General features: G+C 49.5%; 406 protein-coding genes across 406 annotated transcripts; 205 read left to right on the top strand and 201 right to left on the bottom strand.

Moving 5' to 3' along the window:
• Positions 1–2,007: 2,007 nt before the first annotated feature.
• On the bottom strand, positions 2,008–4,536 carry N7508_008737 (zinc metalloproteinase family protein; the record flags this gene model as incomplete). The annotated part of the gene is made up of 4 exons (XM_058466800.1): positions 2,008–2,104; positions 2,159–4,026; positions 4,102–4,197; positions 4,264–4,536. 4 exons carry the CDS (start codon positions 4,534–4,536, stop codon positions 2,008–2,010), a joined length of 2,334 nt encoding a protein of 777 aa, XP_058314646.1.
• Positions 4,537–7,037: 2,501 nt separating this feature from the next.
• N7508_008738 (uncharacterized protein) lies at positions 7,038–8,223 on the top strand (the record flags this gene model as incomplete). Its single annotated transcript, XM_058466801.1, has 2 exons — positions 7,038–7,097; positions 7,216–8,223. The coding sequence occupies 2 exons, from the start codon at positions 7,038–7,040 to the stop codon at positions 8,221–8,223; spliced, it is 1,068 nt and encodes a 355-aa protein (XP_058314647.1).
• A 1,152-nt stretch (positions 8,224–9,375) lies between these two features.
• On the bottom strand, positions 9,376–11,889 carry N7508_008739 (putative DNA ligase I; the record flags this gene model as incomplete). The annotated part of the gene is made up of 1 exon (XM_058466802.1): positions 9,376–11,889. One exon carries the CDS (start codon positions 11,887–11,889, stop codon positions 9,376–9,378), a length of 2,514 nt encoding a protein of 837 aa, XP_058314648.1.
• Positions 11,890–12,023: 134 nt separating this feature from the next.
• On the top strand, positions 12,024–14,696 carry N7508_008740 (RINT-1 family protein; the record flags this gene model as incomplete). The annotated part of the gene is made up of 5 exons (XM_058466803.1): positions 12,024–12,170; positions 12,233–12,480; positions 12,534–12,839; positions 12,893–13,037; positions 13,089–14,696. 5 exons carry the CDS (start codon positions 12,024–12,026, stop codon positions 14,694–14,696), a joined length of 2,454 nt encoding a protein of 817 aa, XP_058314649.1.
• A 181-nt stretch (positions 14,697–14,877) lies between these two features.
• Positions 14,878–16,632, bottom strand: N7508_008741 (pyridoxal phosphate-dependent decarboxylase family protein; the record flags this gene model as incomplete). The annotated part of the gene is made up of 2 exons (XM_058466804.1): positions 14,878–16,500; positions 16,585–16,632. The coding sequence occupies 2 exons, from the start codon at positions 16,630–16,632 to the stop codon at positions 14,878–14,880; spliced, it is 1,671 nt and encodes a 556-aa protein (XP_058314650.1).
• A 490-nt stretch (positions 16,633–17,122) lies between these two features.
• On the bottom strand, positions 17,123–19,267 carry nop9 (RNA-binding RNA processing protein NOP9; the record flags this gene model as incomplete). Its single annotated transcript, XM_058466805.1, has 1 exon — positions 17,123–19,267. One exon carries the CDS (start codon positions 19,265–19,267, stop codon positions 17,123–17,125), a length of 2,145 nt encoding a protein of 714 aa, XP_058314651.1.
• A 205-nt stretch (positions 19,268–19,472) lies between these two features.
• On the bottom strand, positions 19,473–21,182 carry N7508_008743 (RCC1 domain-containing protein; the record flags this gene model as incomplete). The annotated part of the gene is made up of 1 exon (XM_058466806.1): positions 19,473–21,182. One exon carries the CDS (start codon positions 21,180–21,182, stop codon positions 19,473–19,475), a length of 1,710 nt encoding a protein of 569 aa, XP_058314652.1.
• A 295-nt stretch (positions 21,183–21,477) lies between these two features.
• N7508_008744 (Golgi transport complex subunit COG3) lies at positions 21,478–23,993 on the top strand (the record flags this gene model as incomplete). The annotated part of the gene is made up of 4 exons (XM_058466807.1): positions 21,478–21,701; positions 21,757–22,096; positions 22,144–23,160; positions 23,211–23,993. 4 exons carry the CDS (start codon positions 21,478–21,480, stop codon positions 23,991–23,993), a joined length of 2,364 nt encoding a protein of 787 aa, XP_058314653.1.
• A 382-nt stretch (positions 23,994–24,375) lies between these two features.
• Positions 24,376–29,209, bottom strand: bck1 (uncharacterized protein; the record flags this gene model as incomplete). The annotated part of the gene is made up of 3 exons (XM_058466808.1): positions 24,376–24,490; positions 24,546–26,310; positions 26,359–29,209. The coding sequence occupies 3 exons, from the start codon at positions 29,207–29,209 to the stop codon at positions 24,376–24,378; spliced, it is 4,731 nt and encodes a 1,576-aa protein (XP_058314654.1).
• Positions 29,210–31,245: 2,036 nt separating this feature from the next.
• N7508_008746 (uncharacterized protein) lies at positions 31,246–33,112 on the bottom strand (the record flags this gene model as incomplete). The annotated part of the gene is made up of 2 exons (XM_058466809.1): positions 31,246–32,794; positions 32,850–33,112. The coding sequence occupies 2 exons, from the start codon at positions 33,110–33,112 to the stop codon at positions 31,246–31,248; spliced, it is 1,812 nt and encodes a 603-aa protein (XP_058314655.1).
• A 2,000-nt stretch (positions 33,113–35,112) lies between these two features.
• Positions 35,113–38,282, bottom strand: rna14 (cleavage polyadenylation factor subunit RNA14; the record flags this gene model as incomplete). Its single annotated transcript, XM_058466810.1, is given in 5 exon segments — positions 35,113–35,843; positions 35,895–36,894; positions 36,948–37,379; positions 37,432–37,979; positions 37,994–38,282. 5 exon segments carry the CDS (start codon positions 38,280–38,282, stop codon positions 35,113–35,115), a joined length of 3,000 nt encoding a protein of 999 aa, XP_058314656.1.
• A 404-nt stretch (positions 38,283–38,686) lies between these two features.
• asf1 (nucleosome assembly factor ASF1) lies at positions 38,687–39,693 on the top strand (the record flags this gene model as incomplete). Its single annotated transcript, XM_058466811.1, has 4 exons — positions 38,687–38,795; positions 38,854–38,893; positions 38,947–39,255; positions 39,315–39,693. The coding sequence occupies 4 exons, from the start codon at positions 38,687–38,689 to the stop codon at positions 39,691–39,693; spliced, it is 837 nt and encodes a 278-aa protein (XP_058314657.1).
• A 928-nt stretch (positions 39,694–40,621) lies between these two features.
• Positions 40,622–43,920, bottom strand: N7508_008749 (uncharacterized protein; the record flags this gene model as incomplete). Its single annotated transcript, XM_058466812.1, has 6 exons — positions 40,622–40,986; positions 41,037–41,158; positions 41,209–41,764; positions 41,817–43,391; positions 43,444–43,783; positions 43,834–43,920. 6 exons carry the CDS (start codon positions 43,918–43,920, stop codon positions 40,622–40,624), a joined length of 3,045 nt encoding a protein of 1,014 aa, XP_058314658.1.
• Positions 43,921–44,291: 371 nt separating this feature from the next.
• N7508_008750 (phosphotransferase family protein) lies at positions 44,292–45,394 on the bottom strand (the record flags this gene model as incomplete). Its single annotated transcript, XM_058466813.1, has 2 exons — positions 44,292–44,418; positions 44,481–45,394. 2 exons carry the CDS (start codon positions 45,392–45,394, stop codon positions 44,292–44,294), a joined length of 1,041 nt encoding a protein of 346 aa, XP_058314659.1.
• Positions 45,395–46,510: 1,116 nt separating this feature from the next.
• Positions 46,511–47,704, bottom strand: N7508_008751 (THUMP domain-containing protein; the record flags this gene model as incomplete). Its single annotated transcript, XM_058466814.1, has 6 exons — positions 46,511–46,650; positions 46,718–46,862; positions 46,976–47,190; positions 47,268–47,418; positions 47,469–47,594; positions 47,666–47,704. The coding sequence occupies 6 exons, from the start codon at positions 47,702–47,704 to the stop codon at positions 46,511–46,513; spliced, it is 816 nt and encodes a 271-aa protein (XP_058314660.1).
• Positions 47,705–48,093: 389 nt separating this feature from the next.
• N7508_008752 (alpha-keto acid decarboxylase family protein) lies at positions 48,094–49,965 on the top strand (the record flags this gene model as incomplete). Its single annotated transcript, XM_058466815.1, has 4 exons — positions 48,094–48,286; positions 48,340–49,567; positions 49,622–49,829; positions 49,882–49,965. The coding sequence occupies 4 exons, from the start codon at positions 48,094–48,096 to the stop codon at positions 49,963–49,965; spliced, it is 1,713 nt and encodes a 570-aa protein (XP_058314661.1).
• A 1,412-nt stretch (positions 49,966–51,377) lies between these two features.
• N7508_008753 (uncharacterized protein) lies at positions 51,378–51,830 on the top strand (the record flags this gene model as incomplete). The annotated part of the gene is made up of 1 exon (XM_058466816.1): positions 51,378–51,830. The coding sequence occupies one exon, from the start codon at positions 51,378–51,380 to the stop codon at positions 51,828–51,830; it is 453 nt and encodes a 150-aa protein (XP_058314662.1).
• A 200-nt stretch (positions 51,831–52,030) lies between these two features.
• On the top strand, positions 52,031–52,567 carry N7508_008754 (uncharacterized protein; the record flags this gene model as incomplete). Its single annotated transcript, XM_058466817.1, has 1 exon — positions 52,031–52,567. One exon carries the CDS (start codon positions 52,031–52,033, stop codon positions 52,565–52,567), a length of 537 nt encoding a protein of 178 aa, XP_058314663.1.
• Positions 52,568–53,747: 1,180 nt separating this feature from the next.
• On the top strand, positions 53,748–57,198 carry N7508_008755 (putative eukaryotic translation initiation factor eIF-2C4; the record flags this gene model as incomplete). Its single annotated transcript, XM_058466818.1, has 6 exons — positions 53,748–54,248; positions 54,295–54,447; positions 54,757–54,886; positions 54,935–55,113; positions 55,166–55,673; positions 55,730–57,198. 6 exons carry the CDS (start codon positions 53,748–53,750, stop codon positions 57,196–57,198), a joined length of 2,940 nt encoding a protein of 979 aa, XP_058314664.1.
• An 890-nt stretch (positions 57,199–58,088) lies between these two features.
• Positions 58,089–61,550, bottom strand: N7508_008756 (SAGA histone acetyltransferase complex subunit SPT7; the record flags this gene model as incomplete). Its single annotated transcript, XM_058466819.1, has 3 exons — positions 58,089–59,234; positions 59,284–60,422; positions 60,473–61,550. 3 exons carry the CDS (start codon positions 61,548–61,550, stop codon positions 58,089–58,091), a joined length of 3,363 nt encoding a protein of 1,120 aa, XP_058314665.1.
• A 616-nt stretch (positions 61,551–62,166) lies between these two features.
• On the top strand, positions 62,167–62,876 carry N7508_008757 (VanZ family protein; the record flags this gene model as incomplete). The annotated part of the gene is made up of 2 exons (XM_058466820.1): positions 62,167–62,191; positions 62,242–62,876. 2 exons carry the CDS (start codon positions 62,167–62,169, stop codon positions 62,874–62,876), a joined length of 660 nt encoding a protein of 219 aa, XP_058314666.1.
• Positions 62,877–63,852: 976 nt separating this feature from the next.
• On the bottom strand, positions 63,853–65,257 carry ptpB (tyrosine protein phosphatase PTP1; the record flags this gene model as incomplete). The annotated part of the gene is made up of 3 exons (XM_058466821.1): positions 63,853–64,701; positions 64,751–65,016; positions 65,095–65,257. The coding sequence occupies 3 exons, from the start codon at positions 65,255–65,257 to the stop codon at positions 63,853–63,855; spliced, it is 1,278 nt and encodes a 425-aa protein (XP_058314667.1).
• A 728-nt stretch (positions 65,258–65,985) lies between these two features.
• Positions 65,986–67,677, top strand: N7508_008759 (uncharacterized protein; the record flags this gene model as incomplete). The annotated part of the gene is made up of 2 exons (XM_058466822.1): positions 65,986–66,462; positions 66,529–67,677. 2 exons carry the CDS (start codon positions 65,986–65,988, stop codon positions 67,675–67,677), a joined length of 1,626 nt encoding a protein of 541 aa, XP_058314668.1.
• Positions 67,678–68,258: 581 nt separating this feature from the next.
• Positions 68,259–69,875, bottom strand: N7508_008760 (putative serine--tRNA ligase DIA4; the record flags this gene model as incomplete). The annotated part of the gene is made up of 1 exon (XM_058466823.1): positions 68,259–69,875. The coding sequence occupies one exon, from the start codon at positions 69,873–69,875 to the stop codon at positions 68,259–68,261; it is 1,617 nt and encodes a 538-aa protein (XP_058314669.1).
• Positions 69,876–70,125: 250 nt separating this feature from the next.
• N7508_008761 (cytochrome b561 domain-containing protein) lies at positions 70,126–71,007 on the bottom strand (the record flags this gene model as incomplete). The annotated part of the gene is made up of 4 exons (XM_058466824.1): positions 70,126–70,620; positions 70,675–70,737; positions 70,792–70,826; positions 70,875–71,007. 4 exons carry the CDS (start codon positions 71,005–71,007, stop codon positions 70,126–70,128), a joined length of 726 nt encoding a protein of 241 aa, XP_058314670.1.
• Positions 71,008–71,791: 784 nt separating this feature from the next.
• On the bottom strand, positions 71,792–72,121 carry N7508_008762 (uncharacterized protein; the record flags this gene model as incomplete). The annotated part of the gene is made up of 1 exon (XM_058466825.1): positions 71,792–72,121. The coding sequence occupies one exon, from the start codon at positions 72,119–72,121 to the stop codon at positions 71,792–71,794; it is 330 nt and encodes a 109-aa protein (XP_058314671.1).
• Positions 72,122–72,262: 141 nt separating this feature from the next.
• Positions 72,263–73,800, bottom strand: N7508_008763 (putative acyl-CoA:6-aminopenicillanic-acid-acyltransferase; the record flags this gene model as incomplete). The annotated part of the gene is made up of 3 exons (XM_058466826.1): positions 72,263–72,898; positions 72,959–73,359; positions 73,788–73,800. 3 exons carry the CDS (start codon positions 73,798–73,800, stop codon positions 72,263–72,265), a joined length of 1,050 nt encoding a protein of 349 aa, XP_058314672.1.
• Positions 73,801–75,320, bottom strand: N7508_008764 (glycoside hydrolase family 1 protein; the record flags this gene model as incomplete). Its single annotated transcript, XM_058466827.1, has 2 exons — positions 73,801–73,934; positions 73,988–75,320. 2 exons carry the CDS (start codon positions 75,318–75,320, stop codon positions 73,801–73,803), a joined length of 1,467 nt encoding a protein of 488 aa, XP_058314673.1.
• A 272-nt stretch (positions 75,321–75,592) lies between these two features.
• Positions 75,593–77,821, bottom strand: N7508_008765 (glycoside hydrolase family 95 protein; the record flags this gene model as incomplete). Its single annotated transcript, XM_058466828.1, has 1 exon — positions 75,593–77,821. The coding sequence occupies one exon, from the start codon at positions 77,819–77,821 to the stop codon at positions 75,593–75,595; it is 2,229 nt and encodes a 742-aa protein (XP_058314674.1).
• Positions 77,822–78,642: 821 nt separating this feature from the next.
• On the top strand, positions 78,643–80,267 carry N7508_008766 (putative MFS sugar transporter protein; the record flags this gene model as incomplete). The annotated part of the gene is made up of 2 exons (XM_058466829.1): positions 78,643–79,590; positions 79,638–80,267. 2 exons carry the CDS (start codon positions 78,643–78,645, stop codon positions 80,265–80,267), a joined length of 1,578 nt encoding a protein of 525 aa, XP_058314675.1.
• Positions 80,268–82,444: 2,177 nt separating this feature from the next.
• Positions 82,445–82,768, top strand: N7508_008767 (uncharacterized protein; the record flags this gene model as incomplete). Its single annotated transcript, XM_058466830.1, has 1 exon — positions 82,445–82,768. The coding sequence occupies one exon, from the start codon at positions 82,445–82,447 to the stop codon at positions 82,766–82,768; it is 324 nt and encodes a 107-aa protein (XP_058314676.1).
• A 1,487-nt stretch (positions 82,769–84,255) lies between these two features.
• Positions 84,256–91,329, bottom strand: N7508_008768 (putative sensor histidine kinase/response regulator; the record flags this gene model as incomplete). Its single annotated transcript, XM_058466831.1, has 2 exons — positions 84,256–88,318; positions 88,367–91,329. 2 exons carry the CDS (start codon positions 91,327–91,329, stop codon positions 84,256–84,258), a joined length of 7,026 nt encoding a protein of 2,341 aa, XP_058314677.1.
• Positions 91,330–93,208: 1,879 nt separating this feature from the next.
• pkhB (putative sensor histidine kinase/response regulator) lies at positions 93,209–98,907 on the top strand (the record flags this gene model as incomplete). The annotated part of the gene is made up of 3 exons (XM_058466832.1): positions 93,209–98,383; positions 98,441–98,554; positions 98,611–98,907. The coding sequence occupies 3 exons, from the start codon at positions 93,209–93,211 to the stop codon at positions 98,905–98,907; spliced, it is 5,586 nt and encodes a 1,861-aa protein (XP_058314678.1).
• A 3,380-nt stretch (positions 98,908–102,287) lies between these two features.
• Positions 102,288–103,203, top strand: N7508_008770 (KxDL motif-containing protein; the record flags this gene model as incomplete). The annotated part of the gene is made up of 3 exons (XM_058466833.1): positions 102,288–102,592; positions 102,735–102,887; positions 103,122–103,203. 3 exons carry the CDS (start codon positions 102,288–102,290, stop codon positions 103,201–103,203), a joined length of 540 nt encoding a protein of 179 aa, XP_058314679.1.
• Positions 103,204–104,024: 821 nt separating this feature from the next.
• Positions 104,025–106,652, bottom strand: N7508_008771 (AAA family ATPase SEC18; the record flags this gene model as incomplete). Its single annotated transcript, XM_058466834.1, has 3 exons — positions 104,025–105,896; positions 105,944–106,259; positions 106,309–106,652. The coding sequence occupies 3 exons, from the start codon at positions 106,650–106,652 to the stop codon at positions 104,025–104,027; spliced, it is 2,532 nt and encodes an 843-aa protein (XP_058314680.1).
• A 336-nt stretch (positions 106,653–106,988) lies between these two features.
• On the top strand, positions 106,989–108,134 carry N7508_008772 (uncharacterized protein; the record flags this gene model as incomplete). Its single annotated transcript, XM_058466835.1, has 2 exons — positions 106,989–106,996; positions 107,054–108,134. 2 exons carry the CDS (start codon positions 106,989–106,991, stop codon positions 108,132–108,134), a joined length of 1,089 nt encoding a protein of 362 aa, XP_058314681.1.
• A 155-nt stretch (positions 108,135–108,289) lies between these two features.
• N7508_008773 (protein arginine methyltransferase RmtB) lies at positions 108,290–110,034 on the bottom strand (the record flags this gene model as incomplete). Its single annotated transcript, XM_058466836.1, has 3 exons — positions 108,290–109,275; positions 109,328–109,738; positions 109,806–110,034. The coding sequence occupies 3 exons, from the start codon at positions 110,032–110,034 to the stop codon at positions 108,290–108,292; spliced, it is 1,626 nt and encodes a 541-aa protein (XP_058314682.1).
• Positions 110,035–110,291: 257 nt separating this feature from the next.
• Positions 110,292–111,665, top strand: N7508_008774 (Mo25 family protein; the record flags this gene model as incomplete). Its single annotated transcript, XM_058466837.1, has 5 exons — positions 110,292–110,396; positions 110,457–110,517; positions 110,573–111,051; positions 111,107–111,379; positions 111,429–111,665. The coding sequence occupies 5 exons, from the start codon at positions 110,292–110,294 to the stop codon at positions 111,663–111,665; spliced, it is 1,155 nt and encodes a 384-aa protein (XP_058314683.1).
• Positions 111,666–112,304: 639 nt separating this feature from the next.
• Positions 112,305–114,892, top strand: N7508_008775 (putative TBC domain protein; the record flags this gene model as incomplete). The annotated part of the gene is made up of 2 exons (XM_058466838.1): positions 112,305–114,455; positions 114,512–114,892. 2 exons carry the CDS (start codon positions 112,305–112,307, stop codon positions 114,890–114,892), a joined length of 2,532 nt encoding a protein of 843 aa, XP_058314684.1.
• Positions 114,893–115,568: 676 nt separating this feature from the next.
• N7508_008776 (uncharacterized protein) lies at positions 115,569–116,414 on the bottom strand (the record flags this gene model as incomplete). The annotated part of the gene is made up of 1 exon (XM_058466839.1): positions 115,569–116,414. One exon carries the CDS (start codon positions 116,412–116,414, stop codon positions 115,569–115,571), a length of 846 nt encoding a protein of 281 aa, XP_058314685.1.
• Positions 116,415–117,205: 791 nt separating this feature from the next.
• On the top strand, positions 117,206–119,209 carry N7508_008777 (allantoate permease family MFS transporter; the record flags this gene model as incomplete). Its single annotated transcript, XM_058466840.1, has 9 exons — positions 117,206–117,518; positions 117,585–117,700; positions 117,766–117,832; positions 117,900–118,039; positions 118,095–118,371; positions 118,420–118,520; positions 118,575–118,764; positions 118,820–118,933; positions 118,989–119,209. The coding sequence occupies 9 exons, from the start codon at positions 117,206–117,208 to the stop codon at positions 119,207–119,209; spliced, it is 1,539 nt and encodes a 512-aa protein (XP_058314686.1).
• A 2,066-nt stretch (positions 119,210–121,275) lies between these two features.
• N7508_008778 (Tvp18 family protein) lies at positions 121,276–122,010 on the top strand (the record flags this gene model as incomplete). Its single annotated transcript, XM_058466841.1, has 4 exons — positions 121,276–121,312; positions 121,368–121,383; positions 121,557–121,649; positions 121,710–122,010. The coding sequence occupies 4 exons, from the start codon at positions 121,276–121,278 to the stop codon at positions 122,008–122,010; spliced, it is 447 nt and encodes a 148-aa protein (XP_058314687.1).
• A 1,644-nt stretch (positions 122,011–123,654) lies between these two features.
• N7508_008779 (Aim21 family protein) lies at positions 123,655–126,617 on the top strand (the record flags this gene model as incomplete). Its single annotated transcript, XM_058466842.1, has 2 exons — positions 123,655–124,573; positions 124,624–126,617. The coding sequence occupies 2 exons, from the start codon at positions 123,655–123,657 to the stop codon at positions 126,615–126,617; spliced, it is 2,913 nt and encodes a 970-aa protein (XP_058314688.1).
• A 1,079-nt stretch (positions 126,618–127,696) lies between these two features.
• On the top strand, positions 127,697–129,172 carry N7508_008780 (RING finger domain protein; the record flags this gene model as incomplete). Its single annotated transcript, XM_058466843.1, has 1 exon — positions 127,697–129,172. The coding sequence occupies one exon, from the start codon at positions 127,697–127,699 to the stop codon at positions 129,170–129,172; it is 1,476 nt and encodes a 491-aa protein (XP_058314689.1).
• An 872-nt stretch (positions 129,173–130,044) lies between these two features.
• On the top strand, positions 130,045–130,741 carry N7508_008781 (mitochondrial 54S ribosomal protein mL40; the record flags this gene model as incomplete). The annotated part of the gene is made up of 2 exons (XM_058466844.1): positions 130,045–130,267; positions 130,398–130,741. 2 exons carry the CDS (start codon positions 130,045–130,047, stop codon positions 130,739–130,741), a joined length of 567 nt encoding a protein of 188 aa, XP_058314690.1.
• Positions 130,742–131,396: 655 nt separating this feature from the next.
• On the bottom strand, positions 131,397–132,322 carry rho2 (uncharacterized protein; the record flags this gene model as incomplete). The annotated part of the gene is made up of 4 exons (XM_058466845.1): positions 131,397–131,684; positions 131,737–131,928; positions 132,050–132,128; positions 132,288–132,322. The coding sequence occupies 4 exons, from the start codon at positions 132,320–132,322 to the stop codon at positions 131,397–131,399; spliced, it is 594 nt and encodes a 197-aa protein (XP_058314691.1).
• A 1,361-nt stretch (positions 132,323–133,683) lies between these two features.
• On the top strand, positions 133,684–137,379 carry N7508_008783 (uncharacterized protein; the record flags this gene model as incomplete). The annotated part of the gene is given in 4 exon segments (XM_058466846.1): positions 133,684–134,794; positions 134,864–135,108; positions 135,162–136,143; positions 136,157–137,379. 4 exon segments carry the CDS (start codon positions 133,684–133,686, stop codon positions 137,377–137,379), a joined length of 3,561 nt encoding a protein of 1,186 aa, XP_058314692.1.
• Positions 137,380–138,102: 723 nt separating this feature from the next.
• N7508_008784 (uncharacterized protein) lies at positions 138,103–138,528 on the top strand (the record flags this gene model as incomplete). The annotated part of the gene is made up of 2 exons (XM_058466847.1): positions 138,103–138,153; positions 138,220–138,528. The coding sequence occupies 2 exons, from the start codon at positions 138,103–138,105 to the stop codon at positions 138,526–138,528; spliced, it is 360 nt and encodes a 119-aa protein (XP_058314693.1).
• Positions 138,529–138,986: 458 nt separating this feature from the next.
• Positions 138,987–141,861, bottom strand: N7508_008785 (uncharacterized protein; the record flags this gene model as incomplete). Its single annotated transcript, XM_058466848.1, has 5 exons — positions 138,987–139,304; positions 139,365–139,913; positions 139,966–140,954; positions 141,007–141,644; positions 141,725–141,861. 5 exons carry the CDS (start codon positions 141,859–141,861, stop codon positions 138,987–138,989), a joined length of 2,631 nt encoding a protein of 876 aa, XP_058314694.1.
• A 280-nt stretch (positions 141,862–142,141) lies between these two features.
• On the bottom strand, positions 142,142–143,314 carry N7508_008786 (uncharacterized protein; the record flags this gene model as incomplete). Its single annotated transcript, XM_058466849.1, has 1 exon — positions 142,142–143,314. The coding sequence occupies one exon, from the start codon at positions 143,312–143,314 to the stop codon at positions 142,142–142,144; it is 1,173 nt and encodes a 390-aa protein (XP_058314695.1).
• Positions 143,315–143,484: 170 nt separating this feature from the next.
• N7508_008787 (uncharacterized protein) lies at positions 143,485–143,811 on the top strand (the record flags this gene model as incomplete). The annotated part of the gene is made up of 1 exon (XM_058466850.1): positions 143,485–143,811. The coding sequence occupies one exon, from the start codon at positions 143,485–143,487 to the stop codon at positions 143,809–143,811; it is 327 nt and encodes a 108-aa protein (XP_058314696.1).
• A 519-nt stretch (positions 143,812–144,330) lies between these two features.
• N7508_008788 (putative NF-X1 finger and helicase domain protein) lies at positions 144,331–147,943 on the bottom strand (the record flags this gene model as incomplete). The annotated part of the gene is made up of 2 exons (XM_058466851.1): positions 144,331–147,871; positions 147,930–147,943. The coding sequence occupies 2 exons, from the start codon at positions 147,941–147,943 to the stop codon at positions 144,331–144,333; spliced, it is 3,555 nt and encodes a 1,184-aa protein (XP_058314697.1).
• Positions 147,944–149,128: 1,185 nt separating this feature from the next.
• Positions 149,129–151,491, bottom strand: N7508_008789 (acetolactate synthase catalytic subunit; the record flags this gene model as incomplete). The annotated part of the gene is made up of 6 exons (XM_058466852.1): positions 149,129–149,196; positions 149,255–149,505; positions 149,566–151,000; positions 151,053–151,120; positions 151,177–151,275; positions 151,331–151,491. 6 exons carry the CDS (start codon positions 151,489–151,491, stop codon positions 149,129–149,131), a joined length of 2,082 nt encoding a protein of 693 aa, XP_058314698.1.
• A 1,724-nt stretch (positions 151,492–153,215) lies between these two features.
• On the top strand, positions 153,216–155,151 carry N7508_008790 (arylsulfatase; the record flags this gene model as incomplete). Its single annotated transcript, XM_058466853.1, has 5 exons — positions 153,216–153,628; positions 153,679–154,031; positions 154,079–154,395; positions 154,448–154,544; positions 154,604–155,151. 5 exons carry the CDS (start codon positions 153,216–153,218, stop codon positions 155,149–155,151), a joined length of 1,728 nt encoding a protein of 575 aa, XP_058314699.1.
• A 162-nt stretch (positions 155,152–155,313) lies between these two features.
• N7508_008791 (uncharacterized protein) lies at positions 155,314–156,575 on the top strand (the record flags this gene model as incomplete). Its single annotated transcript, XM_058466854.1, is given in 2 exon segments — positions 155,314–155,663; positions 155,681–156,575. The coding sequence occupies 2 exon segments, from the start codon at positions 155,314–155,316 to the stop codon at positions 156,573–156,575; spliced, it is 1,245 nt and encodes a 414-aa protein (XP_058314700.1).
• Positions 156,576–158,031: 1,456 nt separating this feature from the next.
• On the top strand, positions 158,032–159,723 carry N7508_008792 (uncharacterized protein; the record flags this gene model as incomplete). The annotated part of the gene is made up of 3 exons (XM_058466855.1): positions 158,032–158,684; positions 158,747–159,628; positions 159,687–159,723. The coding sequence occupies 3 exons, from the start codon at positions 158,032–158,034 to the stop codon at positions 159,721–159,723; spliced, it is 1,572 nt and encodes a 523-aa protein (XP_058314701.1).
• Positions 159,724–160,193: 470 nt separating this feature from the next.
• On the bottom strand, positions 160,194–161,477 carry N7508_008793 (uncharacterized protein; the record flags this gene model as incomplete). Its single annotated transcript, XM_058466856.1, has 1 exon — positions 160,194–161,477. One exon carries the CDS (start codon positions 161,475–161,477, stop codon positions 160,194–160,196), a length of 1,284 nt encoding a protein of 427 aa, XP_058314702.1.
• A 448-nt stretch (positions 161,478–161,925) lies between these two features.
• Positions 161,926–164,211, top strand: N7508_008794 (Mcm10/DnaG-type zinc finger protein; the record flags this gene model as incomplete). The annotated part of the gene is made up of 1 exon (XM_058466857.1): positions 161,926–164,211. The coding sequence occupies one exon, from the start codon at positions 161,926–161,928 to the stop codon at positions 164,209–164,211; it is 2,286 nt and encodes a 761-aa protein (XP_058314703.1).
• A 1,006-nt stretch (positions 164,212–165,217) lies between these two features.
• Positions 165,218–166,601, bottom strand: N7508_008795 (uncharacterized protein; the record flags this gene model as incomplete). The annotated part of the gene is made up of 2 exons (XM_058466858.1): positions 165,218–165,842; positions 165,895–166,601. 2 exons carry the CDS (start codon positions 166,599–166,601, stop codon positions 165,218–165,220), a joined length of 1,332 nt encoding a protein of 443 aa, XP_058314704.1.
• A 531-nt stretch (positions 166,602–167,132) lies between these two features.
• Positions 167,133–168,771, top strand: N7508_008796 (uncharacterized protein; the record flags this gene model as incomplete). The annotated part of the gene is made up of 6 exons (XM_058466859.1): positions 167,133–167,429; positions 167,482–167,896; positions 168,111–168,381; positions 168,437–168,479; positions 168,533–168,635; positions 168,701–168,771. 6 exons carry the CDS (start codon positions 167,133–167,135, stop codon positions 168,769–168,771), a joined length of 1,200 nt encoding a protein of 399 aa, XP_058314705.1.
• A 1,570-nt stretch (positions 168,772–170,341) lies between these two features.
• Positions 170,342–170,560, bottom strand: N7508_008797 (uncharacterized protein; the record flags this gene model as incomplete). The annotated part of the gene is made up of 1 exon (XM_058466860.1): positions 170,342–170,560. The coding sequence occupies one exon, from the start codon at positions 170,558–170,560 to the stop codon at positions 170,342–170,344; it is 219 nt and encodes a 72-aa protein (XP_058314706.1).
• Positions 170,561–172,840: 2,280 nt separating this feature from the next.
• On the bottom strand, positions 172,841–175,934 carry N7508_008798 (formin-binding protein HOF1; the record flags this gene model as incomplete). Its single annotated transcript, XM_058466861.1, has 6 exons — positions 172,841–173,010; positions 173,064–174,987; positions 175,037–175,348; positions 175,397–175,683; positions 175,737–175,841; positions 175,892–175,934. The coding sequence occupies 6 exons, from the start codon at positions 175,932–175,934 to the stop codon at positions 172,841–172,843; spliced, it is 2,841 nt and encodes a 946-aa protein (XP_058314707.1).
• A 709-nt stretch (positions 175,935–176,643) lies between these two features.
• Positions 176,644–177,552, bottom strand: N7508_008799 (uncharacterized protein; the record flags this gene model as incomplete). The annotated part of the gene is made up of 1 exon (XM_058466862.1): positions 176,644–177,552. The coding sequence occupies one exon, from the start codon at positions 177,550–177,552 to the stop codon at positions 176,644–176,646; it is 909 nt and encodes a 302-aa protein (XP_058314708.1).
• Positions 177,553–178,100: 548 nt separating this feature from the next.
• N7508_008800 (transcription factor TFIIIC subunit TFC6) lies at positions 178,101–180,364 on the bottom strand (the record flags this gene model as incomplete). Its single annotated transcript, XM_058466863.1, has 2 exons — positions 178,101–178,939; positions 178,993–180,364. The coding sequence occupies 2 exons, from the start codon at positions 180,362–180,364 to the stop codon at positions 178,101–178,103; spliced, it is 2,211 nt and encodes a 736-aa protein (XP_058314709.1).
• An 837-nt stretch (positions 180,365–181,201) lies between these two features.
• Positions 181,202–182,080, bottom strand: N7508_008801 (alpha/beta hydrolase; the record flags this gene model as incomplete). The annotated part of the gene is made up of 1 exon (XM_058466864.1): positions 181,202–182,080. One exon carries the CDS (start codon positions 182,078–182,080, stop codon positions 181,202–181,204), a length of 879 nt encoding a protein of 292 aa, XP_058314710.1.
• A 448-nt stretch (positions 182,081–182,528) lies between these two features.
• Positions 182,529–183,601, top strand: N7508_008802 (uncharacterized protein; the record flags this gene model as incomplete). Its single annotated transcript, XM_058466865.1, has 2 exons — positions 182,529–182,582; positions 182,642–183,601. 2 exons carry the CDS (start codon positions 182,529–182,531, stop codon positions 183,599–183,601), a joined length of 1,014 nt encoding a protein of 337 aa, XP_058314711.1.
• Positions 183,602–183,840: 239 nt separating this feature from the next.
• N7508_008803 (dolichyl-phosphate beta-D-mannosyltransferase) lies at positions 183,841–184,636 on the bottom strand (the record flags this gene model as incomplete). The annotated part of the gene is made up of 2 exons (XM_058466866.1): positions 183,841–184,474; positions 184,536–184,636. The coding sequence occupies 2 exons, from the start codon at positions 184,634–184,636 to the stop codon at positions 183,841–183,843; spliced, it is 735 nt and encodes a 244-aa protein (XP_058314712.1).
• A 297-nt stretch (positions 184,637–184,933) lies between these two features.
• Positions 184,934–186,429, top strand: N7508_008804 (uncharacterized protein; the record flags this gene model as incomplete). Its single annotated transcript, XM_058466867.1, has 3 exons — positions 184,934–185,037; positions 185,092–186,172; positions 186,235–186,429. Coding segments are annotated over 3 exons (1,380 nt in total), but the record flags the coding sequence as incomplete, so codon positions are not given.
• A 208-nt stretch (positions 186,430–186,637) lies between these two features.
• Positions 186,638–187,669, bottom strand: N7508_008805 (uncharacterized protein; the record flags this gene model as incomplete). The annotated part of the gene is made up of 2 exons (XM_058466868.1): positions 186,638–187,493; positions 187,545–187,669. 2 exons carry the CDS (start codon positions 187,667–187,669, stop codon positions 186,638–186,640), a joined length of 981 nt encoding a protein of 326 aa, XP_058314714.1.
• A 224-nt stretch (positions 187,670–187,893) lies between these two features.
• N7508_008806 (hemolysin III family protein) lies at positions 187,894–188,841 on the top strand (the record flags this gene model as incomplete). Its single annotated transcript, XM_058466869.1, has 1 exon — positions 187,894–188,841. The coding sequence occupies one exon, from the start codon at positions 187,894–187,896 to the stop codon at positions 188,839–188,841; it is 948 nt and encodes a 315-aa protein (XP_058314715.1).
• A 958-nt stretch (positions 188,842–189,799) lies between these two features.
• On the top strand, positions 189,800–191,133 carry N7508_008807 (Zn(II)2Cys6 transcription factor domain-containing protein; the record flags this gene model as incomplete). Its single annotated transcript, XM_058466870.1, has 2 exons — positions 189,800–190,147; positions 190,201–191,133. The coding sequence occupies 2 exons, from the start codon at positions 189,800–189,802 to the stop codon at positions 191,131–191,133; spliced, it is 1,281 nt and encodes a 426-aa protein (XP_058314716.1).
• A 458-nt stretch (positions 191,134–191,591) lies between these two features.
• N7508_008808 (SDR family NAD(P)-dependent oxidoreductase) lies at positions 191,592–192,741 on the top strand (the record flags this gene model as incomplete). The annotated part of the gene is made up of 4 exons (XM_058466871.1): positions 191,592–191,763; positions 191,825–192,012; positions 192,107–192,258; positions 192,336–192,741. The coding sequence occupies 4 exons, from the start codon at positions 191,592–191,594 to the stop codon at positions 192,739–192,741; spliced, it is 918 nt and encodes a 305-aa protein (XP_058314717.1).
• Positions 192,742–193,865: 1,124 nt separating this feature from the next.
• N7508_008809 (serine/threonine-protein kinase) lies at positions 193,866–195,168 on the bottom strand (the record flags this gene model as incomplete). Its single annotated transcript, XM_058466872.1, has 2 exons — positions 193,866–194,521; positions 194,571–195,168. 2 exons carry the CDS (start codon positions 195,166–195,168, stop codon positions 193,866–193,868), a joined length of 1,254 nt encoding a protein of 417 aa, XP_058314718.1.
• A 3,674-nt stretch (positions 195,169–198,842) lies between these two features.
• N7508_008810 (putative serine/threonine protein kinase (Prp4)) lies at positions 198,843–201,286 on the bottom strand (the record flags this gene model as incomplete). Its single annotated transcript, XM_058466873.1, has 3 exons — positions 198,843–200,260; positions 200,316–200,533; positions 200,583–201,286. The coding sequence occupies 3 exons, from the start codon at positions 201,284–201,286 to the stop codon at positions 198,843–198,845; spliced, it is 2,340 nt and encodes a 779-aa protein (XP_058314719.1).
• Positions 201,287–201,793: 507 nt separating this feature from the next.
• Positions 201,794–202,114, top strand: N7508_008811 (translation machinery-associated protein 7; the record flags this gene model as incomplete). The annotated part of the gene is made up of 3 exons (XM_058466874.1): positions 201,794–201,815; positions 201,873–201,962; positions 202,017–202,114. The coding sequence occupies 3 exons, from the start codon at positions 201,794–201,796 to the stop codon at positions 202,112–202,114; spliced, it is 210 nt and encodes a 69-aa protein (XP_058314720.1).
• A 537-nt stretch (positions 202,115–202,651) lies between these two features.
• On the bottom strand, positions 202,652–204,142 carry N7508_008812 (uncharacterized protein; the record flags this gene model as incomplete). The annotated part of the gene is made up of 2 exons (XM_058466875.1): positions 202,652–203,987; positions 204,036–204,142. The coding sequence occupies 2 exons, from the start codon at positions 204,140–204,142 to the stop codon at positions 202,652–202,654; spliced, it is 1,443 nt and encodes a 480-aa protein (XP_058314721.1).
• A 582-nt stretch (positions 204,143–204,724) lies between these two features.
• Positions 204,725–205,454, top strand: N7508_008813 (cytochrome b5-like heme/steroid binding domain-containing protein; the record flags this gene model as incomplete). The annotated part of the gene is made up of 3 exons (XM_058466876.1): positions 204,725–204,801; positions 204,885–205,122; positions 205,224–205,454. 3 exons carry the CDS (start codon positions 204,725–204,727, stop codon positions 205,452–205,454), a joined length of 546 nt encoding a protein of 181 aa, XP_058314722.1.
• A 432-nt stretch (positions 205,455–205,886) lies between these two features.
• ish1 (double-strand break repair enhancer MSC1) lies at positions 205,887–207,642 on the bottom strand (the record flags this gene model as incomplete). Its single annotated transcript, XM_058466877.1, has 4 exons — positions 205,887–206,361; positions 206,412–207,203; positions 207,253–207,400; positions 207,459–207,642. 4 exons carry the CDS (start codon positions 207,640–207,642, stop codon positions 205,887–205,889), a joined length of 1,599 nt encoding a protein of 532 aa, XP_058314723.1.
• A 523-nt stretch (positions 207,643–208,165) lies between these two features.
• N7508_008815 (PQ-loop repeat-containing protein) lies at positions 208,166–209,212 on the top strand (the record flags this gene model as incomplete). The annotated part of the gene is made up of 3 exons (XM_058466878.1): positions 208,166–208,233; positions 208,286–208,543; positions 208,618–209,212. The coding sequence occupies 3 exons, from the start codon at positions 208,166–208,168 to the stop codon at positions 209,210–209,212; spliced, it is 921 nt and encodes a 306-aa protein (XP_058314724.1).
• Positions 209,213–209,445: 233 nt separating this feature from the next.
• N7508_008816 (nuclear transport factor 2 family protein) lies at positions 209,446–210,337 on the bottom strand (the record flags this gene model as incomplete). The annotated part of the gene is made up of 6 exons (XM_058466879.1): positions 209,446–209,553; positions 209,613–209,705; positions 209,788–209,856; positions 209,920–209,984; positions 210,127–210,147; positions 210,325–210,337. The coding sequence occupies 6 exons, from the start codon at positions 210,335–210,337 to the stop codon at positions 209,446–209,448; spliced, it is 369 nt and encodes a 122-aa protein (XP_058314725.1).
• A 649-nt stretch (positions 210,338–210,986) lies between these two features.
• Positions 210,987–215,198, bottom strand: N7508_008817 (ankyrin repeat domain-containing protein; the record flags this gene model as incomplete). Its single annotated transcript, XM_058466880.1, has 1 exon — positions 210,987–215,198. The coding sequence occupies one exon, from the start codon at positions 215,196–215,198 to the stop codon at positions 210,987–210,989; it is 4,212 nt and encodes a 1,403-aa protein (XP_058314726.1).
• Positions 215,199–216,851: 1,653 nt separating this feature from the next.
• Positions 216,852–218,074, top strand: N7508_008818 (oxidoreductase, short-chain dehydrogenase/reductase family; the record flags this gene model as incomplete). Its single annotated transcript, XM_058466881.1, has 7 exons — positions 216,852–216,919; positions 216,974–217,093; positions 217,143–217,343; positions 217,402–217,566; positions 217,625–217,768; positions 217,818–217,972; positions 218,037–218,074. The coding sequence occupies 7 exons, from the start codon at positions 216,852–216,854 to the stop codon at positions 218,072–218,074; spliced, it is 891 nt and encodes a 296-aa protein (XP_058314727.1).
• A 187-nt stretch (positions 218,075–218,261) lies between these two features.
• Positions 218,262–219,053, bottom strand: N7508_008819 (2-deoxyribose-5-phosphate aldolase; the record flags this gene model as incomplete). Its single annotated transcript, XM_058466882.1, has 1 exon — positions 218,262–219,053. The coding sequence occupies one exon, from the start codon at positions 219,051–219,053 to the stop codon at positions 218,262–218,264; it is 792 nt and encodes a 263-aa protein (XP_058314728.1).
• A 522-nt stretch (positions 219,054–219,575) lies between these two features.
• N7508_008820 (uncharacterized protein) lies at positions 219,576–221,948 on the bottom strand (the record flags this gene model as incomplete). The annotated part of the gene is made up of 1 exon (XM_058466883.1): positions 219,576–221,948. One exon carries the CDS (start codon positions 221,946–221,948, stop codon positions 219,576–219,578), a length of 2,373 nt encoding a protein of 790 aa, XP_058314729.1.
• A 238-nt stretch (positions 221,949–222,186) lies between these two features.
• N7508_008821 (uncharacterized protein) lies at positions 222,187–223,343 on the top strand (the record flags this gene model as incomplete). Its single annotated transcript, XM_058466884.1, has 2 exons — positions 222,187–222,299; positions 222,347–223,343. 2 exons carry the CDS (start codon positions 222,187–222,189, stop codon positions 223,341–223,343), a joined length of 1,110 nt encoding a protein of 369 aa, XP_058314730.1.
• An 81-nt stretch (positions 223,344–223,424) lies between these two features.
• Positions 223,425–225,178, bottom strand: N7508_008822 (uncharacterized protein; the record flags this gene model as incomplete). Its single annotated transcript, XM_058466885.1, has 7 exons — positions 223,425–223,661; positions 223,731–223,859; positions 223,924–224,123; positions 224,177–224,642; positions 224,693–224,778; positions 224,831–225,031; positions 225,082–225,178. The coding sequence occupies 7 exons, from the start codon at positions 225,176–225,178 to the stop codon at positions 223,425–223,427; spliced, it is 1,416 nt and encodes a 471-aa protein (XP_058314731.1).
• A 2,466-nt stretch (positions 225,179–227,644) lies between these two features.
• Positions 227,645–229,759, top strand: N7508_008823 (uncharacterized protein; the record flags this gene model as incomplete). The annotated part of the gene is made up of 1 exon (XM_058466886.1): positions 227,645–229,759. The coding sequence occupies one exon, from the start codon at positions 227,645–227,647 to the stop codon at positions 229,757–229,759; it is 2,115 nt and encodes a 704-aa protein (XP_058314732.1).
• A 1,373-nt stretch (positions 229,760–231,132) lies between these two features.
• N7508_008824 (CCR4-NOT core subunit CDC39) lies at positions 231,133–238,225 on the top strand (the record flags this gene model as incomplete). The annotated part of the gene is made up of 4 exons (XM_058466887.1): positions 231,133–231,798; positions 231,860–232,184; positions 232,236–238,108; positions 238,160–238,225. 4 exons carry the CDS (start codon positions 231,133–231,135, stop codon positions 238,223–238,225), a joined length of 6,930 nt encoding a protein of 2,309 aa, XP_058314733.1.
• A 523-nt stretch (positions 238,226–238,748) lies between these two features.
• On the top strand, positions 238,749–240,082 carry N7508_008825 (seipin; the record flags this gene model as incomplete). The annotated part of the gene is made up of 4 exons (XM_058466888.1): positions 238,749–238,874; positions 238,935–239,119; positions 239,208–239,663; positions 239,728–240,082. The coding sequence occupies 4 exons, from the start codon at positions 238,749–238,751 to the stop codon at positions 240,080–240,082; spliced, it is 1,122 nt and encodes a 373-aa protein (XP_058314734.1).
• Positions 240,083–240,427: 345 nt separating this feature from the next.
• N7508_008826 (uncharacterized protein) lies at positions 240,428–242,961 on the top strand (the record flags this gene model as incomplete). The annotated part of the gene is made up of 4 exons (XM_058466889.1): positions 240,428–240,439; positions 240,492–241,396; positions 241,444–241,503; positions 241,677–242,961. 4 exons carry the CDS (start codon positions 240,428–240,430, stop codon positions 242,959–242,961), a joined length of 2,262 nt encoding a protein of 753 aa, XP_058314735.1.
• A 144-nt stretch (positions 242,962–243,105) lies between these two features.
• Positions 243,106–244,323, bottom strand: N7508_008827 (DUF453 domain protein; the record flags this gene model as incomplete). The annotated part of the gene is made up of 1 exon (XM_058466890.1): positions 243,106–244,323. The coding sequence occupies one exon, from the start codon at positions 244,321–244,323 to the stop codon at positions 243,106–243,108; it is 1,218 nt and encodes a 405-aa protein (XP_058314736.1).
• Positions 244,324–244,621: 298 nt separating this feature from the next.
• Positions 244,622–245,835, bottom strand: N7508_008828 (uncharacterized protein; the record flags this gene model as incomplete). Its single annotated transcript, XM_058466891.1, has 3 exons — positions 244,622–245,055; positions 245,107–245,387; positions 245,438–245,835. The coding sequence occupies 3 exons, from the start codon at positions 245,833–245,835 to the stop codon at positions 244,622–244,624; spliced, it is 1,113 nt and encodes a 370-aa protein (XP_058314737.1).
• Positions 245,836–246,091: 256 nt separating this feature from the next.
• On the bottom strand, positions 246,092–247,436 carry pex14 (putative peroxisomal membrane anchor protein (Pex14); the record flags this gene model as incomplete). The annotated part of the gene is made up of 4 exons (XM_058466892.1): positions 246,092–246,971; positions 247,026–247,281; positions 247,333–247,339; positions 247,404–247,436. The coding sequence occupies 4 exons, from the start codon at positions 247,434–247,436 to the stop codon at positions 246,092–246,094; spliced, it is 1,176 nt and encodes a 391-aa protein (XP_058314738.1).
• A 371-nt stretch (positions 247,437–247,807) lies between these two features.
• On the top strand, positions 247,808–250,110 carry N7508_008830 (kinetochore-associated Ndc80 complex subunit NDC80; the record flags this gene model as incomplete). The annotated part of the gene is made up of 2 exons (XM_058466893.1): positions 247,808–247,855; positions 247,912–250,110. The coding sequence occupies 2 exons, from the start codon at positions 247,808–247,810 to the stop codon at positions 250,108–250,110; spliced, it is 2,247 nt and encodes a 748-aa protein (XP_058314739.1).
• Positions 250,111–250,811: 701 nt separating this feature from the next.
• On the top strand, positions 250,812–251,437 carry N7508_008831 (uncharacterized protein; the record flags this gene model as incomplete). Its single annotated transcript, XM_058466894.1, has 2 exons — positions 250,812–250,883; positions 250,940–251,437. The coding sequence occupies 2 exons, from the start codon at positions 250,812–250,814 to the stop codon at positions 251,435–251,437; spliced, it is 570 nt and encodes a 189-aa protein (XP_058314740.1).
• Positions 251,438–251,979: 542 nt separating this feature from the next.
• Positions 251,980–255,333, top strand: N7508_008832 (uncharacterized protein; the record flags this gene model as incomplete). The annotated part of the gene is made up of 1 exon (XM_058466895.1): positions 251,980–255,333. One exon carries the CDS (start codon positions 251,980–251,982, stop codon positions 255,331–255,333), a length of 3,354 nt encoding a protein of 1,117 aa, XP_058314741.1.
• An 827-nt stretch (positions 255,334–256,160) lies between these two features.
• On the bottom strand, positions 256,161–258,948 carry N7508_008833 (Zn(II)2Cys6 transcription factor; the record flags this gene model as incomplete). The annotated part of the gene is made up of 4 exons (XM_058466896.1): positions 256,161–257,529; positions 257,579–258,279; positions 258,374–258,485; positions 258,563–258,948. 4 exons carry the CDS (start codon positions 258,946–258,948, stop codon positions 256,161–256,163), a joined length of 2,568 nt encoding a protein of 855 aa, XP_058314742.1.
• A 684-nt stretch (positions 258,949–259,632) lies between these two features.
• Positions 259,633–261,130, bottom strand: N7508_008834 (uncharacterized protein; the record flags this gene model as incomplete). Its single annotated transcript, XM_058466897.1, has 2 exons — positions 259,633–260,689; positions 260,748–261,130. 2 exons carry the CDS (start codon positions 261,128–261,130, stop codon positions 259,633–259,635), a joined length of 1,440 nt encoding a protein of 479 aa, XP_058314743.1.
• Positions 261,131–263,788: 2,658 nt separating this feature from the next.
• N7508_008835 (adenosine deaminase family protein) lies at positions 263,789–264,886 on the bottom strand (the record flags this gene model as incomplete). The annotated part of the gene is made up of 1 exon (XM_058466898.1): positions 263,789–264,886. One exon carries the CDS (start codon positions 264,884–264,886, stop codon positions 263,789–263,791), a length of 1,098 nt encoding a protein of 365 aa, XP_058314744.1.
• A 429-nt stretch (positions 264,887–265,315) lies between these two features.
• On the top strand, positions 265,316–266,935 carry N7508_008836 (uncharacterized protein; the record flags this gene model as incomplete). Its single annotated transcript, XM_058466899.1, has 3 exons — positions 265,316–265,492; positions 265,542–265,850; positions 265,913–266,935. 3 exons carry the CDS (start codon positions 265,316–265,318, stop codon positions 266,933–266,935), a joined length of 1,509 nt encoding a protein of 502 aa, XP_058314745.1.
• A 678-nt stretch (positions 266,936–267,613) lies between these two features.
• Positions 267,614–268,749, bottom strand: N7508_008837 (class I SAM-dependent methyltransferase; the record flags this gene model as incomplete). Its single annotated transcript, XM_058466900.1, has 2 exons — positions 267,614–268,601; positions 268,652–268,749. 2 exons carry the CDS (start codon positions 268,747–268,749, stop codon positions 267,614–267,616), a joined length of 1,086 nt encoding a protein of 361 aa, XP_058314746.1.
• A 320-nt stretch (positions 268,750–269,069) lies between these two features.
• N7508_008838 (NAD(P)/FAD-dependent oxidoreductase) lies at positions 269,070–270,633 on the top strand (the record flags this gene model as incomplete). Its single annotated transcript, XM_058466901.1, has 3 exons — positions 269,070–269,118; positions 269,290–270,277; positions 270,342–270,633. 3 exons carry the CDS (start codon positions 269,070–269,072, stop codon positions 270,631–270,633), a joined length of 1,329 nt encoding a protein of 442 aa, XP_058314747.1.
• A 565-nt stretch (positions 270,634–271,198) lies between these two features.
• Positions 271,199–272,160, bottom strand: N7508_008839 (TBP family protein; the record flags this gene model as incomplete). The annotated part of the gene is made up of 4 exons (XM_058466902.1): positions 271,199–271,215; positions 271,265–271,679; positions 271,758–271,845; positions 271,907–272,160. 4 exons carry the CDS (start codon positions 272,158–272,160, stop codon positions 271,199–271,201), a joined length of 774 nt encoding a protein of 257 aa, XP_058314748.1.
• A 2,080-nt stretch (positions 272,161–274,240) lies between these two features.
• Positions 274,241–276,250, top strand: N7508_008840 (electron-transferring-flavoprotein dehydrogenase; the record flags this gene model as incomplete). Its single annotated transcript, XM_058466903.1, has 3 exons — positions 274,241–274,526; positions 274,581–276,099; positions 276,151–276,250. The coding sequence occupies 3 exons, from the start codon at positions 274,241–274,243 to the stop codon at positions 276,248–276,250; spliced, it is 1,905 nt and encodes a 634-aa protein (XP_058314749.1).
• Positions 276,251–276,804: 554 nt separating this feature from the next.
• On the top strand, positions 276,805–278,459 carry N7508_008841 (uncharacterized protein; the record flags this gene model as incomplete). Its single annotated transcript, XM_058466904.1, has 5 exons — positions 276,805–276,856; positions 277,104–277,232; positions 277,352–277,512; positions 277,889–277,962; positions 278,021–278,459. The coding sequence occupies 5 exons, from the start codon at positions 276,805–276,807 to the stop codon at positions 278,457–278,459; spliced, it is 855 nt and encodes a 284-aa protein (XP_058314750.1).
• Positions 278,460–279,331: 872 nt separating this feature from the next.
• On the top strand, positions 279,332–280,357 carry N7508_008842 (dihydroneopterin aldolase; the record flags this gene model as incomplete). Its single annotated transcript, XM_058466905.1, has 2 exons — positions 279,332–280,090; positions 280,160–280,357. 2 exons carry the CDS (start codon positions 279,332–279,334, stop codon positions 280,355–280,357), a joined length of 957 nt encoding a protein of 318 aa, XP_058314751.1.
• Positions 280,358–281,265: 908 nt separating this feature from the next.
• N7508_008843 (AGC family serine/threonine-protein kinase) lies at positions 281,266–283,014 on the top strand (the record flags this gene model as incomplete). Its single annotated transcript, XM_058466906.1, has 1 exon — positions 281,266–283,014. One exon carries the CDS (start codon positions 281,266–281,268, stop codon positions 283,012–283,014), a length of 1,749 nt encoding a protein of 582 aa, XP_058314752.1.
• A 482-nt stretch (positions 283,015–283,496) lies between these two features.
• On the bottom strand, positions 283,497–284,918 carry N7508_008844 (uncharacterized protein; the record flags this gene model as incomplete). The annotated part of the gene is made up of 1 exon (XM_058466907.1): positions 283,497–284,918. One exon carries the CDS (start codon positions 284,916–284,918, stop codon positions 283,497–283,499), a length of 1,422 nt encoding a protein of 473 aa, XP_058314753.1.
• Positions 284,919–286,229: 1,311 nt separating this feature from the next.
• On the top strand, positions 286,230–287,804 carry N7508_008845 (MDR family MFS transporter; the record flags this gene model as incomplete). The annotated part of the gene is made up of 1 exon (XM_058466908.1): positions 286,230–287,804. One exon carries the CDS (start codon positions 286,230–286,232, stop codon positions 287,802–287,804), a length of 1,575 nt encoding a protein of 524 aa, XP_058314754.1.
• Positions 287,805–289,113: 1,309 nt separating this feature from the next.
• Positions 289,114–290,056, top strand: N7508_008846 (uncharacterized protein; the record flags this gene model as incomplete). Its single annotated transcript, XM_058466909.1, has 2 exons — positions 289,114–289,424; positions 289,489–290,056. 2 exons carry the CDS (start codon positions 289,114–289,116, stop codon positions 290,054–290,056), a joined length of 879 nt encoding a protein of 292 aa, XP_058314755.1.
• Positions 290,057–291,088: 1,032 nt separating this feature from the next.
• N7508_008847 (ELL-associated factor) lies at positions 291,089–292,357 on the bottom strand (the record flags this gene model as incomplete). The annotated part of the gene is made up of 1 exon (XM_058466910.1): positions 291,089–292,357. The coding sequence occupies one exon, from the start codon at positions 292,355–292,357 to the stop codon at positions 291,089–291,091; it is 1,269 nt and encodes a 422-aa protein (XP_058314756.1).
• A 491-nt stretch (positions 292,358–292,848) lies between these two features.
• Positions 292,849–294,552, bottom strand: N7508_008848 (carbohydrate-binding module family 48 protein; the record flags this gene model as incomplete). Its single annotated transcript, XM_058466911.1, has 3 exons — positions 292,849–294,153; positions 294,298–294,427; positions 294,530–294,552. The coding sequence occupies 3 exons, from the start codon at positions 294,550–294,552 to the stop codon at positions 292,849–292,851; spliced, it is 1,458 nt and encodes a 485-aa protein (XP_058314757.1).
• Positions 294,553–295,412: 860 nt separating this feature from the next.
• Positions 295,413–296,639, top strand: N7508_008849 (cyclic nucleotide-binding domain-containing protein; the record flags this gene model as incomplete). The annotated part of the gene is made up of 1 exon (XM_058466912.1): positions 295,413–296,639. The coding sequence occupies one exon, from the start codon at positions 295,413–295,415 to the stop codon at positions 296,637–296,639; it is 1,227 nt and encodes a 408-aa protein (XP_058314758.1).
• Positions 296,640–297,117: 478 nt separating this feature from the next.
• On the bottom strand, positions 297,118–298,018 carry N7508_008850 (uncharacterized protein; the record flags this gene model as incomplete). The annotated part of the gene is made up of 2 exons (XM_058466913.1): positions 297,118–297,416; positions 297,523–298,018. The coding sequence occupies 2 exons, from the start codon at positions 298,016–298,018 to the stop codon at positions 297,118–297,120; spliced, it is 795 nt and encodes a 264-aa protein (XP_058314759.1).
• A 716-nt stretch (positions 298,019–298,734) lies between these two features.
• N7508_008851 (forkhead domain protein) lies at positions 298,735–302,322 on the top strand (the record flags this gene model as incomplete). Its single annotated transcript, XM_058466914.1, has 1 exon — positions 298,735–302,322. One exon carries the CDS (start codon positions 298,735–298,737, stop codon positions 302,320–302,322), a length of 3,588 nt encoding a protein of 1,195 aa, XP_058314760.1.
• A 3,138-nt stretch (positions 302,323–305,460) lies between these two features.
• N7508_008852 (uncharacterized protein) lies at positions 305,461–306,879 on the top strand (the record flags this gene model as incomplete). The annotated part of the gene is made up of 1 exon (XM_058466915.1): positions 305,461–306,879. One exon carries the CDS (start codon positions 305,461–305,463, stop codon positions 306,877–306,879), a length of 1,419 nt encoding a protein of 472 aa, XP_058314761.1.
• Positions 306,880–308,942: 2,063 nt separating this feature from the next.
• On the bottom strand, positions 308,943–310,552 carry N7508_008853 (acid phosphatase DET1; the record flags this gene model as incomplete). The annotated part of the gene is made up of 2 exons (XM_058466916.1): positions 308,943–310,484; positions 310,538–310,552. The coding sequence occupies 2 exons, from the start codon at positions 310,550–310,552 to the stop codon at positions 308,943–308,945; spliced, it is 1,557 nt and encodes a 518-aa protein (XP_058314762.1).
• Positions 310,553–310,803: 251 nt separating this feature from the next.
• Positions 310,804–312,180, top strand: N7508_008854 (Dor1-like family protein; the record flags this gene model as incomplete). The annotated part of the gene is made up of 1 exon (XM_058466917.1): positions 310,804–312,180. One exon carries the CDS (start codon positions 310,804–310,806, stop codon positions 312,178–312,180), a length of 1,377 nt encoding a protein of 458 aa, XP_058314763.1.
• Positions 312,181–312,453: 273 nt separating this feature from the next.
• Positions 312,454–313,872, top strand: N7508_008855 (uncharacterized protein; the record flags this gene model as incomplete). The annotated part of the gene is made up of 1 exon (XM_058466918.1): positions 312,454–313,872. One exon carries the CDS (start codon positions 312,454–312,456, stop codon positions 313,870–313,872), a length of 1,419 nt encoding a protein of 472 aa, XP_058314764.1.
• A 247-nt stretch (positions 313,873–314,119) lies between these two features.
• On the top strand, positions 314,120–314,974 carry N7508_008856 (GNAT family N-acetyltransferase; the record flags this gene model as incomplete). Its single annotated transcript, XM_058466919.1, has 2 exons — positions 314,120–314,654; positions 314,715–314,974. 2 exons carry the CDS (start codon positions 314,120–314,122, stop codon positions 314,972–314,974), a joined length of 795 nt encoding a protein of 264 aa, XP_058314765.1.
• A 1,358-nt stretch (positions 314,975–316,332) lies between these two features.
• On the top strand, positions 316,333–317,131 carry N7508_008857 (TNT domain-containing protein; the record flags this gene model as incomplete). The annotated part of the gene is made up of 2 exons (XM_058466920.1): positions 316,333–316,422; positions 316,484–317,131. The coding sequence occupies 2 exons, from the start codon at positions 316,333–316,335 to the stop codon at positions 317,129–317,131; spliced, it is 738 nt and encodes a 245-aa protein (XP_058314766.1).
• A 549-nt stretch (positions 317,132–317,680) lies between these two features.
• Positions 317,681–318,502, bottom strand: N7508_008858 (uncharacterized protein; the record flags this gene model as incomplete). The annotated part of the gene is made up of 1 exon (XM_058466921.1): positions 317,681–318,502. One exon carries the CDS (start codon positions 318,500–318,502, stop codon positions 317,681–317,683), a length of 822 nt encoding a protein of 273 aa, XP_058314767.1.
• Positions 318,503–319,138: 636 nt separating this feature from the next.
• On the bottom strand, positions 319,139–319,588 carry N7508_008859 (uncharacterized protein; the record flags this gene model as incomplete). Its single annotated transcript, XM_058466922.1, has 3 exons — positions 319,139–319,196; positions 319,247–319,305; positions 319,448–319,588. The coding sequence occupies 3 exons, from the start codon at positions 319,586–319,588 to the stop codon at positions 319,139–319,141; spliced, it is 258 nt and encodes an 85-aa protein (XP_058314768.1).
• A 647-nt stretch (positions 319,589–320,235) lies between these two features.
• On the top strand, positions 320,236–320,644 carry N7508_008860 (uncharacterized protein; the record flags this gene model as incomplete). The annotated part of the gene is made up of 2 exons (XM_058466923.1): positions 320,236–320,447; positions 320,521–320,644. The coding sequence occupies 2 exons, from the start codon at positions 320,236–320,238 to the stop codon at positions 320,642–320,644; spliced, it is 336 nt and encodes a 111-aa protein (XP_058314769.1).
• Positions 320,645–322,334: 1,690 nt separating this feature from the next.
• Positions 322,335–323,295, top strand: N7508_008861 (VIT1/CCC1 transporter family protein; the record flags this gene model as incomplete). The annotated part of the gene is made up of 2 exons (XM_058466924.1): positions 322,335–322,672; positions 322,764–323,295. 2 exons carry the CDS (start codon positions 322,335–322,337, stop codon positions 323,293–323,295), a joined length of 870 nt encoding a protein of 289 aa, XP_058314770.1.
• Positions 323,296–326,512: 3,217 nt separating this feature from the next.
• N7508_008862 (phosphatase PAP2 family protein) lies at positions 326,513–327,947 on the top strand (the record flags this gene model as incomplete). Its single annotated transcript, XM_058466925.1, has 2 exons — positions 326,513–326,934; positions 327,068–327,947. 2 exons carry the CDS (start codon positions 326,513–326,515, stop codon positions 327,945–327,947), a joined length of 1,302 nt encoding a protein of 433 aa, XP_058314771.1.
• Positions 327,948–330,187: 2,240 nt separating this feature from the next.
• Positions 330,188–332,186, bottom strand: N7508_008863 (phospholipid:diacylglycerol acyltransferase; the record flags this gene model as incomplete). The annotated part of the gene is made up of 3 exons (XM_058466926.1): positions 330,188–330,330; positions 330,391–331,798; positions 331,878–332,186. 3 exons carry the CDS (start codon positions 332,184–332,186, stop codon positions 330,188–330,190), a joined length of 1,860 nt encoding a protein of 619 aa, XP_058314772.1.
• Positions 332,187–332,401: 215 nt separating this feature from the next.
• Positions 332,402–333,073, top strand: N7508_008864 (peptide alpha-N-acetyltransferase MAK3; the record flags this gene model as incomplete). Its single annotated transcript, XM_058466927.1, has 2 exons — positions 332,402–332,746; positions 332,819–333,073. 2 exons carry the CDS (start codon positions 332,402–332,404, stop codon positions 333,071–333,073), a joined length of 600 nt encoding a protein of 199 aa, XP_058314773.1.
• Positions 333,074–334,374: 1,301 nt separating this feature from the next.
• Positions 334,375–338,265, top strand: N7508_008865 (GAF domain-containing hybrid sensor histidine kinase/response regulator; the record flags this gene model as incomplete). Its single annotated transcript, XM_058466928.1, has 4 exons — positions 334,375–334,721; positions 334,793–334,931; positions 334,999–337,951; positions 338,012–338,265. The coding sequence occupies 4 exons, from the start codon at positions 334,375–334,377 to the stop codon at positions 338,263–338,265; spliced, it is 3,693 nt and encodes a 1,230-aa protein (XP_058314774.1).
• Positions 338,266–338,782: 517 nt separating this feature from the next.
• Positions 338,783–339,736, top strand: N7508_008866 (Zn(II)2Cys6 transcription factor domain-containing protein; the record flags this gene model as incomplete). The annotated part of the gene is made up of 1 exon (XM_058466929.1): positions 338,783–339,736. One exon carries the CDS (start codon positions 338,783–338,785, stop codon positions 339,734–339,736), a length of 954 nt encoding a protein of 317 aa, XP_058314775.1.
• A 299-nt stretch (positions 339,737–340,035) lies between these two features.
• N7508_008867 (uncharacterized protein) lies at positions 340,036–344,198 on the bottom strand (the record flags this gene model as incomplete). The annotated part of the gene is made up of 3 exons (XM_058466930.1): positions 340,036–342,641; positions 342,732–343,089; positions 343,146–344,198. The coding sequence occupies 3 exons, from the start codon at positions 344,196–344,198 to the stop codon at positions 340,036–340,038; spliced, it is 4,017 nt and encodes a 1,338-aa protein (XP_058314776.1).
• Positions 344,199–344,530: 332 nt separating this feature from the next.
• On the top strand, positions 344,531–345,380 carry N7508_008868 (uncharacterized protein; the record flags this gene model as incomplete). The annotated part of the gene is made up of 2 exons (XM_058466931.1): positions 344,531–344,704; positions 344,778–345,380. 2 exons carry the CDS (start codon positions 344,531–344,533, stop codon positions 345,378–345,380), a joined length of 777 nt encoding a protein of 258 aa, XP_058314777.1.
• A 786-nt stretch (positions 345,381–346,166) lies between these two features.
• N7508_008869 (SEC14 family lipid-binding protein) lies at positions 346,167–347,422 on the bottom strand (the record flags this gene model as incomplete). The annotated part of the gene is made up of 3 exons (XM_058466932.1): positions 346,167–346,847; positions 346,922–347,045; positions 347,187–347,422. The coding sequence occupies 3 exons, from the start codon at positions 347,420–347,422 to the stop codon at positions 346,167–346,169; spliced, it is 1,041 nt and encodes a 346-aa protein (XP_058314778.1).
• Positions 347,423–348,613: 1,191 nt separating this feature from the next.
• N7508_008870 (Ras GTPase activating protein IRA2) lies at positions 348,614–351,124 on the bottom strand (the record flags this gene model as incomplete). Its single annotated transcript, XM_058466933.1, has 4 exons — positions 348,614–348,774; positions 348,828–350,673; positions 350,730–350,863; positions 350,911–351,124. The coding sequence occupies 4 exons, from the start codon at positions 351,122–351,124 to the stop codon at positions 348,614–348,616; spliced, it is 2,355 nt and encodes a 784-aa protein (XP_058314779.1).
• A 2,059-nt stretch (positions 351,125–353,183) lies between these two features.
• Positions 353,184–355,448, bottom strand: N7508_008871 (exosome nuclease subunit RRP6; the record flags this gene model as incomplete). Its single annotated transcript, XM_058466934.1, has 1 exon — positions 353,184–355,448. One exon carries the CDS (start codon positions 355,446–355,448, stop codon positions 353,184–353,186), a length of 2,265 nt encoding a protein of 754 aa, XP_058314780.1.
• A 288-nt stretch (positions 355,449–355,736) lies between these two features.
• Positions 355,737–356,172, top strand: N7508_008872 (uncharacterized protein; the record flags this gene model as incomplete). The annotated part of the gene is made up of 4 exons (XM_058466935.1): positions 355,737–355,777; positions 355,841–355,878; positions 355,937–356,007; positions 356,077–356,172. The coding sequence occupies 4 exons, from the start codon at positions 355,737–355,739 to the stop codon at positions 356,170–356,172; spliced, it is 246 nt and encodes an 81-aa protein (XP_058314781.1).
• A 301-nt stretch (positions 356,173–356,473) lies between these two features.
• N7508_008873 (phosphatidylinositol N-acetylglucosaminyltransferase) lies at positions 356,474–358,740 on the bottom strand (the record flags this gene model as incomplete). The annotated part of the gene is made up of 3 exons (XM_058466936.1): positions 356,474–356,815; positions 356,866–358,551; positions 358,606–358,740. The coding sequence occupies 3 exons, from the start codon at positions 358,738–358,740 to the stop codon at positions 356,474–356,476; spliced, it is 2,163 nt and encodes a 720-aa protein (XP_058314782.1).
• A 967-nt stretch (positions 358,741–359,707) lies between these two features.
• Positions 359,708–362,604, bottom strand: N7508_008874 (mismatch repair ATPase MSH2; the record flags this gene model as incomplete). Its single annotated transcript, XM_058466937.1, has 3 exons — positions 359,708–360,078; positions 360,137–362,516; positions 362,581–362,604. 3 exons carry the CDS (start codon positions 362,602–362,604, stop codon positions 359,708–359,710), a joined length of 2,775 nt encoding a protein of 924 aa, XP_058314783.1.
• A 377-nt stretch (positions 362,605–362,981) lies between these two features.
• N7508_008875 (DNA replication factor Cdt1 C-terminal domain-containing protein) lies at positions 362,982–364,424 on the bottom strand (the record flags this gene model as incomplete). The annotated part of the gene is made up of 1 exon (XM_058466938.1): positions 362,982–364,424. The coding sequence occupies one exon, from the start codon at positions 364,422–364,424 to the stop codon at positions 362,982–362,984; it is 1,443 nt and encodes a 480-aa protein (XP_058314784.1).
• A 729-nt stretch (positions 364,425–365,153) lies between these two features.
• N7508_008876 (uncharacterized protein) lies at positions 365,154–365,754 on the bottom strand (the record flags this gene model as incomplete). Its single annotated transcript, XM_058466939.1, has 3 exons — positions 365,154–365,366; positions 365,478–365,578; positions 365,643–365,754. 3 exons carry the CDS (start codon positions 365,752–365,754, stop codon positions 365,154–365,156), a joined length of 426 nt encoding a protein of 141 aa, XP_058314785.1.
• Positions 365,755–371,015: 5,261 nt separating this feature from the next.
• Positions 371,016–372,993, top strand: N7508_008877 (C2H2-type zinc finger protein; the record flags this gene model as incomplete). Its single annotated transcript, XM_058466940.1, has 3 exons — positions 371,016–371,269; positions 371,341–372,769; positions 372,826–372,993. The coding sequence occupies 3 exons, from the start codon at positions 371,016–371,018 to the stop codon at positions 372,991–372,993; spliced, it is 1,851 nt and encodes a 616-aa protein (XP_058314786.1).
• Positions 372,994–375,273: 2,280 nt separating this feature from the next.
• Positions 375,274–377,100, top strand: N7508_008878 (uncharacterized protein; the record flags this gene model as incomplete). The annotated part of the gene is made up of 4 exons (XM_058466941.1): positions 375,274–375,464; positions 375,516–376,728; positions 376,770–376,913; positions 376,984–377,100. 4 exons carry the CDS (start codon positions 375,274–375,276, stop codon positions 377,098–377,100), a joined length of 1,665 nt encoding a protein of 554 aa, XP_058314787.1.
• A 144-nt stretch (positions 377,101–377,244) lies between these two features.
• Positions 377,245–378,653, bottom strand: N7508_008879 (serine hydrolase domain-containing protein; the record flags this gene model as incomplete). The annotated part of the gene is made up of 4 exons (XM_058466942.1): positions 377,245–377,663; positions 377,713–378,004; positions 378,069–378,205; positions 378,263–378,653. The coding sequence occupies 4 exons, from the start codon at positions 378,651–378,653 to the stop codon at positions 377,245–377,247; spliced, it is 1,239 nt and encodes a 412-aa protein (XP_058314788.1).
• Positions 378,654–379,495: 842 nt separating this feature from the next.
• Positions 379,496–380,052, top strand: N7508_008880 (uncharacterized protein; the record flags this gene model as incomplete). The annotated part of the gene is made up of 4 exons (XM_058466943.1): positions 379,496–379,525; positions 379,617–379,632; positions 379,677–379,740; positions 379,794–380,052. The coding sequence occupies 4 exons, from the start codon at positions 379,496–379,498 to the stop codon at positions 380,050–380,052; spliced, it is 369 nt and encodes a 122-aa protein (XP_058314789.1).
• Positions 380,053–380,120: 68 nt separating this feature from the next.
• Positions 380,121–381,746, bottom strand: N7508_008881 (flavin-containing monooxygenase; the record flags this gene model as incomplete). The annotated part of the gene is made up of 1 exon (XM_058466944.1): positions 380,121–381,746. The coding sequence occupies one exon, from the start codon at positions 381,744–381,746 to the stop codon at positions 380,121–380,123; it is 1,626 nt and encodes a 541-aa protein (XP_058314790.1).
• A 536-nt stretch (positions 381,747–382,282) lies between these two features.
• N7508_008882 (transcription factor domain-containing protein) lies at positions 382,283–384,493 on the bottom strand (the record flags this gene model as incomplete). Its single annotated transcript, XM_058466945.1, has 5 exons — positions 382,283–382,925; positions 382,983–383,315; positions 383,375–383,551; positions 383,611–383,774; positions 383,828–384,493. The coding sequence occupies 5 exons, from the start codon at positions 384,491–384,493 to the stop codon at positions 382,283–382,285; spliced, it is 1,983 nt and encodes a 660-aa protein (XP_058314791.1).
• Positions 384,494–385,429: 936 nt separating this feature from the next.
• N7508_008883 (4a-hydroxytetrahydrobiopterin dehydratase) lies at positions 385,430–385,918 on the top strand (the record flags this gene model as incomplete). The annotated part of the gene is made up of 3 exons (XM_058466946.1): positions 385,430–385,585; positions 385,638–385,700; positions 385,760–385,918. 3 exons carry the CDS (start codon positions 385,430–385,432, stop codon positions 385,916–385,918), a joined length of 378 nt encoding a protein of 125 aa, XP_058314792.1.
• Positions 385,919–386,116: 198 nt separating this feature from the next.
• Positions 386,117–387,556, bottom strand: N7508_008884 (putative Golgi transport complex component Cog5; the record flags this gene model as incomplete). Its single annotated transcript, XM_058466947.1, has 1 exon — positions 386,117–387,556. The coding sequence occupies one exon, from the start codon at positions 387,554–387,556 to the stop codon at positions 386,117–386,119; it is 1,440 nt and encodes a 479-aa protein (XP_058314793.1).
• A 668-nt stretch (positions 387,557–388,224) lies between these two features.
• Positions 388,225–389,424, top strand: N7508_008885 (class II aldolase/adducin domain protein; the record flags this gene model as incomplete). The annotated part of the gene is made up of 5 exons (XM_058466948.1): positions 388,225–388,495; positions 388,593–388,853; positions 388,910–389,042; positions 389,125–389,293; positions 389,350–389,424. 5 exons carry the CDS (start codon positions 388,225–388,227, stop codon positions 389,422–389,424), a joined length of 909 nt encoding a protein of 302 aa, XP_058314794.1.
• Positions 389,425–390,013: 589 nt separating this feature from the next.
• N7508_008886 (protein SYS1) lies at positions 390,014–390,721 on the bottom strand (the record flags this gene model as incomplete). The annotated part of the gene is made up of 2 exons (XM_058466949.1): positions 390,014–390,389; positions 390,477–390,721. 2 exons carry the CDS (start codon positions 390,719–390,721, stop codon positions 390,014–390,016), a joined length of 621 nt encoding a protein of 206 aa, XP_058314795.1.
• A 457-nt stretch (positions 390,722–391,178) lies between these two features.
• N7508_008887 (cytochrome c oxidase subunit 6B family protein) lies at positions 391,179–391,678 on the top strand (the record flags this gene model as incomplete). The annotated part of the gene is made up of 2 exons (XM_058466950.1): positions 391,179–391,406; positions 391,556–391,678. 2 exons carry the CDS (start codon positions 391,179–391,181, stop codon positions 391,676–391,678), a joined length of 351 nt encoding a protein of 116 aa, XP_058314796.1.
• Positions 391,679–392,294: 616 nt separating this feature from the next.
• N7508_008888 (putative RNA-binding protein (Nab3)) lies at positions 392,295–395,003 on the bottom strand (the record flags this gene model as incomplete). The annotated part of the gene is made up of 6 exons (XM_058466951.1): positions 392,295–392,836; positions 392,891–393,111; positions 393,160–393,185; positions 393,275–393,649; positions 393,727–393,887; positions 393,947–395,003. The coding sequence occupies 6 exons, from the start codon at positions 395,001–395,003 to the stop codon at positions 392,295–392,297; spliced, it is 2,382 nt and encodes a 793-aa protein (XP_058314797.1).
• A 501-nt stretch (positions 395,004–395,504) lies between these two features.
• N7508_008889 (peptidyl-tRNA hydrolase domain protein) lies at positions 395,505–396,143 on the top strand (the record flags this gene model as incomplete). The annotated part of the gene is made up of 3 exons (XM_058466952.1): positions 395,505–395,686; positions 395,738–395,998; positions 396,053–396,143. 3 exons carry the CDS (start codon positions 395,505–395,507, stop codon positions 396,141–396,143), a joined length of 534 nt encoding a protein of 177 aa, XP_058314798.1.
• A 91-nt stretch (positions 396,144–396,234) lies between these two features.
• Positions 396,235–397,468, bottom strand: N7508_008890 (snoRNA-binding rRNA-processing protein UTP6; the record flags this gene model as incomplete). The annotated part of the gene is made up of 2 exons (XM_058466953.1): positions 396,235–397,326; positions 397,379–397,468. The coding sequence occupies 2 exons, from the start codon at positions 397,466–397,468 to the stop codon at positions 396,235–396,237; spliced, it is 1,182 nt and encodes a 393-aa protein (XP_058314799.1).
• Positions 397,469–397,714: 246 nt separating this feature from the next.
• N7508_008891 (uncharacterized protein) lies at positions 397,715–400,977 on the top strand (the record flags this gene model as incomplete). The annotated part of the gene is made up of 8 exons (XM_058466954.1): positions 397,715–397,753; positions 397,802–398,348; positions 398,407–398,533; positions 398,637–398,675; positions 398,731–398,815; positions 398,866–398,911; positions 398,958–400,765; positions 400,819–400,977. 8 exons carry the CDS (start codon positions 397,715–397,717, stop codon positions 400,975–400,977), a joined length of 2,850 nt encoding a protein of 949 aa, XP_058314800.1.
• A 1,867-nt stretch (positions 400,978–402,844) lies between these two features.
• On the top strand, positions 402,845–404,026 carry N7508_008892 (uncharacterized protein; the record flags this gene model as incomplete). Its single annotated transcript, XM_058466955.1, has 1 exon — positions 402,845–404,026. The coding sequence occupies one exon, from the start codon at positions 402,845–402,847 to the stop codon at positions 404,024–404,026; it is 1,182 nt and encodes a 393-aa protein (XP_058314801.1).
• A 1,973-nt stretch (positions 404,027–405,999) lies between these two features.
• Positions 406,000–409,044, top strand: N7508_008893 (cleavage polyadenylation factor subunit CFT2; the record flags this gene model as incomplete). Its single annotated transcript, XM_058466956.1, has 2 exons — positions 406,000–406,148; positions 406,200–409,044. 2 exons carry the CDS (start codon positions 406,000–406,002, stop codon positions 409,042–409,044), a joined length of 2,994 nt encoding a protein of 997 aa, XP_058314802.1.
• Positions 409,045–410,400: 1,356 nt separating this feature from the next.
• N7508_008894 (uncharacterized protein) lies at positions 410,401–412,429 on the bottom strand (the record flags this gene model as incomplete). Its single annotated transcript, XM_058466957.1, has 8 exons — positions 410,401–410,500; positions 410,571–410,642; positions 410,706–411,035; positions 411,085–411,399; positions 411,447–411,624; positions 411,680–411,795; positions 411,842–412,242; positions 412,298–412,429. 8 exons carry the CDS (start codon positions 412,427–412,429, stop codon positions 410,401–410,403), a joined length of 1,644 nt encoding a protein of 547 aa, XP_058314803.1.
• Positions 412,430–413,169: 740 nt separating this feature from the next.
• N7508_008895 (Sec23/Sec24 family protein) lies at positions 413,170–416,469 on the top strand (the record flags this gene model as incomplete). The annotated part of the gene is made up of 6 exons (XM_058466958.1): positions 413,170–414,492; positions 414,543–414,640; positions 414,694–415,031; positions 415,088–415,525; positions 415,581–415,772; positions 415,832–416,469. The coding sequence occupies 6 exons, from the start codon at positions 413,170–413,172 to the stop codon at positions 416,467–416,469; spliced, it is 3,027 nt and encodes a 1,008-aa protein (XP_058314804.1).
• A 2,208-nt stretch (positions 416,470–418,677) lies between these two features.
• Positions 418,678–419,208, top strand: N7508_008896 (putative extracellular thaumatin domain protein; the record flags this gene model as incomplete). The annotated part of the gene is made up of 1 exon (XM_058466959.1): positions 418,678–419,208. One exon carries the CDS (start codon positions 418,678–418,680, stop codon positions 419,206–419,208), a length of 531 nt encoding a protein of 176 aa, XP_058314805.1.
• Positions 419,209–422,532: 3,324 nt separating this feature from the next.
• Positions 422,533–423,987, top strand: N7508_008897 (salicylate hydroxylase; the record flags this gene model as incomplete). Its single annotated transcript, XM_058466960.1, has 3 exons — positions 422,533–422,853; positions 422,905–423,835; positions 423,890–423,987. 3 exons carry the CDS (start codon positions 422,533–422,535, stop codon positions 423,985–423,987), a joined length of 1,350 nt encoding a protein of 449 aa, XP_058314806.1.
• A 154-nt stretch (positions 423,988–424,141) lies between these two features.
• Positions 424,142–428,080, bottom strand: N7508_008898 (putative ABC efflux transporter; the record flags this gene model as incomplete). The annotated part of the gene is made up of 3 exons (XM_058466961.1): positions 424,142–424,155; positions 424,197–424,763; positions 424,846–428,080. 3 exons carry the CDS (start codon positions 428,078–428,080, stop codon positions 424,142–424,144), a joined length of 3,816 nt encoding a protein of 1,271 aa, XP_058314807.1.
• A 1,014-nt stretch (positions 428,081–429,094) lies between these two features.
• N7508_008899 (Zn(II)2Cys6 transcription factor) lies at positions 429,095–430,846 on the bottom strand (the record flags this gene model as incomplete). Its single annotated transcript, XM_058466962.1, has 3 exons — positions 429,095–430,299; positions 430,352–430,440; positions 430,488–430,846. The coding sequence occupies 3 exons, from the start codon at positions 430,844–430,846 to the stop codon at positions 429,095–429,097; spliced, it is 1,653 nt and encodes a 550-aa protein (XP_058314808.1).
• Positions 430,847–435,204: 4,358 nt separating this feature from the next.
• N7508_008900 (uncharacterized protein) lies at positions 435,205–435,396 on the top strand (the record flags this gene model as incomplete). The annotated part of the gene is made up of 1 exon (XM_058466963.1): positions 435,205–435,396. One exon carries the CDS (start codon positions 435,205–435,207, stop codon positions 435,394–435,396), a length of 192 nt encoding a protein of 63 aa, XP_058314809.1.
• A 1,740-nt stretch (positions 435,397–437,136) lies between these two features.
• On the bottom strand, positions 437,137–438,498 carry N7508_008901 (camp independent regulatory protein; the record flags this gene model as incomplete). The annotated part of the gene is made up of 1 exon (XM_058466964.1): positions 437,137–438,498. The coding sequence occupies one exon, from the start codon at positions 438,496–438,498 to the stop codon at positions 437,137–437,139; it is 1,362 nt and encodes a 453-aa protein (XP_058314810.1).
• A 4,920-nt stretch (positions 438,499–443,418) lies between these two features.
• Positions 443,419–445,153, bottom strand: N7508_008902 (asparagine--tRNA ligase SLM5; the record flags this gene model as incomplete). Its single annotated transcript, XM_058466965.1, has 3 exons — positions 443,419–444,639; positions 444,704–444,824; positions 444,894–445,153. The coding sequence occupies 3 exons, from the start codon at positions 445,151–445,153 to the stop codon at positions 443,419–443,421; spliced, it is 1,602 nt and encodes a 533-aa protein (XP_058314811.1).
• A 292-nt stretch (positions 445,154–445,445) lies between these two features.
• N7508_008903 (uncharacterized protein) lies at positions 445,446–448,222 on the bottom strand (the record flags this gene model as incomplete). Its single annotated transcript, XM_058466966.1, has 2 exons — positions 445,446–447,980; positions 448,040–448,222. The coding sequence occupies 2 exons, from the start codon at positions 448,220–448,222 to the stop codon at positions 445,446–445,448; spliced, it is 2,718 nt and encodes a 905-aa protein (XP_058314812.1).
• Positions 448,223–448,818: 596 nt separating this feature from the next.
• Positions 448,819–449,883, top strand: N7508_008904 (putative histone acetyltransferase (MysT1); the record flags this gene model as incomplete). Its single annotated transcript, XM_058466967.1, has 1 exon — positions 448,819–449,883. The coding sequence occupies one exon, from the start codon at positions 448,819–448,821 to the stop codon at positions 449,881–449,883; it is 1,065 nt and encodes a 354-aa protein (XP_058314813.1).
• A 190-nt stretch (positions 449,884–450,073) lies between these two features.
• On the bottom strand, positions 450,074–452,038 carry N7508_008905 (chaperonin-containing T-complex subunit CCT6; the record flags this gene model as incomplete). The annotated part of the gene is made up of 7 exons (XM_058466968.1): positions 450,074–451,300; positions 451,355–451,528; positions 451,582–451,602; positions 451,659–451,700; positions 451,762–451,783; positions 451,841–451,935; positions 451,997–452,038. The coding sequence occupies 7 exons, from the start codon at positions 452,036–452,038 to the stop codon at positions 450,074–450,076; spliced, it is 1,623 nt and encodes a 540-aa protein (XP_058314814.1).
• Positions 452,039–452,366: 328 nt separating this feature from the next.
• On the top strand, positions 452,367–454,020 carry sik1 (snoRNP complex protein NOP56; the record flags this gene model as incomplete). The annotated part of the gene is made up of 3 exons (XM_058466969.1): positions 452,367–452,530; positions 452,593–453,712; positions 453,766–454,020. The coding sequence occupies 3 exons, from the start codon at positions 452,367–452,369 to the stop codon at positions 454,018–454,020; spliced, it is 1,539 nt and encodes a 512-aa protein (XP_058314815.1).
• Positions 454,021–454,370: 350 nt separating this feature from the next.
• Positions 454,371–455,183, top strand: N7508_008907 (uncharacterized protein; the record flags this gene model as incomplete). The annotated part of the gene is made up of 1 exon (XM_058466970.1): positions 454,371–455,183. One exon carries the CDS (start codon positions 454,371–454,373, stop codon positions 455,181–455,183), a length of 813 nt encoding a protein of 270 aa, XP_058314816.1.
• Positions 455,184–455,464: 281 nt separating this feature from the next.
• N7508_008908 (uncharacterized protein) lies at positions 455,465–456,136 on the bottom strand (the record flags this gene model as incomplete). Its single annotated transcript, XM_058466971.1, has 2 exons — positions 455,465–455,730; positions 455,788–456,136. 2 exons carry the CDS (start codon positions 456,134–456,136, stop codon positions 455,465–455,467), a joined length of 615 nt encoding a protein of 204 aa, XP_058314817.1.
• Positions 456,137–456,508: 372 nt separating this feature from the next.
• On the top strand, positions 456,509–463,302 carry N7508_008909 (DNA polymerase epsilon catalytic subunit POL2; the record flags this gene model as incomplete). Its single annotated transcript, XM_058466972.1, has 3 exons — positions 456,509–457,116; positions 457,171–457,310; positions 457,361–463,302. 3 exons carry the CDS (start codon positions 456,509–456,511, stop codon positions 463,300–463,302), a joined length of 6,690 nt encoding a protein of 2,229 aa, XP_058314818.1.
• A 545-nt stretch (positions 463,303–463,847) lies between these two features.
• Positions 463,848–465,222, top strand: N7508_008910 (uncharacterized protein; the record flags this gene model as incomplete). Its single annotated transcript, XM_058466973.1, has 3 exons — positions 463,848–464,018; positions 464,071–464,183; positions 464,616–465,222. The coding sequence occupies 3 exons, from the start codon at positions 463,848–463,850 to the stop codon at positions 465,220–465,222; spliced, it is 891 nt and encodes a 296-aa protein (XP_058314819.1).
• Positions 465,223–465,736: 514 nt separating this feature from the next.
• N7508_008911 (AMMECR1 domain-containing protein) lies at positions 465,737–466,833 on the bottom strand (the record flags this gene model as incomplete). Its single annotated transcript, XM_058466974.1, has 2 exons — positions 465,737–466,202; positions 466,298–466,833. The coding sequence occupies 2 exons, from the start codon at positions 466,831–466,833 to the stop codon at positions 465,737–465,739; spliced, it is 1,002 nt and encodes a 333-aa protein (XP_058314820.1).
• Positions 466,834–467,489: 656 nt separating this feature from the next.
• Positions 467,490–469,057, bottom strand: N7508_008912 (glycine hydroxymethyltransferase SHM2; the record flags this gene model as incomplete). Its single annotated transcript, XM_058466975.1, has 3 exons — positions 467,490–468,818; positions 468,908–468,958; positions 469,025–469,057. The coding sequence occupies 3 exons, from the start codon at positions 469,055–469,057 to the stop codon at positions 467,490–467,492; spliced, it is 1,413 nt and encodes a 470-aa protein (XP_058314821.1).
• Positions 469,058–469,462: 405 nt separating this feature from the next.
• Positions 469,463–469,996, bottom strand: N7508_008913 (mediator of RNA polymerase II transcription subunit 9; the record flags this gene model as incomplete). Its single annotated transcript, XM_058466976.1, has 1 exon — positions 469,463–469,996. The coding sequence occupies one exon, from the start codon at positions 469,994–469,996 to the stop codon at positions 469,463–469,465; it is 534 nt and encodes a 177-aa protein (XP_058314822.1).
• Positions 469,997–470,287: 291 nt separating this feature from the next.
• On the top strand, positions 470,288–472,008 carry N7508_008914 (phosphoglycerate mutase, 2,3-bisphosphoglycerate-independent; the record flags this gene model as incomplete). The annotated part of the gene is made up of 4 exons (XM_058466977.1): positions 470,288–470,318; positions 470,370–471,107; positions 471,160–471,742; positions 471,801–472,008. The coding sequence occupies 4 exons, from the start codon at positions 470,288–470,290 to the stop codon at positions 472,006–472,008; spliced, it is 1,560 nt and encodes a 519-aa protein (XP_058314823.1).
• Positions 472,009–472,475: 467 nt separating this feature from the next.
• N7508_008915 (tubulin-binding prefolding complex subunit YKE2) lies at positions 472,476–473,024 on the bottom strand (the record flags this gene model as incomplete). Its single annotated transcript, XM_058466978.1, has 4 exons — positions 472,476–472,541; positions 472,597–472,657; positions 472,712–472,907; positions 472,967–473,024. The coding sequence occupies 4 exons, from the start codon at positions 473,022–473,024 to the stop codon at positions 472,476–472,478; spliced, it is 381 nt and encodes a 126-aa protein (XP_058314824.1).
• A 288-nt stretch (positions 473,025–473,312) lies between these two features.
• N7508_008916 (AAA family ATPase VPS4) lies at positions 473,313–474,856 on the top strand (the record flags this gene model as incomplete). The annotated part of the gene is made up of 4 exons (XM_058466979.1): positions 473,313–473,605; positions 473,736–474,071; positions 474,128–474,578; positions 474,635–474,856. 4 exons carry the CDS (start codon positions 473,313–473,315, stop codon positions 474,854–474,856), a joined length of 1,302 nt encoding a protein of 433 aa, XP_058314825.1.
• Positions 474,857–475,700: 844 nt separating this feature from the next.
• On the bottom strand, positions 475,701–479,450 carry N7508_008917 (putative spindle-pole body protein (Pcp1); the record flags this gene model as incomplete). The annotated part of the gene is made up of 3 exons (XM_058466980.1): positions 475,701–475,941; positions 475,998–478,822; positions 478,887–479,450. 3 exons carry the CDS (start codon positions 479,448–479,450, stop codon positions 475,701–475,703), a joined length of 3,630 nt encoding a protein of 1,209 aa, XP_058314826.1.
• Positions 479,451–479,709: 259 nt separating this feature from the next.
• Positions 479,710–481,554, top strand: N7508_008918 (putative regulatory factor Sgt1; the record flags this gene model as incomplete). Its single annotated transcript, XM_058466981.1, has 2 exons — positions 479,710–479,968; positions 480,020–481,554. 2 exons carry the CDS (start codon positions 479,710–479,712, stop codon positions 481,552–481,554), a joined length of 1,794 nt encoding a protein of 597 aa, XP_058314827.1.
• A 2,460-nt stretch (positions 481,555–484,014) lies between these two features.
• Positions 484,015–485,331, top strand: N7508_008919 (folliculin domain-containing protein; the record flags this gene model as incomplete). The annotated part of the gene is made up of 2 exons (XM_058466982.1): positions 484,015–484,026; positions 484,075–485,331. 2 exons carry the CDS (start codon positions 484,015–484,017, stop codon positions 485,329–485,331), a joined length of 1,269 nt encoding a protein of 422 aa, XP_058314828.1.
• Positions 485,332–485,982: 651 nt separating this feature from the next.
• N7508_008920 (CSN8/PSMD8/EIF3K family protein) lies at positions 485,983–486,961 on the top strand (the record flags this gene model as incomplete). Its single annotated transcript, XM_058466983.1, has 2 exons — positions 485,983–486,149; positions 486,394–486,961. 2 exons carry the CDS (start codon positions 485,983–485,985, stop codon positions 486,959–486,961), a joined length of 735 nt encoding a protein of 244 aa, XP_058314829.1.
• A 2,040-nt stretch (positions 486,962–489,001) lies between these two features.
• Positions 489,002–490,665, top strand: N7508_008921 (putative prenylcysteine lyase; the record flags this gene model as incomplete). Its single annotated transcript, XM_058466984.1, has 2 exons — positions 489,002–489,131; positions 489,185–490,665. 2 exons carry the CDS (start codon positions 489,002–489,004, stop codon positions 490,663–490,665), a joined length of 1,611 nt encoding a protein of 536 aa, XP_058314830.1.
• Positions 490,666–492,090: 1,425 nt separating this feature from the next.
• Positions 492,091–493,421, top strand: N7508_008922 (small subunit rRNA maturation protein TSR4; the record flags this gene model as incomplete). The annotated part of the gene is made up of 2 exons (XM_058466985.1): positions 492,091–492,210; positions 492,273–493,421. The coding sequence occupies 2 exons, from the start codon at positions 492,091–492,093 to the stop codon at positions 493,419–493,421; spliced, it is 1,269 nt and encodes a 422-aa protein (XP_058314831.1).
• Positions 493,422–494,649: 1,228 nt separating this feature from the next.
• Positions 494,650–496,496, bottom strand: gua1 (GMP synthase (glutamine-hydrolyzing); the record flags this gene model as incomplete). Its single annotated transcript, XM_058466986.1, has 5 exons — positions 494,650–495,014; positions 495,068–495,271; positions 495,323–495,802; positions 495,857–496,344; positions 496,432–496,496. The coding sequence occupies 5 exons, from the start codon at positions 496,494–496,496 to the stop codon at positions 494,650–494,652; spliced, it is 1,602 nt and encodes a 533-aa protein (XP_058314832.1).
• A 356-nt stretch (positions 496,497–496,852) lies between these two features.
• Positions 496,853–499,441, bottom strand: grc3 (uncharacterized protein; the record flags this gene model as incomplete). The annotated part of the gene is made up of 4 exons (XM_058466987.1): positions 496,853–498,412; positions 498,465–498,776; positions 498,829–499,346; positions 499,408–499,441. The coding sequence occupies 4 exons, from the start codon at positions 499,439–499,441 to the stop codon at positions 496,853–496,855; spliced, it is 2,424 nt and encodes an 807-aa protein (XP_058314833.1).
• A 314-nt stretch (positions 499,442–499,755) lies between these two features.
• N7508_008925 (DNA-directed RNA polymerase I subunit RPA34) lies at positions 499,756–500,745 on the top strand (the record flags this gene model as incomplete). The annotated part of the gene is made up of 2 exons (XM_058466988.1): positions 499,756–499,949; positions 500,010–500,745. The coding sequence occupies 2 exons, from the start codon at positions 499,756–499,758 to the stop codon at positions 500,743–500,745; spliced, it is 930 nt and encodes a 309-aa protein (XP_058314834.1).
• A 212-nt stretch (positions 500,746–500,957) lies between these two features.
• On the bottom strand, positions 500,958–501,558 carry N7508_008926 (uncharacterized protein; the record flags this gene model as incomplete). Its single annotated transcript, XM_058466989.1, has 2 exons — positions 500,958–501,365; positions 501,415–501,558. The coding sequence occupies 2 exons, from the start codon at positions 501,556–501,558 to the stop codon at positions 500,958–500,960; spliced, it is 552 nt and encodes a 183-aa protein (XP_058314835.1).
• Positions 501,559–501,565: 7 nt separating this feature from the next.
• Positions 501,566–502,661, bottom strand: N7508_008927 (uncharacterized protein; the record flags this gene model as incomplete). The annotated part of the gene is made up of 3 exons (XM_058466990.1): positions 501,566–502,033; positions 502,092–502,530; positions 502,585–502,661. The coding sequence occupies 3 exons, from the start codon at positions 502,659–502,661 to the stop codon at positions 501,566–501,568; spliced, it is 984 nt and encodes a 327-aa protein (XP_058314836.1).
• A 1,196-nt stretch (positions 502,662–503,857) lies between these two features.
• Positions 503,858–508,069, top strand: atg26 (uncharacterized protein; the record flags this gene model as incomplete). Its single annotated transcript, XM_058466991.1, has 3 exons — positions 503,858–505,204; positions 505,253–507,754; positions 507,809–508,069. The coding sequence occupies 3 exons, from the start codon at positions 503,858–503,860 to the stop codon at positions 508,067–508,069; spliced, it is 4,110 nt and encodes a 1,369-aa protein (XP_058314837.1).
• A 547-nt stretch (positions 508,070–508,616) lies between these two features.
• On the bottom strand, positions 508,617–509,563 carry N7508_008929 (tubulin-binding prefolding complex subunit PAC10; the record flags this gene model as incomplete). Its single annotated transcript, XM_058466992.1, has 4 exons — positions 508,617–508,712; positions 508,810–509,043; positions 509,180–509,420; positions 509,550–509,563. 4 exons carry the CDS (start codon positions 509,561–509,563, stop codon positions 508,617–508,619), a joined length of 585 nt encoding a protein of 194 aa, XP_058314838.1.
• A 167-nt stretch (positions 509,564–509,730) lies between these two features.
• Positions 509,731–510,754, top strand: N7508_008930 (TMEM199/VMA12 family protein; the record flags this gene model as incomplete). The annotated part of the gene is made up of 2 exons (XM_058466993.1): positions 509,731–509,994; positions 510,098–510,754. The coding sequence occupies 2 exons, from the start codon at positions 509,731–509,733 to the stop codon at positions 510,752–510,754; spliced, it is 921 nt and encodes a 306-aa protein (XP_058314839.1).
• Positions 510,755–510,994: 240 nt separating this feature from the next.
• Positions 510,995–512,567, bottom strand: N7508_008931 (allantoinase alX; the record flags this gene model as incomplete). The annotated part of the gene is made up of 2 exons (XM_058466994.1): positions 510,995–512,023; positions 512,073–512,567. 2 exons carry the CDS (start codon positions 512,565–512,567, stop codon positions 510,995–510,997), a joined length of 1,524 nt encoding a protein of 507 aa, XP_058314840.1.
• A 1,163-nt stretch (positions 512,568–513,730) lies between these two features.
• N7508_008932 (uncharacterized protein) lies at positions 513,731–515,286 on the bottom strand (the record flags this gene model as incomplete). The annotated part of the gene is made up of 4 exons (XM_058466995.1): positions 513,731–514,344; positions 514,409–514,969; positions 515,040–515,155; positions 515,216–515,286. The coding sequence occupies 4 exons, from the start codon at positions 515,284–515,286 to the stop codon at positions 513,731–513,733; spliced, it is 1,362 nt and encodes a 453-aa protein (XP_058314841.1).
• A 668-nt stretch (positions 515,287–515,954) lies between these two features.
• On the bottom strand, positions 515,955–516,543 carry N7508_008933 (mitochondrial 37S ribosomal protein uS14m; the record flags this gene model as incomplete). Its single annotated transcript, XM_058466996.1, has 3 exons — positions 515,955–516,017; positions 516,117–516,288; positions 516,425–516,543. The coding sequence occupies 3 exons, from the start codon at positions 516,541–516,543 to the stop codon at positions 515,955–515,957; spliced, it is 354 nt and encodes a 117-aa protein (XP_058314842.1).
• A 654-nt stretch (positions 516,544–517,197) lies between these two features.
• N7508_008934 (F1F0 ATP synthase subunit i) lies at positions 517,198–517,775 on the bottom strand. Its single transcript, XM_058466997.1, has 4 exons — positions 517,669–517,775; positions 517,558–517,587; positions 517,385–517,435; positions 517,198–517,267 (listed from the first exon to the last, which is right to left on the bottom strand). The coding sequence occupies exons 1-4, from the start codon at positions 517,703–517,705 to the stop codon at positions 517,203–517,205; spliced, it is 183 nt and encodes a 60-aa protein (XP_058314843.1). The 5' UTR covers positions 517,706–517,775; the 3' UTR covers positions 517,198–517,202.
• A 129-nt stretch (positions 517,776–517,904) lies between these two features.
• Positions 517,905–518,486, top strand: N7508_008935 (DASH complex subunit SPC19; the record flags this gene model as incomplete). The annotated part of the gene is made up of 2 exons (XM_058466998.1): positions 517,905–518,036; positions 518,097–518,486. 2 exons carry the CDS (start codon positions 517,905–517,907, stop codon positions 518,484–518,486), a joined length of 522 nt encoding a protein of 173 aa, XP_058314844.1.
• A 581-nt stretch (positions 518,487–519,067) lies between these two features.
• Positions 519,068–521,527, bottom strand: N7508_008936 (tRNA methyltransferase RSM22; the record flags this gene model as incomplete). Its single annotated transcript, XM_058466999.1, has 1 exon — positions 519,068–521,527. The coding sequence occupies one exon, from the start codon at positions 521,525–521,527 to the stop codon at positions 519,068–519,070; it is 2,460 nt and encodes an 819-aa protein (XP_058314845.1).
• Positions 521,528–521,891: 364 nt separating this feature from the next.
• Positions 521,892–523,031, bottom strand: N7508_008937 (uncharacterized protein; the record flags this gene model as incomplete). Its single annotated transcript, XM_058467000.1, has 4 exons — positions 521,892–522,272; positions 522,334–522,639; positions 522,693–522,878; positions 522,966–523,031. 4 exons carry the CDS (start codon positions 523,029–523,031, stop codon positions 521,892–521,894), a joined length of 939 nt encoding a protein of 312 aa, XP_058314846.1.
• Positions 523,032–523,510: 479 nt separating this feature from the next.
• Positions 523,511–524,439, top strand: N7508_008938 (SUR7/PalI family protein; the record flags this gene model as incomplete). The annotated part of the gene is made up of 4 exons (XM_058467001.1): positions 523,511–523,523; positions 523,576–523,870; positions 523,934–524,116; positions 524,175–524,439. The coding sequence occupies 4 exons, from the start codon at positions 523,511–523,513 to the stop codon at positions 524,437–524,439; spliced, it is 756 nt and encodes a 251-aa protein (XP_058314847.1).
• An 819-nt stretch (positions 524,440–525,258) lies between these two features.
• N7508_008939 (ribosome-associated complex protein SSZ1) lies at positions 525,259–527,057 on the bottom strand (the record flags this gene model as incomplete). The annotated part of the gene is made up of 3 exons (XM_058467002.1): positions 525,259–526,823; positions 526,875–526,911; positions 526,965–527,057. The coding sequence occupies 3 exons, from the start codon at positions 527,055–527,057 to the stop codon at positions 525,259–525,261; spliced, it is 1,695 nt and encodes a 564-aa protein (XP_058314848.1).
• Positions 527,058–527,537: 480 nt separating this feature from the next.
• Positions 527,538–528,356, top strand: N7508_008940 (exosome non-catalytic core subunit RRP40; the record flags this gene model as incomplete). Its single annotated transcript, XM_058467003.1, has 1 exon — positions 527,538–528,356. The coding sequence occupies one exon, from the start codon at positions 527,538–527,540 to the stop codon at positions 528,354–528,356; it is 819 nt and encodes a 272-aa protein (XP_058314849.1).
• Positions 528,357–528,561: 205 nt separating this feature from the next.
• N7508_008941 (uncharacterized protein) lies at positions 528,562–529,007 on the top strand (the record flags this gene model as incomplete). The annotated part of the gene is made up of 2 exons (XM_058467004.1): positions 528,562–528,661; positions 528,697–529,007. The coding sequence occupies 2 exons, from the start codon at positions 528,562–528,564 to the stop codon at positions 529,005–529,007; spliced, it is 411 nt and encodes a 136-aa protein (XP_058314850.1).
• Positions 529,008–529,178: 171 nt separating this feature from the next.
• Positions 529,179–531,194, top strand: N7508_008942 (MYB DNA-binding domain protein; the record flags this gene model as incomplete). The annotated part of the gene is made up of 2 exons (XM_058467005.1): positions 529,179–529,242; positions 529,273–531,194. 2 exons carry the CDS (start codon positions 529,179–529,181, stop codon positions 531,192–531,194), a joined length of 1,986 nt encoding a protein of 661 aa, XP_058314851.1.
• Positions 531,195–531,373: 179 nt separating this feature from the next.
• Positions 531,374–535,993, bottom strand: N7508_008943 (putative UDP-glucose:glycoprotein glucosyltransferase; the record flags this gene model as incomplete). The annotated part of the gene is made up of 4 exons (XM_058467006.1): positions 531,374–534,220; positions 534,278–534,538; positions 534,588–535,764; positions 535,848–535,993. The coding sequence occupies 4 exons, from the start codon at positions 535,991–535,993 to the stop codon at positions 531,374–531,376; spliced, it is 4,431 nt and encodes a 1,476-aa protein (XP_058314852.1).
• Positions 535,994–536,583: 590 nt separating this feature from the next.
• N7508_008944 (uncharacterized protein) lies at positions 536,584–537,984 on the bottom strand (the record flags this gene model as incomplete). Its single annotated transcript, XM_058467007.1, has 1 exon — positions 536,584–537,984. One exon carries the CDS (start codon positions 537,982–537,984, stop codon positions 536,584–536,586), a length of 1,401 nt encoding a protein of 466 aa, XP_058314853.1.
• A 1,858-nt stretch (positions 537,985–539,842) lies between these two features.
• On the bottom strand, positions 539,843–541,598 carry N7508_008945 (putative beta-galactosidase; the record flags this gene model as incomplete). The annotated part of the gene is made up of 2 exons (XM_058467008.1): positions 539,843–541,227; positions 541,283–541,598. 2 exons carry the CDS (start codon positions 541,596–541,598, stop codon positions 539,843–539,845), a joined length of 1,701 nt encoding a protein of 566 aa, XP_058314854.1.
• A 2,295-nt stretch (positions 541,599–543,893) lies between these two features.
• Positions 543,894–544,638, top strand: N7508_008946 (ribonuclease P subunit p20 family protein; the record flags this gene model as incomplete). Its single annotated transcript, XM_058467009.1, has 2 exons — positions 543,894–543,966; positions 544,070–544,638. The coding sequence occupies 2 exons, from the start codon at positions 543,894–543,896 to the stop codon at positions 544,636–544,638; spliced, it is 642 nt and encodes a 213-aa protein (XP_058314855.1).
• A 1,265-nt stretch (positions 544,639–545,903) lies between these two features.
• On the bottom strand, positions 545,904–548,209 carry N7508_008947 (uncharacterized protein; the record flags this gene model as incomplete). The annotated part of the gene is made up of 2 exons (XM_058467010.1): positions 545,904–547,034; positions 547,082–548,209. The coding sequence occupies 2 exons, from the start codon at positions 548,207–548,209 to the stop codon at positions 545,904–545,906; spliced, it is 2,259 nt and encodes a 752-aa protein (XP_058314856.1).
• Positions 548,210–548,951: 742 nt separating this feature from the next.
• N7508_008948 (MGR2/ROMO1 family protein) lies at positions 548,952–549,560 on the top strand (the record flags this gene model as incomplete). The annotated part of the gene is made up of 5 exons (XM_058467011.1): positions 548,952–549,015; positions 549,122–549,148; positions 549,200–549,229; positions 549,279–549,369; positions 549,446–549,560. The coding sequence occupies 5 exons, from the start codon at positions 548,952–548,954 to the stop codon at positions 549,558–549,560; spliced, it is 327 nt and encodes a 108-aa protein (XP_058314857.1).
• A 1,568-nt stretch (positions 549,561–551,128) lies between these two features.
• On the top strand, positions 551,129–553,564 carry N7508_008949 (ABC transporter ATP-binding protein; the record flags this gene model as incomplete). The annotated part of the gene is made up of 1 exon (XM_058467012.1): positions 551,129–553,564. One exon carries the CDS (start codon positions 551,129–551,131, stop codon positions 553,562–553,564), a length of 2,436 nt encoding a protein of 811 aa, XP_058314858.1.
• A 2,432-nt stretch (positions 553,565–555,996) lies between these two features.
• N7508_008950 (uncharacterized protein) lies at positions 555,997–556,329 on the top strand (the record flags this gene model as incomplete). The annotated part of the gene is made up of 1 exon (XM_058467013.1): positions 555,997–556,329. One exon carries the CDS (start codon positions 555,997–555,999, stop codon positions 556,327–556,329), a length of 333 nt encoding a protein of 110 aa, XP_058314859.1.
• Positions 556,330–557,195: 866 nt separating this feature from the next.
• On the top strand, positions 557,196–558,779 carry N7508_008951 (leucine-rich repeat domain-containing protein; the record flags this gene model as incomplete). Its single annotated transcript, XM_058467014.1, has 2 exons — positions 557,196–557,800; positions 557,858–558,779. 2 exons carry the CDS (start codon positions 557,196–557,198, stop codon positions 558,777–558,779), a joined length of 1,527 nt encoding a protein of 508 aa, XP_058314860.1.
• Positions 558,780–559,731: 952 nt separating this feature from the next.
• N7508_008952 (Short-chain dehydrogenase/reductase SDR) lies at positions 559,732–560,347 on the top strand (the record flags this gene model as incomplete). Its single annotated transcript, XM_058467015.1, has 2 exons — positions 559,732–559,812; positions 560,072–560,347. 2 exons carry the CDS (start codon positions 559,732–559,734, stop codon positions 560,345–560,347), a joined length of 357 nt encoding a protein of 118 aa, XP_058314861.1.
• A 490-nt stretch (positions 560,348–560,837) lies between these two features.
• N7508_008953 (PA and RING finger domain protein) lies at positions 560,838–563,560 on the bottom strand (the record flags this gene model as incomplete). The annotated part of the gene is made up of 2 exons (XM_058467016.1): positions 560,838–561,180; positions 561,231–563,560. The coding sequence occupies 2 exons, from the start codon at positions 563,558–563,560 to the stop codon at positions 560,838–560,840; spliced, it is 2,673 nt and encodes an 890-aa protein (XP_058314862.1).
• Positions 563,561–565,163: 1,603 nt separating this feature from the next.
• N7508_008954 (uncharacterized protein) lies at positions 565,164–566,587 on the top strand (the record flags this gene model as incomplete). Its single annotated transcript, XM_058467017.1, has 4 exons — positions 565,164–565,266; positions 565,325–565,465; positions 565,518–565,985; positions 566,055–566,587. The coding sequence occupies 4 exons, from the start codon at positions 565,164–565,166 to the stop codon at positions 566,585–566,587; spliced, it is 1,245 nt and encodes a 414-aa protein (XP_058314863.1).
• Positions 566,588–567,361: 774 nt separating this feature from the next.
• On the bottom strand, positions 567,362–571,942 carry N7508_008955 (ubiquitin-binding TORC1 subunit KOG1; the record flags this gene model as incomplete). Its single annotated transcript, XM_058467018.1, has 6 exons — positions 567,362–567,551; positions 567,612–567,949; positions 568,008–568,341; positions 568,400–568,650; positions 568,708–571,416; positions 571,478–571,942. 6 exons carry the CDS (start codon positions 571,940–571,942, stop codon positions 567,362–567,364), a joined length of 4,287 nt encoding a protein of 1,428 aa, XP_058314864.1.
• Positions 571,943–574,243: 2,301 nt separating this feature from the next.
• N7508_008956 (putative cell polarity protein (Tea1)) lies at positions 574,244–578,850 on the top strand (the record flags this gene model as incomplete). Its single annotated transcript, XM_058467019.1, has 4 exons — positions 574,244–574,489; positions 574,540–574,936; positions 574,992–575,274; positions 575,328–578,850. 4 exons carry the CDS (start codon positions 574,244–574,246, stop codon positions 578,848–578,850), a joined length of 4,449 nt encoding a protein of 1,482 aa, XP_058314865.1.
• Positions 578,851–580,366: 1,516 nt separating this feature from the next.
• N7508_008957 (casein kinase 1 family protein) lies at positions 580,367–581,995 on the top strand. The gene is made up of 4 exons (XM_058467020.1): positions 580,367–580,430; positions 580,569–580,641; positions 580,691–581,701; positions 581,847–581,995. Exons 1-4 carry the CDS (start codon positions 580,419–580,421, stop codon positions 581,951–581,953), a joined length of 1,203 nt encoding a protein of 400 aa, XP_058314866.1. The 5' UTR covers positions 580,367–580,418; the 3' UTR covers positions 581,954–581,995.
• Positions 581,996–583,189: 1,194 nt separating this feature from the next.
• rsmA (putative bZIP transcription factor (Fcr3)) lies at positions 583,190–584,239 on the top strand (the record flags this gene model as incomplete). The annotated part of the gene is made up of 3 exons (XM_058467021.1): positions 583,190–583,297; positions 583,347–583,612; positions 583,702–584,239. 3 exons carry the CDS (start codon positions 583,190–583,192, stop codon positions 584,237–584,239), a joined length of 912 nt encoding a protein of 303 aa, XP_058314867.1.
• Positions 584,240–585,133: 894 nt separating this feature from the next.
• N7508_008959 (phosducin family protein) lies at positions 585,134–586,034 on the bottom strand (the record flags this gene model as incomplete). The annotated part of the gene is made up of 4 exons (XM_058467022.1): positions 585,134–585,264; positions 585,319–585,674; positions 585,735–585,917; positions 585,997–586,034. 4 exons carry the CDS (start codon positions 586,032–586,034, stop codon positions 585,134–585,136), a joined length of 708 nt encoding a protein of 235 aa, XP_058314868.1.
• Positions 586,035–586,423: 389 nt separating this feature from the next.
• N7508_008960 (coatomer subunit gamma) lies at positions 586,424–589,456 on the top strand (the record flags this gene model as incomplete). The annotated part of the gene is made up of 6 exons (XM_058467023.1): positions 586,424–586,499; positions 586,568–586,878; positions 586,940–587,906; positions 587,956–588,303; positions 588,353–589,171; positions 589,224–589,456. 6 exons carry the CDS (start codon positions 586,424–586,426, stop codon positions 589,454–589,456), a joined length of 2,754 nt encoding a protein of 917 aa, XP_058314869.1.
• A 464-nt stretch (positions 589,457–589,920) lies between these two features.
• Positions 589,921–591,639, bottom strand: dps1 (putative aspartyl-tRNA synthetase Dps1; the record flags this gene model as incomplete). The annotated part of the gene is made up of 2 exons (XM_058467024.1): positions 589,921–590,598; positions 590,656–591,639. The coding sequence occupies 2 exons, from the start codon at positions 591,637–591,639 to the stop codon at positions 589,921–589,923; spliced, it is 1,662 nt and encodes a 553-aa protein (XP_058314870.1).
• Positions 591,640–591,987: 348 nt separating this feature from the next.
• N7508_008962 (putative HAD superfamily hydrolase) lies at positions 591,988–593,323 on the bottom strand (the record flags this gene model as incomplete). The annotated part of the gene is made up of 3 exons (XM_058467025.1): positions 591,988–592,771; positions 592,828–593,130; positions 593,196–593,323. The coding sequence occupies 3 exons, from the start codon at positions 593,321–593,323 to the stop codon at positions 591,988–591,990; spliced, it is 1,215 nt and encodes a 404-aa protein (XP_058314871.1).
• A 424-nt stretch (positions 593,324–593,747) lies between these two features.
• Positions 593,748–594,984, bottom strand: N7508_008963 (F-box domain protein; the record flags this gene model as incomplete). The annotated part of the gene is made up of 2 exons (XM_058467026.1): positions 593,748–594,522; positions 594,578–594,984. 2 exons carry the CDS (start codon positions 594,982–594,984, stop codon positions 593,748–593,750), a joined length of 1,182 nt encoding a protein of 393 aa, XP_058314872.1.
• Positions 594,985–595,440: 456 nt separating this feature from the next.
• On the top strand, positions 595,441–596,766 carry N7508_008964 (SIP1 domain-containing protein; the record flags this gene model as incomplete). Its single annotated transcript, XM_058467027.1, has 2 exons — positions 595,441–595,676; positions 595,776–596,766. The coding sequence occupies 2 exons, from the start codon at positions 595,441–595,443 to the stop codon at positions 596,764–596,766; spliced, it is 1,227 nt and encodes a 408-aa protein (XP_058314873.1).
• A 199-nt stretch (positions 596,767–596,965) lies between these two features.
• On the top strand, positions 596,966–598,146 carry N7508_008965 (Qc-SNARE protein; the record flags this gene model as incomplete). Its single annotated transcript, XM_058467028.1, has 2 exons — positions 596,966–598,041; positions 598,095–598,146. 2 exons carry the CDS (start codon positions 596,966–596,968, stop codon positions 598,144–598,146), a joined length of 1,128 nt encoding a protein of 375 aa, XP_058314874.1.
• A 219-nt stretch (positions 598,147–598,365) lies between these two features.
• N7508_008966 (uncharacterized protein) lies at positions 598,366–599,892 on the bottom strand (the record flags this gene model as incomplete). The annotated part of the gene is made up of 2 exons (XM_058467029.1): positions 598,366–599,772; positions 599,836–599,892. 2 exons carry the CDS (start codon positions 599,890–599,892, stop codon positions 598,366–598,368), a joined length of 1,464 nt encoding a protein of 487 aa, XP_058314875.1.
• Positions 599,893–601,040: 1,148 nt separating this feature from the next.
• N7508_008967 (uncharacterized protein) lies at positions 601,041–601,509 on the bottom strand (the record flags this gene model as incomplete). Its single annotated transcript, XM_058467030.1, has 2 exons — positions 601,041–601,256; positions 601,444–601,509. 2 exons carry the CDS (start codon positions 601,507–601,509, stop codon positions 601,041–601,043), a joined length of 282 nt encoding a protein of 93 aa, XP_058314876.1.
• Positions 601,510–601,887: 378 nt separating this feature from the next.
• N7508_008968 (putative integral membrane protein) lies at positions 601,888–603,264 on the bottom strand (the record flags this gene model as incomplete). The annotated part of the gene is given in 6 exon segments (XM_058467031.1): positions 601,888–602,233; positions 602,297–602,405; positions 602,422–602,770; positions 602,818–602,885; positions 602,937–603,033; positions 603,091–603,264. The coding sequence occupies 6 exon segments, from the start codon at positions 603,262–603,264 to the stop codon at positions 601,888–601,890; spliced, it is 1,143 nt and encodes a 380-aa protein (XP_058314877.1).
• A 1,401-nt stretch (positions 603,265–604,665) lies between these two features.
• N7508_008969 (uncharacterized protein) lies at positions 604,666–605,885 on the bottom strand (the record flags this gene model as incomplete). Its single annotated transcript, XM_058467032.1, has 5 exons — positions 604,666–604,799; positions 604,852–604,921; positions 605,002–605,324; positions 605,376–605,531; positions 605,597–605,885. 5 exons carry the CDS (start codon positions 605,883–605,885, stop codon positions 604,666–604,668), a joined length of 972 nt encoding a protein of 323 aa, XP_058314878.1.
• A 1,002-nt stretch (positions 605,886–606,887) lies between these two features.
• Positions 606,888–608,456, top strand: N7508_008970 (putative MFS sugar transporter; the record flags this gene model as incomplete). The annotated part of the gene is made up of 6 exons (XM_058467033.1): positions 606,888–607,442; positions 607,492–607,579; positions 607,631–607,829; positions 607,892–607,992; positions 608,045–608,143; positions 608,206–608,456. The coding sequence occupies 6 exons, from the start codon at positions 606,888–606,890 to the stop codon at positions 608,454–608,456; spliced, it is 1,293 nt and encodes a 430-aa protein (XP_058314879.1).
• Positions 608,457–608,859: 403 nt separating this feature from the next.
• N7508_008971 (uncharacterized protein) lies at positions 608,860–609,684 on the top strand (the record flags this gene model as incomplete). Its single annotated transcript, XM_058467034.1, has 3 exons — positions 608,860–609,024; positions 609,103–609,480; positions 609,535–609,684. The coding sequence occupies 3 exons, from the start codon at positions 608,860–608,862 to the stop codon at positions 609,682–609,684; spliced, it is 693 nt and encodes a 230-aa protein (XP_058314880.1).
• Positions 609,685–610,088: 404 nt separating this feature from the next.
• N7508_008972 (putative C6 transcription factor) lies at positions 610,089–612,297 on the top strand (the record flags this gene model as incomplete). The annotated part of the gene is made up of 6 exons (XM_058467035.1): positions 610,089–610,164; positions 610,209–610,290; positions 610,342–611,063; positions 611,123–611,546; positions 611,603–611,885; positions 611,935–612,297. 6 exons carry the CDS (start codon positions 610,089–610,091, stop codon positions 612,295–612,297), a joined length of 1,950 nt encoding a protein of 649 aa, XP_058314881.1.
• Positions 612,298–612,430: 133 nt separating this feature from the next.
• Positions 612,431–613,070, bottom strand: N7508_008973 (putative RING finger domain protein; the record flags this gene model as incomplete). The annotated part of the gene is given in 3 exon segments (XM_058467036.1): positions 612,431–612,614; positions 612,691–612,966; positions 612,979–613,070. 3 exon segments carry the CDS (start codon positions 613,068–613,070, stop codon positions 612,431–612,433), a joined length of 552 nt encoding a protein of 183 aa, XP_058314882.1.
• A 1,048-nt stretch (positions 613,071–614,118) lies between these two features.
• N7508_008974 (sugar porter family MFS transporter) lies at positions 614,119–615,949 on the bottom strand (the record flags this gene model as incomplete). The annotated part of the gene is made up of 6 exons (XM_058467037.1): positions 614,119–614,330; positions 614,382–614,542; positions 614,605–614,964; positions 615,022–615,342; positions 615,403–615,682; positions 615,772–615,949. 6 exons carry the CDS (start codon positions 615,947–615,949, stop codon positions 614,119–614,121), a joined length of 1,512 nt encoding a protein of 503 aa, XP_058314883.1.
• Positions 615,950–616,865: 916 nt separating this feature from the next.
• On the top strand, positions 616,866–618,678 carry N7508_008975 (homeobox domain-containing protein; the record flags this gene model as incomplete). The annotated part of the gene is made up of 3 exons (XM_058467038.1): positions 616,866–617,038; positions 617,107–617,218; positions 617,272–618,678. The coding sequence occupies 3 exons, from the start codon at positions 616,866–616,868 to the stop codon at positions 618,676–618,678; spliced, it is 1,692 nt and encodes a 563-aa protein (XP_058314884.1).
• A 607-nt stretch (positions 618,679–619,285) lies between these two features.
• Positions 619,286–621,031, bottom strand: N7508_008976 (flavin monoamine oxidase family protein; the record flags this gene model as incomplete). The annotated part of the gene is made up of 4 exons (XM_058467039.1): positions 619,286–620,232; positions 620,291–620,679; positions 620,786–620,823; positions 620,909–621,031. The coding sequence occupies 4 exons, from the start codon at positions 621,029–621,031 to the stop codon at positions 619,286–619,288; spliced, it is 1,497 nt and encodes a 498-aa protein (XP_058314885.1).
• Positions 621,032–621,592: 561 nt separating this feature from the next.
• N7508_008977 (uncharacterized protein) lies at positions 621,593–622,459 on the bottom strand (the record flags this gene model as incomplete). Its single annotated transcript, XM_058467040.1, has 1 exon — positions 621,593–622,459. One exon carries the CDS (start codon positions 622,457–622,459, stop codon positions 621,593–621,595), a length of 867 nt encoding a protein of 288 aa, XP_058314886.1.
• Positions 622,460–623,840: 1,381 nt separating this feature from the next.
• N7508_008978 (T6SS phospholipase effector Tle1-like catalytic domain-containing protein) lies at positions 623,841–625,895 on the bottom strand (the record flags this gene model as incomplete). Its single annotated transcript, XM_058467041.1, has 2 exons — positions 623,841–625,754; positions 625,806–625,895. The coding sequence occupies 2 exons, from the start codon at positions 625,893–625,895 to the stop codon at positions 623,841–623,843; spliced, it is 2,004 nt and encodes a 667-aa protein (XP_058314887.1).
• A 2,730-nt stretch (positions 625,896–628,625) lies between these two features.
• N7508_008979 (peroxidase/cytochrome P450 family protein) lies at positions 628,626–632,078 on the top strand (the record flags this gene model as incomplete). The annotated part of the gene is made up of 3 exons (XM_058467042.1): positions 628,626–629,116; positions 629,176–629,417; positions 629,473–632,078. The coding sequence occupies 3 exons, from the start codon at positions 628,626–628,628 to the stop codon at positions 632,076–632,078; spliced, it is 3,339 nt and encodes a 1,112-aa protein (XP_058314888.1).
• A 642-nt stretch (positions 632,079–632,720) lies between these two features.
• N7508_008980 (anthrone oxygenase family protein) lies at positions 632,721–633,492 on the top strand (the record flags this gene model as incomplete). Its single annotated transcript, XM_058467043.1, has 2 exons — positions 632,721–632,781; positions 632,930–633,492. The coding sequence occupies 2 exons, from the start codon at positions 632,721–632,723 to the stop codon at positions 633,490–633,492; spliced, it is 624 nt and encodes a 207-aa protein (XP_058314889.1).
• A 238-nt stretch (positions 633,493–633,730) lies between these two features.
• On the bottom strand, positions 633,731–635,291 carry N7508_008981 (pex2/pex10/pex12 family protein; the record flags this gene model as incomplete). Its single annotated transcript, XM_058467044.1, has 3 exons — positions 633,731–634,603; positions 634,654–634,917; positions 634,983–635,291. 3 exons carry the CDS (start codon positions 635,289–635,291, stop codon positions 633,731–633,733), a joined length of 1,446 nt encoding a protein of 481 aa, XP_058314890.1.
• A 966-nt stretch (positions 635,292–636,257) lies between these two features.
• Positions 636,258–637,736, top strand: N7508_008982 (acid phosphatase PHOa; the record flags this gene model as incomplete). The annotated part of the gene is made up of 3 exons (XM_058467045.1): positions 636,258–636,443; positions 636,501–636,562; positions 636,620–637,736. 3 exons carry the CDS (start codon positions 636,258–636,260, stop codon positions 637,734–637,736), a joined length of 1,365 nt encoding a protein of 454 aa, XP_058314891.1.
• A 277-nt stretch (positions 637,737–638,013) lies between these two features.
• N7508_008983 (aldehyde dehydrogenase family protein) lies at positions 638,014–639,640 on the bottom strand (the record flags this gene model as incomplete). The annotated part of the gene is made up of 4 exons (XM_058467046.1): positions 638,014–638,907; positions 638,962–639,395; positions 639,460–639,529; positions 639,581–639,640. The coding sequence occupies 4 exons, from the start codon at positions 639,638–639,640 to the stop codon at positions 638,014–638,016; spliced, it is 1,458 nt and encodes a 485-aa protein (XP_058314892.1).
• Positions 639,641–640,191: 551 nt separating this feature from the next.
• On the bottom strand, positions 640,192–640,682 carry N7508_008984 (uncharacterized protein; the record flags this gene model as incomplete). The annotated part of the gene is made up of 3 exons (XM_058467047.1): positions 640,192–640,324; positions 640,382–640,526; positions 640,583–640,682. 3 exons carry the CDS (start codon positions 640,680–640,682, stop codon positions 640,192–640,194), a joined length of 378 nt encoding a protein of 125 aa, XP_058314893.1.
• A 592-nt stretch (positions 640,683–641,274) lies between these two features.
• On the top strand, positions 641,275–644,755 carry N7508_008985 (putative importin 11; the record flags this gene model as incomplete). Its single annotated transcript, XM_058467048.1, has 7 exons — positions 641,275–641,439; positions 641,502–641,602; positions 641,654–641,791; positions 641,842–642,857; positions 642,913–643,385; positions 643,435–643,623; positions 643,679–644,755. The coding sequence occupies 7 exons, from the start codon at positions 641,275–641,277 to the stop codon at positions 644,753–644,755; spliced, it is 3,159 nt and encodes a 1,052-aa protein (XP_058314894.1).
• A 1,127-nt stretch (positions 644,756–645,882) lies between these two features.
• On the bottom strand, positions 645,883–647,925 carry N7508_008986 (uncharacterized protein; the record flags this gene model as incomplete). The annotated part of the gene is made up of 7 exons (XM_058467049.1): positions 645,883–646,430; positions 646,483–646,883; positions 646,936–647,085; positions 647,137–647,354; positions 647,408–647,420; positions 647,485–647,584; positions 647,679–647,925. 7 exons carry the CDS (start codon positions 647,923–647,925, stop codon positions 645,883–645,885), a joined length of 1,677 nt encoding a protein of 558 aa, XP_058314895.1.
• Positions 647,926–650,188: 2,263 nt separating this feature from the next.
• On the top strand, positions 650,189–656,010 carry N7508_008987 (putative DEAD/DEAH box helicase; the record flags this gene model as incomplete). Its single annotated transcript, XM_058467050.1, has 4 exons — positions 650,189–650,214; positions 650,280–651,000; positions 651,054–652,879; positions 652,929–656,010. The coding sequence occupies 4 exons, from the start codon at positions 650,189–650,191 to the stop codon at positions 656,008–656,010; spliced, it is 5,655 nt and encodes a 1,884-aa protein (XP_058314896.1).
• A 688-nt stretch (positions 656,011–656,698) lies between these two features.
• On the bottom strand, positions 656,699–657,831 carry N7508_008988 (uncharacterized protein; the record flags this gene model as incomplete). Its single annotated transcript, XM_058467051.1, has 2 exons — positions 656,699–657,169; positions 657,229–657,831. 2 exons carry the CDS (start codon positions 657,829–657,831, stop codon positions 656,699–656,701), a joined length of 1,074 nt encoding a protein of 357 aa, XP_058314897.1.
• A 903-nt stretch (positions 657,832–658,734) lies between these two features.
• Positions 658,735–659,414, top strand: N7508_008989 (cupin domain-containing protein; the record flags this gene model as incomplete). Its single annotated transcript, XM_058467052.1, has 2 exons — positions 658,735–659,232; positions 659,298–659,414. 2 exons carry the CDS (start codon positions 658,735–658,737, stop codon positions 659,412–659,414), a joined length of 615 nt encoding a protein of 204 aa, XP_058314898.1.
• Positions 659,415–659,741: 327 nt separating this feature from the next.
• Positions 659,742–661,118, bottom strand: exg1 (glucan 1,3-beta-glucosidase; the record flags this gene model as incomplete). Its single annotated transcript, XM_058467053.1, has 3 exons — positions 659,742–660,532; positions 660,584–660,963; positions 661,039–661,118. 3 exons carry the CDS (start codon positions 661,116–661,118, stop codon positions 659,742–659,744), a joined length of 1,251 nt encoding a protein of 416 aa, XP_058314899.1.
• Positions 661,119–663,947: 2,829 nt separating this feature from the next.
• On the top strand, positions 663,948–665,667 carry N7508_008991 (histidine phosphatase family protein; the record flags this gene model as incomplete). The annotated part of the gene is made up of 3 exons (XM_058467054.1): positions 663,948–664,095; positions 664,137–664,281; positions 664,332–665,667. The coding sequence occupies 3 exons, from the start codon at positions 663,948–663,950 to the stop codon at positions 665,665–665,667; spliced, it is 1,629 nt and encodes a 542-aa protein (XP_058314900.1).
• A 255-nt stretch (positions 665,668–665,922) lies between these two features.
• Positions 665,923–667,207, bottom strand: N7508_008992 (carbon-nitrogen hydrolase family protein; the record flags this gene model as incomplete). The annotated part of the gene is made up of 5 exons (XM_058467055.1): positions 665,923–666,084; positions 666,141–666,185; positions 666,241–666,453; positions 666,519–667,009; positions 667,060–667,207. Coding segments are annotated over 5 exons (1,059 nt in total), but the record flags the coding sequence as incomplete, so codon positions are not given.
• A 1,151-nt stretch (positions 667,208–668,358) lies between these two features.
• On the bottom strand, positions 668,359–669,459 carry N7508_008993 (alkene reductase; the record flags this gene model as incomplete). The annotated part of the gene is made up of 1 exon (XM_058467056.1): positions 668,359–669,459. The coding sequence occupies one exon, from the start codon at positions 669,457–669,459 to the stop codon at positions 668,359–668,361; it is 1,101 nt and encodes a 366-aa protein (XP_058314902.1).
• A 492-nt stretch (positions 669,460–669,951) lies between these two features.
• On the bottom strand, positions 669,952–671,657 carry N7508_008994 (N-ethylmaleimide reductase; the record flags this gene model as incomplete). Its single annotated transcript, XM_058467057.1, is given in 6 exon segments — positions 669,952–670,242; positions 670,315–670,699; positions 670,758–670,876; positions 670,953–671,272; positions 671,289–671,576; positions 671,630–671,657. The coding sequence occupies 6 exon segments, from the start codon at positions 671,655–671,657 to the stop codon at positions 669,952–669,954; spliced, it is 1,431 nt and encodes a 476-aa protein (XP_058314903.1).
• Positions 671,658–672,847: 1,190 nt separating this feature from the next.
• N7508_008995 (uncharacterized protein) lies at positions 672,848–674,323 on the bottom strand (the record flags this gene model as incomplete). Its single annotated transcript, XM_058467058.1, has 1 exon — positions 672,848–674,323. One exon carries the CDS (start codon positions 674,321–674,323, stop codon positions 672,848–672,850), a length of 1,476 nt encoding a protein of 491 aa, XP_058314904.1.
• Positions 674,324–677,100: 2,777 nt separating this feature from the next.
• N7508_008996 (SMP-30/gluconolactonase/LRE family protein) lies at positions 677,101–678,428 on the bottom strand (the record flags this gene model as incomplete). The annotated part of the gene is made up of 3 exons (XM_058467059.1): positions 677,101–677,689; positions 678,011–678,171; positions 678,396–678,428. The coding sequence occupies 3 exons, from the start codon at positions 678,426–678,428 to the stop codon at positions 677,101–677,103; spliced, it is 783 nt and encodes a 260-aa protein (XP_058314905.1).
• A 1,486-nt stretch (positions 678,429–679,914) lies between these two features.
• On the bottom strand, positions 679,915–681,530 carry N7508_008997 (aldehyde dehydrogenase family protein; the record flags this gene model as incomplete). The annotated part of the gene is made up of 3 exons (XM_058467060.1): positions 679,915–681,095; positions 681,151–681,350; positions 681,403–681,530. 3 exons carry the CDS (start codon positions 681,528–681,530, stop codon positions 679,915–679,917), a joined length of 1,509 nt encoding a protein of 502 aa, XP_058314906.1.
• Positions 681,531–682,733: 1,203 nt separating this feature from the next.
• N7508_008998 (EVE domain-containing protein) lies at positions 682,734–684,331 on the bottom strand (the record flags this gene model as incomplete). The annotated part of the gene is made up of 8 exons (XM_058467061.1): positions 682,734–683,017; positions 683,074–683,190; positions 683,252–683,269; positions 683,321–683,593; positions 683,653–683,724; positions 683,784–683,852; positions 683,913–684,123; positions 684,215–684,331. 8 exons carry the CDS (start codon positions 684,329–684,331, stop codon positions 682,734–682,736), a joined length of 1,161 nt encoding a protein of 386 aa, XP_058314907.1.
• A 1,599-nt stretch (positions 684,332–685,930) lies between these two features.
• On the top strand, positions 685,931–686,703 carry N7508_008999 (peroxiredoxin; the record flags this gene model as incomplete). The annotated part of the gene is made up of 3 exons (XM_058467062.1): positions 685,931–685,966; positions 686,035–686,236; positions 686,287–686,703. Exons 1-3 carry the CDS (start codon positions 685,947–685,949, stop codon positions 686,701–686,703), a joined length of 639 nt encoding a protein of 212 aa, XP_058314908.1. The 5' UTR covers positions 685,931–685,946.
• Positions 686,704–687,688: 985 nt separating this feature from the next.
• N7508_009000 (putative regulatory protein Ral2) lies at positions 687,689–690,376 on the top strand (the record flags this gene model as incomplete). The annotated part of the gene is made up of 1 exon (XM_058467063.1): positions 687,689–690,376. The coding sequence occupies one exon, from the start codon at positions 687,689–687,691 to the stop codon at positions 690,374–690,376; it is 2,688 nt and encodes an 895-aa protein (XP_058314909.1).
• Positions 690,377–692,766: 2,390 nt separating this feature from the next.
• N7508_009001 (GPI anchored serine-threonine rich family protein) lies at positions 692,767–693,573 on the bottom strand (the record flags this gene model as incomplete). Its single annotated transcript, XM_058467064.1, has 1 exon — positions 692,767–693,573. One exon carries the CDS (start codon positions 693,571–693,573, stop codon positions 692,767–692,769), a length of 807 nt encoding a protein of 268 aa, XP_058314910.1.
• Positions 693,574–695,197: 1,624 nt separating this feature from the next.
• Positions 695,198–696,829, bottom strand: N7508_009002 (aldehyde dehydrogenase; the record flags this gene model as incomplete). The annotated part of the gene is made up of 4 exons (XM_058467065.1): positions 695,198–695,342; positions 695,415–695,857; positions 695,911–696,304; positions 696,378–696,829. 4 exons carry the CDS (start codon positions 696,827–696,829, stop codon positions 695,198–695,200), a joined length of 1,434 nt encoding a protein of 477 aa, XP_058314911.1.
• A 493-nt stretch (positions 696,830–697,322) lies between these two features.
• N7508_009003 (protoglobin family protein) lies at positions 697,323–698,339 on the bottom strand (the record flags this gene model as incomplete). Its single annotated transcript, XM_058467066.1, has 3 exons — positions 697,323–697,806; positions 697,892–698,165; positions 698,225–698,339. The coding sequence occupies 3 exons, from the start codon at positions 698,337–698,339 to the stop codon at positions 697,323–697,325; spliced, it is 873 nt and encodes a 290-aa protein (XP_058314912.1).
• Positions 698,340–700,258: 1,919 nt separating this feature from the next.
• On the bottom strand, positions 700,259–702,565 carry N7508_009004 (putative hydrolase; the record flags this gene model as incomplete). Its single annotated transcript, XM_058467067.1, has 8 exons — positions 700,259–700,559; positions 700,610–700,740; positions 700,791–700,931; positions 700,986–701,201; positions 701,255–701,661; positions 701,716–701,900; positions 701,952–702,168; positions 702,229–702,565. The coding sequence occupies 8 exons, from the start codon at positions 702,563–702,565 to the stop codon at positions 700,259–700,261; spliced, it is 1,935 nt and encodes a 644-aa protein (XP_058314913.1).
• A 2,370-nt stretch (positions 702,566–704,935) lies between these two features.
• N7508_009005 (uncharacterized protein) lies at positions 704,936–705,731 on the top strand (the record flags this gene model as incomplete). The annotated part of the gene is made up of 2 exons (XM_058467068.1): positions 704,936–704,990; positions 705,019–705,731. 2 exons carry the CDS (start codon positions 704,936–704,938, stop codon positions 705,729–705,731), a joined length of 768 nt encoding a protein of 255 aa, XP_058314914.1.
• Positions 705,732–706,411: 680 nt separating this feature from the next.
• N7508_009006 (fungal specific transcription factor domain-containing protein) lies at positions 706,412–708,171 on the top strand (the record flags this gene model as incomplete). The annotated part of the gene is made up of 3 exons (XM_058467069.1): positions 706,412–706,505; positions 706,562–707,073; positions 707,125–708,171. 3 exons carry the CDS (start codon positions 706,412–706,414, stop codon positions 708,169–708,171), a joined length of 1,653 nt encoding a protein of 550 aa, XP_058314915.1.
• Positions 708,172–708,654: 483 nt separating this feature from the next.
• Positions 708,655–710,972, bottom strand: N7508_009007 (Zn(II)2Cys6 transcription factor; the record flags this gene model as incomplete). Its single annotated transcript, XM_058467070.1, has 3 exons — positions 708,655–708,719; positions 708,770–710,828; positions 710,886–710,972. 3 exons carry the CDS (start codon positions 710,970–710,972, stop codon positions 708,655–708,657), a joined length of 2,211 nt encoding a protein of 736 aa, XP_058314916.1.
• A 964-nt stretch (positions 710,973–711,936) lies between these two features.
• On the bottom strand, positions 711,937–713,778 carry N7508_009008 (putative GPI-anchored cell surface glycoprotein; the record flags this gene model as incomplete). Its single annotated transcript, XM_058467071.1, has 1 exon — positions 711,937–713,778. The coding sequence occupies one exon, from the start codon at positions 713,776–713,778 to the stop codon at positions 711,937–711,939; it is 1,842 nt and encodes a 613-aa protein (XP_058314917.1).
• A 474-nt stretch (positions 713,779–714,252) lies between these two features.
• On the top strand, positions 714,253–715,277 carry N7508_009009 (putative oligosaccharyltransferase subunit ribophorin II; the record flags this gene model as incomplete). The annotated part of the gene is made up of 4 exons (XM_058467072.1): positions 714,253–714,398; positions 714,455–714,653; positions 714,700–714,984; positions 715,038–715,277. The coding sequence occupies 4 exons, from the start codon at positions 714,253–714,255 to the stop codon at positions 715,275–715,277; spliced, it is 870 nt and encodes a 289-aa protein (XP_058314918.1).
• Positions 715,278–715,770: 493 nt separating this feature from the next.
• On the top strand, positions 715,771–716,514 carry N7508_009010 (uncharacterized protein; the record flags this gene model as incomplete). The annotated part of the gene is made up of 2 exons (XM_058467073.1): positions 715,771–716,026; positions 716,129–716,514. The coding sequence occupies 2 exons, from the start codon at positions 715,771–715,773 to the stop codon at positions 716,512–716,514; spliced, it is 642 nt and encodes a 213-aa protein (XP_058314919.1).
• A 696-nt stretch (positions 716,515–717,210) lies between these two features.
• N7508_009011 (FMN-binding negative transcriptional regulator) lies at positions 717,211–717,978 on the top strand (the record flags this gene model as incomplete). Its single annotated transcript, XM_058467074.1, has 1 exon — positions 717,211–717,978. The coding sequence occupies one exon, from the start codon at positions 717,211–717,213 to the stop codon at positions 717,976–717,978; it is 768 nt and encodes a 255-aa protein (XP_058314920.1).
• A 1,558-nt stretch (positions 717,979–719,536) lies between these two features.
• On the top strand, positions 719,537–722,257 carry N7508_009012 (uncharacterized protein; the record flags this gene model as incomplete). Its single annotated transcript, XM_058467075.1, has 2 exons — positions 719,537–719,790; positions 719,869–722,257. The coding sequence occupies 2 exons, from the start codon at positions 719,537–719,539 to the stop codon at positions 722,255–722,257; spliced, it is 2,643 nt and encodes an 880-aa protein (XP_058314921.1).
• A 2,559-nt stretch (positions 722,258–724,816) lies between these two features.
• On the top strand, positions 724,817–725,939 carry N7508_009013 (putative short chain dehydrogenase; the record flags this gene model as incomplete). The annotated part of the gene is made up of 3 exons (XM_058467076.1): positions 724,817–725,029; positions 725,092–725,427; positions 725,628–725,939. 3 exons carry the CDS (start codon positions 724,817–724,819, stop codon positions 725,937–725,939), a joined length of 861 nt encoding a protein of 286 aa, XP_058314922.1.
• Positions 725,940–728,829: 2,890 nt separating this feature from the next.
• On the top strand, positions 728,830–730,765 carry N7508_009014 (uncharacterized protein; the record flags this gene model as incomplete). Its single annotated transcript, XM_058467077.1, has 2 exons — positions 728,830–729,100; positions 729,156–730,765. 2 exons carry the CDS (start codon positions 728,830–728,832, stop codon positions 730,763–730,765), a joined length of 1,881 nt encoding a protein of 626 aa, XP_058314923.1.
• Positions 730,766–731,708: 943 nt separating this feature from the next.
• Positions 731,709–733,830, top strand: N7508_009015 (lysophospholipase family protein; the record flags this gene model as incomplete). Its single annotated transcript, XM_058467078.1, has 3 exons — positions 731,709–731,757; positions 731,910–732,582; positions 732,633–733,830. The coding sequence occupies 3 exons, from the start codon at positions 731,709–731,711 to the stop codon at positions 733,828–733,830; spliced, it is 1,920 nt and encodes a 639-aa protein (XP_058314924.1).
• A 196-nt stretch (positions 733,831–734,026) lies between these two features.
• On the bottom strand, positions 734,027–734,494 carry N7508_009016 (nuclear transport factor 2 family protein; the record flags this gene model as incomplete). The annotated part of the gene is made up of 1 exon (XM_058467079.1): positions 734,027–734,494. One exon carries the CDS (start codon positions 734,492–734,494, stop codon positions 734,027–734,029), a length of 468 nt encoding a protein of 155 aa, XP_058314925.1.
• A 916-nt stretch (positions 734,495–735,410) lies between these two features.
• Positions 735,411–736,220, bottom strand: N7508_009017 (uncharacterized protein; the record flags this gene model as incomplete). The annotated part of the gene is made up of 4 exons (XM_058467080.1): positions 735,411–735,431; positions 735,460–735,528; positions 735,895–736,010; positions 736,133–736,220. The coding sequence occupies 4 exons, from the start codon at positions 736,218–736,220 to the stop codon at positions 735,411–735,413; spliced, it is 294 nt and encodes a 97-aa protein (XP_058314926.1).
• A 3,058-nt stretch (positions 736,221–739,278) lies between these two features.
• On the top strand, positions 739,279–743,769 carry N7508_009018 (uncharacterized protein; the record flags this gene model as incomplete). The annotated part of the gene is made up of 2 exons (XM_058467081.1): positions 739,279–743,153; positions 743,208–743,769. 2 exons carry the CDS (start codon positions 739,279–739,281, stop codon positions 743,767–743,769), a joined length of 4,437 nt encoding a protein of 1,478 aa, XP_058314927.1.
• Positions 743,770–744,088: 319 nt separating this feature from the next.
• On the bottom strand, positions 744,089–745,729 carry N7508_009019 (3-deoxy-7-phosphoheptulonate synthase class II; the record flags this gene model as incomplete). Its single annotated transcript, XM_058467082.1, has 6 exons — positions 744,089–745,130; positions 745,180–745,231; positions 745,282–745,374; positions 745,430–745,493; positions 745,546–745,655; positions 745,708–745,729. The coding sequence occupies 6 exons, from the start codon at positions 745,727–745,729 to the stop codon at positions 744,089–744,091; spliced, it is 1,383 nt and encodes a 460-aa protein (XP_058314928.1).
• Positions 745,730–748,696: 2,967 nt separating this feature from the next.
• Positions 748,697–749,395, top strand: N7508_009020 (uncharacterized protein; the record flags this gene model as incomplete). The annotated part of the gene is made up of 1 exon (XM_058467083.1): positions 748,697–749,395. The coding sequence occupies one exon, from the start codon at positions 748,697–748,699 to the stop codon at positions 749,393–749,395; it is 699 nt and encodes a 232-aa protein (XP_058314929.1).
• A 1,335-nt stretch (positions 749,396–750,730) lies between these two features.
• On the bottom strand, positions 750,731–751,434 carry N7508_009021 (uncharacterized protein; the record flags this gene model as incomplete). Its single annotated transcript, XM_058467084.1, has 2 exons — positions 750,731–751,162; positions 751,219–751,434. The coding sequence occupies 2 exons, from the start codon at positions 751,432–751,434 to the stop codon at positions 750,731–750,733; spliced, it is 648 nt and encodes a 215-aa protein (XP_058314930.1).
• Positions 751,435–752,009: 575 nt separating this feature from the next.
• Positions 752,010–752,453, top strand: N7508_009022 (uncharacterized protein; the record flags this gene model as incomplete). Its single annotated transcript, XM_058467085.1, has 1 exon — positions 752,010–752,453. The coding sequence occupies one exon, from the start codon at positions 752,010–752,012 to the stop codon at positions 752,451–752,453; it is 444 nt and encodes a 147-aa protein (XP_058314931.1).
• A 630-nt stretch (positions 752,454–753,083) lies between these two features.
• Positions 753,084–753,946, top strand: N7508_009023 (uncharacterized protein; the record flags this gene model as incomplete). Its single annotated transcript, XM_058467086.1, has 4 exons — positions 753,084–753,132; positions 753,179–753,557; positions 753,615–753,824; positions 753,880–753,946. 4 exons carry the CDS (start codon positions 753,084–753,086, stop codon positions 753,944–753,946), a joined length of 705 nt encoding a protein of 234 aa, XP_058314932.1.
• Positions 753,947–754,631: 685 nt separating this feature from the next.
• N7508_009024 (uncharacterized protein) lies at positions 754,632–755,065 on the top strand (the record flags this gene model as incomplete). The annotated part of the gene is made up of 3 exons (XM_058467087.1): positions 754,632–754,639; positions 754,665–754,771; positions 754,827–755,065. The coding sequence occupies 3 exons, from the start codon at positions 754,632–754,634 to the stop codon at positions 755,063–755,065; spliced, it is 354 nt and encodes a 117-aa protein (XP_058314933.1).
• Positions 755,066–755,516: 451 nt separating this feature from the next.
• Positions 755,517–756,002, top strand: N7508_009025 (uncharacterized protein; the record flags this gene model as incomplete). Its single annotated transcript, XM_058467088.1, has 2 exons — positions 755,517–755,822; positions 755,892–756,002. 2 exons carry the CDS (start codon positions 755,517–755,519, stop codon positions 756,000–756,002), a joined length of 417 nt encoding a protein of 138 aa, XP_058314934.1.
• Positions 756,003–756,555: 553 nt separating this feature from the next.
• On the bottom strand, positions 756,556–758,495 carry N7508_009026 (putative MFS multidrug transporter; the record flags this gene model as incomplete). The annotated part of the gene is made up of 3 exons (XM_058467089.1): positions 756,556–757,458; positions 757,515–757,761; positions 757,810–758,495. The coding sequence occupies 3 exons, from the start codon at positions 758,493–758,495 to the stop codon at positions 756,556–756,558; spliced, it is 1,836 nt and encodes a 611-aa protein (XP_058314935.1).
• A 1,079-nt stretch (positions 758,496–759,574) lies between these two features.
• Positions 759,575–761,324, bottom strand: N7508_009027 (putative choline transport protein; the record flags this gene model as incomplete). The annotated part of the gene is made up of 3 exons (XM_058467090.1): positions 759,575–760,416; positions 760,484–761,112; positions 761,161–761,324. The coding sequence occupies 3 exons, from the start codon at positions 761,322–761,324 to the stop codon at positions 759,575–759,577; spliced, it is 1,635 nt and encodes a 544-aa protein (XP_058314936.1).
• A 1,073-nt stretch (positions 761,325–762,397) lies between these two features.
• On the bottom strand, positions 762,398–763,459 carry N7508_009028 (amidohydrolase family protein; the record flags this gene model as incomplete). The annotated part of the gene is made up of 1 exon (XM_058467091.1): positions 762,398–763,459. The coding sequence occupies one exon, from the start codon at positions 763,457–763,459 to the stop codon at positions 762,398–762,400; it is 1,062 nt and encodes a 353-aa protein (XP_058314937.1).
• Positions 763,460–764,532: 1,073 nt separating this feature from the next.
• N7508_009029 (uncharacterized protein) lies at positions 764,533–765,423 on the top strand (the record flags this gene model as incomplete). The annotated part of the gene is made up of 1 exon (XM_058467092.1): positions 764,533–765,423. One exon carries the CDS (start codon positions 764,533–764,535, stop codon positions 765,421–765,423), a length of 891 nt encoding a protein of 296 aa, XP_058314938.1.
• Positions 765,424–766,584: 1,161 nt separating this feature from the next.
• On the top strand, positions 766,585–768,013 carry N7508_009030 (uncharacterized protein; the record flags this gene model as incomplete). The annotated part of the gene is made up of 4 exons (XM_058467093.1): positions 766,585–766,673; positions 766,728–766,771; positions 766,831–766,859; positions 766,916–768,013. The coding sequence occupies 4 exons, from the start codon at positions 766,585–766,587 to the stop codon at positions 768,011–768,013; spliced, it is 1,260 nt and encodes a 419-aa protein (XP_058314939.1).
• A 1,304-nt stretch (positions 768,014–769,317) lies between these two features.
• On the bottom strand, positions 769,318–771,140 carry N7508_009031 (uncharacterized protein; the record flags this gene model as incomplete). Its single annotated transcript, XM_058467094.1, has 5 exons — positions 769,318–770,204; positions 770,267–770,493; positions 770,568–770,841; positions 770,902–771,054; positions 771,113–771,140. The coding sequence occupies 5 exons, from the start codon at positions 771,138–771,140 to the stop codon at positions 769,318–769,320; spliced, it is 1,569 nt and encodes a 522-aa protein (XP_058314940.1).
• Positions 771,141–772,942: 1,802 nt separating this feature from the next.
• N7508_009032 (D-hexose-6-phosphate mutarotase) lies at positions 772,943–774,034 on the bottom strand (the record flags this gene model as incomplete). Its single annotated transcript, XM_058467095.1, has 3 exons — positions 772,943–773,329; positions 773,399–773,728; positions 773,792–774,034. 3 exons carry the CDS (start codon positions 774,032–774,034, stop codon positions 772,943–772,945), a joined length of 960 nt encoding a protein of 319 aa, XP_058314941.1.
• Positions 774,035–775,028: 994 nt separating this feature from the next.
• N7508_009033 (uncharacterized protein) lies at positions 775,029–775,567 on the bottom strand (the record flags this gene model as incomplete). Its single annotated transcript, XM_058467096.1, has 3 exons — positions 775,029–775,179; positions 775,348–775,482; positions 775,527–775,567. The coding sequence occupies 3 exons, from the start codon at positions 775,565–775,567 to the stop codon at positions 775,029–775,031; spliced, it is 327 nt and encodes a 108-aa protein (XP_058314942.1).
• Positions 775,568–775,650: 83 nt separating this feature from the next.
• Positions 775,651–775,836, bottom strand: N7508_009034 (uncharacterized protein; the record flags this gene model as incomplete). The annotated part of the gene is made up of 1 exon (XM_058467097.1): positions 775,651–775,836. One exon carries the CDS (start codon positions 775,834–775,836, stop codon positions 775,651–775,653), a length of 186 nt encoding a protein of 61 aa, XP_058314943.1.
• Positions 775,837–776,430: 594 nt separating this feature from the next.
• On the bottom strand, positions 776,431–781,739 carry N7508_009035 (uncharacterized protein; the record flags this gene model as incomplete). The annotated part of the gene is made up of 3 exons (XM_058467098.1): positions 776,431–778,446; positions 778,500–778,757; positions 778,806–781,739. The coding sequence occupies 3 exons, from the start codon at positions 781,737–781,739 to the stop codon at positions 776,431–776,433; spliced, it is 5,208 nt and encodes a 1,735-aa protein (XP_058314944.1).
• Positions 781,740–782,444: 705 nt separating this feature from the next.
• On the top strand, positions 782,445–784,092 carry N7508_009036 (synembryn; the record flags this gene model as incomplete). The annotated part of the gene is made up of 5 exons (XM_058467099.1): positions 782,445–782,472; positions 782,546–782,620; positions 782,689–782,765; positions 782,823–783,940; positions 783,993–784,092. The coding sequence occupies 5 exons, from the start codon at positions 782,445–782,447 to the stop codon at positions 784,090–784,092; spliced, it is 1,398 nt and encodes a 465-aa protein (XP_058314945.1).
• A 341-nt stretch (positions 784,093–784,433) lies between these two features.
• On the top strand, positions 784,434–785,085 carry N7508_009037 (polysaccharide biosynthesis domain-containing protein; the record flags this gene model as incomplete). Its single annotated transcript, XM_058467100.1, has 4 exons — positions 784,434–784,478; positions 784,536–784,560; positions 784,653–784,971; positions 785,028–785,085. The coding sequence occupies 4 exons, from the start codon at positions 784,434–784,436 to the stop codon at positions 785,083–785,085; spliced, it is 447 nt and encodes a 148-aa protein (XP_058314946.1).
• A 760-nt stretch (positions 785,086–785,845) lies between these two features.
• N7508_009038 (ABC transporter ATP-binding protein) lies at positions 785,846–790,167 on the top strand (the record flags this gene model as incomplete). Its single annotated transcript, XM_058467101.1, has 5 exons — positions 785,846–786,330; positions 786,380–787,034; positions 787,084–789,073; positions 789,131–789,253; positions 789,302–790,167. 5 exons carry the CDS (start codon positions 785,846–785,848, stop codon positions 790,165–790,167), a joined length of 4,119 nt encoding a protein of 1,372 aa, XP_058314947.1.
• Positions 790,168–790,532: 365 nt separating this feature from the next.
• N7508_009039 (alpha/beta hydrolase) lies at positions 790,533–791,343 on the top strand (the record flags this gene model as incomplete). Its single annotated transcript, XM_058467102.1, has 2 exons — positions 790,533–790,934; positions 791,005–791,343. 2 exons carry the CDS (start codon positions 790,533–790,535, stop codon positions 791,341–791,343), a joined length of 741 nt encoding a protein of 246 aa, XP_058314948.1.
• Positions 791,344–791,544: 201 nt separating this feature from the next.
• Positions 791,545–792,843, bottom strand: N7508_009040 (glycoside hydrolase family 64 protein; the record flags this gene model as incomplete). Its single annotated transcript, XM_058467103.1, has 1 exon — positions 791,545–792,843. The coding sequence occupies one exon, from the start codon at positions 792,841–792,843 to the stop codon at positions 791,545–791,547; it is 1,299 nt and encodes a 432-aa protein (XP_058314949.1).
• Positions 792,844–794,627: 1,784 nt separating this feature from the next.
• N7508_009041 (uncharacterized protein) lies at positions 794,628–795,354 on the bottom strand (the record flags this gene model as incomplete). The annotated part of the gene is made up of 3 exons (XM_058467104.1): positions 794,628–794,707; positions 794,778–795,052; positions 795,110–795,354. 3 exons carry the CDS (start codon positions 795,352–795,354, stop codon positions 794,628–794,630), a joined length of 600 nt encoding a protein of 199 aa, XP_058314950.1.
• Positions 795,355–795,857: 503 nt separating this feature from the next.
• On the bottom strand, positions 795,858–796,388 carry N7508_009042 (uncharacterized protein; the record flags this gene model as incomplete). Its single annotated transcript, XM_058467105.1, has 2 exons — positions 795,858–796,195; positions 796,253–796,388. 2 exons carry the CDS (start codon positions 796,386–796,388, stop codon positions 795,858–795,860), a joined length of 474 nt encoding a protein of 157 aa, XP_058314951.1.
• A 1,618-nt stretch (positions 796,389–798,006) lies between these two features.
• On the top strand, positions 798,007–799,340 carry N7508_009043 (uncharacterized protein; the record flags this gene model as incomplete). The annotated part of the gene is made up of 2 exons (XM_058467106.1): positions 798,007–798,063; positions 798,141–799,340. 2 exons carry the CDS (start codon positions 798,007–798,009, stop codon positions 799,338–799,340), a joined length of 1,257 nt encoding a protein of 418 aa, XP_058314952.1.
• A 711-nt stretch (positions 799,341–800,051) lies between these two features.
• On the bottom strand, positions 800,052–801,449 carry N7508_009044 (uncharacterized protein; the record flags this gene model as incomplete). The annotated part of the gene is made up of 5 exons (XM_058467107.1): positions 800,052–800,362; positions 800,435–800,889; positions 800,943–801,066; positions 801,134–801,263; positions 801,309–801,449. 5 exons carry the CDS (start codon positions 801,447–801,449, stop codon positions 800,052–800,054), a joined length of 1,161 nt encoding a protein of 386 aa, XP_058314953.1.
• A 244-nt stretch (positions 801,450–801,693) lies between these two features.
• Positions 801,694–803,898, top strand: N7508_009045 (uncharacterized protein; the record flags this gene model as incomplete). The annotated part of the gene is made up of 3 exons (XM_058467108.1): positions 801,694–802,110; positions 802,169–802,824; positions 802,875–803,898. The coding sequence occupies 3 exons, from the start codon at positions 801,694–801,696 to the stop codon at positions 803,896–803,898; spliced, it is 2,097 nt and encodes a 698-aa protein (XP_058314954.1).
• A 1,880-nt stretch (positions 803,899–805,778) lies between these two features.
• On the top strand, positions 805,779–807,493 carry N7508_009046 (putative GPI anchored cell wall protein; the record flags this gene model as incomplete). The annotated part of the gene is made up of 3 exons (XM_058467109.1): positions 805,779–806,010; positions 806,074–807,406; positions 807,466–807,493. 3 exons carry the CDS (start codon positions 805,779–805,781, stop codon positions 807,491–807,493), a joined length of 1,593 nt encoding a protein of 530 aa, XP_058314955.1.
• Positions 807,494–808,331: 838 nt separating this feature from the next.
• N7508_009047 (phosphatase PAP2 family protein) lies at positions 808,332–809,823 on the top strand (the record flags this gene model as incomplete). Its single annotated transcript, XM_058467110.1, has 4 exons — positions 808,332–808,393; positions 808,447–808,473; positions 808,542–809,032; positions 809,093–809,823. 4 exons carry the CDS (start codon positions 808,332–808,334, stop codon positions 809,821–809,823), a joined length of 1,311 nt encoding a protein of 436 aa, XP_058314956.1.
• A 693-nt stretch (positions 809,824–810,516) lies between these two features.
• Positions 810,517–811,225, top strand: N7508_009048 (uncharacterized protein; the record flags this gene model as incomplete). Its single annotated transcript, XM_058467111.1, has 2 exons — positions 810,517–810,591; positions 810,677–811,225. 2 exons carry the CDS (start codon positions 810,517–810,519, stop codon positions 811,223–811,225), a joined length of 624 nt encoding a protein of 207 aa, XP_058314957.1.
• Positions 811,226–811,845: 620 nt separating this feature from the next.
• On the top strand, positions 811,846–812,811 carry N7508_009049 (putative FacC-like extracellular signaling protein; the record flags this gene model as incomplete). Its single annotated transcript, XM_058467112.1, has 1 exon — positions 811,846–812,811. The coding sequence occupies one exon, from the start codon at positions 811,846–811,848 to the stop codon at positions 812,809–812,811; it is 966 nt and encodes a 321-aa protein (XP_058314958.1).
• A 249-nt stretch (positions 812,812–813,060) lies between these two features.
• N7508_009050 (uncharacterized protein) lies at positions 813,061–814,035 on the top strand (the record flags this gene model as incomplete). Its single annotated transcript, XM_058467113.1, has 1 exon — positions 813,061–814,035. One exon carries the CDS (start codon positions 813,061–813,063, stop codon positions 814,033–814,035), a length of 975 nt encoding a protein of 324 aa, XP_058314959.1.
• Positions 814,036–816,541: 2,506 nt separating this feature from the next.
• N7508_009051 (putative GABA permease) lies at positions 816,542–818,344 on the top strand (the record flags this gene model as incomplete). The annotated part of the gene is made up of 5 exons (XM_058467114.1): positions 816,542–816,685; positions 816,739–816,809; positions 816,866–817,062; positions 817,125–817,505; positions 817,557–818,344. 5 exons carry the CDS (start codon positions 816,542–816,544, stop codon positions 818,342–818,344), a joined length of 1,581 nt encoding a protein of 526 aa, XP_058314960.1.
• Positions 818,345–819,232: 888 nt separating this feature from the next.
• On the bottom strand, positions 819,233–820,871 carry N7508_009052 (uncharacterized protein; the record flags this gene model as incomplete). The annotated part of the gene is made up of 5 exons (XM_058467115.1): positions 819,233–819,896; positions 819,948–820,074; positions 820,124–820,396; positions 820,448–820,732; positions 820,781–820,871. The coding sequence occupies 5 exons, from the start codon at positions 820,869–820,871 to the stop codon at positions 819,233–819,235; spliced, it is 1,440 nt and encodes a 479-aa protein (XP_058314961.1).
• Positions 820,872–821,433: 562 nt separating this feature from the next.
• On the top strand, positions 821,434–823,494 carry N7508_009053 (uncharacterized protein; the record flags this gene model as incomplete). Its single annotated transcript, XM_058467116.1, has 4 exons — positions 821,434–821,553; positions 821,604–821,713; positions 821,762–822,432; positions 822,479–823,494. The coding sequence occupies 4 exons, from the start codon at positions 821,434–821,436 to the stop codon at positions 823,492–823,494; spliced, it is 1,917 nt and encodes a 638-aa protein (XP_058314962.1).
• A 10-nt stretch (positions 823,495–823,504) lies between these two features.
• Positions 823,505–825,472, bottom strand: N7508_009054 (uncharacterized protein; the record flags this gene model as incomplete). Its single annotated transcript, XM_058467117.1, has 4 exons — positions 823,505–823,786; positions 823,820–824,742; positions 824,793–824,952; positions 824,999–825,472. 4 exons carry the CDS (start codon positions 825,470–825,472, stop codon positions 823,505–823,507), a joined length of 1,839 nt encoding a protein of 612 aa, XP_058314963.1.
• A 580-nt stretch (positions 825,473–826,052) lies between these two features.
• Positions 826,053–827,001, top strand: N7508_009055 (phytanoyl-CoA dioxygenase family protein; the record flags this gene model as incomplete). The annotated part of the gene is made up of 3 exons (XM_058467118.1): positions 826,053–826,340; positions 826,399–826,831; positions 826,892–827,001. The coding sequence occupies 3 exons, from the start codon at positions 826,053–826,055 to the stop codon at positions 826,999–827,001; spliced, it is 831 nt and encodes a 276-aa protein (XP_058314964.1).
• Positions 827,002–828,229: 1,228 nt separating this feature from the next.
• On the bottom strand, positions 828,230–830,861 carry hxB (putative molybdenum cofactor sulfurase protein (HxB); the record flags this gene model as incomplete). The annotated part of the gene is made up of 3 exons (XM_058467119.1): positions 828,230–829,115; positions 829,165–830,695; positions 830,759–830,861. 3 exons carry the CDS (start codon positions 830,859–830,861, stop codon positions 828,230–828,232), a joined length of 2,520 nt encoding a protein of 839 aa, XP_058314965.1.
• A 1,642-nt stretch (positions 830,862–832,503) lies between these two features.
• On the bottom strand, positions 832,504–833,184 carry N7508_009057 (mitochondrial 54S ribosomal protein mL59; the record flags this gene model as incomplete). The annotated part of the gene is made up of 2 exons (XM_058467120.1): positions 832,504–832,545; positions 832,603–833,184. The coding sequence occupies 2 exons, from the start codon at positions 833,182–833,184 to the stop codon at positions 832,504–832,506; spliced, it is 624 nt and encodes a 207-aa protein (XP_058314966.1).
• Positions 833,185–833,875: 691 nt separating this feature from the next.
• Positions 833,876–836,184, top strand: N7508_009058 (putative mRNA splicing protein (Prp39); the record flags this gene model as incomplete). Its single annotated transcript, XM_058467121.1, has 4 exons — positions 833,876–833,944; positions 834,001–834,216; positions 834,278–834,381; positions 834,810–836,184. 4 exons carry the CDS (start codon positions 833,876–833,878, stop codon positions 836,182–836,184), a joined length of 1,764 nt encoding a protein of 587 aa, XP_058314967.1.
• Positions 836,185–836,727: 543 nt separating this feature from the next.
• Positions 836,728–839,196, top strand: prp28 (mRNA splicing protein PRP28; the record flags this gene model as incomplete). The annotated part of the gene is made up of 1 exon (XM_058467122.1): positions 836,728–839,196. The coding sequence occupies one exon, from the start codon at positions 836,728–836,730 to the stop codon at positions 839,194–839,196; it is 2,469 nt and encodes an 822-aa protein (XP_058314968.1).
• Positions 839,197–839,464: 268 nt separating this feature from the next.
• N7508_009060 (M1 family metallopeptidase) lies at positions 839,465–842,340 on the bottom strand (the record flags this gene model as incomplete). Its single annotated transcript, XM_058467123.1, has 2 exons — positions 839,465–841,955; positions 842,009–842,340. 2 exons carry the CDS (start codon positions 842,338–842,340, stop codon positions 839,465–839,467), a joined length of 2,823 nt encoding a protein of 940 aa, XP_058314969.1.
• A 574-nt stretch (positions 842,341–842,914) lies between these two features.
• N7508_009061 (high affinity methionine permease) lies at positions 842,915–844,825 on the bottom strand (the record flags this gene model as incomplete). The annotated part of the gene is made up of 6 exons (XM_058467124.1): positions 842,915–843,314; positions 843,366–843,528; positions 843,583–843,847; positions 843,900–844,350; positions 844,414–844,645; positions 844,711–844,825. 6 exons carry the CDS (start codon positions 844,823–844,825, stop codon positions 842,915–842,917), a joined length of 1,626 nt encoding a protein of 541 aa, XP_058314970.1.
• Positions 844,826–846,289: 1,464 nt separating this feature from the next.
• On the bottom strand, positions 846,290–849,321 carry atg1 (serine/threonine protein kinase ATG1; the record flags this gene model as incomplete). Its single annotated transcript, XM_058467125.1, has 3 exons — positions 849,188–849,321; positions 846,509–849,125; positions 846,290–846,450 (listed from the first exon to the last, which is right to left on the bottom strand). The coding sequence occupies exons 1-3, from the start codon at positions 849,311–849,313 to the stop codon at positions 846,290–846,292; spliced, it is 2,904 nt and encodes a 967-aa protein (XP_058314971.1). The 5' UTR covers positions 849,314–849,321.
• Positions 849,322–850,355: 1,034 nt separating this feature from the next.
• Positions 850,356–853,091, bottom strand: N7508_009063 (putative phosphatidate cytidylyltransferase; the record flags this gene model as incomplete). The annotated part of the gene is made up of 2 exons (XM_058467126.1): positions 850,356–852,499; positions 852,554–853,091. The coding sequence occupies 2 exons, from the start codon at positions 853,089–853,091 to the stop codon at positions 850,356–850,358; spliced, it is 2,682 nt and encodes an 893-aa protein (XP_058314972.1).
• Positions 853,092–853,355: 264 nt separating this feature from the next.
• N7508_009064 (diphthine--ammonia ligase family protein) lies at positions 853,356–855,647 on the bottom strand (the record flags this gene model as incomplete). Its single annotated transcript, XM_058467127.1, has 1 exon — positions 853,356–855,647. One exon carries the CDS (start codon positions 855,645–855,647, stop codon positions 853,356–853,358), a length of 2,292 nt encoding a protein of 763 aa, XP_058314973.1.
• Positions 855,648–856,664: 1,017 nt separating this feature from the next.
• sebA (putative C2H2 transcription factor (Seb1)) lies at positions 856,665–858,403 on the bottom strand (the record flags this gene model as incomplete). The annotated part of the gene is made up of 2 exons (XM_058467128.1): positions 856,665–857,782; positions 857,863–858,403. 2 exons carry the CDS (start codon positions 858,401–858,403, stop codon positions 856,665–856,667), a joined length of 1,659 nt encoding a protein of 552 aa, XP_058314974.1.
• Positions 858,404–867,122: 8,719 nt separating this feature from the next.
• On the bottom strand, positions 867,123–868,287 carry N7508_009066 (thioredoxin-like protein 1; the record flags this gene model as incomplete). The annotated part of the gene is made up of 3 exons (XM_058467129.1): positions 867,123–867,888; positions 867,995–868,142; positions 868,212–868,287. The coding sequence occupies 3 exons, from the start codon at positions 868,285–868,287 to the stop codon at positions 867,123–867,125; spliced, it is 990 nt and encodes a 329-aa protein (XP_058314975.1).
• Positions 868,288–869,043: 756 nt separating this feature from the next.
• Positions 869,044–871,375, bottom strand: N7508_009067 (heme peroxidase; the record flags this gene model as incomplete). Its single annotated transcript, XM_058467130.1, has 3 exons — positions 869,044–869,755; positions 870,215–870,954; positions 871,013–871,375. 3 exons carry the CDS (start codon positions 871,373–871,375, stop codon positions 869,044–869,046), a joined length of 1,815 nt encoding a protein of 604 aa, XP_058314976.1.
• Positions 871,376–873,613: 2,238 nt separating this feature from the next.
• On the top strand, positions 873,614–876,097 carry N7508_009068 (uncharacterized protein; the record flags this gene model as incomplete). The annotated part of the gene is made up of 4 exons (XM_058467131.1): positions 873,614–873,728; positions 873,778–873,794; positions 873,850–873,960; positions 874,016–876,097. 4 exons carry the CDS (start codon positions 873,614–873,616, stop codon positions 876,095–876,097), a joined length of 2,325 nt encoding a protein of 774 aa, XP_058314977.1.
• Positions 876,098–876,717: 620 nt separating this feature from the next.
• gpi10 (putative glycosylphosphatidylinositol-alpha 1,2 mannosyltransferase) lies at positions 876,718–879,170 on the bottom strand (the record flags this gene model as incomplete). The annotated part of the gene is made up of 5 exons (XM_058467132.1): positions 876,718–878,170; positions 878,223–878,369; positions 878,419–878,621; positions 878,679–878,909; positions 878,967–879,170. 5 exons carry the CDS (start codon positions 879,168–879,170, stop codon positions 876,718–876,720), a joined length of 2,238 nt encoding a protein of 745 aa, XP_058314978.1.
• Positions 879,171–879,856: 686 nt separating this feature from the next.
• On the top strand, positions 879,857–881,344 carry car2 (ornithine-oxo-acid transaminase; the record flags this gene model as incomplete). The annotated part of the gene is made up of 3 exons (XM_058467133.1): positions 879,857–880,324; positions 880,402–881,103; positions 881,159–881,344. 3 exons carry the CDS (start codon positions 879,857–879,859, stop codon positions 881,342–881,344), a joined length of 1,356 nt encoding a protein of 451 aa, XP_058314979.1.
• A 795-nt stretch (positions 881,345–882,139) lies between these two features.
• Positions 882,140–886,408, top strand: N7508_009071 (ATP-binding cassette transporter YOR1; the record flags this gene model as incomplete). The annotated part of the gene is made up of 1 exon (XM_058467134.1): positions 882,140–886,408. One exon carries the CDS (start codon positions 882,140–882,142, stop codon positions 886,406–886,408), a length of 4,269 nt encoding a protein of 1,422 aa, XP_058314980.1.
• A 167-nt stretch (positions 886,409–886,575) lies between these two features.
• On the bottom strand, positions 886,576–887,241 carry N7508_009072 (NADPH-dependent FMN reductase; the record flags this gene model as incomplete). Its single annotated transcript, XM_058467135.1, has 1 exon — positions 886,576–887,241. The coding sequence occupies one exon, from the start codon at positions 887,239–887,241 to the stop codon at positions 886,576–886,578; it is 666 nt and encodes a 221-aa protein (XP_058314981.1).
• Positions 887,242–887,843: 602 nt separating this feature from the next.
• Positions 887,844–888,575, bottom strand: N7508_009073 (uncharacterized protein; the record flags this gene model as incomplete). The annotated part of the gene is made up of 1 exon (XM_058467136.1): positions 887,844–888,575. One exon carries the CDS (start codon positions 888,573–888,575, stop codon positions 887,844–887,846), a length of 732 nt encoding a protein of 243 aa, XP_058314982.1.
• Positions 888,576–889,676: 1,101 nt separating this feature from the next.
• On the bottom strand, positions 889,677–890,228 carry N7508_009074 (uncharacterized protein; the record flags this gene model as incomplete). The annotated part of the gene is made up of 3 exons (XM_058467137.1): positions 889,677–889,730; positions 889,802–890,035; positions 890,100–890,228. 3 exons carry the CDS (start codon positions 890,226–890,228, stop codon positions 889,677–889,679), a joined length of 417 nt encoding a protein of 138 aa, XP_058314983.1.
• Positions 890,229–893,394: 3,166 nt separating this feature from the next.
• Positions 893,395–894,534, top strand: N7508_009075 (uncharacterized protein; the record flags this gene model as incomplete). The annotated part of the gene is made up of 6 exons (XM_058467138.1): positions 893,395–893,594; positions 893,646–893,779; positions 893,837–893,989; positions 894,041–894,241; positions 894,301–894,426; positions 894,485–894,534. The coding sequence occupies 6 exons, from the start codon at positions 893,395–893,397 to the stop codon at positions 894,532–894,534; spliced, it is 864 nt and encodes a 287-aa protein (XP_058314984.1).
• Positions 894,535–895,057: 523 nt separating this feature from the next.
• Positions 895,058–897,107, top strand: N7508_009076 (phosphate transporter; the record flags this gene model as incomplete). Its single annotated transcript, XM_058467139.1, has 5 exons — positions 895,058–895,120; positions 895,179–895,286; positions 895,365–895,696; positions 895,750–896,660; positions 896,713–897,107. 5 exons carry the CDS (start codon positions 895,058–895,060, stop codon positions 897,105–897,107), a joined length of 1,809 nt encoding a protein of 602 aa, XP_058314985.1.
• Positions 897,108–897,724: 617 nt separating this feature from the next.
• On the bottom strand, positions 897,725–898,102 carry N7508_009077 (uncharacterized protein; the record flags this gene model as incomplete). Its single annotated transcript, XM_058467140.1, has 2 exons — positions 897,725–897,839; positions 897,864–898,102. The coding sequence occupies 2 exons, from the start codon at positions 898,100–898,102 to the stop codon at positions 897,725–897,727; spliced, it is 354 nt and encodes a 117-aa protein (XP_058314986.1).
• A 149-nt stretch (positions 898,103–898,251) lies between these two features.
• On the bottom strand, positions 898,252–899,325 carry N7508_009078 (uncharacterized protein; the record flags this gene model as incomplete). Its single annotated transcript, XM_058467141.1, has 1 exon — positions 898,252–899,325. One exon carries the CDS (start codon positions 899,323–899,325, stop codon positions 898,252–898,254), a length of 1,074 nt encoding a protein of 357 aa, XP_058314987.1.
• A 533-nt stretch (positions 899,326–899,858) lies between these two features.
• N7508_009079 (uncharacterized protein) lies at positions 899,859–902,088 on the top strand (the record flags this gene model as incomplete). Its single annotated transcript, XM_058467142.1, has 2 exons — positions 899,859–900,329; positions 900,379–902,088. 2 exons carry the CDS (start codon positions 899,859–899,861, stop codon positions 902,086–902,088), a joined length of 2,181 nt encoding a protein of 726 aa, XP_058314988.1.
• A 629-nt stretch (positions 902,089–902,717) lies between these two features.
• N7508_009080 (protein tyrosine phosphatase-like domain-containing protein) lies at positions 902,718–903,548 on the top strand (the record flags this gene model as incomplete). Its single annotated transcript, XM_058467143.1, has 4 exons — positions 902,718–902,925; positions 902,987–903,203; positions 903,300–903,433; positions 903,487–903,548. The coding sequence occupies 4 exons, from the start codon at positions 902,718–902,720 to the stop codon at positions 903,546–903,548; spliced, it is 621 nt and encodes a 206-aa protein (XP_058314989.1).
• A 221-nt stretch (positions 903,549–903,769) lies between these two features.
• N7508_009081 (glycoside hydrolase family 47 protein) lies at positions 903,770–905,587 on the bottom strand (the record flags this gene model as incomplete). Its single annotated transcript, XM_058467144.1, has 1 exon — positions 903,770–905,587. One exon carries the CDS (start codon positions 905,585–905,587, stop codon positions 903,770–903,772), a length of 1,818 nt encoding a protein of 605 aa, XP_058314990.1.
• Positions 905,588–907,177: 1,590 nt separating this feature from the next.
• N7508_009082 (uncharacterized protein) lies at positions 907,178–909,091 on the top strand (the record flags this gene model as incomplete). The annotated part of the gene is made up of 2 exons (XM_058467145.1): positions 907,178–907,802; positions 907,854–909,091. The coding sequence occupies 2 exons, from the start codon at positions 907,178–907,180 to the stop codon at positions 909,089–909,091; spliced, it is 1,863 nt and encodes a 620-aa protein (XP_058314991.1).
• An 812-nt stretch (positions 909,092–909,903) lies between these two features.
• On the bottom strand, positions 909,904–910,306 carry N7508_009083 (uncharacterized protein; the record flags this gene model as incomplete). Its single annotated transcript, XM_058467146.1, has 2 exons — positions 909,904–910,102; positions 910,254–910,306. 2 exons carry the CDS (start codon positions 910,304–910,306, stop codon positions 909,904–909,906), a joined length of 252 nt encoding a protein of 83 aa, XP_058314992.1.
• Positions 910,307–911,201: 895 nt separating this feature from the next.
• Positions 911,202–911,996, bottom strand: N7508_009084 (putative malic acid transport protein; the record flags this gene model as incomplete). The annotated part of the gene is made up of 1 exon (XM_058467147.1): positions 911,202–911,996. The coding sequence occupies one exon, from the start codon at positions 911,994–911,996 to the stop codon at positions 911,202–911,204; it is 795 nt and encodes a 264-aa protein (XP_058314993.1).
• Positions 911,997–912,953: 957 nt separating this feature from the next.
• Positions 912,954–913,299, bottom strand: N7508_009085 (uncharacterized protein; the record flags this gene model as incomplete). The annotated part of the gene is made up of 2 exons (XM_058467148.1): positions 912,954–913,015; positions 913,074–913,299. 2 exons carry the CDS (start codon positions 913,297–913,299, stop codon positions 912,954–912,956), a joined length of 288 nt encoding a protein of 95 aa, XP_058314994.1.
• A 1,973-nt stretch (positions 913,300–915,272) lies between these two features.
• N7508_009086 (GMC family oxidoreductase) lies at positions 915,273–917,009 on the bottom strand (the record flags this gene model as incomplete). Its single annotated transcript, XM_058467149.1, has 4 exons — positions 915,273–915,437; positions 915,504–915,767; positions 915,816–916,407; positions 916,471–917,009. The coding sequence occupies 4 exons, from the start codon at positions 917,007–917,009 to the stop codon at positions 915,273–915,275; spliced, it is 1,560 nt and encodes a 519-aa protein (XP_058314995.1).
• Positions 917,010–921,026: 4,017 nt separating this feature from the next.
• N7508_009087 (GNAT family N-acetyltransferase) lies at positions 921,027–921,859 on the top strand (the record flags this gene model as incomplete). The annotated part of the gene is made up of 2 exons (XM_058467150.1): positions 921,027–921,143; positions 921,251–921,859. 2 exons carry the CDS (start codon positions 921,027–921,029, stop codon positions 921,857–921,859), a joined length of 726 nt encoding a protein of 241 aa, XP_058314996.1.
• A 297-nt stretch (positions 921,860–922,156) lies between these two features.
• On the bottom strand, positions 922,157–923,699 carry zrfC (putative ZIP Zinc transporter; the record flags this gene model as incomplete). Its single annotated transcript, XM_058467151.1, has 4 exons — positions 922,157–922,933; positions 922,985–923,222; positions 923,273–923,419; positions 923,473–923,699. The coding sequence occupies 4 exons, from the start codon at positions 923,697–923,699 to the stop codon at positions 922,157–922,159; spliced, it is 1,389 nt and encodes a 462-aa protein (XP_058314997.1).
• A 675-nt stretch (positions 923,700–924,374) lies between these two features.
• aspf2 (major allergen Asp F2) lies at positions 924,375–925,370 on the top strand (the record flags this gene model as incomplete). The annotated part of the gene is made up of 3 exons (XM_058467152.1): positions 924,375–924,765; positions 924,823–925,271; positions 925,329–925,370. 3 exons carry the CDS (start codon positions 924,375–924,377, stop codon positions 925,368–925,370), a joined length of 882 nt encoding a protein of 293 aa, XP_058314998.1.
• A 222-nt stretch (positions 925,371–925,592) lies between these two features.
• Positions 925,593–926,653, bottom strand: N7508_009090 (oxidoreductase, short chain dehydrogenase/reductase family; the record flags this gene model as incomplete). The annotated part of the gene is made up of 4 exons (XM_058467153.1): positions 925,593–925,793; positions 925,855–925,968; positions 926,032–926,143; positions 926,199–926,653. 4 exons carry the CDS (start codon positions 926,651–926,653, stop codon positions 925,593–925,595), a joined length of 882 nt encoding a protein of 293 aa, XP_058314999.1.
• A 1,130-nt stretch (positions 926,654–927,783) lies between these two features.
• Positions 927,784–930,005, top strand: N7508_009091 (uncharacterized protein; the record flags this gene model as incomplete). The annotated part of the gene is made up of 13 exons (XM_058467154.1): positions 927,784–927,851; positions 927,923–928,042; positions 928,108–928,126; positions 928,183–928,372; positions 928,427–928,473; positions 928,527–928,581; positions 928,642–928,760; positions 928,810–929,076; positions 929,132–929,253; positions 929,301–929,473; positions 929,539–929,604; positions 929,658–929,738; positions 929,797–930,005. The coding sequence occupies 13 exons, from the start codon at positions 927,784–927,786 to the stop codon at positions 930,003–930,005; spliced, it is 1,536 nt and encodes a 511-aa protein (XP_058315000.1).
• Positions 930,006–930,514: 509 nt separating this feature from the next.
• On the bottom strand, positions 930,515–931,123 carry N7508_009092 (uncharacterized protein; the record flags this gene model as incomplete). Its single annotated transcript, XM_058467155.1, has 1 exon — positions 930,515–931,123. One exon carries the CDS (start codon positions 931,121–931,123, stop codon positions 930,515–930,517), a length of 609 nt encoding a protein of 202 aa, XP_058315001.1.
• Positions 931,124–932,826: 1,703 nt separating this feature from the next.
• Positions 932,827–935,442, top strand: N7508_009093 (Zn(II)2Cys6 transcription factor; the record flags this gene model as incomplete). Its single annotated transcript, XM_058467156.1, has 7 exons — positions 932,827–934,002; positions 934,053–934,305; positions 934,354–934,473; positions 934,531–934,932; positions 934,985–935,067; positions 935,119–935,177; positions 935,241–935,442. The coding sequence occupies 7 exons, from the start codon at positions 932,827–932,829 to the stop codon at positions 935,440–935,442; spliced, it is 2,295 nt and encodes a 764-aa protein (XP_058315002.1).
• Positions 935,443–935,550: 108 nt separating this feature from the next.
• Positions 935,551–937,037, bottom strand: N7508_009094 (toxin biosynthesis protein; the record flags this gene model as incomplete). Its single annotated transcript, XM_058467157.1, has 4 exons — positions 935,551–936,430; positions 936,480–936,588; positions 936,645–936,783; positions 936,840–937,037. The coding sequence occupies 4 exons, from the start codon at positions 937,035–937,037 to the stop codon at positions 935,551–935,553; spliced, it is 1,326 nt and encodes a 441-aa protein (XP_058315003.1).
• A 3,190-nt stretch (positions 937,038–940,227) lies between these two features.
• N7508_009095 (uncharacterized protein) lies at positions 940,228–940,755 on the top strand (the record flags this gene model as incomplete). The annotated part of the gene is made up of 1 exon (XM_058467158.1): positions 940,228–940,755. One exon carries the CDS (start codon positions 940,228–940,230, stop codon positions 940,753–940,755), a length of 528 nt encoding a protein of 175 aa, XP_058315004.1.
• Positions 940,756–942,173: 1,418 nt separating this feature from the next.
• Positions 942,174–944,318, top strand: CweA (uncharacterized protein; the record flags this gene model as incomplete). Its single annotated transcript, XM_058467159.1, has 2 exons — positions 942,174–942,245; positions 942,297–944,318. 2 exons carry the CDS (start codon positions 942,174–942,176, stop codon positions 944,316–944,318), a joined length of 2,094 nt encoding a protein of 697 aa, XP_058315005.1.
• Positions 944,319–945,062: 744 nt separating this feature from the next.
• N7508_009097 (uncharacterized protein) lies at positions 945,063–945,503 on the top strand (the record flags this gene model as incomplete). Its single annotated transcript, XM_058467160.1, has 1 exon — positions 945,063–945,503. The coding sequence occupies one exon, from the start codon at positions 945,063–945,065 to the stop codon at positions 945,501–945,503; it is 441 nt and encodes a 146-aa protein (XP_058315006.1).
• A 211-nt stretch (positions 945,504–945,714) lies between these two features.
• N7508_009098 (WD repeat protein) lies at positions 945,715–947,241 on the bottom strand (the record flags this gene model as incomplete). Its single annotated transcript, XM_058467161.1, has 2 exons — positions 945,715–946,933; positions 946,982–947,241. The coding sequence occupies 2 exons, from the start codon at positions 947,239–947,241 to the stop codon at positions 945,715–945,717; spliced, it is 1,479 nt and encodes a 492-aa protein (XP_058315007.1).
• Positions 947,242–947,435: 194 nt separating this feature from the next.
• N7508_009099 (uncharacterized protein) lies at positions 947,436–949,805 on the top strand (the record flags this gene model as incomplete). Its single annotated transcript, XM_058467162.1, has 3 exons — positions 947,436–947,574; positions 947,631–948,258; positions 949,178–949,805. 3 exons carry the CDS (start codon positions 947,436–947,438, stop codon positions 949,803–949,805), a joined length of 1,395 nt encoding a protein of 464 aa, XP_058315008.1.
• An 871-nt stretch (positions 949,806–950,676) lies between these two features.
• On the top strand, positions 950,677–952,992 carry rim8 (pH response protein PalF; the record flags this gene model as incomplete). Its single annotated transcript, XM_058467163.1, has 2 exons — positions 950,677–951,138; positions 951,193–952,992. 2 exons carry the CDS (start codon positions 950,677–950,679, stop codon positions 952,990–952,992), a joined length of 2,262 nt encoding a protein of 753 aa, XP_058315009.1.
• A 247-nt stretch (positions 952,993–953,239) lies between these two features.
• On the top strand, positions 953,240–954,000 carry N7508_009101 (putative secretory component protein shr3; the record flags this gene model as incomplete). Its single annotated transcript, XM_058467164.1, has 3 exons — positions 953,240–953,285; positions 953,383–953,496; positions 953,567–954,000. The coding sequence occupies 3 exons, from the start codon at positions 953,240–953,242 to the stop codon at positions 953,998–954,000; spliced, it is 594 nt and encodes a 197-aa protein (XP_058315010.1).
• Positions 954,001–954,545: 545 nt separating this feature from the next.
• N7508_009102 (uncharacterized protein) lies at positions 954,546–955,724 on the bottom strand (the record flags this gene model as incomplete). The annotated part of the gene is made up of 2 exons (XM_058467165.1): positions 954,546–954,910; positions 954,956–955,724. 2 exons carry the CDS (start codon positions 955,722–955,724, stop codon positions 954,546–954,548), a joined length of 1,134 nt encoding a protein of 377 aa, XP_058315011.1.
• Positions 955,725–961,270: 5,546 nt separating this feature from the next.
• Positions 961,271–961,918, bottom strand: N7508_009103 (uncharacterized protein; the record flags this gene model as incomplete). Its single annotated transcript, XM_058467166.1, has 1 exon — positions 961,271–961,918. One exon carries the CDS (start codon positions 961,916–961,918, stop codon positions 961,271–961,273), a length of 648 nt encoding a protein of 215 aa, XP_058315012.1.
• A 2,967-nt stretch (positions 961,919–964,885) lies between these two features.
• N7508_009104 (fungal specific transcription factor domain-containing protein) lies at positions 964,886–966,577 on the bottom strand (the record flags this gene model as incomplete). The annotated part of the gene is made up of 1 exon (XM_058467167.1): positions 964,886–966,577. The coding sequence occupies one exon, from the start codon at positions 966,575–966,577 to the stop codon at positions 964,886–964,888; it is 1,692 nt and encodes a 563-aa protein (XP_058315013.1).
• Positions 966,578–970,500: 3,923 nt separating this feature from the next.
• Positions 970,501–973,047, top strand: N7508_009105 (SAM and PH domain-containing protein; the record flags this gene model as incomplete). The annotated part of the gene is made up of 3 exons (XM_058467168.1): positions 970,501–970,503; positions 970,554–970,736; positions 970,801–973,047. The coding sequence occupies 3 exons, from the start codon at positions 970,501–970,503 to the stop codon at positions 973,045–973,047; spliced, it is 2,433 nt and encodes an 810-aa protein (XP_058315014.1).
• Positions 973,048–974,300: 1,253 nt separating this feature from the next.
• On the top strand, positions 974,301–978,147 carry N7508_009106 (NACHT and Ankyrin domain protein; the record flags this gene model as incomplete). Its single annotated transcript, XM_058467169.1, has 6 exons — positions 974,301–974,584; positions 974,750–974,814; positions 974,884–975,078; positions 975,147–975,171; positions 975,224–975,784; positions 975,846–978,147. The coding sequence occupies 6 exons, from the start codon at positions 974,301–974,303 to the stop codon at positions 978,145–978,147; spliced, it is 3,432 nt and encodes a 1,143-aa protein (XP_058315015.1).
• A 455-nt stretch (positions 978,148–978,602) lies between these two features.
• N7508_009107 (transient receptor potential ion channel family protein) lies at positions 978,603–980,667 on the bottom strand (the record flags this gene model as incomplete). Its single annotated transcript, XM_058467170.1, has 2 exons — positions 978,603–980,215; positions 980,289–980,667. The coding sequence occupies 2 exons, from the start codon at positions 980,665–980,667 to the stop codon at positions 978,603–978,605; spliced, it is 1,992 nt and encodes a 663-aa protein (XP_058315016.1).
• Positions 980,668–982,122: 1,455 nt separating this feature from the next.
• N7508_009108 (alpha/beta hydrolase) lies at positions 982,123–983,055 on the top strand (the record flags this gene model as incomplete). The annotated part of the gene is made up of 1 exon (XM_058467171.1): positions 982,123–983,055. One exon carries the CDS (start codon positions 982,123–982,125, stop codon positions 983,053–983,055), a length of 933 nt encoding a protein of 310 aa, XP_058315017.1.
• A 735-nt stretch (positions 983,056–983,790) lies between these two features.
• On the bottom strand, positions 983,791–985,589 carry N7508_009109 (sugar porter family MFS transporter; the record flags this gene model as incomplete). Its single annotated transcript, XM_058467172.1, has 4 exons — positions 983,791–984,159; positions 984,213–984,518; positions 984,575–984,979; positions 985,053–985,589. 4 exons carry the CDS (start codon positions 985,587–985,589, stop codon positions 983,791–983,793), a joined length of 1,617 nt encoding a protein of 538 aa, XP_058315018.1.
• A 3,138-nt stretch (positions 985,590–988,727) lies between these two features.
• On the top strand, positions 988,728–989,054 carry N7508_009110 (uncharacterized protein; the record flags this gene model as incomplete). Its single annotated transcript, XM_058467173.1, has 1 exon — positions 988,728–989,054. The coding sequence occupies one exon, from the start codon at positions 988,728–988,730 to the stop codon at positions 989,052–989,054; it is 327 nt and encodes a 108-aa protein (XP_058315019.1).
• A 2,192-nt stretch (positions 989,055–991,246) lies between these two features.
• N7508_009111 (uncharacterized protein) lies at positions 991,247–991,717 on the top strand (the record flags this gene model as incomplete). The annotated part of the gene is made up of 1 exon (XM_058467174.1): positions 991,247–991,717. One exon carries the CDS (start codon positions 991,247–991,249, stop codon positions 991,715–991,717), a length of 471 nt encoding a protein of 156 aa, XP_058315020.1.
• A 2,426-nt stretch (positions 991,718–994,143) lies between these two features.
• Positions 994,144–995,256, top strand: N7508_009112 (autophagy protein 5; the record flags this gene model as incomplete). The annotated part of the gene is made up of 3 exons (XM_058467175.1): positions 994,144–994,296; positions 994,352–994,784; positions 994,853–995,256. Coding segments are annotated over 3 exons (990 nt in total), but the record flags the coding sequence as incomplete, so codon positions are not given.
• An 867-nt stretch (positions 995,257–996,123) lies between these two features.
• On the bottom strand, positions 996,124–997,673 carry N7508_009113 (uncharacterized protein; the record flags this gene model as incomplete). The annotated part of the gene is made up of 4 exons (XM_058467176.1): positions 996,124–996,164; positions 996,222–996,597; positions 996,658–996,738; positions 996,795–997,673. 4 exons carry the CDS (start codon positions 997,671–997,673, stop codon positions 996,124–996,126), a joined length of 1,377 nt encoding a protein of 458 aa, XP_058315022.1.
• A 1,423-nt stretch (positions 997,674–999,096) lies between these two features.
• On the top strand, positions 999,097–999,979 carry N7508_009114 (uncharacterized protein; the record flags this gene model as incomplete). The annotated part of the gene is made up of 3 exons (XM_058467177.1): positions 999,097–999,201; positions 999,223–999,481; positions 999,561–999,979. Coding segments are annotated over 3 exons (783 nt in total), but the record flags the coding sequence as incomplete, so codon positions are not given.
• A 3,433-nt stretch (positions 999,980–1,003,412) lies between these two features.
• N7508_009115 (uncharacterized protein) lies at positions 1,003,413–1,003,714 on the top strand (the record flags this gene model as incomplete). Its single annotated transcript, XM_058467178.1, has 2 exons — positions 1,003,413–1,003,441; positions 1,003,498–1,003,714. The coding sequence occupies 2 exons, from the start codon at positions 1,003,413–1,003,415 to the stop codon at positions 1,003,712–1,003,714; spliced, it is 246 nt and encodes an 81-aa protein (XP_058315024.1).
• A 134-nt stretch (positions 1,003,715–1,003,848) lies between these two features.
• N7508_009116 (uncharacterized protein) lies at positions 1,003,849–1,005,120 on the bottom strand (the record flags this gene model as incomplete). Its single annotated transcript, XM_058467179.1, has 2 exons — positions 1,003,849–1,004,662; positions 1,004,714–1,005,120. The coding sequence occupies 2 exons, from the start codon at positions 1,005,118–1,005,120 to the stop codon at positions 1,003,849–1,003,851; spliced, it is 1,221 nt and encodes a 406-aa protein (XP_058315025.1).
• A 2,601-nt stretch (positions 1,005,121–1,007,721) lies between these two features.
• On the top strand, positions 1,007,722–1,009,205 carry N7508_009117 (glycoside hydrolase family 7 protein; the record flags this gene model as incomplete). The annotated part of the gene is made up of 3 exons (XM_058467180.1): positions 1,007,722–1,007,937; positions 1,007,994–1,008,377; positions 1,008,444–1,009,205. 3 exons carry the CDS (start codon positions 1,007,722–1,007,724, stop codon positions 1,009,203–1,009,205), a joined length of 1,362 nt encoding a protein of 453 aa, XP_058315026.1.
• A 390-nt stretch (positions 1,009,206–1,009,595) lies between these two features.
• N7508_009118 (WD40 repeat domain-containing protein) lies at positions 1,009,596–1,010,888 on the top strand (the record flags this gene model as incomplete). Its single annotated transcript, XM_058467181.1, has 2 exons — positions 1,009,596–1,009,954; positions 1,010,021–1,010,888. 2 exons carry the CDS (start codon positions 1,009,596–1,009,598, stop codon positions 1,010,886–1,010,888), a joined length of 1,227 nt encoding a protein of 408 aa, XP_058315027.1.
• A 479-nt stretch (positions 1,010,889–1,011,367) lies between these two features.
• On the top strand, positions 1,011,368–1,012,500 carry N7508_009119 (maleylacetate reductase; the record flags this gene model as incomplete). Its single annotated transcript, XM_058467182.1, has 2 exons — positions 1,011,368–1,011,893; positions 1,011,953–1,012,500. 2 exons carry the CDS (start codon positions 1,011,368–1,011,370, stop codon positions 1,012,498–1,012,500), a joined length of 1,074 nt encoding a protein of 357 aa, XP_058315028.1.
• A 233-nt stretch (positions 1,012,501–1,012,733) lies between these two features.
• Positions 1,012,734–1,014,437, top strand: N7508_009120 (2-(3-amino-3-carboxypropyl)histidine synthase subunit 1/2; the record flags this gene model as incomplete). The annotated part of the gene is made up of 1 exon (XM_058467183.1): positions 1,012,734–1,014,437. The coding sequence occupies one exon, from the start codon at positions 1,012,734–1,012,736 to the stop codon at positions 1,014,435–1,014,437; it is 1,704 nt and encodes a 567-aa protein (XP_058315029.1).
• Positions 1,014,438–1,014,975: 538 nt separating this feature from the next.
• Positions 1,014,976–1,017,531, top strand: N7508_009121 (uncharacterized protein; the record flags this gene model as incomplete). Its single annotated transcript, XM_058467184.1, has 1 exon — positions 1,014,976–1,017,531. One exon carries the CDS (start codon positions 1,014,976–1,014,978, stop codon positions 1,017,529–1,017,531), a length of 2,556 nt encoding a protein of 851 aa, XP_058315030.1.
• Positions 1,017,532–1,019,511: 1,980 nt separating this feature from the next.
• N7508_009122 (uncharacterized protein) lies at positions 1,019,512–1,019,752 on the top strand (the record flags this gene model as incomplete). The annotated part of the gene is made up of 2 exons (XM_058467185.1): positions 1,019,512–1,019,656; positions 1,019,706–1,019,752. 2 exons carry the CDS (start codon positions 1,019,512–1,019,514, stop codon positions 1,019,750–1,019,752), a joined length of 192 nt encoding a protein of 63 aa, XP_058315031.1.
• A 1,055-nt stretch (positions 1,019,753–1,020,807) lies between these two features.
• N7508_009123 (NudC domain-containing protein) lies at positions 1,020,808–1,021,589 on the top strand (the record flags this gene model as incomplete). The annotated part of the gene is made up of 3 exons (XM_058467186.1): positions 1,020,808–1,021,050; positions 1,021,151–1,021,472; positions 1,021,558–1,021,589. 3 exons carry the CDS (start codon positions 1,020,808–1,020,810, stop codon positions 1,021,587–1,021,589), a joined length of 597 nt encoding a protein of 198 aa, XP_058315032.1.
• A 601-nt stretch (positions 1,021,590–1,022,190) lies between these two features.
• Positions 1,022,191–1,023,735, top strand: N7508_009124 (Zn(II)2Cys6 transcription factor domain-containing protein; the record flags this gene model as incomplete). Its single annotated transcript, XM_058467187.1, has 3 exons — positions 1,022,191–1,022,385; positions 1,022,445–1,022,813; positions 1,022,878–1,023,735. The coding sequence occupies 3 exons, from the start codon at positions 1,022,191–1,022,193 to the stop codon at positions 1,023,733–1,023,735; spliced, it is 1,422 nt and encodes a 473-aa protein (XP_058315033.1).
• A 595-nt stretch (positions 1,023,736–1,024,330) lies between these two features.
• Positions 1,024,331–1,024,963, bottom strand: N7508_009125 (uncharacterized protein; the record flags this gene model as incomplete). Its single annotated transcript, XM_058467188.1, has 1 exon — positions 1,024,331–1,024,963. One exon carries the CDS (start codon positions 1,024,961–1,024,963, stop codon positions 1,024,331–1,024,333), a length of 633 nt encoding a protein of 210 aa, XP_058315034.1.
• Positions 1,024,964–1,025,919: 956 nt separating this feature from the next.
• On the top strand, positions 1,025,920–1,027,077 carry N7508_009126 (tRNA(Thr) (cytosine(32)-N(3))-methyltransferase; the record flags this gene model as incomplete). The annotated part of the gene is made up of 1 exon (XM_058467189.1): positions 1,025,920–1,027,077. One exon carries the CDS (start codon positions 1,025,920–1,025,922, stop codon positions 1,027,075–1,027,077), a length of 1,158 nt encoding a protein of 385 aa, XP_058315035.1.
• Positions 1,027,078–1,027,895: 818 nt separating this feature from the next.
• On the bottom strand, positions 1,027,896–1,029,466 carry N7508_009127 (hemolysin III family protein; the record flags this gene model as incomplete). The annotated part of the gene is made up of 2 exons (XM_058467190.1): positions 1,027,896–1,029,221; positions 1,029,284–1,029,466. 2 exons carry the CDS (start codon positions 1,029,464–1,029,466, stop codon positions 1,027,896–1,027,898), a joined length of 1,509 nt encoding a protein of 502 aa, XP_058315036.1.
• Positions 1,029,467–1,029,818: 352 nt separating this feature from the next.
• On the top strand, positions 1,029,819–1,030,581 carry N7508_009128 (uncharacterized protein; the record flags this gene model as incomplete). The annotated part of the gene is made up of 3 exons (XM_058467191.1): positions 1,029,819–1,030,174; positions 1,030,235–1,030,478; positions 1,030,540–1,030,581. 3 exons carry the CDS (start codon positions 1,029,819–1,029,821, stop codon positions 1,030,579–1,030,581), a joined length of 642 nt encoding a protein of 213 aa, XP_058315037.1.
• Positions 1,030,582–1,030,983: 402 nt separating this feature from the next.
• On the top strand, positions 1,030,984–1,032,756 carry PIG-S (GPI-anchored transamidase GPI17; the record flags this gene model as incomplete). The annotated part of the gene is made up of 2 exons (XM_058467192.1): positions 1,030,984–1,031,223; positions 1,031,284–1,032,756. 2 exons carry the CDS (start codon positions 1,030,984–1,030,986, stop codon positions 1,032,754–1,032,756), a joined length of 1,713 nt encoding a protein of 570 aa, XP_058315038.1.
• A 349-nt stretch (positions 1,032,757–1,033,105) lies between these two features.
• On the bottom strand, positions 1,033,106–1,034,332 carry N7508_009130 (uncharacterized protein; the record flags this gene model as incomplete). Its single annotated transcript, XM_058467193.1, has 1 exon — positions 1,033,106–1,034,332. One exon carries the CDS (start codon positions 1,034,330–1,034,332, stop codon positions 1,033,106–1,033,108), a length of 1,227 nt encoding a protein of 408 aa, XP_058315039.1.
• Positions 1,034,333–1,034,943: 611 nt separating this feature from the next.
• sod4 (mitochondrial 37S ribosomal protein mS42) lies at positions 1,034,944–1,036,062 on the top strand (the record flags this gene model as incomplete). Its single annotated transcript, XM_058467194.1, has 4 exons — positions 1,034,944–1,035,003; positions 1,035,060–1,035,237; positions 1,035,352–1,035,476; positions 1,035,532–1,036,062. The coding sequence occupies 4 exons, from the start codon at positions 1,034,944–1,034,946 to the stop codon at positions 1,036,060–1,036,062; spliced, it is 894 nt and encodes a 297-aa protein (XP_058315040.1).
• A 258-nt stretch (positions 1,036,063–1,036,320) lies between these two features.
• Positions 1,036,321–1,039,962, bottom strand: N7508_009132 (uncharacterized protein; the record flags this gene model as incomplete). The annotated part of the gene is made up of 7 exons (XM_058467195.1): positions 1,036,321–1,037,101; positions 1,037,481–1,037,593; positions 1,037,647–1,037,816; positions 1,037,867–1,039,141; positions 1,039,195–1,039,405; positions 1,039,458–1,039,824; positions 1,039,874–1,039,962. 7 exons carry the CDS (start codon positions 1,039,960–1,039,962, stop codon positions 1,036,321–1,036,323), a joined length of 3,006 nt encoding a protein of 1,001 aa, XP_058315041.1.
• A 353-nt stretch (positions 1,039,963–1,040,315) lies between these two features.
• N7508_009133 (hydroxyacyl-thioester dehydratase HTD2) lies at positions 1,040,316–1,041,466 on the bottom strand (the record flags this gene model as incomplete). The annotated part of the gene is made up of 2 exons (XM_058467196.1): positions 1,040,316–1,040,796; positions 1,040,850–1,041,466. Coding segments are annotated over 2 exons (1,098 nt in total), but the record flags the coding sequence as incomplete, so codon positions are not given.
• Positions 1,041,467–1,044,032: 2,566 nt separating this feature from the next.
• On the top strand, positions 1,044,033–1,045,054 carry N7508_009134 (aldo/keto reductase family protein; the record flags this gene model as incomplete). The annotated part of the gene is made up of 2 exons (XM_058467197.1): positions 1,044,033–1,044,323; positions 1,044,374–1,045,054. The coding sequence occupies 2 exons, from the start codon at positions 1,044,033–1,044,035 to the stop codon at positions 1,045,052–1,045,054; spliced, it is 972 nt and encodes a 323-aa protein (XP_058315043.1).
• A 1,167-nt stretch (positions 1,045,055–1,046,221) lies between these two features.
• N7508_009135 (uncharacterized protein) lies at positions 1,046,222–1,046,622 on the top strand (the record flags this gene model as incomplete). The annotated part of the gene is made up of 3 exons (XM_058467198.1): positions 1,046,222–1,046,390; positions 1,046,447–1,046,515; positions 1,046,564–1,046,622. The coding sequence occupies 3 exons, from the start codon at positions 1,046,222–1,046,224 to the stop codon at positions 1,046,620–1,046,622; spliced, it is 297 nt and encodes a 98-aa protein (XP_058315044.1).
• Positions 1,046,623–1,046,989: 367 nt separating this feature from the next.
• N7508_009136 (FKBP-type peptidyl-prolyl cis-trans isomerase) lies at positions 1,046,990–1,047,604 on the bottom strand (the record flags this gene model as incomplete). The annotated part of the gene is made up of 5 exons (XM_058467199.1): positions 1,046,990–1,047,032; positions 1,047,098–1,047,160; positions 1,047,212–1,047,272; positions 1,047,341–1,047,408; positions 1,047,492–1,047,604. 5 exons carry the CDS (start codon positions 1,047,602–1,047,604, stop codon positions 1,046,990–1,046,992), a joined length of 348 nt encoding a protein of 115 aa, XP_058315045.1.
• Positions 1,047,605–1,050,156: 2,552 nt separating this feature from the next.
• On the bottom strand, positions 1,050,157–1,050,413 carry N7508_009137 (uncharacterized protein; the record flags this gene model as incomplete). The annotated part of the gene is made up of 2 exons (XM_058467200.1): positions 1,050,157–1,050,287; positions 1,050,341–1,050,413. 2 exons carry the CDS (start codon positions 1,050,411–1,050,413, stop codon positions 1,050,157–1,050,159), a joined length of 204 nt encoding a protein of 67 aa, XP_058315046.1.
• Positions 1,050,414–1,052,373: 1,960 nt separating this feature from the next.
• N7508_009138 (uncharacterized protein) lies at positions 1,052,374–1,054,027 on the top strand (the record flags this gene model as incomplete). Its single annotated transcript, XM_058467201.1, has 4 exons — positions 1,052,374–1,053,348; positions 1,053,392–1,053,623; positions 1,053,698–1,053,763; positions 1,053,816–1,054,027. The coding sequence occupies 4 exons, from the start codon at positions 1,052,374–1,052,376 to the stop codon at positions 1,054,025–1,054,027; spliced, it is 1,485 nt and encodes a 494-aa protein (XP_058315047.1).
• Positions 1,054,028–1,055,776: 1,749 nt separating this feature from the next.
• Positions 1,055,777–1,057,516, top strand: N7508_009139 (ankyrin repeat protein; the record flags this gene model as incomplete). The annotated part of the gene is made up of 6 exons (XM_058467202.1): positions 1,055,777–1,056,400; positions 1,056,457–1,056,679; positions 1,056,738–1,057,139; positions 1,057,188–1,057,295; positions 1,057,358–1,057,416; positions 1,057,475–1,057,516. The coding sequence occupies 6 exons, from the start codon at positions 1,055,777–1,055,779 to the stop codon at positions 1,057,514–1,057,516; spliced, it is 1,458 nt and encodes a 485-aa protein (XP_058315048.1).
• Positions 1,057,517–1,058,814: 1,298 nt separating this feature from the next.
• On the bottom strand, positions 1,058,815–1,059,063 carry N7508_009140 (uncharacterized protein; the record flags this gene model as incomplete). The annotated part of the gene is made up of 2 exons (XM_058467203.1): positions 1,058,815–1,058,844; positions 1,058,893–1,059,063. 2 exons carry the CDS (start codon positions 1,059,061–1,059,063, stop codon positions 1,058,815–1,058,817), a joined length of 201 nt encoding a protein of 66 aa, XP_058315049.1.
• Positions 1,059,064–1,060,580: 1,517 nt separating this feature from the next.
• Positions 1,060,581–1,062,580, bottom strand: N7508_009141 (Dyp-type peroxidase; the record flags this gene model as incomplete). The annotated part of the gene is made up of 8 exons (XM_058467204.1): positions 1,060,581–1,060,870; positions 1,060,924–1,061,319; positions 1,061,382–1,061,488; positions 1,061,542–1,061,652; positions 1,061,713–1,061,814; positions 1,061,871–1,062,208; positions 1,062,261–1,062,483; positions 1,062,540–1,062,580. The coding sequence occupies 8 exons, from the start codon at positions 1,062,578–1,062,580 to the stop codon at positions 1,060,581–1,060,583; spliced, it is 1,608 nt and encodes a 535-aa protein (XP_058315050.1).
• Positions 1,062,581–1,064,793: 2,213 nt separating this feature from the next.
• Positions 1,064,794–1,066,359, bottom strand: N7508_009142 (uncharacterized protein; the record flags this gene model as incomplete). Its single annotated transcript, XM_058467205.1, has 3 exons — positions 1,064,794–1,065,227; positions 1,065,312–1,066,059; positions 1,066,135–1,066,359. 3 exons carry the CDS (start codon positions 1,066,357–1,066,359, stop codon positions 1,064,794–1,064,796), a joined length of 1,407 nt encoding a protein of 468 aa, XP_058315051.1.
• Between the last annotated feature and the right edge of the window lie 437 nt (positions 1,066,360–1,066,796).

The raw sequence follows: 1,066,796 nt of genomic DNA on the forward strand, positions 1-1,066,796 counted from the left end.
CATTGAAGTCCAATCGGAAATATCATCCGGATCGAATGCACAGTCGATAATTGGAAGATCGCGAGAGCGCAGTTTTAGACGGGCCCAATGGGTTTCTTCCGGGGAGCTTTGGCGAGTATACGACCAATAGGATACAATGCTGTGGCACGGCAATCGCTGACAACTCATTCAGCGCACATGTACCATTTGTGGATCATTGAGCTTATGGGGGCCGGGGAGAGAGATGAGAGAGGGGCGTGCGCAACCACTAGTTACAAGCCGAGGATAGCGTGTTGTACAGTACGTAAGCGGCTGATTTTTCCGCCTTAAGGCAACGAAATAAACAATCCACGAATGTACGGACTGTTCTTTGGAGATCGACGAGAGCCAACCCTTGTGGCTTGCAATTTGATGGGTTGTATAGCCAGTCATAGTAACAGATGACCTTGCCACACCTTGCCACTTCGGAGTCGGGCATCCGACTCTTTCAGTGTCGACCGCCACATCATAGCTAGCTTCATTACGCAACCTCCTGGGTTCAGCCACATAGCATGCTCATAGCTAATGTGTGCTCAAAGGTACCCTGTACAAACTTAGTACTGCGGGGGGGGGGGGAGCGGAACGAGCGGATCTGTCTTGGTTGTAGAACGTCCAATGGCCGCTGTGGACGATGAAGATGTGGCAAATATCAGTAAAACTTAGGGAGTTATGCATATGTCCATCCTACGGGGCGCTTGGGTCATACAATGTCCACCACTCTGTTCAACGGCCGCTAATATTCGAAATTGAGACCCTCTTTACTTCATACTTCTATTTTCTGAACATGGCATTATTCATGTTCGAATATCATATGACTCATGCGCTCACAGCCACATCTCAATCATATCGATATTCTCAAATCAGTCCACTATACGCCCATTATCTCTATAGAAGGCTGGGCACGTGGAGACTGTGTGGTAACTTGACTCGATCACAGCCTTACGGGAGAATATTGCAGGGTTGCCAGATGCACAACCCTAGACGGTTCGTTTGCTCAAAGATACAAAGAAGTACAAATACAGCGCACAATCCATAGGTCAATAGGTACTTTTGTTGCTCTCGTGATATCACTTTGAAGCTGGTGATCTCAACGATTCAAAATTAAAAAGGTACCCATGGACTACGGGCCGAGGTTACGTCATAGAGCTAGAGCTACAGTTACCCGTGGACGGCTACGGAGGACAGAGCATTGCGAATATCAGTTATGCTATGAGTGCTATGCCAAGATCTATTTTTTGGAATAAGTCGTTTTTGATGCTAGTGTGGCTAATCACTTAACCCTATGTAAATTTGTTCACCGAGATCTATCTTCAACAAAGCCCAACTACAGTGCTCAATATCTCAAATATTAACAGTAAACCCATGATATTACCCGTATCTAAAACTGCGAAGGAATGTGATGTCCCCTTTACAAAAGATGACGATGGCCTAGCCAAAGAGAAAAAGCAGGCTGTCGATATGATATGCCCGGTGAGTCTTCCATGCAAGAGTTCCCCACGACACGACACGACTAGACCTGCGCAATGGAAAGACCAAATGTTCGCAGTCGCAGGCCAGACAGTGAAAACCCAGCATGCACACATGCAACCTCTAAAAGACCCATGAACGCCGATGATTGGGTGTAACAACAAATGAAAACAAGAAAAGTGTATAGACAAAGACAGAGCCCGGTAGAACTTAAAAAAAAAAGGAAAATGCAATGGCGAATGAGTGCCTGGTTCTGTGTCCCGGGGTGTCCATCCCCCGTAAGAGGGGAAGAGTGTAAAAAGGCAAGAAAAGTATTAGGCTCGAATAGCCTTTCAATGAAGGTGGGTGTGGAAGTGTGTGTGGGTGTGAGCGTGAAGGAAGGAATGCTTGAGCATCCATAGCCTGCAATGTCATGTTATGATGGTCCGTCCGTGTTTCAGGCTACATCAAGGAAGCAGTGGTATCGAGAGGACGAGTCGGAAGAGCTGTTTATCTAGCATATCGGTTGACAGCGTAGAGTTATCAATGTTGGATGATCAATGAGAACCCATCGACCCAAGAAGCAGAAGAGCCGGCAATTCCAGCAATCTTGTAACCCAGAGGTGGGATCAAGGTGTGACTATTGGAAACGAGTTAGTATAGTTCGGAAGTATTCTGACAATTGGCAACATACCCGGAGCCACCAACAGCGTTTCCATAAACGCCCGATTTCCTTCCCAAGCTCGTGAGAATCTCGATTCCATCAATCCAGAGGCCAGCCCGGACATAGAATCCAAGCAAAATTTCACCACGTCGAACGTCGAAGGTGAACTCATCACCATCTGGCTTACCTCCTCGCTTGCCGAAGAGTTGACTAGTCTTGTCCGCGTACAAAAACTCGAGACCATCCAATGCAAGGCCGTGATAAACCTTGATCGACGTCAGGAGCTTGTGGTGCACGAAAGCACCCTCCAACAACAGTTGTTCGGGTTCACTGCCTTCCATGGCTGAGTGGCCCAGCCTGCCGCTCTTATATCCGGACTGGCCTTTCGGCAACTTGACCAGGGAGTTCTTTGATTTCAATTGGCTGATATCCTCGACAGTATAGCTGCCCATTGCACCAGAGTAAACCACGATTCGAATCTTCTTTTTCTTCTCCTTTTCGGTGCCAAACAGCCGTTGACGCAGTTCGCCCTCCGTGACCGTAACTTGTTTGGGAAGACCATTGGGGCTTGACTCGGTATGCAAGTATTCAATGAAATTGTGACAGAAGTCTTCGCCCTCAGCATACAATTCCATGAATGCAATGCCCGATGAAGCAGTGAACAGAATTTTACCGCTTTCCACTGGCCACAACTGGACGCTGTCATCCGAATTGGGATAAGGATCACTTGGAAGTCGGAAGCTGGGATGGAATCGGAAGCGCAGTGCATCTAGGCGATGCCAGCCACATTCATCGTTGGGCAAGCACACTTTCAGTCCCTGAGCCTTTGTCCGAGTCGAGAAAGGCTCCCGAGTCAAGAACGTTCTGTTCAAAGTGACATAGTCACGGAGCATGACGCCCGACTCTTGGTGAGGACACCCGAACAAATGACCAACTTCGTGAAGATGAGCACCAATGCCCAAGTTCGCGGATTCCCAGTTAGAGCCAGCTTCACCACAGTCGTTGGCAACGTGGGCTGTATCTGTCCGAGTGCAGTCTGTGAAAGCATCCACTACGTCTTCAAGACAAGATGGATAGCTTTGGAGACAATGTGATCCGAATATGGCCATCTTGATATCATCGTCACCCGACCCTAAAGCTGCGTGCCCCGTGATCATCTGTGATGTGGTATCCCAGTGAGAATCGAGCAGAAGAACAGAGACGTATTGTTTCTGACCAGGCTGAGGCTGGAAGTGCTTGCGCACCGCGTCCTTGGCAATGTTGAACAGCTCATCCTTCTTTTCCGCTTTGTCGTTCTGCTGAGCAATGTTGAGATCCCTAAGTTCAGCCACTGTCTTATCAGTGCGAACAATGTGGACCTTTGCCTCGTTTCGCATTTGAGCCTGTGTCAAATCGCGACGGCTCAGAGTACCGGATTGCCACTCTTCTTCAAATCGGAAACAACGGCGCCCAAAGTTGTTGCGGAACATCTGTTCGCCGGTGAAAGCCTGCCAAAGATAGGCGGCCATGCGATACTTTCGAATCGCCATGTCCAATCCATTGCCCTCGCGTTCCACCCTTTCCGGCACGGCATCGTATGTGCCTTCTGAATCTTTTCCAAGCAATACGACCAGCTGTAACGGCGGGGTGTTGACTAGAGGTAGGTAGTTGATGCAGATCCAAGTCGAGTGAATAGCGGGGTGGGTGCTGCCCGTCGACAACTTGGGAGAGACGAAATCGAAGCGTAGACGATTGGGACCGGGAACTAGATGAACGAGGACTTTAAAATGCGACGCCGTGACGGGCCAGCCGACTGACGGGAAATTATCTTGGTGGTGGTAGACTGTGATATTTCCGTCCAGCGGAAGTTGTCTGGGGTCACCGATCTGGCCATATACCAGGAGCACCTTTTGATTGACCTATAGAGAGATCAGCAAGAAGCTTCAATTCCACCAAATTGGTTCTGCCTTGCAGGTTGTGGTGGCGCCACTTACCCACGAATTATCGGACACGGAGACGATGCGCGGGGCATATGGCGAAGAGGGGACTTGTGTTCGGTATAGGCCATTAATAGAGGAAGCGCTGCTGCCCTGTCATCCAATGTATCAGCTGGTATTCCTTGTCGCGTCCCGGGACGGGCTGTGTTGGGACCGTACGATCACGCTGTTCCTTTGGGAATTGAGCACCGAGGGGCCCGGTCGCTGCGGGGGAGCAACAGGTGTGCTCGCAGTGCTGCCATTAGATTCACTGAGCGCTGGCAAGCTGGGAGAAGAGAGGGTCGGGCGAATCGACGACGGTGGAGTGATGGAGCTGTGGGAGGAAGTGTCGATCGTGGAGGATGATTTTCCGGAGACCTCTTCCACGCTCGGGGCTGGAGTTTTCTGGAAACTGGCCTTTGATCGGCGCCGTAGCTCTTTGAAGAACGGCATAGCGAGTTTGCGAAGAGGAGAAACTCCGGGCAGCTGCCGTAACTTGTCAGGAACGGGCGCGACCGTTTGCGGACCCCGCGTACTAGGGGATGAATTCAATAGCTGAGATAATCTCTTTGAATATCATAGGTGCTATGAAAGTGAAAAGGGGGGGGGGGAAATCAAGGAAGTAGAAATGGCCCTAAAAAAAATAAAACAATCTATACTTAGCTTATGGGCATTACGTACCCGTTCAGGTCGGCCTATCGCACCCTAAAAGTCAATGTTTCACCGAACCCTGGAGATCAGGATCTCAGACATCCCTTTCTCCTATCTTTTCTACGCTTTGTTCACTATGTAGTCTACTAGGCTTGGCTGATAACCCCTCCGTTATGCTGCATTTTCTGATCACCAGGGTTTGCCTTGTCTTAACTACGTAGGTGGCTCCCTGTTTGAGCCATCCACATGGATACGTTGGGGCTGCAGGGGCTTGATCTTGAAACACCATTTTGATTAGGGCCACAGTTCCAAGTATACCTCCTTTGGATTCAGTTATTTGGACATCCCGATCAATAGTCGCCTTCTGTCTGCACGTTTGGTGCAGGCTTTCCACATGTTTCGCGCCCTCTGCGAGAAGCGTGCGAAGCCTTCATTTCCGGCGCATACTTCAGGGCAAATACCCCACGTAATGACATCGTGGTCAATGCCGTTCTTGGATCGGAATTTCCACAGTTTCTGGGGCGATTCCGGAATTGGCAATATCGCAACATTGGCCTACTGACAAACCTTATTTCTCGCATATATCTGCCGTAGAGTAAGTAAGCCAAGTGAGCCAAGTGAACTTGGCGAACGTTTGATTCACGTTATCCTACATCTCACAGGCATTCATAGAACAATATCTCAAGATCAGCGCATAATTTATAGACTTCCAATGTCTGCATCTTAACATAATATATCCCGATGGACCAAACGAACTAAGCACTCGACCAAGGCGACGGGAGCAGCTACTGACAGAGAGGGACTATGTTCCGGCCAATCGAACGATATTATTCTACAATAGGTAACACACTGGCAACACAATAAATAGCCTTGTGAGAATTGTGGGCTCACTGTTTATTCGTTGTAATGTCTGCTTCGGAAGACCTATAACAGCTCTCCTTTTTCATTCCATATTCTTGTCTGCCTGTTTCGCGAGAAGATTGAGCTTATCATGTCAATCATATCTACCAAATCCAATATTGCCATTGTACTAATCGCATGGCCACCGCACTATTGGTTAAGCCTCCGCTTATACCTTAGCAAGGTCTACGTATCTCTTTCTCCCTTTGGCATCTGAAGCTCCACTACCTCTGATTTCTTCTGTCTCAACTAGTATTATAGCGACAAGCGTTATCTATCCAAATGCCAACATCGTGTATTCAAGTTTACGAACGTTGTCAAGGCCATTGTTCGCTATCCTGGAGGTACAAAGAGATGATTCGTAGAGGAATGCTTGATCAGCCATGTTCCTCTAGAACTGTCTGGCTAGTACTTGAGACAAAAAGATAGATTCCAAGAAAAGGTTCAAGAGAGCGATTGAGGAACAGGACCGTGAGTATCATATTATTGATGTTACCAGTAATGATGACTGCGGGCACAGTAGCATTTTATACAATTCCCTATTTTGAAATGTGAAGCTGTTAGTCGCAAGAAGCCCTAGTACCAGTACCGTATAAGCACCTAGATTGATACCATGAAGGTACTGCAGTATCTCAACATTTTACACCTTAGCAATTTTCAACTGACACTTATTGATCACAAGATGAATCAATCGCATTGGACTAAGAATCCCGACACGTGATCTACACGTGACACAAGACAGGGAGACTCAGACAGGGATATAGAGCCACAGGGTAATTTTCCAGAGCTCTATATTCAATGTAGTAATGATCACATCTCCTACGGCTTTCTAGTCAAGGTGAGATGGGGAAGCTCTAAGATTTCCAGGGGATTTGGAATGACATCGTCACCCACTCTATCTAACTTAGTCTGCCTAGCTAAGTGGATCGGAACCTGCATACCTGATTGTTTCTACGGCAATACCGGAATCCGCAAAGAAAACATTTTCAGCAAACGCTTCAAGTGCCTAAGTGGGAGACGGGGTAAGGACCGGATACATCATATTCTGTAAGAGCTAGCTAGGATTATGCAGGTTGCCTCTACTAGTAGTAGGAGTGTCAATAGGGGAATAGAGACACAAACTTGGATACAAAAGATCAAACGATATCAAGTTAGCAATTCGATTATAAGTGTGGGCTAGAAGAAAAAGAAGAGAAAAGAAAAGAAGAAAACGACGTTTTCCATTCTCTTTGACGCATGTAACTTTGCCCAATACGTTCAAGTGGCACATTTCTCCAGTAGTCAATCTCGGCTCCATCACGCCAATTGGCCCTTCTTTCTCAGCCCTTGCTCCTACACAACCCCCATTCTACTCTTACCAAAGGGGTTCCTCTCCTTGTCTCTCGTTTTGCTATCTCGCCATCATGACTCTTTCACAGCCTGGCTCTGCTGAAAAAACAATCCGCAAAATCGACATTGCCCAGGTAAGAAAAGAACTCAAGCCTTGTCTTCTGGGTGCAATTACGGCCCAAATACTTGTCGCTGCATGCGAATACTTCCAGATATCCTTGTGACTGTCAACTGACTCTTCTCTGTGCCTAGGTTTCCCTCAGTCTGCAAGATCGCTTGGGTCTTGCCAAACTCAAGTATCAGCATGGTCGACTGCATGGGCTGAACCCGAACCAGCAGGATGGCAGATCTACTTTCGACAGCGACAAACCCTCCGATTCCTCCTCTGAGTTCTCCCGCAGCCGATGCGAGACTCCTTTCACCTCCCCTCCGCTCCGAGCTGCAACCTACTCCAAGGAACTCCCTCGATCCGAACGCAATAAACATGCAGTCACATTCAACTCTCGGGTGATGCAGCCCATGCTGTCTGCTAGTCGAAAGCGTCTACGGTCCGATTCGGATTCTGAACGTCCTGCCAAGGCTCCTCGGGTCTCATGGAAGAGTTCTTACCGGCTGCCAGAATCCTCTCCTGGTATGAACCGTCACCTTACAAGTCGCCGCCAGGCCCCCTCCTTTATGTCCGAGGCCACAATTCCAGAGCTATCGTCTCCAGCCTACCACAGACCATCAGAGGAGAGAGACCCCGATCTGCCGCTGCACAGTTTCCAGAATATGAGCTCGATGGTAGGCTCTTCTCCTCCACGAACCCCTCCTCCCAAGCACATGCGACTGTCGCGCAACGATCGGCCCCATCACGAGGATGGTGCAGACTTGCTCCTGTACCTGGCCAACTCCCCAACTCCTGCCCGCATCGCAAGGGGTGCTGGCAGCCAGGTTTTCCCTCCTTCCACCCCTCCCAGCCAGCACGCAATGCTACCAGGCATGACTCCCACACCTGGAGGCGGCGGAATCTTTGCCAATTTCGGAACCCCAGGGCAGCAGTTCAACTTTGCCGACTTCGTGAACGTGACCCCCAGCCCGGCTCAGCCAGCTTGGGGTGGTCGCACCCCTGGCAATCCCGGCCGCACCCCGCTTACCACCAAGCAAGCTCGCAAGCGATTGAACTTCGATGCCATCGTTCCTCCGAGCACCTCTGATCCTCGGATGAGTGGCAAGGAAACCGGGCTGGCTTTACAGCTCGGCGGTGAACTCCGCCCTTGAACCGCTTCACTTCTGCCCTTCTTCTTTTCTCTGTTCATTTATGCCTTTACTCCCTTATAAGCCCCCTTCACGACTCTATTATGATCATGTTATGTACACATTGTGTATCCCCTAAGTAATTTGCCCCTTGTCTCATCCGGGAGCCTGTCTTTTGGAGGACAGACCTGGCTTTCCACTGCCCATTCCATCCAAACTTGCATATCAGGCGTTATCCTTTCAATGCTTTGCTTCTGTGCATTGCCCCTCTTTCTTTGGGCAACCACTCGTCTTGCCTCCTTTTCCTGCTTTCTTATGTCTGTGCCAACCCTGTCCTTGGACATTCCTACCTTGCATTCATCCTTTGTTTTTCTTTTTTCTTTACACCCGGCATATGTTGCCCATGAAACCCGGGATTCCCCCATGCCCTTAATGACCTTAGCTAATATCCCTGTGTGGCTTCTATCTTTGCAAAAATGTGAGATAGTTGGGATGGTCAATGTTTACTACTTCGCAAATCTGCACTCTATCTCCACAACTCGCATCCGTATACGGTAAATGGTATTCTAGTCATAGAAGTGATCTGTATCACGCTATGAATTTTGATTGTGTAGAAAATCCACGAGGAACCAAATTCCCACATACCTCACCAATACGAAATACACATGACCCCATCACGTCCAAACCAACTCAGCAATATCACACGAACACATCAACTAACTCTTCAACCAACCCCTCAATACCGCGTCGCCCAATCGAACCGCGTTCTTTCGCGTCACTTTCGCGTTCAAAGTTAATAAAATATCAACCAATCAGAGTGCACGATAAGCCTATGACGCAGAAATAGTGCTGACTAATCTCACAGAAGCCCCGGACTTGTATCAGCGAATGAGATACTTCATCTGCATGTACATGAGAGGAACGGGTGCATCCATGCATGTACGTGATCTCGGAATAGAAATGACATCGGCTATTGATTGGCTGATATGCCGCCGCGTCGACGTGGACTGTCGTGGCATGATATTTAGCCTTTCAGCCGGATCAGCTGAGACAGGCCTGCATGGCGCGATTCAGTCCCCATTATGTCTACTTGCGCGAAACAGGTAATTATATTCACTGATCGCGCTGGCTTGATTCTGATCAACATGCAATTATGATGTCTACTAAGCGAAGACTCTATTCTTCCACGCCAACCGTGTCATCCACGTCCTTCCCAGTCGAATTATTCTCAACACTGGCGCGTTCCATTTGCTTGCGCCATAGTAATGCCAAATAATCAGAGGTCGTAGCTTCATCAATAGACTTATCCTCGCGGACTTTAAGGAACCGCGGGAATCGGAGACTAAGACCTCTCTCTTCACTGACAAGCCCGATAGCAGCTGGGTATGTCGGGCTCAGGGTGATATCTGCAAAAGCCATCTCCCATACTTCCTGTGGCTCAAACCAGATGTCTGGCTCGCCATAGTAGTCAACATAACTGGGACGGGAAATAACGTTTGTGCTGCCTTGTGCGTATTTGTCTTTGTTCGACTGGTAGAATTTATCCGTGAAGCCCGACATGCATTTTGTTACAGCTTCCAACGAGCCCGTTTCTGGATTGCGGACTGCTAAGAGGATTGGAGACCACCATTTTGATTTGCGGCCTGAGCCGTGCCAGCCTGCTACTGGGATTAGGTCAAGGGTTTCAGAGGAGGTGCTGTAGTCTTTTTTTACTTTGAGCCAAGATTCGAGGCGTTTGTCTGGTTCGTAGGTTGAGAGGAGGGCTTTGCGTCGGGCGTTCTTTTCTTTGAGTTTGTTGCCGTTCTCTTGTTCTAGTGGTTCTTTGATGGTATCTTCGGGGTTTGCTTTGTTGGTTGTTTTGGTATCGACTATTGTGTTGTCGAGGACTTTCACCATGATGCCCTCACACTTGACATCGGTGGCACTTTTGAAGAACTCCAGAACCGATTCAGAATCTGCCGACGTTGCATCCATGCTTTTTACCCAGGTGAAATGCTTGGATATTTCAACGAAGAGACTGCGGAGGAGTTCGCGACGTTCTCGGAATGTTCGATGTAGTAAAGGCTCGCCGTTGAGATACATGAGGTCGAATGCAAAAAGACACACATTGACCTTGATTGCCCCAATTTCAACGTTCTTCTTCGCACGATTGGTCAATGTCTGGAATGGCTGGAGGTCGCCGGTATCCCGGTCCACAGCAACCACTTCTCCTTCCAGGATAAAGCTAGACACGCCTTCTCCACGTATTTGCGGGACCAAAGATACAAGATCTGGATATTTCTCTGTCATGAGTTCGAGATGACGTGAGAAAATGGACACTTTGCCTTGCTCATCGCAGTGTACTTGCGCGCGCTGCCCGTCATACTTGTATTCGCAGCTGAAGCTTCTTCCTTGAAGCTTTGTCAACATATCTGACAGATCTCGTGTGATGCTCCCCAGCATCGGTCTTAATGGAATGTGCAAATCCAGGCCACATCTGACCAAAAGTTCCTCTGCAGGTCCAATCTCCAGCAGACATGGAATGAGATCGTTATAATCCGGGTGTCTGGCATAGGAAGCCTTCACAATCTCCTCTGCATTGTTATAGATTTCGGCCAGCTCGTCCTTCTTTAGGCGAGCCATTTCGCTCTGAGGCCGCACTTCATATTGCGCTCCCGCTGGTTTGGAGTAGATGAAAGCTCGCGCAAGTGCTATGAGCATGGTCGTCTTTACTGCGCCAATTCGCAAATTCTGGGCCAGTGTTCGGACAATGTATCGACTCTCCTCTGAGCCTTGTGTATCTTGCAGGAGCTTTTCGACAATCCTTTGTTTAGTTTCTTGACTGCCAGTTCCTTTGCTTGTAGCAATCTTCATCAGAGACTGGTAGACCCCTTTGATTTTCAATGGCTTTGGTTTGACAAGCGTGAATGATTGTCGTTTCTTGGCTTCAAATGCTACATCCCCTGCATCCCCGTGTTTATCATACAATGATTTGAGACTTTGATTGTCGAGACCGTAAATATTTTTCAGTCCCTTTGAAATAGAGGCCCCTCCCAGACCAAGTTCTAGTTCATCGTATGGAGGCGATATCGAGTTGGTTGCTAGCCACACGGCTGAGAGGATACTCGATGAGTCCCCTTCAATCAATACCCGAAGGAAATTGACGAGTGTGTCGACGATCTTGATTCGGCTAGTGGTTGCATTCGCCAGGACAAATGCCCTTGTAAGCAAGGCGTAAGAAGCATCTCCGCCTTGGCTAGCCCAATGCGACTGCAATTCTGCTGCGTACTGACTTGCATCGAATATCTGGGGACTTTGATCGAACGGAATGGCAAGGGAAGTAATATCGTCTGTATTTGCTGAGGATTGCAGCGACAACGTGTTCTTTTTTGGAGTCACTGGAGGTAGACTTGAAGGTATTAAAGTAGATGGAGGTGCCTTGATTTGCGGTTCTGATTGCGTGGTTTCATCTAAGGAGCTGGTATTCTCTGGAGCAGCCTCCGGGGTATAGTCTTGAGCATTTTCTTGGGCATTCCATTCCGCTTGCAACTTGCGCGCCAGGGCTTCATCGGAGAGTGTTTGCTCGGTGACGTCGGGTTCCGTTGGATTGGGTTGTTCAGTCTGGCCCTTGAAGAACGATTTAATACTGCGTGTCGGCTGCGGCGATGAATTGGCCCCATTTCTCTTGCGCTTCTTGGCTGGACTGGACATTACTAAAGGCGTGGGAGAGTCAAGAGCGACTGCGCATGGTTGCCACCTGAGGGTTGCGGAAGACGTCAGTCCAAAGGCGGAGGATCAACATTCGCGACACCTTGCGCTTCCGCAGTTGATTTCCTCCTCCAACAATGGCGCCTCTCACGGCTTTATCTTCGCATGAGCGGAATCGAGTCGAAGATTATTTAAATGATAAAATCCAGGTCGCTGCTGATCTTGAGAGTTTGGATTCGCTATTATCGAGCCTCCGCGCGCAACAGGAGCTTCAGCGGAAACAGGTGCCACCCCTCACCCCAACTTCTCTTCTGTCAAGCATAGCTAATATTCCCTTGTCAAATAGTTAGCAGAAGCCCACGAAGTCCTGTCTAGTGCGACAAAAGCCTCCATTGACCATGCCGAAGCCACTCGAAAGCAAGCCGAGGCATTCACCAATGAGCAAGCGGACATCGATCGACGACTAAAGGCCATCACACAATCTGAGACCAGCGATGAGGCAGTTCATAGACTTGAGAAGAGCATGGAGAGCCTCCAACGGCTAGAGGTCTCTAAGGGATACGTGGAGCTACTGAAGGAAGCTGAGGAATTGAGGTAATGACATCTTCGCCAAATGTCAAGGACTATATACTGACACTGTGATACAGCAAAGAAGCTTTGACGAGCCTTGCCTCCGATCCAGGCGCTGCTCTACAGCCATATTCTCGACTGCGGACCATTGTCGGATTACTGAAGGAAGCCCAACCTGCTGCTGAGGGAGCGGCCCCTCATCTAGTCGACTACACAGAGAAGTTGGCATTTGCACTGAGACAGCAAATGAAAGAGTACTTTGGCAATAATTTGAAAAAGACTTTAGAGGAGCTGAAGTGGCCGACACGGGAGTTGAACATCACCGATCAGCTCCTGGCTCGCTGGAGACAAGATGTTGAGCTCTTGATCGATCTCCAAGCACCGTATGGTTAATCTGTCCATGGATCTGAGAGCATATGCTGACCATTTATCCCAGTGAACTTCGAAGTCGTGATGCACTGGCAACGGGTGTGGCTCTCGAGCCACCGGTCTTGTTCCCATTGGAAGTTATGGTGCATCCTCTGGATCTCCGATTCAAGTATCACTTCAGTGGAGACAAGCCGACAAACAGACTTGACAAGGTAAGACAATGTCGATTTATTACTAAATGAAGGTTCTGATCCATTTTGCAGCCTGAATATTTCCTCTCACACATCATGGACCTAATCAACCAATATGGCGGATTCTTTGTGACCCATTTGCAGCCTATTCTCGACGAAAAAGCTCAAAATGTTAGCTCAAGCCTGGAATGGAACTTTTATAATGCTTCACACAGTTTCATCACGGCATTGATTCCGATGTTGACCCAAAAGATCAGCTTGTTCCTCCCTCAGATCTCCAACTACCCTCAACTACTCAGCCACTTCATTCACGAACTGATGAACTTTGACAATGAGATAAGAGAGACGTGGAACTATCTACCGGACCCATATGCGGATGACAATTGGAAGGGCATGACGTGGGAAGTTTTGACAAGACAGGGCTGGTATGATCGATGGCTTCAGGTTGAAAAAGACTTTGCGCTGGCGCGATACAAAGACATCATCGATACAGCAGATAGCGGAGAGATTGATTACGATGGCATGGAGCTCACGGCAACGAAGCCAACCAAGGCTGCAATCCGCGTGAATGATCTTCTCGAAACCATTACCGAGCGCTACCAGCCTCTATCATCCTTCAGCCAGAAGCTGCGCTTCCTCATCGACATCCAAATCACAATCTTCGACCAATTCCACGAACGCCTCTATTCTGCCCTAGAAGCATACCTTGCAATGACATCAACGCTTGGACGCACTGTGCAAGGAGCTGACGGACAAGTCAGCGTGGAGGGTGTCGCCGGCCTGGAGCGACTCTGCAGGGTCTTTGGCAGCGCCGAATACCTAGAAAAGAAGATGGAAGATTGGAGCAACGATGTATTCTTTGTTGAGCTCTGGTCCGAGCTTCAGGATCGGGTCCTACAGAACCGAGACAACGGTCGAAACGTGGCTGGCACTATGTCCATCGCGGAGGTTGCATCGCGTACCTCGTCCGTTGTCAACAACAATGGTACACAAACCGAGACCTCCTCAGATGGTGCCCTCTTCGATGAAACGGCATCCGCCTACCGTCGTCTACGACTCCGTTCTGAAACCATCATCACTTCTACCCTTTCCTCCAACATCCTCGCAGCTTTGAAGCCCTACTCTCGTGTCTCCACCTGGGCTACACTGTCCACCCCCTCCGCCACGGCGACGGCCCCTCCTCTTTCCCCGTCTTCGGATCTTGCCCATGCCATGCGTACATTGTCTACCCAACTCTCCTTCTTATCCCACGCACTGGGAACTGCACCTTTGCGACGAGTCTCTCGCCACCTTCTCTTATCACTTCAGACTTATATCTGGGACTATGTTCTGACCAAGAATACCTTCTCTACTACCGGAGCGGCTCAGCTTGCCAGCGATGTCGATCATCTGTGTAGTGTGGTAGATGCAGCCCTGGGAGCATCCAACAACGCGGGCATCTCCATGCGTACTATCAAAAAGCTCACTGAGGGATTACGCATTCTTTGCTTGAGTGCCGCTGAGCACGAGGGCGATGCCCCTGCAAAGGACGATGCCGCTCTAGGGCTGTGGGATGTGGAAAAAAGACTCTTCAGGGATAATGAGAGCGCACGAGGCGTGCTTGCTGAACTGGAAATTAATACCCTGTCCGAAGCGGAGGCTCGGTCTGTGCTGGAGCGCAGAGTTGAGATAGGTAATTGATAGTTTCAGTAGCAATCTACAGTATACCCATGATACTCCTATTCTATTCTTCTAGATCATCCTCCTGCACACCGGAGTATCTGTTCCAATTGATCTATGAGTTTTGTACATCATGTCCCGTCTCTCGTTTCTAAAAATCTAAAATTTGCGTATGAAAAGTCACAGTCTAGCACGTAGCCGTTCAGCGATGAACCACAGGCCCATGTCCATGTTCACCAGGTCGCTTTCGCGGAACGGCGGAGTTGCTGGCCTTCAATTCCCCAACAATACCAGGACCAACTTCTACAATGGCGTGAACAAGTGAATTGACGGTCTCGGTGGTTGTCTGGACATTGACCACACAACGGAAGAACTTTCCATTGCCAACAGCATCCTCGTCACCGCTGGGAGGCGCAAAGTCCACCATGAATCCCTTGGGAACAATAGCATGTGTCACCTGCTCAGTGACCTTACTATTGTTCTTCGCGCGCTGAGCTTCATTCGAGACAATGCCACGCGGGTAGACGAATTCCTTGCCAGGAGTGTAGTAAAAGCAAACCTGTAGACAAGGCGGGGGGTTTTCACTGATAAGAGTGAAATCGGGATGTTGGTCAATGGTGTTAGCCAAGTGTACGGCAACGTCGCATGCCGTGTCGATCTGCTGCTCGTAACCCTTGCTACCGTAGTATGTCCAGCCCATGAATAGCTTCAGTGAGTCTGCACGGCGGCCACATTGGAGGGTGAGATCTGCTAGATCCCACACTTCCGGTGACTCAATTTCCAATTCTGACTCTCCATCGCAATTTGCGGTGTCTTCGTTGTGGAATAGATACCCAGCAGGTAGGGTGTTTGCCTTGTGAAATTGGCGCATGTCTGATGCCAGCAGGAACGAGCATGTCACAGGGACGCCGAGCATCTTATGCGGGTTAATGGCGATACTGTTCGCCTTCTCTGCGCCGGCCAGCTTATACTTCTGTCGCTCAGAGAAGACAAACGAACCGCCCCATGACCCGTCAATATGGAACCACATGTTATACTTCTGACAGATGGCAGCAATCTCGTTGAAAGGGTCGAAAGAGCCCAAGACTGTTGTACCTGCAGTAGCATTGACATAGAATGGTGTACGGCCCTCGCTTTGAGCCTTCTGCGCCAGCTTTTCCAATTCAGCTGGAATCATGCGACCTTCACTGTCGATGGGAACGGGCCACACAGCACTGCTACCGAATCCGAGCATCTGTGCTGCCTTTTCTACACTGTAGTGGCCATGCGCGCTGGTGAAGAGCACGAACTTGTAATCGCCATTACCGTCCGTCTTTGTACTGGGATAGAGGTTGTTGCGCGCAATGACTACAGATGTAGTGTTTGATGCTGAGCCTCCCTGGACTGAAATACCTCCAGCCCGGGGTCCGTTTAATCCAAAGAGGTTCGCCAACCGCTGACCGGTGAACTTCTCGATCACCGTCAGCGCAGGCGAGACTTGATAGACGTGCACGTTGGTATTCAAGGTAGCGAGGATAAGCTCTGCCGCGACACCGGGGGCATTGGTTGACGCATAGAGCTTGTCCAAGAAGCCTTGGTGCCAGGTGTTGACCGAGTACTGCAGAACTTTCTGCAGGGTCTCGATCAGACCTTCCTGCCCTGTGCCTTTCTCTGGGATATCTAGCTGGAGGATGTCCCGCAGCTCTTCGGGCTTCTTATAGTCTACCAGCGATGTTCCTGCCAGTCCGGTATGTCCGTTGGCGCCGTTCTTTTTTGAGGACCCGCTGGGATTCTCATCTGCGGATCGAATAAATGGGATGAGGAGGTCTTCGACTGCTTTCAGAAGCTATTCAATTGAGTGTCAGTACATGGGTATTTGAAAGAGGACCCAATGTCGTAATGCAGATCATTGCGGGCTAAGTTGACTCACGTTTTGCACTTCTTCAGCGCGGCTAGTGGACGGCGCAATGCCCGACATTGTGCAAATGCTCACGTTGGACGTGTACAAGAGCAAAGGTAATCAATTGAGTGTGAAGACAAAGAAAAGATGTGGGATGACGGGGGTAAAAAAGTTTCCCGGCGATCTCGGAGATGGTGACAATCCCGCAGAGCTTGACATCATCCCACTGTGGGGTGTGAGAGTGGCTTACTATGGAGACGTATACAGATTACTATAGGGGTTATTTCATCATAGATATGGTTGAAGTATACGATCTATAAGTATAATTCCATGCAACTACGGAACACAATTAAGATGAGGCGAATCTGCAGGAACCCGCACTATGCGCCATGCTGCATTGTCCCGCTATACTTCTACTTGTTCAAGTACATATCACAATAGAACGTCCACAGTTTTATGTTGAGAAACGCTAATTTTTGGTATGTAGTAACTAAAAGACAAATCAACACTTTTTAGTTGATATAAGTACATGTGCATTTCGTCCAATATGTCTTTATCTACTAATCACTCATTCGGTAGATGTAGGCTGGTTCTCATCAGCACTTGCCTCCTTGGCTGCTGCGTACCGGGCGCGAGCCAACTCAATTCCAGACTTGGGACGCCCAGTACCTTCAGCGTGCTCAGCTCGCTCCTCAATGCCCTTGGCCTTGCGAGTCCACTCTCCTCGGCGGCGCTTGAAGAGATCCATGGACCAGTTTCGCCAGACTGCGCGGCCCAAGAAGGAATCACGAAGGGCCATTTCGTTCTGAGAGAGTTCCTGTGCCATGCGCTCCTTGACGAAGAAGATGTCCTTGGTTGCGGACCAGAGGGCATCAACGACACGGGAGCCGCTGCTGTTCAGAGCAAGTTCCATCAGATGGCCCTGGAAGCGGGTGGTGAGTTGTCGGCGGATTTGAGTTGTGGATGTAGAGGAAGTGAGCGCCTGCTGGACGACACGAGAAGATGTGGGTTCTTGGGAAAGTTGGATAATGATGTGGTTGGGCTGTGCAAGCAGACTTGTGTAAACAAGTTGGCTGAGCGGGCCGGGGACCGTTAGCATAGCTTGAACCAGGAGAGAGCCATGCAGCTTCTCTGCCTTCTCTGCCGCAGATTCCTGAGGTACAAAGCGGGATTTGCGGCCAATATCCTCCTCACCATCCATATCGTGGTCTTCAGATTGCGAAGGCTTCTCCGAAGGAGTGAACTTGAGCATTTGCTGGAGTCTGAGAGTGGGGTCCTTGTCGTAAGCAGCCTCAAGTGCTTCGGCAAGAGGCTTCGTGTCGACACTGCGAGCAACGCATCGCTCAATCAACACCTTGGGGACAATGAGCCTTGATCTTTCAATTAAACCCGTCACTTCGGGGACAATGTGATCCATGGCAATCTTCAAATCGTCCTTGCCGAGTCTTTCCAAGATCCGAAGGACTACATATCCAGCAGTGCTGTTTCGTGAAAGAGACCCAATGCGTTCGCCCAAGTTATTCCTGTAGAGGTTCTTGAATGCCTTACCAGGAAGATAGCGCACCATTGTCTCCAAAAGGCGAGAGCCAACTGGGTCGTAGAGAAGTCCGCGAATAAATATTGCGCTCTCTCCGTCCTCCTCAAATGACTCGTCCGGAACTAGTCGACGGATAGTAGACTTGGGGTCCTTGGCACTGGATTTCCCGAAATGGGAAAGCTCCAGGAACAGAAGAACCTGAAGCACGGGGTTACCCACTGGGTGGGTGGCCAGGGCTCGCAGATAAGTGTCGTCAATACCGGAAACCATATCATTCATGATCTTCTTGAGTGCTGGCTCGAAAGACTCTGGCACGCTCCGCTTTGTCTTTTCGGGTTGTGGCTTCTCCTCTCCCTGAATCGTTGGGATGTCCATTCGTTCCTTTTTACGACTGGCGACAATTGATTCGTTTGATGTGACATCCACCGGCTCACCGGCAAGAACCAGAAGCAGCACTCGGATTGTGTGCGACGCAAAGCGCTCCGTCAACAGGAAACCCCAGTTCTCCTTCAATTCCTCAATAACAGCCATGAACATCTCCGCGAGAGATAGTTCAGGCTCCTCCTCTTCATTTTCTTCGTCGGGCTTCTTGGCTTTGGCCTTTTGCATGACCGCAGGCGCAGCATGGATAAATAGTGTTTCACAGCAGTGACTGGCGAATCGGTGCTGCACCAGGTGGAGGAAATGGCCAACGAATTTACTGAAGATGCGACGCAACTGCTCAGCGTTTGACATAGAGATCAACTTTTCCATGAGTCTCGAGCAGCCCTGACTACAGGCGATCTTCAACTCCTTGCCATTGGCCTCTGAGTACACACTGTCGACGAATAAACTGCGTTCTTCGGCGTCTTGGAATTGGTTCAGCTCCAGCATTTCGTTGGCACGAGAAAAATATTCCGACTCTTCATCGTCAAGAAGACCATAGAAGGGCATATCGCCAGATTCCTCTGGGCCCTGTGTATCCATCTCATCTCCCTGCTCCAAAGGAATGTAATCCTCATTGTGTTCAAAAGCTTCGTCTTGTTGCTGTTCGATGGTCTCGTCGGCCTCATCGGTAGAGGGCTTAATGCGTTTTGCGACGGGGGCATCCGGCGCTTCCTCGAACTTTCGCTTGGAGTCATCCTTCTGGGCCTTTTTCTCGGCCCTGCGGCCTCTCTTCTCTTTTTCGCGAGGCATTGTAGTGGTGTGTGGTGAGGAAAGATACGCCTGGATCGCTGGAAATTTTTTGGATAAGCGGTGGTCCAAGCGTCTCCGCGGCGTAAGTTTGCTCTGTTTGCAGTTGGTATCAACTATCAAACCAAAGATTGTCGAAGAGACTTTGAGTAGAGTATTACAATTGGATTCATATGACATAAATAATATACAAATTCCCTTATTACTTTTATACAGCAGAGTAAATGGCAGAGACATGGCGTCCACACTCAACCCGTTGCTCCATGCTCACATTGCGCTTACCAACCTTGCCCTTGTGGCGAGGAATGATCTGCAATCGCGCCTCCGCCTCAGTTTTCTTGGATTCAGGTGGAGCATTGATATAGGTTGGCTTGCACTGGTTGCTGCGTTTGCCTGTACCGAGCTGGAAGTGCTCGTTGCCTCCCCACCACAGCACATCATAGCCCCAGTCCTTAGACTGGTCCAGGGTGTCCTTGGCTGTCTTACTGACACTGGTTTTGTTTTCGAGGACAGCCGAAACATGGGTAGTGCCGACAGACATATCATGAAGACGGATGGGCGACATTTGGTTCTTCTTCTCGTCAAACTCGCTCATGCCACTCAATGCCTTCACCTTTGTAGGGGCATCTTGCATGTGGATCCATTTTCCATTGCCGAGAGTGCCCCAAATCCCCCGACCACAAGACCATGTGTCTGCAGTCAACACACCCAAGTCGCGGACACCGGTAGGGTCTTCCTTGGGTCCCAAAACACGCTTGGCATCAACAGTGAAGAAGGTGTTCGCACCACCGGCAGCAATGCTGGTGACCCTTGGCAGGTATGAGTTCTTTTTATACAGCCTTTCCACATCTAGAGCGAAAGGAGCATCTCTGAATGTTCGCTCCACGTCCCATTCCACACCCAATTGGCCAAGAGAGTTATCACCAAATGCGAACATGTGACCATCCTTGCTCAAGGCAAGAGAGTGGTAATCTCCAGTTGCAATTTGGACAATTTTAGAGCCCTTAAGAGCTGTGATTTCATGGCAAGAATCTGCCGGTCCCTTGGGCCTGGTTGACCAGGTGAGTCCCTCAACCCCAAGTTGGCCAAGGGAAGGGTAGTTCTCGGTCGAGGATGCCGCTGAGAACACTCGACCGGAGCTGGTCAGAAGAAGCACATGTTCCTGTCCTCCACTGATACTGGTGACCTTTTCACCCAGCTTCAAAGATGGCTTCAGCACACGGTAGCTCAGATTAGATTGATTGGTCCAATATGGGATCCATGAGCTCTCCCGTGCCTTCGGGCCACTTTTTTGCTCCTCCTTGGATGTCGGCAAGGAGTATACAGTTCCATCAGAGGAAAGCGCAATGACTCGGCTTTCCGATAAAGCGAGCGAGGTGAGGTTTTTGCCGGTCAGAGTCTCAGTGGGCTTGTATTCCGTCTCTGAGAAGCCATGGCCCCACTGCACCAAATCTCCCTTTTCAGTAATAGCTGCGCCAGACTTTTCCTCAACCTTGAGATCTCTCAAAACTTGGCCATTGAAGTACTTGAATCGTCGCGGGACCTTAATATCGGTGTCTTTAGACCCAGGGTCTACCACACGGTACACGTTGGAACCCCATATGTAGACAGCGGGGCTTTTGAGGCTTCGCTTCTCTTGAACAAATTGAGCACGAAGATCATTGACGTCGATGGCTTCCTTCTTCGCTGGGTCCGGAGCACTAGTCCAAGCTTTCTTTCCATCGGTCATATAAGAATAGCCCAAAACGGCCGCAGTTCCTGTCATTGCAAATGCGAGGGACTTGCGAACCCAGTGCGATGAGCCGGATTGGGGTTTATGTTGGCTGCTGGCAAATCGAGACCATGGCGCATTGAGTGACTGGGCCAGAGTTCTGGGAGGGCGGAAGGCAAGGACCGAGCGTGTCACAGGCCGTCGCATATGTGTGGATAGCATCGTAGAAAATGGAATCGCCAACTAGAGCATATCAAGCTCAAGCTGCTAGCAAAGTAAATGTTGTATCCGGGGAAGCTCGAAATATCAGGCCTGTGATTTGTTGCGTCAGATCGAGGCGGCAGCTCGTGGCAGAACACCTGGAACAGCGGGACCGGAGTTGACCACATCGCAGGTCGGCTTCAACATTCCACTCGGCCCGAAATACACTTTGGAAAAAGCCAGCCGAGAGCTATGAGCTGCAAGTTGATCTCGAATACACTCCCCGGGCCTTGAATGCACCATGCCTTCCACAAAACAGCAACGAGCCCGCCGCCAGACCGCTCCCTCTGGCCCGCCGCGCAAACCTACCGCATATGAAACTCAGCCAACCCTCGATACGCCACAGGAGGAATCTCTTAGCTCTTTCCAGTGGAAAGCTCCGGGCTGGAATAATGAACTCGAGTTCTCACAATGGCTCAATGGTGTCAAGGATGACCTAATTGAAGAGAGCTACGACGAGTACACGTACGGCCCCTAATTGGATATAGCCTCGAACCTTTGCTGATAAGGGCTTATCTAGGAACTGCTTAGATGAACTCGAGCAATCCAAGGAACACATTGACGAAATACTGGCGAATACCTTGAACCTCTTGGACGATCTATCCAGCTTGTCCGAGTCGTTCAAGTCGGTCGAGACCCAGACATCCAACTTTGAGAAGCAATGCGAGGGACTCTTGTTAGCCCAGGAACGGGATACAAAGCTTGCAAATGGGATCCAGAACAATCTTCACTATTATGATTTCCTGGATCCAGCTTCGCGACGGCTCAATGCCCCCGGCGCAGGAAATACTGTCCGCGATAAGGAGTTCTCGGATATGCTGAGACGTCTTGATGTGTGCTTGGATTATATGGAGACGCATGTGGGTGAATTTTCTATCCAGACATGTTCATGGCTAACTCAAAGCAGATGGATCAAAAAGAGGCCGAAGTCTATCGATCTAGATATCGTCTACTGCTAACGCGTGCTCTAACGCTCATCCGCGGGAATTTCGTTTCTTCGCTCAAACATATCTACCAGAGCGTTTCCAAAAAGATTTCAGATCAGCAACTCAACGACACAGCCTTGTCCGCTCTCTTGTACGCCAAGTTCAGGGTTGGAGCGCCTGAGCTGAAACAAATTGGAGTCGAGATCCAGAAACGAGCTGTTCCACCACTCAACCCAGACCAAAGCAACGAAGCCGAATATCAAAGTCTTATGAGCGAACTCCACAGCAACTACTCGGCCACCCGTGCACGATTGATCATTCCACTCGCCCGCAAAAAGCTCGGTGAGATTACTCAGATGCCTAGCTCTTCTACAGACTTGGTTGCATTTGCTCGCGCAAGTATCAGTTACATCCGTGGACTCTGTCTCGACGAGTATGACCTATGGGGAGAATGGTTCCATGGACAGGGAGGCCTATATGACTTCCTTGAAACACTATGCGAGCCACTTTATGATCATCTTCGCCCTCGAATCATCCACGAATCCGACATCGTCAGACTCTGCCAATTGTGCACCCTTCTACAAACCCGGTATTTCTCAGACCCCGAAGACGAGCCAGAACATCTCGAAACAAATCAGCTCGACTTTTCAGTCTTGATCCAGCCAGCTTTGCAAGATGTTCAAGCCCGGCTTGTCTTCCGTGCTCTGGCTGTTCTGCAGGATGAAATCGAACGATACAAGCCTCGCCCAGAAGATATTGACTATCCCATGCGCAACCGCCAAGTATCCCTGACTGTGTCAGACACTCAGATCTCGGGCAAGAAGGACACATCTGCCGCTACCATGATCGACATGACAGCCAAGACAGGTGACGACAATGGCGAATCACAAGAGCAAGATGGAAAATGGGACTTTGAGACCCAAACTGCTCTCAAGGGCTGGTATCCGACCCTACGAAAGGCAATTTGGCTCCTGAGTCGGATCTACCGCCTAGTAAACGTAAGAGACATTCCCACTCACACCCGAAAACCAAACTAACAAATGCTTAGTCCACCGTCTTCGACGACCTAGCCCACCAAATCGTCCACCAAACAACGCTCTCTCTCCAAGACGCCAGCACCCAAATCTCCGCCAAATCAACACCAGCAGACAGCCAACTCTTCCTAATGAGCCACCTTCTAATCCTAAAACAACAAATTGTAGCCTTCGACATCGAATACGTTGCCCCAGATATAACCTTCGACTTCTCCGGCGTGACAAGCACATTCTGGGAACTCCGCGAACGCGGCGGCCTCTTCAACCCACGCAACCTAATGCGACTGGTAGGCCACGGTCTAATCCCACGCGTCGTGGAGAACATGCTCGATGCTAAAGTCGAACTGGATGGGCGGCTGCGCACTGTCATTAATGACTTCATCAATGCATTCGCGGCGCGCATGACTGCTTCGCTGCCGGCTAAGTTTGTCGATACGCGCAATCTTCAGCGCGGGGAACTTATCCTCCCTTCTTGTCGGACTATTGAGAAAGAGGTTCCTGTTCTGAGGAAGATTCTCAATGAGTATATTGACGATACGCGCATGAAAGAGACGCTTGTTGGGGCTGTGCAGGACCGCACGATTCAGATTTATGAGGATTTCTTTGAGAAGTATATTTCTTCTGAGAAGGGGAAGGGCGTTTCTGTTAGTAGGAAAGGCAAGGGGCGTGAGGATGCTGTTTGGGATGTTAATACCTTTGCGGAGTGGTGCGAGGGCGTTTTCCGGGTTGGCGTTGCTGGCTTGCAGGCTGATGTTCTTGAGGATGATAATGATGATCTTTTGAGTACCAGCTCTTAGGGTTTGACGGTTTCTTTTCTTATAATTTACTTAGCCCCCATTCGCCTCTTCAGCATAGATACCATGTGGAATGGCGCAACTTTGTATATAGGCCTGAGATGAATATGTGATCTTTTGAGACGCTCCCAATTGTGTGCACAGACTTACTGATAGATAGTACAGTAGCTCGTAATGGAAATAACCAGTATCTCAGATTCATGTCGTGATCCACCAGCAGTTTGTATGTACAGCTGGCTGGGAACCCCCAAAAAATCATCTAGTATCGCTTCAAAACTAAAAGACAGGGATAGGGTATGTACGATCCAAAGAAAGGAGAAAATAAAGACTCAAAACAATCAAGAAAGTCCAGCTCACGCTAAGGAGAAAGAAAAGAATCAACACCTCAGACGCGAATCTTGGAGTACAACGCCGTATCCAAGAAGTTGTAGTTTGCGTCGGCTTCACAGAAGGGGTGACGTGTGAGCAGGGTTCCGGCAGTAGGACGTTCAGCCGAGTCACTAAATAAGATGTTAGTTATTATCAAGGGTGAAGGGTAGCAGGGCTAAGACATACATTGTAAAGCAGTCATACATAAACGCAAGAGCCGCCGGACTAATGTTCAGCGAGACATCTTCTGGAATAGGAGGAGCCTGGCTCAGACTTCCGAGCTTGAAGATGGCACCAATTGCCTCCTCCTTGCTCCAAGGTCTTCGACCAGCGAACATCTCCAGTACAACACAGCCAAGAGACCATATATCAACCTTGGCACTATATCCTTGGCCTTGGGACTGGATAACCTCAGGGGCCATCCAGAAGACAGAACCCTGCATGGAGTTGCTCGAGTCGTTGCCATAGATATCATCCGTCTTCTTGGAAATACCGAAATCAGAGATCTTGCAGGTTCCATCAAGATCCAAGAGGATATTGTCTGCTTTCAGGTCACGGTGGAGAATACCCTTGTCGTGTAAGTAGGCCAAACCACTGAGTGTTTGCTGTGTGAGCGATTTCACGACACTCTCCTCGAACTTGCCGTGCTTCCGTAGGCAACTGCCAATGGAACCACCAGAAATATACTCCAGGTAGATAGAAATGGAGAATTCACCACGCTCGCAACCGAGATATTGCACGATGTTGGGGTGTTCAAGGTGCTGCATGGTATCAATCTCCTGGTCCAATGCAGCGACCATTTCTTTGACTTTGTCTTTGTCCGTCCCGGCAATTCGGGGATTGATCTCGACCAATTTCACCGCCAAAACCTCACCATTGTCTGCGTTCATTCCTAGGTATACTCGGCCATATGTACCCTTGCCGATAAGTTGACCGCGGATGATACGGAAAGTGGGCTGTCGCTGAGGAGGGCCAGCATTCGATGTAACTTGGTTACTATTCTGCGGAATGGGGTCGAGCTGGCTGATGCGACTACCAGGTCGAGGCCTGATCTGCATGATCTTGGCGCCGAACATCTTCGTGCTCTTCCGACGCAGAAGATCACCCGACCTTTGAGGGCCAGCAGCGCTAACACTCTTCGTTCGGTTCGCTCCCTGGGCCACTTGACGGATGGACTTCATACGAGACAGACCGCCGCCGCCGCCACCCCGTGCGATATTGCGTCGAGCCACAATACTAGCATCTGGTCTGGCGGTAGCTTGGTCGGATCCATAGGGGTTATTAGGGAGATGAGTGGGATGCGGCATAGGATGCGGGGCTTCCTTCTTTTCGTTGAGGCTTGTGTCATGCTCAGCATTGGAGGCCTTGGGGGTTGGTGATGGAGGCTCATCCAGATAAGGAGCATCAAGATCAACGTCAGGGAAGAAGTCGTCAAGCTTGTCAATAACGCCTTCGACGGCAGGTCTGCTAGCCCAAACATCTCGGGCGAAAGAATCTCGACGAGGGGGCCGCTCATCTTCAGGCGATACAGGTTCGTAAGGGGTTGCGGAGAACGGTCCCTTGCCATCTGATGCGTCGCCAGAACTGGGACCGGCTGTGCTCGGAGACTTGAAGCGAACAGATAGACCCTTGCTGAGCCGGTCTCCTGTCTTGAGCGTGAGAGATGGCCTTTCTGACTTTCTGTCGGGCTCTAGTTCCGTTTCCTGTTCCTCCTGGGTTCTTGAAGGTCGGACTTGAAAGAGGCCATCGTCGGAATCGTCATCCGAGTCATCTTGTGGCTGGGGAGTTCGCTGGAAGGACACCTGATTTTCTTCAAAGTCAAACTCTGGTCCAAATGACTTGCGGGATTGCAATGGAGGCCTCGAGGGACCGTCAATGTCGGATTTTTCAGGCGATTGATTGGCGAATGATACTTCGGGTTGAGAATTTCTCGAGGAAGAGGGTCGCGAGTCTAATGAATGGTTAGCAAAGAAGCGAGGATCAATGGCATGGTACCTACCTAGAGTTGTTTTACTTGACACTGTTCCAGCAGAGTCAAGCGTCCCAGCTGGATCCGACTCGGAGCCTACGCTGTCCCGGTTGGTGGGCGAAGCTGGAGCCACTGAAGGCAACGGAGTGCCAATGGCGCTTGTGACACGGCCAACACTGGCAAGTGCAGCCCCAAGACCATGTGCTGAAACCTCCGGCCGGTTTCGAGGGCGCTCACTTGGTCTTCTGCTGAGGTAGCTGACCTCACTTGGCCTTCTACTGAGAGAGTTGACCTTGGTGAGGGTGTTGGATTCAATCGGTGCCATTGGCGGCTTGCGAAGTGGTACAAGCGATTCTCCCTTCTTTTCATCATAAGGAGAAATGCGAGGGCTGTCGAAATCAATGACTTCGTTACGCCTGTAGCCGGTATCACCATAGGCATTGGCCTTTTGTTGAGACATCGGCGCCTTGGAGAGAAGATATTGCTTTTGCTTTCGCTCAACTTCACGCATATGTTCCTCATGACGGGCGAGCAGATCAGCTTTTTCAGAATCTAGAGGTTGGTTCGGGTCTGGCGTGATTTCCGCAGGAGATGTCTTTACTGGAGCCTTGATCGTGGTTTGCCTCGAGGCCAAGGATGGGGAGCTTGGTATAGCGTGATGCGGTGAGATGCGATTTAGTGCGTCCTCGTCTAGTGGCTTTCTGTGAACCTGGTGATGTGTTGCGGTTGGAGACAGGCTCGGCTTATCAGCGAAAGAAACACCCAGGCCATCGACTCGAGGAGTAGTAGGAGGATGAACAGGATTCCCACGGACGAACAGTTTAAGAGAACCGTATTGATCTGACTTGTTTCGACGCGAATGCGTGAGATTCGCATCGCTCAAAGGATTCTCGTGCTCCGTCTGGCCAGGCTCTGTGAGGAAGATTTGAGCACTGGTCCAGTCAGAGATTGCCATGTTTCGACAAATCTCAGCACGGAGATTCTCAACCGATTCCATGTCGGAGATATCAACCAGACGGAAGATCGATCCGTCCATGGTAACAAAGGCCCATTTCTTGGTTTTTGTTGTACCCGTGGATGGACGCTCGCCGACAGACAGATCACTTGAGTTATATCCAGGCTTTGAGTAGGGGAGATAAGCCCCATTTGGACGAGTCTCTGGACTGGTAGTTGGCGAGGAATCGTCTTGTTGCTGGTCGGGTGATGGGTGACTGGAGTCATTGGCCCTTGTTTTCTTCTTGAGGAAACCCAATAAGCCTTTACTATGGTCTCTATATGAAGAAGGGGTATCTCCACTCCATTGGCGAGAATAGGCATCCTGCGGAGAAGGACGAGCGCCTTCTTGACCTTGTCTGCCATAGTAACGGGGCGTGGAGCCCCTCCCAGCACCTGGAATAGAGTCGGTGCTGTTGCCTCGAGAGTGGTCGTACTTCAAGGACAAGTCCCCGGTAGACGAAGTTGGGTGCTGCGTATAAGCGGGTGTCGCATATGGCAAGGCCGGGCTACCACTTTTCGGGCTACCTTCGTGGGGGCGAAGTGCAGCACCCTGGAATGTGCCACTTTCACTCCCAATCGAAGGGCTCTGGCGTCGATGCTCGCCGATTCCAGCCAGGGCATTCCGCGAGTAGTCAGATCGCAGCCAGGTTGGCGACTCCCGCGCTGGAGAATCATACCTCGGCGAATCGTGAGCAGTAGGAACCGGCATTGTTACTGAACGCTGTCCAGCCTGCTTCTGATTGGCAGCGTGCAGCGCAGTGAGATGTTCCGGACTCACATCGTTAGTACCAGCGATGGGGCCAGCAGAACGCGGCTCAGGGAAATGATTAGAAAAGTACCCTAGACTACTGTCAGGGAATGCATTCGGCTGTGTCGGCTGCAAAGGCGTAGAAACCGCATCTTGCGAACCATCGTGAATTTGACGAATCAGTTTGCGCATGCGCTTGCCTTCGTCTCGTTCACGGCCAGGATCCCATTTTGTGCCATTTCGGCCACACTCCTTGGCCAATTGAGGGTAAACGACCTGATGCATCTTGCCCAGATTGCCTCGGCCACCAGAGCCGTGGCCAAGCTCGAGGAAGTCGGCTCCTTGGAGTTCCAAAGACTTGAATGTTTCCTGCCAATCATTTGAGAACCCATTTTTAGCAAGCCAAATGAGCACTCGCTCCAATGGCCACTGAATCGCAGCCTCGCTGTGCGACAATCCACCCAACGACGCACCGCTCGGGTTTTGGCGATGGCTTGACGACTTGACAATCTCACCAGCCTGCGGCTGCGGCTGTGGGCTGTCGTTGGATGTCAGTTCGTGAATATTACCATGGAGACCAAAAGATTGGGGAGCAGTGCGAGTCCCAGGAGTCTGTGGGAGACTTGGCTCTAGTTTGTAAGGAGCTTGGTTGCTGATAAGCTCATGCGGTTGGTTCATACCCAACCGTTGCCTTTCGGCCGTAGCGGAGTGCGCATACGGGTCATATTGGGCTCTTCCATGAGTATCGAAGAGTCCCGGAATGCCAACCCCAATCGTGTCGTTGCCAGGTATGTAGGTGGCGGATGTCAACGGTTGGGACTCATTAGGAGGGCGCGGCGGGATTATTGACAACGGAGCCGGTGGGCGGCCATACGCTAGGTGGTGATTTTGTGCAGGGCCAACTATGGGAGGTGGAGGGGGTGGTGGAAAGCCTGGAGTCAGCGCCTGTCTGCCCCAGTTTTGCTGCTGCTGCCATCCTGTCGGAACTCCGTATGCCGTCGCTTGGGTATATGTCGACCCTGGCGGCGGGCCAGGGGGAGGGGGCGGTACAACTTGGCGAGGCGGAGGAGGAGGTAGGTTCATAGGATGTGGTTGGGAGGAAGGCGGCCCTGGGATATATTGCTGTCGTCCGTCCATTGTGAAGACCAGAGCCCCGGGCGCACGATGTTCTGCAGGGTTATTTGTCCTGCTATCTCGCCTGCGGCGCCAAAGGGTGCGGTAGGAGGTCTTGTCGTCGTTTAGATATGATCATTCACACATCATGCTTTCTTTCAATCTGGAATGGTCGAGCAGCCGGGATTCAAAATCGAATGACAATAGCCAGGACAGGGACCAGGGGATGCAAGTTCAAGTGTCCGATCCGGCTGACATTTGACATGTTTCGGCGTCCCGAAATTATCGCGCCCGAAATTGCAGACCAGACCGAGATCGTGAGGGGGCTGGGTGACAAGTCGAGATAGTTGCAAGACAGAGGATAGTACCCAACACTGCCTTATCAGATACCTGTTAAGCGAACCTTGTGCCGATCAGAATGAGCAAGTGGAAGCGACAGAACTCCTTGCGTCGACCTTCTCGAACACGAATCCGCGAATGGACGTGGAATGTTCAGAAAGATATCTCAACATTCAATGATCGTCACGTGGCCCCGCTCGAGTGGAGTCTGCAGATATCTGTTCTACTACAGTGCTGCTCTCTTCCCTTGTCACCCCCGGCCTTGAATTTCCTAAAGTTTCACTATCGAACTAGCGTCACGTACGTCTTGGCCATTATTTCTATTTTCTGAAATCTCCTTCCATTGTCTGGGTTCCCTCGCAACCTCTGTTTGTTTGCCACGTGACACAACAATTATCACGTGGATATATATACAACAGGGTTTTATAAGTAGTTACTATATATTCTCTACAAATAAGTCTTGAGAGGATATAATTTTATGCATTGTCGCTGTCCTCTTTTGGCATCTCTTTCTAGCCCATATATGAGGTGTCTTGGGCTATACTGTTTGTAAAAGGTCTCGTGGTCTGTGTCCATAATCTTTCATACTTCAGCTTCTGTGAATTGAACACAGATTTGTGGTCAATAGACACTAACCAACACTCTTACAAGTCTATTTAAGGCCATTACATCAAGGGGACTGCATTGGATCCTAGCGTGGGACTAACTGACAATGATAAACCCAGTGAATCATGCTACGAAATAATCAATACGGCAAATTGGGCGACCGTCCTCGCTTGGCTTGGTGGTCCAGAAAAGGGAGAACACTCTTATGGACAATACTGCCGACATCTCGAATGAATCTGACAGGGGCATGGATGACAAATGGAGGAACTCTTCCACAAGTTTGCCTCCACCATCTGGCGCCCGGAGTCATCTCTCATCGCTCGTTATGTTACCCGCGGTCAAGGACTCAGCAAAGCGTAGCACGCCTTGATTACCTAGTGCCCTATGAATCAAAGACTATGATAGCTTGCCTTTATTTTTCTTTGGTCAAAACGTAACCCAGTACGTAAGAGCTTCCTGGTTGATTATGTTGTGTGAGCTTTGCTGTATGATGGTCGATGCTGCCGCACTATATACCAACCAGAACACGTACATTACGATTCTACGCGTCATGGGTACCACTGGCAAAATATGTTTATTAGATTACAATCCGAGAGAGTTACCGTAATCCGTGACTAGAGACTACTAGAGACTACATGCATGAATCGGTGGGGTCGCCCCAGATTGGCGTGTAGATCTGCCGGACAAGGCTATGCCTCTAGAGGAAGAGAGTACCGCAACGGACGAATCATGAGGCGGACTAGTATACGTCAAGGAGTTCTTTGTCGTAGGAGAATGGGGTGACTTGTGCATATTGACCCAAGCTGAAACACTGGTATCGTTGCGTCCTTCGGGAGCGAACCGAACGGCCCCCATTATCCTAGGCCATTCTCGAATATGATATAAGCATTTATAGAGGATTTTGAACATTGAAATTATGCAGCTTCAGTCGCATTAGAAATGAGCCCGGTACTCATTCACAGAAATCCAACTTGGCTCATTTTAAGTCGTAATCTTTCCCAGTTGACATATCAAATGTCACATTTTGTACATAGCAAAACAACCATGCCAAGCATAAATATAAACATAAACATAAAGCCTTGAAAACACAAACAAAAAGGAGCATACGTCTATATCTAGAGCACAGTACCCTTGTTCTGCTCCTTGTCAACACGGTAGTGTTTCCACAAACCTATAGCAGGAATTGCAAGCACGAGAACAGCCGTGGCAGAAATACAACCGTACTTCTGGTTATAGCCATAAGCGTAGTTGATAGCCTCGCGGATCTCCGTGCCAGGCAGATAACTCATCTGGACGAGGTATCCACCAGAGAAAATGGTCGATGCCTGGTCCTTGGCGCTAGCAGGGAGGGCATCTGCCAGTGCCTGGGGGAAGGTGTTGGAATATATGGCAGCGGCAACAGCGTAGCCAATAGCACCACCCAAGTTCGAGAACAGGGAGACGAGAGAAATCATCATGGGAATACCTTCGCGATCGGAGGCGCACATGACAGCCATTTGTTCACCAATGACCATCATACCACCGGCGAATGAGATAAAAATCTGACACATGATCACATACCCGATGTCGCCGTCCGAGCCGCGGAAGTGGATCATCAGACCAGCTCCGAGGGTCATCAGAGGCAGCGCGAAGAAGAGACATGTGTATTTGAATTCCTTCACGTAGCGGATCCAGAGGCCGAAGATTGGGGACCAGAAGCAGGAGCCGACGGTGTAGATGGAGGTCATGTAGCCAGTCATTGTTACGTCTAAGTTGTACACGACCATAACGAAGTAGTAGTAGTACAGATCCCAAGAGTAGAAGCTGAAGTAGAGGATGGCCGAGAGAGCACAGGCGCCGAAGACCGTGCGGTCTCTGAAGAGCTGGTAAGGGATGAAATGAGTGCGGGCGAACCATTTCTCCCAAGCGGCGAAGACGAAGAACAGAAAGAAGCCGATGACCAGGGGGGCGATGAAGGAGGCTTCCTTATACTGGGCGCGGCCGTAGTTGGCTAAGCTGAATGGCAAGAGGAAGAGGATGAAGGCTGCCATCAGGATGAGGGCTCCGATGATGTCAAACTCGTGGATGTAGTGCACAATCGACTGCATGACAGTCCGGCCAGACGAAGGACGCTGCAGCACGCCCATTTTGCGAGCCTTGATTTCATAGTACTTGAAAACACCGGCCAGAGGCAGGAACACAAAGGGTTGGATAATGGCAAAAGCGCCATAGGCCCAACGCCAATTAGCGGTCTTCAAGAAACTGGCAGCAGCCAACGAGCCGGTGAAGGCAGTGCAGATGAAGGGGGTGGAGGCAAAGGCAAAGGCGAATGCACGGTTGCGCATGCCAGAGGTATCAGCAATGAAGATATCCAGAATTACATAGATCGCATCATATCCAACCCAGTACAGAACGTAACCAGCAGCGTAGCTGTTGGCATTGTTGCAAGAAGCGAGAATGATGATTCCGAGAAGATAAACACCAGTGAAGATAACCAGAGCCTCAGCACGTCCCCACAGAGTCAAGATCTTTCCAACGGGGAGCTTGAGTACTCCACCGACGATGCTTGCCAGGATGCTAGCAGTACTGACTTGCGAAGCATTCTTGAAGTTGGAGTAGGCATAGTAAAGAACGTTGTTGCCAATGGCGGAGTGCAATGCTAGCATGAAGAAGCAAACCCAGATCCTGTAGATGACGATGTTAGAATGACGCGTAGAGATCTAGGGCTTTGCGCACTTACCAGGCATAGGTAGCATAGACAGCCTTCTTGCCCCAGACGAGAGCAACAGCCTCGGCCTTGCGCACACCAGCGGCAGCACCGGAGGTAATTTCATCAGGGTGTTCCTGAATCTCCTTCTCCGCACGAGCCAGGTTGCTTAGGTCACTGTCGACCCTGTTTTGTTCCACATTGACCTCATTCTTGGTCTCGGTCTCTTGGGTGGGACGCAGATCCTCGACGACGGTGTGGTCCCTCCGACCACGAACCAGACTGATGACACCCATTATAAGGAATGTCCTGGGAGGAAAGAAGAGTGAGTATTGAAAAGGGATCAAAAGAGAGGGGTCAGTATTTCTACATGGGACCGGCATTGAAATTTACATCCAATTAATTTGGGACTAACCCAGTATAGCCTGGCTGTCCCCCAAATGGAAAGTAAAAAGCAACAGAACCAGATCAGATAAGTCCAGCTCGAAAGGACCAGGCTGATTGGTCGAATATAGCGAACGGGCCCCGTGGCCAAGTCTGGCTGTCACTAAACTTTGGCTAAGCAAATTGCTTCGGCACTTGCGGCAGGCTTTTTCTATCTATTATTTATAGCTGCATGCACATTGCGAGTACTTGATAAGTTATTCAGAAGCGGATTGAATCACAATTGAAGATTGCCAATTGTAGACTGCTATTGCAGCTTACATGCAGGCAAACATTACCCAGTACTAGTAGTATGATCGGCCGAAAGTACGTCCTTCGGCTACTCCGGTCAAAAATGTAATCACTTCCTACGCCAAGGATGCTTCCCTGGTCAGATGCCCGGGATTCCGCCCGACATCCGCAGTGACCCTGACCCGACTTGGCTTTGGGTCTGTCAAATAATATTGAATATAAGGAAAAGTTGAATTGTATTATTTCATGGATCTAATCAGATGATCACAGGATAATCAGATCACTAAACTTTGTGCCATGTGACTCTCTTCCACATCGGTACCGCCGAACTCCAGAACTTCAAGATTGATTCTCTGATTGCTTTTTCACCGTAAGCCACATCCACAGCCTTGCCCTAGCGCGAATAGATCCACCTTCCATTCGACACCTATGGCCACTGGTGGTTCTAGCTTTAACCCAATATATGTATCGGCTTGCGTAGTCCCGTTACCTTGCCATGGAATCGGCACACATCTTTCCTTTCCTCGGGTTCATATTTTCCCAAGAGTCGTTCCGAGACAGGATCCCCTGAACCAAAGTGGGGTGTGAGAAACTGGCGTCGGATCTGATAACCGCAGTTCGGGGCGTTACAACTTCTAGAACTACACACATGGTGGATGGACATTTTTGGTTTGCCCACAAAAAGAAGTAGCCAGCGGCTATTCTGGAAAAATTCATTTACGGGGCAAAGACTATCACCGAGACATCCGACTGAATGTCTTGCCATGACGACGCCATTGGACTTTGCGAAGAATTTCGTACAGTCATACGTTGACCCACTTGGTGTAGTTCCTGCATTCCTAGCCTCGACTGGTGATGCTTATTGTGTTTGCATGTACAACTGGGGACATAAGTCTATTCACAGCGCCACAAAGTACTGGACAAGTTCTTCACAAAATTCTCGAAGTAAATGTGCCAATTGATGCATTATTTGTGTTCTGAATTAGCCGCTATGCTTGAGCCTCTGTCCTCACCTCTTTTTTTCACCTCATTTTTGCCAATTTTCAAGTGCCTTAGGTAAGACATTCAGATTATGTAAATGTGGGGGTGGGAAAAGACTTATGGCCACAGTTGTATCACTATCGGTATAGTGAATGATCAAACCTACCAGTTACACGTGAAAAGCTTGTATGAGCCAAACACCTTATACGAAATGTACGAAATGTCTACAATGTAGTAGAAATAGAAAGTCAACTGTGGAATTATCTGCATTGCTTCGAGACTGTACAAAAAGGAGATGGGGTAAGACCCAATCAAGCAAGCAAATGTTGAAAGGGAGCCCTATTCAAGAGAATGCCAGATAGATCGACGCCGATGGAAGATGCAATGGGGGCCCGAAACAACCGTGTGAGCCCTGACCATGTTTCATGAAATGCCCATCAAAAACAGGGGCTGGCGTCATCAATGTCAAAGACAAATCGGGATATTTTGAGCGCCTGGAAATGGAAGATATTGCAGAGCAGGTATCGAGAGATTGTACACAGAAATGGAAATTATGGCAGTCCCCGTGGGAGACAGAATATTGTAATCGGAGATCAACGGTAGGAACCTTTGGCCATGTTAGTAAACCAATTTGTAATAATCAGAGGTTGGACAGCCTACCATTGTAGTTCAAGCCCCCGTTCGGGTTTTGACCAGGCCCGCGGGTATTTTGGGGAATTTGAAGCTGGGCAATGTTGCTGGGCAGGTCAATGTGACGAAGAAGATCGATCATCTTGTCGGCAGAAAGACGGGAAATATTGTATGAAGATGCAGGAGGCATAATGCTTAGCAAGTTGACTACCTCACGAGGCAGAGGGGCCGGGGAGCCTTGGGCCTTGTATGAGGTGTTTTGACCGTTCAACTGCTGCACTCGCTTGCTTTGGTCGAGGCGCCGAGCTTGGGCGCTCTTCATTGGGGACTCGGCACGAATGAACTTTCGTGGGCGGTTGGAGTCATCATCAAAGTCGTCAACAGGATAAGGTCTCTTTGGGGAATTCAGAGAGGGCTCCGTGTACCGTGGCATAGGAGACCCGTGGTATTCCGAGGGGCCACCAGGAACAGTGGTCCTAGGACGGGTCTGAGATGGCGACAGAATGGGGCGCACGGCCGTAGGATCAAAGGATGGAATTGAGTAACGATGGGCAAACTGTTCCAAAGCAGGATCCTCGGGGTAGAGCTCACGCATACGCTTCTCCAGGTTGATCACTTGGGTGAGATCGCCGTAGCGGGACTCATATCCGTGCAAGAAGGAAAATATAGGCTTGGCCTTGTGAACATTCTCAGGGACCGAGGCCAGTTTCCTCACGGTGGTTTCAAAAACAGCTCGGGCATCTTAGACATTGGTTAGCTAATTCTCGGATAAATGTGAGGTGATTAACTTACTGGTGACATCGTTGATATCGAGAAGATGCTTCAGATACTCAAGTGCAAAATTCTCATCGTCCGGGAACAGTCTCGCACCCCTCTCAAAGATCTTTGTGGCAGCGGGATCTTTGTAGCAATGGTATTCCATGAGAGCACTGGCGATATAAACATCGCTGGTGATCCGACCACGCTTTCTGGCTTCCGCAAAGATTTGCCGAGAGCCAGCCATCTCTCCAGGCTTGCCTTTGCCCTGAATGCGACGCATAGAACGCATAAGTGCGATCCATGCAAAGGAGACAGTCTTAGAGAGAATGTTGATCTGGACGGCGTGGGCTTTGCGAACTGCTTCGATCTGAGCTGCCTTGGCTGCCTCTCTCTCCTTTGTTTCTGGGTCCTCCTCTTCATCGTTCCCGTTCTGTGCGTCGCTTTCGGCATTCTGCGGTGCAAATGACTCTTCAATGCGAGCGACATCTTGAGATTCCTGAGCGCGCGCCTTGTTTATTAACTCGTAGAGAGTATCAAGAAGCTTGTCATAGGGCTCCCGGACTTTGGCTGCTCGTTTGGTGGTGTCTTGGTCAGCATCTGTCACCATTTCCAAGCGGTCTGCGCGCTTGAACGTTAACAGGCAGCTTTCTGGATTGGCTTCAATGCCTTGTTGCAAGAAATTGATGCCCTCGGTCTCCATCTCATTCGAAAAGCAGAACTCGGCAGCGTCGAACCAGATCTCGGGCAGGAAGGTCAATGCCATGAGCGCTTGCTTGTAAACGTAGATCACGCGCGCTTTGAAGGCGGGAAGGTCGTCCTCCTTAAGTACCAGCGGATCTTCTTTTTCCCATGCGATCCACCGCTTCCAGATTTCCGTCTGTTGCGAGAATTCAAAGTCGCCTTCGGAGCCTGGCACAGGGGGTAGCCGGGGAAGTGAAGTGCGGATCAGGTCGCGAGTGATATTCTGCAACTCGGTGTGTGAGCTACGAGCTGTCATGTAAGACGGCGACTGCTCCTGTAAGAATCTCCGGCCCTGATAGTAGTGATTAGTGCAAGTGAGTTGAATCTGAAGAACATGTGGCTTACTGTCAGCTTATTAAGACCCATTTCGAATTGATCGTACTCCTTCCAGAGAGTATTGACAACCTGTGTTGGAACGGCAATGGCCCGCTGGTAAGCTTTCCGCAAAAGATCCATCTTTTGCTGATCCTGCCAGCTAGATCCACCAACGGTGCCAGGCCCAGAACGGATAAACTCGACGTAGTCTGTCCAGATATTTCCACTGTCCTTGTCCATGCCAACGTATTGAAATGCCAGATCGTATGCCTGAGAGATGACGGTGCGCGCCTGTCCAGTGGCGTCCGTGGTTAGAGGATTACGGCGACGGATGTAGTCCAGATAAACACCCCACAGACTGACGCTGGGGATTGTCAGAAGAGTTCGGTTGAAGAGCTGCTCCAGGCGGAAAAGCTCATTAAGTTCGGATTCCATGGAAGCATATGCCACCCATTGATCAGCCTGGTATCGGATTAGCAACATTGCATCTCAAATGAAAGGAAACCGAGCTCACCGCTTGAGGGAAGATTTTCAAAAAGCGTTCATAGGTCTCACGGGCACTGTCCAGTCTGTTGCGGCTCCTGTGCTCGGCAATTAACTCCAACCACGCGGGGATATCACCTCGGGGATCCTCTTGGATGCGATCTTCAAGGATCCCGACACGGTCATGGGGGAGACGACCCTTGGCAGAGGGAGAATCAGGTACAGGGATAGGATCAGCACTGGTCTGCATGTATGCAGATTGCGCGTCCTGCGCAGCCCAGAGAGCTTGGCCAGAAACAGAAGAAGGATCAATATTATGAACAGGAGCAGGAGAATAAGAACTATTGAGATCTGGCCCACTGATAGGACCTTGCGCAGCTTGCGATGATACATCCGGGGAAGTGTTTTGAATTGCATTTCCTGAACTGGGATCTTCATTTGCGTTCTCGTCTCCAAGTACAGCTGGGGGCTCATAGTCTGCATCACCCTTGTCATCCTCATCATTGTCAACCTCAAATCCCCCGATCATTGTGGTCTGAGGTTCGGCCGCATCACCGGGTGGTAGAGGGGGGTCGACGTCTGAGAATCAGCACGCGAGGGGTTCTGGGAAGAATCAAGAGCGTCGCCTGTCTGGCAAGCTTCCAGGTCTGTAGTATCGGTGGGATTGGGAGCGTTATCATCCATGGGGGTTGCGTCAGTGAGGGCATCATGAGTCGGGATATCATCGGACACGGCATTTGCGTAGTCATCTCCCAGTGTCTGCGATGGGTCGTAATCATCTGAATCAGAGTTATCGCTCTCCTGCAGCTCGGCGGGGGCCGATTCGGTCATGGCTTCGGACTGCTGAGCTTGGAAAAAAGCAGCTTCAGCTTCGTCGTCCATGATGGGCGATTGTGAGATGACAAGCTGGAGAAGTTAGGAGTTCGAAGTTAGAAAGTGCAAAGGTCAAGGCTTTCGAGGTCAGATCAAAGACCGAGAGTCCGAGGCTTTGCGACACAGCCACTGGTGAAGCTCAGCCGCAAGAAGGGAATTGAGGTTGCCCGGGTAGTGAGTCACGTGCGGGCGGTGAGCGTGATGCGAGGGACGCGAAGGCGCGTCGATCGTGGGCTCCTCGCATTGAGAGGGGCCGTCGAGAGTTAAGTCCCTTTGCATTCCTGTGGACCTGTGTTTATTTCTCTTCCTTTATATTTCTCACTTGACGTCTTCCTCCCCCTTTGTCTATATCTCTTACATCTTCTCAACTCTTCAATCCTCTCTCTCCCATCTACGTACATACACATATCACAATGTCCGTCGTCTCCCTTCTCGGGGTGAAAATCCTCAACAACCCGGCCGCCTTCACCGACTCTTACCGGTTTGAGATTACCTTCGAGTGCTTGGAACAACTCCAGAAAGGTGAGTGAAAAGTGCACCACCTCGTTCAAGGACAAATAATCTGACGCATCCTTTTTAGACCTCGAATGGAAGCTCACCTACGTCGGTTCCGCCACTTCGTAAGTCAACCATATTCATATTCGGTCAATTCAGCCCAATCTAATGTCAACAGCTCTGAGTATGACCAAGAGCTCGACTCCCTCCTCGTCGGCCCTATCCCGGTCGGAGTGAACAAGTTCATCTTCGAGGCCGATGCGCCTGATGTCAACCGCATCCCCAGCTCGGAGATGTTGGGCGTCACTGTCATCCTCCTCACTTGCAGCTACGATAGCCGGGAGTTCGTCCGCGTTGGATACTACGTTAACAACGAGTATGACAACGAAGAATTAGCAACCGATCCCCCTTCCAAACCCATCATCGAGCGCATTCGCCGCAATGTCCTTGCTGAGAAGCCCCGTGTGACCCGCTTTGCGATTAAATGGTGAGGCCCCGTATTATGTTTTTGTTCTCTTATGGGGTATTGACTGACATGGTTTCTAGGGATACCGAGGACTCTGCCCCCGCTGAGTACCCGCCTGACCAGCCCGAGGCTGATGGCCAGGCCGATGACAGCGGTACCTACGGTGCTGAGGAACGTGAGCTCGAGGAAGCTCTCCTCAAGGAGCTCCAGGAGTCTGACAAGCCTGCCGAGGGCGAGGACCACGAGATGGAGGGCGCTGACGCCCCCGCTGGCAAGGAGGATGAGGAAGAGGAGGCCTCCGATGCCGAGAGTGAGGACCTAGAGGCTGAGAGTGATGATGATGAGGACGACCTTGATGAGGAGGAGGGTGGTGAAGGTGATGAGGATGTCGAGATGGGCGATGACTCCGAGCAGAAGGCCGCTCACCCGGCCCATCAGACTGAGGTCATGGCGCACTAGATCACGGTGTGCTAATGGTCCGAACAGTCATTTCTTTTATTTTTTCACTAATCTTTGAATGTTTTTGACGACAGCTGGAACGCAACGTTTACGACCCAAAGACATGATTTGCCCCCATACCCTCCAAAAATGGGGATTAATTATAGTCTATGAAATAGAATTGACATATTTTGAATTTCAACAAGTGCCGATCAGACATTCAAATTCCTTTACCTCGATACCTGTAGAATTGAAGGGATTCAGACAAGTTGACCATTCACTGTCATGCATCTATCCCCTTCCATGCCTTTTTGATGCAGCCCACCCTACATGTACAAGCCTGCCAAGTGGCAACAGTGAAACCCTCCGACTTGCCTAATGAAGTCATAGAATTGTACGATGAATTCTAGATCAACATAAAGAATGTTCGGACGGCCATTCTACGCCGAGCTATTCGCCAAAATGAAGCCCTCGTGTAGCTATTATCCGCTTCCGTAGCAACGAGAACTAGTGGAAGCTGTTTCACCTAGTGGCTTTTTAGACATTGTTGTGTTGTCCCCCTTCAGCATACTTTCCATAGCATATCTGCAGGTTCTTCATCACATTACCCCGAAATTGAAGACGAATATTCCGCACGGAGCACCGAGTACATACGACCTTTATCATCTAGGGTCCGTGTCTAGCTACTGTAGAGCACGGCACCCAGCTCGGTCTAGCTCAGGCCGGGGTATACAGTACATGCACAGCAGCAAGAAAATGCACCAGGTAACCTCAAGGAAAAATTGTAAAAAAGTGATCTATCACATCCCGTAATATCGACCTAACCATCCTTAGGCGGAGAGAAAAACAAGAAAACAAAGCACGTCCATACTGTATGCATACCAATCAACCCATCGAAACCCAGAGTACGGAGGAAAAGCAAGCTAAAGCCCAAACTTCGAACCAAGCGCTACAAAAAGAACCGGTCAGCATCAAGCAAGTAAGGGGGTGAACACTCAGGCCGACGGGCTCCATCAAAGATCGACTTACCGCCAAAGACAGCCTTCCTCTTTTGGGACTGTACGTATTTGCCAACGTCGCTAGCGAAGTTGCTGCTGTTCTCTTCAAGTCTATCCATGCTGTCGCCGACTACCCCTAGTCGCTCTGTGCGTTCTTGGACTTGACGTGACATGTAAGACCAATAGCCTTCTTGACTGCCGCTCTGTTCGGATGGCGGTGGGGCTCGCCCTTCTCTTAGGGCTTGTCGGCGTTCTTGTTCTTCGTGCTTCATTTGTTCGATCATTTGCTTTGATGGTGGTCGGTCTGGGCCACCGACTGGGGTGGATGTTAGGTTTTGTAAGTTGCTTGTGACGGGGGCGGCTTACTCAATATATCCATGTCTGCCGGTGAGACGTATTGTGTTCCGGAAATCCATTGCATGTTTGTGATGGTGGGACGCTGGGGGAGAACAGCCTCAGGATTCCAGAGACGGTCTTTTGAGGGGTGTCTGCGATACTTGTTAGTATATCACCTGGTAAACCCACTGGAATTACGTACAATGTGTTTCCACCTCCCCAGACACTAAACAGCCCGAGTTCTGAAGGACCAACCCATGTCATGATATGTCCAGTTGGGGTAATGCATGCTTCAGAGAGACGTCGCATGTCCGCAATATGGTTGACTTTGGTGCATCCGATTTCTCGGAGGCCAGGAATTGAGAATGCGCGGGCATTGCCATCGCCGAATAGGCCAACCAAACTGTAGCCCCGTCCTTCGGTTTTGACGACCTGTGCCGAGTCACAAATGTAGTCTTCCCATGCTTTATGGGCACCCTTCGATGTTGGTGGCTTGAAGATACGGCAGCCACCAGTTGTCACAGCAATTACAGCTCCATTGACCTTGGTGCCACTTCTCAAGCTGCCAACCACACTTGGTGTAGCCAAAGCAAGACCGCCTGAGTCGACATCAATGGGAATGATGTTGATCACTTTGTCATCGACAGTTGATGCTCCAGCGAAAGCCGCTGTATAGGTGCCATTGGGGCTGGGGAGGATCTTAAATGTTGCCACATTCCCTCGGCTCGTGCCGACAAAGCAGCAAATGCTAGAGTAGTCTATATTGCGATTAGCAATTCAGTTCAGTAAAACGAATTATTTGATCTCTACCTTCGCCTTCCAGGGTCATCACGCCAAATTCAATGTGAGTGGGCCATTCGGGAGCAGCATCTTCCGAGCCACTTCTCTTGCGGACAAAACTGCTCCGCTTCGGTGCTTTGATGAACTCGGACAGATGCGCCGTGTGAATAACTGCCGGGCCTCGTAGATCAATTATCGCTAGACCACCACCTTCGAAACCAGCGGCTACGAATCCAACTAAGCCGTGCTTCAACGCGGTCACTGGACCCTGTTGCATATCCAACATAGTAAGAGGAAGTAGTCCTGTCTTAAGGCCTGGGTCTGTCCGCTGGGTGATTGGAGTCATCTTCCCAGGCCCTTGATTAGCACCGGGAGCTTCCTCATGTCCATACGAGGCGTTATTGCCCCATCGGAAGATAACGGTCTCGCCGGACTTGAGACCAATAGACATCTCGCCAGCTCCACTTGCAAAAGACATATCCGTCACTTCGATGTTGTTCACTCGGCCAACGGCACGAGCAAGATCAACCTGAATCACATCGCCGTTTTCAATTTCGTCGTCATGTCCACAATCCCAAACTCGAACGGTGCCATCTGCATGGGCAGTGGAGACAACATTGCGGTTTTCAAAGCGTTTGAGAGGGTTCTTTGCTTCCGCGCCTCCCATTGCAAATTTAGGGCCCTGCGAACGGCGTTCTTTCAGACCGAGCCAGACAGAGCGATCAACAGGAGTAAGCACTGCTTTATTCACAAATGGATGAACGAGAGTGAGGAAGGGGTGAAGCATGTTGGTTGGAGTAATTGCGTGTCCACTGGGGAAACTCAGAGTAAGAAGTTCGCCCGAGGATAGCACAGCAAGGAGGGCAATGGGATCTTGAGCACCATTGAAGTAGGGCGATGCCCGAGGAATAAGACAAAATTCAACTACCTTAGCTCCGGGCGGAACAGCAAGCTTCATCTCGCGCCGTGGGCGCTCAAAGTAGCTCGACAGGATCTGCCATGAAGAAGTCTGATAATTAGGAGTTGGGCCCATGTCCAAAAAGACGAGGCCTTTGCTCTGGTCACCAACTGGCCGACCACCAGCTACCAATAGACCAGTATCATCCGGGTTGCCTTTGGCACACCAAGCTACCTTTGTGATAGGCTCCCTGGGCCCAGGAGGCTCTGCCGGCGAACCAGGTCTGGAGGCATCAGGGTTGTCAACGTTGGGAGTTTGAGTTGTCCGAGCATGAAGCTTGCGGCCGTCCTTCGTATCCCAAAGGACCAGACTTGAATCCTCATGGATCGTGAGAATGAAGATTCCATTCGGATGCCAGATCGCGTTGGTCAATTTGGGTCTGCGCACGTCCCTGGATGGCATTGAATCTCCACCCGGGGCCCCAGGAGGAATCTCATAGACGAAGAACTTTTGTGCAAGATTCTGCTTGAAGGAAAATGTAACTGCTCCCTCCGGATATCCCACTAAGATCTTGCCAATGTCTCGGGTGGAAAATGCTAACGACACAACTGGAGAGAATCGCGCGCGAGCGTTGCGTTCCAGCCATAAGTTAGGGATTTTGAAGGGCGTCATAGACTCTCGGTCCAGATCGTATGCAATAATATCACCTATTCCGACATTAACCGTTGTGGCTTCATTGATAACTGGCAGTGAACAAACCGTTCGATAGACCGATAAACGCATAGTCCAAGCTCGGGTCCGTTAACAGGGCTGTAGGTTGGCCTGGAGGCGCATAGGACACGACCATGCGCCCAGCCTCCAAAGAATAGACACTGACTTCATTCTTGGAATCAATGCTCACAAGCTTGCTACCGCAAAATTGGAGGAACCGCGCGGACGCTTTGCGCGGGAATTCAAAGACCACCGACACCCGCCGTTGTCCAAAGACATAGATCTGCCCGCTTCCAAACTGGGTATCACTGGTACCGACGGCGAGGAGCGATTGAACAGGGTCGTATGCGATAGCACTAATCTGTGAGTTTATACCACACCGAGCGAACTGCGAACGGTGTCAGTGAAAAAGAGGATGCCTGGGATGCCAAGACCTACGTCGTCAAGGAGGAACAAGTCTGGGGACAAGCCCTCAGACAGGTCCTTCTGAATACCTGCTTGCTTGCCTCGCAAGAACTGAGCCATGTGAGAGTGTCCTGCAAGTGAAGGTGGCAGAATATCAGGAAGAAGTCAAAAAGTGTGGAGAGGGACAGCTGACGCCATGCAGAAGCTAAACACGGATCTGCCCCGCTCCGCCCTATGAACTCCGGCCCGGCCACTCTTTTGTTCTGTTCTCATTGTTAGGAGCAATTGGACTAACTGAACTGAATCGGGAACCTGCTCTTATTTCATCAAACGCTATTTATCTGGGCAAGAAAAAACTCCGATTTCCATGCAAAACTATATATAGGGCTCCGCTGAAACAAATCGCTTGAGAACAACAATCTATATCTCGACCTCCGAGGGTATCGTGGCCAACATGAAAAGAACCAGTCAAAGCACTAGCAACATTCCACCTATTCAAGTTTCGCCATCTCCGCAATGGTGGTTGTCAATCGTCTCCGCGCGTCGAATTCGCTGGTCTCATCTCGGCTCCGATGATACTGAAGAGTGACCTGGGAGACCAGCCGATAGCATGCATACCTAATAAGAAAAATAAGAGTTAGCCTGGCCCTCTTGAGAGAGAATAGTTTCCAGAAACATACAGGACTAGCCGGATCTTTTCCTCCCTTGTTCGGAAAGGCGACATCCCTGCCCCTTGCAAGACAGCCGGTGACGGATTTGCAAAGATCTCTGCCATCAAAACGTCACCCCAGAGAGCGCTGCTAAAGTCCACAATCCCAGATACCTGCTCAGACTCCTCGTTCAACAATACATGAGATGGCTGACCGAAGTCGACGACCACCAAGCGTGGCAAGGTGACAAATTCGAGAGCAGGGGCCAGGCGACTCAGTTCGTTCCGAATCTCCAAATAAGGAAGATGAATAAACGTGTCCTCGGCATCCCGGAGGATGCCCTCAAAGAGGGTACAGAAGGCCTCTCTCCAGGAGGGCCTTCCAGCGCCATATGCCACTTGCTGCAGAGAGCCGAACCCGGGTGCTGCATTTTGACCGATGGTGCTCGACAAGAAACCCAGGTGGCGGTCAATGTCATCCCGCTTCTGAGGAGTGAGTTGGCTCTCCATCTCTCGCAATGACCTTCCTTTCATATACTGTCGAACCATATACGGGGATCCCCATACTCTGCCATGCGGGTCATAATGGTAGAGCTGAGGGATACAAGGGTTTCCACTTGTACCAAGTAGGGCAAGAAATTGGGCTTCAGTTTCGAGAAACGATCGTTCACGTCGTAGAAGAGCCGTTCTAGATGATGGGGAGCCCTTTAATAACAGACGAGCTCCGTTGGAAAGTACCAGGAGCCGCAACGTGTGGACATGACCGAGAATCGGCTGGGAATGTTGCACGCTAACCGCAGAAGGGAAGAGCAGCGAGAGTACAGCATCCAGTCTATGATTCTCACCTTCTTCAGAGACATGGGACTGTCGAAAAGTGCCCATACGACGGTCTGTTCCACCGAGAGATGGCATGGCAGACCATTTTTTCAAGTCAAGCTGTTGCATCATGAACTGTTCTTATTAAGGTCATAGGGGAAATTGACCGAGATCGACCGACAAGGGAGAACTATGTATAAGCGAAGCTGTCACGACTCATCAAATGAAAGGGGAGAGATCTGCTCCCGAGGCGATGTATTGATTTGATATGGCCATGCACGACCTGGATTAAGCGTCATAAGTCTCGGTTCATGCTTCTAGAACGATACAAAGACCAGACGATCCATTTGAGAGAATCGTCTGGATATCCTATCTGGGATCACCAGACCGCCATGGTTGCATCGCGCACGTAACAATCCGCTGAAGGAAAGTAGCCACGGACCTATTACCAGCGCCATCAGTCTACTAGGTTTACCCACGCGAGATACGGAGGGGTTCGCTAAGGGTCAAGCAACATCCGAGGTTGAAATGGCAGCGGAGCCTAATTGAAGGAATATGTTTCGCTCAGAGGCTCGAACCAAGCAACATGGAAATGAAGTGAAGCCCGTCTCGCCTAACCATCCCCGTCTAAGAAAAGCGGCTATCCGAGCACGGCCACCCGCCCAATCACAGGTGCGCCTTGCCGAATGTCTGTGGATCGCCAGGATCAGAGAACTTCCATTTGTTCTTTGGTTTTTCTTTGTTAATGAGTTTATTACTTCTTTTTGATTGTATTGGAATGTTGCTATTCCTGTCTAGGCCTTAGTTACGAAGTGATCGCCTCCGATTGCTGGAAATGTCTTGACTTCCGCCTCTAGGCTTCTATATTCTACACGGAACGGAGTGTATGCGCGAGCATTCCCATGCAAGTCATTCGGACTTTTGTCTAAATGTGCTCGAGCCCCTTGGATCAGCAGATAGCTCCCGGCTCCCAGCTCGTTTCAGATTCGGAGAAATCCCTTCGGGTATAATGCTGCCATTTGTTTTCATTGCGTACCTGGTAGACATGGCAATGCCCCGCGCGGGACGGCTTGTGGCTGCATGAACCTGGTGGCAGTTCTAGTTGAACTCTAGACATCTTAATGGCACACGCTTGGATCCTGGCATCACCGAAGAAACCCTTTGGATGATTCTTGATTGAGAAAGCCAAAACCAATGGCCATAAACTCTGCGACACCTGAAAAGGGTATATGGTCGTTTGTCAGCCTAAGCCTTGGCATCGGTGGCCTTGGGGGTTTCAGTAGCCGTGGCTTCTGCTGCTTTTGAGCTTGGGTCGTAGATCTCGGCCAGGTTAAACCGTTTCAGCCTATCGTAATCCCCCCTACCACACTCATGCCGACTACGTTCTGTCACGAGTCAGTCAATGCCCTGATAGGTCCTAGCAACACCCAATGGGGTAATTTCTCTCAATACTAACCTGGACCACATCAACAAGAATGATCAGATCATAATTCTTCAAGTTTACAGGATGCTCAGGGCCAACGGCATCGGCAACGGTCTTGATGATAATGTCGCGGTTGAGCTTGTGGTTTCCTCGCACAGTAGGCCGAATAGCGTACTACAAAGATGACAAGTCAGCACTGCCCAGAAGCCATTTCCCCTCACGGCGAGGTGCGTCATCGGATGTTTTCCCAGATCAGTAGATCTCCGACCCAACGGGCTTGAACTCACCGTCTTTGGAGGCCCACCGGAGTGAAAATGAGGTTTGAGTATCTCCTTCGCGAAAGCTTCTAGGTCAACGCTCAGAGTCTTCCGAATCGACGTGATTGGATGCATGCGCTTAATATATCGGCTCTTCTTCGTCTCCGGATTGGCTTCTGCCTCGAGACAGAGACGGTGAACGAGCTGCACCGGGTCTACCGAGGGATCAAGACGCATCCAGACCACTCCATGGGGTTAGTATGCGCATACTCGCAACCGAGCGCATAAGCGAATGGCGTTTTTGGAGCGTGGGTAGACGTACCACATGGAAGCTCCATCTGTACACCCTGGAATTGACGAGGTTTGTCTTTGCTTGGCTGTAGTCCTTCTAGCTCCCTGCGGATCTGGGCCTCAATGTCTTCGTCATCTGAGTCCGACTCTTCCTCTGTCGGCTTCTCATCACCTTCGATAGCCTGATTTGAGAGTCAGCGAGGCTGACATGCACCGTAGTTGTTCAATTTACCTGAGAAAAAACGTCCATTGCTTCTCTGAGACATTTTCCTTCTCTGCCCATGTCGCATGTTAAGAAGACGCCCGACTCGCCTGACTCAATGGCGACTCGACTTTTTTGCTGCTGCCATTTTCCACCCTGATTCCAGTCAGTGCCTAAATCCTTTGTAGCGCTCTAGCACGGTCGCGCAAGCAAAATCCGAGCCTCACCTTCTTCGAACGGGTCGTACTCTTTGGCATTTTCCCCATATTGTCTGAAGCTCGAAGTGGTGGGGGGTCGGAATTTTGTGTGATCGGCCCGGATTTATGATTGGGTTAGGCGGGATCGACAACCTTGGAAGTGAGCTTCATCTTTTGTTTTGGCGACGAACTTCAATTGACACTTCTTATTCGTCTATTGAGGAACAGCAGTTCGAGAACACGTGGATATCTCTCATGGCCTGTTGTGTTGTGGGACAATTGATGGCATGACATCAACTTATCCAATCATGACGTAGTCTGAGGTCTCACTATCTAGGTCATCCGGTTGATCACCCGGTTCTTTTCTTCTTTATAAAAGCTTGCTTGCTGCTTTTTATTTCATTGCTCTTCGCTATCTTCTACTCATCGAACTCTCTGCGCCCAACCTGAACTTAGCCATGGCGTCCACCGATATCGTCACCCGGGAGCTTGAGAACCCTATTGATGTCGCCGAGTACCTCTTCCGACGTCTCCGCGAAGTCGGAATTCGTTCGGTGCACGGCGTGCCTGGTGATTACAACCTTTCGGCTTTGGACTATCTGCCGGGATGTGACCTCCACTGGGTTGGAAACTGCAACGAGCTTAATGCCGGTAAGACACATTGTTGACGGTAAGCAGAAGTACTTGTCTAACGGATATCATAGGTTATGCCGCTGACGGATACGCTCGTGTGAACGGAATAAGTGCCATTGTCACCACATTTGGTGTTGGAGAGCTGTCTGCGCTCAACGCCATCGCTGGCTCGTACTCCGAATTCGTCCCCGTCGTTCATATCGTTGGCCAGCCCACCACCCAATCCCAGAAAGATGGAATGCTGCTACACCATACTCTCGGTAACGGCGACTACAACGTGTTCAGCAAGATGAGCGCTGGGATCTCTTGCTTTGTCGCTCATTTGAATGACCAACATGACGCCGCTACTCTTATTGACAGTGCCATTCGCGAATGCTGGATTCGCAGTCGCCCGGTCTACATTACCTTGCCCACCGATATGGTCGCCACTAAGGTCAATGGTGATCGCCTAAGGACGCCGATTGACCTGTCCCTGCCTAAGAATGACCCGGAGAAGGAGGATTACGTTGTTGATGTCGTCTTGAAGTATCTCCATGCTGCCAAGAACCCTATCATCTTGGTCGATGCCTGTGCCATTCGTCACCGGGCACTTGATGAGGTGCACGAACTCGTTGAAAAGTCTGGTCTGCCAACTTTTGTGACCCCTATGGGCAAGGGAGCCGTTGACGAGACACACAAGAACTTCGGAGGTGTTTATGCCGGAAACGGCTCCAACCCTGGCGTCAGCGAGGCTGTTGAGGCATCCGATCTCATCTTGAGCATTGGTGCTATCAAGTCCGATTTCAATACTACCGGTTTCACCTATCGCATTGGACAGCTTAACACCATTGACTTCCACAGCACCTATGTGCGGGTCCGTTACTCTGAATACCCCGATACCAATATGAAGGGTGTCTTGCGCAAGGTGGTACAACAGATGAAGCCTTTAAATCCTGCTTCTATTCCTTCACTCACGAACCAGCTGTCCCCTCGCGAGCAAGCCTCGTCCGATCAAACTATCACTCACAACTGGCTGTGGTCGATTGTTGGACAGTGGCTGAAGCCAAAGGATGTGGTCATCACGGAGACTGGAACTGCTAATTTCGGTATCTGGGACACCCGCTTCCCTTCCAACGTTACTGCCATTAGTCAGGTCCTCTGGGGTAGCATTGGTTATTCCATGGGAGCCTGCCAGGGCGCCGCGCTTGCTGCAAAGGAACAGAAGAATCGCCGAACCATTCTCTTCATTGGCGATGGAAGTATCCAATTGACCGTTCAGGAGTTGAGCACAATCCTGCGGAACAACTTGAGCCCTATCGTGTAAGATTCCTAGACCCACTTGTTTATTTTGCTTGATATGCTGATAGCTTCTAGATTCGTCATCTGCAACGAGGGATACACCATCGAGCGATACATCCACGGATGGGATGCCAAATACAACGACATCCAACCCTGGGACTTCGCCAACATCCCCAAGGTCTTCGGTGCCAAGGAAAACTACCAGGGCTACCGTATCAAGACCCGCGACGAGCTCAACAAGCTATTCGCCGACCAAGAATTCAACTCTTCCGACAAGCTTCGGGTAAGTCATTTACCTTCGTCATATCGAGAGTACCTACTAACACGAACTCTAGTTGGTCGAGCTGTACATGCCCCGCGACGACGCCCCCGCGGCTTTGAAGCTGACCGCCGAGGCCGCTGCCCAGCGTAATGGTTAAGCAAGAAGCGCGATAGTCATGCCTTCGCTCTGTCACGATGCACATGAAAGCAAACATGAAGCAACATTTGCCTTATTTTCTTCGGCGTTTATTCCACTGGGATAGGAGATCTGCAACATCCACACTGTCTGAACTTAATTGGGCTTCGTTTTGAAGTCTTGAATATCTCTTCTCTACTCAGTACATTGTAGAATTATAGATTTTCACGATATGCAGGGGTTATATTGCAAAGTTGACACAGACAAGTCGGGATTATAGGTCAAAAGCTGGAGGTCCTTCGTGCAAATATATGAAGGGATCCTGGTTTGATCAATTCCAAGCTCTTGTAGTCGACAAACAATAGGAAAACGAGTCCAGTCTCTGGAATTTGAACAAAGTCGCCTGCGAGACCACGAAGCTCCAGTCGTAGAAATCCACGACCTGCAAGGCAATGATCAATACTGTTAGCTCTAATCAACTCTTTACGGTATTAAATAACGTAGCACACATATACTAGAAGCTCTATCTGCTTGATCGTGTCGCAACATAACAGGCCCCGGGTACTTGACTTTATCTAACTTTACACCATTAATCTCCCTATTAAGACAGGTTACTGGACGCACTATCCGTATGCCGTTGCCAATTCAAAGTCGGACTAGACTTAAGCTTCAGACAGCGGCTTTTATGCTCTCCGCTATTTCCTAGGTCCCAAGAGTCTCTGTTCCAGAGGCTCTATACCTAGATAGTGGACACTTAATCATTCTGATTATCAATGCGTGGTACCACATGGCTGGGTTTCGCTGTCGACGATGTATTCTTCGCTCTAGGGCAAGGATTCTTGTTGTGGTTGTCTGCGACAGATTCGACGTGCGGAGGAAAAGGAAAGACAGCCGCTTTCGGGGTGATTCTTTCTGTTTATATACCACATCATGATTTTGGCTTTTACTTTTAGATCACATAGACCCTTCTCAGGATATCATTGATTCCTTATATCTTACCATTTTCCATCAATAAATATGATCTGCTATATTATATTCATGGATATCCATAATTCCTTTATATTTTGACATTTGATCTCAATAAATATGATCTATCTTACCCGTACGTGCCTGTGAAATTGAAAATCACTGAAAAAAAGGGTTCTGCCCGCCACCCCACTACTAGTTCAACCTACTAGTAGTTCAACGGGTCTCTCTCTCTCTCTCTCTCTCTTCTGCCATCTTTTTCTTTTCCCTATCTATTCTTGCCTTCTCTATTTCCCCCCGTACTTTTCATTGAAGTTACCATGGATCCTGAGCTTAAACCAATTATTAGATTCTTTGAACATGATAGACCGTGAAATTCCCCCTACCTGCCTATTGTTCCAAACTAACAGATATCCTAGTCCAAACACGCCCAGACTTTCCATGGAGGTTGAGCCGATACTCCCAGTTATGTCTTTAGCTAGCCCGACAGGAGGGTTTATTGTCACTGTTCGTCGGGCAGAGGATGACTGCGACAAGCCCTGTATCTTCCGCTGGAGCGACCTGTGTGATGGATGGGGTCCCTCTGGCTTCGTAATCTTTCAGCACACGCCAGATGGTCTAAAAAGGGTCGAAGTAACGCCTAAGCGGCCACCTCCTCAGACTCTCAAGATCACAGGATATGAAGTTGAGACAGAAGAACTTCTTCCTGGACAAACTCTCCGAAGAAATATAGGCGCCCCGGATCCCTTTTTGAATCACATGGTGGCTGGTGAGAGATATAAGCTAGTCTGGCTTGGGGCTGAATATGCCTTGTGGGCCTGGGGCACCTTGCGCGAGCATTGGGAGCAAGAAATTGGGGTTACCTCCGGGCTACCCCTTGTTGTCATCCCGGGGGAGCTTCCTGTTCTTTTCTCTGCGTAGATAAGGAAGAGCCTTTGGAGCTTAAGCCGTATAACGACCCTCTGGTGGAGAAATCGGAACGAATGTGAGAAATTTCCTAACCTGATATCCGTCCTTATCCTGACTGATATACTTCTTACAGCCCTGGAGCCCCTTGTATGAGTGTGTTGCTGGATGGTCCATCAGAAATGTCTAAAACGGAAAAGCATTTCTATATCACAATGAAGGTCACCTATGATGGTCCCACAAATGAGGACCAAGAGGCTATCAATGATGACACAAAGCCGATCATCATACACGATTACCCTTTTACTTATGATCAATTTCGACTGCAACACCGCTGCCCCGATTACGATCCGTCGAAAGATTCAAACGGGGATTCTACACAGTGGAAGACTTATTTCAACGACGAAGACAATCCGGGTTGGAGAATTGTAGATGAACCCGACGTTGAGGTCAACGTCACGGATCCCGAGTTTTTCCGCAGCCTCAAACCAGGGGAATCATTTGTCAGAAAAAATCGCCTTGGATTTTTCGACTTGCATCCCGATACAGTGGTCGGCGACACATATCGATACCAGTACTGTGGTGGCCGCGTTGACTGGTGGATTTGGGGTGATTGCGAAGAGCATGCGAAGACGGTAGTGAAATTACCATGTTGGCTGCATGGTCGCGTCGTCGACCCCGCTGATAATGATGGAAGGCCGGTCATAATGGTCCCGTCATCTAATTTTGTCGAGTTTACTGTTGTTGAATGATACGAATGGGTTCTCTTTGGTTCAAGTTTTGACCTCAATTTTAGGTGTTGGATTATGAATGCATTTTTATGGAATATTCAAGCACAGGGATTCTCGGCATTCATCACTTCCACAGGCCCTTATATTCTACATGTAATGGGCGTCTCGCCGTGTAATGCAACCTGCGCACAAGTTTGATGTGGACGCTAATTAGTGTCGAACGTGCATTTTTGGCTCGCGCTACCTTTTATACGTCAACACATGCAATACCAAACTTTGCATCTCTATGAGAATGGTCTACGCTATGATAACATCCAAGGGCTCGGGCCTCCGCAAATGAGCTGTACAAAGAGCTCAGACAATGTCCATGGAATCTTATATTCAGATCGTATGGTCACTTGTGAGTGCGTGGCGTGTCCAAAATGTGAAACATAATCTGAAATAGGGATGGAATTCTATACTCGACTTTCCTACTCACTTAAAATCGGGCGGCGCATGCAAAATGTGACATGGAGACACAATAGCAATAGAACCCTATATCCGAGCCGTATGCTCAACTAGAAGCCCGGAGGTAAGAGAATAACAATAGAAAAATAGGCTTAGGATCCCATTCAGCATCGGTCTAGGTCGTGATAGAACGACTTTCCAATGAAAAAGTCGTGACATGAGTGTAGACTTCATGAGTCTCATCATTGAGTTATTTGCTTATAATCAAGTGAAAGTGTTTACATTAATATATGGCGACTAAGTCTTCTACCTTTTCTCTGTGTCTCTGTTTATTTATATCTTCTTTTTTCACTTCTTCCTCTTCTTCCTTCTTCCCTACGCCCGTCCTCGCAAGTCTGCCAGGTACGTGTCTCTATTTCGTTACTTTTGAAGACTCGTAATGTCACTCCGATTCTACTCTTCAATACTACAGCCCGGTTGACGAGTCTTCACAGTTACATCGCCAGATTCTTGCTAAACTCATACTCAGCTAAGATCATCTCATACTTTTTTCTTTACTCATACATCTTTGATCGAACCACCACGTGAGTTATCATACACGTCTACTGGATCTTTATGTCTCTACCTGCGAAAGGAGCCTGAAAGTTCTTTTCAATTCCGTCTTGCTGTCACTTTCGGCTCAATCGCTTGAAGAGGTACAAGTGATCTCGGATTACAACTACACTAAATTTTGATAGCTCCCACCCTCATCATCATGCCTCCTAAACCGCCATCTGACCAACGATCTTTATCATCCTCGTCGAGGATGCGGCTGCCTGCATCTGGCTCGGATCGTCCTAACCGTCCCATTGAAATGCCCATCAGTGAACGTCCTTCGGCACAGTTACTCGGCCCGCGTCTCGCTAAAGATCTGCGCCAGCACAGAAATGACGTGCACGAGGGTGATGCTCCCAAGAAGGCCGAGGATATTTGGACGAGACGCATACGCTCTGACATCGGCGAGAGACTGGAGACTGGCTATCATTTCGCGGTCCAGCGAAATGATTCGCCCTCCAGACGGCCCCTTTCCTTGACCAAGGAGGAGACGCACAATGCCACGCTACTGGAACGAGAGGCTATTCATGTGGCAGTCTATGAACCGGAAAGAATTGACCAGGGCAAGACTGTACAGCACCAAGACTACGTTGAGGTTCACTGGGATGGTTGCAAGAACATCGATATTCCCTGGCATCAATTGAAAATCTTGCCCTCCACTGTGAGCGACCCGCCAAGCTACCTTGAAATGTTCTGATTGTTTCTAGGGAAAACCCGACCCTGTCATGATTCAAACTCGTGTTGGATATTGCACTGCCGGCAAAGAGATCGAGTTGATGATGAATGCATATCCGATTCTTTCGTTTCCAACCAAATCTGTCTATCAGTACGAGGCAAGTGATTATTTTCAAGTTCATTTGGTATGGCAAATTTCTGATTGATTGCCAGATCAACGTTCTGCAGACTACCGATAACCCCAGGGATAAGCCATCCCACACTGAAACCAATCGACGCATCCTGAGAAAGTGCTGGAACAGTGACACGCGAAAGGCTCATATCCCTGATGGCATTTGGGATGGTGGCAGAATTTGCTGGTCAGTCTTATACCACTTCTGATTCTTTTCAGAATTCAATGGTTAATATCAAAATAGGTCTATGAGGGATTTCAAGAGCTGGATGGAGACGGTTCAGTTCAAGGCTGACATGACTCGGGAGCTCCATACTCAAAGGAAGTTGAACATGGCAGCGCCCCTACTTTCAAGATGTCTGTCAGACAAAAGCGCAAGCTGAACCTTGGCGTAATCGGCCGCTGGCTCCAGGGAAACCATGAATTTGACGAATACGTGATTGAAGCCATGAGTATGTGACCATTACCCTGTTCTGTTTCAACCACACTGACATTTCAAGGTTTTCTCGACCACTTGCTTCGTGAATGGCCTACCAAGGAGTATGCCGCCATCAAGCGAGCTTTCTTCTTTGATGATCTCGGTAATAGGCACGCGTTGAAACAGGAATTCTACCAACCTCTTCAGAACATGGGTGCTTCTGTTTACCGTGGCATTTACCAAGCAATTCGTCCTACCCCGGTAAGTTCTTTGCAGCGGAAACAAAAAGATGAAGTATCTGAGTCGGTTTTAGAACGGCCTTATCCTGAATGTCGATGTGGCTCACTGCGTGTTCTATTCTCGGATCACCCTCATGGGGTATCTGATGAACGCCGCAGGCTGCACGGATTTCAACACTCTCATCAGGAGACTACAGCCCCAAAGGGACACCCCTGGAAAGATACAGAGAACGGGTATGGTCGCAGCTCTGACCAAGAAGATTTTTGGTCTTCGAGTTGCGCCAAATTACGACGGGTGCCCTGTTCACCTGAAAACTTTCCTGGTAAAAGGCCTGATCGAAGATACTCCAAGAACCCTTCACACCGGCTTTGTGGACAAAGCAACCGGACAGATGAAGACTATGAGCATTGAGCAGTACTTCCGGCAACGCTACAATGTTCGCATCACGCATCCAAACATGCTCTTGGTCGAGATGCAGGAGGACAAAGTCTTCTACCCTGCCGAGTTTTTGGTTATCAAAGGTCTTCAGAGATACCGCCCAAAGCTCAACGATGCCCAAGCCGCACAGATGATTCAGTGGTGTGCGACCACACCCCCAAGCGGCTGGCAAATGCTCGTCAGTCCAAGGAGTTGTTAGACCACAAGAATGACCCGATCTTGCGGCAATACGGAATGGTTATCAGTGAGCAAATGATCAAGACAAAGGCTCGTCTTCTCCCATGCCCTGAGCTCCAGTTTGGTGGGACTCGAAAGCACAACCCTATGCACACTGGATCTTGGGACCTACGCGGAAAGAAATTCCTCAAGAACAACGAAAGGACTCTGGAGCGGTGGGGTGTTGGGTTTTTCGAGGCTCAGCGACATGGAATTACCCATGACCAGGTCCTCATGTTCCTTGAACAATTTCAGAAGATTTACACTCAAATGGGAGGCGATATCACCAGACGCCCCGTCGTGGTGCCACTGAAAGAAGACGTCGGTCCTGGTGTCCGCAGACTGTATGAGGCGGTAGTCTCACGTTACGCAGGCGAGCCCCAGATCATGCTTCTGATCGTTCCGGACAAGGATTCTTTCGTTTATCTTCGCATCAAGAAGTCGTGTGACTGTCGCTACGGAGTCCCTTCGCAGGTGCTCCAGACTAGGCACTGCATCGCCAACAAGCCCCAGTACTCTGCAAATGTCCTGATGAAGGTAAATGCTAAGCTGGGTGGTGTCACAGCTCGAGCTATTCCGAAGAGCAAATCTTCGACCATGCGGCCCGGCTCCATGATCATTGGCGCGGATGTCACTCATCCTATGATGGGCGTGTGGACTCCATCTCTGGCCGCGATGTCGGTTTCCTCTAACTCAAGCGGTACCCGCTACATGGGTGGCTGTGAATGCAATGGTGATCGCATTGAGATTATCCGTGAACGTGTTGTCCAACAAATCCTGCCTCCTCTGGTCTCCGAGTGGAAAGCAACCATTGGCAACGGCAAGGCCCCGGATTACGTCTACTACTTTCGTGATGGCGTTTCTGCATCTGAGTACCGCAAGGTTCTTCAAGAGGAGATTTCTTCTATCCGCTTTGCGATTGCCCATGCGTGCGGTCTGAAGGTTTGGCCGGGCAAGCTACTTGTTGTTGTTGCCAACAAACGCCACCACATTCGCGGCTTCCCCGACCCAAACAACCGTACGACCTCGGACCCTCATGGTGGTTGTCTTCCCGGTACTCTGATCGATCGTGATGTGACTAGTCCCAATGAGTGGGACTTTCTGCTGTACACCCACATCGCTCTCCAGGGAACCGCGCGCCCAGTCTACTATCACGTCCTTCTGAATGAGATCGACGGCCTCGGACCAAATGATCTGGCAAGCATGATCAATGACCACTGTCACCAGTATATTCGCTCGACCACGTCAGTGTCGATACATCCTGCGATCTACTATGCCCACTTGATCTCTGTTCGTGCCCGTCACCACGAGGATGTTCCGGTCTCTGCTGGCCCTCAAAGTGGCCCAGAGGTCAACATGTTGAACCCCAAGCCTCTCGGGTCCCGCGCTAAAAAGCTGCTTCCCATTAAGGGCACTTCTAACCGCCTGGCCCTTGGCATGTGGTATATTTAATTGCCCAGACATGCCCATCATTCCGAGCCCAACATCAATGGATGTTCTTCCACTGGACGAGACATTCCTCGCCCTAACCGTCTGGTTTGCAATGGGGTTGTTTTTGCCTGGAACGGTTCTATTAGAAAAGCAGAATAATAACATTAACTTCCCTAGATATTGTCTTCTTGTAGATCTTGACAAGTAGGCTCGTAGATAGGTCTGTTGGTCAGTACAGTAGGGACCATGTGTGCGGGCATAGGTACTTGCATTGCTACTGGCACAATAACTCCCCTTCTTGGGAGATCCCAACGGTCACACATGAAACCTCTCGATCGTATTAGAGTTCCAAGACTTCGTACGCAAGATGCAGTGATGTTGGTGCCGCGGTGGGCCACTTGCGGAGAAAAGCTTAAATCAACGTCCATGATGCCACCTCCACAGCATGCTCAAGAAGAACCATTAAAAGTAGATCTCAAAGAACACGGATATTGACTCAAAGCAGGTAGATGATTTGATTGAAGAGTAAACTGGTTAATAGAAGTCTCTTCGAGGGGATTATGGTACAGGAGAGTCAACGCCCCTTCGCGATAAATGCAGAATGACCCAATGCCGTAGAAGCTCAAGGAAAACAGAGAAAGGAAAAGGGTGTCGGTCGAACACAAAGGTGGAATGATGTATTGCTGGGAGCTTGAGAGGTAAAGAATACCATGCAAGTATGGTACTTCAAGGTCCACCTGCTGAATGCTCCCATTTGATGGAGAAGTATTGTAGCAGGGAACGTGAGATGGGGCGAGGGTGCGCAAAGATGGGACACAAATATTCGAGTAATGATATTAAGATACATGCGGAGAATAGAATACTAGAAAACAGAAATAGGAGAGCGTGGCGTCATAGATATAAATCATGCATCACGTTCCATTGGTCATGGTCTCACCAGTGCCATCAGGCAGACCAATTCCATCTTGGTTGGAGACCGCAGCATCCCCAGCATTTTGGTCGCCATCACCATCGCCAATGGGGTTAGGCATATCCAAGGCTGTGCCACTGTTTTTCTTGACCTTTTTCTTGCTTGGTTCGGTACCGCCAGCCTTGGATGCATGAGGCGGAGCTGCCCGTTTTTGTGGGCTGGTGTGAGGGCCTGACAGGCCAGCCTGGGGGATCTTGCCAGAAGCAGGAAGGCGTGGTTTCGCAGCCATGGGCCTTTGCTTCGGAGGGAGCTCAAGATCTTCAGTAAGGGGCTCATCACGGTTGGCATCAAGCTTGCCCCTGAAGAATGCCTGCACCAGTCCAACTTGATCGGACAGGTTCTCTGCGGAGATGCGCGCATATGGAGGAGGGGCAGGGAATAGAGTGACAGCCTGGGAAACACTGGTGCTCTGTGGATTGGCTGCATTGAACATGCGGTTTTGAAGCAAATGTAATGGCACACTGAGGGTAGAAAGACCGAACTCGCGGTCCAGGCCCAGTTCCTTGAAACCAAAGAAGTCCTCATCGATATCTTCGGCGAAATCACCACCGACGAATTGTTCGCTGCCATCAGCAAACGCAGTGGAACCATCTTCGCCACCCTCTGCGAGAGCAGGTCGAAGCAATTCGGTCAAGAGAGACTTGAGGCGATCGTGAGCAGTTGTGAGCTTCGTACCCAGGCGTTCCACGTCGTCCTTGATGTAATTCTCCAACTCATCAACAGAGATGCCAACTGAAGCCAGGGTGTGTAGAATAATTTCAGGTTCTGTGTAGGCAGGTTTCCACTCAGCAGCCGACAATGCATCTTGAGACTCAGTCGCAGGAACCTGGGGTGTTTCCATATAAGACTTGAGAGTTGAACCGAGCTTGTGGAAGAAGTCGACTGCGACGTCTGTGACAGACTCGATTGCAGATGGTTGGTATTCCTCAAACCCAGTATGGTAGAAGATCTTAGCCACTGAGCGCTGCAAGGCTGCCCGGCAGACGTAAGGGGCAATGACAGGACCATTGTCGTTCAACACATGAGGTTCTGCATCTTGTTCCACAAATGGCTCAGGGTTATATTTTTGGAATTGGTTGTGGTACATCTAGAGCAAAGTTAGTCCAGGCGAGTGTTCATTGGATCGGCTGGCTTACCTGGGCCTGAAGCTGCATCTGCTTGACAATGCCTATTTTGGAGCAAATCTTGCGTGTTTCTTGCATCTGTCGCATGTTGGCATTCATTCTCTGGGTCAATTTGCTGTCCGGCTGAACGAATTCGCCCTTTGGAAGGATCCTGAGGAACTGCTCTGAGGCATCAACAACATTGCCCTGTGCATCTTCCTTCCAGACTAGTTGCTCGGGAAGATCAGGAACGCCAGACATCACGTCATAGTAAAATGGAAGCATCTGGTCTTCTTCCACCTCAATCCCTTCCGCAAGAGACTCGCCTGCGGCCTCTGGTTCAAGCTGAGAGCCCGTGTCACGAGACTTGTCAGCTTCAACAGTAGCTTGTTTTTGGTGTCGAAGCCATCGGCGCATGCCAGCCTTAGTTCGAAGCAGGGCCGGCTCCTCAATGTTGAGCCTGTCGCCCCTCAAGAGACGATGTCGCTCCGCAGCAATCCGTGCTCGATCTCTCTTGGTGACTTGCTTCCATACTTTGTACTCCGGATCTTCCAGCTCCACGCCAGGCACCGAAAGGGCACTGAGGGCAGTAGCGGATGCAATTGGGCCATCGAGTTCCATGGAATCATCTTGGCTCGCCGCCACTGCTCCCGGGCCAGCAGGGTCAGATGGGGTGTGTGATCCAGGAGGTGGTGTGCCGAAACCATTCTGACTTGCCTCGGCGGCAGCATCCGAGTCAGCACGCACCGGTGCAGGTGGCTGAGTACTGGGTACCCCAGGTGGGCCCTCGGAACCGCTGGGGGTATTGCGAGAAGGGGCGGTGCCTTTTTTGGAAGACTTTTTACCAGGGGCCTTCCTACCTCGCGAGGACATGATGGGCTCATCGTCGCTCTCCTCAGCACCATCGAGGTCTGCCATTTGAAGTCGACGTTCCTCGGCCTCCACTTCGGCTCGATCTCTGATGACGATGTCTGGAATGAGGGGAACAAGCTTCTCAGTCTCTTTTCGCATATAGAGCGCATGTTTCCGCAAAGGGTGTTCGGCGTTGGTATTGTATTTCAAACAGTTAGCCCATATGAGGGTGAGGTCATCCACAAAGTCTTGCTTGGATTTATATTGCAGGCCCTTCAACTTCTTGGTCATTGATCCCAGATCCATCGGGTGCTTGATGACTATTCAAGTATTAGCGCATGAAACGAAATCATAGGGTGAAGAATCGTACTTATGTGATAGTCCGGCGCATCACGTTTGTTGACACGAGTCAAAAACGCGGTAGAATGCTCCGTCATAGCCTTGAGCTCACTGAGGACCTTTTCTGCAGCTTCATAAAGTTCCTCTTGGCCAACCTTGTCTTCGTTTGCCCACTTGCTGCGGTTTTTGCGTACTTCACTCAGTAAACTTCGTAGCTCGGCATCGGAGGCTTGAACCTTGTCGCGTTTCTTGTCAATTCGGGCGATGAGGTTCTTCAAGGTCAGACTGGAAGCGCCGAGGTTGGTATTGCTCAAGGAGCTATAGCCACTAGAGCCAGCCGAGGCATTGGTCCCTCCAATGTTGGCCTGGCCGGATATCTCTGCTTCGACCTGACGCTCTGACTCTTCCAGGCGTTGTTGATCGAGCATAGCATCACGGTCATTCTCCAGGGTGTAGAAAAGTGTGTGGAAACTCCGCCGGGCAGCCTCCTCCGTCGCCTTCTTGTCATCCTCAAGCTGCTTCCGAATTTCCTCCATTGTCTCCTTCTTAGGCTCCTTTGCACCATCTGCGCTTGTGGATGCCGACGTGCTGGGGCGGTGGGCCGGTGGTGTGGGGTCTTGAGAGGCAGCGGGTTTGGATTTCGAAGGGGATTCGGCGTCAACCATTTCCTCATCTTCGTCGTCGTCGTCGTAGTCATCGTAGTCATCATCGTCGAGCTTTCGGGCTGACTTGCGTGGTGGCGCGGAAGGGGGTGGCGCATCGTCGACGCGTTCGGGTTGAGCGTTGGGGGCCTCCAGAGCTTCCCCAGCCGTTGCGCCGGCAAGGACATCAGCAACATCTTGTCCAGAGAAGAGCGCACTTATTTTCGCTTCACTGCGGCGATACAAGTCACGGAATTGGGCAATGCGTGGATCTTCTTCCGGCGCGGTATCGGGTTCGGAGGTCAAGCTGCCGGGGACCGGCCCTTCGGCGCTGACAGAACCGCGTATTTGGGGAGTTCGAGAACCAGATAATGTCTTTACTAAGCCATTGACAGGGCGCGGAGAGTCCTGGAGATCATCTGGAGGCCGGATATTGCCTGGAGGCCAGGCGTTGTGGCCGAGCGACATGCTCGCTCCAAAACCCCGGGTTGGGGGCGGGCGAGACTCGATTCTCCACGATTAGAATTATGGGCCGATCGGACGCGACGAAGCGGTCTGGAGAAGGTCAAAAGGCATAGAGATAGAGTTAACCTTCCATAGAAGACCCCACCGATGTCAAAACAGCAAAAAAAGATGCCGTGGGGGAGTGGTTTGATGAAGACGATCGGGGGGAGCTACATAGGAAGTTTCGCTGGACGGGGATGAAGTACAGGCGCAAAGGCGGAGTCGTGTGGCAGATCCCTTCAATGTCATTGAAAGGTCGATCGCGATTGTTCGCAATTGATTGTCTCAGATCTATTGTCGCATGAGCTCTCTATTGTGACTCTATTGTAACTTTCCCAGCTGCATTGCAGCTATTGCTGAGATTTTATTGTCGCCAATAACTCCGTCGCTCGGCATATGACGCACCAGGCAGCTGGGGCCGAACTCCTCCACGTCTCACAGCTTCCGCTCTGGGGCCTGAACCTCACCTAGTCAACCTAAGCGCAACCTCCCTATTCTTCACTTCTACTTCTGTGCTTCTTTCGGAGGTCTTATTTTGAGGATTTTTACGACGGCACTTTTTTGACGATTTTCGTCTGCCATGCGCATCCGTTACCCTTTCGCAGGTGAGGTTCGGACTGCTTTCTGCTTCCGGCGATTTGACTGACAGTTCCAGGTGCCTTTGCCTTCCTGCTCATCGCAGCAGCTTATATCGGCCTCCTTCCTCATGGTGAGAATTCAACGATACCGACACATCTTCAACCGAATGACAAGTTCCTCCACCTCGTGACCTTCTTCCTGCTTTCCGTGACCTTTTACTGGATCTTGGATACCACCCGGAAGCGCACACTACACGTGACCCTTTTGGTCTGTACATTGGGACTCGGCATTGGTTCTGAAGTTATCCAGGGCTTCCTTCCCAATGGCCGAGACTTCGATCTATTCGATATCGTCGCCAATGTGGTTGGCAGTCTTAGCGCCATCGGTCTTTGCAGCTGGTACCACCGACGCATGATGGAGCGTCGTCGGCAAAGCCGATATGGCCTGATGGAGGATGGCACCGAGGATGTCGAGCTCGGAGGTGTTGATAGCAGTTCTCGCCACGAGTCGGAAATTATGGGCCCACAAGAGTCCGGTGTCATGAACCTCGAGCAAGAGGTCGACAACTGGGATGAGAATGCAGTGGACAATTGGGATACTGAGGAAGCCCCAGAGCATGACCGAGCGACTGCTCCTCCCAGTTATCAAGAATCCAGCTCTGCCAGTTCCCAGCCGGCTGCGACTCCTGTCGGGGCAAAGCGCAATGATTAAAGCTGTTCCTTAACTACAGTGTTGTGAGAAAAGGCTATGCAGCTACACGATATTAAGGTCCAAATCCCCTTTGTTGTTACGCTTCCGTCCTCATGATTATGGATCCCATGCACTGGTCTCATGTTGGTCGGTATGATACCAGTCTTTCGGTCTACCAGCGATGTGCTTTTGAGTTATTTCTTTGGTTTGTTCATATTGTTCTATTATATGGAAAGAGGGTATTTCCAGGCAGATGGATGTTTTCGCCTTGATAACATGGAAAATTGCTGTAAGGATGCTCTCGATCTTTTTGATGGATTGTACAGTGGCATGATTTGATGATTGAATTGAATATCAAGAATTTAGCAACTTCATATAGATGCTAACAACAAATTTTGAGCAATGTTGGTATAAACATAAGGGGAGTCCGCAGATGAGCAAATAGTTCTAATCATCCCACTGCTGCGGTGTCTCGCTATATTTTCGTCTTTAGGTGGTTTTTTAAGTGTTATTTGACAATATGTTTCGAATGATACTGTGAAAGCACTCAAAATATAATATAACATAATATGCCCTCTGACCATGACAGCTCAATACCTATATAGTGCCTGTTGATCACGGAATATTTTGACCAGGCTTTGTACCATGTAGCAGGGCAATTCAAACCACCAATTGACTAATATACAGGAAATCTAGCGAAAGAATAGCTAATGCCAGCCAACAATCATAATAACTACCTTACACCAAGAAGAGCAGGGCAAAATAAAAACAGGGGGTATTTCAACGGGGGAGATAGGTGCAGTAGGCATATGACAAAACGCAACAACACAGACAAGGAATAACAGAAATCAAATGAACACCGGCCATGATTTAATGCAGAATGGGAAGATATTCAACCAAGAGACCAAGGCTCGCGATAAACGAGGCAAAACAACGTGGCAGATGAGGCAAAGAAAAAGAATGCATACAAAGCGAGTTGCTCAAAACGGAGCGGGCGTTATTCGTTATCAGATACTTCCGGCGTACCAGACCAGCTTCTGGTTGGCGTAGGAACGCGACCTGGGGCAACCTCCAACTCTGGTTTGGCAGTCGGCTGATAATCGGCCTTGTCACTGAGTTTGGCGACTTTGGCAGATCGTTCCTCACCGTCGTCGGGAGCGTCAGGGTCATGATCTGGAGCCTTGCCTAGCTTGGAGTCGGTTTGTTCGCGGAGGACCTCGTAGATAAATTGCATCTGCATTTCGTTATAAACCATCATCATTCGTTGCTCGCGCATCTGATTGACGGTTTCGAAAACAGGGTCAACTTCGGGATCCGTGACATCCAATAGGTGACCTGACTCCAGCTCGCACAGCAAATGATCAAGGGCGATGAAGGTTCCAGTCCGTCCAACTCCAGCACTGCAGTGCACGATGCGCGGGTTGTCAAGGCTAGATTTCGAGGCAGACAACTTGATGAGCTCGAGCAGAGCCTGACGATCGCTGCCCTCAGGCTTTGAGTAATCGGCCCAGCCAGCGAAGAGGAAATGCCAAACAATCTTTGACTGCGAGCCGATGGACAGCTCGAGTTTGCGGATTTCAGATCGAGAGCTAGCATCGAAAGTCGACTCCAACAGTGTGACTTTGCCCAAAATGCCAGGTTCTGTTTGCTCATCCTCATCAAAGAAAATGTCCGATTTGTCTGTTGGCAGAACCATCGAGGCCTGCTCGGTGTCGAGTGGGAAGTATTGTGCGCACTTTTCCCGGCCCGCTTCGAAAGTTTGAGTAAGCATAACAATGACGCCGACTTCTTGACTTTCATGGAAGACCATGTGCCAGAAATGGGCGAGGTGACCAAGCGTGGGACCCTGGTGATGGTCAGCTTTTGCTAAGCATGGGTGTAGCTGCGTAACATACCTGTGTCGCAATATATTTCCTTCTTTCCCTCGTCACAGAGTCTTCTAAAAGAATCGGAGAGGCGTTGATAAAATCACACTCGCCGTCGGCGACTCGCAAGTGAATGCGACAATTTGCCCACGCCTGCACGTTCAGATATCGGTTCCTCTCCTTGACCTTCGGATCGGCCTCGAGAGCGAAAGGATGCGACATGTCATTGGCCATCATACCCTCCGCGAGACGTGTCCGCTGCATCCATTCTAGATCCTCAAACTTCTCATGGATCTCTGCAAAAGAAGCGGTCAGTCACATTCCCACATGCGGGCTTTTTTTTCCGAGCATATATATATGCACCCCTCACTCACCCGCGACAGATAGGCACAAGAACGGCGGGACATCTTCCGTATTCCCAGTGTCCAACTTAGGATCCTGGTCCCCCAATACATCGAGACCCGCATCGTTGTTCTCTGGTAGGCCGCGCTTGGTTGTCTGGACGCTGGTGTCGATTTTAATAGACGGATGCGCCATCTTGGCGGCCGCGATCCGCTGAAGTGCTCGCACTTTACCGATGACGCCACGGGCCTTTCGCGAGACTGACTGGGCTTTAGATCGCTTCTTCGGGTGCGGGGCAGGCTCGGACGGCGAGGGCGAACGAGAAATGTCGGTCTGAGGAGCGTCGAAGCTGTCAAAATCAGAGATTTGTGTTATCTGCAGCGTCGACAGATCGGGACAGCTATAGAAGCTGTCCCGAGAAGATGTGTCCAGGGCCAGATTTTTTGAGTGATGGGGGGGGAGGGGCTCGGGCGTCGAAGTGGGAGGCAACAAAAATAGCAACCTCGTATCGTTTTCAGGCCGTATACTTCCGACTTGAATATAAGTGAAGAAGAAAGAAGATGTGAGACGGGAAAGGGGAGAAGTGGAGGGGCGTGAAAGTAGTAAAAGATCCGAGATGGTATAAAAATATGACCGGAGTATAGAAGTATACAATTACCTGGCGATTAAACTGAAGAACAAAGAATATCCCCGGATTATAACTATTGACTATAAATATTGACTGTGTTAAACTATACTATTCCGAGTTCATCGTCACATTGGTAATTCGCTTTGCCACCTCTTCAATTCAGCTGCTTGCGGCGGTTCTCCCTACATTTTGATAGAAACGGTGTTTACCCCTTTACCCTCCTCTTGGCTTCCTCTCTGTTAAATACTCTCAGATGACGGCCCCCGCTTGCGCCTGGTGTTGACCACCTTACGAAATGGTCTCCCAAGCTCAGATCGTTGATCGCACAGCGACGACCCAGAGTGCCACTTCTTTGGTGTCGCGTCCCTCACACTCCAGACGCCACCGTTCCGGCCGCTCGCACCATGGCGGCTCCTCGCATTCCTCGAACGATTTCCCCATCTTCACGTATACTGGTGACACGGAGGTCGTGATTCGCGCCGGGTCGCAAGAACGGCGCTATCTGCTGCACCGCTTAATATTGGCACAATGCTCGGGCTATTTTGAGGCGAGCACAAACGAAGACTGGTCGCGCCAGACTGGGCTGGGTCCATCCAAGCCAGAAGGTACCCTGTCGCGTGTGAGTGAGGATGATGATCTATCCAGCGGATCAACACTGGCGCCATCGGACCATGGTGGAATCCCTTCGCGGCGGGGCGAGAAGAGACGCTGGCGATACGAGCTAGATTGGGAGAATCGCGCCGAGGACGAAGAGGCGATTCTCGTGCAAAAGGTGAGTCGCGACGCGTCGCATACATTCATTCTTGGGGAATATGCTAATATTCGCGCCTTGCAACAGCGACCAAGCTATGCGCCCATGTATAGCAGTGACCAAGTCGCCCACCCCCCAACGATGACGAAGCCCTCCAACGCCCAGGCAGGCTTCTTTCGATCCATGGCGAACCTCACGGGCATGCAATCAGTAGCCCACCTACCGCCAACGACAGAACATGGAACCGGGGTCAACCCATTGATACGCGACTATGATAATCTATTACGAATATTCTACAACCACCCACCCACCATTAACAGTGTGAACATTGCCTCCGCATACACAGAATGCAAAGCCCTCCTCGCGTTAGCGGATATGTACGACGCGCTCCCAGTGACAGGCCCGCGTGTAGACCACCACCTCCTCGGCTTTGGATCCCGTCTTTTCAAGCAAATCGGCAAATACCCACCCAGCTACCTAAAGCTAGGCTATCTAGCCCGCAGCAGGGTGATCTTCTCCGAAGCCTTAATTCACGTCGTTGGCCAGTGGCCCGCAGCTCTCCCAAGCTTGCGCAACGGCTCCTACGCACCTCTACCGGATTCAGTCTTCGACCTCATCGAAGACAAAGTTGAGGACCTAGAAGATCTCAAAGCGCGAGTGGAATCCAAGCTCTTACGCCTGTCCCTAACAACCTCCCGTGGCGAACGCGTTGGACCCTCAAACGCATACTTAGACTGGCTAGCCGTGTCTCTATTCCGTCAATGGCTAATCGAAAGCACGACACCGCCACCAGCTCCCATCCTCAAGAATACTTCAACACCCAACGAGCCCCCATCACAGCCTGCCCCATCAGCCTCACACCCAACAAGCTCGGCCAGAACAACCGTCCCGACTGATCAGTCTGCCCGCATATATAGATTGATCGGCTCTTCCAGCTCGCAAGCATACCTAGGCCACGACGAGCTCAAGCGTTTCCTTAAACTCCATCCTACCCCGTCCTCCGGCTCGCTGTACACGCGCGAGACTTTGAAACGGTTCGAGCGCAAGATGGACGAGATGAAACGACTTGCTCGGGATATTGTCAAGCCGCTTATGCGCAACTTCCTTGAACAGGAGCTGAAAGTTCCCACGGATTCTACGGGTGGTGCTACTCCTGGTCCTCGTGAGGGCAATTCTGCTGGTTTACCCTATTTGACGTGTACTCGCGTCGAAGAGATGGACTTGCCGTGGAAGTGAGCTCGACCTCGCGAATCTATCCGTTCGCGTCGAGAATTCGGTCACAATACGTATGATTTTACAGTATCCCCGTTATGTTATGAATTTGCTGTTTTGATATTCGATGTTTGGATCTTTGTCTGCCTCCCTCTTGAACTGCTGGCCATGTACGATTGGAAGTGTCCAGACTGTCTGCGATCCCCCCCCCCCCCCCCCCCACATATGAAGTGATATGTTCTTGATTAACGTGTTTTCTTGTCTGTTCATCTTATGCGTCCACGAAGTTATGAATGGCTCTGCTGCTGCTCTAATTGTTTCCAAGGGTTGGCTTTCTCGGTTGGTCTTCCCTTTTGGTTTCGGTTGATCTAATGCTCTACTCTATCTACCCATGGGCGAACGGCCAGGAGTCATTTGAGATATCCTATTTGTTTTGTTTATGTTGTTTCACTAGAGATACCAAGAAATCCAATGCAACATTACTAAGAACGACCAGCTTTCTCTTCTTACGAACTGACGAGTAGAATAGAGTTGTGATATATCCAAATCGATTATATGCAGACCACTGGTTTAAAAGTACATACTATACAAGGCTAGATGACAGCCTAGCGTCGACCAATACTCTCCATCCCATCCATCCAGGGACGCAAAACCTCAGGAATGACAACAACACCACGCTCTGCATCCCATCCATTCTCCAAGATAGCGGCAAGCACACGCGGTACAGCCATAGCAGTACCATTCACGGTATGCGGGAACCGCGACTCCTTAGCCGCGCCACCACGCACACGCGCCGCCAACCGGCGACTCTGGTAGTCCGTACAGATAGAAGCAGAGGTAACCTCTCCCCAGGCAGATTCCAGATCATGGATCTCCGGGTCAACAGGGGTACCCGTAGACGCGGCAGGGCGGAGACGAGAGGGGAAGAGCGCTTCAATGTCACGCTTGCGGGTTGCACTGGCGCCTAGGTCACCAGTGGGCATTTCAAGGACTCGGCAGGGGAGATGGAGAGCGGTTAGGATCTCTGTTTGCATTTCCAGGAGCTCGTCGAAGAGGTCGTCGGATGTAGGGACTGCGGAGATTGACTCTGCAGAGCGGAAACTATCTGTCCAGCCGAAAAGTTCGACCTTTGTGAATTCGTGGACGCGGTAGAGACCCTTTGTATCGACGCCGCGGGAGCCTGCCTCGGCGCGGTAGCATCGGCTGGCCCCGACTAGTTTGATGGGTAGCTCGGCGGCGTTGATATCCCGGCCGGCGTACATGGCAGCGAGGGGGATTTCGGCTGTTCCGGTGAGCGAGCGCTGGGGCTTGCTGTCGCGATCGCGCTCATTCTGTTCGATAGACCAGATCTGTTGCTCGTTGTGTTGGTCGCGTGGTTGGAATCCACATGCCTCGGCGATGTAGGAATAGACGATTGATGGCGGCGCGACGGTCTTCCAGCCCCGGCGTCGGGCGACTTGCAGGGCATATTGGACCAGCGCTTGTTCCAGCATGGCTCCCTCGTTGATAAGGAAGTACCAGCCCCATCCTGTTGTTGTGGCGGAGCTCGCGAAGTCTAGGAGATTTAGCGCCGTTCCGATTGTGACGTGGGACCGTGCCTGGAGCTCCGCTGGTGACTGCTTTGTCCATGATGGGCGCTCATGGGGGTCGAAGTTTATGTATGTCACAAGACTAGGGACATGTCCAATGGGTGTGAATGAGGAGGAGAGGTTCGGGAGGGCGAGGGCGAGTCGGTTGATCTCTTCAGTGCATGTTGCCTTGCGCTCGGTCATGGCCTGCGAGTCGTCTTTCAATCGCTGGGCTTCCGATTTGAGTTCAGCAATTTCCTCGCTAACGCTCTTTTCACTTTTGTTTCCATCTTGGCCTTTTGTGTTTTGCCGCGCCGCAATATGCAGCTTGGCAATCGTCTTTTCTAATTGCTTGATGCGGGATCGGGGGGTTTTCAGGTCGTGATCAAGCTTTGTGGCTTCCTCGGACAACCGTTGCATTTTGAAAGGATAATCGGCGTGGGCTGCATAGTTGCGGTCTATGCAATTCGTTGCGTAGAGGTCCGCATTTTGGCGGATGTGCTTGATGTCCGGTGTGGGTTTCGGAGCTGTCGCGGGTCGCAACACGTCCCGATAGCGTCGGCCGGCAGAAAAGTTACGCAAAGGCGTCTGGGCTAGTCCATGTCTGGATGTTAGCCTGCAATTGAAGCAGATGTATGAGGAAGTGAGCGCCATTGATTGAGGTTGGGAGAGAAAAGAAACGAAGCCGAGTTGCAAGGTCCAGTGGAGCGCCTAAACCCCTTTGGGGGATCGGCGGAAGTATACAAATATACTCGTGCTTCACTACGGGAACACGTTGATTCAAGTGAATACCATTTGTCTGACTATGTAACAGGCATGGAATCTGCAATCTAGATATTTCCAGTGTCCAACCTCTCTCAAGTAGGTGGCTCCACTCCATGATGATGACTATCTCGCCTCAATTTCACAGCCCCAGTTTGTGCTTCTTGACTCTTGCACCCACTCCAAGAAGAATCAAGACCGCGCACACAAGTACACCCCATAGTGGAATATGCAGCGCTGCTATGTTGTAGGTTGTCTGCGTCGCGGCCACGACAGTCGCCATCTCCAGCAGTAGCAAAACATAGCCGGCCCAGCGATGATATTTGTAGACGCGTTTTCCAGCTTCGACACTTCCAAAGAAGATAGTGGGGAAGAGGTACTGAGCAAGTCCACCAAGAGCTTGCAGTACTATCGAAATGTACGTGGTAAGGCCTAGGATGCCGTGCGGGGAAACAAAGTGAGGGTGAGACCCCTTGTTGACCTCAATGATGACGAATGCTGAAATAAAGAGTACTACGCTGAGTAGTTGGATGGTATAGTGAATGCGGGTGCCTGCAAGCTTCTGTTGTGGGGTGGTGGTTGGTTGTAAGATCAAAGCTGCCTGGACTTGGAGGAGAAGCGCAGAGCTGCCCAGGAGCTTCAACATAGGCTGTTAATCACTGTCGACTCGGATGTATTTGGAAATCCTTACTGGATGCGGGGTGAAGAAAGAAGCAGGCTCAGAGAGGACTCCTTGCCAGACCAAAGCTGCTAGCTGTGTTGAATATCAGTTCTCTGCGGGGAAGTAGTTGCAGTGTTAAGATCTCACAATCCAGATGCCTGCTTGAGCAACACTTGCTGTCCCTGAGTCCACAGTTAATCAAGGCAATGGTCAGCTAGTATCTAACCTACCTGTGAATAAGTTCCGAGCGATACTTTCGTTTGGCTGCTGTGTGACATCTCCCGGACGACCCAATAAGGGTTCATCGTCTCGCGACTCGATCGTCACTGGGTGCTCTTGGGGGATTCCGGTTGCTGAGGCCATTATGTTGAGATTTAGTAGGGAAGTATCTCATGAAGTCAGAGTCAAGTCGAGCTTAACAAAGAAAAAAGGCGGTGACGCAGTTCCTTCATCCACGGTACCATCCCTCGATCTAATAGACGAAATATTGGACTTGACTTGCTTCATTGGCGTGATCTACAGTTACAATGACGGTATGCGCCTCCCGAAATGTGGAGCTGACTGATCACCACTCAGCTGCATTTCATTGATCATCAGTACGGAAAAGCAAGCATTGTAATGATTTGGTTGGCTGAGATACGCCTTGCTTCCAATGCCTGCATTTTTGCATCATTTCTGCATTACTAGGTCATGATGCGACCTTGGATCATCCTACACAAATCCCGGGGTGCCCGGGGTGATTGTTCAGGCTTCTCTGGGGATATATGAATAGGTCATTGTTTCATTAATATCGCTAGCTACTGAAATCTCCCATTTCTTTATCTTTGCCCATTCTGGCGATGGTGCATCACTTCGTTGGCGACATCGTGGAATAATTGTCTCAGGTTTAGTCTTTCAATTATTGCTATGAGGAATTTTATCCAACGTACGGAAATCCAACAGAACCATCATCTCCTTCAAATCTGCCACCGTGTTTGCGCCATCAGCACCCCGTAGAATCGTTTGCTTTAGCGCCGCCACATCTTCAAAAGCTCGTTGCACCTCCTTGCCCAGAGGTAGTTCAAAAGGCTGGTCTCCCGGCTACGAACAGCCTGCCCAGCAAGTCGTAGTCGAGGCATGTGAAGGAGCAACTGACCCAGTGTCCTTATCACTGCTTCACGGCGCTTGGATGATTCTTGAGAATGTTCTGGAGACTCAAGGTGGTCACGAAATCGTTGCGTTCTTCCTCCCACGCACCATGGTGGGGACGCTGGGACATCGTAGGGTAAGAACCGAATTCTTTGAATAATCGATTCAACTGCGAATAGCCACTTGGACGATAAACAGAGCTGCTCGATTCTTCTTGAACGTAGCGCTGCCGCCGCTCGTTATGTCTTTGCAGCGCAGTTTCGAGCTGTGAAACGATCAGTTTCCTGGAGAGACAGAAAGAGCTGGTAGGATTTATTGTGAGACCCTTTATCACTACAAACAGGGGCATGGATCATTTATCTCCTAGACTGAGAGACTAGAGAGCAGACCTGTGTCACACTAACAAATAAATCCAAGCACGCACAAATACCCCCGTTGTTCTTTCCAGGGATATCAAAGCATTGTATCAAGATGATCCGAAGTGTTTTATTTAGTTCCAGGGCATTCGCAACACAGGTCCTTCTTCCCCAGATCCAACCCGACCAAAGACAACCTCTGCTCCGAGATTATTCGGATCCAAGTTCATAACAATGTTGAACAAAGAACTACTCCTGCTGGTAATAGGGCGCGACGGATCCTCTTGGCAGCAGATCGCCTGTGGCATGTTGTACGTATCAGAGAAGATCCGGTCTCGCAATAGAGCAGGAGTGATTGAATCGCCTTTGACTCCCTCCCGAATCAACTCTTGCGTCAACTTGTGTAGTCGCTCCAACCGAATTGGGGACCCAGACAGCCATGGTGGCTCATTCACATAGCGGTTCTCAATGAAGTGGTTGGTATGCCTGATGATCCCCGACGCATCTTCTGCCATATGCTTGTCTCCTACCGGCGATAGTTCGAGCCCTAGCGCTGTTGTGCCGTCTGCGCACAGAATGTGCTGGGCAGAGGCTACACCACCCAGAGACTCGAGGGTTTCCACGGCGTTCTTCACAGATGTGCTCTCTAAGCATAACCGAAGTGCAACGTGAATTGGGATCTTGCTGCTGATCATTGGTTTGGCGCGAATCGCATTGAGACAAGTTCCAACACCGGCAGAATTGTATCCGATCTTGCCAACAATTCCTGCCTGTTGACTGTCAGTAACGTGCACAATTGCACGGAAAGGCCATGCAAAAATAGTACTGACCTCGGTTACCATATGGATAGTCGGCTTTCCAGCCTGCTCAATTGAAACCATAGCCAAATTCTTCTTGACATTCGCCGTCCAATCCCAGTTCTGAGAGAGTACTCGCGCCCCATCGCTCTTCTTCCAGCACAATGTTGTACAGCCATCGGAGAACTTCCCCAATGCGATCTCACTGCGAGAATTGAGCGCTACAATATCGAGCACATCTTGCCCAGCACCCTCGGCGATTCCTTCCATCTCGGCGTATATATGGGGTGTCAACTTTTCGAGCGTTGGTTGAAACTCCTTTGCGACTTCGCGTACCTCGCTCCAGGATAACTTGGATGTATCTTGGAACATGCGATCGTAAATGGATATTTGATCACGGATTTGCTCTCGTAATGAGCGACCATGTTGTAGCCCTATCTAGTTGCACGTGTTAGGTGGAGATGCTGAAGAATGATGTCACGGAGGATGTACTTCTCGGGGGGAGCCCGTCAGAGTGAGCCTGATCGGTTCGTTTTCAGACATGAGGGAGTTGATACAGACAGCTTTGCAAGGCGCAAATGCATTGAGGCGAAATATATCAGTATTGCAGTTTATCAGCCGAGCCGAGCTCCCCTCAGTTGGGGTCAAGCGGGGGCTTTGCCGATAAGAGTCGCAGTGACCTGCCCCAACTGGCAATACCCTCAGATTGTACCTCGGAAGGGAAATTGTATGTTTTTGCCTACGCTTGTGGAAATAAGGTTACTCCAATTGACTCCAAAGCGCACAAGTAGCAGTCATTGGTTGAAATGTTATCAATTTGTAAAGACAAATAACGGTGGTATCACTCCGTGATATGTCCTACTTTGCAATCGCATCTATGCATCTTTGATCAAGTGCTTGAACAACTTATCTAAGTAATAGGCAGACTGCTTCGGATATCGTGTCTTCTCCTCAGACACAAAGTCAATCCATGTACAGCCAAAACGATCCGCATATCCAGCTGCCCATTCTAGACCAACAATGTTAGTAAACCAGCCATCAAAAGGACAACGAACAACTTACCCCAATTATCAGTAAAGGTCCAAGCAAAGTAAGACCGAACATCAATTCCATCCTCTTTCACAGCCCGCGCCAACGCATTACCAACATAACCCTCAAAGAAACTGATCCGGAACGTATCCTCCAGAACCTCAGGCGTAGGCGCAACCTCACCCTTGGCGGTAGTTCCATTCTCAGTAACATAGATCGGCATCTGGTATCGCTTATAGATCCAATTCAACAACTTCCGGAATCCAGAAGGCGAAGCACGCAGCCACGGAGTATCACTCTCCTCCCCACGAGGCACACCCTGCTTATTCTCATCATGAATTTCCACATTCCCTTTATGGTCATTGATATCAGGCGGCGCATCCGTGTGCTTCATGAAAAAAGTCGTATAACTGTTCATCCCATAAAACGCCGAGCTCCCAAGCACAAGCTTCGACTCTTCGGCCGTAAACCTAGGCAACCGATCACCCAGCTGCGCACGCATCGACGCAGGATAATCCCCAGTCTTATAAAGCGGGTCCGCAAACCAGGAAATTTCAAATTCACGCGCTCGCTCCGCAGCCTCTTGGTCGCGTGGGTCCTCTTCGTCCCAAGCCTCAGACCAATTGCCATGCAATGTAATTCCAATAATCCCCTTCTGCTCAGGCTGGAACTCCTCGCGATACAAGCGCGAGACACGGCCATGTGATACCAATTCCGTATGCGCGACGATGAAAGGCTCAGTGGATGAATCGCCTTCCGCATTGCGCTCGCGAAATGATGATCTACCGGGTGCATGCACTCCCGCCGCATATCCAGCAAGTGTATACACGCCAGGCTCGTTATATGTGATCCAATGCTTGACGCGGTCACCGAAGCGCTCGAAGCAGACACGGGCGTATCGGACAAAGTCCGGCGTGTATGCCTCCTGGTTCAGCATACCCCCGTATCGATCTTCCAGTGCTTGGGGGATATCCCAGTGGAAGAGAGTGAGAAAAGGTGTGATCCCATGGCGGAGGAGCTCGTCGATCAGGTCGGAGTAGAACTTGATTCCTTCCTCGTTGACTGGGTCGTCTTTGCCGCCCAATGGGATGATGCGTGACCAGGCTAGGGAGAAGCGGTAGGCGTTCACGCCGTAGGATTTCATCAGGGCTACATCTTCGCGGTAGAAGTCGTAAGCTCGTACGGCGTCGTCGGCGTTGCTTCCGTCGGCGATCTTGCCTGGCGTGTGGCTGAATTCGTCCCAGATTGAGATGCCTTTGCCGTCTTTGTTCCAGGCACCTTCTATTTGGGCTGCTGCTGTGGCATAGCCGTGGAAGAAATCAGGTCGGAGGACGTCTTTGAGGTCTTTGACTGAGTTGAGATCCATGTTGGGGTTTGTGGCTGGATTGTGTCAAGGGTTTGGCAATTTATTCTGAGTTAGCTTTGGGAGCTTGGGTCAATAGAGTGAATCATCCCGCAGGAATATGTCTTCAAGTATCATTTAGCCTGGCCTTGGGATAGGGCGTTGCTCCGTGATGTTTTGGGGAAAGTCTGACAATGAGGGGAAGTACAGCTCACATTCAGAGAATTATTGGTCCTTTTCATGCAACGAATAATTGTATCAGAGAAACAAAAAAATATGTTGTCCACTATATCAATCTATCGAGCTTGGATTCTATGCTGCCCACGACCTGTAATGTCCACAGACCCATTCTCACCAAAATCAAGAACGGTCTTCTCTCCACACTCCGACCTCACGGTAACAAAACCAATGACCTTGCCATTTTCCCAACTAAACTGCAGCTCGAATCCACCGCGCGCCCGCACACCCCGAATGGACCCGGTCCAGCTCCTCGGACACGCAGGAAGGAGGCGAATCACCCCAGGCTGGGATTGAACAAGCATTTCAATAATGCCTGCCCCGCCCCCGAAATTACCGTCGACCTGGAAGGGAGGATGGCTGTCCATTAGATTGGGTAAGGTCGAATTAGACAGAAGCAAATCCAGATGCTTGCCACATTCCTCAGCTTCGAGTAGGCGTGCATGCAGATTGATCAACCAGGCCCGACTCCAGCCAGTATGGCCGCCACCGTGTTCTGCGCGTCGACGCAGCACTACTCCACATGCATTTGCAAGTTCAGGTGTTTGCGCTGGCGTAATTGCATTTCCGGGATGAAGGGCCCATAGATGTGAAGTGTGACGGTGTCCAGGCTCCACCTCGGCGTAGTCGTTCGCCCATTCTTGTAGATAACCTTCTCTAGCTATCTGCATTGATGGGAGGCGTTTCCTGGCATTGTGTAATGCTGAAAGAAGAGTATCCTCGACATTTAGTGTCTTAGTGCAGGACTCGAATGCGCTGAAAATAGCATCAATGATTTGAATATCGATTGTCGATCCCTCGCATAACACCCCCTTTAGTCCTTCCTGGTCGTAAAACGAATTCTCAGGAGATACAGACGGGTTGGTGGTAAGATGTTCCCCCTTGGAATCTTCAATCAAGAAGTCAAGAAGAAACTCAACACACCCCCGTAAGATCGGAAACATGCGACGAAGGAAGGCTTCATCGCGAGTGAACTGGTAATGTTCCCAGATGTGGTAGCAAAGCCATGCTCCACCTAGTGGCCAGATACTAGCCGGCATCCAGCGATCGACTGGTGCTGTATCAGCCCAGATATCCGTGTTGGAGTGGGCTGCCCAGCCTCGACATCCGTACATGATTCGAGCCGTATCTTTTCCGAATTTGGCCATGCGTTCCAACAAGTCGAAGAGAGGAAGCTCGCATTCTGAGAGATTGCACATGTTTGCACCCCAGTAGTTCATTTGAAGATTCACGTTGATGGTGAATCTAGAGCCCCATGCCGGATGAAAAGAGGGATTCCAGATTCCCTGCAGGTTTGCGGGTAATGGCTTATGTCCATTCCTACTGCCGGATATCAAGAGGTAGCGGCTGTAATTGTGATAGAGCGCGATGAGTCCTAAGTCTCGAGATGACTGAAGGCGCTTGTCCGTTGGAATGTATGGAGAACTGCTTCCCAGCTTTAGTTCCATTCGATTATACAGTGACCAATAGTCTTCCATATGCCGCTTCACAAGATCGGCGGAGGAAAGCTTCATGGCATCCTTGATATTCTGCTGGGTCTGCTGATCTACTTTTTCATGGCGAAATGTCGTTTGTGCTGCAATAAGCAGAAGAGTATCGCATGAATTTACCACGAGGTTGTTCCCAATCCTGGTGATTGTGCTGTCTTTGTCTTCACAGCGAAGAGAGACTATACAACACGCTCGGTTGCTGTCCTTGCCACCAGGTGTAACATGCATAGTGATTGAATCATTAGTAGCATAGACATCATCTAGCCATTCATTCGTTTCATATTCCAAGTCGCTCATGCGGGTCAATCGGACGACGAATTCAGATTTGACTGATGAACGCACTTGAATTGCAAGCACATCATCAGGAAAACTGGCGAAGATTTCTCTCTGATGACGAACACTTTGGTAATAATAGCTGACATATGAAATGGAGCTGTCTAAACCCAGTGATCGCCGATAATTAGTGACCTGCTCTGGGTCATGACCAAAGTCCAAGAACAAGTTCCCGAGAGGTTCATAGTTTCGCTGGCTGATCGGGTTGGCAAAGAATGCCAGCTTGGCTATCTTCTCAGCCTCGACATGATTTCCCGCGCGGATAGCTCCTCTTAGATCTGGAAGGTATTCCAACGCATCACGCGGGTTGCGATCTTGGGGGCCTCCATACCACACGGAGTCCTCGTTGAGTTGCAGCATTTCGGTGTTGGTCCGCCCATACACCATGGCGCCTAAGCGCCCATTTCCGACTGGCAGCGCAGAGTTCCAATCGCTTGCAGGCCGTTCGTACCATAATTCAGACATAGTACAGTAGAGTTGGAAGGATTCTCAATCTTCAAGTTATTTGTGGTCTGATGGAGGATCGGCACTTCGGTCCCTCAGCTGCTCACGTTGGATTCTCGGTATTGAGTCTATTGACAGCCGGATATACCAAGATGTAGTGTATGAGAAGAATAATTAACAGATAAGTCTTATTTGGAGATAAACACATGCCCGTTAATGCAGTGTCAAGTTCCAGCCCTAATCGCTTCCCCAGATTTCGGTTGAATGCCCCTTCCCCACGCACTTCAACTCTTTGATCCGGTCATCAGGACTAGCGTTGGCAACTTAGAGACCTTGCTATGAGATCCCAGTCAAATCGAGGCTACTTCCCCGCACTCGCTCTCTAGTGGTGGGAAATCTCGGCGGACGCAGTGAGGATCCAATAAAAAAAAGCAAATATCCCAGGGATGATCGTTCGACTGTACAATGTGACTGACGCCAATTCTGCGCCTGTGTTGCTTTTGACCAATAGTCGCTGGTCCTAGGGGTTATATCACGCCACTACAAATGAATTTGGTGGCCAATTTGTCCTCTTGACTCCCGGTCCATTACATTGCTCCGTGGCGGAATAGGTCACTGAGCAACATTCTAGATGCCGGTGGTGCATCTCGCCCCTAGTTTCGCTAGGTAGCCTTTCCCGCCGAAGCTGAAATACCCCAGCATATCCTTCTTGGCTTGACTGCAGATCGCGGGTTCTCGATTCATATTTTGGGGACTTCCTACAACCCAGTTTGTTTCCTCTTCGCTACCTCCACCGGAAAAAAATGGTCAAGTCGGAGGCTGAAATTGCCATAGAGGCAGAAATGGGCAAGCTAAACACCCTGGAGCATGTTGAGGAGGTAGCGCTGGCGCGCGTGACGGAGGAGGACTTGTGGAAGTTGTCCCAGGAGTCATTGAACGTATGGTCATGGTCTGGATTCCGCCTGGGTCTCATCATGTTTGTCCATGGCTGCAACCAGGCTGGCTTTGGCATTGACTGGGGAGTTATCGGCGGTATCAATTCCTTGGAGCCGTGGCATGAATACTTCCGCTTCGGTACTGCCGGTGGTACATATGGCCTTGTCAATGCCCTGATGCAGATTGGAACTGTCTGCGGTGCACCGTTCATGGCTTTGGCTGATGTGATCGGCCGTCGTGGAATCAACTTTGCCGGCAATGCGATTGTTATTTTTGCAGCTCTCCTGCAGGGTCTGGCCGTTAATCTACCAATGTTCATGGCCGGACGATTCTTCATGGGTTTCGGCACTGCTCTTATGTCGAGCTCCCAATATATTGGTGAGATATCGCCTGTTCACCTGCGTGGTCGTATGGTCGGCTTTTTTGGGGCTTGCTTCCAAGTCGGCAGTTTGACCATGCTCGGTGCCATGATTGGGCTTTCCACTCTGCCCGGTAACCTTTGCTGGCGTATTCCCCTCATCCTCGAGGCTCTCTTCCCAGTCATTGTCTGCCTAGGTATTTACCTTGTCACCCCCGAGTCGCCTCGCTACTATGTCATGAGGGGTAATCGACAAAAGGCCAAGGAGGTTGTGGCCAAGTATCACACCACTAGCACGAATATCAATGAGCCAATTGTCGAGATTGTTGTTAGACAGATTGAGGAGTCTCTCGAAGCCGATCGCAACCGATCGGGTACCAGGGCGTTCTGGGATTATCGGGCCTTCTTCACCAAGACCGCGCGGTACCGTCTCCTGGTCCTGGTTTTGTATTCGATCTTCCAGCAATGGAATGGCGGCAGTATTATCACATATTATGTAAGTAATCTGATTTGCAAACTGAGATATTTATTAATATTGAGTAGATGACACCCTCATTGCAGCAGCTTGGAATTGATGGCACAAAGCAGCAACTCGGCATTACCATTGGAACCACGGCAGTCTACTTTGTCTTCACGGCCGTCGGATCGTTCCTCGTTGATAAGTTCAACAGGCGAACTTTGATCTTTATTGGTCTGATCAGCATGATCGTCTTCCAAACGGCCACTACCATCACATCGTGGCAGTATAGTCTCAGTGCCAACACTGCTGTTGCGGCACTTACTCTTCTTTGGATCTTCCTTTATCAGACCTTTTCTGCGACGTTTATTGCGACCATGCACAATCTGTACCCGATTGAAATTCTCTCTCTGCCTCTTCGTGCAAAGGGAATGGGTCTCTATGGTCTGATTCAAGGTGGTGCTGGAGCCGCGCAGACGTACGGAATCGGAGTCGGTATCGCAAAGGTGGGATACAAGATTTGGGTGGTGTATATCGTTTACAACACTGTCCAGCTTGTCTTGTCTTATTTCATCTTCCCAGAGACTGCCGGTCTCTCTCTGGAGGAGATTGATACGGTATTCGAAACGCCCGGTGTTGCACCGGTCAAGATGTCGTTGGACATCCAAAAGGCCAAGAAGGAGAGAAGCGCCGCGGGACGGGACGAGGAAATTTAGGTTTATGTACTGAGCTTCTGTAGCGAGAATTAATTAGTCAAAATCAATGAAGTGCAATCAAACCATTTTATGTATGTTTCCTATCGTTGTTTCAGCCAAAGTCTGGGTGTTTCTAGGTGCTATTGGGGCAACCATTTTTCAGCTTCATATTTGCTCATTATATTGTCCCGTAAATTTATAGTTTAGCTTCAAGTTGATTCAAAATCATACACAGATCTGGCAACGAAATTGCACAGGTGAAACAGGTGAAACAGATGAAATGCGTCGGACCCGATATAACCCTGTGCCTACCCGTCGGGGGGTTGCTTGTTCTGTTACGCAGTATCCGTCTTATATCTTCTCAAACGTATATGAGACAACAGTAATATGAGCATCCACACAATTTGACTCTGCTGAGGTCCCAGAAAGGCATGTGGTAGGGGTCGATTCGTATATGGCAAAGCCTCAACATCAGATGATCTCACGAGCCCTAAAATGTCCGGACGCTTGGTTGGGCCCATTTCACTTCCCGACAACTTTGTCTGATGGAACTCTTTTTTTTTTCCTGAAAATAATTACCGCCGGTCCAAAATCCAACTTTACTCTACAGGTCCACTACATTCTGACCTGCAGCGTTGTACAAACAAATCAGGTGCTGAGTTAGATCATTGACCTCTGGCCCCGAAGCTCTTTTTAACTTCTAGTTTTCAGCAAGGTACTATTTTGACACAGCATTATTTTAATCTCCAGTATTTTATCATGTGATTTTACCAGAAGAACAAAACGGTCAACGGGCTTCTTGCGTGTAGTGGCACAGGCCGTGTGGTGTGGTGCTCTGCTGCCCTAATATGGCCATCCCTGAAAAAAATTGACTGGTGACGCAAGCCGGAGAAAGTAAGTAGAGGAGCTTATTGGTACAATTTAACTGGCGGGTCTTTTCAGGTACTGAAGACTTATATATGTCTCTACTTGAGCAAACTCACCAAATTAGTTACAACCTGACCCAGACGCAGCATAAATCCACATGACGTTTATATTGCCAGCAGATTAGATGCACTTTTCTTCAAGGGGGATGTGCAATGTGTGCAAGTGTCAAAGTTTCAAAGTGAAAGACGATGGCCCGCATCGAGATCTTTGCAGTAATATGAAGAATAAACAGCGGGTACGGTGGAAATGACGGGCAAACTACATCAACACTATTTTCGTGTAGTGCGGCTGCTTGCCTGCGAATGTCTACTCCGCAAGATCTCGTGGCAAGATTAAAGAGAGCAATGAGAGAAAGCCAGTGTTAATAGACTTCCAATTGGTAGCATATCCTAGACATGCCTAGTTTGTGACTGAACAGATCTAATTCAGCTTGTTTGCAGCCGTCTATAGCGCCATCTGTGCTCCACTGCATATCATAGGTTCTCTGGTACGGGCCCTGATACACAGACATGTACGCAGGCCATACGGGCCGTGATGGGACTGCTGCACCTCCCAATTGATGCTTTGCCCTTTCAGCGAGACTCCTTCAGCCATGCACGCCCAGTTGCGTGGTCTGGCGATTAGAAGATTGGTGTCACCATGGCTTTTCCAATGAGGACATTAGGTGAGCTGGCAATCATATCGATTGGCTTGATGGATCTCATCACGAGACAGAAGGCAGTATTTCCAGAAGAAAAACGGGTCATCGCCGCTCAACACGGGATGTGCAGGGCCCTTCTCGAGTACGGCTCTCGGAGGCACAATTAAGTAAATTCTGGGCTAAGCTGTTGGGTTTGTTGAAATTCTTCTTGATGTTGCGTGTGTCTTTCAATCTGCTTCTATTTCTGGGTTGGCTTTGACGGTGGCTACGCCCCATCTGCAGCTTCGAGGTGAGTGTGATACCAGGGTGTCGGGTATTGGAGTATTGGAGGGGCGATGTTTCCTTCGAAGAACAATGACGGTGAACATGACTTTGGGTATAATTAACAGTTCGTCACTTTTGTTTTCTGTCCTCATTGCCCTCTCGGTATTTCATCTGCTTTTCGCTTCATTTTTCATTCCTATGTTTGCATTAGGAAGGATATTACTGATCCACCTGCTTCGCCATTGCCGGTCTGATATACAGACCTCATTTCCTGATACTACCTTGTTTACCGGCGTTGTTTTCAACAACATACCCCACTGCTATACCGACTCTAGCGCATTCCTATAAAAACATATTCTCTTCCGAAATGTCCCCAAAGAGTGCACAAGACAACATGGTGCCCGAGGCTCAAGGACTCAAATACAACAAGTTCGAAATGACCCTTTTCCTTACGCAACTGGCGTGGCGATCCACGTATGACGAGCGCATGGCTTCGCAGGATCCAAACCAGACCTCGGTCACCGAAGCCCAAGGCCAAATTCTCAAGCGCTGGAAAGCTCTGATGGACAGTGAAAAGGAACTGGCAGGCAAGGAGGAAAACTTTTCTCCTGCTGTCAAGAGAGAAATGGCGGTTTATGAGTGGAGATACAAAAGGCTGGAAGCCACAATGGATACACCTCAGAAAGAGTGAAGCACAACTTTTTCTTTCTCTGCTTCTACTTTGGTTTTCTGTCTATCCAGACAACATAACATGGAGGCATTGCTGGCGTTGGTTTAAACTCTGCAGCGTATATTAATCTACATTGGCAAATATGATGTTCTTTTGATTTTCGGTTTAGCATTTTGTTTATTTCTTGATCTTCAGTAGCAGGACTTGTTCCTTCTGGGAGTAAATGTAGGTGAAATTTCCTTGCTAGTCTCGATTCAAAATCTCCAAGTCATGTCACACAGCCGCTCAATAGTACAAGGTCAATGAAAGTCACACCTCTTGTATACTCGGGTGAGGCAATGGATGTATTTCAGCGCAAGATGGCAAGAGCAATAGATGAGCTCAGGAGTGGCATCATTGGTATGATGCTGTGACACGTTGGATCAAACTGTGAAATGTGCTGATCAGTTCAGGGCCAATCGTAAGCTGTGCTTGATTCTCGAATTCCGACGAGGTCCGGGGTTTCTCTCATGCAGGTCGGATGATAGTTTGGCTGGGGCTTTTATACTCCTTTTGATCCCTTGTGTAGTAAAATTTCTCTTATTTTTCAATAGAATGTTGTCATTCAGAGATATCAACTAGTGGAGGCCTTCAACACAATTTGCGTCGGTCAACATTTCAGCCCTCGAGTCATTAATTCTATGCAAATAGGCCTGGAAGACCGGGTCTAACAAAAGCACATACTGTTGGCTTGCTTTGGGATAAAAAGCTTCGTATCTGTAACTTCGCTTTATAGTATACCAGGCTCCTGTCATAGATTAATTCAAATTCTATCATCTCAATAGGCAATAGGCTGCCCCCGCCGCTGATACTGACCAAATGTCCTTGCACACGCAGCCTCGTGCAGCCTCAACAGCAAAGTCTTAGCCTGCTCAAACAACTAGTCCGGTTCAACCAATAGATCTCTAGCTATAACTCCGCTGTATTGCGCCGTCATATCTTCACTTGCGCTGATGCCTAATACAACAGCTAAGAGACACATCACCCCAACCGAGAGAAAGCCACCTGATTGGATCGTGATCAAGTCAGGCCCTGATTGAAGGATTCAGCTCATGGCCGATGATGACAATGCAAATAATGGAATACCAAGCCCTTTTGAACAAATCATAAATTAAGTCTAGCATTTGTCCGCAATTACTGGTCAAGTTCCCATGCCATTTCTCGACTGGCCTCTCAACATAGTACACATATAAACAACGAAGTTAGAAAAAGAAAATTGGATAACAGAACACTATAGACAACCGAGTCCCAAGGAAAAGATACACGATTCAATCATGACTATCAAAGGAAGAAAATAATGATAAAAAAGTAAATAAACAAAAAGCAAATTCATGATTCCAATGACAAAATCCCATAGCACAAAAATCAAAATGGGAATGAGAATCACAAGAAGAAAAAAAAAATGATCGACCCCAATGACGCCTGATTTCTATCTCTCCAAGTCGGGGTATAAATAATAATGCGTAGACTCATTTCCTCGGCAGGGACTGCATAGGGAAAGATCTCGACTCGTCAGATGCGGAAGAGGAGTAGCTAGTAGGTGTACCAGCACCAGCATCCATGCTGGCTCGGGATCGTTTTTCTCGAATGGCGAGGCGAGATTTGGGGTAGGATGGCACGGGAGCGAGGTATTTGTCCAGGAGTTCACTCAGAATGGGCGAGCGGACTGGTTTCGGGAGGTAGTTGTTCATGCCAGCATCGAGACATTTCTCGCGATCGCCCTCGATGGCACTTGCGGTCATGGCGATGACAAGTACTTCGTTCACGTTTGGATCAGGGTCACGGCGTAACTCGCGGGTGGCGTTGTATCCGTCAAGAGTGGGCATCATCACATCCATCAGGACTACGTGGAATGGATTGCCCTCTTTTGATTTCGCACGAAGTGCGTCGACGGCTTGTTTGCCGTCGCTGTATGCCTCGCACTGGAGGCCGAGACTGGTGACGAATTTGACTGCGATCTTTTGGTTGATTGGGTTGTCCTCGGCGATGCACACCCGAATCTGGTCTCGGGGGATTTGAGTAAGGTCGCGGGCTGATGACTTGGGTGATTCCTTGCTTTCTGTATGGCTAAGATCCTGGGACCATGCGGTCTTGACGGTCGTTTTCTTGGGAGCTTTGTTGAAGACCAGGTGAAAGGTCACTGTAGTTCCCACGCCTGAAGTGGACTCAAGCCAGATAGCTCCACCGAGAACATCTTCAATGATGGCCTTGCAAATAGACAATCCCAATCCACTGCCACCATACGATCTCTCCGTGGACGCATCAGCCTGTGAGAATGGTCGGAAGAGTCGCGCCTTTTGTTCATCTGGAATACCGATACCAGTGTCCGCGACTGAACATTCAAGACGAACGCGACCCTTGCCTTCACGGGCAACCCTAGCTTTGACAGTTACCGAGCCATTAGGCGTGAATTTGTAACTGTTGCTAAGCAGATTCATGAAAATCTGATGCAAGCGAACGGGATCACCAAGAACCACAAGGTCTGGCGGAACTTTGTCGAGATTTTCGATTGTTTCTAAGCCTCGGTCACGATGCGTGTACCGCAAAGCCCGAACAACCTCTGAAATAGTTTCCTTCAAGTTAAGAGGAACAGTAGAGATCTTCATCTTTCCGGCTTCCAGTTTGGAGAAGTCTAGAATGTCGTTGATAAGAGTGAGCAAAGTATCAGCGCACACGCGAATCGATTCAACATATTCATCTTGCTCTTTGTCCAAATAGGTGCCCTTCAGAAGTTCCGATAGACCAATTACACCGTTCATGGGTGTGCGCAGATCATGAGAAATATTGGCCAGGAAGATCGATTTGGCTCTGGCTGCGTCTTCCTTGAGTTTAACGTTGTGCTTGGCTTCAGCCTCGGCAATCTTCGCTTTTTGCTCTGCCTCACGCGCGAGTGCGAGTGCACGCTTTTGAGACTCAATCATGGAAGCATTCTTGGCACTGACCTTGCGAATCTCACGGAAGAGCAACGCATTCGACAAGGAAATTCCCATTTGATTGCAAAGTAAATGCAAGACGACGACATTTCGTTGAGTGAACCAGTTCGGCTTGCCTTCTAAGTGGATGACACCGAGTAGGTGGTCGCCCTGAACGACTGGCAAGGCAATAACAGAGCGACCCTGGGGAAAATTCGCCAGGTAAGAGTCGCTCACGTTGGAGAACCGTTCGTCTTCGAGCACGTTGTGAACAAGGACTTCTTCCTTTGTACGCATGACATACTGTGAGATCTGCAGAGCCATTCGATCATCCATTTCAGGGAATGGAAGACCCTCTGGGTATGATCTTTGACCCTTTTCAGCATCGCCGGCAGCAGCAATGGCGAACCCGTGCTCATCGAACTCGGTAGCAATAGTTGCGAAGTCAGAGCCATTGCATGATTCAAGAATGACCTCAAGCATTTTCGTAAAGAGCTTGTCGATTTGAAGCTCAGACGACATGACTTGGCTGGACTCGAGAATGCTGGACAGATCAATGATATCCAGTCCGACGCTCGATATGTCAAGAGTTTGATTCTCAACGCCACTCTTTTCAATCCAATGTTGTCTCCGCTCTTCGTCTTCCAACTGCTGAGGGAGAAGAATCTCTTCTTGGACAACTTCACGGCTAATCTCAAGAAGCGAGTCGACAGTTTGACAGCCAATGTCTACTGTCTTCGCTGAAGTAGCTGTCTTGAGCAACCATTCGTGCTTCTCAGCAAGTTGCGTTGCCTTGCCACCAGCGCTGATAGAACTCCATGCAGCTATGGCTTCCTGTATTACAGCGCGAGCAGCCCGCTTTGCTCCACGCCTGACCAAGAACTCACCTTGCAGCTCGAGTGCCAAGGCCTCTTCAAAAGGCCACCCATGGATCTGGCAGTGGTCAATCGCAGCCTCATAGTTCTGAATGCAAGCACTGTGATCATTGCGGACCTCAGAAAGCAAGGCCTCTAAGATCATAGACCACATGCCGTAGTTTGCTTCCGAGGCACCTCGAGCAAAGTCAATCTCAGCTTTGTATCCTAGCATCGTATCCATCTTTCCATCGAGATAGCCCCGCTCAGGGTAGTCGTTGTGAAGCGTGAGCAGTGACGCGGCTAGATAGAAATGAATTACGTAGGCAACACGAGTCGACCAGAGCCTGTGTCTTGTCACCAATAATTGAGTGCCTACTTCAATTGCTCTGATATGATGGCCGTAGATGTATAATGGGATCATTGCAAGGCCCCAGTAAATATCACGAGGTCTGTCGGCGTTACTCGAGCTAACGTCCAGATGGGTCATATATTCGTTTGTACTGTGGTTGACATCGGACATGATACCCTCAGCAAACCGGAATTCGGTCTTGCCTTGGAGAGCGCGTGCAACTTGCTGCACTGCAAGAAGACTAGCTCCGCCACGGGTGTCTTGTTGCCACATGGGGATTTCGTCGGGCGTCTCCGTGCAGAAAGCTTCCAACTGAGCCATGTCTTGGCCCAGGTATAGACGTGCCATAGCCATTGATGAAATACTGATTAGTGTCAGGTACGGATCGCCCATTGTGAATGAGGCTTCGAGCGATGCTTCGAGAGCTGGTAAAGTCGATGCCATGGGAACACGCAGATGACTGACGTAGAGATTATGAACAATCGATCCTCGGCTCTGGGTCCACAATTCAGGGCAGCGCTCAAGGAGTTCTAAAGACCAATCGCTCAGCTTTGCGCCAAATTCGAGATCCTTGAAGCGACTCATGGAGATCATCGCAAGATGGGAACATCCGATTGCTATTTGGGTAAAACCGCCCTTGAACATGTGGATGTTCATCACTTCAATTGCCATGCGGTAGAAGGTCAACGCATCATCCCAGTAGGTTACTGTCATTGCCTCCGCCATGACTGCGCCGATGGTTTGAACGGTAGGGTCTTTGCTCAGCGGTTGTTGAACAATACGATCCAGATCGATTGTGTCAATGTGCGCCTTAAGTTTGAGATAGGCCGCATCGCACTCGGCAAAAGTCGAAGGTTGGCGAAGATGAACACCAAGCTCATCAAGACAGGTGAGAAGAGATTCCATCGAGCGGTGGTGATCGCCTAACTGCGCGAAGATCTTGGCTTGGATGATCCAGGCTCTTGACTTGCTCACGGCATCCTTGCCATGGATGAAAACCTCCTGGATCAACTGAAGCGCCTCATCATTCTGGCCTTGAGACCAAGACATTTCGGCAGTCGCAATGAAAAGCCGCATAGTTTCGTCATAATAGACATCGGGTTTGCGATCATTCCATAAGTCATCCTGGAGTAGAGCGATGCAATGACGGAAATACCAAAGCGCGGAAAGCCGCGCGCCTGATTGAGCAGCGGTTTGCCCAGCATCCCAGAGGATTTTTCGATATTCAAGTCGTCTAGAAACACGGGACTTGATAGTGCGCGATGCCAGCGCCACGTGATGAGCCATAGAATAACGGCTGCGGTGATCATGATAATATTTCATCAATGCCTGAGAGACGATGAAATGCATCTTTTCTATGTTGCGGCTCTCGTTTAAAGAGAGGGCAGCTTGCACAAGCCGTTCGTTGCCAAATCTCAGAAATAGTTAGACTTTGTGAGCTCAAAATAATCAATCCACATACCTGAATTCATCATCTGTCTTTCCAGCATTCAACAGATTGGCCTGTACCAAGAACTGCAAGCCAACAACTATGTCACCTTGTGATTGCCGGATGAGTGTGACATTTTGTGGGCATGTGAGATCCACGTCTTCATCGCCTTCTGTTGAATAAAGGAATTCACTTGTCAAAAGTTTTTGCACCAACGAAAATGAGAATGGGCTCCCAAGCAGGGCACCCCAGACCATGATTGAGCGAGAAGCTAGTGGGATTTCCTCAAGGCGCTTGTTAAGGAACCCAAGTCCAAGCCCTTCTCCGTAAACAGGAGCCACGAACTCTGTAAATATTCGATCCAAGTCAAACAACCATTTTGAGTCCTTCCAGGAATACCAAATGCAGTTTTTGCTGTAACAAGTCTCAAGCATGACACGGACATAGAAAGGGTTTCCTCGGCTTTTTTCCTGAATGACAGCACAAAGAGGTGTCAACGTCGGGTTGGGCTGCTGGTGCATTGTTGCAGCCACGATTTCCATGACATGCTCCTCCGCAAGAGGCTCGAGGGCGATGGGTGTGATTGTCGGCATATCTGTCTCGAATAGAGCCCGGACTTGATCCGAGGCAATCTCATCTTTCCGACTCGATAGTATAAGCACGCAAGGAAGCTTCGCTTTGATGATTTTCAGGACCAAGTCCAAGGTTTCGTCATCGGCGTGCTCAAGATCATCTAGACACACAGTGATCAGTTTGAACTGACACAGCGTCCTGAGAATTTCGAGGAAAGTCTCCATGAGTCTCATATTCTTGGAAGCAGCATTAGACAAGAAGAAATCGAGAGAAGTCTGGCCTTGATCCAAACCCGGAATGTTGACGCGCTTTGATGGCTCGCTCTTTGGTATATCGAATGTGGGCTTGGCATCGGTTGGTCTGTATTTTGCACCCGGGGACATCAGCTGTTCAGGGAGATCCAAAACTCTATGGAGAGTTGGCCACATTGGTCGCAATGCCATTCGAACGCTGTTATGATAGTTCGTTGTAACATCTCGTTCGGAGAATGTTTGCCGTAGCAAGCTTGCTAGAAGCTTTGCGAATGGTTCGAATGGAACTCGTTTCGCTCGGTCTAGACGGGTGATGGCTATGCAGCCAAGTTTTCGGACCGTGGGCTGTATCCGGTTCAGGAGATCTGTTTTTCCGATACCAGCGGCTCCGCTGATCGTGATCACTTCGCAACGCCCGCTGCGACGGCTATACCCTCCGGACCGTTTAGACAAGGAATTATACGAATCCGTTGTGCTCACAGCATGCTGACTTGGAGGTGGTTGACTGCTGTGGCCGGTAGAAAGATCTGTGTTGTAAGAAGATCGAGAATGTGAGGGGCTTTTCATCCGACTCGATTCTGACTTTGGGGTTTGCGTATCGTCGGCTGGGCTCATGGAATTTCCATACGTTGGTGTTTGAGATGACGTGTCGCTGGTCGGTGCTGCATCCTGGGGATTCACAGGTGAGAGGTGAAAGCTGGTGGCATTGGAGACCGATCTTGGAGGCAAATGGAAGGACCCGGAATCACTGGAGACGGAAGCTAGCTCAAAGCTTTCGACACGGCTATCAGAAACCGAAGAGGATGAGTTGAGGGCATGCATTGTGCCGGGGCTTTGGGCCCCGGCTTTGGCTAAAGCCACTTCCTGGCGCTTCTGAACCTTTTCGATGATGCCAATAATCCGGTCGTATTCTTCCTGTCGTCCGAACATCTGCGATGGAAGAGTGAAGAAGGAAGAAACATCTCCTTGCGCAACTTGGAACTTGCCCAAAGCTTCGCTGTCTCCATCGCCAAGCAGTTTCATAATAGTTGTCAGGTCCCTCTTCACCGAGGAGATCGTATTATAACGGTCATGAACCACCTTCTGTGTCATTTTCTGGATCACGGCGGAGAGCGCATCTGGGATGTCCATTCGTTTCCCAGAAACTGGTATCAATCTCTTGCCTAAGACGTTCTGCACAACTTCAACGGGGTCGGTTCCATCGAATGGCAATTTTCCGACCAACATCGACCAAAAGAAGAGACCCAACGCATATATATCAGTGCGGCTATCTGGTTCCGTGGGCATTCTTCCGGTCTGCTCTGGGGCAATAAATTGCAGCTTGTATTTGGCACCAAGCTCGCGCGATACGGAAGACCATCCTTCACTAAGAACGTTATCAAATGCCCTAGCACCGTTGCCTGTATTTGCAAGCTTGACTGATCCAGTGTCGGCACAGAAGTGGAAAGCATCTCCTCGAATTTCACCGTGAACTGTCTTCAGGCCATAATGCAAGATTTCCAAGCAATCACAAGCCCCGATTGCGAAGTCAAAAAATGCTTGCAAGGAAATTTGCTCGTTGGGAGTGGCGTTGTTGCCCTCACCTCTGGATCCGGCCACGAACGAGGCAGGGCCGAAAGTTACCAGATCCCGCAGCCTGTCATGACCTGGGGACTCAAATATCGCAACAAGGAGTGTCTTTGAATCGCCAGAGTCTGCCTGTAGTCTAACCAAGTCGATTGGTCTTATTGTGTGGTTGCAATCCGGATCAGACGATTGCACAATCGACCTGAGCATGTGAAATTCGCGTTCGAGTCGGACGATGTTGGTAGAAATTCGTGCGATAACGGGTATCCATATTTGTTCGTTTTCACCCCGGGAGAGTGAAATTTCACTGCTTGTTTCGCTAGCGCTTGGTCTCCGCAAAGCTCGAGCTGACGGCCGGGCATCTGTGCGAGGGGAGAAGCGGGTGAAGCTTGACGGTCCGGAGGAGGCAGGCCCGGAGGAGTTGGCTATAGGGGTTGAGAGGTCGGGCTCCAGGGCATGACGAAATCCTGAAATATGCCAGTGGTTGTACGTTGAGTGGAAGGGCTCAGTCGCCTGGTCCCAGGTATAGCCAGGCAACTGACCTAACCGTTCAAACAGTCGGGCCGGTGGAAGTGGCAGGTCTTCGCCGAAAAGAGTATCCTCCATCACTCAGTCTTTGTGGGGTTAGCCTGGCGTATGGCCATGGGCCTTTCTCTGGCAGGAGTATCGTGGGTCAAATTCAGTGGGGGCGCGGAGGATAGGATCACAGAAGATCGGACATGAGGGATGCAAGCGGCCACAAGAAAATGAACTATGCAAGCTTGGTCGCGTTGCCAGCTATTGATGAGATTTATCGCCTTTAGGCGTAGAAGGTCGTGGCATCCAACACTAGGATCTATGCTGAAACAATCTAGGGAACCTCAGAACGTTGGAGATAAAGATTTGCTGCCTGAGGTTGGGATTAGTCATCTCTCACAAGACCACCTGGACATCCTGCCTGCCTGCCTGTCTGCCTGCCTGTCTGCTACTGCTGCTGCGGCCCAGGTGGGCAGACAGAGACACCGGATCGGGGTGATTGGATTTACTAGACTGTACACAGTACAGTAGACACCTCTCTGGAATATGACTTACATCCATACTTAAGGCGGTTCTCTTCTACGTCATTGAAAAATGGGCTGCTTTTGTCTAAATATACTTTTCCGGCTCAAGTATGGGACTTATCCGCAACTTTCCCTTTAAGGGTTCTTATGAAAGACATGCGAGATTCTGGTATAGGCACCACCACAGAGTAGAGTACCGTGGGTCCCTTGGACTATATCAATTATCGGTAATAGTAGAGTCAATGTATCTAGAGTGGGGAAGGGGATTATAATGTTATAACTGGAATCGCTGACATGGACATTAAGGAACAGCACACTTATGGTTATTGTCAACGTTAACTTTAAATATTAGGTTGATAATGCAGGAGGCTCAATATATATTGTAAACGGAAGAAAGATGGAGTTATAAGGAGAGCCAGTCGGCACTATAGGAATGTTTATTATACCGGCTGACGACAGGGGGTCCTCAGCTGATGTAGATCGGATGACCGTCGGCGCTGACATGGCTTGTAATCCAATGTCCTCCAGACGGTATATGCAGTGGGTTTCTGCGCAAAAGGGGCGCCGACAGCCCATGCACCAATCATTACCAAATCGAGCCAACTTAGCGCCACAAGAGCCCCATTGACGTCGGCTGGTCGATCACCTCGTTCCCAAGGGGGTTGGTCTCTGCACAGCGTCACAATACATTTTGGGCTTTCTAGAATCTCCATTCCGAGTGAGTTAGAGGCTGATCAAGGGGGTCAATGGCCTTTTTCCCCTGGTCTAGACCGTAGGAAAGGGCCTCCTCGTTTCGCTCTGGCGCATCTATATCGATATATTAGGACAATACCAATAAGAGATCATGTGGCTTATGGAGGATGCTTGGACCAACCATACTGCAAGGTTCGCCTATTCAATCAAAATTCAGGCCAGCATAATCACCAGAGTACGTTCGTAAAAATAGAAGGATAGGAGGAGTTCGTGGCACCGGTACCGGGTATCGAGGATCCAAGGAATGAATCCAGGTACTTTAGGGCACGATGAAGGGGATTCCACCATATATATGCTCGAAGATAGATCATGGACGTTTAAGGATGGAATGGAACAAATCACTGCACCAAACACTCTATAGTTCACTAAATAACCAAAAACCCTTCGGAATTCGACAAGACAAAGTTTTTATTTCGCAAGGAGGCTCTACGTCATAACCCCCCCCCCCAGAGCCGGTGCATCACTGCTAGTCCACTTTTCCTTCCCTTCATCCACTCAAGCAATGGGGCCTGTTTCTAACAGTTCAACACATTTCCTCTTTGCTTATCTTTAGGATTCTCGATTTTTGAATTCTAAATCCATCCGGCTCTCACCTTCTTCCTTGGCGCTTTTCCAACCTTTACCGATGGTCATGACATAACCTCACCCTCCCTGTGCCCCAGCCTTCCCACAAGTTTTTCCTGCCGGTGAGAATGGGGGACGTCCATAGTAGGAGGAGTCCTTCATTTCCTTCGCCCACCGAGACCCTATCGTCAACCGTATCTCAAACACATATGCAGCCTCTCCGATCGCCCGGCTACCGCCCCTCACATAGTCACCAGTCCCAGAAGTTGGCAGATGAACTTGCAGATAGGGTGGACGCCCTGGAAAAGGGATCGGTCCAAGTACCTCGTTTATCGCGTGGCGACTCCTCGGAACATAATATTGGTCTGACGCCGATCACTGAAGACCCGCGATCGGAACGTGAGCGACAAGAAGAGCAAGGACGGAGCTCACACACTCTGAAGGAGTTACGAAGGCAGATGGAAGAGCTGCTCGTATATCAGCAAATGCAGCAAACTCAGCCTCCAGTTTCGTCTCAGACTCAACCCGGTCCCACCCTCTCGAACGATACCCCAAGAAAGAGAAGATTGTCCAACACCTCCGTGGAGGTTCCAGTCACCATCGTGCACCCATCCACAGGCTCGACAGACTCGGCCGGAACAATCAAAGGCGTCGATACTGAAATGCCATCTCCTGAGCACCCACAACCGACACCGTCATACCCCTTTCCACGAATGCAGCAACGAGCTGCCAAGATGGGGCTTGAGCCGGCAGGGCGCGTGGGACAATTCAAATTGAAACTTCCATCTGAGAAGTCCCCGTCCACGGCGGAATTTCAGTCTAAGAATGACCCTTCAACGAATCAAGCAGACCCCAGGCCCGATTTTCTACCCGATCAACATAAAAGTGTTGTCGATGACCCCAATTTTGCCAGCCCCAATCTATATGATCTGACACTACAGATGAACTCCCAATCAGGACTCGAGTCATGGTGGTCCAATCTGATCGATATTCTACAAACTCATTACGGCGCCGATCGTGCATCGCTTGCCGTTCCTGGAGATGTCACTGATCTAGAGAACGTACCATGGGGTCAAAAAGCAGTCTTCAATGGCGGCATCGATACCTCCTTAGATGACCCCCAAATGCGCGAAAAGCCACTGTCCTCCGAACACGCGGAAACAACCGCCACACCACGCAAGAACCAACAAGCCGCCCCGAAGAAACCTGAGGAGGGACTACAAAGGAAAGTTTCGATCACGCGGCCGTCCCTAGCATCGCGCCATTCTTTCGCAGGTTTCGACAAGAACAAGGAGAAAGCCGCCAACCTAGATCAATCCCAACCTTCCAAGACAAACACCAAGTCTGCAAAAAAGCACGTCCAAATTGCTGGCCAACAAGAAGAGCTTGCAGACGCTACCATCAACTCCCTCCTCGGTGGCTTACGACAGGCTGTGTTCCCGATACCCCGAGCATTAGAAGTGGAATCAGATCCTCTCATCAAGCGCACAGGCGTGCCCAGATTATTTGGGCGGACCCGCCCTGCAGTTTTGACTCGCCAATATTCAGAAGACTCTGCAGGTTTCTCGTATCCTTGGCACGAACCTGCTAAAAGCCCGAGCGAAACCGTTCAAATCACGCCCATTGTCGATGGCCCCGAACCGAGCTTGAATCATGACACAAATCCGGTCCCATTGCCTTCGAGCTTAGGTCCCATTAGGCTGAGGCATTACGACGAATACGAGCAAATCCCTCAATCTCCGTGGTCTCAGTCTCCTGCTCCGTCGCCTGCACCTCGCACGCACGCGGACCAGAACCCTTTCTTTACAAACCATTCCGTTGATGAAGGCGCTTTCGCCAAGAACCCCCCTTCGCATGATTATTCCAATAATCTCCCTCTGGAAGCCATTGGAATTGATGAATCCAGAACCATTATTCACATTCCTCTTCTACACGGCGGTCACTTCAACCAGAACTCCTCGTCGACATTGCGATTTCCTGTTGCCATTGTATCAATACTGTCTACGATCGTGCCCTATCCGCCAAATCTTAGGCAATCACTCGCGTTTTTGATGCCCCATTTGACAAACTCTTTCTGCTTGGCTCAACGAGTCAGCCAGCTTGAAAAGCAGTTGTCATCAAAAGTGGAGACTCCACGCTATGGTAACCTTCTAGGTCTCGGGGGAACATTCTCAGATGCAAGCAGCGAGCTGGAACTTGTTGCGGGGTTGAGTGGTCATGTCAATTACTCTGTTGGTGAAAACCACCACATGTCTGCACGTACTAGCATCACCAGCCCCAGCGACCGTTCATCTGCGAAATTCAGTCCCGCTGTATCTGGATTTGGGACACCAGGATTTGAATTAGGACATGGATATGGATCCACAACTCATTCTCCAAGATTGACATCACGTTCTAGCGGAGAAGGTGCTGATGGGTACTTCAATGTTCCACCGCAGAAAAGCATCCGAGAGAATGTTCCACAAACCAGACCTCGGCTTCCTAAGTCAAAAACCAACATTATATCTTCGACGCCAGCTTCTCCCGGGAAAATGGTTGGCAAAGTGACCACTTGCGATGATACGAATCTACAAGACCCGAGTGTGATAGTCGGATCTCCGTTGCAGGAATCCAGACCCCACTTTCCTACTCTTTCTCCAACTCAACAGTCATCACGTCAAGCATCTACAAATTCGCTGTATGCTCAGTTACAGCGAGAGATCTCACGCCCAGTGCCCGACACAATCGCCCATTTAATGCTGAACTCAATACCATTGCATTTGTTCCTGGCCAAGCCTCAGAGCGGTGAGGTAATATGGACTAATAGCAAGTTTGATGCATACAGACGAAGCCAGCCACAGGAGCACACATTGCGTGACCCGTGGCAAAATATCCACAGCAGCGAACGCGAGCATGTCGATAGCGAATGGGCCAATGCTTTACGGACGGGTGCGCAGTTCACTGAAAGGGTTCGGGTCAGAAGATACAATGACGAATCAGCGTACCGTTGGTTCATTTTCCGGGCAAACCCACTGATCTCATCAGCAACAGGAGAATTGCTATATTGGATCGGCTCATTCCTTGACATCCATGAGCAACATATTGCTGAACTTGAAGCAACTCAGGAAAGAGAGAAGTTTGCTATCGACGCAAAGTATCGAGCATTCTCCAATTCAATCCCACAAGTCGTTTTCGAGGCAACAGAAAATCGTGGGTTGATCTTCGTAAATGAGCAGTGGAATTTGTACACGGGTCAAACCCTCGAGGAAGCACATGATCTTGGATTCGCGAAACACGTGCATCCCGATGACCTTGAAAAGTGTGGAGGATTATCTCTCAACAAAGCGGCCCGCCATGCAGACTCAGACGACGTTGACCCATCATCATCCATCATCGGAGTCGGATCAGCTCTTGATGAATTGGTGAGACGCGGAGTGGCTTCTTTGCAAAAAGACGAGAATGGTCGAGTGTTCTACTCTACTGAGATTCGTCTACGCTCCCGAGGTGGTGATTTCAGATGGCATTTGGTTCGCCTAGTACGTGTCAAAACTAGTAGTTTCGGAAGCGAGGAAGCCTCTTGGTACGGAACATGCACCGATATCAACGACCGCAAGAACCTTGAGAGAGAACTCAACAAGGCCATGCAACAGCTGAACAACCAAATGGAGTCAAAGACGAAGTTCTTCAGTAACATGTCTCATGAGATTCGAACACCACTTAATGGAATTTTGGGCACCATTCCTTTCATTCTTGATACACAGCTTGACAGTGACCAGAGACGAATGCTTGACACCATCCAAAACAGCTCCACCAATCTTCGCGAGTTGGTCGATAACATCCTCGACGTTTCGCGTGTTGAAGCTGGAAAAATGTCAATGGTCAAATCTTGGTTCCACGTCAGGTCAATGATCGAGGATGTGATTGACACCATCGCCTCCCGGGCGATTGATAAGGGCCTCGAGATCAATTATCTCATAGGCGCAGACGTGCCGTCTATGGTGATCGGAGATCGATTCCGAATTCGCCAAATCCTCATCAATCTTCTCGGAAACGCGGTCAAGTTCACTGCGCAAGGTGAAATTCACATTTCCTGTAACATGCATCGCGATGTAATTGCGGATGACAAGGACACCCAGGCATTCATGAATTTCGAGGTTGTAGATACCGGAAAAGGATTCAGCCCTCAGGATGCAGAACGACTTATGCAACGTTTCAGTCAGCTTGGAGAAAATGGCTCTCAGCAGCATGCAGGCAGTGGCCTTGGGCTATTCCTGTCAAAGCAGCTTGTTGAAATGCATGGCGGCAAGCTCACTCCTAGCAGCAAAGAGGGCCAGGGAGCAAAGTTCTCTTTTAATGTGAAGGTCGATGCTCCTCCGCCACCGTCGCCCTCGGAACAACCTAAATTGCTTCGCCATGGTTCGAGCGGTTCCAGAAGGCCAGCAAATTCCAGAACGACCTCTTATCAACAAGCGCCGCCTTTGCATCCTCAAAGCTCTGACTCGCCTTCTGGGCTCAGCTTGAAGAATCTCTATCCACCCTCAATAGCTTCTTCTGCTTTGCCGACCCCTGATATTGGCTCCGATCCTCTGCCGCCTCCTTTGGATCAGACCAACAAGGCCCTGTCGAACATGCCGGATACTGTCTCAAGTCGAGAAATTGAACCTGCCGTTACGAAGCCTGGTGCAAACTTATCAAATCCGCCAGCCCGTATAACATCGCCTTCGTCTCAAGCATCCGCATCTCCAAATGAAGCAGTGGGGCCTGTCGCAGTCCCATCCAACGGTCCATTCTCTATCGTGATTTTATGCTCGCTTGAGAATTCTCGCAAGGCCATAAAGCAGCACATCGAACAAGTTGTACCTGGCGAAATTCATTTTAACATCAAATCATTGCCTGATGTTGATGAGTGGAAAGATATGATACATCATGCTTCCGATCAGCAGCCTTGCACGCATTTGGTCTTGAATCTTCCAACTGATGATATTCTCGAAGTCATTCACATTGTCTCTACTTCACAGATGAACCCCGCACCGGTTGTGGTAATTATCTCAGATCTATACCAGAAACGCCAAATCAGCACGCGAGTCAAAGAGCTGGCCTCAACAGGGAAGCAGGTCTTCATTGTGCCAAAGCCTGTCAAACCCTCTGCGTTCTCAACCATTTTCGACCCCGAGAGCAAGCGTGAGCTGAGCAAGGATCGTAACCAAGACATGGCACGCGAAATCAACAACAACTTCAAGACCGTATCCAAGATGGTCAAAGAAGTTTTGGGCAACAAAGGTTATCGAGTCTTGCTTGTGGAAGACGACGAAACCAACCGCGATGTAAGTTTCTGCCTGACTTAAACGAACACGTGGGAACCAATACTAACGGATGCACAGGTTATGCTGAAATACTTGGATAAGATCAAACTCATGTCAGAAACGGCATCCAACGGAGAGGAGTGTACCAACATGGTGCTCTCCAAAGAACCCGGATACTATTCTCTCATCATTGTGAGTGTCCGCTCGCTATTTCCTCCCTCCTACCCACGCAGCTAACATGATTGCAGTGTGATATCCAAATGCCTATCAAGAACGGTTACGAGACCTGTAAAGATATTCGTGACTGGGAACAAAAGAATCATTATCCACAGATTCCAATCATGGCCCTTTCGGCCAACGCCATGACAGATCAAATTGAAGACGCTGCCCGTGCAGGCTTCAATGACTACGTCACCAAGCCGATCAAACACAACGAATTGGGCAAGATGATGATGGGACTTCTCGAACCCGGTCGACCTCTGATGCTTCTAAGGGACCGCCTCGGTCCAGAGCATCAGAAAGCCGCAGCTGCGGCTCGCCGTTAATACCATCTTCTCAGATGACCTTACCACCCACCCCCCTCAGGTTATCTGCGTCTTCAACCTTTGCTGCTCACCTCGCATATTTTGTTTTATTATTATTCTTGTTTTTTTAGCCTTCTTGCTCTCCGCTGGCTCTTTCATTCCGCTTTCTTACGATGGGCCATGGAGCGACTTTTTGGGATTCTTGGAATCGATCACTTGTACAGAGGAGCCACTAGAACCTTGCTGTGTCGGTTGGATTGCTTTTTTGGACGTTGCATGCTACATACGGATCTGCATTTGCTATTGAGCCTCGGACACTATTCCCCAGCATTTTCACAGGACCTGAGGGCACTTTCTCTACCTCAACCTTTTTTGGACTTCCTCATTTGAGATGTGGTGTCCCTCTGTTTGCCTTCCGGTCCTGTGCATCATGGCGTCAATTGTTTTTCGAGAACAAACAGTAGCAGAATTGGGGGGGGTTTTTTTTCATTGCGCTTTTTCTCTCCCTTTTTTTCTCTCTCTCTCTCTTGTGATACCAGACTATGAGCGCACGACATTTATATATTTTCTGGATCTGTATTTGTTAATAATTCAACCCTTTTTTTTTTTCATATCTATCTCTCCATCTCTTTCCATCCGCCTGGTGTTGGGTCTGCTGATTCGGAATTTGGATGGCACAGGAAAGAGTCCATCTTATTCATGGAATGTTAGCATCGTTTCCATATTGTAGAGAGAGAATTTCAATATACACATCAACAATATACTGTATAGTCTTGACATTTCCAAGCCGCCTGGATCTCAAGTATGAGAACCGGTTGATCCGCCCTAGATCTGACAGGTGCCAGGATCAATCCACAGTGGCACCGGCCATGGTAGGCTAAGGTCAAGCAGTAAACTTTAGACCAAAGGGGCTTGTAATTACAAGGGAAACCACCGTTAGGCGTCAGAGACATGCAAGGCGTAAACTATGAATCATCGGTACTTGAAGTCTACTCATGGGCGACCAGATAACCCGAAACCAATCGGAATGGGCGTTCCAAGAGACGAATCAGCCTCGCTCTGAAGCCACCAAATCTCTGTTCCGGCAAGGAAAAAAAAGTCGAGCCGTATATGAGAGTGAAGTATGTATCTTTGCCCCTGATATATGTAGAGATCTAGTGACAGAACCGAGGTTCAACCCGCAAGCAATGGTCATGTAAAGAGTACCAAGGCCAATAAACGAGTAGCTCGGAAGGGGAAAGCGAGTGAGTTGGCCATGGCCAGTCATGGCGCTGCATGTGGCGGTGAAGCAGTCAGTCCCCGCCTCAACCCCACTTGTGCGTTGGAAAAAAAATCATGGCCTTTTGCAAGTCGAATGTGTGTATTGTGTGAGGCTGAAATCAATGGGTAAGTGGCTGCTCAAGACTGAAACTGTGGGAATAGGGAATAGTATCCACCTCTCCACTCGACCCAGAGTCTGGCTCTGGCCCTAGTGTATAGATCGCACACGATTCGAACATCATGTACGCTCTCCGTACTTGTAGTCATTTTCGGAATTGTAGATCAAAGGTTCGCAATGGCTCTGGGCCTGAGGGAGGGGCGGATCAGGACCGGACATTGGGCCCTGACAAGGGAAGGGATGTCCAATTCTCAAGGTTGTGCGCGTCATGTCTGATGTGGCCGAATAGGAATGCCCAGCCAACGTAGCAAAGACAAATAGCATCCCTGCCGGTCTGAAGCTAAGGGCCATAGATTGGGAGATGGTGTCACAGGTAGGATGAACGGGGCATATCGTGGTCAGGCTGCAAGGCTTCTCTTAGGCAGATATCAGTATCAGGGTTCCCGATCAAACACCCGGGCCCTTTGAAGGATATGCCTTTGTTCCCTTTTTTGGTCAGCATCTTCATCCAATGATGGGTATGCGGCACAACATTTGCTGGGTTGCAGTTGTGGCCTGCAGGGGCCCTCCCCTTTTTCTGGAGATGGGGTCAAGCAAGTCATCGCCCATCTGCATAGAGTGGAGAGAGGCGTGCTCCACGTTGATGGGCGTCTGCTGCGCTTGTTGATGCTGCAATGCTCTGCTGCTGGACGTAGAGATCGATGGCCATTGGTGGACGGCAGAGAGGACTTTTGACTGCCGTCTTTGCTGCAAATATTAGCCGCATTGAAGCAAACGACGTAGCAAGGATCAGCGAGGTCCTTTCTCTCATTCGTTCCCTTTGCATCAGACTTTGGTCGCACGAAGTCCGGGATCAATCTTGCTCGAACCTCGCATGGGGCCACTGGGAACATGGCTCCCTTCGAATCAATGCCCGTTCCTCCGCGGTGTTCGGTTCATGCAGTGATGTCCAACATTCCAACATTCTTGATCTTCCCGTGTGACCCTCTTTCGGCCTCGTTTTTGGGCTCTTGGGCTCCGATCTCATGATGTAAGGCCGTCAAACATTTCTCTTTTTTTTTTTTTTCCTCTTTTGGCTTTTTTCAAACGAATCCCGGCGATATGAACCGCTCAGCCCATTCTCTCAACTAAAAGCCATGTCAGATTCGAAGAGTCAGATCCTTTGAGAAACGCATCGATGCCATACTGGTTCTTGTGTAGTTCACAAGCTTATCTCGGCAAGCGAATCAACCTTGATCGACCCTCTCCCCAGCCACCGAATTTCCGAGGCAAAATAAGTTCAGTGGAATAAGAACAAAAAAGTAATTGGGGTGCGGAAAGCGGAAAAGAAGGATAGAAAAAGGATGGAGGGCAAAGTCCATATTTATATCTCACCTGGCCCAACTCCACCTTTGCTACCATCCTCGAACCCACCCCTCCACGGCCCTCCTGGCCAATTCCTGAATACTCTCAACAAGCGCTTTGGCCGCAGAAAGTTAGACATGATTGGGGGGCGTAGATCGAGACCGGTTTTGGACCAAGACGCCACGGAACGGCGGAAACCCTAGTGGAGGAAGGCTGGTGTGCTAGACCAGACAAATTGAGTCTTTTTTTTTCCCACTCTGAGCGGGGTTAGGGCGGTCCAAGAGGCAAATCGGCGGGCAGATACGGAGACTGAGGTGCAGGCGGAGCTCGAGGATTGGAGGACCCGGACTGAGGGAGACCAATGTGCCCCCGAGTGGTCCAATGGCTCCTTCGAGGCCTTCACATCCTTGCCGTCACCCTCGCCTCTGTCAGGATGAGGAGGGTCCGCCGGAGGGAAGACTCTCCGTTGAAGGTTATAAAGTCCCTCCTGTGACCCGGGGGCCTCTGACTTCTCTTCCTTTTCCTTTCTCATCACTCCCACCTGGGCCCTTTTGCAGTCTTCCAATCTCTCTTCACACCTTTGATAGTCCTCTGCCTTACCTCATATAGGTTCATACTCTTCCAACAAGCTCACTACCTCTTTTAAAAGGTATACTTGCCGTCGTAGCAGTCTGTCATCATGGCCACTTCTCGTCACTACTATCAACCCGCCGCCTACCCTATCCATGCGCCTTCGAAGGCACCGGCACCAGCGGGTCTTTACCCCATTTCCAGAGTGCCTGGCTCCCCGCCGAGTCTTTCTGATGCAAGCACTACTGCTGGCAGTCGTTCGTCCGGCGGACTCACTTTCAGCTCCGCTGGCGACTATGAATCCACCTCTGCATCGTACTCTGGCGTCGATGTCGTCGATGTCCTGAGTGACCGCATGCAGAATGCATTTGATCCAACACCATTGGACAAGGGCCTGGCAAGACAGGCACAAACGTGAGTTGCCCCAGCGCAAAACTGCAAGATAACGAGTCGTCGTTTTCGAAAGACTTCTCGCGAGAATCACAGGATCAAAAGATCCAAAAATTCACAGGAAGCAACCAGCGAGTATGACGCTAACGACGATTTAACGTGCCAGCTCGGGCCAGCTAAACGCAAAGCAACAAGAACTGCTAGAACTCCAAGCCCTAGCTCAACGACGTCTGAAAGGCGCACGAGCCAATTTCTCCGAAGGCCTGAAAACAGCCCGAGAAACCAAGCGCGATCTAGAATGGACACAAAAGCGCGTAAGGTGAGCAAACAAGAACCCCCTCATCCTAAATGCCACCCCCTTGCGAACCGATTGACGTGCAAATTCCGCTCCGCTCCGCGATAGGGGGCTTCCGCTCCGCCGGAAAATAGAGCTTGGCACGTGCACGTCGATCAGGAGCCGTTAGGCAATGCAGGCAAAGCGGGCTGAGCGGCATTAGCGCCGATTGAGACGTTCTTCTAGAAGACGAGGCTGACGAATGCGGCTGTTGGACAGTGCGCTCAAAACCAAGGCTGAGAAGGCTCATCCGGATGAGTACCGCCGGTCTTTGAAAAAGTATAGCTATGACGGGTATTGAACCGGGTCGGGCCGGCTTTGATGACTGATATGATGGGATGATTCGGGGTCTCTTGGGCTCCGACTGGGATATATGGTGTTATTTATTTTCTTTGTCGTATTCCTAGTTGGGTTTGGCGCGTCTGTGACGCTTTTTTTCTAGGCACGTCTCTATATTGTGGGTGGGCAGACGGATTTCTGGGCTTTGAGGCAGAGGATTTCTCTGAATGGTACATGTTTTACATAATTTCGTCGTATGAGCTAGTAGTCGATGCCTGTAGATCTGTTGTAATAGGCATTGGGGTATGTTTCTTACCCCCCTTGTAGAGAGGGAAGGCCCTTGTATGGTATGTTATCTAGCTGTACTGGAAGCCTAAGGCCAAAGGCTGAGATGTTTCAGGTGCTTGTAGTCGGTTAGCCCTCCTTTCCCGTTTAGGAACATCAATTGTTGATCTGTTGAAATTAAGGACAGGGGCCTTGTCTTTCTTTCTCACTAAAGGGCCCCGTATTATATCTATCAGGTTTTATTCGTAAGTGTTCTAGGAAGGAGCCGCAATGACACTAGGAAAGACGACAAGAGTGGCTGTTGGATGAAGGCCCAACCGTGCTGTTTACAAAATTGGGATGCTCATTTATCGTATGCTCTTTGGTTCTATAAAAATGGTGACAGAACATGCCAATTGGTGTTGGAAATTATGCCGAGGATAGACACAACTGCACTCCTCTATCGGAAAGAAGTGCTATTCGTTGCAAAGATAACTTCTGGTAAACATTTAATTTAATTGAAAATCAATTGTAGCCAGAATGAAGGCTATTTGACAAGGATTCATCTATAGAAACCCTTTACTGGAAGCTCTGTTCCTCCTCAATGGCTCGGTTGATAACACGAACAAATCGACCAACCTTATCAGAATCCTGCTTAGCGGTCTCAATACCCAAAAGGACCTTCTTGATACCGACGTTGACGCGTCCGTCATCAGCAAGACCACCAATGCTCTCAAGAGCACTTGCGATCTCCTGAGCATCAAATGCACCAGATTGCTCCATAATATATTTCAGCTCACCGAAGGAGCCGACGTTAGGGACCATGATATCCGAGTTGAAGGAGTTATAGATATCCAGCTGCTTCATCAAAGCACGCTCAGTAGTAGTAGCCAGAACCAACAGGCGACGACCGTGGGTGGGCTGCTTCCTGAGGAAGACCATAAGGGCCTGCAGCACGGTGTTACTGAAGCGAGGACCAATTGGCACCCAATCAATGATTCGCTCGATATTGTCAATGACAACAATACTTGTTTGACTCTTATAGGCGCTGTCGAAGATCCGGCTGATGTGCGAGATCTTGGCGGGCTCGCTGAAGCCGACCATATCCTCCGGGCTGATGAGCTTGATGAAAGGGAAGCCGGAATTGATGGCAATACGTGCCGCCAGGGCAGTTTTGCCGCTGCTGGTGGGACCGTGAAGCAGAACGGAGAAGAGGGGTGTTGACTCGGCCTGGCCGACTTGCTTCACGAACAGCTCGCCTTCCCGTAGGATTTCGTTGATGGTTTCGGAGTAATGCATGATGCCGTACTGGATGCGGCTTGACAGCTCTTCCTCGGAGACACCAAAGGCGGGCTTGACTTCGTCGAGTGATTGGAGGAAGTCGGCACGATTGACCTTCATGTTCACCACATCGTCGTTGATACTGGCCATTGTACCGACCTTGACATGACGCGAGAATGCAAAGGACGAAGCTGACTTGACCAGACCGGCGATTTCAGCACCAGAGAAGTTCTTGGTCAAATGGGCAAGCTCAATCAGATCAACGTCGACATCCATAACATTGTTGTTCCGCATCTTTTCGGTGTGGATGTTGAGAATCTGGCTTCGACCATGCTCGTCTGGGAGCGAGATCTCCATGTGCACCTCCAGACGACCGGGACGCAGCAGGGCTTCATCAATCATGTCCATTCGGTTGGTCATACCGATCAACAAGATGTTGTTCAGCTGGTCAACACCATCCAATTTGGACAAAAGCTGGTTAACCACACTGTCACCAACACCAGTGCCGCCACCACCTCCACTACCACGCTGCTTGCAGACGGCGTCCAACTCATCGAAGATGATAATGTGGAGACCGCTCTCGTCGCCCTTTTCTCTGTACTCCTTCTCGGCATCGGCGAACATCTTTCGAATGTTCTCTTCTGACTGACCAACATACTTGTTTAAAACCTCTGGACCGTTGATAATCTTGGGCTCTCTGGCATTGAGCATCTTTCCGATTTGTCGGGCAATCAGAGTTTTACCTGTTCCAGGAGGCCCATAAAGCAAGAGACCCTTGACATGCTGGATGCCCAATTTCTCAACCAGACCAGGAGGGAAGATACGAGAAGCGAAAGCACGACGGAAGATTGTGCTGAACTCGGAGTCCAGACCACCAATACCCATATCCTCAAACTTGAAGCCGGGTTGAATGATGGAGTTGGCCGCTGGACGGCGGTTAGATGCCTTCACGTTGATACCGGTTTGCGCATCCTTGAAAAAGTTGAGCTGAGTGTGACGTGTGAGGATACCTCTAGCTACTGGGTTAGTTTCGACCTCGCCAGAGCTGAGATCAACCTTCTCCGATGTCAAATCGACCCGCTGAACGGTTTTGACCTGCAGAAGAAGGGGAATGCTCTTATGATCCATCAAGATTCTCTGACCGGGCGAGAATAGTTGATTTTCAAAGTTCTGGAACTTATTAGTAGTTGTTCATAGTATAGATAGGGCTGACCTACCTTAATCACGGCCTTTGCCAAATCATCTTGATCATAAGGAGCCTCAACACGCTTCTTGGTAGATGCGAAGCTGACTTCAATATCTGCTGAGCCCAGATAGGCCTGCCCACCTTGGCTGAACGGATCATACAGCTGCACCTTGATCGCATCTCTCAATCCAATGTTCGCCCATGTTCGCTGGGGGTCAGACATGCTCATAAGACCGGGAGGGAAACCATCGAGAGGGCGAGCGGAGAAGACATAGAGATCATTGATGAGGAGGAGGACATCGGCGCCGTCTCTTGAAGGTGGGATATCTTGTGGCGAAACGGCGACACTGTGGCTATTAGCACCGGAACATATATACCAGTAAAAATACCACTCACAGGTTACCAAAAGTGTAGTTATCGTTCGGACTCTTGCTTGGCTGCAAAGTCCAAGTCGGGCCTGGACCTCGCTGTCCGGCTGGCATTCTAGATGGCATCTGCTGCGGAGGTCTTCCCCCAAGTGGTGGTGGGCCGCCGTATCCCCTTTGATCAACAAACGCATCAGTCATCGGTACATCGTTGTCGTGGATAGGGGCTTCAAATCCTGCCCTGGTCAGAGAATTGCGATTGTTATCATACCGTGGGGGTGCTTGGTTGGGGCTCGAGTAACCCTGTGGGGACGGCTGTCCGGACTCCCCTTTGGAGCCACCGAATGGGTTTGGAATGTTGCCGCGATTGAACATGGTGAGTCTGTTGAGAGTTGCTAATTGACGAGGATGAGAGGAGGACAGCTGAAGCTATTGTACCGCCACTCTGACGGGAACGAGTAGGCAGCGATGTAAACCAGTCAGCCTTGAGGCGCAGCAGACTGAAATTTGGTTGTGTGGATATTATGTTTCCCTTGAATATGTAGAGATTCACAAGAGACACAAATATGAAGAAAGGCGAGAGAAGTCAGGAGCTGTAAAGCTGTCAGGGCACTTTGGCCACTCCGGGAACAGCGTCGGCCCGTGGGAACGTCATTATCGATAAGACTTTCCTCTATCGTGCATGTCAGGGTCCACGTTGCCCAGCCAAACATGCCTCTGTAAGTGCGATTTCTTGCTATCTAAGAGATTCTACTGACTTACATTCCTTTGTTCAGCCACTTGTTAGGCAAAAAATCATGGAACGTCTACAACCCAGACAATGTCGCCCGTGTCCAGCGCGACGAGGCACAGGCGAAAGCCCGCGAAGAGGAGGATGAACGCCTCATGCAAGAGGTCGATGCCGAGCGCAGGATCAAAATACTACGAGGCGAACGCCCTCCTACACCTCCGCCACCACCATCCCGTCCGTCATCCGATCCAGCGACCCGAGCAGGCAGGAAAGCCGGTGACGATGCCGGGCCCTTCCGCAAGAGGAGGCGCGTAGCCGGGGAGGACGATACGGACCGAGACATCCGATATGCCCGAGAGGATGCGGCGCATGCTATTGCCAAGCGGGACGAGCTTGTACTTGCTTCTCGAAAGTCGGACAAGACCACACAAGCACCGATTTTAGATGCCGCGGGCCATATCAATCTGTTCCCAACTGCAAGTGCCAAATCAGAGAAGAATCCAGAGGCTGAGGCCGAAAATGCACGGAAGAAACGAGGCTATGAAGATCAGTATACCATGCGCTTCTCCAACGCAGCAGGTTTCAAAGAGACCATTGGTCAAAAGCCGTGGTATTCATCAGCTGGTCAGGATGCAACAGCCCCTGGAGCTATGTCCGAGAAAAATGTATGGGGCAATGAGGATCCGAGGCGCAAGGAGAGGGAGCGAGCTCGTATGGATGTGAATGATCCACTTGCTGCCATGAAGCGTGGTGTTAAGCAACTGAAAGCTACAGAGCAGGAACGCAAACGATGGAATGACAACAAACGGAAGGAGATTGAGTCGCTCAAGGTCGATGAGACACACCAGTCTAGACATCGGCGGAAACGATCAACATCAGTGGACAGCCTTGAAGGATTCAAACTTGATGCGCTTCAAAAGACGTCCGAGAAAGAAGAAAGAAGCTTTCATCGGCCTCAGCGCCGTCATCGAGATTCAAGTCGAAGTCGAGGTCGAGATCAGAGTCGAGACCGCTCACCCCTTCGCTCTCATCGCCGTTCTTCGCATCGCAGCCATCGTGATAGACATGACGATGTCCGCGAGGCTTCCAGGCATTCGAGGAAGTCTGTATCAAGAAACCATTCCTAGGGTAATTACTCTACTACACATGACTCAAAAAACGTTATTATGATACCCTTTTGTGAAGTTCTAAATGCAAATAATCTTTGCTATCACTATATCATAATGCAAATGGTCCCATGTATTTTCTTTTTGGCGTAGAAATCGTCACAACTTGCTCCATTTTACAGGAGGCTCCAGAGCTGGACGCCCTTCTCGGCGTCGGAGTCCCACTGGACGCTGATGTCAACACCACGAGCGCCCTTCTCTGTCTTCTCATAGCCAACCTTGCCGGAGATGGTCTGGCCCTTCTTGAGGGGTTGAGCCTTGTGCTTGGCCTGGTCAATGAGACAAATAGTCTGCTGCCAGTGGGTCTCGGTTCCGTGGGGACCAGTGGTGAAGGAAACAATACCCTTCTTTTGCATTTCCGTAGGAATGGCATCCTCGGGAAGAACAGACTCGCAGGAGGGCATGAAGAAAATGTCGAACCAGATAGCCCATCCGTCCAATGAATCAATGTCCTGGTTCAGAGTAACCTGGAATTCCTTCAAGAAGGATAATTCCTCAACGGTGATGGTGTGCAGAGGCAGGGTGTAGAAAGTCTGGGCCTCTCCAACAATAGTCTCAGGCTGGTTACTGCGAACAAGAGCTTCGTCATAGATCTTGTGAAGCATGCTGTCCATCTTGAAGCCGTAGACGTTGTGCCAGAATGAGATGTGCGAGGCGATGAAGTCGGGGTCAGCATAGGGAGCAACGCGCAGGGTGGCGTGCGATGGAGCCATGAGACCTCCGGGAACAAGGTAGCGGTCTCTGGCGTAGATAACGGAATCGAACATGGCCTCGAAGAGGAGACCGTAACCCATCCACTCAGAGATGATGATGTCGACCTTCTCCACGGGCAGAGCAACTTCTTCGATCTTACCACGGATGCAAGTAATTACATCTCCGAGGCCATTGTCGTGAACAATTTCCTTGGCCCGATCAATGATGTTCGAGTTGTCCACAGCAATAACCTTCTTTGCGCCAGCCTTGGCGCAGAACATGGAAAGGATACCAGTTCCACAGCCGACGTCAAGAACAACCTTGTCCTTGAAAACGTGCTTGTTTTCGTAAACGAAATCACGGTAGGAGTCGGTGCGGATACTGTCCTTTAGCATGGATTCGTGGATCGCTTTGGCAAGAAATTAGCAACCGAGTCATACTTAATAAAACAGATTTCATACCGTTGTAGGCGTACGAGACAAAGTAACCATCTTCGGCCTCCTGGTGTCTATCAATAGCGTGGGATGAGGGCTTCGGTGTAGATTCGGCAAGCTTCTGGTCCTCCTTGGACAATTGATCATCCATGGACTGTTGCACAGCAAGACGGTATTCAGAGAATTGGGTCTGGAGGCGCTCAAGGTTCTCCTGGAGCTCAAGAACCTGGCGCTCGGCCTCGGTTCCAGGGGCAGATTCTTCACCCTCCTCAGCGAGGTCATCCAGGCTGTACAAAAGGGCATCGTCCTCCAAAACGGGCTTCAGGTACGCATCGTCTTCGAACTTGGACTTGGAAGAAAAGTCGGGGGTGTTGTTTCCCTTCTTCACCTCGGAGCGAACATAGTTGACCAATTTGATATTGTCGAGGAAGTCCAAGCCTACAAAAAAAAGTTAGCTTGGGCTCCATTCATAAACATGATTATGCAGCGAGAAATCTGCACATACCAAGGTCTTTCTGGATCTTCAGCAAGTCAAAGTTATACTTCTCCTTACACTCCTTTAGCATTGAGCGCGCATCAGGGAAAACTTGTTCGGAGAAGAGCCCAACAACAGGGTTCGACTCCTCATCGGGCTCAACATCTTCCCAACCCTCCTCGTTGCTGATATCGGAAGAATCCGAGACGGAGTCAGGGATATCCTCGTGAGCAGGCAGGTTCACAGCAGAAGCAGACATAACTGATCAATTGCACGAAATTGAAGAGTGGAGGGGGAGGGGCAGATAGCATTTTGATAAAAAAAAACGTTATCAGAGAGTGCCTCAGGCCACACCCCCGTTGCCCCGCTCCGAGTTTGTTTATTGGCAACGGAATACATCACATTTGATGTCCTTGACCTTCTCCCTTGAATTGTCGCGCTTTCCCCATGTTGCCTTGATATCCTCTACGGCTCCTTAAACTTGTTCCCGATTCACACTTATAGCCTCATCTCCCTATGGCTTTCTTCTTCAATCGCGGTCGCTCGCGGCAACCCGCCGAGATCGTTCGATCAACGAAGGAGATATTAACAAGAATCCATGATTCGCAAAATGCCCTCAAGGTTGGTTTCGAAACAGCAAGGTGCTAGTTTACAAGATGGGTTGACTAATCAATGGACTAGACTGAAGACGAGCTGGCCAAGCAGCTCGGCCAAATGAAGCTGATGGTGCAAGGAACACAGGGTTCGTCTTGCGGAAGCATCAACTAGGAGTCAACCGCTAATACATGACTTTTTAGAGGTAAATACATCACCCGAACAAGTCCACGCTCTCGTCCAAGCAACTCTACAAGAAGACTTGCTCTATGATCTATCTCGAAGCATCCATTTACTTCCGTTTGAAGCCAGAAAAGACACTCAAACCATATTCTCGCATATCCTTCGCTTCCGACCTGTTTCATATGCAGACGACAAAGACCCCCCAGTTATCTCGTACCTGGTCCACCATCGACCAGAAATCATTATTGAGTTATGTCGGGGGTACATGCAACCCCAGAGTGCCATGCCATGTGGTGTCATCCTCCGAGAGGCGTTAAAGTTCGATGTCATCACCGCTGTTGTGCTTTATGACCAGTCGAGTGAGGGCGAGGCTGCTGTGCGGTTGTCGGAATTGAAGCCGAACCTTCCTCAAAGAGGGGATGGTGTGTTTTGGAGATTCTTTGACTGGATAGACAAGAGCAATTTTGAAGTGAGCGCGGATGCATTCACAACTTTCCGGGTATGGTTTGAACGATGATTCACGGCTTGATACTGGCTAATCCTACATTCTACAGGAGATTTTGACCCGTCATAAGAGCCTCGTCACTGCATACTTGGCCACCAACTTTGATCTTTTCTTCGGCCGATTCAACAACATCCTTGTCCACTCGGACTCATATGTGACCAAACGACAGAGCATCAAGCTTTTGGGTGAGATCCTATTGGACCGTGCAAACTATAACGTGATGATGGCATATGTGGAGAGTGGTGAAAACCTGAAACTCTGCATGAAATTGCTGCGCGATGATCGCAAGATGGTACAATATGAAGGGTTCCACGTTTTCAAGGTATGTTAGCCCTCGGATTTATATAAACACTCCATCTAATGATGTCTAGGTCTTCGTGGCAAACCCAACTAAATCGGTGGCGGTGCAAAGAATTTTGATCAATAATCGCGATCGATTGTTGCGATTCCTGCCTAAGTTCTTAGAAGACAGAACTGACGACGATCAATTTACGGACGAGAAGAGCTTCTTGGTCCGCCAGATCGAACTATTACCCAAAGAGCCTGTGGACCGGAGTCGACCTGCTCGCGACTCACCATCTGGGGCTAACACGACTGCTGTGGCTTGAACATTAAACAGAAATTTTGGATCGCAATGACCCTTTCATGCCGTTACGACACCCTTTCTCGTGATTATAGTTGGGGATAGGCCCCCTTTCTTTTGAATTGCATTGGCTGATGGCCCAGCCTCTGCCGGAGTTCACGTTCTGTACATTTCGGAGGCGTATAGATGGGGAAGAAAAATTGAGGATTTTACCACATCTAGCGACTTACGTAGACTATGGGGAATGTCTTTGATCCTGCACGTCCATGGGGTTTCTAATCTAAGCACAACTAGCGGGCTCCACCAGACTCCTGGTTCTTTTTGATCCACACGGCCGAAGGTGGGACATGAAACCCCCTTGAACTTATTTTAGAGAAAGAAAAGAAAAGAGTTGAGGTGTTAGCCGAGGAATGAGGGAAGAGTAGATGTGTTGTACTCTGCGCCAAGACCACCCCCCGAAATACTCCACCTCCCCATATCTCCTGGGCCTCAATTTTAATCTTAACCCTGACGAAATCCTGATGCTTGAGATTCTATCCTTGTCACTCCTTTCTTGGTTAGAGTTTGCTGTTTAATCCCCTCCAACGATCCGATCTTCGCTCTTTGCGCGCACTCTTTTCTGTCCTTGTTGCGATTCAATCCATGCGCAAGTCATGCCAGGATAATGGTTAATGAGCTTTCTACATCGTTCGCCGACCGGTCGGAGCCCCGTTCGTCCATTCGCGCCGTGCCCTTCGAAAACACTGTCCCTGTTGGCGTCCCTCTTGCAATTCGGTCGGTCTCGTTACCCACGCCAGATGCGCCACTAGCTCCCAATGGCCGATCGTTAAGCACGAGTGATTCCTCGACTGGTCCCGGTGACAATGCTCCTTCCGAATATGCGTCACTGCGCGATATCAAGCAACATTCGCGTCTTGCACCGTCAACGCCAACCGGAGACGGAAGCCGGACGATTCGATCGGAGGGTCCCCCTTCGTTGCGCAGTGTGCCCAGCATTCTTGTAGACGAGCCAAACGCTCGTCCTAGCTCGCGGCCAGGCTCACGGCCTGGCTCGCGCCCTGGCTCTCGGTGGTCGGAGCGCAAATGGGGTGGTTTGAGGAAACGCTCGGCGGAGATGGACAGGAAGTTTTGCTCGGATTCGCCTCCGCCAGTACCTCAGATCGAGCGCCCCTTTTCTGGTATTCCCCTTGAGATACCGACGGCATCTTTAGAGGGATTGGATAAGCCGATGAAGTTTTCCACTCGTGGAAGTTTGATCAAGAGCAATGCAAACCGCCCTCACCCAAAGCCGTCCAAGGAGAAGTTGGAGGCACACCCTGAACAAGTGCCAGAATCCACCTCACCTCAGAAATTGGATGAATCACCTGGGCCACAGACTGAGAAGCAGCCGGAACATCCCTCGGAACGCCCAACTCCTGAGTTGACTCCTTCCCCTTCCATCACCACATGTCGAACTGAAGGTGAGAATGGAACACCGAAGGCGGTTCCGCGACGCGCTCAACCGCAAGGTACCCTTCGCCCGAGACAGTTGAGTCTTCCAAGCAGAGTCATTTCGGCCGACGAAGACATGCTGTCACGGCGAGTTCGACTCATGTACGAAAAGGGCGAGGATAATGTCACTGACTCTGAGGTTGCGAAAGCAATGGCTTCTGAGAATGGTGTTCTGTGGGAGGAGGGTGTAGCCACAGACTCCGAAGCCCCTGGCCCTCAACAAGCTGAAACTGAAACAAAGCCACGGGCCTCAGCTGAAGTCGAGCGCAAGCGAATTAAGAGAGAAACCCAGGAGCTAGCAGGAGGTGCCGAGTATTGGCAGAACGTAAATGCCGGAGAAGTTGATCGTTATGGCTTCATTCGACCTCCAACAACCGCCAACGGCTCCGAGATCAACCCACTGCAGCGAGTCACTACGAGTCTTCTTCTTGCTTCGGAGACACCTCGTCGGAAACGTTCTATACGTCCACCAACTGCTTCCGCTAGCAATCGTTCCTTCAATGGTCGTTCTCCAACCCGTCAGACCTCCACGGCCGGCCGGCCATCATCTTCGCAAAGTAACTTTAGTGCGCCATTACGCCGCTCAACATCTCGTTTGCGCACCGCGACCAATCGTCTCCCTCACAATCGAGACCGCAAGGCCAAAGATGAGGCCGCTGACATGCTCACTCTGCCCACCGAGTCCGCTGCTGATGAGAAAGAAGATACTGCGATCTCACGCGCAATGCGGAAAAAGGAGTGGCAGCGCGAGGACAAGTGGACCAAGATGGCCAAGCCAACCCGGAAGACCAAAGACGGCGGTGGCATGACCTTTGAATTTGATACGCAGAGCTCGAAGTTGATCGAGCGGACATGGAAAGGCATTCCAGACAGATGGCGAGCTACAGCTTGGTACTCGTTCCTTGAGGCCAGTGCTAGACGTCATGAAAACAGTCCCTCTGAAAAAGAGCTTATAGAGGCTTTCCATGAGTTCCAGTACGTCTCTTCGCCTGACGATGTTCAGATTGATATCGATGTGCCGAGAACCATCTCCAGTCACATCATGTTCCGGAGACGGTATAGAGGTGGCCAAAGACTCCTGTTCCGTGTGCTTCATGCTATGTCACTATATTTCCCCGACACGGGCTATGTACAAGGAATGGCCGCTCTTGCAGCTACCCTACTTGCATATTATGACGAAGAACATGCCTTCATAATGCTTGCTAGACTATGGCAGCTGCGGGGCCTGGAAGAGTTATACAAGTCTGGCTTTGCTGGTTTGATGGAAGCTTTGGCCGACTTTGAACGAGAGTGGTTGGCTGGTGGTGAAGTAGCCAGCAAACTGGTAAGCTGAATCAACCAACCCGTGAGATGTATCTTTGCTAACAACATCATTTTCAGAACGAAGTTGGAATTCCACCCACGGCCTATGGAACCCGTTGGTATCTCACCTTGTTCAACTATTCAATCCCTTTCCCGGCCCAACTCCGGGTCTGGGATGTCTTCATGCTCCTTGGAGATGCCGAAGACACTCGGTCAGGAGCCTCAGGGAAGAATAAAGACTCTTCTACTGACAATCCAAGAACATTTGGTCAAGGCCTCGACGTTTTGCACGCTTCATCCGCCGCTCTTATTGATGGCATGCGTGAAATCATCCTCGAATCCGACTTTGAAAATATCATGAAAGTTTTGACTAGTTGGGTTCCCATCAAAGACGTCGAAATGTTCATGCGTGTGGCCAAGGCGGAATGGAAGGTTCATCGCCGCCGGAAACCCTCTTGATTTCTTTGGTCAACAATTTGGAGTCTTTCTCTCCATTTTGACTCACTAATTCCCTTTTCCTAATTCTGACCCAGTGGGTGCCTATACCCTAATGATTGCAATTTGCGCCCTGTGGTCAGCCCCTAATGTCTTCAATTCATTATACCCCTTTCTCCCCAATTGCGAAGAGTGTTTGTATCATCTACATTCTTCCTGCTTGGAACTTTTTGTTCTTCCCACATTCGACATTCCTTAACCTAATACCCTCTTCTCACCGTGGATACTAATACTTCATGACTGCCGTTTTCCTATCCGGTTTTCCTAGATGATACTTATCTTCACACCCCTTCTCACTCTCTTTTGGCTTTCATTTTATTTTGTTCCTGTCCCCTAAGACTTTTGTACATTTATTTGGCGATGAGCTTCGGGTATCATCAATCGTCTATTGTCCGGTATGGGGCTCACGACTGCCATGCACAACATGAGAGCCTACTGTGAACCACAGTCATGCCATTGACGTATTCAGGTGAACCAATCCCTATATACCCGGAAGCAAGAACGCAATATTATCTGATACCCAAATCAATAATCTCAGTTGGTGGTGTTTGACCTGAAAACACTGAATTTCTTACAGCAGTAGGAGTCTGTCAATGTCCTCTCCAAGGACACTTTTGTTGCAAAGACACTGGTGTAAACATTAGCCGAGGAGTCCCTTGCCACCCTTGACGCCCAAATTACCTTTGTCAACATAATTCAGCCAACCCCCAGCAGTGGGATCCAAACCGCGCTGCTGAACAAAAATGACTTCAATATTGTACACGGTATCCAAGCCAACAGTATTCATCGTCTGACAAGATCCCTTGACTGCCTTGAACCAACCCTTGAACATTTCATCACCAGTTTGACCATCACTAAACCCCTCAGCCAGCACCAACAAAACCTCCCATTTGATAGAAGCCCAAATGCGATTGAAAACCAGGCCAGTCGAATCAACCTTGGCGTAAACAGGCCGGAAACCCGCCATAGCAGCCTTCTCCATCAAAAACGGAAATACATCAGGATCGGTATGTCCACACGACATGACCTCGTAGTAAACCTGCTCAGGCGGCATATAGTAATGACCATTGCAGATACGGTAAGTCTTCTCCGTCTTCACGATCATCTCGCTCGTCTTCAGGGAAGAAGAGTTCCTAGTGATAACAGAGTCCGAGGCAACCTTGTCAACCTGGCCCAGGATCTCGATCTTGATCTCCAGCTTTTCGGAAATAGCCTCGATGGCCATCCATGCGTTTCCGGCAGCTTCTTCCAGCGACGCGGTGACTCTCAATTCGCTTGGCTTCGCGCCTAGCTTGCCTGCTTGCGCGCCTTTGTTGTTGATGTAGTCGACTGCGCCGTCGTAGCTGGCTTCTGGTTTCTCGCATAGGATTACCGAGGGTTCCGCTGCTACCCACATAATGCAGATCCGTCGGCCCATCACGCTTACACCGATCACGGCGATAGCACGGGTGCTTGTGTCTAGTCTAGTCCACGGGGTTGAGGGCATGGTGGCTTCTTCTGGGGCGGGCAATCGGGAGAGTTGAGAGGATTGCAGGCCTTGTGGGATAGACAGGTTGAGTGGGATGTGTTTTTAGCCACTGGGCTAGGGTTTGCTAGCTGTGATGTTATGATGATTTGGTGCCGGATTGTTCCCGGCGATGATCTAACTGATGGCGGATGTGTTTGCCGGGTGGCTGAAGGTTGACTTGAAAAGGCTGTCTGTGAGTAGAATGGAAGGCATTACTGTGGGAAATAGTAGCAAAGAATAGCTTATGCAAGAGCCTTTATTGAATAATCTGTGAAGGAAGGGGCTAGTTTGCATGTATACTTCAATGGGCATGCCAGTGATACCATGTGGCGTGCGATGTTTGAAAGCTTAAAAAAAGCACAACATAGACACTCAATTACCAATTTCGGAAGGAGATATGTCCACATCGTCAAAGCAAGAAATGCTCCACTCAGCGTAATCGCCGAGGAATGAAGTATACCCCTCATGCCAAGGGTCGCGCTGATCACTCCAGCTTTGTCCGGGGTAGACTTGCATACCCCGGACGAGACTATCCCGTTAGAGAAATGCAACTATAAAGGGCGGAATGATGCCCGCTCTGAGGGGTAGGATCTGGTATTTATATCTTTGGAATAAGCTGGGAGGCTTTTGTTCCTTTCTTTGTCCTCTATCAGAAACAAGTGTACAGGTATTACCTTCACTGCGTTTTCCTTATCCCAGCCTCATCAGTGCTATATCTTAGCTAACTCCTTCATGTTTGCTAAAGAACTGTTCCGCTCTCATTTCCCACCATGGTAGACTCGAGTGACACCCCCGAGAAACCCGGCCTGCGCGAGGTCGAGAATGCAGTCATTCCCCTACCATACAGCGCCGATCTCAAGCAAAAAGAGCACATCGCAGATGCCGAATCAGGGAGCCTCGGCCCAGTGGTATTTGAAGGTATTGATGAGAATGCAGTGCTCCGGAAGATGGACATTCGGTTAATCCCAATGCTAAGTGCCTTGTATCTACTTGCATTTCTGGACCGAGGCAATATCGGAAACGCAAAAATTGAGGGGCTGGTGGAAGACCTCCATATGACTGGACCTCAGTACAATTGGACTTGTATGCTTTCTTCTGAATTGCGATTCTGACATGAGAATGAGGCTTGTTGACCATTGTTTGTTATAGTGACCGTGTTCTTCTTTACCTACGCGGCTTTCGAGCTCCCGAGTAATCTTCTTCTAAAAAAATTGAAGCCATCAAGATGGTTGCCTTTCATCATGGTTGCATGGGGGATTTGCATGGTGAGAAGTTGAGGATTGAGTGTCGTTGACGGGGGCCATACTAATATCGGACATCTTGCATATAGACTCTGATGGGAGTTGTTAAGGGCTACGGAGGGCTGCTGGCCACTCGTATTTGCTTGGGAATTGCTGGTACGTTGATCACAAGCGTTGCAGAAGTATACCCAAGGATCCAAACTAAATATGGTTGCAAATATAGAGGCTGGTCTGTACCCCGGTGTTGCATACTATATCACTCTCTGGTATCCCCGCCACCGAGCACAATTCAGACAAGCACTTTTCTTCAGCGCGGCAAGTGTCGCGGGCGCATTCTCTGGGCTTTTAGCGTATGGCATTGCGGTCTGTCTTCCCCTTTCCCATCAACTAAATGTATCATTAACATTGATTCGTTTAGAAAATGGACGGTGTGGGCGGATATGCAGGCTGGCGATGGATTTTCATCCTCGAGGGTCTGTTGACTGTCCTCGTTGCCCTCGTCGCCCCATTTGCAATCCACGATTCCCCGGAGACGGCCAAGTTCTTGACCGAGGAGGAACGCCATTTCGTTATCCACAGTTTGAGGATTCAGAACTCGGCAGACTCCCACGAGATGGTTCAGCAGAATGAGAAATTTCAGATTCGCTATGTGATTGACGCATTGAGTGACTGGCAAATTTGGTTGGGTATTCTAAGTAAGTGTGTACGCTAATGTTAATGTGCTTCTGCTAACTTACGCAAAGTGTACTGGGGCATCACTTGTCCTCTATACGGCATCTCTCTGTTCCTTCCTTCTATTATCAAGAACCTGGGATACAAGTCTTCTACTGCCCAGCTTCTCACTGTGAGTAGCATTGAACTGCTTTCCTAACCATGAAACCTAATCAGTCTGTTACAGGTACCAATCTATATTACTGCTGCTGTTGTAGCGGTTGTTGCAGCTTGGTTCTCAGACAGACGAAAGCAGAGATCACCATTTATCCTATTCTACATGGGCATGATAGCTGCTGGATTTATTATCGTTCTCGCATCTACAGGGCGTGGCGTTCCAGGAGTTGTCTACTTTGGCGTCTTCGTGGCAGTCATCGGTAAGTACATCTAATTGAAATCCAAATATACATCAACTAACGAAGTAATTGAAAGGTATCTACCCTGCCTTCCCCGGAAACGTTACTTGGCTGAGTGTCAACATGGCCGGTGACTACAAGCGAGCTGCTGGCATGGCCATCCACATTGGAATCGGCAATCTCGCAGGAGGTAAAGATACGCCTATTGGTTAAATATCTTTGTATGCTAACATCGGTCTGAACAGCAATGTCGTCCAACTTCTACCGTTCCCAGGATGCACCCAATTATATTCTCGGCCACGCACTTGAACTCGCCTTCGTCATCGTTGGTATGGTGGCAGTAGTTGCTCTGCGCCTGTCTTATCAACGCATCAACCGCAAGCGAGACGCTGTGGATCCTTCTGAGTATCCCGAAGACCCAGACTCACTGGGCGACCGGTCTCCTCTCTTCAGATACATGCTTTAGATTATTACATGGGCTGTGCATAAATCTCCATGGTGGGTTGAAAGGTCTAGAGCATCATTTTTGGCTTTGCGTATGATAAACAATGCTGCAACTTAGAACAAGATGAGACCAAATAAACGTTGAAATCTATAAATATCAAGTACAAAAGGAACACAACAATTAGACCAACTGTTCCGTGGAATTTCCCAGTCAACGGTCACACCAACGATTAGATTGATGGTCCTTTAAACAGAAGTATGGTGTTACAATATACTTGAAGCGTGAAATGCCAGCCACAAAGGGCAAACCATGAGGTAAGCGCTACTACCAAGCTATTTCCTGTCCTACTTTCCACGCTCGAGACCACGTAGTCAATATAGACTGTTCTAAAACACGACTGATATTGTAAACCGTTTGTCGAATAACTATCAATACATAGGGTTGATGTTGATGCAACAGGTCCAACAGTCCGGGGTGTCAACAGGTGAATTGCACTCAAAGGTGATAACCCCAAAATCTCTATGAGTATACCACTCAAGGAGGGGGCTATGAAGCTTGAAAGAGTTGCAGACCGTCGCTTTGGTCCCATTCTATGCAAAATTAGCATGGATCCAGCAGTTTGATTCCCCCAGAGAAAATGTCAGGATATCTTGTAGAGATATATATACCGGCGGTGCACCCTCGCAAACAAGAGCAGCAGGAAGACATCCCTGAGTACAAAGCCGATAAGCTGTATCAGAGGGAACATAGACGAAATTCGGCATGACAAAGTCGAGTAGAGTATTGTTGGCGGGTAGGGCTCGGGCTTGCATGCAGAGCAAGACCACAATGGCGGGTGAGATGGTGAAATGCATTGTATGAAGAGTAGAGCTATCACGATATATGTTAATGAATTGTGATTGTAATTGCGAATTTGAGATTGAAATATCGACGCCACCATCAGGCTTCTTATTTATGTTCGAGTCCATCCTCTTCATTTACTGCTGTACTACAGCAGCATGCCTGTTGAACACCAGAATGTGCGAGAGCTCTTCATGTGAAACCAACCGAGGGCTCGAATCCGAGCTTAATGAGCTTGAAAAGCAAGTTTGCGCAAATATTATCGTCATATATTTGCTGGGTTACTTAGTCTTCTTCAGACTGTTCTTGTAGACTGAAACCAAGATCCTCGACAAAGACAAATAATCGAGAGGAACATGCTTAAAAGTATTAGGTGAAATTGAAGATAGCATTTCATAAACATGTACTGATACCTCGCAGATTGTATGAGATTTCGCCAATCCCCTGAGCTCGCAACTGGAGGATATCAAAACCCTATGTGCTTGCACTCGGGCCACGATGTGCAGGCTGGGGTGTAAGTAATTGGCTACCTACATGCCTGTATACTTTTAAGCTCTTGGCATGCACCTGGTTTTACTTACTGTAGGGTTAATGTAACCAAGGCAGTCCTAATTTTTGGCAATAGAGAGCCTAGTTCTCTTCCTATAGTAACATTGTATGACAGGATTGGCCACTGTCCTTCTCTTTCTTGCTTGCTCGCTTGTACTGATCCCACTATGATACCATTCATGTCTACTAGAAAGGGATCCGTCACCCTGGATAAAAGCACATTATAGCGAATGCAATATCAAAGCCGAGATGTTGCATACGTTGCCTTTTTGGAAGGCCCAGTTCCTCCTTCCAATATCTTCATTCATATATTCGTACCCCTGGATGAATCCACAGAGCGGATTTCATTTAAATACGAAGATTGCCATACGCTGGAGCCTTAGTTCGCGTAAACGGAGGCTACTTAGTCCCATTGGTGTCTGCCTGAGAGAATCCGGAGTCGGACTTGGCTTAAGAAACGTTGGATGATCACTGCGAACTCAGATATAATTATTTGATCAACAGTTATCCACTTTGAATCATACCTTTACATTCAAAATCAGCTCAGTCTTCCGTTTCAACTATTTTGTTTGTTGTTCCACCTTTGACCGCCCTAGCTAAGCCGCGTGTGCACCTTGCCGACCTGACACCTCAGACATCTCTGAATCTGCATCTTTCTATCCTCGAATACAAGATCGCTTGATATTTACCTGCACATCATGACGCTGGCTGAAGAATTCCGTTCGCGCAACTTCAGTAAGTACCCGGCGTGTTCCGCCAGCAGATCCTCAGAGCTAACGTTCTTTTCTAGGCATCTACGGACAATGGTTAGTCTATCGCGTCGCATTACTTCCTCTCAGATTCCCGTTGAGCCTGAGCACTATCGTGGGAGAGCACTATGGTTGAGACATCGATCGGTGTCTGTCGCATCTGCCAGCTCTTCAACCTACCCCGGAAATCAGCTTCGCATATACAGGGATGATTCTAACGAGATATCCAGGACGGGCGTGGTGTGCATTGTCCTTTGCTTTGCGCTTGGTCTCGCCAATTGTTTCCACTTAGGACTTCGCCTCATCTTCAGTATCATCTGCCTGTGAGTTCCGTTCTCGGTGCCCTCCTTCCCCGCAAAATCACCAGCATCTAACCCGAACAGTGCCTCGTCATTCGTGCTCGTCTTCGTTGAAGTACCCTTCCTCCTCCGAATCTGTCCCACCTCCTCCAAATTCGATGCCTTCGTACGCCGCTTCACAACAAACTGGATGCGCGCCACCATGTACGGCATTCTCAGTGCTATCCAATTCGCCAGTATCTCCGTCGGCGCATCCAGCCTAATCGCCGCCGCCGTGGTTCTCCTCATCGCAGCGCTCTTCTACGGACTGGCAGGTCTGAAGAGCCAGGAGTTTGTTGGCAGCAAGACCCTGGGAGGTCAGGGTGTCGCGCAGATGATTGTCTAATACCGATACCACGATGTTAACCCGGGCTGTTCTTTGCTTTTTCCCATTCCAGACTGATGCTGGTATCCTGGCGATGAAGGGGTTGGTGATGTGAGATGCTCGATGCAGACGCCGGAAAGGATAAAATGCCATTTGGGCAACGTGCATTGGAATGCGCTATGAACTCGTTTTGTTTTTTTGTTTAATCATCCTGTACTTGTATGTCTCGGTCTGTTTCGAGATGACCCTGAGCATGTCTGTTTTCCAATATCGATGAGCGTTTGTCCCGCGGGTATATTCTTGGTTTTCCCCTCTCCTTTGTTGATTGAGTCCAGAATAGGTGTTATGATTGCTGTTTAAAGTGCATTCATTGAACTTTTGGCTTCACCAGCTTACTTGGATCAGACACTGCGGAGTTCATTGAATTTTCGTGCCTAGCGCACGTGGATAATAGCCTATTTCCATAGGTACTCGATCTCCACACGCGAGTTGACAAGTAGACAACAGCCCAACCGTCCAATAGGGAGGTTCGGAATACTCAATCCATACCTCTACAAATATCGACTATGAGGCCTTTTCCGAATAAATGCCACTTACAGAACCCACGTATCCAAGCTGACAACCTCGGGACTTGGCACTTCCAAGATTGCCCCCTCCCCGCACGAGACAAGTCACCAAATGAGAATAAAAACAGGAACGCAGGCGAATGGGCGGTCCAATTGTTGAAAGAACCTTGGAATACCTGGTCACAGGTATTACCCCGCAAATCCTCATAGCTCTGGTGATCACTCCGGAATGACGGGTTTTTGCATTGTCTCATAGGGCTGGGATAGACTGGCAAGGTGCGCATGGGCACTGGACAAGATCGTACAGAAGCAAGGAGAAAGGGAAGTGGAAATTAAAGTATAGAAAACGATGATGCAATGCGGAGAGGAGACGCTCACCGCCGCGGATCCGACAGCCAATCCCACGAGAGTGAAATAATCGTCTTATCAGGTGCAAAGTCTAGACTGGTTTTGGTATTTCAGGGGAATTGCATTGTGAGACTTGATTGCAGTCAAGACATCTAGAACATGTCATGCATAGTTCTAGGCTGAAAGGTATATGAGGCCCAAGCCACAAGTGAGGCATTTGCTGGTAGCCCGAGAAAAATGCCTCAAATAGTCCTAAAAACAAGGCGCTATTCATAGTTCACTGACTTCATTGGGGCAAGTTAAAAAAAAGGAAGAATTGTTGGTTGGGATAGACTTGTAATATTACCGTACGATTAGCTGAGCACGTCACGGGCAGGACGGACACTCATACATCATCTTCGCAACTTGCGGAATTGCTTCAATATCTGCTACTTCTGCTTTTTTTTTGCTATTTCTGCCTCTGTCATTTTGATTACTTTCTTGCAATTGGACCGATCTTGGTTCATATTAAATCTGGGTAAGCAAATCATTCTGCATGTTCTTATCTGTTGCTGGGGCCCTGTTGCTTTCTCCTGTCTTGCGTCAACGATGCATACCTCCCCCCGCGGGAGCTCCCCTTAGATGCTCTGAACCCCTGCAATCCTGGTGGCGCCAAGTCCAGGTCATTACCTAGCCTGTGCATGGTACATCGTGGCCGTGGGGCATTCGGTTGGGCTGCCGCTGACTCGTCGATAGCTCATAGTACTTCATCATGTCGACCCAAGCTGCTCCGGCCGTCCCTCCTCGACCGGCTAGATCGCCTCAGCCGTCGTCTTTAGAAGCTCCTAAGATTCCTCCCCGCCCGAACAACCGTCGAGTCGATCGTTCAGTTTCCCCCATGCGTGACAGCTACGCTCCCTCGCCGTTCAATGAATGGAGCGGTCCCGGGGTGACTCGTACCATTTCCAATGATCTGCCCCCGCGTCCTCCTAGTGTGACAATCCCATCTCTCGGTGAGGAGGGTATCGAATATGCCGACCTCGACCCGGTCAATATCTCGGACAACCATCATCAAACCCCCGCGGAGACTCGCAATGTCAGCAGTGATCTCAAGATCCATGCACCGAGACCCTCGTTGCCCACCTCAAGTGCTAAAGCGAAAGTCCAGGCTGTCACCCGTACCGATTCTCGACAGGCCGCCGCCGCGGGAATAGGTCACGAAGCATCTCCAGCTCGTGATGAACAAGACCGCTCTAGCCGCTCGTTACATTCTCGCACCAGTGGCTCTCGCGCTGGGTCGTCAACTGCCTCCCATGACCGTCGTCACTCCGCTCAGCTCAGTGACGAGCAGGGTTTCCGTGTGCCCATGTATCCCAATGCTGGTGACGTCCAGGCGCCATCCCCGAGCCCTTATCTCGAGCAGGGCTCGCAACGTTCGGGCCGCAACCACAACCGTACTCGCAGTCATCGTGACTCTTCCTTGCCACCTGGAAGCTATGGTCTGCATGGACATGGTGTCCAGAATCCCGATAAGTTCGAGAAGGCTTGGTATGATAAGCACCCGGACGAGTTCGTCAAGGAGGAAGGGCAGTACGGTCCTGGTGTCGGCACTCCGCGTCCCGATTGGGCATTGAGCAGCGACGACCTCAACAAGATCGTTCGAAGCTCCGCCCAGACCGGTTCCGGCCTTGGTAAGTGTTTCAAACTTGCCAGCTACAGTTTCAAAGCTAATTGTTATCAGGTACCTCCCCAGCTGTCGCGGGTACTCCCGAAGAGGAGGTCGGATATATGGCGTCTGATGAATACATGCACCGCATGGTTTCTCCCCCACCTGATGCACGACACGAAACTCAGCCGGCCGTTGAGTCGCCTCTGCGCCATATGAGTTTCCCTGTGGAAGCCGGCCAGAATCCACCCGTAGGAACCCCGCTGCGTCATCGCAGACACAGTTCGCATGGCAACGGAGAGCGTGATGTAATCCACGTGGATGATCCCAAGCATCCTTTGCACCACCCGGATGGGTTTGCCCCGACTCCGGCGACGGAGGAGAGTGAGCCAACATTCCAGGATGATGAGGACGAAGAAGAACCGATTCTAGCTGCGGATGAAGTGCGTCCCGAGTCGGCATATCTGCATCCTGCGATCTCGCCCACATTTGATTGCCGGGGAAGTTTCGAAGAGGAGCATCGCAGTCGCACTGGGAGTGCCTCGCATAGTCGTTCTAACAGTAGATCGGCCAGTGGGCAAGGCCAGTTCCCTGTGTTGACTCGCTATGACTCCCGCGAGGATACCCATACCCCCCTCGAAAATGTCGAGGAGTATGAACCGCTGTTCCCTGAAGACGATTCGAAGAAAGAGCGTCCTATCTCCGCTGCGGATCGCTTCAAGAAGAGACCTGATTCACTCAGACACAGATTCCCTAGTCAGGATATCTGGGAGGATACACCCAACAGTCTGCAGCTTCATGCCACAGTGACTACCCCGGATTTACCCAAGCGGGACTCCACCGAGGTATTTGAAACACCTGAACAGGAGGCCCACCGCAGGATGCAAACCACCAAGCTTGACTCACATCAAGTTGCGACTCATATCCTAGAAGGCGAGAGCTCCAAAGAGAAGCCCACGCGTCCAGATACAATCAAGCAGCGTTTCCCTAGTAGAGATATTTGGGAAGATGCTCCGGATAGTCAGCAGCTGGTAACCACGGTTGAGCCTGCCAAGGAAGAAGTCAAAAGCCCCGACGTACCATCTCGGCCCAATCCTCCTCCCCGCCCCCAGAAGCAGGCTCAAGCTACTTCACCAGTGGAAAAGCGTCAACCCCCATCAATTCCAGAGAGACCGAAGCCCCAGGTTCCGGCTCGTCCCGCCAAATCTATTTCCCCCGCCTCGGTAGGTACGGAAGACGCATCGCGAGAAGCCCCGGCAGTCAAGGCCAAGCCTGCAATTCCAGCTCGTCCCGGTGGAAACAAGATCGCCGCTCTGAAGGCCGGTTTCCTGACTGATCTGAACTCCCGCATCGGGCTGGGCCCTCAACAGCCGAAGCCCCAGCCAAAGGAGCCTGAGCCTGCAGCAGAAAAGCAACCTCTGAGTGACGCTCGCAAGGGTAGAGCACGTGGCCCGGCCCGCCGCAAGCCAGCAGTGGAGCAGATAACCCCCAAGCTCCCGACAATCCCAGAGATTAAGATCTCAGAAGCAATCAACGTTTGGCAGATCGGACACGACGGCAGCCTGACAGTCGGTAACCCCGAGAAGGAAGAAACCCCCGCGCCAGCGCCAGCAGCGCCAGCCGTGCCAGCCGAAGAACCAGCCGAGATACCACCCATGGTAAGCCAAAGCACCAAGGAAGAACCTATAGAGTCAGAACCGGAAGCTCCGGCCGCAGCTCTAGACCTCGCATCTTCATCTTCACCGGAAATCACCAAACCAGTCCTAGACAATATGCAGATCTCAGCAGAAGCCCCCGAAGCCATAGAAGCATCGTCAGGAACAATGAAGCCTATCATCGACCCACCAAGCAAGCAGTCAATCGATCCTACCTCTGAAGCCGGCTCTTCGAAATTGAAAGAGGGTCAAGAGGATGCAGAGCAGAGCAAGCCTTCTGAAATGACAGGTGCTGCGCAGGCGTTGGCTGATTCTAGCTCTGCTGCGCGCCAGCTGGATGATACGCTTGAGACGCTTGCTGCGTCGGCGGATGGGAAGAGGAAGTCTGATGGTCATGTTCACGATGACGAGTAGGTGTGGCTGGGTAGTTGCGTTGCGTTGCCTGGCTTATCTAGGATGTCGTTCATGTCTTCTGCTCAGATCGTGCGCAGATAGTAGCCTATTCTTTTCTTGTCTAATGAATGATTTGTTGTCTGATCTCTGCTTTTGGTCTTGAATCTTGGGTTCTTTTGCAGTCTGAGTCTTAGTTTGAGGGTTGTTTGGTAGATGGTAGTCTATACTGGTCTGGTGAGTTTGTATTGATCGAAAGGTATGCGTTCCTGAACCAGTATGGCCTCATATACACGCCATCACTATGATACAAATATTAAGATCTTTGGGAGTCCTGCTATACTGTTCTAATTCTAGCTCTGCTTAACTCTTATGCTAGCAGTCATGACATGTTTAGAGTTGAACGTTATAATATCCACCGCATATTGGTGATCATTGCTCTAGGATCGATAGGCGCATTTAGATCGACAAGCAGTTTCATCTGCCACACCCCCTTTATAGAGCGTTGTTTCCTTAGACACTGGTAAGATTGTTTCTGTATCCAATTTAGCATTTCTACTCTGTTCAACGGCGAATCACCGAAGCACTATATGTTCGCTTTGTCAATCGCACCAAAGCAGATGTCCTTATATACCGCTTCTTGCCATTGAATTCTGTAAATAGAACTGTACTCAGAATCATGTAAAGAAACTTGGTTCTCGGCCTCTTCTTGATCACTACCGCTAAAAGACGTGGCATGTGAATAAAGTGGGTTAGTGTGTCTTAGTCTTGGTATAGTGAATAGAGAATGATCTAGGGTATGATCTGGTCATTTTAATGCAAGTGAGCGATACAAAGATGCTCTCTTAAATCATGCATCCACTTAAGCTCTACCTAAAGAACGACCAAGGCCCCCAATATTGAAGAAGTAAACAAGATTGTCCGAAAGCAAAAGACTAAACGGAGGCAATGACGTGATTACGTGACCCCATTGACAGCCGCGGCTCTTTGCCGACTCCAACCTCCACCTGCAAGCTCCCCTCTTTTTCTTTAAGGCGATTTCACGAAGATGACCTATCGTCTTTGTCCCCCTTAGCCATCGATTTTTGCTTCACGCATCCACCATGGAGTCCGCCGGATTCTCAGCGCCTGGCCGAACCATATCGTCCGACGGCGCTACGAACCATGACGAAACCTCCACATTCCAAGAGAGCGTCACGCCTCAGACGGAGTCGACCGACGACACAGAAACTGTCTTTTTAAATAAAGGCACATCAACCCCCAAAGCTATCGAGAGCGGCTCGGATACCTCCACCAAATCCCTCGACCGAACATCAAATCCCGCCACCACCGCAGACCAAGACGAACCGCGCAAATGCTGGATCTGCTACACAGACGAAACAGAAGATTCACCTCTCAATCAAGAATGGCGCTCACCATGTCCATGCGCCCTCACAGCCCACGAAGCCTGCCTCCTCGATTGGCTCGCCGACATGGAAAACCCGCGGTCGCGCAGGGGCAATGGAAGCGCAATAACAATGCAATGTCCACAGTGCAAGACTGAAATCGTGGTAACCCGCCCGCGCAGCTACGTGGTGGACATTCTCCGATTACTCGAGCGGGTAGCAGGCCGACTAGTTCTGCCAGGCATGGTGTTCACAGTGGCGGGTACCGTCTGGGCCGGGTGCTGCGCGCACGGCGTGTACTCCATGTACCTTGTCTTCGGAACGGAGGAAGCGAAACAAATCATGGGTGAGAGTATCGATGGCCCGTGGAACCCCGGCTTAAATCTGGGATTGCCGCTCATCCCGCTTGTTTTGATATTCTCTCGGACTCGATACGCTGAAGGCCTTCTCCCAGCTATTCCAGTGCTGTTCTTTGCTGCGCATAATCCTGGCCAGGAGCCTGATTTCGATATCTGGCCGCCTACACCTGCTATGACTTTCGCTGCGCTGCCATATGTTAAGAGTTTCTATGGGGCGTTGTATGAGCGGCTGTTTGGTGGGCTGGAGAGGAAGTGGATTGCTGAAGTGCAGCCTAGGGCCGCGGAGGAGATCTTGGATGATGCACAACAACAAGACCAGGCGGAGGGTCTGAATCGGTTCGAGGATGGGAACGGCCAAATTCTCATGGAGATCGACCTCGAGCTGCAGATGGGTATGGGCGAGGAGGATGCCCCGGTTGGTCAAGCTGCTCCTGCAGGACAGGGAGAAGGTGCCAATGCCGGTGCCCCCGAAGCAAATAATAATCCGCTTGGATTGGGGCGGCGGAATGAGATTATCCACGATACTGGTAACCTGGCTGATGCTGTCCTCGGTGCACTCGTCTTCCCAGCAATTTCAGCCTCGATGGGTGGACTCTTGAAATACGTCTTACCTAAAGCGTGGACGACACCATCCGTGGCTCTGGAGCGTGGTCGCCCGAGTCTTTTGCAGACTCGCTGGGGCCGCAGTGTTGTCGGTGGATGCGTCTTCGTCTTGCTTAAGGACGCACTGGTATTGTACTGCCGGTGGAAACTCGCTCAGTCACACCGTCGTCGCAAGGTCCTGAACTACGATCGATCTAAGAAGCACCACGCATCCAAGCGTTCCGTGGGCTAACCTCGAATCGTCTCTTTCGCCTCTCATCGTTTCAGCCTCTTCTTTTTTGCTTCCCAGGTCTTCTCCGGCGCGTTGATTGCATTACATGGCGTTTGTGGCATAATCTATGACGGCATACTCTATGACCAATTTGGCTGCACCTTTGACAATTGATGCCTTTCACGACACTTGACACCCCGCCAAATACCATTTCATCGCTCTATCTGATGCGATCTTCAATCGTAGGTTTCCTCGGAAATATGAGCCTTTCTGTTTTTACTATCAAATGTACAGAATCCATGGTGATTCAAACAAATCAGTCAATAGATATAACTCATTAGTTTCCTAGCATTATTCCAATACTTCAACGGCAAGCCTGGCCAATGGCCTTGCTCCTGTCAGGGAATAAAGTACATCCAACTCCATACCCCACATCAGGAAAAGCACTGGGTAAAACCAGTGTTAAGCACGTAGTAAAGTGGCCACGACCCCCGGTCATCTAGCTAGTAACTCCAACAGGACTATTGCCCGACGAAGACATTGCCAGCCATTGGGTTTCTTTGCTTGAATACGCCGGCTGTAGTATCGATTCCCGCACCGAGCCCGGATGCGTTGAACCAATTCCCCCCTCTTTTTCCCCCTCCTTCTCTTAATGCTTGTCGTTTACCTTGTTGTTGTTTTTGCGCTTGCTTGCTTCAATCCAGTCTTGTTGAGGCTCGACCTGTGTTGCCTTGCACATGATCTTGATATTGACATGGACCCACTTTCGCGGGTCCCAGCAAGCGCGCGGCTAAAAGGCGGACAGAATTCTGCCGTCAAGGAATTATTCCCCCGTACACCTCAACACGCATTAAGCCTCCCGACACCCTTCAACCAAACAGAACACCAGTACAATGAAGTCGTTATCACCGGCCCTGGCCTCTCTGGCCAATGTATTCCGCGTTCCAATGTCAATGGCACCCGCGCGCCCATCAGTCTCCCGCGTCTGCCACGAGATCCTTCGCCAGCAACAAAAGCCCGGCCCAGTCACAGCAGCGCTGCAAGCATCCTCGTTCTCGACGACAAGCGCAATGGCCAAGAGAAAGTCTGGTGGCTCGACCACCGATAAGCGCATTAGTATGTTTCAACCCGAACTCCGATATACTAGTTTCAATTCCAATGGCGAGAGCTATTATCACACGACCATCTCAAACCATCCACTCCAAAGAAACACCATGAAACAAGAAACTAACAACCTTGCCCTTAGCCATGATCCGTTACTTCCTTCACCACCCCCTAACGCCCCGTCCCCTCCGCTTCTCCCGTAACCGCTACCTCCGCCACTGGACCATCCACCGTGCCTGGCAATTATTCCAAGCGCAGCAGCGCCGCAAGCAGGAGCTGGAGCTTATGCGACAGTATCAGAGTATGCAGGAGGCTTGTGAGGAGCTGCGTACTGGTGCAGGTGATGGTGGCAAGCTGTTCCGTGTGTCGATGAACAAGAAGGGTATCTTTACTGAGATGTTCCCTATCGAGTATGCTCGTATGCAGACTGATTCTCCTCCTGCTGAGGGGTGGAATTATGATTGGAAGAAGCCTGAGCGGAGATAGTCTGGGTTCCATTTGGATTCCAATTGGGGGGTTGATGTGATTGTTGGTTTGACCTCGTGGGGTTGAGGTCAGGGTCAAAGATATGTATCATTTTGGCGCTATGTATCATATGCATTTCCTTTTACTTTATATTTGCATTGAAATCCAACTACCATTACTATTTTGTTGGATTCACATCCCCACGTGATTTTACATTTGACATGTGAATGTCAGACGATTATCTCGAGCCGAAAGAAACGGTAAATTATATAGCAGCCGACGAAATGGCAAACGCAATGTAAGAGGCGCCAAAAAGTGACAGGAATTACTACATGAGAAGAAAGAGAAATAAAGGAGCGAGATCGCAACGCACTTCGGGGAATTGAAAGGCAAGGAGGGGAATCCGGAGTTGCACGTGCATGAGTGGAACAGAAACATCAAAAGGAAAGACGTAAAAAGCAGAGAGCAATAGACACAGCCAACAGTGCTGAAAAGCAGACATCGTACCCAGATCAATCGACCAGGTAGCATAAGAACCTCCCAAACGCCAGTGATGCATGATACAAGGGAGCGTCAATAGATCGCCAAAGAAACGGCGACATCGAGATCCAAGTCGAGAATAAATCGAGCGCTGGCAGAGAAAGATTCGGCATTTTGCACGTCCCAAATCGCTTCATCAGATAACCACACAGCATGAACTTTTGCGCTTGTCGAACGTGAGCAGCGCGGCACGGGTAGCTGCTTCAAAGACATCGTCGACGCCTTCGCCTGTCAGGGATGAGCATTCGAGGTATTTGCGAGCTCCAATTGATGCGCCGATATCATTGCCCTCTTTCGTTGTCACGAACTTCAAGGACTTCTTGCGCATTTCTTCAATCGCTAGTGGGTCTTCGCGTAGGTCCTTCTTCAATCCGACTAGCAGGATCGGCACACCAGGACAGCGCTCGTTTGCTTCTTCGATCCACTATATCGCAGATCAGTACCACAGGTGACCCTTGAATATATCCGAGACGTACCTTATGTTTCACGTTCTCCAACGAATCTGGAGTATCCATCGAGAATCCAATGAGGATAACATGGGCCTTGGAATATGCCAATGGTCGCAAACGCTCGTAGTCTTCTTGTCCTGCTGTATCCCAAAGAGCCAATTGGACCGAGCGTCCGTCGACTCGGCAATCCGTCACGTAGTTTTCGAATACCGTGGGCACCTAGTGGGAATTAGAATGATGTATGCGAAGTAAGAGGTCGGTCCGAAATACTGACATAATGCTGCGATTGGACGTATTAGTGATGATCATTCGTCCTCGGGATTGTTAGGGGCAAACTCACAGTGGGGAAGTATCCGAGCGTAAAGACACTGAGTAAACTGGTTTTTCCACAAGCACCATCGCCAATTATCACAAGCTTCCTGTGGGTGGGTTCAAATTAGCCCATGAAATTATCCCAGTGGCTCCAATGCCGCAAGCAATCGAATCGCAAGCGTGGAGGCAACTGCTTTAGCGATGCGTCAACCCCTCATGAGACGAGACGGTGAGGGGCGAGACACCACAGGTTGTGCAGCACATACCTTCGCATCACATTATCATCCTGAGGCTGCGACATATTTAATGGCGTTGCAAGCTTTCGCGAAACACAAGGGTGATGGAAAGCGGAGGCGGAGGTGGATCAACACTTGAGATGACACTTCTAGTCAGATCGAGAATCGATTTACGAAGCGTCACGAAAGTGGGCAGATGCAAGGAGAAATTTCAGCCCTGGGCAGTCAGTGCCCAAAAGGTTTCGAGAAGAAGGCAAACGGGTGGCTTGGAGATGCCAGTGACGTGACGAGTTTGGGGATAGGAGGGGAGGCGGGCTGAGGCTGATCGGTTGACGTGGACACGAAACCTAAGTAAATGAGAGCGAGAAAGGTAGAGAGAAAGAGAGGTAGAAAGAGAGAGTGTGTGAAAGTTGAAAGGGCAAAGAGTGGAAGCTGACGATAAGATGAAGGGGAAGAAGGCGCTTACAGCCAAGCGGATATTTATTACTCAGGCCGAGTTTTGAGGGGAACTAAATACGCAGATGGTATCTTCTCCGTCCGATCGTCCTATAGGCACCCTATTTTCCCTTCGCTTGCTATGGAGATATTTTTAATTAGGGTGTCTCACACTCTCTGGTGGAGCTGACGCTCATACATGTTTACCCTTGCGATTTCCCTGACCGCCCTTATAGCGGGCAGTATGGATGGCGGCGGTGCACGTGACGGGTGTTGTATGAGCATAAATCGTCAATAGTGCATGTTGTACCTGAAAATAGCCAAATATTTCGAGGAATTCAAGTTGTTTGTCTACAGAATCACTGAAACTACCCAGTCTATCCACCACACCCTCGCCCAAGTAAACCACTTCGTTGCCCAAGTGACTTCAAGGTTCACGCCTGACGATTCAGGCATAAGCTCGCTTGCGGCGGCTATCCCGTTGCGGCGGCACGATTAACCAGCCAGAGCGCAGGAAAGCCCATCATTCCATCATCCATTGGCGTTCGATCAGTACCTCTTCGGCGCTCAGCCTTGATATCTTGCTGATCCTGGCTATAGCACATTGTTGGTTTCCCACATCCTCAGCGCTTACAACCCTAACCCCAGCAGACACGTCGTGACCCGCCGGGATTATTGCCTGTCAACCCCCTCCTCCCATCTTATCCTACCTCCACCCCTCCTGTTTGCCACGGAAGCGCGTCTTGAGCGAAACACAAAGAGCGCGACTGATCCCTTTTCCGTGCTTCTGCCAAGGGGAATACTTCCTGTGAGTTGTCGCCAGGCGTTGCAGCCGCCGGAGCTTCGTTGGTTGACGCTTTGGGTCTTCCGTTCTCCGCTTTCCTTCCTCACTTTACCCACCTTGCGAAACATTGCTCTTCTGACTCAAAGCTCTTCCTGGTGCGTTTAGTATGCTGCCAGAGCAGCCCCGAAAGCTCTAGTCACGTCCATCATGTCGACACATGTGTCAGCAACTCCGCCAGCAACCAACGGCGAATCCCACGCGCGGGGTCCTCAGGGCAACACATCTTCCGGAACGATGGCTACACCAGCACCGACCGTGAATCGCAAGAAGCAGAAACGCCGACAGAAGCAGGCCGCCCGCCTAGCTGCGGAACATTCCCACACTTACGCTCCCGGAGATGCGGCGGACTTGCTCGCAACCGATGACCACCACTCATGCGATGACCACCACGAATTCGACCATGCAGATCACCACAGCACAGTACCGAGCGCCAACTACGGATATGGAGCCTCACACTTACCCCGCGGATCTATGACGAATGACCCCGATGACGACCATCTTGCCGGCGAAAGATCAAAGAGGAAGAAAAATCGAAAAGGTCGATCTGACTCGCAAAACCACGCTGATGGCAGCTCAACACCGCTCTCTACCCAGTCCGCCACATTCTCTCACCCTCCACCGCCTCCGCAAGCTCTACCCTACATCAGTCGGTTCACCGGCAAACCCATTAAGAATAGCAGCATCTGGAACCAATCCTCTCTGGAGGAACGCGAAAACATTCGGACTTTCTGGTTTGAATTGGGCGAAGAGGAGCGGCGACAGCTTGTTAAAGTGGAGAAAGATGCTGTTCTGAAAAAAATGAAGGAACAGCAAAAGCACTCATGCAGCTGTACAGTATGTGGGAGGAAACGCACCGCAATCGAAGAGGAGCTTGAAGTTCTGTACGACGCATATTACGAAGAGCTCGAACAGTATGCGAACAACAACCAAGGCGCCTTCGATGAAGGAGCTCCTATTATCCCTCCACCTCGACTTTATAACTCAACTCTGCGATCACCCGGGCAGCATACTCGAACGCACGGCCAATTTCACCCATCACGGAGCCGAGTTCAAGAGTTGCACGAAGATGAAGAGGAGTTAGAAGAGGACTACGAGGAGGAAGACGACGAAGAAGAAGACGACGACGAAGAAGAAGAAGAAGAAGAAGAAGACGAGGACGACGAGGAAGAGCTTTACAGTGACGAGGACCTCGAGGATGACGAGGCTCGTGCAGCGCGAGCTGACTTCTTCGCGTTTGGGAATAGCTTAACCGTTAAAGGTATGCCATAAGATGAACAGCTACCAAAAAAGCCTTGCAAAGCTAACTTTGATGCTCGCGCTTATCTAGATGGTATTCTCACGGTTGCGGATGATCTCCTGAAAAACGACGGCAAGCATTTCATCGATATGATGGAGCAATTGGCTGAACGGCGAATGCAACGAGAAGAAGATACCCAGTACGGAATAGCTGCTGCCCATCAATCTTTCCACGGACATAATCACGGTCCATTGGACGATGAAGATTATGACGACGAGGAAGACGATGAGGATTATGACAGTCAAGAGGAGGAAGAGTTCGACGAGGACGAAATGGTATGCGTCCAAGATGTTAACTTGTTAGGCTCATATACTGATCACGGCAACAGGATACCATGACCGAAGCACAGCGCATGCAGGAAGGGCGGCGAATGTTCCAGATATTTGCGGCTCGCATGTTTGAGCAAAGGGTCATGACAGCATATCGCGAAAAGGTCGCCGAACAACGCCAAAAGCAACTAATTGACGAGCTCATGCAGGAGGAGACGCTGAACGAGCAAAGGAATGCTAAGAAGGCCCGGGAAGCGCAGAAAAAGAAGGATAAAAAGAGGTTACAGAGACAAGCCAAGGAAGAGGAGAAAGCGCGCCGGGATGCCGAGAAAGCTGCCGAAGAAGCCGCCGCCAAAGCTGCCCAGGAGAAGAAAACCGAGGAGCAACGACTGAAGCGAGAGGAACAGCGCAAGAAACGTGAGGCCGAACGGAAAGCTCAGGAGGAGGAGCGCGCCCGCAAAGAAGCTGAGAAGCAACGACGTCTCAAGGAAGAAAGAGAGCGGCAAGCCGAAACCGAGCGCAAGCAGCGGGAACAGAGAGAGGAGAAGAAAAAGCGAGATGAAGCCAAGCGCAAAGAGAAGGAAGAGCGCGAGTTGCAGGAGAAGAAAACCAAAGAGGATCGTGAGCGCAAGATGCGTGAGGAGCAGGCACAGAAGGACCGAGCCGAACAGGAACAACGAGAGCGAGGTGGAAAGCGCGAGTCGAAGACTTCACCACACTCTTTCGGCACTCACCCTTTCAACTATCCGCCTCAGGTCCCTCCCGGCTTCCTCCCCTCTCCTCACCATTCTCTGTCCTCGCCAATTGTTCCTAAGGACTCAACTCCTGGAAGGCCACGCCAAACATCTCATCACGGCTCTTCTACATCCTCCCCTCATTCTAACCCTAACAGCGCGGATTCGTCCCACCATCCCTCTATCTCCCCCCGGTCCATGGCCCATCCGCAGTCGGGATTGAACTTTGGTGGCAGACAAAGCTACCCTCAGCCTCCTCCATTGCATCACCCTCAGCCGTCCGCTCCTCTTTCACCTCTCGGCCGAGGTAAACCCCCCAGGCTTCCCAAGCCTTGGTGGCTTGTCGTCCAACTCTCCTGGAATACCAGGAATGACTCCGCGGTCAAGTATTCCTCCAGAGTCGATGTACTCACCAAATGGTGCAATGATGAATCCTTTGCGAGGCTTTCCCGGTCCTGGTGGAATAGCTGCACCCCCTGGTATGAACAATATTCGACCCATGCCCCCAAGCCGAGTGTTCCCGTCTGATCCCGGACACGGCCTCGGTTTCACTGGCCATGGTGTTCCCGGTGGATTCTCTCTGCAACAAGGTGGCATGCCGAAGACCCATTCCCGACAACATTCTACCTCATTCGATCGCTCTCCGTTGGATAATGGTTCTCAGCCATTCCCCATCACACGCCCTAGCCCTATCAAGCGCCCATCCAGTTCCGCCCAAGACGTGCAGAACAATGGCAATGCCTCTGTGCAGCGGGAGGTGGATGGTCTGAGTGCTCATCTTGGCAGCAGTGCGCTCCTTGATGATACTGATGCTACTTATCCGTCGAACCTGTCTCAGTCATTACCCGGTGCTCCTGCTCCTGGGCCATTCCCAGGGCCGACAAGAGCCAGCTTCCAAGGGTCATCATTATTCTCGGATCCGCTGGGATCCCCGCAAAATAACTTCCCGGTTGGCTCTGCCATAGGAAATAACACATGGGGTCCGCACTATGGAAGTTCCCCCTTCACAGGTGGTTCTGCTACATGGGGAGCACCAGCAGCTGGGACAGGATGGCCTCACAATAATGCTTTTACAGCTGGCGCACATCACCGTCCTCACACCTCTCGACCTGTTACAGTCCGTCTTCTGGTTATTCAAGCTTGCAAGCACCTCAACAGCATGATGAGCCCCCAAAAGGGTGCTGGACCTTTCCATGATATGAACCTTGTTCTCGCTCAAGTGGAAAACCTGCGCCCCTTGGGTGAGCCATCAATCTCGTTGGACGAGATGCTTGATATTTGCGATACGGAGGGCAGCTCCCAGAATGGTGGTGGCTCTTTCTCCATCAAAGAAGACCAGAAAGGCAGATATGTCAGGTTCGAGCCTGATCTCAACAGTGCAGCTTCTGGTCACAGAGGTAGCCTCGTTCCCGGTGACATCGGCAGTCCAATCCCCAGCAACAGTCACCCGGCCCCATTTGGTGGATTCGGCGGAGCACCCTCAGTACTGCGTCAATATTCCTCGCCCTCGGCTGGAGTTTTCGGCGGGGCTTCTCTATCCTGAGCATGACTTGATGCCCGCCCAGCCTCAAGGATGAACATTCCTGTGGCCTCCTTCGGCACATCTTGCTGGAACGACTTTGAAATGCCCTCTCATATTTTCCTTTTCATGTTATCCTCTTTTCATTGAAGCGTTATGGGTTAACGTCACATCTTCACCTTTGTAAGGTTCTGCTATTGATATGGGTTATTTGTTTGTGTATTTGGTACCCTTCTTAAGTGATCCTTGAAGGTATCCGGATTTGTTTTATGTACGGTATGAGTCTCTGGCCTTTCTACATTATGCAGCGATATCCGTGGAGATTTGGGTTAATCACCCGCTCCGTCAATCGTCCTTGACCAATTGCATGATCGAAGGTTTCTTCGTCTTTTGGTGTTTTTGGGTTTTGCTGCGTAGAACATGGAGTAGTTTTTAACGTATACTTCGCTCTTCATCCTAGATCTCAGCAGCATGGAGCGGCACTCTGGATCCTGCTCGTTACTTCACATTACCCAACACTGCTATCCATTACGTAGTACATCTTGTATAAAGCTAGAATGTATCACCTCCATCCCTTCTAAGTCTCTCATTGACAGATCTAATCAGGGGGTTAGGGCAAATCAAACATACGGAGCTCGGGAAGTGTATGATCACATCTACCCCACTATCAAATTTGATCCTGCCGCAACAGTATATATCTCTTCAAGCCCAACCCTCAACCCTCAACCCAAGCCATAAACACACAAAATGAGCGATCTTCTAAGACTGGTGGACGACAAAGTCCTGACTAATACCGAAGTAAGTATCTCCCGTGCATGCATGTACAATTTCTATCCCAAACACCCACCAACAAACGCCCCATAGGTCCAACCCCCAACCCAATGGACAAATGACTACGACGAAATGGGCGGTGACGAACAATGGGGCCCGGAAGGCAATGTCCTGCGAATGATCACAGTCTTCGGCATTGAGGGTGAAGTCAAGCCTCTTTTTGCGATGGATCCTGAGGCCGGGGAGGCCTTGTCTCTTTTTCAGGTTGGGGATGGGGCATTTTATTTCTTTAATATCGAGGATTCGTCGATTTTTAAGATTACCAGTCATTCGGATTTGAAGGGTATTGTTGAGACTATTGATGGGAGGGGGCTGGCTGGACTTAGGGTTGAAGCGTTATAGGTAGATATCAACTCTGGAATTAAATTTTATTGCTGGGGAATTGAAACTTCTGTCAGTTTGTACGGTTGTGTCTAGACTGTACCTATTGTAGAGTATCAAGGGCGCCTTGCAACGCAGTATTGATACGTAGGGGTCTTACAAAGACAGAAAAGAAGTTGTCTATAGCCAGATACAATTCACATTGAAGGGTATGGTGATATCCGGAGACAATGATACAGTTGTATATACTGGGAACGAAAGAAAACAAAGAGCAACACAACAAAGAAAAACTGGCTTCCAGGAAAGAGACAGAGAGAAAAAGAAATAGAGACGAAGGAATAAAAGGAGAAAAATCAAAGCACCAGCAGCCGGGAGAACAGAAAAGCAGAAACCCCCACAGGGCATATCACATACAGCCCATCTCCCTCGAAATGAATGATGGAGACTCGACCGACAAGGTTTGAATACCTATCAATTGATTACTTAGGCGGCTCTGTCACAATACCTTCGTATTCCCGCGAGCGGATATACTCCAGTGTGCGATGGAAGTGGCGCTTGGGACCATCGAGACTAGCGTTAGGCTCGTCTTCACTGGTCTGCAAGTTGGAGTGGATGAGTTCAATGAGTCCGTTGAGGTACTTGGTCGTTACGGTCTCGTTCTGCTGGTCGAAGTAGTAGACGTAGCGGTTGAGAATTTCCACGAAAAGCTCAACAGAGACGGCGGTGTCCATGCATGCGTCAGCGACACGGAGGGCGCGCTGGAGGCATTCGAGAACCCGTTTGCCATCGCGGTAGAGCTAATGGTTGAATGTTAGTGAATATGAATATCAATGCTGGAAGGTTTGGAGTAAACTTACGTCCTTAGGGTCATCTTCGCCACGTTGAGGGTTCTCAACAACCCACCAGAGGTGACTGGCGAGATAGACCGCGCGACATTGGTCGGGCTTCTTCAGGAGCTTGCTGCCGTGCAGCGCAGCCTTGGTAATGAGAGTATCGTAGTTCTCCTTGGAGAATCCACGGCTGCCGTGCAAGGCACCGGCAATGATGCAGACGGCTTGGAACTGGGCGCGCGAGTCGCTAATGGCATCTTCATAGATGGTGAATGCCTGTGCAAAGAACTCGTAGCTGACTTCCTCGAATCCGGTCTGGTCTGCAACTTCACCACACATCACAAACAAGCGCAAGGCAAGATCGGCGCAGCCGGGATTTACCCGTTGATACAAGTTGTTGATACTTTGGTGCATGAAGCGGTAGAGAGCCGAGGATTGTGATTGCCAGTTATCATCGTAGTGCTCTCTGGACTTGAGCTTCCGAGCTAAGCGGATAGAAGCTGTGACAATTGCGGGAGTGGTGTAGCGGATCCGCTCGTTGCCATCTGTGTAAGCCTTGCGGGTTGCTTGAAGGAGCTGTTTCGAACCGTTAGTAGATGTTGAGTAGGACTCTTCGGGTTGATTCTACCTTAAGCTGGGTGTCATTGTTAGGTCCCTGAATCAGATGCACCAATCTTGCAAGCCACCCTTGCTCTTCCACTGTCTCATCAGTTTCCCCTCCCCGCCGTCCGGACTGTGCCCCAGGGTATCCAACCGACTGCTGCACGCCTTCTTTGATCAGCACCCTCACTGCCTGAAGCACACGATCAAGGTTTTCGGTTGTGGAAACCAGAATCTTGTTTCGCAAAAGGCTGCGGAGGATTTCGCTGGCAACAGCTCTCCTAGTGGGGTATGACTGCGAGGTCAAGAGTGGCAGGTAATGTGGCAATGCCAAGGCTGTGAAGATAGAGATATAAGATTGAAGGGGAGCATTGAGAAGGTGGGAGATGTGCTGTTGAGTTGGTGCCGAATGAAGATCGGCGTGGTCAGTGTATTCAGTAGTCTTTTGCGTGGCAAAGTCCAAGACTTGGTCGACATATTCTAACCGGTCCGGATAGATGTTCAATGCCAGGTTGACAAGTGACACCAAAAGGGCCATAGTATCTTGGATCGGTAGTGCACGTGTCTTGATCAAGCTGACCACCTGATCATAGAAGATATCATACAGCTTGATCTCTGCGGGAATTCCAGGCTTTGCATCGTCTCTGTTCTCCACTTCCTTGCCCTTCTCTTCCTTTGTTGGCTCAGAAGGCTCGGTGCTCTCCTTGGCTGGTTCTTCGGTGCCATTCTCTTTGGACGGGCTATCGGTGGTGGCTTCTTTCTTCGATTCCTCTTCTTTGGCTTCTTTCGAAATTTCGAGCTTCTGCAATAACCGGGTGACAGCTTCTTCCTCGCTCTGTTTCCGTGCTTCTGGCTCTGTCGCCGACTCTGCTTCTCTTGCCGCATATGAAGACAGGCGGTCCATAAGTCCAATGACAATCTTCTTCAGATCGACATGTGGGTTGAGTCTGGCAATTGCGGAAAGTAAGAGGTCCAAGGTATGAAGGTGGAATTCATCGGGGAAAACCTTGGTGATCACTATTGATAAAATAAGCATCAAATTGAATCATGACACCAAAAAAATCCTTACCTTCCAGCAGGTATTCTTGCGCGAGAACATCTCGGCATTGTACAACCTGCTCCAGAAGAGCCTGTAGAATGCCAGATTTGTACCCTTCAAGATCAACCAGCTGGCTGAGTCGAACAATGTTGCTACCCACGAGCAGCTCCAGCTCGCGTCTTTCCTGTATCCGCCTCTCCCGCTCTCGTGAGGGGCCTTGGTGCTGAAGTCGGACCCAGAGCTTGTTCATCTCCACGAAATTCGTCAAAACAAAGTTGATGGAATCCTGCATATTACCCTCGGGACCGTCGCCGGTACCCAATGGCAAGTGATCTCTTGCTTGTCCGGAAAGGTAGTATCGCAGGAACAGGCCACGGATCGGGTGCTGGACACCTCGGCTCATCTCCATCATGTCCTTCATAATTTCCTTGACCGGCGCATCTTCGACGGACATGTAGACAGTACCCACAGTGATCATAAGGTACAAACGGGGGACGATATTGCCCGCATATTGGACGAGTTCGTAAAGGTCGGCGAGGTGGTTGACCGGGTGGTTCTCCTTTAGGTAAACGGAGAGGTGTCGCAGTGCGTCGAAGACTGCCATGTACAATTCATAATACTGCTTCGGACCGAGACTGGGGGTTCGTAATTCGGAGACAAGAGTTGATCTGTAGACGCAAAAACACGAAGCTGTTAGCACTCGACTCATTGCGCACCACCCGAGGTCGCTGCCTGGAGGGGAGCTCACCCGCATTTGAGCGCATCCATGAGCTTTCCAGGAGTCTCTAGACATTTGCGCATCAAGCCCGATTGCTGCCTCACCACCCCCAATGCCTCCTCGAGGAGGCGGTTCTGGTCCTCGGTGACGGGTGGTGGGCTAGCCATCGTGGAACGAATGAGGGGCGGAAGCTAGGGGGAGAGAGAGCTGGCGGGCGAACACATGCACTGCAGAAAGCAATTATTCAGGCAGAAGGCTTGCGATCGTAGCAATTCATAGAAAATCGAAGGTGTGGATGGGGAGTGGAAGGAGGTGAGTTGAGGATAAGCTATGGAGTTAACGTGACAGGGACATTCCCCGAAACGTCACAAATTGAATTGCCCAACTCCTAACTACAAAGAAACATCCTCCTCCTCCTCAAAGCTATGAAACTCATCAAACTCTCCCTCAAATACCCATTTCAGTCAGTCTCTGCTCCAGATCCTCTGCCAGAGTAACTCCTGCTGCAACTTGATGGTTTTCTCCTCCTACTGGGGCGCCGCAGTCGGGACAGAAGGTTGTCTCCACGGCTCCCCCACACTCCCCGATGGTAAATGGATGTCCATTGCGGCAGTAAAACCAGTGTCCAGTACCCTGGAACTTCTGGGCCATTGCTGAAATGACTTCCATGCGTTCCCTGCTAGTGATGATCGACCAGAACGCTGTTCCTCTCAGCATGGTCTCCGCGCAGTCCACCTCATCCGACAATCCTCGTGTCTGACCGGGGTAGCTCATGCAACGCTTCCTGGCTTCATTGATGAATAGCAGGCCTTCAAGCAAATATTTATTGCGATTGACCTCCCTATCCAGATGTGGAACATGTGCTCGTTCGAGGCCGCAAAGTTGTGCCAGGTAGAGGAAACCTTCCACCTGTTGCGGAACTCGGTCATGTTCATGGGCTACACGAGTAAGGAGCCCGCAATCGTTCTTGGTACCCTGTAGATCTATCTTAAGGCTGATCTCATTTGCGCCTTTTCGGAAAATGAGACTGGAAAAGTCTGCAAACAAAGCAATATCCAGGCGAAGGAGTAGAGCCGTGGCCTGGATGTACCCTTTAGTCTGGAGAATACTGCTGGGAAAGTTCAAGTCGCCCGTTATCTTCTTGCGTCTCTGAGCATCCCCGACCATGATACGGACCCTTTCAAAGGGCTGCTCGTGAGGCTCAACACGACTGCGGTATTTGCCGATTCGAATTCGCAAGTCAAGCATTCCATTCCATCGATCACCATTTGTGCTTTTGATGATTTCGTGCATCATCTTGACTTGGTCGTTCCGATTTCCACTGATTGTGATAGAACTTGGCCATGAAGACTGTTTGTCGCTCGGCAGGTTTTGCATCTTCTCAATGAGCACGGGAAGTTCCTGTGCAAGGGGAACATATTGCTGGTTAAGCAACAGAATCAACTTCTTCGTCGACTCATCAAGGATTGCACGTCGGATTAATCGACCATACCGGGCGATATCTCTCAAGGGTCCACGACAGGTAGCACAGCTTCTGATGTTTTCAATAGAAAACGGAGTAGACGATGCTTTGATTACGAGAGGCTTGTTGTTAGCGTCGAGCTCATAATGTTTGCCCATATTCATTTGTGCATCCATGCTTTCGACTGTCAAAAAATGTCCACATTTTGGAAAGATGCAGGGATTCTCGTCCAGATTCGTATCCTTGTACGCCAGACCTAGGATGAAATCTACTGGATTGTCCTTGATTTTGTCGCTTGCGCAAATCTGACAATAATAGAAAGAAGGACATGTCTCTCCACACACAGCTGGGCACTGATGGCCACAAGCAAGCTCCTTTTCACAACGCTTGGAGCATGGGATGTGATCACAAGGAGCCGCACAAGGCATTGAGCACGTGCTATGAGGACATTCCGAAAGACATTTCTGCTCTGCACATGGAGTGCAAGGCTCAAAGCATTTGCGTCCACATTTCGAGTGGCCACATTGCACATCGCACGGAGCCCGGCATGGGGAACAGGGGCTGTCACTATGGCACAGAAGCTCGCAGCCATGAGCACACGTCGAACGCTTCCGATCACACGGTTTTTGGCATCGGTCATGGAATGTCTGGGTAATTAAAGGTCCACGTTTGAGGCAGTGGTGGCACACGCGCTTGCATACATGGCCACAGGGCAAATTGCTTCGGCACTGGGCCATGCACTTGTAGTTGGGCGAGCTCACATCGACTTGGCATGGGACTGTAACGAAATGCTCGCACCCCGGAACCTTCTTTCTCACAAGAACTGGGCAATGAACGGTCGTCATGTCTTGATGCTGCCAGCAAGGAATCTTCTGCATCCGATGGCCACAGTTGAGTCTTCTGTTCTGCTCGAAGATGATAACTGTGCACTTCTCTGAGCATTTTTCCCCGCATATTTTCGGACAAGAATGATTGCATCCATGGAAAGGTCGAGGACAAGGCTCAAGGCACAAGACGGCGCTATGAAGAAGTTCCGAATGGCATTTTTGAATACAGGCATGTCCGCAAGCCAAACGCTGGACACAGCGCAAGTGGCAACCTCCTTCCGGCGAGAACTTTGGAAAATCGTCCAGATTTGAGACTTTGATCAATGAGTATGGGTGACGAGGGCAAGTCAATTCCAAAGCAGATCCGATGTTATTGCCTTGCCGTAGAATGTCAATGACCTTCGTCCACATGGGAATATGGATAGAGGTCTGGGAGTTGCCGATGATGTACATCCCGTGCTGAGCTCTTGACAGGAGAACATTGATTCGGTTAGTATTGCGGATAAGCCGCATCGGCCTTCTGGGTTGCTTCGAACGAGAGATATCACGACAATCTTTGCCTCTTCTCCTTGGAAATTGTCCACTGTAGCAACACGAAGAGTCTGAAGTAAAGTCGTCTTGACCACAGTCTTCTCCGTGCCTTCCTCGTTCGCAAAACCGGCATTGTTGAGATCTTCCTCGTCACGATCTCCGAGGGCGAGGGCAAAAGACTCTTCGAGCTTTTGTCGAAGCCGGTGAAGCTGGCCCAGGTACGGAGACAACACTGCGATATCCCCGCTTTCGTATTTTCCCTGCTGAACGAGGTGATTCAGTAGCGCAACGGTCATGTCGACTTCGTGCCTGTTCCAGTGAGAGGTTGACATGACATCGCCCGATGGTCCTTCCTCTGCCTTACGATGATCCCACCAGAATAATCTTTTCCGCATTCCCATGACATTTGGATATATTTCAACCGATGGTGAATCTTTCAAATTTGAGTAAATCGTCTCGCGAATTAGCCGCGCGATGGAAGGATGCATTCGTCGTTGAGTTTCCAGCGTGCTGAAAGGCAGTCCGCAGCTCATTGGACCTGGGTTTGAACTAACCAGTCTTTCGAACAAAGAGATATCGAGTGCGTACCGACCTCCTCCCTGAGGGTTCTCGCTGGAAAGCTCGTAGTTCTGGACCTGTGGACGGAGCTGTTGTTGATCACCAATAAGGATCGCATGTTCGACAGTGGACAGGAAAGCCGTCAGAAGATGCGATTCAAGGACTTCACCAGCCTCTTCACATATCATGAACTGGCAGTGGAGCTTCCGGAAAATATCAAGTCGTCGGGCAAGGCCTGCTGTAGTCGCGCCGATGATATCGGCATTGGCCAAACAACGAAGATGCATCTGATCCTGCACGCAATCGAACTGTATTTTGGCATCTTTGTGGGTGTTGACAAGCCGGAACACTTCTACGTCGAACTGTTGGCAAACTCCTTTGTTCCAATAGTCATAAAGACGCTGGCGCTCCTTGCCAGACATGTCGAAGACATTGGCTTCTAGCAGTTCGTTCACAGGCCGAGAGCGGGTATCACTTTCTGATGCAGACTGAATCCAGGAGTCAAGAATGGCCGCAGGTGTGGATTTGACTTGTCTCTGAAAGCCATCCTCTTCAATCCCAAACAGCTCATTGTGGTGGCGACGGTGATAAATTTGAAGAAACTGCTTGAAATGATTCGTTGGGGGAGTTGTTTTGAAGCGTAGGGCTCGAAAGTCATCTTCACACCCTGAGAGTATCTCACTTGCGCGCCATCTTTCTCTTCTCTCCAGTTTTGTCTTTGTTACCTCTCTGGAGATCAGTTGAAGATTGAATTTCCCCAGCCTCTCCGATTTGGACTGAGCACCAATGCGAACAATTTGTGTTGTCACTTTATTGTCCAGCAATGCCTCAAGGAGCTGATCAAGTGCATGATTGGTGTATGTGACGCACAGGATGGGACCGGTTCCCGTGCTGTTGTTCCTGTTTGCTAACAAGACCTTGATCAGAGCTACACCGGTATAGCTCTTGCCAGTACCAGGTGGACCTTGGATTAAACCAAGCTGTCGCCCCAAGCAATTGACCAGTGCACGAGACTGCGCACCATCCAGGCTTGAATTCTCTTCGAGATATTCGAAATCAGTAGGACGATCATGGTGGACATAGAAATTGGCGTTGTTCTTCATGATGCAGCGAAGATTGAACTCAAAACCAGGAGATAGAGCGTACGGTGGCGGCCGAATCCCAGGTCGTCTTCCTCTTTCGATGACCCAAGGGACGAAAAGCTCCGAGAAAGGTAGGAACTTACCGCGCTTCATAGACTGAAGTGCGTTGAGTGCTGGCGCGAAGGCCGCAAGAAGAACGCCTGGGAATTCGACGAGAAAAAACACCGGTCTCTTAGGGCTGTTGAGGTTGAGGATGATCTGAAGATTGCTATGTCTGGAATCAACTAACATCAGCGTAACTGAGGCGCTTTGGGGATTTTTCCACAAAGATGTTGGGTCTGTCTTGAACAACGGTGTTCCATTTTCCTGGCGTTTCCTGGATGACATGATCCTGTTTGCCACGGTGCAAAATAGTACCAAGTTTTCCTCCTGGGGCTTTTTGACAAGTACGCACACGAGGGCGCCTGGGCTTAGACGCTTGGATGTCTTCCACCACATTTCTCGGGCCGTGGGTGTTTGGTTGGCAACTCCAGTAGGCTGCGGGAATTCAACTTCGAAGAAGAAGCCTGAAATCCAGTTGAACCCTAGATCGATGACCCGGAGATCATGGTAAACAACCTTTCGTAGCTGTTTTCGCGAGGGATCAACCAGGTGAGACTGGTCCAGCTCATGGTGAATTGCGTCTCGCAGCTGGCCGACGGTGTCCTCTCGCAGGAGTCGAAAATTTCGATCCAGCAATCCGTCGAGGCCTTTAACATGCCATTGAAATGGATTAACGACCGGCAAGTACTCCGTGTCTCTGCTGGAGATTTCCTCAAAGCTCGGCATGATCCTAATATCGCAAATATCAGCGTGGTCGTTATCATGCCGGCCTCCAGGCGTTCCATATTGAGTCACAAATTCAGAATCGAGCGTGGGATAAGCTTTGTTCTCTGCGTCGCTGATTGGAAGCTCCTTTCCAATTTCCATGCGTTGAAGGATATGCTCAAGGTCCATGCGAGACTGCTGAAGTGTATCCGTCAAGTCATCCGTATCCATCGAGCGGAATATCTTCTCAAATCGTTGAGCTTCAGCATGGAGACACTCTTGGATGATGGCCGAAGAGTTGAGATCAATAATGCGAGAGAAGGTGAGCAGAGAAGTCTGCAGTATCAGAGCACTGCCTTGATTCCTAGGCAAGTTTGCAAGAATATCACACGTGAATTTCAGCAAACGGGCTGCTCTGGAACCATCAATGCCGAACAAAACGTTGTAAATGGTACCCACTGACTGCTCCAATACGGGCGAAGACAGGATATCGGAATGTGAGACCGTTTGCAGGAGCGGGAGAATCCGAGCTTTGAAGATATTCTGCTTTGTCTTGACAGACATGTTCTGGAACTCATCCAGAACAAGATCTAGGATGAATTTCAAGCCATGTTCAGTCGCCAGTGTCTCGACAACTTCCTGTCGTGAAGTAGCATTGGTACTGATAAGCTCTCTCGCTTTCTGGATGATGGCAGACTTCGTTTGCGATGAGGGGCGAGGGGTAGCTTTTTCCAGAGGAATGCTTGCTTTCCACACTTGCACTTCCCTCTCTAGGGGAGTTAGGCTTAAAGTGTGCGTTGGTCCGTGATCCGGATCTGTAGGGGGTAGTTTGACCTCCTGTCGCAGATTCACATGAGAATACTTGCAAGCTCTCCACTTGCATTTTCCTCTAGCAAAGTCGCGACAGAGTCTGCATTTATCAAGTCAGTCATCTCGGCTCGTAAAAGTGACAGGGAAATGAGACTAACTGTTTAGAAGCCATGATGATAATATGGTCCCTGGTGAGGCGGTTGAAGAGAGCAAGATCGTGTAAGGTGAAAGATCACGGATCAAGCAACTTCAAGAAATGATGCGAGAGGCAAGATGGCGCAAGTGAGCGAGTCGGCGTATTGTAATGAGGCCAGTAAGAGCCTCGTTTCTTCATTTAGGTTAGTCGTCTACTGGATTTGATATGAGCAGGTCAACCGTCCACGAAGGTGAGTCAACGTTGTCACGAAACGCGAAGAGTATAAAAGAGATAGAAAGAGGTATGAGAGATAGTGGGAAGAGACAGAATGTGAACATTGCTAAATACTGCGGTCCGATAACGTACGTATATTTTGGCCATGGCAAATGCGTCTAGTTACGCATCCATCGTGACCACCTGTGTGAGCGGCTCCTCGCCGGCTCTTGATCGCTTCTACTTTTCTAATTTTTCAGTCTCTGCCTTTTTACGCACAAAATAAGAACGAAGAAACGGGCCGGCGTTAAGGCACCTAACGGTTACTATGCCACTAAAGTCAAGCACTTCGGGCCAAGAGGGCCAAGATCAGCTAGCTTATAGATCGTTATCGATCAGAACGTGCCTATTGATTAAAACTTAATGTTATCGATCATGTCCTCTGCCGATCTTAACGTGAATACTCATCATAACGTGCCTGTCGATGTTAACGGTATGTCTATCAATCAGAACGATCAACCGTTTCACAAACACCTGGTGTATTGACCGACAGGAAGAAGCCTTTCAATTTGCAAAGGAGGACGAAGAAATGAGATAAAATGATAGATACTTTCAATGACTAAATACGCCTATTTTATGAGACTCGAACTCAATTTTCACATCCCATCGCGGGACCTGAAATGTCAATGATTATATACAAGAGGATCAACCTGGCAAGAGAAGAGAGCCCAAAGATGACAAGATGACACGTACAGAACGCGACACATTTCATGCATTTCGCCATCCTTGTTTCGAGGATAGGGCGGAGGACACGCACTCCATCGGTGGAGGGCCCACAAGCACCGAAATTTCTGCCATGGAGGTCCCCAGGAGCAATCTTGTGTAGGGATTTCTTGTTTTGATTTCAACAGACATTGCCCCAATCGCTTTTGGTGAACCAGCCAAGAAACGCCATGGATATCAAAGTACAGAAACATGATTGTCAAGGTGACGTTGTTTGGATGTCACTTACTCCTTGCGGACGTGGAAGTCCACGTTGCGCTGGCGCATGAGCTCCTTGCGCTCCATTTCCTTGGCTGTAGGTATTGTGTTAATCTTGAATCTGACATTATAATCGGGTTGGAATTTGCATACCTTCGTCGTAAACCAGGAACTCGTGCAGACCACGGCCAGAAGGCACCATGGGGAGGACAGGAACCTTGCGGTCAGTGATGACCTCCAGAAGGGCGGGGCCATCCTGCTCAATCAGCCACTTGAGCTTCTCCTCGACCTCAGAGGCCTTGAAGCAGGTGTCGGCAGCAACGCGCATAGCACGGGCCAGAGGAACGAAGTCGGGGTTCTGCTGGTGAGTGTGAGAGTAACGGTCCTCGTAGAAGAGATTTTGCCTATGAGTAAAAACGTTAGTCCAAGGTAACTAGAGCATTGTAGTGTAGAACAGAGCGTACCATTGGGTGACCATGCCCTGCTCTTCGTTGTTGAGCAGGAGAACCTTGACACCAATGTTGAACTGAGCAGCGGTAGAAAGCTCAGTCAGGGTCATGTTAAAGGAAGCATCACCGTCAATATCAATGACCAGGCAGTCTGGACGGGCAACCTTGGCGCCAAGGGCGGAAGGAAGACCGTATCCCATTGTACCAAGACCACCGGAGGTGATCATGGTGCGAGGGTGGCGCCAGCGGAAGTGCTGAGCAGCCCACATCTGGTGCTGACCGACACCGGTAGTGATGATAGTCTTGTCCTTCATGTGGGCAGTGAGGTTGCTGAGTTTCTCAATGACAGCCTGGGGCTTGATGGGGCCCTCCTCGGTCTGACGTTCGTAGAGGGACAGGGGGAAACGCTGCTTCCAGTCGTTAATCTGCTCGAACCACTCAGGGCGCTCGGCAACAGCCTTGACGTGGGGCAAGAGAAGGCGGAGGTTGTCGGCACAATCACCCTCAACGGCCTCGTTGGCCTGAACGACCTTGTTGATGTTCTTGGGCATGATCTCAAAGTGAACAATACCTCCACGGCCCTCGGCAGCGGCAAGCTTCGCCTGGGGAGCGAACTTGGGGATGCTGAGGGTGACACGGTCATCGAAACGGGCACCAACGGCAATGATCAGATCAGCCTCCTGCATAGCCATGTTGGCGTAGGCAGATCCGTGCATGCCCAGCATGTGGAGAGCCTTGGGATCAAGCTCATCGAAACCACCAAGACCCTGGAGGGTGGTGGTGACAGGGATGCAGGCCTTGTCGGCAAACTCCTTCAAGATCTCAGGACCATCAGGGCGAGCAAGGAGACCTTGTCCAACGTAAAGGACGGGCTTCTTAGCAACGTTAACGAGGTTAGCAACACGGTTGATGGTGCCCTCGAGCTGCTTCTGGCTCATTTCACGGGCAGCCATGGTAGCGGCACTTGGGAGCGAGGGGATAGTGCTGTGCATGGGGATGGGGTTCCGGAGAATGCCAGCGGTGACATCCTTGGGCAGGTCAACCAGGACGGGACCGGGGCGACCGCTGGTGGCGATCTCGAAAGCTTCCTGAATACGGCGAGGCAGCTCACCAACCGACTTGACCATCACGTTCCACTTGGTGCAGGCACGCGAGATACCGATAACGTCGGCCTCCTGGAAGGAGTCGGTACCAATTGCGCTAGTGGGGACCTGACCACAGAAAACAACCATAGGGGTACCATCGGAGAGAGCATCTTGCATGGGAGTGATAACGTTGGTAGCACCAGGACCGGAGGTAACAAGGACGACACCGGGCTTGCCAGAGGCACGGGCGTAACCCTCGGCCATGTGGCCGGCACCCTGCTCGTGCTTAGGGAGGAGGAATTCAAAGTGCTTGGAGTTGTAGATGGCGTCGAACACGGGGAGAATTGCACCACCGGGGTAACCGACTATGAAATATTAGGCTCAGCCAATTTGGGGCTAGAGGGATGAATCACTCACAGACGTGCTTCACACCTTGACGCAGCATCATCTCGTGGAAGATTTCACCACCGCTCATGCCAACCATTCTTTTTGCCAATATGTCAGTTTTCTGTGTTCTCTGGCTGTTATCGAGGGAACATACGAGTCATCGAGCTCGGGGAGATGGCGGTTTTGCAAGGGAGAAATCTCATTGCGATGGGGTTCCTGGTTGAAAGCAGGACTGGGCACAGGTCTGGACTCCCTGACGATTGATCGAATTAGAAATGAGCCATTGTATTAAGCAGAACAAAACTCACGGAGCTGAAGCCGTAGCTGTGCTCTGACCACGCTTCTGGATAGAAGAGCGGTGGGGCGAAGCGGCCGAAGCCACAAAAGATGTCGAGAAAGGCCGACGTCCAGCAATATTCCGGGTATGGAATGCGCGCAGAGCGCTTGTTGATGGTCTTAAAGGCATCATCGCGGATGACGGCCAAGCCAGGAGTGTAGAGAGGAGAGTGGTGGAGGAAAAATGAGTTTCAATTGACCGCTGAAGATTGCCGTGACTCTCTGGGGAGAAAACGCCTTAAACCCAAATGGACCGACCGCTCTGAGTCAACCAATTCACGGCCTCTGATTGGCTCGTGACGCCTCCGCGCCCTCCGACCTCGGCCGCCGAGAGTCACCTGATGTGCGTGTTTTCGTGTCACGTGGTACTGTCTCGGCAGATAAAAACGGCCAATACGATAGATTTACTGCCAGTCAGCGGCTGAAACTAAGCTTGTATGGTCTTAAAGCTAACTTACACTCTGTCCCAGTCATAATTACCGCGAATTATATGTCCTGAGCCTTGTCGACGGAAATACAGAAGTTCTAGCCTTGTGGCCTGATTTTAGATCCCGACCATTTTCGGTCAGGTGGATCTAGATCGGCCGGGCATCTGGGCTAAGCTCCCCGGGATGTATAAATGTGAAGCTGTTGACTTCTTGCTCAAGAGCTTTGTGCCCTACTATTTACATCGCTCAAGCTTTCACTTCCAGCCCTGGTATTCTTCCCCGCCACTTCCATTTCCCTCGTATTTTGCATATCAGGTGACACTCAACCCCTGTCCTACTCTTCTTCCTTGCTATATCTTCAGCCCCCTGCACCCCAGCCTTTGAAGGCATCGCACCATGATCAGTATACAATGGCTACAATCACATATATTTATGGCTAATGGCTTGTCGTTACTATCAGATAAATAGCGCTGTAGGCATATTCCCAATAGTATGCTTATGTGTTGTCGCGTGCGTGGGTCTCGGCTGGCCCAGCAAGTCAATTTCGTCTTGTCTTGGGATCTCATGCAATAAACTGTACCGGTGAAATCAATTGGGTCAGATTTTCAACTGCAACTATTATAGTATATGGGCACACGGCGATTCTTGGCTCGAGGTTCCAAGGGTGATTAAATTCAAGACAACTGTTTTATAAGTGATACCCATATTGGTAGATTTGTTTCATCTTCTTCAGGCAGTAGAATTTTATCAAGAGCTCCCAAAGGACTGGTATTATTTTTAGATTTAAATGAAAGCCCTGGGGAGGCTGGTCGATGGCACCGAAAACTGACAACAATGGTATTGCCGTATAGTATATGCGATCTAATGGATTTGAATAAATGCCCCCCGCCCCCATGAGTAGCAAATATCTTTTTATACAAAGCAGCCGCTTTGATAAAGAAGCTCGACACAGTAAATACATCAAAGTTTAGCTAAATTCAAATGCCGACATTCCGAGCTCTGATTGGCCAGACAGCCAACCAAAATATGTACAAACTAGAGCGAGTTCATTTCAGGTCCCTTGGATTCAAAATCATATACTCCGTACAAGCCGTTGAGATACTTCTAATCGAGTCACTAAAAGCATTAAAATGGCGCAATAATGCCGAACAATGAGGAAGAGGGGCGGCAAATAGTTTAGCTCGCGGCCGATTTAGCTAAGGCAGCCCCCCGCATCTAAACGATTGGACGAATATGTCTGATTGCGCAACCAGAGATATAAGATCTGAGGAGAGTCGGGTATTCCGGTTAGATATTTGTTTAGAATCCAGCAGTTTGGTCTTGCGGTGGGAGATATTACCGCAGTACATATAAAAAGGCTGTTTCCGGTGTTTTGAATCTCATAATCCTTCAAATTTCACCTCGTTTTATTTGCAGCAGTGCCGTAACAATGAGCAACACAGAGAAAAAACCTAACTTCCTTGTCATTGTCGCTGATGACCTTGGATTCAGTGACATTTCTCCTTATGGAGGTGAAATTGAGACACCAGCGCTTGCCAAGCTAGCCAAAGAGGGCATTCGCCTGACCAACTTCCACACAGCATCTGCATGCTCTCCGACTCGGTCAATGCTGTTTTCTGGAACAGATAACCACATTGCTGGACTTGGTACTAATTATGACCCTTCATCCCTAAAGAGAGATATGCTTACACACATTGTAGGACAAATGGCAGAATTCATGCGAAACTTTGGAGACCACTTTAAGAACAAGCCCGGCTACGAGGGTTACCTAAACTGGCGAGTAGCAGCTCTATCAGAGATCCTACAAGACTCGGGATACCACACAATCATGTCTGGAAAATGGTTGGTTTCTACGCTTGAACTTGGAATATCACACAGCTAAATGAGAACAGGCATCTTGGAATGACCAAAGAAATTGCACCATGCTCCAGAGGCTTCGACAAGAACTTCTCTTTACTTCCAGGAGCTAGTAATCATTACAACTATGAGCCCCAATTAGAAGACGGCGAATTCCAGGCGCCATGTATTAACACGACTGGCTTCTGGATGGAAGGAGAAAAAGTCCTTGATCGAACAGCAGATCTTCCTAAGGACTTCTATTCAACTCAAACATTCACCGATAAGATGATTGGGTTCCTTGGGAATCGCTCAGAGGAGGAATCGCAAAAGCCATTCTTTGCTTATTTGCCGTATACGGCGCCGCATTGGCCTCTACAGGCTCCCCGGGAGATTGTCGAGAAATATGGTCAGCACTTTCTGATTATATGCCGTGCGATGACTAACTTTCTGCAGCGGGCAAGTATGATGATGGACCTGATGCCTTGACGCAGAAGCGCCTCCAACGTCTGAAAGAGTTGGGATTGGTGGATGAGGCTGTGGAACATGCCTCTCCAGTTGGGAAACTAGGAAAAGACTGGAACGACTTGTCACCAGAAGAGAAGAAGATTTCCGCGCGAAAGATGGAGGTTTTCGCTGCGATGGTTGACCAACTCGATACCAATGTTGGTCGAGTCATTGAGCACCTTGACTCTACCGGCGAGCTGGACAATACATTCGTCTTGTTCATGTCCGACAATGGTGCTGAAGGCGCAGCTTTGGAGGCTCTACCGGTAAGAGTCCTCAATCAATCTAGACATCTAACTTTGACTGACTCCTTTGCAGCTCATGGGAGGCAAAAAGATGATGGGAGATATCATTTCCAAATATTATAACAACACACTGGAGAACATTGGCGAGCCTGACTCATTCGTGTGGTATGGTATGTATACCGAGAGATATTGATCTTAGTAGAGAAGTGTATCTGACATATCGAACCAGGTGCTCGCTGGGCCTGTGCCGCAACCGCCCCTTCAAGAGGTTTCAAGGGCTGGGTAACAGAAGGTGGAATCCGCTGTCCTTGCGTGATTCGTTATCCTCCATTCCATGCCAAACCCGAAGCCATCACGAATGCATTCACCACAGTAATGGATATCCTACCAACCATCCTCAACTTGGCCGGAGTATCGCACCCAGGCGCACAGTTCCGTGGACGAGAAGTCGTTCTGCCTCGTGGCCAATCGTGGGTTTCTCACCTAGCCTCTGATGACTATAAAACCACCAGCGTCCACAAAGAAAACGTGCACATCCATGGCTGGGAGCTGTTCGGTATGCGAGCCATCCGTGAGGGTAAGTACAAGGCAGTCTGGATTGCTGAGCCCCGTGGCAAGGACGAGTGGGAGCTTTTCAATGTTGAAAGCGATCCCGCAGAGATCCATAATCTTACACAGACTCAGCCTGATACCCTTGCTCGATTAGTCCAGCATTGGGAGCAATACTATGCGGAGACAGGAATGGTACAGACACCCGTTGTTGACAGAAAGATGTGAATCTTGCCTTTACTCTTGCCCCGCTATATCTGACAGGGATGATCAAGTGGAGTAGCGGGGCTCAGGGGCATTCTCATTAGAAACAAATAAAAGTGTTCAATTTATAAATTTACTAAGTTTCATAGGAAACTATGTCAACGGAAGTCAGCTGGACACATCGAGATGACAAAACTAGAAAGCTATCCCATCGCAATCATTGGTGGAGGACCCGTCGGTCTAGTATCCTCCGTTCTCCTCTCTCAGCAAAAGATCCCACATATCTTGTTCGAGCGTTACCCCTCGACTTCAATTCACCCAAAAGCATGTGGCATGAACATGCGAACAGTTGAGATATTTCGCCAGATAGGAATCGAAAAAGAGGTGTTGGAACAACGTGCACCACCAGAAACAGCCAGCCGCACTACCTGGCGTACAAACCTCGGGCCAACAGGCCAAGCAATCATTGGACGTGATGCTTGGGGGGAGGAGCCTACCAGAGAGAATATAAGGAGGCAAGCCCATGCCCATACGTTGTCATTCCGCAGATCAGATTGGAGCCAATTATTCAAAGAAAGGCTATTGAACTCAATCCACAGGGAATTAGATATGGAGTGGAAGTCACAGATGTCAAAGAAGATGGTGATCGTGTAATCTTGACAACTCGCGACAACAATGGATCTGGTGTTTACCAGGTTGAAGCTCGTTATGTCATTGGAGCTGACGGAGGTCGTGGCCTCACTGACCAGCTCGGTATCAAGTGGGAAGGAGAAAGGGATATTATCGATATGGTCTCTGCCCATATCGTAGCACCTTTGAGTGCCCACCATCCCGATCCCAGGAATTTCATCACCTGGTTCATCGACCCTTTGAAAGGTGGTAGTATCCGAACAGGGTATCTTTATCACCTCGGTCCATACCCTGCAACTACGACGACGGAAGAATGGCTCTTTGCTTGTGCTGTCAATCCTGAGAATGTTCAGTACTTCAAGACCGAGGATATGATTGAGCGGATCCATGATACCCTTCAGATCCCCAATCTGGACAATGATCTTAAAAGTATATCCCACTGGCGCGTCAACAGTCTCGTCGCAGAAAGATATCGGAGTGAACAGGGTTGCATCTTCCTTGTTGGCGATGCCGCGCACCGGATTCCACCCTGGGGAGCTCTAGGGCTGAATACAGGAATCCAAGACGCGCACAATTTAGTTTGGAAACTCAGTGTAGCAATCCGCAGTGATCAGCTAGGTCGTTATAATGCGCTACTTGATACATATGAGGCGGAACGCCGCCCCATCGGACTCCGAGTTGCAAAAACCAGTCTGCATAACCTCCAATCCCATGCCTTAATTATGGACAGTGCACTAGGTATATCCCCCGAGAATGATACCGCTTCAAACGTGAAAGCAATGGAAGAGTACTTCACACCAGACTCAACAGAAGGCTAAAAAAGACGAAAAGCTGTCCAGAAAGCCCAAGAGATCCTGGACGGCGAGTTCCATGCACTCAGCGCCGAGATTGGATGGTTCTATCCCAACATCGACCCAGAAAGCCAAAACACCACCTCGAATCATGCCAGGCAGCTTCTTCGCAATGGAGAACTGGACTGTTTAAAGTACCATCCCTGTCTATTACCTGGGCACCATCTACCCCATGCATGGATAGAAAAGAACGGGATAGTTCGATCAACACGGGACCTGATCCCGTACGACGAATTCTTGTTTCTTGTATCGGTTCCATACAGTGAAAAGACTTTCGACGGAGTTGCCCAAGTTGAGCTTATTGGAGACTCGGCTTGGAGGGATGCCGATGGAAAATGGGCTAGCCTGGGAGGTGATCTAGCTGGTGTTCTTGTACGGCCCGATGGGATCATTGCTTGGAGAGCCGACCATCATAGCATGCTGAAAATGAGCGGCACTGGGCTGAGTGCGGTTATAGAGCAAATTACCTGCGGAAATAGATAACCTGAAATCTCCGCCATGTGTAACTACATAATGCTAGACTCAGCAAGTGTTCCTTGCTTTCCATGCCCAAGATCTACCGTTTGTATGAACCATAGCCCCGAAATAACAATGCCCACAGGTATTGATCATTTCCCAATTCAAGGACAATATTCCACGGGACCCTGCCATTCAACATGGACATCCACGATCTTCCGTAAATTAGCAGGATGAACCAAGTTCTGAACGTTATCTGCTAGCCACACCATGTGCGACCCTCATGCAGTGCGAAAGACATGGTACAGTAGATCTATATCTGAACGTCGTTTCTGGACGCTGGGGCCCATTGTCACCCAAAGTACCGTAATCCTCAGGCGCTTCAAGGAGTTGTTGGTAAGAACCGTCTGGTGCAGACATACTTGCAAGTTCTCGCATCATTTCTTTGCTTGACAGCTTGGATAATCTCGTTGAAATAACTGAGAGCAGTGTATAGAGAGGTCAATCCTAGAATGTTTACGTAAAGGCGGTAGAGGCGGCGGTGAAGGAGAAATGGCAATAAGTTCCATAAGCGGTTAGACTGTGATCGTAATCATCAAGCTCTGTACAATGGAAAATGGTTCTGCCATGCGTGCATTATAGGACATGTGCGTCATAGCATGTGGGCATAGCGGAGAATTAAACAAACCAATCAGAAGCTGTGGATGAATGCAAGAAAGGAGACAGCCTGGAGAGAGCCGAATCGGCCCCACAAAGTGACTGCAATCGGACACCGAAAGACCAAAATGCGACAATGGGCCGTCACCCCACTGAATTTACCCGGGGTCGAAACCGGGGCGTGTACATCTCCACTAAACATATGGTCCCTTGATTTTCTCACTGCTTCACTTTTTTCTCTTGACTTCTTCTTCGACTTCTACTACCTGTTGCTTTTCTTTCCCTCCCCCAGCTACCCCGCCACCCCGCCATGTCGACCCCAGAGCTCGTGCCGCAAACAGAGTCCATCGCCGAAGTCTACGCTACAGACGAGGCTTCGCTGGCATCTGTTGCACCGCAGCACCAGCAACGATGGACTAACCTCGTCTCCCAATTCAATAAGACCTACAGCTACCGCCCGGACTTCGTGGCGCGCAGTCCTGGCCGTGTCAACATCATCGGCGAGCACATCGACTACTCACTGTACGATGTCCTGCCAACCGCCGTTAGCGTCGACGTGATCATGGCCGTCAAGGTGGTCCCTGCCAGTGGTACAGAGTCGATCATCAAGATCGCCAATGTGTCACCCGAGAAATTCCCCACGCGCGAGTTCAGCGTGCCCCACGATAAGGACGTCGAGATTGACCCCAAGAAGCACGAGTGGGTGAACTACTTCCGCGCCGGTCTGTCCGGTGCTCTCAAGTTCCTGCGCAAGGAGAAGTCCGATGGATCTTTTGTTTCTGCTAGCATGGAGATCCTTGTTGACGGCAATGTTCCTCCCGGTGGTGGTATCTCTAGCAGTGCTGCCTTCGTTTGTGCCAGTGCCTTGGCCGTCATGAAGGCCAACGACCACAATGTCTCTAAACAGGATCTTCTGGATCTTGCTGTTGTTTCGGAGCGTGCTGTCGGTGTCTACTCTGGCGGGTAAGTTTAACCACTCAATCGCTAAGTGTCGACGAGGACAATCTAACAATAAAACGTAACAGCATGGACCAAGCAGCATCAATCTTCTCCAAGCGCGGCTACCTTCTCTACACCCAATTTTTCCCCCAGTTCCAAGCCCAACACGTGCCAATCCCCAAAGCCGCAGACGAAATCACCTTCCTGATGGCCCAAAGCTTCGTGACCTCCAACAAAGCCGACACCGCCCCACGCCACTACAACCTGCGCGTAGCAGAGTGCACCCTTGCTGCTGTAATCCTCGCCAAGAATTACGGCCTCACTCTACCAAAGGACAACAGCTCCCTAGGTTACAGTCTCCGCAACTTCCAAAACGAGCTAATGACAAAGGAAGGTCGCCTGCAAGACCCACTGGAATACCAAATCGACTCAGTAATCCAAGCCACACAAGACCTCTTCACAAAAGAAGAAGGCTACACGCGCGAAGAAATGGCCTCGCTGCTCAGCATCACCGTGCCAGAACTGGAATCGACCTTCCTCTCCGCCTTCCCCGTTCAAGCCGAGCGCTTCCGTCTCCGCCAGCGCGCCCTGCACTGTTTCAAGGAAGCGCGCCGCGTGCTCGATTTCAAGGCTTGTCTCAGCAAGGCGACGGAGCTGGACGAGAAGCGCATTCACTATCTTGGTCAATTGCTCAATGAGTCCCAGGCTTCGTGCCGCGATTCTTATGAGTGCAGTGCGCCTGAGGTCGATGATATCTGTGCTATTGCTCGTCGGGCTGGTACTTGGGGTAGTCGGTTGACTGGTGCTGGTTGGGGTGGCTGTACTGTTCACATGTTGCCTCAGGGTAAGGTTGAGGCTGTTACCAAGGCCCTGCGGGAGGAGTATTATCTTAAGAAGTTCCCTGATATTACTCAGGAGAAGTTGAAACAAGCTATGGTTATTAGCAAGCCTTCTAACGGGTCTTTCTTGTATGTTGTTCCCTCCCTTTGAGAGTGTCCGTGGTGATTGGCTAACTTCGGTTCTTAGGGTTACCGGCGCTGCTATTGACCAGATTCCTCTCTAAATTTTGACTTTTGGTGGCAGGCAAGATATGTTTAGGTAGAGCTACTGGCCTCTCACTTGATAACATACAAAATTGTTGGAACAGTTCATTCGAAGGGTGTTTATATACAACTTGAGTATTGGGTTATTGAACAATAGTATACAGTAGTGTGACATGGTAGATAGTCCAGATTAGGTGTTGATGTTCCTTTCTGCAGACAAGCTTGGTTCTTTTGGGCAAGCCATCATGCAGGTTCCAGATTGAAGAACGTGGCATCGAGGAACGAAGCGCATCCCTTGATCGCGCTGATGGTACTCAAGTAATCTCGCCAACTGGGGAGCTTGATTCCAAAGATGCCAATGCAATTCACATCTATAGTCAGAATTAGGTGCTTTGTCAAAGCTCGATGGCAGACCATCAAGCCACACAAGAAGGCCTCAGCGCGGTGCGGGACCGGATGTAGTATTCACTTGGGGATCAACAGAGCTCCCTCAAGTCTTCTTCTTGGGAGGAGCCTTAGCGAAGAAAGCACTCATCTTCTGCATACCAGATATGTTGACCTTTTTCAAGTTCTTAACAGCCTGGGATTCAGCAGCTTTCTTCTTCTTCTCCTCTTCATCCTTCTTCCGCTTCTTCTCGGCGCGGACATCCTCTTCTTCATCGTCCAATGCACGTTTGCGAGTGAAGTCGGACATGTTACGGGATTCGAGGGCTTGGGCACGGAGTTCTGCAATCTTCTTGAGACGATCCTTCAAGGGCTTTAAGTCAAGTGGACTTTCCGCCGATGCAAGAATTTCATCCAGTCGTGCGGCCATTTCGTCGGGTAGATAGCACTCCTTCATGTAGTTCAGTGCCGTGGAGATTCGGAGTAGGCGAGTTACGTGGTCCAGGGCTGCTGAGTCTGTACCGGGTGGCTGAGGTACAGGTGTGGATTCTCCAGCGGGTGTTTCAACAGATGGTGTGGCATTTGTGGCTACTGTCGATGGTGAATCCTGTCTTTCTTCTAATTTCGAGGCCTCCTCGCTGTCTTCGGGTAGTTCCTGGCTGGTTACGACATCTTCCCGCTTGACCGACATCAAGGGTGTTGCCAGTGTCTGGCGAATGAAACGCTCCTCAAGAGTAACTGGGAATCCTCGATCCGCCATCCGTTCTGCCTTGGCGATCAATTCCTTGACTAGTTTTGTCTCGTTGAAACGGAACATCTTCTCGTCGCCTGCTTCGACGCTATCGCAGATAGCTTCCACCCGAGTCAAAAGAGAGCTCCTGAATGTTTCATCGTAAAGCACCTGGCGGAAATGCTTCGGCATATCATCATTCGAGTCGATGATATCGTCCAATGGCTGGAAAAGGGATTGTCCTGGTTTCGAGAAAGGGGCCAACAAAGGAACCATGAAGAACATGGCATCAATGGGCGTGGCTACAAAAAGCTCGGCCTTCTTCGTAATTGTAGGTTTCAGGGAGGAGTCATCGATCACCTCATTCTGCTCTTCCGAAGGGAGTGTGAATTGGTGCGTCTGGGGAGTAAACAGAATGCTTCTTGCCATATGAGCAGGCGGTGCGACAACCGTAAATTCATATAAACCACGCTCCGGGCAGAAGAAATAACGGCTCAACTCCCCCGATTGGGGTTGAGGCAGGCTGAGGAGTCGCGCATTGTCGCTAGCGGAAGGGAGGATGAACGTTTTGCTTGGTGTCTCCGAGACAAGAGCCTTTGGTTGAGATTGTTCGGTAGTCTCAGACTTCTTGTCCTTTGCAGGAGCAGATCGGGTCTTCATGTTGATGTTGCAAAGTAGAAGTGTAGAGTGGGAACGGAAGGGGAGCGCGACGCGACGCGCCCGCAGTAATGTGATCAGTCACTGCCCTTGCTGCATTAGCGAGTGTTTCATCTTACATCGCGAATTCCCCGACTTTCAGCTCCCTGCGAGTGTTTACTTTGTTTTCTTTTAGGTTTCTAGTGTTCGCTCCCCGCATCTATACCTAGGCGCGTATTAGGCGTATCACCACTCAATTTTGCGCAGGGGAATGGCCTAAGCCAATCAGGCTAATGGTGCTTTCGGTCTTTGATTACCCTTGAACTTCTGATTCATCAGTACGGCTTTCCCCTACTGTCTACGCTAGTCGCTTTCTGACAAGCTTTCCACAGTGACCGAGCCTGCGTGGCCACCCCAGTCGCCCCGCGCGGCTCTCTTGAGCTCGCCCGCCGGACGAAGACGATACCAAGACATGCAGCGCAATCGCGATAACTTCACGTCGCCTTTGAAGCGCTCTAGTACTACACCCAATTTTCGATCGAAAGCGAACCAGATCTTGGACGAGGAGGACGCGGACGAGGAGGATGAAGAAACGCTGCAGCTTCAGCTTGCCGAGATCAAAGCCCGCCTGAGATTGAAGAAGCTTCAACAAAAGAATCGCGGCAGATCCAGTTCCAACCTTGAAGAAGAAGACGCCCGCCCAAGCTCTGCTATCAGCGCTTCGCGAGCTGAGTCTCATGCCCTGACACCGAGAAGTGCCAAACCTGCCGCTGGAAGAACGACGAGCGATGATATTCAGGTCCCGGCATCACCTACACGGCGTGAGGTTCCTGCTGTGGACCCCCTATCGCCACGAAGATACCAGATGGGCATTGACAAGGGATGGAAAGCCAGTGATGTGTCGTTGAAACGACCTCCAAGCTCAAGGACCGATCCTCGACCAAGCAGCCAGATTGGCTTCCGAGATGGTGGCATGACGCGCCCCAACGATGTGTTTTCGTCCAGACCACAGACCTCCCCCGGGTCACGAGGGATCAGCCGAATCAAAAGTTTCAGTGAGAGGATGGCCGAGGGCAGAGCAGCAGAGAAATCTCGAATGGAGAGAGCAGAGCGGATCCAGGCAAACCGTAGCTCGGCTTTCCAAATTGATAAAACAGAAATCGAGGCCTTTAAGGCTGCCGCGGCTGATGCGAAGCCATCTTCCCCGGTGCGTGAGCGGCCCGCTGAGTCCTTTAGTCGCGAGGATATCCTTCGAGCTATGGGTCAAGCTCGCCCTTCTGGACTTCAGCGCAGCCAGACAACTCCGAGTATCCGCCGCATTGACGCAAATGGTGGTGCCAACGATCGACAATCTCATCTCCACAGAAGGAATAACACAATGGAAGAAGCAACAGGGCCGTCTCAAGATGGCGACCCGATGAAGCCCCCTGACTCGTCAAAATTCGAGTCCTACTCATCATTACACTTATCAAATCGGGTTCTCCCCCATTCATTCTTGAGCCGCACACTCGCAGACAAAAAAGTTCTCCGCATCCCCGACTTACTGAAATCAGTGAAGGCGCCTGCATTCGAACTGCCCGAAGACATTGAAGGAGACTTTGTGGTGTTTGGAATTGTTGCGTCCAAGTCTGATCCCAGAGATGTGAAACCATCTGGAAACTCAACTGCAAAAACAGACGACCCCTATGACGATGGTCTGAACAACACAAACAAGTACATTGTTATTACCTTGACGGACCTCAAATGGACCGTCGATCTCTTCCTTTTCGGCACTGCCTTCCCCCGTTACTACAAAATTTCCGAAGGCACGCTGATTGCAATCTTGAACCCTACAATCATGCCCCCTCCCAAGCACAAACTAGACACAAACCGGTTCAGCTTGTCTTTGTCGTCATCTGATGACACAGTTCTCGAAATTGGCTATGCCCGGGATATCGGATTCTGCAAGACCGTGAGAAAAGATGGAAAGACATGTCAATCCTGGGTAGATGGCCGAAAGACAGAGTTCTGCGATTTCCACGTTGACATCCAACTCCGAAGGACCCAGGGTCAACGCTCAGGAGTCAATGCCGACACGGGCATGTTCGGGCCAGGTGGTAAATCCGGGGCCCGCACCGGCTTCTTCAACGAAGGAGCCAAGCGAGGAGGCGGTCGAGGTCAGGGTCTGAAACGCGATGGCCCATCATATGACATGGGATCCCAATCTTTGTACTATGTGGCCCCAGCCCCAAAGAACCGCGGCGCCGGTCGAGCCTCATACAACCCCGTCGCAGGTTCAGCCGCGCACCTCGACGATGATCCCTTCCTAGCCTCCGGCATGATGGGCCCCCGCTCGGAAAACAAAGAAGAGAAAATGCGCCGCCGTCTCGCAGCTCAACAACGCGAAAGAGACATAACTCAAAAACTCGTCTCAGGCCGAGTTGGAGGCGTAGGTGCCGAGTATCTGCGCACAAGAGCCGGCAACGAAACCCCAAACAAGGATAAGACCCCAGGAACACCTACCATGCCCAAGAGTCCTTCAGCCACGAACAGTATGGATCTGACCACATTCGGCAAAGCAAGAAATGTCCGCTTGAGTCCTATGAAGCGTGCTCATGGCACACCGCACGGCAGTGGTGTGAAGAAAACACGGTTTATTACTTCGAAGGGGATTAGAGAAGCTGGTCGTGAGAGTCTTGGTGCGCCGGCTGAAGTTACGGCTGGTGGAAGGCAGGCGATCTTGGACGATGACGACGACGATGATTTGGAGTTTGTTTGACGTGGTTTTTGCCTCACGCTCTTCAATCCACTCGGTTGCCAATTTTACCCATTGGAAAAGAATCCTAATTACGCTGTTACGAATTCAAAGCATGTCCCGAGTGGACCGGTTGCATTAGGCGAAGGTTTTTTTGTTGGTTTCCTCCTGGAGTGGTGGTTGATAGTGTCCTTACTTGAATAGATGTATTTATTATAACATACGTTCCCTTCGTAGATTACGGTTTGATCATGAGTGCAGCTCGTAGAGCTGGCCAGCTTGTAGGTCGTAACCAGGGCTACTTGGGTCACGGGATCGATCATGACGTCGAAGCCAGGATGAAATAACCGCGTGGGTACGAAGTAGAACAAATAAGTTTACGAGTAGATAGTTACAGCATGGAGAAAGAGTACCTATTTGATAATTCAATTTGGGGTGTTTCGGTATGCTGTTATTTTGTCCCATAATATCCTCCCACGGTTATGAACAAACCCAAAACCACCAACAAGACATATGAGAGTCACATCCAAGCCATCTCAGTCCCAAGCGAGAACCAGAAAAAGGTATCCGGAAATCACAAGATTGAAGGAGAAAAAGATCGACAGAAACACAAAGCGAACCGAGGCACAAAAACAGACCAGAGACCCAGAGACCAGAAAAGAAAAGAAAGAAAAAGAAACGCCACCTATCCAGCCGAAGACGTTGTCGTTAGGTATCCTTGAGGTTTCGCAATTCCCAAACCGAGGCGCCAGTTCAAGAAAAAATCAATTGAAAACAATGCAATAAACGAGATGAAAAAGTGAGAAAATCCCAGAGACCGCGCGAGGACATAGCAGTGGTCAACCATGGGCAGAGCACATTGGAAAAAAAAGGATAAGAATGCGAGATGGATGTGCATTGGCAGGGGGGCATATGTTGTCGCACATCCTACAGGGCCAGTCAAGCATGAACGAAGAAAATAATTTGCAACGCTGGAACAACTATGCAATCTGAAAATCAAAAAAAAAAAAATTTGGGGGTCCCGATGTATCTAGACATCAACGACTGGCTCCGCAGAAGTCGGGGCCTCAGCAGGAGTTCCACTGCGCAGGGCCTTCCGGGTTCGGGGAGCAGGGCTGCCTCGCGACTCGCGGGAGCGCTTGAGGCGGTCAGCGCGGGTCTCAACTGCGGACGGCTTCTTGCTGAGCGGGTAGTAATTGAACAGGCTAGCGCCACTGTCGGTGCGAACTCGCTTGTTGGATGCAGGAATGGATTTGCCAGTGTCTCCAGTGTCTCCTGTAGAACCACCAAGACGGGAGTCAGAAACGCCACCGGGAGCACCAGGAGCGGCGAGAGGGTCGGTTTTGTCGAAGTCAGGAGTGACAGTGTCAACGGCGAAATCGTAAGCAAGATCAGCAGAAGCGGGAGATGGAGCGTCATTTTCTTCGACATCGGTGAGATCTTCCTCTTCGGCGATCTCTTTCTCCGGCTCGGACTTGGATTGCTTGAATAGAATACGGGGTTTGATAGAAGATCGGGTGAGAGGCTTGACCTTCAACATGTCGGGCTCATCAGTGAACAGGTCAGGGCGGCGAGCCAAGAGGCCGAGGTCATCCTCATCCTCATCCTCATCTGCTTCCATTTCCTCGAAGCGCTTGAAGATTTTCTTGCCACGGCTAGATTTTAATTAGAATGTATCGACATGAGTAGGAAGTGAAGTGTACTTACCAGACATACCAGACTCCATCGTCGTGGGTAGTAGTCGAACGAGTAGCAGGTCTGCCAGGTTTGGAGGCAAAAGGATTCCCACCAAGATCAGCACGTACAGGAATACGATCGCGCGAATCAGTGTGAATGGGAAAAGATGAAATACCCATGTCACGCATCAGAGGGGGATCAGGTTGGCCTCTGACATGAGGAGTGTATCCAGTCGAGCCGCCCAGAGGGGTGCCAAGGTCATCAAACGGGTCCATGGCAATATCCAACTTCTTGCGTCTGGGGGCAGAGCTTGTGGGGAAAATGGCGCGAGAAGTGGAGGAATCAGTGCTGATTATCTTCTTCTTCGAGGGTGTTTTAGCAGGGGTGGGTAGAGCACGCTCTGCAGATGATCGAGATGGTTGACCAGTCGAAGTGCGGGGTTGTGAAGATTCAGAATCAAAATGTGAAATGCGAGAGTTTGCTGCTTTTCTGGGGGACGATTGGCCAGTTCTAGGTGAAAAGGGTGAAAGTGTTCTCTTGGGAACACCATTTTTGTTTGATGCGCTGGAGTGACTTGTGGGTGGCGTAACTTGACGAGACTTGACTTCGCGTTGACCTGCTAGTCTAGCAGAATAACGTGTAGGGTAGGGTTCGTAATTGTCATGCTTGGGTCCAAAACGCGGTGCTCGAGGAACCCGGAGCGAGGTTGGTGATGGGGGCGGCGGTGTTGACGCCATATCCACTGATAATGCGATTTAAGATGTTTATAAAGACTGATAGCCTTATTGATAGAGATATGTGTTCTATACTGATAACAGTAGACGTGTGTTGTTGAATTTCGCGACCTTAATCAAGCGGCGAGGGCAAGGGTTGGACGAAACAAGGGCGGAACGTGATTTAGCCGAATGTTGTTCGAGTATAATGAAGGCGGAAGTGAGATTGACGGGCGCAAAGATCAAGCGTAAATATGCAATTTCCAAGGGGAAGCTATAACAAAGAACGATGAGAGTGAAGGAAGGGTGAGGTTGCTAGGAAGGGCTGGATGTTTTGGCGGCCCAGCCACATCCTTCACCGCCCGATAAATGAGGTGGCTGAAAACCCCCGCGACTGTTGACTGTTGACGTTCTTCCTATTTCGTTCTTTTCTTCTTTTTGTGGATCTTCAACCTGATCTGCAGGGCTCGCTTGATTTGCTCTTGCGACCGGAACCCACCGAGGCATCGAAATCATTCGAACTGTACATACAGTGGTTTGCGGCACAAAATCAACATGGCATTCCGCAGCACGGCAGAGGAAATGGAGAGACTCCAGCTATCGGACGATGACACAGAGGACCTTTGGAACTCTCCTTCCAAGCGTGGAGCCCGCAAGAACGTCGACTCTCAAACTCCTGAGAAGAAAATCACACCGGAACCTCGAAATTCCCGTGATGGCGGGGATCCTCTATTCGACCACAAAGAAGCGCGAGAGGCCGCGCTCCACACAGAATTGCAGGGTGTGCGGAACATCAACGAGGTCATTGAAGGATTGCTGAGCAGCCTTGACTCTGCAAAGGGAAATATGGAGGTATTAAGCACTTCATTTACATCACCAGAACAATTTTAATGATCGAATCTAGACGGTATCGCGAACGGTCACCTCGGCATCCACCCTCCTAAATACTTGGACCCGCATTCTCTCCCAAACCGAGCATAACCAACGATTGATTCTCAACCCCAATTGGCAAGGCGCTACTCAGGATGTCGCGGATATCGAAAACGAAGCGATTCAAAGACAGCAAGCAGCGGAGAGACGTGAGCTGTTACTTCAACAACAAAGAGAGGCGGCAGCGCGCAAAGCGCAGGAAGTTGAAATGAGACGCACACAGGTTACAAGGGGCACCCGGGGTACTCGAGGAACCACCAGAGGTACAGTCCGAAGCACTGGGTTGGGCAGAACCCCGAGTGTCAGTACATCCCGAACGGCAACCCGAGGCTCCACGGCAACCAGTCGGCCAGGTAGTGGGATCGCGCGAGGAAATGCAATCTCACGCGGTCGGGCGAAGCCTTGAATAATATCTGTAGCTTTCATGTATCATATGATTTGTTCATGCCCAATTATGAAGATATTCCAAAAATCAATATACCCTTTCCGCCTGAGGCCAACGCGTCGCGTGTCCGATAACGATAAGGATTTACCCCGACATCAATAGTTCTCCCCTAACCACTTTCTCGCTTCATCCCATCATGAATTTCGCTCCTTACCAAGACGAGTCGCCAGATATTGAGCGTGCTCTGTCACCTCCAAATGATGGCTATCGCGTGTCTCCAAACCTCCGCTCCCCAAGAGCTTCGCTCGATGCACATGTGAATGTACCCTCTGGTCACAATTACAATGGTGGGGGCTTTGCTACTCTAGGACCTTTTGAGACAAGTCTCCCTATTCGGATAGAGGTGGAGGCTATGCTAGCCTATCTACTTCTGCCCCCGGTCGGAGGTGTATTGTTGCTGCTTATTGAGCACAACAGTGATTACGTGCGGTATGCGGTAGACGGTGGACATCTCTACTACATAGTATGCTAATTTGTGTTGTAGATTCCATGCTTGGCAATCGAGCATGCTCTTTGCTGCCATGTTTGTGAGTACCTTATTGTCCTCTCGGTCGTATGTCTACTTATATTGTGAAAATAGGTTATCCACCTCATATTCTGCTGGTCTAGCTTCCTTTCATGGGTACTTCTCGTTATCGACTTTCTACTCATTGGCTTCCTAGCCATGCATGCCTATCAAGATGGTAAATTTAATTCCAATTAACGTCCCCTGTTCGCATTCATCAAATGTCTAATCACCTACCTCTAGTCGACACCTTGGACCACTTCGAGGTTCCCATCTTTGGTCGACTGGCCAACTCTTTCGTTGATAACGAATGAGCATGAATGATTCCTGCTTTGAAATCTGCCTGTACTTGAATTTAAGCCGCAGAGAAGCATGTCTATTTCTCATATACCCCATTTGCCAATGCTTGCTTGCTTCGGTCTTGTTTCGTGTACAGCTCATGCTTGGCACCTGTGATTATCTTGTCTGTATGATGCTTCTTGTAATTGTGGATTTATTAATTCCTTGCTGTCGTGAATTTCTTACTTGAGGGTTGTGATAATCGGCCTGGCATCAAATGCTTCATTCACCAATTTAGGTCCACATCTGCCTAGACTCACCTATGATACATTGAATGGCACTTAGACGCATATTCATGAGAGAGAAAAGGATCTCGGATTCATCGGGGAAATTTTTTTTTCATGTGATGATCAAAATATATAATCCCGGGTGTGCCAATGGGATTGGTTGCGCCAAGTAGACCAATTCTAACCATAGAGATACTAATAAGTCCCTCTTGTAGCCCATGTTCGTCCTTAAGTTGTGTTAGTTGATTTGAAATCCAGCAACATGTTCTCAGGCCCTCCGTGATAGCCAAACCCTTTCGAAAGCCAAGTCGACACATTTTTTATCCAACAAGATGTACGATATCTCCTGCAGATAGCTTTTGTTCCTCCAAAGCCTTAGTATCTGCAGCAATCTTATCCATGCCCCGTTCCGATAAGCAGCCAGAATCAAGAGCCCCGCATCAACAACATTGGCTACAGCGAAAGCATTCATGGCTAACTTTCTCTTGAGAGTTACTCGGATCCATCCTGCTATCCGGGTTGATGTGCTTGATAAAGAGGGGAGAGAGCGTTGGTATATCAGAGACAAAGGGTGTGAATATTGGAGAGCAAGGGTGTGGGAATGAGTGTTGATGGAGTGCCTGACACATAGGGCGGCAGATTTATTCATCAGTCCCTCACGGAGCTATCATGGCACAGAAGTTGGACTGATCTTGAAAGGAACGATGCATAGTCACTGCTCGTGTATGTGTACTGTAGATTAAATCATTCGCTCTACTACACACATTCATCCCTAGGCACCAGTCTGAACAAAGCATTCTCTTTTATTGATATATCTACTTTGTGGTGCTAGGGCGTGGCTAGACATAAGCTTCGTGCTAAGCAGTAATTGTGACCAAATGAACCCATGCCGACAATATCGAGAGAAGAGTCCCGTGAACCCAAGCGCAAGATTCCCAGTTATCTGAATAAGAGCAATCATAGGAGTTTGCATTGTAATATAAAAAAGCCAACGAAGATCCAGCACCTTGTCTGTGATTTTTGGGGTTATGTCTGGGATATAACATCAATATGAACAGCACTCGCTGATGAATATTATAGCAGTCTGAGGCAGCCTTAACCTCAAACCCTATCTTGCCTCATCTCTTTTTGCGACTATTGATTTATCACTATGTTTGATGATTTACGTTTTCAAAACTTACCTCGACTTCATGATATTGAAACTAGGAGTCAAGGTGAATTGAAGATAGAGAAGTGAAGGTAAAGTTGAATCTAGAAATGAAGGTGGATGGAAGACATTGAAGTATTACCATTGACATCGAAGTTATGCGCCTTTGCTCTAGCCCTCGTTGAAGAAAGCTACCTGTACAGTAATGTCATCTCGCACATTACCGGAGAACGGAGAGCTCATGGCAAGCCGGCCAGCACTCATCTCACGCTGATTTCCACCAAGAGAGTTGCGTGTCAGATACATAGCAGCTCTTTCATCTTGGACAGTTGTCCGCTCCCCCACAAATGGGTAAGGGACTCCCTCATGGAACCGACTAAAGTCAGACATGTAGTATTGTTCCACCTCGACCTCCTCCTTGTCGTCGCATGCTAACCACTTCCAGTCAAATCAACACCTTCTTAATTCGACATATTTTCCCATAGGCCGTCTGGGGCCGTGATGTAGAACGATGATTTGCTGGGATCAATTCGGTTGTTGGTGACGCCAGGCTTAGCTGTCAGGTATAGCGGGGTGATAAGTTGTACCTTGGCATGGGCAGAGAAAGCACGAAATTGCGATTCATTTCCACCTGAAAACCTAGCTCCCACTTCCATTTGCAATCACCGAATTCCCGTGAGACCCCAAGCCCAAGTACTCGGCCATCCATTACAGCCTCGTTTTCATCTTCATCAGGGTGCTCGCGTAGCCTGGCAACCTTGTCCTTGTTGAGCCCAGTTTGGCCTACCGAAAGAGGTATCACTTTCCAGCTACCATCTGGCCTTTGCTGTTCCGACACTGCCGTCGAGTCGCCGGTGCATGCAGGAACCAGCATAAGTGAGTTTGAGTTTCTTAATCTTGTCCTCGAAGGGCTCCCCACTTTCGGATGTATTGGTAGCTCGAATCATGATTTGGTCATCGCAGTCCCCGAATGCTCTCACGATGGATTTCTGAATCTCCTCGTCTAGCAACGGTTCCCTAATTGAATATGGCTTTGCATCACATAGGTGTCGGTTAACGAAGAACAAGAGCTTCTTTTCCCTAAGCTCTTCAGTTTGCGATTCATTATGGCCATCAAACACAGTCCAGGTATACCATCGTTCCAAGATGAAAGAAGTCTCTGATGCATATATCGGTCTTCACACGGGCTATTTGAGGCTAATTGACCGAAATCGTACTTGTTGCTGGGGAATTCTTCGGGTGCAAAGGATCAGACATCGGCGCAGAGCCTGGCTGTCGCCTGCTCTTGTGAGGGACATGGCTCGGTAATTATCTGTTCAGCTGGGGGGCAATCAATGTAAGCAATCTCATCCGGGGTGGGGTGGTCATCCGAAAAATATTTGCGATACTGCGACGCCTGCAGCTGCGACTACTAGCGTGAGTTTGGAACTGGGATTCGATGTAAACAAGGAGCCTCTTGTCGAGTCGGATCGTGGGAAGTACGTTGTGAAAATACACCCGGCGACTCAGCGCTATACTTGACGATATAATCGATGCAGCGCATGTTTATACTTCGGCTGTCGGCAATCATCCTGGTTGGTCAGTGTGAGTACTTGTGGCCCCACTGAGCCGTGCCTTAAACCCTACCTTAGGCAGTTCCAAGACTATAACTTTCAGGCCTTACATATTCCAAATCATGATTATGCTGGCACTCTGATACGGTCAGCTGACAATCTGTGATGCATTGGCTATTGTTATATTCCAACAGAGGCCACAACCTGTTGAGAGTGCGATGAAGCGTTAGACGATTCTCCAGAACCCTCACAGTGAGTGTACTACTCTAAGCATTTTTTGAGCTTCCCTTTTTTATCTCTTTATCATCTACTTCTTGTCTCTTTTGGCGTGCCTTGGGTGAATCAATAAGAGCATGTAAGCCCGGGATGAAAAAGGACTCACGACCAGTATTATTATTTTATTTCCATCGGCTTCACCACTACAGTATATGTAATTGTGGAAACATAACAACAGCGCAATAGGATACAAGACGATATACGGCTTACGGTATATGAAGATTTTATATTTTATATCAGAACAGAAAAGTGTCGGCGTAGCCATCTCATTCAATTTATATTTTCATGGCATCTAACTAGCTTACAGCTTACACACCAGCGGAGAGCGTAAAACACAGAAGTAAAAGGGCATCAATTAAAACAAGTCACATCATATCCTCCATAAAAGTGAACGAGCGTCCAACATAACCATCAATAATTCAAAAGAGATCAAGGGGGATAAAAGGTCGACCATAGAGCCCCAAGAGGTCTCCATAGCCCGAGATCGGTCATCATACAATTTCATCCGAGAACATCTCGTAGAAAAGGAAAATGTAAATCCAACAAATTGACACGAAGCGCAATATCAAAAAGGTAGTCCCAAAACACGCACGCTAAAGCTTCCAAAAACATCCATAAGAACAGAAATACATGATTGAACGAGCTGTTCGCGATGTCGAGACGAGATGGTAGCACCATGTTGAGAAAGAAAGGTAAGAATAGAGTAGAGTTAAAAAAAGGACCGTGAATGTGCAAAGAGGGTTGACGAAAGCATGGTATCTACGTGAGAACATGAGAAAGAGTATCTCCCTCAGGACAATCGTTGTGAGGGTCGTGGCGGGTCGTGAGATCGAGGGGGTATTTAGATGATTTGTAGATAGTTGCTGGGCACTAGACCGGGGGGGCCACGGGCGTTGGTGACTTCTGCTTCCCACCAGCCATCATCTTGGAGACGGAGAACAGCAAGAACATCGCCCTTGCCGAACCCAAGCTCCTCAGGGATGGCAGCGTTGTAGGTGTACATGGCACGAGCTGTGAGAAGTTAGATATTGGTACACCAATACAAGGGAGAATATGAAACTTACCGAAATGCAAGATGGGACGGCCATCGCGGCTGAATTTGCGTCCAGGCTCTGCAACAGCCAGAGTGCGACTGCGGGATCGGCCAATAGGTGGACCATCACCGTAAGTAGATGAGGGACGGCCGCTGGAGCGGGCCGAGCCGTATCCACCGGGGCTGCTAGCACCGTACATATCACCATGGTTTCCAGACAATTGCAACTCCATTCCGCCGGCACTCGAAGGACGAGTTTGCTGTCGGAACTGAGGCTGAGGAGACACAGCACGGTGGCTCATGGAGGGAGAGGGCCTTCTCTGGAAGTCGTTGGGAGAGTAGGTTGGGTTTTCAGCGCGACGAGGAGTTGGGGACTGGCTGTACTGGCTTCGCATGCTGTTGGACTGGTAGGAGGCCGGGCTTGGGCTTGCTCCTCTACTGTTCTGGCTCATGCGAGTGTCCACACGTGGGGATGCAGCTCGAGGCGCAACCTGAGGGCTGGCGCTTCGTCTTGGTGCAGGTGATCTAGCACGAGGAACTTCTTGGGTTTGACCGCTGTGTCTGGATCCCATGCTGCTGTTTTGGCCCCGAAGCATTGTCTGGGTTTGGCCAGTGTACTTTTGGGTTGTCTTCTGCATTTGTTTGGCAGTGAAGGCGGGCTGAGGAGCTCCAAGTCGCTTAACCGATGGATCGTTGTAAGCGGGAGGCGCTGCAGTACTGGCGTTGCTACCGCCATACTGAGAAGAAGGCGCAGATGGGTTAGGCGTGGAGATACCAGCGTATCTGTCAGCGGAAACTCGAGTCGCAGACTGCTTTCCGTTTGACTTCAATTCGAACAGAGCACGTGCCATGGGATCCAAGTCGTCTTCGGCTCCCTTGGCTGCCTGAGCCCCCTTGTTTGGCGAGTTCTTTTCGGGAGAAGCAACGTCAAAGACATTGTTACCGACATTGAGCTGGAAGTTGGCTCGGGGGTCAACAGGTTCGGGGCTTGCAGAGATGCGAGTAGGAGGAGCCGCGGCAGGAGGTGGACCAGATGGAGGCTTGGCGGGACTGACCTGCTTTGGTGGGCTCATCTGCTTAGGCGGACTCATCTGCTTGGGAAGGCTCATTTGTTTGGGAGGGCTCATCTGCTTTGGCGGACTGATTGGCTTGGTTGGGGTCATTTGTGCAGTAGGTGAATCCCATCCACTGCGCGGCGCAGCCTGTGGGGACATGGCTGGCTGAGCAGGAATAACAGGACGTTCTTTATCATGGCGACTCTTGCGACGGAAGGGGCTGTTGCTGAAGAACGCACTCTTCTTCTTTGGCGATGGTGTCTGCTTGTCTTCGTAAGGGCTTGGAAGGGGCGCACTGTTGGTCGGCTTCGGGATGGACTTCTTGGTAGGCGTTGCTTCAACACTAGACATAGAGGTAGGGTTTGAAACTTCGCTCTGAGAGTCGCGACTAGATGGACGATATGCGCTGGCTGCCGAGCTGCGCTCCGATGGGGGACCTGCACGACAGAACATAGTCATACCATCTGTCGGGTATGCGTTATGGGGAACGGCTCCAATTTCTCCATGTCGCTCAGGATCATAGTTCGGGGGTGGCGCACCTCCACGACGGAGATCCAAAGGTGCAGGCTGAGAGGCAGGTTGCGGCATTGGCGCTTCATTAACGGGAGGGGCAGGGTGGCCCATTTGAGCCGCAAGTTCGGACGATGGGTCATTATGAGACTCGAAGGTCGACGGTTGAGGAGATGATGTACGGAACGCAGGATTCATGGTGCGCTGGAACTGGGCAACCGAATATCCCTCGGCCTCATCCATCTCAGAACCAGTATCATCGTCTTTGCAGAAATTGATGAATCGGGGAGGGTCTGGAATTTCTTGACCAGTCCCGCTTGCCTTAATGAATGCCATAATATCCTTCTCCACTTCGCAGTTTTCCAATGAAAGACGGACTTTCTCACAAGACTATATGAACGTTAGTACGAAGCACAACATTGAGAGAGGACAAACATACAGCATCGTCGCTGACACAAACAGTTGAGGCAATGTTCGCATATGTCCACAAACTGCTCTTTGTAAAGTCGAGACGCTCCTCTTCCAAGTCTTGAAACTTGTCACAAGCAGACTTCCACTCCTTGTTCCAACGACCAGTAGTCTCCTCGAGCTGTTTAATAGCGGCTTCATATTCGTTGCTGTTGGACGCAAGCTGGATTTGTGTCTTCTCAAGCTTGGCCTTGTTCTTGCGCTCTTCCTGTCCCATCACCATGTGTCCCTGCGCGAGGTATCCTTTGATGCGAAGGCAGTCCTGTTCATAACGATCGCGTGTCTGCATAGTTAGCTTTTTGTTTATTCACGGTACCGGAAATAGGCGTACTTTGTTGACAATCCCCGTTTGCTGCATTTTCGTCTTGTGAAGGCGTTCAATGGTTTGTTGAATGATCTTCCTTCGCTCCTTAATACCACTAGCAAATGCAGATAGTGGCTCTTCTAGCTCCGTCTTCATTTGCCCTGCAATTGCTGCGTGTGCTTTGGCAATTGCCTCTGTCTCTCCACGAACCACATCGAGCGAGTTCCGGAGCGATCCTGTCTCAGATGAGCCGAGTGTCTTGCGACAGAGAGCCTGGAGTTTTCGCGCGTATTCATCTTCAATAGAAGCTCGCACTGTAAGCAATATCAGTATTTATATCCTCGAGACTATGATGTAAGCCACATACGATTGTAAAAAACCTTCAATTCATCGTTTGTAACCTTTGAACTATGCATGCGGTCCAGCATAGGCTGAAGTCCAGCATCATCTTTACCCCAGAAGTTATTTGCAACTAGAGGGATGTTAGCGCATGATAAAGAATAATAATGGATCACAGCATACAAGACATGGAGACCGTAGGTCCATCTGCCACCGTCCCAGGCATGATTGTGGTTGAGCCTCGGCCAGCCTTTGCTCAAATTGAAAGGTGTGGAAAAGACCGAGAAAAGGAAAAGAAACAGAACAATGAGACTCTGCGATAAGAAACAACAAAAGAGACCCTTGGAGGTCACAATGTGTCGAGGTCGAAGGTGACCGGAGGGATGTGCTGTTTACGGGCGCGTCTCTCGGGGCAACCACCGCGCGGCCGACATGCACCCCGTTACATAATCCCAGCCACTCGGCCCTAATTTCAGCCTAAGATCAACTAGAAAACCTGCTTCGCTACTTTGCTACCTTATTGATCTAAAAATTGATTAATTCGGAGTCAAATTCATAATAATATCTTCATTTCATTCTCATTGCAGCGTGCAACCTATCTATGTAATTGGGGGCTCGTAAAATATTCGATCACAGTCTATGTAGCCCAAGTTAAAAACAAGTCATCCCATGACCAAGAAGAAAAAGAATACACATGATGAATCGTAAGTTCTTCAAAAATCGCTCCGATAAAAACGCCAGTCGAGTATGCACCCCCAAATTCATGATGGGGGTAGGTCAATTTATTCACAAGCCAATCATGTTCATGTCCGAAGGATGGCAAAATGTGTAACGTGTTCGCAGTCATATCGATCCATAACAAAGGCCTCATAAGTTCTTGAACCGTCATGTTTTCGCCAGTTCATGATAGGACAGATAGCTCGGTGCTATCTACCTTAGTAGGCGACGGGAGTAGCAGAAGCGCTGACGACCGGAGTAGAGACGCTGGAAGAGGCCCAGCTGCCGAAGCGACGAGCGACAAGAGAGGGCGAGGCAGTGGGGGTGGCGATGGAAGAAGAACCGGCGACAGGAGAGTACCAGCCAAACTCACCACGCACGGCGAGAGGAACAGCCGAGGTGGGGGTCGCACTGGAAGAGGGAGTGCCAGAGGCAGAAGAGTACCAGCCACGGGCGACCAGAGGAGTGGCGGAGACAGGCACGCTCACAGTGGACGAGGGAGCGGAAGAGTACCAGCCGCCAAACTGTCTGGGAACAAGGGAGACAGAACAAGACGGGGAGGCAGTAGCCCACTGGCGGGCATGGAGGGAAGCTGAGGCCGAGGGTAGAACAGATGAGGTTGAGTACTCGCGGACATAGAGAGCACCGGTGGTGGATGGCCGAGGGTACTCGCGGGCATAGAGAGAAGCAGAGGCAGAGCTGGAAGCAGAGCTAGCGTACTCGCGAGCATAAAGAGCAGGCTGGCCAGCGGCTCTCAGGCCACGACGGAAGAAAGAATTTGAGCTAGGCTCGGGAAGAGCAAAAGATGGGAGGGGAATATCCGTGCGAGGAGCGGGAGTCTCATAGCAAGGAGTGGAGCTGGCAGCACGAGCGATGGAAGAACTCGAAGGAGTGGCGGTGACAGTAACAGTCACAGGCACAGGGGGAGCGCCGGCAGCAGTGACAGTTGATGTTTCAAAAACAGTGTCAATCTGTGGGGCAGCAGAAGAGGAAGAGTCTCCGTCAACGTTGACGACATCGTAGGTTGTCTTGCGGCGAGAGAGGTCTTCGTTCTGGTTGGCGAAGGGAGCAGCGTAGGTAACGCTGACAGAAGAGAAGGCAAGAAGTGCCGCGGTAGAGAAATGCATTATGAAGAGATAGAAGAAGGCTCGCTGGTAATGTATGTAGAAAATAGAATAATGTTGAAGATTGAAGATTTAAGGTTTGCAAAAAGTAATAAATGGAGTAAGAGTAGAGGTGGGTGTGAATGGAGAGTAGAGGAAAGCGGAAGCAGAGGGTTTTAAAAGTTGAAGAAAATAAATTCAATCAATGAATCATATTGACAGTTTCATCCAACTTCCCATCATTGGACCAAAAATAGGCGGCTGGGATGGCTGGGGATATACAGACTCAGACCAGCCTTTACTTTATGCCTAAATTGAGCCCCACCCGGGTCCATGGATGTGCCAACCACGCTGCCGGATAGCGTGGCGTGGCCATGATCGACATTATGTAAGCGCATCCGGTGTGGCTGGGGATCCACTCTGACACAACGTTGCGTTTCACTGTCGCCTGATTACTTTTCTTAGAACCTCTAGAATCACGATGATGGCGGAATGACCCTGATCGACATGTCAATCGGAAGTATGTCTTATGATTCTGTAACTATTGCCTAGCTGCTGCGGCAGGATTCTGACTAGATAGCTAGATCCTCCACCCGCACCAGCCCGCTACCCAGCGCTGCACTCGCCCAGGCACAACAGGAAGGGTTGGGGTTCCACCCGAGGGCTGTGACGTGGGTGCCTTCTTCGTAAATTGTGGAGGTCGTAATGCCAGTGATCGGCTTAGTGTCGGTAGTCTTGTGTTTGACCAGTCTCTGGTTGTCTGCCCGGTATCCATCGAAAAATCGGCTAGTCCCTGCAGTGCCGGCTTTAGAGCTTGGGACCCATTCATGTGTGAACCACATTTGCTGGAACACTTGCTCCTTGTTGTAGACCACTCGGCGGAAAGGATTGACTCCTAACACCTCTCCTGCAGCACTCCCGTACAGCACGCAGGGGTGCGAGAAACTGCATGGAGCCAAGGCTGAGACGTTGCTGGAGAACCTCCCTATGCCATTGCTCGTAAAGAATCGTCGGATTGGGATTAGGCGGGCATATTCCTGCTCATCGCCTGAAACAGCGGACTGAAGAATGGGAGAATAACTGATGTGAGGAGCTGGCATTCGCATGCGGACTGTCGAGACTTTATCGGCCACGGGATCCAGAATAGACCACATATAAGTTTCACCGTCCATGGAAATGGTTATCGCATGTTGAGGATGGTTTGGGTATACCGATGTAATGTCCAACACCCATGTTGAGTGAATTGGTCGATAGAAAAAGGGAAGTGGTTCAGACGCAGAGGATGCAATGTTCCAAATAGCCACGAATCCATTGCTGCATCCTACTGCAATATCGCTAGGAGACATCCAAGTGACACATGTGCAGATTGCGCTGGGCGGTTTTGCTTCAAAAGCGGGTGAGTGGAGTTTGACTAGAGCTTTCATGTTAGTGGGACTCGCAAGGATTTACAGAATAGACACATACTGTATTCGGTCTCTTTTGACCCTCGGCGTAACTTGATGTCCAATACTTTGACTTTCCCGTCCCCCCAAACCCCCGCTAGTAGTCCGATGGACTTTGTTCCTTTTTCGTCATCTTCGTCTCGTTTTGCTCGAGGCAGTCTGCACCAAGACATCCGCGTCAAATCTCCCCACTCAGCACAGAGGGCTTGTCGTAGCTGTGGTTTGGACTCCATGTCAAGAGTTTTCGTCGAAGTATCACTCGTTTTTGCTTTGAACTCCCAGATTTGTATCGCGCAAGGAAAAGGTGGCGAGGGTTTGAGTGATGAGAGGGGCTCGTTCCAATCAGCTTTGTGCGGTTTCTTTTGCTCTTCGGTAATTGGTACGGCCACAGCAAGGTACTGGGTGAGACCGTCGTGGTTCGGAGCCCAAGCCATGCAAGTGATCTTGTGGCCCAGGTTTAAAATCCAGCCCTCTCGGATTTTGTTCGTCTTCCTTGTTGATTCATTTTCGCTGGACTGCCTTTCTCCCCAGACATTGCCATAGTCAAATGACTCGTGGTACTCCAGGCTGAAAAGCTGCTGGTTGTCATAGGGCCCAAGGAGAATGTCGTGGTGTCGGTTCTTGGGTTGCGGTAAGTAATTCTGACGAGCCGCTGTTTCTTTGATCTTCTCAATGCGTTGTCGTTTCTGGAATCTCTCTCTGGGCTCTTTTTCATAGTACCAGTCCCATCCGCGCGTGCTTTCCCTCTTCACGTCGTCTGGATGGACACCGTGTGTTGGTCCATAGGCATGTCCATCCGGTCTGGGTCCTTCCAAAGTAGCGCGAGTTGGGAAGACCGAGTCACTTCCCAGATTCCATACGCCACGGAAATAAATGGCTGCGATCAGGTCACGATCGTCGGCACCGAATGTCAGATTGTAATATGTACTTTTGGATAGATGGTCCTTGGGATCAATAAGACCACGAGAGTGTGTCTCAGTTGTATCTGGAACGATGATGCCGTCGGGCTTTCGCTTTTTCAGGGATATGTCGCGTTGTTGGACTGCCATACGCTCTTTCGTTTTCTTCCCCTTGCCTCTTCTGTTGATGACGCTGGGTTCATCAACGTCCATTTGGTCCAAATCGGATCCATCGGGTACATCTTCCATCTCTTTTTCGTCATCTTCTTCTTCTTCCCCATTGTCAATTCCGCCGTTGGTCTCGTCGCCAAAGGCAGCAACAAATTCCTCATCAGAAGGCGAGTCTTCTCTCTTGACACGCTTGGGCTTGGGCTTGGAGGACGCTGCTTGTCCACCATTATCGGATTCATCGCTGATTCCAGCTACTTGAAAAACATCCTGGGTGTAACTTTTCCTGGTGCCCGTGGCACGCCCAGATCTGCGTGCGGATGGCATCTTGTGTAGATATGTCGCGTCAAAGACGGCGATAGTGGGCGTGCGTAAAGTACATCCAGTACCTTAAGACTCAATCAGACCAGAGATATAGCCCAAAGCTTTCTCAAAGCTTGCTTTGTGTATTGAATTTGTCCAATCTTTGACATGAGAGAATGACGTGAAGCTTCAATGGACGGCCAAGGGTGGTGACGCTAGTCCAAAAACGGATAGCGCATGTCCGATTACATTGTTTATTCGCCGCAAATTATTCAGCCTATTACATTTCATGCATCAAGTGTTTTTGAATGCTATATTCATCTTCATTTATGGTTCATTTCATTTGAAAAACTGGATTCGAAATTTCCGATCCATATCTTTGGGCAAGTCCCTCGGGAAATATGCCTTTTGCATAGTTGACCTATCTCATTTCACTATGTCCCTCAACACGAAGAGCAATCGATATCCTATGATGGTGGGCAAGGCTGTATACCACCTTCCCGAGTTAGAGAAACAATGACCTCATATCATACACACCCAACTCTACCTCTCTGATGTGCAAACTCAAATCTCTATGGATGTTTGGCAGCAGCGCCCAATTCTAGCCAAGTTCGATACTTCTCTCTGATAGAAATTATCAAGTTGCACAGTTGCGTAGTTCAGTTTCAAGATTATTGGTTACTCCATGGATGCAACAACAGACTCAGGATGTCACAGCAAGAACGGTTTAAAGTACGAGCAAGTTGAGATATGACGCCATATGATTGAGCAGAGACTAGTGTGTACAAGACGTGATACCATTGCAACACTGGGCGAGAATTGATGTTGCTGCGCTTTGACCTAGAACCAGAGTAGAAGCACTCAGGCTTTTGTACTAGAGCTTTCTGGTATCAACTCCGATAGTATGTCATCCAGATGCCGGTGGATCGTCCAGTGTGTGTCGTTTTCATAAACCTTGAAAGAAGGGTTGTTAGTCAATTGCTTGACATAGAACTCCGTCATCGGCAGCGGTGAGTTCCAATCTTCCCCTGCATGCCAGATATGAAGGTTGTTGTATGTAATGTCTCCAAATGCAATACCCCAGTCTTGTGATAATAGCTTCGCTTCGTATGCAGCAGGGCCGGCGCCTTGTTTAAAAGGCTCAAACAAAGCGCGGAGTATCTCCATTCTTCGCTCTTCAACTGTCTTGGAATGCTTTTCCTTGTCTTTTCTCAAATAGCCATCAAGCCATTGGATCCCCTTTCGTGAATTTAATCCGCTCCTGAACATCCAAACCAAAATGCCCAATGAACCTTGCAATCCAGCCGGCCAATAATCTGCCGCAAGAGCTGATATCCGATATATCCATGGCATGTGGTCTGCTCCGGCCTGCCAGTCTCCTCCTCCAGCAAGAATACCGACTGCGGACATCATTTCATGAGGAAGTGCATGCGCACACGCCAATGTATAGGGCCCACCGCCTGAACCACCCATCAGGGCGAAGCAGGGGAGACCAAGATGGCCAGCCAGGGCTTGAACATCGGCAGGCCAGTCCATAATACGGCGATTTGATTTGTCCGTTGAAAGGCCGAATCCTGGTCGATCTGGGGCAATCATGCGAATCCCATGTCGATGAAGAGTGTTCTCCATGACAGAGCCTTCATAGCGGCACTGCGGATAGCCATGAAGATACATCAATGGATAGCCTGTTTCAGGGCCATATTCAGCATATCCCAGGGTTCTCCCATCAGGTAGTTGCATTATCTGATCAGCTCGAGAGTTTGTGTTGATGTATCGGCATGTTGGCTGTATGTGTATGCTCTTGAGGCGAGGGGTGCGTATCCTTGCGATCGAGTTCATATCTGAATTTCGTTATTCTGATAATTTGTGACTCTCACGTTTTGTGAGCAATTGGTGCCTTTAATGTAAGCAACTCGAAGAAAGACTGCCTTGAGTCATCTGATATTCCCGAGGTCGCGATCGCTCTTGGCGGGTGCTCAGCTCCAAGCTGGCTAAGCCTAAAGCGAGTAGTGAGCGCTGCTGTACCGTAAGCAAATGTCATCTTGCATGGAATGCTTGCAAAACCTGTCACTGATATCTTAGGGTGAAGGACGTTGAATCATGGGTGATCCGACCCCGCCTACGTCAACTGCTGATCACCCACCGTCCTTTTCGACACTCACCAGCTGCCAACACCAACATCTATATCATGTCTTCACACGCGAGCCGCGGTGAGTCGCATGCCGGCGTACTTCATGAATATGTAAGAGACTCACTTTATATATATGTACATATATGTATATATTGAGCTAATTTTCCCAGGCTCCGCGACTGGTGGCCTTCGAGTTCACCCCACCATCAGACGTCAACAAACTCCATAGCCTGATCTTCGTGGGAGGTCTGACAGATGGATTCTGCACAGTCCCATATGTCTCCAAACTAGCTAAGGCATTGGAAAACACCGAGTGGTCTGTCTTTTCCGTGTTGCTCTCCTCTTCCTATGGCGGATGGGGAGTGGGAAGCCTCGATCGCGATGTAGAAGAACTCGGCCACTGCGTCCGATTCATTCGCGATCTTAAGGCATCTCGACAGCCCGGTCCTACAGCGAGCTCCGCAAAGATCGCAATCATGGGTCACTCCACAGGTAGCCAAGATGTCCTTCACTACCTGTATTCGCCCAACCCCACCTCACAGGCGCCTTTGCGTCGCCCTGAACTTGACGGTGCCATTCTGCAGGCTCCTGCCTCAGACAGAGAAGGCCTACAAGCAATCATCGCCGAATCGTCAAACCCCGATGAGCTTAAGAAGGTGTACAATGACCTCGTGGACTTTTCTAAGCAGAACTTATCCACCAAGGACAACATCGATAATGTCCTCCCAATGCATCTCACTTCAAGGCTTTCGTATCCTGCCGACACGCCGTTGAGTGCTCGCCGATTCTTGAGCTTGGTCAGCCCTGAAAGCCCTGAACATCCATCTGAGGATGATCTCTTCAGCTCTGACTTGAGCGACGAGCGCCTGCAGGAGACGTTTGGGAAGATCGGTACTCAAGGAAATATCCAATCTAAGCTGCTGTTTTTGTATTCTGGCAATGATGAATACTGCCCACACTGGGTGGACAAGCAAAAACTGTTGCAGAGGTGGCAGCAGGCCACTGAAGCCGGAGGCGGCTCATGGGATACGGAAAACAGCGGTGTGATTGTCGGAGCCAGCCACAATGTCAAGGGTGAGGGCCAACAGGAGCTTATTGATCGCGTTCTACGATACCTGCACAGTATCTAAGCTGTGGGGTATGGTCATATAGAGACATGGAATACATAATTGAAAGACAGAGAACATTGAATTGATATGCACAATAAACAGGTCATTCAAACACCACCCAAAAGTGCACGGATTTGAAATAGCAGAGGGGTATATCACAGCACAGGGCAGTAGAGTAGATAGTCCAGGCATGAATTGGGACTGGACGAATTGGACCATTTGGGTAAGACAATTTCCGATGACAACGCGCATTGAACATTTCAAACCTTGAGCCATAGGTTCATCACACCCTTGAGGTACTCAACAATCTCAGATCCACCCAGCTTGCTTTCACCGTAGAGACGGTCGACAAAGGTAATCGGACACTCGCGAACCTTGTAGTTCATGGCCTTGGCACGGACCATCATTTCCATCTGGAAACTGTATCCCTTGCTCTCAGTGTTGAGGATAACCTTCTCAAGCACCTGCTTCTTGTACAAGCGGAAGCTACCAGTCAAGTCGCTAACACCGGGCATCAACATGACGTCGGCGATCAAGTTGGCAGTGCGCGAAGTGAACTTCCGGAACAAATCCCAGCCGTAGACACCGCCCTTTATATCTCCGAGGTTTGCGTATCTAGTTCCGGTTACAATGTCGGCGTCGGTGGCCTTTTGGATCTTGATCATCTCGGGGATGAATTTGGGGTGGTGGCTGAAATCGGCGTCCATAATGACGACGAAGTTTCCGGTGCAGAACTTCAAGCCGTGGACGTAGGCGGTTCCCAGACCGAGCTTGCCTGCGCGGGGCTTGAGGATGATGTGTTCTTTGCCATAGAGCTTCTGGAGCTGCTGCGCAATCTCGAGGGTGCCGTCAGGGGATCCGTCGTCAACGACAATGACCTCCCAATCCAACTTGCTAAATAGAAAAAAATATATTAGCAATTTATTATCGAGTTTGGGTCGACATTGGCGCATACTGCTCGTTGAAGGTCTTCTGGATCAGCCAGATGATAATAGGGAGGTTTCTCCGCTCATTGTAGGTGGGAAGAATGACCGAGTACTTGTGAGTCGCACCCATTTTGAAGTTGTAAAGTGTCAATTAAAGAGGTAAGGAGTGGTGCAAGATCAAGGAGATCAAGGAAATTAGAGAAAGAAGCGAAGAGTAGGGAACGTGTGGCAGCTTGTTGCATCCGGCAACGCCAGATCGCGGCCAAGTCGCCAGATCCGGCGTCCACCGCCCTGGCAGAATCCGATAGCTTATCAGATGTTTTGTTCATCGCAGAGCAGTTTGGTCTTTGTCACTGTCACACTTGGAAGTGTTCAAAATGAATCCAGTACACGACAAGCATCACCGGAATATCTCTAGGTGTGAGCGCCACTTCATTCCTCGTCAATATCCCCAAATTGCCCCTTACTGATTACCCGTGCAGCTTCTCGGCCCCGCAGCTCAACGAGAGGACCTCTAGATGCATCAGATGAGTGAGCATTGTACCTTGCCCTCCACCGCTACATCTAGATTCTAATTCAATCCAGTCCACTCGCCCCATCCAGCTTGCCCACTTCGCCAACCAAACGCAAATCAATGCTTGCTTCAGATCATTTCACCGGGGCATCTTTCCACGAGCTAGATCCGCTCGCCCCAGATGATTTACCAGAAACCTTAGGGAAAGACCTATCTTTCCTTCTTCGACATAATATCTACCATACTCTCTCACATATTGATATCCCGCCTTCGCTGCGCTCCGATTTCATTATTCTTAATCCGGGAGAACCCCTATCAACCTCACTTGGCGCCCTCGAGAAGGTAGTGGCTGAGGGCCGGTTCCTTATTGCGGCGCATTTCTCTGCGGCCATTTTGACGTCCTCACTGATCTCCCCGACGGATGTTAAACTCATTTTCTCCCTGTTTTACACACGACTGGCATGTTTGGAGCTGTCGGGGAATACAATCCTTGCGGCACAGGAATCGAAGGCTCTCGAAGATTTGAGCTCGGCATTCTACTATATTGACCTCATGTTGGACAAGCCCGGGACTGCTCAAAATGATGATAATGAACCAACCCATATCCGTGCGCCGAATCTTCGCCACATCGTCCCATGGCCTCTTCGCGTGCTCGCTGTACGACTCCAGAGTATTGGCTTTGGTGACTCACGCAGAAGCATTGGTGGGCTGTATGAAATTGGCTTGGAAGCTCGAAAGGAAATTATGCGCCCCGAAACCAGTGAGGACGAGCGGAAATTATGGAGAGAAAGATTGGCAGACCTTGGTGTCAGAAGCGTGAATTCATTGATAGAGATGGGTGATTTCGATACAGCAAGACGATCTCTCGAGGCCTTGCAGGCACCTGGGTCAGAGACTGAGACCACAAAATTCAGGAGAGCATTATTGCTACTACGGATTGGTGATCTTGATGCGGCAAGCCAGGTATTTGGAGGGTCCAAAGACACCAAGGAGGCAGCTCTATTGGAGCCTCTGTTGAGTATGGCGGAAGGTCGTTACTCAGATGCAGTAGCTCACTGGCGCGCCCTTGGCGAAGATAAGACGCGGACAGATAGGGCTCTGGTGGCTCAGAACATGGCAGTTTGTCTACTTTACACCGGCCAATTGGATGAGGTATGTGCTTTACTAACAAGGATGTGTTCAAACCTTAGTCCAACCTGCTGACCCTTCTCCAGTCCCGTCAGCTTCTTGAGGCTCAAGTCTCGGCCAACCATTCTTTTGCGGGGTTGATCTTTAACATGGCAACGGTCTACGAATTGTGCTCCGACAATGCAGGTCATATGAAGGGGCAGTTAGCTGACACGATCTCTAAGCAACTTGTCACAGGACACACTAATCTAGATCGACCAAACTCGGATCTAAAATTATAACACTCGAATTCAAAGTGATTATCCCTGGAGGCAAATGAATTGAATTTCACGTAGATGCCAATTTGAACACTGTCTATGAATACGAAGTACTCCATGAAAGATACCAATCTACCAATGACTTCCAACCAACGCCATGCATGAAAAGAAATGCCACAAGATGCTCTTGTCCAAAAAAAAAAAAAAAACCACGGTCCATGTACTCATGTACTCATGTGGAAGTCGGCGCCGGCTTAGGCGCAGCCAGCTGTCTCGGCCGTTTAATGATAATCTTATCATCCTCTCTCGCCCAACCAAGCTTCTCAACCTCGACCAACTTGTCCCACGTCCAATTCTGTTCATCACCCGTGCAACCACCCAAAATCCAACTAATATGCACATTGAGATAAGCACTGCCAACAGCCTTGAGCGCGTGCCTGCGGACGCGATCCGAGGCCCAATTCATCACAGCGCGAGTGTACGAGTCAACGCTGTTGTGCAGTTGCCAAAAGATAACCCAGTTATCGTGCAACAACGCCGCCAAAACCTTATCGACTGTTTGCGAATGGAACGCATGCTCCTTGCGCGCCCGGGCGCGCAGCTCATAGGCCGCTACCATGTCCTGTTGGCGACAGGCATAATCCAAAATTAGATATGTGACCAGTTCCTTGGCTTCGGAGTCTGGTAGTGGGTGTGATTGGGAGTGTAATTTGTCGAGGCTATATCGTAGCGAGGGGAAATATGATGGTGGATGATGAGCCAGGATAGACAAGCGGATCGAGAATATGTGGACCCGTTGCGAGAATGTCGCTGTGGTATTTGATGCCGTTGCTAGAACAGCTTCGCGCAGCTTGCGCAGGGACAGGAGGAGGGTAGATAGCTCTGTTGACGGTGGCGGAACACCCCGCTGTGGGGGTTTTGATGTTGATCGCAGGGCAGCAGGCGGGTTGGAGGTTGCGTCATTTGAAGCGCTTGTAGGGAGAGAGGCCAGTGCGGCGTCGAGGTCTTTGGAGTGGTGGGCGCAGAAGCGCATATATCGGTCGACTATCTTGTCAAAGTATTCGGTCTGGACCTTCGGGTCTAGCAGCCTGCGAATGCATATTAGTGGTGTTCTGAGAGGGTGTGCATCTCAGACACACTTCTTATCACCCTTTGACACGAATCCCACATTTTCTAGGGAGTCTGCTACAGGGCGTAGGCGGCTCATCTTTTTCCGGGGGTGGGGAAGCACATGAACGTCCAGTCGTTGATTGATATACTGCATGTTTGCACTGTTTGCACCAGCTGGTCCGAGGCATTTTCCCAACAGGGCGATTTCGCTGGTTTACCCCAACTGCCCAACATTGTATTTCTCCTTTTTATTTGATTTCTAGGATAACGTCTCTTTTACCAATCTGATTCACTTGTTCTTCTGCAGATTTGTACATATTCTGCTGGTCAACTTCACAAGTTCTCTTGACATCCTACCATACTTGCATATCACACGTGATGGCTCGCCAGCGTCGCCCTATTGACGAGCAGACCGACATACAGCCTGCAAAGATAACGAGTGTCCTCGAAGCGTCTCCCAATGTTGTAAAGCGACTGCTTCATTGGGACGATTTGCCTCATTGGCAACGCGATAATCATCACATCCATACTGGATATCGGCCTGCCTCGTCCTCTTTTTTAGGTTCATTTCAATCGCTGGGTTACGTTCACAATGAGACCGTCAACATCTACACCCACCTGTTACCGGCGGTGATTGCGGCGCCTGCCGCGTACCAACTCTACCACTTGCTTGCTCCCCGATACCAGAATGCGGCCGATTCTGATATCATTGCCTTTGCCTGTTTCTTTGCTGGGGCGGCCTTTTGCCTGGGCATGTCCGCCACTTATCACACCATCTCTAACCATTCACCGGTGGTTGCACGCATTGGAAACTCACTTGACTACATTGGGATCGTGGGACTCATCGTGGGCAGCTTTGTTCCCAGCGTCTTCTATGGATTTTATTGTGTACCCGAGCTCCAGCATAGGTACTGGACTATGATTTGTACTATTGGACTGGGTTGTGTCTTTGTGTCCATTTTGCCTCGGTTCCGCACGCCGCGTTGGCGTCCGTTCCGTGCCGCCATGTTTGTCGGAATGGGCTTATCTGCCGCCTTCCCTGTGCTCCACGGAGTTTTCCACTTTGGCTTCAATCAAATGCGACAGCAGATTGGTCTCAGCTGGCTACTTCTTCAAGGCTTCTTGTATATCCTTGGAGCAGGTATTTATGCGGCCCGAGTACCGGAGCGCCTTATGCCCGGACAATTCGACATCGTAGGGAGTTCGCATCAAATCTTCCACGTGCTAGTGGTCTGCGCAGCCGTTGCCCACCTGACAGGGCTGTTGAAGGCATTTGATTATCGGCACAGTGGGGTGGCCGAGACCTGTCAGATTCCACGCGGCTGAGAAGATGGGGTCTAGCACAGCACAATCGAGGTCGGACAGCATACTCATGGCATTCTTTTCAAAGTAGCCTGAAACGAAACATTCATGTAGCGTACGTGACGTGACCACCGTTTCAACAGCCCTCTCGAGGGTCCAGTCCCTGCTGACGATAACTCGGATCAGTTATGTGCAACGATGACGACGAGAAGGAGATGAAGCGGTGAGCACATAGTTCATTTGCAGTAGCTGGATCGGGTCAGCCGCTGGGAATCCGCTCTTTTTCTTTTCTTTCACATGGAGGCGTTGTCTGGAGGTACCTGTGTGAGAGAACAACGCCCTAGTACGATTAGAGACCAACTGCCCTTGTCAACGGTAGATTCTTGGGGTTCTCCAACAGAAACTTAGCCCCGAAATTGGCGCTTTCAACGTTGCATCAGGGTGTATGACTTGAACAAAAGGACCCCTGGCCGGTACCCCATACGCGTGAGTGCTCCATTCTGTCCTATGTTCCATCACGGGCAGTGGCCGAAAGAGAAGGCTGCATAGCTGGGCATTCGTGCTTAATTCCTAGTTTGGATGAGTCAGATTGGCAAGTCTTCGAGACTGCCTCATCTCCACTCTGAGTAGCGGTGCCAATTGGCATCCCATGCGTGGTTGATCAGATAGAAGCATCTGGGGTTTCACAGCGGCTGACCTCTGTATGCGGCTGCCGTCGGTACATGGAATCCGGATGCCAGAGTGACATTTCTGCTCCTTGAAGCTTGAGCTTGTTTATATATATCCACGGCCAAGGGGGGGGGGGTGGGAGGCGTTGGCCTCATTGGATGTGCGTGGTATGATTGCATCCTGGCTTTCTATTTCTCAAATTTCTTTTCCCCTATATCAAACCCAGGCCACAGTATCATCCACATCGTATTGGGCAGACTCCACTTGCTTCTTTTGTCTCTGCTTATTGTTCTTTCTTCCAAAAGCGGCCCCAATGCTTGCGGAGTCCAATAGCAGATCTTATGCCGGAGATGCACCAAAGCTCCGGACTGCATGCGAAAACTGCCGCCAATCCAAGGTGAAATGCAATCTGTCTGGCAAGAGTGTCTGCGCCCGTTGTCTACGCCACGGCTTACAGTGCCAATACGGATTCGCCAATCGATCCGGCAAACCGAAAGGCAGCAAGAACCGGGCCACTCTCCGCAAGTTGGGCCAACTGCAAGAAGAAAAGCCGGCCATGCGTGGCTTTCGCAGTAGTCGACTTGTGGCGCCTGTGGCCGATATGGAGCCGCTTGGTAGTGCGTATGGGAATACCATTGCTGATCCAGTAATTGACAACGATGTAAGTATATCCCATAGTCTCTTCGGCACATTGCTAATCATGACCCACTACAGGTCTGCTCGATATCAAACCAACCCGGGTTCTGGGAAAGTCCCCGGAGTTTTGGAAATACAACCACACTAGAATCCTCCGTCTGTCCTGGAAAGGTATCAACAGTCGAAAGTTCACCATTCACCGACCTCGTGGACCCCTGTCCAGCAATCCCAACTGGCATAGGATATCCACACACGCCAGTCACACCGACATTCTTATCAGGGGAATCACTAGCAGAGGGGATAGCCAGCCCATCCCTGGCAGGCTCCGTGGCATCATCGTACCCACTCTCGCCATGCGAATGCCTGGACATGCAGCTCTTCCATATGAACCGGCTGAACCACCTCCTGGCCGGGTCAGTACCACTCCGACTTGATCACAGTCTGCAGACGATCAAATGCACGTTCTGTGCCTGCCAAGTGTTCCTCCAATGTACCAAATGCGCCAAAGACAGCACAACCCTCCTGCTAACCATCTCGGTCCTCAACCTTACGCTCCAGCTATTCGAATACTGGGTTTCGCGCGAGACATCTCGCATCCCACGACCAGAACATGGCACCGACATCCGCTACGGATACTACGAGATCTGCCACGAGGAAAACCGGCAGATACGCAATTTCCTCTTGCGAGGTCTACTATTGCAATGTAGAGAGGTACTGATGGCATTGAAGATCGCTGCTACAGCCACTGATCTCCAAATCCCAACGTTGAACGTGGACGAACCGTCCGAACCAAAGGCTGCAGAAGAACACCATGCCCACTGGGTTCCTTCTGAGCATGTTGGTCTCCTCCCGGATCTAGATACTGAGCTGTCATCAGGTACACCCAGAAGCGAAGCGCTGCTTCCTATCATTGCAGGTTACGAAGCTACCGTATTGGCATTTTTACATTCGACTTCGTGGGGTGAATGTATCTGCGGTTCTGGACGGGTGATGCGCGACGAATGTCTTTGATTTGGAAGTATAATCATCATATCCACATATAGGAAGTCAACTCTAGTCTGTCGTTATCTGGTGCGCCAAGGGTGGGATATGGACATGGATGGGATGTGAATGTGTAGAGAAAAGGGCAAGGCAAGGGAGAGAAGGGAAGAGAGAAGAGGAGGGGCACAAGGATGCGATGGGATCGGATCCACGGGCTGAAGCTGAACAGTAAACGCAGGTCGGCTATATCAGGAACACGAAATGGAAAACATATCGCCTGTATAACATTGTTCTCAAGTCAACGAGTAACGAGAATAGTAGGTAAGTGCAGTCTATACCTGGGAGGCTTATACCCCACACTGCTCGGTCCGCAACAGCCTCGGCAGTCACTATCGCCGAGAGCCTCTCTCTATAAGAAACTCCCGCCCTCTCACACCTACATGTAACCAAGCCTTCCCTCTCTACTCGAAATAAAACAAACCATCCAAATGGCCCCTTCCGATCGCCTCAATCAGGTCAATGAGCACCTCAATTATCCAGCCGGCGTGCTAGCCGGCCAAGTCGCCATCATCACCGGCGCAGGCCAGGGAATCGGCGCAGAGGCCGCACGTCTATTCGCAAACGAAGGCGCAAAGGTCATTGTCGCTGACATTGATGCCAGTGAGACTATCACTCCAGTGACTTCATTCATTGAGCTTGTCTAATCAGTCAATCAAAACAGAAAAAGCCAATGCCGTAGCTGACGCCATCAACTCGGTCAAGGCCGGCCGTGCCCTTGCGGTTGTTGGTGACATCCTTGACGGCGACTACATTACCGAGCTTGTGAAGCGCGCAGCTGAATTCGGCAATGGCAAGATTCACATTATTGTGAATAATGCTGGGTTCACTTGGGATGGGGTTATTCACAAGGTATGTGGACTCCGTAGATTTTTCAATCTCGATGTTCTTATGCTTGCTTTCTATGCGGGAGACATTGTGCTAACTGCTTCTTTTATATCTATAGATGACCGATAAACAATGGGATACCATGCTGGCAGTCCACAACACAGCGCCCTTCCGCCTCGTGCGCGCAGCAGCACCCTACTTCCGTGTGAAGGATCAAGAACCACGCGTGGTCATCAATATTAGCAGCACGAGTGGAATCCACGGTAATGCGTAAGTCCCATCAACCCACTCCCACTCCCAATTCCAATCAAACGAATCACAACCACCAAACTAACAACCAAAAAAAGCGGCCAAGCCAACTACGCCGTCGCAAAAGCAGGCGTAGTAGGCCTAACAAAAACAATCGCAAAGGAATGGGGTCCTGCCTTCGGCGTCCGCTCAAACACCATCGCCTTCGGCTACGTAACGACGCGCCTAACGGCTGCCAAGGAAGAAGGCGCCTTCATCACGACTCCGGACGGTACAAAGGTTGCTCTTGGAATTCCGGGTAAGCAGCTTGCTAGTAAGAAGGGCTCTGCTGCGGAGGAAGAGAAGAAGAAGAAGGAGGCTGATGCAAATGCGTACCCTGACATTCCGCTGCGGCGACCTGCTAGTCCTGTTGAGGCTGCTAGGTCTATTCTTGGGGTTGCTTCGCCTTGGTTTTCTTATGTTAATGGGGAAACCATTCGTGTTACTGGAGGAAGGAATATGTAGGTTTTGTTTGTGTAGTTGTGGTGGTGATGTTGGTGATCTGGTGTTGGTAGACATATATGCGTTTCACCTTACCAGAGAATGCGTCTCAGTTAGGCGGTTGGTTCCACGGTGGCACGGGTCCATCTCACAAAAACACGAAACATTCTCAATGCGCTCGAGTCTTGTTGGACGGGGTAACGTTGGACAGGAAACTGTTGAAAAGGACAGGGGTCTGTAGGGATGAGAGGGTTTGGCCAAGATTTGGCGCATGCGGGTGAGATGGTGTAAAGTGACAATAGACCGAGCTGTACAGCAGGAATACGGAGAACCAGACAGGGGTAGATCTTGATATAACTGTCGATGTATTTATATTGTAGATATTATATGCAATAGAAATGCGGTGTAGATTGTAACATATTTTCGCAGTGTCGAGGTATCATATCGTAAGAATCAAGAATCAAGAGTCAATGGTCCCGCCAATGCCAATGCCAAAAGGGTGAAAAAGAAAACAAGTCTATGCACAGGAATAAACCGAGAAATATCATCATATCACCACCCAGAACCATAAAACCCCTCCGAAATACCCTTCCCAAAAGATGAACAGTGAAAATAAAACATTCAATCCATATCCAAACCCCAGACCTATAATGGTCAACGCCAATCCGAAACAAATAATCAAAACCCCGCGTTTCATCAGCCCTCCCAGGGGCGTTTCTCTTCAAGTCATAGTTCCCAATATATTAACACGGAACTGGGTAAAAATCAAGGGTCCTCCGGTATGTGTCGAACATATTAAAACAGTAGAAAAAAACCTGGTAATCCAAAAAGGGTTCCAGGGTGTTGTAAGTCCACGGATAAAAAAAAAAAAAAAAAAAAAAAAAAAGGGAAAATATATATCCAAAAGGAAAGAAAAGCTGGTGGCCGAATCCAGTGGATCATGATCAACGCGATCAACTTTTGGTTGTTTTGTCGGCCGCTTTTGGTATCCGCTGAGCGGAAAAAAGTGGAGAGAGTAAGGAGACCCGAGATATGCAGGATGGAAACCAGGCAGAATCCAGGAATTCACGCCTGATGGTGGAGAGTAAAAGACGTCATATCATGCAGCTGGCGTTATACTGGGTATTTCCCATGGAGCAAGGCGCAATCTAGACCGGGACCTCGAGCGGCAGGTTGGAATGGTAGCCCAACCCCCCATAAGCGAAAGGATCCGCAGGGTAGAAAGGCTCAGCGCAAGCAGACGGGAATACCACCTTGCAGTCGGGAATCTGGCCTGAGGCAACCGGCGACATAGTATTGTCCGAGTAGTCCTCGGTGATAGCGGAGCCGTCGGAGGCGGCAGACTGGGAAAAGGCCGAGTACTGCGACGAGTCCGAAGACGAGTTGGAGGGCTGGGCATGCAGGGGTTCCATGGGGCCCATGAACATTGGCATCTGAGGAATGTAGTTGAGGTGATCCGGCACCCAGGAGGGTTGGGCTTGGGCTGGGGACTGGGCCATGGGATTCTCCGTGAAGCGAGGACACTCCAGAATGAGCTGGCGCAGCTCGGGGATGGTGATGCGTTTACTTGGGTCACGCTCGAAGACGCGGCTCAGGATACATACCATCTCGGGAGAGAGTGGGAGGATGGTCTTCAGAAAGAAGGGGTCCTTGCAATAGGCCTGGAATGTGGAATCCTCGATCGAGGCGCGTTTCCATGGGTTGCGACCGCAGGTGAGGTTGACTAGAATCACGCCCAGACTCCAGACGTCGTTGGCGGCGGACATGTAGCAGGACATGGGGCGGGCGTTGGACTGTTGACATTCTGTTTCAAGTTAGCCACTGTCGTGTCTTCAGAGGCGAGGTTGGCTTACCAGGCGACATGTAGAAGGTGGAGCCGCATCCAAAGTCCGAGGTAAAGTAATCTGTGGTGGCCAAGCCAAAGTCGGCGAGCTTGACTGTCATTCCCTGATTTGTAACGAGGACGTTCTCGGGCTTGAGGTCCCGATGATAGATCCCGAGGGAATGGCAAAACTGTACAGCGTCCAGGAGCTGGAGGAATACACTCTTGGCCAAGGGTTCGTTCCCGACAAAGTGGCCCTTGTCGGTGATGTTTGAGAACAGGTCTCCCTCTGGGCAGAACTCCATGACGACAAAGGTACAATCCACGGAATCCATGATGCGAACTAAAGAAACCACATTGGGGTGTTGGCTGGCCAGATGATGCAGTCTAATTTCGCGCTGTTGGAACTTGAGTTGTCGAGGATCCAGTCCATTTTTGTTGAGAGCCTTGACGGCATAGACCACGTTGGTGTGGATATCCACCGCGGTATAGACGACACCATAGGCTCCGACGCCCAGGACTGAGGTCAGTTCCAGCCGGTTGGCTAAGATGAATCCTAAACGGTCCTCGGGAGCATAACAACGGGGGGTTGGCGAAGGTGGAGGTGTTGGTAACATGGCCGGATACATTGTTACAGTCGTCCTGGAAGAATAGAGAGAGCAAAGGGAGAGAGATCCAGGGAGATATTTAAGAGCGTCCTGAGGTCCACGGCAATTCACAAGGCATCCATTCCAATCCTCGGAGATATGTGTTTAAGAGAGGGAGAGTAAGGGAGAAGAGGCACAGCGAAGAGAGAGAGAGAGATATGAAGGCGAAAGGAGAGTATAGAAACAAGGCAAGTATATGTAAGAGGGTATACGGATGGAAGTATAGCGGCGAAGGGGAATATTAATAGAGGATGGCAGCCTCGTGGAGGATCCACATCAAAACAATACTGATTACACGGAATAACAGTAATCTAACAAATATAACACATCCCAAAATAATAAATCCACTCCAAAAAAAAGAAAAGAAAATAATCCATGATGCGTCTAACTATAGCGGTGTATCATTCTGCCAATCATAATGCCATTTTGCCTCTTGCCTGCATCCGCCACCGCCCGTGATTGGTCAGCTCCACATAACGATCGTCTCCATCCTGTAGAATTCCCCCCCTATTCTTCCTTCCTTCTCGGTGGCCACTCCCAGGCCACTCCCACCACAGTCTCCCTGTGGCAATACGCCCACGTATTCCCAAACCTCCTGACACATTTGCCAACGCATTCTCCTCATGGCCCCCTTCCCAGCCCCGCTTTCCCAGATCGGACCCATACTACTTTCTTAGGATACTGTTGAGTGGTTGAATGCGGTACCCTCCACTTTCATGACTCTAACTGTGAAACTAGTGAAACAGAAAGTGAAAGATCAACTTCACCGTCTTTCCCTCACTCCACTTTCAAAGTCCGAGTCTAGAAGTGAGGCGATGAAGGAGGGGCGCTATGGCCAACCATTTGCCCTGTTCGTTTTCGAGAACACCTGGCCCTGCTGAGCACTGCACAGGCCACCTCATCTTCTCCTGGCGCTAATGTGCGTTGACCATCTGGGAGAAGTCCAGATGGTCGGAGTCTTGGTGTCTTCGTATTGGTCCTGTGCAACCCATGCCTCCTTATCCTCTCGGTGGCTGGACTAGTGACTGTATTCTCATGGGAACCGCCCCGGTTGCCGGGGTCTTCACACCCATGTCTTTGTCTTCCCTTTTCTATCCACCTGCGTCATAATAGGCAAGGGCCATGTCCTGATCCGAGTCGGACGTTTTTAGACATGTTTTGCCCCATATCCCCACTCATATAGAGAGTGCAGCGTAGACTATTGTAGTACATGTCTATTGTACGGAGTCCTAGTATTGCGGTGAGAATCAAGTCAATAAACATGGCCCCCTTACCCAAAAGGCACCAGATCACCCTCGCCCGCAGCCGGTCCAATCACCTGAAGCAAGTATCCGATGCGTCACATCGGTTCCCAAGACCCGAACGTCCCAATTCAACTAGTAGCATGTACAACACAGGAGGAGCATTATGATATATCAAGAAGTGACGCCCGTTTCGCCCCCTTCGACCTTGCAGCTTGCCGGGTAGCGATGTACCCCAGGATTGGCAATGCAGCTGGCCATCACTCGGACCCGGCGGCTACTTAGGGTTTGCTTATTGTTCATGAATCATCTCCTCTCTTGCCTCTGATACTCTGGTCTGTGGTACTGGGGGCATCTGGTTCAAGCTCTGGATCTAGTCCCGCTTCAGTTCTAGTTCTGGTCCAGTCCCGCTCTCATTCCGGTGGCTCGTCTACACCGCTAGAGGTGATCCAAGATCTGTCATACGAAGCATCACACAGCACACTGTGATTCCACCGTCACAATCCCGTGGAACTAGCACCCTCTATTGGGTCGAGTCAGTTGCTCCTCAGCAGCAACTGCCGACCGCCACAGATCATCCTTGTTTCCCCCCCTTCTATCTCTTTTCAGTATCTCTCCTGTTTTGCCTCAGCGCCCAAAGTCTGCCTTAGATGCAGGTGGCGGGGACCCACAATATAAACACATCTCGACATCATGATTACTCCTGTTCTTTCCTGTACAATCCCTGTAGTGGGTAGGCTCAGTCGGAGATTAAATGCTAGCTTTGCGGCTGTCTTTTGCCACGCCATCGCCATTGTGTTCTACGGAGTCATAGCTACTGGATTTCTACCCGGGTGGCGAGGGCAAGGGGCTTCTGGAATTCGTCCCCACTTGCTTCTATTTCATCAGTAGGACTTGCAATTGTACAAATTCTTCCACTATAGACAAAACTACCGATCAGGTAGACACGTCCACATCCACATGCGCATAAGAAACCCTCATTGCTTTTTCACCTACGAATCTACGTACAGTACCCGGACATATCCAGTAGTAAAGCGACATGAACCAACCAAAACCCACCACCCAACACTAGTCCCAAACTATCCAATGTACATGTATAGTCCAAGCTAGCCACCCCCAAACAAAAGCCAAAGCAGGGAAAAAAAAAAAAAAAAAAAAGCCAAACTCCCCAATCGGCACCCAACCAGCCCACCGCCTCTCCCATTCGCTCACAATTACCTCGTTCAAGCCCGACCGGGCCAATAGCCAAGAATAAACCACCCAAGAACTGATTTCTAATAGAGTGACCTGCAGACTACATGCTAGAGCCAGGTATGAGGTAGTGAGATATGAGCTATAGACACAAAGGGTGGCCTGAGGCGTAATACGAACACGATCGACTTTAGGAATGTTCCACGGTATGCGAGTGGTGTACCCGCGCTATCCGGCCAGAATGTCAAGTTAGGTTCTACTCGAGTCTACATGTAACTTATAGCATTGGAACCCCTAACATGAACGGACATCCGTAAATTGGACCTCCATACCCCCAGCAAAGGGAATACACCTTCCCCCACACCCAAAAAATGAGACTCGCAACCCGAACCCACGGAACCGAGGAGCAAAGGTTGGTACAGAAAGAAATCTAGAACAAGCCAAACCGAAAGCAGGAGTAGAATAGCCTTCGGTCCTCAGATCCGACGAGAAAAAGGGTTTGTTCGTCGACCTTCTACCCGGGAATCGGGGTCGGGCGTCGGAAAGGGGAAAGGAGTGGATGGAGATCTGTTTGGTAGGCGCTGTCGGCTTTCTTTGTCGATTGTGAGGGAATGGAACCGAGAGTTTGGGTCTGTTCGCTAGTGTTGGCTTTAGAGGGCGGGGGGGAGCTGAGGCTATTGTTGTGGCTAGATGGTAGGGGCTGGCTTATGTCTTGGGTCCGGTTCTGGGGCTGGTCCGGTTGGTACAGGATGGCATGATGTTATGTAGAGGGGTTGGACTTGTTCTTTGTTCTTTGTTTATAGAGTAGGTCTACGGTGGTTGTGGGTGGCTACACGGCGCTGCGCCTGTACGGTCTGAGGGGTTGGGTGGGTTGGATTGGACTGGATGGATCTTAAGCCAGCCCCTCGGTAACAGGGGGCATGTTTACAGGGACATGTAGATGTAAACATAGCGACACGGGCTGTAACCGGGGGAGAATGTTTGGTGTGCATCTGGACTTGGATTGGATTTTGGATTCAAGTTTGAAGAGATAAGTTACATACTGTTGGTAGTGATGCATATGGACTAGGGTTAAATCAACCCTCGAGATCATCCTGTAACGCCGATATCTTGATTACATTATCCTTGTGCCGGGACAGGGTCGGTCCAGGAGGCTGGGCCATCCTGGTCAGCAGGCAATCGCTGCAATGCTGAAACCGTGGTCCCTTCCGTCATGCCACTTCGTTACACCTTGCGCGTCAGGAACGGGTGCTTCAGTGCATCCGCGGGCGTGATTCGTTTCTCGGGATTCAGACTCAAGCAGCGGTCGAGGAAGTCCACGAACAGCGTCAGATCTTTGGCGTCCATGTCGGACATTCCGCGCGTTCCCTGGCTCATCAGTCGGGTCTTCAGGTCACGCGTGGGTTTCTTAAAGTCCACCATCTTTGTAACCAGCCGCCCGGTGATCTTGTCCTCTTCCACACTGTGGAAATTGAGCATATCGTCGAAATGCTGGGGCGCCAGGGTCCCGCGGCGTAGAAGCTTCGGTGGGTATTTGCCTCGGCATTCCATGATCGAGCGAAGCATCTGGTTGTTATTTCGACCGGTAAACAGAATCTTGCCCGTGTACAGTTCAAAGAGTGTACAGCCGATAGACCACACATCAATGGCGAAGTCGTAAGGGATGCCTAGGATGATCTCTGGGGCACGGTAGAACCGACTGACGAGGTAAGGCGTGATCTCATTTTCAGAGGCCGGAGACGCCGATCCCAGGTCGCAAACCTTCAGAATGTTGCGTTGCTCATTCACAAGAAGGTTATCCGGCTTGAGGTCAGCATGCAGTATGTTACACTTGCGGAGGAGACTCAGTCCGAGGAAGATCTGTTGCGCGTAGGCCCGGATCGCTCGCAAGTTGAGACCGACATCTCGGCCAAACTTTTTCAGGATCTCACGTAGGTCCATGCTAAGGTTCTCAAAAACCATGCACAAATGGCCCTTGTGCTCAAAATGTCGCTCAAACTTGATGATATGCTTCTTGTGTTCCGGGTCGGCCGCCGTCAGCTGTTCCAGGATGTCAATCTCCTTCATACCGGCTTTGCGCATGGTCTCGTTCTGACGGATGATCTTGACGGCGACCAGATTCCCAGTCTTAGTGTCGGTTGCGCGTACGACGGCTGAGAACATTCCTTTGCCTAGGTTTTGAGTGACGTGATATCTTCCGTTAATCAGCTCTCCAAGTCGGACGTTGTAGTAGCCTTCCGAGTCGTCCCAGTTATCCATCATGCTAACATCCAGTTCTTTGCCTTGAGGAACAGCGGACATGGCTGAGGCATGTGCTGGCGGGGCGTCTTCGGCGAACATGTCATCGTCGTCTCCGAACATGTCGTATGCATCGTCTTTCGAATCAGGGATGAGGACATCCTGCTTGGCCGTTTGAGTTTCATCATATGCTGCAGATGAGACGTCGTCCTTGTTGATCTGTACGTTGCTGTGCTTCTCTCTCTCTTCTTTCATGTCAAGGGTAGGGTCATAATCAGCAGCAGAAGGCTCATCTTCATCAGCACCGTTGACAGGAGCCTTGGAATTGGCCAAATCAACGTCGTTTCCGAGGCTGAAATCGGGTAGATCGACCTGCTGTTCCAGTGGAGTTCTTGAAGGGGAATCTATGTGAACATGTTAGGTTCTAAGCCTGTACCGAGGTATATTAGGGGAACAAACCCGACGTTTCCTTTGCACTAGTCGGCTCAGTGCCAGGCGTAGATGTATCAGTCTCACCCTCACCAATGTTTTCCACTGCTCTGAGATGGAGAGGAGTGGCTTGGCTTCGGTATTTGGCCCGAATGGCCTCACGACGTTTACGGCGAGCTTCAAGCTCAGCGGCTTCGTCGACTGGCTCAGCTTGCTGCGAATCCACAGTTTCGGGGTTAGGGTGCTCTCTGTAGACATTGTTAGTCATGTCCATGATATAAATAATCGTAAACGTACTCATCAGCCACGGAGGCCTGGAACTTAGAAGCCTGCTCCTGATTCTCTCGTGTTTCAGCACCAAGCTTGAAATCCCGGGCGACAGATGCCTTTCCTCGCTCGCTCAATACCTGTTCAGTGGGTCTGTGTCTTCCGGAGTCCGCTGAAGGCACAACACCATCTACCTTCTGATCAAGCTCGTCGCCTGAGTACTTCTTGGCCTTTCTCGATTCACGGTATGGGGATCGGCTGCGGGTGCGCGGCCGCTTGTCCTGGCGTCGATCGTAGTCATCACTGTATCGCAAACCCCCGCCATGACTATCATCGCGGTCATAGTCATAGTAGTACTTCGGCCGGCGGTCGGGAGATCGAACTCTGTTCCTGTCGTCGTATCTGGGCCCGTAGTTTCGCGAAAGTTCGGGGCGGGGGTGTCGGCTCTCGTATCTCTCGTATTCGTAATCATCGTCACGTCGACGCTTAGAGCTTCTGTTATCCCGATATGGCGAGCGAGAGCGGGGCCTGGGCGACCTCCGGCGGCGTGGCGAACTAGCGCCATCCAGTGATGGGGGAGACAAGGGCGCAGAGGGTGGACTATCTCTGGTGGGACGGTCAATGCTGGTGCCTTTAGAAGGAGGTTTTGACGCAGTTGCCTTCATCTCTGGTCCTGGTTCGACGATCTCACCCTCAGAATGGGTCGATGAGGACCTCGATCTGTGATGCGACATGGTTGCGACGGGCCGAGGTAAATCGACAAGATGCGCGGGTGATCTTCTTCTTCTTCTTTCTTCTCACTTCAGATTCAGTCGGCCTTTGGAGGAGGCTTCAAGCAAGTAAGGAATGCTCAGTTAGCAGGAGCTCCAGTGAAAAACAATCTTCTGAAAGCAAAGGGATTTGTGAAAGTCCAACCAGCTGTAAGAGGCCTGCCTTCACTCCAAAGCCTTGTATCAGATTATCCTTCCAGTCGCATAACTTGTCGAAACAAGTTTAAGAGATTGCAAATGCAGGTGTCGATGATGGAGTTGTGTAAAAGATGTGCAATCGTGATTTGAGGTTGAAGATAGGGCAGATTCTGCACTAGTCTAGAAAGAGGAAGCGGTCAAACACAGTCCCCTCTATATGATAAGCGCGCCCCTCGATGTGCTTTTTTTTCGCCGTTGAAAATCGCATCCAAAACGCTCCGATTCTCTTGAGAACTTTTTTCTTTCCGTTCCCACGGTTTTAACTCAGACGAAATGGGTGGTCAAGGCAGAGAAGGTGCGCAACATATTGACTTTCATCGAAGAACTTCACTAACGTTTTTGCGACATGCAGGTGGCAAGGTCAAGCCTTTGAAGGCCGCCAAGAAGGACAAGAAGGAGCTCGATGAGGATGACATTGCTCACCAGGCCAAGCTCAAGGCTGGTATGTCTCATTTCCACTCCGCAATTTCAGATCGTGTACTGACCTTCATTGTAGATGCCAAGGCCAAGAAGGACATGATGGAGGCCGCCAAGGGCAAGAAGGGTCCCCTCAACACCGGTCAGCAGGGCATCAAGAAGTCCGGCAAGAAATAAACGATCGAAAAACCATCGGCGAACCCCCACAACGAGCCCGACGCCAGGCTTCCCTCGACTCTTTCACGACTTCCACGAGCCATGTTCATCGAGAGCGGAGGATGGGTGGTTTCAAATGATAGCGCCAGCATTATGACAACACTCATCGGTTCTCTATGTGTCCTTGTATAGCCTTAGCCACCAACACATACCATTACCTCACGTTTGATCGCAAATCTACACATTTCTATAATTCCTCCAGTCCAGATTGAGTAAAAGAACAGTGAACAGTGAGAATTAGAACTCGTCAAAACAAAACAAATGAACGAAAAAGCTCAATAGCTTGGACAATTCCGAATCGAATGGGGTATCATCCTGCCTTGCAATAGTTGCGCAGTAGGGGAATTGAACGCTAAAAACAACCCACGCCCCAATAGTCGAAAACAAAAGAACATGCAGACCACCCAGAGAACAAAGTCAAACCAAAAGGATTCAAACCAAATAGCAGGAACGATCACTGCATCAATCTCCGTATGTATGAACGAAGATAAACCGCCATTAACTAGTGACACGCTTGACCCAGAGACTATTACCATCGCCATTATTCTCCTTCTCGTCGAACCGACGCCATGCACGAGCGATCTTCATTCCAAGATCATGCTCTTCTTTCTTGATCTCATCGATCTCATTCCCAATACTCTGAAGACTCTTCTTAACTTCAGCTTTGGCGGCCAAATCGTAAGCAATAGAGGTAGGCTGGATAACCTTATTCAACTCATCAACCATGGTTTGCAAGTTAAATCTGCGCTGGGCAAGTTCATTCCGCTTGGTCTCCAGAGCCTCAATACGGCCCTGTGCATCCTTGGGCTCCTCAGGCGCAAGAGGCGTCTGATTCTCCGCAGGCATCTGTGCCACCTGGGACGGGGTAGGCTTGCGAACAGGCTTCCTGGAAATATCAGTCGAAGACTTCTTCGAGACGGGCATGCCGTTGGGAACTGGTCGGCGTCGTGACATGATAGAAGAGGCTGACAAAAGGTCATCTGTGGACCGGTTCTCAATCTGGAAGCTCTCGCGCGGGCTTGCGTCCTGGCTGCCCGCGTCAGTGGCCGTGTCAGTGGTTCCGCTGAAACGGGAAGCTGGCTCATCGCTTCGAAGCATCATGCTGGCGATCCTATCGTCGTCGTCGAATTTAAACACTGGCGGGTTCGGCCACGGGTGACTGGGGGCGTGGTCTGTTGCTGGCCTTGGGGGCACGTAAACTGGGCCACCGGCACTGATGGTTGTAACTGTTGACGGGACAAAACCGAAACTTCCAATCTGGGGACTCGGCTCTGGGGCGCGGTTGGAGGGTGTTTCCTTTGACAACGCTTCCTTTGATAACACACGTGACGAGGATCTATTTCTGAGTTCTGGTGCAGGTTCCTCGTTCTTTGAGACGCTGCTCATTCGAGTTCGCGATTCGTTGAGCTTTTTGGTGGGGCGGAGTTGCGCGCGACCCCAAGTGAGCAAGTTGGATGTATGGGATCCAGAGGGCTTGTGTGATGAGGTGGCGCGTGTTTTGCCTGTTATAGTTGCGGGTGGCTCAGGCGCATAATTGTCCCAATCCGCTGGCCGCTCAGGCGCAAATCGAGTGAGTTTGTGAACTGACTGGACAGGCTGCAGCGTAGACTGTGAGGCTGTGTATGTTTTCTCAGCCATAAGAATCGGAGCTGGTGCCGAAGACACCCGATAGTCCTTTTGCGCAGGAGGAAATGGTTGTCCTTCCTCTATTGGTGACACACAGAAGCTACTTTGGCTACCATGCCATTCATGACCAGGACCTGGCGATCCAATAGACGAGACGTCTGAGTATCTTTTTTTCATGTCATGTGAGGGAGCTTTTTTGACCGAGTCACTGCCATAATTAGATCTTACTTTCAAGCATTCCAACCGCCAAACTCACCTAGGCAAAGGAGGTAGACCCTTTTGTTTATCCCGCGAACCCGGAGGAGACGGAGACGGGTTTGATGTGGGGTTCCGTCGAGACTTGAATGGCCCTTTGGACCACATTTTGATCTGCGGATACGCGGCAGATCTATACAATTAGAATCGCAAAAGAAAGCAGAATTCCCATGCAGCACGTACAAAAGGATGAGATGAAAGACAAAAGACAAAAAAAAGGGCGACCTCTCAAGGAAAGGGGGTTGAGACCGTTGTTTGTGGGCGGCAGACCACGGACAAGCCCGGAAGCGTGCGGAATATAGAGCCAAGTTCTCGAGATGTATAGAATCGAAGAAAAGAAACTATTCAGAGAAAAGATCTAGAATACAGGGAAAGGCAAAGAAACAACATGGCATCACTGATTCAAGCTAACTGGCTAGGCAACGAATTAAAATGGGGATGGTCAGTGGAGATGAAACAGCTCAGGGCCTGCTGGCGTCTTAAATTAGCATGGAGGCCTGTTCTCCAATCATTCACATGCCATATAGTATAAGAATAGACCAAGAAACACCGAGACGTCTATACGAAGTACAACTAAGCACAAGTAAATAGAAAGTATATCAACTCGGCAAATGACAATCACGTGCTCAGTATAGAGCTCCCCGCTCATCCCGAGATTCCCGACTGCTCCATTCCAACCTCAACATCAACATGGCCGGTAATGTGCCACCTCCCACATGGTCCAACCCTGCTAACAAACAAGCAGACTCTGTACCACAGCCCGAAGTGTTTGTGTCCCCATCCCCAGCGCCCGCACCCTCGCTGTACCTCATCTCCAAAGCTCCGAACTTCGACAACTAACACCACCCAGGATGTCGATCGCATCACCAATCAACCTAATCCTCCTCTCCCTCTTCATGGTGCTAATCTACTGGCACTTCCGACCAAAGGCACCAGTCGCCCTCCCGCGCGGCCCCCCACCAGTCGTCTTCAAGACCTACACACCCAAAACGCTGATCCAATTTAATGGATTGAACGACCAGCCCGTCTACCTCGCCGTACGGGGTCGTGTCTTTGATGTTTCTCCTGGAAGGAACTTCTACGGACCGGTATGTGCTGGAATCCATTCCCGTGGAACGTCTAGGAATAGGGCTGGGTCTAGAACGGGAGCTGAAGCTGGACACACGCTGACGATACATGGGTTGAACAGGGCGGTCCTTACGAGAACTTTGCTGGCCGTGACGCATCCCGCGGCTTGGCTCACCAGAGCTTCGATGAGGAGATGTTGACTAAGGATTTGTCCGCTCCTTTGGATAAGCTGGAGGATTTGGATGAGGATCAATTGGAGAATTTGCAGTCATGGGAGGAGCGTTTCTCGGAGAAGTACCTTGTTGTTGGAAAGCTCGTTGCTGAGGGTGACCCCGAAGCTCCTTCGTCCTAACGGCATAAACGAATTGAACAGATATGTTCGGTGTATGTTAGGGAGTGAGATGACCTGATTGGAAATACTCTAGGTTCTCGATGGACCAGTGAAAACTCAGGTCATGATTATCCTTTTGAGGTTCATAAAAAGCTAAGCAATCTTTCTTTTTTTTCGGGATTATTCTGTGCTATGTTGTAGAACGAAGCAGTTACTATTTTGACCAAAGAAGAGAAGTTGGAGGGCTTCCTTGAAGTTTTGTATTTGCGAGCATGTTATTGACAGTCAACAAAAATCAAGGCCCTGAAAACAACCAAAAAGTACCTCAAGTAACCCAAAGCTCAAATGTCATAATCATCGTAACCTAAGAAATATCGCAGAAGCTAAACCGAATTGGCATCCAACCTTGTAGAATAGAAAGATAAATAACAGTTGGATCTGAGCAACAGCTTTTTACAGCTCCGAACGCAGCTTCTCGGTCTTCTCGGAGACCTTCTCCTGCGCCTTTTCAGCAGCTTCATGACCCTGAGCACGGCCGCTAGAAGCGCCGATCTTTAGCTGCTCTAAGGCCCACTGCAAGGTATCCATGACCTTGGCGTAGATGGTGTCCTGTGGGTTCGTGGTGCCGTACTTGAAGTACTGCGCGTTGCGGCGGGCTGCAGCTCGGAGCTCATTGATGCTCGAGCCCTGGTAGACGGGAATGCCGTAAGTGTCAAGGTATCTCTTGAGCTCGGACTGCGACCACTGGTCAAAGGTGGCATCCTTGGCAGATCCGGTAGCTTGAGCAAGAGAGGAAGTTGCAGAGGCGTACTGCTCGCCGCCAGCCTTAGAAGCCTTGGCGTACGAGTCCTGAGCGTTCTTAATGAGCTCCTCGCGTGAGGCATCGGCCTTCTTAGCAGCCTTGCTGTTCATTGCAGACAAGTATTTCCTATAAGAGTCAGCGCGTGAAAAGATTGGCGATATGAAGAATAGACTTACAACAGGTGCTCCTTGTCCCAAGTATCAAAGTTGTACTGGTTCCATCCACCGGCAGCCTTGTGGGCGTTAGCGCGGACGGCGGCAATGAGCTCATCGCGCTTGCCATTCTGAGGAACGGGGACGCTGCGAGCATCAAGGAACGCCTTGAGGCGAGAGTCTGACCAGCCCTTCAATGCGGCGTTGAACTCATCCTCGGACTTCATCTTGACGTCATCGGTAGCGCGCGCATACTGGTTTCCAGCCTTGGTGGTAGCAGCACCGAACGCATCCTCGGCAGCACTAGAGGCACTAGAGGCAGCACTGGAGACCTGGCCGACGAGATAGGCACGGTTCTTGCGGGCGAGAGCGATGAGTTCATTGCGCTTGGATCCCTGAGGGACCTTGACATTGTGTTCGTCGAGGAACTCCTTCAGCTTCGAGTCAGACCAGGCATTGAAAAGCTCATCACTCAGGGAGTGCGTAGCAGCTTCAGCGGAAGCAGAGGCAGACGCAGCGATGCTCTGTGCCTGCAAGCTGACAATGCGAGAGTTGCGGCGCACTGAGGCGATGAGCTTGTCACGAGTTGATGGCTGAGGAGCGGGCCATCCACGCTCGTCGAGCCATCCTTTGAGATCGGAATCGGACCACGACTCGTAGAGCCAGTCTCCAGGGTAAGAGGCGGTCTGACCGACCTTCTTGGCAATTGCTTCATAATTCTCACGCGCAGTCTGGATCAGGACATCGCGCTTGCGGGGCTGGGGAGCTGGAATGCCATGGCGATCAAGGAATGCCTTCAACTGAGAATCGGACCAACTGTATGGGTTAGCTTCCTTTCGTGGAATAATCGAGGTAAACAACTTACGAGTCGAACACCCATTCCTTTGCGTGGTGAGCTTGGTCGTTGATTTGGTCGGCCACGGCTCCCAGGGGCTTCTGCACTCTGATATCCCAATTGGACTTGACCAAGTTCTCCAGGTCCCTACGGTCGGCAGGACTAGGGTGAGGGATGTCTGTTGATTGTTATTTTGTTAATAGATGTAGCTGCTGGACTAGCGAAGTATATCATACCATGGTCAGACAGCCATCGCTCGAGCTCAGTCTCGTGCCATTTGTTGTAAACTGCTGTCGTTAGCCTGCGGAACACACTCTCTCCTGATGAAAACGTACCAGCTTTGCTCCACCAGCTGGTAGCTCCCACAGCTTCCGTGGACGCGAGGAAAAATAGTAGGCCAGTGGCCAAATTCAGCTTCATCTTGTCGTTTTCAAGTTTCGTAAAACGATATGTCGGAGCTAGAACAGGGAGTGAGCATTAAGAAGAGAAGGGGATAGGAATGCTTTAAAAAGCGCCAAAGCAAGAAAGGACCAGGGATGATTGCGCAGTGACGTAGTTGGGGAATTTGCCTTGGCTGGATGCATGATTCATCAATTTCGTATTCCGTCATGCCAATTCTTACGTGAATCTTGTTACGGAATGGCAAATAAACATCAACTGAGCTTGAACTAGATACCTGACACTTAGGGGGCACTATAACTTATAGAGTGAAGTTGAAGTTGAGCTAACCTCAGGCGCCGAGGCACGGATACCCAACGTTGTTGCGGGGATTGCTTCTCCCCTGATTCCCCTGCAGTGCAAGTTTGAACCTTGGTGATTTAAATGTGATCCTTAGACCTTCTTTCGCTAGTTTTGATTCTAGTTCTTGTTCTAGCTCAAGCTGGCTCTAGCTAGCTTCCTGATCTGCGAGCTACCCCGACCTCCATAGCTCTCCAACTCCAACATGGACCCATCAACGCCATATTGCCGCGAGCTGGCCTCGCCTAACGCCTTCCAGACCGTGTTATCAGTGTATGTTCTCAAATAACCAAAGTTGACGGCCAGTAACTAATCAGGGGCCCAGCTTAATCGTCATCGGCATCCTCCTTTCGTATCTCCCCCAACACATCCGCATCATCGCCCGCCGAAGCTCCTTCGGGATATCGCCCTATTTCGTGCTGCTAGGGGTAACATCCGGCACCTCAGCCTTTGCCAATATCCTAGTATTCCCATCTACCGCCCAAGATGTCGCCTGCTGTGAGGAGGTCAGTGGCCTGGCGTGTTTCGCAGGGCTGCTTGGCGTCTTCCAAGTGGGCACGCAGTGGCTCTGCTTCTTCTCGATGTGAGTCCATATCCTATGGTATCTCTAATGGGAGGTGAGCCATGAGAGAGGAGATTCTAATGCATCTCGTTAAGTCTGCTCCTTTTCGTGATCTACTTTCCACGAGCAACATCCCCAACGGATCCAGTAAGCGCCGTATCCTCCACGCCCAACGGACCGACCTACCGCACCGCGCTCGTCGTAACAGGGCTTTGCCTACTACACGCACTCGCAACGATAATAATCTCTGTTGCTTTCAATATTCGCCAACCAGCCGCTTTGCCAGCCTGGGCGAACTTCCTTGGTGTCTTGTCTGCCGTGCTCGCGTCTATACAGTACTTCCCGCAGATATATACTACATTCCGGCTGCGCTGTGTGGGGAGTTTGAGTATTCCAATGATGTGCATTCAGACGCCTGGAAGTCTTGTCTGGGCGAGTAGCTTGGCTGCGCGCAAGGGATGGGCCGGTTGGAGTATTTGGGGGGTTTTGGTTGTCACGGCTTGCTTGCAGGGTACTTTGCTGGTGATGGCGATTTACTTTGAGTACTTTGGGTCCAATGACAAGGGAGAAGCGGGACACCATGTTGATCAGAATGGAGGATTGAATGGGCCTGTTCGTGCTGATGAGCGAGCCGAACATGAGCCTTTCGAGCGTCCGTCTGAGGAGACGCCATTGCTTCAGAGTCAGTGATTAGCGGCTACATATGAATCAGAGTTTCACCATGCTATTATGTAGCTTTATACAGAGTGAAATCTTATGTATTTCTGTATTGGTCCAAGTAGACTTCATTCGTATCGAAGATTGATGGTTGTAGGTCCTTTGCAACACAGTTGGCTCTGATTCCCTCCACCAAGGGGTATTTTTTCACAGAAAAGTCCTTTCTCCTGTCATTCTGCCATGGTCGTTATTTGCGAGACTATGACTTAGGCGTTGTAGACCAGCTGGAACATCTCGTTGCTCACAAAGAAACCTGCTTCGTCCTGACGCAGGTTGAAGGTATGGATGAAGTTCATCCGAAGACCTTCGTCACCCTTTTTTCGAATGATCATTAGCCAGGAGACAGGAATAAGGATAGATTCATATAACATACGAGGAGACCATGCAGCATGATCAGAATGCCTTTGTCGCCATCATAGTACTGGGACATGAAGCGAGCAAATTCGCGCTTTGCCGCGGGCATATCCTAGAAATACCATCTTGCATTAGCATGCACAATTTCAAATTGAGAATAGCCCTGCATAGCCGCAAATTTGGAATTCACGCACAGCAATCTTGGTCATGATCTTCGCGCCCTCAAAAGTTTCGTCCTCGTAGGTGAGCTTGGACAAATCCCGCTGTTGAAATGATTGGGTTAGTGTATAGTTTCTAGCCTCGAGTCTCGGGCATAGTTGACTTACGTAGAGAGAAGCAAGGGCTGAGCGGTCTCCCTCGAAGGTGGTATAGTAGTGCTGCAGGAACTGCTCTGTAGGGTCGATCAGTCAGTATAGGCTCCTATCTATCTATTTTATTATTGCCGACTGAGTCATAGTTCACGGCTCAATGGGGAGAGGATCGGGAATGGGGCACATCGCTGGATTAATGAAAAGACGACGTAGATAGCGTACCAGCGATTGCGCGGGAGTTGTCTAGATAGGACACATATGTTAGCAAACATTTGTTCCATAATATTCTACTTTAATCTTCAGCAAAGCCTCAGGCTGCGCAGAACCGTTCGCGCATTGTCGTCTGCGGACTGAGGATTAGAGGCTTGCAGGAGGGCTAGGAAAGGGGGGTTGCTCCTAGTGCCCTCCACGAGTACGTACCTGGCTGCGACATTTTGGATGAGTTGTGTGAGTGAACTGAGAGGTCAAGTAGTTGAACTGTAGAGAGGTGAGAAATGAGGAAGTATTTGTTGATGAGGGGTTGTGGGGCATGAAATGCATTTCTGCCGCCTTTCCGCCTTATCCCTGCCGTATACTGTTTTGAACTTCTTGTACGAGACGTGGATGTCTAATTATCTCATCTGACTATCATATCTGGCAAATTCATATGGCTATGAATGGCTCAATTGCCTTTCAACTTAACTGCGCACCTTTAGAGTATACGCACTGGATCAGCTTTACATGTTTGTATACCCAAAAGATTACGTTATTTATCTTTGTGGCAGATAGCCTCTTCCTTTTCTGCTAGGTAGATAACAGGTATACACATATTCAAACTTATTAGGCAATAAGTTCAAGTGTTCGGGCAGCAAGCTGAGAGCTTGCGGTCAGGGCTCATTGCCTATCTGACTCATACAAACTGCAATAGCCCAATGCTGGGCATTATCAAGATCATCCCTGTCAAAGCGGAGCATCAGGTGTTGTTGCCAGAAAGTAAGATATTGAGGCCATATCTCCTTAGGGTTGCAGTAAACGAAAATAGCCCAAGGGCTAGCTGCTAGCATGGTGCTAAAATGTATGGTAAGCCTGAAAAGCAGGCAAGTTTATTTGAACACTCTGAATTGGCCTGATAATGCATTACATAAGTCCCACTTTCTTCGTGCCAAACATGCTTCGGAAATCCCGTTTCTCTGCTGGAGGGGGTGATTTCGTTTCCTTGCTGCCACAACTGCCTCGGGAATCTTCCATTGCCTGGCTGCCATATTGGCCGCGACAAAATCACAAGTCTCTTTTGGGTCAGGATCAACCTTGTTGGTCTCAAGTAGTTGCGCGACGATAGCATCATGTCCATAATATCTTGCCTCCCACAAAGGCGTGTGTCCCTGAATGTCCTTCGCGTCTGGATCGACCAGATTACTTTCGAGTAGCTGTTTGATGACGCCGCTCTGCCCAAATCGTGTTGCCCAATGCAATGGTGTCTTTTTCCAATCATCCCTTGGATTCGGGTCAGCCCTACTGGTCTTAAGTAGCAGCTTAACGATAGCATCATGCCCCCTTTTGGCTGCTTGGGTCAATGGTGTGCGTCCGCTTTGGTCCACCGCATTTGGGTCGACTTGTTCTATCTCGAGTAACATCTTGACGATGATCTCATGCCCATTGTAGGCCGCCTTGCTTAGCGGAGTGTTGCCATGGTCCTCTATTGCGTCCGGATCGACCTTTCCGGTCTCGAGAAGCTGTCTCACGATGTTTTGATGCCCGTGTCCTGCCGCCCAATGCAATGGCGTCGCCCCCCACTCATTTCTCGAAACTGGGTTGACCTTGTCGGTCTCAAGTAACATCCTGACGATGGTCTCATGGCCTCTGCATGCCGCATTGCTTAGTGGTGTCATTGCCCTTGATGCTATATTATTGCTTTCATTGCCGTTATTGCGTGCATTTGGGTCAACTTTGCCAGTATTGAGTAGCCGCTGCACAATACTCTCATGGCCTTCTAATGCCGCCCACCACAGTGGAGTTCCCCCCTTGCTCTTCATCGCATCCGGGTCGACCTTACCCGTATTGAGTAGCTGCTCGACTACAATGTCACGAGCGTTTCTTGCAGCCCAACACAGTGGTGTCAGTTCATTTTTGTCTTTGCGATCTGGAGAGACACGTATATCGCTTAGCAACATCTCAACGATCCGGTGAGCTCCTGACTCTGACGCATATGACAAAGGTGTCCTGTTTTGAGGGCACCCCAAGTCTGGGAAGCTCCCCCAGTAAAGGAGGTCTCTTGCGATGTCGACGTTGCCATTTACTGCTGCGTATGATAATGGCGTTCTGCCTGCTGCATTCTGGAAATCCGGCGCAGTGTTGAGCTCAAGCAACGCGTGTACCACTTCAGCCCAGCCATGCTTAGCCGCTAAGCAAAGAGCATTCCCTTTCTGCTCGCTCTCTATATTGGATACCGGACGAGTGAGAGCGAGCAATGTTGTCGTCAAGCAACCGTTTTTCGTTGCAGTTATAAGGTCAGCGCTGCTGTCTTCATTTCGTTCAACTCCATTTGCAACAGTAACATAGCGGTCGATGACCTTGCAAATAGATTCCGAGTGATCAGGCTTCTGTCTCTCGAGCCAGGAGATTCCATCTATTCCGAATGGTCTAGTTTTTGTGTCGACTAAAGCCCACCTGTACAGTTCGCCTAGCGCAATTGTCGCTAACTCAGTAAGAGAGTGTTTAGAGCCAGGTTGCTGGTTCCCGTTTTCTTCGGGCGTATCCTGGGAGGATTGAGATTGAATACAGATTCTCCACACCCATCGCAGCATTTCTTCAGCCTTCCTCCACTCGTCGCTTTTGCGTTGCTGGGTCGCACTTTTCCCCGCGGCTGCCAAAACACTTTCTGAAGAGGGCGTCTTCAGGTGAGATATCATCAGAGGCACGACACAATGAAGAGCCTCGTGCCTCGGGCCCACATGCATCTCCGTAAATAGTCTAACAACCTCAGTCACAAGGCTATTCTGAAGTCGAAAGGGTTCGGTTTCTTGAAGATTAACGGGTCCAATGTCATCCACAATGTCGAGAATGCTCTCGAGAAATGATGAAAATACCTCCTGGGCACATGCTGACACGAGAGAGCCGTTAATTGGAGTAGAGAAGAGGCTAGACGTCTTGGAGACCTGATTCTGCGACAATTGTGCAGCTTTTTGGCCAAAGAACCGAAGGAGCGTCTCATTAGGCGTGACTGGCAGTGGGTTCTTTGTCTGTTCGACGTCATCTCCCCGTTTCTTCCATAGGGCACTCAAGTCACTGAGATCGGATGAAACAGGCAGATTGTATTCCGTCATAGTGTTCAGGTCGTCACCGAGCCATATTGGCAAATCTGCGTTCACAACTTGTTCAGTTGAAAGAACCCGTCGTGTCTGGATTTGGTCAGCTCTGGAGTTTCTGAGACCAGTGTCTGGGTCTTCGGTCTCTATAGCTGGATCTGACTTCAGTGACCAAGTCCATAGTCCCAAGAGCCCTTCGAGCTTCATGCGGCTCTTGAGGACCCAGGGTTTCCCGGTATCCAGACGATTGAATTCTAGGTACAGCCTGTGGTCCTTCGATGATATCGTGGTGTCTTTGGGCTGTTCGGAGATGGTACAGTCAATGCCCCAAAACATGGATACAGCATCAGCTTCCTTCCACTCTTTCTTGATCTCGGCCTTGGAAAACATGGTGTTCACGGTAGCCTCAATCAAGGTCGCCAGCTGTTGACTTTCTGTTCGGACCTCAACCATTTCAGTCTTGAAATTCCTGGCAGGGGCAATGGATGAGACCGTGAGCGATGCAAGGCGGGTGCGATATGCCAATAGTATAGCGGCGGCACTATGTGGCATGTTGGAAGTTGGGTCCCTGCGGCTAATTCTGACCGCATTAGTGGCTTTAGTTGTACCTTTAAATCTCCAGAGGTAACGAGGTTGAGGAATGGACGGTGACCGGTCCGATGTTTTGGAGGAGCAGGAAAGACTAGGAGATGACGACCGAAGTGGCAAGTCGTCTTTCCCGATTTCTTTCTTGGTGTCATCTTTTAAATCGTTTTTTATGATGTTTCGACCAATACGCAAGGCGAGCCAGTCTAGTTCATGACCGAGAACTTCATCTGGAAACTTGGCAAAGAAGTTCGCATCGGCCTTGAACCGCTCCATGCGAAGGGCAGCTCGCGCCGTGCTCATCACCATAACAACTCCCAGCTGAGCTACAGCAACTGCCGAGTGTATGCCCCGGAGCCCAGTAAACTGGAGGACAAAGCCAGTGAGAGTGACTCCGGTGGCTGTCCAGACTTCTAATTTCCATTCTCTAGGCCCTGTCTTCCTCCTTGAAGTCGTGTACTTTTCTAGACGATCGTCACAGTCCGTATGCGAGAAGGCATCGAATGTTTGATCACCAATAATTTGATTGCCCGGCTGTATCCAATACATAGATGAGTTGTCTGCCTTGTCCTTTCGTCGAAGCCAGACGTCTTCATCTGTGCTCTGGCCCACAAGAAAAGCGCAATAAAACATTCCACCGCAGACAAGAACAGTCCCGATGATCAGCAGTGGACACGCATAGGCTTCTGGGCGACTACCATTCTTCTCCCATCTCAGGTAGTATGTGACAACACCAGCGAAAACCAAAACAGCAGATTGCAGAATCAGACCTCCAACAGCAATGGCCTTGAAAACAGCATCGGGTTGCTTCTTAATCCCGATATTTAGGGAGAGGTTCGGAGAAAAGACCGTGTGAGGAGTATCTTGTTCTTGTTTCATCTCTGACTCCGGGTCTTTCTGCTTCATATTCTCTTTCCTTGACTTTTCCTTCTGCCAAATGGACCTGCCTTTGCCCTGAACAAATTCCTGGAAGGTGTATATCCCCGCAGTATCGTCGCTTTTGTTGCTGAAATCATGATTTGGGTCATGAACAACCTCGAGAATCTTGGGACGGCCAAAGACGCGCGCGATGCCTCCATTATTGTATAGCTCACACACGTCCCGGCTTGTGGAAGAGCACAGCTCAGCTTCTGCGTTGCCCGCTCCTTCTTGAGCTCTGCCGATGAAGGCACGAAGCGATGCGGTTCCACACACTCGAATTGCGGAAACGACTGCTGTGAGGATGCCCATTGGTGCCATGGCGAAAATGAAATAATCCATTAAGGTAGTGCTCTCACTCATATACTGTTTCGTTATTTGTTCACCAAACAGAGACAGAAACGGTGCGAGATCGGTTGCGAGATTGTTCGAAAAGTCGTCCCAGCCGCCTACGCCTGCGCGAGCCGGTGGAAGAGCGAGGAGGATTGTGAAGAGATATATGAGCATCTTCAATAAGTATCAATACATCTATATACAAAACCTTAACTGCGGTGATACATAGTTGAGCAGACTAACATCACCAGCTCTGGACAGCTAAGGGCTCAGTCAGCCAGAGGGGAAGCAGCAATGAGGCTGAGCCATGGCGATGCTGCTAACAGCATCCCTGACAACTTGGACATGCAGAAATAGCGCCGAGATCTGGCACTCTATTCGCCGACTCTTAGTCTCCATGCCGTGCCCAGCGCTTGGATAAGTGTTGGTCTCTGACATGTCGATACGCCCAAGCAAGCAAATATGCCAATGGCTCTTTTTGGCCCGATGTAGAAATAAAACAGAGCACTAATTTGCTTCAATGGATCGATTTAGAAAAAATACTTTCATGTGGGTGCGCTTAGTGAGTCGGAGAAAAGTTGGGGGCCGTCAAGGGTTCGACAGGGGTTTCCGGACAATTTCAGGCGCTGTTGGCGTCAATAATGCCACAGTACGATTCGCCATGGAGGGGCAATTCCATTGCAACTTTTGTCGCAATTTCGTGCGGGCATCCGCAATCATATTGTCCCGGGTCAGATCTCTGACACTAATGCAGCCCTTGTCACATCACTCTAGAAACCAGCATTAATCATTACTTCTAGCCCACATAGTGATCTCTACAGGTTGCAGGAGAGTTTTGTGCTTTATGGGGATCAGATCTTATTAATATACTGAGATCAGCCCGATGGTATAATTTGGACGGCATATGGAGATAAAATCAAACGTTGAGAAAAGCGCGAACGTTATACTTAAATGACTATCGCAGTTGATCTACTGTATACGATTGCCCAAGCCACGTATTCCTCAGTTTTGTCCAAGCTCACATCAATAGTCAATGTTCTTATGTCGCCGGTTCCAGGTCGTTGGCTGCGACCTGGTATGGAAGTTGTGGAGAGAGGATTACTCGTCTCTATACATACCCACCGAACCCTTTTGGGTGATAGAACTCCATGCAACGAAAATAACAATATCGATGACGTGCACTGTGCCTGCTTGAAGATTCAGGCCTTATACATTTCTACGAAAATACTTGAGTTTAGCCTGATGGAAAGCGCCGTGCAGAAGCAGCATGTGCATGCGGCGGACATCGCTAGGAACAAATGACGTGATACTCCTATAGCGCGCTAAGATCTATCATTAAGTATTGCAATGTACAGCGATGTGATGGCGAACAGGCAAGTCTATAACGGTAGTTGCTGCTAGACATAGAGTTTGAAGAATGGTGTGAAGAATTCGAGGGTCATCTATGAATTACTTTTACTACATTTGGAGGGAAGAGGGATCGGTGTCTTCGGGATAGCTTCAGGTTTAGTAATAATTAAAGCCCACATGGTCTAGTAGAAAGATCAACGTTTTCTAGTGCAACAAGAGAAACAAGAGGTTGTTTTAATCATTGTCGTGCCGGTATTTTGTCTTAAAACAAGATTCTTGGATATGATATCAACGAAATAGCATGTTCCACGCGAATTGACGCATGAATGACGCCGAAACCCACGGTCGCATTCCAACTATGTACACTTTATAACGAGAATACAAGCTCATCGGGTGCTCGTATTTCTTTTTCTTTTTCAATTGAACTGATTTTCAAGACAAAACACTCCTACAAAAATAATCTGCAATATTGTCAAAATGTCGCAGAAAGGAGAAACTGACACCTTCCAACCGCCCAAGGCGGCTCAGAGCCAGGAAAAGCCCGGGTTAGACAAGATTGCCACTCTATCGAGAAATGTGAGCTAACTCTTCCTTACTAGACTGGAAAAGAAAATGGCGCCTTCTAGTGAGGTCACCAGACTTGAAGGAAGCCAAGGATTTGTTGAATATGCCGGCGCAGATAAGCTCAAGGACAAAAAGGTCCTGATCACCGGTGGCGAGTATGTTCTGCCCCTGCATGATTCCCCTACGTACGCTAACACCCAAAAGCTCGGGCATTGGTCGCTCAGTCTCGGTTTTGATGGCCAGAGAAGGCGCAGATCTCACCATTGTATATCTACCAGTAGAGCAAGACGATGCAGAAGAAACAAAGAAAATGGTCGAAGCCGAAGGCAGAACCTGTTTGCTCCTTCCTGGAGACTTGAGAAAGTATGACTTCTGTCGTCAAGCGGTTGAAGAGCACATCAAAAAGTAAGTCTCGTCTTTCGTCATATATTCTGCCAGCAGATGTTAACTATGAGCTCTATAGGCACGGTGCTCTCAATGTACTCGTCAACAATGCTTCGAAACAGTATTCATGCAAAGATCTAGCAGAAATCGATCTCGAGAAGGTCGAAGATGTGTTCCAATCGAACATTCTTCAAATGATCGCGATCACAAAATACGCCCTTCCGCATATGTCTAGAGGCGACTCGTAAGTCAATACTTTGGAGTAAGCGTTCGATTGCGTCTTGATACTAACCATTATCCAGGATTATCAACAACACCTCAGTGGTTGCTTTCCGCGGTACAGCAGGCATGGTGGACTATGCTGCCACCAAGGGAGCGATTGTCGGGTTCACAAGGTCTCTCGCACAGCAGCTCATTCCAAAGGGTATCCGAGTTAACGCGGTCGCGTAAGTACAATTGCTGTTCTTGGAAGCCCGACATACTAACCTTCAACAGCCCTGGCGTGATCTATACTCCAATCCAAGCTGACACTCGGGATGCCGAGGGAATGAAGAATTTGGGGGAGAGTAAAGCTCTCGGCCGTCCGGGTCAAGCAAGTGAAGTTGCGACCAGCTTTGTTTTCTTGGCTAGCAGAGATGCTTCTTTCTACTGTATGTGCCACATCACCACACGATATCTGAGACCCATGCAACTAACCGCGACACTATACAATAGATGGACAGATTCTGCATTGCTATCCGCTAGGAGATTAGCTTCTAACCTGATGTATAATGTACATGATATTATAGCAATGTGATACTATGACAAGGCCATAAATGAGCACTTCTGTCCATGCCGGTAGTTAAGAATTCTCTCTAGCCATGTCAAGTACAGCAGTATATACTCAAAAGAATGGGGCGAAAGTGTACGTAAGGGCTTAAGAAGAAAGTATTCATCCAGCTAGTAACCGCCAGGCTGCCCTTCCTCCTTCATCGACTTGAACTCAACTTGAACAGGATCCATGCCAACCCCCCGTCTTTTCGCATCTTCAAGAATAGCAATAGTAGCAGTAGCTCCAATCCTTGTCACACCAAGACTCATCACATGGAGCAAATCATCCAGGGTCCTCACACCACCGGCAGCTTTGATCTGAACCTCCGGACCAGAATGTTGTCGCATCAGCTTGAGATGGGGGATAGTCGCACCCTTATAGTTGTAGGATCCATCAGCCTGCTTGACAAACCCATACCCAGACGAAGTCTTGACAAATGCAACCTTCAGATTGGTACATATGGCACACAGCCGTACAATGTGTTGAGGCTGCAGGTAATCATTTTCAAAGATAACTTTCAGAATGGCCCCATGCTTCACAACTGCCGTGTTGATCTGATCAATTTCTCGAGTCACGTATTCCCAGTCCTCGCCAAGGACCTTGCCAATGTTCACTACCATGTCGATTTCTTGCCCACCAGCCTGGGCCGCTGCAGTAGCTTCTAACACTTTGATTTCTGTGGTACTGTTTCCATGAGGGAACCCGATCACCGGGCATACCTTAACGTCTGTGCCATCGAGCTCCTGTTTGGCCAGTGGGACCAGGTAAGGTTTCACACATGCCGTAGCGACGTTGTAGTCTTTGGCAATCTTGAGACCGGCGCGGATGTCTTCATCGGTCATAGTTGGGTGGAGAAGGGAGTGATCGATCATTTTCGCCAGCTGAGGGAGGGTGACCGTGATCATGTTCGGATTGGACATGGTGCGTGGAGTGAGGATTATCTATGATGACCGAGATATGGAGGCGGTTTGTCGCTGTCGTCAACGACCTGAGCTCGTGGGGCAAGCTTCCTTTTATATGGAAAGCTATGTCACTCGATAAGTTAGGTTCTTGAGATGAAGTCAGTATTCACGACTTAAGGAAATATTCCGAGCGCACAACCTGCGAATTGGACGTAACGTTCACCGATGAGAGTGCGGGGAAGACTAAACCGAGTAAATTCTCCACAAGAGAATTCAAGAGAATTTAGTAGGTGTGTCACTATGATACTCTGCAGTCTCCATTTACATGTATCGTCAAAAAGGGCAAGTAGCCTAACGCAGATCAGGTCGATGGCTGGGTTTGCCTAGTTCACTGCTCAACTCTGTTTGGGATGCTCGTTGTAGTGATTGATCGCTTATGTCGCAAATGTAGTTACTGTATACAAGCTCAAGAGATATTTGTTGATTCATAGCAAGTCATTATCTTTGTCCATACACGTACAATTACAATCACGCCCACGTTCACTCTGAATCCGAAGCAAACATGTCTTCAGCTTTGGGTCGTGGCTTTCGTTGTCTTCCCTCTGGTTCCTGCTTCCCGGCCGGTTGCTCGGGCTGCTTAGGAGGTTGAGATGCTTGTGGTTGTGGCGGGGGTGGTTGGTCTTGAGTGCCGTCAGGGTTCCGTGGAAGGCCCTTGTTCACCTGGTCGGCATCAAAATCTTCCAGGTCACTGTCTTCCATTGGTACACCATCAACATCACTCATCAATTCGTCCTCTGCGGGGCCAACAGTAGACTGGCTCTCTTCGGGTGCAGGTCGTGTAGGATCGAATTTGCCAGCTGATTCTTCGTCATCAACGGTCTTCCACCGGCTCTTGCTCTTGGCAACGGCAGCGGCAGCTCGCTCCGCCTCGGCCTTTGCTTTCTCCTTTTGTAGTTCGCTCTCGGTAAGCGGTGGCTTTTCAAATATCTGGACAAAGTGCTCTTGGCTTGATTGGGCAAATACACACCACCCTTCCCATAGGTGGAGAAGAGTGCCAACACTGCGCTTCCACTTCTCTGCTTTAAGACGACCCCAGTTGAGGTCCTTATCGAGACGACCTAGGTGCTCGAAGACCTTGTGTGAGCGGAGGGCCGATTCGAATAGCTGTCGGTATCGCCATGCATGGCGCACACCACTGGTAGCTGATGATGAGAGAATATCAGAGATGATGTACAGCCCAACTAGCTTTGAAGCGGATACATCCAATTTCTCCTGCGCTGTGGGGCGATTCTCCATGTCGGCACTTTCGGATCTCGCAGACCTCTTTTCCGATTCGCGGTCAGGGTTGGCTCCTGTGTAGGCGAGAGGGTGGAGAACATTCAAAACAATCATGTCGACAACCTCATCCGCACCTGCTCCGGCATGTTCGATGGCAAATGCTGTGACTCGGGCAACATCACCTCGTCGTAGCCTTGCATGACTAGTCGGGAGTCGTGCGAGAAGGTGTGTGAGCTTGGCTTTCCGCATAGGATTCATGTACCCGAGACCATCGCTGTGCGTATTTGCCCCATCAGGAGGTGCTCCGCTGTGGGTGCGCCTCTCATCTTCTCCATCCGAATGTTCTTCGTCGGAAGAGTTGTAGTCCTCATCTGAGATGAACTCATCCAGCCGGGTGGTGTATTCATATTTTAGATCGCCCTTTGGGGGTGCCCAATTCGGTCCACCCTCAAACAGAGTTGTCTGTTTACGTGTTTGGGCCTTCCGGGCACGAGGGTTCGTGACAACCTGCCATAATTTCCAGCGGTAGTAAACACCACCAACCGTCCTTGCATCCCACAGCCAGGCCCACTTTTCTTCTCGCTGGACCTCAGGTCGACTCATCAAAAGTGCCTCAAACTCTGGGCCGTGGTTCAGTAGATTTTCCAGGGTCTTATGTATGAGTCTCAGCTGTTTGATATCTGATGGTGCCTTCACTTCCACCTGGGTGGAAGGTCCGTTTCTTCCAGCGGGAGGTCCATATGAACTGGGAGGCGCGAATCCCCCGCGGTGTGACCCTGGTGGTGGAGCTCGGTTCAAGGTTCCCCCCAGTGTTGGCTGGATGGTTTTCGCACCGAATGGAAGAGAAGCAGTTGAGGAAATGCCAACAGGCAATGGCACGTTTGCACCAATTGCAGCAGAGGAGAGATGTCGGGACAGAGTTAGGTAGTATCCCCAGCCAAGGTATTTGTTCTGGAGGCTGCTCACGGTGGTGTCGATATCCGAGGCGGCTGCATCGCTTGTGAGGGTAACAATTGCGGATGAAGATCGTCTTTCGGTTGGAGATTGACTAGGTGGGCGGAGGATCTTCACGTTGTCCACACTGAGAGTGGAGGGGATCAATGCCTTGATGACTGACGGTGATGTCCCAGGAGGAAGTGATGCGAGGTGTAATGTCGGTTTCGAAGCTGCCCTCTCCGTCTCTTCAGCCGCTCTGTCGGCTTCGGAATCACGAAAGGCAGATGCCGGTCCAGAGGGGCCACCATGCGCCGTATCGAATTTGGGTTGGTCGCGATGGGAGGGCGCAAAGCCTTCGTGGGTACGTTTGCGAGAAATGGAAGGTGGGGTAGGTCCTAAAGTTCCTGGACCACTGTTTCGTGACGCAGATGCTGTGAAATGTCGCTTCGAAGGTCCGCTCAGCCCACCACCCCTACTTCCAAATGTGTTTAGTCGTCCATCGGAGGACTTGGGGCCAGTCGGAGCATCATCTTCAAATGACTTGACAAAGTCTTCATAGACTGCAGCTGTCTCGGCTTTTTCACGGGCACGCTTAGCTTCCGCCTCAGCCTTTTGGCGCTCGAACAGCGATTTCTTGGGAAGTGCCGAGAGTTTGGCAGAGACGTCGGGGAAACTCTTCCCCTTCGGATCGTCGGACATGTTGCAAGAAAGCTGCAACTGCAGCTAAAGCGGTGGTATCCAAGTCGCAGGGGAATGCTAAAGATAATCTGAAAGAGGTCGCTGCGAAAGCTAATCGCCAAACATATCTTGAGGCGCGATTCGGGCGGTCGGGCGCCCGGTGAGGGGACACCGCGGTTACCGCCGGCAGTATTCTGCCAATGACGAAGTTATCTAAACAGCTCCGGGGAACTTCTGCCATCTTGCATTCCACTACATCATGGCTTCAGCACAGATCCAAACTCTTCTCAGGTTCTTGGCGCAAGATGCCAAAGTTCCTCTAGCTATGGCAATGGGCAAAACACTGGAACTGCAGAAGGCTAATCTGCTAACGTGAGGTGCCCGCTCAAACATATATTCCGCTTCTAACTCGATCTTAGTACAGAACAGATTGGCAAAGCAAACTTGGAGGTACTGGAAGACATTTTCAAGGATAAGAAAACTGCGAAACAGGTTCTCAACAGCGCTAAACGAATCTCTAAGAAGCGAGGAGCTTCAGATGATAGCAAATCATCATCTCAGAAACGCAACAAGACCTCCAAACCATTGAAAAAAGATGCAACTCCATTCGAAATTGGATCTTCACTCGGTTTGCCCGGGGCTTCTGTCAATGGAGATGAGCTGAACGGTACTGTGATCATTACGAACCGCGCACCTCTTGTACTTGCCTTCGCGGTGTGCGTTTTGAAGTATACGATGCCGGGACAGCCACTATCCAGCCGACTTAGTCTGGCACAGGCCGTCGCTTCAGCCAACAGTCGCACAAAAGCCGCGAGTCTGGGAATCGAAGAAGGCAACTCCGCTGAGCAAGAAGGGTGGGGAGAGGGTCATCCCGTTGTCAAAGTTCTTGGTCGAGACATCAGGGTGTTAAAACGATGGGACTATGATCCAAACGAAGGAAACCCATCAAACGAGGCCAAGAAAGAAGGCCAAAGTGAGAGCTTACAGGACGAACAAAGCCGAATGCCTCCACTATGGGGTGTGGATCTGGAATCACTCAGAGGCAAAGAGTCCAATCACAGCACGGGTCAGCATAAAACTGCCGATAACACACTACCCATTTTCAGGCCTGAATCTGCTCGATCATATCTTTATCGAGCATTTTCAAAGCCAGTCGAAGAAGGGAAAACTACACCAAAAAGAAAGTCAGTTACAACTATTGAAGACGAGAAAGAAGAATGTCTTGGTCGTCTGTTATCTGCCATTGATACGGTCTGTCAATCGTGGGTTCCAAAGCTGGAGCAAGCGGAACTGGACAGACGTGCATGGTCTTGGTACATCCGTGTGCGGCCTGATGTTCAAAGTGGAGTACAAGGCTGGGGCGAGAAGGGACAAGTGAAGTTATCTGACATCCTCGCTCTTCAAAGGGGCATTTGAATAGGAAAGCTCATTAATTAGAATGAATATGTGTTTTTTAACTTAATATTACCCAAGATTGGCCGAAGTGCCCCCTTTTCATCAAGCGTTTGGCCTCGTCTCATCTTCAACCGTCTCAATAGTTGCAGCAGTAGGTTTCTGCTGACCTCCTTCCTCGAGCTCGACATCCTTACCAACCTGAATCGTCACGTTGAGCTCAGTATTCCGATGGCTATCCATCACATCCCTTTTGTAGAGGTTGACATAAATCGGAAAGACCATTGCGAGGATATAACCCATCATAGGAATCGCCATGGCAATGTGAGCGTTTTTGTTTGTCTGTTGAATATCTCATTATCAACACTGCACAAGCAAAAGAGAAACCGGAAATATGATGTGAGGACTGACCACAATAGCTCCCATCATGGGTGGGAAGACCATGCCGCCGGAAATTGCAGCGACGAGCAGAGAACCACCGCGCTTAGTGTGACGTCCAAGGCCACGAAGGGCAAGTGAGAAGATTGTCGCAAAGCAGCACTGTAGAGGAAAGAATGTGTTAGCTATGGAATTGATTCTCCCTTCTATGCATGTTAATACCCACAGACTCAAAGCATAGCACAAGAATAATCATTGCCACTGATGAGTAACCCTTAGTGGTCATCGCAGCAATGGAAAAGACGACACACAGCGCCAAGTATACTGTCAGCATATATCGTGGCTTGAAAGCCTTCATCATCATCAAGCCAGTGGCGATGAAACGGTTGAAAGCATAGAGACCCTGTGCAATGGCAAGCAAGTCGGCTGAGACAGTATGTTTAGATCGCTACCCAATCAATAGATTCCTGGAAACTTACCTGATTCTGCAGATGATTTGCCAGCTTCTTTACAGAAGTTGATGAAGTAGCCAGCAACAGCTACCTGAGCACCAACATAACAGAACTGACTCCAAACACCGAAGAAGAGGTTGTACTGCCTCTTGAATGGGCCAGTGTCCTCACCATGATCAAATATTTGTCCCTCCAACGCTTCCTGGTCAGCATCTGTGATCTCAGGGAAAGGTGCGAGCCAAAAGAGGATGATCAACAGAGCGACAAAGCATGCCACTCCAAGGTATGTCCATTGGACGTTCTTCAGTCCGGCGTTATCGTCCACGGTATTGGCAAAGAAGACTCGAGAGGCGAGAAGTGGTGCGACGAAGGTTCCCACACCCTGAACGGCTTGTCCCAGGTTCAGACGGATCTCGCTGTATTTTGGGGGTCCGCAGATCGAGAGGAAGGGATCGGCTGCTGTCTCTAGCGTCGACAGACCGGCACCGACGACCTATTTATCAAGTCAGAGAAGTAAAACGAAGGAAATTATGTATAACGTACAAACATGCTGCCACAAAATCCTCCAAATGACTTTTTCACGCCGCTGGGCCAAAAGAGGAGACATCCGACAGCGAGCACAGCCAGGCCTAGTTCATCTGTCAGTCGAGGGGATACCCCAAGCAATGTGTCCTGTCTTACCTGTCATGAATGTGACTCTAAATCCATACTTGCGAGCAATCCAGCCAGAAATGGTCAACGGACAGATAAAGTAAGCGCCGAAGTATGAAGCCTGCAAGCCGCTAGACTTGCTAGCAGTGATATTAAGGGTAGTCTGGAAATGCGAGTTCAAAACATCCAACAGTCCATACGCAAAGCCCCACAAGAAGAAAAGAATCATAACTAAAAAAAGTGTGAGAACATAGCCATCACAAGCCCTAACCCAAACATACCCAATGCATTTGGAAGCAAAGACTGCCGCAAGGTCAGATGAACAGCCGATGTAATGGCATTGTCCTCAACCGTGATCTTGCCCTTGCAGATACCCATATTCGTATCTTTAAATATAGAGAGACACTCAATGGATGAACAGCAATGAAACTTGTCCCATCTCCATCCCCGGTCTCTTATAAACAGCCCCGACTCCCCACAACTCTGCAAATCGAGCCACGCGGTTTTCGGCCACGGGGGAACATATAGCGAGCCAGAAATTTCTTTCCAAATCAGTTGCTATTCGGTCCCGGATTCTGTGCTGAAGAGGCGTTGTTCCGTCTTGCTTATTGGCTGAAATACGAATACGCTGCACGGATTGCGGAGAAGCCGGGGTAGAAGAGGGGCCATGGGACCCGATATGCCTATTTTACATGCCGATTTTTTATCTATTGATTCTGTTTGATATTATTGAAGTTGCAGTGGCTTGAATCCCTCTCTGTCCTTGTTAAGGTGCGTATAGATTTAGTGGACTTGTTGTTGTGTTTGTCCTTTTGATTAGTCTCCTTCAAACGAAGTTCTTAACTAGCTTTGTCTCAAAACCAACGTTTCATGAAAGTTTGGCCTCAATTGATTTAACTGGGAGGTTCATATCCGTGTCCAATATGGCAAGCGACGATGTCAGCTCGCTAGTCGTAGCGCTCTCGGATATCGAACGGCCCTCTATATACCGATCAGCCGAGTCCGAATTGTAATAGTGAGCCAGGAAGGACTTGTCCAGTATAAGATTAGATTTCCTGAGGTTGGAAAATTCAACTGGCTGTAATGTCTCGTCATAAATCCAGATCCAGCAGTGTGCTGAACCACGAGCCGAGGCCGCGGTGCCATAGCAATCCGCGGTGAAACTGAGCAAAGGACATAGACTGGCTAGGTTAAGGGGGTCTCGATGTCACACGATAAAGTCGGATCTACCGCGGATCATCGCTATTTCTCCACAAATTTGGGCCACTGGTGGACCAGCTTGAACGAAAAATGCATTCCATATGGAGAGGTGAGATTGCGAGAATTTGAAACATGTCAACTATAATAGAAATACAAAGTACAGTCCTGTGATACGGGTTTCTTGAGGGATATCTCACTTTTTTCGTACTCGATAGGTTTGCAATTTTTTTCCAAAACAGACTGGACTTTGATCGAATTTCCGATACTCAATTTGAAACAGCCGCGTTCTCTGTTGTGGCATGTTTGGATGTTTGAAAATTCTGACACGGACGTTTTTCCTGCCAGTTTATAAGACGAAGGACACACCCGTTGCTTATCAGCCATTGCTATGATTAGTACTCCGTAGAAAGAACACATGGACGATCCTTCGGTGGTCATGATTATTTTGTGCAAAAAACATTATGTGCTAAAAGTGCAGTCAAACCTGACTTGCTGTTCGGAGTCAGCATTTATGACAAGTCAGTATTTGTGAACGATAAACCAATTGACCAAGGTGGGTAAGAGACAAGAGTCTAGAATAAGATGGATCCTTCCAAGGGTTATGATGTCGACGGAAATCGAGACCGCATTCTCAGTATCAAATGGAGCAATATGGAGCCCGGTGTGCCCTGAATGGGTCCCGTTACGCACGCATTGATCTAACCCCGCGTCACCGGGGTCAAGGGGCTGAAACGATGTCTGGTCACGGTTGGATTCGACGTCCAGAGGAACTGGGTCCAGCGATGGGTTCAGCGAGTGAATATCCTAGCCGTTCTGGGCAGGAGAAAAGACGTTTTCCATGGATTGGATGTCTGCTTTCGAAGCGAGCCGAGAGCCAAGAGACAACGATCAACCTTGGAAGAAGGCATTTCCGTGCAGCAGATTCTTCGATCTCTTTTGAAAAGCTCCAATGCAATATTGGTCTGTACTTTGTTCGGACTCCGTCGTTGCATTTTCCGGTAAACCATTAGTCCGGAACCGAGATACCCGTGAGAATTCCAGCCTATTGGCTCAGGGTACAATTCTGCCCCAGTCTGGAGTCCCTTGAGGGTCTTGAACGTTTGAATGCAGACTCTTGCAGAGCCTTGCGGACATCACATTCTAGATAGGAACAGGCAAAAAATAGAATTCCTGGTGGCGAAGTATCCACGGGAGGGCTTAGTCGCTAGTTGGCGCCCTAGTCACAGTAGCGCTGGAGTCAGTCGATCCCAGGCCCAAAAGGACCCCTTGAGGAAGACGAGAAAATTAGAGAAGAAAAGACGACAGTATTCCATACTTGTAAACAGGAATAATTATTACCAGCCAAGAAATATCGAATGGTCCGAGTTTTTGCGTGGTTGAACTCTCGGCCCCTCTGCCAATAATAGGCTTGTCACACTACTTTCAAACTTGGTCCTCTCAACTTCCCCTTCTCCTCCCCATCTCACCACATCTCCATTTCCCATCCCTATCTCATCAACTCTTTGCTTCTCTTTCGAAATTTGAGAAGAACCGCGTCTACTTGCTCTCGCCACTCTACTTCGCCCGTGCCCTTCTCGACTGGGTCTATCGAACGGATTGATCGAATAACGAGGTGGCCCGACAGGGCTGCCAGATCGAAAGGAAATGTCTGGTCATATATCATCAGAGCATTCCCGCTCTGCTTCACGATCCTCTCAGACCCCCCGGCTATCCCAGAGCGATTCGATGCCTCGCCACTCCTTCGGTCGCAACTCCAGGGTCTCCAATCCTAATGTCTTCGCCGACGAATACTCGTTAGAACCGATTGACGCCGATCGAATTGAACGCCCTCACAGTCCCTCTTCCATCGCCTCATCGGCCACTCTGCGCGAAAACAACCAACCGCCAAAGACTGTCAGTACCGCTACGACCGAGAATGAGAACCCTTTCGGTGATGACGCCCGGCTGTCCTTTGATGAACCTCATCGGTCCAGTCTCCCGCAAAAGGGGTGGGGATTCGCCAACAACCGCAACTCTACCGCTTCTACAAACACGACACCCTCTATGATCCAACGAAATCAAAGTGTTTCTTCTCGCTTCTCGATTCCCCGCGCTCTCAGCCCCTACACCGGAGCCACCGGACCTAGTCATCCATATGGCATGTATCCTCAGGTCGGTGTCAGCCGGTCGCCAAGTGTCGGCAGCACCTCGACAATACGCCCTGTCGAACGGCCGATTGAACAGTCTACCGGTCCTCAACATCCATACGCGATGTACTCACAGAATGTGGTCGAGGAAGGAATTGATGACTCGCTCATTCCGGTTGGGTTTCCAGGTCACAACCCACCATATCAGCCGCCCGCTGGTCGACAGGATGATGATGTAGGTGATATAATTGGACCTGACGGCCATACCGAGCCACTGCCGCCCTACTCACGGTACCCGACGGGTGTCGTCCCCAAACCTCCAGGGACTGAGACGATGGCCGACCTTAACACTTCACCGGAAGAACATCGTCTCAACAACGAAACGATTCTTAGTAATGAAGCGACGAGAGAGCCACCAGTTTCAGAAACGTCATCAAGGGCCTTGGTGCCAGAACAATCTGGCGATGGTAACAACGATCGCAACGGAGGAGAAAGAGCCGCGGGAACTACCGGCATCATGGCATTTGAGGAAAAGCTGAAACGCAAAGGAAAACAGACCGCATGCTGTGGTCTTCCTGTATGGACATTGATCCTCATCGCGACGGTGCTGCTGATTGGAGGTTGTATTGGAGGTGTGATTGGTGGAGTATTGGGAACTAAGAAGGCAGCAGAAGCCAGCAAGGCCGATGAAGAAGCCCAAAAGTCCCATGGTCCACCCATCATTACAGTCACTGCCACCCCTCAGATGGATGCATCCATGATTTCTACTCCGACCAATATCAAGAGTGTCCCTACTGGTCACTTTATGGTCCCCTCGAGCTTCAAGAACGGCTCAGGAATGTGTGTGGATGAGAATAATTACGGCAAAGCTTGGAAATGTCTGCAATCACCGAGTGAATTTGAGGTCTTCGTCGGTCAAACTAAAGGCCACCACTCTATTGTGTTTGACTACGGCGCCCCGACTACGACTTTCACCTATGGCCCTCAGGCCCCCTATTGGTCTTCTTCCCCCACACAAGCGTTGAGCATGGCTGTTGATACCACTGATATTGGCTTGGGCCCGGCTCTGTTTTTCCTTTCTTCGTTCGACAAGTTGGTAATTGTCCCAGAGGATACATTCTCTGTCAGCTCCCTTACCAAGCGAACGTGGGTCGATGATGGATGGGCACAGGCAGAGGCCTACAAGAACCTCAAGCAGACTGCTCAAGTCGGAGACAAACCTTGGTTCTGCTGGTGGAACAACACGAGGATGGAGTTCTTCATGTATGTCAATCAATCGATTGCAGAATCAGCATCGAGCACCACATCTGCGTCAGCCGATAGCAAAATGGCTGGAAGCACGGCAGGCGCGCATCAGGAGTCGAAACGCGGTTCTGATCTCTCAGACTACCCCCGAAGGATCAAAATGGAGGAGCGCCGAGACGACCCAATGCGTGAAAATCCATATTGTCAACAGATGCAGATTCGCAGTGATGGCGGCCTGGCTCTTCTCTCCGGAATGGTTGTCAACATCAAGGAGAATGAGCCTACCCCGACGACCACCTACACTAGTTACAATGGTGGCACTGTCCAGACATACACGGCTCAGGCATCATACGTTAGCCCTTGCTACTGTATATCTCTGACTGACTGATTGATCTACATTTCTGCAATGTTTTCTTATATCTCTTTGGGTTCCTGCTGGTGCAGAACCAGGCGTTGGTGTTGGATTGGCCAAGGCACTGGCCTCAACTCATGTGCACATGATTGTCTTCCTTCTTGGCTGTGTGATTTTACCTTGATCCTGCTTTCTGCAAGGCACTGGCCTTGTGGTTATATTCCTCGCATTATCCGTGACTATGCGTTCTTCTTTTCTTCCTGATTGCCATTGCGGTATGACATGATTATCATTACTGTGCGTGCGTATGTGTTTTCTTTTTTTATTCCCATCTGTGGGTTATATTCGGTCTGTCTTTTCTGTGTTCCGGGTTGGAATTCGGCGTTTATTGGATTGGAATGGCTCAGGTACTGCGAATGCCGGGTCAGATATATTGTTTTCATTTATTCTTGTCTGAGGAATCTGCATTGAAGTCTTTGTCCTATCTTAGTATTTGATAGGCATCTGTTCTGTCAAGTTCTGCTTCGGTTGTAGTGCAATGTAGATGGGTTCTTTCGATTCACCCTGGGTGTAAATAGTGCTGGGGGGTTTGCTTGTGCGAAGGCGTGAACAATGCCATTAGGCAAAGTGATTAAACCATCACCCTGAGTCGAGATAGCAGCAGGCTATACTCAGATGAAGTAACGCCTTCGTCTAATTATATTGAGTTTTCTTGTTCTTCATACACAGATGCAGACACTACCAGCATGGTCTGAACTGAAGTTTATCTCTCAAGATATTTCGGTTCTCCCAGGAGCACGATAAATACCATATCCTCACAAGGCTTTGACCGACATGTCAACCAAACTGGCAATTACTATGGAGAGACCTATCACTGTAAACGAGACATCGCGGGGATAGCTCCAGCTTAAAGCGGCACAAAATTCACCCAACAGGGAACTAGCATCACCAGCACGTGATATAGCATACATCACATGATCTCAAGATGTAGATATACAGCGCGCGCGACTTTTAGACTGTAAAATACGTGGGTTTGAGATGATCAGAGACAATATACACTATGCAGGTATGAATACTCGATCTCATGTGAGCTTGAGTCGGTACTGCTACAAGTCGAAGAGCATACAGGCTTGATGTCCGACTGAGAGCTCCCGCTTGACACCTGAGGCTCCCCACATCCGACACCTCGCACCTTGCACCCCATTCCTCCTGCAACCTCTCCATCTCATCGACCCTCATCCATTCCTCTCCCACAATCACATTTTCTTCTCTCCACACCCTCCCACCTACGATCTCGCACGATCTCACCTACATTTTATTGATCTGCGTCATCGATTTCATCCGTTTACTGCGACTGTGACTTAAAAATCTGTCCTTGGACCCCCAGATCAAATGATCGCGTCTCCTAGATGACCTTCCCTCCCCCTCACCCTTCCGCCCAATCGTCGATTGCTTCTGGCACCGATAAATCTTCGTCGACCAGGACTGATATTGGTGCCTGGGGTCGGTCCGTGTCGCAGTCCGGCGCACGTCGTGGGTTGACTCCACTCGCGACCAATCTATCCTCCGCCGCTCCCCCCTCGACATCCCGAGGCTTGGACGCAGGCCCGGGGGCTTCTACACCATCCTCCTTCTCTGCCGTCTTGAGCTCTGCCAGGGGTCTCTCCGGTGGAAGTCCTAAACCCACATCTTCGCCGTTCACCTCATTGCAATCTGGCTCGCAGCAACACGCCACGACCCTCTCGTCTCCTAAGTTCCGCGCTCACACCCCTTCCATAGGGTCCCATTTGGCCTCTGCTACAGGCTCCGCCCCGGGTGGAGGAGGTACTGGGGGAGGTGGTGGTGGGCCTGGATCGTCCAGAGGCGTCTTCTCGCCTCTATCCTCCGGAACAACCGTGAATTCCCCTACAGGCTTTGCTTCAGACAAGCCGGGATCTGCAGCCTCTGCAGCCGCCCACTCGAGCCAATCATCGCTCACCAAAATCTCCATCGCGCAAGTGTTCCTCTTGTTAGATTCAATCACAGAGAAAGAAGGCAAAGAGAAGTGGGAGACAAAAGCCGCACAGATACACAAGGTAGGATATGACGCGCCCCTTCTTTTGCGCCAATCCGATTCTAACGAGAATTTTCCCACAGCTTGTGACATCCAACGGAATGGAGGTCTTTTCTAAATACTTTCGCCGCCTCTTAACGGGCAATGCGCCCCAAATTTTCCCGGGTGTCAATAAGTCCGTCGAAAATGCGGGCAACTACCCCCTCCTCGTCCAGGAGATGCAGAAAGTGTCCGCGGACATGGAGCAAGCCCAGAAAATCGCCGAGACAGTCGATACTTCAGAAGGGGACATCTTCCGTGACTTCGACCTTTCTACTTTCCTCGATCACTTCCGACTTGACCCCGTCATGAAAGTTGCACTTGCCTTAGCATTCAAGCTCACTAGCAAGTCGGATCTCCGCGCGAAAGGTGTGTTTGTTCCTTAATTGCATTCGACACGAACTTAACAATTCATTCTAGCCGATGCCATCATCTCAAACTCCGTCACTCCTTTCCTCCAAAGCTTGGCCAGCCCATCCGAAGTCACAAAGGACTACCATAACAGTTTCCTCGGCATGACGATCGAACGATTCATCCTATACCCTCCCCGCAATTTCACCGACGATGTCAAGGCGAAGCTAGTTTACGCAGCAAATCTGCGATATCAGAAATTAGGCATGGATATGCCCTTTGAAGTTTCCTCCGCCCTCCAAATGTTCAATTTCGTCAATCCTCAGTATGTCCTTGTGCGACAGCTACACTCTAAGGGACCTCGAGCAACGACGAACACCGAATCGATAAGCGAAGTAATTAACGCAGACCCAAAGAGTTGGGGTGAGGAGCACCTGGCTAGCGCTCTCCTCTTCATGATCTTATCGCAATATTGGGAACAATTCTCACTGGAGACGTTCTTATCTGCATATGCCGACAAGCAGATCAATTGGCCTCTTGTGTTCCGCAGCTTTGACCGGGAGGGTCTTCGTGTAGACCCCAAGCAATTCTCTAAACTGTACAGTGTACTCTCAGCTATATCAACCGATGACTCGTCTTTGGATATCCAGAAACTGTGGGGCGGAGACTGGGAACATCGTGACACGCAGATGTCCTTTTTGACAGCCTTTGTCGCCTCTCGCATCGATCCATCCCAAATCGCCAATCTACGTGCAACCTTCCCGACCGACTTCTTCGAGGACGCCCCGGATATTGTCAAACTACAAGGCGAACGCGCGACAAAGTCCCCTCTTCGATCCATGGATGCTATGAAGGCTATATTCGACCTCGCGTTGTTCTCACAAGCCTCGTGGGCTGCAGCCGAAAGTCAGCTGCTAATCAAGGCTGTTGTCCAGTTTGACCTGCCCGTTTTCCTTTGTTCTGCCCTCGCTCTTCCCCAACCGTGGTCTAGCGTGCAGCAGAGCTTTGTGTTGCGGACATTCATTGTGTTCATCTCGAAGCAAGAAGACGGATACCAACTTGCTCTGCACGGTGCCTGGCGACAGGACCGACAGTGGGTCTCGGAGCAGCTTTTCACCACTTTCACCCAGGACCCAACATCGACAGCAGTGATCTATGAACACGCTGCCGCATATGGATGGCTCGAATACCTCCTTGGATTCACCAATGGCCTTGCTCTCGATCTTGCCTGCTACTCTCACCGAAAGAGTACGTTTGATCTCGAGCAATGGGTTCGGAATGCCGCCGACAAAGGTCCCATTGACATGGGTGGCCTGCTGTCCAAGTTCCTGAGAATTAAGGCCGAGGACGAACTGCACGTGCAACGCAAGGAGCAGTCTGCCCACCAAATGGTCAGCCTGGCTGTCAAGACCGTGTACACCCTTTTGTCGGTGTTGGAAGAATACGTTGGAGACCGCGAGAATCTCACACCTGTTCAACGCATTTGCATTCAGACTTACCCCCGTCTGATCAACTATGGTGAAGGCTTCGACGACATTATCGACATCAACGGCGAGAATGGAAACACGTTGCCCGAGTCGATCGACAAGCAAATGCAAGAGCTGTTTGGCAAAATGTACCACGAGGAACTGTCACTTCGAGAGATGCTTGAATTGATGCGCAAGTACAAGTCTTCCCGTGATCCTATCGAACAAGACCTCTTTGCCTGCATGGTCCACGGTCTAATCGATGAATACCACTGCTACCACGAGTACCCCCTCGAGGCCCTGACCAAGACTGCCGTTATGTTCGGTGGTATCATCAACTTCCGTCTCGTTGATGGCATCACGCTGAAGGTCGGTCTCGGTATGATCTTGGAAGCTGTTCGAGAGCATGAGCCTCACGACCCGATGTATAAGTTTGGTGTCGAGGCCATCGAACAGCTGATCAACCGTCTTCCTGAATGGGCTGGCTTCTGCCACCTACTCTTCCAGATCCCATCCCTACAGGGCACCCCCATCTATCAAAAGGCGGAGGAAGTGCTACGGGAGCAAGGAAACGGGATCAGTGAGACCAGCCCTAATGCCTTTGAGGGTCTCGCTGCTGCGCCTTTGACCAATGGCAACGTTGACGACTCCCCAAGTGCCGATGGTTCTGTGCGCAAGTTCCGTTCCATCCAACTTGATCCTCCTCTCCGATCCGAGCTCTACCAAAACCCGGATGAGGATATCCAGGACAAGATTTTGTTCGTTTTGAACAATGTATCAGAGCAGAACATTGACGAGAAGCTCCAGGATCTGCAAGAAGTATTGCGTGATCAGCACCACCAGTGGTTCGCTGCGTACTTGGTAGAGGAGCGTGCCAAGTTACAACCCAACTTCCAACAGCTTTACCTTGACCTCCTTGGCCGCATCGGTGACAAGATTCTCTGGGCCGAAGTACTGCGGGAGACCTATGTCAGCGTCGCCAAGCTGATCAACTCCGAGGGCACCTTGAACTCGTCCACTGACCGTGGTCACCTCAAGAACCTGGGTGCATGGCTTGGCTCGCTGACTATCGCCAAGGACAAGCCCATTAAGCACAAGAACATCTACTTCAAGGGCCTGCTCCTTGAAGGCTACGACACCCAGCGTCTTATGGTCACAATTCCGTTCACTTGCAAGGTTCTTGTCCAAGCTACCAAGTCCATGGTGTTCAATCCCCCCAACCCTTGGTTGATGGATATCCTTGGACTCTTGCTGGAGCTTTACCACTTCGCTGAGTTGAAACTGAACCTCAAGTTTGAGATTGAAGTTCTCTGCAAGGATCTCAACCTTGATCACAAGACCATTGAACCTTCAGTTGTCATTCGTGATCGTGCTGCGCACGTTGAAGACCCTTTGCCAACCGCCAATCCTCCAGAGGGACTTGTCGAGCCATTCGAAGATCTGTCCCTCAATGCTATTAACCAGGGCATTCGCAACGAAAGGCTGTCTCCCGCGGCCATTATGTCAACCCTGCCGAACCTTGACAAGATCCTTGTCTTGCCCTCCTCGGCCAGTAGCATGGTCGACCCCACCATTCTCAAGCAGATCGTGCATACCGCAGTTGAACGTGCTATTGCGGAGATCATCACCCCTGTTGTTGAGCGCTCGGTCACCATTGCCTCAATCTCCACTGTCCAGCTTGTCTCTAAGGACTTTGCCATGGAGCCCGATGAGGAGCGTGTGCGCCATGCTGCAGGCATCATGGTCAGACAGCTTGCTGGTAGCCTTGCACTGGTTACTTGCAAAGAGCCTCTCAAGGTTAGCATGACCAACTATATCCGCATGATCCAACAGGAATACTCCGAGCAGCCCATGCCTGAAGGCCTGATCTTGATGTGCGTGAACGACAACCTTGATGCTGCTTGCGGCATTGTTGAGAAGGCTGCAGAGGAGAAGTCTCTTCCCGAGATTGAGAAGGTTATTGAGCCTCAATTGGAGGCTCGTCGCCGACACCAGGCCCACCGCGCTGGTGAGCCGTTTGTCGACCCCTCAATGAACCGCTGGGGACTGTTCATTCCCGAGCCATATAGACAAGCTCCTGGTGGTCTCAATAAGGAGCAACTGGCTATCTACGAAGAGTTCGCTCGCCAATCACGAGGCCCGGCGCCGCCAGCCGATGCATCGGCCGGCCGTCAAGTTCCTGATGTGCTCGGTGACCACTACGCCGCCATTCCCAATCTTTCTACCCCGGCCGAGCAGCCCGCCGTCCCCCACAGGACCCCTCAGCCACAGCCTACTGTTTCGCACATGCCCCCGCCTCAGACCAACGGGTTCCTGGATGCCCAGAGCCCTCGTGAGCGTGTTGAGAACCTTGTTTCTGATCTTCAGCAATCTGCTCGCACTGCTCCTGAAGAACACGTGAAAGATCTTGGACGTGAGAGTTCCGTTCTCCAGGAATACAACCAGGCGCTGCGCAGCATCCTTGCGTCGCCCAACGGGGAAGAGCTGGCCCGTTTGACCTCTTTGAAGATTTGTACGACCTTGTATTCCCAGTCGCACGGATCTCTGGAAATTGAAGTTCTTGTCCACCTGCTTGCCAAGTTGTGCGACATGTCTACGCTCATTGCCCGCTACACATGGGCGCTTCTTTCTGATGTTGATGATGAGCACATGTTCAACGTGCCAGTCACCGTTGCTCTCATTGACGCAGGCTTGCTTGATATCCGTCGTGTGGACATGAACCTTACCCGACTCATTATCCAAAAGAACGTCAACGCTTTGGAGCTGCTCGATAACCTGATGAGCCGTGTCCTCTTCAACGATGAGCCCTCGGCTCTCCGATCGGACTTCTCAGGCAGTTTGGAAGCCATGAGCCAGTGGCTTTCGGAAGACGCCAACGTCGCTCCTGGTGTTGAGATTGTGCGCAAGTTGCGAGAGTCTGGCATCCCTGAGGTTGTCAACCCCCTCCTCACCGACCAAGCCAGATCCAAGCGAGACCAGATGGAGTACATCTTCAGCGAGTGGATCGGAATCTACAAGGCTTCCGGCGCCACCGACCGCACCTTCCACTCTTTCCTCCAGGATCTTCACAATCGCCAGGTGATGAACTCGCAGGAAGATTCTGCCTTATTTTTCCGCCTCAGCATCGACATTTCTGTCGCCATGTTTGAGCACGAAATTCAGAACCCCAACGGCAGCCTCGATGAAGCTTTCCTTTACATCGATGCCCTCGCCAAGCTGGTTATCCTCCTCGTGAGATTCCAGGGCGAAAACGCCGGCGCTGTGAAGGCAAACAAAGCCTCCTACTTCAGCTCTATTATGTCGCTCTTGGTCCTAGTTCTCAACAACCACCAGGTCATGAGAGGCGAAGCATTCAACCAACGTGTCTTCTTCCGTCTCTTCTCCAGTATTCTCTGCGAGTATTCCATGAACGGACTACAGCACAACGAGCAGCACCAAGGCATGATCTTTGCTCTGGCCAACAAGTTCCTGTCATTCCAGCCTAAATACGTGCCTGGGTTCGTCTACGGCTGGCTGTGCCTAGTTTCTCACCGCGTCTTCATGTCGGACATGCTCAACATGCCCGATCGTGCTGGATGGGCTCCTTACTGCGAAATTATGCAGGCATTGCTGTCCTACATGGGCGAGCAACTTAAGGCTGCCAACATCTCATACGTTGCCAAGGACCTCTACAAGGGCGTTCTTCGCATCTTGTTGATCCTGCATCACGATTTCCCTGAGTTTGTTGCTGAGAACCACTTCCAGTTTTGTAATGTGATACCGGCTCACTGCGCTCAGCTTCGCAACCTTGTTCTCAGCGCCTACCCATCTTCTTTCCAGAAACTTCCTGATCCTTTCCGCGAAGGCTTGAAGGTTGAGCGCATTGAGGAGATGCGGGAGATCCCCAAGATTGCTGGTGATATCATTGCCCCTTTGCAGACCGCCAACATCAAGGACGTTGTTGACGGTGTGCTTCGTAACGAGAGCATTACCGAGGCTGCCATTCAACAGCTCTGCGACGCCATTGTCGACCCCGAGGTTAAAGAAACTGGTCTCTTCTTTGTTCCCATCGATGTGGATGTCGTTCTTTTGAACGCCCTGGTGCTTTACATTGGCCAGCAAGCTGCCGTGGATCATGCCTCCAAGAGCAACACTCGCAGCGCCTTTGAGAACTCGACCCACGCCGCTCTACTCGAGAAACTTGCTCAGGTTCTGCGCCCCGAGTCTCGCTACTACTTGCTCAGTGCGATGGCCAACCAGCTACGTTACCCCAACAGCCACACCTACTTCTTCAGCTTCACCATCCTCCGTCTGTTTGGCGTCGACTACTCCGAGCAAGATGACTCGGATATCCGCCAGCAAATCATCCGTGTGCTGTTAGAGCGACTGATTGTCCACCGCCCACACCCCTGGGGTCTGATCATCACACTGCAGGAGCTCCTCCAGAACCGGAGCTACTCTTTCTTCCGCCTTCCCTTCATCCAGGCGGCTCCCGAGGTAAGTTCTCCACAAGCTTTTCATCAGACCACGGAGCTAATTGCCCCCGAGATTGGACGTCTGTTCGACGCTCTTCTCCAACACATCCAACAGCAAAGCCCCCGACCGATCGCTTAGGCTCAGCTTCTCTCCCCCTCCTCTCCTATCTCTCCTCCAGTCCTTTTCCTTGGTAAATCGGGTGGTACAGGAGTCTGTCGTCGCATGTACTTTTCATGGGGTTCTCTTGCGATTTGCTTCCGACGTCTCGTCTTGATTTGAATTATGTTTCATGTTACGGCTGGGATTTGCCGTGGGGATGGCATGCATATTTACTTTTGTTTCTTTCTTTCCATTTTACGATTTTCGCATGACTTGAGGTTACATGATTTATTTCGCGTCTCATGCTGCCCGCGACCTGTAATGATAAGATTGTAAAAGCTGGAGTTTGACGGTTCTCTTTCTTTTTCATCTACCTGCATCGATGGGGCAATGCTAATTTTTACTTTGATTTTTGTGTGTATATGTAATTTTTTGTTCAGCTCTGTCTTGAAGCTGAGTAGATTTGGACTGAATAAACAAGTATCCAATCAACCGTTGAAAAGGATCGACTTTCGTACTTAGTTCGTAAGAGCTAAGGTGTGACGTCGCGACCTCGGCAGCGATGACAGACCGCAAACCACCTACTTCCTCCAACCTCACCCCAGCTTCCCCCACAATGCCAGACTCAGATTACACAGACGACGAGTCGGAATATGATAGTCCATCTTCAACAAGAGCCGTCATAATGGTAAACCAATCACTTATCTCTTCTTCCTCACAGAGCCGAATCCAAACTAACAACCCCCAGGACGCGCTCCTCGCGCCATTACGCGCACTGGTATCGAAGTCCGCTCTACGCCTCTATATAAACGCATTACTATTCATGGGCGCAACAACTCTCCTAGTCGGAATCTCAACAATCGCCTACGGAATCTTTTACTTCAATTTCATTCCTACAATCGGTCTCGAGCGTGAAGTCCACCTCCAATTCGGGTATGGAAGCACCCCACCACCCCGGGCACAACCAGATACACATGCACCATCATATAGATCACACCACTAACAACAATGGTATCAAAAGCAACGGAAATCCCTGGGGAACAGCAACCTTCGAATCTGAATTCATTGCCCAACAACCCTACGACGTAACAGTAATTCTCGAACTCCCCCGCACACCCTCAAACCTCGAGACAGGAAACTTCATGCTAGATTTAACCCTCTACGCCTCCCGTCCCGCATCCGCAGTCTTGCCCATTTCCTCGACCATCGCGCCTATTGCACATGCGCGCAGACCGGCGCTGCTGACGTATGCTTCGCCGCTTGTGGATGTTGCGCAGCGGACAGCAAGGTTACCGTTTTATGTTGTTGGGTGGAAGCGTGAGGCGGAGGTTTTGGAGGTTAGTATTATGGAGGAACTGGAGTTTGACAGGGGGATGGGCAATTTGCCGCAGAGTTTGAGGCTTGAGATTCAGAGTGATTTGAAGATGCAGGTTTATTTTGCTAAGGTTGAGTTTCGGGCTCGGTTGACTGGGTTAAGGTATGTTTCTTTCTTTCTGTTTTGGTTGGCATGGTATGGCATGGTATGACTGACACTTTTACAGATGGCTCATGTACCGGTGGAAGATTACTTCTTTCGTGGTCTTCGCCTCATTATTCTGGTTTGTCTCGGTTGGCTCTGCTAGCCTAACGTGGCTGGCTTTGACTTGGGTTTTGCAGCCTGCTACTATACCCAAGACTGAGATTAGTGATGAACCGCAGGGTCTTGCTAAGGATGAGTCTGATGGTGATAGTTCCTCGGGTGAGACTTTTAGAGTTAAGAAAGAGGAAGCGCCGGAAAGTAGCTTGGTTCATAGTCTTCCTGCTGAGGATGAAGCTGGCATGGGATCTGGGCTTGAAAGTGCAGAAGCTCGTGGATTACAGAGACGGCGGAGTCATTTGACACAGCAAGCAGATTAAGCAAAATCGAATGATATCTTCGCTCTTGTATTTATGCTGATTTTATTCAAGTCATTGCGTTCAACTATTGCGAGATGGCGCCCTGGTGCGAAGTGTATAAAACCTCATCCTTAGGGCAAGGAATTTTCCATCGTCAAGAAAAGAATCTATGCTTAAAACAAGAATAGCGCTTAGCATATTAGTCTTCAGACCTAAGTATCAAATAATATCAAATAAATTCAAACTAACACTTAAAAAGGGAATTGGCAGTGTTAGTGAAGTATGAAAGTGACGTTGCGAAAATCCGCCGAGTCAAAGCGGGGTGAACTTTCTTCCCCCACCATTCTTCACTCAACCACGCACTCAATGCATATCCTAGTAAGTACAGAGTATCTGCAGATACTATTTGGGCTCATCATAACACGGTCAGGTCACCAACGACGACGGCCCTCCGTCAAACCAGTCCTCGCCCTACGTGCACTCGCTGGTTCATTCGCTCCAATCCGCCGGCCACACGGTCTCGGTCGTTCTTCCACACCAGCAGCGATCATGGATCGGTAAAGCGCATATTGTCGGCGCATCCGTCAAGCCTACTTATTTTCGTCCGGGTACCCTCCACCAAGAAGATGGCACAACGCATCACCTGCCCCGGGGTAGTAACGGAGAACCAAATGACGGTGACGAATGGGTTCTGATCGACTCGACCCCAGCAAGCTGTGTCCAGATCGGTCTCTATCACTACTTCCAAAAACGCGGTCCCATCGATGTCATTGTCTCTGGTCCCAACTATGGACGCAACACCACCGCGCTGTTCGCCTTGTCTAGTGGAACTATTGGTGCAGCGATGGAGGGCGCCTGCTGTGGAAAGCGCTCAATTGCGCTATCTTATGCTTTCAGCTCTCGCAATCATGACCCTATAATTATCGCAGAGGCATCGCGCCATTCGGTCAAGTTGATTGAGTATTTATGCGCCAACTGGGCGAACGGCGTGGACCTCTACAGCGTCAATGTCCCTCTTGAGCCCGGTGTGAGTGACAACAAGGTTCTTTACACCAGTATGCTGGACAACAGATGGTCTTCTGGAAGTTGTTTCCACGCTGCTGAGCCTACGTCTGCCGATGACCCCGACCTGCAGGAGCAGCAGTTGCGCGATGAAGGCGAGGTGACAGGCAAGACGCCTGATCAGAGTGTCAGTATCAGCGACAAATCTTCTACTGGGCCATCACTTGAGCACAAGCACTTTACGTGGGCTCCAAGCTTCCAGGATGTATACCGTAGCGTTGAAGAAAGCGAGCCCGGCAACGACGGCTGGGCTGTCAAGGAGCAGATGACCAGGTATGTTGAACCCAAGCATACCATGAATCTTCGACTAACTGTTGCAGTGTCACACCTCTCAAGGCCAATTTCATGCATGCCCTCGGAATCACTGGGGAGATCAAACTGTGAGTAGAGATTTAGCGCGCGATAGTGGCATGGTATGGAGGGTTCTATCCGATATACATGTTGCATACACTTTCAATATCTGGTCTAGCCGATAGATATCCCCTGCCCCATTGATTTGACTGCATTTTTTTTTTCGAGTACATGGCCTTTTCTGATAGATGGACATCTGTAGATCGGATAAACAGCCTTCGCTATACTCCATCATCGACTGTGATGACTCCTACGTGCAAGAAATGATCGAACGCGCGATTACCCGTCGTCTGGGAGATGCGTGCAAGCGAGTCTCATCTCTAGATGACCTCCCAGAGAGATCTGCGCCGCTTTTCCAGTACCGCGAGTATGAACGCCTCGAATTCGAACATATTATCTCCAGACCCTCGACATCTCTGGCCAATGCGTACATCATCCGCAAGGCTTTGATCCGGAAGCATTACTTATCGAACACGGTAGCAAACTGGATCTCGAAGCACCCAGACAGCGTGCTCAAGAAGCACTTCAAGCCCGCCTTCGACTTCGAATTGGATTATGCCGAATTCCTCGACGATGCCCTCCTCGAAGCATACGAGCTGAACGACAGCCTAGCCAAGAATGAAGAACGACCCGACTCTGAAAAAGAATGGTGGATCCTCAAGCCCGGCATGAGTGATCGCGGCCAAGGAATTCGCATCTTCAACAGCGAAGATCAACTCCGCGAGATCTTCGAAGAATGGGAAGACCCTTCAGACGACGAATCCGGATCCGAGAAGGATGTAGATGATGAGAACGAGGACGAGGGCGCCAGCGGTGCTCACGACACAGGCGTCGTCACTTCGCAGCTCCGCCATTTCCTCGTTCAACCCTACATCGACCCCCCCCTGCTCCTCCCTTCATCCTCAAACCGCAAGTTCCACATCCGCACCTACGTCCTCGCCTGCGGTTCTCTCAAAGTATATGTCTTCCAGGAGATGCTCGCCCTCTTCGCCGCAAAGGCATACTGTGCCCCGCACGAAGAAGAAGACGACGTCGCCGACTTAGCGCGCCATCTGACAAACACCTGTTTCCAAGAAGGCGGCAGCTCAAACGAAGGCAGTGTGCGCCGCTTCTGGGATCTGGATCACCACGTCCCCGGTCTCTCTGCTAACTGGAAAGAGAAGATCTTTGATCAGATTTGTGCTGTGACTGGAGAGGTGTTTGAGGCTGCGGCTCGGGGTATGATGATTCATTTCCAGACTCTGCCTAATGCATTTGAGCTGTTTGGTGTTGATTTCCTCGTTGATAGTGATGGGTCTGCTTGGTTGTTGGAGCTTAATGCTTTCCCTGATTTCGCGCAGACTGGGGAGGATCTTAAGGAGGTTGTTGTTGGGCGGTTGTTTGAGGAGATGGTTGATGTTGCTGTTAAGCCTTTCTTTGGGATTGAAGAGGGTGGTAGTGGTGATTTGAAATTAGTTGCTGATCTTGATTTGGGCAGGAAGGCTTAGATTGGGGGTTTCTAGATGACATACCACTTTCTGTACAAAAAGCGAGGTTTGATTTGGTTCTTCAATCGTGCTGCATACTTGTAATCACATTCTCTACTCTTATTGTACAAATGCGACCCTCATTTGGCAATTCGAAACCTTTGCTCAAGAATCATTCTTCCAATATATTCTCCCCTCAAACAGACGACGAGCCGTCCGAAAGACCGTAGCAGAAGTCAACGCCCCGTCAGCATCAAAATTGGCACCAACCAGAAGGTTCCCACTGGCATGTCCAATCGTGATACCAGCCCCATCGACAGGCGGCCCATCAACAACCCCAGCAACGGTACTCCCAGAAACACGAGCAGCGGCAGCAAGAGCCAAAGCAACAGTAATCGGAACAGCCTTATGCGGCTGCCCAACAGAAAGAGCCCTCGCAAGAAGATCAACATCATCACACGTCTGCTTCAACTCTCCACCACACACATCAGTGACAGAAGGCTTAGCAACCATACAAATCTTCGGCACACTCCCCGGCACACTCTCAACCCAATCCGCAATGCCCATCTTAACCCCCGCCTGTCGTCGAATAGAATCCAAGCGCGGCAACAAATCTGCGTGAGCAGCAATATCCTCCGGCGTCAAATCCCCCTCCACACCAAGATCAGACGCCCGAACAAAAACACACGGATTCCCAACATCGATACACGTAGCCGTAACCCCATCAAATTCATCCGTCACATTACTCGTAGGCAACAAAGTCCCCGTAACAGAGCCAGCAGGATGAACAAAATCCAATTGTACACGCGCAGCCGTCCCAGCCACACCATCAATAGCAAAGTCACCACTGGCAGCAGCCTCACCTCCAACAACAGGAAACGTTGACCGGATGATCTTTCCAGTATTCGTATTATGAATGCGCACCTCGGCAGCCTCACGCGCACTCACCGGAAACAACCGCGAATCAACGGCAAACGGCCCAACAGCACTAATCATATTCCCACAATTACTCGAATAATCAACATCGGAATTCTGAATCCCGAGAGAAACAAATGTATAATCGACATCTGCATCGGCATGCGTCGGCGCGCCTACTACGCACACCTTTGATAAACTTGATATTCCGCCGCCTAGTCCGTCGAGTTGGCGACCGTACGGGTCTGGACTGCCGAGGACATTGCGGAATATTGGGGCCCAGTCTGTTTTTGAAGGGGGGAGGTCTGATTGCTTGAAGAATACTGCGCGTGAGGTGCCGCCGCGGTAGTAGGCTGCTGGGAGGGAATTTTGTTTCTTTGTTTCTGTGTTGAGGGGACGGATAGTACCCCGTAATTGTTTGGGTAGGGGATTTAAGTGTGGTAGGTTGGATAGGGGTCTTTTGAACATTCTGTGGAGGGGTGGTGTTGGTTTGATATTGGGGATGATCTAAATACATGCATGTACAGTACTCCGTAGGGCGGGATTGCTCCGAGGAGCGGAGCCGGATGGGTTGGTTCCGTTCAGCGGTTATCGGATATGCCGATTTGAGGTATTTGGATGCAGTAAGTATAGTCCATATGCTTGACTCGATGGGAAGAGTGTCAATTATAGCCCCAAGAAGTTAGGGAAGCGTACTGGGGAAAGTTTACAAGATATGTTGGGTATTTGAGTTGGATAGTATCCGTGTATCACCATTCTCTCTAATTTAACCATATCGCTGCTTTGCAAGAGCCTGCAAGAAACTCATAGTCTCCGACTCCTTCTGTCGATACGCCTCTACCCGCTCCTCGCGCTCCGCTTGACGCGCACGAAGGATCTCCTCCCTCCGGATCTCGCGCTCGTTCTTCTTGCGCTGGTTGTTTTCCTTCTCGCGCTTCAAGGCAGATAAATCATTGTCTCCGCCCATGAGTTCTTCTTCGGGAGCAGCCTCTGGCGAGTTACCTCGCTGACTCGCAAAGGCGCGATTACCAGCAGCAAGTTCCCGGCGCTTCTCCAGCTGCCGCTCCCGAGTCCCAGCCTCAGCCCGCGGCGCAATCTCATCTTCAAGATGGCGCGTTGCAGCTTTATGCGCACGCATCTCGGCCTGATATTGTTCTCGAGATTCGCCGCGGGCAGCTTGCGCATCTTCAATGGCAGATTCTAGGAGACAATTAGTCTGTTGTTCACACTCAGCTGGAGTAAAGCACCTACCTCGTTTGAGCTCAAGATCCTGCATATTGGGAATCGTAGGACCCAAATGCGCACCGCCTCTTCCAGAACCAGCGCGTGGAAGAGCAGGTCCGTAGTCATCATCGTCGTCATCGTCTTCTGGTTGATCCCGCGGCATATCACCGCCCTCTCGCTCACCCTGTGCATAATCAGGTGAATCACGCTGCCCTAGCGGTCCAGCTGGCGGCCTCTCCGCTACACTCTCACGCGCTCGATTGAGTGTAGCAGGATCGTACCATCCTTCAGCGAGTTCTCCACGGTTCCTATAACGTCAGCGAAAGCGCAACATGGGATCGCAACTCTTAAGACCTACCATTTTTGTACAAAGCTCTTCCACCGCCCCTTGACTTCTTCTTCATCCATATCCTCGATGAATTTTCCTTTCTGGATATCCAGATACATGCCGAACATGGGTTCGTATGCTTCTAAGTCGCGTCGGGACAGCTCGCGCGCTTGGAGGGGGAGGACCACGGGTTGCGCTGGGGTATCTCTGTGTCGTCGCTCGCGATGTTCGCGGTCTTTGTCTTTTTCTTGGCCATGTCGGCGATGGCGATCTGATCGGTGTCGATCAGATCGGTGCGGAGAGCGTGAGCGCGAGCTGTCTCGCGGTCGGTGGCGGTGCGAATGGCTGTGTCGGCTGCGGTGGTGACGGCTTGAGCTTGGCGCCGAGGGAGACTGTGCTCGATGCGACGAGCGGGTTGGTGAGGGCATTGCTTGGTGGTTTGGTTGATGTGACGTTGGAGGAATTTGTTCGGTGATAAAGGCGGGTCTGCTTATCGGTCCGATACCAAGCTCAAGCGGAGTACAAAGGTCGTATAGTGTGGCGTTCCTTCGCACAATTCATCAATCTTGTAAAATGATCTGTTTGGCTTGTCTAATAAATGTCCATTTACGCAAAAGTTCTTATTGTGGTAAATACAGCCAAGTGAAGAGGTATACATTTCTATCCAACACAATCATGTCAGCTTTAACTGGGAGGAGCAGCCTGCTCCTGGCTGGGGCTAGCAGCCGCCTCAGCCGGAGTAGAAGGCTGACTCGATTCCGAGTTGGCCTTGGACCGGTTGGCTGCGGCCATTTGCCAAGCTGGGATGGAGGCTGACCGACCGAGCTTGGCGAGGGGGTTGTTGGTGTTTGGGCTGGAAGCAGCTGGGGTGGCTGCGGCAGTGGCCTGGGTGGGCTCTTGTTCGGCTGGGGTAACAGAGGCAGCGAGACCATTGGAGGGAGCGGGGGTGGTGGAGCTGGCGGGAGTTTCCTCCGAAGTCTGACGAGGAGCAGTGGGGATAGGAGTAGATCCAACAGTACGGCCAGCAACAGGAGTAGCTCCGCTACTACCAAGGCGGTTACCTAGCAAGACCTTCAAGCTCTTGAGCTCGGTTCCGAGGTCCTTCAATCGGTTCTCATTACCTTCCCGAGCACCCTCGAGGGCCTTAGGAATAGCATCCTTCAATGACTTGACTTCATCGCTGATGCGACGAGTTTCATCATCTCTCCGGCGGGATGAGTTCTTGAGATCAGCGACAAGAGTCTCCACATCCTTGAGAGCGCTATCGAGACGCTCAGTTCGGGCTTCTTCGGCGGACTTCAAGGCAGCAGTATCAGTTGAGAGTTGTTCAATCAGAGTAAATGCGCGCGAAAATTGTTCATCGATGTTCTCCATATCTTGCTCCAACTGGGGGGAGTCGGCGGGGCGATTAAAGGTGAGATATAACGCTGCATTTCGGTCAGTGCCATTCCACCATGTACAACGAGGAGAGTATCGAACCTTGGTGACAAAATACAATCCGTAGCCAACTCCGCCCATCACTGTTGCCATAATAAACCAATCGCGCCAGTCTCTCTTGGGTGGCCTATTCATGTGATTAGTGTCAAAGTGTCATGCGACAATGGATCACTGAACTTACTCAGGAGGCGGTTGCCATTGGTTATATGGGGGGTATCCATATCCCTGAGGAGGAGGTGGTGGTTGCCGGTAAGCAACCTGTTGTGAAGAATAGTTGGGCGCCGGGGACGAAGCAGCTGTGGCTGCGGCCGCGGCAGATGGGTCCTCGCCCACTCGCGATAAGGCGATATCGACCTCCTCTTGGGTTAAGTTCTTGGATTGGAGGAATGAAACTCGCTTCTCAATTGGCGAAGATGCGACCGAGGGGTCCTGTAGGACTGTATGGGGTTAGCAATTAACACATCAAGGTGTGCACGAGTGGTTCATACAGGTAATCTAGCGGAAGGTTAGCAGCATCCCCGAAAGCGGACAATAAGAGATAGCATAGTCGGGGACTTACAGCTGAGGCAATCAGCTCCTCACGAGGAGCCATGATGAAAGATGTCGACTATCAGTGAAGTGAAAGAAGAGGAGTTAGGGGAGAGACGCTCACATCGGCAGTCGCCGTTTGGACCTCGGAACTCGCGCCACGCCAAGCTTCCCCAGACCGGGCGTCTCGTGATTATCGGGGAAATTGTTGTTCCAGTGCCATTTACACCGCCTCCCTAAAGCGAAAGTGGCACGCATTGTTTACATATCTCTACCCAAATCCCTCGTGCCTGCCAATCATCATATCAAAACCCCTCCTCCTTCACATTTGGTGTCGCGACTTCCTTGGACTGTGAATACTTGTTTATGTCATAGTTCTGCTTATTATCTCAAAACTCACGTGCATATTACCGCCTTAACGGCTTGTTTTTCAACATGTCGCAAGACACTGGTCTGTTCAGTATCAAGCGCCCCCCTCGAGAGGTACGGTCCCCTCCCAATCGGCGCATAGACTTAAGCTAACTATGTATCCGACGAAGACCCTCGGGAGTGTGCAAAATATGTCCGCTATCCCCCAGCCCGCATCGGCGATGAAGCGTGGAAGCTCCATCGGATTCGGAAACCCCCCGTACACCTCTTCGAACCACCGAGCCTCTCTTATGGGCTCTGCTGGCCGACCACAACAACCCAATTTTACGCGCACGTCAATGGGTGGAGTTTATGGCGCTGATGCTGGTCTTTCGTCCGTTCGTCGATCCGTGTCGAGTAACATGTTCGCGGGAGCCAGCGGCCGACAAAGCTATGCGCCAGGATCGAGTAACATGTTTGCTGGAGCCAGCGCCGGTCGACAAAGCTACGCGCCGGGAGCTATTTCCACAAGCACACCCCAGAACCCCCAGCGCCGAAGCAGTGTCTTCTCGCGACCTTCGACAGGAGGAGGTCCAATGGGTCATCAATCATTCTTCACTCAAGTCCCTACCGTGGCCGGTGTTCCCAGAGACCCGCGTCCGCTCAGAGACCGATCTTTCCAGGCGCGAATTGGCCAAGAGCTGTTGGAATACTTGACACTACATGGATTCGAGTTGGAGATGAAACATTCTTTGGGACAAAACACTCTTCGCTCACCAACCCAGAAAGATTTCAACTACATCTTCCAGTGGTTGTATCACCGCATTGATCCCGGTTACCGGTTTCAAAAGGCCATGGATGCCGAGGTACCACCGATTCTGAAGCAATTGCGCTACCCCTACGAGAAGGGCATCACGAAATCGCAAATTGCAGCCGTTGGTGGCCAGAACTGGTCAACCTTCCTTGGAATGCTACACTGGTTGATGCAATTGGCACAGATGATGGATCGCTATTCGTCTGGCGAGTATGATGATGCTTGTGCCGATGCGGGTGTTGATGTCACGGGTGATCGTATCATCTTCCGTTTCTTAACACACGCCTACCACGATTGGCTGCAGGGTGGTGAAGACGAAGATGATGACACTGCAGAGAAACGATTGGTTCCGCATGTCGAAGCCATGTCTCAAGAGTTTGCTCATGGAAATGAGCGCTATGTGCAGGAGCTGGAGGCTTTGGAGGCGGAGAATCGGGCTCTACGGGACCAGATCAAAGAAGTGGAGAAGAGCTCCCCTGATATGGCCAAATTGGAACAGCACTTCCGCATTCTAGAAGACGACAAGCGGAAGTTTGAGGATTACAACCAGAATGTCAGAGGAAAGATTGAAAAGTACGAAACCCGTATCAAATTCCTCGACGCGGAGATCCAGAAAACCGACGTCGAGCTCCAGACATCTGAAGCGGAACGCGCCGAACTTCAGGCCAGTGTCGACCGCCAGGGAATCACCATTCAGGATATCGACCGCATGAACTCGGAGCGAGAACGTCTCCAAAAGAGCTTGGAAGATACCATGGCTCGTTTGGAAGAAACACATGCGCGTGTCATGGAAAAAGAAGCCGAGGCCAGCCAAAAACTGGAAGACCTGGAACAGATCGTCAAGGCCTACAACACGCTTGGCTACCAGACAAGCCTGATTCCTTCGGGTGCCGAGAACGCCAAGGGTCAAGATTATGAGCTCAGCTTGAACATTAATGAGAGCAATTTCTCCACGAGTCAGATCGGTGGTCCGCCCAGCCGCATTTCTCCCGAGGGGGATCGTCTACTGGCGGAGCCTTTCACAGGCTACCACCCGGCACATCTGCTCAGCTTGGACCTCCGGGGTGCCGTGCGAAACACTCTACAGTCTCTCCGGAAGGAAATTAATGAAAGACGCAAGCAAGGGATCGACGATGATCTTGACCGACGCAATCTACTTGATAATATCAAGGAGGCAATGGATGAGAAGCGAAGCGAGGTCGAGGCCCTGGAACACCGGCGCCGGGCGGCTGAGGAGGAATTTGAACGCACCAAGGAAATCACCACTACTCAGAAGCTGGCCTCTGATGCCCAAATTGAGAAGATGGAGAAGGAACTTGCCAAAATGCGCGCTACACTCAGTGATAGTGTCCAATTGATGGAGCAGCGTGAAATGAACACCAACATCGAGTACGAACAACTGACGCTTCGGGCCAATTCTCTTCGGGAAGAATTACACACCAACGTGGAGACTATGCTCAACGATGTGATTCGCTTCAAGGTTCATGTTCAAAAGGGTCTAGAAGACTACGAAAGCTTTGTTGTGGATGAAGTGGAACAGGAGCTTGGGGGCGAAGAGGCCGAGGAGGAGCTATGAAGTCCGTGACGATTAACGATGTTTTTAATTTGATATGTACAAATACCCCGAACAATTCATGTCTTGGCGAAAAGGACGCGCAATGCACCGACTAGTTATGGAGGAAATGGGTTCTCCGGGGCTGGATTTAGGTTCTATGGGCCGACGCTTAGCCATAGCGTGTTTTCTATTGCGCCTCTAATTGTGCTTCAACCAATCCCCAGTCTGTACACCGCCATCTTCGTCAACCTGATGCAGGGGTGGATCGATCGACAGGAGTGACGTGTAAACTCAGTGGAGAGCTGTCATTTGTCTGTTTCATACTCTTAAAAGTGATTGAAACACGGCGCTTGGAGCCATGCTCGGGAATTCCAGCCCAGCTACCGTGGGCGATAGGGCTGTTTCTCCCAGATTGTTCCTGGTTTGACCTTTTTTCGGAACGGGATGAGTCGTGCAGGAGACTTGCCACCTGCAGAGGGCCTCTCCTCGCTCCCGATGATGAACCCGGAACACTCATTGTTTCGCCAGCCTTCCATGGCTTGGCCCATCAGACTGACCTAGGGATATATAAAGAGCTACAATCACCTTCATGAGACTTTTTTTTGACCAGCAGTGCTGTGCACCTCCCTTCTTTTCACCAGCTTCAGATCTTTCTTCACATTGCTATTAAGCATCCATTCTTTTACGCTTTCACTTTTGTGTTCAACTGTCCAACATTCAATATGAAGTTCACCACCGTCTTCGGCGTTGCCACCCTCTTCATGGCCCCTTCCGCTGTGGCCTGGAAGCTTCCCGTAAGTGTACACGTGGTGCACGCTTGTCTCTCGCTCTTTGCTAACTTATCTGTCAGAACGTCGACCGGACCGACTCCGCCAGTCGCACTGAGCAGGCCGCACCCTCCGGCGCTATGCCTTCTAGTGCCATGCCCTCTGGCCCTGTCCCCTCCGGCACCATCCCCTCGGGAACTGTTCCTAGCAGCTTCCCATCTGGCGGATTCGGTGGCCAGGGTGGCTTCGGCGGCCAGGGCGGTTTCCCCTCTGGCTTCCCCTCTGACCACCACCAGGTCCAGGGAGGACACCACGGCGGCGTCCCCAGCGGTGTCCCCAGCGGTGTTCCCAGCGGCATGCCTTCCGGTTTCCCCGAGGGTGCTCATACCACCGGCTCTCCCAGTGGCTCCCATGGTGACCAGCCCCAGCCCAGCGGCAGCTTCGGCGGTGAGGGTTCTCCCAGTGCCCTCCCATCTGGTGCCCCGGCTCCTTCGGCTGCGGCTGGCCAGGGCGAGGGGTCTGGTGAGCAGGATAACTTCCAGCGCCTCCACGCTCGCCAGATGCGGCCTATGTGGCTGTAGATTCTGCACTTTGCTATTTCTTCGCTCTAGCATGTGGGATAGATCAGTTCTATGTTTTTCTATAGCTGCCGGATCAGTCATAGAGAAAAGAAAGTTGTTACCCCCGAATCTTTTGTCTTTGAAGACCTGTAATTATAGCAAATTGTAAATGTAAATGAAACCCATAATATGTCATCTCCATACATTGTTACACCTCTTATCATAGAATATGATGCTTGACATTGAAGAAAGCAGACTTGCAAGTGATATTTGTTCTCATAGTTCTTCTCCGAAATCTGGAATCTCTGATTGGTCGACACCCCGGAGCTGACTCAGCCATTTCAGATCGCGGAAATTCTTGAGCGCGACAACACGATTTGCTCTTTTTTTAGTCTCAATCGCACCCTGGCTGCACGGGTTCTTTTATTTTATTACTATTGGCATGTCTTTATGAAGACTACGACATGTCCCACCTATGACCGAACCGACATGTATCACAACAAATCCGTACGCATCGAGATCGTGAAACCCATACCGGCGCCTTCGAGGCTCGTTGCGGTATCATGAGCAGGTGCTTGCACCCCGGCCGTATCCTGCCATTCGGTCGTCGGCCAGCTATCCTACGCCTTCCGTACATTCCCCGTCGGTCCATCGCTCCTTTTTCTCGACCGACATGGGACAAACACATTCAGGAACGGAGCAAGCAAGACAGAGAGATCAATTACTCCGAGGAAATCGAATTCATGCGAAGTTATGACGATATTGCGCACCCTGCTCTGAAGAATGGGGCGAAGAAAGACATCAACAATTGGATTCCATTGCTTGAGCAATATGTTTCGACACAAGTTCCCAAGCCTGCTGGTCAGTCCGGGAAGCTTCCACCTATCAGTGACCATGAACCCTACATTGAGCAAGCACACGCGTTGATGGGATGTCTATGGGATGCAAGGGCTCATTACCAATATGAGCTTCTCGTACACCTTGGGTCCAATATGAAACAGTGGTCTACCGTGCACGCCATCTTGAACCGCTTGATCGATACGTACGAACTGGTGGCTCCTCATATGACCCCTCGACACCCTGCACCGTTCTTCGACTGGGGCAAACCGCTCCCCGGAATGCGCGATTGGGATCGAGTCGATCGAGATGACCCAAGCACCTTGGAAATCCCCGTTGACGAAAACGCCACTCTCAGCAAACTCTCACAAGGAACACGCGAGCGGTCCCGGTTCAAATGGTGTCGGATAAAGCCTCTCCCAGCGGATAAGCTTTCGCTCGATGAAATGACAGTGGAACCAAAGGCCAGATTCTTTGGAGAGAAGATCTTAGCTGAAGTACTTTCCAACCTCGGCTCTTTGGTTTTGGCGGCTGCAGACAGCACGCCCGAGGAGTCCAAGCTTGCAATGTCCTGTGTTTTCCGGATTCTTGCACGGCTTCACCACGCAGGCTTGATCTCTGACAGAGTATATAAATACCCAACACCAGATGCTAGCCAGGTTGCGTTCCGCCCACCGGGCTTGCACTACTTATCGAGTTCTATCATGAGTGTTCTTACCGACGCAGCATGGCATGAACATGAAGCCCAGGTGGCTGCGGCGGCAGCAGATACGGGTGAGAAATCGCCGTTTCTACCTTTTAAGATGAGCATTCGAGAGTTAGGACCTGAGATTTGGCTAGAGCTCATTCTTTGGTGCTGTGTGGAGCATGGACATTCCAAAGAGGGAGCTCTTCTTGTGAATCGAATGATCAAGAAGTCGGGTGACCAAGCATGGAAGGCCGAGAGCTGGGTACCCCTACTAAAGGATCTCAATGCAGTCCAACAGACAAATCTCAGCGTCGAACAGTCCTGGCGCCGGCCTGGTCAGGATAGCGCCCCTCAAACGTTCAAGGGTCGACAAAAGCCACCATTTCACGGGCTTGGAAAGCGAACCATCAGCACTGAGGTGCTTGTTTCGCTGCGGAATGGCTTGGCGAATAGGGCTTACCAAGGGCTGGGAGAGAATGGATATCTTCCCAAGGAGCTCGACAAACTATCGGCTCCTCTAACCTCACTCATCAACCCTCCCGGCGCGCTTGATGAACTCAAGCCAACCAGTATGATAGGCAATTGGCACATTGTACGGGTTATGGAGGCAGGGTGTTTCTATCCGTGGACTGACCCTGTTGCTTTTGAAGAACTCTTACGATCCAATAACAATGTGGTTCCCCCGTGGACAGGTGGTGCGTCAGACGAAGCACAACGGGCAGAAGTGAAAACACCGTTACAGTTCTATGATGAAACGGCTGCCATGGTTGGCCTGATCGAATTCAATCTCAACTGTTATGCCCGAGACCGACAAAGTGGACGCCTATTTCATGAATATGCTTGGCTTCAAAACATCATCGATGCAAGCAAGACACGCCACATCGAAGCATTCTTTGAAGAGCTTGGCCAATTCAACAACGAAAACGAATACCCATTCTTTGATTCTGCCGGCAATGTTCCTCAAAAGCTTTATGAAACGTCCGTTCCGCAGGTATCAAAGGTCACCCTGGCCAATATACTTGATCTCGTTACGACAACTGGCGCCTATGAATTCGGCAATCAAATGATCCAGGCCACCGACATGGACGGTCCTCCTATTCCACGAGATTTATATCAGGACCAAGCTGTGGCACCATCGCTTCTCCGATTTGCAGCTGCCTCGAATAATGCTGAACTTGCTACTGATGTTATACAAGCTCTCAAAACACCACTCTCTGTCAACACCGTCAAAGCCCTAATAAACTTCCATATCGCACGTCATAATTGGGACCGTGTGGTACTAATGCTTACATTTATGACCGACTATCATTTGAAATCCTGGGCCTATAGCAATATAATTGCCCTGTCAGCCGAAATGATTCGACTCGATGGAGTTATCGAGCAAAAGAAACGTGATGGCACCTTCACACCGGCCGACACAAAACAATTGGATCGCGCTACCGACCTCTTCCTTCAAATTTTCCGCGGCGAGTTTAAGACCAACAAACGTGAACGCCAAGGCAGATCTCTCCAGTCAGTGAGCTATCAGGACCGAGTGCTATATCGCATGCACCGTGTCCTGTCTACCATCCCGGGAATCATGCCGCGCATCCTGAAGGGTGTGAAAACACACCCAGGTATCATTTCCGCCATGAAAATTGAGATGATCCCTCCCTCGTCCTTCCACGTTCTCTTCGCCGCCATCGTGGACAGACACGGCGCCGTCTTCGGAAAAAAGTTCTGGGATAAATGGTGTGTCGACTGGGTCTCGCCGAGAAGACGCCTTCAACGTCCAGGTGGAGTCTCTCGACTCCTCTACAGCCACGAGCGAGACCACAGACACGGCGATCCAAACTTCGACCCAGCATGGCAACAACAGATCAAAACCCACGCCACAGTAGCAGACATGACGACCGTCCGGATCCTCGCACGAGCAGCCGTCAGAGAATACGCCGCGAAATCACATTCCCACCAAGGCCAACAATCAACCCAAGAAAACCTCCCCCCACCCACATCCGTCCAACACGACGACCAAATACAAGACGACATAACCCAAATCTTCGACCGCTCAATAACCTACAAGCCAACCCCTCAACCCTCCAAACCAAGCCAAATCCAACCCGAAAACCAAAACCCCCACGCCAAACCCCCATCCTCAGAACTCGAATCCGTCCTCGATCACTGTCTAAGATCCTTCCTTCTCTACGGTCTCCCAGAAGACCAGCTCGACATCGAGATACCTGGCCACCTGCGCCGCATGCAGAAACGCCGTCTTATGGCTACGGCCACGGGCAAGAATGTCCGAAGGAGAGTCAAGAAGAACTTTGAGGATCCTTGGATGCAGTCTTCCTGGCCTTTGCATTTGGCGAATGATGTGCCAGAGTCGAGAGAGGCTCAAAAGTCTCGTACTTAGTACTCGAGATTTGATTTGATTTCTTGATCCACGGGTCATGGCTACATTGTATTTTTATCTGAAGTTTAATAATCTTCAAATGTATATAATCTTTTTCTTCGTATTTCTTTTCGTCTTAGGGGACATAGAGAAGGAATTTATCATAAAAACATCCCAGTTTTTCAAGGTTATGCGTGCATAAGATGCAGATGAAATGAAGGATTGGAATTATGAGATCAGATATGTTTCAATGATTTCAAGAATGCCAGTCTGCTTCAATTATAAACATTAATAAATGAAAACAGATCATTCAAAAAAGAAAACACCAGGCATATCCAGTTGAAACCTAATCCTGACCGCAACCTAACAATTCGAACCAATGGAGCCATCGAGTCCTGCTCTTGATGCCCTAACATAAAAGGTTTCCAAAAGCCCCCAAGTCCCCAACCCAGTTTCAATATTCTTGTCCCTGAAATGCCAACCCTAGGCCTTCCATTTTATCCAAATCATCAAGTGAATATGCAGAAGATATGGTGTGTTATGTGTTTTGGGGGTAAATGCGTGAGAGACGAGGCGAAAATAAGAAGAAGAAAAAACGGATGCCAAAATGAAGCAGAATAAAGAGCAACGGGGAGGGATAAGGTATATTGCTGGTGTAGATTTTCAAAAAGGATTAATAAGAAAGTTGCTGAGTATGAAGGTGGCAGGAAATAGAGATAAGGCGAGAAAAGGAAATGGGAGATAACGAAGAAGAAAAAAATATGCAAAATCATGCACGGCTATGTTCGTGTTCGTGTTCGTGGGTTTCTTTTGATATCATATCCAATAGATATTCATGTTAACAGAAATCAAATCTGCTCCCATCCATTCTCGCTAGCATGCGGGAAGAAAGATCGCATGAATTCGCCGCTGATAGGATCATAAGGGAAATATGAATCCTGAGTCTCAGCCGCCAACGAAGACAACAAGTCTGCAGAGGACATGTTAGGGTAGTAGTGATCCTGGCCAGGAGTTTCCTGCGGGACAGAATTGGGGAAGTGTTCCAGCTGGGGACCCCAATAATCCTGGACAGAATTGGGGCCGGAGAGGCCGGTGACCTGGGGACCGATGCCGGCGGTTTTGATGTCTTCTGAGGGGTATGGGTATGAAGGCATGTCGCTGACGTCGTATTTCATGCCCTGAGCTAGTTTCCGAAGACTTAGATCGCAGAGTTGCCAGGCGCGTCCTGAGGCGATGCTGTGTTTTGACATTGCGAAGAGCCAGCGGGTGGCTTTTTTGGAGAGCGCGATGAAATTTTGTTCTTCGTTTGGCATGTGGACAACGCCGAATGATAACTCGAGGAGAAGGACTGTTGCTGCTTGCATAAGGTAGTGGAGGATGTACCACCATGGGCAGATCTGGTATAGTTGAATGGCATCTGGTTCGTCGGGGATAAGGTCGAGCATGTGGCATGCAGATTCGAGGGTTATCACGGCCATCTCGTGGCTAAAGGTAGATTTGCCTGCTTTGTCTTTCTGGCTTGCATCACGTCGACAGAGACAGGGACGGCCGAGGGTAATCCGTCCACTGTAGTAATGAAGCGCCAATGTGAGCTTGCATCGAAGCACATCGGCACTATCTTCTCCCTTTTGTGTGAAATCAAGCCCGGATGGAAGGCTGGCATGCCACATTTCGGTTCTGCATCTGAGTTCTCCAATGCGGTTCTCGATATGTGCCCATGGAACCATTACGCAGTCTACTGAATAGACTTTGTTGACGATTTCTTGCACGACGACTGCCAAATCGCAGTAGTAGAGATAGCAGAGTCCGTAGCTGAGAGGCTGATTCTTAAGCCACGTCGTATCTCGTGCCGCTGAGTGGTGAAAGGCCTCTTTGCCATTCGCTGGGTTGAGCGGCATCTGCCTGACCCAAACACTTGCCACGACATTGTTGATACGTTCGTCTCGTAAAGTTGTGTTGGTAAGTACTTCCGCAGCCGCCGGCTCGTGCAATTGATCCTCCTCGAATGGAACAGGGAAAGGCGAGGTGCACACTCCATCTTGAATACACGTGGACCGGCCGGTCATTATACCTAGCATGTGTTCGAATGTGTATAAACACCACCAGACCCGGTAGCGAGCTTCTTTTGAAAGGTCTGGTGTAGTTGGGCTACTGCTCTTCATGTTAATTCCAAGCGTGATAGCTGACCGAACTGCCAAAGCTGAAATTCTCCATGCACTATGCAAATGTTAGTGTTTGCAAGAAGATGTAAGGTAGATGAACTCACCGATTGATTTGATCAGACGCAAGAAGATAAAAGGCAATCAAGCCCTCCACTTGCACCTGCTGGAGATCAGGGTGGCTGAACAGAACATCCCCATTCATACTTAGGATCCTAGCTCGGGTGAGATACATCAAATGATCCTTCGGGTCTTCTCCTGCACGCCAGGGTGCATCGATAAGTTGAGAGTGTTTAGCTCCAATGGCAAAGATCATATTCAGAATAGCAAGCCACTTGTCACCGGGCCGAGCAGCACTTTCGAAAAATGTCTTGTATTGCGCCTGGAAGAGTGGTCTGTTGATAATGGGGTAGAATGGGTGCACTGTGGTCAGATAGCAATCGAACAGATGATCAGCAATCTCACGGGAGGGCATCGCGTATAATTGCACTGGTCCGGGTACGGATATATCCATATCGTCGAGGTGATAGTTAACCGCATGGAGGGATAATTGGTCGTCAGCTTTTCGATCCACGCCAGGCTCCAGGCTTCCCGGTAGACCTTGGGCGCGTTGGTCCGCTTCTCTCTGTAGGCGTTGCATCCAGGTAATTTCGGAATTCTTTCCCATATAACCAGTTGCCCTGGTTTGTTCCGAACGGTTATGATCCTCTTCTACTCGATCAATGGCTTCAAGGGATCCAATCGACGAAGGCGAAGAGGGTTCATCATTTTCTGGGACCACATCATCTTGAGGTGTTGCTGATTGCGACTGCGAATTATGAGAGGATGCTCTCTCCCTCCTGACCATGCTGGTGTCGAGATTTTAGCAACAATCATTTCAGCGCAGGCAGGAAGGCACTAACCTTGTCCAGCAAGTTCCTGATCCGGTCCGCAGCACGGGTCTCAACAATCATCCCCAGTTCCTTCAGCATAGTCTCATACTCTTGCGCCTTCTCCGAAAGTTTTTCCACTTGTCTGTTACCATCAACCGTCAGCATCCCGCCATATCAACGCAAAATAGAATAATCAAGTAGTGAAATGGATGAACCTACTTTTTTGTCCTTTCCCTCCAGCCCTGCGGATAATTACAAGTAGCTCTTAACTCCCGACATTGCCGACAGACAGGAGTATCGCCACTGCATTTCGTCTTGCGCTGTCGGCACGATTCACAAGCCCTCGGAACCCGGCGATTATATCGCGGGGCAATCCCAGCCCGCTGGCGCGGAATCGCAACTTTCGTCTGCGTAGAGAGCTTGGCGGGCTGTAATACAGGTGTTGTATGTGACCTTTGGGCAACTATCGTCGATGCCGTGTCTGAGAGGGAAGGAGGGATGGAGGTGGCGAGGGTGTTCTTTGCTTCGGCTTGTTGGGCGGAAACGTCGCTTTGCGTGGGGATTCCATCGCAGGATTGTGGCTCGGGTGCTTCTTTAATTGTCATGGCTGTGGCACCTTTGTAGGCTAATGAGAGTGGATTGGATGGCGAGGTTAACGAATGTTATCAAGATTGCGATACCGATGCGGTGATATGCGCTACTGTTTGAAGTTGCGGCCAATGATAAGCTTGTATTTGCCTATGCGAAGCCGGAAAGGGGTATTGGTGCTAAGTCTTGATGGAGAGATCCATTAGGATAGCAAGTTGCTGTTAATTCGTGATTCAACGGGGATAAAAAGATTGCAAAGGCGAATGAAGTCAATGGACTCTGACTGGCGGGAAGAGGGACCAGAATGATCTCCCCGCTTCTTACTGTATTAGGTCTAGTGTAGCTGAGTCACGTTGGAACCAGAATTTGGAGATTGGAGAAGTTAAGCATAAATTTGGACTGAGGTATGTAAGATGTTGCGATTTTGACACTTTTGGTGAAGCCAGTCCCTTTCAAGTTTCCCAAGACTCCCATTCTACCCATCCAGGGCGAAAAAACAAGAAACAAAAAAAAAACAAAAACAAGATGTATATGTACAGTGGAATAGGAATTAGCGAAAAAGGTAGAGGGCACACGCGCCAAGGAGACATGTACAAGCGGAGTGAAGAAAGGTAGGGGCTAATATGGCAGGTCTCAGTCCAGCCAAGAGTGGAGATGAAAGAGAGATGAGGCGAGGAGGAGTATATTTGATGCACGAGGGTTTAGATTTCGCCAAACATCTCATCGAGCTCATCAACTTCCACCATTTCGGGATTTTGAAGTTCTCTCCAAGAGTCGAAGACAGGCTCCGATGACTTGGAGGAAATAGGCCGAGGGGTCAGAGTAAGTCTCTCGTGCGACTCGGTCAAATCAGACATCTTTAGATCGACGTCGGGGAGACCACTGTTCAACATGTCAAGCGAGCGCTTGAGAGTAGAAACAGGCGCAGCCTCGGGATCCTCGGGTAAAGCAATCTGAAGAGCAGCCAAGTCCTTTCCATCAACACAGGCATCATCCATCGTACTCGTGCCAGACGAGACCGACGATGCAACCGATGTGAGGGATGGGGAGGGCGAAGTGCCGAACAGAGCAGTGGCGGCAGCTTCATCCAAATCCTGGGCCATTTGGTCGGCGGGCATATGCGAGAAGTAGTCACTATACTCTTCTTCGGACATACCATCGCCGTGGAGGGAGGGAGACATGGAACCACCGTTCACCGGGGATTCAATACTCCGCTCGCGGTCTCCCGTGGCGCTCAAGCTCTCGGAGAGAATGGACTGGCTACGGCTCGACTCGCTGGCTTTCTCTTCAGAGGCACGCTCACGCACGGCACTGGCGGTCTGAGTGAATTCCTTCTCGTCGCCCTCCAGGGGCGGTGAGGCCGCGCGATTCGAGTGCATGAGACGCGTGAGGTTGCTGGCATCTGGGAAGTGATCGGAAGAGCCGGCATGGCTAGCGGGGCTGTTTAGATCCACATCCTCTCCAAAGTCGGGAGATGACAAGTCCACTTCTGGACTGGGACTACGTTGCCGCACCATGGCGTCTTCCTCATCCTCGAGACTTGAAACACTGGGTGTAATTTGCTTGCCATCTACGGCAGAAACCAGATCATCAGTCTCGGGAATAGGCTGGTGAGGGAACGTAGTAAGGTAGTAATACACTTTGCGAGGGTGAATTAAGATAAGCTCCTTGGCGATAGGGCAAGGCGCGAGAGCGGTCCAAGGACGCTTCATATAGGCAGCCAAACGCGACGACAGGAGAGCGGCGGGATTGGCAGAACTAAATAGAGAAATGTTAAAAAAGTGTCAATAATTCCACAGGTGAATAGGGTACATACTTGGCGACATTTGCGTTGAGCGCAACCAGGACTGCGGCGAGTTCCTTTACGAGATGAGGGCGATTCCCCGTCTTCTCCAACTGATCAATTACGGCCACGACGATATCATCACTGATTCCTTCTGTGTCGATCTTGGGTGCCACGGTTCCATCCAAAGGCGAAGGGGGTGGTGTGTGCTCAAATGCTCCATGTCTCCCGGCGCGCGCGATCAAGAACTTGTCGGATGGCTCAGGCGATAATGAGGAACCGTGGGATCTCTTGGCCTTTTTTGACAAAGGCTCATCGTGGGATTTTGAGATAGAGGGAGAGCGACGAGAGGAATTTGGCAGCTGGATGCCTAGGGATGGAAGGGATAGTGACTTGCGACGTGTGTTGTATGGCATTGTGAGGGAGTGATGGCAAAAGGAGAGAACCAAGGTATCAAAGGAAGGAGAGTAAGACACAAGAGTGTAGAGAATAAGAGTTATAATAAAAAAAAAAAAACAGGGATATAATAAACAAAAAATAAGAAGTAACACTATAGGGAGAAAGGGGGGGAGAGCAGTACAGAGGGAGATCACCATGCGACAGGAAGCTGTGAAGGCGAATGTCGACTCTTGAGGAATGGAAAATTGGGAAAAAAAAAGTGGAAAGAAAAATAAAGTGTCAGGTATTGTCACGGTAATTTACAGTGGGGTGAGTGGGGCCAAAGGCTCTTTTTTTGGAAGGAACGGTCGATAGGTCGTCCATGCTACTTACTCTATACTCTATCTATATTGTTTACTTCTTTCATATCGACTGTTCACTCTACTCTTCTACCCTGTACTTCTCACCGCTACATCAAAGTTTGTGAGATCTTCAAACTAAAAGAAAACACCAGAGTGGACCACCCATTCCACTAGTCCGTAGCTGGCCTTAGCATGAAAATCCATAGTTCTTCCATTCCATCCTCGGTCTTAGTGCATACCGGGCAACAGGTAGGTGTGGATCAGGCCATGTGCTCTATAACCCGGTCTGGTCCATATTTGGTGCTCCGACTTCAGCGGTGTCTCCATCCGTTTTCCTATGCATCGAACTCGGCTAATCAAAGCTCACGATCTGGATAATAATAAGACTCGCCGATCCCCTGATTGGTAGATTCTGTGGGTGCCGGCACATTAGACGGGGCTAGGTGCTGGGATGCATATGAGTACAGTAGATTGTGCATACGATCTGTCAAGTGGTTGCTAGGTGACCGTTTGCATACCCTGACCGCTTGATAGATCTAAAGCACCACCACTCAGCGCAACTACTAAATGTGTACAAGTCAGTTAACAAAATATCCAAATTTCACTCTGTGGTGTATAGAGTCTAGCAAAGCAAGATGCCGGGAACACCGAGACCCAAACAACTCCTAGCGTCGCCGTTTACAAAAGAAAAAAAAAAGAGTGGAGCACGGCCCAGCGATCAATCAGAGCCAGCGTAATTAGGCGTATGCGCTAGTAAGGGATGCCCACATTAGCGTCTCGGGGAGAAAAGGAACAGAAGTATCGCCACCGATGTCAAGAGCTGAGACAACTCTTGCCCCTCTCTATTCGTTACGTACACTTTGTCCCCTATTAAATGGCTTTCATAGGTTTGGATATATCTGCCCCGAAAGTGATGATGCCATTAATTATGATCCTTCCTATGCAGTTAAGTACTTCTGTTCCCGTACTTCGACGTGGTTATGACATATCTCCCGGAACCTTGTTCTTGCCTTTTGCCATATGATATGATGATGAGTCTTTAGGCTACTTAATTCTACATGCAGGAGCTTGGCATCCAGGGATCGGATACGAGCATTGCGATGCCTAGGTGACATTCTTTGATATCCCTGTCCCGAATCCTCCACGTTGATCTCCGTTTTCATGACATCTACCACTCTGACCCCGGAGCAGCGGGAGCCTCAACCATGGGAATCGCCAGCCCATTGTTGCATCTATGGCTGAAAGGATTAAGATTATCTGATGGCTGCATCCGCTCATTTGCCACATCTGTAGTTATGCATTGAGTCCTTGTACTGTACCTACAGTATGCAGACGCGCGGGAATTCTCCGCATCTCCACAAACGCAACACAACGTGTCCATCCTTTCAACATAACTGGGTACATTTTTTGCGACATTGTAACAAAGGACTCCATGCTTTAAGAGTACGGGGAGGCTAGCGAATCATTGCTATATCCAAAATCCAGTCCTTCGCCCCCAAATACAGATAAGTTATCTCAACAACGGGCAACCCAACACACCCGAATCCAGATCTACCAATCAGACTGCGCATGAGCCTCGATCCTAACAAATCAATATCCAAACCTTGCATGGTCATACTTGGAACTTACCCGGGCTTGAGCCAAACGATAGATTACTAACTGCATTTGAGACACGGAATAAACCCCTGTAAGGTCCTACCACTTGCATGAAGATCATTGATGTGGATTGGGCATTAGACCAAACGCCCTCGTTTTGAGCCGATCTTAGCATCACGATAGCGCAAGGCTACTCGAACTTAAACCTTGCTGTGTGGGTAAACATGGTCCGATAGGGTAGAGTTTTGCTCCATGGCCCGTCACTCTCGTTTGGGATTCTAGAAAATATCGGTGGAAGTGAGGGGAAGCGGAGTCTTGCCAAGTTTTGATGGCAGCGATCCTTAAGCTTGGTTCACTATGATGTGCTTGCGGGTCATTAATATCATAGCTGCTTCCGATAGATCTGCTAACAACATGATATATATTGATTGCGGGGTCTAGCATGACAAGCTGGCTCAGGCCCCATCGGCAATACTCGAAAGTACATTCCGTGATATAATTACCTGTGATAGCCCGACTTCATCCTGAAAACAAGATTGAATCCTAGCCCTCCACAACCATAATCGAGAAAGAATTTCATTGGGCCACGGATATATCACTAGTGCGTCACATACATTAGATGCACTGAGCCAGAATCGAATGAATGTGGCGTCGTTCTGCAATTCCAAACACAAACGTATCAAGATGGAATGCTAGATATCACAACATACAGGCTCTAGATCGAGTCGTGACCAAAGGTCATTCCAAAACATCAACACCGTCTAACTCCAAATAAAGGGCCTTCTTAACATCATCCCCAGCCCAAGACATATCAACAGCATTCCGAACAAGCTGCACCATCTCCCTTTTCCCAAATCCACAATAACTATAAACCTTTTGCAAATTCCCATCAATCCAAACATCATGCATCAGCGTTGGATCATCACTGTTAACACAGAGCTTAACCCCAGCCTCAAGCAACCCCCTAATCATAGGAAACAAAACCTCGGTCTCAGTCCTCCGATGATAAGCATGGGGGCAAAGAGTCAACCCAATCCCCCTTTCAACCAACCCCCTCCACAATCCCTCCTCCCTCCAAGCATCCAACCCATGATCAATGCGCTCAGCCCCCAACCCCCCACAAACCTCAAAAACAGCCTGACGCACATGCTCAAGCGTATCCTTCTGCCCAAAATCACAATGCATCGTTACATGCAACGCATCATTCCGTGCAAGCTGGAATCCCACCTCAAAAAGCATCGGTGGCCGCTCATACGCATTACTTGCTAATCCCACAGCATGGAATAACCCCTTCCCGCCTTCAACAGACCCCCCAGCCCAAGGCCTCGCCTCCCGGTACGCAGCAAGACCCTCCTCAACAGACTCATCACGCAGGAAACACAATATCCACTGTGATCGCACCCCGTACATAGTAACAGCATCCCGTTGCGCACGTAAATAACCATCCAAAACAGCGTTGGCAGACACACCCCGCCTTGTATGCGCCTGGATATCGAAGAACGGCTCTGTATAGCGGACATTCATTTCTGCGCAGCGGGATAGGTAGGCCATTGCTAGATCGTAGAAGTCGGCTTCTGTGCGGAGGACTTCGCAGCCTGCGAAGTAGGCTTCTAGGAAGGTTGGGATGCCCGGTTGGCGACCGTTTAGCTCGGGTCGGTGGTTTAGAGTTACTGCGTAGGAGGCTTGCAGGTCTGAGAGGGTTTTGTAGGGGAGGGGAATTTTGTTGCGGGCTGCTAGGGTCCAGCGGAGGGTTGGTGTTAGGGTTCCTTCTATGTGGATGTGGAGTTCGACTTTGGGGAGGGTCTTTATGAAGGGGCTTATTTGGAGGTTGTTCATTTTGGTAGTGAAATGGGTTGTTTGGTTGGGATGGGGGTGGAGTAGGGGGTTGTTTAGACATACGAGATGTCGCATTGGATAGTATTATGTAGGCTGCCGAGGTCGGAGATCTGACCTGACTAAAGGAGGTGTGCTTCTCCAAAGACATTCAAGGTTTATCTACGGCAAGTGTCTCCAAATGTTGCCTGTTTGGGATTGTGCTGGTGTTAGCTTTACTAGGGGACTTGGCTGGCATCTTAGTTCCAATTCTGTCCAATGGCCTACCGCGCAAAGATGATATATTGACGATAACATACAGAGGTGGCCAATGGAAAGAATAGTGGTGCGGGGAAAAGATAAGAATGCAAAGTAGCACGGTGTACAAAAGAGACAGCATTTGACAAAGGCATAGTGTTTTCTTTGCCTATCAGACGCATAAGAACTGGCAACATGACAGAGCCAAGCACAGCTCCGGATCGCGAGCAAGCCACAAACGCCGTGGCGAAAAGCGTACTACGCAAGATCGACAGAAGGTTAATCCCGCTCTTGTTCACAACCTACATGCTCAATTTTATGGACAAAGTCATATTGTCCAGCGCAGCTGTATTTGGGATGCGTGATGACACAGTAAGATCAATTGCCCAACAACACAAAACCAAATTGACATTCACCCCAGGGACTAGTGGGCCAGCAGTACAGCTGGGTCTCATCAGTATTCTACTTCGGCTACCTAGGATGGGTATATCCCACAACTATCCTAATAGCTCGTCTACCAGCAGCGAAATACATGACAGCCAACACCCTATGCTGGGGCGCAGTGGTAGCCCTCACAGCGGCATGCACCAACTTCGGCGGCTTAATCACCGTCCGCTTCCTACTAGGAGTCGCCGAAGCAACCATTACCCCAGCATTCATGTTCATCACCTCGACATGGTATACACGCGATGAGATTCCGACCCGAACGGGACTATGGTTCGCTGGCAACGTAAGCCCACCTCCTCTCAGCCCTATCAAACCTTAAAACCCACCACTAACATTGCCACCTAGAGCGTCGGCGGAATCCTCTCCAGCCTCCTCGCCTATGGTCTCGGACACGTCAACAACAGCGTTGGACCCTGGCGATGGATGTTCATCGTCTTAGGCGTACTAACCTTCATCTGGGGCTTCGCACTATGGGCCTTCCTTCCAGACTCAATATCCAAAGCCAGATTCCTCACCGAAGAAGAACGCCAATGCGCAAGCAACAGAGCCGTAATCGCAGGCACAGGCGCAACAGAGAGAACAGACTGGCAATGGGACCAATTCGTGGAATGTCTCATGGACCCGAAGACATGGCTAGTCTTCGGCTTGGCACTGGTAACGCAAATCCCCAATGGGGGAACGCAGAACTTCTCTAATCTGGTGATCAAATCACTTGGGTTTACGAGTCTGCAGTCTACGCTGATTAACATCCCTTACTCGATTATTACTATCGCCACCATTACGGGGACGGGTTGGCTGGCTGGCCGGTTCCGTCAGCTCAATTGTGTCCTTGTTGTTGCTGTTGTTATTCCCTGTGTTGTGGGTAGTGCGATTATCTACTTGCGTGCTCATATCGTTCTGGGCGCGCAGTTGTTTGGATATTTCCTCTTGTCGACGGGTCCTGCTGCCATGCCGCTGGCCATGTCGCTTGTGCAGGCTAATTATCGTGGTGTCACGAAGAAAATGACTGTTACTGCTATGCTGTTTCTGGCATATTGTGCCGGTAATATCTCTGGTCCGCAGTTCTTTCTTAGTGAAGAAGCGCCGAGTTATAATACTGCTTTCCGCGCTGTCATGATTTGTTATGCTCTTGCTGTCGGTCTTGCTTTGTCTCTGCGGTTCTACTTGCAATGGACTAATGCTCGTCGGACGCGTCTGGAAGGATTTGAGGGGAGTGCTGGGAATGCGGGTGCTGTTGGTGGGAAGGTTTTGGATGGGGATCAGGATTCGAATAATGTTGCAGAGCTAGTGACGAGAGTTCAAGTTGTGTCCGATGATTACGAAGACATTACGGATTGGAAGACTCCAGGCTTCAGATACCGCTATTAGTTGGGTTAGCTTATAAGCTTGGACGGTCATCCTGAAAGCATGGAGATATCAGGCCCAAAACTACATATTCCAGGTCTCAGTTTTCAAAGTGAGTTGGGAACAATTAGTGCACTAGTGATTACTACTTTTATTGTATCTCATTTGACTTTGCCTTGTACGACTTTGTATGATTCATATGACAACTGTGCGAGTGACATGGTCAGAGATACGTATTTGACAAGAACACCCATGATACTATATTGGACGCCTCGCATCATGAAAAAGCAACGTGTAGACAGGAAGCTTTCGTGAAAAGAGCCAGCGATATCGCATGGACAAAATAAAGAAGTAATCCTAGCAGCATCGGGCATAAAATACTTCGCAGATTGGCACCTTATCAGCTCATCTCGAGGCATCCGGGATGAAGATTGTCAAGATCTGGCGTCATAGGAGGGATGGACTTTTTGTTATTGGTGCTGAGATTCTGGAATCGATTTACTCAATAAGGCGTAGATTAGAAGGTTGTTCTCCCATATGGAAAGAAAACGTATATAGCAATGTTACCCCGAAACATGTTTTCTATCAATATTTCTATGGTACTGTTTGCATTCGTAGAATCTATATAACCTCATGTCTATTATCATACAATATGAATACAATAGGCCTCCTTCTAGCCGCATCTATCCTCTGAAGCGCCCATCACTCAGAACTCCCCTTGGGCCTCAAAACATAACGATAAGTTGTCCCAAAATGCCAACGCTTCTCCTCAATAATAACCAATCCACTCTCCCTAACAATAGCTCCAATATCGCGATTCCACCAACACCCATGACGATCCGCATGAGCGGGCGCAAGGTTATCCAGAATCCCATTAACCCAATCCCACCTCGAACGACCATGCTCCAGAAGCAAGATCTGACCATTCCCGGGCTCAGTAATGGACCCAAGATGACGCAGCGTCGCAACAGGATCTGGCATCGAGCAAAGACCCATGGTCTGAACAATGGTATCAAAGTAGCGCGGTGGATCACCCTTTCCAGCAGGCGGGGGCGAGACAGAGCCCGCGTCAACGGATTGGAAAGATACACGATCGTAATCCGGATACATGGATTCGAACTTTTGTTTCGTGATTGCGACCATTTGAGGACTTAGATCTGTGAATGTAATGGACCGACAACCGTTTACTTCGACGTGGTGGTGGAATTCGTTGATGCCCCTTCGCTCGCCGAGGAGGTAGTATGGTAGATTACGGCCTGTACCGCAACTCACTTCTAAAACGTTGCCGCGAGCATGTCGGATTAAGTCTTTGCGCTTGCTGCCCAGCTGCATGAATTTCTCTGAGATCTCGACGTCTGCGTCGAATGTGCTGGCTGTTTTGTTGTATCTGTCTGAGACGTCGTTTGATACGACCAACGCTTGGCTTTTACTCACTTCGCGCTTGTATGAGACGTATAGGTAGCTGCTGTAGGTGCTAATTGCAAGGGCTGTAATACCCATAAAGGCCAGAGCTGTTGGAGGGATTCCATGTTTGCTCTTTTTCTCCTTCGTCTCTGGATTGGTGTCATCTTTGGAGGACTGTGACTGTGCCTTTGGGGGGAATTCACGCCTTTTAGGCTTTACGGTCCTTTTGGACTCCAGTGAGGCATTTTGTGTGTTGCCAAGAGGATGGTTTCTCCTTAAGATTGGACTAGGGGATACATTAGTACGGATTTCGACGGCATGGGCACGTGTGCGTACATTTGATCGCGAGGTACTTTGCTCGATGCGCGTCTGCAGGGTGAAGGTGAAACAGGCCACTTGACCAGAGGTACTCGTCGCAATTGGTGTGCATTCATTGCGATGGGCCCATACGACTAGGGTTTTCTCCTGATAAGAGCGATGTATGCGGTCTAGCGCGCCGATATTTTTCGTTTCCCTCCCGCGGGAGACTTGTCACCCAGCAAGGGATCAAAGTAATGCTTGGAATATGAGTCTCACTGCACGAGCTGATAACCTGTAGACCGCTGGCGACTGATCAAAGCCTATTAGGGGACAATGTTGACTCGGAGGACGAAAAGTCGGGAGTCGGGACCGAGACAAGTCAGTCCGTTATCGGCTATCAACTGGGGAATCCCCCAGCATCTCCAACTTTCCCACAAATCTTCCTCTGCCCACAATGGCATTGCCGTCGAACATCCTGATTGTAGGAGGCGGAGTCTTCGGACGTGAGTATAGACAGCATGCTTCATACATCCCCAACCTGCAGACCACATACCACACATGCCACACATGTCCCAACTTCCAACCCCATACACAGCACCCGCACCCGAACACAATGACACCACCAAATCCCCCAATGCTCCGACGCAATTGACCAAACTAACAAAGAAAAATAGTCTCAACAGCCCTCTCCCTAACAAAACGCCACCCGAATTCCAAAATAACCCTAATCGAATCCTCCCCAACAATCCCAAACCCGCACGGGTCGTCAGTAGACACATCCCGCATCGTGCGCGCCGACTACGCAAACGCAGCCTATTCCAAGCTAGCCGATAAGGCCATAAAGAAATGGCGCAGCACAGCCTGGGGCGCTGAAGGGCGGTACACACAAAACGGTCTGCTGCTAGTGTACCCAGCGGACAGCGCCAGCGCAAAGGAATACGCGCGCAAGAGCTACGCCAACGTGCGCGTGATCGAAGGTGATAATGTTGAGTTCTTGCCGTCGCAGAAGGATGTTTTGAGGGTTGTTCCTGCGTACGGGGAGGAGCTTGATGTTGCGGGCGGGTATGTGAATTGGGGGTCTGGGTGGTCTGATGCTGGTGCTAGTGTTGCGTATGCGAAGGAATTGGTTGATCAGACAGGGAAGGTTGAGTTTCGGACTGGGGATGTGGAGAGGGTTCTTTATGAGCAGGTTGATGGCAAGAAGTTGAAGGCTACTGGCGTTGCCTTCACGGATGGATCAAGCCTCTCTGGTGACCTTGTCATTCTTGCTACTGGAGCGTGGACATCCAAGTTGGTTGATCTACGTGGCCGGGCTGTTGCTACTGGCCAGGCGATTGCTTATATGTCTATCTCTGATGAGGAGCAGCGCGAGTTGGAGAATTTGCCTACCATTTTGAACTTCGCTACTGGTATCTTTATTATCCCGCCTCGGGGCAATCTGCTTAAGATTGCGCGCCATGCGTTTGGATACCGCAATCCCGTTTCGGTTCCTGTGCCTGGTGCTCAGGGTCCTGGGGAGCGGATGGATGTTTCTTTGCCTGAGAAGGGTGTTCCTGTTCCGCTTGAGGGGCAGGATGCTTTCCGGGTTGCGTTGAGGCAGCTTTTGCCTCGGTTTGCTGAGAGGGAGTTTGTTGATACGCGGGTTTGTTGGTATACTGATACGTGAGTTATTTCTTTTCTTTGTGTGAATTGGTGATCTTGGTGCTGATATACTGTGAACGCATAGGCCCAAGGGCGACTTTATCGTTTCCTACCATCCTGATCATGAGGGCCTGTTCCTTGCTACTGGTGGCAGTGGACATGCGTTCAAGTTCTTCCCTGTTATTGGTGACAAGGTTGTGGATGCGCTTGAGGGAACTCTTGATGCTGAGCTTAGCGAGATGTGGACGTGGTCTGCTGCTGCAACGGCTGAGGGTGAGGACTTTGATGGTGATGGTAGTCGGTCTGGAGAGAGACGGGCCAATCTCAAGGATGAACTGGCGAAGGCGCAGAAGGCTTCGAGAAGCAGCGCGCTATAGATGGTATATATGGGTTGTCGGGTCGTCTTGGATGTATATAGCATGCGTGACATACCAAATTTGTTTAGATGTATAGATGAGACATGTACACTGGGCTTAGACTACATTGATACAGTCACTAGAAAGAAATTTTTGAGAGTCTTTTCATTTTTGCTACTCAAAGGTAGTAACGGCAGTGCCGTTCCATCAATATCCAGCCTTGGGCAGGCAAAGCAAAGACAGAATCTAAGGGCTCACCATATTTTTTTTTTTTGGCCCATGGGGAGATAGTCCACCACAGATGAAACCAGGAACGATAAAAATTAGAGGCAGCAGTCATCGACCGGCGCACAAACCGCCTCACTGCGGCGTGCAGCAATCTAATTGTGTAAAAGCACGAAATGGTGGAACAAACCGGGGATCATCCGAATCGCTAGAACGCCCAACTATGCTTGCATGAAAAATTCGTAAAGCAAAAGAAAACCGAGGTGCAGGATAAAAGAATCACTGCAATCCTCAACGAGGAAAAAAGGGCAGTGTTAATACAGGGTTGAAAGTTGAAGAGGATGTGATCTCCGAAGCTTTTTCAGACCTTGCGGAAATCTAGAGGGAGTTAGCAATGAAGTGGCAGTGAAACCACAAGGCAACATACCAGAAAGCACAGGGTAGATCAACTCGAAAGCCTGGTAGATCTCCTCACGGACCTTGGCACCAGTGAGGACGATCTTGCCACTGACGAAGATCAAAAGAACAATCTTAGGCTTCATCATGCGGTAGATAAGACCAGGGAACAACTCAGGTTCGTAAGACGAGAAGTTGTGGTGACGAGATGCCAGGCCCTCCAGACGAATGGGGAACTTGATGTCGCAAGAGCCGACAATGTTCTGGATCTTGAAATCCGTGAACTTGGCGTTGAAACCAAGCTTCTGAATGATACGGGCGTACTTGCGGGAGGCGAGCTTCGAGTCGTCCTCCGACTTGGCACCAGTGACGACCATCTTGCCGGAAGCGAAGATCAAAGCGGTGGTTTTGGGATCACGGATACGCATGATCACGGCAGCGAAACGCTAATAGAAAAGAAACCCAGTTCAGCCACACTGTACCCTGATGGAATCACCGGGAAGGTGTGGAAGAGAGAAATATACCTTAGGATTGTACTCGGCGTTGCGAGCGTGCAACGCGATGGTCTTGAGATCCAAGCGGCAGTCAAGGTTGACGGTGGCAACGATGTTCCTTTTGGTAGAGCCTAGTTCAGCCATTCTGGTCTCCCAGAAAGAAGCAAGAATATACTCACTGCAGGGTAGGCACAATGCCACTGCTTCCGGTAGTCGCGCCAGGAGTGGCGGCCGGGGTCGCAGGAGAGGCGGGAGTCACCCCGGTGCCTTGGACGGCATTTCCTCCATTCTGGCCGTTCATCTGAGCCATCTCGACCTTGTCCGAACCAGGTGGTGTCAAGTCACCCGCACCACCAGGGAAGGAAAGCGAGGCGGTAGAGGTGAAGGCACGAGCCTGTTGGGCATTCGACGGGTGGGTGGTGAGCGAATCCATGATGGAAGCTCGAAGCCACGAAATCACGTGTGATGAGGGTGAAAGGGAAAGTTGGATGACGTAACAACTGGAGAGCCAGAGGTGAGCGAAAATCACCAATGAAGAGAGATGTGAAAGGGAAGAGAGGTTGTGGTGAAAGAAAGTCACGTGGGGCAGAAAGTCTTACCTGGGAGATGGACAACTCAATGTATCCCCCTTAAGGTCTTCGCACTCAATTCGGTGCTTTCCAAAAATGGAAAGTCAGACACGAGTAAGGGCAGCGAAACCGTTGCACTGGTGCAGTCGAAATCAGGAGAAACGCACACTGAAGTGTTTTCTCAAGACGCGGCGAGATTATGACAAAGGACAGAAAGGACGGTATGAACAGCAACTTTTTTTTCTGTTTTGTTCTTGTTGCGCTGCTTTTTGGTATTGAATTTGAGTCTATCTGCGCGATCTGGAAAAGAGAGAGAGAGTGAAGTGATCCCTAAGGTTCAGCTCCTATTGTTCAAGCCGTGTGGACAAAAACTTTTTTCCCTAAAAAAAAGAAAGGGTATGAGAGAATAACCAGAGTGAGGAGAATCTGATTAGTAAAGGAGCAGATATAAAAATGCTGCTTTTGAGGTAGTTCCAGAACAGCTCCGGATGCCAAGACCGAGACAGGAATGGGAGTGACGGGGGGGAGGTTGGGCCTTTATATAGTGCTGACTCACAGGGGAGGCTGGGCCCCGGTAAAAGCAGCGCGACCAGTCTCCCTTCAACCTTGGCTCAATCATCCGCTAGCGGCTCTGGGGCTGTCTCCTGTAGACCAATCATAGTTGCCCAACTACAGAGATGTCTCTCATTCGTCCAACACACTCCGCTACTTGGCCACCCGGGCCCCTGAATGGCTGAAACACCCTTGCTTTATCCTCCGCACCCCCATGGTTACAGGCGCTGTTCTTCCAGTCCGCGGTCCTCCTGTAGCTGATAGTCCCCATCTGTCTCCACGCCAGGCCAATCATCGTCATTGACTACCCTCGGTCACTCCCTGGACGCGCTTTCCTCTTGCCGCTTTAACGGGGGGCAACTGAACAAAAATTCTCGTTTTTCGGTCCTTCTCTGACCTCACACTCTGGGTACATGACAGGCTGATATAGGTGTGGTGGTGCTATATTTTTATGGCTCTGACCATCTGCTCATACACTTCTCTTGATTTCTCTCTTTCACTCTATCCAATAATTTCCCCCAACTTCCAACACGTTAATGGAATCCCTATCAGGACAGGTGGCCGGTTCGATTCTGCCTGGGGCGGTGGCGTCCGCGCTGATCCGCCCGCCAAGGCCTGATGAATCTCATGGTATGCCATCTGTTAATGATCGGTCATTTTTCTAGCTGCTTTGGAATACTTCTCTGGCTTCTGAAATATTTGTTCGTCTCAGGTCACATCTAGGTATTGATGTTAGAACATTTTCGAGTTTCCGGTATGCTGAATACCATACCCGAAACTATCGTTACATTCCACCACTCCCACCGTAATAATACAATACCAAGTGCTCCGGGCATACTTTGCGCTGGCTCTTAGACCCCTGGAGTAGCATTCAACTAATTTAAGCTTGTTCTCTGGCATATGCATATATTATATGCAAGATGAACTTGACAGGAGTTGAGTTATACAGTAGATGTCAAGTATGGGGTAACCTATGGTATTGAACATGTGATGCATGTGACAAGTCCACTATGTCATATATGTAAATATCAACCTCAAGGGTTGATGGCTAATGTGACAGGAGTCAACATGCAAATTGAGGAAATCTTTATCTCTAAACCTCATCTACATCTATATCTATATTACCCAAACATGATCCGGTTTCCGGTTTAAGAAAGACATTTTAGGTCATCGACACCTCAGGCCAAGATTTGAATCGCCGAGTTCCCCATTGGCTCAGCAATAATGCCGAGGATAGGCGGTTTTTCGGCGTTTTGAGATCCTCGACTCTAGCTCGGGTACTCAAGGTTGATCATCGATATCTTAATATCTTGTCCCTCCGCATTTAACCTCGCTCATGCTTCTCGGTCGCTAGTACTGGTCACAGCTTACGGCTTCGAAGAAACTTACACCATGGCCACCAAAAGTACCGTCCTGCCTCTGCTGAGGCGCGAACTACGATCCTCCTCCCGATTCTCACGAGCTAGCTTTTCGGTCTCCGCCATTGCCACCCCAGCCCGCCATTCAACTAGTCCCTTCACAGCCGGACGGATCCCTCGCCGAACGGCATTCCTCACCCCACCCCAGACACGAGCCTTCTCACAATCGCTATCAAGACGATTCACAGACGAGGGCGAATTTGACCCTCGCACTATCGAGCGCGAGTCCGATGAGGTGGATGTATGCATTGTCGGTGGTGGTATGTACTAACATTGGCTCTCCATATGCACCAGCTAAGCGTAATACACTCTAGGCCCTGCCGGTCTCGCCGCCGCCATCCGATTGAAGCAGCTTGCCAACGAAGCAGGCAACGAAGAGTTTCGAGTTATCCTACTAGAGAAGGCTGGTGAATTGGGCGCCCACATCGTCTCTGGAAACGTCTTGCAGCCAACCGCCCTCAATGAGCTGCTCCCTGACTGGCTGTCCGAGGATAACCCTTCGCGATTCGAGGGTGCAACCCCCGCCAAGGGCGACAAGATGCGCTTCTTGACTAAAACCGGATCATACCCTCTGCCTACGCCGCCGCAGATGCACAACGAAGGAAACTACATTGTCAGTTTGAACGAGCTGACCAAGTGGATGGGGGAGCGCGCGGAAGAGGTTGGCGTTGAGGTTTACCCCGGTTTCGCTGCTAGTGAGATCGTCTACAGCTCCGACGGCGCGGTGAAGGGTGTTGCGACCAACGACCTGGGATTGAGTCGGGATGGCAAGCCTAAGGATACATTCGAGCGCGGAATGGAGTTTCACGCCCGTGTCACGCTGCTTGCTGAGGGCTGCCACGGCAGTCTGACCAAGCAGGTCATGAAGAAGTACGATCTCCGTCGCGACAGCCAGCCCCAGACATATGGACTTGGAATCAAGGAAATTTGGGAGATTCAACCTGACAAGTTCAAGTCGGGTGAGATCACCCACTCGATGGGTTATCCTCTTCCCAAGGATACCTATGGTGGAGCTTGGATGTACCACTTTGGCGACAACATGGTCAGTATTGGTCTGGTTGTTGGACTGGACTACCCTAACCCGTGGCTTTCACCGTATGGGGAGTTCCAGAAGATGAAGCACCACCCCATGTTCAAGGAAGTTCTCGAGGGCGGCAAGTGCATTTCGTATGGTGCCCGCGCCTTGAACGAGGGTGGCTTCCAGTCTATCCCCAAATGTGCATTCCCTGGTGGTGCCTTGATCGGTGATACAGCCGGTTTCTTGAACGTTCCCAAGATTAAGGGTACTCACACCGCTATGAAGTCTGGTATGCTGGCAGCCGAGGCCACCTTTGGCGCGCTGCAGAGCGAGAACCAGGGAACCGTGTTCTTGTTCGACTATGAGAAGTCCCTGCGCGACTCGTCCATCTGGAAAGAATTGTCCGAAGTGCGCAACATTCGTCCCTCGTTCAACAGCCCACTTGGTTTCTTTGGTGGACTGCTCTACTCCGGATTGGAAGCATACATTTTGAAGGGCAAGGTGCCGTGGACTCTCAGTCACCACGGTACCGACGCGGCAGCTACCAAGCCTGCATCTGAATATGAGAAGATTGAATATCCCAAGCCCGATGGAGAAATCAGCTTCGATATTTTGACCAGCGTCAGCCGGACAGGTACCAACCACGAAGAAGACCAGCCAGTTCACTTGCAAGTGGAAGACTGGGATAAGCACAAGGATCTGGCGTGGCCCAAGTACAAGGGCCTTGAGAACCGCTTCTGTCCTGCAGGTGTATACGAATATGTTGAGGACCCCAGCAAGGAGCACGGTGTCCGGTTCCAGATTAACTCACAGAAGTAAGTCAATATACCCGACATAGGATTGATCTAGATGCTGACCATTCCTAGCTGCATTCACTGCAAGACCTGTGACATCAAGGTTCCTACACAAGACATCAACTGGCAGACACCTCAAGGAGGAGAGGGTCCCAAGTATATGTTGACGTAAGAGCTAGTTTCAAGATAAAACAGGAGTTTGAGGTTGGAGTTTGTATAACAGAGCCAAAGAGCCAAAGTACCGTACCAAAAAATGATTCCCCGCCCCGGGCAGAACCGTGGAATGCTGGTGGAGGTCCAGGGATTCACATACCTCTAATTGTAAATCTAACATCTATACATCTATATTCTATACATCTGTTCGTTCCTCAAGATCTAATTTAATAAAGTACACGGTGGGACCACGTGGATCAGTGAAAAAAGTGAGGCGGCCAGAGTTTCGTAGTCCACCGCCAGAGCACGGTTTCCCTTTTCTCTTCCCCCCTCTCACTTCTCTCCCTCTCCCTTCTCATCTGATCCTCGCTATTATCGGGTCTCGATCTGAAGTGGTATTATCGCTCTGGCCTCTCACAGCCCTCCTCCAAGGTTGTTTGTTGGGCGGTTACGCGCTGCAGTCACTCGCATCCGTTCCCCAAGGCGCCTACGTTCTGGGCTTTTTCATAATCCGGAGACTTCCCTTTGGCCATCTCTTTCTTTTAATCAACAAACCAGTCCTTCAGATCAGCCATGACTGAGGTATCGTCCACCCGCCTTTATCTTGGGAACCTTCCCCGCAATGGTATGCTGGCACCCACACCTGATTGTCCTTTGCCTCGAGAACGCACCTCCGTGCATGATCGCCAGCTGTCCCCTTCCTGGCATCTGACGTCTAGAGTCCCCCCTCTGCCTCGGACCTCCCTTGTGTCTCTGACTGGGCTCCTCCTTCGGGCCCGCTAGGAGCTGGAGCTACCACGGAACAGCTATCGCCTCGGCCGCCTTCGGATTTGTTTTGAGTCGCGCTAACCATCATGTCACCTTTTTCGCAGTCACCAAAGGAGACATCGAGGAACACTTCAGCAGCCATGGCTCGGGTAAGATTACCGAGATCAAGCTAATGAATGGCTTTGGCTTTATCGAATATGAGGATGCACTGGATGCTCGGGATATTGTGCCTGGTAAGAACAAACAATACCCACTTATCTCTGCTGGCTGGCTGACTGTTTCTTGCCTGTAGCGTTCCGTATGATCCAATGACCTACTTGCCAGCTTGACATTTTGCTTATCAACAACACAGATGGGAGTGAATTCAAAGGCGAGCGTCTCACCGTTCAGTTTGCCCGCGGGCCCCGACGCAAGGAAGCTTTCCCCGGACCCCCAGAGCGCAACAATCTCCCGCGTCCACGTCGTACGGTATTCCGGATGCAGATCTCCGGTCTTCCAGAAACAAGTTGGCAGGTTAGCAGCCCATGTCCATTCCTTCCCGGAGCTCCTGGTGTAGATTCCTTGAGCCTATTCCACATTCAGCCCACATCCAAGTCTGTCGTTATCATGGCCACTGAGACAATCACTCAATCCTCGGCACTAATATACTAGCGCTCGTCTCTTGGTGATCTAAAGGTGCCTCTATGGCTTTTCAGTCTGCCAAGAGATCTGACACATTCCCCTTGCCTACTCATCAAGACTTCAGACCTTTCCGGGATTTCTGGACTCCTACTTAGTATGGCCACTTGGATATACCTCCCGGACTGGCCATGGACTTCTTGTTTTCCTTTCACCCACGTGGACCTGGATACTTTTTTACCTGGACCTGGACTCACCATACGTTATCTAGGACTTGAAAGACTTTGCCCGCCAGTCCGGACTGGATGTGGTATACTCTGAGACAGGCCGCGAACAGGGCCGAGGGTGGGTAACCATATTCCAGCAAATGCCCCCATTCCAACTCCATTGACACAATTACAAGGTTTGTGGAATTCGAAACCGCCAACGACCTCAAAACCGCCGTGGAGAAACTGGACCAGCATGAGTTCAAAGGATCGCGCGTCACCTGCGTCGCCGATGTAAGCGCCCAACCTGGCTCGGACCCGGAGAACTCGCCTCTCACCATTTCCCAGATCCAAGCCTTTGAGGAACGTCCCGTTCGCGACCCTTACCGGTCCCGTTCCCCTCGTCGCCCATACCCAACTCCCATGGATGAGTACGACCGTCGGATTCCTCCTCCTCGTGGCTACAGTCCTCGGGATCACTACCGTGAGCGGTCCCCGATCCCCATGCGCCGGGACTACTATGAACGGGATGGCTATGCCCGCCGGACTCCCCCTCGCCCGCGGATGGAAGACTACCCCCCACCCCGTCGCCCCTACGAAGACCCCTACCCTCCTCCACACCCCGCGCCACTATGATGATCCCTACCTAGCTGCGCGGGCCTATGGTCGTCCTCGCTCCCCGCCCAGAAGCGACTATGTCCCTTACGACCGCCCCCGCTACTGGTAGTGGTAGTGATAGTCGTCGTGCTGGCCTTGATTGAATGTTCCAGCATTTCATTTCAGCATCTCAGCATCTCTACCAGCATGATTCCTTGCCCTGCTTTTCTCTTTCAGTAACTTTGACTTCCCTTCGCCAAATACCCGCAACGTATCATACTGATTTCATGGTGTCATGATCTTTTTTTACCACCTCGCCCCGAGGTGTCGTTCAGCGTGTTCTCACGGCCGGATTTTTATTTCTTACTTTTGATTTCTATTCTTTCTACTGGACAGCGCGAGTGTTTTCCTTCGTTGCAGATAGTTGAGGTTGCCGTGGGACATATGGGGTCTTTGCCTCATGGTTTTTTTTCAATTTTATTCCTATTCACATTGTACTCTTTTACACTTGTTTGGAGTAGCTATTGGCAATTTAATCTCCTCTGTCTGTTTTGCGTGTAGCAGTCTCAATCATAGATGGACATGGTGCTCTGGAAGTATGACCTGTCATTCGCATGGCACAACAGATATATATATCTTGTGGAATGCGGCACCCATTTCCGCTAGATATTAGAATCCAATCCGGTTCTTGATCACTCACAAATATATTTCTAGTGAATATGATATCCAACTAGAAAAAGCACCTCGAGACAAAACAACCATTGACTAACGCGGGCACAGCCGTCCAGAAGCGTCCCACCCCCGAACCACATTTCCCCGCTGAAAAAAACTCCCCTCCTCACCTGACTTGGAGCTACCAACATCTCCAATCTAACACCTAATCTAACACCAAATACAAAGCCACCACCAAAATGTCCACCCAACAAATAACCCTCCGCCCCCGACCCGAAACCCTCGACACGGTCCGCCTCCGCGACATAAACCTCCCCCTCCCAGTTGCCCCCGAAGCCTGGCATCGAACCGGAAAATCGCAACCCTGCACCGCAACCCTAAAACTCACCTACTCGTCCATAATCACCGCCGCCGAAACCGACAATGTGAGCTTAACGCTCGACTACGGCAAACTTTTCCGCCGGTTAGACAGCGATGTGCGCAGCATGGCTGCTCTCTCTATATCGACGGATCACCCGCATAAATCTATGGTTAATGTCTCCGGGACGCGGACTGCGGATCTGGATGATAGGTCCTATGCGACTGGTCTTGACCCGCGTGTCACGGGTGCGATTGTGGCGAATGCTGGATTGGGAATGTTGGAGGAGACAGCTGAGAGGGTTGGTGGGAACGGGGGTGGCGAGAGTGTGTCTGGGGAATTTGGGGAGTGTGAGGTGAATTTGGAGTTTGGTAAGGCTATTTTGAGGGCTGAGGGGGGTTTGGGATATCGGGCTGTTACTGTTTGGGGGGATAAGGATGGGGTGAAGTGTCCGGTTGTTTTGGAGGAGGAGTTCCGCATTGAGGGGATTCGGTGTCATGCTGTTCTTGGAGTTAATCCTCATGAGAGGGTTGAGAAGCAAGCTGTTGTTGTTGGGTTGGTTTTCAAGGGTGAGGGGTTGCGGAGTTGGGGGTCAAAGGTTGTGGCTAGTTATCAGGAGGCTGTCAGGGCTGTTGCTGAGGTCTGTGATTCGCTTTTCCCCCCCTTGATATATGGATTTGCGATGTACGCTGACTTGTTTCGGATATAGCAAGTTGAGGAGACTGACTTTCAGACTGTGGAGTCTTTGGCTACGTTCATTGCTCGCATTGTTACCGTGGACTTCGGCAATGAGTTTGTTACCGTTAAGGTTGAGAAGCCTAGTGCTCTTGCTTTTGTCGGGAGATCTGGTGTTGAGATCACTCGGTCAAGGGTGTTCTTTGATACTCACGACGTGCCGCGGAAGTAGATATGTTGACAAATATGGCTATTCCAAACCACTGTTGGGTCGAGCTGGCCACAGAGTGATTATTATGGACAATACTATTCAGATATTCCATGAATAGAACAAAATAATCAAATCTATACAATCTGATAGGGCTGTGACCAATCACAACTTAGGTCATCATCTGGCACGTGAAAGCTGCATTGGGTCTAGTGGCTTCAGCCCCCGGATTTGCGCCTCAAACCTGATGATTTTCTGCACGCGTTGTTGAACCTCCTCAGTTTTCCGAGGGAACTTGAAAGCCTCTTCTTCTTTATCACTATTCTCTATGTGCCCATCTGAAACACCCTTGACTTCGCTTACTGCCTCCTTGGCGACGTTCCATCTATCCCTTCTGAACCTGGCTTCTACTTCTACATCTCACTCTCGATCCGCTGCACCTTGCATTTCCGTTCCCACCGTGGCTTTCGACACCTCCACCCGTGAGGTGATTTGGCTAGGGGTCCCAGGTCCGTCCTGAAGAAGGGCGGACGGTAAACCTGCTCGAGAGAACTGGTCTTATCGGCTAGTTCGAGCACTGAAGGAAAACCGTGCTCTGATGTTCAGCAGCTTTACAAGTTGAAGTAAGCCCATTCGATCTGCATTCTTCGCTCTCAAAAATTCCGATCAAGATTTTTTATTTGATTTATCTTTGCTATTATTGGTGGGGGAGAAAAGCCTCAATTACCCCTCCATACATTCTTCACAGTTCAAGAACGAGGCTGACAATCTATGTGAACAGCAACTGCTTGGATAGGTATTTCCCATACCTTCCTACCTTTTCATACAACCGCGCAAGGTCAATTGCGCAGCCTCGGTTATCACCGGCTCTTCCATCTACACCCGGGAATTTCCTCCATCGCGAAACTTTCGAACAGTGATACAAAGGCACAATGCCTTCTTCAACCATCAGCGACGACCTGTCGGTCGCGGACGTGTTCAGCCCACAGGCTGATCTTGCGCAGTCTTCCATGGACATACCGACCAATCACCGTCGCCCCGATGCGCACATGGGCAACATGTCTCCTCGGATGAACAATGGATTTGGCGACTTTGCGAAACCCGGTCTGAATGCGCACATGAAGACGCAGCGCCAAAAGAGCAAGAAGAAGAAGAACCAGGTTGGACCCGGACCTGCTTGCTCCACCGTTCGCGGTTTTACTCCTCTGCCATCCGGCGATGAAGAATCGGATTTCTCCGCCGCGAGCTCCCGTGCTCCATCCCGCCCTCCAACTTCTCTTGGCGGGGGTAGCCCTTTGGCGCAGCCGTCCACAGGCCACGGAGTTAGCGCTTTGAAGCTTCAGCTTAATACCTTGAGTTTGGCGGACAATACCGGTGCCACGAGCGGACTTGCTTCCCAGACACCAAGTGTTGTCAGCGCTTTCTCAGACAGCGATCAGACCGAGATATTGACCAGCTATGAAGTGCCTCTGGACCAGGACTTTGTTAGCTCTGATGCTGTACAACCCGAGACACCAGAGGAACGCGGAGCCGATGCCGCTGGTGTAAGCGCGGATCTGCGCAGCCAGCTGTGCCGGAAAATGACTGCAGATGACTTTGAGCCTATTCTCTGCCTCGGAAAGGGTTCGTTTGGGACGGTTCTGTTGGTGCGCCATGTCGTCACCGGTAAGCTGTATGCCCAGAAGCAATTCCGCAAGGCTTCGATTACTGTGCACAAGAAACTGGTCGAGCAGACTAAGACTGAGCGTACAATCCTGGAAAGTGTCAACCGCCACCCATTCGTGGTCAAGCTATTCTATGCCTTCCAGGACCACGAAAAGCTTTACCTTATCCTAGAATATGCGCAGGGTGGTGAACTCTTCCACCATCTCGCTATGGAACGTATGTTTGAAGAAGACGCGGCTGCTTTCTACATGGCTGAAGTGGTCCTCGCATTTGAGCACCTTCACCAAAATGTCGGCGTTCTTTACCGCGATTTGAAGCCCGAAAACTGCCTTCTCGACCAACAGGGCCACCTGCTCCTCACAGACTTCGGACTTAGCAAGATCGCCCTCAACGATGACGACCGCTGCAACTCTCTTCTCGGCACAATCGAATACATGGCCCCGGAAGTTATCCAAGGAAAGCCCTATGGCAAAGCTTGCGATTGGTGGTCCCTCGGTGCCCTGGGCTTCGACCTACTCACCGGCTCGCCGCCGTTCCGCGCAAACAACCATGCGAAACTCCAAGAGAAGATTGTCAAGCAGAAGCTCGCTCTGCCATACTACCTCGGACCCGACGCCAAAGACCTTCTCACCCGTCTTTTGCGTAAGGAACCCTCCAAGCGCCTGGGTTACCACATGGCAAAGGATCTCCAGACCATCAAGAAGCACCGCTTCTTCCGCAAGATCGACTGGGATGCTCTTGAGCGCCGCGAACTGAACCCCCCTATCTGTCCCGTTGTTACCGACCCAGCCCTGGCAGAGAACTTCTCCGTCGATTTCACCCAGCTTCCACTCAGCCCATCCATGGCAGGTCCCGGCTTTGACGAGTATTATGCTAACGGTCAAGATTTCCCTGCCGGCAAGGGTCCCGATGCGGATGGGATGAACGCAGAGAGCAACCCCTTTGGAGGATTCAGCTACGTTGCCTCGAGCAGCTTGCTAGACCACGGACTGGGCGTTATGACAGCTGGTTACTGAGAAATTAGATCGAGAAAGACATGGCGAATCACAGAGAGAAAGACTTTATTCATGCCACGGCGTCTGGTGGCCACTGTTGTGGCCAAATTATTCTTCCTGCACTGCATTTGCATCAATTACCCTACCTTGCATGGACCATTTTTCTCAGCTTTAGTGCTTATACTCTGTTTATCAGGGTATGGCACTTCGCATATTCAATAGGAGTTGCGCCTTCGCATTGCTTTTTATTTTATTTCTTGTTTTTGTCGGGAATAGCATACATAGCCCAGGATCCAGATTACACGCAACTGGATCTTGAATTTGACATTGAATCAACTGTAAAGTTTAAATTCTTGACATTGAAGTTTCATGAATAGTCGTCTTGTTTACATAAATCCTTGAGAGTAGAGGTTCATTAAGCGATAAAAAAAACCGAGTCACCACCTCGAATGGATCGCGTAGCTCTCCCATAGTGCTCTCAGGCATGAAAACGGAGTAAATACTTAAATTTCGCCTTCTTCGCTTCCGGCATCGTCAAACCCATCCTTCTCTTTTTCGGTATTGGGGTTGGCGATGGGGTCTGCCGTGGCAGGTAGAGGGGTGGTTCTGTCTTTTTCGTCAGAGATCTCGCCATCTTCGGTGTGGTTGCCTTCTGTGGTTGGTTTCTGGGGCAGATCTGCTTGTCCCGAGGTTTGGTGTGGGGGTGCGGTAGGGAGAGAGTGTGATTGCGATTGCGATAATGCCGCGGCAGGAATGCGCGAACGAGTAGTGGATTTTTGCGGCTGGGATGGCGTGGCCTGGTTAGCCTCTAGAGATGGGGTAACCGTTCGCTGACGTTTTGGAGATCGTTCCCTGTGCCCATTGAGTGTAGAAGAGTTGTTTTGGGTAGGTTCCATGGCATGCGAGGAGGGAGGTTGGGATTCTGGTTCACGAGAGCGCTTGCGGCCATTTTGAGCCGAGTCCGGGGCTGTTACGGTGAGAGAGTGTGTAGGGTCTGCATGCTCGGTCTCCGATTTCGTTGGGTCGCGGTCGAAAATGCGGGTTGGGTCATTGGGCGTTGTTTCTGATATGGCAAATTCTGGGTAGCCTTTGCTTAAATTTTGCTGGACACGCTCGTAGATCTTGACGATCAGCGTGCAGGCGCGGATGAGGTCGTCGAGACGGACGTCGATTTGATCCCACCAAGGACAGCCTTCGGAGTCTGGGAATGCGACACGGCAATGACGAGCGGCGGCGTAGAGGGCTGCGGCGGCCAGGACGCGCGGGGAGAATTGTAGACAAAGGACTGTGTAGGTGGAGTCGTTTAGGAAGGCGTAGGAGGCACTGCGGAGAGCGCGGTTCTCCTGGACGCCGAAGAAGAGGGAAAATTCCCAAAGGGCGCGGTATGGCGACTCGAGTTGCAAGTCAAAGCAGAGATATTCCAGCATAACGCTCTCGTTCTGCAAGATCAGGTCACGCCATCTCCAGTAGTCCTTGGACTGTTCGTCGACGACGAGATTTGGGTTTTTCATGGCGACACGGCAGCATGCTATAACGAAGTCCTTCATGCGTCGCATTGTCTCGTCCACCTTAAATGCGACGAACAGGGCCACTGCAGCAATCACTTTCGGATGTATCAAGTCTGACCCCGCCTCAGGATATTGGCCCATCAAAGAATAACGCATGAGGAAACGGTGCATATACACAGTGGCGGTCATGGAAGTCTGTGGTGGCATCTTCAGCATCATGCTGACCTGCCAGATGAAATCGATTGCCCGGTGCCGAATGTAGTCCTCCTTTTCGCGGTTGATCTTGTCGATTCGCGACGGCGTGCGCTCAAGCTCTTCGTCAGTGAATAACCATTTCTGCTGCTCGGCTTCCACCACTGGATTCGGCAACCCAGGGATCCGTCGCTTCGTCGGTGCTGGAGAGACGGTAGACTCCATTGGGATCAGTGTTGAAGAAAGCCGAAGAGGTTGACCGACGATACAGGGAGGCACGAAGAGGCGACGAGTGAAGGCTCGGTGATTTCTTTTATAAATATGACTGGCAAAACGGCATGCGACATCCAATATGGTATGCGACAGTCAAAACGGCAAAGAGAGAGGCGCGCCTGCGCGCTCGGGGGACAATAAAAGTTTCCAGCCGCAGCTATAGGGCTCAATGGAGCATGGCGGAGCCTTTGTCTGATTGCGGAGACAAAGTAAGGCAACCTGTGTTTGTAAACGGAGGTGTATAGAGGAGATTTTGAAGCTATAGAGAAGATAGACGCTTAGCTGGCCTGGGATATAAAGGCAGTTGAGGGAAGGCCCTCGTCATGAACATCCTGGGAAGCTTCCGGGCGGAACATTGGTTCTTCCGGCCATACTATATCGTCCGACGGCAACATTGTACAAACATTGAACAATGAATATTCTACGATGAGAATGGACAGAACATCTAGTGTTTAGCCTGCAATAGATCTTTCTAGGAAAGTGCTCTACTATGTTAGCCAAATCTAGTTAGTAATGTGGTTCCCTTGGTATAACGTCCATCTAATGCCTCTAGTACATTTCACGCACTCTATCCTTAGATCCGCCGAGTAATGATAAATAGATGTATGATTAGACATAATTCTGTGATATACATCTGAAAGGAGAGTACGTTGATAATTGATCATTGATAGTGGAAAGATTAGTATTGTTTTCGGTGGTAGACAGTTGCGCATTCAAACAATGTTTTACTATAAAAAATATTCTGGCTGAGAGATTGCTAGAGATTTCAATAAAAATCCAATTAGCCAATGTGTTCACCTTGATAACACAGTCTACCGTGACTTAGGCGCCATGTTAAAGGCGAATGAGACTAGCAATCACAGACATGATATTGAAGTAAAAGGAAGCCATTTTAATTTGACTAGAACCGGGATTGTAGCTCTGTTCAAAATGTATCTACAGTACAGCTTATAAAGTACTGCTACGAGCATTTATCCCCTCGATGTTACTTTCAAATACCGATATGTAAGCTATCACATGATGCCCAAACCTGACGCTTATTGAACATAGGCAAAACTCCCGAAGTATTGAGAACTTCAATATGACTTATTTGCCCTTCTGGCTTATCTATTGATATCTCGTACTCGAGACTACCTCTCCCAGCACCACCATTACTCAAAAATGACAGAAGTCATATACAGCTCGGGACATGCGATGACCCAGCCTACAAGCGACGCAGATGGCAACAGATTAGGCAGTTCAACAACTTGTTCGACCCAAATCATGCATGAGACCACTATCAATGAGGAACCCAATCCCGTCCGCCTGTCTGAGGAAACCGAGTACCCGACTGGCGCGAAATATTCGCTCCTGATGCTCACCCTGGCTGGCGCCCTTGTGTTAAGCAGCATAGACATGAACATTGTTGCCACAGCCGTGCCTAGTATAACAGACCACTTCCACACAGTCGCAGATGTCGGATGGTATTCCTCCGCGTTCAGGCTCTGCCAGTGCGCTTTCCAATTCATGTTCGGCAAGGCATACAAGCTTTTCTCTATGAAGCGCGTCTTCTTGTTCGCCAATGCTGTCTCTATAGTCGGCTCGCTGCTCTGTGGAGCGGCCAATACGTCGATGATGCTAATCTTTGGGAGGGCGATAGCTGGGCTAGGCTCTGCTGGTCTTTTTTCAGGGTGCTTCGTCATCCTTGTGCAATCCACACCTCTGCGTAAACGACCTATGGTTGTCGGTATAATAAACGCCGTCGAAGGTTCTGCCACACTATCAGCACCTTTACTTGGTGGAGTTATTGCGCAGTCACTTGGATGGCGATGGTGCTTCTACATCAATGCGCCTATTGGTGCTGTTACCCTCCTATTAACATTTTACTGTTTACCTGAGACGCCAAAACCTAACGACATTGCCCGCATGACATTCAAGGAGAAGATCTTACAGCTCGACCTGGTTAGCAACCTGCTCCTCATCCCAGCACTGACTGCCCTCTTCCTTGCATTTTCATGGGCCGGTACCAAGCATTCCTGGGACAGTGGCCTTGTGATGGGTCCTTTGGTTGCCTTTGGCGTTCTTTCAACAGCATTTATCCACACTCAAAAACGACGAGGAGATGCAGCAGCCCTTCCCTTACGAATTATGAAACGCCGCAGTGTCATTGCCGGATTCATCTTTATCATGTGTGGTAACAGTACTGGAAATGTGCTCGAATACTACCTACCCACGTACTATCAAGTTGTCCGGGGATATACACCGACTAAGAGCGGCTACATGATGCTGCCTATTATCATCGCTAGTACTATTGGCGCCGTGGTTCACGGGGTTGGAACGAGTATCTTCGGCTACTATGCGCCATTCATGCTCTTTGCCTCAGTTATCATGCCCATTGCTGCGGGTCTTATTACAACCTTCAAAATAGACACTACCTTTGCGCAATTAATTATATACACCGGCTTCTCTGGTCTCGCCTATGGGATCGGCTTCTCGGGGCCGCAGAATGCTGTACAGACCATTTTACCCACGGAAGATGTCCCGCTTGGCACATCCATCATACTGTTTGCACAATCCTTTGGGCCAACTGTGACGATTGCCATTGCACAGGTCCTATTCGTCAATCAACTCTCGGTCAACCTAAATGGTCTCGTGCCAGGTCTGAGTGGAACAAGCATCGAGAACATAGGTCTGACGCAGATTGTGGCGAGCGTGCCGTCGGTCCAGTCTAGAGATGTTCTTGGAGCAATTGACAAAAGCATCATACAGACATGGTATTTGGTGGTTGGGTTAGCTTGTGCAACGATGGTTGGGAGTTTGTTGATAGAATGGCGGTCAGTCACATCGAGGCGTGATTAGACAGTTTGAACCCTTCCTGGAGTGTAGATTTCCGAGATCTGCTATCTTCCAAATACAGATCGAGGCCGATCTATATCGACACGTGAAACATTTACCATCCGTTCATGTATGGGGATTGTTCGAGACACTATTGGGGTTCCTGAACAGGAGAGACGCTGTTTTCGGTGAAATCAATTGAACTCATTAGTAGCTTTCCTACCAACTTCAAAAACAAGGTGTATACTGTAGCTGCTACTCGCAGCTCCAACGGCTAAGCAAGCCCCCGAGTTTTAGCTTTGGAAGTGTCTCACCTGAGTGATTTGGGTGTATAAATCTCCACATGAGACTCAAGAATTGCCGATCGAACTTGATGCGAATAGAATATTGAAACTGATACCCATACGAATATCTCACTATCTCCATGTCCGTACGCAAATCGTACAGGTACGGTATTTGGCCCCCTTGTCAAGTCTTGGCATCCGCCATGGCTGCGGCCGTTACTGTATCTCCGAATACAAGTTCTTGCACACATCGTGCAAGGATCTGTGGGCTGTGATTATTGGTGGGACACCGCTAGAGCCTCCACGGCCAATGCGTTGACAGCTCATTTGCTGGAGGCTCAACTCGACGTGTTTGTGTCGCCATCCTCCCCCCCCCCATTCTTTCGCCATAATCCTCGTTCCCTTGCATCTTCACATAGTCTCACATTCCTTTCTCTAAGTACATGTATGTCCAATACATTGACAATCGTCTACTTCAGTCACCTAGCTGGCAATCACCCAACGAATCAGATTAATTGTCTTCATATTCGAGCCTCATTTGACAGGGACGGGACGGAGCAGAAGCACTGATTTCCCGTCAACATTCACAATATCGACATGGTCGCTAATAGGTGGGGAATAGTGGGTCAGTGTCTACTGTCCGAATGCACAGGATTCAGGGGTCCCGACGTTCTACTTCTCCATTCGATCTCAGTTTGTGAGATAGACTGGAAAAGCCAAGACAATGCACTTGCTATACGAGGGCCGAGCACAGATAGGAACATCACTAACATCAACATCTAACCGGACTGTGTAGATGTACAATCTCCAGCTGAACTCCTGGGCTGATCTTTTCTCAATTGCGGTAACACTAAACAACCTGCATGCCCACTAAGTTGGAATAGGAAAAGCACTGCAGATTTGGCCCCCAGGTTTTCGACAACCTCAGCTGACGACAATGCTGGACATTTCCCAACCCCCGACGGCCTGACTGCTCGAAATTTTCTTCAAGCCTCGCAACGAAGTTGCGGGTGATCTTCGCAGGAGTGGAACTGCATAGCTAGCCCAGCATGACAACAACAATCACAATCGCCTCCGGAACAACCCCCGCATCTAATATCCCACTGACAACGGTCTTCACCCCGCCAGCCTCCTGCGACAACTTTTCCTGGATTTCCTCTGATTGTCTGGGGACAACCTGCCGGGGGGTGTATAACATTGTACGCGCGACAGAAACAGAATGCTATCCCTCTGGTTGGGCGAGTTCGGCAACGACGTTCTCGCCGGGGCTGGTGTGTCCGAGTGGATATTCCATCGCAGCTACGACGTTGGCTTCATATGGTGTTGCTAGTATCGAGACACGCGCGACATGTTGTCCCAGGTATGGAACCTCGAAGTTGATTTCTAGAAACTAGCTTGGAAAATTGACTTGCGATATCTTCTAGTGGGTTCACCATTGCAACTGAAAGCCCACTGGCTTGGTACACACCCGAGCCCTGTATCAGAACAACCGATGTCGCTACTACTATTACATTCACTGTCGTTGGCGTCACACCTGCTACTACGACGGCATACACCTGGACCACTCCTATATATCATGCAATGCCTGTCGGTATTGCGTGGCAGTCGTCCGACACAATATCTACGTCGGTAGATGTCACACCCACAGCGACAAGTGAGACAAATCCGGCAACAACAAACTCAGCAAGTGCAACGACAAGTGCAGCATCTAGCTCTGGAGGAAGTAGCTCAGGTCTCTCGACTGGCGCAAAGGCCGGCATCGGTGTTGGTGTCTCCGTCGGCGTGATTGCCATTGCCCTCGCTATCGGCGCAATTTTCTGGCTGCGACGGAGGAAGTCCTCAAATAGTCACCAGCAGGTTTCCAGTGGATATGGGTCGACGGCAAAGACCCCTAGTCATGGGGTTCCTACTGAGCTGGAGGTTATGTCGTCAACTTCTGGGGCGACTGAATTACCGGCCGAGGGTCCCAGGCTCCATGAGCTTAAAGGGTAAGTTGAAGATTAAGGGATTGATTGGCTTGAGGATTGGAGGGATGGGGACCATTATACATGTGAACTGAGCAACGCTTGTAGCTCGCTAATTACCATATTGATAATACCCGTCATCAGATCAGATTTGCTATTCCTAATTATGAAGAAGACAACCTTTCACACAAGATCTTCGTAAGGTTGACGATACACATCAAACAAAGCACAGGATATACATGTACAGGATCTCCAATCTCGCCATGTTACGCCGATGTGAGACTGTATTCCATGCTTATTGACAGTCCTTCATTGCTTTCTCATAAATTAAAAGATGCTGCCCAGTCTGAGATGTTCCAATGGCCTCCGCGCAGGCACTCTTGTAATATTCCGCATTCTTGTCGAGGATAGCACAAGAAGTCACCCTCCTGTAATACTCGCCTGCCGCAGTCAGGCATGGACCATAGGGGCTTTCGTTGCAGATCATTGGTCTGTAATCCTTTGCCGGAGTCTCGAATTGCAGCCGAAGAAGGTCGATTTTCCTTTGCCGCGATATGTAATCTGCTTTTCTCACATGAGTTTGCGTATTCGACCTTATCGCCGCAGACTTGGTTGGCCTTTAATGAAGAGGAAGAGGAAGAGGAAGAGGAAGAGGAAGAGGAAGAGGAAGAGGAAGAGGAAGACGGTTTGAATAGGTAGATGATGAAGGAAGAAGAAAGCAGGCAGCAGTGGGTGAGCCGGAAATCATCCTGAGAAGTAGAAAGATTCGAAGTCTCTAGCTCCATAGACTACTTTCTCTATATCTTCTCAGATGAGAAAAATGCAATAATCACTTCAGATAATTGAAAGAATATTTCCAAACTCAACAGAAAAGCAACAAGACAAATCAAATATCGCTATGAGATATCATTCAACAAGTAATCAAGACAAAAACGTCCCTACGCAATTGGTATCTCCTATTCGGGAATCGAAGCCCGACCTAGCGCCACGCTGATAGATGCAATAGACAAAAAACCTCCTGTACAATGGACAAGATCACAGTACAGTACACTACACTGCACTATTCCTCCTCACTAACCTCACTCTCATCATCACTAGGAACATACTGCCGGGAAGTAGTGGGCTGACTGTACTGGTGGCTGCGAGCCTCCTCTTCCCGGGCACTTTCCTCGAAAGCGGCTTCCATCTCTGCAGCCAGGGCGTCGTCATCTTCGACCTCGTCTTCTTGGGTTTGGCCTGCTGGTGCTGATGAGGTTGGGTGGGCGGTTGTGCCAACTGGGGAGGGGAGTCTGAACTCGCCCATTTCTTCTTCTCCGTTTTCGTCGTTTGCTGGTGTATTGTTTGAGGAGAAGTATGCGGGGTTGACTTTGAAGGAGCGGGATGGGGGTGGAGAGCCCATGTCGATAATGAGATCGCCGTCAATGATGATGTTTGAGCTTGGTGATTGGCCGGCTTGTTGAGATCCTGTCTCTGCATCTGAGACCGACGAGCGAGAATCTTCAATCTCAAGTATTTCTGGCTGGCTAGCGGCTTGGCTAGTAGGTTGGCTAGCGGGCTGGGAGGCGGGCTCGGCTGGCTTTGGAGAAGGTTTAGCGGCGGGAGGTTTGACGGCCGCCGGTGTCACGGCTGGCTTCTTCTGTCGCAGAGGATTTGCTTGTGGCTTCGGTCGAGGAAAGGGTTTCGCAGCAACGGGCTTGGTGGCTGCTATCACCGGTGTGTTCGATCGGCTTGCAATAGAAGGTTCCGGAGTGGTGTTATGCGAAGGTAAACAGTATTTATTGTCCGGCCCGCGGTTCTTGGGGAGGTAGTGTCGCCAGTCATATGGGTTGTCTGGATCGGCGGGACCCTCGTCGTCGCTGGTGTCTCCTGCATGCCGGTCCTCGCCCGAATTCGTAGGCTCGTCCTCGTACTTGATCTGGAGTTGTTCGTACTGTTCGCGGACCTGTTTTTCCGTCTTTCCTGGCGCCGACCGAAGGTTGAAATTGAACGATGTGGAAACCGGCTCGAGTACAAAGACTTTACGCTCTGGATCGAAGACCAGGACCAGGTTCTGTTCGCTCGACGGGTCCTCGCTACCCTTGTATGACCAGGCCAGTGCGTGATCGGCGTTCGGGGCCTTATCGGTGACGGAGAGGTCGTATAGATCTTGCGATTGGGAGGGGGTGATGGTTGAGCGGTGTTGTGGGGTGGCGGACTTTGACTTGTAGTTGTAATTAATGTTGACCAGACTGCTTGTGTCTGATCTCTGGGCCAGTCTCTCACCCAGCACAATTGGGTACTCGGCTTGCTTGGTGGGATCGATCATGGCGGAGAGGGTGGGGGTAGCCATGGCTAAGAAAGAGACCAGTGGCTAGTGAACCCAAGATTTCAAGGGTTCGGCAGGATGCAAGGGAGGAAGAAGAGGAAGAGGGTCATAGTTGGGGAAAGGTTGAGGGTGGAGAAGGCGGAAATAGGAAATGACCCAGTTCTCCCCCCACTCTACCCAGAAACCCGTTAAGCACTAATCCGTGAGGCACGAGACAGTAGTTGGAAAGTTGAAAATACACTTGACCTAGATATGGAATATTTGTATATGTTCTTTGCTATGCTCCGATTCTGTACTACATTTTACGCAGGCTCCGACTTCGGGATGTAAAATTGGTCAATACTGCCGAGCCAAACAGATTCCATTAGATGATTACCAGCCGAGACATTAACAAAAGGCGTGGAAATACAATGCGATAAAAACAGGAGGAGGTATCAAACAAAGAGTCAAAACAAGGCGAGTTAGCTTTTGCAGCCATCTAAGAGCCCCAACCAGACCAAATGGACATGTCTCATTTATTTGAACTTCTCCTTGAGCTTATGGATGAAGCCACTCAGACGCTTCTTCTTCTTGTCGCCGTTAGTAGAAGCACCCTCAGTACTGGGAGACTGCTTGGACTCTGCAGGCTTGGATTCTGCGGCCTTGGACTCAGGCTTGGACTCGGGCTTGGACTCGGGCTTGGACTCGGGCTTGGGGGTGGAAGTCTCGGGAGCCTTGGTAGTCTCAGGTCCAGTGGTCACAGTAGGACCGGCAGGCTTGGCGGTGGTAGTCTCGTCAGTAGGGGCAGAGTCAACACCAGTGGTCACAGTCGGGCCTGTGGACTCAGTCTTGGGAGCCGAGGTGGGAGCCGAGGTGGGAGCGGCAGCAGCATTGCGACCAGGGGGAGGCGTAGAAGTCGGCGACACATCCGAGGAGTCAAAACCACTCGCAAGAGTCAGGTGAGGGGCGATGGGCTGGGTGGCCGCAGTCACGGTGGGTGCCGGGGCACCTCCAGACTCCTCGACATCGACCTTCTTCTGAAGTTCCTGCTCGAATCTCTTCTTCTCGTCGACCGCAGCCTGGTTGGCAGCAGCCTCGGGGTCCTGGTGGGCCTCGGCGAGAGAGTCCTTCACCACCTCGGGGACTTCCTCAACAGGCTTGTTGCCGTTAGTCTGCTTGCCCTTGGGCTCCAGAGGCACCTCGGCAGCCAATGCAGCAGTAGTAGAGGTGGGAGCGGCAGATTGAATGGTGTACCCGGGGTCAGCCGCTGCTGCCTGCTGGGCCGGACCGCCAATGTAGACGGGCTCCTTGTCATTAGCAGCTGCCTGTTGCGCAGGGCCTCCGATGGGAAGGCTAGATTCGGGAATCATGTTGTTCGTGATGGGTGGAATGGCGAATGCGAAAGCGCTGTCGTTGTCTCCAGGAGAGTTGGGGTTTCCGCCAACAGGAAGGGTCTGCCCCTTCTCGTATGACTCCTGATCCAGCTTCACCGTAGAGTCCACAGTGTTGTTGTGGAGTTCACTCGAGTCAGGGACCTTTTCACCAGGTGCCAGCTTGATGGGGTTGCCATAGCCGCCTGATGCGGGGATGGGATCCACCCCCAGGGTCTGCTCGCTCTCCTGGTTTGGAGTATCAGGGAAAGTGCCAGGCAGGTTGCCATTTGCTTCCTTGGGCACGTTGGCAGCGAGAGCCGCGGTAGTGGAATTTGGGGTGACACCAGACATTGGGGCGTCCGTGGAGTCAATGATCTCTTCGGGTAAAAGGACGTTGTTGATGTTGCTGTGGCCGTCGTCTTCCTCGCGCGCACTACTATCTGTGGTCCAAGTACCGTCGACGACGAACTTGATCAAATCAGCAAAGCAATCAAATCAAGGAAATGGCGTACGAGTCATAAGCGACCTTAAGTAGTTTGGGAAACAGTGTGACGTCAGCGGAGAGGGTGCCTAGAAGGACTTCCAGGTTCTCACCGCTTCAGGAGCTCTCACCTTGTAATGGGTTTTTTCAGGCGCCAGAGATACTTCTTTGACGAAGATGTCGCCTACCCTGTCCAGTTTCACCGTCTTACCCCAATCGTCGAAAGTGCCTGTCACGAACACCTCGCTCGCATTGTTGGGCCTTAGGCAAGTAACCGGTCAGCGACCTAATGTGCCACAGATTCGAGAGACGAGATTACTCAAGAGAGTCTTCTCCTGTCCTCTAAAGATATATCAGACTTACCACTTGAATGTGAATTTTCCCATGTCCAGTTCAGATAGCAAAGAAGGTAAAAATTCAGAGGTTGGGAAGAAGCTTGGAAGAGGGAGGAATGATCTTCCTCAGACTAGACCAGTGGGGGGTGACACAGACCTCCAAGGAACGGTGAATCTTTCACTATCTAAGTTACTTCCTACAGGCATTGAGGCCTAGGGGTTAATAGTCTCTGTGACTATTTGTAGTGGCAGAGACCTTCAAGCCCAAGGGGCATCTGCCACCCAATTGCACCAGTCACAACCAGGGACTTGCCACCTCACATCGGAGTCACCCATTACATGCAGATAACGTCTATAATGTCTTTTGAAATCTTATGTTCCAAAGAACGCTGCAGGTTCCCCACTGTGACTCTGAAAACGGCAGGGTGCGGATAAGTGACTCCCAACTCCTATTCGTCACGGATGTGGGTGGCAAAGGTGCAATGATCATCAATTCCGGCTTTCTAGAAGACATTTGGAAGCTATCCAGAGTCATACATGGAGGTTTCATTGGTTTAAGTGACGTCGACTTCAGTCAAAGTAAAGTAAAAGGGATCGACGAAAAGCTCAGACCAATACCCCTCTTCGACTTCTCCCTCGTCTTGACTTCTCTTCGGACTCAATTTCCAGCTTGTTTGCCTTTATTCTCTCCCGAGACACACCTCTCTTTCTCTCCCCCACTATTATTCCCCTCCCCCCCCCCTCCCTTCTTTTAACTACTCTACTCTCTTATGATCAACGCCCTCTCTCCTCATCCCTCTAATTCTGAGAGATCCATAGACTCTATCTCCCCACCTCCACACATCCATTCCTTTCTCCCCAAGCTCCAGCTCCAGAGTGGCCGGAGCAACGGCCCCTCCGGCCCTACCAACATGGCACAAAACACTGGGGCAGCCCCATCAGTGAACACCAACTCCCGCGAGAAGTCCCCAATTCCCAAAATCGGCGAGGATGAAGAGTTCGAGGTGACGTCACCCACCGACATGAGTTTCCGACAGGCAAACACAGGTACTACATCTGTAGGTGCCGCTTTGTTCGGAGGCAGCGCATTCGCCGAGGGAGTGACACAATTTGGAGGACCCCTATTCAGCAGGAGCCCCTTCCAGGGCGATGGCGACGACGGCGAGCAAGAAGGCGAGCTGGCACCTCTCCCGGGACGAACCGCACAGCAAGGATTCCCCAACAACTACGCGCTGGGTCGCCGGACCTCTGTGTCGGCCGAATCTCTAAATCCCACCGAAGCGGGCTCGGACAGCTGGACGCCTCCCCGCCACCCCAAGACGGAGGAGCAGATCTCCCGGCTTAAAGCCGCTGTTAGCAGTAACTTCCTCTTCTCCCACCTTGATGACGATCAATTCACGACAGTCCTGGATGCACTTGTTGAGAAGCCTATTCCAGCCAAGGATATCAAGGTCATCTCCCAAGGCGACGCTGGAGATTACTTCTACATTGTGGAGAAGGGTAACTTTGATATTTACATCCACCCCTCCGGTGCAGTGCAGCCTGGTCCCGACGGTTTGGGTAACAAGGTCGCGTCGACTGGACCTGGAGGCTCCTTCGGTGAGCTTGCCTTGATGTACAACGCCCCTCGTGCAGCGACAGTCATCTCCACAGACCCAAAGAGTACGTTGTGGGCTCTGGACCGTATTACCTTCCGCCGGATTCTCATGGACTCGGCATTCCAGCGCCGTCGCATGTACGAGGCTTTCCTGGAGGAGGTCCCACTCCTCTCTTCTCTCAAGTCCTACGAGCGCTCCAAGATTGCCGATGCCCTGGACACAATCAAGTACCCAGCAAACTCAGTCATCATCCACGAAGGCGATCCCGGCGACGCATTCTACCTGCTGGAGTCCGGTGAGGCCGAAGCCACCAAGAATGGAGTCTCTGGACCAGTGAAGAACTACAGCCGTGGTGACTACTTCGGTGAACTTGCCCTCCTGGACGACAAGCCCCGTGCGGCAAGCATCACCACCAAGACGGAGGTCAAGGTTGCGCGATTGGGTCGCGATGGATTTAAGAGGCTTCTCGGACCGGTGGAGGAGATTATGAGACGGGCCGAGTATGAACTGGACGCTGCCAAGTCTCCTGTTTCCAAATGAATGTTATATGATATGAAATTGAATCCCAGGCATGGGATGGTTTCTTGAAAGTTGAAATCGGGGGAATTAGACTCCGCGACTATTCTCATATGAGTGTCAATTCACATCTTTGAGTCTTGCCTACTGCTACCGCAATAACTCATGGTCTTTCTTCTCTTCTCCAATTCTTGTCTCTTATTTTCTCCATGCTTGATCTCTACACTCTTTACGAACCTAACTGTATCTAAATTCTGTCTGTTCCTACCCTCCTACCTAGTAACAGGTGACGACCTGTCGTCCCTGTCATGTTATCACTTGCTACTACTCCTGATTGTGGTCCAACTCGTAGCCAGAATGAGAAAACAAGTATTGATTCCATCATGCAGTTGCAAGTCAATGATAATAACGCCGAAAATGCAACATAGTATGGTGTATCCAGCCCACAACCAACACCGATCCCAATCCCAACCATAATCCAAGATGCAAGTACAAGACAAAATCACCTCGGAACAACCAGATCACTCCTCAAAACCCACTTCTCCCCACCCGTAACTTCCATCCCCTCATGAAGCATACAAGCATCCCCATGCCGATGCAAAAGCGCCATCCCAACCTCCGGCGCAACAACAATCGGCTCAGGGTTCCGATTCGCGCGCGTCGCTTCCGGGTAGAAGACTGTTTCGCCGCCTGTGCTGGTCGTCAGGTAGATGAGGAGGGTCCAGGTTGTTCGTGCGGGCGTTGCTCGTGAGAGGGCTGTTGAGGGATATGGGGGGAAGGTTATGTTGTTTGAGTCGTCGTCTGGTTGGGTTGGGTTGGGTTGTTAGTTGTTGGTTGGGTTAAGGACCGGGTTGAGGTTGTATTTGTATGTTCTGGAATTGGAGGTTGGATTGGATTGGAGACTTACAATGCTGACCAAAGAATTGACCCTTCGTATATCGATAAATGCGAATATTGGCATTCAACCCCAAGGGTTCCCCGCCCCAAAGTCTCTGCGCTCGTTCGGCGATTTCTGCGGGTGATCCATGCCCGTCCACATCCTCATCATAATCTAGCTCTTCAGATCTCTCTGTGACGAGTTCCTTCAGAGAAGTCTGACTCCACAGCATCTCCGCAAACCGCGCATCATCAATCTGGAACCGATCATTCACGCGCAATGCCTCGTCTTTCTTTGGTTTACCGGGTGTTGTGGTTAGGGGTAGTGAGGCTAGGAATGAGGCGTAAGTTTTGCAGAGGGTGCTTGGAAGGAAGTTGCGGATGAGGTAGATTTGGTCGCGGAGGAGGGGTTCTAGGCTTAGATCGGCGGGTGGGAGAAGGGGGCGTAGGGGTGGCCAGTTTGGGCAGTTGGGTTGGTTTTGGGTTGGTTGTGGTTTGGCGTCTTGCTTTTTGGATTTGGGGGGCATTTTGTTGGTTGTGGTTGTATTTGGTGGTTGTTGTTCGAGTTGGGAGTGGACGGTGAGGAGGTGGCTTTTTTTTAAGGTGTTTATCGCGATAAGAGAGTCTAGAGTAGTCGATGTATGAAGTATAAGTTGTTGTTCTTTGCTTCTCACATTGCATGTATATTTTCTTGATTCTTTCTTTCATTGGGGTTTGGTAATTGTATAGGTTATATGATCAATTCATGTTCTCGTGTTTCCCCCTCATCTATCCAGCCTCCAGTGGAGGCAAGCCACCGGATATCAGAAGAGGGGTCGACTCCACTGGACTGCCAGGGCAAGGGGAATATCCGTTTGAAGGAGTGACATGGAGGAGAACTAAAGCACAGTGCATAGTATATCTACAAAACTACCCTAGAAACATCCCCTGTATAGATCTAAGCTCTGCAAAATCGGTGAACCAGTGGATCGGGGACTGGGCGGGGCGGGAAAGAAAATTTGTCCCGGAGAGGATCGTCGCCTTTCTTCTCCTGTTCCCCAACACTTGCCCCTCGATCACCTTTGCAGACGCAGAAGTTACGGGCTACAATTTTCGAGAAACCAAAGAATTCATGGCCTACACTCGGTGATGGCACCTGCACTACGGTTAGCTGCAGTAACCAACTCGGCCGTCTTCACCGCCCGGCCCAAAGTGAGAACTTCAGCTTTTGTTCCCTTCTTCCCTTCTTTTCCACCAGCCTGTCATGTCGTCGCAGACCATGACTGCGCCAGCTGTGGGCCATCGACCGCCTGATCCAGGTACAGATTCGCCCATGTACGACTATGGCGGCTCCCATAACTCCACGCCCCCTTCCAATCCCCGAAACGACTCCGCAATTCGCGACATGCAGAATAATTCTGCCCCGTCCACGCCAAAGGGCCTTCCAACCTCAGATGTCGGAATTAAGACCGAATGTTCGGACAGCCACGAGATTTCTGCGTCGCAGCACCAACAAGACGCCCACACGCAAAACGCTGCAAGCGCCCTTTTAGCTCAACTCCTTGGCAATCAATCTGCGCCGAACCAAACAACCGCCCAGCAATTTGGAGAGGAGGACCACGATATGTCCATGGATTTCAAAATGGAGGACCATCATGCTCAGCCTTTCGATTTAAATACCCACGCTACCTCCATCGATCCGAGCTTGCAACAGGATCCGTCAATGTCGCGCGAGATTCAGGATTTGCTGAACGGAAAGGCCCTGGGTGATGAGCTAATGGGAACAAATCCTTCCCATCAGGATTTTGCCCACGCAGGGATTTCCTCGTCCGATGCAATGGGTACCCTTACCGATCCTCTTAACACAAAACTAGACACGGAACAGCCCTCCCTTCTTCCGCCCCTGGACTTCAACGCTGGCCCGAAAAATGCGTTCGAGGCTCTCCACCAGAACGAGCTACTCACCGCCGCTTTCCTTTCGCAAGGCGCCGATCTGTCAGCCCTGGGATATCAAGATGGAGCCACATCAATAGCTGGATCGGAGCCTAAGATCCAAGCATTTGCCAAGTTGGAGTTTGACGATGGGCATTTCTATTGCAATACCTACTCGTTCATCCTCGGGCGAGACGTGCGAGCCGCACGCGCCGCTCACCATCGAGAGTTCCAGTTCCGGCAGGCCGTGCGAAGCTCTCGAGCAAAGAGCTCGAGTGGAGGCAACACATCACACACCCCAAACCGTATGAAGCGGGAGGAAAGCGCTGCCATGATGGGCAGCGTTGTCAGCGATCGCGGAGGTATCATGGGCTTTGACCCAGATGTTCCTCCGCATCTTCCAGGTGGAATGAACCCGAGTCGACGATCCTCAAAGTCCTCTATGGACGAGGCCGTTGTGCCAGTGCACGCAAACCCGGCTCAATTACAGTCAACTACAGACTACAACGCTTTAGCGATGCAGTCCCTACAAGATGGGAATGGAGATGCCAAGCCTGTTGATACACTTGCTTTGCTTCCGTCTCCTGATTCCTGTCCCACCATCCCAATCCACCCCCCGACGACGGTTGACGGCAGTGCCGCGGGTCATCGAGGTATTTCCCGCAGACATGTTCGCATTTCATATAACTTTGACCGCAATTTGTTCGAGATGGAAGTAATGGGTCGCAACGGGGCTTTCATTGGAGCCGATTGGCTATCACCAGGGCAAGTTCGTCCGTTACACAGTGGTGATTATATACAGATCGGAGGCGTGCGCATCCGCTTCTTATTACCAGACGTTCCCATTGGCGAAACAGGCGCCGATAGAATGGAAGAACAGCAGCTGCCAGACGATGAAGAAGATGCAGAGGGAGAGGACGAAGACCCTCATGTTTCGATCGAGGTCGACAACGATGTTGATGGATCAGAGAGGCTCGGAAGCGAGAGTGGGGAGAGCAGGGAACCTTCCAAGGTACCTAAGCTCAGTCTCAAGCTGAAGGATACCGATTCCTCGAAGGCATTGGATTCTATCGAGGCAGATAATGGATCGCAGCCAACCCGCCGGCGCGGCCCTGGTCGACCTCCCAAGGACGGCATCATGTCGAAGCGTGAGCGAGCCGAGCTTGCCCGTGAGCAGAAGATGGCCGCTAAGCGTGAAGCCAACGGTGGTGTCACGCCGCCTCTTCCCAAGGTGCCCAAGGCTGGGAAAACAGTCGCGAAAGAGTCCGTTGTTCCTGAGTCGCCGACACCGAAACCAGCCGAGAAGCGGAAGTATACCAAGAGAAAGAAGCCCGATGGAACATTTATGGATTCTCCTCTTCCTTCGACGGAAGGGGGTCAGATCCCGGAACAGCGTCAAGAGGAATATGTCAAGCCCCCACCAGTCAAGAAGCGCAAGCCATCACGGTCGCCGTCTCCCAACTATCCTCCCGAATCTGCTTACACGCAAGAGGATTTGGCAAAGCCTCCTTACAACTACGCTGTGCTCATCTTTGATGCTCTGACGGAAGCTGGCACGCCAATGACACTGAAGCAGATTTATAGGGCTTTGAAATTGAAGTATCCTTACTTCCGCTTCAAGTGTGAGACCGAGGGTTGGACATCGAGTGTGCGGCACAATCTCAATGGCAACGGCCATCTGTTCATGCACGCAGAACGAGATGGCAAGGGTTGGTCATGGCAATTGATACCTGGCGCGTCGGTTGAGAAAGAAAAGAAGCGACGCCCGTCGCCTCCGCCGCAACCACAGACCTCGCATCCGCCAACGCCTGCTCCTCAACAATATATGCCACAGATTGCCCACTCCTATGCTCCACCACCACCTGTGCCAAATCCGCCTCAACACTTCCAGTTCCCATCGATTCCGCCTGCGCCTTTCCCGGCCTCAGTGCCAGGACCGCGACAAAGTCCTTATGCACCTCCCTCAACGGCACCCGCTCCTCCGCCTGCTCCTGCTGCTCCGGTACCGGTTTCAACTCCCGCTCCACCCCCAGTGTCCACGCCAGCACCGACGCCGGCTCCCCCTTCTGCTCCCATCTCCGCCCCTCCTCCTGTTTCTACGCCTGCCCCTGTCCCAGTTCCTCCTGTGTCTGCTCCTGCTCCTCCCCCAGCACCTGCACCCGCGCCCGCGCCCGCACCCGCACCCGCACCTCCGCCTGCCCCTGCCCCAGCACCTATCAATGCTGCTGCGTCCTTCCCCATCCCCAGCACTATCCGCAGCAACCTCCCGGCTGCCTTCGCGCAGACCGTCCCATCCACCTACACCTCTCCCTACGCGTCCAATCCAGCCTCGCAGGCAGGTCAGCAGCAGACACAAACTCCACGGCCTCCCCAGGGACCTCCTCAGCACCATTCCCCCTACCCACCCCAAAAGCCCTCCCAACCGCCGCACATCAACACGCAGCCCCAGACCTACCCTCCATCCAATGGGCAGCCATACCAACAGCAGCACCAGCAACCGGTTCGGCCCCCGTCACAGCCGATGTCACATCAACCTCAACAGCAACCGCCGATGCAGCACCACCAGTCGCAGCATCAACACCAACACCACCCGCCATCGGGACTCCCGGCTCATCCTCAGCCCCATCACCATCAACAACAGCAACACCACCACCATCAACCGCAGCAGAATCGTGCGCCGGTTGGTCCGCCAGAGTCATCCTCGTTCACTGATCGAGCAAACAAGGCAATCGATGATTTTGAGGCTGTTCTGATGGAAGATTATGAGGACAAGAACTACATCCGGGAAGTTCTTCGAAGTGCCCGCGCGCGAGTGTTGGATAATGCTACAGAAAGCTCATTCCCCGGCGGCGAGCCCAAGGACGAAGCTGTCATCATGGATGTGCTACGCAACCTGGTCGGAAGTTTGAAGGATGAATAATGGCATTCAGCCATGTTCTCATTCAAGCTGGCACCTTGTACAGGGTCTATAGGCCAGGCCAAGCTTGGACTTGCAAAGCGGTATGCTATATGGCTGATCGATGCGGTCAATCCATTTGAACCTCCAATGGATACCCATCGACCGACAATGAGGTGGAGGGAATGGTCTCTCCCTGACGACTTATCGAATATACGAGTCTTATGGTTTTGTTTTATGGTTTTTATCCTTTTATCATCCCTTTCTTCTTCTTCTTTTTTGCGACATGTCTGGATTCCCTGAATCTTAATGATATCCCTCTGTTCTTCCTGACAGGCTTGCATACGCCTCCAATTTTTGTTTTATCCCCTCGATACATTCATCGATTTTCTTTTTGTTCTTCTTTTTCATTTTGGCAAGTTGGTCCGCTCTAATAGAGACCACCATCCGGGGGGGGGGGGGGGGACAGGATATCCACCAATCCATGTGATATGGAATGGAAATGGAATCCCTCCGATTTTTGTTCTTTTTTATCCAGGCGTCATATCCGCCTGACGTAAAAGCTCAGCATGATAGAAATGCCAATCAAATTTACGGGAACGGTCATATTCTCCCTCCAACTGCAAGTAGACGAAAAGAAATCCACGCTCCACATATGGACTACCTCGGGATCACCTGCGACATTTTCTACTGTATCATCCGGCTGAACGGATACCCCATGCATACATATACATATAAAAGCAAAAGCATGGAAAATCTAAAACAGCACGTCTGATTCGCTAACCGCAACATTATCTACACATGTCTACATGTACATCACAAAGCAATCGAATGGAACTCGCCTCCCCCGCCCCGTGCCAACACCAACAAAAGACACAATGTAAGCATGGGGCCTGCAGCGCCCAGCATCCGAAAATCCCTAAGTCAGTCACGGTTCACGGGGTTACACGCAGAAATACAGTTCGGGACCCCCATTTACAGAGCCTAGAAACTGAATGGAGACTGACCTTTTTTGTTTTTCCTTCGTTTTTTCCTTTTGGGGACTGCCGGATGTAGCCGGTTGCCGTATGGTTGGGCAGCTTTTTTCTTTTCGATTCCTTTTTGCCGCCCTCCACTCTTTTACATGTAAGTTCGGACGGAGTACGGAGCAGTGGGTTGTTTCGTAGAACCAGCATTGGTTTTGACTCTTGTATTCACCGGGAGAGTTTATTGTCTTGTTCTCTTCATAATTTTCGCTCTAATAACGTTGTATCGTAAGGAAATGTGATATAAGTTTCTCATCTACATGAACGTACATATAAGCGCCTGGTTCTTCTCGGATAGGTCACAGAGGCCAAAGCAAAGCCCAGGGCCAAGGTCAAGGCCAGGGAACCACAGTGACGAAATGAGCGAACGGAAAGGAAGCCTCATGGCAAGGCACGAGGTCTGAGAGGCGTTTTTTATGTTTTATTCTATTTAGGCATGGTGGCTAGTTAACTTACATGTACTCCGTACATGTCAATGTATTGTAGGTCCTTACGCACGGGCAGTGCCTAGACAAAAGCTAAGCCATTTATTCTGTGACAATGATCCATCGCCCCTCTAAGCCTATAAACTGGAGTTCTCCGAATGTTATATCCGGATTCCGGAACGTGCATGAAACCTGCACGGGTTTCGGGAGGGGGAGGGGCGAATATATAATCCTTCGTATGGAGTACTGTGTCTGTATACGTCTTTTATTAGATGCATGTATGTATATGTACAAAATCAGAGAACCATCTGTTGTATACCACAATATGAGGCTGTCACCAGCGCAGCCTCAATCCCATATAGTAATAGTATATCACTGCCGAGTTCTAGGTCACAGTGTAACTGGCAGTGCCGGAGCCATGCGCCAGTGCCATGCGACATGACGCTATGTCTACACTGCAGGGATCAGCATTGGATCCTGAAGTGTCTCTGGGTGAGTCATATATGTAGGTACATCTCCGGTGGCCAGTCAGACATGATAGGGCCAATGATGGGGGCTGGAGGGTTAGTGCTTAGATAATTGTGTGGGTGTCAGATGGCCTTGCCCTTGCTTGGTTGTACGGGTAATGTATATTTGTTATGTATGAGATTGGAGTAGAAGCAGATGTCTAGATAGGTAGATATGTGTAGGCCGAGCAACGGTGGAATGTACAATAGTTAAAGAGTCCATGGAGCCTTGGAGACAAAGAAATCCAAAGAACTGCTTAGTCAAGTGGAGTGACCTTTTTTTAGTCCAGTGACCCAGTGACACGGGCGTTGCATCACCGACTTAATTCTTTTTTTTTTTTGGGTTGGATTTTAGTTACATGTAGGGAATTACAGTGGGAGTCTTTAAGTCACTGAAAGTAGGAGCAGATCTAATATACTCACTTTATAGTTATTCCTATTTCTATTTCTTTAATAAAGAATGGATCATCATTGCGAAACACACACCGGACCCTAAGGTGCAAAATTAGATTTCAGGGTGCATACACCCCTATACACGCCCCCACTAGGCTGCAACTCCTCCGTCCAGGCCTCCCTGTATTACCATTACTGGTATCGTTACCAACGGCCTTTTCCCACACATCGCCCCTGTACACTTTTCCTTCCTCCATCCTCTTCACCTCTTTCTGCATCAACCCTCTCTCCCGTGTCAACGAGCTTTTCACTAAGTGTCGTTGTTCACCTCATCCTGAGGTTTGCTTCTGCGGGAAAATTTATTTTTCTCGTTTCTTCTCTCGCGTTCTCAGTGTGACTGAGTTACCCTACCATCTCGAACCTCGATCTGGTTACTCCTGAAGCACTTTGAATTTACTGAATTGCGCTCCAAAGATTTCTCTCTATCGGATCGCTTGACTCTGCAACTGAGGTTTCTTCTGCTCAATTCACCACATTCCTTCACTCTTTTCTTGACATCTCTGGATCGCACCTCCATGTCATTCAACTAGAGACTGCTCCCCAGGACAACAACAGAGCGACCCGCTCGCTGAGCAGCGTTCTCGCTACCCCCAGGATCAGGATCTGGTGGAGTTTTGACGGTTCGTCGACTTTTTTTTTTAAGAATTCTTGTCACTTGGTTGTCCCCAGTGGCCTGGTATGCTAACGCCTGACTGCTTAGAAATCGTCTAGCTCTCCGTCCTGAACTGGTATCTCTCCCCCCTACCCTTTAAGATGCCGTCCTTCTTCGTTCCAGGCCACGGCCTGCCTACTCCTCCCCATGTCAACGGTGGTCGTATGGATGACCCTTCGTTCTACCCTGTTGGTCACACAGGATTCCCTCCTCGCTACCACCAGAGCGGCAATGAATTCATCGAGCAGTACTCGCAGTCTCTCTGCTACGCCAAGCCGACCTCGATGAACCATCACCCTCAGTCCGCCCACCCGATGTACCCGGCTCGTGATCTCCATGCGTTGAATCAGCAAGCCATGTTCAACCCGTTGGCCGCAACCCTGCCCCCGATCAGGAGCAACGTCCAACTCCCGCCCATGGAATCGTCTATCCCGCCCCAGTACCGCCGACAGGAAGCCGCCCCGATGCAACGGCCCGAACAGCCGCGCAAGGAGGAGAAAGCTACCGGAGGTGTTGCCGCTCACCTGGATTACGAGATGGATCGCATGTCCGACTTCGTGGCGGAAATGGCCCAGGGAATGTATGAATTGTTCGCCAAACAGATCAACATTGCAGATATTGACATAAGGCGAAGCATCTACCCAGGATCTTCGGTTACCCCCCAGTTTCGGAAATACGTCTATCAGATCTTGTCCTCGACTCGTCTGCCCAGCTCCACCATCTTGCTCGGTCTATTCTATCTGGCCAGCCGGATGCGTGTGCTCTCGGCGCAACGCGCCGCTACCAAGGGAGGAAACAGCCAAGTGTACCGCATGTTGACCGTCTCTCTCCTCTTGGGCAGCAAGTTCCTCGATGACAACACCTTCCAGAACAAGTCCTGGGCGGAGGTCAGCAACATCCCCGTTGCCGAGTTGAACCGCATGGAGCTGGAATGGCTGTTCGCGTTCGACTGGAAGATCCACGACCGCATCTACGACAAGCAGGACGGGTTCGCCTCCTGGCGCGCTCACTGGGATACTTGGAGTGCCAAGGCTACAGCCCGTGCTCAGGAAACTCGCCAGACTCTGGCTCCTCTTGAGACCAACGTGCTTCGCAGCCAGGGCGTCACGAAGCCTCTCATGTCGCCCGAGGGCCCCATCCCGCCGCAGTACCAGCGCGGTTCTCACGTGGAGAGTTCTTGGTTGAACCCGACCGCATCTGAATACTCGCCTCCTTCCGCCCTCTCCAGTGGACCCAACACCCCCGACTACTACTCGGTCGGCTCTTGGGGCTACTCGAACCCGCTTCCTCCCCCGCCCTACTCGCGCGGCTGGAATGCACCCCCACAGTACATGTCTCACCAAGCCCCCCGATCCCAGCCTCCCTCCTACCACCACACCCCAGCTTACGGTTTGCCCTTTGCACAGAGTGTGTGGACTGGCCACGGCTCGTCGTGCGGTTGCACTTACTGTGCCAAGCATCTGGAACACTACATGAGCACCAGTGCATTCCCCACAATGCAGCCAATCATCGCCGCCTAAGTGACGGTGTTCGACTATTTGCTTACAACAGATGGAACAGACGACATCAACGGCTAGAGACTCCCCAGTGCGGCTGTCTCTCTGGGCCTTTTTCTCACTGCAACTTTAGAATTCTATGTTTCTCTGGGCGACTCGCGTGGATTTATTTCGCTGATACCGTTTTCTTCATTTCTTGTTTCCAACCTTGCGCCTTTTGACTTTTGTCTCGCTAGCCTTATATGCTACTGGACAATCGGCATGCCGCGTCACCCAAAAAGTACTTTTGTTCTGCGTCTGCTGGTTCTCGTTGGCCAAGCGAAAAATCTCAAAAAACGCAAAAAAAGAGGAAAAACACGCTCCTACGGCGGACAATGGCATGCTCCGGCAACTCCACGATGCCTCAGGCCACTTCGTTTCCTGCACAATGATCCTTTGGATCAGGTGGTACTTTCAAAATCTCATCGTGGTTAGTTCCTGACTTTTACATCCAAAGGATTGCCGGAGCCGCAGTCACGACGATCACGAATCCCCAAAATCTGATACTTTGTTTATTACCCACGACTTCGGTTTATATTTTCGGCCCTTCCTGTTTCTTGCTCGGCATTGTGTCTCGCGGTGATTACCCATAGAGTGTTTTACTTCTTCGCGTTTCCTCTTCATATCGGTACATTATTCCCATTCGTCACGCTCCACGCAGTGCCCGGCGTTAATCATTTTCTCCCGTCTTTCTACTTTTTTTTTTTCCCCCTCTTTCTTTTGATATTTGATCTTCTCACCTCAGTTCTCGTTCCTTTCGATCCACCGATTTGTTTCTACCTTTCTTCTATGGACTCTTTTTTCTCGATCCACACGATCAACAACAATTCAGTGAATTTTCGAACCCTTTTAAGCTGGAATCTGCTTGAGCCTGAGATTCCTTTTTTTTTTTTTTTTTTTTCTTTGATCAATTCTTTGGAAGTTATCAATTTTCACTCCCTTGAATTCTGACAGTCAACCCCATCCCAAATCAATGGAGTGCCAACCTGGTCCCGATCAACCCTTTATGTCCCACGACAAGCAGAGACATCAAGCCGGTCGATCCCATGCGCACATCCATCATATCCAGAAATGCCCACTACCTCAAGTCATTCAATCCAAGTGATTGACATGTATGTAGCCTACATGATCTCGATAACGAAGTCATCTTCCTTCTCTTGTCTTCCACCCCTCTGTCACTTTCGCGGCATTGTGTCGGTGAACTCGGTCTACATGTGCATTCTCGGTTGTTCTTTCGAAGAAATAATGCTGCTTATGCTATTTGTGGTCCTCTGTTCTCCTGGCTTCGGTTCTTGGTGCGCAATTCTACTGAAGATGATTTTCATACGTGAACACGATTCTTGGTCTTTGCTTGACCGCTGTATAGTATTCGCTTCTATCCCTCGTCCTCGTAGAGTTCTCTTCGTCTTTCCACTTGGTTTTTTTGGGTTCTTCGTATTTCCTTCTTACCCAATGTACTTTGTGGCAAGTTCCGCCATAGATGATTTGGTATTGTATCATTCTTCTTTTGAATGTAATAAACATGCAAGTACGCCAACCACACTCTCCCTTCAAATTGGATCAAGTTATTACACGTACACAGATAGATTTACCAAATGAAACGAGAAATCAAATAATTTTGAAATGTGCCTAACATCAAAAAAGGGATCTAAGCCCTGACAATGACAGAAATCAAAGAACATGTCGATGTAGATGCAGTTGTGGGTAGTCAAGATTCATCGAAGCAATCGTAAGGGTCGTAAGGCTAGATAGGATAGGTAGGTAGGGTAGCAAATAGATAGATGAAAATGAGAAGAGCGAGGACAGGCTTGAGCCAGAAGCAGATGTGCGGAAGCATGGAAGTGTGAGAAACATAAATAGAATGGAAAACACCTGGAATGCATCATTGCAGTGGTGGTGACAGTATTAGTAGACGCTCCCTCTGATGCTTTGGTCTTGTTTTTGTTGCTCTTCCAGAGACATTTCTAGGGTGTCAGGATGGTTTGCTGTAGAGCTATCTGGTTGTGGTGTTTGTGTTTCGGAGGGATTGGAGGATTCGTCTCCGTCGCCTAGGATGTTGGCCATGCGGTGCTCGGGTTGGGTGCTTGTGGACAGATGATGGTGGTGATGGTGGTGGTGATGGGGGGAGGGTGGTGTGGTCGAGGTTTTCGTGGTTTTGTGCTTCCGCTCATCTCGTCGTCGCCGTCATCTTCGAGTTCCTGGGAGGGAACTGGTCCTTGTGTTTGGGATGGGAATTGGAAGTGTTGTTGGTTTGCGTGTGACAGGTTGCTGGTGTTGGAGGAACTTGATGCAGAATGGCGGCGATGGTCGTGATCCTCGCCTTCGTCGTCGGATGGTGCTAAGCTATTTGCTCCGCTCATTGAGCCACCGCCGTCACGGCCGCCTAGGTGGAGGAGGGCATACTTCAGGTGTGCAGAGGATGAAGATGAGGGTGCTGGCGGATGGTACATGTGATCCTCGCTATTTCGGTTGAGTCCATGCTGATTGTGATGCTTTGGGTGCAATGGCTGGGCTGACCGGGCCTCTGAGCCTGAGTCGTAATGCTTCGTGTTGTCTCCAGTCCCGTCGTCACTTCCTGGTCCTGGATTGGAGGTATGCCTAGTGCTAGGTTTTCGAGTGATTTCATTTTGAATGGTACTGTCCTCTGAAGATGAGACCACCTCGTCGATAGACACTGATTTATGTAGCTTGGAGCCAAAACTATGGCCATGTTCATCATGGTGCTTGGAGTGAGAGTGATCAGTCCCGTGACGCACAGAGTTCAACAGATTGGCTCGCAATAGTTGTTTCCCGTCTGCATATATACCATGAGTACAGCCGTCCGGACAACCGCCCCATTTCCGTCGGATCGGGACATGGGCTGGCAGAGAGGTGGGTACATGAATCTGCCCTTTAGCTGCATTTTCACGTTCTCGGCCTTTCTTCAAATCCGACCACGTTCGCAGCTTGTTCTGTAGAGTATATTTGCCGTTCTCCGGGTTGTGGGTCAATACTACGAACTCGCAGTGATTGATGTTGCGAAGGTCCTCAAAGTACTCCACACTCCAGTGGTACCATTTCATGAGGAAGACTCGTGCCATGAGACCGTGGGTGACGAGGACGCACACATTGGCAAAGTCGTCTTCACCAAATAGGCGCCAGAGTGATTCGTTGAACCCACTCACTCGGTCGTAGGCATCTGCCGCAGACTCGCCGTTAGGTATCCGATAGAAGAAATGGCCATAGTCTGCTCGCTCCATCCACATACGCTCCATCTCTGTAGAACATGGTTGGAAATTACCAAAATCTTGTTCCCGCAGTCGAGGTTCTTCGTAGACTTTGATTGTATGTCTGGGGAACGGTGACGGAGAGGGTGTGTCGGATGTTAGGGATTCAAGAATCCCTTCGGTGGTCTCTCTCGTCCGACGATAAGGAGAAGTGAAAAAGTGAAGGGTATCATCAGGATGAAGAAGGTGTCGGAGTCGCTGGCCTGCCTCTTGTGCTTGTCGATGGCCTTCAGTCGTGAGCTTTACCCGATGGTCTGGAATAGTCTGGTGGATATCTCGGTTCTTGTTGCCTTCTGATTGTGCATGGCGCACCAAAATGATCATCTACCAGGTCAAGTCAGTACAAGCCACCACATCCATCGAACATCTAGACTTACCCGGGGCTTCCCCATGGTGAAGGGTATGGGGCACGTAATGGGGATGCGGGGGAGGGGCTAGAGATATGACCACTCTAGAGCAACGAAAAGAACGCAGGACCTGAATCCTGGTCTGACAAGAAAACAAGAATAAGAGAAACAAGAGGTTGAAACAGAAGAACAAATCGAAAAGGAAAAAAGTTGAGTCCAGAAGGTACAGACCCGCACGGACCAAGCACCGTCCATTCAGCGCGCCTCTTTTACACAACTTCCAAATAGCATCAACCATGGCCGATTTGCTGGAGCTGCTGGCTCCTCACTTGAGTCCGACTTTATCGGCTGACGGCACTACTGACCAATACCTCAATCGACTCTCGACTCTATCGCTCGAAGCCCTCCAATATACCGAACCCCCATCGCTTGCGCAATCCTCCCATTCGACCCTTCTGTCCCTCCAAGCTTTATCCAACCGTTCGCACCGGGCCTTTGTCACTTCCGCCGACAATCTATCCAGCCTCTCCACATCCGTTCCACAATTGACCCGCGAGGCGCAACAGCTCCGCGATGCCATCCCTAAACTCGACGAGCAGGCCGTTGGGTTCTCCACCAAGTACAGCAAGATCACAGACAATGCAGCTCTGGAACGACGGAAAAAGGCCATGCAGCTGTCTCGTAACGTTGATCGACTCTCCGACATCTTAGAGCTACCAAGTTTGCTGTCTACAGCTGTGTCCGCCGCTTCAGTCAACTCCGGTACCGGTGCCTCCTCCACAACTTACTCCTCGGCGCTCGACCTACATGCACATATCAAGCGACTACAAACACTATACCCCGAATCACCATTGATTCAAGATGTAGCATCTCAAGCAGAGGATGCCATGAAGGACATGACAAGTAATCTGATCACGGGGCTTCGCGCTCAGAACCTACGGCTAGCAGCTGGCATGCGAACTGTGGGCTGGCTGCGGCGAGTAGCCCCGGATTTGGAGATGCTTCAAAGTGACGGAGCTGCGGGAACAGGAGAAGGTGCTCTGGGGGCCATTTTTTTGGTCTGCAGATTGGCGCATTTGGTGTCGACTCTCGAAGCTCTAGACCCCCTTCGCGAACTCGCCGATCAAGAAACTCAACGCCGGGCCGCAAAGGACAAATCAGACACGACTACGTGGTCTGGTGGCCAACAAACGGATCGCTATTTGAAACGATACATTGAGATCTTCCGAGAGCAGAGCTTCGCCATTGTCTCATTATACAAGAATATATTCGGCTCTGAGCAATCCGATTCCGAGCTTGCCAGCTCAGGATTAAGGGGTGCTGACGCTAAAGCCAAGTCGAAGCCCGCCCATTCGGATGATCCTTTGCAGCGCCTACCTCCCGCTCTTGCAACATTCCCAATGCATCTTGTGCAGTTGCTCACAGATACGATGCGCACATATCTTCCCAATGTCCGAGACCGAAGCTCGAGAGAAAGTCTTCTCACCCAGCTCTTGTACTGTGCTGCAAGTCTCGGTCGTCTTGGAGGTGACTTTGGTATGATTCTAACAGAGCTTAGCGGGGATGACGATACAGAAGAGGACGTGGCCTACGAATGGGAGGAAGTCATGCGCAAACATCGGACCTTGGCAGGTCGTCTGGAGCAATTGACTAGTCGAGTCCCAGTACATTAACCTTCATATACCCAAGTGTAATGACTCAGGATAGCATCCAAATGTATAACAAAGTGTCATGAAGTGTTCCAATTACCTCAGCTATAATGCTCTCTGTAGTACTGCATACTTGGCCCTAAGTATGAGTTGGCATTGTTCCCACCTGCCCGAAGAGGTTATTGTTTCCGCGGAGGAACCCTGCGGGAAACCCCTCTTGAACTTGATATCTCCATCCTTTTCACACTTGAACAGATGTTTGAGCATTCATTACTGAGACACTTTTGAAACATCGTGATGGACGGTATCGAGCTGCAACGACGAGTTACACACCAGGATGCACAGCACTCCGCGCCCCCAGATACCGAGAACATCGTCCCATCGCGTATCAACAGTACTGATGCGCTCGACGACATACCACCAAATGGCGGATATGGCTGGGTATGCACATTTTGCGCATTCATGATAACAGTACACACTTGGGGCGTGAACGGTGCCTGGGGCGTGATACTAAACCACTATCTCCTTCAATCCACATTTCCCGGCGCAACTCATCTGGACTATGCATTCATCGGCGGTCTATCGATTTCAACTTGCCTGGTAATTGGACCATTAGTGACAAAGACCTACAAAACCATCGGAACAACCTTTACACAGCTCCTCGGCACAGCACTAGTCTTCGCCGCCCTCTTCGGTGCATCATATTCCACCAAGATCTGGCACCTCTTCCTGACACAGGGCGTCTGCTTCGGCATTGGTATGGGCTTCCTCTATTTAACCAGCATGGCAGTCCTACCGCCCTGGTTCTCAACAAAGCGAAGCCTCGCAATCGGCATAGCCGCCTCTGGCTCCGGCGTAGGCGGTCTCATCTACAACCTAGGAGCCGGACGGGCCATCGAAACACTAGGCGTAGAAACAACCTATCGAATCCTGGCATTCTGCGCCCTGGGCGCTAATATCGTCTCCTCACTTCTAATGAAAGAACGGAAAGAAGCTCGCCCCGCTATACCGCAGCGAACCGTCAATTACCGCGAGCTTAGCCACTTCGAGGTCTTCCTCTTGATTCTTTGGGGCATTGCTACTGAGTTTGGATATATTGCCCTTTGGTACTCGTTGCCTAACTATGCCTCTTCCATTGGACTCAATCCGCAGCAGGGCTCTGTCGCGGGCGCTATTATGAACTTGGGTCTTGTTATTGGCAGACCGATTGTTGGCCATGCCAGTGATACATTTGGTCGAATTACTATCTCGATGATGATGACTGCTCTCTGTGGGTTGCTTTGCTTTGCTGTCTGGATTCCGGCGCATTCTTATGCTCTGTTGCTCGTCTTTGCGGTTTTGGTTGGCACTGTCTGTGGCACGTTCTGGGGTACTATTACGCCCGTCATGGCTGAGGTTGTTGGCCTGAATCGCTTGCCGTCGACTTTTGCTCTGATTTGTCTTGCTCTGGTTGTTCCTACTACCGTTGCGGAGCCTATCGCTCTTAGTCTGGTTGCTACGTCCGGGTACTTGAGTACCCAGGTGTATGTGGCATGCATGTTCATTCTGGGGTCGGTGAGTCTGTGGGTATTGCGGTCCTGGAAGATCTATGAGCTAGAGATGAAAGCCCTGAGGGAGCGTGAGAGCGATGCTGCGTCTAGCCACGCCTTGGCTGCTGTTCCGAGTTACTTTACCTGGGTTCGGCCCCGGAAGCTTTTCTTATACGGGCGCGTTTAAGGTGAACCATCGGGGTCAAAATTTGGACTATGAGCCATGAGGATATGTCTCGAGATAAGACGGAATAATTTGTAGGGTAATATCGCACTTTGCCTCAATTGGTTAGTACCTGGGCAGCCTCGGCCATGACTCAGAGTAAGATAGCAACGAGACTCGGCCATACACGGCACTTCATTAGAGTAGACGTACATAAACACCAGTTTCGCACTTCTGAATCTTCTCTACATTCTGGTACCAGCTCGCCAAAATGCCTGTCTTCTTCAACCCCCTCACGAAAGAGCCCTATCTCCGCCTCCCAGCACCTTGTTCCCACATAATCATCACAATGGACCGTCTACACGACATCGAAGAAACATCAAAAGAAATGACGAAGATACTCAACGATCCACTCGTCTATCCATGGCTAGAAGGTCCACCCTACCCATTCCTACCCAAAGACGGCGAAGACTGGATCAAACTGCAGTGCAAAGAGAGCGAATCAGTTCTATCTAGACTGCAACAAGAATACGAGCGATCAAGAAATCAAACAAAATGCAAGGATGCCGGTGATCAAGTGGCCCCTAAAGAATTCTTCGATGTCTGCGCTTTTAGATGCATCCGTGAAGTCACCGAATATGACCTCAAGACTGGCGCAGCGCTTAAAGATGTTTACATCGGCTCTATTAGTATCGCTCGGTATTCATTCTATGAATTGGCGTATGGAAGTTCGGAAAGGGAAGAGGCGCAGGCGAGGAATAATGAGATACCTGCTGGAGACAAGGGTATTGTTTGGGGATTGGGAAGTATGGAATCAACCCAACCACCGACTATCTTTCAAGTGACATGGCTAACAATTTTCATAGACTATCTTTCCCCCAAACTTCATGGTCAGGGGATTATGACTCTTGCTGTCCGGACTATCATTCGGGATTGGGCTGTTCCTCGCATGAATATGCATATTCTGAAAGCTAGCTATCTTGTTGGGAATGCAGGTAGTGCGAAAGTGATGATTAAGAATAACTTTGAGGAAGTGTCTACTTTGGAGGATTGGGCTCCTGAGAGTAAGGCTCGGGGTCGACCGAGGATGTCTATTGTTGTTTTGAACTGGAAGGGCCTTTCATAGGGCTCAGGCTTCTTTGGGAGAAACGTGAGACTTGGGGTTTGGCGGCTCTGAACTTGACTTTTACACAGCGCATTAAGCACGTTTATTCGGTTTCTAGAATTATAACAAAAAAGCTCTCCTATGACTTGTATCGGGGATGCCGATGTGTTTTCAGATATAGAGCGTAATTCCGACAAAGAATGGCGGGAAAATGTCGTATTTTGATCTACCTGAAAGTCAAGTCGAAGGAATATTGGATGTGCTTGGCGCTTATTGGCCGTGTATTAATTTGTAGTTCAGCTTCCAGCTTTGGCTCGATTTGGGATAGTACTGTAAGCAAACACGGAGGGGGATATTCAAGCAATTGTCTACGATTGCAGCGGTCAATGTAACGAACTTGGCTTTAGTTTATGAGCTATCCTATTCCAGGATGGCGTATGTATACTAGTGAAGCGCAGAATCCAGCATATTCCGGTTTATAAGTGTAACATTCTTTGCTCCAGGGTTACTTGCATTGATGATCACTCGCTCTCTCCGAGGTGCTTATTTGGGCTAGAGTTTGGGCTGGAGAATGATCCCATACAACTGAGCGAGGAGGTTGAGTAAGGGCTGAGAGTCAGGTCTCATTGCCTGAACAGTTTCCTAGAGTCCTCTATGCACACTACCTGCACCTGCATATGCAATGCAAGGGTGTCGCCAATTATGAGTTGCTGCGTGTCATTTTGGATTCTGGCTCGTATTCAAATCTGGTCAGGGACCAAATCGCCAAGATCAGTGAGAAAATTATTGATGCGATTGGTTCAGGAATAGGGGCATAAGGGCTGAGGAAACCATCTCCGGGTGTCCACAGCGAAGAACAACATTCTCAAGACCCCGCTTGTTCAAGAAGAATTTGAGCGGTTACACGTGAATATACTCTTTTATTCCAGTAGGAAATCAATGGAAATTTACAAGATTCTTCTCTTTGCAAGGAAACTCATAGGTTATTCTCTTCGTTGCCCCAAAAATGAAGCTGTATGCACCTGCATGCATTCCGTGTGCTGGCTGACACGAGTTCAGCTCAAGTGGCTTCGTAGTGGGTACATCTGCCTTTTGTTAATTAGTTCTGCATAATACACCCCCATAGCATCGAAAATCTCTCCTCAAAAGGGAAATGAGTGGGTTCGATAGTCAGGAGAGCATTCTGAAAACAATTAATCCGATCAAAAGGTATGCGCAGGGCTCAGTCTAGGTGTATGGCCAAGATTCGCTACTAGCAATGGCTTTTAATGGCCGAACATATACCCAAGAGCCTCGAGAATAAATTGGAGACCAATCCCCTCTTGCAAGTGTCGTCCTTCATCACCCAAATACAATCATTATATATCTTCCTTTTCAAAATGCGTCTTTCAACCATCAGTGTTATTCTTGCTGCCACTCTAGCCGATGCATCTTCATTCATTAAACCGAATAACCCCCAACAAAATCGGGTACGCTGCTCTAGTTCTCTTTCCAACATCGCAGATGAGCCTCAAGCCTAATACTTAGCAGGAGCGTGAATTTCCCGACAGATGCTATCCCGATCCTTGCAAGGGAGTCACCTACCAAAACTCCACTGCTGTCTGCGGTGACCCTCGACTTGGCCCAAAAGACTTCCCAAAGTACTTCCCTCTCGCCAATGAACTACAGACCTATTCCCGACTTGGCGATCTCTGCCCTTACGAGTTCTTGGAGAAATGGACAGTAAATGCATCCGACCCCAAAGCATACTGGATCTATCCAGGAGAGAGTGGCTTTACTGTCAACACGGAGGATCTTCCTATTCAAGGCAACATAACCCTTCCCGTGGGCCAGAAGCTCGATCGATTCGGATCTGAGTACGGAAACTTCATGGCTCCTCTTGGTGCGCCGTATATTGAACGATCACTGCCCCCATCCAACTTGTTTGCACCGGAGAACAGCAGCTTCCCTTACAACTACCATGTGTACGAGGTGACCAAGGAATTTGTGGCATTGGTGGGCCCCATCGCACCTTGGTTTGAGCAGCCCGGATTTGGAGCGCAGCTTATGGTTCCGATGAAGGTGCTTGATTTAATTGACCAGGGTTTCTTGAAGAGATTGGACACTGAGGACTATGATGAGGCCGACGAGTACTCTGCTGGATACTTGCCCGACCCCGCTCAGCCTAATTCTTCGTAAGGCTTTTTGTTATATATGAGCGCGTGGACTTTCTACCATTTATATGTGTTGCGGATGAATATGCAGCCGCGGTTGGTTTGTTAATGCAGCAGAAGAACAGGATGGGGAAACTATAGACTAATTAGATCCGGCATGAGTATATAGAGCCAGCTAAATTATACTAATTTTTACTTTCGCTTTCAAGAGACTGGGCGCCACAGGAATATTATAATTATCTGCGCTTCTCATGGGATATTTTTTCCTAAGCGATACGGGCAGTTTTGTTATACAACTATACTTGGCCGAGCGAGGATCTAAACATAATGGACTAGCTCCCGAGGTCTTGGATCTCGCTGACTGCTGCTTTTATACGCAGAAAACGAAAACAAGCTGAATTCGTTGACAAGAGCGAAGGACGTCTCAAAGATTCAATCATGGGGTACGAGTCATAAACATCCCCCAATAAAGAATATTTACATTGAATATCTGATCCCACATTTTCATTACAGCACACTCGGCTCCAACGAAACAGCGCGAATTCAAAACTAAGTATTGACCATATGCCCGGCCTCAGTCCTGCTCCTCCAGTTGAGCCAAAAAGACCTCCATCCGGCAACGAAGCATCTCAAACTTGTCCCCCTTCCCGGTCACTGACAAGATGCGACGAATAGCGGCATGTATCGCGATAAGAGCAGCACTAGGAGTGCATGGGCCGAAGTCATTGAAAGTAATAATACCCCCACGCAAGTATGGCTTCAAGGCCAACACCTCATACGAAGGTATGTAGAGGCGGATGAAGTAGGTGTTCCGGGCCTCAGTAGCCTCAAGACCGAGGCCGAAAGAGTTGAAGAGGTTGCTCAACTTAGTGTCGAAAGTGAGGGAATTCGTCAGGTCGGTGATGGTGCAGTTGTCGATGTGGGATCCTAGAGAGGGAAAGCAGTAGTCAAGGCTGTACCAGAGCTTGCCGTGGACCAGGGAGTAGGTGCATATTGTTGACTCGCGGTCTACTCCCATTACCCAGCCGGAAGAAGGAACGGTCCAGATGCGGGCTAGTTCGAGTGAGCAGTGCTGGGATTCATTTTCGTCGATGTCGTGGGAGTCTTGTCTTCCAGTAAACAGGCATTTGTCGTCGTCGCGGCCGAGGCGGCTGTTTTTTGTGTCTCCCTTCTCTTCTAAGAGGACCCATGAGCGTAAGTTTTTGAGAGCGTACAGGAGACCGGCTGCGAGGGAGGTTGGCAGTTTGTTTAGCTGGTCGTCTGTGATGGATGGATTGCCGATGGTGCACACTAGGTTCTTTTTGGCATCCTCTGGGAGGTGCTGGAGCAGAGCGCGGAGAACTTTGACAGTATCATCGTCATGGCCTTTAGATTGGTATTGAGAGAGTCTGTCCATCTTGACGGTTGATCATGAGATTCAGGATGGAAGGCTTGGTTGAGCAACAACAGAAGAGAGATGTTGGCACAAGAGATGAAGAGATGGGAGAGAAGATGAATCGAAATTGTGGTTGTGTCGAGGAACGTGAGCTCTAAAAGTATTGTGACCAACTGACGACGAGAGACGATGTTAACGCGACTCAGCGCATTACCACTGCCCATTTGGGAAGTATAGAAGCACCTCGGCTCCCTACTTGATAGGCGCATTTGGAGCCACCACAAAGCTAACCGAAGCTAGAAACTAATAAATCCCAAGCTGGACCAAGAGCCTTGAATCAGCTATCAGATTTGGGTGTAAAATATCTTCAGGTAGATTCCACCCAGGTAAGTATTGAAAGATCTCAAGTGGTGTACCCGCACTGCCTGTTATCAATCCAACAATGAGGGTCCTGACATGGTCAACCTGGTAAAGAGAAGAATGCGTAGAAACTATAGTGTAACAGCTTGAACCATTTTTATGTTACAAGTAGGGAAGTGTAGGTTAAGACAGATGCATATATATCCACGCCGGAGCCCAAACTCCTGAAATCATAGAATAAACAGAAAGGCAAGATTGTACTGTCTCACGTATGCTTCCAGTCTACTATTTTCAATATTAGAATGGTATAGCATTGCTAACCTGACCGTTCAGTTTGACAGGATAGCCCAACATGCTAGTTTTGATCAGCTTGGAAGGTCACTGGGAAGATAGAACAACACATACTCTTTTCCGACCTTAGTGCAGCCACAGCCGCAGAAGATTGAAAGAGGCCAGCAGAATACCTGGAGAAAGATATGGATAAGCAATGACGCAACGAAGATAAGACCAGAGTCTATAAGCTCTCTCCCAAGGACTATGAGATGTGACTTATACTAACCGCCGCCACAATAGTTGAGCAGAATCCTAAAGCACAGTCAGACAAACTTCAATGCTTAATGTTTCGACAAATGTAGAAGGTAAGGACTCACCAAGTGTTGGACCAACGACCTTGCAGTGACACGGATTTTGATCGGTGCCGCACTGGAAACAGATCGGGAAGATCGGGAAGAAGGGGACGTCACACATAGTGTCAGATTGATAATCAAGGTATTGAATTGAGCTACAAGGAGTAATCTAGTATCGTGAGAGATCAAGAGAGCTTCCCCAGATGAAGGATTCACCGCCTGGCCTTGAGTTTGGGATTCTATCATAATGACGCAAATGATATAAGATCCACACTTTAATGCAGTCCATGCCTAAAGGTACGTATGATGGGATGTTCTTTTGGTGTGTGTATCTTGTGTATCTGCATAAATGAAAGCAATCAGATATACTCCTTACAATATCAAATACATTCCTGACCAGCCTCAAGGCTAAAATTAACCTCCTGACTCAGCATACCCAGCCACTTCAGCGGGGCTCAGCCACGTTCCCCCCGAATCAAACATCCCGGGAATGGAATGAACCCCCTGAGTTTCAGGCATTTATTATTTTCCCCCGTTAAATTTTGAACATTCTCGCCTTACAAGGAACATATCCACTCCAGGCAGCAGTGCCCAGAGAAACTAGTTGCGCACACGACCTATTCTTGGCAGTATATAGTGTGTTTTTCCGCCGTTGCCTTCCTCAATTTCCACCCTCCCCACAGGACCCTCCAGATCTTCGACTTCTTTTCCTTAAAAGAAACGCGACAAACCTCAGCTCGATACACTCGCTATACAACTCACCCCACCATGGGCGCCCGCAATCTCATCCCCCTCATCCTCCTCCTCGTCTTCGTCGGCGTCCTCGCCGCGGTCGGCTTTGTCGTCTACAGCATCGTGCAGGATGTAGGCAAGAACACGCGCGAGAAGATGGAGCGCAAGAACATCGCTTTCACCAAAGACGGCATGAAGGTGCAAGTAAAGGAGATCAAGGATGAAGCCTACAAAGATCGGACCCAAGGGTGCGTGAGATCTCTATTGTATTTGATTTTCTCTCCTTGCTTCCCAACGGCTAACGCTTGATCTACTGTACAGTGTCCTGGTCAACATGTGGAACCACACCTCCTTCCCCGCATACAAGAGTCGACTTTGGGATATGACTGGTTCTTCTTCTACAGACCAGAAGAACGGCGCCGAGAAGCGCAAGTGGTACGTGTGACCTGGTCATTGTTCTCATGGTCTTGTGAGCTAACTTGGCTGGGAATAGATCTTCCAGACCCATCATCTATCGCGGCGATTTACTGCACATATTATTTTCTCTTCTTCGCCTTTCGATCTACGAGTTTCCATTGCATATGCTTGTCCTAGACAAAGATCAGTCTACTAGTGTACGGAGATGGCTGCCGCTGTTTCATACAAGGACGACTTTGCCACCATTTGACAGCTAGCGAAAAGTGTCTTGTGTTTTCGGGCTTGACATTCGATTTTCGATTTTCACACTTTCCGTTCATATTTATTTTCCCTTTTTTTGATCTCAGTCAATGCGTCATGAATTATGGCAGGTCCTGATCTATGAAGTTGCTTTTACATCTTACCACAAATCGCTCTTGATGTCAACGTCACTCTTTTTGTGTGACCTTAACTCTAAATTCGTGATCAAAGTTGGTGGGACCTGAAAGCTTATCGCGCAGACAGTCCAGGGAAGAGCCTTCCATAGCTCCACCATGTACATGCAGTCACCTAATCACACTGTAGATCCCGACCACAGATGTGAAGTGTCTAGACTAGACATTGCGTCCCGTACACCCCACTATGCAAGAACATCATCCAGAGCTGTCTTTCACCCGGGAGCGCCTCAACTGACATTGCCATGTCGAAGCCAGGACGTTCGGCACTTTCCTTGACCTCTGGTTGTATAAATAGCTGTGCATAGAACCGTTCAGTGTGGGCTAGGGTATCATGAAATAGAGATCAGGAATTTGTGATGATGATGTCAAACATGTGGATTGCCAGGCTGGTGTTATATTGCATCCTTAATCTTAAGATCATCTGGTGACTTACGCAAGGGGGACTTCTAACCCAGTGTTGCTGCACATGCTTCTGTTTTCCTTAGGGCCCACTGGCTTCCACCAGTATTTCACTATAGAAAGCTGCTCTGATTACCTCAATCAAAGTAGTAGCCCAGCAGTCAATAGTTTCTTTCTAGATCAACCGCAGTTTAGAATGCAGGTCAAAAACATAGCGATATCAGAGAAGTATTTAGCAAAACTCATTGCAGAGAAGTTCACAGAGAAAAACTGTCTCTGGCGGAATAAGCCGGTGTCTTTTTTCATTACATTAGCCCAAAACAAATCGGATGCAAGTTCCACTCCGACATGAAATCAGAAAGATCCACGTCGGAAAAAAGACCGGTGATAAGAACATATTAGAAGGAGCACGTGCTAGCAGTCAGAGGATATGCATAGAAGACGGAAAGAGAATGATTTCATATCGCTAAACCTCCGTAGTTCAACTGCCGATTGGCACGTGACTCCAGTGGAGTCTCCAAGTGACTTCGATTAGAAATGAAGTATTGTGATTGGCAGCAATTCCAAGTTAAGCAGCGGGAGCCCACCCCCCCTCGCCCCGCCCAACCAGTTTGCCTCCAATCAGCGTTGCACGTGCCTGGCCACAAAGGGCTGGAGAGAGCCACGCCAAGCACGTTGTCTTCCTGGGTCACTCGATAGGCTGTGATCAGCAGAGGAGCTGATCAGTTTCTCCGCAGATGCAACATGCGCAAGTATGAGTCGGTGACTTTGTGCGATGGTTTCTCTTAATAAGAGTTCCCTCCTTGCTCCCTTTCTCATTCCTTCCCTGTCAAGGGGTGCTGCAAGGATTCTCACGTTCTCAACTTCCCACTTTCTACAACTATGTCTGTCAGCTCGTTGAAAGGCCTGATGTCGAGCTACTCCCCTCTTGCCGATCGCAGTCCCTCTTCGGAGGAGAAGGACATGAGCCTTCCCCTTCGATCGGATGTCGAGGCTGGAAGCAACAGCCAAAATGCCAAACCGGGCTGGTCCATCGACGGTCGCACAGTCTCGGATGCTATTATCGGTTTGTCCGACGGAATGACTGTGCCCTTTGCCCTTACGGCTGGTTTGTCTGCTCTGGGTGATACCAAAGTGGTGGTATTCGGTGGACTGGCAGAGCTCATTGCAGGAGCTATCTCGATGGGCTTAGGTGGATACCTGGGTGCCAAGAGTGAAGAGTGAGTATTGCCTGCTTTTTTTATTTTTCCAATGGGATCGCTGCAAATTCCCAGTCGTTGTATTGGAACCTGAGTACTGATACACAGATAGGGAGTCATACAAGGCTACACTGAAGGAAACAACAACACAAACCATGACCGATGCCGCCTCTGTATCTGATACCATCAGTGATATCTTTGAGCCCTATGAGCTCCCTCCTGAACTGGTCGCTCAACTCAAGAACCACCTCTCTGCTTCCCCCATGCTCCCATCTTTCCTCATGAACTTCCACCACACCATGCCCGAGCCCTCTGGTTCTCGAGCTGTCATCTGCGCATTGACAATTGCCCTCGGGTACTTCATTGGTGGATTCGTGCCTCTCCTCCCATACTTCTTCGTCGGTCCCCAAGATGCCTTTATCGCCCTACGCTGGTCCATTGCTACTATGGTGGTGGCCCTGTTCATCTTTGGGTATGGCAAGACGTGCTTCGTTAGTGGCTGGCGTGGTCGTCGGAATGTGCGAAAGGGTTTGATCGGAGGATTGCAAATGGTGCTGGTAGGCGGTATCGCAGCTGGCTCGGCAATGGGATTGGTGAAAGGATTCCAGATGCTCGCTGATCACCACAGTGAAAAGCACGACTAATTCTCTTCACACTTGTTTTACAATTTCCTTTCGGCGTTCTGTTTCCTGGTTTATGGTGTTGGCGTTGAGCGGCATTTTGAGATTTTCGATATCTACCACGATATATCGGCTGGCGTTGGCTTTCTTGTTTTTTTATCCGTGGAACATAGGTCCATGGCAAAAGCATTCCGGACAATGACCATCAAGGTATCGGATGTTTTGAAATCGAAATCCCGGTGTTATGTGAATATAGTTCACATGGATTACCCAAGGGAGAGACGGGGAGAAACACAGAGCAGGGTTTACTATGGATTTGGACTCTTTAAGTCACCAAATAGTAGTACCTAATGAATAACATGACTCACAATCTAAAATCATGCAAAGACAAATTGTCCATTCCGTAGGAGTAGGTAGCTACAAAGGCGTGCCTAGCAAGCCAAACAATATCCTGATCTCATGTATGTAGTTACCAAAACCGGTAGCCCTGACAGAATCTAGAAAAGCTCTAGACGCCCCATAGAACCCATAGAAGCCAACAATGTCGTCATCAAAGTGTCTACCCCGGATCTATTTTCAGCCTTGATACCAAACCTTATCGCGCCCCATTCTGCAGTACCAGAGTACCTAGTCAAGCGCCAAGGGTAACAGGTTAACATCCCTGGAAGTAATCCGGAGTCGGAGTCCACAGCTTCCGATGAACGAGTCATGCCAAACCCCGAGATACCGGACTTCGGTGTCATCATCATTCCCCACCGACATCGACCGCATTGGGATGGCTATGCACATGTAACGTGATGTTGGATCGACGATGCATAAACAGTAAATGCCGATCGTATTTTATTGCTAGATTTGGTATGTGAATGTTGAAGATTGGAACTGATGATCGAAGATGAAAATAACTACAGTAGGCTACAAAGATTTTTAGAATGCGTTGTTGTATGCTAAGCCTGGCTGTGCACCGCCAAGGGATCTATGCAGTGTTGGTATCCTACGTATCCTACTCAGCCACTGGTAAATATAGATGAAAGTATGCAGTGGCCAAGAGTGAAGCATTCAGAGTGTCGCTATCATGGCGGTGAGAGCACAGTAGATGTAAGTCACCTGGTTGGACACTCACAACATGCACGGGGGTTCTAACGGTCAAGCTGACACTTCACCAAAATACACAAGTAATAGAGCAGAATCACAGTTCACAGTCATGCTATTACAACATTGTCAATGCAAGGCGTACAATCGAAGACCGCCCTACATTCCCAAAGCTCACGGATATGCACCCGAATCCCGATCAGGCAATAAGCCGCGTTCTCTCCGTTCTCTCAGCCTTGGAAGCCCCCGATCTGAAATCATTGACCTCATATGATGCACCGTGCATGTGGCGCAGCAACAAACAGCTCCAAGGCATTCTCCAGCCTTACATCACCACCTCCAATCTAATTTCATTGTACTGTATAGTAAGGTGAATGAGGCAAGCCAAACCCGAATCCACTCCCCAGGCAGCCATCAAGTTAAGAGGGAGTCTACTCCTGGCTTGGACACGAATACGAGACTGTGCTGGCACTCTCCTACTGCCAGGCTGTCAGTAAATGGGGGCCGTAAGCATCAGCCTCCATACTGTACAGCTTACAGCTGACCAAAAACCCCATGTGCCTCCACCTCCAATCTCAACCGTTGGCGTTGAGAACGGGAAGCTGGGAAATTGTGATTGGTCACGGTCGCGCGCTGCTGGATTCTGAAACGGCGCTGTACCAAGGACATTCAATCACAGGTTGAATATTTTAGATTCAGGGACACGGGTAGATTAGGCAGACGCTGTGCTCAGCCATATAATTGTAATTTGTGGTCAGTAATTAGGGAGGCCGGTTATATCCCCTGAGACAAAGATGCACATCCTCATCTCTACGCGCCGTGTATGCGTATTCGTATTTGTAAAACAGGTTATTTTTACAGTAATTCAATACACTGGCAAACAACAATGCACAGAGCAAGCGTCGTCATAGACGTTGATTTAATATAACAGCAACATAACAGGCATGTAAGTTATGGGGCTCGGTACCTGGTGCCAGAATCATATGAGCCGAATCTCCGGGTGTGGATCACGATGTCAGAATTGATGCGGACTTCCACTTCCTGATATCCGTGTGCATGTAGTAAAAAGTAAGAAAGAAAGATCACTAGGACGACGGCCGAAGTGAAGGCCGACACGCCGGTTTTCAAATACGAACGAGTTACCAATAGTGGATTAAGCGAAATTGGGCCTGGAGATCTGGAGCACGTGATTGGTGTTCGGGATTGAACGGTGGGACAATTGTGCAGGGGCCAATCGGCGGATCTATGGAAAATTTGCATCTTTAGTTACTTTTACTGTGGTTTGAGTTGATGCATATTGGCAATAGTTCAATAGTTCAATAGTTAGGATTAGCGTTGTCTAGAGTATTGGGATGTCCTAGTAGATGTAAGCTTACATGTCAGTTAACAAGTCACTTTACGCCTACTTAATATTGACTACTTTATCGGCAATGTCGGATGGTCGGTCTTGAACTTGGCAAAACTCCGAGATATGCTGAGACTTGTGATTTTTCATGCATTGTCCGATCAGGCTCCGTGTGTTCCGCCGCATCCGCCCAACATCAAATTTTGAGCCTGGCCGGATGTCCTGTATTGAATACTGCCGAGGGCTCCGGTCTTCACCACTGTCCCTAGAGCATTACCTACCTGGGTAGTCTGTATACACCTGGGCAGTTAGTAATTGCTTATGTAGATAGGTAACATTGCCGCAAATTACCTAGCACTGTATGTATACTACAGTACAAAAACAGCTAGTGACGCCATTGACTCCCGCTGACATAAGCTGAAAATTCATTACCCAAAAATTGGATGGTAATACCAATACGAGTCACCCTCTCTATCCCGGTCTTCTTCTTCTCCCCTTCTCTTCTCTCATCCTCTTTAATTCTTAATTCCCAGGGCTGTGGTCTTCTCGAGTTCTCTTCATCCTGGGTTTCCGCCCTTGCTGTTACCTTGCATCCCGGAGCCCTTGCCAACGTGACCTCCTGAATTCCTCGTCCCTCGGCCCCGACGCCTTCTTATCGGCACCTGAATGAGCTTTCGTCCGGCCAACCTTGATCAACCCCCCTTTCCCTGTCGACTGCCTTTCCGTCTGTCCGGCATTCCTCGAACGTCCAACATCCCTATCTACCAATTCGAGTGATCCGGATCCTTTTGGAGGAGCGTTGCCACGATGAGCGCCTCCTTTCCTTCATGGAAAGATCGCACCCAGAATCAGTTCGGAAAGCTTCAGATCCAAGTACCATGGCGGTCATTCCAGCTCTTGGTGCCGCATCGCATGCGCCGCAAGCTCCGTTCCAAGCTACGGAGTCGTCTCTCGCCTACTTCGTCCATATCAACACTGCAGACCTCCTTCTCCCCTGTCGACACCCTGAGATCATTACAGGCGCATCGGTGGACGATGTATGATTTCCAGTACCTGCTGCTTTTAATTGTGGGCATCTTCTCTTTGACAATAATACAATCTCCTGGCCCGCTCGGAAAGACGGCCATCGCTACCTGCCTGCTGTGCTCTTTGCTCATGCCCATCACCCGGCAATTCTTCTTGCCCTTTCTTCCCATCGCTGGGTGGTTGATTTTCTTCTATGGTTGCCAGTAAGTTTTACCCTGATGTGTGTTTCAGCGTATGCGCTGCGTCATGGTGTTGGTGGCGTGTTCAAATGTGGCGGGAACGTGAACATGATGTAGCAGGTGGATGAACGGAATTGTCGCTAACAGCGCTTTTTAGGTTCGTCCCAAGCGATTGGCGTCCTGCCATCTGGGTTCGGGTTCTTCCCGCCATGGAGAACATTCTGTATGGCGCCAACATCAGCAACATTTTATCTGCTCACCAGAACGTGGTGCTGGATGTTCTGGCATGGATTCCCTATGGACTCTGCCATTATGGAGCTCCCTTTGTCGTCTCCTTGCTCCTCTTCTTCTTCGGTCCTCCCGGAACTACCCCTCTGTACGCCCGGACTCTTGGCTACATCAGCATGCTAGCTGTGACCATCCAGCTGGTTTTCCCCTGTTCACCACCGTGGTATGAGAACCTCTACGGCCTTGCGCCCGCCGACTACTCCATGCAGGGCAACCCCGCTGGACTTGCTCGCATTGACAAGCTTCTCGGCATTGATCTGTACACTTCAGGCTTCAAGCAGTCTCCTGTTGTGTTTGGTGCATTCCCTTCGCTTCACGCCGCGGACTCGACTTTGGCTGCTCTGTTCATGAGCCACGTTTTCCCCCGCTTGAAGCCCCTCTGGGTTACTTACACCTTGTGGATGTGGTGGGCTACCATGTACCTATCTCACCACTATGCAGTCGATCTCGTCTGCGGAGGTCTGCTGGCCACGGTCGCCTTCTACTTCACCAAGACCCGGTTCATGCCCCGGGTCCAATCCGACAAGATGTTCCGCTGGGACTACGACTATGTCGAGATCGGCGACAACTCCCGTGAATTCGGTTACGACCTCGCCAGCCTGGACGGCGACTTTAACTTGGACAGCGATGAGTGGACTGTTGGATCTTCTTCCTCAGTCTCTTCCGGCTCTTTGAGCCCCGTCGACGACCACTACACATGGGAAAGCGAGACCCTGACCTCGAATCACGACATCGAGGCAGCACGATAAGCTATTCAGCTTGCTTGCACATACCACTGTCCATCGAATGCATCTATCACTTTTATTGAATCGGCGTTTTGTTTGACGACAATTTTTGGGAACATTTTCTGCATCGAGCCATTTCGACACCGTAAGGTTTTTAATCTGTTCGAAACCTCCGGTTCGCGCGGTCTTCCGCTATGAGCCGAAGGTAATTCTTACCTTCTGGCTGTACATGCCTCGCCATCCCACGTTCGGGATGGCAACTCCGTCTATAATATTAATACCGGTAGTGGAAGGGATCGGGCCTTGTTCACCTGCCTGCGATCCCCAATTCCCGCACCACCACCGTCGACAACCTTCGCTTGTACACACCGGGATGCCTGTAGGCGATCCCATTTCGCTTCTGACCCATGTCTTTCGTTATGACTTTATGAACTGGACGAGCCGCCTTTCTCTTCTTCGCTTCAGGCTCGTCCAGATTGCACAAAAACTATTATTATCATTCGTGTCGATCGCTCATATTTGGCGCCTGGGAACTTTGGACCTGTTTTTGGAGAGATAAAGGTTTCGGCGCCTTTTGCTTGCACTGCACTCGCTGTGCGTTTAGATGGATTGGACATTGGCTGTTTTACGACATTTGCATCGGCACAAAGAAGAGAGGAGGGGTTTGCAAAGCGATCGTGATCGTGCCCTCGGTCTGCCCTTCGTTTTTTTGTCTTCGCCACTGGCAGGTGGTTAATCGGCGTTGTTATTGTGCTGGATCTTCTTGTGGACTCGTGAGAGTTTGACGGGAAAGATCAGAGGAGGTATGAGGGGGAGATGGGGGGCCGATGGTGGCCATGGCAGCTGGGCTGGAACGGAAACGGTTTTTTGACGGAGGCCTTTCCCTTCTTGACCCTCGAGGCTTGCCGATTCTCTTCGCTTCGGCTATCACGGATGAAGCTGATCCGACTTCCTAATGCGTGCACTTCTGCGACACCCTTCCGCTTCACTTCGACTGGACTTTGTTCGAATGGAAAGCTGAGAGTGGTCGTGTGCATGCTTCTTATCGTCACCTTGGACGATGAGATGTTGGATATTCTTAGCATTATCTTTAATCCCTAGCGTACGAGCTAATGAATTATTGTACATTATTCACATCTTCCACATCTTTTCTTGTAATAATCGATACATGTTTAATACATCTCCAGTCACATGTTTCTTCACTCGGTAATAGCTAACTCAGTTTCCTCGGGCAAACACGTTTGATTGGCGGACAGCAACAGAGTTATTGAATGGTGAACTATACGAACACGATCCCATCCCCTATCCATGTATCAATCAGGTTTACATCCCAACAAGTGTGGAACCCGAACGCCCTGCATTCCGGATAACATCATACATAACATCATACCACGGTTCATCCTGCATGATCCTACAGCAAACCAGACAGAAAGTCCAAGAACTGAACGTGATAAACAAATGATTCACAAACCCCGCCTGTCCGCGTGTTGAGCATCGTCGATCAGCGCGGGAGAAGAAAGCATGCTACAATGACACTAGCTGACAACACAGAGTATTCTCTGTACGCCGCCCTGTGATGTGATACTGATCCTTACATCTGCCCCAACCCTTACAGGGCCAAGTCGGCACTATTATATGTAGTGAGAATGCATACCGGACCCCGGAAGATGGGAAGTCCTTGGAATCCGATGCCCCGTGCCTTGGCCCCCCCCCCACCTTCCCCTTTTTTATCTCCTTATGCATGGGTTCGGATGGGTATGTTTTTATACAGTGCAGTTCACGTTGTACAATACTATTATCAGAAGGGCTTTAGTTTCTGTAGGGTTGTTTATACTATACAAGTTAACATTCAATATAACTGAATGAGCAGGTCACCATCAAGCTGGCCTGTTACAGAAGAAAGCATATCACAAGCAATGAACACTATCTTTGTAGAAGTGGTAAAGGTATGAACTAGAGCCTAGAGGCTCTTTTTGATCTGGATGGCTGCTACTCTTGCTAGCTTGGATATCCGACATCTCTACCTCTAGTATTGAGAAGAGATACTGCTCATACACCGGCTTTTCTCGTTGTAAGCCAATCGTGGGGGAAGGGAGTATACAAAAGTGCCATAAACAAGACACCCGTCTATTGCAGAATATTCTCGGGGGTGTCTCAAAACAGTTGTGTGTATCAAAGTGAGCCAGAAGGGGGAAGAAAGGAAAACAATAAATCAACATTGGCCGGACATGAAATTTCCATAATCGTTTAAAAGGGGAGAGATATTAGTCGTCAAAGATCTGTACACGATCTGCATATTCGCGGATATTCGAGACGAAGGTCTCTTCGATTTGGTCGCCTTTGCCACCGGCAACGCGGAGGAGGAGGTCGTTTAGAGATGCGCGGCCGAGGATATCGACGTGGTCACCTTTGTCAAGTTAATTGTTTATTCTGTGTCCGAGACTGGAACATGATGAGAAGAACATACCGGTGTTAGGTCCACCACGAGGCGAGAAACGATCTGGCTCGTGTGGCATCTCAAAGACCTTGATCTTGGTACCAGCTGGGTTGTACCGCTTCATGCGCCAGCCCTTGGCGCACATATAACCCGTGCTTAGCAGGTTGACGGTTCCATCACCCTCGCCCATAAGCACACCGCGATCGACACCCTCGCTGTTGGTGATGGTGGTGTCCATGCTGACGTTGAGGTTAACAAGAGGGTCAGTCTCTTCTTGGTAGAAGTAGCTGCGCTCTGTGGGTTTCCCCACGCCGTAGAAACAATAGATCTTCATATCGGGGGCATATGGTAGACGTGACTCGAGAGGATTTAGCCATGTGCGAGGATCTTTCTCGTTGGCTTCCACTTCGCGCTTTGTGTGGGCTACACCGTGCGAGTAGCTGCCCAGTACCTGATTGCGATACCAATCCTCACTTTGGTCCAAGAGGTACTGCAGGCTCTCTGTGGTGGTGAGATTCCGTCTCGTCCAGGACGAGTTGGTCTCGTGGAAGTTGAGCAGGTTGCCAAAAGACAAAGGCTGGCCAGGCTGGTCGTCCGGCGCCCAGGTAGCATTTCCCCAGACGGCTTCGCCGCCCTTGGGGAGCATGCTGGAGATTCCCGGCATGGCGCGGAAGATCTCTGCGCGCTCCTCCTTGGATAGGAACTTCTCTAATCCGTACACCGCGAAGGCGTTGAGCTGTGCGGTATCCCGCATCTCGCCGGATAGCACGGCTGTCAAACCCTTGACGGCGCCCAGCATGCAGCCGCTAATATTGACCCACGAGTCAATGTGCTTGTTGACCCAGTCTTTGCCGCCCTTGCCGTGTTCCTCGCTCTCCACCCACTTGAAGAAGTACAGCACCACCTGCGACCCCATGCTGTGCGACGCCAGTGTGATTTTCTCATCTTGCACTTGCACCGCTGTCTCAATATAAGACTTGAGCCGAGTAAAATACTTATCGCGAACTTCAAGGTTCAGATATGACAGCCGCCAGTCGTAGGCAGCCGTAAAGGCATTTGTAGGATCATAACCAATAGTGGCCAGGTTCTCCAAAATCTTGTTCCAAATCCAGTATCCAGTGATAAAGAAATCCGTCGCATCGAATCCCTGCGCCGCACGCAGCTTGATGCCAGGCGGGTCAAGGCCAGTGTCCCGGTCAAGCATGACGTGGTTCTTCCACTCTGCTTTATCCATGACCAGCGCTCTCATCATGCTCCAGCTGCCCCATAATCGTCGACGGAAGTATTGGCGCGAGTTCTCGCCCGTGCCCCAGCTCTCTAAACCAGTCGAGATCACGCCGGGTATCATGACAACGGGATGCTTGGCTTGAACGCCTTGGGATTGAAGGTGTAGACCCACAGAGAAGGAGTCATAGCTGACAGTATCGCGTTCATGCTGCTATAGCCCCGAGGTCATCAGTCACATGAAGGTAGGGTGTAGAGATAAGAGAGCTAGCTACTCTCTCGGGGTCACGTACCGAGAATTGCTTCACGTCGCTTACAATGCCTTGAGGAATGGCGTCCATTAAAGATTCAAGGTTCAGGTCCATGAGCGAGTCCAGACTAATAACCTCCGACTGGTTCGCAAAGAACAGGGCGATAAAGATGCCGAACAGTCCGCCCAGTACGAAGATGAACCCATTGCGACGTTTGCTCCGGGGCTTGAGAACAAGCTGCTTAACCTTTGCATCACCAAATTCCTCGCGAAGCCGAGCCTCCTCAGACTTGGAGCCGGAGCTGATGGAGTTGGGCGGGACCTTGTCCTTGCCCGTGCGGCGGCGGAGCATAGCGACCAACCGCGAGGGAGGAGAGTGAAGAGGGAATAAAGGCCCAGAGCAATTGTCTGGGACCTGAAGAGAGAAATTTAAAAATCAACAGAAGAGAAGGAACGAAAAAGTCAAGCACATGAAAGTGCACGTTAACGGACGGATCGGCATCACATGGCAGTTGCGTAACTTTGTGTCCCAACCTCCGACCACCTCCATTTCTCACCACCTCCGTGATGAATGCGCCCTCCGAGCTCCGCTACGTGCGGTACGATAACTCTCGCGAAAATGAACTGGTCCCCGCTATGCGTCAGTTGATCTCCAAGGATCTCTCCGAACCGTACAGCATTTACGTCTACCGCTACTTCCTCTACCAATGGGGCGACCTGTGCTTCCTCGCGATGGACGATAAGAACGAGATGGTCGGGGTCGTGGTATCAAAGCTGGAACCACATCGTGACGGTCCGATGAGAGGGTATATCGCCATGCTGGCCGTGCGCGAGGAGTACCGGGGTCGGGGAATTGCCACCAAGCTGGTACGCATGGCCATCGATGCGATGATTGAGCGGGATGCAGACGAGGTACGTACAACACCGGAGGTGGGCACTAGCTGGGCGTTGATGATCGGGAGCTAACCAAGCTCTCGCGAATAGATTGTCCTCGAAACTGAAATCACCAACACCGCCGCCATGAAGCTATACGAGCGACTGGGCTTCCTGCGCAGCAAGCAGCTGCACCGATACTACCTAAACGGCAACTCGGCATATCGCCTCGTACTTTATCTGAAGGAAGGCGTAGGTGCGATTCGAACGGCCTTTGTTGATCCCTACGGGCCCCCGCCACCGGTCCCCGGTATACCGGACGCGTGCATGGGGCATCCTTATTCCAACATGGGCTCGCTGGTTTGATATCGTGGGCTGTGTACAGCTGCATTCCTGCTCTTTCAAGCGTCTTTTGACATGACATGTCATGATAATTATGGGAAATGACCAAAATAGATATACCTACCTCATTGGATCTGGCGTCCTGGTGATTCTGATCAACGGAACTCTCGCATATTGAACCGTAGTTTAAACAGAGTACGCCACGTAGTGATGTTGTACTAATCTCATCTGTGGAAGGGCCATGTGCAAGTTTTGCCTCTCTCTGTGGCTGGTTTATACGGTAGTGGTGCGAGATAAGCCTCAGTCATACTTCGGTTGGAGCCGGGCAATGCAAGAAACATAGCCTATTTCTGTATAAAAAATATGCTCAATTGTTCTTGGCTCAGTCGGCACTGTACTATGTACGCCCAGTGCAGATAATGACTAGGGTCTACCCGATCGTTCTAGAATCTTCGAGCAGTATTGTCTACCGCAGTGGACTTTTCCACTTCCCACTCAACGAACGCCATGATTCCCGACACTTTGGGTCGTTATGTAGTATGACGGCAAAGGCACAGTAGACAGAAAACGCCAGGGGTGCTATCATATTCATCGATGCATGGGCTGCTCTACCAGAATCTTCATAGTGAAGATTTACGGACACGTTTACTAGCGGAACTCCACGCGCTCAGATCTGACATTTTCTAGAGATTTATCGATCGACCGGACCATACACGGCTAACCAACGGACGGGGGAATAAAGCCGCAATGGTTGGGTCAGGGTCATGTTTCCTGAGGGAATCCTTACTGGTTGTTCTTTAAAGATCGACAGAGTTGGCCTCTGATTGGCGGGATGACGGTCCGACAGCCCGAATGGCCTGAATATTCGGGCAACACGGACCAACGACGTGAAGTATACAGCTTCAATCTCCACCAAGCTGTTCTGTGACATTCCCAAGGCATGGTAGGTACCTATGCACGGCCCGATCTTACGTGCCCTGGTTTCATCATAACCCCAGGCCGCTACACGATTCAGCTTATTTGCGGAATACTTTGTCGCCACTGCCACATTTGATACTTTGTCATGCTGTGGCTGTTCAATCTGCCAAGCCCAAGGTTTATGATGTTATTTAGGCTAGGGCATCGGCCGTTCCATACTCCGTGAAGTGGAATTTCTGCCCTCGAATTTTCTGAACCTTTCTTTTATACTAATGCTTTCCTACACTATCACATACTTGCCCTAATTACTCCCCCACTTTATCTCTTCTGATAAGGTCTAATACATGGACTTCCACGACATTTGAATGCCCTCATTTTCTTTCCTCGCAAGACACTAGACCAACACCATGGAGCCCTTGCCCAAAGACGACGATCACAACGCTGGTCGTCGGGCCCGCGAGGTATATCGTTATTTTCGACCAGAGCGATTGGCTCCAATAGATGAGAATCAGTCGTTTGCCAGTGATGAGCCGCTTCTGCTGGACCCGCCAGCTCGGCAGGGTTCTGCTACCTCAAGTCGCCCGGCATCTATCTCCCAATCTCTATCCAGCTCAAGATCTGGTTCACAGGCATCATGGGCGCCACCTTTAGCCCCAATGCCCAACTCTTTGGTCCTGGGTAACTCAAACGAGACACTACATTTATTTGCGCAATTAGCTGCGTTGCGGCTTAACGTGGATCGCGTGTTTATAAGGTAAGCCAAAAAAAAAAAAAATAGGGTCCCTAGTAGCTCCAGCATGCTCACCAATTTGTCGCTACAAATAGTGTGTCAGATCGCAATTCCCAGTTCATTATCGCACAAGCTGCTCAAGATACTAAAGACAACAACAAATATGATCTCCTCGGCGATGGGGTCTATACCGGCAGTACCACGCTCGATGTCAGTTCGTGGACACCATGTCAGGTAGGTATCGTTTCTCCTATGGACTCCGTTCAATCAAACTGACTATAGTACTGTTTGATACCAATAGGATACCATTGCCCTTCCTCAATCTAAACGAGAAGAAGGCGATAACTTTGTGGTTTCCAACGATATGAGGGAAGATGAACGCTATCAAAATCTTCCCTTCGTTCAAAGGAAGCCAAACTTCCGATTCTACGCAGGCACGCCTCTCACCACAGAAAGCAATATCAATGTTGGCTGTTTCTTTGTCCTCGATACGAAACCTCATTTCGAGTTCAGCCAGTCCGAAAAAGAAACCATGAGCACCATGGCAATGCTCACCATGGACTTCCTTAGGGTGAGCCGACAAGCCTCAGAAGGTCGGCGTGCAAGCCGACTATCTCGAGGTCTGAGCTGCTTCGTCGAAGGCAGGTCGAAATTCGCAGATTCGTCCGAAGATCCAATTTCGCATAACTCCAGCCCGCAACGAACCTCCCGTGCAATTTCGAAATCAAGATCAAGAAGCCATTTGCCCGCTTCTAATAACCAAGTTTCTCCCGGAAGATCTCTTTCTCAGGGCAGCGATGCTCGTTCCATCAGTCCTTTGTCAGACATCAATGCAGATCAATCTAGAGGCTCTAGTGTAGCTTCGCGTTTCTCTGATTTGAGATCCGGTAATATGAATGTGCCAAACGAAGATGACGAATTCCAAGGAAACGCCTGGACTTTCCAGCGAGCAGCAAATCTGATTCGAGAAAGTCTGGAACTGGAAGGCGAAGGTGGTGTGGTCTTTGTCGAAGGTGGAAATGACATGATGATTGATTTCGACACCAGAAGTGAAGTTTCAGGCTCACTGGAAAACAACAAATCCGCCACTGTTCTGGGGATCTCTGCTGGCGACTCCCCTCTAGGACCAGAAACAGGTTCTATTGCTCAATTCCCAGTGTCTGGGATAGACGATGGTTTTCTTCACGGTTTGCTCTGTCGTTATGGACAGGGGAAGCTTTGGTCATTCCACCGGGATGGCCTCTTCTCTAGCTCTGATAGTGACGAATCCGCCGATACCTCTCGCGAAAGCCGTGCCCGCGAACGAACTCGGACTACAAAGGCGAAACGTGCGAAGAAGTGGAAAACGATTGAGAATAAGATGCTCAATCAGTATTTCCCAGGAGCCACTCAAGTGATGTTCGTTCCTTTGTGGGACGCTATCAACTCTCAATGGTTTGGTGGCTGCTTCTGCTGGAACAATGTTGAGAATGTCGTTTTCGATCCACAGGTGGAATTGAGCTCGTTACTTGGATTTGGATCTTCAATCATGGCTGAATGCAACCGGATCCAGTCTCAAATGTCGGACCGACAGAAGGCAGACTTCCTTGGAAGTGTGTCGCATGAATTACGAAGTCCTCTCCATGGAATTCTCGCAGCCGCGGAATTGCTACAAGGCACGAAGCTCGATGACTTCCAAGGCTCTCTTCTGGGAACTATCAACGCATGTGGTCGAACTCTGCTTGATACGATGAACCAGGTTTTGGATTATACCAAGCTCGTATCTTTGGAAAAGGATCTTCACCACCTGAAAAGAAACAGGGCGTCTACTGTGGACCTGAAGAGTATGCAACGCTCTGCTTCACAATTAGATGCCTACATGCCTACCGATCTCTCCCTTCTCGCCGAGGAAGTAGTTGAGGGTGTTTGTTTAGGTCATTCATATGGTCAACGACCAGCATCCTCTTCTGCATCAGCTGGCACGCCTCTATTCAACCCGAACACCCCAAAGAACCTCGATATCCCTCAGCTGCACGTGGATGTAGATATGCACATTGCTCACAATGATTGGGTCTATTACACACCCCCGGGTGCTCTCCGTCGCATCATTATGAATGTCTTTAGCAATGCAGTCAAATATACCGATTCAGGCCGAGTTTCGCTTCATTTAGAGGCGAAGGAAGCCTCCGAGAATTGGTCTCAAGAACAAGGCGCCAAAGAAGATATGATTACCCTGACAGTCACTGACACTGGCAGAGGAATGTCAGCGGAGTTCCTACGTGGCAGGCTCTTCATTCCATTTGCCCAGGAAAACAGTCTGGCTGTTGGAACCGGGCTGGGTCTCTCGATTGTTCGCAGTCTTCTCAAATCTCTGGGCGGAAATATTACCATCGACAGTCGCCAAAATGAAGGAACAACCGTCAAGGTGACACTCCCACTGGCACGCCGAGAACCCAATCGGGATGGCATCTCCAGTCCCCTACCAACACCTCTGCCAGAAGTGGATACCGAATCTCCATCAACCGAAGTGCGCCTCTTGAGAAACGCGCACGCTGGTCGAACCATTGCCATCATGGGTGTGGAGCCTGAGAATGCTTCTACTCATCCTCAGTGGGGAGCATTCTCTCGTTACTTGACTGACTGGTACGGTCTCAAATTGGTCTCGTCTTCATCCAAAGCGCCCATTGATGTCATTTTGGCCAGTGAACTCCCACTGAAAGAAGACATAACCTGGGATATAGAGTCAAAGCAAGCCATTCTTGTACTGAGTCGCAAGTTCGTCAGCAACAATACTGGCCAACCTGAATGGTCGTCAACAAACGCCATGACTATTGTCAATCGTCCGTATGGTCCACACAAGCTTTCACGATTCATTCACAAATGTTTCGATCAGGCTTGTGCATTACCAGCTGCCGAGTTGGTAGCCGTACCCAAGAAAGATGGAAACTTCCCACCAACACCCCCAGAAGAAGGTTCTGCAGCGCAACCAATTTCTCAAGTCGATGATACACGAACTTCAACCACAGAGCATATCCCTCCAATACCCCAACCTTCCTCTATACCCGAAAACACCGAAAACCCGGAGGATATCGAACCTGCAGCAGAACCTCGAAAACCTCGTATCCTGGTGGTTGAAGACAACAAAATAAATTTAAATCTAATGCTCACTTTCCTCAAAAAGCAAAATATAAACACCGTCGACTCGGCCGAGAATGGACAGCTAGCGGTGGATGCAGTGGAACGAATGCAACCGGGCTATGATATTATCTTCATGGGTACGTTATACACAAATTTCCTTCAATATTGTCAAACTTATATACTAACCAGCAAAACAGATATCTCAATGCCCGTTATGGACGGCTTCGACGCCACACGATCCATCAGAGCTCTCGAAAAACACCGCGACAACTCCAATCCGTCAGTCATCATTGCATTGACAGGACTCAGCGGCTCAAACGATGAATTTGAAGCTCTGAGTTCAGGCATGGACCTATTCCTGACCAAACCGGTCACGTTCAAGGATGTCTCTAAAATCCTTGATAAATGGTCTGAGAGAGACCTGCGAGAACCAGATGTGCCAGAACCGTGAATGTCAGCGGGCATTTAGCGCATAAGCTAGTACCCCCAAAGATTATTATTTATATAGCACATTGGCGTGTGGCATATGGAACTTCCATTCCTATGCTTCACGTCATCTTTCAACTTTCTTTACATGACTCGCTCATTACAGCGGAGTCGTGGGAAGATATTTTCCTGCATACGATGTGGCATGAGCGATACCCATTTGATTTCAATCTTGATGTTCATTATCAGTTTCACGTTTGACTTGGATTTCAAATTTTTTACTTTGTACGAAGTATACGACCACCCCCATCAACCCATTAAATCCCCACCAAGCCAAGATATTCAATTTCAATACCAAACTCGCCCCCTATTTCAAGTAATTTCGCCGGACATCCGGATGGGTCCAATGTTACTCTCCGCATGTCTCAGCTGACATGTTCTGCAGGGTATCGTTAACTGTAGTTGGAACGCTGACGATTAAACTGCTTAGTCTGATCTTCCTTTGCCCCGGGTTTCGGATTTCGCTTGTTCCCTTTTATCACATGTACATTCCAACCACAGTTTCCTCCTTTCTCAACTCCCCGATCACAATGGATTTCACAGCCCTCCACCGACTACAAGACCCAGGCATAATAAAAGCAAGCAAACGACAAGGCCGTCGACCAGGGAAATCAGCCTGTGCTGCCTGCCACGCGCGCAAGAAACGATGTGATATTAGTCCACCTTCGTACCAGTGTACGCACTGTCGGAAGGAGGGTCAGGTTTGTATATCGCGAGATCCAATTGAGAGGTATCACTCCATTCATTTCATGTTCTCTATCTGCTTGAACGTGGGGACTAACATTGGACCTCGGCACGTTAGACCTACTCGCCACCGAATCTCCAATTCCCACCCCAACAAACTCGCCTCAAATAACGATCACGATAATGATAACAATAACAATGTCTCCGACGACGAATACAGTGGGAATATATTGCCCTTCCCTAAAGGAATCGACCATGAAATTCCACGCTGGAGTGCGGCGTTCTCGATGTTCTCGGAGATGCGCCGATTATTGGCTCCCCCTTCGCCAGAAAGTGAGGAGGATTGTGCAGAGGAGGAGGAGGAGGAGGAGGAGGAGGAGGGAGAGGGGGACGAGGTGCATGATTCTAATGTAACGGGCGCAAGAGTGAAAGAGGATAAAGGAAATGAACGTGGCATTGAGAGGAAAGAACATGTTTCATTTGAGCTTGGGTCTGGGGAACACTCTCGTGGTATCCTCGACGATACTTTTTCAGATGGAGTGTGCATCAAGGGAATTAGTATACCGGCTTCTGACTCTGTGTCTCAATCTCCAGCTTCGTCCGGGAGGCCAGAGTCCGGGTCTGTATTGGCAGCTTGCAGGACTGAAATTATGCATGGGGATCTTCCTTCGATGGGAGATGTGAGAGTGAGTGGACACGATACAGACGCGCGTGTGTTTATGGATGATCTCGATGCGCTGCTTAGATTTTGATGGGATTTATAGTATATGGACAGGGACATAATGTATTAGATCATGATGTGGATTGGATAAAAATTGGAGAAGAGACAGCTGTCTATATCACAGACCCGTGGTTCTATGTTTTCTAAATAATGTACAGAAGATGTGTAGAATACAAGATTTGGGACATGAAGGTGGACAGACCAAAGTCGAAACAAGTACACCAGATGGTATATGCAGGCAACACGCTAGCGCCGAACAAAGAGGAATGAATATTGGATGATGCACACATGCAAGGGAGATGGGGGGGGGGGGGGGGGGGGGCAGAGGCGTTACTTTTCGTCTCTTTCTGATCTGAGACCGAGGGGGATTCCAATGGCATTTTGCATCGACCATGCCAGTGGCCGCGGGATATCACGCCACTCCTTATCTAGGATGATTGCTGCATCCAACATGAGTGGCAGAGGATTCTTGGGGTAATAGTAATGGGCACCAAGTTCTATATCTCGGCGAACGAGGTCCTTGGCAAGGCGGAGATGTAGGCCTCGTTCTTTGCCCACGGGTTTCCATTTAGTAAGGTAGGCAAGAGGGTTCTGGTGGAATTCGGGAGGGATGTCGCGGAGGAGAGATTCCTTCACTGGATAACTTTCATGGTGTAGATCGAGACCGACAATGACCTTGCCGGCGTCCGTGCTCCAGAGCTCGACGGTCTCAGGTCCTTTGTGGAAAGGCACAGTGCGACACAGGGATGTCAAAACACATTGGTGCATCTTGTATGTCACGCGCCTCCACAGGCATGCATACCGCCAGAGAACGCGACAAAGGTTGAAGTGGCGGTTCTTGTAAGCAGACAAGAACAAAGCCTCGAAAGCTTGCGACGAAAGTCGGAACCCTGGCAACTCAAGAAATCGGAAGTAATATTGTACAGCGCCAAAGGTGTCACGACGGCGCGCATGCAGGATTTTGACGAGTATGTTTTCGGGCATAGGCACGTTGTTTTCAATGCAAAGTTGTATAAGCCGGCTCAGAGAATCCCAGTCTTCCAACCGAATCACTGTCTCAACAAGCTGGCCGAGCGTGGCGTTACTGAACCAATTGGCCCCGTGTGTATGAACCATAAGATCAATGAAGGACTCAATGCCTTTCCCGCTGTCCAGGTGAGTCACGAGTGAATCCTGGATCGTATGTTGTAATGCACTCCGAATAGTCGCAGTGCTGGACATGTAACCACGATGAACCATATGCTGAATGAGGTCGGCCTTTTCAGTGGGAGTCACAAGAGCACTGAGCAAGGCAAGCCAAGTGTCTGGATTCGGGCAAACATGGGCTCGAGGCATTGTCCGTGCAAATCCACGAAACATGGCCACATCTTGAGACCGCGCAGCGTATTTCAACAAAATATTAAATGTGTCAATTGTGGCCACATGCTCTGCATGTGAACACAGGTCTCGAGCAACTCCAGGAAGCTCATGGTCACATAGATAAACCAACGCGTGATTCAAAGCCGCGGTGGATATGTGCTTGTAGTTCAGTTCCGATTTGAATATAGCAACAAGGCGTTGAGCAACCTGTTTGGGCGGGATGGAGGTCTCTGCTGTGGCGTATACAGCACTGTCCTTTGCAGTTGATTTTGGCACACCTGAAAGTGTAAGCTCCTCAACCTGCTCGACAAACTCTTTCACCGAAGTCAGGCCCGAATGAGACATCAAAATCTCGTCAAGGCGCCGATGATTCACTGGTCGCTTTTCAAAACACCAGATTCCCCGGATTAACGGCATAGGAACCTTTGAACGCTCCATGGCACTCTGCGAGATACACATGGGGGCCAGTGGTTTTTGGATATCAACGAGAGGGTCACCACTCGTTTGGAGGGTCTGCGCACGGGCAATGCGCGCCTGTACAAGCTCCAAAACATGCTCTGTTCCAGACAGAATCACTCGGCGGTAGAGACCCTTGTTTTCTTCCACGGAGAGGCAATGTACTCGGCATCCATTGTGGACTGAAAGATACCAAACATTCTCCTGCAGTGTCCATTGAGTCGCGCCGCAAAATATACCTAAGGTGTCCTCTGCAACAAGTATTTCCTTGTGCTTTGTCCGACGCTTGACTTTCTTTCGAGTATCTTGCTGCACTTTCTCCAACACATCTTTTGTGTCCAACCAGGCTTTATCCACGTAATGCTTTCCACTCTTCCGGTACTTTTCCCTCTGAAATTCACGATAGCGTAGCTTCTGGCTGTCTTGAGCGGACAAGTTTCGTGCAAGCACTTTGTTCTTTGTGAGGCTCGGCGGTGGATCGTCCGGAGATCGATTGTGTTGGCGACTCTTCTGTATCATCTTCATCCTTGCCAATCTTTGAGGGGATAGGTGTTTCGAAGCGCCAGTCTTGGTCCGACCCGAGGAACCGGACTGTTTCGGGTCGGAGGTCTCCCCGACGCTGTCATTAGAGCTATTGGGATCAATCTCATTGCCCTTGCTGGACGAAGAGCTATATTCCGTCACTACTGCGGGCGGCTCATGACTCGAATCATGGATGGAGCTGGTAGTGGCATCAGAGGAAATCCAATGACGCGAGTATCGGGGAAGCGAAGGAGAAGGGCGAGCCGCTGGACGAAAGGGGGTATTAGAACTCCGACACGGTCTTTTCGGAGCTTCTATTGAATTCAAAGAAGAGATTGGTCGTCGATGCCGTAAGGTAGGTGCAGCCCAGCGGGGGTAGAGGAAGAGAAGAGGTTCATCGGGCCCAGTCGTGACGGTGTCCAAAAAGGTGGACACTCGCCTCCTTAGACATGGACGGCCACGAGAGAGCATAGAGGTCGATGCTCCAACAGGTCGGAAGTCATGAATGAGAAAGGAGATGGGCGCGTTGCTGGTGAGGTGTTTGCGACGGAGGACCTTTTTGCCCCGAAAATTGTTGGCGCCGAAGCGGCAGGCGGTGACTGAACCACATCTATAGCATGCCGAGGATTGCATATTTACATGATCTATTCAAGCTATTGAGAGTTATCTTATACATTAATAGATATGACCTTCACGGTCAATTTCAGCAGCTTTGGGGATGCCCCTGAAAATCCGCCTCATCGAGTGCGACCGCTCCTCCAGGACCGGACGCTTGGCCATTAATGTATCCTGCTTGGCCACGGGAGTCAAGTTCAGCAATTCCGTTTCTGATTCTCCGTGGGTGTCTTTGAAGACATCTGGTCCAGTTATGTGGCGTTTGCAAGCTTCCGCTGTCCGGGTAAGATTATCTTTTTTGCGTTGAATCGCATCGGCGTCTTTGTCGGTATCTGGAAGGGTTCTGGATAAGTCGCGAACAACACCAGAAAGGTATGTTACGAATTGCCAGCGGGATGTCTGGAACAAGAATGTGGGCATGATGTCGGGCATCTAATATCCAAAATTAGCCACACGGCCCAGATTGGTGAACAGCAGATTCAACTCACTCTATCAGCCAAATAGTAAAGCTCATCCCCGCCATTCTCCACAAACTTCTTGAGAGCATCAATCCTCTCCCGATCGATAGAAGCAAGTTTCAAAGCCTGCATCAGACTAGGAATATCCCCAATCTCCTCAATCTGCGGTTCCTCATCAACCGTCATATTGGCACGGTTCAAGAACCCAGATTCAACCCGGGACAAGCCCGCAACGCTCTGTTCCCGGCTCCGAACCTTGGACGAGTGAATAGTAAAATAGTCCTCAGTAAGCATATGCGACTTTTCAAAGTCCGATCGACCACGATGCCGCCTCTCCAGAACCTTGATCCGCAGCCTTACCCACCGCCTCCTCCGAACAAAAGAATGGAACCACGGCTGCGTCCCATGCCACGAGGAGGAGCCGAATGAGAAAGAGTACTGCCAGCCCTGCTCATCGACATCGCCAGACATATCGACATACCACGTTTTCCATGCCCACTCCCAACTCGGGTCGGGAACCTGGGCGTTGGTGATATTAACAGCACTGGCTCTCTTATCCTGTGTGATCCAAGGACTAGGATCGAAATTCAACAGCGAGCTATTTGAGTATCGTGGGACTCCGAATACGAACCACCCTCGCTGGTTTTCGTAGAGGATATCTAATTCTGAGCCCCTTTTGTTCGTTTGGGTTCCAGTGTCGATGTTCTCAGTCGTATTTCCATTCCCATTTCCAGTATGGCTTGATACACGGGATGGTGCAAAGTCGACTGTCTCAACATCTCTGCCCCCGCTGCCTTCTCCAACGGAACTTGCGGAGATTGATCCTCCTCGAGCTTGGGAGGATTCTCGACTGAGTGGTTCGCTGGCACTGGTATCGGGCGCAATTCCCAGTCTATCGGGTTGCCATTTTGCGTATTTTCGTTTTGCGAGCTGGCTCTGGACTGATGCGCGACTTAAATGTTTCGTTAGGCTTGTTTGCCGATCGAGGGCTGATGCCTGTCGTGAGGGCCCCTCGCCAGGCTGTTGTTGCGCGGGAACGGTATTATCGACCAGCGAAATAGAAGACGAGTTCTCCATGGTCATGGTAGAGGTAGTTTAGGTAGGGAATAGAATATGAAGGTGGCCTCGATCTCGATCTCGACCAAGCACTTCTTGATCGACTATAGCCTCGGGCAGCGCACGAAGGTCAAGCGCATTACCTCAAGCAGTTGTCTGAGGGGAAATAAACAATAGGACAACAAAGAGGAATAGGGTATAGACAAAAGAAACAAAAAGAGTAACGAAAGTCAAGGAAAGTGAAGTGAAAGAAGACAAAGCCCAATGCAACAGCGATGACATCGTTTGCGGGGATACCGCCAAGCCCTCTCAGGGCACTCCAAAAAAAAAATAACAATCCATCAACAAACCCCCAAAACATGGCAGCCCACCACCGCAAAGTCGAGCTCCAGTCTCCAGCAGACTTCACCTACCTATACGCCAACACAATCGCCCTCGCGCGTCGCAAACTAGACCTGAATCTCCCCCCTTCCGCAATCGACAATGAAACACCCGATCCGATGCGCGAACGCGTCAGGGAATTAGTCGACGATGTGAGTTCTCCCTCCTCTCTATTCTAAAAAGCACCTCCACTCTCTAGGCAAAAAAACTAAGACAAATATACAGTATATCAACAAAACCTTCGAAACAGCCTCCTCCTCAATAAGCATAAACGGCCTAGATTCCACATCCGAACAATTCCCCTTCCCAGCAGCGCTCACAACACCAATGGAAACAATCGAGTACGAAGCATACGACACAGAACTAGCATCGCGCGTGACAGCCCTCTACGCGCAACTAGAATCGCTCACGACAGGCATCGCGCAGCAGAGGCGGGACGCGCCGAGACGCGCGGCGAAAGAGTATGCGGCACAACTTAAGGCGTTGATTCAGGGGGAGGTTGAGGAAGAATATGTTTCTAGTAATAGTGCTGGAATGACGTCCGTTCCAGAAGATGGTATGGATGTTGATTCTGCGCCGAAGGAGGGTGCGGACCGCGCGTGGAAGTTGGAGACTGCGCTTGGAACGGCTGAGGAGCAGGAGCGTTGGGCGAGTGGAGATATTGCGGGGGTCTATGAAGATGCCCTGCGAACGATACTGCGGTTGCAGGGTGAGGGTGAGGGTGAGGGTGTTCAAGCTGGTGATGGTGCTGAGGGGCATGCTTTAGCTACGACCGTTGGGAAGGCTGAGAGGGCCGGACGGGCTGCTGAAGTTGTGGAAAATATGTGAGGGCCTTGAAAGCCGGAGATTTTCCTACTGGCATTTATATCTTTTCTTTCTAGGTTCTTTTGTGATGGGGCGTTTGGGGACCTGGGGTTTACTCGGGGATCATGATACCATGTCTTTTCTACAGTATTGTCACTTGGCTCAGGTGGGCCAGCAGCTCATTTTTTATGCTTATGATTATGGCTGCAGCTAGCAAACCCAGACCGCGGGTCTATTGCGTAGTTACATGGTCCTCAATGGACAGTAGACCAGCCCTAGGATTGAGCGATTAGGCATAAGATATCAACATCATAGATTGAAGCCACGATTTAATATGTGCTCATCGATGTATACTCCACAAAACAAAAGACACCAGCAAATCACCGTCACACCAACTCACTTTTAGATTTCACCACGTCCTGTTCCATCTATACTGAAGCCAGCGCAGCAGGGCACGCTGCCAATCCTGAACAGGCAAAAAAACAAAGCAGAAAACAAAAGCAAGCTCTTTCCATGATATCTAAATCTGAACAAAAAAAACAAACATATTGCAAAAAAGCGAATGTGGGGTAAAGAGTCCACGGCCGTAGCTGTGGATGGGTCGATGGGGATGTGTTGAAGCTATCAGAAAGAAGACTTCCGGTCTGCCTGGGAGGTATGCAGAGGTCGGATGGGGTTGTATTCGGACCCCCGGAGAATTTAATTCTTTAATAGGGTTGATCGGAATCTCCCCGCATTCTTGCTTTTCCGGGGAGGTTAGAGAGAGGATAGTAGGCAGTCTGGCAGAGAAAATAGAGACCTTCTAGAGACTTAGGCGGTAGCCACAGCGGCAGCCTCTTCCTTCTTCTCCTCAGCAGGGGCAACAGCAGCCTCAGCAGGGGCAGCGGCCTCAGCAGGGGCAGCGGCCTCAGCAGGGGCAGCGGCCTCAGCAGGGGCAGCGGCCTCCTCCTTGGGCTGAGCCCACTTGGGAGTGCGAACCCACTCATCCTCCCTCCAGGGACCGAAGTCAGCAAGCTCACAGCCACCCTCGCACTTGCAAGTACCGCCGAACTCAACGGGCAAGTTCTCAGCGGGGACCTGAGCAAGGAGCTCCTTCTGATATCCGCTGCCGAGGACGTGGATCTTGCTAACAGTAACGGGGTCAAGGAAACCCTTGACGGCGCTGAACACGCTGCTGAAACCCCAAGGGGCGTTGATCAGGTACAACTTGCCAAGACGCTCGGGGTAGTGGTTCTGGGAGATGTCGGAAGCCTGCTTGACGTATCCGTAGACGGAGGGCACGCTAGTGATACCAACGCCCTTGAGGTCCATGATTGTGCAGCAGGTCTCGAGGAGCTTGCCGGCCTTGCGGGAGCAGGCGGGGAGACGGGGGTCGGTAAGCTTCTCGTACTCGGTCACGAGGTTCTTGAGCATGCGGTCGCCGGTTGTGATCTGGTACATCTTGTTCAAGTCGATCTTGCCCAGTTTCTCGATGTACACGGGACGTCCATCCTGTTATCGCCGTTAATATCCATCTTTTGCCCCGAGATTCGGGTATCAATCAGGGAAAGAGGAATGTAACTCACCTTATCAGTCTTGTGGTAGTACTGGGGGTAGTATTCGAAGACCTTCTCCTTCTCGGGGTATTCGAAGGTACGAGCGAGGTCATCAGTGCCGAACTCCTTGCGCCATGCCTCACTGTTGGTGAACCTGTGATGCAAACCAGATTAGCAACTGCCAAAAATCGATGAAAGTGAAAGCCCAAAGGCAAAAACAGGAACAGAAAGTTTTCCAAGCTGTCAGGTAACAACAGAAGAAAAAAACCCTCCCCGCAAAAATTGAGCAACGTACATGGTCTTGGCGGCCTCGACATCGAACTTGCGGGCACGCAGGAAACGCAGCAGAGTCAAGGTGTCCAGGCGCTCAGTGTAGCCGAGCTTTTCCAGCTCAGCGCGGAGCTGGTGCACCTTAGCATCCTGTTCCGGGGTGGTGTGGCCTGGGTGACCAGACTGCGACTCCGGGGCAGTCGTGGGGAAGTCGTACTGGTCGTACTTGGAGTCGGTGGGCAACTTGTTCTCGGTGGCCATTGTGAAGTATGTGGTGGTTGGAGAGGGAAGAGAGAGGGAGGTTAGAGGAAGGGCGGGAGGCGGAGGGGGGTCTGGCGTAAGTGGCCACTTCGAGGTACAAAGTCTCTTGGATCGTCCCTTATCCCCTACTAGTTATTACCCCGGTAATAATATGGGCTTATTGCTTGGGCTTATTGTTTTTGATAGGTTAGGCTGCTACATGGACTTTGTATGAGTGACTTGGAATGTCCTTTCATTGTTCTGTTTCTTGATTCGAGTTGATCCGCAAACGGCCTCGGGGTCTACTTTGGCTCCCGTCGATTACACTCTGAACTCGGCATAAACATGTAAACATATCTCACAACAAATCAACAAATAAATTCTCACTCGACCACAGACCCCTCCGGACGCAGGAAAAGGGGGCAAAGGCGAGGGGCAAACGTGGCGGTGTCAAGCAAACCCACTTTGCAAGACAGTGGACACCGGCCTGACATAAAACGCGTGTACAGAACTCCCTTTTATGATTTGCGAATACGATGGCAACATATAACATCAAGTGCAATCCCCGAAATGAATTGTTACCTGCCTAGGCTCTGTACAGAAAGAGGTGAACCGCCATCCTTAACATAGGGGTATTCAATCCAAAACACATATCTCAACAGCAAGCATTATTATACACAGCGCATGCAGATCACATAAGCCTGAGCGGTGATGAAAACAAAACAGAACTCAACATGCCGGAGATGGGATTGATTATAGGGCTCAGGGCCCCAAAGCCAGAAACAGAACAGAAAAAAAGCAAAAGACAACTATCCGGTGGGTATAGACATTGAAAGGACGAGGCAAGACAAAGGAGAATGGAAAGAAAAGATAAATAGAAAGCACAGGATCATCAGCTACCCCCGGACCAGCGGGTAGGGCCTTGATCGTCCTCCATGGGTATGTTCGTGTACTGACAACATTCACACTGGGCATTTCGCCCAAATTGCATAGACGGGCAGGTCGGAGTCGTGTGAAGCAGACGTCCGATTCACCATTGTCGAGGGTATATGGGAGATGCATTGGCATGATCATCACAAGATTGCAACTCGATAGTCAATCGTCACCGGCACTAGACATCGCGGGTTGGCAGGCGGAAAGCGGGCCAACCTCTGCTCGGGCTCATCATTCATAAATAGAGGCAGGCTCCAAGGAGCCTGACATCAGGCGCCGTTACCAGCCCTTCTTGCGAGCAAATCGCTTGTTGAGGAGCGCTAGCACCTTGGTGACGTTGAATTGAACGTATTCCAGATCGAGGTCTTCGAGGTTATCCTTCTGCATCTCAAGGAGATCATCGAGCTTCAGGTCAAGCTCTAGCAATCCACGAGCACGGCCTATACAGATGGTTAGTAACATTGCCTTTGGAGTCGAAGATTCATGAACTCACCCTTATAGTGCAGACTGATAACAAATGTACCAGGCAACGGACTCTTGAACATAAAGTAGATGTTCGCCCGACGATTCTCGGGCACATTGCTGCGACGAATGACACCCTCCTTCTCCAATTGCTGATGAGTGAACTTGTATGGTCCAAGCTCCTGGTGTTTCGTGGTCTTGCCACGAGTCTTGCCCTCGGACTGGCTGCGCACGTTGTGCAGGTATGATTTGTAGGTCTCAAGCTGGCCGACCAGATAGGCATTATGGTCGCGGATGGTGGCGAAAACCTCTTCAAGTTTGCGCGTCTCCTCCAGCACCTTGTCCTTGAGAGAGCCGAGATGCACGAGCTCCTGCTCCACTTCATCGCGAAGCAGACTGAACTCATCGGAGCGATCGATCACACCCATGTCTTGCAACTGGCTGAGCAGTTCCATGGTGCGGATTCCCTTGCGCACCATTACGGCATCGTTCTTCAAGGTCGCTGCAGCCTCGGCAATGCGATCGAGTCGGAGAGGTCGACGCGCGACTGAAGAATTCTGAGGCAGAGATCGAAGAATCTGGACGAAAGTCGACTTGGCCTCCATGAAAAACACTTCCTCTTGGGTGATATCAAGGGCAGCGGTCAAATCATCTAGCGCAGTTTCCCACTTGCTGAACAAGGGCACTGTAATAGTCCTGTTCTCCTTGCGAGGGACCTGAGGGGGAGCAGCTCCCAACTCTTGCAGCAAAACAGACAGGTGAGAGTATTGGTCCTGGGCAAGCGCCGCGCTGTGCTTCTCCAGGAGACCGTGCATGACATACATCTCGTTGAGAGTGATCTGGAGCTCAAGATCACGCTTCGACAGAGCCACGTAGTTGTCCATCTCGAGACTCTCGTAGAAATCCTGCACTTCACACAGATCAAGCAGGAACTTGTTGACACGCTCCTTGTTCTGCTGAATGAAGGGCTGGAGGCTGGCCATGTAAGGTTCCTTGGCGTAGGAAGGCTTGTTCGCCAGGTTCTGTATCATCTTGGCGATCAAAGTCAGGGTTCGACGGGGTTTGTCGGTAGGCGTGGCGTCGATTAGCATGTATGACCGGGGAGTAACGATCGCGGGATTGATGAAGCGTAGGAAGAAGAAACCACCGATAAGAGTACAGATGGTCTGGTCCTGGGCATCGGGGTATTTTCTGCGAGACAGACTGCGAATCTGCTTGCAAATCCATCGAATACCGTACGGGGCCTCGTCAACAGAATCAATAATGGTGGAGATGAATCCATTGGCGATGTCGGTCAACATCTTGAGGCGAGGAGCAATAATGGCCTGCACCTGAGCGTTGTCGGCAGCATCTTCAGCTGTCACAGACCGGGCCAGGTAGTCTGGGAGAGAACCAGTTTCCTCTTCAATTTGCTTGATCATGCTCTCATAGACCTTCAGGGGGTTGATCTCCAAATCCACATCGCGCAACTCAATCAGAGCATTGATCTGGTCCGCCAGAACCTGCTTCAAGTAACTCTGACCGGGACCTCGGCGTGTGTATGTGGTCATCATGCGAGAAACGGGAGTATTCTGGCGGAGCAGGGAGGAGTACTCGGGGGTGTTGTCAAACTGGTAGGTGAGAACGGACTGGAACATGGTGAGCAAGAGGTGCTCTTCGCGGCTCTCGTACTGGTTTCCGTAGATGGTGAACATGACGGTCTGGAGGAGGGAGTCGATTTCGGCCATGGAGACCAGTCGGCAAAGGTGGGCGATATGGCGGGGTTCGGATTGCAGGAGAAAGAGAAGGTTGCCGTACTTCTGAGTTCGCTCATCGTTCGGGAAGAACCCTTCCTGGGGGTCTGCGGTGTCATCGAGGTGGCTGGCGACTTCATTTTGCTACGAAGGGAAGGGTTAACGAGCGCGTTAGTGGACTTGTAAGTGGAAATTCTTACTTCTTCCAGGGCCATTCGATTCTGGATCAGCAATGCTATCCGCGAATCGAGATACCGCACATCCTTCTCCAGCACGAAATTCTTCTTGGATTGCGAAGAGATCCTGGACTTCAAGTCCCGCAGGTGTTTTTGTGCTGCCAGAGGGTTAGTGCGACCATTGGAGACGACGACTGAAACGTACCTCGTGCCAAGTCATCGGAAATCTCCAGGTCCCGGTCCTTGGCAGACATGGACAGGTACAAGGCAGTGACCGACATCCGCTTGGATTGGCGAATCGACCGAGTATCGTGCGACGACATTGTGTTCTGTCGTGCGACGGGCTGAAACGAGGAGGAAGAGGAGGAGGATGCTCGAGATTGTCTGGACGCAGGTTGAAGCATCGTCGCAACGGACATGGTGAGATTTGACTGGTCGTCAGAACCGAGTCTCGCAGTGCCTAAGACAAACTGCCAGTGGTCGGACGAATGGCAATTGTAGGGGCGATCGAGAAGAGATAGCCCCTGATGATAACGCGCGCGGGAAAAGAGGGTGAAGAGCTGACTCCAGGAAGGAAGGAAGACAGAGAGAGAGAGAGAGAGAGAATTAGGAGATGAAGAGTTTGAAGGGAGGGGGAGGGGGAGATTACTCTCTCTGGGGAAAAAAGAGAGAGGTGGGTTATCGGTGGAGCGCCCTTTTTTTCTGTATACTGCAAGGGGCCTTACCCCTGGCCCAATGCGCCTTTTCGCCACTTTTACTTGATCCTCACTCCACTAGTCTTTAACTCTTTTGACGTCAATGCAACACAGTCTCATGTCTGCAGGGTACCTGCAGACTTCCATGAGCCATGTGCTGTTCGAGTCGAGTTTCAGGTTGATCAGGACATCCTATACTATCAACACCACGTACTTCGGACTTACCACGGATGGTCTCGGATGTACTTTCACTCTCCAAGAATACCAAGTATCCAAGTAGATACCCCCCCCTGTTCAACCAAACTTTGGGTCTTTGCTATTCTAGGTAGTCTAACTAGGCAAAGTACGGCCATATAGTACCTTGGAATCACCAGCTCACATACTGGAAATAACCAAGAAACTAAGCGGGGTGTTTACATCGTAACTGTTCTACATACGGCCTATGCGCTCAGGGGTACGGTGGAGACTAGTGGGACTAGGACTTGTCCCCTTATCACTTCCTTATTCCCGAGTATTATATCCAGATCCTAGGACTGCAACAGCAACAGTAACATAGACTTCACTTAACATTGACTACATAACAAAGCCAAAGTCCAAACAAGATCATTTACACGAGCCTCCATTCCTTCCGTTATGAAACGCGCCAAGCTCGTCGCAGATCCTGACCCCTGATATACAGAAGGGTGCATATAAAACGACAGTACACAAACTTCGTCCGAACTTCCGAGTGAATCCTCCCTACTGTTAAGGATCCATGGGTACGTCATTCAACTCGAATCAGGTGTGTTACATATACTCCGTACTGCACTAAGATATACATGTATCCCCCCGACTATACTGGATATATAAATGGCCCCTGGTCATAGCGCGTGATCAGCTATATTACTACCTTTTTAGGGAAAGGTGCATTGAAGATCCTATTGAAGTGTAGCTCATTTGCGCGAACTTTGATTGCGTGGGGTCCGTTTTTCAATTCTTTTTTATTTCCGGTTTATATTAGCTTGTTTTTGCTTTTTAGTTGGGGATGGTCCATGCAGAGGGAGTCTTGTCGTAAAGAGTATGTGTTCTTCGCTGGTAGGAAAGTACCTGACTCGCTATCTCTACCTCCTATGTCTCGCAGCGCTGTATATGTACTATATAGGGGTTGGCATGGGGCTGAAACTTAATGGACCTATAAAGCAAAAAAAAAAAAAAAAAAAAGAAAAAGAAAAAGAAAATTGACAGGTAAAGGAGTTCCCTCAGACAGTGTCTCACTGCATCGGTAGTCTGCGGCTTTAAAGCTGCCACATATTCAATCTATCTTCAAGGTTAGTCTGGCTTGGTTGGGCCATGTTTAGCATGGAGCATTATTCGCAACAGGATAATAATATCAAAACATTGATAAGGAAATAAAAAGCAAAACTGCTTGTCTTGTCTCCACTGGCATTAGACACATCGGAAATTCGAATATGCAGGTACGCGTATATCATCGGCGCCAGGAACGCCACTACAGTATCATGCCGCTCTGCATCACGAACTACATGTGGGTTCCAATCCTCAAACTATCAATCACCAATCCACTATGGAGCGCTTGGCAACCCTCAATCTAATCAGATCTACACTATGCACAGAATACGTCTGCCATCAAAACCCTGATATTCAATACAAGTAGAATCCCAGAGCCTCCAACTGACGCATGGGTATCGCTATGCTAGAAAATAATAGAAATAGAAGATACAAAGACAGAACCTTGGAACCAGCCAAACCCCAATCATGCTTTTTGATATCGTGACCAATGTCCCGCCTATTGACGGAAGGTAAGAGACTTGCCAGGCGTCTCGCGCTTGGTCTTGCGGGCACCTGAAGGAGCTTCCAGAGCCTTGGCGTAGGGGTTGAAAGCGCGCTTCTTCGGCTGCATTGCTGTGGATGAAGATGGCGCGTTGAGGACGGCGTTGGCGTTATTGTAGTCGAATGCAGCCTCGTTGGCGGTTTGGGACTTCTTAGCTTTCTTCTCCTTCTTCTCTTTGCGGGACTTCTTCGACTTCTTTTCTGTCGAGTCGGGGTTGCTGTCATCGAGGTCGGCCGTGGTAGAAAGGGCTTGCGTGGGGTCGTTGATGGGGGTAACCTTGCGCTTGCGGGGGCCACCGAGGTCCTTGACGGTGAAGTATTTCTTTTCTTCGGCCTCGGGGACGGGTGTGGGTTTGGGCTTGGGTGCCTCGGCGGGCTTGGGGGCCTGTCCAAGGGATTCCCGAGTCTCGGAAACGGTTTTGGGCATAGCTGGCAACGGAAGAGACAGGCGAAGAGCCTCTGCCGAGGCAGTAAGAGCATATGCAGGAGGAAGAGGAATCTCTTGGGCTTCCAGGACTTTGCCCCAGAATTGAGATGTTTCGAATCGCTTTGCAACGGGGAAATCAGTGGGTTGAAGTTGCTGGGCAGTAGCCTCCGCAATCTTCGCACTGGGTTTCGGGGGTGTTGTATCGCGCCATTCAGGGCCCGTAGCACCGGCGACCTTGGCCTCTTTGATGCGGTCCAGGAGCTCATGTGCGCGGTCCTTTGTGATGGGAGTGACAGGTGACAGAGTGCGGAATAGGGTGCCCATGTCAAGCGGCATGGCTGTGGCAAGCTTGAAAAGGACATGCTTGGGGAACACACACTGCCATCCCTCGTCCTCGGCGCGTGCCACTTCATCACGCCATTGATGGACAGCCTTGAAGACAGCGAATTGCTCCTTGGGGAGATTACCAGCGTTACGCCACAGCAGGTCATACCAACCTCCCGGGCCATGTCCATGCACAGCATCGTAAACGGGGCGTTCGTAGCGTTGCAGGGCTTCGTCCTTTGACCGCTCGTTAACGTAATCAATGTGGCTCGCTTCGGCAGTCGAGTTTTCAATTAGGCCGTTGCGTAGACAGTCGTAAATGTAAAGAAGATAATGTGTGTCGGACCGTGCATAGTCAAACATCTCGGTGGGAAGTGGGCGAATTCGCCAATCGGCAGTTTGATACCGCTTATCAGCTTCGAAGTTGACAAACTTGTGTAGCAAGAACTTCAAGCTCCGCTTGGGGAAACCGAGTGCAGATGCAGCATGGAAAGTATCAAACATCCCAACCATGTAAAGACCCAGATCACGCTGCAACCAGATAATATCCATGGTAGCACCGTGAAGGACCTTCAAGATCTTGGGGTCTGTGAACACTTCGTTCAGCATCTGCAATTCTTCTCTCCAGGGCTTCAAAGTATCCACAACCCAGTCCTTCTCGCGAGTGCTGATCTGCATCAAAGATACAAGACCGTGGTAAGAGTGAACATCGTGGTGTTCCAAGTCAATAGCGATTTCCTTGGCCTTCTTCAGCTCCTCCAACATCTCCTTGACTCCATCCAACGTATCAACAAAGGTAGCGGTCGTACTCTCAAATGGTAGGTATTCAACTGGAGGAGAGACCTCGTAGACCGGCTTGGGATACTCGGAGGCGCGGATCTCCGTGGCGTAGGGGTGAGGATAAGCGATGGCGCCATCGATCTTCTGCGTCTTCAGAGACTGCTCCAACGAGACAATCGCATTCGGCTTGGTCTTAAGCAGAGGCTTGAATGGCCCCAGGTCGGAGTTATCGGGTTTGTGGTCGAATTCCAATTGCGGCTTGGGAATCTTAGACGGGCCGTAGTCGTAAATCGATGGAAAGTTTGGTGCTTTCTTTACCACCACAGGCGCCTGCTCCTCCTCCGACGGACTCAATTTCTTAATCACACCTGTGAACTCATCCAGACAGGCATCGGCCTTCTCCAAAAGTGAGTCGATCACGTCTACCACGCCGCGCCAGTTGTCGTCGACAGAATCCTCATCGTTAAGGGTCGGAGCGGCGATATCGGTACCGGTTGTCGCAGCTTTGAGCACGGCGGTAGTCAGCGCAATGATGCGCTCACTCTGTTCATCGAGCGAATCTGAAACCTCGGCGTTGGAGGTGCGGTGAAAGTTCAAGTCTTCGGAAGAGAGCTGTCCAACAGTTCGCGTCACTTGAACCAGGGCGGACGACAACTTGTCCTGGAACGGTTGAAATTCTGCGGAGTCCATGACTGGCAGAGCTTCAATTCCCTGGATCTTTGCAAATAGAATAAACGGAAGAGGACGATTGGAATGGGTGTCAGAACGCTCCGAAAAAAAAGTCGCGGCAGGAAATTGACTGGAGAAATGGTAGGCCCGCATTGACCGCCTTCCCAGAGTGGCGAAATTTGTATGAAAGTCCGCGGATCACCTTCTTCTCTTTCTCAACTATTCAGCTATCGACAAGGAGGGACATATTTTAATCGTCGGGATATATTGAAGCTTTTTGTTTGCCTTTGTGTTTGATATTCCGTCACCATGGCTGCCTCTATCGCGCCCGAATGCAATGATATCAAAGAGTACGTTCCGGGGAAGAGCCCAGGTTTATATGTCAACAGGATATACTAAGGTGTGCCGACTAGGAAATATGATACCTGTTTCCTGAAGTGGTATAGTGAGAGTATGCTTCATGCTCCTTTGAACTTATACACAGACATCAGAAGCTAAATACAGAGCAGAATACCTGCGTGGCAACACCTCTTCCAATGACTGCGAAGCACTATTTAAGAACTACAAGGGTTGCCTGAACGTGAGTCTCTCAATCTATCCTCGCATCTTAGAGTGGTTCTGATCTAACGGGGTTTTTTACTACTTATAGAAAGTTCTGAAGGAAAGGGGCATTGACTCCATGTTGGATGATGCTCGCAAGAGTGGCAGCAGTGAAACTGATGCAGAGTTCCTCAAAAAGTCTTGAAGTCTTGACCTGTTTGATCATTGCCGGGAAGAGTCTGGTAGTAATATTCTGTTCAGCGACGGCTATCATGTCCGCAAATTAATCATGGGACGGAGTTAGATGGTTGATTCTTTGTATTCTCGTTCCATGCATATATCTTCATATCTCACCTCTACATTTGCACATACCGATATTTCTATTCATCATCGGTCTCCCTACTCTGAAGCATATCTTTGCGGTAATGAAATTAAGGCTACCCCGGGTAGAGGAATATGTTAAGATATTATGTACAAAATAAGATGCCGTGAGGTGGAACATGATATTAGCGATGACCCCGTCGCCTCATATCACCCTGCCCGAAGTTCGCAGGGACCTTAACAATCGGGTTGAGGCCGCCAATGCCCCCACCCATAGAGCCAGAGCCACTGCTCCCACTGCTACCTTTCTTGGGCTGGGTGAGCAATGCCCATACCTCTGCCATGCCAGCCCGACGGGCGGGTAACATGCTGTACTGCATACTGTACAGGTTGCGGCGGTGAATAGGCGGTACGAAGCGGCCAGTAACGAGGCAGAAGATCACTCGAGGAGCGAGGTAGTGCTTTCGGAGTCTGTGACCTAGTTGGAAGTACTGATCGAACATTGCACGTAACGGTAGTGGGATAGACTAGGATGTGTTATTATTTAGATTTGTGGGTTGGAGATAGAGAAACATACCTCGAGGTGGATGTAGGACGTCATCGCAGTTGAGTCTCTATTAGTGGAGTTCTTGTCTGGCTCATCCCGTAGCTCGAATCGGATACCGCCTGGTAGACGTTGCGAGTCTTTCACGCGGAGCATCAATGCAAAGAGTGGGAAGTGATTTAAGAATGCGAGGCAGGTATCAAGTGCTGCCTTCATTGAGATTATTAACATCCGGGCCGAAGCGAAGGTCAAGTAGAACACCACCACGGTAGGAAGTAGGAAGAACAGGACAGTGAAGAGAATGGTGCCAAGGAGAAGTTGGTCAAGGTCGTAATCGCATGAATCAATTCGGTTGCGCAGGACGTTGCGTTTCTTGCCACGGAAGAGATGGAAAAGGGAGATGATGATAGTGAGTTGCCAGTTGAAAATGCGTGCGGAGGCAATGTAGAACGAGTAAATGTGAACAGTCAGAACCGACAAAAGATCAGAGAACAGAGCAATGGGCATGCTGGCGCCTGCAAAGCTTGAACATCCAATAATGTAGATGACAGCAGGGAGGTAAGGTTGCAAGTTGGAAATACAAGCAGCCCAATTCTCAATAACCCAAAGAAACAGGTCACCAAGGAAAGCTGCAAGTTCGTTGTTCAGCTTCAAACCAGCCGGCCAGTCCATGAGCCATGAAATTGTACGTTGTAATCCTTCTACTGTCCATCCAGTCAGGACAGTGTTAATTTGCGAAGCGACCCAGTTAGCGTTGTCAATGATATAAGACCCCAGCGCAATGCCGATGATCACATCATTAGCAACAAGCCACAGACTGTTGTAGAACCGAATGTAGTCAGGATGACTAGTTGTCACGCTCTCCCAATTATCCTTTCTCTGACGGAGCTTCACATATTGAATCGGCCAATAGCAAAACTGCTGTAAACGTATATCAACCTGTTGAGCCGTCGCCGAGATATCCTTGAGAGCAGCTGCGTCAGGACGAGCACGCCACTCGAGAACTTGCAAGACTACTTCTGCAACAGAGCGATGGCACACAAGCCCAATGACAAAGACTCTGGTGACAACAGGCCAGAGCCATTGCCAGAAAACGTGGGCAATACAGAGAACAATGAATCCCCACAGTGTGGTCGCCGATTCCACCACACGTTCTCCAACACTCATACTTCTTTTCGCACGAATCCCAATTAAATGGCTGTTTTTGAGCATGAGTTGTCCCATCTCGTAAGCACAGTTGACTTGGTTGATTATGAGCGGGAGGGCCTGCTCCTTCTGTGATGGGATGTGCTTGACGACCGAGTGAAGCTTGAGCTTCTCAACCAGTACCTTTGATCCAGCCTTGTCTCCCTCTTCCTCTGACTCTATCTTATCCGAAGACGGACCCCAGATCTCCGCCGTTATGGCTTTATCGCCCAAAGCCAGAGAAATAGGATCCAGTGACATGTACTCCATGCGCGTTGGGTGCGGACGGTGATACATGATAACCTGAACCGACAGACCTGCATCCGGTGGACAGAAGATACGAGGAGCTTTCGATGGCGGGTACGTAGTCACATAGAGATGAGAGGAACTGAACGAAGTAGGGGACTGAGGAGCATTTGTCGAGCCAAGGACATGCATCTGGGACCGTCCACACAGCGTAAAGATACGCACAATCGGGTGTGGGCTATTTCGAAACAGAATCCCCGCACGAAGTGCATTATCGACATTCCGAGGCTATTCCAATCGGAAACATTAGCTTTCAAACGAGCAAGCTGGAACTTAACGTACCTCGACATCCTCCAGCACCGTGAGCACAAACAAATCAAGCTCCGAGTTCCGCCATCCGACAATCACACCGGGCGATGATGATCGCGGGAGGTCATATGGCCAAAATACCCGCAGCAGTCCATCGCTCATGAGCATATTGTCATCCTCCACCCGAGCCTCAGAACGAACCTCGACGGCGCAACTGTTCTCGCGCAGAGACTCCGAGATTCACGTGGCGCGGATGCTAATGTCCCCCAACCGTCAGCATTCATCCCCGACCAATAACCCATAATTTGACACATGATTGCGCGGAGGTAGCTCACCAATTGACGCTCCTTCGACGCCAGGTGATTAATCGGCAGGACGAGGAGGAAGAAGAAAACGGAGAGAAATAAGAATCCCTTTGCAGTGCGCGTCTATACGAGGACACCAATTAGCAACCTGCTCAAGAACCAGTATACCCGTGGAGCATGCACGACGCCAAGCTGATAAAGTCGCAAGTGGAGAGAGAGGGGCGGCTAAGTGCCAAAGCAAAGACCAGGAAAGTCACATACCACGACACCGTGGTCCCAAGCGAAAATGGCCAATTCGTACAGGCGGGTTACAAGATCCCACCTGGCGGTGATATAGCCCGCGACAAATATCCCAAGGGTGAGGACGGAAAAGGGGTGCATGAATCGAGGCTGTTCAGGCGGTCCGCGGTTAGGTTGCGCGCATAGCTGGATGAGGGATGGATGGGTCGGTTTAGAGGGACGGCCGTAGAGCAGGATCGAGAGCCGAGGCTTTGGCGGTAAATCAAGGCCCAAAGTGAGGAATTGGAAATTGAAATGAGCGATAATCTGGGGCTGGAGATGTATGTTGCTTCATTGGGATCCCGCGTTGATGGCTTCTAGACCGTTTGTTACACGTGACTGGCCCGGGGCCCTAGATCGACATGGTGGTATACTTTATTTGATTACCGTTCAGTTACAAGTTAAGAGAGGTGATTTCATAGTGATATAAATTGAAAAGAGTTATTTGGATTATCCTCTTGGATGATAGTTGAGTACATGACCATGCCTTTTCAGGCCTGTTCCTCCCAAAACGCCAGACACCATGGAGCCTACACATAATTTCCATATTCTTATAAAGCCTTGATACCTTGGAACACTTTGTTGGCTTGGAGCTTCTGATCGGCTCCTGCCAGATCACGCATGAGCTGGCGCTTTTGTTCGGCTGTCAGCTCTTTGCCTTCGGTTGCTGCTTTCCATTTGAGCAGCATGCCCTTGAGCAGCGCACTGCCCTCTTCCACCTCTTCTTGGGTGTACTTGTCAAGGGAGGGTGCAGCTACCTGTTTGCCATCACCTTCGCCTGATGCAGATGTGAAATCCTCAAGCTCTTCGGCTTTTTGACGTGCCATGTTGACAACCTTGTCTGGGAACCGTACTAATTCGGCGACATGGATACCGAAGGATTGATCACATATGCCAGGTTCCACACGGTAGAGCAAAGTAACTTGACGCTTTTTTTTTCTCCTCGGCCTCGACCTCGGTCTCGGCATCATTGCCATCACCAATGAACGCCACAACGTGCAGGTTCTTGACGGCCTTCTGGTACCGGTCTGCTAGGGCCGTCAGCTCGTGGAAGTGAGTCGCGAACAGACCGAAGCAGCGGATTTCGGTGACAATATGCTCTGAAATAGCCCACGCAAGACCGAAGCCATCGTATGTGCTGGTTCCACGGCCCAGTTCGTCAATGATGATTAAAGATTCCGACGTGGCAGACTTCAGAATGTTGGAGGTCTCAAGCATTTCGGCCATAAATGTCGACACACCCTTCAATTGCGAGTCACTTGCACCGACACGGGCAAGAATACAGTCGAAGATAGTCAGCTCGGCCTCAGTACAAGGGACGAAGCAACCAGTCTGTGCCATAAGGGCAATCACACCAATTTGTCGGATGTAGGTGGACTTTCCGCCCATGTTAGGACCAGTGATGATAAGGAATGACGATTCATCACGAATCAAAGAAACATCATTCGTAATGAATGAGATGTCATCCTGCATTTCCATACATGGGTGACGGGCTTCCTTGAGAACGGTGTTCCCCGTTCCACGAGGATGCATCTTAGGGCGGACATAGCCTGAAGGAGCGTGCATCGAAGCATGCGCGAAGCTCACGATGACATCAAGGTGCGCCAGCACACCGGCGAGCTGCTCCAACACCGGACAATAGGAAGCGGCAACGTTGACAACCTCATTGACCAGACCGGTCTGAGTTCGGTTGTAGTTGGAGGAGAGTTGGTCATGCTCCCGACGGAGGGATTGCATAGTTGAGTTGGTGAAATAGACACCGTTTTTCTGGGTTGAGCACTCCTGGTACTCCTTTTTGTTGCGGATACAGCCTGCCTCATTGCGAGTAAGACGGAAGCACCATCCATGGACTCGGTGGTTCTCCATGAAGAGCTTCTTTTCCATCTCCTGATTCAGGTCCTTGGAAACACGGCGGTGTTCCATGTCCATATCGTAGCGTAGCTTGTCGAGCTTTTTCCTGATAATCTTCAAGCTCTCGTCGAACTCGGGCTTAATAATGAATTCGTGGTTCTCCAGGGCAGCAAGATCAACTGTTGTTTCCACCATCTCCTCCAGCATGGCCAAGCTGTCTGAATAGCCACGTAGCTTAGATGTGTATTCAGCCTCGAGGGGCTCCTGGTACTGCTCATCCATTACGTCTCCAAGCGCACTGACGAACCCAGGAATACGGATGGAAACCTGGTATGCTCGAACAACATCCTCCAGGTTAGCCTGCTTCCGCTGGAACCGCTTGGCCAAACGGTAAAGATCAGGAATAGCGCGCAGATGCTCTTCCTGCATAGTCTGACGTAACTCGGTGTTGACAACGAAAGCCTCGACCAGCTGCTGCCGCTGCTCAATAGCAGCCAAGTCCATCAGCGGCTGTTTAAGCCACTGGGCCAGCAAACGACTTCCAACAGGGGTCTTGCAATGATTCAAAAGACCAAACAAACTCATACTCTTCGAACCATCCCGCGGACCGGGCATAAGATTCAAAGCCCTCAGCGCCGAGGCATCAAGCTTCATATACTGGGACAAATCATGCTGATAAAGCTGATACTGACCAAAGTTCGTAGGATCAGTCATAACAGCAAGGTACTTAATCAAAGCCGAAGCAGACCCCATAGCCAACTTCAACTCAGTCTGAGGCAGAGTCCCAGCAGAATGTTCATCCCGCAACAATCGAGTAAGATCCTGCTCGATATCACGAACACCAAAATCGGCAACAGGCCGCTCGGAAATCGCAATCCCACAGCTATCAGCAATAGCACGGATCTTAGCTAGCTCGACATCCTTCCGCGTCGAATCCATCGTCACAAGACACTCCTTCACACCGAGCTGGATAACTAAAGACTCGAAATTGGAGTAGATATCATTATCGAGGAATTCACTAACGCCCAGTTCGCGCACGCTCGCATCGGCGAAGCACACGCCGACGTTTCGTGCCTCGGCTGCGCGTGCAGATATCTTCACGGCGAGGATGATGGGTGCCTGGTCCATTGAGAGTGCGCCCACGCTGCCGAGCTCTTCTTCGACGTCTTGGAGGTTACCGGGACTGGCTTGCTTGGCGAGCTTCCAGTTGCCCTTGCCTGTGCCGCCAGAGGCCCAAATCTCGATTCGCTTATTGAGGCGGAATAGTGATTCACGAAGGAAGTTCCGGAATACTGTTACGCTCATTGTGACGGAGGGTAGGCCGTTGGATTCGCTACGGCCTAGGTTGCGGATGACGGAGGTTGTCTTGTAGACAGTGCGTGCGATGAATTCTGCATCGGCGCCATGGGATGAGTACCAGTCGCCTCGGTCAAACACTCGAATTGTCTCATTGTTGTCGACTGTTGGAAGGGAGCGGTAGAAGCCAATGAAGCCGACTTCGTCGTCGACCTGAAGAGTTCAATGATTAGTTTGTGGGGTCTTATTAATTAGAAAGGGCAAGCTCAATATATACCTTGAGATCTGGTCGAGAAGACATTCTGTCGGTTGATGTTAGAAAAGAGTGTAGCAAAGGACAGTTGTGCTTGTATCAGGGTGGTTGGATCTGTCAACTCGACGCGCTCTAGCCACGCGGTCACGTGTGACGCGTCGTGTGTTAAGTGGCAGTCCAAATCGCCTTTTCAAACATATACTGTGGAAATGAGTGGAAGGAGATTCGGTGATTAATTCTATTATGATTTTTTTTTCTGGAGACCTAATTTCTAGATAGTACAGGCTGAGGCTAAAACATGAATGATAAAGTACAGGGTATCGAGCGCTGATGCAGGATCGCGAGCAGACCGGCTCCGCGGATGCGAGATAGACAAAAATCAAACAAAATAAGAGGACAAAGACCCAGCTTCTTCAAACACTAATTTAGATGACAGAGGTCTTCACACATGTGGCAGACTTGTCCCAGTCAGCCTTGAGCTGGATAGCTCTCACACCAATATCTTTGGCAGAGACATCCTTGCAAGACTTCAACACAACAGACTTCATCTCCTTGACATTAACAATGCTGATCCAGTTACCTGCAACACTAGGTTCAGCCAGAATCTCAAGACACACCTCAACTTCCTCGCGGGGAATTGGGCTGCGGATAGAATGGCGGACAAGCTCGACCATGGCATCGATCTTATAAGGCTTGCGCTGGGAAGCAAACATAGCCTTGATACCATTGCCGACGTAGCCAGCAGGACGCAGCATAGCCAGAATGCCAGCAACCTCCTCAACACGGTCAACGGCAGCACGGCGAACGAGTTCCTTCTTGGTAGGCGGGGGAGGAAGCTTGGACTGGCGCAATTCCTTGTTCTTGATACGGTCCAACAAACCCTGGCGACGGCTGACAGTAGCAGTCCGCTCCAGAGGGGTCGTCTGTGAAGAATCGGCACTCAGTCTCTCAGCCCTCAAGCGGAGCAAACCACCCTTGAGATCCTGAAGACGCTGTTGACCTTTCTGGAACGAAGTGAAAGGAGTAAGCGACTCGTGAATAGTGGAAAGACCAAGGGTCTCGATGAACAGTGAGGGGCGGTCTTCTTCGTTAGCAGCCTGCAAAGAATCCTGAGCCTGCTCCCACAGGAGATCCAGTGTCTCCTCGAAGGAGTCTTGCAAAGCGGCAGGCTGCTCGTCCACCTGGAAAGTGCGCTCCAAACAAATTTTGCCGAGTCCGTAGTTTGCCAGTCGGTAAGAAACGGTTGCTGTGTTTGAACTCTTTTCCCAAATCCATAGCAGACGCTGCAAATCCTTCATCTGAACCTTGCGCTTTTTCCACATGCGGGTCACACTGTTAAGGAAATCTCGGAGGTCCGCAGGGGCATTGACGCCGTTGTGTGCCATATGAAAGGAGAACGCCTGAACAAATGCTGAATGAAGGTTTAGAACATCGTTGAATAACGCAGGTCGAGGAACAATGGGGATTTCTTCTTTGACTGGGGTAATATTTTCAAAGTCGAGGGTCCGTTGCTTCGAAGGGGTCGATGGTGTCGAGAGGGCGGTCTTGACAGGGGCGCGGGCACGTCGACTGGGTGTCCTCTTGGGGGTTGCCTTGGGAGAAGTGAAGTGGCCACTGCGTGGTGAAGACACAGACAATTCATTCAGTCGCAAAGTTTTCGAGGGTGTTCCTTCCTCGGCTGGGGTTGGGCTGCCGGCGTCGACATTTTCGAGTTCCTGGAGCTTGCGTTTCTTGGAAGGCGAGACGGGAAGCGAGGCAGGTTTGGCGTCCAGTGACTTCCCAGGCAATGACGGCGTGATACCGGGCTTGGTTGCTCTGGTGAAGATCTGAATTGCTGGCTGGGCAGCGCTTGCCCGGGTGGTGCGCATGGCGGCTTCTTGAAAAATTTTCGGCTGCCAGGGATAAGATAAAAATGGAAGGGGCGATCAAAGCAGCTTTAGTAGAATACACTGAGTTAGAAATATCGGAATATTAGAACTGAAAATAGAAGTGGGAAAGAGCAATGGGGGGAATGGAGTAAGATGAGATGCAGGGACACGCGTGAAAGAAGCGCGTTGAAACCACACTAGCCTATTCGGGTTAAATGGTAACGCGTGGAGTTGGAACTAGAACGCGAACGCCAATATTAATCTTCAACGAGTAAAATATTATGCAACTGTAAGATAAAAAGGTAGGACAGCAGACGAGAGTCAATTTAATTAAATTGCGGGAATACAATCTAGTCCGTGGGGTCGGCATTCTCGTCACTACGGTAATCCTCTGGCATTGGAATGCCAGTCAACCTGTCCATACTCTGGCCATGCTCTACAGAGATTGGTCAATGGGCTCCGATTTAAACTACACTACTGGGTCTGTTCTCAGGGCATTGGACATGGAGTCTGATTCCGTTTCGCCTAGCGCCCTGAGAAACCCACAATGTGCGCATGGCATCCTGCTTACAGCTTACAGCATACAATAACTTTAAGTAAACTGAGGAACAAGTCAATTATTCATGATATTCTCGAGAGCCCATTCTCGAAACGACCAGCGCCGTGGCATAACATAACATTAATCGCCAATGAGTATCATGGCGACACGCATCAACCCTCAATCATAGCTTATTTCTTGCCTCCAAACCAGCCGGAGACAGTACCCTTGGCTTCCGCGGCCTTCTGCTCGACTGTGCGATCCGCCTGGTCCACACTGTTGTTGACCTTATCCAAACCGGCATTGAACTTGCCTTTGGCGTCGTCGCGAAGACCGTCGAGCTTATCCTTGCCCTCTTGGGCCCAGTCGGGGATCTTCTCGCCCTTGGCGCGGGCAGTGGCAATCTGTGGTTGGAGGTTAGTCTGGCATGATCTCTGGTGGGTGGCGATAGGGTAGCCTCGATGTTGATGCGTGAATGGGCAACACCAAGCACGAAGGTGGAAGGTTGTACTTACAGCTTCGTCAACCTTGGTTCCGGCGTCCTTGCCAATGTCCTTGCCGAACTTCTCAGCGCTCTCGTTGCCAGGGAGCTTCTCGCGGGCCTTCTCGGCATCGACTGGCGGAATAGTCAGCTCAGGTACAGGAAGCAACTGTTGACAGCTGTCGAGTTGAGCACATACTCTTCATCTTGTCTCCTGCAACCTTGGGGTCACCACCTGCGCTGTACAGGTAGTAACCGACTGCACCGGCACCACCGGCGCAGAGGATAAGGGGCATGCGACTTTTAGACATCGTTGTGATTGTAGTAATTGGAAATGTTTGTTGTAACAGGTTTATAAAAGAAAACGGAGATCCCTGTACTTATAGGTTTGTCTCGAGGTCGAAACCGGGGAAAGCCAGTCAGCCGACTATGACGTCTGTTCCCGTGCCTAGACCCTCCACCTTCCCTCTTCTCCTTACTTCTTCTTGCTTATGATCACTTTTTATTTATGATTATTTTTGTGCTTCTGCTTATGTGGCCTGCTTAATTTTCTGTTCAATTTTATTCTGTTAATCTACCCACATAGAATGAATTGTGTTCTGGTTGCAGCTAGAGTGTAGCAACGTGTGGAGAAGTGCTGGCCCGTCGACGTCACCTGCAAGTCATCGCCTCATATTGGCCTTGGGCCAAGGTTTCCTCCCGAACTACTTGGATTATGCTTTCTGAGGCTGGAAGGTGAGAGTTGAATGAGTATACGTCATTTGGGAATATCATCATTTTCATAACCTAACCCTCAGTCCATGAGCTGTGTTCTAAATCAGAGGGAATTCACACAGAGGTCATAGGTCTGCTTACAGTGATATGAAGTACTAGGCAATTTCTATACAAATGCCTCGAAGCTCATGTACCACTTCATGCGTTACTCTGTGCCCTGGGCTAGCTGCTTTTTTCACATCTTTTTTTTGTCTATTTTTGAGTGCTTTGACTGGATCAGTTATCCTTTGAAAGAGGGGATGTGAAAGAACTTACGACCATTGTTTTATTATGAATCATGCCAACATCAATGCCAAGAATGCCAGATTCTATGACTAAGTAGCAGTATAACCGTTATCAATTCAGGTTAAAGTACCATTTAATAGTTGCCATGGAGAACACATACCTGTCAACTACCAATGCAGCACCAGTAACGTAGCTTGCCATATGCGACGGGAGAAAAACACCCGAGTCGGCAATCTACTGATACTCAGTCTTAACTGAAACACATGTAAAAAAGACGAATCTCGTCAACTTCACCAAGCCTTCCCATGGGTATCATAGATTTGATCTGGGATTAAATCTAGGATAGCAACTTTGGAGCATTATTTCCAAGAATTGTAGTCGACACATAACTGCAGATAGTCAAGTCAGATTCGAGATTCACAGAGTTCTGGAAGCAAGGATTCGTTTACCCCGGACAGATCCCATTAATCCGAAAGTCATGTTTGCTGTAAGCGGCAGCTTCTTAATCCCCAATCATGAGCATGTTTTATCTTGAAATGAAAATTTGCGCATACCGTCTTTTTCAATCCAAGAATTGCATGTTTGCTCGCAGTATAAGTACTAGATCCAACCGGGCCACCAACCAGTCCAAAAATAGAGGCTGTGTTGGTGACCACTCCACGGTTTCCGTGTCTGCTCCTGCAAAATGACAATTGACTCAATTAAAGAATATGTATAGCGTAAAACTCATACGAACGGGATTTGCAGTCTCTCTTGCGTCAAAATTTCCCTGACTTGCTCCCTGTGAGAAATCCGAAGGCCAACAATGTCAGTGTTAAGAATCGTGTGGGTTCGGTGCTATCTTGTTCTACTGTTGGCTTGAGAACTCTGCCAATTCCGACATTGTTCAGCCCGTAGTCAATTGTTCCAAGCGTTTTCGCCGCAAGTTGCACGCAATCTATGTAGGATGCTTCGTTTCCGATGTCAACGTGGTGCGTTTGGACTTGCAAGTCGGGTACTTCACGGCGAACGTCGTTGGCTAATTGTTTCAAGGCCCTTTCGTTTATGTCTCCGAGGAATAAGCCCGCGACACCCGCACGGGCAAAGGTGGGAGAAGTACTGCGTCCAATTCCTTGAACACGATGTATTGATCAAGATTTCTAGTACTGAAGCTGTCGGGTCCGTGTAAATTTACCAGTGGCAGAGCCCTGAGGACGATCATAAGTATTGGTTAATTCCACTGAAGTTGGCATTCATTCCCTGGGAGAGGGGGAAGACAATCACGGACCCTATGCCAGGCAAGAAGCGAGATATTGCAGCGGTCATTGGGAGAAAAGCATTCTGGTTTTCTGTTTTGTGTCGTTGCGGGTCGATCAACAATGAGCGTTCAACTTTTCGAGGCTTCAAGCTGGTGTATAATCTTATAGAACCAAACCATGCGCTTTTTGGGTTCTCTCAAATTATACACCGCAAAAGCAACCTGTATGCACCAGTTCACTAGTGAACCCAGTAGTTCTCACCATACTTGTGGTAAAGAGGGGAACTTAGGCACCACCCCCACTGAATGCATAAATCCGTAAAGCCACGGCTTATATACGCTCAATTCAGCGGTCCGCATAGAGGTGGATATCGTCGTTGGTTTGTAAAGTGGGCTGTTGCATGTAGACACGCCAGCTCAACACGGCGCCGCTGGAATAAAACAGACTGGTTCGGGAATCGATATAATGTAGAAAGATCCTTAGTCCAATCTTTCCTACTAAGTTTCATTGAGCCTCCAAATCTTAGTTATAAACCAGTGGCCGAAAAGCCTTGTATGCAAGTACCAAGGTCTAAACGCAGGTGCAGCTATCTCAAGGCCAGTGCTTGATAACATGATAGCAAGAAAAATCCCAGACAAATCACGTCGATTGGTGGCTTTGTATGCCAATAATAGCACCTAAATGAAACAGTCCACGTCCACAACCCTAAACCAAGGCGTCTAAACACAAAGAGCTGAGGCTCAGGTACCTCAGGTACCCCGCAGAATCCCTGTAAGCTGAAAGATAATACCAAAGTATATTCTCCCCCTAGTTTCCTATTTGAGCCCCCTCAAAATGTGATATATATGATCCAGCCGAGATCGAAATCATGCGGTCGCACCAAAGCCCACAGACCCTTGGAGAACAAACCCCCCTCCCCAAGTCCCAAGTCCCAAGTCGCAGGTACGGGCCCCAGCCCAAAGCCAAGAAAAGGGAGGGGGAAAAAAAAAAAAAAACAAAAACCAACGAGCCAGGTGCGTGTACCTGACATCTTCCAAGCCAATAAGTACCCTGGGAAGTCAACAGTCTCACCAGTATATCGGAACCGGCCATATAGCACAGATAACAAAAAGCAAAAAGCTCCGAAGTTCGGCTAATTCCCCGAGATAAGCCATGTAAAGTAGATCTACATCTATATCAAAGTACATCCACTACGATAGTAACTTACATCCACCACCAATCTGTAGTGTATACGGAGTATAAGACGGTCAGATGACCCCCACATGGTGCACCCACCCCCTGGGATCAGAGCCTGAGTCCGAGGGGGATGTGTTGTTTCCAGGATGGCTGGACCAAGCTGCGCGTACTGCAGGTTGAGTCATATTGCCCTGGATTTCAGATGCAGAGGACAGATGTAAGTCAGTAGGGTGGTTGGTTGGGGCCAATGAGGTCGGGGTGTTGGGACGAGGCAGGGTGCTTTGTTCGTTTTTTTTTTGGGAAGGGGGGGGTTTCGCATGTGATGTTCAGCCTCTGTGTATTTGTATTGGTACTTGGTTTGTGTGTGTAGGTGTGTAGATTTGTATAGAGATATGAGTTATCGGGTTGGGTTGGTGAGGGATCTGGCTGGGATGCGGGGAGTATATTTATAGCGTCGCTTCAAGTTACCCTAGATTTATCCACACAAAAGTGATGAATGAGAAAGGCAAGTAATAAATGATTTAGAATAGTAATAGTAATAGTATACTCCGTGTACCTGGCACTTTACGTGGCCAGGTACGCCGAGGTGTAGAACATGTATTATGATTGGACCGCGGATAAGCAGACCGCTTGAAAGGCAAAGTGATCGCCTTTCTCCAGGGGCGAAAAAAAGACTTATAGAAGATCTCCATAAGTCGACGACGTCAGCACTGAGGGGAACTTATCGATAAGCCCTGCAGGTACCTGGTTCTACTTGGCCGTGCGCCCCCAGGCCAGCCCAGTGGCGTCGTGCAGATGTACCTACAGGTACCCGTCCATACATCCCCTCTTGCGATCCCTGTTGTTTTAACGGGGCAGGCTTGATATATATAGATATACAATAGGAGGGGCAAGGAGGGGAAGTTAATGTGAATGTCGATCGAATTAGCGGGGAATGGGACATATAATCTACATAATGCTAGTCCAGGGATCCGTGTTCTAACGCCTCTAACTTCCCTACCAATGGTACCGCATCCTCGCATGGCGCCTATCCCAGGGGCTAACAGGTCAAGAACCAGGGTAAATCATAATAAATTAAAAAAAAGGCAAGGCTGGAGCCAGTAAGCACATCATCCACACCTGGCGTGGCGTCACACATCTGGGGGTTTCCTATACTTGGACTCGTAATGCAAAAGTCGAGTAACCAGAGACCCAGAATTAGAGTACATTAAAGAAGCACGAGAACCACGGGAGCTGGAGATGGGATGCACAGCAGATGCCGTTTGCAGACCGGGAAAGGTTAGTAGCGACGCAGGCACATCGCGGGATCAGTCCCAGGGGGTGAAAGTTTCAGAGTACGGGGGGGGTTGCCTGAATGCGGCTTTGACGGAGGGGCCGGATCGAAGGTGACGAGTCCTCTTAATGTACATGAGATCTGTCTCTTATCGAGGACTATACGAGGGGCAGTCTGTAACTTGAGTTAGAAGTTCTACTGCACGGTATGTAAGTTATAAGTAAAATGTATGACGGTGGTTAGATATAACCCTAAAAGGTCTCCATAAGGGTCTCGATCGTGTCCAGAACCAAACTGTTCAAGACTTGGCGAGATGATTCCCAAGGTCCCGAGGTGTTAACGTCAAGGACTTAGATATCTACAGACTCAGTGAAACACATCGGTAGTCCCGGAAGTCTGAGAGTCTGAGGTGCCTGGGATCTTCTTTTGCCCCTCGCTTCCGATAAGAATCGTCACCATTTCCTGGTCTTTTCGGATCTTTTCCTGACGCTCCCTTTGCACTCCTTGGATTTCTTACATTTCTGACTCTTCTACTTTTACATTTTCGACTCTCCCTTGCGTCCAGAACTGGCCACATTCCTCCCCTCCTTTCTCCCCCTCTCCAGGGTAAGCATCTGAATCGTACGTACAATCTGATCTCTTTTATTTTTGGTGCTTTTCGTCCCTTTCTCTAGTAGCCCTTGCTGAGATTGCCATGTTTACCAATCTCGCCTCCAGACTCCGAGTGTCCGATTTTCCCGTAGCCTTGTGCTCCCGAACCGCCATAGAGACGTATAGAATCCCAACTGGCCCTGGGGTGAATATTCCGGGTCGGGTTGGCTTTGCGACCACTGGTGGTTAGGTCCGAACTTGGGGGTGACCTGACATCACTCCCGCCTCTACCAGCATGGCATCCTTTCTCCCTGTGAACAACTCTGCCCCTGAAGAAATGGATGGAGCTGCCACACCCCGTGCGAAACCAAATGGTGTGCCGGTCACACCAGAGGGCTCTTCGTCGACGGACCAAACTCCGAATTCACAACACCGTGATGCTACAACCCACGTCCGAACCCCTTCCATGTCAGACGAACAGATGCACGATTCCGAGGGCGAACAAGAGGATTCCGACCACGATCACGATCCCGGGAGCAACGCCCCGCCGTCGAAAAAGAAGAAAGGCCAACGCTTTTTCTGCGACGCTTTCCCCCCTGCAACCTGAGCTTCACCCGCAGCGAACATCTGGCTCGTCACATTCGCAAGCACACCGGAGAACGTCCCTTCCAGTGCCACTGCTCTCGACGCTTTTCGCGACTCGATAACCTCCGACAACATGCCCAGACCGTCCACGTCAATGAAGAAATACCGGGGGACTCGCTAGCCGCTACGGGAACTCGGTTCCAGCGCCAGGTTCGGACGGATCGCGTGCGACCCCCAGGCCGGGCCAGGGCAGGCACAGGAGGAAGTCAAGGCGGCCATAGTCGTGGTCACAGCAGGAATTTATCGACCTCGAGCATCGCTTCAACCGCTTCTACATTCAGTCAACCACCGGAACTTCGACGGCGCCCACCCCCGCTGATCATGGCCAACGACCCCGCGGCTCGATCCCGATTGGCAATGGAATCTATGGGAGAGCCTCCGAGCACCCCTCCAGGTCAGATTCGGGGCATTGGCCCAGCTACCGCAGCGTCTCCATATACACCTTCCAATATGTTTGCCGCTAGTGGGGGAAGCCCTCAATATGCTTCCCCCATGTCAGCAGCTGGTTTCTGGGAAGGTAAAACGGCCGCCCGTCGTCTCTCGGTCCCAACTAGCAGCAATCCTTTCCTCGCACATGGCAACGCGTACCCTCCGCCTTATCACGCAGCCCCGGGCGCACCTTATCCCAACGGCACGGGTGTGTTTGCTAGCCCCGCCAGCACCAACTACTCTGTTTCTCGTGACGAGGGTGCGTTGAGTGCCGCTGAGGCAGAGATGAGGAGGAGAACGTGGCACCCATCATCTTATACAGGATTCCCTCGACCCGGAACTAGTGGTTTGAATCACTACCACACTCCTGATACTGTTCCGGCATCATTTGGGACAAATGGGGCCGAGCAACCTCCCCGGCTGCCCGGTATTGAGAGTTTTGACAAGGTAGTCTCCCGGCCTTTAACCCCGCCCACTCGGAAAGCCAGTCCCATGCAGATTGATGGTCAACACCGCCCTCCAGCCTTTGGAGCCGGCTTTAACTACGCACAACCATCTCATCGTCCACCACCGCCTATCTCTGGCCCCGGCCATCGACGTGGCCATGTGTCATGGGATATGTCTTTGCATCACAACCTGACTGGACTGGATATCCGGGATAGGCGTCCTTCGAACGCCTCTGCTTCGCAATGGAGCCAGCAGACCATTGCAGAACTCCAAAATGTATCTTCCCGTCCATCCTCCTCTTATCAACCTTCATTTGGACCAACAGCCGAAAAAAGCCCAGAAGAGCCCCGCGGACATCGCCCCAGCATCTCAACTAGCAGCCGAACGCGCACCTCTCCAGAGGATTCCAGTAGCAGCGAGGGCGTCCATACCCCATCTACGGCATCAGTCGATTACCATCCCGCGATCGTGCACAGCAGCGGATATATCGAATCTCAAGACTCTGTTCCCTCCGAGCACCCTCCCCCGGTAGGAACCTCTCTCCGAACGGACGGCTCTCGGCCCGGTTACTAATGCCGTCATAGATCTGTGGTCGACAATCCTCCCACGCGGACGGCTATCAATCTCATGACCGGGAACCCCGAAACGACGTCTTCACTGACGCCGCCCACAACTCGGATATGGGCCGCCTAGAGGCCCTCGTTGCCGTCGCCACGAGTGAGAACAAAGGAGCTGCAAAACTGTTCCTGTAAATTCTTATTGTTTGGACAAAACATTCTCCCTGTCGACATATCTGAATCACTCTCGCTTCCGATCGAATCCTGGAAGCTATCATTCATCGCATCCTTGACATTCAGCATCTCGCTATGTTTTCCATCTCCGCAACCACCCTCTTCCGCCTATCGCCTTCTACATCCAACTCTGAACCGACCGGGCTCATAGGAGCCCGCCCATCCAATTATTTTCTTATATATTTCAGGGTCTAACAAACCTGCCTCATAGTTATGACATATGACATGACAGACGAAACCCTTGATGAAGTGACGACATAACGAGACGACTGATACACGACACGGAAATGGTGCCTTATCTTTCTTTTACCTTGTGTTCAGGAGTCTATTCCTTTTTTTTTTTTTTTTAACTGCGATCTTTTCGTGGTCCATGATTCGGGATGTTTTTCTTTCTACCTCCGGTTTCTGATCTGCATTTTGGATACTGGATTCTGGATAGGACATACGTAGCTCACTTTCGAGCTGCATGTTCCCGGCGTTCGCGTGGGATGGTACTTGGTACCTGTATGGATGGAGTCACTTGCTATGCATGACATGACATGACGAATAACCCCAGTCATTGACCGTGTCCAATTGGGTTCATTCCATTTTCCATTTTCATCTTCATCTTGGTTGTGGTTGGTTGAGATTGCTTTTCTCATTTTGCTCCTGGTGGACTTTTGCCTTCCTCCTGAACTTTTCTTTTTGAGTCGTACTCGACCTCTATCCCAATCATTCTTCCTCTCACCCTCTTCATCGCCCCTCTTTCTCTCCTGCCTCCTTTCCGTTTTGTGTCTTACTATATTACTCTTTGGTGGATCACGTCGTTTTTCTTATCTTATTCTTTTTTTTACGGACTATAGGGACTTTGGATAACTGTTATGAACTGAATATGACTGAAATGCATTTATACTGTGATCGTACCTTTTGTTAGCCCTTCTCCTCGTCTCTCACCACCGATATATACTTAGCTCATATCTTCTCGAGTGTATTCCCACCGGTCTAGATTTCGACCACGAGTTCTCTGCTGTGAGGGTGTGTAGGGAACAAAATGGATGCGGAAATACCTCCCGGTGAAGCCAGGACCGAAGGGCTGGTTACATATCTCCCTTCGCAGCGAGGTCTACATTAAAAGGGACAAGGCCTTTTATTGTCAGGGAAGGCATCCATGACGAACAATCCTATAATTCGCCGCCTCACTCCTCTCCCCCCAAATCACAGCACACAAAAAGAGGAGTGGCTCAAGGCTTGACGCATGCCCGGTCAGATAGGAAGATAGCTAATTGGGCACTAGACAGGGATGGCACCACCAAGCCAAGTGGGCAGGTTAGCCTATGTTCTGCAGGATAAGTGAGTAGATAGTACGCACCATAAATAGGAACACAGTCTAATTCTGCAAGTAACTTACCCTATCCGTTACCTCAATCGAATGCAGTATGCTGTAGTATGCCATTGTCAATAAGTTAAATCAGACAATGAACCGTGAAAACTGCCGAACTACGTACCATGTATTGATTGGACCACGTGGTGTTCGTCGCTTGGGTATCGTCCACCTGGCCATGCAGGAGGCTCATCTAGTATTGTATGGGGTTGTCGTGCTGTACTGTGGTTCGATATGAGGTGATGGCACTGAGTGTGGAAGGTCCATAATTCTCGGGTATAGATATCTACCAGGATGAACCTCCATATTATATTGTCAGGCTGTTGGAAACAATGACATGGATCAATCATATCTTTCCGGTTCTACAAGGAGATATTCGCAAAAGTCAGGGCTGACGGCCGGGGTGTTTCACCCATGGCGTTCGCATCCGGGCCATCCTGTGAGGGGAACCAAGTGTCAACTGTCAGAGCACCTTTGTTGGCTTTTTAAAGAAGAAAAATGACCCCGGGGTTCTTCGGTGCGTCTTGATTTTCTGTCAATATGCATCAAATGGATCCGCTGGGGGTTCCGGACCCCGTGAGGTCTAGGAATTCTTCTTGTTTTGAGGTTAAGGTCGGGGATATTGCGGGGACGAGTCATTGTGTTATAGGTATGGGATGGCAAGGTGATGGGATGATCTGATGGTGTATGCTAACTCTGCTATATAGGAATCAAAAGCAAGTCTGGATCTTCGTTTCTCGTTTCCTTAGGTTTTCGAGTCTAATGGATAAGCAGTCTATCTGTACGCAACTCCCACTCACGGTGATGCTATTCCCATACTTTTGTTGGAGATACAGAATGTTCTTCTTCAGCGTTATACGGCGGATAAATCTAGCATGCCGATGGCTGCTAGATACACCGTCAAAGATAGCGATGGGAAGGACGTGTGGCATGAGTTCAAGCGAGATCTGCTCAGTTGCGGGTTTCGGGGTGAGAATATTGTCCAGCACCATGACGATCTGAGAAATCACTTGTATGAATTGAGGCGAAGTTTCAATGACAAAAGTCTTGATATTACGATTTTTCAAGTGAAGTATGTATTCGCCGGGCTTCGTCCAAGGGTGAAATGAACTGACGGGTTTAGTGCATCCTGCGGACAGTCACCTCGATCCGGGGGAATACCGAAGCCACGCAAAGTCTCTGTCCATTTAGAGCTGCAATCAGATGGGACGAGAGCAAATGGAGATCAAGCGAAGCCGAAAGTCAACCAGAATACTGAGCAGCCATGTCCCGCGAAACCGAAACGATACAATGTGAACGGGAAGATTGTCGAAATGGGCGACTCAACTCAAGATTCTCCCTCGCAACCAGAGTTGCGAACACAGCGTGAACGACGAACACGACAGCCGTTTCGACCTGCTTCACCTTCAGGTTGGAGTTCAGCGCCGACAGCAGGCTCGAGAGCGTCGATGAAAGATCACCAGCGACCATTTGTCCACAACTACAAACCACAAGCCTCCCCCGACAAGTCCAACCCTACTACCCCCGGCCAGTTTCCTGGCACGCCCATAGATCCCAGGTATCCAAAGTACACCTTCCAACCAACACCAAACCCATACATCACTCCCCCAAATGGGTACCCTCCACCAGGCTACTACACCCACACATATCAGACAACTCCAATGCCAATGCCATACTTCCAAACACCTCCTCCTCCGAGCTACGCATACGGAGCATCATTCCAATATCCACAACAATACGCACCATATCAACCCCAATACCAATACCATACCCACGACAACACAACCACCTCCACCCCCGAACCAACACCGCAAGCCTTCCCACCCAATTCTAATTCCAATTTCAATTTCAACTCAAACCAGGTCAACCCCAAAGCAAACCAACCCCTCCTTCAACTAACGTACGAAAAACTCCCACCTCAAGATCTCCACCCCCTAAACGACCTCCCCACCCTTCCAGAAGGCTGGGACTGGCGCATAGACAACAAGAACCGCCTCTTCTACGTAGACACCTACGTAGACGGGCCCCAAAAGCGATGTTTCTGGAAACCGCCCATCCAAGAACCGGACGAAGAGATCCTTCCGGTTCCAGGCTGGGAACGGACAGTCACGCTGTACGGTCGTATTTTCTGGACACACACCCGGTCGAAGATTGTGTCGTATGAGTTTCCTCTTTCTTGTTCGCAGTTTCGGCACACGCCCACTTGGGAATTGTATTTGGGGCTTGAGGTGGATACGGCTGGGGATGGGGCTGTGTGGTGGAGGCATTGGTCGTGTTTGAGGGCTGGGTTGGTTGTTCTTGATGATTCAGAGGTTGCGTGTCGGATTGCTGGGGATGTGTGGCGGGGTGGGCTGTCTGATGAGGCTGTGCGGGCTAGGGGGAGTTGTGGTGGGGGAATCCGAGTGTTTTGGAACGGGGGTTGAGGTTGTCCGTTTGGGAGGGGGCTGGTGAGAGTGTTCTTTCTGAGGCTGGGGTGTCTTTGGATGGAGATTGTGGTCCTGGGGATGGGGTTGGAGATCAGGTAAGTTCTTTTGTAAGGGGGTTTACTTGTATTTGTCTGTTGTGTTGATACTGATTGATGTTCTTCATAGGATGGCATTCACTTTGGTAACGCAACCTCGACAGTTAACGGATCACCCATGTCTATGGGCTCTAATTATCAAAGAGCGTCGGTTGAGGATATCACCGAAGAGGAGACGGACAAGTAATGGTCTTATCAACCGAGATATCTAGAGTGCTTGCCTATGAACACTCTCTATTTTGAACCCAACCCTACCAAGTAAAGACAGATCATAGCTTTGCTATGTTCAGATATGTGGATAAGGTCTAAGATGGGAATACCAGGACCATCGCTAAACCGATGCAAGACCTTGATAAACACCCGCCTCAACATCCTGGTAAAGCTGGAAAACCTGAGCATCACCAAACGGCAGGATCTGCGCACAGACTATACCCGCGAGACCATTTTCACGATCACACCACCAGTAAAGGTTAGGAAGGCCAGACCATTGAGCAGTGCTGATAGAACGACCCGTCAAGCCCCCGCTTAGCAGGAAGGTCAGTCCCCAACCTTGACGATCTCCCGAAACAGTTGGGTGCAGTCCCGTGCCGGAGTTTGTCAGGTCAGGCTTTGCATCTGGAATGTACTTCTCAGATAGGGGGGGAAGGTTGGCGATTTGGTTGCGGAACATTTCATCCACGGTGTCTTGTTTCAATAGCTGTGATCCGGTGCTTGGCGAGGTGCCGTCATTCAGGAGCACCGCTAGGATTTCTGGAGAACAATGAGTTGATGCCAACATATTCCGGGCAGAGAAACATACGGCAATAATCTTGGGGTGTTGAGAAACATCCAGCTCCCCCGCTGTTGAAGAGTGATTCCTGATCGGATTTGTTTTCCACGGTCAGCGGTCGACGGAGCAGATGATCCCGAGGAGAGACTTTCCCGGCTGAGTCTCGCTGGTGCATGTAGGCAAGTTTATCTTTCATGGCTGAGGTGGGGAGCATGGAGATCTGAGTCAGGCCCAGTGGCTCGAAGATGTGTTGGTGGAAGTATTCATTCAGGGTCTGCTTGGTGACACGTTCAATGACAACGCCTACCCAATCAATGTTTACCTGTTATATGACATGAGAGGTCAGTAGTTGTGAGGTCAATATTTCAACAGGTATGCATTCTTACACCATACTCCCAAGCCTCTCCTGGCTGGTGCACCAAAGGCTGCTTGAAGTCGCTGAGATAGCCCGAGAACTCGTCGAAGCCAATGGGACGACTGGAATCTCGTAGTTTACTGTTCATGAAGGCATATCCAAAGCCGGCTATAGCTCTTGGGGTTAGGACGCAAGCTCGGGGAATACCTGAAGGGAATCACTGACCTGTGTGGGTCAACAACATCCTCAAAGTAATGCCCCTAGCTTTCTCAACTAGGGACCCATTCTCTTGCAGGACCTGGACTTCCTTTAACTCCGGGCAGATACGCTCAATCTCCTTGGAATCGTCCAAAGACAGCTTTCCTTGTTCCACAAGCTGCATGCAAGCAATCCCAGTAATCAATTTGGTGCATGATGCAATCCAAAAGACACTGTCGGCTGCCAATGGCTCGGGGCTTCCATGTCCTCTCTTTCCTCCAGCGTGGAAGAACAACAGCTTGCCATCCTTTCCAACAACGGCTGCAGCAGCGCCCGGTAGGCCCTTGTCTGGGTCGCTGCAGGCCGAGTCAATTCGGCTTTTGAGTGCGTCTCGAGTCGTGGTTGGAAGAACGCCCATTTTGACTTTGAACTTGGATAGTGGATACTTTGATGAAGTGAGAAGTGATGACGGGGGAAGTTCTTCACATTTTATGTGTACAGTAGGGGCAAACCCTATGCCCCGTCGCCGCGGATCCCCCGCTTAGTATTTCCGCTGCGGGGTTCCCCATACATCGGCTACTCTATATATCCCTTACGTCCGGATTCCTGGCGATGCTATTTTTGTAAAGGGATTGCATCTGGCTATTTCACAGCGCAGATATGTCCCGAGCCAATAATCCTGCAGCTTCTCGTGATATGCCCAAGTCTTGGTCTTCCGGGCGTATCCTGACTGAATCCCAGCGACAGCAAAAGCGAAATAAAGACAGAATCAACAAAGAAAAACGCAGAAAGAAGGACAAGAAAGTATTGGAGGAGTTTGAGCTGAAGTTGTCTGCGCTAGAGACACAACTTCACAAACCTTCAGGTAAACCCTACTGCTCCACTCGCTTATGCTTCACGTTCTCAACGATTCATTTGATGGTAGGTTTATCAACCCGACTGACTGGGCAATGCAAATGCAGCCAGAGCGTGAAAGATGCCTACTGCATGCAATGTGACTTTGCGCTTTGTTACCCATTAAAACAAGACCAAACTTACGTTCTCAAGAACTGCGGCGATCAGCTTCTGGGACAGGTACATCACTTCACACGATCACAGGTGTGTCTCAACGAGTCGATAAGTCAGGATGTCCTGATCCGCGCGATCCTATTTGGGTGGGACGATGTAAAAACAGGAACTTTCTGGTGCCCTCTCTGGGAGATCATCTATAGACTTGATACTGCGATCTTTTCCGGAAGTGGCCTTTTAACTCGGCTAAGCATGTTGAAAACAATCCATTCATTACTACAGGTATGTTGAATGCTAATGATGTGTCGGAAGAAGCCGCAGCTTACATTGACGCAGTGTTTTATGCAAACTACTGGCTTTCGGGATATTCCAGCCTGGTATCGTCCTCGGTATGTCCCTACTACCTCGGCTTCTAATGTGAACCTGTTAACAGGTGCGGGCGACAGACCGTCACAGCTCATGTTTGATCATGATATATCCGCAGACTACTTTGCCTGGTACCATTCATACTATTCGTGAAATGCCGCCAATGCTAATTAATACTTGACAGGCCCGGCCTCCGGGAACGCCTAGTTCTGACCGGATCTCAGATCTTAACCGACGAATTCTTCAGTAACTTTGCGTTGAGTTTTCGATTGATTTGGAAGCAAGAATTGTCTGCTGTTTATGCTTTCGATCCAATCACAGAGCTGTACTCCTTGTCACGTCGGTTCACGGAATCACTTCGTGACATTCAAAATTGGACTATGGATCAAAAGTTCTTTGAGGCGTTTCCTGAAATATATTACGACTTTACGCTCGGCATATGATATAATATGCTGGAATGACAAAGACAAAATTGCAAAGCTTGAGATTGCTGGTACTTTCTCCTACCTAATCAAACCGTGATAAAATCGACCCAGCTAGTCAAAGCTTCCGCACATTTCTGCTGGTATCGCGGAAGACCACCAATGTAGAAAATCGGCTCAACGTGCTTTCCAGGAATGTTCGAACCCATGTACCAAGACTTTGTCGATGGCAACAGCGTCATGTTCGCAACGGCCAGGATCTCCTCTCGCCACGCCTGCTCGGCCTGCTTCTTGGGTTCGATTGTATGAACGCCCTGGGATTCCATCTTCCTAATAATCTGGACAATCCACGACCCCTGAACCTCAATGCTCGTAGGACCATTTGAGAAGACAGATGGAGAATGCGCACTGTAGGGGAGAAACATATTCGGACAACGGCTAACCATCAAGCCGAGGTATGTATAGATGCCCTCATTCCATCTCTGACTCAACTCCACCCCATCTGCATCTTTGATACCCATTTTCTTGATACCACCAGTGACCGAATCAAAGCCTGTCGCAATGGCAATGAAGTCGACTTCGTGAAGCTTGCCGTCTGTGGTCACGATGCCATTGGGCTGAAGTTCGGCGATTGGGTGGTTCTTGATATCAACGAGGTGAACGTGCGGCTTATTAAACTGCTCGTAATAATCCTGTTCGAGAGAAGGTCGTTTTGTACCAAACGCATGCAGTGGTTCCAGCGGAGCAAGAGCGTCCTTGAGTGTCGGATCATTGATTCTTGCTCGGGTTTTCTTGGCCCAGAATTGATACGATTCACGGTTTGCTGCATCGTCGGTCATGAGATCTTTGTATGATGCAATCCAGAGTTTCAATCCGCCTTCCTCGTAGAGCCTTTCATAGGTGGCCTCCCGCTCTTCGGGTGAGTCGTCAAAGGTGTTTCTTGCAACGTTGTCGTAGGGGAGGCCTCCAAATGTAGTGAGGCTATCCGCGAACAATTCCAAGCGGCCTTGTCTGTCCTTTTGCTGGGAAGGATCAAGCTTTTCCTGGCGCATAGGAAGAGAAGTATTCGGCGTCCTTTGGAAGACATATGTTTCTGCTGCCTCCTTCGCCCAGCTCTGGGTAATTTGAACACCAGTAGAGCCAGTCCCAATTACTCCTACTTTCTTGCCTTTCACATTGACACCTTCTTTTGGCCAGGCAGAAGAGTGATAGATCTTCCCACGGAAGGTATCAAGACCTTTCCAGTCTGGGATGTATTGCTTTGTGGCAAAACCGATTGCAGGAATGAGATATTTCGCAAAAGTGACACTACCGCCCTTGGTAGCCACAACCCATCTCTGCTGTTCTGGGAGAAATTGGGCCGAAACAACCTCTGACTGGAAGAAACAATCCTGGCTCAGAGAGAGCTCCTGGTCGATATGAGCGAAATATTCCTGGAGCTCCTCCCAGCTTGGATATTTCTCTTTCCAGGTCCAATTCTTCCAGATATCTTCGATAGATAACTCGTAGCCAGGAACTGGGCAGTCGACTCGAGCACCGGGGTAGCAGTTCCAGTGCCAAGTGCCACCCAGAGAGGATCCAGCTTCGAATATCTTGACGTTCAACTTGAGTTCTTCGCGAATTTTGTAAAGAAGATAACAGCCAGAAAACCCGGCGCCGACAATCAGAGCGTCTAGCTCTTTTGGTGGAGCCCTAGGCGAAGCCGGAATAGTCATGATAACAACAATTGACGGGAACTCTGAAGGGGATTGGCTCAGGCGGAGGTAGATCGATGATCTTGCATTTATACTGAATGGCTTGAGAGATGTCCTAGTTTAAATATTCGAAGATCCACGACCCGAGGCTGTTGACCTTCCATCATGCCAATGATCCGAGGTCCACTCTCCCACGTATGTAACGTAGGCGGGCCTTCAAAGGAGTTGACTCTCTCGTACAAGTATATGAGTGGAGTGATCTTCATGCGGGGCATCGAATTAGCGTAGATGTGCGACTCGCTCACCTGGCCAGACAATGCTATTGGCTATAGACCCGGACCTGTTGGTACGGAAGTACGGATAGTATCTTCCCCGCAGATTCTTCAAGAAACCAAATACTCGATGGGGCTAGATGGGGCTGTAATTGCGGCGAGTTTCCGCTCTCGTTTATTTCGGAAACTAGATCGAGTATCGCGCTACGCTAGACCAAAAACATGCATGTTCGCTGAATCGAAAAGAGTCGCCATTCGGAGGTAACACTCAAAGAAAGTGCCAAATTAAAATTCACCACCCTTGGGGTAACCATGTGGTCGCTCTTCTTTGCCCACGCTAAGCTTCTCATACTCACTGATCATTCCCTTCAGCCCCGGTGGTGGAAAATCGCGTAGATTGCTTTCCAAGAACCATGCATCACCTCTAGACTTTGACGTCCGATTCCACTGCTCGGGTGCTTGAGAACGATAATCCTTTGAGAAAATCTCCTTGACTTCTTGTGGGAAATGTTCCAGCTTTCCTGGTTGTCCACCTTGCTTGTGAGATTGTTGAGCCTGGACGGACAGTTTAAAGAAATGAAACAGGCTGCTACCAACAGGGGAGCGTCTCGCAATGATATAAAAGGCCCTTGTCAAATGCAAGAAGTCTGTGTCGAGAATGTCGAAGGCGGGTTGATCGAGCAAGGTGTATAGAGCAACACTGACAGCATACATTGTAAACTGGTGCCCGTATTGGATGCCGTATTGCGATTGCATGGCTTGTGTAAGAGCAGATATCTCCCGCGCGGATGAGAGAGCTATCTGATTGGCACTCTGTCCACTCTCTGGACTGAAAAATAAAGGTGTTCGCTTCTGGTGGTTGCTAAAGGACGAGTAATAGCCAAAGTTGTCGCAGCATAGATTGATCACAAGTGCATGGTAACGCATTCTGTTTCGGAGTCGGTTACGTTAGCGGTGACCACAAAGTAATGAGAATATAGCGAACCCGAGGAGTAAGATGTGCGGTGCTGGGCTCTCTGATAAATCGAAAGCTTCAGGGAGCGATGATCTCCACTCGCAAAGCCTTTTGTAATTTTCCTGCTTGGACATGTTCACGTCACTTGCTCTTTTCTGTTCAGTTGGCAACGTCCGTGAAATATCTCGAGCAATATAGGACAGATCGCATGCTCTATCAAAATAGAGGCTCATGTAAGATGGTCGTGTGTGGCTTGAAATTGGGTAAGGCATCCACGTCTCGTCGTCGCCATTGACGGCCTCAATTCGATCTACGCTCACTTCATTCACGCGGCTCGGTCTGAGGAAGTTTGTATGTACAATCCTGTTCTCTTGGTATTAGCTGCGCCTTCGCATCTCAAGACATTTGCGATTCTGACGTACGTATCAACTTGGAAAAGCCCCCAGGCAGTGCGTTCGAGGGATCTGATCATCTCTTCGGACATTTGCGATTTGTTCAGTTTCAGTTTGTCATGGTTGATTATTCCCATTTCTTCTGCCATTTCGGTTGCTTGGTGAAGCATCGTATAGCCAAAATCATCATTTCCCAGGTTTGAATACCTAGGAAAGCCGTTAGCTCCCAGTGCAACTTTCAAGTTTTGCTTTGAAACATCACGTACCTCTCATACAAAAGCAAGGTGGCTTGCAAGGTGGCCAGACGGGTGCCGCTCCCCCTATCAAATGAATATAGTCTCATATAGCCCTCTGCTTCGGTCAGAAAATCAGCGCCTTTCGTTTTGACGTCTCCCGGTATCGTGTAAGCTTCGGTGTATTGCGAGTAGTCCTGTCCCACAATGTTAAACATAAACATCACATTGATAAGACTCCAGTACTTACGCAAGCATTTGCAAGCATGGCGTTGACCAGGAACGGAGTGCAAAAATCTGAATGCAGGTTCCCATTCCTCATATGCACAAGAAAGGTCTCGCGGTCAATGAATGCATAGAACGGATAGTCCCAAGTCATATATAGGGAGATCAAGTGCGACACTAAATCATCATCATCGGTAACACTTGTCCAAGGTTTTGCAGGGACTCTGTATGGAGCACTACCACATAAATAGCGAATGTCCATGATCCGAGGTCGAAATTGCGGCGCCTCAACTCCGGTGTTGTGTCTCGCCTTCTTGGACTTCCTGGGTGCTTCTTCATTGCCGCCGTATGCTTGCGCATCTGATAAGATTTGGTCGAGATATGCGCGGATAGTTTGCATAGAAGATTGATTTCGGATCATTTGGAGTAGTCTCTGCTGACTGTCCTGACTCGCAGATCGTATCGCTTCAAAGACATCATATAAAAGATTGCGATAGTAATTTGAGTCGCTGGTCACATCATCTGTCGTTGGTTTTTGGTTTTTATTTAAAATACCCATCTGGCTCAGCTCATTTCCCGCTGCGAAGGACTTCTGATCTGTCTGAATAAGTGGTATTGATGTTAGCTGGTGGCTTTCCTCGACGGTGCTGGTGCGGTGAAACGCGGAAGGAGTAGAACTTGCCTTTCTCATGTTTGGCACTATAGGCCAGCAGTTTATTATCGATCTGTCAATGCTAATAATTGATGTTCAGTCGCCAAAGTGACATTTATCTCAAATATAGGATGGAGGTTCAACCCTATGCAAGTTTTGAAGGAGTGTCCGGGGTGACGAATTATGACACAATACCATTCGCGAACATTTCTATGTTGAAATTACAACCTTTCAACCTTATCTTGATCAAATGTCTTGCGAATTTCGCCACAAGCTTACGTATCAGTGATCTGAGTCGAGGTATATATGCCCTTCGTTCCGCTAGTGAATTGGTGCGCAATTGAGATTCCCAAATTGCCAGTGTCCAAAACCTCAACCCCAGTATCCAAGGAACACCTAAGAAATTAGCAAGTTTTATCTCACCGAATGATTCCAGACAACCAGGCTCTTAACTATATCGTGATACGCGGGAAAAAGAGCCGGAATATGACATCACAGTTTCTACCGCCCTAAGCAACGAACGAGACCCAGTCTCAAAGAGAGTATACCGGCCTTGGTGGCCCATGCTTTTGTTGTTGTTTTTTCCGTCCTGATTTGGCCTCTCTGTTTTCGATCCCATTTTGTCCCCTTTTGCGTACCTGGAAGTTTGTTGTTGAAAGAAACATCGTGGGTTAATCATCCAAGTTACATCAACTTTCAAGTAAACGACAAATTATACAAATGGGGATAGAAAAGGAATTGTAGTCTATGGCTGTACTGTCTGGTATTCGCTCTGCAGTGCCGTATTTGTTTTCATACTGAACATCCTAAGATCAGTAAAAACAACAACTTTCTAGCTATATTCAGATTACATCACCATCACGTGTCGTCTTGTTTATCTGCCAAAGTAGCCAAAGCACCCTGGGCCATCCCCTTCATAATCAATAATCACTTGCATCGCCCCAATATACCCAGTCTCTCTGGAATTGCACAAATATGGGCTCTCAACTCAACCTCAAAGTCTCAGGAGGCGAAGACCATAACAACCTAGAAGCAGAAATCCAAAGACTGGTCGATACGGCAGGCTGGCAACTCCAAAACGGCGATGAAATCCAAAAAACATACCACTGTCGAACCTGGACGAAGATCAGTGTTCGTTATGGAACCACAAAACCAATATAGTTCCGATAACTGATCTTTGCAGGATTTCTTCACGGGCGTAGCAACGAAATGCAAAGATGTGAACCACCATCCGAGAGTAGTTCTGGTATAGATGTCTACCTACGCTTGGATATTTGAAATACCGAGTGCTGACATGCCATACAGGATTATAATTCTATCACCTTCTTCTGGAAGACTCATTCTCCGCCTGGTCTCTCGCAGAAAGATGTCCATATGGCTGATTTTTGTGATTCCTGGGCTCAGGTTGTTAAGACCGTGCCTGCTGGGAGTGCGCCGAGTTGTTCTGATGGGAATGCTACCTAGACGAGAGGGAATCTCTTTCAATCGGTGTTTCATTTCTTGTTGTTCTTGTTGAAGTAACGAGACAGTCAAGAATGAATTTGATATTTTACTTGATATTAAATCTGTAGCTCTCATTGTAAATAGGCTACAGTTGTCTCGTTGCAGGTCTCATTGCAAACGCAGTGCTAACCACGGCAAGCTTTTTCAACCCTGACGGGACTACCGTCCCAGTGGACCAACAACAGAGCTCACCATGACGGCAGCTTCTCGTTCCCAGTTGCCCACAACGACAGTCTCGGTTCCTGATCGACCCTTCTCGGCTAACAAGCTAGTTGCGGAGACACGCGATGCACGAAGTACGCACTCCTTAATCTCGACTCTCAGTCGATCACGGTTAGATCGTAGTGTTCGTGCAGAGACACCACCACGGTTGACAATTTCCTGGACGCGAGAGGTGAGGGATGAGGCGAGGGAGCGCCAGTAGTAGGAAGGTAGTGATGAAGTGTCCAGGGCCTGTAGGAGAGGCTGTAAGAGGTTAGGCGTGTTCGATGGTGTTGTTTGGGGTTCGGCGGTCTCGTCGGCTGTGGCCAAATTCAAGAGAGGGTGAGGTGGTGGGCGTAGGGTTTTGAGGATAGTCTCAAGAGCGACGATGTCTTGGCATCTGGAGGAGATGTCGGCTAGCGTTCGGTCCATGGTTGGGAGTTGGGAGAGGGCTCGGGCGAGTGAGTTCACGGATGTCATGATTGCCGTGTGCATGTACCCTTGTAATGTTGACAACAGGAGTTCGGGCTTGTAGTCGGTTGCAGTGGTGGCTCCTTTGGGGATGGGTGAAAGGAGATATAAAGTAGTGGCAGCGGTTGCTAGGCGTGCTCGCGCATCTCGGGCTTGTTTGTAGCCAGATGGCACGGACTGGCCGTTGCCGCTTGCTGAAACTGAAAACAACGAGAATCGGCTTATGGCTTGCTGCGCTCTGGATTTGACCATGTTCTCTGCAGGCATGACAAACTCTCCTTGGAGAGTGCGAATAACCTTCACCCGATCCAGGCCGTAGCCCTCTTCGCCTTCCGCCGCAGCTGAGAACATTTCTCGCAGATTGAGAATCGTGTACGCAGCTCGTTCCAATGCACGGAATCCGTCTTTCCCGGACGGTGATGCCGCTCCGTCCGCGCTTGCTGAGATTGCCGGTCCTGTTGAGCCTCGGCCTGTAATTTCAGCGACTTGACTGTCCAACTGTCTACCCAATGTCAAACAGCGCATGACTGCCCGTGCTAGCCTGACTGTCGCCAGTGAGTTTTCGGCGGCAATGCGAGCTTCGTCGGCCGCTTGCCATTTTTGGATCACCTCTTTTTGGAGGCGTTCATATCCTTTGGTCACTGATTCAATTTGCGTCCCTGACTCCTTGAGAATGTGATCTGCTGCTGCCGTCCTGTCTTGCATGTGCGCAAGCAATGGGAGGGCTGATTTTGTTGTCAATGCATGGATGTGTGTGTCGATCTCCTGGAGATCAAATAGTACCCGGGATAATGGCGTTGATAGATCCAGCGGGGTGTCTGTTGCATTGTTTGTGCTGTTCACCAGTGTATTGGCAAATGAAGACGGTGAAAACGCCGGGTCCAGGAAGGCCTCGTAGTCTATATACGAGGGGTCTCCTTCCGCCATTTTAGTCTAGACGCGTCTAATTTCTGGACTGCTGCATAGAAGAAAAAACCAGAAGCTGGTCAGGTCAAGATACACTCCAGACTAGCCAATCCAGATTTGGCAGTGGGGCGAGAATTGAATCGGCCCGAGTCTCTTGGGACATCAAGAACGTAGATGGGAGAGGGATATCGGCTAAGGACCACATGGCAACCAATCACGTGTTGATGTCTTAGTCATCCTATACATCCCGTCCCTCTTTGACATGCAGGTTTAGAGCAATTAATCTTGTTTAGGTGACCTATGAATAATGAAATATGATTGAGATGGTTACAAGGAATATATTCTGCAATTTTCACAAAGCACTGGAAGCATTCTTGTTCAGGGGCACCTATATACTGACCTAGTGCCCAAATGTCTCAAGCTTATCGCAAGCCAAAAAACGCATGAACGCCGATCGCATGATCTCAAAGAACGACAGCCAATGAATATCCCATTTCCAATACCTTCACTCGGCGTTCTACTTTACTTCCAACGCCTTCCAATGACAGGGCGGGGTCCCCCCGATTCTCCACAGATAAGACTTCGGACATTATCCCGATGGATCTTTAAAGGGCAGTTCTTTCCCGGTTCAGACGTTCATATATCCAACTTACCACAGCCAACACTCTAAATACAGTAATACACTCACAATGTCAACATCTACAACCACCCAAACCGAGCAATCAGTGCGCCTAACCAGCGAAGACCAACTCCCCCCACTCCCCTCAGCAGCAAACGATGCCACATTCCAAGGCCTAGCCCGGGGAACCCGCAATGGAGGCCTCAAGTTACAAGGCATCCCCACCTTCACAAACCTCCAAGAAAAGCGCCAGTGGATGAAGGAGCACATGGCTGCTGCATTCCGCTACTTTGGCAAGTTGGGCTATAATGAGGGTGTTTCGGGTCATATTTCGATGCGAGGTATGTACAGAGTATCTCTATATGCACATTCCTTTTCTGCGTGGAAAACACAAGCACAAGTGATATTGATATTGAATTTGGTACTTACCGTCTATAGACCCAATCCTCGCAGACCATTTCTGGATGAACCCCTTCGCAAAACACTTTTCCACCATCAAAGCCTCCGATCTTGTACTCCTAGATGCAGACGGATTCGTCGTTGACGGTGGTGCCCAGCTTCCAGTTAATGAAGCCGGATTTCTGATTCATTCTGAGATTCACAAGGCTCGGCCTGATGTTGTTGCGGCGGCGCATACGCATGGTATCCATGGAAAGACATGGAGTTCCTTTGGAAAGCCTATTGAAATGCTTACTCAAGGTTAGTTGGCTTCAACTTTGAAAGGTTCGGTTTATGCTAACGTGGGATCGATGCAGATGCTTGTAACTTCTTTGGTCGACTTGGCGTTTATGAAGACCATGGTGGTATTGTTCTCTCCTCAGAGGAAGGGAAGAATATTTCCAAGGCATTGGGTCCAGATAATATTGCTTGTATTCTGCAGAATCATGGGTTAGTTGATCATATCACCAATGACTATTGGGGTTTCCAAAGCTTCCCTTTCATTTCTTGCTAACCTCTATTTCCTGTCTAGACTTTTGACAGTCGGTCGAACCGTCGATGAAGCTGCTATTCTCTACTCTATGCTAGAGCATGCTTGTCACTCACAGCTTATGGCTGATGCGGCAGCTGCTAATGGCGTCCCAAAGAAGATTATTGATGATACTGCGGCTAAATTTACTGCTGAGGCTGCTCAGAACCCGGTAAGTTGTGGTATCAGCTATTGTTTCTTCAAGGTGTATATACTGACTTCTCAAAGCATAACTTCTATACTGAGTTCCAGCCTGAGTATGACTTGCTCGTGGAGGAAACCAATGGAAGGTTCCTTCAGTGATAACCGTGGAGGTAATAGTCTTTCTCAATTTGGCTTATGCTTGACACTTGTCCTCGCCATACGATAATGGTGGCAAAAAATTGTATACTATGTTTTATGCTTTTATGGTTCGAAATTGCCTGCCGATTATACCTCGAAGGGTTTCGCTATTTCTGAATCAAAACATATGAACACAATCTATTAAAGTGGATACACCGCACATGAAATATAATAAAGCTCGAGCTTGTTTCAAGCCATACTAAAAATAAGAAATTTGCAATTGTACAAGTTTCATTTTCAGACACCTCGTCATCAGCTCAACCGACAAGAATAATAGAATAATAGTACACACCCATATAGTTCACTCAACAAATGTAAAAGGGAATCAATTAAAATAGAACGCCATCTATACAGATGCAACCGCCGCAAGGGTATACAAAATGGAAAAGGAAGCATCATTAGGACCTCACAGACCCAGGCGTAACGAAAAGACCAGAAAAAGGCCAGAAAGGAAAATAAAAGAAAGAGTCGTTCATACCCCAGCCCTCCCCTGAAACCATCCAAGGGACGAACCCAAGGACGAATCGAGGAAGAGAGGAGAGGGTTAGTTTCATACCGCACGCTCACCAGCATGCTTCAGATCATCCAATTCATATTCCTGCAAGCTGCGCTCACGGCCACGGCCCCGGCCAAAGCTCGACTCTTGCTGACCATCACCAGCAGAAGGCCCCGAAGATCCAGCTTGGCTACTACTGCCACCGCCAAGCCCACCGAAAGAAATAGGCTCGAGCTCGCGTCTCTGGCAAGCCCACATACCCAAGAACGTCATCATAGCCGCACTGGCAAATTGCAATCCCCACCAGAGGAGATTGGTGGGTAAAGAGTGAGTGTAGAAAGTCGTGGCGACGAGGTGTAGGAAGTGGATTGTCAATGCGAAGTCCGGAACGAGCTTTGAGCGAGAGACGAAGAGGAGGAGGAAGATGACGCTGCAAATAGTTAGCACCTTGACTTGTCTTCTCTTATATGGTCTGTTTGAATGCTCTGTGTGTGCTGTATGTAAGTGGCCAACTAACCTAACAAAACAATTCAACATCCAAACCAACCCCAACATCCACCCAATAGTTGTATCCCCTCTCAATGAGTCCCATCCAAAGATCAAATCCAGCGAAAAGGGCGCGCCATACACGACCGTCGTGAACAAAATGAGAACCGTCGCGCAGGCATAGTATGCAACCTGCAGCAAGAAGATCTTGCGGATAATCTTCAGCGGAGGGAGTTCGGTGCGCGACCCCGCTGGTGGACGCCGGCGCGCGGGCATCAACTATATCTACAGGGGTCTTCCCTCTGGTATGGGCGTGTGTCGAGGTGGTGTGGTGTGGTGTGCTGGAGCTCGGTGCGGTGCGGTGCCCGAGGTCAGGGTGTGGAGGGAGGCGTTAGGAAGCAGGGAGGATCATGCGATGAAGAGCGGTAGAGTGGCTGTTTCAAGAGAAAGGGTAATGGGTGTGTTAAAGTAGCCGGTATGTATGGGCTCTCTGGGTCGTGATTATATGCAGAATATAGGAAACGTGTGCAGGTTGAAAATGGGCCGGAGATCAAAGCTGCGATCAACAGTCTTGGCGCTCTCGGTGGCTTTCGAATCCCGCTCCGTCACTACCTCGACTTACACCTTCACACCTGCGTCTTTACGACTATTTGCTCTGTCTTTACCTTCCAGACTCGAAACTGATATCCACTTATTATACCCGCCCTCCACATTCAATACTTCATCCTTCAATATGGGCTGGCTACCCTGGTCTTCCGGCGATTCGAAGAACGCAGCTTCCGACGGCGGCCGCATTGCCCCAGACCGAACGAGTCGCGCGCGTTGCTGGGAAGGACGGGACTTATTCTTTGCGTGTTTAGACAAGAATGATATCCTGGATGGAATTAAGGAGGACAAGAAGGCACGACAGAAGTGCGCGAAAGAGGTTGAGGAGTTTGAGGCTGCTTGTTCGCAGAGCTGGGTACGTGTGGAATTGCCATTACCATTGCCTGAGATTTTCTTTTCCTTTCTATCATTTCTTTTTGTTTGGAGGACTGGAGCTCTTGGCTTTCATTGCATTGCACTATATGGTTAAGATCTTATTTACTAACGTCTGTGTTTGGTGTATAGGTCAAATACTTCAAGGAAAAGCGTGTGATGGAACACAACCGGGATAAGACCATTGAGCGAATTCAGAAGGAGGATGCGGCTAAGGTTAAGGAGTTGAAGTCGCAGGGCTGGGGATCCAAGTAAGAAGGTGAAGACGGTTTGGCCGGCAGACGATTTCTTATGTATAATATGTAGCATATCCACTCTTATCACGTATCTTGATGACTTCTTCCAATGGCATTGCATATGTATTTGTAGATCTAGAGCTAAAGGGCTTGCTGTTCAGTTGCTCCGGCTTGCTTAAAAAATACTTGGAATTGAATACAATTATTAGGAACTGAGGATGTAACTGTCGAAGTACACTTGTTCAAAAAAAAAAAAAAAAAAAAAAAGCATGTACAGAGAAGCAAGAGATGATATTATATCCAGTTTGTGCAAAGAAACATATGGTCACAGTATAGCAATGTGAAGCCAATGTTCGAAATGAAATATCAACTCCGTGCAGACACCACCCGTTGCCCTAATATCTAATATCTTGCTGCCCGTGGGCCCATGAGTAAAAGAGCAATAAACGCCTATTGTTGCAGGACTGGCTTTCAGCCAAAAGAAAAAGATAGAAAAGGTAAAGGAGACCGAATAAAGAAAACAGAATTCAACGACAAGAATACGAGAACGAGAACGCCAGTATCCAGAGAAAAGGAAGCTCGCAAATTGAACTTTAAGTTCAAATGAGAATGACGATGAAAAGAGAGTCGTAAATTCATTGCTTCCATTTTGCCAGATGGTGCATCAGGTTCTGGACCTGGGGACTTGATGGTCCCTGGCCTTGCGGCTGTTGTCCGCCCAAACCCTTGGCTAGGAGAGAAAGTAGGTTGGGATCCGTGACGACAGGCGGGTTCGGAGGCTGGAGATTGAATGGAGGGAGGGGTTGCTGCGGGGTGGTAGAAATTGGTGGAGGGCGATTCGCGTTGGTCAGGAGACTGGCGAGATCTGCTGGAGGTGGTGGGTTGGGAGAGGCAAATGGTGATTGAGTGGCAGACACAGGCTGCGAATGAGGAGGTCGCTGGAGTGCTGACAGCAGAGACGAGAGACTAGGGCCATCCAGAGAGCCAATGAGGTTTGCAATGTTGGGAGGATTCGACAGCGCAGGTAGACCTGGCTGAGGGATAGGCATGGGTGGCACTGTGGGAATACCAAATGCAGGATTTGGTGCAAATGCGGCTGGGGCAGCGCCTCGTTGCATGGCTTGAGCCTGATGGCTAAGAAGTTCAGCAGACATATTAGGCTCCAACTCGGGATAGTCTGGGATTCATCGTTAGAAGTGTCAGTGGGTAAGTGGCTGGTAGAATAGCTTACCGAGGAAGCGAACATTGTCCAACCCGGCGGTCCGATCAAACAATTGCAAAGGAATCTTCCTGGAAATTTGATTGGGACGCGAGAGGCGAACGACTGCAAGAACTCCTTCGATGAACTGGCGATGAACTGCTGCACCAAGAGGAATGCGAGGACCAAGAACCAAGACGTCTACTCGCAAACCACGGTTGCGGAACGCGTTTTCGACATGAAGAACAAAGTTCCTAGGTATCGTGAGTAATTTGTCCAAGTCGGAAAAGTATGTGACTCACCTGTCGAGTTCTTCCAGAACGAGAAGCTGCACTTCTGGTACATCACGAGGAACTCGTCGAGGCACTGGTAAATCTTCTTCGCCTTCATATACACCACGCGCTCTAGGGCTTATACTGCGATAGCGCCGGTCTCTAGAATAGGGAGACCGGGGAGAACGTGGAGATCGAGAACGCCTTCGTCGCTCAAACCTTTCTGGGGTTCTATCGCGCGACCGATATCCATCTCGGGACCGGAAGGGTCGAGGGGATGGTGATCGTGGCGGACGACGATCATCGCGCCTGCGGTGAGAGGGCTCATCCCGGAAATCGCTGAAAGGCAATCGACTTGGCTCATAGGGCCGGTCGTATCGATCGCCAGGAACTCGAGAGGTAGGTCGTGCGGGAGCACGGCTGAACTCTGGCGACCGTGAGCGACGCGGCGGGGGTGCCCGGGAAGGCTCTGGTGCTGGAGCAGGTCGAGTAGATCTTTGAGGCTTGGAGATTTCGAGATCTGATAAACAGTGAGTAGGCGCATTTAATGATTGGATGAAAGCGATTCGGGCACTCACGTATCTTTCGGCCACGCACGATCGCCCCTTGCTCGACTCCAAGAGCTGCATGGCAAGAGGGAGCCTCTAAAAATTGTATAAATCCATAGGCCTGTTTGATCGATATCTGTGCCAGTTTGCCATATTTGTGGAAAATATGGAACATGTCCCGTTTGGTAACTCGCTCGGTAGGAAGGTTGCCTGTATATAACAAAAGCGATTAGATAACTGTTATAGATATGAGCAGGGATAACACGAACCAACAAACAACCTTGATCCCATGGGGAAGCGGTCCCAGAGACCTTCTGTCACGTAGATACGCTCATCGTGCAGGAATTCGTCGTATTTCTTTTGGACTTCGGGGCCCCAAGGGGAATCATCATCAATGCCTTTGATTGGCCGACCCTGCTTATCAACGCGACCTTTCTTCGGGGCCTGCGCAGGGTCTTGCGATGATCCCTGCGACTCGGATGCAGCAGACTGGGTCTGGAAACTGGCAGTAGGAGGAGGAGGCAGATTGTGGACGGATGAAGCCGTGCCAGGGGCAATAGAGAAGGGCTGGGACTGTTTTGGGGGAGGGTTACTGGGGTGGGCTGTATAGGCAGGCGCTGCATTGGCCTCATGGGCAAACAGGTTGTAATTCCCCTCATCATTGGGGGCATAATGAGGGTTTGGGGGATAATGGGTAGTTTGGGCAGGGAGGCCCTGGGTTAAGAGGGGTTCGTCCGTGGGTGCTTGGTGGAAAGACGGGTTTTCAGCTAGGGGCATGGCCCCGGTGCCGGAGGCGGCTGCACCGGAGTTGGGCTGGGAGAGATTGTCGAGTAGATTCTGGAAATTGACGCCCGCATTAGGGCGTTCGTCTTCCTTCTCAGCATCTAGGCGATTCGGCAGTTGGTTGGTACTGTCTACTTCGTCGGAGGCGAAGCCTTGGGATGTCGGAGCAACCGGCGCTGCATGGGCGTATGAAGGATCGGGGGGAGAGTATCCTGCATTGCCAGAGCCCTCGGCCTCAGAGGTTGGAGGGTAGCATTTCGCAGCAATAGTCATATCATTCTGCATCGCACGGTCTTGCCCATGAAAACTACCTGCGTTCTGGTTCTGACGTGGTCCTCTACCATTCAGATTCTCGTGCCACCCATCATGTGTTTGCACCTGGTTATACACCGAACGTTCGTAAGTTGAAGTGTCGTTGAAGACGGGGTCCATTTGATTCTCCAAGACGGGGATGTTGGCTGGCTCCGGGATATGCAGCGGTCGAGGGCTTTCCGGAGTCAAAGTCTTTCCGCGAAAGTGAAACGCTTCATCGGGAGGCGTCATGTAGCAGAGGAGGTCGTCTCATCTACGGAACAAGGGTGTGAAGAGGAAGATCGGCCAGATGGGAATTTTCGCGCAAGCTAAGGTGGGGCGATGGGAAAAGATTGGGTCGGTCGGGCTTGGTACCCTAGAGGGGAAGAGGAAGAGAGTAGCAGAGAGAAGTAGAGTGAGATAAAGGGAAAAGGAGGCAACCATAGAAGGATCAGATCAGGTGCTTGAGGCGTTTACCAGCAAACTTCTAGGACATGCATGTACAGTAGTCACATCATACTTGGACAGCAACTAGGGGCTAAACTTTTCGTTACTAAGTTCCCGACTTTCCGCAAATTACATAGTCAGATGACCTTAAGTGCTTCTATTTAGTCTAAAAGGGCTTCCAAGGCTTCTATTTCAGTAAGGCCCTTTACTAGCGTGGGATCGGTCAACTTCCAGGTTGGTTCACTTCCCTCTTTTAATTAGTCAGACTCCACTTTCTCTTCTGCATCATCTCGGGGTCACTGCGATATGTATATCTATAGCCGATCCAGTCTCCGGGTATTACCTCAATTGCGGTACTTTGCAAGTCGCTCAGATGTCCAGGTTGCCAGGGACTGGCTGACAAGCCTCAATCGCCAGACCATCCCCCGCCACATCTGCGAGGTTTCGTTCAGTCGGTCCAGCGGCCCGGGCGGGCAGAATGTGAACAAGTCAGTGACTCCACTTGGATCCGTGATTGCTGATCCTGATCTTTGAAACAGGGTGAATTCGAAGGCGACATTGAAGGTCCCCTTCCACTCATTGTTTCCATTAGTACCTTCATTGATGTACCAATCGCTACGGACTTCCCGATATGCCGCCGAGCGGGCCCAATGCCTCGTCATCCAATCCGATGAGGAGCGTAAACAAGCTAATAATGTCGAGGCTTGCTTTGACAAGCTGTACCAGCTGTTAAAAAACACTGCCAAGGAGGTCGTCCCAGGCGAGACTACGCAAGCCCAAAGAGATCATGTGCAAAAATTGTAGGTTATCCTACTGTTTGTCATGTCCAATGTCCCATCTAACAGAGATTACAGGCAACGCGCTCAAAATGAGGGTCGCATCAAGTCTAAGAAACTGCACAGTGATAAGAAAAGCAGTCGACGGGGAAGCAAGTACGATGATTGAGTGTATAACATAGGATTAATCCGCCATCCTGAATTTTGATTCAATCCGATCAACGCCTAAATGCTAAGTGCAAATACCTGGATATGCTATTTTACTCCGACGCACGCTCTGCATTGCGGATGGTGGCTGCAATGACCTTTTGCAGCGAAGGATCCAAATTCTCAGTTGCTGCGACGGGTTGAAGCCAGTCGACAACCTGGCGGGCAAGTTCCTTGCCCAGGGGGTACTCTCTCAGACGCGCAAGCGAGCCACCAAGAGCCCGCGGAAATTCGGGGGATGTGACGGGAACTCCAGCCGTGGGGAACTTGATGTAGCAGATCTGCGTCCGGGGGCTGGAAGGCTTGTGCTCACGCATAGTCTCGGTCACATGTCCCAAGATTTTCTGGAGACAAGGCACGTCCTGGAACTCCCACACCATATCGTAGAATTCCTGTCCGAACCGGTCATCGTAGTTGAAGTGCTTCGAGGCGGTATCGAAAATGGTGAGCGGAATAGCACCGCTCAGAGCAGGTGTAGCGTTGAGGGTTTGCAGTGCAGCCTGGTCGACTTCTCCATCCTCTTCCGTGGTCGGGTCGATATCTTCGGCTGTGAGTTTGGGAATGGCAATCATATCGGCGTTTGGGTCGTCGAATCCTGTCTCTTCCACTTGCTGGGGCTTTTGATTCTCGTCCAAGCCCAAGATGCGTTGGCGAGCAACCAGCTTGGCGATATAGATCAATTCCAGCTTGGCATATTGGATCCAAATCGTTCTTGAACTCTTGCAGAAGCGAAGGCCGCGCTGCATGTAACCCCTAGCTTGTGTCATATCGGCGTGGTCATCGAGAACGTTTTTGGCAGCGTAGACCCATAATTCGGCGCTGGTTGGGTGTAGGCGCAGGGCGTCGGTGAAGATCATAGTCAATTTCTTGTGTGCCTTCTGTTTCCGCGCATACTCAATATATTGAACCCAAAGGTTCAAATCGCCCTGGAACTTGCGAGTGGCCCGGTCGAGAACGAAAAAGATGCGTCGCTGGCCGCTGTGTCCTGCCGACCGAATTCCAAGTCGCTTCACTCGCTTCTTCCGCAGGGAATCGAGGTTCATTTCATATTCAGCATAGCGCACAAAGTCCACGGGTTGCGCGCCACGAGCGTTGATCTTGTGCTCAAAGTCTGACCGTTTCTTCACGATTGAGGAAATTTCATCCTAGACATGCGAATCAGCTGTTGTTCTACGTGCCAGCGCACTCTCGGTTTACCTTGTTGAAAATCCCCTTGCGCTCGTATTCCTTGAGCTCTGGTACCGACTTCTCGAGGAAGAACCGAGCCTTGTCTGTTGCGGCGGACATGGTTGCTGTTGAAAAGAAAAAAAAGTCGGCATCCCGCATTGAAAAAACACCGATCAGCCCCCAGAGGACGCTTAACCGCATTGGGCTTAGCGTTGAGGACAGTTAGAACCACCGAGGGATCCGAACGTTGTTTTCCTTCTCTCAGGGGCCGTTTGCTCGTGACAGTCAGAGTCGTTCTCTTTTCTTTTCTTCTCGACACTCTTTTTTCTCTCGTTTACCCTTATACGGGTTTGCCTTTCCCTCGCCATGGCTCCCCGATACAAGGACGGAGATGCCGTGGTCGCCGTAAGTGTTGACGCGCGATGGTATGGAGCCACCACTGACAGAATCTAGATCAATGGCAAATGGGTTGCTTGGTCTCACACCATCTTCGCTTACGCGGCATTCATCAGCGCGTTGATTGTCGGCGTTGCTTTGCACTACCACAAAATCGTCCAAAACGAACATTACGGCTACCCCGACGAATGGTTCCCCTCCGTGTCCGCGACCATTGGTGATCGCTATCCCGAGCGGTCTTTCTTCCAGGTCTTCATCGCCATTACCTCCGGTCCTCGCTTCGCCCTTGTCTTCCTATGGTACATCCTCACGTCGCGTCCCAATTCGACTTTGCCCAAGCTCGTTGCCGGCGTGGGTATCTTCCGTACTTTGACTTGTGGAGGTTGGACCTATGTTACATCTACCGACGACCATGACTGGCATGATATCTTTATGATCTCGTACCTGGTTGCTACTTTGCCATGGACCCTCGGCTGCCTGGCGCTCAGCCCCAACAACCGCCGCGCTGTCAAGTACCGCAAGATTATGGCCGGTTTGTTCTTTGGGACATTGGTTCCTCTGATCTACTACTTCATTCAGCACAAGGTCCACAAGATTCCCGGTGGTGAGTCTTTACGAAGATATTGGGTTTGGGGATAGGGTTGCTGATCAGTCTAATCTAGCCTACACCAAGTACGCCTTCTTCGAGTGGTCCCTGATTCTGTTCGATGTCGGGTTCGATGCGATCACCGCATTGGACTTTGAGAGCTTTGAACTTGTGGTGAGAGATGTCAAGGGTGTTAGCAGAGGGTATGTACCGTGGCTTCCAAAATGACACCACCCACATCAAATGTATAGTGCGAAGGCTACATTGGTTATGAAAGAAAACATGTTCTGAATTTGCATTCATTAGGCAGTTGAAGACTACTGCGGACTCTGTCTTGGAAAAAGAGTGTGTACATTCCCATAACCACCACCACAATCCCGGAAGTTAACCACGTAGATAGGAAGGGCAAGTCGGTGGGCAACACCTTCGGCGAGGGTTTCTTCTGGACCGAGATCATTGACGCTGCCTCGGATGTTTACAACGGGGTAAATTTCGATCGGTTCTATGGACATGCGCCTTACTGACCGAGTTATAGTTCGTTTTCTGGACCATTGTGACTGCTCTCCCCGTTCTTGTCTGGTGTAAGTGACGGATCTCCTCTAGAACGAATCTGTCTAACCTTTATAGACTTCCCTCTGTGGCACATGGGTATCTCTGGCTATGAGGTCGCCATTGTTTGCTGCACTTCTCCATTGCTCTTGGTCATCCCATCCTTGAGATACGCGGCGGTCAAGAACCTCCGCCTGCTTCACCTGGCCTCCCTCGTTGGTCTTTTGGCATACAGATTTCAGGACCCTGCCAACCGCCTCTTCGTTACTGGTTTCGCCCTTGCTACCACTTGCGCAGCATGGACCGCTGGTTTCTTCGCCGAGAGGGCCAACAGCCCTCGTCTTGAGGCCCGCATCATGGCTTGGGGCATTGGACTAATCATGTCCGTTGTTGCCAAGTTCGCATGCAAGACCAACAACCCGCTTTGGCCTATTGTTCACGCCGAGAACGGTGGCTGGAACAAGATTGGTATCTTCATTGCTCTGTTCGCTGTCTTGAGATCCCAGAGAGGCTCAAACACCAGCGGCGGTGATTACCTGCCCGCCAGTGGCAAGAAGGGCTCATCCCTCCTAGCCGGTATTGGGTTCGGTGGTCTGATGTTCGCCATTGTCTCCCTACTGACCGACTCGAGCACCATGATCTCGTGGGTGTGGGATGGATACCCAGTGCGTGGACCGCTTGCCGCTCCCCACGGTGCTCTGACCATCTTTGCCATGGGTGCTGGTCTTGTGTATGGTATCTTCCACCCTGCTGTCGCTGGTAGCTGGACTGCCTTTGGTCTCGGTTCTCTTGGTGCTGCTCTCCTCACTTGCTATCACCACTGGACCGGATACTACGGTGCTCTCGCTCTGACATTCTACATCATGGCGGTTGCCCCCGTCTTGATCGTGTCCAGTGTCCGTCACTCTCCTGCTAGCACCTTCGGTATTGGCTTCATTGTCTATGTGTTCCTCCTGCTCTTCCACGTCTGGGTTGTTGCCTATGCCTTCGTGCCAGGTGGTCCTCTCGTTCGTGAGCACACTGACTGGCTCATGATTACCACCATGCTGTCTATTGGAGCTGGTGTCTTTTCTGCCGCCACCTCTAACTCCACTCGCTCCCGTAACAAGCCCGTCAGCCCCAACAGCAAGAGACAGCGTTCGTACTACATCTACGTTCTGGCTGCATTGCAGCTGCTTTCCGTCTCCGTGGCTTACCTGCGCTTCCCAACCAATGACTACACTCCCCACCACAAGGAGGACAAGGTTGTGACCGCCGGCATCTGGACCGTCCACTTCGGTCTCGATAACAACATGTGGTCCTCTGAACGCCGCATGCGCGATGTCATCGGTGAGCTTGAGCTGGACGTCATTGGTTTCCTCGAGTCGGACAACCAGCGCATCATCATGGGTAACAAGGACGTCACCCAGTTCATTGCTGAGGACCTCGGCTACTACTCCGACTTTGGCCCAGGTCCCAACAAGCACACCTGGGGCTCTGCCCTGCTCTCCAAGTTCCCCATCGTCAACTCCACTCACCACCTCCTGCCCTCGCCTGTCGGTGAGCTCGCACCCGCCATCCACGCTACCCTCGACATGTACGGTGAGATGGTTGACGTCGTTGTCTTCCACTCTGGTCAAGAAGAGGACCCCGAGGACCGCCGTTTGCAGAGCGAGTATCTGTCCAAACTGATGGGCGACTCCCCTCGTCCCCTGATCCTGTTGAGTTACCTCGTCACCAAGCCTCTCGAGGGTAACTATAACACCTACGTAAGCGAGCGCAGCCAGATGAAGGATATCGATCCGACCGATTGGGACAGATGGTGCGAGTACCTCCTCTTCAAGAAGTTGCACCGTGTCGGCTACGCCCGTATCAGTCGCGACACCATCACCGACACCGAGATCCAGGTAAGTTCACAAATCCCTCAACACAGTCTTTAGATCTAACCATTCCATCACAGGTTGGCAAGTTTGTTATTGGTGAGCCCGAGCCCGAAAACGAGATGCGTATTCCCGAAGAGATGGTCCCCGTCGGCCGCCGTTTCCCTGCCCTATTCCGTGGCGAGGGAGTCCGTGGCCACCGCTACCACGTCTTCGATGAGCCCAGATACTGGCAGTAAGCGGTCGGGCTATATTTTTTGAATAAAGATGCATAGTCATCGACACAAAATCGCTTTGAAAGAGATGGTCACTACTGTTTTCTCTGTTGGTGACATAATTCAGGAAACACGGCTGGCATTCCGGTATACGGGCCCGCAATCAAAATCCTACTTGCATGACGATGTTCTTTTTTTCTATTCTGATCTGGCTATGTATTCTTTTTAAATTTTGAATAGCTCGTGCTCCACATTGTCCTGCATAGCCGAAACACCGAGGTTAACTGTTTATGTCAAATTCCACATGGTTTGTGAAGGAAAATTGTAATATGAAAATGTGGAATGTGAGAATCAAGGCAGTTGACCAGATCTATGGGTCTCGGTCTACGTATCTCACTTTAGTCTTGCGCTCTTCCTTCCCACGTACCGGATCAAGTGATTTTTGTACGGAGAGTTAGCGGCAATCCTCATACAGTCATGAAGTGCAATCTATTCACGCCGAGGTACTCCAAATATAGCAACGAGACGAGACCGCGCTGAATCTCCGAATCCTAGGATAGTGTAATTCAACAGACCTATCCCAAAGGAAATACGGTTTATATGCTTTTATTATTCATGTCTCAGATCAAATCTTGCTTGTAGCATTCGAGATGAGGCCATAGAGCATTCAGGCACAGCGCAATGACACCAGAGTCGCATGCTTACATTCCAGGGATAGAGCTCATTACCTGATTAGGGCTGGGGATTGTGAAAACTCGGTACTGGGTATCGCCGCACACTCGCCGCTATCAATGTTCTGCTCTCTTTGTCTTGCTGGCGGTTTTTTTTAGTGCCGAAATGAGACTAGTCCGAGCATGCAATCTAGTAACCTTGAAGTTACTTTTACTAGGTTATCTTGGGCTCAATATTTCCAATCAATTACAATGCCAGCTTGACCCTTCCAGATCGATCATCGATCGCCCTCTCCACCGAGCTAACCCTAACCCGCAACCAAACCCCCTTTGGCAATGTATCGATTCACAGGGTCCGGGGAAGCGTGTCGATCCCGGGGTGTTGTATCATTGCTATTACTCATAAGTGCTTGTGCCCTTGGTCTCATTGGAGCTTGGAATTTCCGGTCTTAGACTGGGTAAACATCATCTGGGGCTCGAGGGCAGGGTTGGTTTGTCTCTTTGGGCTCGCTATGAGGCACTTGTTCTTATTCATTTTCGATAATTGAAAGCTTACTCTTTGTTTCATTAATCTTCATCAAGTTTTGGTTGCTCTCACGTGTTCATTTTCTGTGCGTGGTCTCTTCATTGTGTTATATACGCCTTTCAATCTGCTACGTCTTATTTCGCGGTGTGGTCAGCTATCTTTTGTGAGTACGAAGTGTTGGCTCTTGTTTTGAGGTGGAGACTAACTTTATCCGGTCTTCTTAGGTACATTATTGGGACTACCCGACTGGTGTCTGTACTCTTGGGACACATATGGTTGATTGCCCACGAGATACATCCATACCAACTCATTTGGACTGAAAGACGAAGCTTGAGTCTTGCTATTAAGGCTGGCCTGGTCTACCTCTTGTTGATACGGTTACGATTTTGGGTCTGCCTATGACAGGTTGGATGGTGGTACAAAGAAGGGCAGAGAGTATATTTTCATGTCTCTTTGAGCTGGTAAGCGATTGAATGCTGCATTTTCTAAGCTCCGATCTGCTTTGTTAACATGAATACAGGAGTTTCATTTATCAATATAGAGTGACGGTTCCAATATCACCCTCTATTCCCTGATCCAATTCCTCGTCATCCTAGAGATTCCTCCTAGAGTCATACTCGGTATGAATTGTTTGATATCTCGCATGTTTCATAACTAACAGAACAACTTCCTTAGCATAAATCAACTACGCAAAATGCCTACCAAGCGCGTACGTGCTCAGAAGAAGAAGAAGCAGCCGGAATCCCCTCCTGAGAGCTCAGGTGATGAGCGGGAGTCTGACTCGAACAGCCCGGCGAAGAAAGTGAAAACAGTCCCGAAAGTCAAGAACACCAAATGTACAAAGGCTACAATCCTAAAGAAGAAGGAGAATAATCGGAAGGTGCCATCAGTCAATCGACCCAGGAGACGTTCTATCAAAAAGTACCGGTCCGGGCCAAGATCGAAAACCAATTTCTACCCTCAAAAGTCTGATTCATACGAACCGAGGGTTGAAAACCTCGATACCCAGCAGCCCCCAGTTCTCAAGTCCGAAGAAGCATGGGATGATAACGTGCCACTGCCTGTGCCTAGGGACCTTGTCGGCAAGCTTGGAGATACCGTCGTACCGGATATTTACGTCGGGGACATGGCACCAATGCCTCGTTGGCGGATCGTACGGCAGCGCAGCCCCCATAAGTCATATTCCCCTGGGACAGGCACCAGCTCTAATCGCAGCAGTGCTGATAGCACTTCCAATTCCAGTCCATCGTTTGAACTCTACAGATGGACTTGGGCCTTCGACGCCGGCGAGTCTTGGTCCTGGCGGGGACTGGAATACGACCAGCTCTATCTGTACGCACACCAGTGCTTAACCCAGATTTTGAAAGATCCCTTCCAGCGGGAACGCATCCGACATTCTGTTTCCGGGCCAATGAAGGAGTGGCCACCAGTTGAGCCGGATCAATTGTTGCCTGCCCTTCTTCTCAGGCCACGAATTGGATATTTTGACTTGGACGATAAGAAGAGCATCTTGAAAGAGCCTCCCACTGAGACTGATTCGTCTTATTGCTTCCCCGATTATGAACGTCCGACCTTGGCTATCAGGTCTGATCCCAATGGCATTGAAGATGCGAATATGCATCAGACTTTGACGAATTCACGTGCGAGTTCACGGGATCATTCGCCTTCGTCATCCAGGTCTAACCGTCGGGGAATTGAAAGGGTAAGGGATTCTGAGGAGTTGGAACCCGTCAAGGATCAAGATCTGGAGCGGAATGACGAGGGTAGAACTGCACGGCTTGGTGAGTACAGATTTGTTTGGTTTGGTGTTGTCCTTCTCGTTCTTTCTATGCTTCTTTGCCTTTTCTTATATGTCTTTAGGGTGTTCAGGCGGTGATGTATACTATTAATGTGCCTAATAGACGGTTTATTGTTGTGTGATGTGTCTTTGATCGCACTGTGAGAGGCTTGCTCTGAGCTGTCTATCATTCAGGACATCATCATCAAGCATTATTATTGGCTGTCAAGACCCTTGGGCGGAAGCATTTCGTTTCTTTGCATTCTTCGGCATCCCTTGCACGTCGCATTCCTCTGTGTGCCTTTTCAGGCAATTGTCTCGGTGTTGACCTACAGCTTGAACAAGTGCTCATGCTGACATACTGACTCTAGATGCGGCCTCGAGAAAGGCTAACAGGTCTCACGATCAGTAACCATATGGTCTCTTTTCTGAAAGTCAAAGTGAGAGTGGGGAGGAGTAAAACAATCAATATAGCGAGCGGGTTTCTTATGACTAGATTGTAAGGTAGAGAATAGGGGCTGGAGAGGATGCTTTTCGGGTGGTTTTCACTCGGTGCTTCATAGCTATAATTGGGGAAATGACTATTGATGTCGAGGAACAAGAGCCTATACAACAGAGATTCAATGTTTGGCGTTGGCTCTTCTCTGGCAGTACCAGCAGGATGTAGCACTTGTGTGGAAAATTGGATCGGATAACGTTACCGAACTCCTAAGTGAGCCTAATTCAAAGGGCATTTGTACCCTTCATGAAAAGTTGTTCTTGAGTGGATATAGTGACTTCGTCGAATGTGGAGTAGTTGGGTTGTGATTAGAGCAATATATATATCGGATGCAGCTTTTCGTATCAATAGAGCTGTAGTCCCAATGATATATCAACAGATCAAAGAAACAGTTAAGTATATAAAAGGGAAACGACTGCTACGCCGATTACATCGGAGAAGAGTCGCTTCATATGAAGCTTGTCCTGTTACCTCATTCCGCTCGCGGTGTGTAATCTCCCGTAGCAATTCGCACTACTGTGACCTAGGAAGTCTTGCTGAGATCGAGTGTTTAAGATTTTACAAAAAGAATATTGCGTATGAATTTTATGGATCTTAGCTCTTGTTAGTTGAGCATTCTCACCTGAAATTGGGTTCCAGCTGGGCGTGGTTGGTAAACAAAAAACAAACATAGGCTTCGTATTCACCGTAAGTGATATGATTAAATCATTATGGCAAAGATGTAATGTACATAATATCCAATGGGACGATAGCTCAGTTGGGAGAGCGTGCGACTGAAGATAACCTTCAGTCTTGACTTCGCAAGGTCGCTGGTTCGATCCCGGCTCGTCCCACTTTTTTACTCACTATGTCTTCGTCTATATAAAATGGACAGAGAGACATAGATACTGACTTTTTTTTGGATTTGATTTCATCTTCGCTAGTCATTCTATATTGCACATCATACATATACCAATCATATGCTTCTTTTCTTATTCAATGGAATGCTATTGAGTGTTAGGCGGCTTTGGACTGTAAATCTATAGACACTACCTATCGATTTACTGTAACTAACGTAGAACATTGTATTTTATTCTAACGTTATCTCATGAAAGGGCTAGCTACATGTAAACAATAATAATAGCTTGGACTCTGATATAAAAACACACTAACGTTGTGTTAGTATATGCGAAAAAAAGTGGGACGAGCCGGGATCGAACCAGCGACCTTGCGAAGTCAAGACTGAAGGTTATCTTCAGTCGCACGCTCTCCCAACTGAGCTATCGTCCCATTGGATAATAACAAGCGTCTCATCTTATGATATATACCCAGAAAAAGAAGCCAAAACACAGCCTGGATAGGTAGCAAATCATCTGACTTTAATGTTATCACCGCGCGTCAGGCTCTTTGTCTCAACTGACGCAACTCAGACCAATTCGACATTCTCTGGCAATGGATCGATCCTTTAACCTAATGAAATTGACTGAATGAAATTGCAGTACACACCTGCGTCACAACCGCTTGACCTGCTACCACATAGTTGGCCCAAATCAATTGCGACCCGGCTCATTGCGAGCCACGACGGATTCCCGCGATGTTCACTTTCACCCCTCTCCTAGGCGCGCAATCATCATCTTCGCGTGCGTCGCAGTCTATCTTGGAGCTTGATGGAGGCATCAAGATACTGGTGGATGTTGGCTGGGACGATAGCTTTGATACCCTTGACTTAGCGGAACTTGAGAAGTACGAATGCGACCAATCTGTTCATGTAGGATGAACTAACACAATGACCAGACATATCCCCACCCTCTCTCTGATCCTCCTGACACACGCTACACCGGCGCATATCGGCGCCTTGGTTCACTGCTGCAGAACCTTCCCACTCTTCACACAAATCCCAATCTACGCAACGAGTCCTGTCATCGCCTTCGGTCGTACGCTCTTACAAGACCTCTATGCCTCAGCACCGCTTGCAGCTACCTTCCTGCCGAAGACATCTGTCTCCGAACCTGGCGCAGCTTCGGCATTAGCTAGTGTGTCGAGCGATCAAGACACCGAAGCTGCTGGCAACACAAGCCGAATTCTCCTTCAACCGCCGACTGCGGAGGAGATCTCTCGATATTTCTCTCTCATTCAACCACTCAAATACTCCCAACCTCACCAGCCACTACCTTCACCGTTCTCGCCGCCGTTAAACGGGCTCACCCTCACAGCTTACAATGCGGGTCACACCGTCGGTGGAACCATATGGCACATTCAGCATGGGTTGGAGTCCATTGTATATGCAATGGACTGGAACCAGGCCCGTGAGAGCGTGGTTGCAGGTGCTGCTTGGTTTGGCGGCTCAGGTGCAAGCGGAGCAGAGGTTATTGAGCAGTTACGAAAACCCACGGCTTTGATCTGCAGCACCAAAGGAGGAGATAAGCTGGCACCCCCCGGAGGGCGGAAGAAACGGGACGATCTTCTTCTCGATATGATCCGCAGTAGTCTCGCGAAGGGAGGCACTGTTCTCATCCCGACGGACACAAGTGGGCGGGTTTTGGAGCTAGCCTATTCTTTGGAACACTCCTGGCGCGATGCATCCGCTGGCAACAAAGATGATGTTCTCCAAGGAGCAGGGTTATACCTGGCCGGTAAGAAGGTTACCACCACAATGCGACTTGCCCGAAGCATGTTGGAGTGGATGGACGAGAACATCGTACGCGAGTTTGAAGCCGCAGAAAGCACAGACAACACGAGTGGACAAAGGTCAGGAGGTCAGGATAAGGGCTCTAGCAAGGGTGCAGGGCCGTTCCATTTCAAGCACCTAAAGATCATTGAGCGCCAGAAGCGGCTCGAAAGGCTTTTGGCCGATCCAGGCCCGAAAGTCATTCTTGCATCCGATACATCTCTTGACTGGGGCTTCTCAAAGGAGTCTCTTCGTCACTTAGCCGAGGGCCCCAATAATCTGTTGTTGTTGACAGAATCCTTCCACAAGGAAAAGATATATGAAAAAACAGCGGATTCTCGGAGTTCGATGAGACTCGGAAAAATGATATGGGAGTGGTATGAGGAACGAAGAGATGGTGTGGCTCTGGAGAAAGGATCGGATGGTGAATTGCTCGAACAAGTCCACAGCGGTGGACGAGAATTGGCTTGGACAGATGTGCAGCGGGCACCTCTCGACGCCGGAGAGCAGCTGCTATACCAGCAGTATCTTGCTACAAAACGCCAGTTGCAAGACACATCGCAAACCCGGGGCCAAGAGCCTATTGAAAACGTTGCAGACGCTCTCGATGACGGATCAAGCTCAACATCTTCCGAGGACTCGGATCCTGAGCAACAGGGCCGAGCACTGAACTTTTCAGCATCGCTTGCACACGCCAGTCGCAGCAAACTTGCTGTCAGTGACGAGGACCTTGGTGTTAATATTCTTCTTCGCAGAAAGAACGTCTACGATTATGATGTGCGCGGTAAGAAGGGTCGCGAGCGCATGTTCCCTTTCGTGGCACCTAGAAAAAAGGGTGACGAATACGGCGAATTCATTCGTCCGGAGGAATACCTACGAGCTGAGGAACGTGAAGAGATTGATATGCAACAACGACGGTCCGATGCGGAGACCAAGCTCGGCCAAAAGCGACGATGGGACGATACCGTGGGGCCTAATGGGCGGAAGTTGTCCGGTGGCGCGGCAGGGCGAAAACGTCTACACGTCGATGATGATGATCTCAGCCTCGCCACGGATGGCGAGGATGCCGATGAGGCCGTGGAGTCTGAGAACGAAGTAGATAACCAGACATTCGAAGGGCCTGCCAAGGCTGTTTTCCACCCGCAAAACGTCACAGTCCACGCTAGGATTGCCTTCGTCGATTTCATGGGGTTGCATGACAAGCGTAGCTTGGAAATGTTGATCCCGCTCATTCAGCCCCAGAAGTTGATTTTGGTCGGGGGAATGAAGGAAGAAACTGATGCCTTGGCTTCTGAATGCAAGAAGCTATTGGCTGCCAAGCCTGGTGCTGTCGTTGCCGATCCTCACTTTGACTCAGCTTCTATCATTTTCACACCCAACAATGGTGAGGTCATCGATGCTAGTGTCGACACGAATGCTTGGATGGTCAAACTGAGCAACACCCTTGTCCGACGACTTAACTGGCAGCACGTCCGCAGTCTGGGCGTGGTTGCTCTCACGGCCCAATTGCGGGGTCCAGAGCCCATCGTTGATGAAAGTGACACCGAGACAGGAGGCAAGAAAATGAAGCAGCTTAAAGATGAAGCAGCTTCATCTGCTGTTACCCCAGCTTTGGAACCTGGCAACAGGTCAGCCGAAAAGCCAGAAGTCTATCCCCTTCTTGACATCCTCCCTGTGAATATGGCTGCAGGAACCAGATCCATGGCACGCCCTCTACATGTCGGCGATTTACGTTTAGCTGATCTTCGCCGGCTGATGCAAGCTGCTGGTCACATTGCCGAATTCCGTGGCGAGGGAACGCTCTTGATTGACAAGTGCGTCGCTGTCCGAAAATCGGGCACTGGCAAGATTGAGATTGAAGCCACTGCGCAGTCTTCAGTTAGCCAGGCTAATTTGGGCCGTGGGGCGGGCAGTTTCCTTGCTGTCAAGAAGAAGATCTATGAGGGTCTGGCTGTTGTTGCGGGCAACTAAGGCTCTGAGACATGACATGTATTTCTATATTTTCTTAGTGTACAATTTCATGAAAAAAAATGCAATCATAGCCTTTGGCATCTTTATCTACATGATCAAAGTACATGGCCTTCGATGAGGATTTGCATGGGATACATTACTCACTGACGGTATTGTTATAGGTGACCACCCTACATTAAAGGCTTAGAAAAATGTCAATTATGGCTATTTCTGGCTTCCTGCTTACTATTCCTTTGTTATAACGTGAATTTAAGCATAATCTATTGACTAGCTGTAGCCACCCCCCTCCATTAGCCCTACGTGAAATTTAGATTGCGTTCTCATGTACGAAATGACTATGTATTTATACATTATGCTTAACTTCAATACTTTATATGTATTAAGACGATTATTTATATAATATCTACTGTGCTAGGCCTAAAGAGTAAACAACATTCGATATTTTTACTATTCGTGAGCCCATCTAACGACCCTATAGCTCTCTCGTTCATTTTTCACTATGAAGCCAACTTCCCTACTTCTTTAACATCCATTGGGACGATAGCTCAGTTGGGAGAGCGTGCGACTGAAGATAATCTTCAGTCTTGACTTCGCAAGGTCGCTGGTTCGATCCCGGCTCGTCCCAATTTTTTTGTACATACTCACAACTACACCCCCGATACTAATCTTTTGTTTTTTTTTAAATTCTAAATGTCGAATAGATCTCACTGCCTTCGTAGCTATTCCCATATTTGATGTCCCTCTTATATAAGATTGCAGGTAAACCTATAGAAAATAGGACTAGTACTGTACGGAGTAATAAATTGTTGACAAAAAGCAATCCTTTCTCGATCCGCTTTTTATCAGAAACAAAATAGGCCGGCTATGTAAACTCTGAATTATGTAGTCACCACTCCTAAACATTACATAATCCAATGGGACGATAGCTCAGTTGGGAGAGCGTGCGACTGAAGATAATCTTCAGTCTTGAATTCGCAAGGTCGCTGGTTCGATCCCGGCTCGTCCCATTATTTTTTTTCCGTCTCTTAGTCACGACGATAGATAGTTTAGACAGGATATTGAGTCACTGAAATTTATTAGGACGACTGTTTAGTTGGGAGAGTGTGCGACTGAAATCGTAAGGTCGCTGGCGAATCCCGGATCTTTTTTTTAAGATAACTCAAGTAAAAAGGATAAATTGATGCTACTTTTCGAAGTATACATCGAAAATTGGGAGAGTAGAACAAGATTGACCGACATGATAAATCTGCTAACATGTTTTAACCTAAGCGCATTACGACATCTAACTATGGGTACTCTCTATGTCTACTTTTCCCCAAGTGAAATCACAGGATCCTGTGAGGAGCTAGCTACCCTCTAAACAGAGATAACATCAGACTCTTCCCCTTCATTGCTATCTTCATCCTCGGTAGGAATCTCTTGGATGATATCGTTGGTCTGAGGACCTGTATACATTCTGCAAGAGTGATATACGTTAGTACGCCGGACGATGGATAGATTGACACCACTCTTCCAAAATATCTTACCCCCGAGCCGCAATCCACCACCAAACCATTGCAAACGCGGCAATGAAACCACCGACACAGATAGCATAGTTCCTGCACAGTAGATATTAGTATACCTCGACACCCAAAAGATAGGCCCAACTCAAGCCAACTCACATGTTTGCAGGCGTCACAGGTAATTGTGGCGGGAAGAAGAGAATGGTACTGATAAACAAGACCCAAACAACAGCAACGTAGTTGATAGGAGTACCCCATTTCCCAAGCGTGAAAGGCCCCTCAATGAACTTGACCTTGGATTTGTAGAGTTGGTGAGCGAGGATAACAGAGACATAGGACAGGTCTAGTGCCGGTGCAGTGATGTTGAAGATGGCAGTAGCTGTTTGCGTAGAACCGATGGCGATGCAGTTTAAGCTTATGCTGAATATAACCACGAACCACACGGCGTTGACAGGTGTATGGGTTCGGGGATTGACTTTTGATAGGAATCTATATGGTATCAGCTTTGGGTAGCTTGTGATCTGTAGAACCATCATACTTTGAGAATGGAAGAGCGTCGTCTCGGGCGAAGGCATACGCCATTCTTGTATCTGCTAGCATGGCCGAACAGCCTGTGAAGAACTGGACCAGAATTGCAAATGCCCACATTGCTGTGCCGCCTCGCTTCCCGCCAGCGTTGAGGAAGATTTGAGCGGCTGGAAGGCCGGTGGGGGAGTTGAGAATTCCTTCGAAGTCTGTTAGGCAGAAACACATTGAGACTGTTAGAAGCCACCCGAAGGCTCCGGAGACTAGCACAGCTGTTTTGATAGCGACTGGACCTCGCACGGCTGCATCATGGGTCTCCTCGGACATACTGCGAGGTATTAGAAAGGCCAGTGAGGAGAGGTCTAGGTTACGTACTGTGTTGTCCCATCGTAGTCTGTCATTGTCCAAGCCACAGATAGGAATCCCAAGAAAAAGGAGAACACTTTTGAGCCCCATCCTGAGCCATCGGTGAAGTGGCCGAAGACCCAGGAAGCTGGCTGTTTGTTGGGAGTGAGGGTTATCAACGCAATGCAGATGGCGATTGTGGCGCCAACTATGTTTTCATTAGCTTCAGGTCTTCAATATCAGATGAATATAATGGAACGCACTGTTGATCGGAGCAAACCACAAGATGATCCGATGTAAGGACTTAGTTGTCAGGGAACATATAACCCCAAGCACACATAGTAATGCGATTGACACCAAGACGGTTTCCAGCGCAGTCCTGAACCCATTAGCTCATGTTGATAGCATAGCACGTGGGACCTCACGGTGAATACGAATACTTGCCATCCACAAGATCCGAGTTCATACTGACACAGGCCAGTAACATCTGACTAACAGTATATGCCACACTCGACACACCAGCGGTCTGGCCGAGGAGGTTGCACCATCCCTGAATCCACGAAAAGATCGGAACCTGGTCAGGAGGCACGACATGTTTTGTGACAAAGTACATCCCTCCTGCCGTGGGATATGCTGATACCAGCTCCGCCACTGAGCTTCCAATGCACATGGCCATAACGGAGCCGATCAGCCAGCACCACACGGCGGTTGCAGGTCCACCAGCTGACAACGGGGCACCAAAAGTCGCAGGCACGGAGCCCAGTACACCCAGGATTGAGATGGCATAAGAAACGGTTGACCATTTGGAGAATTCTCGTCGCAATTCCTAGTCCAGACCGTTATCAGATGGTGCCCCGCAATTGCTTATAGCCTGGGCATACCTGTTTATACCCAATTCGAGCCAGCAGGAGCTCGTCATCATCGTGAATTGTCGCCATTGGAGCTTGAGAGTTCTGTATACCCTCCTGGTCCCTGAATTTGCGATCCGGGTCTGGCTTTACTGTTAGGTCCATGGCGAAGGGAGGGGGCCAGTAAATGCAAGGAGGTGGAAACTTGAAAGATAACGAAAAAGAAAAGAAATAGAAAAAGGCTTCAGTCAAACTCACAGAATGTCTACCCTACTTGTGTTGTATCTATATTCAATAAAAAAGAAAATCAAGGGGCTAGGAGTGCCGAACAACCAACGTGGAAAAAAACGGTGAGATGAACAGCAGAAACAAGCCCTAAACTTCAGACGGGACTAGCATCGGCATTGGGCCTCCAATTTGATAAGCGGAAATGAATTGATTCGAGACAAATGCCGGTCAAGGCGTAATAGATACAGTTGCAAGCAATGGAAGGAAATTGACCGGGCCTAGCATGTGCACAAAGAACGGGAATAGCGTTGGCCCGAGTGGCATGGTTGGCTGCAGGGTTAGTCTCTAGCACGGGAGATTTGACAGCCTGGCATCCCGGCAGTGGCGAGCGAATGATGAAATCTCACATGGAATGATGGATTCTAAGAGAGCGCAAGAATACATGTAAGATTGCAAATGTACGTGAAGAGTACGGAGTACATGTTCAATATAGAAAAGGGAAGTATACTTGGCCCACGTGAAGGACCTCGGCGCTACGTAAATCCGGAGTTTAGGTGGTCAATATCAACATTGAGTAGATCCTCCATGAACATTTCTTACTTCCCATAATACGATTCTTGTAATTTTCTTCAATTTCTCCGCTCTTTGATCTCCATTTTGCACCGGCATGATCTACCATGGCTGACCCTTCAATGTATAACGCAATGGGTCAGGGCTCTCGCGACGACCCCTCGAATCCGTACGCCCAACAAGCTCCTCCTCAGGCACACCCAGCTCCGTATTCTCCAGCCGCTCCTCCACAGCCAGGACCTGCCTACGCTCCTCAATCATCGAACCAGTGGCCCGCCTACGGCTCACCCCAACAGCCCGGGTTAACGCCGGGATCAGATGTCGCATACAATGGACAACAAGCACCAATGGGTGTCTCAGGAGACCCGGCTATGGGAGGACTAGCCTCACAGATGGGCGGCTTGGGGATTGCAGCGGATACGAGTGCCAGGACACACAAGAAGAAGCACCGCCATGCCCATCATGACATCGGAGGTGGTGCCGCGGCACCCCCGCAAGGGTTCAACAATGGCATGGACCAAGCCGGCCTCCCGCAGCAACCGTCGCAGTTCTTGAACACGGGTTTGAACACGGGCCTGAACCAAGATCGGCCAGTCTCCCCAGCAGTGGGGTTGGTGTCTGGACAGGCTGCTACGTCCCAGCCTGGCATGCCGAGCGGCGCAGGCTCAGTCCCTACCCAAGGCCGAATTGACCCCGAGCACATCCCCAGTATCCCACGATCGCGCGACTTGCCCGCTCAGTACTACTTCAACCATGTCTATCCGACTATGGACCAACACCTCCCCCCGCCAGCGGCGATCCCATTCGTGGCGCAGGACCAAGGTAATTCCTCCCCGAAATACGCCCGCTTAACGCTGAACAACATCCCCTCGGCCTCCGACTTCCTCTCCTCGACCGGCTTGCCATTGGGCATGATCCTCCAGCCCCTCGCATCTCTGGATCCTGGTGAACAACCGATCCCCGTGCTGGACTTCGGGGATGTTGGCCCCCCGCGATGCAGACGATGCCGAACCTATATCAACCCTTTCATGTCCTTCCGATCTGGCGGCAGCAAGTTCGTTTGTAATATGTGCACGTTCCCGAACGATACACCTCCCGAATACTTTGCGCCGCTGGACCCCTCTGGTGCGCGTGTCGATCGCATGCAGCGGCCGGAATTAATGATGGGAACTGTCGAGTTCACTGTTCCCAAGGAATACTGGAACAAGGAACCCGTTGGTTTGCAGACTCTCTTCTTGATCGATGTCAGCCGGGAGTCGGTTCATCGAGGATTCCTCAAGGGTGTTTGTCAAGGTATTCAGGACGCGCTCTACGGCGATGACAAGGAAACATCTAGGACTGAAGGCGAGGAGCCGACACGCAAATTGCCTGCTGGGGCAAAGGTCGGCATTGTTACGTATGACAGGGAAGTGCACTTCTACAACCTGACCGTATGTATCCCTCCTCTTCAATGCGCCACTATTTATTCACCTATCTATAGGCAACATTGGACCAGGCACAGATGATGGTGATGACCGATTTGGAGGAGCCATTTGTACCCTTGAGCGAGGGTCTCTTTGTGGACCCATATGAGTCGAAGTATGCGATCACCAAGTCGTGCCTATCTACACAACAATGACTGACTTTTCTAGGTCCGTTATCACTTCGCTTCTCAGCAAGATACCCAGTGTTTTCTCTCACATCAAGAACCCCGAGTCTGCTTTGCTACCTACATTGAACTCCGCACTCTCCACACTCCAGGCCACAGGCGGCAAGATTGTCTGTGCCATGGCCAGTCTGCCTACTGGTCCAGGAGCCCTGTCAATGAGAGAAGATCCAAAGATCCACGGAACAGAGGCAGAACGGAAGTTGTTCAGCACAGAGAACCAAGCCTGGAAGAAGACAGCAAGTAAGCTGGCTGAAGCAGGTGTGGGCGTTGACCTGTTTATGGCAGCTCCCGGTGGCACTTATCTGGACGTGGCAACTGTCGGTAAGTGAAATCTCGCGTACCTTCATTGATAGTAGATAGAAGCTGATTATGTACAGGACATGTCTCTGGTCTTACTGGAGGCGAAACCTTCTTCTACCCTAACTTCCATGCTCCTCGAGATCTTTTGAAGCTGCGGAATGAAATTTCCCACGCTGTCACACGTGAGACTGGATACCAGACCTTGATGAAAGTCCGATGCTCTAATGGGCTTCAGGTGTCTGCTTATCATGGAAACTTCGTTCAGCATACACTCGGCGCGGATCTTGAGATCGGTGGCATTGATGCTGATAAGGCCATTGGTGTTCTCTTTAGCTACGATGGAAAGCTTGACCCCAAGCTTGATGCGCACTTCCAGGCTGCCTTGCTGTATACTTCTGCAGACGGCCAACGGCGCGTCCGTTGTGTCAACGTTGTAGCGGCGGTAAATGAGGGTGGCATGGAGACCATGAAGTTTGTCGACCAGGATGCCGTGGTTGCTGTCATCGCTAAGGAGGGTAAGTTCTGCACATTAACCAACTCTGATAATTTCGTTTACTGATGATACCATAGCTGCATCCAAAACTCTGGATAAGACTCTCAAGGACATCCGGGCCAATATCTCGGAGAAGACAGTCGATATCTTCAGCGGATACCGCAAGATCTTCTCGGGTTCCCACCCACCTGGACAATTGGTGTTGCCTGAGAATCTGAAGGAATTCTCCATGTACATGCTGAGCTTGGTCAAGTCAAGAGCATTCAAGGGTAAGCCAAGCCATGTGTCATACAAGATGATTAACATGAACGCCTGCTAACTCTCACAGGCGGCAACGAGTCATCAGACCGACGAGTGCATGACATGCGCATGATACGCTCGTTTGGCTGCACCGAAATGTCCCTGTATCTCTACCCACGCATCATCCCAGTCCACAACATGCAACCAGAAGATGGATTCCCCAACGAGCACGGACAACTCCAAATCCCACCCTCCCTCCGAGCCAGCTTCTCCCGCATCGAAGAAGGCGGCGCCTATCTAATCGACAACGGCCAGGCCGTCCTACTATGGCTGCATGCACAGGTATCGCCTAATCTGTTGGAAGACCTATTCGGCCCAGGCCACGACTCACTCCAAGGCCTCAGCGCCAACACCTCCTCCCTTCCTGTGCTGGAGACGCACCTGAATGCCCAGGTACGCAATCTACTACAATACTTCTCAACAGTGCGCGGGTCCAAATCCGTGACTATCCAACTGGCCCGACAGGGTATGGATGGGGCAGAGTATGAGTTCGCCCGACTCCTATTGGAAGACCGGAACAACGAGGCTCAGAGCTACGTCGACTGGTTGGTTCACATTCACCGCCAGATAAACATGGAACTGGCTGGACACCGCAAAAAGGACGATTCGGGTGAGAGCTCGGGTGCCTTGGCCAGTTTGTCTGCTATGCGCGCTCCGTATTGGTAAAGGAGATAGTGACTGAGATAGGCCAGCTTTCCTATCCACACTCTGCTAGGTACACCTACCCTCCCGGCTAGGCTGCAGGCTTACCTGCAAGACTGGCGACGGGGATTGGTTGGAGGGGTGGTTCGCTCCTCGGAGGGTGAGGGGTCTGATCCTGACCTGCCCAGACCAGGAAGATGAGGATGAGGGGGACGCTTACTTTAGTGGCTTTAGGCTTTAGTGGCTGAGTTGATGGAGGGTGAGCGAGCAATGCAAGGGCAAAAATGAACCCCCCCCCCCCCCCCCCCACCAAAAAAAAAACAAGCAGAAACTGAATCGTTGTGAGACATCGGAGAATTTCATATGCACAGTTCAATATACCAGGTCGTATTTTCGCAGTATGTCACCTTGGTCCACATGGCAATGTCTGTACATGAACAAAGTAGAATGATTAGCCAAGACTGTAGACAGTTTCCACATGGCTACTTTATCCGCCAAGTACTTAGTGGCGGTCTAGATGCCCTGGAAGATCAATGGAAGATCAAAGGAAGAGAATGGGCTTCGGTGAGCTACCAAGTTTTAGTATGGATACCCTTTCCTATTTTCCCCTAGTCGGGCCCACTACCCCATTCAGGTGGACAGGAACTTAGCTGTCTCTGTGTGTAGCCCAGAACTAAAGCGACTTAATCGGAGCGATCGGAGCCCTAATTTTCCAACCGATCCAGGGCTAAGCGTGTGTGGGTATTATAGGCATGCACCAACCTCGACTACACAGAATACATCTACATCTATACAAAAGATTCAAGAATCGGACACCGGAAGAGAAACAGAATAGATTGCCGAGAAATTGATGAGTTTTCACGATAATTGCCACACCATCCAGGCTCGATCGCCAGGTACCAGGGTTCCACGTCAGAGGCGTTCGGTGGAGACCCTTTCCAGGCGACATATCCGTTATTGGCTCAGGGTCCTTGACATTTGTGAGGGGTTTTCACTGTGAGATGTGGAGTCACTGGTTCACCTACTCAGAAGGGTAAAGTTTAGACATCTTGAGGGGGACAGGTACACACCTGCATATAGCGTGATTGGTAATGATTATAGTAGTCGCATGCAGGAACTTGTTCTAGCTCTTCTCATTGACAGGGATTGATCTTGTTAGGGTAAAGTATGGTATCATTCGACCTGGTCGATTTGGTCTTTTTTGCCTGATGGTCTCTTGCCATCGTGATTCTGCGTCATCGTGTCTTCTCTTGATTCTTCGAGATTCGCTCTCCTAACATGGCAAACCAATTATGAGATGGAATTGCGAACCTGCTAGCCTGCGAATTCTTAGAACATTCGATTCTATCCTAATCGATGCAACCTAGAACTAGAAGCCCATTTGGGGGGTGGTGGCCAAGACCAGAGTGTAGAATGGACCAATCTAAGAGAATTGTCAGCGAAGCCATGTTGTCGAGTGCCATTGCCATATGGAATTTCGCTGTTCCGGTGAACTCTTTAAAATTCTTTAAATTCTTTGCGGATGGGACCGGATGGAATGACGTGGATTCGGGCAATTTTCGCTACTGCCACGTCGGTTGGGCAGTGGCTATATACGAACACGCACTGTATCGTATGGCCACGGATGTGAAGTACTGTGCAGTGCACGGTATCACATGCCCTGCAGCCCTAATTTCATAGTTTGATGCAGTTGACGAGTATCATCTCGTATAACACTTCACACCGTACCTTACAGTAGTAATTCATCATAGTTTCCATGCAAGACTGCCCATTCAAGGACATACAGTAGCGAACTGCCTCATATCGAACTGCCGGTCCGGGCTCTGAGCCTGAAGGCGAGAGTCTCTCTCCACTCTGATTGGGTTCCACTTCTTTATTTTCTTTATTTCGTTTCTTCTTTTTCGGTTCTTTTGCCTTTCGCCTGAGACCCACCGGAACGCAGTGATCCATGGTTGAGTTGGGGCTTTGGGGCTTTGGCACGTTGCTGGGTACCTGTCTGGGGCATCGAAGCCGCACCCTCCAAATCTATATAAACCCCCCATTCACCTCGGTCTCTTTCTTTCGATCAACACACATTCACTTCAAGTACAGTAGTACCGACTTTCTTTACTCTATTCCTTCCTTCAACTGAGATTGACTCTCGTTGCATTCTTTTACATCTGTCGATCAGACTACCACTTTTCACTTTCCATCATATCTATACCAGTCTCGACGACTCCACTCTCTATCAAGATGATGTTCACCAAGTCTCTCGGCCTCGCTGCCCTCTTCACCACCATCGCCTCTGCCCTCCCCAACGGCATCGTTCGCCGTGGAGGTGCCTCCGGCGGTAGCGTCCAGATCACCAACAACCTCGACCAGGACATCTATGCCTGGTCCGTCACCGACCAGGTCGGTCCCATGCTGGTGATCTCCGCCAATGGTGGCCAGTACTCGGAGCAGTGGCAGATCAACCCCAACGGCGGTGGTGTCTCCATCAAGCTGGCCTCGGACCCCGAGCAGCACGACGTCCTCCAGTTCGAGTACACCGAAGCCGGGGACACCATCTTCTGGGATCTCTCCTGCATCGACATGGAGGCTGGCAACATGTTCACCAACTTCGGTTTCGCCGTCGAGCCCACTGGCGAGACTTCCTCTTGCCCCTCGGCCATCTGCAAGGCTGGTGACACCGCTTGCTCTGCGGCTTACCTCCAGCCTACTGATGACCACGCTACCCACGGCTGCCCCATCGACACTGGTCTCTCTTTGACCATTGGCCAGTAAAGGATGGAATCCTCTCTTGCTTTTGATGTCGGTGCCGGTTGACCCGTGCATGCATTCTCTCTTTATGCTTTTACTTTTTCAAAGTCGTCGCATCTAGCCCTAGCTGGCAGGTGACCTTTTTTTACATTCTTTTGATATCACCCTAGCTGGTGATGCCCCCTTTTCAGACACGAGATTGGTGATTTTTGTTTTTTTATGCTACGCAACATGTTCGGTTGAATCGGCATGTCTTCTCCCCATTGTGGGTTCTCCCACTGGGGTAGGATGTCTCATCACGAGCTATGATTTCTTACGCTGTTACTTATGGGAATACCCCCAACCTTTTGGATTTACAAGGAGTTAGAGATGTTGGGGGGAGAGAAATAGACTTTGTGAATAGACCGATGATCCTCAGATCTCCGGAAAAATCTACGAACACATGATTTAACATTTAACAAGCACTTGATCATCTACAACATAGAGTAAAATGCATTGACTTAGTATTTCGATGGATAGTCCAGATTCTTTCCGACTTGTCACACAGTTCTCCCAAGCAACCCTTGTTCGCCTTCTACAAGCATTGTTCACGGTACACTCCCCAACAGAAAATTCAGCACAAAGCATGAGTGGTGAACAATGTGGAGTAAACAGGCACACATCTACGTATGCTGAGATCTAGACCAAATGATGGACAGGGACCCTTCAAAAAATGGCCCGACTGTACACGATATGATTCGCTGCCCTGACTCCACTCCTCCGGTCCCCTCTTCGGGTTTTACTGGCTGTCGATCTTCCGGATAGGATATGGAAATGGCAACGCCCCCCCCCCCGTGCCCACTACGGGTTTTTTCCGCCTGTGCGGACAACATGATTTGCGGATAGTGGATGTCTTTTGGGATGCATGGGTTTCTTTGACTGGCTTTATTGCAAGAATGGGCCGCATGAAAGGCGGGTTTCATTTGGGGTTTTGTTTTATTTCGCTTTGTTTATAGTGCTACGTAGTGCTTAGTGATGGTGTGAGGTAACTTCCTGTTCCTGTTACCCTAATCCATTACTCTTGCCTTCGTCATAGTGTCTTACAGCGGGATGAACTCATAGCGACAGGAACAAAACTCTGAAGAAGCCGACTTGCCATTCACATTGGCGAGATAGCGCCACCACAGACTGTTCCTATGAGGCGACATTCAAGGAATGGTTCGCCCACGCCTCCCAATGGTTCTCACCATGGGATTGCGCACCATGGAACCGCGCCAATGTCCAAATTCCTGGGACGAACGGCTTATTAGGGTTTGGGGTCTTGGGGGGTTATGCTTAACCGCTAGATCATGGCATGCCGAGACTGTTAGAACTTGGCAAGTCTTAGCGCTTGGCTCATTTTTGGCTAGAACGTCGAAGAATGTCGACTTGATTTGGGGTGTTGACTGAATGGGGGGTGCTTCCGTCCGAGTGGTGGCCCTGACCGCGGCGGCGTTCCGGGCTCTCTCGGGTAGACCGGCGGACAGGTACGGATGTTGTGAGTCACTCGGCTTCACCGTATGTCAATACATCACAAAATGACGATCTCGTGTGGCATTTGCTTTACCGACACGGATCCTGATGTATACCCAAGGGCGGACAAATTCTAGGCAATGAGAAATTCGAACACTTGTCGGAGTAGAGGTGCAGAAAAGTCAAATTGCTGAATAATAGAAGTGCAGTACAACCTTAGAATTATGGCCATTGAGTGTGACGTTAGTGGGCTTTGAGTACTGTTCTACGAAGCAAAAGGTCGCTTAAGTCGAATCAGAACGTTCAAGGATGATGAAACGATGAACAAACATAGAGGCAAAGCTGTCTTATTCCAACCAAGATTTTCTAACTATAGTCATGCCGTTGAATAGATTCAACAAGGCCTTACTGACTATCTAGTTGCCACGTAGAAATGTAGTTCCTGGTGTTCAATAACACCAGAATATAGTTCACCGGGAATCTCACGATAGTTACAATCGAAACACTAACCTATATTGGACTATAGACGTTCAAGATGTGATGGGATTGGAAGCATACTGGGCTTGTTCATATCGATAGGGTAGCTCGAGGCAGTAAGCTGAACTCTAGCGTGGCTTTCCAAGCTCATCTTGACAGTCTAGAATTATGGGTAGGACCCCTTGATCATAGCTCTATATTGAAAGGTCAGTTGATATGTCTAAAGCTTGATATATGAACGAGTAAAGCTCAAAGTCTAGAGGATCGCTTGAAGCCCATGGAGATTCATGTAAGAGCTCAAGATAGCACGTGGCTTGAAAGTTAGTAGACTTTGCCTTGAATCCTAGAGCCATCTATGTAGAATTTCAAGTCATCAATGCTGATTAGATCTCGCAGGCTTCAGATAATCCAATACAGAGTTCTATATCTTAATCGAACAGGTTGTTAAATGTTGAGGAATTGTCTTATTGTTTACCACTTCAGCACCAATTGGCCCTTGCCGTATTTACTTCTAAGCCCAGGAGATTCATACACAGTGCGTAATATTGATATATAGGTATAATGTAGTAATATCTCTCATTGATTACTGGCAGAATTCATTCGAGCCTAAGACCGTTACAGACTGTCGCACATTCTCTACCTCTATATTCAACCATCCTAGCCTAGTCTTCAATCGAGCTTATACCGTCGAAGTTGAATAGTCTATTCGCCATTTGGTCTTGATAATTTGGAGGATTCAGGATGTTAAGAGTCTTGGCAGTCAGTCGGCCTTCTCCAGTCAGCCTTCTTCGGTGACCAGCGCTCATTTCAAATTACCCGACTAGATCGATTGCAAGAAACGATAATTGCTAGTCAGTACGTCACAAAATTGCTGCCATATCCTACATTCTTCGATTAATTTTCCGACCCGAATGCCGGGGCTCATGAATCTTTATTAGGAATTTACCCGGAGGTCCCCAGTCAGTTGGACATATATCGCGTACGAAGCTATCAGTGACAGGGACCTACGTGTCGAAGATAAGATCAAGTTCCCAATTCCAGACAAAGGCTGCCGAGAGCCCCGTTGATATCACCAACCAAGCTTTATACGGGCTCACCCTTTGCCGTCGTTTCCGGTGATTCAGCGGCGGTGATTATACCACTTCTTTTCCTCAAGTCCAATAGCTTCGCAGCTACGATGAGCCGGTTTATAGATCCGGGCTCTTGAAAATATGCTTTTTAGTTCCACTACTAAATCTAGTTGACGATGTTTCGTCATCGATAGTTGGAAGTTGGCCGTGGATGGCTCTGGGGTATATAACTCTGTGATATGCTCCGTATACGACAGTGAATGTCTCAATATCAAGCAAATCGAATAGCAATCAACAAATAAAACCGAACATGGACACTTTCCAAGCCAGCTTTGATTGGTCTTTCAAGGCCAAACATCCCTTCAAGGTGATTGTTGTAGGAGCTGGCATTGCCGGACTCACCGTGGCACTGGGGCTGAAAAAGGCCGGACACGAAGTCCTGATCTTGGAACGAGTTCATGAGATCGCAGAAGTTGGCGCCGGTATTCAAGTGGCTCCAAATGCTGCACGGATCCTTGGACGGCTCGGTCTGCTAAGTCAAGTTATGGAGAGGGCAAATGTCCGAGAACAGAATTCTCTGCGTCGCTATGCAAACAACGAAGAACTTGGAACTGCTCCTTTGATGCCCCAAGTATAAACACCCTTCCCATACTTGTTGAACCATTGCCTGACAGTCTTGTAGGTTGGCCAGAAATACAATGCCCCATTGGCAGTCGTCCACCGAGGAGATCTCCAACGCATTCTTCTAGAAGGCGTCAAAGCCACAGGCATCGAGTTGCGCACCAGCTCTCGGGTCATCAGAGCGGTAGATGAATTTGAAGCCAGTGTCCAGCTCGAATCAGAGGAATGGATTTCTGGAGATGTAGTCATCGCCGCAGACGGTATCAAATCCGATCTCCGCCACCAGGTCGCATCCCACCACGGACACACTGATACCTGCCAGCCCACCGGCGATGCAGCATACCGCATTATGATCCCCAAGGGAATGATGCAGGGTGATCAGCGCGCGCTAGATCTGCTGAACCACAATGTCGGTATGCGCTGGATGGGACCTGGAGGACACATCATGGCACACCCGACCAAGAACAACACTGTCTACAACATGGTACTGCTACATCCCCAGAAGCTGGGTACTTCAAACGAAGAGAGCTGGACTAGTAAGGGAGACAAGCAAGAGATAATCTCCTTCTATCACGACTGGGGCGATCTGGTCCGGAGTCTTCTGAGTTATGTTCCGGATGGTGAGGTTATGGAGTGGACTTTGAAATCACACCGTCCTTTGCCTTCGTGGCTTGAGAACAGATGCGTACTCATGGGTGATGCTTGTCATCCAATGCTTCCATATGTTGCCCAAGGAGCTGCGCAGGCAATTGAGGATGCGGGTGTGCTTACGTGCGCTCTATCTCTGACTGATTCAGTTCCCAAGGCGTTGGCGGTATATGAATTAGTACGGAAAGAGCGCGCAGAGCGTATACAGAATAGTGCTACGGTAACAAGAAAAGCACTCCATTTGCCTGATGGCGCGGCACAGCGGAAACGTGACGATGCAATCCACGGATCAGGTAAAACCCCTGATCTCTGGGCTGATCCTAGCTGGCAAGACTTTATGTGGGGTGAGTATATCATTTACTTATTGCTTTGAGACTCGCATATGCTGACCATCATAGGGACGGATGTTATGAAGGATATGGTTGATAAGTGGGACGACCTGGTCGCTCACAGTCACGGATATCATCTACATACACTGCAGGCAATCGGATGCTGAGACCTACGGAACAAGTATTAAAGAAGGAGAAGAAAACAAAACTCACAGCGCAGAATAAAAATCACAAAATAGCATTCAGCTACATCTCATCATCTATCAACTATGTACAGATCTCCGCCGAGCCAACAACCCCTTCCACCACCCCCAAGCCCCCCTAGACCTCATCCCCTTGAGAAAAGCATAAGCAACAACCCTATAAACAATCGTACAAACACCCAGCGCCATAACATTCATAGGCCCGTCTTTATCCAAATTATACAGCCTTAAAACCTGCTCACCAGAATCAACAGGACAACCACCACTCACAAGCCTCTGGCTATCCTCACAGGTAAAGACCTGGCCCTCCAATGAAAACGGCGCCAGGTTCGCTATCGCATACTTAATAGGCGACAAATGATTAATGCCCTGCAAGACATCGTTAACATTAAGACTCATGACGCCGCCCAGGATCGTCGATATAGACAGTAACACCGAGGTTATGTTGACTGCGAAGCCGACGTGCGAGAATAGCGTGCAGAACATTATGCCTACGGACTCGCCGCAGTTTATAATGCAGAAGCAGTTGAATATGCTGACTAGGAACATTGTTATGCTGCGGTGCAGGTTGTCTGCGTAGGCGGCTAATGCGCCGAAGATTAGGGACGAGAGGATTTCGAAGGGGATTTCGATCGTTGTATAGGACAGTAGGAAGGTTGAGGCGCTGTAGCAGTTGTCTGCTTCTTCGCGGTAGAAGACGTCTCGTTCGCTTGGGTAGATTGCTATGTTTTGGAGCATGCCTGTTGGATTAGTTAGTTCAGTGATCGGGATGAAATAGTAAGAGTAGAGTCTTTGGTGAGACGGAAGTGGCTTCTAGCTTACCGACAAAATACAACGCCGCGAATTCTTGGATAAATCCCATACGAGACTGTACAGCTTCAAAGTTATTCTTCAGCGGTGCAAAGAATAATGCCATGATAATTGCAATACCAGGTATTTGCATCACCCGCGCCATTATCAGCGGTGGCTGGCGCCAGAAATTGATAAACGAGCGATGAAGCACCAGTGGGAATGTAACGCGGAATGAAAGCATCTGGCGCTTGAGACTGCCCAGTTCTGCAGGCGTGGCGATCTGCGATGCAGTGCGCACAAGGTCGACGGTCGTCTTGTTCCAGCTGGAAATGAGATGCTGCACACGTTCCCTGGTGATGGCTTCGCGGTCTGCCTGTTGGAGATCTATTGTGATAAGGTCTAAGACGAAATCTGCGGGGTTGGTTGTGCGTGGGCAATCATGGCCCAGTGCGGCGAAATGCGCGAGCATGTGTTCGCCGCTCCCTGCGTAAACGGGATATCCGCCTCTGGCTAGGAGGAGGACTTGCGAGAAGTGGGTGAATAGGTCTGAGCGGGATTGGTGGAGGGTTAGTATGAGTGTGCGGCCTTCTGCGGCGAGACTGTGGAGCAGTGCGATGATGGACATTGCTGTGAAAGCATCCAGGCCGGAGGTTGGCTCGTCAAGGAGGAGGACCTTAGGGTCTGTGAGGATTTGGATTGCGATTGAGACACGACGTTTCTCGCCGCCGCTTATGCCTTTGATTATATCGCTGCCGATGAGGTTGTCGGCGCACTCTTTAAGTCCCATTTTGTGTAAGATTTCTTCGGCGCGTCGGTTCTTTTCTTCTCGGGTCATCCATGTTGGAAGGCGGAGACCCGCGGCGAATTTGAGACTCTCACGGACTGTAAGGGAGGGCATGAGGGCGTCGTCGTCTTGCATGACGAAGGATGTCACGGATCGAATGACACCTTCTGATGGGACGGCACCGTTGTAAAGCATGTTGCCATGGATGCAGTATCGGGTCCCTATGGATCCATGTAGCCTGCGTGCTATCGAGTTTAGAAGTGATGTCTTTCCACTTCCAGATGGACCCATGATCACGTTTAATTGGCCCGACTGAAACTCTGTGGTGATGGGCCTGAGGATTTGAAGTTTCTGTGCAGTTCGCCAGGGGAGACGTCTCTTCCGAATCTCCAAGGCGTATTGATCGAGCGAGATGGCAACTTTGCGTGTCTCTCCTGCTGGACGAATTGCGATTTTGGCTTTGTTAGAAGCCTCCCCTTCGGCTGCCCGTGCCTGGGCAACATCAATAGCGAAGCGATTGTATTGCAGCAGTAAAGCAGCGACGAGGTAGTGACCCACGGTAAATGCAACCAGTACCACAATTGGCCGCCAGATCCAGTCGGAGGGCATTCCAAGACTTTGCATGATATACCTGCCAGTGTATTCTTTGCAAGCCGGGTCAGAGGGATCATTTGAATAAGGACAGTCGTAGAACTGGCCTAGCTCAGAGCCATTGGTTCCAATGAACTCATTTGCACACAGTGCGCCAAAGATGTAGAAGGTATATGCACACCACTTAAGCCATCTCACATAGACCGGGATTTGGTTCGACTGAACAAAGTACCCACAAGCAAAGGATTGCAATGTAAAACACAGATTACCCACCAGACTGGCACCAGGGAAACTGCGCGCTATGCTAATAGCTACTGCAGCAAAGGTAACGGCGACATAGTGGGTGAGTAATGTCAGAACGAAGAAGATGAAGAATTGGCTTGCGTCGAGCCGGTATCCAACCATGAAGTAAAAAATCAGAGAGAATATCAACGGCACAGGAAGATCCTCCAGCGGTAATCGAGCTGCACGCCGACTGAGAAGGAAAGCTGGTACGCCGACCACGCCTTCATTGCGCTCACGATCGAAAAGTCGAATGTCGATGGTCAAACGATACGTCTCATATAGCAGAATGAGATACCCATTCAGGCTGCTGGCAGTATAAAGACTACCTTCTCGAGAGCGAATGCCCGCCTGACTCTCATCAAGCTGCAAGAAAATCCACCCATTGATGACTGCCATTCCAATGGCTTCAAGCAGACTCCCGGCAACACCCATCGGGTCACGAATGGTAGTGGTGAAAGTGCGAGAAGTCAAAACACGAAACTGCCGACGAAACGAGACTTTCTTCATCGCCCCAGCTTGAGCATCAACAGAAGCCGACACCCTCTTCTCCTGACCCTCACCCGCCACCGCATCAGCAGCCTGTCTCGCTCTCCACGCATCCCTCAATCCTTCAACTCTCGCAACAGAAGCCCCCTCTAATTCCCCACTCCTCCGATCAACAGCAGCAAGATCAATCAAAAACTCCGCCGGGTTAACAAACTCAGGAATCGAAAACCCCAAATCCTCAAAATACCCAAGAACACCTCCAACCTCACCACCATACAACGCCTCCCCCCTTGCCAACAAAACAACACGATCAAAAAGCCCCCAAATCTCAGACCTGGGAGCATGAATCGAAACAACAACCGTCCTCCCATCCCTCGCCAACCCCTTTAACGTCCTCACAATCTGAAACGCACTCGTAGCATCCAACCCGGTAGTAGGCTCATCACAAAACAGAACAGAAGGATTAGAAAGAAGCTGCACACCAATACTAACACGCCTCTTCTCACCTCCACTGCAGCCCTTATGCGCGGCCGTCCCAATGCGCGTATCAGCGCACTCCTTCAGCCCCAATTCGAGAATGACCTGCTCGACAATGTCCCGGCGCTCAGCTGCTGTTGTTGGACTGGGCAGGCGCAGGTCTGCCGAGTAGCGCAGAGTTTCGCGTACGGTTAGGGTTGGGATTAGGACGTCTTCTTGCATGACGTATGCGCTGCGGATGTGATTTATGTTCTTTGTTTTGTTGAAGGTTGTTTTTCCGGAGACTTGAACTTGTGTCCGTGATAGGTTCATTCGGTTTGCCATTAAGTTTAGCAGAGATGTTTTGCCGGACCCGCTGCTTCCTATTATTGCTGTTAGGGTTCCTGCTGGCATTGAGGCGGTTATGCTGGATAGGACTGTTTTGGTTGGTTTTGGTTGGGCTGACGTTTGGCTGAGCCGTTGGCGCAGGTTCCATATTGGGTTCCATGTCGGCGAGGTGTTGACGGAGAGAGACAGGTTGGTGACTGATATGTCTGTTGGGTTGACGGCGCGGAGAGAGAGGTTGTTGGCTGCATCTCCTGTATCTTGCAGGTGCGGCTGTTTCACGACGCTTAATTCGATCTCGTCTTTTTCCATGTCCATGTCGATGCTTGGGACATCGGATGTACAGTGATGCAGTGATGCAGTGAGATTGAATTATTGACTGCTCCACATTCAGAGTCAAGTGGTTTCTGAGGGATTTGATCCCTGCTCGGGCTAGAACCTCTGGACTTGAGATGGCAGGGCTTAGATGACCACAGGATGACCGAGGGCAAATACGGAACAGCCAATAACCAGCAGCCAGCAGTCAATAGCCAACGAAGAAAGATAATTCTCCTTAACTTCCCCCGGACTCCAGCCGCTCTAGCCTGTGATTGGCGAATCAGCCATAACGTGGGGTCCTTGCATAAGCGAGGAGCTGTCAATCAAATGATCGGACAAGTTGCACTAAGTACGGGGAACAGGGGTGTCAACTTGCCACTGTACAGAGTTAATATGATGCTACTGCAGAGCCAATGGAAACAATATTCAAAGAAAGTAAGGGGGCAGATCCCCCGAGTCTGGACTCATATACATGAATACATACTGTACAAAGCAAAAAGGCTATTTCCTATTCTGCAAAATGCATACCCCAGGAAAACGGATATATACAACCTGAGCCAAAACCTGAATCACATTTGCCCAACGCCTGCGTCACTCGTACTCGTGAGATCATCCAACCTCGACACCTGTCCTATTTGCCAAATACACACCAATCGGGGATTTTTTGTTTTTCGTTGGGGGAGTTGTTTTTGGATATATGCGGAGGGACGCCTTCGACGCACGAGGCGTACTATTTCTCGCAAAACCCGAGCATGATCACATACCCCCAGACCTCCTCAAATGCAGATATAATCACAGTAAGAAAGAAAGTAAAAAGAAAAAGAAAATAAAAATAAACGTCCGGGCAATAATCATTATGCTTCGAAGCAAAAATCGAAACCGCCTTCCGGACGACAGTAGTCGAAAGCTCAGATAGGAGAGAGGAATATGTGAAGAGAAGAAGCGGGGAGAAGAGAAGAGAAGAGAAGAGAAGAGAAGCAGGGTATCAAAGGAGAAGAATAGAAGGCAAGAGAATCAAGTGATCAAGAAATCCATGTTCATATCACGAATAATCTTCTCCCAGTCCCAACTATCCTCGATATTAGTGTCCATGATCTCCCAAACTCGCGAAACAACCTTGAAAGCAGGCTCGATGTTCCGCAGATTGGAATAGGACTTGAGGTTTTCAAAGCCCGTCCTGAGACGCTCACGTTGCTCGGGCACAAATGCCGAGCAACCGAGCAAGAAAAGTGGCATCAGCACAATGCTGTAAGCACCAGCATCCTGTGGAAGCTGATCCAGATAGCCTAGACCATCATCAACTACCTGAGCGATCTTTTCACTTGGTCGCGAGGGTCGGATAGTCCGGTATAGGTACACCCAGGTGGTTTGACGGTACAGCTGGGCCAGGCACCAGTTTGGCGTGTCCGGCTCGTGGGAGGTTTCCCAATTCCGGATAGCCGTATCAATAGAAACAGCCTCACTGAGAGTCTGGTAGTCTACAGCTGGCTCGTATCCCTCATCCATCCGCTGGCGAATGCGGTCGCGTAGCTGGGTAATCTCGGAAATGTAATTGAACAGTCCATCAAAGACGCCCACGAACATGCCGGCCGAGGCTCCTGGGACAAAGTTGGGGATATTCATGTTGCTGTGGAAGAGAGCTGGGCGTCGGTCCAGCGAGGTGAGGGAGTTGGACACATCGTGATATTGGAAGAACTCGACTATGAATTGGCGGAACTTTTCGTTCCGCGGTTGTTGTGATACCAATAGATACCGGGCGGCATCCATGTGCGGGCGGTACTCGCCGTTGGTTTCACCTTCACAGATGGTGTTCAAGCTCAGAGCGATGGTGGATGCTATTATGGGGTCTTCCACCAGCAGTTGCTGCTCGGCGTCAGGGGTCTGTGGGGAGGAATTCGAGGACGCATTGATATTGTCCTTGAGGTCTTGGATCGCGCGATGGAAGTGATAATATTTGCGCTCTTTCAGCTTCGGTTCAGGGTCCAGACCTGACAGGTGCGATCCGGACAGACACATGAGCGAATGCATCAAACCGCGGTGTTGGGTTGCCATCGGGAGCAGAATCTCCTTAAAAGGATTCGAGTCATCATTGATGAGAGTCAGCACGCGGCTGAAGCCGTATACGAAGTGATCCAAGAAGCGTCGGTCGATGTCGGTTTCGATGCCGTCGATGAGGAGGGGTAAGCTACGCGGCATAGCTGCAAGGGACTGGGATACGACTGGAAAGGAGTCAGTTTCAGGGAAGCAGTTGGAATCACAATGTCTCCTTACCGTCGGCCAGCTTCTGTCTCCCACTCTTCCAGATCTCTCTGGGTGGGTAGCCCTCACAGACGACGGCATTCTTCTGGCAGTTGAGACATCTGCGACCACGTTAGTCAAGACCACTTCCAGCAGCAAGGGGACTCACGCAGGTTTTGTCTCGTCGCACTTCTTCTTGCGCCTGCGACAAGTGATGCAGCCAGTCTTGGAGCGACCTTTGGTGACTTTGGCACCTGTTGGCAACGGATGTTTGCGAGGTCGACCACGCTTCCGTGGGACGGCAGCGGGAGCGGCCGAGTCCCCCACCTCGGCTGGTTTGATGCTCAAGATATTTTCATCGATTTCCTCCACCTTGGGTACCTCCATTTCCTGATATACCTCTACTTTGTCATCATTCCATCCGGGAGAATCGGTGGAGGTATCATCAGGGCTGCTGCTGGTCGAGGTGCTGCCCCTCGGATGAGGGTAGTCCGGACCCTCGTTGATATTCGAAAAGAAAGTATGCATTGACAACATAAGCTGAGAAAATGAAGATGGGAGGGGATTCGTCGGATATAAGAGGGGGAAAGTGCTTGGTCCACCTGATCTAGGGACTTTTGGCAAAGAGGGGAGAATATAGTCTAATATAATCGAATAATAGAATAGTATCCTTATGTACTGCGAAAATCATTTTAACTTATGCGGGGGAGCCAAGCATGATCTGACGCCAAAGAGCAATACATTTTACGAGGCTGTGATTGTTCATTTCTTTTTTTTTTTTTTTTTTTTTCTTTTTTTGCTTTTTCACTTTGCCTGATCTGGGGGATATGTTGGAGATGCAGACGGCATGACGCGGGATTCGTAAGAGTAAAAACTGCCCCCTTGATCATTTCTAGACTAAACTTTCCTCTGCCTGTTTTCGAAATTGCTAAACTTTTTATACCGATCATGTGTAGTGACGCATGACGAACCATTCTAAGCTGAGCCCCCCACACTATACAAACTCAGACCGGAATGGGAAGACATTTCCAAGGCCTAAGCGCCCTCACATCCGTCAGATTTGAAATTTTCACAATCTGGGGTAAGTGGGCCAGATCGTCTGAACAGCACGGACATCCGCTGCAGGGAATCGACAAGGTTACAGACAATCAGTACGGTAGTATACGCAATTAACCGAGTGGTCTGTACGTGGACTACTACGAACAATGGACTTGGAGGAAAAGGGGTGGAATGTGGCGAGAGACAAAGTTCTGCCGGAGGACCAACAAGGAAACAGCTGTTTCTAGAGCCCGTTTAGCCATTTTGACCAGCTGAAACGGCCCAAGGTCACGCTAGGCTGATTTTCATCCCCCCTGCTAGTCTAGTTGCCTGGCCCAGGTACGAGCTTTTACGGGTTATCCACTTCAAAGCTGGCTAGATCGACATCTGCAAGTCCATTGGTACTTATTTAGGCCAATCGTGCTCTGCGGACTTTGATCGGATGGCTTACGGGGAATAGACTGTCGTCACTCTAAACAGTAGTTTTATAATTGATATTAATATCCGAAAGATGGGTCTCCAGTGTAAGGTTGTTCCCGTCCCAAGTGGGCCAAAGTATGTTCCCACACGGTCGCTGAGCAAAAAAAAAAAACTGACATTGACAGGGAATGCGGAGAGCGCAAGGGGGAATTGTATATGTATACAGAGCACACACACAGAGAGAGAGTTATACAAAAGTCCCAGAGTGCAGAGTGGGCCACCTGACCATCGCCCAACACAGCAGGTCAACCGAAGCTGTCTTTGACCTCTTCCTTTCTACCCAATCACTCTCTTTCCCTGCACACTTTCTCTGTCCTTCTATGCAGATGTGGGGGGGGGGGGGGGGGGCGTGATTTCCTAATTTAGTTGCATCCCTTCGGGCGTGCTCCGAGATGGCTTGACACAGGCACGCGGACCTGTACATCATTGTTTGTGTTCGCAGGGAAATCCCGCAGGTACATATGCGCCGTATGAGTCCACTATGGAGCTTCATGTATGGAGACCGACACGGAGACTAGTCTATGGAGACCCAAAACTGACTTTTTTGCACCCAATCTCCCTGGCTTATTACCAGCTCGCTCATTGGCCCTTCACAAAACAAATCCAATAAGACCGCTTACAATTGTCAGTTCAACAACATTGACGTCGTCGCTCAATTCGATCTACTGTCGGCCCAGCTCGGTCTTTCCAGCCCCAACGCCCCGGCGCGGAAGAAGCGGAAAACAAGGATAAGGGTCACATGGGGATCATCTAGAGGTTTCAGAATTGGGCCGTGAAAGGCTCGTCTAGGAACTTGCATCGGGGCATTACGAGAAAGAAATGAACGGTGAATGGGATTGTGTCGAGCAAAGTTGCAGAATATGCAGGCTTGACAAAAGGACCTATGCCAAGGCCTCTTACTTGGTTACTGCAAATGCCTGATTCGCGTCTCTTTGCCCAAATGGAAAAGGGATCGAGTTATCCCACTCCGGTGGTACTATTCAATATTTCTGCAGAAGTGTATGTATATATATGCACCTCCTACCTTCTAGGGCCAACTAAAGCCAGATCCTTTCCAGCAGCGAATAAGAAGGTGATCTTGGTTCGGCCGGGGATGCCAAGATTCACTCCATATGCTACTACTGTAGCACTTGGATCTTTGCTAGGATCCCAATCCAGGATACCGGGTAAATAGGAGGTGCAGACGCCTCGAAGTTTCATGGGAATGCCCTGTCCCGCGGAGATTGGGTTGTCTACGGACCATTGGGAAAGCTTGCTAGCTGCGTTGTGGCACCAGTCGCTTTGGGTCACCTAGTGTTGTTCGCGTTCGAAAATTGACTGTTCGCACCCGAGAAAGTCAAATTGGTGCTTTGGAGGCTCTTTTGCGCTCGCTTACGGGCCCCTAATTGTTGTTAGTAGCCACGCTGGGATTGCCGAAGCTCGAAGGATTTTGCCCCTGTTTTGTGGCGCTTCCGAGTGATCAGACATCTTAGGCCCCCAAGCCTAGCTGAATGCTATTCATGTCTAAGTTTGGTTTCTGAACTTGGATCTCTATTCAACGATGACCTCACTTGCTCTCTAACGGGTAGATCCGAAGTGGGCCTGAATCCTGCCTTATCGCATCGCAAAATATCATGTATGAATCTGGGCAAGCGATCGGTTAATCATGCGCATAAAGTGGAAAGCACACGCTATTTGCAGAACTTTGAAAGTATATCGCGCAAGTTGTTCTTATCACTGTTGACTGATACAGTATAGATACACATGACAAGCATGGAAACCATAGCCGGACAACCCTCTCTTACGACCGAGCAAGACAGACACAGCACTTTCTTGTCAACGAAGACCAAGTATCTGCTTCATGTTACAATCACCATACCCAGGACAGAATCGACACAATTTGTGTTTGATAGGGCAGTGTCATCGGCTACAGATGATTTTGAGATAGTAACATCGAACGACCAAACTTGCCCAATCGATTTGAATCAATGCGTGTTTAACCCTTGTGAGGACCCTGCATCGGTTGCGGCATAGCCATGAAAGCGTTAACAGAAGGGTGACTGTTGCGCTCGAGATTCTGCAAGTGCACGTGCGTCTTGTCAAGGCTATGACTTTGCACATGCGAGGATGATGTACCGGATGCATTGCTCCAGCAAAATGTCTCAATCATACAAACTGTTAAGCACAAAATGCATCAAGATGGATATTCGTTGCCTGCATGTAGCGATGCTTTGCTATGCAAAGTTCCATTGAATCAAAGCTTCGGAGAGAATGGAGATAACGAACCGCGTCGAACGACGACTTGACCACCAGAGCCTTACTACCATATTAATGAGCAATCACTACGAAGGTCCATCAGACTCACGTTTGTAGGCTTACGATCTGATACTCTCATAAGGGGGTCTTACTCACTTTCCAATTTAGGTTGCTGACATGACGGTAAGAATGACTCAGAGCATGTCATTATTCCGGGGCCATGTCCCGGCGTTGTTGCTTACTTTGGCAACGCTGGTAGAGCTGTGGAATTGCTCGTCCAACGGCGCCCAGAGAAGAATGTTGGCTCGGGCCCGTTGGTCACTGGCAGAGGAGGTCACCTCATGTCGGTATGGGAGGTGGTTGAGTTCGTGGCCGAGGAATACACCTGCAGTGGTCGTTTTAATGCCACAGTAGTTGATCGAAGCTATATTCTTGTTCCTGTGCGCCCAGACAACTTAGTCCATCTCCTGCAGAGGTCGGCAGAGGACTCGAAGTCCACGGCTATGCTGCGGCTCTGGAAGTTGTTCCCGTTGTAGCTCTGTGAGACTGGCTTGGTGCCTGGTAGGCTTGCAGCTTATGATGAAGAGATGTAGCTGACCTGGATATAGGAATCACCGTGGCTACTTCTGCGCCAGATTCAATGCAATAAATGTCGCGCGGCTGCCTTGGGGCTTGAAGAATTGATAGGTAAAGGTGTCTATGGTAGAGTCTGTGAGGGCCACGAGAAAAAAATTTGGTCGACTAGTTACTATGAAGGTTCTAGGGAGCTTACTACTGCCATCAGACCAAACCCATTCAGCCAACAAACACTATTTCTGTGCTACTGAAAGGAAGTGATGAATGCTATGCCTCTTGCTAGTTTATCGATATAACTTGACTGTACTCTCAATTTCACTCTCACCTTGATTCTGACTTCTACTCTCACTATAATGAGTATTAATATAACGGCGGCATGGAGTAGGCTAACACAGGATAAGATCCTTTTATCCCGGTAGTATTCATAAAACAGGTTACCAAAATGCTACATAAACGCAATTCCAATAGCCCAAGAGGCCTTGCTAGTCCAGTAGCTCATTTTCAGAGGTACCCCCGAGTGTTAATGTGATTTCCAAGAGGAAATCATCATCAACGACATGAAGCCCGCTCAGGATGTTTGCGCCGCGAGCAAGGACATGCTAGATACCGTTGGCCGCAGCATCGCAAATCGCCGTACGAACGTTTCTAACCAAGTCTCTCCTGAGATTATGGGAGATACCATCGGTTCCGAGCCGGCTCCTCGGCACTTTTACTTGCATCTGCCTCTGCCTGGATGTCCTGATACCTGATACGAAGCTTGACACCGGCAGTTGTCACATCAATTTCCAACCTGCCATGGTGCGCCCCAGTGATTTCTAAGTGTACATCCTCGGAAAGCGTATCATTGCTGCCCGTGCTCGCGGAGCTGCATGGCCTTATGACTTCAATCTGGCCGGCAACGTTGGGCCCGCCAAAAATTGCGAATACGCCATCGGAATTAAAAGAGGATTTACAAATCACCCTGGAAGTCCTTCTTCAGTCGGTGTATGTACTCAAATCCAGTCTCCGTCGCTGCCCACGACCAAGCACTTGATAATGTAGGCGGGGTCAGCGATGATTTCTGGGAAGCCAGGACCAGGTCGACGATCGCCTCTATGAACTCCTACCTGACAAGCAAATCGTCCAGCACCTCTTCGGTTGTTCATGGGCGTGGGTTCTCTTCCCCCTTGCGCACAAGCTGGTAAAAAGCTCTTCTTTCTCGCCACTTCTTTGTCTGCTGGACGTAAATATTCTGTCCAACGTCATGCATCGCCTGGTTCAATCATGCCAGCTTCGTTGAGAAGGAGGCAATGGCTGGGTTGCGCAGGGATACCACCGAGACCACGAAAGGCAACCCCGAAGAGTCATAAACTAATCCATGAAGATATGATGTGATATGAGAACAAGGGTGCCATTCTCAACATTGAAGAACCAAAGACAGCTAGCCTTAATTAGAGAATTTCGCTCAACCTCATATCTACCAGTGATGTATAGTTATATCTTTTTTAGAACCTGATCCTGATCTCTGCGTAGTGCTGTTTCCAACGCCTCGGTACGTCGTTTAGTTTGCTCTACGTTTTGCCGACGGGGAGCAGTTGCAACGCCAAAGCCTTCGCGGGAATGAGCGTGGAGAGGAGAGAACAGGATATGTAGAAGGTGCTCGGAATGTGGGGAGGCACTCTTCAATGGTTTACAAGCCTGTATTCTCGCGAGGAAAGACTTAGTAGTGACTTTTTAGAACAAGAGAGAAAAGAAGACAAGGACGTGGTGAGAAATACAAAGCGGAAGAGCAAGATATTGGGAAGGATCAGGAGAGGTGCGAGAAAGAGCCTGGGAAATTGTAGATGTTGGAAGCGTGACTTCCAACATCACTTTGAGAAACCGACGTGTGTTCTTCACAAGCGCGCCTTGTACAAGCATGACAAGTCAAATTTAGAGGATGAAATCACTCTGCAACTCTCCCCATACAGCAAGGATAGAAATTCCAGCACGATCATTGCCCCCAAACCAAGATACACAACAAGAATCTCCAGTCTACTATATTCTACAAAGAGAAGAATGAGAGACAAAGCAAGTCAAATTTGACAAAATACAAGTAACCCACAGCCGTTACCCGACCATATAATACCGATCCCAATGCATAATGTATGAAAGCAGGACCCATACCCATAAGCCATGACCATGACCCGATCACACGAGGAAAAAAAAGGAGAAAGAGGAAGAAGAAAACATGCAAAGTGCCCCGGTCCATGCAAAATGCTAATAATGACAAAGAAAAGCAAATGGAGTAGAAATAATAGACAGGAAAAATATGGATATCACTGGAAACAGCAATTCGAAGGAAGGCTTCTCCTGAGCGAAAGACGAGCAGAGTAATAGCAACAGCAACAGCAACAGCAACAGCAGTAAGACCTGACTCGGTGGATGACTGGATCAACCAGGTGGATGAGTCGGAGGTATTCCATTCTCTTCTAGTGATTTTGTGATATATAGACCGGAAGGCAGTTCATTTATGCGATGAAAGCCCGGTCTAGCTGGCGCAGGGCTCTCATATCCTCGCCTCCGAATCCGATTTTCTCGTTCGGGATGTCGCGCGGCCCCTCGCCTGATGTTCCCTGGGCGGGTGCTCCGTTCGCGCTTGCCACAGCACCCGGAGGGGGTGGTGCGGTCGATGCGGAGAGAGGAGCGAGGGCGGCGCCGTTCATCAACGAGCTGATACCTGGGACTGCGTTGCCGGTACTCGGGTCCAAGGGCTTTGGTGGTGTGCCGATGGGGTTGAGAGGCTGCAAGGCGGGGTGCTCCTGTTTCGGTATGCGGGGGCTGTGTGTGTGCCCGTTCGGTTGTACTAAGGGCTGCACTGGTACTCGCGGTGATGAAGCGACGCGCGGGTCGACCATCGCATGCCCGTATACCGGGGGACTTCTTTGCTCATGCTGGTCCTGCATTGTGCGCGGCGACCGAGTTACGTAGGGAGGGGGACCACCTGGTAGCGCCTCGACATGAGGCGGCCGGTCATATGGGCCGGGGATCCCGTGTGGAGGGGGTGGGAGGTTAGAGTGTTGATGGGGCGGCAGCGGCGGCGGTTGGTGGTGTTGTGGGCCATACGGGGGTGGCCCAGCGGCTGCCATCGGGGGAAGATATTGGGCGCCATAGGGAACTGAAACAGTAGGGGGCGTGGCTAAGGGAGTTGGGGGCCATGCATAGCCTTGTGGGAATGGGGGTGCATGGGTGGCGCGCTGGTAAGCGCCTATGGGATGAGGCGTAATAGGGTAAGAGGCACCCTGCATGGGTCCCCGAGTGACTACTGGCAGATTTTGTTGGTCGTTCACAGTGGATTCCGGGTAGAGACCCTTTTGCGGGCGAACATGGCGCAGTGCGGGATCGGTAGTTGGTTGTTGTAGGTTAGCGGCAGATGGGTGAGAGCGCGAGTAATAGCTGATCAAATGGAGGTGTTGGCCGTTGGAAGTCGTGATACTGAAAGACTGCTTCATCAGGCCGTCGGGCTTGTATCGATACCCATCTGGACCCTCATCTGTCCCGTCGCCTCGGTCTTCATCGCTGCCCCGGCTCTCGGGTGTCTTGCCCCCTCGTTGTAAAGAGCTCTGGGCGACACCACCTCCACGCTTGCCTTCCATTTCCCGATAAGTCAAGAAGCTCCCCGACACACGACTGGCGCTCCATGACTTTCCGTCGGTCCATCGTCGCATGCCCGCTTCGCGCTCATCCCAGACAAAAACCGAGCCAGATCGGATCGACTGTCGTTCTTTTTCTGAAAGTCGTCTTTGAACTCGTGGTAAAAGGCCGATGCGACAAGCCTCAAATAGAATAATAGCGTCCGCAGGAGTGCGGACGTGCCCGTAATACGTCTCCATCCAACCTCTCGAGTCAAGCGACCCGTATGCTTTGATGGCCAGATTTGAGGGGAAGTGAAGAAGCTATGAGTGTTAGGAGGTGGAAGTGGAGAGAAAGAAAATAGGGTTCAGGTGATATAAAAGGAAATCCAGTTGTATGGGGTAGGCTGAGTTGACCGATAAATCCGAGCCCAACCCGGTTAGGAGATTTTTTTTTAAAAAAAAATCTTTTTTTCTCAAAATGGAAAGGGGAAGCCTGCAGAGATTGTGCTGTGGGAAGACAAGGGAGAGCCAAGGATACAAAGAGAAGGGGACCTTACAATACTCCACTGATTTAAACTAGAGGGAAAGACAGGAAAGACAGGATAGCAAAGAAGGAGAGGCTCTCTTTTATTCAGGGTGAACTTTATAAAAAGACAAAAAAGAAGGTTAAATAAGAGAAGCGGAGAGGCCAAGCGATCCAAGCGAAAAGATCGGAACTTGCTAAACGCCGAGATTTCCTTGTAATACGGTGGAGCTAGAGAAATTAACTTATGCATGGGAACCTTGGGATAGGTGACTGGGGGTGGCGAGTGGCACAGTCAAGATACAGTATAAGCCAAGGCATTCCATAAAGGAGAGAGACCTTGGAACCGACCTTGGCTATATGCCCTTCATTCTCAAGGGTAATACAAATACAGAAAAGAGAAATCAGAAAGAAAAGGCAGCAGAAAGAAAATGTGAGCTGAATAATAAGGAAAAGGTTCTGTGTCAGAAAAGTGGCGCTCTGATCGCAAAAAGAAGGTTAGTGCGCAACTCTTAAGCTTAATCCAACACGAGGAGGCCGGCGCTGAACTTTATGCTCGCTTACAGAGGCCTCCACGCTTGGCGTCTAGGCTTCTTGGTATTATTATTTATTATTTCATAAATAAATATTTACTATTAAAATCTAAAACGGTAATTAACGTGAGAAATCCACTCTGATTATTAATATGCGGTTCTGTCCGCCTTGCACTTTATCCCTTGGATACAGTTATATCCGATGTTAAAACAGTGTTCTAGACTGTAATTCAGCCACAGTGGCCATTCCTTTTCCTCGTGACTCGTACTCGTATTGTTTGTTTGAATTCTAACGACCACAAAGCTTGAGGTACTAGTCTAAGTGGAATGTGTAGGACTGTATTAGTAGTTGACGTACATTAATAATGTAAAAAGCCACGTAATACAATCACCCCAAAGTCTTCGCTTTCTCCGATGATTGGCTCCCTCGTATACCAATAAACAATATGAGGCTTGCATGACTTATTTATCTTGTGCAGCCACGATCAACCCAAGATTTGACTGAGTCGTGGCTGACACCTTGACTCAGCGATAAGGTTAAATGTTTCCCTAGCCTTGTGGGCTCTCTTTTTTTGGACACCATATCCTCTTTTCGGCGCACAGACTGAGCGTATCGCCAACAAAGCCCCGTTGCATAAGTGCCACTCTAATAGGGTTCGGGGGCTGGTTAACCTTGGCAGCTGATATTTCTCCTTGGCTTGAGACCGGGGGTCCATGTGTTTGACTCTGCAGTGTCTCACATGGCGCCTTCCAGTGTGACCTGACATTGCCGTGATCCGATCTTCCGTCTACCAGGTCTACGGAGTCTGTGAGGTGGTACCGTTGAAACAAGCTCGAGTATGGTTTTATAACGATAAGACTTCCAGGTTTACTACTTTAATATAAACTCCAAGGGTCCAAGTTTCAATCTCAGCTGATCATTCCAAGCTCGCCTAGCGGACACGATCATTGGCTGTCCCAATCCGAAATAAGCATAACAGGACCACGAATCACCACATGTCTCCCTTACGCGAAGTTATGCATCCGATGCGAACCTCTTTTTTTCCGAAGCTCAGACCTCTTTTATTTTTTACATGTCTGAAGATCGTCTGAATCCACTCAACGGGATCCCGCAAGTTTTACTAGAATAGGATAGTGCGGTGTCTTTCATTTCCCCGATAATAAATTTAGGTACAGTACTGTATATCGGTATTCCATAATGACATCCGAACCTAACTTATAATGCTACGTACATCATGTATCCCTACTGTACTGACCTCTGTACAGTAATTGACCTGTCAGAGCAGAAGCTTGGCCCCGATACGATTGTAGGCTCTATCCGATCATCCGAGCCCTCCTTTTTGTCTGGTGGATCTCGCTCCACAACTACTGCAACTATATCACCCGAGCCCTTGCGGGCTAAGCCGACGGTTTTGCCTACCGGTTCGTGCTTTTCTTTATTATTCATTTCAACTCCGAACTCCACAGGAATTAACACATAATCTCCGATCCGTAGTCCTACAGCAATTAAATATAATTAAAGGTTGCCAAGAACTACTTTTGTGAAACGTCACACGAGCTTATCTCCACTAGCATAGGTAAGGTAGGGAATGTTTGTTTTTATTGCATATTAACTTCCCGGGTCTCATTTTAGCTACAATGCTGGTGCCTACAGAATGACAACATTAATCCCCTCAACTCTTGGCCCCAAGAGTCTCCGACTGCCATGAATGGCCGTGAATGGTGCCTGGACTTGGTGCCAAGCCAGATGGCGCCAATGTTAGGTGGCGCCCTTGACCCATGGCTGGTCCTGGTTGTCATCGAAGTCTAAAATCCAGTTTTCCCCTTACGAACCATGGTGGCTTGGCTTTCTTTAACCGTTTACCTTTATTTCTCGTCTTACTTTCGGAGAGTTTCCAAGCCGAATACGAGTTCTTGCTTTACTTTTGTATTAACTTAAATTCACTGATTCTAGTTAATCATTATGGCATTCTGCCTGTGTACACATCGCAATGTGATACGTCAGGCTAGGGATGTACTGCATGACTCGTACAAGGCGGACAGTGCCCGAACTTCTTTTGCTTATGCTTAACCCTGGTAAGGTTGGGGCCCCTTGGCCTGCTGATCCTGACCTCCTTATTGGTAAGATTAGCTGAGTCTATTACTGTGCAGTAGATGAGGGCTGTGCTTCACGCTGTATTCCGTCAGCATACAGGATAATTACTACAATGTATTCTCGCATACAGACTGTAGACATAGACATAGACTGTATAGATGAAACCTCGGCTCAATAAGTGACACCCGAAAAGCCAAAACCGAGTCCAAACCCACTTGGAGCCCACGTTTTCTAACGGAGTACGCCGAATCTCGTTAAATCCGACTCTATATTACCGTCGATATTACAATATCCCTCTTATCTGTTTTTTTTTGGGCCTCCGAGTGCCCACTAATTTGCATCATCAAAGTGCCCTAGTGGCCCCGCCCCAGTTTTTTACATTCATTCTATGGACGCCTCGTTCCAGACTACAGTGCTTGGCTTTGCTTGGGGCCCGAGAGGTCCGGCGCATATTTCAGTTTATTTCGCTGATAGGATCTGCTTTCCGGTTTTACTGTATGGAGTATCTACACTTACATGCTGTGCGATACCCTACCTGAGCCATACGCACATACTGTATGCACTTGCATGTAGTCCAAGTCCACCGGTCTGGATTAGAGCTACTGCTACATCGTGAAACGATCGTCCCTGTATCTCGACACTAATGTAGCAGACAATCCTTCTGAAATCCAGTTTCGCCAAGCCTATGCCTATTGCCATGATTGTTTTCGCCCCTCCTTCATTCCTTCCGTCCGTGCTGTGCAGCAGTTTCGTATACGCCTGATCATCCCAGTACCATACAGTACTCAGCCTTGCGACCATATGCCGCAGACATATAAATAAAAATCCAGAATTAAAGATATACTATACAAATGCCCAACCCGTCAGCCTTAACTTAACTCTGAACCCATGTAACGTCGCAGTTTAATATTAACTATATATTTGCCTCGGGATAGAACCGCCGACTCTCCGTGTCTAGTACGTAAAAGTAAAATAGCTTAAACGAGAACGAGAAATCCAACCCCTGTCAAGATTAATATTAATCCTTCTGCGTATTGCGTACTCCTTAGTGCTAGTGTCATCACCCTTGGGCCTTTTGCCTTTGGGGGCCTAGGACGGTCACTAGAGTGGGATGGACATTGGGGCCGGGTAAACATCTCGGAGTCCCTGTATGTGTAAATCAAGGCCGGGGGGCCGGGCGCTCCCGGTGAGCATATGCAAGCTCTGTTTTAGTGTCTGTACACAATATGTGTATGCATTCACAGTATGAGACTTGTATTTCTGGCTAGTCGCAAAGTGGGCATATGGCGCGGTGGAGGCTCTGGAAGGCTCTGGTGGCGGATTTGACTCCATATATGGTTCTACTTTGGGCTTGGGTTGCTCTATGGCTTTGTTTCTAGGGTGTTTTTGTGGGTTTTGTCTTGCTTCATTTATCCGCTGACTAGATTGCGTGACTTCGATACTTGCTTTTTCTGCTTTGTGATTCGCGTTTGGGGTTGGGCTTTGCTAAATGGGTAAATGCACCCGGGTGAGCTTTATCTGAGCTTGAGCTTCTGAGGCGTCCGATGCAATGTATATAGATACATCAGTTCGTGTCATATACGTCTATACTTTCTTGTTTTCGTATCGGCGCTATTTCAGACAATTTTGGCTCTGATAACAATTTAATTCAATTTAAACGGTGGTTACGAACGGGCCTGTGCCGGGCGTTCCGGTGCAAGCTGGCCTCTTCTCTTCTCTATGATTGAGCTACTGATAATTTTGTGGCGTTTGTGCAGGCTGGCTAAACTTGTTTATGAACATTGTCGAATGACTGGTTATATTCAACTGGAGATCCAAGGTTGTATAGAGCACAGTATTCGGGATGGAATTTAGGTCAAATCAGCTATACTACAAGTGGCCTTATGATGCGAGTGTCGTGCACTAAATCATAGAACCAACCAATACCTCGCTTCTGTCGGGTTTACTTGTTCTCCTATCAATCTCCGTACTCCCGGTTTTGATGCATACTATATTACAAATCTATCATACAAGTTAATCTATGCACATCAGCAATCCGCGCGACCATAGTATCTTGGGAAAGAAACAATATCCCGGACACTAGAAACGCCACTCAAGTATCCCAAGAACCGATCAAAGCCAAGTCCATACCCTCCGTGAGGAGCAGAGCCCCAGCGTCGGAGGTCAGCATACCATTGAAGGTGACTCAGATCCTCGGTAGGAGAAAGATGAGGGTACAGCGACTCAAGCGAGGCTTCATTCCCCTCGAGAGCCTCTCGAGCTTTAATCAAACCGTGTTCACGCATGTTCTGGATAAGTTCGGGCAAACGGTGTTCACGCAGGGAACCCCCGGCAACCTCACTGACCTCAGGGAGAAGGAGATCGAAACATGCCACCGTCTCACCCTGAGTGTTGGATCCTTCAGCGATCTGCGAAGGCGCCATGTAGAACGGTTTGACGGATTTCGGGTAGTCTGTAACGAAGACCGGACGGCCCTGGTGGAGCTCCTCAACGATGTACTTTTCGTGCTCGAGCTGAAGGCCTCCATCCCACGTTGGGGGATGTTCGAACGATGCCCCCTTCTCAGTAATAGCACGCTGCAACATTTGCACGGCTTGGGTGTATGTGATGCGGTCCCATTTCGGGCCATCCATCAAGTCAGTCCATCGTTTACGCAAAGCGTCAGTCCCTTCAACGTTGGTTTCTTGTCCTGGCTCGCCAGACCGCTTAGCCGACAGGATCTCCTGGCCCACTGTAGTATTATATAGACGGCGCGTCAAATCGCGTAGCATGTGTTCCACCAAACCGGTAAGTGACTCGAGATCGGACATGAAGTTGACTTCGGCTTCGAGCATGTAGAACTCGCTGAGATGGCGCGGTGTGTCACTTTTCTCGGCCCGGAATACTGGTGTCAATGTCCAGACATTACCTAAATCTGCCGCATAGGCTTCCAAGTGCAATTGCGACGACACAGTGAGGTATTTAGGTGCTCGGAAGAAATGCTCATTCTCGGGGCTGGGCGTAGCAGCTGCACCGCGCGGTGCTAACGTGAAGGTCTCACCTGCACCTTCACAGTCCGAGGATGTGATGATTGGAGGTTGAACCTGGGTAAAGCCGCCGTTTGGGTGGGAGTGGAAGACATTGCCAAGCTGGAACATGCACTCGGACCGGAAGCGTGCGAGGAGGGAATTGAAGGGTGTTCGGATGCGAAGATGGGGGATCTGGCGCAGAAAATCGGGGCTGTGGTATTTCTTTTGGATTGGGAACGTCTGCGATCAGAGATAACATGGTCAGTTGATCTCTAGAGTTTGGAATGGTTGAAGATTGACTCACCTCTGGGTCTGATGCGCCGACAACCTTCACCTCGGTTGTTTGAAGCTCATGAGTCTGCTCCTTCCCTGGTGGACAGGCCTTCCATAATCCTGAGATTTCGACAGCTGTTCCGGTTGATAAACTAAAAAGGTGTCCGAGTTAGCTTTGTTTGATGAAAGGGATCGCAGCTCTCGCACGGAGTCAAACATACTCCGCTGCTTGCGCAGGTTTTAGGATTGCCTGCATTGGCTCCACAGTCGAGCCATCAGAAATCTCCGCGAAGGCAAAGCGCTTCTGTTTCCGCACGCTGCGGATGAAGCCGTTCACTTTGACTTCTTGGTCTTCGAAGCTGCAGGTCCCGCCTTTGCTAGATTGCAGGATCTGGGCGCATCTCGAAACAGAAGGACGAGTCTTTGAGCTGTTGCTAAGTCTAGCAACAGAAGTAACGAAGGACCGTCGCCATATCTGCATTGCTGGAGCAGTTGAGGTTGGATGTTCGGAGATTGCGGGCAAGGGAAAACTTATCGTCCGATTAGCATTCCGCGCTAGTTGCTACAAATCCTTATACTTGTCCTATTTCTTAATATCTATGTTCAAGATATTGTATCGCAATTAGAGAGCAAGAGTTGAATTCCCCACGCTATAGTGGTCACAAACTGAGTATTCATATTAAATTTCAAGGTTCCAGTAACGCCAAGCACAAAATAAAAGAGTGTCTGGTACATTTTCAATCCGAAACATTAAGTAACTGGAAACCCATGGATCAATGTGAAGAGCGTCGTTCATAAGCACTTCTTTCTTCCTCAATCATATCGATCGCATCCAGGAGGCTACCGTTGGCCGCAGCCGCATATACGGCCATCCTGGATCGTCCACCTTCCTGCTCAGTTCCGAAACCCATATCGATGAGAGCGGATACACACTGTTCAACTGCCTCTGAAGACTGCTCGTCACTCAAGTCAGCTGTAGGCAGCGCCGTTTCCTCGACCGGGAATCCACCAGGGACCTGTTGACGAGAGAAAGATCTTGTTCGTTCTCTTCTAGAAAGCCGCGCCCATGTATCTCTCTCCACGGAACGAGCACTTGGCCGGCGTTCCTGGCGTTCAGTTCCCCGACGCTTCAGTGAGGAGTCTGAGGGTTCATTGCTATCTGCTGCTGGGCGCATGACGACCATGGTGTTGGAGTTGCCATTTGAGCTGTTGTGGCCCAAAGGTCGTCCAGTATCGATCACTTGCAAAATGTTGCCAGCTGCATCCTTGTTGCTGGCAGATCGAGTCTCCCGAGTAGGATCTTCGGATCCATTTGACCGGCCAGCGGTGGATGGTACTTTTGGGGACTCTTGCTGACCCGTAAGAAGAAGAGCGTCCATTTGAGACACCGGTGGGAACCGCGGTATTTCCATTTCCTTCTCCGGGTTCACAGATATTCCTTCGGCATTCGAGAGGGCGTAAGCCTGTTCATTCTTCACTGGTTGGAGCGAGGGAAACCGTGCGCTGAACCCAGGGTCATCGCTTGGAGAGTCAAGCAACCCGGAGGCGTCCTTCCCGGAAGAGTGAGGCCGACCAGAAACAGTGCCAACATCAGCCGGGTTTTGCAAAAAGCTGACGGACTTTCTTCGACGGTTTGCCCTGTTCTCATGCCTTGGCCGAGAGGCGCGTACACTCGATCCGCCGCAGGATCCATTCTGGACTGCACGCACCTTTTCGGTGTTTGGGTGGTGCATGCCTTCTAGGTTGATAGCGTGACCGTCGATAAGAGCACCTTGCAATGCTTCCATTGCAGCGAATGCTGAGTGAGACCCAGGGAAATGGACATAGCCAAATCCTGCGTGTTGTCCCGATGCACTATCCATCGGAAGGTCAACCTCGACGATAAAACCCTTGGAAGCAAACACGTCCTGAATCATCTTTTGAGTGACCTTGAATCCGACGTTTCCAATAAACAATGACTTAGTTTCCAACCCTTCTGAGTTTACAAGGTTGGCTGGAGCTTGTCCTGAAATAGGCGGCCCGTTGGATCTGGACGGTGGGAACGCAGGTGGCCATTGCGGCCAGGAAGGGAAACTAGGGGGCTGTCCCAGTGGTACCTGATAATAGGGACGACGAGACAGGTCCGGTGAAGGTGGAAGATAATATGGAGGAGGAGGGTTTTGATGAAGATACTGATGATATAGACTAGGTTGCATGGCAGTGTATGTGCTCCCAATAGATTGGTAGTGAGCAGATGGCGGAGGTCCACATGAGCCTTGAGAAGAGGCCGGGGGATTCGATGGAGGAAGTTGGTGACTCCCGTTGATATCCGAAGAGCTCCAATGACCCGAACCTGAAACCGGTGGTTCCTCGTTCATTGGCGAGGGCTGCTGCACTTCTGGAACCTGGGGATAGATAGGCCCTGACGAAGCAGGCCTATTTTCTGCAGCATTAGCATTGATATCAGATGTCCCAGGTACACCAGAGCTTGGTGCTCCAGATGTGGAAGGGGGAGCGGGGCCAGCGCGCCCGAACTCGTTTTCAAACGCGGCGAACAGTGTTCTTCCGACCTCGTTCAGTTCTGAGGCCATCATGCGCAGCCCGTCAGCGGCATTCTCCGCAACAGGTCTTCCCCTCTGGAACGCATCTTCTGCGAATTGTCTCCCACCATCAGGTATATTATTAAAAGCAGCTCTCAGTTGAGCCTCAAGGGTGTTGAGTAGTGTGCGCAATGATGCTTCGACATTTGCAGGGAGGGATCTCTGTGCAGTTTCAAATTGTCTTTGTGCATTATGTAGCTGACGCTGCAATTCTGGCAGTCGTGCCCTCCATTCAGACTGAACCATGGTGGCTCCATTGATCAGCTGGTCGAGCACCTGGGCTGCCAGGACCTCAACGGGATGAGTGGGCCGTTCCGATGATGTACTGGCTGATGGTTCGGCAGGCTGTGGTTCTGGTTGAGATTCTCTGGCACCTGAGAGCTCAGCAGCGTTGAGAATGCCTGCTAGCTCTACCTCGAAGGCTTCCATCAAAGACCGGGATTCTCCTTGGGATGTCGGTGGCGAGGTTGGACCAGTAGCGGCAGGGACTTCGTTTTCATGAATAACAGCCTGGGGTGCAACTGGCGCATCGCTTTTCACATCCTCAGAAGAGCATTGTTCTTTTTTCTCGCACTCGTATCGCTTCCAGAGCTCTGAAACAGAGTTCGAACGACGAATGTCAAATATGTGCATCGGAGTGGCGTCATGGGATAATTGGATGGATTCGAGCCGCGTGCCGATCTCTGGAGGCTCTTCAAGGCGCTGAGAGAGCTCAAGACCAGACCCGACCTAGAGCAAATGATTAGGTTTGATGTCACCCCATAGCAGGATACGCGTCGTAGACTTACTGTAATAGTTTCATCATCTTCATCTTCATCCTCATCGGTGTAGGTCAACCTGGCGCGTGGGTGAGTAGTCGCCAAATCATCATAATCGGTAGATGAGATCTGGACGACCCCAGAAGAAGGACAAGAGTCTGCAAGCTCCCGCTTAGACACCCTGAGGTTTCTGATCTGGAAAGGCTTCAACATGGCGGGCGTGAACCCTGGATATCAGGGTCTGGTGGAGAGATGTTACGGATCAAGGGAATAAAAATTAGTGGAGATGATAAAAGATATGGAATTATGATGCCTCCAGGGCTATTTGGGAAACGTGGGTTATGGGTTATCAAAAAGAAAAGATTCAGACTGGTATGTTGCTGCCTGTGGCAAAAGTGATCATTTTCCAAATATCCTGGAAGATCCCCTGCGCAAAGGGGAGAAATCAAGACAAGTGAAGTGGTCTCAGGCAACAGGATAAGCGCCACATGAAGCTCTCCCCGCTCGCATCACATGACCACCTTGGGTTTTCGCGTTCGCCTGGAATTTGAGGCCTCCATTCGCGCGATTCCCGTCGAGGCAACGACAATGGATTAATGCCATTCATCTCGTATATATGGTCCAGATGTCTGCGCGACTGACCTTCCTCTCTCTTTCCAAGCCCCCGACCGGTTGAAAACTCTCATTTCCCGCGATAACACCAATGGCCGGACCATTGGAGACGGTACACTGCATAAGAGCTCTCGAAACATAACAATTCGACAACTGTACTCCAGTGTCGTGTGCCACCCAATACAACAAGGATATAAATGGCGACACCAAAGTCTGCGCGATTGCAGACCCCAGCAGATCGCAATCTCAGCAACGTCGTGCTGGGAGACCTCCTGTTCAAGCCTTGGAATCAATCAATCTACCCCGAAGACCTTGTCGCCAAAGATACAGATCGACTCTATGTCTGCCGCTGGTGCTTCCGATACTCATGTGAAGAGGATATTTTCACCGACCACAAACGCGCCTGTGAGCATCGCACAACGCCCCCGGGCACAAAAGTCTACGACTACGGCGGGTACGCAGTCTGGGAAGTTGATGGAGAACACCATAAACTTTTCGGACAAAACCTTTCACTGTTCGCCAAACTGTTTCTCGATCACAAGACTGTTTTCTTTGATGTTTCAACTTTCCTTTACTATATCCTCACATACACCGACCCCAATGAGCCCGGCAGCTACTATGTGCTGGGCTTCTTTTCGAAGGAGAAGCTGTCTTGGGATGCGAACAATCTTGCTTGCATCTTGATTTTCCCACCGTATCAACATAGACAACTTGGAAAGCTGTTGATGGGGGTTAGCTATAAGCTCAGCGGTTGGGATTCGACCGGTGGATGTATCGGTGGGCCGGAAAAGCCATTGAGCGAGCTGGGCCACAAGAGTTATTCCCGCTTCTGGGCTGAACGGATTGCCAGATATTTGCTCCGCGGCAAGCCCGGCGACAATCCCCGAGAATCCAATCAACAGAAACCCAATTCTACCCCAAAGGGGTCCCGCAAGAGGCCTGTCCGCGAGACTATGACAGTCGAGGAGCTTGGTCTGGCTACTGGTATGCTCACTGAAGATGTGATCACTGCCCTCAAAAGCATGGGGCTGTTCGAACCCCAGGCAACTCCGAAAAAGCGTAAGAGCAACCGTACTGCCACGGAAGAGGAACCCCCACCGGGTCAGACGGTGACCATATCTAAATCTGATGTGTGGGAATGGGCGCAATCGCACCAACTCTCTCTGGAGGACCCTGTTAGCGAAAAAGGCTTCGAGGGACTATGGCCTATCGTGATCGTTTCTGCAGAGAGCGACGACAGTGTTCTATCGGAGGAAAATTAATTCAGCGAAAACAATTCGGTCGCGAATGTACGATAGTGTTTACTGAATTCTTAATGATGATAATGAGAAGCAACATGGAAGATGTGCATTTTTGAGTGGATTAGCTCTTCCTCCCAACTATGAGAGAATCGAGTCTATAACCTTGTTATTCTTTACATGAACCGCCTGCCTTCGTCATCGAGAGTGTGCATTACTCCTCCATACCACCGGGGCCACCCTGTTTACTCATTTGCCGAGCCTTGAGGAGCTCGTCACAAAGGAGAAGGTTGGATGCAATGCCCGTGCTGGAAGCGATACAGTTGCGAAGAACACGGAAAGAGTCGAAGACACCCTCCTGGACAGGGTCCATGGGCTCACCAGTGACCAGGTCCAGACCGGCGACGTTGCCATCAGTGGCCTCGTCCCAGAGAGAAGCAAGGGAATCTTGGATGTCATGGCCTGAGTTGGCAGCCAGGGTCTTGGGGATGATCAGAAGAGCATCAGCGAAGGCACCGACACCCCACTTAGCCTTGCCCTTCACAGACTTGTTGAACTCTGCTGACTTCAGGTGCTGAGCACATGCAACTTGGAATGATCCGGCTCCAGGAATGACGCAGCCATCGACAATCGTGTTGTAGACAGAGCGGAGACCGTCACGAACGGCATCCTTGACCTGGGTGATAGTGTGGCTGTTAGGGCCCTTGATGAGGATAGTCACAGACTTGGGGTCCTTGACCTCTTCCACGAAAGTGAACTTCTCCTCGCCAAGCTGGTGCTCGTAGACGAGACCGGCCCAGCCAAGAACATCGGGGCTAAGATCCTCGACACTGTTCTGGGCAGTTCCACCGCAAATCAGCTGCAGACGCTCCATGTTTCTGCGTTTGGCTCTCCGAAGAGCGAAGATGCCGTTCTTGACGAGGACATCCAGGCTCAAAGGATCAATACCCTTCTGGTTGATGATAACGAATCCCTTCTTGGGATCGTTTCCACAAACCTCCTTCTTAAGCTCCACAATCTTTTGCAACTTGGCGTCGACGAACTTGCGCTCGCTCTCAACAAGCTTATCTCTTTGCTCGGCGTTGGAGTAGTAGAATCCAGAGTTGATCTCGGACTTCTCGTATTCCAAGCTGACGTTCAATGTCAAAATGAAAGCGTTCTCCACCCGCTTAGGCATGTCGGGGTGTCTGGCACCGTGATCCAGGGCAAGACCGCGGATAAGCTGGGTATCGGAAGAGGAGCGATGTTGCATTGTCATAATCTCAACCATGTGCAAATCGGGCTTCTCAGGGGCTCTGTGGATGGCAAGGACGGCATCGACGATGTCGGGGGTGAGCTTCTCGGCGAGAGCACCGCTCAGCTTTGTGGAGAGGGAGGTACGGGCGACAGAAAGCAACAGCTCGCGGTCAATGGCACGCTCGAGCTTGAACTTGTCGAGGAACTATATGTCATGCGTTAGATCCGGCCCCCGGACCATGATTCGTGAACCACATACCTTCAGTGCCTCGGTCTTTGCAATTTCATATCCATCGGTGATAACACGGGGGTGCAGACCCTCACCAATGTGTCGGTCCGCTTGCTTCAGGAGCTCTCCCACTAGCATCACAACCGATGTTGTTCCATCACCGGTAATATCGTCTTGTGCCGTTGCAGCGCGGGCAATCATGACCTTTTCATTTCGTTAGTATCAACAAGGAGGTCTTTGAGGCAATTTTGTCTTACGGCTGTGGGGTTTTGGATTTGCTGCCAAATGTTAGCTCAAAAGCTCCAAGTACAAGGATTCTCAGGACAGGACGAACCATCTCCCGCAACAAAACATTTCCATCCTTAGTCAGTTTAATCTATCGTAGCCGTATCAGAATATTGTTGGTATCGTTCGAGAAGGGAAAGGGGAGTGCGTACTGCGCCTGCACCATCAACCAGCCTAGGTTTTATTAGCTTCATTGCCTTTGTATGTGGGGTGCATTTGTCGAATACTCACATCTTGAGAGTCCCAGAGGGGCCCAGGTTAGACTTCAACACATCTTGAAGACCTTCACCAGCGGCGATGTTCACTTTCAAGGCCTCTCCTCTCCGCTGCATGAAATGTTAGTGTGCGGGCACATTGAGGGGCCATCTGGGAGATATTTTTCCATACCCTCGACTCCGCCTTGGGGTTAAGTAGCTGAGTTGCAGACATCTCCCAGAAAATGAATGACAGGGAAACACGTCCAAAGACCAGAAATTTATAAATTAATGGATGGTCAGGGAGCTTGTCGGATGAGGGTGAGGCCCGCGTTAGGTCCGGCGAATGCGGTGAAGGCAGTTTTTGGCAAAAAGCCCACATTCACGGATTCGCACTAGCGGCGAAAAAAAAAGCTGCCGATTTCTCGACTTTGCCCATTTCCAGCCCGTCGCCAACACTCGCACCAGCAACCCATCGAATTGCACCTCAGAGTGTTTTCTGCCGGTGTTGCATACCTTCGGCCCCCTTTGAACGTGTTTTATCTGGTCTTGGGTTTATAACGATGGCCGACTTCCTCCTCTTCGAGGGCCCTATGGGCTACTCGCTTTTCAAGACCGTCCACAAGGGCGATACTGTTGGCAATGCCTTGAAGGAAGTTCAGGATGGTGTCAATGACCTTGCTAAGTTCGGAAAGATGGTCGAGCTTTCAAGTTTCCTTCCTTTTGAGTACGCTCCTCTTTGAAAAGGTTTTTTTCATGTTTTTTCATGGTCCATTAACAATGTTGCAGGAACAACAAGCAGGCCCTTGGCGAAATCAATGACATCTCCGAAGGTGTCGCATCCGAGACTTTGATCTCTTTCCTTGACTTGAACCTCCCTAAGGCGAACAAGAAGAAGAAGGTGGTTCTGGGTCTTGCCGATAAGGGTCTGGCAGGAAGCATCAAGTCCGCTTTCTCCCACGTCGACTGTGAGACCGGTGACACCAGCGAGATCGTTCAGGATCTTCTCCGTGGTATTCGTCTCCACGCTGGCAAGCTGCTGAAGCAGCTGCGTGACGGTGATATGGACACTGCCCAGCTCGGTCTTGGTCACGCCTACTCCCGTGCCAAGGTGAAGTTCTCCGTCCAGCGTGACGACAACCACATTATCCAGGCCATCGCCATCCTGGACCAGCTCGACAAGGCTATCAACACTTTCTCCATGAGAGTCCGCGAATGGTACTCGTGGCACTTCCCCGAGCTCATCAAGATTGTCTCCGACAACCAGCGCTACGCCCAGGTCGCTCTCTTTGTCAAGGACAAGAAGAATCTTACTGACGAGAGCCTGCACGACCTCGCTGCCCTCGTTGAGGATGATGAGGGTATTGCCCAGAGTGTCATTGATGCCGCCAAGCACAGCATGGGCCAAGAGATTTCTGAGGCCGACATGGAGAACGTCATCTCCTTCGCTGAGCGTGTCAACAAGCTCGCCAACTACCGCAAGTCGCTCTACTCTTACCTCGTCGCCAAGATGAGTGTCGTTGCTCCTAACCTTGCTGCCCTGATCGGTGAGGTTGTCGGAGCTCGTCTGATCTCCCACGCCGGTAGCTTGACCAACCTTTCCAAGTACCCCGCCTCCACTGTTCAGATTCTCGGTGCCGAGAAGGCTCTGTTCCGTGCCTTGAAGACCAAGGGTAACACCCCCAAGTACGGTCTGCTGTACCACTCTTCCTTCATCGGCCGTGCTGGCCCCAAGAACAAGGGAAGAATCTCGCGTTTCCTTGCCAACAAGTGTTCCATCGCTTCCCGTATCGATAACTTCTCTGATGCCCCTACCACCAAGTTTGGTGAGGCCCTCAAGGGTCAGGTCGAGGAGCGCCTGGAGTTCTACGCCTCTGGCGCTGCCCCCACCAAGAACGAGGTTGCCATGGTATGTTCAAACTTGATTTTCCTGTCTTGTGGATCAATGCTAACAATTGATAGAAATCCGCCATGGATGCCGTTCTGGCCGAACTTGACGACGTTGATGGCGACAAGAGCGACGAGGAGATGGAGGACGCCGAGGTTGCCGAGGCCAAGAAGGAAAAGAAGGAGAAGAAGGAAAAGAAGGACAAGAGCGAGAAGGCCGACAAGAAGAAGAAGAGAAAGTCCGAGGGTGGTGAGGGCGAGTCCGACAAGAAGAAGAAGCGCAAGCACGACACGGACGCTGAGCCCTCCAAGAAGAAGCAAAAGGCCTAAATGCGCTATTCTTTTTGAAGGGAGTCTTCGTCACGGCGTTTGGTTTGCTTTTGTCTTCATGAACTCGATGGGTACGGCTTGCAGGTATTTGTAAATTATTACCAGGCCTTTCGCCTCAGCAGCTCTGACTATCGCTGCTCTGATATTTTCCAATTTAAGTTTCAAGTTGTTATTCTTTACTTTTCTGCTTCCTCATACGAGGTCAAAGCCATTGTATACGACGATCATTGTACCCCACAGTCCGATTCAAGAATGTCCAATGACCAAACCCCTCTTCAGCCCTGATATCCGCCCTTGGCAAGTATTTGAATCTTCATTCCATTCTCTGGTGGATAAGCACATATTCACAAATGAGATCGGGAGACGCCCCCACTACTTCCGTTTCCAGTATGACGCCCACCCTATCTTTTTCTCCCAAGCGCAAACGAGAACCTTCAGAATCAGACTGCTATAGTCCCTCAGCTTCTCCGACATCCACAATTTCGACCGACAGTTTTCAAGATCCTCGTTTCCTAGAAGACGAGCTAGGGAGACATAGTCCGCAAGCCGCGGTAGCTGGACGTTTTGGAGAGTTGGCCATCCGTAGCGAGCTCCAGTCGGACACGGCAGCTTTCACCGACTCTCAGCAATCGCTTACTTCCTCCCAACTATGCGCATTTGACTGCACCGTGCCGCAGAACATGCCCGAAGCCTTACCGGCAAATAGCGAGTCTAGTGAACGCCAAGCGACGTTACCTGAAGCGCCCGCGACTCAATATCAACCCACTTCCTCACCCACTTCTCCTACAAAGAAGACAACTTCATTCTCTCAGAAGCATATCAATTCCTCGCCCTCCAAACGCAAGCCACGAGTGTCTCCCCCTCTTACAGCCACCTCTTCCGAAGACCCGCTAGTATGGCATGATTCCGAGATAACAGGCCACAACCCGTCCGACCCAAGTGACGATGGCTATGGTATCAACGGGATAGGCTTCAAACCCACTGCATCGATTGCATGGGCTAGGTCACAGAAACGACAGAAGCAAGTTACCGAATGGAAGAACCGTGAAGCCCGGGAGGCTCGTGAGAGACGGCGCGAGAGGAGGAGAGATGGCATCGAGCTCGACAAAATACACAGCATACATGACGGCGCAATCCATAAACGAGTCAAGTTCGACGTCTAGGATAGCACTAGGCAGTTTGCATCACTCAGTATCTAGATACCTTCCTTTTCTTCGGCGTTCTTTTCTCTGGGGCAAGCATACGGCGGTTCCTTCTTTTATATTGGACAATTAGCGTGAATGCGATGACTAGGTGGGTTATATGGACTTTGCAGACAGCTATGATACACGGACATGACTTTATGACATGATATGATGCCAACCACCCACCTGATCAGTTGATCGGACTATACAGTTTTGGATATCTCACAAACTCCATGACACCTTCTAATTAACAAGCGACACTACCAAAATTTGTAGTTGGAAGGGTTGGTCCAGCTCTTCTTCTTCCTTTCCTCCTCAGCAAGGCGCGCACGCAATGCTGCCTCTTCCTCCGCGCGATCTTTCTCGCCTTGTTTCTTGGCCTTCAATTGGTTCATGAGATCGAGTGCTTCCGCCATGCCGCTTAATTCTTGGATTCGTCGGTAACGGCAAAACTCATATGCTGCCAACGAGCTGATTGCGAACATGCCGACAGCCCAATTGCCCGCAGACCACAAATAGTAGCGTCCTACATGCACATATTAGCTCCATGGCCTTGTTAACATCACAGAACATCAGACTATACCCTTCAGCACACCACGTAGACCACCAACCCCGAATCCAACGCCAATTCCGGTCATTAAAGATTCACGGGCACACGGCCTCTTGTGAATGGTAGACAGTTCGGATAGAGATACTGAGCCGATAATCTCAGAGTATGATGCATCTTGAGGGTTCTTGCCTGGAGGCTTATATGTTGCTTTTGCGAGGGCGTTTGCGGGTTCTTCAGGATTCCCAAAAGCATCCCATAGCTTGCCGGTTTGTGACGACGAGGTCTCGTGTTTCGTTTTCTTCGCACCCGGGTTTGCGTTGAAGGAGCGGGGGATATCAGTAGCCTCCTGGAGAGGGCTGGTGTCTCGTGAGTCGTCTGCCATAGCTGTAGGGTGAATTGCCTTTGAATCTCCCACTTGCGGCCAAAAGAAGATCATCAATATCGGATGATCAAATGATCCGCCAATGTCCAATTTGGATAGTTATTCCGGAAGGCTGACTAATCCCTTCAACGCGCTACGCGAACGCGTCGAGGCCGAAATCGATTTGATTAGAGCAGATCGCAGGCCATTACTGGACCCTCCTAGAGGCACCATTGGTCTCAGAACCAGATATCCTTTCATCTGCGACCTACTATTTCACCTGGCTCTTGTCAATCTGCTCTCAAATTTCGCAAGCGCGCATTCCATGTTCTGCACTGAGCGCATCCTTTAACAGAGCCAATTTCACAAGCCTGGCCGGGCGACAACGTCGCGATGCCTTCCAGAAAACCCAGCAAGTATGGTAACAAGTTTCGGTCAAGTGCTGCGTCCTCGAACCCCCGACGAGCCAAAACAGTTGAATTCAGCTCACTACGATCCACGGAAGCGACCTCACAAGATGAGAAATTCGAGGCCATTCGATTGGCCAACAGTATCGATGAGACCCTCGGCTTTCCACGTTTCGAGTCCGGCGAGACAAGGGCCGGTTGGCTCATCAACATGCACAGCACGACGATCGAGGACGCAAATGTTCCAGGAGGCCGCGCCGGTGTGGATTACTATTTTCTCCAGGACGACGGCGGGAGTTTCAAGGCGACAGTGGAACACGATCCATACTTTTTGATTGCAGTCAAGAAGGGTTACGAGATGGAGGTCGAGGAATGGTGTCGCCGATCCTTTGAGGACTTGATCAAAAAGTTCACGCGCCTTGAGAAGGAAGACCTAAATCTCCCCAATCATCTTCTTGGCTACCGGAAAACCTATATCAAGTTTAGTTTTGCCAATGTGGGCAATCTTCTTGAAGTCAGGAGGACGATTCTTCCTCTGGCGGAGAAGAACAAGAAAAACGAGAGTGCAATGGATGCATATGTTGAGATGACCAGGTTCGTTCTGCATTACCTGCTTTTTGATTTGGACAAGGCACTAATTGTATGCAGTGCAACTGCAGGGATTGATCTTTTTGACGACGAAATAATTAATGAGCAACGACCTAATAGCAACCTACAAGCGAGTGATTTTATTGTTGATATTCGAGAATACGACGTTCCATATCATGTCCGAGTCTGCATTGACAAAGGTCAGTTGTGCTAGGCATGTGGACTATGCTCTTGTGCTAACATCTCTCAGATATCCGGATAGGAAAATGGTACGATGTGCAGGCGAAGCACGGCGTGGTATCATTGACCTGCTTGGAAGACCGACTTCAGCGTGCAGATCCGGTCGTCCTCGCTTTCGATATCGAAACCACAAAATTACCGCTGAAATTCCCAGACGCCGCATTTGATCAGGTTATGATGATTTCATACATGATTGATGGGCAAGGGTTCCTTATCACCAACAGAGAGATTGTATCGGAGGACATCAACGACTTCGAGTACACGCCCAAACCAGAATACAATGGGCCATTCATTATTTTCAATGAACCCAATGAAAGAGCCGTCCTTGAGCGATTCTTTGAACACGTCAAGATCTCCAAACCCACTGTCATTGCCACATACAACGGTGACTTCTTCGATTGGCCGTTCGTCGAGACCCGAGCCAGTGTTAATGGACTTGATATGTACATGGAGATTGGTTTTCGGAAAAACAGCGAGGACATTTACCAAGCCGACAACTGCGTGCACATGGACTGTTTCGCATGGGTCAATCGTGACAGTTATCTTCCTCAGGGAAGCCGTGGTCTGAAGGCTGTGACCGTGGCAAAGCTTGGCTATGATCCAGATGAACTCGACCCAGAGCTTATGACACCTTACGCCAGCGAAAGACCACAGACCCTGGCCGAATACTCAGTTTCAGATGCGGTGGCTACCTACTACTTGTACATGAAATATGTTCACCCTTTCATCTTCTCCCTCTGCACCATCATTCCTCTCAACCCAGATGAAACCCTGCGAAAGGGAACTGGAACATTGTGTGAGATGTTGCTCATGGTGCAAGCCTACAAGCATGAGATTGTTTTGCCCAACAAACACAAGGATCCGACAGAGGCTTTCTACGAAGGTCATCTTCTCGAGTCCGAGACCTACGTCGGTGGTCACGTCGAAAGTATCGAAGCTGGTGTTTTCCGAAGCGATATACCGACACACTTCAATGTTGACCCTACTGCAATCGAAGAGCTTCTGAAAGACCTGGACCACGCTCTCAAGTTCAGTATCGAGGTCGAAGAAAAGAAGTCTATGGATGATATTGTGAACTACGACGAGGTTAGAGCTCAGATTGTAGAGCGTCTCCTCGATTTGAAAAACAACCCGAGTCGTGATGAAGTTCCATTCATTTACCATCTGGATGTCGCATCCATGTATCCCAACATCATGATCACCAATCGACTGCAGCCAGACTCATTGATCAACGAGTCAAATTGCGCTGCCTGTGACTTCAATCGACCCGGCAAAACTTGCGACAGACGCATGCCCTGGGCCTGGCGTGGTGAATACCTGCCTGCGAAGCGTGATGAATACAACATGATCCGACGTGCCACTGCAAACGAGCGTTTTCCGGGCAAGTTCAAAAATTCGCCAACGAGGCTGTTCAGCGAGTTGAGCATTGAAGAGCAAGCCGGGATTGTCAAGAAACGGCTGCAAGATTACAGCAAGAAAATTTATCACAAGATCCACGACAGCAAAACTATGGAGCGGGAGGCCATCATTTGCCAGAGAGAAAATCCTTTCTATGTTGATACTGTCCGTGATTTCCGTGACCGTCGATATGACTTCAAAGGCAAGCAGAAAGTCTGGAAGAACAAGACTGATAGCTTACAATCATCTGGGGCTTCTTCGGCTGAAATTGATGAGGCAAAGAAAATGATCATTCTTTACGACTCTCTTCAACTTGCGCACAAGGTCATTCTGAACAGTTTCTACGGTTATGTCATGCGAAAAGGTTCTCGATGGTATTCAATGGAAATGGCCGGTGTCACTTGTCTTACAGGTGCTCATATCATTCAGATGGCCAGAGAGCTTGTCGAACGCATCGGTCGACCCCTTGAACTGGATACTGACGGTATTTGGTGTATGCTTCCTGGAGGCTTTCCTGAGAATTTCTCCTTCACTCTGAAGAACGGGAAAAAGATGACCATCTCTTACCCTTGTGTCATGCTTAATCACCTCGTTCATGCGAGGTACACCAACCACCAATACCAGGCTCTGGTCGACCCGAAGACCTTTAAGTATGAGACTCACAGTGAAAACTCCATTTTCTTCGAAGTGGATGGGCCTTACCGAGCAATGATCCTGCCAACTTCAAAGGAGGAAGACAAGAACTTGAAGAAGCGATATGCGGTCTTCAATCATGACGGCTCCCTAGCCGAATTGAAGGGCTTCGAAGTAAAGCGAAGAGGAGAGTTGAAATTGATCAAGATCTTCCAGACTCAAATCTTCAAGTTCTTCCTGGAGGGTACCAATCTTGCCGAGACTTATGCCGCTGTGGCTCGGGTTGCAGATCGGTGGTTAGACGTTCTTTACGAGCGTGGAACCACCCTGGCGGATGAAGAGCTTATCGATCTCATTTCGGAGAATCGAAGTATGGCCAAGACACTTGAAGAGTATGGCTCTCAGAAGTCCACATCGATCACGACGGCAAGACGTCTTGCAGAGTTCTTGGGTGAACAAATGGTCAAGGATAAAGGTCTCAACTGCAAATACATTATTTCCTCAAGGCCACGAAACACACCCGTCACCGAAAGAGCCATTCCCGTCGCTATCTTCTCGGCCGAAGAAAATATCAAACGTTTCTTCTTGCGCAAATGGCTGAAGGAAGACCCCGGCGACATGGACCCTCGCACTGTCATTGACTGGGATTACTACCTGGAGCGTCTGGGATCCGTGGTGCAGAAACTGATCACTATTCCAGCTGCACTTCAAAAGCTTCGCAACCCAGTACCCCGTGTTGCCCACCCCGACTGGTTGCAACGTCGGATCAACACAAAGGATGACAAATTCAAGCAGAAGAAGATGACCGATCTATTCACCAAGTCAGATAAGGCGCCGCTTGCCTCGATATCTGCCAACATTCTAGATCATCGTGTTCAGCATACTGGTGACCTGGATGAAGCGATTGCGAACTCTACTCAGAAGCTAAAGTCTCCCAGCAGCAATAAGGTTTCCCAAAAGAGAAAGCATCCTGAGAATGCCTCAAAGACGGCTTTGGATCCTTTTGCTAGCCTTCCAGCTACCATGCCATCTATCACGGAAGACTACCAAGGATTCTTGAAGTATCAAAAGCAAAAATGGAAGATCCAGAAGCAAGCTCGGATTCGTCGTCGTCAACTGTTCGGTGAACGAACCAATGCTGCCTCGGACTCTTTGAGTAACTTCTTCCGCAATCAAGCCCAGATGCTATACATTAGCACATGGCAGGTCTTGCAGCTCTGTGAGACAGGCGTTCCGGGAGTTGTACGAGCTTTCGTTTTGATCGATCAAAAGATTCACGCTCTCAGCGTTAGAGTTCCACGGCAATTCTTTGTGAACTTGAAGCGTGATTCCTTGCCAGATGTCGATGTACCGGACTGTGATGTCGAGAAAGTGAATCACACTTTGCCAAATGGTCATCCCTCGGTCCACTTGTTCAAGCTGTCTTTGTCGGAGGAGAAATATCTGGAAGAAGCTGACAAGATGGATGTTCTTTTCCAACACCCTAGTATCGAGGGTGTCTACGAAGGAAATATCCCGCTCAGCATTCGCGCGGTGCTCAAGCTAGGAAGCCATTGCACTTTCGATGAAGAGCAGCGCGGTGTGCTTGGTGAAGGATTGGACAAGGGCTTCGATCTCTCAACTCTGCTCCACGCATCTTCAGAGCAGCCATATCTGATGGACTCGTCATTGGTATACCACTACCTGTACCACATTGTTTCAGGCGATAGGCAAATCTTTGTGCTTTTCTCGACAGCGACGAATGAGGCCAACATCATCGTTCTCAATCGCACCAGGGATGTCCAGGGTCTTCCAAACGTCGATAAGATGTACACCGAATTCCTCACTCGCAAGATGCAAGCTGCATCGGGCAATGACTCGCAAGACGCCTTTGAATACCAAGACAAGATTCATTTCAAGACAACTCAGGTGATGACACGGAGAAAGGCTCACCTTGAGGTTGGTGACCTGGTAAGAAAACTCCGAAACGACGAGAGCCGACCTGTCGTTCTTGTGATCCAATCCCAACAGAAGGACCGCCTATGCCACGATATCCCAATCTTGAAGGAGTATCCAGTCCTATCCGTGAAGCCTGAGCCATCCGACATGGAACTTCCGCCTCTCGGCTGGCAAGCATTTGTAGCCAGGCGTATCATCACCCGGTACTTGTACTTGTCTTCCTGGATCCAGCACTTGACCGGTCTTGCTCGATACGGTGATGTTCCACTTTGCAACTTGGAGAGTGACGATCCTCGCTATCTCATTGATATCTCCTATGCCAGAAGGCTTCAGCAAAACAATGTCGTTCTCTGGTGGTCCCCTGGTCCACGTCCTGATCATGCAGGCTACGAGAGAGATGACATTCTCGGGTCGCTGGACAAGGTCAACATGCCATCGGTCAACGTGCCCAGCGCCTACTCGACTGTTTGTATTGAGTTGGAAGTTCGTAACCTTTCCATCAACACGATCTTGACTTCTTCTATCATCAACGAGATGGAAGGTAGTGATACATTGCTAGCGCCTTCTGGTGATGCCGAAGACACGGGTGTTTTTTATTCCGAGAAAGCATTTGCTTCCGCCGGTGTCGTTGTTCTTCGAGAGATGGTCAAGCATTGGTGGACAGAGGCTTGCGCTGGAAACAGCATGGCGGATGTCATGGTCTCGCATTTGATTCGATGGGTGGAAAGTCCCGTGTCCTGTCTCTATGATCGGTCTCTGCACAATTATGTCAGATTGCTGTCGCGGAAGTCATTCCAGAGACTCATGGCGGAGTTCAGACGCGTTGGCTCCCATGTCGTGTTTGCCAGCCCTACACGTCTTCTGCTCCAGACAACAAAGACTGAGGTTGGCAATGCTTATGCCTACAGTCAGTATGTTCTGAAATCCATCCGCGCCAATCCTTCGTTCCACTTCATTGATCTGGAGATCAAGGAGTACTGGGATTACCTTGTGTGGTATGACGAATACAACTACGGAGGCAAGGGCTGCCGAGAGGTCACCGAATCCGACGAACAGAATCTTGAGACGGTGATGCACTGGCAGCTCAGTCGCTTCTTACCAATGCCCATGCAAACCATCTTCCACGACTGGGTTGTCGAGTACATCGAACTGATGCATGCCTTGAAAACACCTGAGCCAGATGGCGAGATTTCCTCGACGCCTCGTCCGACGCAGATTCCAATCGGACGAAACCACGAAGCAGACAATGAAGAGATCACTGCTGTTCTCGCGGATCGATTCTCAAAGCCGCTGAAGAAGCAAATCTCAGGTCTGATCCGCAGACAGCGCGACGAGATGCTTCACCCCGAGCTTGCATCTGATTATGCATTCCCTGTTCTGCCAGGTGTCCTGGTCAACCCCAAAGACAACAAGCGCAACCCATCGCTAGAGTTGACAAAGCTTCTGATGCAAGTTCTGAGTCTCTCCAAGACCACGACCCTGGAATCTCGGTTGTTGCGCCGCGAGCTCTTGGCTCTCTTTGAGGTCCGCGAATTCAGCAAGGAGGGTCGATTTGAGAACCCCAGTGCTAGCCTGAAGCTTCCCGAGATGAGCTGTAACTCTTGCTGTCTGATTCGGGATCTTGACCTCTGTCGAGACGAAGATGTGCTGCCCGATGTCGACTCGGACGCCACCACTACTTCCAAGCCCTGGAAGTGTCCCTTCTGTCACGCCGATTACGACCGGCTGGCACAGGAAGAGCTTCTCATCGGGCAAGTCCATGGTCTTGTCGTTGAATGGCAGACCCAGGATCTCAAATGCTCCAAGTGTGGTGGCCTGAAGGTCAGTGATTTCATGGAACACTGCTCTTGCAGTGGCACCTGGGCAGCATCTCTCGATCGCAGCGAGATTGAGAAGAAACTACGAGTGTTGGAGAGTGTGGCCAAATTCCACAAGCTGCAATTGTTGGAAAACATTGTCGTGGATGTACTGGAGAGGTTCTGATGTGTCTGAATATCTGTTTCTGGGGAGCGCTGGGAATGGCATTGGGTAGGAGTTGTGTATATAAGTTAGCATTCAATAATTAATGGCGCCGTTGACGATCCGTCGATCTTCGGCTTTGTTTCTACTTCTTCTTTGGTACTTCTTCATTTCCAATCAGCGCTGTTTAATTATATCCCAGGTTTCTTCGTTGTATAGCTCTCTCCCTAGCGACTCCGCGACGCCCAGCGACCTCCGATCTCCAGCGCTCTCGAACTTCAACCCCGCAGTGTCTCGGTCGGACACCAAAAACCAACACACCAGAACATCCCTGGAGTGCCCTCCTGTGCGTTTTTCTGAATGTCTCACCTTGGCGGGGCTCAGCCGCATATTGCGGGCAACATGTGGCACTTCCAGCGTAAGGCTGACTTGAATTTGTGCAGGCACGTATCGAACGACCGTATATATCGCATACCCCCCGAAACGAGTCCCCTTGGCGCCCGGTCCAGTCTGCAGCTTGTTTGCGTCGACCTCCCTCGATCCTCCCCGTGTTATCGCAGTTATCCCCCATGGCGACACCACCTCCGAAACCGAAGGTCCAGCCGTGCCGGTACAAAACCGGCAAGACACTAGGCGCTGGATCGTACTCTGTCGTGAAGGAATGCGTGCATATCGACACTGGTCGCTACTACGCAGCCAAGGTCATCAACAAGCGCTTGATGTCCGGGCGAGAGCACATGGTACGTGTTGGAACTGCGGCCGACCCCACTGCATGCTAATGGAGCGAAACAGGTCCGCAATGAGATCGCCGTCTTGAAAAAGGTGTCTATGGGTCACCAGAATATCCTCACGCTGGTCGACTACTTCGAGACCATGAACAACTGTGCGTTTCCTGTCGGTGGGATGTATACCGTCTGTTTGAGATGACCACTGACCGGTATGGATGTTTAGTGTACTTGGTGACCGATCTCGCGCTGGGCGGAGAACTCTTTGATCGCATCTGTCGCAAAGGCAGCTACTATGAGTCGGACGCTGCCGATTTGATTCGCGCAGTGCTTTCCGCTGTGGCATATCTGCACGACCACGGAATCGTGCATCGAGACCTGAAGCCCGAGAACCTGCTCTTTCGCACACCGGAAGACAATGCCGATTTATTGATCGCTGATTTTGGATTGTCAAGGATCATGGATGAAGAGCAATTCCATGTCCTGACGACAACCTGTGGAACGCCAGGATACATGGCCCCAGAGATCTTCAAAAAGAGCGGCCATGGAAAGCCAGTGTGAGTCCCCAGTCCTATATGCACCACCAAACCCTCCATGTCTAACATACACCAGCGATATCTGGGCCATCGGCGTAATTACTTACTTCCTACTATGCGGCTACACCCCCTTCGACCGCGACTCCAACCTGGAAGAAATGCAAGCAATCCTAGCAGCAGACTACTCCTTCACACCGCTAGAGTACTGGCGCGGTGTATCACAAGAAGCACGCAGCTTCATCAACCGCTGCCTAACAATCAACCCGCAATCACGCATGACAGCTCACGAAGCCCTCCAGCACCCATGGGTCAACCCGCCCTACGATACAGCCAAGATCGGCTCAGGTGAGGATCTCCTGCCAACCGTCAAGAAGAACTTCAATGCACGACGCACGTTACACCGCGCTATCGATACAGTGCGTGCTATCAACAAGCTCCGCGAGGGTGGTGGGTTCATGATGGATGGTGTGATGAGCGTTGATCCTAAGCCTGAACGTGTGAACGGGGATGAGATTATTGAGGAGGAGAAGCATGCTGCGCCGGCGCAGTCGGCTGACCATGCTCCTGGTGGGCAGATTGATAGTCGGGGCAATGCTCGTGGGCAGTCTGAGGAGCAGATCCGGGCTCAGGAGCGCAGGGTTAAGGAGATGGTTGCTGGGTTGTGGAGTCGGACTCCTCGGTAGTTTTCATACCCTTCTTTTCTCTGCATTCTGCATTGTGGATACATCATCTTTGAGCTCTGAATATGATGATTGTTTTGCGTCTGCTTAGGATGAATATTTGTTCTTGTCTAGTATGGGAATTTACAATGTATATGCATACCAGTCTTCCTGGTCTCTAGGACTAGGTGAGCCTCTAATAATATACCGGGCTCCCTTATATTGTAATCCGGGGAAGTACTCGCTATTCAAGTACCCTTGCAGTGGATAGCTATGAATATAGGTGATACGCTATGTTGAAGCAAACTGATGAAGGGGAATATTTACTAAGCTTAACGCGAAATGGCCCGAATCGATGTTTCACTGTAGTCACTAGGCTCCATATCGAGGATTTGAAGCGCACTATTGCTATCCCATGAAACTCATCCGCAAACTTCTGGACCAAACCCGGCCGAAGTAGTGTCATCAATCATTATCAAGTCTCACGCAGGCTAGAAATGTAGAAAAGAAGCAACGCGATCTAGAATAAAAACCTGAATCACGCCGAGCCAGCCAGGATTTCTGCTCCATCATCCAGAGACAGAACCCAGTCCCGCCATACCTGCCACTGAGCATAATCTGCACTCGCCTTTAGGCCCTGGTACCTGACAGTGCAGAACTCAGAGACCTGGTCCCAGGGTTTGGAACCGCTGGAATTTCCTCCTGCCGCACCTCGTAGTAGTCTCCTAGCAGTACTTCCAACACCACCGTCCCACCCTGCCTTGCGCATCAAGCTCTCGATGGTTTCTTCTTTTGTCCAACACTGCTCGACGGCAACGTCTGGGAGATAGGTGGCGCCGTAGCGGCGGCCGCGGTGGATGAAAGAGATGCGCAGGCCATGGGTGCCTAGAGTCCAGTCCAGGGCGTTCGTGCATGGTTCAAAGGATCCTAGGAGGGTGAGAGAACATGATAGCGAGGAAAGAAGAGATTTGGGGATAGGAGAGAAGCGTGTGTCGTCAAAGGCTCTGTAAGAAAAAAGTAGATCACAAATTAGCAGGTCTGGTATACTGGGGTTGTATTGTATGGTTGCTTGTGAAGGCACGTATTGGGAAGTACATACGAGGTCAAAGCGTAGGACTTCAGCCCTGCCGCCAGCTCCTGTCCCTCGAATGTGCCTATGCATCCCCGCAGAGACTTGTTTCCGCTTCGTGATAGGGTATTCCATGTGACGAACAGGGGGTACCGCTGATCGGGCGATGTCAGCTGGGATGGGGTCTCAGCCAGCCCGGGCGAGGTGATGTTAGTTGAGCTGGAGCCAAGTGAATTGGCGGACGCATTGGAAGTGGATGATGGTGTCGTAGCTGCACTGGATACCGCGGAGGATTGGCTCTGGAGACGACTGACGCTGGGGAATTTCAGCTTGTTGGGACGACTACTCGTCAGGGATGATTGCTGGGTATCATCTTCATCCTCTTCATTTACAGACTGCTGACTGTCCGCTTCTTGCTCTGTTTGAACTTGCAGACTCGACAGCTTCTTACTTTGCTCATGTTGCTCCCAAAGGGCTTCTACGGCTGCCAAAGTGGCTGGCTCGCGGTCCTGGAATGAGGCAAGCAGAGACTCAAAGCAATAATAACACTGCGCTGTATTCGCCATGTCGACCAGGCTCTCTCGGCCAAAGCTCAAATGATGCACTGCACTGCTTCAGATCCTGACTGTCAATGACCTCAATATCCCGATAAGAGATATGTCCTTATCGATAGACGGGGGGAATCCAGACTTGGAGGCGAGTTCGAGGGTGTCTGTAAAGAAGTGAAAGCAGTGCAGTAATGATGCTTGAGATGCCTATGAAAAGGCTTGAGAGAAGATACTGCTGAAAAGAAGTGAAGAGAACCTTGGGACGTCGGGAAAGAGAGGGGTCGCACGTGACCCTAGATAACGTGAACTACGTGGGGAAGTATGAAGTCTAAGATCGGTAGAAATCGTCCGTGAATTGTATAAATTCTTGTGTTGAGAACAAAATTGTAAAATATACATAGGACGCCCCATTAAATGTTGAACTTTTCCCGTAGAAAATATGAGCCCGCTGTTGAAAAAGTGCGGTTGCTCATCAAAAAGCATTGCTCGTCATGCATAAAAAAAACATTCCCAATATCCCAATGACCCGCGTCAGGTTGAAAAAAGCAGTCCGGTATTAAACCCCTTAAAACGCACTCATGTAGTTTTTATTTTCTGTACGAAATGATGTTGAACTCGTGGGACCTGAGTCAGATCCCTCTTTCTTCACTCACCATACTCTCTTTGCATCTAACTTAGATGGGAAGAGGGTAGGTGCTGGCCCAATCGGCAATCTCCTTGCGGAGAGCCATGATCTCAGGGATGTTCTCAGGGTTGGCAACCTTGGCCTTGAAGTCCTTCTGCTTGTTGGCCTCCTTGGGGAGCTCGCTCTGGATCTTCTTGGACAGGGTGATAGCTTGGTCAATGTAGCGAGCGATACGCTTGAAGTCCTCCTCGCCCATACCACGGGAAGACATGGCGGGGGCACCGATACGGATACCACCGGGGGTGAGGGCAGACTTGTCACCGGGGACGGAGTTCTTGTTGCAGGCAATGTTGATCTGCTCGAGGACAGCCTCGATACGGGCACCATCGATGCTCTCGGGGCGGAGGTCAACAAGGACCATGTGGCTGTCAGTGCCGCCGGAGACGAGCTTGTGGCCGAGAACGGTGAACTCTTCCTCGAGAGCCTTAGCGTTCTTGATGACCTGCTCCTGGTACTGCTTGAACTCAGGGGTGTCGACCTGCTTAAGAGCAACAGCCAAGGCGGTGATGGTGTGGTTGTGGGGACCACCCTGGTGACCGGGGAAGACGGAGAAGTTGATAGGGTTCTCAAGGTCGTACATGATGTCCTTGCCGGACTTGTCCTGGCTGCGGACGCCCTTGCGGAAGAAGATCATGGCACCACGGGGACCACGGAGAGACTTGTGGGTGGTGGTGGTGACGACATCCGCGTACTCGAAGGGAGAGGGGATAACACCGGCGGCGATAAGACCGGAGATGTGAGCCATGTCGACAATGAGGTAGGCACCGACCTTGTCGGCAATCTCGCGCATGCGCTTGTAGTCAATGAGACGGCAGTAGGCGGAGGTACCGGCAACCAGACACTTGGGGCGGTACATCTCAGCGTTGCGCTCGAGCTGGTCGTAGTCAATGATACCGGTCTCGAGGTTGACACGGTAGGGGAAGGTCTCGAAGTAGGTGGAGACAGCGGAGATCTTCTTGGTAGCGGTCTGGTAACCGTGAGACAAGTGACCACCGTGGGGGAGGTCCAAGCCCATCAGGCGGTCGTGGGGACGCATGAGAGCCTGGTAAACCTGGAGGTTGGCAGGGCTGCCAGAAAGGCACTGGACGTTGACGCCCCACTTGGCGGAGTCAAGGTTGAAAGCTTTGAGGGCACGCTGCTGGCAGGTGATCTCAACAGCGTCGATGTGCTGGTTGCCACCGTAGTAACGAGCACCGGGGTAACCCTCGGAGTACTTGTTACACATGGGAGAACCAAGGGCATCGAAGACAGCGCGGGAGGTGAAGTTCTCCGAGGCGATCAGGACGACCGACTCACGCTGGCGCTGGATTTCCTTCTCCTGTAAGAGTAGGAGCATTAGTAAGGGCAGATTCCGTTATAGACAATGCAATTGATGTGTCATTCGGCTCTGAAAGGGTTCAGACTTACCATGATCGCAGCGATCTCGGGGTCGCTGGACACGAGAGAGTTGTGCATTTGCTGTAAAAAAACGATGAGTCAATGATCTATACAACACCTGGAACAGGTGGAATTGAAGAGACTTACACCCTTGTGGGCCTCAGAGAGAGCGTAAGACATGACGAAGGTAAGTGTCTGTTTTCTTGATAGATGAAAAGCAGAAGGGGAAGATGAAAGAGAGGAAGAGAAAAAAAGAAATGGAAGTGGTGGGGGAGGGGTGATCTTCCTTGTGCCTCAGGCCACCAAAGTTAAAGAGACGATATCGGAGACCGGCACGCCGAATTAGGTGAATTAGGTCATCCGATTGGAAATTCTTAGCTCTAGATATTGAGAGCTATAAGAGTGGTTTTTGGTGGCAATTGGGGCGTATTGGAAGAAAGTATGACTAGACTGCTAAAAAAAACCCTGGGTATTCCGTTTATAAGCATCCAACACCGTAAATGATCCCGAAACTGGCTCGGCCTTCCCATTATGCCTGCTTGTCCCTATGTAATTTTGTATTCTTGGGTTCCTATAGCTCTGCTATTAGGCCCTGATGCCCTCATTTGGCATTCCTGCACGGTCCCCAAAGTCCGAGATCACGGAGCGTAAGCGTCCCACACGGTCCTCAAGCTCTGCAATCTCTGTTTGTTGCTCCTCAACAGATCGTTCCACGTCTGGTAGTCCCTCGACGACTGTGCGCGCCTTCTGGATTCGAATCCGGACAGAGCTAGTTTCGGTGGGGAGATCTTTTACATCGAGTGGTGGATGAGTGGTTGGGTCAAGGACTGGTACATCGTGTGATGCAGTGCCATTGTTTGGCTGCTGGGCTCCCTGGTTGGTCTCAGCTGAAGCTCCTGGAGCTCCTGTGCTCTCTCCGGGTGCGCCCGATGTGTCGTTTGATGTGTTCTTGGGAGATAGCAAGCGAACGAGGATCCCATATAGCGGCGGGATGATCTCAAAGGTCTGTGGTGAAGGAAAGGGTACGGTCCGGGGTGAGGTTGGCGCGTTGAAGGGCGTCTCGGGCGCGACTGAAGATTTGAGCAGTGGAGTTCCCACTGTCGGAGATCGAGAAGTCATTTGCGGGATCTTTTACTAAAGGGACCCGAGGAAGTTGAAAAACGATGTGATCCCGGGGTAAGTCTTTAGGGAAGAGTCGGAACGCGGAGTGACGTCGGGGAAGAACCAAAAGCGTCACCGGGAATGCCCCTCCTCACCGGCCAGTTTTTGCGTTTCTCTCCTGTTCTCTTTCTCCTCTCATCATCAGTCTGTTGGTAAGCAATCCGGCATTATCACCCATATAGGGTTATAATATCCTTGAAAGTCAATTAATCGGTGTTTATAGGTCATTCAGACATATACAACCCCACCATGGCTTCGGTCGACCAGAAAGTTGCTTTGAGTAAGATCGACTACCCCCCAGGTCCTCAAAACAAACACTAATGTCATGCAGTTGTCATTGATGGCTGGGGTATCGCGGGCCCTAACTCCCCGCCCCAGGGTGATGCCATCGCCGCCGCCGAGACTCCATACATGTCTGGCTTCTCCGAGCCTAACTCCAAGACAGCCCAGGGCTTCTCCGAGCTAGATGCCTCATCCCTCGCCGTCGGTCTTCCTGAGGGCCTGATGGGCAACAGTGAAGTCGGTCACCTGAACATTGGTGCCGGCCGTGTTGTCTGGCAGGACAGTGTTCGCATTGACCAGACCATGAAGAAGGGTGAGATGGGCAAGGTTGCCAACATTGCCAAGGCCTTCACCCGTGCGAAGGAGGGCAATGGACGTCTGCACCTGTGCGGTCTGGTCTCCGACGGTGGTGTTCACTCCAACATCACTCACCTCTTCTCTCTGCTCGAGGTCGCCAAGGAGATGCAGATCCCCCAGGTCTTCATCCACTTTTTCGGTGATGGACGTGACACCGACCCTAAGAGTGCCGACAAGTACATGCAGCAGCTCCTTGAGAAGACCCAGGAGCTCGGTACCGGTGCCATTGCCACTGTTGTTGGCCGCTACTACATCATGGACCGCGACAAGCGCTGGGAGCGTGTCGAGGTTGGCCTGAAGGGTCTGGTCACTGGTGAGGGCGAGGCCAGCGAGGATCCTCTCAAGACCATCAAGGAGCGCTACGAGAAGGGCGAGAACGACGAGTTCCTGAAGCCCATCATTGTTGGTGGCAAGGAGCGCCGTATCCAGGGTACGTTTAAGCTATACACATGAGTCGATATCATGATATTAACCGAGCATAGACGATGATACCCTCTTCTTCTTCAACTACCGTTCTGACCGTGTCCGTGAGATCACTCAACTCCTGGGTGACTACGACCGCTCCCCTACCCCCGATTTCACCTACCCCAAGAACATTTCCCTCACCACCATGACCCAGTATAAGACCGACTACACCTTTGATGTTGCCTTCCCCCCGCAAAAGATGGGTAACGTTCTGTCTGAGTGGCTCGGCAAGAAGAACCTCCAGCAGTGCCACATTGCTGAGACTGAGAAGTACGCTCACGTTACATTCTTTTTCAACGGTGGTGTTGAGAAGCAGTTCCCCGGCGAGGTTCGCGACATGATTCCCTCGCCCCGTGTTGCTACCTACGATCTTGACCCCAAGATGAGCGCCGCTGCCGTTGGTACCAAGATGGCTGAGCGCCTTGGCGAGGACAAGTTCGACTTCGTCATGAACAACTTCGCTCCTCCTGACATGGTTGGTCACACCGGTGTGTACGAGGCCGCCATCCAGGGTGTTACTGCCACCGACAAGGCCATCGGGGAGATCTACGAGGCATGCAAGAAAAACAACTACGTTCTATTCATTACCGCCGATCACGGGTAAGTTATCCCACCTACTTCGATTTCGTGGGAATTCTTTGTTAACCGATGCCTATAGAAACGCTGAGGAGATGCTCAACGAGAAGGGCACCCCCAAGACCTCCCACACTCTTAACAAGGTTCCATTCGTTATGGCCAACGCCCCCGAGAGCTGGAGTCTGAAGAAGGGCGGTGTTCTGGGTGACGTTGCCCCCACCGTTCTCGCTGCCATGGGCATTGAACAGCCCGAGGAGATGTCTGGCGAGAATCTGCTCGTCAAGGCTTAAATACGAATTCTCGCAAATAAACGTTGATCATGATACAATGAATAGAAACTAGTTCTGTCAATATAAACCATATTGCTTTTTAGTTCGGAGTGAAGTATAGTCTTCGGAGTAGACTCAACCCTCAGGATGATGCAGTCGTAATCCACAGATCTCTTTAGTATTGAAATGAAATTTTGATGGGTATATCTTCAACCTAATCCATGCGCCATTCTGGTGTCGAGGCACCTGTACAGATCACACTTCCCCATATGCTAGGGTATCCCGATTCATCAAAACTGGACGCTCAACGCCCATGCGCCGTTTTCGATATCTCACTGAGTCAAGATGGATCACAGCTGCGAAATGTGGGTGCTAAAACGCAGTGAACTGGTTGGACTCTAGTCCCATCTGCCGCCGGCTTCATGGTGCGTCATTTATCGCATCTTTTGGTGACATCTCCTTCGCTTCTAGGTTCTGTTGTTTCAAGCTCAAGCAGAAGCCTGAGCGGCCGCAGCCTGCTGCTGCTGTTGAATCTGGCTCTGGAATTGCATGATCTGGAGGGGAACGTCAAAATATGCCTATAGTGGGGAGGTTGATAGTGCGCCTTACCTCTGCACGCTTGGTCTCGCTCTTGTCCTGTGTCGCATCGATCTCGCCTTCAATTCGCTTGCTATAATTTCACAATCAGCATCCATATTAGCCGGTTCGGAGCAGTGGCACATACATCTCCTTCTCAATGAATTCCAGACGACCGTTGACGGCCATGGTAGCCTCGGTCTTGTCCTGCTTCAGCAGGACCGGGCCGACAAGCTTGAAGATATTGGATTCATCGTCCAGCTGAGCAAACTCGCTCTGCACACCCTGGTTCTCCTGCTGCTGCGATTCAAGTTTCTGACGGGCATCGACCAACCCTTCGAGCTCTGTGCGGGGCAAAAGTCAGTAGCTGCCACCAGAGATAGCAAGTATAAAGTAGACAAACCGGTCTGCATGCCCTGGAACTCTTCCGTGAGCGCCTGAAGCTGTTTCTGGGGATCCATGGTGAAGTTGGAGGTGAAGTGAGAGGAGGGAAAATCGATCGACCTGCCCGCCCGTAAACAACTTCCACTCTCCCTCTCCCCTCTCCAATTCCATCCAACCGGCTGTTTTTGCGCCGATACTTGCCTTCGATTTCCTTCTTTACTGATTTCCTAGTAATCACTACTTGCACGTCCCTATCCATCTAGCCTTGGCCTGCCCACGAGACCCTCCCCTCTTCTCTCCCCGCTTTACGTCTGCCTCCGCGGTTCACTTGCCTCTCCGAACCCACGCCGACACGCTTTGCCATCATGAGCAATACGGACTTCCTGGGGCGGGCGATCGATACGGTCAAGAAGGCAATCGAGAATGACAATGAGGGCGAGTACGAAAAGGCTTATCAGATGTACTATTCCGCACTGGAGTTGTTCATGCTGGCTTTGAAATGGGAGAAGAACCCCAAGTCCAAGGAGATGATCCGTGCAAAAGCCGGCGAGTACATGGATCGCGCGGAGAAGCTTAAGAACCACTTGGCTGATGATCGGAAAAAACCAAGCGCTGTTGGCGCAAATGGCAAGGTGGCGCAAGGTAGTGGGAAGGGAGGGTATGTATTCGACCTCTTCTCTTTTGGCTGGGCTTGGTCCTGCTCTGTCGGTTTAATTGTTGCGTCTTAGCCAGGCTGACCATTGAGCTATCTACTTGTGTTCATCCGCTGACAGTTGTCGTCCAAACAGGAAGGAAGATGATGATAATGGCGAGGATGCGGAATCGAAAAAGCTCCGGTCAGCACTTCAAGGCGCTATCCTGTCCGACAAGCCAAACGTGAAATGGGAGGATGTTGCAGGTCTGGAAAATGCAAAGGAAGCTTTGAAGGAAGCTGTCATTCTTCCTATCAAGTTTCCTCACCTCTTCACCGGCAAGCGGCAACCCTGGAAGGGTATCTTGCTTTACGGTCCCCCTGGTACTGGAAAGTCTTATCTCGCCAAAGCGGTTGCAACAGAAGCAAACAGTACATTCTTCAGTGTCAGCAGTAGTGACTTGGTATCGAAGTGGATGGGAGAGAGTGAACGGTAGGCGATAATGATTACCGGCCGAGCACTGAAGTTGCATACTAACTCGCATCCAGACTTGTCAAGCAGCTGTTTAATATGGCCCGTGAAAACAAGCCCGCCATTATTTTCATTGACGAAGTTGACGCTCTGTGCGGACCTCGTGGCGAAGGAGAGTCCGAGGCATCTCGACGTATCAAAACCGAGTTGCTTGTACAGATGGATGGTGTCGGCAAAGACTCAAAGGGCGTCCTGATTCTAGGCGCAACTAATATCCCCTGGCAACTTGATGCTGCCATCCGACGACGATTCCAACGCCGAGTACACATCAGTCTGCCAGACGTCAACGCACGAATGAAGATGTTCATGCTGGCCGTGGGCTCCACGCCGTGCCAAATGTCCCAAGCTGACTATCGCCAACTAGCCGATCTGAGCGAGGGCTACTCCGGCAGTGATATTAGTATCGCCGTGCAAGACGCATTGATGCAGCCAATCCGTAAGATCCAAGGAGCAACACATTATAAGAAGGTCTGTACCCACTTCTCACCCAATCTACAATACGTAACTAACCCCCCTTGTTACAGGTTTTGGTTGAAGGCGAAGAGAAACTCACCCCCTGCTCACCAGGAGACGCAGGCGCAATGGAGATGAGCTGGCTCAATGTTGATGCAGAGAAGCTCCTGGAGCCCCCACTCGTCTTAAAGGACTTCATCAAGGCAGTCAAAAACTCCCGACCAACCGTCAGCGGAGAAGACCTCACGAGGAATTCCGAATGGACCCAAGAATTCGGCAGTGAGGGTGCCTAATCGATCGCGCCGTCTCAACTGATATGAATATTCCCACCAACGTATCGACAGCTTCAGACATTCATTCCATCCCGGGTAATCGTCATGAAATTCCAAAGTTCTTGCGAGGATGGAAATAAAATACTGTACTTCATTTCATATCTGTGCCCATATCTCTCCATGACTGTCTCGTGTTTCTTTCTCTTTGTTTTCCTTTTGTTTCTCTCCTGTCAATGCTTGCTTCATCTCGGATTCCTGTGGCTATGGGTGGGTGTCTCCGAAGAGTTTGGTGTTTAGAAGCGTATTATCAACTTTTGGCAACGGTGCGGCGTTGTTTGAGCAAATATTTCTTCTGTCTATTCTCCCACGGGTCCTTCTATAACAAAGAGCGCGAGAGTGGTGCATACAGTATAGTACATCCTTCGAAAGCTATGGCTGTTTGTGGTTGTGTACGCTATCAAATACGTGGCTACCATTCGTTGTTGGCTATGAGTTTGATATGGCACGAGCATACTTCAAAGTTTCAAAGGGCTTGTGCGTTCGTATGCAGGTATAGACAATGTCAAATGAGGCTCAATTTCTGACAGACACAACTAAGAATACTCGTACCCGGTTCATCCGATTCCTCGTCAGGATGACTATGCACAAATAGTCAACAGGCAAATGCAAAGCCAGCCCTTAACGCCCCAGTGCTGAAAAAATCGCGAAAGACAAGGAAAACAACAGTTTGAAAAAGAGGAAAAGAAAAGGAAAACCTGCTATACTTGCAAGACATGTCGGGGGAATCTCTCATGGCAAAAGATCGACGCTGGAAGAACTAAAGACAAAAATCATAACAGGATGCCACACACGATGCTTTCAGCATCTACTGCCCAAGCGAACTCTTGTTCGAGCCATCCCGACGCTTAAGCATCTCGGTCTTGGCCCGCTTCAAGCCCTCGCCTAGCTTCTTAGTCCGCTTCCAATCACTGCTCATCTTCTGCATGCGAACAGCAGCTCTCACTAGTGAAATAGCAGATCTTAACTTGTGGCGTGGGGTGTGAGTAGGAGTACGGTCACGGGCCTGTACGCCCATCTCAGAGATCATGCGTAGATCGGCGTCGTTGCTGTGAATAAAATGTTAGCTATGTAGGGTGAAATTTGGATAAATGGGATCACGAACCATGCCACCCGAACACGTTCACCGAGTTCCATCAGGCCCTTACTCCAGGCCAAGTCACGTCGGAACTTCTCCTCCCGTTGTAAGCGAGCACGGAGCCAAATGATCTCCTTGCCTAGACCTCGCATCTCCTTCTCATGCTTGGTCTTGTTGCTTGACTTGAGGTGAGTATTTTTCGTTAGGGCTTCTTCAAGACGTTGTTGTAACACATCGAGATTGCTGCTTGCTGCCTCGGCCTCTCGTCTGTGAGCATCTCGTTCCTCGCGAATGCGGAGAACATGCTTCTTCAATTCGTTGAGACGTCCTTCACGTTCAGAAAGCTTCAGCGCTAGCGATTCGGCCTCGAGAGTAGAAGACCTAAGTAGCTCATGGAAGTCCTTTTGGTCTTCTTCTTTCATTGCAGCGCGCTCCAGTTCACGGTTCTTGGCAGTCGCTTTCTGGAGAGACCGGTGTGCTTCAGCCACTTGCTTTCGTAGAGTGCGTAGCTCGTCATGAAGTTTGTTGGAGGGTGAATTATGCGGGGAATTTGAATCAAACTTGTTCATCATCGCCTCATGAAGATCCTTCTCTAGCTCCTCAATTCGGGACTTGTAATTTTGTGCGGAAGACTTCTGCTTGGATTCACGCTGAAGCAGAATCTTTTCGCGTTTTCGAGCCTCGTCCAGGTTGTGTCGAAGCAGAGAGAGATCTCCATGTGCCCCGGATTGCTCGTTTTCTACAATGGGCTGTTGCTCGATCATGGCTTCGAGTTCTTGAACCCGACGTTCCAAGCGCTGAACCTTGGTCTTGGCTGTAGTAAGTTCACGGTCCCGATTGCCTGAGCCTGCAAGCAGTTTGTCTTGGAGGCGATCGATCTCGGCAGAGAAACGGCCTTCCTCTTCGGCGAACCGCTCACTCTCAGAAACAAGCTGGTGTTCGAGCGTTGTCTTGGCGTCTCGTAGTGCGTTAAGCTCATTCTCAAGTCGTGTTGTTGTTTTGCGTAATTCAAGCTTATCGCGGTCAAAACGAGTGGTTTCATCTGCACTCTGGACTCGTTCAAGCTGTGCCTGAAGCTCAGCACGCTCGACTTCCATCTCCTCCACTGATGTCTTTAGGTCGTAGAGCTCAACATGAGCATTCGCAAGCTCATCGCGAAGCTTTTGTCGTTCAGCAATTGTTTTCTCCATGATTTTTTCCAATTCAGGCGTGTTGTTCTGTCGGCCCTTGGCGAGCTCTTGTTCGTCTGCCAGGCTTGACTGTAGCACAACAACTTCGTCTTCCAATGCTCGCACTTTATCCTGGAGAGTTTGCTCTTCGCGGCGAGATACTCGAACATCTTGCTTCGCTGCAAGGAGTTCGTCTTGTCTTTCATCAAGATCGCGCCTTGTCTTGGCGAGGTCATCCTTAAGGTCTTGGATTTGCTGGTTCAGCATGGCCATTTCTTGAGTGTTCCGCTTCTTCTCGGCATCAAAGGCCTCCTGCAACCTGGATTCCTTGCCAGAGTAGGAGTTACCGGCCTCCTGAAGTCTGTCGATGGTGCGCTTCAAGTCCGTCACTTGATCTTCTGCCCAAGATTTCTCTGATAGCAAGGTCCGCTTGTTGCTCTCCCACCGGCTTTGATCAACTGCGAAGCGTCCTTCTTTCTCTTCAATCTCGTGCTGGAGGTTTTCGATCTCTTCTTGCAATCGTTCAATTTCGATCTTGTGCTGCCAACGGGTGTTGTGTCCTTCATCCTGGGCGCGAGTAGTGGCATCTTGAACAGCCTTCTGAAGTTCGCGGATTCTAGATTGTGCTCGGTCGAGTTCAACTTGCAGTCCTCCCGATTCGTCGGTCAGCGCATGATGGCGAGTTTGAAGAAGTTCTTTTTCGTCTGTTGCACGTTGGATTTCGTTCAGAGCCTCCTCCAGACGAGCGGAGGTTCTTCTCAAGTCGTCATGAGCTTGATCGCGTTCGCGTTTAGCAGTGTCAAGATCCTGGACGAGATGCTGGGCGTTATCTTCCAGGCCGTGTTGCATGGTTTGATAGCGTTGTTCCAGGCGAGTCGCAATATTCGTTTTGTTCTCGAGCTCCGCACTAAGGGCATCATTTTCTTGTCGAAGATCATGTACTTCCTGCTCGAGGCTTTCGGTTCGCTCCTCCATTTGCCGGTTCAATCCTTTAGTGGTGAAGGATTTGTTTGACATCTCGTCTTGCAACTCTCTCAGATCCTCTTCGGCGCGATCCTTCGCTGCGATGGCTTCTCTGGCGACGGCGTCGGCTTCTCTTGCCTCAGATCTGACCTGTTCAAGGCTGTCCTGAAGATCTTGCATCTGCTCCTTAGCGCGATCCAACTCAAGCTGGAGCTCCGCGGCTGCGCCGTCCTCCTTGTCGCCATTATGCTTCAAATCCTCCAGCTCTTCTTCCCGTTCCTCAAGGAGCCGATCCTTTTCTCTCGAGCTTGCCTCCAAGTCTTCGATCTCGTCGCGAAGTTTGTCAGTTTCTTGTGATTGACTGTCCTTCACTTGTCTCAATTCGTCGCGGGCTTCTCGGAGTTCATTGTCGCGCGATTCAAGCTCTTCGCGCATCAGATCCATTTCGCGTTGCACAGTTTCGTCGGCTTGTCTCTTCCACGCCTTCTCCTTCATTTCCATAAGCTGCACTTGATAATCCTCGAGGTCGCGCTCCGCCTGCGTTAGACTTTTCTGGTATCGGGAGATATCGCGTTGCATGGTCATTCGCAGCACCTTGAGTTCGGTGTTCTCTTTGAGAGCGGCGTTGTTGTATTCGGGACCGGCTTTTTCTAGTTGTTCCTCCATGTAATGGATCTTCAGTTTCAGATTCCAATTGTCTTTCTGGAGTCTGTCGATGGCCTGTCGAGTGATAGAAGTCAGCATACGGCCAATCTCTAGTTTTTTTTTATGGTGAACACCATACCTGTACTTGCTCCTTGAGCGACATCATATTCTGACCACCACCAAGGACTCCTGCGCTGTCGCGTCCCATTCTAGGTATTGGTGTACTTTGCGCACTACTGCTGGCTGCTTGAGGAAGCGGTGTTGCATCTTCCATGGTCCGATCCTCCTCGTAAATGTCCGACATGTCCATTGGGGGTAAGCCGGGGGTGTGCGCGTTGCTTCGATAATTCTGTCGCTGATAACCGGGGGTCTTCGGATCTTCCGTTGCTCGAGCCGCAGACATTGTCTTTAGGAAGTTGTTCTTTGTCGCGCTCTTCATCAATGGGGTAAATTCTCCTTTCTCGGGTCCTGATGCTGGGAGATGTCGTAACGCGCTTCTCACCTTGGAGGCGCCTGCACGCGGAGTGACGCGTTTGTCGAAGCCTTTGATCACATCGTTGTCCTTGGACGGTGTATGAAATGAGTTTTCAACCGAGTCCAATGCCGACAAATGAGTTCGCCCCGCGCTGCGAAACCCGTTGGTAAGGTAAGTCGCGTTGCCATCGATTTCGGTGCGCGGCGTGTCGATGTAGGGGAAGGCCATATTGTCGGGGAAAACCAAGGCCACAAATATTTAACGTGTGACCATCACCTCATATAGCAGGAACGTTGCAGACTTCACGTTGGGCAGTTACGGGCTGTTGCGGACGTGTTTTGGAGAATTCCCGCGTTGGGTCTAGTGTGGGCATCTGTGTTGATTTCTAGCCTATTTGGGCTTAGCGTGTTGATCACGGGATGTGAGTTTCGCCGCTTTTTTTATGAGAATGCCATGAGGTCATTCTCTTTCTACACGATCAGCCAAAATGACCACCGAGGAGGATATCGCCTGGTTCAAATCCACTTTTCGTCCGATCCCGAAGCCAGAGCTCCCCGACGATGCTGTTGAATATTCCATCTACTATATCCCGCCTTCCCCCGCCCCCGCCGTTATCGATGAAGCTGCCGAGACCCGCGCGCGATTGATTGAGGTTCAGCGCAGTGCTGCAGATCTGACCAAGGATCTGCTTAAGGATTACATTTGGCAGCGTGAGGCTTTTAAGTTGGAAATCGCAAAGGAAGATGGTACGGAATATATCTTCTTGTCTGTAAGACTTGCTAAATGTATGGTTATAGGGATCACCTCGCTGCAGGGTCGCACCAACTATGGCGACTCCATCGAAGACGAATGGGTCATTGTGTACTTCCTACGTGAATTGACCAAACGGCACAAGGATATCTGGGTCAAAGTGGCAGACAGCGATGGCGAGTTCCTTCTGATTGAAGCCGCGGGAACGCTCCCAGCGTGGATCGAGCCGGACGTCGCAGACAATCGAGTGTGGATCAACCAAGGAGAACTGCGCATCATTAAGCCGAAGCATGATGCGAAGAGACAAGTTACCGAAAAGATCACCCTCCCAGAAGCACGAAAGATTATCCAACACGAACCCAGTCGCCTTCTCCGGTCTACCATAATCCAGGAAGAAGCATTCTATCGTCTGCGCAAATACCCTGAGCAGATCAGCGAGAATCTCCACTCTGCCATCATTACAATCCCCCGCAAGGCTGCATACCTTCTACACCAGAAGCCGGCATACATCTCACCCGCCGTCGAAGCATTCTACGTTCGTGATCCAATTGCTTTACGACCACTACGCGCAAAGGATACCTCGGGTCTGGTTTTCAAACCCGACGATTTGGTTGACGTGAGTGTCCGGTTCACTCGGGTCGGGTATGCGCAGCTCAAGAGCCAGGAGTTCCCCGTCCCAAGCACCTGGGCAGGCAAGCTGCCTTCGACTGAAAATCGAAAGACATACGACCGCGCAGAGGCAGGCATGAAACTTGCATGTGGTCTTGAGATGTTGCTCAACGATCCTCAGAACCAAGACAAGGCTGTTGTCAGAGAAATGAAGCTGCTTCTTGAGGATGTCGAGACCGGTGATGACGAACTTCCCACCGACAAAGAGATACTAGAGAAGTGGGACAAGCACGAAGACGATGAAAAGTGGCTCGATATCAACTTTGAAGATCTAGAGGCAGAGCTCAAAGGCCGGGGTCAGGGAAAGGGCGAAGATGCTGGCAACTTCGGCGATGCTGGTGCCCAGGAGAACCTTCAGCGCATCGTTGCTCGCTTTGAAGAGTTTTTGAATGACAACTCGGCTGGATTCGATGGAGCCGATTTCATTGACGACTTTGGATCGGATTCTGACATCGATGAAAACAAAGAGGAAGAGGAAGAGGAAGATGACAGCGAAGGTGAGGACAAGGATGCCTCTTTCAACGAAGAGGAGTTCGCCAGGATGATGAAAGAAATGATGGGCATGCCGTCTTCGTCGGACTCTATTCGCAAGCGAGTGGAAGAGCTCGACTCGGACGGCGAAGACGATACTGAGCAGATCAAGGAGTTGTCTCGACGAATGGAGGCCGAGTTACAGGGAACCGGTATTCTCGATTTGAATCGGCGCCCGCAAAACCTGTCCTCTGGAGAAGCAAGCGGCTCTGGAGGCAAGGCTGTCAAGTCTACTGACGACAATGATGAGGATGACAATGTCAACATCAACCTCGCTAAGAATTTGCTGGAGGCTCTTCAAGGCCAAGCTGGTGCCTCTGGCCCAGCCGGCAACATGTTGTCAATGATGAACCTCCGCATGCCAAAGGATGATCGCCCTTGAGGGAATCACATGTGTACGAGTTATGACCTCTTGAAAAGGAGGAACGTGTCTCCGAGGTCAGCAAGGGAACTACATATTTACGAATGGTTACCCAGGTATTCTACCCGTATTCAATAGACGAGAGCGCGTGCCAACAAAAGCAGATTCATGCCACATGATATCTGCGAGACTGCCCAGGTGTGCATCTCAGCTTACATACGTCCAAGTCAGCCCTGTATGATGATTGACTAGTGATTTTGGTTCAACATCCGGCTGCTGCCGTCTACGGGTAGTTCGGCAACATGCGACGAACCGAAGCACTTGTTGTTTCCGCTCCCTGTGTCGAGTCATCTTGAGACCGAAGACATACCTCCATCACGCCCAATTATGATGATCGCTTCCCTCTATGATATCATTACCAGACATACTAATCCATTGAACGTGTATGTAGCTTCAAAGACACGTCAGACGTTTTCATAATCACCTTTCCACCCGTCCATTTCACATTCCTTAGATAGCTACCTCGGCAGCTCCGCCGAAAACGGTGCCGTGAACAGTAACGTTACCACAGCTGCGGTTGGGTTACAACGCCGGAGTAAATAAATAAATGAAAAACATCATGAAACCCAAATATTCGATCCTGCGCGTTACATCACATGCCGAGGTAGCTCCGTCCAAGAACCTGTAAGTCGAAATACATATATAGCACCGGGCGCATCCAATATCCACCAAGCCCACAAACAGGATGAACTTGCCGATGAAGTCCGTGAAAAAGGAGCTTCGTCAACCGACTCCACGGTTCCGACCTGCCCCAAAGGATATGTGGAGCCGACACCGCACGGATCTCCGGGAGGTCAACAGTCCGTTGAACGTTTACGGGGCTGATAGTGAATCACTAGTGGGAGTAGACATGAAGAAAGGGAGTCCGCAAAGAATGTGGAAGTTAAGCCAAGTATACTATAGAGTGACTTGACACATGCACGAGTTAACTAAATATAAATGCATAACGTTAGTATAAGCTAACCTTCATTGAGCCGAGTAAAGAAGCAGCCTCTAACCAGTCACGCTGCGTCTAATTCAATTAGAGTGGAAAGTAGCCTTGGAATGGAGGGACTAGCCCACAAGTGATATACTAGACTGTCTAGGTGCATATGTTTATTATTCATTTACGTACAAGCATTGGGTCTAGCCCAGCCACATTTGTTGAGGATCTCATGATGGTTTTGGAGGATACGTGTAGCTGAGTGTATTGTTATCAGAAGTACACCGATCCAGGTACAGGTACTTATGTACAGATCAGCAATCTCATCAGATCAAGATGCAGGACATCCCACGTGGCTCGATCGCAGATCGAGTTTCAGTAAGTGATATGATACAGGTGTGCTCATGTCTACACTATCATTCCCGTCTGGTGTCGGGGATATTAGTCGCTGCCCAATGTCTCAGCCATGTCAGCCTCACACTATAACTTGGGTAATTGATTATGTTCGGAGATAAGTCCTACGTCAGGCACGGCCTTGTGGAGTAAAGATGAGCGATTTTAGACATGGAAAAAGCCAAAAGGATTCCAGAAGGCCGAAGTGGAGATGATGGAATGCGACTAAACCCCGAACCGTTAAAGTGTCGTGTGCTGGTGGCGAAAACGGAGTCCCGCTGCGGACTGCCGGCCCACTCTGGTGGGCTTCTTTTGTAAATCCCTCAAGTGATTAGAAATCAAGGTACCTGTATGTTAAGTTGACTTATGTAGAGACGGGAAGTATTGTGGTCTGGAAAGTATAGAGGGGGATTGGGCTGAACATGTGTGGACGGAACAATGCAGTCCCCTGTATAGCGTCCACACTAATCGAGTGCCGGGAGCCGGGATAAATTCAGGGTAAAGTTGAGTATGTTTCAAGTTGGAGTACGCCTTACAATACTCCGTACTTCGGAGTAGTGTTGAACCGTATGAACGGGGCAATTATAATGCTGTGGAAATCAACTCCGGGTAAGAGATGATCATCGGTGGAGCCTGGAACATTCGAAGCGTAGCGGAGTATGCACTCGGTACGGAGTACTGTACTGAAGACGATCCTTGTTCGTTATGGAAACGATATTCCCCCCCCCCGATTCGTTTCAGGATCGTCGGCAATATCAGAGTATATCCGAAATTATCCCAGAAACAAATAACAGGTAAGGAATAACTTCTGACCTGGCAAATCGGAGAGGTTGGAATCCAACCTACTGTATACTAGGTACTTATCTCCAAAAGAAAGGCAAGGGAAAGTGATAGATCATAAGTCTTTACTCACATGTAAGGGTGAGACGGGATCTAAAAGAATGTGACCGGAAGGGAGTGGAGTTCCATGTGTAAAAAGGCAAAAGTCGGAATTTGATCTCCCTGTTCCTTTTTAATCCTCTCCATCCTCCCCCTTCCTCTTTTTTTCCCGGGAACCAGGTTAGTGGGCATACCACAGTCTGTAGCAATGGACTGAGGTACCCACCATGGACTTCATTGTATGTATCTCTTGCTCTGTATATTGAGCCTTGACTGACTTGCCACAGCTCTCGTTGACGCACTTCTGTGAGGTGCACGGTCCCACCTCTATCATCTGCTCGCAGGTGCTTCCCTTTTCATGCCCGCAATGCCACCCTGAATCCGACTCACCACAAGGGACCCCGGCCACCGATTCTCGCTTTGAACAGCCTCGTCACAAAGAAGACTCCAAGTCGCCCAGAATTGAAGACCACCCGTACTTTTTGAAAGGACAGCCGGCCTCACCCGATGAGAAAGCCAACCGAGGTGGCGGGAATGGCGACACTTGCGCCAGCTGTAGCCTGTCGCTACCCGCCGATGTAAGCAAGCAACTGCCTCAGGGTGCCGGCGACAAAGCGAGCAATACCAGTCCCGTGTTGCGCTCGCGCGAATTGGTCAACTCATGCGGCAACACACATTCGGACATGGATGACGACTCTCACGATTTCCACTCTCACGCCTCTCCCCCCGAATCACTGCGCTCTGCATCGGTCGCCTCCGATGCCTCCTGTCACACCCACATCCATACTTACCTCTCTCAGCGCGGGCCGCCGAAACCGGCCGACTATGCGCTCCTCCGCCGATCTTCCATCCGCACTCTGAGCTGCGAGCTCCTGCCCCGAGGTCTCTCTTCTGGCCCTATCTGCTTCGGCGACTCTGTCGCAGGCTACACGATTGCCTACATCTTCCGCCTTCCGGACCCCATGGCCCGCGGCAAGCGTCGCAGCTACGCACTAGTCGCACTGGCCGGGCGGGATGCCGGAAGAGCATTTCGCGCATGCCCCATCATCTGGCGCGCATTCGGTCGCATCGCCGCCAGCATCGTTACTGCTGCAGAGCGTTTCCAGGAAGACGAGAAAACTCGTGATGAGCAAAACAACCCGGGAAGACAGCCCGGTCGCCAGTACACGCCTGTCTCATCCTTCCTCACGGGTCGTGCCATGGACCCGGCTGGCCGGCGTGCGGCTGGCCAGATCCGCGCCCGCAACTTGGCTGAAATTGTCGGCAATGAATATATCTTTACTGAACTACATGCCCACTTTGTCGCACTCCTTCAACAGCTCGGCTCGATGTTTGGCGGTATTCCTCTTTCCGAGGAGCGCTTCATTTGCAGCACGATGGGTGACGATGATACTGCCAATCCCGCTCAGCCGGTCCTTGTTTCCGCAACCGGACAACCCAAAGACAAGAAATTCGATGGCAATGACCTTGACATGTCAAACCTTGAAATTGCCTCGGAGCCAAAGGCGATCCCCATTGCGCCTCGCCGGCCCGTCATGGCCTGACTTTTCTTTTCTTTTCATCATTTGCACGAACCTCTTAATGAGATACCCGCCTGCCTTTTTGTTTCTGTTATTTTCCTCAGGCACTTCTTTTTCACCTTTTCTTTTTTCCCCCTTGTCTTTTTCGATATTCAATTCTCTGTGCTTCTATTCGCTTTGGCAAGGTGATCAATCTCGCATTGCTCACTCTACATCTAGTTTTCTTGCGATATGGATATGGGCATAGACTATAGCGTCTCACAGACACGGAGTTTTTGTTTTGCAGCCTTGATTTTTCGGTGGTTTTCTCTCTTGGACGTCTCTGATCATGGGGTTCGCCCGTCCGTTCAGACCTGAGACTGGCGCTATGTTACGATGAGATATCACGATCACGAGACATTCAAGAGACATGTATTCTATGTATTATTTGAACACGAATCACAGCCATTGGCTTTTTCCAATAACTCTCCAAGGAATAGCTTAATATTCCTGTACTCCGTTGTCAATCCATATTTCTCTTGTTCGATGATGTACTTATAGTCCGGAGAAACTCGGATAAACCAACCTAATTAGGTTAATCCGACCACAGGGCCACAATCAAAAATCCCACCAAAAAGAACATCCCGCAGAGACAAAGACCCGCATCACCTCCCACCTCCCTTCAGTAATATCAAAATGGTCGCCTTTGACAAGTGTGAAACTCGGCCCGCCCACATTGAGGCTATCCTCAGTGGCCTCGACCGCTACAACCCCGAGACCACCACCGTGTTCCAGGACTATGTGGCCCAGCAGTGCGAGGACCGGTCATTCGACTGCTACGCCAACCTGGCCCTCCTGAAGCTGTGAGTTGGAATCATTTCTTTCGAAAATTGTGTTGTGTCAATATCGAATGAGAATTGCTTCTGTGATGATCATCTTTTAAGCGTTTCCTATTACCTGACAATCCCATAATATACTTGGGAATGTTGAGAAATCCTGTGAAGATGCTGAAAAGCAAAGCCATTTGCAATCAGCATGGCATACAACTCGCGATATGACTCATTAAAAAAAAAAAAAAAACGAATCAATCGCTAACACCCCATCCAGCTTCCAATTCAACCCTCACCTCCTCCAAGCCGACACCGTGACCAACATCCTGGCCAAGGCCCTGACCGTCTTCCCCTCCGCGGCCTTTTCGCTCTGCCTCGCCCTCCTCCCAACAAACACCCAGCCCTTCCCCACCACCAGCGAAGCCCAAGCCGCCAGCCAGACCTCCGACTTTGTCGAGTCCGTGCAGAAGCTCACCCGCCTCAACACCCTCCTTGAGTCCGCCCAGTACGCCCAGTTCTGGTCGACCCTCAACTCCGATGACCTCTACGCCGATCTGACCGCCGACGTCGCCGGCTTCGAGGAGCTCGTCCGCATCCGCATCGCTGTCGAGGTCGGCAAGACCTTCCGCTCCATCACGGCCGAGAACCTCGAGTCCTGGCTCGACATGCGCCGCGACGCTCTGGACAAGTTCGTCGCCGACGTCTGCGGCTGGAAGGTCGATGGCGCCACCGTCCACGTCCCCACCAACAAGGAGAACGAGGCCCGCTCCGAGGTCAAGAGCGAACGCGTCGGCGTCGAGCAGTTCGGTCGTGTTATCCGTCGTGGCTTTGAGCAGCCCGCTTAAGCGCCTGCCTTCTCTTCTCTATCCCGCCCTCCACATTTGATTTGTTACTTCTGGCATCTCATACACTTCCTCCTTTCGTATCTCTACCTTTTTCTTAACTACTCCAAAAAAATGTGCACTGTCGCTCCGTCGGTCTGTCGGTCCGTCATGCCATGAGTTCATGAATTACCCCACCTTCTCCCTCGATCAAATGATCCGATGGTGATAGATTTCGCATGGAAGAGGGGCTCTGAGATGAGTCGGGATCTGGCGCATCGGGCGTTTTTCTTTTTGTCTTTTTGGACTGGGACTCCTTTATCCTTTCTCCTGTCTGTATTGGATTTTTCTTCCCTTTTTTCGCACTCCGTGCTGTCAGTCCCCCTGGCACTGGATGATATGAGAGAGATTTATCTTTTGTCCATACCATAAACAATACCTTGATGTCGAACCTGTCCTGCCTACTGTCTACTGTCTACTGTCTACATTACATGTACGTGTTACATGTAGGGTCCAACTGGTTTCGCCAATATAAAATAAATCAATCATACAGTACAAGTCATGTTCGGATATTCGATCTTAGTAGATTGCTAGAGCATTGAGCATGTGAAGCGGGATATCAGCTCAGCTCGGTCTACTAATCTTTATGCTATGTGCATGTACAATAGGCACATAGACCAATTAGGTTACCCGACATCTATAATCCCATTTATCTCTGATCCCTAGTCCCTTGGTGCTGGCATCAGCAGAGTTTTGTACTGCAGTCCATCAGCAATAGAAGCTTCGACTACCATACATGAGCAGACCCAACCATCTACCCGATTTCCTGTGGTCATCTTGTAATCCGCCAGGTAGCGCAGATGATACCTACAGATATCACGAATACTGTAATCTCATTTGCGCATAGCCCTCCGTCTACCGAGAGAACCTGGCAAGGAAGTCGAACGAAGCACCAGACTTAGAGGTTTAGTTGATATCTCCGTTGTTTACCTCGTCGGGAGTAAAAGGATGATCGAAGCGACGGGCAGAAGAGATAGAAGTGTGCGGCTTACGTGGCTAGTACGGTTATAGAAAATGATGTCTGGTAGAGACTGAAGGTTAAGTTAGACCTGAAAGTAAGATCAAAAGTAACATGAGAACTTCTGTTTTGATTTCTTTATCTAGCTCTTTGCTTACTTCTATGCTTACTTGTTCGTTAGTTTCTAAAGTTCATTCTCTGTGAAGAAATAATCCTTGTATCTAAAAGCCTTTTTTTTCTTCTTTTGCCTCTTCTTCTTCTTTTTCTTCTTGTTCTTCTCTCGACCTCTTGTCACGTTATATAAGAAACCATCTCTTCCTTCAGCTCTTCTATTTTCCTTTATCTCTTCACAGCTCTGCGCCTGTCTCGAGTCCCATTTTTCGATGGGACTTTCCCTCCTATAGTCGCAGGCTCATTCTTAGTTAGCACATCATGATAAACCCCAGACAGACCCTAACACCAGAGAGGGAGTTCACCAGACCAGTTCGGAACACAGCGTGAGCTTAGGATGCCGGGATTCCTCAATTGAATCCAATGATCCAACTATACCAGCGAATGGTAGGGTCCTCGCCCGGTCATCGGCTAGTGGATGAGGGGAGGCTTGGGGGAGGAATATGCCGATATTAAGGAGCACATGAATCTCTTTAACAACAAGGCAAACTAGATAATTACCCAGACTCCACGTCGCTACCTGTACTTCAAGCAGCGGGGAAAGTTTCTGAAAGAGTTGGCACGGTGGATGTCGTCTCACGGAAGGGATTAGTGCTTACCGCGGAATGGAGACACACAGAACAATTTTGTTTCGGATTTCCTACTCATTGCTTGAATAGCCTTAAAGTTTGCTCTATGCTCCCTTTTCCTATAGCTTTCGACTTGCAAGTAGTTCTCTATAGTACAATCCGTGTATGGGCTAAGCCGTAATGGGACTAGCGTTATCATTTCATCCCCACTCCCGACACCTCGGAGGTTTCCATATCACTTCCCATGTAAGATCAGGAAAACATCCCATCTCATAATTAGCTTCACAGACTTTTGAAGCCTATGCCATGGCATCAAGGCACATTTCGTTATTCCTGTACTTTGTCCTTACCATCCTACTCTCTTTTGGCAATGCCGCAGAGCAGCAGCAACCACTTCAAGCCGTAGATGCAACCCCAAAGAAGGTAGCAATTATCGGTAGGCATCCCTTCATCCCACACAAGCTTACTCCTAGCTAAAAGAACCCGTAGGAGCCGGGGCCGGTGGCTCATTTACAGCATATCAACTACGCAAGCTCGCAGATGAAGCCGGCATCCCTGTGAAGATCACAGTCTACGAACGTGAATCATACGTCGGTGGCCGTTCGACAACAGTAAACGTCTTTGGTGATCCCGCTTATCCAATTGAGTTGGGCGCGTCCATCTTCGTCCAGGTCAATTACAACCTGGTCAACGCTTCCCGTGACCTGGGTCTGACCGTCCGCAGCGCTGATTATGCCCGACCACAAGAGGCCGATGAAAGTATTGGTATCTGGGACGGGTCACAGTTTGTGTTTTCACTGAAGAATACATACAAGTGGTGGAATCTTGGTCGGCTTTTTTGGCGGTACGGGCTTGCGCCGCTGCGCACTCAGAACTTGGTGAAGAAGATTGTTGGTCAATTCTTACGGCTCTATGAGGAGCCTCTGTTTCCTTTTAATTCACTTTCTGGGGCGGCTATTGCGGCAGAGTTACTGAATGCGACTGCATCTTCGGGCGCAGCATTTCTTCACGCCAATGATGTTGGGTCTCTTTTTGCGAGGGAAATCATCCAGGCCAGTACTCGCGTGAACTATGGCCAGAATTTGCAGTTGATTCATGGACTGGAGTCTGTCGTTTGCATGGCTACTGATGGGGCTGTCTCGATTGAAGGCGGAAACTGGCGCATCTTCGATGCCGCGTTGAGTGCCTCACATGCGCATGTCAATGTGAACACTACTGTCACTGGGATTATACGGAATAGCGATGGCACCATGCAAGTATCGTCGAAGTTGAACGCCGCTTCCACTTCTGAAAAGACCTTCGACGAAGTTGTCGTTGCCGGTCCGTTGCAGTACTCTGGCATTTCGATATCCCCTTCATTGGACCACACCCCGGATGAAATCCCATACGTGAATCTGCACGTTACTCTCTTTTCATCTCCACACCGCATCGCACCGCAGTACTTCGGACTCGATCTCAATGCCAGAGCACCAGAGACAATCTTGACGACCCTCCCAGAGGACTTCAACCCGGAGAACAAGGCTGATGTCGGGCCTAGCGGCTTCTGGAGTATCAGTACTCTCCGAACAGTGGATCATCCCACAGTCAACTCCGAGGAAACGGAACAGCATTACGTCTACAAGATTTTCTCGCCAGAGCGCCCAACAGCTGAGTTCATTGCTGGCATTCTAGGTCTAGAGAAGGACTATGTGTCGAGCAATGCGACGATCGGAGACCTTTCAAAGAACGATGTCAGCTGGTTCCATGAGAAACTTTGGAACCCATATCCTGTTCTATACCCGCGAGTCACATTTGAAGATACCCTTCTGGCTCCGGGTGTGTGGTATACTGGTGGCATTGAGAGCTTTATCTCGACGATGGAGACTAGTGCTCTGATGGGTCGGAATGTGGCGACCCTTATGTTCCAGTCATGGCAGAAAGATGTTCGCGTGAATGACGGGGCTGCTACGGAGGTAAAGTCTGAGCTATGATCTGCACTGCACGTGTGAGCCTTTTGCATATTCACAGATAGGTACAGCATATCATGTAGTTTAAGTTAACAAAGCCAACATGATTGACGTTTTTATCCGCACTAAAAGGTAATGGAACATCGTGAATAGGCCCCGATTTCTGCGACCTAGACCATCTTTTTACATATCTAACTTCAATTAGGCAGTCAATATTATGCTTTCTGATAAATTAGGTAGCAGATATCATGGGCTAGCTAGCTACTTATTAGTAGTGAACAAAAGTAACAAGGACGACTTACGCAATATACTTTCAGAGGCCTACGGATTGGCTACCCTACTAGTTTGATATGTATGATTAGCTTTTGGGATTATAGGCTACATCTTCGTAGATCTTTGTGTGGTACTTATAGTACGGCAGTCTAATGCGGCGTTAAGCTAAAGTCGAGTCCTGCTAGTGTTAAGTAGAATATCTGTCATGGACCCTAGAGGCACACGTATCCAAGCACGTAGTAAGTCATGTTAAATAGAAGTTCCCCAAGAATGAGTCTCTGTACCAACTCCCGCATCACTTGTTCCGAGACATCTTTGATCCTGTAAACACTAGACCTATCCCTTACAAGTGTATGCTGACAGTAGGATGGTAGGAACAATTGAAGAGTGTAAGTGATGACATCAGTTCCGAGATCACCCTAGCACTAAATGATAGTAATGGTCAGGATGATAATACAGAATAGGTTTATTTAATTAACTTAAACTGTAGCTAACTTATCACGGTTTTGTGCCCGAATATGCGCACGTCGTCATCTACCTGGCCGAGATGAATATGTTCAGCTGACCTCAACCTCTGAAAAAATAGTCAGTGAGCCGAATGACCAGTGCTTTTGGGAACGCTTGGTCTAGCATGAGTAGGGCGGTTATTCCAAAGGTTTCTAGAGCAAACTAAAGAAAAATGGCCTGGCTCTCACCAAGCCATGGAATATAAAAGGATAAAAAAGGAAGCCCAACGCCGGGATCGAACCGGCAACCTTAGCATAATCTTCCTCTCTGGACATTTTGTCGCAGAAATCGATATTGAAATCACAGGTAGAAGTGCTATGCGCTGCCAATTGCGCCAGCCGGGCCTGTTTTGTGAATGCCATTCCTTTCCAATTCCTTTCGACGTTGACGTGCTGAGCAAACCTTAGTGCTACTCTATGGTGCTTAGTATCTGAATTTACTCTTAGATGAGCGAAGAAAGCAAAAGGGAAGAAAAAAAAAAGTAAAAACCAAAAGCAGCATAAGTAGTGAACTAAAATTATAATATTTTTATCAAGTCGGAGTACACATTAAGTCGAGTAAGTCGAGTAAGTCGAGTACACCAAATCTGCTCCTCAATTACCATATCGCTTATCGCCAATTTCTTTTTTTTTGGCGGGGTGAACATTTCACTTCCTCGAACTTTGCGCAATGAATCCCTATGACAGTGACTCGAGTCTTGACGAAGACTTCACCGATACTGGTGTTCTTCTCGGATATGCAGCTGAAGAAGTCATTGAAGACACAGTCAGTCATCTAGGAGGCTGGCCCGTATGCTTAACCCACGTCCGCAGACCCTCGAGGCCCAAACCCTCAAGCTAACAATGCGATAGAAATGGCTCGACGATGCCTCCCCAGCCCCGGGTGATTTTGCCAACTGCAAGGTCTGCAATAGTCCAATGCTCCTCCTCCTCGAGTTGCATGGTGACCTGCCCGACCACTTCCCAACCGACGAACGGCGCCTCTACCTATTCGGTTGCCCCAGGAAACCCTGCAACCGCAAGCCCGGAAGCATCAGAGCCTACCGCGCAACCCGCAAAGTAACGGTCGGTACCGAAAAGCCAAAGCAACCCGAGAAGCCCAAGAATGAAGCCCCGCCATCCGCCCCCGAGCAACCAAAGCAAGACCTCGGCGCAAGCCTGTTCGGCGCAACAACCCTAACCAACACGGTCTCCTCGAACCCAAATCCATTCTCCTCCACCTCAGGCCCAGCATCCGCAGGCAGCAACCCCTTCGCGGCACCAGTGCCAGCAACCCCAGTCGAGAAGAAGCCCGCCCCCGCCACACAAGAACAATCCCTGGCGGAATCCTTCGCGGACAAAGTTCGTGTCTCAGAACCAAACCCTTCTGCAGCAACGAAACCACCCCCCGAGTCAAGCACTGACACAACACCGTGGCCCGCGCAATCCGCCTTCCCACCCCCGTACAAGAACTTCTACCTAGACGCCGAATACGAAACTCTCAGTCGGCCCTCGACACCCACGGTGCCAGAAAATGTCACAATGGAACCGATGGACGAAGACGGCAGCGGAGGCGCCGACCTCAAAGACACCTTCGAGTCTGAGCTCGATAAGGCCTTTATGAAATTCTCCACTCGCCTAGCACACAATCCAGAGCAAGTCCTGCGCTATGAATTTAACGGCGCGCCTTTACTCTATTCGACTGGTGATGCGGTCGGCGCGAGATTCCATGTTCACAGTGCGCCCGGTGCGAAGGTTACCACTACCACGCTTGGCGCGGGTAATATCCCTCCTTGTGAGTACTGCGGTGCGGCTCGCGTCTTCGAGTTCCAGCTTGTGCCGCATGCTATCAGTATGCTTGAAGAGGGGCGTGCTGGTGTTGGTCTTGGGAAGGATGATGCCGGTATGGAGTGGGGCACTATTATTCTCGGTGTTTGCTCGAGGGATTGTAGACCTGATGAGCTTAACGTCACTGGCTGGAGAGAGGAGTGGGCTGGTGTGCAGTGGGAGGAGATGAAATAGTTTGATGTCGAGATAGAGTTGGCGAGGACAACAAAGAGTAGATACTGCTATTTTTAAAAACATACATTGGTTGTTTCATTGTTTCCTCGATATGTATTGTTTAATAGCTCCTTGAACATGTGGGCAGTATTTAAAGACAAAAGTTTGGGGAGTATTGAAAACTTCCAGAGAAGCAGAGAGTGGGCCTCTGATATATATATTCCATCTGGTCCTTAACAACCCAATCCACCTCATAGCGGTACCTCTTCAATAGATATTTTGTTTGACGCTAGGTCTTGGTGCACAGTATCCATTTATATATCTCACATATAGGAGCCACAAATTCAACTCATTGTCATTTCACTTGCTTCCTGTTTACACTATACCCTGGGACCGGAACCAGTGGCCCCGGGGATACTCAGAAGGATAAGATGCATGCATGATGTGTGCCTGGCAGAACGAAAAGAGCAATCTACTCATATAATAGAGCATCAAAAACAGCGCGCGGCTCTTCGTGGTAGCATCTTTAAAGCAATGATAATGTCCTGATCGAGGAAATCCTCGGCCTATTCTATCAACGTAGCCTTTTTCGTGCCGTCTAGCATTATGCAGCGAGCGAGTATCGAACCAGGAACCCGTTTGGTTACCGTCTTTGGCGGGAGGATAAGCTATATAGATTTCATTTCTATCGTGATGGCTGTACGAATATAGGTGCGAGATAAGCTCACCTGAGCTATCAGAAGTGATGACAGTAAGTTGTTCTTCTGATTCCAAGCACAATCCAAGCACGATCAGTATAACAGCTTTTCTAAGTCATGGTGGTCCTAGGAACTATGAGTGTAGGCCTATAGACGATGAAATTAGCAGATCCTCGCCATCTTTCGAGTTCCTCATCAAGACTTATACTCCCCGTTTTTTGGGGGAGCTACTGTGGGGGCCAACCATATCAGAATTATAGTCACTCCCATGGTCAGCCCCTTCAACGTATCCTGATGAAGACGGACTTGCATATGGAGATTGGGCCCTCTAACCCAATGGAGAATCATATGCCATGAGCAAGTATGATGGAGGGCCCTGGAGTGAAATAATTGCATACAGCGTCGTGCGTGGTCAATATACAAGGCCGAAGATAAATTAATGAACTTGATTCCTTTCTATGCACATGGATTCGTAACCTGCATCCAATCATTCTAGCTAAAAATTGTACTGACATGAACTTTTCTATAATCCCAACCTTACGATGCTGAATCTACTCCATCTCAATGGTACCAGGGGGCTTGCTGGTGAAGTCATAGGCGACACGGCAAACACCCTGGACCTCGTTGACGATGCGGGTAGAGACCTTGGTCAGGAACTCGTAGCTGAAGGGGTAGGGAGTGGCGGTCATGAAGTCCTTGGTGGAGATGGCGCGGAGGAGGATGATGTTGGCGTACACGCGCTTGTCACCCATGACACCGACGGCGCGGGAGGGGTCCAGAGCGGCGTAGGCCTGGCCGATGTCGTCGTAGAGACCAGCCTCGCGGATCATACTGATGAAGATGTGGTCGGCGTGGCGGGCGGCGTCGACCTTCTCCTTGGTGACCTCACCCAAGACACGGATGGCAAGACCGGGGCCTGGTTTGCTGTCAGTTGTTTGGCCGGAAGTTATTATAGTAGTGGTTACTTACCAGGGAAGGGGTGACGGCCGACGAGCTCGGCAGAGATGTTAAGCTGGCGACCAAGCTCGCGGACCTCATCCTTGAAGAGTTCGCGGAGGGGCTCAATCAGCTTGAGGCCGTGACCGGCCATGAGACGCTCGGCGATACCGCCAACGTTGTGGTGGGTCTTGATAGTCTGGGAAGGTCCCTTGAAAGAGATACTCTCAATGACATCTGAGATGTATTAGCGCATTATTCACGAATATAGAGATATTGATGACCTACCAGGGTAGAGAGTTCCCTGCAAGAACCACTCGACCTTGCCGGCGTTCTTGGCCTCGATCTTGCGAGCCTCTTCCTCGAAGACATCGATGAACTTGCCACCAATGAATTTGCGCTTCTGCTCGGGGTCGTGGACACCCTTGAGGCCAGCGAGGAACTCCTCGGAAGCATCGACAACGGTAAGGTTGATACCGAGCTGCTCCTGGAGAACATCCTTGACGACAGCGCACTCATTCAGGCGCATGCAGCCGTTGTCCACCAAGACAGCGTGGAAACGGTCACCGATAGCCTCAGTCATCAGCTTGGCGGCGACGGTAGAGTCGACACCACCGCTGACGGCACCCAGGACCTGACCGGTAGGGCCAACGAGGTTGCGGATACGGGTGATCTCCTGGCCAATGAACTCGGACATGGTCCAGGTCTGCTGGGCACCACAAATGCCGACAGCAAAATTCTTAAGAAGCTGACCGCCCTGAGGGGTGTCTGATTTTCGTTAGTACAAGACCAATACTCCCACTTAGAAAACCATTGACTCACGGGTAACCTCAGGGTGGAACTGGATGCCGTAAACGGGCTCAGTCTGGTGTGCGATAGCAGCGTACTCAGAGTTCTTGGTTGTGCCGATGGTGTGGAAACCCTCGGGAAGGTTGCAGAGCTTGTCACCGTGGGACATCCAGACGGTCATGGCATCCTCGAGACCCTCGAAGAGCTTGTCGACATGGCCTCCGAAGCGGGTGGCCTGCAGATCAGCGTGACCGTACTCGCGAGCGGTACCAGCAACGACGTTGTCGGCGTGCAGACGGTGGGCGATCTCCTGGAGACCGTAGCAAATTCCGAGAATAGGGACGCCCAATTCGAAGAAGGCGGGGTCGATGTGGGGGGCATCCTTCTCGTAAACGGAGTAGGGACCACCGGACAGAATGATTCCCTTGGGGCTCCAGCCGAGATCGGCCAACTTCTGGGTGCAGGGAAGCATCTCAGAGTAGACATTGATCTCTCGTAGACGGCGGGTAATGAGGTGGGTGCTGCACGGAGTAGTCGGTTAGACTTGACGAATTGAGATGCAGATTTGGGCTGAACACAGAATTCGACTACTGGCAAGGAGAACATACTATTGCGATCCATTGTCGAGCACCAAGATGGTGTCGAAGCTGTTGTGAGGAATCACCTCAGTCATGGTGATAGAGTTTGAGTCACAAAGTGATCTCAATAAAGTTGATGGTATGGAGGCGATCACAGATCAATATCAATTGACTGTGAAGGGGTATATTGGCCAAATGAAATAGCCTCCAAAAGTTATCGCAATGAGTCAAGGGAAGGAAGAATTCTAAGAATCCGATAAGAGAAGAAAAAAAAGTGGTACATGGGGAACTCCCGCATTCTGCCGCCAATTAGGGGATCTGATTGGTCAGAAGCGGTTCCGCTTTGATGACTAATGAGGGGCAAAGTGATAAGGCCCGATTTGGGTATGAGAAACCCTAAGGCGACTGTTATATACTGCAATTGCATTGGTCTCTGGTATTTGATACATATCTACCACTCTGGCTCGCTGTCACTGCCGGGGTATGCCTTCTTCCTCAACTTCCATAATGACTTTTCACGCGCAGCAGCTTCACGTCGGTGACGACTATTGTCTTCTACAACGGTCATCCAGGGTACGTTGCTAGCTCTCCGTATCCTCTCACGCAGGAGCGCAAGGGTTCGGTTATGCTCAGGATCACCGTCAGTAGCAGAGTCTCCAGATTTGTGCGACCGGGATGTTGACCGTTGGTAGCGACGTTCTGCTGCACGAGCAGCATAGTATTCTTCACTGATAGCCCAATTGGGGTTATCAACCTGACCACGAACCAGCACAAGGCCGTGGCCCTTTTGGATAGAGTTTTCAAGAAGGGAAGAAGGAATAGGAGTAGAGAGTTCAAGCTTATGCGCAGAGGTATTGATCGAGCGGACTAAAGCCAGACCGAGACAATGCGAAGATCTTGGATCCAAAGGAATGCAACTGCCGGACCCAACGAAAAGATAGGGAAGACCTTCGCGTGTTCGTACAACGCTTTCGGATGCAGCAGCCTGGATTGACTCAATCAAACCTGGGGTCTCTTCATCCATGTCCATGTCTGAGTCATTCAAGGCCTCGGGGCCTGCCATCTCACCTGTGAGGGCACTCGGCGATTCCACTGCCACAATGCCTACAATGGCCCCTTCGAGAGTTTCTTGCAAGAGATCAGGGTTGATCTGAGACCCCATAACCATGATACCCATGATTCCTTGCCGTGCGCCAGCGTAGTCCACGGTGATGGGTCTGGAACGAGAGAGAGGACCATTCGTCCATAATGGAGTGCTGAGATCAGACGGTTGAGACATGTGGAAGTATGATTGAATTTGCATGGCGCGCAGTTGAGCGCTTGAACGGCTCACAAAGTCGGTCGGTTGCGAAGGAAGGATGGTCAAGGGGACGCGGGCTTCACGGGCTGCCAGAGACAAAGGATCCACGACCTCTGATGGGCCCTTTTCGCTCATGTAAACCACGTCGGAAAGACCAAGTGATCTTACCAACCATGTTGCAACCTCTAATCCTTGACCAAATATCCAACCAGGATAGTTGATAATCAGAGGGCACCGAGGATACTTGTCCAACAATGAGCGATATTGATCCATCAGATCCATGACCGCCATGGCATAGTGGTCTGGGTCTTCCTTGGGTGATGTTGCTCCGATATGATGCGCTCGCACCATTTCACCGTCGCGGGACTCGTCCAGCGAAGGGTGGGTGAAAGGCGGGCCAAAGAATGGGCAGCACAAGCGCGCAAGGTAGACTTGGCCCATGGGCGCAAATTCAGGCTGACCTGGATCTAGATCCAGGAAAGCAACACCGTCCGTATTCGTGTATCCGGTCTCGACCTCAGGCGCGGCGCTGAGAACATGGTTTAACAAGTAGCGACTGAAAGTAGATTTCCCAGACGCCTTGGGACCACATACCAAAACACGAAGTCTGCTTTGGCGCTGTGAAAGGGCTTTCATCGACGCACTCCACTTCTTGTCGAGGTGAAGGGGTCGAAGATGTCTGTTCAAAGTATCATCTGACGATGTGTACAGCTGTCAAACTGGTTAGTCTTGAATTTGAACTCTTTGAAAAAATACTACTCACAACTGAGAAGGTTCGCTTGGAGTTTTTCGTAACGCCCTTCAAAGTTATTTTGTCTGCAGCCGTGTTTTGACCAGCCCAGATCTTTTGATATAGAGGGGAAAGGTCCCGGAGATGGGCAATGCCGCTGCTGCATGACTTGATTTCGACCTCAGCTTCACCATCAGGACCAGACACGCATTTGATAACCGGCAATGAGTGTGTTGAGGGAGCATAAACTCTATGCACTTCTGCGGAAGGGTGCAATTTCGCGCCCATCAGACTGACAACGCCTCTTTTAACCCAAAGATCATATTGACCAATCAATGCCAGATTCTATACCAAGTCAATAAAGTCACATCTATCATCCGGATGATCTGGTACATACTGTTCTCTCCTTGATACGGATACAAAGAGTGTTACCGTCACTGTAGACGATGTTGCTCTTGTTCAAACGAGCCTTTGACAGAGGGAAGTTTTGGAGCTCTGTCGTGGTTTCCGCAGGTGATTCATAGCCATCGGCATCACCTGCTACAGACGCGACTTCGTCCTCATCCATTTCATCCACATTTGCGACTTCCTCTTGCTCGGACTCAGCATCTGATTGCTCTGAGGCATTCTCCGGCTCTGGTTGGACCTCAGACATATGAGATCGAGTGACTCTTGTCGGCTTCTCTGGCGACTTTTCTGCAGGCAAAGGCTCATTCTGCTTCTTTGCGGTCCTTGTTCGCGGGCGATACTCTCCATTTTGTTCGGTCTCGGCTACTTCGAGCGATCGTCGCGGCTTTTTCGAGGGTGGTTCGGTTGCAGCTACAGCTTGCGGAGTCTCCTTTGGTACGACTTGCTCCTGCGCTTGTTGCTGGCGAGCTTTGCGCGCAGCGAAGGCAGCGAAGGCGCTCTGAGGAGCTAGAACCGACAGGCGTGAGCTTTACACTGGAATAATGGGACACGTATGTATGAAGCTTACCACCCGCTTGCTGTTTTTCAGCCTTGCGCTTCATTGTATGTAATTGACCGCAGTCAGAGTTGGAGAGAAAACGACCGTTTTGATAATGCGGTCCAAAGCCGATAAGCAAAAAAAAGTTGGCTTGTGGTCCGTGCTCCCGCGGAGCAGAAAAAAAGATCGGCTGTTCAACTCGAACATTCTCACTCAACGTCGACTATTGCCGAATTGCGGGTTCGCATAGATATTTCCCGAAGATCTATCGACCGTTTCGCTGAATGTGAGTAGTGGGATTTGGCTGCGCCACATTCCGCGAATCCTTTGCGAAAGCATCATCGGTCTTCGCTTTGCCCGCTACCTTGAACAGCCGCCATGGCATCCGATAGCGATAGCAGCTCGAGCAGGTCGACCTCGCCTGAGCCTACGACCAAGCAAGAAAAGAACATGAAGAAACTCTCCAAGGCACAGGAATCAAGCTCAGATGAGTCCTCGAGCTCGTCGGGCTCAGACTCCGACAGCGACTCCGATAGCTCTAGTGAGATGAAGCCTACAACCTCGGGCAAGAAGTAAGCGGTTTCCGATTTTACAACACCAACATACAATGATACTAATATATACACCTTCAGGGTCTCAATCTCCGGTCCTCAGCCCTACAAGCCCCCGGCGGGCTTCAAGTCTGCAAAGACGCAGGCCCCGCCATCCTCCAAAACTTCCTCCCTTCTCTCCAACCTCAGCGGCAAACAAATCATTCACCTCACAGCCCCCGCCTCTCTCCCATTGTCCAAGGTCAAAGAGGTGACCATGTCCAAGGTGATGCAGGGCGAGCCAATCCTCAGTCACGACGGCGTGAGCTACGGAATCCCTACCGAATCATTTTCAGAGGCCGGACTCCCCAACAAGTCTCTTCTCGTTTTCGACGAGAAGTCGCAAACATACCGCACCGCAGCGGCCAGCATTCCCAGTTTCCACGTCCAGGAATTGATCGATCTCCCAAGTTCGGAAAAGACCGACGCCGCAGTGGCAGCACTGCGCGAATACGTCAAACCCGCCAGGCCTCAACCAAAGCACCTGAAGATGCGATTCCGACCTGTCGGAACCGACGCTGCTGGCCCCGAGACCTTCGGCTCCAGCTCGGAATCCGAGGCTGAAGTGCCTTCGTTCAAGGTGCCCAAGGGAGAAGAGCGCAAGCGGAAGCACGATCACACCGAGGCTGATCCTGATGCCCCTCAAGCGGCGGCTGTGCCTCGCAAGAAGTCAAAGAAGCACTCCCGAGAGAATGATGATGAGACAAGGCCCAAGAAGTCTAAAAAGTCCTCTAAGGACAAGGAGGAGAAGAAGCGGAAAAAGTCTGAGAAGGCATGATTTGGCGTTTGGTTTTCTTTCTAGCTTTGTTTTTACGACATTTCACAAATACATGTACAATTTACAGTCTCACTTCATTACCAATATCGTTGTGAGTTTTCCAAAAAGGCATATCTGTTTCGATCTTGCAATGATCTTTGCAACTAGCAATTGCAGCTCTAAGCTAATACCGGAAAGTAGATAACCGGCATGGATATCTGGTCATTCACCTTTCAATGTTCCACGGACTGATGCTTGAGGTTTGCATGGAAGTTTTCATGCACACTGACGATCTGAACTTTCTTACCATCCGCATTGAGCACACCTCCTTTCTCACTATCATCAGTCGAGCTTCGCTCCGCAGTTTCCCACTCAGTACCAGCAGCAATTTCGAGATTCTTGCCGCGGGTTTCCTTGACAAAAACCCAGCAAAAGCCAGCAGCTACAATGTCAAAGCCCATGAAGACGAGGAAGGTGTTAGCACCGACGTTCTTGATCATGTAGGGACTCGCGAAGGAGAAGCAGAAAGATGATGCCCAGTGAGCAAGCATACTAACTGCCAATCCCAGAGCTCGAATCCGTGTTGGGAAGATCTCTGGTACGTATGCCCAAGGCAGTGGACCCCAAGAGCAGTTGTAGATCTATTATAGGTTAGCACATATCGCGAGTGCCTCAATAGAGATGTCTGACCATAATGTCAAGATAAATCATAGCAACCGTCGCTCTCCCAGCAGAAGTAACATTAGTCGCAGATTGAGTTGGGACATAATCAACAATGAGCGCAGTGATGAGCATGCAAATAGCCATAAGCGCAGCACCACCAGCAAGCGTCATCCGACGACTAAGTAGTAGCAATAACCTTGACAGCACCAAACAAACCAGTGAACAGCATGTTACGGTTCGTTCCACTGCCCGAAATCAACTTGAAATACTGTGGCGCGAAAACAGCCAGTGCACTGCTTCCCGTGGCATTCTGGAAAATGAACAGTAGAGGTCCAACGATGAAGCGGAGGCGGTTGGCTGGCTCGAGAAGCTCGCGGTATGAGAAGCCCTCGCGCTCTGCGCGCTCTGCTTGAAGTCCTAACTGTGTTTCTGTGAATTCTTCTCGGGTCTTGATATCTTCGTCGCCGCGGATCCAGGTAATGGACTTCCAGGCCTCGTCGGTGCGGTTTTGTGTCAGTAGCCAACGGATCGATTCCGGTAAGGTGAAGCTGCCGATGAAGAGGATTCCTCCCGAGATCAGCTGTAGTCCAACGGGGATCTGCCACTCGCGTGAAGTACCCGCGATAGAGTTGCTCTTCGCTACACCCTGCTTGGTTGTTAGTTTTGTTGATACTTGTTAGGGCTAATGGTAGAGCTAGACCCACATAGTCAATCCAGTATGCCGTGAAGACACCCCATGCATAGAGCCACTGGTAGAAAGAACCACATCGACCACAAATCTCCTTTGGTGTCATCTCTGCTGAGTACATGGGGATGACAACACTCTGGCCACCCATGCCCAGACCGGCGATGATACGGCCGATGTACCAAGCTGCCAGAGAGTGGGTTTTGATGACTTGTATGATGACGCCTATGATAAAGAGGGCTGTCGAGCCGAGGATAGTGAGCTTGTGTCCATATTTGTTTGTCAATGGGTAGACCACTGCTGCTCCAATGAACGATCCTAGTTGCTCGAGACCAACGGTGAGCGAGGACACCTTGGACTGGGATATAGTCTTGTAGCCCAGGTCGGCTTGGAAGGATTTGTAGGTTAAGATGCCACCTGCAACACCTGAATCGTAGGCAGATAGGAATGAGGATATGCTATAGAGAACGTATCAGTTGTTATCATGATATCACTTCTCATGTGTGACATACAAGACAATAGCTGCCAGATGATAGGCACGGAGGGTGCCCAGACGGGTGTTCAACTCGGGCATAGTAAAGAACCCCATGGCTAAGGTATATCCAGGTTAGAGAAGAAAGAAAGAAAAAGAAGAGAAGGTAAGGGGATATTTCTATCCAAGGGGCCTAATCTCGGACTGTGTTTTGAGTTCCAGCAAAAGCCCAAGGCGACATGGCTCTTGCTTCGTATATAGAAGCAAAGCTTCTACATTTAGGTATCTCATGAGTAGCTACAAGGATGCTCTTGCGTGCTGGGTCTATACTCCCGCCAGCCGATAGCCGATGAATACTCGCTTCTAGAGCACACCTTCGCGCTTAGTGATGATGCTATCCTCATAGTGACTGCAATACTCCATAGAAGCGTCCCATATCAGCTCGGCTTGAAATGTTTTGACAACGCGCGTCCTGTCGCAAATGCCTAGGGTGTGATTGTTGATGCAACATGAAGGGCTAGATCCAGTGCTTTGCAAGGGGCTTCGTCGGCTGACTTGGTCTCAGACTGAAGCCTTGAGAGGCTGTGGATCTTAAGTGATTTACATGCCTAGGGCTGCTCATATAGATAGGCTTGGAAATTATGTGGAGATTTATATTGGAACTGCTCCATCTACGATCAACATATCTCCGACATTAGTCGATCCCTATATGCTTAGCACTATGCTGACCCACATCTCTATTAGTGCTGGGCCAAAGAGATATTCGAACACGATAGATGTTTGTATCAACTCATATCTTAAAAGACGCGAAAAGAAAGCAAGAATATGCCAAGAGATTAACCTGGTGGACCTCACTGGATGACCTCAGCCTGGGGTACCTTGGTGACATAAGCATCACCTGATTGCATCACATGCGATAGGCAACTAATGATCTCCTTTGTGCTTTGTATCTGTATTGTCTTTGTCTCTGAAGAAAGCGTTTCGTATTCCTGGCTTCATTTTGGGTATGCTTGGTTGAAGTGTGCATGTTTTGACAGCTTCAAGCCCGATATCAGTTCTGGCGCCCAAGCTCCGAGTGCTTATCGGGGATCCTCCGTAAGTTCGCCTTGGGCATTCCACATTCATCGGCTGACCGCATTAACATGGCAGAGTCACTTGGTCTAGCTTGACGTGTCTAGCTCCTGACTGGTGCAGTGTCGATCGCCCTATCAGCACCAGCCAGTCACCTGGCTCGAACCTCTGCCCGACCGGTGATTCACCATTAGCATCCATCGTCCTTACCTGTATCCGATTATACCAGTATACCATTAAAGATGAGGCCATTAAGAGATGATGCCAAATGCCGGCCAGACCGGCAGATGAGCGCAAGTATGAAACTGACTTCATCGAGCCGTCCATTTTCAGATCGTATACCAGAGAGATTCAAGGATGGAGATGATGCACAGTTCGATTTCACAGCTCCGCCGCGTGGAATGGGAACACGGGATGGACATGTGCACTATATGCAGCAGTCACTATTCTCCATGATTGCCGCTGTTGGATCCAAATCGGACTTTCATGCTCGGTTTGATGAATCAAGCGATAGCGATGCGGAGGGTGATGCGGATGAAAAGTTGAGGAGGAAGCTATCTAAAGAGAAAGCGTCATCGCGAGCACCAACGACATCGTCTGCGGTACCCACATCATCTCTCGCGCCAGCGACATCAACTGCACCACTATCAGCCTCTCACCTATCGGCTGAACTTTCTGAATCAATACCACTTGGGACAGAACAAAGAGGCCGTCGTCATCGAAGAACATTAACTAACAATAAATTCCCCCAACGGCTACCACGCTTGGACTCGAAAGACGACGCCCAGTCATCCCCAAGCTCGAGACTTATGGCTCCCCCCAAGAGACGAACTCGCAGTGCCACGCCGAGAGCAGCCCCTGTTTTGAGTCGCATGGTCGAAGCACAAACTCACTTTGATTCTTCCACTGCAACGCACTCACCATCCAACTCTTCCAACCTTGCCGAAACTATGGAAGAGTCGCACTCGTCTGCGTCTGCTCTTTCCACACGACTGATGGAGATGTTTGAGTTTGCAAAACCTGAAAAGGTTCTAGTCGAATATGCATGCTCGCTTCTTCAAAGCATGCTTCTACAGGGCTACATGTATGTGACCGAAGGTCATATCTGTTTCTATGCCTACCTTCCAAAGAAATCCAATGTGGCGATAAAGTCGGGGTATCTATCCAAGCGCGGTCGCAAGAATCCCAAGTATAACCGGTATTGGTTTGCTCTAAAGGGCGATGTCCTTTCATACTACCCAGACCCTTCGAATCTTTACTTTCCCAGCGGACATGTGGATCTTCGATATGGAATCGAAGCGTCTCTCGCAGAAAGCAAAGATGGCGACAAAGACAGCGATATCAAGGACTTCCAAGTCACCACCGACCAGGGAACATATCTGTTTAGGGCAGATAGCTCCACAAGTGCGAAGGAATGGGTGAAAGCTATCCAGAAAGTCATCTTCCGAACGCATAATGAAGGGGACAGCGTGAAAGTATCTTTTCCGATCGAGAATATCATTGATTTAGAGGAGAGTTCAATGGCCGACTTCGCCGACACATTTAAGATTCGAGTCATCGATAGTGGCGAAACATATGCAATTGACGAGGTACGTTATGAGACAACCCTGGTTTCGTTCATTTCTGATCCGATATAGTACTTCTTTTCGTTTTTCGACTCGGGCCAGGACGCGTTCAACTACATCAAGAGCCTGGTGAGTGCGACGACTATGAACGCAACGGAAGGATCGCCCAAAGACCGGGAGTCAAATCAAAAAGGTCAGAAATTGCAGACCAGCGGCCGAGTCACAGGTCAAAGACAAGATCTCTCACCCTTAAAGAGAAGCTCGAGTGATGGAAATGAAAACCAATCAGCGGATTCATTTGCCGAACAAGGCACTGCATCTTCGCCTATTATGCAATCCATGACAGACACGACCGAATCTGCGAGTCAAATACTGAATCGAAGTGATGTCTTCCACTCTCCTACCATGCGAGCAATGCGAAGGCGCTCATCAGATGTTGGAGAGACCATGCGGCGCTCCGAGGAGACAACTCGCTCTGCATCTGCGCAACTGGACTTGGATCGAGCCGGTCGGGCTATTGACAAGAGCGATGCTTTTGACCAGTCAGATGTCATGCAAGCATCTAGCCTTGGCTCAGTCGCTCATCTAAACGACCTCGTCAAGGCAGGCACTTATCCTTTCCAACGAGCAGCAGGATTTGCAGACTACGTGAAAAACCGCTCGAGGCAGATGAGCACCTTGTTGGCAACAGAGTCAATGGGCTATATTGAGAAGGTTTCTGGTATGTGGACTGGCAGCCAGAAACATTACGGTGAGCGGGAAGGACCATTGCAAGGCCAAAGCGTTGATGCAGAGGATGAAGGCGAAGGTGGACTCAATCATGGGGATCGGTTCCGTGCCCATTTTGCGCTTCCACCAACTGAAAGATTGCAGGCAACATACTATGCCTACTTGCATCGTGTGCTCCCGCTTTACGGCAAGATTTACATCAGTCAGAGGAAGCTTTGTTTTCGCAGTCTGATTCCTGGTACTCGGACCAAGATGATTCTACCATTTAAAGATATTGAGAATGTCGAAAAGGAAAAGGGCTTCCGTTTCGGATACCAAGGACTTGTCGTTATCATCCGTGGGCATGAAGAGCTGTTCTTTGAGTTCAATGCTTCAGAAGCGCGAGATGACTGCGCCGTCACACTGCATCAAAGCCTCGAGTCGGTGAAATACCTGGTGGAATCTGGGTTGCTCGCAGAAGAGGAGCGAGACGAAGTCGAGGCGGCCAAGGCTGAACACCGCATGCTCCAGGAAGCCAGACTGGACAGCCCCGACGAACATGACACACGCCCTACGCTTAATGAGGACTCATCCGAGATACATCCGTTCTTTGATGATCCTCGCGCCTCTATCATCAATTTCAAACCCACCGAGCCCCTTCGCATTACTTGCCTGACTATTGGCTCTCGAGGTGATGTGCAGCCGTATATTGCACTTTGTAAGGGACTACTTGCAGAAGGACACAAGCCTAAGATTGCAACACATGCCGAATTTGAGCCTTGGATCAGGAAGCATGGAATTGACTTTGCCCCCGTTGACGGTGATCCTGCCGAGCTGATGCGCATTTGTGTTGAGAACGGGATGTTTACATACTCATTCCTCAGAGAAGCATCACTCAAATTTAGAGGATGGATTGATGATCTCCTATCATCAGCATGGAGGAGCTGTCAAGGCAGTGATCTATTGATTGAATCGCCGAGCGCCATGGCCGGAGTTCACATTGCAGAGGCTCTTCGAATTCCCTACTTCCGAGGCTTCACCATGCCGTGGACTAGGACAAGGGCATATCCCCATGCATTTGCCGTACCAGAAAATCGAATGGGCGGAGCATACAACTACATTACATACGTCATGTTCGACACCATCTTTTGGAAAGCCATCGCAGGCCAAGTCAACCGCTGGCGAAACAGAGAGCTGGGACTAAAAGCTACCACGCTGGATAAAATGCAGCAGAATAAAGTCCCATTCCTCTACAACTACTCGCCTTCCGTGGTGGCCCCTCCTCTCGATTATCCGGATTGGATTCGCATCACAGGATACTGGTTCCTAAACGAAGGCTCAGACTGGACTCCGCCAGCTGACCTGTCGAACTTCATCCAACAGGCCAGAGCAGACGGCAAGAAGATCGTGTATATTGGCTTCGGGTCCATTGTCGTCTCAGATCCATCTGCCTTGACACGAACCGTCATCGAATCAGTCCAGAAGGCCGACGTCCGCTGCATCCTTTCAAAGGGCTGGTCAGATAGACTCGGCGATCCAGCCAGTGCAAAGCCCGAAATCCCTCTCCCACCAGAAATCTTACAAATCCAATCTGCGCCCCACGACTGGCTCTTCTCTCAGATCGATGCTGCAGCTCACCACGGTGGAGCAGGAACTACTGGCGCAAGTCTCCGAGCCGGCGTGCCCACTATCGTCAAGCCATTCTTCGGAGACCAGTTCTTCTTCGGCGGCCGAGTAGAAGATCTAGGCGTTGGAGTCTGCATGAAGAAACTCAACGTCAGTGTCTTCTCAAGGGCACTCTGGGAGGCTACGCATAGCGAACGCATGATTGTCAAAGCGCGCAATTTGGGGGTTCAAATCCGAAGTGTAAGTTATTTCATCCTTCCAAGTGTGAGGTTATTGATACTAATCCCTCTATAGGAAAATGGCGTGGCAACTGCCATCCAAGCCCTCTACCGCGATCTTGAATACGCAAAGACATTGGCTCGACAGAAGTCCCTTGTCTCATCTACCCCCTTCTCTCCTACACCTACTGCAAAGGCTTCACCTGATGGAGGCGATGACGATGTCGATGACATTGAAGAGTGGACTTTTGTTGGGGATGAGACTGGCATTGATATCTCTAAGCGGATGCGCGAACGAGCTGCTTCGGATGCTGATCTTGCTTCAACTTTAACATGATTGAACCTTTCAAGGTTCCGTTGAAGTCGGATAGTCAGTCAATATCACATGCCTCATGTTTGGGCGATGTTAGTTGCTCCCCTCTCTATCTTTAATACTGTTTTCGGTTTCTCATTTCTGCTGTCTTTCAATTCCTTAATTAGCCTGTTCACGAATTATGACTTGCATTTCTGTTTCATTCTATGCATAGGGAGCTTTCTTTTTCTTTTTCTTTTTCTTTTCTTTTCTTTTCTTTTTGTTTCGTTTCTTCTCTTTTCTTATATCACCAGGTTCCCAGCCTTGACCAAGACTTCCCTTACGAGTCTTTAATATCCATCTCATTTGATTTGATGTTTCTGCTTGATGCATTCCATTCTTACGTTGATTTCATTTGGGCAGATGAAAGGACTGAGTTGAGCGCATGGATACCAAAGAACAGAATAGATTTCCAGCTAACATTGGCAATAATTCTATAAGATTGATACTGTATGTTCCTGATACTCTCTCTTATTCATATTTTCATACCAAATCCAGGTCATCTCCCCAGCCACCAGGGCGCGTTGTTTTATTATTTCTTTTCGTCGTCTCCTTTGCCGTCGGCCTTGTCTTTGCGTCTTTGCACAACGTCCCAGTTGTACACTCGTGCTGTGGCAACCTCCAATGTCTATAGCATGAACAGTCAGTAACAAGAAAAGACCAAATCCAGATACATCACATCTACATAGATATGTCTGTATTTGTATGCGCAGAAGGGAACGGACCGTAATCTGCTCGCGTAAGAATTCCAGATCCTCCTCGCAATTCTTCAAGCTAGACTGCGCAGCCGTAAGCTTCTCATCCAGCATTGTCTCCGCCTCGCCGAGCGGGTATGCAAGCATGACATTTGCTCCGAGCCAGAGGTAAACCTCCTCCGCATCAGCAGGGGAGATAGAAGCGCGGGCGTAAAGGGTATCATTGAGTTCAAAGTTCGTTTGGAGGTCTGCGTCGGGGTTTGACTAAAGTGACGGGGCGTTAGCATTCTATTCTCTTCCCTCGCGAATCTTGGTCTTCTTCGTTGTGCTCCCCGCCATATGATTTTTTTTTCTTCCTCAAAAAGTCCTGCATAATAGGTGTGGTGACAGAGTAAGCTACCTCTTTGCGCAACTTCAAGAATCGAACCATCTCAAGTGTCTTCTTGATATCGGGGATCTTCTCGCGCAGTCCCTGGCCACGGCGCTGGGTGTTGACCTCCATGAACTGGTACTTGGAGATCATCTCCTGAAACGAGCGGAGAGTCGGCTCGACCTCCTCGCGGGAGGAGACGTAGTCGCTGACATTGTCGATGAAGGGGGCGACGGGGATTCCGCGCGGGTTGGTTTGTGTTGTTGCGGTGCTGGAGGGGTTAGTTTGGTTCAATGAGGTGGGGTGAGATAAAAGGCAAGGAAGAGAATGGGAGATTTCAAAAGGTAGAGTAATCAGAGAAGCATCTGTATATCAATGGTGCAAAAGGGAATTGACATACCTTTTTGAAGCCATGGCTGCGATGTCAAGAAGAGAAGATGACGATGTGGGGAGGAGCTTAACTGCCACTTTTGTTTCCGCCTGCTATCTCCGCTCTCTACCTACGGTCAACGAACGACACACTCCAGTTTCAGTCAACATTGACAGTTCCCAGTCTTTGACTGGACTGGATAAATATCAAAATGGTCAATCTCCTCACAACAACCCGAATCCTCGCCGCCCTAGAACAGGTCCCAGCTTCGCAGCGCGAACAGCTAAACCTACCAGCCACGCTAGCAAATGGCCCAATAGCCCACGAACAACTCATCCGACTATCGCGATATCTCCAAAGCAACCGGGAACCCGAAGAGAAAGACACAGAGGCAACTACCTCCCCATCAATCCTCAATTCCCTTCTGCGCGGCACGAAGGTATACGTACCACCGCCGCCACCGAAGCCTGAGCCGGTATGCAATACGCGACAGCTATATCTACACCCACTCTAACTCCCCCAATCATACATATCAAAACCCAGTATATCAAGACTAACACACAAAAAAACACAAATAGACGCCCGAATACGTAGCCAGCAAAGCAGCCCTTCAAGCCCGCGCCGACCAAATAGCCTACAACAGACTGCTAAACCCAACAGCAGAACAAACACCCGAACACCACGATCCCTATCACGCCTCTGACCCCTCCAACCCGAATAGCGCAGAGTACCAAGATACACTTACTCCCTCGCTGGTCATCAATATCTTCTTATCGGTCGTCATAACCGGGTTCAGTGTCTACTGGGCTCTGACGAAATTTGCTACGCCGGATATTTTGTATGAGGGGTTTGCGGCTTGGACGGCTGGATCTGGGAAGAGCGTTGGTGGTGGCGGGGGTGGTGAGAGACAGGGTATCTCAGAGGCTGTGCGTGTTTTGATTGCTTTCTTTGCTGCTTTGGCGGTTGCTGTTGCTGAGGCGTTCTTGTATGCTGCCTATTCTGGGAAGGTTGAGCGGGCAAGGGTCAAGGAGAGGGGGTTGAGGGAGAGGAAGGTTTTTGTTGGAAGAGTTGGTGAGGGTGAAGGTGAAGAGAGGAAGGGGAAAGGTGCGGATAGAGAGGGCGTTAGTGTTGACGGTGATGGAAAAGAGGAGATTTGGGGGAAGGGTGTTAATGGAGGTGTTAGGAGGAGGGTTAGGGAGAAGTGGGAGAAAGAGAGGGAGGGGGTTGTTGAGTGAAGAGTTAACCAGCGTGGAGAGTTGGTTTGTATCATAGCTTATATCAGAAATACATGTTTACATATTAGTAGAACAGCTAGGTTGAATGCTCGTGGTATTCTATGCCTAAGCTATAATCATTAATCTAAGATGCTAGTGGTCGTTAGTTCTCGTTAGGGCTCGTCCAAACGAGGTCGAGATGCAATGTGAGGAAAGGGGAATAAATAGAGAGAAAGGAAGGACACAAGAAGAGGGAATACCTCAAACCCGCTTCTCAAGAAGCAGCTTGCCACTCGGGGTCTCACAATCAAAGCCCTGCTCACGGCTGAAAACCCGCTCACCACGCAACCAAGTCTCACGAACCATGCCGCGCAGCGTGCGACCCTGGTAAGGCGAGCACTTGTTACGGAAGAGCATGGTAGAAGGCTCGACAGTCCACTCAGCAGAATCATCAAAGACGCAAATATCAGCGTCGAAGCCAACAACCAGATCCCCCTTGTGAGACTGCAGACCGACCTGGGCGGCAGTATTGGCGCAGCAGAGACGGACGACGTCTTGCAGGGCATTCTTGGTGTTCTCATCTTCGGGGGAAGATGTCAGACCCTTGCGGCGGCTGAGGTCTGTCCAGAGAATCGGCAGGCCCAGGCCTACGGAAGAGATACCGCCCCAGGCGGAGAAGAAGTCGCCCTTGTCTTCTTCTTTCTTGGTACTACTGGTGCAGTGGCCTGGGACATGGGGTGGGAGTTGTTTTAGCTCTGGTGTGCAGGGGGAGTGGTCTGAGACGACAGTCTTGATGACGCCATCGCTGGTGTGCTTCTCTAATTCTTCCCAGAGACCGTCTTGGTTGAGCTTGGAACGGATGGGTGGGCAGCACTTGTGGCGGGTGTCACCGTCGCGCACTTCCTCGGCTGCTAGGGAGAGGTAGTGGAAGCAGGTCTCGGCGGTGATCTTGACGCCGGCTGCGCGGGCCTCACGGAGGAGAGGGATGGCTTCCATAGCTGAGAGGTGGACAATGTGCAGGGGGAGGTTGGGGGCGAGATGGGCCAGAGATAGGATTCTTTCAATGGCGCATGTCTCAAAGGAAGAGGGCCTCGAGGCGAGGAAAGTGGCATATGCCTCGAGAGGACCAGCTGGGGCAGCTGGGGCATCAGACTTTTGGACTTCGTCGCCCACGGATGCAGTGATCGGAGGCACCATCTCAGCGTGGAACATGAGGGTGGTAGGCTCATCAGCCAGTTCGGCCATGGCCTTCTTAATATCTTCCTGGCTGACAGCAGGGAACTCATCGACCTGTCTATAGTTAGCACAGATATCGCAAGGACTCGATATAAAAACTTACACCACTGTCAATCAGGAATCCCTTGAAGCCACGAACACCCTCCTGGACAAGGGCCTTGAGCTCATTGGCATTGCCGGGGATGATACCACCATAGAAGCCCACATCCACCCAGCACTTACCCTGAGCAGCCTTGATCTTCTCCTTCAGGCCATTCACAGTAGTGGTAGGCGGGATAGCATTGAGAGGCATATCAATGACAGTAGTAACACCACCAAAGGCCGCAGCCTGGGTACCAGTGTAGAAGCCCTCCCATTCAGTCCGGCCAGGCTCATTCAAGTGCACATGGGCATCAACCAGACCGGGCAGCAAGACATGCGGCGAGTAATCGGTATAGGGAGTATCAGCGGGGAACTCCGAAGCTGGAATCACGGAATCGAAGACAGCAGTGATCTTGCCGGTAGTTCTCGAGATGACAACAGTCGCAGAAGTCAAACGGCCGGAAATGACAGCGCGCGACGAAGCCACAACGGCAATGGAGGGCATATTAGACGCCATGATGGAAAATGAATTGCTTTTGCAATGTGATCTGTAGTAATGGCGGTAACAGAATAGGAATAGAGGGAGTCTGGGGAATATAAGACAAAGCTGGAGAAGATAAGCCGACGCAATAGTATTGGAGCAAAGCCAGCTCAAAGATAAGGGGTTTGGCGCATATAAATATCCCATCGGCTTCGGAAAGTCGGTTTGGCCCACCTCATTTTTTTCTCTCCACCCTTCAGTTGCCATTACTCGATCGATTGAACGTCCCGAGTTCGGGTGCTCACGGCAATGGGCTCGGACATGGATTCGCGCATGACCACGAATGCCCTCAACCTTGCCGGATGAGGGTGCGCACAGGGCCACTCAACGGAGTGTCGCTCGATTCCGTTACATGTGCATGTAGGTATGCCTGCATGCCTGCATGCCTGTATACTTCGTATACTTCGACAGGCCAGGGGCACTGAATTTGCAGGTTGAATCCGTGGAACAGCGCCACCACAACGTGGTTGGGCCAAGAGGCATCGGGCACCTCCGATGCGACGCGGGCAAGTCCTGCACTTATCAATGGCCGCGGATCCGCTTTATCAGTGCTTTACTCGATCAAAACTGTCGGCTTTTGCTTTCGTTTACTCGATGGAAACCACCTCTGTCGGGTTGTCAGTCCGAAAGCGCAGGCGCCACTTTTCGGACTAAGTTCTCGAGTAAACTTGTCATATTCGGCGTTTGATTTTCCGGATGTTGAAATGATGAGGTTGAGAAGAGGGAGTTTTGCGGGGTTGACAGGAAGAAATAAGGGATTCTTCAGGGATCGAAAGGTGAGTCTGTGACTGGTCAAAGGTGACATTCCGGTTTGTATGCGTTCACTTTATGTTCATGTCTACAATAACCCTATTTCTACAATCTCTATAACCTCTACATCTACTCTACAATGAATAGATATTCGGAGAATATAGGCATTGATCTGCTTAGCCCCTTTCTCTCTGTCCTCAGACTGATATTATTTCCGCCTTGGTTTCGGCTCAGTCTACCAGGGGCACCCCGTATTCACTATTCACCTCCCCTCTGATGGCCACAAAGAGACCCGTAGTATAATGTAGAACAGACCATCAGAGGGGCGCTACTGTGACAGCCTTACAGCGCAGCATCAACTCCCCCACCGTGGAGACCTCGCCGTCGCCTTACTGGGCGACATCGCCGCCACCGGCACCGCGACGCTCATCCCCCACCAACCCCTCCAGGAAGAAAAACAAGCGATCCATTGTCGCATTGATATGTTTAACCGGGGTGCAATCATACGAATTGTCGTACCTCCGGCCAAGCAACACCAGCTCACGGGCATACTTGCTCTCCAGCTTCTCAGGCGGACCACACCAGCTCAGACGGAGCAAATTGCTCAGCACAAACGACCCCGCCCAGTCGTGGTCAGCAGGGGGACCGTTACGGTCGGCCCGCTCGAGCATGTTAGCCTCGCCTTCGACAAGGCAGGGCGTCTCCTTCAGCGCGGGGTTTCCGTGCATCAGCTTCATCCACGCCAGCGCCTTGTCCAGGCAACGCGGCAGTATTGCGTTTATGTGGGCTGTCTCACCCCCTGCATAGCAGTTGCAGCCGCGGGCGCCGATGCCGATTTCATGGCTGCCCAGTGGGAGGTCGGAGCGGACCCAGGCGCGGCTGCGGTCACGCATGAAGGACGCGAAGGAGGATGGGTTGTACAGAGTGGCTATGGTGCTCTCGTCGAAGACGTGACGGGGGTCGATCAGCTGCATGTTGGAGATGAATGGGTGCCAGAATGTCCCTGTTGAAAGAGCGTGCGTTAGAATGTGAAGTTAGCCCTAATGCTTGTTTGATGATGTACTCACAGTTCTCTTTCAGGAACTTGTGCACGGTGACGCCACCATCGGCGACGCCCAGGATGTCAATTTTCGTGTTGCCGCGCATGCAAGGCATGAGGATGTTCTCAAAGACATACTCGACGTGCTCATGGAGAGTCCGGTTGCCCTGGATCTCATTGCGACGAGTGGGGTCACGGACGGGGGAGATCAGAGAAGAAGCCTCACGCAGGCGAAAGGTCTCAAGGGACTCAGCGAGCTTGGTTTGAGGGTTCCAGATGTATTGGGCTGGGTTCAGGACGATTAGGGCTACATCGTCATCTGCGATGTCTTCCCCATTGCAGATGCCACTGACCATACCGAGGATGGTGCCGAATCTGAGACTGTGCTCGATGGCATCGAGGTAGGAGAAGATACCCATGTCTTCACCTTCATCGCCACATAGGACGATGATGCGTTTGGCGGTCTTCAGGTTCTGGCTTGCGGTGATCAAGGTGTGGGGGACTGCTTCGGCGTTGCCTTGGACTGGAATTGGAATTACGTGCATTCGCATGGCGCTCAGATGATGCAGGACCAGTCCGCAGACGGCCTCTGTGTTTTGTCAGTTGATGCTTACCTCGAATGGTGCATCTCGCTGTGGATGCTGTTTGGGGGTACTTACGTTGCAGGGCGTGAGCTTCCATCTTTGCAATGCGCTCATCCTTGGTCACGTCGAACTTGAAGCCCTCATCTGGGTTGCTGATCTTGCGGATGAGTCCTTCCTTGGTGAGAAAGTACCTGTGTTGATGTTGTGTCAGCATCGGGTGTAATGTCTCGGCAGGAGGATGGAGTACTCACCCGAGGCTCTCCAGGGTTGTGCCAAAGGCAGGCCGGGTAGGCAAGCTCGAGGATGGGATGTTGGTGGCCATCGCTGCTTCTTGTATCATCGATGAGATGATGCGAGAGGAGAGGAGAGAGAAGTTCGAAAGAGTCAAAACTGAATAGACTTGGGGTGATGAGAGAAAGAGAAAAGAAGACTGAAAGGTGAGCTCTAGATCAGGGCAATGATACGCAAGGCAGCGCGACGACCATAAGAGACGAGGAAACGGCGGTCCTCAGTTGAGACTGAGCTTTCCAAACTGTAAAGAAGCAAGATGAAATACGGAGAAGTAGAAAAGATTCAGAAGAAGAATATCCAAAGATATCCTCTCATGCATGAGTTTTGCAAGATTCAAGGACCCGAAGTATGAAATGAGAATGAGTCCCGGCTTGTTAAGATATCGTGAGGGACAGCAGTATGAAAGCAAACGACGCAATACGCAGTACGCAGAAGAACCATCAAAGAAAGCCACACTCATTACAAGCAAACAGTACGGTCAAAATGAGAGAACATGACCATTGCCCAAACGAGTGATCAAGCGCCAACAACGAAAACGGCGGTAAAGTGACCAATGATCTAAGAAGTAAATGGCTTCATAAACAAATAATATTTGCATACTGTACAAGCTCCAACCCAATTGAAGCCAGAGATAACGCCGCGCAACCCATTCAACCGGATATCCCATATCCAAGATAAACCAGCGGCAATATGCCAGATCTACCAAGAAGCTTTCTTGACACCAGGGAGTTCACCAGCAAGAGCCTGCATACGGAATTGGTACTATAGATTGAGAAATAGATGTGTCAGCAATCATTCATCAAAATCTCGAGACAATCGCAGGCGCATTCAATCGCTTGATATCCAATTCAATCCACTCACTCTGTTGATTCTGAAATCGCGGAAGACACTGCGAGCAGTACCAGACTCAACACAGCGGTTCTTAATCTGCGTAGGACGAGTGTAGGCGTGCATCTGGGACAATTGGAGCTGAGCCTGTGCGCGGACTCGGCCGGGGAGGGATGTGTTGCGGATCATGTAGCGGAGAGCTTGGCTGCACGCGAAAAGAAGTCAGCAATAGATCTCGATCTCAACTCTGTGACCATTCCAATGGAACGGCTTCCAGCAATGCGTGTACGTATACATCGCGAGTCCAGACCATCTGGTCTGCGGACGAGGTTCATTCATACCGTTCAGGCTCAGTCTGCTCAAAAGCAATGCGCTTGTTGTGGTCGCGGATCAGGCGGGTATTCGTAAAGCCAGAGAGGTCCAGCTTCTTGGGCCGGAAGAGACCTGCCATCTTGGACATTTTGGCGGTTGGTTTTGCGTTGATGGGGTCGGGATTGAGGTCGAAGGTGGTTGTCTCTTTCGGCGAGGCGGAATTGGCGAAAACTGGATGCCCGATTGGGTTTAGCGCCTTTGATGCAGGATTTCACGGGTAATGCTTGACAGCACTACGTTTTCTTATACGTTGGTTCATTGGGTTGTTAGAGATTATGTTTATTGCTGGTAAAGTACAGAGAGTGATTTGGGGCTTTTTCTACGGTCGCATGACGTTGGAAGCTTGTAAATTAGCCCTACGTTCCGCGGCGTTGCGCCGGGTGGATGTGAAGTATAAAGCTCTACAGTGTCCACAGCCCTATGTTTGGCATGGCCGGAATTCCCGGTTCCCTGAAATCGGTAATTCCAATACAAGTAGCATCATGCCTGGAGGAGAACAGTACGAAGAGGCGAACCTGCCCAAGTGCAGAATGGTACTGGTACAGCTTGTGAATTGATCCAAGTCACCCCGATCGAGGGTATGATCTATATGCTTGGAAGGGGCAAACTGCCCGCAAAATCACAGTAAATGCAAGCCGGTCCTTGATGACCTAGACCATCTCCGCCCGCACGCACATCGCGAGGGTTTCCGCCCGCTCTTCCTTCACAAGGAAGCGGGATCTCAACGCCCATTCATTGTCGACGAATTTAGTGGTCTGCCTTGCCAGCGGGCTTAGCGTTGGGGTTGCGGGGGTCGTTCTTGAACTCGGCGGCTGCGGGTTTGACGGTTAGCTGGGAGTCCGGGACGGCCATCGGAGTTGCATTCGCGGGGATTGTTGTTGTGCGAAACTTGGCGATGGTTCATGTATAGCTGCGCGGGTGGGACTCACTGTTAGACAGAGCGTTCTGGAGAGAGTTGACACCGTAGAGAACAATGAGGCCTAGACAGGAGATTCGTTAGATTGAAGTCCGATTAAGCGCCCCGGATGCGTCGAATAGCGAATTGACAATCAATTCAGGTCCAGGATATCAGGGCAACATGGGATAGAGTATGTAGGCGTACCGGCAGCGAAGAAGGGAGTCAAAGGCTTGGCTATAGTTGAACAGATGCGTCAGTCGTTGGTCCATGTTTAATCCTCCCACAGGTCATATTCGAGGCCCAAAAAGCACATACCCATGGCGCCGGGGAACTTCTTTCCGAGGAGAGACATTGTGGCAGGTAGATCGAATGCGAAATGAATTCGGTGTTCGGGAGATGATATGGCAAGAGGACGGAAGAGGAGAAGTGAGGTTTGGAGGTTTGCCCGGTCCCGAGATCACGCCGCCTTAAAGGCGGTATCATGCCGCTTTTACCGCCCGATCTATCCCGACTGTAAACAATCACCTTCTGTACTCTGCAATCGGCACACCATGGCTGCTTCACTGTCTTCATGCGTTTCCTCGCTACAGTCCTCTCTTCATATCTTGGATAACTCTATTACAACCCTTGATTCGGGTGTCAACGACTTTCCGCGACTATGTAAAGTTCTCCAAACAACTCGAGTACGTTCAAAGCAACGGAGACAAGAGAATCAACAAGCCTAATATGAATTACTGGAATAGCACTTCGAGCTCCTCCCCGAGCCAACCCTCCGTGAAGCACAGCAATCCCTTCTCGACGAAATCACCCCAAGCATAGCCCACCTGCTCACGCTATCGACAAACCACGTTGAAAAGCTCGCGCGGCGCGAACAAGGCCTCAAGGCAAAATGCGACTTGCAAGAAGGTCGACTCTCCTCCAACCCTGAGAGCCGGTCGTCGGCAGCTCGCCAAATGCAAAGTAATGCACTGCGGGGTCGCACGGCGGGGTCTGGGTCGAATAACGCAGCCAAAGCAGCTGAGCTGAGACGACTGCAGCAGAAGAAAGAGCGGCTTAAGTTTGCGGTTGATCGATTAGAGTTGCAGAGTACCCAGAGGCAGAGGCAGTTGAGGAAGAGTATGGCTGCGCAGTGAATGGGGGCCAGAGGACTACGAGATCACGATTATCTATGAACACGCTGCATGTTTATGCTGGGAGTTCCGGCTCAATGAGACACGGGCTCACCCATGCTGTCATGAAAAAGTACTCAAGCCGACTTTGGAAAGCGCAACTGCCTTCCCGGACATGATGTCCATTCACTTGAGAAGTCGAAAACAAGCCTGTTGCAGACAGGCAAGCATTGCACTGGATGGATTCATACCCCACATCATCGGCGACAGAGTCCAGTGCCATCATATACGCTACAATTTCACCACATGGAATGTAAGCTGTACCAAGTTAACGCACGAGGATAATGAAGGGCTTAAGGACACAGCTCTTACTACTCAAGTGAACAAATACATCCAAATCTGGTCCAAATTCAGAGTGAAGATGCTATATTTACATTTGTAGAAAGGCGAGAATGCGACTATAGTATACAAGATCCATCCCACCCAATGCCAGATGCCACCGCCGTAGCGAATATTATACAATAGGTCCCATCAAGACAAAATAGCGCCACCAAATAATGCACAGAACCAGCAATCCAATCTCCCTAGACAGGAGATCAAACGACCTATTCAGCAGACATCTTACTCTCAGCCTGCCTCAACTTCTTCTTATCGTTATGCTTTTTCCAAGGAGGAATGCGCTGTCCCCTCTTCCTGGCCGGAGTATCAGGGATTTCCTCTTCATAATCATACTCATCCTCCTCTTCATCATACTCATTCTCAAACTCCCCGTCCTCATCATCACGCATCTTACTCGCCGCCCGACGAGCCAAGCGCTCTTTCTTTCCTTCGCCATGCTTCTCGCCTAACTTCAGGTTCCGCGGGATACGAGTCTTCGCGCCGAGAGCCCACAGATCACCCCACTTCGACTTGCGGGCGTCGCGGTATGCCTGCCGACTATAAGAGCGGGGGACGGTCCAGCGCTCGATATTACCGGCTGGAGTGCACAGGTCGAAGATGACATGGCCACGACGTTTCATGGGTGGGTAGACGGCGCGGGGAAGGGCGAGGGGATGGAAGGATGGTCTATCAGTGAAATCGGTATGTTCGTCTTCGAAACCCTCGAAAGCAGCATCTGTGGCTGCAGCATCTTGTTTGATGTCTTGTTTATGGCGGAGGTCGACACCGCGCTGGGCGGCGATGTAGCTGAATTTCAGGTCTTCGTGGTTGCGGTCTTTGGCGCCCATGATGCGTTGCAGGAATGGGGGGCGGATGTACCGTTGCTCGAAGTGGCAGTAGTCTCGACGGCCCTTGGTTGCGCCTGCGGAATTGTGCATTGGGCAGCTTGAGTGGTTGGTGCAGGGGGCGATGATCATGCCGGGTTCTTTTTGGATTACTGAGCTTGGGTCCGAGTCTTCCAGGAAGTTTTCGTATTCTGTTGAGCCTGGGCTGGCGATATGGCGCTTCAGGAGCAATTCTCTTGCTCCAGCGATAGCCTCGAAGCCCTTTTGACGGCCTTTTTCGAGGAGGATGAGGATTCCGCCGTTGGGGTTTAGGAGAGCCCAGAGGTTTTCGACATGTTGCTTGCGCTCGTATTCTTCTTCCAGGCCGAGGAGAGAATGAGGTGCAATGATAATGTCGTATTGCTTGCGCTTGGGGGCTTTGCGCGAGTCGTCAAATGTTGGCTTCTCGCGTACATGGACGTAGTCCGGCAGACGGGGGAGGAAGGTGGTGTTGTCGAGCATGGCGGATGCACGCATCTGTAGAGCTACGGAGCCCGTTAACACGGTTGATCGCCCGTATGGAACGGGCAACTCCTCGGGGTGATTGGGCACCATGAGCTCGTATTCTGCACGGACGATATCTCTCCAGGCGAGGATACCAGCACCACCACCACTGGCATCGAGAACATTTGGTCCGTCCTCTTTTAAGATGAGATTACGGATCCAATCAGATCCCATGCGCTTGCGAATCTCAACCAGGACACTGAGGGATGATGCATAGATCCCGGGGTACAAAGCTGCCAGGTAGGCATTGGCCTCCATTTCACCCATCTGCCTTTGCGAAGCATGGAGAGGGATGGGGAGCTGTGGTAGATGGGCACGGGGAGGTGCTGTCGTAGTCGAATGTGGTAATCCCGGTCCTCCAAATAGGTTGCGTGCAGTTTCAGCAATATGCTTGTTGGAGAACTCCGACAGAATGATCGAAATAGGGCCGGTCAGAGTCTTCTTGGGCAGATGGATAGTGCTGGGGTCCGTCCCAGATTTACCCGCAAGAGTGTTCGGGTGCATTCGAGGGGCACTATCTGGGACTGCCTCATTCTCAAACTGCTCGAGCATGATCTCGCCGCCTAGTTGCTCCGCAACCTCTCTCGTCCGCCTCATGGCAATGGTTTCTTCCTCCTCTGGGGGAACTTCCATGTCATAGACAACGGGAGCATCATCCTCCGCAGTAGCATCTTCCTTGTATTCAACCTCCTCCCAGTCACCTTCACCAGTTTCACGCAGCAACCTGGGATCCTCGTCAAACTCCTCCTCGGCTTCCTCAAGCATGGGCTCTTCCTGACGGAAGATAGGTTCTCCATAGAGTCGGGCGTAGATCTGAAGCTCGGCATCATTCAACAACCCCTGAGGCAGTTCCTCTCCAAACCGCTGCTTGACAAGATGCACCCAGGCCTCTGGAGTAAGCTCGTCCCGCTGCATGATCAACTCAACGAACTCATCCACCTCATCTTCCACCCCAAATTGATCCAACTCCTCCAGTATCTCAACCATCTGAGCCTCATTTTCACCAATCTTCTCAATCAAAGCATTGATATCGTCCACGGCGTTCTGTTGCTCCGTTCCGCCGGATGGAGGCAAGTCCGACGCCGCAGGGGCGGACACAAACCTCCGCTGAGGTTGGGACTGTGCGGCCGCATACTCGGTATTCGATCGGCGGGAAAGGTTGTTGGAGATCACTAGGGGTGAAGCTCTTCGGGTAAAAGCGCGCTGCTGGGTTGTCGTTACCCTGCTGGCAGCTCCGCGGAACTGTCGCGACCCAGCAGGGCGCGCAAATGTGCGCAGTAACTCGCGCGATTGGGACATTTTAGCTCCTTATGCTGAAATTATTGACAGCATGAGCTTTTGAGTTGCCTCAATAGGTGTAAGTTGAGTTGGTAGAAAAAATATTTCAGCCCCAGAAACCAGAAAATTGATGCCAAGATTCCTATGCGCCCATCACAAACTGCAGACTTCTGATTGGCTGGTCTGGCGTTCCAAGATGGCCTGTATAGATCAGGTTTCTAATGGCGAGGAACTAGCTGGCTATTTCTGCTGAACCAATCAAAATCTGTATGTGAATAAATAATTCGAGAATTTCACAGTATCTAATATCTCTATCAATATTCAAAATCAAGTCATGGACTCAGATTGAAAGCAGTTTATATTCCAGAGTAGGGTATCAAAAGCACTACGCTTCACTTTCTGTATCTTCATTACCCATAAGCACTTTCAGCGCACCTACACACCGCATCACTTCATGCTCAAGGGCCGACAATTTCGCCATGACGGCCATAAGACTAGGATCTTGGCTTTCGACCCGGACCTTCTCCCTAACGCGTACTTCCTCGCCTTGCCATTGGAACGAGGCACCCGCCTCGTCATGTGTCGGTGCCCGTGATCCGAATATTCGATCTCGCAGGGAGAACCCTGTCAATGAGATATCCGAAGCGAATGCAGTTGGCGCGTGATTGAGAGCGGTGGACTCCAATGTCCGAAGAATGAGAACCAGAGCGGAGTCCGTGATAGAAAGGTGGAATGATAATTGCGGTGGAAGCGGAGGATCGAACATCTAGAGCAGCATCAACACCATTCAATTGATTATCGGAAATAGTCACATGGACTGCACTCACATTCTCAGTCGCGCTGGCCTCCCACCACTTCCCTCGCGTATCGTCCCCCTCCCCCTTCAGCATCTGCCTTGCTTCACTGATAGTCTCAAGCAAGAGATGCAGCTGGCTAAAGATGAAACCCGCATTGAGAGGGTCACCTGTCCACGTGCTCACGTCGACGATGTCCAAACTCTGCGCGACAAGATCCCGAACCGAGACCAGCTGCGGCAGAACGAGTTCCGGCGCACCGGGTGCCTGGGACAGATTCAGACGAGTACTGGGGGCACCACGCGTAGGCGGCAGCGACGCAAGGCGCAGTTGGATATCCTAGAATAGGTCAGTCCATCATTCCGATCGCACGTCGGATTCGGCATACGTACTCCTTTCACGACCTTGGTGCCAACTCTAGTCACGAAGCCTTTGACATTTTCCGATCGCAGCGATGAGAGTACCAAGGTTGAGCCTGGTTCCTGGGGGGCTAACAGGACTGCACATTCTTGCAAACCTTCCTTCAAAGAGGCAAGTGAATCCTGCATAGACTGCAGGAGCCATTCTAGCTCTCGGGCCTAAGATAGGTTGGCATATTATATTGGGGAGGGCTCCACAGTCACCAATGGAGGTATGGAGTACTCTCTGTAAGGATGTGGACGTACCAGCGCAGTGTCCGCCTCATGGTTGATCAGCTCTGCTGACAGTGGGGGATAAGCCCAAGTGGCCATGATAGGGGCTCAGGTCGCAAGGTTCGGTAAGGGCAGAAAAACTTGGATAGGCAGAAAGATTCGATGATCCACGTCACTGTTGGGCTCACCGCGTCGATAGGAGCTGCAACGTTGTTTCGTGCTTCACTTCGTCATGGACCGCCCAGGCTAACCACATTAAGCTTAGTGCGGCCAATAGAGTGCGGGCTAACCCACGAACAGTTAGCCGATCAGGTGCAAGCATGACGTTATGATCGTCGATGTGCTCAATTTTGATGAGAAGAAGCACTGATGATGCGCATTATATCAGAGGCACTCGGATACCCCGGCTCTTATAGAGTTGGTTCCTTTTCCACTGGTTTTTTTACCTCTTTTCTCTCCAAGATCCCTCGAGCTTGTCCCCAAATCATTCCTTTGAGATACCCAACCTCTTATACTTCACTTAATCAATACTTACCACTTACTATCTGTACTGGTTTACCCCGCAGGGATCAAACACAATGGGTTTGAGCAGTAAGCCGATCCCCCTGATTATCAAAGTATCAAAGTCTGACCTCTATTATAGGAGTATCATTGGGCTTTTTGGGCCTGTTCTTCACAGCAGGCTCCATCTTGCTGATCTTTCTGACACTGCTGGGTGGTGCTCGCAACAGCACCCCACTCAATGAGATCTACTTCCTGCAGGCCGACACGGGGAACATCCCTGGGGCGCCGACGACTTCGCGATGGACCTTCTGGAACGTCTGCGGAGTGACCAACGGCAAGAATGACTGCGGAACATCGCACCCCGATTACCCATTCGATCCCCCAAGCCACCGCACTTTTAATACCACTGAGAATGTCCCCCAGGAGTTCATCGGGTAGGTTATTTCGATGTTCTATGTTGTTAACTATATATCGATATATACTAAAAATGTGTATAGAACCAACCACTACTTCTTGATGTCGCGTTTCATGTTTCCCTTCATCATCATCGGTCTCTTCTTCACCGTGCTGTCGCTCTTCACTGGTCTGCTGGCCATGTGCACGCGCATCGCAAGCTACCTCTCTGGTTTTTTGGCCTGGCTCGGTCTGACCTTCCAGGTCATCACCACCTGTCTCATGACGTACGTCTCTCTTCAATTGATGTTCCCCCAAATGCATATCACTAACTTCAATCATCAGTGCTGTCTACGTTCAGGGCCGCAATGCCTTTAACCGAAATGGCCAAAGCTCCAGCCTAGGCGTCAAGGCGTTCGCCTTCATGTGGACCGCAACCGCCTGTCTGTTCCTCGCATGCCTGATGTACTGCCTCGGCGGAGCTGTCGGTCGCAAAGACACATCCGGATACAGTGGACGCAAGGAACGCCGCCGCGGCTTCTTCTCTTCGCAGCGTTCGAACAGCGTGAAAAGCCAGAAGAAGGAGCGCGAGAACACCTCCTACGCTTAAGGATAAAATACAGGTTATTCGATCCAGCGTTCCTCATCTGATCTCGACAAGAAAACAAAACCGGAGCACTAGCCAATACCGTCGACTAAGATCGATCTCCGAGCCTTTTATACAAATTATTTTTTATTCTCGTGCGTTGATATCCCCATTGGAAGTTCCATGCTTTCTCTAGGAGACGAGACCTCTTCCTATGCTTCGATTGAACTTGAAGCACCCACACTCACTTGATGCTGTTACGAACCTATTACGATCCTTACTAGGCTTATCTTCGTGGCCACCAGATGGCTGTGGCCATTTACTGCGCAATACTCATTTTGGTTTGGTGCACGTGTTTAAGACAAACGCGAGTTTTTGATGCTTTATGGATGAATCACATGGTTCAACGATTCTCCGATTTTTCAAGATCATTTTGGATTTGTGTTTTTGGTTTCGACGATACTTAATAGTTGTTATAATATAATCTATTGTCCTACCATCGAAATTATATTCAGATCTAGATTCTTAGGCTGCATAAGATATCGATATCCGATGGGAATAGAGCTGATTCCTTTGTTTGGAACCCAATCACGAACCAGCGGGAGATGGGAACCCTGGGAATGCAGGAAGGTACGTGGAAAAGTCAATCTCCATTGGTCAATCCAATTGAGTTCTATAGATCTGAGTCTGAAAAGTAGGAAAGGAAAAGACTCCATGATGATAACTGCAGTATAAGTAAAAGACAAACATAAAAAAAAGACAGCCTCTATCAGTCATGCATGCATCATCACACCATAAACGAAATCCAAGTCTTTTTTTTATTCACAGGACAAAAGGGAAAACTTAAGCGGAGCCGTTGACAGCACCGCGGACGGCGTTCTGGGAACCAACTTCACGAACAGCGATCTGGAGACCGAGGTCGGGGTTAACGTGGACCATGACCTCGATCTTGCCGTTGGCCTTGACGCCCTTGACGGCGAGCTCGGCAACAGGCTTCTCGGTCTTCCAGACAATCTCACGGGTCTCCTCCTCCTCGTCATCCTCGGAGTCGAAGTCGGAGTCGTCCTCATCCTGAGCGGGCTTCTCCTCTTTGGCCTTGGGCTCGGGCTTGGTGACCTTGATGTCACGGGCACCCTCGCACACGCGGACCAGGACGTCGCCACCTTCCTTGGGGGCGGAGTACTGAGCAATGCGGCGGGCGGGGAGGGCAGTCTCAGCACTGAGCAGGGGCTGGAAGGTGACGCCGGACTCGGAGGTGAACTCGACACCAATGGCCTTGGTCAGGTGGGGGGTGACGGTGACCATGGGGTGGATAGACTGCTCAATATCCTCGTGCTCAAACTCCTGGACGAGGGAAGCCTGGAAGGCGGCACCACGGGAAGACAGCTCGGAGGGGTTGATGGCGGTGGTGGAGGTAGCGGGTGCCAAGACGGTGGTGGTCTCGGGGAAGATGTTGCTGACCAGCGAGGCGAGCTTGGGGGTGTGGGAGACACCACCGGAGAAGATAACCTCGTTGATGTCAAGAACATCGAGCTCGGCCTTCTTGACGACCTGCTGGATCAGGTCGGTGAATTGAGCGAAGACCTTGCCGGCGAGGAGCTCGAAACGGGTGCGGTTGACGGTGCTACCGTAGTCGACACCGTCGACCAGGCTCTCAATGCTGATCTGGGCGTTGCTGCTCAGAGAGAGGGCCTTGCGGGTGGCTTCACCCTCGAGCTTGAGCTTGGCAAGACCACGGGCGTTCTCGCGGGGGTCGGTCTTATGCTTCTTCATGAACTCCTTAGCGAAGTGGTCGATGATGATCTGGTCGAGGGAGGCACCGCCAAGCTCGTAGTCGTGAGCAGTGGCGAGGATAGTGTACATGCCTCCGCGGCAGGCAACAACGGCAACATCGGAGCGGGTGCCACCGAAGTCAGCAACAACGGTCAGCTTGTCAGTAACGGTAGCCTCGGGGCGGGCATCGTAGGCCATGACAGCGGCAACGGGCTCGTGGATCAGCTGGAGAACGTCAAGACCAGCGGCCTTGGCGGCGGCAACGAGGGCCTCACGCTGAGCATCGGTGAAGTCGGTGGGGACGGTGATGACAGCGGCGTTGACATCCTTACCAAGGAAGTCGGAGGCGGACTGCCTCAGGCGCTTGAAGTGACGGGTGGAGATCTCAGAAACAGTGACGGTGTTGGGGGTTTCGCTCTCAGTGTCGCGGATGGTGAAAGCGACAGTCGAGTCCTTCTGCTGGGGGTGGGCGGACTGATGGCAGGGAGTAGGGTCGATAGACTTGAATTCCTTGCCGAGGAAATCACGGAAGTATGCGACAGTGTTGGTGGAGTTGCGGATGAGCTGCGCCTTGGCCTGTGTGCCGTGGTACTCCTCGCCTTCAATATAAGAAAGGATGGAAGGGATTTGACGGTCTGGTATGGGGTTAATTCAAGTTCACTGAGCGCGGGGCTCAAAAATCTTACCTCCCTCCTCGTTGGCAATAACCTCAGCCTTGCCCTCCTGTGTAATTGTTAGCCATTGCATTATCTCAGACTGCACACAGATATACATACAGGCGAGATACGGGCAATTGAACTGCAAGAGTTACCGAAAGAGATACCGATAGCGAAACGCTCGGCCTCAGCGGGGGCAGCGGCGTCACCCATTTTGAATGTGATAATAAATGGATTCAAATTAAAGAAGAAAAAGGATATCACACGTCACGGCGTGAAGGGGGATGATCGTGATGGATGGCTCGATTGAGGGGGAATCGAAAAATCTTCTGAAGATTTTCGTCCGCTGTGGCTGGGCTTATCGATAGGGTAGTGGCGCACGGGTACCGCCACATTTCGAGTCCACAGGGACGACAGTAAGGTATAGTTGGATTGATGAGGTACAAGAGCAAGTCGAAATAGAAATTGAAGACTGTCTATTTAGTTATGTTAGCAAGAATAACTGCCCACGTATGTTAATATACCTGTCTCCCATGCGTTGAGATGTGTAAGTGGGAGGTCACGTGTTGATAATGAAATATGGGTTTGCAGATAATTCGATGCTCAGTCAACTTCAAACAGGCTTGAGCTCGAGCTGTCTTAATTTTTGCTGCAACACAACTGGCCTCAGCACACGGTCGCAAAACATTCACCATGACCACTCCACTGGTCTTATTACCCAGCGATGAGGTTCCCCGCGACTATCTTCCTGCCAACAACTCCAACCCTCTACGACTGGGTCCTGGCCTTCGTATCCTCTCACAGCCGTCTTCCAAGTCTGCGGACTCCAAACATGTCTTGACAGCCACACAAGCTGGTCTACTCACGACCGATGCCAAGAAAAACACAGTCTCACTTCTTTCTTTCCCGAACCGCCGGTACATCCCCACCGTCAACGACTTCGTCATCGCACAGATTCACCATTCCAGCGCCGATTTCTTCCATTGCATGGTCAGCCCACACACAGCACATGCGCTCCTAGGTCAACTGTCATTCGAAGGTGCATCCAAGAAGACAAGGCCAATGCTGAAGCAAGGCGAACTGGTGTACGCCCGAGTACTGTCCGTGGGGGTCGGCGCCGGCGCCGAAGTCGAGCTTACCTGCGTGAGTCCATCAACCGGAAAGGCTGAAGGAGGTATGGGTCCTCTGGCCGGAGGAATGGTCTTCGATGTTTCAACTGGCATGGCTGCTCGCCTGATTCGGGCAAACAACCCTTCAGCTGAGATAGATGAGATTGAAGGGCTTGTCATCCTTGCTGAGCTTGATAAGAAGCTGGATCCTTTTGGTGGATTTGAGCTTGCTGTTGGGCGGAATGGAAAGGTCTGGGTGAACTGTTCGGACTCTGAAGAAAACACCGTTAAGGCTACAGTTGCTATTGGGCGCTGTCTACAGGAAACCGACCAGAAGAACCTTCACCCTCATGACCAGAAAAAGCTTGTATCGAAAGTTCTCCGGGAGATGAAGCTGACCTGATTGCCCGTTGGGCTGGAGTATGGGTGTTACGACTTGCATCTGCTTTCTATTCTTTTATGCCAGCATGTACATTATTAATGCAATCGATGAGCATAACGTCTGTTCTGTACCAAAGTATATATATAGATATATCTGTCAGGAGGTTTGTATAATATACAAACATTTCCGTTGTCCGTGGCTATAATGTCAGGAGTTCGGACGAACCATGTACAATGCACGGTCAGGCATTACCCAGTCTACCTTAATCAACGGCATTGACTGGATTTTTCGCAAATTAAATGAACAAAAATCAAGCAGCATGAGAAGTCAGTAGTAATACTACTTACTGAATGCAAAAAAGAAACTCTCCCTCGGGGAATCGAACCCCGGTCTCCCGCGCTTCTCGGTGTTAATGACAAGCGGAAATCATCACCACTAGACCAAGGAAGATTGAATGACCGAGTTACAGCTCGACCACTTGGCTGGTTGATGAAAGGTTCCACATGCCAATGGATTCAGTGTCATCACAATTTGTCAAAGCACATACATGCATTGTGTCGTATATCCTATTTTGCATATTTTCTTAAGATCAAGAGAAGAATTGAGTTTATGTACAAAAGCTCCGGGCTTGGTATATATATGTATCAGCTGCTTCTTCCTTGTGTCGATTGACATCGACTTATATCTGGTACAGATAACTGGTCAACATGAAGGCGGTCATCGAGGCGGTCTTGGATATTGCCAGTTTACGAGCTCTCCGCCGTAAATTTTGTTCGGGTTCGGACAGCGAAGCTTTCTTCAACTGCACCTTCCCCTCCTTTTCCACATATCCAGGGCTTCACTATGGGTCAGAATTCGTCCCAGCCCGAGGGAATCCCTGAGATTTCTGAGGATTTTGGAATTGTCGGTAAGTCTACTCAATGCGATTGATCTTTAGACTTGACACTGACGTTCATTCCAGTTCCCGAAACTCCGTATGCAGAACACGACACGCCCGAGCCGAAGAAGAGAGACAAGAAAAACCGCCACTCGAAGAAGAGGGAGAAGCTGAGTCAATCTGACAAGGCCAATGGGATAGGAACTCCACCTTCAGATGACAATGCGACGAAATCCTCGAAGCGAAAGCGCGAGGACGAACCTGAGCGCAAGAAGTCCAAGAAGAAGAACCGCAAGGATGATGCGCGACATGAGGCAGAGTCCCCCTCCCCACCAAGAGCTCCCTTCTCTAGCCAAGCCACTTCATCGATGCTCGAACGATCCGAGAAGAAAGCTCACAAGTCAAGCAAACAAAAGAAAGATTCAAATGGCATCACTCCCCCCGCTTCTCAGGTTTCTCGTGCTACTCCGGCTGCCAAGGGCACTCCCGACAGTAAGCAGCAGATGTCTGAGGAAGGCAAAAACAGTGTCCGAGGCCCAAGAATCAGAGAGGCGGACAACAAGAAAATCGGTTTCTACACCCCCGAGGAACTGGAGAAGATTGAATCATACAAGGTCACTTTCTGTAATTGGCATGGCGTCTCTGGGCTCACATTCGATGAGTTGGTCCACCATTCAGAGCGTGGCTCACAGGATTGGCCACTTCCCACAACGACCATGACCAAATCTGAATTCTGGGACGAGATCTACGCTCTTCTTCCTGGCCGTGACCGACGGTCCGTGTACCGATTCATGCGCCGACACTTTCAGGGCTCAACTCAACGGGCACATGACTGGTCCCCAGAGCAAGATGAAGAGCTCATCGAGCTGCACGCCCAGCATGGACCAAAATGGACATACATTGGCAAGCTTCTCGGGCGTAGCGATGACGACGTTTACCAGCGCTGGAAGAACAGGCTCAGATACAAGGACACCATGAAACGTGGCGCGTGGTCAGCAGAGGAAACAAAACTATTCCTAGAAGCTATGCAGGCAGTTTGGGAAACTCTGAGATACACCCTCAGCAAGGAGGAGAAACGCAAATCGCTGGGCAAAGACTTATATGAAATGGACGAGACTCTGGTTCCCTGGGGTACCATCAGCAGTGCATTGGATAATAAACGATCTGAACAACAGTGCTCGGACAAATTCCGGAAGATTCGGCCTGTTGTCATGAGAATGCGAGCCAATGGCAATCCAGACGCTGTCTTCGATTACGAGACCTCTGCTAAGAGAGCTCGCAATTGGAACAGAAAAATCGGCGAAGGCCAGATAAGCGAACAATACGTGAACGATGATGACAGCGACGTGGATAGGGATGCTGACGAGGTTAAAGAGACCCCGGGCCCGCAGCCAACCCGCACGCAAGGGTTCTCCGGGATTGTTCGAGAAATTAGCCATGGCCCTAGTCAGGAGACTGATGCTGAGTCTGAATTTGAGTCCGCCAAACAGTCAAAGAAGTCTAAGAAGTCGAAGAAGAACAAGCATGCTGAGGACCCCAATACAGAGGAACAAGCCGTGTCATTCCCTAAACTTAAAGAAGAGAAGAAGCGTGAGAAGAAGGAGAGACGTGAAAAGGAGAAGCAAGAGAATACTGAGAATGAAGTGACGGCCGAGAAAGCTTTACGAAAGGAGCGCAAGAAGCAGAAGAAGGAGGAAAAGAAGAGACGAGAGGAGGAAGAGCGCCGTGCGGCTGGAGCATCGAGCAGCGAGGCTGAGAGTGAGCCTAAGCAGAAGAAGGCCAAGGAGTCTAAGTCCAAGAAGGTTTCTAGCGAGGCTGATCACAGATCTGACGGTGAAAATGACAACACTCAATCGCCCTTTGCTGCTCCCTCTCCCAGTTTCGCCAAAACTGACACTCCTTCGGTCCACGATGAATCAGAGAGTGACAAGGAAGAGGAAGATGGCGACACGAACATGAAGCTCGAAACTGACTCGGAGTAAAGTAGTTGCGACTTTTGCTATTCTTTGTTCCTAGATACCCTATCCTGCTTTGTTCCAAGCCTCAATTGCAACCATGTCAAGCCAAGAAATGAAATGAACCAATATTAAACACAAGAAAGCTCACTTGTAAACAGTAATTCAATTTTCCAGGCTATATCATGTAAGATGGAAATGCACATCTACAACTCATCCTTCTTCTCCTCACCACTCTGCACAAACTCAACCCCAGCAGCATCCTCAACACCAGCAACCCTCTTCGCCAAAGCCGCTATCTCATCATCATAAACCGTCCACTCAGGAACCTGCCTCCTAGCCCTCTCCAACTTAGGCTCCTTAGTAAGAGGATTATTACAAAGATCAATCGTCTTCGCAGCCCCCAAATCCTCATCCGCACACCAAGTTTCACACCACAACCATTCCTGCGGAAGACTATGAATGGGAATATGATGCTGCATATGATTAGGCAGGTCCTGATCCAGATTACTAAGACTGTTCGGATCGGACGAGAGCATCTGATACTGCCCGCGCAACCGATCACCAGCCGCGAGCGCCCGGAAACGATTCAAGTCCACAACATAAAGCGCAGAAATATGGTATGGCTTCCCACGCAGGAAGTTAGACCAATACCCCGACTTCCAGAAACGGAACCCTTCCATTTCAGAACGGGAATCGCCCATCGGCGTGAAGCCGTACGGCGCGTCTTGGAGGTCGTGCGTGACTAGATCGTGCATGTCCGTGCGGACGATTTGGTCTGCGTCGACGAAGATGACTTTGTCGAGCGAGAGGGGGAAGAGGACGTCCAGGAAGAGCATCTTGTAGCCCCAGATTTCGCGCTGTTTCTCTTTCTGGGAGCGTAGCCAGTGGGGCCATTTGTAGGTGACCATTTCGTAGGAGAAGTTGTATTCCTTTGCAAGGGAGGGGAGGAAGGCGCGGAAGGAGGGTGAGAGGAATTGTTCAATGAACCAGAATTTCACGGTATGTTTTGTGTGCCGCATGACCGAGACCATCATTATGTTTAGCATGCGTTCGTAGAGGTGGCCGCTTGCTACTGAAAAGATGTTGATATCGGCTTGTTGGTCGTTGGTTTTGGTGTTGACTCCTACGCTGGAGAGGACGCCTGAGGCGAAGTTTAGGCCCTTGGCGAAGTAGTCTTTTGTTGAGCCTGGTTGGATGCCCGTTTCGAGGACGTCTTCTTCTTCGTGCCCTGGTTTGCGAGATAGGCGTGGGAATAGGGTGCGGCCTTGGAAGGTTAGTAAGGCTACCTCGTTGCTTTCGTCGCCGGGTTGGGGGCGGTATCCGAGGCCGCCAACGCTGTCGATGTTGAAGAGCTTCTCGCTGCGGCCGGGCTTGAGGTTGATCTGCCATAGGCCTGGCTGGGCTTTGAATTGGAAATATCCAAGGTTGGCCATGATGATGGTGTCAGCGAAGTAGTGGTTCTTCTCCGTGCCTAGGGTGAGCTGGACACCTCTGGGAGGTGTCTTGGTTGTGAGATCACGAGAGTGACCTTCAATCAGGATGTGCTCGAGAGCATAGATCGCATCGACATCGGTGCCAGCCTTGAGCGAACTCAACTTGATGTTATCCAGATCGTGGATTGATTCCTTGGGCGCAACAAGCCACGATGAAGGCACATCCATGCCCAGAGTAAGCAGTGCCTCGACTGGCACACCAGTGAAGGAAGCCTGAGGCCGAGCAAGAGCACCGTTTTCGGTGAACGACGGCTCTGACTCGAGGACATAACGGTAGAACCGCTTGACCGGCAACTCCTTGAGGTCCTCCTTGGGGTTGAGGAAGATCTTGAGCTGAACACCGGACAGTTCAGAAAGAACCTTGATAATCGGCAGCCATCGCTGGGCAACCTCGGAAGCAGGATCAAGAACGACCGCAACATTAATGGCAGGATCATCAGAGTTGGAAACCGTGATCACGGAATAAACAGTTCTCCACTTGTCAGACACATCCATTCTGAAATCAGGAGTGTTCTCAAAGATACCCTCTGGAACATCCGAGATCATAGAAAGAGCCACAAGCGAGGTCAGCTTGGCAAAGTCGAGGGGGCTCGAGATCTTAGTTTGGAAGCCCAGTTGGGCGACAGCCAATGCAACAGGATCTAGACGTTTGAGCCGTTCGTACGCGATGAGCTGGCTCAATTCGTCTACAGTCAATGGGTAATCCTTCTCGACAGGACCGACTGCTCTTCCGTTGACGACGAGTCCTTCTGTGCCAGGCTCGAATCCAAGTTCCTTAGCCAGGCGCTGGTGCAGTTCTTGGACAGCAGAGAGCTCTTCAACTACGATCTCAGGAACCTCAGCGTCATCATCAGATGCGCTGAGCTTAGCTAGGACCTGGTCGATGCTCTCGCCCTTTGCAAGCGACCGGTAAACCATGACGAGGTTTTTGGGGAGAGCCACATCATCTGATGCGGCATTGTGAAGAAGAAAAACCTCGACATCAGTATGTTCCTTCCGGAGGTTAAGGGCTTCAGTCAACAATGCAACACCCTCCGCCTCAAAATCACCCACGACAATCATATGAACACTCTCTAAAGCGCTCTTTTCAGAGGTGATATGGGGGATCCTGTTCAAAACGTTCTCATCGGACCCAAGGACATTGGCAAGATCCACAATGCGGACACTCTTGGGGTCTTCGGGCATGAGGAAAGTGTTACGTCTCTTGAATGCTCCAGCGAGGAAAAATTCGGGGAGCCAAGCATCACCCTCGAAGAGATCCTCAACAATTCCCTGCTGAACCAGCTTCAGGTCTCGGCTGATCTGCATACTCATTCCCTGCATCCAATTGCCTTCGCGGGAGACGGGAATACCGTTGACGAGGAAGTGAGGTTCGTCGCCGGTAAGGCTCAAACGGCGCTGATAGGCAGCTGTGTGGGAGACGAGGGCATTGTATTTTTCGCTCTTCAAGACTTGGTCAAGAGATAGAGCTGGATGGTCACCAATGAGCTGGTGTTCCTTGGTTGCAGCCACGAAGCACGATTTATCAGGAGAGCCTCTCTTTCCCTTAGTAGCATACTATTCAATGTCAACATCCGTGATACACTTAAGATATTAGGATTCAGGTAAACATACCGCTTCGAGATATTTGACGAGAGAGTCCAGACCATAAGCATCGAAAAGGTAGTGAGCCACCTTCAACTGTGCGGCAGACTCAGGAGACGAGCTGAGAGGCACCAAACCAAATCTCACAGGGATACCTCGCTTGATGAAAGCATGCAAGTTACCGGCAATGAGCATCATGCTCTCCGGATCAGACAGATCAACAGGAACGACAACATTGTGCAGGTCCCTGCGCACTGGAGGCAATTGTCCCGGATAACCACCGGCGATGTACTGAATGACAATTAGCAAAGTTCAGAGCAATAAGAGATAAATCACGAACCGCCTCGAGTTCACTGGACCAGCCCTCGTATCTGGAATCCTTTTCCAGGTCATTCAACCAGATGATAACCTGGTTCTCTTCCGAATCATCTCGGTAGTCATAACGCTGTTCCTCGCCACCAGCCTGTGCCTCAGTGAGAATCTGGTGCGACAGAATCTTGACAGCATCACTAGCGGAAAGGCCAAGACTACGGAACTTCTCAATAAGCTTCCTCTCCCGACGCAGATGTTCCAAAAGAGAGAAGGCATCGATCTGGCGCGTATCAATCTGCACACCGTTGATCCACATAACATTGTAACCACCAGGAAGCATCTTCGCCCGGTTATGACGAATCTCCTGCAACATTTCCCCAGTAGCGTTATGAGCCGCCACCGTAGAAGAATACTTAGGGAAATTCTGCGAGAGCTTGATCAAAGCCTCCAAAGGATCAGGGCTATCCATAACATACTTCGCCGAATTAATACCCAACCGCGCAACTTCCGAAGCAGACAAAGGCCTCAAATCATCCGGCGCGTCCTTCTTCGTCTCCCGGTCAGCGTTGGTCTCAGTATCAAGCTTCTCGGCAGCACGGTCATCAATAACGATATAATCAGTCTTCTTCAAAGCAAGCTCAACACCATATCCGGAAACAAACAACGGCCTTGAAACCCAATGCCGAGGAGGCCGGTAGCGAACCCGGTACGAGATCTGTCCCTGCTTCGCCATATCGCTCAGCGTCTCATGGAAATCCTTAAACATTGGCGCGGAAATATCCGCATACAGGACAGCAGGAGGGAGCGAGATATCGCCTAGGACTCGATCGAATGGTAGTTCGCGAGGATCCTGCGCATCAAGCACATCCTGCTGTGCGCGTTCCAGCGCAGAAGAGCAGTATTGCTTCCCCTCCAGATGAACCCAGACGGGACATACGGCATCCTGGGCTGCGCCTAGGGATTGCTGGACAGAGGTATTGTAGAATTGGTAGTGGGCCTCAATGCGAGGGGCGGACGAGCGAACAGAAAGCGATAGCTTAAACGATGATAGACTCTCCGGGGTGCGGAGATGTCCGCCTTCTTGGACCACGGTCAAGAATCGGTTGTAGAGCTCTTCCTCTGTTGTGAGGTCTTCGAAGGTGCCGTCGGCGATGCGGTCTAGCAACGGAAAGTATGCAGTAGAGTTTTCATCTGCAGCAGATTCCCTGTAGTCAACTTGCGCATTAGCATTGTTCTTTTGGGCTGTCTTCTCAACTATGGGGGCAATCTATTGTGCAACGTCACATACAAGAGCTCGACTAGGTATGGGGCCGAGTCGAAGGAGGCCTGGAGCGCCACGTTGACGGCTGGGCTGGCATTGGCATTTGCAATACAGCCTGCGAGGGCTCCGATGGCGGCGTACCACCGCCAGGAGATGCGAGATCCCATCTTCATTGTTGTGTTGGGGTGGTTTGTATAGATGGATGTTTATAGGGGGGCTGCCCCGGGTATGGGTGGCTTTGTATTGGTGGTATCACCGAGTCTAGATGTCCATGTGAGTCTTATCAAACATAACGGGCCCAATGAGCCCCAGCTCGCTTAAATAAGGTGTCGAGATGAGGTTGGAGATTCAGCTGATCTGGACACTTGGGGCGTTTCGTTATCTCTTATCGGGATTCTACGGTGGACGCAGCGGCAACTGATGCAATCTCCGAGGTTCTACCCTTGACTGGTCACTACATGTGCAAGAATTTTATATGATAGATTGTATTGAATTGGAATTTTTATCCCCAGGATGCTATGCATACTGGGCGCTTTCATAAGGACATTAGTCGTAAAATCAACCTTGGAACACCACCAGATGCTCCACCAGAAACGCCGCTTGTTTTTAATGTTCAAGATAATCAGAGTATGTGCAGCACCAGCTGGCTCTGTACAACAGAGACTGTGAAAAATTGATAATATGCAGGGGGGCGGCTGCAGGGATGATGCAGAAACTTGAACGAGGAAAGAGGAGGGTTGGGTGAGTGTAGTATTGCGCGTCCTTAGATGGCCACGGCAATGGCATCAGGATGGATATGGGCGGGAGCGTCAATTGCCTTGCGAGCTTTGGCCTCATCAATCAGGCGTTGGCGCTTCTCTTCGGTCATGTCGAAGAGCATTTTTGTGTTGAAGTTGGGCGAGATATGCTGCGGGCTGGAAGAGCTATCAGGGCGACCGGAGATGTCCTTGCAGGACTTCATTTTCTTAAGGGACCGGGCCCGCTCCTTCTTCTGCTCCTTCTTGGGGTCCTTTTTGGTCCATCCTGACATCGAGCTGGCGAAGCGCTCCAAGATGGATCCGTGCTTGCTCAAAACAGGGGGTGCAGGGAAGTTGGGAAGAGGCTTCTCACTATCCTGGGTTTCCTGGGAATAGGAGGTAGTAGGACGAGAGAGGGGACGGGAGGCGACGAAGCTGATGCCTGAATCGGCGCGACGCGAACTGCTCTTGGTGACTTCGGATCGGTCGTTGATCAGGGCGCACTCGTCAATCACCTCGACAACAGCGGTCAGGTATCGGTCCATAGTATCGTACACGGCAGGCCAGGCGTTGTCATCACCAGGGCGGGTGCCTTGCTTCATGATAGGGTCCAAGATTCTGGGGTTCTCCTCAAACTTGATAATGAAAGTGAAAAAGGCATCGCGGTGGTTTTCAAGGGTCTTTGGTGCCAATTGCTGGGTTGGAGTCAGGGTTGAGGCGTGAACAGGTGGCAACAGAGTGTTGAGAAGAGCCAGGCAGTTGGGCTTGTTATAAGGCTCGAGCATCATCTCATTGATCAAGATCCAGCGACGGAGACCGACATAGACTTGAGTGTACAGGAAATCGATCATGCGAGCCTTTCCATTGATCTCCTGGTACCAAGCCATCACACCAGGGTACTGACTAGCAAGCTCGGAGTTCTTGGCATCCCGGGCATCATCGGCAGTAACATTCAAGCGACGGAATGCGGCATCGATTTCCTTCTTCCAACGGTCCTGAAGGTCCTTTAGGTAGTCAAGAGCGGTCAAAGCCTGGGCGAAGTCGACTTCGGCCAGGTCCAAACAGAAGCAACGGCGCACAAAAGAGGTAGTGAAGCTGGGAGGCAGCGAGCAGGGCTGGGAAGGCAGTTGAGAAACAGTACGGGTGAGGAATGCACGGAATTGGGCATTGGCATCGCCATCAAAAGAAGGAGTGTCAGAACTACGGTGGGTAGACTTGGATGCCTTGGACCACACTGAGTTGCGAGACAACACGGAAGGAGTGTTGGAGCCTGCCATGGTGCTCTTGGTGGGGTGGCAGTTGAGCTCGTAAGCAGCGCGAAGAGAGATTTCGTATTGGTCGGCGTAACGCAAGCAATGATCAAAGATCCAAGTCAACGATGACCCATCGGGTGCATCGAGTGTTTCATAGTTGAGGTCGGGAGACATGCTATGCAGCTTGGCAGTAGTCTGACGAAACAGTTGTCAAGACCAAGGAAGGTGAGGAAGCGATTGCAAACAAAGATGAGTGAAGGATGGAAATTCCAGATGGCACAGAGCCGTAGTTATGGTCCAGAGAATCGCGACGGCTGGGATAGCTCAAAAACCAGCCAAGGGAGGGGAAGACCTGATAAATCCAAATAGGAAAAACAGACAGACACGGGCGCGCGATTGGTCGAGTCTCGATATGTCTGAGACAGTCACGTCCAAAGGAAAAAGCTTTCGCGGCTGGCGGATGTTCTTTGTCTGAGATATCCCTTGGGGAAGGAGAGCCAATCAGATTGCAGATTAGATAGATTTCCTGCACGCCAGATCTGATGTGTATGCAAAGTGAAGAGCGGGCGTCGGGAGCTAGCTTCCGAATGAAACGTAAGACACGTCGAGTGAGCGAAGGGAGGAAAGAGTGTAAAGTAAACAAGACAAGAACGAGGTTGGAAGTGAAAGTGGTAAAAGTGGAGGGGAAATAGCCGGTACTAAAAGGCGAGCGATGTTTGTCCGAAAGACATTTTAATTAAGGGCTCCGAGTCCAGGCCCGGGGGGTTCTCCACTAGCGTCACATCATCACTGGTCCCTGAGTTATGGGTATGCTTTAGACAGCCGTTGCTTTCCCGCCGCCCCGGTATACACTTTTCCCAATCAGGTAGGTTCTAAGCCCAAATTCAATCCAGCCTCTTATGATTGGACTTATGTCCTTGATGTGCCTTGCATGCGATTTCTTGTGCGGGAACTGGGGATAGGCAGCCGTTAAGGCGAAATCTTCGGTTCTGTGTGTACTTAGTCATGGGACTGGTCAATTTAGATATTTCGCCCCCCTTCAGCTTGCGTCGTACGATTTATTTTTAAGGTGGCCACATAATTTGTTCGCCTCTCCTCCGATGGAAAAAAAATTACTGCATGTCGGGCGTAAAGCAAAGGATCTTCAATTTCGATAACCTTTGGTAATTATTTATCCATTTTATTCTTAGATCGTTCGCTTGGATCGGGTGTGGGGCTCATACGCAATCCCCGATGAAACTGCCTCTACCACGATACCGGGACCGCACAGAAAATGGCCGTTAGATCAGTACGAAAATGGGATTCCACACGCACACACCCGTGTTCTGTACGTGTAGACTGCATACGTAGACAAGAATAATATATCAGGATGATATCAATAAACAGCCGGAATCGGAACACAGTTCCATGGTACAGATAAAGTGCCATTGATGAGTACCATGGTTGGTCCCCGTGTGCCCCCCGTGTCTCTGCCTCAGGCAAAGTCTCGTGCTTTTGCTCCGTTTCATTAACTACGCCCGACAGGTCAACTTTGCAAAATTGACACCTCCTAGTTTGACCTTTCTGAGCTCAAAAATTGGTATCAAGGAATGCACACAGCCGGTGTTTCCATACAAAACACCAAGAATGATCGACTGGACCGGACCTTCCCAAGCGAGTCTAGTGCATATCACCTGACTGTCTTTCAGCTCACGGCACCCTGCTGATCCCTCAAGTCCAGACATGAAGATCGCCAACGTGTTTATTTGCTTCCGATACGTCAACCTGCCTCAGGGGGAAAAGTACGCCCCATCACTTATATTTTTTTTACAGGCGATCATTTCGTCACTGACGGACATGCATCTCATCGGTCTTCCAACTACCGGATATTCGGGTGAACGCCGGGCTAAGCGTAGACACTTGGACCTCTACGGACCTCCCTATCGGAGATGAACGCTGGAACTTCGATCAGGGGGAGGGGGGGTCGCATTTGATTCTGAGGCTCTATACGAAAATACTGCATAGCCTGCTCATTTGACAAAGGACTTCCTTGCTACACGTCATCCGCCTCATCCACGGAGTACACCTCCAATTCAGCGATCATCGTGCGCGCCGGGATAGTAACACAAATCGGGAACCCCCCGTAATCAGGTTCCTCATTGGGCATCATAGCAAAGATCCCATTCCTAGTCTCATCGCCATTCAAAACACGCAAAGTGCGTAGTTCCCCAGTTTCCTTGTTCGCAACGATCTTCTCCTCAAACCGCAAAAAGCCGGTGAAGCTGCTCGTGGGACTCAAAGAGCGTGCACGGACTTGGAAGCCCCATCCGATCAAAAGGAATTTTCCTCCGCCGAGGTGGACGACGATGCCTACGCCCGGTCCAGCTTTGCCAAAGACAAAGCAGCGCTCGATGGTGATTTCGTAGCCGTTCCAGTGCTTGATCACCGGATGAGATGGGTCCGAGCCGTCGGCTGCTAGCTCGTCGAAGAAGAATCCAACCGAGGCATTTGGCCTGGTCTGAGCGTCTAACACGATCTGTGACACCGAATCTAGGAGTCCGTAGTGCTTTGTAAAAGGGTTTGTGGCGGGATCCAGTGTGTCAATTCCAAAAGGTGAGACTCCAATTGCTTGGAATGAGCCATATGCGACCCAAATACGTCTGACGCCGTATTCATCGCGACGCTGCTCGGGTATGAAGAGTGGCTGACTCCGGTGTCTGTATTTGCGGCATGCGGTTGCGTAGTCGTCTAGATAGACGTCCGGTGCAATAAAGTCCAACGAGGGCGCAAACTGCTGCCAGATATCAAGGACGTTGCTGGTCCCGCCGCCAGACGGGTAATCACCCGGATGGCCGCCTCCACCGACGACGACTGGGAAATTATTGTCGCCGTCTTCGCCGACAAAGTTTTGCCAGACATTCGTATAGAACGGAATAGGGTACTCCTTCTTGCCAGCAGCAGCAACCTGGTCGAGATACTTGGCGTAGTGATAAGCCATGAAGAGCTCATCTGTATGAGGGCTCTTGCCAAAGACCTGTTCCCATGTTCCACGGGGACTATCCCGAGTCTTAAAATGGTCCAAGTTGCCTTTGAGGTCAACATGAAGCGCTTCCCAGTCCTTCGCTAGGAATTGCACCAGATCCTCCGGAACAGGCGCGAGGAATCGCTTCTCTGCGGCAGCAGAGCCGTCGCGGGAATCACCTAGCAAGCCAGTCTCGTTCTCGACTTGGACCATCACCACAGTTGAATGAGCCCCGTCGACTTCTTTGATATGTGCCAGCAAGCGCGAGAATGCCTTGGTATCGGCTTTGCATCCTTCTCCATGGAAAATGGATAGCACATCGCCGGTCTGGAGGACACCCCCGGCCTTGCGTAGCTTCGCTCGCGGGAACCGCTTGGTATTTGTCTTGACCCATGGGGGCACATATGTAGAAATACCTAGACGGGCGCGGTGTCAGAGAATTGTATCATCCATCCAAGGAAGGGAAGATACCATTCTTGTAAGAACCAAACCACAATAACACAAGATGCAATCGATGCTTCCTAGCACCGAGAATGACCTTGTCCAATGCAGCAAAGTTAAACTCATCCTCAACAGGCTCGATATCCTCCCAGGTCACACATCCCAGCACAGTATTGATATGAGTATCAACAAGCTTCTGCCAAACAGTATCCATATACTCAGCCGAAGTCATAGAGGAATTCTGCAGTTCACCAGCAAGAGATAGGAAAGGTCGGCCATTGACAATGAGTTGCTGACCGGTTTCCGTCTTGCGGAGGTGTGGGATGTCGGAGGTAGGGACTAGCATTGTTTCTTATACTGATATGGCTTGGAGTATCAATATATCAAGAAAGACGAGAGAACCATTGACTCCGTCAGAGAATGAAACAAACGCTTTTTCATGGCTACATTGTTATATCTGCTCCCTCGTCCTCGATTACCCCTCATCGGACTCTCCACATACGAGTACAATGGACAAGAATGCTGTAAGACTCCTGTGGGATGTACACCAATATCCCGGATAGGATCACACCACATCAGAAATGCGGCATTGAACATGTCTGATTGGACTAATATCCCGCAACATTTAATAGATCAAACCTCCAGCCCCCTTCCCCCCGCACCTCCCAACGCCGGATCATATCATCGTGAGCAGATGTTGCGGACATGAAGATCTTTTGTAAGCTGATATTCCGTAACTTGAAGCGGGGCGCTTCTCTGTAAACGCTCGTCCTGTTTGAATAGAGATCCGGGCTAGAGGTATGGGTATGGGTATGGGAATGTTGTTTGTTTCTGATTGAAGGGGCCGGATGTTTTCTTGCTTACGGCAGTCTGCTGAAGCTATCTGCTTAAAGGTCATTTCCCCTGTATCAAGGGCTGACTGCCTTCACGCATCATTCTTTTCTACTGTATGAACATTCAATTGACCTACTCTCTTTATAGACCTTATCCTATTTTCAAATGACTATTGATTAAGGTATTTAAAAGAGACCGAAAAGAGGGGTTAAAGTAAGGTAAACATAACTTCGAAAACGGTACGCCCATTCAAAATGTTTTTTTTGTGTAGAATATCTTCCAGGAGACTAGAAAGGCCGCACTCTGTACGTGGTTGTGGTGTATGAAGGGTATAGTAATATTACAAGCTTATAGGCGGCAGAATGGCTTTTTCATTTGGTGGCACTAACAGACTGCCGTACTTGTTGGTTGTACTTGGATGTGAGAGGCTCTGATGGCCCTGAAATGGATATTCGTAGGAGTATAAGCCAAGCCGTCTTGCGTTTTATCGCATTGCATTGCAACACAAATATGTGAGGAAACACTTGAACGCTGGCGTGGCTACTGTTGCTCACTCTGAGTTTGTTGGGATGGTTCGACGGAGTTTCCTCGCGTTACTTGATTAAAACATGGTGGTTTGCGCAAGTTATATCCTATGATGTGGCGGGATTGTAAGTGTTGACGAGACATATGATTTAATCCTGGATACTGAGATGCGGACAGACTTCAATAGTCTTTTCACTGCTATCCAGAACATTGGCGGTATTTGTTCTTTGTTCTTCTGTGGGTATTCCTCCAGATCTAGATGAGATTCTGCTAACTGGTTCTTCAACTGATAGCCTCCCATATTGCTGAGTTGCTTGAAAGAAGGGCTCGACTATCGGCTTAACTATTCTGTTTGTTGGGACAATCATCCCGCTGGGGTTGTCGGTCAATTCCAACATTTTCCTGCGGGTATGATTATTTGTGGGTCTTGGGTATGTTACAGTTTATATCCACTGTACCGATACCCTACTAACAATTATAAAAAGGTCCAACGTGAGCCAGGGTTCCGTCCCTTTGCTCACCACAGAACTTGCCTTACCCCAACACCGCGGAAAGCTGACAACGATGTCCAACACATTCTGATAGCTAGGAACCATTGTCATAGTTCAAGGTAATTCAAGTTGAAGTTGAGACTGCTTGTGATATCATACATAGTAGAAAGATTATCATGTTCGTACACTAAGATTATCCATCATGGGAATTTTCTGTTTTCCATGGTCCATATTCCGTTGAAGTATGCCGCGCTCCTCTGCTGTCAGACTACAAACAGCTTGGGCTACGTGGCATCCGAACTTTCCCCGTAGAAGACAATCTAAAATACCGCGATTGAGTCCTGATATTCATGGGTTGCAAGAAACTTGCGTAGTCCCTGGGTATCTCGAGAATAGCGGTGCAGACCTTGATATGGTGAGGCCATCTCCGAAGCAAGAACAAAAGATACGACAAATTCGACCCATGGTAAACACATCGACTCCTTTGTTGCACATGGGGCCATAACCTACATTCAATACCGGCTAAAACAGCATGGCCACAAAATGGACCGACTCCTCAAATATCAAACAAGTCTTGCTCAATTTATTGCAGGGTTACATACAAATCAAGCAGTTATTTCATTGAGAAGAAGGAACAAGATGAATATGAGTCTATCCACATACGAGTGTTGTTCAGGGCTGTAGTCCCGTCTGGCATATCGAAGTCTCCGCCCGGCAGAAAAACGGACGATAAGCGCAATAACTTAAACTTGACTCGGCAACATTTCATTCCTGAACACAACATTTTAACTATGGGGAAGGGACCCTTGGAGCGGAAGCTCCAGTTTGAAAAGAAGAACAAAGATCTCGTCAAGCTTCCCAAATGTAAGGCAACCGCCTACGCCTGCGGGACGTATCCAAATCGCGAATGCGACTGCCGAACAGCTCAAACTCGAGATCTCCAAGACTGACTAACTGTTTTACACAGATGCAACGGTCGAGAAGCGCCCCATACCCCATGCACCAGTTGCATCTCCCTACGCCGGAGCCTCTGTTCCTAAGATCGTCTACGTCTCGAGCAGTACGCCATTCATGAGCGCAGTCAAGCGCATCCAGAAACTACTCCTCCAAGCCGAGAAGCGCGCTACGGCAAACATCAACCTAGAGGACACGCGCAAAAATGAGAAGCAAAAGCTTGCAGAACTGGCTAATATCTCCTCCAAGCGAGAGGAAATTTTCGTGAAGGCGACGGGCCGTGCTATCGAGAAAGCGCTCAATGTCGGCAAATGGTTCGAAGAGAAGGAGACAGAGTATTCGGTTCGCGTGAAGACTGGAAGTGTCATCGTTGTTGATGATGTCGTTGAGGATGAGGACAAGAAGGAGCAAGAGGAGCAAAAGCGTCAACGGCAGGAGGAGCAACCTCCTGCTTCGGAATCCAAGTCGGCTGCGAAAAAGAGGAAGCGTCAAGCTGCTGCTGCTGTGAATCCTGATGCTGAAATTCCCGAGAGCCGTACACGGTGGGTTAAAATGGTTGAGGTTGCTGTCAGTCTGAAGTGATTTTCTAGACTTCAAGACGGCTACGCAGACGGAATTTGCGAAAGCCATTTTCCTCAATCATGACTTGCAATCATGAATCAATCTGCCAAACCCTACTGGTTGGACTTGATCGCTATGATAATCCTGTGGCAGAGCCCAGGATGCTTCGGCAAAGACCCAGCAAGTTGCATAATTACATCTTGTCTATTGAGCAGACCCGCTGGATTCAACGGTGATCGCCCGTCACCCGATCACTCAGCCCAAGGCTCTTCCGAATCTTATTCCCCATGAGGGGCCCAGTGATACTCGCAATTGCTAAGTTCGAGACTTTTCAACGACCCGCATCTTTAATACCCAGTGCATCTACGTTACAATCGCAACATATCATTCGCCGGGCAGGTACAATCAAGAATGAAAAACTTCGTTTGTGGAAGGCCAACCAAGGTCAAATTCATGTACATCGAAAACATCTTAACTTGTGAAACAATACTAGTTTACCCAGGGCACATCCCCAAACGATTCAACTCAACCCGCCGTAGATGCTCAACCGACTGGCATGGAAAGAAAGAGATGGACATCAACTCGAGGCTGACAGTTCTACTGTAATTCAAAAGAGCTCAGAGAAGAAAAGCGTAAATCATCGCATCTGTCAACGGGAACCAGATAGGCATGAATAAGAAAGAAAATAGAACTACTGAAAATGAACTCCATAATACGCTCAGAAAGCCCTGCGCTGACATGACACGATGAATGATAATGCTTGAAACCCCTCCATCAAAAGAAATATTTCAAAGAGAGGCTGCAAGTCATGAACGTATCCTTATTTTCCCCCATCATGTACAGACAAAAGAGAAAGAGATGCCGAGTCCCAGGGAGTGAGAGGCTAATAGTAACATAGTAAGAGGTAGAGAAACAAACGCGAAAGGAGATGACCGGAAAGAGGGGGTGGGACATCGGAGAGGTCGATAGAGAAATTCATCGAAGAAAGTCATCAAGAAAATTCGTGGCAAGACTAGAGAGATTGTGGGCTGAAATGGACGAGGCTCCGAATATGAAGACAGGAAAAGAAAAAAAGGTGGTCTTCATCTGAGAAAAACGACCAGGGAATTCATCGCCAGAGAGTCATGACTGGCGGAATTTGAGATCTGATGGCACAAAGATAGGAGTGGCACAAAGATAGGAGTGGCACAAAGATAGGAGTGAAGGTCCAAGGTATGCAATGCACTTATGTAATAAAACCGCAGAAAAAAAACACCGAACCCAGAAGGAAGCAAGGCGAAGCTGGTTTATTTGTCCATCTTTTGCCAACCGTTGAGATAGGCCATCAAGCCTACCCCTAATAATACCACGCCAAAGATTGAAGCATAGGGGCTTGCTTCTTCCAGAACATTGTTCCGATGGTGTGTTGCAAAAGCTGTAGCGGCAGCTTCCAGCTCTTTATTCTGCTGGATAACCGAATCGAAATGCTGCATTGGGCTCTTCGGCTTAGATTGCATTGCATCCTCGCTCGAAGTAGACTCCCCTGACTGAACGCTGGTTGGCTCATGAGTGATATCGGGCTTGATAGTAGCGGCCAACGCAGAAGCCTTCTGGCGTTCCTGACGCAGAGTTTCAACCATTTCTGCCAATGATGTGCGAGATTGTGTGGACTCATCTTCTGCCTTCTCGGCACGGTCTTTGAAAGATGCGACTTGCTTCCTCATCTCGTCCATTTCTTCCATCATAGTATCCAAGCGGGTTTGAAGATTGCTGGCATTGGCTTCAGCGGAAGCAAGAGCCTCACTGTCTTCGGCAGCGGTCTCCGGAGGATGAATGCCATTGGCCTGCACGGTTTCTTCCGAGTCATCCTGCTGCTTCTCTTCGGTATCCTCTGAATGTGGAAAAATGCCATTTTCGACAGGGGCCTCTCCATTAACCAATGTAAAGCGCATCTCCATTTGGTCAGCTCTTTCTTCTGCCAATTTTCGAGCAGCCTGCTCCTGAAGCAAAAGAGTTTCCAGTTCCTTAACGCGGGTTCCTTGAGTATCAATCTCTCGCTTGGCAGAAGACAGCGCCTCGATAAGAGACAAGATCTGACTGGAATCGCGTGAGACGGGAGATCCCGCACCTCCTTTGGGCTTCTCCGTATCGCTGCGCTTCAAGGGAGAGAACGATTCCGAGGCACTGCGCGGCGGCGCATCAGGTTTCTCTGGCAATGGTTGTTGAGGTGGAGGGGCGGGAGGATCAGAGAACCTGGAGAAAGAGTCGACCCGCGGCATTTTCGGTCGGCCGTTCATCTGTCGGTGAGCACTGCTCTCCAGAGGGGATGGCTTGGTCATCTTCTCCTTCTCTGCATAACCTGGTTTCATAATAGTTGTCAAGAATTCATCGGTCTGGCCAAGATCGGTTGATTGTTGCTTTGCTGATTTCAATTCGCCCTAGAATGTGTCAGAAAGATCCTCGTGCCGGGGTTTGTGAAGCATACCGTGAGCCGCTTAACAACCTGTTCAATGGAGATTGGCGAATTCCAGTAGTTCATCTGTCGTTGTTGGTGCATAGCATTGAGCTGAGTACTGGCAACACTTTGGCTGCTTCGATTGCTAGCATTGCTACCAGCTCGGCTGCGTAGATGCGAAAGAGGCTGACTCAAAGGGGAAGGAAGAAGTCCGCCTCCAGAGGCGGGATCCAAGTCCCCAAAGTTCAGGTCAAGTACGTTAGGTGTGCTGCCATAGAGACCAGCATGTTCAACCTTGGCTGAGACTTTGTGGTGAACAATAGTGTTCTGATCCTCACTGACGATGTCAATACCAAGTTCCAGGGTATCGTTTTCTCGTATTTCATGCGGATCTGACTCGCGGTTTTCAGGAGACAATCGGTGGCCGTTCACAAATGTACCGTTGGATGACTTGATATCTCGGATCCAAATCTTGCCATTCTTTTCGGCCCAAATCTCAGCGTGCTGCCGAGAGAGAACTTTGGAGTCGAAGTACCCATTGAGAGCTGTGGGGACTGTTTTGGCGTTGGTCTGTCGGCCGATTCGCATAACGTCAGGGTAGATTGGCACGTGGATTTGTTTCTTTTCGAAGGTACCGTTCATTGGTACGAGAGCCAAGATCACCGGCATATCAGCGGATTGCCTAGGTGGCCCACGTTGACCATTCTGCTGATCAGGAGAGGGATAAAGCATGTTCGCCGTCTGCGACGGGACAATGGACGGAGGCTGATGCATGGCAGACATTGTCGAGGATGCAGTTGGGCCCGATGAGAATGCAGGTACTGCCTGAGATCGCGCGTTCGTTACCCCTGATACTGGTTCAGACTTCGAGCTGGGCCAAGGATTCCGCGCGGGCTTCTTTTTCGATGACCAAGTTCCTTCAGTGTCGGAACTCTGCGCAGCATGTGTATCTTGAGAAGCGGACACGGTCGACTTAGTAGTGGACGATCCGATAGAGGAAGAGGAGTTTGATCGGTGGACGTGCTTCCGTGGCATAAACATCCGTGACACGTCGTCCGCGTTGACTGAAGACAATGCTCCTGGTCCCCCGTTACCAGAGCTGTACCATCCCAAGCGAGACCCCGATTCTACACTAGGTGGAGATGCCACAGCAGTCATGGAGAAGGATGCTCGCGAGTGAGTCGAAGCAACGGAAGATGTCTAGATCGGCGCGTCCACGGTCACGAATTGAAGAGGAGGCGGTTGTTCTCGAGGCGGTCTAGGAGGTGAAAAAGAAGATGTATTGAAAGATCAGGTCAGGTTTGAGGTGATGGGGAAATTGAATGCGCGCAAGGGTGATTCAATCTCAGCAGCCCGGCTAAAAGCAGACGGTCGCGTTAGTGTCGTTTGAACAAGGTAAAATAGATTGGCCCCTAAAGTCGAGGTCGAGGCCTCGACTCAGCTCCACACACAGGCTAGTCGCAGGTGGTCGTATACTCACTATTGAACAGTGATCTGAAAAGTGTTTGGATGTGATATTGGCCCGGACCAAGGAGGGAGATGCCGAATCGTGAACGACTTCACACGTCCCAAAAGGTGACGGAAGCACAAGACGGCACTACCGCCTCAGCGCAGGCTTCTGACCCTGCGGATTTCAGGGAAAAAGATGTCAGAGATCGTGGAGGGTTGCCATCAAGGATCTCGGCAAGTGCGAGTTGCTCACTTGGTCTACTCCCTTGACGCCCCCGGGTCACGTGGTATATAGGCACGTGTGTGCCCGTTGTCTGTCACGTGATGATGTGGAGAACGAAGCTGGGGAGGAAAACGAAGCTCATTCTCCGACTGTTCAACGCCGGGATTTCTCGTTCAGCTCTGAGTTGCTACCTTTTCGACCTTATAAATCTCTTTCTCGATTCCAATAATGCCTGTTGTTGCTGGTCCTCCCGCCCAAGGTGGCCCAGGGGGTCCTTCGACTTTTGACAAGAGTATGTCATCTACAACCCACTCGCTATACATTGCAATGCGCCGGAGTGTTACCTCTCGCATGGATCAATAAAACAATTGGGATTATATGGGCTGACAAGACTTTAGTGAAAATGGGTTGCATGATGGGCTCCAGTAGGTGGTCGCATCACCTCGTCTCGAGCTCTTGCTAACATAGTACTTTAGCTGTCGGTGGTATCATGGGCTTTATTGTTGGTCAGTCACGCTACTTGCCTGCATCGACAATAAGACTGACTAGCTACAGGGACTGTGACAATCTTCCAGTACGGCGCTGGCCCCAATGGTGTCATGCGGACACTGGGCAAGTATATGCTGGGTTCGGGTGCGACTTTTGGGTATGCTTCTCTCATCTTACAAGGACTTGTTTGAATGCTTTCAGAACCCCAAGCTAACCAAACGCTTTTCCTATAGACTCTTCATGTCTATTGGTAGCGTGATCCGCTCCGAAGGACCTGTGAACGATGCCTGGCTCCGTGCCCGCGGACCCCCAATGATGCTCCCCCGACAGAGCCCCTTGCGCCAATAAACACAATCTTTCTCGCGGTCTTAGGACACCACCCGGGAAATATGCGATATGACCACTCCCCTGGCGACGTCCCTTGTACGATATAATCTCTGGCTGAGTGACTTTTTTTTCGGCAGTTTCAGGAGACAGGAAACCACCACGGTTGCAACGGTCAGGTTCCAGGGCTACTGTCTACTTCAGCACGCGATGTACATAGACTAGCGGTACCCAGAACATGCTGGCGTTCAACAATCTCTCTTTAAGTGCGCCAACCGTTGTAAGCGTTAATGTGAGAATTCATCCTTTTTACTACCATTCGATTCAGTTCCACATGTGCAAAGAGGGCTTATTGCTGTAGTCTTTCGGGGCAATGTATGCAGTTTCAAGTGGGAACCGGCATACGAGGCGCGAGGCTGCAAGCCCTAGTCTTTGTGACCAGTGATCAATCAAGCCGGAACGACTTCAATAGATACCAGCCGGTTCCTTCTTGGCATCACGATATGGTTGCTGCTTACGTGTCCATTGCATTCATTGGAAAGAATTGGCTCTAATCCAAGGCAGCCATCCGAATGGTGTGTTGAGCTGGCAAAGGTACATTTTAATTCAGACCTGCCTTGATCAGAGGCCGGGAGCCTTCAATGTAAACCTGGGGTCAATTCCAATCAAATTCGAGGCGTCAACATGTATCTCAGGTCTTTTGGTCCTTTGTCTTGTTGACAGTTCACATCCATAGATTGCGAATATTTATCCCAGACGTGCTAGCGCTTTTGATAGATCCAATCATGCATCGAGTCTAGGGTGTCAAAGTGGCATACTGGGCTTTGCTATTTCTATAAATGCACAGCTAGCCACATAACCAGTTCAGTGACTTCTGTTCGTACCCGTTTGTCTGGTTTATGCACTGTAGCCTTGGGGTGCTTGTTGGATTTCCATTCCAGCTACTATCTACCTGTTCGGAAGTCGGCAATTAGAATGTGATTAAGGTCATCCAGGTTGATGAAACCCTCATTCTGATATGTATGCAAGGTCAAAAGCACCCTTTGTTCTAGTTCGGAAATACATTGTTGAGTTTCAAATATGACAGCGGGAACAAAGACGATTGGATATTGTCGCAAGTCGCCAGGAATGAAACAAAAGACAGGAATGTCTTATAGACGGTATTATTATCAAAAAAAAAATTATATCCCTTTGAGTCACCGATTACAGTCAGCCAGGTACGCAGGAAGCTCATAGCAAGCGGGATTAGTCCAAGGCCAATCAAGCCACCGAACAGTATACAGTACGGTGTAGCGGCTGGAGTAGGCTGGCATTCAGTGGAATATGAAGACTGCCCAATAATCAAGGCTTTTCTCACAGGGTCAGCCTAAGTCACAGCCCGACGCCCCTATGCCCCCAGCCCCAGCCCCCGCTGCGTATGGCACAGTAACCCTGTTGAGTGGGAGACCAATAAGAAGTTTGACGCTTATGTAGAACCAAAAGTTTGCTTTGGTTTAGATAGTAAGTAAATATTGCGGCTCAAAATTGGAATATAAGTAGCAACGCCCTGCAGGTAGGAGTTTCACCCTTCCCGCTTCATTTCCCCGTTCATCATGGCTACGCAGCGGGTATCTCAGACTCTGCATTACAGCTGCGCTTTGGTAGCCGCTCTGTATATCGTGGTCTGTTTTCTCAGCGGTAGCCCTGCCAAAAAAAGGAGAAAAGGTCGATCCAAGCGCAGAACACGACTTCGGGCCTTCTTAACGGCTTTCATTGTGCTCACATATATCAGCCAGACAGCTTTGGGCATTACCATCAATGACCTTGATCTATCCCAATCGTTTCTCGTGCATATGACCTCCCAGGCCGCCGTATGGTCTGCGGTGTGGCTCCGGCAAGATAATCCTTCCAAGTATGAGTTGGCCGGAGCGTCAGTCGTCACCGCTGGTTTCGAGATTCCACTTCTTGCACTCTCATTGTACCACAAACCGAGGCACTGGGAACCAATCGCGCAGATTGTCGTCTCAGCCATTCGGCTTTTACTGCTTGTCTTGGTGGCGATCACCCTTTTATTGGAAATCAGGCAGCGAAAGAAAAATGCCTCAGATGAGTCGCGTCCCTTTTTGAATGGAAATCGATCAGCCTACGGCGCAGTCAATAGTCCCGATTTGGATGATAGCAGCGCTCTGTCTGACAGCGAAAGCGATTCGGACAAGAACCAGAATACAAGAGCTGCGCGAGTCAAAAGGCTCCGCAAAGAACGACTACATTCGCTTGGTGGCTGGTGGAATTACTTGAAGGACTTTAGCATTTTTCTGCCCTATCTGGTGCCCAGGAATAATCCCAAAGTCCAGCTCTGTATTGCTACCAGTATTGTCTGTATAGGATGTCATCGAGTTCTGAACATTCTGGTTCCCCAACAACTGGCCGATGTTACCGATAGCATCTTCGCCCACAAAACGCCATACGCCTCATTGGGAAAATGGGCCTTGTTACAAGTTATTGGTGGCGGAGCTGGGCTAGGGCTGATCGAATCACTCGTCAAAATCCCCATCCGGCAGTTTTCTTACCGGCAAATCACCAATGCGGCTTTTAGCCATGTCATGAACCTATCGATGGATTTCCATATCGAGAATGACTCGGCAGAGGTCATGAAGTCAATCGATCAGGGGGGAGCGTTGAATAATATACTGGAAATGGCTATGCTCGACATCGCCCCGGCAGTGGCAGACTTGTTTATTGGATGTTTCGTCTTCTATCTGAAGTTCAATATCTATGCCTCTCTTTTGGTTGTCATTGCTTCTATCACTTACGTTTCGGCAGAAGTCTTTACTTCCAATTGGAATCTAGAACACCGGCGTGAATTGACGCAGACGCAGCGAAATGAGACTCGCATCATGCATCAAGCTGTCCAAGGCTGGCAGACTGTCACCTACTTCAACCAATTTTCTTATGAAAGGCTTCGATTTGGTGAAGCGGTTGATTTATGTTTAAAAGCAAGTGCCAGTTTTGGTCAACGGCGAGCAATCGGAAAGGCGCTCCTAGATCTGCTCAGACCGCTTTCTTTTGTTGCTCTTGCTTCGCTCATAGTACACGAAATCTCCGTGGGCCGAGCCTCAACGGGTGACTTTGTCTTCTTTATCCAGTATTGGTCGTCACTTATCTCGCCGTTGGCCTATCTTTCAGCACAGTATCGCTGGCTCGTTTCAGATCTAGTGGATGCTGAACGTCTACTATACCTCTTTAATTCGAAGCCCAGTATCACCGAGAAGGAAAATGCCACGATTCTCAAGTCCGGAGATGGCCGTGTCGTCTTCAATGATGTCAACTTTGCCTACGACACGCGACTATCAACCCTCAAAGATGTGGATATCACCGTCGAGCCAGGGACAACAATTGCACTTGTTGGAAGAACAGGCTCCGGAAAGACGACAATCCTACGACTCCTCCTCCGACTCTACGACGTGACCTCTGGCAGCATCGAAATCGATGGCCAGGATATTCGAGACATAACTCTCAGCTCGCTACGTGAAACCGTCGGCGTCGTCCCACAAGACCCGGTGCTGTTCAACGCATCCATCCTTGAGAACCTACGATACGCTCGACCCTCGGCTACAGATAAAGAAATCCAAGAAGCATGTCGCGCTGCAGCTATCCACGACAAGATCTTGACGTTTGTAGAGGGGTACAATACCACGGTTGGAGAGAACGGTGTCAAGCTCTCTGGTGGAGAATTACAACGAATAGCCATTGCCCGTGTCTTCTTGAAGAAGTCGCCGGTTCTGCTCTTGGATGAGGCTACCAGCGCGGTAGATTCGGAGACGGAGTCTGAGATTCAGGTTGCTCTTGACCGCTTGAGAGCTAGACGGACTACCTTTATTATTGCGCATCGGCTTTCGACTATTGTTGGCGCTGACAGGATCCTTGTTCTGCACGAAGGGCGGGTTGTGGAAAGTGGATCACACCAGGAGCTGGTGAATAAAGGTGGGAGGTATCAGACTCTTTGGGAGAATCAGTTTGGTGGTGATAAAATCAAAAAAGCACTGTAAGGGAGGAGATAGAGCAATAAATCGAGGGTACAGATTGAAGGAGGGTTTACACTAATTTGCTAACGTTATCTAAAATGACAAGTGACGTGTTCTTCAGATAGCATTCATAGAGGGAAAAGGACCACACAATCCACTATTGCTTTATTAAAGCAAGCAATCTTTGTTGAAGATTAAGTAGGTGCCTTGATTGCTTCGTCATGATTCTACCGGTAGCAATTCTTGTAAAATATATCTCAGCATATGGAAGGGCCAGAGTCAACATGTACTGTCTTTGTGACAAGTGACAACACACTACTGAATATATATATCCTCAGTTTAGTATAAAAAGGGTTTCAGTCAATCCTTTGCTTTTACTCTGGCCAGGGAATGCCATGGAAATGTCACTAGACAAATACTTCTCTATATACAACTCAAGACAGTCTAGAATTTGACATTGGGTTTTGTCTATAGGCCAAGGTGGCGAGGCACAGAACTCTGATAAAACATCGAGAAAGCTAGTATGATTAACAACAAAATGGGTACAAGTGAGATTGATACATAGAATTTGTTGAGAGAGAGAGAGAGAGAGAGAGAGAGAGAGAGAGAGAGAGAGAGAGAGAGGGGGAAGATCCCAACTACGTGTGAAGGCCGGAATCGTATACAATGCCCGAATTCAGAGGATACCCGGGCATCCAAGCGATCAACGACCCACAGCAATCTACTTAGTCGGAGAGAGCCCAAGCAAGTGAGCACTTAACCAGAAAAGGACGAACGCTTCAGGCTGTACCTCGGGTGTCCGAGCCCCTGTCTCTACCTTTGCTTTCGCCCCTTTTATACCCCTTGGTTTCTGGTCCATTACAACCAAAATGAGTTTAATTGGATCTACAAGATGCATCCGCTTGCCAAATTAGCCAAATGGCTATTGAACTGTGAGCCCTGGACGTCGGGCATGAGGGTATGACTCAGGCGGGGTCTTTTAGGGCTTGGGAGTCGAGATTTCCTTAAGCCACCCCCGCAACCCAACGCTCAATGCTCCAAGGCGTGGACTGCTACGTGCGCATGTACATGTGTACATCGTGGTCATTCTTGATGCATGACTGCCCATCCAGTCCGCTGTACATTGATGTTATGACGAACTTGTATTTCTGCAAGGAGGCGGTGAGCAAATCACGGGAATGAAAAGAAATGAAGCTTGTTCTCGAACGCCCCAGACTCTTTCATCACCATTGAACTATACGAAAGTGGTAGGCCAGGGCGACGATCGAGTGGGTCGGAGTTCCATGGTTCTTTTCAGGTACCGGGAGAATCATAGAGCCCCATCAGAAAAGTCTGTTTAAGGGGGGCGATGGTTGAGACGGATGTCGGTTCAATGCTCAATGATAGATTTGGCATATGGCGAGTGCAGTACTCCGTCTACAAGAGATTCCATGAGGTAATTCTCAACGTAAATTACGATACGACTATGTTTATTATGGTTTATCATAACAAGCCGAACTTATCTGCTGTATGTTCCTGCGTATGACGCCAGGGGGTTCGGAAACCATGCAAGTTCCGGATTGGCCGCGAAAGTGTGATGAGAACTTTTCTTTCTGTTGATTACAGCGCTTCTGGAATCAAAACCCGAGTACACACCGGAACCGGTCGCCAAATCAGCCTGTACTGTAGGTACAGTAGGGCAGACTGGACAAGGGTACACTCACCCTATCGGATTCCGAGGGAGGCGAAGAATCTCGTATTACATGCATCTCACCGGGGCCTTGAGAAGGGCGACTTTCGGCCTTTCCCCGGGCATGTTCGCCCGGGACTGGCCTATGGATCCGGTGAACAGGACAACACAACCATTGTACACGTATTCGGTAATAGTTTGGTAATATGCAAGTCGCCCCTGGCGTCTGTGCGGGAAGACCCTTCGTGTTCCTGAGTTAGCGCCTTGTTTGGGAGATTTGTTAGGGCTCCAAAGGCCATAGTTCGGATACGATGGAGCCCAATTTGGATAGTCCCATAGTCCGCGTGTCTCAACGCCCAATCACATCTCATAGTTTCACCTGAAAATCAGTAATAATTTAAACAAACCAAGAAAAATAAGCCACAGGGCTCTCATGGGCGAATGGCCCTTTCCCCAGGTTCGGGCCTGGCTTATTATTTAGGGCATTCCGGGCCCTGTCCGATTTTTCCCTTTTCTCCTGCAGGCACTTTAAGAGATTTCTCTATACACTCGTTTTACAAGTCACTCGTTTATCTTGAGCAGCGCTCTCCCCACACTCTTTACCATACATTCCTTGACGCTCGTTTGCGCACATTCTAAAACAAGTTCCAAACAGCCATTGTCTCATTGTGAAGCCTCATCCTGCGACATATTCCATACTTCGCGCCAGTCTAAACCTCAGACTTCTCGCCAACTCATCTCAATTACGCATTTATCATTTGATCACTGTTGCGCATAACTTCCCACAATGAAGCTCACCACTGTCATCACCTCCCTCCTCTGCCTGGCAGCCGCCCCGTTGGCTTTCGCAGAGGACGACGTCACATCGACTGCGACGACCACTATCACCAAGACTCTTGTCCGGGTCAATGCCATGACTCCTACTCCTACTCCGAGCTCTAGCATGGTTACCATGTCGACCACGGCTACCTCGACCCCTCTGTCCCGCGCTTCTTCTTCTTCCACCACCTCGGCTGTCGCAGCCGCCAGCTCGACTGGTGCTGCTATGAATTTGGGCGCTGGCGTGCCAGCTGCCCTTGTCGCTGGATCCTTTGCTCTCATCATGGGCCAGGCCCTGTAAATTGGAGTGCAATGCGACGAGGCGCATTCATGCAAGCTGTGCTCAACGATATCAGGTCCACTGGTTACCTCGATCCTTTTTTATACAGCATGAACTTCGCCTCGTTTCTTCTCGTGAGCCGTTCATCTTCAGCAGAGCCGGGATTTATACGCTTTTTACTTCTTTATACTTCTTTTTTTTCGGACTTTCTACTCCTCTCGGTTAGCTGGAGAACCCATTTTGGAGAGGAAACGGTTTTACGCTTCTCAAATACCCCTGTTCTTTTTTCTTTCATGATTTCGCGGAACGATACGAGTTGACGCAGTTATTTTTACCCTTCTCAACAACCTCTTTTTTTCGATTCTCCTGTCCATATTTGTTTGGTGGGTGACTGTTTGATATGGCTCTTACCAATGGCGTGATGTGGTGGAATTGGAATGGAGAGGGTCTTATAGTCATCTAGAGAACAATTGACACCTTTGTTTCTTGATACCCAATATAAATATCTATACAACTATACAATTATACCATAAAGTGCCGATCATTCCAAGCCGTGGCCTCCGGTGTCGACTGATGGCCGTGCACCCACGCGTCTGATCTGATCTTATCTCTGGCATTCCAATCTCGACCTTTGACCTCTCTCCTTTTTTTTTTCTTCTCTGGCCTATATCAATAAAAAGTACCATTCCCCGTAGAGAGATCCTGATTGATCTCATCCTATCTCCCAATCGCGCAATTAGCGCGTTGTTGACACCCGTGCCTATCGCGGTCTCCACCACGCGTCGCACCTCACCTAGCACCAGACGAAAACTACCTTTGAAAATTCAGACCGAGCCTGATGAGCCAGGCAGTCCCCAAGGAAATCCTCGTCTGAATCCAGCGCTGCAATGGACGGCGAGATCCCCCTCCCTCCGCCGCGGAAAATCCGACACCGCTCACCCGCGCACGCGGCCAACCCCTCAGCACCAGGCTCAGGCCCGACCCCTACAATCGCCTCGTTCCACAGATCGCGGCGCCTATCTCGCTTCGATGACCGCTCTAGTCAGCCATCCAGTGATCCCGCACTGTTTTCCAGCGACGATATCCCCGCTTCAGGCTTGGAGAACTATCATGCGCCTGTGTCTGGCGCGGGCCGGAAACGCCGGTATCGTGGGACTTGGTGGGGGGAGCAGGTTATTGATCCGAAGCGCAAGCGTGGTGATTTCAAGGAGAAGAGAAATGTCGATAGTGGTGTCTGGATGGGGAGTGATGAGTCTGTTGCAGAGTCACTTTTGCCGTCGGAGGATGGCTCGGCATGGGGAGAGGATTTGCGCAAGTCGGTGCTTGATCCTAGGAAGTCGGAAAATTTGACTTCTTTGCTTATCGGGAGTGAGAATCCTCCTGCGCAGATGAAGGGTGTTGTTAAGGGACCCGAGGAGTCCGAGGAGCAGCGGTTTGCGAGGGAGGTTGTTAATGATTGCCTTGATAAAGGACAAGAAAGCATTGATCTTGGGTAAGCTCTCTGTTCTGATATGTTATTTATGCAATTGTCTGATCAGTTCTTTTCTAGTGACTTCCATCTGAAGACCATACCTTCTGGCCTGTTGCGACCTCTGCAGCATCTAACGAAGCTTCCCTCGGTCAAGGAAGCCCCAGTCTCTGAAAATGTCTTTACGTCTTTGCAACCATTCCTTCGAATCTTCCTTCCCAACAACTCCCTCTCAGCCTTGCACAACGACCTCTTCGAACTCAGCAATCTAAAGGTCCTTAGCTTGCGGAACAACAAGCTGACCGAACTTCCATCTACTATCCGCCGACTGACAGCTCTGCAAGTCTTGAATCTCTCAGTCAACAGATTGACCTATCTCCCATGGGAACTTGTAAAGCTCATGCAAAAAGGCGAACTGAAGCACCTCACTGTACGACCAAACTCATTCCTCCCAATTGAGGAAGCCCAAATCGCAGAATGGCATCACAACGCCAACAAAAAGCGGACGGAAGAAACCGACGAAGACTTCCTATCTTGCCAACTCAAATTCAATCATGACGAATCTTTAACAAGCTCCGAGCCCTTGTGGGACTCAATCCACGTCGCCACAGGCCCAACAACCTTCCTAAACATGGAAGGAAACCCAATCATTGCACCAGCATATCCACCCTCAAACACAGCTCCATCTCTCCGTGAAATCTCCCTCCGCGCCGTGAGCAAGCTTCCCTACTTCGAGCAAGCCACAGACGAAGAACTAGCGGAGTACCCAGCCCTCCTCGTCCCCCTTCTCCGCCAAGCAAGAGAAGCACGCGCAGCAGGCGGACAGCTCTGCTCTGTATGCGATCGTGAGTTCGTGATTCCTCGCACAGAATGGCTGGAGTGGTGGGATATCACCCCATGTGAAAACGGCATGAAAATGCCCCGTCATCCTGGTGAGAAACTTCGGCCTTTGCCGTTCCGTCGGCTTGGGTGTAGTCTGTCTTGTGTTCCCGGATCACAGTGAGCATGGTGTTTTGTCTGATTGATTGCATATACTTCCTTCATGGGCCTTATTTTCGGATTGATTGTAACTTTGCATGTAGATAGATTGCATGTTTGTCTTTGGTGCTGGGTTTCTTTTGTATTTTACTTATTGGATATGCTTATTCATGGTGTGTCCTTGTAGAAACTATGAGAAATGTGTTAATTAGTCGTTGTAATTGTTTCTAATGTTGATCTGGTATCAATTGACTTTGATTGGACTGGCCTACTCTGTTTTGCAGTAGCGCAGCCTCATCCGTTACTTCGCCGCGAGCCTTGCGCTCGTCCAACCTCTAGAGTTGTCTGATGCTGACCAATACAATGCTTTGCTGAGAAATGGACATGATTTGCTGAGGAATGTGCACCCTTTGCTGGACAATCACTGGGCCTAACGTGCCCTAACGACATGTAGCAGATGCATAGACCACATCAATCTATCAACTCCCTGCACAAGAGCCTGAAGAATAAACTCAGCGAAATCGTACAACATGCAGCCTAAATACATAAAGATCCCATCAAGTCCAAGAAACCCCCAAAGACAAACCACTCAAGACATCAACAACCAAATTCTCAACACACGAAACCACCACGCACGCCCAAAATGCCAGCAAACCCAATCTTCACAAAACCAAACCGCCTCTTTACCTGACTAATAACAGGCCCGTCCTGTGGCCTAGTTATCTCCCTCGCGTGCACCGCCCAATCCCCCGGCCACAGAATAATAGCAACATCGCGCAACCCGTCACGCACCCCAGAGCTAATATCCGAGATAACCAGCAAGGGCAGCGAATGGCACGCCCTAGACGTGAACGACCCATCCGCCCCAGCAGCTCTCTTATCCAAACGGACCCTATCCCCAACAACAATCGACCTGCTGGTGAACAATACCGGTTTCTGCATGATCGGGAGCTGTAGAGCAGATCTCCGATACGGAGATGCAGAACCAGATGGAGACGTTGCTTTTCGGTCCGCATCGGCTTGTTAGGGCTTTTCTGCCTGGGGTGCGGGAGAGGAGGGTTGGGGTTGAGCTTTAATCTTAGTTCTGGGACTGGGTTAGAGGGTGGCTGAGGGGCTTGGGGCTTATGCTGCTGCTAAGGCTGCTGGGGATGATATGCTTTCTTTCTAGTTCCTGGGTTCTGATTTATTGACTGACAGGTTATAGGGTTATCTAGAGTGCTTGCTAAGGAACTCGCTTCGTGCGATATCCGTGTTTCGACGGCTTGATTGAGTACGTTCAAAACTTGTATTGGGAATGCGAGTGTTATATCTAGCGAGGCTCTGCCGGAGGATTATGCGGGGTCGGTTGTTTCTGAGGTTATTGAGTACTTGCACAAGGGTACGTTTGTTGCGGATGGAGATAAGAATAAGGCGGCCAAGATTATTTGTAAGATTGTTCTGGGTGAGGGTGTTGGTGCTTGGCCTCAGGAGGAGCGGTTCTTCAATTTGGGCCGGAGGGTGATTCCTCATGCTCGGATGGTGCGGGATCAGTTGGGGCATACGCTCCTGGTTGTTGGGGAGGTTGTTGGGAATGTGTATATCGATCAGCAGTGAGATTGAAATAGGGGGTTTGCTTTTCATGATTTAGATGATCAAGGAGTCGTTAGACCCGAAGATAACATTGTTTGCCGGGTTTTCCAGATGGCTGTTTAGGTGGTGTTTTGATGGATGTGCACAGCAGATAATAATTTTAGCCGCAATTAGCTATGTTTGAGCATACATATTACTTGAGGAACACGACCTAGCAAAAGGGGAAAATAGCCAAGTCTCGAAAGCAATGGAACACATTTATGTATTCATCGCGAAGTGAAGTTTAGAAGGATGGACCGGCGGTGTATCCCAGCCGCTTAACTATGCCTGCACATTTTGCAATCGCCCAGCACGCCGGGATACCCTCCTCCAACGCCAGGCAGGCTCAAGTCATGAAAAGGAAAATCAAAAAGATCGCTAATAAGCATGCTTCAATACAAAGAGAGCAAATTTCACACACGGTGTGAGGGGGAATAATGAAAAGGGAAAGAGTGGACCAATATAGAGAGGGAAGTTAGCGGTTTCGGTCTGCACGAGCCTGGTGCCAAATCGTATCACCACTAAGGGCCGAAAAACTGAAGGTTGCTAAGTTCCTCCAGCTTGACTGTGGCGCAGAGCTTGCGTGTTCACCAAGTAGACCTGCAGTTTGCTCAGCATCGGAAGCATCATCGGTGACGCCTTCAATCAAAACCGGGGCGGAAGAGGCGCCAACCCGGGAAATGGACTCGGAGGAATGGACATCGGGAGATTGTTCATGGGAACTTCGAGAGTCAGGAGTCTGACAGTGAGCCATTGAACGAACAACATCGCCTTTACAGATCGGGCAAGTTCGTCGACGGGTAGTTAACCAAGGTGTGCTGTTATAGGGGTTAGCGTTGGTTTGAGTTGATGGACATGTATAACTTACATGCACTCCGCATGGAATTCATGGCCACACGGCAAGCTCATGACCCGGCTCTGGCCATCAATGTATTCCTCAAGACAGACAACGCACTCAACCTGTCTTCCGGTGTACTTGCGTCGCCACAATGTAGAGCCGGTTTGTAGGCTGCATTTCTCTTCTTTGGGTAGCGAAGATGAGTCTAGCATAGTTCCCGACACTGCTTGTGAACGGGATCTGTTCGGCCGAGATGCGCTTGGCTGGATTTCATTGCCAAGAAGTGGCGAGGTTGGCGAGAGAGCACCAGGGCTAGCGGGACGTGGTGAACTGGAAGATGACGAAGTAGTCGTGGTGATCGTGTGATAAGTCCGGACCGGAAGTCGTTCAATGACCGACTTCGGGGCGCGCCATCGACGGCGTCGGATTCGAGACCGAAGAAGCAATAGCGCGTACACCACCGTAAGTGTCAGCAACGGACTGACGACAAGTACCAATAGCGTATCAAAGAAGGGGCTGGTAGACATGCTCGTAGGAGTCATTGTGACCCAGAGACCTTCATGTTCAGGAAACTGTACGCTTGGGCGGCTCGGCGATTGAGGCACGGGCTGAACTCTCTGGTTGGCTACTATGCCTTTCTGAAGCGAAGGCGACGAGGAAGGCAAAGTCTCTTGTTTGGTTTCATCCCCCCAGAAGTGACTGGAGAACCAGCCCTTGGTCGATGTACCAGAAGATTCAATTTCTGCGTTGGCCCCAAGAAATTGTTTTCCAGAAGCCTTCACACTCGAGTCATGAGAAAGACTGGATTTGTCGATGCTTTGATATTCTCCGCTACCAGGCGTAATGCTACCACCTTTGAGGATATTGGACGCAGAAGCAGCTTCTTTTTCTGCGTTGGCAGTCTTGGATGTGTCCTTGCTTGTCGTGGAGGTACTAGCTGTCGAGGGCGTGTTACCCTTCATTAAATCGGGATCTCTCCAGTCTTGAACTCCAATGACAAAGTCATCATCGCCAAAGCTTTCCGGCGACATATCGGCTTTGTTAGATGTCTCCAATTTGTTGTCCGACTTGGCTCGAGTGCGGCGATTGGATCCCGTTGATCTCTTCCATCCGCTTTGTGGGGTTAATGGGGTTTCTTTCTCGTCCCAAGAGCCAACGTTGATCCAGTCAATGTTGCCGCTGCTGGGCGGGCGTCGGCTGTCTTCCAAATGACCCGAGCCGGCGTTTCTATCGCACAGCCCCAGGAGCGAACCAAGTGCACGAAAGAAGCCACTGCTGGAAGGGGATGGCGTTGTAGGCTTATCGTTGACCGTCGAATGGACACTGGCGCTAGGGGTTGGCGTAGCCAAAGCCGTTGTTGAAGTAACCACCTGCTCGCTCTCAGGATCCAACTGGCCTGCTTGATTCACTTGAGATGACTTCAACACATTTCCCAAGCTAGCAGTACCGCCGCCATGTCCAGGAATTAATGAAGACAGAAGATGTGCGGTGGTGTGGGAGGTGAACAAGGCCGGGATCGTGACATTTGAGGTATCACCCCGCGCATACATGGTGACCAAGTTGCCACCTCGGGTATCATCGCCAACAATCAACGCGACCCCTCCTCGGCGTTGCGCCCATTTGACCTTTTCCAGGAACCCACAGCCGCCTCGACTCAGCAAAACCACTTTGCCCTGGATTTCGGCAGTCTCCTGTAGAGATTGAATATCGGCATGCGCAGGTGGCGTGTTTCGAACATAATCGCCATACTTCTGACTCATACCGGGGTTTGAGGCCCCTGATTCGGGTAGTGGATGATGCAGGTGGTCGTCGGTGCCATCGTTCAACGGCGAGGTAGTGGTATCGTCTCTATCATTCTGAGGTGTGGTATCGGCCTGCGACACCGAGCGCTGCGGGCGGTTTGGTGACTGATCGTTTGCTGTGCTACCTCCGGGCTTGCCGGTACTCTGATCCGCGCCCTTGGAGGCTTTGTCTTGTTTTTTTTGGTTGGCGCCCTCACCCCAGCCGGGAATATCGGAGCAGCCCAGTTCTCCTTCCACACCGCCAGCGATTCCGCCCTCACCAAAGCCGCTTCCTACCCATAACTGGCCACTTAAGCCCTTTATCGGCAGGAGCGGGCCAAATGCCGCTGGTCGGGCGAGGAAGAAGGTGGAGTTGTCATCGGTGAGACTGATGATGGCCGACGGAGGGAAAAGCGAGGATGGTATATTGAAAGAAAATAGGGAATGCAACCCAGTGGTTCGACCAGCGAGCGTATTGGGGGTTGCCACACGAGGTGAAGTGAGCGCGGAGAAGATGGTGAGGAGGATCGGGAAGAAGATTAGGCAGAAAAGCACGATAATCAAGCGTGGCGGTCGCATTTCTGGTAGACGAGGCTATCCTCAACGAGCTCGGGAAACAGTGATCTTGGAGTGTGAAGGAGGGAGTGATATGCGGGTCCCGGTCGTACCACAGTCTAAGGTTCTGGGTTATCTCTTATGACCAATCCAACGGTTGGCGGCAAGTGATCAAGCTGCCACTCATCGAGCACAATGAGCAGCACTACGGCTGTTTGAAAGAAACCGCAGGTGACCACACTGAAAAGGAGACGATAGAGATAAGGAGAGAGTTGAAGTCAGGTGGAGAAGGAGACTCGGGTACGTACTGATGATCGATTACCTAACTGGAGTCTGTGACGGCGTGTTCACCGTGTCATGTGAAGTCACATGACACGTACACTTTGACTACAACGCCATGAGCACAGCATGTAGAGAGACACTTATGGATGTTTATGTCCTACAGATTGAAGATTTACATGCCTCTTCCCCCGTGAAACACTAGATCAGAGAAGGCTGAAGTCAAGTGGCAAATATAGTTGTGCCAGGGAAAGAGAATAAGTCTTGAACAACATTGTAGAACTATGTGGGCACATAGTGTGGTGTGCACATAGGAGTCCATTCCATGTCTATGTAGTGCTAGCCTTAGCCAAAGTGCAAGCAAACAGCTACAGCTACAATTATAAGATGGCGAAGGTTCTGGTTCGGGGACGATCTGCCGATCATGTCATCATGGCTAGGCAACTACGTAATCCACCGCCTTTTCGGTGAATTATCTAACACATACACATGGTCTAAGTATGGACACATCTACATATCTACAGCACCAACATCACTCTCACATCAAGGCACAGGATATTTTTGGACGATCAGCGATAAGGCTAGCTCCACTTACTCCGTGGGGCTTAAGGGAAATTAGCCCCGCCAAACATGACGTATCTACATTGCCTTGATCCTACTACACGATGCATTCTAGAATCTCTTTTCGGTGCAATGGACAATTATAAGCGTATACTTTGAATCTCAAGCTAAGAGAAATTTATATAGCAAGCATAGACCACCGTAGAACAGAGTCAATTGTACCCAATCTAGGTGTAAAAACTCGGATGAACAGCACAATCGGCAACCGTGGAAACCCACTCAATGTGAAACCATGGTCGTACCCCTAAGCTCCCCAGCCTGTTGCTGCATGGCTTACCTCCATGCTCATATGGACTTACCTTGAGGACTTGGTTCAGTGGCGTTCTAACCCATGCAGATCCGGGACATGACGACGGATGACATTGACTGTTCTCCTCATTCTCAGCCAAGAATCTGATATGGTTGATTCATCCCGTTTGGCACGTCATGGGTAAGTGAATGAAGACAATCAATGGGACTTTATCCGCGTTTTACTGGTGCTAGCACTCGTGTACCCCCGCGTTATGGCGTCACTAAATTTCCGCAAAGAGCAATCTAGTTGTAGCTGATCGAGATCAATCATGGCCCAAAAAACATATATAAAGCTGCTGTGGTTTCCGATTGCCGAAGTAATTTTTAGAATCCCAAGAACCTACTACTCGGAATTATCTGATCCAAGCAATACTCTATTAAACCTTCCATTTACTCACTTTGATATACCTCCTTCCACAACAACAAATCTATCATCATGTCGAACATTATTCACAAGGTCAAGGATGCCGTTACTGGACATCACGACAAAAATGAGAAGCACAACAGTCATGACTCCAAGACATCTCACAACGTGAATGGTTCGTTATTCCACCCATCAATCTCACATATAGTACATACTAACGATCCAACCCATAGATAACTACGGATCCTCTCATAACACCCATGGCTCCAATCAATACAACCCTTCTGGTACAGACTCCAATACCTACGGCTCTGGAACCGGTGCTGGCTATAGTTCTGGTACCCACCACGGTTCCAACACAAACAGAATGAATGGTGAGCCTAATTGACCTCTTAATTTCCTTGGCAAAGCGATTGACCATAACAGAACCCTCCAACACCTATGGCTCATCCAACACTGGCACCGGTGCTGATACCTACGGTGCCTACGGTGCCACTACTGGCAGTGGCGCCGGCATGGGCAGTAGCGGCATGGGTGGTTTGAGCTCCGGCACCCATGCCTCCAGCATGAACCCCTCTAATACCTACGGCTCCTCCACCGCTGGCACTGGCTCTGGAATGGGCACAACCAGCGTTGGAACCCACCATGATTCCCGCAAGGGACCTATGGACGTCAATTCTGGTGGTATGGGCAGCACTAGTTCAGGAACTTATCATGATTCCCGCAAGGGCCCCATGGACATTGGTTCTACTGGCTCCGATAACTACGGGTCAAGCAATATGGGCGGATACGGCTCGACCAACTCCGGAAGCTATGGCTCAAGCAACATCAATGCTGGCCCCCATGACTCCAAGATTGCCAACAAGATGGACCCCCGCGTCGACAGTGACCTTGGTAAGTTTCATCATTCCTCGGTGCTACGACGCCTCTACTTAGACCAGAAAGCTAACACTCCTATTATAGATGGCCGTGCCCAGCATCACGGAACTACTGGCTCCCACCACACCAGCGGTGGAGCTTACGACTCTATGAACACTGGCTCCACTGGACACTCCAACACCTATGGCTCGAGCAACCTTATGACCAGCTCTGGTCGTGACAACTACGCCTCCAGCAACCCTTTGACTAGCGGTGGCCGCGATCCCTATGGTAGCTCCACCACTGGACACAACGATGCCTATGGCTCCAGCAACCCAATGACTTCCGGTGGCCACGATACCTACGGTAGCTCCACCGGACATAATGATGCCTATGGTTCCAGCAACCCTATGACTACTGGTGGTCGCGATAACTACGGCAGCTCCACCGATGGTTACAACACCCGCTCTGGTCAGCAGTTCGGCGGTAACGCTCCCGGTGGCAGCAGCTACAATGACTACAGCTCGGACGCTAGAAAGACTTCTGGTCCTCACAACTCTGATTTGTTGAACAAGCTTGACCCCCGTGTCAAGGAGTCCAAGCAGGATTCTTTGGCCAACCAGCGCAGCGGCTATTAGATCATTGATGATGATTATGATTTTGATATCACGACTAATTAGTTAATCTTTGTACTTTTAGCTTGCGCTCGTTTACTTTTACGAGTATGATCCAATTTGATTTGAACATTCTGCTCTATCTTCTGCTTTTTTAAAATATTCTATCACATACACAGCGAGAGCAGAAAAACTTTTCTGGAGGTGACAGCCTCCCCAGTATGTGAGAGTTAATAATAGCAGTTAAGTAGTGACTGCTATTTCGTTTTATATATGTACCCGGCCTTGTCTTGTACACACACACGACCCCCGTTGCCCTTATTTAGTGGGAAAGGCAAGAAGCGGTTTAACACCTCAGTAACGTGAACAAAAAGAAGAATGCATTAAAATATTTGCCGATCATTAATACGAATAATTCACACCACTAACGCAAACCAAAAAAAATGAGTAGTCCATGATGACGTAATCTATGCTCTCGAGCACTGCTCAACTCAGGACAAAGCTAGCAAGAGAAAGAAGGAAGAGTGAAACAATCAAGACGGGCCCATTGATTGTTTCGAATACAATGAAAAAAAAAACCAAAGAAACCACCACTAAATAAAGGGGTAGTGAAGCTAGCCTGGAAAGAAACAACGCACAGCCATCAATGTATAGTGGACTTACTCAATCGCCAAGACGCCATGTAAATTTGCATATCGGGTTATGCAAGTGCATATTACAGTAGGAAGCAAGTTAAAACAGGGGTTCAAAAAATAGTGCCGGCATAGACATATCATGAAGCTTCGAGTTTGGCTAGGATTAGCAGGACACGAGATTGACGTGGTGATCATTCAGCGCGGCACATGCAAGCACAGTCCGGTGGGGATGGAAAGCAGTGCTTGCAATGGGGGACGAGCGGTTATGATGGAGGAAGCTTGAGTATGGTTCGAACGTGGACAGGTAAGTGCCATCCACGTTGAAGGTCTTGACCTCGTGGCGGTTTGTGCCCCTAGAGTTTGGGTTAGTTCAAACGAACCAAGTACCGAGGAATATCAAGGGTAAAACTTACATGCTGAATACAGGGGCGTGTTCATGTACGCTCAAGGTTCGTAGGGTGTCTTTGGTGGCGTAGATGGTGGAGATTGGATCATCCATCCGCAGATCCCAAAGGCGAACCTCGCCATTGCGGCCGCCGGAAATTAGTTCTCGTAGCCCACCACGCTGCATGTGAACGTTGGTAATCCATTGCTTGTGCTCACGCCAGACCCTGACCATGGAAGTGGTGGGCTTCAATCGCTGATCGAAGACTCGAACGGCACCGTCACCAAATCCTGCAACGAAGATGTTGCCTGCGACCTGGTCAGAGGTCAAGGATGTAATGCACGAGCCAGAACGGGCAGGAATATCCTATCAAGTCATATTTGTAAGCGGTGGACGTATAATAAACTTGGGAAGAAAAACTCACGTTTGTGCACACTTCAGTGGCAGCATTCCAAACACGAATGACTTTGACATCGCCTGCAACCAGGGCTTTACCTTGGCCCTGCTGCCAGTCGAGTACAAGACCAGCGTTTCTATTGCTGGGAATCAACTCAGGAAGCGCCCTGAAAGCCGTGACCACCTCAATATCTCTGCTGGACTCATAATGACGGAATAGCTTAATAACACCATCCGAAGATCCAGTCATGAGAAGTGCCTGATCATCCTCATTGATGTATCGAACCTCGTTGATCTTTGATCCTGCAGGGTTGCTGTTCGAGAACTGATTAAGGCGTCTTTGGCCCTGCCAGTCCCAAATTCTAATTTTATGCTGGTCAAACGCTGTTCAACCGGGGGGGGGGGATGTGAACAACTTACGCAATGGTGTCTCGATCATCTGCAACAGCAAGGTGATCCTCAAATTGGTGGAAGCACATCTTCATAGGCTGGCTACCATTCGACAATAGAGCAACGGAGTTATCCCACCGGCTTGCTCCAGCCTTCCCTTTGAGGGGCTGGGTTTCGGCAATAATTTTCTCATTGCGGCCGCGTCTCCACAGGCGTTGGTTGTAGTCCGAGCTACCAGGCTCATCCGGCTCGTTGGGCTTCATCTGGGGCTCGCGGAAATACTTGAAAACCTTAGTAACTGGGTCATGTAGGTGATAGGCTATGAGATCTCAACTTACCTCGGTCGACCAGTCAAGGAATCGGCTCTTGAGGGGAATGACTGGGACAGCCCCAGCGCCTTTGGGTTCAAAGCCTCGTGATGTGGGTGAAGGTGCCTGATGGTATGCTGTCGCAGGAGCAACATGGTCATTGCCTTCTGGGGGTCGAGTCCATTCGGGAGGAGCACGGCCGCGAGGGGTGATGGGCATCCTACCTGTTGAGGGAGACGGGGGGTTCGAGTTGTCTGATGGATCCCCGTTTGCTAAGTTTCCGAACGCGAGGTTCTTGAGGGAAGCAGCGACACTGGCTGTTCGTTTGAAACCGAGCGAAAGATAACCTTCTTGTTTTGAAGTTGCTGCCGATGATGAGGGAGGCGTCGAGGGTGGCGCCACCTTCTTTGTCTCGGAACGCTCGTGAGTTTGAAGGTTCAAAAACCCTGCAAGATCCAAAATTTCATTTTTAAGCTTGTTAGTCAGGGGAGCCATCGGAGATTCTAGCAATGCAAGGTGGATGTAATCGACAATGATGGCAGCATCCTGGCCAATATCAGGGTGAGGATCAACCGAGAGAGCCAAAAGTTGTTTCCAGATAGTTCCGAAGGTGGTATTGCGAGATATTTTTGGAGTAGAAGACACTATTCCATCCTGGCTCTCATTGTAGGTCGAATGGGGGTTTTCGTTCTGGAAGCGCTGGCGCAGGGAACGCTTCTCGTCTTGAAGTTCTTCAAAGGCCGCAACCAAGAATTTGTTTTGGTGTCGTCGGACAAATGTGGAGAAGAACACTAGAAGTTCCTTTCTGACAACCACACTACCATCTGCAGACATGGGCAAGACAGCCAGAGCCAAGGTTTCCTCAATTTGAGCCACTTGGTCTGTCAGGTCAGGGATTCCCAGGAAGGTTGTCACAGCGTGCAACATGGCAGCACGAACTTCCGGAACGGGGTCGAAATTCAACTCGCAAAGTCTCGCGGGAGCGGCACAACGAATACCCATCCACTTTGCTTCTGGGAAGTCACACCAGAGCATGCTAAGACACAGACATGACCATTGTCGCAGCAAAGGGTTTTCCACGTCACCCAAATGTCTGAGTGACGAGTCAAACAGTTCGTTAGAAAGGCAGACATTCTGGCCCTGTGGGTAGTTCTTGCAAAAGATGGAGACTATGAAAGCACACATGGCACGATGCTCGCTGGCATTGCCGACGGGAATTGGCGAAGAAGGATTGAGGATTGAGATGAAATAATGAATCCCGTTATCCTTGAGGAGATCGTTTTGAACTGTGTGGTCCACTGCCATGATACGGGCCCAGATGAACACCATGACGGGCTTGAGTTCCTGGGCCGCTGATTGCAATAACTTGACGACGTATGGGAAGATCCCGATGCTCAATGCAAGGTGGACAGCCCATGGACCGAGGTCTAGGAACTTACTCAACAGAATCAATGCCCGCAAACGATGTGCCTGGCTTAGAAGAACTTGTAGCACAATCGGAAGTTGGTCTGGTGGGTTCTTTTCTGTAGGACCGGACGACAGATAAACTTCAAAGGCAGTGAGCTGCTCAGCGAAAAAAGTAGAATGCTGGTATTCGTAATGGCGACGTCCCTCCTCATGATCAATCAGAGCAGGAAGCTGGGATAGCACCATCTCGACTGCGAGGTCCCAGCTCTTCCATAGCGGGTGGTGATGGGTTTCTGGAAGCTCGGGTGAAGAGATGGGATGGCATTTGTAGGTTCGCATAATACGCTCACTTAGCAAGAAGTTGCGGAACAGAGCAGCAACCATCAGATCCTGCCGGAAAAGCTTCTTGAACAATGCCCGAGGCAGAGTGTTCCATGCAATGGTATCAGTGATAGCGGTGAAGATCCAGTTCAACTCGCCAAGAGGGCTTCGGCGATCCTGCAGTCGACCAGGAACTCGGAAATCGTCAATGGAAATGTCAGTTCGGAGTGGATTTTGTAGAATAAAGAAGCGCAGAGCAATTTCGATTGGTGTCGTCAAACAACACGTGAACAAGTCTGCAGGCAAGTCGGGATTCGTTGGGAGAGACTCAGTTTTCTGGCATGCAGCGAGGAGAATGCAGTCTCCGTAGTTCTGGACGATGGCATTCGGGTCTCGCTTTTTGGCTTCGATGTTCTCCTTCTCATGTTTCTCGACAAAAGTGTGGAAATTCTGGACAATGTTGCCCGCGTGCGAGACATCAAAGACGAAAAGACTGGGACCAGCCAACCAGGATTGCAAATCATAGAGTGGCACGGGAATGTACTGAGTATAATTCTTGTTGAATACCCAGATTTCACCCGATTGAGTTGGGAGTGGCACACCGTGACCATTGTAATGTAGAAGTACTCGTTCATCCTTGGCGTTTCGGCGAAGCGATATGCAGAACTTCTTTGTTTCATCGACTGACGGATCCAAGTATTGCTTGTATCTGGTCCGTAAACTCAAAGTTTCGTATTGCTCCTGTAGCTTCTTTCCGATCTGCTCCATGATCTTGTTCTGACCTCCACCAGTAGTAGAGGTGGGATCCACCCAGCATTCTAATTTTGATGTAGGGTTTGTCTTGACCACATCCGGAGGGTCAACTCCGATATTCAAACAAATTGCCAATGCTGCAGACACGGTCTTCAGGCGGTCCTTCATACGCCAGTCCTGACTGGGCCAGCTTCCGACTGGGTCTCTGGGGACGCCGTTGGTTTCGTGGCGCTTCTCGGTGAAGTACATGTAGAAATTCTAGTAGAAGCAGACACTCATGTTAGTCTTTGGGACCCGCATTGCAAGTAATTGTTCTCACCGAGTGCAATATCTTCAAATATTCGCTGGAAGTGTATTCCTCTTGCCATCCATGGCGCATAGCAAAGTCCTCGTCATCATCACCCGGTGCTTTATCAAAAGTAATACGACTTGGGCCATAATCACTTTTAGCTCTCTTCAGCATGGCGGGTCGGCTACTCTCCGATCGCCGGGGCGAAGGGCGACGTGGGGGAGTATCTGCATCTATGCCGCTGGATAAATTCTCTCCAGAGGAACTTGTTGGTCGTTCGGGGAGCGCCAGAGAAGGCTGCCTTTGTTCGACCGTTGTGAATGAACGATGGTGGCCAGCCAACGGGGCCGGAGATCTTTCGCGAGTGGGAATTGTGGTTTCTAGGTCGGGACCGAATGCGACTCGAGCTGATTTATTCGGGTTTCGTCGCGGGGCCGTCGACCTGTTGGTCGGTTGTTGTGAGATTTGTTCCATTTCAGTCGTGGGATCCCTCATGTTGTCTGTTGGCTCATGGTGTTACGCGCGAGCATAAAGGCAAAAAAGATACTGATCCAAGTGTCTCGACAAGCTGCAAGAATCTCCAAATGATTAATCAAGTGAATGTCACGCTTGGATCTGCTGTGGGGGATGAGGTGTAGCTGAAGAAGAGATGATGAAATGACTTCACCGGCGTGGGGCTTCGTGGGGGCGGTGGTAAGCCCGGTCTCAAATTGCGACTGAACTGGATGTCGTCCAAGAGTGCAAAGAGAGCACAGCGCACAGCCTATCGAAGTCCAGTGAGCTTCTTGTTCTAGCCGATGGGGTTCGAATGGGGACGCTCCGATGCAGCATCGGGGCATTGATGTTCCGGGCCCACTGATTACTCATATCTTGGCGCTGAGCGAAGTATATAATCGGAGTCTGGAGATGACACTTGGAACTATAGAGTTATGCTTCTCACGAGATTTACAAGAGCCAAAAGGCGGCGAAGTCCAATAGAACTATTGAGTACGTGATAAAATACTCTCAAAGTTTGTTAGATATAGATAGACACATAACGTTACATCATTGCTTACTTTAGGTCTTTAATGTGAAAAGACTAGAGCTTGCTTGGCGGGGACTAGAGGCGAAGCAGATAGAAGTTTTGCTCTTATTGCCTTGGATGCCAGCATATATGCATGGCATATGTTTATACACTTACTTAGGAGCAACCAACGGGGTCGAGTGTACGCTCTCATGCTGAATCAAGTTGACTGCATGAGGCTTGATAACCTATTGGTCTTCCATCGCATAAGCCAAACCTTATTCACTAGAAAATGCATCAGAATGTTCTTATCTTAGAGCTGCAGGTTTGCAGACATGAGGATTACCTGAGAGTGAATTGCTGGAATGCGCCACGGTCCAAATGTAGCAAGGTAGAGGCCCATGTGTGTCCGGGTGATATGGTATACACTACATAGCTAGCAATCTTGATGTGGAATACTTGACAAACCATAGGGTTCCGATTTAAACGATCGAATCAAACAAGGGGAGTAAAGTATATACTAGGAGACAGGATATCAGGACAGGATGACACACGTACACGTATCACTCAGGCTCGGAGCTTGAACGCAATACATGTCAACAAAGACACCTGACCTTATACAAGGAGGTCAAAATGCAATTTCATACCGAGACAGATCTTGCATGGCGGGAAATGTCTAAGACAGCTGCATAATGAGATCAGGATGTACAAGGTACATAATTAGTCTCACTGGAAGGCTGAACCTGGGGAACTCGTCGAGTTTGGATACGTCAATTTAGACAAGTAGACAAAAGAACGCAAAGCACAAAAGCCACCCAATAAGAATACATTTTAGCGTTAGGGCTCGAGAGATTATTCTTTCATCCCTTGACAAGAAACGGGCTGGCGCTCAGGGACCCAGAGATCATCGCTCAGATTCTTCTGATAGGCAGGGAAACCCCAACCCCCTTTTTCATGGAACCAGCATTTGGCTTCACCTACTTTTTGTATTCAAATGGGCCTTTGATCAGGATAGGCTTCGGTACAAGATCCAATAAATGACGATGTATGACTTCTGCACGTTGTGGGGTGTGGATCGCCGTGTGAGATTGGGGAATGCAGTGTCAGGATGAATTATCATTGGACCTGCAGCGAATGTTCGCACCATGGTCAGAGTCCGAGGCTCGGCATAAAGCATTGTAGTGTGATGCAAAAGTTAGGGTTGTTAAACGAGTTCGTTTATACTTATGTGCACTACGTCAACCCAAGGCCCTAATTTGCCAAGTGGTTCCATAGTGTAATGTGTTATGTTCTATAGATATGAAGCACTGGAATGTGTCACCATGGTACCTGGAGGCTGGAAGAGAGGAATGATATAAACATAGAAACAAAAAGACCCATGTCAATGGATCTGGACTATAACATTATCGAAGTCGTGCCCCTGAGTACATGTATGCAGTTGAACTAAGACTAGTTTGACTAGAGCATCTCCGCCAGGGAAATTGAAACACTCGCTTTTCTTCCCATTCACCTTTCCCACCCCCTTTCTCAGCCTTGGGCCTTTCCATATTTAAACGTTCAAGCCCAGGGCGGCGAATGTCGGAGGCTTTTAGGACCCTCCCCCTGGCCACTTTTTTTTTGGGGAACGAGTTGTGCATGGAACAGCTTCCCGTGGTTCCTGTTCCTGGTTCCCACTCCACTGAAAAAGAACACCTCCCCCTATCCCCAAGGAGGACATCTACACTTCCGAACTTCGGGGTGTCGGAGACACTGCCACACTTCTTGCTACGACCGATTACGACCGCATAATTACGATGGCTTTCTTATTCAAATCGAAAAAGGCCCAGGGCACGGCTCTGCCCCCGGCGACTCGAAATGTCCACACTTCCGAAGGCGCACCATCTACAGGATCATCTAATCTGCCTAATGGGGTGAAAGCAGATGGCACAACCTCTCAAACACCAACCCCCAGCGGAAGCTTTAGCCACTCACTCAACACTGCGAGTCCAACCAGCCCGGACGCAGTTCGTCCGCGGCAAAGAGCGGAATCAGAGTCTCAGGTTAGTATTTTGAGGCTATGTGAGTGCGAGTGCTAATTTGTTTGTCCTAGGCCCAACGACCACAAGGACCCCCAAACGGTATCCCGCCTCCCAGTCCGAATTCATCCCTCTACCCATGGTCACAACGCCGACTGAACTTCTCCTCCCCGCAAACGAATCCGTTTCCTCGATATGGCGCCGCGATCAATTCAGTGGCCTCCAAGGAAGGAGATATTTATATGATGGGTGGATTGATTGACGGATCCACGGTCAAGGGGGATCTGTGGATGATCGAAAGCAGCGCTGGTAGCTTGAATTGTGTTCAGGTCGCAACCGTATCCGAAGGTCCTGGTCCGCGAGTCGGTCATGCCAGTTTACTTGTCGGAAACGCTTTCATTGTGTTCGGCGGTGACACCAAGATTGATGAGAACGACAGCTTGGACGACACATTGTACCTTCTGAATACTTGTAAGGTTCACGGCCACTTGTCTTGAAGATCTGGTTCTGATAATTGGTCTTTTAGCATCGCGACAATGGTCTCGCGCCATTCCCCCGGGCTCTCGCCCTTCTGGACGTTATGGACACACATTGAACATCTTGGGATCTAAGCTTTATGTGTTCGGAGGTCAGGTTGAAGGTTTCTTCTTTAACGACTTGATTGCGTTTGATTTGAACCAGCTCCAGAACCCTGCAAACAAATGGGAAGTGCTCGTCCAGAACAGCCACGAAGGTGGGCCCCCAGCAGGTCAAATCCCTCCGGCGAGAACGAACCATACGATTGTCAGCTACAACGACAAGCTATATCTGTAAGATACACAAATAAAGCACAAGAACGGATCCAGAATTAACAACAATACAGCTTCGGAGGTACAAACGGAATGCAGTGGTTCAATGATGTCTGGGCGTACGATCCGCATACCACCACCTGGACCGAGATGGATTGCGTTGGCTTCATCCCAACGCCCAGAGAGGGCCACGCTTCTGCCCTGGTCGGTGATGTAATGTACGTGTTTGGAGGTCGGACTGACGAAGGTGTTGATCTGGGAGACCTCTCAGCGTTCAGAATCTCAACTCGACGATGGTTTTCTTTCCAAAACATGGGCCCGGCACCATCTCCTCGTTCTGGCCACAGTATGACAGCCTTCGGCAAGCAGATCATCGTCATGGCAGGCGAGCCAAGCTCGTCTCCCAGAGACCCTGTTGAACTGAGCATGTCCTACATCCTTGACACAAGCAAAATCCGGTACCCGAATGATTCTCAGCCTGGAGGGCGCGTGCCTGAAGCAGCAGGAAGAAAAACAAGCGTTGAGAAACAGGGACCCTCATCTGGACGAACATCTCGTGAAGCACAAAACCAACACCCAGAACAGACAATGCGCAAAGGACCCACGCCTTCTCGAGAAAGCATGACCTTGGCGACTTCAGGCTCGAATCCAAACCTGGGACCAGGATCTAGACTTCCTCGGGCCTCAATCGCTCAAGCCCCATCTGGACCACCACCTCCTGGGCAAGCACCATCTCCCGGCCCCCGAGGCAACGGTCCTCCTGCCAGCGCGAACCCTCGCAGCAAGACTCCAACAAAGAATGAGCGCGGGAACACCCCTACTATTGATATCCGCACAGCGAACGGTGAACGTGGTGAATCCCCAGTCACTAAGGAAGGACCCCAAGATCCGCAGGGACCTCCTTCAGCTGGTCGCCGAACCCCGACTCAGCACCAAAAGCCATCAGCCAAAGCAATGGAAGCGGGTGAAGCAGCTCCTCTGATCAGTACCCCAGGCCGCCAGCGATCGCTCCGTTCTCAGAGACAGCGTGGGTCTGTTGACAGCGGGGAAGAGTCCATTTTGGGTCGGCATGCCAGCATTGAGGGCTCTATTGACTCTCGAACCTACCGCAACTCCAAGACCCTAGGTGACGAGCCTCGGTCTCCTCGTCTCACCCCCCACCAGGAGGCATTGATCAAGGAGCTGGAGGCCACCAAGGCTCGGAATGCCTGGTATGCATCGGAGCTTGCGCTGGCGAAGAAGGGAGGCTATGTTCCAAATGCGACAAGTAGCCCTGCTTTGGATGAACGGGCTAGTGATGCCTTGAATGACGAGGATCGCCCCCTCTTGGAGGCCTTCTTGGCCATGAGAGCAGACTTGGTTAAGATGCAGGCTACTGTCGACCGACAGGCTGCCATCGCCTCGAAGCGTGTTGCAGAAGTAGAGCACCAACGTGATATGGCTATCAACGAGGCAGCATATTCTCGGGCCAAGCTCGCTGCCCATGGTGGTAGTCAGCGAGGCACCCCTCAGCCCGAGAGTTCCCGCGATGGCGAAGATGAACGCCCTACTGATATGGGCCGTCGCCTCGCCCTGGCTCTCGCCTCCCAGGCTGAGCTTAAGGCCAAGCTGGATCTCCAGACGACCGAGCTAATGCAAGAACGCCAAGCAAAAGAACTTGCCGAAGAAACAAATGAGGCAACTCGCAAACGCCTGGCAGAACTGGAGATGCAAAGCAACACCCTCGAGGCTGAGAACCTGCGTGCCGAGCTCCACCAGGCAGAAGCCACTTCTAGACAAGAGGCCTTGTTGCACGCGGAGGCTGAAGCTTCACTGCGACAACTCACTCTAGATAAGGAAGAGCTGTTGGCACAGCTCGAAGAGTCCTCAGCTCGTCTGAAGGACTTTGGTTCCAACTTCGGTGGCTTGAGAGAGGCTGTTGCCGCCTCTGCTGCCAAGACCGCCATAGTTGAACGGCAGTTGTACGAAGAGCGTGAGCGTCGGGAGGGTCTTGAAAGAAAACTTTTGCTGCTTCGCTCCGAGCACGAGGAGCGGACTACGGACCTCGAAAACGTCACTCGACGTCTCCGAGATGCGGAGGAGTTGGCCGAGAGCCACGCAAAGGAAGCCGAGACTCATAAACTGGCATTTGTTTCAGGCTTGGAACGTGCTTCTTCTACAGACTTGGATAATACTATTCGTTCCCGTGCCGACCAGAGAGTGGCTGCACTGGAAGCCCAAATCGAGCGTTCGAACACTCTGGCCAAGGCCAACCAAGCAGCAGCCGACTCCGCAGCGGACAAGCTCCGCCGCGCCGAGGAGCGGATTGCAGGCCTCGAGGCTTACCAGGAGCAGGCGAGCCGTGAGGGCTTGCAACTGCGCAGACAGCTTCAGACCGCTATGAAGGAAAGCCAGTCCGCTGCTACAGACAGCAGAGACCTCAAGTCTCAACTTGAGACCCAGCAGCGTGAGGCTGGTGCTCTCGCAATCCAACATGCTGCTTTGAAAGATCTTCTCGGCGAGCGTGGTATCAACAGTGATACTAGACGTTCCCCCCGTCTTGACTCCCCTGGATCCCGCTTCGGTACTCCCGAGCAGGGTCGTCTGCGGGAGCTGGAGCAACAACTCTCCGCCAGCATCAAGGCTCACGAAGACCTTAAGAATAGCTTCGAGTCTCGCGAGCAAGAGGCTGATCGCACATTCCGAGAGAAACTGGAGCAGCTTGAGAATGACTACCAGTCAGCTGTCCACTATGTGAAGGGCACCGAAAAGATGCTCAAGCGCATGAAGGATGAACTGAGTCGCTACAAGACCCAAAATGCCAAAATGCAGTCTGAACTCGAAGCTGCTCAAAGAAGCCTTGAGAATAACGATCAGCCATCTGGAGATTCGACTGAATTGGAGGCTGAGCGGGTCCGGCTTGAACAGACAGTCTCCGAGATCGAAGCGCGCACATCCGCCTCTATTGCTAACCTCGAGGCTCGAATCTCTCAGCTTCAGGGAGATCTAGACGAGGCTACAACTGAGAAGCAACACTCGCAGAACGAACACGAACGCTTCAGACAAGAACTTCTTTCTGCTGCGGAGCGCAGTCGAATCGAGCTGGAGCAACTCAAGCGAGAGAACACCCACCTTGAAACCCGTGCTTCGGATGCAGAGCAAAAGGTCAACATGCTCTTGGAACAAGTCCAGACATCCGTCGGTCATTACCGCCGCCAGTCCCAGCATGGTACAGGCACTAACGGGATCTCTCGCTCTCATAGCAACGCCTCTAGCAACACTGTCAGCGGAGGAAATGGACGCCCTCGAGCCGATAGCAACGTCTCGCAAGAGTCCTCTTTCCCCGACAACCGTGGCTCCATGGCGCTGGACTCTCTCGCCAACGAGCTGGATGCCCTTCGTACTCATTGGGAAAGTACCAACCGCAACTACCGTCTGAGCAGCCAGTTGGATATGGAGCGAACTCCCACCAAGGATAACAGTGACGGCCCCGCATTAATGAGTGATAGCTTGGCCGAGTGGAGAAGAAGACTAGATGAGGATGAACGGGCTGGTCTTCCCGTCAAAACCAAGCCATTGACTGCCGGAGCTGGAGCCGATGGTTCTAACGTGATCTAAGAATCACGCATTTATTATGACCATGTGGCCTGAGATATGTCAATTTCCACCGTCTGAGCGTTTTGCGCATGTATTTTTGCAACACTTGTTTGCTTTTTACTTGTTTCCGTCCCATTGGATCTCTACTTTGTTCACATCGAAAGAAGGGGTTGTTTTGACGCTATTCTGCTGCCGCTCTCGTTTGTTTTTCTTTCTGTTTTGATCTTGTTTCTGCCCGCTGAACTCTTATACCCCGGTTTTCCGATGTTCATTGGACTCTGGTTGTACTACTATCACATTCCTCGCGGATTCCTTGTTCGATTAGTATCAGAACCTTTCATGATTGCTTTTTCCAAAGACTTTTACTATTTTGCAAAGACCTTCTAGAACTATCGTCGTAATTTGACGCTTTAACCTGCGAACGATGACCTGTCACTAGCCTGATTCGACAGGTACACAACCTCCCTGGTAATGTCCGGGGACAACACTATGCCAAAGATCCCATTAATATGCATTATTTCCATCCGGACAACTGATTGAGATAGTACTGCATGAATTGTATTCAGCTTTGCCTCAAGTAGACGGAGACAATTTTCCATTAGAGGAAAATCGCGCATAGATAGCATCTGGTAATGTATTGATCCGGCTAGGAGCAAACATACCTTTTAGTCTCGAGCTACTAGAAATGAATTATGATTGCCCATATTCTCGTATACATCTGATACATCCCATGGATCTCAAGTGTCTAGACGCTATAGTTGGGCGTACTCCGTACTAAATGATATACCGGGGTCAGCTGAGGTCTTCCTCGCCACCGCCTGACAGGCAACGTATACAGCAAATGACAATAGATGCCTGAATCTGATTTTAAAGCAAAAGCTGTATAACAGTATTCGATACTCAAATTTGCAGCCCAATACCAATAATACAGTAAGCCCAAAATTGCAGACAGAAATAAGCGGTGCCAGCCTTCGCGCCCTGTACATTGCATGTAACCGTCAGCCACCCTTTCGCTAAAAAATACACCTCACCGACTCCCCCCTCTTACTCTCTCCCTACTCCTTTCCTCTCTTCTGCAACAACATCCCCTTTAGCCGTCATCAAGGCTTTGCCCTTGATTCTCTATTCGATTTCGACGGAATCCCGGATCTGTCCGGATACCCGTTACTCATTTCTCTTGCCCGGTTGCTCTCGGTCGGAATCACCTCTTTGATCCGTTATCTCAGGTATGCAAATATATCGGATCTCTTGCTTTTATCTTCACTTTTGTTGCCCAACTCCTCGCGTCATTCGCGTCGAGTGCGTTTTATTCATCTTTGCTGGGGTAATCTGAAAGATCAAGTGGCCTGGCCCAGCCTTGCAAGTTGTCTGAGCTTCAGCTGTCACACCCCCTCTCACCATTTCCCTGTTTCCTTCTTGCTTTTCCTCTCTTTTCTTTACTTCTTTTCTCTCTCTCCCCCCCTTTCTCTTCCTTTTGAGGTTTCTACCACCGCCACTCGACCAACCCCTTTGAACTTGAACTAACAATCGTGGTATCCTAGCATCTAGTCCTTCTCCACGGCTAACCGCTGTGCCCCCATCTCTTCAAGATGACGACCATGGTTAGTGTTAGCCAACCCCAATTTCCTTTTCTTTTTCTTTGCTCGGTGTTCGACCTGTCTGGACCTACAGTCTAGGCTCATGATGGGTCTTTCACATCCCATCTCATCGACCTCGCCTTTTGCTAACATTCTCTGCAGGATTTGCGTGTCGGTAACAAGTACCGCATTGGCCGCAAGATCGGAAGTGGTAGTTTCGGTGACATTTACCTTGGTATGTTATCCTTGTGTGTCTATTTACCACTCAAGCTGACAGATTATAGGCACCAACATCATCTCCGGTGAGGAGATTGCCATCAAGCTCGAAAGCGTCAAGGCCAAGCACCCCCAACTCGAATACGAGGCCCGTGTCTACAAGTCTCTCGCCGGTGGTGTCGGTATTCCCTTCGTTCGTTGGTTCGGTACCGAATGTGACTACAATGCCATGGTCATCGATCTCCTCGGTCCCAGTCTGGAGGACCTTTTCAACTTCTGCAACCGCAAGTTCTCGCTCAAGACCGTTCTGCTTCTCGCCGATCAGCTCATCTCCCGCATCGAATACATCCACGCCAAGTCGTTCATCCACCGTGATATCAAGCCCGACAACTTCCTTATGGGTATTGGCAAGCGTGGCAACCAGGTCAACGTGATCGATTTCGGTCTTGCTAAGAAATACCGTGACCCCAAGACCCACTTCCACATTCCTTACCGTGAGAACAAGAACTTGACTGGAACTGCCCGTTACGCCAGTATCAACACCCACCTGGGTGTTGAGCAGTCTCGACGTGATGATATGGAGTCCCTCGGTTACGTCATGCTTTACTTCTGCCGTGGCTCTCTCCCCTGGCAGGGCCTGAAGGCTGCTACTAAGAAGCAGAAGTACGACCGTATCATGGAGAAGAAGATGACCACCCCCACCGAGGTTCTGTGCCGTGGTTTCCCCAACGAGTTCGCCATTTACCTGAACTACACCCGCTCGCTCCGCTTCGATGACAAGCCCGACTACTCTTACCTTCGCAAGATCTTCCGTGACCTCTTCGTCCGTGAGTCCTTCCAGTACGATTACGTCTTCGACTGGACCGTCTACAAGTACCAGAAGAATGCCGCCATGATTGTGGATGCCACCAAGAAGGACAAGGATGCAGAGGACCAGCAGCGCCGTCAGGGTGTTCCTGCCGCTGGCCCCATGGGTGCCAGCGGTGCCCCCAAGCCCGGTGCCATTTCTAGCCAGCGTCGCAAGGTTATGGACCGCGGCGGCCTTGACGGCACCCCTGAGACCGGCCGTGCCGTGGGAGGTAGCGACAGGATGTGAGTAAACATGAAACCTGGTTTCCGAGTAGGGAACCCCTTCTTTTTTTTAACTCCCTGCGTTGTGTGATTTGCTTTTCGTGACACTGGCGTGGAGGAATTCTTTGGTTCTGAATCTGACTAATCGCATAGTCTTCGGCGTTAGGCTGCGTTCTGCCTCGAAAGGTGCTGCTTTAGGTTATGGACCTTCTGGTGGCCGTTCGAAGCGGGATGATGGAGCGGGGGCTCAGTGGTACTAATCGTGTAGCATTACAGTGAGGTTATTGTACAATTTCCTCCTGTCTGTTGTCACATACTTGTCTACTCGGAAACCCGGGACCTCGCTCATGTCGCCTTGGAGCGGACCATGTCGCACTCAACCTCTCGGAATTTTCTTTTTTTCTACATGGATCTCTTTTCATTCTGCAATCCCCCGACAGCCCCGTATCCCGTTTTCGATCATTCTTCGACTTCAGCCGTTTCGAATCGCCATTGATTTATCGCTCTCAATCTCAACTCTTGATCATCTGGTCAACCCCTGAGCTTGCGATGAAATTTGACGGTTTTTTTTTGACTTTGCGGATTCTTGTACCCGTTCTGCGGGACAACCGATTACGTCTCGAAACGCTCTTGATATTGTGGCTTATTTCTACGTCTTTAACCTCTGGTTTCTCTTTACAACCTGTCATCTTCGGTCAGCATGACCAGAGGGCAAGACCGGGGGACATGCAACTGACGGCGTCATCTCACAAGTTTCATCGTCGGATTATGTGACAGCTGCGATTGGAGATCCCTGAACGCATCATCAGATGTGCTACCCATTCCTTCACCCCTTTCTTTCCTATGATTTGTTTTCCCTGCCCTTTGCGTTTTTCTTTGTGTCTGGCGATTATCAATTTGTTAACATCGACGTTTAATGGGGACGAGGGGCGGCCAGCTGGTCGATTGATGGTGACGCGGAGATGTCTTTCTTCGGGGAAATTGCTTGCAGGCTTTCTGGTTATGTCCAGCTGTCTTGTAGAATTTCTATCTGTTTACAGGTGGTCTTTAATGCAATCCCGCTCGGAGGAGGCTCGTGGTATGGCGACGGAAAATGGTTAGGGTCGCTTCCGGGGTGGTATGCGTCGATGTCTATGTTATAAGCTCTCACTAAGTTAAATGTGTTTATCCCAGCTCCTCCATTTTTACACTTCGTTAGCCCATAAGTTTAAAAAACCGATGAGATCATCGAACACCTCCCGTTGGCACAGACCAAACTCTCCAGCAGTTTGTGTTCTGTCTATTCGAGTGAATAATGTTGCATCGAAGTAAACTTAGGATTAGGTGTGTTGTCAATGTACCGAGTACTCTGCTTATTGGTTAGACCTGCAGCCAAACCCAAGTACCCGGTACGAACGGTCGAGAACGCAATTATTCTGGGGTCCAAGCCACGTCTTTCCTCCTTTCACTTCCTAACTTTCCGACAGACTCGTTGTTGTATCCAACATTACACCGTCATGGATTACTCCTACTACGGCCCCCGATCGCAGCCTTACCCTCTCTACGGGCTGCCGACCCCCGACCAGCCACCCCAGGCGCAACCCGATGAGGCATTTGCCCCTCTAGTGGGTTCTTTGTCCTGATCTCCAAAGCCCCTGATCCTAACTATATCAGAATAACTACGAGCAAAACTTCGCTGGCTTTGACCCCTCGTTCCGCATCGACCCCTCCTCATCCTTTGTCCCGCCACCGCATTCACCGCCAGAATCGTTCTCCAAGCACTCAGTCTCAAGCAACGAGGCCGGCAACCAGCACACAGACCCCATCTCCTTTGACGGCGATGAGCACCAATTCGCCGATCCCTCAATGGGAAGGAGCAGCAGCGAAGAAAACCAGTCGTTGCCCGCGCAAAGCAAGCGCAAGGCCCAGAACCGCGCTGCGTATGTGACAAATCAATCCCATCCCCACGTGTTGAAACACCCACGAGATATATCTATCAGAACCACTAATAGGGCCAACTCCCGTATAGCCAACGAGCATTCCGTGAAAGAAAAGAACGTCATGTACGCGATCTTGAAGACAAAGTGAACAACCTCGAACAAGCATCCGACACATTACAAGCCGATAATGAACGCCTGAAGCGCGAGCTGGCGAGATATACAACCGAAAATGAAATCCTGCGCGCTACATCAAATCAACCCAATCGCGGCAACGGCAATGGCAATGCGAACGAACCTCCCGAGCCAACTGTCACTGGTCCGATGAAATACTTGCCGACAGACTTTTCTGGCGCAGTACAACAAGATGGAAAGCCCGCGCCTCCAACTCCGCAACACCGTATCCTCGTGTGCCCAGTTACCGGCGAGAACCTTCTGGATTCGCGGGCTACCTGGGACTTCATTCAGCAACATGATCTGTTTAAGAAGGGTCAGGTTGATATTGGTGATGTTAGTGAGCGACTTAAGGGTATGGCGCAGTGTAATGGCGAAGGCCCTGCTTTTAAGGAGGGTGAGATTCTTAGGGCCATTGAGGAGAGTGCGGCTATGGGGCGTGATGAGTTGATTTAGTATATGTTGTATTCCGCTGTTACGATTATGATTACGAGTATTTTTTTGGCGCTGGACATATGATTTGATCTACTAGGCCCTGAGCGTTTGGGGGTTTTTTTGGATTTTGGATTCTCTTATTGGAGCAAATGCTTGATTTAGATTTTACTTTCAGATTATTGGATTTATAGAGTGTATATTCAACGAAGCCTTCGATTATCGACTTGGGCAACTTGATATATACGCCTCTGGTCTAACTTTCAAGGGCCGAGTCCGTTTAGACTAATACCAAGTAGAATATAAATCTTGCATTGTTTACCTGAGGCTTGACATAGTAATGTATAATTCCAGGCGCCCGTGAGAATGAGCCGAGTTTGTCTAGGTCGAGGGTGAGGGATATCGTCACAAACGAGGTATTTTCCCAGATATATTGACTCTTCGATATAGACTTACTTACTACTTTGTCTGACTGTAGAGCGCCCGATAATATTCAATATTTACGGAGATTACATGTATATAAGGCAAAAATGAAGAGGATTACTATATGTCATTAAGTTGACATGGGATTACGTTCAGATTCCTAGGGAAATGGATGATCCAATCCTAACTATAGTGCGGTACAAGCATATCGAGACGATTGCGACCGATCTATATGAACGCGAACACACGAAGAGCTCATTTCAAACCAGGACATATGGCTATTCATGCTAGAAGGCCGCCTATAGGTTCTCCGACTAAAGAGACAATCAATATTGAAAACGAGATTCAAATTGAGGCTGACATGTGCTTTACGTCTTATAAGGGCGTCTCAATCACAATCGCCTGTCAACAGGGAAAGCCTTCATTTTGGTTGGATATAGTCATAATATACACATGCCATAATCATAATATTTGCATTGTTTTTCAATTGGGAAGTCAATCCCAGTCGTCGTCATAATCTTCAACGTTCAGGTCATCGGCCTTCTCATCTTCATCCTCGTCGCGCTTCTTGAGACGAACGTCATTCTCTTTCAAGGCACCAATCTCAACCAACAAACGCTCAATATCTGTATCTTTGATTAGTATATGCATGTCTTCACCCATAATTGTAAACAACTTACCTTCTACCTTGGTACGGGGTCCCTTCAACTGCTGCAACGTGATAAGCTGCTTCACGATCTCGGTATCCTTATAGACCAAAATTGTGGGTGTGTTCTTCTCTGGATATCCCTCAATGCACATATCGGCGCGAATCTCACAAAACTTGATGTCACCAAACTTGGCAGCCAGCTGCCGCCAGAGCTCTGTCAACACGCGCGATTCGACATTGCCGCCCATGGATGTGAGATTGACGAGAACATAGGCGTTGTTCGACGCCTCTGTTACTTCACGGGCATAATCGACCTTCTGGAGTGGGTAGACTTGGTTGAAGACGCTGGTTTGTTGAATAGTGGAGAGCTCAGCGAATCGCTTTTGCCTGTTGATGAGATTTAGCAAATGTGTCGCTTTAGCAGTGATATAAAAAGCGCAAGCTCACCTATATGAGTTGAGGAAATCCTCGTCTTCCTCTTCCTCCAGTGCGTCCAGCTCATCGATGTCCTTGTCCTCGAGTCGGTTTGCATACGCTCTGTGCTCTGCTTCGACCAGAGCCTCTTGAATCAGAGGCTCGGGATCGACAGGTTTCTCTGGAATGATACCATGCTGGCGGAGGATATCGTTCCTGTATAAAATAGGCAGTGGTTAGCACACGCGCTCCCTTGCAAACAGTTGCAGGCTGCGGGGTACGGCGACAAGCTTACCACTCAGTATCCTCGTTTTCGTTGACTTCAACCTGCATGTTGAATTGATATGATCAAAACTGCAGCCAAAAAGAAATGAAGTATAGGAAGAAATGAGGGGAGTTGGAGGGGTGCTGCCTTCGACCATGATGCCACTGTTTGCAGTGTTTGTTTCGGGCCAAACACACGGAAGGCCACCTTCAACTTGTCCCCAATAGACAAGCTTGAGGAGATTCAAGACTCACCACCTCTTCGCTTCAATTCTTGTTTCTCTTCTTCCTTCGGTTCACTCTCGTTTGGCTTTCAATTCTCAGGTGGCTATGCTGTAGTCGCCTACACCGCCCTGCCCTGATTCTGTGTACTCGACCCGTGTTCCATTCACACCCACTCCACATTTCCAAGGAGACAGCGATTACTCCCTGCTGGTAGATTCCAGCTCCCGGGCAATATGAGCTATATGAAGAAAGATGAAGATGCGGACCAGGTCATGATCAAGCTTGATCGGACCTCCGTATTCCAAGATGGTGTGGAATTGCTCTTCCCCCTGGCGCCTCCATGCGCTTTACACAAGCTGACCAGACAATTCTCATAGCACGCCTTTTCAATTCCTCTCCTATTTCACCGCGAACATGCCGGACGTTACTTACCAAGATCGCTGTCCTCATGTTCACTGGGGAGCAGTTTCCTACGAACGAAGCCACCACCCTCTTCTTCGGCATTTCCAAGCTCTTCCAGAACAAGGACCCTTCCTTGCGACAGATGGTGTATTTGATTTTGAAGGAGCTGGCTGGTACCGCCGAAGATGTGATCATGTCGACTAGCATCATTATGAAGGATACCGCGGTGGGAAGCGATGTTTTGTACCGGGCCAATGCCATAAGGGCCCTTTGCCGCATCATCGATGTAGGTCGCTGTGGCTTAAAATGATTGGAGAGGAAGTAGCTGACGATTCTAATTAAAACAGGCCTCCACAGTACAGGGTATCGAACGACTCATCAAGACCGCCATTGTTGACAAGACTCCCTCGGTTTCCTCCGCCGCCTTGGTCTCCTCCTACCACCTTCTTCCCATTGCGCGCGATGTCGTCCGGAGATGGCAAAGCGAAACACAGGAAGCCGCCTCATCTTCCAAATCATCGACCGGCTTCCTTGGCTTTTCCTCAAGCTCGCAGAGCCACGCTATTTCCCAGTCGAATTTCATGACCCAGTACCACGCTATTGGTCTTTTGTATCAGATGCGCGCGCATGACCGTATGTCGTTGGTCAAGATGGTACAGCAGTACGGAGCTGCAGGTGTTGTGAAGAGCCCGGCCGCTCTGCTCTTGTTGGTGCGCCTGGCCGCCAAGTTGGCCGAAGAGGACCAGGGTCTCCGGAAGCCTATGATGCAGATGCTGGATGGCTGGCTCCGTCACAAGCATGAAATGGTCAACTTTGAGGCAGCCAAGGCTATTTGCGACATGCGCGATGTTACCGATGCCGAGGCCTCGCAGGCTGTTCACGTCCTCCAGCTATTCCTGTCCTCCCCACGGTCTATCACCAAGTTCGCTGCTATTCGTATCCTCCACAACTTCGCCTCCTTCAAGCCTCACGTTGTCAACGTGTGCAACCCTGATATCGAATCGCTTATCTCCAACTCCAACCGCTCCATCGCCACGTTCGCCATTACCACATTGCTCAAGACCGGTAACGAAGCTAGTGTTGATCGCTTGATGAAGCAGATCTCTGGCTTCATGGCCGATATTACCGATGAATTCAAGGTCACTATCGTTGAGGCTATCCGCACTCTGTGCTTGAAGTTCCCCAGCAAGCAGGCCGGTATGCTCGTTTTCCTGAGCGGCATCCTGCGGGACGAAGGTGGTTATGAGTTCAAGCGCACTGTTGTGGAGAGCATGTTTGATCTGATCAAGTTTGTTCCCGAGAGCAAGGAAGATGGTAGGTTTTGAACGCATTCCACGTGATACATCTACTAATGAAGTTTTAGCTCTTGCCCACCTCTGCGAGTTCATCGAGGATTGCGAATTCACCAAGCTTTCGGTTAGAATTCTGCATCTGCTTGGTGCTGAGGGCCCCAAGACTACCCACCCCACCAAGTATATCCGCTACATCTACAACCGTGTCGTTTTGGAGAACGCCATTGTACGTGCTGCTGCCGTCACTGCGCTGGCCAAGTTTGGCGTGGGCCAGAAGGACCCCGAAGTCAAATCCAGTGTTCAGGTTCTGCTCACCCGTTGTCTTGATGACACCGATGACGAGGTGCGGGATCGTGCTGCGCTCAACTTGCGCTTGATGGGCGAGGAGGACGAGGCAGCGAGCGCCTTCATTAAGAACGGTAAGGCCTTCATCATTACTGATAATGTTCTTTGAACTGACAAATATAGACTCCATGTACTCCCTTTCCACCTTTGAACACCAGCTGGTCATGTACGTGACATCAGGTGATAAACAGACCTTCGCTGCTGCCTTTGATGTCGCTACTGTTCCTGTTGTTTCCCACGAGCAGGCCCTGGCCGAGGAGAGAACCAAGAAGCTCACTTCCGCTACCCCCACACTCAAGGCTCCCTCAGCGGGTCCCACGAAGAGTAAAGCCAGTGGCGGTATGGCCGAGGCTGCCACTGCCTCTGCAACTCAGAAATATGCTGAGCAAATCATGCAACACCCCGACCTCAAGGAATACGGTACTTTGCTCAAGTCCTCTGGACCTGTCGAGCTCTCCGAGAGCGAGACCGAGTATGTTGTCACGGCCGTCAAGCACATCTTCAAGGAACACATTGTCGTGCAATACGACATCAAGAACACACTCCCCGACACCGTCCTCGAGAATGTCACTGTCGCTGCAACCCCGGAGGAGGAGGACGTATTGGAGGAAGACTTTATCATTCCTGCTCCCAAGCTTCCCACAGACGAGCCCGGTGTTGTCTATGTAGCATTCAAGAAGCTCGGCGGCGAGAACAGCGTTCCCGTCACCTCATTCACAAACAACCTCAAGTTCACCAGCAAAGAGATTGACCCTACGACTGGCGAGCCCGAGGACAGCGGCTACGACGACGAGTACCAGGTGGAGGACCTCGAGCTGACTGGCAGCGACTATGTCATCCCGACATTCGCCGGCAGCTTCGACCACGTCTGGGAGCAGACCGGTGCCAATGGCGAGGAAGAAAGCGAGACCCTACAGCTCAGCAACATGAAGGGCATCAACGGTACGTATAAATCCTATTTAATCTTCGCCAGTGATACTAACTATTTCCATAGATGCCACAGAACAGCTGATCGCCGCCCTGTCGCTCCAACCCCTTGAAGGAACCGACGTCGCCCTCAACAGCAGCACACACACGCTGAAGTTGTTCGGAAAGACCGTCTCTGGTGGCCGTGTCGCCTCTCTTATCAAGATGGCCTACTCCAGCAAAGCCGGTGTCACGACCAAGATCACGGTCCGCGCAGAAGAGGAGGGTGTTGCCGCGGCTGTGATTGCTTCTGTGTCTTAATCTCTCTGCTTTAATTTTTTGTTGTTATCTGCTTAATCCTGGTTGGGGGGACAAGAGCGTGTATGTTTTCCATGTGTCTTGGCTCGTTAGATTGCGTCGTCCATCCCTCAAAACTTGTCAATGCAACTTTTCTTCCCAATATCATACTATCTATATTCATGCCTACTTATTCTGGCTGTTTGATCTGCTATCCTTGTTGTAGAGACACTGTTTCGTATGCCATCGTATAGCTATATAGGTGTTGTAAAGAAAACCCTGTCTTGATCAATGTGGTGGAAACTAGCCTTGGCATATCTTGGGCTGTAGTACAGTACATCCGTAGATATACTACTTTTCCAACCACAAGGAAAGGCAGATTTGTGAAGCCAACAGCAAAATCACAAATATGGTATGAACGGTATTGAAATTTTATTTGGATCTTATATTTCCCACAGATGTTATGCAAAGGACTCTCCATAGAGAAATCATGGACGGAGACGCTGGGGGTCCCGAGGGAACAGCGAAGCCAGACGCACATTAGGCAGACCAAGGAAGAACATAACAATGCGGTTCAGACCGAGACCACCACCAGCGTGAGGCGGGCAGCCCTGGCGGAAAGCATTGAGATAATCCTCGAAGCCCTCCTGGTTAGGCTCGAGACCCTTGGCGCGCATGGACTCCTCAAGCTCCTTGATATCGTTAATACGCTGAGCACCGGACATGATCTCCTCACCACGCATGAAGAAGTCGTAGGAATTGGAGAAGCGTTTGTCGTTGGGGTCAGCCTTGGTGTAGAAGGGACGGACCGACATGGGGAACTTGTCAAGGACGTAGAAGTCGGTATCGTACTTCTCGCGGATGATCTGACCGAGCTGCTTCTCCATGGCAGTGCTGAAGTCGTTCTCAAAGTTTTCCTGCTCGGAAACGTCGACGCCGGCCTCCTTCAGGAGGGCAACACCGTCCATGTAGTTCATGCGCAGGGCCTTGCCGTCCTTGGGCAACTTGAAGTCACCGGCCTTGGGGTAGGACTTTTGGATGGTAGCAATCTGGGGGGCGTAACGCTCCTTGAGCTGGGTAAGGATGAAGACAAGGAGATTCTCAGCGAACTCAAGGACCTCGTGGTAGTGGCCACGGAAGGTCTTCTCGAAATCGAGACCCGAGAACTAAATCATGTTAGTATAAATGGTGGCTGTCACTGAAGAAATACAAGGTGATCATACCTCGGTCATGTGGCGGTGGGTGTTGCTCTCCTCGGCACGAAACACGGGAGCAATCTCAAAAACGTTCTCCATATCACCGGCAATACACATCTGCTTGTAGAGCTGGGGACTCTGGGCAAGGTAGGCGTTGCGCTTGAAGTACTTGACCTCGAAGACGCCGCTACCACCCTCTGTAGCAGCACCGACCAGCTTTGGGGTGAAAATCCAGCGGGAGCCGCTCTTAATCATGTACTCAGCAAAGAGCTCGGAAACACCGCTGGAGATCCAGGTGATAGCCTGGCTGGTCTCGGTCTGCAGATCGAGGACACGGTTGTCAAGACGGGTCTTGAGGGTGACAATAGGAGCACCGTCGGCATCAACCTGGGCACCCTCATCAGTAGTCTCGGGAGGTGGGCGCTCGGCATCCTTGACTTGCATAGGAAGCATCTGGGAAGCCTCGGAGATCATGTAGACCTTGCGGATGTGGATTTCGAGGTGGCTGATAGTGGCGGACGAAATGGGGATCTCGGGCTTCTTCACGATACCGGTAACCTGCACAATAGAGTTGACGTTCAAACCGCCGGTGTACTTGATCATCTGGCGCGAGATAGGCTCTGCGGCGGCGATGACGGCCTGCACCTTCTGTCCCTGCTGGCGGAGCATCAAGAAGGCCAGCTTGGCACTCTGCACGCGCGCATTGTCGACACGGGCCACAACTGTCACTTCCTTGTCGTAGGACTCCTCTGAGAACTCTGAGAACCGTGTCGAAGGGACAACATCCTCAGTCTCGGGGAGAGGTCCGTATAGATCCTTAGCTGTGTCGTTAGCATCCTGGGCGGCGGCCTGGGCCTTTTCCTGTGCAGCGCGTGCGGCAGCCTTCTCAGCCTTCGCCTTGTCCTTGGCGGCCTTCTTCAGAGCATTCTTGCTGGGACCCTCGGCGGCGGGCGCAGCTGCGTCGGCGGTTTCCTCAGGCTTGGGACGGTGGGGCAATTCGGAGTCGGCCATGGCGCTGTGAAGGCAATTAGAGAGGAGATTGATGAAAAGAGGTCGATATGTCCTACCTCAATGGTAATCTATCACGGAATGACAAAGCTTTAAACAACGGGCTGATCGGCTTCTGTCACCCGGATGGATCCTTGACTCACCCCGCCGAATGCCAAGCCCTAAGCCCTAAGAGGGGATGTCACATGATCTATGCCCGAGGAGTCATTTTCTATACAATAAGAGAACTGATGCAAATATTGGAGCTGTTTGACTTGCTAATGTGGTAAGTGCTTGCTGTTACGGTTCTATGCAGCATGTATTGTGTTCCTGTTTACCCCAGCATCTATATATCTAAATAGAGACATCCACTTAAGATCGAGCGGCGGGCCATTTGGAGCTTTCCAATGCCCATTGGACAGCCTTGTGTACATTGTCCGTGATGGTTTGAGGAGTCCAAGCAGGCTCACCACCACTGTAGACACCAGTCCGAACAAGGATTGAGTGCCAGCTACTGCCAAACTCACTGCGGTAGGAGTTTGCGCCCCGAATATCAGACTCAGGGTTATCACCGACCATGTAGACTCTCTGCAGAGGCGGGAGATCTGCAGAGTCACCGAACGTCTTCATCCGGTTGCGGAGCAGCTGCCATTCGGCAAATTCATATGTAGGCTGATAAGGTTTACCTATCACGGTCTTCTTCAACTCAATGCCCTTGCTGGGACCTCCTGTAGTTGCGGCCCAGACACCCTCGAGCGCCTCTCGGAAACCGCCCTGGCCCAGACGGGGCAAGGGGTATGCGGCAGCCCACCACAAGTCAGGATTGGAGAAATATAGGTGAGGCTGGCCATCCTGCTGGTAGCCATGGTTGGGTAGATCGATCCGACCGTTCTTCTCGGATAAGGTGCCCATACGGCCCTGTGACGAGAGAAGGAGATCCATGATCACCTGGGTGTCCAATGCCCAGTCTCGGGGGTCATTGAATACAAAGACAGCGTCAATCTTGAGACTCTTTGATGGGTCATTCAAGTCAATTGGCTGAGGTAGCGGACGGGCGAATGTCTTGTAATAGTCGCTGAAGTTCTTGGAGAACGGCCAGATGGCGGAATTGGCCATGAGAATATCTCCCGGGGTGACAACATTCTTGAATCCGTACCTAGAAAAGTCGATTAGCATCAATTGCAGAGTCATGGTGAATATCCATTGACATACTGTTCTGCCACACGCCGACAGTTATCCCCGTCGCCGCCGGCAACTAGTACGCATTTATGCTCAAGAGAGCTAGCCTCGTCTGTCCCATTAACAAGTTCCGCAAAGGGAGAGTGACTCTGTACAATGTCCGTGGGATCCAATGGGATTTGCAGCTTTTCGCTGATCTCTGCGACGCGCTCTGTCTCGTGCTTGCCGCCGCCATTGGTGAGTAGGATGAAGGGAATGCCCTGCTTCTTCAAGAGGGCCAGCGACTCCGCAGCACCGGGGATAGGTTTGGACGATCGAAGGAGAACACCATCGATGCTAAATAATGGGGTTAGATCATGAAAGTGAGCAGGGTATTCCGCCCGCGCATGGATAAGACTCACTCGAATGCAAAGGCAAAGTTAGGGATAGGCCGGGAACTGGCCGTCTGAATCGCCCGACGGGTAGCTGGTGTGTAGCGAGCAGTACGTTGCAACAGGCCAAATGACCGCCACATAGTTTGTGGTCTCATGGTTGTGGTTGGTTCTGGGGATGTGTACAGATGTCGTCATCTCGGGGGTTCGGCGCGCCAAGACTTTGTTTGTCGGATCCGCCAAGACTCTTATACATAACATCTGAAGTCTTGCGAATCGATGCCTAATCCTCCAAATGCTTCCCAGGTGGTTTACAGGCAAAGGGTTTTCTAAGTAATGCTCCTGATTGGGTTATAAGATGCAAGGCAGGTCCAACCTAGGGCACCTGGGCAGTCTGTACATACGATGAGCTACATAATTCTCACCGTCAATACGAAATTTTTTTTTTTGTAGTATGTCATCAACATGGAATAATCAGGCCAGTCTAATACTACCACAAACTGACACCCATAAGCATGTAACAAAATGCCATTCGAGTGATCTTATCATACATGTGTTGCGTAACTCATCAATCATTAAAAGTCAACAACGCTCATTCTCGATCTCGTAGAGACCCAGGTCATAAACATAGTCAAGCTCATCCTCCGGACACTCATCAATGTTTTTCCATATCTTCTTGTCAAGTTTGGCATGAGATTCCTTTGGTATAAGATCCAGGCACTTTGGATAGATGGCCAATCCGCAAACCCGAGAAAGATTCCGCCCGAGGGCCTTGTGGAGCTCATCAAGGTCAAACTCCGGCTCGGAGTCCTCCTCATATGGTGCCATGAGAATCAATTCACGGATTGAGAGTGGCGAGGTAGATTCATCAGACGCAGGTAGAATGAGTAATGGGTATAAAACATCAATAGGCACCTCAAGTCGTCTCAATGCGAGCAAGCCGCTTAGAATGGAGGCTTCGTCATCACCCAGCAAATTGCCATTTGAGGAGTGAAGAGACAATGTGCGCAGGGTCGAGCACAGTTGCTCGTTCATCAGAATCAACTCAAGGGTGAAAGTGTTGAGGTCCTCACAGCCACAGAATGCGAGACTTGTAAGATTTGGTGGCCACCGAAAGGTAGGCATAGACTCTAGGTCAAATCTTCCGCCTAGTTGCATGTGCCAGATATTGGCAGGCCAGCTTAAGCCGGATTGATCGTCAGTAATCAGCATCGAGGATGGCAAAACAAGCGACCTAAGCTTATGAAGACCTGAGATAGCCTTTTTCAGGACGGGAAGCTCAATTGGTTCTATCACAAGCCCTAGCCGCAGGTGAACCAGTTCCTTGCACTTCGACAATGGTGCAAGACTATTGATTCTGCATGAATATATTAACCAGGGTCAACGAGGAGGCTTGTTGAAGATCAACATACGAAAATGAGGTTCTGGGTGCAACGAAAAGCTGTAGATTTTTCTTCACGCGGCCCAACAGCCTTGAAGTCAGACTGTTGGAGCTGTGGTGCACTAACCCGCCGAGCCACAAGAATCGGACCATTGACCCGAAGTCCATACTCGGTTTTTTCGCACGAAGGGGTGGGCATACCGTGCTGGTGAATTTTGCGAAGCTGTTTCCTCTGGTGAGATCGGGCCGGGAGTACAGCATTTCAATCCCAGCAGAGTACCATTGCCACGACACCAAGCAAAAGCTGTGAAGTGTTGTTTGGTATACAAATGGGCGATCCGTCTGGGTATCATTTGTATCCTCTCGGAAATCCCGTATGTATTGCGCGACCTCAACGAGGATTTCTGTCGGGAGATGAATCTGTTTGGCGGAAGCCATGGCTTTGGTGAACTTTGTGTGGGATGATCGAAATGTGCCTTTTAGGGAAGCATGATTGACATGGAGGTCAAGGTTGGACTGGAAGGAGTGACAATAAATAGAGAGCACCGGGTGTTCGGATCATCTCTTAAATATAGAAATCGGATCAAGAGAGTATTCTTTGATCATGAAGAGAGAAAGAAAGAGAGAAAGCAATTCAAAAGAGAGCCATGAGGGGTAAATTGGAGAAAGATGAAGTGAGCTTATCTTTTTTTCTGGCAGATGCAGATCCCGCCTTTAGATAAACATCACCGCCTTGGTAAATGGATTCAATGGACCTAGGCTCAATAGTTTCATTCCCTTTCTATAACTCTTGTTGCTCTCGGTAATCCTCCAGTTCGCCCATGCAAACGCGTTTGCACTGTTCCGCTGTCCCGGCCTAAACTCCAAGCTCAAACTGACCACCTTCACCTCACCATGCCCGACAAGCGCAAGGGCGACCACTTGCCCCCCTCCCCCAAACGTGCCAAAATGTCTTATGATGACCATGAGGACGAGGGCCAGTATTCGCCCTCACACCAGGAGCGCCCCCGCAACAATCCCACGTATGGCCAGAAGAACGCATTCCCGGGCTTGGATGACAGAGATGATGGAGGTGACGAACTGTTTTACGGGCCCGCAGAGGATGGATTAGAATATCTGCGCATGGTTCGGTGAGTTTGCCCGTTGACCTCTTTCATCACTGGCTCAACTTACCATATACCTCAATTCTCTACGCGCTGATTTGAGTTTGACCTGACTTTGTCGCATAGATCCGAAGCCAACTCTCTCCCATCGCTATTCTTCAAGCCTAAAACCGTAAATACCCCCGAGCCAACATCAGATGAACAGCAACATGCAAAGACTGCCGGAAAATCTAAGTCATTCCCGAGAGGCTTCTATGCGGATGAGGCTTACATTGCCCCCGTGGAGGACATGAAGCCAAGTGCGGCCGCAAACATTGATCAACACTACCCCGATGCGCAAAATTCCTACTACATTCTTCTTCGACACCGATTCTTGCTCTTGCGATCGACCCTTCGATGCAGCCCACCTGCCGAGGCTATCAGCGCCCTCGACCATGCCCACCCTATCAGCCTCCCACGAAATGCTTGGTCGGCGCATAAGGAGTGGCGCCGTCTGTTACTTGCGGTCGATCCAAACATGGTGCAGCTGGCGTGTATGGACTCGGATAGCGTGTTGGAAGTGCTGGAATTAGTAGCGCGGATGATGTCCGACGTTGTACGAAGTGAAGACACTGAACGCCTACGACGCATCGGGGCCTGGGCTTGGGGCTTACTGGGAAAGTGTCGCGAGGTTGGAGAGTTATCCACAGAGCATGTTGGTACCATTCGGAACCTAGGAAAGCGCGCCGCGACAATCATGCGAAAGATACAAGAGACGGAGAAAAACCGATTTCAGGATGAAGAAGATTCTGAATTGCCAGAGTCAGATCTAGAGGACACACCCCAGCTGAAAATGCAAGACCAGTATGCTGATGAGCGCAAGGAGGATGAATTGCCTGTTAACGCGGAAGTACAAGACCTTAGCACGATTGATGCTTCAGAGCAGTCTCAGTTGGAGGCTGCCAAGGCGCGCCTGCAAGCTCAAATACAGGACAGTGCCGGCATCAGTAAATCTACTGAATCATTCAACGAGGACTTGTTGACACGGACTCGCTCTTTGCTCGACATGGTGATTACCGTGGTTGGTGAGCACTATGGCCAACGGGATCTGTTGGACGCACGCGAGATCTGGACTTAGGATTGAATTCGCATCGAGATTTGTACGAGATACCCATATTTGTTAAGTTAATCACAAGCTGCATGCCAATATGCCCGTGTCGTGTGCCTAAGTAGATGTGCCTGATCACTTAGGTCGGGTGGCCTAAGCTTTTGCGTCATAGGGAGCTCCCTAGGTAACCTCCGACTTCATCCTCGAACAATGATACTCCAATTTAACCATGGCACCAACCGTTGAAATAGCCATTCCAAATACCACCATTTCATCCTCTTCTCCGCCATATACTATCTATCACATCTCCCTCCGGCTTCCGCTCCGCTCCTTCACCGTCCCCAAGCGCTACTCGGACTTCACAACCTTCCACAAGAATCTCCTCTCTCAAACAAACACCCCTCCGCCAGTGCCCCTACCTTCCAAAACTTGGTTCTCAAACACTATCTCGAATGAGCGTTTGCGCGAAGACCGACGCTGCAGCTTGGAACAATATCTCCGCGCAATCAACGAATCCGACGATGGCCGCTGGCGCACCTCGCCCGCGTGGCGTGCATTCCTGAATCTCCCCACAGCAGTCGGCTCGAATAGCAACGGATCAGCGAATACATCTGCGCGACTCCATGCAGCCATCACAGACCCAGGCGCTACGAACGCACCGATCACGGATCCGACATTATGGCTTGACTACTACCGTGACATGAAGGGTCATCTCCACGATGCACGACTGCAGTTGTCTCGCAGAGACCAAGAAACCACACCGCAGAAGCAACATGAAAGCTCAGCACAGGCGAAGAGTTGTCTTGTCCGTTCGGGAACCATGATCACTGCACTGGACGAGGGTCTCAAGAACATAGGAAGCGGTGATAAGTCTTCGTCGACATTAGGCGGCGGCGAGATTCGGCGACGGAAAGATCTTCTTATCAATGCGCGCAAGGAGAAAGACGGCCTGGAGGATCTACTACATGCTATGGCGACGAAGAGCAAACTTGATCATGCGGTGGCATCCATTCAGGACAAGGAAGCTTTAATGAGTACTGGTAATGTGAGTGGGGATTCAGCAAGCAGTGGGCGTAGGACGCCAGCCCGGACCGGCAGAGTTCTTGGAAAGGAGACGGAGCGGACTCGTGAACTTGATAATGAGGGCGTGCTACAACTTCAGCAGCAGATGATGCAGAGCCAAGATGCTAATGTCGATGAATTGATGAAGATCATTATTCGACAGAGGGAGCTGGGTACTCAGATCAATGAGGAGCTCGAGGTGCAGAATGAGCTACTAAAGTTGGCAGATGAGGAGGCTGACATGTTCGTCCATTCCCTTTCCTCGATTACATCTGCTTTGCTAACCATGTTTCCAGCTTGAAATCCAAGATCGATGTTGGGAAGAAGAGGATCGGAAAAATATCTTGATTTCTGATTTTCAGATTGACATAGGCGTGCTTGCAATTGCACTTATACATAGAGCTTGTTTCTTTATTTTGATCCGTACAATTTTGAGCGGGATTTTCTTTGGCGTCATGATATTCTTGATATGAACGAGTTGATTTCTAGGTGAACTGGAGATATTTGAATATTTGCAAGGGTATCTTATATGACAGCTAATTCCGCAACGCGGGTAGAGGACGTCGGTTATCGCACCGCGAGAGCAGCATCCCATTGTTCATCGACAACAGGTTTAGGCGAGCGACTTTTGCTTGGGTATGTGATAATATCGAATGCCTCGAGCCCCATGGAGGCTGCAACCAGATCAAGCCATTTATTAGGTGATGGCAGCTCTTTTTCAAGGCCACCTGCTTCGGTCGGTGTCAAATTGGAGTCTTTGGACCCTCGAACCTTGGAAATGAGGTGAAATGGCAAAAGGTCCACATTCTCTGTCTCATCCACCTCGCCGCATTGAGCGTCCATCTCGTAGCCATCAAGATAATCGACTAGAAGACCAAGAATGTACCTACAAATGTCGCAGCCACGGAGAACGCTGTTCGCAAATTCCTGCGGGAAAGTTGAGGGAATGGGACCAATGAAACCAGCTCTGTCGATAGATTCAGTGCCGTTATTATCGTCTGGCTTACACCATTGATACTTCTGCACCGCAGCGGCTAGACGAAGGTGAGACGAGAAGGTATAAATGACCTGGCTACAGCTCAAAGCTCGTGCCGAGAGCTGTTGTGCAGTCTGTTCCGGGTGATCCGTTTGTCTCAACCGTCGAGACTCAAATAGCAACCCCGGAATCTTCGCAACTTCAATAAATATTCGATCCTGCAAGTCGATGAAGAGAGCAATAGGTCCATCAACCCGTGGATCAGCCATATCCTCCCGACGAACTTGATGGACATGGGCCTGCCACTCCGGCTGTTCGAATATACACCGTTTGCCGTTCAAGAAAGCTTCAGCAATAATGAAACTTCTGAAAGAGAGATAAAGACAGCGGTCAAAGCCCGTCAAATGAGCATCAGGGCCACGATGGGCCATGAGCAAAGCCGTCCCACCAGCATGGTGAGCCCACGAGTCCGGGTTCGTAGGCGAATATGCCTCGAACAGGCTCAGCACGATCGTAATGCTAACACTCTCCCGAGACTTCATGGCAGCCTCATCTCGAATCCTATCGCCAAACAGCCGCAGCGCTTTACTATACATCTCCTGACTCGAGCGCTGCAGCTTATCATCGACATGGGTGTATCCCATGAAAACCAAGTTCATGCTATAGACGGCCGCGTCAAATGCTGGACTCTTTCCGCCGTGCTGGGCGACGTATGTTGTCCACGGTACATGCACTCGGTATCTGTTTAGTCCGAACCAGCGTGTGAATGAGGCCATGACGAAGTCGCCAAAGATGACTGGTTGTTGCTTGCCCATTGTTCTGGAAACGAGTGAGGGTGCGATACGCTCGTCGATTGATTCTGGCGTTGATTCTGGCTTTTTGCCAAATCGGGCTCCGAGTTGAGGTCCTTCGTTTATGAACTTGCGGTTTCGAATGTAGCCGGGACATTCGACGCCGTATTTTTGGCATTGAGTGCATTTTGGTCGTAATAGATCACACTATCGATGATAAGACTGGCTTAGTGACGAGTTTTGAAGCCTTGAGAGGGAGTGGGGTCTAACTTTCACACGTCGTTTGATGCAAGTTTGGCAGCCCTTACTTTTGGGGACGCCAACCATGATGGAATGACTCTGTTGGCCCCTGCCTTGACATCACCAGCTTCGGAGTCCAAGAAAAGAAGATTGCAACCCAGGAGTGGGTATGTAACTTGATCATCTGGGGTCAATCGTATAGATTGTTCATCGTGCGAACACAACCCATCAGTCTGCGAGTTATGCGGCTATTGTCCCAGATCTACTCAGCGAGAGCACGAAGCAAACCAGAATGTCCAGATCAAAGACAAAAGAAATAAAGTTCAAAAGGAGAAACCCAGAAAGAAAAAGACAAAGAAAAGTGCTCGGCACCCCGCCAATAGAGAGGGATGGCCCCATTGCCATATTTAGCGACACGCTCGACCGCCTGACCCGCATAAGGCCCGTGTAGGGCTTACATCGTAGACTGACGTAGCCCAATCGCAACCATTCTATTGTAGCGCTAAGGTACCAATAGAAGCGGGTGGAAATGAATAGCAACGGTAACGGGGAATGACCGTCAAAAGTAAACCCTGAAAAGGCGCCCAGGCGCCCAAGCGCCCAACCAAAGCCAGGTAAAGTTGCGCCAAGAGGCCGGTAAGCTTAAATCATTCGTTCATTGCTGGAATTGGCTTGGGACGGGATTTCGTGCCATGGTTTGGTTGTTGGTAGCCGAAGTGTCGCTGGCATAGTGTGTGGTGGGAAATAAGATTGATCTTTTCTAGTTGGATTGTTTGCCAAGAGGCCCAAGTTTGGTGATAAACGTCACAGTAAAATGAAGATTTTGCTCCAGCCGTGCGCCAAGCCAAGCCAGATGTCTGCAGAAACTCTATGCTAGTATGCATTAAACTAACGCATGGCGACGTTGACATATGCAGGTTGTCTGTCCATGTGCATCTCACCGGTATTGTTAGTCCAAAGAGACAAAGTTGGATGTCGATCTAGTCAATTATTTTGTTGGACTATAATTTCCGGTATCTGAACGCCGGACCTGGATACCAGCTCTAGCGCCAGTAGAACCAAACTTGTGAAACAAATCGAATCATTAGATTCACAACATGAACTATTCATTGGATAAAGAATCATCATTCAATATAAGCCTAAGCCATTCAGACTGGCTGCGTCATGGATATGGCCATCTCAAGTTTGACAGGCGGCACAATCCCCACAACAGGCCCAGCAATAACACGAACAAGCTATTCCTGGCAATTCTCAACAACAGAATGCCGATTAGGCGCGTGAGAAGGAGATTCGCATTTCGCAACTTGCTCCACAACTCGTGCTTGCTTTTCAGACACAACGGCCAGTTGATAAAGCGTCGAAAATGATTCGGCCTGGGTTTCATTTACCCAGCCTTCAGGCTCATATGCCATGAGTCCTGCATCGCCTTTGACGTGATAGATAGAATCTAGCTGGTTTTCGTGCGCGACAAATAGTCATCAGTAAAAGAGTTTTCCTGGACCTTGTGTGTGCATGGTGGATTAAAGAGAGATAAAGATGCGCAGCCTCAAGTGGGGCTGTGAAATGGGCTTCATCTTCTGGTACGTGCCTTTTCCATTATTGTGCGCCCTTTTTGCGTTTGAATGTTTGTCCATTCACCTCGCAAGTCTCTCGGCCTAGGTTTATTGTTTTGATGGCCGTATCTGCAGTTGGATAGTTGCTCATTTTGTCCTCGACATTTTACTTCGTACGAACGTTGTAACTAATTTGATAAAGCAGCGGCTGCTGCTATTCGACGGTTAGGGAGAGTCATGTGCCCCACGGAACCCTGCACCCCTGCATTGTGACTTGTATATTCTAGAGACTTTAGTGCATGTAAGATAGCGGTGGCCAAATACTAGCGTTTGCTGTTGCGGAAGGGGCATATTAATTAAGGGCAATTGTAAACTAATATTATGAAACCGAGTTACCTCCTATGCATATTGCCGTGATTCATATGCTCATCCCAAAAGAGGATGTGACTCGTCAAAGAAGAAAACGAAACCAGTATTACAGTATATACATAAACTTTTCCAACGCTCAAGTCAACCCGTGCTTCTTGAATCATCGGGTTTCCACAGAGGTTGACACATCGACCGTCCGCGTAATCCCTATACCATCAAAGTTGACGCCCCCAGCGCCTTCTTGTCGTGGACTGTCACCCCGAATAGTAGTCTCAACTCTTGGATTGCCTTGCGCATTGTACACCAGTCCATCCTCATCGGAGTCCAGCTCCCGAACACTCAGTTGATTTTTGCTTCTTTCGGTCCTGGTCTGATTTTTCATTGAGCTCATCTTATACGACTCGAGGGTTGCTTTATTGCTGGAATACTCGTTGTAGAGGCGAATGACGAGGGCAGAGAGGGCAGGGAGACAGGTACAGATCACACCAATGGCGACTTCGGCGTTACTAGGAGCCCCATCAGTTAGTTCGTTGCAGTATTGAAAAAAAGCGACAAACACGAAAACATACCCGAGCATGTTGATTCTCATGAAAGCAAAAGAAGCATCTGCTGATTGTCCAGTAACCATAATGAGTGCTAGACGAATGATACTTGACGCAACAGCTAGCCCGCCCGCACCTAATATGCCCATAACCCTCATTTTTTCTTTTTGTTGACATTTGCAAGCTCAAAGTCAACGGGATAGGAAGAATAAGAACAATTAAATCGCTGACAACACTGACAACAGCATCGGCCAGGATAATTGAGTTCTTGTCAAGGCATGTACCGGCAACCTTCGGGTCCCAAAATCTGGGGATGGGGTTGCAAATTCGAATTTTGACGATAACAGCGGGGATATAGTAGGCCAACATGATACCCATGAAGATCCTGATGAAGATGATGCATTTTCGGAATGGACTAAACACACGGGTCATGATCCAAAGAAGGCAGACCTTGGTTAGATAGGCGGTTGGTCCGTACATGACCATCGTCACGTAGATAGTCTACATTGTTAGTACCCTGAAGTCTCATGTAGTCAAACGTCGCATACCTTTTGGAAGGGGATTTTGTCCTCTTCATGGACATCAGACCAATGTAAACCACCTCCATAGTGTCCCACTGAAAGTTTATTAAAGAGAGAATGGTGAGGGGTAGGGATGGGCAACATACTGACGAGGGCAATAATCGAATAAGAAATACCGAGGAACTTCGGAAAATTTGTCAATATTATCTTCACAAACGTAATTTCTTTGATGCCATACCGTAGCTGTTAAACATGCCCCTGTCATGATTGTTAGTATTTCTCGGGCTGCGTGTAACAGACCAACTCACAATCTTCTGTGCCGAGCCCACTAAGAATAAACACTCGGGTATACATGCGAAGACCAAAGAAAACTGTCATCCCAATAATGCATAGTGACTGACAAGCATAATTCCAGTTCTGAACACTTCGATCAATAGAAGCATCCCCGGATGCTCGCTCCAATAGAGACGACATTGTGTGCATTATCAAGAAACGATAGGGCTGGAAACCAACCTCGAGAAAAGAGAAGTCAAATCAGGATAGCCGCGCTTTAAACAATATTCTAATGAATCCAGCCAGAGCATTCAGCCAAGATTAATACAGCGGAGACCAATCATTAGGTTTAGGTACCCTTGTTTGACAAACAGATTGTACTGTACACCTAAACTTACCATTACCGTCTAAAGGGTCTGCACAGTAGAAATAGAGTATGGATTGACCATGATCGGCTCTCCTGAAACACCAGAAAAATGAGCACTGATGATAGAGCATAAGCAGAAGCTGACGATCGGGACTTACGGAACCACAAGGTCCGTGGATGGTTCAACCCTCGATTGTGGTACGCGAGATCCTCGTAATAGTCCGTTAACCAATTCTTAGCGCCGGTGTTGATATACGTACATGTATCTTCCATGCAGCAAATACATAGCCCCTTCAAACGCATACAAAACGGATATGCAGTAGGCCCATGCATCTGTATCTAGGCTAGGATATTGCTGTATCAATCACATGTTGCTATGCGTAATCTGCCATGCTAGGCAAGCCAAAGTACTGTATTGAGTACTATACAGGGATATGAACAGCTTTCCTGCACAAATACTATTCAAATTTCATATTTAACAACCAATGAATGTTCTTTAGGGTGGAGTCTCTCCATATGTCACACTAGTGAGACAAAAACATGGTCTTCTTCTCTAAAGGGGGTATGCATAATGTTCATGTATGTAATTGGCACACCTTAGACATTCTTCCTCTATCATAATTTTATATCAGCATCTCCAGAGCCTTTTTCAAACAGTGAAACCAACAGGGATGTGAATGAAAATTACCCGAAAGATTCACCCGAAATTGAGGCGGCCAAAATAGACAAGCGGGAAGTGGGTCCCTAACGGCCCCGTAGTGTACCACTCGATTCCCCGATGGGCTTTCACCTTAAACCCGCAATAGTGACGATGTTAGTCTAAGTGGGGTGATCAAAAGACCAGGTGGAGCATTGGTTCTTTTGCCAGCCTGTAGCCTAGGATGAACCCAAAATACGAGACAGATCCACAATGCACTTTTCAATGACTTCTTTGGGAAATGACGCCCGTGGACCCTTGGACTATCATTATTCATAAGCTTCGCCTTAGTTTGAAGAAACTTTATCAGGTCAACCAAAGCGGAATGTGCTGGGATTCAAGGTTCGCGCGTGTTCGTCCCGGCCCATCAGCCCACACTTACTCACTGGTTTCAGTGTCTCCATCTGCAATTTATTTGACTTGGCATTATTCAGGGAGCTTTACAAAAGTACAGTGGCGCTACAAGGCTGCAGAAAAGGAATCCCGGGCTCCGACAGAATAGTGCAATGACCTTTATAAAAGTCTAGGCAGCGTTGGTCTAAAAGATCGCCATCATGTTCGGAGGCGATGAAACTCCGCCAGGCATGTTCAATGGCACAGATGTCACAAAGAAGCTCCACCGCTGGAGTTCTTGGCAGGTGCGGGCCAGTGCCTCGAGATCGAAAAGCTCGCCTGCGGTTCCTTAGTTGGAGTGGACAATGAGCACTGTTTTCCGCTAACTTACCGATCGGCATACCCCATCCAGCCAAAACATACTCGTGCAGGAAGATGTCAGGGGATTGAGGCGGATAAACCTGTACATCTGTCAGCCAAACCCCTGCAGTAGTTGATTCGCCCTTGCCACATGGCAAGATATAAGGGATTTGTTGCTCACCTCCCAGCTAATTGCGTCACTGGCGATAGCGGCGAAGCCGGTGTCCCAAAGCCAGCGAAGGACTTCAGTAGTCGCCTCGACTCCAGCATGCTCCGGACTAGCGTTGTCGGAATATGCCGATTTTTGCTCGTTTGTCATGGATGTGTCCCACTCCTTGGTTACTCCAACTCGGACGAAAAGGATGTCCCCCTTTTGGAAGGTCATATTGTTTTCCTTTGCAATCTCAAGAATGTCGGCAAAGCGGACTTGATGAGTCGAGAACGTGGTATACTTGATCCCTTTTTTCTCGGCCCACGTTGCATAGTCAATTAAGACTCCGCGTCCTATAGCCATTTAGATGAAGGAAGATTGATTAGGAAGGAAGGCATTCATACCTGCGATTCCCTCTCGAGCCCAGTGCTGGAGACCGATTCGGTCATTTTGGCGGTCATTAATCTCTTCAACGGTTGTTCCGCCATAGAACACACGCTCAGATTGACCGGGGACTGTTTGGGAAAAATGGCGAAGGCCATCCCACTGGCTACTTTGCTCTGTGCGCTAGTTAATACAGCTGTAGGGACTATAGAAAATACGAAAAAGCACATTCAGAACTCACGTGGGTTCATGGTGTACACATCGTCAAATGCGACACCCCCGAGAAGAGGCACAATTTTGTGATGACATGGCTGACGGTTGAGATTGGGATAATCCAGCTTCGTTAGCTCCCATCCCATAGTCACACGGCGACCACATTTGATCTCGCCAGCTGCTGCCTTAGCGACGACTTCAGGGGTAAGAATGGCCAGCTTTCCGAGACCCTCTTCATAACTCCCAGGCTTTCCCAGCCACACTTGCCTCGGGTTGGGAAGCTTATCAAAAGGGATGTCGAAGGGGGACTCGGCCATGATTTTGGTTATGAATGAAATAACCAGGAACAGGGGCCTTTGCGCTTGGCTATTTAAACAAAATAGTACTTCCGTACCAGTGGACTTTACAAAGCGGGCAGCCGCATGAATCTACGGACACCGTCAGGAACTTCGGATTTTTATGTGGAGGTAATTTACATCATGGGTAATAGCGTCGGACCAGGTCCGCACTGGAATGTACTGGAGGGCAGCTATTTGATTCAACAGATCTGCATATCACAAGCCAGTCATTTTCGTCTGTCTTTCTAGCCTCGTACAACTCAGCAATACTGTATGCACTCCCAGATTGGTCCAGCCTTAGCCGCAGCCTTTGCTCTGATCGGCCGTCCACTCTTTTCATGCCTTCTTATGAACTTAATGCACTTGAGTGGATCAACTCCACTACGCGTCTGTCAAATGGACCCCCTGTTTATGCCGCCTACAAATGTCCTTAGAATTCTCTGTCTTGCATTCAAATGCGATTGTTAGAATCCTTGCTCACCCACTAATTTTTTAACTCTGGTCAAGTTGGGAAGACTTTCAAACGGCACGATGGGTAGGTTCGGGTCTCAGACCAGTGCCTATAACAGGCTGGTGGCTATTTTCGTCGCCATTGGGTCTATGGTAAGCTCTTGCATTTCTTTCCATGAATTTTGACGGTACTAACATGAAGGTTCACATAGACATATGGATATTGCACCTCGATTATTTCTAGTACGATCGGCCAACCGGGATGGTATGCCTACTTCAACCTCCCGGCTGATGGAGAACCGGGATACACCACGATCACGACTCCCGCAATTTCAACGGCCAACGGTGTCTTCAGTGCCGGCGGTGCTGTTGGTACACTCTTGATAATGTGGTCCTGTGACTTTTTTGGTCGGAAGGCGAACATTCAGTTCGGTGCCTTCTTTTCGCTATTTGGAGGGGCTCTCCAGGCTGGCTCCAACTCGTTGCCGTAAGTAGCCCCGTTGAATTATTTTGCTTGCAATTATGTTGACAATGTATAGCATGTTCCAAGCTGGACGTTTTATCTGCGGTTTGGGGATTGGTATTCTAGTGACCGTCTGTCCGATGTATCTTTCCGAGATGTCGAGTGCCCTGCGTCGCGGTTGGCTTGTTGGCCATCATGCGATCTTCCTAGTCTTTGGCTACATGCTTTCTGCGTGGGTCGGTTATGCTTGCTACTATGCAACAGGCTCTCTGTCTGGATTTGGCTGGAGATTCCCTCTGGCTTTGCAATGCCTGCCACCTTTGATCCTGCTAATAGGATCCCCTTGGCTCCCGCGTTCGCCTCGTTGGTTGATCTCAAAGGGCAAGCTTGATGAAGCGCAGCATGTGCTTAACAGGCTTCGCGAATCACCAGAGGACCCAGATAACTTGGTTGCCAAGGAGGAGTTCTTCCAGACGAAAGAGCAAATTCGACTGGAGGCCGACAAACTGGCCCAATACGGCAATGTGTGGAAAGCAGTATTCAAGAAGAAGACTTACCGGAAGCGTATGGCTATCGGCTTCCTTACCCAGTGGGGTGCTGAATTCGGCGGTCCTTTGATCATTGTGAGTTTAGTAATATTATCGGAGAAGATGTACGCTGACAATCAACCAGAACAATTATGCCGTTCTTTTGTATACCAATTTAGGCATGGAAGGTGGTATGCCTCTGCTCCTGAGTGCCATTTGGCTGACAACGGCTGGTGAGATTGAAATTCGAGTATCATTTATGTATCTTGGCTAATTCAAACCAGGTGTGATTTATAACCCCCTCGGCGCCTGGCTCCATGACAAGGTCAACTCTAGGCGCGGAATGTACATAACTGGCTTTGTGGGCATCATTGTTACCACTTCGTGTCTAGCTGCTATGACCGCTCAATACGCGGGTACTACCAACAAGGTCGGAAACGGATTTGGTATCTTCTTCATGTACCTGTATTTGGCTTTCCAGGGGTAAGTTTGAAAATCTCTAGTATACACACTTCGCGAACTTGAAAAAACTGACATGATTGCAGCACATTCTGTGACACTACCATGTACCTCTATGTCTCAGAGATTTTCCCAACTGAGATTCGTCCAATTGGCATGGGCTTCTCTCTGTTTGGTCAATTTGCAGGTGACTTGATTGCATATCCAATGATCTTTGATTGTCAGCTAATATGAAAAAGCCACAATCATTCTCCTGCAAACCGCTCCCATGGGCTTCAACAATGTTGGCTGGAAATACTATCTGGTCATTATCTGTTGGTCTGTGTTCTTCATCCCAGGTATGATCCTTAGCCCAACCAGGAATAAACGTCAGAACACTAGTAACTAATCATTTGTTCAGTTATCTACTTCTTCTTTCCAGAGACTGCTCGTCTCACCTTAGAGGAAATTGCACAAAACTTTGGCGAAGAGGTCGCTGTTCATCTTACCGATAAGACCGACGAGGAGAAAGCTCAGCTTGATCACCAACTTGCTCAATCCGGTGGAGTTCTCCAGCCAGCTGTAACCTCGAGCTCAGGAAGGGAGGGCGAGAAAGACAGCATTCCCTCGCCGGTAGAGCAGGGTGAATCAAACACGGCAAAAGCGGAATAAACCACGCCTATCCGTTACAATTGTGCTCATTGGGAAAATCTTATGCCGTGAATACCGTAGCTCGAAGCTCGTTCTAATGAGTCAGACTATTTAATGATATATACAAGTCCTTAGAGGAGGAAAAGTGTGCTCGATGGCTAAGTCGTTGACGCAGGTTCGGTCAGATCTAGACAGAATGTCACCAGCTTATGATCACTTAGCTCCTTTGTAATTCATGTAATTTTGCCTATAGTTTGCCCAACGGCTGCCGTGCGAGGCCGAGTTTCCGAGCGGGATATGCCCCATACTCTCCGTAGTTGGGTTTAGATAACACAGCTTATAAATCACATAGGGCCCGAGAGCAATGAGTCACTCAGGTACTTTTCTTCTTTTCGATCGAAACTTATCATATTGAATGCATAGAATGGGCCTTACTACGAAAGTGAATCTATTTCCATGGGATCCCAGTTCTGATCTTCATGTAGAATTGCTCGTGACCCAAAGGGTGGAATGCAGTTGGGACCAGGAAAAAGTGGAAACCAAATGGAAAGGACAACAACTTCGGGGTGAGAAATGCATTTATTGGATTGTGAGTCCTTGAAATTAACGAAAGCCCTTTTCGTTATCTTCAATTCGGAGCGAAGTCTTCTAATATTTGACTGTCAAGGTGCTGCCATCGGATGATCCACAGATGGCATCAAAAGACGAAAAAATCCAAGACACAGCGACAACAATAAATGCTGTAGCTCGTCAGCCAACAAAAGAAAGCTTCATTCCAATTGGTCATATTTCCCTGGATTCCAAAAATGTCGAAGCAGAGCACCTTGACCTAGACCTGCCATCTGGAAACATCTTCTGGATCAAGACATTCTATATCAGACAACACATCCAAGGCCAGGGTATCGGACGGGCTGCAATGGATGAAGTCGAGTCTATGGCAGTGCGAGAGCCACTTAACGCGAGAATATTGATGCTGGACACGGTCCAAAAAGATGATCAAAAACGCGAGGAATTTGCAAATGCGACATATGGCGGTATTCCGAAAGTAAGTACATTGTCAGCAATTGAGACTCTGGAGCAGATAACTTATCAAATGTAGTCTACGAACGAAGATTGGTATTCTCGCCGAGGCTATCGCTTGATCAAAACAGTGCAGAACTACTACCGTGTTGAGGATAAGAATGGAAAGGTTTGGGACACCAAGACTGTCTTTATGCGGAAAGACATTGCCGGTCCTGACTATAAATAAGGGGTAGTGTCGTCATTTGGTAATGTATCTCGTTTTAATAGAGATAGAGAAATAATAGAAAAGTGGTTAGCTGTTGTCTTAGCCGGAGACTGTCGATTTGCATAAAAAGCCTCATGTCGCACTGTTCGGCGCCGTAGAGTTGGTCCAGCGTATACTAAGGTATTTGAGAAAAGCGACTTGAATAGACCACTGATGTCAACATCTCAAGCTCATTCCTATAAGCTCGGAGTTATAATGTCGGCCGCATACTCTCAGATACACGCTAAGCCCGTTTCGGAGCTGGCCGACATCGCGGGACCATTCCACTTTCTTTCACTTCTTGCTTTCCAACCTCCAATGCAGAATTTCACGGAGAGCCATGAGGGACGACGACCGTCGTTCTCAATCGCCGGCGACGCGTCGAAATGGCACTTTGCAATCATGCGAGCCCTGCCGTAGATCCAAACAGCGATGTGATCATGACAGGCCAGTCTGCCGCAGGTGTGCTGCAAAGCGAATCAGCGATAAATGTTTTTACCACCCAGCTCCGATGACTAGGAGACGACCATCGGATCCGATCAACCCGGCGGGTGTTTCTAGTCGACTGACGAGCCAGCCAACCTCAAAGTACGCACCCTTTGCACCAAATCATAGACACAATGCTAATGCGGGGAACAGTGCATCCAGTCCAGGGTCGCTGGGCAGTGGGCGTCTTTTCGCGCCGTTGGAGCCGCCTTCGGCTCTCCCTGGCTACTTAGGCTCGACGAGTTTCTCTGCAGTCTTAACTGAGCACCGCAATGAGATTCCATTTGAGCCTGAGGAGAACACGGACTCATCCGCGGGGTTGGTAGTGGAACCCGATCGACTACAATCTGGGGTTGACGTTTTACGGTTTCTGTACAACTTCAACGTGCGCCATACATTGATTGAGAAATTCTATGTTCGGACGTGGAATACGGTTGTACCAAAATTGGTCATGGATGAAATTCTCCGCTCAGTGCACATCATTTTTGACAGTTTCAATGTCACTGATCCGACGGCACAATTGCAAGAGCTAGCAACACTGATTTTCCAAAACACTGCTCGACCGATGCGGACGCATAAGTCTATGACCGCTGAGGAGTATTGTGCGTCTTTTAGTGGGCGCAATCTTCGCTGGGAGGCTCTTGGATCCATCTTCACTCTTTGTGGAATGCAATTGGTCATTACGCCAGACAGAGACCCTGAAGTTACTCAGGGATCAGATGATCCTCGGGCACGAGACAAGTTACTGGAGCAACTTACAGTGATAAGTACGATATGTCTTGGATTCTGTGATCAGGCATCGTCGGTAAATGAACTACTGGCGATATTGCAGTTCAATGATACCATGCTACGAACACAGCAGTATGGTGATTCCAGTACGGTGTTTACCTTTGTGCAAACTTTGTTTCTTGTTCGCTCATTGACAATTTTTCAGGTTACCAAGCATGGCGTCGACTTGGCGATTTAGTATCCACAATTTATGCGGCTGGACTGCATCTGGAGAACGATGGCGCAGATAACTGTCCATTTTTCCTTCGTCAGTGGCGAAGGCGCTGTTTTACTGCAGCCTTTTACATGGATAAAATGGTCGCGACTTTCGTTGGGCGACCGCCACTGATGAACAGTAAATTCTGCACCCCAACTGCTCCATTGGATTTGAGTGATGAAGATCTAGTTGCAGGTGGTGATGTCCTAAACAAAGCTATCTCGGAGCTAGACAGTGCGGGCTGGAATACGAAAGGAATGCTATACCTGGTGACCCCAACCATTCTTCGCTATCAGTTGGCAATAATACGGGAGGAAACTCTTGAGGTTGTACTAGGAACTCACGAACAACAAAATCTCATCCAAAAGTCCGAGTATGTCGTTTATCTCATCCGACTCCAGTGAGAATGCTGACAAGATAATATTGAAGGGATATTCAAGCGAAGTCTCGCGCCATATGGGGAGCAGCTCCAGATCATCTTCGATACGACCGAAGATTGGACGACAAGTTCCATGATGGATGGCTTACAATTGCCTATTTTTATCTGGATTATCTCTATACTTGCTTTTTGCTCTATCGGGCAGTCATAAAAAACACCAATACCGGTTTAGCCGACTTGTGTGACGTATCCCGTCGGATTCTAGCAATTGTCATCCGCGTGAATTCTTTCCGAACCCCAATGGTGGATCTAGATCGTCACTTTTCCTGGATTGTATGTCTCCTGTGAGCCAAATGGTCGCTTTTTGCTTACATCTGTACAGGTCCTTACCTACGGGGTTCCCTCCGCGAGTGTCCTTCTTCTCGAACTTTTGCGCCAGTCACATGAGCCTGGCCCTCATGCTGTGCCACTCCCACGCGCAGAATTGATCCGGAATTTGAGCGTGTTTGTCTCCTTCTTATCCTGGGTCTCATGCCCCGGTCACGGCAATTATACGACCTGCAAAGAAGCCGAGAAAAAGCTGTCTCAGATTCTTGACCGACTTCTTGATCCCAAGCCTGTGCAGCAGAATGTGGTAGATGATGTCACATCAGGTCTCGATAACTTCCTGAACTGGTCAAATTACAACACGATGTGGGATTTTAACTCCGAGTTCATGTCTCTGGGTGAGGGATTTGCACCTTGACACCAAAGTCAATAGTAAGAGCCAAATGCGGCTTGAAATATTGATCGGAAGGTCATGATAATGTGAAGTGGAAGATTTCATTCATAAAGGCATGATGATACTATCATATTCTCCCTTGACGACTGGACCCGAGTCATACCATCCATACGTAATCGTTGTGGGGAGGTGTGTTCGACGCATAATATGCTCGATGACACAAGGGACAATTGAAATGGTCACCTAAAAACCACTTTTCCAGACACTCTCGGTGAAAGACATGCAAGCAGCGCAGTTGGCGGATTTCATGCGGGCGATCTACTTGCTCCAAGCAGACAGCACTGAAGAAGAGGTTAGCCAGTGCGAGAAAGCAAACACCACGGAGAACACGGATGGAAAGAGATATACCAAACAAACTGCCCATCAACAGCCTCTGAAAGCCCAAGATTCCCTTTCGTGGTAGTCCACCACTTCTCAAGCGTGCAAATCGGAGCAACAGCATCCAAACTCCGCAAGCGCTGATCGGGATCTTTCTTCGAGCGCAGAAATGACTGCCGATCCCGGCGGTTAATGACAATCGTCAGACTAGGTGATACAGTCAGTATGCCATCGCATGTGATACGGAGGGAATGTATCAGAAAGCCAAAGAACAGAAGAAAAGAAAAAGCCGACTCGTGCACCCGAATATAATTGCTTCCCACTTACATTAAACTCAGCACGATCAGTAGCACCACCCCAAGCCCGATGCCTAGCACGATGGCCATATGGCTTTTTTTGAGATGTTCTTCTTCGGCCATTACTTATTTCCCGCCGTGCGGTCTTTGTTCGCACGAATGTTCAGCGTCGCGATGAATAACACGCGTGGTGGCGATAAAACAGCACACAAGCCAGAGGAAGCCCGAGAGTCGATAGTGCGCCCAAGTCGCCCGGAAGGGAACTCAAAAAGGCAAGTAGACGCTTTCAACTCGCGATGAGTGACCAACTCAAAGGAAAGTTGAGGGTATGGCGCGACACCGCACCATAAGAAAAAGCCAGTTAAACGTAGGGTCGCATCCAAGTCCAAGCCGAAGAGGAATCAGAGTCCGAGTAGAGTGCAGGGGATCTGGGGATGATCGACCCGTCAAAGCGGGGAAGAAAGGCAGTGGATACACAGATGTTCACACGGTATTTGGGCTTCAACTCACTGTAAACCTTGTGTCATCCCCTCCCTGCATCGTTGGCCCAATAAGGTGAGTGTGTAGGGGAAGGGATAGGCAGGCCAAGAGTGGCTTGGGCGGCGGAATGTGGATCGGCTGAATTGTCCTTGGGGGACACGGAAGATTTGTGCGGGTGAAGTTGATAGGTCCATAGGGTTTGAGGCTTTGAGGTATTTAGTGGACGTTATGGAGTATTGGCGATTCCGGGAGATAGGCTTGGTGGTTGACGGCGCTGTCATTATCGCTTCAAGTAAGACAGACGCATGTTTTAAGTTGTTTTAAACTCGGCCAAGACTATATGCGCCTCAGTGCTCCACTCCCCTGCTTTGACATTGCAAGGTTGTATTGCAGTCTAGAGTTGTACATTCTTCGAAGTTTCTAGTATGTAGTATTGTCGAGAGAAGATGGTATCTTGGGCTCCACTTTATTTCATCTTGGAGGATAAATGTTCAATACATGTTGTTGTCATGACCGGCGAGTCCGAAAAGTTGCATACCGACTCCAAGGCACCCTGACCAAACAACATGCAAGGATGCGGGCATCTGCCGAAAGACTGAAAGGGGGTTCCATTGAATAGGGGCAATCTCCCGTTAAAGGAGCTGGCATAGTCAAAGTACCCAAATGGAGGGTTAAATTCTATTTCTACAGATTAACTGATCATGCCTGCATTCTCTATATTGGTTGCAGATGCGCCCATTTCTGCCTTGTCAAACCGTTGGATATCCAGTTTCGGGTCAAGCTCGACAGCGTCCTCATGCGGCGCACTCGACCGTCCACCAAATAGCAAATCAATATCCTCCAGTGATTTCTGCTTGGTTTCCCGGAAGAAGAAATAAATCACAGGGAGAGATATACAGAGATCTAATCGGTCAGCGAAAACAGCAACGAAATAAACACTTGAAATCAACTCACTCCACGCTACAAAAATGAAATAGAATCTCCATTTCAGGTTTCCCAAAGCAACAGGTGAGATCTGATTCCAAAGCGTACTGACAGCCCAGTTCCCAATTCCGACTGCAAAAGCGTTGCCTTTACCCCGGATCTGCATAGGCATGACTTCAGACATATAAACCCTAGAAGCAAGGGGGACACGATAAGCGTATGTCAAACACACAAGCAACCGATGCATACTCACCAGCTACAAGGCCCAAAAGACATTGAATATATCACCGATACCAAAAAGATGAAGAATACACCAGCAATGCTATATCCAACTCTCTGACCATCCGGATTCTGCGAGTTAAGCACCGCCTCACAGATCAGAGCAATCGAAATGGCCACGGTAGCAAAGAGCATGGGCTTTCGACGGCCAATACGATCGAGAATGAAGACCACGAAGACGAAATTGGCGAGCGGGCCGATACAGTTGTAGATACCTGCAATGAGCGTGCTGCGACTTCCTGTTATACCAAGGGACTTATACATGATCGTTTGATAGTACCCAATCACATTGATACCAGTCATCTGCGTGAATACCTGGACAGCAACACCATGTCTGCGGAAGCTAGTAAGTCTCCGATCTTGGGGTTCGCAAGTGGGGGAAGGTGCATACAAAAGTCGAGTCCGCCATTGCGGAACTGTGAACATAGCCAGCCATCCAGGCGCGAGAAGATGTTTCTCAGCCTCGATGGCGGTATAGATCCCGCTATACTCAGCCTCGATCCAGGCATCATTCGAGCCATCGGAGTGCAATCTGTGCAGAATGCGCCGCGCCTCGGTATATCGCTCCGTTTCGATCAGATACCGCGGTGACTCTGGTAAGAAGAACATGCCGATTACCAAAATGAGTGCTGGTACAACCTGAAAGGCAAGCGGGAATCGCCACTGAAATTGACTTGTGTGAGGTGCGTGAAGTGATCCATAGCCGACCCATCTGCATGTTTCGAGTTAATTCTGTGTCGGATCTGGGTCTTCGATGGCGTGGTCATCATACGTGCTCACAATGAATCCAATTCCAATCATCTGCTGTGCTAGTCCTACGATCATGCCCCGAGAGCGTGGGTGTGCACACTCAGCTTGGTAGACGGGGACGGCCATGGACATGAGACCGACAGCCCAGCCAGCTAGTATTCGCCCGATGAGGATCATGGAGAGATTTTGTGCGGCTGCTTGTAGTGATGCACCGATTAAACATAGGAAGGCTCCTAGCTGGATGGTGAACTTGCGGCCGAAATGGTCCATGGTTAGTCCACCTTGTAGAGAGCCAAGTACCGCTGTTAAATAAGGTTAGTTGATTGATCTCTTCTAATCTGGGATAGATGCGATATGCAAGCAAGACATCCACGATCTTCGACGAACAGACCTCCACCTGAAAAGGTACTGTTGATTGCCCCAACAATGGAAGAGGTTTGCGTGGTATTGAAGTACTGTAGAAAATTGGGTGAATCGATCACATCTGTCATGACGCCAGAGTCATAACCAAAGAGGAATGACCCCGTAGCCGCCAATATGGCCACCGATATCGTGTACAGCCGACCCATTGCACGGTGGCGGAGGAAACTGTCGAGTACTAGGGATTTAGCCCACACTTGGAGCTCCGCTACATATTTGCGGGGTGGCCTAAAACTTGAAAAAGGTGATGAATTGAAGAAGTTGTACAGAGTAGAAATCAAGTAAGAAAGGCAATGGATCCGGGGGCATAGAAGCCCCGATTTCCCCAAAGTGACCCCGGTGTGGCCCCGCACGAGACCGTTGCAGTCTGCAAGGCAGTGGCTGCACGCCTTTCATGCTCCGGGTCTAGGCCAGACAGCACATTCCCCCCTGAGATGGAGACATTCCTGGCCAACAAAGAAATTTGAACAACACCGTGCATTCTTAATGATTTCAATCGTCCGAGATCTCCACGTGCGGTCCGCGTGGGGTCACGTGAGTGCGCGTCACCCGCGTCCACAGCTCAAGTAAGGAACTCAGCGTCTCAACATCACCTGAACATGGATGTTCTCTGCCACCTGCATGTGGTCTTGTGAGTGCAAATTGTAAAGGGGACTGTACTTGATGCACCAAGGTCCTCCGTAGAAAATCCTGTAAATGTGCATGGAACTGCAACCTAAGTGGAGATCTAGTCCAACGCGTCAAACGTAACAGACAGCAATTGGCAGCATCATTGGCACTGGATGGATAGAATCAACAAAGTAAACCATGGCAAACAAGTACAATACCAATATCAACATTCAAGAGCAAATCGCTGGGAAGTAGCAAGTACCTCCGAGATGCACTGTGTTACTAGCGCGGGCCACGTTCTTTCTACTCCGCGTCCACACCGCGACGCGATTTGACGTTTTCTGCATACTTCTACACCAGCCTCATTGAGCTCACTTCACATCTCGCCTTTTTTTCCCCCCTACTCTCTCCTTACCTTCTCTTTCCTCCAATCCCCATGCTCTCTTAGCCTGTATCATGTCCGATCCGGAGCCTTCGGTGGCGATCTCATCCTCGCCTTCTCTCCCGGCCACCGACTCCAATCCTCTTAACTACGCCTTTCTCGTTCACTCTCAAAAAACACTCACTCAGAATCTCCCTCCTCGGGTCGACAACAAGTTGTTAGCCCGCCAAAAGCGGCGCCGCACTAGGTATGCTATCTACATGGCACGTGGTCGAGGGTATAGTACGCGTCGACTAACTTCAATATGTGATACAGCCCAGAAGACCACGCAATTCTCGAGTCCGAATACCAGCAGAACCCTAAGCCCGACAAGATCGCCCGCACAAACATCGTGAACCGCGTCTCACTCGGCGAGAAAGAGGTCCAAGTATGTGATGCCAAGAACTAACACATCAAACCCACATCTAACCGACTGCGCAGATTTGGTTCCAGAACCGCCGTCAGAACGACCGTCGAAAATCCAAACCCCTTCAGCCTCACGAACTACTTGCCCCGCGGTCGGGCATGGTCGATTCACCTGGTCAACCTTCAAGTGACGATAACGCGTCGGCGGAGCCGGGGTCTTCAAGTGGGGCAGAACAATCCGACGTACACGACCGTCGCGAAGAAATGGCGAAACCATGGCACGGTGGACTGTTGAACTTCTCTGATGAGTCGGAGCCAGGGGATGAAAAAGAGGAACATGAGCTGCCTCAGAGTACACAAACAAGCGTGGCTACGGAGGCTGTAGAGGATACGCCGCCGACCACGCAAGAAGAGTTTTCCCAGAGTGTGAATGACCCCTCGATGGACTCTCTGCTGTCTGTCCCCAAGAGAAAGCGTTCTGTGTCGGATATCAGGGGCGAGGGAGCACATGAGCAGGAGACAACAAACGCACAAATCACACATACCACGCCGACCAAATCCCCGCCATCGTTGCGATTGTCAATGTCATTTGATGGAGAGGCTATGGTGCGCAAAGAGGGCGAGCTAACGCCGTCGCCTCCAAAGGGTCGTAACGCGTTGCGCATCGCCATGTCATCAGATGGCAAGGCAGTAATTCGTGGGGAGAATGAGCCGTCACCATCCAAGAACCGCGTGGCAATGTTCTCAGTACGTCGGACAAAGATGTCCGGCCTGCGACGCAGTAGCAGTGCTATCTTCCCAGCCACGCCGCGGGCAGGCATGGCCGAGAAGGATCGGATATTCGGTCGCTCTCGCGATTCGCGCAACTGGGAATCATTCTGTGACACAGATGCCCGAAGTGCTCTTTCCACACCGACCTCTGGCCCGAACGCTTCCCCAGGTCTGTTCCAATCTCGCAGTCAGCGCTCATTAACACGGAGCGCTTCTGGGCGATATGGCCTCGCTGCCCAAAGCGACATAAATAGCACCCCTATTTCTCAGTCCATGGGAGAGAAGAGACGGAAGTTGGCTCGCACAGTTTCATCATTGGGGCGACTAGAGACCGGACGAAACAAGGCCAATGGTGCATCGAAGCTATCAAAGCCTATATTTTCCAAGTCTGGAAAGCAGGACCTGGAACTAGACCCCGGTGACTCTGATAAGGAGAACTGGGTTCCAGGCACACGAGCGGCCAACATTCGTCGTCGCAACAACTCACACGTGCCACGATCCGTGCTTCGCGATACCAACCGGAACCGCGGTCTCGGCATCAGCACCAACGGCAAACGCAATCGACCATTCCAATCTGGCCAGGGTAAAGCCCCGCCAGAGGTCAGTGCAGAAGTGTCAGCGTTCATGTCCAGTGGCAATGGGGGAAGTCAAGAAGACGACCTGGACTGCGTCCAGGGTCTCCTATCGTTGAGCCAAGGGGCCTGGCGATAGGGATGCGGGAGCTTGCATATGCATAAATGGCATTCAAGGCGCCGACGATTGCCATTCTCGTCCCAATTTTTCCATTTTTATTTCCTTTGTGATTCTCATTCCTCTTTGTTCAGAGCCTTGATGTATTTTTCTTCTTTTCCCTGTCGTCATGATTCGAGACGTGTGCTAGCGGTCACGTGAACCTTGTGATCTACTTATGTTCGGGCTTGTGCTATTTTTTCTCTTCTGCATCTACTATGCTATGGAGTATTATCATGAGGATTTCTTCTGTTGATGGTGCTTTTGGTCGCTGGACTTGTTTCGTCTTGCTGTTGATGTGTGAAGAGATTCCGGTGCAAAGCTTCCCCGAGACCGATACTAATCCTGGAATGATTCCAAGTAATGACCTGAATACCATTGATTTGAGTATGATTATCAGACTTATTACCATTACGCTTGTTCATTCATGGATTGTACATGTAATATCTTGTAGATGTGTATAGAAGAAGTTAGTTTGCCACCCGATCTACCCTATACTTCCAACTCCCATCTCCCAAACTAAATACTCTCCCTATGTACAGTAATGCTTCATACACACCTCTCAACTCTGTTCCAAACCATAACTACTTTATTTACAACCCCCAGAAGGCTGCTCATCCCCAACACCACCAATTGCACCCACAACCTGCAATCCCCTCGCCTCACAAATCTCCCTAGCAATCCTCTCCCCACTCCAATAAGCCCCAGTAGTAGTCCCAAGCGCAACAAAGGGCGCAGTATGCTCGCCAGCAAACCACAAGCCCCTTGCACTTCCACTCCCAACCCCATTTCTCAAACACTCAATATCCTGATCCGCCGCCGCAACCCCAATTTGGAAGTTACAATACGACCCATGACCCGCATACTCATCCTTCTGCCACTGCGTCGCGAGCAAAGCGGATGGTATACAATCCGCCAATGTGGGATCGTATCCCGGGAGTCGGGAGTAGAATGGTTCCAATGTTTTGATCAGTGTGTCCGTGTACTCTGGCGATGACGGCGCCAGGTGGGCAATGGAGTTGATGATTTCTGCACCACTTTCACCGTAGGTGTAAAACAAAAGCGTTGGATGCGCTGTAGAAGACGGGAGAGATGCCATACTCAGGCATTCTTGGTTCCACTCTGCGGTCTCGTGGTGCGGCGTGTAAGATGGTTCAAGAAACTGGGCGAAGACTGTACTTTTCTCGGTGTTGTTGTGCCACCATGCTTGCGGGAATGTGATGTAGACTTTTTCGAGTCTTCCGTAGGAGATGTTGTTGATTGCTTCTAGGAGGCGGGGTGGGAGCCCTGGGGTGAAGGCTGTTGTGTTTTGTTTTAGCCAGCCTAGGGGGCAGGTCACGACTACCTCATCGAAGGTGTAGATTTTGTTCGTGGTTGTGGTCACTGTTACTCGGTGCCGCGTTGGGGATTTATCATCGCGTTCGGGTGCGTTGATGTTTATGACTGGCGAGTTGAGATGGATGTTGGCGTTTGCTTTTGCGTTCTTTGAGACGTGCTCTAGGATTCGTCTGTATGTTGACGCCACGACGAAGTTGCCTGCGGGTATTATGTTAGCGATATAACACCGTAATCCAACCAGAAACTGTATACATACTCCCATCAACACATTCCTCCAAGCGGAAGAATCGCAGACTCTGGCGTTCAATCGGTTCACCGACATATGCACCCCAGAGCTTGGACGCATCAAGGGCAAGTTCCTTCTCTGTATCTGAGAGATCAGATTGCCCAACTCTTTCGCCGAAAAAGTCAAATAGACTCTTCTCAGCGGGGATACTATCACCATGCCGATTACTATATTCAAAGGCCTCAGAGATGGTAGTCCAGACAAAGCCCTCAACTTTACTAGTAACAGTCTCATCAATCAACTGCCCCTCACGAGAAAACTTGATATTTCCACCCTCGGGATCATGCACAATAGTTCCCGTCGCCTTAGCGATATCCATAATGGGGTTCTCCCCGGCGCCATGGATCCAATTTGGACCTCTAGTGATAGTATAGTCAGCTTCAAATTTCCAGTGGACAAGCCAAGTACATGGGCTTGTATACTTGGCATCGCACGATAACATGTGCAGGGGCAGAAGTTACATACAGGTCAACCACATGGGAACCAACCGATGATTGGTGCACCTAAGCGACAAAAAGCAAAGTGCGTTAGTTCGTGCAGCTCTGGGATTTACTGCAGGTGATACAGTAGATAGTTTACTGTACATACTCGTCCGCCAATGCGCTCTCTTGCTTCTAGGATCGTTACTCGGGCTCCGTTTTGGAGGAGGATATCGGCGCAACGAAGGCCTGAGAGGCCTGCGCCGATGATGCCGATGTGAGGTTGTGACATTGTATGAAAGAGTTTGAGTGAGGAACTGAAATTTCGAGATCTTGCGAATAACATGGAAACTCTTGAACCTGAAGTTGAAGATTTGCGCTGTCAGAGGATTTGATTGGCTTATCAGACCTTATCTGGTCCACATTTACTTGCATGCAGTAGTCTACAGGGTACACTCGAGTACAGGTCAGATTGGAAATTGAAGCTCAATTGCATTGAGTTGGATAGATACGTTTAATCAAGGAGAGGCGAATTATGGCCAGCATAATCGAAACAGGAACATGCGCTTGGTAAAATCCGCCGCAGCGGGGAATGGGAAACAAGAAACAGCATAAATCGCCGTAGAACTCCTGGGCGAAAGCGCTTTTTGAAAACAAAGACCGAGAGGTTATGTACGGGTCGGAGGTAAAAGAAGGGTATCAAGGAAGTTTAGAGAATGGGATAGAGCGCCACAAAACAGAAAGGCAGGATTGGGCAGTAGAGATCAACTCCAAAACAATGCGCGCGTGTAATTGAATGGAATGATTGGAGTCGCGGACGTGGATAGATCAAGATGGGGTTGTAGATGCCCATTTAATCCTCCCAAATGGTCTCTAGGTCGAGATCCTGTCGTCGTTCGGCGCCGCATACACTCCACCGCTTCCGCTTATCGCTGCGAGGTGCGTATGTGCCGGTTCCTCCGCGCATTGTGGTGAAGTTACCAGGCGCATCAGGTGCTCCGCGCCGTCGGTTCGCATTGCTGGCCGCGTCGGCTGCATCTGCCGCGGCTTTCAATTCGGCAATGCGATCCTCTTCCAGAGCCTCATTCTCGGCATCTGGGATATCGGGAATTGTTTCCAAGGACGAAATGCTGGGACTTCGAGAGCGCAAGCTGGTGGGGGTCGAGGGCACGGAGACCGACGAGACTGAGGAGGCAGAATTCACGGGGTATGACTCGTTGTACTTGGAGCCAAGCACGGGCGAGGGATGCAAGGAGGGGGAGCCGCCGGGGGGCTGTAGATGAAGGGGAGAAGTCGGACGCAGACGACTGATGCGGGGGAACGTCTGCGCCATGAGGACAGGAGAGCCGGACTGTGAGGAGGGAGATCGGGGGGCTGTTTCGAGCTCTGCGTTCTCTGAGATAGTCTCGGAGATGTTCAGAGAACCCATGCGAGCCTCGATGTGATCTTCAGAGCGCATCTGCAGCCTTTTTGTATCGACGGGTGCCCCGCGACCGTTGATAAAGATATGCCGACCCCGGGAATCCAGCCCCGGGGAGGAATAGGCGCGCGTCATAGACGGCATACCTGGGATCCCCGCCAGTGAACGAGAGCGGAGATGCGATCGGGCCAAAGGGGATCGGGTCCGAGGTGGTGCCGGTGGTTCGGAAAGCGATAAAGTGACCATGACGTCCTCCTTTTCTGAACCGGAGTCGGGTTCGCGCAAGCGCATTCGCTCCATGTCGAAGATTTCAGGGGTAAAAAAACCTACCCTCGCATCATGACATGGGAAAATCAGAGCAAATGGCAGAACCTGCCTGCCAAAGGTGAAATGAAAAGGGGGAGTGATGAGGTCAAAGATGTGGAAGGGGGGAGAAAAAAAGGTTGAGGCCCAGAGCCAATCCCGCCCGGATCTCCCGATGATCTTCTCAGCCTCTTCACAGCAGATTCTTCACTTGTTTCGTCGTCAATCCCTTTTAGCCTTTTAAGTTTACATTTGCCCAGTCCGTAGATTTCCCTCACTCTATTCAAACCCGGAGAGTTTTTGGTTCTCCTATCATTTGCCTCCGTTATACTATATCCCGGCCTATAGTTCGGCACTATTCTTAGTATCTGTTGACGTCCTCTACTGCCCGGTCCTGTTTCGGCCCAAATGATCGTGGCATCATTCATAAACAGGCCCAAGATTCGTAAACCTGTGGATCGCGAATGTGTGCTCACTTCACAGGGGAAAATATATCCCAATTTTCACCCAAGCCTTCACTGGTGATTTTAACTATACACAAAGTTTTTGAGTCCCATGCATGACTCTAAGTCAATGATTTGAATACATACTTTACCTGTTAACTGCAGTATCTACATGCACGTAAACATCTTAGTGCCCACTCTTACCCACATTAGCCGTTGGGCCTTAATAGACTCAAACCCAAGAGCATGTTCTAGACTCAATCCACAGTGTATCCACGGATATCCTCTTTATTGTCTCACTTCTGTTTTATGTTGCATTCGGGGTTTGGGTCTAGGATGTATAAACGTAAATAAGACAATAAGAAAGGCACTAGTAGATTCATCTACGGACACGCCGAAGTACGTACTCCATGCTCGGTCGTTTGATTCGACCTCCGAACATTCGGTCAGTCTCTGCTACGTCTACTATACAACTGTCGAAACTGATTCGCCGAGCACGCTGTGCGCCAAGAGACTAATAAATTGACGGTAAACGGGTTTCGATCTGAACTGCAGAATTCTAGACAGCTCTAGGGGACTCTAGGCTCGAAGATACAGGTGTAAATTAGATGTAGGTACCTACAGTCATAGACCGTAAGTCCTTTTATGTTTCGACCCTTAGATAATCTGCATACTTGAACCGAGACACTCGAAACATCAGAAACAAAGAAAAAGAGAGGCCAAGGTAGGCAAAAACAATGCATGAAACGGCATACTCGTTGGGAGGCGTAAAAATTGTTTAGTACTTCATAGAAACGAATACAAATTGATGACGACTGTTCTTTCATTTCATACAAACTTTCCTCCAAAGTAATTACCTATTAGACAGTATAAAAAAGTGCCAGAGTGAAGGCGAATAGAAAAAGACACAAAACCAAAGTAAAAACAGGGATATCTTAGGACACAGGGTTGGTCTTCTGACCGTTTGTCTCGTTATTCTCTTCACCTTCCTTACACTTAGAAACCTCCTTGCGGATGTAAGTTTCACGCACAGGATCGCCCTCATTCCTGCAAACCACCCACTCACCCATACCATACTCGACAGGCGCAACACGAATACCACGACCACCGCCACCAATAATCACATTACCGGGACGATACGTCTCGTTGGCCTGCATACGACGGATAGCAGAAACATGAATTTCGGCATTGGAAGGCACATCACGCACCTCACCACGAGGTAGTGGCCAGCTAATAGGCTTCCACGATCCATCAGCCTGCAAGTCCATACGACGGAACGGCAACCACTCCATGATGCGCCACGTAATAACGGACATGGCAGGGATGCCCTGGTTAAACATGAGACAATCATGCATCAGACCCTTAGTGCTGGAGGTATGCAGTGCATGCCAGAAGTCCCGGCTAGCAGCCGTACGCTCTTTCTCATCAGGCGCAGTACGGAACATGTTAGGATCCTCGTTATGGTCCTCGACACATCGACTGGGCCGGCGTGCATTGATTTCCTCCCGTATTGGAGTGTAGTTGCCCTGGTACTCCTCCAGACACTGGAACTGCTTCATCTTGCGCTCGTCCAGTTCGAGACCGGCCTTGTGCGCCTCCTGGGTCATCCAGACTAGAGGCGCATGGCTGAGTGCCCACAACTCGCCGTCGTGCAGCTTCCAGCCTCCGCCGATGTCTGCGTGGCAGCCTGGGAACCAGATCTCCTGGATGTCTTGGTCGTCTTCGTCGTCGCTGGATTCGTCTCCTGGGATGTGCACGGAGAGCACGTTCGAGTGTCCACTTTGGCAAGATTCCTTGCTGCGCACTGAGTGTAGATCGTCCATTGACGCCTTTGGCACGGCGAGGCTGCGTCGCGGGGATGGTGCGCGGTATGCGTGTGGCTGCATGGTGCCGGTCTCACTTCCTGCGCGAGAAGTTTGTTGGGAGTTTTGGTGCGAGTGCTGCGCGCTGTGATAGTACGACTCTCCCGCGTTAGGTCCCCATCCGGGCACTTGGGGTTCAGGCTCGGCAGCCCTATTGTCTTGCTTCTCTTCTTCGGAATTGTCGTTGAGACGGATGGATGGGACAGCCTCCGGGAGTTCATCAGTCTTGCCGTCCTTTTCTTCTTTATGGTCCTGGTGGAAAAGGTGCAGATGATGCTGGGCATCACGGTGACGCTCCATGTGGCCCTCAAGCGGATTTTTGGGTAGATGGTGGCGATGACGGTGGTGTTTCTGTCCACGAGGCCGAGGGCCAGAGATTAGATCCTGACGGAACTTGGCGCGACGCTCGTCAATACCCACAGCATGGCGGATCACCTTGGCTGAACTGCGTGCTGTGTAGGGGAACTTTGTGCGCTGCATCCACGCGGACTCGAACCGCGGCACACTGTTTACAGTATCAAACAGACCCATGAAACGGATACGCGAGATAGGACGACTGAATGTCTCACGGAAGGCCTTCATATACGCGAAGAGTTTCTTCTTCTCTTCGCGCTCTTCTTCCGTGTCGTCGGACCGCTGCTGCCATTTCGCGAATGTTTTCCACGCGAAACGGACCAGTTCTTCGTTTCCGGCTTCAAGCAGACCGATATAGTCGAGCATCTCGGCCAAGAATCGCGCGATATACGAGCCGCGACTGAAGCCAATGAAGAAGATGTCGTCGCCTGGGGAATAGTATCGCATCAAGAACTTGTACCCACCCATTACATGCTCATCAAAGGAGGACCCGACCGCCGAGTCCTTGGCCTTTTGATACGCAGACTTGATACGCTGGATGCGGCCATGACTGGAAAGCGACTTGGATGTCACATATGTGCCAATACCAGGCTGGTAGTAATGGTACTGGTGGCTTTTGCTGCGGTCGAGCATCTGCAACTTGTCAATACCGCTTCAAGGCTCTTGGCCCTGTGTCTCACTTACGCGAAAAATCTTGAGCACATTGCTGTCGGACTCATCACCGGCAAACTTATTTCCCGTACCATCAAAACAGAGCACGAACTGCTTTGGCATGCCTGACGGCCCTTGATGATGTCCGTAACCGTGTGCCATGATGCCGACGAAAAAAATTCTTCAGTCGGTCAGAGTTGTTCCAACTTCAGGCACTAATATTCAGCGCAGAGGAAACTAATATAACAGACAGGAAAAGGGAGGAAAATCAAGCCTGTGAAGAGCACTCCGCAGATACAACTGAATACAGCCAATTACACGAATCAGCAGTCTACGTCGGCCCCAGCAGGGAGGGGCGGGCTGGCAGCATAAGAGTGTTTAACCCACTAGTCGATCGCTGCAGCTTTGCCAAAGAATACGTCAAGCTGGCGTGGGCTGACGGGCGGGCCCCGGCCTGGCACATTCTAATCACAGATCTTGTGTTACACAGTGGTATTGCGGTTAGGATTTGCTCCGGGGATGGACACTCCTACATATTTAGCGTGTCCAAAACCATGAGTCGAATTCGTTCCGTTACACAGGACGGAGCTCAAGCTTATCTGTAGGGGTGCATACCATCTAACGGAGATGCACTAGATATCATTGCTTGATCGTGTCACTTGCAAACTGGACTTACCCTGACTCGAGACAGTCTGCACGAGGAATGCCCGGCCCGGACCTGCGCAATAGTGTAAGAATGGAAATTCTATGATACCATACATGTAAGAAAGACATGACATTTACGAGAGGTACGGGGCTGAAAAGACAAAAAGCAAAAAGGGAGACGTGCAGATTTTACAACCCTTTTGTTGCTACGCGACAATTGGACCCATCTGCTCATCGGGATTTGGCCTATGAGCACAGCGCAGATGGGAGCCGATCTGTCTTGGTGTTCGGGATATTACTGTCGATCATTCTCCAAGCCTCTGAGCGCGTGTTGGCCACCAATAGATTGAGGAGTGTCGTAAGGAGGCAAGTGTTCCTCCGCGATGGTTCCGCCGTCAGCGATTGGGTCTAACCCTTGCAACCCCTACTAGTAGCTCTTGCTGTAAGATGTCTTGAACCGTGACCCGCCTATCTCTTGAGAGTTGTATTCACAAAGTTTGGATCAAATAGTGACACGGACCGGGCATCAGACTTTGATACCTGCTGACTGAGGTCATTGAGATCAAGATCTTGCACATGCAGAAACTGGGATTCAGGAGGTTCTCCGAGAATGCGCTAAATCCCAGTTGAAAAAGTTTGGACCCGGATGGCTGGAAATTGTGGGTCGGGCTCCAGCGCTCAATAACCTATGGTATACTAATGTATCAAGTAGAAGATTGCATGCCAAAAAAGGGGGTGTAGACAAGATCTCAGATGCTTTACCCAAAGTGACTAATGTAGTTATGCTTACTGGAGATGCACCTCGGGAGTTGCCGTGTACCCCGGAGAGGCAAATGGTTGACCCGTGGTTCCTTTGTTTGTTTGTGTTTGTCTGGACTCAACTTCCACGGCATCTCTTCTTCTCTCAACAGTTTACAATATTTTCTTCTTTGCTTTTTCAAGGGGTACACTTCCTGGAATTCCGAGCAAAGCGCCACGAGCAGAGGGAGACCCTGAAGGTGGGGTTCAGCTGGACGATACATCACAATCTGAATGATCCCTGACGATGACTGGCAGATCCAGCTGCCAATGACAGAGGACACATTGTGGTTCGTGGTGTAAGCGGCCCGTTCGCCACTCGACAGACTAAAAATCCATAGTCAGTGGGCGAACGGGTGGGCCATGACGATCTTACAAAACAAAACCTTGATACGGCTGTGTATATCCTTATTTCCGATAACAACTTGTTCTGTCATATCCTCGACCTTGCGTCTGCATGATGGCCTATGCTCAAGGCCTATTCACCAGAGGCGGATTGATCTCGGTGAAAAGATCAAACACAGGGTGTGACAGCACCCTCCTCCAGACAGGGTCAGCCAGCCACCGTTTTTTAGCGACTGCCACATCTGATCGGGGGGATACAGCGAGCGAAGACCTCCGGCAGACACTCCCCACTTCGTGTCGATTTAGCTCGATCTTGAGATCCCCAGTGTGGAGCTTCGACTTCCACGCGGGAACTTTGTTCCTTGTAGTACACCGCTGCTTATGCATTGCAGAGATCACATTAATTGGTCTGTAGGGATATCTCTCCCTTGGAAGGATTGTGACGCATGCGCTGATCTTCTCTCTCGGCTTGTTCAGCTTACCTAGCTCAGCTTGGATACCCTGCATGTACTGTGGACATACGATACTATGCCGGTTCTCAGATGGGACTTGTACATCTACAGCTGTGTATAGACAGCCCGTGTCCAATCGCCTGCCCCGCCCCCTTTCTCAGGAACATAGACGTCCACTGGCCGTCATGCAAGATGATCAATTACTGCGTTCAGACCTTTCATCATCGTGTCCCCACCGACCTGCCCCCACTGTGCCTCTTTTGGATGCATTGAGCTTGTATCACGCGGGGCATGTAATCGTACTCCTGAGCCTGGCTCAGGTCTGGAAGATCGGTCTCTCCGTCAATCAGATCCAGTCCCTGCAGTCAATCAACTATTGGTGATAACAAATCCGCCACCTTTTGTTGCTCCACAGTCCTGCAGCTGACTTGCGTAGCCCGCGCTCATTTTTAAATGCTTCGAGCTCCGTCGCGCGACTAATTCCTTTTCTTCCTCACCTAATCTGGCCCACGGTAGCCATCTCTGACTCTTTTGATACCTAATTTTTTCGTTTTTGTTTCTGTGATACCTTTGTTGTTTTGTTTTTTTGTTTTTGTCAGAGTCCATATTCACAATGTTGAGAAGAATCTCTACCCAATTCAAGCGGTCGTCCAAGGACAATGGCGACAGCGAGCCCAAGAGCGCAGAGAAAACCAACAAGCGTTTCTCAAAGGTTTCCCCCACACGCAAATCCACTTCCAACCAGGAGGAGACCCACGCCGTGAAGCGCGCTGAGGTTGTCGCAACCTTCGAGAAATTTGCGCAGGCCATTCACGCCTCGAATGAGCCTCTGCCGAACCAGACCGGTGACGGCACCTTCCTGAAGCACGACCAGTCTTCCGGTCTGATCAATGACATCAAGTCGCTCGGTTTCCGCGATGTGAACACTGTCAAGGATCTCGTCAAGAGCAAGGCCTCCGGCGAGCTTGTTGATGACAAGACCTATCTCATGGAGCGCATCATCCAGATGGTCGCTGATCTACCCGGTAACTCCAAGAACCGTACCGAGCTCACCAATGTCTTCTTGGATGAGCTATGGAACTCAATTCCTCACCCACCTCTTTCGTAAGGGTTCACCAATTGGAGACCACATTTTTACAATTGCGCGCTAACACTGGGAAAAGTTACATGGGCGACGAGTTCAAATACCGCTCTGCTGATGGCTCAAACAATAACCCTACTCTCCCTTGGCTTGGAGCTGCTAACACCGCATACTGCCGTACTATTCCTCCCCTCACCATCCAGCCCTCTGGACTTCCTGATGCCGGCCTGATTTTCGATACCCTGTTTGCCCGTCAGGAGTTTACTCCTCACCCCAACGGAGTTTCCAGTGTCTTCTTTGACTGGGCTTCTCTGATTATCCACGGTAGGTCTGCTTCGTTGAACATTAACATTCACACGCTAATGCGCTAGCTCCATAGATATTTTCCAGACCGATTACCGTCAACAGCACCTGAACAAGACCTCTGCCTACCTGGACCTCTCCATTCTCTATGGCGATGTCAAGGAGCAGCAGGATCTGATCCGTTCCCACCAGGACGGGCGCCTGAAGCCTGATTGCTTCTCCGAGGGTCGTCTGCAGGCCCTTCCCGCTGCTTGTGGTGTTCTTCTGGTTATGCTGAACCGTTTCCACAACCACATTGTTGAGCAGCTCGCTGAGATCAACGAGAACGGTCGCTTCAGCAAGCCCCGCCCTGGTATGTCTGAGGAGGACACAAAGGCCGCCTGGGTGAAGCGTGATGAGGACCTGTTCCAGACCGGTCGTCTGATCACTTGCGGTCTATACATCAACATCACTCTGTACGACTACCTCCGCACCATTGTCAACCTGAACCGCACCAACTCTACGTGGTGCCTGGACCCCCGTGCTCAGATGGAGAAGGCTGGTGCCACTCCGTCTGGTCTCGGTAACCAGTGCTCTGTCGAGTTCAACCTGGCCTACCGCTGGCACTCCACCATCAGTCAGGGAGACGAGAAGTGGATCGAGCAGATCTACTACGACCTTATGGGTAAGCCTGCCGAGGAGGTCACCATGCCTGAGCTGCTCATGGGTATGAAGAAGGTCGAGGGTAGACTCGATACCGACCCCTCCAAGCGCGAGTTCGCCGGTCTCAAGCGTGGCGAGGGTGGCTTTTTCAAGGATGAGGAGCTTGTCAGCATTCTGTCTCACGCTACCGAAGATGTTGCCAGCTCTTTCGGACCCCGCAACGTGCCCAAGGCACTGCGTTCCATTGAGATTCTCGGTATTGAGGCTTCCCGTAGATGGAACGTGGGTTCCCTCAACGAGTTCCGCAAGCACTTCGGCCTGAAGACTTACGACACTTTCGAGGAGGTCAACTCCAACCCCGAGATTGCCGATACTCTCCGTCACCTGTACGAGCACCCCGACTACATTGAGTTGTACCCCGGTATCGTCTCCGAGGAGGCCAAGGAGCCCATGATTCCCGGTGTTGGTATCGCCCCTACCTACACTATTTCCCGTGCTGTGTTGTCTGACGCCGTCGCCCTTGTCCGTGGTGACCGTCACTACACCGTTGACTACAACCCCCGTAACTTAACCAATTGGGGTTACAACGAGTGCCGCTACGACCTCAACATTAACCAGGGTTGTGTCTTTTACAAGCTTGCTACCCGCGCGTTCCCCAACTACTACAAGCCCGACTCCATCTACGCCCACTACCCCATGACCATCCCCAAGGAGAACCGCAACATCATGAAGAACCTCGGCCGTGAGCAGGACTACTCTTGGGACAAGCCCGCCTTCATTGAGCCCCGTGTCAACCTGGTTTCTCACCAGAACGCCAAGCTGCTCCTCGAAAATCAGAAGGACTTCCAGCCCAGCTGGGGCCGCTCCATGAGCGAGCTTTTCGGCAAAGGTGAGTTCGGCGCCGAGCAGCGTGAGGCCATTGGCAAGGCCCTCAATACTGAGGAGTTCCCCAAGCTCGTCAAGAAGTTCTACGAGGATGTCACCGAGCGTCTGATTGCCGAGAAGGGCGGCCAGCTGGGCAAGATCAACCAGATCGATATCACCCGTGATGTCGGTAACCTGGCCCACGTCCACTTTGCTTCCACCATCTTCGGTCTCCCTCTGAAGACCGAGGAGAATCCCCGCGGTCTCTTCACCGAGCACGAGATGTACATGATCCTTTCGACCATTTTCACGGCTCTCTTCTTCGACGTCGATGCTCCCCGCTCGTACTCCCTGAACCGTGCCGCCTCCGCCGTCTCCAGCCAGCTCGGCTCCGTCGTCGAGGCCACTGTCAAGGCTGACACCACCAGCGGCCTCTTCTCCGGCATCATGGACAGCTTCCGTCCCCACGACAACGCTCTCCGTGAGTTCGGCACGGACGCCATCCGCCGCATGAAGGAAGCTGGCTCAAGTGCCTCAGACATCACCTGGTCCGCCATCATCCCCACCATCGTCGGCATGGTCCCCAACCAAGGCCAGGTCTTCACCCAGATCATCGAGTACTACACCGCACCCGAGAACAAGGCCCACCTGGCCGAGATCAACCGTCTGGCCAAGGAGGACTCCGCTGAATCCGATGAGAAGCTGTACCGCTACTGCCTGGAGGCTATCCGTCTGAATGGCACCTTCGGTGCCTTCCGTGAGGCCAAGGTCCCCGTCACCGTCGAGGAGAATGGCAAGATCTACGGCATCCAGGTCGGCCAACAGGTGTTCGCCTCCTTCGTCGAGGCAAACCACGACGCCGGTGTCTTCCCCGAGCCAAACGAGGTCCGTCTCGACCGTCCCCTTGACTCCTACATCAATCACGGCCAGGGTCCTACCACCGGCTTCGGCGAGCAGATCACCAAGATTGCTCTCGTCGCTATGCTGCGCGTCGTTGGTCGTCTGCAGAACCTGCGCCGCGCTGCTGGTGCCCAGGGTCAGCTCAAGAAGATCCCTCAGGAGGGTGGCTACTACAACTACCTCCGTGGCGATGGTACTGCCTACTGCCCCTTCCCCATGTCGCTTAAGCTTCACTGGGACGGTCCCTTCGAGAAGAAGAAGCCTGCTTCCTCCTAGGCCGGTTCTCTGGTTGAGGTTTAGTTTGCGGTGTAGTCAGACTTGTTTGACTGTGTCCGCCCAAACGTCATAGTTGGCGATGTGCAATGTTATGTGGATGTAATACCCCTGGGGTTGGCTATGAATTCATGTTGCCTTGACTTTTTTTTTGTTGCTTTCGGGGGCTATTTAGTCGCCAGGATATCCAGAAACCGTTGCTTTTTGTTTATAGTATAAGGTAGAGATCATGAATCGTTCCCTGTTCTCAATTTTCTCTTAATATAGTAAAATCCCGACGTAAAAGTAATGTGGCTCCAAACGTCCGTCACGCCAACCTCGGACAGCTCGGCGATCTCCAAACCCTGGATATGAGCTCCCCACCACGCACATCCTGCCAGCTCTCCATATGTCCGATTATTTTTAGAGATCCAGGTGAGTAAAGGAGCACTTGACTGTCAAAATCCGTGAAAAGCTGATATGCAAATTAAAAAACTTGCGAGTCGAATTGCCCGCAAAACCCGAAACCCGCAGAGCCCGGCTCTAGAGCCGACGTCATACAATCCGGAATGTCCATGGCATGACCAACCCACCCTATACATTATATTCTTGCAACATACTTATCCAGTGAACCATTTCAAAAAAAACCAAAACAAACCACTCAAAATGACTACAGATGTCCGAATCGCCCAAGCTATTGGGACTATCGGTTGCGCCGCTGCAGCAGGTATTTACATCAATCCCCTCTAGGGATATCGTCATATCCCATATCCCCCCTCATAACCTACTACCAGCTATACACACTCAGCCCTCTATATCTATACTCATACTACACATTTGCATATACATAAACTTACAAAAAAAAAAAAAAACAGGTGGAATGGCAACCCTTTCAATAATAAGCATCCCAAATCTCGCCCTCCCACCACGACACCCAAGCAACAAAACCCTAACACAGGACACAACACCCGGAACAGCAGCAGCCCACATAACACACCAATGGCTCGACCTCTACGACCGAGGTAAAAAGATCTTTCCAGGCCTCGCAGGGGCAGCATCGTTAGCAAACCTATATGCAATGTGGTCACTACGTGATAGTCCGGCGCCAGCGCCTGCGATTGTCGGATCGAGCTGGTCGGGTATATATGCCGTTGCTGTTGTTGTTACTATGTCTATTGCGCCGTATACTTTTCTTGTTATGGGCAAGACTAATGGGCGGTTGAGGAACCATGCTGTGCGTGGTGATGGGATTGAGAGTGAGGGGACTGAGGGCATGGTTGTTGGTGCTAAGGAGGAGGCGAAGTGGGGGAAGGAGGATGAGGAAATCCCTGCTTTGCTTAAGAAATGGGCGAAGTTGAATTTGATTCGGGCGGTTTTCCCGCTTGTTGGGGCTGGGGTTGGGTTTTATGCTGCTGTTAATTCTTGGGTTCTTCCGTAAGGGAATGGATGTTCTGAGATGGGGATTGTTGCTCTGCTGTATACGTGTGGAGTTAATATTTTGTATGATTATACGCTTGTTTTGTTAAATTGATTCGGGTATCGTTCGTTTCTATTGGTATGAGTGCGCTATGTACTGCGGCTGGCTCGGGGGCTATATAAACATGTAGAGAAGGGGGTGGTTTGTAGGTGCTCTCAGTGGACATGGAGATGACAAGCTTTGGATATTATGGCTGTAATTATGTCGACACTGGCTTGGTATCCCCGTCTGTTTCCAAGGTTTGTTCGTCTTCCTTCTCAATGGTAGACCATTGGCTTGAGTGCTGGAGGGACTCATCGGCAGTGATCTCCTCCAACGGGCTGGACTTCTCAGGGCTCTCGCGATCGTGGTCGATCTCACGGGTCTGATCCTGCTCCTCGTCCATAGCAAACCCGACAATCTTCCCTGTACCGGGCTGCGAGCGGGCTTCTTCAAGTACATCACCATTCCAAGGCTGGCACTTCTTGACAACTTCACCACAACGGAGACAAACCCATCCTTGGCCCTCTTCGCCTTCGAGTTTCTGCACGATGCAAACGAAACAGTAGATGCAACCACATGGAACCGTCTCATATGGATTGGTAATATCTGTCTGGGCAGATCCAGCAATGCCACCTGATGTGGACGCTGCCATGACATCTGTTTCAGTCGTCGAGGTTGGATTCTGGTCACGGTAGCAAATGGCACAAGTGCGTTCCGGGAGGAAGGCCAGCTCCCCTTGCTTTTCGGATGGCTCATCATCATCATCACCGCTTGACTTGACAGAAGACATCATCTTTCGCCAAGCGCGAGAAATCCACCGTCGCCAGCGACTGATTCCAACAAGAGGAAGAAGGAAAAGCAGGAATTCAGTAAACGCATGCCACACAAGTTGTCGGTTCAGGTATTCAAATGACACTTCCCGACTGGCTTGTGCAGACGGTGGAGTAAGGCGAATGCGGAGGATGCGATCAACCAGGGTGCGGTATCGGCCGTTCACAAGAAACACAAGGAAAGAGACAAAGGCAGCGATCGAGTGGGAGGTGGAAATTAAGTCCGTTAGTCGGGACAGCATGCGAATATCCTGCGATGGCTTGGTGACTGTTAGTATAGTATGATCAATAGAGCACTGGAGTGACTAACCTCATCGTAGCCGCCTTCTTGTCCGATCAACCAACTCTCCCACTTGTCCCAGACATATCGCCCTCCAACTGTCAATAAGCCGTAGACGCTCTTCTGCCATTTTGTTGGAGATGAGTAGACCGGTCCCTTGCTGCGACTGTCGGTGTACTGGAGGCCTTGCAGAGCCGCACCATATGACGCATTGTGGTCCCATATTGATAGCTTGAAGAGAATCGCCCGCAACGCGAACAGAATCTCATGCGACCAATCTTCCCGCATCTGAGGCTATTGGAATTGTCAGCCGCCGTCGCCATAATGCCTCGGCATAGTACCCGACTGCTCGAACATACCCCGAAGTATTTGAGGGCATCCCCGACTTGACCCTTCATCAAGCCGAGCAGCTCCTCATCCAGCAATTCGGCATCCACCTGTCCCACCCGGAATGCAGGTTTCGTGCCATCTCGCCCATTGATAGAATTCCATATCCGCCATCCAGAGCTCGGTAATCGATTCAACGGGTATGGAAGACGCTGGACGGTGGCCGGGCTGATCGGAGCCGCCCGCTGTCGAGCTGCATTGCGGGCGCGCGCTTCGGCCTCGCGTTGACGACGACGTTGAAGAACTCGCTCTTGTGCGGCGGCGAAGTTGGTTGAGCTCATCGTGAGATCATGGCGTGTAGATAAGAGAGAAGGCACGGGGAAATGGGCGGAGTTCATTCACGCTCGGTTCCCCAGACGGAGACCAGCCGAGGCATCTCACGTGACTGTATATCTCGGTCATGTAACAATCAAGTCTTGGTGTTGGTATAGCGGCAGATGGAGTAAGCATGGAGAATCGGAGAATTGGGAGTTTTATATCGGACAATTAGAGGTTCTCATCGATCTGGAGGACCTTTGGCGTTTGATCGGCTCTCCGTGTGGACGCCGAATGGAGATACATTTTCAACTACTGGTGAACACTCCACCTTGTTCACCCCTGGGAGAGTTAAAAAGCTTCGTTGGTTCACGAAGATACACACTATGAACATTGGACGTTGACTCATCGGTAAAACGGGATAAAACGGGGAGGAATTAGTCTGAAAGGCGTAAGATTGAGAGTTAACCCTAGTAAGCTTAGAAGGATCATCATCAAGAAAATACAACTCTTCGGCAATAGGAAGCCAAGCCCCGATCTGTACTTCCCGAGCTCGAGTGAAGTTATTCCCAGAAAGCTGCCAGCCCTGTAAGGCAGACATCCACCCACGGGAGAAACAAGCATTAGCCTGGGTCTTGGAGGATTGACAGGGACGAATTGGATGGACCAACCAGAGAGCTCCATTAGACCATGTGCTGCTGCATCTATACCCTCTCATAACAGTCAACACGGAAGGTACCTGTATGATACTGGTCAAAGGCTCAGAGACACGATGGACCACTGACAAGACGAGTGAACCTCAAGTACTTATCAAGTATGCTTTGTTCAAAGTCTACCATGTCACACGTACTGCATCATCCGCCAGATTTATCGTTGTGCTTTAAAAAGACCTTTGACAGGATTCTCCTCTTCCTTTTTCTTTTCCTCTCTCACCTTCTTCACAATTGTTCCCTCTTCCACCGTGGTATTGACTTCCACTGACATTCATCAAAATGAAGGCTATCATCGCGATTGTCCTGGCCACGGTAATTTCGGCCATGGCTCAGGTCGCCACTGTCTCTGAGCCTGCTCTTTCCGAAATTCATGCTGCGGCCGCTACCATCAAGCCCCAGGTGACCACCTCTGACGTGAAGGGACTGGTGTTTGATCGCTTCTACCAGGTCTGGTTGGAGAACATTGTACGCGACACCGCAATCCATGAACCCCAAGAAACATTGCAACTGACATTTTTTTAGGACTTCGAGGACTCTGCTGCGGACGAGAACATGAAATGGCTCGCATCCCAAGGAATCCTTCTGTGAGCAGATGCCTCCAATGAAGCATGAATTATAATGTGATCACTAATTTGTCTTAGGACCAACTTCTATGCTGTCACCCATCCTTCTGAGCCCAACTACTGCGCCGCCGCCGGCGGTGACACTTTCGGAATGGACAATGACGACTTCAAGCAGATGCCCGCCAACATCTCTTCTATTGCCGATCTCCTTGCCACCAAGAAGATCTCCTGGGCTGAGTATCAGGAGCACATCCCTCATGCTGGCTTTCAGGGAATGAACTATTCCAACCAGGAAACTCAAGCCCATGACTACGTCCGCAAGCATAACCCCCTGGTTCTCTACGACACCGTTGTCTCCGACGAAGGACGTGCACGTTCGATCAAAAGCTTCGATGACTTCGAGAACGACCTCAAGGACAAGAAGCTTCCTCAGTGGGCTTTTATTACCCCGAACATGACCAACGATGCCCATGACACCAACATCACCTTTGCCGCCAAGTGGGAGCGTCCCTGGCTGGCTAACCTGCTCAAGAACGAGTACTTCATGAAGGATACTGTCGTCCTTCTGACCTTCGATGAAGATCAGCACTACGAGCATGACAACCGAATCTTCAGCGTGCTTGTCGGTGGTGCCATTCCGGAACACCTCCAAGGTACAACCGACGACACTTTCTACACTCACTATTCGAGCATCGCCACTGTCTCTGCTAACTGGGGCCTCCCATCTTTGGGTCGCTGGGATTGCGGTGCCAACATCTTCGATATCGTGGCCAACAAGACTGGATACGTCAATTACCACGTCGACAAGACTCACCTGAGCCTCAACCAGACCTACCCTGGTCCCATGTCCATTGGTGATAAAGAGACTGGTCTTACCTCCACCTTCTTGGCTGAGTGGCCCATTCCTCTCACAAACGGTGACTGCTCGGCTGGCCATGGTATCTTAGATATTGTCAAGAAGACTTACGGCAATCTGACTGCGACCTACAACTACACCAGCCCCTACCCCTGGGACTCCAAGCACAATTACAACGTGAAGGTCACTGCTACTCGCAAGACTAACAGCGCCTCCTCTTCCAACGAGAAGAATGTGACATCTGTTCCTACTGCCCACACGGGCACCGGATTTGCTGCCACAGTTCCCAGCTCGACTGTTGTTCTGGCAGCTGCTCTGGCAGCTTACTTCCTGTTCTAATATTTTGACGTACTCAAAGCTTCCAAGAGGTGCTTTTGGTGTTAAGTCCACGCAGACTCTGACATCGGTTCGAGTGACCAGAGAAGAACGAGTCCTCACAACCGCGAAAACAATACAAACATCAAAAACACAGTGTCTTTAAAGACCAATCATTTGCTACCTGGTTGTGGGCTATCCAAAATTACAATCAAAGATTTACTAAATCAACCACTACCGTCAGTGTAGATCTACTTAACAAATAGAACACATAGCCATTCATCTAATCTGCATGAAAGCCTCACAGACGCGCCGCCGTCTTGATCAAAATAGTCTTGACCTCAAGGAAACTGTCAAGACTATGCAGCAACCCCTCGCGACCAGTACCACTAGACTTGAAGCCACCGAAAGGACAATCTTTCGCCCCTGTAGGACTAGTACAGTTAACACCAACAGTGCCAGCATCCAGCGCCTTCGAAACCCTCACAGCCCGATCAAGATCCTTCGTGAAAACAGAAGCATACAAACCAAACTCAGAGTTGTTAGCCTTGGCGATCGCCTCCTCCTCAGTAGAAAAGGTATTAATGGCAACAACAGGTCCAAAAACCTCTTCCTGCATCAACCGCGAATCCTCAGGAACACCCTCGAACACAGTCGGCTTAACAAACAGCCCATCATTCGCATTCCCACCAACAGTCATCTTCCCATCCTTCTCCCCAATAGCAAGATACTCCTTGATCCGCTCGTACTGAATCAAATCAACCTGCGGCCCATGTCCAACCGACGGATCCATAGGATCCCCCATCTTAATAGCAGCGAAATGCTCACGGAACGATTTGATGAATTCGTCCGAGATCGATTCATGCACGTAGATTCGGGAATTTGCAACGCAGATCTGGCCGCTGTTGAACTGGATGCTGAATTGGGTTTGGGCCGCTGCTGAGGCGATGTCTGCGTCTGGAAAGACGATTGCGGGCGTTTTACCGCCTAGTTCCATGTGGACGTGCTTCATGTTTGATTTTGCGGATGCGACTTGGATCTTTCGACCTGTTAGCGAGGAGCCTGTGAAACTTATGCCTCGCACACCCATGTGCGATGCTAGTGCTGAGCCGGCTGGGTCGCCGTGGCCTGAGAGGATGTTTACGACGCCTGGGGGGAAGCCCGCTTTTTGGATTAATTTTGCCATATAGAGGGACTGGATGGGTGGTTAGACGTGATGGAGGAACAGGGAGACTAGGGGTCGACGAACTGTCAAGGGCGCTTTCTCGCTGCTTTTCAACACGACTGTGTTACCAGCAGCCAAGGCCGGCGCCATTTTACCGGCAAACATGATAAGAGGAAAATTCCAGGGAATGATCAGCGCTACCGCGCCAAACGGTTGCTTGACAGTCAGGTTTAGATGGTCAGGCGTGTTGAGACTGGCTGTACCCTGTGCGCTCCAGCCTGCATCAGCGAAATAGCGAAAGTATTCAGCTGCCAAGCCGGGATCGAAGAGTTGTGTCAATGGGCGACCAATGCATAGGACCTCTAGCTTTGCTAGATCGTCGACTGACTCGAGGATTAGCTGGGATAGTTTGCGGAGGTAATGGCCGCGCTGTTCTACGCCTAGATCGCGCCAGGCAGGGAAGGCTGCGTTAGCAGCGGCGACGGCATTGTCGACATCTTTGGTGTCGGCTTCTTGGACTGGTGGTGCGTTGTTAGGGCTTGTTTGGATGGATGGAGAGAGTGGGGTTGAGGGTGTATATACCTTCGGCGACAACCTCTTTCGTGTAGGGGTATACCACTTTGAATGTTTTGTTACTCGATGATGGGAGAAACTAAATAAGTAAGCATAATTCATACCCCAGAATCAAGATTTGACTATATACCTCGTTGTTGATGAACAGGCGAGTCTCGATAGATTTAAGGTCAACCGCAGCAGATGCCATGTTGGATAAAAGGGTTAGTTAGACAGTCAAGAGATGAGTTGAAGTCAGAGAAAGAGTTACAAATAGGAAAATGGTAGCCTTATAAATGCTCGACAGACAGGGGTCAATGTCAACCGGGTGCCAGTTGCAACCAGTAATCGGCTTGGCCCCAAAGTCAAGGTCTCCCCGACGTCAAACGCCGAGAGAAAGCTATGCACGGAGATAGCCTATGGTAGCAGAGATAGCAGCATTTAATGTCAATGCAGCACAGCAACGTGCATGAGAGGTTAGTCCGTCCAGGCTAATCTTTCCGATATATGCTGATTGGGCGTTTCGTACGAAAAGGGCGGAGTTACGCGTGCGGGGTATATCTTGACTAGTGGGGGAGATGTCGGTCCGTGAGACTTAGATCTTATTATAATAATGCATGCAACTTATATGAAGTCGAATTCATTTGATTCCGACCTGCATAAGTGGTCGGATATAGTTCAAATGTTGAGGTAAACGATATATGATTAACATTCCATTATCGTAGAAGTCGTCAGGCTATCACTTTTATATAATGTACACGTTTATGAGGCAATACCGCGGCGCTTCATATCCTGCAAGTTCAAGGCGTCCTGGTCACCGGGGCGGTTCTCGGAGTCTTGCTTCACGCTGGTCTCGGGGCCGCCGGAGCCCTGGAAGTGTTCGGCCTTGGGGAGTCTAGAAAGAGATGGCAGGTTAGCATGGTGAAAGATTCCAAAACCATTGAGATCTTACCTGTTACGGTCGTCACGAGTGCCACCCTCATCCTCGGGGATCTTGCGGTGGTCGCTACCGGAGGCAGTCGAGCCAGGGCCGTACTTCAGGCCAGTGGGCTCGGAGAATTTCTTGTCGACCATCTCATCGACACCGGACTCGAGAGCTATGAAACAGTTTAATATCAATGGAAGTCACTCGGTTTGCATCATTGCATCTTACTTGAGTCACTCTTCTTGCCGAGACCCTGCTTGGCCTGATAAGAGTTGAGGTCCTTCTCGGCCTGGAAGGCAGCCTGCCTGAGGTCCTCGAAGTGTGCCATTTTGTATTGTATGAAGGTAGTTGGGTAAAAATATGAAAGAGATTGAAGAGTGAGAATATATATGAATTTAAAACTGAATGAAAAACGCGATTCTGCTATGGTTTATATACCCTTTGCTCTCCATCACGATCAAGTTACAGCTGGGCTAGAAACTGTTGTTGCATCATGATACATCATAGGTATGTCACGGTGAGGAGTGTCCAGGTGATATGGAACGGTCTTGCTGTCTCCATAATTGCTCAAAAACAAGGTTGTAGATCCCAATTTGATAGACCCTTAGCAAGTTTGGCATCTCTGACTTCATCGTCTCCACCGGCAGAAGCCCTAAGTCCATAACCGCATTGGGAGGAAACTGAGGGTCCGGCCCTAGGGCTGGACGGATTCGGAAAAATATATAGTCCGGAGGCGGGGAGCATCGAGGAGCTCCAAGGCGGTCAGTTGTCAGTGCCTTATCGCCAACATCTTTGAAAGCGCGTTGTTTCTCTTGTCTATGGGCTCTGAGACACATCCGGACATACTCTTCCAGCCCTCAATCGCATCTTGAGAAGCGCAGATTTTAACGGTTCATATCATTCGTTAACTCGAATCTGCCATGGCGTTCGCCATTGAGGTCGAGGGTGAGGCCAACCCATTGAGCGCCCATAATGTGTTGAATGCCCTGGTACTCGCGGCAAGCTCTACACAGCATCAGGTTCAAACGGGCACTCAGCAGCTCCAGAACTGGGAAAAACAGGGCATGTACTATACATTTCTACAGGTATTCAGCTCGCCACCCAGACCATTCATGAATCGCGCCCTAATGTCTGTCTTGACTTGTAGGATGTTTTCCTTGACCATTCCGTCCCCAATGAAGTCCGCTATCTCGCAATTATTCAGCTGAAAAATGGCATCGACAAATATTGGCGCAAAACAGCAGCAAAGTACGGCATCAGATCCCCGCATGGAAGGCGACATGCTAACATCGACCCAAGTGCGATCAAAAAGGAAGAAAAAGAACAGATCAAGACCAGAGCCCTCGAGGCAGGTATCGTTGAGCCTGCCCCTCTGTTGGCCCTTCATAATTCATTGATGATTGCCAAGATCATGCGTTATGAGTTCCCGCAGGATTGGTATGCATACTTATGCATCAATAGAGTTTAACAATGCTAACTCCGACTAGGCCAGATGCTATGTCGTCCGTCATCTCTTTCCTCCGATCCTCTACCCAACCTGGTGCAAACCCACTCCAACTCTCCAGAACTCTCCTCATCCTATTGCAAATCATCAAGGAATTGTCCACGGCCCGAATTCAGCGAACACGCCACAATCTTCAGTCTGTCTCTCCTGAGATCTTCCAATTACTTGGGGGAATCTATGTGGACAAGCTTAGCAGATGGGTTGCAATACTGGAGCAGGGTGGCGCCGGCGAAGAGGAGTTATTGGAGACGCTCGATCAGAGCATGGTGTCTCTCAAGGTTCTTCGACGATTGATAATTGCTGGATTTGAACACCCGAGCCGGAATCAGGAAGTACAGAGTTTCTGGGTTCTGACCCATTCTCACTTCAGCAAGTTCCTCTCGTCTGTGGATGGGTCTGCCAACCTCCCCGAACCAGTTCACAGGGCCATTGAAAAACACTTGCTGCAGATGTCCAAACTGCATGTTGAGATGGCCAAGACACACCCTGCATCTTTCGCCTTGCTGCCAGACAGTATTTCTCTTGTCCAGTCGTACTGGTCATTGGTCGTGAAGCTCGGAGGAAAATATGATAGCCTTGGCACAGGCGATGAAGCCGAAGGGAAAACTTTGGCTGAGAAGACTGGTCTCCGAGCTCTGCTCTTGATCCGTGCATGCGCGAAAATGGCCTTCAACCCTGCCCAGACATTCAAATACCAGACGCCACAAGATAAGGAAGAGCGGAAACAATCTGTTGAGCTCATCAAGTCACAGCTCTTCACCGAGGATTTTGTCGTCAATGTCATGGAGCTACTGGTCACACAATTCTTCAGGTTCCGCAACATCGATTTCCAAGAATGGGCAGAAGAGCCAGAAGACTGGGAGAAGCGAGAGGAAGAGAACGCCGATGCATGGGAGTTCTCCATCCGCTCTTGCTCCGAGAGGCTCTTCCTTGATCTTGTCATTCACTTCAAAGACCTACTCATTCCCCGGCTCTTGAATGTGTTCTATTCCTTTGCGAGTAAGCTAATGCAATATGGTTATGAGACATGCGCAATACTAATGTTATTTCTTAGACACCGAGAATCACAATGTGCTACTGAAGGACTCACTGTATTCCGCTATTGGCTTGGCGGCTGCCAGCCTGGAACAGCATCTGGATTTCAATGCATTCCTGGAGCATACTATGGTTCCCGAGGTTCAATCCCAAGAACAAGAGTATAGGCTTCTGCGAAGGAGAATTGCGTTGGTCCTGGGCCAGTGGGTCCCAGTTAAGCCGGGTGAACTCAACAGAAACGCCATTTACCAGATCTTCCAACACTTGCTTAACAGTCAAGATCCCTTGAATGATCTTGTCGTTCGTATCACAGCCGGTCGACAGCTCCGCAACGTTCTCGATCCATACGAGTTCTCCGCAGAAGGATTTATGCCATTTGCACCTCCAATTTTAGCAAGTCTCATGTCTCTCGTTCAAGAAGTTGAATCATCGGAGACGAAGATGGGACTTTTGGAGACGGTTCGCGTAGCCGTTGTGAAGATGGAAGATAATGTAAGTATTCCTTGTGTCCCAACCGCAGCGCCCTAACTGACATGACAAGATCACACCCTTCTCCGACCAGATTCTGTCCTTGCTTCCTCCTCTATGGGAAAGTTCTGGGGATGAGCACCTGATGAAACAGGCCATTCTGACCCTGCTTTCATCTTTGATCCAATCTTTGAAGCAAGAGTCTGTGAGGTACCACTCGTTGATTCTCCCACTTATCCAAAGCTCAGTAGAACCTGGCTCGGTAAGTCAATATGTCTTTTTTCATCGCTTGTCTAAAGTTCTAACATCCTATACAGGAAACGATCATCTACCTTCTTGATGAGGCATTGGAGCTGTGGGCTGCTATCATCCAGTCTACACCATCTTCCGCCTCACCGGAAATTCTCTCACTCCTCCCATCTCTATTCCCCATCATTGAAGAAGCTACCGATAGCACTCCCCAGGCTCTGCAAATCGTTGAATCCTATATCTTTCTCGCCCCACAAGAAGTCTTGAGCGACCGGTTCCGCCACCCATTACTGGTGGCACTCGAGGCTGTACTCAAGACAACAACCAAGCAACGCCTCGGTGTTATTCCCCGGATAGTTGAGCTGATGATCCGTGCTGCTGAAACTGTTGACGGCGGCAGTGAAGCCACATACAGCGTGGTCTCTCGCTCTCTCTTGGATACTTCATTCCTTTCATCCCTTCTAGAGGGTCTGTACTCTGCCTTTGAAGTCAGCCAAACCTCCGGCCCCAACAGAAAGACCTCGCCAGTGTATGGTGCCGTGGAAACCGATTACTATTCGGTGTTAGCGCGCATTGCGCTAGCAAACCCAACCATCTTCGCTTCATCGGTCGCTACCGCGACCCACTCTTCTGAGGAACAGTCCCTCACTTGGATCCTCACAGAATGGTTTTCGCACTACGATAACATCGGCAGCGTGAACCAGAAGAAGCTCCATGCTCTTGGTCTCACCCAACTACTGGCCCTTCAAGGAGTCCAGACCGATGCTTCTCAACCCGCTCCTCCCCCTGCCTACATCCTTTCCCATCTCCAGTCATACCTGAGCATGTGGACCGACCTCATCACCGAGTTGGCAGATGGCGGCACAGACCCCAATGCCGACTATCTTGTATACTGGAACGCACCAGCTGGATCCGAGACAGCAGTTGCCGAAAATACAGAAGGAGCCGAACAGCCCGAGTCGATCCGTCGCCGCGAATGGCAGTCTGGTGATGTCATCCACCGCTTCACCATCCGTGACTTTGTCCGCCATCGTCTGCAGGAAGTTATTGGTGCCTGCGGTGGCGCCCAGCGATTCCAAGAGGAGTGGTTGGTGAACGTCGATACCGAAGTGGTCACGGCCTTTGGAGCCTTGGGACTACTTTGAATTTAGAATCTGCATCTTTTGCGAAGGAATTCGCCTTATGTTGTTTTGTTGCACGATTCCCTTACACTTGCATGAAATATTCATTTCCATATCTGCATAGTCACCTAGCCTCATCCATATTGTTGATTCTTGTTTCCCTCGTCCTTGTTGGCCATTTTAGCTACATACCCCAATCCATAAGTCATCATTCCCAAGTTCATCAATGGTAGATGTAACTCACAACACGTTGATAGACTTGTTTCATTAGTCTCTAGACGCATTTCGAGCGTAGTTGTCCTGAGGCAGACACCGACGTTTTCTCATTTCGCACCGCACACTCCTGCCGTTCATTTTGCCTTTTCTCCGCCGCAAGCTTCTGGGCGCCCTGAAAATATATCCCGTAAAGAAAGAAAAGCATTCCTAAGGCATGCATTATGTTCTGGCGGTAGTAACGACACGAAACCGCATCACAGTGTTGACGACATACGAACTCAAAAAGATAGAGACATGCGAAGAGACAAATTGTGAACCTCCATTGTGCAAGTTAGCTAAGCTAAGGATTCGACTGGAAAAGGGCCACACAAGATTGGATGTTTCCAGAGCCCTAGGCGTGCCAATATGCGCATTAGAAGGTCTGGTTTCTGCTTTTGTTGAACTAGTCTGGGAGTTGGACCAGATGGGGGTTTCGCTTCCATACTGAATTCCAGAAAATTGCGAGAAGACGAAGGGAAGGGCGAAACAACAGAAATGTGTAGAGTTGGTGGAGTTTGGGTGTTGTGTGGGTCCGCCCCCAAAGTGTGAGCGCGTTGCCTCGGAGAGGCTGCGGACCCGCTGTTGTCAAAATGCCTTATATGGGATTATTTTTGTTGAGCACAAAGCGGCAAGGAGTGAGCACTGGGATAAGAAGTCAAAGACTGTGAATGCAATGTGGTATTTTCTATGATTATGCATATATTATGCTATGTGTAGCGCAAATGGAAGACTTTTAAATAGAACAAGACGCAAAGGAAAAAACATCAATGGAAGCTGGAAAGGTCCATACATCCATATGTATGATGAACCTAGCAGGTATCATGACCTCCGATGATTTTTAATATGTGGAACCCCTCGAAGATAACAAGGTTCACACAATAGCATCAACAACCGCCTTACATCGACTGCTTCCCTTGAGTTTCAATGGGCAAGAAGCACATAGCCACAAAGGAAGCCAAGATGAGAGCACCAGCGGCATAAATCGGCGCAACAGGATCAGTACTAGCATAGATACCAATAATGGGAGCCATCAGACCCGCAATGCGGTTCAAGCAACTAGCAATACCAGACCCGGTACCTCTGTTGGGAGCCGGGAAGACCTCGGGTGTGTAGGCATACAGGACACCATACATGATCATCTGGAAGAAAGATTCCAGGGAGGAGCAGACGAGCTGGATGTTGGGGTCCTTTGTGGCTGTGAAGCAGAACAATAGGACGCCTGTGATGAGGGTTGAGGCGGCCATTGTGCCCTTGCGACCGATGTACTTGATGTCGACAGTGTACCAGCCAAGAAGCGGTCCTGGGATTCCACAGACTGCTGTGATGGCGTAGTTGCGGTAGGTGATGTAGGTGGAAGAGTTGGCGCTTAGGTATTGGGGAAGGAAAGCGTTGAAGAGAGTGTAGCCCATGCCGATGCAAGTCCAGCAGAACCAGATGAGGATGGCTAGTTGGTGGGTTAGTTTGGGGAAATATGAAGCAGGGGAATGGATGCGTACTGGAAATGGCAAGGCGTCTAGTCCTGAACAGGGGCTTGATCTGTTGAACGGAGAATCTCTCAAGGGACCGTTTGATGATCTCCATGGTAGAAAGAGACTGTTTCTTGTGTTCCTCGGGATATCCACCGATCTCATTCATGATCTCCTCAGTGAGCCAGGTGGTGGTCTTGTTCTTGTGAGCGATTCCTTGCACTGCAGCCACGGCCTCATCCTGACGGCCGCGAGAGACCAGGAACTTGGGGGACTCGTAGAGAGTGAAGAGGAAGACACGGCAGAGGAACATGGCGAATGTGATGGCACCCAATGTCAAGACCAGGTATCTCCAGCCCCAGTTGTTTGCCTTGGTACATGTCTCTATGCTTTCACAAGAGAAGTTCGGAATGTAAGCCCAGGCAAGCATACTAGGATAGTATTAGCTTTCATATCAAGTTCAAAGATAGCTCAAAGACGAACCTGGCAATCAATGTACCGACAGACCACCACGTAGCTAGACCACTCAGAATGTTGCTTGAATTGGGTGGCAAGCATTCCAAAAAGACAGCTGCGTCAACGGGTAGGTTTCCACCAACACCAAGACCAAGACAAGCGTACAATGCACATGTTCTGATGAACAAGTCAATAAATGGGTCTCAAAGGGCTCTTGAGATAACATACCCAACCCAATTAGGTCCACCCCCGGCGGCGAGACCAAATATACCGCAAATGCAAAGGGTCATGTTGAAAGCGGGACGTCTTCCGATGGCATCAGAGGCAATACCCCAGAAAGAAGCACCAATGATCAGACCAACAAAGAGAGAGCATGTTGCGAATCGAGACTCATTTTCAGAGACACCGAATTCGTTGGCAATTGGGGTCAGAGTGAGGGCAACTCCCTGCATTTTATTAGCATACAACTTCGGATTGACTCAAGCAAAACCAGTCGTACCTGCAACCAGAGACTAAAAGAGAACTTAGTTAGCAAACATTGCTGCCAGAGTTAGTACCGGGAAGGGATGAATTTACTTGTCGGCAACCCAACCCATTCCACAGAGCACAAACAGACCCCATTGGTAGCGTCCCATGCCAATGTCCTGAATGGCTCTGTTAATGATCTTTGCCTTGCCTATGTTGTCATGTTAGGTCCGATATCAGACTGAAGCAGCGAGAAAGAAGCCAAACTAATGTTGAACAAGATCCGGCTCGTCAATTAGACATACGATCGTAAACAGTATCATGGCCTGATGCGCCAATATCGGACTCAACCTCGGCCCTGAGAGCTTCCAGAGTCAGTTCACCGGTTGGGACGGGGCCAGCGGCGCCCTTTTCCTGGGAAGATGATCTGTCGAGGCCGGAGTGGTCGCTGGGGTAAGCATCTTTTGGTGCGGAGCCATGGGCAAGTGGGACGACAACCTCGGGGAATTGTCTCCGTTGCTTGTTGGAGAAGAATTCTTTCCAGTTCGGCATGTTGATGTTTCGTTATCGCAACAGGGCAGCTGTGAGCGTAAGGTGCTTGGCAAAGTATTTGGTTGGCGCGACGGAAAGGAAGATCTGAGGCTACTGGCTCGGCTTGTCGAATATAGCTCTTCCGTGAGGGTCAATACTACCGTTTCGCTTCTGATATGTTGTTGCTAGGACTTTGATAAAACCTGGTTGGCGCAATGGATAAAGGGTTGCAGGTGCAAGGGCTGATTGGATCTGATTTGCGAGGGACTTCCGAAAATGCGCAATGGAGTAGTGAGACCGTGCTTGATATCGAGGTTGGCGCAACGGGATTGTTGACGCAAGTATATGCTGCTACTTTTGCGAGACTGTTGAGCGAGATCAAGTTTCTTTGCCAGTGAAACTATATATGCGGGGATGTTGTCAATAGTATTCTCAGTAGGACTCGACAGTGTTGAGTCGGGTCAGTGTGAAAATAGCGAGCAACGCAAAAGTCAAAGGCGAAGAAGATACAGAAGACAAAAAAAAAAGAAAGTCGACTGTAGTTGGGATGGATAGGAGTTATAGCTCGCAATGGCTCGACAACGAGGAAAAGTGGGAATTACAAGCAGGACAAAAATCTCTCACGTCGAATCGTGAATTAGATAATATGAAGCCGAAGAGTGGATCGTATATGAAGTCGGCCAACCATGCCGTGGTTTTTTGGCCCTATGGGTCAAGCCTCCAGCCTCTGATGTATGCAAGTCACCGAGTATACCCACACCGGGTCCACTACACCATGCCACATTAAGTATTAAAATTGAGGTCCCTCCGAGCGGATTGCCAAGAAGCGAAAACCGGATGGTGAGTGTGCGACAGTTTTCCACAAGAACTTCATGCGCGTTAAAAGACGGTCAACTTTTCAGGAAGCTGTCTATACTTCAGCCGATGTCGCCCGGCCTTGGCCTATGACTAAGCTCATACGGGCGGCGCCCCAGCGCCACCCGGGGCCGTCTCCGGTGACGGGGTCGGCCCACCGAGGGTCTGTCTCTTTGCAGCGCTGGACCTCCATAAAAAAAGCATTCTCCGCGCTATGTTGCGAGATAGGTTGCTGATGCAGATACCTGCAGAGAATATGGATCGGTGATAAAAAAAGGATACGAAGGGGCTGCTTTGGACGGTGTCTCATGTGAACGTGCAGACATTTTGTTGCGGATAATTAATTTTCCGCACGTGCTAATGTACTGTACGTGGATGCCAATGGTGCCTTATGTTGCAAACAGCAGATCTAAGTAAGACGTATTGTATACTGCCCTAGATGATCAATCCGGGATTGTTAAGATGTGTGGTTCTTGGCGTTCACGCTGTCTGTTTTGCAGTCTCCTTTGCAGAATAAGGCTACTGTACACTGTAGTGAGTTGCAGCGGACGAGATAGCCTTTGTTTCCTGAAGAATACAGACGTACCCGATCTTCCCGACATCGTGTTTAGCTATTGGTTCTAGGATATACTGGCGGATAAAAGAGATTTTTCTTTCTGGATCACTTCCACAGACAGATGCCGCAGGCGTAGGCCAGTCCTTTTCTAACCCACTGGATGGACTCACAACTTCGAAACAACTACAACTACGATCTGAAATACTTATTTCCAAATGTGTCTGAAAATATGAGTATATCAAAAGACAAAGAAAAAGCTAAGCGGGAAACAGTAAATTCGCCTCGAGCTTTAGGTGTAGAGACTGTTGATGCTTCATTTGTGGCACTGTATACACTTTTCTGATCATTGTTACGAGTGATTTGTCTTTTTCCCCGATCAGCTAAAGCACAGGAGATAACTTATAACAGGAGCCAAATTTGATTGTTTGACTTTGAAGCATTGATGACGTTGTAAAGCGTACTTCATGTAGTCCATTCCCCTAGAGTTTTTGGTTATGCGGTTAGCCAGTCGCTCCTTCCTTCCAAAAGATAGATATAATTAACTTAAATAGAAGGAAACGCTCTTTAGTCAGACTTTAGTTGTTTGACGCACCCGACTAAAAAGCAAACATCTTCCTGACAACTCACTGATGACCACATTTCACCCCTGCTAGCTTCGCATCACCTCTGCATCCTCATCCATGAAGCCCCTCTTTCCCACTGTCATTTCCATTTTTTCTATCCTCCACAGATATCAAATATCCTATAGTCCACCCAACTCCAGTTTTCGCGGATCAAGGTGTCCTTCGACACGCCGTTCAGATTCATCGACTGACTTTTATCTCAGTAACCACAGGCAGCAGAAGAGTTCTGCCCAAGTGCGAAGACGACGTGATGGATCATAGAAGACTTTCCCGGTGGTACGTACCAGCTAACAACATCATGATCCCATCTCCAAGCCTTACTAACACAATCTGGAATAAAGGTACAATACCCTGCCCTCACGGATCGTGGATCTTGTTGGGGATTTCGCGGGAGATGAGCTCTTCGTCATTGAAGGGGACTCACTTCTGCTGCACTGCTTTTCGAACGACAAACTCGACTTCTTCAAAGGATTTCAACCGCTACATGCTACTTACCTTGTGGAGAAGCTGATGCAAAAGCTCCAACATCGCAAGTGTGTTTTTCACATTGTGTTTTTTGCCCGAAACTATCGATGTTGCATTCCAGCAACAGCCCCAAGCGGTATTCATGACAGATATCTGCTTGCCCGAGAAGCTATAATCCAACACCTCGTCTCGGTTTCACGTCAATCCTCATCTTTCTTTGCCGCACACAGATTTGATAGTTTTTATTCCGATGGATTCACAGACTACTTTACAAAGTCAGGGGCTTATCTATTTATGTGCCACGATGGGGCATTTGCTCGCAGTGAAGAAGACGAAATTGGCGAGGACGACAGCGACGAAGAAGATAGCAACGATAACGACAGCGACAAGAACGACAGCGAAGAGGAAGACAGTAGAGATGCTAACGAGAGCGGAAATGAGACTGCTACCATATCTAGAAATTGTCACCATCAAGCCTCACAAATCTGTTCACATGAAGTGACTTCAAAGATCAAACTGCGCATGATGATCCGATGGCTCATTGCCCATGGGCACAACATCGCTCTCATCAATAACCTTGTGTTTCGAGATACCAAGGTTTGCTCTCATAGCCACTGGTAACTAAATGGCTAAACACTAATGAGATCCAGGCCATGGTGATGGTTATTGAAGGCTCACGCAAGAGAATGAAGCAGACGAACTCTCCATTGGTTTCCCAGAAAGCCTCTCCTATCCCAGAGAGACAAACCCATCTAGATGCAGCTTTTGAGTCACCCGTGAAAAAGGAGATACCTCCGAACGACCCCAAAATGGAACACCAACACATCGTTGCTGTACCCGACTTGGAGCCGGGAAGCCACGACAATAAAGAAATACCCTCCGTTAATACCATTGACCGAGAAATGCTCGAGAAAGTGATTTGTACAAAGTCAGAGTTGACACAGAGCCAATGTCTCATGGTTGTGGCCCTGTGTATTATGTTACGGGATGCCGATGCTCATGTTTCTGTCAGGCCTATCGAAGCTCAATCCATGATTTTACATCTCGTACTTCTACAAAATATCAAGCTAACTGACAGAGCAATTCGAAATGCTAGCCAGAGATGCGTGCCTTTCTTCGATGACTTTTTGAGAACGGCGAGTGCTTTGCTCTCTTCGGTCTCTTGGGAGGCAACAGTGGCTAAGCATAACTCAATCTGCGATCTTTCGGACTTCGTGGATGAACGACTGTTCTTTGAAACCTGGATGATGATGAACTCGCTTGGCGCTAAGAAAGCCATCTCGCCTCTCGTGGAACGGCAATACAACACTCTCGCATCTTTGGTAGACTGTTTTTGTGGCACCACGTTGAATTGTATGTCAACAGAAACGCTGCAAGCCAATACTGAATCCACTGCTTCTTCGGGATCGATTGCCCTTGCGACAGTACTTCCATTTGAGGACCCTGTATTCAATGCTCACCTGCAGCCCGTCCGGCTATTGGTTGACAAGTCTTTCGACTCGAGTGATGAGCCTGGAATTGCTCGAACCTTCAAAGATCATACCCACTGGCATAGCTCTAGAACACTTGACCGAAAAGCGAAAATGACTTTACCGCCCAAGGTAGTGAGGCGGGGTTTAAGAAAGAATCAGTTCTTTATGGCAGAAATGATGGACTATGCGGAGAGTCTTTCAGGTTCTGCAGGATTGTTGAAACCAGAGACAGTGGTTGTTGAAGCCCCCAGCACCTTACAGCAAACGTCTAATTTGAAAAAAAGCCATGGTGCCAGATACTCACCTTCTCTGAAATCAAAAAAGTGCAAACCCAGTTCTGGCACTCCGAGCATCAGAGAGGTGGCAGCTGCAACCATTCGCCAAAAACAAGATAGAGATGCACAGAGCCATAGACAGAGATGGAAGAATAAGCAGCAGGAATTTGGACAGATTGCTGATCTGCCGAGTCGCTTTTTGAGAGTCAACGAGTACCTGTACAGTTTGCCCGATGCCACCCGCCAGACATTGGCCGCTGAAGTCCTCATGTATGCACTCGATACACTAGTCAGACTTATAATTGCCGAATTCAAGGGCAAACACGGAAACGAACATATCTCAATAGCAACAAGAGCTTGGGAAATCATCGCACGGCTCACAAAGCTGAAGCAGGGTGTCTCTGCTGAGATTGTCACTCATGTTGGGGCAGTGTGCAAACTATTTCAGCTCCCACTTCCCCATCTCCAGGTCCAAAACCAAGATTCACTCAGCTTTGTGGTGTCTAAACCATCGAACCTGTTTTCTGATGTCAGTGTAGGGATGTCCCCGGCCGAATTTCAGCTTTTGTATGGAGGCCCTTTCATGGACCGAGGCATGGACTCACTTCCAGACATCCGGACACCAGACTTTGAACCAGATCGCTGGCAGCGTGATGTTCTGGATCAAATTGACGCTAAGAAGAGTGTCCTTGTGGTGGCTCCTACTAGTGCAGGAAAGACATTCATATCGTGGGTTTCGGATCGGCTTCACCAAATTGAAATGACTAACATGAATTAGTTTCTATGCAATGAGACAGATACTGAAAGAGGATAATGAAGGTATTCTGGTCTATGTCGCTCCCACAAAGGCGCTGGTCAATCAAATTGCGGCCGAAGTACAGGCTCGATTTTCAAAATCGTATCCTTCCAAAACAAGTGGAAAGTCAGTGTGGGCCATTCATACAAGGGATTATCGCATCAATGAACCCATGGGCTGTCAGATTTTGGTCACTGTTCCACACATTCTTCAAATAATGTTGCTCGCGCCGTCGAATGCGAATGCATGGACTCCGCGCATTAAACGAATCATCTTCGACGAGATCCACTGCATAGGTCAGGCAAACGATGGCGTTGTCTGGGAGCAACTTCTACTTCTGGCCCCATGCCCCATTATCGCCCTTTCAGCGACCGTCGGTAATCCGCAGGAATTCTACAGCTGGCTCCATCGTGCGCAAGGCACAAATGGATTTGACCTGAAGATCATACAACATAAGCAGCGATACTCAGATCTGCGCAAATACGTCTACCGTCCTCGGAATTTCATGTTCACGGGGTTTTCAAAATGTCAAAGCTTGCCACGCCTTGGTCTGGATGAGGCAGAAGATATGGAGTTTGTGCACCCCGTCACCAGTCTGCTGGATCGCTCGAGAGGAATGCCGGAGGATCTTGATCTTGAACCGCGCGACTGTCTGACGCTATGGAAGGCAATGAGAGACGTACAGACAAATTATTTCCCTGTTCATCATTCTCTTGACCCTTCTGTTATATTCTTGAATATCATCATTCAAAAGAAGCACGTCCTTGAATGGCAAAAGAAGCTCAAAGCTTTGTTGGGGGAGTGGATGAAAGACCCGAATTCTCCATTTGAGCTTCTCTTATACCGGCTGGGCCAGAAGGATAGTCAACCATCGGAGGCAGGTGTTGACCTGCTGCATAACCCTCCTGGACTGCCTCATACTTTTTGCAGAGATGACCCGGGGCTTTTGGACACAACTCTGCCCTTGATTTTCTCACTTCACTCTCAAGGCGCTCTCCCTGCTCTTTTCTTCAATTATGACCGAGCGCAATGTGAAGACATATGTCACAATCTTTTAAACCAGTTGCAGTACTCAGAGAATGAATGGAAGGATAACAGTTTGACTTGGAAGACAAAGATTGAAAAATGGAACAAGTGGAAATTTTCAAAAGAGCAGGCTGACAAGAAGACTTCCAAATCGATGAAGAAGAAATCAAATGGAGATGACCAATGGTCTCGGGAAGATCAAATTAGGGAGTCAGCATCAGCAGAGCACAGTCACTTCGAATCTTTTGATCCAGAGAGGCCCGTGGATGGTTTCCATTTGGCCAATTACAAGATGCTGCCGTCGGAATTCCCCAGCTACGTCCGTGAGCTAAGGAGACTCGAAACTCAAGAATGGTTGATTGAAGCTCTCGAGCGAGGTATTGGTGTTCACCACGCCGGCATGAACCGCAAATACCGCTATGTTTGTGAAATTCTCTTCCGAAGAGGTTTCCTACGTGTTGTCATTGCCACTGGTACTTTGGCCTTGGGCATCAACATGCCGTGTAAAACGGTTGTGTTTTCTGGGGATTCCATCTTCTTGACAGCCCTAAACTTCCGCCAAGCTGCTGGAAGAGCTGGACGCCGCGGATTTGATTTGTTAGGAAATGTTGTATTCCAACTTGTCCCTACTTCGAAAGTGAAACGGCTCATCAGCTCGCGACTTCCAGACCTCAACGGGCACTTTCCAATTACAACAAGCCTGGTTTTGCGACTCTTCATCTTGCTGCAAGGTTCGAACAGATCTGCTTCTGCTGTCAGATCGATAAATTCCTTGCTGTCAGCCCCGCGAATTTACCTTGGTGGCCCCGAAATGAAAGAAACCGTGCTTCACCACCTCCGGTTCTCGATTGAGTATCTGCGACGGAACGGCCTCCTTGATAGAAATGGGTCACCTTTGAATTTTGCCGGCATTATCTCCCACTTGTATCATACCGAAACTGCCAGCTTCGCTTTCCATGCTCTTCTTCGTGCCGGATACTTTCACAGATTGTGTAAGAACCTAAGTACAGACACCAAAGGCACACTACGCAATTTGATGTTAGTTATGTCTCATCTCTTTGGCCGACATCCACTTCGTCTGTCTACTCTCGAGTCATACAAGTCTAGCGAAAAGAAAGCATCATCGATTGTCGTCCTTCCACCTTTGCCCAAGCGTGCAGCTGCCGTATTGGCTGCGCATAATGACCAAGTTCTCAAGATCTACACTGGTTATGTGACCAGCTTTATCAATCAACATGTCAAAGGGGAAGATTGTCAGTTACCATTCAGTGGCATCAAATGTGGCGGGGATCAATCGGCCGCAGTACTCGGTTTGTCAAAGGCAAATCGCATTACCACTATGGTCACATCTCCATTCTTTGCTCTCTCTGGACATGAAGACAATTGGAATTCCATTTCAGACCTCTGTGAGACAGTTCGCAGCGGTGTTTGGCTCGAAGAATCCGTCATTCCCTACCTCTGTGCATCCGGCCCAGAATATTCCACTCCACTGAATGCATATCTGCTCGACTTTTTCAAACACGGAAGCGTCCGTCAGCTGGAGACTGCAAACCACATCCGACGAGGAGACATCTGGTTTGCATTAAATGACTTTTCTTTGATATTAGCCACAATAAATACCAGCTTGGAGAACTTTATCAGTCCTCGGGGCAACATGGATACAGACATGCTTAATGTTGTTGGTGGAGGAGACGCACATGAGATGTCGGTGGACGGTCAATATTTTGATGAAGAAACCTCTAAACAGCAGGAGACGGAACGTCAGCAGCCAGGTGAGACTGAGCGCGAGGAGGCAGAGCCTCGGGTTCCCATCGCGAAATACAAAGCAAAAGCTACAGTTGAAAATTGGGAAGAAGAGATGGATGAAGATTCTGAGGATAGCCAGATCAAACATCGCTCCCCCAGGTCGTTAAAAAAGGAGGCTAAACCAAAGGCCCAGAAGGAGGAGATTTCGGACAAGTCAATGGTTCTGGTTGCCCGAGGGTTCCGGATGCTTCAAGATGAGTTCGACAGGAAGTTCAGGGAGATGTGGGCTTGATGCTGCATCATCCATAATTCAGTTTTGTTTGTATCTTCATCTTGTTATGTCAAGCGAATATCTAGATTGTTAGCAAATGCAAGAAGTACTGTATGTTAAGCATGAAATCATCTATTTTGATAGAATAGGATAGCACCCACAAAACAAAAAGAACCAAGACACAAAGCAGCTTTAACATAATAAGGGATACACTGGAGCATATTTCTCGTCCTGAATGGAGGCTGTCAGACTTTCAGTCCCTAAAAATTGTCAGCATCCATCTATTACGGTCAGAATCGTAACGGAAACAGACCTTTATTCTTCAATTCGATATTAACAACAGGACTCAACCCAAGTCCTCGTCGAACATGAGAAAGATAGGTGGCGCACTCATGATATGAGCAGTAATATCATGATCTGGAAGATTAGACTTCAACTCATTCATTTTTGATCGCCCATTCATAAATCCAATAGACTCCTCCAATATCCCACGTTTCACATTCGCAGAAAAGTTTTTGCCCGTAATCTCTGGGGACGAATTGAGAATATCATTCATGGAGTATGACTCACAAGGCGCTTCAGGAATTTTCAAAGCCTCTACATTCCGAAAAACATGAACATCAAAATGATTTTCACTCCCAATGGTGGATTTCGAAGTTATTCCGGATTTCGGCCTGTCTTCTGATTTCCGACAGTCGGCAACAAGCGTCTAGAAAGGACCACATTTTATGTCGTGGGACTCGTGCTTCACTCGGCCAACACCCCGGTACAGGTCAGGTCCTATTTCCACAGAACTGCGTCGGGAGAACCCTGCATGGAGGAGGTTTAACTGGACCAGACATATTGAATGGACTCCCCGATATGCAGTCATGAGGATAGCGCAATCGTACTCTCCCATTCCATCCATAAGCTTGGTAAAGTCTTTTTCAGTGTAGGAATGACTCGCGGAGTATTCCTGTCCGAACATTCGCTTATAGTCATCGTCATTTAATGCATCGTAGAACCCGCTAACTGTGGTGAAGCTGCTGATAACCTCGAGTCTGTCGGGGACCTTCGGGCCTGTCATATCCGGCCCCCAGCTGGCCATCATAAAGTGAGAGCAGATATCCAGCAGGTGGTAGCCGCTGTGAGAAATCTTTCCATATCCATCCTTGAAGGTGTGGTAGTCCTGCTCCACAATCTATATAAGGTCTCATGTTAGCTGATAATGGATATTGGTTGAGGAGTGGCAGGAGATACCTCTTTTGGCATACGCCAATTACCATCACAGTGACTGGAAGAAATACTCGTGATAGGACACCCAGCAAGCGTTTGGATCTGTCGAATTTTATCCGTCACGAAGTCATAAAGTGGATGGTATCTTCTGTGACACTGAATGAGGAAGCAGGTCTGCTTCCGGCTCTGAAGTTCGTCGTATGCATTCTGTAACTCTTCATAGTCTTCGGCAATACCTTTAGCCGCAGTTATGCTGGTGCACGCATGTTTTCGAGCCGTTATGGGCTTGTCCATAATCACATTCAACCCCTGTTCCATGGCCCATAGTCCATAGGCTTTGTGGGCCACTGGCTCAGTGCTGATAATAACACAGTCTATGGTCAAACGATGTATCATCCAATCCAGTTCAAATTGTACTCTCGGGGGCATTTTTGTCTCGAAAAGAGGTACAAACAGAAACTCCAGGTGGGGGTACAACGGCCGTAGATGCTCGTTTCCATAAACTTCAACGATGGCCACAAGTTTGGCTCGGCCTTTCCCGTCTAACTGTTGTAGATGGGGTATGTAGGTCTTTTGGGCAAAGAGACCTGCTCCGACGAGCAGATATCTCGGTGTTTTAATTGTCATTGATGCGGCGAACTGGTTCTCTCTATGCGAATGCCTTTGATGGGGAATACGGTTAGCTCGAGTGTTCCACGAATCGGGGTCATACAGCAGTACCTTTCTCGTCTGTGTCCATGAACAATTTGATTTGAGGGTGGGTGAGAAGTTCCTCGCCTTTTATGTTCTTCAAACCCATGAGCATCTACAAATGACATGTCGCCCTCGGTTGGCAGACGCGTTTCAGAACTAAAATTTTCCGAAGTATATCATCCTCTGCCTTGCTGGTCATATCTGGCGATCGATGGAATCGATCCAATTAAACTCATTCATTTCTAGTTTGTCACGAAGCTCCTGGTATCCTACCTAACCTCTCGATTAACTTTCGAATAAGTCTTTGCTAGGCAACCCTTCTCCAAGTAACGTTACACAATATTTGTTCCTATGCATTGAAATCAACCTATGAAAAAAACACGTCTGAAGTATACGCCATCGCATTCCGGTTATATCGTAACGATAACCGGACATGGACACATTAAGGCGAATGTAAATACCACTGGTGGTTGCACGACATATAGATACGTCAACAACGACTCCGAATGGTCATGGATTTGAAAACCAGCATAACTACTTTGGAGATGATTGGCCGTTGGCAATAATCTGCAAAGTGAAATTCGTTACCGACAAATGCACATCGCTCGAAAGAGAAGAGGGTCAGTGTCCCGGTATAGCCGCAGACATCCGAATCTCACCCCATGATCGATCTATGTATATCCACCCCATAACATCATAACTCCACGATTTGTTTTTTCTTAAAAACTGGGTCATTTCTACGGAATCAGTATTCGAGTCAATATTCCGCCACGAAAGCTTTCTCGAAATCGTTCTCTACAGCCTCAACCCTCCCATAACCACCTCCCCAATCCCAAAATGGACATATCCATAGAAGAAATCAACACTCGGTACCGAGACCCGGTGACCAAAGCCGCGGGCCAAGTCCCGGAGAACAAAACCACCCTAGCGACCATCGACACTTTAAAATTAACCCGACATATTGAGGGGGGCTACTTCGTCGAAACAGACCGGGACAAGAGCCTCACGACCAATGCCGCTGGCGAAGAGCGGTCCATGTCGACTAGTATCTTCTACTTCATCACACCGAACACTCCGATCGGGGCATTCCATCGTAATGCAAGTCGTACCGTGCACACGCTACACCAGGGACGGGGTATCTATATTATTTTGGTTCCTCTGGGGCCTAATGGCAGTTTTGAGGATTTCCGGATTGAGACATTTGTAGTTGGGCATGATATCGGGAATAGGGAGCGGTTGCAGTGGATTGTTGAGGGGGGTTGTTATAAGGCTAGCTTCTTGGTTCCTCGGGAGAATGAAAAGTTGGATGATAGTTCTGGGTTGCTTATTAGTGAGGTGAGTTCTCCCTATCTCTGATAGTACTGGCGTTTGTTGTTTGTTTGTAAACTAATGAGAAATAGACTGTTGTTCCCGGGTTTGATTACAGAGATCATGATTTCCTCACCACTGAGAATTTTGAGTCTTGGGTTAGTCCGGAATTGTTTCAGCAGCTGCGGTGGCTAGTCAGAAAAGAGTAGACCGCATGAGCCTCTGAGGGCCATGGTGGTATGCCGTCACGTCTATCCGCAGATTGGTCTACAATAAGCATTGCCAAAAACCTCATACTGAACCAAAAATAATAATCATTTGATAATGGTCACAATCGGCCCTGTGTAGCAGGTCCGAGAAAAGAAAGTCACATACACCGTAACTCCAAAAAAGACACGAGAGTCCAACTCTCTTTCACACGCAATCCCAGCAACCAATTTGTAAACAGAGAAAACTCCTACCAAGCAATGGTCAGAAGCATGCTTTATGCTTAGGTCCAAAAAGAATATAGCAAAAAGGTACAAAAGGTAGAGCATTTAGCACTGGCCGGGGAAGGCACGGCTGGTGACGGGGTTGGGGAAGACACCGGCACCGATCTGCTTCTGCATGTCCCACTCGGGGGCACCCTCGGTCTTCCAGGTCCAGTAGAGCCAGCCGGTACCGTGCTCATAGGCATCGAGTTGACCCTCAATGAAGCGACGGATGTTGTTCCGGTCATCATCAGACAGTGTCTCAATGGATCCAACAGACTTGCCATCACAGCTGCCAACAGCCTTGCTTCCGGGGTAGGTACCGTCATATCGGGCGCCAACGCCCTTTCCGTTGAGGTACTTGGCACAATCAGTCATGGCACCGGTCCATTCACCGACGATAGTCCACTTGTCGGAGGTCTGGACGTGGTCCTTGGAGAAGCCGCAGACATTCTCGACGTGGGCATTGATGTCCATGGAGAGAAGACCGCTGTCAAACACCTCGTAGTGGTGCGTGTCCATCATCACATACCACACACCAGTGGACTCGCTCATGAAGCCGTTCCATGACTCGGTGGGCATGAAGCCGTCGTGGAGGACAACAGTGGTGTCCTGGCTGGTCTTGCGGGCAGCACCCCACGAGTCGTAGTAGTACTGCTTGAGACCATCTTGGTTGACGCCTCCAGGGACGTTGGGCTCGTTCAACGCCTCGATAGCGGTGACGACATCTCCATCGTTGCCATAGCGGGCGGCCAGAGCTTCAAGGGCATCCTTGGTGTCGTTAACAGTGTTACCCTGTTGCCATTGGATTGCACCTCGCTTGCCGCTGTTGTCGAACCCGTTCTGGGAGCCGGGCGCTGTGACTCTGGTTAGCGATGACTATGCTGACGGGATATCGAAACACGTACCACCGTGCAGGTCGACAATGACCTTAAGGCCAGCAGCGCGGGCCCAGCCGACAGCTTGGTCGAGGTACTCCAGTTGACCATCGACGTACTGATCTCCGTCGAGATGCTTCAGAGCCCAGTAACCAACGGGGATTCTGACGTGGTTCATGCCAGTTGAGGCAATCTGGTTGAAGTCATCAGCAGTGATGAAGCTGCTCCAGTGCTGCGCCAGAAGAGACCGGCACTGGTCTGCGCCAACAGTCTCACAGAGAGACCACTCATCAACGGCGGCATCACCAGCTGCATCGAAGATAGATGGAGTGATCCATGGCTCCAGCACCAGCCAGCCACCAAGGTTGACACCGCGAACCTTGTCGTTTCTGTAGTCAAAGTTGAGGCTCCTATATATCAGAGTAAGTAAATATAGTGGGAAGGACCTGTCACAAGCTGTGAAGGTAAAAGCAAGTGTCACTTACACTGTAGGTGTGGCTTGCGCCAAGGCCGCCAAAAATGACAGGCCGAGCACCGCTTTCTTCTGCGAGGTCTTGGATGGCATACTGAAAATTCTAAACTTAGTTAGGCCCCAAAGTCAGGAGGTTGGGCTTCGGGAATGAGGAATGAAAGATTTGTGTCAAATGGCATGGAGATCGGCTGCTATAAGTAAACCTGAGTGGATTGATGGCTGAACAGGTAGCCGAATGCAGGCAAACAAGAGGTTACTTGGGCGAGAACGGAAGCCCCCACGAGGATTGAAGCAAAAGTAACATACCTGTGCTGGAGATCCTTCCTATAGCAGGTCTGAATCAAGCTGCTCGGTCGAGCTGGGGAATGTGGATGTGCTGAAAGCGGCGGGTTGTAGATCAGGTCGTCTGGGGTCCGGGGTTAATAAAGGCACAAAGGCCTTCTTCGACGGGTAAGGGTCACAATGGATGCTCACTCCGGTTAGACAGTGGGGTCTATGACAGACAATTTCTGATGCCACACAAAAGTTCTACGGTCACAGAAAATATGGGTCAGGCCTGAACAAACAGTTCGGGATCACAAAGGGGACTGAGATAGGCAAGGAGAAGTGAGACAAGAGACTAACGCTGATTTGAAAGCGGCAGTTTCGTTGATGTCGTCGTCATTATGTGGTCTGGAAAGCGCGACCCGATATCTGGGGAAGTTATCCTTCATCTTCAACACAATTTTCGATTTTTCCCCAGCCAAGCCATTGTGATCTCGACTAGACAATTTCAATTTAGACCAGACGAATCTCCCTTTTGCATAAGCAAATCGTTGAACTCATACAGAAAAAAGAGCAAAGCTGCTTGCAGTGATCTCACATTCCAGTCGGCACATGGTTCTCCGTGGAATGTCTTGGCATTGACCTCCGGCTCAACGAGTTTAAGTTTGCGTGGTTTAGTATAGCTGCAATGGGTTAAAGCCATCGCAAGTAAGACCTAAAAGCCTTGTGGTCACGAAGCCGACCGGCTCATCTTGAGTATGCAATGTTGGAAAGGCTAGATCTATACACCGAAGCATAGAGATAATAAGTTAATCTGCGACAATGCCTTTTGGAGAGACTCTGCAGCATTCCGCACTGCGAAGATCTAGAATTCGATGTCACTGACGGCAAATCATCGGCCTTGGGTGTACCCGTGAGGTGTGAGGTATGGGACGTATAGCCAAGAAGTGTCAAATGCTCTTCTTCCGTTCCCGGCCACAAGCGCATTGTTCCCCGCCAATTGACGATGCCGTGAAGATCAAGGTTGTGGCGTGCACCGTACTCCGCTTCGTATATCCAGCCTATAGGTCACAGTTACACCCTCATCATAAAGGTGGTATCATCCAAGGGTCAGGACCCAGCAATCCATGGCAATCTGCTCGGTACATCGACGACTCGGGTAGAAATATGGGTCCCCGTGTGGTACTTTGATTCTATTCAACTTTTTTGTGTCATTCCTGTAACCCTAGGGTGTCTTATCGTAGAGTATGAAAGAATGTGAAGATTATCGGAATGTTCATCACGTTTCACGATTGTTCACCGTGGTGGTCCGAGCGCCCGACGGGTCAATGAAAGGGCAAGTAGATGCGGACTGTTGTTCTAGTACAGTTAGAATTTGAATTCAATTGGGAAAAGAAACAGCAAGTCCATAGCCATCCTTGCTATTTTGAGACGATGGAACGATCTGTTTCGAACAAGCAGGGGAAATTACACAGCGAAGCCTCCTCATGACATATCTTTATGCATTAGACTGGCGCTCTCGGCGCTGACGACTCACCATCCGGAATTACTCTGCTCAAATGTAGCTGAAACTTTCATAAGCAAAAAATCTCGAGGAAATTAACCGAGAAGACTTGGAAAGGCTAACACGGTGGTCGACGTCGTCGAAAGGAGCTTTGACCTCCCGTCAGCGACAAATTGCCCGAGTCAAGTGCAATATTTAGTTCCAAAGTAATATGTTCATCTAAACTCCCCACTAACAGGAGAATCATATGTAATGATAAACAACACCAAACATGTTCAATCATATTGTCAAGAATCGCTTCTTTGGTACCGCAGTTGAACTTTGATGGGATTGATGCAAGATGTATAGAATATAGGAAAGCGAGGCTAGTAACTACTTCGGCAAAAAGGACAATGAGCTCTGCCACGTAATCATATATGCAGGTACACCGGTGATTAACGCTGAACCATTTCATTAGCTGCTCTCTTGTTCAAGGCTATCGTCGTTACATACAGAAGTGCACAAGCGTGCCTCTGCCCGGGCGCAAAGGGATTCGGATGACATAACGGTATGGTAATATTACCAACAGAGTACACGCTACTTAGGCATTTGGTCGCCAGGTTACCAGCATTCTGACAATACTAATACGGGATCGGATCATCGCTCAGTTTTAGGGAGTACGCAAAACATAAATTATGCACATCATCTGTGAATAATGAAAGCAAAAATGTTAAAGCGACGTCGGACTTGGACGGAATCATTGAAAACCAGAGCAGAGCAGCTAAGCAAGCACGTTCTTCAACACAAGCATAGAATAGGCGGGTGCATGCCCTGATGGGCGCCGCTCATTGGAGCCGAGCAGACACTAAACCCACTTCCCGCGACGAAAAGAGCTCTTAGCTGCCCCCACGTGCAAGACTGGACGATCATGATTGATTTGCGCCTGTCTCTCCCTTCATACACTACAACGCTGAAGTCCTAAAACCCCGACATACGACGTGGAACTTGTAGCTTCCGTGGTTCTAAGCGAGATGGAATTATGATGGCGTTCTCGTGTCGCTTAACGCGTCGGCAAACGCCCATGTATAAGTTAAACCCCAGGTCTGATCATACTAGAGAATCCAGCCTTTCGTTCACCCTTCCATTGCATTGCATTGCATACGCCACTGTCCACAATGGCTACCAAAAGCTTTATCTCTTTAATCGCTCTGGCTGCTGGTGTTGAAGCGGGCGCCATTAAGCAAAGGGCGACTTCTACACAGCCCGATTGGTTCCAGACCTCTCCTGATAACTATGCTGGTAAGTACCGCTTCTGTGATGCAAGTGATTCAGGAGAAGATTAATTGGTCAAACAGGCACTACAGCAACTGGCGCTGCTCCTTTCCTGGCTGCAACAAACGCTGCTCCCTTTGGCGAGCCAACTTACATGCCCAATGCCCCCTTGGAAACATCAGAACCCATCAGTGGAGCAAATGGGAGGAACATCTTCCATCTTATGGGTGATTTGAGGTAATTTCTTGCATGTATATTAAATTCGGCCTTGGCTAACCCCTGGAAAGCCCCTACTTCTCTCCAAGTGAAGGATTCGGAGTAAAGGAATATCCTCTACCCAAGGGCGCAAACATCACCCACATGCACATGCTCCAACGCCATGGCTCAAGATATCCCTCCTCATCTGAAGGACTGGATACATGGGGCGCGGGCATCCAAAAAGCTATTGCAGACGGAGCCGCCTTCAAAGGCGAGCTCGAATTCCTGAACGACTGGTCCTACCAGCTCGGCAAAGAGATCCTCGTCCCAATCGGCCGCCAAGAACTCTTCAACAGTGGCATCCTAAACTACTACAACTACGGCCATCTGTATGACAACTCCTCTAAAATCGTCGTGCGCACAACCCTCCAGCCACGAATGCTCGAGAGTGCAGAGAACTTCCTCGCCGGATTCTTCGGACTGGACTGGACCAAGAACGCCAACATCCTGGCAACAATTGATCCAGCCACTACCGGCGAATACGCCTGCGCCAACGAGGCTACCAGCATGTTCGCCAACATCGCCGAGCCAATCAGTACCTGGCAAAAGACCTACCTGAAAGACCGCACGGAGAAACTCAAGAAACTGACCGGTAACTACAACTGGACCGTGACAGACACGTATCACGCCCAAAGTCTGTGTCCCTATGAGACCATCAGCCTCGGCTACAGCGAGTTCTGCCAGCTATTTAACTACGAAGAATGGGAAGGATTTGCCTACCTCATGGACATAGAGTTTGCCGGCCTTTCCGGCTTTTTGAGTCCCACCGGACGTGCGCAGGGTATTGCCTGGGTTGAGGAATTCCTTGCTCGCCTTGAGGGTCACTACGTCGATGTCCCGACTAAGCTCACCGGTGCCAATACGACATTGGATACCAACCCCGTCACCTTCCCGCTGAACCAGAGTCTTTATCTGGAGTTCACACACGACGCCAACATCGTCTCTGTCTTGACTGCGTTTGGTCTGACTCAGTTTGACGATTCCTTGCCTGCTACCCATCGCCCCAAGAATCAGCAGTTCTCTGCGAGCAAGCTTGTTCCTTTTGCAGGCCGGTTGAATATTGAGATTATTACTGCGCCTCACCAGGTTTCGACCAAACGATCCGGCAAGGCTGGAAAGAAGTCTACGGAGTATGTTTCTGGGACGGGTGAGACGAAGTATGTCCACTTCATTCAGAATCAGCGCACTATTCCTCTTCACTCTAGTTTCTCTGCCTGTGAATACCGTGAGGATGGGTGGTGTGAATTGTCGACTTTCTTGAAGGTGCAGAAGCATAGTCTGGCCGATGCGCAGTATCCTTATGCTTGTTCTGGAAATTGGACCGTTGGAAGTTGGGGATCTGTTAGAGATGGGGTGCCTGCTTGAGAGATGTATCATGTTTTATGAAAGAAGATTTGTATATAAATAGGCCTGAACATATTTAATCTGGGATAATTATCCATATATCCGTGTCGTCATTTATGAAACTGTAATACACGAAGAATTGCAAATTTATAAATATCAAAGAATGAATAAGTTGGGATTTCTATTCGTTATGTTACACGTCCCGTTCCGGGTGTTGGGTGGTTCTGATCGAGCAACCCCCTTATAGCGAAAGATAGTCAGTCCTTCTGCTCACTCTTGAGATTCTGAAGCGCCGTCCAGAGGAGTAGAAAGTCCAACACGGTCAATGGTGCGGGTGTAGATGACACCGCCGTTGGTGCGGTCCTCCTGGACGATTAGGTCCTTGCGGTTGGTGTCAACAAGGAGGCGGATCAGGTCGGGGCGCATGTAGTGACCACCCTAGTATCTATGTTAGCCTTTTGTGTGTGGGTATGAAGAAGTAACGTGTGACTTACGAAGTCAGCGAGAGACTTGGTCAGGTGGATCTCATCGAGGTCAATCTATTGGTCGTGTTATTTTCGCATCGTCAAAATATAATAAGTATGAATAACTCACGTCAACATAGAGAAGACCCTGGAAATCCTTGTCCGGGTGAGGAACAAGGTTCTGACCATCAGGACCATAGATACGACCGTTTCCATTGTAGATACGGGGATCCTCGAGCTCCTTTCCGGGAGGGGTGTTGACCTTGATACCCTCAGCGGTGATAGTCTGCCAGGGAGCAAGAGTGAAAGAGCCAGTCTCTATAGCGTAGGCAGGAGTAACGAGCTGTGCAGTCTTGTCAGTCATCAGATCAAGTGTTCGCCTCGGACAAGAAACAAGGGGTTCAGTACATCTGCGTTTGCCTCGGCCACGTTGGTGTAGGGGTCGGGGTACTTGAGAGTCTCCTTGCCGGGGTACAAGGGCCAAGCAGCGATGTGAACCTGCTCGCCGCGGGAGGCGGCGTGGGCCTTCAGGAAGGGGTTCATGTTCTCCCAGCAGTTGAGGTGGCCGATGCGGCCAATTTCGGTGTCCATGACGGACTCGGTGGTGTCGCCGGTACCGTCACCGAAGACGAGGCGCTCGACGTGGGTGGCCTTGATCTTGCGGCGGTGGTTGACGACGTCGCCGGCTGGGTTGATCATAATCTGGGTGGTGTACAGACTGGCGAGATCGACCTCGGAGTAGCCGAGGGACACCCAGATCTTGTTGTTCTTGGCGGCCTCGCGGATGCGGCGCATCTCCTGAGAGTCAGAGGGGAGACTGTTCTCACGGTACTTCTTGAGCAGGGGAAGGCTCTCCTGGTAGTTGACCTTCCAGGCCCAGTAAGGATATCCAGGAATCCCTGTTGTATCGGTTAGCTAAAGATTATCGCTTTGTATAGATGATACTTACAAAGCTCAGGGAAAGCAATCAGTTTGCAGCCATTCTCGCCGGCTTCGTTGATCCAGTGGATGGTGCGGCGAACAGACTCCTGAAGGTCGAACCAGCCAGGCTCAGCGTTGACGGCTGCGGCCTTGTACTTTTGGAGAGCGGGAACCATGATGAAGAAATTCTTGTTTTGCTTTGTGATCGGAGCTAGATGATTGTGATGTAGGATGATAATTCCTTTGTTGGCCGAGGAAACAGGCTCATTTTATAGATTCAAAGGCACCTTCGTCAATCTACTATGAAACCATCACGAGTGCCCCAAACCCCGAGATACAGAGTGAGAAGGATGCATCAGCAGATCCGGAAGCCCTCGGATTCGGGAAATGTTTCTGAGGTTGGGATTCATGTTTGCTCTCACGTAAAGTGGTGAAGTCGGGAAGTACAGGCGCACGTAGCTCACCCCGGGATTTGCTTAGGTGCGGTATCATGCCATGTGAGAGGCCGTGCCGATATGTGGAAGTTTAGTGATTCGCAGCTTAGCTGCAACTCGATATTGAATCCGGGGTTTGCGGGGTCTGCTTTTCTTCACATCAGGCCATGAAGGGATTTGCCGTCCTGAATCCCGAAGTTATACAGGGTTGCGTGTCAGCCAAATGCCGATCCTATCTCAATTTCGAGAACAATTGAGCAAGTTATACTTGATACACTTGGTTGAGAAAGTGTTAAGCTAGTTGATAGAAACTTCATTTGCACGTAGGCCAAATTTTCATGCTTGCTTCTTTGGACTGGGTGAGGGATATCTATAAGACTAAACGAGTCACACAGGCTAATCATATTATTTTGGTAGAAGCGTCACTTCTGAATGTTTTCAAAGATATTAATAGTGCATTCAATGAGTTCATGAGGAGTTTTCATCGGCGAAAAAGAACAAACAAACAGCTATGTCACCTATCAACTTCACTCGAGATCCCGAGCTAAGTAGACTGCAAAAAGCGCGAGATAAGAGTATTCCGTTACTGGGAGCCGATGATTATTCTATCTAAAACTAGCCCAGATCCCGCAAGATTGGGTGTCCTGATGTAAGTTCGTTGAAACATTAGATCGTACCCAGGAACCACTTCGGGGTTTGCACGATAAAGCAGCCCGATTAGGCTTGTGATTCCCATGCCCATATTTCCAGGGCTCGCCCAACCGTTTACAAAGCTCGGACAACAGCTCATACGCCGTCGGATGGCCGGTTCAGTCCTCAAAAAAAGTGTGGAATTATTCAACGATGGTGTCTGTGACTTCTGTCTTGTATACATGTCTCCGATAATGAATCGGCTAGGCCTTTATCCCTGCCAGATATTCCTTACCGAACGGGTAATCCGAATAGCCCAGCGCCGACTCAAATGAATAAAAGCTCTCTCTGTTATAGACATTGAGCTCCAGACCCTCCTTGATCCTGTATACTAGGTCCGGATTTGAGATAAAGTGTCGACCAAACATGACCACAATATCTTTGCGCGGGTACGTTTCATTCACGAGCATCTGTGCCTCCTGTGGAGTATATCCACCAGCAACGAGAAAAGTCCCATGCCAAAGATCGTATGCAAAGTCCAGCCGGTCGTGACCATCATAGTCCGTGGAGCCAGATATCCGCGACTCCACGAGATGAAGATAGGCGACATCTGACCGACTAGCGTTGTTAATTACATCCCTAAATTGCGGGATTGGGTCTTCCATTCTCATACCCTGGAACGTACTCCAGGGACTCAGACGGAGCCCGACACGTTCAGAACCGATGGCATTGACGACGGATTCAATCACTTCACTGAGAAGACGAGATCTGTTCACGACACTGCCACCATACTCATCGTCACGTTTATTGCTGACATCCTGGATGAACTGATCGAGTAGATACCCATTGGCACCGTGAATTTCGACGCCATCAAATCCCGCCCGGAGAGCGTTCTTCGAAGCATCAATGAAATCCTGAATATTCTGTTTGATTTCCTGAATTGTCATGGCTTGTGGCATTGCAGCACCTTCTTCAATCGGAATAGCACTAGGTGCAACGATAGGGAATCCCTCCTTTCGGGCCACTGCGACATCCGCAGCACGGCCCATTGCAAATAGCTGGCAGTATATATAGCATCCTTTGCGATGGACTTCATCGGTGATGGTTCGCCAGGCATCGACTTGGTCTTCACGCCAGATTCCCGGTGCGTGGGGGAAGCCGCCGCATGTTGCTGATATGAAGGTTCCTTCGCTGATGATCAAGGTGCCGGGCACAGCAGCTCGTTGACTGTAGTATTCCTTCATTAAGGGTGTCGGAACTCGATCTTCGGTTGCTCTGAATCGAGTGAGGGGAGCCATTCCGATGCGATGCTTGACTTCTATATTGCCTATCTGGAGAGGCTTGAAAAGGCGTGATTGAGGCATGGTTGCGGATCTTTGAATATAATAAAGTTGAGTGATGAAAAGACCACTGCAAATTTTGACATGTCTCGGTATTTATATCTGTTTCTCAAAATCATAGCGTAATGTTGAGATGAATGATAGATAATCTTTTATACAGTTAGGGCAGCGAGATGCTTCCCAAAAGGGAAGAGAGATATCTCCAATTAGGGAAAGGTCGATCTTGCCCGGTGTTAACCAATCATTTCCGAGTGATGGGGAAAGGCCCAGCCAATCTCTGCGCTCAGGTATTCCAACAGGCCCGGGATTTCGGGTTAGTAGTCAGCGCCCGATTACAAATGCATGAGATTCAATCTTTGAACTAGACAAGGCACTATCCAAGCTATGGACTGAAGAATAATATTGGTCATTTGCTAGATTTTCATAGGTGGTAACAAATCACCGATTTTGTAGCTTGTCAACATGACTGATGAAATAAATATACATACTTCGGGGAGCAACCCACAGTTGAGAAAATTAAATATGACTCTCTTCATAGAACGCTTTGACTTGAGCTTCAAAAGCCTTTTCGGACCAAATAAACTGCTTCAGAATCTCCAGCAAACTAGGCCAAGACGAATAGAGGTTCTCAAGCCGTGTATTGCGATTCAAATGCAACAAGGCCAGGTATGCTGATCGTATGTTTCCAGTAGGAGCAAAAGCCCCCCCAATGTGTAGCAGCCAAGCTAGCAGTTCAGGCCAATCATCCCACAAGAGATCGGGGTTTACTTCTTGTAGCTTACAGAGTAGCTGCAGTGAAAGATGGGACTATGTCATCCAATGTCAGTAAACATCAACAAAAGTCTTGGGTGCGCGAGCAAGTCTTCCATATCGGCTTACCGGAATAGTAGAAGCACGCCAAAGCTTACAGCGCAACATAGTTGAGCATAGATATGCGGCTAGATGGCAACACTCTGAAATGGAGCAGCAATTTGGTAAGCTTACCAGTCTCGACTGAATTGACGCTTGGTGATTATCAATATTTGCCATTGCGATTGTATCCTCTTTACCGAAGAAGGTGGAATCTCGGATACATTGCAACGCAAAGACGTCTTTGAGCACGTCAACAAAGTCCGCACCCAGTAGATGAGAATAAACCTGGAATCCAGGGGGTAGAGCAAAGAAAGATTGAGTGAAAGGATCTCTTTTCCACTGAAGCTCGGAAAAGGTTGTGTGATCAACAACCCGGCTGGACCCTGTCATAACCGAGGCATTCAAGTCTGACCTATTGAAAATTGGCAAATGTGAGAAGGGCTAAACCGAGCGTTTGCGTGGTCACTCACCAGAATATGGCACGTTTGATACCATCACTCAGATATACCCCCTTCCGCCGACATATGTCAAGAAGCTGTTGTATTGCCCCCATATGCAGTTGGACTTGACACGGTATGCCAAGCTGAGCCTGTGCCGTCCACTTATGAGCCATTTGTGATTCCTTGACAAATATATGGAATTGAAGGAGAGAGCATGGTACGAACCTCTACCCCAACTAATAGCAAAATAGCACCCAAGGTCGATTCGGTGGTAGCCATATCTGGAGAACTCATCCTTCGACGAATTGAACTAAGAGCCTGGCCCTGATATCGAAGGCATTCCACATCGATATAACCATCAGTGATTGCAAATGAGATTCTGAGCATAGCCGCACTCAGAAGGGCATGGTCATCCAGTCCTTTCCGGAAAACTGCGGGAAAGTTCTGGAGCACAAGCTCGTCCAAAACGCTGAAGATTGGCTGTTGAGAATGTTGCATTTTGTCTAAGGTATTCAATGTAAGCTTCTCCCCAGCAATATTTGGCACTCATTAAGATCTTACCTTGACTCAATAATGCCCGTAGCTTTGGTGACTCTGCAGCCAGCATCTGGAACGCACTGGACATCCCGGAAAAGGAGACCGATGGCGTAATAAGAGAACCTGACGTCTTCCTCTTGTCCAGACTGCGGCCAGAATCCCCTTTCAATGTTACGGCATGGAAATTGAGACCCGACTTTTGCTGGAGCTTGCGTTTATTCTCAAGGCCTCGAGCTATAGCATGGGATCTGGCTATGCGCTTTGCTCTACGGCCATCTGTGCTTTTGGAAGAAACAAAATGAAATCTGTCATCTGAAGAAGGTAAGCAAATCAAGCTGTTGTCATGGTCTTGAAGCTTGGCATACCTCGACTGGGTTCATTGGGCTTGGCCATTCACGCAAAAGTATATGCAAATCAGGTGCGAATCAAGATTTGAACCCTTTTCAGTGTTCATACATTCAAGTGCAGGTAATGGAATCTTTAATAGTTATACGGTGAAATAGATAGGCCGTTGACGTCGATTCCCAACCAAAACCGTGGCGTGGCGAAGGTGGATTACAAATCCGATTTTGTGTCTCATCTGCGCGCCAAAATCCATGGAAATCGCATTGATTAGATACCTGACGACGTTTGTAGACTTGGATATTAGACTAAAGGATGTGGGTTAATGGACGTGAACATATATATGGTACACATTGATCTAACAGTCTCAATTTAGCAAGGCGAAATCGGCTTCCATAGCAGCCATTCTCAGAAGCCAGTATTTTCCTCATGGCTCCTCACAAATTGAAAGGACATCATCCGAAGAATCCGAATAACACAATTACATGTCCCAAACCGATTTTCTTTCCAAGTTGATATCTTCAATTCGCCTTGTGACACTGTAAATCAGGGTCCAGGTGACGTCGTAAGTGAAACACAGTGAGTGACCAATATAGATCCAATGTAAGTACTACAGATGTACCAGGCTCTAAGCTAATTATCCTCCGTAGTGGCGAGGAAAAAGAAAAGAGAAGAGAGAATACGAAAAGTAAGAAGAAAGTGGCATACAGCCACAAGCCACGTCGGAGTGGCCATTTATTTCGAAAATTCGAGCGACCAATTTTTAACACAAATGATGACTAAATACATGGCCAGTTGAGGTATCATCGCTGTGGGATCCAAGATCCATGCACAAAAGAGCGGATAGAAGCAAACGCGGGTTCGGCATGAGGGTTAATGAGGGTGTAGTGAGGTGGTAGAGGTATAGATAGAGATGAAAAAGGTAAGTCAGGTATAAGATAGATATGACAAGAAACCATTTTGGAGGAGCCAGACACCCCTGAGAAAATGCAGATATATAGTAATACACCTCAACCCCAAGGACGCGGCCATAATCTAATGCCGTGCCGCAATGGAGTTCACATACCACCTGCAGCGATCATACCAGTGACCGCATTTTTCTTCTGTTTTCGTGATAGCACATAGAGAGGGAGGGGGAGATAGAGATAGAGACAGAGAATTAAGAGAGATAGGAAGAGGAGGCAAAAAAGGACAAGAGAGAACAGAAGGGCATGATTTTGGGATTTATAGTGGGATAATGATCAAGTACGAGGCCAAGTCCCCTGAATCGGCGGCAACAGGCCTCCAGATACAGACGCAGATGGGGCAGGAGGCACACCCCGAGCGGTAGGCGGAACAGGAGTAGAAGGGTAAGAAGACGAATAAGCCTGACCTTGAACCTGAACGGGTTCCAACATTCTCGGGGGAGGACCCGCCTGGGCCGGCTGTGTGCCTGACACAGATCGGCCAGAATCCGCGCCTGACCACGTGGTTGGGCCTGCTGGATCGGCATTTGGGACGAGTGCTGGCTGACTGGAGCGTGGAGAAGGGGGTCTTGGGGGCAAGGAGGCCTGGGGGATTGTTCGGCTCAGCTGGTCACGATAGAAATCTCGTTCGGAGTGGTAGTGGTCTCGTTGTTGGATGAGGGAGCGGATCTCGTCGCTTTGTCGTCGGACTGTTTCCATGCTCCGTTGGATTTCCTCTTGCTGTGCTGTGAGCCGCTGCTCCAGTTGCATTTCGTTGCGCTTGCGATTGCGGAATCGGCGCGACGCATCGCTGTTTGCTTTGCGTTTTTCTGCTTGGCTCGATGATCCTGACCGCATGTCTAATACGCATGGTATCATGCCTGGTGGAAAAGCACCGCTTTGTGGAGTTCCCGCTCTGGATGGTGTCTCTTCTGCTTTGATTCTTGGTCCGGCTGGTGCAGGAACACCCCGGCTATGAGGCTCCATTGTCATATATGGAGAAGCCGCTGAATATGCCGGGGCACTGTGTGGAATGGAAACGCTAGTTACAGCCGGAGAAGCACGACCAAACTGGCTGAACGTAGAATGAGGCGTGATTGGGCTCGTTTCTTGGGAATTCGGGTTGGTGAGAGGTCCTGGTCCTGCGCTGGTCCGGCGTGAATGGAGACTAGGCGTAGAATGAAGCGCAGCCGATACAGGAGGCTGCGTGCCTGTAATGGAAGCGATTGAGCGTAGACCTGTCTCTGTTGGATGAGGCGAGCTGGCTGCGGGTGGTCGTGGGCCCATGAAAGGTTCCTGGGGAACTAGAGGTGACTGTGCAACGCTTGATTGACCAGAAGTCCTGCCACCCCCGCCAACAAACCTGGCCGAGGGCGAACCTGGGTTCATGAGAGCTCTTGAATGGGACCTCGGGGACAATGGATGCGGTGCCAATGGTGGACCTGGACGGGCTGTGGGTGAAGAACCTTGTGGTCGAGGTGAGGATGATGGGCCTGGGAGACTGAATGGCTCACGTTTGCTGGAGGGCATCTCTGTGGCTGTCTGTGATGGTGGATTTAAGATTGCATGGACGCCGATAGGTCGCGATGACGGCGACTCTAGCGGCGGTTCTACCGGTCCATATGGATGCCATGACTGGGGTCGGGTCCGAAGAGGTGGCCGACGGGCTGGGACTCGGTTGCCTGCAGGCCCATGCTCGTTGCTGATCGCGCGGTCATCTGCTTGAAGCGCATCTCTAGTCAAGGAACCTGCACGTCGACGATCCTTCGACATAGAATCCGAATCGTCCCCGGCGGACCGGGAATTAGGGCATGACCGAGCCCCCCCTCTCTCCTCGTCGCTGGGGGTCCCTCGAAGAGTATGAGAGAGGGAGGAAGTCGGAGATGGATAGCGGTGATCCGCTGAATAGAGCGACAATGTGGAAGGATGTAGGGGACCGGAATACGGCGCGTTCAACACGCTGATTCCTAGAGCAGCCACGGTGGGTAGATATGAAGTAGAAGTTGGGAAGTACAAGCGCCTCCCAATTGAGGCTAGACGTTTAATGGAGGGATCAATGCGTAAAGTAAAGAGAGAAAAGGGAAAGAAAGAGCAAATGGGGAAAAGGGAAGACAAGCTCTAATAAGAAAGACAGCGGTGAGAAGTGATGTTGTCCACGGAAGTTGGGCATCTCCAGGGAGACTTCTTACGGGGGGAAGATTGGGCTCCTCTTTGGGTGTAAAATAAGAATAGAAAATCAGAAAATACCAAGTAAATACTGAGAAAGTACCAATGAAAATAAAGGAAAATCCTGTATAACTGAAAAGAAGAGGCCGGGGAAAGCGTCATGCACAATCATAGTGCGCCGTAGCCATGGACATGGACAGGGACCGGTGGAGACTGGATTTTCTTCTTCTTTTTTCTTTTTCTTTCCCTTTCCCTGTTTGAGAATTGTTTTCTTTTCTTTTTAGTGCGTTTTAGTCTTTTTGTTTTGTCCTATTCTGTCAGGTTCGGAAGGTTTGGGGGTGATATAGTACATGTGGACTATGGAATGTTCAGGCTCCATTTACGATCTCCATGACGGCATTCAAAATCTACACTAGCTCTCGTGTGATTGTGTCTGATCCATACCGACTCAGGGCTAGGGTGAGGCAATGGATAGTTGCCTGGTCCTGTCAATTTCCGGAAGGCTAAACTCGAAGTATACCAACGTGAGGCCGATCAGAGCCCGGGGGGAGGGAAGAAGGAAAAAGGAAAAGTTTAAGTGATTTGCGTGTCTCAGAAAACCTAATCCCTTCATGTTGTGCATTCCCCGTGTCCCGGTAAAAGGGGCCGTTGCCGGCCGTTAGGGGGGATGCAGGACGTCGGGACACTATTGGCCTTCACCGGTCATTGACGGATCGACATGGTTGGCTGACTAGACTAGAGTGTGGATTCGATGGAGCTGGTCATCGGGATTTCAATTTACGCGAGTATCAGGGGGGAAGCTATGGATGGAGGAGATTCTACGTCATTGGGGGTAACGCAAGAGTGGCCAGGAGTTGTAAGTCTAAAGTACCTGTGTCAGAGACCGTGATCTAGACGCGAAACAAAAACGTAGGAGAGCTGTCAAAATCCAAAGGTATTAAGTGGACAGCTTCTTCTCTATCACACTGTTTCTCCACGATCGGACGTGCGGAAAGGGATCCGGTCATTCCCCTAGCCTCATGATGTGTGTGAGCTGCATGAACGAGTGAATGGAGACAGCAAAGACACCGCGTGGCAAAGGGTCAATTAGGCGTAGATCGACCGACCCACAAAGTGGAGATGAATCCTTTCTCAGCTGAAATTTTGCCGCACGGAAAAGCTCTCTGCTTGACAGCTTGAAAAGGTGATTTTGGATAGATCGTCTGCAGAAGTTTCCGAATCAAGGAAAAAGCTGTCTATGGACGAATCACCAGGCTGGAGGTGAAAACATTGGCGGTCTGATAGATCCAGAGAACATGACTGGTCAGATCTAGGGGCTGAAAGAGAGAAAGTGGCTTGCACCTCAAACGACCAAATCCAGAGTGTCGGGTGTTGACTCCCGCCTAGGCAGGTGGTTACGACTATCCCCGAGAACACCCCGGTTCGGATGCGTGGAACTTACCGAGGTCGTTATAGTGTACTCTATCCTCCGTCCTCTGCACTATATAGATCCGTTCTCGAATTTTCAATAGTCTCTCTGGAGAAATGATGTGTCCCGGGCTCCACTCAATAGCCGGGCAATTTTTAGCCTTCTATAATTGCTTCACCCCCCTTTTTTATTCTTCAGATCAGAAAGAGGCCTGTTCACCGCATGGATCTCCGATTATCTCGTGTCCGCTGCAACCGCTGCAAGCAAAAAAAAAAAGATAGAAAATAAAATAAAATAAAAAGAAGTATAGCTTTGTCCAACACAGAAGATCTAGACCGAAAGTGTGAAGTGCGCATATCTTCATGTAGATCCAAGCCCCAGTCGCTATTCCGCTGTTCTCTTCACCGAGTCCACAGTGTAGCTAGCACACACCGAATAATCAGCAGAGTGCCTGCATCACCCTGCAGGACCCGCAACAGAAAAAGAAACAAATGGGCAGTGCTGGGCCTCGCCCACGCGTGTGTTCTCAAGATCGGACGGATTCTAAATCGGACCCGACAAAAAAAACAAGAATGTATGGCCTACATAATTTGAGATCGGCATGGAACACATGCTGATTCGATGTATAGATTTTCCCATGTCCCCTTGCTGTGGGCAAAAAGACCTGACAGCGATCCGGACCGTCGCTGTTCGCCCGTTTGCTGATCGTCGACCCACTCTGCATATCCGGATCGAGTGCCTGATGTAGGTAGTCTGCGAATAAGGCGTCTGCCATTACCGCCTTTTTGTCATAATTTTGAGATGCATGGTCGATCCTTTGGATGTAGTTACATGTGAAGTATATGTTAACCTAGGCTATATGATATCGTTTCTCTTCTACTGTATGTGCATGTACAGGCACAGTAGCAACATGGCAGTTTACATGTAACCAGTCCGATAGTGATAGTCCGGACCGATCAGGCGTCCGATTTCAGATTTACTTCTGAAACCGAAACTCGGTCTTGGGCTTGCCCCGGACCCCAACGTCAACCCTGTAAAGTCGGCCCCCATACCGTACCGACTGGGGCAACCGCTCGTCATCACGATCATCCTTGGCAGTAGTGATGAACAGCTCGATGCCAACAAAAGTAGGACAAGTCACGTTGCGCGTTGGCAGGTCAATTTGCCCAATCACCTTGCCAGCCGGATCAATGCGAAGCACGCACCCACCGCCGTACACGGCAGTCCAGATACAGCCCTCGACATCAATGGCGAAGCCATCAGGTTCTAGCGACGAGCCGATGTCAAAGTGAACGCGGCGGTTGCTGATGGCGCCGGTGGTAGCGTCAAAGTCAAAGGCAAAGATCTTGCCCGTCGGCGAGTCGGTCAGGTACATGGTGTCGTCTGCGGCATTCCAGCCGATGCCGTTGGGAATCGTCACCGAGGTTAGCATACGGTGCAGACTAAGGTCTGGGTCCAGTCTGAATAGAACGCCTTCGGCGTCCGGGTTCTTGATCTTGGGGTCGTTCATGGCCCCTGCCCAGAACCGGCCGTGGCTGTCAACTGCACCGTCATTGAAACGCATTCTATCATTTTAGCCATTTAGCGTTTATCAATTTATTATGATTATTTTTTTTATCGGCGTTCATCCGGGGAACAAAGCTGTTCTCCGGAGAGAGAGAGAGAGAGAGAGAGAGGGGAGAAATGGGCTTACCTCTCCGCTTTTCTTTCCCCCTTCCTCATCGCCCCAGACCTCATGGATATAGTCCAGTTCTCCGGTAGATTGGTTCAGCCGCGCGAATCCATATTTGGCCCCAACAATCAGCTGATTCGACCCTCTGATATTGGCGGTCACGCTATGGGGTTTCTGTCAGCCCAATTTCCACTCGGAACCGCTTGAAACCCACCCAACAGAAGCGGCGGTATCGATGACTCTAAGGGAATCTGGGTCTTTGGCCAGATCGAGGCGGTAAAGCTTCTGATCCCAGATATCGACGAAACGGAACTCGTTGTTGGCTGCATCGTGATAGGGGCCTTCGAGTAACGTTCCCGGGATATCGAGGTATGGCTGGACAAGTTAGTTGCATAAACATTAGAGGGAAGGGTGTATGATTTTCTGATTGGGTGGATATTTCTTTTTTCCTTTTTGCTTCTGTGAGAGGCTCAGTAGAATCAAACCATTTTCATGTCTGACCGACATCCGACGCGAAAAGTCCCATCGAATAGGAAAGAAATAAAACCGAAAAAAAAAGAAAAAGAAAAAGAAAAAGAAAAAGTCGGCAAATTGCATACCTCATTCACCGTCCATCTCTGAATTTCAGACATGACGCAGATCGGTGCCTGATGGACACCGCTACTTGAGAGGGGGTAAGAATCCTGAATCCTGACACAAAGTCAAACGTTGGCAATTGACAGTTGGCAGTTGGCAGCGCCGATCGCGGAATAAACCCTACCCGTAACCTTGACTGATGTTTGTAGAACAGTGAGTGAACAGGACGAAGTGAACTGCGTGGCTCGAATGGGGAAGGTGAGAAACGCCAAGACCACCACCCCCCATAACTCCGAGATGAACTCGTAGGACAAAATGCCCTGCAGTTCTACTGTAACTACATGGCTGCAATGCGAATCACTACAAAGGTTATCAATACTTGCAGACACTAATGCTGACAATAATCAATGAAGTCTAGCTTGAACAACTCATCAAGTGGCTTTCACATGACCAATTCTGCATGCAGATGCACGAGATGAGCTGGCTAGGGGAGATCTGGAACCTGGAACCTAGAAACCTAGAAACCTGGAGTTCTTTCTGCCTGACTCGAAAATTGGGCCACAATTGTATTACCTCTACAGAGTACAGCCCATTCACTACAAAGCACACAGCACAGACTTGTGTAAGATTATCATCGGCAGTAGATCAACTTTCATAGATTGCTCCAAGACAAACCAAAGATCCAGAGCCAGATAACATTCAAGATTGATAATAAGATTGAACGATCAGATAGTCCACATCATATCCAAACCTAACCAAGTAATGTTCAACATCCCGTGTCCACAACTCAAATCCAAAGCCAAATCCAAATCTCAAAGTCTCGCCCCGTGCCAGGCAATGCGTGCATATGCAGTCATCGCATCAGTCGGGAATAGGTTGGGCATCAACTGCAGGAATTAATTTCGGGTCCAGTCGACTGGAAATATGCAGTGATAAACGCAGAGTGATGGTGATGGTAGACACAAATCCTAATCCCTCCGGCATCAATTCCAATTGGGAATTTGGGACCGGGATATCGTCGCTTCTGCTTTCCCTGTGCCCTATGACGTATTGTATCATATACATGGAACTGGGACTGCATGCAGGTTGTGTGATGGGGCCTGATCTACATGTACATGGTCTGAACATAGGTGCTAGTGATTACAGTGCCGGTTGCCCTTGGGACTTGGGACTAGACTAGTGACTCCATAACGGTGAGTTTGGAATGTTGCTCCTTTTTTCCGTTTTTCCATTTTTCCATTTTTGCGGGGGATCCTCAGGTCGTGTTTGTGGAGCTGGAGTGGGTATCTCATTTCAGGAAGCGAGAGCGAGATGATCACATCGGCTTGTCGGGATTGTCGATCTGGAGGATCTGTAGGACACAAAGGAAAAATGGTAAGGGGAACCCTTGGGATCTGCGTGAAACGTCATGTCATGTCATGCGTGCAAAATATTGTAGGGGAAAGTAATTAGACGACAGAGTTTGCTAGATTGGTCATTAAACATAACGGCTGAGCCTGGATACATGGGAATAGATAATCCGATTTTCTCGTAGTAACACATTTACAGCTTGGTGCCCATGTTGACGTGGACAGCCTTGACTTGCGAGTACGCGTCCAGGCCGGCCTCGCCGAGCTCGCGACCGATACCACTCTGCTTGACACCGCCAAAGGGCACGCGGAAGTCGCTGTCGTTGCTGCTGTTGATCCAGACCATACCGGCCTCGATGTCAGAGGCGACACGGTGTGCGCGTTCAATGTCGCGGGTGAAGAGAGCAGCACCGAGACCGTAGGTGGTATCGTTGGCACGCGTGACGGCCTCCTCTTCGGTGGTGAAGCTGGCGATGGCGACGAAGGGACCAAAGACCTCTTCGCGGTAGATGCGCATGTTGTCCTTGACGTTCGTGAAGATGGTGGGCTCGATGAAGAAGCCACGGCCATCACCAACGTTCTTGTAAGGGACACCACCGGAAGCCAAAGTGGCACCCTCGGACTTACCGGCCTCGATGTATGAAAGGACACGGTCGTACTGGGCCTTGGTGACCTGAGGACCTTGGAAGGTGTCGTCGGAGAAGGGGTCGCCGACCTTGCTGGTGGTCTTGACAACCTCCTTGAAGAGGGAAACGAACTTGTCGTACACGGACTCGTGGACAAGGATACGGGAAGTGGCAGTGCAAACCTGACCCTGATTGTACATGATACCAATGTGAGCCCACTTGGCAGCCTGTTCGAGGTCGGCATCCTCAAACACCACCAAGGGGGACTTGCCACCGGTCTCAAGAGTCACGTTCTTGAGGGTACCGGCGGCCATCTTCATGATCTCACGGCCGGTCAAGGTGGAGCCAGTAAAGGCGACCTTGTCAACATTGGGGTGGTTCACCAATGCACCACCAGCAACACGGCCATGGCCGTTGACCACGTTAATGACACCAGGAGGGAAGCCGGCCTCCTTGATAAGAGTGGCCAAGTACAAAATGCTGAGCGGGGTCTGCTCAGCGGGCTTCAAGACAATGGTGTTACCGCAGGCAAGAGCAGGACCAAGCTTCCATGCCGCCATAGCGAGAGGGAAGTTCCAGGGAATAATCTGACCAACCACACCAATGGGCTGGCGAAGGGTGTATGCAAACTTGGCAGGGGTGGTGCCAATGGTCTGGCCGTAGACCTTGTCGGCCCAGCCAGCATAATAGCGGAGGGTGTTGGTGACCTCACCGAGATCATCATTCAGAGAGACTTGATAAGGCTTGCCTGAAGGATGATCAGTATCATTCTCTACTTTAGAAATGGCAATTCAGTTACTAACCGTTATCCCAGGTCTCAATGGTAGCCAGAGTCTCCTTGTGCTGCTCAATCAGATCAGCGAGCTTGATCATCAAAGCACCACGGTCAGTGGCGGGCAGCAGCTTCCAGGAAGGATCCTTGAGAGCCTTGCGGGCGGCCTTGACAGCGATATCAATGTCCTCCTCGCCGGCGGCATACACTGACGTAATCTCAGTCTCATCGCTATGAATCCGGTCAGCTGAAGATCAAGGCCTTGAAACCCAGATGTACATACGAAGGGTTCACAGTGGCGAACTTCTCGCCAGACTTGGCAGCCACAAATTCGTTGTTGATGAACAGACCAATGGGCTGGGTGTAGCTGTGCCCATTGGGGGCAGTCAACTGCACGGACACGTTCGACATGATGAAAGGAGAGCTATGAAATTGACGAACACTGAAGAGGGGAGATCGAGATAGACAGCGCAGGGGCCGAGAGAACAAACTGGCAAACATGAAGAGGATGAAGAAGCTACATAAGGGAACTCGTTGCACTTCCCCCACCTGATAACGATAAGAATCCACTTCGCATACACTTTCTTCTTCCAGTACTTGTTTGCTCTGTTTGTCTCTTAATTGCACTCTGGTTGGTCATCTCATCCGGCTTCGGCGTTGAAGTCCTCCATAGCTTCCCCTCACTCATTTCTCCAGCTTATCAATTGTCCGAGGTTCGAGACTGTTAGTTGCCCTTTAAAGTCCCCGACAACCATAAGACGGTCAATATCATCCCGATCCATACTCTTAAATCTACCGTATGTTTCCGATATTCCGACCCTCCGATACCCCTGACAAATCGAAGCCATCGAGTACAAACTTAGATCGCGGATGTGACGGCCATGGTCCGCGGTTCCTTACAGCCTGCATCAATATGCAGGGATCGACGACATCATTTACTCAAGGTGGAACATGACAGCTCAACTCCACGGAACGAATAACGGTCGCCGGAATTGGAAATAATTGGCCCTGCAGTGGAACCGGTCTACATGGATCGCGGGAATGCGATGCAAATTGGGAAGGCTTCGGCCTTTCCAATGTTGTGTCACATTCCTCAAGCGTCGATTGGATGGTGTGTCGTGTGCTGAACATAGTACAGTATGTTGAAAATTGATCCATCGAGATAGGCTATTCTCCTGACTATGGTCGCTAGTGTGTACATCTAGACGTACACACTATCGTAGCTCCTTCGTGGCCAGTCGCTCGGCTATATTTGAGCGAATTTCACCGATCCAGCGCTAAAGTATTCCTCATGTCTTATGCTTGATATCTACACGCAGCTCATAGAAGACTAAGGGCCGACGGCAGTATTAAACATGGCCATAAAATCGAGAAGCGAACTAGATATCGTTCCCAGAGGCCAATTTCAAAGAGCCATGCTTGCGGCTCCAGATACTTACCCTATAAATACGAAACTTTGTACTGAATATCAAATGATGCTCAATTCGCTAGTGCAGATAATGCCAATAACCCATATTCACCGGCAACGCCATTGATAGAGACAACGAAAGATTGTACAGGCGAGACCGACTGTACATCGCTTACATACGTAGATTCACTTCCTCATGCCTTCTCCTAGCTAGATTCCACCTTGGTGAACTCCTCCTGGGGTTCCTCGCCCGCCAGTTCCAGGATATACTGCCATTGAGCCGGAGTAACAGAGGAAACGCTGAGACGGGACTGCTTGAGCACTTGCATGTTCTCCAATGGCTTGCTGGGCTGGGCGTGTGCCTTCAAATCGGCGAGGGTGACTTGCTTGCCGAGCTTGCGGCGATATTCAACGTGCACCACAACCCATTTCGGGCTCTCTCGTTTGGATTTGGGGTCGTAGTAGGGGTGTGCAGTATCGAATGCGGATTCTATTGTAGACAATGGGTTAGAGGTGTAGTATGCAGGGCGGAACAATGGCACGAACCGTCAACGGAAGATTCCTGGACGATCTCCATTACTCCAACCACTCCTGGGGTCTTGCAGTTTGAATGGTAAAAGAATGCATAGTCACCCTTCTTCATCTCCTGCATAGATTTGCGTGCTGTTCTATTGTAAGTACGACTTGCCAAAAAAAAAAAAAGGTTGTCAATCGATCAACCTACCAACATGGTTGCGAACTCCTATTCTTTTGGTTAGCTTTGTTGACTACGTCGATAATAGGGGCAACATACCATCCCAGGCCTCCGGCACAGTTGCGGCAGCCAAATCATCGATGGAAAACTTCACATCAACGCCTTTCTCCATGCGCGACTCAGGCTCTGCCTTCATAAGCCAGAAAGAGCGGTTAGTATCGGAGACATTGCTGTTGATCGCCGGTGCTGCCTTTGCCTCGGGAGCCTCTGGATCCTTGGGAGTCTCGGGCTCTCCAATTGGCGCAGGGTTCTTCCGTGGGCGTCCACGACCATCCTTCTTCTTGACCTCGGGGGTCGCAGGTGTCTCGGCAGCTAATACAGATGAATAGTCAGCATAAGTTTCTGATTCTAAAGTCACATCAGTTTCATACCAGGGTCCTTGCGAGGCCTTCCGCGGCCATTTTTCTTGACCTCCGGGGTTGTTGTTGCAGGTGTTTCGGCCGCTATGACACATATATGATTAGCAAGAATCTCTGGTGCTATCATTGCATCAATTCCATACCAGGCTCCTTGCGAGGCCTTCCACGGCCATCCTTCTTCTTAGTCTCATGAGTTGGGACAGTCTCAGAAACTAAAAGCGCAGAGAAAGTCAGAAAAAGTCTCCGACCATAATATATCATCGAATACATACCAGTATCCTTACGAGGACGTCCACGGCCTCTCTTGGGAATAGAAGGAGTGACAGCTTCAGTCTCAGGCTCAGACTCGGCAGCAACCTTGCGAGGACGACCACGGCCACGCTTGGGTCCATCCGAAGCAGGAGGCTTCGGAGTCTCGCCCTCGGGGTATTTACGTGGACGGCCACGACCTCTCTTCTCACCAGTTTGGGGGGTAACCTCAACCTATAGACAAAATGTCAGCCCTGCATGAGTGGGTCGTGGAGTATCAACCACGGAACGGGGATGATTAGCCCCCTGTAGCATGTGCTCTTACCTGAGCCGCTGGGGCAGAAGCTGGAGTGGCAATTACGGAATTGCGCATTCTTTTTGCGGGGGTCGCAGTTCCTTCAGTTGCGCTGGGCGCCGTGACGGGCTTGCGCTTTGGGGGCATGATGGCGGTTGTGCTGCGACGATGATGCAAAGATGCAAAATGGGATAGAAGGACAATGTAGAGATTAAATACTCGGGGAGACTTTGTAGTGAATTGAATCAAATTGCACACGCTGTTTTGAGCCCTGGAAATGAGGACCAGCGCCAGAATGACTGGCGTGAAGCTTTGTTTGCGCTGAGACCAACTCGACGCGGTTGTGGGTCCGGGGCACGTGATCGGTCGATCATATCAAAAGTACAACTGAGGATTTTCAATGATATTTGTTTCTAAAGGAATTTAAATCCCAATTTATTATCAGACCACTCTGATTTACCGATAGCTAATGGTACTGCTATTATACACAATTTAAGAAGACAAAGCAATGTTTCAGTTAGGTTCTTCCATGTAACCAAAAAGCGAGCTGGATATTGCTTTCTAATAAGCAGAACTTGACAACACGTATATATTCGCCCAAGTGCGACACGATTGAATTCGATATCGAGTCTTATACTGTATCATTCTACCTTTACACCTGTGCCTATTTCGGAATAATAGTGAATTGTAAAACAACATGTCGACAACTTGTGGTTCATTCCAGGATATAGATCCTATAAAAGAGCTATGTATGCAGAAAACCTTAAGGATACCAACAAAAAAAAAATACTATTGTAGATCAATTGCTAATGGGCGAATCAAGTGCATGCCTTAAAAGGTCAACCTTGGAGATTGATAGTTATGAAATTTCTCGAGGATCAAGTGATGTGTAGATGAATACTAAGTGATCAGGACCAAGTACAGGACCGACTAAGCTTACTACCCTATCAAATGTCTTAGACAAACAACAAAGTTGTAAACGATCTAGATAATAGATGTTATTTGTACTATTTAAGACACTCCCAAGTAGTAATGACTGATTGGGAAATCGATGGTATAACATAGTACATTCGAACCCAATACATCTCGAAAAAAAGTGGCATTAGACTTGTATGCAGCTCAACGGACGCATGTAGAGGTCCGCCCCACTTGGTGGGTCATAGCTCGACCGGTTCGTCCAAGCTTGCAGGGTCAGGTACATGTGCAGGAGTCAAGGAATAGTAAGACAACATGCAGCAGCTATGCGCTCTGTCTGTGTCCTACGTGACATAGCGATCCGCCGCAGTGATGCCTGATGCAGGATTTGCCATGTCGACATAGGATTGCGCCACTGTTTTGAGTCTCCATTGGTTCTTGTCAAGGCTAGTCGGCCGACTGCTGAAGCCAAAGGCAGATAATCCTGAGTAAGAAGATATACAATGTACTTATATGGGAAATATAGGTTATGTCCTAATGAATCTGAGGCTGTATAGAACGTCACTTGCATAATGAACCACATGTAGATGTAACCAAAAGATGAACCTGGGGAAGCATAGAAGTGTGTAGAAGCTCGAATTGCACTAAACAGCCCACGTTGCGTCAGGCCAATCGCGGGGTTTCTGCCCAGGCGGTGAGACAATCACGCCATCGTATGGGGAGCGCAACAGCCGGATGGGGTAAGACGATCAGTTGGGAGGGGGACAACCTTAGGGGAGCTATATGAACCCAGTCCCTCCTTCTTTTCTTTGTTTCCCTCAAGTTAACTCAATTGATTATCATCACAATGGCTGAACGCGCTGCTCCGTATGTTCATCTATACTCCATCTATACTCCATGTATAGCTATTTGATGGCCAGCTAACTCTTTATTAGCCTCCGTCTGGGCTCTACTGCCCCTGACTTCGATGCCGACACCTCCAACGGCCCTATCAACTTCCACAAGTTCATTGGTGACAAGTGGACCATCCTCTTCTCCCACCCCGATGACTTCACCCCCATCTGTACCACTGAGCTCGGCGCTTTCGCCAAGCTTGAGCCCGAGTTCACTGCTCGTGGTGTCCAGCTCATTGGTCTGGTAAGTAGCAATTCACCTCATATCAAGGAGCGAAGCTAACCAATTCCTAGAGCGCCAACGGCACCGAGTCCCACCACGCCTGGATCAAGGATATCGATGAGATCTCCGGCTCCAGCCTTAAGTTCCCCATCATCTCCGACCCCGAGCGCAAGGTCGCCTACGCCTACGACATGGTTGACTTCCAGGACACCACCAACGTCGACTCCAAGGGTATGGCTCTGACCATCCGCTCCGTCTTCATTATCGACCCCGCCAAGAAGATCCGTCTGATCATGACCTACCCCGCCTCCACTGGCCGTAACACCGCCGAGGTTCTCCGTGTCATTGATGCTCTCCAGCGCACCGAGAAGCACGGTGTTACCTGCCCCATCAACTGGCTTCCCGGTGACGATAACGTCCTCCCTCCTCCCATGAAGACCGAGGACGCCAAGGCTAAGTTCGGTGAAGTCCGTGAGGTGAAGCCGTAAGTTTTGCCCGCTATGTGTTTCTGGCGAAACAACAGACTAACATGTTTCTAGTTACCTCCGCTTCGTCAACATCAAGGAGTAAATGTGTTATGATGTGATGTGAAAGACCTAAAACAGATACTGGGATAGTAGGGGGCTAATGCCCTTCTTGATACCAATGCGATACGAATCCGGCACTGAGTGCCATCTATAAAGCATACAAAGCCTCCCGGGTGCTAGTAAAGCGCCCTTACATACAGTAGAGATACATCACAGTGAATTCAGACAGCTCGGTGTGAGTAAACCCGATGGCGGTCTTATACTTTACCTCATTTTCCGTCAGTTTTGCCTATTATCCATCTGCTAGCATCATCAACCGAATAGCGGACTGTGCAGGCTGCACCGTTTGAGAGTTGTCCAAATTGTATCTAGCGGTTTCGGATCCAACTTAAATTGCCGTGTATACTGTGTTTTGGGCACATGGCCCCACAAGATATGTATAAAGTTAAAGAACAAATTTCAAGCAAGGGCTTAAAATGTGAAGAGTGATGGACTAGTCCCACAATGAGAAGTGTGCAAGGGTTGAGGTAATCTACTTAGCGTGTGGTACCCCAAACCCATCTAGGAAAGGTTGAGACCGCTTTTTTGTGCCGAGTCAACTTCGACATTCTGACACTTCCAATATTCTCCCACCGGAAATTTAATTCGACTTACACGCTCTATTCAATTCTACCACATCGCTCTCCTCCTTGCGAAGCTTGGCGTCCGCAGAATTGCGGCGTCGACGCGGGGAAGCCACTCCTTTTTTTCCGCTCCCCACAGAGGCAACCCTTCGACACCTACGATCAGCACCGACGGAAATATCCCCCGGCTTACACACCAGTGCATCAGAGACCTCGTCTCATGCGAGAGATCCGACTCCGAAACGGTGGACTCAAAAAAGGGAAAAGGGGGTGCGAAGACCAACGGCTGCCAGAGATAAGTGGAGACAGGGAAATCGCCCAACATGATGTCGCGAAGTCAGTCAAGTTTGGGGTACATGGATTCAGGACGAGACGAGCCCTCGGCAGCAGGCGGATCTCCGTCACTAAATCAGTCTGCGTCGTCCGGTCCTATCAACCTCTCCGGGCTGGTGTGCAATGTGCGACGAACGACCGGCAAGGAGCCCCATCCCCTTGTGGGCGCGACGACGACAATTTTAGGCGATAAGCTATACGTATTCGGAGGCCGGATCCTCTCGCGCAGTCGCCCACAGTTGACGTCGGACCTTTACGAGTTGGATTTGATACGGCGCCATTGGACGAAAATCGAACCCGCTGGCGATGTGCCGCCGCCGCGGTACTTCCACAGTGTTTGTGCGCTGGGTGATAACAAGTTGGTTTGCTATGGTGGCATGTCGCCCGCGCCCAGTACGCCAAAGGATCCAGAGAACCCTGGCGCGGATTCGCAGTCGCAGTCAGAGGTCGTGGTCATGTCAGATATTCATATTTTTGATGTGCCATCTCGGGCTTGGACTCGTGTTACTGCTCATGAATCTCCTCAGGGTCGTTATGCGCACTGTGCTACGGTACTTCCCTCTAGTGCGTGCTTCACATCTGCTAGCGCGCCGCTATCTGCTATCCATCACAATCCTGGGTCCTCTACTCACCAAGGTTCGCTTGGTGTGGATATTGACGGGTTCGGTGGTGCAGAAATGGTGGTTGTCGGTGGCCAGGACAGTTCAAATCATTACATTGAGCAGATTAGTGTATTCAATCTGCGCAGTCTCAAGTGGACCAACACAAGTCCCCTGGGCCGGAGCTGCGGTGCCTACCGCAGTGTTGTGGCTCCTTTAGTTGGAATGGATGTATCTGAAATCGGCTCCTCTTCTCCAGATCGTGATCTGCATGAGCCTATTGAGAACACCGAGTCTCCTGGTTGCCCTATGCTTATCTACTCCAACTACAATTTCCTGGATGTCAAGCTGGAGCTGCAGGTGCGCCTGCCGGATGGGCGCCTTGTTGAACGGCCGATGCAGAGCCAAGCATCTCCACCGGGACTCCGTTTCCCGAACGGTGGCATTATCAACGGCCATTTTGTTGTAAGCGGTACATACTTGACCTCGTCCAAGCAGGAATATGCACTTTGGGCTCTTGACTTGAAGACATTGACTTGGGGACGTATCGATGCTGGTGGATCCGTATTTGGTCATGGAAGCTGGAACCGAGGAGTGCTTTGGCCTCGCCGCAACTCTTTTGTAATCCTTGGTCACCGGAAGCGAAGTCTTGTCGATGATTACAACCACCGTCGAATTAATTTCTCGCACGTTTGTTTGGTCGAGTTAGAGGCATTTGGACTCTACAACAACCCATGCCGCACTTCCCCAACCTCGGGATACAAGTCTTATAGCTCATCTTCTGTTCCAGCATCTTTGCAGAAGAAGCTGGTCCAGTTGACGTCCGGTGGACGGCCATTGTCCGCTGCGTCAGATGAGCTAGGCAAGCTTGCACAATCCTTGCCAGAGATGGCCGACATGGAACTGCAGGCAGTGGGAGGAGAGCGCATCTCCGTCAACTCCCGTGTGTTGACTCGGCGATGGGGCCCCTACTTCATTCAACTCTTACGCGAGTCGTCAGAAGGGGGAATCGCAGATACTGCGACTTTTCGTCCGGCCATGGCTCACCCAAGTCGTAATTCGAGTATTACTATCACTCCTTCAGTGGGTCATAATAGCAACTACTCTGATGCGACTACTCTTGTGAACCCGTCTGTGCCATCAAAGTCCTTGCTTGAGAACCTGGAAGCCCCTTCTGCGCATACTTTGGCCCCAACCTCCAGACCGCGTGTGCTTTACCTTCCCCATACTATCCTGACCCTCCAAGTTCTCGTTCAATATCTCTATACTGCAGCTCTTCCCCCTGCCGGCTCCTCATTGTGCACCCCGCAAATCCTCTGTTCTCTTCTCCAGCTTGCACGCCCTTACCAAATTGACGGGCTTCTCGAGGCCACCGTCGAACGACTGCATCAAGTCCTCGACGGGCGCAATGCCGCCGCCGTCTTCAACGCCGCAGCCATGGCAGCCGGCGGAGGTCGTGGAACAGGATTCAACAGCGGACCAGGTGGCACACTAGAGGCTCTCAACGGAGCCAACGCCAATGGCGGCCGCAACGGCAGCATACCAACAATCGGCGAGCACAGCAGCTCCCACCAGAGTGGCCTAGCCTCAGACTCATCCGACACAGAGAATGGGGCCATCTCTGCCTCAGCCGCCAGCAGCACAGGCGACCTAACCAACTTCGCGCGCGGTCTCCCTTCCCTCCGCATCGACACCAACGTCTCCCAACACTCCCGCCAGCGCAGCTCCCAGCGCGAACGCGAAGACTCAATGAGCAACGCAAGCACAGCAACATCCGCCTCGAGCGCCAGCCAATCCGACTCGGAATTCATCAGCGGTGACGAAGGACGCTCCCAATCGCGCTCCACCCACCACCGCCGCGGCACAGACGCCGAACTCCGCCGTCCCCAACGCGAAATCTGGACAGGCGATCTGAGCAGCGTGATCGGTCTCCAGAAACGTGGTCTGCGCGGTCTAATGGAGGGTCGACGGATGCGCGAGCGAAGCGCTAAACCGCCCAGCGGAGGCAGTGGCTCGACTTCTGTTCCGCCTTCTTCTGGTTCTGATCATCATATTCCCCTCCAGGGTGTTGCCAGCTGATACTTCCTACTCGTTTCATTATACATACGCTTCACTGCATATGATACCTTCCCAATTTCACTTCCATTATCATCGCCCGTCCTGAGTCTATCCTTCCGCCACCTTCCTTGTATGATCCATCAGGTACCAGACCATGTTTGGGTTGTATGCATTTCTTTTGTGCTTTTTGCTCCAGCTGACTGGCAAGGTGGGGAGGATAGGAGAGGTTTCCAAAATGAAATAATGCATGTGGGTGTTGTGTTGTGGTCTATCTTTTTCCCTTCTTCTGTTTATGCTTTTTGGCTTGATCATATTATAGCCCTTGGATATATACCGAGACTCCAAACGGAGTTCTGCGATGAATGCTATACACTTCAATAGAGCTGATTCACTTTGGATTTGGATTGAGATTTTGAGATAGAGATTAGATGGGATGAGATTGATTATTGGTACAGTATTTACCACGATAGATCCTTTCTATTAAAAGTACATGCAAATCCGCTTTTAGAACAACAACAATAGTCACAATGAAGGGAAAGAAAGAGGACGAGACAGAAAGCTCAATCCTTCTTCTCAGGAGGAACAAGACGCTTAGCAGACTTATTGCCATAGACTAGAAGAAAACAGTTTAGCAACAAATCCCCAAACCAGCAAGAGATAACCAAATAGGATATGAAAGGGTTGGAGAAGAGACTTACCCCGCTCATAAAGAATCCAAGAAGTATACATGACAATCGGCAATCCAACAATCGCACCAGTCCACCTAGCCAGAAAAGTCAGACAAATCCACGTCCATAACCAAACACACCAAGCCCAAGAAACAAGAAACAGAAATTTGAAACACGAAGAAAGATGAAAAGGTGAACTAACTTCCGCGCAGCGGCCTTATACTCCTTCGTCTGCCGAATATCATGATCCCCCTTCCTAGTCCGCGGTTGTCGGACCGGGCGAGCAGGTCTGGAACTGGGATCTACCCATGCAGTTGGGTCTACGGAGCGCCATTTTTGTGGGTTTGGGGTTGACATTATCCTTTTGCGGTGTGAAGGTGTATATTTGAGTGGGTTGGGTGGTTCGTCGTGCTTTTTTGACTGGTTGGTTGGGATGAGATTGGTTTGGTGAGGAAGAAGATTTGATGTTGTGGCCTCAGGTTGCAATATTTCCTTTTCTGGCAGGGGCGGTTTTGTGAGGCTCTTTTGTTTAGTTGGGCGTCTTGGCTTGTGGTTTATATGATTGTTTGTGATTCCTATGGCTAGGTCTTGCCTTGAATGGGCTTTCTGTATGCTTTCTGGTCTTGGGACTTTCTCTACTTGCATGGGATTTGGTATTTGGTCTCTGTGGTTAGACCTCATCCCATCTACTCGTATTCCGCTGCATACAACTTAATTTCAAGGCTAGTTCAAGTTCATAAGGTATTTTTTGAGTTCTAGTATGATACGACTACCACCCTGCCTAGTCTTAGTACATACTTACCACCCAAAACCTCACACTACACAAACATCCAGAACATACTATATAAGTCAGGGGCTCTTCCACAATGCAAATAGGGGCTCACTCAAATACTACGCGCCGAAAAGAAGGGGAAAGGTATCCAGTACAACAATGGAAGTCTCACACTTCCATACTGCATCCACCAAACAAGTCGCATAAGTCATCGTCCCGCTTGCGTGATGGCCGATCACAATGACAGCGATAGCGTCAACGAAAGTAACCCGGAGCAGACTTCGCCCCCTGAACAGCCTCAGGGCTAGACTGTGACTACGAGTAAATATACGGGGGGTTAGTCTGACGATGGCGTTGTTGGCACCGGTGGCGCTTCTGGGGAGGTGAGATTCGGGTTTACGTGATTTGTATGGAATGGTATATTGCGCTGAGGTTGAATGCGAATGTTACTGTACAGGTACAGGTACAGGTGGTATCTTGATGGTTACATTCGCTTATATCCTTGCTAATATCTGATTGGGTGGGACGGTGACATCCCTCGTGTTGGTGACGATCAGTAAGGGGGTGTTTTGGTGACATCATTTGCGCAGGAATCTCGGTAAATACAGTATAGTAGAAAGGTGATGGAGGTCTGGTCAGTAGATTTGGGAACACAAGGTAGGTTAATTACAGAAGATAGCCATGCCCATGTCATATCTACAGATCCTACCAAGAACGAGGCATAAAGGCATTAACTTCACATTACACAGCATAGCAGAAGCGCACGCAGGAGGCAACGTAACAAAGAGAAGTAAAGACATGGTATGAACGAGACAGATATCAGTGACATGACTAATACCTGAATCCAAGATTTGTAAGATTAAGCCTCATAAACAACAGACATTATTCGAGAGGGCTCCAAAAGAAAGAAAAAAAGAGGTATCACAGGTCAAGCCCAACTCTCCGCTATTAACAATCCAAGACGACTTCGCTTAGAGGGCGAAGGCAGCGAGGACACCGGCGAAGACGGCGCCGAAGCTGATGGCGTTGCGGCCGGCACCGTTGAAGACGGGCGAGGAGGCCGAGGGGGAAGCAGAGGCGGTACCGGAGGGGATGACAGCGGCAGAGGTGGTGGAGGGGCGAGCGGAGGACACCCAGGGGATGCTGGAGGGAGAGCCGACGGGGGCGACGGTGGAGGTCTGGGGAACACCGGTGGACTCAGTCTCGGGGCAGATGGTGGTGGTGATCTCGGTGCTCGAGATGACAGTGGAGAAGGCGGGGATAGCGGTGGTGGCCGGGGCCGAGGTGGTCTCGGTCTCGGGGCAGATGGTGGTGCTCTCGGTGGTCTCAACGGTGGTAGCAACGCCAGTGGCAGCAGCGGTGGTGCTGATCACGATAGAGGAGGACTCGGAGGAGCCACCGGCGGCGGCACCGAGACCGAACTGGGTAGAGTACTGGTACTGGCCGGTACCCTCGACGGTGAGGAGGAGACCATAGTGGGTCGTGTCGACCTCAAGGTCGGTGCTGGGGGTCCAGGAGAAGGAGCCGCTGTTGGGGATGGAGTCGGCGAGAGTCTTGATGGGCTTCACGTTGTTGGAGGGGCCACGGAGGAGGACCAGGGAGACGGGGCCAGTGGTGGTAGGCTCCCACTTGATGGTGTAGGCCTTGCCCTCAGGAACGATCTCGTTCAAGCCAGGGGAGACAATGGCGTTACCAGAGGGGTTCTGGGTGTAGTCGGGCTGGGTCAAAGCGGACGCAGCGACGGCGAAGGCCGAGACGATGGTGGCGGTGAAACGCATGTTGATGGTGTCTTGACAAAGAGTGACTGGAGTGGGAAATCTGAAAAAGAATGACTATCGTTTATAACGAAGGAGTTGGTTGAAGAAGAGAAAAGGAAGCCTGGGAGGCGACTTACATTTCTATGTCTGAGAGTGGGTCCTCAGGCACGGCCCCAAAGTGGGGCTTCCAAGCGAAGTGACTTCTTTTGTTTACTTTTTAGTTGTTTACCCTGTATATACTGGGGTATGTATGCCTATTTGTGTTTCTGTTTGTGATTGCTCGTTTGGACATATTTACATGTCTTATACATCCGTATACACCACTGATGCTATATCAGACTGCACTCCCACGAGGTATCATACAGTACTGTATAAGGCTATGCATTAGCGTGGAATCAACACAGCCTCTGATTGGTGGACTGGATGATTTAATTTTATGTGAACGGGCGCACCCTTGAATCGAGAGAATGTCCGAAGATTAGAATACCTGTAAGATTATGAGGATCGCAGGATCGAATGTGAAATCAAGTTCATTTCCTAGGTATTACCTTGGATACACACATACACACTCACCGTAGTACTCCGTAGAAGCAGTTTGTTTACCCAGCCGTGGGCCCTCTTGGCACCGTATATCATCCGAACAAGTCCATGGGTCTCACCTATTTCGAGGGGAGACTGGTCTAGTAACGCCCACTTTTCTACCTTCCTTCCATTCCTATTCCCTTTCTACTGGAATTCCAGGAATTCCCGATTTTAATGCCTTTAATTTCCCAGCGCCACAATACCGTATTGTACCTGCAGGGTCATGCAGGTACAGCATGTACAGTACCATGTGTCCTCAACCACGGGGCAAACAAAAACCTTGCTGTACTCCTTACTCGGGATGCTGCACAGCAGATTCCGATATTCATGATATTCACGACGATCAGAGCCACCCCCGCACACCGTCTGTTATCATAACGTCTCTAATGTTAACCGCGTTGCCGATCCCACCCGTTCGTTATGGGATCAACCGTTGATAGTCAGGGGCGAGGTTTAGCCGACTGACCTTCTTTCTACGGATACCAAAGTGCCGGCAGCCTTGTATCATACCTGTACAGCTTATTGTGTAAAGTGACTAGAGTGGGCTGTGTAATTGGGTTAATCTAAGACATGCGAGATTAGTGTCCTGGGAAATAGGGCAGGGGATATTACTTGTTCCTGGAATGGTGGGCCTGCGCCCCGTTTACTGGTGTTCGGATATTTTGCCTCAACTCTTTGATTTAGTACGGATTTCTGTGTAATTATAGATATGCTTTCCACCGGTTACTTAGTTCTGTAGGAGAAGTGGCGAGGATACAAATCACATCCTAGATACGATACGGACACCCTCCGCGCCTACAAACAGGGTAGGAGTTTGCGGCATTAACTCAGGAACCGAGGGGTCATTCAATTCGTTGATTTTTCACTGACTTTCGGGTCTGCCGCCTGCTTTTCTAGCTACAGACAAGATACAAGGGCCCAGGCGAGACAAGGCTCCGCCATTGGTGGTCATGGGTGTGTATGCGGCTCAGCCCAACGCCTCAAAGCCCGAAATGGCCCTGTAGCCCCATTTTTCTGGGGGCCGAAATCCATCCTTCTCCAAAGTCGGGGTCTGGATCTGAATCTATTCGTGCCAGGTCACAGACTTGCTTTGCAGGAACTCTTCGAAGCCCGCTACGCCGCCGAAGCGACCAAAGCCACTGCTCTTCCATCCACCGTGGGGCAGGATTGATTCGTCGTGGACGGTCATTGAGTTGATGTGAACGGCACTAGAAAAAGTTAGTTACTATGGTTCAGGAGGCTCCGGTCTACCCGTGGGTTAGTGTGATAGATTCACTTACCCCGAGTCGATTTCCTTTGCCACCCGCAATCCGCGGAACAGATTCTGAGTGTACACCGCTGCGGTGAGGCCGTATTCTGTATCATTGGCCAATGCGATCGCGTCTTCTTCTGTGTCGACCACCATGAGCGACACGGTCGGTCCGAACGACTCGGTCGCATACATGTCCATTTCCTTGGTCACGTTGTCGACAATGATCGGGCGCATGGCGGTGTCAACTGACTCGTTGGAATTGCCGTCGCCAAACAGCAGGGTCGCACCACGGGACACGGCGTCACCAACAAGCTTCTTGTTCTTGGCCGCGGCAGCCGAGTTGACCAGTACGAGAGCGGGCGCCTCCTTGCCGAACAGCTTCTCAGCTGTGGCAGCGAGCTTCTGGCGGAACTCATCGGCGATTGAGCGTTGCACGACAATGCGCTCGGTCGACATGCAAATTTGTCCGGACTGTATAGGTCAGTTCTTCTGTCCCTAGTCGCTGTGTCAGGGATTGTACATACGTGCATAAAGGAGCCAATGGCGCAGTTCATGGCAGCCTTGTCCACGTCCGCGTCGTCCAAGACAATAGCCGACGCCTTACCACCCAGCTCGAGCAGCACAGGCTTGATGTATTTGCCCGCAAGGGAAGCAATGATCGAGCCGACATTGGTGCTTCCGGTAAAGTTGACCTTGCGGACGGCAGGATGGCTAATCAAGGCGTTGGTGACAGGCGCGGCGTCGGAGACCTGGTGGAAGATGACATTCAGACATCCAGCGGGAAGGCCAGCTTGCCGGAAGACGTCGCCAATAGCCCAGAAGCACTTGGGCGAGAGCTCGGAACCCTTGAGAACGACGGTGTTACCAGCGCCAAGGGGCTGGGCGACGGCACGGACACCAAGGATGAAAGGCGCATTCCTGTGAAACAGAAAAGGTTCTGAGTCAGCGTCCATTCCGCATATCAATTTACTACATCTATAGGAATACTCACCAGGGCGCAATTGACAGGATTACACCGTATGGCTCCTTGTACACCAGAGAACCCTCGCCCTCGCGGTTGACGTTAGGCACAATACCCTGGATGGAGGAAATTCGGCCAGCAAAGTCACGGATGAATTCCACACCCATGTCGAAGGTGACCTCAGAGAAGGGGCGGCCAGCACCGGTCTCTTCGCGCTGATACTGAATGAATTCCTCTTTGCGCGACTCCATGATGTCAGCGGCCTTGAGCAGGATCGCGCGACGCTCATTGTACTTGGTCTTCTTCCATGTAGGGAAGGCAGCCTGAGCATTGTCGACTGCACGCTTGGCCTCCTCAACGGAGACACCAGCAGCGTAGCCGTTCAGCTCGCCGGTCGCAGGGGCATGGACCTCGAACTTGATATCAGTCTCGATGGACTCATTGTTAATGATGAGCGGGGTCACCGCCTTTTGGTTTGCCATTGTGTAGGGGGGTGAGAGATGAAGATGGTTCAAAGGGAATATGATCTCAGATTGGAAAGAAATCGAGGCCAATACTTATGGAGGGGTTTAAATGATCGGCGATCTTAGAAAGGAGAGGGGTGGGGATTGCCAACGAGCGGCGTATGGTTCTTAGTCCGAGGCGGTTTGTAACCCGGGACCCCAAGGTGGCTGCTCAATCCCCAATTTTCTCGTAGACCGTGAGTTATCTCCGGTACAATAGCGAACCAAAGATGTATCTCCGCGTCGGATATACAAGTCAATGCCGTTCATGACGGGACTGTGTGGGGGAAGAACCCGATTGGAAGGGGGTGAACAAACATGACAAACACTGATAAACATCACAAACATTCGGAACTCTTCCGCGGCTTACTTTGGGTAGACAGACACAACAAAAGTGATATTGAAATATAGACAACCAGGTATTCCGTCTAACTTTTCCCCAAACGCCAATAGATGCATCACAAAAGCCCTTCTAATTTGCCCAAATCTTCGTCTCAGTCGATGACGGCTTAGCCATATCAGCAAAAGGACACACCGAAGTCTTCGAAGCAGACGCCGCAGCCGAGGTACTTGTCTTCGTGGATGGGGCCGCACTATGAGTGGAAGGCGCAACCCCACTAGAAATACTAGACCGGTCGTCATCAACAGAGCTATTGGAGCTACTGCCAAGAATGCGCTTGTCACCGATGTATCCTTCCTGGTCATCGAAACTCATCAATGACATTTCATCCGCATACTCTTCTCCGTCGCTGCAATGGTACCGAGCGAAGAGATCATTCTGGATCCAAAGGATCTTGTTGACGGCGCGCACGAGGGCGATCTTCCGTCGGAGTGAGAGGTGTGGGTGTGACATCATCGCTTCGATCCAGATGTCTTGGATGTAGCCCATGCAAGCGCCTAGGTGGATGTATTCGATGTTCAGGGGGGATCGTCGGACTTGACCGCTGTGCATCATGCTGTGCAACATGTTATTAGTTCGGGTTCTTGTCTGACACTCTTTCTTCCTTGGAATGCCTCCAGGGGCAGGTTGGATTCACTTACCCGACCTTGTTCAGGTATCGCCAGAAATCCATTGTCGTTGGGTCTTGGCAAAGACGTGTGAGGTACCACCGGAGGAACATCTTGCGTCGCTTGATCTGGGGTGCTTCTTCGTCGAGGTAGTCTTCTTCCGGCTCGGTCTCGTCGACTGTGTTTCGTGTGTGGAAGGCTCGTGATGTGATGTCGCACTCGAGAAGCTTCTTATATACCAGGTTGACTACTGCTGGGATCAATTGTTTGATGTATTTTGTGCCGCTGATCAATGCCTCGATGTCGGCTGGGATTTTGTCAGTACTTTTGTCCGAGGAAACTCAGGGTGAGATATATGGTACTTACCAGGGCCGAAGTCGAGGAAGGCATGCAGGTACTTGATGCGCTCTTCCAAGTTTGTGTAAAGCAGCTTGCGGTCAACATGCTTTGGCTCGGGGGCCGATTTGAAACCGTACTCCATCGTGTGATGCTGTCTTTGATATGATGAGCGCAACCGGCAGTTCAACGAACACCTGGGGTATGTTTGAGATGGAAGAAGAAGAGGTAGATTTCACAGATCTTGGTTGAACGGAATATAAAACTGGGGTACCTCGTGGCAAGCTCGTGGTGGTTCGAGTATTTATACACTGCCATACGATCCCTGTTAGATTACAGTGTTCATCTGACCCTCCAAAATATCATAGCACAAGCCACGAAACTGCACATCGCATCCGATTCGGGATCTGCTGCAGGCAATCTTGGGTCAGGATGGACCGCGGGCCACTTCCTAGAGAAGCGGTCACACCCGATTACACGAGAAAATACTCAGATCATGAATGCATTGGGTATGGTCGAATCAGACCACACAATATCAAGGAGTCATTCTCCGACATGGAGAGACAAGTGTGGGCTGATCCCTGCAATCTCCTCCAGGCTTGCAGAACAATGAAGCCAAAGACGAAACCCACCTCTGTTGTGCTGTCATAGACCGGCAAACTTGAAACAAGCGACTTGAGATGTCCACATGGGAACGCGGAGATTAATCTCTTGCTTCTAACAGGCTGTCTACCCTTCTTCATCTATAGACATGCGCTTTGGTCGCGTTTTACATCGACGACATGACTTCTTCAATGAGATCTGTCAGACCGTTACCTGTCAACCGTCTGCCAGCGCAGCAAAATAAATTAAAACATCACTCGCATCTCGGTCTGATTAACTGGCCGTGCTCCTTCGTACTCCGCTACGCCCCAACGGTCTCGCGTAGGACCCGAGACGATGTGGATTCCGTTCGGAGCCGACGGGTTTGCGGGCTTTGGATTACTATTCAAGATTTACATAGAATCAGACATGCATAAGGGAACCCCGTTATGATCCGAGGCTTAGTTCGAACTAAACCACACACCGAACAGGTTCTCTTGCAGCGCCTAGCAGGGATTCAATTCCCTCGAAACATGTCTTCCAGATATTAGAGAAATCAGACCGTTTAACAGAGTGGGTCTCCAGAAAAAAAAATCCATGGATGCAGAACAATAGCAGGGATTAATCAGAGTTAGATCGGTAATAGCGTCGTGCTAAAGAGTGATAGTCTCATAAAATCAGGAAACACTTGCATAAGGGGCACGCTAGAACACGGAGAATATGCCAACCGTCTTTCCGCAATCATCGGATCGATCATATGGAATCGTCTCCGCAGCTCTTGCGAGCGTCGTGTGATGGCGTGGCCTGACACTGTATTTGGGTGGATTCTCCGGCTGGTGGGGATGGCCTGATCAATGGGGCTGTTCCGATTGAAAATGTTTTTTAAAATAGGCAGAGACATCCAGTGAGATTTTTTCTTTCTCCTGTGCGAAAGGGGTCAATGGAGGATGAGGTTGAATCTTGGATCTTCACTTCCGAAGCCAAATTCGATAGATCATCACTTTCTCCTTTAGCTCGTTTTCCTTTCGGTACCGTACCTTGGGTTCGGGCTCAACCTGAGACGCTTCTCAAACAGCCGCGCTAGACGATCACTACCTGCTTAGTGGTCAGTTCGTTGGTCTTTGGTCCAGAACAGGGCTTTATTTTCCTTTATTAACGGCTTGCCGTGCCACGTGAACGGCGTCCGTGGATATGACATGCCAAGCAATTTGTTTGACTTTACGGGGAGATTTGACAGCGGGAAGTTGAATGTGCCGTCAAGCCATTGCTGATTCTGAATTGACTCTCAGGTGAAGAATTCGACCTGTACATCGCGGGGAATGTGATGAGGGAGCTTAATATATTTAACCTTGGGTACAGGTCGACTTTGGGTTTATGTCCTAGTGAAATTGTGTTTCAGAGAAGGAGCCAATATACATTATATACTCGTCATATTGATTCCTATCATTCCGGTTGGCGCAGACCATTCAGTAGATATAGCCCCTACATGCTTTCCGTGGTCGCATTGCTGCGTGCTGCGGCGGCGTCGTAGAGTGCCTTAATATCCGCCTGCCACTGCTTCTCGTCGGTTCTAGCCAATCGCCGGTCATAGGTGATGAGACCGTTGACCTCGCCCTCGACATCGGTAGTCTGGGTCCAGACTCCACCGCTGCACGAGAAGAGACGGATTTGGTCTTCAAGCTCGCCAAGCAGGATGTGACTGCGATAGTTCCAGGCCTCGATAGTAGTGTCAATTTCATAGGTCTGATTGATGGTGTTAATGGCAGCCTGGTTATTCCACAGGCTGTAAAGAGGAGTAAGTATGTAGCATCAACGTGGAAACTGGTAACTCACTGCTCAATAGAGACATTACTGCCAATACCACCAAATTCACCCTGGAACCCGATTCGGCTAGGATCAAAGGGACTTGAAGCTGTGGAGTAGAATGGCGTGCCACATTGCGGGTTCGCATAGTGGTGGTTGTCCTATATCTCAATCAGCCACGTGTGACCTGTTCGGTGGCAAATATACATACGCTAAAGTCTCCGGCGCCGTGATCGTGCCAGCCAGTCGTCGAGTCCACAAGACGAGTGGGGTCCAGCTGTCTGACCCGATCGGTCAGTTCGAACTCGGGGTAGTAATCGGTGATCTGACCCCAGCCTTCGTTGTATACGACCTGTGAGCCAATCTCTATTAGTTCAGCCCCTGCATAAGGGATGTTTCAACGTACCCATGTGGCAATACTGGGAAAGCTCTTGAACTGGTTGACCAGGACATCCAACTGCCTGGCAAATTCTGCCTGTTGTTCCGCATTTGGGAGAATTGTGACTGATTTGCAGTTATCTTCGGTCTTGGATTGCAGCGGCCGCAATGATGGCATATCCTGAATTACAAGTAGTCCGATCTCATCGCATGCCTGGTAGAAGAGTTCGGGCTCGACTTTGATCTGTGAGGAGGTGAGTACAGACTCGGAAGACAAGTTATAGCGATATCATTTACATGCTTGCGGACCATGTTGAAGCCTAACTTCTTCAGCACTTGGAGATCATACACCATTGCTTCACGGGTTGGAGGAGTGTATAGTCCATCTGGCCAGTAGCCCTGATCCAGGGTGCCAAACATGAAGATAAATTCCCCATTCAGCAAAGGTCGCTCGATACCGTCAACCTTGCCTCGAGAAATAGTGCGGAAGCCTGTGTAGCTCTCCACTTGGTCTTTGTCCAACTTGACAGTCACGTTGTACAAATTAGGCGAGTTGGGAGACCAGAGCTTGGGAGAAGACACAGTGAACTGGAAGGGCGTATTGGTTGGACCATTGTGAGTAGTAAGAACCTTACCATCCTTGTGCACGGTGACTTCTGCTTCGGCGGAAGTATCCTGTGCTGAGCTGTGCACAGTAATGTTGACTACTCACCATTAGAATCACTGAGGCCTCTCTTACCCCGGCTTTGGACACTCACCTTGACCGTCCATATTACCGTCGATATCCAAATGTGTGATGTGATTTGCAGGGGCAGCTTCCAGCCAGACAGTTTGCCAGATGCCACTGCACGGCGTATAAAAGATGTGACTTGGCCTGAGAGTCTGCTTTCCAATGGGAATCACATAGTCACCATCATCTGTGGGATCATGAACGAAGACAAGTCTGCAACTTGAGTCAGATACATTGATCGCTTTTTGAATCGGGTATACTCACAGTTCGTTTTGCTTGTCAAACACCAGGTACTCTGTCACATCCAACTCGAAGCGAAAGTATCCACCACGATGGAAGCCTGCCTGTTTACCATTGACGAATACAGTCGCTTCATAGTCCACGGCGCCAAAGTTGAGAAGCACTTTCTCGCCCTTCCAGGAGGAAGATATCTCGAAAGAAGTTGAGAACCATGAGTACAAAGCATACTCAGTTTGAATCCCTGCACATTTTGTTAGATTCAGCGATGACACACGAAAAGGAGCCATCTGGGGAAACCTACCGGACAATCCACTTTCAAGACATGATGGAATCAAGACATCTTGTGCCAGTTCCTGTCCAAAAGGTGGACTTTGAACTGCATCCAGACCAGAAGCACTCTGATACTTCCACACGCCATTAAGATTCTTCCATTCAGACCGCTGCAATAGTGGACGGGGATATTCAGGCCACGGCTCAGTGCCGACTTTATCTGTCCACGGTGTGGTCAAAGGAGGCTCCTTCAGGGCATAACCTGCACTGCGTGCCTTGTTCACATGTTGTTTGCTACCATCACTACCAGGAAGGGCCAGACCAGAGGCCGCCAGCAAAGAAAACACAACACCCCCAGTCAAATGCATGTTTACAAGAGATGCAAAGATCAACAGGAGTGCAGGCACAAAGCAACGAAAAGACTGAAGATCTTCGGAATAAAAGGGTCACATTCCTAGCATTATTGGGCCCATGCCAGCGTTTAAATACATAGGACCTGCGCACGCAAGATTTCCCGATGGCGCCATGTTTCCCTGCATACGGACAAGAAAGATAGAATGGGCCCTCAGACCCCTCTACTCGGCGCGGCATCGTCAAGGGTACATCTAGATGTACTGTGTTAGCATTAGTTGGCGGAGATGTCTCCACAAGGGCTGATCAACCCCGCAGGGAGAAGCCCAAGCATTCCGAGTTAAGACAGCAGAGAACTCAGAATTTGGGGCCTAAGACCGGAGTGCAGGAAGTATCGGTGTCTGCTTGGCGTGGTTGGCAGTTATGCAGATGCCAAGAGTTGAAGGGGTAGAATGATGTCGACCTACATATAGTGAGCTCAGAGCCCATATAATCCAAAACTGCATATAACTTACAGTAATGAAGACTTTCAATCTGCGCATTACAAGAGACGGTCAACAAACAAAAATTTCCCTGCTCGTTGATCATCCTCATACACAATATTACATCGGTGGTTATACGGCTAAACTCAGCTAGTCCGTGTCCAGGAACCGACAAATCAAAACTTGGATGAAATGTAGTGGAGTAACATGTGTTTCTTGCCAGCGAATCACTTTTCCTTCTCGTCCCTTCTTTTGCTCACGCGATGGAATGCGGGATCTGCCTCGAGATTCGCGGAGAATCATCGGCGATCGCAATAGACTCGCGACAGCCGATCCATCTTTACCCCAGACATACATATCTCGCCCCCATGTACAGTAAAGGCATCAGAGCTTCTGTCTAATCCACGAGCCGACATGCAGCTTACCTGCATGTGAACTTGGTCTGAGAATGAAGTCACCAAGCAAGAAATGGACTGATCATGCATCTAAGTCCACCTGGCAAGGATCGCGAATCGATGTCCAATCCCTTGCATCCAAGTTGCATGGCACTGGGGTCCCTGCACTGGGGTATCAGCCGGATTATCTATGTTATCATTGTCATGATATATTTATTAAGACTGTCATTGAAGATCTAGGATCGCGTCATGCCGTTATTTAGACTGACGTGGTAATTTGAGGTTCCATTCCTGTTGTCTAGCTCTCAATATAAGAATCCGAGCGGCCGACTCCCCCCCCTCAGAGGCGGACTTGGCGCGATGATCACTTCATTTCAATTGGTGAGTGGCTGGCCGGTTTTTTGGGCTTTAAGGATTCTCCGCCTTGTCCTTCCCCGCGTGATATTTTGCGGGCCTATTGTCAGAGCTGTTCCAATCAAATCAACTACACTTCAATAGTCGTGGGGTAAGTTTGGATATTTCCTGGCTGTGATCGAAATAAAGAATGAGATACATGTACTCGATCCCTGTGATTTCTTCCCGGAGAAACTTTTAGGGCCTACCTCAACCAATATTCAAAACTTGCTTCAATACTTTCGGGGTTATTCGTCCCATGTACACAATGATTGCTGCGTGGGTGTTGATTCATGACCAGCCAGCTAGTAGTACATGTACTGCCTTATTAAATTTACCCCTCACTGTTAGTGCTGACTGCATGCGTTGAGCCGCAATATATAATGGCAACTCGACTCCATACAGATCATCTGAGCTGTTGTTTATATCCTTCACAGGAAGGTGTAGTGCTACTCGCCATACTTGATGTACTGCGTTGGTAGTCAGGAGCATCGAAAGTTCGAAAACTGATTCTCTCAAACTGATTCTCTAGGGAATGTCGCCCCATACTTCGTGATGGTATGATTCATTAGGTAGGCTCCAAATTGCCGAATGTCTTTTCGCTCTCTATCCCTACGTCTGAGCTCTCATTTCTTTGCTTTTTAGCCTGCTATGTGACTATGTTGCAAGCTACTAGAAGCTCTACATGTCCAATCAAACCGAGTTTTGATTGTGTGGGGTTCTTGGTCATATTTGCTACGTCAAGCGAAAGACCAGTGAAGCCTTCAAGTAGCAAGTCTATTGTAAGTCTCAAAGATGACGCGAGAAAGGCCGAAATCTGATAAGGAAATAAGAGATGGGCACCCGTGGAAACGAAAGAGGTCGGTCGGGTGTTCGGGTAACGCCGAGACGGCGTTAGAGTGCTTATATCCGGGTCTTCATGGTACGATCCCGGTTGCATAGCTCAAGAAGGGAAATCCAGTTGAGGTATTGGGTTGAACCTGGACGTGAACGGATTTAAGCATCGTAATGTCCATATCTAATCTTGAAAGACCCAGTTGAACCTCTGAGTTGGCGTATATAAATATGCAACCGCCACTCAATATGGTCCCAGTCAATTATCATCCATAAGAACAAAATGTCTGAATCTAAAATCATTCTTATCACTGGCAAGACAACGATCCCAAAAATCCGTTTGTCAACCACTAACTCTCCATCCAGGCGCCAACTCAGGCGTCGGCTATGCAACAGCCCAAGTCCTAGCCGAACATCCAAACCACCACATAATCATGGCATGTCGAGACCCAAAGAAGGGTGAAAAGGCCCTATCTGAAATCAAAAGCACCGGAATAAAGGGCACACTCTCCGTTCTCGAACTGGACATCGAAGACGACACTTCAATCATCAAAGCCGTGGACAAAGTGACCAAAGACTTCGGCCGAGTCGACGTATTCATGAGCAACGCCGGAACAGCCGCACCGGAAAGCAGCGGGCGCGAACTGCTAACAAAGATCTTCTCGACAAACGTCATCGGCGCAATGCTGGTCACCGAAGCCTTTCTCCCACTTCTTCTCCAATCCTCGAAGCCCTATATGATCCAGGTCTCCAGTGGCTTGGGCTCATTGTCCGAGGCGGCAGACCCCAGCTGTCCGCACTATGCTGCGCCATGGGACGAGTATCGTATGAGCAAGGCTGCGCTCAATATGATGACTGTTCAGATGCATAAGCGGCTCCAGGGCCAGGTGCGCGTGTTCGCGTTTTGTCCTGGGTTGGTTAGGTCTAACTTGAGGGGTGAATCCGAGGCTGCTGTAAGTGCGCAGGGTAGAGCCGGGGATCCATTGGAATCCGGAAAGGGTATTTTGGGGATTGTTAGGGGAGAAAGAGATGGCGACGTTGGCCGCTTTGTTCATAAGGATGGTTGTTGGACTTGGTAGGGGGACCCTGTAGGCCCGAGAGGAAAGGCAAAATAGGCATACTAAGCTATTGTGATTCTAGCCATTTCATACAGCTTTGACCGTATATTTCCGGGGTAAAAGTTGAACATTCGACTGCTTCTCCTTGTGATTGGCTGCTTAAGTGCCGGTGGAAGTTCGCGGTGCATCCGGTGGAAATATTCGTCCACTCACCGCAACTTGCCGGCAGCTTCCAGTCCAGACCCAACCATAAACCGATCGAACAGCCAATTACTCGTCAGATCAGCTGCCTATCCCCGGAAAAATGCGGGGTGTGTGGATCTGTCATCGCTTCATGGGCGCGGGTGCAACGGGAGTCTCTCGTGTCTCTCGTGTCCTGTTTGTTCATATTGAGGGCAAGTCTGCAACACATTAGGCAACCCAAAAGATATCTGTAAGAACAATATTGCTATCAATATGAAGCGAGTTACTCAACGAGTATCACAGGCGTGTACGGAGTGCAGACGAGCGAAGCTTCGGTGCGAAACAGAGCAAAACTCACGAGTCTGTCGCAGGTGCCAGTCGAGCGATTCCCACTGCCACGTCTCCAAAGACCCAAGGTAGATATTACCCCGAGTCTAGAAAAAGGGATCACCGAAGCGAATAGCTCAGCGCTAATACCCTTGAGCAACAGAGCTAAGAAGCAACCGCGGTCCGTGCCAATGGATGTGGCATCCTCTTTTGGTATCCTTGCCCAGGCCTTCTCTAATACCGAAGATGTGGATCATATGGACACTTATGGTGGAGTTGATCTAGGTAGGACATGCCGCCAAAACGCCAAGCAAGGCTTGGATAGATATTGACATCCTTAGATGCCTTTTCGCAGCTCATCACCCCAGGCAGCAAACCAAAATCCGATGGACCACATATGAGCTGTACACACAATGTTCCTCAGACATATCCACTAGACAGCTATCTTACGACAATAAACGAACTTCTCTCACCACGAACCCCGGACCTCATTCTCGGAGAACAGCACCAGCCATTTGAGCTCCAAAGAACATTTGAATTGCGGCCTCCACATCTTTCCGAAGAAGATTACGAATACTTGGCGTTGAAAGGGGCGCTGAGGATCGTCCCGGTTGAGCTTCGGAACCAGTTACTTGGGTCATATATCAAATATGTTCATCCATTACTCCCGATCATTGATTTACAGTCATTCTTGTGCAGTGTCATGGTTGAAGATGAAACACGATTTGCCAGTCCACTGCTGCACCAAGCTGTCATGCTAGCTGGAAGTGCTTTCATTGCACAAGAAGTTGCCATTGGAGCCGGATTCTCTTCACGAAAAGCATTGCGAAGGACACTATTTGACAGAGCCAAAGTGAGTCATTGTTGGCATAGAATGATAAGCATCAATTGCTGATATTTTCAGCTCCTGTACGAGTTTGAAACCGAAAACGACGCATACACTCAAATCCAAGCCTTACTACTCATGACTCATTGGCATGGAAGTGGCGTTGGCCATAAAGACCCAATTTACTGGTTTGACCTTGCCTATTCGACAGCAGAGCGTGTAAATCTCCTCGGGAGTCTCGAGCCAGGCAGTTTCTCCCACAAGCACAGGCTATGGTGGTGTCTATACGTGCGCGACCGTATTCTATCTCTTGGTTTCCGTCGTGCGTTACGCATCCCTAATAGTGATGTGACAATGTCGCTCCTGGAGTCGACGAAGTATTATTCCTCGGAGCTGTATCATGATTTCGTTCTTCTCATGCTGGGGGAAGCCTCTGCTATGCTGAAGTGGGAGAACCAAGAGCGGATGATGCTTCTCTTTATCCAGGAGATCAAACTCGCGCATTGCGTCGGGGTCATCGTGGAGTATTTCTACCACGACTCATGGACGCCTTCCCCATCGGGAGAAGCTGTCTATACCCTTGTCCCCAAAACAGAAATATCACAGGATGCTATAGCCAGCTGTGAACAGCTTCTCAAAACTTGGATGCAGAACCTCCCTGCTCTGGCACACTACTTCCCTCCATCGCTAATGTGCGACCTTCATCCCGAATCTACCGAACTTGTTCTGCTAGTCCATCAAGCTTTCTTGTATCTTCTCCATCTTACCGCGATGTCAATTCTGTATATAGCCGCATCAAAAGGAGGAGACGAACTGGACCAAAGCGCCACGCCAGAGATGAGAGGCCTGGCATCGCAAGTCAACGAAACGCTCAACGAGTTGCATGACTGTAGCATGCTGCACTTACTGCCCGGAAGCGCTGTCACTATTATTGGAATTATTCTCGAGGCCAGCCTTCCTGATTTGAAGGTTTCGGACAAGATCGTCAGGCAGCAAGCTATGTCGAATTTGTATGCTTGCGAGGAAGCGGCGGGGCATCTACTGCAGACATACCCTGCTGCAGAAATTGTTATTTCAAAGGTTCAGAATGCCCGTGGAAATCTACTGGGCTTGGTGACCACTTGATGGAGAAAATACAACTTACTTTCTAGCATTTACAAAATGAGTTGAACGAACATATAATTTAGGAAGACTTTCTCAAAGCGAACAATAACAACCACACGTAGTGATAAGCAAAGAAGAAACCCAGACAGTCGATCAAAGTTGCAGAATCTACAAACGTATTGTTTGGCAAACTGTTGCTCGTCGGCGCTCTTCTGCTCTTGCTACAAACACGCAAATCATCATTGCAAAGCGACTTCACGAACTTCATATTCTTCTATTTCGGACTAAAAATCATGTCGGCAGTCTCACGCCTTGCTCTGTTCTTGAGTAGCTTCCTCGTTTTGATAACACGCGTTTTTCTCGTCATAATTCTACCCACCATGTTCGGCGCTGGGTTGACAGTGCTCAGGTTGATGCGGGTTTTAGACCCAGTCATGCAATGAGTCTACGATGAATTGCATCGCACATCCTCTCAATCAGTGATATCTACGACTCGATAGCATCTCAGGGAAATGTTCGTCCCCAATTCCAAGCACTGCTCTGGTCATCCGGTATCAGGTTGAACATAACTATACGTGTCAGTGAGGCTAATCTATTTTTGAAATTTAGATCAACTCACGCTCTCCAAAGGCGCCAAAAGTGTCGTCAAGTTGTTCGAAGATGTTTGCCGAGGGACATTCCGAGGCTTCGAAAGATGGTTGGATTGCCGCACCAGACCGGTGGATTTGCTCGGAGATTCCTGGGAAGTGATTTGAACGTCGTGGTTCTCCAGTTATTGATGCTGGGAGAAGACTGGAGGGCATGTTATGACAAGAGGGTGATTGAGGTTCGAGAAGATTGAGCGGCATTTGTTGTGCAGTCGAATTCACACTGCTATCAGGTACATCTCTTGAATAATTTGGTCCTCCCCTCAAAGCACTAGACATCTCCCGCTCGATGGTCACCTTGAGTAGATCTGTAAGCAACTGCGCAGTTTGCTTGGCTATGCGGTTGTTTGCACCAAACGCCGTGCTTGCATGAATGATGCGCATTACTCCGGCCTTGGCTTCATGTGCTATGGCAGAGAAAGGTTGGCTGGTTGGTGAGATGCAGAGAATGACTCCTGCAGTAAATTGCTGTAGAGACGCAAAGGACTCCGCAAAGTGGTGCTTGAACTGGAGAACGGGGATGCGTGATATTCGCAGTGCAGCTGTTGTGGCTGTTCTTAAGGATCGACACATTGCATTAACCACATATTCTGAACAGACATTAGTAATCTTCTGTTCCAAGAGAGGCCGGCAAGCTTGTATTAGAGCTCCATCATATGTGAGCTGAAGACAAGCTGCCTGAAGAATGATGATCTCTGCTTGGACTTTGGCGCGTGGAGGTAAATTCTCAATTTGTTGGTGAAATAGCTCAAGTCGATTCTCTTGGCTCCAAACCTCGAAGTCGAATAGTCGAGGGACTCTTTTCCGCCAGCAGATCAATTGTTCCTCTGAATCTTGTGAAGCTTCTGCAATGGTCGCTAGATCCTCTTCCATTCTCTCCTTCCTCAATTGAAGACGCCGAAAGCGGGAAAGAATATGTCGGATGATGTTGTAAATCTCATATTTTGCTTCGAAAAACCCAGCTGTCGTTGTCTGCCGCATATCGTTTGGTATAATATCATTATTCAGCAGGATTGGGTCGATCATCAAGTCATCCATATCTTTCAATGTATGCAAGGCGACTAGCCCCGTATCAATACAGGAGGGTCGCCCATAGATCACGGATGTGAACGTATCACCGACAATTGCGTGATTCCAGCATCGAGAGCGAATCTCATCCATCACAGGATCATCGCACCGGGATGACTTTGTATAAAGATCAAGAGCGTAGGCAGATCGCACTGCCATACCGGAGACCGTCCAGGCGATACTCGGAGAGTTATGGTAGACATAATAGGAAGATACCAAATAGCAGGCCTGAACAGCCTCAATCCGACAGTCAATAGATATTTCAAGCAAATGTAGTCGTATCTCATTCACTAGGTTGTGTATCAACTTTGTACCGTCGATTGAGTAGTGTAAGAGTAGTTTGTGCCCGCTCCATTTTTGATCTGGTAGCACGCACTGTAACCCGATCATGGCGACAGCTAAGACAGCCATGGTGGGACTGAGATCTTGCCGCCTCCAGGATGTTCTAGAAAGGATTCTGCGTGCCGTTTGTTGAAAGGAAGGTTCATGAAAGAGCATGACAAACCATTGCATTCGGTCGAAATAAGCGTCGATCAAAGCTAGCATCACATCTTCAGGGGGCAGCTCCACCTCTGTTAAATGCCATAAAGAGTTGTCTAATTGGGGAGCCCCCGTGTCGCCAGGAATTGATGCACCGGTAAGAGTTCGACCGGCTTCCGCTTCATTGAATACACGCCTAGCGAAATCAATTGCGGAAGCATTAGCGCCCGACTGTGGCTCTTTTGGAGAATTCTCAGGGTAAGAAGTTGAGCTCTCTGTGGTATATGATTCGGCTACCACTGAGGCTAAAGGAGTGGCGGGAGAGCCTTTGGATATCGCCGGTGCTATTGATTTGTGCACCCTAGAGGGCCTGTGCAAATCTCTGCTCCCATTTCGCCTGCGAGCTCGTCGCGCCGCCCGCTGCGATGTTTCGCACTCATGCCCAGCTCGAGTGCATAGTACACAAGGCCGAGAACTATCACACTACAACAGCATCAGAAAAGGAGAATCTTGGTGAAGCCTGCGGAGTCATTTACTGACCTTGAGCTTTTGCCGACGGCATCTATCGCACGCTCGCGACGTGCGGGGTGACTTCTGAGTATCGGGAGAATCTCCTCCCATGGACATTGGCATTGGACCTAGCGCTCTAAGTCCCTGGCATTGTTGTCAGGTTCTGAAGGGCCAGGGTCTCAGAGCCGGGGTCTCCGCAAGTTACCTCGGGGCGAATGCCGAGTAACCGCGGGCAACCGAAATCCTTGGAGCTGAGTGTATATATGCTTGATCTTTCATTCAGTAAATGCGGACACAATATTAGCGGGAAATCAGCGACTCCGTTCTGACTCTGTTAGTACATTCGGTGCCTTCGGTCCCCACGTTCTGACTTCGGGTGATACTCTGACCGATGAGCAATCATGATTGTCTTGATAGGGTAGCAATACGGAATAGGAGAATTATTATTACAATACCAATATCTAGTCGCAATCTAGTCGTTCTTCATCCATCATTTGATGGTATGAACTCATTCACTACTCTTCACCAGGACCCCCTAGCAGATAAAACCACCGGTAAGCATCCCGTCATTCACCAGACCTAGCAAGTATACTTGATGAACATTCGGTCCTCTTGCATTAACAACAGTCTACATTAGAACACAAACGTTGATGGGCACGACAACCGTTTGGTCAAAGAGTTAAGAGTAGAGTAATGGGCCTCGGAACTGAGCGGGGCGTATCAAACCAGCGCAAAGGTCAAACTGAGCGAACAGCTACATGGAAGTAAGCGCCACATCAGCGTGATCTGACTCGGGCGAGCACCAGTTACTTGGACAGCAACATACAAGTTATCGAAGTGAACTAAGTGTAACCCCGCGAAAAAGTAAGAAATTAGAAAGAAGACTGGACAAAAATTTCGAACTCTATTCCCATGGAATGAACGCCATGGTATGCTCCTTGCTAATCATACATGCTTGAACGCCCGCTAGTCATAATTATACCCAAAAAAAGTAAGCAAGAAAAGTTAAGACCGAAAGCCGGCATGTCCCTTTACATCAACATCCGGATGATTTCCATGACCATGAGCGTCGCTCTTGCTCTTAGTAGAGGCCTGATTTGGCCTTTGCTGGGCCGCGACGACAGCGCTTAGGAGTTTGCGCGGGGGAAGGCGCGCGCGAGGGGCCGGACGAAGGGGAATGCACGGCAGGGGTATCTTCTGTGTGGGATGAATCATCCCCGTTAACCTCAGCCTCGGGTGCGGGCTTGAGAGTCAGACGAATCCGCTGCACTTTAGGCTTCACATCCTCAGTAGTAGGTATTGCGATGGAGGCAACCTTGCTTGAATGAGACTGGGCTTTTGCCGCGGATTTCGGAGGGGAATGGGCACCAGGAGCAGGAGCAGGATCATTAGGAGGACCCGTAGCAGCGAAAGAGACAGGACCGGGTTCAGTCTGGCGACGGCGACGCTTTGACTTGCGTTCTCCGTCCGGGGTTGCATCTTGCTTAATCGCATCTGCGGCCGCGGTCTGACGACGCTTGCGCGTGGCACGAGGCTTGCGAGTAGCAGTTGCTGGTGCAATAACGGGGGTTTCCTGAGGGCGGGATAACACTTTGGCTTTTTCCTCATCCACGTTCTCTGACTGGAAAGGTGACTGCGAGCCGACGGGGAGGTTGCGGGACCCGATGAGTGGTGGATAGCCGCGAGCGTAGTCACTATCGCCCTGTTGATCCGTACGAGCACGCACAGGGGGATAAGGCAGGTTATCATCACCGTAGGTGTGCAATGAGCGATAAAGGTGGTAGTCATCCGGAATTAGAGAGACTTCTTCAGCTTTGTCGTTGACGTAACCGGTTTCAATCCAGCCATCACTGCTGATTTTGGTATCAGATTGCTTTTCGAAGCCAATGATACCCGGGGTGTCAGTGGATGTAGCTGCGGGAGCTGGAGTGGTAGATGCTGAGACAGCAGAGGTTTCTGGGACGATGGCTTCTGGGACGACTTCATCGACAGCCTGGGACGAAGAAATATCGTCGGCAGAGGTAGTAGTTCCGTATTTTTCATCGTGGCTGTTTTGATAGTATTCGTCTCGTCTCTCCTTGATGAATTGCTCGGCATCAACATTAATTGGAAGAATGAAGTCAGGGTTTAGAGCTTCAAGAGTGAGCTCAAACAACCTCTTGCCAGCGAGTTTGAAGTCCATATCACTGCCTAACAAAATCATACTATTTTGCGTCTTTGAATTTGCCATGCGCTTTGACGTTCGAGTCTTCTTGGCACTCTTCTTGAGGACATTATTCTTCACTGGCTTTGAGGGGGGAGCAGGCTTTTCCCCGATCGGAGTCGATGCTTTCGCATTTTTGCGAGGCTTTTTCTTTGCCGATTCCAAAGATTCAAGAGCCCTAATCGTAGGCTTGCGCACTCGCGATGAGTTCCGCATGTCAGACGCACTTGTGGGGCTGGAGGGACCGTCCGGTGTTCCTTCTGATCCGAGTGCATCAAAATATTGATCATTGGTCCAGCCGGTATTATCGATACCCTCTAGAGGATCAAAGTCGGATTGATCATTTCTTGGTGTTTCGAGAGCAGCTGTCCGTCTGGTCCGCCGACTGCCCTGGCTGACCGGGGTCTCTATGGTTGGTGTATAGACCGTGGATAAACGAGAGGGACGAGTTTGGAATGCTCGTCGGCGTGAAGATGGCGTTTCTGGGACCTCATCTTGTGAGCGAGGACTAGTTGCAGCAGGTTTGGGGTTGTAGAAACGAATGTTGATTGAGGATTCTTGGGGCGAGGCGGGTGTAAGGTTCAACGTTTTGGGTGGGTTGGCGGTTTCAGTAGGGCTTTTTTGAGGAGGAACTCGTGGTGAGCGCCGAGAAGGTGTCAAGGTAGGTGTTTTATTGATGCGCGCCGGCATCGATTTACGCTGACCCTTTTTTGGAGGCATCGTGACTTATGCTAAATGTCCGGGACAAGTCAGTTGAGCTATTCATGTGGATATCACGTGCAAAAAAATAGAGCGGCTGCGAGGCATGTAAAGATACCGATGTTCACGGCCAAAAAGGGTGAGGGGAGTATATGGGGGGTCAGGTGTAGGCCGACGTCAGAAGGATCAGGAAGGGGAGAAGGGGATTAGGGCCCGGCATATCAGGATAAAACTTACGGGACCAGAGGTTCACCCATCAGCAATAATGAGATTTAATGTCCATCAAGGGCATAAAAAGTAGGATAGGGCGAAAGGGTGAGAGCGAAATAACGGTGATGGAGGGTGTTGAGGTCGAGCAGAAAAGAAATTAGGGCTACGATTGATCGGCGCTTATCGGCTTCAGACTGTCCGCCTTATTCTGCAACTCTCTCTTCCTCCTCTATAGCTTCAGCTTTCACTGTCACTTCTTTTGCTTTTGTTATACTTTCTTTCACAATGCATCTGTGGCAGGCCACTGTACCCTTCTGCCTTTTGGCTGCTGCCGCCCTGCCGGGCGCAGCTGCGTCGGCTTGGGGCTTTACTGATGCCACCGTGGCCGTTCAACACAAAGGCGCTGGTGTCAATGGAGGTTTCAAAGAGCAGTATGTCGTTCACAATTTAGTCAAACTGAGGAGCGCTAACATTGTAATTGCAACAGGCTCACTGCCTCCAAGCCGCTCTCCAAGCCCGTTTCAATCATCGACGCTGATACCTTACGCGTCACCTTGACAGCTCAGGAAGGAAGCTCCCCGAAGCGCCCTCACCAGGCTTTCCTTCTGCTGAAGGATGCTCATACTGGATTGGATATCTCCTATCCGTTTACCGTCAAGGAGAATGGCAAGTCAAGGGTGGAATTAGTATGTAACTCGAGATATCGCAAGCGACGCAACTGACAGCTCTCAGACCAAGAAAGACCTGCCAATCCAGTTCCTCTCCCTCCCCGAACCTGTTGATGCCCGTGTGGTGATCGGCGGACTTGGTACATCGGACGCATATGACAGCTCTGTGTTCCAATTGTCCATTGATCGCAACCCCGAACTCGCCGTGCCGACCGTCGAGACTGACCGTTATGGCAAGAAGCCTGAGATCCACCACATCTTCAAGAACTCCCCGTCCAACCCCCCCATTGTCATTACTCTGGCCTTTGTCGCCATGGTGGGCGCGGCTATTCCTGTTCTTGCTGGTTTGGTAAGATTATACCTCATGTCGTCGTGTCAACAAATACTAACCGTTACCTTTAGTGGCTCCTCCTCGGTGCCAACGTCAGCCACCTTCCCACTGCTTTCAAGTCCGCCCCTCTTCCTCATGCCGTATTCCTTGGATCATTGGTCGCCTTCGAGGGAATCTTCTTCCTCTACTACACCTCGTGGAACCTGTTCCAGATTCTGCCCGCTGTGGCCATTGTCGGCGCAGTCGCATTCATCAGTGGAAGTCGTGCACTGGGTGAGGTGCAAGGTCGTCGCCTTGCTGGTCTCCGTTAAGCCTCTAGATTATCTGGAAATTCTAAGCCCTAGTTCCAGTTCTCTATCGACAACTTTACCAGAGTACTGCATGTAAGTCACGGCTCACGCAGTAGAATGTTTTTGCAAAAGCAAGTCTCCAAAACAATATAAGAGAGATGCCAATCTTCGGATCCATCTGTTTTCAAATATGTCTGTAGTATATCTTATTCTGTATACTATGCTTGGAAGTCAGTGTTTGGCTCATGCGACGAGGCATTTTGCACCAATGTACTCCCCTATTTATGGTATTTCTTTGATTTGACTGTTCCTAGCAGCAGTAGTCAAAGCCATGATACTTCGTCTAAAATACTGGCCATGTAGTTAATCCATCGGAAAACACCCTGTTTTGTTGATTTTATTTTGACGTCACCCTAGTGGCAGATCAAATGCCAAGGCGACCTCCGCGATTTTCCCTCGACCTCCGCCGCAAAAAAAGCTTCGGTCTTCCAACATCTACGCCTCAACATTCACAATGGGTTCCGCTGCTTCAAAGCCCGCGAAATCAGCGGCATCCGCTGCCGCCCGCCGTCAGTATCCCAAGAAGCCAACCCCTCCCCCTACGGGACAGCGCAAAGCTCCCAAGGAAACGAAAGCAGCGCCCACGCCGGAGCCTGCGAGTGCAGCACCCAACCTTGAATACACCCCCTCGACACCTCATGCACCCGCGCCTTCCTCTCAAGGGCCGACATATCACTCCAAGGAGCCAGCTTCCGGCGTAAAATCTGACGGTACGTCCCCGCGCAATCCTTTCAGCATCTAAACATTTACCGCCATCTTTGCAACAATTAATTTACCACTATCGTGGACAACAAGCTAACTCATACTTCCAGCCATCGACATGGACGGCCGAGACCCCGACTTCGCCGCTTCCCTTCGCTCAATTGGCCCGGTCAACCCAAACCCAACCTACTCCAACTCAAGCACCGTCAATGGCCCCGGCTCAATGCAAACGATCTTCCCTCGGTCCTCGAACCCAGCCCTGCTGGTCATCAACGCCCGCCAAAGACTCAACAAACTCGTAGAAGAGGAGGCCGAGTCGTATGGTGTTGCCGGCCATCCTGGACGGCAGTTCCTCGATGCGCTTACCATTCAGCAGGTCCTGACTATGCGCGATAAGCAGGGTATGTCTCGGAGGCAGATTGAGAAATTCTTGGGTCTGAAGAGTGGTGTTGTTGATCGGTTAGGGAAGGATGCTATTGTTTCGCGTATTGCATGAGCTTGGGTCTTGGGACTGGACTCTAGTGGTTTACTGGTGTTTCTGGGCATCATCAAATGGCGTCTTTGTTGGTTTTTGTATATTATTTTGTTTCGGCTATCCCTACTCATAACATAGATACTACTGTTGGTCTATATGTCTTACTGTTCAAGTGCCCAATGCCAGGTCTGCTATCTATTATCAATAATGTCTGGAACGATATTCGTCAAGTGAAACAAAATATCATGGGATATGCCAAGTCACATCATAGTGCGCCCGGCTAGTCTAATAATGTCTCCTTCGGCCTCTATATAGCTGGATCATAGGACCAATGCAATGTCATACGAATAAGACATGGGCCACACAACGAACATGCAATCTGATATGTACTACAACGGCCAATGCAGGCAGTGCGGGGAGTTCCTCCGCGGAAAAGCAGCACCACGCCCTTCCAATCCCGATAATGATCTGACTCATTATCTGATGAGTCCAAGCAATCTGGTTAGAGCATTAGCAAAACGTTGCAGCAAAATAGAGAACACCTACAAAATTCGGTGCCGACTACCAATCAAACAACACGGATACGATATGACAAGACTATGCGGGCAGCATCTAAATTGCCCCATTTGACAGAAGACCAAACCAGGACATACAAGTACATACTTAACCTCCTCAACCCAATTGACTCCCCCCAGTCTCTCTACACAACCACCCACAATGTATCTCCGCGCCATCCACGCCGAAGGCCAAATCCCCCTCTTACAACAATTCATTCGCGATAACCCATTCGGAATTCTCACAACAGCAATTAAATCCCCCTCGCACGCCTTCATCCAAGCAAGCCACATCCCCTTCGTGCTAGATACGCCCTCTAACGATGACGCATTCCCAAACGGCATTCTACGCGGCCACATCGCAAAGCAAAACCCGCAAGCAAAAGCCCTAATGGAAGCGCTGGCCGAACAAAACGCAGCTGGAAACAACTCCCTCGAACTTGCCGATGAAGTTCTTATCCTCTTCAATGGCCCGCACCACCACTACGTCACGCCAAAGTTCTACACAGAAACGAAACCCGAGTCTGGGAAGGTCGTCCCCACATGGAACTATTCGGCCGTGCAGGCATACGGCAGGATTAGTGTGTACTGCAATTCCAAGGCTGAAGAGACAGGTGCTTTTTTGCAAAAGCAGGTTGAGGATTTGTCGCGACAGTCTGAGCGCGATATTATGGGCAATACCGGTGGTGAGAAGCCGGCTCCGTGGGAGGTTTCTGATGCGCCGGTTAACTATGTCGAGTTGCTAAAAAAGAATATTATTGGGATTGAGATTCGGGTTGACCGATTGCAGGGGAAGTTTAAGATGAGTCAGGAGATGAGTAAGGGTGATCGTGATGGGGTTGTTAAGGGGTTTGAGGAGTTGGGGTCGGAGGTTGGGAATGGGATTGCTGCTTCTGTGAGGGAGCGTGGTGATATGAAGGATCAGCGGTAATTCGGGATTATCCCGTGCTTATGTGGGATTTTTAAATAGAGTGTCCTCTTCAGATTGTGTGTAGATGGTATGATGATGAGCGATGAGAGTTGGATTAACATTTCAAGTTTGGCATTTGAAGAGATATCGGGTTCATATGGATTTTTGCGATAAGTCGGATTTAGCCTATACCAAGGCAACTCGGGTGTATTGCGCATTTTGATACTTTGTGTACACTCGAAAGGAAGGCCTGTATCTAGTAACAGCACACTTGGTTTGAAATGTGTTGTGACTTGAAGAAAATATAACAGGAACTAAATCACTGTTAACATCCTGAATGGGCTGCTAATGCGTGTGTTTTAATTTCCCCACGCGTTAGTGTCCCTCGGGCCCAAAAAATTTATACTGAAGGTGTGATTGAGAACACCTGAAAAAGTCGGACCCCAAATAAACAACCTCAGGAGATGACTCGGATGGGGCGTAGTCCACGCAATTTACGGTGCACTCGGATTGCCACTGCACCGATGGAGCGGTGCGCAGAGCAATGACAAAATCACACATGTTCGCGAACCAAGAGCACAATAGCGTTGAACCAGTCTGCTGCAGAGCATCCGCCAAGTCAGCTTGGCGAGCAGGCTTAGACCCCTATTTTTGACACATCCTAGGCAAAGGCTTAAGCATGCATCTGAAACAGGATAATGGATCGTAAATTGACCATCGCACAAAAAGCAAGACAAAGCAAGACATGGTGGACATCAATAACTAAAACGGGTATGAGATCAACGAATTCTCCACAAGGCTTAGAAGATGCTACAGGGCTCATCGGAACACGGAAGCCCCGACGATCTAAAGAGATCGGAGTGTCTTTTCCAAGTCCCACGGTCCCTTTTTTTGGGGAGCCTGGAGGGCTTAAGAGGGCCACATCACATTATTAAGTGGGTGCCTGATTCTCTCCAAAGTGGAAATAATTGGAGAGACCGCGGTTTGACACACATTTTCTGGTTGGCGCCGGATCACTGTGGGGGAACGGGGGTCGGGCGTGAATAGCTCTCCGAGGGTTGCATTGTGCATTTGACCCCGGATTCTTTGAGAGTTTAACACGAGGTTGCGTGTCGTATTGCCTGTTGGAGGTTCAGACGTGTCTCAGTCAAGGGGCAAATCAGGGCAGGCTAGGGAAAAAAAAGCCTCGGGAAGGAAGTGCTAGACGAATAGTGTCATGCAGGGTCCACCTTTTTCCGTACCATACAGGTACACAGGTTCGGAGCACAATTCACAGTTGGACATCTCTTTCCGTCACATCCGAAGGAGAGGTCCTCCACCGAGAGTCCGTGGAGTCGATGTTGAGGACTGAGGGAACTGAAGTGGGAGGTGAAAAGGGAAAGTGGAAGAAGAGAGGAAGGGAAGGCAGAAGTCTCCAAAGACAAGCATTAATTGGAGCCGCAAAGTCGCGTGCGCGGTTGCCCCAAGGGTCTCAGATGTATCTCCACAGCCTAAGAATAGTTTCCCTTTTGTTTTCGCATTCCGCATTCCTCTTCCCTCCTTTCTCAACTTCGTGTTTTTATCATGACATGAGTTCACCATGTCCATCTCCAAATATTTACCGCCATTGTCGCCATTTCTGTTCTCTGCACTTGTCGTAAGTGGTCTCGCCTCGAAGGCCTTACACATTGCGCTACACATTCGCTCGTTACCGTTCCTTTATTTCATTCTCTACTCGCCGACTCTCATTATACCCGATGTGCTGGTCATAATATGTGCGCGCTTGTTATTGCGCTTCCATGCGCCGGAAGGCCTTTGGCAATGGTTATCGACCGCCGTGGGTGGGGGTTTATCGTATGTTTACCCCAGATGCGATGAAGCCACCAAGAATGTTGGCTCTCGGCAGTTGGACACGAACTAACAAATGACTAGCCTAATAACATGGGGTGCTTCATCCATTCAGTTCGGCTTCTTCCTACAAACCGGTGCCGAGGTAGCCTGGGCTGCTGGCGGGAGCTTCCTCAGTGACCCAGCTGCCATGAAGATCCTATTCAGTGGCATCTCGACCGTGTCTGCTGCTGCAACAGTCCTCGGACTGGTGGCCTGGTTGATCCATTCGTACTTGTACAACCTCACCGGTCTCGGGTTGCAGGCAATCCGAGACCTGTGTATAGGAGGATACAAAGCGCGGTATACACTGATTGCCCCTAGCAAGTCCTGCATGGCTTCGTTCGACCTCCGATCATTCCGTCGCATCATCCCCGCAGTCGCTATCAGTGTGTCGCTCCTTTTCTTGGAAATCACTCGCCCGGAGATCCCGTACGATCATCTCTCCGGGGCTCTCCCACTGACATTGCTCGAGGCGTTCACAAAGAAGTCTGCAACGGTCGAAGGTTGTCGTGAACCGGCAGTGCCATTTCCTTTGATGACTCTGGACGCCAACGGAAATTCCCACCCTCTATACCAGTCCGATTCGTTTGTGGAACAGTGGTCACGAGTTTCTTGGCTACCTAAAAACCCGCCCAAAGGATTCAGCCGATGGGATCTAAGTCCCCAAGAGCGTGCAGAGAAAGATAACTCCTTCTCTTATGTTTGCGGTGGTGCTGAAGGGGGGTTTTATAATCCCAAGAATGACCCCATCAAGGTTACGAATTTGGGCAGCGAAATCTATGAACCGTTGAAGAAGGCTTTCGAGGAACATTCCGTTGAGGTCAACCATGTGGTACTATTAACTCTTGAGAGTGGTCGCAAGGAGATGTTCCCTACACAGCAGGGTACTCCATTCTTTGATAATGTGCTCGCCTCTCACAGAAAGAAGGATTTGGAGGAGGCGATTGACCGTCTCGTGACGATGACCCCGGTTGCTCAACAGTTGACTGGAGAATACGCAACCGATAGCAAAGGCAACCGGGCCAACCTGACAGGTTCGCCATGGAAAACCCCAACGCCAGAAGGAATGGGCGGTCTCAACGTTCGCGGAGCTATGACAGGTAGCTCGCTGACTTTCAAGAGTATTCTAGGAAGCCATTGCGGTGTCAACCCATTGCCGGTGGATCTTTTGGAGGAGACGGCGCTGGAGATCTATCAGCCATGCTTGCCGCAAATTTTCGAACTGTTCAATGAAGGAAAAGCGATATCAAACACCAGAGATGTCTCCAAGTCAGAGGCTCTGAAGAACCTTTGGAAGCCTGTTTTCATGCAGTCCATCACAGACGATTACGACCGCCAGGACCTTCTCAACGAAAACATGGGCTTCAAGGACAAGGTTGTCAAGAGCACCCTGCAATCCACTCACTCAAAGTACCCAGCGTCTGGCAAGGAAATCAACTACTTCGGATATGCCGAGACTGAACTTCGACCCTATGTGCGGGATCTCTTCGAAGAGGCTGCAAACAACAAGACGCGCATGTTTCTTTCTCACGTCACCAGCACGACACACCATCCATGGGGCACACCCAGTGACTTTGATGAGGAATCGTACATGGGCAGCCAGGGAAGCGTTAACCACGATCTCATGAACAATTACATGAACGCTGCGCGGTTTGTTGATATCTGGCTGGGCGACATTATGAACATGCTCGACCAAAGCGGCATCGCCAACGAGACTCTAGTAGTCATTGTCGGAGACCACGGCCAAGCTTTCGGCGAAGACAACAAGGATATGACTGGTACCTATGAAAATGGTCACATTAGCAACTTCCGCGTGCCTCTTGTTTTCCATCACCCGCAAATGCCACGAGTGAACATTAACGCCAACGCAACTGCCCTCTCCATCATTCCCACCATCCTGGACCTCCTTGTCCAGTCTAACTCCCTGGACGAGCGCGACGCCGAAATCGCCTCTGCGCTTCTTCCTGAGTACCAGGGTCAGTCTCTTCTCCGTCCTTTCCTCGCCTCTATGGAGGAGCCATCCCACAAGGGCCATGATGGCCATCGTCCACCCCCATCCCCTCCAAAAAGCGAGCCCGAGCCCGAACCTTCTCAATTCGAGGCCCGGTCTCACCCCGATAGCTCTGCCAAACGGTCCGTCTGGAACATGGGTCTTATCAATGCCGGTGGCTCGATGCTCTCGGTTACGACTGCCAGTGTTCCATACCGCCTCGTCCTCCCTCTCAAAGAAGGCTTTGAATACTCCTTCACCCACCTGGGCGAAGATCCAAATGAAGATCATCCCATCAAGGACTGGACACTCAAACTTCTGATCGACGAAGTCACCCCGAAATACGGCGAGGAAGCCGCTGCCTGGCTTTCAGATGCCGACAAAGTTGGCAAATGGTGGGTCACTGAGCAGAAGCGTATCTGGGGATACCGCGAAGCCTAATGAACCATCTCAAAATTAAAAAGGTTCGGACTTGCGCTACGTCGATCTCCGATCTATTTCCCGTCTTTTTGCATCATGATATTCACACGGGCCTTGCACATTATCGTGGCCAGCCTCACCCTCGAGCCGGTGTTCTTGGAGTTCTCTTTTTCTTTTGATTTCCTCTTGACGTTCAAAATTCTCTTTACACATTTCTATCATCATGCCCGATCCGCCTTTTTATATTCCTCCTTTCAGCCTTGATCATTTTCCTCGCGTCTATGTATCGAATGGCATTTGCTGCTATCATCTCTTTATGTTTCCGGGTCATGGATTTCATCAACTTACTGTACTTCTACGGGACGGGTCTGGATGAGCATTCTCCATTGTACATAGCATCGAATGACTCGCCCGTTTTTTTTGGCTTGGGATGTTCCTCATCTACCACCTGGGCTTGCATTATCTATCGCCCTCTGTGCTAGATGGTCGAGGATTGCTTGATTTTAGGTACATTGATTTGTATCTGTTCTTCCAATATAATCCATTCGACATGATATCTCTATTCTTTGTGTCGTGCAGCACCTTGTAGATTACATCAATAAGTAATGCCGCACATGAAACGAGTACATAGGCATAGCGAATTTACAGCAGTTGCCAACTGCGCACTAAGAAGACCAGTAGGGGTCTACAGAGTTGATCCCAGGCCAGGGCTCGGCCCCACTTGATCCACTCCAGTCGATCCGTCAGGGACTGTACAAAGTTTAACTTTCATAAACAGCATGGACTTAGGGTGACTGTGATATTTTTGAGATCTGGGTTTGCGCCTAGGAATGCGACATTCCAGTTGAGACCGATAATTAGCGTCCAGATGCTGCCAAAAACGGACAGCGACAACTATATCGAAGGGTTTCACTGCTACGTCTTTGGGCTCGTGGTCATTGAACTAGTATCATTCCATAGGAGACGAAGAGATACGACATTTGCAACATGCGGCGTATAAGGAAGTCACGGAAGAAGAGTGGCCAATTGGCATCATGAAAACTGTCTGATAAGGTTGAGGTTACGCGGCAAACAAAAATATGATGCATCCCCCAAAGCCAAGATGTTGGCCAACCTATTCACCGACATCTGACAAAGCCACGCCCATGTAGCCGCAAATCCCATGGAACTCTCGGTAAAGGCCCGAAATGCAGCATGAGAGAGAGAGGGACATCCAGACCGGACTATAAAGGCAAAGCGGAGAAAGGGGGAACCCGGCACAGACCAGGATCATAGATCTACTATTCTGCAGCGACAACGAACCGGGCCTAGAGCGTGGGGGTTCGTCAGTAAGAGTCTCAGAAGCCGGGGCAGGGGTAAGAGTCAGGGGTAGAATAATATTCTAGAAGATTGGGGAATGTTGATTGTCAGTCTCGGAATCGCCCAATTGAGTAAGGAGCTTTGGAATGGAAGATTCTGCTGGTCACAAGACGTTTACAGCTGGAGATAAGCTATCAAATCTATTCGGCTAATTTTAGTTCCCCGCAGATCCGGGAGTACGGTAGACATTCGCTGTTCACTATTTGAAATGCGACAGGGACGCGTGTGTTCGTTTCTAGGCGTGTAACCTAAGAAGATCTAGATTATAGGATCTTAATGGTAGAATAGATAAAAGTCTGACTGTTAAGTACTTTTCTTTTTTATTAAAAAAAAAAAAAAAAGAAAAGAGCCAATTGGCCAATGATCTCTAGACCGTTACCCTGGAGCCGGGGCGATCGAACAGGATCAGGCACGGGCAGTCTTAACTATGAGTGATTGGAGGCGGATCTGCAACTGATCACTTGACCCCAGTAAGTTAGGTGCTTGGACTCATTTCTAGAAGATCCGTCTCGAGGCTTATGTTAAAAAATTAACGAGGTCACCTGGATCCCAGACAAAAATAAATAATAAAAAACATGGAAAAATCAAAGTGGCGTTGTTCCCCGGGTTCCCCAGACGGCTTTCCTAAACCAGAAATCCGGATGGCTATCCGTTTGGGTTCCGATCTGCCACATCGTGAACTTTTGTCTGGTGACTGTGCATCCCTGGATTTCATCCGTATTCAATTTGCTGGATAGAATTCAAATTGGAAAACTTAGACGATACCAAGTATCTATGACACAATCCATATTTCATTCTAGCCAGATGTCCAGAAAGTCTCGTAGTACACCATCACACCATTATAATCGTATAGACAGACGTACAAGGGGTAGGTCTCGCCACAGCCGTTTAAACGCATTCCTCGGAGGTCTGGGCCGAAGCTATGCAAGGCCCTTGGTCCAGCCTGAATTTCCATTTTGGGATTCTTTCAAAGCTCACGAGACCGGTCTGCTAGGACCTTGCTCTTGGCTTTTTTTCGGCTGGATTGGGCCGGATCGTGAACCATCATTATTTAATGAGAGTTTGGTCCACGATGTTTTCTCAATTGAATCATCTTCACTTTCATCTAATATCTGATACTTCAGCAGTGTTCTGGTACTCCGCTTACCTTAATATCCTTTTATCACTTCATTGCCATCGACTTTTGTCTTAATCCTTTACTATCTAATATCTCCTCTTGCAATGTCTGTCACCATTGAAACTACCGAAGTCCCAACTGCCCCCATGTCTTCCGAGCCTATTCTGCTCGGCCAGAAGTCCAGAATGCCCGAATTCAGTCTCGCCGGCAAGGTGGTACTGGTCTCTGGTGCTGGCCGTGGTCTTGGATTGACTCAAGCAGAGGCCCTTTTGGAAGCCGGTGCAAAGGTGTACGCCCTTGACCGTCTCGAGGACCCGGTATGTTGAAATCTGGAAAATGCATTCAGCGGAACGACACTAATAAACTTGCTGAACACCAGGCCCCCGAATTCATCCAGATCCAGCAACGCGCAAAGGAGCTAGGCACCGAGCTGCACTACCGTCGCATCGACGTACGTGACACAGAGCTCCTCAACAGCGTGATCGAAACCATCGCCAACGAAGAAGGCCGCATGGATGGTCTCGTCGCTGCCGCGGGTATCCAACAGGAAACTCCAGCCCTGGAGTACACCGCCAAAGACAGCAACACCATGTTCGAAGTCAACGTCACAGGCGTGTTCATGACCTCACAAGCAGTGGCCAAGCAAATGATTCGCTTTGGGAACGGAGGTAGTATCGCCATGATCGCCTCTATGAGTGGCACTATAGTCAATCGGGTATGTTCCTCTTCCTTGTTCGTCCCACCCAATCCCTTTCCACTCCCATATATATATATCTGCCTATGTGTATCTCGCTCTTTTTGGCGTGTCACCCCGGCTTTTCACTCTGCTAAATTTCGCTATTTCCCCGCATTATCCCCCGTGCCACATCACCATTTTCAAATCCAAGTCCAACAATCTGACAATTTATATTGTAGGGTCTTATTTGTCCCGCTTACAACGCTAGCAAGGCGGCCGTCCTCCAGCTTGCTCGTAACCTCGCTGCTGAATGGGGCCAGTACAACATTCGCGTCAACACTATCTCCCCGGGTTACATCGTCACTTCCATGGTTGAAAACTTGTTCGTTCAATTCCCAGAGCGTCGCGACCAGTGGCCTAAGGAGAACATGCTTGGCCGTCTCTCTCGTCCCGAGGAGTACCGTGGTGCTGCCATCTTCCTGCTTAGTGACGCTAGCACTTTCATGACTGGTAGCGACCTGCGCATGGATGGCGGCCACGCGGCTTGGTAGTTTGATGGCAACGATTTACTTGCTTTGGGATTATGATCATCGCGTGACCAGATTTACCGGGTCTTCATTGCATGGCGTTGCTTTCATTCAATTTTTTTTTTTGTTTTCTTCTTTTTTGGTCCAAATTGGTTTGTCTGTTATGTCATGGGCTGGAAATAGCGAAGCGTCTGTGGGTGTATTTGGAATTTTCTTTGAACAGTGTGGTACTTGTGATTGGTTTTGAAGTACCTGGGTACTGTCATTATAATACTAGACTACAAAACGATCGCTTTAATATTTTTTCTCATCTATACACCTCGGCTTTAAGTATTTAGCTGCATATAATCTGACCCACTCCCATCTTGACAGATCTGCCCCACTCACATTTATTTTTTGTTGACTTACTCTAGCGACATCCTAATAAGGCTGAAAGGTTGGGTATCCTTGCAAGGGGCTTTTGGGGGCTCTTGATCACTTGAGCACACCTCATTCATTTCACCCGGCAAGGCTCTTCCGACCACCCTCACCGACAAAAACCCGTGGTCAGCCATCCAGTCGTAATGTACCACATAGTAAACCTACAGTGGGGGATCAGCACATGACCAAGATCTACCAAATTGCTATTCTCTATCGACGATCTCATTAAGAAAATATGTAGTTGTGACTCAATACAGTTAGCCAAACAAACCGTACACGTCGCATGACATCCATAATCCATGATGGCATGGACTCTGTACTCGTCATTAAAAGACATGGCCAAGAACCATGGGAATCACTCCGTATTTATTTATCTGGGGATGTGGGGAGCGTGTGTTTTTAGAAACCAATCATGACGTGTTGGTTCCGGGATGGTACATTTTGTCGATTGGTTGAGAATTCAAGACTGTCTTTGAGCCAATAAATTTTGATTACGACACGGTTGGTTTTGGTCTTGTTTACTGGGGTTGGATGGAAGCGGTCTTTGCTTGCAGGGTTCTTTATATCCTGATGCTGTGTTCGCTTATTTGCGGATACTTCAGGGACCGGGTGCGATATGTTGAGAATTATCCGGAGGTGCTGACCCGTACTCAAGTTTATTATAGATACCTTAGACGCGTGTCTGTGAGAGAGAAACCATGAATGAATCCCGCATGGAAGAACTTTGAGACTAATATCGAGCCACCCGGAACTATGCAAGGTATGTCTTTTCGACTTTAGGCAGGGCTGGAAGCTGGGTAGTGGATTGTCAAAACCCCCTCAAAAGTGTCCAAAAGGTAGCCCCGGTATGTGGTCGGAAGCCGGTCACCAGTTATGGGGTACGATTATCTTGATTCCTATTTTGCGCGACTTTTGTAACCCTCTAAACTATATTCGAGGCCTGAACCCTCGAGGCCTGAACCCCGGGGACCTGCCTCAAACCATGTTCTGACAGTGCTGTGGCGGCTTAGAATGACACAAAAGTTATGGATTCGAGTGGAACACAATATGATTATCAGCGCTAGAAATGCAGGGTCTACGTCTTGCTTTACCGAGGCAATGGTGGCGGTATCTGTGAACAAAGCCGCCCATTGGAAAGAAAAATCACCCGCATGTTTAGCCGCCCCGGGGATGTTCAGCCTGTCCTAGAGAACTTTTTGTGGACTTTGACAGGTATAGGTGGTGGCAAAGATGCATTTCGTGATTTCAGACGGGTTGTTCGGTTTCTCTTGGGAATTTATCATTGGTTTGTCTTTATTCCTTGCATATCATGCCTGTATAGTTGCCACCTGACGTAGTATTCTACAGCTGTTCGCAGATAAAGGCGTACAGGGATTGTAGAATTCGCCTTCTTGGCTGGGCGACATATTTCTTCTCCAATGGCCTGATTCATGTAGGTGGCGCACAGCACAAGAATCTACTTGCTTTGACCGATCGTGAGTTCCTTGTTTCTATCAGTGGCCACTGCAACACAAAATACTGTACATCCACATTCTTATCAATTAGATACACCTAAATCCAAACTGATTAATGCATTGGCCCTGTTTGGTTGATGAAAATGCAGCCATGCTGCAATGTGGGCCGTGGCGCTGGCACCAGGACTGTGCACGATTCCAATAGTTCTAGAAGTGTATGCTTTGACCTTGAACCTATCAGTAATTACATGGCCAAACTACCAATTTCTGACAATATTTGATAACTAAGGAACGAATACGGATCTCCGTCCAAGCCAAACAAGCATGGCTAAGCTTCCCTGGGACTCATGGGGTCCGTGCGCGGCCGCACCCCGTCGGACTCCCCGAGCATCGTCCCCGTCCTCCTTCTCTCTCTCTCTCTCTCTCCATGGCCCAATTACTTTGCAATACGGCCAATGGCCACTACAAAGAAATAAGCGAATTTAATGTCGCGTATCATGCAAACCGAGGACACCAATTCCCCCATATTGCCGACTCTATCAGTCCCACTGGCCTCGTTATCATTTGGGTTAAGCTTCGTCTTAGCTCAATGTCTTCTTTCGCTAATGACCAATTAGAAACCACCGGGCTCGGTCTTTTCCGGCCAAGTTACATGGCACGGCACATGCTGCATCCACCGGGGATTTAGCGAGCGGACAACGTGGGTTGATTCGCCCGCTACTGAGCCTTATCTACAAGCAGCCACGGAGATGGTCCCCATTGAAGCATAGCGTCCTTGTGGCGTGATAAGTCCGGGGTAGAACATCAACGGGCTAATATTGCTGTACCAAAGCCTAGGGCCATTTTACGTGCTCGAGGCATGCAAGGACTTGGCGAGGAAAATTTGCAATTGGTCACGGTGAAACGGCCCCTGTCTCTCAGTTGGGATTCCGGAACCTATAAGTCGGAGGTGTTTGTCCACCACGCGACTTCTGTTTTCACCCAACGTCTTCATCTTCGACCCTTCATTGCCTTGATCCGGCCTCGCCTTTCTTGCCAAGATGGCCACTCAAGCTGTGAACCGGTCTTCGGACTCGCTCGCGATTCGTGATACCGAGGTCACCGTCGTCAAGTCTGATGCTGAGAAGCCCTCCAAGAACATCATCCCTGCCTCCTACAACCTTGGTCTCGGTGATGAGGACCCAACCGAGGAGGAACTTCACGGTCCTACTGCGCTGCGTCGTGTGTCTGCTCCCATTCCGTGGTCCGTCTACACTGTCGCTTTCGTCGAGCTGTGCGAGCGATTTTCCTACTATGGAACCCAAGTTCTTTGTATGCCTATCATATTACTATGAGGGAAGAGTCAACTTCTAACATGTGTTTACAGACTCTAACTTTGTGAACCACTCCCTTCCCCTTCCTGCTCCTTACGGCCCTGCAGGTTCTCACCACAACACCGGAGCTGGTGGCTCTACCTCCCAGGGTGTGTCTGGTGCTTTGGGCAAGGGTCCTGAAACTGCCAATGGAATCAACACTTTCAACACTTTCTGGTGTTACTGCGTTCCTCTTCTGGGTGCATACGTCGCTGATGAGTACTGGGGACGATACAAGACTATCTGCTGGTCTATCGGCTTCGCCATTCTTGGCCATGTTATCCTGGTCATCTCGGCCATCCCTCCTGTGATCACTAACACCAATGCTTGCTTTGGTGTGTTCATGCTCGGTGTGATCGTCATGGGTTTCGGAACCGGTGGTTTCAAACCCAACATCTCTGCCCTCGTCGTCGAGCAGATTCCAGCTGTGAACCTCAAAGTGCGCACCTTGCCTTCCGGTGAGCGTGTCGTGGTCGACCCAACTATCACTCAGAGTCGTATTTACCACTACTTCTATCTGTTCATCAACATCGGCGCCTTGGTTGGCCAAATCGGTATGGCCTATGCCGAGAAGTATGTCGGTTTCTGGCTTTCCTTCCTACTGCCCACCCTCATGTTCATGACCACACCTTTCGTCATGTGGTGGGGTCGTCACCGTTACCGTCAGTCTCCCCCACAGGGCTCCGTCACATCTAAGGCTGTCAAGGCATTCATGTACGTGATGCGCGAGCGCTGGTCCTGGAACCCCTTCGTCTTCTGGAAGCGGACCCACGATGGCACCCTCTGGGAGTCTGTCAAGCCCTCCAACATCGAGCCCCGATTCCGTCCCAAGTGGATGACCTTCGACGATGCCTGGGTGGACGAGGTCCGTCGTGGTTTCGCTGCTTGCGCCGTCTTCTGTTGGTATCCTCTCTACTGGCTGGCATATGGCCAGTTGACCAACAACTTCACCTCCCAAGCTAGCACCATGACCCTTCACGGTGTGCCTAACGATGTTGTCAACAACCTGGACCCCTTCGCCTTGATTATTTTCATTCCCATTTGTGATGCACTGCTGTACCCCGGTCTGCGTAAGATGGGCATTCAGTTCACCGCTATCAAGAAGATTACCGCTGGTTTCTGGCTTGCTGCTTTGGCTATGGTCTGGGCTGCTGTCATTCAGTACTACATCTACAAGACCTCCCCCTGCGGCACCGATGCCAACAACTGCTACACCGAGGATGGTAGTGTCAATCCCTCTCCCCTCAACGTCTGGGCCCAGACTGGTTGTTACGTTCTGGTTGCCTTCTCCGAGATTTTCGCCTCCATCACCTCGCTCGAGTATGCCTACTCCAAGGCCCCTCGTAACATGCGTTCTCTTGTCCAGGCCATTTCCCTGTTCACCAACGCCATTTCCGCTGCCATTGCTGAGGCTTTGAACCCACTTGCCAAGGATCCTCTGCTGATCTGGAACTACGGTGTCTTTGCCGTCCTCGCCTTCGTCGGTGGCTGCGGATTCATCTGGCAGTTCTGGCAGCTTGATATGGAGGAAGATGCCCTGAACAACTTGCCCGAGGGTCATGTGGAGGCCAATGAGAAGATGGCTCAGTTTGAAGCGGCTGAAATCGGACCCGTTCGAGGTTAGCTTTGATTGTTTTCTCAGCAGATACCTAGATATGGGGGATATCTTTACTTACATTGGGTTCGGCGAATAATGGATGATGGATTAATTTATGTATCAATGCATTACGGTTGCCAATCACTTCCTGTTTTTCTGCAGATTATTTCTCCACAAGTTTACTGTAGAGTGTCGATCTCGATTTGCCCGAGGATCGCATCGCATATGTTGCACCTTCTACATAAATCGATCTGGGACCTGGATGATATCAAATGTTTAACTTCAGGTGAACTGTTCAAACCTGATCTCGAGATTAATCCCAAAGTTGTCCCAGCAATCGGTTCCACTTCGGAACCAAAACAAAATCCGCAGTCATTACTGAGCCACAGCACAGCCAACATAGCCAACACTAACATAGGACGCCTCCAAATGAGTGTCCACTTTTAGGCACTCCAACATTGTGCACAACTTGCCATATTTCCGCGATATTCCGTCTTCGTCCAATGATAGCATCGGAAATGCAGATGCCTGGCAATGGATGTATCGGCTGCCTGTGCTTCACGCCCCAGCCGAATCCACCTGCATACAGCAATCCTAATCAGGCACTTCGTGTTCGTATCAAACTCCCACGGCGACGATCACGGCTGTGGCTGTTCCAACTTCAGCCTAGTGCCCAGCGTTCAAAGGCATCTCACCTCAGCCCTGCGCCTGAGAATGCTCACACCGCTAAGGTATCAAGAATGTCTCAACGGAAGCCTCGGGGTCCGACATTTGATGTCACTACTCCACCAGCTCGAATTCCACTCGCTGCACCATGATTCGCGATCCCGGGGAACTAATCTGCACTATAAGCTATGCTGAACATGCCGAACTGCTTCCCTTGGCTGGGCATCCGGCGGCCCCGGTGCATAAGTATTCCCCCTATCCCTTCGAGATCGTCCCGACTTCTCTCTTGCATTTATGAGAAGCAATGAAGACTTCCACGCTGATCAGTTCGGTTGCGCTGGGCTTTCTGCCTGGTGAGTACCGTCATTTTCTTTCCCTCGGTCGCGTGTTTTCCGTTCCTCCCTTTTTCACACCTGTGGAGACCTCCGTGATGATCGTCAAGAACTTCAATATGACTTCAATCGAAGCTTTATGCGATCGCATAGCTAATCCGCTTCTTCCGCAGGCGCAATCGCTGCCCCGGGCGTTTCCAGCTCCGATGATATCACCTACGCGATCGTGGAACGAGCCCTGCCTAACGCGCCAGATGGATACACCCCTGACAATGTGACTTGCCCGGCCACCCGACCGAGCGTGCGCAGTGCTGAGAAGCTCTCTTCGAACGAAACATCATGGCTCGAAACACGCCGCAACAAGACGCTGTCGGCGATGAAGGATTTCTTCGGACATGTGACAGTCGGCGATTTCGACGTTGTCGGATACCTCAACGACAACGCGAACAATGTTTCGGCTCTGCCTAATGTTGGTATTGCTGTCTCGGGCGGTGGTTACCGTGCGCTTATGAACGGCGCTGGTGCCGTTAAGGCCTTCGATAGTCGCACTGAGAATGCTTCTACTAGTGGTCATCTGGGTGGTTTGCTGCAGTCTTCTACCTACATTGCTGGTCTCAGTGGTGGTAGTTGGTTGCTTGGATCTATCTATATTAATAACTTCACTACCATTGCTAATCTGCAGACGCATAAAGATGGTGCTGTTTGGCAGTTTGGAAACTCCATTTTGGAGGGCCCTGATACTGGTGGTATCCAGCTTTTGGATTCTGCCAGTTATTATACGGATTTGATCGAGGCTGTTAATGGGAAGAGAGATGCTGGTTATGATGCTTCTCTCACTGATATCTGGTATGGTCTTCTGTGTCCACTTCCATTGTTTCGCTTCTAACTTGAAACAGGGGTCGTGCTCTCTCTTATCAGATGTTCAATGCCAGCAACGGAGGTATCGACTACACCTGGTCTTCCATCGCCGATACCAAGGACTTCCAGGATGGAAACTACCCTATGCCTCTGGTTGTTGCGGATGGCCGTAACCCCGGTGAGCGTGTCATTGGAAGCAACTCCACTGTCTACGAGTTCAACCCTTGGGAGTTCGGTACCTTCGACCCAACTGTCTTTGGTTTCGTTCCTTTGCAGTATCTCGGCTCTCGTTTTGTTGGTGGTTCACTCGCTAGCAACGAGACCTGTGTCCGCGGCTTCGACAGCGCCGGTTTCATCATTGGAACCTCTTCTACTCTCTTCAATCAGTTCATCCTCCAGATCAACACTACCTCGCTCCCCGACTTCTTGAAGAACGTCTTCACCGACATTCTGGGTAAGCTCGACAGAGCTGATGACGATATCGCATCATACGACCCCAATCCCTTCTTCCACTACAACAATGACACCTCCCCGTACGCTGGCCAGGAAATCCTAGACCTTGTCGACGGTGGCGAGGATTTGCAGAACATCCCCCTCCACCCCCTCATCCAGCCTGAGCGCCATGTCGATGTCATCTTTGCCATCGACTCCTCCGCCGACACAACCTACTACTGGCCCAACGGTACCGCTCTCGTGGCCACCTACGAGCGCAGCCTGAACAGCAGTGGTATCGGCAACGGCACAGCCTTCCCTTCGATCCCCGACCAGAACACCTTTGTCAACTTGGGTTTGAACACCCGCCCAACATTCTTCGGCTGTGATAGCTCCAACCTGACCGGCACTGCCCCCATTGTCGTCTACATCCCCAACTCTCCTTACTCCACTTACTCCAACGTCTCTACCTTCCAACTGAGCACCGACGATGAGCAGCGTGATAACATTATCCTGAACGGTTACGAGGTTGCCACCATGGCCAACAGCACTCGTGACGGCAACTGGACTACCTGCGTTGGCTGTGCCATTCTCAGCCGCTCATTCGAGCGTACTGGCACTACCCTCCCTGATATCTGTAACACATGCTTTGACCGCTATTGCTGGAACGGCACTGTCAACTCAACCGAGCCAAACACTTACGAGCCCGTTACTTTGTTGGCCGATAGCGCCGCCTCGGCCATTCTACCTACCATTGTTTCCACAGTGGTCGCTTCCGGTATTGCCATGTTCACCATGCTTTAGGTAACGCAAAAACATCCCTTGTGCAGTTATGATGTAGGTGTCGCCATATTATCGCCTGCTTTGGAGGTAAGGAAATATATCCTGTTTATATTCATTGGCTTTTTTGCCGGTTCTATTTGATCAATATAGCGTGTAACGTTAATCAAGATATGTTTAACAAGCTCTTTCTCTTTCTCAATCCTTAAAACCCTTCAATCTACCACCCAATAACTCCCTTATCCCCATCCATCCAAATAACCTTAATCCTCCACATGGTGATTTTCCAAGCACCATGCTCATCCTTAACAAGATCAACGAAATACAACCCTCCCACCAAAACACCCCTTGAATTCTCCACCAATCCCTCCCCGGCCCGGTAATGCTGCCCCAAAATATGAGCCGTCGCGGACGCTGTCTCGGCTCCGTCTTCCATCTCAATGCGCACATTGCTGACGGTGTGTGTTGTATCCAGTGGACCAACTTTATCAAATGCGCATGTCTTGATGGCTTCTATGCCTTTGTGTTGTTCGCCGTTTAGGTCGAAGGTTGTTGTTGGGCTGTTGTGTAATGCTGGGAGGACTAGGTCGAAGTTATTTGTGTCGATTCCCAACACGCCTCGGTAGATTGTGTCTGTTATTGCTTCTCTGCTTGAGAGGATATGGGGTGTAGAGGCTGTTGGGGACATTTTTGGACTGTAGAGTAGGTAGGTTTTGAAGATGTGGTATGAAAAGGTTGTGTTCAAGTTGATATTGGTATTTGGTTTCGATTTCTTTTGATTTTATTTATCTCAATCTCTCTTCTGTGCACTTCATATTTAAATGCTGCTACATGGTCGCTCCAAGTATCCTCTTGGCTCCCTTTATCTCGGAGACGTGTTTTAACGCCGTTGATGGTGTCATGGTTCATGGGTCTATTGCCGTCCTATCTCCGCTCTGTACGGTCGGTCGATATTTTATCTCCGATTGAATCATATAAATTGGAATTTGATTCTCCAAAAATGCTTATAATGTCTCACTTTTGGGGTTGTGATGATGTACAACATTTTGTGGAACGTGCCATCAATGTTACGAGGTAGACAGGGACTAGACCAGGGCCTCTATCCAGCCTATTAAGGTATTATTTATAGATTATAGATAAAAAACGATTGCTGGATGTTTCAAGCACCTATCAACAATTCGACGGGTCTGGATTTGCCACCGTGATGAAAAACGTGGATAGCCAACTATATATCAGTTCTAGTCCCAAGGATCCAGAGCTGCCAAACTAATCATACATCGGAACCACCAATAGTTCCAAACTACATGTAACCAATAGTTATCACTTTCGCTATAACTATACGTCGTCTATCATCTGACACCCATTTCTCAAGAGCCCCTCGAGCGGTCTACAAAAGGAATTCCAAGCAGAGGAATTTCGAACTTTCGCGTAGCATGAATCTAACCTCTTTCAAACCACACGAACCAAACACATTATCTCATGTCTGGGATTAATAATTTCCAAACATTGCTTGACCAACAGGTTGGCACACTCCCAATCCGATCTTGGCCAGCAGTAACAGGTACGACTTTATTTTCCCGCTGGTGCTGCAGTAGATCTAACCTTCATTGCTCTAATAGACAGGCCTAAAAAACAGAGGCCTATTCCACTTACCTCCTTGCGCTTCCAGGGCGCTGCTTGGGCTACTGCTGGTGGAAGCATGTATGCAACTTTGCACGGTGTCTATAGGATTTTTCGGAATTTCCGTGGGTTCAAGTATTTCTGAATGACCTATTGCAAGTTGGATCAGGTTGTTGTTTCAAAAGCGAGCTAATTTTCCTATCCAAGGCCGGGGGTTATTGTTTACGCTTCAGTCATAACAAAGGATTCAAGTTCTAGGTGTAATCGGATTATCGTAAGCCAAATCATCAATTTAATAAGTGGTAGATTGTAGACTTCAATAGCTGAACGGCCCAATGTGATCCTGTTAGCGATGACCCAATAACAAAGGTCTTGTCTATCATTCCATATTAGCAACATTGTTACCCTAATTAGTTCTGCATAATGATTCTAGCACTCACCAAAAGTAAATTTCAGCAGAGAAATCACAAGGCAGAGAGCCACAACAGTAACCATGTCCAGCACCGAGGCCGCCTTGGAAATCAATGTTGTAGCACCCATCGCTGGTTCGCCACATCTCAGCATTGAAGCTATAGCCTCCAGGGCTGGTCTCATAGAAAATTGAGAACAGTTAACCAAATTGTGCGCACAAGCATGGCTTCAAATTTGGAACTTTAGACGGGGCATTGAGAGCTGGTACAAGAATTAAACCCTCCGCGAAACGTACCAGAGTAGGTAGATCCGGTGTCGTAGTCGGTAAGATAGATGACTTGGAATGGGCCACCCTCGTCTGCCTGGTAGCTCGAAGCGGACATTTGGCCCCAAAAGGCGTTTGCGTGGTTAGCAAGGGCGAGAGCGGTTGCGCTCAATCAACATCAATGAAAACTGCATTTAGATAGGGGTGTTATTGAAGAAACTGGGATTTTGTGGTGATTTAGAAAGATTGTGTGTTCGAGAAAAGGATCTAGGGAAGAAAGTCGGGCTTCGTATACGTTTGACAGTCAACAATCTCTATACTCTGTATTCGTTCCTCATTCCTGACATGCAAGATGTATGCAGCACTAAATTCTTACTTTTAAACCCGCTTAAAAGCAGAGATACTAGTCTGCTTACTATATAAGCTAGTTATTGAGCTAAGTGGTGCGGAGGAAAGTGGCTTTCTTAGGCTCAGTTCAGAGAGACGATAAGTATGTTCCCAGACACACGAACTCGACAGTCCATTTGACTTGACGCGGTATTGACTCAGCTTCTTTATGGACATACTGCCATGTTCAAGTGTCAATTGCCTTGTGCAACTCGTCCGAATGCCTTCGTCGTTTTCGATCTGGGATGGCTTGGATGGTGGTGAGACATTCCCATATTACACTCAAAGGTCTCTGCAGAATAAGTCATAATTGGGACTAATCACCATACATCATATTACAAGCCCAAATTCACCTCTAGTCTGGATGAACGAACACATTGTAACCTGGCCATGCAACGCCAGCACAATCGTCTGCACGTTTATTTCGCTACAGGCTCCGCTAGCTTATTTTTGGCACGTATTTTGGCACGGTCGGCTCTACCGAGTAAGGCACAAGCTTTATCAGTTGTGAACCATCGGTGATAAAACGCTCCTCGTGTGGCCATGTCTCAGAGTCTCCAATCATGCACACGACGAAAAGGGCAGCCAGAATCCCACTCGCGTCCGCTAGCTTAAAGATTCAATATTGCAGTCTGACACACCGGGTCATCTTTTGAGACCATTTACAGTCAGGAACAAATCCCAACCAGTCGTTTTCCTTGTCAAACACGGCGATGCATCTACTGGATTAACCCCGAGGTGCGCCTCGGTAATAACGTGCATAAGCGAGGTCGAAGGATGCGTTTAGCATGTTTAGCCTCAGATGCTAGGCTGCTTAGCTCAAAAATTAGATCGGATTTTATGCTGTAAATATAGTGTCAAGCGCCTATCTCAGAAAGTTGTCTACTATACAGATGCATTTCCATTTCATTTGAGCGTGGTGTTTGCGCTAATAGTCAACTTGGACAGAATGAGAATAGATCTCCCCTCCTCCCATGATCCCACAAAATGAACTGGTTCCTAGACTTGTTCCTGTTTGAGTATGGAGTCTGGAAGGAGCGCCTAGATCAAGCTTGGCGCATGGCACTTAGCGGCTTTTATAGCGGCGAGAGCCCAGATAGGAAATCCCCGCGGATCAAACTACGTAATACAAGCCCCTCGAATGCAGCCACAGTCACTCATTAGGATCTCTGTAGGTTGTGTTTTGCCCATTTTCCGAAATAGGTCACTCTGGGACCATTTCCTTAACCTGGTAATTGTAGAACGTTCATGGGATCCTTAGGACGCTCGACTGCCAGTTACTCAACATGACTACCATACTTATTCATTGGTCATCCCCGGAGTATAATATTTGACCTACCCACAGTCTATTTCTAATTGCTCGCTGAGATACTATGTTAATTTAAAGATATTTCTTGTTAGTAGATGGATTTTTTTTCTCCACTTCGTAGCATATATCATTTATTTAATCCCACAGTAGGTGTTTTACGATGTAAGGCTGCAAGGTGTGTGCATGCAAGTCAGATAAAGCACCTTGATACACGCGGAGAGTCATGAAAAGAGATCCAAGCACACATCTCTGATGGTTGTACCGGAGGTACTCTTATTGGTGAAATTCGAAAGGTAAGCATCAGCTGCATGTGAGATAGGGATGCTTAGCCGACTCTTCAAACAACCTCAGTTTGACTGTTCGTAGATTAAATAATTTGAGATCCAATCCCTGCATTATTGGCAATCAAATCAGGCTCAAAAGTCCATAACTCGCAGTTGGTCTCATTTTGGTAGGGCGCCGTAATATAATTAGCAAAGCAGCAATATGATGCCGTTGTCTTCATTACAAGCACTGTGGAACAGGCTTGTATCGGTGCTGGCTGACTACGGGCGCAACCTTGTTGCTAAGGTGGCAGCATTTCCAAGGCTTACATAGACGCTGCTGATGACTTGGCAATATAGGTTTATTCTCAGATACCGTCTTGCCTAAGCAGCCACACTTTGCAGGGCTCTATAGCTTGCCCAGCCTCGGTGATTTATCACGCACGATAGATGCATATGTTAGAACATCGCTAAGATAGCCTGGGTTTGAGACTTTGATGGGAAACTAGGAGGTGGTTTCTTTGTGTGAATAGATCTTTGTAGGAAAGGAAGCAAACGAAGATGACTATAGTAGGTAGGATATTGGTACATCTTGGCTTCAAGGCCGTGTAAGGGGAAGGGGCTAAGTTATGGTCAGGCTACTATGTTGGGATCTACAGATTATGATGTCTTTCCGTGTTTCTTTAGAGAGTGAGCTGATAAAATACAACTTATCTTTGGATCGTATAAAAAAATTCCTTTTAAAAGAAGATCATAATCTGATGTCGATGATGAATGCTGGATGTTTAGTATACAAGGATGAAAATATATCTCAGAACGGAAGACACAAAATGCTAGTTTTGCTTCTTGCGATTATTGAAACCCTTGATAGAACTTTCAATGACGAAAAAAGAAGAATAGAGAGATTATTTGCTTATCATTTGTGTTAGGGGTACACTCATGCTGTGGTAGGTTTGTTGTGGCACTATTGAAGCTTGTGGTCACGTGCCAGTTGCTATAGAAACAACGCCACAACAAGCAATTCAGAACGGTCACCTCCACAGTGGATTATTTGCTTTGCCTTGCTTCATCTTTCATGCAATTAATTCGACAACCTCGGCACCTGCGACATTTCAAAGTCCGGACCGACATCTCATTTCGACAAACCAAACCCGCCATGAGTGTCGCATGCCACTAACTGCGATCACCCTTTACATACAACGCGCAATAATACCATCATGGCGCGTGCCGCAGTGATCCCCCCGTCCCCCGCCAACCGAGCTGGGCGAACCTCCACTAAGTCAACAGCTGCAACCGACGCGAAAAAGAAATTAATCCGGAAGGCTACACCAACCACACGAGCTGCCACCACACCAACCAACTTCGATTCAGATGATACCGAAGATGAGTTGGGCTTCGTTGCCGCTAAACCTGCGAAACCTCGAGGTCGTCCCCCTGGCCGCTCAGCCGTCAAACCCAAGGCGACAATCCGCGGAAAGAAAGCGGCCCCAGAGCCCGTCACCGAAGAACCAAATGTCAACGAAGCGGACGAGGTTGGGCAGCAAACCGAGGCGCCCAAGAAGCGACCCGGCAGACCACGAAAGAATCAAACCATGATAGAAGCCCCTGTCGGGAAGCAGGAGACTGTGCCTAAACCCAGGGGTCGACCTAGAGCTGGAACACCAGCCAAGCCCTCAGCGACCCGTGGGACAGCGGCATCCAACAGGAGGACACGGGGTGCAACTGAAGACCCCGAGGAGAAAAAACCGAATCAGATTACGATTGCGACAAACTCTACGACCATGCGCTCCAATTTGCTTCGTGGGCCCGCCAAAAAGAAGACAGTCACATTTCAAGATACATCTGACTCCGAAGAGGAAGAGCCGAGTGCCCCTACGCCTCCTGCGGCTGGTCGCAAAAAGGTAGCTACGAAGGCCACGGGCGCTGGAAAAACCGGCCTTAAGGCGACCCCAGTTCGTAAGCCTGCGACAACAGCTGCACGAGGGCGGAAACCGGCTGGACCCAAGAAGGCTGCGACTAAACCACTGTCTCCCAAGAAGACTAAACAGATGGCCAACACCCTTTCTGCATACACCAGTTCCGATGGAGAAGAAGACGAGTTGAATACTCTCAGGGATGACATCAAGAGTCCGGTCAGACTAGTTGTGCATTCACCTGCCAAGCATGGGCTGGAAACCACTGGACTTAGCTCCCCTGTACGGAGAATCAACTTCACTCCTAAGAAGGCTTCCAACTATGTTGATGAAAATGGTGAACCGAAACTACCGACCCCCAAACAAGGATCAGAAGGTGCCGGCCTCAACTCTCCAGTCCGACGAATCAACTTTACGCCGAACCGCAGCCAGACTACAGTTGCTGACAATGACCATCTTGCTCTTCCTCCTGGAAGGGCCATCGATTTCAGTGATTCAATTTTCATGTGTAGCCCCGCTAGACGACCACCACCAACCTCGTCCCCATTCAAATTCTCCCTGCGAGATAGTCAGAGAGGAGGCTCTCTCTTCCGGGACTCAGCAAACCAAACTGGGGCAGCCGACTTCACTCCTGGCCATGCTTCTCCCCTCAAAAGCTCACCAAAGAAAGGCAACTTGGGTGCTTCTTTCTCACAATCGCCATTCAAGAAGTCCACACCAGCAATTCCAGCTAGGACCCCCTTGTTCCAAAGCCCAGCAAAAAGAATGGCTTCACCATTGAAGAGCTCGATATTTTCTACTGGTGCCTCAGTAGTTCAGTCTCCTGCTACCAGCGAGCAAGGAACTTTTTCCAAGCCGTTGGAAACTGAGCGAACCACCCCGAAATATTCACCGAGGGCGGAAGAGCAGGACCAAATTGCTGTTGACAGGGATTCTGAAATGGTTGAAGACGTAGCTCGGGATATCTTTGGCATTGAGCTGTCTTTCGAGAAGACCCCATCAGAATCACCTCTCAAAGCTGAAAAGCTTGGATCTGAGGCGGTGGAAGAGACAAATCACGATGAGGTCGACGCTGTCTCTACCGAAATCGATGTTGAAGGAGACTCAGGTTCTGAGGAGGCCGAGAACCCCCAAGACCAGCTCAGTTATGAGTACGAAGAACCCGAAACTGTTTGCTTCGACGCCATGGAGGAGGCAGAACTGGAAACCGGAGATTTGTATGACGAAGAAATGCAAGAAGACTCAGGCTCTGAACAGGATGAAGATCCTCAAGCGCAGGTTCAATTTGAGTACGAAGAGGCCGATACCGTTTGCTTTGATGCGATGGAAGATGCAGAAGTGGATGCCTATGAATCACACAATGAACAGGTGCAGGTCACAGAAATTGCCCTGGAGGACGAAAGGTCTCTGCACGAGGAAGAATCCGCGCCGGAAGACCAGACTGAGGAGGAAGAAATCGAAGGCCGGATTGCCCCCGTATCTCCAGACTCGATATCCGAATCAGCGCAAGCCCCAGAGTTTTCCGATGAAGCTCCTTCGCCGTCTAAGCTAGTGTCTGATTTGGCCCACACTGAGGATGTTGAAATTTTGGACGTACAAGAAGAAGAGGGTGCGCCTAGCATCATCTCCAATTTCGATGAGGAGCAACAACTCACTGGCCAGGAGGCTCAGACTGAGGATACTGATTACTCTCCAATCCGACCCTTTGTATTCGATTTATCCAGTCCTGAGCCGATATCGCCCTCCGAAGCCAGCGAAGGAAATGTCGTTGGAAGCCCCCTTCAGAGGATGTATGCGACGCCCTCACCAGCGTCGATGCCCCCGGTCGGTTCATTTACTCCACCGACCTCGGATCGCCTGGACAACACAGAGAATGATGACCCCACTCCTCACGCCAGGAATGCCAACGTTGGCATGCCCTTGGGCGAGATAAGTGGGCCATCCCCAAGCGTTCAGGCCGACAGCCCTACGTTAATGGCGCCCAGTCTCTTCAACACCCCAAGTCTTGCTGATCACCGCCAATCACCTCTCGACGCTGGCCTGGGCTTCACACCCCTGGCGCAGAAGTTTGACCGCTGGGAGACTAATACACCCTCTCAAAGGAGGTCGCTGCGCCCTCGTCGTCGTGGAGTCTTCTCCCTAGTAGGACCTTTGGACCTCACCAAGGCGGAAACACCCGTGCAGCCTGGTGCAGTCTCTTATCCCGATCTGTCGAAGAGCCCTTTGGCAAATTCCCCGTCTCTGTTTGCGGAGTTGCCTCTCCAGCCCCAAAGCGAGGGTACTTGCATAAGCCCCGAGCAAGATCAAACACCTCGGCCATCTTCAATCTATGAAGATGATGGATTAATCCAATCCCGGAGTAAAGACACAGAAATATTTGAAGACCCTGACATGGACATCTTAGAAGACGACAATCAGGAAAAGACTCCACGGAAAGAGCGTATGCCTGCTACAGAACCCCAGTTCCAGGAGCAGGAGCATCTGGACGAAGACAAGGAGAACTTCAATTCTAACATTCTTCCTGCAACTCCAATGAAAGTCCAGCCGGAAGCAATGCGCACTGTCCATACAGTGTCGAAGGTGCCTTTGAAAGCTGAAGGAGAGGTATCACCTATCAAAGTATCACGGAAGAGAGGCCTGTCACTGTCAAACATGTCTCCCACTCGTTCATCCCCCCGAGTTCGAAAGCCCACTTTCAGGCCCCCGGAAGAGAATGTGCTGCTTCTTTCCCCTACTCGCAGACATTCGCGGGCGAACAGAACTCCTTCACCAAAACGGCGCTCAAGCACTGCTCGACGCAGCAGTGGCAAACCAGCAGTCATTACCTCAACAGGTGAACATGTTGCAACTCAAAGCCCTGCTAAGAAATCTCGTTCAAGCATGAGCACTAGCCAGAAAGCTCTGCATGGCGCAGTTGTGCATGTGGATGTCCACACCACCGAGGGCGAGGATGCCTCTGGTATCTTTGTCGAGCTATTGCAGCAGATGGGGGCTCGATGTGTCAAGTCTTGGTCTTGGAACCCAGCTTCCAGCCACCCCGATGTTGATGGGGCAGAGTTGAAAGAATCGAGGGTTGGGATCACCCATGTTGTGTACAAGGATGGTGGCCTGCGGACTTTGGAGAAAGTGAAGAAGGCAAGAGGCCTTGTGAAGTGCGTTGGAGTTGGCTGGGTTCTTGAGTAAGCCATCATTTTATGACCTTTTCCAAGCATTTTTCTAACCAATTACTTCAGTTGTGAACGTGAAAACCAATGGCTGGATGAGACACCCTACGCGGTTGACAGCTCTATTATCCCACGTGGAGGCGCTAAGCGTCGCAAAAGCATGGAGCCTCGTGCCTTGAGCAATGTCAACGGTACACTCATACGCATCCCTGAGTCTCCCGCTCCTTCCGCCAGTGGACGTCGCAGCGGGGCCGACCAGGGCGCCGTCGATGGTTTCCGCAAGATTACTCCTCCAACCCACCAGCAAGAAGCGCCGTCAACCCCTACACGGCAATCTTCGACTGATGACTACCAATTCCCCGCCACTCCAGGCTACAACTTTGCCAACCTTGATGCCATTGGCATGTCGCCTGCTACTCCTTACTTCCTCTCCAACCGTTCCAAGCTTGTCCAGCAATCTTGTCCTCCAAAACAGAGCAACCGCGGCTTGTTCCCTGGCGCTAAGCCCTCCAGCATCCTTGAAGACGAGGACGATGATGATTCCAGACGCAAGCAACGTTTTCGTATGGAAGCTGCTCGTCGTAAGAGCCTTGTTCACAAACCGGCTGTCGCTAGCCCGCTTCGTCGGTGATGGCATTCAGCTAGTTGCCTACTTTTTGTAAATTTCTATAGTCACTGTACATATGGGGACTGCTTGTTTCGGTATATAATTCATGGCGGTTAGGTCGGGGTGTTTTTGCATTGTGCCATGCGTCTTGTCGGATTTGGCTTGTATGCCGCTCAACTCAATTGGATACAAATAAGGTTGATTTTTTGGATATCTCCATTTAACTCGAAATGAATCATATCGACATTCATCGACAACTGATGTCCGAAAATAAATGCTTGCTTTTAATTAGTCCAAGAAACCCGAGATTACTCTGACGATGCGCAACTCCAGCTAGGCAAAATCAGTACTCAGACTCCTCGCGATAGAATCCAGCAACCAAGAAAGCAAGCTCCAAAGCTTGCTTCTCATTCAAGCGCGGATCACAGAAAGTAGTATACCGCTCTCCCAGGCCATCCTCGGTCAATCCAGCTGCACCACCCACACACTCAGTGACAGCCTCACCAGTCAACTCAAGATGCATGCCACCCAAGAAAGACCCAGCAGCCCGATGAATTTCCAAAGCCTGACGCAATTCAGACAAGATATCCGTAAAATGACGTGTTTTAACCCCAGACGGCGTACTCTGCGTATTGCCGTGCATGGGATCACATTGCCAGACAGGGAGGTGGCCAGAAGCTTGCACAGCAGCGATATGCCCAGGCAAGAAGTTGGCAATTTTGGAAGCACCATACCGAGAGATCAAAGTCACCTTACCGATCTCACGCTCAGGGTTGACAACATTCAGCAGGTTTACTAACTCGTCCGAGGTCATGCTGGGCCCGATTTTGATTCCGATGGGGTTGGCGATTCCGCGGAAGAACTCGACATGTGCGCCGTCAAGTTGGCGTGTTCGATCGCCGATCCAGAGGAAGTGGCTCGAGGTTGCATAGTATCCAGAGTCGGAAATTGTTGGGTTAGTTGAGGTGATGGAGGGTGGGTGTCGGAGGAGTCGGGTTAGGCTTTGCTCGTATTCAAGCGAGAGGCCTTCGTGGCTGGTGAAAATGTCTGCTGTTTCCACGCCGCGGTCTTTGTCGATTCCTACTGTATGCATGAAGCGGAGGGCGTCTTTGACTGCGCTCACGGTGCGTTCGTATTTCTCTTTGATCGAGGGTGTGATTACGTGTCCCAAGCCCCAATCTAGAGGGGAGTGCAGGTCTGCTAGACCGGATGAAAGGGACGCGCGCAGGTAGTTTAAGGTTGCTGCTGAGTGGAAGTACGCCGAGACTAGACGTGTTGGGTCTGGTTGGCGGGACTGGGGATCGGCGTCAAAGCCATTGATGTTGTCGCCGCGGAAGGAGGGCATTTCCACTCCGTTGACCACTTCTGTTGAGCTCGAGCGTGGCCTGGCTTGTGTTAGCCTTGTACTACATATATCTTCTGCAAGTGACATACTTCGCAAATTGACCTGCAATGCGGGCAATACGAATGACGGGCTTATTGGCGCCTGTTCATGGGTCAGTGGGTGCTTTGTGCTTTCGAGCAATTGGGACATACCCCATATCAACACCAAGCTCATCTGCAATAGAAGCTTGACCTTGGCTTCGATCATTTCTTGATTACAGTAGTCGAAGAGCTCCGCACAATCACCTAAGTAAATGCTTAGTCGTATGTTCGATGGTGATGCTGTCATTGATCAACGTACCACCTTGCAAAACGAATGCCCTGCCCAGAGCAACATTTCGCAGATTTTCTTTAAGATGAATGACCTGGATCTTTGGTTAGATCTTGTCTCAAGCCCAATCAAAATAAATAACCTACTTCCCGTGTTGTTACCAGCGGAGGTAGCTTCTGCAGCTTCAGTAGCGCGTCTTTCAACCCCTGGCGATCTTCGTAAATGACATCTTGCTTGATCGGCTTTTGTGTCCACGCTGAGAAAACTTTGTAAATCGGGACCAATTGGGAGTACGGACGAGCTCTTACAACTAGGGGTCCATTCAGTCATGGCGGTGAGTAGCCCGGAAGGTGGGGTGAAAGAGTGGGTATTCTTATGGGGATGAGCTGCTTCTGATCGTCAAAACGGTCGCAAAAACAATCCCAGTCACAAAAAGTGCGTTGAATTAAGGGAATAAAAACTCAAAGGAAAGATGTTGCAGCCACTGCAACAGCCAATGTGCAAGGTAACGTGATATCCACATGAATCCACGTGCGCTTATTCACGGAGATGACTCATTTCATGCCTGGAAGGTCAGGCGTCTCCACAGCAATATCGAATTTCACTACCGAGCGACGCAGTCCGAACCTCATAGTAAATGCGATAAATCACAACTTGATACCTTAACAACAGTAGCCTCTAGGGAATTTGCTCTATAGCCCACTAATGTTCATATGATATCTAGTCTATACAGAGTCTAGCAAATTATCACCGCTCAGTGAGATGCAATCATTGCTAGCTCAAAGCAACGTAATTTTCAATACCATAATAAGATAGTACTTCTAATTCCCTGAAATCGATATGTAGTACTAAGAATATTTATCAGCAGCTATTGAGTATTCATGGTAAAAAAAACAAAAGGGTGGGTGTCGAGATGTAGTTTATCGCATTTACTATGGAATTTGGACTGCGTCGCTCGGTGGTGTGCGTTACTCGGCAGTGAAATACGTTATATTGTCTTAGTTCTACCATGTCACTCAAAGCTGGCTAGACACTGATTTAGGTACTAACATGTAGATCAGAGTACCCCATGCAACTTTGTTTCAATGGCCCAGGGTCACCTTTCAACAATTGGTCTAGTCTGATCTATGTTTCTTCGCCGGATGGAATGTTGATCACGTTGACAAGCACAATTGTAGGAAAATGAACCAATTTAAACAGATCGACTTTCGCCCTTTTTCTTAGCCACAGTTGCCTTGGCAAGTAATGTATCATTTCTATCTGTTTCCCCCATCAAGGTCTTGACTTCGTCCAGACAGGCAGCTTCGAGTTTAGTCAGACCGGCCTTTGCAGTCCAGCCAAGCTCTTCGGCCAGGTTGGCCCTGGAACTACAACTTTCATTTTTAGTTTCGGGGAAACCGAAACAGACTAAGAACAACATGGCAGCCCCTTACTTTGAGGCGAATTCTAGTTCGATAAACACGTTGTTGCCACCCATCCATTTATCAGCAGCTTCTTGAACAGACAAGCTCTAGTCTCCTCGGTATCCAAGGCACAGAGCCAGTTATTAGACTTCGCAATGGCCGTGGAAACCTTCCACCAGGAATGATCGCATTTTTCCGCAGACGAAATTCCCTCTTTTCCACTTGGAATGACCTCACCGTTCATGAGCCTCGAGATGAGGAATTCGTAAACTCTCCCAAGTTTTCAATGTGGATATCACGCCAGCGAGAAGCGCCCTCAAAAACTTGGGCTTGCTTGGCTTCGATAGCTGAAGGTTTTATCTCCTTTGGGTCCGTGATTAATTAGATTTGCTGTTGCAGACTAAGTATATATTAGTTGAATGTCCCCTGGTTGCGCCTAATGCAACCTACAAGCTGGCCAATTCGTTGAATGAAGTTGATATATGAAGACAGACATAATCGTATTCATATAAAGTCATCTGAAGATTATCTTCTCTATTATGTCGATTACAGCTGGGTGAAGTAAAGCGTTTATTGTCGACTTGGCCGGGACCATACACATGAAGGCAACGTCTAAGCCCTGGACTACTCTCTATTGTTGACCCACACTTCAATTAAACTTGGCTACATGAGAATCTTCAACCTATTGAATCTCAGTGAATCCTGCCCGGTTTGAGTGTCGCATATGAATAATATTCTCGAAAAGCTTTCTTGCATATGCGAGAAGCCGCGTTCGTTCTTTGCATAAGTTAGGGAAGCCCTGAATCAGAGAAAGCAGATCCTTGTGTTCTGGTCTTTGAACCCATAGATCTATAAATATTTTAACGTCTGCGTTGATCAACCTATTGCCTTATGATCACCTTCATGTCCACAAAGTGTACAAAGTGCGTATGTTGCTATCATCTTAGCTCAACCTAGTGGCCTTGTGCATTTCAAATCTAACTAGATAAAGATCGTTCAATGGTGCTATTAAGTTATTTCTATGCTGAAGCTATGATATGATAATGTCTTTAATGTGCGAAATGTGGGCCAGTGGTCTAGTAACTATGATTGACTAGCAGTGCTATTGGTATTCGTTTGACTCTGAAAGTGGAAGGTCGGGGCCAAGTTGAGACGGAATCAAAGTATCAGGGAGCATATGATAACTGTACCGGTGTCCCAAACGACAGGCGGACAATAGCTTCCTTAGGAGGCACTGGATTGAATTTTCTACTGTAAGCCCACAGTGAAAGCCACTTTATTAATTACTATCAACGTATTCTGATGAACTGGATCGGAGTTCAAATACTGCAATGGGGGGAAAAAACGCTCAAAGGATAAATCAAGCAGAATGGGGGCCGAAAAATAAAAAACAAGATTGCAACAGTCCCCGGACGCCCAAGACTGAATGAAGCCCGGGGCCCAGTGGAGTTGACGGAACAAAGAGTTGAATCGGCCCCTAGAGGCAATAAATCGTTAAGCCAAGATTCTGAATAGGCATTGAGATCGGACCACGGAGCCTAAAAAAGGGGCATGCAATTTCCACGCTTACAGAAAATAAATGAATCCAAGCTGTGGCGTTTTCAGTGTCAATTATGGCGGGCCAATCTATTTCCGATCAGGCAACCCTGCAGAAGCCTTGGCTAGGAACCGATAGCCCCATAGGATAGAAAGGTACTATTGGACATGTCTCGCCGCTAACGTTGGCTAAAGTTAGTGTGCTCGTTTGAGTTTGCTTGTTTGGCGCTAGTTGGGGCCGAACGTGGGCCGGACCCTAAGAAAAAGAGCCCCAAAATATTCCAAGCTTATGCTGACAGGGTTATTTAACCTCCTTGTTTCCTTTTTTTTACATCTTCATCCATACTCAAATCCCAAAATGCAGTACAAGGTGCTCGTTCCTCTCGTCTTCGCCGCTACGGCCCTGGCTGCCCCTGCCCCAGATGCCACCGGTACATCGTCCAGCTACGAGACATCCGACGATTATGACGACAGCGATCTCTATGATAGCTACGACTCCGGTGACAGCTACGGTCTTGCCGATGTGCCCAGCTCCATTCTGACTGTCCTGGCCACCGCCATTCCATCTTCGTGGTACGACGACATCATGAACCCGGAATCCCGCTCCGCTATCATCAGCGACGCCGCAGCTGGTACCTACCCAGCCTGGTACAACTCGCTTCCTAGCAGCGTCAAGGCCTGGGCCACTTCCCAATTCGATGACGAGGTTATCGGAGCTTCAGCCACTGCCGCCAGCATCTCTGGGACCACCGCCAACAGCGCTTCCCTGACTTCCGCTGGTACTGCCGTTGAAACTGGCAGCGCCATGACTGCTGGCAACACTGCCAGTGAGACTGTCAGCCAGACTGCTTCTTCTTCCTCTACTGTTGAGACCACTACTGGTTCCTCCTCCGCCAGTGTTACTTCCAACTCTGCCTCTTCCGACGCCAACTCTAGCTCTGCTTCGGCTTCTGCCTCCTCTTCCCAGTCCACTGGCGGTGCTCCCGCTCCTACTGGTGGTGTTGCCATGGGTGTTGCCGGTGCTGCTGGTGTTCTGGCCCTTGCCCTTGCTCTGTAAAGTAGGACCGTGGGACTTTTCTATCCATCTACTTTTAATGTTTTAGATTGGCATTCGGAGCATCAATACCCTTATAAATCAAGTCATTTTGGCTCTCTCTGTCGGTAAATAAAATCGCCCTTTAAATTTATCCTCTAATTCAAATATAACTCTCTGATCCACTTTTCCACATCACAACGTCCTCTTCTGATATTTTGCTTCTTGACCTCCCCTAGCACTGGCAGCCATTCCGTCCACAATCATAGACGGTCATCTTCGGAAATATCAAGCTATTTGATCGGTCAACCAGGATTATCGACATTCCACCGAATAGAATCCACTCCGGACACCTGAGTTGTACAAAGCCAGAAGGCTCGTACTAACAACTAAATCACTGGAACCGTTGTTCATGCCTTCGGTGTCTGATTTAAGGGTTCCTATCAAATTGACCAATGCACAAACGAGGGAATCACAAGTGGCTGCTACGAAGAAAGTGAAGTCGTTATGGAGTACTTGTTGGCCGATCATGCAGTATGTTGTGTAGCTTTGCATATGGATTGCCGCTATTTTGACGTTTCTGACAAGATCTTGAATATCGTGGATCTGATTCAATGCTCTGCCAAGTTCCTCTTGGAAGATGTATTTTCTGGAGAGAGTTTCAATTGGCCTTTGGATGAGCCTGGCACACTTGCACTAGTACTCACGATAATCCGCCTCTCAGTCAGTCTGATGTTTTGCATGTAAATTTGCATTGAAAAATGAACCATCGGGTACATATCAACGGAGGTATGATATTCTGGGGGCCATAGTGAGCGAAGGATGTAAGTTGTGACGTGAATTTGCGGGAATTAGTCGATGATTTTCGGGGAAAATGTGATGGCTTGATTTTGCAAGAGTAGGCAGTATGGTTGTTGAGTTCAACGGAAGAAATGAAAGTTGCTTGGTGCTGGAGAGCCGAAGAAGCTTGAAGTTAAGCCCCATTTATAGCTGTTCGTGGAGAAGGGAAATATCATATAAACCATGAATGCCATTGTTTATTTTTTTTATCTGTTGCCAGGTAAGAATGACAGAATGAACAATTACTATTGAAATGAGGCGGAGGACTCTAAGACCGAAGAAAAAAGATTTCATGGACTTTAAACATTCTTTGTATCGATCTCGGTACAGACTGAGACAATATGTGTGCTAGCTTATTCGAGCTTTACATTTCGCCTTTGATCCTCCACCCTTTGATATGCACTACAGGATATATAGGCCAAGTTGAGAGTAGACTGAATAGAGATTAATCAGTTATGTCTATCAATCTTGTAGATATGACAATTTCAGGATGTCTGTCATTGAAACGATTTCATCAGATCAGGACTCGGCCATAGTTCTACTGAGTATGACTTCTAAAACCTCAGCGCCCGGAGGAAGATCAGCTCCATCATCGTTTTGATCAAAATAAAGCCTCCAAAGTCCTTGAGTGTCCTCCATATCTAACTCCTTGGCATACATTTCATCGCGCGGAAGCCGCACAGCCATCCAACCTTCCCAGCCCTCTAACGTGACGCGTGATTCATCCTTTGTCCAGTCAAAAGGACCACATAAATTCCCTTGGCTTTCTTGTCGGCCGCCCCAGCGCACCTCATGAGTCTTTGAATCCACGTAAAGCCAACGCAGAGTCGGAGGTGCTTCACCCGAGATGGTAACAAACCCTGCTGTGTTGTCAGGTGGAAATTCAGGGTGTGGGTAGAATCCGCCATTAAAAAGTGAGAGCTGTGGGCAGTTCGACTTTGTAATATAGACCTGGATTTAGGATGGCTAAGTACTAGACTTCATATGAAATCAAATGGGTGACCTACTTTGCCATCTGTGCCCAAGTATACCTGTGCATTGTGGACTGCCTTTCTCTGCTGCAGTGGCTCCTCATAGGATGGGCACTGAACCAGAAGATGAGATCGCTGTGTTCGCGCATTCTTCCGCCGCTGGTTTTCATGATCCTTGGTGCCTTTGGTCGCTTCATTGACGCCCATCATGGTCGGCACCATTGCCGCCATCATGACGATCCCGAACACCATTTTAAATTAGGACTGGAGAAAGGGAGCTTGTTTAAATTGATGAATATGTAGTTTCGACGTTCTGCAACTTGCGTGTGGAAACAATTATTCGCAATGATCGTGACTTCCTCGGGAGGAAGCGGCTCTGCCGTGCCGGATGATCTCACTCGATGTTTATTTCGACCTTCAAGGAGCGGTAGATCAAATTACTTTCTTTCCTTGTACTTGGAATAAAAACAGCTTCCGCATGCAGCTCGCTTGTTCTACTAAACTTTCGGAACCAAAGGAACCATCGTTGGCCATCACTCGGGAACCAACGTTAACCTGCCGGGAAGCTATCATTCTCCACCACAGCGTGGCAACGACGCATTGTATGACTTATTGATTCTATACAAAGAAGTGATTTGATAGGATATGCATATCGTACTTTCGACGTTTAAGCTTCGTGTCGCTGATTATGTCGGAGATCGCGATACCTCGAATGACATAAATACCAAAGGATACTCAGCCAATTTTATTTGGTTTTACACAGTTTCCACCAATCCCTTATATATTATATGCAAGACATCCCCTAGAGACATCTCACAAGTACAAAGATGGTCAACCCAACCCAAGCATTGAGGTACATCCAAGCTCAGCTCACACTCTATACCCTCCTATTATTTCTTTGTCTCCAACAGAACCCATATCTACAGGTCACAAAGGCTAATTCTAAAGTCGATGGGTATGATAGTGACGCACCCATAACTGGAGCTGGTAACCGACGAGGCCGCCAGAACTCGGATGATTCGACTGCGAGCGATGCTACCGACCCCATTCAGGACCTTGTCAACCCTCAGACACTGGCCCAGGGAGACGACCCGTTGATCGGACCATCTGCCGCACGTGCACTTGACAAGAAGAATAAGAAAGACGGGGATCAGGTTGAGAAGAAGAATGATGGAAGCCTGAATATCAGGATTCATTTGGATCTGCATGCTAAAGTCAGGCTGGATCTAGAGGCTGATCTGTATGGTGATATTGTGATTGGATTACTGTAAAGTAAGGCTTATGAACCAATTGGCGTACTTGAGCTTCAATATATTATCGGATCTAAACGGATTACTCATTGCAAGAGATAGCGGTTCTATAGATGCAGGTCTCAGCGGCTAGGCCTTCAACCATAGTGATTTTAACCACAGTTTACGTCATTTGGATCCCTGGTACAGAGGCTGTCTATCTCTGGACATGATCCCCAGCATATCTGCCAAGACAAAATAGTTCGATTTCCAAGGTCCTCCCGGCGGGCAACAAGGAGTGCGCCGTCCCGAGAACGGACCGGAGAGGAATTCTATAGAAGCTGCAGGCCCAGTTGTTTCTGGAGAAACCCAATTGGGGTTTCACGAGTTATTCGAGGCTTCCTATGCTCGAGGTAAATTTTCAAAAGAGTTGCGATAAGATCGATAAGAATTCCACCCCGCGGAGGGGCCTCCGTCAAATGTTCGACAATCAGTTATAAGCCGAATTCCGCAGGTGATGCTATTCGTCTCTATGATTGGGTCCTATGGGGCTACCCGGCGCGATGACCGGTGAAGCCAAGCGCGGAATTTCGTTCCTCATTTTTTTTGCCCCCACCTCATCCCGCATTCCTCCCCTTGCTCTATTGGTATTGCATATTATATCATTACAAAATGCCTGGAAAAGACGCTGGCACTCCCCGTGTCTTCCTCTACCGACACGGTATGTCCAAACAACCTAACATCCAAAATTCTCTAACGCGTCACAGGTCAAACCGAGTGGTCCAAGAATGGACGCTACACCGGTGTCACCGAGCTTGAGCTCCTCAAAGATGGTGAGAAGCAGGTCTCTGCTTCCGGCAAGATTATTGTTGGCCCGGGCAAATTGATTGATCCCGCCAACCTTGCCCACGTCTACATCAGTCCTCGCAGACGTGCAATGCAGACCTTTGAAATTGCTTTCAATGATGCCGATCAGAAGGCCCTGAGAGATGCAAACAAAATCTCTGAGACCGGCAGAATTGCCGAATGGGATTACGGTCTGTACGAAGGCATGCTGACCAAGGATATCCGTGCCTTACGAAAGGAGCACGGTCTCGATGCCGAGAAGCCTTGGGATATTTGGCGCGATGGTTGTGAGAACGGAGAGTAAGTCGTTCGCGTTAATCCTGCGGCTCTTGACACATATCTGACTGGATCGCACAGGTCTGCGCAGCAGGTCACAGACCGCCTTGATGATCTCATTCGGGAGATTCGCTCCATTCAGAAGGGTAACATGCATGGCGAGAACCCTGCCGATGTCCTCCTTGTTTCCCATGGTCATCTTCTTCGTGCCTTCACCAAGCGCTGGCTTGGGTACCCCATGGAATTCCCTCTATCCTTGATGCTTGACCCTGGTGCTGTTGGCGTTCTCAGGTAATGGAGCCCCTCGTGATTCCCGTTGATTATCTGGCTGACCATTTGATTATAGCTACCAACACCACAACATTGATGAGCCAGCTATGCTGGTTGGTTATGGCTTCCCTGTGGAGGAATAGTTGATCTGTTGGATCCCTGCACATATTGAAATGAATCCCATTGCACATTGATAAATATAGACACACCTCAATATAAAATAAGTTTGGCTCAGAATATAGTTGACCACATAGAATCATTCAAAGGAATTGTTCTAAGAGCCTCCGAGGGTCGAACATGACCACTTGCTGCCTTGCCCTATCGGGATTTTGATGTAGCATGCAATACGCTTCAGCACTATCGCCTTGAAAACATGCCCCAAACGCGTGTAGGTTGAAGTAAACCTTCTCTCTAATAGCTACCTTCACTTTGGTCATTGATGGCTATTTTCTAACACAGGAATGATCGTAGATCTTTTTGAACCCCCTCAAAATCACCCCAAAAGAAAGCAGATAGCAAATTCTCTAAGCCCATTGAGGTGCTGTTCAAAGATTTGAATTTTCTATGTAGAAGGGCAAAAGGTGGCACCGGAAGTTGGATATTGATCCTCTTGACATCCGTGACAACGAATGGTAGCAGCGTTGGTCGAAGTTGATAGGACTGAAGTTATCAAGCAGTGTACAAACTACTGCCCTGGAAAGTGCAAATAAATCACCCACGAATCTAATTCTCACTTTGTTTTCTCTTCCCCCTCCACAACACCAACCACCCAAACATCAACACATCCCAACCAAACATCAAGATGCCTGAACTGGACTCCCGAGGCTGATGCCCAGGTACATGTGTCTTTCAATCTACAAGAAGCATCACTGCTCACACGAAACAGCTTCTTCTCCTGATCATTGATCAGCTGAAGGCCGCCAGTTTCAACCTTGACACTGAAGCCATCGCCTTCGGTATGGGACCAAGTACGTATTCCACTCTCACATCATGGTCTGACCCACACTAACAAGAACATGACAGAGTGCAACAAGCGTGCTATCCAGCACCGTATCAACACCCTCCGCAAGCTGAACGAGGAAGCCCATCCCGCCTCCACGGAGGAAGCCTCCGAGGCCACCAGCTCCCCCATGAAGCGCAAGCCCGGCCGTCCTCGCAACACCCCCAACAAGAAGAAGACCAAGGCCCAGGACACCACTGAGGAGGATGAGGAGGTCTTGCTCGGCGTTGTCGTTCAGGGTGACCACCACGATGGCAACTAAGAAGGTTGATCTTTTTCCATTTGTGTTCTATTCCAACTTCTCTTTTGTGAGAAGGGCCGCGTGACAATGATCTCGGAATCTATCCCAGCATCAGACAGATACAGCATATTTTCGCTGCATTAGCTAGTTTCCACTCTTAAATTCATTATCTGAGTTGGAATATCTTCGAGTGTAGCAATAATTTAACCCTAGAAGCCGCCCCGCATGAAAAATGTAATGTGTATTTTGCGTAGTGCAGCTATGAGGCGTCCCTTATCGCGACTATTGTAAGCGTTGGACTGAGAAAGAGGATGCAGTCATGTTGATCGTGAGGTCGCCTCTGAAGGCGGCATTGCATATTCTGCCGGCAAACAATGACGTACGTACATACACTTGTCAAAGGAACCAACGTCTACATTTCTACTCCTAAACAACTTCTGCTCACAACTAGATCAAACACACAAAATTCACAATGTCAGACCCTATTCCATCAGCAACGGCTGACCCAGACAACGTCGACCAACCTCACCCCACAAATGCCGAAGACCGCAAAGCCGCTGCCGCCCTTTCCTCTCTCCATACAAATGAAATCAGCTCGGGGACCTCCTCCGCAAAGGCAAATTTCGCCAACCAAGAAGCTCTGGGGAAGGCGATGAGTCGACTGGAAATTTCTGGTGGACAGGAAGCCACTAAGAAGGGGACTGGGCAGGCACAGAAGGTCGATGGCGTTGCAAGGAAGCAGGTTGTCAAGGTTGCAGCGGCTGATGTTGCACTGTTGGTATGCTTCCTGCGTGTTTTTGCCCGGTCTTGATATCAGTTTGGTTACTGACGATTATATCTGCATCAGGTGGATCAGCTGGAACTGACTAAGACCAAGGCTACAGAGCTGTTGAAGGCTCATGATGGTGATGCTGTTAAGGCGATGACGGCGTTCATTACACCTGGTATTCGAACTTAACGCATCTTGGTGAAGTTACATGGTTACATGGATGGACCAGACCAAGACAAGCGTTTTGTGGAGGGTTCCTTATGATTTTATGAGTTTCAAGATTGAACAGGCAGATTGACCGACATTGTAATGGATGCATGCTAGGTGTTTTCACTCTTTTTTTTTTTTTTTGCTTCTGAATGGTCACTGGTTGTAGTTTATTCCAAAAAAACCCAATAGTTAGTGGATTATAGGACGAACCCCATAGTGGAAGAAATAGCTGAGAGACAATTGCATCCAGTTAATGATTTTCGTTCAGTTTCAATAATCAAATATCTAGAACCCAACGCATTTGAAAATGAGCAAAAAAGAGGCCAAAAAAGAGAAAGCAAAATACGACATTCGAGTGTGGGATATAGTGCCAATGAAAGGGTGTTAATGTTTGATACTTGCAAACAAATACCCGAGATGTTGAAAGAGAGAACATATAAGCTTAACGGGCTGTTGCGACGTAATGCAAGTGCACTTCTATGAGTTAGCTCTAGATGTATGCCGGGGTATCTGGGATCATGCCACACATCAATCATTCTTCATCTTCCTCCACTTCCTTCTTTCGTTCAATCCCCTTGCCTTCATGAATGGTGTGTAGAACAGCCCATCCAATCAAGGCTTCAACAGCCAGTGCCCACCAGACAGCCCCGATCATATTGTTCTCAAGACCAAGGCCAAGACCCCAACCACCCAAGAATGGACCCAGGGTACGGGCTGCACTGGAGATGCTCTGTGCCACGCCGTGTACAGTGCCCAGAATAGATGGATCTGTGACACAGTTATTGACGAGGATAATGGCAGCTGGCAAGATGAATGTCCGCGAGATAACCTGGAAGCTAACCACCAAAGTGAAGCTGGACCATACAACACATGGTATACGCGGTAAAATCACAAGGAATGGCATCAAAATATATGAGAGTGGAGAGAATGGCATGAACGCGCGGGCAGAGGCCATTGTCCCGAGCTTCGTTTGGATTTTCGGATAGAGGAAGATCTGCAGTGGTAGACCAATAAAGCCGATGATAGCTGTAGCAAGCCCAACGCGGGCAGAGGGCAATCCCAGCCCACCATTGAAGTGGAACCATCCTCTGCGGGAGTCTTCTGGGGCTCTGGGTGTAGGAAGGAAGACGAAGGTCATGGAGCCGAAAGCACTCGTGTGGAAGGCAAGCAGGAAGTGAGCAAACAGAGTCAAGAGTACGTTGCGTGTCCAGATCTGTCGGAAGCCTGGGCGTTTGTGTGCTCTAGACTGGATCCGCGAGAGGGCCGGGCTTGATGGTACCGACCAGTTTTCAACGTTGTCGTCGAGATAGACCGAGCCATCATTTCTAGCACGTGGGAATGGGCGGTGGCATTTTGATGATCGGGTCAGAGCTCGGTAGATTCGTTTTCCCAAGCTGCGTCCCCAGTCCTTTCTGTATCGTGCAATTTCGTGAGTCTGATGAGATTGTTAGAAATCGGGCAGTTTCGTGGAAGGGGATGCAATATACTCACCTCGTCGAGACCAAGGAAGACCGCCAATACTGATGCGAAGATAAAGATTGCACTTAGTACATTGGGTAGCGCATAAGGCCAATGCTCCATCCACCAGACACCTTCCTTGCTGCCAAAGACTGATTCAGGCCCGAAGAATTGAGGAAAACTGTGGACGGGGTCTGCCAAGGAACCACCGAGGATTGGGCCTATTATGACACCAACATTGAAGCACATAGGGAGAAGCAAGAATGCCCGGGATTGAAACCTGAATTGTCAGCTGCTGGCGGCCAATTGTGAAAGGATATCAACTCACTTCTTCTCAGCAATGATCTCGGCAATCAGAGTTCTCATCACACCAATGTTACTATTCAGTACTCCACCAAGTGTCCGAAAGATCATGGCAGAGGTGAAAGACCGAGAGAATCCGAATCCCAGGCAAGATATGCAAGTGCCTAACAGTCCAATCAACAGAACTCGTTTCCTTCCCATCCATTCCGCATCAGCGAGCCGCCCCCACCAAACAGCAGTAAGAAACTGCGCGGCTGTGAAGCTGCCTTGGAGAATACCCGCCTGCACGGTGATTTCCGAGTCCGGCAAAGACGGATCAAAAGACTTGAGCTGATAGAACATATACGCTTGCAGAGAAGTTTGGGTCAAGGGCTCTGACAATCGAGCAAATGTCAAAATTGCTAATTGGCCTTTTTTCGGCAGCGAACTCCAAGTCACCGGCTTTTCTTCCTCTGCTTGCTCAGGCATGCTGTCGGAGTTGCCGCCATCATCTTCATCGGAAGATAGCCGTCGACCATTAATTACCAACGGCGCCGTGCCTAACCTCCTCGTGCGGAGTGAATCACCTTTGAAGATCGCAGTATCCGTGCTCTCAGAATCACTGTCGCCCTCGGTACTCGACAGGTCGGAGACATCTTGAGCAAGAAGAGTTTCTTCTTCTGTCGCAAGGCGGCCTTGGCGCGCGTGCTCGGTTTGCGGAGCAGACCCCATCAACTCCGATCCCGGTCCGCGAGGTTGTCACGCGAGCGGAACTACGATGTGGTGATGCCGGTCGGGGAGCACAGCGTTGTTTGCTGCCTCGTTCTTGGCACAATATTAGATCGGCAAGAGATGTGAAAAGGAATGAAAAATAGAAGTGACATTATTCTGGGGATCCCTCGACCTCCGATACAGTCGGGACGCTTTGCCTAACGTGGTTAGATTATTGACGGAGGTCCGAATAGCATCTGCGAGGCGTCAATCGCCATTCCTTACCAGATTTGCGTCTGTCGTCTCTCACTCGTCTGGTTAGTTAGACCAGAAACTATGGTGTGCTTATTATTGCACTAAGAATTGGCACTGTCGTTACCGAGCCCATATGCACATTATAATGGGCAATGTCATTCTTTCAACTCTTGGGCTCACCTGTCACAATCGGTGAGACCGAGCTGGCCGAGCTGACAGACTGTTCATCGATCTACAATCAAATAGGATATAACAGGGAGTAGCTGCAAGTAGTAAAGATATGTCCTATTTCTCCAGGATAATGTGTAGCTGCACTTGCCATTACTATGTGACCGTTACCTAAGTGACAATTTTCAACTGGAGCATAGAACAAAACGCTGACGCGAAATGCGGAATCTGGTTTTGATCCTAACGTGAATTGCCTCCTTCAATTTTGCTCTGGAGTTTGGCCTCATGTGCTCTAACCGACTCTGAATAGTATGGCACATATTGGAATGTAGCTTGTTCGATTTCCTCGGAATCTCAAGTTCCACCGGCGATCAGACATACCACCAAACACATGCCCAATCTGAACGAGAGGTCAAAATCATAGATTCGATCTTTAAGGTATAACTCCGTCCGTTCTCACAAATCCACGAGTCATCTCACAGGACCACCAAAAGCAAGATCATATGCGTCGTGCTTGAAGGTTGATCTCTGTTATATTCATCAAACGTATAAACGCACCTTGTATAAATACACATGCCGTGATATAGAATGTAGGCCAAACAATAAACAAGAAGTAGAAAAGTCCTTTCAAGAAGCCACCCAGTTTCGTCGTTTAGAACATGTCGGTATTAAGTTCGTCAGCCATGCGCAACGCAGCCAACAGGCAAGCCATCCACAACATCAATAAAAGATCGACGACCCTCCTTGCCCTCCTGGAACGCCGCCAACCGCTCAGCAGCCTCAAAGCTATAATGTGGACCATGATACTGACGTCTCCCACGGAATAGCCACCACAAAGCAGTCAAAGCCATCAATCCAACAATAATAACACTGGTGTAGTTCATATTATGGATAGTGGCAGGCAACACAAGGGGGAAGCAGAAGAAAATAACAGTGACAGAAATGTACACCAAAGAAACAATGTTAACCGCCATGCCGAGATTTTGTCCCATATAAAACGGCCCAGGAACCATATTTCGACGACCAGACAGGACATGCGGAAGGATAGCGCCAAAATATGAGAGTGAGCTGAGTACAATGAATGACGAGATTAGCGCCTGGAACGCTGTAGTGCTACCGATGTATATGCATCCTAGGCAAGTCACAAGTGCACTCATTGCGACTGTTGCACGGACCGGGCAGTTTAGCGTTGGATGAATGTGGGCAAAATAGCTTGAAAACGGTGTCGCATTGTCGCGCGCTAGACTCCACCACATTCTGCCACCTGTCACGAAAGTGCCAATTAATGTCGGGAATGTTGCGAGAAATAGCACAGCAATCAGGCCGATGGCACCCCCGTTGGATCCGGTTGCTTGTCGGTAGATTTCGGCAGTTGGGAAAGATACGATGTTGCTCGCGAATACTGCGTCAAGATCTTGGATAGAGTAGAAGAGTGCGATTAGGTAGACGAAAGATGTGATGAAGGCTGTGAGCATTTGTAGCATAATGCCTTGAGGAACCTTGGTCTCAGGCTTGGGTACTAATTAAACTTGGAGTTAGTTTGCGGTCTTCGGGAATATCGCCATTTTTTCGTGTGAAACACGTACCCTCTTCGGAGAGATGGCTGATACAGTCGGGCACTCCGACTGCAAATGCAGCATTGAGCAGTCCAGTCATGAAGCAAACCCCATCTGACCATCCGCCTGTATTGTTGTGATACTCGACCCACACCTGCTGGCTGCTTGCGTGTTTCTTTGGCATCACCGCAAGAACAATCACAGTCGTGACAAGTCCAACCATGGACAGAGTGAGGGCGATGCGATTGAGAAGAGGGATGAAACGGTTCCCCAGGCACACAATAGCACAGCAGGTCCAATTAACAATCTGGAACACAATGAAGACTTGCCAAGCTTGCCATTTCACACTTGTATGATGGAGCAAATACATGGCGACTCCTTCATTGCCTAGCATTGAGCTCATTGAAGATGCGGATAGTAACCAGGCGCAGGCATTTAAATATCCCGTAAAGAAGCCTGCTGTTTTGCCCCGGTTGCGACTTAGTACAGACGACCAGTAGTAGACACCACCGGCAGAGGGCATTGACGAAGCAAGTTCGGCTAGCGATGCTGAAATCGCCGTGTAAAAGACACTAACTAGAATCAACCCGTAAAGAACGGCCATAGGTCCACCATTTTGAAGTGCTGCGACAATGGTCCCTCCCGTTGAAGCCCAGGAGCTTGGTCACGTTAGTACGTGAATTCGTTTCAAGAAGCAGGGCGCATACTTTGCAATGACAATTCCCAAGCTGGTCAAACTCCATAATCCAAAATTCCGAACCAATTCTTGCTTGTGGCCAAGTGCTGACTCCAGTCGAGCCTCATCTATAGCAGAATCGGACTTGGTGGGCTTCTCGCTATTCCGAGGGATTTGTCGTGCGATCACCACCATCTTGCTGTCCGTATTAGCGTATCAAAGCAAATGTTCAGCAGGAACTTCAGGCCATGGCAAAAAAACGAAGAAGAAGAAAAGAGGGAAATGGAAAAGGAGGACATAGCACGCCACCCCACTAGGTTCAACAAAATCGAACAGGGTGCACAGAAGGCAGATCGGGCAAGTCGCAACCCCAGGAATGCTGTATGCGAGGGTCGATGCCCATATGGCTGCCACGTGCATTGATTCATGTAGAATTCTTTTGCGATCGAATGACTCGTCTACAATTTATTCCGAGAAGATACTTTCTTTCCATGTTCCGGCTTCAGTCAAGTTAGACGCCTGTCTATGGGCAATATTGTGGCGCTGACAGTCAGGAAAAACCAAACATGCGCGTAAACCGTGCCCAAGTGGACCAGTAGGATTGCAATTTTGTGTTTAGCGTCAAATGAGTACGGATCACATCTCCTTGTAACTTCCTAAAAAGCAAAGCAATGCTGGGTGATGCATCGCGGTGCGGCAAGGGGGGATTTGCATAGTCCACCTAGAAAAGTCGGGCGTCGATCGGGCGATTCAATACGCAGTAATCTCCGGTCGGTCTGGGGGCCAAATGTGTCTGTATACTGTCCCTTGCTATAGAGTGTTGAGGTTATGAAACTAGCAGTTTCAGCTGGGTTTTGTGCTACTGTGCTGCAATTTGAATATGTTCCGCTCATCCCAGCATTTTTGAGGGTGTCCTGTGCGACATTTGATTGGCTTGTATCATGCATGCAATAGCATCGATCCCTTTGTTGATGGCCCACATAGCCCTATGTGACGTATCACTTTCGATTTAGAGATCGGACTAGCGCACGTACACGTATAAACCAAATAGGCGACAGTACCTGTCTTTGTTTGCTTCTTGATATCGACTTTCTATTTGAGATCCAAATAAAATGCCATGGCTTCGCTCGTCAATGACAGATGCATGATAGATTTGAACAAAATATACTCCAATTTTGTTTCTATTCTAGTGTTCAAGACATACATAAGAACCAAAAAAATGAATTTGCGAAGTCTAAATAAGCAATCATATATTATCAATATAAAATTTAGTTGACAGGGGCCTCGGAGTCGTGGAAAGAGCCCAGCTTGAGCAACTTCTTCGCATTGTCACGACCAATGTGGCGGTAGGCATCAACACCACCAACGGCTTCCTGAATGGCCTTGGCGTCATTGTCCCACCAGCCACAGCCGTTCTCAATGGTCTCATAGGGGTAGTCTACACTGAAGAGAACGCGATCGGTACCAATCTCGTTGACCACATACTTCAAGGTAGCAGTGGAGAAGTGACCACTGGTAGTGATCCAGATGTTTTGCTTGAAGTAATCGTAAATGGTCTTCTTGGCCATCACCCGGCCTTCCTCGTTAGCGATGGGACGCTTGACATCTTCGAACCAGTGGTTGATACGCCAGAAGTCAAATGGAATGTGTTCGCCCTGGTGACCAATGATGACCTTGGCGGTAGGGAACCGGTCGAACACACCATTGGAGATCAAGCCGAGGGTGTGCAGGCTGACACCGTTGGCGAAGGACAGAGGGGGTCCGATTAAGTTCTGGCGCTGGGCGTACAACTTCTCAAGGACAACATCGGAAGGAGCAGCGGGGTGGATATATAAGGGGACATCGAGTTCGGTCAGGACCTTCCAGAACTCGTCATAGGCGGGCTGGTCGTAATAGAGGTAAGTCTCGCCGTTGGAACCAGAGTGCTGAAAGTCACAAAGGAGAGCACCATGAAATCCAAGCTCTTGGACACAGCGACGCAGCTCCTGGCCAGCTTGCTTGGGGTCGTGCATGGACAGACAGGCGAAAGCACCCATGCGGTCGCAGTTGTTCTTGATCTGGTCGGCGGCCCAGTTGTTGGTCTCAGTGGCAGTCTTCTCGGCCAGGGCCTTGTCGGAAATACCCTGTATACCAGGAACAGTCAGGGAGACGATGGTGTAGCCAATGCCGTGGGCGTTGGACAGACGGACACGCTCATCGTTGATGTCGTGAATTTGGCGCATGTAGCGAGCGCGGTCCTCGGGGGCAATGTACAAGGCAGCTTCGGCCTTGGACTTTTCCTCCTTGCCGGCGCGCTCATAGGCTTCCTCGAGAACGATCTTGCCCAACATTTTGAGATTTGAAGTGGAATATAGAAGTAGATTGAAGAGATTGCTTAAATGATTGCTTGAATGATTAGTTTGATCTCGGGGATGTAGAAGCTTTATATACTTGAGAATCGCCTGTATTCCCGGTTTTATCGGTATACTCCAGTCTATCGAAGACTGAAGCCCAATTTTCCGACTCATCCGCAATTGAGATGTGATGTAGATAGGCCAGCGAATATCTTGAAAGGCCCACCACGTTCCAATCAGGGCATGTCAAATGCGATCTTGCTACAACCTGGCGGAGGCAGCTTTCCAAAACATCACAGGAACTGACGCCATTGACGGTGGTCCACCAATGATGGATCTGTCGGTGCGAGCAAAGCATATATGGAGTGGGTCTATGAGATCAACCTCAAAGATCTAGAGACAATCACAAGGTCTTTAACCCGGAACTGGGTCCAACTATGGATAATTGGCGAGCCAGCTGCGGAGAAAAAGTGCCTAAAGAATAACTTGGAGGTGAGTGAGTACACTTCCGAAGTTTCGGAAATGGATGTGGCATGATTTGCCTCATCGGAACATGCCAGCTTGGAATCCCTAGCAGTTTCGCACCGACTAGCGTGCCATTGGTTCTAGTTTCTCTCTAGCATCATCAATTAATCACCATCATGGCGCGAGCTACACTCGGTCAAAAATCCAGAACGGGCTGCCGGGAATGCAAGACTCGAAAAGTCAAATGCGATGAACAGCGACCAATATGCGGCAGGTGTTCGAAGCTCAACAAAAGTTGTAGCTTTCTAATTACAACTCCCTACCTGTGGGGCATAGGACTGCCATATCAACAAAAAGAAAATGGCAAGGCCAGCTCTGCTCAAAAGCCGAGGCTTGATGCCGGAAAAGGCTCGTCCAAGCATGCGAAGGAGAACCTGGGCTATACCTTGAATGACATGCGTCTATTGCACCACTTCACGAATTGTACAAGTGCAACTTTGTCAGATTGCCCAGAAGCTCATAGAGCATGGGCCACAGCAGTTGTGCAAATTGCATTTGCACATTCCTTTCTGCTCCAGGGCATTTTGGCCCTTGCCGCTCTTCATATGGCAAATTTGAATCCAGGCGACAAAGAACAGCTTTCTATTCTTGCTGCCAGTAAGCAAGATGCTGCACTCAAAGACTTTCGATCCCAGCTGGCGAGCATTACTTCTCAAAACTGCGACGCCATTTTCGCATTCTCGTTCCTCGCCGAATACTACATTCCTGCCTCTGCCGGTACTGTCATCAATCCCGCTGCCACATTTATGGAGGATGATTTCTTTGACGCAATCGTGGATTGGCTTCGTTTGCACCAAGGAACATCTGACATATACAAGCGCAAGGGCCAGTGGATTCAAAATGGCCCTGTTGCTCCTCTTCTCTGGAGTGATGTCTTAGGCGAGAGATGTCAATCAGCAACAGGGAAAATTAATATTGACGAAACCAAGGCCTACCGACTGCATAACCTCGCGAGAATATGGAATTCCGACCCTGCAGCGACAACGAGCCAATTCCATGAGAATCAAATTAATTCTCGGGCACTAGAAATTTTGGTTGAGGCATTTAATCTGGCCTCCGAAGATTCTAAGGTCAACACTGATCGATTAGCTGTCCATGAGTTTCTTAACAATCCGCAGCTGTCAAAGATTAATATTTCTCAAAGGGCCGAAACATCAAATTACCTCAGTCTGTCGTTTGCATGGCTGTTTGAAATCCCGCTCGGGTTTGTGGAGCTTCTTGAGCAACGCCGACCGGCGGCGCTTATCATTTTTGCTCATTTCTCTATACTATTTCAGAATGCTCCCAAGTTCTGGTGGAATGAGCCAATTCCAGCGAAGATCGTAAAGGCCGTCGCTGCTGTGCTTCCTCAAGAATACCACAGATGGATGGAATGGCCACTACGTGAAGTATTGGGTGCTGACTGTTATGAATTGCGAAAAGTATCTTTTGGATAGAGTTGCAACCCATTCAAGGATTATGTACGTGTGACATCCTGGCCTGTTAAAGTCTGCAAGATACTACTGGGTAGTTCGAACTTACACCTGTCCTGCAAGAGCTATCTCGGGGAAATCCCGTTAAGTTCCCCAGGGATGAGGCGCAGTTGAAGATCCATATTTGGTCAACTTTGCCCAAAATATAATTGGACCGGCCTATGAGAGATGTCGGTCTTTGTATTATGCATATATTTAGCTCGGGTTTCGCGTCAGACAGCTTTTTATCGAGGATCACTTATTTTTCCTTTCGTACGAACTATTAAATTCCTAGGTTGGACCGCCTTGCAGATCAAAGACCCGTATCCTCCAGTCACATACGTTCGGCTTCCCGTTCAACTATGAAATTTGACAGGTCAACAACTTTGCTTCTGCTCGAGGCGCGTAGATCATGGAACTATCGCAATCGTGCATACTAGCAATCAAGTCGGATCACATCGAAATAAATTTCCACTCAAGTTGGGACATGGGTTACACCAATCTCGCTTATGCGAACCTGTTGCGGTCAACATGCATACTGTATAATAGTGTTGTAACATATACCGAACCATTCATAACTTTTTGGGGGGGTACTACTCCCCAGGAGGCTCTTGTCAGCTTTTGCGCTGGTGTGCAGAAGGCTTCAAAAAGACAAGGGAGGGATTCGACAGGACCTCTTTCCCACTAGGATCTGCATTCCAAACACAACTCCCATCGATCTTGGACAGCGCTTCGAGCTAATCCCTTGCATCCCGCCTCCATTCTTCCTTGCTTGTCGGCCAACTGTCCAGCCCAGCACTGACATTTCCGAGCCAAGTCCCATGACGATGCAGCCCTGCCTTCGGTTGACAGCGTTATCATACCCCGGGGTCTTGAGTTTGCCGTGTAATCGCTCACCGACTAGGTCTAATAATTGTCCCTGTCGGTGCAGTAGCCCGCCTTTAATACCTCATCCACGGGCCTATGCGGGTGGCCGGTGGACAGGCCATGCCTCCAATCCGATTTTCATAAATGACGTTCCTCACTTGAAGGCTCACACACTGGATCAATTGTTCTTTTCTTGAAATCACACATGGCAGATTTGCATTTGATTGTCTTTGGAATTTGACATCTTGATCCGGGGCTCGTGTCGCTCTATCCGTAAGGATGGGGAACGAGTCGCCCACTCCGCGACAGCTTTTCACAGAAGCTATCATCTTTTGGTCCGTCGGTCTTGTTATTTATGTTGGCAGAATGTGAGTCACAGAATTTACCTGGTCTATAATCGAAGCCAGACTGACATTTCCAAGTGCAGCTCGAATCATTGCCAATGGATCAATTAAACGTCTGTTTGGTATGCTTTCTAGGATCTCTGCTGTATATTCTCCGCACTTACTGATGTACTTCCCTTAGTGGACGACTATGTTATGACAGCAACCTTTGTAAGTGGTCACCAAATCAATCGAATCACTCTTTACTAACCAAGTTGTTCTTCAAGGCGATCTATACCACTCTTCTCGTGCTCATCCAGATATCGGCGCGCTATGCAACAAACCTCATGGACCCGAAGGACTACAGTGAGGTGCTGGCAGACCCGAAGCAGGTCAGCGATAGGGTATATGGAAGTAAAATAGTCATTGGGTTGGAGCAATGCATGTTGATCTCCACTTGGGGAGTGAAGACATGCATGCTAATGCTCTACTGGCGGATCACTCAAAACTTGCGATCGAACCTCTACATCAAGATTCTCGCGGTCTATACAGTAGTGGGATTTGTGGTTATCATGGTCACCTACTATGCGGTATACTGTCGACCATTTTCTCAATACTGGGCTATGCCTGTGGAAAACATGCAGTGCGCAACATATCAACACTACTCAATTACGCAAGCCGTCTTCAACATCTCTTCAGACGCAGTGATGTTCGCCATTCCAATCCCCCTTCTCATCCGTGCACAGCTCAAGCGGCGCAGAAAGGTCGTGTTGATCGGCGTCATGAGTCTGGGTTTGTTCACTATCATTGCCGCCATCTTGAACAAATACTTCAACTTCGCTTCTCCTCTGACAACAACCTATCAAATTTGGTACATCCGTGAAGCAAGTACCGCGATCTATGTGGCCAATCTGATGTGCTGGTGGCCGCTTCTGCGAAAGCTCTTCGGCCTCAAAGCTTTCCAGTACAACAGCAACCGAGGTCAGCGGCCCAGAAACCAAAACAATAAAAACAAAGATAGCAACGGCTATGACACATCCAATGGCTCGCAATCCCGCCCGTCATTCACTTTCCCACGTTCGTGGCGACCGCCTTGTCGCCGAGGTATCAAGAACGCACCACCACTTCCACAAAGCGGTGGTCAGCGCTCCAGTACTGATCCAATTAACCGATCCAATACATCCAATACCGACTTCATTGATGATCCACACCGCATTGAAGCTGTGCCTTTGGAGGACTGGAACAACAATGATCAGATTTCCATGACCCAGGCTTTGGACAAGCCGCCCTCGAAGCGAGATGACTTCACTGATGATTATATGCATTCTGAGAGCGAGTACGAGCCTCAGTCTGATTCAAAACGACATGCACAGTCACCCTGTTGATAATCTCCCCTGTCCTGATCGCTATATTTGTACATTAGGCGCGAAACTACTACCCTACCTGTGGTAAATTTTTCTTGTCTTGGCGATTTGATTGTGATATTTTGTTTTGAATACCCGGTAGCGCTTTGAAGTTTCTCAAACACATATTTTGCGTTAGGGACAGAGTGGGCGGAAGGAATTTGTGAAATTTTCAATCTAGTTTTGGGACGTCGAACTCATATCGGGTCAACAAAATCAACCATATGAGGACTAATATGGCGAATAATCCCCCCATATTGTATACAAGGATATCCACAATGGCATATAAATAGACATCTACCCCATAAAACCCCATAATACCCCGGGTTATGCCCAACGATGGATTTCGCCGATCTTTTTGTACCAAAAAGTGCTCCAAGTTGTTTGGTAATGAATCACTTCTCTTAGGGAATTTGTTAAAATAGCGACCGTAGTCTAGTGGTTATGATTTCGTGGGTTCATCCTGTACTCTATTCATTTGATCGCGAACTAACGTCTGAGTAGGGTTTCCCATTACCTTTATCAGGCAATATGATACAACCGGAGACCCGGGTTCGAACCCCGGCGGTCGCAGCTTCCTTTTTTTGCTTTACCTTCTTACCTATTTTCCTTTATAGCTGAAAAATGGGGTATCATTTTAACAAAATTATGCTATGTCTCCTTTGACGTAGTCACATTATATTATACGCCATATTCCACTCCTGTTGTACATACGTGAGGCACGTCTAGATACTTACTCCCAGGAGGTGAATGGACCGGGCTTACGCCGATGCCCCGCGGACGACGACCAAATATAACCTGTAGCAGTCAGCTTGTGTCGGAATGAATAGAGGAGAGAATAAACCCACGAAATCGTAACCGCTAGACTGAAACTCTTTTCCTGGACTCATGATCTAACAGATAGCATCGCCGTGGGCGATAATTCTAACGTTTTAGTTGTAGCTGTCTTCATCCATGCCTTGCTAGCCAAATAGTTGCCGTACATACCGGTGACAATCTCGAGCCCTACCAACCTTGACCCACAAGGGAGGTACCTGTAGTAGTAGGCCTAAAAGTTTCCCTTTTAAATTTCTAATCTCATATCCAGTGACGTACCAAAGTGGGATTACGGCTCACATGATAGCGAGCATTCATGGATAGATCGTTGACAGATTGAAGTTTTTGCGTTGGAATTAGGTATTGGCCCAAAGTAACATTCAAGTCGTGGTCATAAATAGTTTAAAGGTAATTAGGACATCTGAAATAATCGACTGGTCTAAATGACAAAAAATAAAAGAAGAAGGGGATCAGAGGTGTTCATCATCACCCAACAACCACTGGACATGACGATAAGACACACGGCCTTGATCCTGGGGCTGATGATGGCCCGCCTGGAAGGTTTCGGCAAACATTAGACCACGCTCATAGTGTTGGACTCCCATCATTCCCTGTGGGCCATCCAACTCGCCATAACTCTCCAGGGCATCAAAGACAGCAGTGTATTGCAAGTCGGGCATGTCGATATTCATCGGAGTGGTAGGACGACTCTGGAAGCCTAACTCGCCATTCCAAGTCATGTTCTGGATGGCCATCAATGTTCCATTCGTGATAATCAGATAGTCCCAATCTCCGTTCGAGATCAGAACCCGGTTGGTCGCCTCAATGATCCGGGGCAGGACGTCCTCTGTGGGATTCAGAGACTCATCGTATGCCTGCTCGGGTCCCGGGTCGGCGCCTACAAAGACACTGTCAAGGCTACACAGCTGCCAGTTGACATCCTCGGGGACATGCAGAGCCTTCTTGACATCTGTGCGGTTGAAATAGGGTACGCGGTCTGGTTGATAGGCAAGGTCTGTGGGGTTGCCTAGGACATCCCATAAGAGCGGGCATGTTTGGCTGATCTTGGCAGGGTTCCAGCAGGGGTTCGAGTTGTATACTTCGCCGTAGATCATGTTGTAAATATCACACTCAGAGTAATTCATATGCTTCGTGGGCTGCACTCCAGAGGCAGGGAAAGTAAAATAATCGTCGAAATACTCTTTGTAGCCACATTGCTCGTATTCATCTCTCAGATCTCCCATAAAAGATTGGTTGAAGTTGAACAGCTCAGCATGTTGTTCAACAAAGGGGTAAGAGGGGAGTTCGGCCTGGATCCAATCCCACTGGCCGATGCAGGGGTCATACATGAGCGCTCCTAGCATGGGTCAGAATGTGTGCCCAGTGAAATGTAGTTTTGACAGAGTGGTAGACTCTTACCGCTGAGGTCGAAGTGCTCGGTATCATTCTTGTCAAGCATCGCGGCGGATATGTAGGGCACGTAACGCCCCGCATAACTTTCGCCACTTAGGAAAATTCGAAAGTTTTTGATATCATATGCTTCTTGGAATTCTTGGAAAAAGTCAATGAAAGCGGCAGCGAGCTCATCTTCATTGGTAGCAGTTGGTGTACCGTTTGAGAACCCGACGCCAACCGGTTGGTCGACCCTAATCACCCCAGTCAGTTTATCAAGCATCTCTACAAACCTCAGCATCTATGAACTACTTCACCAATGACTTACCATAGCATGTTGGTCAAATTGACCCATGAATACTCATTAATGACTGGCTCGTAGGTGCCGGGTTGCCAAGTAAAGCGTCCATTCTCCTGCAGAAACCCCTGCATTGAACTACATCCTGGTCCACCACTCAGCCAAATTGTGAGGTCGTCGCTCGGCTCTCCGAGCTTCGGTTGGAATATATAGAACAAGGAATCGTTTCCACGGATCGGCATATACCCCGAGTACATCTCTCCTAATTCGAAGTGAACCCCTGGTAGACTTTCCACCACATGGACTGAAGAAAATGTAGACCTCGGTCAGCCGAGATTGAATAACTGGATGGAGTGAAGCATACCTTTGGTCTTGTTGGTCAGAAATCGATAGTTGGACGTATCGATCGCTTCAGATTCACGATTATGGCGATTATTATCGATGATAGGCCTTCCTGTCGGCCATCTTGCCTGGCTTCTTGCTTCGCTGCCACTGGTGAGAAATGCGGTCGTCAGCACTGCTGTTGTGATAGATTGACCCAACATTTTGGCACTCCCTTTGCAGGGATCACGTACTGTCTGTTAGCAAGGCAAAATTCTCCATCAGTGGACTTGGGTAGAGCCAAGGACAGGCTACGCGTATACCATAATTTGTAAGCTTCCCTTGTTGGGGTATGACAATCAGGACCCTGTCTATTTCTCCAAGACTCTCCCGATAGGAGTCCACCTTTTAGGGGATCGACCGTGCTACTGGATTATTCGGTACGGGCTAAGAGCCGAGAGTGGGTTTACAATCATAAAATTCGGTGGTTCTTCGGCAATTTATTACGGGTTGTGTCTATATACCAGTCAAAATGAGGATTAGTGTACCTTGCATGCGACAACGCCAGTCTCTGCAGCTTGCGCGGACGAGTGATGTAACTAGGCGAAGTTGGGTTTGCTATCAGATCGGATAGGTCCGGCATCTTTTGTGAAATCTTGGAAGGGGGGAGGAGGGATTGGTTAAGTGTAGGTGTCTCACGCTGACCCATGTACATCAAGCAAACTACGGTCAATCCCGAATGTCGTTTCCCCAGGTGACATATGACCAGGGAAGCTATACAGAAGCATAGATTCAGAAGTATTCGGAAACCAAATAGCTGACTAGCGGCAATTATTCTCTCATCTGTGGACCCACTGGCAATACTCGATGGATCTTTGGATCTACCATACGCAACTAGGGCTTTTTATGAAGAATTACCCCTGATTAGGTAAGGCATCAAAGCGGCCAGACCCGAAAGGGGGTCCAGCGTGGTGACGCCATTCCTTGGCGGGAAGGAGTTGGCGGGAAGGAGATGGCGGCCACTTTACCGTCGTGTGAAATGATGTATTATCTGGATCGGATTGAAGGAAGCATTTCACTTCAGCTAGCTTACACTCCGTCGTATTCCAGTCAGGAGCGAACCAGAAAACTGGTAATAACCACGTACAAATCGAAGTAGCCATAGAAGAATGGGAGAAGCTACATGAGAACCACTGCCACAGATACTCAAGATCTAGACTTTCACATCACAAGGTTCTCCAAAAGTGCTTCCACGACTGGCAACTAGGAAGTCTACTTTGAAACTGTGATGTTCCAGGAAACGAGGCAATGGGAAACATATTGCTGATAATGTAAACGACAACGATTCATAGGAAAACGAGACGTTCATACAAAATATCATGAGTCTTGTCCTGCTATAAGCGACATGTATGGGTTGGTTATTTGTTGGCATTCAGAGATTACCTTCCATAATACGAATAAGCGACTTGTTGTCACCTTTATCCTCCAGCGCGCCGCTTAAAATGTCTTTGAAAAACAAGCATATCGATCCATCGAGATCATGAATTAGCTTCAGCTCGCCTGAACGAGTATCAATTGACCTTTAAGAGCTTTCGCCTCTTCTGTGAGACTGTTCAGATAGAGGATATATTCCCTTCTAGACTTTGGGGCTTGTTTGAACTATACACAAGCGCAAAGTATCTAAAGTCATATGAGTCGTCGATAGAGCAGGTGAAGTTTTTCCGGAGATGTCGCAGACCGCATGATCAAGTGGAAAAGAGGGAAGAATGATATATTTTCAAATGGAAATGGTAAATGGCCGGCTGTGAGAGAGATCTCCAGGGAGGGAAAGAAACATCTTTCGAAAACTTTCCAGACTCTCCTCTCAACTATGTCAGGGATTACCTTGCTAATGCTTCTTTAAGCCCTCGTCCATACGTTGCGAGGCCATGTGTCACAAGCAATGGAATATGAGTTGTATCAGCATGATCCTAGAAAATATCAATTCAGTGTTGAAATTCAAAAGAGATGTCTTAAAGTCATAAACTATCGTGTGTAACGAGAGACAGAGTAATGGCAAAAGCTAAGATGTGAGATCTCCGTAATTACAGGCGAGACTTGATGCTCTGAGCACCCTCCCAGGCTTCTCCAGCCTCAAGAGTCTGCCAGCCAGTCACAGAGCCGGCCTCAACACAGATCATGTTCTTGTAAGCCTCATCTGGTCCAAAGTCGGCCATACCCTTAGCCTTTTCAATCCAAGGGTTCCAGACCACGACGTCGTTCAAGGCCTCCCGAGTCACCGAGAACAGAGGCTGGTCATCCTTAGCTGAGGCGACGACAATGGGAACGGCCGGGTCGAGATTCTGGTAAACACGATCGGTTTCTTGAGTGATGGCGAGAGCGGGAGAGGATTCAGTGTGAGAGGTGGCGTTGAGAGTCTTGTCGACGTAGGTCTTGGATTCGAGGTTCTTAATGCGGATATCGGAGATGTCCTGTTCGTTTCAATTAAGTTTAAATCAGCAAGGTATTCGAAAGATAAAACAATCAACAGGGGCTCCTACCGCAATGTTGAGGTATGTGTGCATCAGAGTCTGGAAATCAAAGTTCTGTTTGCCTTCGTTGCGGACCTGCAATGCTGTCTCCAAAGTATCCTTTGTAAGGGTAACACTGTAAACCAGACCGAACTCATAGGGCCATGCCTCGCGGAACTCATCGGTCAACATGGAGTGCGACAGTCCGAAATCGAGCTTCACAGTGAGATCGGTCTGGTCAGCATCTCTTCCAGGTGCTTCCGAGGACGACTTGCCCAAAAACTCCCAGTTAGAGTTGCGTGCGAAGCCATGTTGAGGTAGGGAAGAGGTGGCGTGATTTTGGGGAGGAGGACCGAAAACCTGTAGAATGAAGCAGGGCGATTAGCAGCTAGGTCGACAACAAAGTAATTGCAAATCACATACCGGGAACACGAGCGGAATACCACCACGGATTGGCTTGGAACCATCCAAATGGGCCTTCTCACTCACGAACAGCTGCTCCTTGCCGTTTGTCTTCCATGAGGTCACGGTAGCGCCGTACAGATGCACAGTAACCGACTGACCGGAGGGCAATGAGGCTTCAATGATGTTGTCCTTGATGGACAGAGTGGGCTGCGGGAGAGATGCGCCCACTCCAATGGCGGAGGGTTTGTTAGAACGATCCATTGTTGACGAGAGTGAAGATGTGAAAGAGGAAGAGCTGAGGCTTATGGCGGGGAATCTTATCGCGCCCCCGCCTGTTTTGATTCGCGTTCCACTTTTAACGTGCCTGGATGTCGATCTGTCTATGCTTTTTATATACAATTATGTATAGGTATATACATTCAACTCTATTGTTTACCTCTTCTTAGCTCAGCTCGAAGCTTAGCCTTAGCTCCATAAAGGAAAACTTGGCTAATTACATCGTGTTGTGTATATCACGTGATTGGGCATCGTCAAAGGCCTTACCATCAGCGAGTCATTTGACATTTCAAATGTGTGGTTGGAGATATATTGTCTACAATGGAACTTGCTTGCCTTCTTTAAATAAGTCTTCGCTGTGGTCATATAGTTAGAATGGGAATGTTCGCAAATTTTGTTCTATATATATATCAACAAATGCAAAAACAACCTCGACAGAGTGGAAATGGTATTTCATAAGAGAACATTTGCGTAGATCTCCGAGATCTGTGGAATCAATTCCCCCAGACAGGAACGCTGGATTTGATGAGCTTCCTTCCTAGCCAGAGAATGTTTGCATCTGATCTATAAGTGCACTCGTTCACTAGCTTGTTTACAAAAGAAGTTAGCTAGCTATCTGAGGGTCATTCACAAAGCAAAGTCAGATGCCCGGATGCCCACCCACTCTAAGCCATGTTGAGCGGCAAAGCCTCGTATGTGTCCCGGTCCACCGGTGTATACGTTCTCCAACCACCTGCTAATACTCCTGCTTGATCACAACAGCCAACTATTTCAGGCTCATTTGCTGTTAGTCCAATGGATGTTGCTTAGAATGATGCCCAACGCCCATGAGTCACAAGCTAGAGCATTACACTAGCCACGGTAGCTCTGGGAATGACGGAAGAGCAGGTTACTAGAGCCTTGCCTTCTGGGATTTATCATGTTTATGGAGCAGGTAATTTACACTATAAGCTTTTCGTAAGATCTGTACAAGCATCATCTAGCCATGCTGCAACGAAGTTGAAGTCGGCCCCACAATACTGACAGCCTCAATCCGCTTCATTTCCTGCTCCGTCAGCCGCCAGCCAAGCGCTTGCATATCCAGTTCCGCCTGCTCAGCATCACAAACACCAAACCAAAGGAACAACACCCTTGTTGATAGAGTAATTCAACGCAACAGCTGGAACAGGTGCGCGTCAAGCCTGCTTCTACACAGTCTACAAGTCCCCTGAAGACTTTGGAGATCATAGTAGAATGGATCGGGCCGTGAACGAGGTAGATATAGACATAGTCCAGTTGGAGTCGAATCAGAGACTCACGGAATTTGGAATTGGGCCCGCCGGATCGCAAGAGGGTATTGGTCATATCTGGAATTGAAAGCCACCTTGCCTTGCACGACGAATGAGTCTCGCGGCATGCCCTGGAACAGAGTTCCACAGATCAGCTCGCTCTCGCTGTCGCCGTAGGACTGAGCTGTGTCTTCAAGTGTCAGACCTACGGATTTGGGCTTCTGCCATGCTGCGTGGTTTTGGGGAACATCTTTGGTTGGATTATTATTGAATGTGGCATTGTTGCCCCATGAATAAGTTCATATACTCTTGTAGGGAGTCTACCAAACCTTATCATGGACGTCTGGGAGAGCGATTCGGCTTTGCGAGGTTGGCACCAGGCCGGCTAGGAGCATGTCGACTGGGTCGCTTAGGTGGGTATCCACTGGCTTTGGACGGGGAGGATGGGAAACTTTGTGTGGCGGATATGCCGGCTGCTAGGCTGGCTTGCATCATGTTTTGGGTTCCTGGTGTAGTCATTGTGGTGGTTGTAGTGGTGGTGTTCTGCCTCGTATCTAGCTAGCCTCCGCCGAGCGAGCAGTTTCTGTACAAAGTGAGGTGATTTAGTTAATGATAACGAATGTTGTGAGATTGATTGTCCAGATTGATAGTGCCAGGTGAACTACATAGAGAACAGGAAAGGTTGCACCTGCGTTATCACGACTATAAAACAAGGAGCCATATTGTCGGATTTTCTTCCTTACGGCGGTTACATTATTTCTGCCCCTTAAGACCTGTGGCGATGGCATGGCGAGGGAGCGGGGGATCATTGGGTCGCGGCAGGCGACTGCTACAAGAGTATTCTCAAAAACAGGGAAGTTGATCATGTTCATATCGATTGTTTTAGGGGTAAATTATAATCGCAGAAGCCCCCAAGAACGCGAAAAACAGAAATAAGTACACCAGGATGGAAAGATGAGATACGAACCGAAGGCATCTCATGAAGATAACATACATGTGGGGAAGTGCTTCCACTAGAGAAGACATGTAAAATGCAGGGGAATAATGATGAGACGGCGTGCAATGTAGAAAAAAAATAATATCCAATCAAAGTTTTCGCTGTAAACGCCATCGCTATGCTGAATTGTTGTGTCGATCTAATGCACGAAGTGATTCGACACGAATATGGAAGAGGAGATCATCGACCTCACGGATGGAGTTAGGGTCCAGAGTTGCCAGCTTCATATCTCCTAGGAGTGTCCTGAGAGACTGGGTAATGCTTGCTTCGTTGATGTGTGTTTGAGGCCCAGTGGATGTGTCCTCTATTTGTGTACCCGGAGTGGCAGGAGTGGCAGGATTGGCGGGCTGCTCGGGTTGCTGGCTAGGGATCGCGTCATCCATCTCCATTTTCGTATCAACGGCTGGAGCAGGCTCAATCGTTTCGTGAATATCGCTCATTTGACTGTCCGTTGCCGCCTCAGTAGAAACATAAGGAATGCTCTGTTCCACAGCTTGATCCTCGGCTACAAAGCTCTCAGGAACCACATCTTGATCGCCATCATGAGGTTGGACTTGTTCCAGGACTTCGGAAGAAACTGCAGAAGGCTGAGACATATTTTGTTGAGACCGCGTCTTGCGTTTGCGTTTCTCGGGGATGGTATCACTGGGAACACCGAGTTCCACAGCAGTGGAGGGACGCTGCTCGTCGAGACGCAGTGATTTGCGGGACCGCTTTGAAGGTCTTGGAGTCTCTGTATCTTCTGTTGGCTCCTCCGCAACTGACCCTTGAGTAGCATGAACTACCTCTGCAGGAGGATTTTCTTCCACTTTGCGTTGAGAATGACGGGCAGATCGTCGAGTGGCAGTGGGAGATGAGACTGGTCCAATTTGCTCAGTGACAGTAGATCCTTGAGAGCGAGAATCATCCAGATCTTCTGCCATGCCATCACCATCCTTTCCAGTGGTCAGTCGCGTTGAGCGACGTCTGTCATTTCGCTTCGATGCGCTAGGCTCTTCTTCAACACGCTTTCTCTTCCTTGCGGTTGACTGCTGGGAAGAAGTGGTTGAGGGCTTGCTTTGAGGCTGCCCATCCATGTCAACGGCAAATTCCAAATCCTGTTCAAGCTGAGATTGAATTTGCGTGTCGACTTCCTCGCCTGAATCCATGAAGGCATCGGGAAGGTTGATGTCCGGAGGCGGATCCGTAAGTTGCTGGTTCTCCTCTGCCGCAGGCTGGGGACTTGCTTGCTTCTTTTTCTTAGAGCTAGAGTTTGATTTACTCTTGCGGACAGGTTTTTGAACTGGAGTTTCCTGAGAATCAGGTACATCAACATGGGAAAGGTCTTGGGAAGTGGCTGCTTCTTGATTCAATCCTGATCGAAGACGTCTGCTCGCGGTTGTTGAAATGGCTCGGGGGGTGGCATCTGCATTTTCCTTGTCTTGATCATGATAATTAATCGTGGGAGCATCATTCCTCTCCTCTGTAGCAAGTCGCGAAGTAGCGGGACTATTAACAGTGGATTGTTTACCCGAAGGGCCTGCCAGAACCTTCGCAGCCTTTGCGGCCTTTCGCCGAGCGCTTCTGGACTGCTTCCGACCCTTTGATGGGCTTGGACTTCGAGAGTGAATCTCAGGAGGAGAGGATGGAAGATCTGTTCCCTGAATGGCATTGGAATCCTGGAGTGCAGACACAGAAGTGTCAGTGTTTACGGCAGGTGTTGGATCCCGTGTCGCGGGTGTAGGGGATGATCCAATGAATCCCTCTTCATTCTCGGTTGGCGCAAGTGTGGGGGTTATTGGAATCTCGGATGCTGATTCAGATGACTGTAGCCGGCGCAAATGAGGAGGGGTGTTGAAACCTAATTTCCGAGGGGAGTTGGCAGGCGAAGACGACTGGATGGACTCGATCATCGAAAACACTTCACGACGGTTGCGACGCTTTTTGGCCACAGCAGCACCTCCAAAGATTTCCGTGTCCGGAACTCCAAGTTGGAAGTTGCTAGGCAATTGGGGCTCATTCAGCCCATTCGAAGCAATTGATTCCTGCGTCCGCACCACAGGAGATGAATTGAGAGTGTCTTGACTGGCCCCAAGTTTGCCTCTACGCCGATTGTTCCTCTCTGGAGCAGGCGGAGGCAGCATTTCAGTGTCCTGTAACAACGTTAATATACAATCCCAGTGGACAATGAGAAACTTCATCGTACCTGATCACCATCTAATGGCGGAGCGATGCTCTGAAGCTTGAATTCAGCAGTCTGCACAGCTTCCAGAATACTGTCCGGACAGACAGTAGGCTGGGAGTCGAAGGTTGAGTGCCAAAGTTCGACAAACCTCTTGCTAATCGAAGTGTGCGATGATTTCAAACCAGCGCAGAAGGTCGCCTGGAACTTGCTCACAATTGATAAATTATCCGTAATTGATGCTTGTATGATGCTGACTCCTGCAGAAGAAAGGGCACGACACTAGATTGAAGTCAATACAGGATCCTTTAATTCGGCGGGGATACCTACCGCAGTAATAATCCTACTATCAACACCGGAATCAACGTCGATCTTGTAAGACTTATCCTCAAGCCAGACGCTCAGTGGTGACTCCAGACTTTGGAGAAGCCGAGAGCGGAATTGCGGAATGCCAGAGCCCAAGAAAGATGTCAATGCTTCAATGAAATCTGCGAGACCGGGTACACCAGGGGCCTTGAACTCGTCATATGCACCACACAAAGTACGAGAAATCGACTCGATAAGTTTATGGGGGAAAAGAGAATGTCCGACTGACTGAATTCCATCACGTGCGATACCTAGTCCAGTGCCTTGCAGGAATGGAATAGACAAAGAGTGACAAAACAGCGAGGTTGACGGAAGATAGGTATCACCAGCTGGGAGAACCATGAGGTGTTCAGCCATGGGTTCTACAATCATGGTGGCGATTGCCTGATTTCCTTTTTCCGTTCGAACTACATGGACGAATGAATCAAGCAAATGAGACCAGTCAGAGAAAACAGCAGGGTAAGCCAGACCGAATGTCAAGATTTTGATGGCATTCTCGTAGTCACGAGACACGGACCCATCGCGCTCACGAGCAGATTCGATAGGGAACGATCGCAGGGCATTCGAAGCTGCTTGCGCGGCCGACTTCCAAACAACTTCCGACAATGGGTGCGCGCGAGGCAAAGCGGTGGTCTCTGCGGTGCTCAATTCTACACACTGTCGCAAAAGCTCAAGTCGAGATCCACGGGAGATTCTGCTGTTACAGGCAGCTTCGATGGTACCCATGACTAAGCGTGCATAGGATTCCGTTGGTAATACTGTTCCTGTACTGCTGGTGATCGTCCGGAGAAGATGAAGAATAGGACTGTTAAGATTGGTGCCTGGTTGGGTGTGACGATGCGTTGGAGTGGTGGCAGTTTGGAATGTTTCGTCAGTACTTCTTAAGAGAAGCTTCTCAGTGAATGGGATGCCGCCGAGAGCAACAATCATGGTCGTGGACAGGAAGCGGAATCTCTCAAAGAAAAGGTTCGTGTCATTTCCGACAGCGTTCAGAGAAGGTGGCCCGGTAGTCCAAAGACGATGCAACAAACCAAGAACACCTGCCACAGCTTGCATCGACTCACCGGAGGGTGTGATTTCCTTGCTGGAGGCAAGCGACAAGGCGTTGGACAGATTAATCCAGGCCATAGCGATATGTGACGATTCAATTGCGGTGTCAACCCAGACTGAAGACTTGAACAGGTTCTCGAAAACCTTCAAAATTGACGAAATTCTTGATCGAACCCAACGACTATCGGCCGCAGGAAGTTCTTCGGCCTCAATTTTATTAGTGTCGTTGATTCGACCCTCAGTCCAAAGCTTAGCCTGCGTGCTCCACAGAATATTTGTCAATATGCGAGATAGACAATCACTGAGCGCGGGTACAGTCGAAAAGATGCCCGAAGAAGGCACAAGAACGTATTCCTCCCATATAATGTCAAGATGCTCGCTAGAAGCAGAAGGGCGGAATGTGTAGTATAGCAGGCTGTGATAACTTGTCAGAGCAAGCTGAGTTGGCGGCGATCCGGCCTTGTCACTCTTTTTGCGGTCGAATTGCGAGAGCACTGGTTTACCCAGCATTTTAAGCAACGAGCGACTTGTCGAGTCGCTGGGACCGACGGCATAGATGAATCGATTCCACCCCACGATGGCCTGTGCTTTGATAGCAGCTTCGCTGCAGTTGAAGCATTTTTGTAGTACCAAAACCCATTCCTTAAAGTGATCCCATTGTTCCAGATTCCATCTTTTGCTCCTGAGCAGTAAAATGATGATGCTCCAAATTTGAGGGACATGAACACCGCTTTCCACAGACGACATCATTCGAGCCATTCGCTCACGGATCTCTGTGACTAGTTTTCGGTCATGCTCGAGTGTCCGGTCGAAAAGCTCCCGGATATTTTTCGACAAAATAGGATTCGGACCGGCTTCTGCGGTAATCTGAAATCCAAGGGCAATCGCTTTTGATCTTGTATCTTTCAAATGATGAAGCAGACCAGATATAAGGTGTTCTATCCATAAGTGTGTTTGAGTGATGAAACCTGACTTGGCTTGACTGAGCAGGCGTTGATATATGTTCAATCGATGAGAGATAATCGCGTTGCCAGGAATATTTTTTGTGATGTCTTGGAGGACGGTAAGAAGACGCGTGATGCGAGCGCCTGTCATGATCTTCGCACCGAAGTTCTGGGTCGACAAAATGGACATATAGTGCGACAAAACAGATTTGGGAACCTTGGCCTCGTTAAGACAATTGATGGAGTGATCCACCAGAAATATCTTGAAGTCATCCGAAAGTTGAGTTGAGATATCGGCGTGCCAGACAAATGCAGCCGACAGCTTCAAAGCTTGGTTGGCAAGATTTGTGTCCATAGGTTCGCCATTTGCGAGGTCTCGATTCACATCGCGCTGGATGAATTCTGTCACAATATTCAACTTCTCGGCAATGTCCTGCCCGGCGGGAAGTCCATCATATGTCCGAAGTGCTCCAAAGAATTGCATGTAGGCATCGAGTCGCGAGCTGAGTGACTCGCCTGCGAGTTGTTGAATCACTGATTCAAGTAACATAGCGAGCGATTCGGTGGTAAAAGTATCGACATTAGGTGACCAAACTGGAATTGGTGACTGCGTGGCCTTAAGGATCGATTTCGCGGGCTTCGAATCGGTCGACGGAGGGTTGGATTTGAGGTCTGGAACCGATTTCGAGGCACTAGTAAACGTCGGCGGCTTGATGAAGTTGGGCCATGGTGAGAAATTCACACGTTTAGAGCTCCGATTCGATGAAATGGCTCCAGCGGACCCAAAGGCCACGAAGGGCGACTCCTTGGGGGTTTGAACAGCGGACTCTGTTCGGTTTTCATCAACAGATCGTGAAGCTGTCCTTGGAGGTGTGGGCGGACGAGCCGAGAGGATCTCCACCATATTGGAGATCAAAAGAAAATGAAAAGAGAAAGAAAGACAAGGACCATTGCTGGGCAATCAAAGCCTGTCCATGATACTGTTGAAGGGCTGAGAAAACTAAGTTCCGGCGCGGTCGCGATGCGCGTAAAGTGAGGCGCCTGAGGCGACGAGGCACCCATGTCACGCGCTATACTTCACAGTTCGATGTTGTATAGCTTCAAATCTTCGAATATCGATATGGTAGCACGGCTTTTTTTTTTGATTGGATAGAAATTGCAGTGCAGAAAGTATACAGTGCCTTATATGCCCGCGCCACATGTATTCTCCGTGGCGCATGTCGCGTACATGTTCGCGTGGTCTTTGCAGCCTGTAGATCCTATTGCATACATTTTATATGAATCTTGCCCTGATATCAAGATCGCATTGCCATTGTCACTACGCAGAGTATACAACTTGAAAATCCGAAGAAGCCCAAAAAGAAGCTCAAGTGGGGTCTTTGCGGTTCCAACAATTTTATGACGATTCGCGCCCAACTTTCCCCGCGTCAAAGTTTCCCCTGTCTCCTTCTCTCATTCTAGTGGGATCAGTTTGATTGTAGTCGTGTTGTCCCTGGCTTTATGCGATAGTAGATCGCCCGAAGTTTGGAGCGAAACACGTCCCGCATCCCCTACCGACTACGTCCCTCACTTCTCTCAGTGCGGCTTGCAGACACACGCGCATATTATCATGCATTCCCTCCAGTTGCATGGAGCAGGTATGCCGGATGCATTCCTATTTTGCACCTCCAGGATTGCAAATTGGCTGACTGGAGACTTCGGCGAGTGCAGCGAAGCTGCAGCAGGTGACGCAGTTGATGAAATCTCTCGAAGATGACCTAGCAGGGAAGAACTTGACGACAGAGCGTAAGTTCTGACGCATTACATCCGTCAGCACCGGGTCCATTCAATTCTGACCATAATATCTCCAATAGAAAGAGTCCAAACCCTCCTCCAGTTGCGGCAGCACGGCACGAACCCCACCAGCGCAGAGCCGATCTACTCGCAGAATGTATGGCCTTACGAGTATATCAATCCTCAGTGGAAATGAGACTAACCGTCTCATCAGGGAATTAACACACTGGTGCGGTATGGAGTTGATGGGGAATCCCCTGAGGTGCGACGTGCGGCCTTACGCTGCGTTGCCAATGCCTTGTTGCTTGATGCGAAAATGCGACAGGTGTTCGTGGACACAGGTTACGGCGGAAAGCTCGCCGACAAGCTAAAGACCGATAATTCGGAAGACGAGATGGTGACAAGTCGGATTCTATTCTATGCAACCTACGATACGACTATGGACTTTGAAGACCTGATCAAAAACCATGCACTGGGAGAGAACGTCACCTATCAGCTCGGGCGTCATGCGAAGCAATTCCCTAAGTCAGGGAGGACATCATTGTCCCAAATGGACGAGCTGGCTCTAACAGATACACTTAAGTTGGTGTACAATGTGTCAAAACTCTTCGATCTTGCTGCCGTCTTCTCCCCTTCTATCCCTCACATTTTGAAGATCATCAGCCGCATTAATATTCCATCTAAGCCCTTAGACGGATTACTTGGCAGCCTCCTCAATGCATTGTCAATACTTGATCTAGAAGAAAAGAACGGAAAAGTGTTTGAGAGCAGCCCTCTTTTCCCGACATTTAACCAAAACTGCAATGTGGACAAGTTGATCAACATATTGGACCGGGCCGTATCATTATACAGCCCCGATGAGCTGGAAAGCAAGGCAGTCCCGTTACTTTATTCACTTATCACCATTCACGAGGTTGCACCCGATGGGCCCCGCAAATACATGCAATGGCTTCTTCTGCCGGAGAGCAGTGACCGAAGCCTCCCAATTGGACAGTCCGATACCCTTTCTTCCAAACTGTTGAAACTCTCAACTAGCCACCATACCAACCTCAAGGTTGCGATTTCGGAACTAATGTTTGTACTCTCCGACAAAGATGCCGAGAGTCTTACGAAGAATATTGGATATGGGTTTGCTGCAGGATTCCTGGCTGCGCGCGGTATCGAGATGCCACAGAATGCTAGCGAAGCTTATGCAACCAATCACGGCCCAGATGCACAGCTCAACCCTATCACTGGACAAAGATGGGCTGCTGAGCCTAAAGATGAGGGCCCACCAATGACTATGGAGGAGAAGGAACGAGAGGCAGAACGACTGTTCGTCCTGTTTGAGAGGTACGTCTATCACAAGATCACTAGTGACACGAAACACCGCTGACCAATGCAGGGCGAGGGCGAATGGTCTTCTCAATGTTGAGAACCCGGTGACTCAGGCTCTTCATGAAGGAAGGTTCGAGGAATTGCCAGATGATGCTGATAGTGATTGAACAATAGACACCCACCTAACGGGGATAAGGTCGCATATCAGCCGAATATGATCTAAACCCAAGTCATACTACCTCATGTCATAGCGTGCATGTACTGAAATCCTTGCAGCCCATCAAGGACTCAACCAAAATATCTCTGTAATCATCAGAGTAAAAGTATACTGGAACCTACTAGATGCAGCCGGGCGGGATGACGTTATGCAAGGCGGAGAGTGTAGCCTCCGCCCGTCAAAAAAATTATGTGCGCGGGGCAGCGATCCCACATTGATTTCCATCCTTGACATCACTCTTTGTTTGTACTCTTTCTTTTCGAGTTTACAGTCCTATACCAAACCGTCAAAATGTCGAAGCCATTCAACCCCGAGGAGGCGGAGAACCTGGAGGATGTACGACCCCGCGCTCATATACATTTGCTGATCGCTGATCGCTAACAATCGCATCAGATGGAGAAGCAATTCGCCGTGAAAGGTCCGTCGCAAATCGATTCAAATCTCGTGTCTTCGCTCGTTTTAATGGAGTTTCATATTGAAGTGTGAATGTTAACGTTTCGTTCCATACAGCCGTCGAGCATCTCATGACATACTGGGCTATCCTCGAGAAGGTCAAGGGTTCGCAGCTCCGTTTGACTAAGCAGGACAACGAGATTTACGAGTCCTTCATGGAGGCTTTCCCCGACTTCGACCCCGCCGGTGAGCTTAACGAGGACCAGATGAAGAGCAAGGCCGGCAAGGAGAAGTGGCGCACTTGGATGATGCAGTGGGAGAAGATCGACGACTTCAACTTTGGCACAATCATCCGCACCCGCGCCAACGCTGAGTACGACCAGGATACCACCATCTTCGGTGTGCGCATGCAATTCTATGCTGTTGAGATCGCCAGGTGAGTTGCTCAGTGATTCATGGAAGTCACGCGCGCCCAGGAACTAACATCTATAGAAACCGTGCCGGTCTCAACGACTGGATCTACGAGAAGGCCCAGAAGGCTAGCTCTTGAATACAGATGCCGTATTGTTCCCGCCGTCCTTTGAAGTCGAGAATGGTTCCACATCCGGGCTGGCTGGCCCACGGCATTTGCTGGTTCTCTGGAGATACGGATGATGAGTGACCTTGAGGCTGTGATATACTGGCAGTGTATTGCCTTATCGCGGCTTCCGGTCGATTACGATAAAATTGCGGACATACCCCATAGACATATGGTTCGGATCGAACCATCGCAATTCCTATGTGGATTGGTACTGTTCCTCGAGATTTAGACTGCCCGTCATCATTTGAGTCCACAATATACCCAGAATAAAATATTCTTTTCGTTAATTCAAACCTCTTTCTCTTTCCAGTCTGGGGCTAAGTGATGCTCACTAGCTAGCATTCTGAGTGGCTCCGTCCCGCATCGAACATCTGGATACATACACCCATGCATATTTTTGACACTCATATAGACATTAGGGCAGTAAGAGCTGATGACGACTGATAGAATTTTCGAGATTCGGGATAAATCCAGCCGCGTGAGTTACGGGATCGGAACAATATCAGCGTGATGTCTTTGTTCATGGCAAGCATGAATGTTACCCCATTTGGAAGAATCTTAATATTGTTTTGACGGGGTGAGGGTTTATCACCGTGTGACAATGATTCGACAACCGTCTTTGCGTTCTTGCAATCATCTCGATTTCCGGTTCTTTCTTTCTCGTCGTCTCCCTCCCATGCGCTTATAACATGGAACGCAGAGCCATTTCGACTCATAGGTCACCGTGACGATGACATTGAAACTTCTCAGGAAGATGGGCGCCATGCGCAATTCTCCCACGTCCGACGACTTCAACGAACAAAAACCAAATGTCGACCCCGGCCCAAGCTGGAAATCGCTTTTCGGATTCACTACCCGCAGACATCTGCCAACACTCGTTCTCGGATTGATCTCTGCTCTTGCGGCTAGCTGTGTGACCCCAGCTCTGGCAATCTCTCTTGGTAATGTCTTCGACTCCTTCACTTCTTTTGCTGCTGGTCAGATCGATACTGGAGGTCTCGGTGACAAGATCATCCGTAATTGCTTCGGAATGATAGGACTTGGTGCAGCTGGTTGGTTTCTTAATGGGGCATACTTTGCCCTCTTTGTTGCATTTGGAGAAATGCAAGCTTCCGAAATCCGCAGTCAAGGCTTCCTGAAATTGTTGAAAAGAGATGTGGAGTGGTTCGAAGCCAGAAGTGAAGGCTCGGGCGCATTCTTGTCTGGAATACAAGCGTGAGTATGTTCCGGTCATTGTTGGTAATACTTCTGATCAAGATCACAGGCATATGCATGAAGTTCAGATGGCTACCTCACAGCCACTGGGACTTGTGCTGCAATACACCGGTCGCTCAGTAGCATCCCTTGTCTTAGGCTTTTACACCTCTTGGAGCTTGTCGCTGGTGACTCTTGCGGGTATTCCCATCTTCACCTCCATCATCGGGTTGCTCTCGTCGAAGATGAAGACCAGCATCGTGGCACAACAAGTCGAGCTCACCAATGCCTCCAAAATTGCCAACAATGCAATCACCAATATTGATACTGTCAAATATCTTAATGGACAGACTTTCGAGCATCAGAACTTCTTTGAACGCATTGAGCGATCTGCAACACACTATCTTCGGCAGGCTCGATTGAACTCTCTCCAGATTGCATTCATCCGGTGGATGATCTTCGGCATGTTTGTTCAAGGTTTCTGGTATGGAAGTTCGCTGGCTCGTACCGGGAAACTTTCATCCGGAGAGGTGTTAAGGACTTTCTGGGCTTGCCTGACTGCAGCCCAGTCCCTCGAGCAGGTGCTTCCGCACATGATTGTGATGGAAAAAGGAAAGGTCGCAAGTGCCGCTCTGAAGTTGATAGCACGCAGACCAGCGAATGGCAGATCACCAAGTGGAACGCGATACCCGGAGCATTGTGAAGGCGATATCCAAGTCAAAGATGTGAGTTTGATACCCTTTGCTGATCGGCACCAACTAATGACGACTCCAGGTATCTTTTGCGTATCCAAGCCAGCCTGGTCAAATAGTTCTCAAGCCATCGACCTTTCTCTTCCCTGCAGGGGAAATTACCTTTGTCATTGGGAAGAGTGGATCTGGAAAAAGTACACTCAGTCAGCTGTTGATGCGATTCTATCTCCCAACGTCTGGTGAGATTATCATTGACCGAAATCCAATGGAGGAGCTGGATATCAACTGGATCCGAAACAACATCACTTTGCTGGAGCAAAAGAGTGTTCTTTTCAATGAATCTATCCTCACAAACATTGCCTTTGGTCGCCAGAACAATGGGAGTGTCACGATGGACGATGTTCAAGAATGCATTCAGCTCGCCATGCTTGAGAACACCATCGACGGTCTCCCCACAGGAGTCGACACATGCGTTGGTCCCGGTGGAAGCTTCCTGAGCGGTGGGCAGAGACAAAGAGTTGCGATTGCCAGAGCCAAATTGCGGGACACGCCCATCTTGATTATGGATGAGCCCACAAGTGCTCTGGATCACACTAATCGAGTCGCGGTGATGGAAGCAGTTCGTAAATGGCGAAAGGGCAAGACCACAATCATCATTACCCACGACATGTCGCAAATCATGGAACGAGACTTCTTGTACATCCTAGAACAGGGCTCGATCGTTGAGTCAGGCTACCGGTATGGGGTCGAGCTCAGTCCAGTTGGCAAAACGTACTTTGATTCGAACGTCGACAAAGCTCAAATCCAAATGGAAAGCGGCACATCTAACGGGGTTGATACTGAATGGGATAATTCGCCACGTGCTAGCTTGGACACGCTGCGACCTCCTATGACTGTGCGCGCACATCATCGTGCAAGACTATCGTGGGCTCAAGGTCACATTCCTTCCAATGTTCGCTTTAGTTCGTTGGATATCAACTCAAACAGGAACTCGGTATACTCAGTTTATCCACTAAACTCCGCTGAGTTGCCTATTCGTGATCCGTCGAGCCATTTTTCATTCTTTGGTGAAAGATCCCGAAAGGTCCCACAGGAAGCTGCTGCTAATTCCCCAGGCGAAGAGGTTGAAATGGTTCAGCTCAACGACCAGGGCTTGAATCCCAAGACACATTCCAACTCTCAGGTTGTACTTGGGCAAAATGGTTCGCCAAATGGCAAGGTTTCTCGACACCTGCATTGTCGCCCCTCATTGCAATTCGGAGGTCGACGCATATCCAAAGAAAAAATGACTCCGCTCTCTCAGATCATGAAGACCGTTTACCCAAGCCTTTCTGCACGTTATCGAATCATGCTTTTCCTTGGGTTCGCTGCGGCATTGATGCATGCAAGCGCCACACCGATGTTCTCTTACTGTCTGTCCCATCTGTTCAGCACTTTCTATGCCGGAAATAACAATGCGCGCCTGACAATGACTTGGTCCCTGGCTGTACTCGGAGTGTCACTTGTAGACGGCCTTGCATCCTTCTTCATGCACTACTTCCTAGAAGTCTGTGGCGAGATGTGGATGGACAGTTTCCGGAAGAACGCTTTCAAACGGATTCTCGATCAACCACGGGCCTGGTTTGAAAAAGAGGGCAACGAGTCTCTGAGACTCACTTCCTGCCTTGACCAGAATGGAGAAGACATGCGGAACCTGCTTGGTCGCTTTGGTGGATATGTGGTTGTTGCGGTTTCGATCACAGCGATGTCCATCATCTGGAGTTTGATTGTTTGCTGGAAGTTGACACTCGTTGCACTGGCATGTGGACCGGTGATTTACGGCATCACTCGGGGCTTTGAACAAACGAATGGGTTATGGGAACGACGATGCAATGCTGCGAACAATGTTGCGGCTGATGTCTTTACGGAGACTTTCTCGAATATCCGCACTGTCAGAGCACTGACTCTGGAAGGTCACTTCCATCGCAAACAGTCCAATGCCATCGATTCGTCTTTGATGCTGGGTTTGAAGCGTGCTATCTACACGGGCATGATGTTCGGAATGGTTGAGTCGACCGTCATCTTTGCAAGTGGTAAGTGCTCGTGCAAATTGGCTTGCTTGGATCGTTCTAACCGACGCTCATCAATAGCTTTGATATTTTACTATGGAGGTGTTCTTGCAGCATCAAAGGAGCACAAAGTCGACGATATTATGATGGTGTTTTCGATGCTTCTGTTCAGCATCGGATACGCAGTGCAAATTCTTTCGTGGAGTACGTATATCCCGACCCATGAAATATCAAAGGCTAACTTGTGACCAGTTCCCCAAATCAACACTGCCCGCGAAACAGCAGCTCGGCTCATTCGCCTCACTAAGCTTCCTCAGTCTGGATCACACGAACACAGGGGCACCCTCACCGTTTCGAAGATCACACCTATCATGCTTAACAACGTGAATTTCCGATATCCCTCTCGGCCTACCACATTGGTGTTGAAGAATGTGTCTTTCACTATCCCCCGCAATTCGTGCACAGCACTCGTCGGACGATCCGGATCGGGAAAATCCACCGTTGCCTCCCTCTTGCTGGCTCTCTACGAAGCACCGATGTCGACCAATGGAAAGCCGGCAATTACACTCGGCGGCGAGGACATCCTACGTTTTCATGTCCCAACACTGCGCTCCCAGATCTCAATCGTCTCCCAACAGCCAACAATTTTCCCGGGAACCATCCACGAGAACATCAGCTACGGGATTGATAAACACACCTCCATAGCCACCTCTTACAGCGTCTGCGCAGCCGCCGCTGCAGCCGGAATCGACGACTTTATCTCATCTCTCCCACGGGGCTACGAAACCGTCATCGGAGACGGAGGAGTCGGTCTATCGGGTGGTCAAAAGCAACGCGTGGTCATCGCCCGTGCTCTGCTGCGCAGACCCCAAATCCTGATCCTTGATGAAGCCACTTCCAGTCTGGACCCTGCTGGTGCGGAACTTGTCCGACAGACTATGCAGCAGCTAGTCGCCGCGCGTCATGGGCTCACTGTTATTATCATCACACACGCTAAGGAGATGATTGAGATTGCGGATCATGTTGTTGTTCTTGACCAGGGTATCGTTGTTGAGGATGGACCTTGCCGAGTTTTGTCGAAGACATACGATTTCCTATGTGGACCTGAGGAAGCATAAACTGTTCATGGTAACTGGGGAATTATGGGTAATGGGTTAGGGCGTCTGTCGGCTTAAGCTTCGACTGAATTCTTTTCTTTGCCTCGTGCAATTATTCGCTTCGATTCATGGGGCTAAATATTATCATTCCAAGCTCCTGCAATCTCCCGGTGTAAAGTAATCCTCCCCGACGGCCCCAGTTTGATATTGCGGGACGCCTAACTCCGAGCCTTGGCCGATCAAAAAAGTCCCCAGACATCCCGCAAACGTGGTCACTTAAAGTGTTTAACTTCCTCCCTCAGCCTTACAGCCACGCAAAAGCAACATTCCTCATCAAACAAATCAATCCCCAAATACCCAACCTCTACTCCATCACATAAAAAAAAATGCCCAGACCAACCCTCATCTTCGCCCCGGGCGCATGGTACCCATCAACAGCCTTCGACCCAATCTTCCCAAAACTATCAGACTACAAATGTCGCAGCATCGCCTTCCCATCAATCACAAAAGCAACTGAAATCAAAGACCTGGAACCCGACACGCAGGCCGTGCGCTCAACAGTCCAGGAGGAAGTCGATGCCGGCCAGGACGTCATTGTGATCGCTCACAGCTGGGCTGGACTCCCTGTAAACAGTGCATTGGATGGGCTGAGTAAGCTGGAACGCGAAGCAGAAGGCCTGAAAGGAGGAGTTGTCAAGCTCGTATTCATCGCGGCGTTTTTGCCGCAGATTGGCGAGGGGTTGATCGGCGCTTTTGGTGGGACACCTCCGCCTTGGTATGTTGTTGATGTAAGTTGTTTCATTTCTTTGTTTGTGTTTGGGGAGAGTGTGAAGATTTGATTGCTGATTGCTGTTATAGGAGCAAACAAACACATTCACAACTAGTGATCCGCAGTTCTTGTTTTTCCATGATGTTCCTGATGGTGCGGAGTGGGCGAAATTGCTTCTGCCTCATGCCTGCGCTACTAAGACTGCTCCTGCTACGAGTACGGCGTATATGAATATCCCTACGTCTTTCCTGCTTTGTGAAGAGGATCGGGCTATCCCTGTGGCTGTTCAGCAGGTTTTGGTTGATCGGGCGCGCAAATGTGGTGCTGAGATTGAGACCGAGAAGATTCAGACTGGGCATACGCCCTGGTTAGTTGTTCCTGATCAGGTGGTTGCTTATTTGAAGAAGCAGGCTGGGGAATCTGAATAAGGGGTTTCTCTTCACGAAAGTATATGTTTGCGATTGCATACTCTGAACTCAAACGATAGACGATGTCGTATTCATGAAACCATTCTAAATCAAGACGACAGAAGCAAACGCAAAAAGCAACCAGCCGCGCCCACGTATATACATATTCATGTACAGTATATGCTCAAATCCCTCGATCAAACTTGCAAACAAATCAATGAATCAAGGATTGCTCTTTCTGCGCGACAACTTTCCGACAATCTTCCTCAGCTCATGGAATCGACTCTGCTTGCTAGTTCCATTCCCAGCAGGAGCACGAGCAGCAGGAGCATTGTTGGCCGCTATGTTTTCCTGGACCGGCGCAGCTTCTGCTGCAACAGCAGCCTGATTGACAGAATTACTGGAACCACCACCAATAGTAACAGTCAACAACCGCGGGCTACCATCGTAAACACTACCAGACTGATCAGCTCCACCATTCGGCGCAACATCATCATAAGGGAATGCATATCCGCGAGTATCAGTGCTGACAGCGTGACAAATGCGCGAATAATGATTCGTAACATAATTCTGGTAATAGTTGCCGACATTCTGCCCGTTCGGCTGAGCACCATTCAACAACAGAGTGGAGCGATTGAAGGCAGCAGCAAGACGAGCGGTAATAGCATCCTTCGTCCCATTTCCGGAAACAGCAAAGGAGCCAGAGCTGTTGCTGAAAATATCACCGGACGAGGGCTTCGTGTAAGAGACGCCCGAGACTGAAAAGTACATCACCCCATTGGAAACCTTAGCGGTGACATCACCTGCTGCAGCTTGCGTGTTGACTGTCAGGGTGTCATTGGTATACTTGTTCCAGACGGAGTTCACGTAGTTATCGTAATAGTTGTTGAACAGGGAGTTGTTCAGAGTTCTTCCCGTGTTCGGGGACAAGGCGCGCAGATTGCGGCCATTCTTCTGGATGACGAGCTGGTTCCAGCCCGCACCGTCGGTGTTGTTCTGTGCTATGAGCGCATTGCAAACAAGGTCAAGGCCATTGGCTGGCAGACCCTTGACAGTCTGCGTGGCACCCGATGTATTGGTCAAGGTCATCGCAATAGGTATCGACACGAAATCGACATAGCTGAGGTTGGCATACAGCTGAGCGCTATTCCAGGTGAACTCGCAGAATGCCCAGTCAAGATTGTAGTTAGGGTCTGATTGGTTTGAGACCGAAGGTTCGACTAGTGCAGGGCCGGGGTTCAGGTAAAAGGTCAATTTGTTGTCGCGGACGAACCACAGTCGCGCGCCCGCGAGATGTGGGATCGTGATATTCGTCGTGCTTCCCGCTCCGCCCAGTGGGATTGCACAGTCCCAGCTTAGGCTTGTCAAGGTTGCGGACGGCGATGTTGGATAGTAGGCTGTTCTGCCGTCAGAGCGCAAGAGAAATAGCGCGTTGCCATTGTCGATTGCCCGGCCTGTGATGTAGGCGAAGACGGTATTTGAACCAGTATTATTCTTCAAAGCGAAGTTCAAGGTGGCCATGTTGGATATTCAGCTCGGTAGTTGAAGAACGTGGATTGAAAGCGCTTGAAGGATTGGCGTCAAAAGCCCAATGAGGAGTGCGGGATGAGGTCCACAAGGCTGCAGATGAGGGGTGAAGCCGATATTGTCTGCCGCTGAGCCCATAATATATCCCATCAACGCTGTCGTCAAGCTAAACTGGTGGTATAAAGTAGGGCAGGCTGACAGGGCCCGGTGATGCAGTGTGGTAATAACTCCAGGTTCTTTCCCTGGGGGCATCTTCCCTATTGGATCAGACCCTTGCTTTTGGCTTGCATTCACCCATGGGCGTAGACAACGCGTCAGTGCCAATGAACAGTCGCAATTTCGATCTACGCGGGACGGCGCGATCATACCGTGTTTCCAGGTGATCTCCTTCCTGTCGATCTTGGCCTCTTTTTGCGCGGGCACGAATCAGTATAATGCAAGCCCCCTAATCTGGGGTTCGACACAGCTACCGGTTTTCTTGTATTCAATAGTCAAGAGTAGGCCAAGACATCTTTATGGAATTATCCTGGTCAAGACGGCTCGTGAGCGATGAACGTTCTGTCAGCGGCGGGTCATTTCGCCGCCAGCTCAAAACACCGCTGATATACCTCCGATCTGCCGCCACGAGATGATTTAGTCTGATCAATAAACTTCTTTGTTTCTCTTCATGTTTGATCATATGGCAACCTTATAGTTACACTTCTTTTAGCATCCGAGTCCTGAGGCTCAAGGAGGAGAAATGGGGATATCTGCGAACACAGCATACGCCCATGACACCAGCAAATTCCAGATTGTTGCACGACATATGTCGGACTTGGGGGTTGTGATAGCTTTTGCAACGAACTCTTGCACCAAGCCACTATCACAAGATAGAAATCATCGAATCAACATCAGAAGGTGGCTATTTAATCCAAGCCTGCTCACGGGTTGGTCAAACGTCCGCTAATCACATCTTCGTCATCGCTTGGGGTCTGGCTGAAGGTTTCTTCAAAGGTACAGACCAATCTTGACCTTCAGAACAGAGTTTAACCGTGATCAATGCCCGTTTTGTCACTTTTTGTTGGGATCTTTGCCTTGTTGAAGGTTCAAATCTAGTAGATCTGATGTCTGATCGATTACGGTAAAGACTACACCGGGTAGTATCTAAGTCTGAGGCTTAGAGCTCTGTATATTCTGCCTTACGAGGTTATTTTCGGTTTAATCGCACCTTTAGCACCGTGTAGCAGTGACCCAAAACAGCAAATGGGAAGACACGTCACTCGTGCTATAATGCAGAAGTTGCCGAACCCCAAACGCCATCAAGGTCGGTTATTGGCAAAGTTGCATCTAGAACATTGGCCAACACAGATACATGAACGGTCTCTCAAATAATGGTCTTGTACGCCCGAGCTCCGCGTGAACTATATTGATCAAACATCACACCCTTCGCTGAATAATTACCCCGATGTCCCATTTGGGATAGCGCCCGGCAGTCGGGACCGACAACCGGAGTCACCTCTCGCCATCAACACTAACAGTGAGCAATTCCCACCATGTTAGGCTGATTAGGCCCACTGTAAACAGCTTGATAGGCTCCACAGGGACGACATGACAAGGGCGAGAAATAGTTTAGCAGAATTTAGACAAGTCTGTATGTTTGGTAGATGATGTATTCTATGGTGAAACTGGACTATAATTGCAAATTACTAGGTGTATTACCGACTATGGTATCCCGCGGAGGGAACTAAATACATCCACCTGTCTTACTAGCAAACACTTCATTAGACTGCACAGGTAATTTACACCTTGGTGATCTCATGCTCAACACTAGTTGACGTGGATTTGTCGTCAGCATCAACGTGAACAGGGCATTGCCATTCTATACCCGTCAGACACAATGTCAATTTTCGATAGGGGGACATGAGATGTAAATATACTTTCGAACTGACGTGCAGGGACTTTCTCTGCCCACATGATTTCCAACTCTTCCAGGGATCGACCAGTCATATCTGGCAGGCAGAAGTATGCCCATATGAGACCGAGAAGCCCGAAACCACCGTAGATGAATCCAACCTTGGATTGGAGGTTGGCGTATCCGGCTTCGAGGAGGAACGGGAGGGTAAAGGTCATGACAAAGTCGCAGATGAATTGTACCCAGTATACAACCATCGTATTCTTGTCGCGCAATTGAAGATGTGGAACTTCCGACGCTGTGACAGCACCACTATCGAGACAGATTAGATTTCCAAGGGTAGCAGAACCACTGGATGGGGAAACACACATGGCACCAAAGGACATAATGTAGAAACATCCAAATAGGACACACACGGTCACGATTCCAGTCTTGTCGCCAGATGTGACGTATCCAGTTCCCAGTCCACCACAGATGAGCAGCACAGCTGTGCAGGCAGATCCTGCAGTCAAGTAGATTCTCCGTCTACCAATAATATCGACCAAGGAGAAGGTGATGATTGGGCCCAACAGTGTGACGGCAGAGGAAATGAATTTGAAAGTAAAAGGACTCATCGTGTTGACGCTTTTGATGAATATGGCTCCGTATTGGCTCATGAAGCTTTGACCGGTCAGTTGGTTGAACATGCCAGCAGCTATCGCAATTCCGAGTCGTCGCAGTATGTTGAAATCATGATTAGCTATGTTCAGATGTTCGATTCAAGGATGAGAATCTTAACCTTGTTTGAACCCTTCAGGAAGTCCTTCCAATGTCCTTTCGTCTCAACATCACCATCGACCCTCTCCTGGAGAGAGTTCACCTCCGACTCCGCTTCCTGCTCAGTAAATGAAGACCCACGAAGCCAACGAAGATGTTTAATAGCACGCTCACGGTGACCCTTTCGTATCAGCCCTCGGGGACTCTCGGGAATAATCCAAAACAAATACCAAAACAAATAGTGGAAACGCAAACATCGTAGCCAAGGGTATCTGCCACGATGGACCACCCTCATACTTCGCCGTGGCAAGAGTAACAAAGGAGCATATCAATGAGCCAAGAATATGGGCAAATACATAGATCACCACGATTCCACCTCGAAGAAACGTCGGACTGATCTCAGCGAGAAACATTGGAGCAAGGAAGTTATCCAGCCCACGAAACATTGAACAATGATTCTACCGGCGAGTGCTTGCCTAAATGTTTTGGCAGTATAGCTAACTGCAATACCGATAATGACGATGAATTGCATGGCAATATAGGTTGGCCTTCTGCCGAGTTTCTCAGCAAATAGTAGATCCATGACGGCTCCCAACCATTTCGCGGGTAGACTGAATGAGTTCAAAAAGGATAAGTGCACGGCACTGAAGCCCCATGTCTCCGATTTGGGGTTATAGGCTCCGAATTGTCTCTCGTATGCTAGATAATTGGATTTAGTATTGACCGAGACATACCATGGAGGGGAAGGCAACTTACCATTCATTGCTTGGATCGTTGAGAAAACACTTTGATCAAATCCAAAGCTAAACACACTGATATTTATAACAAGGATCGCCATGACCAAGTTCCACGGAGCTTGGCCAAAAGAGCGCAAGTCCTTCAAGTTTGCCATAGTGAGATATAGCCCGCAACTGTGAACAACTTCTTGACCTCTGACTTTGATATTCCTGCTCTAAACTGCCATATTTATTGTATATTATTCTCTACCCCGCAATATATCCCTGTTATGCTGTGGTTCTGGCTTGAATCCACCGTTGACGGCTGTTCGGTATTAGTTCGTTATGACCGATACAGGTCTATATGCAAATTTAGCGTATGGTCATAAACCGACCCTCCACAGAAAGCACCGACAAAATCAAACGCGGAGCCATGAATACAAGTATGTGTTCTTAGTATTTGACTGTCATTTTCATTGGACAATGAGTTACTGGATATAATGAGGCTTGACTCTGGGTCTTCCCTGGGGTTCATTCACAGTCTCTACTCCCCATTGAGCGGTGATATCGGAATGTCTCCTATCTTCTTTGTTCTTTTGCTACCTATCGCTGTTGGTGAAATAAGATTTAGACATCTTTCCTTTCCTTATAGATTCTCGATCTACAGTCCCAAGGTCATAGAGCGGCTCTGCACGGCTGACTACCTACTGTAGTAACATTAACTATCACTACCGTGTCGAGCACAAATACTACTGCACGAGATAAGGACTCGGGCTATCAGGAGCTGCGAATGTCTGTCGACAACAGAAGAGAGAAGGTTTTGCTCGTACCCGCAAGCCACTAGGCCACCAGCAGTCGCGGCCAAAGCAACCATACAGACAGGAACTGACGTGAGCAATTGCCACGATTATTGTTCGGACAAGACCGCATATTCAAGGGAGATAGATGAATACTCAAAGAGGTTCATGGCGACCGTCCGATCGAAGTCTTGATCGGTTGTTTTGTGAGCACCTCATAGACAGTGTCTCTATACCCCACAAGAGCGATTGTCGGGTGGCAACAGATCGCGTGGGGCAGTCTCAAGGGCTGTACCTGTCTGCCTCCACGGAACTCCGGGAGATAGGAACTGTGCGACTTGTTCATCAAGGGGAATGCATGATCGGGCAGACCCCCTGATAGCTGAAAATGCCCCTGAGATGTTTCGAGGTCGGAGAATTGCAATGCTTATTCGTTAGTTCAGTCGGACTTGAAAAAGAAATCATCAAATCAATCTCAAACCTCGGCTGATTTCCGACAGTGGCTGGGGCAGGAGATTGGAGTTGTAAATATCATTTAGACGCGACGGTCAAGTCCAGAGAAGTCCAGAGACATGATCGACGATTATTAGCGCTGCGTGCAAGGCGCTGAGCTCAGGCAAGGGAGTTCTATTTGTGTCGCAGTATTGAGACTTGAGACCGTGCCCTTGCTGCAATAAGGACTCGTGCAGGTGATTTCGCACGAGAAATTGCGCTCGAGGGAGAAACAGTTCCCACTTCTTTCCATTGACGATCTCCCGTGCAGAGGGGGTTGGGAGAAAGCAATGATTTAACGATCGACACACCGACAGGCCAGATGGCGATGCTTTTGATTGGGAAGAGAGCGGGCGTCACTGCCTCCACCAGGCCACGCCAGTCTGTCGATGGCTTGGCGCTTATAATAATAGAAGGGCCTTGTCTCGGACACACACACACTCTCTCTCTCTCTCCACTTAGGCCTGTAATGTTTCCTCCCTTAGGGTGATTCCTATGTGAAGCCATGTATATTCCTCAAAAACGTGCGAATGATTCGCACAAGAACAAGATCTTCATTATTGTATGCTCTCCGGTCACCTCCGACCAGCCTCCAGCGTCCAGGCTCCAAAGTTTCGTATGCTGACTCGACCGTTCTAGTGTGCATCCTCCATTCTCTTTACGATTGCCTTATGCGTGGCTGTCTTCTTCCTCTCCCGATATCTTCGCCAGCGTCATGCCGAACCCAGATATATCCCCGGGAATTACCTCAAACAGAAATGGAAGCAGTGGCGTCCAGGGACTGCCTCGTACGGGCAAGTTCCAAATCAAACGAATGCAAATACCTCAGACACCTCATATCGCGGCGCCGGATCAGCACCAGAGATGCAAACCGCTGATGGCGTCCGCCGGGAAACATCCATTCGATCAATCATGACACTACCGCCCTACTCACCCAATCCAAAGCCGACCGAGCAAATCATCGCACGGGAAGGCGAGCGCGAAGGAATGGACATGGTCGTGGAATACCCGGAAACGGCCGAAGAACAAGAAACTCGACGTGAAGAACAAATGGACTCGCTCTACCAGCTTCGCCTGCAGCGTCGCCAGGAACTCACCGATCGCGAGGCCCGGCGCCGGGAACGACGGGAAGCCCGGTCGCGCGGCGACTCCACTCGTCTCGAACAACTTGCCGCCGAATCCCGCGCCAGATCCCAGGCTCACCGTCCAGGAAGCAATGCCAGCAGCGGTGTTAATATAGCCGCAGCACTGGCTGAGCATCAATCGCGAGAACGGGACCGTCGCATTTCAAGTGTCAGCTATGCCAATGTTGGACATGTTCGCCATGACGGCTCGAGGCTGCGAGCAGACTCGCATGATTCAGATCGTCACCCGCTGCTACAACAGGATTCTGCCTCGACGGAGGATCCCTCCAGTCGGGACTCCCGGGTTCAATCATTCGCCTCATCAATTCACAGCGAGTCGACTGGTGGTACTGAGCTGGAGCCTCTCACTCTAGCGCAGACCACAACGCATGGCTCGAGTCGACCGCAATCACAAGCTGATGAGGGAGATCTGGGCACTTTAAATATTCCTCCGCCTCCAGAATATGATCACCTGGACTGGGGTGAAGCCCCTGCATACCAGAGCCCTATCGTCGACCGACATGAGCAACCCCAGCGTCTACCTAGTATCTCGCGCCTGCCTTCCATCCATGTGAACCTGCCGAGTCCTATGGCTGTCTCGCCGGTTACGCCGACGCAGACTACGTTCCAAACTATCAGCGAAGCTTCTTCTACGCCGACCATCAGACAGGTATCGGCTGGGTCGAGGACATCCGACTCCGATCAGGCTTCCTGATCTAATAATATATCCCCTGAAGTTCTCTTTTTCACTCTGCAAGCATGATTTACGACCTGTATTAGCATTATTTTTGGGACTGTCTCCCCTGTCCTGTCTTTTGCATTGATATTCTGTTCCATCGAGCGCCATTTCTATCTTTATTCTTTACTCGGCTAGCAAGGCGTTATGTGTTTGGCGGCTGGCAAGGTTCCTGTTTTCATCGGATGCGGTTTGGTTGTGATGGTAGGGGGGTGGGTTCTATCTGCTTGGAAATGTAGACAGCACAAGAATCTATTTGACTTCTGTAGTTACAATTTGCTTAACTAACTGCCTCCTCCAGTCTGCGTAGTCAATAAACATCATTCAATGGCCCCATCAAAACAAATATCCACATCGAGTCCTGAAGATTGTCCTAATGCTGCAGAGCTCCACTCGTGGACCCCTCCAAGCTTCGCACTAATTCCTGACAGGGCTCCAGTTTACATTCTAGTCAACTGTCATTGGCTTTGCTGAAAAATGACATCTTCGATGCACAATGCGGACAAGAATAGGAACAAATACTGGGAAAAGTGGATTTCAATGAACAACCCCATTTTTTACCAATTTCAACCCCTTCTCACATATTTCTAGTCACCAAAGAACAAATCCAATCTGAACCCGAAAAACATATGTACCAAACAAAAGAATATCAAACCAGAATGTAGATTCATCCATGCACATCCCAACCAATCACTCCTTAACCAAAACAGTAATAGCGGTATAAGTCGAAGCAGCATAAGAATGAACATCCTCAACACGCAACCCGGCAGACCTGGCAAGACGTTCAAACTGACTTCGGCTGCGCTCTTTCCCAGCCAGAATCATCATGGAAAGATCGACCATAGTAGCCTGCCAGTTAGCGCCGGTATCAGGCATAACGACATCATCAATTAAAATGCGCGAATCCGGTCCCATGGCCGCAGCCGTGTTTGTCAGGATTTGTGCTGCTTTCTCGTCGGGCCAGTCGTGCATGATTCGGCGCAGGTAGTAAAATTTGGCGTCTGTGTTAGATGGTTAGATATTGTTCTATGTGGTAAGTGTATATAAAGGTAGAAGGGAGGGAAGGTACGAACCTTTCACGGGCTGTTCTTGGAAGAAATCATAGGCTTCGACTTTGACACCTTCTATAGGGGCCAGATTGTCAACTGTCACGGGTAAATCTTGCATGACGAGGCGGCCACGAAGGTGTACGTATTTCTTTGCTAGCTCAATGCACTGGTGGCCGTGGCTACCGCCGATGTCGACGAGAAAGGGCTTCTCCTTGGGGCTTGGGGATGTCAATGGGACCTTTTGGACTTCGGACTCGAGAAGCGTGAAGCCTTCTGTCCATTCGGTTCCTTGTAAGGCACCCATGGTTTTGTGCATTGCTTCCATGTACTTTGGATGTTGAAAGAGCCATTCGAATGTTGTCAGTTTGGTGTCGAACGCTTTTTGAAATGGTGTGTGACGGTTGTCAGTTACGTCTTTGTAGTTGTTTTCTGCGAAGAAAGCGGGCATTGCTTGGTTGAGTGGCAAGTAGAGATTGAATCTTTGTTTAGTTGGCGAAATCTTCTATGTAGATGGAATTGAGACTGCACTTACGCCTGGTGGATTAGACCCTCCCCAAATGGATTGCCAAATATCTTGGTCAGCTCATTTGCGGTATACTCATTTGGTCCTGTTTCTTTGATGATGTTTGTTGCTGCTAAGTGGCGAAGAACTCGCTCTGGGAAAGTGAATTTGCGTTAGCTTTGAGTATAGACAGCTGTACCTCGAGTCAATATAAATCTTACCCAATAGTTCAGGAGTTGCATCGGTCTTTTCTGCAAGCTGTATCACAGAAATAGGAGCTTCGTTTGTCGAAATAAGACCGAAGATTCCCAGGTCTTGGCCGACGCGCAGCATCGCATTGGTTATACCACCCTGTGACAGTTAGTATTTAGAAGATGAGAAATAGAGGTATCATACAAGTCCAGCAAGCTCTAGCAAGACATCCTTGGGAGTTTGAAGTTCAACTTTCACCTGCTGGAGGTTTTTAATGATCTCCAGTCGACCGGCCTCATCGGCGGTATCGGCCAAGGCTTTGATTTGAGAGACAATTGAGTTCATGGTTGCAAGACAAAGAGGATGATCTTCAATGATTGAAAATGGGATGATTGAATCCAAGTCTGCCAGCCGAAGAGAGATTTATAGACATGAGTCCAAAGTGCTATACAACCCAAATAGGAAAGTCCGTTCCCGCGGAAGTTCCGCGGATTCGGCGACTCATGATTGGCTTATGACATCAATACACATCTGGCCCCCAACTCTTCTGCGACAGCGCTCTACGACATGATCATCATACTTTGCAAAGATGTATCGGGTTGATAAGGAGCATGCTAGACCATCGCGCTCGAGGCCGGTGTCATGTCACTTCTGTCGCACGAGGAAGCTGAAGTGCAGTCGGCAGTTCCCTTGCTCCAATTGCACCAGCCGGGGCAAGGAATGTCAGCTCTATCCCATTTTTGCTACGCAAACACTGTCAAGCCATTCAGATCCGACAATATCCGAGAAGCCATCTACAGATTTCAATGCCGATGTTCTTGCCCGGTTGCGCCGCTTAGAAGATATCGTCATTGGGGGGTTAGGTCAATCTCCAACCCAAACAGCATCTCATCCCTCTTCTCCAGCACGCAAATTGGACCATCCATTCACGAGTCAGCAAAGAGAATCAGCTTCAGCAGCAGCTGTTGACTGGCTGGAAAGTGAAATCACATCTCCCGGTTCGACGGTAGGCTCGAAACGCCGGTATCCACCTGCATAGAGCTTGGTACTGACAGCTATGATAGAACTGTCTCTTGACATATGAGCTTGAATTCAGAGCGTGTCCTATTCGGGATGCTCTGAGCTTTGCGCCGGTTGTCTCACAGGCTTCGCCTCCGGCAAAGTGCATTTGGCTACCACTGTATGAGGAGGCGTCAATTATCATTGAAAAGTATATCGAAGAGATCACCTATCTCCATCATGTGGCGCATACCCCCTCATTGCGCGTTCTGGTCGAAAAGCTTTACGGCGATCTACGAGAGAGCAAGCCTGTCGAAATCGGGCAGGTCTCCCTCCTCTTGGGAATTCTCGCCAGCACGACGACCTTCTGGACGGAGCATGATATGCAGAACGAAATTTTCTCCAGTGTTGAAGAAGCCAATGGGCAGTCCATACGATGGATGAAACTCGCACTGGAGGTGATTGAATACTCACGTTTCAAACATACTGAGTCACTAGAAGATGTCCAAGCCATGATCATTTTAATATTCGTGACTACCAATTTGGTTGGAATTGCGTCTCAATCTCGATATATAGTTAACATGGCCATTTCGGTAGCAAGGGAACTATCACTGCACCGTATCGATCATGCTAATAACCGCAATGTGGATGTCCCTCCTCCGGACTCTGCGAGAGCAGAGATAAGTCGAAGAGTATGGTGGTATATTGTTGCAACTGATTGGTAAGTCCTTTTACATCTATTCTACAAGATCGGAGCTCATTAAAGAACAGGCAGATGTCACAAATTTCCGGCCCTCAGAAAGGCACATATTCTATTAATCCTCGCCATATGATGACCAACAAACCTCTCAATGCAAACGACGAGGATCTAATCGACGGGATGGCTCGCGTCGGCAAGCCAATTGAAGAGCCAACATCCATGTCGTACTGTCTTCAACGAATCCGACTGGGCGAATTTTGCCGCGAGATTACAGATAGCGCACCCTTTGGAATGTTCGACCCAGGCACTCCAGACTACAAACACACACAACGCATTGACACCAAAATCTGCGAATTTGCAGAGAAGTTGCCAGAATTCTTCTCGCTGTCTTTTGTGCCAGAAAGTCTACCAAAGACTGATCACCGGCGATCAACGGGAATAAACATTCAACGATATATTTTCAATTTCATGATTAATACCCAGAGATGCAGGCTTCATTTGCCCTATTTGTCGCGTGCGGCAAAAGACCCTGCATATGAATCCTCCCGAAAAGCCTGTCTAGAGGCAGCTCGAATGGTCATTCGAACTGAACAACAACTCTCCCGAGAGATGATTTCTTTCGTAATGATGCGATTGAAGTTTTCAGGAATGATACATTGTATCTGTGTGGCTATTATCGTACTTCTTATCGATTTCTGTTTAAACAGTTCTCAACAAGAGAATGACCAAGGGCGAAGAGGAGAGATCCTTGACGCTTTCAGGATTCTAGAGGAGGCTAAAGAACACTTACCATTCGCAAAGAACTTACTCGAATCTTTCAAAACTGTTCTCTGTCGGCGAAACATATCAGCCCCAGCCGAAAGAACTACAATGCGACCCACCAGCCAGGAAAAATCATCCCAAGGGCTCACTAATAATTATCAAAAGCCCACAGGCCTGATTGATTCGATTGGATCCATTGGGAGCAATCTAATGGACCCGACGATGCCTTCGTTGGATGAGCTTTGGCAGGCATTCGATGAGAGTGTGGACTCAGCAGCTGTGGACTGGAATACCTTGTTCGACGAACTGGATGCCCCGTTTCTTTCTATGTAATCCAATGACCATTCCAATCTCTCACCCTCGATACTATGACACACGAAAAGATTCGCTTTATGTAACGATATGTCATTCTTATAATCATGGTCACTGCGTTGAACTCCACTTAGGCCAACCAGTCCAGCCCAGTGAGATCGACAAGACACGCCGGGATAAACTTGGCGGCGGAAGAGCTAACGCCTAATGGCCGATCTCTCGACGGCCAAGGTCTCTATCCGGTAATGATAATGGGGAGAAATGAGGGATGTGGCTTGTCTAAGCTCGGGATCTAGCATCGGGCCCAGATATTAATGTCATCATTTAATTTACTAGAACCGGTTCGATCGCTGGGATGCAGTTTGATAAGGCCCGGAATTTAGAGAATGTTGCCTGGTTCCTGGATGCATGGCCACTTTTGTTCCTGCGCGAGGACATGCCCAGAACATGCTGTAGACTCCTTAGTCCTTTCCCGTACCACCGGAGGTGCTGTCTACTAGACCAGCTGAGGGGGTTCTGGGTTCTAGAAGCACCGCAGCTTGATGGGCTGTGCCCTACTGATTGCCAGTCAGATCGGGTGCTAGACACGCGTCGTGGGTCGTGGATTCTTACGCATCCACCATACAGAACTACTAGTAACATGCATTTTCATAGTTTGCAGAGTCAACGGTGTTGACGTGGCATGTTGTTTGCGTTCTTTGTTGTCAATTACTGGTAGAAACCTTCAACATAACCACAGCAAAGACTCGGGACTATTAGGAGCGACGACAAGAGCCATGGTCGTAGTAAGGAACAAAAATAGCTAACTGATGTCGTTGGTCGAGATATACTGCCGGGCCCACCGCATTGTTCAATGATGACTAACGGTCGGCCTAGCACCCGCTCCACTCTCATTTCTTCCTTTTGAGGTCATTGTTATGCTCTCTCTCAGGCCTCCACTGCCCTCCACTTAAGTTACGCCTATGAGAGCCATCAGCTCGGAGCAAGATCGCACTTGGGATCGGCAGTTGTCAATGACGACAAAGTCTGGCCCTGTCAACTCTGGTTCTTCGTGTTTTTCATTTCGGTGAACAGAACTTCTTGACAGGTCGAGTATACCTCAGGTCTCAGCTCACAATGTTTATGCTTGGCTTTGCTCAATCTCCACAGGTGTCTTGATTCATATACTCCCGATCACCTGGTAAAATCATTGCCATTCAATGAGAGTTACGCGGTCCTGTGGTTTTCCACGGAAGCTGTTGCTTTGATCCGTTCCATCCGACTGCTCGGAGGATGGGGTCATGCGGTGATCCATGGAAACTTCGTGTTGCCACCTTAAATCGGGCTGCCTGGTTATGCAAATACATTATTGGGGTACCTTGACATGGGGTCCACTGTCCTTTGAATTCGAGCAGCCAGTGACCGTTGTCGGTCCCTTTGAATCCCTGTGGAGCAATGCCCTCTTTCTCCACATATCAGGAAATCGGACTTCCATTCAAGATGACGTCGATCGTCTTACTGTGCATCTCGCTCCGGCTGGTTCGGACCTGCGATGTTTACTCTCCGAGGCCAAAGAAGTTGGTCCACTGGGGTCTTGATCCATGGTCAATGGCAGAAATGCTTGACAGCACAGCGTTTCTATTTTTTGATTTTATCTTTTCTCGGGAGGTTATGCCGATTCAGGCGGATCTGTATATTTCTTTGATTCGTAATGTTGGAGCTTTAATCCACTGCATGTTATAAAGATTGTTTGCCTCCCACAACCTTGGCCTCTTGCCTCCTAGATCTGACCTCTGCTCTCTTCCGGCAAACACCCAGGCGGGTATCAATTAAGAAGACATTCCCATTCCCTATCTTCTCAAGCGCGTTGTGTTCATTCGCTATTCGATCACACCCTCCACATTCGCTGAAGAGCAATCACGATGAAGCACTTCATCACCCTCGCTGCCTTCGCTGCCGGCTCCAACGCCCTCGTTGGCCGTAGTGATAGCTGCTGCTTCCACCTCACCTCCTCCGGCGGTGCTTCTGGCGAACTCGGCCAGCTGAGTGATGGCCAGAACCGTATCGGCGATAACACCCTGTCGGCAGCTCAGTACTGCATCGACTCCAAGGGTGCCATCACCGACAACAAGGGCCGTGGCTGCATTCTCACCCGTAAGTAAACAGCAGTATCTTCTTGGAAACCACACCCGGACATTCCATCTGACTTTCTCACAGCCCCAACTACTCAGTTCCAGTGTGACGAGGGTGCCACCCCAACCCCAGGCTTCTCAATCAACTCCAACGGCCAGCTGGTGTACGACAACAACAGCAACTTCTTTGCCTGTGAGACCGGCCAGAGGGGTGGCCTGAACGTCTACACCACCAATAGCACCGATGTCACCCAGTGCACGAACGTGGAGCTCAAGGCCGACTCCTGCTCCAACTCCGGCTCTGGTTCCGGCTCCAGCGCGTCATCCTCTGCCCCTGTCGTTCAATCCTCCTTTGGTTCCTCCAGCATGCCGACGGCTCCTGTCTCTACTCCTGGCGGTGGCTCTGGCCCCGGTGGTGCTGGCTCGGAGTCTACCCCCGCTGGCTCGGGTTCCGGTTCCCAGCCTACTCCTGGTAGCCCCGGCTCCAGCTCTGGCTCTGCTGGCGGCGGTGGTGTCCCCTCGGGCTCCACTCCTAGCGGCTCGGGTGCTGGCGAGTCTCCCCTGCCTGGCTCTCCCCAGACTGTTATGACTACTGTTACTGTCACTGATTGCAGCTGCTCTGCTTCTGGTCTCCCTGGCTCCCCAAGTGGTGGTGGCTCTGGTGCTCAGCCTAGTGGTCCCACTGGCGGCTCGCAGCCCCCTGGATCTGCCCCTGGTGGTGGCGGTGGTGGTGCTCAACCCTCCGGGTCTGCTCCCGCTACTTCTGGAGGCGGCGGTGGTGGTAGCCAACCCTCTGGACCTGCTCCCTCTGGCGGCGGCGGCGGAGGCAGCAAGCCTTCCATGACTCCCTCCGTTTCTCGCTCCGGTGGTGGCCCTGAGCCCACCGGCTCTGCAACTGCTTCGGTCCCTGCTGACTCGGCTTCTTCTACCCCCTCGGCCAGCCAGTCTTCCAGCGGTAGCTGCCCTACCAACCTGAATTCCGGCGACTACCAATATCCTCACCTGATCATTCCAGTTGACTCGACCAAGCCCAACGATGCCGCAGGTACCTCTTACAACGGTACTGTGTCCTCGACTGTCTCGACCGCTTTCAACTTCGACATCCCGGAGTCTTACGCCGGCAAGACTTGCAGCCTGGTCTTCCTGTTCCCCCTGAAGAAGGACCTCGAGACCACTGACTACACCTTCAGTGGTGACGGCAAGATCGACTTCGCTAAGCTCTCTTCTGTTGTCAGCGAAAAGACTACCTCCAACAACATGCCCTCCGTCGCCCAGGACCTTGGCGACATCACCATCTCCCCCGGCAACGGCTACGTTGTCTCCAGCTTCTCCTGCCCTGCCGGTACTACTGTCGCCTACGAGATGAAGGAGGCTGGCAGCACTAACATCAACTGGTTCAATGACTGGAACCCCTCTCCGTATGTTTCCTTTCCTCTCTTGACTCCTTCTGTCGAACATCAGCTAACACAATCTGCAGCCTGGGTCTCTTCATCACCACTTGCTAAATTAGACGTGCCATTGAGCCGTCAATTATGGACATGTGATCCCCGCGGCCAAACTTTTTTGCCTTGTAAACTCCTTTGATGCCTCACGTTGATACGGATTTTCTCGTTTTCTTCTTCTCTTCTGTTTGATTGGTTGGTCCGGTGTCCATAGGAAAGAATATCTTTCTGCAAGGCTGTCTGATTTGAAAAAAGCATTGCCATATTTGGTTGATGTGTAATTAAGACACATGCACAGGCGTCGACATTCCTTCGACTTGTGTATTAGTACATTGAATTCACTCCTTCACTTTCTCAACTTGGTATTCTTGGTATAGCGGTCTGTTCGCCGCGACTCCTACTGTATTCGAGTATACAAATCGACTGATATGCAGGTAATCATGCTGCCTAATTGCGGTGGATCAGAAAAAAAAAGGCAGCAAGCCTGGGATAAAAGAAGGCGACGAATGAAATATGCCAGCCAAGCATATTTCCCCTATAGAGAATGTGTCAAATAATTAAGAAGGAGCCTGATCCCCAAACCCGACAGAGGTGAGTATCCGGAGATGGGGATCTGCACTGGGGTTCTGGGCCTGAGTACTCGGTACTTGCCACAACGCGGTCTAGACCAGGTACAGCCAGGTACCGGGTACCTGAACAAAGTATAAACTCAGCCACTGGTCCTATTTGGAGATGAAACGCACACCAATAATAACGAAGAAAATGAAGAAAGAGATGAGGCGCCAAGTAGTCCCTTGCCAAGCACCGATTTGCGCCTCTGTTCATAAGGCACGCGACAGCCTGGGCATTACATTGTTGCTATTCATTTCTTTCCTCTGCTTCTCCATGAACTGGACATAATATGGAGCTCCCTAAAACCCTGCCATTTTCTAAGCGGCGGCTCCGACCGCGCGTTATCATCTCGTGTGTTTGGCTTGATCTTCCCGCTGGACCCCGAACTAACTCTTCTTTCGCAGCTACATCTTCGACTATGTGATCCTTGTGTACGCCCCCCTTCCTGCATTATCTGCATTCTCTCGAGCTGTGCTAACCTGCTTTCTTCCGACTACAGAGCCTGTGTGGCTGGCTTCGCAATTGTCGACTCGGTCGAACCTTACCACCAACACTTCTCCCTTCAAAACATCTCCATTCAATACCCCTACGCCGTTCACGAACGAATTCCTATGCAGTACGCCCTTTGCATTTCTGGCGCATTCCCACTTGTCCTCATCGTTGTATACACATTGTTTATCGATGGTATATTCTCGCACAATAAGCCCCAAGATGCCGCGTCCGGGAAGAGGAAGCTGAGAGGTCCTCACCGGTGGAAGGATAGACTGTGGGAGATGAACTGTGGCATCCTAGGTCTCTTGCTGGCACAAGCAGTCACATTCGTCATGACACAGGCGCTGAAGACTGCGTGTGGAAAGCCGAGACCTGATCTCATTGACCGCTGCCAACCCCGTGAGGGGAGTGTGGACTTGTTCCCCGGACTGTCCAATTCAACGATCTGCACTGGAGACCCGGCCCTCATCAAAGATGGATTCCGGTCATGGCCTTCAGGTACGTGCGACACAATAGCAAGAGATTCATGATATCAAGTACTAACCTTCGAATGTCTAGGCCACAGCTCGTCCTCCTTCGCCGGCCTGGTCTACATTGCACTCTGGTTAGGAGGAAAGCTCCACATTATGGACAACCGCGGCGAAGCCTGGAAAGCTGTTCTCGTGATGATCCCCCTCCTTGCCGCGACTCTGGTAGCCGTGTCGCGTATCATGGACGCACGTCACCACCCCTTCGACGTGATCACGGGCTCGATGCTAGGAGCGGCTTGCGGCTTCGTCGCGTACCGCCAGTACTTCCCTCCTCTCACCGAAGCCTGGCGCAAGGGCCGCGCCTACCCGATTCGCACTTGGGGAACCGATCCTGCCGGCCCTGACTCGGTGCGATTGATGGGCAACAAGATCGATAGCTCAACTGCTCTTCGAAATCCCGAGGCCGAGCGCATGAACCCGAACCTTCCTGTCTCGGAACATGACCAGCCCCATCATGCGCCTTCGGACTATCTTACTGAATCAAACCCCTACGCGTCCAATATGTACAATCGCCGCCCGCACGATCACGACGTCGATGGTGGTGCTTGGTCTTCCAGTGAAGACGATGTCACTAATGGGTATGAGATGCGGCATAATTATGCCAGGGCGCAGAATCCGGGTGCCAGTCACTCTCTGCCTCAGTATGAGAATCCTTCGTATGTCTCCCAGACTCAGCCACTGACGGGTGCGGAGATGCACTCTGAGGCCATGGCTGGTCCGGGGCGCCCGTTGACTGATGTCCCCGGTCGGGCTATGTAGAGAAGATTAAAAGGATTTACTTTTATGATCACAGTTTAGATTGCATTTTTTGCCGACGGCTTGGGCATGATTTGGAAAGATGGCTGGGTACCGTCTGTATGATTATGGGGCGTTTAGAGTCTTGCATTTAATAGCCGATTACCGAATAAAACAATCTGCATGAGTCTACTCCGTACTCCATTAGCCTCTTCAGTTGGTATGTACAGTATAGTCAAACTGGGATAGGCTGTAGGGTTGAGGGGGTCCACTTGTTGGCTTGACAACACGCACTTTTATACTCCGTCCTGCGACAAATGCGACCAGGGATCAACCAAATGCAAGCCATAGATTAAAACAAAGGGTCTATGCAAGTGACTAGAACGGATCAATAAGACAGAATCCCGTCGAGGCCACTCAGACCCGGGTTCCCCCAGCCTCCTCAATGGCGCTCTATGAGTCGCCCAGCCTCCTCGGCCCAAAGATGACGCTGCAAGATCTGTGTAAGATTCCCCCTCATATTGATCCTTTTCTGTCTTGAAATTTCACTTTTCTCCCCTGCATCTCTTTTATCGTGCATCCTGCAGCTGTTGCTGTTGCTGTCGCAGTGACATTCTAGTGTAGCCCCACGCTCATACAAACAGTCTCAATCACTAGCAACACAACCAGCAACACGATTGTCACATTCCGAAGATCTAATCTTCAAACTCTCTCAAGATGATTGGCAGTGTCTTCTTTATCTTCAACCGCTTGGTTGAGATCGTCTTCCTGATCCCAATCATTGGCATGATGGTATGTCAATCCCACCCTCACTCCAGAACACAAGAACCTCCGACCACATAGAAACAATCCATAGCTAACAAGCGCACCCTAACAGGCTTACTTCGTGAATGGTTACCTCAAAGCCAACGAGCTCACACCAGCCTACATCCTCGTCCTCTTCATCGTCAGCGTAATCGCCATCTTCTGGGCCGTCGACACCCTGATCCGCTTCTCAACAACGAAACGCTCGGCAATCTTCGTCGCCTTCATCGACCTGTGCTTCTTCGGCGCTTTCATAGCAGGAGTCTACCAGCTGCGCTTCATCGCAAACGCAGATTGCGCCAGTTGGCATGGAGGCTCGGTCTGGATCTCACTTGGTCCCTTCGGGTCTTACGGTGAAAGGACGGATAACCCGCTTGCGCTGGATGTGAATAAGACTTGTGCGATGCTGAAGGCTTCCTTTGCCATTGGTATTATGGAGGTTGTTTTCTTCTTTTGGACTGCTTGCCTTGCGATGTTCTTGCATCATTCGCATCGTGATGTTGTTGTGAAGGAGACTACTGTCCGTCGGCGGAGTCATAGTTCTCGTCGGGGCCATGGATCTGGGTCGCATCACTCCCGTCATCGCAGTTCTAGTCGCAGGCCTTCCCACTATGTTGTTTGAGAGGTCTATATGATTGACCTTGTTTCTTTTCCTGTTTTTTGGTTTTGGGTTTGGCATCTTATGGATTTTATGATGCTGATGATACGATTCGATTAATGAGACACGGACTTATATGTGTTTGCAATGGAGATTCGACTTATTGATTTCGGTCGAATCATGATTATGTGTGCTGGGGTGATGACATTTATGCCAGTGGAGAGAGCAATCTCGAGGTCTTTTTGTGATATTGGTTCGTTCTGTCTAGAATTTCAGTTCCTATTATGATCAAGATGAATTCCTTCATATTCTATTCTTTAATTAAAGTCTACTGAGCTGTAAATGCTGGGAGGTTCTGTCTTTTATACGGCTCCAATCGTGGGCAATGACCGAGTATACTACAGGAGGTGATTTAACAACACGGACTTCTCATTTAACATCTCCGCAAATATCTAATTCACCGAATAGTGGTTATTCCTTTATGGTATTAGGACCCCTATTGTCAGACTGGATACGAAAGGCCAGGCTATATAGCGGCATGATCTACTAGGCTGCTCGTATTTGCTTCACCCGTATTCAACATAAATACTACGCAAGACACCTCTCCCCTGGATTGATATTGTCCATCTCCTTCAAGTTGCAACATGCTTTCTATGGAGGGCTACAGAGGTCTCATTCGACCCATCAGCTTGCTCGTTCTTTTGGTTGCTCTCTTCTCGGCAATTCAACCAGTCGAAGCAGCAGTCCCCACATCTAAACGCTTCGATCTATCGGAGCCTTCATATGACTTATTCCGCAGCAAGTCTCTTCACGATGTAACCGTACAACAAGGATTCGCCTTCGACAATACCAATCGCAGACTGTTCGTCGCGCAACGACGCGATGGGTCTTCGGAGACCTCGGGCGATTTATGCATTACTCAACTCGACTTTGACGGCAATTACCTGGGATACATGTATCTCACAGGGTTTGGTCATGGCGTGTCTTTCGGTGCACAGGGTGGTGGGTCGTCGTCTTACCTGTGGACAGAAGTCGAAGCCAACTCGAATGGATACGGAAAGAAGCTTGCTCGGTTCAAGTTTACCAGTGGAACTACACTTTCATCTACCTCTTCTCTGCTGAAGAAGTTTGTACCTGTCTCTGGGGCTACGGAGCATACATGTTCCATTGACCCAGTGAACAACCGCCTGATCGTCCGTCACCAACTCAGCGATGGAAAACATATCGCTGTCTTCGACTTGGACAAGGCAACCGACGGGGATTTCTCCAGTGCATTGGCCAACTTCAAACATCCTAGCCTCGCTTCCAAGTCAGATACGTTCCAAGGCTATGCAGCTTATGGAGAGTACATCTATCTCTTGACAGGTACTTCCTACGACGTTGCTGGCGGAGCTGTCAACTCGGAAGTGACGAGCGTGAACATGAATACCGGTGCTGTTGTTCAGGGTCCTACTCTTACAAAGGCCGGTTCTACGCTTACTTTCCGGGAACCAGAGGGGTTGGCTATTTATCAGACTGTTGCTGGTGAGGTACGGTTGTTTTTGGGATTTGCTTCGGGCAAGGCTCGTGATAGGCGGTCGAGTTTGTTTTATAAGAATGCTTTGATTTAGAAAGAGTAAGCGTATCTACATAGGTGGAATTTGGTGCAGAGGAGAGATTTGACAATTGGACCAATGTATATAAACAAGAAACAGTGTCAACCGTGAATGCCGGCGTCGGGTAATGATGCAATCTTATAGCCGACTGCCCCGCATGTCTTCCGTCGAAAACAACAAGTGCTTCCAGCAAAAGGATGGTAGGCACCACTTAAATCAATTGAGAGGTCAAAAGTTGATCATATAATCCAGTCGGGCATTGCCATGGCTGTAACAAAGCACCTGCGGGATCCTCCCCCTTTGGATGATTTGGCAACAGTCATCGAGCGCTCTCTGCTCTCAAACTTTGCGACTGCAAGCGCAAGTGTCGTGCAATGCCCCGACCTGCGCGAGGCACCTTTCAACCTCGCTGGATCCGGGCTATCCGGAAATGCTCGCATCGGCGACGTAGGAGGCCAGCAACACCTTTTCCCTCAGCCAGTTCTCGACGCCAAATATTCAGTTCTCTCGCTCGCCAAAGACATGGAAATGTCTCCTACTAGGGGCTTCATACTAGGAGCAGGAGCTGCTCCGTTCCAAGATATTGGCCAGAATGCCGAACTGGCACCAAATCTGTCATGGAAAGCAAACGACAGTGCATCGGATTTCACTGATAAAAGCTCACTGAGCCTGGAGAATGGTACCCGAGTAATCAAAATTAACCAAGAAAACTCCCCAAAATGCGAAAAACTCCCAAGCACAAACTCCGCACTGATGATCAACCTCTTCGGCTCGGACGGCGAAACAGGTCCAGTTCTTAAGGTATCCGCGCGGACACGCACTGGCGAGGAAAATTTTACGAATTGTATACGGAACGGCTTGCGTGATACATATGGTGAATCCAGCCCTGTCAGTCTGGGCGGTGCATTCCTGCTCAAATCTGGAAGTGCCAAATTCCACGTTATGCCCGATTTCCCGCCAGAGGATCAATTGCCTTTTCGAGATCGGCAGCAGTTGGAGAAAGAGTGGCTTAGTTATCATGTTTTTGAGGCGCCGGTTGTCTGTTTGAATGTAATGCATAGTGCTGATCCTGAGGGGTTGGGGTTGAGGATGGAACATACACATTGTTTTGAAACGGGTGGAAACCGGAAGGGGGGTCATTATCATTACGATATTCAGGATGGCTGTGGGGATGTTGAGTATGAGGCTTACTTTAATGTGGCTGGGGTTGTTTATAGGATCGATAGACCTGGTGTATAATGGTGGCGAACCTAGGGGCGAGAACAGAGGTCGGAAATACACTCGTAGGTGTGAAAGGCTTCAAGGTCTATGACTATGTGATATATGAGAAATCTGTTTAAATATCGTTATGGTACTTGTGACTATGATCTCCACTGTACTTGCCTTGGCAATGATTCATATTCTTTATACTTCAAGTTTTGACATGTAATTCCAGCTTTTATTGGTATAATCTCAAGAAATCTCATCCGGAATAATTCTGTGGCCTCGTATCTACACGATCCGCAAGCTCTATAGATTCATTATGCAAGCTCAAACGCACAGTCTTGACGATCTGAAGTCCCCCAGATCCTTGAACAGGATCAATCATTGGCTCTTCATCCTCCTCCCGACCCATGAGTCGTTGTAATCTCTGCGAGGTTCGGGACCGAGAATTGGAAGCGGTCGCTGTTGAGCTATGCTTTACGGAACTAGAGCCAAACCCAGAACCACGCTCTGTGTATGCGAGCCCGTTCTTGTCTTCGTAGACCGCGAGGAAAGATTTGATAAACGCGCTCACAAGGCAAATCACGCTTAAGGAAAGATATATTTCGGTAGAGACGGTTGCGAAGGCTCCGAGAAGAATTGGATATTTGGAATCGAGCTGTCGTTTTGTGAAATAAAAACGAATCGCGGAGAGTGGAACAAGTCTAACAAGCCCGGGTTAGCTTATTGAATGAGAGGCCAGTGTTGGAAGCAAACCCACACAATCCGACTTTCAAGAGCGAGAAAGACTACTAATTTCTTCTTCGTTGGAATTCTGACTTTGTAGATCGCCATTCCAGAATATATGAAGAGCATGACTTCAGTGAACATATCGATCGCTGTAATAGCTGACCAGTGCGAAAGCTAAAAGACACTTAGTTCTCGGCTCCAAATATACGGAGGGTTGCTATTAGACGTTCTCACCAAACTTCCACATTGGGTTGCACTGATATCATTCCATGGGTCAGGGTTACAGCGAATGGCCAGTAGAAATATCGCCAGTACCATCCATATTATCATTGCTGCGAACGCGATGCGGTTTGACCGATGTTGCAGCTGGGAGAATAAGGTCCCATAGAATAGGCAAGTGATGATCTTGGAGATCCCCAATACAACAATAGCCAGGATTTCCGCGGCATATCCTATCTTGGCAGTTGTTAATGTTGGCGCGATTCAGCATATTTCCACAGAGCCCTTACCTTTAGCATGCGATGGTCTATGATCTCACTGGGTTCTTTTCGGGTGCCCCAGCCATAATGCACCTGTGTCAGAACAAGAGATACTTGGCTTATTGCCACAGCCTATCTCGACGTAATCCCACGTTAGAGGGCAGCTGCAGCAGTCCCAAGACATTGGTAGTAACCTACCACGAGTGCGCTGAACAAATAATCATCACGCTGAATAACATGTCTTCGGAAAGAAGAGAAGGCCCGCGCTGCGACCGAAATCAAGACAAAAACCAAGAATAGCGCGGTCATAATAACAATCAATCCGCTGTGGTCGTTTTCGTTGTCAGTGCTGAGAGGCGGGCTCACACCGGGAGGATAGGCTGTTGGAGAAGCCATGACAAGCTGTCAAGCTGTCTGAAACTTCCACGGTCCCTGCACAGAATATTTCGATACATGTGGACAGAAGTAGGAGGCAACTCAAGAAAAGGGGGCCGCTTCTTCTTTTGTTCTTTGTGATGTTGTCAGATTGCCTAAATCTCGAAAATATCATGCTTCTAGAACGATAAGACAGGCAGAAATACAAAATTTGCACGCAACCCTCCATGTAGGTGGACTGGCCAATAGGGCTCGCTGGGATCGCTAATCAAATTACTATATTCACATGGAGTTGCGTCGAGAATGACCGGGGTATGCGGCGATCCCGCAGGGGGGTCAGCTCAGCTTTGCCTTACCCCTTTGCCCGGCGCAAACAACTCTGCGAGAAATGTTCCATAGTGAAGGGTCAATTATTTCTTCAGCTAGTCAAGATACTCATTTGCTAAATCTTATATGACGGACACATCCGCGGCGATCTATAGGGCTGTGGAGTAGACGGGCCGAGTCCTACGCTTGAGCGCACATCAAAGCAGGATATCTCCACGTCGTCATCGAGGGATCGTGCCCATGCAGCTCATTCAGGCGTTACACATTCCTGTGAGACCTATCTTGGCGTGACTATCGCGCCTTGGACTTTCTCTCTCTCTTCCATGCTTTTTTCTGTATTCTGAACAAGCAAACATACCAAAGAACAAATCATGCTCATGTCACATAGTGAAAATAGTATCAAAATTTGCCCGCGAAATGGGCCGCAAATGCCAAGGAAGCGTGTTATACGAATGGACCGCTCAAAGAGGGGAATCCTGGGGCGTAACCTAGTGGAAACAGGAACCTGCGGGCGTTTTGGAGCGAGCTTAATTTGTAAATTTTCTAATATCTCATCTCTACCCCTCCATGTTTGAATCCTTCTTTTTCCTTTTTGGTCCTCTGCTTTTCCGGTCGGTCCCATTTTAATCGTCATGGTCTCTACAAAAGCCCCGGGGCTGGAAGCCATGGACATGGAGCTGCAGCATGTCGGCCAAAATATCCCTCCGGGTCAAACGGCTGGGACTGCATTGGATAACAGTGATATGCACCGGATGGGAAAGGTACAGGAGCTAAAGGTACGATGGCTTGTCTACACTACAGGGGCTCTCGGTCTCACATATCAAAATAGAGAAACTTACGACCTATCGCTGCACTGAGCTTTGCTTCGGTTTTGCAGGCCACATGGGAGTTTATTTTGATGTAAGTAAAACCAAGTTCAAAGAATAGAGTAAAATACCTTTAACAAGTTTGACCAGCTCTAATTCAGAGGGCTTGTCAAATGGCGGGCTACCTGGCATGTTCTGGTCCTTTTTATGGACTTTTATTGGCTTCGGCTTTATCATTGCCTCACTGTCTGAAATGGCCTCGATGGCACCGACTTCCGGAGGCCAGTACCATTGGGTCTCTGAATTTTCCTCGCCTCGACATCAGAAGTTCTTGAGCTATATCACAGGTATCCACCCCTTGCATGGAAGAGCTCCGTGCTTTGTTGACATCTATATTTCTATCACGCAGGCTGGATGTCTGTATTAGCATGGCAAGCCGGTGCAGCTTCTGGGTCATTCTTGACTGGAACCATCATACAAGGTCTGATCAGTGTTCGAGATCCAAGTTATGAGCCACAAGGCTGGCAAGGCACACTTTTCGTGTTTGCCATGGTCTTGGTCATATACATTTTCAATGTCTACGGAGCCGATGTGATGCCGGTTCTGAGTAATCTCTTGATGATTCTTCATGTTCTGTCATGGGCAGTGATTCTGATAGTTCTTTGGGCTATGGCGCCTCGACAATCTGCGGAAGCCGTGTTTGTCACAGGGTGGAAGAATATGGGTGGCTGGTCGACCATGGGGTTGAGTGTGATGATTGGACAAATTTCGGCCATTTATGGCTCCTTGAGTAGGTGTCAAGTATTTGATTACACGATATCCATACTAACAAATAACTTAGGCTCTGATGCATGCGCGCATATGTCAGAAGAGGTCAAAGACGCTGCTCGAAATGTGCCAATTGCTATTGCGTGGGGCTACTTTAGTAATGGTATCATGGCCACCATCTTACTGATTACTTACCTCTTCGCCAATCCGTCCGTGGAAGATTCACTGGATGATATCACGGGGTTCCCATTTCTGTACGTTTTCAAGAACGCAACGTCTACGGCTGGAGTGAATGGTTTGACGGCGATTATATTACTGCCCGTTATCTTCAGCAACATCTTGTTCAATGCCTCCACCTCTCGCCAGACCTTTGCTTTCGCTCGAGACAACGGTCTTCCATTTTCTCGCTGGATTGGTAAGGTCGACGCCAAGCGCCAGATTCCCGTGAACGCCATTGCTCTATCGTGCATTATCAGCTGTGCCCTTTCACTCATTAATATCGGATCCGACACTGCATTCAATGCTATTATATCCGTGAATGTCGCTGCACTGATGTATACATATATCATTTCAATCAGCTGTGTCATCTATCGGAAGATCTGGCATCCCGAGACACTTCCACTTCGTCGCTGGGATATGGGACAGTGGGGTCTACCTGTTAACATCATAGCTCTATTTTATTCCCTTTTTGCGCTGTTCTGGTCATTCTGGCCAGGTGATGTTGATGTCACTTTAGACAATTTCAACTGGAGCGTGGTTATCTTCGGTTCTGTTTTTATACTCAGTCTGGGAATGTACGTTATTAAGGGTCGGAAGGAATATGTTGGTCCTGCAGCTATTGTGGAGAAGCATGAGGATTAGTAGATATGAATCATAGGTGAAACTGTACGAATCTCACATTACTTATTGTCAAACTATATTTCATGCAAAGAGCCTTTATTGCAGCTATCTGAAAGATCACGGCTCAACATTCAGAATTCAGCCAAACTTGGACCAAATAAAGAGAGAGCAAAAGCAAGTAAAGGAGAAATCGGAATCTAAACACCCTATTTTCTTCCAAGGGCTACTGAGGATATAACATCCCTGTTCAAACACTTGGAGGGAGGTCTTACTCTCACTTCAAGATTTGCTTCAGTTTTGAGACTCGCCTGAAATCGAGGATGCTTGAGTCTCGGGATTGCTCTCCATTTTGGGTGCGGCCTCTGCCATGAGAAACCGTTCTGTCTTAAGAGGTTCTGCTATCATGAAAGACTTCCCGGTCTCCGTAATCACTCTTATGGTGGGTTGTGTCTTTGTCTTGAATGATTCTCCTGTGCTTGGGGATTTCACTATATTGGAGGCCTCCGCCGTCTTTGGGTCTGTTACCTTGGGGATCTGCTCGAGACTATGCGATGGTTCGTAATCGCCCTCAACCCTCACTGGCTTGACCCTCTTATTGTTCTGCAAAGTGACACAGAAAATAAGGGTTTCGCCACAAGCGCTCTGTAATCATACCGCCAAAGACCCCATACATCTTCATGATGATATCCATCCCCATCCTTGGCAAACGATTGGATTTGCATACGTTGTCTGGCGGATAAATGAAACAAAGATAATACTTCGGATGCATCACCTAGTTCATAGATAATCTAAGAAAGGTGAAGGATTCAATTTGAAAATTAGATTATGTCCTCCAGGCTATATACACTATTTACAACATCGGTTTAATGAGACAGTTCTTCGCGGCTTCTTCATAGATACAGATATAGCCTAGACCTTCGGGCCGTGTTCGTTAACATATACAACACTTCCAGAGGATGATGACTCTGCAACGGCAGCTGTGTCGCCATACAGCGCGCCTCTTTCAATCCCCTCAAGAGTATGGTTCTTGCTCTCCGGTATCATAAGTGTGACGAGAGCAGTGAGAAACATGACACCGGAGAATAGACCAAGAACACCTTCAAGGCTAATCGTATCTTCAACAGTACCAAAGGCAAATGCGGTAAGAATTGCACCGCATTTTCCGGCAGCGGCAGAGATGCCATGGGCTGTACCTCTAACTCGAGTGGGAAACACCTCAGCGGGGATCAAGAAAGTTGTGCAGTTGGGGCCAACGGTCAACAAAAATTGGGATAGCGCGAATATTACCATCAAGCCGGCTGTTGAGGTATGTGCGCTTTGTGTGCTAATCCCTGCCCAAATGGCATACAATATGCACACCATAATACAAGTGTAGAACTGTTGACGGACTCTGCCAATGCGATCTGGGAGGAAGATACCCACGTAGAAGCCAGGAAGGAACCCCGCAGCTTGAACGATAATATTTCCTACTGCAGTGTTGTAAAGAGTCTGCCAGGGTGTTGCGCCCTTGGCGTAGCCGATCCTGGTCAGGATGATGCTTTGATTGAGGTTTATACCGTAGTAAGCGATATCACTGTGTAGAATGTGAGTCAATATAAAGGTGCAAGGGTGTTATGTAGCTTACAACAAAAACCAAGAAGCAGCTGTCGCAAAAAGTACTTTTGCATGACGGATCTCACGGAAGTATTCGCGAAAGTCCCTCCACTGCTCGCTAAATCCCCGTTTTTGTCCAGCAGCATCGTCACAGACATCTGGATCTTGTCAATATATGGAAATCACTGATACAGTCGAGTCTCTCACATTGTTTATAGGGGACAGTCTCTGAAATTGTCAAGCGAGCGTAAAGGGTGAAAAGTGCAGGAATGATTCCAATTCCCAACAGTAGTCGCCACACCCATTCGAGATGATTCAGGTCATTGGATACAGCTCCTTCAAATGCCTTGAGTAATACAAGGAAGACAATGCTCGCTGCGATGTTGCCCAGTCCGATGTTCGAGAACACAGTCAATACCTGCACGGCACGGGAGCCAAATGGTGACTTTTCCGCGGATAGAGATGAAGATAACGGATAGTCTTTCACAAATTAGCCCTTGACTTCCTGTCACACGATGACTTATAGCATACCAGCTCCAATTCCAATACCAGTCAAAACACGGAACACAGCAACCCAAGCGGTGACAGACTGTGCTGTCATACCATTCCAAGGCAATAAAATCACCATCAGGGTTCCGAGAATAGTGAGCAGTAGCTCTTTTCCGTATATAGTGTGACGACCCAATACATCACTGAGGACTCCAAATAAAAGCTGACCAGCAACCATGCCTAGACTTAGGCCACCTTTGATAATGTCACTGTTGACTGATGGGACTTTGCCATCTTGGAAATATAGATAACCAAGAATTGGTACCACTATATGAAGTTAGAATGTGTTTTCAAGCTCCTAGTTGAATCACTCACCGAGTCCAATTGTGAGATTGAGGTAGCCATCTGCAAAAAATCCCACACCCGCAGTAACCACGAACCTCAATTTGGCACCTAGGGAGGCCATTGAAGCAAGTAAGATATATATAAAAAATCGCTGGAGGTAGAAAAAGATCAAAGATGCATGAGTAACTGTGTTTCACGGCGAACAAGAAGCATATCGGCCTTTTGTGAAGATGTACACTTCGCCATCATCAAATGCTTGGTATCATAATTTGAGCAACATTGGCATGTCGGCGAGAAGAACCGGTCTTTCACCTGTCAGAAAAGAAGTGTAGCATTTCGAGGCAAACTTCAAGATGCAATGAACGACGTGAAAACCACCACGGGGTATATAAAACGTGCATTGGAAAGACCAGTCATTGGCGCACGTGCCGCCCACGTGCTCATGTGCGCCCAGACCCTCCCGATCGTCTCAGTCGAGTCTCCACCTGGGGTTGACGGGGCATATATCTTCGGTGCGAAGTCCGTCGAAAGCCATGTTCATTATGTTTGCGTTGATTGGCGTTGATGAGCTGAATTTATCATTCGTCTTATTGGTCTGATAGAGAACTGGTGCAAATAGTGCAATTTGATATCAGTTTCAACGATCAGTGATAGCACTCTGCTACATCACAGCATCAACTATCATGGACATTGAGTTGCCCTCTCCGCCGGCTGTGAGTGCCTTGCGAGAGTCATTTGGTGATCGCAAGCCTCCGGATATCACCCGCAAGATCACCGCCTGTGTGGCATGCCGAAAGCAAAAGGTGAGCCTTATCTTCAAAATCACCGCTACAGCGACTGATAGGATGGACAGGTGAAATGCCATATGCGAGAGGGTCAGATGCCTTGCTCTAGGTGCAAAAAGCGAGGTCTCTCATGCAGTGTGAATAGAAGCCTGCAGACATTACTAGAAGAGGATGTCACGTAAGCACCTCGCGTCCGTTGGTATTACACGTTCCTAAAGGACCCCAGATGGAAAGGCGCAGTGGTACAGAAGATGCGGCGACTTGAAGAGGCAGTTGCAAGCATCGCGACAAAAGTTGGAATGCCTGAACTACAAGCTTTGCAAACCTTACAAGCTGGCCCTGAACCCGAGGACCAATCTATAAGTCTGACCAGAGAAGTTGTCAACCAGGACCCTTCTCCATCAAGTCAACGAAGGGACTCAGCAGAAGACCATGAGCCAACACAGACATGGGAAGTCATCATGGACCCCCGTGGTGGCCCTGCTTCTATCCCGGCATCTTGCGTCTCTGAAAGCGGGAAAGCAGGTTTGCCAAATGCCATGGCAACTTCCCGTCGTCCAGATCTTATATCTACGGGACTGGTCTCATTGCGCCAGGCATTGGCACTTTTTGAGACATATCATCTCAGACTGGATCATTTCCTTTATCGCATCCTGGGAGATCATATCAGTTTGGACTCCGTCCGGATTGCATCGCCACTGTTGACGGCGGCAGTCTGCACAGTGGGAGCTTTACATTCTCAATCACTCGGGTATCTATTCGAATCGTGCTATAATGAGTACAAATCACTCGTCGCGACACAGATGTTCTCGAGAAACGTGAACCAGGACGACATTCGTGGTCTTTGCGTCGGTGCATTTTGGCTACATGAGCTTTCTTGGGCCTTGATCGGAAACGGTATGTGATCTAAACTTCTTGGTTCTCTTGATACTAACCAGACTAGCTGTCCGTACTGCATCAGACATCAATCTTCACAGTGGAATTTATAAAGCTTTGAAGGGTGATCGTGACGGTTATCTCCAAGCTCGACTTTACTATCTGGTTTACGTCTGTGACCATCATTTTTCTATTGCCTATGGCCGACCTCCCATGTCCAGAGAAGGTTTCATTATCGATTCTGCTAGCAGGTTGTTAGAAACCGAGCATGCGACTGAGGATGATGCTAGGTTAATAAGTCAAGTCAAAGAATGGTCCATTCTCGGCCAAGTCTTCGATACCTTTGGCGTCGATGTTGACACCCCGATTCTGCTGCAGACATTACCTCAGTTGCGTCGATATTCAATTTCCCTCGATACCTGGTTTGCAGACTGGAGTGAAAGCTTCAAAGCCAATCGAAATGTTGGAAATTACCCTCAGAAGGGAGTTGGGTTCCACTTCCATTTTGCAAAGCTTTATCTTTGCTCACACGCTTTTCGTGGTGCACCAATATCGGACGATACACCGCAGTGCATGTCACCTGAACTGGAAGAGATCGCCAACGCTGGTGTTCTATCGGCAATGTCCATCCTGCGAGTCATTGTTTCTGACGATGAATTTCGATCTTTCTTGAACGGACTTCCACTGTACTTTGATACCATGCTCGCATTTGCCGTGGTCTTCCTCCTTAAAGTTGCAACCAAATATGCGACTGTGATTCGTATTGACACGGACAAAATTCTATCACTAGTTGCTCAGACGGTAGCTGCTCTACGAGATACTACGCAGTCTATGCACAAGCAGCACATACTTGTGGTAATTAGTGAGGGTCTAGAAAGACTATTGCACAGATTACCCACACACTCTGCACACGAAATGGTGCAAAAAGCTCTTCTAGTCCCGGAACAGCAACTAGGATTTGATCTGGGGTGGATGGAAAACATGGCCAGCTTTGATTTTCAGACTCACTTCCCCGACGTTGATGACTGGTGGTTGCATTATAGTACATCTATTGGCCCCGGGACGCGTTCAATGATGCCATGATAGGCGAATATCATTTCGACCAGTTGAGCACAAGATCAAAGATGTCGTAGCTCCTCCAACCCTTGTTGACTCTAACGCTGGTATTGTTCAACGGCTTCGACATGATGACTGGAATGTCTTGCTCGCTCAATCCCCCATGCGATCGCAAAGGATGATCTTTCAAGTTCGAAAGGTCATGGTTGGCTTTTGTACTCCCGATAACGGCGTGTTTCTTCGAAATCACGACGATGTCTCCTTCACGATCCAGAAGCATCTCATACTTCTCTGCAGCGTCACGGCCACTGAGAGAAATCTAAATTTCTGGAAGCGATTGACAGAAGCGTACCATCTCATCTAGCTGTCTGATATCCTTGAGACAGACACGCACGAACGAGCCAAGTGCTCCATGGTGTCGGACAAATGGATCCGTAATGGGGCAGATCACTCTGGAAGCATCCGGTCCAAACTTGGAATTGAGTACCTCCTCTAAGAAGAGAACGTTGGGCTCCCCTAATCTATTGGACTTTTGGCTCATGCCATGGTCCCCAGTGACACCGACGGTAGGAGCCAAAGCAGCGAGATTTTGCAATCGTTGGTCAATGGCACCCATGAATTCATCAGCCTCTTTGCTCCCTGGTTCGTGTTTGTGCTGGACGAAGTCAGACAATGTCAAATACAAAAAGTCTGATCTTTTCTCGTGAAGCAACTTCACTCCGGCATCGAGAACGAAGAGTGACAAATCTCCCGTGTATTGACCAGGTGCGGTCTGGCCAAGCCACTTTTCCACATCGTCAATACCGTTCTCCTCAAGGGTACATTCTGCGGCTTTCTCCGACGAGAAACAGATGGACCCCTTCAGCCCGTGAGCGAGGATCTTTCGCAACTTGTCCTTTGCTGTAATAGCAGCAATGCGCACGCCTCGCTGGAACATTTGCTCCAGCAACGTGCAGCCTCGAAGCAAAGAGTCATCAGTGACCATCTTGGTTTCGCCTGTCTCTCGGTCCAAGAAGAAGTTTCCTGCGATTCCATGGACAGATGGTGGCGCTCCTGTGATAATTGATACGTTGTTTGGGTTTGTGAACGAAGGCATGCAGCTCTTGGCTGTGGCATGGAACCCACTTTCAAGGAACCTCTTGAGTGTAGGCAAAAAGCCCCGCTCGATGCCAGACTGAAGATACTCCGGATCAAATCCATCAATACAAATCACCACTGTCGGCTGTGTTGGTAGACTGTATTCCCTAGAGTGGAGCTTGAACTTTGATCGAGATTCTGCAATTTTATTCAGTACTTTCCTGGTTCCTCGTTGTAGACATACTCACCAAGAAGACATTCGAAGGCTATTTCTTCATACGCTTCCAATGGAGGTACCACGCACTTGGGTACTTTGGCAAGATCATCCCATCGCCTAACGGCAAGCATAGCCTCGAGCAAAGGATCCTCCTGGGCCTTGCGGATCTCGTCGGGTGTGAACCCGCCACCCTGTAATCATTAGTTCTAATCAACAAGGCAGGCCAAGAACCCATACCTGGAACTTCAATGTCCTTTTACTAGTCTCACTCAACCCATCATGATATCCCTGATCAATAGCAACTAAGTACCGCTTCGCCATGACATGCGCCCCAACAAGCTTGCACACCTTCTCGCTGAACCCAATTTGTCGTAGATAGGCCTCTCCGAGAACTTCGTGGCTTTGCCGACCAATGTACTGTCCATCTGGCGTGACCATCTTACCCATCTTCTCTGCGGCGGGAATGAACCGTCCGACATCGTGCAAAAGCGCAGCAAGAACGACTTCGATGTCATGTCCGTGTTCCGTAGACTGGGCGGCAAGGTGTGCACATTGTAGCGAATGCTCCAATTGAGTCACTTGTTCGCCGAGATAGTCGCCTTGTCCTTGCGCGTGCAAGAATCGGAAGAGGGTTTTGATTGTTGCGCGAGTATGCTCCTTGACTGAGGGGAGGGGTTGCTCACTCTGGAGATTTGGCATCTTCAGAGCCATGTTGATGGTGCCTGGTGAGGTATTTTGCCCAAAGTAGGAGTCTAGAAGGTATGCTACCACCGTGGAATGTGTTCGTTGACTGCTTTATGTACTGTGCGGTTGATAGAGTCATCTATGAAAACCCCCCTTATCAACCATAGTTAGAAAGACATGGAGTGCAAGTTCAAGGCAAGAAGTCCGGCTCGATAATATCTACCTACCTGGCTCGTATCCCCATTACGCCACCTGTAATAATCCTCCAGCAAATCGTCAAGCAGACGTCTATTTCGTCGTCGGCACGAAGCCCGTTGGTCTGTGCTGTATACTTCGGGACGAACACCTGAGAAATGTCGACTTTCGGACGCGACGCCGATCATGGATATCCACTCAAAGGCCAGTTGGGGCTAAAGCTTGTCAATTACAATTAAATGGAGAAGATAGGGTCTAGTTGTGCGGCTGGCCTTAATTAAAAGACGCTATGGCTGGTCTGATTCCGGCCTATTAAAGCCCCTCTATCACCAGGATGCAACTTTCATTTCGAGATTCTGAAGATCGCCATCTCATTTTCTTCCTATCTGACTCCCATCTTGGACAAGCAGAGATGTCGCCTCTCACTTCTGAGCAAAGAGCTTCCTACCACGAAAATGGCTACCTCCTCCTCCGCGCAAGCGAACACCAACTTGTCGATCCTACAGCTCTGCTCCAGTGGACAAAAGAAGTTCAAGCTTGGCCCCGCATTAAGGGCAAGTGGATGCCCTATGATGAAATCAACATCAACGGCGAGCGCCAACTGATGCGCACGGAGAAATTTATCGACTATCACCCAGAATTCAAATCGCTCGTTTGCGGCGAGAGACTAGCCGAGATTTTGAAGGCTGTCTCAGGCGATGTAAGAATCTGATGCTAAATCAAATACAGGAAAAATCTAACGATTCATTGAAACTCAGGACATGCTTCTCTTCAAAGACAAAATCAACTACAAGCAGCCCCAAGGCAACGGTTTCCAAGCTCACCTTGATGCACCAGCCTACGACCACATTGGCCGCATTGAGCATGTCACAGCAAACATTGCCATTGATGCGGCAACACCCGAGAACGGGTGCTTGGAAGTCGTCCGCGGATCCCACAAGATGGAGGTCGAGTTTGCTGACGGTGGCCGGATCACGTCTGCATGGGAAGATGCGCACGAATGGACTTCTGTTCCTCTGGATATGGGCGACATGTTGGTATTTGGATCTCATTTGGCTCACCGTTCAGCTGAGAACAAGACTGAGAAGAGTCGCTCGAGTCTTTATGCTACTTTCCACTCCAGGAGTGACGGTGAAGATCTTAGGGAGAGATACTATAAGCATCGGATGGAGATGTTCCCACCTGAGCATGGTAAGTCTTTCCATTCAAGATTGAGTTGCTCGTGGGATATATTGCTAACGTGTACTTTAGAGCGTGTCGAGGGCAAGGACTATTCACAAGGTTACAAGACCTACGGTTTTGCGGCTCCATTCACCACAATGAAGGATAATGCAGTTGCGACTCCCGTCATTGCTACTTAGTTTGCAAATGAAACTAGTCTAATAAGTTGAATATTTGTGATTGGTTTGATTTCCATCTTGTTCCCGAGGTAGTAGAAGCAAGCCCCGAAAATCTCATAGCAGCGAATGATAACTTATCGCTAAAACATCCCCTCGCGCTTTTTCTCGGCGATATAATTATGATCTTTCGTCACAGTTCTCTCAGTGTTATTGATACTCAGCTCCTCATTTAGCGACGTACCAATTGGGGCACGTCGATTGGTCTTGCAATTCTCAGTGACCTGCTAAGATAAGACGGTGTAGGTATGACATGGTGGTTTTTGAATCTGAGCTTCCAGAGCCCCCCCCCCCCCCCCCCCCCTCTCAAGATGCGCACGAAGCAAATTTTCCTACATTTGAGGCGAAATATCCTACTCAGCTGGGCATTGGAGAATAGAGAACAAACCATAAATGTGCCTATAGGGCCACACCAAAATTAGCCAGAATTTTGTTCCAGAATTTGGAGCTCATACAGCGTGATATCTCATACTTACACCACTTTCGATCTTCCAATGTCAGCAACAGCGGTAAGTGCTATATTGCAGCTGCGAAAAGACATTAGTTAGCCCATCATACTTATGCGCTAAAATCCATTCCAGTTGACGTTTCCTGTGCTGAAGTACGGGCTTTCCAGCTGCTCCGAGTTCACATAGACTGTACTTGAGCAGTTGAGCAGTTGTCGCGTTCTTCGAGGTTGAATTTGTCTAGCGCTAGCTCATAGCGTTCAGTAGTGCATGTCTGGCCACACATCACGCAAAGAACAGGCCTGATATTGATAGGTCTAAATGGATACAATTCAGGTTTTGTTTTAAATAGTTGGAGGGTATATATGGAACACACGTATTCCCAATTTTTTTTTATTGAATCATGTTAATTTGCCTTTAGGTCCAAAGTTGTGTGGAGTTCCGGGTCTAAATTGAGCCTCATCTTTTGAAGCTTTTGGGTGGAAACTTAAAATCGCCTTACATAGCTCACCTTGAAAACGATATATAAGATATCGAAAATGGCATTTCAAAATTGATTGAAATTGCAGAGCTTTCGTCTCAAAGTCAATAGAACTTCCATTTTGTGCGTTTACTCACTAGGGTAAACAAGAAGAAGGTTATATGCAAAAAAGAAGTACAGCCCGGAGAAAAGCCACGAAAATAGAAAATTCCAACCGAAAATGTACAATAGACATCAAACATAAAGCCAGTTCTAGAGACATAGCTCAATACTCCTGGTATAGGGGCATAACGACATCCCCAACCATGATCGTCCTGCGATCCGGGGTCTCAGAGTCAAAGCCCTCCCCCTCTTCGGGAGAGAGAGTAGAATACCTACCAAAGGAAACCTTCCCATCAAAATTTCGAATTTTCGAAAGAGTAGAGAAAGGCTCATCTCTTCTGACGCCAGTAAACTGGTCAATGCAGACCATCTGGCAACGCTGGCACGCATCCAGTGCGTCAAAGCGAAGTTGACTAGGTCCGATTCGAAGGGATGACCATCGATCCTCTGCGTAGGGCTGTTCTATGTCACCACGTTGGGCGAGTCGTTCAGCGACGACAATGTTACCGCGGAAGACATCTGCGGCAACTGTCTTGCTACCCCCGTGCTTGGTGTTAGCTTTGATTGTCTCATTGAGACGGTTGACAGATGAGCGCGAGATAATGAGAATCGGTGATTCATTCGATAATGTAATTGAAGTTAGACCTTGCTCGCGGGGTGGTGGCGGAAGATCAAGTGGGAAAGAGCCGGGCATGATGAGTTTGCGGAAACGGCTTTTCCATGTGCTGGGTGTGCGTGTTGGCCTTGAATACCGGTTTCCAGTCTGTGATGGGAATCTCGCAAGGGTGCAAGGCACGCCTAGGAAATCCGAGAAAAAGGCTGAGACCACGGGCGACGTGTATGCATGAAGGGAAACGGTGTCACCGCAAACTTTCGCAGACTTTTTATTCGAACTTGCGCAAAATGAGGTCGATATCACGCTGGTGTCTTCCCAGCCAAGTGAGATCTCGAGACTGACTTGATCGGATGCGGCTATCGCGCCACAAGTGATACGAAGAACGCCTTTGTCGATGTCGATCGAGGGTCGTATAAGGCACATTCTGGGATACCTATTGGTCGTTAGCGCCTGTAGTCCCCTATTTCATGTTAGAAACGAACCTCTTCTGATTCAACGCCGCTCCAGTCCCTTGATGAACGAGGCACCACTCTCTATCCCAGGCCAATCCTTCTCTTTTTACATCCCAGCGCTTTCCCTCGGGTATCTTGAAAGCACCACAACTCTTGATTGGGAAAACTGAGAGGCTCTCGACATAGAAATGAGGAGCCACAAATTCAATTTCGCCCATAGGAGGGTCCAGAGCAACAATAGGGGGAATTTTTTCGACGTAGAATTCCTCGACAAAGTTGATCAAGTAATTGACGTCTTTCATGTTTGACATCGCACCAAGACTAACACGCAAAATACCTGTTGGTCGACCTCCAATAACATCATGACTGTCTCCACAGCGCAATCCAGTCGAGTAGTGCCGGCGAAGCTCAGGACCAGTCCAGCCAAGAGAAGAGGCAGTTCCGCCAGGATTGCACACCGACCCAGAACGCAATTGAAGGTTTTGAACAGTAGCCAATTTCTCGACTTCTGTCTTGGGCACAAAGTCACCCCGACTATTACGCAGATTGAACGCGATAATCGGGCCTTGGGTATCTGCACTTCCGAAGGTCGAGCTTCCTTGATATAATTGGCAGACAGGCGTATCATTGAAATGTGTCAATAAAGAAAGCCGATCATAGGCCTGCTTTGCGAGGAACCGAGTGTGTGCTGAAACATTGGACATTGAGCCATACAGACGTGTATGTGTATCCATAGCCGCATCAAGGGCAATAATGCTGTGGAAGGGAAGAGTACCATCTTCTAGCCTCTCATGGATTGAAGTCTCCTTCTTTGCATGCCATTGTGCCCCGGTTGCTAGGACCATGTCAACTGTGCCTCCGCCAAAATATCGCCGTCGTTCGAATGCCCTCGCGGCGCTTTTGCGAACGATCAAAGCGCCCAGATCAGGGAATCCAAAGATTTTGTAAAAGCTAAGCGCAGTAAAGTCAGGCGCAGATGATGCCGGACCCAGATGAAGTTGAGCAGTTGATACGAGCGAAGCAGCATCAAGCAGTGTGAATATATTGCCTCCACTTTCGTTGGCCGCGGATCTGATCTGCTCACACCAGCGAATCGGTAGACGTCGTCCGTTCATATTGGACTGTGCAGGATATGCGATAAGTCTAGGAGCTTTCGATTGCCTGGCAGCCAGCTCCGAGATACCAGTCTCCATCTCATCGTCACTTTGGAAGCACTGGTATCCCATCTCAGCTAGTTCTCGTACTCCAACGAGACTAGTATGGGCATCGATATGATAACCATACCAAAAGCCTCGATGGTCCGAGTCCCGTAGCGAATCTGCAACCAGCTTTATACCAGCGGTTGCATTTGCTACAAAGACAAGATCGAACTCGTCTGGGTCTGCATTGAAGAATCGCAATACTCGGAGTCGGATATCATCTGTCCTCTGTGTGGATATCTGGGATGATATAGACATCGAGTGAGGATTTCCAAAGAGATTTGATGAAAGATCACGAGAGAAGGCTTCGATCATAGATTTGGCATAAGGGGTTGTCCCCGCATGATCAAGATAGGTGGTTTCTGTACGATAAGAGAAATATGGTTAGTATGGGTTGTATCGTATAATAATGGAGGTGCTTGTACCATTGAGTAGAGAATACTCTTGCTCTCGGATGGTGTCCACATCCGCCGAGTAGCCCTGGCTATACTCAGGGGAGACAAGCCTTTCAGTATCTGACTCTGCCATGGTGGGGAGAGTCGATGGTCAGAGTTCGAATTCGGGCTGTAGGATTATTTCCCCACAGGCGTTCCACGGCCTTATACGACGAAATTGAATCAGAGATGAGCCGCAGCTTGACAAACAGCGGTCTGAGGACGACCACTCTCTTCAGATAATGATACCTAATAGTGACATTAGTCCAACGTTCGGTGCGAATATACAGAAGATCCACAAAGAGACTGCATGCATTCCTGTACAACCATGCAATATAAAAGGTCACGAAGAGGGGGGTCCTTACAGATAACGCGGCTATAACTATAGCATCGGTAAGCTCCGAAGCAAGGAGATCAATCAGCCAGTAGGCGTCTCGTGTCTGATTCCCTCTAAAGGAACACACTGGTAGTAAATGAGAAGCGAACCAATATGTATCGACTTCTCCATGGCCTTTATAGGTATCTTTTTGCGAGGGTAAGTTGGGAATGAAAAGGACATGACCGGGGGTCGCCCCAGTTGTGCAAACCCCTCCGCACGTGCATTGCATACAACTCGGCTGCGGTGGCAATAGCGTCAACCATAGCGCCACCACCTCGTGTTGGCTGTTTCCTACTGTTCCCACGCACTATTTGCCTATTCCCACGGCCTGCAGGGCCCGTCACTACATACCCACTATAGTATGTCCATGCATCAATAACACACTTTTTTAAAGTCTACTTAGAGGAGAGATCAGGATTGGGGCCACAGGTTCGCATGACCTATGATCGATATATGAGCAAATATGTTCTCCCCGATCTGTATGTGGAGAACACTTGTGTAGTTCTAGCCAAGTGATGCATACTGTTACCATTTATCATCACACCCTCTCAATATTCCCTGCAAAAGCAAACCTGCATGGACTCTCAGATTTCAGCTGGGGGCCTAAGCACTGCCACTGAGGTAGCATCAGAAGCCAGGCTTACCCATCCAATTGGTATCTATTGATCTACTCGAGAAGTGAGCCTCCGATTGGTAATCGTGTGGCTTGCCAACGTCCAGCAGCTGACAAGAATACGGACAATGAGAGACATGGATATTGAGTTGGATTTTCCACAGATACCAAATCAAGAACAGCGTAGCCTAGTAATCCTGCAGGATCACTTGGAACAACGGGGTTGTTGGATGATTTCAAATTTCTTGCATGATTTTATTAACTATATTTAACTATTGGTTGTTAACAAGGCTAGTTTTTATCAACTGAATGTTCAGCTCGGCTCAGCTCGGGGCTTCTACCAAATGCAGTTTCACTGTGCCATTGTTGATGCGTTGTCGTTGGCGGTTAATCCTTTGTTGGTTTTTGGGTAGTCGCTGTTGGTTTTTGATTGCCTGCATGTTGGGCTGGACAGACCCTTGTCCGTTCAACTCCTACTGTTCTGGGTCTAGCGAAGAGCCCGCATAATATGCAAAGTATTCTCTCAGATACCATTAGGCTATGAGATTGTAGGTCGTATTGTACAGATGGTGTGGATAGTATACTTCAAAAACAAAACTCCATCCCAAGCTCCTGCTATGGCTCGTACAAGTCTCTATGCTAACGCGTTGCAGGAAGAGATCTATGAGCATTGAGAAAGCCGATTTGAACCGACCAAGAAAGGAAAGAGAAAAGAACATGGGTAAAGGTGGCCGGGGCTGCAATTTACCGCTTGGGCCATTGCTTCCAGCCACGTCCGTGGCCTCTCTGTTTATTGATATTAGCATTATCCCAATAGAAGTATGGATGTAGATTGATACGAACCTGCTTCCACAAGCGAACCAATTCCGGCATTCCCTCCATCGCTTTGCGACGTTCTTCGAGACGAGACTCCATGGTACGCTCCCACTTGTGTCCCTTGACCTTCTGTCCAACACCAGTACCCTTGATAGCCAATCCACGCTCGGCCCGTCGTGTTTCCTTGTACTCGGTTGATTTCTGGCTAGGGGGAAGGAGGCCCTCAGCACCGTATTTGATGGCCAATTTCATCAGATCAGCCTGTTGACGAAGACCGTATCGTGGTGCTTCCCATTTACCATATCTCTTATTCGGCAAAAATGGGTTGCGGAGTTCTGTGGTGGTAATGAGCAGTGCTTTTGAGGGAGTCCAGGCTCCCTTTTCCAATCCAGCTGAGCCCTTCGCATCACGATCGGGTGTATATGGCGATGGGACTTCGCCGGATGCTTTTTCTTCTGATAGCTCTGCGCTCAATTTAGAGAAGTCAGGGCGACGGACGGCGGCCGAGTGGATTTCCGGAGGATAACGAGCGAGAAAATTCCGCAAGCGAAGAGGGAGATCGGTGACAGACTTCGCGTCCTTAGGGAGAACAGGTTTCATGGGAGGCATAATGGATGCAGAAAATGGGTTGGCCCCCGGCTGCGCGAATGCTCTTGCTGGTGAATGCTCCAGTCAAAAAGTCAAGGCCCGGAGCACACTAAGGTTCGGGAGGATGCCTTAGGCGGAAAGATGTGTTTCTGCCATAACAGACGAGCTGCTTCCCGTACCGCCGGATATACCACTTGCTAGGTCGTACACTGGTTCTAACAGAGGCTGGCTTAGGTAATACCGTGACGAGTCACGCTAAATTGAATAGAAACATGAATGGATTAAGCCCATTTAGCGAACGTCACATTGTCGGAACTCATCGATAACACCCTGAGAATTTGATGTTCTGTCAATTTACTGCCGGCAGAACGACTTTCGGCAGAATAGTGATGCTGCGTGTTTCTGTCATAATTTGCGGTGATAACGTCGATGCCATTCTGACCGCCTCTCCACCGCTCAACAGACCGCCCGTATGTCGCCTCGATTATGTCTCCTCCAGGTGCGCACGGGTACAGACCGTCCGGGATGTTTAGTCATTCTGCCGCTCCCGCCATTGGACTTCCGTCTTGAGTTTCATCTCTCTTCGGCTTTTCAGCTTTTGAATCCAGCAGCAATCTCCTTCCTTCGCAGAATACATTGTTATCGCTGCACCTTATCCATATCTGCTTTACCATCTAGCTCATCGAACTTTCAGTTTTCCTGTTCTGCGACGATGGCGGACTTCCAGTATGGCGGCTCCGAGGAAGAAAACGCGGAGTTGAGAAAGCTCGAGACTGAGCTGGTACGTGTCGCGCGCGCATATTCAATGAACCCCCCGTTGATAAACACTCTATACAGGTCGATGACCCGGACAACTTTGAAACCTGGGAGAAACTGGCCCGCGCAGCCGAGACCCTTGAAGGCGGGATTAATCGCAACTCCAACCCCCAGGCCATCACCACCGTGCGCGCCGTTTACGACCGCTTCCTCGCCAAGTTCCCTCTTCTCTTTGGCTACTGGAAGAAGTATGCGGACCTGGAGTTCTCGATTACCGGCACCGAAGCCGCAGAAATGGTATGGGCACAACGTATTTCCGTTACCGAGTGACGTCCTGCTTCTAACACTTTGAATCTAGGTCTACGAGCGAGGCATCGCCAGTATCTCGCCATCCGTTGACCTGTGGACCAACTTTTGCTCCTTCAAGGCTGAGACCTCTCACGATGCCGATGTGATTCGAGAGTAAGTATATAGCCACCTGGCTTCCTTCCCTTACACTATAACCACCGATATAGCACGCGAATAACCTCGTGATGCCGGTCATGCATGACAACTGGATACTTCCCTGTCCAGCGGTTTTGATGGGTGAGAGACGTTGTTTTCCCACCCGTATTGAAGTGGAGTTTACTTCTCACCCTAGCTCTCAGGCTGCTTTTCATTCCTACCTCAAAATATCTCCTCTTGTACTGAAACTCAGGAGCATTCTTCTGCGATTGCCTTCTACGAAGCACTGGATACATTCACTATCGCTTGATCGGTTCTCGCGGACGGACAGAGCTCAAGGCTCATGTTTGACCGCTCTATTTCTTTCCCCCTTCACCGCTCCTTTCTCTCCAATCGGCCAAATGGCTCAGCTCATGCGCATTGTGCTAACATTACCAATTGAATAGGTTGTTCGAACGAGGTGCTAGCAGTGTTGGTCTCGACTTCCTCGCGCACCCTTTCTGGGATAAGTACATCGAGTTCGAAGAACGCATCGAGGCTCATGATAAGATCTTCGGAATCCTTGCTCGGGTCATTCACATCCCTATGCATCAGTATGCACGCTACTTTGAGCGGTATCGTCAGCTGGCCCAGACACGTCCCCTGGCTGAGCTTGCGCCGACAGAGATTCTTGGCCGCTTCCGTGCCGAGCTAGAGTCCGCCTCTTCCGATGTTCCCCCAGGAGCCAAGGCCGAGGCTGAGATTGAACGAGATCTCCGATTGCGCGTCGATAGCTACCATCTTGAAGTATTCACCAACACGCAGACGGAAACCACCAAGCGCTGGACCTTCGAATCGGAAATTAAACGTCCATACTTCCATGTCACTGAACTTGATGAGGGCCAATTGACCAACTGGAAGAACTACCTCGACTTTGAGGAAATTGAAGGTGCCTATGATCGGATTCAGTTCCTCTATGAGCGAGCGCTGGTGACTTGTGCACATTATGATGAGTTCTGGCTTCGCTACGCTCGCTGGATGGCAGCCCAATCGGGCAAGGAAGAGGAGGTTCGCATCATCTACCAGCGTGCCGCATATCTGTATGCTCCCATTGCCAACCCCACCGTTCGTTTGCACTATGCCTACTTTGAGGAGATGTCCGGCCGTGTGGACGTTGCCAAGGATATCCACAGCGCCATTTTGATTTCGCTGCCCAACCATGTTGCGACCATTACTTCACTTGCAAACCTTTGCCGTCGTCACGGAGGTCTCGAGGCGGCAATTGAAGTCTACAAGACGCAGTTGGATTCGCCAGAGTGTGAGATGGCTACCAAGGCCGCTCTTGTTGCCGAATGGGCCCGTCTCTTGTGGAAGATCAAGGGCGTTCCGGACGATGCTCGCATGGTCTTCCACGAAAACCAGCAGTACTACCTTGACAGTCGGCCTTTCTGGGGCAGCTACCTCATGTTCGAAATTGAGCAGCCCACGAGCGCAGCCACTGAATCAATTCAGTACGAACGCATCAAGCAGGTCATTTCCGACGTTCGATCCAAGAGCACCCTCTCCGTTGAAGCTGTCAAGGATCTCGTACAGGTCTACATGTCTTACCTCCTCGAGCGGGGCACTAAGGACACAGCAAAAGAGTACATGACCCTGGACCGAGAAGTTCACGGGCCCGCATCGGTTGCCTTTGCACGCACTGGAGGCACTGCGGCTGCTCCTCTTGCTCCTGCGGAGGGTCACCCCGCCTCAATCCCCTTGATGCCCACTCCGAATGATCCAACTGCAGAGCAATATGCTTACTATCAGCAAGCTGCTGTGAACGGTACCGCAGGTGCCTGAACATTCAAGCTACGACTCCAATAGCCGATGGCTGCGACCTTGAATTTTTTCTTTTACGAATGGCTTCTTCTTTCGAAGCTTTGATCCCCCCCCCCCCCTCTCCCCTTGGTGATTTTCCCTTGGTCACTTACTCCTCACGCTTTGATACCAGGGTGGGTGGATTTTTTTTCATGTAGCATCACCCCCGTTTCCCCGCTGTGGACTGTTTGCCTTTTACGTTTTTGTCTAGCGCTTCTGATGCCGTCAACGGGGTCAGCTTCGACTTGTTTTGTCAGATGGTTAGCGACTCCCCCACTGTGTCCTGGCCATGACCCAAACAAGCCCGGATCTCTTGTGATCCATTGTAATCTACTGGTTTGCCCCTGAAATGAAATTAATCCATGATTGTGTCTTTTCTCGTAAACTGTATAGAATGAAGTAGTTCATCAAGTGGTGCAGTCACGTGATTACGCGTCTGGCGATGTCATCTGCCGTAGAAATTCGAGATTCCACCAGAGCTCCGAACTTCCATTAGCCGTCGTTTTTGCCTCAACCAAGCTCATGATGGATGGAATAGTGACCACAGGTTCCGAGAGATCACCTCCACACCCTCCACCTGAACCGATTCAACGCCCGCCCAGCCCACCTCCCCCTCCACCTGAAGATTCGGCCGCGCCTCCGCCGCCACCAGATACCGCAGCTCCTCCGCCTCCTCCAGATGATATACCACCCCCACCGCCCGCGGAGACTAAGAAGAAGCAGGGATGGGGCACCAAGCGGCCGGCAGCAACTCCATTGAGTGTGGAAGAGCTCATCCGCAAGAAGAAAGAAGCTGATGCGGCCACGGCGAAGGTGAGTCTGTCTTCCTTCGGAGAACATATCGCAGCGCAAATACATCAGGAGATTATGCTAACATTCACTTCTTTTATGCAGCCCAAGTTCTTATCAAAAGCCCAACGAGAAAAAATCGCATTGGAGAAGCGAGCCCAAGAGGTTGAAGCAGAACGGCAAGCAAAGGCCCGCGCCAACGGCGGGGATCGCAACGGGTTCGCCGCGGAGACATCTTCAGCAAGACCCCACGAGCCAAGGAACAATCGCGATGACCAAGAAGCTAGAAATTTTCCCACTGGACCACGATCGATGCGCGATGAAGCCCCGACTGGACCTGCTGCCATGCGGAAGGGAGGTAGACAGGGTCGCGATCACGACATGCCACCACCACCCAAAGCTGCTAAAGGCGAGAAGCGATTGACCGAGGAGGATTCCGCAGTGGCGCTTGCTGCGCTGACCAAGCAACGCTACATGGGAGCAGAGCAGACGTCGAACTTCTCGGCGAAAAAGAAGCGCAAGCGTACAACGGACCGAAAGTTCAACTTTGACTGGAATATCGAGGAGGACACAAGCGGCGATTATGATCCCCTTTATCAGCAGCGACATGAGGCCAACTTCTTCGGCCGGGGTCGTCTGGCAGGCTTTGGCGATGATGTCGCCGATGAAGTGACCCGTAAATACGTACAGGCCCTGGAGGCCCACGACAAAGAAGCAGGTGGAGCGCGCGCGAAGGAGATCATGGAGATGGAACGTCGTCGGCGTGAGGACAGCACTCGTAACCAGTTGGACAAGCACTGGAGTGAGAAACGGTTGGAGCACATGCGCGAGCGTGACTGGCGTATTTTCAAGGAAGACTTCAAGATCAGCACAAAGGGCGGTGGTATACCAAACCCTATGCGCTCATGGGAAGAAAGCTTGCTGCCAAAGCGTCTGTTGGAACTTGTTGATCGTGTGGGATATAAAGAACCATCCGCTATCCAGCGTGCAGCTATCCCCATCGCTATGCAGGCGCGTGATCTTATCGGTGTCGCCGTAACAGGTTCCGGTAAAACAGCGGCATTCCTACTCCCACTTCTGGTCTACATTTCCGAGCTACCACGACTCGACGAGAACGAATGGCGCAAAAACGATGGACCGTACGCTATTGTCCTGGCACCCACTCGTGAACTGGCACAGCAAATCGAAATCGAAGCCAAGAAATTCACCCAACCGCTCGGATTCAACGTCGTCAGTATTGTCGGTGGTCACTCAATTGAAGAACAAGCCTACAGTCTACGCGACGGAGCCGAAATCATCATCGCTACACCCGGTCGTCTAGTCGACTTCATCGAGCGTCGCATGCTAGTCCTAAGCCAATGTTGCTACGTGATTATGGACGAAGCAGATCGCATGATCGACCTCGGATTCGAAGAACCGGTCAACAAAATCCTCGACGCCCTCCCAGTAACCAACGAAAAACCAGACTCAGAAGAAGCCGAAGACTCCCTCGCCATGAGCCAACACCGCTACCGCCAAACAATGATGTACACAGCAACCATGCCTCCAGCCGTCGAGCGCATCGCACGCAAGTACCTCCGCCGTCCAGCAATCATCACAATCGGCGGCGTCGGCGAAGCAGTCGACACAGTGGAGCAGCGCGTGGAAATGATACCAGGAGAAGACAAGCGCAAGAAGCGCCTCAACGAAATCCTCTCGTCAGGCGAGTTCCGCGCACCAATCATCGTCTTCGTCAACATCAAACGAAACTGCGATGCCATCGGGCGCGATATCAAAAATATGGGCTTCTCATCTGTTACGCTGCATGGTGGCAAATCGCAAGAACAGCGTGAAGCCGCGCTTAACTCTGTTCGGAATGGTCAGACGGATGTTATGGTTGCGACGGATTTGGCGGGACGTGGTATTGATGTGCCTGACGTGTCGCTTGTCGTGAACTTCAACATGGCTGGTTCGATTGAGTCTTATACTCATCGTATTGGTCGTACTGGTCGTGCTGGAAAGAGTGGTACTGCTATTACTTTCCTTGGTAACGAGGATACGGAGGTTATGTATGATCTTAGGCAGATGCTTATGAAGTCGCCTCTTTCGCGGGTTCCTGAGGACCTGCGGAAGCATGAGGCTTCGCAGTCTAAGCCCAATAAGGGTCTTGGTGGGAAGAAGATTGAGGATAGTTCTGGGTTTGGAGGAAAGGGAGGATGGGCTTAAAGTCCTGGTTATGACTTCTCTTTGCGTATTATCTGCAATTTATACCACCTCTTTTTCGATGTGTGATTTATCGTTTGTGTTTAAGGTATGCGTAGCTACTGGCGATATGTAGTAAATCTAAGCCCTCATGCTTGTGAGGGTTTCATTTCGAGCATTGCAGTCCATAGCTAAGTGACTGTTTGAAATAGTGGAGAATTGAGTAGAGTGATTCATTCTCGTGAGCATATCCTGTATGCTATATATGAACAGCGCGATAATTTAATTCTTTTTACAGCTTGCTCTGGTTGCTGCTCAACCACTGCTTAACATCATCACGGTCACGCTGGAGCCAGTTAACCTTGGCACGGATAGCATCGAGACTCTGCTCAACGGCACGGTCGTAACCCTTAGTATCCTTGGACTCGAAGAAGAACTGGACATCCTTCAGCTGAGCCTCGGTACAGAAGCTAGCGGTAGTAAGCTGAACAACAGTGCCGAGCATACCAAGACCAGGAGGGAGACGCTTGTAGATGTCGTCCCAGTTGGCCTTGAGCCAGTTCCAGCGGCCCTCGATACCAGCAGGGTGGCTGCGGAGACCGCCGAGGGGCATGTAGATGTCCTGGTTCTTGACTTCGTCGTTGAGGGCGAGGCCGAGAGTGCGCTGGATGAGCTCGGCGTCTTCGGCGGCACCAAGGCAGCGCAGAGCGGTGGTCTTCTCGTCAGAAGTGGGGGCGTGGCGGAAGCGGTCGAGGACAACCTCGTACTCCTTGACACCACCGTGCTTGAGGACAATGGTGAAGACACTGCCGCGAATGTTGGGGTGGATGGCAGAGGCGTCACCGGCGGCGAAGCGGGCGAACATGTCCTGAGCAGCCTTGACGACAACAGGGTCCTCGGCCATACCGGCAGAGCCGAACATGAGGGCCTTGAACTGCTGCAGGATGTGGTCATCGTTCTCGGAGAACTCCCAGCCGAGCTCGTGGGCCTTGGGGGAAACCAACGAGCGCTGGAAAGCCTTGAGGGCGTCCTTCGTCTGGCTATCCTCGAAGAGCCAGGCAGCGCGCAGGGTGCCGATACGGGTCAAGATCTCGTTCCAGACGACGAACTCGGACTCGGTATCGAGACCCTGGAGCAGGGAAAGGAGACCAGAGGTGCGCTGGTATCCGGAGGCGGCCAGAGCACCAGAGTCGGCAATCATACCGGCACGGTCCTCGACGGTCAGGCGGCCATCACGAGCGGCCTCACCAAGCTTCTTCAGGCGCTCGGGGGAGTATGAGGTACGGAAGATACCAGAGTGATCGGCGTTGAGCTTGAAGAAGTCAAGATCGGGAACGGGGAATTCACCCTCACGTCCAGTGAGCATGGTGTTCTCATCAGTGCCCTTCTCGGTGCGCAAGCCAAGCATAACGGGGAACAGAGTTTGGTCCTCCTCGGGACGAACGTCACCAGTACGGAGGAAACGGTTCTGCTTAAGGGAAATCGAAGACTTCTCCTTGTTCTCAGTGACGCTGACGACGGGGAACCCGACATTCTTGGTCCAGATGTCCATGACAGACTTCACGGGCTTGCCACTGGCATCTCCCAGAGCAGCCCAGAGATCACCAGTCTCGGTGTTACCGTAGGCGTGCTTCCTGATGTAGTTGCGTACACCCTGGAGGAACACATCCTCGCCAAGGTACTTGGAAATCATGCGGAGGACGGAAGAACCCTTGGAGTAGGAAATAGCGTCGAAGATCTGGTTGATCTCATCGGCGCGCTTGACAGGAACCTCAATGGGGTGACTGCTGCGGAGCGAGTCAAGAGACAGAGCACCCTGCAGGTTATCAATGACGTAGGTCTGCCAAACCTTCCACTCAGGGTAGAAGACGTTGCAAGAGTACCACGACATCCAGGTAGCGAAACCCTCGTTGAGCCAGAGACCATCCCAGAAGTCCATGGTGACCAGGTTACCGAACCACTGGTGAGCCAATTCGTGCTGAACAGTCTCAGCAATGCGCTCCTTTCGGGACGCACCGCTGGTCTTCTCATCAAGCAGCACATCAACAATACGGTAAGTGATCAGACCCCAGTTCTCCATAGCTCCGGCGCTAAAGTCAGGCACGGCAACCATGTCCATCTTGGGCAGAGGGAAGTCACTGTCAAATGCCTTCTCATAGAAAGCCAGAGTCTTGGCAGCAAGCTCCAAGGAGAAACGACCATGCTCAATATCCTGATCAGGAGTGGCGTAAACACGGATGGGGACGCGGAAGTTCTTGGTCTCAATGTAGTTCAGGTGGCCGACAATGAAGGCAACGAGATAGGTCGACATGAGAGGCGAAGTGGTGAATTTCACAGCCTTCTTCGCACCACCCTGGATATCGGTCTCGGACTCAACGTCCATGTTGCTCAAGCAGGTCATGCTCTTATCCGCAACCAGGGTCACGGTGAACTTGGCCTTAAGAGCGGGCTCGTCGAAACAAGGGAAGGCCCGACGGGCGTCCGTGGGCTCCATCTGTGTCGACGCAATGTACTTGGTCTCGCCATTCTTGTCCTTGTAGGATGACCGGTAGAATCCAGCCATGTTATCGTTCAAGATACCGGTGAAGGTAAGCTTGATCTGAGCATCAGACCCCGCAGCGATGGCCTGACCGAATTTGATAGTCGCAACCTGTTGGTCCTTGTTAAAGGAGATCTCAGGCTTGGAGTCTACCACCGACCCCTTGGCTGAGACCACTGCGCTGTGAATGTCGATCTCGTTGGTGTTGAGGGAGACGAAATCGGTATCTTCGGTGACCTCTAGGCTATAGTTTGTTTGTCAGTAGCTAGTAAAGTAGCTGCCCGGCAGGTCACATACTCGATAGAAACCGTTCCCTCGTATGTGAACTTCTCAAAGTTGGGCTCAAGTGTCAGATCATAGTGCACTGGCTTAACGTTGGTGGGCAGGACCTCACGGCCCTGGACGTTGGTTGACCCGGAGGCCTCGCCGCGGCGTGAGTGGCACATTCTGCGGTAGGAACAGTATCGTTTGGAGGTTTGTGAGAGAGGAGTAGGAGCGCGACGAGGGATCGATCGAGCAACTGAAGCTTGAGGGGTAGATCGAGTGGAGAGAAAGAGCGGGAGGGGAGATCTGGCAGAGAGAAGCGGTGGCTTTGCTTGCAGCAATGCACGCGAAGAGAAACGGCGCATCGGCACCCACGAAACCCGGTCTCGGGAAACAAAGAAAAAGAGAGGGTATTAAAAGAATTAATATATATAATACACGTAATAAGCAGGAGAACAATTGAACCAGGGACTGGACAACAATGGGATGAGAGGAAAAAGATGAGATCACGGCAGTTCCCCGGGCGGTGAGGGCCCCGGGGGATTTGCATCTTTTGTTCCCTTTTTCCCTCTTCTTTTCTTTCTTCTTCAACTACGCAACTTCACCCGGTGTATGTCTTAATTCACTATGGCACACAACTTGGGACAGCATTTTTGCTGTTACGATTGCAAGACAGTATACCAGCAAGTTTGAGGGGCTCATGACGGCGTTCTGCGCTCTTGGGTGGGCTACCATAGAAGACTGGGACATCATTGACCATGGTTAGCATTTTGATGCCACTATATGACAAGGCACTTGGTCATCCTCGGCAAATCGATTCAGGCCAATCGACCTCTGACTAGCTCATAGGCTTGAAGCTTTCATTTATTATTAGATCCCTTCTTGGGAATCAATATCTCCAACATAGCAATGCATGTAATATTGCATCTCAGTCCTACCCTAGGAGCTTTTTGCTGCAGCTAATGGTAGTCGCGTAAAAACACTTTGAGACCATCCATCGGCATCGACAACAGATTCCTTGACAAGCACATAACCCCCATACCATGGCAACAACACAGCCCAAACAAGGTAGTAGATTGCACCCGCAGCAAACAGTCCCAGGGCCACAACACAGTGCAAATAATAGGGAAGCTTCTCGTACACATTTTGGCCTGCACTCGGGGGCACATATGGTGCAATTGCAAGATACAGGTTCGACAGCATGAAGAAGATTGTGACGGGCAGAGTCGCGCGAATTCCGGGTGCCCAGTTAGGGAACTTCTTCTCTTTGGTGATGTAGATGTAAACAAGGCCGGCGGAGACGAAAAAGTTGACAATAGAGAGAGGGTATGAGATCAGGCTGCAGATTCTGTTAGCCGTGGGTTGTGGTTGGAGAAGAGTAAGTTCTTACTTGACTAGGAAGTTGTAGGCATCACCTGGGGGAGGAGCAAGCATGATGATGACTGAAACGATGTAATGCTCAAGCAGGCCGGCTGCTGGAGAGTGGAAGGGCCAATTGCTAGCCCAGATCTTGGAGAAGGGCAGTATGCCTTCACGACCAAGCTCTTGGACAACTATAGCGAGGTCTTGTCAGTATAATAGACTCTTCAGAAAGCAGGAGTACATACTTCGACCTTGCGAGAAGATAACGGATAGCACATTTCCAAACGCAGAAAGAGCAACAAAGACTGACATGACCTTCTCAGCCTGTTTGCCAAACATATTCCCAAAGAACACAGCAGCAACAACACTGCCAGAGCTGAGCATCTCCTCTTTGGAAACAGCAGCGAAATAGGCAATGTTAACAAGCATGTACAAAATGCCAACAGATCCAACAGCAACAGGTGCCGCAATCTTCAACGTGCGGACTGGATTTTTCGTCTCACTCAGGGCCTATACAATCAATCAGTATTAACATCACCAGAGCCGACCAAGATACACTTACATAATTGGCATTGGAATACCCAATAAACGACCAAATAACATTATAAAGCGCCATAACAATACTATACCCACTCCCCTTTGTACCAGCAAAAGCATCAGAAAAATTATGCGGTGTAGGAGCTTTGGTATGACCGGCCAAAGCAACCCACCCAGCAACAATAATAAAGAGAATGATCATCAACTTGACAACACCAAGCAGATTCTGAAGACGAATACCCCATTTCAGAGCGACAGCATGGATAAGAAAGGCGGCAGAGAGACATGCCATTCCAATTCCACGCTGGTTCCATCTTCCGACCTCGATATCTGCTGCGTGGAGGATATACTCGCCGAAAACGACGCTGTTGCTTGCTGCCCAGCCTAGTAGGGCTGCGTAGGCGGCGAACATGGCTGTTGCGAGGAATTTGGGTTTGGTGTAGACATATTCGAGGTAGTTCTTTTCGCCGCCGTTTCTGTTGCAAGTGCGTGTCAGTTATCTCTATCAGAAAAAGTTGTCAGTTGGATACTGGACATACTTTGGAATCGCAGTTCCCCATTCCAGATAAACCGCCGTGCCAGCCATGGCAATTGCAGTACCGAATACCCACATGAACAGCGAGAGACCAACACTCCCAGATAGAGCAAGGATGGTACCAGGTGTAGCAAAGATACCCGTTCCAATAACCCGATTGAAGATCAAAAGCGATGCGCTAAATACACCGAGTTGGCGACGGTTTTCCGGTGATGCCTCGAAGACATTTCCCTCGTCTATATCTCCAGATTAAATCAGATCAGATATTCCAGTATTAGATGCATCAGCAGGTAGAACATACACAACCCGGTAATACCATCAGCACGCCTAGGCGTATCATCTCCAGCGAACTTAGTATCAGTGACGGGCGATTTATGCGAGCCAGTCTCGACGATGGCATCACTCGGCCCAGTCATCACGACGTGCTCAATTAATCCGGATGGAGAGAGATGGCCAGTGGGGCAGGTGACAGCTCAGTGGATGTAGATGTAAGTGGGAGTAAAGAAAACACCAATCCTCGTGGAAGACCTTTCCAGGACTTTGTATACTGCACGACCAGGCTCACTGGTAGTGTATATAAATATTGAATAATGTACGTCCATAAATCGGCTACCAGCGGCACGACGATGAGGTGCTGGCACTAAAACTGATGCAATAGTGCCTCGTGCGGCTGGGCAGGGTCTTGGATGTTACCCTGGAAATTGATTATGGATTTGTATAGCACCGCTACACTGTGGATCTGTGGATCTGTGGATCATGCGAGGGTTTTTCTGCCTTTTCTGGGTTTAGCTCTTCTTGGAAGGGTTCCAGAAGCCATGATCTTTGATGTTGGCTTGGGCACACCATCGTCTGGATGGGCCGATGGTGTTTATGGGATTACATGTTTTCGGAACTCCGTTGGTTTAGTATGTTATATATTGACGGATAGGGGTGTGGTCATTTCAGCTTCTTGTTGCTAGGACTTCAGCTCGCACGGCGCAAGAAAAAAAAGAAAATCACGGAGTGGAAGTTGCCGCATGCAGGGCCGAGAATATATAGCCAAGGCCGAAGTCTCACATTCCAAATTCCAACATCCTGTTAGGGTTAGAGGTCAACGTGGACAGGCAGTTCATTTGACATTTAGGCATTGGTAGCCTGTTCACAGGAGATATATTTGAAGAGATATAAATGCCAAGACAAGAAAGACCACAAGAAAAGTGCACGATCACGCCATAGTTAGGGTTTGATCATGCCAAGCACTTTCACCTTCCCCTTTGGGACTTACATATATATATAAATATATATATAAGTTGCTTGTAAACATCATAGTAAGTTTCCTCGATTTCTCTATGTACAATACATCTTAAGCAATATCTGCATTGCGACCAAATCTTCACCAAAAACGCCCTGACCTCCAAATTCCCAAACCAAAAATCAAGTGCCAATCTGTATACCGTGGGTGCCCAGGTCAAACGCCAATCCGTGAACAATACAGGAAAGAGAGAGGAAAGGAAAAAGAAGTGGTCAAAAGGGGAATGAGGAGAAGGAAAAGGATAAAATAGGGAACAAACTGAACTCCCGGGCCTAGTACTGTCGTGCTGTGGGATATATGGCAAAGTGTAAGCGAAAAACGTGAAAGGTGTGACAAAAATAGAAAAATATGAACGAAGAAATTAGCATCTTCGTAAAGACGTAGATAGCATCATAAATGAGGTGAAGTCAGCTTCAGGCTAGCTGATATATAGCCAGTCGAAGAAAGGCGAGGAAGAATTTCCTGGAAGGACACTTGTTCACGCGTAGCTCAGTATGTTCTAAGCTAAACAGGGCCAGGAGTATGAAACCACGCGTGAAGATTGGTTCAGGGGTAAAATTCTCAATGGATTTCAAGATCGATGACAGGTTCACCTAGGTGGTGTTACACCTGTTGTAGGCGCCACAGATACGATATTAGACGGAGGCATCTTCCCCGCACTACCCACTGGCGTTGAAGCTGATGACCGCTTTGACAAGGTGGCAACCTTCTTCCGAACAGATGCGAGGCGGCCACGCATACTGGAGACGACTGTGTGTACGAGTTAGATCAGAAAGGAGTGGTGAAATACATAGAGCAGACTACTTACGTTTGACGACGACTTGCCGATCCTCAACCATAAGATCATCCAAGATGACCTTATCACTTGGCTGGGAACTGCTCTGGCGGTCACTGGCACTGCCGGACCCAGATCGTGTTCCGTCATCCTCGAGGACAGCTTCAAGCATGCGGATGGCGGTGACGTATGTAATCTCGCAGTTGGCGAGATCCTCGCCGGTCAATTCATTGATTGCTGCAGCCCGACTCATTTCGAGTGCACGGTCGTACATGAGTCTCTCGGCTGTGACACCGGCACTCACTACGACGTCTGCTGATGAGCCTGAACCCGCGGTAGAACTAATGGAATGGTTGTTCGGGTGGTTGGGGTGGTCTGGGGGCAAGCGTCGTTGACCCTCGATGAGTTTCATTCGCACGAATTCTGCCTTCTCGATCACTTCGTTGAAACGTCCGCGTACCCATTGAACGACATAGTTGATCCGGGTACTGGCGACCGCACTCATGTTGTCTTTATTCGAAGGTGACTCGCCGTAAACTTCTTCACGGTTCTTGCGCGACCACCAAGCTCCGGCAATGTCCATCGATTTGGCGAGCAACGCCAACGCCTTGACATACAGTACCAAGGCCTCCTCGGAAAGCGTGACGATGGCATCGACTGTCAGTCCATCGTCGGACCCAGCCGAATCAACATCGTTACCCATGGGCCTTGCAGACGGATCAGTTGGCGCTGAAGGTGCTAGCGGAACGAGCTGCTTGTATTTGACTTCGGCAAATCCAAAAACCACATCACTCCGAGTGGCACATTCCTCGATAGCTTGGACAGTCTTGCAATCCTCGTCGGATGTGATATTTGTCTTTCCACCTTCGCCCATGATCATGAGACTTGCTTGTGCAGCAGGGTATGCGGGGAATGGGTTGTAAGCTAGAGGCGGAGACCGTCCACCTTTCGTAATAGCAAGCGGAGGAGAGAATCCCATGCCAAACAGACGGCCGCTGGCCATGTTGAGTGCTTTCGAGATCGCTGAGGTCGCGGACGTAGGGCTTTGTCCATAGCGTCTCTCATAAGAATGCTGGCGCTGGTGCGTTGAATCTGCACGAGCGCGATTTGAAACAACCTGCATGGCTTTGGCCGCGTTGGCATGTGGAGTGGATGGTGATACTGTAGGTAGACCCTGCGTTGTGGCGCGACGAGATCCGGCACCAGTCTGTCCTGGACGAGTGAACCCACCCTGGAGACGTGGGCTGTGAGCTAGTTCATCCGCAAAGGCATTGACTTCGACTGCGCGCTTCTCAACAACTACGTAATCTCTTTCAAAGGCCACTTCCTGCGCAGCCCGATCCCGCTCCTCCTGGGCACGAACTGTCGATTCGCTTGCCTTGGGTGAGCCGACATTTGTGTTCCGGTGCCTTTGACGTTCCATGGCTGAGGTTGTTGCATTGCGATCAGTCAGCTCCTGACGTCCCGGGGCAGTGGCAAGGCTGACAGGACCAGGCCGTTTAGGTGGCGTACTTCCTCGTTGCTGCTCCTTGGTAATTCCCGATGAAGGCCGGTCCGCACTTCCCGTGCGACGCATTTTTGTGGCAGTGGGTGGAGTCCCTGATTTCTGCTGGCCATAAGAAGCCCGATGTCCCATGGGATACGTGCCCTTCTCATCCACTGGATCATAGGGAGACTCCTCGGCCTTTGCTTCGAGCTGAGCCGGCCGTGGTGATTGAGATGGTCCAGAAGTATCAAGGGAAGGTCGCCGAGCTCCAGGAATATCATCAGCCACCAGTCCGGGAATGGGATCATTGATCACGTTGTTGTTAAAGAATTCAGGGAAGTTCAACCGCTCCACCGGGTTCCGCTTCAAAAGGCCCCGGATCAGCTTTTTGATGTCGTCCGAGGCTGGATTCTCTTCAGGGAAGCGAATACGGTCCTCGCCCTTTTCGATCTTCCGTAGCAATTCTACATGGTTAGTGGCCCGGAATGGGGGACGGCCAACCACCATCTCGTAGAGCACAGTGCCTACAGACCACAAATCGGCCTTGGCATCATACTTCTCATACCGAAGGATCTCAGGTGCCATGTACAGTGGGGAACCACAAAGTGTCTCAGCCAGCGAGGTAGCTGGTAGAGAACGAGCGAAGCCGAAATCCGCAATCTTGAGCATTGGTAGTGATTCGATTCCAGTTGTGGGTTCATAGGAGTCATCACTGCCCTTGTAAGGAATCACTTGGGCAGCTCCACTCCGATAGGACGATGGGGAGGGACAGAGGAGGAGGTTCTGAGGTTTGATGTCTCGATGGATAAGGTTTCGGTCTCGAAGAAATTTGAGCGCACTTGAGAGCTGCTTGAGGAAATGTCGGGTCACCACTTCGTTGAGGGATCCACCAGGTGAATTTGGATATTTGGCGATCATGTCTCGTGTGTATCGATGTGTTGCAAGGGTATCCCGGCGCTTAATGAACAACGACAAGTCCCCCAGCGCGCAGTATTCCATAACCAAGTGAATATGAGAGGTCGATTCATGGCAGTCGATAAGAGCCACGATATGAGGATGATGGAGGCCTTTGAGGATATCGATCTCGGATGAAAGGTTGTCCTTGAGCTTTTTGTTCAGCTTCGAGAGGTTCACGGACTTGATGGCTACGTAGGTTCGACTTTTCTAGCAGATAAGAATCCATTAGCATCTGCCATAAATATTCGTGATAAAGGATCAAGACTTACCGTATGCACGCCCTGGTAGACTGTCGCGAAGCTTCCTCTGCCGATCTCGTCCAGCCGTGTATAGCGACCGATGGACATTTCCGGGCGTGAGGGGTCGCGTGAGCGCCTCGAATGCTGAGACGCCATGATTGCGGGACGCGCCGCAGCCTCTTATGGCTGTAGAGACTCTCGCTGGGGATAACCAGGTGTGAAACACACCCCAGCAACCACAACTACCGCGGCAGCAATGAAGATGTACAATACTGGAGGCCCATCAGGCTTGGACGATGACGCTGCCAGTTGCCCGGGGGAGCCTGGAAAGATAAGGAACCGCCGGGACAACGGGTCTGGGTAGGTACTGGAAGAGTGCCGTGGAACTGGACAGGCGAGCTCGGGTTATAATGTGAAAGTATGTACTTCTAGCAAACGGAGCTAGATGGAAAGCAAGAAGAAAGGTATGTATAGAAGCGAGTTTGAATATAGGGGAGGCAAAAAGGAACTGGTCTAATGGAAGGGCAAGATGATGTGATGGGGGAAAGCTGGACCCAAGGATCTCCACGATTGGGGGGGGTGTGACCCAACGATAACGAGTGACAGGCGGTGATGATCTAAGGCGGTCAGGAGGGCGGAGTGGACTGATTCGGGACCACAACAGATGAAAGGTCAATATGGAGAGATAGAGATATGAAGAGGAGAGGAAGTATCAAGAGCAGAGAAAGATGAAAAAGATCAGAAATGAATTATCCCCCAAGGTGCCCGTCAAAGGAAAGGAGTTGATATCATGCACTGGTCATGTGCTTATCGATTAGATAAGGCCGAGATCGGCGGTACAGATCAGGGGCGATCTATGACATACAGTAGAAAATATGTTCAAACATAGTAACGAGTTAAGAGTAAAGATATCTTCCGGCTCCTTTTCGTCAACTCCCTTCCCCGGATTCCCAGGGCAGCCTTGGGCTGAAATTGACCTATCAAACTGAGACTCGACACTGTAGTACGGTGAAGCTTATCTGCAGCCTATACCAGGCCCTAGCGCCCTGAAGGCAGATACGCCATGCTAGGCACCCAATCTGTTGACTCATATGTACACGCTATGTCCTCTTTAATATCATACACAGAACTGATGCAGAAAAAATCCCCGAGCACAAAAAAGCAAACAAATCGCATCTATGCACATCAACGTGGCGTGTCAAACGCCAAGACCCCGCACTAACAGCCACAACACCACGGGGACCACGACGTTATCATTACAACCAGTGAGGATCGCTTCGGTGGCGCTAGTTCCAGCGGCCGCCAGAACCGCCTTGCACGAAGTCCAGAACCAGAAGTGAAGGGAAAACGGCCCCCGTGCCACAACGCCTTCGACGCCAGACACGGGCCATCCCCCTATTACCAGCCAGGCACGAACTATGATCAGCCCGATGGTTACCGCTGCCACAAAAGCAACACTGCCTTCGAGGGACTTGCCCCCTCCCCAGAACCATTTCAGTCGACCGTAACGTCGGCCGATGAGGGATGCCGCTGCGTCGCCCATGCCCACACAAATAACACCACTCGCCATGCTGACGTCTCGTGATGGGATTTCCCATCCAGCCCAGGGTCCCAGGCCGGTCCGTGGGAGGTCGGAGATAGAAAGCCAGAGCGGGATAGAGCAACCGATCAGCAGGAAGATGTGGGAGATGATAACCGGGCCTCGGTGATCCCGGCCGTCAACATACGGCGCCAGGAAATTGGTGAGTGGTCGCGAGATTGGGGGTAGCTGGGACGCGCGGTATAGGTCCAATAGAAGGAAGACCGAAAGGACCAGAACCAACGCCAGGGCGCAGAATGCGGGGTCGACAAAAATAGTAGGCAAGAACATCAGCACCATCATCCCGTGGAAGATCTTGCGGCGCGTGTCGACTTCGGCAACACTTTTGAGCTGAACGACCACAAGCAACCCCGTCAGCAGCACGACTGCGCAGTAGCCACTGAGCAGGAGGCGAGTGCTAGCTGCACCGAATGTAGTCTGGCGGATATGTTCGATCGACCCGAAGAAGCAAGATGCACTGAGAACATCTTCGTCAAGCCGAGGGGGCAGTTCAATCCAGTATTCCAGGTTCAACATGAGAATCCAGAAGCGGACGTTGGAGAAGTTGCCGAACAGATATCCTACAGCCCAACCAAACGGATCTCGGCCTTGTAGAGCGCGCTCTGCCACATAGTTCCGAATAGGTCCGATGATGATCAGCAAGGACGCAATGTAAACGAGCAAGGCGTACAGCCATTTGCGGACCTGTGCCTGGGCATGAGTGAGCGATAGGAAGGCAGTAAGACCAGGAGCCATCTGCTTCTTGCGTCGGCCACCAGCCGTGGTTCGAACGCGCTCCTCTCGAACAGCCTCATCAAACGTAGAAATGGTATGGCGTCGGCGTTGCATCTTGCGAGAATATTGCTCGAACATTTCCTCAGTGAGGGTCTTTTCAACCGCAGATGCAGGCTCTGCCGAAGGACCACGTTGAGAAGTCATCTGCATAGTCTTCGTCTTGCGCGGTCTCGCAAACGAATGTCCATTCGGAACATCGCTATCTGATGAAGCATCGTCCGAGGCACCAGTCCGACTTAGTTTCTCACAAAGTCGATGGTCAAGCATGTTCAAGAATTTTCGCGCAGAATGCGAGCTGTTCGGGGGACGGCGGAACTTCCAGCTAGGAATTCGAGCCAGAGCAACCTCCCAACGCAGGATGTGTCGACATGAAGCGAATAAACACATGCCACCAAGCCATAACAGGGCTTTTAAAATCTCCGCTTGGGGAGATTCAGCGAACAAGTACAGATTGATCAAAGCAGTCGTCAAAAGCTGCAGCTCTGCAGGAAGAACGCTGGTCGTCAACAAGAAGTCTAAAGTGGGTATCAACGCTTGATGCAAAGGGAAAAGAAGAATTAGGGACTCCGCATCGAACCCTCGAAGCGACAGTGGTTTTGGGATGGTAGAGTCCAGGGAAAAGTGTTCGGAGACGACAAGTGGAATCAATGTCACCATCCAATGCGAGATGCTAAGTCCATGCGTCCAGTTTTGTAGTGGGATAACAGGCGCGGGTAGAGAGGACAGACTGAGGATGATATTAGGCATAATAAGCACTGGGACGTGACCAGACAGAGATAGTGAAACAAAGATCGGGATCAGGATCGGATAGAGGAGGGGAGCCGGGTCGAAACTCGCGGGGAGAGAGAAGAGCGAGCGTTTCGTAGACAGGATGTGCCAGATGCGCCAGCTTCGGCCTTGGGATGCACGAACGAGAAGCGGATAGGCGGCATAGAGGCTCATCACCACGATACAATGGGTAATAATCTCTGTAAATCAATCAGCATCTCCCATGCCATTGTAATCGTAACATTTCCACGTACCTTTCTTCCAGGCCCACGCTACGGACCGCGCGCCGTTCTGGTACAGCACGACAACGCCAACAGATATCAAAAGCGCAGCTTCCAGTAACCGACGCAGCACCTCAATTCGTCTGGTTTGTCTAAACTTCGTTCTAGCCTCGAAGGCCTCTTCCTCCATCTCCTCATCGGAGCTCCGCCGTGAAGTGCGCGAGACAGGTCGCGCGAACGAAGGCCATGGCCGTAAGCTTGGCAACCAAGAATCCCCCTCCCCAGACCTCAGGCCCTTATGTAGGCGCAATGGCGGGGCGGGTAGGCCTCGAAGTATCCCGGTGCTCTCATCGTCTGCCTCGGTGCCGCTGTCGCTAGGCGTGCGCGAGGACCTTGAGTAGGAGAGGGGGTGGAGGAGGTCCCCGTATTCGGAGGGGGTGCTCGAGCCGATGCGTTGGCTTCTGTGGTATGGATGGGGTGAACGATTAAATTGGCGCAGGTTCTCGGCCACTTCGGGGCTGAGGGGTGTACTGCTGCGAGGTGTCACTTGTTCTTCGTGGAGCAAAGTCATGGCACCATTCTTATGTTGAGGGATGCGTCATGTCGCGTAAGAGAGTATGAGGATAGAGAAGGGTGCGCTTGAGTCCAAAGGGGGGGAGGAAATCGTAAATGTTAGGAACGTGGCAGGCTGTTATCTCTGAACGCGGAGAGGATTTTGCCTATCACATGAAAGCGGACTGTGCGTCGGATGACATCGTTGTTTGTTGACTTTGAGGGTTTTCTGCTCAATGCTTGATATTTTCAAGCTATTGCTGTTCTGTTACTGCGAATATGTCTAATGTGATTGTTGCAAGATAATGCCTGCACCCAATTTTCGTCCTCCTCGTCCCCAAATCGATCGGCATGGGACAACCTGTCCTGGCCAAGCTTCGGACAGCGAATAGGAAGTGTACAACACAGCCTGAGATAGGCTAGGGTTCTGAGAGTGGGTCTTTATGGCCAAATTCAAGCGGTCGTCCCATGCATCGTCAGACAATCCAGCCTCAACCTCAATACTAATGTAGGTGTATTGGCCGTCCATGGTGGTGGTGTAAGCTGGACCTTCTGCGGTACCAAGTTTGACTTGTTCGCATCGGCCACCCAGACCTTGCCATTCGATATCACTTCCTCGTGGGAGTTCGTCGACCTGAACAGCCAGGAAAGGGGGGATGGATGTGGCAGACTCGGAATTGAGGACAGTGAACTTGGGCAGAAAAAGTGCGGCGGCATCAGAAGTCACTTCTTCCGTGCGACGTCCGTACTTGAGATCCCACGCATCCAGTTGAGGACCTTCGTCGTCATCTTCATCTTCATTGTTGGGTAGAGCGTGCATGTTTTCCCAGAGGCGCCAGGCCACTTGAGCTTGAGCAGCAGCTTGTTCTCCGCGAGCCAAAAAGGCCACGACACCAAGCCACCAGTCAACCTGCGTGGCTTCACCAATCCTCCAAAGATGCTGGAGAGCTAGCACAGCTCGTAGACGGTAGTTTTCAAACGGTGACTGTTCTTTTTGTGCCATCTCCATAGAGGCAGGGTCCAGAGGAATCTGGCCAGCGATGTGTACCAACCTGCTGTTGTTCTGCAGTGGAACAGACATGGCTTGTGAATATGGTCCGATGTTTGCTGGTGCCCAGTATGATCGCGACTGAACGTGGAGGCCTTGACGCAGGTCTCTCGCACACAGATCAACCACAAAGGAGACCATCACTTTGACATTGGATGGTAGACGGTCTCCGCAGGCGACTGTAACTCGCGCAGGAGGATTGGGTTTGTTGAAGAGCGACACGTAGACATCGTTCATGGAACCAAAGTCGCCCATTGAGTTGAGCAGGACGGTAGCAAAGACGATGTCATCTGTTGATCGTGTACCCGACTCGGCCGGTGAGGCGGTCGTCAACGCTTGCACGACCTTGTCTGCAATACCCTTCATCTGCTCTCCTGTCCCAGGACCAGCCTCGGGGGCAACAATATTGGAGATAGTCCACGACGAACCAGTCTGTCGGTGCACAGGTTCACAAGCAGTCCACTCAGGAGACGAAGCACTTGTCCCAGTTACCACCGAAGCACCCTCAGAACCCTCCTCATAGTCCCTGTCCCTTTCCAAAGCCTTCTCAAAAACCCCATCCAACAACCCAGGCCTCCTAACATCCCCAGGAGCAACCCCATCACCACCATCCTTAACTTCCACTCTAGCCCCAACAACCCGAGCAAAAGCAACGCCCCCCTCTCCCACCCTAACATCCACCGCGTCAACCCCAATCCGTCCCTTCCACAAGAAATCCGGCCCATTAAGCGCAAGAGTCTCATACTCACCCCCCTCACCCAGAACAGCCCCTCTCACATCCTCACCCCCAGCAAACCGCCCCATAGCCTTCCCAATCCGTCCCCTCACCCTCCGTCCCGCATTCGCAGATCCAGAAACATCCTCCCAAAGAAACCCCTCATCCAACCCCCCCGAAGCAACCTTGATAATCCTCGCATCACATCCCACGGCAGCCATATCCTCCAATAACCCCGCCTGCGCCACAGCCAATGGATCGGCAATTCGTGCTTCCGGCGCTGGAAGGATTGGATATTGCCATAGCCAGGCTAAAGGCGTGAGACCTAGTCTTCCGGCGATATTCTCAATTCGGGTGCGTTGATATGTTGATAGGATTGCGCCTGCTGAGACGGCGTTTGCTTCTGGGTGGGCCCTTTTGATCCTTGTTAAGAGTGGAATGAGGGATTCTGTTTCATCTGCCTCCTCGGGTGTAGATGTAGATGTAGATGTGGTAGTGGTGGTGTTTTTGTAGATGCGCGATGTATCAACTGCATTGCCTTTGATAGCTTCTCTGTACAGTGGGATGCCGAGGGCTTCTTCGTAGAGAGGGATTATGCTGTGGCCGATTGTTTGGTACATGAAGCTGTCGATGTCTTCTTCTTCGTCATTGGCATTGTCGGCTTTGGTGGTTGAGGGGGACGGCTCTGGGTAGAGGTTTGCTAGGGCTACCACTTGGTGGCCGTTGCGGATGCAGTGGAGGATTGAGTAGAGGGAGTCTTTTCCTCCTGATATTAGGGCGATCACGTTTAGGCCTGGGCTTGGTTGGGCCATCGTGTTTTGGTTTGGTGTGTGTTGGAGTAAGAATTGGCAGTTGATGGGGGGTTATTTTTGCTGGGTCTGTTATCGATAAGGCGATAAGTGGACTTGTACATTTTCATACTTGAGTTTATTGTTTACTATGGCGTATACGGTAAATCGAAGGTAATCAACTTATGATTCAATTACTGAAGTGTACACTGCTACATTGGAAAAGATTGTGAGATTATGATGTAATTGATGCATGTAAATCAACATCTAGAGATGTGAACTGGTACCAACACAAATGGGGTATGTAGCAATGATGAAAAAGGGGGAGTGGTCAAATTAACTTATACACGAATGTGACCAGCACAAGGAAGTAGAAAAGGGGGACAAAACAAAAAAAAAACAAAGCACCAAAAATATTACATCGAATAAGGCAAAGCAAGATGAACGAAACGGTAAAAGAAGCGAAAAAAAAAAGTGAACAGGATGAAAGAAAGTCACAAGAAGAGAAAGAAACAGGGTGTACACGAAGAGAAGAGCCCAAAGGCAGGGTAGAGATCAAAGGTGAGGCACATTGCTCACGCCGAGTGTGGTCCAGAAGAGATATTGGGAGAGACAAAGGAAAAAAAGAAACAAAAACACAGGGAGGAAAAAGACAATAAAGAAAAAAACAGACAAAGGAAATATTCAACACCCCCAGCATCTATACGATGAGACAGATGCCAACATTCAGTGTTCCCTTTTTTTGTTATTTTTTGATTGCTCTCTCCATGGACCAAAAACACTGCGCCCATGTGTAAACTCGCCAGAAACCAAAACCCGCTTTGAGGGCATAATCACAACCCGTATGATCCCCGCTGAAGACAATCGCTGAAAAGATGGGGATAAACCCCTTGCCCCGTACACCAATACCAGGTGTAAATGCCCAGACGCCGAACCCAAGACCAAAGTCGAGCTTCCAGCCAGAAGACGACAGAATGTATAATTATATGCAGTAGGAAGCTCCTGGTCTCGTAATACAAAAAAGAAAAAGCAAACATGGACTTAGGCCAGGTCGCGCTTGCGCTTTTTGGCCGCCCGGCGGTCCGAAGATGAGCCACCGGCGTCGGCAGCCTGGTCATACATGACATCGGCTAGGGCCCCGGCGTCGTGTTGATCATCGTAGGAGATGGAGCCGGTGTCGCTGGTGTCCAAGACACCCATGACCAGCGAGCCAGCACCGTGGGTGCGGGCGTGCTGGGCGAGGTTGTCGCTGCGGGAGAACTTCTTGCCGCACTCGTTGCACTCAAAGGGCTTGTCCTGGGTGTGCAGGGAGCGGTAGTGACGCTTGAGGTGCTCCTGGCGACGGAAGCGACGAGAGCAGAGAGTGCAGACGAAGGTCTTTGATGGGTCGTCGGTCAGGGACTGCTTACGGCCACGGCGGTTGACTGAGACGGGGGCAGACTCGGAGCAGTCGGCGTCAATAGAGCCATCGTCCGAGCAGCAGTCGGAGTGGCTGCTCTCAGAGAGCTTGCGGGCCTGGGCCTCGTCCTGGGACGCCTTGCGAGACTTGCGGACGCTGCGCTTCTTGGTCTTGGGCTCTTCGAAGTCTTCTTCACTTTCAGCTTGGGGCTGGGCGGCGTGGTTCCACTCGAAGGAGGGGAGGCCGTTGGGCATGAAGGTCTCGGAGTCGTCTGAGTCCTCGAGGCTGTGCTCGCTGAGGAATCCATCATCCTCGACCGAGTAGGTGGTACGCTGGCGCTTGTCGCCGAGGTAGACGGCGTTGGCGGCAGGGTGGAACTCCACCAGACGGTTCAGCTCGTCATCCGAGTCGAGGTCGGAGAAGCTGTCAAAGGTGGGCAGCGAGCTCAGAGGGTCTTGGGTCGAAGCACTGAAAGAGGGAGATGGGTTCTCGTTGACAGGGAGCGTCACAGACGCACTGCCAACCACAGCACGGGGCTCCTCCTCCTCGCACGACAGAGTTGGCAGAGGGGGGAGGTCCTGAGCGGGCACATTGACGGAGGGCTCCACGGTCAGCTGGCGGGGGTCGCAGAAAGAAGCAGAGAGGCTCTGGGGAGCGAGCAGATCGTTCGGGACGGGGGAGGGGGAGGGGGAAAGCGAGGGGCAAGAAGTAGCAGACAACAAATCGGAATTCTGAGTGATAGAAGGGGGGTGAATGAAGACTACATCACGATTAGCTTTCTCCCTTGCATGAAATCTCCACAATTCTGCGGTATCATAGGCTGTGATCTATAAAACTCACCAGGCGTCATCGGTGGGGAGTCGGTACGGGCCCAGTCGGGGTTGGCCAGGATTTCCTGGTGCACATCGGTCTCACAGCCCTCCTTGACACCTTCCACCTTGTCAAAGGTGAAGAAAGTGTCGTGAATGGGGGTTGGGAGCGCGCCATGGGCTGAAGGTGGGCTGCTGATGGAGCTTCCCGAGGACGACAGTGGAGGAGTCGACGGGAAAGCGTACAGGTCGTGACCAATAAACCGAGTGTCGATGGGCATCAAGGCGGGAGAGCCCTGGACCATGATGGAAGGCTTCATTTGGGATGGCTGGGGCGAAGCAATGGGCGTCAAGCTCATGTTTGCTCCACGGAAGGCATTCGTGGTTGCCATCTGGTGCATGTTCATCATGGGCTGGGGCGAGTACAGCGGTTGCTCCTGACCATACTGCATCTGTCCATAGTACATCTCTTGCTGATAGTGGCCTTGTCTCTGTTGTGTGGAGTCGGGGTAGTATGCAAACGAAGGCTGTCCTTGCACCGAAGTAGGTGCCATGTGGTATGTTGAGTCCATTGTACTGATGAGAGTCAATTGATATTCCACTGTTTGCTTGATGTATTATACATACCTGGTGAAACGCGGTAACCAAACGAAAGGCTCACGTCAAATTAATATGATTATAATCGAAGTTGATTGAAGTGTGGTGTGGTGTGGTGTGGTGTGTTTGGTTGAATGAATGATACCAAAGCTATTAGGTATAGGAATGAGTGTGTGTCGAAGGAAAGACAGGTTGCTGGGAACCGGGAGACAATAGTTAAAGGAAGGGAAGAGTCGAGATCCAAATAAATCCACAGAGGAACCCCAAACCCAAAAAAGTACAAATAAAAAAAAGGACTTGATAGAGAGAGAAGACAGAAAAATAGGCGGGGAAATAAAAAAAAAAGAGAGATGAGAGAGATAGCAGGTCGCGGTGGGTAAAAGAGTGATCTGCTATTCTACTTGCCGGGTCACTAGTGTGGGCCAGGAACCGGGTACTTTGTCTCATTAAATATTATATTTATATTTATATATTTATGTATATATATATAAAATGAGAAAATAAAATCACTAATATTCAGTCTGGGGGGAAGGCCAATCGCATGTAAGTGGGGCAAACATTAAAATTAAATGAATTTACTCGGTCACTGCCCCAAAAAGAGTATCTCCACCATTGATGAGTGGTGTCCAATTGTATAATGGTAAGATGATAATTCGTAGTATTGGAAGAGGTAGCTTGTCACCTTCCCCCAACCCGTTAACACTGTCGACAGTATGTGCCTGAAACAGGCCACGAGGGTGCGTGCCAGCGGAAATCCTTCTCTTATCAGCAAAGTCGGAGTAGTATTTTCAGTACAGTACACGCCCCACGCTGTGTGCCGTCCTGCGATCGACATTTTCTCGTCATTTCAGCATTTCAGACGGCACAAATGATCCTCCACTGGAAACTTTAGCCAGTCCATCACTTACCCCTTTGGGATTGCCCATAGCTCACCGTGCATCACGCAAATCCAAGTCGCTGAGGACTTGCCTCGCCGATCAGCCATCAACGGTGGCGACCGTGCTACTTCTTAATCGTGAAACGGTCGGTATTGGCTACACCTTTTCCACGCTTACTCCGATTTCATATGATCCTTTCTCGACGCGGGGATCACCGAGGATGTATTCTATAGTCACATTCTAACTTCAGCTTTAGCTTCGGCTTCAATGTTTGACGTGAAAACAATAATTGAGGCCACTAGTTGCATCAGTTTGCCACATGGATCCTAATCAATCGCGTGTGTTTCTTTCCGACCGCTGCAAGGGTGCGCGCACTGATTATCTGTACTCTGTTGGATGTACATGCACACGTACACTATACTGTACATGACAAAAACAGAATTTACACGTCAATAGCATCAAACTTCAATATCCAATACAGTGTACAGGCAGGCAGCATGCAAGCCCAAAGGCGATATTCATCCAATTGCGCGGCCTACTGCAGGAACCAGCTGCGGGGGGCACAGCCGCGAGAACCACATAGGCAACTGAAAACGCTTATTGGATGCAACTTAGGGAAAAAGACTCAAATGCCTTGGAGTGTCGAATAAGCGCTTCGGGAAAGTTTCCGGGTGATTGGTTCCGGATGCCCTAAGATGCATGATTGGGGGTGTGAATGTCTCGAAGAGCTGAACACATGCTCCCTTGGAGATTACCTTACCACCCACCAGGCTTACATTGATGTTGGCCCAAATGTAGACGCTTGCAGTTGGTCTCACCAGTACATCATTGGGCATGGTCCGCCGTGGTCGCGAAGTGATGTGTTCCGATTGCATGGTGATGTGATAGCACGACTCGTCTCACTTGATGACCTGTAGATCCGGGGATAAAGGCCAATATGTACGTACCGTGATCTGTGATGGATCGCAACTTGGAGAGGCGCAGAATCCGACACATCTAGTATGCATGGTGCAAGGTGGTAAGTTGACGGTTGTGGCACAAACTCTACCAATCCCAGTTGACCTGAACTTCATAATCTTGTCCCTCTACGGCATTTCATCATGTCGGAAACCCGCGACACAACCTGATTCGTCTCTAAAGATAGTGTCTCCCCAAGTGTCCACTTGCAAGGCCCGCTATTCCTTCACGGGCCAAGTGTCGGCGCACGGCGGAAACTTCCACCTTCCCCTGCCAATGATGTGCGCCGCGGTGGACTTGGGAAATTGGGGTCTGATCAGTTTAGCCAAAATTACTCGGTGTTTATCCACTCTATACACCATGGCTTGCCCATAACTACCCAGGGCGACTGGAGTAATCACTCCGAGGGTTGCAAGGGAGTGTTCGTATTAAATTAGAGATGCATGGAAGGCTGTCATTCTCTCTTCGAGAACAAGTCCACTTAGTGCTAACCCACAATCATTGGTATTAGATAACTGTACATTAAGCTCGCAGCTTGGGATACCCTCATTCTCAATTTTGTGTCATATTGCCTTTGAAACTATTTGCTTGATTCTCCCAAATCCTGGCCGCCACCGTTGTCGCACAGACAGAGTGGATAGTGAAGCCCACGGGCTCGAAGCTAAAACGAAGAAACCAAAAAGAAGCAAAAAAAAAAAGTGGCACTATTTGGATTATCGCCTTATTTCGATCGTCGAGCCTGTGCTCAACGGACTCGCCATGAGAGCTTCAAGCTCACCGGGTCCAGAACAGAGACACACCAAAAAAAAACTGGGAATGGCCTTACACGGGCTACACGGGAGTACACGGGATAAAACTAAGCTATGGCAACTACCAACGGCCTAGGGGAATTGAAGACCTTCTAGCCTCGAAACCAACAGCTCTAGAAAGACGTGAGTGGAGCAGACTGGAGATTGACGCGGGCGGGCAGTTCCTAGTTCCATAACTAAAGGCCCGCGGAAGGTCCTCCAATGCAGCCGAGGGAACTAAGTGGTCCTCTATGGACCTTGATGGACCCCGAAAAACAAAGAGGCATTGCCAGTTGATCTGCCAAGTATACTGAAGTAAAGGGAGCAATGGAAAGACACCAATCGAGGAAACGGCCGTGCGATTTGGAAAAAATAAAATAAAAAGGTTGCTTGGCCGGGAACAGGTACACCTAGGTTCACTTCCCCGACGAATCATAGCGACCGCTGGAATATGGGAATTGTGGGAATATGGGGCAAAGAGAGAGCTCTCAAGAGATGCAAGAAACCGTTTGGAGATCCTCATGCTCGTATCCGACACACAGAAGAGGTGACTAGTCGAAGCTGTCACTTATGCATAGCATGGAGAAACTTACTGAGGTCCGAAGGCCTGCGCCCGTCAAGCAAGGGTTCGATTGGAATGCATGTCGCCTCTAGGACAACTTCCACTCCGTAGAGTACCCACATGATTAACAGTGCATTTACATGTCAGCCAAATCCACCCACAATTGACAAAGGCAACAAAATAAACGCAGGAAAAAGAAAAAGATACGCAAATTCAAACGCCACCCGGATTCGGGATTTGGACAGATCAGACCATATGATACACGCCTACTTGGACGCAAAAGGTCACAAAGAGAGTGGAGCAAAGACGGAGATCCGCCTTCAAGGTATTCACCTGCCGATTCTCAACGGCCCTTAGCGACCAAGATACAGAGATACACTTGCAGGGATCAGTATTTGCCTTGACACTAGCGCCCGTCACATGGAACGGCTTTCTTGGATCTAACACTGAGACTGAGTAGTTATTCGTCTCGTTGAATCATGCCATGGCGTAGTCGAGGCCCTGTCGTGTTGTCTGCGGAACGGACCCAGTCATTGAGAATTGAGACTATTACTTGCGTGGATAGTGGCTCCGAGGTTTGAGAGCACGGATGCCAGATACCAGACATTCCAGGAGAGTGGGCTTGACAGCGGGAATTGAGGGATATTCAGATCCGCGGATTGCCGTTCAAATCACTAGACTCTGTCCACTAACCTGCACTATACTGTACACTTATCTGTTCCCTTCAGGTCTGCAAGAACCTCCAACATAGGCAAGATAGTGATAGTGTGGCTTAAAAAGACAAACCATACTCTATACGGAGACAGTAGAAACCAAAGTGACATACGCAGATCCTCCATGTGGGGGAGCAGGTCAACGGTGGATTCGCTCTTGGTCGGCCCTTTCCGTTGAGCCTGAATCTGAAACAGCCAGTTCACCGTATCTCGGGACAGAACACGCGTTTTGAGGCCTATGGTTACACTAGCGTGCACCGGGGCCTTGGCGAGTTTTTTTTTTTCCTTTTTCTTTTTCCTTTCCTTTTTTTTTGACAGTAGAGGCGAGACCCTCTCGGCATGGGAGGCGTTGCATTATTGTTCATGGTCGCTTTTTTTTGCGGAGCCTATACTTTGCGGTGTGCTCTCGTGGAGTTGCTCCATCTTGGGAGAGCTTTGGCCTGATTCTGGTCATTGTTATACGACTTTGCTGGATACAGTAGGAGTTGAGAGAAGAACGTGGGTGGATTAAAGTAATTGACTAATGATTACCAATATGCCACTTATTGCTCTAAGTAACTGTCTATTCCAGATTGTTCGAGATAGGCAGATGGATTCGAATTTTCTTAGTGGCATCTCTAGGGCTGTTTTCGCCTCCTTATACAGTGGTCTCTAAACCGAATCAGACAGTAAGCCCGGTTTGACAGTTGTGGCTATTTAATCTATAGGATATAGATACACAGCACTGCCACCCTCTAACCTTGGAAGTGGCTCTACGCACGGGACGCCCTAAAAAGAGCTTCACACCGAAGCCACAAGGTCCTCGGAGCACGTGTCTCAGCGAGATGTCATGTTACATTCAAACTCAAGCGAATTGCGGGGGGAAACTCGGCTAACCAGTTTCACACCGTGGCGAATCCATGGGACGCATTCAACGCCGTCGAGGAGCATCTTTTACCTGTTTGGGAGGTATCTGCAATTCCGACACCGTAGACATAGGGGTACCTAGGTGTACACGTGCAGAGCTCAACTCCAGTGTACGGAGAGTACTTCGTAGGCGCACTTGATTGTGGGAATGTGTGGACTCACGGAGAATTTCAGACAAACTTTGACTAGAGCTTAGCCCTAGACTGCATATGTTTCACATTCAGTTCCTCGGTATCCGCATACTCCGGACTCCAGAATCGCGATCTCAGTTCCAAAGTTTCCTCCGACACTAACCCCAGTATGGTATTCAGTCCCTGCCCTTGCCACCGTGGTTTACCTTTAGATCAGCCATGCTATCGCTCGCTACCTGCTATTCTAGAAGAAATGTACGCTCGGATCTCCCACTATCTACCTTGAACCTACACATGTCCAACACACTTGCCGGCATGGAAGAACGTGGAAAAGCTACGGGGAGGACAGAGGTTCGTTTCGGGTAAGATCTTCTGCGCATCTGGGAGTCCACACACAGCTCGGGGTTCATTTCCTAGAGATCCCCTAACACTAGCACGCTAGCACAACTAGTACACAAGCATATTCCTAAGCCTGAGATATAGCAAAAAGCAAGCACAACCAATGGCGTTATCACGACCTTCACTTTGTTTTCAGAATTTTACAAAAGCTTCTCTTTTCGGGAATGGTTCATGGAACCCCCCCCCCACTCGTTTCCACCCGAGGTATGGATCAGCCTCCGGTGAGCCCACAAATTAGACAAGAGGATCGAAATTGGCACGATCTGTGTGCTGTACTCCCTGGTAAAATACACCACCCCCAAAATGCGGAGATGAAACTATCCCGTGGTGCATTAGACCCAACTTGTACATCTCCCAATTGGCTTTTTGCGAGGCTATTCACACTTGGAGACTAGCTTCCTGTTCCTGACCCAGAATGATTTCCGAGGCCTTGGCTTAGGAACTGCTTTTTCTCCCCGGAGGCTGACCCAATTATCGGATGTTCCTGGATGGGGACCTCGTGGACCAATTGATTTGGAAGAGTTGGAGTATCCCGTAGAGGCGATTTGATCCTCCGATGTCGTATCTTCTCGGACAACCATTTGGTACGACTGGATCCCAAAAGGCTGTCCACCAAAGAACACAGTGCATTATCTGATCTTGCCCCCATATCGGGAGCCCATATCTGGAGCAACGGAATGGGCCCGAGATAGTGGCACCCATGGACAAAGTTAAGTTAATTCTACGTCAAACTCAGTGAATATAGACTGGAAAAAAAAAAAAAAAAAAAAAAAGGTACACGACAAGGTTCAACATTAAGTTCTCGCGTGAGGAATATCTTCAGCCTATATCCCGTAGTTCGTATCCACCGAAAATACCAGGAACCCTGCAGAATGCACCATAACCTCTCTAGCGATAACTATATGTAAGTGGCGCAAGTCTAAGTCAGACTCGGGAAGATACCGTCGAGTGGATGACCGTGTCTATCACGATCGCCCGGCTCCATTTCCCATCAGATAGTGTACGAGCCCACGGCTCAAAACCAAGGAAGGGGGCTAACGTTGGAGCAGATCATCTCACTGCTCGTACGTAAGACTTTTGACACAACTCATATTGGGAAAGGTGGGCGTGTCTATGCCAATCACCAAAGATTCAGCTGTCTTCCATTATCCCAGCCTTAGCCTTTCGTGCAAGCATGCAGCATGCACGCCAGCGTCAGTGGCGAATCTGGTCCGACGCGCTGAAACCATAATCACAGCTGAGCTGAAACTTGGGTCGGGAGCTTACTCTCGGTGGCGAGTATACATGAAGATATTATTCGATTATGCACATTCCCTTGCATCTCAAATTCCCAGCTGAAGGATCGGTCCAGGTCGTGTCTCTGCGCATCAACAGCGAGATTGCCAGTCTGGCCGTGGCCACTGCGCTGTCCACTGACCAATTTCTTCCCTCCCGCACACATCAGTGGATACAAAGCCAACACGGAGCACGAGCACAGAATGCGGGAAATACGGAGTACACGGAAACGCACAGCCTACACAAAACTAAGACACGAGCACAGAACAAGCTCGTATCAAGGAAGCGGGTCTTTTGAATGCGATATCTGCGCAACATTATCTAAAGTTCTCTTCATTTTGTGGTTTTGTCCGCCCGAAAAACCAGAGCTGGAATCCTTGGGTCGGGTACATCGTGGATCGGCGCGATCACGAAATAACACATTTGGTCCCAATGTACGGATGAAAAAGACTTGAACCCTGAAACCTGAAACCTGAAACTCAAGCCAGATCCAGCATCCACTTCAACACAGAATCATGCAGCTATGAGGTCGCCGTCCATGGATCCGGGTCCAGTCCATCTTCTTTGGGCTCAGGCACCGATCAAAACAGTGGGACTGCAGGTAAGGAAAAAAACACGCTTCCCGATCGAGAACTACAGACGAGAATGATTGAGATTCTACGGAGTCCATGATACTATATATGGACGTGAGACGGAACTGGAGGCGGCCGGTGACCATCATTTCGAACATTTTCACCTCGCTCTCGGTGAAAGAGCCGCCACAAAAGCCACCGAGCTGCTACTGAACTGCTATAGCGAAACTGGCGAGTTTGCCGGCGGCTTTTTGCAGCGTGGAAAATCGGGACCTTGCTCGTTCTGCCAAGAGGCAGAACTCCAATTGCGGACCACGACCAGGGACGCCCGTCTCCATTCTCCATTCTCGGCTCTCCAAGCTCCACGCTTTACGGCCCGTGTGAACCAGTTATTCTGTGCACGTTGTGCGTCCAGGACGGACCGTATGCCGGTCGGCAACGTGCGTGTATTTTACGAGCCGGGAGCGTCCCGGTGTGGATTTACCAGGCCGAGATATGGATATGCACGAGTACCGCCGGAGATCCAGTGATGCAATTCAGCATTTCACCTTAATCCAATGGAATGGGGTTTGCGTCATGGTTTTAATTTCTTTTCTGTGGATGTGGTATGATGGTGTGGTTTCTAAACCCGAAGGTCCTTCTTTGATTTTGGGTCTGGAGATCGGCTGCTAAGCGTACCGATAGGATGGGGAATGTGTATATTTCATATGTCTGCTCTGTGACGGTCCTGCTGGGCTCCCAGATTAAAAGAGCAGCGAAGATAAGACCAATGAGAGTATGCAGCTCCAGCGGCTCCAGCTGGACACGGTAGTTGTCGCAGTACTGATAAATGGTCTCAGTGAATGGTTAAAGTGAGATCACGCTCCCATTGGGAGTCAGTCTCTTCCTATCATGTATTCCAAAATCTCATCATCGACCATGATAATATGAAGAAGAAAGGGAAAATCTTTCAACGAAAGGAAAAGTTCCTCGCGTCAGTGCTTATGTAATCCATTTCTTTCTGTGTGCGAAACGAGACTGCTCGGTGAGGGAAGGAGCTCGGAAAAACCCACCGCCCGGGCAGGACATAAAAGCTCGAAATCGCCGGGCAACTTTCTTCTTTTCTTCTTTTTTTCTTCGTGCGGCGGCGCAACTAAGGATTACCCGTGTTGCCTGGACATCCACGGTCATTTGTCTGGCCTTCAGTGATGTACCCCAGGTGTCAGTTGTGCCACAGAGAAAAGGAATTGCACATCGGTTCTTACTTTATAGGTCTTTCTGATTCTTTAGGATGAGACCTTTTGGTTTGGGATCGAACATCTCCCTTTCGGGACTAGTTTTTAGTGAACTTGAATATGATATTTTTTGATATTGAATTTGCTCTGTGTGGCTTTCATTATTGTAAACACTGCTGTGCTCGGTACTCAGACAAACACTGCTTGATTTTGATCAAGACTGCCAAGGCACCTCCCTGCTCCAAGCTCAAACTCAAGCTAAGCTGTCATGTAGAATTCTTTTATCCAGTAGTCTATGTTTACTCGCCAGGCTCATCACCAATCTTCTCCAACTTGCCCATGGACCTCTTCTCACCCGCCTCACCAATAACCCGGATGCGATCCACGCGCAGCTTCTCACTCTCCCCGTCCCCATCAACAAAGAACAAAACCAGCGAGGTAACATTCTGGAAATTGACAAACCGCAACCCAACCGTGGCAGTGGCAGTCTTCTCATCCCAATCCCCATCCTGAATCTCAACCTTCTGCACAGGCGGGATCCCATCCGCCTCATCAAACCCAAGCACATGAGCCGTATTCTTGTAAACATGAATACTCCTCGGCCGCATAGGGGTCTCGTCATCGCCATCGGCAGGTGGAAGCGAAGTGATCTGAAGCGAGTGCACCTTAAGCGTGGACATGAATGGGATGTAGAGCATGAGCTGCTCGTCCGTGTCGCTCTCCACCCAGTCGGCGGCGCTGCTCTCCTTGCCCTTGCCCTTGCCCTTGCCGGCCAGGCTGGATGGCTTCGATGTGTCGAACAGTGTGCGCGGCGCTGCGAGCTCCGTATCCCGGTTCAACAGCTCCAGTCCTTTTGGGTCGACTTGGTCCGTGATGTCGGTGTAGCCCTTGGCCACTGTGCCGCCGATCCAGGCTTCGCCTGAGCTTCCTTCGCCGGCGCCGGCGTCATCGGATTGACTTGCTTCTGAGGCGAGTTTTTGCACGATCGAGTTCAGTTTTGAAGGGTTGGCGCCCTTGACGGTTTCGTTCACGCGGCCGTTCTTGAAGACGATGAAGGTTGGCATTCTAGAATCGAGTTGTTAGCTGTGGTTCAAGGGTATGTAGTTCCATTGTTGTAGGGTCCGGTTGGGCTAGCTAGGCTGGCTGGGCGGTTCTTGTAGGATGCACATACGCTGTGACGCCGTAAGCTTTGGCGAGGTCTTGTTGGTGGTCGACATTGATCTTCGTGAAGGTAATTTGGTTCGGGCGGGACAGCTGTGTGGCCAGCGACTCATAGGCTGGCGCGATAGCCTTGCATGGACCGCACCAGTCGGCGTAGACTGGATGTATCAGGTCAAGGTTAGTGGTTGCTAAGACAGGGTCAGCGGGGTAGAGTCCAGGGAACTTACAGTCAGCAACGACTAGGCGAGATGCACTGAGAAGCGAGGTGAATTGCTCCTTTGAGGAGATCTCAACGACGGACATGGTGAAGTTGGGGTGGGAGGAGGGATGATTGTGGATGGAAAGAGGTGTGTTTTGGTGCCTCCGAATATGTCATCAGCCCCTCTACATAATCAACTATCAACCACACAGGCTATCTAGGTGTGCTAGCATGCTTTGAACATTGTTTTCTAGCTGTTTTGGGTGATTTGGTTTGATTTTGGAGAAACTAGAGCATCTAAGTTTTTGAAAATTGAGGTTTATCTATATGTTTGGTAGGATATATTTCGAGGTGTGACTGGAGGCCAAGCCCAAATATATCTTAATGTTTAGGGTTACTATGAAAAGTACTCGACTGACTCGCGATAAGCATAACCAGATTTAAGATTCCCATGTAGCCATCCAACACAGCATTTGTCTCACCAAGACATTAGTTGAAATTAAGACCGGCAGCTGTGGGATCCCCCAGGAGGATTCAAAACTGCACCGAGCGCTCAAGGCACATCCGATTTAAAATGCGACGAGACAGACGAGAACAGTCTTGACGGACCTCGGCTAATCCTCGACAATTGGTAAGTGTTGCAGCCTCGACCGAGAAGATCTGGTGCCAACCTACAGCGAGATTGAGCCCACGAGCAGGTCGTGAGCTGCAACACTGCTGCAACAGCATCCGCCCGAATAATTTGCTCAGCATAGCAAATATCCGGAAGCGCAGACCAATCCAGTTGGTAGATGCGAGCCCTGCTTGCTGCGGGTTACAGCAGACAGAGGGAAGAATTCATCCGACACTCAAAATCTGCTTCACCCTTCCACAGCAAAAAGAATCTTCAGCCAGAGACTGCACCCCCGACACCCAATGACAATCTCCCCATGCTCGGCCTCTCTTTCCAAATCATCTTCTGTAACCAAGAATCCCCGCTCATCACCACATCGACAACCGCGATACCAGCAGTCCCCATCCTCGCCCTCGTCGCAAGCGAGATCCTCCAAATCCACAATCTCCAGCCCAGTGTGGAAAACCTCACCACCCTTCTCTGCCTTCGCCCTATCCAGTCGAAGAGAACGGTCATATTCGGCGCGGAGGAGGGGGTCAGATAGTGTTTTATAAGCGGTGGTAATCTGGTCAATGGTATACGGCTGTCGCGGGGAATCGTTCGATCGAAAGAGGGGGTTAGACATAGATGTAGACGTGGAAGGGACCGCAGCCGAGCCACTGAACCCAGGATCTTTCGCGACAGCGCCCGCTTTATCCGGGTGGTGTTTTAGCAGGGCTTTGTGGTATGCGAGCTTGATTTGCTGCTTGGACAGGACCATCCCAGCCGAAGATCCAGTAAAAGGCAGACTGAGGATCTCGTAGAAATCGCCTATATGAGTCATTGTATCTGTTCGCCTCGCGGAGGCCGGGTCGATTTGGGATGTAGTGTCTTCTGGCTGGTTGCGCGGTGTTGATCCCGTGTTGGGCTTGGTCCTCGTGCAGAGGGTTGCGCGCTGGGTAATGGTGACGCCTCGAAGTCTAGCGTAGAGGTCTGACCGCGTGCATATCAAGATTTCCCTGAGAATCTGGGGTAGGTTGGTGAAAGCGGGGTGTTTGGGTTTTTTGAAGATTGAAATTGGAGGGCACGCCACTTGGGTGAGGCCGTCCCGGACCCATACTTCCTGTTCTCCTTCAGCTTCCACTTTCGCATCTACTCTGCTTGTATTCAGGTACCGCCTATTCTACTATCATTTTGAACAGATCATCCACAGTCGCGGTGCAGCTCTCTACAAACTTTGCTGGCAATCCAATAAACTATACTCTACTCACGAATATACGACAATCACTACAATGATCACCATGACGAAATGCAGTAAGAATGCAAGGAAATCTAATATTTCATTCAAATGAGAAGAAATTTCGGTGAGCAATTGACTCGGATATCAAGACAGGAAAAGAAATGCGAAAAAGGACATTTAACCCAAGCAACTCGCTTACTCGGAAGCCTTGAAGATGAAGCGGTCCTCAGGCTTGACCTGGAAAGGCACACCAAGCTCAATGAGCTTGACAAAGACATCCGAGAACTCCTTGAAGAAGACATCACTGTCCTTGGCATAACGGTCAACGTGCTGCTTGAATCCCTTGTCCTTGATCAGGGCAATATCGGTGGGCAGCATCATGAGAGTCTGAGTGGTCTTGTCAGTGAACTGAGTAGGGCCGTTCCACTTCTTCTGGTTCCACTTCTCGTCGACGAGCAGCTTGAAGAAGTCGTTGCTGAAGACGGTAGGGCTGAAGTCCCAGGGACCATCGAAGCCGGAGCGGTCACTGTGAGCTCGGCCCAGAGCGTGGGCACCGATTAGAGCGACCATCTCGCGGTCGTCAAAGCCCATGCGACCGAAGACGTCGCGGATATGACGGTGGCCCTGGGCGGCGTCGGGCAGACGGCCGTCGGGAGTGCAGGCGGCGACGTCCTTGTCCTCACGGCCGGGTCTCCAGGGGATCGAGGGACCACCCAGTTCCTGGATAGAGCAGGCACCGGCCAGAGTCCACAGATCGGAGTAGGTGATCCAGGGGAACTGGGTCTTAATGGGCTCGAGGAAGTCACGGGCGTGCTTGAGACCGGCGTTGGCGCCGTGGTCAGACTCGGGAGCGAATCTCATGGTGGAGCCGTTGCTACCTCCGGTGCCGGTCTCCTTGTCATAGGTACCGCTGGCGTGCCATGCGAGACGAACGAGGACCTGTGAAGATGTCTTATGAGCCGTCTGCTTGAGCTGCAAGCTTGCGGGGCTAACTTACGGGACCATAGCTGCCGTCGTCATAGTCGGTCTCGTTCTGGAGACGGAGAGCGATGGCGTCGTACACCTTCTGGTAGTCGGCCTGGGTAGGGACGAAGGGGCCCTTGGGGGAAGCGCCGTTCAGGTAGAGGTACGCACCACCGGCACCGAGAGCAGCGATACCGAAGGCCCAGATGCCAGCGGAGGAGGACTTCTGGGAGCCAGCCTCAGAAGAACCAGCCTCAGAGGAATATCCGCGACGAGCAGAGGAACGGAGACCCTGGGGGATGGCAAAGCGAGTGCTGCGCGCAGCAGGACGGAAAGAGGAGGTCGCCGGGGTCGAGCGAAGGAAAGCCCGGGATGCAGTTTTGGCAGCCGAAGCCATTGTGAAGGAAGGTATGGTATGAAATGAAATGAAATGAAATGAAATGAAATGAAATGAAGGAAGTCTAATGGGTTGCACAGGAAAGAAAACAGAGAAAGTATAGGTACACCACGAAAGAAGGGAAGAACCGGGAGCCCTAAGTACCTCTCATGCTACTCATACTCCAATAGAAGCTGCTGGAACAGCCAATCAAGGGGGCCACATATGCGATTTGCCTCGGCGTTGACGACTCTCCGCATTCTGCTCCCCGGGCTGTCACGGCCATTTACCGATTGCTTACCGCCCCTATCTTCTGGCTGAAAGACTGCTTTCTACTCAGACTGTTTCCCTGTCCAAATTGACCTTAATCCGAGAAAACCAACAATATCTGTCATATGTTCCTCGGAGACAGACTTGCCCTCGGACAACATTATTAACAGCAAGACTCTGCTTGGCCAATTGCGTCCTTTGAGACCCACCACCCCTCCAGCTTACTGTACATATCGGTCTAGTCCGCTCACTAATAACGGCAGTCTGGATGTATGACTTTTGCATGTAGATAAGCTATTTTATTAATATAGATCGCTTCCATGATGCAGAATTAACCTTTTTACATTATCAGGGGTTTCATGGTTCTGATTACTATGCCCTAAGTCGCCATGATATATTCAGAAGTCTCAATTGGAAAATGTTCTGCAGAACCAGGCACATCTACAGAGAGGAAAAGGACTTTGCCTCAGTTTATTTGTAGACCAAACAGGCATTGGCCTAGAATTATTGAACATGCCCCTTATATATTACACATCAGCTCCATGGAGCAGCAAGATAGAGGTACCGCGAAACAGAGAATACTTTGTGCAATCCTTTCCAACACGATTCTTGATATGATTTTGAATCAAAAGAGTCGGCCTCGGAACATGACGAGTACCCACTAGTCTTCGTAACGTCCGGTGATATATCAGCTGTGTAATATGAGGATCCATTCCTGGGTACGGCAGACATCCAGAACAATTCCTAGTGCAATATATAGAGGCAGGCGACCAACAGGCAATTATAGGTGCCTTGCAGAAGTATTGAACGCCCCGAGGGCATTATCGGGTCATACATGGCTTGTGCAAGATGAATCCGAGCAGGGTGACATCTGCTTCTGCAATGTATGTCTTACATGTTGAGGGTTGAAGTCAACTGCTGGGCAGGGAAGGAGGGAAGGACACAGAGGAACGATGGAGGACCGAAAGCGTATACGGTGAGACTTGGGAAGGCTGTAAATCGGCTAGAATTCTCAAGGTGGGACAATGTGTAAATATAAAATTCCATTAAGTATCTGGGATGTCCGTCGTAAAAAAGTCCTGCTGTTCGATAGATACGAACACCAGGGTGGAGTAGACGCAGCTCTGCTAAAAACTGTTTGGTTTTGATATGCCACGAACGAACGATTAAAAAATCACCCAAGAGACGTCCAGTGCCACGAGAAGGCACCACGCGGGTTATGTGGGGGTTATCTATGAGCTTGCGCAACTTGAAGTGTTGATCCAATTCCCGACATTAAAGAATTGAAGGAACCCTTGAGGTTGACAAACTCAGTGATGGTTGAGGAAGAGAAAGTTGGCAACAACAGAAAATTCATCTTAGTCTATGTAACACGTGACCTTTAGCGTGGTCACCTGACCACAACTATCATTTGTATCGAAAATTTCGCGCCGTTGGCTCCCTTTCCTCTTTACACTTTTTCGAACGCATAATCAACCTCCAATTCCTTTATATCATAGGATGGCAGGTCATATTGGCGTACTAGATGAAACTCCTGGGCATCATTAGTACTTTTCGACTGTATCGGGGAGCTTCGGCTCCTTTGGTGCGATGGTAGATGCAGTCATTGCTGCCCGGACATCCATATTATATTGTAGCTCTTTTGCTTGAGAGTAAACCCAGGCGTCAAGCTTGTCAGGGCTTTGTACTCTGTGAAAGCTGCCCAACGTGCCCAACCTGCTTGCAAGCTTCTAGAACACATCTAGAAGACACGGTGCGGGCCCGGGGAAAGTGCAGAACTCAGTGATGTGAATAGCCTGAGCCTTGGAACGTACTCTGGAACAAACCCAAGTAAAAAGAAAGGCTTAGCAAGGATCAACGTTAACATTAAGTTCTAACCGGCGTGGTCGACCTTCTCCGCCCCTCGGAAACTTGGATTCTTCCCCTATCCATTCCACTCTTTCTCTTGTATTTCTGCCACTCCTTCTTTGTAATTTTATTGTTTTCACCATGCCAAACGGCATCAGCAAGCGCCAGCAGCTGCGGAACGAAAAGACCCTGACGGAGCTGATCCGCACCGTTCCTGGCAATGACCGATGTGCCGATTGCGATGCCTTGACCCCAGGTTTGTCCCCCGCGCCAACATTGTTGTTCACAGACTAATTGTGTGATAGGATGGGCAAGTTGGAACGTATGTCGCCTTTAGCTACGATCGAATCCGCAAACTGACCATTCGTCTCCGATAGATGGGCATCTTCCTCTGCATGCGCTGCGCCGCACTGCATCGAAAGCTGGGCACACACATTTCCAAAGTCAAGTCGTTAACAATGGACACCTGGTCCGCGGAACAGGTTGATGTGAGTGTATTACAGCCCCTCGGCACGATCACGCACTGACAGCTGGCTTTACTAGAGCATGAAATCGCATGGCAACCTCCTTATGAACAAAATCTACAATCCGCGAAACATTAAGCCCCCAATTCCGACCGACATCGACGAAGCCGATGCATGCATGGAGCGACACATTAGAGCGAAGTATCAATATCGTTCGTTGGAAGATGGGAAGCCGAAGCCTCCGAGCCGGGAGGATTCGAGCTATTCCAACCCCAGGACCAGGTCACCAGAAATGTCAAGAAGGAACTACGATGATAGATCTCCAGAGGGATCACCTCCGCCGCTGCCGCCAAAGTCTGGCAAGTTCTTCAAGTTCGGTCTTCGAAACTCATCCTCCACGTCCAACCTCCGCCGATTCGGAAACAAGCCCAAGGTCACATCGCCAACTTCAGACAGTGGTTCTTGGTCACCACCGCCGGCATTGCCATCCAGGAGGGTCACAGGACTTGGTGCGCCTGTCGCCGATGTGACGACCGCCTCGTTTGAATCTAAAATGGCCGCGCTGCAGGATATGGGTTTCACCAATGACCGACGAAATGAGATGGTTCTCAAGGGATTGAATGAAGACTTGGACCGCGCAGTTGAAACATTGGTCAGGTTGGGCGAGGGAAGCAACCCTACATCAAGGTCTCGAACTCCTGCTGCGGCATCTACGAGCGCGATGACCCCGAAGCCCGAGACATCCAACAATCCGTTTGACCGCGCCGTGTCGAATCCAGTGCCTCAGCAGTCGCAACCCCAGACCGCTTCTTACAATCCCTTTGACCAACCAAAACTGACGCCGGCCTCTGCACAACCCTTGGAGTCGTCGTTCCAGAGCCTGCAGGTTTCCCAGCCATTGTTCCCCCACTCCACTGGTGGATATCCAAACCAAAGCTCCATGCAGCAGCCTATGTACCAACAGCCCTACACACCTCCCGTCACGGCAACCTTCTCACAGTCCTCCTACGTCGCATCGCCCCAGACAATGGATAGCTACAATCCTTTTGCCCAGACAGCGCCGCAGCCGCAGGTGCAGCAGCCACAGAATGGCTTGGCCAGCCAGTCATATCCAAACCCGAGTGCACAGCAGACCAACCCGTTCTTTAACATTGCACAACAAAATCAACCCATGCAGCAGCAAACTCAGCAACAGGTGCCGACGCTCGCGGCCCCTAACCAGCCTCAGCACGCGAACACCATGCCGGCCATGTCTTCCTCGTCCCCTTTCGGCAATTCGCCATTTGGACCCTCCTCTTCATTCCAAGAACAGCAGCAGCAGCAGCAGCAGCAGCAGCAGCAGCAGCAGCAGCAACAGCAACGGCAGCAACCCCAGCAGCAACCCCAGCAGCAACAAAATGCTGGCCTAGGATCATACAACCCGTTCCAGTCAGGTCCGGCACCGACACGGGGTGCAAGCGGTTACCCCAACCAACAGCAATCCCACCTGCAACCCCAGCAGCCGCAGCAACTCATGTCGCAGCCCACGGGACAGATGAACAAAAGCAACATTCTTTCCTTGTACAATTTGGGCCCCTCCCAGTCTAATGTTCCTCCGATTCCCCAACAATATCAAGCCCAGGCCCCCCAGGCTCAGCCCCAATCCACGGGAATGAACCCCTTCCCTCAATCCTCGAACCCATACGCCTCTATGCAACAGAACCAGACAAGCCTCCAAAGTCAGCCTCAGCCTCAGTCTCAACAACCAGCTGCCAATGGCCAACCCTCCTCAACCAACAACCCATTCTTCGGCGGTGTTCCAGCCGGTACCGGTTTCTCCGCTCAAGCAGGCCTGAACCCCTACCAGCAACAGCAACAACAACAGCAGCCTTCCCCAGGTGCCGGTAGCGGTCTCGCCGCCCAGGCAGGAATAAACCCCTACCAACAGCAGCAAAACCAGTCTGGACTAGGAATCGGCGGTTTGAACAACCAGCCAGGAGCCGGAGGCTTTGGAACAACCCCAACAATGGGAGGGAACCCCTCCCCATTCAAAAGCGCGCCTCCAACAGGCTCGGCATTCAACCGAACACACATGAGCCAGCCAAGCGTGGACGTGAGCGGATTGCAGAATGGCCGGCATAGCCCTGATGCTTTTGCCAGCCTGAGTGCTCGCTATGGTTGATTTCTGCCATGATGTTTGTACTTTTCTATTTCCACGTTTGGGTGTGGATCCTATCCATGCTTGGTCTTCTAAATACCATAAAAGTTGCACTGTCTGACTAGTTTTGGATCTGGATTCAGATGTGGACGTAGTTTGAAATGGATGCACTGGATTGAATTTGGATGTTGACGTTGATATACTTACTGATAATGATGGATATAGAAGATTGAGACGTGTTACGCGCGTGCATGTCGCATCTTGAGTCTTTTGTTTGTTTGCCACTCTCTTTAATACTTTCTTTTCCCCCTCTCACTGTCTATCCTTTTTTTTTCTTTTTCTTCTCTTTCTTCTCACTCTGTGTTTGTATACAAAAGATGATTTTGGGTTCCGATTAGCGGGTCAAAATGGTACATAGTATATACTTTCTTGTTACTATATTCGATGAAATTGATCAACGGTTTAACCCAGTGTGAGAAATTTTTTAAGACAGACTAGGTATTCTGTCTAGGTTTATATTAAATGACATAGAAAGGGAGGGGGTACCAGGAAGACATAGCAAAAGAAAAACAGCTATGCAGCAAAGCAAATCAAGACATCCACAGTAACAGCAGCTAAAGTGTCATTAAATGTCAACAACCTGATCACGACCAAAGATCCCGATCCAAAGGTGACTTCTTTTTACCCTGTAACCAAGGAGGCCACTGAGGAACCCAACCCACGCCCCAAGACGGAATCCAGCCCGTCCTACGCGCAGGCATCCGGAAACGCGCTAAGAAGGTCTCCCAACGAGACTTTGGCCGCCAAGGCCACGCAATGGATGAAGATCTAGGAGTGAAGAGCGACTGCGCAGAGCGCTGCCACGAAGCAAAGCTGGAAGCAAAGGTAGAACGAGACGACGGCCAAGAAGACAAAGAAGACCAAGAAGGAATTTTAGCAGCCCAACCGCGCTTTTGCTGGCTGCGCATTTCTTTCCTGAACGCCTCCATGATACGATCGAATTGCTTTTCGCGACTATGGTTGACGCGCGTTTGGGTTTCGGCGCGCCATGCATCTTGCTCTTTTGGGTCTAGACACCAGACTACGATGTCGCCGCGACGGCGCCAGTCGTCGTGCCAGTCTGTGTTGAAAATGCGTTTGCATTCGCCGTAGGAGGAACCGCGGAGGAGGCTGTGGAGCGTTGGTTCGAGTTGGGCGAAGAATATGAGATAGTCTGGCCACTCGTGTTGCTGGGGTGGGGCTAGGTCTGTTCCTGATAGGGAATGGGCGCCCGAGGCGTAGCTGGGTCGATGGGGCAAATGGCGGAGACCGCCTGCCATGTTTTGGCGGAGGAATAGGCTTGGGTCATCATAGAACTGGTCTGCTTCATCGCGGTAGACGGACTTTTGGGCATCGGTTTGGTCAATTGGAGGCTCACAGGACAGGGCCCAGGCGTTTATTGTTGGGTAGACTAGATGGGAGCGCCAAGGAGTGCTGTGGCAGGGCATTAAGAAGCCTGCTGAGATTCCAGCTGTGGATTCTGGTTCTTTCTGAGCGGGGGCGTGGGCTTCATGTTGCTGGCGGAGATAGGAGAGGACGCTGAGGGGCCCTGAGGCGTGGCGAATAGTGGTATATAACGCAACGACAAGGTTAACAAACACGAGGAAGATGAGAATCAACCTGCGAGGGGTATGGCGAGGGTATGCTCGCGAGTAGATGGCGGGGTAGAAGAATTGCACCAAAGGCGGAGCAGCCAAGATATGCAGAGACGGTAGCAATGGGTAGATAAAGCGCACTTCCTTGTGTGAGATCAAGGAGAGGACGAATGGCATGACTAAACACACCGTCGCCAATTGCACCCGGATCGCGGTCGGCACATTATCGACAACCGAAGAGCTCCGGGTTGTCAAGGTTCGGTATAGACCAAGTACAGCAAAAGGCAACAGTGTGGTGAGGAGGAGTGGATAGCCTTCCGTGGCATAGTAGTGGAAGTTATTATTGCCATAGAAGACAGCCAGTGATTGGGCGATATTGAAGTATAGGAATCTGAGTGGCGGCAAAGTCCAAATGCCATAGAACAAGCGGTCTGCAACAGCAGAGATAGCTAGCATTGCCGATCTACCGAGTCATAACGTCAGCTGATGCTCACCTAAGTGTCAGACATACTCACCCGCATACTAAAACTTCGGCCACGAGGATTCGGCGCTGGGCCCAAGAGGTCCGAAGCCAAGCGATGCTACCCAGTGTGGCCCAAACCAGGATATTGGTCGGTCGCAATATGCAAGCGATTGCAGCCAGTGGTAGACATTTGTGCAGCCTGCAAGAAGCGTCAGTGGCTGTCATATACCTTGGATCTTCGTTCATACCGAAAAATAACACCACGGTCTTGGCCCGTGCTCTTCTTTTGGCTGGTGGCATTTTTAACGTGGCCATTGGTAATAGCAGAGGCTGTCGACCATTGCCATGGCCATAGTTCCAATGCGACAATGGTGATTGTTGTTTCCAGGCAATTCGACAGGGTCCTAGTCGAGCAGAACCATTGCCAGGGATTCAGGACGGTAGCAGCGAGCTATAAGAGCAAAAGTCAATTGCGCTTTCCTTAATTGCCGCGATATCGAGAGCATACCGTTGTCCAGGCACCACGAGACTCATCTCCGTAGACGCGGACTGCAAGTTTCCAAGTGTAGAAATCACCGATTGCCGCTACAACGGCCTGCGCTGTCTTCGGGGCGGCAATCAGGAGTTCGGCACGCGTCGCGGGGGAGAGGTGAAGGACCAAAGAAAGGAAATCCGCAGCTTTGTAAAGTGCGGCGAAGATGAGCGGGTGTAATGAGGATCGTAGTTGGTTCCGCCATTCCTAGGAGCAATGCGCTGTTAGACTGGGAGATTTCTTGACGCGATCGCAATCACTCACCCACGTCAGCCAGGCCCCCTGGTCTGGACCAAATGCGATCTGCCAGGCGGGCTCTAGTGATTGAAAGTATTCATCTGGCTGGAAGAATGTGCGCGTGGTAAAGGCGTTGAGCAGGCGAAAGGCAACCAGGAAGAGGAGGATGTTTCGGGTGGGCGCGTGGGGAATTGGAGTCGCGCGATGACGCGGAGAAGTAGGTGTAGACATATTCACCAGAGAGATCGCGAGTACTAGCTCAACTGGCGCATTGCGCAAGGTCGTTCAAGGTTGGCTGGTGGGCATGCGAACAAGAGAGGCTGATAAGGGGAGAAGTTGCCCCAAAGGCCGAGGTGAACTACGTAATGTGACATTTTGACTTATACGGAACAAGAACATTTCAATTGATTTTTATTTGATGTGTAGAATAAGTAAATGCTAGAAAATACTCTTTGATATCTTTATATTTAAATATTGACTCTATAATAGACTCATCTGATCACATCCTTGACTAACCGAACTATGACGCGCATCTATAGCACATAGTCTAGTTAACATCTCTTCGACTTCCCTAATTCGATATTAATCTGCAATATTACCATATTCCAATATTCTCGGAATGACAAACGAATCATAGCGAGTGAAAAACAAAGAAAATGGGGGTAATAGGGTAATCCTGCGTATAGGGAACAGCATCGGCACGACCTGTACTTAGCGGACAATCGTTGATCGGGTCTAACACTTAACGGCATAGCGGCTGTATATGCGCCACAAGATACGGGGAATTTCCTTACTTATAACTGTCTAATTTCTCTTTCCTTTTCTCTATCTTCACTTCTTCACCTTCCTACTTCACTCCTACCTTCTACTTGATACCCTGTCGATCCCGTAGCTTCTAGCGCTCCACGCAATCCACCATGGCTACCAACGGCTCTTTCTCCCACTACCATGCGGCTTCCTCTGCTGAGGCTATTGAGTCCGAGAAGCAATATGCTGCTCACAACTACCACCCTCTCCCTATTGTCTTTGCCCGGGCCCAGGGCACTTCGGTCTGGGACCCCGAAGGTCGTCACTATCTAGACTTCCTCTCCGCCTACTCCGCAGTGAACCAGGGCCACTGCCACCCCAAACTGATTGCGGCGCTCGTGGATCAAGCTTCGCGTGTCACTTTGAGCTCCCGTGCCTTTTACAATGACGTCTTCCCTCGCTTTGCCCAGTTTGTTACAAGCTACTTTGGCTTCGATATGGTCCTGCCCATGAACACTGGTGCCGAGGCTGTCGAGACCGGTATCAAGATCGCCCGCAAATGGGGATACAAGGTCAAGGGCATTCCGGAGAACAAGGCTATTGTGTTGAGTGCAGAGAACAACTTCCACGGTCGTACGGTAAGTTACAAGCCCAGCCTTCCCGTGTCACCTGCCGCAGTACTTCAGTGGCTGATCATTTTTGCCCCTTGCATTAGTTTGCCGCCATCTCGCTCTCCTCTGACCCCGAATCGCGCGAAAACTACGGCCCTTACCTGCCCGGTATCGGCTGCACGATTCCCGGAACAGAGAAACCCATCGCATACAATGACAAGGCTGCCCTCCGCGAAGCCTTCGAAGCCGCCGGCCCCAACCTGGCCGCTTTCCTTGTCGAGCCCATCCAGGGTGAGGCAGGCATTGTCGTCCCAGACCCTGACTACCTGCAGGAAGCCCGCGCTCTCTGCGATAAGCACAATGTGCTGTTGATCTGTGATGAGATCCAGACTGGTATTGCCCGCACGGGTAAGCTCCTCTGCCACGAGTGGAGTGGAATTAAGCCAGATCTTGTCCTCCTAGGCAAGGCTATCTCAGGTGGTATGTACCCTGTCTCTTGCGTGCTGGGCAGCAAGGACGTCATGCTCACGATCGAGCCCGGGACCCACGGGTCCACCTACGGCGGAAACCCACTTGGTTGCGCTGTCGCCATTCGCGCACTTGAGATCGTACGTGAGGAGCGTATGGTCGAGCGCGCGGAGGAGCTCGGTCACTTGTTCCGGGCTGGACTTGAGGGTCTCCAGAGCCCGCTTATTCAGACGGTGCGCGGAAAGGGTCTGCTCAATGCTATCGTCATTGATGAGTCCAAGACCAATGGACACTCTGCTTGGGATCTGTGCATGTTGATGAAGGAGAAGGGATTGCTGGTATGTGATTAATCCTTTATACCGATGAGACTTGCAGATTACTGACTACTCATAGGCCAAGCCCACTCACCAGAACATCATCCGCCTTGCGCCGCCACTGGTCATTACCGAAGAGGAAATCCAGAAGGCTCTTGACATCATCAAGGAGGCTGTTGCCGAACTCCCCAACCTCAAGGGTGCATCCGAGGACCATGTCATTCCTCCCCCTGAGAAGAAGGTCAAGATTGGTGTCGAGAACTAGACGGAAAATCGGACCCCGATCTAGCAGAACCTGACCCCGTGGGTATCCCTAATCCCTGATCTACAGGACATCTTGATTGCATCTACTTGAGTTCTTATTGGACAGCTTTCCTGTCCCACGACGTGACGATGGAATGGCTCTCTTATCATCCTAGGCCAAAATTGTATCCCATAGCACATAGAAATAAGTAAAATGAAAAGCCCGAAAGCTTAGCCTCGGAGTTAATGATTTAACGCCTGAATATCCCGGCCCAACACATTAGTAATCAAAATTCAGCGCCACCTTTATATGATCTAATTGATTCAAGGTACTCGAAAATGGTCAAAAAAGAGGTGGAAAAAGGGAGGCGAAGCCAGGGCTCAAACACGATATCAAATAGTATACTCGCTGCGAGAACATAGCACTGTCAACAGATTTAGCTAGGTTATCCATGACCCTGTATTAATAATCCAGTTTCGCCTCCACTACTTAGGGACGGCGAACGGAATTCTCAACCACCGACTCCGTTGGCTAAACCACAAACAGGAAGACATTAACCTGCAATGCGACCTGTAAGCGAATGCGAGATAAAAAACGGGCTTTATCAAACCATTGTTTGACTCACGCCCCCCCTCGGGGATATTCTTGATTCTCCGAGGCTTGATTCTGCTTATAACTCTCACCTCCTCTGATCTACATCTCAAGACATTCCATCTCGAGGAATTCCGCTTTCAGGAAATGCTTATCGCCCCACATCTACTCAAAACACTCGACTCCAGACTCCAGAATCTTGCTTCCTCCACATAACTCGGCGCAATGTCCACACCCGAACCACTCCAAGTAGTGGTGGCGGACGAGAAAGCCCGAGCAGCCTTAAGCTCAAGATCATCCAGCGAATCCAAAGAAGAACCCAAGAAAAAATGGTATCAAAAACTCAACCCATTACGCCTCCAAAAGATCCCTCCAATTCCAACAGAGCGATCAACCTCCCACGAACACGGCGCCTCATTCTTCAGCATTATCTCCTTCCAATGGATGTCCCCCCTAATGAAAGTGGGATACTTACGCCCACTAGAACTGCAGGATATCTGGACCGTCAACCCAGACCGCGCCGTCGATGTACTATCAGCGCGGTTAGACGCAGCCCTGGAAAAGCGGAATGAGAGCGGGACTAACCGCCCGCTCGCCTGGGCGTTGTATGACACCTTCAGGTTCGAATTCTTGCTTGGTGGCGTGTGCCAGTTCTTCAGTTGCTTATTGCTTGTTTTTGCGCCGTACTTGACTCGGTACCTAATTGCTTTTGCTACCAGTGCTTATGTCGCTCAGCATAGTGGCCAGCCTGCTCCCCATATTGGTCATGGTATGGGGTTCGTTGTGGGTATCACTTGCATGCAGGGGCTGCAGAGTCTATGCACCAATCAATTTTTGTATCGAGGTCAGATTGTTGGTGGACAGATTCGCGCGGTGCTCATTTCGCATATCTTTAATAAGGCCATGAAGCTTTCTGGTCGGGCCAAGGCTGGTGGGAAAGCTACTGATGAGGAGATCAAGGCGCTTGAGGCTACTAAGGAGGCTCTTCTCAATTCCGAGGATAAGGGCCAAAAAGGCGAGAAAAAAGACGAGAAGAAAAACTCCGATGCTGCTGCTACCCCTGGTGGCGTGGCTGGTGATGGCACGGGTTGGAACAATGGCCGCATCACGGCTCTCATGAGTATCGACGTTGACAGAATCAACTTGGCTTCTGGCATGTTCCATATGATTTGGAGTGCACCCGTCACCATCATTGTCACATTGGTCCTTCTCTTAGTCAACATTGGTTACAGTTGCTTGTCAGGCTATGCTTTGCTATTGATCGGAATGCCGCTGCTCACCTTTGCCATCCGATCATTGATCAAGCGTCGCCGAGACATCAACAAAATCACCGACCAGCGCGTATCACTCACACAGGAAATTCTCCAAGCTGTCCGGTTCGTCAAGTACTTTGGTTGGGAAAGTAGTTTCCTTGGCCGGCTGAAAGAACTGCGTGGGCGAGAGATTCGATCCATCCAGACATTGCTGGCCCTTCGAAATCTCATCCTTTGCGTGTCCATGTCTATTCCCACGTTCGCTTCCATGTTGGCCTTCATCACCTACGCCCTTTCAAATCATAATTTGGACCCCGCGCCAATTTTCTCATCATTGGCTTTGTTCAACTCCCTGCGTTTGCCGCTGAACATGTTGCCTATGATTATTGGTCAGGTTACCGATGCTTGGACTGCCCTTAACCGTATCCAGGAGTTCCTTCTTGCCGAGGAGCAGAAAGAAGACATTGAAGTCGATGACAAGATGGAGAATGCCATTGAGATTGAACGTGCTTCATTCACTTGGGAACGTCTTCCGACGGATGAAAAGGATGCCGAAAAGGCTGAAAAGGCCCAAAAGGCAGAGAAGAAGTCTCCCAGCCCCAAAAACCCCCAAGGAGAATTCACTGTGGAGAAACTCTCGGAGCCCTTCAAACTGAAGGATATGACAATTGAAGTTGGTCGAAATGAATTGTTGGCCGTGATTGGAACCGTGGGCTGTGGCAAGAGTTCTTTGCTCTCAGCCCTTGCAGGCGACATGCGTGTGACCGATGGTACTGTTCGACTTAGTACCACCCGCGCATTCTGTCCCCAGTATGCTTGGATTCAGAATACCTCTGTGCGCAACAACATTCTATTTGGCAAAGAGTATGATGAGACTTGGTACGAGCAAGTGGTTGACGCATGTGCTCTGACTCCGGATCTGGAGATTCTTCCAAATGGCGATCAGACTGAGATTGGAGAACGGGGCATTACCGTGTCTGGAGGACAGAAGCAGCGTTTGAACATTGCCCGAGCAATCTATTTCAATGCGGAAATGGTACTCATGGACGACCCGTTGTCGGCTGTCGATGCTCACGTTGGACGTCACATAATGGACAAGGCGATTTGTGGGTTGCTCAAGGATCGTTGTCGCATTCTGGCCACACATCAACTCCACGTTCTCAACCGATGTGATCGGATTGTTGTTATGGACGAGGGACGTATCGATGCTGTCGATACCTTTGACAACTTGATGCGTGACAATGCACTCTTCAAGCGGTTGATGTCTACTTCCAGACAGGAAGACACAAAAGAAGAGGAGAGCGAAGCAGTTGATGAAGCCGTCGAAGAAGCCGAAGAAAAACAACCAGTTCCTAAAAAGACCTCACCTGCAAAGCCTAGCGGTGCCTTGATGCAGAATGAAGAAAAAGCCACAGCATCCGTAGGCTGGAGCGTTTGGAAAGCCTACATCCGGGCATCGGGCAGTTACCTCAATGCGGTCATGGTCTTGATTCTAATCGCAGCTGTCAACGTCGCCAACATTTGGACTAGTCTCTGGCTTTCATACTGGACCTCTGACAAATACCCCAGTTTTTCGACTGGCCAATACATTGGAGTCTACGCTGGTCTAGGTGTAAGCGTTGCAATTTTGATGTTCTCCTTCTCCACCTACATGACCACTTGCGGCACAAACGCGAGTAGGACAATGCTTCAGCGTGCTATGACTCGTGTGCTCCGTGCTCCTATGAGTTTCTTCGATACCACGCCCCTTGGACGAATCACCAATCGTTTCTCGAAAGATGTCACCGTCATGGATAATGAACTTTGTGATGCGATGCGGATCTATTCTCTGACGATGACCATGATTATTTCGGTTATGGTTTTGATTATCGTCTTCTTCTATTACTTCGTCATTGCACTTGTCCCACTCACCATCCTCTTCGTCCTGGCTTCCAACTACTACCGTGCCTCCGCACGAGAAATGAAGCGTCACGAGGCGGTTCTGCGATCGATGGTCTACGCTAAGTTTGGCGAGGCTATCACTGGCACAGCATGCATTCGTGCATACGGTGTCCAGAACCAATTCCGCCGCAGCATCTGTGACTCAATTGATGTGATGAACGGAGCTTACTTCCTGACTTTCTCCAACCAGCGCTGGCTCAGTGTTCGACTTGATGCCGTGTCCACTGGATTAGTCTTCGTGACTGGTGTATTGGTCGTCACTTCTCGGTTCAACGTCTCGCCCAGTATCTCTGGACTGGTCCTGTCCTACATTCTCTCTATTGCGCAGATGCTACAGTTTACCGTTCGTCAGCTTGCTGAAGTTGAGAACAATATGAATGCCACAGAGCGTCTTCATTACTACGGTACTGAGCTAGAAGAGGAAGCACCCTTGCATCAAACCGAGGTGTCCGCCAGCTGGCCCGAGAAAGGTCGCATCACGTTCACCAATACAGAGATGCGTTACCGGGCTGAGCTGCCCCTTGTCCTGAAAGGTCTGAGCATGGATGTCCAAGGCGGCGAGCGCATCGGAATTGTCGGCCGTACTGGCGCCGGAAAGTCAAGCATCATGTCGGCACTATTCCGCCTGACCGAGTTATCAGGGGGAAGCATCCAAATTGACGGAATCGACATTTCAACTGTCGGACTGAACGACCTTCGATCCCGTCTTGCCATCATTCCACAAGACCCAGCCCTCTTCAAGGGAACCATCCGATCAAACTTGGATCCATTCAACGAACACAATGATATCGAACTATGGAACGCCCTGCGCAAAGCATACCTCATCGGCCAGGACCAAGAACTAGAAGTCGAAGGCAAAGCCTCCGCACCAGCGGTTGAAAGCCCGGCTGTCGGCAGCGAGGACGGCAAGCGCCAGAAAAAACGGCTGACACTCGAATCACCCGTCGACGAAGAAGGTCTCAATTTCTCCCTCGGACAGCGACAACTAATGGCCCTTGCTCGCGCGCTGGTTCGCGATGCGCGCATCATCGTCTGCGATGAAGCTACCTCGTCTGTCGATTTCGAGACTGATCAGAAGATTCAACGAACCATGGCGCAGGGCTTTGAGGGCCGCACCTTGTTGTGTATTGCGCATCGTTTGCGTACAATCATTCACTATGATCGGATCTGCGTTATGGATCAGGGCCAGATTGCCGAGATGGGTGCGCCGGTTGTTCTGTGGGACAACGAAGACGGTATCTTCCGTGCGATGTGTGATCGCAGCGGAATCACACGCGAGGACATTCTCAACGCTGAATGAGATTGGTCGGATTTATGATATTCATGTATAGCTATTTAATCTCCGCATATTAGATATAATCCCGGCACGTATAACACAAAAACGTGATAATTAATACAACAACTCAAACTTATACCTCACTTCATATCAAAATTCAACCAGCATCCCCCTAATTTCTCTCTTTCTCTCTACTTATCCAACTCACAAACCAACTCCATCCCCAAATTCCTCATCATCCCCTCCACCCCCGCCTCCCTCCACCCTTCCAAATCCCTCCCATCAACGTCCACCGCCTCCTCAACCTCACTCAAAGTCCCAACAGGCAACCCCGTAAACCTCACAACCAGCCCAGGCGCCGTCCCGACAACCCTCATCCTCAACCCAGTCAACACACCCCTCAAATGCTCCGCCGCCTTACCCCCACCTCTAGACCCATAAGAAACAATCCCAGCCGGTTTGCCCACCCACTCATGGAACAGGTAATCAAGCGCGTTCTTCAAGCTGGCTGGTATACTCCAGTTATACTGCGGCGTGACGAAGATGAAGGCGTCGTATTGACGGACGAGGGTTGACCAGGCGCGTGTGTGGGCTTTGCTGTAGTGCGGTGTAGGGTCTGTTGCTGGAAGGCTGGCTGGGATTACTGACTCGTCGTAAAGGGGGAGGGATTGCGCGGATAGGTCGATAATTTCGAGAGTTATGTGCCGTGGATCTGTGTCGATTGTTTCATCATGCGTGTGTTTGGTTGGGATTGTTGGGTCTGCGACTAGGATGTCGTGCACGTATTGGGTTATTGTTGGGTTTAGTCGTGGGCGGCGCGTGCTGCTCGTTACTATTGCGACTCTTTTGGGTGGCATTTTTAGTTGCTTGGGTTGTTGAGTGGATTGGGATGAGGTGGTGGTTTGGATGGTTGTATGGTGTATGACTTCATCGAGGCTCGGGGTCGGGTTTGTCGGCTATCGTTGGCTCGGGCCGGGGTTTGGGTGTTTTATCCGGATTTCTATCTTTCCATTAGCCTGATTGAATTGTAGGATCGGCTTTGAAGGATCGTAGATGTTTTAGTTATAGATCTAGGGCTGTGGATACGAGATCTACGTCCGGATCGGAGCAACCTTATGTCTAAGCCATGTAATCGGAGACAACCTTGCATTATGTTTACACAGAATCTTTTCGATTTTTCCACATCTCGCCTCATTTCACTGAAATTCATCAATGAATGAATCATCGAGATACTCGACTACTAAAGCATGAACGAGCAAAGATTAATCAAGGTTTCCTTGCAATTTTTGTAGATATTGGCGCAATACAATAACCAAGTTCGAAGTAAGTGTAACAAAAAGAAAGAAATTCCAAAAGTCGTTGCCATTCTGGGTGAACAACACAAGTCAATGAATACATCAGCATCCTCTCACACGATCCCTCCATTTGGATCACAGATTCCCATCCACTCCAGGTTCAATTAGCTACAAGACATGAAGCAATGAGTCTGCCCCTGCGTGCCAATACTCTCGGCCACAGGATCAGGTCTCCGCAACCAATTAGCCAACATGTCAGTACAATGGTCAACATGCTCAAGATCCCCAAGCATGGTATCCAGACGATCACCCCGCATGTGGACGTCGTGACCTCGCCGAAGAAGATAGAGGCAGTGAACTAGATGCTCACGGATAGAAGTCCAATAGAAATCAGGGTTCCGACCGACTTCATCGTAATCCTTCATCTGGCGAGTAGCAGCTTCATCATAGTAATAGACAAAGGGCTTGCCGTCATTGAAATGCGCAAACTCATGTGTAAAGTCATGCGAACACTTCTCGTGGAGCCAGCAGCCGGCAAGAGGGTCATAGTCACATCCAAGGGCTTGAGCTTCCGCGGTTGAGTTTCCGCATGTGTATGTTGTGCGAGTTGTTGTTGGGAGACACTGGCGTTTTCCATGTAGGTCTGCTGGGTCTGCGGATGAGGAGCCTTTCAGGACGAGAACGCGGAATGGTTCGACTGCTATTGCTGCGATTATTGCGAGGACCATGAGGGCCAAGACGAGAAGGAGCCCAGCTATGGTGATTGCGGCGAGGTTGCGCTTGAGAAAGGACTGGAAGGTTCGGCGTTGGAGTCTGCTTGGTGTTGGCGCATCGTTGTCGCCGTCGGAATCCATTCTGGAAACCGGCTGGTAGTCGCGAGAGAATGGTTTGTCCATCTTGTCGGTTCTGAGTGCCCGGTAACAACTTGGGAGGTCTCAGAAAGAAAAGTCTCCCCGGGGCAAAGAGAGTGAGATGCATGCTATTGAAATGACGCTCTTATTAACATTGGCGGAACAAAGAAAAGATAAAGAGGCGGTTGCTATAGAAGCCTCGATCGAGACATGAATAAACGTACTGCTACCTAGACCAATTATAATACTTCAATAGCAATGAGGTGGCGTCCGAATCAAGAGTTCAATTAGGCCGGGGTCTATGGTCTTCAGGCTGCGAAACAAAGAAAAGCTACTTTGACAATTCCCAACCTCGCCTCTTTATTTCCGACGCCATTTCGCCCCTGAAAAGAAATAGATTCAATTAATAGCCATGATTTAATATTCAGCGAGTTTGACAGCCGCGGGAGGATATCTGTCTCTCACAACAGGGAATTTATCCAAATCAACTTAATCGCCCTCAAATCATTACAGGCATCCCAGGAAGAGTACTTTCTGCCTTAGTCCAAGAAAGCGCCAGCTGAGTTGGCGTACAACCCTTCTTTACAGCAAGTTCCTCCACCTTCTCCACCAACCTCAAATTAGCATCAAAATTCTTAGGCTGGAGTCTCTGAAGAACCCAATGATGAAGGTGTATGCGTCGCCATTGTAATCCCCAATTTCGCACAGGCATTGCGATTCAATCAATGCCATACATTTCTCGACACTGCTTCGTATAAAAATTCAATTGATTCGTAGCAAGTCAATTGATCTTCAATAGTGTTAAATAGTATTCAGGAATCGGTCTGTCCGTCTGCAAGGATGCCGACATGCGGCTGAAACCGATATTTCTTAACACCGGCTATCTCCCCACCGCAGTCCCTGGACTCCTATACTTAGCAGAATTATTTGTATGGCTTTGAAATTACGAGGAAGTATTATTAAAGATGATATGCATATCTGTTCGATTCTATTGACGCCATAATTATGATATCCAATCCTTCCGTAAAACCAGTAATCACATTCAAAATTTCCAAGAACAAATTCCCAAACCCATGTACAAAAAGAAGAAAGACTTTACCCAAACTTGCTCTTCGCTAAGTTCATATTCTTAATAAAGCGTCACGCTTATGCAACAATGACAGTCTTATTAAGAGTCTCCAAGTAAGGGAAAGGACCAGCCTGCATTATAAACGTCAGTATACAAATCCCAATCCCGAAAGCGCACGATTCTTTGAGCTATATATACTTACACCGATCAAAGTAGCATGAGCGACATTAATCTGTCCCTTGCCCTTGGCAGCGGACTCGGGGACGGTGACAGTGAAATTCTCGTAGGGGGGCTGGCTGCTCTCGTGGTATTCGGGGTCGAAAGGTCCGTTGTAGAGGATTGTGCCCATCACTTCCTCTGGGGTGTGGCAGGGTGACGATGTGCAAGAGGAGAAGCCAATTGCGACGGCCATTTCCTTGGAGCCTGTAAGGGAGTTCTGTGGGGAAATCTCTGTCAGAGGTATTGCGCTTCGTGGTGGACTTTCAAAGGCAGTCACTTACGGGACGCTGCACTTGGACGACAATCTCATTTCCGGCGGTGACCTTTTGGCCTGTGGAAGGAAGGCCGATCATGGCATTCTGTGCGATAGCCGAGACGGCGAAGAGAATCATTGAGGCAAAGAACTTCATTGTGGGGTATGGTATGTGGTATTAGAATGTATGGTAAAATATATTCAGTAATGATGGATTGGGTAGTATGCTTTTGTAGAGTATAGTGAGAAGATTGCAGAATGTAGGGTTCCATCTGGGGCTTTATATTCTAAGAATCCGCACGAACACATTTGTTCGCCCGAATTTTAAATTCTAAAATAACCCAGCGGGGATGAATGTAATTCGTCAAGTCTCTGCAAGTCTCAGTACGATCCAGCGCGAAGCCTTGGTCAGTCGACACTAGAGGGCGATCCGGTAATCGGTTCGACGATCCCCCAATTATTGCGGGTTGCCTTGCAGATTCAAATAAGCAAGCTGACTAGTCTCACTTCTAATGGTCTCACTCATCGCCTGGTTTGATTTCGATCTAGGCTTGTTTCAGGGATATTCGTGGTTTCGATATAATTAGAGGGTTAGATACTCGGAACTTGTGATCGGATGGACTGAGTGATCGGCTACCCACTGGACACTTCCCTCGGCTCGGGATCCTGCATAATCATTGATGTCAAAAATTCCAGAAAGGCCTAAAGATGCAATGCCCTACATGAATGAGACACAAAAACCTCAAGGGTTGTGAAGTAAGGCGCTCTATATTCGCCAGTTCGGTGTTCCTTCGGTAGGGCGCGTGATGCGGGGGCGCAGGGCTAAGCATCGGGGCTAAACTTAGATCACTTTGGCTGACAGCTGAAGTTGGGGTACCAGTTAAGACATGTCGATCTATTTAGGATCTACGGGTGTCTTCTTTTCTAATTGGCCCCTTGTTCCAGCCTCAACCTTGTCATGGGAATTCAATTAGACCTATCACTTCACGTTATTTGAGTGCTTTGAATGCACTGTGTATACGTTGAGATCACTTCGCTATTATGAGGTGTGAATGGGAGTTGAAGAAATTGTAAGACTACCGGCTACCTATAAGCCGTCTTCTTCTCTTACTCTGTTACCAAACAAGGAATCTGCTTCGTGCTTTCGTCTGACTTGTTGATCACATAGCTAACTTATTGCTTGACACGGGGCAACTTCCACAAATGCCAGAATAGATACATCATAGTTCTGAATACAAATCCCTCGCTATGTATCATTGTCCTTAACTCATGTGCTGTCTCTCCTGATTTGACAAGTTTTACGCCGTGAATATTTAAAGTATACATGTACTTCCAAGTGAACTGTTTTTCTTGAAACGTTCTGCACAATGAGACTGCAACGAAGCCATCCAACTAGTTCGCCTTTATACACAAGACATGAGCCACCTGACTTTCTAAATTCTGAGCTCCTATTCACAAGCTGGAATCATATTCCCAGCAAAGATAGATTTCTAGCTATGATCATCGACCCTTGAAATTTTAAGATCAATTTTGAGAAATACAGCCCTATTAATCTGAGCTTTACGAAGATACCTATCTTCTAACATTATATCCTAGGTCCCAGAATACCCTGATTGAGTCTTTTTTTTTTCGGTACTTCCGAAGACCCTGTTTAATATCTTGTAGGTATGAAAGTCTACTAGGCCTCTTTTGAAAAGGTCGCCTCTCCTCAGGTGATTTCCCCAGCAACACCATCAGACATTCTGTCATGTGATTCACCTTCTGTACAGGGATGACCTCGGGGCACTCTAGACAAAACAAAGAATGGAATGTCACTGGGGGCTTCTGATAAGTCGACGAGAACATATGATGCAATAAAGGCCCGGCCAGTCTTCCGATAGAACCTATCGCGAAAGTCAAATCATGAGATACTAAGCTTGCAGCCGTACCAATAGGGCGCCAGCTCGATCAACAGAAGACGACAGATACAGCACGTGGGAAAGCAGTATTTCGAATACAAAATGTATTCATAGACGAAATCCCGATACTAGACAGATATCGATCACAGAACAAAAGCTCCGCCGTCATCCGACCGGCCAACACGAACACTCGGCATTACTAGCAGAAATTTACTTTGCCCAGAAACAGCTATATAGGGACATCAGCATAAGCAAGCGCCACGTGGAGGCGATGGCCCTTGAAAATATCGGACTCGTGGCCATCAATTTCCCGACCCAAGGATCGAGTAATCTTCACCGAACCAAAAATGGCCTTGTCCGTTGTGGCGTATAATCGATAGTTACATCCACAGGTCTTACATTCGTCTTAATATACGAAGAGGCAGAATGGGGCTCCCAAAGCCGATAATGTACAGATGCGGCTACTGTAACGGGTCCCATCGCCTACAGAGCACAGAGCACACAACAGAGCACCCGCCCCCACCATCCTAAAAAGATGTCTGCATCCCGAGGTGGATCGGTGATTAGCCCAAAAGGCAATTCAGCCGGGGAATTGTCTGTGCGTCTGAGTGACTGATTCCGAGGCCCGTAAGGGGGGGAAGGGGAAGCCTGGTTCCGAATGATATCCGAATACCGCTAGACACGTGCATTGATACTGGGTTGTTTGTGATGTCTGGCTTGCTGCGTGTTGCCAAGGCTATGGTACTATGGTATACATTATTTGGGGCTCGGCATTGGTTGGCATTAGTTTTGTTATATACTAGTAGGCGATGCAGCCGCATCAGCCTGCAAGTGTCGAAGCTATGACCAGATATCGATCGGCATGAATTTCCAGGTCCTTTCCAGAAAATTTTGGAGAAGCCCCGGGTAGACTTGTAGCTTTTGGGTGTTCCACTTGACAGGTTCCAGTGGTTTTGTAAAGTTTGAAGAGCTCAAGTATTGGAGATGTCGGATCGGATAGGAACTTGGGTTACGTGGGTGTGAACCAGGCTAATACTCTGTGGATATGCATACCTATCATTCTCTATTACATGCAGTAATTATACGAGAAAGGAAATAAGGTGGGTTGACATGAACTCATACAAACTGTTTGAAGCCACATGGGAGGGTGGAACCCCCGGGATGATATGATAGCCAGCCATTTCACCACGTTCCGCCCCCCAATTCTCCACACATTCTGGCCACACTCAGATGTGATTGCTTTGTACTTAACCCTGCAAGGTCTTTGGCCTCTTTTTGTTATTAGTTTTGTTATACCATGGTCAAATATGCCACTTTCGTTCCTGGCCGATCTTTCTCTCGGATCCGCTTGAGCTCCAGTTCGCATGCCACTTTTATCTGTCCCCCACTTTGATTCTGCGATCTTCTCATAAAGAGTTGGGGATCATGAATTCCTTCTCTTCTCAAGACTTCCAGGACTGGGTGGACCGACGCCAAAGTACCGTTTCCTCCTCCACCGTGTCGTCCGCGTCAACGAGTATCCTTTTCCCGAGCCCCGCGACCTCGCCTGGGTCCAGCTCGAGGAAGCAGTCCTGGCAGTTCTACGATGATGTCGTGCGGCTCGAATTGACTCCTTCGGTGCAAATGTCTGTGCTGTGAAACAGATCTTCTCGGAACGAGCACTGACTGGTGTATAGTTCATTTGTGAAAAACGGGCAGCTGTTCAAGCTGAAATACACTTATATTGATGTATGCAAAGATGCGACGGGTGCGCTGAGATGTTTAGAGCTTGGAGGAGGACTCGGTCAACAGACTCCTTTCATACACGGTTGTGAGTTGGTTCTCTTCAAAGAATGTTCAACGACATATGCTAATAGGTGCGTTTTAGTTTCAAATACAAAACTTCCTGTTCCGCATTTAGAGCATCCGAAAGCTGGCAACGATTTCCCTCTCCGCGTGTCTTTTATGGAGCAACAAACGATACAAGCAGCACATACGGTATTTATGACACAGCTCTCATATAAATTCGAAAACTGGAATGGTATGCGACCGCGAAAACCCAACGCTGAAATCCCAGCTTACAGTTATACAGATTGTGTACGATTCCAGGAAATTCTCCTCGGCTCCAAGCTGGTATTCATCGGCGGAATGGCCGAGGCCAAATCCAAAGGACGAGGAGAAGAATGCATCAGCCAAAATCTCCGTATCCTCCGCGGCCACAACGGCAAACGCGTAATGCTTTTCTTCGCTAATTCTCAACGAAGAGAGCTCAAACGATACGTCTCTATTCCACGTGAGTCAGCCCTCTCTGCCTAGAATCAGCCTCTTTCCCAGTTACTAATCTGCGGCAAGTCAACTGCGTCGGGGGTATTAAACCGCCGAAAAAAGCTGGGCGACCAGCCACATTGGATCTAAATCCAAACTTCGAGATTCTGTCTCAGATGAGAAATTTTACGGTCCAGTTCCTCGAAGATGATGGTTAGTGCATATCCAATTCGTCCATTTTATTCATTTCACGTCGCTTACAGTCTGTTAGATTGCAAGGACTTTTGTCAGATGCTATCACACGACCTGACGATTGGATGAAATTAATAGAGAGATAATTCCCGCAGTTGACGATAATGAATCTTGCATGGCGGAGTTCCTTGGCGAATGGGGGGGGACTATAACTAGCATGTATATAATACGAGATACCCCCTGGGCATAGACTTGACAGGAAATTTAAATCAATTAACAATTAACAAGTAACAAGAAACGAGACTGATACACACCAGAACGGTAATAAAGCCGAACCTAGTGCTCCAAATAAGTTAAGCGAATTACAATATAATAGACTCTCACTTACCTCGTGGGTAAACGGACAATTAAAAGTATGTTCGAGTGTCGACAAACCAAGCAACAGAATGGCAGCACGTGGAGCGTCAGACCCCAAGCTTTGGCTCGTTCCCGCTTAGTTCCGTCTTGGCGTGCGCAGGGATCGGTGGGGTTTCGATCACGTTGTGCTGGGCAATATGGGTCTTATAGGTTCGCTGCTTTCTTTTAGTATCTGCATATTACTTTGTACATATGAAGTTGAATTGTTGGAGTTTCATTCAACTATTCATTCATCATGGGCAAGTTCCACGCCCGGTTGTATAAGACCGATCGTGCGCGGGACTTCGATCACGAACAGGTACGAACCCCACCATGGCTATCGTGTCAGGCATGTGCTGATAATGATCGTGATACAGGATCGATATGTTCGCATGCGACAGATTTATGAGACGATCGATCGGCAGGGTTTTCAATGGATTGTGGTTCTGGTTGCTGGTCTTGGTTTCTTCCTTGATGGTTATACCGTGAGTAACAAAGAATGAGGGGAAATTCAAGATGGAATACTGGAAGATTTCAAAGACAGATACTGACATGTACTCCAGCTATTCGCCAACAATATAGCCCTTCCGATGATCTCCTACGTCTACTGGCGAAACGATATCTCCTCATTACGACTCACATGCATCAACATCTCCACATTAGCCGGCACCTTACTCGGACAAGTGGCATTCGGATTCCTGGCCGATAAGAATGGTCGAAAGAAGATGTATGGTGTTGAACTGGTATTGCTTATCACTGCCACGCTCGGTGTGGTGATGTCCTCCCGCGGCGAAGACGGAAGCATGAATGTCTACGGGTGGTTGATCTGGTGGAGAATCTGCGTGGGCATTGGCGTTGGTGCCGATTATCCTCTTAGCGCAGTGATTACATCGGAGTACGTCTCTTGTTTTCGGAAAAATTCGGAAAGGAGTAAACTGACAATATCAGATTCGCCCCGACAAAGCATCGCGCCCGCATGATGGCCAGCGTCTTCTTCATGCAGCCTCTCGGTCAAATTGCCGGTAATATTGTCTCAGTTATTGTTATTGTTATCGCACGCAACAACAGTACAGGCGATGAAGATCTCACACGCACCGTTGATATGATGTGGCGCTGGGTTCTCGGTATTGGAGTCGTGCCCGGCGCAGTCGCCACTCTTTTCCGATTTGCCATTCCAGAAAGTCCCCGCTACCTCGTTGATATCGAAGACGACCCTGTTACCGCGGAATTCGATGCCACTACGCTCTTTAGTGAAAGTGCTGGTATGATGGAATCTTCCGGCTGGGGCTCAGGAAGTGCAATGCAATTGCCACCGATCGCATCTATTGCTAGCACCAGCTCTATCATCGATGACGATGAAGAAGAACTTACCCGCCTGCCACCAGCTACGCTGAACTCGCACTGGCGACTCGCACGTACCGATGTCATTCGGTACTTTTGGACAGAGGGCAACTGGCGCAGTTTGGCTGGATGTTCTCTTGCATGGTTGCTTCTTGATTTCGGATTCTATGGAATTGGACTATCCAGTCCTCAATTTTTGGCAAAGACTCTGGGTGCTCTTCACCTTTCCTCGCCAGCTCCGAATTGGAAGACCGATGACCGTCCCAATGCGAATATCTTCCAGATGTTCTTGGATACCTCCGTGCGTGGATTGGTGGTTCTGAACGTGGGCAGCTTTGTTGGAGGAATTCTGCTTATCATTTTCGCGCATCGTCTTGATCGCGTCGCTCTTCAGAAGTACATGTTCCTTGCGCTTGCCGCTCTCTTCATTGCCCTGGGAACGATGTTTGTCTGTCTCTATTCTGGACCACCTGCCGTGGTGACATTGTACATTATTGGACAAATCATGTTCAATTTCGGTCAGTTTGCCCCTCTCAATATCTCACAGAGCAATTAGACTAACAGCCACAGGCCCCAACGCAACAACATACATGATCCCAGCCGAGATCTTCCCAACCCGATACAGAGCAACCTGCCACGGCCTCAGTGCCGGCGCGGGAAAACTAGGCTCAATCCTCGTCCAAATCTTCTCAACATATTACCGCTTTGGCGGAGCAGGTGATGAATCAACCCGCAAGCACGGCATTGTTCTCCTTGTTTTCAGCGCCTGCATGATGATTGGCGCTGCAGTCACCCACTTCTGGATCCCACCCACTCAACAAAAGCGCAACGGGCGCAGCAAGCTCTGGGGAGGAAAGCCCGAGACGCTTGAGAGTCTTGCTCTTGGTCGTATGGGTCGGAAGAGTCGCGATGCCAATTTCAGGAAACGCGCTTCTCGACACCGGGCGATGTCCATGAGTGGTTAACATTCTTTGACATATTATTTTCTTTTTTTCTTTCTTTCTTTTTCTTTCTTTCTTTTTCTTTCTTTCTTTTTCTTTTTTTTTTTTTTTTTTTTTTTTTTTCTGTATATTCTTTCTTATCTTCTTGTTCATATATTAGGTTTACACTTGGGTGGATTGGACATTTGGGACTGGTTTGGGGGTTCGAAGACTTATACATTATGGGATACGTGAATATATAACTGATAGATACCCTCCAGTCCATACAGTTGGATATAAAAATGGACAACAAAAGGAAATTTCATACACATACATCAGTTGCTCTACTCACCACGTCTTATAAGTCAAGAGAAGGGGAAGACAAAAGGATACCTTATTGAACTATCTAGGGAAGAGAGCATATATTGAGCTCTCTGAGGCATGAAGTCCGCAAAACTAGGGCAAACGCATACTGACTGCCTGACAAGACCCCCTTCGAAACGTGCTGTTTTTACTATCGCGCTGGTCTTCCGAAGCCCTATCGTTCCCCGCGATTATCGCTTAGTTCGATGATCGGCAGGGTCCCGCCGATCCACGCGAACTGCGCAACCGATCATCGGTTTGACGACAAGACTTTGTTCCCTTCGCCTGTTTCTAAATCCTCACAACAATGAATCACCAAGTAACCTCCCCATATCCCCCTCATCAAGATAAACAGCAACATCCATCCCCCCATCACCAAAAGCATCATCCGTAATCTGCAAACACCCATCAACCCTAGGCATAATGGCATGCACATACCTCGGCACACTACCACTACCACCACAAAAAGAAACATCATACAGCCCCAACCTCAACCACGAAGTAACAAGCGTATGCCCCCTTCCCAAAAACCCCTGCCAAAGCCTCTGCGGCGAGACCTCATGCGCAGCATCATGCAGCATAGCCCCCACAGCCTCGGGCGTAAACTCCTTCATCGTATCGCGGATCTTGGATGCTATCTCGGACAGTTGTACCTGGCTGTTTTGCGGATCGGGCATGGACACGTGCGTTAGGAATAATGGTGAGCCGATGAATGTTGGCGGGAGGGGTGGTTGAATGCGCGTGCGTGCGCCTAGGCTTAGGTTTAAGTATATTGAGTCTTGCGATTGGGGTTGGAAGTGGGTTGCTGTGTCTTTTCGGGCTTTTGTTATGCTTTTCCAGAGGTGCGCGAGGAGCGCGTCGAGGCGAGATATGTCTTTTCGGGGGGTTGGTCGAGGAGGCTTTGGGCTTGGGCTTGGAGGCTGCGGAGTTGGGGCCCTGTGAAGTGGAGGAGAGTGTAGCTGATCGGTCTGGTGAAATCCCATGATGACCAAGGTGCTGGTGTTGAAGGGGAGATTCTGTTTTGCTGGATTGCTAGTGCGAGATCTGCGGCTGATGGTTTTGAATTTTCTGTTGTTGGTATGCAGACTTTTGGATAAGCCTCGTCGAATGTGTCCCACCAACTATAGCGGTGCAAGGGTAAGTCACGGGCGACTTTTATGAGAGCAGAGTCTGGTTCTGGGGCATTGATATCGCCTGCTGCGCACTTGTCTAGTAATGCGGGATCGAAGACTGGATCTCCCATCATCGATAGTTTGGCCTGCTGCCTAAATTGCTTTTGACTGTTGGATGCCCAGAGATGCACGAAAACCATCAACGTCTGCGCATCGGCTAGACAGTGCGCTATCTTTATTCCGATCGCATATGCCCCGTCTTGGAGGAGACTGACTTGTACTTGCATCCCTGGTAGCCCGATGCAGTCTTTCAAGTCATGCAATGCCAGTGGTGCGGATGAGACAAATAGTCCTTGGTTGAAGTCATTGCCGTCCCATGCTCCTGATCGATTGCCAGTGATTGTTGAAGCTCGCTCGTCGGCCGTAGGGACTATCTCATCTGCTCTGAATGGGTGTTTGATTACTGTCCATTCAACACCGGGATCAGTGTCGGCACCGTATACAAGTAATGGCCGATTGAAGCGCTCTGTGTGGTTTCCACTTGGTTGGACTGGTGCCCATTGCAGTTGGCCTGCCCATTGAGAGAATTTGGAGAGGGTTTCGATGAACGAGTCCCGTAGATGATTAATAAACGTCTCCTGGTCGAAGTTTGTGGGATTTTCGTCAAAGACCCATATTGCACCTGTTGGGGAAAAGCGCGCGACCGTTGCGTCCAAAATTGACAGAGGTGTTGAAGCTGACGACTCTTGAAGTCTAGGGAAAAGCCTCGTAGACTCGATGGTCGCCATTTTTCTAGTCGAAATAGTTTCAATTGCTGCTTCTCGAATTGGCAGCAGCTCCTTTTTCGTTTTATCAATTGGGGCTTCATGAGTCAAGATGCGTCAAGTCTATGCCAAGGGGCTAGCTAGGACCGAAGCAGAGCCCGATGGCGAACTTGCCTCTTTGTCTCAGTTGCTCAGATAAGAAGTGCATTCGGACAAATAGACACTGTTGAGATGCGCATCGTGCCATGACATTTTGAAGTGTTGAAATCATGATTGTTGGAACTTCAGACTGCAATGGACAGTTTCAATCGCTCTGGAAAGAGTTTCCCATTTCTTCTTGGTTCTCGAAGACCAATGAAATACGTAAATCACGCTTGCAGTCTTGATTCTTCTTTGCTGGACTGATGGCCTGACCAGTGATGAAGTCCTCGCACTCGGAGAATCTCTTATCTCCGGAATTTGCCGGAATTCAGCGACGGACAACTCGAAAACACCGAACTTAGAAAAGACCACCCAGTTCACGGCATTTTCGCTTCATGGGAGCAAAAAGCGCAAATATGCAGTCAAATCCGCGCAAGCGCCGGCGCCCAGCCTTATCGTGCGAGCAATGTCGTCGGCGAAAGGTGCGGTGTGATCGGGAAATGCCCTGTGGGCCTTGTACGAAGTCCCACCCCCCTTTGGCTTGTCAATTTGTTCATGAAGGGAAAGCGGTACTTGATGCGAGATCTCAAGGAGCAGCTCTTGAATATGAGCCCGTTATACGGACCTCCGGTTCTCGTGATACGCCAGGTCTTGTCGAGAACAGCACAGCTGATGCGGCTCGACTGGCGGAACTTGAGCGCAGCGTTTCTATGCTTCAGAACCGGGTTAACGAGCTAGAAAAAGATCGTCCAGTTAGTACTGGAATACCACCGGATAGCGCAGAACGATCACAGACATTAATTCCTCCTTTGGCTCCGCATTTAAAATCCTCGAAGCACGAGACTAAACTATTTGGGCCTACACACTGGGCCCATGTATTTCAAGAAGTGAGCACATTGCACTTAATACTTAGAGCTTGTCACTGACTTGATTCAGTTCCATCATCTGAGAAGCGTTCGCGGAACCGCCATCCATGAAGGTGTCCCCAGAAACGAAATAAGCAAATCGCTCAAAGAAACCCGGACGCTGAGATGGAATGTCAAGAACTGGCAAAAGCCACATTTACTAGATCCAACCCCAAACCTCTTGGGTGACCTACCAGCAAGAGAAGTCTGTGATGAGCTCGTTCAATCATACCTCCGAACGATAGAATTGATCTACAGAGTGTTGCATATCCCCACTTTCAAGCAAGAGTACAAGGCCTTCTGGGTAGACCCACAGTCTACCTCCACTGGCTTCCTCATGGAACTTCTTTTGATAATTTCTATCGGAGCTATATTCTATTTCAAGCCTGGACCAGCTAATGATCTGCGTTTACCCATTCGCCGTTGGCTCCATGCAGCCCAATGGTGGCTCACTGGTCCTACGGCCAGGGAAAGTGCAACTATTCAGGGCCTGCAGGTGCATTGCTTGTTGCTTCTGTGTCGCCAGGCATATGCGATCGATAAATGGGGGAACTGGAACTCTGCCGGTTCACTGTTGCGGTTGGCTATCAGTCAAGGTCTCCATCGAGATCCACATAACTTCTCGAGGCTTTCTGCTTTTGATGCTGAGATGCGACGTCGTATATGGGCAACGATTTTGGAACTGAATGTGCAACTTTCCGTTGATGCTGCTATGCCTCCTTTATTCTCTGTCGATGATTATGATACGAAGCCTCCATCTAATTTGGATGATGAAGACTTCGACGCTACGAGTGAGACGCTACCTACTCCGAAGTCTAAAGGTCAATATACCGATTCTTCAATTCAGATTACTCTTCAGCAATCTTTTTCAACTCGTCTATGCATCGCCAGAAACATCAATGAGTGCAATCGTGAGCAGTCATATGAAGAGGCTTTGGCCCTAGGCGCAGAGTTGATAGCAGCATTTAAAGAGATTGCGACTCTTTTCCATAGCTATTTGGCTCAGGCTACTAAGCGTACCAGTGAACCAACACTATTCCATCATCGCCTCCTCGATACAATTATCCATCGCTTGCTCCTCAATCTCTATCGCCCATTCGCAGTTAAAGCCCTCAATGATCCACGATTCTATCTTTCTCGAAAACTCAGCCTGAGCTCCGCTCTGGCAATGACTTCTCACGGAGAGAGCAATACCAGTCTGGCCAGCAACTTGCAACAATCAAATCAAGACTTCTTCCGCCTTTGTCTTTCAGGAGCAGGCCTCTTCAAGGGATATCTTTCCCCGGATGTGATAATGGTCATTGGACTAGAGCTCATAACCCAGATCGATGAAGAGACAACCAGTCAGCCCGCGGTGTCTTCAGTAACGACACCAAGCACTATTAATAAAATGGCGCAGGCCGCTCGAGCCCCACTGTTAGAGGCCCTCGAGCGCATATCTGATCATCTGTATCAAAGTATAGCAGCGGGCATTCCTAGCCTGAAACGGTACGGTCTTTTGAGAGGCATGATTGCCCAAATCACCGCTGCAAATCGTGATGAACAAAGTATCCACGCGGAGATTCGGCATTCAATTATGGATAGTTTGGAGACATCTCGGGTCTTGCTTCAAGCGTATATCTCCAGTGAGATAAATCGCTCCGATGCTGATGGGCCCGCTCTTCCGACGGGTGGTATGGATATATGGACACCTGATAGTGGTCTTGTGTCGAGCTTGAGCTCTGATTTCATGGTAAGTTAAGATTATTGCTCCGGTTCACTTCCGTTCGACTCAATCAGTTGCTCATTTCTTCCAGATGCCAGATCTTGCGTTTGATTCATTGAGTTTTTGGGATATAGCGCCCCTGGACACTGCGGGATTCGATACTTCCACATTATTGGGGGAGTATGAATAATTTGTTCAAGATACATGTACTTAGATGTGTATCAGCCATCTTATCCAAATGCACCCCGAAGCCTGAACAATCAGGCCCGTATTCCCCGCATCTCCGCAGTTCTCCGCACTTTCGGTTTGCACTTCACGTGGTTGCTTCATTGCGAGCGGACTCAGTTGTAGCACTGTCCTCAGGAGTGTCTGATAATGAGGACCAGGCAAGCAAGTCCTCGCAAATGGTATACTTCTTACCCATGGCTATATCCAAGTCAGGAATTTTTAACACGCCGTTAGTCTTTTGATGGGTGATATGCCTATTACAATATGGAGGAGGGATATTTCTGTTAGTTAAATCATAGTGGAATTTAAGAGGTTGCAGCAATCTTGGCCATGCTAAAACTGCTTTAGTTCCTAAAGTGGTTAGCACGAATGGATGGAACTGATAAGAACGTCGAAACCCCGACTTGACGTGTCAAAACCACTACGGAGAATTGAAAATGGCGACAAACAAGTCTCAGTCAGCTAGCCAGGTCTACCTGCTGGCATACAACACCATCTGCGCTGGTCTTTGGCTCTATGTCCTGCTTGGCACGGCTGCAGCGTTGATCTTTTCCCCGGATATCTCAGCCGTGTACGCATCGCTGGAACCGTGGACACGATGTGTCCAAACCTTAGCTGTAGCTGAAATAATGCACGCTGCATCAGGTATAACTTGACCTTCTAATATCCTCTAAAAATATATCTAATCTATGACTATGAATTACAGGACTCATCCGCTCCCCTGTATTCACCACCTTCACACAGGTCTTCGCCCGCTCTGTTCAGGTCTGGGGTGTCAACTATGCATTCCCTGATACCACTGGACCCTCACTGGCCTACCCAGCAATGCTCCTTGCCTGGGCAACTGCTGATACAATCCGCTATTCGTATTTTGCTATTGCGTTGGCTGGATATCCCGTTCCGCGTGCTTTGAAATGGTTGAGGTACGTCACTTCCCTTTGTCTACTTATTTGTCATTGTTCTACTATATGGCCAGAGTTTCCTTTGGGTGCCAGTAATTCTAATACTCTTACTACTAGATACTCTCTCTTCATGATCCTGTACCCAATTGGCATTAGCAGCGAATGGTGGTTGATGTTACAAGCGACTAAAGTCACAGAGAACATGCCTTTGGCGGCTCTTTATGCTTTCTTCCTGGGTCTATATTTGCCTGGTACGTTACAACTCTTTTGTCCTCAATCCAGGTTCGGAACTGATAAGTGGCAGGTTCGGTGATGATGTACTCGTATATGTTCAAGCAGAGGCGAAAGGTTCTGGCTCGTGAATAGATCCTAGGTCTTCTTTTAGTTTCTATTGATGTATATTTGAAGAGCTAGCTGATATTTGGCTTGCAAGCTTAGATTTCTCTAAAGCCGGAAAGAAACATGATTGGCTTGTTGATGTGATTGTTGATAACCAGTGTAATATAGATTATTTTGCACTCAGTTCTCCCCTAGAAATCTAAGTAAGGTACATGAGTATAAAAAGAACTAAACAGCTTAGACTCTGATCATGATGTTGTGGGGAGTTTCAGTGGGTGCCCACCGGCACTGAACACAAACTCATCCAAACTAATCACATCCGGAGAGCTAAACATGAGATAAAAATATTTCAGAGTCTGCGACATCCAGAAACTCGGCATAGAATCCACGCGGATCGGCTCCGTGCCAACAGTAACATCAATAATAGCAGTATTGCCATTCTCCACCTGGGTGGCACTCAGAATTGCTCGGAACATCTCCCAAGCAACGTCAAGCAAGTCCTCACGACCAGTAATCCGATAAAGAGTAAAAATACTCTCAATCGCCTCCGGTCGCAGATTGTAAGCGGTATCAGGGATACTGATGAATCCCTTGGGAAGATGATGATCCCTGATAAACGCATCAGTGTTGAGATTTGGATCTGGCTCTAGCTGCAGGCTACGCGCTCGCTTCCACACTTCCTGCTTCCAGTGCCACTCATTCCATGGGCAGATTGTCTGTGATGCGCACGGGACTGTATCGAGGACTTCAGGCATGATACCCAAGGGCATGGCCTCATGAGCCCAGATGCAACCGTCGACGAGTTTGTGTGCGATTGTCTTGTGCATGGGAATTTTGAACAATGCACTCCCTAGTACAAACATGCCACCTGCAAAACAGGACCGGTACTGGACTTGTGATTCCAGATGTGTACGTGGCTTTCCGTTTTGTGTCGTCATTACTCGGACAATTCCTGCGGTGAGGATATCTTTCTCCGCTAGGTTCATTGGTCGGAAGAGGTTGTGGCCCGCGGCTGTGAGTGTTGCTTTTTCGTACATCTTGCGATACATTGGCACGTTACCGCCAAGAAGGGCATATGCCCGAGGAAGTGACTTGTACAGGGAATTCGCTTCTGCGCCCAGTGTGAACGTATCGCCGTCGAAGAGCTCTGCTCTGGGATTCACGGATACCGGCCACAGTCCGGGAAGCTTGGTAGAGTCTTGCTGTCTATTGAAAGTTTCCATGACTCGTTGGGCGGCGTCGAAATATTTTGGGTCCCCCGTTATCTGGGACAGCCTGATGAACTCCAAGGTAAATGAACCTAGCTCTGCAGCTAGAACGCTTTCCTCGGCAAGCTGCTCTTCCTGTCGGGCAGCCCTGTGGGAGTCCCAGTGGATGATGGGCATCCTATTTGGGGTGTCAAAAGCAGCATAGAGCATGTCGCCTAGCTCAATGGCTTTTTCTCGCAATCTGAGATCGCCGCTTAGATCGTGAGCAGCCAACAAGCCGCCGAGGAGACGTGTGTTAATCTCATGAGTGTTGATCTCGGGGGATCCGGTAACTTGAAAGTCGATGTCTGTGACTGCATTCACAGCCTTTTCAAACTCGTCATACATCTCCATAATCCACAATAGATCGAGATTTTCCACCAGTGTCGCACCCCATCCACCCAGTCCGTTTGTGTGAGCACCACTGAGCGGCGCAAGCTCATCTGCCGACCAAGCGAGAGCATCATATGATCTCCAGCATCGTCCAAAGGCGTTCTTCACTGCTACTCGTCTGCTTCTCTGTTGCCATAATGTGGTGTGAGATACTTTCGAGTCTGCTGATTGGATCTTGGGTAGCTTCCGGGGCAGTTCCACTGGGAGAGGCTGGATCTCGGCAACTGGAAACCGCACAGGTAGAGTTCTCCATAAGAAATTGGGGTTGTATTCATCGTTTGACGGGTGTTGAGGTGTATCCTGGACGGTAGGTGCAGAATTGGAGGGCTGGGCATCCTCCGTCGTTGTGCGGTGGTACCGGTATAGCAAGAGTAAGAGAAAAACAGTGAGGAAAATCCCCACCAGTTGACGAGTAGCCCGGCTCATGACTTCACTCTTTGGCTTTCACCAGCATTTTCAATGCTAGATCTGGCCAGCATGGGAGACTAGCAAAGCGAAATTGCGAAGGAGAGAAGGAGTGAAACTCCACGTTAAAGCAAGCGGAAGGCTGGGCACGTAACGGAGAATCGTAAACATTCTCGGCCTTGCCAAGAGTGGAAAAGAAACACAATAGTAAGGAAGCTTGACCTGGCTCTAGACTTGTTCTGAACTTCGTTCCGATATCGTATACAGCTGACGACGCTTCCTCCGCTGTGCGTTAGTTGCAAGGTCGCTAGGCTAGAAGCTAGGCTAATATTGGGGCTATAGTGATGAGCTTCCGTCAATGTATTTCTATTTTAAATCAGTGTTCTTTGTTTCATTCACGTTAGGAGAATCATTGGGGCAAAGCAACATTTTGTAAATCAACTTGGAACAGGAGAAATGATTATGTGGGGCGGACACGTTTCATGGCCATAGTGCGACTGTCGGGTTTGGAATCCTACAAAGAGCCAATTGATATATACCAAAAGAATAATAAAGTGAGATGGGTAGAAACCGACTTCAACAAAAGAAATCAAAATGAAAAAAAAAAGGAAAAGAAGCGAAATGCCATATCCCCCGCTCCCAATAAGATAAAAAGCAAAAAGATATGTGCATCATCCGTGAATCGAACACGGGCCTCGTCGATGGCAACGACGAATTCTACCACTAGACCAATGATGCTAGTTGATATATTTTATTCAACATTAATAAAATACAAGCTTAAAACCATTGTGTAAGCAATCATTTGGTTCCTCGCCTTCAAAGCTGATTTTTACTCCTATCTTAGTTGATGGAATTTTCCAGTGTTTTGAGAGTCTATACTGGCTATCCTGATGCTGATTGATACCCTGAATCCTAACTTTATCGTGTTGGAAAGTATACTATGGTGGGAAGTTGATATATATAAACACTAGTACCATGTTCGAGGTCTGCGCCAGATAATCAACGATAGCCTAGTAAAATTAACAAATCATTAATATTCATTTAGCCCGCAATGTAAATGGCTCGAAAAAAAAAAAAAAAAAGATATGGAGAAAGAAAAGACTGACTTAGGAAGAGAATAGTAGAATGGCTTAAAAGGTGCAAAGTAAAGTGTAGGACTACCGCTCTGCTGAATCCACATTGCAAACCCTGCTTAGGGCATGGTTGAATGTCCAGTCTAAGAAAACCCCAAAAGGTTAGGCAAGAAGACCCTATGAAGAGTTGAACATGTATCACGTATAACTATGAACACTGGTATTAAAAAGTACTCTGTAAACCAGCACAGAAAACACGGTAAGCCCTAATGCCATGTCGCGCGCATCATCACAGACCTGCCTAAGAGAGACAACATCAGATAATAGTGGCCAAACTAAAAGACATAAATTGCGAAGGCAAACGATCTCGGGTGATCCCCGAAGATCAGCGGGGCCAGGGCCGTACATTGGAGTGCGGGGCAGGTAAGAGCATAAATACCAGGGGGCAATTCGGCACGAGCACTTTCGTTTTTCCCATTTGTTTCCTCTACGAACCCACTGAATTATACCTGACCATACAAAATCCACCAGGGACTCAATGGCCATCAACGTACCCCCATCGAGACAGCGAGTCGAGCCGGGATCCTTTGACATCCCACTCGGTGAGCTCCCCGAGACGAACAAAACAACCCCCGAGAACCCAGACGAAATTGCGACGGAGATCATCCGTCGATTGAACACCACCCTTGTCTCGGGTGATAAGGAGGCCATCGCCGAGATCCTGTCTGATAATGGATACTGGCGTGACCACCTGTGCTTCTCATGGGATCTCCGCACTGTCAAAGATCGTGAGGACATTATTGCACTCACAGCTGGTCAGGAAAATTTGAAGATTGAAATTGACCGTGGCTCGCCACTTAAGGCCCCGCATGCTGGTCCTATTGATGCATTTGGTGAGGTGCACGGAATAGAGTTCTTCATCAAGATCACAACCAAGAATGGGGCTGGAAGTGGAGTCGTGCGACTTGCTCAGTATGGCGAGGAGTGGAAGATATTCACCGTCTTTACTTCATTGGCTTCATTGTTTGGTTGTGATGAAGCCATTCGCAAGAACAGACCCACTGGTGTGCAGCATGGTGCGCAGCAAGGCAGGCAGAATTGGCAAGATCGTCGCATTGCCGAGGAGGGTTTTGAGGAGAAAGGACCCGCAGTCTTGATTGTCGGTATGCATCCCTGAAATGTCTCTATACGAATCACACCTAACCAAAGGATAGGTGCCGGCCAGGGTGGTCTCACTGCCGCTGCACGTCTGAAGATGCTCAATGTCGACACTCTGATTGTCGACAACGAGAAAAGAATCGGAGATAGCTGGCGCAAGCGTTATCACCAACTGGTGCTCCACGATCCAGTGTGGTATGATCACATGCCATACCTGCCATTCCCGGAGTGCTGGCCCATCTTCACACCCAAGGATAAGCTGGCCGATTTCTTCGAAAGCTATGTCAAGCTGCTGGAGTTGAATGTCTGGACCCAAACCGAAATCATGGAAACGAAATGGGAAGAGGACACGAAGCGGTGGAAGGTCATGCTGTACCGTAGTACGGACGATGAGAGAGTAGAGCGCCATGTCTTGTACCCACGTCATATAATCCAGGCGACTGGTCACTCGGGAAAGAAGAAGGTGCCAATTTTCAAGGGCATGGATGGCTTCAAGGGCGATCGTATCTGCCACAGCTCGGAGTTCACTGGCGCGAAGCCAGATTCCAAGGGCAAGAAGGCTGTCGTCGTCGGCTCGTGTAATTCGGGCCACGATATCGCCCAGGATTACTATGAGAAGGGATATGATGTGACAATGGTCCAGCGCAGCTCGACCTGCGTGATTACATCTGATTCCATTGTGAATATCGGCTTGAAAGGGCTCTATGAAGAGGGTGGTCCCCCTACTGAGGACGCGGACTTGTACCTGTACAGCATCCCACCCCCCTTGCTCAAAGCGCAACAGATCAAAGTCACCAAGATGATGAACCAGAATGACGCCAAGACCCTTGAAGGACTGGAAAAGGTGGGATTCAAGGTCGACATGGGACCCATGGACGCCGGGCTTATCATGAAGTATTTTCAGCGCGGGGGTGGATACTACATTGACGTAGGTGGCAGTCAACTTATCATTGATGGCAAGGTCAAAGTAAAGCAAGGCCAGGAGATTAGCGAGATTCGCCCCAAGGGAATCGCTTTTGCGGATGGCTCAACTCTTGATGCTGACGAGATTATTCTTGCAACTGGTTACCAGAACATGAGGTCTAACACTCGCTTGATCTTCGGTGACGAGGTTGCTGATCGCGTTGGTGATGTCTGGGGACTTAACCAGGAGGGTGAGTTCCGGACCATCTGGCAGCGCAGTGGACACCCTGGATTCTGGTTTATGGGGGGAAACCTTGCTCTTTGCCGATACTACTCTCGCATATTGGCTTTGCAGATCAAGGCTATTGAGGAGGGAATCACCACTTACTGAGCTTGTGTTTTGAGTGGTCCGTGGTCCTTGAATGGAAATGGACACTACATAGTGGAAACAAATAATAACAAAATGAAAGCAACGTCTATAGTAGTCTCGTATTGTATTCTGGGGTATAACCCGACCTTGACAGTAGATTTACCTGATCTAGCTCTCGATTTGAAAAGTCGCAGCCTAAACCTAACACCATCGACACCCTCGTCCCCATCCCCAACCCCAATCCAAAGTCCTTAATTCATAAACTGAACCAACCCTCCATAGAAGCAACCCAAACCCCCAACGTCAAAACATGAGTATAAAGCCAATTCTCCAAATTCCCATAAAAATCATCCCCAGCAGACCCAGCAACGGGATCCGTTAACAACAAACACAACCGCAAATGCTCCAGAACAGAACTCTTCCTCACAGTTATCTCAACCCCACCCCTCGTCATACTAGCAATCCTACTCTTCCGCTTTGCCTTTCGATCAATAGCCACCAGAACAAAATGCTCGGCATTATCGCCGTCTGACCGTTTCTCCCATTGCATGAGCATTCGACATTCTTCTCCAGTAGTATTTTCCGTTTCTGTATTCCTTATAGTAAAGCGATAATTTGATGCTCGCTCGGATTCTGCCGTGCTGGTTTTTGAATTTGGGGTTGGACTGGCTTGCCAGATACACCTCGCATCCTTGAAATGGATAGCTGAAGCTGTTTCTTCATTTGAAGAGGGGCTACACATAGCCGCAACTATATCCTTCTCATGTGCGCATTGATCAGTATTTTCTGAGACGTCTTCGCGCTGTTTCTGTCGTGTTGTCGTGACATAGGGTTCATTGAGTGTTGCGTAAATATCTCTCGCCCCAAGTTTCGGGCGATGCGGGAATCCCCGTGTCAATTTTGATTTGCGCAGTGGTGGTTGCCATATTTCTAGGACGGGGACTGGTCGGTGGTTTGCGGGTAATTGTTGGATTTGGAGGAGTAGTTTTGGACTGAGGCGGAGGCGTTGATGGGATTTTGGGGGTGGGCGTGCTATTTGGAATCTGGCTTGGATTTTGAGTTTTGGGTGCGATGGTATGCTGCTTTTCATTAGATTCGTATAGCGAATGTAGGGGTAGGGATAATTTGGTTGTTTTACAGGTATGGGCTGATATGGGTTTCTTTGTTTGAGGGTTTGACTTACCGTCCTTCGCTGGGTGTGTCGCTTTCGTAGCTGAGAGTGTCGGGAGAATTCATTTTGGGATCATGGAATTTAGATGGCTGAATCAGTGCGAAGAAAGAAAAAAAGGGCCTAAATGAACAAGATCAAGGCTTAAAAGAGCGTTGAACCAAGAATTCTTGGCCCTACCGTACTCGTATCGTGAGGTGCACGAACCATGTGGAGAGAATAGACATCTGACGAAAAACCCGAATACGGGCAATTTGCTTCTTCTGATTGCTTCTATTTGTGCTGCCTGAAAGCTTCTCTGCCATACATCTGACACAGTTTAAGAATTTCTTCATTGGGTTGTCTTTGTCCCGAGCGCGGTTTGCCCGAGTCTAGGCACCCTCCATACCGCATCAAGAAAGGTTTGCGATGCCAAGTCCAGGGACTGATGAGATTCAGGGCAATTTCTCTGAGGCTGTGGATCATGATCGGCAGACGTCTCGATTATATGTGGTCAAGGCTATCGGGGCCGAGTCGCTACGCCCGGCCAAGGGCACAGGGCGATGTTCACTGCCTCAACCTGGCGGCCTTGACAGCCTTGTAGATCGCATTTAAAATATAAGCATAGCCACAATTTCCATGTATAATGTGAATATGATGAATGCCCAGACAATGTGTGAATGTTCTTATAAATTGACTTATTTGATCGCAAGCTGCCAAGTACGGTGGGCCGAACCCCTTTAGCCTCGCACTATAAAAATACGCATTTCGGGCGATTTTCTGCCCCGAATGCCGATCATTTACACTGCGAGGTATTGGCATTGCTATCGTGAGCATCACAATCCAAACAGCCGAGTTACCCGTCCACCCGTGGAAATGCACAAAAAGAGCATATCTTGGCCGACAAGAGACTTCCAGACATCATCGGGATTCGGTAACACGCCAATTCCGCACCCGAAACCAAAGCCTCGCAACAATCAACTCCTAAACCTCCTTGATCTTCTCAGAACCCCGATAAGAAACCCTCCATCCGCACTCCAACCCTAAAATCCTGCCAGTAACCAGCCCCCAAACCATGAACCCATGACTCACAATCCACATCAGCACAAGCAAAACCAACAAACCCATCGAGAACACCCCAAAGGCCGGAATCTGCATAAAACGGCCAAACACCACAGCAGCATTCGTAAAAGCCCCCCAAGGAAAAATCAACGACCAAGCCGCCATACTAAAACGCGTCTGCCTCCAACCCCCAGGCTGCGCGCAAAGCGTATGGACAATACGCATGCTTGCAAAACACCACCAGAACACTCCATATCCCCAGACCAGTAATCCGAAGAAGAGGCTAATGAATCCAGTCGCGCCGGCGGCATGTGTTAGGAACTTTTCTCGGTCGTAGGTTGCAACGCTGGCGGAGTTCACTGCTTGGCCTAGGGCTTGCAGTGCGAATGAGCTTTGACCGAATGGGCTGCAGAGGATCATGTCTTGATATACTGTTTCTGGCAATGGTTGGGAACAATTCAGATATTGGACGACGAGAATTGCATCAAGAACTGTTGCGAGTGTGAGACCCGCTCCGACTTGGAGGTATGCCACTATTATGGCGGGGACTTGGAGTTCCGGACTGACATGGCTGAAGCGGCAGACGACGCCGCTGCAGGCGGCTGATGTCAAGGCTGCGATGAAGGGGAGGAGGATGCAGGTTGCGAGATTGTTTATTCCTGGGGATTGGAGGGTGAGGTGGATGAAGGGTAGGACTGCGCAGGCTATCATTGCCATGGCTGTGTTTATCCACCACAGGACGTAGATTTCTAGGCCTGCTTTTTAGCCGTATTCTAGCACTGCTAGCTGGAGGATTGAGGTGAAGGCGATTGAGATGCATGATAGACACGAGGTTTCTGCAAGGTTGGATTTTAGTTGGTGCATGACATGTTTTGGGTAGAGGATTGTGCGGAAGAGGTAGATAATTAAACAGCTGGCTAGAAGGACGATTGTGTAGATCCAGACTATCTTTGCGAGGATTATTAGGCCTGTAAATTGGTAGTTTAGTCGGTGAAAGAGGACGGATATAATTCCCGTTCCTTGTGGGATTAGGAACCATGGTGAGGAGAAGTTCCAGAGAGCCAGGGACAGTGGGTGCATTGGTGATCGGAGCGGGTCAATCTCAATTGGCATCACGATGTGTTTTATGTAGAGATTAACTGCATTTGACTGACTTCCTCGAAGTGAGCCTCTTTCTTCGGTGGGTTAGGCGATGTCGGGGTGAAGGCTCGCGGAGGTCAATTCAGTTTGACGTCATTTTTGATTCTGAGCAAAACTCATAGAGACCAGATTGAAGAGAAACAATTGATTTCCAAGTCATTGCATAATTTCACTTCTCCAGATACTGTGATATAATCCGATTGAGTAGATGCGATGAAGCCAGAAAGCATGGAAAGAGATGAAAGAAAGCCGAAATTTTGATTGGATCAATTTCTAATGCTGTAGATATCAGAATGTGCCTCAAGGAGCTCAAATGGCTATGAGAACAAGGTAAGTTGCGCACACAAAGAGCCATACCATGACCATAAACAAATTGCCCCTCCAGACCGGTCAAAGCACTAAAAATAGAACTCCCATGTCCGCGGTATAGTGCGACCGTAACTCCATAAAACTCCATGCCCTGTCCCTAAGATCGTGCAAATCATATTCGTAACCGAGTTCGTAAGAGAGAAAAAAACAAGAAGAGAAAGTAGATCATGAACTGCTGTCTTTGACCTCGGTGTGGGGAGGGTAGTAGCCCGACCCCGCTAGGGTATCTAATTCCGCGATCGATTAGCCACATCAAAGGAATCAAAGAGAAGTCGTTTCACATACAGCGCGCCTCGAGATCTCGAGGATCAGAGCAGGCCTGCATCAGACCGTTGAATCCGCGCGCCCGGACTTCGGCCATGTACAGCTTCTGCTCGTAGCCCGCGCTGAACCGGCCATCCTCGGCATCGGGGTTGGGGTTATAATGTTTGAAGAGTGATGCGCCTAGGGCTGTGGCAGCGAGGCAGCCGACGAGGACGATGACAATAATGGCGGCATGAGTAAGAGCCATGATGGGCACTCAGGATGGGGTGATCGGAGAATTGTGGATCGTGGCGTTTGCGAGAGTAGGTAGCGTCGGGTCAGTGCATGGTGAGTTGGAGCCGCTAGGGCTGCAAAGCGAGGGTGCAGTGCGATTCACGTGGAATGCAGAGGATGGCGAGAGGGAAGAAGCAGAGGGAAGGGTGGGAAGAGAAAAGCGAAAAGCGAAAAGTAGAGAAAAGCACCGAGCTACACAAAGGCAACGCAAAGCGACGCTTACGCCAACCCGACCCCGATGCCTCAGATTTTCAATCTGATCAGTCCAAAATTGGGTTCCTATTGGTCTGAATTTCGGTCTTGCTTCTCTTGGTTTCTTGGGAAACGAACTTTACTTTTAATTCATTAGAAGAGACCAGAATGGCCAAAAATAGGTGACAAAAAGTACAATAAAAGTATGCTGACGTGGATTGATGACTCGGATCCATTGTTTGCCAGTGAAAGCTTGTCTCACCCATATATGATCGCTGATTGGTCAATTTAAGTGTGCAGAGAGTATACATTCGGAGCAAAGTCACATAGAAGCCACAGATACACAGAATCAGACATAAAATCAAACGCAAAATAAAGCAGATAAACCAAAGTATACATTACAAATTCACAGAATGGCAGCAGATAACAACCAAGAGACACAAACACAACACCAAGGCACCAAGGCCAGGCAGCAACATACAGAAAATACCGCATACAAAAACAACATCCCACTCCTTTATCCTTCATACTTTACCAGGGCATAGTAGATCTGCAAATACGAACACGGCGGGGATCTACATCAATCAGTTTCACCCAAAATAGAGCAGGAGTTTAACTTTACCCGCAGGAGTACCAATCTATGGCTAGGTATTTCGTTATAACGTTTGTTTGATGTTCTTGCAGACCTATCAATGATCAGTAAACAGTAACTCTTATCAATTTCAGTTGACCGCTTACATTCCATTCGGTCTTTCACTGGAAGAACTTCTCTCTTTCTTCATCGCTTGCGATTGGGACTCGAATTCTATGTTAACCACAACCTCATGTACTGACCATTTACCAATACAGCCGAGGGCAGCTTACCAGCGGACATATAATGACATGCTAAAGGTATGAGCAGCGGACTCAATCTTCATCTCCACGTCTTTCGATATCATCCTGCTCCTCAGTGATGTTGTCCGCCCTCCCATCATGCCACTCGTGACACATTTGAAATATGAGGTAGGAGTACGAAAAAGCAAAACATAAAACAAGTGTGAAGAAGATGAATAGACTGGGCCACTATAAGTGAAAGACCGTGGGCCCAAGAAGAAGCGAGAATGATAGAAAGAGAGACAGAAAAATAGCCAGTTCGAACCAAAAATAGAAGGTATATAGAAACAAGACGGATAGAAAATTTATGAATAGATTCTCGACAGCCCTGGGGCGATGAAAGGGAATTTAAAAGTCTGGGCGCTTGAGATACCAGAATACAGACCAATTTTTAGCAGGATCTCAAGTGAGACAAACCGTGCAACTAAGTGATATTTAACCAATTTGTGGACGTCTATAACGCCCAAGATGAAACGACTCAGGATAAAGTGGTCGACGCAGCACCTTGCCGCTGGCAATGCGTCGATCAATATGCTTTTATCCGTAATGATGAGCGTGCAGCAGTCCTGGCCAATAGGTGTGTCTATTAATAAGAGAGTGAGGTTTCAGTTCTAGCGCCTGATCAGATAATCACGGTCTACATATTGACACGCCCAGCGTTAACGGCCCGACCGTCGCTTAGATGGTGAGTCCACGTCGCTGGGGGAACTTTGAGTAGATACTGTGGAGAATGATACTTTCCGGCTATAAATTGCTTGGATAATGTTTCGCAGTCAACTGGATTGGAAGAACAGAAGAAAGTATACCACTGTCGCGTTTCATAATGGCCTAATAGAGTTGACCAACGGCAACGCATCAAGTAACATCAAAATATTCCTTCATTTAGAGATCCTTGTGATCTGCCTTGATCAGATCAGCACCCTTCTCAGCCACCATGTATACTGAGTTCTGAATACGGCAATCAGGAATGACAGGCATAACAGACGCATCGGCAACCCGCAGATTCTTGATACCATGAACCTTGAGAATAGGATCGACAACACCTTGCTAAACAGTCTTTGACAGACGAAGAGTACCACAAGGATGGAAAGAAGTCTAAGAGCGATCCAACACCGTCTTCTTCATCATCTCGTCATCGTCCAGAGGCATCTCCCAGGGATATTCCTCCTCAATGATATCCTTGAAACCCTCACCCTTCACCAAAACATCATAGCTGTACCTAATACCCTCACGAATAGCAATGATATCAAGCTCATCATTAAAGTAGTTCAGATTGATATTCGGCTGCTGAAGGGCATCGGCACTGTTCAGTGTCACCTCACCACCCTCCGAAATGGGCCGAACAAGATCGACCATCACGGTGATATAATTGCCCTTCTTGGGTGTCGGGTAATGTCACTGGAAGGCACTACCGAACATACAGACAAAGTCCAGCTCAAAGTGCGGCTGGCCATACGGACAGAAGGGATCCTTGCCACCGTTGGCAGCCTTGGCCTTGCGGTAATCGGCGTCTCTTTCGAGATACTCATCGATGCGAGGGAAGCCGACCATCTCGAGGAAGCCGGATGCGAGTGGTCCACCGAAGTTTTCCTTGTAGGCCATGATTGCCTTGTCGCGCTTAGCACCTTCTCGTAGAACGTGCTCGTCCATGCCGAAGTCATCCTTAACGTGGAGGACGAACGGGACGCCGGGGTGATCTAGCAGATGCTTGCCCACGTGAGGAGAATCGATAATCACGTCGATGTTGTGTCTTGTCAATTCACGCTTCGGACCGATGCCGCTTAGCATGAGCAGTTTCGGACTTTCGAAGACACCTTCGGTAACAATCACTTCGCGGGTCACGTAGAGGCTAAGCTCATTGTTTGATTTGGTAATCACAGTCACACCTTTGCAAGTATGGTCTGATTCATCAATGATCAGACACTTGGAGTGGGTCTCGGTCATCACAGTGATGTTTGGCTTGCCCACTAGACACAGGAAACTTCCCGAGCGTTGACCCTTGTAGATAGTGTTGACACTATGTGTCAAGCCAATCATCTCACCGTCGAAGATGTTCTATGTGACAGGCTTGCCGGTAGACTTCCAAGCCTGCGTGAGACGATCACGGAAGGGACTCATCTCGGGAATAAGCTCAGAATGAGCGATCAGGATAGGGCCTCCACCGCCGATATTCGTAAGGTGAGGTGGGTGAATGCCAGTGTCGTCGTGATAAGTGACACTCTTTCGAAGATAGGGTTTGAGGTTGTCCCACGTCCAGTCTTTGCCGCCGAATTCTTCCCACATATCAAATGTTCCTTTGCTTCCAGGAGCCCAGGTGAAGTAATTGAGCGAGGAACTACCACCGAGGATCTTGCCGCGGGTATTCGGCTTTTTCACTCGCTCGTAGTCGTCACGCTTAATCATGGTCGTTTTGTATGCCCAGTCATACTTGCTGTTCCGGAGTTCCATTGCCCCAGATGGAGTCCTGATCTCCGGAATGTCGATTGCGTTGCCAACGCCAGCTTCAATAATTAGAACTCTGACATCGGGATTCTCCACCAGACGCATGGCAACGGTGTTACCCGCCGTGCCACCGCCGACAATAATGAAGTCGAAACGAGAACCCTCCTTGACACTCATGTTGGATGTCCAAGGATTTTAGTCGGAAAGATCGGGAAACTAAGCTGATGAGACTCGGAGACTGGAGAGAAGATGCTGCTGAGATGGATTGACGACAGGTCCCCAAGCTGTCTTTATACCTTGAATTCAACTTCCGGGAAAGATAGGAAAGTGTTCTGATGGGATTACAAGAATTGTTCCAGCCGCAGCTCACAGGTCCGTGGTGACGTCTTTGGACTACCGAGCAATAAAACTTCTACTTTGGGCTTCTTGTCTTAAATTATAGGCAATAAGAGCCGAAACATATCACTCTAACCATATTTCTACATACGAGTGAAACCACACGGTTGAATTCCATTGGCTCAGCAGCTGTTCAAATTGGGTACTGTAACTAGGGCTCGCGGCATTAAAGCATAAAACATATGATGAAAGCCAGTTCTCGCCCAGCCACCCCCGTCAAGACCTGTTCTAGAAATATAAAGCCGTATTTTAGTAGGATATCTTGATGATAAGCGTTCATATCCCTGAGACATGGAAGGTTTTACTGATCTGATTGGAACCACACCTATACAACGTGTGCTCTTGATCTAAGACACGGGAAATCAAATTACATCTTACCTCCGCAGACTACACTATCAATTCAATGGTTCGATGTGACAGGCGACGAAGCTGCTGCCAAGCAGACAATAGGCATGGAGCCGTTTTAGAAGCCGTCTTGCCATTTATCCATATTCCTGCATTCTTAATCAATCCTCAATAGACATATGTCGATGACTGTCCCGCAGGCACTGCATGAGTGAAAGTATCTAGTAGGCCGAGATCTCAGACATACATAGAGAAGTACGCAGAACAAGCACATTGGCAAGTACAAAAATAGGCCGGAATTCTATCTTGATCATATTCTACGGGAGTCACTCGTAACGGGAAAACGAGCAAAGTTTAAGTACCATGAATCAGACATATAGGGCTGTCTAGATCAATTGAACCAAATTGAGTCGCCCGGCGGGAGCTCTCGAAGAGCGGTCCTAACACAACGACCTCAATATATTAAGCTCTACGTAGGGTTGAGATGCTGCTGTCAGCTGTGGAGAGTCAGGTGTTCTGGGATAAGGCAGTTTCCTCTTTGGTGTTAGTACCGGGCTAGTAAATGTCAATTCACTACAAGGCTGGCCATTGCTTTACGCTAGCCCCCGCAGATTTCAACATGAGACGAGATAGATATCACATGGTCCATCTTGCTATCTCTTTCTCAAGGGTGATGGCTATTAATGTTCCTGTTTGACTGCTAATATTTGGAAGTACTTGCATGATTCGGCGTCTTGGCTTCCGGCGTCTACACTCTGTCAGCACTAGGGTACCGAGAACCTCTAGGATGTGCGTAGTTGCTGACCCTGAAAGTGAAGCTCTCAATTTTTTAGTTGTTTCAATAAATTTGCTAGGCTAGGATTTTCCAAACATGGCTTGTCTCAGTTGGACGCCCAAGGTTCACCTTGTACGAATATTGCCACCGAATCAACCAGCATATTCCCTTATACTTCAGCCCCCTTGGTACTTCGCAATATTTAGTTACTGTAATTTAGATACTGAGGCTTGGAGTGTCTTCTGACCTGTGTCAACGGATGGCTTCAGTGATGGGAGCCATCACGCCGTAACGGCGACTTTCCCCGTACAGTTAGTACATGCATGGTGCATGTATATTCCAATAGCTATATATTACCTTGCAGTTGCCAGTATACTATAAATCCAACGATCGCAGTGATTCTTATTTCCACATTCAACTGATACCCGGGGGTATTGTCGACAAAGGTCAGCTTGTTTGTCGCTTGCTTAGTATGACTGAACGAATAATTTCCATCCTCCCTCTCTACCACTAAGCCTAGATGAGACATGAGTAAAATATCTAAACAACCAACTTACTCGAGATTCGCTAACCTAGTCTTGTTTACTTTATCAAAATCACCGTTCACATGTGCATTAAGTCAGCTAAATCGGTGAGCAGTAATATGTGAATTATTCTTATGCCACACTGCCGTGAAATGGAATTAAATTTGAATGAAATTGTTACAAAATGATAGTGGCCTTGGAATAATGCAAAATTGTATTTTCTACCTTCCCGCGCTTTTTCTTCCTTGCGATGTGCATCCACCCATCTTGTCCTTCTCACTTGAGGTTGGGAATAGGCGAGTAAGCCGAATTGAGCCAAAAGTACGTTAAATACGTCTTAAAGCTGCCAAATTACATAAAATAAAACTCATCTTACTCATTGCTTGAAAAATGATACTGCTTCTTGCTATAAGCGGTGCTTCATTTGGTTGATCTATATAGAGCTATCTTGGCTGGATAAGAGTCATTTGGTTATCACTAGATACAAGAAAGCCATAGAAGATATATGGTGCATAAATTGATGGAAGTTTCAATTTCCCAGCAATGCATCTCAGAAGACTTGCTCTGGCCGCAGTAGGTCGAAAATGATTCTGCTGTAAAGATCTTGTGCAATCAATCTACCAGTTTGCCTATCGCATCCCATTTCAAGGGGTTTGATGTGTTGTACCAACCAGAGCAAAGACCAATGGCACACAATTTGGTGACGAGTGTAAACGTTCTCGGTGGCTTCTAGATAAAGTTTGCGCAATAGGATAATAGCCCCTTTGAACTCTTGGGATACGTTAGGGTGACGATAGTAAGTGTTGTTCAGGAAAAAAGCCTGTGTACGCAAAATGTCAATGACAGCAACCCGCTTGATTGGATCCATTTTGGAAATTTTTAATAATATTTCAGAAAAAGGGCGTACTGTAGCCAGAGATTGAATGTCAGATAATAATTGTAAATGGCTTGATATTGTGAATTTTTTCAAGATGGCCATATTGTGGCTATTTGTATTTTATTAATAGGCTACACTGATCTGACTTTCGAAGCTCCCTATACAAACGGAGAACAATGTGTGGGTAAAGTCCTTTGTTACTTTCTTTAAGATAGTGGAAAGGCAACAAGGGAACATTCCCGCACAAGGCGATACACACAAACGTCTTGGCGATGTCCTTTGTCTCCAGAAAGACATTGCGATAATCTTCATTTCGCGGCCAGGGATATGACTGAGTCTGAGCAAGTACCTGCCAATCAAAAAACCGCAGGAAAAACCCTGCATTAGCTTGCTTGTCATATCCGATCTTCCAGATATCCACGAACTACAGTATTCCGATTCCTGTACTGTGCCTAGAATTTATGGCGAAATCACTCGCTCCCTCCCTGAAGTCAACAGACTCGGTTCCTGAATCATAGTAATAAAGTGCGCACTGAGAACTTTAGATGTGATCTCGATCTATATCTCTTGAACCAGGTGCATTTCTTGTTATCATCTCAACTGATAAAACTGATACGCGGTATCCGCCCCCTTTCTTCCCGCAACAACCTTCCTATTTGCGAATAGCCTCCCCACATGATCCAATACGACACCAACACAACCGATCCCCGCGTTTGTATTGCATATGAGATCAATGAAATCCTCGAATGATTCAACATACTCAAGATACTCGAGCATATTGAAATCCGTAATCTATGTCAGGTGTCATGTGCTCTCCAACCAGTCTCATTTCGTTGCGGTTACCGCCGGGACTGGTCGCAGTGCAACCCCACTGTTCGTCTGTGTTTACCCCGGTTGGAGCTGCCTAGAAGGGCTAGTGAGACAAGTCAGTAAGGATAAGAGATAAGCGTGATCAAAGCGGATGGAGCTCAGCTATATGAGGCCCGTCCTTTCCTCTGTTTACCCTCATCACTTACACCTGGATTGCTGACAACCTTACCATAAACAAAGACTTTGCTATCCTCTCCTTCTCCCTTCAACCTGTGGACCATCACCACTTCAATTTTACTTAGATGGAGGTTTTCTCTCATTGTCCCCAACGGCTCCATTGGCATTCTTATACTATATCTCTGTCTCAGCCTCTTCGCAGAGCTAGTAGAAAAAGGACCCGGGTCTCTAAACCTATCCGTTGATCCGACCATCGCCGTTTGCGAAACCGTAGTCCGAAGCCCAGAACCATGGCGGTCGAGATTGTTCCGCTGGCCCAGGGTGATATACCCGGGGCTGTAGACTGTGTGCAGAAAGCGTTTTCGGATGATCCTTATTTTCGATGGGCATTCGATGATCCATCAAAGGTATGAGCTACCTTTCCTCAAACGTCATGCCCCTGAGAGTTTGTGGCTCTGGGAAGAGAAATGGGACAAAGCGAAGTGGAGTTTCGAGTAATAACGGGTCTTCATAGTTCAATATCCAACGGAACGCAGCCTCCCTCGCGGCTCATTTTCAATATGGCATCAACTGCGACTGTCCCATATCCGTCGCTAAAATAACCCGTGCCGCGAATGAGACCAAGAACGACCTCGAGGTCCGTTTACCACCCGGAACGGTCGTCGGAGTTGGCTGGTGGTATTCGCCACAGGCTCCGACCAAGCCACAGACTTGGTCTGTCTGGGCACAGGAATGGCTTCTCTCTTTTCGACAACTCATGAACAACATCATGTTTTTTGGTCGCGGGGGCTTAAATGTGCGCCGATACTGGATCTGGAAGCAGGTGCAACAATCCGCCCATGATTCTATCTGGCAGGATCCTCGGGGGTATTACTTTTGCAATGTCGTTGGTGTGAACTCCGAGGCTCGTGGCATGGGCGTTGGAAAGAAGCTCATGGAAAGCGTGATGGAGAAAGCCGACCAGGAGGGAATGCCATGCTACCTGGAGAGTTCTAAAGGATATCCCAATGTGTGCATCTATGAGAAGATGGGATTCGAGCTCGTTAGAGAGATTGAGTGTGTGGATGGAGTGGATGTTTTAAAGGTATGTGCTCATGGCTGCGCTGCCCGTCTTTATGACTGACCGAAATCACCTCAGCTGTATTGCATGATTCGTAGTCCCAAGTCCAAATCCTAACATTTACAAGTATGATGTTCTTCATGAGAGAACCAAGACAGAGGCGCTACGCGTGAGATATTGACATGACAGAGTTTCTAATGTTAGCACTTGAATTCCAACATATTGATAATGATTCTTTTTAATTAGCAATGCGAGCGAATATGATATACTGTCTTTTATAACTATCACAAGTCTCTAAATTTGACATCACTTATTATTTTTCAACAGGTTTTCTCAGAGCGAGAAATAGGCATTACAAGCTCAAGCCCATTTTCCAAGTAGACCCATCAACACAAGTCCAGCAACCATGGAAAGACCTCCGGTCAAAACCTTTCCAATGTTTGCATTCATCATTTCACCCCCTTCAATCACCCAGTCACGGGCCCACATATCCACAACACCAACCCACACCAGAACACCAGCAGAAAGTGCATCCAGTGTTCCAAGGGCAATCAATGTGCTTCTGGAGTTACCATTGAAGGTGCGCAACACACCAAGTCCAATAGCCATACCGATAGGCGTAATCAGAGAAAACGCTGTCGCCATAATGGCCTTGGAAGGGAAAATGGCACCAGGAAGAGTCGCAATGCGAGCACCGAGAGCTAAGCCCTCGAAGAATTGATGGAAGACAATGACCACCAAGAGCGTCTTGTAGAAAGAGTCTCCAGCAACGACAAGAGTGAGACCGATCAGAATACTGTGGAAAAGAACACCAGCTTCCATGACAAGGACTGAAAATTTGCTGTTCGGTGCGGTTGGGTCCTGAGGGCCATGGCTGTGACCGAGACACGCCAGAGTGGGCTGTTGCTGGCTTTGGGGCTGATCGGAATGGCCCTTTTGGGATGGTTGCTGGGACTCCGAGGGATATGTTTCGGAAACAGTCCTCTTGCTGTTGCGAGCGACGACAATTCTGTGCCCGATGAATTCCAACAAGAATGCAAGGAAAATACCAGCCAATACCACCGCGGAAGTAGTGGCTTCGTACTCGAGCTCCCCGAGACACTCATTGGTGAACATGAGATTTGCATGTGTGTAGAGCTAGCCGAAAAGGTCAGCATGTCATAGGTTGACATAGTTTGTATCACTTACATGGATGAAAGCCGTAGAGATGATAATACCAGTTCCGAATTGCTTGATGACAGTCGATACCACACCATTGATAGAGGCAAAAGGAAGCTTCAGTAGTAGGATTGGAGCAAATACACCAATTGCGCTAGTGACGAGAATGACGAAAAGGGTGCCAATTCGTAAAGGCACGTCGTAGTCTCGTGTCATGCTATCGCATGAAGCATGGCTATCTTCTGATTCACCCGCGCCGACGCAATGTCTAGATAAGATGTTAGCAATAGTCAGAAGAATTGAAATATGTAAACTTACTCAACACCTGCATGGAAATGACAGTTTGTTTCAGTTCCACTGGATGATTCCTCATTATCATGATCGTGGTCGCTCTCAGTCTCACTCTCCGTCGTCGTTTCTTCTTCTTGTATTAAAACATCATTTCCATCTGCATCCATACAGTATCTATAAATTTTCAAATTAGCATACTGTGATAGATCCTGATGTGAGCTACTTACGATTCACTCCCGTGGGAATGACACCCTGTGTACTGTGCCGGTATTCCACTTGTAGGAGTTGATGTCGCTGAGACTAAGACTTCTTGGCCTTCGCCGTTGATGCAATAGATATCCGAGCCATGGCTGTGACATCCAGTAACGGATGATGTCTGGGCTGTGGTAGTGGCAGTCTGTCCATATACTCCAGCAATGCCGAGGGATAGGAGCAAGGATCGGAGGATGAGCATCTTGCAAGAAATGTGTCTTCAGCAAATACTCATAAATATAAAACAGAGCAACACCCCAAAAAGAAAATAAATCCTCGAGATGATGGAAGCAGCGGGCCGGCAACCCTCTCTAAAAAGGCCGTTTAGTAACCGGGATGAGAGCACCGCTCGAGGGCCTCACCCCCAAGGTTCCCGCTGCCAAGCAGAAGACTCTTCTAGCTGTCTGCCAAGAGCGGTCCTGGCCGTCAATGAGGGTCTTTTTATCGGAGCAGGTCGCTTACTGTCTCTTGTTCTTCCAAGGTACTCCCGCCCAAGCCTCTTGGCAGCCCTCCGCCGAGCCTTTTTCTTGGCATCAATGATCACATTTTTCTCCTTCTGGCTGTAAATCTAGGTCATTGCGGAGAATTAAGCCCTCAAGGTCCTCTCTTGGCAAATATAATTTCCCGAACACCGAAGAGAAGAGGCTTACATCTCGCTTCCTGTTCTGGATTCGGTGTTGCGCGAACTAGTAAGATTGCGAAAACGGTTTAAATGAGGACTGGAAAGCCACCCTTGGCAAACATTTAAGGTGATGATAGGCAAATGCTGGGTAGAGAGTGGTGGATAGAAAGTTTGCTAAGAATAAGTATATAAAGGCAGCAAGAGACCGGTTTGCTATGATGTTTGTAAACAAGATTTCGAGCTTTTATCAGCAGCATGTTGTTCCTCAATCTCTTACTCTCTTCTGCGGCAACTGCTGCAGCTCTGCCTACCTCGGTAACTTCTGAAGGCAATCAGACACAGCCCTTCTCTCAGACCGGCCTAGCACCCTGGAACGCCGGCGCTGTGAATCAATATCCCATTCATTCCAGCTGCAATGCAACCCAACATCGCCAGATCGAAATGGGTCTCTTGGAGACAATGGCTCTGGCTCAACATGCTAAAGAGCATATTCTGAGATGGCGGAACGAGAGTTCAATTTACAGAAAGTACTTTGGTGATAGTCCCTCCATGGAAGCCGTTGGCGCGTTTGATATCGTGATCAACGGTGACAAGAAGGATATCTTGTTCCGATGCGATAACCCTGATGGAAACTGTGGACTTGACGGTACGGTGCTCATCTACTAGAATGATGATCTGTGATACTAAACAATTCCCTCGTTAGGTTGGGCCGGACACTGGCGAGGCGAAAATGCCACCGACGAAACCGTCATCTGCGACCTGAGTTATGAAACCCGCCGCTCCCTCTCCACAATGTGTGGCCTTGGATATACTGTCTCTGGATCGGAAACCAATACTTTCTGGGCGTCTGATCTCTTGCACCGGTTGTACCATGTTCCTGCCGTAGGACAGACCTGGATCGACCACTTTGCGGATGGTTATGAGGAGGTTGTTGACCTGGCGAAAGAAAATGCCACTTTGTCAACTCATGACTCGGAGACTCTCCAGTACTTTGCATTGGAGGTTTATGCGTATGACATTGCCGCGCCGGGAGTCGGTTGCCCGGGTGTTCAGCATGAGCATGAAGATCATGGTGATGAGACAGCTTCTGCGGCCGCAACTCCTTCTGCGACTGCCACTGACAAGCCTTCTACGACGTCTGATGTTCCAGAGGTAAGTCAATCCTTGCCTTGCTCGATTATGTGACTTCAAGCTGACTGATATGCCTAGAATTGTCATACACACGAAGGTGGTGTTCTCCACTGCACCTAAGTGATTTGAGAAAAGGGTTAACATGTTGTCGCAACGTGAAGACTATCCTCATAGATTTGCTTAGAATACCGAAGTACTCCTAAGTCACGTCAATAGAAAATAATATGTGCAATTGAATATCTATTCCCAAGGATTTTGTATTCCATCAAATCTCAATTGAACGCCGTAAACATGCCACATCTAGTTCATCCATCGTTCCTTACTTTATCGAGCAATAGTGACTTATGCGGATGCACAGTGACCACCATCCACACGTAGATCAGCACCAGTCATCCAGGCACTGGAGTCAGTAAGCATATAGATGGTAGGTCCCTTGAAGTCTTCGGGGGCACCAAGGCGGCCGAGAAGGGCGCCACGCATCCAGGTCTCCTCGACCTCGGGCTTCTCCTTGAGGAGAGCGTCGGTCATGGCAGTGCGAATATACTAATTGGTCAACGATTAGCTAAAATTGTCTATGTTAAGTAAATTTGTGAAAATGTCTTACTCCAGCGGAGAGGGTGTTCACGCGGATGTTGTGTTGGCCCCATTCCTGGGCGACGGACCGGCACATTTGGTGGACAGCGGCCTTGGAGGAGTTGTATGCGGTGCAGGTCAATCCCTAATAAAATAAATATTGTTAGCATCCAGTAGTTATCTTCATTGGTTTTATTAAGAGACATACCCGGTTGGCGATCTGGCCAGACATAGATGCGATCATGACGATGCTGCCGGGGGTCTTCTGTTCAATGAAGATACGAGCACAGTGCTTGGCGGGGATGAATGTTCCAAGAACGCTAAAAGAAAGCTATGAGTACCATGAAACACTTCTTTTGGTGCCTTTTAACTCACTTGACATCAAGCATCTTGCGGTATCCCTCAACGGGGTAGTCAAGCGCAGGAACCATCTGCTGGATACCAGCACAAGTGATGGCACCACGAAGAGGCTTGTTGCGGCGCATAGCCTCGGCAGCAATATCCTCCAGAGCCTTCTTGGTGGCCTCCTCATTGGTGATATCGCAAGAGTTGTAGGTTGCCTGCAGGCCGCGCACCCTAGCAGTCTTCTGCACAGTAGCCCACTCCTCCTGGCTAGGTTCAGCCAAAAGATCGAGACATGCGACATCGCCGCCAGCCTCGAGGACGGCGATGGTCAAGGTCATACCAAGACCACGACCGCCGCCAGTGATCATGACTGTGCGACCGGCGAGGGAGAAAAGGTCATTGGTTGGCGCGAAGGCAGCGGGAGTCTCGTTAGATTCCGGCACGACGGCCGGGGTGGTGTGGTCGAGCGAAATGGAGGGGGCCATTGTGAAGTAAGTTTGGGATTAGGGCGTAGAGAAGGCAGAGAATTTGAAGTATTGAGTATTTTCTTTCTCGGATTGTGAGGACATCCACTTCATATAGGATACGTTCTGCTGCTGTTATCTGCAGGCAGAGAATCGCCTGCAGCGGCTATATACAACCTAACTAGGGAAGTGTTGACCTGGAAGGGCCACAGTGGAACATTGTTCGGCGCAGGAAATATCAGTCCAAGGTCCAACCTTTGCAGTTCATCGTGCCGACAAATCATGCCGATTCGCCCCGGTTGACAGTGGACACGCGGAGTACGACGTGTTTTCTATGACTTCGTCGGGTGCTAAATATTGCTTTATAGGGTTAGTCTGAGATGCAGAGTCGCGGGAGACGGAGCGATAAACTGGGGAATAAATGGGGCTGCGGTACCTGAGTGTGCAGATGACATCGTCGGGGGGAAGGTGGTATTGGAGAACTGAAATATCGGGAGAACGAGGCAGCTTGCTCTCGGTAGATACCTTAACACGTGACTTAAATATCATTAGAACGAGCATATCGTGCATCCGCAGTAAAGTGCTTATTTATCCCCAATTAGGAAACACAGAATTCTGCCGTTTAAGGACTTAGCCGGTCTGGGGATGCCGATGTCTCGAGCCTTGGGCTGACCCTTTTAGGCTCAGCTTTCCATGTATTTTCCGACGGCAAAGTATGCAGTTTAAATGTTGCTTGTTAGTCTACATTCGCAGAGAAACTCATGATGATCAAGGATAAGATTATCATACAAAATGGCAATGCACTACAGTAGGACATCCCCAGCTTCAACGGAACTAATCTCTCAGCGATGCGGCATTTATTCGTTCATTGTCTCCAGATGCACCCCGCAAAATACAGTAACTACCCGGCCCAGAAACATAGCAACCCGGGGAAGTTTAGATCGCCGACGTGGGTTGTTACGCCAAGGTCTCCATTCAATCTGGAATGGCGCCACTTTTTGCCTTGTAGGGACTATACTGCAATCATACAACTGTTTATAAAAGCTGCAATACCCCACTGTTCTGACTAGGTCCGAGTCAACATCCCTTACTGCTGCTTAATCCCCAGATTATTTACCGCGGTCAACTGTTTACGGGAACACGATCTCATCATGACTTTCCTCGTGGGCCGGCTACTGTCATATGCTATCACAGCCACCGCTGGCAGTGGCTTCTTGCTGTAATTTTATACCCTATGCTAAAATACTGGTGCTGTCAGGTCAAAGCGTCCTTACTGACTTGAACAACTAGCTTTGGTTATGACCAGGGTGTGATGTCCAGTCTGTTGACTGGAGATGCATTTGTTGCCACCTTCCCTGAAATTGATACCACCAGTGGAGGACATGGAAGTTCTTCTTTACAGGGAACAGTGTGAGTGAGCCTGTACTGTACATCCTCGAAGCATGTCCGAGCTAACTTTTCGTGTTGCAACACAGTGTCGCCATCTATGAAATCGTAAGTTGGCATCTGGAACGCCTCGTCTCTTCAATACACGGCTAAAACAAAAATAGGGGTGTTTCTTGGGTGCAATTATCTCTTTATGCTTCGGTGAACAACTCGGTCGACGCAAGTGTATCCTGGCTGGATGTGTAGTGCTTGCCATCGGTGCTGCGCTCCAGGCCAGTGCCTACAGCATCCCTCATATGATTGTTGGTCGCATCGTTGCCGGTGTTGGAAATGGTCTTAATACCAGTACTATTCGTGAGTTTCCACTCCACTGAGGATAATGAATCGAGGTTGCTAATATCTATGAAGCCGTTTGGCATTCAGAACTAAGCAAAGCGGCAAGCCGAGGCAAAGGAGTAAGTTTAGTGTTGGACCTTATTGAGATTCATGGCGCTGATTATTTCCCTAGCTGGCCATTGAACTAGCTATTAACATCTTTGGTGTTATGCTCTCATACTGGGTTGGTAAGTTCTCTTCAACTTTGCGTCCCAAATGGCGTACGTACTGATGACTGACCTATGCAGACTATGGAATGAGTTATGTCAACAATGAAGCCCAGTTCCGCTTCCCCCTTGCTCTTCAAATTCTGTTCGCCATGCTCACCTTCATTGGTGTGCTTTGCCTCCCCGAATCTCCTCGTTGGGTTCGTCACAATCCGCCCAAACTTCCAGTACTCAACTGACCTATGATAGCTCATCAAACACGGCCAAGAAAACAAGGCTCGCCAGATTATTTGGTCCCTCCAACACAACGCTCGAGAAATTGAAGTGGATGATCCAGTAGTGAATGTCGATGTCACAGAAATTACTCGCGCAGTTGAAGAGGAAGAGGAAGCAGCTTCAGGGGGATCCTTCAAACTTCTCTTCCAAAACAACAAGCAGCGCTTCTTGTACAGAACCCTGCTCGGAATGGGAGGACAAATGATGCAGCAGATCTCGGGTATCAACTTAATCACTTACGTGAGTACTTTGATATTGAAGCATCTTTTGATTGTTTTTGCTGACACAATTCTAGTACGCAACTGTTATCTTCGAACAGTCGGTTGGAATGTCTCACCATACTGCGTTACTCTTGGCTGGTTTCAACGGAATCGCCTACTTCTTTTCTTCCCTGGTTCCTATCTGGACGATTGAGCGGTATGATAAATTGGAATCTTGCTTGATCGTAGACTAACTTCTTTCAGACTCGGTCGCCGCAAGCTCATGATGTTTGCTGTTATTGGACAAGGATGCTGCATGGCTATTCTGGCGGGTACCGTCTGGAATGGTGGACATGCTGCCGGTCTGGTTGCAACTGTCATGCTATTCCTGTTCAACTTTTTCTTCGGTGTAGGCCTTCTCGCTATTCCTTGGCTATGTGAGTACCGATATTCCTTGAGGTATCCTTAATAAGAAAAACATTACTAATAAATCTCGATGCAGTGCCCGCAGAATATTCCCCGTTGGCAATTCGAACTCGTTCGGCTGCTATGGCTACTGCTACAAATTGTACGCGCTCATGTCCTTCTTTCAACTGGCACCAGCTAAGAGCTTTAACTCAGGGATCTGCACATTCCTCGTTGTGGAGATCACACCAGTCAGCATTGCCAACATTGGCTATAAGACTTACATTTACTTTGCCGGTATGTTCAAAAGGAGATTGAACATTGGGTATCAATTATTTCCTAACGATCTTGATAGTCTTCAACTTCTGCTTCTTGCCGCTCATCTTCTTCTTCTACCCGGAGACACGCAATCTCACTTTGGAGCAAATCGACCGCCTATTCACAGGCGAAAAGGTTCAGCTTTACTGGGATTCGTCCATGGGTATTGCAGGAGACGTTGACACTCGCGTCGGCAATGCCACGACAAAGGATCTTGAGAATGTTCAAGCTCAGCATATTGAGTAGTTAAATTGTATTTTCGGGGGAGTATATACCCAATGGAGTGTACGATGGGGCTGAGCTTACCTTTGCGTGAAACCTTTGAATTATGTTTCAATGGCTCCTAGCCTTATTCTTTAGGGCCGATTTAAAAGGACCCCCTCAGGATGTTATTACTACAGCAGACCCAATAAGGCTTAGTGAGTGGGGAGGGGGTCCGAAGAGCATCCTGAGGGGGTGCCCTTAATAATGCCCTTTTTTTATGAGATTATTAAAGGCTACGGTATTGCTTACATTACTTGACAGCAATGAATTCAAATTTCTAGTCCTCAATTGGACTTTTATCTATTCAGCACAGCCTATCCTCTTCGTATCACTATGGAAAGCTAACCACTCATCTCCATCTGCCAAAATCCACAAAAAATACCTCTCATCCCAATCTCAACAACATAGGAGGAGTGAGACAGTAAATTGTTTGTCCCTCAAAGGCACAAAAGAGCCAACTTGGGTCTAACTGTATGGTATCTCCAACAGTCTTAACATCTCACTGAGCTCGCCGGGTACTTTCCATTGTTGGCACTGAGACGCAAGTGCCCCTTCCAGGTACCACCATGAGAAAACTGACAGCAACCAGTAACAGCACCATGCGTGTGCAGCCAATCAGCACACTTCCTGACAGCCGCCAGGATTGTTTTTCTCTCGGACGTGGTATCGCATTTCGAGCCACTTGTCGTCGCTTCATAGGCGTAGCCCTCGACATGACCGTGGCCGTCCGAGTCCGAACCAATAGTCATGGAACAAGAGTTTGAGTTCGACTTGCTCTTGATCACATCAGCGATGAAGTTGTAGATGTTGATTCCGGCGTTGGCTGCAAGGATAACGGAGCTTCCAGCAGTGACAACAGCTGCCGTGGCTTCCACGTCAATGATCCTGCGCTTCTCGAGAGAGTCGGTGCCGTTGAACACGGAGATATAGTCGGCATGGACTTTGTCAAAGCTCACGGTCATGTCGGAGCCCTCACCGGCCCACTCCTCGCTCAAGGGGAAGTAGGTCACTGTTCCATCTGTTGCGTTGTATTCCGCAGAACCTCCGCCAACAAGGCCAAATGCGAACAGAGCAGAGACAATTTTGCTTGCGTTGACCATTTTCCTGATGATACTCGAAGGAAAATTGCAGAAATATCCAAGAGTAGAACGACTAGGAGGAAACTCACTCTCATTCGAGTGATTGAACGTTTCAGAGATAAAGAGTAGCCCAAAGCTTGAAAGACGAAGTTGTGATGATGACCTGTTTACCTGGCAATGGCCTCCCTTTTATATTCAAGATTGCCCACATCCAAGGCTTTCCCAGCAATGAACCCTCATGCCGAAGATACCCCGTAGTCTCTAGAACAGAACGGCACGATACGTTGTTTCCCAGGCTCCGTTGGACTAGAGCGGGCTGCAGCTCGATTTCATTCCGACAAGATGGAAAAGCGGTTCCGCGCCAATCTCTAGCAGAGAAAGACTCTATGTCGAGTAGTGGCTTGTAACTAGTTGCACGAACAGCTGATGGAGCGCTGGATCTCGCTTGTTATGGGATAGTATTACTTGCGCGCCAAGAGATACTAAGCCTAATTCCATTGGACGCCTGATCGAAGGCTTGTTGGTCCCTGAACCTGTTGGATATCTATAAGATAGTGGGGTTGTTCGGCCCGGGCCAGGAACAGGTGCGCCCCGTAAGCCCTGTAAGCCCCCTGTATTTCCTCCTCGGCTATAGTTCCCTTCGGAAAAAATAATTTCTCTCATCTGAGACACCAGGGTAGCATCTGCCTGCAGGATCACTAGTGCTTATTCACAATAAAGCATTTCCCCAAGCCTAGGCAGGATATTCATCAGACCAGTGTAGAGCAAATTCCTGGAGACTCAGCTAGGAAGTAGGGTCAATCTGACTGTACCCAACAATAAGCTCATTACCCCCCATGGAAACACTGATGACAATTATAACCATGTTCCTCTCTGGAGACACCTCCGTTTGTTGACAAGCACTATGACAGGATTGGGGGATAATTTCAGCCCTAGAGCGCGTAACGCAGATCTGGGTCTAATTCTCGAGTTGATTGGTAAGTTAGCTACTAGCCCACGTACTACATGCCAGTGTCACCACATTATGATTCCGATCAAACAATCCGAACTTGCATTGACTCAACAAAAGCTGAGTTTTATTTGTGGAAAGCAGAACAGGAAGGTAATTGAGGGTTCGTCTAGCTAAAGCTCATCTTAGTATTCTTGGAAGAATTGGCCGTCACAATAGACTTAGCGATAGGGGGATAGATTAGGCAGATGCTTTATGTTTGCTCTTGTAGATAAGAAAGTACCAAACCATGTAATCCGGATATACTGGGTATACTGTCTCTCAAAGCAAATTTGCTCAACACTATAGACGCTTACCTAGGCTTTGACTATGTTGCCTGGAAAAGGCCAGTAAGCGATAAGATTTTGAACTCGATCTTGTATTCATACTACAAGTTGGCCTTGGTGGCCTTATGCGTCAGGCTGGTAACAGCCTTGGCATAACTTAGGGACAAAACATTTCTTGACTTCCAGCAAGGTTGGGAAATTCCTCGGCTCATGCAATACCGAACTCCATTTTGACCCGACCCCAATCTCTCGAGATGACTACCCTCGGGGAACCCCCGTCACTCCCCACTAAAGCCGACTCGGGGCGACCAACAGAAAGATACCGAGTGGGTCTCGGCGTTGCTAGGACCTCAGCGCTTAACATTGCCCAATGCGGTAAAACTTCTTCGCCTCTTCTACATCCCTTCTATGCCTCCAGTTTACCAACATGGTACATGTTTTGCGCAACAATGTCGAATATGTTCTCGAATAGTCCGACTCCTGAAGATAGGGAGGGAATGCTCCAAGCTTCAGTCCCGCTAGACCTGCAAGGGTCGATCCCCCCTACGGGTGCAGAGCGGAAGAAGCGCACGAGGACCGGATGTGTCAACTGCAGTCGCAGACGGCGAAAATGCGATGAGGCTAAGCCCATGTGCACGGGCTGTAAGCGTCGGGGGGAGAAATGCCAATGGCGCATGATGGGTGCGTTTCGCGACTCGAATCTCAAGGTGCTAGAGTCAGATCACCCTTCCATGAGCCAAGGCGTGGCAGCTAGCAAGAGCAAGCGGCAGAGTAGATTCAAGATTGTCAATACTGCAAATCCACGGCCCAAGCGTGCACCCAAACAGCAGGATCAAGTACCCCCAGCCCCAGAGCAAGGATCAGTGCATGGGTCACCTCCACCATCTACCCCAGACGATAGCACTATATCGATGCCTATGGCTGTTGCGGGGGACAATGCGGACCCCAAAACTCCCCTGATTGACAATGGGGCTCCTGCATCAAATCCTGGGGTAAATTCTGGCCTATCACCGCCATACTCGAGCAATACGTCATCGCATCCCCAGAAGACATATGATAGATCTTTAGGACATGAACTTCAAGCCCATGTCAGCCCTCTAGGTCTTCAAGCATCATCTCCTCATTCTCACTATGATTCGAATCTACGGTTCGAATTCCAACCACAACCTAGGGACGACTCCATATCGCATCCTTATGTCTATTCCAGCCCCGAATATGCGATCAATGATCTCTCTGCACTGAGGGGTCTTGACCAAAATAATCAGTTTCATTCATCGGTGGCAGGCTCCTATCAAGCGGGACAATCACCGGTGTTTGACCATGGCATCTTCTCCGATCCAACAGATCTTATCAACGATGTTTTCCTTCCGGGCTCCGCGTACGAGGCCCTTCATACTACGCTACGAAATCGGCAGCTATGGACTGCAAGGCCAGACTTTCCGAGCCCTCGCAGCTCACAAGGTACTACTCCTATGGTGCATACCCCAACAGGGAATAGTGCTGCTGGTTCAGTAACAAGGACGGAGAGGGGATCTCGTCGTTCGGGATTCAGTAGACGTTTTGAATTATCACCTGAAAGAGAACATATATTGTGGGGAAATTATCTCAACGAGATTTGCTCCTGGGTAAGTGAATTCGATGCTAATCGGGTTGACTTTCACACTGACCTCAAAAGCTCGACATGTTCGATAACCATCGGCATTTTGCTTCAACATTCACCCAAATGGCCAAGACTTCCGCCCATCTTCGGTACTCTATCTTGGCATTGTCTGCACGACAGCTTGAAAGACAACAGAATGCGAAATCGCAGTCTGAAAGTTTGTCTCTATATCAAGAAGCTATTCATCTCCTCCTGCCCGAATTAGGAAGCAAGACAACACCTGTCATTGCGTCCTGTGTCATCTTGTGTGTCTTGGAAATGCTGAGCTGTAAGTATTTCCGTTTTTTATATGGTGTCCATGGCTTACAAAGAATAGGTAATCCTAAAGAATGGCGTCGCCACCTAGACGGATGTGCGTATCTCATTCAAGCGGCCGGTATCAATGGTTTCTCCGGAAAAGAAGAACAGGCGCTCTTTTGGTGTTTTGCTCGAATGGGTATTGGAATATTATCTCTTTCAAGTTATCATATAGGACTGACAATCGGTCTCTTAGATGTGTGCGGTGGCCTTATATCCGAAGAGGAAACCATTATACCAATCCATAACTGGAGGCCCAGTGACATGAGCTATAACGAAGCAGCGCAGACATTCATCGCTTCAGCAAAGACCAACGTCGACACATATGCCAACTACACAGTGTATCTTGTCGCAATAACAGTGAACATTTTGTTCGGATGTGCGTCCCAGCCTGATTACTCTTGCACATCGTGTCAATCTGTCCCTAGCGATGATGGTGATTCGTTTGTTCATCGCTGGGCGGATGCATTCGATTGCGTGGAAGGGTGGTATGAAAACCGACCGGCGCAAATGAAATCCATTTTCAGTGTCGCTACTTCCGAACGCGAGGGTCGCGATCGGGCTTTCCCAATTGCCCTGTATGGAAATGGGTCTGCGAGTAAATCATCTGGCTCTTCAGCCCGTGGGACGGTCATTCTAACAGTTACTAGTTTCCGGGAACCAATTGTATCATGTCGCTGCCCTATTGCTTCTTCAGAGAAAACCGAAAACACTGGTTTTGAATAAAAGACCAGTGAGTTTGTTTCTATGCCTGGTCTACCTGTAGAGCTGATCAAATTTCCAGAGATCTGTTCTTTGGCATGCGCGACAGATATGTGCAATCTCCGCATCTAATGCACACCAGTGAGTCTTTTGCTTTGGTGCAATTCAGAAACAAGGGGAAATCTACTGACTGGCTCTCTTTAGTGGTTGCTGGACGAATGCATTGCAGCCTCTCTGGATAGCTGGAAAAGCCATGTCCCACTACTCTGAGCATGCTGCAATTGTCGAAACGTTAGTCCGCATTGAGCGTGAGACTGGCTGGGCCACCGCCTGGCGCGTTGAAGACTTGAAAGAATTCTGGGGCGAATATGACAACGACGAGGATTATGATGTTGATATGAATTAACCATGATTACGATTTATGATTCATTGTTGAAAGTTAAACTGAGGGCTATACATAAGTACTCTATAAGCAAACGCTGATATTCCATGCCACTCTTCTATGCTCTTCTATTCACAATTTTGATCCCCTTTCCACACGAGCATCAATAGCATTAGATGCTTCAACGAGCGTACTCACCCACTCATGCGATAAAGTCGACTTTTCCTTAACAGAAAGTCCTTCCCATCCATCAGCAATGCGCTTCTCATCATCTTTCCACCGCTGCAACTCCTGCGCCATCCAAGGCCCCAACTCAGAAGCAGTCTTGGTAACCTTCTCCAATGGAAGTGTATGGAACGTCTTCTCAATAACGACATGCTTTACTCTGCCGTTCTGCATACCGCCACTTCCGCCAAAGCTAGTTCCCGTCCGCTTCGCAGCCCATTCCTGCAGCCCACTCACGGTCAAATCGGACTTTGCCGCGCTGAGGTAGAATACAGACGGTCGCAAATATGGAAGTAAGTGCCCTGCCAGTAGTGGCTCTGCCCGGTAATGTCTTTGCTCGCGGTATAGCGGGCCAAGCATATCAGGTACAAAGAGCGGATCGTGGACTGGACTTGGGCCGTATGTCTCGTTGTCATCTTCCCCATCGGGTAGACCGAGGTGTTTATGACGCTTGAGGTTCTCTCGGTAGTACATCAAAGCTGTTTGATGTTTTGTCGTGGTCTGGGTTACTGGGGGTCCCTCGTTGGTCGTCTTGGACTCGGGGTAAATAGCAGTAGGAAGATCCCTCAATCCATACTTCTCCCAGCGATCAAGAACACGGGGGTCCCAGATTCGGAATATTTTGCGCGCTTTTGTTGCAGCTTCCGCTCGCGAGTTCCATTTGTCTTTGGCTTTGATTGTCATTAGCAGGAGGTCTTTGCGCAGGCCTTTGTCCTCGTCGGTGATGTGTGGCTCGGCAAGCATTAGCGACGTAAAGAGTCGAGGATGCATAATTGAGAGGAAAATTCTATATTTGCATTAGTATTGGCGGTGTTAACTTTGGGTGGTTCACTAACGCTTGTACTCCGCCCAAGCTGTGCCCAAAGCCCATGAGCGGTCGAGGCATCTCTTCGCGGAAATGATTGATCATGTGAAGCACATCTCGGGAATGATCAAGCCAAGATGCTGGTTATTGAATGAGTTTCGATTCCATCGCTCACATAGTTGATATGGGTACTTACGACTGTTTCCCAGGTGTTGTTCATTGAAAACTCCACTCGCATTTTGATGGACACTATCTGCCATCCAGATGGCACGAATACGGAATCCATCTTGCTTGCTTCTTGTGAGAATTTCTTCCCACAATGGCTCGTAGAGCTCCTACGTGGTTGACGCATTTTAGCCTGGAAAGTAGGTATCGGCTAAGGTATACTCACTTTAGGAAATCCTGTGCCATGGAATCCGATAAGGGTAATATCACCAGATTGGGGGCTTAGGTTATCAAGAGGAGTATATTTCTTGACAAGAAGCTTCAAGGGGGCATCTTCAGTTGCTGTTGCCCGTGGGTATTCGCGAACGTGTTGCCCATCAATGATGTGTTCTGTCACCTGGAAAGGGAAATTGGAAGTCGCCATGGTTCGGCGTGCAATATGTGGTGCTCGTCGTACTGAACAGACACTAGTAGGAGTTTCATTTTGGGGAAGAAAAGAAAAGAAGATACCTATTTCCGGGCATTAACGGAATAAAAGTCCTCAATTAGGACTCGGAGATCCACGATAGACTTCGATCGGATCTCCACTAGCATCATGAGATCCACTGCGACGTCATAAATGTCTGGGAAGGGCATTTGGTATATAGTTCTTCGCTTTATGGTAGATATTCTTTACTTTAAGCAATTCAATCTTTGGGTTTGGGGCTTAGTGTGCCACACCATTTTGTTTGATTTGATGAAAGGGATACCCCGAATGTATCGCACGTGTCGATCAGCTATGACGAAAATCCAGTGGGTCTTGATTCAAATCTGTGATGTGATCGTCGCTATCGGTGAAAAGAAAAAGGGGGAGAGCCAGTTAAACTTCCGAACATGTTCATCCGTCCAATGTGGATCTAGGAATTGACCAAATAACTGCATGTAGATATCGATTGTGGAGACCTCATATGGACCAATGGATAGTCGAAGATGCTGATAATGCATTTCAGTTGGCGGTCAAGATCTTGGACTTGTAAACTGAAGGGATAATAATCTTCAATGGGTGTTGACGCTTTGTATATATATATTCGTCTAGGTCTACACAAGAGCCATAATAAGCTTCGCTAACGCCCCAGACTAAATTGCGCTCCGGTTCAAATAATCCCCAGGTAGCATCACCTCTGGTCTTTGAAATTCAATAATATGATCTTATACGGAATGGTTAATGGCTACTTGTGTAAAATGCTATCTGATTTAAGGCACAATCTAAGGCACCAGAATCTACTGAAGGGATAGGTGATGAGTCTAGCCTTTCTCAAGGTACAATCGAAAATTAAGAAACCTAAGTGTGCATAACTGAGTCATTTGATGTAATTCTATACACCAAAAAAAGGATCTTATAATCGGTGCTTTTTACACGGCAAAGTTTTTGACCTCACAAAAACATTCACCGCGGTAGCCATCAAGGGGTGTATCTTCCCAGCCTCGAGGGGCAAGGCAGCCCGGAGGAGTGTATATACGCTCCGTATTTCTTGTTTGCTGAATTAAATCCTCTCATATGCTACGACTTGTCTATTATCTCTATTGACTAGAGAACGTGAACCTTGAATCGTATGCTAGCGCGTTCCTACCTTGGACGCGCGAAAAGGCTGGCGTTCGAAGCATGGCCCGGACCTTCACTATAAGGTGTTCCAGGATTAGCGCGAGACACGCAGGATGTGCTTTCAGCCAGGTACTTGAAGCCCTGGGTCTAGGATCCGCTAGTACTAAGCCAGAAAAAGGTGTTTATCTCAGAGCAGAAACTAATATTTTGACGCTTGGAATGGACGAATTGGCGGAAAGTAGACAAAATTATTCTAGTAATTGGCTGGAAGCAACATTCCTCGTGTCCCAGTTAATGTCCTAGCGAAAGCATTGATGTGGTTGACAACAAGATCACGGGGTAGATCACCTGTATTTACAGCTGCGAGGACCTCGAGATCATGAGCTTGAGATCATGGACATAAGCGAGGCACTGTGATCTTAAATGAGGATCACGATCTAATATGGATATTGTGATCTGGGCCGTGTTTACTTGACCCGAGACACTAGCTATGATTAACATGCGGGTGCGCTCAATGGTACAAATTTAGTAAAAGACAACAGACCAGGTTTCAAACCTCGATTTTTTCATCAAAGTCGGAAGTAGTAATTAGCCAGGCCTAGAGGGTTATTGTATGCTGTGGGTTTGTGAGATGTTAGACTGACCAGGGCGTGTCAGAGTAGCTAGCGACGACCGCAAGGAAGACACCTGTATCCGAGCAACATTGAGTAGCTCGCCTTTTTCCGATAAAAAATCCTATTTACTGCGCATGATCGGTATTTAATTAAACCCTCAGTTCGTCTTCTGACTGGTCGCTTTTGATTAATTATTGTGTGGGGAGATGCTCAGTCGACAATATATATTCAGTACTATAGAATACACGAAAAGCCCACCACAATTAATTTTCAGCCATCGACTAGAACAGAAGAAACCACTACAAAGAAAACACCAAGACAATTACTTTAATGCATTTGATCCCTCAATTTTTACTTCAGTGACTTGATGGTGCCCATCTAGATGTGGGCATTCTAGGAGATCTCGAGTGGGTGATTAGCGGGAGAACGTGAGCATTCGCACATCATCTAACAACCATGTCTTCAGACACAAATATTGATGTTTCTGTTGTAGGCAAACTAATTAAGAGCCTGGTATTTGGTCAAATTATACAGAACCTTTACGAAAGCTCTTGGACCCCACTCGTATGGAAGATATGACATATCATTTGATGGGATGTGTGTTATAATAGACTCACTGCAGAGTGCACTTTAAGCATGTTTCTGTCACTTAATACCCACTCCAAGTAACATGACCGATGTTTCTAACTCTGCCCGAGAAAAGGGACCCTCATAGCACTGAAGTGGGAGGGACATGGGACTAGCCCATGAGAGGGACACAAAACAAGGAGCTGCATTATCGAGCGGAAAAAAAAAAAGAAATGCAATCAAAGCAGCAACTACCAATCGCATATTTGCTTTTCCTGCAGGGAAAGGAAACCCCTACCATGAACGGACTGGGAATGCTGCCCGGGGGTGGCACGAGATGTAGATCTAGGGATAAAAAGCAAAACTGGAAAAGAGACAAGCCTTGCACCCCTGCCAGAATAGTTCTCTTCCCCAAAAGGAGGCCCCGAATGTAGGATCTCGAATGTTCGCAGTTCTAGAAAACCCATGAAGTTGCCGAGAAACCAAGTCCACTAAATATTAGGAAGCTGCCACTCCTTCCATTACAACTCACATGGGCACACCTCCGCTCTTCTTTACCAACTATATCATTTATCGTTCATCATTTGAGCGATGAACCTGCCGCGGGCCAGCTGGACTTGGAGTGCATTCCGGGTTGATACGGCATTGTTTATGTACGGCGGTGTCTCAACAGTCGCCATTCCTGTCGACGCAATAACCACACCACCTCCCAAAGTCAAAGAACCTCGACCTCTATCCCGTTCCAAATCCAAGCGACAAAGCCTGAAACACTCACTCTCCAAGATCTTCTGATCTTGGACCCCCACCACCCTCCTTCCCGGCATCATCCCTCGCGGCCGTGGATTATCGCGATGAGTTTGCATGGACTTGGAGTGATTGGGGCCCAGGTGGCCGCATCAATCAAGAGTCATGACGAGAAACCTACCTCACCTCGTGCGCATTCGCCCCACTGTTCTATCGTTTCATCACCTACTATTTCTATTACCGAGAGAGGTCACCAGGAGTTTGATCCTTCGATCGGTGCCAAGCCATGCTCGCCTTTCTATCGTCATGGGAGTCCCACGGTATCCTACGAACAACTCACCTTTGAGAGCAAACACAACAATCACCACAATCGAAGTCACTTGCGGGATCTCGAGAACGCTGGTCCGTACTTGGCCGCCCGTACCGACAGTCCCCGCCGATCTAAGCTGTGGGAAGAGGAAAACAAGCCTCGGACCTGGCTGCAATCCTTGAGCCATAAACAAAAGATGGCACTCAAGGCAGTGATCGCGGTTGTGACAGTTGGAACTATGATTGCGATTGCGTTGGGAATCACTGCTGCTGTGGGAGGGGCAGCATGGAAATCAAGTGCCGAAAAGACAGCCATGGGAGGCTAGGTGCGTCTCTGACTGTTTATGTGGATATATCACCGACCCACCACACACCGGTGTGCTTTGATTCGAGATGCGACCAGCCATTCATTTGGTTTTTTGGACCTCTTGGGACAACCTCACAACCCTCGTTTTTGAGACGAAAGTGTCATTGGGAGCTGGAGTTGCTGGAGTTTTATTCTTATATGTTCATACAATGACAGTTGTCATGGCCATGCCAAAATGGGCCATGGAATAGTGTTGTTGATCACGTGCAGGTCCATAACGTAAAAAGAAGGAACAACGTAGCCCCGACCCGGACCCCACCGCACCTACAAAAACCTGCGAAGTTTTTCGGCTTTTCCTTCTTTTCTTTTCTTCTTCATCAAAAAAGCAACGGAGCACGCCACGACCATCGTTCTGTCTTCGGACGAATTCTACGACGATGTGTTGCCTTCGCTCCCGCTCGCGGGAGCGATCCGCTCTGGAGATTGATGATCCTCGATAGGAAGTTCGTTTCTCTATGTGTCTTCTTCAGTGAGGGCGATGGGATTCGAATGTCGAAGACGGGATACATTCCCTTGACTCAAGCCATTTAAGCTGAGCAAGTGTAGCAGCCTATGCCTTGGTGCATGCTGGGTTATGAGTAGACTTTTGAAGAACCCCCTGGCTTTCCAGCTGTGCTATGCTGGTGGGCTTGGTCGGTTTCAGGTGTTGCCCAGGTGTTCTGCAAATCTGGACATGTGCGGACCGTAAACTCTGCTTGGTCTTCAATCAATGCTTAATGTTTCTGTTGACATCATTGGGAATTCCATGTTGTCAGGTGGAGTGTTTAGTGTGCCACAGCCGAAGCCTGCCATCGTGATCGTCCATATTCTGGTCTCGTTGGGACATAAACACAATGACCTGGCATCACACGCCAGCGTCATCCAATGTAATTCGAAGGGCTTAGACATCAAGCCTCTACAAGGGGCTCGTCTGGTTGGCTAGCAAGGTCCGTGAATGCTACGGTCCCGTCCCATCCCTACACAAACACCTCTGGAATGCCGCAGCACCACCTTGCAAGGAACCAAACGGCCGTTGTTTACGATCTGAGGTCGATCGATGGGCCTTGGCGCACTGCTTAACATTGTTTTTCATTCCCGACAACATTCTCATGATGATTTCCACGCCTTGGCTTCATCTGGAGGCCCAGTATCCATCCAGATGCCGGCATTCCGGCCTACTGGTTGGCCTGGTCATCATGAATGTACACGAACTACTAAAGATCTAAATACCTCCTGATGCTCTAGAAAGCGTTATCTGCTGTTTATAGGGAGTTCCTTCGACCTATTGTGCCATTCTTTTGTTCTGCTCGCGTAGCATTTCTGTCCAGTCACTCTTTTTAATCCCGAAGGGCAATTACATATATACCCTTTCACAGTAATATCTACACTACCGCAATCATGAAGGGCTTTGTTGGCGGAATCCCTATTGCGCTGCTTGCAGTTGCTGCTCAGGCTAAGTTCATCGAGCATGTATGTCACCTCTGACTGCTCAACAGGAGTGGATGCTGACGAACAATATAGCAAGAGCATGGCTTCGTGCCCCAAGCTGGCGGCACCGCCATGGGTGGTCCCTCCGGCGACGACAGCGATGGTGGCTTCATCAGCCCATACTCTGCCAACGTTAAGACCAACACCCAGGTCAACGAGTACAGCAAGGATGACCACCATGTTAACTTGAAGCACACTGATGTGTTCCCTCCTCACCATGTTCACTTTGGTCCCCCTGTGGCTGTCAAGAACGGTCCTCAGGTCCCTGGCATGGGCCCCTTTGTGGAGCGTCCTCAGGTCCCCGGCGAGGGCCCCTTCAAGAAGCGTGGCACTCCCGGTGGCACCGCCATGGGTGGCCCCTCTGGCGACGACGAGGGACAGGTCTTCAACATGCCCATTACCGGCATCTTCCAGACTGAGGTCAACGACTACAACAAGGATGATCACTCGGTTGCTGTGAAGGACACCCACGTCCACCCTGCTCCAGTCCACGTTGTTCACCCTCCTCCCCAGTTCCACGGACCTCCTCACGGATACCACGGTCGTCCCGCTGGCCCTCCTTCTGCGGCCTTCAATGCTCCTCCCTCTACATTCGAGAAGCGTTGGGGACCTGAGGAAGAGGGAGGTACCGCTATGGGTGGTCCCGGTGGTGGCTCTCACCACGGCCCCGCTGGCTTCCCTCACCCCCACGGCGGCACTGCTATGGGTGGTCCCTCCGGTGATGATGATGGCATCAGCTTCAGCAAGCCTGTCACCGGTCACTTCAAGACCAGTGTGAACGAGTATAGCAAGGACGATCACTCCATCGATCTCAAGCACAAAGACGTCTACGCTCCTCGGTTCCCTCCCTGGGGTGCTCCTTTCAAGCGCAGCTGGGGACCAGAGCATGAGCAGGGCGGCACCGCCATGGGTGGCCCCTCTGGAAACGACGGTGGCCAGGAGTTCAACGCTCCCATCACCATCGACACCGACACTGATGTCAACGAGCACTACGAGGATGACCACTCCATTGATCTCAAGCACAAGGATATTTACGCTCCTCCTCCTCCCTTTGGCGGACCCGGCCCTGTTGTTTTCGGTGCTCACCCTCCTTTCCGCCGTGCCTACTCTCCCAACCGTGAGGCTGGCGGTGGTACTGCCATGGGTGGTCCCTCCGGTGATGATGATGGAACATCTTTCTCGGACCCCACCAACATCGATGTGACCACCGGTGTCAACGAGCACCACGAGGATAACCACGCCGTCAAGGGTGACTTCACTCACGTTCACCCTAATGTTCACCCCTACTGGGACGACTACGAGGAGGCTCCCTACTCTTATGAGTCTCCCCCTGCCCCCGTTGAGTATCCCGTCACCGAGAACTTCCCGACTTCTCCCAAGGGACACCCCGCTCCCCCAGCAGAGGTCTCCGAGAGCCATCCCGCTCCTCCTGCCCCCCACGCGGAGAATCCCCAGGCCCCCACTGAGGCTTCCCCCTCTGCTCCTCCCATGGCTCCCGCTCCTGCCGTCGCTGAAGCTCCTCCCCGTGAGGATCACCAGGAGTGCGCCGCCAAGGTCCACGAGGTTGTCCGCACTGTGACTAAGACCCAGTACAAGACCGTGGAGGCCACCCCCGAGTACAAGCAGTCTGTCCCTACCAGCGCTGTGCCTATGGCCGCTACCCCCCAGATGTCTGCCCAGGTTGACCCCAAGGTGTTCTCCAATGCCATCTCAGCCTCTGCCCCTGCTTCATCCGCTGTGCGCTCCTACGCCCCCTACTCCTACGCCTCCGAGCGTCCCATGAGCCAGAGTGCTCCATACTCCATGATTTCTGTGCACGTCCCCATGGCCACCCCTGCTTCATCTTCATACGCCATGGCTACCCCCTCCAGCAGCATGGCCAAGATGATGCCCACTGGTGTTGATGCTCTGTCCCACGGATCCCAGTCTTCCGCAGCCGCTTCTCCGTCTGCCTCCGTACACGCCACCATGTTCGAGGGTGGTGCCGCCCGTCTCTCTGGAGGTCTCTTCTCCGCTGCCGCCGGTGTCATGGGTGTGCTTGCCTTCATCCTCTAGATGATCAGCTCCCTTTAAAACCCAGGCGTTTGGTGTATAAGTCCGCTGTCACTCGTTAGGCATTTCCTTTCAATCTTACTTTCTTTTGTACTCTACGCGTTTGACTTCGTCATTAATGTTCAGTTCTGCCCTCGAGTATTTTTAACGAGTATCTATAACACTAAGATTTGACATTTCTATTACCTTCCACCTTTCATCATAGTAGTTCAAATGCAAATTGCCATTGTAGATCTGTGAAAGTTTCCACCAATCACAGTCATGCAAGGGTCCAAACTACTTTAGCTCTCACAATTGACATCGAAACTTGATAGTGGGTGGGTCCAATCCTGATCTGATATCGAGTCAAAGTTGCGACCCAATTTCGTCACCCAGAACATTACATCTGACACACTCTGCTTCGATTACAAGAATTGAGGACCCAGTTGCCTACAATTGATTCGGTCTTTGCAGACATGCCTTCTATGATCTATGTGGATAGTGCACACAACCAATCAAGGTAGACCCGATGTGAGATCATCGCTCCATCATCCCCAGACCAACGTGACATCAGCCTGTACAACCCAACAGGAATTGAGTCACTGGATCAATTATAAAAGACTGGACCGTCCATGTACTTGTTGGTAGTATAACACAATCTTCCAATACCAAAAAGTACCTCTATCAAACCCAAAGACTAAAACTTTGTCTTACGGACATACCATCAAACCCCCAAACCTACCAAAACCACAACCTCAAAAAACCAAAATGGTCCGCCAACAAGATCCCCACCAAGGTGGCAGCCTCTCCGACATGGCCGCAGGCGGCACAACAATCCCCAACGACGCAGGCAAAATGAACACAATCCCCTCAGTCCCACGCCCAGACCAAAGAGCCGACCACTTCGGCTTCGACAACGCCGGAGTCGCGGAGCCATCAACCGCAATGGCAGCCGACAACGCCACTGACATGCCCCGCTCAACTCGCGACGTCGGCCAGACCGGCGAAGTGATTTCCGGCACTGGAAACTCGATGCCGGCGGGCGTGGAGGCGAAGCATGCACACATGGGTGCGAACCATCATGCTGGTCATGGTGATACTCGTGAATTGAAGCATCAGAAGTATGCTCGGAGTGAGTTTGAGCGGTATGCTAAGGAGGATGAGGATTCTGGCGAGGTTGTTGGGCAGCATAATGTGCGCAATGAGTAATTGTGCTTTCATTGTGATTGTGATATTGTTCTTGTATCGTGGGGGATATTTGGGTAGAGTTGATGTTGGCTCTGCTGTTTGGTACATGATGTTATGATATGGCGTTTTGATTGGATGTAAAGTAGAACAAATTCATTTACGTCCCAACATGGTTGATCTGTTCACCTGCGTAGATTGTATGGTATTGCATAGTTGTTTGTATGTTCATTGCTCACATATGAAAGATGGGTTGATCGGGCGCTAAAAACCCTTGGTAGACCTCATCTAGAACATCTCGCTTTCGCTTACGGTCGGCCATATCTGCCTCTTCGGCTTCTGTGGGCTCGCCGTCTGGTTCGCGAGATACCCATGTTCGGATTGTGCCGTCGCCATGTGCGGAAAATAGCTCGATACCCTCCCCAGATGCACCGTTGCCACGCCAGACTAGATCATTCACGCGCGCGGCACTAAGAGCGCTTGATCGACCACGCATATTCTGTGACCCAATCGCTAGACCTGGAACTCGGAGACGCTTGACGAACGTTCCTTCGCGGAGTTCAAACATGAATATCTCACCGCGATCGTCTTGCTCATTGAAATTAGGCCATAATAACGTCTCATGGCCGGGACTCATTGCACCTTTCGGTATCACCAACGGAGCTCGTTCCGCCAGGTGCGACGAAGAGCTGTTACGGACCCGAGGACCGAAATGAACTAGTGTATTAGCACCAGTCGCCGAGTCCCATACTCGGATCCGTGAGTCTTGGCCCGTTGTCACGATGTGACTGCCATTGGATGTCCAGCGTACTCCAGTCACAGGCCCGTTATGAGCACGGGCATGTCGAGAGAACGCCGGACGACTCTCATATGAAGCGGGTATAGAGCCCGTTCCTGGAAGACCTAGTCCTACCGGATCATCCATGTCCAAGGTCGCAATGGCAGAGTTGTGACCTCCACGACGGACATCGAATATGATGACCCGATTATCCACTGAGCCAGAGGCCAACAGATGGGGTCGATGGGGAGCCCATGCAACAGACAAGACAGCGCCATTGTGTCCGGGTAATCCCTGTGTCGATAAGCCTGACCGTAGATCTACTAACCGTACCGATCGTTCCGATGTGCCTACCGCGACAAGCAGTGTAGACCCAGGCTGAGATGAGAACGAGTGCGAATATGGAGTGCAATCGAGACTGAATGTATGGACCGGTGTGATAGAAGGTGAATCTAGCGCCGACAGCTTCAATGTACCATCGTGTGATGTCGAGAAGATCGTCGAGGGAACGGGATCAAACGGGTAGATCGAGAGCGACGTAATCGCATGTGTATGCGCGTCGGCGGCCGAGGATTTACTTACCGACGCACAAGATCTATGAGCGTGTTCAAGCTCTGAGCCTCTCGTTTCGAGATCCCAGAGGTGGATTGATGGATCGGCACCTCCCGATATCATACTATACGCACATTAGATTGGCAACTATAGGGATGGATGCTGCACGTACTATCGGCCCTCGAACTGATCGACTGCTAGGCAGTTCACGCCAGACTTGTGAGCAAACAGTTCCGCTGCGGAGGAGCTAAGCTCTTGATCCAACGGCGCGATGTCATCCTCGGTCTGGTCTGTTGATGCAGCTGGTCTGCGACTGGAGAACCGTATGCCTGGAGCGGCTTCGAGGTGGTGGACTAGCCGGGTGGTCTGGGCGACATGAAAGTTATTCGGATTGACAGACCCGAGGGCTCTGTTGAGGAGATAGGAATTCATTCATTCATCGGTGTCGGTGCCTTTGCATGAAGTCGGAGGTATTGCGGAGGCCGATCATGCTATGCTTGACCGGATTAAGGTTATGCCGGCGCATTGAATGTCTTTTGGGCCTTGGAGGTCTCGACTTCGTTCATGCTCTGCGCAGCACCATATGATTTGCCAAATCTTGACTGATATTTCTGGCAAGCCTTAATATGTCTGTTGGCAGGTCGCGCAGCGTGACTAAGTACCAATTTGTTGAGTCTGTGGAAGAAGGCGATAACGATGAGGTGCTCGAAGACAAGTCTTCGAGATTCGTGAAAAGACGCGCTAACCTATATGATGCGATAGCTGGTTTGTATCTCGCTTGGAATTTAATATTTAGAACACCAGCTAATTGATGTATCCAGGACGTGTCAACCCTCGCGGAATCCAAGCATCCCAACCAGTTGCCTCTTACCACCGCGATACAGCCTCTTCAGGCGCACGACCACTGCGGCCCGAGGAACTTCTCCTCCGCAACCAGAATAATTCGGCAGGACCTATTGGTGAACAGGCTGAGAAGATCTACTTTGCACACGAAGATCTACCCGCTAATCAGCCTCTCCCGAGTTCCGAGCTCCTCGAGACGATTCATGCTTATGCGGCCGACTTTTATGAATACGCCACAGCAGACAACGGCCAAGATGACCACAAGACCATGGATGAGACAGCGCTACTTGCAATGGGAATCCTGATTGAAGAGATGTCCAAAGATGCACTGGGCGAGACGGGTGATCTTGTCCTCGTCGAAGGACAGGAGCTATTGGAAGAAGAGGAAGAGCAGTCCTGCGCTGAGAGTGACACTACAAACCAGTCTGCAGCACGAATTGTGCGAAGGAAACGAGCCAGCAGTAATACGCAAAAGAGGCCGAAGCGCCGCAAGTTGACTCGCTCCGCTTCTGCCACCACGGATGTGGACACTACACTGAGGTTGATGACCGACGATGAGATCCGTGGCATGTGCAAAATCTCACATCAGGTCGCATCCACGCATGCGTGTCCTCGGAGGCTCATGCCTCTAAATGTATCACAATGCGCGAGAAAACGCAGAGCCTCACCCCAAACGTTCGACGACGAATCGGGTCACACCATTTGCAGTCGTACAGACCCTGCACATGGTGTCGGCATATAGTCACTTCAATTTCCACACTCTATGGCATACAGACAACAGGCAGCAACCTGTATGACCATGGGTCCTAGCGGCTCCTACTGCGATGAACACCACGTGTGGCGTTAAAATTTTCGCGCAGACCATTCAGGGAACAGCATTTGAGATCATCATGGCTAATACTCCGGCGAACAGGGTTTAACCGTCACAAATAGCCCGTTCAGTGGAGATTGATATGTGCATCCTGCAACAGTCCTCACTCCGGCTAAAATTGCCTCATATCTGCTACAAAGCCATGAAACCCACTTTCAGTTACAGTGAGCTGTATCACTTGAAACGTTGACCTACTAGGGTCTTCCAGGAATTTCCTCGAATAGATTTCGTCGAGGCTTGATATTGCGGCGTCAAATCACAGCATGTTGGACGAGAGTGCAGACTATTCTTAGTATCACCTGAACAGGGTTGAATAAATTTAACAAACAATTGAAACATCTCATTAGTCTACAAGATCTGTCTGAGTCAGAAATTAAGCAAGTCTCTACTCTTTTCAACATGAGCTTGTGTGGTGTGGCACACGGGCACTTCCCTGACTTGACCGCTCCACCAATGCTTAACTGTCCCACTCTTGACCACATCAGGAAAGGCTGACGACTCAAGCTTTCCGGGGTATCTCGCTTAAAAAAGCATCAAAGCAGACACCATGGTACGTGGCTTCGGGCGTTTGCGAGGATGACGGGGTCACCCAAAAGGAAACTACTGACGCGTCTTGGTGCATCCCAAGCCGCCCAAACTATCCAAAAGCGCTAGACAAGATCTCATTCTGGCTCACCTGCGCGCCACTGGCACCTGTCACACGCTCAAGGATCTAGAGAAGACACTACCCTCGGTGGCATCGATCAATGGGATCCAAGTCAAGGAGTACATCCAGGCGCTAACAGACGAGAACCAATTACGAGTCGAAAAGATCGGCAGTGGGAACTGGTACTGGAGCTTCGCCAGTGACGAAAAGCAAGAACAAGAGAGCCAGTTGGCTCGGGTGAGCACGGAAGTGGAGAAATCTCGGAAATCCTGCACCGCGGCGACGGCGGCCCTGGCCGATGAGACAGCCCGTCGTAAGGAGGAACTCGAAGACGAGGCAGAGCAGAAGTCCCTCATGCTCCAGAAAGCCGGACTTCAGACGGCCGTGGATCGGGTACGCACTACAGAAGCCCAACTCACCGGGACCCTGGACTCGCTCAGCGGCAAGGGTGTCAGGCAGATCCAAGCAGAGCTAGCGGGGTTCCGACAGGATGCACTGCAGTGGACGGATAATATCTACGTGCTCGAGGAGTATTTGCGCAAGTTAGTAGGCGGGGACAGACACATGGTTGAGGCAGTGTTGCGAGACTGCTATGGAGACGAATACGTGGACGAGGAGGGTCTACGAGAACTATGAAATGATCCGGCGCATCCGTTAAAAAGCTTAGGTATTGCTTAGCTCATAGAAATCAAAGGACTTTGAAACGTTACAGATGATAATCCACGGAAATGCCCAGAAAAGGGGGACTAGTTGAGCCACCAAGAGAAGCTTGACCGTGCGACACGCGAATCGAATCCATCTCCGCCCCAGCTTATCGCAACCCGCCTCTCTTCTCACTCTCTTCCCTTTGTCTACTCCCTCTCTTCTTTGCTCTTATTCCGACCTTTGTTCTCTTTTCGCCTCCTCTTCGCCTCGTGCTCCGTTCCTCGAGTCCCACATTCCCCCCCCGGCTCTTCTCCTCCCAAGTCGCGCGCCCTCGGGTTCTGGACTCTCGACTCCGCGCCCCCCCAGCATTCAGCCATTGTCGCTATTGGTTCCTGTGCTGCCATTCCTCCCGCATTTCCGATACTTATCTCGTGCCACTGGACCCTGTTCCCGATAGACCGATACGTTCCTGGCGGGGGTACAGTCAAGTCTCGCTCTGATACGAGAAACAATGCGGTGCAGTGGCCCTTGATACTCCCCATTCCTCTCTTTGGACCCGGGGAATCTCTCGCGTGTGTGGATATTACATTCCGTGTACGTTTGGAACCAGACCGTGCCCAGTGCATTGGTTCTGATCCCCAGATCCCCGACGCCAACGACTATTCGTGTCGCTCGATCGGAGTTTCTGACGTAGCTTGAGCTGCTCACTGGTCTATCTGACCATCGCCGCCACCCTCGTGCTGCCCAAAGACCGCCGGCGTGTCTGGTCACTGCGGTTGCCTACGCTGTCTCAGTCTTTCCTTTCCAGTTCCTCGTCTACCACGTTGTCTTGTATAGATGCAGTAAACAACGGCCGTGTGTCATGTCCGCCAATCTTCCCAACCAACCTTCGTTGCCGCCCAGTCGGAATCGCAACTCCCTCCTGTCCAAGTTTCGCTCCCCGCTCGGCCAACGGAACCGCGGTATCACAGACTTTTACATCGATCCCGACGACCCATGGCGCTCATACTTCCCCGGCGATGTCATCAAAGGCACCGTCGTCGTGACTGTCGTCCGCCCCGTTCGCATTACCCATATCGTCGTATGCCTTCACGGTTATGTGAAGGTGTTCAAGAATGCGACACCGGCTGGAGAAGCAACCCCCGACTTGGGCTTCTTAGGACCAGGGCGGGGCCGACGCGGTGCGGAATATATGGGCAATGGGCTAGCAACCTTGTTCGAGGATGAGGTCGTTTTATGTGGCGATGGACGTTTGAAGGAGGGCATATACAAATTCCGCTTTGAAATGGGGCTGCCTCCTTATGCGCTCCCTAGCAGCATCAACGTGCGTTTCTCCATGGGACAATTCCATTCAGGCAGCTAACAAAGGTTTATGCAGTTCGAACGCGGCATCATCGGCTACTCACTTACCTCCACCCTCACCCGACCGACCACTATGAACCCTACACTCACCTGTCGACGACGGGTCAATATTTTAGAAAATATCGACATTTCCACGTTTCCGGCACCAAAGGCTCGAATAGTCACATTGGAGCCTATTTCAAAACGTTCAAAATCACGCGCAAAAGCAAAATCAACGAGCTCCGACGCAACAGCTGGACCCGACACATCCTCTGTTGATACCCCTATCAGTGGTGCGACACCCTCAGTAGACGGGAGACCACCACTTAGTCCTTCACCGAGCAATGTGAGCTCGTCTAGTCGACCAAGCAACAGCAGTCAGAGCTTCAAGGTCGTCAGTGACCCTAGCTCATCTGCCAGCACCAGTGGACGAAATAGCGAAGGTCGCAGCGAGACTCCTTCCGTTACCGATAAAACCATCACAGCAAAGGCTGAGCTCTCGCGCGCCGGCGTGCTTCCGGGCGATACCTTGCCCATCACAGTTACTATCAACCATTGCAAACAAGTGCGCAGTGCGCATGGAATTATGGTCACTCTATATCGACAAGGTCGCATTGATCTTCATCCTGCAATACCAGTCGGTTCAACAGCCGCTGGGAAAAAACCGGTCTACGAAGACTGCTATCCTCGTTCACGCACTGGACTTGGAGGACTCACCCTTGGGACGAGTCGTACCAGCAGCACCTTTCGCAAAGACCTGTCGCAGACATTTGCTCCGCTCATCGTTGATCCGAGCACAATGACTGCTATTATAAAAACTTCCATCCGAATACCCGAGGACGCGTTTCCAACCATCACCCGCGTACCAGGAGCCATGATCAACTTTCGTTACTATGTGGAGGTTGTAACAGACCTGCGAGGCAAGACCACTACTCCCGATCGTTTCATCCCGCGTTTCAACATGGTATCGGGCGGAACTACTTTCTCGCCAAGTGGGCAGGTTCTCAATCCAGCCGACGCGAACAACGTTACTACCAACTGGGCTGGTAACATCATGGACACAGATGCAATCCGCCGTGAAAAAGGGGTAATTTCAGTTGCATTTGAAGTTGTTGTTGGCACTCGTGACTCGCAACGACGCAAGTCCATGAAACGTACCTCCTCCACGGCCGCCGAATCGACAACGTCACAACCTGCGCCTGCGGCATCTACAATGCTTGTCAACCCCGTTGACGGGGAAGAATGGCCTGAAGCGAGCCCATTGCCTAATTCACAAGGCGAATACGGGGCTCAGGATGAGTACTTCCCTGACGAGGCGCAATGGGCAGAGTATCCCGAAGAATACCCTGAACAGTTCCAGTCAATTCACCCCATGGTTGCACCTCCTGAGGAGGAGGAGCCTGTGGATGAGAAGGCTCGCGTAAGGCGCCATGAGGAAGCCCTTTTACCCAGTCAACCGCCAGATGAAGCCGAGGTAGGACCGTCCAACTCCCAAATGGATGTTCCGACCGCGCCAGTTTTGCCAGATGATCATCATCTTCAAGACTACGAGCACCTCCCATCTCCAGACACACCTGGGCAGCCGCATACGGTCCGGTCCGCGGAGTCGCTGCAGACCGTTGTGCCAAACGGCACTCCTGTCGGTCCCAGCGAGCCACGCGTGTCCGACGACAAGCAAGAGATGGAGCGTCACCGACTCCAGGAGCAGGCGAGTGCACCTCAAGATGAAACCGAGGAGACCAGTGCTGGACCAAGTGCACCGGTCTTCGACGAGGATGATCAATTGGTCGGCGGAACTGCGCATGCGGACGAGTCGTTGCCTCGGTACCAGCGGTGATTATTATGTATATTTGCATTTACGGGATATGGAAGATACCACTCGCATTATTTAGTCAAAGGCGCTTACTCTGTACTATATTCAACTTCTTTAATATCACCAATTTCCAATACAAATCAGTCAATTTCTAATCTCTCGCTTCAAATGTCCCCGGAGCCGCTTATCTCCCGCCTTGGCACCTCCGGATAGACTTCTCTCCCCTGCTCTCTCCACGTTTCTCTCTTCCCTCATCCTCCCATCTCTCACAATGGCCTTCAAAAGCGGGTCGTTCGCGACCTTCCTCATCGTCTGCCGTAAGTAACCTCCTCTCAACTCTCTCTGCCCAAGTGCCAAGCCCAACCCCAGAAAGGCCACGGGACCGGAAGACCACCAAACTAACACCCTCCCCAGCAACCTGCTTCTTCCTGGGCATTATCTTTTCCCTTTTCCCCTACGACTACCCAATCCTCTGGTCAACAATCACCACCCCAGCCGCCCACTATGACTATCTGGAAGCGCACCTCCGTTTCCTGCACGCCCTCTCCCCCGCTCATCCCACGCATCCTGCACATCGTAATCTTCCTCGGGCTCGCAGGCCTCCTAACAAAGCTCTACAAACCCTCCGAGTCAAACATGCTCTTCGACGGCGCCTCGCTGGTCCTCTACATGTGCGGCATCACAGTCTACATCGCCAACATCGTCAAGGGTCTGCGCCTTGCCTCGGCTGGCCAGTACGGCGCCGAGCTGGCGACTACCCAGGACGAGAAGGATCAGATTCTTGGTCGTGAGGACTCGCTCAAGGTTCTTTCCGCTTCGAATACCATCCTTGCCCTTGTGCTTGTTGGTATTCTTGTTCTGCAGGCTGGTCAGTGGTATGCGGAGCGCAAGGATCAGCAGGAGTTTGAGTCGCTTGGTTCGGGGAAGAAGGGGGAGAAGGAGTCGGCTGATTCGTCTGCTTCGGCTTCGGGGACTTCCACTGCCACTGCTAAGCCTGGTCGTCAGGGTAGTCAGCGCAAGAAGAGTAATTAAGTTCTTTTTTTTTTCGGTTGATGGGTTCTCGTTTACGTTTCGTTTCGTTTCGCTTCGTTTTCGTGTTGTCTGTCCCTGGATTGGTGGGTGGTTGAATAGGAATGGAAGCTGCGCGCTGGCTTTTGCTTGTTCTTGTTTAGGATTAACTTGCTTCTGGTAGCCTATACAGGCAAGGGTATTGCTTATCGCAGGAGAGAAAATATCTATCGAAGACACGATTGGCTTTTACTGTTGAAGGGCCGTGGGAATCTCGATTCTTGTCTATGTACATATGTCCCAAAGATATGGTATAGCATGTCCTTACAAAGATAGCAGGTGAAAATGCAGGAAGGAGGCATGATATGGGTCCGTGATGTAGCAGTATTGGCAATATTGACATAGCTTTGACAGCGTAGAATGTGAAGTATGGACGAACGATGGATGGTAAATGTTAGTTGGTATGGTAAATGATCATAGACAGACATGTCATGGCACCGCAGAAGGGGAATCATTGCGCAAAATCGTTAAAGATGGTGTGTGTTTATGCAAACGAATATTCCAAAAATTCAAGTAAACGAGAAAGGGCTCCGGGGAAGATCTGGTGAGCGCGGGCTCAAGGCCTTTGCAAAGAGCTCGTCGCTATCATTGCTCGGGACGCGCGTGAGCGTGGTGCCCATGGCTGCGAATCCGATAGGCTCGCTGCTTTGCTGCGCTTGCTGGAGCGACTGAGGCGGGAAGAGCGCAACTGGTTTGAATGATTCGACTGCGGGGGGGTTAAGCTGGGAGCTGGAGGTTGGTGTGTTGGTATCTGGCGTTGGCATAGAGTGAATGTGCCTATGAGCAACATTCCGGAACGAGCTAAATGAAGAAACCGCAACATCGGGCGATTGAGGCGAGAGTAGATGGGCACTTTCGGGATCCGAGCCTGTTTCTGGTAAGTCTCATAAAAAAAGTATGGGATCATTAAAAGACATACCACAATTTGCGGCCAGATCCTTCTCGCTGGTTTGCAATTTGAGTCCCTTCAGCTTGTCGGTGAGCTTCTTGCCCGTGATAGGCGACACAGGAGTCGCTGGCCCAGTTGGGAAAACAGAGGACGAAGTTGAGGAATCTTCACTGCCATCGATACGTGGAACCACTCCAAAGTTTTCGTCAATCCACTCTTTCTCTTTTATAGCCATGTGCAAAGCAACTCCTTCGACATTGTTGCGCGATTCAGCGGCAATCTCCTTTTCCAGAACGCGAAGTCGTTTCTTTGCCCAAATTGTATGCAACACTCCCTTCTTACCAGCCGCCCGGCCGGTGGCACCCAATTCAGGAGGGAAAATAGCCGGAAGCGGATTCAATTGGAATGAGTCGCGACGTTGTGAGTTATCGGTCGAGGTCGCATCTTTTGCTTCGGTTGGGTTCTGCAGCTCGTATGAGAGTGTGACGACAGGTGGGATGGTGACATTCGGAGGGAGCAAAAGATAAAAGCGGCGTAAACTGTCACTTGGTCGTTCATCGGCGGGGAGGACAGTGGTTTTGCCAGTCCATGAAACATGCCAGGAGCCTTCAGTCGAGGAACGGGAAAGATCGTCGTCCTCCCACTCGATCATCAGGATTTTAGTGCCATCGTTGGCTTTACCAGCCTCGAACTCGAAACGGGCCAACGCTGTTATCGATAGGCTTCCATTGGTAGGACCGCGTGGAGTCTCCAGCTCAGCGAACTCGCTGTCTGGAGTAAAGGTGTGTGTTCGAGCCATGGCTGCACAATAAGGCCGCAAACAAACCGAATGAGGTATACGCTCCCGGGGAGCACGGGGTACAGGATACGGGACACGGGACGGTCGAGGCTTGCTTAGATTGACGCACCGCTTAACAGACGTAAAGACAGTGAACACTGGGCTGAGTGGGATGGGAGTGAAACTATGGAGGGGAAGGGAGGCCAGAGGCGGGTCGATCACGGGATAAGGGAAGTCCCTCTATGTGAGTCCCATAGTGATGCCCATTTCCCGCCCAGATGGAATACTTTCTTGACTCCAAGCAGCCATACTAGCCGCTTCGAGTCGCTCTACTCCCAACTCTTTTTTGTCATTCGCTAGTATACGCAGGGGATTGCAGATCCATCACATCAATATCGTGCGCACCCTTGCCCCGCCTCTAAATATAGAATCATCTATCTGACATTTCATTCTTCCCCTGCTCGGTGAATGTGTCTCGACCAACCATATTTTCTCTTCTTTGAAGATCACGATGCTTGTAAATTGCATGACTCGAGCTCTCATCCTTCAGTGTCTTTCTTTGTAGTATTAATAGTCGGGAACCTGAAGAGGCTTCCTTCGAAACATCTATTTTTGGAAGACGCAGTGTGACACCGTGTGATGCCGTGCATAGGCACGTAGCTCGTTGGCCACGGAGCCCCGACCCTGCGATTGCCTCATAGATGGCTTACTCAAGCACGAGGGCGTCGAATATCGAGTTCAGAGACACGATATTGGTTGAATTGCAGTAAATATTGATATGGGTCGTATCAGATTCAAAAAGAAAGAGGAAAACCCATAGACTGCGATAAGTTAGTACCCTGGAGTCACTGGCCCAGCTTTCAATAGAGTCGACACTCAACTGTGATTGTTTTCTTGTGTCTTCATTGAGTTCATGATAGCGTTGGTACAACCTAGGAAGCCTGCAACATGCTAGAGAAAGTATGGCATGGATCCCCATCAGACCCTATAGAACCTATACCGAGACCTTGAGAAGGGCAAAAAGTGTGTTCCCCTTGGCATAATCAAGATTAAATGGAAGTCGACTGCGATGACCAAATCCAATAACAGTCATAGCGTGGAGGTGACATGAGCACCAAGCAGATAATGAAGACTCATCCTTTGAAAATCAAATGCCGGGCAGCGATCACTTGCTTCATTGCTGGGAGCAACGATATTATATAGTGACGACGGTCTAAGAGCCGTGTATGAGCATCAACTGACAAGTTATATCGAAGTGAACTTTAAAAAAAACACTGTAGACAGTGCATTTGCCTTATTTAGAACTAAAACAGGGGTCACGTATCTCATCTCCAAAGATCGGGGTGGATGAATTGGATTGTATGATACCGTATTTCACTGAAGACGACGTTCTGAAATGAAAGATGCATTTCAAAACAGAGACAGTTCAAGAATGAAAATATACGATGCTAATTGTATAATAAACGGCTGAAATCATTTGCGCGCCATTGAGGTGCACCGAGGTGTGTAGTGGGTTCGTTGACTGTAGCGCGATTTTTGCGGGGATAGGAATGATAGCGGCAGCAACACGGGATATTTTGTTGCACCTATATTACACGACGATCTCAATTCTATAATTAACATGATATCAATGTGATTAGTTCTAAGAATAGAGGATTTGCAATGGAAGAGGTGTGAAGATGCGCTTAGTAGATGACAAGGCGAGAGTGATATCCTTGAGTGGCCGGTAGGCTTCGGAACTAGAATGATTTGATCTAAAGCAACCAATAAAGTGGTTTCTTTTTTTGGTATATGCATATGCAGCCGTAGTGTACTAGAAATGGGGGGTAGGACAATTCAGTTGTCTGTGCCGCTCGTGCATAACCTGGCCAGTACCCATCCAATCATATACACATATCCATAAATAGAGAATCTCACGATTCTGCTTCAGTTTATTTTTGTCTTCTAGAAAGCTGTATACCTATTGAGTTTCAGCGAATCGGTGAATGTCTATGTGTAGGTAATATTCTTGTCGTCGAAATTACTGCCGAATTCACGAAAGAATATATACTGTCTGATGCTTTCAACCCGTTCGGATTTTTTCCCGGTCAAATCGTCACTTTAAGGTTATATCGGGATATGAATCGCGTGAAATCTTTGTAGGTCATTGTTTGTGTAATTCTTGCCAACATCTAATTTTCCTTGATGGCCAGAGAATACAAAGGGCCGTGATAAGAATATTTTAAGATTATATTGCATGCAACTGTCCAGAATATGCAGCCATAAATGCGAAAATTTGAGCAGACGAGGTTGAGACTGAGCAATTCCCAAAAAATAACATGTACATGGCTCACGAGCCCACTGCAGAAAGACCAGGGAGTGCATGCTAACCCACTACGCCAGAGAAACCATGCACACTCAGACGATGATCATATCATTGATCATGAATTCAGAACGTAGTTGAATGAGTGAAAAGAAATCACAGCGCTTAGGACCCATACTTGAGAGTGGCTAGGACCAGTGATTGTCCAAAGAAACCCCACCTATGTACAAAGTCCCTGAAAATAGAGAGTGTGACGCTCAGTATGGGACGACAGAACGTGTGGATTCAATGCAAATTGTTACTAAATATGGATTCTTCACGAAAATTCATGTAGATCAATTTCTCACTGCAGCCCTGTGGCTCGAACACTAGCGCTGATACTTACGCTGTTTGAATTAATCATGTGCTCGAATTGCATGTTCTGGATGAAAGAATACTGTGACAGAACGCTATCACCTGCGTAGGCACAGCGTCTGGAGAGACAACTGGTTCCCACTTTTTTGAGCTATTGAAGTATCTCAGTGTAGAAGCCAATCTTTATTCGCCAAATAAGATTCTAAACAATCCCGGCACCAGGTGATTTGATCTTGACATTGGAATTAGAGGAGGGATTGGCTCGGGGAGGGGGGAAGTACAGCACCTCGAGACCATCCGCCTAGGAAACCCAAAAATAGCAAATTAATCCTAGGGCATGGATTATTGACACATGAGCCGGTCCTGCGACTGTTCTGAGTGGCTCTCCATACCCCGGCATATTCCCTAACAAGCTGATCCCCCGCGTGATAGACCCATCAAAACACACCAATAATATCACAATGATTGCTAGCTCTCATATTTAGCACACGTTAGTCCGTTACAGGGTTAGCGCCGGCGCTTAATTCAGATTAATGACGGGGCCGCAGGAGTCGACCACGGTTCAGCTATTGTTAATTGGACGGTCATCCTGAGGTGGGTCCAATTTGGATTTTAGGTCAACAATAACGGATATTGGGTCTTGATGTTTGCATCATAATCATATGTACTCTAGGAAGAAATGGCCTAACAGCCAGAAGACCCACATTGAAATTGAAAAAAGATGCCTAAAATTGCTTAGAGGATGACAAGTAATGTAAATCAGCCCGAGGATGTAACATTTTTGGGAGTTGTTGGTATTTATGTGAAATATTACAAAGAATTCCAAGTAGACTGATTAAGCATGATATTTGATTGTATTTGTGGTATTCTCTATACCAAATACTGCATTTCGGACAAATTGCCCCTCTGGTAGACCCAGGGAGAGTCACACAGTACCTAGGCCATGAGGATTCAATAGTATACTTTGAATCTGAGTGCAATACAGTAATGCCACTTGGCCACAAGTAGATCTACACATCAAATTGCTGGTGGCTTGAGCCCACTCCTTCATACCCTTTTCTGGCTTTGAGGTAGTTAACGTATCATGTAGAGAGAACTTTTCATATTGTGTATCAGTCTTCGGAGGTAAAGAATACTCACCAGGTACATGGGCAGCTTTAACTGAATCAGGCCATGTCATGCATGGATTTCTACATCAATCTTTTCTACTATATGACTTGTTTCCCACTAGATCTGTATTCTCCGATTTTTTCGGCAGGGATCAAAACGCAAAGGTACACGATACGGTATCAAATTACGTCGATAATACGACCAAATTACGGTCCGTACACCGAGCCTCATACCAGGAAGATGCATTGTAACACGTAGAGAGTGGTGGCGAAGTACAGGGAATGATTTACAACATCCGGAATTTTCATTCAGGGTTATTCATGGTATCACGATACTACTAGAATCCTTCGAGTCGGTGTATGTGAGCAACAGTATCCCAGGCAGAATGCGCAGCTCAACATGGACTATTGCTTTGAAGCTGGGGATTTTCAATGGGGGTAAGGAAGTTGTGGCGCCGATGGGAGTGATAAGATTACTTGCCACAGTTTATTTTCCATGCCATTGGCTCCGTTCACCGGGACCAGGTCAATGAGGGTCGCATTTTTTGGCCCTCTAGACATCGAGCTTCATGCGCCTATGCTTACATTTGGTATACCTGCCGCCTATATGTTATCCGTAGTAAGACCTAAGAAGCGGATCATGGGCCTCTGGAGGCTGATAGGGCTGCGCAACGCGAACTCAGCCTTCCACTATCTTGATTTGGTGCCATTTACAGCCTCTTCGAGTCATAGCCGCGAATAGCTCACTGTTGGATCTCGTAATTGTCTGAGCGCAGCGCGTAGGAGTCAGAAAACTGCGGAAGGATTGCGATTCAGATCCTGCTGTCTTTTGGGAAGGGGATATTGACCGTGAAAATCCAAATCAGTAGATTGACCCTTGTTTTCAGCCTCTCGGAAATCACCACTGCATGCATTAGCCTAGCCCATGGGAACTAAGATCTCTGGTGTTTTGGCATACTGGTGTTGGTTTTACTGTGTTATGGGGGCCTTTTCCAACACAATCGAATGCGGCTGACACGTGGGACTGGGCCCCCCTGCTCGAAGATGACTATCCACCCGGGGCCAGAACTCCACATCATTCTGTATAACGACAAAAATACCATTAACGGCCCCAGATGCCAAGATATGACTGAGAAGGATTCTTATCGTAGTACGTGCGCGATAGTCTAGCAGAGGGTCCATTGGTCCTCGATACCGCCGCATTGGTATCGCAGACTTGACTTGAGACTCATCAATTTGGACATAGCGCCTTGGTTTGGGGGCCGCGAGGGAGCGCATACAGGTTTCCTAATTTGACCTTAGAAATTCAAGAGGATGAAACACAAGAGGCGATCAATGAATGAAGGTAAAAAGCTTTCATTGTTACTATTCAAAATTTGTATGAATGATTACTATTCTTGAGTGAAAATAGTAGACAAAAGGCTGGAACTCCGGAACGATAGGTTGCTGCCCCCACCAGCGATGAATCCCCTTTTCTCCGCCACCAACAGAAACCAGGACAAGTACTGAACAAATAAAACCACGTCATAAACTCCATTCTCCATCCAACCAAGGATCTTCGCCATGCAAAATATGCCTATTAGGCGAGAAGCACAAGAACAAAGGCAATGACCCTAGACCAAAAACCAGTTGAAATCAAAACAAAAAATAGCAGAATGCAAACTGCTCCGACAAAGTAAGAAAAGGTAATTTCAAAGCTCGTAGAGAAGGTAGTGGATCCGAAAAGCAATTGCTCAATGCACGATAACCAAAATTAAACGCAGAGAGTCCCAAAGCCCGGCGGACGTGCACACTAGTCCATATCAGGTATCTCGAGTCTCACTTGTCTTGCGGCGCTTTCCTTTCGGAGGAGGATCAAGGTGTGTGCGCTTGTATGTAACAGTTCTGGTCACTACTTGTCGCACACTGACGGACTTTCCACCCGCGCTTCGAGGGGTCTCAATGTATCGAATCTTCCAATCTGAGGGCGAAAATGGAGACCTAAGAGTACGTGCGCTCCTGGGTGAGTCGCTGACTGGCGAATATATGCATGTTTGTGGAATGCGTAGACGTCGTAGCATTGTCGGGGGTTTAGCGGACTGCGGACTCGGGGCGGGGGAGGGAGGTGGAAGAGTAGCGCTGGCAACTTTTGGATTGTCGTGAGCAGAAAAAGTTGTGCTGGTTGCGCTCGGTGGTACAGATATGGGCGATGGGCGTCGTTTCTCGAACTTGAATCTTGAAAACTCAACACCGGCACTCACAGGACTCGTGAAGACAGGCGTGAGAGCTTTGAGAAATTCGGTATAGGCTTGAGGTGGAGAAATCGGTGTTGCGCTTCCTTCCTCACGCTTAATGATATCAGACCCAGCGGTAAGAGGACCAGCAGTTAGTGGGCTGTCGTGGAGCTCGGAAGGAAAGGTCATTGTTTTAGGCGTCTTCAGAAGTGGCAAGACAGGTTTCGCCGACGGCATGATGTCGGGCTGTGAGGGATGGGAACCTCTTTGCAATAAAATGAGATTCCTGATTCAAGAGGCGTTGGTGATGAACCCTCTCAATAGTTGGGAAGTGGGGAATGAAGAGGCAGTGTAAGGCAGTGCAGTTGGGTTGTGCAAGACAAAGATATGGATATGTTTTGTGTTTTAAGGGGCGGGGTAGAATATAAAATAGTTTGAGGACCGAACAAAGCAAGGTTCAAGCTGACCTCATAAAATAAGGGAGCGTGGAATGGATAAGGAGAGACAAGTGAGCAACTTGGACCCCAAGGCTGATGGCGGAGCAGCCGTAACGTATCAAAGGAACGGTAAGTAACGGTATGTGATGATACGGAGTTGTATGGACCGTGCCAGACGGTATTGATACCAAAGTATGTTACTTTTGAAACGACCGGAACTAAGCTGTAGATGGTTAGTTCTCTTTCTCCGCTCGAATGCATCCTTAGACTCTCACCGTTCTTTCGATTGAAATGAATGAAATGCGAAGAAGAAACTTGGTGACTGAATTTGACACCCTTCTTCTATCTGGTTTCTGTTTTGTTGGCGCTGACGATAAAGATAGTCTTGAGTTTGGGAGATAACGGATGTGGTCTCAGTCCAGCTGATAATCAGGTCTTGTGTTAAGTAGTCAATAGAGCGCTTGAAATCTCAACAAAGAGAGGGAATCTTCATTATCTTATAAACTCTTCCACCGTCACTTATGCAACCGCGTGGCTACAGCCAGGAGTAGGATCGGCGATTAATGAATCTCCTCGGGCGCCATCTGAGGTAAATCATGCAGTGCTATTCCCTACAATGACTTCTGAGACAGAAGCCACCCCCTTAGATGTTTCAAATCTCCCACCCCTGTCAGGAGCAGTTGCAGCTTACTCAACCATTATGGTTCGTTCTGACAAAAGCGCGCGGTTCCTCCTTATTACCCCAGCGGTATACTCTACGCCACAATCGAATTGAAGCGATTTACAACTTTTCTCAAATGCCCACCTGCCTAGCAATTCCTCATTCGGAATTCTTGGTATTAGAAAAATGCCCATAGCGGTTATGAGTAGTCAACAAAATCTAGAAGCCTGGAATTCCGCCAGGCATGACTTCGACGCTCATGGTGACCCTTCAACCTCCTTGCTGCTGAGTTCTATGTGTGACTGATGATTTCACATAGAATTAAAAAAAAATCCAATTTGACAAGGTCGGATTCTTCGAGCGTTGTTCAATACCATTGACTCAGTTGTCGACCAAAGCCAAAACAAGCGTCCTTGCAGAAGCAAACCAAGATAATGCTATTGTGACAATTGTATTTCGGAATACCCTCTGCAACACCTGCATGTGTTCCACTCGAAATAGTGTCTGAAAGCTGCCGTGGTCGCGTAGACTGAAGGTTAGACGTGGAACATAGCAATTGGACTCTGCTTCTCGGGTCGTGTTTGAGATGAGAGATAGCTCTCTCAATAAACGCTTTGCCATTGCGTTTAGCCTAAGTCGGCGGCAGCCCAAATATTTTCTGCAGGGACGGATTATGCATAGGCAGTTCATGGCTGTTATTTGTTGCTATTGTGGGGGATGGGGGGGTCATTGCTTCTTTGAGAAATTGTCGCGACTGCAGATTTAGATATCTCCGTTTAAAACTGGCATAGAAAACCCCTTTGCGCTATCAGAACACCAATATTGTGGCCTCTCCTTTGAGTTCAGCTTGGTGGAACAATGATAGGCGCCTTCGTGCCACCAAGACAGTCACTTTGGCAACAAGCGCTTAAAGTGCCAATATTGCAGAAGTCGACTTTTGGGTGTGCTTTACATACTCAAAATAATCAGTTATTAGCTGTGATGTAATCCTTCTCCCGTAAGGCAACACTTGGTGCACCTGCAAAAGGGAATATGAAGAAAGCTTACATTCTAGAGCTACAAAAGTAATCCAGTGAAGGTTGGTATTCACTCTGATCAAAGCAAGGCTCACAAACCTCTAAACACGGATCAAGTACTGACTAAGTAGGCTCTTTAGCACAGATTAACGATTTGGAGGGGCCAATTTAGCGATCAAGTGGATATATCCGTGTCCTCATTTTGTTACATCCAACTCGTTGAGTTGTGCTTTTGCTCTCGATAATTCTATCTGATAACAAGAGGAAGAAGCAATGATCGCTAACAGCTATCCTCATCTTCCACAGCTGTACTCCCCACTATCGTCTGCATATCTATGTCTTCTTTTTGCCACTGACCCAAAAAAGTGACCCTGATACATATTGCTCAATCTTTTGTGAGTTTTTGCCTCTCACAATCTCGACGTACAATTCTTTCGTGTTGAAAAGCAGTTCAATTCAAGTATACCCGGCTTGTAAATTGAACAACTGAAGATGCGCATCCCCGGTTCATCCTGTAAGAACACCATTGACCTGAAATATGCTCATATACATGTACGATTAATTGTGGATGAAATCCCGCCAATCTAAATATATTAGGCATGCTTACTTAACTTTGGTGCCTGGCCCATCTCGTTGAATAACAATAAGGTTGAACATAGACAGTTAGGGGCTTGCGTAGTGTCAAAAAGAAATAACTAAAAAGAAAGCCATATTTAATTCCAAGCCAAGCCAGTATAAATATTGTTCCTCTTCAGGTCGGCACTTGATGTAAAGTAGCTAGCGGGGCCTTCAAAGTCTTTGCTTTTTTTATTTATTTACGAAAAAAATAGTGCAAGGTCGGGAATCGTTCAACTGAATTGCGTTGATGACATGTATTTGAAAACGACAGTAATATATTGCAGATGTCTGAAGCTTCATGCTTGGACTAAGAGGAGCCTGCTCTTTGTGTCCTTAAACGCCTTGAATGGATAAAAGTAAAAACTCCAGTCGGCCATTCGTGCAGTCAAATAACAGGAGACACCAAGTAATAAACTGAAGAAAATAAACCAAGGAACCCATAGAGAAAAGCAAACAAGCATAAAAAAGAATATCACATCAACAAATATCGCCATCCGTTACGCTGCATGATGTCACGCCAATGCACACTTTGCTTTTTGATCGCTCTTCCCATCGAGCGTCCGGCTTCAGCAGAGGAAGACTTATCAGCCTTTGGTGAACTTCGGGCTGAGCCGTGATCAGACTCGCTTGAAAGCGAGAATGTGTCATCTGAGATTCTCCAGACTTCCTGAACCAGACGATACATGCGACCAAAGCTTCCAAAGTCGCCTATGTCGCCAAGTGCATCTGCTCGCTCGGACAGGAAGCCGCGGAACTCGCTGCCTGGAGCTGAAAAGGAGCCGGTTATAAGCAGTGGCCAGACGAGGGAGCGATCAAATCCGTAAGGCCCGGCGGGAATGAACTGGAGTGCATGGCTGACTGCCGATACAAGGTTGACAATGCTTTGCTGACTGCGATCAAAGCCGGGAACCAGACTGCATAGGTATATGCGAGCCGCGAGGCGGAAAATTGAGGTAATGTTTATAGTCAACTGCTCAGGTTGAATTGTGCCAGCAGCTGTGTAGGGGTGCGCGAGAACATCCTCCGCAGATCGTGTGTGTTCAAGTTGGGCGCCAAGAGCAGAAACATGGTGGCAGACAGTGAGCTCATCTATCCGACCTTCTAATTTCAGGGAATCAAGGCAGGCAATCTCAGAGATGAGATACATGATACGATCGTCACATCCCATCAGCTCACGTAACCCAGTTGATGTCCCTGTCAAGTGCTTAGAGCGATAGGTGTGGGCAAACTGCGGGGTCTTGCCAAGCATTGTCGCTCCCAAGATATCAATCCATGATGTTAGGGACATGCTGAATGGAGAAACTGCATGAATCTGTAGATTGGGCTGTTCCGTTGCCGAAACCTCAAGCCGGTTGACGAGGTTCGAGACAGCTTGGAAATGATCGCTCCATGGAATGTCAGGCAGAGAGTCATCAGGTGCTCCAACCGAGCAATGGAAGAAGATCATTGCCAATGTCGCATCGAGAATGCTTTCGTGGTCTGTGTCTCGGTTAAGGGCCTGGCATAGTTGTGAAATCGCATCGTAACGGTGTCTCATGATGTCGTGGTCGATCTGTTCTCCTTCAAGTCCAACGGTGGTCTTCAGATGAATAGCGGAAACGCTCAAACAACAATGCAAATATGACCTGTTTGACTCCAATGCCTTCAGAATTGCTTCAGTGCGCGCAATACTCTGTTGGTGAGCTTCCAGGATGGGATATATCATTCGCAAGACATGGTCGACAAAATGGTCCAAAAGTGGCCGGTCATGATCATCCACCGGAATAGTTGCTGTTTGAAAGTTTGAAGAAGGGGATATATAACTCGCTTGAAAAGAATTTGGGTCAAAGTCCGCGGGTCCGGCTTGCTTGAAACAGTCTTCTTGTAACCACTCATCTCCGTGGAACGTGGGGAGAGTGTTATGGAGTTGGGGTGGCGCCATTGCACTGAATGTCGACACCGACGAGTCATGTCTTAATGGAACATCATTAACAAATGTTTGTCGCTCAGTCCTAACATCAACTTCATATGGCGCGTATTGCGGTGGATATCCACCAGGAGGGAAGGCGGGTGTATGAAGGTGAGAAGTAAAAGGGTCATATAGGTCGGCAATTGTTGAGCGGTTGAAGTCATATTCTCCAGCAAGGGGTGAGTTACTTGCAATTCCCGCACGAATCCGATCCATATGTTCTGAAAATACCAGTTGTGTGAGACAAGGCGCGATACTATTTTCGGATGCTTTCTTACCTTGAAGAGATCCACGTCGTTCCAAAGACTTAGTCTGCTTTATCTTGTTCTTGATTTTCTCTTTCTGAGCTTTCCTTTGATCTGCGCTTACCCACCAGTTGGGTCGCTTGTATTCACACTTGAGACATAAATTGATACATGCTGAGCAAGAAGGGTGGCCTTCGTCGCATTTCTTTCGCCGCAGGCGACAGGTGAAACACCCTATAGACAAACCACGTTAAAACAGTGTCACAGATTATGTAACCGACTTGAAATTTTTTGGTTGAATTGTAGTTGGGAAGTTACTGACCTGAGCGCGATCGCTTGTGTAGTTTTCCCTTATCCGCAGAGTCACTGTAGGATGCGACAGACCTTGATTCATCATTCCTAGCTCCCGAAATGATAGCGGACCTTGGATTCGGCATTGCGCGTTTTTATTATCTCAGTTCTAATCAATATGAATGGCTTGTATGGTGAGATCGGTTTGGTGAACGAGTGGGGAGGAATCGAATAGTTTCTCGGAGGCCGGCCAGCGGAGCTATGAGACTTTCGATTCACAAAAGAAACAAATCAAAGGAGAGGTTATCTTAATCCTGTCTCTCAAAGACGGAAAAGAATGCGCGATGCAATGGGAACGATGTTGATTGAGTGGTCTGGGACAGAACTTATTCTGATACCTCTGGAGGAAGATGTCTTTAAAGACTATTTTTGATCTGACCTGCAGCTTGCGATGCTTCTATTTTTTGACCAACTTAGAGACCATTGGACGATCCAAGCCGGGAGATTATGCGAACATCGAATGGGGATCTGCGGCCGGGACAAATGACACCAAACCTGGACTAAATTTGGGAACATTTTTTGCAGGGGTTAAGTTGCCTGTTGGTCAAACTATGCATGAGAATTGATCGTCGTCCTGTGGACTAGCACAGACCGGGCAAGAAGTGTGATAGTCGTAGGGGTCCATTGAGCAACTGGCTGCAGGCAAGATACGGCTTCTCAATTCCTGATAGGTTGCTAATTTCTGTCACCATCTCTAGCTTCATTTCACTTTTCCTATTATCACATTGTCCGTGCACGCCGTTCAACAATGTCTTCCTTCTGCATCCTCATACCACTCAGTGCGCAACGTATGCAACCGCTTCCATAATTCCTTAAAAACCACCGCCGCATTTTCTGATCTTTTGATTGCAATTCTCCTGTGTAAATTTTCGGTGCTCAAAATTCGAAACCAGACCACTTCCCCTCAGCTGCGGGAAATTTGGCCTCGGGGAAGTCAGTTGGTCACAATTTAGGTGACGGGGAGTACATAAAGTGGAGTTAGATCGTGACTCGGCGGCAGCTGGAGCATGCCAAGCTTCCATTTACTACTTATGATTGGTAGGTCTCAATGCTCCTTAGCGTTTCGGGCGGTGGACCAAGCTTACAGCGGTGAACCCACAACCAACCGTTCAATGATGCACTTAGTCCGTGCAGAGGCGGGGGGAGCTTCCAACAGAGTGTAGTTACAGAAAGTATCCCTTAATTAGCAACAATTTACCGCTCACCCAGGATTCCGATGATTTATTAATTTTCTACATTCAGCCCAAATCTTGGATAACAAACCTTGACAAGTTGCATTTGCTAATAATAGCCCGTAAATGATACTCCCTCCTTGAGATCAAAGGTGCATCAATCATTGCTAATTTTGGAAATCTTAAGGACATTAAGCGTCTAATCCAGAAAAACCGAGACAAATTGATATCTTTGTTCACAACATCCTAGCGCACCCTGGGCACGTGAAATCCGGGGCTGTTTTATGAGGACCATCACTTGTTACTCAACAAGCAATCGGTACCTAAAGGGCTTGTAAGGCCAAACAATGAAGATTGGATATCTTCTGCCTTTTTTTTGGCCAATTCGTCCATTTTCAATAGTCCGTGTGAAATTCGTAACTAACTCTCTCGAACTATTGATTGGATTGGGTTTGCTATATATGCAGCTTCCCATACTCAGAAATAGATGTGGTTCCCGACATCTTTGTACTGTAGAAAGAAGTGCCCAAGTCTACTATCAAATTTGCCCAATGTAAAATATCTCAGAGAACGGGTACCCTCGTCTTCGATCTACATAAAATTCCGTGGCTTGCAGATCCAGAGGGGACCATTTTGAACTTCATTAATATGCAGAAAGGGTGTCACACGACATCTGTGGCCCATGAGCTCCATCCCGAGCTATGAGAATTTCTATCACACAACCTAAATCTAAGTTGAGTACGGAAAGAGCCACTTGATCACTTAGATCGTTGAGTTTTTGCTTGAATCAAATATCGTCCTACTTCGGTACCAGCCTTTCAACTAGATCACTCTCCTGCATCCAACTAGTAACACTCTCGGGCCATTTAAGCTTGATATATCACCAAAAATGGCCGTAGAAATACAAACATTTAAATGCAGTCAATACTGTAGCCTAGGGTTGTGCATTATGTACGAAGCAAAAATTATTTTCAATGCTGCGTGTCACTCTTTATATTAGGTCACCCAAAGGCCCTAGATGTAATATCCGAATATACTAGGAAGGCAACCTATGAATAGCTGCTTAGGGTAAGTGGAACTCAATTCTAGAAGAACAAAGTGCAGCCTCTTGATCGCGGCACGTGTCTCATGGCACGTTGGGACGAGCCATGCAGGGGCTTGATGAGAACGAATGATTGGAGGAGAGAAATGAGGTGTCAGATCCTGTCGAAACACTCGACATCAGAATTGTGAAAAAATTGTGGGCTGCAGATGCGGTGCCCTGTCGGTTGGTCCCTTTGGGAACATGTGTACAAGGTAAGTGACTATTCCTTGTGGAGTTCCTGACGGACCACTTGTCGGGAGACGGTGTGCAGTAAGCGCAAAGTAAAGCTCAGGTTTTCATGCAAAGAGATCCTAAAAAATGACCAAGTTACTTCTGATTCGATCATACAAGACCGATTTTGGAGAAATTAGCATGGTGCATATGGGTTTCTTGGCATAGTTTCTCTGATTTAGTGATCATGTCAACCGCTTTTAAAACTGATTTTGACGTAAGTGGTAATTTACTGCTATAATTATCATCAATTACGTTAATTGGAGAAACGGTTATGGGCGAGTCTCCCGTGTGTGATCAACCCCCGGATGGCTGCCTTAGCGCTAATGTGACAAGTAATAAGGATCAATTGGTCACAATCACTTCCAACCTCCACCTTGGACGTTTCGAACGTGCCTTCAGGACCAGTTGAACGAGCGCCGAGCAGATATCACTGCAGTAGTGCTGATATTCCCAGCCTCTCGCAAGTTTTTTCCACCCTCCTTTATGGTTACCCCTCGACGCATAATTTTGGTATGGAGCACTTAACTTGCATTCTTGTCCAACCAGGATCCAGACTTAAAGGAAGGGCGCTAGATAGGTGCACAAAGTAACCAATTGTTGACCTTCTTTCGGACTGGGGTAGCCGGGCTCCGCCGTTCCCTGGAAACTTCAGTCGTTAGTCGTCTCATGCAACTGCGTTCTCAGTCGTCACATCCTTTGGACTGGCTGGAATTCCCGCCTACACAAGGGTTATTTTTGACGCATGCATTTTTGGAAATTTGATTTTTTTTTTCGGTGGAAGGCCCATGGCCATACTCATGTACATATAGCTTCCAACCGCCCAACCTCACTGTTGGTTTTGATACGTTTTAATGACCCATATATTATCTATCATCGCTGTGCGACGGTAGTAATATCACACCTTACCCTATACTCGCCCAACAGATTCTATCTTTTCATATATTCATTATTTATCACAGCTATACCCCGCTGTTTCCCAACAGGGCTATACTCTGTATTGCCGGGCATCTGGCATATCTTAATTTTGATCCTCATTATTCACCGCAGTCTAAAATGGCAAGTCTCATGTCGCACACTATCAAATTCAGCAATACTGACTAGCTCAGGCCACCTACGAGTACCGTCCCACATATCACCACCCTGAAGTGAAGGGAGGTGGTCAGGTCCCAACGCCACGAAGCAATGGGTTTAACAGTTTCTCAGACTCAATAGAGATCCTGGATACCGATTTTGACTCAGACTCACAATCGGAGTTTGATGACTATTCCTCGCACAGAAGTAATCGCTCGGTATGCATTGAATCTATCATAGATGAACCCTTCTCGAAATATTATGGGCTAACTTGATATTTAGCTTGGAACTTCGAGTATAACTACCGCGTCTACACCAGACGATTTTGAGATCAAGACCCCTACCTCCACGGGGTTAACTGCATTTGACTTCCACGTCGAGGAGAACCCTGTCGCTGGTCCCAGAGGGCCACATCTTTTCGACTTTTCGGATGGCTTCGTCAAGAAGTCAAGCGTAGAAGCAAATCTTTTGTACAGCAAAACACCAATCAGTGCGACCACAGCTTTCTATTCATCCGCATCCAAGCTCGGTCCTGACAGGAGAGATACCCCTGTTCCTGCCCGGTACGAAAAGCCCCAACAGCAAAACCACCAAAGACAAACGCCACTCAACAATGCTACATCACGCCCCCAGGAGAAGGATGTCGAAAGCTGGGATCCACAGGATGTTGCCATATGGATGCGAAAGCTCAACGTGGATGAAGGCACTGTCAACGAGTTCATCAGCAATGACATCTCAGGCTCTATTCTTCTTGAGATGGAGCATGAAATCTTGAGAGATCACCTTGGAATGAAATCTTTTGGCAAAAGGCATGGATTAATGAACTCAATCCGGCAGCTGCGCATCAGTAATGCATCTTCATACAAAGACCTCCCTCCTGTTCCACCACCAGAGCCGGTTTTGCGCGAAGCAACGCCACAGTCTGCAATGGCAGAAGTTGGTGTCAACTGCACTCCATCTCCAGTGGCAGCTGAAAAAGACCCCCTTCAAAAGTACAGGGAATTCCAGCTGCAGCACCAGCGACAGAACCAGCATCGAGGGCGAGTCGTCGGGCCTAATGACTCGGTCTCCATCGTTGCCATTGAGGAGCTTTTGCCTCGGGTTGATCACAGATGTCCTAGAGGAGAGGACTGTGGAAAATGGCAGAGACAGTACAACAGATATTTGCAAGCGACCAAGGGTATTCCAGCTGAATTATTGGGAAGTTCAGTTGTTATCACTGGTGACCCTGGAAACCCTGCTACTGCACGCAATCTGGCCAAGTCATCAAAGTCAGACTCAAAGTCCGATGTCACCCCATCAATTGTTGCTTCCTCTGATGCTATGGGTCCTGCGCAGCCTCAGGACCTTCCTCTCTCACAAGAAAAGCTCCATGAAGTTGAGCCCAGAGATCCTCAAGAAAATGTACGCAATTTCCTTAACTTTCAGCGTTTGAGCCGGCTGAGGCCAGTTGAAGATCCTACAACTCCTCCTCGCGACACATTTCCTTCCCCAGAGTCCGTTTCCCCTGGGACTCTGGCTGAGAACCTGCGAAGTCTTCCAAAGCTTCGTATCCCCAGTATCCATACCACAATGGCAGAATCTGCTCTTTCGGGGCAGCGAACTATCACGCCTTCCGTTGTTAGAAAAAGACAACCTTACAAAAACACCATCTCTGATACCTCGGCTGTGACATACGACTCGGCTTTCTCCCCTGCTGATTATTACCGCGATGACCCCCATTATGGACAGTCAACCCCCTTTTCCGAGGTTGATGTTCCTCTGACAGCCATTCAAGTGGGCCCAATCGAGAGAAGCTTTTCTCAATCAGTCCCACCTGACATGCGATTTGGTTCGTGTGGAGTTCCAAATGCGATTATTTCTCGTCCGGTGTCTACTAAGGTTGAGAGCCACCGCAAAAAACCGTCTTTCAGCTCATACAATCCCCCAACTTTAAGTCGCCTCGAAGAAGGCAGGACTCTGGCCCCGATTGAGACACCAGAGGATTTAGAACGGACTCCTCGTGCAGCTCATCACCGTGTTGATCCTTTTGACCCTTCGGGGCAGTTCAAAGACGACATCATTCACAGTGGCTGGATGAAGAAACGCAAGAACACCCGGTTCTTGCGCCATGAGTGGCAGGATCATCATTTCGCCTTGCGAGGCACACAGCTTGCCATGTATGACGATGAAGAGAGTACTCAACAAGCTGCCAAAGCCCTTGAGTACATCGATGTTGACGACTATGCTGTCGCTTGCTCTTCCCTTGCTTCTAGCTCCAAGTTAACCGCTGCGTTCAAAAAGACCGTTCTGAAACGCACAGATGACACTCGGGGAGACACAGCTTTTGCATTCTCGTTGATTGCATCGCCTAATAGCTCCACCTTTGACCGCAAGGCAATTTTCAACAGTACCAACAAGTCCCACCACTTTGCTGTCAAGACCCGGGACGAGCGAATTGACTGGATGCGAGAGCTGATGCTCGCAAAGGCCCTCCGAAGAGGCCGCGAGAGCGGTGCTTCTCTTAATGTGAATGGCAACGCTATCTAGAAGGCCTGGTACTTGCTTCTGGTTTCACAGCGGTTGTTCGCCCTTTTTGAACATAGCTTGATGATGTCTTCTTTATTATACCCTTGGCAACGTTTTTTTGCGGTCGCACAAGTTGCGACTTGACGAACCTTTTCAATGACTGAATGAATATGCCAACTACGGTGGACAAGGCGTTGGTGATACTTTCTCTTTACTTTACTTTACTGTTATTGCTTTTACTGCTCTTTACATCATGTTGGTTGGTGTCACGCATAGATGGGCACTAATGTTAGACGAGGCTCTACCGACCTCGTTGGATATGACATGTACCGATTGGAAGTGCGCTGTACTTACCTATTTCGATCAAAATTTGAATAAAGGAGAGCTGGCTCCCTAAGATCAAAACACTGGTGCATTTTTAGAACTAAAGCGCCCTATAGGCGATGGTAATTCTTTGATTGGCATTCATAAAGTGGTCACACGAGGCTGGAAGCAGCACGCTAGTATACGTGTTAGATCTGTCGCTTTTTAGTCTACTCGGTTATAACAGGAACGCCATGTTTCGAGAGGAAATGAGGAACCAGTTTTCTGTGGGTGACCGCAACTTTGACAACCAATACTTCCCCTTCTATCGCACGCGGAAGGCCTGATCCTGGCGTTTCGAGTAATTAGGGCCACAATTGGATTCCCCGCGACCGCATAATTCCGCCAAAGGCGCTTATACGCTCGCCGAGAGTGGTGGAGGCTGGTCAAAGTTCTTCGAATAGCAGCTGGTTATCACACTGCATAGGCCCACTTTCTATTACCCCTCTCCACCAACGGGCTCTCGATAGTTGCGTGCTTGTGCTCTTTGCAATCCGCCACGGTAGATTCTATGTTGTGTTGGTATGTATCTAGTAGCAAATTTACCTCCCAACCAGCGGTGACTTCGAGGGTTACCCACTGGAGGCAACGCGAAGGTCCAAAGTCCGGGGTGTACTTAATGGTCAAAGGGTTAGCCGCCTAAGTCCGATTTAGAGATTGGGGCAGTAGATCAGTGGTTTTCACGCAAAGCCCCCTCCAATCCGGCATGTGCAGGGGGGTCTCGCATCTCGTGGACTCAGTGACTTTGTTACCCTGAATTCAGCATACCGTATAAGCCTCCTCCCGTGTGTTAACTTCCTTCTTTATCGTCCTCATATCCCCCTCCTTTCAATCTTGTGTGACCAGCACCACAATATCCGGATCGTGATATCCTCGTTTATCGCATCAATGTTAATATTCGACTCCACATGATGGTCAACGTATCAGCCGTTCGCGAGAGTCTCGCTCAAGTCGCCCAATCGACGCGAGTGGCTATGCGCTTTCTGAACACCGGACGAGACTTGCCTGACTCTTCATTGAGGGCGTTATCCTTGCTTACGGACATACTCGATCTTCTTTATCGCATCAAGGATGAAATAACCTGGGCAGAGGAAAAATGGTTCGTTGCTGTGGGCCGTCTCAGGGCGCTCGCCGAGTTACTCGGGTGGTTTGGAATGAGCATGCGGTCCGTTGAGCTCTATTTCCAACCAGGGGGGTTAGCATATTTTACTTCAGAAAGCACCTGTTGGAAAAGACATACATCCCCAGGTTGGAACAATACAAGATTATGTTCCTTTTGTCCATGCAACCGGATTCTGAGTAAGGTTCCCTGGCTAATATTGGACCTGACTAGATTCTTTGGCTGACCTGGTTACCCAAGAGAACGAACTTTATTAGACAAGACGATTCGGAAAGACCTGAAAGTACACCGGGATGTTGAAACTGGTAAGCACTCTGTGATCTACACCTGATACCATGAATTCGTGATTTGAAAGACTAATTCACTGTCTTCAGCAAATGTCAAGATCGATTTGCAGTTCGAAGAGGATGCGTTAAGCCTGACGAGCCGACTATCTTCGGAACACTTCATAACACTCGCCGATCTATGTAACAAGCGACAACAAGGTAGCTGCTCATGGATATTTTCGAATTCGAACTTCAAACTATGGCTGTTGGGTAGTTCCAGGACACTATATTGCATGGGTCCCCGTGAGTTCTTCAGAAAGTTGTTACATACCCCTTGAAATCTTAATAATTAACATATTTCTGGACTCAAGCTGGTGCCGGCAAAACTTTCTTATCGTGAGTGCATAATATGTTAAACTGCCATTGTTTGTGAAACTAACTGTTGCAGCTCGGTAATTATCGACTATCTTCAAAAAACTTTCACATCGCCGGATGTGGCCACCGTATTTGTATTCTGTCAGGAAGAAACCGGAAAGGAACAGACCTCTATCGACATTCTGAAGAACATACTTGCACAGCTTGTATACCGCAAGCGAAGTTTGTCTGACGCAACCTCCTCTCTCTACTACTCGGAGTCCTTGAAAGAAGGGACTGCATCCCCAAAGGCATATCAAAATGCAATTCGCGCCGAGGTCAACAGATTCTCAAAAGTTCTCTTCGTTATTGATGGTCTTGACATGTTTTCCGACAAAGAGCGAATCTTAGGTCGATTACAGAAGCTACCTCAACAGGCCCAGCTCCTTGTCACCTTGCGGGACATGATCGGTATCAAACCAGCCGAGAACACCGGATATGTGAGCGTTCTAGCGCCACCTGAAGATATCGGTCTTTACACGTTAGCCCGCACGCGACGCGACAGCGGTTTCCGAAAACTCATTGGAACAAAAGATCCAGATCTGAAACTGGAAGACGAAATCATTCACGCTATAGTCGGCAGCTCTCATGGAATGTAAGTGTTTATTAACTCAAGTTGGACCCGCTTTTGAATACTTACAATAAACTCCATCTAGTTTCCTTCTTGCCAAGCTTCATCTTGACTTGTTGTCGCAATACAGGGACCGCGGCCTTCTCGAGAGAGCTCTGGCTCACTTACCAATGAACTTAGGTGAGGCTTACGGGGAGGCAATGAAGCAAGTCGTGAGACAGACCCCCGCTGCCATCCGTTATGTGTACTGGGCACTTTATGCATTTAGACCTCTGTCTGTCATGGAGCTTCGAAGTGCCGTAAATGACGGCGATACCATGGAAACTTCAGGCTCAATAAGCTTTGAACATGCACTTCACACGAAGACCGCCGGGCTCCTAACAGTGGATGCTGTTTCAGGCACAGTGCGATTTGTTCACAGAACTGCGAAGGAGTACCTTGAAGGGTCAGCCTCCAGAGTCTTCTTCCCTACAGCCCAGAAAGAGATGGCGGAGGTCTGCTTAACAGTAATCAGCTGCGATGATGTGATAGATGAGTGCTACAGAGATGAAATCAACACATCACGCGGCTCAAAGAAGGGCTTCCTGGACTATGCTGCAGCCTACTGGGGATATCACTCCCGGCAAGTTGATGATGGTGAGGTCACAATACAAGTCTTGATCAAGACATTCCTCAACAAACTACTTTGGAGACGGCCTCCGCTCAACTACGGCGCTGAGAAGGCTATGGGGATACCCACCGAAATGGGGATCGGAAAATACCCAACCGACTGGAGTGGGCTTCACCTCCTAGCCTTCTTTGGTATTCCCGGGAAATCGCAGCGTCTTCTAGAACAAGGAGCAAACATCAACGCTCAAGACAACTCTTTGGGACTCAGTCCTCTACACTGTGCATCTTTCCAAGGCAATGACGAGATGGTCGCATTTTTGCTTGATAACGGTGCCAAAGAGAATGCAATATCTTTCACTGGCAAGACAGCTTTACATCTCGCGTCACAGAAGGGTTACCGAAAATGCATGAAACTGTTGTTCGCTCATCGCGCCAACTCCAAAATTCCGGATCAAGATGGCGCTTCCTGTCTTCACGCGGCTGTGGGCACGGCAACTGATGAAGCTACGATTCCATTACTTGTGAAACACAAGGTAGACTTGAATTTTCAGAACCCGAAGACTGGAAACACGGCACTTCATCTTGCTGTGGAATGGAAGCGACCCCGAATTATTCTGTTTCTTCTTGAGAAAGGCGCCAGTATTGATGTCGGCAACAACGAAGGGCTGACTCCTCTTCAGCTGGCTGCGAATAGCGACAACTGTGAAGCAATTTCTTTACTTCTGCAACGGTGTGCCCATGTTGAAGCCCGCTCCCCTGTTGGTTCTACGGCTCTGCAATACGCTGCCTGGAAAGGTCACTGGACTGCCTTTGATTTGCTTCTTATAGGTGGCGCCGATATCAATGTCTGGAACAAGCAAGGAGAAACGTTACTCCACGAGCAAGCTAGATATTCAAAAAGTATCTCAATCGCTTCGAAGTTATTGAACCAAGGAGCAAACCTAGAGGCCCGAACATCTCAGGGATACACACCTCTCCAATGCGCCGCGATGGGGTCAAACAAGACCATGTTCAACTTCCTTCTTGAGAAGGGTGCCAAGCTCGATGTGGAAACTGCAAAGGGCGAAAATCTTCTCCACCTTACACCACCAGCGAATCAGGATTGCCTTGATATTCTGAACATAGCGCTGAAGGAGGGTATCAGTGTAGCAGCCACATCTAGCCAAGGCTGGACGCCTCTGCATCAGACTGCTTATACGGGTACTGGAGCCCCTGATCTCTCCTCTGACCGAAGTGCCGAGTATATCCGCCTTCTTATCAATCACGGTGCCTCGGTAAATGACTGCTCAGCTTCCAACTCAGGGGAGACCCCTCTCCATCTTGCAGCAATGGCACCTCTTCCACGTCCATCCTTGATAGAGCTCTTTATTGAGCTGGGGGCTAACATAAATGCCATCACCAATGACGGCAAGACTGCTCTTCATCTTGCAGCAGAACGGGGGCGTGAACCAATATTTCGCACGTTGCTAGACGCTGGGGCTGACCTTTCTGTCAAAATACCAACCAATACCACCATTTCGGCTATGGAAACGAAAGAGACCCCGGTGACTGCTCTGCAGCTGGCTCAGAAAAATCCCTTTGGTTCACTCTGGTTTGATGATGAAGGCCAGTTGCGCCCTAAGTCTCAGCGGACTGGCAGAGAAAGTGCAGTGACTGTGTTCGAAGACATGGGGTCTGATGTTTCTGAATCGGATGCTGGTGAGTCGGCGACACTGGTGGGAAGTGAGAGCCAGTTCAATGGGAGGCAATTTGGCGAGAAACATTATGTAGCGGCATGAGCGTTTTTTTTTTTTTTGTTTTCTTCCGCTTCCTCTTTTCTCTCTTTTCTCTTGACCTTGTTATACCCTCACCGTGTGTTAAAGAGTATTTGTTGATCTTGAGGTCAACGTTGGCATACAGCGATTGTGAAGTCGGATTCTTTTGTCAATATGGGCCCGGTATTTTCTTTCCTATCAATCAAACCACTTTTATAATTTCCCCTGGTTTAAAGTATGAGGGATCAATGAGATTACACGTGGTACGTCTTCATGGATGGAACGAACAAGAAACCGAATGATAAAAGAGCTCGAAATTTATGTTTCCCGAAGCCTAAAACACCAAAGCTTTAATATGTACAATAACCACCGGTAGCGCCAGTACACCAAACACAAGCAAAAATTCAAAGTGAATCGCTGAGAGAAATCTTTAGAAAGAAAAAGATAGAACGTAAAGTCAGATCTAGAAACACAACCTTCTAAGACCGACGCCGACCACCATCATAACTGTTGGGGAAGAGTGGCAGCGAAGGATCCACAACATCATTATAGGGCCTCCGCGCCGCCATGGAGACATCCTCATCACTGGGAGGGGCAGTGTGAGCAGCAGGGAAGTTCGGATGAGCTTCCGCGTCGTCGCCTCTTGCAACCTTCTCAAGGTGGTCCAGCTCAGTGTTTCCTCCCGTGCGAGACCAGCGGAAGGAGTCACGATCATCAGCCAGAGGCCGGTATTTGGAATCGGGAGACTTGGAGATGACAGCATAGACGATACCGACTAAGAGGTAGATGAGCAGCGCGAGAGTGAAGGCCGCATTGAAGATGAAGTATAGCACACCGAGGATACCTGTCATGAGCGGGGGTTGGTTGAAGACGTTTGAGAACACCAGGAAGAAGATTGCGTTGAGGGAATTCAGCACTGTTCCGATGATTGCAAAGACGTTTGCTCCCTTGGTCATGAATGGCTTGATAATGCCGGTTGCAAGCATCATTGCGAGCTCCAGGATGAGGAGGACGATAGATTGGGCAAGTCCGTTAGACTGGCCAAAGGCGACAAGCATTCCCTTGATGACGATGTAGACGAGGCTAGGGACGAGGAACCAATAGACCGGGGCACGGTAGTAGATGTACAGGTAACCCCACTTGTTCAATGTAGCTGGATCAGAATACAGTGTATAGGCGGGTGTGTTGTGCTGCTGCTTGGATCGAATCGCGCGGTGGAAGATCTTGAAAGTAGCGAAGGCCAAAACGCCGGTGGTCACGAGCCACATGGTGATGGCTAGAACGATTTCCGCAGCGGAATCTTTTTGGGTCAGTTCCCACAGACACAGCACACACATCTGTGGATATCCGATGCAGGCAAGTCGGAAGAAAGTGTTCCGCATGACGGTCTTCCAGTCTGCGGTGGCACCAACAGCCTTTTCCAACTTCGTGATTGAGGTCGTTCTCTTGGATAGAAGGAAGCGGACGACTAATGCGAGCCCGACACAAGCCAGAACGAGTGCTGTAACAAAATAGTAAAACAGGTATCCAGTCATAAAGATGTTGCTCAATGTGATGGATGCTCGTGCTCCGGCCCGTTTGATGCCACGCAAGACAATTTGGGCACCCGATTGGATGGCTCGCGTCTGGATGGATGATCGCTTCTGCAAAACGACCGAGACAGTGCCTGATTCGGCAAGCACAGACGAGGGTGTACCGCCGGTGGCTCGTTGGAACCAGGTCGAGATTGTCTCCAGCGCATCGGCTTGGACAATCCCCATGCTCCAAAGAGTATCCTGAATCCAGGATTGCGCCATCGGTGGAATTTCCACGGCAAGCAACCCTCCCATGGCCGTGGATTGAATGAAGCCGAGGAAAGCCAGCGATCGGAAAGCAAGATGGGTCGCAGTGTTGGAGTGTCCGAGAAGTGAAATGACCGTGGAAGCGATGAGGCCCAATCCAGTAATGACGGCCAGTGTCCATGACACGCCGGCTTGATAAACAGTCTTTCCATTGTGAACACGGGTTTCCAGACAAGCGACACTCCCTCCAGACTTCTTGTTCAACTTGATGCGAACTACCGCATCGATGTCGGGGACGGAGTAGGCGATACCTATGACGTTACCGTTAGCACCACAAACATTGGGAGACTGCTGTCGAGCCTCGTGTCGTTTCATGGAACGCACCTGGAATCTGATCAAGTACGCCATCGTCAAAGGTGTAGGTGAATTTGGGAATTTGCAACTCGATTGCTTTCATCGGGCAAAAAACACCCAGGTCCAGGCTGCATGGGTCAATTCTCTGCGAAAGCGCTTTGTACCCGTACACCAAGAGATCAATGTCCAAGACAACATCTCCAGCGACTCCAGAATATCCATCAAACACCAGGCTGACTGAGTTGTTTCCAGGCGTGAGGACCGCACTCATGTGGTTGATTGTGATTTCGGAGTTATCGGATCCGTGGCATGCCGTGAGACCGTTGGCTTCGATGAGCTGCTCAGCATGAACGAGACTGAAGAGGATAAAGAGAATACATCCTCCCAGGCGGGAGGTCGACAATTGCATGGCGACCAAAACGAGTGTGTGTAGGAGAGAAGGTGAGGATCGTGAATCTTTTCTTTGGCAGGTTTCCCTGATATCATCGCACTCCACAGTACGACGTAAGCGCTAGGTGGGCCCAGGCGATCGTCCAAGCTGCGATTTCAAACATATCCTTCTCAAGGCAACGACAATTTACATGGCCTACGCTGTCCTCTGCTGGCGTTACAGGTAAATGCGATCGTCCCGATATACACATCTACTATACTCCATACGAGTTCCCCTGAGATTGAGGCTTTTGAGGGAGGGGCTCGACACTGCCACCCCAGCCTTCAAGCCCAGGCCGATCACATCGATATTGAGTGTGCATTTGGAACCGGTCAATCGGGTCTTGGCTTGTCTTTCCTCTAGGTGGCAAGGGTCTAGGGTGCAATGCAACAATGGTTCCAAGGTCGGGCGCCAGCATACCATCTCCCCATAGTCGGCTACACCAATGAGGGGGCATGTCTCACTCCAAACCGCTCACGGCCGTTGAACCATTCGAAGCTTTCCTTGTAAACGCACACGGCCCTTCCGCGAGCTTCCAGATTGGTCGCCTATCATTTTTGTTTTCGGCAGCAGGATCTGAACCCCACTAAATTTAGAACGAGGGTCGATTTGCACCCGCTGCTCTCTCTTATTGGCCATCATACAATTGGACCACTACAAATCTTCTCTTGCCCCAGATGGAGAGTCTATCTGGAGTTGCGGACCCTTGGCCCTTGTGTGTTCCGCTACACGCGTACTACTTATGGACCCTGCGATCCTCGAGTCGCGAGTTGATTCTGGGACCACGCTGACTTAGGCTCCACAAAGTCAGCCCCCGTCTCAGCCCCGCTGCAGGGCCAGCCACGCTATAAAGGACATGGCCGGGTGCATCCTGTCATGACCGCTCGACAGGTTCGGTCGAACTTACAATTGAAGGAGTGGATGACCGCGTTGATAGTCCCTCGCATATGTTTCGAACTGGCCGACCGACATGCTTGCAGAGCAGACACAATATAGTGGTCAGGCCAGAAACACATGCTTACATCTCACTGAAGGCCTCCGCCAGCATTCCTGAACCCCGAGGCCCCCGGGGCCCGGTTGCAGCTTTTTTAACAAAGCCACAGACAGCCAACAGGGTCTTTCTCAATGCCCACGATAAATTCCATCCTGTGTGAATCTTTACCATGCTGACTTGCTGATCTATGCCGTGTCGGGGGTTGCGTGGCATGACGTAGCGATCTGCTATAACCTTGATTCCGCTGGCATGCACACGGGACATGCACCAACAGAAAGACGATTAAAGGGAGTCATGTACTACAGATGATATCACACGTACTCAGGGGAAAGTGGATAAGTATATGTACATGTCTCTCTCCTGCCCTGATACTCGCGCGGGGATGCTCCATCAGACGTGTCAATAAAAGCAAATCTCCATCACATCATTATATCACAGTCATGGGAGTTTCTTATGGCTACCATAAGTCGCTCGCGTCATTCCTTCGTCTCCTGGTGAAGCCCAGACTCCACCTAAACCCCAAACCCGACGAAGTAACCTTCGTCCCATCGCGCGATGACGGCAAGACCATCAAGACACACATCTACAAACCAGCCACCCAACCCGGCCCAACCCCCGTCCTGATCAACTTCTGTGGCAGCGGCTTCGTCCTTCGCACGTTCGGCTCGGACGATGAATACTGCCGCTTCGTCGCAGACAATGCCCACTACACCGTAATCGACGTGCAATATCGCCTCGCGCCGGAACACCCCTTCCCAGCAGCTTTCCACGATGCCGAGGACGTAGTGAGCTGGGTTCGGTCGCAACCCGATCGTTTCGATCTGACACAGCTATCGCTGTCTGGATTCAGCGCGGGCGCGAACATCGCCTTGGCCGTGGCATCGGCGTCAGAGCTGTTCAACCCGAAACAAGGGATATTCGACACGGTCATCTCCTTCTACGGGCCGATGGATATGTCTCTTCCCACGCCAGAAAAGCCCCAGGCAGATAACTCAAATTGGATCATGCGCGATATCTTCCCGCCTTTCTCCCATCTGTGCCATAAGTGTCTCAATTTGGGAAGGGTCGATCCTAAGGATCCGCGTATGTCGCCTATCTTGGCGGATCCGGAGAACTTCCCCAACAAGACCTTGATTGTTACTGCTGCGCAGGATCCTTTTGCTATTGAGGCTGAGGAGCTGTCGAAGAAGTTGAATGGCACGGATGGCAAGGTCTCGGTGTGTGAGCGGATGGAGGGGTGCGCTCATGGTTGGGATAAGGAGGCTATTCGAGGGACATCGCAGTGCGATGCGAAGGATGAGGCCTATAAATTGGCGGTTAAGATTCTGCAGCAGAAGGAAGGTGGTGGAGTGGTGTCGACCGCTATGTGTTGATTTTTTGCCATGTTATCATTTGATACCCGATACAAGTATTCGAGACAAAACGTTTCAAATAGAGTGCCTAATGGATTGTTTTGAAATATAAAGCGACGCTGTGTAACTGTTTTTAATTCTTCATACATAGCTCAAAGGGAGCGAGGAAGAAGAGAAGACTGCGGGATCCTCGAAGCACGAAGCGCGTATGATATCAAGTCAACCCTCATCCCCATCGACGATTTATTCTGGTCAGAAACCTAAACTCCTTGACTAAGGTAGAGAGATATTATTTGGATGATCTGAGTCGTATCAGGCAACATAATTATGGAATTCGATGTATTTTGTTGTCGATATATATTCCTGGGCGAGCTGCCAAAGTCGACCAAGTGCATCTTCAAGTTCATTTTAAATTTGATCATTTCATGTAGACCTATTGTCAATACCAGATCATATAAGATAGTGCTTCTTTGATGTTAGTAGCTATCAGTGTAGAAACAATGCTGTGAAGGAAAACATGTAGATAAGTACGAAGCTCATTCTAGGACGAGGCCGTCAACAAGGCTCTAAAGAGTAAAGGCGACTCAAATCAGAGTAATCCATTAAGATCGTCAAGGATCAAGAATTGAAGTAAAAGTAATGATTCATGAAAATGCGCGTCAACATATGCAACTCTATACAAAATCGTAGTCGTATGTACAACCTGTGGTCTATAAACCACTCTATATATAACCAATCTATCTATAATCGTATTGCTCATTTCTGCTGTTCTTCGTCGGAAGTACCAGCGGTGTTCTCTTGGTGGTAAGAGCTCTCCTTGACATCGTAACGGAATTGCTCCTCCTCGGCGGCGAGCTGCTCCTTGAGCATCTTGTTTGCGTGCCAGATGGGCTTCTGCTCGAACAGGCGGTCGACCTTCTCCAGAGGGATACCACTTGTCTCGGGGATGAGGAAGAAGGCGAAGAAGAAGGCCAGGAAGGATAGAGAGGCGAAAAAAAAGTAGACACCGTAGTGCATAGCCTCGAACATCTGCTCAGTGAAACGAGAAATGAGGAAGTTGAAGAGCCAGTTACTGGCTGTGGTGGCGGCCTGGGCTAGGGAACGGAAGTTGGGGTCGAAGAATTCCTGTTATTTTTGTTAGAGTGAGATCGTAGTGGAGGTAAGGTTTGGTAACGTACAGAGTTGATGACCCAAGGGGTTCCGTTCCAAGTAGGGGTGTAGACGGCAGTCCAGAGGTAGAAGAAGAAGATAGCAGCAATACCACCGCCGTTGAGGTGAGAGCTGGGGTTGTCTTCGGGCTTAACAACACAGATGTAGGCACCGATAATCCACATGCAGATCGATCCGGTGATACCACCAACAAGGAGAAGGTTCCGTCGTCCGAATTGATCGACGAGGAACAAAAGCCACACGAACGTCATGATAGCCTTGATCACACCGAAAATACCGGTCATGAGGTTGACCGTGTTGCTGTCGACACCGATCTGCAAATCAAAGTTAGCATCGAAGAAGACCTGTAACGAGTGAAGTGTATACATACCGATTTGAAGATAGTGGGAGAGTAGTAGTTGATAGCGTTAATACCGGAACCATTCTGCCAGAAGAAGAGCATACAGCCGAGCACCAGGCGGTACATGACACTCTTATTGTGAGCAAGGGCCTGGAAAGGCTTCCAGAAACCGATACCAATGGAACTTCTCTGGTATTCGAGGGCCTGATCAATGGCAGCAACTTCCTCAGAAATATAAATGTCGTCGGCGTCCAATTGGCGGATCCAGCAGAGGTTCTCCATGGCCTGACGGCGACGGTCCTTAAGGAAGAGCCAACGAGGAGACTCCTTGATCCACAAGGCACCGGCGAAAAGCAGACCAGACGGGACAAGCTGAATAGCAAATGGAATGATCCATTGCTCATGGTTCTGAGGCATGTGTTGTTCAACACCGTACTAGCAATTTAGGTTAGCTTGAATGCAAAAGCGGCACCAACACCGAAGAGATCGGCAAGGCTAGGGGACCCACGTTAATCCAGAAACCAAGCATACCGCCAATCTGCCAGCCGAGCTCGTAGAGACCAACTAGCCGACCTCGGATCGCAGGTGGAGCCAGCTCAGACAGGTAAATAGGGATAATGTTAGAGGCCACACCGGTTCCTAAACCGGACAGCACACGGCCACCGTATAGAATCCCCAATCCTCGAGACGAATTGGCGCCAAGCTGAAGTCCAGATCCAAGAGTGAAGACGGCGGAAGCGACAGCCAAGCACCATTTGCGGCCAACGAAGTGACCAAGGGCATATGTGCCAAGGGCACCGAAAAAGGCCCCGGCAATGAAGAGGGAGACAATGTTCTCGCTAATCAAACTCTGGTCGGCAGAGGACATCTTGTCGATACCAAATTCCTTCTGGAAAGATGACAGTGTGATAGTTGTACCGATGAAGGCACTGGTGTAACCAATCATGTTGGAACCGCATGATGCGATGGCGGCAAGTGCATAGACACGCCAATTGTAAACGGACTTTGGCGTTGGCCGATCCTCGTGAAGTGTGAGAACACCCATGGCTGCAGGTATAACAGCTCGAGGGAAGGTGAATAAGGAGGTAAGATGGGTGGATGGGAAAAATTTGATCGGGGATGGAGAGAAGAAAATGGGTCGAAAGGTGCAGGAGATGGGACCCTAAGTAACCTCTGCTATCCCAGTGGAATTGTGGGTGCGCAAATTCCCCAACTAAATGCTCTCCACAACACACGTCGCCTATATCCCCATAGATTGGGGCAGTATGGGGTTTGAACGTGAGGCTATGATACAGGGGTGATTAACAGATGCATGGCGAGGTGGGAGCATTGGCCGGGGTAGCGTTTTCCCCGGACAATACATGGAAACATTCAGCCGGTAGCAAATAAGCTTCAGTATATATCTAACACCAAGCCCTCTTTCCTGGATAAAATTATGAGAATAAAAGGAATCCTTTGGTTCCAGAGTGTTCCTTGACACTGGATGCCCAATGTTATAGCGTCACCATCGACGATTGGCTGTGAATATCATACATGCGTGCTCTAGTGCTGGAGAGAGTGCGTTGTGCGTTTAGCCGTCTGAGCAGTATGTGGACGCCGGTGAGAGCCATCGCCACCTAGTTATGCGTGGAGAAATTTTTGTGTCCCCGGGTCTGACGGAATCTTGCCTTAACCTGAGTGTGGAGAGGGTACAGCGAAGTCCCGCTTGTTAAGCGAATACCCCGAGATCTCATTTCCCCAGCTGTTCTGTATAGAAGTAAGAAAGAGAAGGCCCGCGGGGAGAACCCTTAACCACAATTGTGGAGACGGCAAATTGCCGCGTTCTCATTGGGAAGGTCACGGGGCCGGAAGAAGGGTTAAAAGTCTGAACGAGCCACGCTAACCGCTTCGGTATACGTTTAAAGGTCACGTGCATCTACTTGCATCTGCATCTCAACACATTCCCACCACTACAATTGGTACATGTTGCGTACGCAGATCCCTTGCATCATAATTTCTATCCTTTACCTCTATTAAATCCCACAATCCCACAGTTTTCCCCCCGGAAATGGCGGCACCGGCCCCCACTACTCCGTGTTGATAAGCTCAACCGAAGTGAACTAAACGAAACTCCGGGGTTTCCGGGGATTAACTCGAATTGTCGAGAAATAAAGTCCGAGCAGCTAATAATCTGATTCAACAAATCGAAACGTAGCCATTGTGTCTGTGTGTTGTTGTCGTACTCATTTCAATATCAATATCAATATGCCTTTTCGGGCCGTGTCCGGCTCGGAAGTAAGCCACCCGGATCGGGCTTGGTACAGGAAAGAAGTCAAAAAAATCGGCATTAAGACCGCATCCATATTTGGGTTCGGAAACCTTACCTAGGCTGTGACTCTTGACACATTTCACAAGTCAGGACCCACCAGGCAGGCGATGACACGGAGGCGTCCTGAATTGATGTTTCTGGTTTCATCATTCATAACTTAGCACGAGGATGATCCGGATACCGTTAGATTTCGGGCGGGATCGCTTTTACTCGCCGGAACTTTCTGTGAGCTCATCTTCTTTCTTCTCACTTCGAGAAGCTTCAAGTCCACTGCTTGCAAATGAGCGGACAAGAGATTTGTGGTGTGGAGATGTGCAATAGTACCGTATGCCTGGGCCAGCATGGACCATGGTCGGCTGACCTCTCGAATGATCCGCGGCGTTTCACAATCGACCTCTGGATGAGGTGTGAGCTGGTACATCTGCACTTGAATTCCATTCTCCTGTCTGCACTATTTGCAGCTAGCCAGAAAAAAGCTATTGAAATTTGATTTCTCAGCAGGGCATGTCGCATGTCGATTATTTTCAATAGCGAGACCGGACCTTGAGTTGGTCTGTGCCTGTATGGTAGCCACATATTAACAAGAAGGCACACCGGTATAGTGTTTGGCCATTACCCCCGTAGCGGCAGTTTGCAAACCGTACGGCGTGGAAGAAAGTTCTATTGAATGCATCCTTGGCACGGCCTGCAATTAATCTCGTGGGGGTTGCCCGCCAAATTCGGAAGTGATATGAAGCACATGTAGCACGGCCTCGCAGCTCGGAGCCGGATATCCGCGGCCATATTGACAGAACCGGAGCACACCGACGTCCAGATTTTGTTCGAAAAGCCACACGAGGGCTTGATATCTACCTTAGGATGGTGGAAACTGCCATGGCTAGCACCCGAGAGTACTGAATGTCTGGGCGAAACTTGGCATCCGGACAAAATCCGTGTCGAACTATGAGATTCCACGGCCGGGAATTATCGAAACACTAATGCAGTCATCTCAGCGCAGAGCCTGTACCCGAGAGCCTTTCGAGTTTGGCTGATACTGCTCACCAAGAGCTCAAGATACCCGAGGTTGCTGCCAAGCATGGCGGGTGGAAAGCTTCTCAACAAATTTCCGCCGTGGAGACACAAAATGCTTGGACCTACTGTATATTGCTGCTGTTCGACATGCTGATGGCAGTCACGGTGGTGCGGCGTCAGCTGCTTGGCAGGTCTCGTTGTAGTCTTTCCTACAGACAGGATACCCTCACGCGTCAAAATGGGTGTCCTGGACGACGCGTCACAATCGTTAGGGTGAGGATCATTAGTATGCTAGACTGCGACAAGATGTTCAACTGGATGAAAAATGAAGATATAGCCGCGAAACTTTGACATTGCACTGTGGGAATCGTTGATATCCAAGAAGGCGAGTTCAACATAATTGCGGAATTCGGCCTCAGGCAGTAAAGAGCACCACCTTATCTGTCGGAACTTGCTGTCTTCCGTAACTTGCTCAGCCAATGAGGGCATTCAAATCTCTGTCTTTTATTACTTGCTATTTCTTGCTATTTATGCTATGCTCATCATTGGTAACTCCAATGAGCGGAATTACTAATGATGAGCATAGCATAAATAGCAAGAAATAGCAAGTAATAAAAGACAGAGATTTGAATGCCCTCATTGGCTGAGCAAGTTACGGAAGACAGCAAGTTCCGACAGTTATGAGCCCGGTACGCCTATAATTGGACAGCAAGACTATTCTGAAGCTATTCACAGGTGACAATTCACTTGCCAGAGCTTTCTCGTCGCCGTCCGATTACCCCTGAACCCCTGAATCCTCCGAATACCCTCATCCATCCGAAAAGGTCCAAGGAACTCACTTGCTGCGATCAACAAGTGAACATAATGGACTCGAGCACCTATCTCTCCGCTATGAAGAGCGAAAAACTGAAGGACTCGTCACAATGGCAGTCGTGGCACCAGCGAGTGAAGGTATTCGCTCAGCGCAGAGGCATTTGGGATTTCTGCAACCCCGATACGGACGAATTGCATCGTCCAGAGGCTCTCAGAGAGCCTATTGTACCTGACTACCCTGATGATGGGTATCAGGAAGACAAGCGAGACTGGAGAGACCGCCTCGAAGTCTATAAAATCAAGGCAAACCGCTGGGATAGACAGCGCAAAAGCCTAAATGAGATTGATGATCTTATCGTCAACTCTCTAGATGTATAACTCCGTGATATAGTTTTGAAGTGCGAAACACCGTACGACCGTCTAGTATATCTTAGCAAGAGATTCGCTAGATCTGAAGCGTATACTGAAGAAGTACGCATGCAATAGAGAGCTTTGTCAACCCAAAAGCCGACCGGAGATGTCGAAAAATGGCTGATCTCATGGGTGGAGCTATATGAGCGAGTAGTTAGTCTCAAAATCATTGAAACTGCCAACGCAAATAAGGACTTACTGCAAGCCGTGAAAGAGGTCTTACCAATCTGGTGGCAAGCCAAATTCCAAGAGATCGTGATAGAGAAAGCATCGATAGAGACTCAAAGTCTGATCGAGTCCTTCCGATCGATATATCGTGAAATTGGACCTAATACAGCGTTGCCACCGGCGGCAGCACTGAAGGGGTCTTTTTCCACCTAGCAAGGATATCAGGAAGCGAAAACTGATGCGCTAAGTGATGCGAAAAAGGACTCAAAAGGCAAATTGGACGACACGCCTTTTGAGGCAAGACTATGCCCATGTGGAATCAAATTTTATAAACCCGCCAATTGCTATACTCTGAATGCCGCGATGAGACCCGACGGTTTCACGGTATCAAAAGAGAGGCAGAGACAGGCCGAAAAACGCTTGCTACAGATCTAGCGTGGAAGAAATGGGTCAATGAAGCTATTGAGAAAGCATCGCCAAAGCTGTCAAATGTAGTCACTGGAAACATGGCCTTCTCCACTAGCTTACTAGACCTACCGGCGTCATCTATCAAGGACCGGTGGATCTTGGACTCCGGTTCTAGCGTATATGTCTGTAATAATAGAAGTCGCTTTGTGGACCTTTCCACTTGCCAGCACTCTCTATCGACCGGTGACGGCAAGACATCTGTTATCGGACAAGGGACAGCAAGGCTTCATAGCATCGATCCAATCACAAGAAAGGAGAAGGTGATTACCTTAAGCAACGTCTATTACGCACCAGGTTTCTATGTAAACCTAGTGTCGTACGCTCGCTTGAAGGAGAAAGGCGGACATTGGTCTGAGGAAGCACGCTATATCGAAGATCACAATGCCATCCCAATTGTTAGCCTGAAATTGTGGAAGTCAACCGGCTTATGGGTCTTCGATCAACCCGGGAGAGCACCGATACGGACAGCAAATGCCGTCCGATTATTATTATCGCCAAAATAGTCAGCCGCATCAGCTGAAGTATGGCATCGCCGACTAGGTCATCCGTAGTACAAAACTGTATAGCAAGTGGCAAAGCTAGTCGAGGGCGTCACAATTGACGCTAGGACAGAGGATCACGCAATTTGTGAGACTTGCCACCTAGGAAGATCAGATCGCCAAGTATCAAGAAGACCAATTGGAAGGGTTTTCGGGCCACTTGGTAGAGTTCATTTTGATCTGATATAGCTTCCACGTGCTTACAATAAGTATAACTGGATCTCCCACTTCTATATTGAAGGAATAAGGTTCCACTGGGTCATGACGCATGAGTACAAGCCCGAATGTTAGCTTGCAATCAATCATTTCGTCCAATTGGCCAAGAACTGGTGGAAACTTCCGATCAAAGCTTTCAATTATGATAATGAGAAAGCTGCAGGACGTCTAGCTAAGTAGAGCTTGACATCCGATGGAATTGTGGTCTATTATAGTCCACCAAGGCACCCCGAGATAAATGGGTATGCCGAAAGAGTAGGAGGTGTTATCATTCTTCGCATGAGAATGCTGATACTCGAAGGCAAGCTCCCAAAGGAGCTATGGCCTGAAGCAGCAATGGCAGCAGTCTGGCTGCTAAATCGGACCCCAACGTATCTGGCTGATCAGAAACGTTGGATAGTCCCATGGGGTGAAGTCATGAAGAGCTTCGCCGGCGAGCAAGCGCCACCAATCAACTTGGCTAACGTTAGGTTATACGGCAGTCTCGCTTATTGCCGTATCGAGAAGCAGGTTTAGTCAGACAAGATGAATCCTCGTGCTGAGATTGGCTTCTTGGTAGGCTATATAGCATCAAACGTTTGGAAAATATGGTTTCCGCAAGCCAACAAAATACGGCTTGTTCGGGATGCTATCTTCGATGAATCACGTCGATATACATCGGACTTTCAGCACTTCCAGCAAGTGCCATTGCCAATACTGAAAGAACCGCAAGAACTGGACCAAACAGAGGCGACGAGAGCCTTCGAAGCATCGATCTCGACTAGATCAATGCCTGAATCAGAGCTAGAAGCAAGACCATTCAATGACGATGATCAAGATGTCAACATTAATGGCAATGCTCATAGCAATGCTGATGTCCGAAGCAATGAAGCTCAACATGAGACTCTAGACATTGGACAAAGAGACCGTTTTTCGGCCGAAAAACCGTCTCATAAAGAAGCAGCAATTCCTCTATTGGACAGCGACGGTTCTTCTGCAAAAGACACCGTTCAGCCAATCAGGAATCAGGAAAAGCCTGACCAGTCATTCAGAGGTCAGGGGGTGTACAATACACCCGAAAGGGAAAGACGGGATGAAACAGACATCATCCTAGGCGCATTTCCCCAGGAAGTCCCGCTTCCACCTACTCCGCCAAGTGAGTATCCTGAGTCTCGTCAGGGGGTGGAAACGCTAGATGAAACGCGTGGCACGCAAGATCTAGCAAGGGACCAGGCTCATGATACGCAAGAAGTCGTATAGGAAGCTATAGAGGATCAGCAAGTGGACTCGGATGAAGAAGCCGAAATGCAATTGCTTGCTGGACTCGCACCAAGGGATATCAATGGAGATGTCGATGGAACAAACATCATATCTGGTTCTCGAAGACGTCAGCCTAAGCGAGATGATGCTTATTCGTACGTCACGATGGAACCGCCAGCGTATCTGCATGCATTTGCTGCTGGTCTGTACGCCGAGAAGCCAACTCGACGTCACAGAGATGATCTCCCTGAGCTTCCTAGGAACTGGAAGGATGTCATGAATCATCCCTTCCAGGAAGGCTTTCTCGCCGCTATGAGAAAAGAGATCGAATCGCTTACTAGAAAAGCGACATTCGATATCATCGATCGTCCGAAGGATCGAGGGAAGCAAATACTTCCACTTCTCTGGGTTTTCGCGTACAAATTTGATCAGGATGGATACCTTATCAAACTGAAAGCCAGAATTTGCGTCCGAGGTGATCTGGAGACTATATCATCAGATGAAAAGCGGGCTGCTACACTAGCAGCAAGAATAGCAAGGATGATATTCGCACTTGTTGCGGCGTTTGATCTTGATCTTCGACAGCGAGATGCTGTCACTGCTTTCTTGAATAGCAGGCTCGACAAGGACGTCTATACCAGAATGCCGGAAGGGTTTGGAACCCCTGGCAAGTGCTGGAAGCTCCGTAAGGCGCTTTATGGGTTGAGGATATCTCCTCGATTATGGCAGCAAGAAGCAGCCGGAGTTCTCACCAAATTAGGACTCCGTCAAGTGCCAGAAGACCCATGCGTATTTATCGGAAATAGGATCATCGTCTTTTTCTATGTCGATAATATATTGATAGCAAGTCATCAAAACGTTAGGAAGCTTGCTGATCAACTGGAAAGAGATCTCGAAGCTCATTGGGAGCTTACAGATCATAGAGACGCGGAATGGTTTCTGAATATCCGCATTATCAGAGACCGGCGTCTAAAGAAGCTGTGGCTATGCCAAGACAGCTATATATCAAGTATCGCGGCCCGGTATCACCTAACGGATAGGCTACCGGTTTCGACACCGCTGTCGCTTGAAGAATTGGAGCCGTATCACGGCAAGGCAGATGCTCAATCAGTGCATCTATACCAGCAAAAGGTTGGCTCGGCCGGGTATGCCACCACGATAACCCGACCGGATGCCGCAAAAGCGAATGCGAAGCTTGCTCAATTCTTGACGAATCCTGGACCTCAACACCAAAAGGCGGCTGATAGACTGATCAGCTACCTCTATTTAACGCGGTACCACGCAATCGAGTATGGGTCTCAATAGGAAGATATCGAATCCGTCCAATTGGTAAGTGACGCGTCGTATGGAGATCATGCAGACCGGAAGAGCTCTGTAGGATATATCTGCCAGGTTTATGGAGGACCTGTGGACTGGAAGGCCACCAAACAACGAACGGTGACTATATCAACAACGGAAGTAGAGCTTCTTAGGCTCTCAGAAGCTGGCAAGCACCTTCAATGGTGGAGACGACTATTGCGGCATGTTGGTTTCGATCCTTCTCACGTTATTAGCATTGAATGCGACAATGAGAGAGCGATTAACTTGCTCACGTCTCAGGATGCTAGCTTCGACACCAAGCTTCGTTATATAGACATTCACCACCTATGGCTGAGACAGGAAGTGCAGAAAGGCCGGATTTCGATCCGATAGGTGCCTACTGCCAGAATGGTAGCCGACGGCCTCACAAAATTGCTGCCAAGACAGCAGCACGAGCGTTTTGTGAAAATGCTTCACTTGGTGGACATCAGCCACTTGGTGGATGCTGGAAAGACGCCAGGGAGAGGTTGACGGGCCAATTGGAGAACTCGCTGATTCATGAAGCTATTCCCAGTGGCAGCAAGCCAGCGACACTGCGCTTGCTGAGGGGGTGTGTCAGTGCTGCATTCATGAATACGGATTGAGAACCGGAATTATAGTAACTCCGAATGAGCGGATTACTAATGATGAGCATAGCATAAATAGCAAGAAATAGCAAGTAATAAAAGACAGAGATTTGAATGCCCTCATTGGCTGAGCAAGTTACGGAAGACAGCAAGTTCCGACATTATCTCATTGCCTTAGGCAGAAACACGTGCCATCAACCTTCCGCGTTTCTCCAAGTTACGCAGTGTCAACACAAACCAGCGGTAGCTTTAAAACGCCCATAGGATTGATCGATGCAGACCAAGCATTTCCAGAGGTAGTAGATAATTCTTCTCATGAGAACTTTGCGCATACCTCATCTCTTTGACTATGACCACATCTAAAGCGGGGCAATAGCTGCGAATCTCAGCAACGCGCTTTCGACCATTAGATACTAAGGTATGGCAATGTTCATACTACAGGAAAAAATTACTGTATCTCAGGCCGACCAAATATATACTGACTGATGAGAAGAAACGCAGAAAAGACACCTCATTTGCCAGCTGCTTCTCGAGATGGAGAACAAAGTGACTCTTGGCTCTATCCAAAAGACTGTCTGGGACGGGCGCATCCCGCTGGAAATTGTCCTGGCATCATCGGAAAGCCGAACCTTTGACCAGACAGATCCATATCTTGTATGCCCCGTGAACTTCAAACGCGCAGCACAACGAGACGCTAATTCTCTGTAAGATCTCATATCCACGCATCTCATATCTGCCCTCATTGCTTCCCAAGCTTCGAGCATTTTTCTCGAATTCATTAATAGAGCCGGACTCCTTGCCACATGATGGTTGGTTCGAGTTCGAGGGAGTGCCTTTGAAGTGGCACTACCCAGTTGGCCTGCTATTTGACCTCTATGCTGGGGCGGACCCTGCTTCAAAGTCTGCCTCAGTGGGTGATGAATCTCCTGACAGGGTTTCACCGTTACCTTGGAAACTAGTAGTGCATTTCAGAGACTGGCCAGATGAGGAACTCGTGCGGCTTGATGCTGATGGGATGGTAATGAACGATGCCTTCATCAACAGCGTGAAAGAGGCGGACTTTCTCAGAAATGGTACAGCAAAAGGCATTATGAGTCTTTCGAAGGAGGACTCGTCAGGACTTTGGAAGGCCGTCGAGAATGGTACGTGAATTTCCGCCTCAAAGTATTCATTCGTACAAATGATCAACATCGATCTGACGCATTCATAGTTGACCTTCCCTCTTTCCAACGCATATCCAGCATCCTTCTTCCTCAATTATCACAGCCATTCAGAAATGTTCCGGTCAGGATCTTTCTCCCACTCCCACCAGATGCGGAGTCTTCATCTTTGAAAGTGGTACAATCCCCAATTCCACCTTCAATACCAGCATCGAGCATGCAATCAAGCCAACTTTTGCCTTCACGTGGCAGTCCTACTACACAAACTCAAACCATGGGGACTGTCTTGCACACATTACTACCAAATCTGTTTCCTAGTCGAAGAACTCCTGTTCTCGCGAAGCCTGTTTTGCATGGAGCTGTGATACCTATGTCTTCCCCAATTGAAGAAGTAGTTAGAAGCTCTGCTTATGGTGATGGGTGGGCGTATCTGGTCGTTCGGATGATGGGATGAGATCAATTAATATTTCCAGGAAATTCTATGTCTGTTCTATTGAATGCCTTTAACATGCCCCCCCCCCCCGAGATATGAGACCTTACTGCATGATAGTGAACTGATTCATACCTGTCGGTCGATCTTATGAATGAGCAGAACATCTGACTAGCAAGAAGTGCCCATTGAGAGGTCTAGCCCAATCATCATAGCCATAGTTCTCGCTACGGCGCATGATCCGGGGCAAACCTTACGATGATCGTAACTAGCACATGTGAAGCGGACCCATTGTGGATGGAGCAGCTATCAGCATCGAGCTCCCTACAAACTCCACCTGCAGAGATTTTAAGTTCGGTCGTCTCAAATCTGGAGCGCCATGGCGTGATGCGAGGGTCCACACGGGATGTCAGAAAAAAATCTAGATTGAGCTAGACCTGCGGACGCCGTTCGGTAGAAGCGGGAAGCGAGCTGTGCAACTGAACTATCTATAAAGCCGGAATTGAGAATTGTCTGGCACTGAGGGCTATTGCAAAATAGAAAGAAGAAAACCGCCTCTGAAATTTCTTCAAAGCGCTACGCATAGTGCTCAATACAGTTCGCACTAGGCTCGGGGAACGCCGTCCGTGTCCATAAGTGGAGATCGACGTGAGCCTCGGACCTTCTCAACAATCAATTGTGGGTTAAGGGGGCAGCTTGTACTCCGTAACGGAATTTGATACCATTCTATGACAACTCATTACTATACTCATTATGGCCGAGGCCTTCATTATAGCCACTCATTACACCTCATTATAGTACTATCCACTCCAGGTGGTCCGTTTCACGCCACCAGAGAGCTGTTTCATAGGCAGCTCTGCTAGACCAATACTTTTTTTTTGTGACTTATACCTAGGATGAGTTTGAGTTGTCGGCGCAGCTGAAAGCGGAACCTGGAAGACCAAATATTAGTCGCAAGTTATGCAGCGCTGGGGGTATATCAAACTTACCAATCGCTCCTGTGGCGTACGCATCAATGATCTGAATGACAACACCGTAGGTTGCGCCAACAAGGAAGAAGACTCCCAAAAGAACCATTCCCCAGTGCAACAAGTAGATAACCTTTTGCACAAGTGTGCCCTTCCGGTAGTGGCCGTTGCAGTAGAGCCACAGGAAGCCAGGAAGACACATGGCGAGAGGAGCAAAGCATAGGGAACCAACAAGTGCAATCAAGTAGTTGAAAATTGGGATGGCTTCGGCGAGGATGAAGGAAATAGCGCCGAGAACAATAGTGCAGCTCAACCAGGTAATCCAATGCACAGCGGTGTTGGCTTGCAAATGACGGGTCTTGCCCAAGATGCGCACAAAGATGTATTTGGCGGCAATCTGAATAACGATGTCAGTGTTCGATTTTTCTGATATGCTGTGTAAAAATGCTGTACTTACGTGCAAGTAAATCGTGGCGCTCATGACCAATCCGATCAGGGCGACACCATAAGATACCATCTTGATCGTCTGTCCGGCGCTCTGTATCAAGCATTGGTTAGCTCATGGCTACATGGAATCGGTATGGGGATACTTACGCCCAGGGAGGGACTAGCCACCCATTGTCCACACCAACTATAGACAACCAAACTGAAGGCAAGGTATGAGGCAGTCACCAAGGCCATGCACAGATAGAGAGACTTCTTGTAATCCTTCGGGTTTCGCATCTCCGACATCACCGGGATGAAGGCACTGGTACCAGCCGAGGAGACAAAGATAGTGCTAGAAGCAACCATGCCAGCCGCAAACCCGGGGTTATTGATAGCAACGAATCCGAGATCGTAGGGGCCCTCTTGCGGTGCGGCGGCAGGTCGGTCGCGTGTGGTGACTCCGATGACAACGATCAAGACTGCGGCGTAGATCGAAATGAACCCTACATATGTGAGCCAGCCCACATGCTGGAGTTTGCGCACGGAAGCAGTCGCGACAATAACGACCGCCGCGATCAACGACCACCAGACAGTGCATGCAGCATGGTGCGAGAGAGCATTCAGCGCTGTTGACACTCCAATGATACCACTTCCTGTGACAAGGACATAACCAATGAGGAACATCAGACCGGTCAACTCTTTGGCGAAGAAACCACCAGCAACCTCCGCCATATCGGCGATGGAGTGGCAGTGGGGATACTTCTTGCGGAAGTTGCCCAGAATCACGAAGGAGTAGGTGTTGAACGCGCCCCAGGCGACGATACTGATAGAGCCACCCACGGCACCAAGTGAGTAAAGCGATGAAGGCAGCGACAGCACACCCGTCGCGAACAGCACCTTCACGAAGATAATACATGCCTTGAACCAGCCGACATTACGGAAGCTGACGCCGTCCTCGGTCTTCTTGAAGACCTCATGCTCCTCAGTTGAGTCCCGAGGACTCCCCAACTCCGTGTCGTGCACGCTGGCCTTCTCGTCAACAGTCATGATTGCAATTGGCAAAAAGCAAAAGGAAAACAAAGCACCAGGCTGGAGAAGAAAATTTGGGGGATCCAAGCGCAATTAAAAGAAAATTCCTCCACGGAGTATAGTCCCCAGACCACCATGTGCCGGTAATCTACTGTGGATCCCCCAAATGCAAGCGACAGCACACTAGTTGAGTAGTGAGGAACTAGTATGCCGTGACTACACTTATAGTTTAGGTTGATCTGAATGGACCAGAGTATGTCCACTATTTTGTTACAAGTAACCTTCCAAGGCTAGAAGTCTCCACCATTTGTCTCATGTCTACATTGCCACCTGTGAAGTCTTCCAATTGTCTCCACGCCTATCCACGTGCCAATAGATCGTCTTGAGATGTGCATTGGTGTTGTACCCATTCGTTTTAGCTTTGCCTGTCTTTTGTACTTTTCACCCATATTTTATCTCTAGCCAAGGGGATTGCAGGACATCTGCTGCTTAAATCCTGCAAAGACCCACTGCAACCATTGAACAATAGGATTATCCCCTTGATGTGAACAACTCGGGAAATTGTCCGTTCAAGATTGAATGTCTTTTATCAACTCGGAAAGAGGCTCAGAAACGTCAAAATAGTCGAAGTTCTGGCTTTTACGCACAGGATCTGCAAATATTCTGCGGATAACGAACTCCATAGATCTCGGATCTTGTGTTGTCTACTTTCAAAAATTTCTAGAATGTGAAGCTAACTTGAAAAACTTGAAGCGGATCTCATCATATCAGAAGCTTATGGATGGCCGCTCTTGATCTCGACTTCGGTACTAGAAGTAGGTTGTTACCGCACAGAGAAGTTTTGCACTGTGTTCGGTTGAAGATCTTTCAGCAGTCATTTTGCTTATTGTGCTATCTGTACCCCTGATCTTGCAATGTATCAGTTTGGTCATCAAGCTTAACGGCTCGACCACCTCGTCCGTTACGCCTGTGGACCTGCCAGCTTATGAAAGAATTTGTCAATAAAGTCGGAATTCAAAGCGCTTATTACACCATAATAAGTAGATGAGCGGCTGTTTAGTTATATCAGAGACAAATCACCAAGGAATTACAAACCGACTGGCATCTGCAAAGCTGCGATTACAAATGTTTGGCTATGACCTCAAGGGTTGATTAACAGTAACTGACTTTATTTTTTTTCCAAAATTGTCAAATGGCAGCCAGATTTATAGAGTGAAATTAAGATTGCAGTAATGAAAGCCGTATAAGAGGCCAAGGTTTCTTTCATTTCATGTCGTGATAATCCTAATCTACTCGCTGTACAACAACACTCCTCAGTGCCAATCATAACCAACCGCATAACATGACAGCTCCGTTCAGTGATTTTGCACAAATTGGCGTGAGCTATCTTTTGGACTACACGGCGCCTCTAAGTATAGGTTGAATTTCTCTTTCGGCCAGCGGAACTATTGGCAAGATAATTCTCAGGGCCGTTCTTTCATCAGCTGATATCAAAGTAATCGTGCTATCACACAATACGAGCAAGGCAACCCCCTCCAGTGTAACAGTCCGCAAAACCGATATATAGGAGGCTGATCTTGAGTCTGCCTTGAAGGGCCAAGATGTTGTATTCTCAGCTTTGGGTGCCACTGGATTTCATGACCAGAAGAAGTTCATTGATGCTTCCATCCGCGCTGGTGTGAAGAGATTCATTCCACCTGAATTTTCTTCAAACACATATAGCGATGCTTTTATACAGTTGGTGCCTCTTGTTCAACAGAAGACGGTGGTTCTCGAGTATCTAAGCTCCAAGGAGTCGGAGGGACTCACCTGGACGGATATTACAAGTGCACTTTTGTTTGACTGAGTAAGAATATTATTCAATTTTATGATTGAGATGGCTTTCTAATAGTGTTTCTATACTAGGGTCTCACCACCGGGTTCCCCGGCTTCGACATTGTGTCTTGTACTGCAACCATCTGGATGGCAGTGACAAGGCATTTACACCACTCAATGAGAAACAACTAGGGGATGCGGTAGTTGCCGTTCTGAATATTGACCACGCGAATGCCAACCAATGTCTTGATGTTACCTCGGTTGAGACCTCGCAGAAGGAGATTCTTGGTGCTTTGGAGGAAGCCATCTCCTCCAAGTGGGCGGTGTCCAGTACTAGCACTGACGCTGAGGTTAGTGTAGCTATCAAAAAACTCTGCACTGGTGACATAAATGGTGTTCTTACGCTGGTTCGTGGCACTAGATATGCGAATATCCCTGGACTTCGTGCCAGTTATGCGAAGGATGAGATGCTCGCAAATATCTCGTTGGGATTTAGAAACAAAATGTAAAACAGACTGTCATTCGGATTGTTGAAAAATTTTAGAAGCTTCAAGTATCTGATTCAATTGGCATTAAGCCATGCCTAGCATAGATAGGAAAATTGGAGAAGATGATGGATTCCGATTGGGGCTATTCTTATGATGAAGCCAAGTATCTAAAGTATCAGGATTCTCTTCCTATGTTTACAAATGTCTATTTTAACACGCGGGGAGTGAGTTGACATCAGATGGAAGTAGGAGACCTGGTCTATTTTTAAACTCAGAAATACTATCTGTTTGTAATGGGAGGGCCTGCGACATATTTCTGTTAGGACTCCGAAAAAGCCTTGAAGCATTTAGGATCTGCAAATGTATAATCAAACACCATACCTTTAATTTGACCCGTATTGCCTTGTTATCATATGAGAAATGATCTACCTCCGTGATTACTACCACCGCATTTGTGTGCCTTTGCCTTGATGTCGTGCTACACAAGCTCATTACGCAGCATAAGCGTGGCTGTGTTGCCATCCCTTGTACCGTGGAAGAAAGGTTGGGGAAAACCGTGCTTGAGAACAAGAAAAAATACGCGTCGACCAAGGCCACGCATATTGCGATCCCCATGCTCTACAAAAAAGGAGTAATCTTCAAAGACATCATTCCAAGGCCTACATGTACTCGTAACCCAGGACCAAGACGGACTTGGAGATCCTCAATTCCGAGATGACAGTCCCTTTATTCAAGCCAGCTCGGGATACATTCCACATCTGGTCGTGATCAGAGCTTGCATGACGCTAGAGTAGCCTCACCGGTCGAAGAAGAACCGTTTCAAATGCAAATATGGCATAAAGGACCGTTGGCCGATGACCTAGCGTGCTGCGTGGTTCATGGCTGAAATCTTTGGCCATCATTCCCCGATCTGTTCATGGTCCGACACTCTATTCTGGCACTGTATGAAAACGGGTTGACAGGGCAACAATATGCAAGCCGTTCCTTATGGATCTATATCGGAGATGCTCGGATGAAGTCAAGATGGGTATGCTCCAGACCAAAGCGTGATTGACAAAGGGCAAACGTTCTCAAGGGATGGCCGGTGTCGCCGATCACTGCCCCCTTCGGGGCCGCCCTTGGAGACGAGCCCCTTGGAACATTTGATTTTGGGGTCTAAAAGCTTTGCGTTTGTGATAGGTATAGCCAAGGGGAGATTAGATGACCCATTGAGTTTTCTGTAAGGTCCAGGGGCTAGATGTGAATAATTCAATAATTGAAAAAACGATTTACTAAAAAAAGACACTAGTTGACTAGTCGAGGATCATTGCGGGGGTTAGGGTACAATCGAACCTCACCATGAACATGAGCATGCACATTAGCATAAATGCCTCACCTGAGACAACCTCGGGGTTGCTCAGCTTCTACCTAGCCCTAAGGGCGAATAAGGGATCGACGCATTTAGTGGAGATAAGGTTGTTGGAATTCTACAGCTCGGACCAGGCGTGCCTTGCATAACAAGGGCCCACATCATTAAACATAGCTCGCGTAACAAGACTGGAATGAGACTTTGGACACGCGTGGGAAAAGCAACCTTAATATCTGAAACAGCGGCTCCCATATGGCTTCTGTGGCTGGCGCAGGGGGTCAGGGGTCGATCTATACAGATATTAATAAAATAGCTGCTTGCATACCTCGTACAGACACGCATATTTCGGTAGGGCACGCGGTACGGTCCACTACACTTTACGGTCCGTAAGCCACGCCAAGCGGAAAGCTGTCGGATTTCCAAAGATGCCCCCGTCGTAGTGGATGCTTAATTTCGGGTTGAAGCCTAGGGCATCCGGTAGTGGTCTTGGTGCTCTTGAGCCACAGGCCCAAGCTCACCTGTTAGCTCTCGTCAACAAGCGCCTTTGAGGCTTGAGCCCTTTGCCTTGGCAAAACCAGAAGGACCCAAGTGCCACTACGTAGCGCCCCCGTAATTCAGATGCTGATGTCTTCCTCGCTGGGACTGCTGAGTATCTAGACTCATCATACTCAACCTCAACAGGGCAATCCACGTGCCCCCTTCTCAGGCGCGCTGCGAGATAGACATTTGAAGCACTCTGAAACAAGGCGCTTGCGTGTTAGCGATCTTAACTTTTCTAGTGCAGGGTCCTGGCATTCTGGCGGCTGGCATTATGGCTGTGCAAATTGACTCGTAGGGCTTGAGACGTGGCTGGTATGGATGTCACCATCATTATGATCGTATGCCGAGAGTTCCGGCCTAGCCTTAACTCGCAAAAAGATCTGCAAGGATGATATCAAGAACGGCAAAAGAAGATAGCATGCTGCAGTCGCGCGTGGCCCGGGGAATGCAGCATCGTTAGCTTTTACGCGGTCTTGGCCTTTCGGACCTATGAGATCCTTTGAACATAGAGCTAAGCCCCTGGGCCAGCGCATGAAGCTCCATGTGATCGACCACGCGACATTGTTTCACCCTTGAGCTCTGTTTCGAGTTCCACGCGAGAATGCCGGACCTTGTGAAGCGCCGTTGCCGCCAAGATGATTGACGGTCTTAACTTAAGGCTTGGTCGTTTCACCAGGTTCTAGGCCCTAAACATGACGTTTTAGTCTTCTTCTATGAAGATCATGATCTTGCCCTTGTTTGATAATCCCGTTAAAGATCCGTTTGCAGAACTGCATTTGCTTTTTAACGCAAACGCACCCCCTCGCTTCATTCCACGGCACATATACCCAATTCGGTTACTCCCTCACCTGAAACATATGGTAGACCATGTGCTAAGGAATAATGCCCTTTTTTATTTATTTTTATCATATCGCAGGGACGAAGTCATCCTTATGCAGCTGGTACCTGCCCCCTAGCCCCAGCTTCCTGCAGCCGGGCCAATAGCAGCGGGCTTGTCGCCTGTTTCACATAGATGGGCCGAACGGGTATGTGCGTTTGACTATGGAGATCTCGGACTTATCCACATCAGGAATTCCAGACCCGCTTGCCATGGTTCATGCGGACTACACCTTGGCCTTAAAAGTTGGGGCCAAGGGTCGACATGCCGTCACAGGCCCATGGCAAGTGGATCTGGAGTAGATGCGAACCGAAGATCCTTCCTTCATTCCTACTTTCGTTTAGCTTCTCCGGTCCATGTGGGCCACGATGCAAACTGCTGAAGCTCGCGTGTCTGCCCGCGAAGGCATGCCGTCTCCATACATGGTCTCAGACCTGCAGTGTATATATAGGAGAGCTCCTGCTCATCTATGGCCTCATTGTTCTCAGGACATCCAGTCAGCTTCAATCAAGAAATCACAATCCCAATCAAAGGCATACATCGCTCTCGAACACCACACTACTTCCTCGACATCGCCTTCGATTGCTGGCCCCGTCTCATTGCCTGCCAACTTCTCAGAGTTCTGTTGGGCACCTTCAACAGTCTGTAAAGCCATTCGATCTCCAAACGATCATATCCAATCACACATCATGTCTATCCCAGAGCCAAAAGCCTCAAAGTGAGTTCCTTGTGGGACCCAAACCAAGGAGCCAGACGATTAACAGTTATTTACAGTATTACCAACGGCACCTCCACAGCCGCCGCCGTCAGCAGTGCAAACATCAGTCAAGTCCCAGGAAACAACCGGAACAGTGTCGACCGGTTTGCACGAGCACCAGCATCCGAAGGGCCATATTTTGCCAGTGCCCGTATTGGAGACAGATCAGCACACCTCAACGGGATATCCAGCCAACTCAATGCCATGGACGCAGTCTTGTATACCGGACGATGACAAGTGAAAGGAGAAAGAAATGTATAAATTGAGCAGCATCTATGTGTATATCTATCAAATATATGGAAGGAGACATCAATGAACGTGGACAATCACCAAACTTCAAGATCGGGAGCATTCCAGATGGCTCCAGCTCACAGTAATTCAAAAATGTAACTGGCAACCTCTTCATACTTGGTACTGGGGAATTCGTGTCCGGCCTCATAGAATTTGAAAACGGCATTTCCACCCAAGGCAGCTGTGGCGTCTGGAACAAGCTCGCTCTTGACAATGATTGCATCATTGTTGCCGCACAGAATGTGAACCTTGTTGTCAGATGGTCTTTTATCCTCGCCACTAGAGACACTGTTCTGTACGGTAAGATATTCGCCAAGACGCGTCCATGTGTTCCATTGGCGTTGTCTCAGAATTGGGCCATGACGCATACTTGACATGAACGCGTGGACAAACCCTCCATGGTTATTCACCTGCCACGCCACAGCAGCAGGGACGTTGATGTGGGGGTATTTGCGAGACAAGAGCTGAATCTCAGCAGCATTCTGTGAAGGCAACTCCTCAGTGAGCGCATCCGAGGCATTGAGTTTATGGTTCTTGGGCTTGGGGGTGACTAGGGGCCCAGCCCGCAGTCGACGACCAACCAAGTACCCTAGCACATTCTCAGGCATGAAGCCACGCTCATATAGGAGACGGCTCTGGAGACTGACTTGCGAATCACGGACCAAGCCTGCAGGAGCGAGTAATACCAATGATGAGATGAGCTGAGGGAAATAGGCTGCAAAAGCGGCGGCAATACCGCCTCCCAGGGAGTACCCTGTAAGGCAGAATCTACCAGACTCGGCACCTGTCCAAGAAATAGGCGAAGAGGTCAGAGCGAGCAGGATTTGTGTTGTGAAGAGACGGTTGTCTTGAGGAAGATCTGCGGGACAGTCGGAATATCCTCGACCAAACCTGGTTTGTTTGAATTAGCATCAATTAGAGACAATTCGATTAATCACATACAGGTCAAAGAGCATTACGCGACATCCCCGATCGACCAGCGCATGGGCCAATCCACCTAGCGCAATGCACGGCGTGGTGATACCGTGCACTAACAGCACCTTGGCACCATCTTCCGGGCCAAATTCATATACTCGGATAGAGCCATATGGACTTGCTACATCACGCGCACCAGGGAGGACATCAGTCGGGAGCGGAAGTTGGCGATTCTCGGCCTCCGAAATGCCAGGCAGCAGTGCCGATCGAGGAGACGGAAGGATAGTCGGACGTTCTCCGCCTCCAGAAAGAAGAGACCGAGCAAAAAGACCCAGGGTGAATGAAGCACCTGTCACTGCTAGCAAGGGAATCTGGGTCTTGTGGTTCGAGAAGGACTCGGAGAGGAAATCCACGGTTTGGCTGTATAGGGCCATGGTTGCGCTGCGGGAGGTTACCCCTGGAACAACTGCGATAGGGCGGGTGTTTGTTGCAAGCTATTACAGTAACAGGAAAGCCCTACTTGATTGAATACCGAGACTCGAGGGTAGGAGACAATCTAAGTCAAGTAGACGGAGCAGAGTAGGTGCGGTGAATGTGTTGGGGAGAGGAAGGACCGAGGCTCGCGCTGACGCCATGTGCCTGATAGGAGATTAGATAGCAGATAAGACACCTCAAGTACATGAAGTCAACACTCCATTTCTCTGGTTCTTCTTGCTTTGTGAGATGATCCGGAGTATGCGTATAATCAGTTGACGGAGATGGACTCAAAGCAAATATAAATTCTCGCGTTGCTAGTCTATTAAACAGACGTGAAACCCCAATGAGCAAGATTCTTGGATATGCTTCCTGGGTGACGAGAGACAAATATATGTATCTCACTGGCGAACGCAAGGAATTCTGTGATCTTAAACACTGGTATATGCTTTGCGCAAACATGGAAGCGTACCCTTCTTTCTGAAGTAACCATTGAGTAAAGCAACCTGAACTGGCATTAAACACTTCATCTCAACAGGAAGGAATCGATATTTTATTTCAATATTTCAGTCAATAATTTGTATAATAGCCCATTTACTACTGCCTGGTCGTAAAATACAACACTCTTGTCACTTCAGTACGGCTCCGTATCTCCGAGGAAACCCGCCCACTCGCAAAAGACCCCTTCATCCGAGGTACATTGACCTCTAAATGATTAGCTAGTCAACTTGGCATATATACTGACGGTGAAGAATACCGTGTCAAACCTGGCAATGGAGCCTGATAGCATACGCAGAAAGTGATCGAGCCCAGCGCGATGTAACCATGTACAAGACTTTCTTCCGATTTCTCCGTGTGCGATATGTTGGAAGTGTGAAGCATCAAGGACCGGTAAATGTACTTTTGAAGTTGGCCTATATAGTAAAGAATTTGGCTTTGTAAGATGTAGGACTTGGCCATGTACCGAGAGTGGCTGAGATTTATATTCGGTTGACGGGTATATCCCCACAAGCCAGTGTCAACTCTTGCCAGATACACAAGATCTCAGCGTGGGGACAAAAACAACCCGTTTATTTTCGCCACTGCCGCCCCCTAATATTATCCGGGCAAATAGCCAAAGTTTTGCCCTATCGAGACCTTAGAGGGTGCATATGTACCCGCTTATAGTCTTTCTTTGCAAAACAGGACACATACCACTCTGAATCGAGCATAATTTGTGATAGCGTGCCTAATTTAGGCTATAATAGTCAGACATTTCAAGAAGTCATTCAGAAAGAAGTTTCCAGTGGTGGAACCCGGCGTGCGATCGACAGTACTAGCCAAGACTCAGTGTGTCTGTCCTTCATTTTACTTTCTTTAACCCTAGATGCTTCAAGTTGGGTTATTTAGCCAATGAAGAACCATCTCTCCACAAGTGAGACCATGGTGTACTCTCTTGTGCTAAACGTCTCTTCCATTCCGATCTCGGAAATGTCCTAGAATTACGAACCACCTATCTGCGTGGGAATTGTAGTTTATCTTGCTTAGTTTCCATAGTCTTCATAACGTTGACACTAATAGGGAGCTGAGTCTTTCTGATGGAAGTCTATGAGCTGTTCACAATGTAATCGGTTCTTAGATGATGCTTCGGAATATCTCTGGGTTCTACGAACTAGATGTAGTTGAATGTCTCGTTGCATCAGGAGAGAGACAGATCGAGATATCCAATAACTCCTGGGCGCTAAGCAGTCGTCCTCTTATTGAAGGATTTTCTCTCTGTGCTGTCCGTTGACCCCAATATTACCGGGGAGGGGCGTGGTTTCGGTCTGAAACGCCCTATACCCGAAAGGGTCTGCAGAAGATTCCTCCGGGCTTTGGCTTGACGCCTCGCAGATTAAATGGCTTACACTTGGTATTTTGGCGGTTTGATATGAAGTAAATGAGCGCCATGGCGGCGACTCCAATCTAGCGGCGCTCTTGGCGACTCAACCCCCACAAGGTGCCTCATGATGCTTCAGGGCATAGTTAAATTTCATCACCAAATCACTTTCAGAAAACATTGGTTCTCAATGAAATTGACCGGCGATCTATAGGACCATCGACAGAGCGTTAATCTGCAGCTACTATTCCTGGAATTGCATCTACGAACATCAACGGACAGAACTGGATCGGGTCGATCTCCGTGTTTACAGATGTTGAAACTCTGCTCATCCACTTTCGGCCAGAATTGTGATGAGACATCGAAACCTGTCCGACGATGATCTTTGCCATCCTTATTCGGCGCCGGGTCCACTTCCGAATCAATATACGACACCGGAGGTCGCCTAGTATGGAATATCGACAACAGATGGGTTAGCTTTGTCGTCTATGCCAGTTCAGATACGGTCTTGCGATCCGCTACGCCGGTCATGATATACCGAAAGACCCTGGTAAAGTCTTGCATGGCAATCTAACCGAGAGCAAGCCTCAGGGGAAGAGAGATATAAAAATCCTTAGACAACCCCGTGTTTCTTGTTCTTCAACTGCAGGCCAGAACACAAGTCATCGATACATTGCAATCCATTCTCTTTTCCTTCGCAAGAATGTACCAACGTGCCCTCCTTTTCTCCGCCCTGGCGGCGGCTGTCCGTGCCCAGCAGGCTGGCACATTGACCACCGAGACTCACCCTTCTCTCACCTGGCAGAAGTGTACTGCCGCTGGCAGCTGCACTGACCAGTCCGGTTCTGTTGTCATTGATGCCAACTGGCGTTGGACTCACTCTGTCGATGGTTCAACCAACTGCTACACTGGCAACGAGGTGAGATTGGCCCCTAGTAAGATGGTTATTGAATTGAGAGGCTGACTCGGTGATAGTTCGATGCAACTCTGTGCCCGGATGATGAGACTTGCGCTACTAACTGTGCTGTCGATGGTGCCGACTACGAAGGCACCTACGGCGCCACTACTGACGGCAACGCCCTGACTTTGAAATTCGTCACTGGTGCCAACATCGGTTCTCGTATGTTCCTGATGGAGGATGACAGCACCTACCAGATGTTCAAGCTGCTCAATCAGGAGTTCACTTTCGATGTGGACACCTCCGGTCTCCCCTGTGGACTTAATGGAGCTTTGTACTTCGTTTCCATGGATGCTGACGGTGGTCTCGCCAAGTATGACGGTAACAAGGCTGGTGCCAAGTACGGAACCGGCTACTGTGATTCTCAGTGCCCTCGTGACTTGAAGTTCATCAATGGCCAGGTTAGTCTTTATAACGAACAAAGCCTGATGGCCGCACAAGAAAAAAATGGCTGATGTATAAAACAGGGCAACGTCGAGAGCTGGGAGCCTTCCGAGAACGACAAAAATGCCGGTATTGGCGGCCACGGATCCTGCTGCAACGAGATGGACATCTGGGAAGCCAACAAGATTTCCACCGCTGTGACTCCCCACCCTTGCGATGCTGCCGGCCAGACCATGTGCGAGGGTGACGACTGCGGAGGAACCTACTCTTCCAGCCGCTACGCCGGCACGTGCGACCCTGATGGATGTGACTTCAACCCCTACCGCATGGGCAACGAGAGCTTCTACGGACCCGGCAAGATCGTCGACACCAACTCCAAGATGACTGTCGTAACTCAATTCATCACCGACGATGGCACCGACTCCGGAACCCTCAAGGAGATCAAGCGTCTCTACGTCCAGAACGGCAAGGTCATCGCTAACTCAGCCTCCGATGTCAGCGGCGTCTCCGGAAACTCCATCACCACCGATTTCTGCACAGCCCAGAAGACTGCCTTCGGCGACGAGGACATCTTCACCCAGCACGGCGGTATGTCTGGTATGAGCAAGGGCTTGGAGCAGGGTATGGTTCTCGTTATGAGCTTGTGGGATGACCACAACTCCAACATGCTCTGGTTGGACAGCAACTACCCCACCACGGCTACTGCTACTGACCCTGGTGTTGCTCGCGGAAGTTGCGGTGCTGATTCTGGTGCCCCTACCGATGTCGAGTCTAACTCTGCTTCGGCTTCCGTGACTTACTCCAACATCAAGCTTGGCCCCATTGGCTCCACTTACTCTTCGTAAATTTGAAAAGAGACCGGGCAATTCAGCTGTTGACTGGCTATACTTGGAAGGCGAGGCTCAGCATGCTCGTCTTAGAGCCAGGATCTGCAATTGCCCAGGATGAAGCCATAAGACGTGGTATATATTGAGTCTGTGTCAAAGTCATCTATAGAGAGTATTTCATGTGTCTTTGCTAGTGACAGTGCGAATCAAGTCTTGATTGTTTTTTGATGTCATTCACGTAGAAAAGGCGGTGACGGTTGATTCTCGGCCGGGCAGAAAAAAAACGACCGGCTCCAAGCTTCAGCTTTTCCATTCACCGTTCTAAAGCCAATTCAAAATTACATTGTGTCTGTGCTCACAAGAGCTTTTCGGCCATTCCCTTTCGACTTGATTTGCCAGTCTGCAGCCATGTTCGACACGGTCTGCACGCTTCCGCTCCCCTCGGACCTGTTCTCTCAGGCGATCCACCCCGAGGAACCGGTGGTCTCTGTTGGTCTTGCTTCAGGCCACGTTCAGACCTTCCGATTGCCTTCCGAAGACTCTGATGAGGAAGATGATGCGGCTTCTAACGCGTCTGCCCGTAATGGTAAGGGCCACATTGACACTATGTGGAAAACTAGACGTCACAAGGGTAGCTGCCGCACTCTGGGATTCAGCACAGATGGCCAGACACTCTATTCAGCTGGCACAGACGGCATTGTGAAGGCCGCAAAGACAGAGACTGGTCAGGTCGAAAATAAAATTGTTATTCCTTATGAGAAGGACGGGTATGGGAGCTCTTTCTACGATTGAGTGATTTGCGTTAGCTAACCTACTGGCTTTTTTGTATATAGATCAGTGGATTGCCCGACTATTGTCCATGCTCTTTCTCCTCAGACCCTTCTTCTCGCCACTGACTCTAGTGCGCTGCACCTCTACGATCTCCGTGTCCCGTACTCGAAGGTCTCCGCGAAGCCCGAACAGTCGCACCACCCTCACGACGACTATGTCGCCTCATTGACTCCCCTGCCGGCCTCTGATACTAGCACTTCTGGATTCAGCAAGCAGTGGGTCACCACTGGTGGCACTACTTTGGCTGTGACCGACCTCCGGAGAGGTGTGATGGTGCGCAGTGAAGACCAGGAAGAGGAATTGATCAGTTCTGTCTATATGGGTGGACTGCCCTCTAGCGGAACCAGCCGTGGTCAAAAGGTGATCGTTGGTGGAGCTAGTGGTATCATGACATTGTGGGAGAAAGGCGCATGGGATGACCAAGACGAGCGGATCCGTGTCCACCGCGACAATGAGGGCGGCGATTCAATTGAGACTATGGCCGTCGCACCCGACTTCTTGGGCAAGGGCAAGCTTGTCGCAGCCGGTTTGAGCAACGGACAAGTGAAGTTCGTGCGCATCGGACCTAACAAGGTCGTCTCCGAGGTTGTGCACGATGAGATCGAGGGCGTTGTAGGCTTGGGCTTTGATGTCGAGGGCCGTCTGGTCTCTGGTGGTGGTCAAGTTGTCAAGGTCTGGCATGATACTGGGGATGCGGGCGCTGGTGCTGGAGATAAGCACATGATAGATTCGGACGACAGTGATGAGAACTCAGACAGCGAGGCCGAGGAGCAGCCGCAGGAACCAAAGGATCGCAAGAAGCGCAAGAAGGGCAAGGGCAAGGACATGAGTGGTGGACAGCATGTCATGGCCTTCCACGATCTGGACTAATGCCTCCGGATCTTTATTATCTGATACCCATTTTCTGCAGAATTCACCCCGAGCAGAAAAGTGTACATAGCGTCGGTGTTGGGATTAAGCAATTGAAAGAATACAAATCATTAACACATTCCACTAGATTTTGATAATGAGGGGAAATTTATACCCATTGGGCCGTATATCCGTTCACGGATGATCTCTAAGGGCTTATTCATGCTGAACTAAGATGACGGGGGTATTTCCGCACATTGTTGAGTTCATACATCCACCCCTCGTGCAAGAAACGAGTGATACTCAAAGTAAGTACGAATTGCGTGCGAACGTGGGCAATTTAAATGCAGTACAAGTAAAAAGAAAACCTACAAAAGTGCAATGGCTCGGAGAATCAACAGTATGCAACTGCCGGCAGACCCACCCACGGATGACGCTTCTTGTGGGGTGTGGGGGACTATAAGATCCCAGGTCTCGCCCTAGAATATGCCAAACACAAAATGGACGCCTTCGACTACAACCCCAACCCCGGCCGTGTCGTCTTCGGCAGCGGCACACTACAGAAACTCCCCGATGAGATCGCCCGCCTGCAGGTAAAGGCCCCGCTGGTGCTGTCGACGCCCCATCAGCTCGGCCAGGCGGAAACCGTCAAGGATGTGCTCAAGGGCCAAGTCGCTGGTATCTTCAGTGAGGCCACCATGCACACACCTACCAATGTCACCGAAAAGGCTCTCGAATATGCCAAGGCACAGGGAGCTGACTCCGTCATCTCCATTGGAGGTGGAAGTACCATCGGTCTTGGAAAGGCGATTAGTATTCGTACTGGACTGCCTCACATCTGCATTCCGACAACTTATGCCGGTAGTGAGATGACCCCCATTCTCGGCGAAACTGCCGATGGATTGAAGAAGACTCGCTCTGATCCTAAGATTTTGCCTGGGACTGTCATTTATGATGTCGACTTGACAATGACTCTGCCGGCGGCTATGAGTGCCACCAGTGGTGTCAATGCCATTGCTCATGCTGGTCCGTACATCACAGATTCATTGAATTACAAAGAATACATGTCTAATGGAATCCTATAGTTGAGGCTCTCTACGCTCGCAACACCAACCCAATCATCACCATGATGGCACTGGAAGGCACACGAGCACTCGCATCATCCCTGCCAGAGATCGTCGAGAACCCAACCTCAAAATCCGCCCGATCAAAGGCTCTTTACGGCGCCTGGCTCTGCGGAACATGCCTGGGCAGCGTTGGCATGTCCATCCACCACAAGCTGTGTCACACCCTCGGCGGCAGCTTCAATCTCCCTCATGCCGAGACCCACACCGCTGTCCTGCCGCATGCCATCTCTTACAATGCGCCTAAAATTCCCGAGGCCATGAAGCAGCTTGCCGACGTTCTCCCGGAAAGCAATGGCGACGCTATCCACGGTTTGAATGTGCTCTTGACTAAGCTTAATGTCAAGCGTGGCGTGAAGGACTTCGGAATGAAGGAGGAGGATATTGATAAGGCGGCTGATATTGCGCTTTCCAATGCTTACTGGAACCCTCGTCCGATTGAGCATGCGCCTATTCGTGAATTGCTGCGTAGGGTTTGGGCGGGTGAACCGGCTCGGGCTGATCTGTAGATATGCTACGGTTTGAATAGCAAATGATGAAATATATAAGTATCTGCAATTTGCAGGCTTAATTCATTTATTTTCCATCTTATATGATGTTGTAAATCCTTTGCGCAACTTATGATCCAATAGGCGATTTCGTATTTTGTTATCGATGGCGGGGGGAAGTGGGGGAAATCTTTTTTTCTCCAAAATTTTTGGCTTCTTATTTCCCACATCACACCACCATCACCTCCACCAAAATGGGTTCTGAAATGGAGGCAGCGCCGGTGCTTTCGACTCCCGATGACCGCATTCTCGAAGAAACGAAGCCGGTAGTCTCGCGAGACCCTACGACTCGAGTGTCGGACGATGAACTCTCCATTACCTACGATATCGAGCGCACATTGAAGGAGATCCGGCAAGCGCGCTATAAGCGCATCGCTCTTCAGTTTCCTGATGATATGCTTCCTGATGCCCCGCGGGTTTTCCAACTACTCAGCAGGGGCCTGGAGCGCGAGGAAGTGACCAACGCCAACGGCATCGAGCCTGCGAACCAGACCGAAGCCAGCAACGGCGATGACCTGGCCCACTCGGTCTCTCAGCTTCAAATGGGGGAAGACAAGACAGGAAAAATTGCGCCTCGGTTGACTATCTTGGCGGATACTTCTTATGGAACTTGCTGTGTCGACGAGGTGGCCGCTGAGCATGTAGATGCAGATGTGGTTGTCCACTACGGAAGATCATGCTTATCGCCTACTGCGCGGCTGCCTGTCATCTACGTCTTCACGCATAAAGCTCTTCCGCTAGAGCCTGTAGTGCGAGCGTTCAAGGCGACATATCCTGATCCGACGACGAAGGTAGTCATTGCAGCTGATGTCACCTATGCGGATCATGTTCAGACGGTGTATACTCGGCTGGTGGAAGAGGGATACAGCGACCTATATGCAACTGAGATTATGCATGAGCCTTCATCGGCAATTCCCAATCGTACGGTCCCCCGTTCAGTCCTGGAGTCGCCTGAGACTCTGGCTGATTGGCAATTGTTTCATATCTCTGATCCGCCAACTGCCCTCATGATGACACTTGCGTCTCGGGTGGCTGCAATTCATATCTACCCTACGGACAACTTGGGTGGTGAGAATGTCAAACCATTGCCTGCTTCTACTGCTGCAGCTCTCCGACGACGTTATGCAACTCTGACCTCGTTGACTACGGTGCCAATTTGGGGTATCCTTATCAACACTTTAAGTGTGAAGAACTACTTGCACATTGTGGAGCACGTCAAGGAGCGCATTGACAAGGCAGGCAAGAAGAGCTACATGTTTGTCGTTGGCAAATTGAATGCTGCCAAGGTAGCCAATTTCAGTGAAATTGGCGGCTGGGTTGTCATTGGCTGCTGGGAAAGCTCGCTTGTGGACAGCAAGGATTTCTGGAAGCCAGTCATTACTCCATTTGAGTTAGAACTGGCTTTGCAAGACGACGAGGATCGCGTGTGGACAGGCGCGTGGCAGAGTGACTTCCAGGCGGTTCTTGACCAACCAGCTGCGGAGGCCAATGGAACCAGCAAGGAGACATCCAATGGTGCCATGTCTGAAGAAGATGACATGTCAGAACCCGAATCGGCACCGCCCGAATTTGACCTGCGCACTGGACGATACGTCTCACATTCGCGTCCGATGCGGGATCCCGCTCCCCGCGCTTCCCAGCTTGATGGATCATCTACCAGTGGGCCATCCGCTGCTAGGGCGCTGGCCCGACGGGCTAAAGGTGACTTAGCCATGATTGGCGGTGCCGTATCACCTGGTGCAGAGTACCTGCGCTCACAGCGGACATGGAAGGGTCTGGGCAGTGACTTTGACATCCGATATGACGAGGATGAGGAGGATGACAGCACCCTGGTCAAGGAAGGGCGCAAGGGCATCGCCAGGGGCTACACTGTAGGCGACGCAACCAGCAAACATTAAGACCATTTGCAATAGACCTAGCGATCAATGCATTTCTATATAACATCTGAAGTCTCGAGATCTGGGGCTCATCACATGACGTTGTTGACGGGCGCATCCGGACATCGATTGCTTCTGGACCTCTTTTTCTCTCTTTAATTCCTTCTCAGTAATTCTTTGTACTCATCGCTTTGCTTTTTGTATTTTTTTCTAGGGTTTCCCTGGTGGGCGATCTCGTATCTCTTCGTTCTTTTCGTACCCCTCCCTTTCTCCCCCTTCAAATACCGCCAATTCGGCCCTTGCGACACTCGTCTTATCAATTATCGACACTCTACCTTTGATGGCCTTGCATGGTGGCTTACCTCTGGGTGTGGTAGCCCCCTCGTTCACATCTTCAAGTCGTCTTATCATGCGCTGCGTCTCTACCCGAGCTCGCGACGTCGCGTCCCAGTTTTCGACCTAAGCGCCGGCGGTTTTAGTCCATCACAAAGGATCTGTGGTCAACCACGACCTTTACAACGTGGCTCAGGAGGGGGTTGCTGGTGAAAATTCCGCAGCGATGGATGCCATGCTGGGAGATGCCCTGGATCGCCCAGAAGAGCGGATGCTTTCCATCTTTGAGCGGGTGATCACCACAAATGCTCCCATCTTTGAGTCTCTACTACTACAAATCCCGACCGATACTATCATCAAACTATACCATACTTCTCAATACCTTCGTACCTTTCTTCGATCATATCCGACCGCATGGAAATCACTCTCGTTTCGCCTGCCCTTTCCTCCGGGAACTTTACCGACACCTACAATCACCGATCCAAACATTGCAGATGCAGAGTCTCCGCGTCAATCTCGCCCTTATGCCCTGGACATGTTCCTGATGAATGTGGTGATTCCATTCAGTGGGTGTTTGAAGAGCCTGGAACTGGACAACACGGCCATATCGGGGGAGAATCTTACATCAACAGTGCTGCATTCGCGCCGGGAGACACTGGAACATCTTTCCGTTCGTGGATGCAAGAATGTATCCCTCAAATATCACATAGTGCCGTTCCTCACTATGTTCGCCCTGCAACGTGAAATGGATATGAAGAACACCACCGGTACTCACTCCCCTGGGATGAAACGACTTGCTCTTAAGAGTCTCTACGCTTACCGGTGCCGTCACCACCGCAGGAGACCGTATCTCTCTTCTTCGCTGATGCGGAAGGATGCTGATGCGGAATCAACTCATGAGCTTGTCAACATCTGCCACAAGCTAGGAATCTGGACAGATACTGCCTGGTGCACCACGCCTGCCGGGAGATGCGCTCGGAGAGCCGGTTATGTTAAATCGAGATTCCCGCACGGAGCAGGAACACCGGAAGTCTGGGTAGTCTTTGATCGACTCTGGAGATCCAAAAACTGGATCGGCCCTATCGAACTTGAGGATCCTGAACCACGCGTGCTTGACGGCAAGCTATGGGAGAACTGCGACACTGGATGCTTCGGAGAGGCATTAGGGACGGGTGAGGGCATTGACTGGGGCGAAGGCAAAATGACGCCGACTCACCTGCGTCAAAGTCACACGAAGTTTGTCCGTGGCATCCGCTGTGACGGCTGTCTCGAGGATATCTCAGAGCGGTGTGAGCATTGCAGCGTTTTGATGCACTGCGTCGGGTGTCGTAAGACACTTTGTGCGAGCTGTGCCTATGAACGGCCGTACCTTCACAGGACAATATCAGTTCCCTCGTCCGAAGGCAACCCAAGCATCACACCTTCCTTCTGGTGGGCTCCTGGCGCCACACACTCTCCGGGGTCAATGCAGGATCCAGTGGATTATGTGACAGACCCTAATGTACCCGTAACGTCAATGTCCGACACGACTCCTATCTTGAACTTTCACTGGTGCTGCACCAAGCCGGATCTCTCTGGGGGAGGCGGGATCAGTATCGGGCCTCGTAATCGCGAAGTGGACCAGGTGCGAGCAGTACCTTTGCCCCGAAACCAAGGTTGGGAGGATCTGGAGTACACCGTTAGCGAATGGAGCAAGTCATTTCCCAAGTATGCATATGGTGACCCGAGCAAGCCGGACTACTCTCTCGAGGCGGGGCATCTCGCGATGATGAAATGGTTGCTTGGACCTCCTAATCGGCAAGTTTCACCATGCCCGCGCAACTTATGCCAGGGATGTTATGATTCCCCCCAGTGGAAGGTCCACTGCAAGAGCTGCTCCAAGCCACTCTGCATTGAGCATGACCTCCGTGGACTACGCCTCCGGATCTGCGGTTACCGTGATCTCGAGACGGAGAAGCAAACCATTCAGGGGCGATTCACAGTGAATTCTCCGGAATCCTCCAACCCGGATGAGCTTTCCGGGTATAACCTCCCATTTAGAAGCCAGCGGCTTCTCGATTCGGCAACTAAAGGCTTCATTGACAACTCACAACCAGATAGCCTGGAGGATACCCCCGATTCCCATGTCGGTGATCAATCGGCTCCCACATCCTTCTTTTCCAACCAACCATCTCGCTCCTTCTCTGCCCCGACGTCTAATCACTCCTCCCCACCATCATCCTCGTCCTCGATTTACTTTGATTCGCCTATCGAGAGTCCAAAATGGCAAGGCTGTCAATCCTTCTTCTGTCCCCCGGCTGATCCCATCACTGGCATCAGGGATGTCAGAGGCGGCATCCGGGATCAGCGCCCAAGGTGCCCTAGCTACCTTCGAGAATGCACGGGCTGCAAGGTGTATGTATGCGCGGACTGCATCTATGCATACCCGCCTTGCAAGTGTTCGTATTGCGAGGAGCACTACTTGTGTCCCAATTGCATGAGAGACGGTCCTCGTGATGACCGCTGCCGTCGCCGTCGGGAGGAAAATGCGCGGTGCGAGCGGAAGTGGAAAAAGGACATGCAGGTGCTGGAAAGCATCCTGGAGTTGAAGGTGGCTAATGAGCTGGCTGAGTTTGCTGGCGAGTTCTTTGACCTCGTCGAGCAGCGCGACAGCTTACCCTCGGTAATCAGCTACGATGACCAGATCACCGATCTCTACGAAGGCGACGTTGCAGCAGCGGAAACATCCGCCCCGTACTTTGAGCCTGATGACATTGACTGGTTCCTTCAAGACTCATATTAGCCGGTATCCTGGCTCACCGTCTCTATCTTTTCGTGACCTTCATATGCTTTTTTTTTGTTCCAGTTTCTTCAGCGATCTCATATCATGGCGTCATGAGGGAAATCATTTATTCGTCCGATTTACGGGATCTTCCGTAAGCGATCTACTGGGGTCAATACCATGGCGTTCCAACTCGGTGTAACAACAGGATGATCAGCACATCCATCTCTTTGCTGCACCTCGACCCCCTCTTTCCAACCGGGCTAAGGCTGCAGACGGGGTCCCGGAATTGCACTATTCCGCAGTGACTCCGAACTGCTAACCGCACTGACGATATAGCTGGCAAAGGATGCAGGCACCGTGCCAGACTTTACGACCTATTTCTATGTTTCTTAAATCTTTCTATTTGTTATAGTGCTGGGCTGGATGACCCGATATCGATGTGAGGGGGACACGATGGCACTCAGATTACTATTATGTCGGGCAATGTCAGCGTTGACCATGTAGCGACATGCCTCGAATAATCAACTATCGTTACCCGTTTGCTTCAGCTCCTAACTTCATCCAATAGCTGTTCGTCTGTCCGGTCCTTTTGACCCCTGGCCATTGTATAATAACGCCACACCCTGAACAAAAAAGTCCGAACAAAAGTACGCAACGAACTACAACAACCAGTAAGGATGCACCACATGCATAGCTATACACAAGCCAACGGGCCAATACAAGCAATCGCCGGTTGTTGAGCAGATCGACGTCATGTCATCTGGGCCAAAACGGCGAGAAACAAAACCACCGATCAAATAGGAACCTCCCTCCAGCCGACAATATACCTAATCTGGTGCCTGAAGAAAAGAGCCCCGAGCACGACAACCCTACACCAGGGCGTGTTGGTCATCAGATGATGCGACGTTGTACAAAGCCCGTAGAGTACGTGTCGGACCGCAGATGGACAGAAACGATGCGGTCAAGCGACAGCGGCTATGGCACCCTGGAGTACACTTAGTGCATGCAAACCACGTGGGAGTGCATGCAACGTCTGCAGTGGATATCCGGTATACACCCCCGGCACTTTTCCTTATCGGCGGTGAATAGTTGTACGTGGTTGGGCTTTAGAGCGGTCTGTGTGTTGTGTGGTTTGATTGTTTCAGCCTTAGCTAGGTAGAGACATATCGCCGTGGGTGCCGGTGGAAGTATAGTGTGGCTCGGCTGTACAGGGGTTCGGTATATAGATCTAACACGTATTCCAACAGTTAGGTAGACACATACTACAGTATTCATGTTCTCCATAACTCTACATATAGTCCCATAGATCGTAAATAGAAGTATCAATTCCGGGTGGATCGGTCGATCCCTCGCAACTCTACCCGATTCCCCGGTGCCCCCTTTTTTTTCTTTCATGTATCTTTTCGGTTCTCCCTAGATGCCAGACCCATATATCGAGATCGGCTGGCGCGGATGCACTCCCTAGCTGCCCCGATTGGGCGCGGGCTATCCTCGGAAGAGCCACTGGAAGTCATCCTATTAGTTCGGAGGGCACCATTTGGAATGTGGATGGAGTCCAGGGAATTTAACAAGTACTGTACGCTAGGTCCCGTCTGACATCATGTCTAAACATTTGAAAGAAACAAACGAGAAGGGCAAATGCTCCAATCAGATGTCTTGGATGTTTGAATGGTGCTTTACCCGTCCTGGGTTAAGCGGACCGACATCCCGTTTCAGTTCAGGCCCCAATCTAGGGAGATGTCGGTGAACGGCTTTTCCCTGATCTTCTAGACGCGTGATCGGTCTATTTCCGAAGCAAACATTTGGTTTTTTTTTTTTTTTCTTTTTTTTTCTTGCTTTCTTATTTATTTTTTGGATTTCTAATTCTGTGGTTATAAAAAGGCTTTGTCGTCGGATCATATCTACCTCATTCGAACTATAACTGAGACTGAGAACACACCGATCAGACACTCCAACTATACATCGCATCTATACAGATCCTGTATACAACTATACATCATGGACAAGCCAAAAACCCACCCGCAGACAGAAGGGCAAGGTAGTCAAGAGAAGAAAGAGCCTCAGCTTCGAAGTGTGGAGGAATATCAGAAATACTGGGATCAACTGCTCCAGAATACAGCGGATCAGATCCAGAGGATCCGAGGTGAGTGTTTGATCTGACATATGCAGAATACCACTGACACCGTATATAGACAAGGAACAAGCAGCAGAGCGGTCAAACCAAGACTCGCAACAATGATCGCATCATAGTCAACCCATGCAAGCCGAGGAGTTTCTAGGATTTGGGATTTAGGTGTTTTTACTTTATGCACTTCATTTTGTCGCATCTTAGCTGGAAATGGGAGATATACGAGGATTAGAGGGTGTTTCTGTTTCGGGAGTTGATCATAGCCCTTCGCTGTTGCCTTTCTTTTGTTGGCTATACGTTGCATTTGCATGAGAATGAATACCCAATCACACCATAAGTCAATTCAGACTACTTCACCTTGGCGCAGAGCAGACATACAGAGCCTCGTGTGGGGAGTGGGGTGTAGTTGCCGTGACTCGGGATGCCCTGATTTGACCTGGCCTTCTTTCCTACAGTTACATGTATGCAATCTGACTCTTCTCCACCAGTGGTCTTTGAAGTCTTGAGGCTATGCATGTCATGGATGCACATCAAGGTGCTCCATCCTTGTCAGGTTGCCGGAACAGGCAGGAGATCAGCCCTACTAACACTGTTCAGGATCTTACCAATGGACATCGTGGTCCACAATGCTGTGGTCATACTGAGCGGTGTGCTTCTTTCCTGGTTGTTCTCCAGCATCATTTGCCGGCTGGAATGACTGCGCCACCGATCCCGTCTGATCGCATTGGTGTTCTATCCTGTTCGTCCGGGAGGCGGGCAAGTGAGTTGCTTTTTGACGGTGCTTTTCATGTGGTTCTGGAGAGAAGATATTAGCCGTTTCTGTAAGCACTCAACATCTCCTGATCGACCTAGCTAACCCTCATAGTAAACTGGGTTTACATCCTAGTTGAGATCTAAGAACCCGACGTCACAACAAAGACCCTGGTAGACGACTGAAAACCACGCGCTCTTGCGGAGTACACATATCTGCCTAACCCACTGTTTCAAAATATGCAGCCCAATGCACGGATCTTGGAATCGCAAGTCCGGTGCAGTAAGCGATTAATGGCGGCAAAAGCGCCAACGGCCAAGTGGAGGTCCCCACATCACATCCCACTTCAAGCTTTCGAGCCAACACTTCACCTTCACCGTCTACAATCCCCCCTTACCGAGACTTATCTGACGCAATGTCCGACCCCGAGAACAACCCATCCCCCGCGGAGCTTGCGGAGCGCGAGCGCGAGAACCAAGAGCGCAAGGCGCGCGAAGATGCGGAACAGGCTCAGCTCCCTTACAAGTGGACACAGACAATTCGCGATGTGGATGTGACGGCACCCATCCCTGCCAATCTCAAAGGCCGCGACATGGATGTAGTATTGACCAAGAACAAAATTCGGGTTGCGATCAAGGGTCAAGAGCCCCTCATTGAGGTACGGTATCCCGATTAATAAGTCACCCTGGAGATCGGTGACACCGTTGGGCCCGATAATTGGAGCATAAGCTGACTTTGTGTCTCATTTCTTGTTGCAGGGCGACTTCCCCCATGCTATTCTCGTCGACGAATCCTCTTGGACTCTTGAGACGACCCCCACCCCGCCCGGCAAGGAAATCAATGTTCATCTTGATAAGGTCAACAAGGTTGAGTGGTGGCCTCATGTTGTTACTTCTGCGCCGAAGATTGATGTGACCAAAATCACACCGGAGAACTCTAGTCTCGGGGATTTAGATGGCGAGACTCGTGCTATGGTTGAGAAGATGATGTATGATCAGCGGCAGAAGGAGATGGGTGGCCCCAGCAGTGATGAACAGAAGAAGATGGAGTTGTTGAAGAAGTTCCAGGCTGAGCATCCTGGTAAGTGTTATCTTGTTCTCTCTTTTCTTTCGATGCTTTGAGACTGCACTGTTGCTCTTGGTACCTTGCTAACTTACTATTGCAGAGATGGATTTCTCCAACGCCAAGATGGGTTAAATTTATTCTTTGAACCCACAAAATCATCTTCATCTATGCATAGACGATCAATGTATGAAGTATGAGCTATGTCCATCGGCGATTGGTATCGGTGATCGATCATCGATGGTATTCAATGAATGACGAATTGCATGGCGTTTGTCAAGTTTTCAGTCTCTGTTCCATGTTATCTTATGCTTGACCCATAGGTGACCATAGGCCAATGTATCATATCTCCAGATCCGTGATCTCTTCTCTGCCAAGCACGAAATACGAGAGTTACCAGATTGGGAATAGCGCGAGGAGATTGGAGATGATGTCGATCATCTTCCCGGAAGCCTCCGCCACCATTTCTTCACTCTCGATTCAGCCAAATAGTAAAGGGGCTGATTAAACTCACAGGGCGCAGTCCAATACGCTGAGCCTCATGCCTCATGCACTGCCTTCCACTGGGCTTACCACATCCCTGTTGCAGAGCGCAGCACCGCAGCACAATATCTCAATGCCTTGAAACGTCGCAGCCCGCCCTGCCAGTATTTATTCAACAAACACTCATTCATTCCTTGTGGCGAATTCAAATAAACCCCCCTTAAGCTTGCGTCTTCTCCACGCAAGAGACATGATGCATCAGAAAGATCAAAATCGGATCGGAAGCAAGCCCATGCAGGGGCAGAAACTGGTCTTCCGAGTTCCGAACTACAAATCAAGGAATGCCCTGCATGAATCATCGGAATCGACCGAGCAGATTTATCATTCTAGAAGGGCCCATCGCAAATCCCGTTCGGGCTGCACAAACTGTAAACAGCGAAGAGTCAAGGTATCTCGCACGAGCACAGCCCTTAATATGAGAACCTATATTGATAATGACTTGTCAAGTGTGATGAAGCCAAACCCCAATGTCTACGATGTCAGAAACAGGATGTCGAATGTGACTACTCCACCAAGCCTGTTCAACTAAAAAGCAAAAGCATTGTTTCACAATTCATCGATGCATATCCTGAATTAATCTCGCTCGACTCCTCGGCCTCATCAATGTCTTTAGCCATGGTCTCTGAGAAACTAAACGAGTTACTAAGACCACTACCAGCAAATGGCGCCAAACCGCCATTCTCCCTTACAGATGCCTCAGCATCAAGCCGAACAATACAAGCCCTGCACCACTTTTACAAAGGCCCAGGCTTCTCAGCAGAAAGCCCAAAAACAGTCCGCATAGTAATGGGCAAAATGGTCCAACTAGCCTTCGAAGTAAGCTCCCCTCCAAATACTACTACCCATGTCCCATCTCGAATTTCAATGCTAACAACCCCAGACTCCCTTCCTCATGCACGCAATAATAGGAGCAGCAACAACCCACCTTTGCTCCATCGTCCCAGACAACAAAGTCTACCGCCTTGCAGAAGCCTACCACTGGCAACAAACAATAAAGCAATACTCGTGCGAAGTCTCAACAAGCATAACACCTCAAAACATGGACAAACTCTACTCAGCCTGCTTGATGATCTCAATGCACTCTTTCTACCAAGAAACCTTCTCCCCACGCTCCTCATTTGTCTTCTCAAACGACCCAACAAGTCTAACCTGGCTCCGCCTCCAAGGCGGACTCCGCTACCTCCTCGAACGGACTCTCCCCTGGTTACCGCAGAGCATGTGGTGGGAAACATTCATGGAATCCAGAGATCCAACAATCAACTTCGACGATAAATGTCCTGGGAGGATTGGTCTTGATTCTGATTTGGCGGATTTGTGTGCTATCACTGAGGAATCGACGGTTGATAATACGCCCTATCTATGGCCATTGCGGATGCTCATGCCAATTTTGGGGTTTGAGAGGTGTTCGGATAGTTTTCAGAAGTATAACACTTGGATGGGGAGGCTGGAGGGGCCTTATTATGAGTGTTTACTTAGGAAGGAGGTCCCCGCGCTTGTGTTGCTTGCTTGGTGGCTTGGGCTTATGTGTTTTGTTGATGAGTGGTGGGTTAGGACGAGGGTGAGGTCTGAGTGTACTGCTATCTGTATGTTTCTTGAGGGGAGTTGCGATTTACTTGTTTTGAGGTTGCTAGAGTTTCCGGCTGAGTGTTGTGGGTATAAGTTGAGGCATCAGCGAGAGGGAAATTTGTTTGAGACTGGCGTATTTGATTTGTCTGGTATGGGGGATGAGGTTGTGTAGGTTTTGGGATGTGGTTTGATTGATACCCCTTTTTTTCGTATGTCTTTTTAAAAATGACATGAGTCTATGGAGTATTGCTACTTAGTCACTAGACATAGTTTGATGGACGCTGATGAGACAGATGAAGTTATATTCACGTCTAATAGTTGTAACACTATGTATGTGTCAGGTCGTGAGCCCGCCCACGTGGTAGCCGAGGTTGTTCTCGGTGGCAAGTGCAATCATCCACCACATCCAGGAGAAGTCTCATGGTATGTGTTTCATGTGCAAGTCAGTATTATTAATATCCAAAAATATCCCACACAAAAGACTTCAAAAGGACCATCTTTTGTACCAAAACCCAATCATGTCATAAACATTCGATCAATATCGAGTAAGTGATCATCGTCGCGTCATATGCAGTGAGAAACAGACAAGGAAAATGCAAAAAGGAATGCAGAAACAGTAGTAATGCCAGAAAAAAAAAGCAAAGATCCAGGACAGACGATGCCAGATCGTCTCTGCCAAAGAACCGGCGGAAATATTAAACCGATACCTCATAAGCGAAGATAACATATCAAGAAATGCACATGCCGTACTATCCAGTCACGCTGAATTACTGACTTTCCCAAGAGAGCCGACGGTGACGACGAATAGACCGATCATCATCCTCAACATAGGCAGGTCCAGTCCGCGAACCATTGAGACGCGCCATAGGCGGCGGATTAACAATAACAGCCATAGCCGAAGAAATAGAAATAGACCGTGACCGACTCAGCATCACCGAATGACGAGGCGAGTACGGTGGCGGTGGAGTCTCCCTCGTTGCAGTAGATGTATTTCCATAGCTGCTAGGATAGGATATAGCAGAGGAAGCATCAGATGTGACTTCCTCATCGTAGAGATTGCGGTTCTTCTCTTCCACGGGGTACTGCTGGGAGTCAGAAGACACAGATGGATCGCGCATGTGGGCTTCCAGTGTCTTCTCGTGGAGGCTCATCGGACGGGCTGTGTACTGCGGCAGCGGGACCACGCTAGAATAGCCCCCGTCCTCCGAGTCACCCGGGGGTCCGTGCCCATTGCGCCCGGGTGAGAGCGAAGGGGAGGGGCGGATGAATTGACCGTCGCCGTTGAGTGTGAAGTGGCCTGTTTGGATGTTGTCGTTTGGTCTTTGGATCATTGTTTCCGGGGTCGAGGAGGGTTTCTCTTCGCGGGAGAAGCAACCGCACAGCGCGGAGAAGAATGACATGGCGGAATGAGCTGTGGTGTAATTGGCGATGTCAAGGCTAGTTTGGTGGGTTTTTTTTTGTAAGAAGAGGAAATCGTCCCTCGCTGACTGTCGCAATATACCTTTGACTGTGAACTACTGCATGAACACCTCAGTTGAGCCTCAATCGATAATAGATCGCACCCCACTTGCGTCGATACGCCCCAGACCTGAAACGGCGAACAGGTATATTGAAAAGCAGGTCCAGAGTTAAAGCGACATGCTCATAAAGAGAAAGAAAATAATAGAAGCCTGAGAAAGAGGAGAGATGAACGAGAGGACAGCTTGGAGCTGACTTGGACGCCGCAGGCATCCAGATTCCCCAAATCCCTGATTGGCCCGCGCGGGTGTGATAGGCAAGTATCGGTACTTGAGTCTCCACTCTTACTCTATGGATTTTCAGGTACAGGTACTCAGATCTATGCATGCTTCACTTATGAAGCGCAGCAATGCCACTTTATTGATAGCAGGGGTACGAATGCCATGCGGGAAAGAATACTGTGATTGAACTCGCTATCGGACATCTGGGTCCTTACTGCAGAAGTTTCACCAAGTCTATAGTATCGCATATACCCAACATTTCTGGACTAGTACCTATGTCAGACTCTCAGTCTACACTATCCAGGCATTCATCGGCCTACTGGCTAGGTACATGCATGTTTCAGAACCAAGTCGGTCGAGACTACTCTGCATACTCTGATAAGATACGGAGAGACAATAAACCGGCATTTAAATAGAGCGGTGTGACCTATCCAGCTGCGATTGGACAAAGGCAGGCGAGGGGCGAAAGCGGTAGGAAAAAGTGTGGAGTGACTGGTCATGTGATCTCAGGTACCCCGCCAATCGCATCGCGGCCTGTGATTTTTTCTATTCTCCCCGCGAGAATCCCCAGTGGTTAGATTCTTCCAACTCCATTTCTCATATAAACACCACACAAAATGACCATCGAGCCTGAAGCCCGGGAAGTGCGGGAGGTCCTCCAAAGCGTCGAGCCTCCCCAGGTGGACCCCAGTCGCTCCCACGATCCCAGCAACAACATGAAGCGAAGCGACCCCTTCCAATTCGGATCGCGATTCCTCGAAAAGGGCGACGACGTCTTCGAATTCAACGCCTGGGACCACGTCGAGCCAGACGACGAGTTCAAGGCCTTTGCACAGACACAATATGCCAAACAGCGCGAAACACGAGTATCGGACTTTGATCGCAACCGATTTAACAACGACCCGGCGAAGTGGTGGAACCTTTTCTATAAGAATAACACAGACAACTTCTTCAAGGACCGCAAATGGTTGCGTCAGGAGTTCCCTGTTCTCGCGGAGGTCACACAGAAGGATGCTGGTCCCCAGGTTGTCCTGGAGGTTGGCGCTGGTGCTGGAAATACTGCGTTCCCTTTGATTTCCAACAACGAGAATGAACATCTCAAGGTTCATGCCTGTGATTTCTCCAAGTATGCTGTCAAGGTCATGCGCGAGAGCGAGCATTACAATGAGAACTTGATGACCGCGGACGTCTGGGATGTCGCTTCTGTGCCTACCGAGGAAGACAACGGCCTTCCTCCTGGTTTGACTGAGGGCTCAGTCGATGTGGTCATTCTCATTTTCATCTTCTCTGCTTTGGCTCCTACCCAGTGGGACCAAGCCATTCGCAACATCTACCGTGTACTGAAGCCCGGTGGCCGCGTGCTGTTCCGTGACTACGGCCGTGGTGATCTCGCCCAAGTGCGCTTCAAGAAGGGCCGTTATATGGAGGAGAACTTCTATGTTCGCGGTGATGGCACTCGTGTCTACTTCTTCGACCAGGACCAGCTTGTTGATATGTGGAGTACCTGGTCCGCGGAGAAGGGCCTGCAGATTCCTATTTCTGCAGACATTCTGGCAGGGGGCGCTGAGGGTGAAACACCAGAGCCTGCTGAGCAATCAGAAGAAGCTAAGGAGGCTGCCAAGAATAACGGAGCTTTCGAGGTCAAGCTAATGGGAGCTGATCGACGATTGATTGTCAACCGTCAGAGCAAGTTGAAGATGTACCGCTGCTGGATGCAGGGTCACTTTGTCAAGCGCGATGGGTCTGCGGTTGAGACCAATGAGGCTACCCAATAAGCCTCTAAGACGAGATGCTCGTTCTGGATAATGAGCATCATCATCAACATCTCGACAGCGCAATTCTTCAAAAGAATCCGAGTCACAATTAGCCTCTGTGACACTCCTCAATCTTCATTCACCATACCTGGCAATTTGAAGAAGAAACGAAGACACCAGTTTCCAATTTCAAATTAAGGAAGAACGTCGACATTGCATTTGGAGTCGGCATTATGTGCCGGGAATTTGTAAATGTCCCGGGTGCAAGTAGAAGGGGCTTCCTTCATGGAGTTATGAATGTACGACACTAGATGATGCATAGAATCTGCACATACAATAAAAGAACATTGCTTGATACAGAAAAGAGAGATTATATAGTAGGCATATGTAAAGAGTAATTGGCATCTGTATGTTCTGATATCGTAATATGATCACTGACAACTGACATGTAATTCCAGATACCTGTGAACAGCAGAGGGAAAGTAAATCCAACAAAGGACAATAAATGATTATGCACACCCTGCATCTAGACAGATCTAGTGGCGCCACTGAGGGAAAAGGATAGACAAAGGTCTTGTTTGAAAACCAATACTCTAAAAATCGAGAGAAAATCAATAGACAGCGAAAGCAAACTCCAACCATGCAGGCAGAACGGGCATCAACAGAATCAAAGCTCCCGTAAAAAAAGAGATCTATGAGGGTTTGCAACGAGGCCACGGCAGGTCAATGTGTCTCAGCAAGGACACTTGCAAAAAAGGTCATGTGTTCCATGAGAATAAATCATGAGCAAGAAAAAGAGAAACGCAAATGGAATCGTTGAGGTATGTTCAAAGATATGTTCAGATCTTCAGATTCGGACATTCGCCCTGGGCGCGCTGGAATGCTCCGGCGAACAAGTCCTGCATGGCGTGGTAGTGGAAAAGGATACCGCCCAGAACAGCAAGATGCCAGATGTTGTGGCTGCCACCCACGTAGTCGAAGAAACCTGGCTTCCAGCGCTCGGGAACCTTGGAGGCGTAGACTAGGGCACCGACGAAATAGACTGTGAGGCTCTTGAGGACTGGTGCATAGAAGTACATGCACCATGAGAAACTGCGGGTGTAGGATAGTTGGGCGATAGGCGAGAATCCGGTGAGGGCGAGCGTCACAAAGAAGGCAACACGGGCCCAAGCCATATCGTGGCGGTTGAAGGTGGGGTGCCATGGCAGGATGATGCCACCAATACCCAGAGACATGGTCAGGAGAATGTATGTCCATCGAGAATAGGGTTCACAGTAGAAGGCAGTGTACTCGGTGGTGACAATAGAGGCAGCGACCAGCATCGAAATGCCGGTGTAGTCGACACAAGCAAAGCGCTCCATCAAAGATTGAGATGCGATGCTGTTCATGGTGTGCCAAATGGTACTGCAGACCAGACACTTGCATGCAGCAAAGAAGAAGACGGCAGCGATTGCGATGTCTGATTTTGTGCTCAGGTGGAAGTTGGTATGGAGCGGGTAGAAGTAAAACGCAATGGCGAGGACAATGACAAGACCAATTACATGGGACCAAATGTTGAACATTTCGTTGGAGTAGGCGAAGACGGACGAAATGCATTCCACCTTGGAGGTGGTGAAACGATAACCATTGATGATGTGGGGGTTGACTCTCCATGGATCGGGCAGCTCATGGTAGTTGATCAAGCGTTTCTCTTGGGCTAGTCGAATAGCTTCCTCGACGTTCTCACGCAGGGTATCGCGAGCACGGCGGGCACGCTCCATGCCCTCATCGACGATCTCTCGAGCGTGCACCAAGCTTTCCTCCGCAGCTTTCCACCCATCGTCTAGGGTACCGTAGATACCGCGATCACGGACTGCGTGGGCTCTGTTTTCCATTTCGGAAAGGAACGACTCCATGAGGCGGACTCCAGCCTGGGCCTTTTGCTCCAGTGTTTCTTTGGTCACCAGGGCCTCGTTGTATCGGTCCTCAAGAGTCTCCACCAAGATCTTAGCCCGCTTCTTGCCACTACCCATCAATTCTCCCGATGCGACTGAGCATTGGTCTCTAACAGCCTCCAATGTGGCATAACCTCGTCTGAGACTAGCATCGATTCCAATCATGTGGGATTTTCGATATTGTTCGATCCATTGCATTCGACGTTCCAGTTCAGCTAAGAAGAGTTCGACCTATAATTTGATTAGACACATTATACGATGTATAAGGCTCCATAAAGTTATCGGGAACATACCCGGATGAAAACTGCGTCTGCATCTTGGTAGTCGCACGACAGTCTTCTAGAAACTTGGAATGAATGTCTGCGCCGCCGATCACGGAGAAGACCGGTCTCCTCGCCTGGGGTGGCAGTAGCAGAGGCGATTGCCTCCGTGTCGGGATATGACTCTACAGCCATAGAAGAAGCGCCGCAAGCCATAAGTGTTGAGTTCAGCTGAAGGCCATGTAGTGTAAGCGTTGGGGGGAAGGGTGGTATCGGGGAGGTTGTTGAGGCCGAGGGATCTGAAGAAGAAGAAGGAGTGCAAGGACCTTCAGCGTCAAGATAAGGAGGGGCTATAAGTACATATAGTACAACAAATCAAGGGTTAGAAAAAAAGAGAAGAACATGAAGGAGAGAGAGGGCGTCCCAACCAGTGGAAGCCAAGGATGCACATGGTACCGCCTTACGCCTGATTGATCCCGCCTTTCCCATCTCCACATGTTTTTCGGGTTCTTGGCCTCTCCTCTCTCGCCACCGGGGTAAATTTTTTTGATCTGAGCATTTTTCCGCCATGGCTATCAGTGAGATCGTCACGGATAAGTCGCTTCTACCGGTGCTCCAGACCAGCGCTGAGACGCTGGTGCAGTGCAACCAGCTGCTCTCCATCCTGAACCCCGACACCCTCCCCAACGACACCGCCAAACTCCAAGAACTATCCTTGGCCGCCTCCAAGCAGCAAAAGATCCTGTTCGCCTTGTTGGCCCAACTACGCGGGCAAAATCGGGGAGCTATTTTCCGCGTTCGCGACACCAAGCAAACCACCGCAGAGGCCCGACAGGAAATCGACCGACTCCATCTTCAATTGCAGAACCTTTACTACGAACAGAAGCATCTCACTGGCGAAATCGCAGCTTGCGAAGCATATGAGTATGTGGAAACGCCATCTTTGACCTTTCTTTTGTTCATAAGCTGACACTGATCTGATAGTCATAAATACCGGTCACTCCCTTTGACGCCCGTCGAGGAATTCCTCAAGCTTCACCCCGAACATCGCGAGACCAACGAACATGACTTGATGATCGCCCGCATCAACCATGAGCATGCTGAAAGAGAGAAGCTGGAGCAAGCGCGACAAGAGCTGCTGAAGCGCAAGCAGGCTTTGATTGCCGAGAACAAGAAGAGGAAGGACGACCTTGCGAATCTCGACCAGGACCTTGAGAAATTCATCGATGTATGTACCTCAATTCTTCTATCTTTGTTATTTGGAGATCTTACTAACTATCGACTTCTAGGCCGCCAAACCGATCCAGAAGATTTTTGAGAAGGAATACTAGACATTACATATTGTACGGATTGAAGGTCGGCGGGTCTTTGATCGCTACATTGGATCGGCGTTACTGGTCAAGATACCCTTTTTGTTGCGATTTTGAAATTCTTCAGTCCATAATGACAATATCAATTCTCATTTGAGACTCTATACTTGGGTCCGTGATTCCTATTGAGGTCGCAGATCTACCTTGGGAACTCGATTGTCTTAGGTCGCAAATAATGTTAGATGAACAAGTAATTTGAATTATCATAAGAACTCCAGCTAAAACTGAATCGAACATAAGATATCACTTGGAAGTATACGCGCTCAATGCGGCCACCTTGGTCCCTGGCTTCTCCGCCCGGGAACCTTCCCCAAACACGAATACCCACTTCCTCCTTAGTTCTGAAGAGAGCATGTTTCGACTATGACGACCAAACAAGGAGACCAAGCGTCTCCTCAGGCTTCGGCCTCACAACCCAACGAATCCACCGTCAAGAGTGCTCCGCCCCCAGAAACCCCGGCTGCCGTCCTAACGCGATTCCGAGTGATAGCTGCATTCTGGGCAGTGATTATATTCTTGGGGTTCCCAATATGGTGGAAGACAACGTCTATTTACAGGGCACATCTCCCTATCGAGGAGATGGTAGATTGGGCTGATGGAAAGGTACAGCGCGTGCAATCGCTTTTGGTCTCGGAGTTTGGATGCTAACAATCGCCCTTGTAGGCATGCCGACCAGTCTTTCCCTTGGAGATTCACCTTGCCACACCTTCGATGCAATCTATTGAGGCGCAACATCTCCTCCGCACCACACAGCATACCCTTGATGATCTGAACGAGTTCGCGGCTCACCACCTCCGCCTAAAGTTAGCCAACGACAGCGCAACTGCGTCACATAGTGTCGATAATGGCTTCGACGGTGCGATCAATGCCGAAGGGCAGGCACCAGACACCGCATTAACGGTTCGCCTTCTAGCCCAGGAAGGTCTGGCAGCCCCTCGGTCTGAGCTTCATGCAGCCACGACGCAGCTTGATGTATTCTATCCTCCGAGCCAGGTCCCCGTGCCCTCCTCCTCGAACTCACCCCTCTCTGCATTCATTGCGGAAGAGCTACAGCAATTGTATGGTGAAGAGAAGGCTACGATAGCACACATCCTGTCCGGACACACTGGCAGCCTTGACTCAACATCGCCCCGAATCGCTGAGAGCATTAGTCGGAGACTGCGCAGATCGATGAAATACGCCGAGACATATCACCTCTCATTCTCCCTCTTTACTCCGGGATCCGAGCCGTCATCTTGGGACATTGAGGCTGCTGTGAAGGAGTACCTTTCCCCACTCCTGCAGGCATTTGAGCCCATCAGCAACTTCACAGTCGACACGCAGGTGCAGCTGTATGCAAACTTCGCACCTACTGCGCCGCGACCGGAGTATGATGAAACAGAGGCTGCATGGACATTCAAAAAGGAGGATCTCAGCGCCTTTGTCAACGCTGCCGAGTGGCCTCTAAACCCAAGCATCGGCAACGGGCCTACAATCAACTTCATCCTCTACGTCCCAGATCCATCCCAATCCCCTTTAATTGTCAAGGAGAACCGGGCTTCAAGTTGGATTGTTCCCCAATGGGGTGGTGTATACCTCCTCAACCCGACCCTTGCCAACTCGAAGCAGGGCCAGGTCAATCCCGCCCATCTCTCCCAGGATTCTCTAGGCCCTGCCTTTATGACATTCTCTCACCAACTTCTCACCCTCCTGGGTACACCTAGTACTCCGTCCTCCCTTCCCCTCCGTCTTCAAACATCCATCCGCATCCGTGCAGCCACCCTCCTTCTCTCCGCATCATCCACAATGGGCTCTCTGGCCCGTCTCACCGAATCTCTACCCTCAATACCTATCCCAGCCAGTGTTGCCTCCTCTGTCTCTACCACACTTTCCCATCTAGGTGCTACATGCTCCCACTTGCGCGAGGGCCGCTTTGGTGCCGCGCTTGCCAGTGCCAGAGTCGCCGAGACAGAAGCCGAGCGTAGCTTCTTTGAGAAGAGTATGGTTGGCCAGGTCTACTTCCCTGATGAGCACAAGGTTGCTGTCTACCTGCCTCTTTTGGGTCCGATTGGTGTACCTCTTGTTGTTAGCTTGCTTAAGGAGCTCAAGAGAATTGCAGCTGGACGTAAAGCAAGGAGAGCGGCAGCCGCGGCGTAGTTCGCATTTCATTATCCTTCATTTTATGTATTCTAAGAGTTGTGATATACACCCATTCAAAGTTCTTTCTCCAGATCATTGCCAATAACTACTTGTCTACATTCTCTCTTGCTTTCTTACCATATCTAGCGTCTGCCTAGTAGATTGGATTCAGGGGGAAAGCTGCATTGATTGAATGAAGTAAAAAAGCAAATAGGTATCTAAACAAATGACACCCAACCATTTGAAACAAAGGAAAGATTACAAGTATGGATATCATTGTACACCATCCAAATGCAAGAGTAACAAAAATTCTCTTATATCAACTCAATCACCATCTGTAGTCAACCCAGCTCGGCTCCTATGCCATTCAAACACGTCGAGGGGGATCCCTGAACGGATTCTCCTTCGAATCCTCACGAATACGATAAGAAGGCTCTCCCTGTGGCCCACTGAAGCCATGACCCTGAATTAAATCCGTGAAAGTAGTATCAGGTCTCGCAATCGTAGCCGGGTACGGCTCAGGTCCGAGGAACTTGCTGGACTGTGCAAAAGTTCCAGGTGGTGAGTAGACCTTGATACTCTCCGTACTTGGCTCACGCTGCCTGGGAGGAGTGACAGGGTTCGCAGGAATGGGTGGTACATCCTTCTCCAGTCTGGGATTGTTGTGGAAAAGACTCTTGACTCTACTGCCTGTGCGATGCATTCGAGACCGGGTGGAGCGTCCTCCAACTGACGTGCGTTTGGCATCTGGTGGAGTACGGAGGAGAAAGTCTGTGCGGTACGAGGCATCTTCTGAGACTATTGGTCTTGAGATGCTCATTACTGCTCCTGTGGAAGTGCGTTGAGACCAGTGTGATGGGAATTTTGATTCCCGCATTTTGGTTTCAGCATTGCGTGCGCGGCGTCGGAGGCAGAGGGATATTAAGAGGGCGGCTGCAGCACCGAAGATTGCTCCTGGAAAGAAGCCTGCTGCTATGGCTTTGCTTGGGAATGAGGGACACGATTCGGATAGGACTGCTGATGTCGTATTTGTGGAGGCTGCGGCCGACGGAGATGATACTGGGGTGAATGTTGCCCCTAGAGTCACTGAGCTGGTGAATGATGTTGATGTTGAGAATCCAGTTGTGGTTGTGGTTGTGGATTCGGATATAGATGCGGTTGCAGTTGTTGCGGCAGACTTTTTCATGACACAGGTGTTTCCGTCACAGCTGTAGCCGAATGGGCAGCACTTGTCGCCACATTTTGGGAGACTGTCGCTTAGACGGGTTGTCTTGATAGGGTTTGAGGGGTAGAGAGTGGCATTCTGCTGCTGTATATCACATACAATGGGAGTGATATACTGGCAGTCACTGCCTTCGGGGCAACAGATGGCGGAGGTGGCATCGTCTAAACTGATGCAACTTGAGTCGGATGGACAGCAAAAGTTATCTGGGAGCTTCGTGCTACCACAGTGATTGTAGGAACTAGGACATGAATCTGAGCTTCTCGGAATAAGACTGAGCAAGTCAAATGCATAGCTTTGTCCGATGCTAGGCCAAAAAGTGAAGAGCAGCAAGATGGATGACCATCTGCTGCTGGCTGTTGACCACGCCATGCTGCTGAGCAGACGTGTTCTGAGTAGATGGTGTGTATGACTTTCAACTAGCTGCGTAGGACTTGTAAAGTAACATGTGGGATCCAGAGAAATAGAACTGTGGCAGTATCTTCTAGTTGAATGTAGGCCAGGAAAGCAGAAGATCAACGCTGAAGGAATATTCCAATGAGAAGGGAAGAAAACCAACAGACAAGGGCATTGAATTTGGACTAAGGTGAAAGGATAAATGAAAGAGCCAAAGCATATCATTCTTCAGCCCAATGCACTGTCTTGCAAACAAAGATTCCGAGCACGCGCCGTCCTAAAATAGGGACTGGGCTGTTTCAGGGTCGACCGCATGATTAAATGAGGAGTTAGATGGGCGCTAACTCTGAGAAGTGTTGCAGAACTACAATGGAGTTGAGGACTACAGAAAGAAGATTGGATGAACGACCGAGACTTGCAGAAAAGAAGGCGCTTAGAGGTGAAGTAGTTCGAAGAGCTGTGATTGGTTGGTGAGTGCGTGTATTACATAACCCAGGCTAGTCCCGATTGGGCATCACGTCGGGAGGGAAATTCTTCGACGTTGAAGCTCTACACGATAGACTCGACCATTCACAGTGCCCTCCGTCATGTTCAGCCGACTCACCAGGCCGCAGAGCGCTTTGCGCGCGGCTTCCTCTTCTATCCCCGTGAGCTTCAGTCCTCCCGGTGCCCTGGTCGCAATTACTGACCGCGTTGTGTCTAGCCTACCTCCGCCTTCTCGCGCTTCCAGATCCGTGGCCTTCATCGCCTTCCTCAATTGCAGCACGATGCCACCTACAAGGAAAACGGTATTCCGGAGTTCCTGTCTCCGGAGGCTTTCGACTTCTCCTGGACCCAATACCAGTCCTTGCTCGTTGACAAGCTCAACCTATTGACACAAGGTAAGTTCGGCACTCCGATCCTGCGGAACAACACATCGGTTCAATTCGTTCTTTATCGAATCAATGCATGATGCCGTTTAATTGAGAATATATATCTAACCTATAGACTCATAGACACCGTCGATGCTGATGCCAAACCCGGAGAATTGCTGGTCAAGTACTCTCGGCGTCCGGAGATGGCCTCGGTCTTCAACTATGCCTCAATGGCCCACAACAACCACTTCTTCTTCAACTGTTTGGTGAGCAATGGCTTCAGTCTACTATGCAATATCACACCCCCTAACCATCCTCCAGTCCCCCACAGCCACCGCCATCCCCGAAAAGTTCTCCAAGGACATCGTCGACACCTGCTCCTCCGTGGAGTCCCTGAAGATGGATTTCCTGGCCACAGCAAGCTCAATGTTCGGCCCCGGTTTCGTCTGGCTCGCCAAGAACCTCGAGCGCGAGGGCATGATGCACATCTTCTGCACCTACAACGCCGGCTCTCCCTACCCAGCCGCCCACTCCCGCCGCCAACCCGTCGATATGTCCACCCACACCCCCGAGACCCAGCTGGGCAACCAGTTCGCCGGCTCAATGGGCGCCCACGCCCAGAACCAGAAGAGCCTCGCCCCCGGCGCCCTCGACGTGCAGCCCATTCTCTGCGTCAACACCTGGGAGCACGCCTGGATGATGGACTACGGTATCGCCGGCAAGGACGAGTACCTCGAGCGCTGGTGGGATCGGATTAACTGGGATGTGGTTTTCGATAACTACAATGCCGTCAGCTCGCTGAAGGGCACGCGGAGCTCTGCCAACCGCGATCGGAGCATGGGCATGCTCTAAGCTGAAAATCATTTCTGTCTCTGGATAATCTGTATTATATACTATCATGTTTCTTATTTTGGTGCTCTTTTTTCTCTTTCATACTACAGGCCTTCGTTTGAGTCTTGTACAGCGAATCCATCCAATAGAATCAATTGGCGATATGCTCTATTTCCGTTTGCTGTCTAGAGTCTAAATCTATCACAGAACATGCAGATGCGTATATATACCAATCCCAAAACAATCTCACTTTAATATACAATCCGTACAGTCCATATCTCACAATCCCTTCCCTTCAACCTCCCGAATCCTCTTTTCAAAAGCCTCAATCATGACACCAGCCATCTGCCCCTCAACAGCTCCCATAAGAGTAGCATGCATCTGACTCCGGAACTCAAACTTCACTTCAAGGTTGACCTTGGTCAAGGGTCCTCCTTTCGCTTCGGTAGGTGTAATAGGAACAAGTTCCCACCGCGTAGAAAGATACTCGAAGATACCCTCCGTCGCACCAGGGAAGAACCCGCTCAACCCGGAAGACGAAGAAGAAGCACTCTTCTCAGCTCCGTCGTACCCATACTTCGAGCCACTCTTCGCTTCAACGGTCAATTTCTCCCGATCACAGATCACGCGCGAGGTGAATGTCTCGCTGAGAGGACCATAACCGACGGTTAGGAAGGCTTGTGTTGGGTCATTTGTTGTCGGGTCGCGGGCTGTGACCGTTGAGGCTGTAAGGAAAGGTAGGAATTGGCTGTATGATTCCACTGAGGATATGACTTTGAAGAGGAGGGTTGGGTTGTAGGGGAGGTTGCGGGTTGCTGTCAGGACGCGGTGTGGGGAGTTGTTGCTGTTGTTGTTGTTGTTGCTGTTGCCATTCGAGGGCAGGAAGGAGGAGAGTGAAGGGAGCCCGAAGGATCGACTTGGTGTGATTGGCTTGGTGGCATTGTTTGAGGGGAGAGCTCGTGTCAGGCTGGGTCGTTGGGTAGTGGATATTGTTCGCTTTTGCTGGGACGATTGCTGATTGGGGACATATTGAGGCCCAGTGATTGGGGTAATTGAGCGACTTGGGAGTCGCACGGTGCGGAAGGGTCGCATTAAGATTGGGTGTGTGTAGGAGGGTTATAGACAAGGTTGATGCCTGGCAGTGGTTGTGCAGGACAAGGAAAATGTCCCCGTTCCGCGGAGCGGGATCTGCGCCGGTGGCTCCACGCCTCGGCAGGACTTTGTATACACTTCGGACTTCAACTAATTGCATGATTGGAAAGAATATCGCTGGTGTTTTTACGTATACTGACTAGTATAGATCACTATTGTTAGAGTCTACGGTACTATTATCTACTGGCTCTTAGGAGCAATGTATTAGGCAAATATGTTCATGAACTACACGTATATCTAGAGCCCACAGCCATTATTGTTAATGATTCGAGTGATCCATCGGCGACACACCAGATGAAAATGATCCAAAATCGAATCCCGGGGCCGATGAAGAAGCAGAGTACCAGACGTTATCATTCGTGGCCATGTCTATCCCCGAGATACGACTGTCGTACAAGCGCTGAATGGATTGTTAGCTTCAGTGATCGGAGATGTAGTCTCGAGAGGTCTTACCCAATCCAGCTGAGCCGGCAAGCTGAGCATATCTCCAATAACCTCTAATGAGTTGTATGACGGCGTCTCGCCGGGGACGTGCATTGGATTCGGTGCTTCTGCAAGCGCTGGGTACCTTTGAAGGTGTTGGTCCAAATCTGGATGACCATTTGACTGGGGTGGAGTGAAACCTGAAATAGTGTCAATACAGCTCCATGAGAAGAATATAGGTTGACCTTACTATCTATGGAAGTCATCATTTGGTCAGTGCTCGTTTGAGAATGCTGGACCTTGCTGTTCTTGACCCGACTGAGCATAATAGTCAGAGCAGTGACTGCTCTTTGCGTGTCTACAGAGTGATGTTGTGATTCCAAGAAAATACGATGTGTCGTTTCCAGAAGAATCACAAAATCAGCACGTTCCTCGTCGCTGAGGCGCGCGGCACCACCTCGATCCTCGTCCTGGGATATCTCAAGGCAAAGAATCATTGCCGAAAGCACAAAGTCGGAATTTGACAGGGAGTTTATAAAGTATCGCTCTGCATATAATTGGCCGCCGGGCATGGACTCATTCCAGATCTCAGCATGGTATCGTAATGTCTCGCGGGCTGCAGTGAGACATACTGATCGCGAGTGTGCAAATCTGGGGTTCGTCTCACTGATGTATCTGCGATGCAAGACAATTCGTGCCTTTTGATACAAAAGCTCCAAGGTGTACCGGCGCATGATCACATCTGTCGGATCTGCGATAGATTGTGTCATTGGCTTCATTCGCAAGAACAATGGCGACATTTCACGCGACGCCTGTAAACGACGGTCAATCTCCAGGATCTCATCATAGGACGAGGATTCTCGAGAGAATGCCAAGTCTGTGATCTGACCAAAGACTTTCATTATGTGGAATTTAGCTCTCGTATATGAAGATGCTGTTCGCTCATCGTCAGGCCTTGAGGGTGGTAGTTGAGCTGAATCTTCATCAAAGTCGGCATCAAACAAGTTTGCAGGTAATTCAGTGTCATATTGCCATGGCTGGATTGTACGAGGAACTCCAACTTGGAATGAAATCAAGGTATCAAGTTGAACAAGCACTACCCAGAGGCGCCGGCGCATTTCTCCTTCCCAGGCTGAAAGCATTGGATAATGATGAGAATCGCGATGGTAGCCCATGCGCATAGCCAGGCGAAGGGTCATTCCAAGTAGATAAGATACTCCAATTTGAGCATCCTGGCTTCGATAAAATTCAGACAAAGTGTAAAAAAACAATGCCTGTGCTTTGTATCGTCCCGGGCTGATGTAATTTGCCTTTATAAGGCATTGAGATGATCTTTTGCGGAATGTACTCAATGCAGTTGTCGGAGTCGACATATCAATAGGCAATGGCTCTGCACTTCTGTGATACATCGAAACTGATAGAGCCATCATTGAGTATAACAGGGAAATCCAGGTGAATGATGCTTCACTTGGATTAAGCCAAAACTGTTCATACTCTTTTTGGAATGTAGGAACATGGATCGCAACTGTTCTCTGCGTTAGAATCCATGGTTTTCTTCAAAAACAACAAAGTCCTTACCGAGTGCTGGCTCAGTTGTCTTTAGGAAGCGAGAAATGAGGCGATCGGCTATTGATCGTGGAGGAATGTCCACAAGCATCTCCTCTTTGGTTACCGGTCGAGAATTGCCAAATAGTAGAACCGGGGACGAGGATTCGTATGGACCTTCTTCGGCACCCCCATCATCAGAGCCACCTCCATTCTCGTCTAGGTACTCTCTCACTCCATTAATCTGCCAAACAGTCAGCAATCTCGTTTCACAATACAAAGCCATCGAAACAAACCTCTTCCAAGATAGCGCGCCAATTCGCGCTGTCGATGTAGCTAGTTCCTTCGTTCTTCACGACCAATGTACCTGTATCAACTGGTGTCGATATGGTATCACGGTCAGAGGCGGGGGAGGGCGTCACATAAGCGCCTCTAGACCCCGGTGGGGCACAGAAATCAATATCGGCATTATCATCGGGCTGCTGCTTCTGGGCCAGCGACATCACTAAGTTCTCTAGATGATGCAAGCGGTCCTGAACAAGAGTCGGGCTGGATCGCCCATGTTGGGCTTTGCCTCGTGGCCCGCGACCAACGTAGGTGCATGCTGCTGCTTCACCTCGCTTTTTACAATTGGTACATGGGTGATTGCGACAACACTTTAATCTAGTCGCGATCAGAAGCTGCGTTGAGCATGGAAACACCAGCTACTTACTTTCGGAACCTGCATGCTGTGCATGAAAATTGGACGCGAGTCCGCTTTTTGGGGGCAGACGTCTCCGCAGCGGGGACCCGGTCGTCCATCCTCGTTCAGGTCTTAGTTTGAGATTTGCAGGGCTTTCTTTCTATGTCAGCTGCTCATATGAAGAGGCTGCGATCCTTTGCTTAAGCTCAGGCACCGTTGAAACGAAGTGCACGTGATCCGCTTTCCCAGGTTGGCAAGCGCTGACCGACGATAACATAAGCCGCTCTGGGGCCCCAGCTTGACCTTGAAGCCTTCACATCTCTATTGTTGAGAATATGTCTTTTATGTCCCCTTGCTCATTTGATTAGTGGCATGGTAGAAGAAACTTGGAATCTGTGAAGGTAAAGTAGTAGTTTAATTTTTATTCAGTCAGATATGTATAGTTCGGTCTACAACATATTTCAACCGCTAGTTATTGAATTTCAGCCTTCATTGCAATAACTTCTCCAGGTGCAATTATTTGCACCTTAGCCACCTCGCCCTCTTCGAGAACAATGCGATACTCATCTCCAGCATATAACGGACTGGTAGCCCGGTAAGCGATGCGCTCAGGAACGACCAGTGTTGGATCTGCGACCTCTGAACTGCGAGTATCTCGCCAAAGATCCAAAATCGAAATCAAATTCAACGGACCATGCACAACAATATCCCTATGCCCCTCGACGTCTCGAGCCCAAGGTAAAGAATAGTGGATCTTATGCGGATTAAAGGTTAATGCAGAGAAACGGAAAAGTGTCACGGCCGTCTGAATCAATGTTCGCGAACGAGTATTACCCTCATTACAGATAGCATTCGAAGTAGGATTCACGGTTGACAGATGTGAGTCTGTCGAGGGAGCACTAGAGGGCTTTGTCTCTGTCGGAATGGGAAGAGCTCTACGGAATACCCAATTCCTGCATGAAGTCAGTGATTGAATCCAACATTCTTCACGCAACAGGAGCCATACCTTCGGTCAATGATTGACACGCCATGCTCATTCGAGAATTCCTTTTCAACCCCAACGACGATCATGTCCTCACCAGTCTTTTTAACAACCTTAGACTCAGCATTAAGCACCCGTGTTGTCTCTTTCACTTGCTGTCCCACCCGCAGCAGATTGGGTTTCCCATCAGCACCACGAGGCCAGAGCACCTCGCCGCCCGCCCACATACGTCGCGTAAACGGCACGTCAGGATTATACGACGCATCAGTTCCATCGGCACCTAGTTCACTCTCCATAAATGCAGGTGTGAAATACGCGAGGTGGTAGCCCGGTGGCACGGGTGTCTCGGATTGCGGGGCGGAGGCGCCATTGGATAGAGATGGGGAACCAGGGAAGAGAGTTGGGCGATTGAGAGTGAGTGAGAGAAGCTGGAGCTGATTGGCATCTATCGTTTGTGTCCGTGTCTGAGGTCCTAGGGATTGAAAGCGCGATAGAAATGACGATGCTACTGCGGCGGCATCTGGGGAGTGGAGACGCTGCGAGAGGGTGAAGCTGCGGATTGCGCCCGATTGGGCTCCTCGCGCCAGTATGCGCGGACGGAGTTGTGCCATTGATAATGGTAGACAAGAAGAGATTTCGGTCTACAGAGGAGCGAGATAGGAAATATCTGGAAGTAATTGAAGAAAAGATTCGTGGACATCTCCAATTCTTATATGCGGGGAAGCCGATTTGCCGGTCCCGAGTCGGCTTTATACTTTGGACCCACACTTGTAGTCAAAAGCTTCTTACATGACAATACATTAGAGCGCGTACCTATTAGTTCAACAAGAATACAAAGAGCACTCACTAGGTAGTCTCGGCTATTGGATTAGTGGGATTGGATAGCCCGTAACCTTTGAGCATTGTTTGGCCGGAGAAACTACCTCGTCGCCAGTTGACCTGAGAAGGTAAATGCTTTTCTGGTTTGTTTGATATTCAGTAATCTTCCCCTTCAATTAAATTTCAATTCCAGGTTCTATTTAGGCTAAGACGAATCAATAGGGTCCGTCGTCAAACTCTCAGTCACCTGCATTATTGATCTTTCCTGGTATGACTTGTAGATGCTGTAGAAGTATAGAAAAGGTTTCAGAGTAGTCTCGAACCCTTTTACTCAATAAGAATTTAACAGATCATGTGATACATGTGACGGGATGATTTGACATGCATATGCGCCAGAGATACGCAGGCACCCACATGTTATTACCAACAGTTCAGATCGGTCAAGCTGATTAGACACCAAGAGCTTGAACCTGCTCGCTATAGATGCGGAGCTGTTGAGGCCGACAATATCATATTTGGGGCCTTCTATAAGGGGCCTTCTATAACCCAATAATGTCTGGAAAGCACTGTTCCTCGGCGTATTACAATATTTCAGTTTCAGGAACCAGCGACACCATCCTTGCCACTCAAGCTCACAGCAAAGATGAGCTGGAAAGGCAAAAGCAGGAAATATACACAACAAGTAGATGAGGTAAACGACAAATCCGAGTTCCAGGAACTTCAAAGCTACTATAATTGCAACTTTGAGGTTAATCCAACGCTGAAATCCTACGTCACGGAGCTTAATGTGGACTAATGTCTAGGAAAATCCGCTGACAATCATGTATGGTATGTTGTTGAAGGAATTCATGTTTTGGACCCCAGGTTGTTTTTGTATCATCCAGCGCCCAATAACATGGATCCATGGTACTTTGAGCAATCCCAAGGTCTCTTTGAATATACAATATCGATCCAGTCTTGTGTTGATTATAAAGGGTATTTCTTATGAGTCTGCGGGAACGAAGGATAGAAACATGCTCTATGAAGATATATGTCAACGCTTGACAAGTTGGTCTATTTTCCTATTCCATTCAGACAAACCGAATGCGTTCAATGACTGACACTGTTTTGATCTAGTTATAATATCATGCAAGACAAGTCTGTCTAAGCAGTAAGGTTCATGTCTCACAACTTCCTAATACGGACCCGAAAAAGTGGAAGGAAATGTTTCTTCTGCAATACCAGCATGCCAATTTCAGAAAATTCGTGAGATCTTTATACAGCTACACACAAGAGCACAATACTTTTCGCAAGGCACGTTTCGATCCACGAACTTCTGAATTAAGCTGGATTTTCAAAGAAATAGTGAAGGAAATTGAATTTCACCATCGATTGACTAGCAAAGGCAATTATTTTTTCTGCACTTTGGAATCACTTCTCATCATGACAAAACATATGCCTGGGTTCGGAGATCCACCTTCCTATACAGGGAGTGCACTGCACGGACTCGAGCTGGACCTTTAGGGACTGTACACAGAGGTTAGGGGCCGTCTTGCAAGGCTCAATAAAGATCTGTATAACTCCTTAGAATTTCTCGATCTGGAGCGAAACTTGAAACAGACGAATAGTGTCGAACGTCTCACAATTCTTGCTACTGTTTTTTTTTCCGCCTGTCTGATGCTACTGGAGTGCTTAGCATGCAATCTCAGTTCAAAGACCTGGGCGCCATTTTATATGACTTTCTTGGGGTTGTTGTTCTCCTCGTGAAATTTGCAGCTCTTTGCGTTCTGATATTGATGTTTTCCGATTGGACCAAGCAACCTGTTGGCAGCTTTGTTCCAAATCTCCCAGGCCTGAGGTTTTTAAGACGCGTTCTCTTGATATCTCTTGTATGCATATTGGCCTTATACTGGTCTCATTTCTCGTTGGCATGCTCAAAAGTCTCACCGTAGGAGGGTTGATTCTTGGACGTGGACTACCAGCAGCTACTGCTGATTTATCTATATTCTGTGGTATGATTGGCCTCGTATATTATGACCTAGTCAGGATTGAGAATTTGAGAAAGCTCGTCCGCGGACCGGTTCAATGAAACACTTCCGATGTACTCATTGCTTGGAAATGGGGTTTTTACTGGTGCAGGGTTTACTTTGGGGAAAGCGGGAAACGCAGTACATCTTAGAAATCAACACATAGGGAATGTTCTCGTGAAAATTAGCAATCAAGTTCACTATATCTGTGCGATTTATAATCTCGGTGGAGCTAGCGGGATTAATTACGGGGACGGGGGACGGGGACGGGGACGGATGAATGACGGAGTACCCAATATAAAAACAACCAAATTTCAATGATCGGTAGAAAAACCAACAGTCGTTTATTCAGTCATACATCAAGTATCTCAAAACGTCAATCATGGCTCCTGTTAAACTCGTCTGGGGCGGAGGTTCCATTATGATGGAAGAGTCCTATCCCACCCTCGAATCCATCGATGCAGCTCTAGAAATCCTGCAAGCCAATGGTGTCACGAGTATTGATACAGCAAGAATTTACGGAACCTCCGAGGAGCGTCTAGGTCAGATCAAGGCCAGCTCTCGCTTCGCGATTGATACAAAACACCCCGGTGGGTTCGCCCCGGAGGCCAATACCCAAGAATTAATCGGTTCAATCGCGAACCAGAGCTTGAAATATCTTCAAACAGACCAGGTACGTGCAATAGAAATTTGAGACATGGTTACCTCTAATATCTTAAAAAGGTGGATGTTTACTACATCCATGCACCCGATCGTCGATTCCCCCTCGAGGAACTTCTGGCGGGTGTAAATACTCTCTTCCAGGCCGGAAAGTTCAAGAGCTTCGGTCTCTCCAACTATCTAGCCACAGAAGTGGAAGAAGTTGTCCGTGTTTGTCGTGAGAAGGGATACGTCTTGCCCACTGTGTACCAAGGAAACTACTCCGCCGTCGCGCGTCGGATGGAGGCAGAGTTACTCCCGACACTGCGCAAACACAACATTGCCTTCAATGCCTACTCGCCCATTGCGGGTGGATTCTTGACCAAAGATGCCGAAATACTTGTTTCTGGCGGCGAAGGTCGATGGGATCCGACATCAATGTTTGGTGGCCTCTACCATGCCCTATATAACAAGAAGAACATGCTTGAGGGTTTGAGGCTTTGGGACAAGATATCTAAGGAGTTTGGTATTCCCAAGGCTGAGTTGGCGTATCGTTGGGTGGCATACAACTCAGCCCTCAGTGGAGAGTTTGAGGATAGGATCATCTTTGGCACACGCACCATTGAGCAGTTAAATCAGACTCTTGCTGCGTTTGCCAAGGGTCCTCTTGATTCGAAGATTTCGGAGCAGATAGAGCAAGTTTGGAATATTGTTGAGGCTGATGCACCTTTGGATAACTTCAATGGTAGGGCTGACAAGCAGTGAAATGGAGATTTATGGCTGCTGAGTAGTTTTTAATTGAATGGACGACTTGCTTTCTTTGGATGTTACTACTATTTGAAAGTTGACCAGATCTAAATAACACTTTGATATCCATGCTCAGATCATTTGATGTTGGCTCCCAAAGAGTATCTCTGAATCAACTTTTGTGATGGTGCGTGGGTACCAGTCTCTTCACTTCACCATCAAACGGATGAGCCGGGGCTGATTGTTGGCAGAAATGAAAGAGAGCAGAAAGTGACACAAATCCAGGAATCTGCATTAAAGCAGAATCGCAAATTGGCTTCAAGAAAAGGATATAAATGCTAGCCAGAGAGAATGAATTTTAGTTCGACGGCACGTTTGCCTGCTGGATCGTAATAGGACGGTCAGAAAAAAGCAAAATAGTCCCAAACCACGACATGAACCTGTCAATTTCTTCAGACCTTCGCACATACCCAAACAGGGCTTGGTCTCATACATTGGGACATGTGCTGTCACCAGCGCCAGGGGGACAAGAGGGCATCTTAAGAAATTTGCGAAGACCTCACTTCAAGTTCCCGGAACATCAAACCTCAAGGCTAAGTGCCAGCTTTACCGTGTTGGCTAAGCTACGTGCTAATCCTTGTTGCTGTTGAGGTAGCCATGAGGCTGAACCAGCCATGAGGCTGAACCAGCCATTTACCACGAGAACCCCTCGGTCGCTGGAACAGAGACCGAGCAAAAGGTTGAACAAAACAGCGACGCTGTCATCTCGTCTTTGCTCCCAAGTGTCGAGGAGCTGAGGGACCTTCGGAAGGTGCTATTTGAAAATCTTAATCCGGATCGCAAACGATGGCTATTGACGGACGGACTGTCGTCGTCTATCGATGTAAATGAAAAATTGATTGACGAGATTGAAGCAAACAAAATACGCCGAGTATCGAAAAAAAGAGAATTACCATCCGAAGCTGCAACGGGAGAGAGATGAATGTGCTCACTTTCGCGCTGAATGCCCAGGAAGTCATCAAAATGGTTGTCTCGTTTGACCCAGGCGGACATGGTTGGTCGACACTCTGTCTTAACTAAAAGAGGTAAGCATCAAGTGTCTGAGCCATAGTCTGTCTCACTTGGATTGAAAGGATTGAAGGTAAGAAGCAAATGACAGATCAGCCCGTCGACCACAAATGACAAATGGGGGTTCAGATGGCTAAGAATGACACAGAGCGCCGAGATGCGATCTTCGGATCATCCGAGTATATGGCTGGTAAACTTGCTTATTCATCGAGAGAGACTGCTGATACGATGGCAACGATAAAGAATGAGACCGTTGAAAAGCTTGCTGATGTCACCGATCGGTCTTGTAAGTCAAGGGTTTTCAAGTTTTTGTGCTAATAGATACTAGATCTCAAAGAAAAGCCGCGAATATCCTTGCCGCTACCGACAAGAATACCGAAGATATCCAAAATATTCACTCCAACACATGTAGTAGGCTTCACCATCATAGTGATCAATTTACATGGCTGACTGAACTAGATGCCGTGGAGAATCGGATTATTGGGTGGATCTTCCAGGCCCCCTATTCAGATGCTTAGAACAACTCTCAAGATTATCGAGCAGAAGGCACGAACTACTGGGTTTTGGAGTTGGAGGACTATAAACAGTGGGAATCCTCTTCAGGGAGCATATTCTGGTTATATGTCGTTGATGAGTTTGGGCCAAGTGCACAAAGCTGACTACTGAAAAAAGCGAGATGCGGCATATCAGCTATTCTAGTGCTTATCGCACTAGTCATCTCTTTGCATAGATTTAGAAGCTATGAGCAAAAATTGGTAGCTCATTGAATGCCTAGACTGTTTATTTCTCTAGTTCTTCATCTTCCAAGTACCCTTTGTCCACCCCTATCTCTATCTTTAGATAGCCATTGAATCATTCCTAGCGTCACGTTCAGATTCGAAGTATTTACTGAGCGCGACGGTTGTTGATAGCCAGGAGCTGGACCTCACTATTACATTTGTTAGCTTTGCCCATATATAACACACATTCATATTTCTAGACTGGAAAACTCACAAGACGAGGGTAGAGTTGGGGGGAATGACAGGGGGGTAACCGCCAGCACCGTAGCCGTAGTCACTAGATGATGTTAGTGAATTCAGAAAACAAAAATTGGGAGGAGCTACTTACGGAGTGATAGTGAGAAGGGCCTTCTCGCCAAGGCTCATCTGGGGAACACCCTCTTCCCAACCTATATCGTGTAATCAGCAGCTGTCATCAAACAAATATCTCTTCTCACTCGAAGCCATCAACACATACCCTGGATAACTCTTCCGACACCAATGGGGGTCTCGAAGGGAGTACCACGAGAGACAGAGCTGTCGAAGCTATACAACCATCACAATTAGCACCATGATCATCATGTCCATCCACTTAGTTCTCTAAGTCAAACACCAGTTCAAAAACATACACCTCTCCGTTAGCAGTCTCCAAGTGGCCAGTGTAGTGCATGGAGATGGTATCACCAGTCTTAGGGAAGTTCTGGCCATCGCCAGGCTGAATTTGCTGCTTAACAACACCCATGATGAAGATAATAGATTTCAGATGAAAAGTGAGATTGGTGGAGGATGATGCTTCCAACAGCGAGGTGGGGTTATTTTGCGCTGCAAGACATCCGGATTAATAGAAGCTCCGGATATGAGTATTAGTAATCAGACATCCCACACCTGGGCAAGGAACTAGCTCGAGCTTGTAGTAGAGGGAGAAGCCGTTTATATTTCTAGCAAAAAACAGTTTTAATCCGTTCTTCGTCACAGAACAACAAGATCCCTTCTATGAGCAGATGCCTCAGGGCTCTCAGTTCTCACTGTGGGCTTGGCATGCGGGGTGAACTAGTGGGGCAATGATGGCATACCACGTCAAGCAACGAGTGTGAAGGAAACGCGCCTCACTACTCATCTACCTCTGCGCTAGGCATGTTAGTCGGTCTACTGACTAAAAGGTGCGACATCGTCCACCGAATACTTGAACTATCAGCACCCGAGTAAATTGCATCTGCACGAAAACATGGGATGGGTACGGTGCTGCTATCAACTAGCTCATTGCAGCTGGACTATGTCAAAGTGATCCTGCAACCGAACGCGGAACTCTCTACTCAGTCTACGCGCATGCATCAAGCCTACGAAAAGGCTTTACAAACGATCAATACAAGGCAGAACTGCACCGCGAATAGGTGGAGAAAGCAAGGGCAGAGAGCATCAAGGGACAGAGCAAGGTCTATGACTCTAGAGAAAACCACGGACTTCTAACTGTGCTTCAATCTTTGCTGTAGAACTTTGCTAGAGCATGGGCGTATCTAAATCAGTAGCCCAAGGAGAGGCTGGGCATCATTTTGTATCCTGATCATCAGCAGCGTCGCTCAACACTCGGACGGCGCGCATTGGACTAGGCCTCAGTGCTGTGGTAGTGAAATTACCTGCCACGATAGAGGAAACTAAAACCTTGGCAAATAAACCCACACAGACAGGCAGAGAATCAGTATGGTATTTCAAGGCGAGAAAACGACTGCAAACGTCGATTTCGAGAGGATGAAGCCAGGCTCGTAGACTGCTATAAACGTCCTTGTGCACAGAGAAAGTCTACCAAATTTACTCTTAGTAACTCATCGGCTGAGATCCGCTGAGCTGCAGAGCGAACAGTGGTCTCATTTTGAATTCAATGACGTTAAGAAGGAAGGTATCTGAATGTTGAGGCGCATAACGAGAGGATTTCGCAAGGAGCCCCTAAAGCGAGGACGGCTCGAACATATCAACAATTTTAAGCTAGCCAAATAGGTTGAGACGATACGGATCCTTTTTGCCCTAGCTTCAAGACACCACATCTTACCTACATAGTCAGTACTACCCAACAATCGGAGGGTTCAAGCGACAGCATTCAAAGGATATATCACATAAGATGGAAAACTTTGCTGAGGCAGCGCGATACCTTGAGCCTGAATATCGCCTCTGGGAAAAGTCGCCAGCCTTCGCTCCGTTGACCAAATCATTCATGCATATATTTGATATAGAAACAATTATTCTCCACGAGACTGGAGTAGTTCTGACAGGGGTAGATTTGTGGGCCGGTCGAGCTGCCGGTGCCGGTGTGGCAATAGATATGGCCTATCGTGAAACACCGTATTTTCGATATCTTAGAACCATCGCTGTGTTTAAGTGATTTTTTCTAGCATCAGGTAAATGGCTAAGATCTTGGGGCTGCTTAGAGAAAAAAAAGGACCTGTTTTTTTTTTAACGAAATCATATCGGCCTATTTAATCATTAGTCACACTTGGAAAAACATCAGAAGTAGCCATTGCCAATAGGATTTCCGTCCTAGTGTAAGACCATCAACTCTTGCCACTTTAGTTCTCGATGGAGGCGATCTTGCGAAGAAGCACTTGGCATCCTGACAGAGATATCACTCCATATTTGGCACGACGGTATCTCACCCTCGCAAACTTCGACGTGAAGGGTGTCCATAACAGTGGCTGATAATGAGCGGACAGAGATGCAGTGAGAGAAGTTGTTGTGACCACAGGTGCCCACAGTGGTCAAGATCTAGAGATCCCCCCTGGCATTGTACGAGGGTCTTAATACACAAGGAGTGTCATGTAGGGAATAATCATAATCATTTGGATGGGTGAAGCGGCGAGGCCATCTCTAGTGTAGGTGTTTGGTCATGTGGAGTAATCGGACCGACCCGCTACCCGACGGTAGGTCCTAAAGCTGAGGATTCATCTATCAAGGAAATTCTCCGGCATTGTGAACGCCTGTCACTACAGGTATCTACCGCGAATTGAAAAGCGTTTTCAATTTATCCTTGTGGCGCTTAAGCAATATGTCTCACTTGTCAATATCCACGCTGTTGGTCACAGAACTGAACAAGTTCAAAGCATTGCCGAGGTAGTCCTGGGCTCCTTTGAGACGAAGGGTCATGTCACTACCCAAAGGAAAAAGCTTCTCAGATTGATGACCTTCGCTAATTCCCTCTCCAATAAAACCTGGTACACTGCCTGCATGGCTTTGTCCTTGTCGTCGTTAGGCTTTATTTTTTCTACTGAATAGAAGACCCTGAACCTGCTGAGTGAAGGTTCCATTTTAGTCTTCAGGCAGGGAAGCCTTGCCCAAAGCCACTGAATTGGGTATGCTTGTGTTGAGCGTTCCGAGAACAACAGTCAGGATGCGGATATTGAATGGGGCAACTTCCTTGGCCAGAATCTTCGTATGGGCTATCAGACACATACTTAATAATCTTCCGCGAGAAGAAAGCCTTGGTTCATACCATCGATTCCGGCCTTTGCACTCGCGTATATACTCATAGTGGAAATTCCGTCAAGCGAGGTACCGCTGTTCATATTGAGGATCACGCCGGACTTTCGTTGGCGCATATAGGGCTTCTATTATTACAGACGTGAATGAGACCTTGGAGAACACTTTTCCCATGACTCTTAATCAAAAAAAGGTCAGAATACACACTCTGCCGCATTATACTGGCAAGATTGATCATATTGAGCGACTTGGTCTCCTTGCTTTGTAACCAAACTGACCTACCGCTCTAAATTGCGTTCACGGAGACTTTGAGACGCAATCTGTGAATGTTTGCTTCAGCTTGTCAGGTCTCATGGCACCAATAAGCTCCCTTTTTAGACCAATGGAATTCAGCTTCCGTCTTCTCTCTCCCATTCCTCAATTATAAGAATTCCTGAATGATCCAATGAAGCCAGATTTAGGAACTGCAGACTTTGGTCCAGTATAGCAATTACTAAAGCTATACGCAAACTTTGACAAGTTGGACCCAAGTTTGCAGAACGGAGGGAATGACCGTATTCAGCTCTTTCCTTGCTAAATCTCAGAGTTTCTAGCTCTTGGTATTTCTCGCGTCATTCAATCAAAATGAAAAGAAGTATACACACATAGCAGCAACGATTTGCCGCTAGCTACTTACCTAAGTACAAATTACCAAGTGGAGAGAACTGATGCCAACAATTGTTGCTACCATAGCAGGTAGACTGTGCACGCCAGTATGTAGAGCTCATACTGGAATGGCCCTCCAATCGGCAAAAAAAAAAAATCAAAGACATGAGAGACATGGGTGGCTATACAGTCAGATGCAGCATGCCACTCACTTCATTGAGGTTGCATTGGTCACTGACCCCTTGCCCCAATTTGAATCAAGCCGAGCAACGATAATCGGCTCCGGCAATAATTGCTCTCACCCAAGGATGAAAAGACGATCATATAATACTTGAACTAATTTTATATTATACTGAGCTAATTTGGGGGTGTATAGGTATATAGCCCTGCGCGTGTTCGTGGATCCCGTTCTCCTCAATCCAACAAGAGAAGCCAACTTCCGTGGGAATGAATAATCTAATAAGATACCCTATCCAGAGGCTACCAAGATACGAAGCGAGAGTAATGCGGCTCCAACAGTGTCAACAAAGTTGATCTTGATATCAGTTGCTATAGTTGGGGTATATATGCGTATCGGAGTAAGTATTGCTAGTGCTTTTGCCGCCCTGCATCCTCAGTGTACACCAATTACTGACTGCCTCTCATTAATGTGACTCACTTGTCTTTGTACCATTCCCAATGTACTCACCTCGATCTCTCAAAAGTACAGATTATCTTCTCCGTAAACAGCAACGAGTTACATTTACGGGGACCCCATGGTTCTGCCTGAAGATAGAGTTCAGCTGAGGTGGAAATTAGTTGAGGTCATGATCGGCGCATTGAGAGAGGGATGTCTGCAGAATTGCTTTTTTGGGTGGGGACTCATTGCCGAGGATGCAGAGATATATGCAGAATGCAGGACTAGGGCTATGGAACATGAACACATATGCAGCCTCCTTGCTGATCACAACCCCACTATGCGTGCTGTGTAACCAGCACGGGTCAATAGTATGTAGGAACCTCATTTACGACCTTTTCGACCCCTTCCATTCGTCCACTGGCAATTGGGTGGCTGAACCTCTTTCCTTTTCGGCTTTTGGGGATGCAAGCTTGCAGCCCCACCTCCTACAGATGGCTGAGCTGAACTCGATCATCTGGCCATTCCCGAGTCCTAGCTACCCACTTCTAGATCCACTCATGTAACTTGTCGATCTATCTATGATTCTGACACCTCTTCTCCCCTTAATGACCGCATGACTTTACATCATGTCTTAGCGTCCAGGTGGAGCTCCAAAGCTAGGGTGGGAAGGGCTGTAGAGGGCATGATTGCCGCGTCTCTAAACTATTTACTTGGGCTTGGGGCGCCTACACCTACTTTTGGTTTTGCGCTACAACCACAACTCAGCTGTTTCTTGGTTGACCATGATTGTCAAATCCTCCCTCCTGCTGCTAGGCGCGGCCTTCGCCTTCGCCGCCGACCAAATTCCGATCGGCGAGAGCTCAGCATGCCTGGCCTCCGCTACTCCTAATAACTGCTGCACCGGTGGAGCAAAGACTGGCCAGGTGTCCATTAACTCCCGCACCTTCAAGTTCACTTGCGGATCGAACTTGATATCTCTCAATCCACGAAATGCTCAAAAGGTCGACGATGCCCATGCCTGTGCATCGCTTTGTGCAAACGATGTGTCTTGTGAGGCATCATCTTTTAAAGGCTATGGCAAGGCAGCCCGTGGTGGCAGTAACTGCTTCTTTGTCATAGGTGACAACATGGACCAGAAGTCCGATGAAGAGTGGATTACCTTCACAGAAGTACTTCCATCCTGTCTGGAGTCCGACAACCCCAATGCCTGCTGTTCTGATCCATCAAAGCAAGAAGACGAGGTTCTAATTGACAACGTTCGTTGGAAATGGACCTGCACATCTATCTTGAGTTCTCTCAACCCGAACAACAAACCAGCAGCCAATGCTCACGAATGTGCTAAGCTTTGCGCATCAGAGGGGTGTGACGCAATTTCCTTCCGGACAAAGGGCACTCGAAAGGATACCTGCTTCTTCGCCAGAGGCTCCAACAAAGACCAAAAGCCTTCCGCAGCGTTCCTAACACTCGTTAAGGTCGTGGATGATATCGCCGAAGACCCAATTCCTGAACCAAATCTCGATTGCAAAGAGTGCGTTGAGGAGAAGAATCAATGCATCAATGACAAGGATCAGTGCTTCAAGGATAAAGTGGAATGTGTCAGAGAAAAGGACACATGCAAAGAAGAACTCGAGGAAGCAGACCACAGTCTTCAAACGTGTCAAAACAACCAGGTAGACCCTGCAAAATTGACTCAGTGTGAAAATGACAAATTGGCGCTACAATCCGCTGAAGAGGACTGCCGTCGGAACGCTGCCGAGGTGGGAAAAGAAGAGAAAACAATGTCGTTCAGAGCAAACAAAGTGTGAAAAAGAAAAGGGTGACCTGAGCATCGAGAAGCAGAAGTGTGAGAACGAGAAGAATGACTTGAACATGGAACTTACCCATCAGGACGATGAGATCGCAGGGCTCATCTCGCAGATCACATCACTCAAAAGCAAGATGGATGCGCTCCAGCAGTCCTATGATACCCTCAATGTCGATTGCAACGGGGAAGGCGCAGATGGGAAATGTCGCACGAACCTGTTTGACGCTGGTAAGTAAAACAGTTCTATGACCGCGGCAATGCCCCTTCTTGCATTTCACCTAGGACTAACCACCAGGTCACAGAGCCTCGTGATGATCAATGCATCATCGCTGCTGGAAATGAGAGATTCAAGATTCACTACGCTAAGTGTTTGTCTGCCGCATCACGAATCAAACTAGAGACATGCTGACTTCCCGATAGTGGATGATCCTAGCGCGCCGAATTTGGGTACTCCTAAGGCAAGCTCTTTCAAAGACTGTGCTGAGAAGTGCGCAAGCTATTCAGGCCCAAAAAAGTGTGTTCGATTCATATGGAAGACTGACGGCAAAGACCGAGCTTGCTACATGCGATCTCACGGAGGGAACACGGCTCCCACCCAGTCGTCGCTGTTCAGTTCTGGGCATCTTCTTTGATAGACACCCTTAGAGCGATGCTTACGGGGCGCAGACTACAAGGGATGCAGAGGAAACAGTACTAAAGTTTACTCTGGTGTTAGAACAACGACATGTGACACTTTCAGCCGTATGGGCTTCCCTCATTTGAGGTTTTTAGGCTTTACTGTATTATCTTTTGAATCCAACAATTGTTTTGGACTCTGCAATTAGGGCGGCTTTGGTAGATTCATGAGAGATAGTCGTCGCTCCTTCAAATCTTACTAGCCACGGCAACAAGATCCGGAAAGGGGATACTACATTATTACCTATCGGTCCCCATCTCTCAGCCTCTGTTTTTCCTGCGACATAATCAGAAGCAGACGCCATGGTTTCTACAGTATATTAAATGCAAAGCTCTTCCTTATATTAAATGCATTCCATGTTGTTGCCGCAGGATTTGCACGGACCAAACTTGCGTCTATTCATAACAAAAATGCCCGCGAAGCTAACAAGCTGCGTGGGTATTTCTGATTCATGGGAGAGACAACCGCAACTGTTCTCTCTATTGGAATTTATTTCGTTGCCACCAGTGGTTATAGTTATAGCGCCATTGTTCGATGTGAGCACGCCGGCCCGTTCCGGGAGGAGCAGCTCCCATTTGGGTGGTTAACTATGTGGTAGAGTTGCAGGGCGCGTGCAATGAATGAATGACCCCGGAGAGCTGGGATTATAATGATGTTCAAATGCCAAGGTGTATTCAACCCAAGTACGTGACATAAATCTAGGAACGATGTGGTCTTCCTGTTACTGGGCAGGTCACAGAATAAGTAATTAAAAAAGAATGAAAAGAGCAAATGAAAAAAAAAAATTGAAAAAAAAACATACAGCTGTACTGTGCAGTATGGATTAGCCAGCGTTTCCACCAACTAATCACAAATTGGTAGATGTGTGACCTGTTCCACACTGTGCTTGCATGCACATGGCCATCACAAAGTTAATCCTACATCGACACTGCACGACGACAGAAGAACGATGATCTTACAGCATCCGTGCGCGGCAGCTCAAAAGTAGACTTGGCAAGTGTAACCGGCAGCCGCGTCTTTCGTACAGTAAGTAGCCTCTCCTTCACTGGCACTCCTGGGCCGGCTTCTAGGCCGAGCACACAAAATCGTAGTGTCTTCAATATATAAAGAAGTATCGATATTGCTGATGATACATCAGGATAGTGAAAAAGAAAAGACATCGACTGCAGTATGCTATAGCTTGACGTTCCACGGCGTGGGAGTGAGCCAATCACTTGTCAACAGAAAAAATCACTCAGCCGAACACGAACCATCTTGCAGTGACTAGCGGTCACCTCGAGATCTTCGCGATGGCGCAGCTGGCGTGCAATACCGCTGAACCCATCAGCTTGAGTAATTGATACCTTGATATCACCTGGGCGTGACCAACAATGGATATGGTAAAGCAAATCGTCATTTGGGTTGACGTCACTCTCTTGGCTGCATTGACGAGTACTGGTTTATCATCCGTGGTTAGATCGAGATGGTTTCTTGGAATATGCACATGCTGGGTGATACATCGCCTGCGTGTACATGAGTGGGGTGAACCAGCAGGCATTACGTGTTAACAGGCACGATGGAACCATCCACAAGCTGCAGACAGGGTGTCATAGCTTCTAGCTGAAAATATAAGTACGGCTATCATGGAGCCGGTGAGGAATATAATTCCCCCTCAAAGCTGATCAATCAAGCCTTCTCTCAGCGTTATTTGACAGAGAGCTTCATTATGGCGGAAAACCTTCATACTCACGCGAAGAGTGGAACACTCAACCTGGAGAACGTTCCACAACTCCTCATTGAGGTGGAAGTCAATGACGAGGATAGCTATGGTGATACAGCCCTTGACCTTGCAATTCGAAACGGCCACGTGGGTGCAGTAAAGCTGCTTCTGCAGAACGGTGCCGACGCCAACAGAGTATCTCCGGATGGCAAGAGCCCTCTCTATGCGGCCACTCAAGCACCAAACAGCGGCCGTATTGTCGAGCTTCTGCTCAAGCATGGCGCGAAGTCAGATGAGCCGGTTTCAAAGCCAAAGGGTGACACTCCATTGATGTCAGCAATCCGACAAGGCACCAGTCCCGAGGCCATTCGCGCACTTATTCAGGCAGGAGCAGCCCTCGACAGGTCAAACGAACTTGGCGAGACACCTAGAAAGCTTGCTGAAAAGTCCACAAACACCGCTGTTCATAAGTCTATTCGCCCCAAAGATGAGAAGCCAGAATGGAAACCCGAGCTGGAGAATCTTCTCGTAAGCTCTGGTCTCTTTGCCCTGGCCTACTTCAAAAACTTCAAGGATGTCGGTCTGAACGCCATAAACCGTGTTGCTGCATTGTCGGAACCAACGCCAGGCGTATGTATCTGTTTATTCACATTTCTCCATTTTTGATTCGACTAACGCCATAATAGCAAATCACAAATCCACGCACGGCAGAGGAGTTCAAGGCAAACCTCGATAATTTTATCAATGCAAAGGGCCTTGAGGACTTCTACCCTGCTGGTAGCGAATATGTGGCCAAGGTAGCAGAGAACGCAGCGAGAATCTTAAAGGATTCAGCTTTCCCAGGTGCAACACCCAGGAATGTGACCATCATGTCTCGCCAAGCATTGTACCAGCCAATCTTGTATTGTGGTAAGTCATAAGTGATCTACTTTCATATAAAAGCCAAGCTGATAGTCATCTTCTCCAGATGACAGTGGCTCGATGAAGGATGATGACCGCATGAACCGTCAAGCATTTATGGTTGAACGGATGGCAAACCTCATCACGCAGGCTGCCCCCGAAGAGGGCACGCTCGTCCATCTTCGTTTCATCAACAAGAGCGACAAGTCTAATGACCTCAAGCCCAGCGATCTTTCCTCGAAGATGAATTTCGCACCCAATGGATCGACTAAACTGGGTACAAACCTTAAAGAGAAAGTCCTGAATGACTTCCTCTACGGGCCAGTGAACGGTGGCCAAACGTTGAAGCGACCACTTCTTATCCTGACAATCACGGACGGATGTCCAAACGAGGAGCCTACTAATTCATATGAAAATGAAGTTAGAGCATCGCTCAACTTTGTGAAGAGCAAAGGTTACGGAGATGAAGGTAAGCTTTCGTCGTGGCTCTACATCAGGCATAGCTAACCCAAAACAGCCGTCCGTTATGACCTCAGCCAGGTGGGTAATGCGACCGAGGCTACTGAGTTTTTGGGAAGTTGGCAATTGAATACTCTTGTACCTGATAATGTCAATGTGACTGCTGGTGAGTGATGACTGCGGAACCGAAGCGGAAGGAATATGGTTCAGGCTAACAGTCAAACTTAGAACATCTGGACGCTCAGTTCGAGAATCTCAGAGATAATGATGCTGAGCTGAATGATTGGGTATGAGTCTCTACTGGTTCCACTGACCTCATACGCAAAACTAACGACTTCATTTTAGATTTTGGAGAGACTGAACGCAAGTAACCCGATCGTTTATTAGTTAAAGACTCGTAAACGAAAGCCAGTCTTCTTTTGACTATCTTTCCAACTTGTGTAATCATTGTAGGTAATAGCTATGACCAGGTACCTTTATTCATATCGAATGTTTGAATACTCCAAATTACCGTAAAGCTTCTTGTAGTAACCACCGCTATGATGAGTATTTCGCATGTAAATTAATAGGCAGCAAAAAGTTTGATCTTGCTCCAATATCGTGTTTGTACTGAGAGAAAGCAACTAGATGATCCCAAACATAAAGTAGTTATGAGTGATTTTTGATGGGTTACTCTGCTAATTGAAACTAAACCAAGGGCAGTATATGATCCTGTAACATCCAAGAGCTATGGTGCGGCGTGGTATCTGAGGCTTACAGAGCCCTGATTTATCTCTTCAAAGACACAATAAGCGGTGTGAGGAACTCTCATGGAGAAGACGTCTACTAAATTGAGTTACGTTGACCACTCCTGCAATTATAAAGATCTGGCGTATTCCCATAGCTACATTGCTAGGGAATACAGTGAATGATAGGCCAGCTTCGAGGATACCCGTAATAGTTGCAGCACCTTTTCGCCCCTAAACGACGCTCATTCTGCGTAGGTGATATGAAAAATACACAACAGAATCAATCTCTTGAGCGCTTACCGATGGAACTCAATAACAAGGGTTGGGGTGTCTTGAACAAGTTATCGATGCTGCTGGGAAGATTGAGCGAATGCAAGAAGGAGGTGCAGGTCTTGCTAGAATTTGTCGATGCGTCACAATTTTGGTGGCTAGCTGAGGTGGGTCTGTAGCTGTAAATGCCTCTCCTTGCGTCAAGAAATCAAGAGCCAAGGTAGTAATGCCGTAACATTCTCGAGGGTCCGAGATCTGGTGAACTCAAAAGTTCCGATTCACCAATTTAGTGCGAATAATGAGTGATCCTTAGTCCGAAGAGTTACACAGGGAGGGCTGATTGGTCAATTGTCGTGCCTTACAGGATTAGCACGTACGCTCTGGTGATACAGCATTCAAGCGTATGCATACTTGACTATTTGTGGTGTTGCTTGGTAACAAATTTCGGGTCATTAAGATACAAGCTTTGCTCTCAAACAGAGCATTCCCTGCCACGATCCTGTAAAACAAATGTTGCTTCATGGGGAAAATCAACGTGACAATATTATTTGTACCAAGTCATGAAGGCAAAAACACTACTCTAAAAAAGCCGAAGCCATGGGACCTCCAGGTAAAAGCTCATGGTCCAAGCATATATTCACTCAATAGTGGCAACCCTTCATCATTCATTGGTGTGATTTTGCTGATCTATTTGCTGCAGCAAGTCCAGCATGGCTTCTCGACAAATTAGTATCAAATCGCTGGATGGCTTAAATGGGTACTTACCTCCTCGCCTTCGGCGGCAACTTGTGTAGAGACCCAGTCTGCCTGGCAGGTAACAGGATCATCACGACAGATACGCAGACAGGTAGGTTCGTCACCGGAAGCGTCATCCTGGGCCCAGGCGTTAGAGACAGCAAACGCGAGAGCGGCAATGAGGAAGGATGCGAGCTGCATTTTGAGAGACTATTTGGGCTCAAGGTTGTTTGAACTAAAGGGCTTTGAAGAATGGATGGCGTAAGTAGATAGGAAATGTGGTGTGACCATAGAGGGTATTTATATGAAGCTTTACATCCTTCCTCTAGCATGTTCATCCGTGGGTGCACGATGTACAATGTTTAGAGCTATTGGAAACGGTGGACCTGGGCTAACAGCTTTCTCCAATAAGCTGTATACCTTTCACGCAAGGCAATGAGGCATTTTTCGACTAAATTTCAGACAAGGTCGGTCAATGAAACCTTGAAGGTGCATTACGTAGATCCCATTATAGCCTTCAAATGATTGGTCTCGCTCAAGATGCATGATAGATAGATCCACGGCTCAAGTTATACAGAATGTATGACGACGATCCAATACTGCACGAACGCGTCTTGCCCCATTCCGTCTTATTGTGGATCGTCCCGTGCCGTACAACCTTTTTTAAGAGGGCCCCGCTTCTTACACGGCAAGATTTGGCCCCATTCAGCTCTGCTACATGTACAGTACATCCTTCCTTATTCCATGCTCTTGTGTCGGTGCGTAACATAGAATTCCAGATTTTCAGTTTGTCTGCTTCGAACCAACGAGGATTACAACTAGAATGCATATCTAGTAACGGTACAAGTGATTTTTACTTTGAAAGGCCATTCGGTATTGTAAATTGTTTATCTCTGGTCCAAGAATCCTAGGAGAATACCAACATGTCTCCCTCTGCACCCCTATCTTTCACCCCCTTAAGATCAGGTAAGGGGTCATGTACTCAAGTTGTTCACAAAAAACGCAATTTTTTACGGCTTTTTGATTTCCTCCACACTCTACTTCTCTCACCATACAATTCATAAATATAGGTATTCAGGTTACAGTAGACATTGCTTATGCATCCTGTCAACCCCGGTGGAAGCCCCGTCCCGGATTTACACACTACTCTTGTGGTTTATGAATTTGTTTACTGTGAGCCGGAACTTCTCTGCCGCCGCGAAACAGCAAAGTGGTATCGTTGAAGTATCTAGCATGGCGTGAGCTTTTCTTCCTGGGTGTCAAATAACCTAGATAAAGCCTCTTAGGATTGGCGTGCAATTCATTCATATATATATACATAAAATATGCGCATATCAGCCAAGTCACGCAATAAGATTTACGACATGATAGTTTCTATCAGTAGACTACTACAACAAGATACCTAGTAATACAGTCTGGGCTGAGAAAGACCGGCTCACTTGCTTCGCACGAAGTATGAATACAGCCGCCTGGGAACTGATTTTCATGTGGAACAACATCTAAACAGGATATTTACCATGAGTTCCATGGTACTCAAGCGTTGGCGCTGGTACAGGAATAGAATCAACTTAGTGCGAGAGAAGATAAGGTAATTCAAATCATTTGTGCTACCGAGAACGACAGGGCCCCCAAGCTATCTACTAGCCAAAACAAAGATCGAAGAACCCCAACTATAGAACCATCAAATAGATTAATTTTTGCTGGCATAGCCTCTCTGGTTACTTGCAGAGAGTGTCTTGCATTCCGGAAATCGAAGGAGTGAAGAAGTATTCACCGCCGCGAGGAATTACCCAGCGCTCAATGGGAATGAAGTGCTTGTTAGGGGTTGGCACAGGCTTCTGAACATCCGGGAAGTTTGCAACGGGAGCTGGGTCCTCATATTTGGTAACATCCTCCTCGTGGCGGTAGTCGGGAGGCATTTGACCGATAATAGCGTCGATGCCCTGAGGCCCGGTATTTCCCAGCTTGTCGGTGAAATCGACTGGTTTGTCCTCTTTGTTTGCCCATACTGCAGAGCTGTTAATTATCAAATGTTGATGCCAATGTGACTAGGATACGGACCTTTCTGGACAAATCGGAACCCATTGGTAATGCTGCTTTGGTAGGAAACGAACAGCAGTCCACGGTCATGCTGTGACACACCACCACCTTTCTCATTGTTAAGTGTCAAGGGTCCGTAGGGAATTCCCCGTCGCAACATCAAGTGCTTTTCATAATTGGGGAAGTCATCTCGAGGACCACACTTCCGGATGTGGGCAGCGTAAGGACATTTAGTTTGGTCCTCGGGATTGTAAGTAAAGGCATCCGTGTGGTTTGTCTCTTCCAATTTCTTATATTCGGCTTTGGGGTCTAAGCCCTGGTCTCTCCATTTCTGGAACAACATCTGCTTGTTGGCGATTGGATCGGCGATCAGCATAGGTGTGGGATCCTGGTCTGGGTGAAGTTCAAGCGGAGCTCCTGGAGATTTTGAGTAAGTGAATGCTGCGAGTAAATTGGAAACCTCAGAAAGAAATTCTTACCATTGGGCCATCGCCCAACAACACGGGATGAGAATTTGCGAAGCTCTGCCGCAGCTAGTGGAGTCATGCCTTCAGCAGCCATTCTCTTGGTGTTGCGGCCACACCATCTAAAGGAGTGTTAATAATATTGCACAACGCAGAGGCAAATGAAGCTACTCACCCAATAAACTCGGGTGTTCTCTGTTCATACGTGCGGAATACCATGAAGCTTCCCTCTTTGGCCCATGCTGGGTGGTTCCCTTCATCCCCTTCACCTCCCACAAGAATAGTACTAGCGAGCTTGTCAATGACTCTGTCCAATGGCATCTGGTGCAAAGTGACTAGAGCTTACCCAGCCTTAATTGGCTTTAAGCCCTTTTTGGCCTCTTCAACTTTTTCATCGGTGTCCAGACCAATGACAGCAGGCTGGGAGATACCATCGACCCATCCAAAGCTAAAATGTAAAAATTAGTCAGGCTTCATCCATTCAATGAAGCTGAACTGCCTTACTGTTCTCTATCATCGTCCAGGACATGGCCCTGTTGTTGAAAGATAAGTTGAATACTTGGCCTGTCAAGCTTAGGAAGACCACCTTCTCCCTCGCCCTTAAGATCAATTCCGAAGGTTTGCTTGACCATATCATAAGTTTCAGTCAACGTTTTTTCGGTCTCACCGGTGATAGTGAAGACGCCGTCAATGTATCCACTACGTGGGGTAAATTGATGGAACCAATCATGCTGGTCATCGAGACCGTGATGCTTTGTCTTATCATCACCCTCCATTGGGTAAGTCATATCTTCCCACATGCCGTTGTTGAAGATATCGTCTGTGAATGTCTCGGCTCCAAGCTAGCGCGGCTTAGTATGGCACATAATATTTCAAAACGATCTCATCACTCACTTTTTTCAGGCCCCTAGCAGAGAAGGCGACGTTGATTGCAGAGAAGTGAACAAGTCCTTCAAGGGTGTCTTGAGCCTTCTTCTTGTAGATTTCAGATCTGAATTTCTCGGCATCGCGGGCAGTCGTGAGCAAGGGAACAAGGCCAGCTAGGTGTGTCTTAAACAGCTGTGGATTAGTGATGCGGAAGAAGACAAACAGCTCGTGTTTCTTGGGCAGACGGGGCCTGAGATCATTAGAATGAATTTTCAAACTAGAACTTCGAGTACGTTTTCAGCTCACCAGATATCTCCCTGAATATTCTTCTTGTTTGGAGGCGCCATTGGAACGACTTAGTCAATATACTTTCTGTTGAAGTTTTTCCAGAATGAAAATTTTTGATCGGGGGTAAGAAGGCGTTCTTTATATAATTTCAGTGAGCACCATCCAGCGGCTAATGCTTGGGAATTGGGCAAAGTCGATAGGCAAGACCACCCCTCGGTTAGGCATCCATGATGGTGTCTGTCTACAGATCCCACGTAGCAAAGGCTGCACGCAAATTACTCCTTGGTATCCATTCAGATGGATCCATCACATTCTGCAATGCAATGTGGGTGTCCTAGGAAGATGGTGCACAACCATGCAATGCAAATCGAAAATGTCACTGCCAGCTGACATTGCCCCCTCCACCCCATCTGGGTGTGAAAGAGAGCAGAATCACGTATCCATATGGGAGAACCGGATCTCCAACGGATCTGTCCGACGTTCCATTGTGCTTTGCGTGTTGCAACAATGTAGATCACATCAAAGTCTCGCTTGAGACATTCATGCAAGTGGTCTACAGCTTTACCGTGGTAGGGAAACTGTACGAGGTCCTATCGTATGAAGTCTGAGCACTATAATATCTGATCTGATTGGATCTAAACGCGTCATGAATGGGTATTTCGTTCAATGACGCACGTCTAGTGCTTGGAGGGCGGCAGGGCTTTGTCTGACCTGAAACGTGGGTCTACTAGCTGTTGCGGCACATGATATAAATGCAGCACAATCATCTCTCAACAATTATTAATCCAGCAATCGAGGATCCAGCTCGGTCGAAACTATGCAGCGGATGCATGATGCGACTTCATTACGCCAATTGAGATCTGGTGGGCTCTCACCGCCACTAAATCAAACCGTATAGATCTACAAAACAAGATAATAATAATGATAATAATAAATAAATAAATTAAAGTGACATGGAGGCACAACGGGGCTTAGTGTAGCTAAAGAATATGAACGACCGAAATTTCGACATGAATAAAAATCAAATACAAACCAGGGGAAAGAGCGACGGGGGTATCAAAAAACCAATCAAAAGGAAGAAAACAGAATGGCAAAGTATTCACGAGATGGATAAAAACGATATCTAGTCTCCAACATAATGTAAACAACCGACACGGAGTGTAAAGTTCATCGTAAAGCTTCCAAAATAACATATGCCTAGAAATTATCTAAGTCTGTTCAGCGACCATCCTGGTAGCTTTGCCGGCACGAAAGATACCGATCGACAACTCGGGCATTCTTGGTATTGGCCGCAGATTTGTAAATTGTGGAGTGTCTTGGGCGGTTTGTACAAAATGTGCCAGATCTTGACCGCAAGTCTCTCGGGGGTCAAATGTGGTCAATTCCGATGTTCCGATGTAAGCGCTGTCCTACTGTGCGTACCCAAAACGGTGCAGGTGGGGTCTTCGTCCTGAAGATGCATGAAGCCACGGGCGATTAAAATAAGATCCTATAGATCAAATGCAAACAAACTTGCCGGGGTTCGCATAAGCAATCTTTCTCAGTAACCAGCCAACCGTGTTTGTTCTGATAGTAAATCTCCAGAACAGTCACGTCTTGGAAACAACTCCACCCCACAAGTAAAACTTCTCACCTATCTATATGACCATGTAGACCATAACTAGACCTTATATGTGAGGTCCTCAGTCAATGAATGGCAAAATGAATCCGAAATTTGGCTTCATTCCACTCTTGGCAACTCCTAATTCGTGTTCTTTCAAGTCATATACATAAGCAGACATGTTCCTCTTTTAACAAATTGCGCATGCGGGCTCTGATAGAATCATCCACCGCAGCCTTTGTAAACCTCCTTGGAAACTTGATTAACATATATTTGGTCCAAGCCTACTTACCTAGTAGTTATACGACATGTGACGGGGTGACATACGAGACATGCGTTCAAGAGATTGGCTCCTCATGACTCAGCTGGGATAGCTCCTGGATGTATGATGAAGATACGATATAGATCTCTTGGTTTAGGTCAGTGTCAGAAGCCACGTTTCTCGAAGATTTCTCATAACATATCATCACAATTTGGCAACAATCAAATGACGAAGCACCTTTCTTTGGGATGAATGATGAATGACTGGACACAAATATATTGATAGGGCCCTCACCGAAAATTCTACTCTACGAAAGGCTTACACCGTCCTACAGAAAGAAAAGCAACAGTATCGACGGAAACCAAATTATCGGTGCGGCATATCTGGCAACAAAAAAACATCACCAAATCTCAATCGGCTAGCTTCTCAAGCTCGGCTTGGACCTGTGCCCATGCATCGGTCCGAAGAACGCCGTTAAGCCACCAGTTACCACCAGCGTCTTTTCCTGTCACAGCAAAGGTATTTCTGAATGATAGATCGGAATGTAGAACTCCATTGACATACGATGGTTTCCCAAGATCGTTTGCCCGGTTGTTTAGGTCTTTTCCAGGCGTGGTCACTGCCGAAGAAAAGTCTAACCCGTACATTCCGGCTTTGTGCCAATTTGAAGAGGAGAGGAGCAGCATACCCGGCTCGCCGATCAATGCAAGGTAGCCTGATTTTTCCATGGTTTGCTTCAACAAAGCCGTCACAGCCTCAACCTGATCGGCCGTCTGCTGAAGGGTTACTGATTGCCGAATTCTCCAGGCAAGTTTACTTAATGATTCATCTCGAAGATGGCATCCTTGTAAAAAAGTGGGTGACATACAGACACAATTTCCCAAGTAAGCATTTTTGGGAGAAGAAAAAGAATCATGCAGCGACGTACGCAGGTTGAACGCATTGTTGAGTAGGATCCGCTGGCTTGGTAACAGCCCGAGTGCAATATAGAGTGTGCGTGCCCACCATGCCAGTATTATATCGCTCTCGCTGAGGAAGGGTTTGGAATTGGCACATCCGTGGTCACTCGACCTTTCAAGCTCCTCAATAGCCTTTGTGCGCATCTTCTTGACACACCTGGCCGGGAGGGAGATTGTGTGTCTTTCCTCTTGGCGATACCAAAGCGAATCAACTATGCGACGAGCAACAAACATAAGCAGCTGGCCTTTGTTGAGTACTCGGTCAAAATACACATATTTTTCTGCCGGTGTTCGCTGGCCAAGCTCTGTCAGAGGATTTGATTCGAAGCCCTCAAGATTCGGCACAGCGGCCAGGTCACCCCGGGCCATGGCAGACCAGGCCTTCATGAAGATACCGATCCCCATTACATCGGCCAGAGTGTGTGGAAAGGTTACAGTCAGAATAGTCGCGTCGTCAAAACTAACAGCATGGATGAACAGCTGCGGGTTGTCGGAATAGATCCAGTCGTCTAGCTTTTGGGGTGTATCTTTGCTTCGCACAAGCGGAGTAAAGTCATTTGGAGATGCAAAGAGTTTCGCCATGTCTGCAACTTCAGGGAGTCGGGCTGCCAATGAATGAGAACCGATGGGCATCTCGTGTCTGACATTGGTGAATATAAAGGCTGGTCGGGCATCGTCATAGCATTTCGGAATGTGATACTCCAAAGTATTGTGACCCTGAGAAAAATTGATACTTAGAGAGTTTCATTTGGCCATGTAGCAGCGCCGGGGCAAGAAGTTGGTATGGCTTACATTCAGGCGTAGTCGAGCTCCAAGCTGGCTCCAATTTCCGGTAGAATACAGCCGATCCAATGCACCATGGAGCTTGGGGATATCTAACACATCATGGAAAATCAAGGCAGTGTCTAGGACTGTACCACGCATGGACAGAGCTGTATCCCAGGAGCGAAGGGGGACAATGTTGTCTGATTCCACAGTGGCCGGTTGGGCCCGCCGTGGGCCGAATAAGAAGTTCATATTGGTAAACCGTGATAGGGTCTGACAGAATGGACCAGCGAGGATGATATTCAGGTGAGAAAACTACGGCATGATCGGTATGGGCCAAATATTTTGATAGAGCTCCTAGATTGGAAGATCAGCTCCCCATTGGTACGAGGTATTGGGTACCTGACCACACATTGGTTGCAAATGCATTGGTAGGTTGCGTATACATCATGTGACCTCTATGTATTTCAAATCTAGAAACTTGATCCCATGCATACCACTGTTGATCTTTTGATTTGTTTTCTTATCATTTTGTTTTTCTGGCGTCGCGCCACCAGGTGGAGTGGGCCCGATTTCTGCAGGTCTATATTGCGTAAGGATAGTACGTATCATTCGTTTAGGGTTAATCTAGGGCTATGCACACATTACCTGCATCAAAAGCTAATAATTTGTGGAGCACTAGTTGCCAG

This window comes from Penicillium antarcticum (assembly GCF_028974205.1).
Source record: "Penicillium antarcticum strain IBT 31339 chromosome Unknown utg000009l_segment0_segment0, whole genome shotgun sequence".
Lineage (NCBI taxonomy): Eukaryota > Fungi > Ascomycota > Eurotiomycetes > Eurotiales > Aspergillaceae > Penicillium > Penicillium antarcticum.

Excerpts from the sequence above, each read along its gene's own strand:
- N7508_008957 (XM_058467020.1), top strand. Across the intron at positions 580,642-580,690 it reads TTTCGGTGACATTTACCTTG|GCACCAACATCATCTCCGGT; the intron begins GTATGTTATCCT and ends GACAGATTATAG. Across the intron at positions 581,702-581,846 it reads GACCGGCCGTGCCGTGGGAG|TCTTCGGCGTTAGGCTGCGT; the intron begins GTAGCGACAGGA and ends CTAATCGCATAG.
- N7508_008934 (XM_058466997.1), bottom strand. The coding sequence starts at position 517,705 with ATGTCTCTCCTCGGAAAGAAGTTCCCCGGCGCCATGG. Across the intron at positions 517,436-517,557 it reads GACTCCCTTCTTCGCTGCCG|GCCTCATTGTTCTCTACGGT; the intron begins GTACGCCTACAT and ends TCTCCTGTCTAG. Across the intron at positions 517,268-517,384 it reads CCAGAACGCTCTGTCTAACA|CCGCCGAGTTCAAGAACGAC; the intron begins GTGAGTCCCACC and ends TCAAACCCGCAG.